The sequence below is a fragment of the Tyto alba genome, unplaced genomic scaffold, assembly GCF_018691265.1.
Source record: "Tyto alba isolate M040663 unplaced genomic scaffold, T.alba_DEE_v4.0 Super-Scaffold_21, whole genome shotgun sequence".
In the NCBI taxonomy this organism is placed as follows: domain Eukaryota; kingdom Metazoa; phylum Chordata; class Aves; order Strigiformes; family Tytonidae; genus Tyto; species Tyto alba.
Genome location: NW_024881295.1, coordinates 3939557 through 5045997, shown reverse-complemented (window position 1 = coordinate 5045997; position 1106441 = coordinate 3939557). Strand labels below are relative to the sequence as shown.

The following is a 1106441-nucleotide window of genomic DNA, read 5'->3' as shown; positions in this document are numbered from 1 at the left end:
CCTCTCCCCTTTGAAATCTACTTTTCGGTATGCATTCCTTTTTCCCTATAGAAAAAAGAGTCTTCTGTGAATCTCCTTTCTTCCCCAAGTGGCCTGGTAGCTATTTTCAAAAGCTGTCAAGGTTTCCTCTTCCAGAGGATGACATAAAGTGAGTTACTCTGCTGTTTCTCTCTGCCTCTGCACACTTGCTGTAGCACACCCACCAACTCACACTGAATACCCCTTCTGCATTTTAAGCTCTCTGTAACATCAGTGTAAATACCCCCTCTGCATTGCAGGCTCTTAGTATCATCACCCTTTGTAGCTCAGGACCCACTTCTTGTTTCTCCACGTAGCCTAGCGGAAGCCGTGCTAGCATCAGCTCTCCCCAGAGTGGTTTTTAGCTTGTTCAGGCATTCTTCTGTTTAGCTCTATGATCAGGAGGAAATCAACGCTGTTAGCAGGTGACAGCAGCAGGCAGTGATGTCAACATTGCCCAGTTGTAGATGTTGGGCATGGGTTGAAGTGGTTCCACCACTCACAAATTTGTAAGTCATCTTTCAATTGAAACATTGAGATTTAGATTATTCTGTTACTTGTATTTTGGCAAAATTACAGTTTGCCCAGTCTTTTCACTAGTGACTGTTTTCAAACAAAAGGATAAGTTCAATTTGGGCTTAAGTACCTGGAAAACATTCTGTGGAGCTGGGGGGGAATTAATTTGTGAGGGGGAAAATTTTAGCCCAAGGGTCTTTATCTCTTGAACATCAGCTAGAAGAGGTTTCATCAAAGTAAATAGAATAACAGTGTCAGTTTTCTATTTAAACCTTGAATCTTCTCTGGGACCTCAGATAGAGAAAGGGGAAGGAGGTATTGCCTAAATTCCTGATCAGCTAATTACTCTTGTGACAAGTATTTGTGTAAACCTTCACGAAGTGATAGCTCACTTATACTGCAGGGATCTATTGATGAGAACAGAGCGTGTTACCATTCTCATGTCAGCAAGCTGTGTTTCTCATTACTTTATTTTCAGGGTTTCTCGCCTTCCAAAATAAAATAGCAATTAGCTTTTTAATTACTAGTATACCAATGGAACCAAAGTGAATTGCTGCGGGTGTTTGAGAAACAGCCAATTAACTACTTCAGCTTTCTGAATCTTGTGTCTTTTGCAGTAGCTGCTTAATGTTGTCATCGTTTCAATCCAGTGCCACTAAAGGAGTGGCATTGTTAATGGAGCTGATACTGTCTACACATGCTGGCAGATAAAAAAGGCTGACTGACAGCTGGAGAACGATGATAAAGGTTGTCTGCTTTAATCCCTCTGCCATGAACTTCTCCCTTGTGGAATAAGCACAGTTGCAGATCTGTGGATGTATTAATAAAAAAAACGTAGGCAGAATGATGAATGGCCTCTGATTGCCTGCATTCACCCTGCATTTTTTTCTGAATCATTTCACGCAAAGCATGTAAGTCCTATAAACAAAACAAATGTATCTATTAACACAGCTTTGCCTTGGTCTGTCAGAAATACTATCACCAGCTGTAACTTTAGATATCACCAGTTAATGTGGATTAAAATGATTGTTACTGTAAAACCTCTTTTTCCATGTCTTCATTAGTATATAGCTGTTTTCAGACATCAGTGAGAATTTTATAAAGCAGCAATTTCAAGTTAATTAGAAAGAATGAGAAGAAGTTCAGGGATTGTCAAGGATGCTTCTAATCTTCATTTCTTCCATGTATGCTATTTTTCTATTGTGCTTGATTTGAAGCTCTACATGGAGATGGTAAGAGTAGAGTGGAGGATCCGTACTGATGCACTCCTTTTCTGGTATGGGGAGCTGACAGCCAGCCTTCCAAGGAGCAGTGGGAGCTTTTGTGGTCACAGCTTTATTATAGCAAGGAAAACGCAGCTAGTAGTGTTTCTCTTGCAGTGATCAGGCTACAAGAAAGAATCAAGTGTGGGGCCTGTGCTTTTTGCAACAGCAACCATTTGTCCTGTGGGTAGGTGATGTTTACAGTTGTGTTATGCTGGTAGATGAAAAACCTTTTCCTTCGAGGAGTTTTATACATACATGTCGTGATAAATTTCTCAAGAAATGAAAACCAGATTGTTTTCTCAACTAGCACGTCTGAGAGATTCTGTAGTATACCTAAACTGAGAAAATGGTTTCTGAAAGTAGTATTAATTAAAGCTGAATATGTAAATGGCAAAAATCTAGTCAAGCGAGCTTGAAACATTCAGTTTTGATGTCTTTGGCTTGGAAATAGCTCATTTCTTACACAGCCTCTGCCCCTATAATATTTGGGAAACTTTCCACGTACTATCAGTTTTAGAGGCTAGATTTTTTTACTAGCTGAAGCTTGTGTATAAATTAAATGACAATGTAAATTAAATGAGGATTGCAGCCCCTTTACATAAACTGTCCTGCAGCAAGTTTACAGCAGAAGGTTTGGCACTGTGCAGGTGTTTTACAGGTGCCTCCTAAGAGATATTTGTGGGTAGGATGTCCTAATCTAAATTATGCTCCATGCTTCTTTTAAGACAGAGGGTTGTTAATTTAAGTTAAAAGCCTTAGAGCAATATAGTGTGTTCTTTGGGGAAATTTAGGAGAAAGTCATCCTGAGAACTGAAGTGAGAATGCTACTGGTCTTGCAATCCCGAGGAAATCACAGGGAAAAATACTGGATGTAAGGAATGAACTACAGAGTGCTCTATACAGGGTGAGGTGTGCTCTTAATTCTAGATCAGTGTGGCAGGCAAATAGTTGGGCTCTGTGAGGAGTTTTTCTCTGTACAGATCATTGTTTCTCCCTTCACCAAGCAGGAGTTCAGCTGGGAAGACTAAAGAGAGGTACCAGGAAGAGTTCCAGGAAGCTTGCAGTGTGCTAACGATGAGGTTGCACTGCATTTGCTTCTGTGTATGTCCAGTGCAAGCTGGCACTGTGCAAGGCTGGTGGTGTCGTATGGCCCGTGGCACGCTCAGCTCATACTACAAAAGCCGTTGCAGTAAGTACATCCTTCACCCTCTCACAACTGCTCTAAATCTGTGGAGAGTTTTGGTAGACTGCTGAAAGGGTCATTTTCAATCAGTGGTGTTCCTCCTGTGTCCTTTCTCAAGCAAAACTTCCATGATGACCTCAAATACCTGAAATATAATACTCAAACATATTTTAAAAGTGTTTACTAGTAAGAATAGATCTTTTTAATGGAGACAATAGATATTTTTTCCCTTGCAGACAAAACCCCAAATGCTTTGTTACCTTGATAGGAATTTCTTAGGACATGATCAACAAGCAGGAAGTGGCCTTTGAAGACAGAATTAGGTAATTTGGTCATCAAAAACATTGTTTGACTGTCAGAAGCTGGCTAGTAATAGTGTTAGAACATGTGGGGGTCAGCCCCTGTGTGGAGGCAATAAACAGTGGTGTGGAGTGGTAGTGGAAGGGCAGCGTGTTGGTCATTGCACCCAAGACTGGAGCTCTTGGGTGGGACTTACAGAAGTGCTCTTGTAGGTTCAAGAGCAATTTGTGGAGAATTACCTAGTGCTGCATCACCCTTCCTTTAAATATTTTGAAACAGCTCTTTATATGCCCATCTGACTGTATTCTGGCCTGTACTGAAGTGGTGGCTGCCTTATGCAGGTATCCCAAGATTATGCAGGGTTTACCTCTGAAAACTCGATGCTCTCTGCCATAGGCTGGTGCTGACAACACGACTCCTGGTATGAGGGCCAAGGACCACATCCCCACCATCTCTTTTCTTAAAGAAGATAACATACAACCTCGAAACATCATTCTGAGAAAGGTTCCCTGAATTAATACAAAAAACCAAGTCAATCATGTGGCAAGAGCTGTTTCTGAGTCTGCAGAAAGCCTGACAGAAGATCAGCTCTCGGCAGTGCTGTTTGTTAATAAGAAAACCAGACTGCTGCTGCTGCATTTACAGTTAGCTGGTAGATAATCTGAAATCTTGCTAACTCTAGATATCACTTAATCGTTTTCCTTCCTGTATTTGGATCAATGCGGAGAGGGACTCTGCAGAGTATGTATGGCAGTAGAGATGGTAAGTCTCCAGAGCTGAAGACAAGTGCTGTAGTGCCTCTGGAAATAAAATGGGCAATTACACTCATCTGTATGTGGCCTTGGCTGCCTAATTCTACATGGCCTCAAAAAAAAAATTAGTCCTTGATCGGTCCCTCCTCCCCAAACTATGGAAACAAAAGCGTCTCTGGCTCTTACTCGTACATGCAGTGAAAAAGCTACTGTCTGGCCCGGCATGAGGCGAGGACAAATTAAATTATTTGGTGAAGTAATCTTTTTCTTTTTTTCTATTCCCCTGCAAATGTAGGACCAAATCAAGAGCTGGTCTAAAATGGTTTCGATGCTGAACACAAAGGAATTACTGCTGTCTATGCCACTTCTGAATTTTATCCAGAGACTGGTTTCATGAGAAAACTGAAAGACTTTGTGTGTGTTAGCTGTAGTGTAGAATAAATCTGTACTTTAGTTCAGACTGCTGACCAGAAGGTGACATTTATATAACAATCTTCTAGTAGGTGTGTTAGGTTTTACTAGAAGCCAGTTCAAATAAAGCTTATGTAATTTATAGTGGTCTATTCCACAACACTTGCTAGGTTGAAAAGAGCCAACTAATAAAGACATATTAACTTACAGAATCACTTAGGAGGCTAATAACCCTTCCTTTGAGTGTATGGGTCTGGCTTTAATAAACTTCAAATCTGCTTTTTGTTCCTTTAAACAGGAAAGATTTGATATTGAGAAAGGCTGAGCACTTAGAATTTCAGCTAAAATCGATGGCGTGTGTTCAACACCTTGGAAAACCAGCTCCTAAATCAATGTAAATTAATTCTGAAGTCAAACTGGTTGAGCTGAGGAGACTAAAAAAAACTCAGGGAATTCTTAACTGGGCATATGGAAGCTCTTAAATCCCATTATGGGTGATAGTCACCTCGCTATCACCTCCAGGAAGCTGGTTGAAAAATAGGTTCAAGCGGTGTGTGTCTTTGCTTCTCACCAGCCCCCACCCCTAAACTGGAAATTAAAAAAAGATATTTAACCGAAAATCCAATTTTCTGCTGAAATAAATAGGGGGGACACATAATTTGACAGTTCGTAATAGTAATTCCCAAGTGCATGACACTTGATACCAAAAGTAAACAGCAATGCTGGAATTTCCACTTAACAGGTGCCTGCTTAATGGAATAAAAAAATGTTTAATGGTTGGCACCGTGTCATGTTCTTACACAAAAAACATTTAAGATTAAGGGGTGGACAGGCTGCAGATCCAGGAGTCCCCTCTCCCAGACCTGCTCCTTTGCAGATGGGGTTGAGATGTGTTTGAGAACCGGGAGTTTTTGTTTGCTCGGTGCCAAACCTGCCCCAACAACTTCTGCCAGCTTCAGCCCTCATCTGCACGCGGGTTTCCTCCTCACTTACACACGTGCTCACAGATGTGCACACCTACCCACGTGGGAGCAGTGACCAGCACCCTGGGCACCTAAACAACCTTTCTGGGGTACTGGGGTGTGTCAAGAGCTGTATGAAGCTCCAGCGGCAGTCGCTGGCTATTCCCATGTTAAAGTGTGTTGATTCAGGGTGCCTTTATTTGAGTACTGTTGTTTGGTTTAGTCCTAATTTGGTTTAGTCCACATGTGTGCTTCTGCTCCCTGCTGACAGGAAAGGGAGTTGCTCAAGTGTTTAACACACCCTATAGCACTCGCTGCTCTTGTCCTATTAGCTTTCATGACTGCAGCACTTTCAGGCCTAGGGCACCGACAGGGACCCAGCTGTGCCACATTTGCTCTGAGACCAGAAGAAAAAGAATCCTTCTTGAGGAGGTTGTGCCTGAGGACGTCTCTTTCACACATACAGCAAGGAACTTGAGATTTTTAAACAGGATTATGTGGAGGGATAGCTGGCACCTGTACACTGTCTTCTATTGCTTAGTTTATCACCTGAAATCAAAGTGTCCACAATGCTTTTGGGATGACTTGGGTGTGAAGTGCCTGCTGCTAGTCAGGATTTGAGGATGCTTGGCCCGTTCCCTGGCTGCTACAATAGGGTGCTCCAAGGAGAGCCTGGTCTGGAGCTGGTTCTGTGCAAGAAAGGACTGAGTAGGATCAGTACGGAAAAGAAATAACTGAGAGAATACAAGATAGAGGTTTACAGACCCGAGACTGGCCCAGAGAGTGGGTGGGGATCAACTACTCACCATCTACTACTGACTTTGTCAGAGCTAGCTGAGAAGAAAATAGAGAATAGGAAAAAAAGTGCTTGAGAGCCTCAATTGAAAAGAGGTCAAATCCTTGATTCTCAAGCAAAACTATCTGAAATCTGCTCAGACGGGGTGTGAGGAAGCAGGGTGGGGCTGTTTGCCCCGTCTTTGGGACTTTGTGACTAGGCCCATTCTGGACCTGTTCCAGATACACGAAATGGCACCACTCTGCGGCAGCCACCCTGTGAAGGGTGTTAATTCTCAGCAGCGGCTGACGGAGGCTGGAAGGAGGTGTCCGGAGACCTCTCTGTAGCTTCTCTGCTTCCTACACTCTATCCTCAAGCACCCGCCGATGGCTACAGTGAACAACAGGATACTGGAACAGACAGACCTCCAGTCTGACCCTGAAGGACACTCCTGTCGACATTATAAGAAGACAAAATGGAAACCTCAGGTGAGGGGCGCAGCAGCCCGGGCTGCAGCTCACGGAAGCACATTGATCCGGCAGAGCGAGTGCAATTCACAAACTGGATACTAGTGCTGCCCTCATTTTGTGGATAAATAGTTATCTGTGTTTTCTGAGGGTGTGGTACTGTACTACTTGGAAATACTAAGGGAATTAAGAAAATAAATCAATATTCAACACACAGACTCATTCGCATTCTTATTAATGAGGTTGGTAATTGGAAAAAAAAAAAAAAAAAGTCTGGCTGTCTCAGGAAGCATAGATGGCTTTGAGTGGACTTAGGCATTTATACACTGTGACCAATGCACAGGGATATAAAAAGCAGAGTATTTTATTTCCCTATTTTCTCTACATAGAGAGAGTGTAAGAACTTTGTAAAAAAGGTTATGCTTATGATTCTGGGAGAGTAGTTCCAAAAATCAGGATGTAACTGAAAGGAAATAGACTGGACACATCAAAATCAACGCATTTAATAAAATAAAACATCTTTTTCTTTTCTTCCCTAAAAGTAGTGTTAAAAATATGTAAATAGACATTGGTTCAAAATGGAGAGAAAAGTCCTTGTTCTGGGGGTACAGAGTAACTTTTCAAAGCAATGAAACCAACTAGACAAACGTATTTGGGGGATTGGACTGAATAGGCCAGGCAAGCTTTTTTTCCTTTGCTTCTCTGTTAAAAGCATCGTAGATGGAGTCTTTTGTGACAGTTTTGGCTGGAGCTGAGATTTCTGCAATCCCAACGTGATTTTTTTTGGCTATCCTGGAACTGGTGGTGATGGTGTATGCGTTGCTTCTGTAGCATTTCATGGTAGACATGCAAAAAGTTTCCTTCATCCCTCTTCTGAAGTTTGCATTGTACACAGCATAAAGGGTTGGCTTAGAGGCTGAAGAACTGAAAGAGAGCCAGGTGATGGCCAAGAAAACCAAGGAGCTCTTTCTGCAGTCTGTTTCGTGTGGGTGCCACAGCTGTACCACGTAAAAAGGGAGCCAGGACAGGAGAAACACCAAGTTTAAAATTAAGAACATCTTGATGGTTTTCACCTTTGTTCTTGGGACAGTATTCATTGTCCTCCTGACAGTCCTGCCATCAGTGCCTATTCTCCAAATGTACTTGATGACCTTCTGGTAGAAGAGGATAATGAGGATGGACGGGATCAAAAACACCACCAAGAGGTGGATGATACTGTAGACAGCTCCTTCCCAAGAATTGGGGGGGAAAAAGTTGCAGTGGTCATCGCTGCCGGAGCCATAGAAAAAGAAAGCCGGTGATGCAAATGCAGCATTAAACAGCCAAGAGGCCAGAATCATTTTCTTGGCTTTCTCCCTGGACACTTTGAAGCTCAGGGGGTAGACGATAGTGTAGAATCGATCCACGCTTATCCAGAGCAGCACATATATCTGGACTCCAGGGGTGAGGTACTGTACATACCTTACCAGCTTGCACATCACGTTCCCCAGCACCCACCTGCCGTAGATAAACTGGAGCAGCAGGAAGGGTGCGCCTGCAATGCTGATGAGAAGGTCTGCACAAGCCATGGAGACAACAAAATAGTTGGTGGTGGACTGTGTCCTCCTGCTCCGGTGGATCACTAAGCAAACGAGGGAGTTTCCGAAGACAGAAACCAGCCACAGCGCTCCCCAAACCATGCTGGCTGCTGCAATTTCCTCTGGCCACAGTTCATACGGCAAGCCGGTGAGGTTCCTGCTTGAGCTGGGTCCTCTGGGTGACTCCGTCATCTCGTAGCCAGCAGGAGAGATGTTGGTTCTGGGGTAGCTCTCGTTCTGCAGCAGGAGCAATAAGGTAGGGAGAACAAAAGGACCGCTGCTGTTATCCATGCTGTGGGCAACCACGGCCACGTCTTTTGCTCAGGCTGCATAAAGAGACAAGAGAGAAGGTTCTGTTTAACAAGTGTGTGTGAAAAACCTACCTTAGCCAACAGAAGATAATTTTCAGTAGGATGTGTGCTGCCTCAAGTAGTAGATTTCAGAGAAACGGTCAGAAACACATGGTGAGACTTTCTGGTACGGCAGAGGCCGTTAAGTTTCATGCAGACATTTATTAATGGCCTGACTATTTTGGGACAGGCATTTCTGTCCTCTGAATGATGAATGTCCCTTTCACAGCCAGAGGCGGAGGTGCAGTTCCACCGGCGCTGGTGACCTGCAACCTGCGTGGGTGGCGTATGCCCCACCGATGCCAGGCATGAGCTGCACTTCCCAGTGCCCACGGAAGTGGCAGGAAACCAGAGCAGCAGTGTCCTGCTCCCTTGGCTTGACATAAATCCATCCGTGGATAGACAAAGGAGGTGTTTCTTATACCGATGCGTGGAATGGTAAGTAATGTTTTCCATGACAATAACACCTTCATTTGCTGGGCTACTAGCAGCCAAACACTGTTTCCATCCAAAGGGATTAGTCACATTGTGTTATGGATATATAGTGTTAGTACGCAGCTACAGTTTCATAATAGCATCCAATTATTGGGGCACTGGTGTTCCCATCCCTAATATCCCTGAACCTTTCTGTTTGGTGATATAATTTTGGGATGTAAGCGAGTGGACACTGTCTCTCTTAAAGAGTCTATCTTGAGCATCGCCGTTGTCCCCCTATGTCCTTGCCTCATTAGTTACCTGCCTCATCAGTGGCAGCATTTCTATCTGTCACCCTGAGAACTAGGTGGCACGGCAACATCCCCACAGAACCTGCAGAAGACATTTTTATCAACGGCAGCATTTTGGTTCAGAAGGGAAACTTGGGGAGGAGGTCGCTGTCCTCAGGCAGCTGAGATGGGGGCAAATTTCCAGCAGTGTATCCTCGAGTGAGGTGAGCAGTGGCCAGATGCGGCTGCGGTCAGCTGTTGAGGATCGCTGTGCTCTGGGGAAGAGCCGGGCAGAGGGTTGATGTCCTTACCTTGGTCAGGGACTGGCCAAGCAGCAAGTCTGACTCGTCACAGCTCTCCCTCTCGAGCCTGGCTGGCGAGCGGACTGCACCCTCCAGCACCCCGACAGCCCTGCAGGTCTCTAGGTGACCCACGGGGCAACAGAAGGTGTTGCCCTGAGCAACTGTTGCCAACACCAAGCACATCTGCCCTCCGCCCCCAGCCCACAGCCGCGGCGCGGCGAGGCCCTTGCCCGGCTTGGGGAAGGGACCCGGTCGCCTCGTCTTGGCCCGGGGTTCTGCCAAATTTCTGAGCTCAGCAGCCCTCTGTTGGCATGACCTGTGGGTGTGCAGGGGTGCGGGGGGTGCCAGATGAGCCTCACCCCTGCTCTTTTTGACGTGAATGGCTCCACCCACAGTCCCCCCCCTTTCTCCTTTCCCTGTTGGGTCGGTCCCTTCTTTGCTTGCCAGACCCTTGCCATCCTTCTTGCTCCTTTCCATCCCCTGCACCCACATTGCCTGGCCTGGGCTCTGAGGCCGGGGAGTGGACGCCACCGAATCAGTGAGCACGAGGCAAAGACAGGGGTTGGAACTGGGTTTAAAGGAGGTCACGGCTCCGTTAGCTGCCAGAGAGCTCACTGTCACAGACGGGTAACAGCTGAACTTGGGGGCCCTCAGTCTGTACCTCTCCAAAGCACCGCAGAGCAGTCATCCAACATGGGCTCTGGTTGCTGACTACAGCAGCACCCCTCGTGCTGACACAATCAGTAATCCATCTACTTTTTAGACAGTGCTTTTCCCCTGCCTGGATGCTTGGGTTACCATCTATATTGCTGAGCTGGCACTGAAATACAGCTCCTGGGGCTAAACCATGGCTGGTAGGTCTGGTACACCCCACTGTATGTGATATTTATAACCTCCTGTTAAAAGAAGTGAGAGAAGAAGGGATATATTGCTAGACAGATTTTCTAATCTTGGATTTAGCCAGATGGTTTGCGTGGTCCTAGCCTATTACAGGGATAAAATTGAAAAATACTGAATATTAGTGTCTATGCATATAAAAACACCTTGCTGATGCTCCAAGAAGCGCCCTTTCAATCATGGTGTTGACATGCAAAGCCTCTTAGTCTTTAGAAATAGAAAGCCTGTTTCTATTGTTATATTGTGTGAATGTTTAACTACAGAGTCTTGATATTGTGCAGTATTAATCAGGATTCACTTAATGTCCGGAATATCAAAAAGTTCATCCTGGAAGCCAAGTGGACAAGTTCGAAAAGCCACCACCATCCTCCTCAGCTTTCAAGTGATCCAAATTCTCAGCTTTGCCTTTTTGAGTTTATTTTTCAGTGTTTTGCTGATGCTTTTTGCTCTGCCTTCTCTAGCTCTGCATCTATCACCAATTACTTTCTCCTTGTCTGCCTACTCAGAGCGGAGCCTTAAATTGCAAAGCCACTGGATGCATTTGAGATCTTACTCCTTGCGCTGTTTTTCATGTCATCCAATGCAAGAAAATAGTCAGATGTGGAAGCAGAAAAGATGTATAAATTGTTTGGTGTGGTTAAAGAAGATTTTTTTTTTTCCCCTTAGCTTTTTAGACCATGTATTCATTAGCTGCGCTTAATATAACATTGCGTGTTTCACATGAACAGGCTTGATGTACAGTTGGCTGCAGAGCACAGGCATATATTTAGCGTGCCTGACAATGCAGAGCGCGTTTGAGAGCAGCGTGGCACAGCTGCCTGGGCACGGCCAGGCTGTGCAGCCGCAGGTGGGCTGCTGCAGGACCCCGCTGCGCCTCTCCTCCACGCCTCGCACCGTGCCCAGCCACCGGCTCTGCATCGTCGGAAAGTGGGTCGGCGCGTGAGTCACCACGGCTGCTCCCAAAGCAGCTGGCCTTATTTAGCAGCTCTCGCATGCAGGTAGTGTCTGGGAGCCAAAAACACGACTCGGGTTAAGTTGGACTGGTCGCTGAAGCAGTTTGAGGCTAGTAACTGCTGGGTTTGTTTCAGTGGGGTGTGTTGAACAAAGAAATTTTGCCTGGCGCTCTCCTGTCAAAAATAACACCCAGGGATACCGGTAGTGAGACCCAGAAGTGGTGGTGTGGTGGTTGAGTTGCCAGCCACCTGCGAGGGGCCCCATCTGCAAATGACACATTGCCCCCGTCCCGTCTTCTGCTGGAGGGCTGTGGGTGCTGCCCAGCCTGCCCTCCGCTTGCCCCTCATTCTTAGTTGCCTTCCCTTATTGTTTTCTTAGTAGCTTTGCCTGGCAGATGATTCCTGGTTTGTCCAACAGCTCCTGCTTGCCTTTCCCCACCCTGCATCAGGAGGATCTGCTCCCTTGGAGAAATCCTACCATCATCAGCTGTCTGCAGGGTATTTGAGCGGCTGGCTCTGGCAGAGTGGCAGGATGCATTGACAGTACAACCTGATAAATTACATGTTAGAATTATCTGTAATAGACTAATACATGTGGAGCCTATTAAACAGGCAGAAAAGAACATTATGGGCTAATTTTCTTCCTTAATTTTCCTTCTTGCCATGCAGAAGTATGTGCCATTTAAAAATAACCAGCTGCACAAATTAAGCTTTGTAGAAGAATAACCAGGTGAAATTTCTCGACAAATATTGAAGAGTAGTGGAAGTCAGGTACAAGAATTAAATGACCTTCCTAAGCTGTTAAGATTTGCAGACTCACTAACGCTGTTCTCATGACAGTTCTCCTGGTGAGACAAATCTGCTGTCCGTGTCTGTTCAGACCTGAGACATTTTGTTATACAGGTGGGTAAACCCAAAAATAGTTACAGGGTTGTAGCACTCAAACAGGACTTTTTTTTCTTTTTGCCTAAAAGTCAGCCTAACCACTGTTTACTGGAGAACTCGGGTTATCTGCAGACATGCCTTTGAGAAGACAGGAATTCAGCAGCTCCAGCAGGGAAGAGTGTGTGACACCCTGAGGCATGTGTGGAGAGCAAACCGGTGGCTGCCTACAGGGGAAGGAGAATGGCAAGAGGGGTATCCAGCGGTTTTGTGCGGGAGCTTTTCTAGCAGAAGGAGCAACACTTGACTGGGAGAAGCCTTCCCATGTGAGACCCACCGGAGACCATATGCTTGTGTTGAGAGCTAGAGTATTTCATTATGTGTCTCTGGTGGTGGTGAGTTCCTCACTGTGAGTTGTGCTGGGTTTGTGTGTGTGTCTGGGTTTTTGGTAGTGAGGGAGGGGGCTACAGCGCTGCCCCCCTGTGAAAAGCTTCTCCAAAGCTCCCTCAGCTCCAAGTTGGACCTGCTTCAGGCCAAGGCCGAGCCAAATAGTGCTGGTGGCTGCACCTCTGTGATAACACATTTAAGAGGGGGAACCTGGGAGGAAGAGTTGGAGTTGTGAGGAGGAGTTGCGAGGAGGGCACCTATAAGAACACCAAAGTCAGTGGAAGAAAGAAGGAGAAGGAGGGGAGGTGTGCCGAAGTAGAGTCCCCCCTGTAGCCCATGGTGAGACACCAGGAGCCACCCCCCCTGCCACCAATGGAAGTCACTGGTGGAGCAGATGCCCACCTGCAGCGTGTGGTGGAGCCCACACCAGAGCAGGTGACAATACCCGAAGGAGGGCAGGACCCTGTGGGAAGAAGCAGCCCCTGATGCTGTAGTTTGGTGCTGGGAGGACTGCAACATGCAGGGATGTCCCATGCTGGAGGAGCTCAGGGAGAGCTGCAGCCCGTGGGAGGGACTCATGTTGGAGAAACTTTGTGGAGGACTGTCTCCTGTGAGAGGGGAAAGTGAGCAGTTTCCCCTACCCTGCAGAGAAAGAAGCAGCAGGACTGACTGCACACCCCATTCCCTGCCCCCTGCACTGCTGGTGGGAAGGAATTAGAGAAATCAGGAGCAGAGCTGAGCCGGGAAGAAGGGAGGGGTGGGGGGAAGGTGCTTTTAAGATGTGGTAATGCTTCTCACTGCCCTACTCTGTCTGTAAGTGTTGTTGTTGTTAGTGTCTGATTTAAATTTATGCTCTTTTTTTCTTCCGCTAAGGAAGGAGTCTGTCTTTTACCAGTGACCATAATGGGGGAGTCATCCCTCCCTGTCCCACCTCAAATCCAGATCCTTTTGCTTTATTTTTTCTCCCCCAGTGCTGGAGGGAAAGCAGGAAGTGAGCAGCTGCGTGGTGCTCAGTTGTCCTCTGAGTTCAAACCATGACATGAGTAAAACAGAAGAGGCACCGTGCAAGTAATACTATATTTTGTGATTCTTTCTTCCTTGGAAAAATCCAAAGTCATTCAGCACACAGTCCGCAAGGTCCAGGTGAAAATGTAAGTGCAATAATAGGGACTTTAATTACCTTGAGTACAGGATTGTTCTGGTTAAACAGCAATTACTTGTTTCGCTTTTTTTAAAAAAGTAAATTTTATCTGATTAAGCAATGTGCTCTGAGATTATTGCATTCCTAGATACAGGTAATTTTCCCTTAAAATGGTCCAGAAGCTGATTTTCTTTTCTATGAAAGGATCTCTACTCAGCCCGATTCTACTCAACCCTAGGTGGCACCGAGATCAGAATCATGTCTTGATGTAGCACTAAGAACCTTAGTGTCTATGGCCCAGCATATCTTTTTCTTCTGTGGGCAAGTCTGTTTTTGTAGTGGAGACTTAAACTTCTAGATAATGTAATGCTCCTAGTGACGATACCAGTATGAAAAGCTCAGTGTATGCACACTCTGTATGGTTCTAGGATGCAAAAAACTAGAGATTCTGCATCTTGCTACATTATGTATCGCCAGTTCCCTTGTCCCCATTTGCTGCATCATTTATTGAAATATGGTTTAAGTGTTAGTGAACTGTTCAACTTGCAAATATCAGATCCATAAGAAAATAGTGATGAGCTGTTTAGTCTCACTCTGCCTTGCAGGTCAATAAGAAGATACTAAAAAGTACAAATTACAAAAAGTAGAAATTACATGTAGCAAATACGTGAGGTCTAATCACAATTTAGTTAACAAAAATGCTTTTGTTTGATTTCCCCTTTAAACCTAAATAACATTGCTCTGAGTGAAAGGATACTTTCTCGTAATTGTGAGTCTGCATGGATGCAGCAGTGCCAAAACCATCACTTTTTCTTTTGAACATTTCAGAGTGAGAATCCTTTTAAAACTGGTATGAGGACTTCCTGTATTTCTGTTTAAAACCCTAAATTTTGTGCATTTACTTGGGAAAAAAAAAGCGGATGCGAAATGACTCATAATCATCAGAGGCATTTCCTGGTGCCACAGTTCCTGTTTTATGGACCTTAATTTGCAGTTTGAAGGCCCAAAACCTCTATTTTCAGGGTCATCCCTTTGGGTTGATAGCAAAGGCAATGTATTCTTGCTACCTCTCTGAAACAGATCTGTTACTTAGTGTCGTGGTTTCAGCCCAGAGGGCAACTGAGCACCATGCAGCCACTCAATTCTCCCCTTAGTGGGATGTGGAAGAGAAAATGAAACAAAAGGCTTGGGAATAGAGACAAGCACAGGGAGGGGTTACTCACTGATTATGGTCATGGGTAAAATACAGACTTGATTTGGGAAGAAAGAACATTAATTTAACACCACCACCACCTCTAATTCATCAATCAAATCAGAGTAGGACAGTGAGAAATACAGCCACATCTTAAAAAAAACCCACCTCCCCTCCTTCCTTTCTTGCCAGGCTCAGCTTTGCTCCCAATTCCTCTACCTCCTCCCCTCCATCGGCACAGGGGGGCAGGGAACGGGGCTTGTGGTCAGTTCATCACACACTGTCTCTGCTGCTCCTTCTTCCTTAGGGGGAGGACTCCTTACACTCTCCCTGCTCCAGCGTGGGGTCCCTCCCGTGGGGGACAGTCTTCCGCGAACTTCTCCAACGTGTGTCCTTCCCACAGGCTGCAGCTCTTCACGAATGGCTCCAGTGTGAGTCTTTCCCACAGGCTGCAGTCCTTCAGCAACAGACTGCTCCAGCACAGGCTTCCCACAGAGTCCTGACCTCCTCCAGACACAGACACCTGCTCAGGCATGGGCTCCTCCATGGGCTGCAGGTGGGCATCTGCTTCACCGGGGACCTCTCCACGGGCTGCAGGTGGGCATCTGCTTCACCGGGGACCTCTCCACGGGCTGCAGGTGGGCATCTGCTTCGCCAGGGACCTCTCCACGGGCTGCAGGTGGGCATCTGCTTCACCAGGGACCTCTCCATGGGCTGCAGGGGGTTGGCCTGCCCTCTCACCACGGGCTGCAGGGGGGGTCTCTGCTCCAGTGCATCTCCCCTCCCCCCCTTTCCTTTCTTCCACTGACCTTGGTGTTTGCATAGGTGCCTCCCTCACAACTCCACCTCCTCTCTCAGGTTCCTCTTCTTAAATATGTTATCACAGAGGTGCAACCGCTGTCACTGACTGTCTCAGCCTCAGCCAGAGGTGGGTCCAACTTGGAGCTGGGGGAGCTTCTTACAGGATCTCCCCCTGTATCCCCTCACCTGCTACCAAAACCCCACCGTACACAAATACAGCACACTTAGAGATGAAGTACTGAGCCACAAGGACTTCATAAAATTACTGCCACATCTACTCTGCTGTTGCATAAAGCCCATGTGGCATGATTACTATGTGTATCTTTACTGTCCTGTCTAGAAATATAGTGTCCATTTCAGTTTAGAAGAGTAAAACCTAGTAAGATTTGCAAAGGAATGCAATAAATGTTTTTTTAAAATGTTTAATCAACAGAATAAATGTTTTTCCCAACCACTGCTTTTTAGGATTAAACAAGTAAAGAAACAAATCATTGTACATTACTTAACCTGTCACTAGCAGAGGGGCTTTTTTATTCAACATATTTTACCCCTCTGTATCATAACTGCAAAACAGTAGGCATGCTTTGGCCCAGCAAATTATTTCAAAAGCATTAAGCTGGTCATTTACTCCATAAACTTCCCTCTCTGAAGAATATCTCGGGAATAGCTACCAAACTGGAAGAGGAATTCTTCATCTAACTGAGTTTAATCAGCACCAGAAGTGGGAGTAAATTGAATCAGAATGGAGGGACTTTTGCCTGGGTGTAATAAGCTAGAAGGTGACATTCATCCCTGCCTAAATTCAATGTAACTACCCTGTGTGTGCATCGTCTCAGTGTAATAATCCTTTTACAGAAGAGCAGAGACTTTTAACGCCTCCCTGTTTCTTGCTACGCGGAGACGTCTGTGTGCATATTAAGGCCATTTAGTGCTTCTGCTTCCAGTGGAGGAATGCGGATATACATGCTTTTGTAAGCACACAGATTCCCCACCAGTTCTTTTCTCTGGTCTAGCACTCATAAAAATGCTCAGCTATTTGCCCTGTTCCTCTCACGAAGGCTTTTCTATTCTCCGGGCAGCTCCACTGAGCAAAGCCTGAAAATCTCTTGACGTGAAATGTGTTCTTCCTCACTCTCTGCATTCCAGTGCATGGGGATAGAAAACATCTGCCCCTCTTTTATCAGGAGAACAAAATGTTTTGAATGCAATAAAACTTTTGAGATCCATACTCATATCTTATAGGCTGCTGCCTGTTCCCTGGCTCTACCCAGCTGGCGGAGGTTCCTGTCCTGCAGCACGAGTAGCTAGCGATGACATGACTAGAGTGGATAGGCTGTTTCAGGGATGAAGCTTTCAGTGCCGGTGTGGTCACAGATCAACTTACAGTAAAAGCTTCTGAACAGAACCGATGATGTAAGTCGATATGTGTTATTGCATCTTATGTCAGAGTCTGAGAGCCTAGTCGGTATTGCAGGGTGAGGTCATCGGAGCAGAAAATATGGATGGAATCAAATAAAGGGAGGAAATGTTCTTAATTTCCAGCACATGTAAAGAATATATGTTATACTCAGCTACTGCATAAACATGAATCTGAACAAGACTTTTCTGCTGTATGCTGGAGGGCAACTATACAGTCTCTTTGCCATTAGCCTTCATTGACTCTTTGTGTTCTTTCCTGTCTATTTTAACAAGTTATTAAAACTGAGAACAAGGATATAATACTGCAACACTTGCTGGGATTGGGGTCAATTAGTATTTATTGCACTGGTTGCCTGAGGAAGAATCCTTTTACAGCTTTATCTTTTTAACTGAGCTTAGTACGAGGTGAGCTGTGCAGTAACTAACTAGACCAAGAGCAGAGTCCATCTACTACTTCTGAGTCTATCAGCTCACATATGGAATAACTACCCTGACTGCAGGCCTGTAGCACTGGGTCGGGGCAGATCTGTGATTCTGATGAACATTCAGGGTTCAGAACCATACATAAATCATGTTACTGCTCATTGGCTGAGTATCCTTAAGAGATGGTGCCATCCCTTGAAGCTATTGTGGTGTTAAAGGTTCTGGGAGTAATGGCCTTTCCCTGTGTCTGAAGTCAATGAATTTTCCTCATGTATTTACCGTGGGTTAAGACTGATATGCAGGCAGTCACTGTAGGTCTATTAACCTGAGGTGAATTGCTAAGACCCAGGAATTTATTCATGCACCTAAGCTCTAAGTGTGTTTATTCTCTTTTGGTGGTGGGAAGGAGCCCTTACAGTAACTGCAGATTCCAGTTACACCCAATATCATGCTCTGGTTCAGGGACAGACAGTGGTAAAATATGAGCCAGATTTGTGCTTACCACTACCCACATACATACCTTCACCTCATCAGCATCTGCAGTGAGGGAACTGCTGTAACTCTCTTAAACCAGGGCTATGCTGAAACACGTGGAGTTTGCAACCCTCAGGTCTGTGGAAAGGGTGACCTTTCTGGAGAGACAGGCAAGGTCACTTGCAGTGAGAAGTTAATCCCCCAGTAGCTATAGGGTAGGGTCATCTGTAAGGCCTGGGGAGGGCACACCCTTCCTTCCACAGACCTGGGCTGTGCTGGACGAATTGTTGGGTTTACCATGATCTTTGGACTGCCTATTTCTCCTGTCTCTTTTGCTCTTGTCCACAGCCTGGTTTGGCTAATCATAGGAGACACACACAGCATGGTGCTCTGGCTACTACCCCCTGAGCACAATGAGTGCAACACACTGTTTAAAAACAGGTACAGAGTGCTTATGAGTCTCCCGTTATAAATGTAACTCTTCTTCCCCAAAGGAAAGACCCACAGAGTGTTAAGTGTCTCAGAGCTTTATTCTGTCCTCCTACTGCTGTGACTAGTAGGGAAAACCAGATTCTCACTGTTCTAAAAATGATGGCAAAACCCAGATCTGTGCCCAGTGTGACTGTGGGGGCATGAAAAGGTGGGAGCAAGGAGAAGAGGGACCTACCTGATTTCCAACTCTGCCGTCAAAATAGGGTCCACCTACTGGAGTTGTCCAAAAGTGTGGAGAAGCTTGATATATACCTTTGCAGGCTGCTTGCCTTCCTTAATGGGGATTGAGTCTGTCCTTGGGCATGACTAGGCTGGACCCTTTCCTTATTCAGAGGTAAAAAATAGATGCTCTCTCCCACACACTTACATCAATTTTTGGCAACACCAGGCCCTGCCCACAACACAGCACGCTCTTCTACTTGATGTGAGGAATGAAGTGCTTACCAGGGCTGCTTTGCCATGGTGGGTGTTGACAGATCAGATGTGGTGACTCTCACACTTGGCTGATTTCTCTCCCTATCTCCTGGAAATTCTCACCCCCTCCCCACCGAGTATCCTCTCCCCCCCAGGGAAAATGTGCCAGCAGCTTCAGTGAGGACTCCAACAACTTAGCTCACCCTTTAACTAACAGTGAGCGCAAGTTCTCCTCCCAGGAGAACCTTAGGGTTTGTTTTATTTTGTTGCATCTATATCAAAGGTCATCTAGAAGTGAATTCTTGATGTTAAATCTTGTGAAAGTTTCTTTCTCAACACACAAGAAATTAATATGGTAGCAGGATTTTTGCAGTGGTACAAACATTCGTGCTGGGATGTGAGAGTGCCTGTCATATGTCTCTTGACCCTCCTCAGTGATGTGGATCTAGTGCTCACATGACACAGGTCACCTGTGCCATACATAGTGACAGAGAGCGGGGTAGCACTGGTAGCTAATAATCATGCCAGAGATAGAGTTGCCAGAGATCTTAAGGTGCTTCCAGGAGGACTTATGTGATAGGAGGAAGAGGAGGAGACCTGAATGAGCAGTAGGAGAATGTTCCCATGGCCCTCAATCAGAGGATATGGTCGTTAGTGAGAGCATTTCATAGTCTTCCTACGCTAACTTTGCTGGAGAAGTCGGGAGGGCTGAAGGCCACGCAAAGCCCATGGTTAGGTTGGAAGCAACTGATGCAGATGACTGTTGGAAGGGATGTCTCAGCTGAGCTAGGCTCAGAGAGGACGAAATCCGGCTAGGAGAAGTCACTGAGGCAAGATGCTGGCCTGCTGATAACTCCTGAACTGGAGATGTCTTCTTGGGCAGGGTGCCAGTTGCCAGTTCCAAGACCTTTCCCTGTCAGAGGGAAAGTCTAGGGAAGCTGCAGGAATGGCAAAATTCCAAACACACAAGCACTGCATCATGTTTTGGTGCTGGGTGAACTGTGTTTGTAATGGGGAGAGGGAACAGGCTCTATGTGAGGATGTTAACAGGTTATTCTGCATTGTCTGATTGAAATTGCTCTCTAAATTGTTAAACACCTGAGGGAGGATGCCTGGTGGGGCTGCAAAGGAAAATACAGATGGAGATCATATGGTGTGACCCAGATGGGGGAATTGCACTGCACAGCTTTGCAAACAGTGGCTTGACAGGAGAACTGCGGGGGAGTAAGAGTCTGCAAGCTCTTACTTTAAGCTAAGGAGCAGAGCTCCCCAAATGTGTCTAAGGTGTAGAAATTCCTCCACTTACTGACTCATCTGAGACCAGGATGTTCAAAATAAATCCATAAATCAAGTGTCCAAAAATCCATATTTAGACACTCAATAAAGATCAGCTTTTAAGGATGCCTCCGGGTTGGCATCTGATTTTTCTGCAAACCAAGCCACTTAAGTACTTAACAGTGGCTTTAACAACAAATCTTTAAGAACCACATTTGAAAATCTTTGCCAGAAAGAATTGGCTATGAATCCTGCCTCATACACACAAATGGCTTTTTGAAAGCAGCAGGCAGTTTTACTTCTCCATTACTCTGTGGAGCCAACATACTGTTTGACATGCTGGAAGCCAGCTGGATAAATGAAAAATATTGCTATGCATTCTTAGAGAGTATGTGCCTGAATTAGCAAAAACAGAATAGCCTTCTTGCCTCTGCTGGCTACAGATAAGCAAAGATTACTGTGCCTGTGGTGCTTCCCTAAGTACCCGCATCCAGACACCCACACAGAAAAGGGGAGACAACACTTTCAGAAAGGATGATTTCAAATTAAGGACTGAAAAATACAAAAGCAGCTGTTTTAGTGCAATACCACGAGGAAGGGAGAAGCTGTTTGAATGTATCTAGAGATAGAAAAAACCCAGATGGGCAGACTCCTCTGCTCTATCTCAGTAAAAGTAATTTTCTGCTTTCAGTGAACCGATCATGCCAGGAGATTGTTTTAACACAAATAAGTGACATAATTTAAAAATAATTCATATAGATATTTACAGAACGCAGATTTGTGCAGAAAATATAGTTATTCTGCAGTAATTCTCCACACCTCTCTGCTTTCAGCAGAATCATTTTAAAATTCAAGCCCCGCAGAGCATTTGCTCCTGAGGAATGAGTCCTCCTTGCTAAAACCCAAGGATTTCAACTGCACGTAAGTAAATACACATAAGACAAATTACTGGAAAATATCATCTTGCTTGTCTCTGCAAGGAGAACTACCCCTCTGGCCACAGCGCTGTGCAGCACAGCACCTATCCATCCACATACCTGCTCCAAAGCATAATCCCAGAGGCGCCGGTCTCGTCCTTTCTCTGTTTGTAATCCCAAGTGAAGGTACCTCTGGGAAGGTGCCAATCATACTGGAAACCACGGAGTATGTTCACGTCTGGAGCTGCCTCCGCCCGTTTATTCGTAAATCTGGGGGAGGGGGAGGGATTGGGGTTTTCTACCCCTCTTCTTTGACGGAGGAAAAAATGACGTTTCACAGGGCTGGCTGCTGCCACCAGTTTCTTTCTGTGTCATGTGGGATGCGGATCATGTGGCTGCCCCTGCCCAGGACCCAGTCGCCCCGGGGCCTTCCTCTTCCCCCCGCCTTTCCCTGTGCCCCCCCGTTCCCCCCCCCCCCCCCCGCCCCTCCCGGCGGGGGTGCCCGCTGCCCGCCCCGTCGGGGCTCTCCGGCGCGGGGCCCTTCAGCACCACGGACAGCGGCGCTGCGCCCGCCCGCGCCCCGCAGCCCCGACGGGGGGGGGCACCGGGCTGCGCCCCCCCCCCCCCCGCCAAACACCCCCCTCGGTTCGGCGGCGGGGCTCCACCCCTCACCCCCACCCCCCCACCCCCCCCACACCCCCCCCGGCCCGCCGCAAGGCCCCGGGAGCGGGGGAGGGCAGCCCCGGGGGCAGGGCCGCCCCTCGGCCCGCTGCGGGGTTTGGCTGCCGGCGCTGACGTCCCGGTTGCTATGGCGAGGCGCGGCGGCTGAAGAGGATGCTTTTCTTCCACGATGGTCGCCATGGGACCCTGCCGATTGAAAGAAACGGAGCGAATGAATAAGGAGAAGGAGGTGGAGAGAATATTTAATTAGCTGCTTCTGGGAGTTTGTGGGTTCTGTGTGTACTTTTTTTTTTTTTTTTTTCTTCCCATGTAGATAGTGAAACTCATTAAGAGGGAAAAAAAATAATAAAAAAAAAAAGAGAAATCAGACTGTCTGGTCCCCCTATTCAGCATTGAGCACCTTATTTTTATTTCATGGGGAATGGCACTGACACCATTTCCTTATGTTCTCTGCCACATACGCTTTATTGAGCAAGGCAGAGTAATAAGAGCCCTCCTCAGATCTCGGTGTGCAGACTGACAAATATTTGCCCCACAGAAGTACAACGGCTCCATAAACTATATTACACTGTAAGTTTACGGAAGGAATGTATCATTTGAGCCCTGACAAACTTTCTGCCGGTGAACTAACCAAGAAAATTGGAGTGTGGATTACTGTTATTTCAGGATTTCTTCTTAGGTGCATGGATAACATGAACCAACAAAGGCTGATTTAAAGGCTGGGTATTTTCCTTTGTTTTCCTTCATTTTCAGTGGAGAACCCCAAGTATATTTTTATAATTTTTTACTAGATATCTTTAGGGCAGTGTAGGAAAAGTAGAGGTGCTTATTGAAAGCTACTTTCGAGGAAGAAAATTGAAATAAACAGTGTTTTTTCCCCAAGTAATTATTGCAGTATAGTTTCATTCCCTATATTTTATATTTTTAAGCTACATTACATGCAAGGAAGCAGGTATCCTGAGAATCAAGTCAGAAATTTGGAATAGCTCCTATTCAAAGAATGGTTTGAATAGACTAGGGCTGTTTTGCCTGGTTAGAAATGAAGAAGGTGTGGGCAGATTTGATAGAGTGAATGACATGCACAGTGTGAACAGGGACTGTCTGTTCATCTCCAAATAGAAGAACTTGGAAGAGGGCATTAGGTGAAGGAACCTGGTTCAGAACATGCAGAAGGGGGGCGTTCCTCAAATTGTGGGTCTAACTCTGTGGGACTCCTTGCCAAAAGATGTTGTGTGTGTAGAATTTCATGTGATCTTGAGGGGAGATTGAACAAATGTCTGGAAAAATGCTAAATCAATCTAAACTGTCCTAAACCAATAAGCCATATCACTTTCAGCACATCATCTGAGCTCAGAGCAGCTGGAAGTTGGGAGACCTCTTGGTGAAAGTTTTGTGCTGGGCTTCAGTGAAATCAGTCAAAGGTATCTTTATAACCAAGACAATAACTTTATAAAGTTTGAGGTGGGAGTGCAATTTTCCAGATACATCTGCAACAAATCCTTGCCCAGGTAGAGGATGGCAATTGTAATGGCAGACGGACCATACAACAGCTTCATTTCCAGGTGTTTCAAACGTTGTTGTTTTTTCCCAATAAGTTTATTTATTTATTTATTTTTCTTTCTGTTTTCTTCCCTGTCATTACCCATGTCAGAGAAAGATAGTCTTACTTTTCACCTTCTTTCAAACTTGGTTTCACCTATAGTGAAGTATGGTGAAGGAAGGTTACCTGACACCCGTGTTAATGGAGGGTTGCACAGGCACATGGAAACAGTTGGACTGACTTGTACGATCATTCCTCTAGTTTAGGGATGCAGCCTTGGGCAGTGGTAAATGCACAGTGTTTTGGGAGAAGGTATGAAAACCTGACAATTGTTTTGGGGGTTCACTTTCTCTTTCTTGCCACATAGACATAAGGATCAAGGCTTGAAACATGTAGTGATATTATTTTTTCATGAGTTTATCTCACATTATCTATTCTAGTGGCTGCTGAATTCATCAAGCTGTTATAAAATTCAGGTACATCATTTTGATGTTGATAAACTGGAAGAGGGCTGAGGATGTATACCTTATCTGGCATATCCAGAGAGCCTGCAACATCAGTTGTTCTTATTATTTTGAGATTTGTTTCTCTGACAAGACCTAAGCGTTTTCTCAAGTTTGCCCTGAATAACCCAAGTTATCCCAAATCCGATATTGATTGTTGCCAGATCCACAGCTGCCGTTGATTATTTTGGAACTGCTTTCGCAGGGTAAAGTAAATCTCACTCAGCGTTGATCTGGTTTGAATTTTGCATTTGTTTGACCAAAGCAGGAGGTAAATCTCAGATTCAGGTTTTTTTGACACCTGTCACATTTCTGGTATTAAAGAAGCTTTTATTCCTGTCAATGAATCCAGTGACAAACCTGGACAGAGATGTCAGGTGCCCCAACTGACACCTGACTGGGAACAAAGGGGAATTCTGTGCATTCAGTCCTAGAAAGTTTGTGTGGGACGGGGGGAGCAGAAAAATAAATTATACAAAGATATGAGATAATAGATGCAAATCAAAATATAAGTTACATTGTGCCTTCTGTGTATTGGGACCGTTATGCCTGAGGTACTCCACATGGTGTGTACAGAGCCTGTATTTGTAGGATCAGGCAGTGGGAAAGCAGTTGTGATTTATGCATGGGGCCAAAATCTGATCCATCCTGAGCCTTTCCATTTCAATCAGTGGGACCAAGCTCTGGAACAGCACTGAGGTTGCACAAGAAAAAGTCAGTCTTATGTTCCTGCCTTGGTTTATGCCCCAGACATGCAGTTTGGGAAACATCATCTAACCTCTCTGGGCCAAATTCTGCTCAGGAGCACTGGATTAAATTCAGGGCGATCTCACTGGAGCCATGTGGCAAAGTCCAACCTGTTACCAGCTAAACAGGTCTCCTCTGGCTGTCCTGGGGCTGAACTTGGCTCAGGGCTTTCAGAACTTGGACCAGTGCATGAATGACTACGTTTTCTCTAGGAATCCTGCATTTCAGCCTGGTTTTGTTTGAGGAATGGAGGGGTGGCTTTGTATACCTGTCCTGGGTTTGAGTGAGTGGTGTGGTTTTTTGGTAGCAGGGGAGGGGGCTGTAGGGGTGTCCCCTTGTGAGAAGCTTCTCGAAGTTCCCCCAGCTCCAAGTCAGCTCCACCTCTGCACCAAAACTGAGCCCATCAGCTGCGCCTCTGCGATAACGTATTTAAGAAGGGACGTGGTGAGGAGGAGTCGGACTTGTGAGGACGAATTGGGGCAACTTCATGAACACCAAGGTCAGTGGAGGAACGGAGGAAGAAAGGAGGGGGAGGTGTGCCGGAGCAGAGACCCCCCTGTATCCTGTGGTGAGACAGCAGGGCGGCTCCCCCCGCCACCCATGGAGATCTGCGGTGGAGCAGACACTGATTTATGGCCTGTGTTTTTCTCCTGGATGATCAAGGTGCTGTGCCCAAAGAAGGCCGGGGTCTTGTGGGAAAAGGCAGCCTCACTGTTGTAGTTCAGCGCTGGGAGGATTGCAGCATGCGGGGGTGTCCCACGCCGGAGCAGCTTGGGAAGGGCTGCAGCCGTGGGAGGGACTCCAGTTGGAGAAAGTTGGTGACCCACACCCGAGCAGTGTAAGGAAATGCTGCGGCCCATGGGAGGGACTCACGTCAGAGAAAGTTTGTGGAGGACTGTCTCCTGTGAGAGGGGGACCACAATGGAGCAGGGGGAACAAGTTCCAGAAGCTCCGCCCACCGAAGATGGAAGAAGCAGCAGCACTGATGGCACCCCCCATTCCCTGCCTCTGCGCCACTGGGGGAGGAGGTAGAGATATTGGGAGCAGAGCTGAGCCCGGGAAGAAGGGAGGGGTGGGGGGAGGGTGTTCTCAAGATGTGGCAATGCTTCTCACTGTCCTACTCTGTTAAGTGTTGTTAGTGTCTGTAGTAAATGTATGTTCTTTTTTTCTTCCCCTAACGAGTCTGCCTTTTGCTCGTGACCATAATGGGTGATCTTCCCCTCCTGGTCCTATTTCAAATACCAAGCCTGGCTCATTTGTCTCTTTTCATCGCTGGAAGAGAAGGGATGTGTGAGCGGCTGAGTAGTGCTCAGTTGCCCTCTGAGCTTGAACCACGACAATACCTTAGACAGGATCCCTCAGGCCTTTTAGATCTAGTGTAACCCTAAAGGGTAACCCATCAAGGGTTGGGGGGTTTTGGTTTTGTTTGCTGTTTTTACCTGTTTAAATCCCAGCAGTGGTTCAGAGAGTAGTGAGAAATGTCCCCCAGCTGAACTAAAGCCATGTATGGTCTGAGCAACAGACTCATTAAAATAAAGTGAAATTCTGGAATAACAAGTTCTGGGGATTTCTTATATCTGTTTGGTGTGGGAAATAGTAAATTGTCTGGAGGAAATGTGACATGCTCTTATACGTGTTCAGAAAAGTGAGAGAATGTCTAGGTTTCTGTTTAAGCAAAGCTTAGTACGAACTAGTTTTGTCCCCTTCCCAAACATTGCACGCAAAGCAGCATTCAGTGGCCCCTGAAGCTAATATATGGTATTACACATTCTAATAGATGACATTTTATGTGACCTACATGCACAGAGTGCAGCTGGGATGAGTCAGATTTCTGTCTCTGTGGCTGCCACATCTCCTACGTTCTTAAATTAATGCATAGATTTGAAACAAGGGGAGGACTGATGCTGAAGCATTAATTCAGAAGCAGTGGTAAGATCTGTACCTGCTTTAAAGAGGAACTCATTTCCCTGCAAACACTAATCCTGTGCCTCTCACTCAGAGACAGTTTCCAACCGTGTGGTGATGTCAAAGTCAGGTCAGCAGGATCGGGACAGAAAGGATTTCTGGCAATGTCAGTCAGGGAATGCTAAATAGGGGGGAGCACTGTAAAGGATGCTGTGGCAAGCACAGAAAGCAAGGATAATCTAGTGCAAAGGGAAATGGAGTCACAATTTATTATTTTAATCTGACACACACTCCTGATTGAAGATGACTGAAAGGGAGATCTTTTTTGGATTGTTTGGGTACCTACTTTCTACCTAGCAGAGAAAAAAGGTGCTTTGACTTTCCTGCTGCAAAGCAATATTTTCTTCTTTGGGTTAGTGGGAGAGGTGACAGAAATGATCTGTTGTAGATACAGCGAGGCAGAGAACCACAGCTTAGTTTGAGGACCTTGTGTTGACCAGAACTGATGATGTGAGCTTGCCTTAAACCAAACCAAATCAAAACAACCCCCACTGAACACCGAATCTATGAATTGCTTTGATCTGCCTACCTTCAGATAAGAAAGCTGGATCACTTCAGGCTTCCACGGCTCTCCTTAGAATAACTATCCCCATTGTAGCTTTAACATGCTTATCAATAGGCAGGATTGGTTGCCCACAGCGTTAACCCGACTTTAGAGCAGCATGGCTCTGCTGGGCTGCAAAAATGTGAACTGGCTATACATCAACACTGTAAAATGTAATACTCTTCCTGAGAGCAGGTCTAGTTTTACAGGGATATGGAAGGTTAGGAGGAGGTGGTCTTTAGCTGTCACGTTCCATTCCCTGGCTGCTCTACTCCCTCAGTCTGATCAGGGTCGTGTCCGACACTGAATGTGTGCTACAGATTGGCATAGCAGCACAGGGGTCTGCCCAGTTCAGTGCCGTGGTCAGGTGTCCAAGCAGGACAGGTATTTAAACAGATAATCTTACTACAGAGCTGTCTCGTACAACACACAGACCCAGTGTAGTATCCTGACACATCTTGCTAAACAGTAGCCCTTAGTCCTCAGCATCTTTCACCCAGCTCAGACTTTTACATAACATTTTACTCAGTGAGCCAAAAATGAACTAGGCATTCAGTAGAGCAAGCCTTATGGACAGGCAATAAGGGTAATTGGTCTCATCAGTGCTGAAATGTCTCCTGAAAACAAGATGGTGGCTTTGTTTCCAGCATAGTCTTGCTATGTTGAAGAGAGCAATGCTTCAATAGATTTCCAAAATCTGGGTCAAAATCTGATGAGCACTATCTTATACTTGGGGAAACAGAAGCTAGATGCTAGACCTCAGTAGAGCTGTGAATTGAACTCTTATCAACTTGGCCAACATAGAAAGCATGTTCCTCACTTGGCCTAGGCAAATAAACAGGACATTTTACTTTCTTGAATAATCACTAACGTGGACTTCTTGAGTTTTCCCAGGAAGGAAATCTAAACTGGAAATATTCCTCACATAAACACTCCCATAAGCATTTCTACATGTTTACATTTAATGCATTGGCTATTTTCAGATATTTTTCATAAAATCCTTGCCTTGTTATAGTCAGTGGCTTGTCGCTGCTTCAGTGAAGGAGGGCCGGGGACTTCCCTACACAGCTTGAACCCACATGAGGTCCCAATGACCTTCTCATCTTACATACTTCCTTTTTCATGCTGCCTTTTTAAACATGTAGACACTTGCTTTTGCTATGATGGAGTCCATTCAGCAAATCTGGCATAGGGTTTAGGAGTTCTGTATGCTCTAATTATCCTTGTTCACACCCCTCTGGTCAAGCATGACTGGTGACGATGGCTGGAAAATCGGGTCCATCTGTTCCCTCCAAAAGATACAATCAAATGACTTTAGAGAGGAAAATACACACAAGAAGTGCTACAGGCATGCTTGCTTTCAGCCTGATGGCAGCCTCATTAAAATCAATAAAAAGACTCCCACTGACTTCAGTAGGGAAATATTTTCCTACTCTGGAATTGTCTGCTTGAGTTATGCAAAGGTAGCAAGGTCAGGCTTTATCTTAAAGTTACTTATATAAATAACTTATTAGAGGGTTAATAACTGATGACTCAATTCTTACAAAGCCCAAAAGGTCAAAGGATTGCTTACAACAACTGATAAAACACCCTTGACTGATGTTCTCACAGCACCCATGATAAATGCGGATGATAGGCATATCATGCCTATCCATCAGTCTTTTATGAACTACTTGTAAATCACATATCATTATAAATCTCAACCGGCCAAACAAGTAACTTCTGTGTCAGAAAGATGTGCATAAATTTTGAAAACTCATGCCACTTTTGACGTCTGCAGAGCACTCAGCTTGTGGATTGAATGTTACTTCAGTTGTGAAATATATTTCTGGGAGAATATGAGATAGGAAGCATTGTGGCTGAAGCATAATGTGTCGTTAGAAGGCCAACTTCTTTTCTGGCTTAGCTTTACCATTGTAAAAAAAAAAAATGGGGGGAACTGATTTTAAACAAAAATATAACAAATGACGGACAAGCCATGAGAACAGACACCAGATTTTGCCACATACTGGCTGTTGTTTCCCCATAAGTCTGGGTTTGCTCTTAAAAAATGTGTTTGAGGCTATTATGTGTGTCTATTATAAAAATAGCCAGCATCTGTCACTCACTAGGGACACCATATTTTCTTACTTGAACAGATATGGTAATTTCTTTCCCCCCCCACTGTGCAATAAACTCTGAGGTTATTTGTGAAGCACTCCAGCCCTTAGCTTGAATCCCATCTCGCTGGGAAGAGCCTAAATGGAGTCACGCCTTTGAAGTGTCAACAGCAGTGCTGCTCAACTCAGCTCCTTTGTCATCCCTGGGAGAAGCGGTAGCTGTGTACCAAATCCCAGTGTCAAAGGGAGAATGGGGACCCTGCTGGTGCAGGAAGCTGGGGGTGACTGCGGGGACACCAGCTCTGACGCTGCACCAATCTGGGGAGCAGCGAGGCTTTGGGAGATGGTGATAACCAGGGTGACCTCTTCTGCTCACAGACCGCCTGAGACGGATTTGGTGGGGAGGCGCTTGTGTGAGCATGCAAATACATCTCTGGAGCATCAGCTCAGCACCCAGGTCATTAATCCTTCCTGGGACAGGTTCAGGTTTCACTCTTCGAGCCACTTTTTGAAAGCTGCTAGGAGCTGGGAGAGCTCACAGAAGTGTGTGGCTCTTAGGAACAGCTCTAGCAGTGCCCCGGCAGCTCTTAGCTTGCCTTGGGGAAGGATGAAGAAAGGTGTATGTTACAGGGACTTCCACCTCTCCCCTATCTCCCCAACAGCTTTTCATGGTCGTGGCAGAGAAAATTCTCATATGCATAAAACTGCATTTCTGAGACACAGAAATCAGTGGCCGTCAGTGGTTACTGTTATTTACTGTCTACAGTCAGCGCGCTTTTGGGACAGTGATGTTCCTTGTCCCAGCCTTCTGGTCAAGAATGCTCCACCGTCGTGAATTTGACTTGAACCAGGAATTTGACTATAAACCAGGAAAGAGATGCTGCCGTCGTGCGCCAGAAATCTGCCAAGCCTGCATTTATGCTTTGTTAGTGACAATCCACTGTAACTCAGCACACTTTCACCGAGACAAAACCCCACAACGGTTTTGCATGGTTACTCTTTAAGAAGCTCCCTCCCTGAAGAATGTATTTACCCGGGAGGCCATACCCGGCGCTTCGGAACGAAAATCAATGCTGCCCTCCTGCGGCCTCGGGCTCCCCACGCCGGGAGGAAGCTGCAGATGTGCATCAGCCTCTCCGCATGGTTTTTCTGGTCTGGAAGGAGAAGGGAGAGCCACCAGGCAGTGGGATTTCCACGCAGGGGTTTTTCACACTCCCTCCCATTCTGACACCTAAATGAGGTGCCTGAGTTTGAAGCCCCACCTAGTAAATCAAAGCATGATATTAGCTTAACTGAGTTTTATGTCGTTGCCCTGTGGAGGAACTTGCCTTCTTTCCCTCCTGAGGGAGGTGGTGAACTCAGGATGCTCAATGCAGAGGCAGGAGCCTGAACAGCCATGGGTGCCTGTGCAGCCTCTGGGCAATGACAGTGCCAACCATAACCAGGCTTCCCCAAATCCCATTTTTAAAATCTGCATTGTCTATTTAGGACTTCTCAGTGACTGGATGGAGGAGGCGGTGGCTCTTCAAGAGGCCCTGATGTCCCATTTGTCTTCCCTACTTCACACAAATACATCCATTCCTTGTACTAAAAATCTCCAAGCCAATTCTGATGACCTGCATCTGCTGGCCACTGAGGGCCAGAGATGCTTGCACTGCTATAATGAGACTTCAGGATTTTTAGTGCAGGAATGTTGAGGCAACAGCAGTTGTAGATTAAACAAATGCGCTATGCTGGGTAACAGCTGGCAAGCTGGGGAGGTAGTGATGCGTTAAACAGGGATAAATTCTGTACTAAGTTTGAGTCTAGAGTAACCTCCCTGAAATAAATAAAGTAACTTTGGCCTGGCTCTGTTGTATTGGAGAGCAGAAGTTAGCCTTGCGATTATGCAAAAAAGTGAAGCAGATGAAGAGTTTCAGGAAAAGTTCAATCAAGACAGAGTGAAATCCAACATCCCTGACTAACCCTTTCTCCTCTTTTCCTGTATCATTTTGGGACTGGCTTCTTGCACCACATTTCTCTATTTTTAGAGGGGTTTAGGGGTTTGCTTTTATAAGAGAGGCCCTGCGTTCATTTAAACAGTTGGATGTCTGCCTGTTTCAACGTAGTTCAGCCCTACTCAAGCTTCCATAAGCAAGACAAAAAAATCACCACAGGGCCTATGGTAGCTTGAGTGGCAAGTGAATGAAGAGGCATGCCTGTTGCAATCCACATGTTGAACACTGTGAACAGAAAGACACTCTGCTGACTTCTGTCCTCATAGGCAAATCCTGCTAACATCAACTGATTGTGGGAATGCACATCTGAGGGTAAAATTTGGCATCTCTTGCCTCTTCCCCTCCCCCAGCTGCATAGTTGGGAAGGGGAGCCATGAGCCATGAGGAATCGCTCGCTACAGAGGGCAAGACTGTTCTTGCAGGAGCAGGTTTTCTATTTTTTGACTGGATTTTAATGCTTATCAGATGTGAAGTTCATAGGAGAAATAATAAAGCCCAAATGAAGTATTACTTATGCTGAGAAATGGCTGGGCAATTCCTGCTGCTACCGTACTTGTAGCAGAATAAAATATATTATATACAGTTAGGGTTAGAGTTAAGGCTGGTTTCAGGTTGCCACCTTTGAAATAAAAGTGGCATCTTAGCCACATGACCACTGTGCATGCTCTGTATGGGTGTACTGGCTTTAAGAGCAGTGGACAAATCTGTAACGCCCCACCTTGCTGCTGGCAACCTTGTGCTGGGGCCATGAAAAGAATTACTTGCCCCACCTCAGCAAGCCAGGTCTCACTCTACCCCTTCCTCCCAGGCCTACGTATTCTGGTGAAATCCAGCGTGTGTTTCATGGTGACAATGCTATTTCTCTTCTTCCAAACTAGCATCATTCAGAAAAACTTCTGCTGATAGCAGCATCCTCAGCCTTGGTTTGCAAATGAACCAAAGTTTCGTTGAAGTTGATGGTGCTGTGCTGGTTTGTGCTAGTTGGCGCTCTGCAGCAAAGAATTTATGGGAATTTTAAAATTCTCAGGAAAGGAAAATTGAGACGGATGTCTCCCCTGCTGTTGTTAATACTGTCTGACCTTTTTTCCTGTACTTTCTCCTGTGTGTCATTTAGCATGTGAGCACTTCAGGGAAGAGGAAAGGAAGGAAGTATCCTTAATGGGCTCTTTCACGAAATGAGGTAGATTAGGCGACTGGGTTTTTTTGCTGTAGAAGACTGTAGATTTAACACTGCAGACTTCACTCTTTTAAAGTGTTTAGCCCTCCTTTAAACTGTGAATTCAGTTTAGAAAGGATTAAAAGGTAGGTGGCAATTTAGACCTTTATTCCTCTCCCCCCAGCACAGTCTAAATGCCAGGGTCGGGCTTTTGCTGCAACTCAGAGTGCTGAAAGCTCTCTCCCTATCTTTTAAAATGAAAGTAGCCACAGGATATCAGTAGCAGGGCGATAGGAATAACAGCAGGTACTGTGAGAGTCGAGTTAACACAGTAAGGGCTGGCAAGGCTGTCCTCCTGCATGCGGGGCGCTGGCTGGCTAGCCAACGCCCGCCTGGCTATGGCACATACTGGTGCACAGCTGGTTCTCAGATCAAAAGCGGTTACCTTCTGTGAGAGTTGCCTTGAGGTTGTAGTGCTTATACCTGAGTGAGAATTGCAGTCGTTTAAGGTTAAATCCTACCTTTCCACTTACACTGGATGGTATATTTTTCTGTAAGGCAACATACCTGAATTCAGTGTAGATGCACGTGGTCTGTTAGGCACGAGTGTCAGTAGATGGGAATGATGAATAGTTTTATTGGAAAGGTTTAACTGAGAATGTTTTTTCCCTAGTGCTTTTGACATGACATATATTGGTCCTAAGACACAAACAGGCTACCAAAATGTTGGGAATCAAGGAGAGATGGGCTCCTGGGTGCTAATGTGAAGACATGGTCTTTGTAACACCAGATGCTACGTAAACAATATGAGTGTCAGGCATCATGTATAAAGTATAGCGGCACTTTCTCTGTCTTACAGGGCTGCTGGATGAGGCCCATGTACGCACCCACTGCCGGTGGCTTGTGGACAACACCTTTGGCCTGCAGTGCCTGAGAGCAGGGCATGGCTCTCGCGGGGTAAATATCCAGCGGTGGGGCAGCGGTGTGAAAGGGACAGGACTGTAACAGGGGTGCCGACGGGGGACTTCAGGAGGAAGACAAGCTTGGAAGCCCTGCTGTTACAGAAAGGCAAGGCTCTGAGCGGACATCAGCATGTCAGCCTTTCATGACTGTTTTAATTTGGAGGCTGAACCTGCGAGGCGCTCATCAGTTCAGAGGTGGGAAGCGCCTCATCGCCGGTGTTTGGCTCTACTTGATCCCTCGGCAGACAGAAGCCACGTCCTCCGTCTCCTCACCCTTTTCCCTCCCTCCTCTCATCATTCCTTTCTTTACACCGCGTCAGACCGGCTGAGGTTGGAAGGCACCTCTGGAGGTCGTCCTGTCCAACCCCCCTGCTCACGCAGAGCCGTTTCGAGCCGGCTGCCCAGGGTTGTGGCCGCTCAGGTTTTCCGCATCTCCAAGGCCGGAGGCTCCATCCAGATGCTGCCCGGGCAGCCCGGCCTCCCCCAGCCCCTCTGCGCTCCTTGCCTCGGTCAGCAGGTGTCAGCGAGCTCCAGGCAATGCTCCCACAGCCGCCCGGCTGTCTCCCGGGCACCCTGCGCCGAGAAAACCCCGGTGAAATCCAGAGGGAATATGTAGCAAACAAAGGAGTGGAAGATGGAGCGCAAGGATGGCAGTGTGACAGAGGGATGGCGTGTTTGGGGAATTTCTCCCCAGTGAGTCAGAGTAACCTCACCAACACTGGCTGCGCACTGTGGAAAGCTGCAGGAGGGAGTTTTGTAACTGGTTAAAACGTACCGAGCTCCTATCTTTTTTTTAATACTATAGAGAAGCCCTGCCTCAGGTGTTTTAGATAAATTCATCCCATCCTGACTTTGCTGATACAGTGATGCCTTGGGCAGCCAGCCTTGGTTTGCCTGTCTGGAAAATGAAGCTGATGATACTAAACACCCACCGGTGTTCCAGGGCTACAGCACAAGTTACTTGCTTCACACCTGACTCAAACAATTAAAATGCAGTTTGGGGTGGAGATATTATGCCCCGGGATGGGGACGTTTGACCAGCGTCTGTTGTTCTTGCCCTCTTTGGATTGACCTGCAAAAATGACAACTTTGCCGGTTTGTGAAGACAGCTGATTAGTTAGGGGACAATGCTGCTTTTTACAAACAAGCTGTGAAGCCCATGGCAGCTATCTTTTGAGATCTAGACTAAGTAATTGAATGGGTGCAGATATAATCAAATTGCCCTGCGTAGCGGCTTGGTTCTGCACTGGAGGTGGCTGCGTGCAGCAGCGTGATTGATGTGATTCAGTTGTGCAAAATCCAGTTTCTGAGGTGATGAGTTGGTGAAATGTCAGTGGCAGTGACAGATTGAGTTCGAGGTAGATGGGATTTTTTATCTGGCCCTGACAGTGCACTCCATGTTACCTGTGGGGGGAAATCCACAGCTGTGGCCGCTGGAAGATGAGCTCTGGGGTCTGGGCTGAAAGGAGCAATGAAGGGTTCTCAGCTCCTCCTCTCCAGGCAGGAGACAACTTTTTTATATGGTGACACAACATTCAAGCTAGTTACCCAGAGAAGGGAACTGAATACAGCATACAACTCTCCTTCTTTTTAATGACTTGTGGGAGGCCAGGGTATGGCAGCCCTGGGAACAGGAGGTCTAAACACTCCTTCAGTCTTTCAAATTAGGCATCACAGAAATAGAAGTCTCTTACAGATGCCACAGTAGGTGGTATAACTATAGCCTTTAATCCCTCTGTGCCTCAGCTCCCTCTTTTTTTAAGGTACAGATAGGAATACTTTGCAGCAATGCTGGAAGTATAAATATCTCAGGGACTGTGATATTTTCTGGTATCTTGTTGCTGTGGTGGCAAAACATATAGGCAGAACATTACTATTTACTATTAAATTTCCAGAGCTGGCTTTTTAAACAAGAGAATGTACGTTATGGAAACAGAGTGAGGGAGGGCTAGAGGCAGAGGGGACTTGCTCAGCATGGCTGTAGGGCAGGGAGTGGGCAAAGAGGCTGCTCCCAGTCTGCCTTTCTGCTTATAGAGCCTTGTTGACAGATTTTGTAGGGAAACCTGTCCAGCTTACAGACAGGTTGATGCTATAGCACTGAGCTCTGAAGGTCTGGAGCTGAGGAACAGAGGTGTCGGGAAGTCTGTCAAAAAATACCAGGAACCCATTGTCTGCTCAAATAGCCTTCATCAAATCATAAAGAATTGCAGCATCTTCTGGAGATGCATCTTGGCATTTCTGAGCATGAGGGATGAGTGTGGGTCACAGAAAACTTGGGGTTCTTCAGCAGTGATCTTACAGGCGACAGCACTTTGGAGCTTTACTGTACTGTACCCTATATAAGGCATGGGATTAATCCAGTTAACTTGTGGCCACCAAACTCTTGACTTAAGGAGAAAAAGGATCTAATATGGGTCTTAATGTCTCAAGTGGATTTCCTGGCAATCCATTGCATGAGATTTTTTGTTACAGTGATTAATTAGATTGCTTGGTAGAAATGAAAATCAGAAGACCTGGGCATGATTAAAGGAGGAAACAGGGAAGAGATGGTGTAACTGCGGGATTTTTCACAGGATATGGGAAGATAAGAATGTATTTTGGGAGGTGGAAGGCAGACATATTTTTTTTAGTGAGGAAAAAGGACTGCGCTTTGAAAAGCTGTGATATGAGAGGGATGGAATGGAGGATATGTAGAAGTATAAGTCTCTGAGGTGAGGAGAGTACAGTTATGAAGAAGTGTAGCCAAGTGAGGAGTAATGTAGCGGTGAGAAAAAAGATCTCTGCACGTACAACAGGATCCTTACTTTTTATTTAACATTGCCTTGGGATAACATGGAAAAATCAGAAAGGTGGCCCAAAATAAAATTGCCAGTTCATACCATGTTTCAGTTTTCAGCTGGGACAACACTTGTTTTGTTCTGCATCTGATACAGAAGACTCCAAAATCTGCTTTAAAACTGAGGGATTGTTTTATCTGTGTCTTGATAATAGCATCTCTGCAGTTGACCGTAAGAGCGTTTGAGCAGTTGCTGGCAGTTCTTCAGCCCAGACACAGGCTGCCTGAGCTAGTGTCCTTCAGCAAAACAATGCTGATGATCTTTAATAAGAGTTTGGAGATGTGTAAGTGTTCATGGTACAGTATACACATTTATCTGTGGAAAATTTTCCCCCGGAGTCAGCGCTGTCCCTGTTCTGTGCCTCCAGCTCTTTCTTCCTCAATGGTGGAGCGTGGCGAGAGGTCCTCCTCTGGCTCCTCCATGGCCTGCCACCTGCCTAGAGGGTGAGATGAAGGTGCAGGAGGTGGGAAGATTTTGGAAACCACCTCTGCATGTTAGATCCAGCAGACATCAGTTGTGTGGCAGGCTCAGCAGAGGGAGCCTTGGGTTCAGTCCTGGAGCTGGGGAAGGGAGCAGGCTTAATGCAGTTCAGAAAGCAAAGGTTGATTTCCTTTTTCTCCCTCATGTAGGACCCTGGGCTTGCTGCCTGGCCTGGGAATGGCTAGGCAACATCACACAGTTGCCCTATGTGTGTGTACGTCTGAATATTTCATGTCGCATGTGCAGTTTTTGAAGCACTTAGAGCCTGCCCCTGTGACGTTGTGCTCCAAAACTCAGCTCTCCCACCACATCCCTGGGGCGGCTGTCATTCTTCTGGCAAAAGGAATTGATGGAGGAGGAGAGCTCCATATAGAGTCGGTCTGTGTTGTCCAAACATGCTTGCTATTTAGTGCAGTCATAATGCTTTGAAACAGTCCAAACTTCCTGCTGCTTGGCACTGGATTTGCCACCGAAGAGCTGGTGCGTACTGGCTGGGGAGTGAGGTGTTTCTCTTACATGGCAGCTCCTGAATGGCCTCCGTGTGTTAAATATTAACCTACTGCTGCTGATCTTACAGGTCATTTTACTGTATCTCCAACTCTCATGACACACAAGGAGAATATTTGGAGTATAATGTGAGTTTTTTGATGCCTGGCTGTTTCACTGTTAATTTTTTGATCGAAAACTCAGGCTTTTGGCTAAGTGAGTATTTTTAGAAAATGCCTCCTTTCCTCATAAAATATTTTTGGTCAAAACCTAACATTTCTCAACTTTCGTCTGAAAGGCTTTCATTTTCGTGACAGTCATTGTGTGAAAACATTTGCTGCTCAAGTCAACAGATTATTTTTTTTCAACAACAATTAAGATTTTATTTTGGAAACTTCCTGTTTTCCGAAGAGTTTTGTGTTTGAGCAGCCCATGTGCCCAGCCCTGGTTCAACAAAAGCTGTTCATGTGCCAGGCCAAGAGACAGAGGAGAAGATGGATAGCAGTGGTGCCTTTGTGGCGGCTCATTGTTCAGGAGAGTAACTGTTAAGCGAAGATGGCTTTAAAACAAAAACAGCAAAGAACCATTTTTTTTTGGTGCCGTATGTTGTGAAAAACTTTTCCTGCTTCTTCATCCCAGAACTTCAAGGTCTGGAATATTTTTGGGTAGGGTTTGAGGGTTTTTTTTCATTGATGTGTCTATAACTTAACTGAGATGAAGCCGCCATTGAAGCACTGTGTCAGCAGCGGGCAGGAGGTGAAGCCCCAGGACAAGGCATAAGATACGAGGTTCCTTTGAGCTCCCTTTCTGTTTTCCTCACTTCTTACCTCTTTTTCTTTTTGCAGTGAATGAGGAGCTTGTTCCCTGCAGGGTCCCAAATTATGTTTTGATGCAGTAACCTTGCAACTTGAGCCTGTTCCAGCAGGTAAGAGTGAAGAAAACAAGCCCTATCAGAAAACCTATTGGCCTGTCTATGATTTTAAACACAATTTGGCATGTATTTTGATTGTCTTTAAAACACGCCAGCTGGTAAAAGACTAGCTCTAACGGGAACTCGAGATGAATGTCAGCAAGTTAACATGTTTTTAACACATCCTGCTCCATTGTTTATAAAGATCTGTGGGAGAACAAGCAATTGTGCTCTCTAACAGTGCTGCCTGGTCTGCTGGAGCACATGGAGGACTTCCCAGTCTCTGTCACCATCTCCTCTTGCAGAAACAGGGTAATAAACCCAAGAAACAGCTTGTGAGCCTCTGTCTCAGGTACAGATATGACTTAATTGAAGAGGGCAGAGTTTCCACCCTTAAGTAATAACATCCATGCAAGTGTGGTTGCGGTGGTGGATAGATCTCCCTGCAGAGGTTTTTACCCACGATCAGAGCAAATTACAGACATGACCATCTTGGGCAATTGCTTTCCTAGGAGGACAATAAGTAGCCCAAAATGCAGGTGGGAGGAAAGAGGGACCTTGAGGCCCCCTGCCTGGTTCCCTCTAGAGTAATCCAATTTGATTTTCCCCACAGGCACACCAGATCTCCTCACCTGACCATGTCAGCTCTCTGAACTTGAACTGGCCAAGCCTATGGGTAAAACCTGTATGAACACTCTTAGATGGGCTGGCAGGCAGCTCATCCCCCAGACAGAGATGACCTCATGGTGTTCCTTCCTGAATATGGAGAACTACCATGGATTTTTCCCACATAACATGTAAAGTCATCACACTGAGTCAGGCGCTGTGAGAAACAGAAGAAATACAGAGGGGTTGTTTATTTAAATGAGAGTGAACAGCATTTTTCCAAAGTGTCTCCCAGGTGTCGTGCTCCTTTGGCAGCAGAGCTGGCTGGGGCAGGGAACATCTCCCTCAGCCCTTCACACACCTGCACTTCTGCTCCTCTACCAACCCAGCTGGCGTGCAGCGCAGGGAAGCCTTTGAATTTCACCCATGCGAGTCCAAAAAATAAATTAAAGTTCTGTATGACTGACTTGGATAAACATGCACCCCTGGCTTGACCCCTGATGACTTACACATCCCCTCATATGCCTGCACTGATGGTCAGACTCCCCAGGACACTGCTGGTGTGCTGGTTGGCAGCACAGAGGCATCTGTTTAAGAGCTCAGTGCAGATACATCATAGTTTATTTCTTGTAGCAAACAACCACAGACCTGTGTAGCATTTAATTAAGGCACACTAGCAAATCCTTCAAGCGAAGAAGGCCCCTAGAGGCAATGCCTGTGACAGATGGTGCTCAGCATCTCCGAGTGGGCCAGGTTTTAAGCAGAGCTGGTACAGAAGCTGTATAGCCCCACTGCTTTGGTGTGAAGACCACATCAAGTGATGTGGGTTTGGGTCCAGGGCTACGGTAGTATGGTCATCCAGCTCCCAGGCTGACAAGTACAGCTCCCAAACTGACCCATAAATGACAGTCATGTAGATGAGTTGCTGGTGAAAACCCCTGAACTGAAGGAGACCAAACCACTCTCTGGTTTACAGAAAGGGTGAAGATGTGACCAGCATTTCTAAGAAAAAAGCAGGAGCATTTCAAGGTGAATAGCAGCGCATGTCACCAGCCCAAATTAGTTTCTTTAGCCACACTGACTACCAAGGGTGAAGAGGATGGGCTTGAAGTAGGGAAATCAATATCCTCAGATGCCTGCACTGAGAGCAGCCCCACTGGGGGCTGGCAGGTCTCTTTTTCAGCTCCCTACCTCGGGAGGGAGGGCCGAAAGCTTTTGCTTGAAGGATGTTTGTGGTGTGCATCCCAGCTGGCTGAGGCCCGAGTATGGTATGGGAGTATTTCATGGCATTATCAAGGGAAAGGGGAAGATCTTGGGGGGTGGATGCCACCTCTGAGGGGTGGTGGTGGGAAGCTGTGAGCCACTGAGAGTGTTTGGCTGGGAGGCGGGTGGCTGTGTTAGGTGTAGCCGTTGGAAAGCCGTTTGTCATACACTGTGAAACCAGCCACCGGTCAACAGCAATTGCTATTTTTTTACAGCTTCCAAACAACATTGTTTGCAAACTGTGTTTGCTGTCATAGCGTAAAAACTAGACAGTTACAGGGATTTTGTGCTTTTTTTTAAAAAGTTAACAGGTGTTCCTGGTCACCCTGCAAAACCACAGTGAAAATGCATACCACTGAAATGAAGCAACTCCAACCAGCCCCTGTGAAGAAAATCCCATCCCTTTGCTTTTGTTTTGTAGAAATGAATGGGTGAAAAAAGCTTCAACCATGGGTTTTCATAATGATAGAGCGGGAGCTTTCACCACCATCCTAGTTTTGGACCACATCTGATGCAGGCTCATGGAGACAGGGGACTGTTATTAGAGCTGCGTGAATAATCTACAGCAAGTAACTGAATGGAAGTGTTTGGCCTTTTTTCTGTTTGCAAACTATCTGTGAGCCTGCCTGGATGTTCTTGAATGTGTTTGTTGTTTGAAATAATACCGCACATAATTTCTGTGAATAATCATTTATTTGTAGCTTGCTTACAAGCATTTAGATAGTCAAAATGTCATTTCTGTTCCATGGTTACATGAGTGCAACCCTGAGATTTCCACCAAGAGTACCCACAGTCAGCAGTGGTAAATTCACTTTCTGTAAAAACCTACTGAAATCTTTTTGGGAAATGTATGTTTATCTGCAGTATTCGTGGAAAAAAAAAAAAAAAGAAAAAAAAGAAAAAAGGGGGAAAATGCAGTTAAATAACAGTTCTTTGTAAAGCATTAAGAAGTATTTCCTATGATTCTTTCTACAGCTGAATGAATGATCCAAGTTTTTATAGTTTTCAGTTTGGAATGACTCAATCAGAGGTAAGTTTTCTTAGAAGATTTCTACTTGAGCCAGACACAGTCCCCTGGCCCTGTGGCTCCAAAAGGGTGTCTGTGTGTTGTAGTCCAGATCTGAACCACCTCTGGGCTTTAGAAGTTGTAAACTGAAATACTCAGGTCTCCAGCTGCCGAAGGGCTGCTCAGAGGCGAAGAGCTCACCGCTTGGTTTCTGAGCAGGGCTACCCCTGGCTCAAAGGATCGTGCCGGTTGTTGGGGTGATGGTGCCCTCGGCAGAGCTGCTACTTCATTTCTTCCCCTAGCCACAGGTTGGGGCACCAGCACCGCTGGCATGTCACTCGGCTCGGCTCGGCACACGTGACAGCAGCTCACCGCTGTTTCTTGCCAAGCTTTCAAGAGAAGTGAGCGTGCCCTTTCGGGAGGAACCCGGCGTACCGGGGACGTTGGCTACGTGCTCATGAGGCCAAGGCGATGACAAAGCAAACACCTCACCCACGTGCCCCACCACGCCCGGGTCAGCTGTGCAGCCAAGTGGCAATGGGGTTTTGTAACCTCCTTGCCCTCCAAACATTTGGTAGATACTCAGTGTTTAGAGGCCTCCCAGCTCTGCCCTCTTGAAGCCACTTGGCCAGTGGCATCCAAGCCAGGTCTTTGCCAGCCAACAACCTCTGCTAGTGGCTCTGCGAGGAGTTTCTGTGGCAGCATGGGCTGCTGCCCTTCCACCCGGGCAGGACTAAGGGAGCATTATAGAGAAAGGGATGGGCTAGGAACAGCTCCTGTGTTTGTTTTCATCCACAGCCCTTCAGTTCCGTGTCACAGTTGGATGGTTTTGTGATAAGGACACCTTGAAGGATAAATTGTATAGTCGTGTTAAGGAAAAAAATAGTCAATAGTATACAGAGGCTAAGTGCCTCCATCCCAATTTGACATTTAATTTCAAAGGAAGAAGTAATATTTTGCAAACAAAACAGTTCATGAATCCATTTTGGGCCTCTGAAAAATGTTCTTCTTCAGTTTCTTTAATACAGGCTTGTTGTTTACCCATTGCATTCTGAAAGAAATGTACTACAGAAAATTGTTTTTTCTGCAAATATTTCCCAGCTCCTGAACCCTCTGTTTCCAGGCAGCTCTTCTCTGAACTATTGTATGTGGGTAGGCATTTTCAAAATATTATACCTGTCTTGGCACACCAAAGAGCAGTGTGGGCTGCCAGCTTTCTCTACATGTCATGAAAACGCTGGGCAGATCAGTTCTCAGAACTAAGGCTGTCCTCTGTCTTGCATGCCAGACATCCCCAGAGCAATGGATTTTGTAGAATTTCAAAGCGATACTTTCTGATATAATTTTCTCAAATGCTGCAATGTTAAATCAGTTTCTCTTAAAATTTTCATTGCCATCTCATTGTCTACGGGCTGCTTAGGAAGCTAATGGACAGCAGGAGATCAGTAAACTGAAGTTAATTCTGAAGTAGTGTGGACAAAGGTGTGGTCTTGGATTGAGGAGGTTAAATGAGCTGTGACCGTGTACAACTCACTTTACTCTGTTTCCCTTCCCAGCCTTTGCCTTTACCACTTAAACCATAAACATGTTGGGTTTCCTACAACAGATGAAAACCAGAAAATTAAGCTTACTGTAATGGGAGAGAGGAGAAAAAACTAGCCTTGTTCTTTCTTTCACCCTTCTTGTTCTCTCCCTGGCATTTTGCTGGGTACTTTTATCCTCTTTTCTTCTGTCCTACCCCTAACCGGGACGCCTTTACTGCCCCTCTCTTCCTTCCATTCCTTTGTCTCATTTTCTCTTCCCCAGGAAGGTTTTAGTGGAGGGGAGTCATATGAGGGAGAGGATATCTGCTCATGGATCTTATGACCGGTACAGACTGAAATGAGAGTTGCACTGAAGATGAGACTTTTTTTGGGGAAAATGAAAACAAAAATAACTTCTTCTTATACTGTTGACATTTTTCAGAGGGTATTGTCATTCATAGAGTGAACTAAAGCCAGAATTTAGGCTTTGATAATTGAAATGTTTTGACAAAAATTTGCCAACCTCTACTTTATTTTTTCAATTCTCCAATTAAGGAAAAAAAAAAAGATTATTTAAAAGAATCTTTCCCACACAGCTCCCCTCTCCCCCTGCTTTTTTTCTGGTCAAAGAATCAGTTTTCCACTTGCACTAATTCAATACCATCTTTTTGTTTCAGAAGCAACACTGCAATAATGTTGAAAAAGGAGTCCAGAACCCTCTGATATAGTGCTTCACTCGTGGCCGTTTGTACCCTCTTCATTTCACTTTACCTTTTTTGAGCTACATTTGGTGGGAATTGTTTTCTATGCTAAAGTATCTCAGGCACTCTACAATTCTGCTTTAATGCTGTGCTGTATCACTGAGCTGTAGCTAGCTGGGGCACATCGTGTGGTCACCCAATTTCACAGCCAGCTAATAGCTGATGGTGGAGGTTCATGTATACAGCTACCGTGTGATCTCGACTGGCAGAGGAAAAAGACTTTTATAATTGTCCCCAGCCAGTTAGTCTGAATGACCGTCTGTCCTTTTGGGCTCTATATGATGTATCTGTGGAGGGTAATGGAGGGTTAGGACTGATTTAGGCCTGAAAAAAAATAGTGTGAAAGGGTGGTAGTGACATCCCATACCACAAGAGCAGTGCTTAAGCTGTGGGCAGATTCCCCAGACTTCACACCTTCTCCTCCAACAAAGGAAATTAATTAATGTCATTTATGTACAAAACCTCACTTTTTTAAAATAATAAAAGGCTTTGGGGCCATGTTTAAAAGCAAATGCTGTAAAGCGACGTGGTGGTGGGATGTCTCTCATGAAGTTGTTGAAAAGGGATTCAGAGCACCTTTGGACACAGCATTTCTGTGAGGGAGGGGGGAAGATATATCTAAAAGCAGCACTGACTTGCACCGTAGACACACTGCCGGTGCACAGCCCATCTGTCTTTGCTTCATCACATTGCAAGCTGTGACGGGCAGGCTGCATTAGGCTATGTGCTCACAGCACCTAGCCTGATTTGGGTCTCTGGGCTCTACCTCAGCCTTGAAATACAGAGGTGATGCACATTCCTCAAGATAAAGGACATTGGTTCCAGGGAAGGTGGGATACAGCTTTCTTGCCCAAGTCTGGGAAGCATGCAGGTGCAGCAAGGATGGAGCAGGGGCTCTCTAGCAACATGTTTATAACAGCTGGTGGTATTTAAGAGTTGTTTTGTCGAACTGGACTGAACCACCTCCAGCACAGTCTTTTTTATCCCAGAGGGTGAGAACGAGTGCTTGAATGGAGCTGGAGAGAGGTTACAGAGCTTTATCCAGTTCTTAAGGCATTAAGTCACCTCCATTTCCAGTGAAGACAATTACACGAGTGTTATTTTATGAAGAAATGAAATGCAATGGATGTACTGGTTAGTTGTTTTTTCATGACCTACGGCACTAAGTTATAGAACCTTGTTTGTGATGATGCCACGATCAGGCCACCAGGAAGGTTAAATTCCACTTCTTGGGCATGACAGATACTTGGCCCAAGATGTGTGCAGGGACTGACAGCACTCATAAGAAGGAGTTAATGATGGAGCTGGCAAAGTGGGTATCTGCTTTCTTCCTTTTCATTAATTAAGGGCAGTTGGTCACAGAGGGGCAACTCAGGTCAGTCAAGGAGAGTTAGCTACAGAGTAAGGTTCGACTTAAATCCCTGCTAGGAATTTCTAGGAATCCCTGCTACTGTATTTCTTTCACAGGGGATATACAAAACCCAAGCAGACTTTGCATGTATTCTGAAAATGTTTTCCATCCTTGTAATTCTAGGGGTTTGTGGCATGATCTGGAAATATAATCAAAAGAGACTCTGGGTGGCTCTGTGCTCCTGTGACTCTGAAGCAACATTTAAACTCTGCCCGATTCCAATGTACTGTCACTGACTCTTGCAACATCAGAAACTTTCTGAATATAAATCTAAAAATCACAAACTTGTGTCTTAAGTCATCACTGATTAGTTAGAGACACAGTCCTGGGGCAGAGTTTCAACAGATAGACAGCATGGTCAGGACCAAGATACTCAATAGTCCTCGTGGCTCTGACTTTCCCTTCGCAGCCTCTCCCAGCATGGGTGTCCCAAGCATGGGAGGAATCCAGCTTAATTTCTCATGTTGCAATCTTCCCACTGGATGTATTTACACCTGGACAACAGGCTTTGTTATCCCTCTGGTCAAGAGGAGTATTTACATTAGTGTCTGAGAAGCAAGACTGGGAAATCGGGAAAAAAAAACATCTTCGTCCAACCCCAAAACGCAGGGCTCTGTCTAGATTAGTGTGATTGGTGGCTTAGTGTTTGTTATGACTGAACAGCCAAATAAAAGGAAGAGTATGTCTTAGCTTGTCCCCTCCCTCCTGAGGGCAGATGCAGTGTTAAATCAGTATAGTTGGACATGGTGACAAACCAGAGGGCCAAGAAAGCAGCCCCAATGAGACATGTTTACACAACAAAGGCAGAGGTGTGATTTCCACCCGTGCCAGCCTGAGCAATGAGAGCAGGGGAGGGACAGGCATCGGGCTTTAGTGTGTGGTTGGGATGGGAGTCAGTGATCCTTCAAAGTATTGTGCTCTGCGTGGTTGCCTGAACTGACAGCTGCATGGCTCACCTTCACTCTTAGGGTTAACTGTAAACTAGCTAGGTTGAGCTATACAGAAAAGCTTTTGCGTGTCTGCAGTTATATCTCCTATAACATCAGTTACCAACTGCAGAGACAAAAATCAGTTGCTGGAATGCTTTTCCTGAAGACCATCTGGATCTTGTGGGTTGGCACTTCATGATCCTCGAAACACTGTTGAGCTTGGCAGCACTGGCCTAAAACCAGCAGTGCCTCAGACCAGGATGAAGGTTCACTGACCAAATAGTGTGGAGGAAATCTCGGCTGTGCTTTAATTTATTGTCTTGCATTGCTAGTAAAGCTAGATGCATAAACCATATTGATTAATAAATCTCTTACATGCTCTTTTTTTCCTATTTGCAAACTGTCCAAGCAATTTTCTCAACTGCATTTGTTATTCAGAATTTTTCACTGAGTAACTTCTGGAGATAATTCTTGTGTTTTTATCTTGTCTGGGAAGTTATGCTGTATCTGACATTGGAGCTGTTTTCTTTGGAGACATAAATCTTTCTCCTGTTGTTTCAGAATCACAGTTCCCATGCTACCATTTGCAATTATAGATATGAAATGCTTTCTTTGACTGCTCTTCAACATCCATTTATCACTGGCCATTCCAGCTGCTGTTGAAATGCTAGTAAACTGTATCACCCTTACATTTGGGACTAAACACCATACACAGAAGCATGAATTTACTTGCACAGAAATTAAAAGAGTGAATGAGCAGCTGTGAAGTTTCCTTTTTATGATGGATTTGCTCTAAGTTGTGTATGTAGTCCGTATTTCATCTGAGTATCAGACTGATGTACAGCAGAAAGGTGAGGCCATCCATGGGCTGTATATGTTGATGGCATGTGTCAAAGCATGTAGCTTTACTATCACCCTTGCTGTTTGTTCACCAGACACTAATGCGCCAATCCCTAATCAAAATGGCCTGTACAGACACAGAGTAGACCTGAGAGACTTCTCCACTAATTAGAAAAGGCAGAAAGAAATAAGTCATTATGGCAGTGATCCTTCAAATGGGGCATATGTGATACAGTCATTTGAGCAGTGCTGGCCCAGGTTCAGCCGGAGCGGTGCGGAATGAGGCTATCTGGACATCTGGTCCCCAGCTGGATGGCAGATGCTCCTTAAGGGCATCCCAGGAGACCAAGTCCCTGCAGATGGAGAGAAGACAAAGCGGGTACCCACCTTTCTGGGCCAGTGCTCTAACCAACAGGGGTGTAAAGAAAAAGGAAAAGGGCAGGAAGGTGAATGTGGACGACTACTTCATTCTGTACTTTAAAATATAGTGTTGGCCACCACAGCCTTTTGGAGGGAGGAGAATCCTGGAAACATGCTCTGAGAATGGTTTCTAGGTTAAGAGCCTCAGGGAAAAGAGGAGGAGAAATGTTTTGTTCCTTGATCATAACTCAGCTTAAGACACTAAGCTGCTCAGACATCTTTGGGCATGCAGAAATGGAGATTACTTGTCTCTGGGATCAGGCTCCAGCTGAGAAAATGTTTCTCCAGGATGCAGTTTTTGGAATTGGTACCCAAATTCCCCTGAGTTCTCACTGGCTACAGCCTCTTTGACCTCGTCTGATGTAATTGTAAAGCTTTGGGGCATACTGCTCCAATGTGAGCAGACCATTTTCTATCATGAAAGGAGAGGCTGGGACAGAAAAACTTTGCAGGAAAATGTCTTAGTGGTGGAATTTCACCATTGTTGCTGGGATAGTGTATTTTAGTGGGGTAATAAAGGGGAAATTTTCCGGTAAGCTTGAAGTCTGGAGCGTTCACCTTGAATTAAGCAAAGGGTGGCAGTCAGTGGAATAAGAATATCTGAACTTAAAAGCAAGCCAATGCATGCATGCAAAAACATTTGGCAATTGTTTAGTGGAACAACGACAGCCTTAATAGCACAGCATTAGGCAGAGAGCCAAGAGGCAAAAATATTTGTAAATAGGGTTTGCTAATTTTTTCCACTGGCAAACGTAGCAAAAGAAGGAAGGGGGAGTTAGTGCTCTGAAGAAACAGGCCTGGGAGCACAGGTCCCTCTAAGTTTATGAACAGAATCCCTACGTAATCCATGTCCCAAATGCAAATAAGTTTGTCTCTATGTGTGTGTATATGCATAGCAGAGGGATGTAAAGAAGACATGGCAAGGTGGCATTCCTTCAGTTCAGAAACAGGAGCTGTAGGGTAATGAGAAGTGCAGAAGGAGCATTACTCCTCCCCAAAAGGATGCCAAGGCCTAATTAATAGTGAAATCAATGCTGACAGGCGGTGCTGGATACTTCTGCCTATGGATCTGTCCTTGTGAAGGCTGTCTCACAGTGTTGATGTTTGGGAGCTGTTGGAGTGGCTGCATCTGTACGCCATCTCTCCTCCCTGCCCTCCCTGGCTTCCTCCTGCTGTGGCCATACGAAGGAGTTACCATCTTAGAGAGGTACTCTGAAGCACCCTGGGATAAGATGATTTGGGAGATCTGTAGTGGAACCAGTCAGCAACGGGACCTGGATTTACTGCCTCTTTTTGACGCGTTGCTTGGAGTTGCCTCTTCCACATCCCTTTTTCATTTAGAAAGAAAATCTGAGCAGATCCTGTCTATTCTTTGGCTGTTGCTGCTGCTCATACCTACATGGTGAACCTGAGCTATGTGTTGCTGACAGAGAAACACATGGAAGTCATCAGGGATGTCACTTCTGTAGAAATCAAGATATTACCCAGTCTTTGATTACAAAATAACAGAGCTCTTCCAGTTTATTTCTGGTCACAAACAGAAGTGCTTTTCACAGGACTGTCAAAGTATAGGCTGAAATTTTGGAAGAGTGATCATGCGTCATCTTTCTGACATTTGTTCATCAGATGATAAAATCTGCTTTTGAGCCCACCTTTTGCTCCTTGCCACAGTAAGAATAACCTTGACTAAGATACAACTTTACTGCAGAAAAAGCAGGCCATAAGGATTTTTCTGAATTTATGCAATTAATGAACTGAATAATCTCTTCAAATTCAACACCACACCTAGTGTTTCCTCTTAACCCTAAAGCACAATACTCATCTCTCTGATCTGCACACATTTCAGTATCCAAGTAGGTTGTACTTGTATCTTAACTGGAATTAAACTAAAACCATTTGAGGGTCTCTGCTTTTGAGGCAGAGCTTATCTATTTCAGTTTGGCTTCAGTTTAGCCAAAACTCAAGCTCTGAATAATATGTACCTAAACAGCGAAAAAAGGAGTCTGGCAACACACACTGTTCATGTGAATGATATAAACTCATACAAAAACACAGAGGTGATTAATAATAAACCTCCTGTTAATATTTACCTAACAAAAAGAAATAAAAAGGCATCTTAAAGGTGACAAGAAGGAACTAATGGGTGTTTTACACAAATAATGCCAGTATTTCAGCAGTGCTCTCTAAATCAAGCTCTGTCATTCTTCTTCCCTCTGAAATAATCTGAGCATGTATAAATGGGAAAAAAAAAAAAAAAGTGTTCAAGGGAGAGCTTGCATACTTATCAGCTCTTTCAGGTGTGACTGGGAGCAAAGTAAACACAAATAGTATTAAGCTAAAACTATCACATGATGGGTAATAACTTCCTGCTGGCATATTTAGTTTTTATACAGAATGTTTTATACCACATAGTTTCTACTTTCATGAGAGGTAAGAAAATGAGTGAGTGCAGAAAAGTTTTGGGTGTTCATCCTATTTAAAACCAAACAATGTGGTGCACCTTTGCTGATGTACAGAAGTGACGAGTGGGTTCTTAGGACAATCAGTCAGTTTGGTGAAGGTCCAAGCACAGATTTTTACATGTCCTTTTCAACTTCTCTGCTGCACACCTGAAGATATCATGTTTTGCCTATCTGGCAGTGGGATGCTGAGCCAAATTCCCTCTCCAGTTCACTGACACTGCACTGGAGCTTGTTATTTGGGTACCATAAAAGAACCAGGCAAGATAGCTGAAACATCTTTGGCTTCCACCAGACCTCTCTCATTTCACCTTTGGCACATATTATCCATGGGCCATGAGGTGGTGATGTAGAATCAGTAGCAAGCCATCCAGGTTGGGCTGGGGGCTCTGCAGCTCATGTTTGCCCTCAGACTTGGGCTGCTGGAGCCTAGAACTTGGTCCTGGGAGTTCAAAAAGTTGTACTTACTTATTAATGCATTTAATAAATATTGAAAGAGCAAAAGGTCATGGGCTGACCCTCATGTGAAAGTTTTGCTCTTTGCAGAGTACAGAAAGTTGCTTACAGGGAGATGGAGAAGCAAGCCCCCCAGCTTACTTCTTTTGTGGCTTGTGACCGAATCCCACTTAAAACAACTTGTGATTTATTTCAGCTGCATAATAATATTACAAAGTAATAAAAATAAAGGCATATTTAACGATGTCCTTCCATTAAATGGTATGCCCTGGCTGTCTACCAATGGCTCTACAGACCTACTGGCGCCTGTGTCAAGCCTCTTTCTTTCAGTGTGGGGAGAGACATTAAATACAATGATAGAGTCCTATGTACCACCAGGTTATGCTGCACAATTCATTTCCATTAGGCAAGTCATTTTTTCCTTTCCTTGGCCACTGCAACTTTGTTATGCTAATAAACACACTTGTGTAGTGGGACCCAATTTAAACAAAGACTTGACATAGTAACTTTGCTGGACACATCCAGAATGGGACATCTGGGTCTCATCATAGCCAAAGGTCTCGTCTCTCACCCTCTCATCTTCACAACATATCAGTGCACTCAAGCATAGTTCTCTTCAAGTCTCCAGTATGCATTTGTTATTTTCATTATTAGCTGGAAAAAGTCAGGCAATCCCTGTTCGGAAGAGGAAAAGACGAAGGGGTTTCCACTGTACAAGGAACTGGAGAAAAGTGAGGAGGAGAGGGATTACAATGGCTGGATAGAAATTATTTATCGACATACTCCTTCTTGAGGGATTCAGAAGCATTTTAAAAACTGGATACAGATCACTTTTCCAAAAAAAAATAAAAATGCTGCTATCTCTTGAGCAAAAGTACAGTGGCTGTGCTTGCTCTCCTGGTGTACAATGCAGTGTGTGTGGTGGATACTACTCTACACAGCAGTTCAGCAGGGGAGGGCTAGGCAGGCAGGATTACAGTCCACTGATGGTTCAGTCTCAAAAGCCTGTTTCTGTGAAAAGTGCAGTAGTATGTGCTTGTTAGGATCTCATTTTTCTGCGCTTGCTGAGCTATTTGGGATAGGCTGGAAGTTGCCTTCAAGCAGCCAAAATGGAGCGAGCAGCTTTCCCCCCCCGTGTGTGCTGCCACGTGCTGGTTTGCTGTAGAAAAATCCTGGAATTTCATGTGCTTCCTCACCTCCCCTCACATCACAGCTGCCGAGTCCACCTTGGATAACACCCAGGAACCTACACCAAAGCTGCCCACGCTGTGGGGTCGATCTGCTTAACCAGCCTGCCGTGTTCCTACCTGGGGGTGGCACAAGCGGATGGGGAGGTGCTGGAGTGCCTGGAGGTCAGAAGCAGGGTGGCTGAGGGTGGCCATGCTGGACTTCTGCTTGAATCAACACCAAATACACCAAGGAGGGAGGCAAGGAAGAGGGCTGGCAAGGCGGCTGGCTTCAGACACAAAACCCCAGCAGAGTTTCCAGGGCCTGGAGCTACTGTCAGGGTCTTGCAGTGTAGATGTTGTGCGGTGTGAGATTAAAGCTAACGACCAGGAGCGATACTGCCATGGAGGTCCTTAGAGCTATGTAAAGGGCTTGGTTCATCTCTGACTCAGGAATGGTTTCCCACATACTGAGTTACCAGCACCACTTTCTGTAGTGCTTGTGTTTTCCTTGACAGTTTCCCATCCAAGGATCCAGCAATGTTGACCTTGGTTAAGTATTCCCAGAGGGAACGTATATACACAGCATCCTCCCACACGAAGATGTGCTGCCAGATGGATCCCAACCTGTTCCAGAGGTGGAGGAAAATGAGCCTAGGGGTAAGGAGAGCAGCTCTGCCCACTTGCTGCTCTCCCTGAATGACACCATCCTTATATCATCTTGGTTTTCCATTCTTAGACCAGACCTTGAACTGTGACACTCTATTTGCTTACGCTTTTAGGCTGAAGAGCCAAGTGTGCTTGGCACCCATCACTCTTCCATTTAAAAATCAGTAGTCAAGCCTGCATGCATTTTATTTATTCTTTTATCCTCTTCTTATAAGACATTATTTATTTACTCATTGGAACAAAGCATAAATGGTTACAGCAAGGTTTCTGCCAAGTATTTTTGACACACTGCAGAGAGTGCCCCTTCTCATGCCATGATCAGATCCAGCCATCAGCAGTGAAGCCCCATTTTTGAGAGGGGAAAAAAACCAAATTCTTCAAAGTGCTACTGTCTTCTGCTCCTCAGCGATGATTCTGAGCGACAAATTTTGTAACTTGGCTAGGCCAGGAAGCAAAGCCTCATGGCAGGCAGCCTAGGCTGTCTCCTCACAAATCCAAAGCATTTACTGAATCTGTGGGCTTAACCGAGACCTCATGCTCTCTTACTTGATTTCTCATGACAGCCCTCTATTAAATTCACCCGGCATATTTGAAAAATGGGAATTTAATAACGTTACATAATTATTACATACTATATAAGATACAATATAATGGCACACACTACCTTATACAGCATTAACATATCGTTTTAGAGCATCTTCCTTTGCAGTCATTCCTCAGTTACAGTGGTCTTGGTAAAAGGATAAAATGGTAATAATGGACACATGCTGAAGCAAAACCTTTAATAGCTGATATTTTCTTTATAACTCATACGTGAGTAAGGAGAGGAGAAGGAGGAGAAGGAGAAGGAGAAGGAGAAGGAGAAGGAGAAGGAGAAGGAGAAGGAGAAGGAGAAGGAGAAGGAGAAGGAGAAGGAGAAGGAGAAGGAGAAGGAGAAGGAGAAGGAGAAGGAGAAGGAGAAGGAGAAGGAGAAGGAGAAGGAGAAGGAGAAGGAGAAGGAGAAGGAGAAGGAGAAGGAGAAGGAGAAGGAGAAGGAGAAGGAGAAGGAGAAGGAGGAGAAGGAGAAAGAGGAGAGCCCAGGATTTTTTCCTTCCCACTTTGCATTTTTCTGAAATTGCAGGTCTAGCCAGTTCTGTGATAAAAATACAAACAAACTCCTGAGGGCTAGGGGGGTGTGACTCAAGATTGGCTGGCTAGGTGCAGGGCCTAACCTTTAATCTGCCTTGATCGCTCCTCCAGGATCTCTTTCAAAAGCTCTTTTTCTGCACTCTAATGTTCTGCCAATCATAATTTGTATTTCTGAACGCATGAAAGAACCGTTTCCTGTCTCTGGTGGAAAAAGGGAGAAAAAAAAAGGTATTTGAAGTCAAAACGAAATTTTTCTGTTAAAGCCTACTACGGCAAAACAAAAGCCGTTTCCATAACAGGCACAGTTCAGGCGCCTCTTTAAAAGCGATCACACACGGGAGGTGTTAACAAGCCATGTGCACAGGGTTACATTCTCTTTTCCATTCAAGTGTCAGCTTTGCTAGCTAGCAATCGGAGGCAAATCAGTGATCCATGGCTGAGCACATCAGAAAGGTATGATGTAATGGGCCCTGCGCTCAATCGCATCCCATCGAGTTAATCATTGACGTGGGAGGGGGCTGGGGAGGGCAACACGTAACCCTCCCCGAGCTGAAGCAGTGGAAATTTTTCCCTCTTACCCAGCCACCGAAGCCTTGAGGAGGTGCTTGGCACTGCCAGGAAAAAGGCTCTTTGATGGGAATTGGGTGCCAGCTCCCTCTTTGGAGGTGCTGGTTTGTGTGTAGCAGCTCCCCACCACCACTCGGCTAATCTCTATTACATATCTACAGACAAAACAGCTACTTGGCATTGTGTTGCGGATGTCTGCAACTTTTGCCAGGACGTTGAACAGAGGCCAGGAACTTGGGTGGAGACAGGAGCCAGAAGGTCATCTGGGGTTGCTGCTCTTTGTTAGAGCTAAATAACGTTGTGAATGTATTAAGCCCCTTTCCACGCACTGATTTTATTTTTTTTTTTCAATGCCTTCAATAGTCTTCTTTTTTTTTTTTTTTTTTTTTTTTTTTTCCACTGGGCTGGATTCATGTACAAATATGCAAGGCAGAGCAGTCTGCTCATTTGCACTTAGCATGAAACCCTGAGTTTCATTTTTTTTTGAGAAAAATGAACCAGCATACTCACTGCAGTTTGCTCTGTGAGAACAACCAGTTGGGTGCTTTGCCATTTCCTCTCTTTCAGACACTGATCAGATACTCACCTTCATGAAACTATCAGACGATCTCATTATTGTTCCCTAAGAGGAGAAGCTTTAAAAAAAAAAAAAAACAAAAAAACAAAGGCTGCGAGTGGGCTGAAGCAAATTGTGGCATCTGGAATTGCAAAGTTGCTGCTGGATCCTATAGCCCTGCTGAGCACTGGTTACGCTGGAACACCACGGTGGGGACTGAAAAATGGCATAAGTAAGATTTGCATTTTATATAATTGACATTATTAAATGAGTTCTATGGCTGCATGGATGTATCTGTTTATTATGACATGTAAGATGCCAAAGATTACATATATATTATTGAGTTGTTAGCGTGGATCTCCTTTATAAACAGGCAGCAGATGAAAGGAGGTTAATACCTCAGCAATTCAAATTATGGTTTCTTCCCATGTCACATTACAGCAGAATAGTTACAGACTGACGTGGAGACAGTAAACAATTTTCTATCAAGAAATCATGTTACAGGCTTCTTTTTGACACCATGGCAAAGTGCATGGCTGGGTGAACATGTGGAGTTCAGGGAGTCATGGAGAAGTCTCCTCTCCCCTGGTAAGACTGATGCTCCAGTGGCTATAGAAAAGTGGCTTCTACCTTTTTTTATTCAGATATTCTTTTGTCCATGAACATGTACTGTCTGTTGAATTCTGCCCATCCCCAGCCCCACTGCCTGGGGTACAACAGCCATGGGAGATGTGTTGTTGAGGTTGACATCACCAGGCTTTTTGGTGCTGGGTAACAACCCTACTCTTCTCCAGGGCGAACAATCTGGATGTGACTATCCCCATTCTGGTTTTTCTTCAGCCCATGTTTTTTAGCCAGTCCTTTCCCTGATACATAGTGTGTAATGAGATAGGGAAACCACAGCAATGCCCTTAAAACATCACAGGTGCTCTCTGTGGTCATCTCTGCTAAGCCTGGCCTGATGTGTTTGGGGCAGGATGCAAACAAATACCGCTGGCCACCAGAAAATCCCATGTTACCTCTGGTATTTCCCAAACAATGTTCTGTGATGGACTCGTCCTGGTCCTTGGCAGTCCCAGGGGAGCTTGTGATGCATCTTTTGCAAGGCACACTCTCTCAGGAAAGGCTTTCTGTCGCTTCCTTGGTGTATAAAAGGCAACACGAGTGTTATGTGCTACCCATCTGCTGCTCCAGCTCATCCCTGGAACAGGATTGCTTTGTATTGGGCAAAAATGTCCTTGTATACAAGATGCAAATACACATGTAGCTCTAGATATTTATAGGCAGATATATGGGTGCATATACATAATAATAACATATGTATAAATGTCTTATTATATATTAAATAATAAATGTGGTTTTATTTTTATTTTTTTCCCTGGAGTCTTGTTGGATGAAAGGTGTTGTAACATAAAATATTTTATGCATGGCTATGTTTATCCAGACCGTGGCACCATTTTCCAAAGATATTATCTAACTCTAACATCTGAGAGACTCTTAGAATAAGATTTTGTGGTAACCACAAATAACAAAGGGAGAAAGATTGTGGAAAGGTAGAAAGGCTGATCTTGATTTGCAGCAGGCCAGCTAAAAATTCCCTGCAGTCTCTCGGTCCTACACCCCAGCCTCTTTGTGCTGCTGCTCCACTGTTTAGTATGGTTTCTTTTTTTTTTTTTTTTTAAAGGACAAGACAAATTGTCTAGACACAAGAATTTAAACAATGCTTTTAATCTGAGTGAAGAAATGTGCTGTACTGCTTGGCTGCCTTTAAAGTCTACTATTGCAATATTACAGCAAAAGGTGCATTCATACAAGGGGGAGCTGTAGCTTAACGTAGCTGCGCCGTAAAGCTTATTTATCACCACTGTGTTTGATTTACAGTTCTCAGTAGCCCCCTTGCCCTTTTTTTTAGCTAAGAAACCTTCAGAGGTGGTGCCTGCCATGGGGGCAGGGGGAGGCCTGCTCTGCTCCCCCGGCGCTGCCCTTGTCTGGGCAGCACTGTCCCCACTGCCCCGCAGCCAGACAAGCCAGCTGATAACCGATGCAGGTTTTTACATAACCTATGTTTTAAGAAAAGGGAAACTTCACTGCAGCTTTTTACGCTGAAACCATGGGGCAATGCACTGAACCACACAGACTTTTTCTTGAACAGAAATAAATCTTTACTCCCCAAAGGCTGGTGATATCTTGATGCTCTTTTTCCATGGCTCAAGTGCCTGCATGAGCCTCTCCACCCCTCCCCTCCAGCTCTATCCTTCCTCTCTAAGCCCCACATACTCTTTCACAAGGTCCCAAGATTGGTAGTGAGATTTTGCGTGCACAACACAATGGCCACATATGAGTGGGCTGCATAAAACCCTCTAAAAGGACAGAGATTCAGATAGTGTCCCTCATTGCCCTTTAGGGAAGACAGTGCCAGATGCTGCTGGCGATAACAGCATCCCTGTGCTGCTGGGGTGCCCTGACAGACTGGTGGGAGCAAAGGGGAGTTGCTGGCATCTCCCATTAATTCCTGGAGTTCCTCGCTTTCTTCGACACGCCAAAACCTGCACCTTGTGGTTCTTGGCCGTATGAGGAATTAGATACATGGCTTGTAAGGTCGGAAAGGTTGGCCGTTTCTGGGCACACACATTTTCTTAACACACATTTGGGAGGGTCTGTGCACTGTGTCAGTGAAAACAGCTCTGCAGGCAGATATAAATCAGTATATTGGAAAGAAGGGAGACAGATGGTCTCTATTACCTCGTGTAACCAAATGCAGGATGCAGATGATCCAAAACAATTAGAATGGGAGTTTTCCTATCACCGAGTTTTAAAGAAATTTCATTCATCATATATTTAGTGGCGTGGCTCCAGCTCCAAGGACGTATCTGAGACAGGGATTTAAAAATATTAATATGAAAATTTTTCTGCTCACTATAATGTTATAATTTTAAAGTGTAAAATTGCTTAACTCTTTAAAACCAGAAGGAAGTTCTATGCATCACCCAGATCCCGTGAGTTTCCCTTTTCTAGTATCATCATGAGAGTGCCTCTTCACTTTGTTCAAGCCAAGAACCACCTAAATTTTTAGGAAAATGAGTCAGCAGAGCAATTGTATTACTGCTGCCACAACGGCTTCATTCACAGCCACTAAACACCAGGCTGATCTTTGCACATCTGTGTATTTTCTGTTTTGCCTCCTTGCTGCTATGCTGTGAGAATGTGCATGCTTCTTTATTTTTGAAAATGCTTTTAATTATTAAGTGGATCCTCTCCTGAAGTTTCAGGGAGCACAAGAAGTCCCCAGCCAGTGCTGCAAAACGCTTTCTCGGGGCAGTCCTTTCCAACCACCAGCTTACCTTGGCCCAGCACCATTGCAGTGGGACAAAATACCGTCTTTGGCCTCTCGCCGGCGAAACTGTGTGGGAAGAAATGTCATGTTTGTACCAAGCTGGGGAAAATATTTATTTGGCAGGTGCGTACGTGTTGGTTTTACCCCTTGACCGCTGAAGCTGCTCAGTGCTTTGGAATGCTCCTTGCTTTTGCAGAGGGGATTAATGGGCAGCGTGAAGGTTATTATCCTATAAACACAGATGATCACATGAACCCACCACTTCTTAGCGCCTCCTTATAAGAGAAAAGGATGGGTTTGGAAAAGATGATCTGAAAGAGGGACCTAGAGAATCAGGCTTTTAAATCCATAGTTAGTTCCTGAGCTGATTTTTCTTCAGAATGGCTGGTACTAAGCAACTCCTTCAGTTCAGTAGAAGTCATTGTAATAAAAAAATCTGTGTGTATGCATGCCATATATTATAAATCACTTCATCTCCTATCGAAGCACGGCCACTTCTGGGTAAAAACACGGCAGATGTTTAATATGTCATGTCACAGCAGCTTTCTGTAGCAGATTTCAGCGGGACAGGAAGAACACCATGAAACTGCAAGAAGGATTTAGTTAGGCGAGACGTAATTACCGAAGTTGGACTATGTCCAGGACACTGGGGCAAACCCTCCTGCCTTTGCAAATTTGATTTTAACAACTTTAATTTTAAACACCTGATAGTTGTATTTCTTGCCAAGGGAACAGATTGCTGAAAGTAGGAGAGGCAGCATTTCCTAAGCAGAAAAATCTCAGAAAATAAGGAAAAATAAAAAAATAAAAATAATTTTGTGCTATATGGTTTGTGACAACTCAGTGTGGAACTATGAAATATCCACTGCAGAAACACATTTTCTGGGCTGTAGGCAGTTTAGCTTATAGTACCCCACAGCCTAAGCCTGTATTTTGTGCGCAGAAGTGATGAATTGTAGAAAGTGGAACAGCACAGGGGCATCAGTGTAGGGAGGCCAGGTCAGAGCACTGCAGAAAAAAAACAAGAACCACCTTCCTAAAAAGAAGAAAATTCAACTTCTTTTGCTGTTAAAACATATTTATTCACCAGCATTTATTGATGACATTGCAAATATCCACATCCAGCAACCAAATGGTTCAACACACCAGCTTGCTTATGTGGAATTCAACTGCGTCTACAGCATTGCAACAAAACAAGCAAAGCAAAATGAATACCTGAAAGAAAAGATCTTGTATAACACAGACCCTCTCAATCTTGGGAGGAACATTGTTGACCTTGGCTACCCCTGAGATTTGCCACGTGAGCAGAGCAAATAATTTCACAGCAGTTTACAGGCTTTGGAAGAAGCAAACCCTGATCCTGCTTTAGTGCAGGGGGATGCAGTAGGTGACTTTCTAGTTTCCCTTCCATCCAAATATTTATGTGATATTAAGGCCCAACCCCAAAGCCTATTAACAAGGATCCTAAAGATAATGGTGAATTAATAACGCATCTACTATAGCAAGCTGATAGCTTCTCCAGGAAACCAATACTACCCTACAGAAAGGTACTTCAGGATAGTCTACAGAAGAGTTGCTTTAAGTAGAAGAAAGCTGTACTTGCATCACCATGAAAATAACTAAAAGCATGTGGGTAAGCTCTTTTCCTGGCTTTTTCACCCAGCTGAAACAACCTTCATCAGTTGCTGCTGAAAGGAATTTAATGAAATAATCCATTCCTGAGAGATTATTTCCATGTTTGTACAAAACATAAAACAAGTGTTCTGGACTTGCTCTGTCCCATTTTCAACTCAGGTTGTGTTGCACATGGGACACATTTATCTCGGAGAGAAAAAATCTGGATTATTGATTTCCCTAATGTATTTGCTGGTCACACCATGGTATCAGTGGAAGCTGGGCTGTGGCTGTTGAGTAATACACGGCCCCGAGTCACGCATGAAGCTTATTTTAAAAAAAAAGGGAAGGCAGAGGGCTCAGGCAGATGTTGTTGTACCCACTTCTCAGCGTGCCGAGGCTGCAGCATGCTGTGGGCTCCTGCTGCACTCTCCCTTCTGCTGTGCACTACTCACACAGCTGCGCAGGACCCCACACCCGCCCTTCCACCCTGCCTCCAGTGCCCAAAGTCTGAACACATCCCCTTGATTCTCACTATGAGAAAGTGCCACTTTGGGTTGTCTGATCCCTGCAACCCATCAAACTCACGGGTCAGCAAGTCAGTCCTCAACAGCTTTGTTACAGGATTCGTCTTGGTACATTCAATCCATTGTTTATGCCCAGGGAATGAAGCAGACCCAAGCTTCAGTGTATTGCTTTTTCAGCCAGGTCTGCTGCTTCATTTAAAGAATGGAAATGTTTTAGACCTACCTATTATTTTAAAAATACTATTATTACAGCTTTGCTACATATTGACATATATCCTTGTGCATACTGTGCTACTTTTTTGTTTAATGAATAAAATAATGAAATATTCCCTGTTTCACTGTTTCTTCATCATCATGGTAATGAAACACAGATATACTTTATCCTGTTGATGATGAGGCTCAGATACTAATCAGATGTTTGTTGTTATTTTTGGCTTTCACACACAAAAAACTCTAGCAGAAACCATTTATCTTTTAAAACCTATGTATGTAGAAAGGAGGCAGTGGCTTTACACAGCTAGCTGCTTGTCCATTTATTTTGTAGAATAACTAAAAGGACTAGTGCAAAACATATCAGGCTCAATCCTCCTCTAGTGTAAATCACGGCCGTTTCACCACAGACCAGTGGAGCTGTAATATAGTGAACAAGAAGGGAGGATTAGGCCCCCTGGTATAAGTACCAGTATTTCTAACTGCAAACACTGCTATGAAAAGAGTATTTCTCCCACAGCTTCTTTTGTGTTATTGTGTATCCTCATCTCCAATATTCTGTCACTTCAAACACTGTTAACAAAGGTATAATCGGCAAGCAGGAAGACATCACCTTGTCTAATCAGCAGAAAACTCTTTTCTCCCCTAGCCCTAAACAGCTGATTGAGATGCTATAAACATGGAATGGCCAAATGTTCAACCATGGTGTCCATCTTTCAGTGTGAATATACTGACATCCCACTCTGAGGCCAGTATCTGCATTGTTATCTAAAACCTGTGTTATTGATAATTTAAACAATTGTTCTACAAATTCCTAAGACATTATAGTGTCCTGATTACAAATCATTTAAGGTAGATACTTCCTTTAAAATGTATGCTTAAGCACTGAGCTGGTTTGGAATTAATATGGGGGGAAAAAAAAAAAAAAGATCCTTTCTTGTTTCTTTGGGACAGCAGTACATTGACAGTCATTATTTCTCCTAATAAAGAGAAACATCCCTTTTCCCCTTGAAAGAAAAAGACTCAGCTACTTCACAATAGCCTCATGCACAGCCAATGTTAGGGCTTTTATGCACCGCTCATGACATCCTGGTCAGAAAGTAATTCTGCAAGTAACCTTGCTACAAACCAAAAAGGTGCTCAGTGTCACTGGTCTGCTTTAAAATCACAAACACATGGAGAAACAGTTGTGTAATTTTTCTTAATTAGAGAAAACCACCATACTTTAAAAAAGAAAAATAGATTAAACTGTTGTAATCTAAAGTTTAAAAATAAAGCTAAATATACAAAAAGCCAAGTCCTACACCTTTATGCTACATCTCAACTGGCTGAAAAGCTTCTAACAGACTGGCCTGGCCCACAAACACACTGAAGGCTCTTCGAGCAGCAGTTGCCAGGTTTGCCTTCATGCTGATTCATTTGGGTAAAACTCCTTTGACATCAGCTGGAGCAAGCTTTGTTTCTAGCTAAATAAAAAATGAAAGAGAGAAAAAATCACAGCTCATGACTCTTGTATGTAGCTGAAAACAGGCTCTGACCCTGCAATTTGCTGAATATCTTTATCTCACCATACAGAAACAGTCTGAAATCACTGTCTTATGACATTTGGGAAAAAACAACTATTATTTATATCTAAACACTGGTAGCTCTTAATGGGAAAAAAAGAAACACACTAAACCCTCCTGATGCTGCATGTAATGCAGGGTGTATGACTTGCTTACACCATTTCTCATGTATACACCTGACACACACACACAAGCACAGCAATTTTTCCTACCCAAGAGAAACCTTAGTCTGTTTAGATTTGAGACAAAAAGCAGCAGTCCATCATCTCATGTCATTTAAAAACCTGACATTTACAGAGCTCTTTCCAAACGAGTTCATTAAACACTGTATGCAACTTAGGGCCATATGCAGCAGTATAATTGAGAGCATATATTTTATAGGTTTCTTTTTCTGGTTTACCTGCTGATTATTATGTGCTGTAAAATTTCAATTATCCCCATTAGTCAGGGGAATAAAAAAGGGAAATAAAAAGTAGGTGATAGAAAAGTATATGGTAACAAATGTCATAGAAAAGCAGTTCATGCAACACCAAGGTTGTTGCATGTGTAACATTTCAGTGTTATCAATGCCCTTTCTCTTCTTATAGAAAGATTATGAGTATGAATAAAAAGCATAAAATAGTAGCTAAACCATCTTCCTCATTCTTACTATGTCCTTACAAGCAACAGGCATTTTAAAACATCATGGACAAATGCACAGCAAATTTTATCTTTGTTTTCACCATGCAAACTCATAGACCTATATGGAACAGCACAACCCAAATTAAAGGCTGGATTTGGCCTAGCTGCGAACAGGAATGACCTGAAAGATATGAGAATATATCTGCAAATTTCTCCCCACAACATGTAAGTTTAACAACCTAATTCTTGTGTGTGGAGCAGACGTACAGGGCTAAATGACTGCTGATATAAATGGAAACGATCACGAATAATTTCAGCTTTCTCCATTTACATCCCAACGTTTGGCACCCAAGCACAGTTACTTATGCCCTGAATAGCTGCAAGCACAAAATTCTGTACCTGAAAAAAAATCACTGAAAAGGCTAGGGATTTTTTTTAGTGTGTCAGGCCTGTAAAGCTGAGATGGTGAAACTTAGTAAGCTGTCCTTGCTAAAACCAAAAAAGAGGGTACGTGAGAGTACGAAAGGCCCCAGCTTGTCCGAGTACATTATTATATGTATACAGTTGTTTTAACAGTTTACCCCTTTCTCATGTGCAGTGATTTTTAATGCACGTTAAACTGCTAGCCTTAGCCAATTTCATCAGTGTCCAAACTTGCTTATCAGTGATTTTTAAGGCCAGTAATTTCTCATCAAAGTGATTCCAGTTGATTTGGCCTGACCCCATCCCAATTACGTATTTTCTGTTTTCACTGCTGCTGTTGGGAATACATATCTGTGGGATGCCCCTAAGTGTCTGCAGCCTGCACACCCAGTTTTTGAAGGCTGGGGAAGCCTGGCAGATGTTTCCAACCTCCCTGGTGCAGAGCAATCCTCTCCTTGCTTTCAAGAAGCTGACTTCTTTGCAGCAGCTTGCATATTCATTTTGATACACTTCTTTGCTGAGTAGTAATCTGGAGAACAACACATAAACAGAATTAGGGCTATGACACTGGTAACAGCTGCTTTTCAAAGAATCTCTCAAATCTCACTTTAGTGCTGATGTCATCATTTAGACTTCTCTATGGCTTGCGAGTGAACAAAACAAATACCTTTAGCATGTTCCACATAAAGCTATGTAATAACAACCAAAACAAAGGAAATGTGCTGGCTTTTATCCAGTCGACATCAAAAGACTTTGGACCCTCTTATGCAAGCTGAGCAATGTGACATTTCACTCCAGCTCTTAGATCCACTGCTGCAGTGCTTTCCAGACAGAAATAGTATTTTTTTTTTTTCTTCCATAAAAGTAAAAAAAAAAATACTCAGTAAAACAACATCAGAAGAGCTATATACATGGGGCACTTTATTTCTGTTTATTAGATCAAACTGCAGATTCAAGGACTGCATAAAACCTTGCACTATTACTGAATTATAACTAATTGTTTGCTCAGAGAGTAAGCACTGTGGCTCGTGGGGAGAACATCCGTTACATTTTCATATGCACATGTGGTTGAATCTCTGTTTCAGGTGCAAATGCAAATCAACCTTAACTACAGAACTGTGATTACAACACAGGAGTTTCCCTATGAGTTCCTTCCCTGCCTCCCACCCTCACACAAAAAAAAATACATACTGTCATGGGGCAGAATTAGCTGAAATTGAAGCTAGTTGATTACTTATCTTCAGAGTTCATGGGATTTACCTGGTGTAAATTGTATTCATAGCAATGAATCTGCTTCAATTTCAGTTGAAAATGTGGGGTCTGTGATATTTAAACTTGAGCTTTCTATACAGTCAAATTGGCAACAACTATCATGTCCTTGCAGCATAAAGTCTTGCATTAATTTCAACGCAGGACATTACTGGTGGGATGACTGGAATTCTGTAGGCTTTGACAGCCAAGTTTGTGCAACGAGATTCCTGCAGCCAACTTCCTTAGGGAAACCTCTGCATGGCACAGTGCAATGGAGCGCAGCAGTACCTGAGTTAGCCCCAAGATCATCTTCTGGAGCAGAACGTGATCCCAAGGAGAGTATATTCTCCCCAGCAGGAGCATGCACTGCTAATTCTGTAAAAAAGCAAATCCTGCTATTACTATAAATGATTGCAATCTCTCAATGGGGTATCAGAGGAGAGGAATAGCAGCAAGAAAAAAAAGCTTACATTACCATATGTAATCCTTACTACTTATAACTTCTATTTAAAAGACTTCTATATAGCTATCCCTCATTTTATTTTAGGAAAATAAATGTATTACGAATCGTGCTTAGTCAATAAAACTCAGATAAGACTTAAGAAGTTGGTATTGCCATTTCTGCCTGTGAAGAATTTTAGCAAGAGCCCAGCTGCTCAGACTGGAGCCTAGTTTCAAAATTGATGGAGGCACTTAAAAGCCAGAGGAATGCAGATTCCCCAGAGCCATATTCAGATGGTCTAGCCTCCATCTAAGATGCTAAACAGAGTCCATAGAAATCTGTTGGTTTGCCTGAAGGATTTTTAAGAGCACTTGCACTGGCATAAGTAAGGTAACGAGGAGGATGCTGCCTGCAGCCTGTCAGTAGGAAAGCCTGGACACAGGGACCTAGGAGGGAAATGTTTTTGTTGTTTAAATATACCGACCTAAATGCCTGCTTTCCTTTTCTTCCCATTTTCTCCCAGCCATCTTGCATGAACTATCTGCGTCAGAAGTAAGACCTGCTAGTGAAAACACATGATTTTTACCAATTTTCTCTCTTTGACCTTTAGCAAAGGAGGCAAGGATTTATGAATGTCTTCCAGGAGAGCCAAGGTCTAAGTGTATCAGAATTGGGCAAGCCAAAAGGTTTGGAAGAGAAGAGGAGTGAAAGTGCTGGTATGGTTTGCCAACCTTGATTAGCGAAAAAAAAAATAAAAAAAAAAATGAAAAAGTGAAAAAAGCTTATATCCTGTATCAGAGCTTCTTTTTGAATTTGAGACTCTCCCAGAAAACAGAGCAGAACCACACTCAGTCCACAATGAAAAAGAGAGAATGGAGATGGAGAACATCTACATAAAAATGTTGGGAGATAGAAGAAAAATATCTACTTTCTTACTTGTTTGCTCTCTCTACATCTGAGTAGTCAAATGCAGCAGGAAAGCCTCTGCTCTTTCCACTGTGGAGGTGGTAATGTCCACAAAACCCCATGGTTGGTTTTTACTATATCAATATTTATTTAATGGGCCACAGCTGTCTTTGAAAGTCTAAATTAAACGCACATTGTTGGATCCTAATGTAAAGCATTACAGTGTTCTTGTTGACCAAAGCAGAACACAGATAACTGGGTTCAAATCCAACCTCAAATCCCAATTCTAAACTAACCTTTCATTACGGGATGGCAGAAGATGAGTGAAGGGGTGGATGCGTGGGGTCAGACCATACCAGTAGGTATGACTTTCTGTGGCTCAGTTTTGCCTGAATTACTTCAGTCATGCCTAGAGGGACAAGGTTCCTGCAGCCAGAGGGAAACTTCTAATGCATCCTTCAGCTCGCTATAAGAAGGATGTGTGTACATACCTATGAGAGAAGGATTGAGAGAGGGACTGATCTCCATGCCTCACCAAAAGAGAAGACTGCAAACAGTTTTCCTGGTCCGTCTCGCACACCCATATTCCGTGGGGAGAAGGGTACTGTTGTTAGACTGAAGTGTTTTCTCTTATGAAAACACATGTGGGAAAGTGTTAAACCGTGCAGTGTGGTATTTTGGTTTCCACATCCCCTGATGAAATGTTTCTTGCCCGAGGAAAACAAAACGGAAGAAAAATATCCCCTGGAAATATCTGCATAATTTACTCCCACACACCTAGTGAGAGATTTACAATTGAACAGCAGTTCCCTCAAACCATCACAACATTGTGCTCTGAATTACACTTCTGTACTCCTACCTGTAAATTATACTGTTAATTAGTTAATGGCTGTAAAGTGCTTTGGAGAAGAAAAGAGCACTCATTAAATATCATTGTTCTGTACTCCAGTGTGCAATGTTCCACTCTTCATTAATCTCCAACCTCTTCCTGAACCTCTCACTAGCAATTAAGTTTCATAGCAAATTAGTCTATTGTCTGACTTAACTGAGATCAACATCACTGTTCAGAAAAAGTGTTTCCTGAAAACTTAGCTTCAATTATCTTCTAGCTAATTTCAAAGCTGGTGTCTCACATCAGACTCCTGAAAGAAAATCCTTGGCCTATGTCTTGAAAACCTCAGTCTTGGATAAGTCAAAACCCCAGTATGGACGAAGGAAATCTAATATACCGGATTGTATTTTTTTGAACAAGCTCAAATCCTGTTGAGAAGAAAAAATGAGGGGCCAGATGTTCAGAAGAACTTAGCATGCAGGATGCTGAGGACTTTCGAAAACCTAAAGCTGTTTTATGGATGCTGAAACCCATTCCTGGCAGCAAGTCTTGGTGACAGTTACCTGAAAACCTAGTCTCTTCTGCCAATGGGACAAGTTTAAGATTGATTTGCCCTTAAAATTCTTGAATGCCTTCAATGAGTGTAATATCAAAGCTGAAGTTAGCAGGAGACCTGGCTGCTTTCTCTGATTTCTGGTCTTCCTCCTGAGGCTTAGCTGGCTGAACGGGGTTCCTTATTGCACTTGGGAAATGGTGCCCACAGCCAGATCTATAAGCCAGCAAAAACCCCAAAAACTCCCATCTGATGGGCAACCCTGTTTTCCTGCTGGGCTCCTGCTTGAGAAATCACCTCACTGCCCTTCTTAGATTGCCTTTTTAAACATCTAGCCCTTCTAACCATCCCAACTATCCTCCCACAAGAAGTGGTCATTATCTTATTGCTCTGACTGTGACAAGTCCTAAATGGACCCCCAGGGTCAGGAGGGAGGTTGTGGCATGGCACTTTTGAAAAACACAAGCCCCGTACCCATTATTTAGAGTGTGCCTTCCTTCTCCTTCAGATAATGCTTTGTAGGATTGCACTTTCTTAAAGCAACACCGATTTATGGGCCCGTCAAAGAATTTCTAAGCAGCTGCTGGGACCAGGTTTGATCATCTGAGCTACACTAGGGTTTCACACACCTGCCAAAGATGTCTGTCTTCTCTTCTTCCCTTCCAAGATCCTCTTGCCCTCTGTTTTCTTGGAAGTTTTGGGTTTCTCACCTGAGAAAAGTGGTGACTATTGTAGCCCCTGCCCAGGGGCCAGTTCAAGTGCTGTGGTGGTCTCCGAATATCTCCCACCATGCAGCTGTGGTAGAAGGTGGGCACCTCTAGACCTTCGAGCTCTTCCCACTGCAGGAGCCCCTCCTCTGGCATGTCTCAGAGGAAATCGAAGTTCCATTTCTGCTGGGCCCTCTCGATGCTGTTGTGCAGGATGTGCTGGAAGTCCTGCTACAGCTGCTTGTGGTCTGCGGGGCCAAAAAGGTTCCTCCAGCTGCGGGTTGTCTTCCCCAGCCTCCGCTCCATCTTTTCTCCCCGGTGCTGCTCTCCAGTGAGCGTATACAGCAGTGACTCCCTGCCAAGGACAGAAAGACCATCAGCCACCCTTTTCACGCTCAATTTAATGGGCACTGCATACTCTTTAAGGGTAGTGTGGCAGTAAACCTAGATACTTTTGATCCTGCTATAGGAAATCTTGGCTTATTTTGAAATAAATTTATCCCGGTCTCCAGTCCAGAGTGAGAATTCCCATCTATAGGACGTATCTATAGAAGGATGGGGAAGGGTGAAAAGCTCTCACCTCTTTTGCACATCCTTATTTCAGTGTACACTGAGTGAGGGTTTGCCCTAAGGGGCCAGAGACACAGAGGAAGTGGACAACATGATCAACGTCCCCGGAGGTAGTGCAGCAACAGACAGAAAACACAGAAGTGGTACTTGGGGACGATGGCTATGTGTTTCACCTCAAACAAGAGAAAGAGACTAAGAAGGAGAATTTCCAAGGCACCAAAGGGTGTTGGCAATCAGTAAAGTACAGATGACATATTTAATTTTACAAGTAAGGTGGTATCTCTTTCCTGACTGCTCTTGCCACATGTTTTGCAGTGCCAGGCAAGTTGGAAGCTAGAGATGACCAGGGCAATTACCTGTTTCTTGCCTGACATTTTAATTCCCTTTTCATGAAGCAATTTCCCGAGAAATGGTCCTAGTCACAGACAAAACCACTGTTTTTCCTATAATGGCAAATCCAATGCAAGCACCAATAGGTGGATTTTCCATTTAGTAGGCTGGCATGGGGACAGAAGAGATGGGGTTTGCACCCTCCTCTGGCAAGAAGGAGAAGAGGTATCAGACCTTTTGCAGGTTTCATAGGCCAGAAGGGTATAAATATACCAAATATAGTCACCCACTAATTCCCACACCAGGTCTTTAATTTCTGGAACAGCTTGAAAATAGATCTTAAGGGTCATGCAATTCTTTCCCTCTCTGGATCCAGAAAACTCAGCCCCTCTCACAAGCTGTAATGTGTAGCAGCAGACAGGCTAAAAAGAAACCTCAGAGAAACATTAGCAAACAAATTTTGGATTAATTGCGTACCTAAATTCTGAAGGACACAAAGAGTTTGGGGACAGAGCTAAGAGAGGTCAGCTGGTGATTTGTCTACAGACCACGCAGATAATCAGAGCAGCAGAGGTCCTGCAGAACCTCAAGATTTGGGCTTGGTCTCCAACATCCCGAAGGGTGCTTCAGCCACATCAGGCACAAACCCAGATGCGACTGGCATAATCACCCCCTCCATATTATCTTTGCAGGGTTGTATCTGATCCACCTGAACTCTCAGCATTGCCTCACAATCACACCCCAAGTGCCTACTCTGAGAATGTCACTTGGTGGCTCCAGCATCACGAGCTTGTCAGCAACAACGGGCAGTGTTGGCACTTAGATGGTTCTGCACATAGCCTGCCACAGAAAACTCACATGCTGAGGGATGTGGCTACCTCCTCTTAGGTGAAAGCCGAGTGTTGGTTCTGCAGCTGATAACACACCCGAGCAGCAGAGGTCCAAAGAGGTGGACTGGCTTCTGCATCCATTTGTAAAACTTATTCCCTGCCCTGAGTGGCTCTGAACAAGCATTCTGCAAACGCATGGCCTACAGCCACAGGAAATTAAAGCACAGCACCAGGCCTGGGTTGCCCTTCTGGTGCCTGGATTAATTTCCAAACGTTGGGTGTGGTTCTCTGGAGGCTGATGCTTCCCATGGAGCTCCAGGATGGGAAGCAGAGCAGCCCTGTTTGGTGTGGGGCACCATCTGGGGCTGATCATCAGGTCTGATGGGACTACAGTGCCTCCTGTACCCCAGCCAGGCCCCACCGGTGGTGTGGCACCGTGCCGAGTGGTCACACCGGCTCGTTCAGCGTGAGCCTTCAGCACTCGGCCGCCAACGGGAGCAGGGCTGGCGGTTGCCCGCCCGATGCCCCTCACTCCCCACAGGGCCGAGGAAAGGTGGAAAAGCACTTTTCCTGAGGAGAAGCAGCCTGGAGCACAACGACAAGGATAATCCTCTAGGTGGCATCCAGAATCCCCAAATTTCACACAAAACTCTTCCCCGGGGTTGCGCCCAGCCTTGCCCTTTGCCATCGGGATACTCGGCGGTGCCGGCTGTTGCTACAGCTAGTGACAATCACACCTCCACTGCTTCTTCATCGGGTGCCAAGCCCCCAGCAGCCTAAACTGAGTGCATTCAAAGGCAAAAGGTCTTAGGAAAAGGCAAAATGTCAAAGGAAAGGATATTCAGTGCTTTGCAGGAATATTCCTCTGTGTTAGAAACTTTCCTTGTACATATTAGGAACTGTTTGATATCAGTGAACCAGGGTTAGGAAGAAAGAAGGTATTTATCAAACAGCATGGCCTTTCCTAATAGCACATTTTAATATCACATAGGAATGAAGTAGAAGAGACTCTGCCTTGCTCTGTTAATGATTATGGCTATTTGAGCACAGCCTGTGAATCCAGTGCCTGGCCTTTAAGACTGTCTAATTCCAGGTGTTTCAAAGGAAGATAAGAAGCCTGCAGAGAGGATAATTATAGACTAACCTTTCCCTATGGAAAATTTCCTCCTAATGTACTTCGTTATGTCATGAATCACAAATGCTTCTAACTCTTCTAAACTTACACCATGTGTATATACTGCCTGTTGTCGTTTCCATTATTCACGGTCTCATCCAGGGCGAAATCCCAGCCCTGCAGAAGTCAGTGCAAGTTTACCACAGCAGAACCAGGATGTGGTTCCTCGCTTTTTTTTCAGGACTCTTTCCAGGTCTTGGCTCCAAAGCTGCACCATCACTATTCCCACAGCCTAATCTGAGTTGTGTGGGTGTATTAGAACATTAAAATGAGACCGAAATGTTTCTGAAATGAGAAAACATTATTGGTAGGGTCCTTTCTTTCTTAACCCATGATTTCTGCACTACTTAAGAACAAGCTGCAAGCCCCATTCTGTCAAGCTCAAGATCTATACATGCATCCTTACTGAGCCAGAATGCAGGACACACACTGAAGGCTTTCTCTCCAGTTGTATGCTAGCTGGAATGAGTTGAAAAGAGACACAAACTTCCTAGGCAGTTCAGTGCTTGCTTCTTGCATCAAACTTCCAGAGCATCAGGGGAATGTTACTGCACGTCTCTGAATTTCCTATATACATACAAGTTAAATGGATGACAACAAGCAAGGGAATTAATGCTGTGGACATTTAATTTTCATTCAATGAAATAAATAAACAATGAAGGTCTACTTCCTAAATAATTTTGATACGGAAAGTTGCTAGCTATGAATCCTATTTTCAGATACACCGCTCGCCTGTGGCAGGTGCTCAAATACCTTTATCTCATTCTTTTAGCTGAAAAGGAGGTTCCCCCAATTCCTTCGGGATGCAGAGCAAGCCACAGCCCTTATCCCTGCCTTTAAACCCTTTCACCTCTTCTCTGCCTCCCCTGGTCCTCGCTGCCCAGGCAGCACAGCTGAGTGCCACCATCTCTCTGTTTGTGTGTGTGTGTGTCCCCACGCATCCCCTTTGTGCAGAGGTGAAAGAGAAGGGGTGGGCGTGTGGTGGGGTGCAAAAATAGGATTTATTTGCCATAACATCCCACAGTAGCCATCAAGTGCCCAGGCGGTGTTCATCGCTCTGCTGCTGCCGGCGTTCATCACTCCCGGGCGAGCTGGCCCCGCTGCACGGCCATGGGGAGTGGGGGCAGAGGCAGCGGGGCCCCCGGCCGGGGCTCGCTTAGGTGTGAGGCGTCCCGAGAGTCACCTCCCCGGCGGCGGGGGGAAGGGGTGGCAGCCGGGAGGGACCCGGGTGGGTAGGTGTCTAAGCCAAAGCTTGGGCGCCTGTAGATGTTGATGGTGATGCTAGTGGTGCGTGCTCAGGGAGAATTCATGTTGTGCAGTGGTGGAGGTACAAAGAAGGTAATAGTATAACAGTAGTATGCTAGCATATCAATAGTATGACCCTTGACAGTCATGGCCAGACTTGGTCACACGCATTTATCATAATCAACACTCTATTTTCCCGAGTCTTAGTAATCTTTGGCATTTCTACCGAAGTAAAGTGTTTTCATGTTTTAATTTCCCAGTCGCTCTCAGAAGACATGTGAGGAAGGCTGAATAATCTCTCTGTAGGAAGGTAAGTCTGTATTTACTCAGTTTTTCAGGTAGTGATAGACAGGCAGAAGCAGGCAGGGGTTTTGTTAGCATTAGGGCAACTCTGTCTTTGGAGTTTCCATTTCTGAATGTGAAAGGCCTGCTTGTTTTTTTTCTTTTGGGTTTCCATACTGATGTTCAAGAGCAAGAAGACAGGGAAGATCTTGAGAAAGGATACAATTTTCTTTAGTTAATTTACAAATCAGTCAGAAAAATATCATTAATGATCAGGAAGATGAAGACTTTGGCTGACAAAGGCATAAAAATATTAATTCTATGAGAACATGACTTTTTAAATGCAGGCAGCAGGGTCTTTCTCCCCATCTGCCTCCAACCCCAACATATAAGATTTCCACGAAACTTTTATATTCCACCCCCCTGCAATGGCAATGCCAAAACTTTGCTGTGTACCTACCCCCTCAAAACCATCATTAAACTCTTGCAGGGGAAACTGGACATGGCATTTTGCATTTCCATCTGGACCGTGACCATCCCCAGGGCAGGAGAGCTCTTGCTGCCAAAGCCAGCAGCGAGGAGCGGGGCAGAGCAGAGCCGGGTGAAGGTCCGTCACACCTCCCTGCCAAGGGTGGGATGCAGCCTGCCGGTAGCACTGGCCACGTCATCACCTTGTCTGCCTTTGGCTGCAGAATCTGGTGTGCTTAACCATATGATGTGAGGATGATGTTGAACCTTTTCCATCAGAGGAGCCCATGGATTTTTTTTCAGCCTCCATATAACCCTCCCTCCAGCCCCTCATAGCATCCTTACATGCCCCCACCCGCTGCCCCACGTGCCCTTGTCACATACCCAAACCCACCGACGCCCAACCATTGTACCCCAACACGGAGAACGACTCTGCTGGGACTGTGTGGTGAGAGATTGAGCATTGGGAGCCGGTGAAGGGCTGAAATCCCTCCCTCAGCCCTCCCACCTGTGGAATGGGGAGACCTTTTTTGTTCTATTTTCACTGCAGGTGTTCCTGTGTCAGTCCAGCATTTCAGTGTCGAGGCTGCAAAAGGAGAGCTTTCTTTTTTAAGGTTTAACAGAAATTTCAGGTGTTAAGAAAACCCACCTCTATCTATGTTGTTACATCTTGCTTGTCCTTCATCTTCTAAGAAAGCCTCATGTTTTAGGCAATTTTTTCTTGAGATTGCTCCTTTGTCAAATCACAAACTGTGAAACCATGTGTTTTGTTGGCAACATTTGTTTTTATTGTAGTCTAGGTAAAGTAATTCCCTATGGAAACAGCAATGCCATTGATGTTAGGGCTCAGTTTGTTTCACAGAAAACTGAACTCTTTGGAAACAGAATTCAGGTTTTTCTTACTGCACTTTTTTTTTTTTTTTTGAGAAGCTCAAATTAATAATACAGTTTCTGGCATAGCTGTGTGTAATCATGTGCCTTATTTTAGGCATGTGGATACATTTGTGCCAAATGCTGTGAATCATCTTTTTAGCCGTTTCCAATCACGATCTGAGGTTTCATAGGATTATAAAGGCAATTCATGTTTAAGCATCACCTCATCCTCAAGGTTCTGCTTTTGGTTTCCAGTGTGCTTTTTGCAGCGGATTACTCCCGGAGGGATTATTCTCCGAGTTAGGTTTGCCATCCATTCTGAATTTCTGAAATCACTCATGCTTTGATGTCTCTCGCTCTCAACTTGATACACAGCTACTGCCTTACATTTCATTGTTAGCAGGGGAGGACAACAGGATGACACAAGGGCTTGCAGCAGAAAGAAGGCCATATCTATGTGTCTCTCTTCCAGTCATGTACTGGTTGCGTCCTCCATATTCTTTGATCCATTTGGATCAGCACTTTGAGATGCAGTGCTGCCTTTATAGTTCTAGATGGGGAAAGTAAGTTAAGAAAGGCAGGAGCACCAGCACAGTAGATCTTTACAAAGATATTTTTTTCTCAGTTGTGGTTGTGTAGAGTTTTGCAACTTCCTTTTTTTGGTGCATACCAATAAGAATTAAATAATAATAACAAATACAGTGTTTGTATTCCTGGACATTATGTGACAGCTCATACCAAAAACTGAAGAAAAATGAAGGATGATGGCGGGTTTGGTGGGAAAAGATTGTTAACTTAAGGCAAGTGTGACAAATGTGAAGAGTGACAGCTACGTTATTATTATATCAGCTCTGGTCTCTGGGCAAACCTAAGGGCTTGTATTTTCTGTAACTTGTAGACTTTATGAAGTGCCAGTGAACCAAAAGACAAATTGCTGCATGATGCCAGTGCTCTCTAATAGTGTGTGCCTTGAAAAATGTTACTGAGTAAGTTCCTATTTTCAATTAACTGTATAAGTGAAAGCATAAATGGAGGCAGAGGAATCGCTGCTCCATTATCTATCACCTGTTCACTCGAGATTCATTTTCAAATAGGCTTAAGAGTATTGACTATAACATAAAATCCAGACATAAACACAGGAAAAATTAAGAGCTAAACAATCTTTCACACTCTATTTATCCTCTTACACTGCATTTAAAATTCAGTCACAGAAACTAGACCCGGTAAGATATTAAGGGCATAGGAAAACTGCAGACTTTTTACTCCTCCTCCAATCCAGAAAATAGGTTTTCCATTAATTTTTATATCTGAAATGTTCCTCATTGAAACAAAGCTTCTTTTACTTTCTGAAGAACGATAAAGATACTCTGTGTCATTTAGTTAGCATACAGAAAATATAGCTGAGTACATTTCTTAGCAAGTATACCCCATATTAGAGATGGAACAATTACATGGACTTTTGCCTTTTGACATATCTTTGAGCAGGGAGAACAGAACAAATACTGAAAAAGAAAGCATATGTACCAAACAAAGAGGAAGGTAACTGTTATAAATATCAAAAGTGCGCAGATGTAATGTAGATGCCATTGTAGGAAAAGCTGATACTGTATGGAGAATGAAAAATGGTTGGTTGTATGAAGAGTTGTTAAATGCAAAAGCATAGGTAGGAGCCTCTCTTTTGGGAGGGAGGTGGGGAGAGCCCTCTCTGCAGGGAGGAGAAAGGGGATAGTGACTGTGTGTGCTCCTTGTGAGGAGAAGTGGTGGTGGGGGTGCCTTCAGCCTGGGGAGGGAGTGACTGCTCGTGAGATGGTCAGGACCCCCAAATTACACTTTGTGGTGCCCAGAGCTGCATAGGTGAGACAACCCTGTGCTCTAGCTGGATTCAGTATTGCACAATGGAGGATGAGCAGGGCTGGGAGAGCAAGAGAAATAGAGAAAGGATGGGTTTCCTATAGAGAACTGGGGTATCAGCTGGATGGTTGCTCTGTCAGCTCAGCATCCTCACCCTTCCAGTGTGGCACAGGCAGCTTAGGGGAGCGGTGATGTCTGTATTTTCTGGCAGGACAGCTGAGAATCAGGCAAACGAAGGCAAAAGCACAGGAGAATTTGCTCTACACTTCTGGCCATGGACACAGGGCTTCCCTGTGACTGTGAGTGTCTGAAGGGGATGCCCGGAGCTGCTCTGTGCCACCTCTGAATCAAATTTTGGCACTCAGTCACTGGGCAGCAAAATTCAGTCATGCCTGCCTTATGGTGAGTTTTTTCTCAAGTAACAAGCAGCAAGGCTACAAAACAAAGCTCAGTAACTTAATAGTGTACTTCTGGAGAGGAGTTCTTGAGCCATATATTGTAATTCCATCTGCCTTTATTTACTCCCATGCAGAGGTGTCAAAGGTGTAAGCAGGAGGTGGAAACGCAGGACTCCTGAGCCTTTGTTTTTCTTCTTTCCCTTTTGGGGCAGCAGGTGCTATAGCTGATCTAGGTCTAGGCATGACCTGTTAGGTATACTGTGTAAAGGAGTATGCAATGTCTTAGCCACTGTCAGACCAAAGAGCACATGCATCAGGAATATATACGGTACCGAAGGAGGCCTGGGCACTGGCATGACCTGTTGCTCCTCAAAGCTGGTGGATACTGAGCCATGTGCTTAAAGTGATCACGGGAGAACAGCCAGACAAATGACCTGACCGCTTAGGCCTTGTTTCCTCAGGAGAGCAGGATAAAAATGAGAACAGGGGAATGACAGCAGCTGTAGTTTGCATTTTTGTTCCTTTCTTAAAAATGCTCTTATTTTTACCCGTACTTTCAATGTTGTAATCCAGATTTTAACCCATTATTTAGAGTGGAAGATGCTGTGTGATGTTCCCAGTGAGTTCTGGAGTCTCACAGACCCAGCAGATATAAAGAAAATGGATTTCTATAAATTGGTTTTGTAAGGAAAGCTTTCAGGGTGTCTAGAAGTCTAATCTTTATGGAGGTCTGAAGAGTCTCACTAAACTGCAACGGTGACTCTGGAGCCAAAAATGTCAAGTGGTAGAAGGAAGGAAATTTTTCCAGGCAGGCTTTGTCCCACACTTGACCTGCAGCGAGAGGTGATCCACAGCTCTTCTCTGTTTCCAATCCAACATCCAAATATTCCCAGAGAAGTTGTGCATGCCTCATCCCTGAAAGGGTTCAAGGCCAGGTTGGATGGGGCTTTGAGCAACCTGATCCATTGGAAGGTGTCCTTGCCCATGGCAGGGGGTTTGGAACTAGGTGATCTTTAAGGTCCCTTCTGACCCCAACCATTCTGTGATTCTAGATTTGGCAGTACTTTTTTGCCCTTTTTTCCATTATCTCAAAGCTGGTAGGAGCCTTAAGGATGTGGGAAGACCAAAGGGTTTCAGTCATTTTCTCTTAGATAGACACCAGTGCAACCAATGTTCCATAAGTGTCGGAAGCGATGAAATGCTTCTTAAGGATTTGAGTCCTTTGCCCACTCTATTTCCTGGTGAGCTGAGACACACGCGATCTGTGGTGAGGCTAAAACTATGCATGCCTTGCCTCACCAGCTTGATGCTGCCAGATTAGAGTACATGACTGAGCTCTGTTTGCCTTCTGCACTGGCACTTTAATCTGGGTGCATTTCCTTTATTCAGCTGCCAGTTTTCACAAAACTTGTGAAAACATCATTTTCTTTGATATTTTTTCCCTTCTCCCAAATGTGCCAACAGATTCCGAAGCTGTGAGGGGAGGTTTGACAGCAGGGTGGATGAGGATAAATCCCATTTGCTTTGGAGAGCGGGCAAAAATGGCAGCTGATTAAGAATGTGACAAATGCAGCATGTTGTGGCTGTTATCTGCTCCCCGCGCCTCCTTTTTCAAATTCATTCTCTCTCTCTCTCTCTCTATATATATATATATGTATATGGGAACGAAGCCATGAAAAATAGGATGTAACTTAGAGCATCTCAGTGTGTCTAATGTTTATCTGTGAGGTCTGTGAGATCTGAGGAGCACAAGGTGGCTGAGGTCTTCCTACTGGGGACACAAATGGTCACTGTTATCCTAAATCTTCTACTGCTTACTCTTACAAACAGGGCTATGAAATTCTAGTGTATCACTCATTCCTGGTCACCTCTAGTCCATAAGTGTTAGCTTGCTCCCTGGATTGGCTCTAGCGTGGGCCAGATTGCATGCTCTGAGGTGGTGCCCTGCTGTGGTTTGGGGGACCACATGCCAAAGGCCATTTCCGATCAGTGCTGCGGATGGGAGTGCGTGAAGTTTGGTGCCCTCCATGCAACACAGTTCTTCATCCCTGCCTTAACGGGCTTTGTACCCTCAAACACCTGTACATGTTCTCATGACATGCTCCAGGACGTACAGCACTTCTACTTTGAATTGAAAAAATAAATAAATCAGATCTTAAGAGTACCATACAGGGCTCAATGGGCCAAACGCTACACTGCGGGGATGTAGGCAGCGTGTGTCACTTAGCCTCACAATCAGAGTATGGTCCTTGACCCTGTTTCACTTAACATTGTAGATGTTGCCCGTGTCTCTCTGCCTCTGTTTTGTCAGCATTAAAGGTGGGCTGCACATAGTCCAAACTTAATTCAAAACAAAATAAGGCTGTTCAACCGTGATCATGGATTTGTAAGACCAAAGCATGCTTGAGCAAAACAGTTACCTGTAATAGCACAAAAAAGCCTATCTGAATGTTAATCAGAATATTTTTTTTGGCAACCTCAACAGCTAAATAATTTTTCAGTTAAATAATAATTAAGATGCTGCCTAGGGCAATTTAGGCCAGCACTAATTCTCTGAATGACGTTTTAAACTGTTGGTGATAAGGGTGCTTGGTGCACATGCTGCCAGTGCCCTTTGGGGAGAAGTTGACTCATCATGAGGAAGGTGTGCTGGGATGCAAGTTGCCTCTGGAAAGGCATTTACGCAGGTAGGAATCCATGGTGGGCCTATGTGAGAGAGCTTTGGGTGGGCTTTAAGCCAGACGTGAGCTGTGCATCTATGTTAGCAGGATGTGGTGCAGACCTGAGGTGGTGGACCCTGTCTTGCAGCTGTGCTTGTACAGAGTGGCCTGACACAGGAGGTCTTCCATGACTATCTAAAAACTACAGAGAACAACATGAGTTTTTAAGTAGGCTTCAGCTTGCTGAGGAAGAAATGAACTTGACATGTAGTGGTGAACCTGGTCTCCTCCAACCTCTCCTCTGACCTAAAACTCTGGGAATTGTTCTCATTGTAGTTATTATCCAGTAATTACATGTTTTCATACACAGTGCCAAAAAGGCAAGGGTCAGTGTTTGTTAACGCTGTGGAAAACATTCATTAAAAATAAGATGTCTTCTCCAACATGGGATCTGGCTTCAAGGTTTTTGGTCAGTGTTTGTATCTCTGTTCACACCTCTGTTTGTCATGATGTCTGCAGGTAATAGCTGATCATATGTTAGCAGAGTAGACATGGTATGTCTCATGTATTGAGTTTCTGCTAAAAGGGCTGTTTATTATGCGGGGTGGAGCAAAATGTGCCATATAGGCATAGGAGACAGCCCAAACCCAAGAAAGGCCATAGTTCAAAGACTATACGGCACTCCATTGTTCACCATGACTTGGATTAGGCCTTTGAGTGACTTGGGAATTAAACTGAGCTCCCCAAAGCTGATATGAATGGGATGGGTTAGAATAAAAGGAACTGGAGGGGGAGAAGTACATGGTGAAGAGATGACCTGCTGTTTCATACAAGCTAGGGACTGCAAGAGACAGAACGGATCCAACACAACAGACCATCCTTTCCAATGTCATGAGCTGCCTGGTGCTTCCAGCTGGGGAGCACAGGGGCCAGCTTGGATGGTCACCTAGTGTCACCTGAGGCCTTATAGTGAGGGAGGGAGCTCACAGAGCAGAGCTTCATTTTGGTTTGTGGTTTTTAAATTTTTTTTCCCTAGTGAAGGCACTCATTTTTTGTCAGAAGGGCAAAACATGCTGTAACCTCCCTACCATCAAAGCAGCCCTAGGTCTCTCAAGTTTTTGAAGAAAGCCATGGTACTCAGAGATGCATCAGGACTCCTGTTGGGGCCAGTACCGATGTCACTGGGAGAGCCTCTTCTCAGTTTTGACGCTTTTCCAGCAAGTTTGCTCACACCTAGGGTCAGGGCAGGACTGATTTTGGTCACCAAACTGCATCTGCGGCCACGCTGGCTAGAGGGAGATCACAAGGGCCAAAAGTCTGTGAGCCTCAGCAGGGTGCCTGATGGCCAGCAGGTGAAAGAGCGGAGCTGAACTCCTTGAGTAATGCTACGCAAGTAGGTGCGCGGTGGGTGTTTTATGCCTTCCTCTGGAGCATCTGGCCCTGGTCACTGTCTGAGACAGGGCGCTGAAGCATTGGTCTGCCCTGATGTTGCAATGCTGACGTTGCTGTCTCCCTGGTGGGCTAGCGTCCTGTGATATCCTTCCAGCTGGTAACGTGCCCAGGACAGAGTTTTAGCACCATCCACCACTGGAGCTGCTCGCGGCCTCGGTGTAGCATTACCAAAAATAAAGCCATCTGAATGAAACAAGTGTTTGGAAATGAGCTGTCTCTTTCCCACTCTCTTTCTTTCTCCCCCCTCGAGGATGGCAGAGCGTGCAAGAGCAGAGGGAGGACAGGAGCTTGGCGAAGGCTGACTAAGGCATGAGCCCTCCCTCTTTTCCCTCCTTCTTCTCCTCAGGGAAACACAAACACATGCTTACTCTGCACAGAACATGCTCACCAAAAAAGTACCCTAATGGCTTCATCTGCAAAAAGAGCTCTCAGGATCAGTTTTCCATCCCTTAACCCATTGCCTGACATGTTGAAAGAGAAGAAAGTCAGGAGCCAGACAGAACATTAATCAGATTAGGACCTTTTTTGGGACTTCTTTATTTTTACTTCAGTGTCCCCGTTTCAGTTACTTACCTCATTTCTCCTGAACACCAGGGGTGATAGCCCAAACAATGGCCTGTAACATCCTTCACAGGGTAGATTTTCTAGTCTGCAGCCTGAATGTTTACTTCTAGTTCTGGCTAGTCCCCAGCTGAAACAGCTAGCCAGTTGGCTGGACATCTCTTCATACAGACAATGCTTTCATCAGGGGCTGAAGTGAGCCTGTACTGTCAAGGGAGACAGCAGATTTTTTTATCCTGTTTTCACATTATGCGCTCTGAAACAACTCAGCTGGGACAAGTTAAGTCTTGGGGGCATGTGCATTGCTGCAAAAGTGTCAAGGAAGATTAAAAACAGGCACGGAAGTATGACTGCTAGACTAACTCCCAGAAAATGCTAGGAGGGGAGCTTTTTGTCTCGGTGCTACATAGAGGGAGGTTAGAAACTGTGAGTGAAGACACCGTCTGCTGTCTTTTCATTCCTACAGTGTGTCTGGAGGTTACAGGCTGAGTATACATGCTCTGTAGAAAAAGAGAGAAACATAAGCCAATTTTCCCCCATAACAGAAAAAAAAGGCACAACTTTCAGCCAACTATTCAGGCTAAAAAAAATCCTGGCAGCAGTGGTGGTATCAGTTTATTAACACAGGTATGTGATGGAAATACCGTACTGATGCTTCTTTCAGTGTTGTCCCTGAGCTCCCCATCTGACTGAGCAGAAGAGATGGATGTGAAATGACATCAGCATCGTTTGGTTAAAAGATGATGGGCGGGAGAAGGGAGTAAGGGGAGGTTAGACTCGCCTGCTATCATTTCAAGCGTATTAAGACAGAGGCGAAGGGGGGAGTGTTTCACATGGCACATTGTAAGTAGCGAGGAGCCAAAGCCTGTAATATAGGATATACAAAAGGAAAGTTTAGTCTCAGTTTCAGGAAAGATGTTCTGTCAGCTGTTATATTGTTGACTAGTTTCCCAGAGGAAATCACGAGGACAGGATTTTTTAAAACCAAATGGGTCAAAGAATGAGGAAATTCACAGACAAAACCAGTCCCAAACTGGCCCCTGCGTGAACAGCCCAGGTCCCTTCCCTTCTGCCCTCTGTGGTTCTTGCTCCCCAGTTAATTCGTCCCCATTAACCCTTGTTTATATGAACAGCCACAGTGTATCAGATGCTTGTTAACATGTCCTGTCCTCTCTCACTTGTCCTGCTTTCCTCCTGCTCTGTACTCTCCATTCTCCTTCCTATGCTTGCTATCTCATCCTCTCTCACCCCACTGCCTGCACCTAGGGACCAAGCTGGGTGTCCTTCTGCTGCTGGTTCCATCTTTCCCCCCCATTTTTGCGAGTTTCTTACTGCAGAGGGATGTGGTGTGCTGTGTTCCTATAGTAGTGGGTCACTGTCCTAGAGACATGTTTTTTCATCCCTACAGTTCCATGCACTTGGCTAAGAGTGAGGAAGACTGTTATCCACATTTTGCTTATATGAGGAAGCTGAGAGGCAGCCAAGAGAAGAGATTTACTTGAAGTGGCATGCTCAGGCCAGGAATGGGCTGACTCAGTTCTCTGGTATCCCACCCCAGATCGCTGGCCCACTGTTCCCGCACCTCTGTCTGACCTATCCATCAGGAAAGTCTGTAATGCAAGAGCACTCCCAGCATGTTAGGCAGTACAGAGGAAAAAACATGATACAGAGGGAGATTAGATTTAGATGTGATGTTAGAAACTTACTTCTTCCTTCTGGATTAAGCATTTAAACCATTGTTGCCATTTCTTTCAACAAATAAACAAGGCAGATGTAACATTATTTACCAAGTAAGGAAGTCTCCGTAAGACATTCCCCAGATTTGAAGTAATTGTGTTTTTCAATGGAATATTCAAAAAAAAAAAAAAAAAAAAAAGAAAAAAATGGCATGTGACATCTCTTAAGTCTAGGCAAAAGGCACACATTTATTTTCAGTAGCAGCACACGGCATACTGACTGTAGCTAGGTGAGAATGCTAAACAGACCCGCTTTCCTTGCTGGTGTCTGAAAACAGGGATAAATTCCTCCGCAGACAAAAGACAGATGGTGTGAGCATTGCTAAAATCCTGGCTTCCTGGAGTCAGAAAGCTATGCAAATTCAAAGGTTCAGAGTGTGAGAGATTGTTAATTAATTATTATCTATATTGGGATGTTGTCATGCTTTGCCAGTGGCACTGAGGTCTGGCAGAAAGCTTAGCCCTAAGGACAGGCAGAGTATTTCTGAAACGGGCTTAATTTATCCTTCACTGGATGAATAATGCACTGTTTCTCATGCAGAGGAAGGGAATTCAGGCTGTTGTTGTTACAGAGGTGGGGGATGCAGAAAAAAAGATTGGAGAAGGGAGTGGGGTTTTTGACAGCTATTGTCTCCTGATGTACTTGGCTAATTCGTGGGGAGATTGGGGGAATGTCTGAATGCAAAATTGTTGTGGGTTTGATATTTTTAGTGTTTATTTTTGTGATTTTTATTTAGTGATATTTTTACTTGCATGCTGCACTGCCTCTGCTGTCTGAGCACTGCAGCTCTGCCACCGTACTTCACAGTGAAGCTGTTCCAGTACTGACCGTTTGGGTCAGGGTGGCCGCACACACCACCTCTAAGCCCACGTTTCATTATGGGTTTAGAAGTCTCCATATTCACCCCATAGCTGCTGCTCCACCGCTGTGCAGAGCATGCTTGGGCTTTATTCCTTGGCGTGTGGTGGCAATCCCTACTAGACACTGAGGGACAGGTGAGGGGACACCCACAGCTTCTCGTGTGGGAGCCAGCTTTTGCGCATCCGTGCTGCGCTGTCAGAGCACGGATCAAGCAGCACGAAGGGGCTGCACTGGTGGATATGAGCAGAGTGTTAAAAATGAAGCTGAGTCAGTTGAAGGCTGACTGGTGGCCAGGCTGGGGAAGGAAGCAGACTGGAGGAGGACCAGTGAAAGCAGGAGCACAGAGGGAGTGTGGGAGTAGAGATAGGAGATCTGGTTGTCTTGCTGGGAAACAGAGAGATGAGAGGTGTGCCTTATCTAACTAGGAAAAAAAGGCCTGGAACAGGGAACCAGAAATACAGAAGAGATAAAATGGGACAGCGCAGGAAGGGGCTCATCTGTAATGGTTTACAATAAATATCTGTCCAAGGAGCACAGCCCTCAAACCTGGAAGGGAACTAGAGTTTCCTATTCTGCCCTGCTGACACTCCTCGGCAAAACCCAAGGGCAGTGTACCCATCTGGCCGTGGTACAGGGACATGTTTTCGACTACCTGATGCTTATCTCAGGTGACAGAGGTGTCCTGGGCATCAATCCTGCTGATGAGTCGGTATGGTTTTGCCCAGCCCTGCCCTACTTTCCACTTTAAACTGTCACTCACCTCTTAACTTTGTCAATCATGGTGTTTACATATCTAGTGCTTAACGTTGCCTTTAACAATGCACATTGCCCTTGTGCAATGACACTGTGCATTGGCTTACGTGGCTGGTTCTCATCTCACACTTCTCCACAGCTCAGAGAGCATCTCAGGTAGTTCAGCATTGCAGGTTCCCTCCTGCTGCGCAGCCCCATATAGCATTTGCTGTGACCCCATCCATGTAGCAAGCATATGTGAACCCATGAACATGGATTGCTGGGACCAGTGATCAGCAGTGTATCCTGTGAAGGGATACACCGGACAGTGGCTGCAGCACTGGACCACAACTGAGGTGTTTGTTGCTACCTGTAGGTATGTTCCTGTCTTTGCAGTGGATATTGTCTACCTTGACTTTAGGATGACTTTTAAGACTGCCTTCCATGAGATCCTCATTGAGGAGCTGTTGAAGTGTGTACTGGATGAGCAGCCAGCTAGGTGGATTGAAAACTGGCTGAATGGTCAGGACCACAGAGTGGTGATCAGTCACAAGAAGTCTAGTTGGAGGCCAGTAACTAGTGGAGTACCCCAGGGGTCAGTACTGGGCCCAATACTGTTCAACACAGTTAATGATCAGGATGATGGGGCACAGTGTACCCTCAACAAGTTTGCAGATGACACCAAACTGGGAGGAGTGGCTGATAAGCCAGAGGGTTGTGCTGCCATCCAGAGGGACCTGGACAGGCTGGAGAAATGGGCTGGCAAGAACCTTGTGAAGTTCAGCAAGGGGAAGTGCAAAGTCCTGCACCTGGGGAGGAACAACCCCATGTACCAGTATATGCTGGGGGCTGCACAGCTGGAAAGCAGCTTTGCAGAAAAGGACCTGGGGGTCCTGGTGGACAATGAGTTGAACATTAGTCAACAGTGTGCTTTGGCAGCTAAGAAGGCCGATGGTGTCCTGGGCTGCATTAGGAGGGATGTTGCCAGCAGGTTGAGGGAGATGATCCTTTCCTTTTATTCAGTCCTGATGAGGTCACAGGTGGAGAGCTGTATCTAGTTCTGGGCATCCCAGTTCAAGACATAGACATGCTGGAAAGAGTCCAGCAAAGGGCTACTAAAATGATGAAGAGACACTGGGGCACCTCCTCTATAAGGAAAGGCTGAGACTGTTTATCCTGGAGAAGAGAAGACTCAAGGGGGATCTTATCAATGTATATAAACACCTGAAGGGAGGGTGCAAAGAAGACTCTGGCTCAATCCAGGACCAGAGACAACAGGCAAAACCTGCACCCCAGGAGGGTCTGTCTGAACATAAGGAAACACTGTTTACTGTGAGGGTGACTGAGCATTGACACAGGTTGCCCAGAAGGGTTGTGGAATCTCCCTTGGAAATATCCAAAAGCCATCCTGGACAACTGGCCCTAGGTGGCCCTGCTTGAGTGGGGCGGGTGTTAGACCAAATGACTTCCATAGGTCCCTTCCAACCTCAACCAACCTGTGATTCTGTGGTTCCTGGGGCTCCGCCCTCTTTGCACATGACCTGTTATAACGGCTGGTCCTCTCCTCCCTCCTCTACCATCTCTGGACATGGCAAACTGAAGTACTTGAGAGGCCTTGAGTGTTGAGGAAGACTCCCAAGAGGTCTGTAGTGCAGGTAGTCGAGCACCAGCAAGTGCAAATGAATGTTTCCAGTTGTTTTTTTGTGTGGTCAGCAGTGTTTCTGGAAAGGTGCATTTACTTCTGTGTTGACTGATAAAACAGCACCTAATGCTGTTAAGAGGCGTATCTGGAAAACATTAATAAAACCAGCCAAGATTAACTAAAAAGGGCTTCCCAAAAAGCTTTTAAATGTATATTTTTTATTATCATAAGTGTGACATAAATATTCCTTTGGTCCTCCCAGAGAATGTATTGTGATTTCTCCCTTATTTGATTTGAAACGAGCCTTTCTCTCATTTCTCATTAGTTCAGTTTTTTGCTAGTCCTGATGTGGTATTTTACAGCGTACCAAAGTATTGAAAATTTAGATGAGGCTTCCAAAATTCGTACAGATTACAGGATGGAGAAGGAGGTGGAAGAAGAAAATACGTTTTTTCACCACTTCTGCTTCTGATGCTGGAGGCTTCTTTCCAGTCAAAACAAGGCAATGTCAGGTTTACTTATCTTGGGGATCTTAAACACGTTGTGCTTCAGTAGCCTGCAGGCAAAAGACCTCACCCTCTCGGTGCTGAACAGAATCTTGAGCCTGCTGACATTCTTGGAGCCAGATGACTGTTGCTCCACTCATGGAGAGCCTTTACAGCATCAAAACATTGGCTCATTTGCCACCTGCTCCCTCCCAACCTATAAAGGAGGATTGTGGGTTACTGCTATGCAATGTGACTGCTGCATCACATGTCACTGTTGTTTTCTTAATTCTTTCCCTCCGTGTCCTGAAAGCTTTTTATTAGTCATCTGGGGGTTGTGGGGGGTGGGGAAACCTCAAGTCTCTCTATTCACATTCTCATGGTGAATTTTCCAGCCTGGATTTCTTTAAGATGCAAGCTTTGGATCCACACTTGAATTTTTTGCAATCATGAACAACCAGGTCAGGAAACCATGATTTGTGAAAAAATGGGTCATTTGGGCTTCCAGGTTTGTGGCTCACTTCATTTTGCTGGCAGACTGTGTACCACTCTGCCTTGGCTCCACTGTGCAAGCCACGGCTGCTCAGCACCTCTGGAAATTTGGGTCACTTACTGTTAGGGGATCAAGAAGCAGATTTAGATTCCTGCTTTCTAACCCTCTAACTTTAAAAAAGGTCTCTGTTTATTGTGCAGGAGCAAACTGTCCCTGCTCTTTGTAGCAAAACCATAAGAATGTGGTAAAAACCTGGAGGTCCATTTGAGGTTCTTTGGAAAATCCAGGGTGTCTAAACTGAATTCTTCTTATCTCTCTCAAAGGGATCCTTAAATAGTCTATTGCACGAAACCGTGGAAGATTAATCTCCATGCTATTCTGCATTTACTCTTATGATCCCCTAATGCTATTTTAAGAGTTAGGGCTTGACACGGCATTGTTAGCCAAAACCCACCAGTTTTCCTCCCAGACCATCACTGGCCATTTTGCTGGACAAGTAGATGTACAAGGATGGAGACATCCAGCCCTGCAGTAGGTCCTAAACTCTGTCCAGATCCTTGTTTGTGTCTCCGGTGGGCTGATTCCAGACCTTTGCAGGTGGCTGGTCATTAGAAATATTAAGTGTAGTGTATAAGGGAAGGTTGGGCTGGGCAAATAAGGCCCTTGATAGTCTCTGGCTCAGTTGAGTATGGGTGTCCAGCTCACTCACGCTCTTTTTGGTAATCCCAGCTGTGGAGCTCAAAGCAGCTGGAAATCCTTAACCATATAAGGTCCTGTTTGCACTTGTTGTGTTATTAGGCTATTCTGGTTATTACTATTATTAGTGCTGTGGCCGTCCCACAAGGTGAGCAGCTCAAATCTGAGTCCTAGCAGTTGTCTGGCACTGCTCTTGGAGGTGGCTTGGTTTCCCACAGGGACTCCCAGAGAGGTGCTGGGGAATCAACACCACAGTTTGTGGGGGCATAGCTCTGGGATCAAGCAAAGAAATTAGATTCACAGCCTTCTCAGTTGGCTCTCACTCGTGTGTCACAGCACTGCTCAACTCTGGAGCCAGAGCTAAGGGGGATTTTGTTCTTGTTGCTGTTGTGATCCTACTTTTTGACCAAGGATACTCTGTCTATATTTCACTGTCATTTCTTACATGTTACTCTTCAGCCTCTCTTACAACCTTCCTGTCTGGTTGTGATCTTCCCTGTTTTGGTCTTGGATTCACAAACACCATACTCAAAGCTGCTGAGTTTTCAAAATAAACAGCAAAAGGAGGGAGTTAATCTCTGAGTGGCGAAATTTGCCATTAGGTTTTGGTTACCTTGGAACAGGTCAGCCATGCTGCTGGTTAGAACCACCACAGATTTTGAGGTTTCCCCCGCCCCACATTGCCAGGTTTCTCCCTTCCCTGCATCCTCCCTCATTTTCTTGTATTTTCTGCCCTCCCCGGCCCCGCTTCAGTCACCGGGGTCCAAGCAGGTGGTGCCACCCCGTCGCGACAGCAGGGTGGGAGCTGGGCAGGAGCGGGGCAGGGGAGAGGAGTGTGCTGAGACCTGGTGCTGCTTGCTCAGCCGGTCCAAGGGGTAGCAGTGGATTAGGGGAGCCAAGTCCTGTCTGTTTTTATGCCCGTGCTCCCTTGCACTAGCCTGCAGGCTGTGCTCCTTGCATTAGCCTGGCTGTGTTTGGGGTATAGAAGCCATATAGCTGTGTTCATGTTGTACTGTGCCCCTGGGACACCTTGCTTGGCCTGGTGTTAGCTCATTAAATCTCTGCAGACCACTGCTGAGGTGTCTGTGTCCTCCTGTTTTTTTCATTGCCCCCTCCTTGGATGTTTGCAGATCATGTAGGCTTGGTATAACCATGGCTTTCCTCATTTCAGGTTTTTTTTTAGGGAAAGATGTCATAAAGTGGCTCAACCTTTGCCTTTGTCCCTCTTTGGGTGACACATGCTCTTTTTGATAGGAAGGTGGTGGCCCCACTGTGAAGGTGTTTCCCTCCATCCTCACCACTGCACCATGTTAGCCCCACCGTACCCTCTCATTGCCCATATGATTGAGTGGGGACTGTGTTGCAGGGATGAAGGCACTCATGGCCTCTTAAAATAGGGTGTATTGTAAGGGGAAAGAAAACCAGCAGTACTTACTTACCTCCTCACCCTGCTAAGCTACAGCACCACAAAATACTCACCAGGAAAGTCCCCGTTAAACACTTGGGATCATGCAGGGATTTATGTAGTTGATGCAGGAAATGAATGGCAGAGGAGCGTGTCTCAGCAGGACAGCTGGCTGGCTGGTGTCATGTAAGGACAGAACACAAAGAGGAGACCCAGCCCTCACCAATTTCTCCTTAGAAATATGCCTGGGAGGGAAAACCAGCCATCCCTATAACATGGTTTTTTTGCTGTAGGTGAATTCCTTTCTCCTCCTTTGAGGTGACTGCTTAGCAATTGCAGTATGTTTGAGCACACTGTATTTCCAAACCAAGTCTCTCATGTTAGGCTCTGAAATCCATCCCTGAACACCCATGAAAAAAATTATCTCCTTTATGCCTACAGCCTGAGACCAGATAGGGCAGGGGCAGAAGGAGAGATAATTCAATACACCAACTCAATATGGTGGGTTTGTTTTTTGTTTTTTTTTTTTTTTTTTTTTTGTTTGTTCGTTTTGTTTTGTTTTGTTTTGTTTTGTTGTTTTTTGTTGTTGTTGTTGTTGTTTTGGTTTGTTTGTTTTGGTTTTTGTTGTTGTTGTTTTTGTTTTTGTTTTTTGTTTTTATTATTTTAAGATATTTTAAAGCTAACTTAAAAAACAGATTTCTACATCCCTGAACATATGGCTTCGGCCAGTCCTGGGTACCCTGTGATTTGCTGGTTAGCTGTGCCTGTGGTGCCTGGAGTCCCTCCCTGTGCCCTGCATGCACTGAGGGTATCTCCCCATGTCCTGGGGTTCAGCCCTTTCCATTTGTGGTAACAGCTAGAGGACAGGCTTGTCTGCTTGACCATGCAAAACCTCCCCCTTCCGTGGCCCAGGAGAGGTTGTCTCGGGCTGCTGCAGGTGCTGGAGTGCTTTGGAGGCACGGCGGTCGCCCAGGCAGGGAGCTGTTCCTGGACCCTGTCCATGTCATGCTGAGCAGAGCAGGCAAGTATGTGGCAGCACACAGCCAGCTGGTGTGCCAGCCTGCATGCCCACTGCCGTGTGCCAGCTCTGGATCCTTCCTGGAGTAAACCAATTCCTCACCAGCGATGTGGAACCGCTGTTGGATCCCCTCATCTCCTGCCCAGGACACGACTTGGTGCCAAGTTACTCTATGTGTGCGTTAGAAACCGGTTTACAAATATGCATGTGAACAGAAATTATCTGCATCTCCAGAGGCCCGTATGAACCCTCATTGTAAACAAAAAAGTAATCAACAAAAAAAAAAAAGCAATTCACCTCTGAGAAATAAATGGGGGCTTCTGAACATCACATTGCTTTGGCCGTAAGCCTGCAATAAATTTGCTGCTAGTTTAGGACTTGTTCCTGAAGGAATAGATAATATCTCTGTAGCCCATGTGGCTTCCCTAGAAAGACAGCAGACTTCTACAGCATACCAGCAATTATACAGCAGCTGGCTTTTCTCTCCCTTCTGTGTAGCAAAACAACAATACAGCAGTCCTCTTCCTCCCCCAGCTCCCAACGGGTCAGCACTAGGAATTGGTACAAAAGCCTCTGGGCTTGTTATTTGGCAAGGCCTTCCCTCTGCCTCTTTAGGTTTTGAGGGAATGGGAAGGAGGATGGAGGCTCTGCTGGTTTTGCTGAGATGGGTCCCTGAGGACAGGCGCCTGCCGCGCACCCCGCGGCATTCCGCTCAGAGAAGTCTGGTGCCCCGACTGCCTGACTACCCCACCAAATCCAGCAAGGCCCCAGCCTTGCAAAGCATTCCTACAAATACGTCAGTTGGAGTAGGTGGGTAGTCCCCCTGACGTTGAGGAGACTGTTCCCATGTTTAAACACCCGCAAGCTGCTAACGTGCCGGATGGCTTCGGGGCCCAAACAGCGAGCTGTGTCCGGCAGGGTGCTGGCCGGTGGTGACTCCCACTGGAGCCAGGAGCATTTCAGGGGGCTCAATGCTCTGGAAGGCGAGGTCCCTCCTCCTGTGCAAAATCTAGAGGTTGCTTCCCCACTGCTGGGTTCACTCGAGAGACCCTGTTCAGACCCACTTTCAGTTCTCTGAAGGCTGTCAGCTCACGCTGCAGTGACCATCCGGCCTGGCTGAAGCAATGCAATGGGGACTCATGGCCAGGGTCTACAAAGCAACGGGAAGCCCCTACATACTCTGGCTCTAAGCTCCAATTGCTATACCATCCATTAGGGATAAAGCCTTTATGTGACTCAGTGGTAAAACATTTATGATCTGATGCCTTGGGAAAAGAAGGAAGACAATTTCAAAGTCTGAAAAGAAAGCTAACTTTTTATTAACAGCCTCTTTCAGGCTAGAATTGTATTTATTATGGTATTAAATGATACTGCTGCGTACTACTGTAGCACATAGCTGCCTAGAAACTGCTTTAAAGGAAAGAGGAGAACAAATTACGGAGTCCATGTTACAGATGTTCAGCCATCAGAAATCATCTTTCCTATGTGAAAGTCCACTAAGTTGTACACTTTTACGTTTCCTGACCTTCTGGCCATCTAAATTCACTAGCACAGAAATCAATAATAACATTACATTAGAATATTTAAGCAGATATTCATCTATACTTTAACTGCTGTTAGAAATCTGTGTTGGAAAGTGGCCTAGTATGGTAACTGTGGTTCTCAATGAGGTTTTTGAGAGTTAGGCACTCAGCTGTAATTCAGCAGGGCCTGTGCCCTTGACTTTGTAGGCTTAAATATTTCACGTGTTATGTAGTGAAGCTATAGCAGCATTTGAATTCTGTGGACCACACTTTAGTGGCTAGCAGCAAGTACAATAAAACAGAGGTGAGTAATTTCATGTATCTGCAGAGATAAGTGTGCATTGTTCACTAGAGACACAATAGACATGGATGTAATATTTTATTGCTATGGGAATTTTTAAAAAAGAAAGGTATATTGGTATAACTCTTTTCCACTGAATTCCAGAGAATGTTTTCCTGGACATGGAAGAGAGCAGCTTTTGGCCAGTGCCAACTGCTGCTGAAAATCCCACCAAAGGGAAAACAGTTGTGCACACCCGTGTCCAGCCACCCGTCCTCATATGGGGTTCCAATGACTTCACCCTGCACGAGGCCGTCGCAGCTGAAGCAAGAGCGTACCAAATGCTGCTATGGAGTTACCTGATGGATGACAGAAGTTAATGGGGGGGGTTTTACATCACCATCTGTGTGGCTGCAAATATGTCTGTGACTTTAAAAAGCACTAAGTAGCTTTGAAGTCACAGGAACTGGCTTTTTTTGTTGCATGGTAGAATTTCCTCACACTTGGTGGAAAAAGAGAGAAGAGTGCAGTGGACAGATGCACAGGCTGCTTTTCTCTTCATTCCTGTTTTTGAGAAAATCTAATTTCTTCTGGAAATTAGACCATCTCATTTGGTGTATCAGATTGTTTCATAGTGCCTGGTAACTTTTCTGTACTAAGGGCTGAGCTATGCATATCATTTAATGATTTATTTCTATCTGAACCCTATTCTTTAGTGGTCTGAGTTTGTCTTTTAAGCTCTGCTACGTAAGAAGTGAGCTTTGTAGGGAGGGACAGAAGGTCTAAAGTTGCTGCAGTGGTCAGTGGGGGAGCCCACGGAGGAAGCCACTGTAGGTTATATTCTCTCAGATCTAGAGAAAAGGGACCAAATTTGGCAGCTGTGTTAGTGATGCTGGAGGGAGCGATGTGTAGATGCCAGATCAATATGCTCTTCATACTGGCACAGAAGATAATGGCTTGGGCATTCCTGCTGCTGCAGCAGCAAAGACAAGGCTGAATTTTTTATGTGCAACGGAAAAAAACTTTTGATAAATAGAGGAAAAAGCAGGGAGGAGGAATCTGTCAGCTTCCAGACGATGAGTCTGCATAACAGTGAGAGGGTTAGCATGGTCAGCTGCAATGGAGAGTGGAGGGAAAGAGGTGAGGAAAGACAGGAGGGTTTGGGAGGAAGGAAAACGTGTTTGGTCTTATCTATATTAACTTGATTTGTCAAGGAGAAGCGTATGAAGGACAGGCGGAGACTCGGGCTGGCGCTGAGAGATGGGATGGGGAGACCTGTGCATCTGTGGCCCGTCAGCTCCAGGAGGGCAGTTAAGGCTGGGAGAGCAAGGAGGGTGACCCTGAGGGGTGGTGCAGGGCTGAGGGCAGGGCCGTGCTCCTTCAGCTGTCCTCCCCCGGTCCCCCGCTTTCTACCCCGTTGTCCATCCCCTCCAGCCCAGGGGGAATCACTCCTCTCTGCAGCATTTAACTTGGTCTCACCGCCCCTGCCTGCTGCCCTCCCCACCACCGATGGGGCTGGAGGTGTTTGCCCAGCAGACAGTGATACTTTTCAGGGGGCTCTGCCATCCCATGAGGGTTCAGATCCTGGAAGCAGCCAAGCGTCTAACTCCCGGGTGGTGGGAGGAGCTCAAATCCCTTTGGGGTGCTGGGCCTCCCCTTTTGGATGGGCTATGGGTAAAGGGGAACAGTTTAGAGCAGCCTGAGTGATTTGTTCAAAATCTCTCCCAATCTGAAATTGAATTAGCAGGAGATCTGTGTTTTGTTTTGGTTCTTAAGTAGAAACAGCTGGTGCGAAGGGATGGGGGGAATAAAAAGAAGCTGCTTAATCAGCCTTATTTTTGGGCAACTGCTTGGAGATCTCCCTGCAGGGCTGGGTTCCTGCTTCCCCGATGTGTCTACTAGCGTGTCTTCTTAGAGTTTTTATTTTTCAGTTTGAAAATGTAGGTCAGTGATAGAGCAGAAGTCACACCGCTCTGGAATATGTAGGTCAGGCTAACTGTACCAAGAAAAGAAAAAATAAAAAAAAATTAAAAAAAAAAAAAGAAATTTTACAACTGCTTCCAGCAGGAAAAGGCCACACTGGGAATTGGGCTTTTGAATGGGATATCCTTTCCCAATCCAAGTGCCCTGGCTGGGACGCCCAGCAGTTTGTGGCCAAGAATAACAGGAGGATCAGAGAAGGGGAAGGGGGGAGAAGGGGAGGGCAGGGGGTCTGACCAGCTCGTATGACCCTCTGTTAGAGACTTATGAAAAGGGCTGGTACGAGCTCATTTTTCATGAGTTTTAATCCCTCCTGCTTATGATTCTGAGCCAAGGGTTTTTCTGGAGAATCTGAGTCACAAGTCTTGCAGCTGGAAAGAGAGGATTGATAGCGGTGGCTCAGCAGGCACAACCACGTCTGGAAAGCTGGGAGGGGAGCAGCAAAGCCACTGGTTTTCAACAACACCACAGTTGTCTTTGAAGGAACGGGAGGGGGAAGAGTGGGAGGAACACACTAGAAATATTAAGAAGGGGAAGATGGTTATTGTCCCTATGTAATTTTTTCTGCTGCTGCTCTCAGGATCTTCTGGAGTAGAGGATTTTTATAAACAGGGTTGTGCATAGGTGCATGCATGCAGGGGAAGGCCACTTTGTGATTTCATGGTAGGCTTAGCCAGAGGCATGTTTGGGAGCAAGGAGATCTTGTGAAGTTCGGTGTCCCAGCTTGTGTTTGCCTGTCTTTGGTTTTATTTGGAAATTTAGGGAAATAAGAGGTCTTTTTTTTTAAAAAAAAAAAAACAACAAACAAACAAACCTGTGTTTCCCCCTTATTGCCTTTAAAAAAAAGTATTTATGAAGGGTGGAGTAAAGAAAGATCTGGGGGAGAGGAGGACTTGCCAACCACTGAAGCAGACGAGCTTCTCTCCTCATCTCCAGACCATGCAGTATTTTATAGAGAGAGGGTTTTTCACTGGCACTTGACTAGAGTCCTGTCCCTTGTGCTTCCAAGTCTGATATCTGAGCAGAACGAGGGAGGAGAAGGAGGGATGCCTTTGCTCTGGCTCAGCCTCAGTGCATTCCCTCATGGTATGGGCTGGGCTTCCTTTAGGCAGGAGAGCATTAAAGCTGTTTGGTATAAAACACAAGGCTCTTTCCCAATTCCAGTTGGGTTTTCATGTCTGTCAATCAGTACTTCATTATCATGTTTTGTAGCAGATGCTGATGAGGAACAAGAGGTGCCTATGTCCTGTTACATCTATCTGCCTGCTCTTTCTGTCCAATGGTCCAGAGCCTTATTTTCTATTATCCTTTTCCCAGGATAGGTGGCAAGCAAAGGCTGTTGGCATATTTAAATCTTGTTAACTCTAACAGGAGTTGCCTGAATGTCTTCACTGTGTGAAGGGGAAGAACATCTCCTTGGGTGTCAATCAGAACATGTCTCTCCTCAGTCCTCACTGCAGACTGATGTGTGTGGTTCCTTTCTAATTAATTTTTAATTAAGGGATCTGATGAGGGATATCTTGTGCTGTGCTGGGAAAGGGCGGTTATGCACTGGCACAGACTTTTCTAGAGCCCTCTCTCTGGTGAGCACTGCTTACATTAAATGAGTCCCTGATAGATACAGCACTCGGCTTCCCTGGTCATGGTTGTATTACCGTCACCCAAGTAGAGCAGTATACCCAGTTTAGACAGAGACAGGAAAGCACTGGTTGCAGCTTCATTCAGACATTTTTGGTTGCTTCATTCTTTTCTGCCACTTAAAGGAATTTGAATTCATATGGAGGAGGGAATTTAATTGTCTTGTGCCCTTGTAGCTTGTTAAACAAGGTAAACCCCAGGCTACAGCATGCCTTTAATTCAGGGCAGGACCTGGGAGTGCCTGGTAGTGCTTCTTGCACCCTGCTATCCAGGCAAAGGATGCCTGGGCTGGGAGGGTACTGCCGCCTCCTCCAGCAGGTCCAGGCTATCTGGACACCTGAAGGACCAGGACTTCAAAACAGCAAGTGTCTGTGCTGCAGTGCAGGCACAGTCATCACAGCTGGACTATGCACGACAGTCTCTTGGCTCTTCTCATGAGCCTGGATCCTTCCCCCCAGCTCCTTGCCATCCCCTGCCAGCACAGCTGACCTCCCCAAAGGACCCTCAGTCCTACAGTTCAACCGTGGTGCTGTTCACCTTCTAGATCTTCATCCCCATCCACACCTTACTATCACTTTTGAGCTTCCCCTGTAATATACCCAGCTCTGGCCTGTAGCCCCCGCCGTCCCTCGTTTCCTGGGCTTCGTGTGCTCTCATCTCTCCTTCCTACTCTTGCTCCCAGCCATCCCAGTCCTGCACACTTCACACCGGTTGGTCCATATCTCCAGGCTGGGAACTTTGCTGCTCTCCTTCCCGCGCTCTCCCAGGCTGGAATCCCCACGGAGCTCTGTGTGACCCTGCAGCCCTCTTGCACTCCCCGTTTTGAGCCCCCCCCCACCTCTGCCAGCCCCCCTCAGCACTCACCTGCATGACATCTGCCTTGCTGTTCCCATTGGGGCTGCCCCCGTGACTTGTTCAGCACAATTCATGGCCTGCCTGCTCTTCCTGCCTCTTGGTTAGGTTGACACAGGGACACTATATTTTGCCTCCCTGGCAGAGTTTTGTGGGGTAAAGAACTGGGTAGTGTTCAGATGAAGAGTGTTTTCCCAGGAGGTGAATAGCCAATGTGCTCCAGCTAGAGCTGCTGGAGCTGTTATTTGGGTTTTCCCACTCTTTGGTTGACCTGTAGTTCCCACTGCTAGGAAGGATAAAATAATATTTTAGCCAGTCTTGGAGTTTTTAAAAGGTTCAGTTGTATCCCACTCAGGATGCTGAACTGGCAGCCTGGTTCCAAAGGCAACTGTGGCTATGGAGCTTATTGATGGATGTTTTGGATTAGCTGTCCCAAATGTCAAGTCTCAATGGCTCAAGAAGAGATTTTACTGCTGGTTGCATCCTTACATAACTAAATCCCTTTAAAACATGGACTGAAATCACTTCTGAAAGTAGGACACAGGCACCTAAATCACTGAGAGATTATTTGGAAATGTTTACTTGTGGTAGAGGGAGTTGGAACTAGATGATCTTTAAGGTCCTTTTCAACCTAAACCATTCTGTGATGCTATGATTGTTAGGCGTCTGTGGCTAAATGAATCTGGCTTAAGATATCCAGAGCTGATTTGTTTCTCAAATCTGTCTTGCAAGTCAGGGAGGAAATGTGACCTGAAGGTGATGGACTGATACTGGTATAAAGCTGAGGTAAAATAGAGTGAACATCCAAGTCTGCATCAATTTGCTTCGAGTGCCTGGCTTTGCATTAAATAGTATAACAAGCAGAAATATCATGGAGAAAATAAAAGCAGATTCTTAAACTCTGAAGACACTAAAAACAATATGGGGTAAAAATCTCCAATCTGTATTATCTGAATATCCTAAAAATGCATTAAAATTGAAGCCATGATCACCAAGTAGTTTGGTGGTATGCATGTGCATTTATATATTCAGCTGCAAATACCCGTATCTTCCAATGCTGACTGTGAAATGATGGTGTTGCATTGAGGACTTGTGATATTTCAGTGACTTTATTGGCAGATCATTCTGAAAAGCCTGATTTTGAACTCTTAATTTTGCCCAGGTGTCTTACGAATTTCAGTGGAACCAATCATGCACTTATAAATTAACCACAAATATATGTAAGCGTTGGCAGGCTTGGAGTCTAGTCATTTACCATAAGGAATTAAATTAGTCAAGGGAATCACATTCAAACCAGGATTAATAACAAGGAGCAGCTATTTTATATCTGCTTCATACAAAGGTAGAAGAGTATTACAACGCAAAGCTGTGGAGAATCAAGTTGACTTGGTTTTCCTGTGTTTCACTAACTTAGACTTCTCAGGTATCTTCAAGAGCAGCAAGGAAATACCATTTGATCCCATGGTTGGGGGAGTCTGGTGCCTCCAGTTGTGTGGTATGAGCAGTGATGCATCAGTAGCTGGGAATCCTACCTTCTGCTATGGCCCTTTCCAGCATTATCTATAGTACCACCTATATGTAGTGTCATCGTCATCCGCAGTTCATACCTGGTGCAACGGTGTGGAAAGCCCCTGTTGTGTTACGCTGCCTAAATGCGCGAGCCATGTCCCTGGCTGTTGGAGAATGCCATGTCTGCGATCCTGCGTGCTGAACCTAACCTCATATCCTTCAAGTGTAGTAAAGACTGATTTATACTGCTGTAAAGGTGTGAAGAATTGGTTCGCTCGTCTAATGGCTGAAAATTTTAAGAAAACACGGTAATTGCAGTCAGACTGGAAACACCGTGATACAAACTTTCCTATAGCATTTTACCATTTATAAAGCAAGTTTCCAGTTTATCGGTGCAAATGGCTCTAACCTCTCTGGGTTTGAAAACAGCTTCATTTAGCAGAGTTTAGATCAGAGGTCTGCTATTTTACACCAAGTACTGAGGTAATTGTAAAAGTGGTAACTTCTGTTTTCCAAACACCAAAGAAATTCAGGTTTGGTTAGAGTCCTGAGCAAAGCTTTCGGTTGATTTGACATAAACCAGGTTAATTGAAATGGTCTAAGCAGTGAGTCTTTCCTAGTTCCTCTCCTTTTGGCTGGAATACATGTGGAACTGCTCATGCCGACAGATAATCAGGCAGACCTGGGGGGCTGGCAGCTTTGGCAGTGGACTGAAGAGCAGCTGTGGAGAGGCTGTCATAATCTCTTTAACAAGCAGGGCTGAAACTACAAGAGAATGTGCATATGCAGCCTTAGGGCTGCAGTTATTTAAGTATCCAAATAAGTAGATAGCAGCATTGCTATATGTCTAGTTGGCTTCTTCAGATGACTAAATAATGTCAGAAAAGTGGTCTGGAATAACTCCTGAAATCCATAGGTAAGGTGCAAGTCATGCTTATTCCTCCAGACACACAGCTAGACTCCTCGGGAGGTGTTTGTGAGAGGGTAGAAGATGTCAAGTGAAGATAAAACTTCCGTGGTTTGCAACCTGGTAGTTTGTAGCCTTCACCAAGAGGTCACGGGGAACCAAAAGCTCAGACAAAGTGATGCTACAGCCATGAACTGCTCTCACCAGGCCAAGGGATAGCCGAGAGGGAGCCCACTTCTCTGGTTTTTGCCTCTTAGTACAGAAGAAAACCCAAAATAATATTTCTTCCCCAAAGCAACAGCCCACAGCCTCCCCCTCTGCCCAGCCAGGCGTACCTTTTTTCTTAAACCTCTGCTGAAACCCTCTGTCAGACAGACCTTAAATCTTAACTCTTTCTTAATTGATTCATGCATGAATTGTTCCATAGTAAGAAAGAATATCCTGATCCTTTTCACAGTTTTCTTGGGCTGCCTATGCCCTTCCCTTCCCGGCTTCCCCAGGAACCCTGTCAGCACAGCTGGCTCTGTCCTGCTGCCCCCTCCTTGGGGTAAAGGTTAACGAAAGTGGCTTTGTGCCACTGTGTGAGGACCTTTGCAGAGCTTGGAGGGGTGCACACATGCTGCTTAGGCTAATGTGCATCCCAAGTCTGCAAAATGCCGTACCATGGGAAAGATACAAAAGTGTCCTGTTAGAACATTCTGCCCTCCTCCTTCTGCCTTCACTCCCCTCCAGACTGCACAGCAGTTTGTTGCACAGCTATAGTGAGCAAATAACACGAGGTGTGTGACAGCAGCTGCCTCCTGGCATCGGTGAATGCTTGGCTGTTAGAAACCAGCAGCCGCTCTCCAGTGATGCCATCCTTCTTTACACTCCTCTGCACTGACCTCAGTTGGATTCTTCTGTTTCGGTCAGTGCTGAGTATTTCCACACCAGGAGCTCCTGGGGGTCTAACCAGAAGCTGGAAAAGAGATTGAGAGTCTGTTAGCACAGAATGCAAAGCGAAGAATTACACACTCAACACTGGTAACAGTGATGTAAGAAAATCTACATATTTTAGGCTTCTCATCCTGCAGTGGGCTCAAGATTGATCTTGTAAAGAGTACGTCTCTACAAACACTCCTTTTTTTTTGACAACAGCAAGACACAGGAACTCAAATTCATTTGTCATCAGCTCTCAGACCAGGTATTTCTCTCTTTGCTTCTCTTTTCCCAACTCTGAAAGGAGTGAGCTTGCCAAGAAGGTGCAGACCCAGCACCTGCAATGGAACAGGGCTGCAGCATAGGTGAGAATGGCCTGAAGCAATCTGCATGATTTCAGCTTGCACTTCTATGCAGGGAAGTGGGGTAAAGTCTCCTCTTACGTTGCTGCAGTGAGATCAGCGGGTAGGCAAGGTGTTTATTAACAGCCACCTTAAAAACTGTTGACATTTTTCCTTTATAAGGCAACAATATTGAAACCTCCTGGGTCTAATATTTCTCATTAGAATGACAATTAGCTTAAAATGTGCCTTTGCTTTTTCTCTGCTGGCAGGTGGAATAACAGGTTGAGAGAGTAGTTGACAGAGTGATGCCTAAATGCCATGAGAACTAAATCTTTCTTGGAAGTGAGTTCAGGCTTTTATGCATTCAATTTTTCAGTACTGTCCTATGGGAAACAGGCTAACCTAACCCCATTTCAGGGTGAGTGGGACAGGGAGGTGGTGAAAGGGTGTTCCCAGTAAAGATGATAGTGCCCAGGGAATCTGGGAGTGGAGTGGGGAATCCAGCTGGGAAATGAGTCTTTGGACTAGACCTCAGCAATCCTCTGTTTGCCTGAAGGAGCTTGGAGGAAGATCTGCCCCTTCCATGTTGTGTGTAAATTCAGTAATTGGCAGCTTGTTTGAGAGTTGAAGGGATTTCTTGGTACTGGTGAAGGGAGTGATTATATGGCATTTCATATTTTCAAAACAATTACCCATCCTCTTTGTACTCACAATTTGTTATGTGTATTGTGCTGTTTACAGTTCATCACTCAAAAGACAGCCAGTCCTTGTGGAATGGAAGTAGAGGAGGAAGAAAAGAGGAGAACAATGTTAATAACTAAGTATCTTCTTATTCCCAGAATCTAGAAGACTAATCCTGAACTACTTGCGATAGGGATCCCATGAAGCCGGGGGGGGGGGGGGGGGGGGGGGTGTTGTTTCTGCAAAGAAAACAGAGTTCAGATCTTTGATGTTGTGTCAATCAATCTATGGGGGAACTTCCAGAATCAGCACTAGTGGGCATTGTGAAGCGGAGCAATTTTCTCTGTTAGGAAGATAATATCTAAATGGTCTAATTATAGCTACAGTTCAGCATACAAGGGAAATCCCCACCATTACTCTTCAGAAGCTGCTGCTGCTGCAGAGTTTCAGGGTCTGAACCATGACCTGCTTGTTAATTTATATTTACTACAAACCTGTCAAACTACAGATTTTTCTGTTGGTGAAATAAATCCTCCCTTGCTGACCCATCCCTTCTCTCTCTCGTATTGAGAAAAGCCTTGCATCAGGAGCAGACTGAAGCTAGCCATTTCCATCAGTGCACCAGTGGCATCAGGAAGCTAAGGATCACAGAAGTATTGATGATTTTGTTCATCCACTTGATATACGGAAAGTCTTGAGAGCTTCCTGGGGCACACAGACCTCGTGTATGGCGACTCAGTCAATGCCTTTACTGAGCTTTTCTTGCCTTCTACAACTCCTCTTCCTTGGGTGGGTCACTTCAACGGTAATGCCTGAGAGTTTCCCAAGTGGGGTGAGCCACTTTACAAAGAGGCTCAACTGTATCTTTCCTTCTCATATGAAAGAGCTAGTAGAAGCTGGGATGCTGGACACGAGGGCAGCCAAGACACTGCATTAAGCCTGGTAGAGGCTGCGGCTCCAGCTCAATGCGTAACTGCCGAAAACCGCGACCCAGGAGATGCAGCCCAGCACAGCTTCCCCATCTCCCGTGTCTGGCCTGCACCAGGCCACTCTCCTGCTCTTCAGGATCTGCCACGTACTGCCTTCAGCACCTGCACTGGAGGTGACTGACTTGCTGTTGAAAAAGAGCCCTGGTTTCAGGCAGTTTGCAAATAGGGCCTCTTCAGCTGACTTCAGTGAGGTGCTGCTCACGTCCCTTCTTTGTGTTGCTGCTCCTGTTCGGTGTGTGCCACCAGGCTGGAGTTAGAGCACCACAGGGCCAGGATGTGGCCTTCACATGCAACATGTGTATATGGAACGTGATATATATGGTAAATAGTCAAAGCAGATTCTGCTGCTTGTCCTGTAATCACATGGGATGGGTTTCTAGTTAAGTAGTTCCTTAGCAATGAGTCTGATCCAACCTAGGACAACCATTTATAAAGCCATGTCAGTCTTGTAAAGAAGTCTTGTTACAAAAGAATTAACCATTTGGCTGGTCTAGCTAAGAAAACAAATTTCATTTTTTGTCATATGTATAAACCCTTACTGAGGGCTTTAAATGAAGTGAATTGATTCCTTCCCCCAGCTGAAAAGTTTTCATGGAGAGGATTACATAATTGAGAAAGGAATTATATGCCAGAGCCCCATATGATTTAGGAGATTGTTCATGCATACAATTCAGTTTCTTAAATATTAGATTTTGACCCAAACTCCTCCACGCTGCAACCATATTGTCCTGGATGCAAACATCTTTATTTGCCCTGAAAGTACAGCTATTGCCTGTCCAGTCTTCCCTGGAAAAGCCCTCTTTTTCCAGCTGAAACACTCACCCAGGTGAAATCTGAGGACTTTGGACTAAGATCTCCTGATACCTCTGAGCTTGGTTGGAGCAGCTGTTTGCTGCACATATGCTTGTCATTTGTGTGGTGCATATTCAGTAAGATCAGTGTGTCAGAGATTTTCTGGGTGTGCTCCTCACAGTATGTTCACACATATCTCAGCACAAATGCCCAAAATCTCCCTAAGCACTTGCCTTAATCTGTGCTGCTTAATGGCTGTCTCTTGCCTGAGCTCCAGCAGATCCAAAAATGAAGCAGAGTGGCATGGATAACTCACAAAATACAGTACACCTTGTTTTCAAACCCATTACCAGTGGGTCCCTTCTCCGATAGCTCAGGGATTAGCACGCTGAACACCAAACTGGTTCATATTTGTGCTAATTTTGGGAGGACATCCCTTGTTAGAGCTATGCTACTGTGCACCAGAGAATGCTGGATTCCTGCAGACAGAAAAAGAGCAGGTAGAGCTGGTTTCTGCAGCTTAAACCTTAGGGTAGTTGCTAGGGAGGGAAAGCCCTTGATCTGGTCTCTGCTCCTGTGTATTACTTCTACTGTACCCCTTATGTACTTTCCAGTACACTTTTGGTGGATAAAAATCAGTGATAATTGCGGGGCTGAGACAAAGAGCGTAAGATTCACTATCACTATTCACAGTCACTACCACAGAGCACTATTTCAGTTCTTGGCTCTTTGATGATTGAATGAGTGTTTTGTGTTGACACAGCTGTTTCAGAGAGGAGAAGACGCCTGTCCAAAAAAGCCTACAAAGGCTGGTGATTAGAGATTCTGAAGGTGTGATAGTTTTAACCCTGCCATGAAGACAGCCTAGGCATCATATCTGGGAGGTGCTCCTGCCACTCACATTAGGGTCTGCGGTCCTACTCGTTAGGAAGGGCAGTGCTGGCAGATGCCACACTGAGCAGAGATCCCAAGCTGGTGTTCGGGCATCAGGGTCCCCGCTGAGCAGATGCAGCACATCAGCCTCCCAGGCCAGGCTCTGCAGCTTGGCTGGACTTCAGGCAGGTGCCTGGGGTTGCCTGCCAGGGCCTGGGATCTCCACATCCCGGCCAGAGCCAGAAATGTAGATCACTGAGGAGCTTGGATGGTAGATAGTGGAGTAGGGGAGAGAGGGGGATTCAGTGATTTAAGATCCCAGTGCCTAAATTCTGTAAGTGTTTTGGCCCTACCTTGCCTTTTCTGGTATAAAGGTTCTGCCATAGCTTTCATCTATAGCATAGGCTGTATAGAATATTTCCTGTATGAGTTATTGTATGTCTTTTCAAAGTACTTGCTCTTCTAATTATTGGTTCTAGGTGATCATGCTATTTATATTGATCAAATGCATTGTCTAAGCATATATATATATGCATGTAGAAGGATGCATACATCCATGAGTATATATAAATTTGCACGCACATTAGTACAAACAGATGTGTGTGTATATATATTTGCATGTACATTAGTTTGAACACACATGCATATATACATTTACAGGAATAACTGGGAGCTACCGATTTAAATTGAATCTTTTATTACTCATCAGTGGCTGATCAGCACAGACAGAATGCTGGGGATCTCCTCATCTGGAGACTCAGCTTTCTGACAACAGAAATTCCCTGCGCGCTGCCAAACACAATTTCCCTGGAAAGTGTCCTGCATTTTTCACCCCAGCAATCAATAACCCGTGGCCTGCTCCCATAGAGCACGTAACCATATTAGGGTTTTGTATTTCAGTTGCATTTGTATCTCCATTGGATTTAAAGTTTGCATGACCATGTGTAATATCCAAGCAAATACAAAAGCTAATGATATAAGCCCCACCTGGCTAGATTCAATATTCAATGCCTGTGTGAATAATGACATTATTGTGTCAGGCAGAGTTTACAATGGAAATTCAGAGCAGCTACAGGTGGTTTGAAATCAAACAAAGAAAAGTCCGTTTACTCAGCGAGCTTACTAAAACATGGTTGCAATTCAGTATCAGCTGATGATCAGTTCTTTTAGATAAGCAGCCATCTGTCACTCACCATGTGCTTTCAGTAAATAAGAGTCCTCTGTGGACAGCCTGTGTGCCTTGGGATTCTCCCTGGACGTCTGTTTTGCTCTTGAGGTATGGCTGGTAGGTAGGTAGGCTGCAGTCTTGCCCCTGCTTTCCAGCTTCCCGGAGAAGACCCCACAACACGTGTTGTGCGAGGAGTCAGGAGGGTGGGGACTACCTGACTGAGTTGTGTCAGTAGTGGAAAATGAATTATTTGACTCGGTTGATGCCAGGACTCCCTGCCCTCATTTCACTGGTATATTGAGTACATACACTCCTGCACAGCAAAAGCCAAGTGTGGTTTATCAGGCGTGCGTACAATGGACCTAAATATCAGAACCAGGGCTCCCTCTTCAAACCACGACCTGCTCGTGATGCGCTGTTGCGACGTCAGGCGAGCATGATGACTCAGGAGCTTCGACCAAGTCTGCACTGCTGTGCCGCTGCCGAGCCGTGCCAACCGCTCCGGGCACAGTGCTGGGGGACCTTTAGCTAGAGGCAGCAGCATGTGTGGGAATACCTTGACTTGGAGTGACGGTGACAGCAATAGGAGCAGCTGCTGATGCCGCTGCAGGATCCCTGATAAGGAATGGGGCTGTGCTCTTGCAAGGCGCGCGTCGGGGTAGCGTGCTGCCCAGCTCTTCTGCACCTTTTCCTGCAGCCCTGCCCCTTCCCTGCAGGTCCCAGCTCTCTACAATTCTTCTCTGTGTCAGTGCCTGGAGGCAGGCCACGCTCTCCCTGCTGTCCCTCTGACTGGCAATATTCTTCTCTCCCTCTCTCCCCGTAATGAGGTGCCAAAGCAGAGCTGAGCTGTGGGGCCAAAGTACTGGCGGCTGGGGTAGGGGATGTTGTGGGGCTGGCAAAGTACCAGTTTGTCTGAGAGATGACTTGAGAGTCCCGCTTATGCCTCAAGGTGCAGCTTCCACCATGAAATGAAGTCTCCCAGGGGCAGATCTTGGCCTCACAAGGAGCAGACTAAGTGGGGAGCAGAAGCTTAACTGAGGGAGGGGGAAAGACTGCCCACCTCTTTCAGAACCCCCCCAGATCCCACTGACATTTCCTCCAGAAATCCTAACAGTACTCCTGTTCTTGTGGCTCACAGGGCTCTCTGAGTCTTCCTGTCCTGAAGAAGTTGAATGTAACAGACCACTTTCCACTGCTCAGCTTTACCAGGTAACGTGATATTCACTCCATGTTGAAAGATGTGTTACTAATTTCACCAGTTAAATAATTCAGGATTGAACATAATGCCTCGGTGGTAGCCGAGAATATACTCAGGATTGCTTAACTATATCTCGTTTTCAGCTGAGGAATTACAGGCGACCTTTTTACGTGCTTGTTATAGGGCATTTTAGGAACACAAGTGGAAGGTGTGGCCCAGATTTTGGGCTGTCTGCAGGTAGCCCCAGCGCCTGCAGCCCTGGAGACCTGCCTGCAGTGAGCTGCTGTTGGACTGGCAGCGTGCAGCTGTGCACAGCTGTGCTGCCATTGTGCAGCAGTACGGCTCAGAGGATCATGAGCAAAGGGTCTTAACAAGGCAGACAGGGTGTTGGACCTGCTTAGTACTGGTAGATTAGGAAATAATGGTTGATTTTCTGGTGTGAGGTCACAGCTCTAGCAAAATGTCTTCCCCCTGGGCTGCCTGTGGCTAGGAGCTGCTCCAGACAGAAACAAGATCTCTCCTGTTGTCAGAGACCTTTGCTATGGCCCTTGCCTTACACCTCCTATTTTGTGATCCTGTCAGTCCACTGGGGATGGTTTAGGAGTAGCAAATAATAAATGCAAATCCAGAAGAACCTTTCAACAAGGCACAAGTCCTCAGACAAGTCATCTCTGTTCAGGAAGATTGGCTTTATGCTGGTGACTGCCTCAGCCCTCACACAGCACTGTACTTTGCCCCTGTCACCACCTACTTGGTGTAGAACAGAAGCATAAAACCTGAATGAGATGCAGGGAGATAACAGAGCCAACATACAGTCCTGTACAAACTGGTTGATATAAAGAGGCAGTATCTACATGGGGAATTTCCACTGGTAGAGTCACTGAGGTCCTATCACTTGTATGGTTATATGAGAGAAGCCTCTCTGCTTCTCTGCATTTGAAACTTATCCTAATGAATCTGCAGTGGACAGAGGGGAGACAAATCTCTGGTGCCGGCAAGAGGAAGCAAGGATTAGCTGCAAGAGCATTAAATTTGGAGAGTCACTGGGTGACCTTGGACAAGTCACTTAGACATCTGAGTTTCTATTCCCCACAAGTTAATGGGAAACCAGACTGCCCCGCCTCACAGGAGTGTTTTCAGGATAAATATGGCAGAGATGTGGGGGTGGTACATCATGCTGTAGAAAGGCCTAAAATCCAGTCACCACACAAGCCCTGTGTGCATCGCAGTGCTTATCTCTCCTACAGCATCCTTCTTGTGCGAATTTCAAATGACCTACCAGACATCACCTACTTTAACCTTCAAAATATTTATGTTAGTTATTAAGCCCCTTGTGTAGTGAAGATAATAGCAGGACATTGACTTTACAAAGAAAGTGAGAGCGGATTCAGTTTTCCTGACTCTTGGTGCTGTCCTTTAGATACTGAAATTGCCTTTCTTAAGCTTCAAACTCTTTGGTCTTTTGTTTCTTTTTGGATGGTTGGGGTTTGGTTTTGCTTATACCTTTTGAGGAGAGGGGAAACAGACCAAGTAGAAGGGTTAGGCTCAGTGATTTTGTAAAGGACAATACAGCTTTTCACCTTTAGAAGTTTACTGCAAAGCTATCTCAGGCTCAAATTTAGATGTTGTTCCTAACCCCAAGGTTTCCACACATGAGCTCCTTCACCAAGTGTGACATACATTCAGCCCTGGCTGGCAGGTTCAGAGAGGTTGAGTTGTTACTCTCATTTGCAGGTATCCTATGTACATGGAAGATGAAGACTTAATTACTAAAATCTTGATAGTCCCACACTGTCTTCCTTCAGTTTTCTGCTGCATGTGCAGAAAATCAGGCATAGTCCCCTCCCAAATTCCTTGTAAAAAATAACAGAATGACTTAGTGTATTGCAGTAAGGAGAACCATGGGCCAAACCCATAGAATTCGACTGACCTGTATAGGGTAAACAAAATTTGGGGACCCACAAGCCTTGAAAGACTGTTAGAGGGAACAGCCTGCTCCTTGGAGAGTCCATGCACTGCCACAGAAACACAGAGTCTGAGGACTGATGAGGATGGAAGACACCTCTGGAGATCATCTGGTCCAGCTGTCCTGCTCAGAGTAGGGGCAGCTAGAGCAGGTTGTTCAAGGCCATGTCCAGTTGGGTTTGGAGTATCTCAAAAGGATAAAGACTTCTGAGTTTTTTAAGTTTAAACTTTCATGCTTAAGCAAAACCGAATTGGATTACTTGAGCTACTTCTGTAGTGAATCCCTACCTTATTTTAAATTCAGCACAGGATGATAGTGGGCAAAATAGTTTTGATATGACAACTGTTAGGAGACCACCGAGTGAGTAATGCTTGGCCTAACCTGTTCTCTGGTGGATAACTGGCTAGGTAGGCTGACAATCCATGGACTGGATGGGCAGGGAAAATAAATTATAACTTCATTCTAGACTCAAGCCCCTCAGAGAGGATGGCAGTGGAATGGCGAGGTGAACCGCATTGCATTGTCCCTGGGTACTCACCTGGGAGAGGCAGAGAAGATGATGCTCCTCACTGGCAGCTCTCTCCAGGGTGGCAGTTACACAGTGTGTCACAAGGAGAAGAAAAACAAACACTTTTTATATCTCCTCGCCCATCTGCACTTCCTCTTTCTGTACCAGTACTGCAAACAAAATTATCAGAAACATCATGTTGGCAGTATTTTTAGTAAACAGCAGGAGACTGATGTGAACTTGTTCCTTCTCCTTGTCCTTGTCCGCAGTACATACAACAGATTGGAGAGTTTTCTGAACAGAACCTTTTGAGGTTCCCTTATTTCTGCATTCCAGACAAAACAGCTTGACTGTAACACTGTAGGCGTAGAGCTGGCTGAAGAGACAACTGCTCTTTAGGTCGAGGGAATAATTTCCCCCTTGTGTGCTAAGTGCTTCGCCAGGTTAGGATTCCTGGAGTTCCAGGGATTGCCTTGCTGTTGGGTCATGAATGGCTCAGTACACAATAGCTGGCAAAGGAAGATGAGGAAATTCACAGGGGAATAAAGGAAAAAAAATAGAAAGTGTGCTTATTAATAAGGAATGTTCCCAAAGGTTTCCAAATTATCCAAAAATAGGCACATGCATTCTTAAGGACAGTGCAAATGTGGGTGGCGAGATCATCCTGCTACTGTTTGGGGATAAATGGGGAGGGAGGTGGAAAATAAATTGGAAAATGTATTTTCATTCAGTGCTCTGGCTTGTCTTAAGCAAGGAAACAACTATTGACTTTTATCCTGCACCATCTCAAGAGCATTGCTGCTGACATCTATGTTCAAAGGCTGGTTTGCACTTTGCCATCAGCTGAAGGTCTTCTCCTCAGCCCCACTGAAGGGAAAAGCTGGCCAGGCTGGTTTCTGCCTGGTGCTTCAGAAATACAGAGTGCATCTGTCTCTGTAACCTCTCTTCTTCCTAAAATCACTTTTTTTTTTTGTTTTGTTTTGTTTTCTGGCTTGAGTTGACACTTAAACAACATCTCTGGTTTTATAATTGCATCTGCACACTTAGCCATAAGTTTTCTGATGTGGACGGTCACTGCTTGCCTCTGTTCCACCTTTACGATGGGAAATGTCATCTTCATGGTCTTTGTTTTCCCCCTCACCTTTTCCTTCCTGTTCCCCCACAGTTCAGAGTGACACCTGGTGCCTGGGACAACTCCTGCAGGGTTTTGCTCCCCCTCTCTTATGCCACAGGCACATGCTTTATGTAAAGAAGTGCCATGTTTTGACCCAGAAATGTGGTACCTGGACAGGGCACAGCCTTGGGCTGGAGGAATTTATCAAGAGAGGATGAAGGAGGACCTTAGCTTGCGGCTTATTCTCATCTACTGTCCTACATCCAGCTTCCTTTGAAGCTGATAAAGAACTTTCCCTGATTTTAGTATGAGTCAGGCTGGTCCTTAAATAAAATATGATTTCCTCTCCCTTTTGGTCATAGTTTTCATGGTACAACTTTCTGCATTTCACGAGAGAGGTTTTCTGGAGTGAAATCTGTCTGGTTTATTTTGCAGAGGTAGTAGGTGTTCATAAATAGAGAATTTAGTCCAGGCTAGGTTCATTATTGCAGTTTGCTGTATTTTTCAGGTTCCCATGTTTAACTGTTTTGAATAATGCAAAACAAAAACAAAAAGTAATTGCTGAGTATTTCCCCACATTTCACAAACTTCCTTTCTGAGTCATTGTTTGTGTGCCCTCCCTGGGAACTTAGTTCTGATCTTTTCTGCTTTCTTGTTGACAGGTTCTGAAATATTTTGAAATCTGCAGGATAATTTAACCAAGGTACGTTTCTAGCCTTTCATTTGGTATCATAATAACTTCTAAAACACGCTATCACTGTATCTCTTGGGTAAATTCTGAAATTAATGTTCAATTACCTTTATCTGTAAATTCCAGAAATTAGCATGGATTTTCCAGGAAGGGACTATTTTGCTTTTTTTTTTTTTTTTTTTGAGATATTCTTCATGTACGCTAATTAATTTGAAAATAAATAAAGAATAAAGCCTTTTTTGTATGGGCAGAGGGGGCACTGAGAGTTGTTTAGAGACTGTTGATCTTTATGACTTTAATCTCCAAAATTCTCAAAAGTGCTGTGTGCTATGGCCCTGTGCCTCATTTGTTCTTCTAATGGCCACCCTCACATTGAAGGGTCTTGCAAAGGGGTCTTCAAAGAATGGTTATGAGTTTATAGAATCACAGAATCATAGAATAATTTAGATTGGAAAAGACTCTTAAGATCATCAAGTCCAGCGGTAAATCTAGTACTGCCAAGCCCACCACTAAACCATGTCCCCAAGCACCACATCCACACATCTTTTAAACACCTCCAGGGGTGGCGACTCAACTGATTCCCCAGGCAGCCTGTTCCAGTGCTTGACAACCCTTTCAGTGAAGAAATATTTCCTAATATCCAACCTAAACCTCCCCTGGTGCAACTTGAGGCTGTTTCCTCTTGTCGTATCACCTGTTACTTGGTAGAAGAGACCGACACCCACCTTGCTTCAAACTCCTGTCACATAGTTGTAGAGAGCAATAAGGTCTCCCCTCCTTTTCTCCAGACTGAAAATTCCCAGTTCCCTCAGCTGCTCCTCATAGGACCTGTTCATGTTATGAGGCTGTCTCTTTTCATACACAAGTATTCCACCCTGGCCCAAGAAAGCATTAAAGACAGTGAAAAGATCTCAGTCGTCCTTCCCATTCAGGGACTCTACAGGTTTATTGTGAGGAGGATGAATAGTAATAAACACAGTTATACTTGAAAGTTATTGGTCAAACCTTGCTGAGTGAGATAGATGCAATGCTGGGAAGGGCCCACAGTTGGAAGACAGGAGGTATCCTGGTGGAGAAGAGATCCTTTTGGAAAGATGTCCCTGTGGAAAGCTGTCAAGGACAGCAACCAGCAGTTCCTGTCTGTAATGGATCCTGTGACCTGATGAGCCCCACCAGCACAGTGCTGTGGAAGAACAGCTATACAGAGATGTCTTTTGTCTCATAGTGCTGGGCCATTTGTTCTTCTCACTTCATACCTGCCCCAGTGCCTCATTTCTTTCCATTTCTTTCCTGGATCTGTTTCAATCATTGCAGCAGCAATTATCTTCCATGTTTCCCTCACTTGCAGTGTGTGCCATGTGTTGGTCACTGCTCTGCTTCATTCTAGTCCCTGAGAAGGGTCTTCGGTGGCCTCTCTGAGTGACCAGTGAGCCTCTGGAGACCTTCACCTCTTCCTATGGGCTTCTGACCCAACACTTCTCTTTGGAAATGACTGATCTGTGCGGTTACGTTTCTGGGCCATGGAATGTTTCTTCGTTTCTTAGATTAGCTTTCTGTCATTTGAACACCCTTAGCACTCTGTTGCATGAGTGCCTTCAAGGGGTATTGTCAGCATCAGGCTAGCAATCAACTAGAAAACCACTGCTCATGACTTCTGGCTCTTCACACAACTTGACGAGCCTAAATTATCACAAGTCATATTCTGCTACCTTTTTTCTTACTGATTTCTCATCCCAGATGAAATTTCTCATAGTAAAGCACATCTGAACTTGTGTAAGGAAGACAATCCAAGAATTTTTATGAATAGCCAAAGTTTATCACCTTACTGCTAATCCCCCTCCTTCAAACTGACAACAAATGCATGGCAAAGCATAGATTCTAGTAACACAAATAGACAAAAATTAGGTTAGCTTATTTAGCGCCTGATTTTTTTGTATGTATTATAGGTTGGTAGAGAGAGAACTTTAGATGACACAGCCCATGGCATGCAGGCATAGGGTGATTTATATTCTTGTCTCAAGTTCATTGGCATTAACCTATGAGTCTTTAAGAAACAAGAGTGATATTCACTCCTACTGAAGTCAATGAGAGTTTGCTTTTTGCAACTGCATTTTTTTTATCATGCAGTTTAACAATAAACTGATTTTCCAAGCTTACATTTTTCCTCCAAATCACTTTAATGACTTCATGAGTAGGGGTGGAGGGAGTGGTGGGGGTGCTTTAATTTAATACAGATTTGTGTTCTGTTTGGCTTTTATCAGATTCACTTTGAAATGGTACAGATGAAATATCTTACAATATCTGGGTTTTCTTTCATTAATCATGTTTTACATTCACATAAAAATGGATCTTGTACCAAGTAGTTCATGTTTATGTGCACTGTAAAATTAGCTGTGTAGTCACTCTACACATAAATAAAGCATGTGCCTATGACACAAATTAAAAACAAATCCCCAATACTTCAGGTCCTATCTTAGTATCTCTTTCTGGCATGCCTAACCATGAAAGACTTTTTAAACATGTTAGATTTGTCGTATGTCTGGTTATAGTTCCGATTTCTCTATAGAAGCCTTGCTATCTAAATGGGTTGAGGGAGCCAGATTATGCTTCAGGTCTCTTTGGCTCCTCAACCCCTCTGAACGAGATGTGGGGAGGCAAAGGCTAGTCGGTGCCGTGCCGTGCCCTACCGGAGTATTCCTCTTCATCCTTGGAGATGCACAGTGCACCTGCCCTCTGCACAGGTGACCAGAGGTGTCCCCCAGCCCTAGCGCTTGGAAGCAGGGGAAGGAAAACCAGCTCCATCACTCAACCGGAGTCACTGGCCCTTGGGGCTGTATGTGGGCTTAAAGACTACAGCAGTAGCTGAGTGGTGCTGAGCAGGGGTTATAGGAGCCCACTCGGGAGCCGGGTGGTCTCTCGTGTGGTCAGTCTGTTTTTAATGGATTTGCCATTTGACCCAAGGAGACAACAAGGAGTGTAAATGTCAAGAAAAATTATTAGTGTGTAATAAGAATCGTTTAAGTAAACTGGTGACCCAAATAGGCAGAGTAATGGGACAAAGGTTGAAATATTAGGTTTCTAACCACCGCCATTTGTTTCTTACAGCATGCATTGGAGAAGAAGGAAGAGTCCACGAGCTGTCAATTGCCTTTACAATTAAGAGTACAGGCTGTGGTCAGAAGTGGTCAATTTTGGCTTGGCTGTGAGGAGCAGGGTATGCGTAAAGGGTCAGGTACGTTGGGTGTGTGAGCCTGAGGTTCTGCCTGTACTTGACAGTTATCCCCGCTGTTACCCCCGCTAGGACTGGGCATATTGCCTCCTTGCCTCCGGCTCGATACCGAGGTGAAAGCCCCCCCCTGAAGCTGCAACTCTATCGCATGCTCTGTGGCCAAAGTAAGAGCGAGCTGCGCAGGAGCACCGGGCTGAGGAGGGGCTACGTAAAAGCTGAAGAGCAGCAAGGAGCAGCTTAGGCTGAACATGCAGCATGGATACGTTATTAGCGTCACTGTGGATAAACACAGAATGATAAATATGGGAAAAAGTGGTCTTGCCTCACACGGAAAACAACGGGCTAAGTGCTGGCCGGTGTCGTGGAGGAATGCAACCATGGGCTATAATACAGGAAACCACCTCAGGGATCAGCAGGGGTCAAAGACCTCATCTCATTTTAGGGAGCAAATCAGAAATCTTCACTCTGCCCCTGTACAATTATGTGGCACGCATGAGCAGTTGTGCTCTTCCCACCTTGGAAAAGACGTGCAGAAATGGAAAATGTTCAGAGAAGGTTAACAAAGGTGATCCAAGGCATGAGATGGTTTGTTTATAAGCAACAGTTAGTTAAGCCAGCTCTTTTAAGCTTGCCTTCAGCCTGTGAGAGGATTCATTGAGGACATCTGTGATAGAAGCCTATAAACTCATTTATGTCTTGGAGCAGGTGCTTGTTCACTGTCTCTTCCAGTACAAAGCAACAAAGCTGTCAAGGTGACAGTTCAGAATAACCTAAGCGAGCCGTTCTTCCCATCAGGCGTAGTGAAGCCCTGGGTCTCCTCGCCAGCAGATGTGTGTGTGAGTTTACACAGGCTCAAGTGGTGATTGAACAAGTTCGCAGAAAGGAAATCCATCCTGGGTTATTAAACACAAACCACCAGGAAATTCCCGAGTCTCAAACCATTAGATTTTGGGAGAATACTCTTGGGAAATAGCATTGTAGGCTTGCCCTGTTCCTACATTCTTCACTAGGGATTTGCTTTTATCCAATGTCAGAGACAGGAAATTGGGCTAGATGGACCTTTCAACTGACTGGTACTCTTAGCCTCACTACAGACATCATCAGCATGCCAGTGTATAAACATTTACTAGGAACAGGAACATTCAGCACAGAAAACTCCACCATCCTTTAAAAATCAGAGTGCCCTGTGAAATTCATGTAGATGGTCTCTGCAGTCTTTACTACCCCGAGTCAGGAGGGTAGAGTGCCTGCAGGTGTTTGACCTAAGTGGAATTATAGCAGAAGGTGAACGGCAGAGTTGGCAGTTGGGTATTGAAACAAATGGACAATTATTCCTTTGCACATTTAGGTGTTTGTTTAACTGGTTCCTTTTAGCATACAACAGAGCTTGGTGGTATGATCTCAGTACCCAAACTTACATGTTCCCGGTGGAATTCCCTCTGAAAAACACCCTGATTTATCTGAGGTACTGTATTTAAAAAAAAACCCATACCCATAAAGAGAGTAAAGTATGGCATGGAAGGTGATCTCTCAGGTCCAAATGAATTATCTTTCCTTAGAAAAGTTTTTGTAGTAGAATTTCTGACAGAGAATGGCCACAATATTTTGTTTCAAGGTTTGGACAATCCAGGCCTGCGATCAGACTGCTAACAACACCTTTGTTATGAGAATGACCTTGAAGGGCTGTGTTGTGAGGAACTGTATCTGTTAATGAGGAATTTTCCCAGCTATGTATCTGGCTAAGCTAAGCACAAATATGCAGCAAACGGCAAGATGCTTGCCTATCACAGTTTCCCTTTGGGTGCGTGATAAGTTGCTTATGACCAATAATCAAGGGGTATGGGGCGCGTGAACAGCGGGTGCTTGCTTTGCAAAGTATGTAACCAAGCGATTCGGGCAATAAAAGGGGACGACATGGAGCCGCATCGGGGTGATTGTCGTTACTCGGGCCACTCTCCGTATTGGGACCCTCTTCAAGTTTTCTGCTATTAGACATAGTCAACACATTTGGTCAATTTGAATGAGTTCAAAACAAGTGAATTCAGACTCATCCTTTCTAAATGAAGGCTTTTCATCTGCCCTGGCAAATCCTACTGAAAACCAGGGGAATCTAGTGGCCTTGTAGCAACAGCATTATTTCCTCAGTGAATTTTTCTGACCACTTCTTAGCTAGATACCCCTGGCTCCTAAAAGTGGAGATGGAAATGCTCTAATAGGCAAGTGAAATCTTACTGATGTGGGATGTCCAAGAAAATGGCTGCATCAGTTCCACACTGACACCAATGGTGGTCCCAATTTCTGTCCATTGCCATTTCTCTTTTAAGTTTCATGAAGGCAGTGTTAAATGCATGCATCCTTCAAATGTAATATTACAAGTCTACTTGCTATCAGTGGAAAGTTGAGCATATGCACAACTGTTTTTCTTGATACCGAATTGAAGGCTTTTATTCTGGGCTCAGGTATGGATCATAGCCCATTATACAATCTCATCACAAATCAGGAGCAGAAATTTAATTTCCTTCCTTTACAGGAAATCTAACCTATGTGAAAATGCTGAGTACTTATAAATGGAGAAAGCCTATGAGCTTGGTCCAACACCCTTAACCCCTGGCAAAACTTCTACTTTGCAATGGAACTTGGAGCAGAAATTACTCTAATATGAGGTATGGAGGTAAATTAAAATAGGGTTGCTAATTTGGACTGGGAGTAAATGGGTGTGACTCTTTTGAAATGGATGAAACTGCACTCTCTTTCACCAAGTCTGGATTTTCACCCTTCTCCCTCCCTGTGCCTGTGGAAGAGCAGGTGCCCCACTTGGCTCAGGCTGGGAGCCTGCGTGGCTGTCCCAAGCTGTCAGTCCTGCTCCTACTGCTCTTTCTTTTTACCAAACCAAAAACAAGTCCAGAGGAATTTAAACTTGCTGGGTTTGTTCTGTTAACAAATACCAACTGCAAACCCATTTTTCTTCCTCTCTTGATGGAGAGGGAAAGACAGTATATGGACAGAGACTTGAAGATGAGGGGCTATGTCAGATTGATGTTTGTGCTTGTGGAGGTTGTGAAGGGCAGTTGGAAGGGTTAAACAGGCCTGGTTTCGAAAGCAGTAGATAAAAGAAACATGATGGCAAAAATATATTAAAAATAAAACCAAAACATAAAAAACTGGCTGCAAAGATGGACTTGGGCAAAAGCGTTTCATGTGAAGAGTCATGCACACATATGGGATAAATTACCAAGAAAGGGCATGGAAACAAAACATCTTAAATGTATATTTAAAAGCAAAAGAGCAAGGGGGAGAAGAAGAGACAGGGGATGTTGCTAAAGAAACATGATGAGAGAGACGGAGTAGGAACCAGCAGGAAATGGTAGCAAAATAGCTGCCAGCGAAAGGTCCCATGGGGCCAATGACGTTCTGCTCCTCTTGTTCGCTGAAAACCTTTGTAGTACCTGTCCTGCTGGATTTAAGACGGGTGCACAGTGTGGTGTACAGGGCATACGCACCTGAGGACACGGGGAAGAAGTGCGGGGGAAATGAGGTTGGGAAAATGGAAAAGAGAAGCAAAACACCTGGTCCCTTGTTCAAGGAATCCCTATGAACTGCAGGGCAGGAGGAAGAAGTAAGAGGAAGGGAGTGAGTACTCTTTGCAAAATATTCCCCTTGGCTGCCACCCAAGAACCCCTATGGGAACCTAAGGTACTTTTGGCATGTGTGGTGCTAAAACAAACCTTATCTACACCACAAAAATTAGAGCTGTGCTGGTTATCTGCATGCATTGACAAGGGTAGCTGTACTTGGGACTGTTCTGGTTCCTGTCTGTTCTGCTCCCCATATTCCTCCATGCTTCCAGTGAGGTCTTCATCGTGGCTGCAGAAACAGTGTTGAACTTAGTTTGTCCTTGTCTACACTTGCAGCTAATTCACATTCAGGCCTGGTTCAGCCGCTTCTGTTGCTGACACCTGTTGTCAGCAGTCGGTAATTTCTTTTTTTAGGACAAGCCTACATTGCCCTGGAGCTCAGAAAGGGCCTTAAATTAGACTTAATTCTCTTCAGATGTAGTTAGCAGTATTTAATTAGCACAGTCCTGAAGCAAAAGTCAGTCTATTCCTTGGATCACTGGAGTGCATTCTGGATAATTTCCATATTGCTACAGGAGTCTGACCTTTATTTTTTTTATCTTTAGCCCAAGAAATGTACTGGGGCTTTTCAAGCACTTTCAGAGTAGGGGCCACATCTTAATAGACAGATTCCTTTGCAGATGGCTTCCTGCTCGTTTGCAATTGCAAAACTTTGCTGAGGCAATTACCATGATTGCAGACATGGGAATGTGACATTAGGAAAGCATTTAATGTATTCTCAGCATCTGTTACAGTATTGCTGCAAATGGAAACCATGAGGAGATGCCAGCACTATGGGTAGGACTCAACTTGCTTAACTTCGGCTAACTAGTAGTTCGCATCCAGCCTGAAATACAGATATAGGTACTCTCTGTAGACAGTGAACAGACACAGGCATATCCAGAGGGTGACTCACCTATCCTGAGTTGGTGTCCAAGGGAAGAGGGATGACTTGTCCTCTGATGGTGCTCCATTTTCTGGGGAAGTGAGTTGTTTGACTAGCAATCCCATATTAGGCAGTTAAAATTAGGTGACTTGAGTCCTGACCTCTGTGACCATTATGATTTTCAAAGACCACTGGAAACTGCCCCAGAATTGATGAGCCAACACTAATCGCACCTCCATGGACTTTTAGCTAAACTATGAGATCTTTCACTTGCCAGAAGAGTTCAGCTTATTCCCAGAAAGTGATGCAGGAGCTGGCAAGAAGATACTCTACAGGAATAATAAGAAGGGGGGGGTGTATCAGCAGTAACAGAGACAAACTCTGTCCTCCAGATTAAAAGACTTAGCTGTATAAATCAAGTAGAGAAGGATGCTCTAGGAGCTGTTTGTTTCAACTTTTCTGCTTTTTCATTCTGTTTCTTGCCCATTTTCTCTCTTGTTTCTATGGAGATGCCTACACCACATGACCAGAACATCATCCTCTTTGAATCCATTTTTAAATGGAGGTCCAGCCAAGACTACTGAACTGCTTATCTTAGAGTCTGTTAGCTCTCCTCTGGTGAAATATTTTCATTTGGTATGGCATAACTAAAAATGAGAACAAAGAAATAGACAGACAGAATTAATAACATTTATATCTATTTTAAAAATACCAACATTTCAGGCCCTGAATATGAAACAATGCTAAAAAACAATGAGGAAGCCCCAGGCTGGGTGACCCTGGAGATCCTGCTGGCTGGGGTGCAGGTGGGATCTGAAATGGGGGTACTGTATGAGCTCTGTGCTGTGGGGGAGGATACCGCTGTGATTTGAAAGGATTGTTTCCTCCTCATTTCTGGAAAAAGAAGAGATTGGGCACCTTCATGGCGTGGGTCTTGAGAGGAAATAAGCATCTATCTCTGCTGTAGCCCAGAGCCAGCTACCAAAATGGCACAGACCCACCTGACCGAGCTGGGTATCCTGAGGAGGCTGGCTACCACAATGTAGTGAGGCTTTACCTCCCTCATCTCCTCCTCCAGTGGGTTTTCAGGCTTGCGCAGAGCTTGGGGTTTGTTGCAGTTCTCAGCCTTTCCTATTAATAACCTAGTTGGATCCTTGCTCAGAGTGCTGGCTTCAGCGGACCTCCTCCTTACACGTCCACCCACGTCATGGAGGGCAGTGGAAACCAGCAACCTCACAGCTAGTGAAAACATCTCATTTGCTTTGGGGTATCTCCCCCTCATGTTGCATGGAAATACCAGCTTGACCGCCATCTGCAATGCGGTCTGTGGGGCAGGGACCTATTGAGACCAGCCGGGGACTGGGAGTCCCTTCTGTGGCTGGGCACCCGGGGACATGTGTGGGTGATACGGTGGCCAGAAGAGTCAGTGCCTTCCCCTGCTCTACTGTCTATTAACCTGTGGGTCCTGCCAGCACACTTGTTGGTGGAGTTGTGCTTTCAACCAGACCTGGGAGCTACACTGAGTATTTAAAAAAAAAAAAACCTCTATCCCTCCTTTATTGCTAATTTAACCTGGGGCACTTCACTGACTTAGCTCAAACCGCAGCCTGCCAAATAGCCGCATCTACTTCAGTGAGGGGGAAGGTGAAATCAGGGTGAACATGTGCAGCTGGAAATGGTGATGGTGGAGAAAATACAATGTTGAAGTAGATCCTAATAGTTCTGGGTTTTTTTAAAATAGCTTAGGCGTATCTTTTAAGAAGTCAGCCTGGAGCTTGAACTAATGCAATTTGTTTCAAATCATCTATTGGGGGGCAAACGTCCTGCTTCTTTTAATTTAAAGTATCTTTGAGTACCCCAAGTACTCAAAGTACTTTAAGTGTTTTTTGAGCCTTTGAATACCTTAGTCTGTCCAGCAGTGGGAATCCAGCCCCTACAAACACTCTGATGGGGCACCGCCACAGAAATCATCCTGCTTGCCTCCCTTCTCCAAACCCTCATTCCCCTTCACTGTCACAAGCATTAGTGCAGCTGTGTGCTGAGACAGGTTGGGGAAATAGTCCTGGAGCTACTCCTGTGTTTACTATCTTCTTTCCTTCCTTAGGAAAGATCACTTTCTGGCCTCCATATCACTCTTCCTCTGTTGTGAAAGAGCAATTGTTTACAGCGGAGCTGCAAAATCATCTGGATTACTCCTGCCCCACAATCGTTTTTTTCCTTTCTTACCTTTCAGTTTCATTTTAAAGACCTTGTTTAAATTTGAAGTGGGAACGAGTGGTCAAGGGTGGCAAAGGGAAGAAACCTCTCAAATAGGCTTTGTGACATTGTAGTGAAGTTGTGAAGGGAATCGTGCCGCAAATTGTAATGTTTAACCATACCTGGCTGGGGCTGGGGCCAGGAGCTCAGCTGTGGGTCACTGGGCTTTTGGGGCTGCAGACCATCCCTCTGCAGTACCCCCAAAGCTGAGGAGCAGTGCATGCCTGTCTTTAGACCACACCACGCCATCCACTTCTCCTCCAGGTTTTTTGGGAGCTCTGTCAGTCTGTTGGGCACCCTGGCTTGTGACAACTCGCTTATGCAATATAGGCTGTATCTGCTTGCTGCTGCCAGATTGTGGAAATCTGCAAATAATTGCAAAGTCTGCCGGTTTAATTGGATTGTGGTGTATTTGCACAGATGGGTGAAGTCTTCCAGGCCAATATTTTCCAGAGTGACTTAGCAGTCTCTCAGCTTTAAGGTGCCCAATATGAGACACCTTAAAAGCAATGGGTTTCCACGGATTTTTTTAAGAGAAGCACCCCCAAACTGAAGTAATGCAAATCATCAGTCACACAGAAACACCTTGCCCCCAGAGATGGAGAATCTTTCACAGTAGCTTGGTGTAAGCCAAACTAAATTAATAAAAATAATACAAGACATCTTAACACATCATTTGTTCAGCAGAAAAATCCAGTGTGAACGTGTATGTGTACAGGCATTTATACAGACAGTATAATGAATAAACGAATATTTGTGCATTAAGGGAAGGAGGAAAAGAAAGACATTTTATTTCATGTGAGAGTGGGCTGTTGTTGTTGTTGTTGTTTTTTTAATAAGGTACAAAATGTTACTGTGGAACAGTGTCCCTGTGTGCTCTGGCCCTTTTCCAGGCCTAGAGCTAAGTACTTACTGGGGAAAAGAAAGCATCGTACTTGACTTTCTGAAGTATGGGCTGTTATCACTTATTAGAAGCTGAAAAGGAAAAGAAACAAATTACTTATTAATTAAATACAAACTCTGTAAAATTGTTCAGAAATAACCAGCCCCCAAGGCCCAAGCTACAGATGCCCAATATTTGAATGTACAAAACAGTTTATTGGGATTATCATCAACTTTTTCTACTAATAATTTGCAGGGAGGCAAGAAAGCTGTAGTAGATACTGCTGTTCTCACTGAAAGATTCCACTAAATCACCCTTGCAAAAATAAACAATTTGTAAGAAGAAATAAATGGCTATTGTAAAATGTTGTTAGGAACATCCACAGAAGGGGTTGTACCAACCTAAAATCAATTCAGCTAAAGTAAAACAGTTTTCACAGGAAAAAAAAAAAAAATGATGTGGCTACATGATCTGGCTGTAATTATTATTGAGAACGTGACCTTGGAAGTCGGCATGATTGTAATGCAGTTGAGGTGCCCTAGTGCTAAAGTCAGTCTCGAAAATAGGACTTCAGCAGCTTTGGACCAGAGCTAGTTGGCTTTGCAAAGTCTTCCCAAATGCCTCTCCAGATCATATGTTCAGACCTGAAGACAGCCCTTCACCTGTGTAGCCAAAGTGGACCTTGGTTCCCTGTGTGAGCACTTCTCACTCTTTTGCTGCGGCAATTAGCTCGTCTTAAAGCTTGTGGTCCTGAAGCCATGCTGCTGTTAGGGAGTTTTGGACCTTTTCTTTCCAGCAGAATGGGTTGCTGGTACCTGTGGATAAGAAGGAAGTCTCAAAAAGCAGAAGGCATTAAAAAGAACCCCAACACTTATTCTTTTGGAAACCTCAGCGTTATTAAAACCCTGAAGCGACCATGCACCCTCAGAGCAGTGTACTCATTAGAGTGCAACCTCCACCTTCCCACCAGGCTCCCTGAGAAGGCTTGCTGCCAACCATCTTCTAGAGCATTAGAGACAGGTTTTCAAAGGTATTTAGGCACCTGAATGCCTTTGAGGAGTTGGCCCTGAGTTCTCAGCAGGCTTAATTTGGCCTGGTGGGTGGCTGACTAGCCTCTTTTGATTGCTGAGTGCTGAGAGTTGGGGTTTTTTGTTTCTAACTCGGGCTGAGCAAACCAACCACAGCAGAGTGAGGCAACCTGAGGGAAGGGTCTAGCAAGGTCTAATAATTTGCTCTGAATATTTGCAAGGAGCTCATTAGAAAGGGCTCCCCACTGGCCTGATAAGGTTTGGCTGCTCTCAGGTTCTTAAGGCTCTCTTGAAACGATGCGGTGCTGTAGGCTCAAAAAAGTGTTCAGACACCCACAAGGCCAGATGAAGGATTGGATTAATTTTTGGTTGTTTTGGAAGGGCAGAGAAGTTCTGAGAGCTTGCACATGTCTTGTGAGTATTGGAGACCACCAGAAATAGAAGAACTTATTTTAGGACCTCATTATAGAGATCTGAAGAGCAGTTACTGAGTCAAAACATAGCTTTTGCTGCTTCTGTGATTTCCCACCTGTCTGCTGCAGACTCAGGGTGGGGGGCAACAGCAGAAAAGGAGAATTGCCTGGGCCTCTCATAGTATCAGCTGTGTTTTGTTGTCATCCAAGTAATCTATTAAATATAAGCTACAATATTTGCAATGCTAATGTTGTCCTTTGCAAAAGTTTTGAGTGAAATTTGTTCTCAAAAAGCCTTTCAAACAAGAGATAACAAGGTGACAAATCATTTAAAGTGATGCTTTCAGGTACTTGTCTTTGAATAGATGTCCCAGTTTAGCTGCTGGCAGCCAGAACAAAGGGAGTAACCAGGCAGCTAGTTAGAGTCAAAAACCACAGCAGATTAGGCCTCTGCTCAAGAGAAATGTTTAACTCCTTATGAGGGAAACCCAGAACACATGCTGGTAAATACAGCAGCTGTCTTTTTCCATCTTTCTCATAAGCAACTGAAATCATGGTCCCAGTGCATTTTGCAATAGATTGGCTTCAGTGAAATAATTTTTGCCTTTTGGCTTGCCAGTTTACTATTTTAGGCATGGCTGGTTTAGATCAGCCATGAACAGGGTTAAGAGCACTGATAGCAGCCCATTGGTAATTGGGCTCAGCAGGACTGCCACTGCTGGGGGTGGGTGGTGGTAGAGCACTTCTGGGGAGGAGCAGAGAGTCCTAAATTTGGCTACTGGCAACCGGGCTGCAAATTCTTAGAGGGCTGAGAAAAGGGGGGGGTTCCTTTTGAATGTGATATGCAGGTTGGTTATAAGAAGATCAACTTAGAGACAGTTCTTGGGTTGTTTTATGTTTTCTTAAGTGGTATCCCCCAAAAGACAGTGTGTAGTTCCAGAATGGGGTCACTGGGATGACAAATTTTCTTCTGTCTTGAAGTGCCTGTCACCTACCTCATAACGATTTTCTTGTTGCCAGATGCTTGCAGAATCCACTTTCATTTTTTTCTTTGTAATGACATCACGTTACTGTAGGTTAATGTCCTGTTTTTTTGCATCCCGGAGCTGTACAATTCTCTTGCTGGGTTGATTAACAAAACCAAGATGTGATACGCTTGAAATGTAATGGGTACTGTTATATTTGTAATTACCCTGGCACCTAGAGACCTTGACTGAGATTGAAGTCCCACTGTACCCAGTACTGTACAGAGTGTTTCCAACAGCTTAAAGTCTCAACAGATTAGGAAAAGGGTGAGGGGAGAAATGTAGGTGCCAAGAGTTGCAGCAATGTGCATAACATGACCCAGGAAAGCCAGAACCAGAACTCAGAACTCAAGCCCTGATAGTAATCAGTTATTTAATGCCATCATTTTGCTATGTGAGATGGGTCATCTCCCTTAAAGGGTTTAGAAAGTAGCCAGACCAGTTTCTCTGTTTATATAAGGAAGATGTTTGCAGACCTCTTGATCCTAAGGCAATTAATATAGACCATTTGGGGGGGGGGGGGGGGGGGGGGGGGAAGAAAAAGGAAAAAAAAAAAAGCTGGGCTAGATTCTCATGTAAATGGCATCCAGAATGCCTAAAATTCTTACAGATGCAGATGTTTTTGTGTCGGGTTATTTTTTTGGTGAGCGGCCTCTTTGTGGTCAGCCGTAAGCATCACATTTACATAGTTCTGTATTTCTGAAAAAGCCTATTGCATAAAGTTGCGATCCTACCAAATGAAAACAAAACACAACACTAACGAAAAATAACAGGCTCTTCCAACAATGTTCTGTAACTGAGTTAGAGGTTACTGCTGCGTTCTGGAAAAAAAAAAAAAAAAATACATCCAGGCACCATATGATTTCATGCGCTAAAAACTTTAAACATTTCAGAGGAACATAACATATGACATAGGGTGTTTTTATTTAATGAATGGCTTTAAGAAATGGGGCCAGTGTCCCTTCTCGCAGATGAACGCCTTGTGCCAAGAGCGTTGCTGTACAATGTGTCATCACTTGGGAACCTAAAGAATTGTACTTGAGAAAACATTGCTACAAAATATCATCCCCTTCCCAGAAAGGTTCACTTCAGGCTTTGTAGAAAAACAGACCAACTCATTTCCACTGAATATAATTCATCTGTTGAGAAACTTTCTTAAAGGCGCAGGTTGTGGAGCAAGTGGTTGGAAAACTGTTTAATCTCGTAGTAACAATAATAGTTCATCATTATTATTGCTACTTAGCTCTTGCATCGCACATTCTATACTCATCGGACTTTACAAACACAGAGCAGTTAATCCTCACTATACCCTGGGGAGGGGGTAAAGTGTTGCTGGATGCTTTATGGGGTCTGTGCAGAGGTGCGCTCCTGGAGCTGGAACTCCCTGAAGTATTTCACCTGAGTGGGGCTTCGTTTTACTATAAAGGTCAAGTACACAGTGAACTAGAGGGCTTTGTCTGATGTATTTGCACCTGAGAACAGTCTGCGTGGTTTGCACTGTGACTGGGGGAAAGGAAAACAAAAGGGAAGGGAGAAGATTGTTTAGCTGCCATGAAAAGCCTCTAGTTAAGACTCTTGTGTCAAAAATTTGCTATTCTAACAAAGTGGCAAGGGATATGTGATGTATGACATGGGAAGTCTTACACAGATGGAGTTATACTGGCTTGAAAATGCTTTTGTTCATATGGTGTGGTGTCTGTGTGTGTTTATTTTTAGAGACTGCATATGAACATCCTCTTCCTTGTCCCTGGTGTGAAAATGGAAGAGTTGATTACCCAGAAGGATGCATTGCTGCTGGCTGTAGGACACTCCCAGGTTCACCTGCTTCAAGAACAGTTTAAGATCTCCCTCATTTTGCACTTCAGGCAAAATAATAATAATAATAAAAAAAAAAAAAAAAAAGTAAAAAGGTCATCTGAGTCTTACCAGGTGAGTCTTCCCTGAGATAATGATCCTGAGATAAAATCCGGATCATTTAAGAAGGACTGCTCCTTTAGCCAGTCAAGGAAAAGGTGGTGACAAGCGGAGAGCTCCAGAGAGAAAAAATGAGTAACTTTCAGTGCTAATAATTTAACCTGTATCTTCCGCAGACATAACTGTTTGTATAACCTGCCCCATGGCATGGTGAGATAGTCCAACCCCTTGCACTGGGGCAGAGAAGGCAGTTCTGACAGATTACCTGCTTTTTAAAAAATCCCATTAAGGACACCCCTAAACTGTGCCCCAAGCCAGCATCCTCTCAAGGGCTCAAAATCCCCTGAGCTGGTTCTTGCACCCTGATCCCATCCAGGGCTCCTGCAGGTGTGTGCCGGGGCCTACACCCCTGGCCACAACTGCTCTGCACCTGCAGCAAAGGAACCCGGCAGCAGAGCCCCCAAAAGTGCAGGGCAGTGGGGATGAGAGCAGGGACCCTGCCTGGGGCGGGGGGGGGATGCTGTCAGGAGGGAGGCCGTGTTTTTGGCGCTAGCCTGATCTCTGTCCTTAGGCTCCCTCTAGAGTTTTACATCAAACGAGCAAAAGGTCTTAAACCCCGCCTGGCTGTATCCTTCCCCCGCGGCGTGGGCAGCCCCCAACCCCCCCTGCCCTCCCGCAGCGAGGGGGTTGGGGACAGGGCGGGCAGCGGCTCCCTGGCAGGGATGCTGAGCTGCTGCACCCTGCCCTGACTGCAGGGCCTGCGGAGGGGGGGGCTGGCATCTCTTAACCGCCCCCCCCCCCCCCCCCAGGGCACTGCTCCTGTGCTGGGCGTTGCTGGATGACATCCCAGGGCCTTCGTAAACTAAAATGGCTCTTTCCTCCCTGACTGGTCTCTGCTGCTGAACCTCACCGGGCCCTAATCCTGCCCAGAAGGGAAGGGCTCCTGGTAAGGACATTATGAATATCCCCAGGGCACTCAGGTGAATTCTTGGGGCGTTTGCCTCAAATCTCGTGGTGGCCTCACCCCTCACCTCTCGAGGAAATGGGAGTTTTGCCTGAAAAACTGGAGGCGTGGGGAAACAGCATCAGCTCAGGAACAGCTGAGGTGGATGAGAAGCAAACTTCCTCAAGCCTCTGGCTTTCAGATGGGTCACACCATGCCCCTGCCGCCTTCATCCTCAGCTCTGGAAGACACAGCCTTTGGAGGAACTCGGGTATTATTTCCTATTCCCCTGCTATTTGCAAAGGAATATTGAAAATCCTGAACAACCCAGATGGTTTATGTGTGCAGTTTACATGTGCTTTGCTGGTTCACTTGACAACTTAATAAAGTGCTGGGGAAGGAGGGTGGCCAAAATGAGGGCAGGAAGCTTGCCTAAGCGGTTCTGGAGGAAAGAAAAACAGTGAGTAGCTCTGCCAGTGGAAAAGCCCAAACAAGAAAGAGGAGCTGGGTACTGGGAAGAGAGGGGACAGGGTGTTCAGAGGCTGTTAGAGAAGCCAGGACATTGTTCGCACAGACCTCCCCATAAACACTCCTCCCTCTTTCCTGGATCACTCCTCCAAGTTTTAGGGTTGTTTAGTTTTGTTTTGTTTTGTTTTTATTTTTTTTTTTGTCGTTTGTTTTCCTTTCTTTCTCTAAGCCTCTCTTCCCATCTTTGACTGGCTGCATCTTCAGCTTAAACGGCAACAGAGCGAGGAAAAACCGGTTGCTAGAGGCAAGAGCTTTGGGGTGGCTCTTAGAGCTCGCCCCCCTCCTCAGCCCCCCTCCCCACCCCCGCCGTTGCGCGGCCGCGCAAACCCGCGCACCGCCTCCCCTCCGCAGCTCCGCTGCTGTGCCCCACTTTTACAAGACGATGGCGCTCTGATCTTTCCAGAGCTTTACTCCGGGACTTTAGTACTCTTTTTTTTTTTTTTTTTTTTTTTTTTTTTTTCACGCTTCGCTGCTACTACAGGCGGGCGCCTGCCTCTCTCACGATTTGCTGCAGCCATCGGGGGTGCCTGACTGTAAACAAAACACTTTAGATCATGGCAAGGTCGCTGCAGACACAGCCTTTTTCTCCTTTGCAGCCGCAGCGATTTAAGGTGGATTGCCTAGACCGCACGGCGGCGGGGGGGGGGGGGGGGGGGGGGAGGGGAAGGGGGGGGGATGTGTGTGAAGCCGAAAGAGCCGCGAGGACCCACCGCGACCCCCGAGCGCGGGGGTCGCGGTGGGTCCCCGCGGATGCCCCAGGGATGAGGCTGCTCCAGCCGCTTCCCCCCCATCCCGGGGGGCTACTCTCTTTTTTTTTTTTTTTTTTTTTTTTTTTTTTTTCTCCTTAATTTTATCCCCTTTCCCGATCGTTTGTACCAGCGCGACCCCAACGTTTTCGACCGCGCGGGTTGGGGGGGCTGCGCTGCCCGCGGAAAGGCGCGGAGCCACCGCGGCTGCGGGTCACACCCCCTGCCTCCTCCCAGCCCCTCGGAGAGCAAGGCGGGTGATGGAGGAGAAGGAGTAGAGGGATAAGCCAAGGCGCAGACCACTCCTCTTTCATTTTCTCGTTTGCTTCCATCAGTGGCTTAAATTATTCGCATACCCCCACCCCTTTGGCTTTAATGATTCGTTTTTAATATACTTGCACGGCATCCAGGGGCTTAGTCCCAGGCCCTTGTGCTAGGGGACATATAAACAGAACAAAAAAATAATTAAAAAAAAAAAGTTCTTGTCCTACAGTAACTTGTTTCTTCTTTTCCAAAGGCTGCAGATAAATCAGTGCTCTTTTGCACTGCAGTCATGTTCCTGGTTGTTTACCTGTGGAGCACCAGTCTTTTCCAATATTTGGACCCCATTATTTTATTTTTTTTCCCTAGTATGTGTTTCTACTCTGGTAAAATGTCATCATCCCACCGACAAGGGGTTTACTTTTCTTCTGTGGACTCAGGAGACAGCAATGACTCCCAGGGAGCAGAGACTGGGAACTCCTCGTCTAAGGAGTCACGGGTGGGACATTCAGTAGGTTACCAGCAGGCAGGTCCCCATCTGCAGGCTGAGCCTTGGACATCTTCAGGGAGCCCCCAGACATATTTTGCAGATCGCTTTCTTAGCCTACAATGACTTTTTGTGTAGATCAACAAAACAAGCCGAGTGCCCCACACCTGACAGAGAAAGTGAGAAGTTTGAAACTGCACTTCCTTGTGGTGTCTGTGGAAGTCAAAGACAGGAAAGCCTGGAGAAACGAAGATGAAATCCTGCAAGTAAAGCAGATGAATAGGCCCCGCTTTGCCAGCTGATAGCAGTTTTATCATGGACTTGCAACTCCAAAAAAAAGTCTCACCTCCTGCAGGCATGAGAATGTCAGCTTTAATTTTCTGTAAGTGAATTGCTAGAACTTGAGGTTGATGAGAAGAGGTGGAAAACAACTTCTGAGCATTAAAAAACCCAGCAAACAAATAAAAAGAACATGGTTAGTATTTTATTTCAACCTTGTGTTTTTTAAACCAATTTCTTTTTTGTTGTTGTTTTTTGTTTTTTTGTTTTTTTTTTTTTTTTCTTTTGCCTGCACGCATCAGTTTTTTGAACTTGGGTCTGGCAATACTGAGATTACTTGAGTGAGTGGTGTGAGCAGAGGCTGAGGGTTACTGCCTGGGGGGCTGATGATGGCAAGCAGACTACTGTGGCCTGGGCTTGAGTGCTCTGTCATGGTTTTGTCCCCTCTCCAGTGTGTGCAGAGTTTAGCGTATCAGTTCACAAGAGCGAAGGTTTCGGTGGCCCCACCAAAACCATAGACCCCAAACCACAGTGAGTCTGTGTAAGTACAGCACAGGGTAAAAGCTCCATGTCATCAAGGCCAAATCAGCTGACTCTTCTCTCAACCAGTTAAACCCAGTTGTGTTGACCACTGCCTTGTTGAGATAGTTTGTCACTGGTGTGCCCCCCGCCCCCTCCCCCCCGAAGCAAAATCTGGAGAGGGTTGCTCTGCTTGCAGAGGAGACCTGGCCAGACGGATTGGTGTGAAGAGCCTCCAGCCCTCCAGAGATTCAGGCCCTGGATCTGGGCCCCTGAAAAAGTCAAAACCTTCAGCACCTGAGAGCACCCGCAGTGTCCTGCAACGCACTGAGGGGGCTGCTCTGCCTCGTGAGGGAAGATGTTTGGGGAGGGGGCTGGAGACGAGGGGTGTAAAGAGGAGGACACTGTTGCCCTTCTCTCCAGCATACCTGCTGCAGCTATTCTGAGGAAGCTGCTTAGAAAAATCTCTGTGACTCTTGGCTCATCGCATCTCCCTAGCACACAAACAGGACAAAACCGAACGCTTTTGTTTTCTTTCCCCTGCTTGCTGAGATCTGAAATCCTGGGGTTTTTAGAGCCGTTTCTTCACCTAGTCCCTTCTCTGCTGAGAAGGCAGCAAGAGGTGATCCTCCTGCCCTCCCCTGGGAGCCACCAGCCTGGCTCTGCAGCCGGTGGGGTCAGGGTGCTGTGGGGTCTGGGTGCCGGTCTCCCCTACATGTCCCGGGGGGGCGGGGGGGGGGGAAGAGGCCGCCTGCTAGCCCCGAGCTTGCCCCCAACCCCGGATCTCGGAGGGGGGGCTGCGCCGCCGGAGCCCAACCCGGGAAAATCAGATCGGTGGGAGACTCCTGTCACAGGAATGCGTCAAAATCTAACCAGCCGCCACCATCACTCAGGCCTCTCGGGCGAGCAAGGAGATGGGGTGGGGGTTTTTTTTGGGGTGGTGGGCACAAACCCCGCCGGGCCCGGGTTTTGCGGAGGGAGGCGGCGAGCGCGGCATCTTCCCGCCCGTCTTCGCCTCCCGCGCTCCCCGTCCCCCGCGGTTCGGTTCGGTTCGGCTCGGCTCGGCTAAACTCGGCCCGGCTCGGCCCGGCTCGGCTCAACTCGGCCCGGCTCGGCCGGGGCCACCTTTAGAGCCGGCGGCGGCGGCGAGGCAGGGCCGGGCCGACGGGGCGGCGCCCGCCGCCGTAACCAATGGTTCGGCCGGGCTGTTTAAATAGACTCGTCCTGTCAATCATTTTCTTCTTCGTCAGCCTCCCTTCAATCGCCATATTGGGCAACCCAGAAAAGGGCTCGTCTCTTCTTGTTTTTTTCCGTCTCGCTTTTACTACGCGGCGGCGGTGCGAGCGGCGGGGGCATCACCAGCAGCACCAGCCGCACCAGCAGCAGCGCCCGCACCCCCAGCACCGCCGGCGGGGCAGCGCGGAGCCGGGGCCGCGGAGCGCAGCGCCGCTCCCCGCCGCGCAACCGCTCCTCCACCCGCCCGGGGCTCCCCGGCGGCGGCGGCGGCGGCTCTCGGGGCTCCATCCCCGGGCCGGCGCTTATGCGAGGGTGCCTGATCGCCCCATCTCCGCGGGCCGAGGGCGAGCGGGGCCGAGGCGGGGCCGGCGAGCGGAGCAGCGCGGAGAGGAGGCGCGGAGGAGAGCCGCGGAGCGCCGAGAAATAAAAGGCGGAGAGGAGGCGGCGGCGGCGGCGGCTGGAGGGGGGGGGAGAGCAGCGAGCAAAACAACCGCCGCCGGGAAGAAAGAGGGTGGGGGGAGATGTCAAACGTCCGTATTTCTAATGGGAGCCCTACCCTGGAGCGCATGGAAGCCCGGCAGTCGGAGTACCCGAAGCCGTCAGCTTGCAGGAACCTCTTCGGGCCGGTGAATCACGAAGAGTTAAACAGGGACTTGAAGAAGCACCGCCAGGAGATGGAGGAGGCATGCCAGAGGAAGTGGAATTTCGATTTCCAGAATCACAAGCCGCTGGAAGGCAGGTACGAGTGGCAAGCCGTGGAGAAGGGGAGCTCGCCCGACTTCTACTTCAGACCCCCCAGGCTACTGAAAGCTGTCTGCAAGTCCGCCGGCCGCCAGAGCTTGGATGTAAACGGGAATTGCCAAACCGTGGTTTTTGTCGGTTCTCAGGGAATCTCAGAGGACACTCACTGTGTAGAGCAAAAGACTGATGTTTCTGAAAATCAGACGGACTTTGCAGAGCAGTGCACTGGGCAGAGGAAAAGACCTGCCACCGATGGTAACGTACCCTCGCGAAAGCGGCAGCGCTTCCCTCCGCCTGCCCTGCTGGGGTCAGCGCCGGGGCGCTTGGCCCCTCCGCCCGTGCCACGCGTGGCCTGGCCACGGTGGGCTGTGCCCGGCCGGGCACCGGCTCGGTGTGCACACCCCCCAAGCCCCCAGCCTCTTTTCGGCCGAAAAAAAAGAGCCCAGGTGCTGTTTGCCGTCCTAGGGGGGTCCGCGTTAACTGGGAGCCGGTAGATGATTTGCAAGGAAAAGCCCTTGGACAGGGATTATCCCCCCCCCGGCCCCTCGCCGCCCCTCTGCGGGAACCCGGCCTCCTGCCCCGGTGGGAGGCGGCTCGCAACGCTCACGCGAAGCAAAAGAAGGACGGATTTTAGCCGAAAACAGGAAACTTGGGTCACTTACCTAGAGAGAAGCCCATCTCCCCTCCCCCTGCTCGCTTTCACGTAGCCGATAGCTGACATGGGGATCCGGGAATATCTCCCCCCTCCCCCCGGCCCCATCTACCCCCACCCTTGAATGCCGAGCAAACATCTGGAAGGAAAATATTTTAATACCAGTTTCCCCCCCCCCCCCCCCCTTGTTTTTAATTTTCCCCTCCTAGATTCTTCTCCTCAAAATAAAAGAGCCAACACAACAGAAGAAGAGGTTTCAGAAGACTCCCCCAGTGCCAGTTCAGTGGAGCAAACACCCAAGAAATCAAGCCCAAGAAGACATCAAACGTAAACAGTTTAGGTAGGTTCCCTTTAGGGTTTGGCATTAGGATGCAAACAAGGGAGAGAAAAGGTGACGCGAGTGGGTATCCCGCTTCTGTAAAGCGGGGGTGGGGGGGTGGCGTGTGTGCCTCGGGCCCCTCCGGGCTCGCTGCGGGGTCGTTTCTCCGAGGAAGGGTGGCTTTTCCCCCGGCGCTCGGGGATGGGTGTGTGTCGGCGGGTGGGGGTGGGACGCGCAGGGCTTGAACAAAACAAGGAGCGAAGCGTCGGAGGGGCCGGGGCGGCGGCGGCGGGAGCCCCGGCCGCGGTGGCACCGACCCTGCCCGCCGGCCCGGGCCCATGGGGGGCAAGGGGGGGCCCTTCCCAAGGACCCTGCGCAGGGTGGAGGGACGGAGTTTCAAACGCGGCTGGTGCGTGATGTCGGGTGACAAGGGATTTCGGGGGGCTTTCCCGTGTGTCGTCTGTGTCGCGCCCTCCCCCCCCCCCCCCCCCCCCCCCCCCCCCCCCCCGATGCTTTTTCACCTACAATGTCAGCGCTGTCGTCGCACGTCGCGGCGACCTCCCAGCCCGGGAGAAATAAGTTGAGGAATCCGGGCATTTTCTTTAAAATGCGAGCTAGGAATGGTGGCTTGCTTTTTTTTTTTTTTTTTTTTTTTTTTTTTTGGTTGGTTGTTTTGGTTTGCTTTGAGAGGTTGGCAAAGGGAAGAGAGCGGGTTAATGGGAGCTGGGTTGTGCGCTCCCCCCCCCCCCCCCCCTTGTTGTTGTTGTTTTGTTTTAAGGCGAGGGCTGGGGCGGAGGGAGTAGTTGGTAAATTGCGCCGGCGGTTTCGGAGCCGAGGTTAGGAGCGAGGTTTACAAACACGATTTGCGATTGTGCAGAAAGAGATTAAGCTGTAAAGCTGAACTTGCAACAAATTAGTCCCGCTGGGGTGAGCCGTGGAGGAGCACGTCAGCATGCGGGGCTATGCAAATGCCGCTGCTACCGCCCGCTTGTTTTTTTTTTTTGGGGGGGGGGGGGAGCGGGCTGAGCCCCGGGCCGGAGGGGAGGGATCCTGCCGCCTTCGTTTCTTCATTTTCCCCGCCGAGGGGTGGAAGAAGGGGCCGGGGGGCCGGCGGGGCGGCCCCGCGGGGCCCCGCCCGGGCAGGGCCCGCCCGCCCCGGGGATGCGGTGTCGGTTTGAACCGGTTGCGCCGCGGATCGCGTTTCTTTTCGACGTTTTCTAATGGCCTTCTCCCTCCCCGTCTGTTTTTTTTCCCGCTCCCCGTCCCGTTGCAGAGCGGAGGATGTGCGTGTCCTCGTTCATCGGGCGCGGCGGGCGGCGATGAAGCGAGGAAGATGTAAAGTTGTAGTGGAAACGAAAATACATATCGCCGATCTCCGTGGGATGGGGGTCCTGTACAAGCACTGAAAAAACAACAGCAACAAAACAAAAACAAGAAAAAAAAAAAAAGGCAAACAATAACACTAAAATTTTAGGCACTCTTAAAAGACCTGCCTCTAAAAGCATTGGATGTAGCATTGTGCAATTAGGTGTTTCCTTATTTGCTTCATTGTACTACCTGTGTATATAGTTTTTACGTTATGTAGCACATAAACCTTGTTGGGAGGGGGGAGGGAGTGGAAGAGGGTGACATTTGGGACTTGCTTTCACAATCTAGCAAGCAAAGAAATGTATGAAGAGAAGCAGTGTAGGGTTTTTTTTATTACTTAAAGATGTATTGTCCCTTTAAGTGGGTCCACCGTGTTTTTCTTTTTTTTTTTTTTTTTTTTTTTTTAAAAATGTACCATTGTGATGACCCTGCTCAGAGCAGATTATTACAGGCCACTTGTGAAATTTTTCTCCTGCATTAAGCTGAAGAGGTGGGAGCTGTGATGATTCCGTTATGTAGTAGCAAAAGTTCTCCCCCCCACCCCCCGACCTCAAATACATATAGCAAATTTGAACGCCTGTAGAAGTCTTGTAAAATCATCCCATTACTACATTGCCTGATTTCCTGGGGGTGGGGGGGGGGAGTGTGTGGAGGGGAGGTGTGTGTGCATAGGAGTTGTAGTGTTTTTTTTTTTTTGTTTTAAACTAATCTGGAGGGCCTTTGCTCTGAACCTCAAATGTTGTTTTCTGATCTGACCCACTTCCTGAAGTGTTTGTGTGAGGGAAAAGGGATACTACATCTTTAAACAGTATTTCTACATTGCCTGTGTACCTGTATGTAAAAATAAAAAAAAGTTTGAAGTGTACCTGTGTACATAACTCTGTAAAGACACTGAGAAATTATACTAACTTATTTATGTTAAAAGATTTTTTTTTAATCTAGAAGACAATATTTTTCCCCATAAAGCCAAAGTGGCATGTTTTTGTGCATTTGTAAATGCTCTATTTGGTAGCCTTTTTAGGGTTTTTTGTTTGTTTGTTTTTTTTTCTTTTTTTTTTTTTCTCCTTTTTCTGGTAATTAATATGGCTGTGCTTAAAGGATTGCAGACTGAGCCAATTTAATATTTTTTTTGTAATGTGTGGGAAAAACAAAATTCCGGATTGATACTGTTTCACATCAAGCAATCAATAAAGAAAACTGCCATATATAAGAAGTATGTTCTTCTTTAGTGTGTGTTTCAACCTCCCTCAGCCTGGCACAGGAGGCAATAAGGCTCCTTCAAGAAATACATCAAGTTTCCTTTGGGTATCTCCTCTGGTGGCTCCAGTGCAGGTGAAAGCAAGGAATGCAAGCTCACTCTCTTCACCTTTAGTGCCACGCTATCATTTCTCCTCTGTGATAATTGGGAATAATGTGCCTTCTTGATGCGAAAGAGTGGAATTTCCTGTCACAGTATTTTGTGGTGTTTTGTCTTTTTTTTTTTTTTTTTTAATTTTTATTTTTTTGAGGAAAAATACGTAGCTCGAGGTGTTTTTCACGCTCGGTCATTTGACTCGTAAGGCTTAAAACCCGAGCCCAAATTGGCACCTTCCTGGGCCGGACGGTTGCCAGCTCTGGGCCAGAGAGCTTCCAAATCTCCGCGTTTGCCCCCAGCGCCCCCCCCCACCCACCCCCTTCCCCCGCCCGAGGGATGTCTGGGGGACCGTAGCGGTAACCTGCTTCCCCACCTCCCCCAAAATCCGGCGGTTTTGCAGGGAAACCCGGTGCATCTTCTCCCACGGCAGCGTTTATTGCTAACAAAGATGGCGCCTCGCACACCCCTGTCCCAGTAGATGCTGGTGCAGGCACCGGCGCGGCAGCCGCCTCCCTCCCCACCCCCCCCCCAACATCCCCCCCCCCCTCCGCCACCAGCCCCCCCCCCCCCCCCCCCCGGGGTCCCGGGAGGGGCCGCACCACACCGCCAGCGCGTTATCCCGCCCCGCGGGCAGCGGCCGGGCAGGGATGCGCGGAGGGGGGGGGGGGGGGGGGGCCCCGAAAGAGAGAGGCGATGATGGCACTGGGGGGGTGGTTGGTAGTGGTGGTGGTGAAAGCCGGAAGGGGGGGGGGGGGGGGGGGGGGGGGGGGCTGCCCTGTCCGGCCCCGCAGCCCCCTCCATCGCCCCACCGCGCCCGGCAAGGTGCGGGCGCCACCCCCCCCCCCCCCAAAACCAAGCCTCTGCCCTCCGCCCCTCACCCACCCGGAGCTTGCGAGAAATAAATAAATACGTATATTAATAAAACGGACACACAAACACACGACATAACCCTGGGCGAGTCTCACCCAGCGCTCGCCTGGGTTCCCCCCCCCCCCCCCCCCCCCCCCACGGTGCAACGCGATCCTGTTGTTTATCCCGGCCGCGCACGGGTTCGCCCTCGCGCTGAAACCGCCCCGAAAACACGGGTTTGTGCTGGCCTTGCGCTGGGGAGGGAGGGGGAAAGGGGAGAGACGCACCCCCCCAACACCCCACCCACCCCCCCCCCGCCTCAATGTCGGCCCCCCAACTGGGGCAGATGGCACCCGGGGCTTCTCCCGGGGCCGAGGAACGAAAAACGGGCACGGCCAGTGCTTGCAATGGACTTTTCCTCCGGCTGCAAAGGATCGCTGAACACCCTGCTCTCCGCCCTCCCCCAGTACGCTCCGGTATCCCGCCCCCCCCCTCCCCCAGTTCGACTCCAGGCCGCCCCATGGGGAGGGGTCGAGGGAGGTGTGCAATTCAGGCCGGTAAACGTGGAAAAGCCTCGCGAAAAGTAAAAAAAAAAAAAAAAAAAAGGAAAAAAAGAAAAAAAGTTGAGGGTTTTTTTTTTTTCCTCTCTCTTTTTTTTTTTTTTTTTTTTTTTTTTTTTCCAGCACGAACAAAGTGATCATGATGGAAAATAAACAGCGGCGCCTCCTGGAGCCGGCCTATCCCCGCGGCCGGCGCAAGAGAAACCTCCCCTTGTGCGGCCGCCGGGGGGGGGGGGACGCGGGAAGGGAGCGGGGGGGAGCGGGACGGGGCTGGGGGGGGGGGGGGGGGGGTCGGGGGGCACGGCCGGAGCGCGGTCAGCGCCGGGGCTGAAGCCCCCAGGCTGGGGCAGGGCGGGGGGAGGGCGGGTGCCGGGGTCCGGCCTGCTGCTCCATCACGTAGGATTTGGGTTTGCCCTCCGAGCGTGTCCCCCCCGCTCCCTGCCCCGCCCCGCGAGAGCGGCTGCAAAACCAACCACATTATTATATATATATATATTTTTTTTTTTTTTTTTTGGGGTGTGTGTGTCTGCTGGGGCTTTTCCCCCTCGCTCTGCAGGCGGGGGCCGTCCCCGCCGCTTTCACCTGGGGCCGCGCCCGCACCACCCCGGGGGAGCGGCACCGCCCGCCCCCTCCCCGGGGCGAGCCCCGGGGGGATGCGCGGAGCCCACGGCATGGCGGGGGGGGGGTGGGAGGGGAAACACCCCCGGCCGCCCCTCCCGGTGTACTGGGGGGGGGGGGGGGGACGAACGACACGACACACACGCTCAAACCCGCCCCGCGCCCCGTTCCCCGGGGGCGGTGGGAGCGGCGGGGGGGGGGGCGGGATCTGCCGCAACAACAAGCCCCGGCCGTGGGGGGAGATTTAAGGTGGCGCCGGGCGCGGGGCTGCGCCGGGCCGGGCCTCCGGCCTGCGCGGCGGGATGGTTTTTAAATTTTATTTCCCTCCTTCCTCCTCCTCCGCTTCTTCTTCCTCGTCGCAGCGTTTCCTCCTCGGGCGGCTGGAGGCAACCTTGCCTCGCTGCTTCCCTGCGCCGGGGACGGGAAGGGGAAGGGGGGAGGAGGGCGCGGCCGCACTTTGTGCGCAGCGAACGGTCCGTGTGGGCCGGGCCCCGCCCCGCCCCGCCCCGCCCCGCCCCGCCCCGCCCCGCCCCGCCCCGCCCCGGCGTGACCCGCCCCGACTGATGCAACAGGCGCGGCTGCCCCGCGGCCGCGCGCGAGCAGCCGCGGGAGCGCGCGTGGAGCCTCCCCCTCCCTCCCTTTTCCCTCCCTCCCTCTTCCTTCTCCCTCTCTCTTCCCAACCCCCCTCTGCTCTCCCCCCCCCCCAATCCCTCCCGCCGCCGCTCACACGTACGCGCGGATGTGCGCAGGCCGTTCCGCCGCGGAACCGGCCTCCTCTTCCTCACATGGGGAAATCAACTGGAAAATGAAGTTTTCCGACATCCCGACCCATCTGTACGGCTGAGGAGCTTCAGCTGAAAAAACCTGCAGAAGCAACGAGTTTCATTTTCAAAAGAAAACATGCCACTTCAGAAATGTCAGCATGTTTTGTTCCAACATCTTATGGTATTTTAATATTTTAAACTTTTCATTTTAAGATGCCTTTTTTTTTTTTTTTCATTTAAAAAGTAATCTATTAATCTATTATCTTGTTTCTTGCTTCTTTTTTATTGCACACCCACCAAAAGAAAACATTCACAGTATAATGGATTTAACAAAATGTGTCATCTGCAGTAAAATTATTATATTCTATGAATTGTTTTGCTCTGTCCCCAAATGAGATCTTTTCTGCTTTGATTTTACTGAAAAAGCCTTGAAGACTTTCTGTTCTTTTTTTAATACTGATTTTTTTCCCCACCTCCCATGTTTCGTTTACTTACTGAGCTGAAAAAAGGCATTTTTCACACTGGGTGGGTAGTATCTGCACTTGCGGTTTGCCATGTTTCACCCAGGCTCGGCCACCTCCTCCGTCCGGCGACCTTGTGTGCCTTTCCTCTCCCAGCCTGCTTTCTGCCTTGCCCACATCAGTCATTGCAAGACTCAAAATCAGTCAAAAAATAGAGGGGAATGTGTTTTTCTTCTCTCTCTTTTTTTTTTTTTTTCTTTTCCATTAAAAAAAATAATCCTAATTCACTTTACTTAAAAGGCAAGCAAATGCACCTTTTCCTAGAATATAAAATGCATGATAATGTAAATATTAAAATATAATAGTGCAGCTGCCTAAAAAAAACCCCAGCATCAGACTATTCACTCTTCATCTGCTTCTGCATGAAGAAAACAAACCAAAACTGACAGGAGCTACAAAAATCCCCCCAAAGGGGGTTACTGGTGCTGCCGGACAAGCACTGATAGATGGCAGGAGAAGCCCCCACTCTTCTCCCACCGTCTTCTCGCAGCTCCCCGGGCGCGGCGGCGCAGGGGCAGCAGCCTGGATGTGGAGAGGTGCCTGGGTGTCCCCCGGGACTCCCGGGGAGGCCAAAGCGAGAGGAAAAAGTCTCGCTCTAGTGGCGTGGACAAAAAATTTTGTTGAGGTGAAAACAGAGCTGGGAACTGACCTGCTCCCAGGTCTCTCGTGGTAAGTGGGGACCTCCGCCACCTCTTACAGGGGTGACTTCCAGCCCCAAGCTGCCATTGCAGCGGGTGAACGGTGTCCCGGCCTCCGAGGGTTTAATGCCTGCAGCTGCCTGCGTAGGAGAAGCAATATGAAAGCATGATAGGTTCAAAGGAATGGACGGGTGGAGAGGAGCAGGGTGAAATACAGATGTTTTCCTGCAGTCAGCATGTTCCCCAAAGTGGCTTTTCTTTTGCAGGACACCTTCAGCTGCTCGAGGCCTAATCCGCAGTCAAGATGTGATATAACCAAACCTTGCCTTCTTTCGCCAGGAGCTGGCGTGTTCACGTGCGTATGTCTCCAATTGAGATGTACTCCAGTTAAACAGATACAGCTGGTTTGCCTTTTTTGTTGCCCCCCCCCCCCCTCCTTCCCTGCCCCCAAATCAGGGGGTGCAGCTGTACCTCAGTGGACGGCGGCCGCCCTGTGCCTTGCCACCGGGGAGGGGGCAGCTCTGCCTCCTGCCCATTCCCTGCTTGCTCCTGCACTCTGCCGTCACTGGGGAGCAGGGTTTGGGGGTCACCGCTCTGGACTTCCCCCTGCTGTTCCTCAGCTGGGCTGGGCTGCGGGCAGCCTCCCCCTCTTAATAAACCTTGCTAATCCGCAGGTTCTCCGCAAGCAAAGGGCACAAGGAGGTGCTGTAGCATCCCGTGGGGGGGGTGTGGGGGGGTGTCACCCGCCCCCGGGGCTCTGGGGGCAGCTCTCAGGCTCTGGGTTTTGGAGAAGGGAGCGCGGAAGCTTTATGCGGTGGGCTGCCGCAAGCTGGTGACACCGGTGCTGGTGACACTGGTGCTGGTGACACCGGTGCTTGGTGACACCGGTGCTTGGTGACACCGGTGCTTGGTGACACTGGTGCTGGTGACACCGGTGCTTGGTGACACCGGTGCTGGTGACACTGGTGCTGGTGACACCGGTGCTTGGTGACACCGGTGCTTGGTGACACCGGTGCTGGTGACACCGGTGCTGGTGACACCGGTGCTTGGTGACACCGGTGCTTGGTGACACCGGTTCTTGGTGACACTGGTGCTGGTGACACCGGTGCTTGGTGACACCGGTTCTTGGTGACACTGGTGCTGGTGACACCGGTGCTGGTGACACTGGTGCTGGTGACACCGGTGCTTGGTGACACCGGTGCTGGTGACACCGGTGCTGGTGACACCGGTGCTTGGTGACACCGGTTCTTGGTGACACTGGTGCTGGTGACACCGGTGCTTGGTGACACCGGTGCTGGTGACACCGGTGCTTGGTGACACCGGTTCTTGGTGACACCGGTTCTTGGTGACGCTGGTGCTTGGTGACACTGGTGACACCGGTGCTTGGTGACACCGCCGTGGAAGAGGCCGGTGCGTGGCCCAGCTGGGCCGGGCTGAGCTGGCAGGGGGGTGCCCCGCTGCCCCTCGGCAGTTTGGCACCTGCCAGCCGGCTCCGGGTGGAAGCGCGGAGCAACACACCTTGTGGTTTAGCGTTCCTTACCCACAAAGACAGGCTGTGCCAGTTCAGGCTTTTATACCTGGCCGGCCTACTGTGCCGGCAGCTGTTTGGAGGAGCCGGCAGGCAGGAACATTAGTTTCATTCCAATTTTATCCTTGGCCTCACATCTGAGACTTCCAGCAAGGATTCCAGTCGTGGGCAGACGCCCCATTTTGTGTGCTCTAGACGCTACTCCCACAAAGACCAAGCAGTCCTTTACATGGAGGCCAAAAAAACAACCGTTGCCTGATAAAGCCTTTCTGTCATGACTGACTCTACCCAGGTTGAAACCAGCGACCTACAAGTGCAGAAAGGGCTCCCTATCCCCCTGCTACCTGGGCAGGCTGGAAGACATCTGCGAGCAACCGGCTGTGCCCCAGTGAGCCCAGTCACAGCTGTGGTCCTCACTTTCCTTGGAGAGAGAAGCTGGAGGTCTGGGACTGACCATACCGTAAATTTTTTCCTGCCAGATGCAAAGCCTGGAGTTGACACTGTAAGCTTGGTAACCTGGTAGCCCACAAACTATTTTTTCTTTTTTTTTTTTTTTTTTTTTTTTCTGGAGCGGAGTGATAAATAGTTCCCATCCGAGCTGCTGGCTTCCTGCTGTAATTATTTTATTCTAGTTGGGGACCGGGGATCAGAAGGGAAGGCACATGCGCACGCAGACAAATATAGATAGATATTTATTTATTTTTATTAGTGGATTAGTGGAAGAGAGACCTCTACTGGCTTGGCTCGAAGAGCCGCTGCCGCACGGCTGGCCACAGCCGAGGTCTGCTGCTGGTGGGATTTCTCACTCACCTTTGCTTCACCTACTTTGGAAATTTCCTTCTGGGTCACAGGCATTTGACAAGGAAAGCTAAAAAGCAACCTTTCACATTTTCCCTTATTTTTTTGAAAAAAAAATCCACCACATAGGGAGTCACTGGGTTGCAGTTGCTTGCATGTGAGTTTGTGACGGTGCTCAATGTACTAAGTAGCGTAGCTTGTTTCCTTTAGGAGGGGATGAACCTTGGGCACTGAAGCATGGCAGAGAGTTAGAGGTTCACTGGTACTGGAGGACAACGCAGCCGGGTGTTTTCATCCACTCCACTGATTTCAGTTGCCTTTTATTCTCTTTCTGTTCTTCCTCCCAGCTGGTTGTGTAGAACTGCAATGAGGATGGCTTCAGGAACCATCTCTCTCGGGGCAGTGCTGTTTAGCATCTTGCCTCAGCTGTCAAGCAGTTGGAGAAATGTTGACTCCTACCTGGGCCAAACCTGGGGTCAATAATCAGTGGATGCTTATCTTCCTGCTTTGGGGAAAAGCTAATATATAGGGTTTTTTCCTAGCAAAGCTATTTCTGTCAGAGCAAGTAATGCAAAAGAGGGCATCGTGTTTGCAAACAGGTGGAGCTGGGTGGGCTACGGTTGTTCGTGGAGTGTAAGGCCTTGAAGTCCTGAGCTGTCAGTCTGTCTGAAAGCAAGGGAGGCAGTAGTTTCACACCTAAGTCTGTCCTGCTTAGACATCCCCTTCCTTCCTCATCTAGCCCACTCAGTCCTGCCTCTGGCATTGCTGGTGAAGTTACTTGAGGAACTGCATCAGGGAATAGGTCTTGCAGAGATTTCCCACCTTCCCTTCTTTGTTCTTGCTTTGCATGTTGTTTTTTTCTCCCTAGCTGGATCCATTTCTGGTCTAGTTCATCACGTGGCTGCACCAACAACCCGACCAGCAGAGTGGGAGGGAATGAGCAAGCTGGCAGTGCTACTGTGAAACGGCAGGCTGTGAGCTGGTAGGGTCTTCCTTGTGCTTTGCAGTAAAGCAAAAACTAAAAGCCCTGTGCAGGACAGCTGCTCTCCATCCTAAAGTGATGAAGTTTGCGAGGAGGTGCTTGGGCAATCTCTGGTACAGAAGCCCAGGGCTCTGCCTTCCAGCTTTCACCTCTCATCTCTGGCCTTTGAAATCTGCTCCAGAAATGACCTGCAAACAGCGGCTTCTGGAGCTGCAGGCCCTGGGTTCACCATTGCCATCCCTATGGAATCTTAAACCACAGCAAGAAGCTTCTGTGATCACTCCTGTCCCATGGCCAGGTCCATGTCTTGTTTGTGTACCACATGGATCGCTGTCACTCTGTCTCCAGCTGTTGCCCTGGTTTGTGGTCTGTGCATGGTGTAGGAACACTGTCATGGTTTAAGCCTGGCCAGCAGCCCATACTGAATCCAAAACACAGTGCTATTCTAGGTACTAGGGAGAAAAATTAACGCCATCCCAGCTGAAACCTGGAAAAGGGGAGAGGGCACTGCATCCAGGCAGCCACTTAGGGGCCCTTGAGCTGATGGACCTGTCAGAAGGTACAAGCTCTAGCTGTCACCTGGTGTGACAGCCCTTCCTCCTGCATGTCTTGGACAGCTTGGTGTAGTAGGTGCTCTCACTGTACCTTTTCTGACAGCTCTCTGTAGCAAAAACACTTGCTTTCTTTCAAAAGAGACTGGAAGAAGAAGTTGCTCTGTGGCTACCTTTTATGCCCTTTCCTTTCACCCTCCCTGTCTGTTCCCCTTTTACCAGTCACCAGAGCACCCACTATTTTGGAGACATCAATTACCTCTTCTGCCTGGGGGGACCAAAGTTTCTTTTCTCTCTGGAGAGTGTTCTGGGTACTGGATTTGTGGCTTGCCTGAGTCCTGCTGTCCTTGTGAGCTGCTCCATCCTCCAAAAAAGAGCGAAAGATTAACTGTGTATTGTCCATAAGCCTTTCGGGCAGGAGCTGGAACATGGGGATCCTTGTTCTGAGATGACTGTCCTAGATGCTAAGTACAGGAGCCTGTTTTCTTGGTGGTGGTTTTGTGTGTTTTTTTTTTTTTTTTTTTTTTTGTTTTGTTTTGTTTTATTTTTTTTTTTATTTTCATTCTTCCTCTTTCCCTCAAGATCTTTGAGGTCTCAGTGGAAAGACAAGCTTAATAGATCTGATCAGTTCTGGTGCTAGGAGGCGAAAGGCTCCAAGCTCCAGCTAACCTCACCATAGCAGGTTAAGCCCTCTGCTATGCTCATTTAAAATCTAACCTAAAAGCATGCCCCTGCTTTCTAGAGCTTACTGCACATCATTCCCTCCTGATGCCATTTACTGCCCTGTCTAATCTGCATTTGTACTGCTCCATTTACTTGACATAGTTCTCAGTGCCGCCACGTCATGTCCTGCCTGTCACTCTCACCTTAAACTGTGGCTCTGGTCTGAAAACAGCAATACTGATGGTATTTTACTCAGCTAATCCATTCAGCACAAATCTCTGGGTTCTTTTCTTGGGCAGCAATGGAGCAATTTGCATGTCCCTCATTCATACCCAGTGGTTAGCAAGGGTGTTGCAGAGGGCTTTGCTGGCTGACCATGTTGTATAGGTGGTGTAATGGGATTTAAGGAATCACTGCTGCTTCTGACAGGAACCTGCCCTGTGTTTCTGATCTCAGTGGCTTGGAATAGGAGAGCTGCATCAAGCTCATGTGTTTTGTCTTTTATGTTCCAGGTGCTTGGTGGCTTGAACATATCCTATCTATAAAAATTCTGAATTCCAGTCTGAGGATCATACTCAAAACCCCTGCTTCTCAGATAGAATCATAGAATCACAGAATGATTTGGGTTGGAAGGCACCTTTAAAGGTCATCTAGTCCCCAACCCCCTGCAATGAGCAGGGACAACTTCTACTAGATCAGGTTGCTCAGAGCTCCATCCAACCTGACCTTGAGTATTTCCAGGGAGGGGGCATCTACAACCTCTTGGGCAACCAGTGTCTCACCACCCTCATTGTAAAAAAAAATTCAGACCCAGGGGAACTTGTAAGCTTCTTTATCCAGGGGACAGAGGGTTTCTCAAGGACTGGTCCAAGACCAAATGGCAGAAATTCTCCAAAGGAGAACCACAGACTTACTTCTTTCTGCTCCTAGTTTAGGATAAGCTTCCTGGTGCTGATTTCTCTAGCAAACCTCCAGAAGCATCTTAAAAATAAAATGCCAAAGAAACCACCGAACACAAAGACCTTCCCTGGGCAAGAGGAGGAGAGCGAGACAGCAAACCTCATGTGACAGACGTTAGACATGTTGCTGAATGCAATTCTGGAAGCTGCTCAGTTGCTGTGGTCAGGCGGGTGGTATTACAAACCTATCTGGGTTAGAAAAGAGAAACGTTTTTCTCGTAAATTAAACATACCTGGTAGATAAAGCACTGAGAGGTAATAAACATGCGGCAGAGAACTGCTGCTTGGGGAAACGCTTTTTGGGGTGAAACTGCATCGTTGCTGTGCTTTATACGTAAGCACCCCATCACTTCAGAGTTAGGAAGGAAAAGATGTGCTTGTGGCAGCGCTACTGAGGCAGGAAACAGGCAGGTGCGAGACAGACCTGCTGCACCTCAGGGTACAAACTGGGTCCGACTGTCACAACAGCCTGCTTGTGACTCAACAGCCAGATGCTTCTGAGTGTTTTTTTTTTTTTTTTTTTTCCCTGGTTCCTGGATGTCCTGCATGGGTTTTGCATGAAGCCCTGAATGAGTGCTGTGGATACTCGCTTTGAGTAAGAGTGCTTTGTGCTTCCTCTTCAGTTTGTCTCTTCATCGGCTAAACAGCTCAGTGCACTGAATTCCTCTTTCTGTAGACCCTGTGTGCCTTTTTAAAAAGAATAAAAAAATTGTTTGGTGAACCAATGTTTTGTAACTGTGGAGAAATTATGGAGGATAAAACTGATACACAAATTAGTATTTTGTCTGCTGAAATGAAAAACTGTGATGTTCCAGAGATCCCTCGGCTGTTAGGTCTTCCCTGATAGAATCTCAGTGCTGAGGATGCTGTGATGCTCTCTGGGAAAGCTCTGTAAACCAAAAATGCTCTCTGTTCCCCTTGGCCCACTGAGAGCATGATCACAGTACTTTGAACTGAGCCTATGAACCTCTGTGGCAATGAGGCTCTTCATTATGGCATTTATTTGCAGAACACATTTATTTGCAGGTCATAAGTAACCATACAGGAATGTGGTTGTTGTTTTAGGTACACTAAGAAAGGGTGGGAGAGTACAGGGAGAGAGATAGTGGGACCATATGAATTTGAAGTCTTTGATCAAATGCAAATATTTTTGGGGGGACAGTGAACAAAACCAGGGCAGGGAAGTTATAAAAAACATTTGAAATGTAAATGAAATATTTTTTTTTGTTTGCATTGCTTTTGAAGCTTGATAAATGTAAAGTTTTGACATATATGACAAACCCTTTTTCAGTCATGTAAGATAGCACACAGGATGATGGTGTTTTTTCCAGGCTGTCAGAGTGTCTCTCTGTCTGGAGATAGATAATTTATTGTCATGTATGACCTTTCAGTAATACATGATGGTAACCAAGGGTGGCAATCTCAAAAGACCAAAAGAAACTGAGGGCACCTGGATTATGCCAAAGAAACCAAACATTGTTTCCTGCTTTTTTAAACCAGACACAAAGAATTGCAGCATTTCTTGGGTCCGATAAGGGGCAAAAAAGCAGTTTTCACATTTTCATTAGTGCCCCACCAGAGGCTGGATGCCTGTAATTTTACAGGGATGCTCAGAACTGACAGATGGCCATCAGTATTTTCTGTGGGATCTCAGTGGAGGTAGAAAACACCGCATCTTTAAACTACACTGAAATGGATTAGAAATGAAAAATGGGTTTTGGGTTGCTTATCTCTGTAATCTGGGCCAGGGCCCCTCCAAAGTCTTGCAAGAGCTCTGGCCAAGGCTGGGGAGGCCACTGATTCTCCCCTTCGCTGCAATTTGTTGCCTCTTTGAAGAGCAGCTGTTGCCTTTGAAGTGAACTTCTCTGGGCAAATGAGTATCAACGGATAGGATGAGATTTTGGCTGCAGACATGCAGCAGCAAATTCCCTTCACAGAGGGGACTCTGCTGGCAGAAAGCTTGCAAGACCCGGGTTCAGCTGCTCCACCAGCCACTTCTCACTGAAAACATGCAGCAAGTGGGGATGAAGCAGACGCATAACAGAGCTGCTCTGTGTTAACCTCCTCCTGGCCTGAAGTCCTTGGGAAGGGTTGACCTCGCTGTCCTGCCTGGTGCCAACCCCTCAATCTTTTTGCTACCCCTCTGAGCTGATCTCGAGCTCAGGTAAAGGCAGAGTTTCAAGTCCAGGCTAATCTGCCTCCAGCATAGGACGCGGTGGCCTGTTACGTGGGTTTTGTCTGTGTTACAGAGAGCTTACTGGGCAGGACTGAGCCATTCTAGAAAAGCACTGAGTCCCGCAAATGCTCGAATGCCTTTATATTACCCTTCTGTCACCTTTTGTTCCTAGCCTTTTTTTTCTCATCCAGTATGTCTTTTTATTATCTGCAATATGTCCTTATTTTATCTACACATTTAATCCAACCTGCAACTGACCTCTGAATCCCAAACCACTCTTGCTGGAGGTTGCTGTGCTAGTATTTGGGGATATTCCCTGTCACCCCTGAGGATCTGGCATGCATCTGGCGTGCATCCCCCCCTGCACCTGGGTGGCTGCCTGTGGCTGGGAGGGAGGTGGCAGCATCACTGCAGGTAAATCTACTAGAGACTGGGAGCCAGAGTGTGACTTGTCATATTAGGTGCCTAAATCCTAAATGTCTGTCCTTCCAATTCTGGGTCATCTGTCACCCAGGTGCCTCAAGTTCATTAGTACCTACTTTACGAGTGATGGTGCTGAGATATCAAGGTCTGCCCAGCAGTACTGAGTGTGGCTGACTTGCTCCTACGAGATCCTCCTGTAAGTATCCCTCCGTGTCACTCCCGGGAGCTGCTGGCCCAGGTAGGCACGCTATCTGCACCAAGCTATTAGAGACTCATAGGGTGCTGCCACTGCTGGCCTCATCCTCACAGGCAGAATGCAGGGCTGGCTGGCTGCCTGCAAGGAGATGGCTTTCTACAGGCCAAAATGCTGAAGCAGGCAGGCTGACAGGCGTATATTTCTCATGAGGAGTTCTCTGTTGCCTGAGCCAGGCAGCTTCAATCTTCTTTTATTCGGGCTTTGCAGCCACCCCTGTAGGCATGTAAGTCCCCTTATGAATTATGTGAGAGGCTAAGTACCTGGTTCAGACATTGCAAATACTACTGGGGAGCAAAGAATGAGAATTCGGACACTCGGGAAGGAAAAGTGTCACTATCATTTAGTTTGGTAGGATCATAAATTACTGAAAACATGGCTCTTTGATATAAACTTTCAGGCAGGTTTGGGTATGGATGTATATAGCTGTATGGTATGGATGTGTATGGCTGTTTGGGAAGTGAAACCTGGAACTTGCCGGGTGGTTTTACTGATTTTGGGGTTTGCTTTGTACAGGGCAATTACTAAAACAGACTTGTTTGTGGACGTCAGGTGGTTCACACTACTGTGTTTTTATGCAGGGTTTCACAAGCACTGGGCTAATAGAGAAACAAAGCAGTCTTCATGACTGCTCAAATTTGTCTTGACTAAACACACCATTGCTGAATAAAGTATATATGTATTGTTTTCAGACAGCTGTAATCCCTCTGCAGACTTTAGGGTAATTTAATCTCTTGACATGACTGCTCAACTCCTGTTATTTTTAGGCACATACATTAAGAGAAGAAAAGGTCCATTTAATCTGAAAACATATTAGCAAGTTTTTCTGCTTTCACAAATCTGAACCAGCTACCGCAGGGAATAAACTGAAAGTCGTTAACATATGATTGCTATTTGATGGCCAGAATGAAGCAGTTTCATACCCGCTCCTTAACAGCAGATATTGCAAAGCCAGTTGCTACACTTGAAGATTGTATCAGCGAAGGTTAAGAGCTCATCTCAAATCGTGCAATATCATAACCAGATTCTCTGGTGATACCAGCTGTTTGCAAACTCTACTTGCAGTGGACTGCTGGGCCCGTGGGTGAGCTGGTGGGGATGAGGGAAGGGCCTGAAGTGGAGGACGAAGGTGGTGTGTCAGTGCCCTCCCCGATGATGCCTGAGGATGCTGAACTCAGCTGGCTCCCATCCCTGCTGTTGCAGCCCAGAGGACTGTCAGTGCCTGCTCTCCTCCTCCTCCTCCTCCTCCTTCCAGCCTCCTGAGTCACTCAGGACAGGTGACAGTGGAGCCTCTCAGGCTACAGGATGAAACTGGTGGCTGTGAAGTGGCCCAGATGCTGGAGCTCAGGCACTAAGTCTCCTCTTTGGCACTGCAGGGAGATCCTGTATTGCTCACCATAGTCCCTGTGCAAAGGGACTCCCTCCCTACCTCTAAAGGGGAGATGGGGTTACTGAAATAAAAGCAGTTTCCTGAAGGAGGTGAAGATTTATTTTCCTTCTGAATATTCCTAGCAGTGTTGTCCAACAGGACATGTGATGAAAGCCAAGAAGGCTGTTGTTCAGGCCTCCACAGATTCTTCCAGGTTTAGCTTGGGTGGGAAGGTGGGGACATGCAATGGCAGGCTTTGCTCATGACTGCCCCTTTTGAGAATGAATGGGGGAAGGCAAAGGCAAGGGACAAAGTGAGAAAAAAACATTAAACTGCTGCGTTTCATGCGGTGGACTGTTGCAGCTAGCAGGAGATTGTTGATTGTTTATTGAAAAGCCTCGCTAGCTGTGTTTGCTTTGGATACCAGAAGTCACTGGGTCATGATGGGGACTGTGAGTCATGCTCCGCCTTGCAATGGAAAACACGGATTCATCACCGTGGTGCTGTGTTCCTTGCTCAGGCTCACAGCAGGGCAGGCTGCCCCTTGGGAGAGCGGGAAGGTGGCACAAGGCAGAAAGCGTGGAGGCTTTCCCCTCCAAAGAGTGTAGGAAAGTGTTTCCAAAATGCGTTTTGCTCTTCAGGCATCCATCCTTAGTTCCGGGGAAAGCTTTGCTGGAGCCTCGAAAAAATGGCATGCTGGAGTTCATGACTTCTCATGTGCTTGTGTTGCTGTGGATACAGGGCTCTATTTTTGTGTCTCTTGCCTAAGTTTTGCCTGCATGTTACAGTGCCTTAAATGCATTTTTAGGGTTTGGGGGCCTGGGTAGCTCAAAGCATTGAAGTTGCATCTTCTGCGCTCTGAGTGGGAGTTTAGAGCAGGCTGGTCATGACAATGTTCCCTCTGCTGCCTCTTCCTTTGGCAGAACGAAACCAGGTGGTGGTTTCATTCAGTTTATAGAGCAGGGATGCCTTTGTCAGTGAGAGATGTTGCAGCTCCCTTTCCTTGGCTCACACGGAGAAGCCCTCAGTAGAACAGAAGAAAAACGCCAATGGCTGTCAGAGGCACTGGGGGGCTAGCACACAGGTCAGCATGGACCGACACTGCCAGAAAACCGGTACTGGTTTTGTCCCTAAATACGCAGAAGCACAGAAACCGCTTTCATCTCTCGGTTTACCTTGGACCACTCCAGATTTAACCCTTCATTTCGTTTCTGCTGGAAGCATAGACCTGAGATGGCTCCAGACACGAGTGTGGGCAAAGGCTGTCGCTGGGCGTACCTAGCAGGGGAGAAGGACCCTGTGTTAGGTGGTGGTAAGCCATTAACTCCTTCCTTTGCATCAGGGACAAGAAGTTCTTTCCTTGCTGAGGGACAAATAAGTCTTTTGAACACCTTTGGTCTGCCGCATGTTAACACATGCCTTAGTGTGACCCAGTAAATGCTGGAATAATAATAATGCGGTTACAGGCCATCTGAAATGAAGTTGTGGGCTGTACCTGTCCCCATGGGTTGCAGGCTGCTGCCTCCTGTGAAAGAGCATGGGGCTAGTAAAGAGGCTGCGTGTGGTAAGAGAATAGGCGTATTTAAGGAAATGGGGTTTAAATGAGAATTTAATTACTCATTTTTGGCCTCATATCTGAGCAAGAATAACATGAAAACCTGAAATTAAGCACTTGTTGCATTCCAATACGGGGAAGAATGCCTCCAGTATTTGAAAATAATTCGAAGATAAATAGAATTAATACTTAACATATAAAAGAGGCAGCTAATGTTTTGACAGACAAGCCTCCTCCTCAGAGCCAAGAACATGCATTACCTAAAGGAGGAAAATCCTCATTTGTACTGAAGGTTGCCAGGAGTCATAATTAAAGAATGAAATTAGTCGAGGCGAGGATGGAATGAAGAGGAAAAAAGATTGTTGCCTCTTAGATAACTGTGCAGGCATTGCAGAAGGAGCACACACGGTTTTGATGGTATTTTTTTTCTTGATCTGTCCCTATGTCCATCAAAACATTCACTGCAGGTTCCCTTACAGTAAAAATAAAAATAGAAATGCCCCACTGAGAAAGTTGTTCTGCCACAGGTGGAAATAAGCTTGCTTGCCCTCTTTCATGTAGAGTCTGTGATGTCTAATTAGCGGTGAGGTGGGTTTTCTGCTATTTTAACAAGTCCATCACTGGGGACGTCGTTAAAGTTTCTTTTCTCTCCTTTGCCACCCGCTTGCACAAAGTGTGAGCGTTCGTACTAACTTGGATACAACTGCCCCTCTGTCACATTTGATGGAAATTTCCTAAGCAGTTGAAAAGCTCCTGGGAGGGTGAAGGGGAAGGGCAGATAACCAGAGACATACGGACCCACCCACACGCTGTATGGTTGCATAAGGCTCATTTCTGCAGGAAACTGGCCTGAAATTTTGTGGAGGACTGGACCCGTTTGTATGAGATTTGTTATTCTGATATTATTAATGCAACATGCTGGCAACGGTTACCCAGATGTTCCCAAAAGGCAGGGTAGAGTAGATAACAGCAGTGCCATGGCCAGAGAAACGGTTAACTGGAAAGGAAAAACTGAGGTATTTTTCTGTTGGAGAAAAATAGCGTCTCACTTGGATATATAAAACACACGGCGTTCTCCACCTTACGCGCCTTTCATAGCAGCAAACGTATAAATCTTTTCTTCCAGAAAGGAATCCAGATGCTCACTTACTTTAATTCGAGTGAAGATAAAATGGCCAGATTTTCTCTGCCTGGAACATCTGCAGAAATGGCACTGAGGGATTTTGGCTTGTTGTTTTAGATAGAAAATTGCAGTTGTTCTCCCATTTTTTCCTTTTTTGAGGTTGGACCAAAAATACATTCAGCAGTCATGAGCTGTGGCATATTAATAGAAAGATTTTCTCCATAAAATGTCCACTACTCCTAGAGGTAGATTTATACTATATAATCTACCGTTTCAAAGGCTAAGGTCACCACCAAACATGTCAGCCCACCGGGATATCATAACACATAAATTACATAATCAATAGCACATGTTTTCCTCCTTTCTTTACCAATTAATGGATTTTTGAAGTAGAGAGCTTGGCTAATATTGTTCCAATGTTCCAATCATGTTGGATGGAGAAACTCATCAGAAGGAAGATTAAATGGAAAAAAAAAGTTTTCAAATAATCAGTGGAAGGCTGGTGTTTAAGATGCTCACATAAATTATTTCATGTGCAGCGTTCAGCAAGTGCACAGGAGCATCAGCTGTACTTCCAGTTGTGCTTCATGCCTTCTAACAATTTTATTAATCCTTTAGAAAAATGAATGTATGTAATTCCAGAAATTATTCCACCTTTCTTTTTTTGTTTGTTTTTACTTCATTTCAGACTTGTACCATGTTTCCGTGCCAATGTACTTCTCCTCATAAAACCATCTCATTATCCTTTACCTCCTCCGTTCTTCTTGCAGATTCTGATTAGAACATTCTTCTAATTTTGAATGGGATTAGGGCCAGAGGATGAGATAGCGAGTGATTTATATCAGTTGATGGGATATTTCCTGCTCTTACCACGATGTTTTTGTATAAACTAGGTGTTTCTTTGTCAAGGTAATGGGAGTTTACACCTGGCTCAGCTCTTTACACTAATTATTCTTCCTATCTATTTACTTACTAAATTATAGGTATCTTAGGCTGCATTGTGAAACTCAGTGGCCACTTGTAAGGATAGTCCCATTGAATTAGTAGGCTTACTTACTTGAATAGGGGCTTATCAGTGCAACTTGGCTTAATTTCTGTTTGCTTGCAATAAATATCCAGAGCGGTGGAAGCAATATTTCATGATATTGATACCTGGTCACATCACATGAAAACATATTTTTAAAAGTACATAGGAAAGAGTCAAGCACAAGCTCGGTTTCATTCTGGATTTCTTAACTGTTTCAGGCTTAGCTTTGTCACCTTCACTTTCTGCTTAGGATTTCTTGGATATAGAGCTAATGTTTTTAAATTAGAAAAAGCGAAAGAGAAACTGAACTCCCCAAAGCGAACCATTTCTGGGTCTGTGTTATATGAAAGACCTTCCCAAGTCCCAGGCTGGTTCATCAGCAGGTTTCCCCAAACATATTTCCTAAGGCATCTAGAGAGGTATCTGGGTCAGATTTCTCCAGGCTAGCCTCTCTGGAGAGATCCCTTGAGGACATCTATACCCCAGTAGGTTTTGCTATCAGTGGAGGCGAGACTCAAGGAACCAGTTCTTATTCTAGAGGGACATGTACTCTTAAGGAATAGTCCTGTTCCTTTTGTGTTCTTGTGGCAATGGTTGACCACCGTTAATGGAAGATATGTTGTACAATGCTTGACAAAAGCAGAGGCTAAGCATAGGAGTAGGAAGGAGGTTAGTGGGCTTGGAGGCATTGCTTCTGTAGCAATGGCTCGTTGGCAGCAACTGACCTTTTGTGAGCTAGAAGCTTTTGGAGAGCCCAGAGCTTAGGAAGACAGTCCCCTCATAGTCTGTCAATTGTTTCCCCCGTCCCCTGATTCAAATGAGACTTCTCCCTCCTTTCTGTCATGGTCCTGGTTCATGGATGAAGCACACAGGTTGGGTTTTCAAACCCTAAAAAGTCTCCCCTGAGCCTGCACAGGCTGAGGTTTCTGGGGAGCTTATAACGTGGCTGATTTGGGCAAACTCACACAGGGGCAGCAGGAGTCCCAGTTTTGACTGCACAAATGCCATATTCCTTCTCCAGTGTGCAGAGCTATTACAGGATCCCCCAAAAAGCTCTTTTCATATGTATAGTCTGTAACAGGGGCAAAATGTGGTTTTCCCCTAGCCTTGTGCTGAGAAGTGACTGAACCATTTTGCTGAAACTTTCCCAAAAACCACTTGGCCTGGGGCAGACAGAATGCATGGAAAAAATCCAGCCCAAACAGCTGAAATTTGGCAAAGTTGAACACAATCTGAAACACATTCTTCTCATGGAAAAGTGTTGGGTGACCTCTGATAGGCAGAGCTCCCTGCTCCACAGAGCTGAGACACACAGGCAAAGTATGCAGCTTGCCATCTGCACTCGTCAGCTTGGGTGTATGTACTCCGAACACCAAATTTTATGTATAAAAATATACACCCTTCTCTATATACGTGCTGCATAGCTCCCTGCTATGCAGGATTCCTGGCCACAGATCAGTTGCATCACTCCCCTGATGTCATCCTGGCATATACCACCTCCAGCATTCTTCTCTGCCTGGGCGAACAGTATAGTCCAAGACTGTTTTTTCTCATTTATTTTTTTATTTTTTTTTTTTTTCCCCTGGTTGGTTGCTGCCACTGCAGAAAATCAAAGGCAGCCTCACACATTTGTCTCTGGTTTTCATTTTGTTTTGCTACAGAAGTTAAAAAGAAAAGCTTTGGAAGGACTTTCTTCAGCACAAGTGAGGAAGCAGCTGTTTACCATGAAAAAAGCCCATAAGGTTTTGCTTCCTGAGCTAGGAAATAGCTGCCGTCGCCACCACTACAGTTTCTTTAGACATTTCTTGTGGCCTGGGAGATGACTTGCTCTGACACTGTGGCACACAAGGCTGGAGGACGATACCGGGGTGGGGATGGGAGACCAGGCAAAGTCATGTGGCTGTGACTCACTGGAAGTTATTTTTCAAAACCTTTACTGAAACCGTACGTCCAACAGTCTGTGCCAAGCCCTGTAAGAAATCTACCCTGTGCTATAGTTTCCTTGAAAGAGGAGTGGAAGGAGCAAATGCTGTGGGAATGCTGGTCAGCAGAGCCTGTGAAACTGGTGGCTATGCCATGAGGACGGGATGTTTTGCTGTTTGTGCAAAAGTCAAGAGAGCAAAACCCCTGCGATTCACTATCCGTGTTGACACACAGTTAAAAACTGTCTGTGTCCTTTTCCTAGACAAGTGGTGCTCAGCAAAGGCGCCACAGGTGACCCTTACACTGCACGTGCACAGGCAGAAGGTCTTCTTTGGGAGGTTTGGCAGGACCTCCTGCAGTCAGGGGCAAGTTATTCTGGGAAATGGGCTTTACAAACATTTCCTCCTCTTTGCACAAGCAGAAACACAACAACACAGGAAGGGTTGCTCTCGTTTCCCAATTTATGCCTTCTTGCTTCCCCATCTGGGCATCAGCGCTGATGGGCTCCCACGCCTCTCTGCCAGCACTCAGTGGGCTGTGGCAGCGTCACACGGGGCAGTGCTGAGCAGGCCTTGACACAGAAGGCATGTAAGAAGGTTGATCGCAGTGGCAACTGGATCTCTCAACGTTAGCCCATGGCAGTGAGAGACAGGCACATCAGTAGTGGCAGACAGATCGGACCTTCTCGGTGTCTGGGGCTTTCACTTGCTGTGATTTTGCAACAGGCATTGCTTTGCTTCAGGTACTCATCCACCCGACGGTCCTTCGAGGTCCTTATTTATAATACAGGAGTACCACAAAACATAATCATTTGCCCCAGGCGGTTGGGAACCAGTTGCCTGCAATACTGCCTGGTCTGGCGAGGAGGATCATCCCCTTTCCTCAGCATGGTCAGAACGTGCTCTGCAGCGTGGCCTCCCCACAGCTGCCCAAGCTGGTTCCATCAGTCCTGCCTAGGATGGCATGGCCTCTTTCCTTGTCCTGCTCCAGTGCCACTGCTGAAGTGTGACTGCAGAAGAAGACTGGGCAGGGAGGCTGGGGCAGGAGGTACGTACCTGCGCTTGGCATGTATGGCCTAATGTCATGGGTCTCCAAGTGGGCGTGGGGCTGTGAAACCCATGTGAAGAGCTGTGTGGGCATTTAAGGTGTCTCCATATCTCACGTGCTGTGTGTGACCTCCGTTCAGTGATGCTTTGTGGCCCTGTGTGGCGATGGGGAAGGCAGGTGCCTGCCACAGCGGTGTGGGACCTGCTCTGAGGGACAAAGACCTGCTGCCTGCAGGTTGTTTTTGAGGCTGTGGATGAGGTGTGTTGCTGGACGAGGATTTGAGGGCCAGTCTCACCTGTCCTAGGCTGGCCTTTTACCTATAGCCTATTCTTACAAGAAAGAAGCCTCTGCATGCCATAGGGTATGACAGAAAGGGGGATGTAAGCACACATCTCAGAGACATGATTTGGTGTAGTCTGATTTAGTAACTCTACCACTGCCACACCTGGAAGCAGGAAAGCAAAGAGAACCAGCTGATGTTTTATCTCACTTTTCTTCTGCTCTGCCCATGGGACCTGGCTTTCCTCAGAAGATGCTCCCTGCATGCCAGGCTCAGCAGGGGCAGCAGGCGCATTTCACCTCGAGGTCCAGTGACCCACCTGGTGGGAAAAACACTCACCGTTTTCCATGTGACTGCCACAAAAGTGTCATTGAGGGGCCTGGAATCGCGGTCCTTGCCGCTCTAGGGTAGCCCACAGCGGTGAAGACCACCTGTGCCGTGGTGTAAATCAGCCGGGCCCATGTAACCGACATGAGCCGTGCTGGCTTACACCAGCTCAGTGTCCACCCCTGGGAGCAGCCACCCTGTAGCACATCCTTTTAACATCCTCCCTGCCACCGCTTGCGCAAGGTACCAAGACGTGCCACATGAGGACCGTAGACACCTGCGAGCAGCACGGCTGGCACGACACTTCGTTTCAGCTTCCACTTCATTTCCCTTAGCAAGGAAATATTTCTCTTGCAACTAAAGTTTCACAATAAATGTACATTAGCTGAGATAAGGTTTAAGGGAGAATTTTGTTTCATATACTGCTGAAAACACAGCTAGCTGAGCATATTTATGAGTATTTCCTTTCTCTCTTTGGTGGGGGCAAGAGGGGTGAAGTGTTGTATGTGGAAAAGGAGCATAATGTAGTTACTTTTTTTTCCCCTCAGAAGGTCCTGGTGACAAGTCCTTGAAGGATGCAGAAGTAACTGCATGCCAAGGGAACCCTGGAGACCAGGTTTGGGAAACCTAACCCAGAAGCCTTTTCTGGAGAAAGGGGAGAATGCAGGAAGAAAGGGCTTTTACATAGGAAGTAACAAATTAGCAGGACCAGAAGATTGTCTGGAGGGAGGGAGGAAGCCGGAGGGTGGCTGGTGCATTTACAAGCTGCTTTGAACAAGGTGCCGAACTTCTTGGGAAGCCGTTTGGGGTTAGCCAGTGATCCTGTTGCAGCCATGCCTCTGGCTTGGAGGCAGCCTGGGTGCACAAGAGGTGATGTCCTTTCCCTGGGGGCAGTTCGTGGTCTCCCTTGCCAGCTGGCCAGTTTACACTGCTGGCTAACTGGGAAGAAAAGTAGTTTCCTCTTTAGTTTCCCCTCCCCACACGCTTGCAGCGAGGGTGGAAGTAGGGCTCTGGAGTCCTTCCTTTCTTCTCGGGGCTGGGATCCTGGACCTGTGGGCTCAGGCTGAGTCCCTATGGCCCTGGATGGAGAAGTAGCTGGGGACAAATGAGGAAGCGGTGGGTTGAGCAAAAACCTTGCGCTATAGAAATCTTTTTTTCCAGAAAACCAGAGAAGGGGGTGGGGTGGGGGGAGACAAGACACCAGCTGCCCAGTTGCAGCAACAACGTGTTTTCATTGTGATGCAAATATCTTCATGTAATTTGGGTCAGGTTCAGGTTCACCCAGTTCTTGTGGCTAGAACTGAAACCAGGATGTCTTCACTTTTGCTCACAGCTCTCAGTGCTCTCCTCTCTCGGTGTGATCCCAGAGCTTGTTTTGTGACAGGTCTTCTTCTGTGTCTCTAGAAAGGTGCTGTTTGGTGGAGCACATCACTGGCCTTAGTCAGCTAAGTGGTCGTCATGCTCCTCTCCCCTCTCTGGTGGCTTTTTTGTTCCAAATAGCTTTTTTTTTTTTTTCTCCAGAAAGGGCTGGTGGGATGTGCCTGGGAGCACATGGGTCTGATATGATGCTATGAGGTTTTGAAAACTGGTTTTGTTCAATCAGAGTTGCTCACACTGAAGTTAGGCTGACACTGTCTGCAGTGCCTGCAAATGTAGAAACCAGCCCCGCAGCACCAGATTGCAATTGTCGAGATACTGCCGTGTACACCAGTCTGGACAGCTTTGAAAATAGTGGCTTTACTTCTGGGAAACACGATGCATAGATTTGAACAGGAAATTTACTGCCTCCTTGCACAAAACTTGACTTTTCCTCACCCCCTGCTTGCAGTGAGCCTGTAAATGTTTAAGTCACCTCACTGTTATCCTGTGTGGGGTCTTTGTTCCTCGCCTCTCCCGCTTATGTTGACCTAGCCCCGCTTCTCTCGCCACACAGCCGGCATTAAACTCTGGGGGCACAGGGCAAAAGCAGGGCTTGGTCACTCCTCGCCTGCCTCCCTTGGAGGGGCTGACTTTTGCTGCTGTCTGGTGTGGATTAGTGGGGCTCCCCTCCAGTTTCGGGCCCTGGGCAGTCACCTTAGTTGCTCTCTCCTAAATCTAATTCTGTTCCGCTTTGTCCAGATCATAATGCTCCCTGGAATTCATTTTAAATGCAGAGCAGGGTCAGGGGAGGCTTCAGGGACAGCTCAGATTCTGTTGGGGCTAGGGCTGTGCTAAAGGCACATCAGGCCTATTTTGTAGAATTGGCTGTTAAAATCATAGTGGTTTCCTGAGCTGGCTGTTAAAAAATCACCTGCAGCTGCTGCCATCTCCCCTGGTACCCAGGCTCCTAGGCTGGGCTCTTCCTCACACTCACACCGGCTCAGACCTAAAAATCTCGGTCCCCATCAGCAGAGTGCCCAGCCCTTGCTAGTTCTCCATCCTAGCCCTACCCCTCACGCTTCCCAGCCCTGGCCCTGACCCATCTGGCAGCTCAACCTGCCTGGGTTCAACGCTCATCAAGCCATTTTGGTACACTGAGTGGGGATGGAGCACGGTGGAAGGGGCGCAAATCTCAAAGTCTTGCATTTCAGAATCACCTCCTGCTTTGAAGGATCTGATCCTGCTTTACAGACTCTCACACTCCTGTAAGGCAATTTGGTTTGCCTGCAGTTAAATGCAGCTGCTTCTGGTGCAAAGTATGGCAGCTGCTTTGCACTGCACAGGAGGACACTTTGGCAAAGGAGACATAATGATTGTGCTTGGCTGAATCTGCAGAGGGAATTTAGGTAGAGGGAATGTAATGATTGGAATTTGGCCAGGACATTGGGTGAGATAGTAATTTGCAGCAAAGGAAAGCCTGCAGAGTAAAGCGGGCGGTGTTAGGTAGGTCACTATTCTGGATGTGTAACGTCATGAGTAATGTTCTGCCCTTTCCATCCGTAGGGAATGGGATTTTAATTCTTCAGATGTGACAATTGCACGAGCCAACCATTCCCCTTAACAGGCACTCATAGAAAGAGGTAGTGGTCTACTCTAATTTTGTAGGGTCCATGGGGAAGCTGTTGGTAAGTTCTCCTGAAATAACTATGGTTCCCTGGGCTTTGGTTTCACATATAACTAGAGAAAAAAAGCAAAACTGGAATTTTGGATCTGTACAGCCTGAAACAGTAGGGATGGAGGAATAAGGGCTTCTTTGTTAGGACTGGCTCTCTTCCACCCTGCCCCAGCTGAAACCTTAGGAGGTCAGTGGCTGAGTTGTGTGGTGGAAGTGCTCAAGACCCTGAGGTTCTAGTGGATGTGGTGCAAGATAAGGTGGTCCCCTGGCCAACCTGAGGCTGAGTTAATGACAAAAGCTTCTTTGGTTTCTCTGTTGTTTTGTATCATCCCTAGCCCTTAAATAGTCCCAAGCCCAACTGATGTGCTGTTTTTTTTTTTTTCACCTTGTTGACCTTCTTTGGCCCTTTGGCCCATTTTAAGACCCCTTAATGAAAATTATAAGCTCATCAGAGAGGAAAATAAATTATTTCATGTTGTGTTTTCACAGTGGTGAAATTGTGAGGTGGTGAGATCTAGCTCATATGGATGTGACTAGTATCACAGTATAAATGATAAATGAGTGTAGCTGATATTGATCCCAAATTGGACTTAATTTTGTTCAGCTTCAGAATTAGCTTAGCTGAACAGCATTCATTCTTGGAGCTAGACTCCTTCTCAAGGTGAACAATAGCATTAAATGATCTCTTAATAAGTAAGAAAAGAAGGGAGAAAAACTCCTGCAGGCTCACTGCCACCACTAAAAAAGTATTCAGCTCTTGGACTGGACCACAGAACTGCTGTGAGAATGAGCGACTGACTTTTTCGTATGAAGGAGGAAGTGCTGTGTTACTCAGAGGGCATGAGCATGCTACAGAAAGTGGCACTAGTTCTTGGAAACAACATTACTGTTTTTTTTTTTTCCCCAACAAATTCAGGAAAATTCAGGGGGATTTCCAAAGAGGGGAATTGTGGCTGCAGGGAATGGTGGCTGTTCCAAACAGATAAATCAGTCTTCAAACACAGTGATCCTCAAAAGAAATTATGCTATTTTCTCCCAGCTATTACCAAGAGAACTATTAACCCCAATCAGAAGGATAAGAGGAAGTTCTTGTGATGAAATGTTTACAAACAGGAAAACCCCATGGACCGTCCTCTTAGCACCTAAAGAAAAGTCGAATTCTGCTGGAGGGGAGGTCAAAGGCATTCCTTAAACCAGGGGATGAGCTGCCAGGTTAGGTCCATTTTCTTCCTTTCAGCTCTTGAGGGCTTCAAGGGTCAGGTGAGTGGAGGCATCAGGAAACCCCTCAGCCAGGGAGTTGGGTGCAGGCTCCCTGCTGCGTGTGGAGACTTGGCCCCTTTGCTCTGTGCTGTCAGCTCACAGCTGGTTGATTTTATCTTTGTTCCCTCTTGGGGCAATGGTGTCTGATACCTGAAACATCGCAGAGGGGCAAGAAAGCAACAGTGGTTCTTCCATGTTTGCGTAGAAAACGCTGAGCAGTAACAGCTCAGACCTTCGACATTTCTTGGAAGCTGCTGTCAGTTTCCAGGACTGCTTGTTCTTGGTGATCTGCTACATTATCTCTGAGGCACACATCTCCTGTGCTGTATGTAAATCTGCAGCAATACATCCTAGATTCCTGTAAGCTCATACCCCCCCATTTGATTAATAGAAACCCTGAGTTCCTTTTTTAGCTTCCTCTGCTGACCACAACTCACGTCATGAGTAAAGTCCCGCCTGCCGTGCTGTCTGCCAGCGTGTGTGCATATGGTCTGCAGAACATGAATGCAGCAAACCACTTCACAGCATTGTTGTTTTCTTTTGCCTCTTTTTTTTTTTTTTTTTTTTTTTTTTTTTTTTTTGTTTCTCTCAGTGGAAACTATTAAAGACCGAAAGCCTCTGCTAATAAAATTCACACAGCTGCTGTTGCTGCAGATGAAATCCTAACACCACAATAGGGATTTCCAGGCGTGGATGTCACCTTGCAAAGCGCACTGAAGAGGGCAACGCATTTCCAGAGCATGGAAAGCCATCACAAAGACATATCACTGTGTGTTTAGCCACCAAACCTGTAAATGAACTAGTCTGTAAGGCTGTTCTCTGCAATTAGTGCAGGCTTGCAATTTTCTCCATCACCCCTATGCCGCTACAGAAGCTGCCCTTCCCCCAAGCACAGTGATGGTTTGGAGAAGTCAGATTCAGATGTCAATTCTGTCCTGAAGGTGGGGATAACAGAGTTCACCGAAGGCTCACATTTGGTCTGTCAACAGCTAGCCATTTGTCTTCTAAGCTTCCAGTTGCCTGATAATGAGATATTGCAATGAGAGAGCTGACACAACAGTGTGGTTCTGCTACAGGGCAAAAGCAAGGGGGAAGACAACCTCCATTCTTGCTTTCCTCCTTCTCCTAAACAGAGTTGAAAATGCTGCTTAAAAAACCACATTTATTTAAAAAGAAGTTCACAGGTTAGAAAGTGGATCCATCCAGAGTGAGTGTTTTGGAGGAGTAGCTGGCCATGCTACAGAAATAACATTTTCTGTTGGATCCAGACATGCCATGTCAGGCTGGATAGTCTTTGTAGGGTGGCAGGCACCTCATCATGGGCAGGAGTGCTTCAAGGGCAGAAGAAAAGTTAATTTCCATGGAAGTCTCCATTTCTGGATTTCCTTTCCCTTTTCAGTACAAGCCAGCATTCATCTGTAGGTTTCTAGAGGACAAGTTACTTCCGAGCTAGTACCTTTTGGTGGAAATATAGCCTGAGTAGCAGCAGTAGAAACTTCATGTTATTCTGTCAGGATACTCAAGCCATAAACACACAGACGTACGTGTAAGATTTCCAAGCCACGGGACTTCCAGTTCTTGTCTGTGATCATTTGTGCCAGTTGCAGTAGGAGTTGCTTTAGGTGGCTGCTTGTACTAAAAGAGTTGGGGCGGGAAGGTCTCTGTGGGAATGAGAGAAGCTGTTGCCCTATTTCAGGGCCACTGGAGCTTTTTCAGAGCCTTCCTGAACTTCACCATGGCTGGTGGCTTGCTTGTTGCCCCATGTGTGGGACATGGTCTGGCTGAGCCACGAGGCAGGTCTGGATTTATTCTAGGTGTCCCGTGCCTTTTGTGGCTTGCAGCTTACTTTATCCCGGCATTCAAAGCCTTATTTCACCTGCCAGTGATGGAGCAAGAGTGAACAAAGGCTGTTTGTAGTAACAACCTGATTTTGGAAAATCAAGATAAATGTGCTACTCTGGTCTAGAATTTACCTGGGTCTTGTAAGAGGTGTGAAAGTGCAAAGTGGTGTTGTCTTTCCCAATATTTTGCCTGCTTTTAGTGTTCTGGGACTAAGAGCCCTCCCAATCTCCCTCTGGATACAGCACCTGCCAAAGAGGCCCTAAGCAATCTCTGCGGAGCCATTCAAAGCCCTTCAGAGTTGCCTCCTGGCTTTTTCCCCTCTAGTTTAGTGCAAGTGGTTTTGCCACAGGTACCTATTTGCAAGAATAATTACTTGTTTGGAATGTATTCGTAATTTTCTAACATAGTGCCCCTTTTCAGAAAAGTGCAGCACTCTGATGGTGGAGCGTGTCGTGGCATCACTTAGGGGAAGGAATAGTCTTTAAAACATGTCCCTAGTCCTGACTATTTGTGTTATTAAAAAATAAATAACTCTGGGGAAAAAAAAAAAGTAAATATCCCCTCCTTTTCCTCATTAATGTTTCCTAATCATTTAAAATCTGGTCCCTGAGCATTTATTTTTCTTTGGTTGTTAGAAACCACATGTTCAGCAAGACACTCCTGCAAGGCTTAAGGCTTCTGCTCCTGAAACCCAGAAATGGGGTGTGCCAGCTGGGGTCTGAGAGCTTGAGCCTGCAGTTCTTGTTCACACGAAGATTTTAGTCCTGCACCAGTATGGGGTGCAGTGCAAGCTCCCATCCCATTCAAGCGTGATTTGGATAGGGCCTGATTCTATGCCTGGCCTTTCACTGGGTTTATGGGTAAAGGGGAAAAGGGAAAAGAGGACTGAGTGAAAAGAAGTATTCACTGACTTCAGTGGGAGTAGGCTTTCTTGCTTGGCTGAAGACTACTTGTTCCCCTAATGATCGCCTCCCTACTTGTGAAGTTCATTACACGAACTTGAGCTGGTCCTGACAGATCCTGTCACTGTCTTCCATCCTTAGCACAAAAACCTCACATACAACTTCAGAGCAGCTGTTAGTTATTTACTTATTTAATTATTTATGAGCGTGTTGTCCCAGTTCAATGAAATCGGTTATTAAAAATTATAGCTGGCTCCAAGGTTGCCTGTTCAAAGTTTCTGCCTGCAAGCTGTGCTCCCTGCCACCACTGCTTTTTCACCAGAGACATGGACCACGTTTTCTTCTCTTGGCAAATGGTCCCTCTGCTCCCCCAGCTTGCTCTAGCCTGGATGCAGAAGTCTCTCCTCCAGCCCCAGCTCCAGCTTTCTGGGCCCACTGCAGGTTCTCATGCCCAAGCCCCTGACAGCCCTGGACACTTTGATTCCCAGGGGCCAGTTTCTGTTTTCCCAAGAACAGAGAGCTGCTCAGGTCAAACCATCCAAGCTGAATGGAGAGATCTGCCACCTTTTTAGTCCTCACTCTCCTATTGAAGAAGAGGGCAGAGGTTTATTACATCTTCTTTTCAGCCTTTTAGACACAAGCTTCAGGCTGCTGACAAAGTGCTTTTTGGCTTACTGCTAATCTGGCAGAGAGAGAGCCCTTTATCTCTTATTTACAGCTGCACTCCTAATTAGTTAGCAACAAAAATACATAATAAAATGCAGCTTGTACTCAGACGGCTTCTGGCTAAAGCTAAGCTGAGATATAGTAAGGTAAAAAACCTCAGGACTCTGAGCCATGCTGAAGGTAAATCCCACAGAATACAGAAAATTACCTCCACCCTGGGAAAATCAGAAATTTTAAAGTGTTCTCCATGCAGAAAGCTGTGAAGGTAACACATCAGAGCCAAGACTAGACAAATACTCATAATGTGCACATAATGAAGCCTCTGGATATTGAACAGGCCGGAGCTTGAATCTTTCCCATTGTGGCAACTCCTGACTAAAATATATAGTTGTGATGACGAAGTCAGAGGATGCTTTACTTTTAAAATATTACTTTAAGTGGAGATGTACATCTTTTCCCATGTTTAAAAAGAAATGCATGTGATATATCACCCTTGGTTTTACTGTTCTTCTATTTGTTTTGCTGGATGTTTGCTAGGAGGGCATAGTGAATGCAGAAGGACCCGAATGCTCGTGCATGTTAACCTCACACTTCTGTTTTGCTTAGAGACCCACAGTAGGTTTGTGCTGGTAACATCCCAGACATGTCCTACAGCGAAATATGTGCAATACTCACAGCACAGGACTGTGAGTATTCTTACCCACTTCTACTAAATCAGCCTTCTTCCATCTTGTTTACTGTGACTCGGCTTTCAGGACATCTCAGACCTCGTTTTTGCCAATATGAAGTGCCCTCTTGAGTTTTATCCCACAGCCTTGCTGGGAAGGTGTTCATGGAGGCTGTCAAAAATCCAGGGTCAAGTCCTACTTCTGCCTCAGGGAACTTTTGCCCATCTCTGCCAGGTGAATATGGTGACATGTGGGCTTTTGGATGCTCAAACCTGGGTTTTCTCAGCCCCAGAAATCAAAGCAATTGTGTACCAGCCTTAGCTAGTTTTCAGACTAGGAACTGCATGACAGTTGTCTCACTCTTATGTGGGTGACTGACATACTAGGTTGCTGTTGGCACTAGCTTTCTTCTCCTTTCACTTTCTCCTCTCTTTCTTCATCCCTGCGATGTGGCATGGACGTGGTGAAGACCATAGCTCAGTGCTGTGAATCCCATCAGTCAGCAAATTTGCTGCTAAGTTTTGCAGTTTGACGGAGTGTGCTGGCCTGCCTTGTGAATCTGGTCTGCCTCGCTGAGTCCAGCTCACCAGCTTAAGAACAAAGGCCTTATTTCTTCTTGAGGGCCTGCAGAATATTGTCTAGGAGTCTGTGGGATGTGGTGACGTGTTGTGGTCTCTGTTTTTCTTAATTAAAAAAAAAAATATTTTTTATTCAAGCATTTTTTCAAAGCACAAGCAAAACAACCTTTTTTATTTTTTTCTTATTTCTTTTATGTGCCTGAGTGAGTCATGCTGATAGAGGACCTCAAGGCCAGTGCTATGTCAGGTACATGACATAACATGAGTGCTGCATGTAGATGCTCCTTGTCGCTGTGAATGAGCTCTATCCCCCCTTGCAAGTGAATCAGAAAAAAATTGATCATGAATTTTCAGAAAAAATATTTTAAAATCTTCTGCTGGCTAGATTGTTCCTGTAGCTGTTAAATGCAAGGACCCCCTTTTCATTAAAAGTGACTATTTCCTGAGCAATGCCTCCAGACAGCCCCCCATACAGATAATCTTGCAGACAGCTGAGATGATTTGAGGTCTCCAGGTGGGAGAATCTTTGGCTTGGAAGGTGCTGGGGCCAGGGCAGTCCATCCAGATGGCAACCAGGGGTCATTTCCACCTGATGGCAAGCTTTGCAAGCCTGTGTGAAATAGCTTGGATCTTCCACAGGTTGTTTTCTGTAGATTCAGGTTACCACGCTGTGAAAGCCACAGTCAGTAATAGCAGCGTTTAGCACAGTTTGGGCTCTGGCTGGGCCTGAGAGCCAGGCTTTGCTCTCCTGCCTGAACCAGGGTTGGGCTGACATGTGGAGGCAGAGCGTCTTTAGGGATGTCCTTTCTGGTGCAGAGGACAGCAGCGGTGTCAGACCAGAATCAGACCACAAACTTGCATCTGCCACGGTCTGATTCCAGCCCGATCTGGCAGAGGAATAAACATCAGCCTTGAGGGACTTCAGTGCACCAACTTCCCTGTTTTAAGTTTAGAGGAAAAAAGAAAAGGACTGTCTGTGAGAAGTCTGATGGATCTGGCTGGTTCAGGACCAGCAGAAATGCTGCTCCCCCTGCCCCCTTTTGAGCTTTAGCAGTTGCTGTGGTTAGGGCAGAGATTTCACCCCTAATCTGGTGAGGTGCTGTGTAGGCATGAACACTGACAGAAACAAAGCAAAACTGCATGCAATTCACCCTCCTCCAGATGAGGCCCACAGGAGCAGGTGTGCTATGAGGATGAGCAAGTCTGTGAGGGGACAAAACCCCAAACAATTATAGCGGAAAAATACACAGAGAAATTAGAAAGTGAACAGGAGATTAATTAAATCACCAGAAAGTTAGAAAAATAGAAAAACCAAAAGCAATTGGAGTATTTTTTCCTCCTTGCTTACAACAGCTGTGTCAGTAGCTCTCCTTTCATTCTCCACAGCAGTGTGGCTTCCTCTGTGAGAGCTTCAGTGGCAGGCGTCACATTTGGGATGACAAGGCAGCCATCAATGAGAAAGCCTTAAAATATCCTCTGCAGACTATAAGATTTCAAAGAGAATGGAGAAAATATAGTCCCCAGACAGGTCAATCAGGCATGGCTGGGCCGGGCCACCCAGGGAGGACATCCATCCCCCTGCAGCTGGTCCAGGGCTGCCTCCAAAAAGATGGATGAAAGAGTTGCAGACCTGATGTACCCAACCCACAGAGTGACTGCTTGTCCTAGCAGGGCTGTTCCTTGCAAGGTTTGGTTTTCCCCACCGGTGTGGAGAAGCAGCAGCAGCTGAGCAAAGGCATTTCTGCCTTTTGTCAGCCTCAGGCAGAGGTCAGCACTGAAGACCTTGTCCTGCGAGCTGGTGGTAATGCAGCTCTGATTAGAAATGAGAGGCTTTCAGGAAGGCAATGTTAGAAAGGCCACCCCAAAATGGAGAAAACAACTAAAAACCCTAGTGGGAAAGGTTGCAGTAAGAAGCAGAGGCTTTCCCTGGGGAAACTTGCCTTGGCTTTTATAAGGCATGTGAGACTTTCATCTGACATAGCCCATTGACTGCAGAAAATGCCCTCTACTGCAGTGCAAGGTGTCTGTCCTCCTTGCAGCCCTCCCCAGCCCTTCTCTGCCCTCCTGCAGGCCCCCACTCATGCACAGTGAGTCTTCTGCACAGTTTTGGCCACTCTCCTTTCTGCTGATTACCCGTAAACCTCTCCTTCTGCTAACAGCTACTGCTACATCCATAGACACAGCCAGCAGCATCTGCAAACCAATGGCCCTTGCTTCCCCCCCTCTGCCCTGGGATTTGTGGGGTGGTAGTGTTCCCCATTGCTCTGTCTGCACGACGTGGCCCAGGGTGCCCAAGTGAATGAGGGGACATCACCCATCCCGAGGGTTTGCACAAGCTCCAGCTGCCAAAGCCTTGCCACAATGATGTCTTCCCATCCCCTTCCACATCAGCTAATGTCCGGAGGCTTTGAAATCTGAGTCCACACTCAGATAACCCAAACTATTGGTTATCGAATACTGTTCCTGCTACAGCTGCTACTCCCGCCCCTTTCCAAGTCTTATTTCTTCTTCCTGGCATGGGCTTAGGTGGGCATGCATGACTTACGAGTTTTAATTTCCTGTGGGAAACATTTCTAATGGCCTGCAGGTAGGTGCTTTGTTATTTTTTCTCCCCTCCTCTGCCTCCCCCATTAGGTCTTCCCTTAGCTTTAGAGCTTTTCTGTGCCCTTAACTGCCCCTTTTGAGATTCTGAGCCCCTTTGGATCTCATTTACTCCGGGATGTAACTTGACTGGTTTCAGTGGTGTTAGTGCTCATTCACATCTTGGGTAAATGAGAGGAAAGCCAAGAGTCCGTTTGTTGTGTTTTCCTTGGCAAGTGTAAACCATCCTGTCTGTGTTGATAGTTGCAATTAGGAAGCATTCAGTACCAGTGCATCCTTGCATTCAGTAGTACATTTAATGGTCCATCTGGTATGGAAGACTCTGGATAGATGGAGGGAGGTGAAATGGTTTGGCTGGTGAAAACTGCTAAATTATTATCTCCTGCTGAAGAACAAACCGGTCTATGGCTCATGCTGCGGGTGTCACAGACGACACAGGCAGGGATGCACATGCAGCCGTGGTGCCGCTGCTGGCCATCAGCAGGGCAGGATGGACACGATGAACATAAGAAGGGTAACAGCACTCTGGGACTGCGGTCTCCCACCTTTGCACCAAGCCTGGAGGCTCAGGGATCAACTAAGGAGTGGAAGCTAGCTGTAAAAATAACTCTGTGGTATTTTGCAGTCTCTGCTTTAATTTCATCCCCATACTCGCAGTCTTTTAATTGGTTTGGACAGTCAGTTTTCCCAAGAGGCTGAGTCTTGACCTTCTAGGGGGTGAGGGGCAGCAAGCTGTAACGTGTCACTGGGCTGCACTTACCAAAGGGGCAATGGGTGGACACATGGGCACGTGCATGTATGTGTGTGCACTGCATGTTTGTATAGCGCAGTGATTAAAAGAAAAGCGTATGTATATACATACATACATGGAGACACATCTATAAATATATATACATAGTTTGAGCTTTGAAATACATCCCCTCCCCACCCAAATTTTTCCATCTGGGATTCCAAATGATACTCCTTTTTCATTTCACTCCAGCTTGCAGATTCCCTTGGCCCTTAAGATGTAGGGTAAGACTTCATGAAACCATCCTTCCCCAGAACTCTCATGGTCCACAGGGCCTTTAAACATCACTTGTAAAGAGAACATGTAATCGTGGCCATCTTCAGCATGTGTCCTGCTGCCTGCAGGGTCCTTTCCAGCTGTCAGACAGCCGAGCAGCTCAGGGGTCTTGATCTGTCCATCAGATCCCTGACACTGACCCCCCCCCCAGCTGTACTGTTTGATTCCCCCGGCTCACCTCGGCATAGCAGTGAGAAACTAAGGCAGGTCTGTGCCACAGCCTGCACTGCTGGCCGGTGGCAGAAAAGGAAAACGCAGCCCAGCAAGCAGCTCTGGCAACCTTCGTCAGTGGGAGAGTCCAGCGGTGCAGCTGTGGAGGAGGTGAGAAAGGCAAAGTGTGTTGAGCCTGGACTGATGTTATCTCTGTTTTTTTTATGCAGTCCTCATCCTGACATCCCATGTATATAACTGGTTTTTTTTTTTTGAGGAACAGTTTGGAAATACCTGGCCAACGTTGTGTAAAAGACTTAAATGGCTGAGATTTCTAACCAGTCACAGAACTCAGTGCTTTGTACTGGGAATTCAGAGGTTTTGCTGAAAACTGGAGCTTTTCTTTTTCTTTCCAATTCTTCCTTGCTCATTTATTATTTGCCTCTGGCTTGGGTACCTGCACAGTCCCACGTTGCTCTGCTCGGATGCTCTCCATGCTCAGCAGCCCCATAAAAAAAAAAAAGCCTGATTTTCAAATGAGCTGAGCGTCTGAGCAGGTTCCACTGGCTTCCCCATATTATCACAGGGCTCCAGCTCCAACCTACCCGTCAGACCCACCGACATCAAAGGCGCTGCGTAGATTCACACCAGATAAAAGCCTCGCCCACCCCTCGTGGGATACACCCATCCCCTGCCCACGTACTGGTAATGCCGCTTTCCCACCTGGCCGGCTGGGGGGGTAGGGTGGGACCATTGCTCAGCATGGCAGCCTCTGCCCCCATTCCCTCTCTTCTGGAGGCACCAGAAACTCAAACGCTGCCTTCGCCCCGGGCCGTGGCTACAAAGGGAATTTCACTTGCCGCCTTCTCCTTTCCTTTGCAGGCAGCAGCTGCTGGTGCTGCCACGGGTGCGGAGGCACAGGCGCGCTTGGCTGCTGTCGCCCTCTCCGCTGGGGGCTGTCTGGGCAATAAATGCCATGTACAGCGGACAGGCATCGTGGGGTCTTTTTCTGCACCCATACAGTGCACTTTTGGTGGGACTTTTTGAACAGTAGCGCTTTGCCGACAGATTCGTGGGAATCCAGCATGAAGTGTCCGGAGTCCTCTCTTTTCAGGCCCATTTTTTAACCTATGGGTCGGAAAATTCCCGCAGCTCCCATCCCTGGCTGCCTTGCAGCCTCCCCATCTCCCAGGGCAAGGCGACTCACTCTGTTGCTGGCTGGGCTGCAGTTGTTTTGGGGAAAACTGAGAGCTTTGCTCTCTGGGTCTCCTTTCCCGGGCACAGAACTTGCCTGGATGAAGCCTCCTGATTGTATTTAAGTGAATTGATTTTAAAAGCCTGGACTCTGCTGGGTTTCCTGTGAAATTAAATCTTGAAAAAAAAAAAAATGTGGCTGCACCTCTTCCAGAAAGGCCCTGTTGTCAGCAAAATGCAGCTCGGAGAAGCGGGGCAGCATCTCTGTGTGGTATAACAGGCTGCCTACAGGCTGGAAAGGTATGAGTTTGCACAGCTTAGCTTATATAAATTGAACAGCAAGTGCCAGCAAACTGCAGCCATACGAGAGAGTCCGAAAGGTTTGAAGTGTTGCAGAACAAAGCTACTTTTATGATTTATACACTTGCCAGACAACCATCAAATTCTTTGCTGAAACTGGAGCTTCCCTGGTAGCACCATGAGGGCTGGCCGGCCTGTGAGGAATTCTTGGCATCGGAGCAGCTGTCCCAGAGTGGTACAAAGGGCTTTGCCAGTGTGAGATGGAGCTATCAATAGGATGTCTATCAGGGCAGGCAACAAATGGGCCGCTGGTCTTGGCTTCCTCCACCTCACCAGTCCCAGTGCGTGTGATATACAGTGGTAACAACCCCTAGACAACTGTCATAACATTTCTGTGCAAGGTGTGGTAGCCACTGAGCGGTCCCTGTGCTTCATAATGAACTCTTGATCGTCTGCTGCACTGAGCTGAGTGGCTGGAGCAAAGGGAGAAGCCTGCAGGGTGTGATGCTGCTGTGTGGGTAAGCTTTGGGCTGCCCACGAGGCACGATGTGCTCAGGGAGTGGGCAAGATCTGGCCCCACGGGGTAGGACACTGGCGGCCACTGTTGGTCCTCTCTGGAAGAGCCAGCAGGCACGTGTGTGGTTTGTAGAGGGAGGGCATCCCTATGGTCTGCTCCCTGGGGAGCTGTAATCCAAGGAGATGGTCTGGAAGTCAGGCTTATCTAGGGTTTTGCTCATGCTGGGAGTCATGTCAGGCTCTCAGCTGTAACCCTTCTGAGGTACCGTTTCCTCCTGGGTGAAATGGAGTATTTAATGACTTGGTAGCCAGATGAAGCATCTTTATAAAGGCAGCAGGAAAAGTGAGGTCTCCTGAAATTTTGCCTGTTGAGTAAACTTTGGCCACCATGACCACCTGAATGTATGGCTTAATGGTAGGGGCTTGTGCAGCAGTGCTTCCCTGGAGATGGGTAGGAAATACTAGTCAGAGCCTTCGGCCCAAGGTCTCTTTGCGAGTGCTGAGCTTGTATTCACCGAGACATTATTTATTTAGACAACAGCTCTTATTGCTGCTGTTTTGCCAGAAAACATCCTCTGGTTTCCGCTGGCCTCTGAGTCTACAGCATTAGAGATTATTTTCCACATTTGTTTGCACATTGCTCTCATTAATGCTTCCAGCAGAAGTCTGGACTACTAAAGTGAGGAGACAGGGCACGAAATCAATGGCCGGCAGGCAGAAGGATGTGGCATGTGAAAGCCCTGCAGGAATGCGTTTGAATATCACCATAGAAAAGGTTTTGGAGGTTTTGCAATGGTTGTAATGGTACACAGCCATGGCAGGGGCTATCGCATTAGCTACTGTGGGTTGACTGTTCAGATGAAGGTATTTCACCTAAAGTAAGGAGACTGTGTCTGCTTGGAAGTTTTACAGGGTGGGACTCCAATTTCAGACTGGCAGTATCCAGGGATCTCCCGTACCCAACAAACTGTCACTGGACAGCACCAGACAAGTGCACAATGATACACAAATAGCTATTTTTACATTGGACATGGGCTTTGGTAGGCCTGGCCGGTTCCTTCCTCTAGCTTTTCCTTACAAAGTGAATGTCATCTGTGATTTCTATATTGGCTGGAATGACTTCTGTTGCAGGAGTGTGATGGTGATGATGCTCTGTAGCGGATAGGGGAGAGGGGGAAACACATGCCAGAACAGAAACATGTCAGGTTATTTTGGTATGGGGTGAAGTGGGGGACTGGTCTCATTGAAATAACGGATTTTGGCTCAGACTCCCAGTGCATATATTTTTTAGGGTGAGGCAAAGAGGGAGGCCGATTAACACATGGTGAAAGAACTGGTCCTTCCCATTGGGAAACATTGGTTTTGCCCCGCTCACCCTGTTTATTCTCATGCAGCTGACTTGTCTTCTTCTTGGCTTTCTCTTCCCCCAGCTAATGTGGACTGGCCATCTCTTCCATTTAAACAGAATCCAACAGCATTTTGATGCCAGGGAAAATACCAAAATGTTGCTCTGAAAGCCACAAAGGGTTCAATTATTTCCTGGAGACGATATGAAGCCTATTGAATTGCAAGAGATGGTTATCGGCTCTTACTTGTGGAGGAAAAGGGCTAGGAGTGAGTGGAATAGAAATCATTGTGCAGGCAGACCTTGCCTATGAAAGTCACCCAGCTCAGTTCATAAAATCAGGTTAAGCACGGAGTGCAGGAAGAGTAAAAGGGAGACTGAAAATCTTGGCACTTTCTTATCCTTATCTCTTCTCCTGCCCTGCACAGGCCCTGGGCTCCAGGGACTGATGGCTGTGTGAAAAGGGAGCACGCTCAGCTCTGGAGAGTGGGAGAGGCAGGAATGTCTCCTGTAGTCCTTCTCTCCACTGCTCCTCCTGGAAACCAGCAGCCTCTCAGTAGTGCAAAATGCGTTGACTGCAGGGATGAGAGGGAGCTAATTAGCTGTCTGGGTGTTTTATTAGGTGGAGGAGAAATGGCTGTTCTGGGAGAACAAGAGAGGAGGGCACCAAGAAGTCATTTTTATGCCACTTTTTTAGACCACTTGTTTATTTTCCATAAGAGCTGTCATTTTCTGATGATGGGAAACAAGAAGTGTGTCTGGGAGACCACTGGGGAACAAGTTTACATGGCACGGGTTATACTGGTGTGCCTGGTAGTAAACAGGAGGCATGTGGAAGCCTGTGTGTATAATGCCTGTTGTACCAGACTGTCTTTGTGTGGGATTTCAAAATAGTTCAGAGACTTAATTGTGGTTAAAAAAAAAAGTAATCTGCAGTGCATGGTATGGAGGAGCTGGGAGAAAGTGCGATCTGCTCTTGGAGATAGCCTCCTTAGCAAAGGCTGGGGAAGGAGAGTTGCATCTATTTCACGAGTTAAAGCACCTGCATTTTGGCTATTCAGTGACAAGTTAGCTTCCCTTCTAGAAACTCAGGTTTTATATACGGCATTTGTACAGTCAGCCAAAAATAGCATTTGTTAGGTAGCCCAGTAACAGAGTCTGGTACAAAGAGATTGTGGCTTCTACAAAGAAGCCCAGATAAGACACAGCTGATTCCAGAAGCATTGCCTGAGATATAGCCCTTAATCCTATTACAGCAGGCAGTGGCCTCTCCAGGTCTCTTTCAGTTTGCTGCTGTTTTGTATTTTAAACAGGCAGGATTTTCAGCTTGCTGCATGGGAAGACACCTTTAATTTTTAAGGAAGGAGGGGGAAAACTGACTTACATGGTATGTGCACGTAGGCACTTGTGCGCTGCAGCAGCTGTTGTGGTCACAGCAGGGTTAAGGAGAAAGCGGAAGGTTCCTTTGTGTGCCAATAGGTGGGGATTTGAGCTCATTTTTCAAATTAAGAGTAACTAAAGAGAGAAAGAAATACCCTGATAAAGAGTCCAATATGGTGGGAGAGTCCAAGAACAAGAGATGCTGGCTTGGCTCGGCCTCAAGCTGTTGTTCTCACAGAGGAATGCATGCAGGGATGGAAAACAAAGCTCGTCTCTGCTCCCAGTGTGGCTCCCAGGCCCAGAGCACTGCCCAGAGCAGTCAGTGTCCCTGCCCAGAGGGACTGAAGCACTGATGCTGCAGAGGCTGGCTGCCATGCTTACCCCCTGTCACTTCTACCATGGCCCCAGTCCTGGAGAGAATCCCTCTGCTTTACCACTCAGAAGTCAGTGGCATTAGGTAATCCTGGTGATTTCAGCCCAGGAGGAGCTTTTTACCCCAAACAGACCTGTGTGTCCTAGTCTGGCCCTTGGTGAATATTGTAAGATGGTATTTTTCTTGCCCTAGTCCCAGCACAGTGTGTACAGGGATTCGATATAATGCTTATGCAGACTCCCTGCTGAACTTGGTCACCACACTGTAAGTCCATTGAGATGTCCGTGACCACACCGAATCCTACCAGGTCCTGTCTCTAGGTACCAGGTTGAGACCTTCCTTCCAGTCCAGAGTGGTCTGGTAAGATCCCTTCGTCTGTTGTTTTGACCATCCACTGGACATGGGTCTTCAGGAGCATCCGCAGGATCTGGAGGCAGTTTTGGCAGAATTGTCATCCCACCAAAACCAGTAGACTCTTCTGGCTACGTGGATGCACATGCTTCTCTGTCTTGACAGTCTGTAACATAAAATCTTGAATTGTTAGGCATTTGTGTAAAGCCAGTAGTTTGAGTTGCGCCATCACTGTTTTAGATTAGTTAGCGATAGCTCTAAGCACAATCTTTCCTCCTCAGTCAGATCCAGTCCCATGGATATTTTGGTGTGAGAGCCCTCCAAGTGTCTGGAGCTGCTCTGCGGATTTCTAGTGGCAGTTTTAGGCTTGGGATGTAACTTTAATCATTTTGTTGTTCACCAAAGCAAGCAGGGCATTTCTTGATTATGGAGACGTCCAGTCTTCATTTATCTTCCTACTTCAAGGCATAATACAGCAAACACTGAAAATGTATCTGTTGGTCTTCCCGCTGCCTACCTCCCCACCCTCACTTCCTCCAGCTATTTGCTTTGAGTTATTTGCTCAGGATTTGTTTTCCCTCTGACTTTACAAGTTTGCCTTGCACAGCAAAAAACCTGCTATTTTGTTCTCTCTGGTATTTGGCAGGAAAACAAAAAGAACACAAAGAAGAAAAGAATAATCATTGTTTTTTTCCTGATGATTTAACACACGAGTGTGCTTCTTAGTGCTACTGTTGCTGCTGTGCTAAAGCATCTTCTTGTCTTTGGCCTGCCAAGAGCTACTGCGGAGGGAAGAAAACAGGGTGTCTCTTAACTGTGCTTTCCTGGGGCTGGCAGTGGGTTCTAAGCTGAGACCTGCCCATCCTCCTGGTGCTTGCTAGCAAGGCTCCCACACATGTTATTTTGATCCAGGTGATGGAATTCGACAGAGCAGCTTTTGTGCAGGGATTTGCAAAACTCGTCTCTTTGCTGTTCTACTCCAGTGGAAGTCGAAACAGGTGTGATGGAGCCATTTATTCACTGCAATTTTGTCTTTTTTTTGTGATTCACGGTCCCATGCATTATTTTATTTTATGACACTCATTAGAGATAACCTTCTTCTCCTCAGGACATATGAAACAGTGGCTTCTAAATAACTGGGGAAGGACTGGTTTGACAGCAGGGTTGGTAGCTAATTCAGGAGTGTATCTGAGCAGTTTGAGCCTCTAATTTAGGATGCATACTTTCTGGTTTCAGCCATGAGACTAGCCTCTCATGGTATTTTTGTTTTCTTCTTCCACCACCAGCTGAGAACAGGTGATGCACAGGGCACACTGAGCGAGAAGGCAATCCAGCAAGGCCAGTGAGATGAACTTTACAAAGGGACTCTTCTGAGGGCTAAAAGGAAGAAGCCTGGAGGCACAGGCTATTTTCTCTCTTTTCTTTCTCTACCACTCTCAGACATTCCTTGCCCCCTCTTGCTTGCATGAGAGAAAATGAAGAGTCCTTCATCTTCCTCTTACTGCACAGCGGGTGGAAGACGCTTGCTCACAGAATGAAAGAAGAAGCAGGAAGAGGAAAATAAACAGCTGAGTCATTACAGCAAAAAAAAAAAAAAAAAAAAAAAAAAAAACAAAAAAAAAACCCAACAAACCAAAACAACAGACCTTCAGGAGAGGGGAGGACTGGAAGGGGCTGGCTGTGAAACTTCAAGAGAAACCACAAATGCAGCGGTGGATGTTTAGAAAGGCAGTGGCTCGCCATCTGCGGAGAGAGGGCCACAATGGCTCCCACAGAGGACACGGAGGTACCAGGCAGCCCTTGCACGGGGACAGTGGCAGCATTCAGCAGGTTCCAGCTGCTGAGAAATATATGGAAATTACATGCTGTAAGTCAGCTAAATAAACAAGGCGGAAAAATGGCTGAGTCAGAAAAAGTGGACTATTAAGTTCAAATGCATTATTAATTGGAAAACTGCTTAACACAGCTGGAGATCCTATGGGCATGGGTAAACATAAATATGAGGATGAGACAACCAATTAAATCACTAATTAGTCCTTTTAGGAAATCATCCAGGTCCATTAATGATAACCCTTAATTGGAACCTATGGAAGAGACATTATATATGTATTGCTACTGCTGCCTTGAGCATTAGTCCGATGTGTGTATGTGTGTGTGTCTGTCTCAGTTTTTTGTGCCTGTACACAAATCATCAACGTAAGAAAGTGCACACTTACCAGTGGCAAGTGCAGGTTAATGAAAATTTAGAGACTTGGTCTTCGCACTATCCCGTGGGTAGTTTACCAACAAATTATATATGGAATAGAATTTATGCAGGTCCATTTTCTGAAAGAAAGGACTATTCCCTTTCATTCCCACAGCAGTGGAAATAAAGCAGCAGTGCTGGAACTGAAACTGTTTGTTAGAGCTAAGCATTAAGTATTAATAACCAAGTAATTATCATACCAATAACTATAATGAAAAATACAAAGTAGTGTTTTCAGAAGATTGTGCTTTGCAGAGATGGAAAGAGGTTTCTTGCAGTCCATTTCCCTGCCCGCACAGAATATGGCTTCTAGGCTGAGGACTTCAGAAGTTACTGAACCGAATGTTCACTTGATCTTGGCCTCTGCAGCTTTGCCTTCACCAATAAAAGCAACTGTGGAATGAGTAAGATGAAGGAAAATACCCATGTGCTTACAAATAAGAACGCCAGCCTCCTCACTTTCTATGCGGAGCTGCTTTTTCTATTCAAATGCATCTAGAAGAAACCTTCACATGTTTGTGTCTTAGACTGTAATCACCTCCTGAAAATAATAGTTTTTCAGAGTATAGTAAATCTGAATGAGTATGTGCAAAGGGCCACTTCTCCTTCTGCTCAGAGACAATAAAACATCTGCAACAAACATTATCAGGACACCAGAAGCCCTCTTGTATGTTGGTGAAAATTATCTCAGATCATCATGTTGGCCTTCTGTGTTTTCCCAAATCTCCGATTCCTAATTTTTCTCTGAAACACTAAGTTTTATATAGTTTTAGGTTCCCATCCAAGTTGCTGGGCAGATTTTCATTAGTGCATGAACTAAACTGCATGTGGACCTTTGCATACACCAGTTTAGTTTGCAAATGCTAAGGCAGGCAAGCAGCACCTTGCTTTAAATAGCTATACTGGCTGGAGTCCTACTTCAAGGAAGTGAAAGGAATGCTCTGTTCATCCAATGAACAAGGCTTATTTTTCTCTTTCCATGACTGTGTGCTTCACGTGAGCTTCAGTAGTGTGTGGCCACTCAAACCATCAAGTCTAGAGATGTGATTCAAAGTAGCTTTCTCATGCTGCCTGGTGTCTTCAATTTTGTATAAATTTCTGTGGAGTCCACCAGAATGAGAATTTTGGCCTGTATCTCACAGATCTTTTGAGAGCTTTTTTGAATACATCTTAGCATTAATGCATGTGAAAAATCCTAAGGACAAAAATGTTGCAAGTTTTGAAGCAGAGCTACAAAGACGCATTTCTTCCCCACAAATTGGCCAAAAATATCGAATCCTTAGAATTTCCTCACATCTGAATTTTTATATCCTCCTTGATATCTCATCTGTAACGCACCCCTCACCTGGAATGACCATTACTGAATAGAGCAGTCCTGATGGGGCTGTAATAATGGCCTTGCCTGGGAACAACAGCTCCTCTTTTTACTTTGCTATGCATCCACATGCAAGGGTGCTAGATTCCCTATTCTAAACTTCCAGTCTAAACCAGGTGGGATAAGTCATCTCTCAAGAAGCATCTGTCTGTCACTGGTGACTAAGATGAGTGCTTAATTTAGAGCAGATGCCCAACTTTTAAATAGATGGCTTAAATTAGGTGAGGCAAATCCCACCCACGGCGAAAGTTTCTGATCAGTTGAAGCTTTTGCAAGACTATGGAAATGTGTGTTAGATTTTCCATTGCTGAGATTTAAAGAAATGTTGGGAAAATCAAATACCAAATAACTGTATAAATTATAATAGCCTAAACCAACCTTACAGACCACTGGCTCAATGAACAAAACATCATCTTACAGAACTTGTGTGGTGGAGATTCCTCTATTTGCTTTCCTTTCAAGATGCAGCTGCAATAACAAGGCATACGTGATTTTAATGTGACACCATAATCTGTCAACCCTGAGGCCTAGGGAGCAGGCCCATATAAGATAACTAGCTCAACCTCACAATGATAAACACGTCAAGATACAAAAATCAGTTCTTCCCTTACAAATGAGAGAAAGATGTCATGTAATTGGAGATGTCATGCTATGCTGGGATGAGCAATGTTCCCACAGTTAATCATACCAAATACATTATGTAGTAGTCATTGCTTGAAGACAAAGGAGGAATAAATACTCATGTAAACATGCCAAATACGAACTCTCCGCAGATGTTGATTGCTGTTCCATATTTAGCATGAAGCACATCAGTAAGTGGAAGATAGGCTCTACATCCAAGGAGAACAATAGCTCAGGAAAGGGCTTATGACTCTGTGTGGAGGCTGCAGGTAATGTGGCTGGTGTCTTTTCTAGGGCCCTTCGGAAACTGGATGTTAGGAGGTCCTCTATTGACAGCAAATGAAAATTTGCCATTTTCTTGAATTAGGACTGCATTGGGGCCCTGCTGAACAAAAGACGTTTGGCTGATGATCCAGTGTCTTAGAAACTGAAGGCGAGTTCAAAAGTTCCCAACAACAGTTCCAAACAAAAACTTTGTAAATACAATGCAAAAGCAACCATGCATATTTGCTGGAATAAAAAACCAAATTAGCTTCAAGCTGGGTTTGTGATTCCTCCCTGACTTGCATGTTTACTTTTCATTAATATTGATTCCTTCTGACCTTCAAGTGCCTCTTCTTCATTGTACATGCTCCACAGTGAATAGCTTACTGGCAATAATATTAATAGCAACAGAAAATTAAGTTAACAATAGAGACTACTTGCATGGAGAAATGTCACCTTGTGAATAAAGATTTTTTTTTTTTTGCATCAGAAACCCTCATTTGGGGACTAAAAATGATACACTGTGTGACCCTGTATATAGTGAAGCTGACTGTTATTACATGAATTTTGATATAATAACAAATGGCTGACAAGCAGTGCAGAGACATATGATCCATCCTGAAAATGGCTCAGACATGAGATCGATACATAAGATTAGGAAGCCATAACCTCTAGGTGACCCATATGGAAATGAGAGCATGGCTAAATTCAATGAGTAAAATGCTTGCTTAAGTTCTAGCTGAAATGAAGAGGTTTTGCACCGATTTATTTTTTGCCTTTGACTTTTTTACCGCTTCTCTTTGATTTCCTTGTCAGCAGCAAAGTTTACATTCTCACCACCAGCAGTTATTTGGGAGCGTGGTTGGAGAACGCTTCTGAAGACGCTTCTCCCTTGGCATCTGCCAGGGTTTCTGTAGCTGTGCTGGTCCCTCCCAGTCCCTGGCCTGGGTTTTCTTCAGCTGTGTTCCTCTGTCCTCAGGGGAGAGACAGCTAAGTGCTGGCAAAGGTCTCTTCCTCCTCTGTTTCTGAAGTACCTGTTTCACAAAGGGATGCATTGCCCTCGGGAGCCGGCGGCACAATCAGAACCTCAAGATCCAGACTCCTGTGACAGACACACCGCATGCCTAGAGTTACATGCAATACATCCAGGCCTTGATGTTCCTTTGCTAATTAAATTCTGCTCCATGGGCTAGCCTGTTCAGCAAGTGAAATTCTCCTAGAAGGAAAAAAAATGCCTTTTGCTCTATGTTTTCCATGGGGACCTCTTGTAGAATAAGGAGTGTGGAACAGCTTACTTGGAAATAGATGTGCCAGGAGTCCTTCTGCCCTTCTTCCCAGGGTGAAATTTGTTTTTGTTCTTGTTTTTGTTTTAGTACTATGGAAAAAATCCTCTTTCCATAAGAAGAAGCTAAACACAGAAATCTTTTACAGTTCCCTCATAAAGCTGTAATAAAATTTGCATGAGAGAAGAATTTGTGCTTGTTTATTTGGTGCCCTTTATACCCTCTATAGCCCAGAGCTAGCACATCTGACAGCAATGATCGGCTGTGGATATGGGAATTACAGTGCTGTGAAGTCTTTCCCAAAACGACCGTACTTGTCTGATTTGTAAATGCAAATTCCACGGTGGGGCATCCATGGCATAGAAACTGACTCCAGGATTTTAAAAAACTGAGGCTTAAGGTTAGGCTCATGTTGAACGTGGAAATCCATATTAGGTGTGATTTTTTGGAAAGTGTCAGGCCAGGAGACAAAATGTGATGGATGCCCCCACTTCCTCGGGCTCCCCGGAAGAATCGTCACCCTTGGCTGCAATAGCAGCTACTGTGAGCTCTGAGCATTTAAAAAATCATATCGCTAAAGATGTGGATGGGGGACTGAGACTTTCCAGAGCCTTTAAGAAGTGTTCTACTAGGCACTTAGATTCCTGTGTTGTTAAGATGCTTTTGAAGCTTTTACCCAGGAGAGACTAACTTTAGGCACCCACTTTTGAGAGTCTTAGCCAGAGGGAAAACAAACCACTGATAAAAGTTAGACAGAGTCTGTGTTTTGGAAATCTTCCCACAGCTATTTACACATCTGTGTATTATCTTGTATTGGTCACTGGGTTTTGTATGTGTATGTGTGGTTTATTTGGTTTCTTTTACAGTGCACCTACCACAAACCTCAATTCAAATACAACCCAAACAACAAGGCAGTCACTAGCATGTTGGGACCCTATCCAGGGTGCATGTTTTGTAGAGGATGAGCACATGCAATTTAAGCAACAATCTCTTGATGCACATATGCATGATAGGCTGTCAAATGTTACCTGGCTCACTTCTCATCACATGGCAAGTTCACAGCTGCTCTTTGAATATCGAAGGTGATGTGGTGAGTGCTCAGTAACAGAGACACCGAAGCCAGTGAAGAAATCTGCTATTGCAGAAAAACTTGACTTTGACCTTTCCCCATAACTAAGCTGCTTCTCTCTTTTTTTTTTTTTTTTTTTTTTTTTTTTTTTTTTTTTTTCCTTCCTTTACATTCTTTCAAGAATTGTGAGGCCCCAGAGACTTGAGGGAAAATTCATACAGCTCAGGTCATTTTACTAGTCTGTGCAGCCGTTCAGTCAGTAATAAACACTCTAGCAGGGCAATGATTATTGGAATAGTAGGGGGCATTCTAGCCAGCAAGCCACATGAAAATGATAGACAGTTGCTGAAATCAAGAGAACTACAAAGCAAAGGAACAAAAGCATAAGTAAGTGAATCATTAGGCTGGGCTCAGAGACGTGACATACCAAGTGCTGTGCCTCCTATAAATTTGGTGAGTTGATGATTTACCATAGCAGGGCTTTTCAGTAAAGAAAATGAAAACTTCAGGAGGGCTCTTCAGTTCCAAGAAACAGCACCAAGAGAAACATACCCTTTGTGTCACAACAGCTGACTTGGTATTAAAAGTATTGATACCAGTGAATGAGGCTGGAAGAGGCTTCAGACTCTCTCATTCCTATTAGGGTTTAAAAGCACTAGTGCCAGATCCTACAGTTCTTACTCAAGCAAAGCTCCCATTGATGTGTTCTTAATCTGGAAAAAGTCAACATGGATATTTATGGAGCTGTAGTGCCTAGGGGCTCTAATAAAAACTGTGCTAGACATTGTACCTATATTTAGTAGCAGTCAGTTCATGTCTCATAGAACTTGTGGTCTGTATAGACAAGACTGATAAAGCAGATATGAGGTAGGAATTGTTGTTATTCCTGTTTTACAGATGGGAAGTGAAGGTAAGGGATTGCAGGGGGATTTTCAAAGACACACAGTGATGTTGGATATTTATTTCCCATGCATTTTAAAGGGAACTGGACATACAGATGCCTTGGTTGTGTTGAAAGGCTCAGCCAAACACAGCCATCCCAGTTTTGGCGGGATGACGGGAAGTCTGTGACGGCTATGTAATTAGTTTAGATCTAGACATTCCAGCCCAGTCTGCTACGCCAAGAACATCCATTTTTGGAGAGAGTTTGCCTCAAGTAAGGGCTGCAGAATTCTGACCTATGGACAATGGCTGCCGTCAATCTATGGATATAAAACCAAATAGGTAGAAAACAGTGAGAGGGAAACGGGAACCCACAGAACCTTGATTACTCTGAAATCTCCTTTGCCTTTGGTGTGTGTGGCTGCCCCTTCATGACTTTTGTGGAAGCCACCTGAAACCCACGAAGACTTGACTGCATCACAGCTGGATACTGGTTAACAGCCCAGGCTGGTTAGCTGTAGAGAACACTTTTAAGTGAAATTTGGCAGCTGTGCTTGGAGCATCTAGGTCCATAGAAACCTAACTTGTCACAGGAATTTCCAGGCCAGTGACAACCACCATGTATTGGAAAGAGACCAACAAGGCAAAGAAAAGAGCTTGGAAATTTGGAAAGGGTTCATAAAAAACTCACAAAATGATCTGAAGCCTAGAAACTGTGCCTTACACTGAGAGTTGTCAGAAGCTCCATGTGTTTACTCAAGTGAAGACTGCAAAGAGATTTAATAGAAATGTCTGTATGGGCAGTGACTTTTGAAAAGAACCAAGGTGATGTTTTTCTTAATTTATCTGACCCTTCCCTGTAAGATTCTGTGACTGAAAAGTGCCCCTGGACAAATTTGGGCACAAAATCTTACTTATTTTGAGAAAGATTAATTTTACCACTAGAACAGCAGATTCTTCATCACTGAAAGATTTGACAACAAACCTGAAGCTTTTCTCATAGCCATTCCCTTAGCCAGGAAGAAGTGTTTGGCATGAACCAGGAGCTACTTTGTGAGGAGCAAAGGACAACGTTGTGTAAGAGTGAGGCAAGATGGTCATTGTGTTTTTTAAACTCACAAGTTGGGAAAGTCGAATAGAAAAAGAATTTTATCAGACACTGTCTTTAAAATTCCTGTAGTATTTCTTTAAGGTTGCATATGTCTCATTGTCATACAAAAGTGTTCTTGGATTGGAGCTCTTGAAGTGTCCTGCAAATTTATTAGCCAGTCATTTCAGGCTAATGAAATCAGCCAAAGAAATGGATCCAACACATACCTAAATATAATCAAATTAAGAATGCAGGCTCTGTCCTAACTTTGGATGAGATCTGGAGAGGCCCCAGATAGGATTGTCTAATGTATTCAGGGTCACTGTGGGGCTTGATTTTCAGAAGCACTTGGTGTGTGGCCATGCCTCTTGCGCTATTTGTGTCCCAGCATGGGTCAGCCTCCCCTGTGCTGTGCTCTTTGGGAAAGGTGGTCTCATTCCTGGTCCTTAGCCCTCAAAAAAGCACTGCCATGATTTGAAGGTGCTCTTTCCCAATGGGATCCAGCTCTTAACAAAAGCGTTGAGACTTAAATCTGCCACTACTGAGCTTGCTTTTACTTGAATTTCCATATTTGAAGTGCTAGATCTTTAAAGAATCACTCATTTCTAGTTCTAGCTTGAATGGAAGTTTGTTTATATGTGAATATTATATTAAAAAAAATCAGATAAAACCAGCAACAGAATAATAGCAATAATAAAAGTCTAAGTTAGCAAAAAAAGGGGATTAGATGCATGTGTAAAGATATAATGAATTACACTGACTTGTGAATACAGAGCCACTCAACTTCCATGTCACTCTGCATTTCGCTGCTCCAAAAACTCCCACTGTCTTTAGTGGACAAGCCTTTGACCCCACACAAAATGAAAAGACTGTAACTTGTCCTTTTAATGACTTTTTTTTCCCCCTATCTTAATGGATCATCTAGAACATAGAAGAAGGACAGAGATTTACTGCAGGAGGAGAGGGGGAAAAAACCAAACCAAAACAAAATACCCACCCATCACCCCATGGATACTGAGGGCCAAGCAGGGACGCCATGCGCTGTCAGCTGCTGGGTTCCCCACCTGTTTCCAGGCCCCTCTGCAAGCATGAGATGGGATTTCAGTGAGCAGTGGCCTGGGGGGGGTGAGCCAGGGGCAGCAGGGGGGACACATGGCGGGGCAGAGTGTGGCTGGTTGGGCTGACATATCCAGGATGAAATGTCCAGGTGCAGGGAGAGTGAACAGACCAAAAAAAAACAGAGAAAAAAAAACAAAACTAAAAAAAAAAAAAAAAAAGAAAAAGAAAAAGAAAAAGAAAAAGAAAAAGAAAAAGAAAAAAAAAAGAAAAAAAGAAAAAGAAAAAGAAAAAGAAAAAGAAAAAGAAAAAGAAAAAGAAAAAGAAAAAGAAAAAGAAAAAGAAAAAGAAAAAGAAAAAGAAAAAGAAAAAGAAAAAGAAAAAGAAAAAGAAAAAGAAAAAAGAAAAAAAAAAAAGAAAAAGGAAAAGAAAAAGAAAAAGGCTCGCATTTGCACACACACACAAATCAATAAAAAGTGTAATGCATCTTTCTTTAATTAAATCCCACCCTTGAATTCGCTGGGCAGCCCTGGCCGGCAGTGACCTCTGCCCCTCTCCGGTTTGCTGACTGGCACAGCTGTTAGTAAATCACCTGCTGGTGCGGCTCTCCGGGGCTTTAAAGGTCATCTGTCAGCGGCTGCTGGGGAGAGATAAAGAAGAAAAACAGAACCAAAAGTCTGAAAAAAAAAAAAAAAAAAAAAAAAAGAAGAGCAGCCCTTTATGAAATCAAAGCTGTTGGAGCACTCTGTGTCCAACCTTTCCACTGTTTACCTTTCTGGCACCTGGGGATGGGGGGCTTATATTCATCCAATTCCTCCTATTCTTTTGTACGCATATTTTTCCAAGTTTCCAGGTACTTTTATAATCCTTTTGTTTTAAGCTTTTCATTCTTGCAAGGGAATCCATAACCCCATTTAAACAGCACTGCTGGATCCCTAAGAGCGGGCACAACCCCCTGTGGAAATGGGTGATGCTGCTTGGGTTGGGGGGGAGCCAGGAATCCCTTGACCCAGCACCCCCGTCCCCACTCCCCTGCCCCCCTGGCACCCTGTGCTGTGCTACAACATGGCTGGGTGTGCAGGGCAGCAGTGCAAGGAAGGACACAGAGTGTATTTCCCCCTCTTCTTGGCATTTGGCTGATAGAACCTGAAGTTGGGAGAGGCCTGGAGGATGCCCCCCCTTGTCCCCCACTTTGCTTGGGAGCTGCTTTAAAGCTGAGGGACTCTCCCTGTTGGTGCCTGCCTGAGCTATGCTGCAACTGCATTGCAGCCACGCCTGTGCCATGTACCCCGTTGATCTGGAGCCTGAGCCCATGCCTTGACTTCCCAGCTTGACCGCCCTCCTTTACCACCGTGGACTCGGCAGGTGATCGGGACTCTTGGTTGAACCTGCTCTGCTGGTCTTGCTTTGTCCTCTGGGACTGGGTCCTTGGTGAGACCATGGCCTCTGCTGGCTTTGTTATTATCATGATCATCCCCCCTCCTCACACACAGCAGCCAGCCCTCATACCCCCTCACTCCCTGCTCCAGGTTACTTTAGGAGACCTGGGGGAAGCTGTGCAGCTTCAGCCCGCTGTTTCATTTCCAGTGATCCGTGGCTGCGGGGCCACAGTGCTTCTCCAAACCAGTCATGTAGACAAGGACTGCCTAGTGAAAGCCAAACACATAATTTCACCCAAATTGGAGAGTAGGTTGTGTGGAGGGGGGAGTACATGGAGCTGCTCCATCCCAGAACATGAAAGAGCATAACTGTTGTAGGTGATTCCTTGCCACAAACCACTCCTTCAACTACTTATGTTTGAGGGGATAACCTGGTTTTCTTCTTATTCAACAGTTCCACTGTCACATTAATTTTCAGCTTCATGCAAAATATTGCTGATGAAAATGATGTTATTTTTACAAAATGGGTACATGGGCGAGGCCCAGGTATTTTGGTAGCTTTTTTCTACTTGATAATTACTGACATATTTTCAATAATTCACCATTTTAATTTATCACTGAACATGCAGTAACCTTCTCAGTCTTTGATCCTAGGTCAGTGTCTTGGGTTTGTGTGAGTAGCGGGGGTTTCTTGGTAGCAAGGGACGGGGCTACAGTGGTGGCCCCCTGTGAGAAGTTTTTAGAAGCTCCTCTGGTTCCAAGTCAGACCCACCTCTGCAACAAGGCCGAGCCAATTAGCTGCGCCTCTGCAGTAACATATTTAAGAAGGGACCTGGGAGGAGGAGTTGGAGTTGTGAGGAGGAGTTGAGACATCTATGTGAACACCAAGGTCAGTGGAAGAATGGAGGAGGAAAGTGTGTGGGGAGGTGTGCCAGAGCAGACAACCCCTGTATCCTGTGGCAAGATGTCAGTTCTGCACTTCACCTCCCTCTCCTCCCCTGAGGTCTATGGTGAAACAGATGCCAGCCTGTGGTCTGTGGGGGGACCTGTGCCATATCAGGTGACAGTGCTTGAAGGAGGCCAGGATCCTGTGGGAAGAAGCAGCCTCCATTGCTGTAGTTTGGTGCTGGGGGGATTGCAGCATGCCAGGGTGTCCCACACTGGAGCAGTTTGGGAAGGGCTGCAGCCTGTGGGAGGGACTGAAGTTGGAGAAAGTTGGTGTCCCATGCTGGACTATCTAGGGAAACACTGTGGCCTGTGATAGGGACTCAAGTCTGAGAAAGTTTGTGGAGGACTGTCTCCTGTGAGAGGGGGACCACCCTGGAGCAGAAGGAAGAAGTTCCAGAAGATCCACCACCCTGAGATGGAAGAAGTGTCAGCACTGACTGCACCCCCTGTTCCCTGTCCCTGTGCTGCTTCAGGGAGGAGATAGAGATATTGGGAGCAGAGCTGAGCCTGGGAAGAAGGGAGGGGTGGGGAGTGGTGTTTTCAAGATGTGGAAATGTTTCTCACCCTCCTACTCTGCCAGTTAAGTGTTGTTGTTAGTGTCTGTATTAAATTTATGTTCTTTTTTTTCTTCCCCTAACAAGTCTTCCTTTTGCCTGTGACCATAGTGGGTAGAGTCATCTGTCCCTGTCCTTAACTTGAATCCCAAGTCTTGGCTTATTTTTTCCCTTTCCAGCTCTGGGATGAAAGTGGGGAGTGAGTGGCTGTGTGGTGCTCAGTTGCCTTCTGAGCTTAAACCACAACAGTCAGGCAGAATGTGAAGGTTCTGGTGCAATTTCAATTTTTTTGCCTTGGGTTCATTCATACATTAAACCCAAAGGGAAGCGTAGGGGTCTGAGAACCCACTCAAAGCAATGCTATCCACAAAATTGATCACAGTCATTGGGCACCTTTATTGTGTCTGTCTCTGTTTCCAATCACATGCATTTTCCATGGAATAAAAACGACTATCTGCCATTCTAATATACGTTTATTTCAGGCCACTGAAAAATTTTGACTCTAATTCAGAGGCCCAGTAAGGTTAGTGAAATTAGGTCTTCTTTTAACCTACCAACTGTTTATTCAGACACATGGTAATAGAGATCAAGCCAAATTCATCCCTGGTATAAGTCCATTGACTCCATTAGATTCATACGTGCATTGAATTTAGCCTACTTTGACCACAGATCCATCAAGTACATAACCACTCTGTGGTCTGTGTCTTTGCAGCAATTTTCATTTTTGTTTCTAATGTTCTTCCTTGTAAACCCCATGGAGAGGAATGACTGTAGGCTGTCAGCTGCAGCCCTCTGGACTAGATCTTGGTGGATGCTGAAGCTTAGTGCTATCACTTTCCTAATGCAATTCCTAATGGGGAATAACATGATAACAGAGAGGAAGCATCAGGACAATAAAAGGGGTATAAATGGCTCTCGGGATGGAGATTTTGTTGGTCTTTTACTGCACTCTGCTACTCTGACCTAAGCAGTAGCTTCCTGGGAGTTGGCCAATGGAGTTGGTGGAATCCAAGAGTGATGACACTCATGGTGTAGCCAAACCAAAGAATTTGGTGCAGAACTGGTGTGTCACTGGAGCTGTCCCTAGGTCTTCTTGGCCTCTTGACCTGCTATCAAACAAAGGGAAACTTGTACTTACAATACCAACCATTAGAAGTAGAAAGGAGAAAAAAATCAGTATTTGGCAGAATCATTTGTTTAGCTTGGAAGAAATGAGCTGTTTAGTGTTTCAGAAAGGGGAGAATTCTCAGCAAAGAAAACAAAAAGACGGAGGGCACTGCATCAGACAGTTGCTCTTCTGTTGCAGGAATAGTGCACGAGTGCTTCTCCTTCCCCCACACCTTGATGATATAAAACTCAGCCCCTCCACTGCAAACACTAAGCTACTTGAAGGGTCCTACTGACTAGGCAAGGGATGGATCTATCTCTGCATCAGAAATGGCAAAAGTTTCTCTCTGTAAGGAGGACCGGGGTCATTTGGATCAAAACTCAGAAGATACTTGCAAAGTCTTCGAAGTCACCAAATTTCAGGAGCGGAGGAGCTTCACGTTACACCGTAGGATGATGACAAATGGCAAGCTGTAGGAAGAAAGGAACCCACACACTGCCTTTGCCTGCTGTCACATCACCTGTGGTGTCAGAGATGACTGAGCTATGAGCTGGGCTACCCTTAAGCAAATCATTGCTCACTTGACAAAGCAGAGGCCAGGAGAGGTAGCAAGAGCCCACTCCAGTCCCTTCTGCTGCTCAAGGACTTCGAATGTCTTGGCAGCAAGTGGTACTCATGGACATCTACTGCCATGGTTATTTTGTAAGCATTTCTACCTCTCAGGGGATGGTTTATTGAGCATTTCTTTCATCTTCTGGCAAAGAAAACAGCCTCTTAAACCTTTTTGGTGAGGGTTGTCTGTAACCTGTGCATTGGCCAGAGGCTGCTCCATTGAAAACCTGGGGACTTTGCTTGTATGTAGCTTGGTCCTGTCCTTAGGTAAAGTAGCTGTAAAATAACTATTTGGACATGTTTAGTCTCTCCTAACAACAGACATGACAACCCAAGGTACATGGCAGTAAAGAAGAAAAGCTGCATTCTAGCTATGCATAAGAAGTGCCTGACAGGTATTTTTGAAATGTGAATTTTCTTTCCCCTCTGAGGTCATGGTAAGTCTCAGGCAAAAGCTTAGCAGGCATTGTTCTTGAAAATAATGATTCTTTGGTTAAACAAAGAACAACCTTTGCCAGTCTGATTGGACAGACAAGCTACAGCAGTTACATTAATCACAGAGTTCAAAAATCCCCTTCCCTTCGGCACTCGCCTCGAGTTGGTCCCTTCCATGCAGTTCCACCCACCCCAGGGGGAGATCAAATAACATCATGAAGATGAGTTAAAATTCTGTTCACAAACCCACATGTACCAAATCCAAACCCCGAGACGAGCGGGTGCTCAGCCAGGAATCTAAGCAGAGACATTGTACTTTTACGGAGTCATTTGGGAGCCACTGTAAACCATAATAAGGGCTAAACACAACATAGTAAGTATTTTGGCAAAACAACTCATTTGTAGGGAAGACACTCTGCTGTTTTACTCTTTCGTGTCTGTCAGGCACTGCTTACAGTATGAGGGTTAGAGAGCATGAGAGAGCACATGCACATCCCTAGCACCAATAACATGAATATAATCCAGAGCTCAGGGTTCTCTGATGGTTAGAAAAGCATGTGGTGTGCAGTGGGAGAAAGGATAATGACCATTAACAGGAGATTCAAAAAGTTAATTAGACTTTTTTCTCTCTTTCAGTGTTCAATATTCCCAGCTACTTTTGACTGTCCCTTGACTAAGGGGTTACTTTAACTAAGAAAAGAGGTTGCTCTTCAGGCAGGATGAGAGGACCTCAGACTTCCTCCTACCCCAGAGGTAGAACAGTACCTTCTTGTTTAGTTTTGCTGGCTGGGCTCTGCACGAGCTAGAAATGATGCCTGTGAGGGATCTCAACCTGGGCTCTTCATGCTTTTCCTGGGCCATTACAATGATTTTAGTGTGTGCTCCTTCAGAATGTGATTTTGATGATTGAGATTCTTCACCCAGGTGGCATTTTGGTCCCTAAATCATGCTTTTCTTCTTAGACACACTGTTCAGACCGTTTGGAAGAGTGCTGAAGGAGCCCTGCCATTTAGGGGCTCCATGAGATACAGCACATCCTAACTATATTTATGAATGCGGACCCTTCAGGACTTAGGTTTGAAACATCAGAGAAAACTGCTTGAGGTACTGAGAAAAGAGGCACCAAAAGAATCCTGCTCATTCTCCATAGCCAGTGAGCTGGGATCTTAGCCATGGCCCTATAGAGGTGAGAGGGACTTCCAGCACAGGCTGCTCTGGTGATGCCAGGGCAAGGCAGGTGGATGGAAAACCTCCAGGGCCACTGAAGGGCCCACTTCTGAAACGGACAGCTGTAGCTGGAGAGTATTTTCTCACTTTTTACTCTCCAGAGATGGAGAGTGTGTTCCAGATGAGGCAGCAGATTTTTGACCTGTGACCTATATCAGCTGTTTTGGGGGCACAGTTACCTTTTCTCAGGAATGAAAGCCCCCCCAGCTGATGAAAGCTGAACTTTTTATCTCCCTCACTGCTGCAGCCTTATCATATGCAGGACTTTAATCCCACACATCACTTCAGAAATATCATCATTAAAGATCTGGGTATACATTTTGAGATAAGATTGGTTCATGATAATATTACTGACTGTGTAATTATGGAAATGAGAAAATAATCCCCTCAGGCTTTGTTGTAATGACTTTTGAGCATCTTGCATCATCATAGGCAGACAGCAGGCTTCAGGATGTCATGCATTATTAAAAGGAATGTGGAAAATCTTGTTTTGGTTGGTGTTGATGTCTCTAGTAAGGGAGGACACCATGTATCTTCACAGTGAAATTGGATCAGGTAGAAAAACATGTGATCTTTTTGAAAATAAATAGCTAATCTTTACTTGATCTCCGGTACTCTTGTCTTTTGATGCATTGTTAATCTGCATTCCTGACAGCCACCCCTGCTGATACTGTGGCCTTGAGAGACATTGGCTGCCTGGTCTATGCCTCTGTTCTGAATCAAAAGACAATGTGGGACCATTGCAGACCTGTGCAGATAACTTTATTGGACCGTGTTATTTCATGGTATTATTACTATTTTACTGATACAAGAAGAGTTGTTGTAGGAATGAGCTTGCTGAATGTACATTTTGGTCAGCAGATGGGTGTATGATATGTGTGCTGGACTCCCATCATGGAGAAATTAATAGGATGAACAACAGTGCACTAATGTTAGTAGGAATGGAGATGAAAAAACACAAATAGAATTCCCTGGAAATTCTTTCTGTAATTTTGCCTCATTTTAGAGCCACCACTGAGAAGGGACCACTCGACACCACACCCATTTTTACAAAGCATATTAAGGAGGACCCTGGGAACTGCTGAACAGTCAGCCTCATCTTAGTGTCCGGTAAGATCATGGAGCAGATCCTGCTGGAAGTTATGTTGAAGCATGTGGAAGACAAGTTGGTGATTAGAGACAGCCAATGTAGTCTTCTACAATGTAGTGAAAAAAAAAAAGCGAAACTGATGTCATCTACCTGGACTTCTGTAAGACCTTTGATATGCTCTCCAATAACATTCTTACCTCTAAATTAGAGAGGTATGGATGGAATATTAGATGGATAAGGAATTAGCTAGATGGTTGCAGCCAAAGTGTTTCAAGTAACAGTCCAATGTCAAAATGGAAACCAGTGATGAGTGACGTCCCTCAAGGGTCTGTACTGGGACCAATACTATTTAACAGCTTCATTAATGACATAGGTAGCGGGATTGAGTGCACCCTTAACAAGTTTGTGGATGACACCGGGCTGAGTTGTGCAGTTGATACGCTTGAGGGAAGGGATGCCATCCAGAGGGACCTTGACAGGTTTGAGGAGTAGGCCCACGTGAACTTCATGAAATTCAACAAGGCCAAGCGCAAGGTACTGCACCTGGGTTGGGACAGTCCCCAACATCGGTATAGACTGGGTGATGATCTGATTGAGAGCAGCCTGGTGGAGAGGATTTGGAGTCACTGATATATGTAAAATTGGACATGAGATGGCAATGTGAGCTTGCAGCCCAGAAGGGCTGCATCAAGAAGAGTGTGGCCAGCAGGTTGAAGGAGGTGATTCTCCCCCTCTACTCTGCTCTCATGAGACCTCACCTGGAGTACTGTTTCCAGCACTGGGGCCACCAGTACAAGAACAACATGGACTAAAGCATGTCCAGAAGAAGGCCACAAAAATGGTCAGAGGGCTGGAACACCTCTCCTATGAAGACAGTCTGAGAAAATTGAGGTTGTTAAGCCTGGAGATGAGAAGTGTCCAGGGAGACGTTATAGCGGCCTTTCAATATATAAAAGGGGCTTATAAGAAAGATGGGGACAGACATTCTACCAGGGCCTGTAGTGATGGGACAAGGGACAATGGTTTTAAACTGGAAGAGGGTAGGTTTAGCTTGTATATAAGGAAGCTGTGGATGCCTCATCCTTGGAATTGTTCAAGGTCAGTTTGGATGGGGCTTTGAGCAATGTGATCTAGTGAGAGATGTCTGTGCCCATGGCAGGGATGTTGGATAAGATGATCTTTAAAGGTCCCTTCCAACCCAAACCATTCTATGGTTCTACAATACTCACAATTTTCAGAAAGATAATGCGCAGGCAGAATTCTTCATATAAAGTCACTTTTGCTCTCTTCCTTTTAATGAACCTTAGAGAAGTTAGAGTTTTGGGCAAGACCTCTACTAATAAAATTCCAAGCAGGATTTCACATAACTGTGCAAATAATGACACATGTAGGAGTCAAACTTTCCTCTGCAGCTACAATGAATATTTATTCCCTGTAGGACTCCAGCCTGTGAAGAGTAAGCTCAGGCAAGTTAGGCAGTTGGATCAAGGAAGTAAACTGTGGGAGCATAAAATCTTAATGAAAAATTTAATCTCTTTCCAATCACATGCAAGAATTATGACAAGTTTCCCTTAGAAAACTCTTCCAGAAGACATTTTGGTGGTGCTCCATCCAACAAATCCATACTGCAGTCAGCAAAGTTAGCAAAACCTGCCATGGTGCACCTGATGGTCTTCTGATACCGTTCCTTGATGGACTAGACCATTTCATGACTTCATAGGACTTGTGAATGCAAGAGGACTCCTCAGGGTGTTGGAGTTTCTTGACGTTCATCCCTGTGCTTCTTCCCTGCTCTTTCAATTTCATTGTTGGTACATACACAGTGACCTAGATCTGATGCTGTTACTACCCGCTTAGTTGATGGTAAGGCCTGACAAAAACACATTGAATAGAAGTCAGTTCTTGCCCTGGGAAACCATAGTTTGCTTCTGAATGTTTGCTGATAGCACATCTCATAGAGCGGCACTCAAAATACACCACATGCAAATGTACTAATATACAGTCTGTTCACTGTGCAAAACCATCTCTGCTTAGAAGATGGGACAGGTAGTATTACCAGATGGTTGCATCAGTGCCACTCCTGGTATTTTTACCCCTGGGCAATCAGAAAGATTTTGCTAGATGGCAACTCTTGCCTTAAGTGTGGCTGTGGAGATTTGCTTAAGTAAGGCTAAATTAATCTCACCATATGGTGTGACTATGGGTGTCTCCTGCCAACGTTCTTCCTTCCTCACTGCGATGTGTTCAGGCCACACCCTTATCTCTCTATTGTGGCCACAGTGATGGTATGGTCACAGTCATGCACGTGTTGGTGGTGCTGTCTGAACACATTATGCCACACTTCAGTGTTCACAGTGGCTAGCTGGAAAGTGGATGGACAGCCAGCACTGCTGGATTTTCAAAACCATAAAGGCTCAGGTTCTGGCCTCACTGAAGACTTGCTGGGGAAACTTTGGTTTGTGCTTAAAAAAAAAAAGGCATGTGCACACACACACATGTGCATGCATGCTGGCACACATTCCTATTTTCTGAAGGGACCACTGCGTGCCTCTTCATCCTTTCCTTCCACCCACTCATCCCTTCTGACACTCTCTGTAGCTGAGAGCACTTGTATTTTATTTAACTGAATTTTCTGAGGAAGGGTGTTTACTGTGTTTTCCAGGCACTTCAGAGTAGCAGGTGTTACTGTAGGTATACTGCCTTAACACTTCTATGGAGACTCATTAGTAAGTAAAATACTGTTACATTCCTTGGTCCACCAAGCAGTGACCATGCATACCCCTCACACAAATATCTGCAGTGTACCAGAAGGAAGTTTCACCTTGTGTTAGCCACAAAAGTCCCTGAGCCTTTCTGCTGGAAGCTGCCCTGCTCGTCTTCTGAACCTCTGTGGCAGAGGGATCTCCAGGGAGTTTTTTTACCTGTGGCTGATGAAACAATACCTACCTTTGGCATCCAGTTGCCCATTTAGCTTTGAGTGGCCAGAGTCAGTGAGGTTACGTGAAGGACCAGTGCAGAAGCTCATGACCCTGACTGAAAGCCTGGAGCAACTCAATGTTCTGACAATGATTATTTACCATTTTCCCATGTTACATGCTGTATTTGGTCATGTTCAGTAACTCTGTAGTAATCAGACAAGATGGAACGGCAGCTTGTCAGCTGATTTAATTAAAACCACATTGCTTTTTTTTTTATTGCCTCTCACACATCATTAATATTCTGTCTAAGACGCGCCTGCAATCTAAAGATTGGAATCAGTCTCATTGTGCTCTTTCCAAGCTTGAATTCCCAGACACACAAACCTGGGAAAGAGTTTTAAAGGGACAGGTAATAGTTAGAAGCTAATTTGATTACATTGAAATGGACCAGCCACTGGTCCAAATAAATGCTTATTAAGGGACCAGTCTTTCAGGTTGCTTTTAAATGCAATGCAGGCTTTGCTTCCATGGATATGAGTGGGAATAGAATATATTTAGGATTTCCCAGGAATCAGGTCTTCGCTCTGCAGACTTCTACTCATTCAAATGGTTGGTTATGCAAATATATTAAAAAGACTTGAGTAAATAACACTGCACCCTTTTTAGCTTGGTTTATTATTTACATATTTAGCAAAAGTATTTTATCGTCCGTTTTCTGGAGTGCTAGGTAAGATCCATTTCACAGTGACAGTATATCAGCCAGCACATGCACTCGATTTACAACCAGATTACAAGGAAAAAAAACCCCTAACATTTAAAATTATATACAGCAGTTTATTTAAAGAGCGATTAACTTTCATCAGCAGTATGTGCATTTCTGTTTTCTTTAAGAAACTCTGCCATTCTCAATCACAGCTGCAGCCCTCCTGCAGCACCCAGTTACTCAGTGACTTGAACCAAGCTTTACAGATATTTCACAGCCAATTATCATACAGGTTTCTTATATTAAAATTAAGGCAACTGGAGTCAACAACCACTGCTGAATGAAGGTATAAGCTTGAGAACATTTTGCATAACAGTCATCAGTGTAGCTGATAGCTATTACAGTGTTCTTGTGCAGTAAGCCTACGCAGATACTATCTCTCTTGCCTGTCTGTTCCAACATGCATCTCATCTCATTTGCAACCCTTTGCTTTAATTAGCTGAAGTCTTTGCTTCAGTCTTTCATATGTCAACCAGCCTGTGTACACTTCCATATTTTTAATCAGTAGCCTGTTGTCTTTACTTTGTCATTCGCACTAGCATATAAATCTGCCCTTCTTATGATCCTCACTGCTTGGTAGAAGTCAAAACATGCTGTTTAATTTTCCTGTTCACTGATTTCCATTTGTTTCATGTTCAAATGCTGGCTCTTCTCCCCCTTTTGGGCATGCTGTGAGCATTAAACTTAGTGATTAAATGCCAAAAGAGCAGTCCTTTTCCCGTTCCGCACCCACAAATGGGTCATCCTAACCCTCGTTCGGATGCTTACCTCAACAGCCGACCCTGTGCATGTGCAGTCAGCCTAAATGGGGCTAGCTGCATGGGGCCACCACAGGCTGGCAGAGGCTAGCTAATGCTGGCTAATAAAGCAGGTGCAACACTTACCCTGTGCTCTCTCTCCTATGGTAGTGACTGGCTTCTTGCTGCTTCTTCTAATTTTTTAAATTTAATCTACTACAGCAGATTATGTCATTTCACCCACAATGCAGCCAAATCCTGAGACACCAAGATTTAAAAATAACCTGACAGAAAAGAATGAGAGGGTGACATGTGGCTGTCCTCTGTCTTTCAAACTTTCTGGCTCACTGGGGGGGAATCCGAGGTTGTCTGTAGCTGTCTGACAGGTGGGGTGGCTGGCCCTGACATCTGTGCCTGTGGCTGATCCTCAAACTGAGCCTGGAGTGTGTTCAGGATGTCATCTAGCTTCTGGTCCATCTGCGTGACCTGTTAAGGAATCAGAAAGCAGATGAGCTCTCAAATGGTTGCACATGCTTCTGGTGAGAGGTATTCACTGGCCAAAAGCTCTGGATGGATAAAGCCTGGCAGGGAGCGTGGGCGTCTGAGAACCACCAGCTCCTCTGAGTTTTGTCTAGCCTGCTGCTCTAGAAAGATCAAATGATGCTGTGAAGTCACAGGGAAGGGTGTAAAGCCCTGTGAAGTGATAGCAGAAGGGCAGGACGGCAGTGGCCCGAGGACTTGACCGCTTGAGTCAGACATTTTGCCTCTCAGCCTTTTCCCAGGGTTGCCAACTTCTCTCGGTGATGATGCATCCTGCAAATATCTGCCCCGAAACTCTCCTTCGCTCTTCGGTTTATCATGAATGTTTTTTTCCCACTACCTCTCCCAGTGCTTCACCACCCTTAGTTGTAGGACATCATGCTTTCCATTACTCTCTTGGGAAATGAAACAGCTCCCCTCCGTTCACACTGTAAATAGATGCCTCTGTGATACATGTTACAGTCAGAGATCCTACCAGATACGGTGTTTATTCCCATGCATTGTTAGGAGGATAGCCTACTAAAAACCACATAATAATACCAATGACTTCATTAAAAAAAAACAAAACAAAACAACTGTTCTATAGGAAGCTTGACATGCTAATCCCTCTTCTAATTTCTTTGCTTTCCAGCTGAAATTTCTCAGGCATAGTCTCTAGGTAGAAGAGTCTTTTCTAGTTATTATTTTTAAGCAGGGAAAGGCAAATGTGGGTTTTTAAAGGGACGCTGCTCTCATACTTCCTAACGCTTTTTTCAAATTCTGGCCTTTTCTAGGAGCACCAGGCGGTCATTATCTCGTTGAGCTGCAAATGGCATCCCGCTCACCTTAGCATCGTCCAGTGGGGCAGGCTGGGGACTGCTGGCTGCTCTAGTTTGCTCTAAAGGCACAACTGTAACCAGCATCATGTAAGCAACTGGGATCGCTTCTAATGATGCTTGAATACAGTGCAGCTTTGTGTAATAGATGAGCCCAAGAAAAATGAGCATTTTGAAGAACATTGGATGGTTCACTTTACAGTTATCTGCTGTGAAACTCTGAGCCTCTGAAAACTGTGATCTGTCCCAGTGGGTCTAATAAACTTTGATAGCAAACCTTTTAACTGATATCAGATCTAAACTGAGCTTTCATTAAAAAAGGAGACAGTGAGAATGAGAGAGAGAAGGATTCCAGCCTTTTTCTGTGCAAAGATAACTTTGGAAATAGCCATTGGCAGCATGGACTGAAAGTTTAGCAGGCTGAGATTGCTTTAAAAACCAAAGCAAAGAAAATCACCTTATCCGCTTTCCCCTCCTCTGCCTTTTCTCACTCCAAGTGTTGGCTCCCCTGGGGGCCCCTCAAACCTTGAGGTACCAGGAGCTTATTCAAGTTATATCATTTTGGCAAGCACTATTCTCTCTTATATACAATCTGCCGGGGGAAGGAGTGGAGTAACTCTCCTACCTCATGGAGGGAAACACGTGCTCGTCTCTCTTTCACTTCTCCTTTCATGACTACTATCTTCTAGCAGAAAAGCTCCTCTCCCTGCCCCTGCTTTGGTGTGGGTGCAGGTTGTCCGAGGCACTATTTTCAAGCAGCAAGGAGGGAGTATTTAGGGCATGGGCTAGGTAGCACAGCCCTTCCCTATGATTGCTGCCCGAGTGCTTTCAGGTGCGTGGCCAGCACGGCCTGGGCCGTGAGCAGGGCGAGCAGGGCAAGGTGTGTGGGCATGGGAGGATGGGGGCTGCTCACTGCAGCCCCCCCGGGGGCAGGGGGGCTGGTATCGGGCCTGGCTTGGGATGGGTCACAGTCAAACAACACCTCGAGTAGACATTGATGCTCTCTGGCTGAGGGGCAGGGAGCTCGGCAGAGGCTGTGTCCGGCAGAGGTGCAGCCGCCTCCCATCCAGTCTGACCCAGCGCACCAGTAGCATCTCTGTCTTTTCCCATATCTCATCAGCTGCTAGGAGAGAGTGGGCGATGCTGCTGTGGCAGGTCTCTCCCTCTGGTGTGGTCACTGACAGTGTTCTCATCTCGGGCACAACAGCTACACATTCTGCACGGCATTAACTTGGTTGGAAGTCTGGAAGTCACTAGTGGTTTAAGGGTTAAGCAGAATGGAATTAATTTAAAAACCACAGCCTTTATTTTCTTCGCCATTCTTGAAAAGCCTGTTTGGCTGATGCTGGTAATGACTCAACAGAATCTTTCTTAAGCAGAAAAGTTGTGCAGAGCAGAAACTAAAGCAGAGCTAATACATTACAGTAGGGTAAAAAGAGGTGTAGGCAGGGAGTGGGATCAGGCAGATGAAAGATCTTGTGGGGCTTTCTTTTGTGAAGCTTTGCTGATTTTGATCTGCACACTTGATCTTAGATAAGCTGTGCCTGCATATTCCATATCATTTAAACTTGCTGTATTTCTCTGTATTTTGCCAACTCAGTGAAAGAATGTGATAGGGAATAATTTTATGCACTTTTCTTTCCAGGAGAAAAGGAGGGTGGAGAATGTAAATATTCATTTGTAGGGAGGAAAAATGAGAAATTCATACATAAGGGAGTAGATTACCCTATGCTTCTGTCACACCTTCCACACAAGCATCGGCAAATATTCCTGAACATTAACAAATAAAGCTGCTCAGTTCTCCTCTGTCAACTGTACACACAGGAGGGTTTTAATGATCATTTTTGAGATTAGAAGCAGGACCCTGAAAAATTAAGCAACCCATAAGAAGATGCGGTCAGTGGCAGACCTCTTCTAATTCTTAGCTTTGTATTTTATATACAGGCTCAAACCTCTACTTTCTGGCTTCAGATGCTCTAAAATATGCCTTACTTTGAACATGCAACTAGTCTGGTAAAACTTTAGTCAGAAAAACAAATTCTCAAGTACCTTGTCGAATCAGAGCCTATTAAAAAGGGGTCAAATTTAGAGGCTGGTTAACTGTGATTAAGGAGTGGCAAAAGGAAAGCTGTGGACACTTCCTGAAGTCAGCAGAATGACTGGCAGGGTTAAAAGACTTTTCACATGGGTGAAGGTTTTTCACAAGAGAGCCGTGGTTTCAGGTTTCTCCAAAACCACCTAGCAGCTATTACTTTTCTTAAGCCCAAACGGAACGAGTTGCTGGTTTTGAGTAACACACCCAGGCAAGCGTGCGGGCAAAGGGTTAAATTGTGCAACATGTTTTTCAGCTGAGTAAAGTGAGAAGCCATCCAGGGCTGGCTGCAGAGTTTCCAGAGAGATGTGATATGGCCCTCTCAGGCTCGGTGGAGACAGGTGAGTTTGGCAGCTGTCCATGGGCAAATGGCAACAAAACTTCTGTTCTCCCACATCACAAAAGCGCTCTGGAGACAATCTATAAAATTGTTAAAATGCTTTTATATCCTTTCAACTGCCCTGTAGAAAGAAGACTTGCAAAAGCAGTTTAAAATATTACACTGTTGTTATTGGGGCTATGAGGTGAGCTGAAGGAGTGCTGAAATGTATATTCATTTTAGCATCTCCCCCCGCCCCGTGAAAGGGGGCTGGACTCCATGGTGACATGCAGGACTGTTAGACAAAGAGAATGTCTTGCAACCAACTCCAGTGAGTCACAGCAATCCATGAAGGGGAACTGGGTCACTCGACCTGTGGGACGCAGGGTGTCCCTGCCCTTCACCTTGAGCAACACTTTGGCTTTTAATATTTATGTGCTGTTTGAGGTTGCTTTTGAGCCTCTGTTTGTGAAATCTGGTGTCTCTAATACCTCTTTTTACCTCAGTCGGGTCCTGCTGCAGAAATGCCTTGTGGAGAAGGGGACCCTCGGAATGGCAGCATCATGGAGGAGGCAGGCTGGATCACACTGGGGATTTGCCACATGCCGGACAGATTCCTAACTCCCCTGAGAGCTTTTATTCTGACATGTTTTGCACATGCACACCATAAACAAAATGCATGTGTGGAAAACGCAGTTGGAGTAGGCACATGGTCTCCCCCAGATCCTCTCACTTTAAGCCAGAAAAGTCCCTCCCCCCAGGTTTTGCCTATCTTTCTAATATGTTTTCTGGAGCCTGGGGAAGCCGGTATCAATTATCTGCACAACACACTGACTTGAACTATTTCCAGAGGAGTAGCAGACGGGGAAGATGGTCTGCTGGAGCACTGAAGTAAATCTGTAAACCCACAAACACGCTCATCTGTTGCTAAGTAGGTGGAGCTTTGTATCAAAAGCTCAACCCCATAAATCAAATAAAGTTGCTGTCAGCCCCTTAAGGCTCTGCTCTCGCCATGCCTGTAGCAGTCCTACATGAACTGATCAAAATGGCTGAAGCTGTACAGCCTTTGTGCAGTTGTCTGCAACACGTCTGGGCTGCTGGTACCAGGAGTGCAGCACGAAATGGAGGAGGGAGAGAAGACAGCACAATTTGTGTTACCAATCAAAATGTCATGGAACAACAGCAAGTTCTGCTTTGGGTTAAGCTGGATTGACTTTGGCTTCCTGTTTGCCTCACTCAAGTGGGGAAATCTATGAAGCTGTGCCCACAGGACAGCCCAAGGTGTTGTGGCAGGGGTGGAGGACTGGAAGAGACACTATGTTGTTGAGCCCCATCCCCTGCTATTGGAGCTGCTTTGATTTTGGAAGCATCACAAGACATCCAGACTTGCTCTCCTCGACATGCCCACATCCCACAACGAACTGCAAGCCTAAGCATGGATGACCAAGAGCCACCAAAGCACAGGGGGCCACAGGAGGCAAGCAAGGGCATTCCCAGAGTCTCTGCAACGTGTTACATGATATTTTCCAGCTGACACTGCCAAGTCAACCACATCTCGGGCCAGAGCTGCTGTGGCCATGCAAACACAACATCCCAGCCCAGGGTTTCCAAACTGCCAGAGTCCTCAGCTCAGCCCACTGAACACCTCTCCTCTAGTGGTGGCTCACCTCTGGGCTCACGGTTTTACCACCACGTAGACACATCACCCAAGACCCTACCTTTTCCTCTATTTCCAGCCTTTGTTGCAGCTGCTGGCTCCCAAGGTAGTTAAAATGAAATAGGATCCACTCGCTGCAACACTGAATTAGAAACACTTGATTTGAGGGTTTTAACACCAACTGCTTGGAAAAGAGTCATCTAATGGGTAGGATTTATTTTGTATGGAGAAAAGAGTGTATGTGAACTTTTGCCTGCCATGATTTATTCTACCTGCTACTTATGTCTGAATATTCCCAGCTTGTTATCTGTGGTAGGTCACCTAAGGTCTAGTTCATAGGAGAAAATGGTATTAATTTAGTAAAATCAGAAGTGATTTAGCGGAACTAGTGCAATCCATTTTATGGATGCTTCCATTTCTGACTCATGTAACATATTGATTTAACTTAAGCTCGTTATCCAGAAATTTGTGCCATTTTCTCATGTTGACCGGGTCTGTCACACAATTTTACTTCTCATACCAGATGGTGGACTGATTTGATTAGATCCTGTAATGCCTATGTTTAGCTTTATATGCACATCTGGTCTTGTAGCTTCTCTCTGCCTACAGTTATACCCAATTATTCAAACATACTAATTGCCTATCGTACAGTTCGAAGTCTGAATTGTTTATTTTAGAAATCACTGTATTTTTCATCATGTCCCTGAGTGGCCATCCAGAGACTGCTGATTCTGGGAAGGGAAGTCTTTTCTCTATGGCAGTGCATGCAAAACTGCCTCCTTCTCACCTTGCTTCTCCCCTGTTAGAGAAATTTCAGTGAGGTGAAATGCTGAAGACACTGAAACTTTTTAAACTTTATTTTTAGCACGGCCAGACAATGCAAATGTTGATATAGCCTGTTAGCTGTCTGTGAGGAAGCAAATGGCCATACCAGTCATAGAGACCATGACTAGCTTGGGGAGATTTCTCTTGTGCAAGGTGCAGCTCTAGTGCAGCTTCTATGAGCCTGGTCCAACAAAGTGCTTATGGATGTGGTAACTTGAAGCATGTCAAAAGTCTTCCCAAGTTCACCAAATATTTAAGTGCTTTGATGGGCTGGAGCCAGAATGGTCAACAGTTTGCAAGACTATACCTTTAGGATAAGCTTTTGGAGTCTCCTAAAGCACTCATACACACATATGCACAGAAATATATCTACACCACCATTTTTAAAGTCTCTAAGGAGTGATAATTGGCATCTACCACAGCATCCTTCATGAAATGACTTTGGCATTCGTATTAGTAGAGAACTATCAGCTTGTCTCTCATCTTAAAACAACAACAACAACAGGAGGGCTTTGATGAACAGGCTCCCCATTAACTGACTGGTTTTGGGATGAGTTGTAACAGATTTGGAATTGGCCTCAATCCTAAAAAGATGCTGTATCCCAAAGCAAGTTTGCCAGGTGGCACGTACACAGTGAAACATCTCACTGTGCTATGTCAGTGTCTCGTAGCCACCTGCCAGCACTTCTTGCCCCAACACTGAGCTGTGCAGCTCCTCACTTCATTCTGCCGCGGGTGCAAACAGCGCAGAAAGACCAGCTTCAGTCAATGGGAGCTTTTGCCACTAACCTCAAAGGTCAGGGAAACAGGTACATGAGTAGAAGCTACATAAAGCCCACTTCCATGACAGCCTGTTGTTCTGGCAGATGCAATTCTCCATGAAAACCAAAGGTTATGTAAACCACCAGACTTTCTCATTGACTTATTCTGTGTACCCCTTAGCATATATCGGTTGTTTATTTTCATTCCATGAAACATATCTAGATAAGTCCACGATTTTCCAGGCCTCCCTTCCTTTATCCCAAACATCCCCACCCATTCTTAGGTCAGGTGTTATAACCTTTGGTGGCCTAGAATATAGTAATCTTTATTTTAAGTATAGCTTCATTTATTTTGGTTTCCATCTACCTTTCCTGTTTAAATGAAAACACAAAGGTCTATCCCTCTGCACTTTGTTCCTGGGGTTTTTCCTGTCAGTACCCTTTTGGTGAGCATTATATTTTTATATTTCCCATGCCACAGTTGCTCTGATGAACCTCTGCAATAAGATCTGTGTCTGTGGTTGCTGCTTCTCGTGTAAGATGTTTGCTTAATCGCTAAGCAACTCTCAAGAGTTCAGCCCTGGGTTTCTAAAGCAGGCCTGGTCAGCATGCAGGTTATGTTAGCAGTGTTACTGCTTTGGGGAAGGTGTGATTAATTTTTTTTTTTTTTTAATGGATCCTGGCTTCCTAAGCAAATGAGGTTTAGCTGATGATGTGTCTGTATATATCTTGCCACAGCAGCTTTGGAGTAAGCTGGACAGCTTTAGACACATTTGCCAGAGGCAGAGTCCTTACAGGTAAAAAGCTTGGACAGATTTCTAAAAGTCTGGCACTAGTGCAGAAGACAGACATCCAGATTAGTGCCTCATTGGAGGAAGGGCAGAAGAGGAAGGTGAACTGTATTATTAGACCCTGGAGAATCCACACAGGATGCCCTGACCACAGGAAAAGCTTTATTCAGCTCTTGCCCCTTATTAGCCTCGGATAATCAACCACAAAATACAGAGCCACAGGAAACCGGGCAGCATAATTTTTACTGCTCCCAGAAGTACTTGTTTCTAGCTGAAGAAATTCAAGTGGTGCCACTCTTTGAGTGGACACAAAAGTAACTTCCCACAGCTGCCGTTACACAGCAGCACTTGGCTGCTGGCTGTACTGTAACTGCTGCGGGAGTTTGTCTCCTTTTAGGTATTTGCACATACACCTGTATGTCTGTTTGCAGCCAGTGCTTTGAAACATTTGTTTTCTTCCCCTGATTTTCCCCCGGTAGGTAAATCAGACTTTGAAGAACTCTTTCTCCTGATTTACATACATAAATGGTTATTTTTGTTGTTGCAGGACATTTCATTCTTCACCCTCCTCCAGATCCTGCTCAGATCTTCCCTGTAATCTTGCCATCTCTCTTTGCGACATTGCTCTTCAGCCACACCCTGGATGACGCACTGACATTTCTCAGCTCATTACATTGTGTGGCTACAAGTCCTGCTGCAAAACCAGCGTGGAAAGAAACAACACACAAAAATAACAAAGCTAGTCCAGCCTCAAAGGTGGATATGCAGCCACTGTGAGTCACACCTTAATTTCACAATAAAGCAACCTTGGAACTTATGCTCTAAGATGCTGATTAATTTAATTTTTTATATCTCTAAACAATACTGGACAGAGAGAAACAAGAAAAAGAAAATGCAGCACCAAGTATTTAAATGGTGCCAAAGGAGCACCCAGAAAGAAGTGACCTTAGCCTTTCACGAGATGGAGGCGATAAGCTCAGCATTTTAGATGGGTGTGATGAACTTGGTGTTTGCGACCTCACCTAACCCTTTGAATAGATGGTATCAAGCCTTCTGCGCTCTGATTGTTTTGCCTTTACCTTTGCTTTTGCTCTATTAAATCTCCTCTATGAGAACAAAATCTAACCCCACCATCCTCATGGCTATATAGGCTTCACCATTTCTTGTAATGGGGAGGGCACTTTGAACTGTGCTGCATCTGGTTTATTTCTTCTCAGTTAAATTTCAGGGATTACCTACTGATACTGAAATCAGTGGGAGAATTCCCTTAATCCAGGCCTACTGACCTGACATGTAGCTAAGGTAGCATCTAGTTAGCACAGCCAATGGACTGTGTATGACAAGGTAACATTTATATGCTTTATCACAAGTACTGATACAAAACTTCCCTCCATTGACACTCACTTACACACACAAAGCTTTACTTCAAATTATCAGCCCATCTTTTTTTATAGGTTGGCAAGAAAGGCAAAGAGAGAGGGAGAGAGGGAATATTATTATTGGGAGAAGAACAGGCTTTATGGTGATGACTATCTAGATAGCAAGACAAGTAGGTACTAGAAAAGTTCCAGGCAGTTCTTACAGGACTAGAGCAGGACTTCATAAACCCAAGCTCCAGTCTGTTTTTCAGTGCAGCCTTCTTGCACTGAGGACAAGTAACTCCCTGGATGAGCCTTATCAATATTTGTTAACCACATGGATCAAATAATCTGCCATTTCTTATCTTCCTGACATGAAATCATATGAAATTGGACAGGTTTGAGACTTGGTACAAAACAGAAGACACAGACCTACAAAAGAAAAGAGTAATATAAAACGGGGACTGAAATGTTGGCTGTAGGAAGGAAGTAAGTTGTACTGGAAAAAAGATCAGTCCCTGTTGGAAGAGGACAGGAGGAGAGAAGATGGAGGTGCTCCTTTGTCTTTCCTACCATTGGTTCTCTGAGGATTGAAATGGCCATGGCAGAGCAAGGCTGGAAGTGTGGTACAGTGCTCATGCCAGGAAAAAAAAATTAATCAGGAAGCAAAAGGATGATTGTCTGGAGATCAGAGGGTGTGACTGAGAGGCCACTGTTGGGGCTTCTATTTTCAGCACCGCAAAAGAATCGTCATACCATTTTAGCTAAATCCTGTAGCAAAACTAAGGGCTGGTCTGTGCACAGATTTGTGCTGATGTCAGGAAATCAAGCCTACAACATGCCTTTTGTTGTTCTAGGGGAACCTGTGCTTCGACACTCTTTTTGATGTGCCCTATTTCGGTGAAAGCAATGAAGTAAGCTTGATAGGAGCTAACTCACAAAGGTCTCGGAAAGTGAAAACTGTACCTTTGTGCTATGGTGCTGTTGAAAAAGGTGAATGAAAACTTCTGCCCTTATTTCTTCTCTACTCTAAATGCGAGAAGTCTCTAGGGTCACCTTTACGTAACAACTTCACTGAAACTCTCACACCCTTTGAAGGATGCCGCAAGCCTTGCTTAACGCACACAATGCAATTTGAGGAAGAAGCTCCAGAAGCACAACGTGGTGTTATGTATTTAAATCACGAGGATTACAAAACACCGTTGTTTGCTCATTAAAACACAGAAACCCAGAGCAAGTAAAATATTATCTGACAGTGCTGATTGAGGGTGTAGCAGTTCTTGATTCTTACTGATTCAGACATGCTTTGCTGAACCCTTTGGTTTTAGCCTGTCTGGCTTATCTGTCATTTGATGGATTTTACTAGCTTGCTTGTGTATAGCAGGCCTGATTTACAGCACTGCCACACACGTATTTTTAATGAATTCTCGAAAAAGTCACGGCAAGTGGGTGGACTCTGGACTGTCTGGTCTGGTTTTGCAGCCACAGTGACCTGATGTTGAGGGTGTCTGTCTGTTCAATCATACCAAGCCACAGCATTCAGTCCCAGATCAGCAAAAGCCACAGGCAGAAACTGTGCAGGAAAAGCAACTACGCAGCAAGAAACGGTTCATGACTTGAGCTGAGATTGCTCAGCACATGGAAGGGTCTGAGCAATATGTGGGGTGTGACAGCATAAATCAGTGCATGAAGTCGCTACAGCTACAGTAACTGTGGATGAAGAACATCAGAAGAGATTGCAGGGAGAATGAATTTGACTGGGTTTGTCTTTTTTCTCCTTCCCAAGCTAGAGAATTAACTGCATAATATGTTCTCTAGCTAAAGAGATGTCCATGGGCATTTAAAACACTGACTGAGAGTAAAAGACTGAGTAAAGCAGATTTTCTGAATCCAGACTCTCAATGGCGGATATTTTCCATTTCTTTTGTGTTTGAAAAATAACAGATAATTTTGAAAAATCAGCATGGCTACCTCCCCAGGGGAGACTCAAATAAAGCATTAATTAAAGTAAAGAAAGGGAGGTGTCTTATTTGAACTCTGCTGAGCCAGATGGATTACCTATGAAAGCTGGCATTGACAGGACAGCTGTATGAAGAAGCCTGTGGCAGAAGTACCGGTGTCTTATACAAACAACAGGAGACAGGGCGGGAGACGCAAAGCCATAATTGCCAGATAGATTTCTTCCTCATGAGGCATATGCCAAGTCAGCAGAAACCTACTTCAGTTTTCTGTTGCAAGGCACTGCACTGTTAATTAAGGAAAAAAAAGTTGGTTATACCTACTATTGCTCTTACAACTCTTTAGCCTTATACTGCAGGGAATACTGCTGGGGAGAAGAATATTATAGATCTTGCTTGGAGAAACAATCTTTCTTCTTTTGCATGTCTCTTCTTTTTCATATATCATTGCAGAGAAAAAGCACAGCAATAAAAAGGGACATGTATTAACATGAACACTGAGATGCAGGAATATGAGAATGGCCTGGTGAGATTTCACTGTCCCAGCATTTAGTAAAATAATTTAAACTGGTGTTGCAGTTTAATTAAGATTCTGGGTTACTGGCTTTTTTGAGGTTCTAGAGGTAGAACTGGGAGGTCTTTATGCAACTTTCTGCCATGGGGGAAAGCAGATCTTTTTCAGGTCAATGAGCTAAAATTCATTAATAAGATAGATACCTGTTGGGACTACAGAGAACCCCAGAGATTTAATTGCTGAGCCTCACACCTACTTGCTTTTTTATTACTTTTACTCACCATGAACTATGACTTTTATCGACTAACTCAATATAATCTATAATACATCTAAGCCGTATTTAAAAAAGGCTGGGTTACATGTTGGTCTGCAGTGTTTCTTGTCCCTTCAGAGCAAGCTTGTTTAGCTCCATATGCAACTGTTATCAGTGAGAAGGAAATTAAGATATCTATCTTTCTGCTAATTAATACTTCAGAAGGGTTTCACTTTCATGTTTTAATGTTAATGTTAGTAATGCATGTTAATCATGCATATTAAAAATTCCAGCTGTGACTGAGTGCTTGTCTTTCTGCACCAGTATAGTGTAAACCAAAAATGACCATTACCATGAATCCATGACATCGAGGCTCTGGTTCTGGCTGCCTGACCACTGTGCTTGGCTTCCTTACTGCATGCCCAGCCCTGAAACTAAGATGAAAGCGTGTGCTTAAGCCCTGCTGCTGCTGAAAGGCATAGCCCTGCCCGCCCCAGCTGCACCCTCCTGCCCTCCCAGTGCTATACAGGTCCATGGTCCAGCCTTGGCTGGATGCAGGAGCAAGCCCAAGAGAGCTGTGCAGCAGAGCAAAGACTACTCATGTAGGAGAGCTGCCTCCGACCTGGATCCCAGGGCCATGGACGCCTCCTCCTCTGTGCTTAAATGACTCTTTTGCTGCTTACAGGTTACACAGGAACAGAAGGAAAAAGCAAAAGCCCTAAGTGAACGGGGGTCATATGCTGTGCTCCATCTGAGGCACTGTGCACCCCATCAAAAAAGACAGGGTTCTTCACCCTGCTTTCTATTACCTCTGGTATAGTCAGTTGAAATGTCCATGATAAGGCAGAAACCTGCTTTTTTCCTAGGAATTTGAGCTAAGGTTTTAATTACTGTTAATAAGGAAGTGGAGTTTCTATCCTGCAAAAAGATAAAAAAAAAAAAAAAAAAAAATCCTCCAGACCCCCAGACCATGCCAAACCTGTGTAAAAGCAAATAATTTCTTTGCCACAAAATCTAAACTTTTCCCTTTATTATTTGCTAATAATTTGCAGAAGACAAAATCACTGTGAAATACATGCCCCCACAACTTTTCATTTTGAAAACACTGAAATACCTCCATTCAGATCTTCACTTGTTTTAACTTATTGTTCCTAAAATGTTCATCAAAATCTATATGATTATCTGTAATACAGCAGATCCTGAAATTTTTTTGATGCGGAAGCTTCTGCCAGCTCTGGTTCAAACACTTGTGACTCAGCATATGCCAAAAGCACACGTGGTCCTGCACGGGAGCCGGCCTTGCTTGCACCGCCTATGGAGAAGTCTGGGAGACCTGCAAGCCAGTAGCCAGGATGCCTCTACTCCCCTGAGATGTTGGATGTTGTGGTAGGGACACCAGGCCATAGCAGACGCTGTGTTGAGCCCCGTGATGAGCAGGTTCATTTTGGTACCCCCTTGCTCTCCTGGTGATGGGGAGGGGAATGTCCACACCTCCCCTCTCCTGGCCAGAGCAGCTGCCATGCTTTGCATGAGCTGCCTGCTGCTCTTTATCACAGGCAGGGAGTGGAAATGGCTCTGTTCAAAATACTTTTGTACGATTTATTTATTGACAGCCAGCTATTTAAAAAGTTCTCCTATCCCCTGCTAGCCCCAGGTGGAGAGCCCTGTGTACATGCCCTAGGTGCAGGGCTTCCCCCAGCCTGGGGAGGCTGTACCTCTCCCTGCTTCTCTGATTTTGGCCCTGGTGCATGGTGTTGTCCCACTTACCACCCTCGGGCTGTTTGGCCACATAAGGGTCATCACTCTTCTGGGGCTTGAGCCCTTCACCTTCATCCCCAGCCCTTACAAGAGAGGTAAAGGGGAGCAGAACCCCTGTGCGCAAGGGGGTAACAGTGAAGGTTTGCATGTCCGCGCTGCCAGCCAAAATGCTGTGCCTCCCCCCCAGCCTCCTGCTCATCGTTTCCCTCCCGATGGCCTCCCCTGGGGACCTGGGCGAGCTCGGCCAGGGACTCCTCAGCTGAAGGCGATTGCGGTGCTACACCTCAGGGCAGAGCAAGCGCCTCGGTGCAGGATTTCGGACACGGTTCTGTTTGCCCACAGCAGCAGTTGGGCGCTGCCAGTGAATGCGGCAATCTGAAATACGTTTTTAAAGCTGACCATGGTGCTCATAAGTGGATCTGCATGGGCAGCCGAGGAAGATTAAATCCTCTTGTTAGCCACAGGGCAGCGTGGTGTGGCAATTAGTATGTTAAGCAGAGCTGAGAGAGACTTTTGTAATGAAACTGAAAACTTGGCTGGCCCCCAAAATCTGCAAAGGTTCAAGAACCTTTCAGTAAACCTGGATTGAGCCTTGGCAGATTTATAATTTCAAGGAGGAACTGTTAAAAACACCCTGGTTTGTGCACGATTTTGAGCCCAGACCCGGCCATACTTGGCACTTTTGGAGTTTTGCTTTGGGTTTTTTGCATACAAATCCAAAACACAATGTAGACTCAGCAGGGAGGAACCGATGCAAACCAAAACTGCTGAGTTTTGCACAGCTCTAATTATAATCTCTTCACAGTCCTGGTTTTATTTATTATTGTTTGTACTGTGGTAGCAGCGCAGGGCTCCAACCAGCTTTGGGGCCGCGCTGTGGTAGGTGTTGTAAAGGCAGAAGAAGGAGGCAGGATCCCCAGCCTGAAAAGTTTATAATCTAAATAAACAAAAAAGATAAAGAATGAGGGAAAGACATAAAACACGTAAGCAAAGTGATTAGGGGGTGTTGGCAAGACAACCTCTTTTCTTAGCGTCTCTCTCACCCACACATAAAATCATGTCTATTTACCCTGTAAACTCTTTGGGGTCAGGGCCATGTATTCCAAAACGCAGAGGGAGAGGGGATGTGAGAAATAAGTGGAGAAATGAAGGTGCTGGGAGGCAGCAGCAGGATCTGCAGCGCACAGGGCAGCCCTGCCAGATTTTGGCAGCGAGGGCGGGAGCTGTAGGCAGGCGATGGGTAGAGTGGCAGGGGGGATGGAGGAGACAGACGTCACTCCCGAGCTCGGGTCGAGTCAGAAAACCCATCGTATGCACCACAACAATCTGGGACAAGTCACCAAACTGCTCCATGCTGCAGTTTCCTCCAGGGTTGAGCAGGGCTAAAAATATTTCCCTATATGGCATAATTCTTCCTCGATGTAAACTGCTTTGAGATACTCAGGTGAAAGGTGCTAGAGGAATGCAAAGATTTATTTTTCATAAACCTTCTCACATATTCTTTTCACTGCCAAGTCAAGGCCTGAAGCCAGGAATTTTAGAGATGCATACATCTCTCTGACTATATATATAGACGTGTGTATGTGTGTGTGTGTGTGTGTGTGTGAATATAAAAATATATTTATGAGAGAGGCCAAGGTAGATTTTTTAGAAATGAAGCCTTAAGTTAGATTTCCTGAATCTATATATAGGAACTTAAATGAACAGCCAAATTTAAAATCAAGACATTTCTTTAAAACTGTTCTTACTTGAAAATGCTTAGCCACAAGCTAGATGGAAATTTCATATCTTAAGTTTGTAATGTCTGGGTTTTTTTTTTGTTTTTTTTTTTTTTTTCTTCTAGGATTTAGGTGAAGGTTTGGGCCAGTTATTTTATTCCAATTATTCACCATTCTGCAACTATTAATTAAAACAAACAGCTCTCTGAAGCTATTCCTCACAATGGGGAAGATATATATCTTGAAACTGAAGTCTGTTTTCTCACTGCATCTATTTTTTACACTGCGTAAACATCCAAGTTTGTTATTGCAGCAATCACCAGCGCGAGCTCTCAGAGCTCCTTGCCAGACTTGTGATATTTATTGTTTGTTAAGCCCCAGCTCCTGGAGTGAAGTGATTAGATGAGAACCTCAGCTTGCAGTTAACAAAAAATGATGTAACTTTGTGCTGGACCACACGGTCGGTGAGAGAAATGGAAAAACATGAGCAGAATGTATAGTCAAGGGTCCAAACATCAGAAAGGCGGGCAAAAAAGAAAAGACCACATGTATTATTATTTTTAAAGCCTAACGACTCTCAAGCCAACCTCCCCCTTATAATTTGGAAGGGGGGGTAGGGGGGGGCTGACTCATGGCCTCTGACTGCCAAGGCATGGGCATGGTGGGGGTTACTCATTGCCTTAGAGCTGCCCAGAGGTTTCTCACCGAGGGGCTGCTCACCCCTCTGCTGAGCTGCACGTGTTTGTTATCACCGGGTGTTGGGCTCCTGCCACTTTTCTTTTTTTCCCTTTTAAAACAGCTTTACTGAGGCATTCGTTTATGAAAATACCCTGGGCAAGGACTTACACGGACTTGGCAAATAGAGACAATAGGTCAATTCCTGGCCTGTCCAAATCTGACAGGATCCCTTTAGCTTTCAAAACCAGAAGAAAACCAGAACTATTAAAAAGTCTCAGCTGCCAAATAGTCAGTAAATCTATAACAATGTAAAGAAAATGTAAACATTATATGATGAAATGTATTTTTTAAAAAGCCCTCTTTTCTCAGCAGCTAGATGGGCTTGATACACAATGGGAAGATTCATTCCTGAAGGTAGCTCCAGCATATGAAACAAATCCCTACGTATCACAGTCTAAAAGATCTATTTTACATGAAATAGCAACTGAGGCATCGCCTTTACCTTGGGAAAAGATCATTCTGCTTCCTGATTTATGAAGGCTGTACTTCTCACTGCTCTGCTCCCCTCCTCACCGTGCCCACAAACCCTCTGGGGAGAGGAGAAAAATACGTCTGCAGTGAAGGAACCTAGATATTACCAGTGTAACTAAAGGACATTAATAATGGAAAACCAATGCAAAGAGCACAACAAAAACACAAGCAGGAGAAAAATGAGCATGTTGGTGTGTGGAAAAAGAGCTATACAAGGTCACAGTTTAAGACATGCGAAAGTCTGGCGTGCATTGTTCACCAAGCTATGGATGGGATCTGGGGACAGAAGCAGGGGTCCGTAGCCAGCTCTGACCAGACCCTGAATCCCCCCAAAACCGCAGACATGGAAGTGAGCATGGAAAGCAACCCCCTCTGCTTTCTCACTGTCACAGCCCTGAGGTCCTGTTGAGACCCAGGGTACTGCCATGCTGTTTTCTACCCGGTTTCTTCTCCACATGGTGCAATCTGGGCTGGACATACTGGTATTGGCTCTGCATGAAGCGCCTGCTTATGGGGGGTTGGGTGCTTGGGAGGATGGTAAGATGATATCAAAGCTTTACACAAAACCTCATGACAGTAGTCACAGGTGAATTGCACTGCTCACATTTTTCTCCACAAAGAAATCAGAAGAAAGAACAAATTACCCATGACTTGCCCACTCCCCTTGAATGGGTCCCTGCTGCAGAAAGTGACCTTGCCAGATACCTCCAACAGGCCTCGAAAACCAGGATAATATTCAGCTCACTGCTGCTGGAATATTCTCCCTCTCTTGCCACCACGGATGCTATCTGTAGCACATGGCGATAACCTTCATGCACGGAAGTCAGGGTGGATCCCAGAAGGGGCAGCAGGGAGAAACGTGGTCTTTTCAGCTGGCTGAATGTACAGTCTACAGCCATGTTGCAATTTATATGATTTACATTTATTCATTTATATGGGTACAATTCACAACTCTCTTTGGGGTGCAGTTAAACCTGAATTCTAGTTCCAGGTGTGGCTTCAGGAATCAGGGCAGTTATAGACCAGCAACAGATGCAGACAGTGCAGACTCTTGCATGAGTGAATAAACACCAGGATACCCTGAAATCCCACTGTTTACCAGAGAACCTTGCATCATGAATGTCTGTGGATCTCTACTGGGGCTAGGGTTAGGCATGAAATAATGAACCACTATTGTCCTTTCTGTTTCACATATATTTGTGAGCTGGTGGAAGACAAATGTTGGACACACGTGTGCCGTCAGCTGCTCCAGTACACTTCAGGAACATCATTCTTTCTATTCCTGCTGTTAATTCAGCAACGTGCCCTGCCAATAAACCATTGCAATAGCTGCCTCATGGGTCATCATTACTACACAAGACGAGGCAGCTTGCCAACACCAGAGAACTTAGCCACCAACCACGGATGCTCTGGGACAGCCAAATTCTCATGGGCAATAGCAGCCCCTTTCTGAACCGATGTCCTATCCTACTGGAGTGTCCCGGGGCTGAAGGGTTAAAGCATGCTTCCCATACTTCTGGAACCACAGCTGATCAACCCAAGGGTTCAGGCTGATAACAGTCCTACTGTTTTGTGCGTGCTGTTCTGGTCTTTCCTTTGCCATGTCTCAGCCCGTGTGAGCTGCTAGGCAAGGCCCATCACTGTCTTCTCAAGGTTACAAGGTAGGCCTGAGGTGGCCTCCAGCCAAATCATCATATCTCCAGTGCTCACGTCCAGAGAGATGCATGAAGGTAAACAGCTTGAACAACTGTGTACTCACTGGACGTTGAGCCAGAGTTTTCTGGTTTATTACTCTTTCGCAGACAGATCAAGGGAAAAAGTCAAGTATCCCATAATAACTTGGAAAATACCCCAGTGCACTGCTCAAGGCTGTGGGATGTGCCCTCACAGAAAAGCCCATCACCTAATACAGCCCTGTTGTTGGCACACCATGCAATTAAACTTAAGCACCACTTAAGACTTTGGAGGCTTAAACTCAAGAATGCCATGCCCAGACAAATTCTGCTGTAAAGACAAAGTCCAAGTGACTTAGGCTGATTTGTAGATTAAAATGGAAATGCCCTCACTGTACTGATTACTTATGCCATTTTGTTTTGTTCTTCACTTTTGAAGAGAACCGTTGTGCGAGCAAACAGAGCTTCAGTTTTCTTGTTGAAACTCCTGACGCCAGTGATCCTCCACTTACATGCAAAGCAAAGCTATGTGTAAGTCATAGGGTCAATTTGTTTACCTTGCCTGTGGCAAGAGTTGGGTTCATCAGGTTAATTTCAGTAGTTGTTAAAAGGTCTTGAAATTTTTTCTTCTGTCATATGGCTTTTGCTTTTTTTTCAGAGTGGGGGGTAACCATGGACTTGTTCAAAACATAATGAAGTAAACAACATTTTTCTGCATCAAGCTCATCCTGCAAATTAATTCATTTGCATTTCTAGCGCTTTCAAGGGAAGTCATACAGATGTGAACAGTTATTTAAGGATTTTAAGGGTTATGGTTCACATCATCCAAAATTGATTCCAGGACTACTCATTCACAGAAAAGGGAAAAATGAAGGTGGGCATGCTGGTGTGTTGAGAAAAATGGGGGATTTTTAATTAAAAAGAATTATTTTACAGCTGCTCTTATTTATTTAAGTTTAAAGCCTCTGGGCACATCCACACTGATCTGTTGTGAATTGCTTCTTTGTTGCTGGTTCTAGCAAAGGTGATTTCATATTGCTGATTCATCTAATGGGTTTGGACTATCCTTGTTATCCTTTCAGATAACAGACCATTGAGCCTGCAAACAAGTTTGCTGTCTGCTGCCATCAGCTCATTTACTTCAGATTTCTAAAACTGAGTAGTTCTAGTTTTTGGGGCTTGTGTGTATAGAAAAAGTGAGAACTTCATGTAGATCAGAGCAGCAAAATACTCTTTTAGTCAACAGCCAGCACGTCTTAAATGTTGATAATAAGAACTAGTCCTGCATACAGGAACAAGTTAATCCTGAGATAACTCTCTCAATAATTTGCCATTAACCATGGCTATTGATTCTGCTGCCTGGTGTTGGGTAAAATTACTATGTAAAAAACTCACAGTGGCAATAGCAACAAAGTACAGTGTTTTCTGGCAGACTCTGCAAGACCCTTCAATGCAGGAAGCAATAGATTATAAACAAGTTTTATTTTAATCCCTGCAGGACATATTGTGAGAGTCCAAGAACAAGACCTATTTTTCTCAAAGCCCTCCAGAGAAAAAAGTTCTTGAGGTCCCAATACAATATCAAAGAGATCAGCCAGTAAAGAAAAACTATCTGTTCCTGGCAAGACATCAAAACATTTCCCACAAGTTTATAGTTGTCCAACTGATCATCAAAGAAAAGAGTTTTGGTTGGGTTTGGGACTTTTTAGTGCCAAGAGGTGTTATTGATTCTGAGATGCCTGGTATTTTCAAGTATGCCAGCCAAAGGACTGCTGAGGGACACAAATGGTCCTTACTATGTGAAATGTGTTATCTCTGCGCTATTTTATGCATAAACTGGTCTTTCCGTGAGCAAAATGCTTAGTGGCGTGCCGAATGCAGGCAGCTATTATGCACACAGAAGCTTCTATTTGCACGTCCCACTGTGCAGACAAAAAGTGAGCATAAATATATTTCCTGTGAAAAAACCCTAATGTCTAATTCTTAAAAGTACCTGAGTCCATTAATTTCTACTGTACTCACCACGAACCCATCACAGTGGTTTGTTTTCACACTTTTTTAGGTAGGGAAATATCTTCCTCTGAAGCAGTGAGAGATTTAGTGGCAGAGATAATTTGTGTTTTAGCTGTGAAGGGATCCAGGAGCCAGCATTATAATCTGTGATTTGTAATACTGTAAAGCAGAGGAGCTCGAGCCATCTTGTGCCACATATAAATGCAGAAAAAAAAGCCCTACACTGTATGACTGAAGCTTCTACAACATTAACTCTGTCACTGGATGAATCTAAATTTCTAGCTGCCCTAGTAAGCACGCTTAGTAAGAAATGCATAATTTACCAAAAATGCAGTGTTTTCGCTGATTTAGCTTCTGCCAAGTTGATGAGGGAAATAGTGGTGAAACTCTGTTTATGCCTGTCTCAGTGGAGTTTACCAGAGCTTATGGCAGCAGTGGTTCTGAGAAGTGTGGAACTAAGGAAGCCAGCTTTCCTGTGGCACTGATGGCTGGATACGTGGGTTCTCCCTCCGCCGCCCCCTCTCTCTTTTCTTCTCTCTGTTCCCATCTCCTGCCCTGCTCGCTCTGCTGTCCCCAGGCCAGAAACAAAGGGCTGATGGAGTGGCAGTGGGCAAGGGATGGCTGCAGGGGAGCAGCCCTGCTCCGCTCCCCACGCTGGGTCACCCAGCAGCCAGGGACAAATGCAAACGCCCGGCGGGTTTGCTCGCAGACACTGTGCGTGCTGGGCTGGGAGCTGGGGTTTCAAACTCGGTGGGGGTTCAAAGAAAAGAAGCCAGAAGCAGAAAGGAGTCTTCTGGCTCTAAATTAAACCTTCATTTGGAAGGTCAGCTGCAAATGCTTCAGATCTCCTAGACAGTCATGAGGTCAAGCTGTGGCTGGGAAACCATCAGCCACGGGCAGGGCTGTGCAGGAGGGCTGGAGAGGGCTCTCTGCTGAAGGGTGCTCCTGCCTGTGAAAAACACAGTATCTCTGGGAGGACAAGCACAGGTATTTTGGCAAATCCTCCTTGATGTCAGCTTAGGCTTTAACTCAGATGACGCTGTAAGGCCATTTCCCTCTTCACTCACAGCCTTGCCATCCAAGTGGAGACGATTTATGGTCCATATTTGCCCTTCACACAGGCTAGCAGTGTGTCTGCTTCTCTGAGATGACCAAAGCGGTTGCTTGAATGCTGACAATCCTCCAGCCAGAAAGGCTGCAGGTCCTTCCCACTACCTCTCCCTCTCCCCTGACTTCCCTCCCACCCTCCCACAAGTCATTTGCGGAGCATCTCAGTTCCCAGCAGCACAAAACAAATGCTGCTTTGGCAATAAACACACAGCTGTTATGAAACACCATTCAGAGGCTGACGCTTACACATGACTTTGCAGAGTTACTGGAGTAACCACAACACCTGTGCTAACTCTGCAGCACACTCATTGCCACCCCTGGGTGCCTGTTGCCCTCCTCTCTGTGTCTCAAAGACCTTATCCTGGTCCTTGTACCTCCTGAGCTGGAAGTGCTGATGCTAGATGGCTGTTTGGGCTTCTGCACTGCTGTAGCTGGGTGTGAGCAAGCCCCCAGTGAGCTGCACGGGGCAAGCCCACAGGAAGGCTGCTTCCAGCGTGGCTGGCCCAGACACTGGGAAAAATCCGTCCCCACGACTGTTTTGTGCACATTGGGCTTCTGAGCCATCCCCTGGCACAACCCACCCACCCTAAATATATCCCAGACAAAAATACTGGCAGTCCCAATGTTCAAAACCTGCCACTTAAAGGTCATGCTCCTATAGAAACGATGTCTTTAGCGAGGCTGCAGCCCATCTCACTTCAGAATAGAGGAGATTTCAGAAGAGCTCAGCTCTGACAATAGGCAACGCTTACTTGAAGCGTTGCCAAAAGTTTGATGAGTTATTATTTTTGAAAAGCTCCTCTGCCATAGCGGCCCTGTTGTCCTCTTAAATGCAAATGTTTCTGTCAGCTGTCACAAAGAGTGCTGCCATTTTACTGCAGCGGTAGGAAGCCCAGGCTGTTGAGATAGGAGCCGGAGTTTGGCAGGAGATCTGTGTTAGTAGGGAGCGAAAAAAAATACTAAGGTGGAAACGGGCCAGCAGGAAAATTACACTGTACTGAGAAAGCAGCGCTGCAAAATTTATGAAAGCAAGGGGGCAAGCTCTTTTCAAATGTCTGCCCTTATGAGAGTAAGGTAGAGGCAAATGATTTGCTGGGAAGTTAGCTTGCTTGGTGTGAAAGTTGGTTCATGGTGGTCTCTGCTTTTAGGCATGGCAGGGAGTTTCGTAAATGGCATGAAGAAAATTCCATCTTCCAGAGCAGAGCATGTAGTTTTGCAGATTGCTGTGAATGCTGACCCTCAAAACTGATTTTAACTGTATTTCATCCTCAGTGAATCAATCTGCATTCCTCGTGACTAAATTCCTGGGAAATCAACACCACGGAGAAATTCAGCCAGTGATTTTCACAAACCCGTTTCCTATGCAAATAATGTCTTTGCAAGGGACTTAATGAGATTTTATTTTACTGCACATTTTTTTTCATGTATGCTAGTCATTTGAAATGGCAAATTACTCAGCTCTGGATATGCAATACTTAAACAATAGAAGGGTTGAAAAGTTTTTCTGTAAATGGTTTTGACTGAATTATACTGCTTACTGATTTGTTTTCAGTGACATAAAAGGTATTCAGAATTTTCTACTTTCCTTTTAAAAACAAAGTGCAGTTAACACCCTAAATTTACAGCTTTTCGTTTTTTAAAGCCTTTTACTGAAAGTGTGTTTATTTTAACCAAATACTTTTTCTAAGGAATTAAAAAGTTACTTTTGAGTTTTTATCAAAAAGGAAGAAAACTAATGGAAAATTGATAAAAATAAGGGATTCCTCCCCACTCCTCTGTCCCATTCATAATTGCCATTTTTTTTTAATCAGCTGAGCAACAACAGCAAATAAAAGCCTGAATCTCAAGCTTCTGTGACTTAAACCAACAACATGCATGACAAAGTGTGTAATTACACTAGATTTGCACACTTTTTAAAGAGGTAAAAACTCTTGGCCTTTTGCCACATCTTACAAGGTAGGAGAGGGGTCAGGGACAGCTCAGGGTGATTGCTGGGGGGGCACTGCACAACCTCCCACCCGCCTCAATAGGCGTAGGCTCAAGTTACTTGCCCTGCCTTTCCTCTTGCATCTATCTATCTATCTATCTATCTATCTATCTATCTATCTATCTATCTATCTATCTATCTATCTATCTATCTATCTATCTATCTATCTATCTATCTATCTATCTATCTATCTATCTATCTATCTATATTTCGTTTTCCCATTTACTTGTTTTAACAGTGCAACTGGCTACACTTTTCACACTTCAGTTCATGATTTAAAATGTCATTTTTCATTTGTCCAACAAAATTTTGAATGCAGTTTAATCCTTCCCCACCCCAGACCTGTGCTGTCTGTAACAGGAATAATGTTTAGGATTCAATTCATACTCCACCAGGCAAATATAATCAAAGTTACTGCAGGCTCTGATACCGGGGATGGTGGGGAAAACAAAAAACAAAGGGAAAAATCCCCAAACAAGCAACTCTCTCCCCACCCGCCCACCCCCCCACCCCCCAGCTCTTTTCTGGGACAAAACAGAGCATTTTGTACTCCACTGAGCTGGTGTGGCTGCAGTGCTGGCCGTGGTTTTGTGTGCAGGTACAGCAACCTGCTGCTTCTGCTAAACAATCTGGGGGAGCCCCACGATTTTGGGGATGAAACTCCCCCGGGAAGAGCAGACGGACACCTCTCCCTGGCCTAGCACAGGGGGGATTGCTTCTCTCTGCCCCTGGCCTGCCATGGTCAGTGCATGCTCAGGGGTGTGTGTGTATTTATTACTAGGAAAGTATTTAAAAAAAAAAAAAAAAGGAAAAAAAAAAAGGAAACATTTTAGGGACTGCACAGAAAACGGCGTGAGAGTTGCTAGAGCAGTGTGCATACGCTCGAGAGGAATCCCTTTCAGTTCCTCTTTTCTTCAGCTTTATTTAAAAAGGTTTGAAGGCTGGTTTAATTACGAAAACCAGCTCTCTAGACACCAAACAAAACAGCAGCCTAGCCTAAGTTGGCACCAAGACAGATGCATATTTTGCTCACTTCTCCATGCCAATCGGCTGTAGCTCATCCAGTATGTCAATCCAAGTTGGCTGTCTGAAATCCAAGTTTAGTGGCCTGAAAATATCCTGGTCCGGCTTTGTTTCATGTGGTAAACAGCTTGTTCAGTCTATTTCTTCAACGTTCAAAACAAAAATCAAAACCCCAGAAAAACCCGTTACTACATGTTATGGTAATAGCCTCTCTTTGCACTTCACCCCACTGCAGGATTTCCCTTTTTTTTTTCTCTGTATATGCTGACTATGAAATGCTGGCAAAACACATCGCTTTTTTAAAGATAGGCCTGATTCTGCCAGGCACTGAGCAATGGTGAATGGGTTCGGAGTTAAGAGTGAAACGACCGAGTCCTGCAACAAAAACATTGGGGGGTGTTTAGCACTTGCAGCTCTGCCAGCTCCTCCAAGATGCCTGGCCATCTCCTAGACTCAGCTAAAATTGCTAGCAGCCACCTGTGGGAGCAGGCAGGTCTCAGGGACAGTGGTTTTGCAAAGCCTGGCCTTGCAAAGCCTGGTCTGCTCAGGGCTTTTCAGAGCCCAGCAGCTTCTTGGGGTCCAGTGTCCTCCCTGCCTCTCTCCCCTCCTCCCCCCAAGGTTTTGAAGGACAATGCACGTAAGGCAAGAATGGCAAGCGGTATCAGAGAGGGTTTATCATGATTTAGTACTGATGCAAAATCCCTCCTCTCCCTTTACCCCCCGCTCTGCTGTTTTAGTACAAATAAAGGGGCCCAGGCTCCCTCGTCAGCCAGCAGGATCGGGACTGCCAAAAGAAAACAAATCCAATGCGGGGAGGCTGCCCACAAAGCACAGCTTAGTCAGTATTGCAGAGATGAGAAAAAAACAAACAGCCTCCCGAATGCCAGTGATGGAATATGGTTTCCTTGATAATTAAATTCAAGCAAGGACTCATCTCTCCTGGTTTTCTACTGGCTATTTCCTCCCGAAGGAAATTGAACGTCTCTGAAAACCTAAAATCGGGTCTCCACTTGCCAGCTTCCTCAGCAGAAGCAACAGCTTTTCACAGGGTACAGCTAAACCCCATGGAGATGATTAACAAGTCAGTCATCTAGTTTCCACCTTTTCTGATAGCTTTGCAATTGACCCTGTGTTTACTGGTATATTTAAGGGTCAGTGGAGAAGAAAAAAAGATAGATAGAATGTGAAGGGATGAAATAGATATATATATAGCTTGTGAAAAGGTTAGAAATGTCAGAGAATCTGGAGAAATCCCTAGGAAATCAAGAAATATCCCTTTCTTCTCCTACCTTCCTAGTGAGAAGTTATATGGTGTTCAAACAAGGGAAGAGCATGTCACCTTTTAATTATCATAATTTATGTGCTTTATATGAGCACTTCATATAGTAGAAGTGTTGGGCAAATACTAACTTTGACTCATCTGAACCTTTGGCTTAAAACACAGAAACCTGGGAGGTGTGGGGAAGAAACCATTGGGAGAAGAGACTCAGTTCCAGCTATTTACCCCATCAGTGAGCCTGACTACAGAAAAAGATAGTCAACTGTGGAGATTAATTCAGCTGTGGTAATGACACTGCAAAGTCATACGTGCTATGCTGCCGTGTGCTTTTAGCCCCAGGGCAATCCCATGCTTTTATATTTGCACTCAGAGACCAAAAGATCAAGAACTGATTAACTGTGAGCAGCCTCTGTCCACCTTGGTCTGCGGTATCTGGGCTTTTCTGAATGCGCCTTTCCTCCTCCAAACTGCAAGGCAGGGAAACGGTGTGGGTGCCGCATCTACCTCAGGGCAGCGTCTCTGTTAAACTTGGCGGGTTGGTTTAAAAGCGAATCACTAGCGACAGGCGAGCAGCCGTGCCCTGCCATGCCTGCGTGCGCTGGCTGGGGTGGAGGGGTGCAGATGAAGCATTGCTGTCCCGTTCCCTGAAAACGGAGTGTTTTGGAGACCGGGGTTATCTGTCACGCTGCTGAACAACAGCCGGGGGAGAGGGCTCGGGGGGAGCGGGGTTGGGGGGGGAAGGCAACCCGGGCAGCTCTGGGAGGCACCGTGCATGCACAGCCCAGGGGACCCGCCAACCCGCCATCCAGCAGAGCCCGGCGCAGGGCGGGCTGGGTTAATCCCCACCACAACACACACTTCCCCTTTCCCCTCCCCCAGCAAGAAAAAAAAAAACATATTTCCTACGAGGGGATGATGCCTTTGTAGTGTTCTGAGCAACTCTCCCAGTGGCCACGGGATTTTCTAGGTATCTGGGCTGGGAGACTTTGAAAGCATGTGTTTTTCCACTGAAAAGCATTCTCAGTATCTCGTGGCTTCGCATGCAGTTTAAATTGCTCCAGTGAGGAACATGTAGATTCACTGGGCTTCTGTACTAACTGAATAGGATAGCAGCACTGAGGGTTAGGCTCCTAAAGGGCATCTGCCTATTTGCAGGCACTTATCAGGAAATGCACATCACCACATAGAGACATATGGGTGGATTGAGAAAATGACTGGTTGCTGGATGAGTCCGATAGACCTTTTATCTCTTGGGACAGAGGACTCATGATACTCTGCCTGCTGAAACTCACAGGCATTTTATTCCTTTTCTACTTTCCAGTAAAAATAGCAGCAGCATCTGATAGTCGAGGAAAGAGAATGAGGAAGAGGAGAGGAGAAGGAGAAGGGCAAAGAAAGGAGGAAAGGAGATGGGTGTTATTTGCTGGTGAAATCTTAGCAGGGTGACTTGGTGTTACTTCACTGGAACTGGAAATTCTCTGCTCCCACCTTCAGGGAGGGGATGGCAAAGACTGAGTGAGCAGAGATCAGCCCTGGATGAGGAGGGGGGTTGCTGTGTCACTGCCTGGCAGCCCCGGCCCGGTAAGGTGTAGGCAGCTGGGATGTGGAGGGCCAGTCCTCGTCAGCAGGAGGGTGGCAATGGGAACATGGCTCCTGGAGAGCTGTGGGACCCTCAGAGCTCAGCGATGTGAACCCATCTCTGACACAGGAACCATTTGATACTAACCAGAGACAAAGGCAAAGGTAACTTGCCGCCCTGGGTGCAGAAATACAGCTTTATTTAACAAGAGGCACAGACATCCAGAGGATAGAGAGGCTTGCCAAACTGAGGCTTTTTTCTTTCTCAGCAATACCTGGCATTTTTTTTTTGTCCGGATGCTGTCCATCCACAAAGGCTGGCCCCCTTCTCTGCTCTCAAGTTTCCCCTCAGGATTCAAATCTTAACACCTCTAAATGTAACTTGGCTTCCTTCCTAGAAGGAGCGGGCCTATGGGAAAGGGGCTACACAGTAGCAACACCTTGGTTCAGCATGGAGAACAAACCTGCAAACCTTTTCAAGACCAAACGCTGGGGTGATGGGCATTTGCCATTATACAGGAGAGGGATTTTATGAAGATGGTGGGCAAGCTCAGCTGTCACCCATTGCAGGGGGGACAATAAAAACTCTGCTTTGGGAGTGAAAAAACAGTTTACTCTCACTGAAACCACACCAGTCAGCTTGCAACACAAAGGTTAACAGATTTTCATTAAGATCTCTGAAACCGTGAGGTTTCTTAGTTTTATTTTTGTGCTCGCTTTTCAGGAGCATAACAAAAAATCCCCTCCTGGTTTTGGAGCACTTGAGCTGTAGAGCTTTTAGTCTTTTCACTGCAATCATATGGACGAGGAAGGTCCTTATTTCGAAAGAAAGCTGAGATTCTTGCACAATCATTTCCCCCACAGGAGTTTGTGCCCTAGCCCCCACTCCCAATCTCAACCCCAGTCCACCAAGTATCTTGAGACTTGCAATTAAGTCTGTTGGCAATATAATTGTGATGGTTGGCAACCCAGTATCACTGGAGGAGCTTCCACTCCCGTAGCTGAAGGATCTGGGCTCCCTCTCTATTTCACATCTGCACCCATGTAGAGGGCATAGTGTTCCTTCTTCGTATAATAATGTCTGATTTGCACAGTAATCTCAGCTGTGGAATGGAAATGTCTCTTCTGGCTCAAGTTGTGAGCTATTAAAAATCTGGCAGATCCCATGCTAGAGGTGACTGCATTTCAGTGGTGGGAAAAGTGATTTTCTTATTGTTCTGGCACGGTTCTTATAAACTGAACTTCTATAACATTTCTCTTGGAGATCCATGGGAGTTTTTGCCTTCTTTAGTCCTGTGGTGCAGGGCCATCAGTTTGTAAAACGCTAAAAGAATGACTGAGAGGAATGCTATAATGAGGTTTGTTTGTCAGATACATTTTTTTTGTCCTTATGTTTGGTTTCCCTTGAGATAATCAGAGTTGACTTTTGCATCTCACACTTGAATCTTTTTCAAAACTGTGCTCAACAGGACACAACTCACGTGTACAGTTAGGCTGCTGATGTGCATTTTTGATACAATTGCATGTGCAAATGGTTATTTTGTGATGATTTTCTTGTGTAATTGTTAATGACTTTGCCTGCTAATTAGGTGTGCCACTAGGTGCAATTTAAAATCAGATCCTTTCCAAGGCAGAAGCTAACATTCAGCACGCAAACTTCATAAACCAACTTCAGCAGCTCTTTGTCCCCACTCCTGCACCTGTGGGCACTTCTTTCTGCTTGCCACACTGTGGGCCTGTGTAGCTGTCTGTGTGGATACATAAGAAACTGGTAGAGGAAATTGGTGCAAATGAAGGAGAATTCAGAAAACAAAAATGGTTATTTTTCAGCGGGATCAGTTCTCCGACCTGGTTCATTGCACAGTCCCATGTACAGCTGTGCTGGCACAATGCAGAAGATGGTGCAAGGGTGGGACAAGGTGGCCAAGGTTTCCTCCACTGCTGCCTAGGAAAATGCAGCCTGAGTTGCTTCTCAGATGCTCCCATGATTTATTTCTGATGGTCTGTTTGTAAAGTCTTTTCCAAGCAACGATCTCACCATCAATGACACAACAAAATATCAGAAGCATGCATTAACACACCTAGACATGTCCACACAGTTCAGGCAGTCCTCAGGATGATGCCCTGTTCGGGGGCCTCAACAGAGTCTGACAGAACAAGGGAGGTGAACACCCCATGGCAGCCCATTTCCTCTGGCTCTTGCTTATACAAGTTAGACCACCAATGCCATTAAGGACAAGTTGTCCTGTAGTGGTGGCACACAGTAACTTCCCAGTAGATGTGTGAGATCTACTGCATAACCTTGTAAGACCTCATGGGAAAACCACTTAGTTTCATCGAACTTTTGCACTCCATCTTGTCCCTCTTCTTATATAATTCTAGTGAGAAGCTGAGTTTTTGCTGGTATAATAATACTAAAAAAAAAAAAAACCAAACCCAAACCCCAACAAAAAACAACCCCAAAGGAAATTAAACCACAAACAACTATATTCAAAAAACAAAGGGTCTGGCTGGTGCCCAAGAAAACAAGGAAATTTAAAGATAAAGCAAACTGTCCTTATTTCACCCCACTGTGCCTGAGGATGGATGGGGTTTCCAAAGAAGGCAAGCGACGGCATGCCCCGCTCTGCCGGGGAGCGGCCAGCAAAGGGCTGAGCCCTCCCAGCAGACGAGCTGGACTTCCTCCCCAGCGCCTTAATGGGAAAGTCATGTGGCAACATCGAAACACAGACGTTGAAATCGAAAAGCCCTCCTAGCCATGTGTGCGGCTGGGATGGATTAGGACTAAATGAAGCCTGGACTTGCTGACAGGACGTGGAATAGGGGCAGACTCGAATGGGATGAACTTCCCTTGAACTCACTGATGGACACCCAGATCCCCAGGACTTCTGCCCAGACAAGGAGAGGAAGCGGCAACTAGCCAGCCTACACCAGAGGATGCTGGTCATGGTCTGCGAAAGGTGGACCGCATTTCTAAAAGCTGATGTCTTAAAATCATGAGGCTCTGGAGTAGCTGAGGCTTCAGCTTCGATACCTTGTTGAGTCAGAGGGAGGAAGATGGAAAGAGGCAATGCCAGAGTTGTCTGGAGCTTCCGCGTCCTGTGGCACTGCCATGGCTCACACCAGTGGACGGCCTGGCCTGGCCTCCCAGGCTCAAGCGAGGGCTAAAGTCAGGACGACGTACCCAAGCCAACAGAGTCACCTCTACTCATGCTCAGCCTGAATTGGCTGGTGTTCCTCAGGGGGCAGGCAGGGAAGTGGGGGGAGAATTAGCAAGGAACAAAATCCCTGCTAAAGTAACCCACTTTGCATGATTATTTGTTAAGCAAATACTTGCCTTGATTAGAGTGTATTTGCTGGTTTCATTATGACAACACTTGGCAGCATGGTCTTTGCTTGAAGTCCATGTTAATGACTCTTTCTAACATTGTAATGTCTTGGAGGAGCAAGTTGGCCCTCTTAAACTTTTACTCTTTTGTGATACCGGTTTTACTACTACCACAGGTCTCCAGAGAAGCTAACTCCTACCATTTTTATTCATAAGTAATTGTTAATTTAGCAAAATCTCTTTTATTTATTCTTGAATACTTTGAATATGAAACGATTTCCTCTATCCTCCTTCTGAGCCTACGTGGCCCTAGAAAATGCCTTCGCTTTCATTCACAATGAAATTAAAAGGCATAGGTGGTGGCTTTGAATGTGAAGATGTGCCAAACCATTGGGAAACAATATACCATACCCCCATCCCTGACATCTGCATCCCTGAGAATGCTTCTTGCAGGTGTATGTCCTAGTACAGAGTAAAAAGTACACATTTGATTTAGATGTTCACTTTGCTTGCTGAAATCCCATTAAACAAATGAGCTATGTGCTTTTTTCTTTCCTCTTTCCTCTTTTCCTTTTCTCTTTTCTTTTCTTTTCTTTTCTTTTCTTTTCTTTTCTTTTCTTTTCTTTTCTTTTCTTTTCTTTTCTTTTCTTTTCTTTTCTTTTCTTTTCTTTTCTTTTCTTTTCTTTTCTTTTCTTTTCTTTTCTTTTCTTTTCCTTTCTTTTCCTTTCTTTTCCTTTCTTTTCCTTTCTTTTCTTTTCTTTTCTTTTCTTTTCTTTTCTTTTCTTTTCTTTTCTTTTCTTTTCTTTTCTTTTCTTTTCTTTTCTTTTCTTTTCTTTTCTTTTCTTTTCTTTTCTTTTCTTTTCTTTTCTTTTCTTTTCTTTTCTTTTCTTTTCTTTTCTTTTCTTTTCTTTTCTTTCTTTTTCTTTCCCCTTTCCTTTCCTTTCCTTTCCTTTCCTTTCCTTTCCTTTCCTTTCCTTTCCTTTCCTTTCCTTTCCTTTCCTTTCCTTTCCTTTCCTTTCCTTTCCTTTCCTTTCCTTTCCTTTCCTTTCCTTTCCTTTCCTTTCCTTTCCTTTCCTTTCCTTTCCTTTCCTTTCCTTTCCTTTCCTTTCCTTTCCTTTCCTTTCCTTTCCTTTCCTTTCCTTTCCTTTCCTTTCCTTTCCTTTCCTTTCCTTTCCTTTCCTTTCCTTTCCTTTCCTTTCCTTTCCTTTCCTTTCCTTTCCTTTCCTTTCCTTTCCTTTCCTTTCCTTTCCTTTCCTTTCCTTTCCTTTCCTTTCCTTTCCTTTCCTTTCCTTTCCTTTCCTTTCCTTTCCTTTCCTTCTTTATTTTTTCTCACTGTCACATAAATTTAGGCTCTACTAATTCCTCTGTACTCACTTGGACCTCATCAATATTTTCCTCCATGAAGTGAAAGGCAAGCAATAAAGCCACTGGCTAACCAATCCTTCCAAACCTCCTATGTCTTAAGGACAGAATTTTTTTCCAAGTGATCAGAACATTTTGCTGACTTTTCTTTTTGATACAGTATGCCCTTTTCTACTCCAGGAATCAGAGATGGATTCAGGACTAAGAGCCAACTTAATTTATAACCACATTTCTTAAAGACAATTGGGTGCAAAGGCTACCATCTCCTTGCAGCTCCACTAGCAGAGCCAGATGCTCTGAAATCCCAAGGTTTTTGGCAGTTTGCAGGGGAGCTGGGAAGCCAGAGGCCAGCTCTGAGGGAGCATTCATTGCTTTCAAAAACCAAGCTCTCCCCTAGGTTGCCAGCCAAGAACTACTGGGGAACCTCGACTCCCAAGTGGGGTGGGAACATGGGGAGCTGAATTGGGCCTCCCACGTCCCAGCTGACAGCCTTAATTTCAGACCTGTTGATTATTCTGGGTTCTGGCTTTCTTTTTTTGACATGCAACATTTCAAAAGGTCTCAGTTTCAACTCAACATGAATGAGGGAAATTTGTGGAAGCTTGAAAAAACTTGGCAGGATGGAAAAGCTCTTTCTCACCCGTCTGAAGTCTTCTGTTTTCTCCTGGATGAGAGCAGTGGTTTTCAAGCTTATCTAAATTTTTCCCAGTGGAGGTGGAGACTCCTGCACAGTGAAATCATGAGAATAGCTTGCTTTTCTCAGTTATCTTTTGTTGATCCTTCAGAAGTTGCACACAGACCTCCCTGCGCTGGATACTGTTAAATGAGAAGGATAAATGCTAATATCCAGCATGGGGACTCCTATGATCACTTCCTCCAGAGGGACTCTTTTACTGTGCTCTTAAAATGTCTATCTAAAGCTATTGCCAGTTATTTAAAACTACACCTTTTCTTATTTTGGCCTTAATGAATCAATGCACCTATCACTACCAGGAGAATCTGTAGCATCATTTAAGAGCCTCATTATCTGAGATACTGATGTCCAGACCCCTAATGGTTCTTACCAGCTGCTAAATAAGAACACTTTTTCAATTGGTTCCTAACCATCTGATTCACCAAAAGAGTGCAGTACTGCCCAAGCCATTTGGCAATTGGGCCTAACTACATAGTTTTCAGTGTTCAGGTCACAATTCAGGAAACTATTAGAGATTTAGGTTGAACTGGATACGCACACAGATAACACTGTTAAGAAGTGCTTCCTCTTGAAAGTACTTGTGTCCGGTGCCACTGTTTGCTAGACAGTTTGCAGTGTGAACTTTCTCAAAGGAAACCTCCTTCCAAGCTCAGTCTGTGTATGGAAACTGGCATGGAGGCCTCGCTAAAGATGACTCAGTAGGGAGCGCGCACAACTGTGCGTATCACATCTATACAAACAAAATTCAGCTACTTACTAGATAACCGGCTGGCCAGCAAGCATCTCAACTGTTACTTCCCCAAAAGAGAAGAACTAACAGGATGGGATCTTTGCATCTGTTTTGCCCTGACATTAATACAACTGTCAGGGAGGCACAACTCCAGTGTGTAAACTCTCCGCTTTGAGCCAGGGCTCCAACTTGCTTCATTCATGGCTCTGACTCACGGGCACACAGTGCCTGACTGCCTCTACAACTGGGTGGTGGCTGTTTGCTTGGGACAGGATTAGGCAACCACAGGTGGCACCACCTGCTGCAAAGCTGTCCTGCCTGGGCTTACTCCGCAAATGACTCCTAGACATTTAAGAGCCTGCTCAGTTGCTGAAGGGAAGTGGCCAAGGGGACAATGAGCTCCTTGTAGTTGTTCAACAGTATCATTTGACTTTACCATCGACTGGCATTTGGCATAGCATGTTGGGCTGGATGCAAATGGTGCAAGCAGTTGGCTGTGCCTCTCCAGAAAGGTGGCAGGAAGAGTTACAGGTTTATGCTGATCTACAACACAGAGTGTAGCTTTCTCTTTGCCACAAAATCCACCCTTCAAACAGTGATGTGAACTACTGCAGGTTCTGTTTCAGTCACTACAGGTCAATGGTGTATGGCTGCTGCTTTTCTGAATTCCTGTGCTTTCCTTAGTGTGATTTCTGCTCATTTGGATGAAGTACCTAATTAAGCATGTTTCCTGTAGGAAAGCCTAGAAACCTCAATAGAGCAAAAATGCTACACACCGAAAGTGCCTTCTCGCTAGCTTTGCCTGCAGCCTAAGGTTTTAAGCCAGTGGAGCCATCTATTGATAAAGCCACCAACAAGTGCCACTGTCACTGTCATTGTTTACAAGTCCCAGGCCCATTCTGAGCAAGGGAACTGGCTGTGGAGTCCAGCGCTCCCAGGTGACATCTCCAGAACCTGCAGCTCTGGTGTCAGCATCTTCTGTGATGATAGATGGGGACTAATAACAGCATTTATTAAAAATTAATCCCATGTGAAGGCTAATCTAAAGTCTTACAGAGTTTAATTACAAAACTCACCTATATAGTCCACCCTCTACAACCCTCTCCACTGCAATCTCTGAAAGCATACAAGACATGGGAGCCCCCCAACCAGATCCCCTGAACTGTACACCTTACCTGCCTGGCTGTTCTGCAGCAGAATCTTGGTGTTCAGAAGACTGCTGGGTGAACCTTTCATTTTTGTTCTGATGCAGGTTCTTATTTTTAAGAGGGTTGCCGCTGTCTCATGCAAATGACTGCTGTATGCTTGCTACCTGGTACCATAGGCATGTGCTGTATGGTTTGGCTTTAATACCAAATAAAGTAAATAATTACAAAAATCAAAGTGGATGTGCTGTCCTCTACCCATTCAAAAGAGGCCAATACTACAGCTACCTGTCTCCTCAGGTCAAGCCAAACTACAAGCAATGTCAGAAAGCCAGGTATCCGTAGACAGACCACAAAGCAAAACACAAAATCTAGTTCTAGTATATGACTGATCTCATTTCTTGTACTGTGCCATCTCACAGTGCCAAGATTAAACCTGGTAAACCAAGATTATACTCTCTGCTGCCGGCGACAAGGGCCCTTCAGTACCCACATGAAGAAGTCCATAGGCAAGGTGTGGAGTACAAACACCTGAGACACTGATCCAGCTCCAGGGAACTGAGAAGCAGCTGTCCCTCAGACTTCATTTGGAAGAGGACTGACTGATAAATTTACCCATATTCATAACTTCAAACTTCATCTTAAATTAAAAGAAAGTTCAAGTGACTTTCACCCTACAGCCACAAAAACAGATGACTTTCTAGTGCACGTGTGTTCACACACATCAGTGGGAAACACTGTAGATAAGATTTTTGTATCTAGTCCAAGGTAAGCAAAGGTTTGAAACTTTTCAAGGGCAATGTATGTTCATTTACAAATTTCAGAGGGTCCTTAAATGCTGAATATTAAGTACTCATTGTAATGCCAAACTCCTTGTCAGAATGAGCAACCAGGCACCATTCTTCAGAGTCTGTACTTTAGGCAGTTTACTTGGGATCAATTTGATTTCAGGTAAGCCAGCTGAGAACCAACAAATTTCATCAAAACCCCACCTCTTGCTTTTAAATGATTACATATTGTTTGCAATAATGACTGCAACTGCTGTATTCCCTGCAAGTCCATTTCTAAACACAAGGACATTTTGATTTACTAGCACACTTATTAGTGTGAGTCTAGAGATAGCTTCATCTAGTGGGGATATTGCTCAATTTTCTTCATTCTCTGAGAGCACATCCTGCAACAAATGCTCAAAACCTAAGAACCTGATGACATTAAAATTCCCAGATTCATTTATTTCTCTGAATGTCATGCGGTGGAAAGACGAGACAGATTTTCTTGCCTCTGGCCTAGTCCTCTCTTTCTGATCTGAAGATGTCGGCATCGCTAAAGCATCTTGTCTTGGCATTTGCTTTATCTCTGGTTTGCAAAGATACCGTTCTGAATAGTGCTTTCTTTTTTGTGATACCAAATGGCTGGATATGAAAAGCGAAAAACACTAGTGGAAGAGACATCTGTCTTTTCTGAAGAACAACAAGCAGAACTAAATGTTGACCTACAGCCTCCAGCTGTCTAGTAGACTAGCTGTCCCAAGCAGCAGAATAGCCATCCTTTCTGTAACCAATGGCCCAACATTCCCATGCATTCACATGCTGGCATATCAAGCAACCTTGTTTACTTCAGTGATGATTCTTCAGATTACTCAAAAGTACCCAATGCAAATTAATGAAAATAGTGACAATATTTGTAGCCCTTGATTCAGCTATTCAGTTTCTTCTGCTGGTACGTACAAGTTCTCATACTTGTCTGTACTATAGGATTTTTAAGAGTGCCAATAAATTGAAGTTGACAACTAATGTCAACCAGGGAGGCAGGAGGAGGAAGAAAAGGTTTCTGCTATGACACAGCAGATTTAATTGCACAGAAACAATGCATGATTTTTTAGTGCTCATATCCTTAATGCTACATTGACATATTGATGTTTTTTCTTTAATACACAGAGCTAAAACCTAAAGCTTCCTTCAAACCCCAGCCACCCCTCTGCTATCTTGTAGTTCATACCACAAGAAGTCAGGAAAGGGAAACTTTTGAGTTACGCAGCTTAATATGACAATGTTGCACACCTGACTGATATCAGATTAAAAAGTTAAGCATTAGTCTTTTTTGTTGTTGTTGTTGTCATTGTTGCTGTTCTTTATTTAAGAGTCTGGAACTGTCCTGAAATCAGATGGCAATCCCTTTTCTTCCGAAGGACCTCATTAGGGCCACCTCTTTAATCAGAAATGGCTACACAGGAGATCCCAACTGTGCAAGCACCCAGTGGTTAAGGCACTGAGAAGGGGTCAGTTTTCTCCTCTGCCCGAGGGATGGAAACTCACATCTCTAGTGGTGACTGCTCTCACAGCTGGGAAAAAAATTGTGCACCCACTGACTCCAGCTAAATGCATCTTTCGTTGCTGGAAGTCATGTGGAGTAGGCTGAGCAGAAAGACCGGGAATGACCTTATCCTCTCAGAAGTGAGTGTGACAACTTGGAGGGGAAAAATATATGCCTGGCCCCTGCCAGGAGCTGAAGTCAGATCCCCTGTACCCAGAGGAATATAGTCATTGTTAAAGCAGGAGTCATGCTACTGCTGTCACCCTCTGGGCTCTGAAGGAAAGCCACAGTGACCACAGCATTTCATACAGAGCATCATTCAATGGGCTTTCTCAGAGATTGCTGAATGAATCGAGTCATTTGTGTGAAATATGTAGAAAAATGTCACATCTGTGGTCATGATAGGGCTTAACTATGAGGCAGGCACTGAGCAGCACAGCTCTCTCAAGATGGAGGCACTGCTGGGCACACCCCGAAGCACAGATGTAAGTACATTTGTACACTTCTGTGTACACTGCGGGTGCTGGGTCTAAGTTTTCAGTGGAAGGTGCTAAAGTCTTATTTTGGGTGCCTAAAGCATTTTATAGTTCTAGATATGCCTACAAAAAGCCCACTTAAATCCACAGAAATACCTTTGTTAATGACAAGATCAGGCTGCTAGCGCTACACTGACCAGGGCTAATATGTCCAGAGTGCTCTGTAATAATGAAGGAATCTGAAAGAGACATAGGCTACTGGAACCACACCCTACCTTCCCTGGGACAAGCCTGTCAGGCAGACAGGACACATACGGAGGATTCCCTACCCTCTGCCCAGCTGAACGCAGTGACTTGAGGGACAGGGGGCAATGGTGACAAGTTCCTGCCTGGTGCATCAGGATCATCTCCTCCGTGACTGCCCCAGCTTCCCGGGTGCCCCTGCATAATAGGTACGAGGCTCTGAAAGCAGAACCAAACAACAACGAGGATGATGGTTCATCTAGTTCGGAGGTGTCGTCGATGTTAAGTCAGCCTACGTCCTGCATCAAAACAGTTTTCATAAAGGAAAAAAGATGGGTCAGTGTCATAGGAGACTCTCCTGAGGGGAACAGAAGGCCCCATATGCAGACTGGACCCAATTCATAGGGAACTCTGCTGCCTCCCCAGGGCCTGGGTTAAAGATGTGAAGAGAAAACTTCCTACCCAGGTACAGACCTCAGATTATTATCCATTATTCATTTTTCACGTTGGCAGTGCTGAAGTTGCTACAAGAAGTCCAAGAGCAATAAGAGAGTCTTCAGGGACTTGGGATGACTGGTTAAGGGATCAGGAACACAATTAGTGTTTCCCTCTACTCTTCTAGTTCTAAGGAAAGGTGAGGGATTGTTGTGATTTAAACCTGGCTGGCAGCCAAACACCACACAGCCGCTCGCTTACCTGCCCCCCACCCCTGGGGAAGTGAGTTGGAGGGGTAACGGTAAGGAGACTCGTAGGTTAAAATAAAAACAACTTAATCATGGAAATAAAATAAAATCAAAACAATAATGATAATAATAATAATAATAGAAATAATAGAAAATACAAACTAGTAATGCACAATGTGATAGATCACCACCTGCTGACTGATGCCTAGCCCATTCCCGGCTAATGATCCCAGAGAAGAGAGAATCCTAAAACTACCATCCTGAAAACCCAAATGGAGCTTCCTGATCAACCCTTATCTATATCCTGAGCATGATGTTAGATATGGAATATTCCACTGGTCAGTTTGGGTCCACTGTTTTGGCTGTGCTCCTCCCCATCTTCTTGTGTACCTGCACACTAGCAGGACATAAGCAGTTGAAAAGTCCTTGATTTCTTAGCAACAACTTAAAACATCTGTCCATTATCAACATTATTCTGATATCCAATCCCATACTGAATCCAAACCACAGCACTATTCTAGCTACTAAGAAGGAAGGAAAAAACCCCAACCAGTTAGCTCTATTCCAGCTGAATCCAGGACAAAGGTGAAACAGGAAGACCCAGCGTATCAATACCTGACTGACCTGCTGATGTCACCAGCAAAATTTTTTTTTTTTTGATCATGGGTCAGTCTGCACAACACTGGGCCTGCTGGCGAGAGACAAAGCACACCTGTCTCAAAGGAGGAAAAGGATCTTTGCACAGGACTTAGCAGGTCTCACTGAAAGAGCTTTAAACTATATTTGAAGGGGGAAAGGGAAAAAAACAGGCTCACTAGAGGTAAGTCTGGGGGTGGCATGCCAATGTTTGAGCGTCAGTGTGCTAGCAAGGTCCTTTGGTCTGCTGTCTCAGTGGAGGTAGAGAATAGTGATCCATGCAGCAGCAAGGACACAAGGGTTATTGTTGTGTTAGAAACCACAGAAGGTTTACTATATGACCTGAAGCCGGGCATGTAGGAATAAGGGCTTCTCCCCCACAGAAGATGGCAGGATCAGTAGCCCAACTGAAGCGCACCTATACCAATGCACACACATGGGCAACAAACAGGAGGAGCTGGAAGCCATTGTGCAGTGGGAAAACTATGATATAGTTGCAATCATGGAAACATGGTGGGGTGACTTGCACAACTGGAGTGCTGCAATGGATGGCTATAAACTCTTCAAAAGGGATAGGCAGTGGGGTAGCCCAGTGTGTTAGGGAGTGTTTTGACTGTCTAGAGCTTGATGATGGTGACAATAGGGTTGAGTGTTTACAGGTGGGTCTCAGTGGGGAGGCCAGCAAGGCAGATATCATGGTGGGAATCTGTTATAGACCACCCAACCAGAATGAAGGGGCAGATTAAATATTCTATAAGCAGCTGAGAGAAGTCTCACAATAGGTAGACCTTTTTCTTATGGGGGACTTCAATTTACCAGATGTCTGCTGGAAATACAATACACTGGAGAGGAAACAGTCTAGGAGTATGTGGAAGACAACTTCCTGACACAGCTGGTGAGTGAGCCAACTAGGGAAGGCACCCCACTGGATCTGTTGTTTGCAAGCAGAGAAGGACTTGTGGGTGTTGTGAAGGTTGGAGGTCATTTTGGGTATAGTGATCAATAAATGATTCAGTTTTCAATTCTTGGAGAATTAAGGAAGGGGAATTGCAGAACTGATACCTTGGACTTCTGGAGGTCAGACTTTGGCCTGCTGAGCAGCCTGGTTGACAGGGTCCCCTGGGAGGCTATCCTGAAGGGAAAAGGAGTCCAGAAAGGATAGACATTCCTCAAGAAGGAAATTTTAAAGACTCAGGAGCAGGCCATCCCCATGTGCTGAAAGATGAGCCAGTGGGGAAGACTGGCCTGGCAGAACAGAGAGCTTTGGCTGGAACTCAGGAAAAAAAAAAAGAGAGTTTATGACCTTTGGAAGAAGGGCCAGGCAACTCAGGAGGACTACAAGGATGTCTTGAGGTTATGAAAGGAGAAAATTAGAAGGGCCAAAGCTCAACTAGCAATTAATCTGGCTACTGTTGTAAAAGACAATTAAAAATGTTTCTATAAATACATTAACAAAAGAGGGATAAGGACAATCTCCATCCTTTATTGGATGGTGTGTGTGGGAAACATAGTGACAAAGGATGAGGGGAAGACTGAGGTGATTAATGTCTTCTTTGCTTGAGTCTTTAATAGTAAGACCAGTTGTTCTCTAGGTACCCAGCCCCCTGATCTGGAAGACAGGGATGGGTAGTAGAATGAAGCCCTCATAATCCAAGAGGAAATGGTTAGTGACCTGCTAGACCACTTGGACACACATACAAGTCTATGGGCCTAGATAGGATCCCCCCAAGGGTACTGAGGGAGCTGGAGGAAGTGCTCACCAAGCCATTTTCAATCATTTAACAGAAGTCATGGCTAACCAGGGAAGTCCCGGTTGACTGGAGGTTAGCAAATGTGATGCCCATGTACAGGCAGGACTGGAAGGAGGATCTGGGGAACTACAGGCCTATCAGTCAGGCCTCAGTGCCAGGAAAGGTTATGGAGCAAATATTGAGTGCTATCACACAGCACGTACAGGACAACCAGGTGATCAGGCCCAGCCAGCATGGGTTTATGAAAAGCAGTTGACTAACCTGATCTCCAATGATAAGGTGATCTGCCTAGTGGATGAGAGAAAGGCTGTGGATGTTGTTTACCTAGACTTTAGTAAAACCTTTGACACCGTTTCCCACAGCATTATCCTGAAGAAATTGTCTGCTCATGGCTTGGATGGGTGTACTCTTCAATGGGTAAAAAATTGGCTGGATGGCTGGGCCCAAAGAGTTGTGGTGAATTGAGTTAAATCCAGTTGGCGGCTGGTGACAAGTGGTGTTCCCCAGAGCTCAGTACTGGGGCCAGTTCCAGAGTGGCTGGAAAGCTGCCTGGTGGGAAAGGACCTGGGGGTGTTGGTCAACAGCTGGCTGAACATGAGCCAGCAGTGTGCCCAGGTGGCCAAGAAAGCCAAGAGCATCCTGGCTTGTATTAGAAATAGTGTGGTCAGCAGGACTAGGGAAAAGATTGTGTCCCTGTACTCGGCACTGGTGAGGCTGCACCTCAAATACCATGTTCAGTTTTGGGCCCCTCACTATGAGACAGAGATGGAGGTGCTGGAGCATGTCTAGAGAAGAGAAACAGAGGTGGTGAAGTGTCTAGAGAACAAGTCCTATGAGGAGCATCTGAGGGAGCTGGGATCATTTAGTCTGGACAAAAGGAGGCTCAGGGGAGACCTTATTGCTCTCTACAACTACCTGATAAGAGGTTGAAGCGAGATGGGTGTTGGTCTCTTTTCCCAAGTAGCAAGTGATAGGATGAGAGGAAATGGACTTAAGTTGTGCCAGGGGACATTTAGATTTCCTGTTTTAGGAAAAATTTCTTCACTGAAAAGGTTGTCAAATATTGGAACAGGCTGACGAGGGAAGTGGTTGAGTCACCATCACTAAAGGTATTTAAAAGACGTGTGGACATGGCACTTAGTGACATGGTTTAGTGGTGGACTACTTGTCAGTGTTAGGTTTACAGTTGGACTCAATGATCTCAAAGGTCTTTTCCAACCTAAATGGTTCTATGATTCTATGATTCCATGAACACTTAGACAAATGCAGAAGTCCCAAATTTAGTGTCCACACCACTATCAGTGACAGCAGCAGCAGCCCCCTTTGGTTTCTAGGATGTCCATTTACCCTCCTACTTTCCATACCCCAACCTCTGCTTAGCTCATGCAATCTTCCTTCTGCACAAGCCCCTGCAAACTAGAGCTCTAAATGCACACCATTATTTCCCCAACCGCAAGTGTCTCATTGCTCACTCTAACCATATTCTCACACACCTAAAGCACACAGCATCTCCCAAACCTCTGCTCTGGTCCTGCCTCTCAGACAAGGGTTCATGCTATTGCTCCTGGAAAGAACAGCACTAGCATCGGCAGCAGCAAACCATATAGGTGCTCAGACACAAAAAAATATTTTATATTTGTGTGTTCCCTTAAAACTTGCAAACCAGCAGAGTTGGAAGCATTTACTACCCCTTCCTAACCCAGCCCTAAGAAGTGGTTTATGTACTCATTAGTGAAAAGGCAACCATGGAATGGGACTCCCAGTGCTAATGATGAACTTGCCCCCAGGATCAAATGGTACCAGCTGTCCAACAGTGCCCAGCAACACTCCTCCAGGAGTGAAAGGCAGTAAATGAAGAGCACTGTGTTCAACCAAAATTAAAGAGCTGATGTAGACACGCTGATATATCCAGCCACTAATACTGGATAAATTCAGTGTAATGCCTTGTAAAAATGTGTTTGTCACTTCCAGATGGTCATGCTTGTAGCTAGTTATTGAGCTTGGGGGGCTCAGATGTAAGTAATTAACATCCTAGTCCTGTTAACATTCCACTTTCTTTCATTCTGATGAAGAATCACACTGAAAAGCAGACAACAATGAGAAGCACGTCAATTTTCAAACTGTTTAAATATATTAATCATACAAGCCAGAATGGATTTTCATTAATCATTTTTTAACTTGTGTATGGGGGGAGGGATTAGCTGATAGAGCTGTGCAAAGTCACTGCCAAAAGTCCTGGCTCTTAATAACTGTGTATGATATTAGAGGGAAAAAAATCTTTAGCTTAGTGACCAGACCAAAATATATTTTTACAGCTGCCAAGGTTCTCACTGAAGATATAAACCAGAATCTAAAGGGATCTTGTGTATGTGTGTGTTGCATTAAGATATCCTACTTACAACAGCACTAACATTAGTTTTGTCGGAGGCTGAATGGTGGAAGGGGAAGGTGAGGGCTTGGCAGCGATTGCAGTCTGGCCAGCACCGTGTTAACATGTCCAAAGAAAATCATTTAGGGAGACAAGTTTCATGTCACAAGTTGCTGTTTTATTTAGTGTGTGTGTAATGGCTATGAAGGGACTGAATTCCCTCCTGTGTTCCTCAGGTGGTGGACGAGGCTGGGGATGGCCTGCGAGGAGAAGTTTCTCCTCTGAGCAAGCACAGGGACACACTGTGGTCTCAGCATCTGTCTCCCCCATCCCACCTGACCCCAGTCAGTGCAGGTCAGATGAAGGGACAGGTGAGCTCTGCTCCAATGGTCCTCTCTATGCTTTAAAATCTTTTAAGGGGTCTCTTCTAGCCCCACAATGTCCCAAGAACAGTTGATCAAAAACTGAGTGGGCAGTCAGGAGCTCAGGCACAGGATACAATTCAGTCTCACCACTCAGTTGGTGGACTGGTGCAAGTTCAGTTTCAGGGGCTACAGGGAAACAGTGCAAAATTGAAACTCAGCACAGAGTGAGCTCTGCTCATACTATTGCTAACTGAGAGCCAAATATTTAACGCAGTGCCCAAACATACGATTTGGAAGTCACTTTGGGCTGCTGAGAGCTGCCAGATTGCTAGCACTGGGATGTGAAGCATCTTGTAAAGACCCAGCAGTGCCCTTGCACCTTAAGGTGGGGGGTTCATAGTCAACGCATGCTGATCTAAAACTGTGACAAAACAGAAGGAGGCTGTCCTGCCTCAGACCATGACACGACACCCCTAGATAGTGTCATGTCCTCTGAGGTCAGTGTGCTTGCAGGATGGGCGCCTTGGTGAACAGGCTGGCAGACCCAGTAACACGGTAAATGTCGCTGTGCCTAGCCCAGTTGAACCTGAGAAGCTGTTTTCTGAGTAAGGTCCCCTCCAGTATTTTCCAACTATCTTATTTTTGTGCAGATTGTTGTTGGCTGTCGTATCACCTGCAGTCCCCATTGCAAAGCAGAAGATGGCCATTACTCTCTTAGACCAGACCGACGCTGTTCAGAATTGTTGAAGCCACTATTGCATACACAGGAGAATTGCCTTCTGTCTACTGAAACCAAAACAGGCATTAACAGTGGAAATACATTAAATTCTTGAAGCTGTTTGTCTTTTAGTAGTTGGACTTGATGCATTAACCTATTGCTCACAGGTCTCTCATCAAGTGGGAATGATTTTCAGGCAGTAACATTTTGTTCAAATCCAAACTTAATTGGAAGATCTGACTTTCTATGGTCCATCCAAACACCTCTACCTACAGAATGAATTTTCTTTTATTGAAGCATTTTCTTTCTCATTGGCCATATTTTTTTTTTTTCATTCTTCCATACAAGCTCCAAGAATGATCAAAGTCTCAAACGGAATCCCAGCTGAAAGTGGTTACAAGAAACTGGAGATAATAAAACAAATATTGTAAGACCCCTAATATGAACAGCTCTCATAAAAAAATGAACAATTGGGAAATATCGTTGCAAGTCCTCTTTTAAGTTCATTTAGTACATCTATTACATGAGCTCTGAAGGTCTCATGTCATAATTCTCCAAAAGTACGATAATGCTGTTTCCACTTAGAGATTTTCAGGAAATTTTGCAAATAAGCAAATGGCTTCATGACATGTATTAAATTCAGACTGGACAAGATGAAGATACCAGAGCAAAACAAAGTACACAATAAAAGAACAGCCGCAGATTATAGATCACAGTTTATAAATCGCATATTACAATCTCAGTTTATACTTCACAGATTATAAATCATAACTGTCCTTCTAAATCTCCCACCCAGGCTGTTGAATTTCTTTTCTGATGGTGATGGCCTAATCCATGTTCAAATTATCACTTGGCACTTGTAATAAATTCTTAAAATGAATGCAAAAATAAATATTAGTTTGTTCTATTAATTATGTTAGAAAATGCTATGCAGTATGTGAAAGATATCTTTTCAGATGAATGGAAATCAAATGTAGCCCTATTCCTTTACAGTCTATTTCTCCTACTTTTAACAAAAAAGTTCAAAGAAACATGAACCGGCTCTGGGAGAGCAACTAGTATTGTAACATATTTTCTTGGAGAAAGGAATAATTTGAATTTTTTTCTGCAGATTAAATTTGAAGCACATTTGAAAAATGGTCAGGAGCCATATGTCTGAAATCTTCAAGGAATATTAAGGCTAACAGGCTAAATGTCTGCCTCTGAGATGCTCTAGAGGATGCAGATTGGCTAAATGATGTCCAGCCTTTGAAAACCTGGATATACTCCAACATGGTGCTTGGAGAAAAGGGCCTTAATGAGTCCTTGGTATCTGCACCTATTGCTCAGCAGAACATCTTGAGCTGGGTAAAAGACGGATGTAATTTGTGAGGATCTAAACCTAAGGCAGCAGCTCTTGCCCTTATAAGCACTGCTTCAAAGGCTTCCTGCGAACCCTTGAAGATCAAGGAAAAGGGAAAGATCAAGGAGAAGGGAATGAACTATCTCCGTCTGACCTGCCCTTTGGCCAAGCTGTCTGGGGAGATGGCATGTGGGGGCTTTTAAGCCATTCTGCTATCAAACCCAGCAAGGGAGCATGAGGTCCATGGACCCAGGAGTCTGGGTGGTATCGCTTCTGCCTCTGTCAACCTCATCAGCTGTACTGTCACGGGGACCGGAGGATTTGGGAGGTCATGTACTGCTGCTACTGGGGAGTTAACCTCTTCCTCTTCTACCCACGAGGAAGGGAAAGGTGCTTGAAGGCTTATCTCTTTTTTTTTACCGTTTTGTCTGGAAGGGAATGCCCTAGAAGAAAATATGGGGCAGGACTCGGGACTAAGAAATAACTTGGAAGGACTCAGTTTAGGACAAGTTTCTGGAAGCCCTCAGCTCTATCGATTTGCAAATTGCAAGAAAGTGAACAGCAAAAAAAAGAAAAAAAATGTTGACAAATGTAGTCCATGGACCCCTTGACTCTATAAAGTCTGTAAAGGATCTTTTTAATCCCAGCAGCAGAGCCTCACCACTGCTGGCTGTCCCAGCCGCGTTTCTGCTGCCAGGGGAAAGATACTGAATGGCATAGGAAATTTTTAGTGACATCTTCTGAAAGATGATTAAATGAAACACATTACACAGACTCAGCAAATACCTAAAATTCCCATCAGGTTGGATTTGATGATGAGAGGATCACCTTGAGAGGTGACAGACTGAACAAGTTTATGAAGTCCTAAGAGATTTTTAGGAAGTATTATTAAGCCTTGGTGAAGACAAACATGGAAACAAAAAAGGCAGCTCTGCTCATGTCACAGGACAGTCTTGTCTCCAAGAGTACACTGTTCCTGACTACCTTGAATGTCTGTAGAGTGTGGTGTTCTTTGTTTCTATTTTGCTTCACAATTGCCCCCAAAGTGAAAAGTACTTCAGATACAACAGAAAAAAACTGATTAGCAAGTTCTATCAAGTGTGCAACATCCATCCTCCTGAATTTAGACCAAGCCAATAAACATAATGGAAATTTTTACCATGTATGAAAATTGTTATTGTCACAACTTCAAAGCTCGTCAACCAGTTTGCTGCACAGTTAATCTGCTTTTTACATTTCACTAGTATACGCAAACTATATTGCCAGTATGTCCAACCATTACAATAAACATGCAGCATTTGTGTTGGCATCTAAGGCACAATTATGCATTTGCTTTACGTTTTGAAGCACAAGTAAGCTACACCAGTTTTCCTGACAGTCAAAATTGAACAGAATGGGCGCTTTTGATCCCATAAAATTGGACTGAGAGAACAACCAAAAAGCTGTGTTCATAGATGATAGGATAGAAAATGCATTCAGTCTTCATTGCTGTGATTTGTTGGTGTACAGCCATAAGAAAACATCGTTAGTCAGCTTTGATGGAAGATGCAAGTATATTACTCTGATGAAGTCTGTGGGAATAACAAAGAGCCTTTGTCTCAGATGTGGAAGGGTCCCCAGCATCCCTTCTAACAGGACTGGCCCTTTGAACTAAACACACTTCTAGTCCAAAATCTTTTATGCAACCATGGAAAAATAATGGAAATGAAGGTGCACGGCCAAAAATCCTATCCTGCCCTGGGAAAGCATTTTGAGGAAGCTCACTATCTATCAGCTGCACTTACTGGAATCCTGTCGTAAAGCAAATGAGGTCTGGCCCTATGGTAGCCCCAGATGTGCCAGGCCTCCTGAAAAGAAAATGAAAGAGAAGGCAGGTTCTGTTTCCTTTAGGTAGGAAACAACAACAGTGGATGATCCAGTACAGAGGTGTGCTGCTTCTGGTACCCAAATCAGTTCACTTAAAGCCAGCACGGGTCTCTCTGCCCTCTTCCGCAACTGATAGTCCCTTTGGGTCTTCCTTAAAAGAATGAGAAAATCATCCTGTAGTTTCTCACTACGGATTTCCCTTCCACGAGGTGCAAGTTAAGAGCTGTTCAGGTCATGTAGTCTGTATTTATTTTGCTATTTTATTTTATTGAAGGAGAGCTAACGTGATGTGGGTGTTGCTGGGGTAGGTGCTCTGCAAGGAGGAGGAGAAAGGAACAAGTGCCTGCTTCAGGCTGATGGGGCAGCATACAGTCTTGTAGCTCTGGTAATCATACTCTTTTGTTCTGTTGAGGAAAGCCAGCTAGGTCTTGTTAGCATTTGGCCTTAGGAAGAAAGGGTTAATTGCCCCAGTTTTTGCCAGCTGGGGAGGCGATGAGCCAACAGAAAATTGGGAGGGGAAGCAGGACAACCAGCTCTTTGGAGTGGGAGGGGAAAGAGGCTGCCAGGTCTTGCTGTTTGTGTTTGCATTTCTGTTTTAAATTCTGTTTTGAAATAAAACACATCATTACACCTCTGCAAACTACTAATTTTATAAGTCAACCCTGCGATACAGCCTACAATCTCAGCCAAACAAAGTGTAGGGGCACATGTAGGAATACAAAGACGAAAGAAGATAGGCTGTGGTCTCAGCAGCTACTCGTGCTGGCAGGAGTCAGTATCTGCACAAAATCAAAACTAGGAAAACATCCATTTGATATACTTTCCAAACTGCAGCTTGATTCAGTCAAGGCACTTTTCATGCTCAGCTCCTTTGTTTCAGTCCTACTACTGCTTGTTTTTCAAATTGACTATTTGCTGCGGGAATTTTGTTTTAATTTAACAGGCAGCTGGAGCTTATTAAACGCAATTTTCCGCAGTAGTATTTTATATCAGTACTTGATAATGGCACACCTGTAAACACCCCCTATAACAACCACCTTTAGGCACCCGTGGAATCCGCCTGCTGCTGTTGGTGTGGTGGGGATGCTGGGTAGCAACGGTGCGGCAGCTCAAGCCCAAACTCTCTTCAGTGCATTTTTCCCTTGCTTCCTAATCTCTCCTGACATAATGTTGAAAGTTATTACTTAGCTGCATAAAGAAAACCATCTGTCAATTATTTACCTGCTTACATGTGGGACCAGGTACACAGAAGCTGTTACTGCAAGCCAAGGCAAATGCCCGGCTTCTAAGAAAGCAGAAATCCAGTTGCAGTCGTCTGATTCAACCGTCTATCTAGGGTAAGACAATAAAAATCTGTTCTCCATCAGAGAACAACTGAGATTCCTCCAAATGCCATTTTTGATATCCAAGTCACGGCTGAGTAGCCCTTAAACTTCTTTTAGAGCTCTTGGAAAATGAGATTTTTAGCAGCTGGAAGTAAGTATTTAAGCGCACATCTTGCTGAATAGATGCACGGAGACTGTTTGTGCTCATCTATGAAGTGTATCCTCCTCGTGTTGTGTAACAAAAATGCTAGCATCTGAGCTCCAGTCAGCATCCAGAGTGCTTGTGTCATATGTTGCAAAATTTACTGCTTCCTCAATTTTCCTGGCGTGAAGACTGGACTCTTCAGAAGCACTTGGTGTCTCCTGAAGTCTGGTCCTGTTGGAGTCACTATGAGTTTAACAATAAATTCAGTGGAAGCAGACTTTGAATAGAGGGCTTTGGCTATCTGTGCCTTGACTAAAATGCCCACTATTTTTCCCTTCCATCCTGCAAATAACAGGAAACTGTACCAAAGGTCTTATGAGACTGCTCAGAAAGACCATCTGGGAAAAAAGTCACTCTTGAAGAAACCTGTGCTTTCCTCTCTCGTGACCTGTGCACAGATTTTTGCTGATGTTACTTCACACTAGTTATTTGCTGCTATGGTTGGTAGACTCACTTGAGATCTGCGGATTTCTTACTGGGCCCCCTGGAACTTAAAGAAGAGATAACCGGGACTTCTTGTTTTAGGCTTGTGTGCTTGAATTTGCAGTAGCACAGTATTCGGTGGATACTGCCCCTCTGGGTTCACAGAATTAGAATAAGACTGAAAACCAGTATTTTAGACTACCCTTGCTTAAAATTAAAAGCTATCTCTAGATAAACAGAGATTTTTGTCATTTAAAAATCTGGCTCATGTTATTAATGTCTTAATTTTTGTTGTATTTTATTTTTTTTTTCCTCTTTCTCTGGCAGTTTCTAAGGAGAGGCCAGCAGTCCTGAAGCAGAGTTGTCTAGGTGGCTCTTTACTGACACCCTGGATCCAGGCTGGGTAAATCTGGTCAGCTTGGTGGGGGTGCCTTGTCTGAGACTTACTAAAAGAAAAAAAGCCTAATGGCCAAAGAACTTATGCTATATATTAGCAGCAATACTGCCAGACATGGGGAGGGTTAAAACAGTTGCTAATAGATAATTCCAGGCATATGTTACTCACTTCCCTGAAGAAGGACTAAAGGCTTTAGTAATATGTTTTCCCTCCAACCCCCTAAACTGGATGGATTAACAGAACTGTTTCCTTGAATTACTTACTCGCAAATCATAGCAGTTATAACTTGAACTTCCAGAAATAACATGCTAAAGATTTTCTAGAAGATAAACTCGGATTACATTTGCTGTAAATAGTCAGCATTCATGTTGCAGTGTGTCAGCTACTGGAATAATTGTGTGCTGGACTTAACTTTGCAGATGATTTTTTTCTTTGCGGATGTTCCATCTTTTCAAGAATAAAAAGAAGAGGAAAACAAACCACACTTAGTGTTGGTTACAGTGAGATCAGTCAGGTCAGTGCGGACCGTTTTTGGAAATCCCAGACAATGGAAGCTAAAATGCTTATTGTGCTGGCTGGAAAAGAAAAATGTGGAACCTATAGAAGCCAGAAGCAAAATGGCCAGCTTAAGGCAGCATTATCAGCAGCTGCTTTTCAGTCTTAAATAGAAAGTGCTTTTTAAGGAGGTCTGTTGGGAATACTCCTACAACTAAATGAACCCATAACAGTGTGCTGATGATGACTAAGTAAATGGAGATGGAGGAGGAGAGTTCAGCGGGTCCCAAAGGATTTGCCATATTTCTTTCCAGGATTTCTTGGACAGAATTATATGTCTGAGCTGTTTGTGATGCCTTCATAATAAGCACGGTCCTTGTGAGACTTGGTATGCACGCCCTGCTCCGCTGCTTTGGTGTGTGCAATGGGTCCAGCACACTTGGCACACCTCAGGCTTGGTGGCTGCACCTGTACCCGTAACACAGGGCTAAGCCCTGGCACCCGATTATCTGCGCTGTTAGATTGCTACCGTGGTGCTGGCTCTGTTTGAACCAGCTGTTGCCCTCCCAGACAGTACATGGGTATGGAAACACTCCTCTGTGTGAGGAGGTAAAACAGGATCGGGTGGGAACTTTGCTGAGCCCACTGGCATTAAGTGCAGGAGAACGGGCCCTGTGCTCTTTTGTTTCATAGTAAAAATACGAACACCATGTACAGGCTGCGAAGCTAAGCTAGGATGCTTTTTGCTGCTCTACAGGGGGATTGTCTGAGATGTGCAGTGGGGGATGTACTAGGCAGTTGTAGAAAATCTTCAGATTTTCCTGGGATAGAAACAGAAAATTGGAAAAATTTGCATAAATGATACTTCAGGATTTAGAACTTCCTTTCAGAAATTTTTTATGACCTTTTTGCTGGCATCCTGTGTTGCTCTTGCATACAAGATGCTGCACAGTCAATGCAGCAATGAAGAAATCGCTGCTTTGCTACAACTTAAGCATTCACTCTACTCAGAGCTCACACTCCAAGGATGCTCAGACCTAACCATAGATGCCAGTGAGATCCATGATCCTCCTCTTTTTGGTTCTTAAACCACCTCTCCCATTCAGGATGGGTTTTCTCTAAACACATTTTGTTGTCAGTTTATAATTTCCTTTTCAGAATACCTGCAGTGGAAGCAGCCTGACAGCACAGAGGACTACTGTCAGGGGCACACATGCTGCAAATGCCATTGGAGGCAAGTCAGCCCTTTCAAAGACATTTTTAAAATGTCATCTCCACAGCTTGTGTGGCCATTTGTTAAAAACAAATGGCATTTGGGGAGTCTGGAAATGAGGAGCAGCCATTAGGTGGATCTAAAATATGTGTCATCTGTTTAGTGTTGTATCCCCTTACGCACCGTCTCTTCTCAGAAGGCCAGTCCCTCGAGATTTGTGAGATCAGAGGGAAACAGGAGACCCATCTGCAACCTGCTGATTAGCCAGTCATCAACAGATTATCTCGTACAAAGGGATGAGGGTAATGGGCTGAGGCCAGCTAAGTGCATATATGGTAGTGAAAGCACCAGTGCTGCAAAGATGGGAAAGACCAGATGATGTGAATTCTGGGGAGGTCACCTTTAAACAGACAGAAAAAGAAGGGTGGGATTGCTGGGTGAGTCACTCCAGAATACTTGGCATTGATATCAAATCAATGGGTTCAGCCTGGTCTTGCGGTTTCCTTTCTTTCTGGGCACGGATCTCCACAAGCTGGAGGAGCTGGTGGGTGTATGGTATTTGCAACCGCTTTATTTTCTCTGGGCTAAAAATACTCTGCAAACTTTGGTTTTATTTTCCATTCCTAACAGCTGAGCCCTGGTCTGGAGGGAATGAATGTGTTATCCCACTGTGAAAACATCTAAACAGGTGGAAAGGACAAGGGAGGGTAGAAAGAGAGGGTGGAGAGTCTTGTTTTAGACAGAAATCCTGTTTCCTTTCTAAAAATGGAGTGAAGGTCCTGTGGGTTATTTTAAAACTAAAACTTGTATTCCCATTCTCATCTATTTGCTTATGTGAAAGAGCCTTCTGTTGGGAGACAGCAGGAAGAAAATAGTTATGGAGACACTGTCAGAGGAAAGAGAAAATCATGGGCACTGTGCTGCTGTTTCAGTCAGGCCTAAGCATTCTGCCAATAAACTTCATTTTTTACCTGTAACTTCTGTTATGCCAGCTGGAGCCTCCCATTCAGCTTTACCAAAGTGCTTTATTTTCTCCTGAGAAAGCTCTTTATGAAAACCGTCCTAGTTCTGAGACAGCTCTGTTGAAGCATCTCGGTGCTGACTGGTGGTGCTGTTTCTATAGCCATCCCTGTGCCTCAGCACAGAAAAGGCTATCAAATAGGTTGAATTGTGCTGAATGTTATGTTTTCCATTTTTCAGTATGGAAATATTTTCCATTGAAAAGCATGATCCTGCCTGGTAAGACTCTCTTCATCCAAATCCTGTCTGGATTGCAAGTAAGTCTGCAAAGGCAAGGGCTAATGCACTAATCCATTCTGGTACTGTATGTCTTTATAGAAGCTTTTTTAGAAGAGAAAAATACAAATAAGGGTCCAGAGACCTGTACTATACAGAATGTAATCAATAAAGTTATTCAAAGTTTTACACAAAAGCACTCACACAGATCATTAGGGCAGCAACTTTAATCCACTGAGGTTTAGAAATGAGGAATTTCTTAAGTAGCACCTGAGATTTTATTTTTTTTCTCTCCAAGTCTGTAGGGCTTTGTGGATTGTAAATCCTGCCAAGACACTTTTTTTTTTTTTTTCAAATAAATATCAGGGAGGAAAAATAAAAAGAGGAGTAAAGGGAAGCCAAGCTGAAATCTGATGAACAGCCCCAGGATTTCAGCCCTTTCAGGGGTCACTGACTGTTGCCCCAAATTCTCTCCTAGGTGATGGAAGTTAGTAAATAATCATAAGCAGTGGGGAGAAAAACCAGTGATGGTGAGAAGACCAAAGCCATGCTGGTTTCACCTTTCTGACACCTGAGCCTTTGGGTAGGCTTTGAATTTCCTTGGACATGCCTCTTACCATTAGTACTTTTCCTGCTTATCATCTACACAAGGGCTGGCTACACGTCCCACGTGAATGACAGGTTGGGGCTGTGTGAGCCCTGGATTTGCCTTGCCTGTCCAACTTGCCAGTTTTATAGCTGTCTGACAGAATGCTCTTGGCTATGGAGTTTGGCCACAGAAGGGGCTTTCCTATGTGACAATTCACCTGACACCAGGTATGAGTTTTCCTGATGAACTGTGATTCCTCCCACACCTTCTGAAGAATACGTGAGATGCACAAAGAAGCAGAGGGATTGTGGGTCCTGTATAGAAGGCAGCACTGGGACCATATGTTGCTCTCGTATCAACTTCTACCACTGTTATCATTTGTGTGTTCTCTTTGGTCCAAAACAGAGAGAGGAGTGAAAGGTGGACTAGCATGTGTAAACTATGTGACAACTGAATGAAAAGACACATCTAGTCTATATACTATACTTGTATAACCCAGACTGTTGCTTGTATCACCCATGCATTTACTGCACACATTTTACTTGCAGTTATGTTGGCATCAGACTGCGTGCTCATTTAAGTTGTCTGTATTACGCCTGCACAGTAGGTCTGCTGCAGCTGTGATGGATGTATGCTCCTCCTCCTCCACCAGAAGAATATCTGTGGTCTCTGTAGTGCAAACTCAGGTACTCTCTGTTGTAGGTCAGTGGTTTTCAAACTGCTTGGTGAATTGATCTACAGCTGTCTCAGACAGCCATATTAACCAAGGACTTGCAGACTCATTGGTTTGACATGAGGCTGAGTTCATTTCAGGACTGTCAAAAGCCCATTGGTCCATCATGTTTGGGAATAGCTGATACATGCTTGCTTGGGGTGCCATATCTGCTTGAGGTAAGGGAGAACGTGTGAGAGCTCTTTGGAGATTTCTTCTGCTTTATATAAGCAACTGGAGCAAATGCAAGTTGGCAAGTGAGTATTCCTGCCCTCAGCAGATAAATGGAGATTGTAATGATTCTTTCAGACTCCACAGCAGAGCAGTTTCACTAATGGCCATTAAAATGGATTCAGAATAAGATCAGAAAAAGCACAGGCAGAACAACTGTTCAGTTGTGTCACCAGCAACAGAAATATTTTGACTTCATCCTGATTACAAGTACTCACACTTAAGTACTGAAAATACTGTGATGTGGGGGCTGATGTACTAGAGAGCACCCATGAATTAGAAGTCAAGGAAATGTATGGTCAAAGCCTGGTATAACCAGTCATTCAAGGACGCACCAGAAGTAAGTGGCTGAGGGAGCAAAATAGAGAAAGACTGGAGAAAGGAAACATGAGGGGGGAAAAAAATTATTTTGCTGCCTGACTGCTGGTTTCAAGGTTAAAGAGAAATTATGAAATCAAAGCGCTCATTAATTCTAACTATTTGATCTAACTTAGTTTGCTAATGCTGCAAAACCACTGGTTCACTTTTATCTAAAATTGAAAAAGTGTAATTCAAAGCCTGTTCAAAGAGAATAATGAGATAGCCTGGAAGGCCATTACCTAAAAACCAGTTACAATTATATGTTATCTGTGTGGACTCAAGTTTTTATTAGCTTGCGTTTGCCCTCCAGGGCATCAGACAAATGCCATCTATTTGTTAGGCTTTGGAGGAGAGCTAAAATCAAGTCATTCTGGACAGGGTTGAGGGCAGGACTCCCATATCTCTCTCTGGGATTTCCTAGAGAGACGTAAGCATGCGTGACTTATGCAGTGACTTTACCCAGTGCATGTACTGCACCAGTGATTTGCAAATGCACAACTAGACTCCTTTGGGGTTTGTAGATGTTCCTGTATGGGCTGTAGCAGCAGCTCTGACTTGATTATAAGACTTACAATCTTATCCTAGATAAATGGCCAAAACTGTTGTGGTTTTTTTTGTTTGTTTGTTTGTTTTTGTTTTGTTTTGTTTTGTTTTGTTTTGTTTTTTTTTTTTCAGCTGAGAAAGATTTCTGGACAGAAATACTGTCATCAGAGACAGGAGAAGGTGGGGGGGGGGGGCTACTGTACCTCTTGTTGGTTAAATACCACTTGTTCTCCTGTGGTGGTGGCTGCCTGATAATCTTGTCTGGGTTGCATATATAATTGCTCTCAGAGTGCTTCATGGCTTGTGTAGAGGCAGTGTAAGTACATTAAATCCAAGGAAGTTCATAATATGTTGGACAGTTGAAAGCTGCTAATTCTTACTTTTCCCATCATAAGCCCAGTCTCTCCCTCTGCAGCTGTGATTTAGTAAGAGTACTGTTTTGCAGTCTCAGATTACTAATTCTTTGAGTACAAAATTAATTCCTTACATAATTCAGTTTAAATTAATGGATTGATTGATACTGATGATTTGTTGTTATTCTGTTAAGCTGGTTTTGCAAAGACAGAAAAATGTGTTGTGGTATGTTTATTTGCATGCTGTGAAGCATAAATGAAAGACTTAATTGAACAGTTTTATAAAAAAAAAGGATAATAATATCTTGGCTGTCAGTATTCTTTTGTATCTTTATTGTCTTTGATTCTTTATGGCCTTTACTGGCTTCAGTGGACTTTGGATCAAACAGTTACTGATTCATCTCCAAATCTTTATGCGAATGACAATGGCAAATTCACTATGTGTGTGAATTCCTTAGTCTTCTGGGAAAATTTTAAGTTTACATTGTAAACCAAAGACCTAGTGATATGTTCTAAGGCTACTTCTGTCACCCCTATAAAATGATCGTTTATCAACCATCTGATATGTTTCCTTGCCAAACTGCTAATACGAGAAAAAGTAGGTTGTGTGTGATGCTGTGTGTAATGTTAGGTAGCCATTGAAAAATTGTCACTTTTAATAGACACTTGTATAAGGAGAAAAACATGTAAAATGTTGTCTAGCAGAGGATGATGGTTAAAGACGAAAGAAAAGGATATTCAGAGATGGAAAAACTGTTACTTTGTTGTCTAGTGCTAACATGTCATATGTGAAAACAGAAGTTCAAGGTTCCCTTTATTTAAGCTGTTTAGGACAAGTAGTGCTGCAGGGGTGGAGCACAGGAGGAGATAAAAATCTCTCTGCATGCTCTCTAAGACTTGAAGAGAGTTCTGGAAGGGAGCTCCTTGCAAAAAGGGTTTTATGAAAAAAGGTGGAGAAGTAACTGCGCTAATCTGGATTCAGATCCAGACAAAGCCTAAGGTCTGTGGTGAATAAAGACAACCCTTCTGGGAGAGCTTTGCAGGTGACATGGAATGGTGTCACCGTCCTGTCACCATGCTGAGCTGAAATTTAACATGCTCTGGCTCATGTGATCAAATTAATGTTTCTTCCACTCAGTTGCTGCTTCTCTGAAAGTATGGAGCCACAGTCTCTAGGGCAAATGTAGAATTTTGCTCATTATTATTACAGATTATTTTATTTCCCATGCCAGTCACTGGAAACCTTCCTGAAAAGGCATAGATCCCCATGGAGCAACATCCAGAATCTGGATCCCAAAGTATCACTTGAAAGGCTGTGTGATGATAAGTTCTGGGTCATTCTGAAGCACTCTCAAGCCACGACTGTTATTTTTCTCTGCTAAAAATCATTTAAAAACTCTGAGGAGGAACACAAATAACAGGGATGAAAGCCTAATCTTTGTCAGAGATCCAGACACTGACTGTATTGTAGTTTCAGCACAGGCATGTGTCCGACATAAAATCAAGGAGGCAAATAAAATGAGAGCACTCAATGTGATCGTGCAAAACTGGGATTTAACCCTTTTCAGCTTAGCTAGTTGCAGCCTCGAGTGAATAGTGACCATGTATTTTGTAAAGGAGGAGCTGTTTTTGTTTTTGTTTTAAAAAGAGCATTCAGATCAGCTGAGTTTGAGCCAATACTGAAAACAGGGCTGCCAAATTTATCATTGACCAGAAGATTTGTATGGGGCCAAAGGAGGTTGGTACAGAGAGATTAGAAGCAGATTATCAGTGTGCTTTAGCTTTATCTGTTTCTAGAAGCAAATAATAAGCCTCAGACACAACCTCAGCTTTAAGTAAGTTTTTAAATATAAATTATTGTCGTGGAAAGACTGATAAAAGTTATAGGAACTGTTATTTCTGCCAGAAGAAATTAATTCCCAGGGGAATTAATTTCAATAAATGTGTTTCCAAAGCACTACTACATTTTTGCCAGGAAAAACCAATTTCAAGAAACTCATTTAGTTCCTTATTTCAAATCCTTGGTATAACCTGCCTGAAGAAAAAGGGGAAAAAAGAGACAGTTCTGACATCAGAAACTGGCTTATTTACCTTCTGGAGCTTTGTTATGAAACTGAGAAAGTTGCTGGCAATGGCTTTTTTTTTTTTTTTTATGAAATAAAGTGGGTTGATTTATCCTGGTTTCTGAATTCCATGTGACCCAACCTCCCCGACCAAAGCACAGCTGACTGGCTCCCAGCACGAGCGCTGTGAAATGTGCGCAGCGTAGCCAGGGCTTATCTCGCCCACGGAGAGACTGTCACCCAGGGAAATAAGCATAGTGTAATTGAGAAATGGCACTCGTTTCTGCTAGGGTCATGTGTGGTCCTAAATGTGGGTTGCCGATAACTTTGGAAATGAAGGGAACGCCCATGGTTTGTCAGCAATATCCAGGTTTCTTTATGATCTTCTTGACAGCCTGGATATCTGATGTCACCTCTTTAAGCTTAAACAGCCTTGTGGATGGTGTTATAGGATTCTTTGCAACCACGGGGAAAAGATGGCCTGATTTTAAACTGGCATGTTTACATGTTTTTTCAAAGCAATGAAGATTCAAGTAGTTTCCTTATGCCCTTATGTTGCTTTGAAAGCCTCAACTACAGAAATCAAGGACCTTTTTGGAGAGTAGTACTTTTTCATATTTTAAAACTTTGAAGCATCTATTGGAAAAAATTAGGTTTTAAAAAAATAAACTGTTCTGTTTCTCAACATAGGTGAAGTGATAAAGGCAAACGGTCTAGAGACTACAGATGATTTCTGTAAGACCAAACTTTATGCTGCTGGTAGTCTTATACTAAAGAATAAGAAAGCAGGCCTTTTCATCTACATGATGGGCTTTTTTGACAAACTTGAAAACTGCTGACTGTGTCCAGCACCCTTTCCTGGGTAAACATCTTGCCCATACTATGTCTCTAACAATGTTTTCTTCTGCCTCCCCATTCAGGATATCCTCATCTGGTAAAATCTGGATAACCAGCTGAACACGCAACCCCAGGAGGCCAGACCAGGAGTTAAGACCAAAGTTTCCAGTACATTTGTGCCAAGAGATCATCTCTGATCTTCCCTTTTGTCAGGGAGAGCTGAAATCACCTTAAATGACAGATCTTGCTGCAGGGGTAGGACTGGCAGTGGATAGAAACACCTCTGTCGCAGGAGATCCACAACCAGGGCTTTTAATTTCCCATATGACAGTGTAGCTCCCCGTCCCTCTCTGGCAGCAGGGACACACCTGGTGACTTATGACTTACCTACCGCTTTTTTCCTAGGTGGTTTTAAATCCAGCAGTTACAGGTTCAGTTGTTACCAAGAAATCCAGGACAATGCCATACTGAAAAGGGGCGTTCATCTCAATAAAATGCAAGTTAAACCCCCAACTTCCCCCAAGTCATTGGATAAATAAGAAGCTGCATTTTTTTTCACGAGGGTGTCCTGACTTCTCTACCCGGCGCCATCGCGACTCCACTTCAGGGGCGATGACGGCTGCACGCCTGGCGGGGTGAGGCAAGGGCGACGCGTCAGCCCCACCGGCAGCTCCCAACGGAGGGCACCCGGCAGGGCAGCGACTTCTGCAGGCGCCCGACGCCTGCTCGGGTGGCGAGAGCGAGCCTCGCTGCCCCACGGCACCCCGCAGAGAGAGGGCAACCGGTGCAAGCCGCGCCGGCGCTCCGTGTGGCTGCCCCGAGGAGTCAAAATAAAACTGCGTTTCTTCGTTACGGTGGAAGTGTTTACAAATCCGTGCCCAAGCTGGGGGGGTGGGGGGGTGGGTCGCAAAAAGCCTGACACAAACGGGGCCTGGAGTATGCCAAATATATGAGCTGTTCTAAAAGTACGATGTGTCATGGGCTCATTATTCATCAATGCTTCATCACACTGAGTTTATGGTGGCATTAAAACTGGAGAAAAAAAGACGTCATTTACATGAAACGCTGGAGACACTCCCTCCACCCTTTGATTCCTTCAGTAAGCTGGAAGGAGGTTTGTGTGTGCATGAGAAAGTGTGCTATACAATGCCGGCCTTTATTCTCTTCTTGAATTACTCATACTGTGCAGTATGTAGCAAAAAAAAAAAAAAAAAAAAAAAAAAAGTAATGTTTGGGGCTTATTTTGCTCTTCAGAAATAACAGTGAAACACTGAAGCAAAGCTCCAATCCAAGCGAATGCACTGCTCGCTTCTGGAGTTTATTTTTCTACTGTGTTTTTTGAATGCTAGTATCTCTTTCTGTGCTTCATGCTGAAGTTGTTACTTTCCTATGTACACAGGACAAGCCAAACTCCTTCCCCAGCCCCCTAGGTCCTGACCTCGACAAAGGAATGACTGTTGTCCCACTGCACAAGGTTCTGCAGGCTGTTAAGCAGCTGAGGTGGAAAGCATTGGCTGGCCAAAGGGAGCTGGTGCTGGGGAAGGAGCTGGAAATTTGGGCCCACGTCAGTGTAAGGGATTGGGGCAAGGTGGAGAGCTTGGCATGAAAAAATATATCGCACTGTAATGCAATTGTCTAACAGAGGACTTGTGAGTTCAATGCCTCCTTCCCCAAGATGTTTTTTTTGTTTGTTTGTTTGTTTTTTTTTTTTTTTCCTTAAACTTTCTAGGTTTTTGCTCCTGACAAAAAAAGGTCATATTTTGAAATCCCAGCCACCGCACAGATCAAGGAGGAATATAGGAAGCTGAGTTCAGTGGCCTTAGAAGGGGGCTTTTGCATTGCTGCCTCACAGCCAGGGGACCAGGTTCAAAAAGGGGCATGAGACCTGCTGGAAGGACACAGAAGACAAAAGAGGGGGTGCACGCCTGCACATTTACATCTCGTGCTGACATCCACCCTGAAGAATTCGGATGGGTGTGTTTTGACTGAGTCGTCTGGCCATCAGCTAAGTTTTTAAGATCATTTGATCACCCGTTTTGGAGGCTTTTTAGTTTTTCTAAGTTCATTTCCTAATGTAGGCAAAACACCAGCTTTTTTTTTTTTTTCTTTCTTCTTCCTTTGCATTTTTTGTGAGGAGAGCAAAGTCAACTTTTACTACCTATGGCATTATCCATCTAAGGTTTTTTCAAGCCCTTGCTCCAGTCTGACATAACACAATAGACTGGCCTGGCTCCAGAGGAGTTTGTTTAGTCCCGTATATAATTATTACCTTGTAAACAGGATGCACCTTTAAGTTATAATTTAAATATGATAAATGGGCCAAACCCAAGAGTTTTATTATCCCAGGACACAGTTATTACCAACTTAACAGGAAACACCTGCATGTTATTGTTATAATTAGAGATGGCTGAAAAATGGGGAAATCATTTTGTGGAAAAAAAAAAAAAGTAGAATTACTGAAGTTATTTTCATTCTGAAAGGTTCAAATGTATCCATTTGGGCAGAATTTTATTCATCCTTTTTACTGAAATCATGTTTTAATGTTCTTATTTGCAGAGAACAGTTACACTTTTCCACGAGAAGTAGCTTTTAGATAGAGTACTAAAAGGAAATTTAAATCCCTGTAAATGTAAAGTGTCATTGAAACAGTGATCAGAGGTTTTGTTTAATGAAAAACGTATCAGTGTGGGCAATTTGTTGGTCAACAGTTTTTGTTCCCTAAAAGAAGACTGTTTCAATGGAAGTAAGAAAATGTCAAGCTTTTCTGATTATTATTTTACCGAGAACTGTCTTAAGTTTCAATTTCTGCCCAAAACGTCTCAGCCCGAATGCTCTGGTGGTGCGAGGACTGCTGCCTCCCGCTGCCAGCACTGCCACTCCGGCCGGGGGTCGCAGTCCCCTTCGTTACAGGGACGGGCGCTGCCTGCGTGGGCGCGTGCCGATGCGCCGTGGCCAAAGCAAACCGCGTTAGGAGAGGTCTGCTGCCCAGACGTGGCAGGCACGGGCCCCCAGTCCTCGCTGCTGCAGCCTGACTGTCACCCGAGGCGCTCGTGGTGGAGCCGGCTTCAAGCCTCAGCCCTCGCCCCCGGCTTCACTCGCACCCCCCGGCTTGGAGGTGGCTCCGTGTCCTGTCAGTCGGTCTCAGCCCTCATCCTGGTTCGGAGAGGGAAGTCTTATGGGAGGCAAGGGTGAAGACACGGGTTTTTTTGCAAGGGGTAGGGAGAAGAGACCCATGAAATGACGGGGGAGTCGGGACTCAGACGCTGAGGAAAGTGGTTGCAGCAGCGGGAGGTGTGAACTTCAGTGTAAAAGGTTTTGGGATGGCCACAGCACATTGGTGAAAGGTCAGGAAGCATCTATCATTAGTGCAGTCACTGTCCGAGGGGGCTTTCCTCGTAACTCAGGGTTGACATGTCATTTTGAGAAAGTGTTTCATTTCAGGAAGTTCTAGAAAATAATTTGAAAGTTTTTACTTTATGGTTTTGAAACTGTTACTGTTTTACTTGATGTACTACTACTGATGTCACAAGAGCTGAAATAGACTATTTTATTTTAAAATCGTGAAAGGCATAGAGATTTGTTATTCTCTTTTCCAGATTAAAACGTCTACTGTGTATGCTGTGTGATAGGGGGGCATATGGGTTGTCTCAATGTTCATTTTAAATGTTGCTGCTATGTTAATGTGCCATTGTCAGAATTTCGTCAGATGCGTAACCACAAATAAGCATGCATTTCAAAAGGACACCATCAGTCTAAACCTTACAGGGATGAAATGCAACATTTAATGGAAACAGTTTCCCAGTTTTTGAAATACGATTGCATTAGATGAAGGGAGAATTACTAAATTAATTAACATTGAAAACACATAGTAATGTTTTAATGAATAGGCCATCTATCAGAATAGATTACGGTAGAGGCAAACTGTTTACTTCTGACTTTTTAGCGATAGAGTTCTTAGTGCCGAAAAATTTTGAATTTAGTAGTATCTTTTTTTTTTTTTTTTTTTTTTCAGTAGGAAAATGGGACATAGCTGGTGAGCACTTTAATGAAAAATCTTGTAAAAAAATTGAATATGTCTGTAAGGGATAGTTTTGAAAGTCTGTGAGTCTCAGTAGACTCCCATAGGCCTGGGTCAGTTAAATATGGGATTGGGGCTACCAAGACAGTAGAAGTCTCTACAAATGTTAACTGACATACACTGTCTATTCAATCTTCCTAGACTAGATTAGGAAGAGTATATTTTATAAATGTACTTTTAATGTAAAATGTATTACACTAATTTAAAGCAGGATGCTGTTTGGACAAAAACACTTCTCCTTTTTGAGACACTAACAGAAAGACAAAGACCAGAGAGCCAAGCTGACTGGAAACTGTGGTAAACAAAAATGAAATTGAGTTATCTACATACTTTACTTCTTGCCATATTTAACTTGTCATTTCTCTTTAAATTCAGATTTGCCTTCTAAATGTGCAAAGGTGAAATGTCTTATTACTCACTCTTGTTATATTATAATTATTGGCTTTTTAGTTTTGCTACAACTAAATGGTGAATGAGAGAAGTGACTTGAACACATGCTGCTTCTCTTTTCTCTGGTACCATCAGACTTTCCCATTGTGCATGCATAAGTAGGAGAGGACATGACTGAGTAATCAAAATGAGTCACTTTCTATCTTTAGTGAAATAACCCTCTGTTCAGCATTCCCCTTTGCCAAGTAGCAGGCAGCAATTGCAAGTAGGTAATTGCACTGCTAACACATGCCAAGGCTCAGATAAGAACCAATCTGGGTACATGAAGTGTATTAACAAATTCTCCAAGCACTGACTCTGCAGAATAAGATTCAGCATTTTCATCCAAGATAATATGCTCTAATTAACCAGTGCACGGTACTTTACACTAAATACAGGGCTTGAATAGAACTTTGGGAATGGGATAATGGAGGCTTATTAGGTTAATAAAGAATCATGTGTTCCAAGGCTGACTTAAAAACATGATTAGACTTCCTTTAAAATAGGTCAAAGTATTTCAGAATTAATCAGTCCCCTGGAGGTTATTGAAATTATGAAACAGGTTTGGCAATTGATAAGTGACATCATTTATGCTCTTCATAAAATTAAAATGCTCTAAAGAAACACCAGGAGCTTTGGTGGCTAAAAGCCACCTTAAAACAGCCTCCAAGACCGGATGCTTTTTGTCCAGCATTTGGACAGAAAACATTTTATTACAAAATTGAGAACCAGTTTCTGATGCTGTGTAAGATATCTGTAACAGAAGAGAACCTATATGCTATGCCAACTGGCTTCATTACGATTACTTGTTGCTATTCCCTGGGAAGACTCCTCGAGGTCTTTGACTTGAATTTAGAAGCCATCCAAAATGACTTTGCTGAGAAACCTTGCTCAAACTTAAGATATGCAGTGTATGTCCTGGGATGAGGTTGCTGGTTCACAGTAGTTAAATGTAGACATTCAGTCAGGGGATGCTTTGCCCAAAGCATGGGACTTCAGCTACTTGGATGAGTTAATGGCATCTTACAATTTTTTTTTTTTTATACCATGGTGCTCCTTTTCCATCAAACCTTGGGAATAGGACATAGTTTTTTCATAGTTCCATGGGCTAGTTTTGGATCATCTCGTCTGCAACTTTGAGTATTCTAAGTGGCCCATTACCTGTGAACCACTGCTACCATGGTCTCCCTACTGGCCTATCCTTAAGCACATGTGGCATCTACCTGACATGACTTGGGTGCCTTCAGGTGGTCGCAGATGTTGGGACACAGATGTCCAGGCACAGGGACCTCCGAGTCCTCTAGAATTCTGTGCTAGATCTGTAGGATTTTCTGCATGAACACAAGCTCTTTGAGGACTCAGTCCCAGAGAACGTTGGGAATTTACTTTCTCCCATCAACTTTCAGCAACTTGAAACAGTTTCTGGACTGGTTTGACATTTCCCAGTACTGCCTGAATCCCTCCTTGAGCCTTTTATTGTGACTGATGTCACAGTAGCACACACAACATTGACTGACTTTCTATTTGTTGGTTTTGTTTTGTTTTTTTTTTTTTTTGAGGGAGACATTTTTCTTACACGTATGCCCTGAAATGCATTTGGTACGCCAGCAGTCTGTGCCATTATTCCTGCTTTTTATCAATTCAAATTTTTCTTAGCTGATTACACTGCAACTGATGAGCCAAACACCCCAGGGCCTGACCATTAGGCAAAAATCTCACCTGAAATCAAAGGGAGTTACAGCCTAGAGGGTGGGACTGTCTGTCATAAATATTGAAAAAACATCATCAAAATGCATCACACCATCAAGTATGTGTAATCAGAAAAGCCAAATGTGTTTTAGACCTTTTAGTGGAAATAATATTTAAAAAGAAAAGTACCAGAAGGGTGGGAACACATCTGAGGAAAGAGTCTGCAAGTAAAATTTGCCTCGTGATAGTTTGGTACATTTACAGAGGATTATTTCTAGGACTGGATCTGGCAAAATTTAATCTTTCCTTCAAAGATCTTCTCAGATTAATTTGAATTTTCTCACATTTTTAAAAATCAAGTATTCATCAATCCTTTTTCAGTTTTTCTCTACTTGTCACCCATCTTCCTCCGCTTTAGCTGAAGGTAAGTTCTAGTTGACCCATAACTAATACTTGAAATACTGTAACTCTCAACACCTGCAAACAGAATATCTTAAAACAGTCCAGCCTGACAAGTTACAAACTGTTCTCTTAAATCCCACAGTTTACCAGTGAGTATCAGTATTTCATTGATACCTTCTCTAAAAAGCATTAGAGAGAATAGATACATAGGACAAATCCAGACATGTAGACGGACTTCCACATGCTTTGCACTGAACCCTAATTTCACTGCATATCATAAAATACAACTATTTATACATTCAGATCAGTTCCAAAACTCCCAGCTAAGATACACAGAAAATATGTGCAGAACTGACAGGCAGCACCTGCATACCAGGTGAGTATTATTTGTGGATCTCTTCTTATCCCATTCTGTGACATAGGTCTGAAAAAAGACGTCCTTAGTTAGGACAGGCCATTAGGAAAAATATTTCCTGAATTATGTGCAATTTCTGGAATTATGTTAATAATTTGCAAGCCAATAAAAGTTGTTTAATCATGCAGTGCGATCCTGGTCTATATTGGCTCTACAGAATAATTAAGATAACAAAGCCCATAGTTGTCTTTTGTTTACCTCAAATCACATTAGAATACAATGAGGTAAGCAAGCAAACCTCGCTTTCATGTTCTGGAAGTCTGTTTCCTGCTTCAATGTGTATGTGCACTAGAAAACAGTAACTTAGGTATGCTTAGAAGGTCATCTGTCAGCCACTTTGTTCATATAACAAACAGTTGTACAATATTTGCCTGGGGCCGTGTGTGTGTGACTCCACCTGGCTTCTTCTGTTTTTCAAGGCACCAGAAAACATGGAGAAATACCACTGAGAGACAGCACTGGCCCTGCTCCCCTTTTTAGGCAAAAAATTAGGTTTCTGCAGCCAAGTCATAAGTATTAATAATGAAGACAGGGATTTTTTTTTTTTTTCCTTCTCATTAATATGCTCAGTCATGTCAAGAACAAACACTTCTTTACATATCTCTGTGGGTTTCCTCCTTAGGTCCCTGTGTTTTGCAGAGGACACTCATGAGAGATTAAGACCTTCATGTTTAGGCCCGTGGAGTTAGGCCAGTCTTGCTCAGCCAGGTCTGGAGGGGGCGGGTTGCTATATCTCAGGACCAACCTCCAAAAGCTGATTCTAGCCCTGATTTGCTGCTATTCAAATTCTACTGGTAGCTATGTTCAAGGCACCCAAAAGGTCCTGGAAGTCTGTTCTGGCTGCAAATGGTCAATGTGACACTCATTTGTCACAAAAAGACAAAAGGAAGAATTTATCTCCTTTTGTCAGTTGAATACAATTTCAGCCTGAATCTTCTTGTGGTTGGGTCCATGTAACTGCGCACATGTTTCTCTGGTGAGACACTGGACCCTTTCACTTCGAGAAGACCAGACATATCATCAAGACAGGAGAAGCCCGGTGAGTTGATGGAAATGAAGTTGTGGGTAGCCCAGTGATACTGCACTTGTTCACGTGCTGTGTCACCAGCACATGGCTGGACTCTTTGCAGGAGGACTTCCTCAGGTAACAGAGCTCTTGCTCCCTCGGTTGCTGTTCTTATGGCCAGCAAGCTCTACAGGACAAGTGGCACACCACACTCCCCCCACCTCCAGTGCCAGAAGCAGGGCTGCTGAAGGGCGCAGAGCTGTAATAAGCAGGAATGGCCTTAGCCAGGAACTAAGGCAGGCCCTTAGATGAACAGCAGTAGATGGGAAAAGGAGGGAGGGTGAAGCAATCTGGGGCATCAGATCTGGTGGTGAGGCTAATGACACAAGTCACTTCATGCAGGCACTCAGCGTGTGCAACCTGGCGGCACCTGCACAGGGCTGCTGCGGGAAAGGCCGGTATCAGCCCCACAGGGGTGAGGCCACTTCCCCGCCCTGCGTGCCCCAGGATGCCCACAGCTCCTGCCCTGCGTGCCCCAGGATGCCCACAGATCCTGCCCTGCGTGCCCCAGGATGCCCACAGATCCTGCCCTGCGTGCCCCAGGATGCCCACAGCTCCTTCCCTGCGTGCCCCAGGATGCCCGCAGCTCCTGCCCTGCGTGCCCCAGGATGCCCACAGCTCCTGCCCTGCGTGCCCCAGGATGCCCACAGCTCCTGCCCTGCGTGCCCCAGGATGCCCGCAGCTCCTGCCCTGTGCCCTGGGTCCCTCCTGCTCAACTCAGCAGGCTGTCCCGATGTCAGGGACCAGGGGCTGGGAGAGCTCCTCATGCAGATGATGCTCATGGCACACTCCCACCACTCCTCTAAAGCACACTGACAGGCCAGGGTATGAACTGTGGCACTTTCAGCTCAGAGAGTCTGATCTTAGAAGGTGTAAGGAGAAAAGCACTCAAACTTAATCAAGACTTTTTGAGAGGCAAGATTTTACCCTTTTCCTGTCTGTAATTCTTCATCCTGACTCTTTTCAGCTGTGTCCAAGTCAAACATCCCTAAGATCCGAGACGGCTGCGTTTAGAAAAGCCACACACAGAAACTTCTTAAAGATGCAACAAGCCTTTTGCCCCCTCTCTGTTGTGTGGCTGCACTTGCGGCCCGCTTTGTTTTTTAAAAGGTTCAGTTCTGCACATCTGGAGCTGTGCGGTGCCCCACCAGGAAAGGAATAAGTTTATGGCAAGAGTAAGAATAAATATTTACCAGAATTCATCTGTAACAACAGAACAGGAAAACTATTTAAAAACAACAACAACAATAAAGAAACCAGCCAAGAAATAATGGAGTGGTTAATCCCACTGGCTGGACTGATCTATTTTTACACTAGGAATAACAAACAGATTTGCAATGAATTGTACTTATTAATTTCAATACGGTAGCATTGAGGGCCCCTGTTCAAGAATCAGTCACTGGCATTACTTGGTTTTATATCAAAAACTAAAGCATATTTTTTATAGCATATAATGTCAGTGTTCACAGAATAACCAAGTGCTGAGGCTTCACTCCCATTGAAGTGAATTTAAAGGCTCCCACTAACTTGCATGGGAGTTGGATCAGGCCCCACAGCAACTGCATATGCCCAAATACAACATATTGCTGCTGCAAGTAGGGGCAAGCTTTAGCTCTGTGTGATGATGATTATATTTTAAATTTTGTATAGGGAACAGATATATATTCTTGTTTGTTTTTCAGAATCGCTTTTATCTTTAAGTGCTGTGAAAACATTTTACTAGGCTCTAAGCTGACGCTCTGTAGGTTAAGGCACTAGTGCCTCTGCCTAGGAATAGGCTTGAAATTAAGAAGTGCCTGTGTTTGGGTTGTACCAGGATCAGGAAGAATGAAGGAGTAATTTCTCCCTGGTTAGAGCTATTTTAGAGCTATTTTTCTTAAACTTCTGTGCAGAGAACAAGGACTCAAGGAAGCAGATGCCTCCCAGGAGGGAGCAGAAGGAGCCAGGTGTTCGAGTCAGCATGTAAACCTCAGAAGGACCTGCAGAGACAGAAATCTCAGGGAGGATGGAAGGAGAAAAGGGCATATGCCTTTAGGGGAGGATCATGATAAAGCTGCAAGAATCTCATTGCAAGACTCAAAGGTAGACAATGTAAGCCGTGTAAATCCGAGGTGACCTGAAATCTTGAGAAGACACTGGTGTGATACGCAAAGAACACCATGAGGAAAGAACAGCAGAGTGTGATTAAGAAGCGTGTTTTAATTTACCCAGATCTGTACAGCCTTTATGTTGTTGCTTTTAAGAAAAGAATAATGCATCACAGGCCTTTTGCAAGTTTTAAAGATCATCTTTTTAAAGATAAAAAATATGTCCCAAGAAAAGGAGGAGGTGGAATACAGTACAGAAGATCAAATGCTAGGTGGCACATCTTCTGTTTCCAGCAGCGGCCAGTAGCAGATGTTTATGGGAGAGTATAAAACTGGGGATGTGCAACATTATTCATTTCCTTGTTTGGCCTCCCATTTTAGGTAATCAGCTCTTCAGGGACTTCCTGAGCTGGATGTACAATATGGACAGTCATGTCCTACTGATACAGCTTTCTGGCATGAATTTGTCCAGTGTCTCTTTGAACCGATTTGAATATTCTCCTCACTGTCCCACAGCAATAAGCTCTGCAAAGTTACTATACGATGACCAAAAAAGCATAGAGCTTTCTTTTCACCCAACCTGCTAATGTCATTTTTTTGTGCCCTGTTGCCTGTGAATTTATCCCATATGGGATCCCATATCCCATGGGAGATCTCCCATATCTCCCCTCCATCATGTCTTTTCCAGACGGATGGCTTGTGCTGCTTGTGTGGTGGAACCACACACACCTTTTCTCATCCTTGGTGTCCTGTGCTGGGCCTTCTTTAGTTCTCCACTCTCCTGAAATGGGTGGGGATCACACTTGACTACTGTAGTCATGTTTTCAGAAAGGGTTTTTTAGCTACTAATGAATCTGGGGATGCTGGAAGCAATCAGATGGCTAAGATGGCAGAACCTGGAGGCTTAGTTTGCAGTTGCCTGACTAGTACATCTAGAAATTCAGAGGAAGCACTTGGTAGTTTCTCATGTTGGAAATTTTTTTTTTGAGGAAAAATTTTGCTTGAAGACCCTGGACTTTATTGATCAAGGTCCAAAAAAATATAAAAGGAAGCCCTGTCTAAACAAGCCTAAACCACAAGGATTTGTCTCCCCGGAGACCCTGCATAGAGCAGAGTGAGGATGAAAGCTGTGTCATTCTGAAATCCATATGTGTGATCCTGGAGTACACACAGTGCTTCAGGTGGCATTAAAGACCTCCGCTCCTGTCCTTCATTACTCTGATTCTGTTCCCAATGATAGCTGCTAACGAAAGAGTTAAGGCATATGCTAAATCTCTTGTGACTTTTCCTTTCTTTTTATTGACTTTTTCCATTTCATCTGGAGTTGTGAAGTCTATGTAATTTTGCTCAAAACACCAGTAAGATAAGAAATAGATCATCTTGATATACCTTATTTATGATAAATTCTTTCCTCTCTCTGTAAACTCAGATTATGTTCCCAAGGATGCAGGTACAGTTAAGGCCCTTTGAGCCCAAAGGTATTTCTGGTTTCTTCAAGAAAGTAAGTATCCATCTGAGCTGGAGATAAAAACCACTTAAGGAAAATCATAGCACTTATATTTGAAAATCCAAAATTCAATCTCTGGGTGATTGTGGAAAGACTTATAAGATATACGGATATAAAATATAAAGAGGTAATAATTTTCAAATTAGGTATTAAAAAATAATCACTGGCTGCTAAACACTCATGAACTTTTTACTGTTTGGAGCATAGCTATTAATTTAAGTAAAGAACGTAGACAATTGAAATAACGGGAAGACCACTCCTTCCCCACCCTTTAACAGCTGATCCAGCGCCCCAGCCCTGTTTTCATTCAGCTCTCTAAATCCTAATCTAAATCATTGACTGGATGCAGCGTGGAAAAAATATCTTGAAATAAACAGGCTTCTATATTTGCACACATTCTGCTGTGCTTACGATAAAACGAAACAAGATGATGTTTGTTATTGGAAATCAAATCATTTTTCACAGAAGTAAAGATTAAAACAGAAGAAAAAGGCAATCGAGTGTTACATCAGTGGTTGAAGAACAGAGGAGGGATGTAATCTGAATTTTGCTGAAAGGTTTGATAAGCTGTGGAAGAGCTCTGCATGAGTAAAGCACAGAAACCTGGCACCATCCACCCAATAGTGGCAGAAGAACACAGGATACACAGCAAATAAGCAAGAGCTGACGTGGTCTACTGAGGCTGGTATCCTTTTCTTGCCACACTGACACTTTAATCTGTCCCACCGTCCTTTCCCTCCTACCTCCTAATGTGAGTCATGTCTCAATGAGTCTACCTGTCCTCAGGGGCTATGCTGGCATATAATACTTTCTCTGTTGTGACCAGTTTTAATTACATGTTTTAATTGAGCATACGGCTGCTCTGATGAAGGACACAGCCATATTGCGAGTTGGTGAGTAGCAGACCTGGTATTTGTGGCATTTATTTCAATGTAAGTCAGCTACCTGAGTCACATCCACACGGGGAGACTAGTTCTCAGGTGCTTTTTTGCAACCATTTTGTTTCAGTTTTCCATAAAAGACAGAGAAGAGCACTAGAAACAAAACTTCGTTCATTGTTACCCAGAATTTTGTCAGTGTTATACAATTTTTTGCTCACTGTTTATCATTACAGGCTAACAGAAAACACTGAGAAGACGATTTGTTACCTACTAAACCTTATCTGAAACAGAAAGTCCTGGCAATATGCAAATCATCCAAGGCAAATTCTACTGGCATGATATTTATAATATCCAGATTAAGTCAGCAGACATACTGACGAGGTATAATAAAAACACTATAATTTTAAGGCTATTGCTGATATCTTGACAATGTAATAAATGAGATCCCATCTCATTTCATGCAGCAATGTAACCTTACTGACTTCAGCAATATTTGCATGAAAAATATTGCAGGATAGAAACTGAGCCAATGTTAATGGAAAATAATAATATCACCCAAATTTAAGGTTATGCAACTGTGTGGCAATGCAGATCACCTCGGAATGGAGAGTACCAAAGAAACATAAAAGAGTAGGACACTAAGTCAATGCAAATGATTTATAAGGAGACTTTTTTCCTTAATGAAATGATGTACCATTAACTGATTGGTTTCTTGCTGTTCCAATAAGTCCTAACGGTGGCCCGTTGTGCCTTGATGATAGTCAGAAGTGACTCTGCCTCTGCTGAAGTCAACAGACTAACCTCTGTATATAGCTGTTCCTCTAGAGTGAAGCAAAACCAGTGTATTTATTTCCGAACAGAAGCAATGGTACGATGACATGGTACCTTTTATATATTGCTATAATGGTTCTTGTACAGTTGTTATAATTTTTTGGCATGCCAAATGCGGGAATATATGTTTGGTGATTTAATTTTCCAGATTCTGGTGCACTGCTTCTTACCTAGAAAGCAAACTAGCATTTTTTCAGCATTGAGAACAGAGACTATTTTTGCTGTCTGGGGTTGTAGAAAGCAAAACAGAGGAAAAAAGATATGGTGTGTCTGAACATGGGAAATATAAGAGGCAATACGCACACACAGAAGCAAGTAAGGCAATATTCTATATACAGCTGTATTTAGCACTGAGGATCTGTTAAAAGAGAGAAGACAAAAGACGCCTGCTCAAACCCAAACTCCTTTAGAAGTCAGCAGTTTCAGAACCGAGCTCTTGAGACCTCTCAAGCAAAAAAGAAATACATCCCCAAACAAAGAAAATGCACTGCAAACCAGTCTCGGACACATGTTAAATAACAGCACTGCCTTGAGATAAAAGGGTATTGGGGAGAAATTAGAAAAGTCATTACTCATGGGGTCCCAAACTTTTAAGTTTACTTTAACTAAAGCTTAATCCGCTCTCAGATGATTTCTCTTAAGGAAAAGCAAGAGTTAAAAAAGAACAGGAAAGCATAAACAAGTTGAATTTCTCAGCCTGGTAAATAACAACAAGTAGTGGCCCTGACGGAATGGCTGCGGATTTCAAGGAGACATGGACTCATGCAGGATGTGAGTAACTCCCATAGACTTCCCACTATCTTTCAGTGGGCTCCCACTGACGTTATTGGTATCCTGTGGTGAGAGAATAGGACCAATATTTTTAGATTTGTGTATGCTAGCTATTTTCTAGAGTTGTTACAACACTAGTATATTTTTAGTGGTTCATTATATTAAGTCGAAGAGCCTTTGCGTTGTGTCGTGTCATACGCAGCATGCGAACTTCCTGGAGCTCATCTGTTCCTTTGATCCTACCAGCCAGAATAACAGCAGAGCTGACTCATCAGGCACGACTATTTCTTCCTTAATAGGAGCTGCCCAGGTAGGCGGAAGCGTGCCGAACAGGGGATGGTGATGGCCATATCGACTCTTGAGTCCGGTGTTGACATGACGTCTACTGTAGATGGGAAGAATCTGAGCAATATCAGAGACATTGCAGATATTTCATATGTTTGCCTTCTGACATTCCATAGTAATACTATGTCACTGTATCCTAAGCATATTTAGCATACTTTGCAACTACAGTAATGTCACACTACAGTAATGATAAATTTCTTGCTGGGTACAGTTATCTGTGCTTATTGTGTAGAGAACAGGGTTTATTAGATAGACTACAAGGCCTGACGAACATCTAGAACTCATAACTGAATGTATCTTGACAAATCAGCTGATATAAAGAGGTTATTCCTAGGTGTTTTTTTCTGTTGTATGTTTCTAGAAAAGACTGAAGGACACTTTTCCTTTATAAAGTTTCTTTGACTTTCCTGTTATGATTGCTACTCAAAATAACAAAAAAATGATGTTCCACTGAACCTATATTTTTTTTTACTGCCTTCCTTTTCATCAGTGAACACTTAATTTGTCTTGTCAGTAACACATGATAGCTGTTAGAAAATCCAAATAAATTTATACAATGCATTATGAGAGACATACCATTTCCCCACTTCTCACTGCTATACATGACAGCTGGTTAAGATACACGGCACTGACCTTCTCCATAATGCCAGTATTTTATGTGAATTTACTAGAAAAATAACACAGTATTACTTTTAATTTTGAAAACATGGGAGTAACTAAATTCTTATGTACAGTACTTTGAGAACAGTTATGTAAGTTTAACTTTATGCATTTCAATTTGCAAAATACTTGTATTTGAAGTAGAGGATCACACAATGTACTTTAACATATTAATTTTCTGTACTGGCTTTTCAGACCAATTCTCTGAACATAGTGCACCTCAAGGTCTTTCAGTAGGTTTATGAAGCAACATGACTCTTGTCTGAGAGGTATTTTCTTTTTTTCTTGTCTATCCATCTCTCACAGCTAGAAGCCTGTGCAGCAATCATTTACTTCTTCCTTCTTTTCCATTTATTTTTTTTTTTTTTGTGTGTGTGTACATTGCAATGCAAATTCCTATTAGTGAAAGAAGAGCTGAAGAAGAGCGCCTCTTTACACTTGGAGCAGAAACTGGTGGCATCTGAAGCAATGCAACACACTGAACCATGGCGCACAGACAGGAGGGCAGTAAGCTCCCCTGGTTCAAAGTATGTTTAAGATAACATTTTGGTTGGCTTGCATCAGCTGCGCTGTGGAAGCTCACAAGCTAAGAAAGGCTGGGCCTCATTAATACTTGGATGGGAGATCTCCAGACAGTGGTAAGATTTATTTCAGAAAGTTGCATTAGTGACTTTGTAGCTGGCATTTTGAATTGGTGCTGTCTAAGTCTTTAGCATGGTCATAGGGATGGAATATTGCAAGAGAGAAATGGCTGTATTTTTATCTACTTTGCACAGTCTTTACTTCAGCATAAAAGAGAAGAGTCAGATCCAGGAGATAAGAGTGAGTTTTTAGCACTAAAAATGCACTGTTGCTAGTCATAAGTATAGAGGAGGTTTAACTATAGTGTTCTTGGCCAAGCCTCTGCTTGGGTTCCATCTGCCTACGAGTAAGATTTCACATGGGACTTGACTCAATCTAAACCCACATTGCTACTGTGACAGGAGTGGATCTGCTCTCCTGCACCACTTCCAGACACACACTTCTTACTCTGGCCTGCTCCAGATGAAAGGCAACCCTACAACACACACAGGTAATGCAGAAACAACCACACGGATCAGTGAGGTGATGCAGCTGCATGATTTAATGATGCCAGCACAAGGCATGTGGTGGGTACCCGTGGCTGGGAGCAACGCAGGGCTGTTCTACTGGCCACCTCAAACAGTCTCAGGCAACTGCTAAAGCAGTGCCCTGCAATCCCTTGGTGGTTTAGTTTTGAGAAGACATTCTCATCCTGTCCCAGGCCTTTCTGTGTGGGGATACTGCCACGAGTACTGTCACATCCCCTCAAAGGATGGCTGCTGAGAGTATGAGTGACAGGGCTTTGTTCATCTTCCATGCAAAGGGTGCTGGCCTTCCACAAAATAAAAGACTTAAAGTTTACAACTGCCTTTGTTTCCACAGAAACCAAATCCACTGACAGGAAAGAACTCCCTTAAAATCTCCTGCAGCCTCTCCAAGGGCACTGCAGAGAGCATGGGAGGCCCTGGCTGCAACGTGAGTATTTAGGTTGCCACCTTACTTTTTCAAAACGTCGGGCTTGCTAAATGCTGTGTGATGCATAGGAACTGTCTGCTGAGAGGCTTTTTCCTCCTTTGGGTTAATTTCTAGAGGAAAGTCTGAAGTGCCCATACCTAATACTTGACATCACAGTATGTGTGTATCTGTGCATACGTGTATGTACATATATGTATACACAAACATGTACACATACAAGCTCTTCTGGCAAAAAAGGAGGGACGAGTTGTTAATTACAGAAGCAATTCTATCACTACATGGAATTTAAAACTTAGTCTCTTAGTCAGAATCTTCTATTATTATTTTTGTCATGCTTTGATAGATGGCAACTTCAACGAAAGGGAGGAAGAAAAACCAGAGCTGTGTACCAGCCAGTGATGGGAATGGAAACATCTCTCTGTTCCTTCCAAATATAATCTCCAGACCAGCTTTCCCTCATGCTGCTCTTTCAGGCAGCGATATGTTGGAAAGCATTTCACAGTTTCAACTGTTTTTTCTATGCACAGGAGAGATTCCTGGTCTCAGCTGTGTAAATGTTTTAACTGAGATTCATGCTTGGCTATTCAGGTCATTGCTTTCTCTTCCGGCCCACACAGGCCAAAATGCATCTATATAAGCATAAAGTGTCCAAAATCAACACAGTATTTTTCACTTGAACACACCCATGGCACGTGGCTCACTCCAAGTACAGCATACAATGCCAAGCAGTAGATTTGTACATTTGCCTGATATGAACTTAGCATGATTTATAAAAAAAAAAGATGCAATAGCCCTGTCATATGCCTTTGCAAATCTGACTTGGAAGAAACCCTTTCCAAAGAAGGAACTCAAGGAAACCAAACTCTCCCTTCTGTCTTAAGAAAGGACTAATCTAATGTAAGAAGTGTTCTCAAAATATGTAATTTATATTCAGAATTACAGTGTATTTATTTCTGAATTCAATTCTGAATTCTAGCTCCTTTACTGGAAGAATAAAATAATTTTCCCTCTGCTGTTTTGACTTTATTTTATACGAGTTTTACAGACACCTTGAAACTCAACAGCAGTTAAGTGATTAAAACACCTGTAGTTATAGAAAGGCTTAGGTAGCTCTAGAGACAGGTTTAATCAATGCACAAATTTGCAGGGATTGTGTGCTCACATAGTCTCATTCTACCCACAACAATGTTAAATGAAGATAATGAAACCCAATGCACACCCTCTCGCAGTGCCAAGACTCTCCTTTTGTGACACTTCTCTATAAATTTCTTTCTAAAATTCAGTGTAATCATAAAACCAGGAACTTGAGTACTATTTTTTTCTAAATTTAACAAGGAGGTCATGAGGTTTTTTGTGTTCCAAACTTGAAGACCTCCTGAACTCAGTGCATAGGTAATTTGTGGGGTGAAAGAAGCCACGTTCTCAGCATCCAGGACCTGGTTTTGGTGTTTCAGTAGCTAATTCACTCCCACAAATACTTATCCTTGTTGCTTGAGACTGAAAGGCTGACTAGTTGTTGGGCACCTGGAGAAGGGCTCCCAGACAAATGTTTGTGAGGCCATGGTTTGCTGCTGGTTTGGCCCATGGGTTTCCCACCGCACTGGGCTCGCAGACACTTGACTGCTAGCAGACACAAGGAAGGCAGAAGGCTTTGCTACTGTCTGGGAGTCCTTGAGTAATAAAACTAGATAGCTCTGGCTTTGGTACAGGTCTAAAGGAATATGTGCATGTAAGTCTGTAAGAATATGTATATAATAAAAATAACACAGTTCTTCTGCAGTTGATCTTGCAAAAGTGGAGAAGGGCTTTCATCTGCCCCTCAACTTGGGAAAACAACAAAAAGAATGAAGGCTCTAGAGCTGAGAGGTTGATGCAGCTGTCTTAAACTATCTCCATTTGTGTATCATTGTCACCATTGTCACAAACGTCCCATTCTCTTAGCCAGCTGCAGTCTATGGAGGGAGGTGCTGCCTATGAGCCTTACCACACAAGGACCACCAACATGTCCTGCCTCCAGCAAAGGAATGCTCTAACCGCTAAGCTATTTGATAAGCTTAACATTTTCTTTTTGTAGCTTTGTACATCTATATCCATGTTCTATCTTTGCACTTCTTTCCAACAGCATTTATCTCCACAGTATTGGGTCAAAGTTGGCAATAGTTCCAGGACAACAAAGCCACCATTTTTGGTAAATCATTTTTGGCAGGAAAAAAAAAAAAAAAAAAAAGTATTTCTCTGCTTTTGTTCAGGGCAAAGTTGCTCTGGCCTCTAGATAGCCCAAATTACAAATGCATTTGTGTGCATCACTGTAAGTAAACAAACTTCCCACAGGAGGCAGAATAACATTTACTTGTGCTGAAAAATGCTTAATCAATCTCCTCCTCAAGGACATGGTTGCTTACTGTGTATCTTACCAGCTGCATTTGCTACAAGTAGATATGCCTGTTTCAGGTGTCACTAAAGGCAAGTGATTCACATAATGGGCCAATTTATAGACTGGCTCACAGAAAACAAAAATGAAAACAATACAAAAGTTGAAAATATTTTTTCCATAATTTTCTTTTCTCCCTACAAAATGATTGAAGTTTTTATGCTGACACTTTAGGGCAACTGTCATATTACCTAAACTCCTTCAATTAAAATTTGGCTCAAAGTCTTCGATTAATATGGCCTCAATGCTGGGATGGTTTCAAAGTCACATATCAGCACAGATTACCAGACTGAATGAAAAATATATCGTGTTTTAATTCAAGGTTGAGATACAGGAGGGGAAGCTTGCATTGGTGAAACACAAATCATTGTAGGGCTAAATAGTGTCCTGTACTCAAATTCCACTTAGTTCCACTTGACTGCTTTTTTTTTAACCTCACATAGGTACCAATTGCCGCCTCTGGTGCAGAAAGATGTGGTACCAGGACAATACGGAGTAGCTACAGGACAGGTTAGAGCTATACAGAGCTCTATATAGAGTTAAGTCCCTTTCACTATTTTGGATAGTTTAAGGGAAAGCAAAAAATCCACCCAACGATGCATAAAGCAGAGCCCAGCTTGAATGAACAGGATCATTTTCACAGGCCAGTTTGCCTCTGAGAAGACCTGAATAGGCACGCTGCCTGTGTATCCACAGTTAGTTACAGAAGGGTTAGAAGAAGTAAAAAAAGGCTGTTTGCTAATGTTCTTGCCTGGCACTAGGACTGGCCAGGGGCTTGCCTAGAAACTGGCCACATGCGTCCTTAGTGTGGGACCTGGAGTGAAAGAAAGAACCTCCAGGTACTGCAACTGGATCCCAGGACACTGTTTCATCCAGTCACTCAGTATTTTTCTGAACTGGTTTGTTTGTCTCTCTGTGCCTCCTACACTTTTTGGCCCTTTGGCCTTAGATGGGTTCACCCCATTTTCCTCGTGAGCTTTTCCCAAATTCAGATGGGAGACCTGTGTCACAGATCCAGCTCCCTTACCACCAGACTCATGCCCGAGTCACCAAAACTATCCTTCTCTTAGTAAATCTTTAAACATGGTGCCTTCTTCTCCAGCACAGGCTTCTACCACATGCTTCCAGTCTGAATGATATAACTAAATCAATTTTCTTGTTAGATGTGCTAGAAAAGGATGCAGATTATGTCTGACATCTTATAATTTTATAGGTATATTTTGGTGACTTTGATTTAATAACCCTTTTGGAAGCATATAGTGAAGTGGCAATCTCAGAAGACATGATTTGGTGACAGCAGTAATGCAAGAAATTTCAAACCTGCACCCTGCTTGTTCCTACCTCCTGAATTCTGTCTCTTACCGAGACCTGGCTGAGAAGGAGGTCAGGGAATTTGGTAGATCCTCCCCAAAACTTTTTTTTTTTTTTTTTTTTTTTAATTTTAAAATAAGGCAATTTATTCTCCTAGAGGTAGGAATGAGAGGTGTTATAATGGAAAACCTGAAGCTGTGTTGCTGCTAAACACTCTCTACTCTGAAACCTCTGATGCAGAATGGAAATGATAGGAAATTTCATTTGATATCTCTGGTATATGTCCTGATCAACACTCTGCCCAGAAAAGATAAGTGAATATGCATCTTGAAAATGAGTCACATTTAATGAAACACAGAGGCTGAGTCCCCATGCCCCCCCCCCCCACCACTCCCCATGTTTTGTTGGGCTTTATCTTAGATCAATCTGTGAATATTTCCATACAATAAAACACCTATGAAGACCCATGTTTTACTTATAATCCCAGTAGAATATGTACTATTACCATTCTAATTTTGAGAAGAGGATGCCAGATGGATAGAACAGACTGCAGAATATACTTGAAGTTAGGAGAGCTGACATCTTATGTATGATATACAATATAAAAATTTTAAACCAAAAAGAAAGATCAGAAATGCTAAGTCTAGAGTAGCCTAGAGGTACTTTATCAGTCATATAGTGCATGTGAGTAAAATATTGTTAATTAATGAGGGTCAAGATATGCTTAAGGAGGAAGAAATAAAAATATGTCTGGTATAGAAACTAACACAGCCCACTCAACAAGCATTCACACTGCAAGCCTGAAGCAAATCCTAGAACTGCTGATAAAAAAGGGCCATAAGAGTTGCCAGAGATGTTAGTGTAGGAGATAAATCTGAGAAAGAAAATTCAACAGCACTTTGTCTGTTAGATACAAGAATATCCCAGGTCCATCTATAGGTGTATCCTGTATCTGACAGCATCCAGGAAGAGACAATGAGAGAGTTTGATTTCCCTATTTTATTTTCCCAGCAAACTGTGGCCAAAGGTTGTAACCACATTGTCAGAGCATTTGATGTACCTTGCTTTTATTAATTTGTCTGCATTACCATTTTGAACCTGTTGATGCATATCTAAACTATCTTGCAATGGTGAGTTCAACATGTTAGTTAAACATGGTATTTCCTTTGATTAAGTTGATAACTGCTGTTTTCATTTGCTGTCCTTTATTTCTTGTTCACTTGAAAGCAGGGAATGGCCATTGCTCCTTCTTCTTCTGTACGTTATGTTATGTTTGATCTGATGGCCTCTTTTCCAGGTTGAAGAGTCCTAGCCTACTCAATCTGAAGTTGTACAGAAACATCCCATGCTTTTGACCATTCCTGCTCCCCAGGTGTAGTTTCTTTCTAGTTCTATCGCAGTCTTTCTACAAATGTGTGCAAGATACACAGTGAGGGACCACTAGGGGTTTATACTGCACTATAATACAGTGTATGTTTTCTTTGTTTTTAATTTCTCTCCTAGTAATTCCCAAATGCCCTTTTCCTTGCTGGGCTCAGATGGCTTTTTTAGAGAACTGTAGAAAAGGACTCCAAGGTCTCCTTCATTGTGTGCTAGCTGCTCATACAGGGACTTCCCAGTACAGAAATTCTTAGGGTTCTTTCTTCTCTTATTATGTGTTATTTTGCATTTACTGACTCTGAACTCAGTCTAATATTTTATTACCCTGTCAGCTAAAGCTCTGCACAGTCATTACAATTCCAGGTACCTTGAATAATTTTCTAGCAACAGAAGACTGCCACCCATAAAATGCTAAATGATCCTAAATTACTGGTTTTTGTTGCCACTGCTCACAAGAAAGAACAAGTCTCATTAACACTTTGATCTTACATGTCTATCATACTAAGGGTATATTCAATCAACCTATCCTTTATATAATACAGAGAAGGAACAGATAAACAGAAAAACAGACATACTGACAGAAGAACATGTCTGTACTATGGAAGGGATTTGCCTACTGCAGCTCAAGTCTGCATGAAATTAAATAAAAAACATAAAGGAACCAATGGTGCAAGTCAGTCATATCAACAAGCATTAGTGAACTCCAGACATCTCTTTTTGTGCCTGCCATGGATGTTCAGAGGAGTCTGATGTCTCTGCAACCCCCAGGGCATTGCTTTGGTCCATGCATGCAGAACTGCTGTCCAAAACTGAAGTTACTGAGGATTTATCACCACCAATATAATAAACCTCTTTAATTTGTAAGCCTAGTTGCCGGGCTCTTCACGTGTATTATCCATTGCGTCAGAAGATAAACCTTTAACTATGTAACTGTGGCAATCTTTCAGTGATTCCACTCAGAAAATATGTAAGAGAAGCTGTGTATGGTGTTCGCCTCTGCTTCTTTTATGTAGTTAAAATACAGGAGATTTATTCTCAGTTGTTGAACCAGCCCCCCTTTCTTATCTTGCTGACAACTACTTGCAACATCTGTCAGTGCTTATTTAGGAGTGCACCAAGACACAAAGAGCGTGAGGACAATTACTCTGAGCTATGTACTCCATTGTCAGTGTGCTCTTGTCTTGGCTTTGAAAAAACATGTTCAATGAGAATAAGATAGAACCATGTGACTTTTTTATGGTTTAGAAAGTATATGTTGGCAAAGGCTTGTCTCTAACAAATGCTGTTTCTTCTTTAAATAACATCAGGGGAAAACCCCATTATAACTCTTTTAAACTATTGTAAGACAATAAGCTACTCTACCCAAATAACATATGGCATTTTTCTCATTTCAACCTGCAGTATATCTCTCTGAGAGACTTCAGAAAGTCCTCATAATCACAGGGGGGACAACACTGACAGATACAGAGCTCAGAAAAGTAAAATGAAAATTTTCCAATTGTTTCAATGAGAACAGATCTTGTCAAAAGAAGGAAAAGGATAAGACAATGGAATTTCAGCTGATGGGGATAGATAGTCTTTCTGCTGCCACAGAAAGCCTAATGTATCTGCTGACAACTGCAGAAAGATGTATTTTCTTCAGGGTTTTCTGGTGTTTTGTTTTGTTTTGTTTTGGGTTTTTTTAATACTTGTATGTTTAGGGTCAGTTCTGTTTTAATGCCTACTTAGTGTTGAAAAGACAAAGGAAGGGCAACTTGCTTCACTTCCAAACCGAAAGAAAATTCAATGCACAATTTATTTATTTAATTTTTTTTAATTTGTGAAAGCAGCTCATTAACTACTGTGAAAAACAGCCATTAAAAGCACAAATACAAGCAAGTAATTACTGTTGAGCACCACAAGAACCCCAGTCCTGCACACATTTATGTGGCAAGTTCTGGAAGCGCCTACTGAAATAACTGCAACTGACATAGGTTACATGTCTGAAGCACATCTTTATTCAGAAATATTTGTGCGACCTGGGTGTTAATGCACATGTTTTCATAGAAGATGACATTTTTTCACCTAATGCTTGATTAAAATCCCACTGAAGTTGGTGGAAGGGGTCCACATGCCTGTAGAAGTCAAATCAAGTCTGTAAGAAAAACTCACCACCCTCAGGTGTTCAGTGCAGCACCAAATATCTGTTCTTTGGGTTGTCCTATTTGGACAAATGTGTGTCTGATGGTGCTAAGGTAGGGCTATCTCGAGCCTGTAATCCAGTATAAATATTTCCACACTGGGTCTAAATAACTAATGCTGGGTGTGTGAAGCAAGACAGAGAGGTCATCTGCTTATGAATAGGGGGGTGGGAGGGTTGTGGTGTGGGGAAAAAGAAGGGAAGACCAAACCACCCATCACTACTGAGTCACTGTGGGGCCCTTATTTTGAGAGGTGAAAGGGAAGAGGCTGCCCATCCAACTCTGCATCCAACCTTGCAGCCAACTTTGCCCCAAGTTTGCATTTGCAAAGGTAACTTGGATATCTCTCCCATTACAAAGCAATCTGCAGTACACATTTGCCTTTACATTGCTGTTTAAAGATCAGGATTTTCCCTTCTTCAGACTGATGCATATGGGCAGCTCTAGACAACCTTCCCTTCTTACAGAGAGAACCCACATAAGGAAAAACCACTGCAACTCACAACATCATGCTGAAAACTTAATGCTGAACAGAAGAAGCAAAACTGCTAATAATTATGGTTGCTCAGTAGGTATAAAATAATTCCGCCTCCTCCTCTTCCCTCCAACACCCCGAAGAATTAAAAAGAAGCACAAACACCACAATGTAGTTTAGATGAAAATATTACTAGTTGAATTTAAATATCTTGGATATTAAATTACTTCACTTGCCCATTTTGTTAATTGACTGCAAAGGAGAATTTCTCAGTACTCGGCCAGGGCAGATTTCTGCTCAGACTTGTAATCTAGGTGGCTGTGAAAACCCTGTGTATACTTATATATATATACACATAAATATGGGCATAATCATATTATGAAATCAGTGACTAAAAGTTTCAGGCCTTTGTGACTGACTGTCATCATGGGCAATCTGAGGCACCAGAAGTGTCTCCCGTATTACCTGAAATGCTACAAAGATGAAGTTATCCTAGCCACAACCACATTACCTCTACAAGATTCAGAACATTTATGAAAAGGCTAGTGATACTGCTGGAGCCTTCATGTGACGCTTGGCATGACAGTGCAGGACTGCTAGGAGCAGTAAAATCATCGGTGAGAGACAACGTCAAGGAGATCCTGAGTAGCGTAACAGCCTTCTCTTCTCCGGAGAACACGTTTGGGTCCATGACAACAAGTGGGGGGCATGAGGATCATCCGACCCACTCAGGCAGGTCTGGACTTCCCTTTCCAGTGTCCCCATGGGTCCAAGCTCTACAGCCCTGTAAAGCATTTTGATGGGATGCTGTATGTGGCAGACTGGTTCAGGAAGCTGCTGTGCACCTCAAACTAAAAAAGGAAGTATTGCCTGTGCTTATGGACAAGAATTCAGAGAAAAGGTTTATTTTCCAGTAACCAGAATACTCTGAAATATCCTGTTGATGTGTCCATAATAATTTATGTGATAATCCTCCTAATAGCCTTAAAGGTCCCATAACATATTTCGCAGTTATAATGTGAGATATGTGTCTATTTTGTGAAATAAACTGACAGTTTAAATAATTTTACAAAATAGTTTCAAGTGTGGAAGCAAGTGACTGTATGGTTTTGTACAAATATGCATATAGAAAAGTAATGCCAAATTTTGAGAAATTAATGAAATGGTAATTTTACTAAATGACTGGCTGAAACAATAATTTTGCAAAATGACTGGAAATTTTAGCCACTTTGCAGATGACTCTGCAAAATGCGTAGAGCATACATATGTGTGTGCAAGTGAATTTAATGCCCAAGAAAATGAGGGACCAACAAGCAAACCCTACTCCCTGGGTTCACTGCCCAGCACTCTCAACTTCTCAGACCCAGCTCTAGCAATCCATCTGTCTCTTGATGTGAGCTGACCCTGCTAGGTTAAATGTAGGCTTGCAGGTAAGATGATTTTATGTTGGATGTTCACTAAACAGAAGTCTTTAACTCTGTTTTACTACTGCTCCAAGTAAATGTAAGAACAGATGTCTCAGCGCTGAGAGAGTGATATGGCTCCTTGGCTGCTTCTGTTAATATGACCCAAATGTATCTGCAGTTTAAAAAATTAGCAGAATATCCAAATGCCAAAAATCCTACAACTGAATATGCAAACAATTACCAGAATTGTGCAAATGTGTGGGTGTACGAGCCTGTGGGTGTGCATGTGCATGCCCACAGCAAGTCCACACCCACATGGACTGCCAGTAATCACTCTGGGATGTTTATTCCTGGCTCATGAGGATACATTCAAAGAACAAATGTTTGGTTTCGGAGTGCATTAAATGACATTTTAGTAAAAATAATAAGAGTGTTTCTTGAGGGAGGAAAGCCCTGACAACCACACAGTGGGTCTTCTATGGTGTTTTTTCTCTTCTATCGTGCTAAATAGGATGATTGATAGAAACTACTGAAGATGACTGCCAAGCTGTAAACTGTGTGGGACAGAGACCACCTCTTACACATTCACACAACGTGCAGAATCCAGTGTATGACCAATGGCAGAGCCTTGGTTAAGCCCTTTTTCAGGAGCAGGAGTCTTTAGTTTCCAGGCCTTGTTCTCATTTGCCCTGTTCTCAGTCATGACACTAGCTTAGATCTCTTATGCCAGATTGTTGTGTTCATCAATTGATGACATTATGAATAAAATACAGAACATGTGGTGATCATTTGAAAGCATCTATACTAGAAGAGTTGATTCTTGCTAGCAGGCTAGTGGGAATGAATATGCATATCTGAAAATTAATATACACATTGGCATTCACTGTGCAATTCTTCTGTAGCAACCCAGAAAAGCTAGAAGCTATTTAGTAGAAGAAAAAAGCAAAAGGCTCAGCTGTGTTCAGAGATACCTTGCATTTTCCTTTGGATGCAGGGTATTAAATTCTGCATTCCCCTAACTCCTCATCTGCCCCACCGCAGCGTATCTCTTAATCTGCAGCTAGCTGGAAAGTGCTCATCAGAGCCAGGAATGGGCCAAGATTTATGATAATGAGAGCAATGAAAAGTAGCCAGAGGCAGTAATCTCTTTGGTTTGGAACAGTTATAGCTGGAAAGAGATGTTTGCCTGCCATCTTAGTTGCTTTTTGTTTTGTTATTACATAAGCCCAAACACCAGGAAAATTCAACTATTACTTATGTAGGAAGAAAGAATAATTGAAGGGAGTTCTTTAATCAAAGCTGGAAGAGAAGATGCTTTCAGATTTCTGAACCTTGTGTAATCTGTGGTCCATGATGTTATGGCAACATTTCTCAAACGAAATGACTGGTGATGGTCTAGCTACCCAGATGAAAGAGGACTCTTGTTAATCTACTACTGTCATGTACTCAAGAGACCAACTGAAAGAGTGACCCTGAATCTCCTCTGAGTGAGAACATCTAATTATTGTGGAGTTTCTCATCTGGCTGCACTATCAAAAATGAAAGAATTAGGATTCAGTTATGAACTCACAGAAGTTTTCTTTCAACAAAAGATGTCCTTGACTTACAAAATATCATCCCCCTCCTCTTGTTTAGTCCTTTTCTCCTTAGTCTGCACTTACATTGTACTGAAAAAAAGTCCTTTTTTTTTTTTTTTTCTTTTGCAAGACCAAGCTACCATGTTCTCAGATCCTACCAGCACTGTACTGAGTTAAAAAAAAAAAATAGAAATTTATGGAGACTGCCTACAACCAATATCCTTTACAGAAAGTAAAATGATTATATCAAATCTTTAAGAGATTTGGTGAAACTTTTGTTGTTGAAACACAGGTATGACTTGGTGAGTTTTCTGAAGCAAACTTATCTTGAATTGTGTGAGACACTCTGAACCAGAACATTAGTGCTCTAAAGTGCTTTCCAAATTTTTATGTTTAGAGAGAGGACAGTCCAGGGTTAGAGGAGATTGCCTTCATGAAAATGCAGTGGATAATATACCTCAAGCATGACTTGAATGAAACTTGATCAACCATGAAATCCACTTCTATTCTTTTTAGACTGAATCATATTTTTAAATTTTATATATCACATCCATACATGTATAATATATGCACACACAAACACACATGTATAGATTTGAGCATAACAGTAGATAACATATACATGTGGACATGAACTTCTGTGTGCATGTGTAATAGCTGCCAAATAAAAAGAACTTCTGTCTGCTGATGTTAGCACATTGACCTGGATATGAAATAATGATGATACAGCTAAAGCAGTAAAGGAGTAATTTCTTCAGAGAAAATTTACTCAACAGCTAGAAAAATGAATATGCAACATTGAACCAACTGAAAACAGTGTCAACCTTTGTTGCTTCCCAACTGCCATGACAATATTTGGAAACCACCTGTGAAACATACACAAGGACTGGCATAATTTCTTAGTTTTGCTGCTTATTTTTTCCAAAAAAGGGACCTTCAGACCTGTGCACCTGGAGGACACCGTACACAGTAGAATTAAAAAAATGGAAACTACTCAGAAATATTTCTTTGCCTCCAACCCTAACAAGACATCTTTGGGATTGTAAACTTTTAGTAATACTGAACAGCTGCTAAGGTAGCCCAAATACAATACCCAGAATCCTTTTTTTTAGCTTGTTATTTTATAATTTATCAAAATGTTTAAATGCTCCTTCACTTGGCTATTAAATAAATATTATTAAATGGAAGAAAGACTCTTCAGAAGGCTTTGAGCTTTAATGTGTTTCACAGAACACCCAGTCAGAGTGGAATGAAGGTGCAAAAGTCCTGCCAAGGGCTCAGTGAATGGATAAAGTGTTAGAGGTGATGTGTGTATTCAGAAGACATTAGACAGTATAATTTAAAAATTAGGACAGGACACTCCCCCTTTTTTAATCTGAAGGCCAAGTGTTAAAGCATATGGGCACACTATGCCGGACAGACTGCATCCTTAAAGTCTTATTTAGGTAAGATGTTCAAGGTATGAAATGAATGGGAAAGGGCAGATGCTCAGCCTGGTCCCCTTGAGGTCTTATATTAAACCCAAAAGGTTCTGTGTAGCACACATTTCTCTTCTTTAAATGCTAAATACTAGTCTATGTCTGTCACAGTAAATGAGTATATATTCTGACATGTACACATTTCAGAGTTCTTATGCATCTTGCTTAAAAGCAAGTTCATGAGTCCAAAACCCAGAGTCCATTCTCTGATACTGACAATGTTAGCTAAAGTTGATGGAGCTACACCCATTTTAACCCTGATACCGAAGGGAAAACAGAGACTCTAGAAAGGAATGTGCTCTAATCTATATTCTGTGTTTTAAAATTTGGAAGACTGGTGAGGAAGAAGCAATGCCAAAATCTAGATGTGAGTCTGGCAAGTGGTACAAATCCCAGCTCAAACCACTCAGGAGCTATGGACACTCGAGTTCTGCTTCCAAATCTCCTGCTGTGCCTTGAGCACGTCTTGAATCTGGGGTGAATAAATAAATCATGACATCAAGAGAATAATGTTTTAACTTCCCTTATGTGCAGTGGGATTGTTTTTATATTCAGTCATTCTTGATACCTGCCTTGCAGACAGGATTTACAGCTGTCTGTTTCTTGGAAACTCCTTTGGCTGCCCATTGCACTTGCTGTTTTCTTTCTAGCCAGCAGGGAATGCTGGTGTATGGAAGTAATTCTCCTGCTCCCTATCATATGCATAAATGCCTCTTCCTCGGTTAGGAAAGCATAGAAAACATTCACTGCACAATCTGGAATTTATTTGTTTCTGGAACAGTGGTGTTCAGACAAAATGCCAAACTGGTTTTCAAGTGCAGAGTACACTTACCTTAGTCTACCCTGCTTTGCTAGGGGTTCTAGCAGCCTTAAAGTAGGATGTCCTGTTTTATAGCACTTGCTGCTAGTGCTCCAGCCAATAAGGAACTTCATGCTGCAGTCGTAGAAAATCTAGCTTGTCTCCAGGTTGGAAGACATACTAGTCTTGAGGTTGCCAGCCTCTATTCTTAAACATGTAAATGGTCCAAAGATCTCTCAGAGCTTGACATGATATGACAAAACAAAGATATTTATGTTCCATGATTATTTTTCCTTCTCAGACCCAGTGAGGATAACACACAGATGTACTTTAAGACATTCAGAATTCTCAAAAGAGAAAGCCCTTTTGGCAGGCATCCTTCCTTTTTCAATAAACATAAGGTTTTTCTAGGTTTTAATTTATAGCAGTGAAAGTTAGCATCTTTTCCATTCTGTAGCTGATGATATTGAAAGCTGGAAGTTAACAGTACCATAAAAAACGCCTAAGCCTTATTTCTAAAGCCTGTACACATTCTTTACACTTTTTGAGTCAGAGGATATTTGGGAGCAGATTCCCCAACATAACAGAGCTCCAAGATAAATTTCCATGGGGACACTCTCCACTTTGCACTCAAAAACCGCAATCCCCAAGAAAAAAAAATTACTCCACACTTACTGCGCCCCTCAAGAGTACCACATGGAAATACCTGCCAAAGGAGAGAGGAAAGAAGGATGATATTGTGTTTGGGCTGCGGTTGCAAACCTGCTGTGAGGGAAAGGAGGCAGTGCAACTGTGGCAGAGAAATGCACAAGTTCTATCTGACTTGACTTCCCAGATCATAAATCTGCTGATCTTGAGGGGCATCCTCATTCTTTGACAACCATTCGCAAGCCTCTGGCAAGCACTAGCATAGGGATCACTGCCAATATCTACAACAGCAAGGGCTGTAGCTTGACAGCTTGGCAAGCAGTGCAGCATGGCAGAGTTTCTGCCACCCTGGGGTTTTGTGCCTCTGCCTCCGCTATGGGTACTCCAAATGCCCAAGGAGGAGTGAACTAAATGAGTAGTTAGACTCTCAAATCTTGTGTGAGATGCAATATGTGTAACAGGGGAGGTAGCAGGTTGTCTGCCATCGGGAAGGAGGTGCTGGCATCTGGGAGGAGAGGGCATATTGTCTCCTGGGATGCCTGAGTCTGAGGTCCCACCAGGTGTTGGGTACCCCAGCTGCTTTGCTGCAAGGCCATTGTCCCTATCTAATACATACATATGTACACACACCTATGCAAACCATGTACCAGATCCAGCCACTGACTGATTTGTTGTAGAGGTCAACCATCAGCCTGGTATAGAAGACAGTGATTGGAATGGTGAGCTATGGTACAGAGCTGCACATGGATAGAATTACACCTGTGCACAGAGGGACGTAAGAAAAATGTCAGTTGTGTGAGTTTTGACTTAAATATAAGAGGTTAAGCTAAGATAGATAGATGAGCTCCTGCTTTTTTCTTTGAGTCTGTCACTACCTGTGGTATCAGTGTCTGATCCACACATCAACTGCTGTGGTTTAAGCAGCTGAAGACCCTTTGAGTTTAAGGGTCACATTTGTGAATCAACAAGCTATGCATGAGCCTACTCAGGTCTGAGCATTTGGTGCTGTGCCCTGACCCTTACATTGCTGGGTGAGAAAGTAGCTGCTTTAAAGGAGCCATTTCAGCTGACCCTCAGCAAGTTTGCAGATGACACCAAACTGGGAGGAGTGGCTGATAAGCCAGAGGGTTCTGCTGACATCCAGAGGGACCTGGACAGGCTGGAGAAATGGGCTGGCAGGAACCTTGTGAAGTTCAACAAGGGGAAGTGCAAAGTCCTGCACCTGGGGCGAACAACCCCATGTACCAGTATATGCTGGGGGCTGCACAGCTGGGAAACAGCTCTGTGGAAAAGGATCTGGGGGTCCTGGTGGACAACAAGATGAACAGTGTACCTTTAGCATCTAAGGAGGCCAATGGTACCCTGGGCTGCACTAGGAGGAGTGTTGCCAGCATGTTGAAGGAGGTGATCCTTTCTCTTTATTCAGCCCTGGTAAGGCCATGCCAGGAGTACTGTGTCCAGTTCTGGTCTCCCCAGTCCAAGAAAGACATGAACATGTTAGAAACAGTCCAGTAAAGGGCCACTAAAATGATTAAGGGACTAAAGCATCTCCCCTATGAAGAAAGGCTGAGAGAGCTGGAACTCTTCAGCCTAGAGAAGGGAAGGCTCAAGGACATCTTACCAATGTAAGTGAATACCCGAGGGAGTGGTGTAAAGAGTGGAGCCAGGCTCTTTTCAGAGATGCCCAGTGATAGGACCAGAGGTGATGGGCACAACTTGAAACACAGGACAGTTCATCTGAAAATCAGGAAACACTTTTTTACAGTGAGAGTGACCAGGCACTGGCCCAGAGAGGTGGTGGAGTCTCCTTTCTCAGAAATATCCAAAAGCCATCTGGACGTGGTCCTGGGCAACTGTCTCAAGGTGGCCCTGCTTGAGCAGGGAGATGGACCAGATGACCTCCAGAGGTCCCTGCCAACCTCAGCCATTCTGTGATCCTGTATTGTAGTGCTGCATCACATATTTTGCAAACTGCATTCTGGGTATTCATTTACTGAAGCGTTGACCCTTACAACTCAGTATGCTCCAAATACACCACAGCTGAATGAAATGTCATGAAAAATGCTCTCCAGTGCCACTCACAGGCTGACTACATGTAGGAACATTTTAGTCTGGTGTTAAATGACAGGTGGCAATTGCTGTTCCAGATGAGGACCTCTGTCTCTCTCCATAGACAAGGAAAGCAGACCCATGCTAGACATCCTACCTTGTCCACTGCTGATAATCAGATATCAGGCCAAGCATAAAGGCCAGCTGCTGATGACAAAATATGGAGCCCAAATGCAAGGTCCTGCACCTGGGATGGGGCAATCCCCGATATCAATACAGCCTGGGTGATGAATTGATTAAGAGCCGCCCTGTAGAGCATGACTTGAGAATATTGGTGTATGTAAAATTGGATATGAGCCAGCAATGTGTGCTTGCAGCCCAGAAAGCTTGGGCTGCATAAAAGGAAATGTGGCCAAGAGGTCAAGGGAGGTGATTCACTCCCTGTGCTCTCATGAGACCCCACCTGGAGTCCTGTGTCCAGCACCAGGGCCCCCAGTACAAAAAAGACTTGCACTAGAGCACATCCAGAGGAAGGCCACAAAAATGGTCAAAGGGCTGGAACAACTCTCCTATGGAGAAAGTCTGAGAGAATCGGGCTTATTCAGCCTGGAGATGAGAAGGGTCTGGGGAGGCCTTATTGTGGCCTTTTAATATATAAAAGGGGTTTATAAGAAAGATGGGGACGGATGTTTTACCAGGGCCTGTAGTGACAGGACAAAGGACCATGGTTTTCAACTGAAAGAGGGTACGTTCAGACTAGGCATAAGGAAGAGGTTTTTTTTTTTTATGATGAGGGTGGTGAGACACTGGCACAGGTTGCCCAGAGAAGTTGTGGATGCCCCATCTCTGGAACTGTTCAAGGCCAGGTTGGACGGGGCTTTGAGCAACCTGGTCTAGTGGAAGGTGACCCTGCCCATGGCAGGGGGGCTGGGACTAGATGATCTTTAAAGGTTCCTTCCAACCCAAACCACTCTGTGATTCTATGATTCTATCTCCATGATATCAAAAGTTTTACATCATGACCAAATAGCTGTAACAATGGTAACTCAACCAATTTTGCTATAGCTAAGCACCTTGCTGTTGGTTTCAGTGTTGGCTCTGCTTTTTCCTGAAACTTTTCACATTAGCTGGGAAGGAATCCAAGCAGCATTGAAAGATGAGTTTATGACAAGACAGAGCTATTTATCAGCTCATAATGCAAGGCACCAGGATACACACCATCCTGATCTCTGAGCCTCCTCTGGATACACACCATCACCTCTGAGCCTCCATTTTACCACTGACATTCCTCCCTGGGACTTCTGGAGCACCTTCCCTGCCACAGCTGTGGGAGACTGACTTTCCTACATGCAGGCTACCTCCCTCTCTTTTTGCAGACTGGGCACCAACAATGGCAGATCTGTAAGTGCTAGATATGAAGGTTTCACAGGAGCTAAGGCTGGACTCACTCCTGCCACAGAGGAGAACCTGAATTAAAAGCAAAAAATTTGTGTATTGTTTTGTTTTGTTTTTAAATTTCTCTCTCTGAATAAGTCACGTTTGCACAGACAAGCAATGATCCAGAAAGAATATAATGATTGCTACTGCGTATTGCTGTTTTTAAACACTAAGCTCCTAACCTGATGGAGGCAGCTAGGTAGAGATAAGGCTAAAGAACAGTTCCTGTGGAACTGAGGTATTAATTTTTATAATAGGATACTGTGGAAAGAAGTGTTATTTTTAGAGACCCGGTTTATCTGGGAAATTTCAGCTTGCAGCTGAAATACTACTTTCATGATCCATACACATGGATTTTTATGAATGGTTCTTAAGGGATACTTTTTGCTTCCAAGCCAGTGTTTGGTGACATTTAAAATTATAATAGCAGCATTATGAGGAATAACCTGGTCCAAGAACCCTTTAGAGCCATAAGCACACATAGCAAATGTGTATCATCTGCATGTAGCAATAGCTCTTCTATTCGCCAGGGTGTGCAGGTTCTGCACAAAATCTCCTGCACGAAGCTGGATGGGGCCATAACCACCACATTAGATGGGCTGCTTGGGCTGCTCCTCTGCTGTTTCATGTCCTCACTGAGCAGACAGCAGTCATTTGGCATATCTGTGCAGAGAGCTCCTCTCAAAGATCGCAGGCCTCCCTGGTACAGCTAAAACTGTGCAGCAGCTTTGCACCCTGACACTTCCCTGCCCTTACACAAAATGTGTTTTATCCAACAGTTGAGCATTGCTGGCCCCCAGTGTCTGTCTCTCAGTGGGAAACACCTGAAAAGTTCAGTACCTTTTGTGCCAGGTAATCAGCCTGCAGTATGATCTGCACACATCCATCAGGTCCATGGCCGAGTGCCCTGTGTGCAGCTTCCAACAGTGAGACTCTCCCTATATCTTTTTTCTCTTTCCTTCTTTTTTCTTTGTTTACTTTCCAGGAATTGTCTGAAGTGCTTCCAGTCTGACTTAACCCAGCTTCAGTTCTGATCTGACTTTCTTTTTTTCTCTTTCTTCTTTTTTTTTTTTTTTTTTTTTTTTTTTTCACGGGCAGCCTCACTTTAACCTCCTGGCAGCTTAACGGCTAAATCTGCTGACTTGCAGCATCCCCAGGGAGTTGATTCAGTCAGCCTCTGCCCGTGGGTCTCTTCAAAGAGCTCCGGTTCAGAGCTGCAGCAAACTGGCAGCCTGCTCTGCTTTTAAATACATAACCGAACAAACTGAATGTCAGCACAGGAGAGCCAGTACAGTGGTGAGCAAAGGGCTGGATTCATGAAGGAAGTGATGCAAGAAAGGGGAGAAGGGTCTTGAAATATACCCTAGCAAAATCCATAGATATATCACAGGGAGCGACCTGGGGTGGGGAGTTCAACCTTCAAGGTATTGAAATTTTATGACTTTTATAATGAAACGGATGAACTTTAAAATTTTCTTTTCGGTTTACTTGAAATGTGTCGTTTTGCTTTGGGATGTTTATCCCTTTAAAGCCCTTCTTCCCTTGTTTTTAATGAAATATGACTTGATATTTTTAAAAGGTCATCTTGGAATAAAAGAAAGTTTCATTTCAGGATTGATGAAACACAACATCTCAGCTTTCCATAATAACACATTTCCATTTTTAAAAATGTTGAATTGCTTTTTCTTGATATTTTCTAAACCCTTCCCTCGTTACTTTTGCTGGGACAGATTCCTAAATTTAAGTGGATTCATGAACAGTTTTAATTTCCCCAAAACTCTGTTTATGGTTGGATTTACTATCTGTCGAACACAGGACTCATATGGTGCCAACAGACCTTGTACAGAAGAGCAGTCTCGTGGCTAAGCCATCACCCTGGGACTCAGGGGCCTGGGTACAGCTTCTGACTCTGCCAACTGACTTCATGTTGGCCTTTACCCAAGGCAAAATTCTTAAAGCTATTTTGGCAGGTTTGTTTTTTTTTTTTTTTTTTTTTTTTTTTTAAAAAGGTGCCAAAATAGGCTAGGCATCTAATACACACACTGACATAATTTCCTGATAACTACAGCTAGTGAAAACCCTGGGATGACGTAGGATGTTAGAGCTTCCATTGCACTTCTCCCCTGTGTTGTGTTATGCTATATTCAGGGTTCAAAACTGTGGAAACAGGTCACCCAGGAGAGCTGCTGGCCTCCGGACCTGGCACCCCGGTCAGCAACAGGCAATTCTAACCGGTCACTGATCAGCTCATTACAGTTAGTTGCTACACAGCAAACCGGCAACACAGTGCACTAATTAAAATGATAGCATAGAAAAAACATCGAGCTGCAGAAGGTATGACATAATTCAGAAATGTTTTGGGGAAGTGAATCCAAACCAGAGCTAGTGAAAGGCCAAAACACCAGAGCAAGGTTTCTGTAAGCCTCCCTGGGTTGGGCTTTGCTCGGAACACCACCGGCAATCTTAATACCAGCCAAATTCTCCTCATTCTTCCTGAGGTACTGTACTGTGGGGTCACCCTGTGGCACAAGCAATTAACCCATCAGAACAGTTACTTATATCCTGATAGTTATGGGATAGTCTTTTTATACCCTAAGAATTAAAGATTACTCTGAGGGAAGGCACTTTCACTGTCACCATACAGATGGTGATGGTGAGGAAATGGTCAGAAGAGACATTTGTCTGGGACCACACTCAGCAGCAGTACAGGGAAGAGACTGTCACACAATACCAGAATTATTTTTTTCTCTTTTCTGACCTTGCATTTTGGTCTTGGTGACATTCCACACCTTTGTAACAGGCTGTGAGCTCCTCAGAGCAGGAACTGCCCCACTGGTCCACTCCCACTGCAACCCGAGATATGACCACAGGTACACACACATTTGGGCGATCCTAAAGCTGCCCCACTCACCACTGCAACTGGAGAGGCAACAGCATGAAGTTCTGGGAGCACTAGCTACAAAAGTGTGCTGGAGGAAAAGGCACTGAGTCTTGGACAAGGTCATAAATATAGCTTAAAGATAGTGCAGATGCTGCAATCACATCTCTAGATTACACCTTAGACATAACTGCATGCACTTTACTGACTCCTTGTGCTGTTTAAAGCATTATACACATATATGCTACTATACACATGCACTACCTTATATAAAGATCACATGAATTCATTGTCCAAAGTGATAGCCTGACTTCTGCATTGGTATTGAGCCTTTTTTGCAGTTCCTGGGAATTATAAATTAAAGGATGTGAACAGATGATTAATATGGCTGAGCTCTGCATAGCTGGACTTTTCAGAGCTGACAAAATACATATTCTCTTCATGCAAACATCCCTTGTTGAATCAGTCATGCTCACTTATGAATTATCTTCACTGTTAAGATCTCTTACTAACATTTTTTGTTCAGTGATGGTGACCAGCATGCTAAAAGTTCCCATCATTGTAAACAAAATCACATATTTCTTAAAACAAGAACTTGAATGTGAGTCTTCCACATTTCAGGGAGACACTGCACCAGTTTTGCCCTCCCCTGGCACAAGGCTCATGCTGGGGCAGGGTATAACCCAGGGATGCCTGTGTCATTTCTGCTGGGACAGATCTTGGTCTCTTGAGAAGAAATCCTTCCCTAGACTTGGTGAAATCTTCCCCACTGAAGTGACATATTCCAACAAAAGATCATGTTTGTGCTAAGTCAGTGTCTTGTCAAGCAAAGCATCTTTTGCCAAAAAATTCTTTACCTGCTTCCACCTTATCACTTATAGAGGTGCAATTCCCTCCACAGTACCTGTGCCTTCACCGACTTTTTCTCTTCACTGTGCTTTACAAGCAGCACACTGCCCATATATAACACTGAGCTCCCATGCTGACATAAAAAATGTAACTTTTAAGTGGAGTTTCCTATAAAGCATTTAAGAAGGGATCCTTGGAGGGTGTATCCCATGTATACACAGGAGTGCTAAAGTGCCTGAGAAGAGAGTGAATTCATAAAATAAATGTGAACAGTCCCTGCAAAATTGTCATCCATAAGAAACTCTCCTGGGTCAGACACTTGTACAGACACTCGTTATCTTTGCTGACACTGCATCTGCTTGACCAGTTCTGTAAATAAGGAGATGAATGCAGTTTTCAGGCTGCTAACTTTTCACAAGCAGCCAGTTCTCACTCACAATGCTCACAAACTCTCCTCTTATAAAATGAACATAAGAAATGAAGCATCTCTACTCTGACAGAGGAGTGGACCACGCTGTCTTACAAAGTGCAATTTTTGAAGTCCAGAAAGAACTGAGTGAAAGGGAACATAGAAACAAGGGACTGAATGCTAAGGAATCATCTGCATGTAAACAATAAAAATAAACAAGTACTGCTCGTTTTGGAAATGGGAGGTGCAAGCCTGAGGGTTGTTTGTGCATTAACTTGTCATAGTGGCTTTACAAGTGTGTGCCTGCCTGTTTATTCATGGATGCAGCAAGAACCGTGTGCTTTCCACAGCAGAGTCAGTACTGCAAGTATGAAATATAACTCACAGATAAGTAGCATTGCATGGAGACAAAACACCCATCAAAATACTGTGGGAAAGTTGGTTTCTTTATAAAACATGTTTTGATGAGGAAAGACATGTATAACAACAAAGCCATCTTACTGGTAACTACTTAGCATTTCTCCTAATTTCATTAACACTTTAATTCTTACAGGAAGAAAGGCTGGCAAAGTTCATTTGGTTTTAATTAGAGGGGTGAAGTAATAGGTGACTAGGGTTTGCAAATCATTCAAGTTGTTTTGAGAAACTAGTTTACCAAATTCTTTTCCCTTATGATTTGTTCTCTTAAAAAAAAGGGCAAAAAAATTTTTTTAACATATGCTTGCTAACTTAAATGAATCTTGTGGTAAGTATTAGGGTTGAAAGTACAAATTCAAGTGTACTAGAAATAGTAGTTTTTAAATTGTTTTTCCCTGCCTCATGTTTACGTTCAGACTTTATGAGTTCTTTCCAATCCATGTCTTCAGTGCCTATTACCACAATATGCTCTCCTCAAACACAGGTCTGTTAAACCGACAGGGAAGACAGGAGGTCACCCACTTCATGATTTTCCTTAATGTGTTTTTTCATACTGTGTGAGCTGAGAGCTGGGTTTCAGGAGGAGGGAAGAGGGGAAGAGTGTTTTGCTGTTTGAGACCTCTTCGCCTGAGCAAAAAAAAAAAAAAAAGCCAGAAGAAATTTGGATTCATTGCAATGGTCACAAAGAAGGCCATAAAGTGATTTTTACTAGAGTTCAACTCTTGGTCAATGAGATTCATGTTTGCATATATATCACTGAGCCGTAGGGGTCCTGCAGCAGGTGTTCTGTGGGGAAACGCTCGGCACCACAATGGCACCTGTGCCCATAAAGTCATCACCTACCACCCGGGACGGGCGCAGAAGCGCCGCGGGGCGCAGAGCCTCTCTTGTTCCGACACCACTGCGCGGTCAGGGGTTGGGCTCCTTCGAGGGGCGAGCCGGTTGGGAAGGATTAATGGCAGAATTGCTCCCCCCCCTCTTCTCGGGGCAACGACTGCCAGTGATACGCTTCTCTCCTGACCCCCGCCAGCCCCGCTCAGAGACAATAGGCAGATTTGGCTGCAGCTGGCTGGCGAGCCGACATAAAACTGAACACCTGTGGACCAAATATGCACAGTTGCAGCGTGCCAGGGCTGAACTACCTATTGTGCAAGCTACGCACGTGCCGCCTTCGAGCGCCTGCGGAATGACGCAAGTTCAAAGACCAAGCCGTCGGGGGCGGGGAAAGAGAGGTTTTACACACCCAGTTATCTGGTTTACTCAAATGCCCCCAAAAGTCTTTCTGTGGCAGAAGGTAATGTAATGGCCTATTCTGTTACGGAATAGATACAGAAAATACCTAGGGATTCACTGAGTTGCATCTGTGTGAATTAATTTCTGTACTGTACTCTGAATATGTAAAATAACGTATGCCTATTACGAGCCACAGTAAGTGAGTGTAATGCAGAAACTTAAGGTCAAATATTTCATGGAGCTGCTTTTGTTCATGAACCATACAGGTCTGTTTAGACCATTCTTCCTATCCAAGGTTACACAAACTTGAGCAAATTAAGAAGTGGCCTTTTCCAAATCTGAAATACTAAATGGTAATAATCTGTTACTGCAGATAGGGAATGGCTACTCTACTTAAATTTATTTGAAGTTGCTCTGAGAAAGCACCACCATCCAGAAATCCCCCTTGGAGACTTCAGCTCAGACAGAATGTTGGTGGATGAGCTCTTGAACTAAGAAATGAGGATAGCGGCAGCTGCATGCTGAAAATTTAATTCCAGCATATACATGTATTCCTGCAAATGACCTGTTTACTATATGTGTGTGGTCCAACCTGACTGGCTAAGCACTTTGGCTTCAGAGCTTCTTTTAACTGTAGGTGAAGTCCCCTTCAGGAACTCCTTCACCCATGTCACCAGGTGTACCAAGATATTTGCACATGTCTGACTGCTTCTAGAGACATGCTTCAGTGTTCCCAGTTCTTCTGAGGAATCCTTAGGAAAGAGGACTGTCAAAACAGGTTGTCACCTCTGGAACAGTTTATTCTGTCAGCCTTCATTCTTAGGGATGCTTGGAAATATCCAGGGAATAGGCTTGTGACCTGCCAGCATTCCCATGGACCGTGTGATGTCTTCCTGGGTATGTGAACAGTTAGGGGCTCTCAGGCCCCAGGAAAAAGTCAGAGACAAGACACAGGATGGATGAACTGTCTTGGCAACTGCATACATCCCATGAATATTGACTGGATAATGTGGGACTGCCTGTTTTTATACTGTTACTTCAGACTATTAAATAAGTTGCATGGACTAGCTGACTGCTCCAGGGCAGCAGCATGAGCACAGTTATTTTTTTTTTTCCTGGTGGGAAATTGACTGTGGGACTTGTAAATCTTTAAGTTTGTCTGAAAATGAAAATAATTGTTGCTTGTTTCAATTATTTTTTTAGATATATATTTTCAGGAGAAGATGTCCATGAAGCTGTTTTTCATGTTGAAAGTTTTATGTATTCAAAACAAAAGAAATTAAGAACTTGAACTTAACATGACAAAGTGCTTTGGAGTGTCTGTGTGTATTGTTCTCCATATAGCAGTGTGGCTTAGCACACTTCAGTAAGAATTTGTGGCTTTGGGAAGTTGGCACTTCTGAAAACCAAACACCCTTGTTTGTGCCCCAAACCAGATAACAACATAAAGAAAATCATTATTCAGCCAATGTACCCCTAAACTGACATGAATAAAACTTCTAAAATGGAGATCCTACACCAGTTTATGGGAGCTATTAAAAGGGTGTTGAGTTTTTTATGTTTACTGGGAAATGAACAGAGGCCACCAAACTCATTTCACAAAGGCTGCTACAAATCCTCCAGTTAGTAAAAACTTCCAGTCATCCATGGCTGGATTTGAGCTGGCAACCCCTATGTAAAAGCTGCTGTATCCCTTCATCACTCAACCCCTCTCTCCCCAGTTTTTACGGTCAGCAGGTGTGTGTGTAGGAGAGACTGTGGTCTCTCATTTAATTTGTTTCTCCTGATTTATGACATAATATCAGTTAGGCAGGCTTCATAAAGTTGGAGGCCAGGGGGGACAACTAGATCATCTACTCTGACCTCCTGTGTAGCACCGACCATTAAGTTTCACCCAGACACCAGTATATTAAGCTCGAAGACAAAAGTGCACCTACAGCACTTAAGTACACAGGGGATTAAACTATGTGACACAGATGGAAAACAGCGGAGATGAAAAGTCATCACTGTTCAAGAGCTCTGCAATCTCAAAGAAGAAGAGAGTTGAGAGAAGTCCAGCTGACACCAGCAGACAAACCTGTCCCTGCTGTGTAAAAAGAGGGGAGAGTCCCCAGATCAAAAACAATGAAGCAAGAAAATTAAGAGTGAGAGCAAAACAGCAGCCAGAAACTTATGCCAACTGGATCTGGAGGAAAATCATATTTTAGGTCCAAATATGGGGACCAGCAGAGCCCTGGATATGACAAGAACGAACGGCAGTGGGGATACAGGAAACCAAACTCTGCCATCGCAAGATCAATTTTCTCTTTCCTTCTCCCTTCAAGAATCTGAGGAAGGCCAAAGGGGAAAAAAAAAAGAAGGCAAAAGGCTGCCTTGAATGGTTAATGTTAGAACTGCTTTTTATAAAGGTTTATAAGGGCACCCAGAGACATTGGGCATGTGACACTGGGAAGTGGTAAGTGTAATGTCATTTCACGATGAGAAGCTAAAGTGTGGGGAAAACCAATCCTCAGAACAAGCCATGACACTAGGGCAGCTCCCCTGAGCCCTGACATTCCTGACTAGGAAACAACTGACTAACAAGGATCATACATGGAATTAATTTACTGTCAGAGTGGGGGCAAAAATTATAGTTTTGTTGGTGTTATGTCATCAGGGCAAAAGCATCACTGGATAAAAGCCAGTCCAAGCTCCATAGTTTTTAACAAACTAATGGACAAGAGACAAGCATTGCAAGCAAATACAAAGATTAAAGCAGTATTTGGTGGACTTCAGCATCTTGTTTCTTTGAACTGTGTAAAAGTTTTATGGAGAAAACATACAAACAGTGACTTCCCTGGAATTATTAGGTGAAATATTAGGGTTTTTTAAGAGGTCAAAATTCTCAGCCATCACCCTCCTGCCAATTTTATTCTTCCATTTTCATATTAAAAGCCCAGGTGCCCAGAAACACTGTCTGTTGCTGCCAAACAGCATGGTGTGACTTTACTTGTGCAACTAATTTTAATGATTTTAATGGGATTTCTCAAACAAGTAAAATTGCATGCATACTTAGGTATTTTTCCAGATTCAGATTAAGGCTTTGCTTTTGCAGGAAGTGAGGGAGAAAGAGTCAGTCTGTTTTACCTTACAATTTGCCTTGTGCTTTCTTAAGTTTACCCGTGTCATACAATTGAATGTGAATCAAGGGGTATTTCAAGAAGTAAAACTTCTTGTTTTACACATTTGGGGTATATTAGGTGAGTACATTCAAAGGAGTGGGAGGTATAATGTTGCGTGGCTGATTCAAATAGGTGTCTGAACAGAGCCATGTACTAGGGAGCCTTGTCCTGCAGATCAGCTTGTTCACTAGCCCTGAATGACACAGCAAGTAATTTTTCACCTGATAACCCCAACTTCCCCTTCTGGTCATTTTCTGAATATTGTGGATATAAGGAACAAAACTATCATCTCCTCTCATTGTCTATCTAACATATTTCTCTTTGACTGCACTAACTTCAGGGATAACATACTCTTGTGGACACCATCACCTACTAACTCTTGTATACTAAGTAACTGCAAAGGAAAAAAGCCCTTATTATCAAAAACAAAACAAAACAGGAACACCAGAAAATTATGACATAAACTGAAGGTTTTACAAGATTCTGCATGTAAGTATAAACTCAAGTTTTCTTGTGTAATGATGTCACCCAATGTGATTTGATTTCATGTCACACAGATTGATTCATACAGCCCCTTTTGCATCAAACTCTCTCCTGATATTTTTCTATGTACCACAGAGACTTTGGGCTCCCTCCACAAGTAATGGGGGGGAGGGAAAAAAATTAAGAGAGCTCTGGGGAGAGACTGGAAGGGAAAACAAAAAAATGTTGAAGGTTCTTTTAAAAAAATAAAAGGGAGAAGGATGCAAAGTGCTGGAAAAAGTGTCTAGAAGGAAAAAGCGTAGAAGTGGAAAGGAAAGAGGAAATTCAGCAAAATATGTACAAGTCAGAGACCAGCAAGCCAGGATTTCAGCTGGGGTAAGCCAGTCAAGTTCTACTGAAATGAGTGGAGCTGAAACGTTTTCTAGCAATTGAGGATCTATCCAATTTTGTTACATTAAAGAAATAAAGAACAGGAAATTTACTTTATAGAGAAGCTAGAACTCATGGATTAAATGGGATTTAGGTGGCTTTCAGAAAAATTCACCAAGAACCCTGCTAAGGCCCACTATTTTATAATTGCTATCCAATTAGACTCATTGTACTTTAGAAAGTTTGGTGTTCCTACACTCAGGGTCAATCCGGAGGATGCCCAATTAGATCCAAATGTGAAGTTTGGGGTTCTGGATGCATCCAAGTACAACAGGGGATAGCTGAAGGCAGGCTGGGATTTGCCCACTGCATCTACACATTCAACACAGGTCACCCAACTTTTCCTAAGCATTCATGTGTGATTTGCACAGTCCTTGGATATATCACAGTAGGCAGAGGATTCAGTAACACATGCAGTAAATCACATCCTCTTGTTAACAATTGCGATGCCAGACCATTAGAAAGTTTTAGAGAGCTGCTAGCCCAGATTTGGAGGACAGGTATATTTGGTTTGACACAGAACAAATCATAAATCAAACAAAACAAACCCCCATAATTAAATCTCATGTAAGGCTGCCCTTCTTGAAAAGCTGGAAGTTAAGGCTAAAGCCAGCTGTATCTTCTGGGGTGGTGGGGAGGGCTCCAGGGTCCCCCTCCCACACACAATCTCTCCTTGCCGCACTGTGGCAGCCCTCCATCCATCTGGAAACACTCTGAAGTTCAGAGGAAGCTCCAGGGGAGCAATGTGCAGTGCTCCTTCTCACAGTCTAGGGAGCTGTGCCAGGGACCAAGTTCAAGACCTGAACAATGCCCTGCTTGGCTAGTCATTTGGATAAAAAAATTAATTTACAGCTGAATTGTGGAGGAGGAGACAAATTCCGAAGAGCACTGAAGTCTCTGGAAGCTTGGCTGAAAAATTAGTAGTGCTGCCACAGCAGCTGAAATTTCCACTTGTTGCAAATAGCAGCAAAACTCAATGGCCACGTACACAGGTAGCCCAGACTGACCTGCACATCACCCTGTAAGCTGTCCACCAACTGGGAGCGGAGTGTGTGGTGCAGCTTTTCACCATGACTACAGTTAAGGTTAGGTCTCCTTGCTGACCTAAGTGGTGGGTGTGTAAAATGAAGAAAACACTGAGATGCTAAAAGCTGTAGTGCATTATGTCTGACTGAAACATGTGGAAATGCTTCTTCATATTGAACATGAGAATGGCTGCAAGCAGGTCTTTTTCTGGAGGCTAGGCGCAAATTCTCCAGCTCCTGGAGAAGAGCCAGTATTTCTCCCAGGCCAAGCAGAAGTGCTTGGTACTACCATGTACCACATCTACATTTCAGTGTCTTGCTGACTCCTCCATGTCAGTACTTTTAGACAGTAGAAGGACTGCTGAGATGCTATGTTCAGGAAAAAGTCTGCACCAGTCTGGAGTGAGGGAAACCATTCAGCACTGGTTTTAATACCTCTGAAGCAAACTGTGACCCCCAGCCCTCCACACTGAGACTGTGGCCACTGTGAACGGGGAGCAATGGGAGGGGAAGATGTTGAAGATGCTTCCCTAAAGCAAGGGGAGATATTAATGGTTTCCTGGGGAAACACAAGAGCTGTTTCAACAACAACCCCCCCGCCTTGGGATTTTAGAGAGGTGTAACACAGATCACAGACCTATTTAGACTGTCCAGTGAACATTTCTAAAGAACTTCCAAAAGCTTTATTTCACATTTTAACCTAGATCCTCTATTACCTTAAAGAAGATGCACCTTTTGGCAATAAAATACAGCACAATAAATATTGCAAATTTAATCTGACTTCCCATGTTTTGGGATAAAAGAAGAGGTTTAGAATCTGCCAAAGGGAAAAAAACCTAACACATTCTTGTCTTTGAATGCATGGCTACTAAAAATAGATCCTGACTACCTACATCATTCATTGCTCTCAAAAGCTGGGGGGCTACGCACACAGACATCACTTGCAAAAGGTGTGCCAAGCCTGTTCAAAGGAAGTGGCTCGTGAAATAAAACTTTACAGCTGAAAAGCTAAAAATAAAACTTCAGCTCTTCTCAAGTGCCTGGCTTAATATTCTCTCTGCCATTCTTCTTATTCTGATGATTCTTCCTGTTATTTGTACAGCTGAGCCAATGTTTCCAGGCAATTCACAAAGTTACTGGGAAAGCTCAAGTGGGACATGAGGTATTATAAACTGTAATTTTGATTCTCATTTACACTACAGATTCATTTATACCCAATTTTAAAGTCTATTCACATTTGAAGAGGTATGAAGGGGCTTTTTTGGTAACAGCATCAGAGGTTTTCTACATGTGTCGTTATACTATCATTATTAGTTTAATTGTAATCTCTCCTAATCAAGTTTTGGGGTTCTCCAAGATGAACTCAATTCTTCATAAAATTCCAGAGAAATCAAGGGAATAATAAAAATAATTAGTTTGGCTACTCTTATTATTTTTAATAATTTTCCTACTACGTGAAAGAAAACCCAAAGAATGATACAGTACAAATTAGGTTACTTAAAATGGGTTCTTTCTGAAGTATATATGCAGGAATGCTACCAACTTTTTCAGCCTTGCAAAAAAAGGAGTTCTCAATGGTAGGGATTCACTTTATAATTTACTATATTATCATATTTTTCTCAGCTAAAGATAAGATTATTAAAAGACTTTTTGGCATAAAGGCAAGATATTTCTCCTTCAGAACCTACGTTTTTTTTAAGGGCAGTCTTTTAGTCAGTAGTGTGGCTGCAAAGTTAATCCAAACACCTTCTCATTACCCATGACCCTCCCACACCTAGTTTCAGTTGGCCAGACTATCAGCTACTCTCTTGCTTTTCTTAACAATTGGGAAAAAACACAGGAAAATAATGTTTGATGTAATGATATATATATTCTTGTAAGTAAAATAATTTCATGCCATGTAAGGTATTTTTCTACTTGAACGCTGCACTAGTATTTTATTTTAAAACTTTATTGTAGATTTAAAAAGGGAAATATTTGAAACTGAGTAATGCTTCTTTTCTGTCCAATTTTCATAAGCATCCTTTTATTTCTCTCCATTCTGCTCCATTCTGTCTTCCCCCCTCCACCTTTTCTTGGCTGTTGCAAGTGTACATTCCCTTAACATGAGAATCTCTCTTAATGAAAGCTCATGAAGATTTTTTCAAACTATTATTTTCATAGGGATAGATCAGATCCAAGAAGCATGCCTGTACATGTGGGGATTTTTGTTTCAAGACATAGTATGAGAGACGCTATATATTTGAAGGTAGTCATAGGCTGAATTGAGCTCACCCCATCTAATCCACTAACATTGTCGTTGTAAAGGATGACATGGTTTAAAATGGGCTTTTGATACTGGGAACAGTGCTGATTCAGAGCCCTCTGAAATCAGTAAGAGTCTCGCTACTGACTGCAGTGAACTTATGATCAAGTCCTTTAATACCATCTGTAGAAGACAATTTCAAGGCATTCCTTTCATTTAGAAAAACCTCACAAACCCTCTGGTGAACAGCAAGGCTTTTAAGAAGCCTGCATATATCCAGCGGGCATGTCAGCCTACCTGCTTGCTGCATGTTCCAAAGCTCTGCAAATTGCCCTCAGTGTTTGTTTGTGTAAGAAATACCATAATAGTCATTGTACCATTTTGACAGCTGAATGCAGAGACCCCTTGAGTCAATAAAGTATTGCTGATGTGCCAGAGGCTGAAAAGCCTTTGCTTCACTTTGACTTTTTATTTCTACCAAATTGACATTCACATTTCAGCAAAATTAAATATCCTTCTGTTTAGGTGCCAGCAACTGATGGGAGCAGTAAAAGAAGTTAATTGAAAGCTATTGGCTGCAATACTCAAGCAAGATTAAAAAAAAAAAAAAAAAAAAAGAAAGGAGAAAAGAGAAGAAAGAAAAAGTAATGGTTTCCTAAAAGTCCTGTAGCTGTGACACAGAGTTATTTAGGTCTATAAAATACAAAAACCTCATATTCTATTCTTGGGATGTTCCACTGCATTGACTCTATTTTCCACTTAAACTACTTTTGGCTTTATAGCAGTCTGTCTAAATCACAGTTTTTGTCAGGTGGCTCCTGATACTGTACACCTCACTGTTCCTACTTTTCTCTCTCTCACACGAACTAGTGCAGGGCCAGGTATTGTCCTCCCTCACCCACAGTGAGAAAGCTCTAACCTCCCAAGTATTCCCGTTCGTAGAACAGCCGACATCCCTCTGGGAGAAGAGAAGGCAGGGCCAGGCCCAGAGCCGTGTACAACCTCGATCTAAGCAGCGGGCAGACGAGGAGGGAGATATGGGGCAGCCTGGGGCGGGGGCTGCAGCTGGGGAGAGGTACGCATGGCTCCCACCAGCACCGATGCTTCATTCTGGCTTGCTGCATCTAGCAGGTAGGATGGAGGTGCTGGCGAAAAGCCATAGTGTTGTGGGGGAAAAATGTGAGGCACGTGGGAAGCAGGAGGGAGAAACTAACTGGGGAGAAGGAAGAACAAAGCCCCTCTAGCCTCCTCCCAGTAAACAGAGAGCTTTCAGACCTTTAAGGTCCTGCAACTGGCAGTGTGTAGGCAGGCTGCTGTGGAGCACCTCTGAAGCTGATTGTGCATTGCCAAGTCCAGGATCCAACCCCCCCAACTCTGCAGCCCACTAGACTAAACATTTAACTCAGGAGAACACTATGTCCACTAGCAAAAATTTGCAAGATGAGGTCCAAAGCAGGCAATTTTACCAGAACTAGTTTTAAACTACATGTGAGCAATGGGAGCAGGGAAGACAGAGGATGGGAAGGCAAAGCAGATGGGACCCAAACTTGTGTCCAAACCTATGAAGTTCCGTGATATCTAGCAGTCGAGCAGCAGATGACTGCTTCCAGGCCTCTCCATACCTTTGGTTGCTGCTGGTGTGCCCCATGGCTCAGGAAGACACTCATGCTGATGGAAGCCACCTCCTGTCTCTGCTCTGTGCTTTTGCCCCTAAATATAGCCCCTTTGTCACCATAGAGTATTGAAACAAAAATAATTTCTAAATCAAGCTTAAAATTTAGCACGGATACTATTGCTTTCTTTCTTTGTTGTACTTCACTAATCACAAACTCTGGTGGACTTGATCCCTCTTTCTTCTCTGCATGGACAAGACAGTGTATTTGGGGTTTCCCTGTAAGGTCCATGTTATAGACTGGTCCATACAGATCCTGCTACTCCTAGTCTGTCTTTGACAGTAGTCAGCATCAAAGTTGTCTGAGGAGAGCTCCAGAAACGTTGCAGAAGGCAGCCATGCTCTGGGTTTTCCGTTCCTTTCACTTCTTAGTTCTGTCTACAGAAATAACCATTATCCACACACATACACTTATCCCTTCTTTGAATAATGCTGAATTCTCACCTCAGCAGCTTCCTGCAGCCAGGAATCCCATAGCCTAATTACACACCCTGTGAGAAAGTGCTTCCTTTTATCAGTTTTGAATATGCTGCTTTTTGTTTTCATTGTCTTATTTTTCTAATATTTTTAGACAGAATCCTATTCTGAGCAAATAATTGAAAGCCCCAAATCAGCTCTTCACTTACAATATATACACAGACCAAAGAAAGACTTCCCTTTTTCTTCTCTGGGGCTTTCTTGTAATTTTAAATGGTAAGTTCAAAAGTGAATTTTGGGTTGTTCTGGAATAGGCCAGTGTCTGCTGGGCAACTTGTGCTCATACAATCCGGATTACATAAGAGGGTTTTTTTGTTTTGTTTGTTTGCTTTATTTTAATTGAGTACTTGGCTAACTGAACAGAGTAGAAACAGGTACCTGACATGGGATGGACTGATCTCACTTCAAGCCACTTCTCTGTAATGTTCTGGTTTATATAAATACCGCAGATACTTGAGAATCTCTTTGCCCTCCAGAGAGTGAAGACTCCTGACTAGATTGGTGGTGAAAAAAACAAATGAATTTGCAAGTTTTGGATCAGAAACAGCCAGGGAAATAAGCTTTTCACATACTGAAAGCTTTGATGCTGTCAAGCCTCAAGTCACTCACCATATGGAGCTCCAGCTGCACCAGCCCTGCGTTTGCATGGCCAAGTGGTTGCCCAGCTGGGTCATTTCTTACCGTTGGCTCTTCCTGATGCTGGGCAGCTGTGAAGCACAGCTTTAGCCCTACTTGGGGCCTTGCATGGCCACATTTGGCTCCAGCTGGTTGTCACTGAAGCTGAAAGGCAGCAGCCCCTGGTTGCTTATCCCTTCTGTCTTTCCCACCTTTTGCTAGGTTAGAGAATTGGGGGTGGATGGGGGTGATCAGGGACCTCTCTGCTGGCTCTGGGCCACCCTGAGGGGTATGGTTATGCTGTCTTTCTGGCTGTCTTGAGCTCTCTGGGATAGATAAAGCAGCAATAAAAAGTACCCACTGAACAGATTCATGGTTTAAGAAATGTCACCTTTCTTCCCACTTCTCCCTTCCTAAACAGAATTGATAAAGTCAAACCAGAGATTAGTAAACTTCGTGACAGGCCCATGACTCAAAATGTATGGAGCTTGTGCAACAACTACACAGTACGATTAAGTTCCTATGAATGACATGTAGCAGTACTCATGAAAAATATCATGAATACTCTGCTTTCGCTATCATAAAAATAAACATACTGTGACTAGTCAACCCAGTTGTGCTACCATTATGCACTTTGCTATTATAATCCAAGACATCTCTGTCACCAGAACAGACTTGCTGCTGAAGCACTTTATAATCTGGTCATTGCAGAAATACTGATTACTGTTTGACTAGTATACAGTTTGGTAGTTCAAGCTTTCTTTGAAGTGGGCTCCTACAAAGAAGTTTTTTGATGTTTCTGCTATTAAGGAAGAATTAAAGCCTGAAAAATTCAGTTCCTTGTAACACTCCAAACTATTAGGCAAATCTGGTTCTGAATTCTGAGCAATGAGTGTGACCTGTGAAATTTCTCAATGGCCACTGCAATTTCTATGTGTAATACAGGGATTTTGTTAAAATATAATGGATTCCATTAACAACAGTTGCCAGAAGACCTGCAGTTTCAAGTAAGAATCACAGATCTTATGTCTCCAAGGAAGGACAGGGCAAAGAGATTTGACACTAAAACTTTCTCAGGTCTCCAAATGAGCTTGTTACCATTTTACCCATGAAATAATCTGTTAAAACCCTATATTAAAGTATTAAGGGCACATCTCAATGAGACACCAATGGCAGTTAGCAAACTTGCTACATAATTCCATTTAAATGATTATGACTATTTGTCTGACTGTATTCCTATAGCTCCAAGAGTCCAAGACTATTTGATATCCTCCCAGGATGTGCATTGAAATGTCCAGTACTACATTTAGAGTTAAGATGGATAAACTTGTTGCTGTAAGGTAAGTTCAGGTGTGAACTTGCAGCAATACAGTGACTGTTGTGCACATGTGGCAGCTTGTTTAGCTGTCCATACCTCAAATTATTGAAGATCGGTCTAATTAAGTGAATTACTTTTCCAGAAAACAAAGACAAACTGCATAAACCTTTATACAGAATCAGCAGCTACCATGGATTTGTAAAATGATCTAAAGAGCTTGTTTACAAACAAACAAGAAGATCATATCTTAATTCAATATAACTCCTTTCAAAGAAGTTTGTTTTAAATAATAATTTATGCTCATTCAAGTACACTGCTACTTACTTCCCCTTTTGACCCCAGGTCTGAGTGGACTAGTTTTGGGATTATGACAGATAAAATAATCCCTTTTTTTCAAGATGGCTTTCTTAAGAGACTGTACAGGAAAGGGGGACAGGAAAGAGGAATTGACCATCTGTGACAATGTAAAAGGAAAGCTTTATATTATAAATAAAGGAGCAAGGGCTGGAGAAGATATGTGTGGTCTCCCTACCTGGTCCTACTCCACAGAGCACACATGATAAAGTATCTATTACAGTAGCTGAAAGAACAGGGAAGAATAGATGGACAGAGCATTAAGGATGAGAACAGCAGCCAGACAGATGATAGTGGTAAGCATGGTAAAAATGAAATTTTGTACAGAAAGGACAACGTCTTGTAATGAAGAAACCAGAACATCTGGTGCAGGACATCAAACATAGCATCACAGGAATAACCCAAACCTGGTCTAACTGTGGTTGGAATAAGGGTTATGATCAAAACACAGCTGCTGGAAGTACTTGCTGTTCCACAAAAACACACATAATTATAAAAGCCATGGGTAACCCTGTACATTAACAGAGAGATAACACAGATAAACAGAAACAAAACTATGACTATCTGGTCACCATAATTTCAAATGGAAATAAACTGGGCTACAGCCTGGAGTCACATTTTGGTATGAATAAAGATTTATATAATGCTAGTAGAGACAGAAACATTTATGAGCATTGTACTATGTTGAGATACCATAACTTTTCAGGAATATGTTGGAGAACAAATTCTAACAATAATGTTAGCAACCAGAGGTTCCCGGCAGGGGTACCTGGCACATTTTTTTCACTGCTACTCTTGTGGAACCAGCAAAAGAAGATGTTATCTTGGATTGGGTTTTGGTGGGTACCTGAGGAAATGATGGACAAGCTGTTCAGAGAAGTAACCTTAGTTTGAATGCTCATGATGCAATCCACCTTAAACTTAAGAGAAGGAAAAACAAACTAAAATAATAAATTATGAAGGAAAATCTTCACTGAACTTAGGGAAACAGTGACACAAACTGATCTGAGAACTTCTAGGATTTGAATGTGGAGGAAACCTAAACTATCTTTGAATTAAGTTATCTGGAACTTGTGTCAGACTGGTGTTTGGAGAAGGGTTTCAGAGCTAACCCTGTCTCAAAATGAGATAGCAAAAGTAATAAGAAATCCTCTTGATATGGAGAAAAGGATCCATCTTCAGAAAAGATCTGTCAAAGAAAAACTGTGTCTTACAACTGGAGAATTGTAGGGCTATTGTGAAAATTTCCCAGTCAACTTCTTTCAGAAAATTCAGTTGCCTTAGAACAAATGGCAAAGGGATCCTCAGTCATAGAAACAGTAAAGAGAAAAGGGCAAATAAGTGTAAAACTTCTGTGCTTAAAAATAGACATATGATAAAACTGAACAAAAACTTTGTCATATTTTTCAGTTAGCCACAGTGCCAAATGCAGGAGGGGAAATGTAGCACAGATTTAGACGGCATAAAGAACATGGAGGTATTTTTTGAATTTGCATGCTTGCTGTGTTTCTGCCTTTCAGTGTGGGGTACTGGGTACAGGAACGGATTAAAGTCCTGTCTTCAGCTGAGAGACAAGAAGTCTGGGGATGTTTGAATCTTGTTGTTTTACTTGGAGTGGGGCAGACATTCAGGACTGAACAGCACATTACCGGTTAGAAAACACTTCTTCAAACACAGTGGCAGCACCATCCATTTGACATTAACTTTTAACAATGTATGAGCAGAGTAGAATAAAACGAGTCACCTGAAAGACAAGTTACCTAAGGAGAGAGCAGGGAGGAGGAGGAGGAAAAGAGGAGAAGATCTAGACAAGCAGAGGCAGAGGCACACACAGATGCTGACGCTTGTTCTGTTGGGGTTTTCAAGGTCCATGAACAGTTGTTCTCTGAAGGACAAAGACCTCGCTATGGTGGTTTCTCACCTGAGAACTCTGAGTCTTTACCAGATGACCAGGGAACGTAAACCTACGGGAGAAAAGTTACCTGGCCTAGCTACAACATCATTCTGACATCTGATCTGTCCTGAGGGGCCTGTGTCAATTTGGGTTTCTCTCCAGTGGGGCCATGGGAATCACCTGCTGTAACAATCACAGCAGAAGTTGTCAGCCAGGTCCATGAGTACTGAAAGCTGCAGCCAACTTCAAGAATTACGTGAGGAGGTTGCATCAGGGTTGTGGTCAAGAGAAAGATGCATCTTTGTCACAGATGCACAATAGGGATTATCACATCAGAGGTGGAAGCAAAAACATTCCCGTGCTCTAGTGAAAGGATTAACTTTTGGACTGATCTCCTCAACTATTTTCATGAATTGTCTTGGCACAATAATAGGAATGCACAGGAACGTATTAATCAAAATTCTTGATGAGAATTTGGGATGTTGCCAGTACAGCAAAGGATCAAACTGTCATACATGGAGAACTGAACTAACTATTAGATTAGAAGAAGTGTAACAGTTCATGCACTTATGAACTAATGATAACAATTTCTGGAAAAAGCTGGGAACTCTCCAGTTGGAAAAGTTCAGGAAAAAAAAAAGCTCAGGGAAGCTTGAAAATGCTACTCAATACAGCATGACCGAGAGCCATAGTGTGAGGCAGCTATGAAAAAGATTGCTGTAATCCCATGATAACTATTTCCACTCAAAACAGGAAAGTGTTCATATCACTGTAGAGGGCAGGGACAACTTTTTCCAGAAAACCTGGTACTGTTCTATTCACACTTGCTTAAAGAGAGGAATTCAAAGTGGGACAAACACACAGACTGATTAACGAATTAGTTTCCACATCACAGTGACCCAAGTCCCACTTGGTCTCACGCCCTTTCTTGTGTTCACACAACTGTGTGGTGAACCACAACAAGAGAGGAAAAATCTTTTGAGGCAGAGATTATAATATTTGAGCATGTAGTTATTGTAGAACACATAATACTTATACGTTATTTATTTTCCTTTTTAAGAATTTAAATATATAAATTGATTTTTAGGGATGCTTAGCTCCCATTATTTTAGTAAGAACTTCAAGTGTTCAAAATACCAAAAAATCAACTTAACTGTCATTTTTCTAAACTTGCTCAGCAGTAAAACCCATGGGAATACTGTCAAAGAGCTGAACTTCTACCAAGGAACTGAAAACAGTTGGGTTTCCAGAAGTGCCCTGTACCTCCCAGGTTTCCTCTTCTGATGGAGATGGAGCACTGGAAAGAGCTGAGTAGAGATCACCTCTGATATGCTGGCCACTTCAGACAGCTGTGTTAAGTGTGCCTTTATGAAAATCTGGCCCTTCATTACTGCAACAGCCTGCAGGGGAACTCCTGGATGCTGATTTCTTATGAAAATTTGGTGCTTTGATGGATCGTCTGGGTTAATAAGAGCATCAAGAGTCCTTAAGCATGGCTCACATGTTGTCTGTCTTCACATGACATACAGTAACATATGCAGAAGTAAATTATATGCATCACCGAGGCTGAATATTGTAGCACTACAGAAGAGAACAGCTCAGTAAAATCTTGTCCATACAGAAGAATGGCCAGGATTTCTGCCAGGGTTCTTTATACTTGCATTAACAAAAAGTGTAAAAAGGTTAATGCCCAGATTCACACAGGAACTTAAGCATTACAAGTCCTTTGATTGGCAGTATGGGTGGGAGCTGGGTGCTCATGCTCCCTACAGCATGTGCAGAGCATGTTGGGTTACAGCTCAGTGTACTGATGAAGAAGAGCAACCCTACTTCTCTGATCATAGTCCCTTTCCCTGTCTGAATGGAGGCCATGAGGGCCCTGGTGCTAGGATGCCATTCAAAATTGCCCAAACTGTCAAGGCAGGGACCATTCTGGCAGGATGTATATGACAGATCTGCCTCCTCATGATGAGCACTTCAAAAACTGAGGAGGAGTCATCGCTATCTTTGCAAACACAAATCCGGTTTGGGGGACTCCTTCTTTTATGAGATGTGATGGTGGTTGAAGAGTTGAGCAAGAATTTGCAGGTCTGTGATCACTACCCCTTCAACCTGCTGCCTTTGAGAAAGATTGTCCACTGCCTCCCACCATGCAAGAGCAAGAGGGCGTGACATGAAGTAATCAGTCTGCAGCACAGAAAGAGCACTCCGGGTGGCACACAGTTAGACTGTGGGACTTGTTGCCACAAGTCATTCTTGATGCCAACAGTTAGCAGAGTTTCAAAAGGTGATTGGACAAAGACATGGAAGAGATTTTTGTGTTTATACAAAGATAGCCATCTTTCTTGTGAAGTTCCCTGAGACAGATGCTGGGGGTTGGGAAAATGCTGTGGAGAATAGCACTACATGTTTGCCATGCACTAACACCCTTCTCCAGGCATCTGCTACTGGGCCCTGTTGGAGACAGAGCAGTGGCCTAGTTGGACCTTTGGTCTGATCTAGAACTGCCATTTTTATATTCCTTTGGAGCATAATTAAGCTAATTCATCACAAAGAAAACAGGAAAAACTGTCTCTCTCTATTAGCCATTCAGATAAAAACTCATTTTCCTTCCTAGAAAAAATTAGGATGTATGGATGAATATGATCTTCAGACAACCAAAAATATTAAGCTGTTATTGGGGAACCTGTAATAACAATTCTTAAAACACCTGCAAATATTTAGACAGGGTTTTTTCCCCCCTAAAAGTAGGTTCCTACAAGTAGGCTCCTAATTCCATATTTAAGCATCTGTCTTTTAATCAGAGGCAGCAAGAACCCAATTATTTCTATTTTCTCCATTTCTTCTGCCCAGTAACTGCTCAGTTGCAATCTGTATTAATAAAGTCTGTTCTATATTTGTAAAGTCTGGATAATTCTTGTCCCCTTAAGGATATCCTGTAGCAAAATGAATGGCTTATGTTCCTCAAAATTGGAGAACATAAAGAATTAAAAGATTTAAACTTTGTGGACAAAGTTTAAATGTCCACATTTAAAAATATGGACAATACCTTCTAGCCTGGAGATAGAAGATGAGCAAGGAGAAGAATAAAAAGGCTGGATATTTGTTATACTGCAGAAAAAAGGTTGTCTTTTTACCTCTCGAAGTTGATAATGACTCAACTGTTTTCTTCTCAAGTTACAGAATAAAGCTGTTGATTTAATACTGACTAGTTGTGTACAACTTGCTGTCTTTAGCCAGATTGCATATGTGAATGTAATCATGGAAAATAAACCACTCCTATAAATGAAATATATGTTTATAAGTTTGATGTTATCTTATGCTTCACAAATAGCGTACCATGCGAACAAGCACTGACAAGATAAAACAAATGTCCATAACAATGTTTGGCCTGGGAAAACTCTGCTTCTGAATTTAAAAGCTAACTATTGTCACAGCACTGGACACAAACTTTCTGAAGCAGCACCAGCCATACTTTCACGACCACCATTAAGCACCCATGCTAATGACTGAATTTTTCAAGGCAGTGCAACTCCAGTGTAAGCACTTAAGTTAATGCTGAGATCTTTGCAAATGCTGACAACAAGCATGAGATGCTAGCTGTTGGGTAGCTTTGGAAGTCTGGACACAGCTTAAAATATAAGCAGTGATCATATAAAAATGCAGTCCAATTTACGGGTTTTAAACACTTGGAATGATAGTTCTGTATATGAACATTGGTATGTGACCATTCAGAATGTCTTTCTCTTCAGAGACATTTTTTAGGTGCAATGATGGCAGTGTAAAGGATAAAGAAAACCAGTCTGGTTTGCCTGTAGATGCTCTCTTGTATTTTTTCTTCCCTTGTTTGTGTTTTTCCTACTTTTGGACTGTAACTTTTCAGCGCTAGACAGCTCTGAAATATGTATGTTAAGTCATAGTAAAGTTACCCCACATTTGCTGACCCATGCCATTTCTTTACTTGAAGCCATTTATTGTAGCACTCAATGGAGGCTTCTACACAGCAACTGCAATCCAAGCTGGCAAAAGTTTCAGGTGCTGGACTATATCGTGACACTGTAGCCTAAGTGCCTCCCTGCTGATGTAGCTTAAATCAGGGTTTTCTCTAACACAGAGAGAACTTTGTTTCAGAGCATTCTCATAGTCACTCCTGTAGATATTAAGCATGGTAGTGTAAGCCTACGGCATGCCTGAGACTCAGCTAGAGGACTACTGTATAAACAATGGTAACAGTAATGCTATATGTTAGATATAACACCTAGTACTGCAACAGGCCTATTCCCATTTTGTACATGTAGACCAAGCGGGCTGCTGTAATCTGAGAAGAAACATCTGGCTCGCAAGCTTTCACTCGTTCTTTTCTAAACTGAAAAAAAAAACACCAAGCCCCTCCAAAACGCCACCCCTTCAAATGCCCATGGAAATGTCCAATAATTATCTGCCTTTTCAAAATTAGCAAAGTATCACTTGGTTGTGATTAAGCTCATTTCAAACCTGTTCCTCAGGAAATGCCACTATAAATTACAAGGAATTCTTCGGGTGAACCCACTTAGCATACAATAATAGAAAAATACATTTGTTCCAGGTGCTTTCTTGGCAGAACCTGACATTCGAGTCTGTTTATTCTTTCCACCGTCTCCCAAACTCCCTTCAGATTCTGTTTTTCTGTAATCCTTCAGGTTGTCCTGTCTCTTTCTCATGCAAGAGATGACTGAGGAGGGAATGAGCTTTAATGAAAGAAGCATGGATCAGAGCCACAAAATGAATCCAAATATGGCATATGTTTTCTTATTTTGCAGCTGACCCACACATGCATTGTAAAACAGACTCTTCCATAACCACTACCTCATTAAAAAGATATTTAGAGCCTCACATATTCTACATGTTTTAAATGGAATTTATTATTTTGTTTGCATGCTTGTTTATTAACTAACATTGAGCAAGGTATTGTATAAAGCACAAAGGAGAACATGCTATTTTCTCCAAAGGGCTTGCAGGCTAAGCAGACAGGCAAAGAGCACAAACAAATACTGCAGCCCATAAAATGCTGAAAACTATGGCCACAGCTTCCAAAGTAACTTAGACTTCTGTGTATCTGATTTAAAAAAAGGTCTGTATTGTGTTTGGTCATTTTCAGGGGGTGGGGATGGGATGACTGGCAGGTGCTGAAAATTAGGTGCATATAGGAAGTCTTGAGCAGAACCACTAAAAACAAGTGTGCCCCAAACACTTGATCCCTTTTAAAAGCTTGGTACTGGCATTTTTTATTTCTTTGTACATATTTTGAGCTTCATTTGCCATTTCAATAATAGGTGTTCACAGTACTTTTATTATATGGGTTGATATCTGTGGAGCTCTCAAAAGACACAAGCTTTATTGTGCAGCAGTTTTTATTAAGAAGTAACTTCCTCTCAGCCCAAAAGTCAATGCTAAAAAGGTTTATAGGTGGGGTTTTTTTCCACTTCTGAGTTTGAAGAGGACTTTGGAAAGGGCCAAAGAGTCCAATAAAAAGAGACTTGCTACAGAACGCAAGAGTATGACAGTAGAGAGATCCAGAAAGGTGAATAACAAGATTTTATCAATCATGAGACTAGGATTTTGTATTTGGTTAACAGTACAGATCTCAAAGCCTGAGCCACTGGGCTTGCCTCTTATCTGCTATAGATTTTATTCTACCTCTTACCTCATTTACCACTGAATCACTTCAGTGCAACCTCTCTTCCCAGGTTACAGTTGTATCAGATTAGGACATCTGCTTCATATTCATGGTAGGTTTTTATTAATAATGCTCTTTCCTGAATTGAATTCAAGTCAACAAGGTAATTGTATCTGGAAAGACAATACAGTGTATCCTCCTTCTGTTTTTCATTTAATTAATTTGTACTGTGGACAAAATCTTATGTGTAAAGAACTCTTCCTTCCATAGTTTTGCATTACTAATGCAGGCAGAGCTTTGCCCTACAAAAGAGGCAATAATACAAATCACTTTTCAGGCTTTCAACCCTCAGAGCACTGTAAAAGCATGTGACATCTACTCCTTTACAATGGAGATACAACTCTCCTGCCCTGCGTGACAACTGAAAAAACACTGGACTTAAAACAACATAAGAAATCATTTTAGAACACAGGCCACTTTTAATCACATTTTTTTCTTTGCTTGTTTTAAAAATGGTGTGAACTCCAAAACCAAATGGATATTTCAGGAGAGATATATTTAGAGGAGAACTCTAAATTCTCTCTTATCTGTAAAAGGCCTTTGCAGTGTCCATCCTGATCTTCCAGAGGCCGTGACAGGCCTCCAGAGTAAACACATGCTGATCATGCTGGACATCCATGGCATTTCTAATGTTGGAAATATAGTAAGAGATGATACTCCAAAGAAAATCACAGAAAAAAGTCTTCTTATAGATACCTTTCAGACCCTCACTCTGTGCTATACAACATTTAAGGGAGCACATAAACATTGAAAAAAAAAAGTATTTTGCAGTTTAAGTAGAAATTGTTTCATACCATGAAATAAACTGTATGATTGTTATGGCTGAAAAGTGGTTTGTTGCTTCACAGAATAGTTGCCTACCTAATCCACTGCTAGGAAACATGTTTTCAGGGCTAGGACTACATAGAAATGTATTATGTGCACTAACAGATCATCTGTCTAAAGACAAATCAGATACTATTCTTCACAGCAGAAAAAGTTGGTTTCCTAAATTAAATACTCATAGTTGTCTGCCTGTAGAAATGGTTTGCTTTCCTGAAGGGCTGACCAGGCAGCAGTTCCTACTGATTTTTTAAAAGCTCAGGCCTCCCTCATTTAGCAACCTTGATATAAAATTAGAAAGCTAACTTTAGATACTGGGGTTGGAAAATGTTGGTGGCCTGTAAATATGATTATATGTCAGACAGTGTAATTAAAGTTCTAAGGAAATAATTGGTATCTATCTATCTATCTATCTATCTATCTATCTATCTATCTATCTATCTATCTATCTATCTATCTATCTATCTATCTATCTATCTATCTATCTAACTCACTATACTTACACACCCATACATCCCTGACTACTCCCCTATCTATCTATCTATCTATCTAACTCACTATACTTACACACCCATACATCCCTGACTACTCCCCTCAACACGTGAAATTAACACTGGGACCATGAAATACATCTGCCTTCACTTAACTCTGGCCCATTCATTCTGAATGAAGTTAGCTACCTAGGCATACTTCTTGACTATCTACTTGCCTTCAAATTGGAAAATAAATGATATGCAGTGCTATTTTGCCCATCCTTGGTTACCTCACTTGAGAAGCTCCCCACCCATCTTGGCACAATCTTTTCAAGACAGGAAGCACAAAATTGTGACCACATTGGGTAAAGGTGGTGCCCCAACAAAGCCACAAGGACTCTAAATTTAAGCCTACCATAAAAGCTTTGAAAATGATGACACACAAAGAAGGAGAAACTACGGGGAATGAAACACCTTAATTTTGAAAAACCACAATGATCCACCCAGCACTTTTAAAGCTTTGAGCTCTGAGGCATGAATTAACCACAGGGAGAGTTTTTAACCTACCAAACACAGGCACTCATTCTTTGTAACTTCGCAGCTGCTTAAAACAGGATGGATGTGTCTCACAGTCTTAAAGTGGACTCTCAACATGTCTATGTCTGTTTAAAAAAACCCAACTCACACTCACAGTCCAGTAGGCTGGGCACCTGCTTCAACATATGCCTGGGATTCCCAAAGATGAACCGGTGACCTTTCATTCTGGAATATAAAATTCAGGATACCATACTGGTACCTGACTTAGAAAGCTCAGAGCACACTTGTTATGAAAAAAAGTGCCCTGCACTACTCCATCTTGAGCTTGGGTCCCCCCCAAAAGGGCATCTGAAATAAGCAGTGTGATAATCTTGGCCTGGAGTTGGTGATTTCAAAACTCTTGTGGGTTGGCCACGTTCCACAGAAAGGTGCTGACATTGTATTTAACTGTGACTGTAATTACATCAATTTATTGCATCATTCCTTATTAATTTGTATTCATTAGACAATATTATTAATTAAGTGTTATTTGGACTTCACTTGCATTTGAATAACACTCTTTAAAGGACAAGCAAATGGTATGAAGTGCCTTCTCAAACATGATGCTATCCAGAACCAGCGGTGAGCGGAAAACTGTTATGTATATTAAGCTAAGCTCTTCCCTGAATTAGGGAAATGCTGACTAGTGTTTCCTCTGACGGTATCTTCTAGGGTAATTTTGTGTGCTGGTGAATGTGAAAATCAAATTAAATTGAAAATAAAACCCTATGCTCTGGAATCTACTTCCCCTCAAATCAGTCACCATCTAATCACTGCTTTCCTTGGAGCAACACTGTGTTTTAGTTTGGGGTTTGGTTTTTTTTTTTTTTGTTGGTTGGTTGGTTGGTTGTGGGTTTTTTTGTTTGTTTTTGGTTTTGTTTTTGTTTTGTTTTGTCTTTTTTTCATATGCTTAAAAGACAGAGTGAAATGATAGGAATACAAGGATAGAGGAAATCCAAATGGAAATAAAACATTTGGCATGGCCAAAACACAGTTTATAACCTTCTGCAGGTTACTGCACTTGCTCTTACAGACAGGATTTTCCAAGGAGCCTGAGGCATGTCTTTACTGAAAAACATTAAGTGTCCAAAGCCCAGAGCCATAAGATTAGTTTTAAAATTGTAGCCCAGAATTGGTCAAAAATTTGTTACAGACATCAACTCTGAATCCAAAATTTGAGGTGATTTCGGTAGCGTCCGAGAAGAGCAGCTAAGCTCCAGAGGCACCCTGCACTCAGCCAGTGGGGAGCAGGCTCTCCCAGGGAGGTGCACTGGGGCGTAACTGGAAGCCACAGCCCCGGTCTCATCTTCACGGCCGCTGCACCCTCTCCCTCTGGCACGCTCTCCCTCCCCTTTGGCGTCGCTCAGCTGCGGTGGGAGAGCCTTTCTTCCCTGTCCTCTGCCACTCAGGCAGGCCCCAGCAAGTTTCTAGGTCCCTGCAAGGCAGGACCCCAACCCCAGGAGTGAGTCAGATGGCGAGAACGACTGTAGCGCTGGGTGTGCCTGGGGATGACAGCATCCACTGGGGAGGTGGGCAGAGCCGGCCAGCAACGCAAAGTGGCTACACCCACTGCCACGGGGAGGGGACGGTGCTGTGGTGCAGGTGCAAGGCATGGCTTTGTGCACCTACGTGAGGGAAGCAGGAGCCAAGCGTGTGAATGTCAGATGTCTGGCCTGGTTTGCTGTTGAAGTTCACTGCCTAGGAAGGAGAGAAACTCCTCTACATAGTGAAAAGGACCTTAAAACCGGATTCTAGTATTTATAAAGGGCTTTTCTGTTTCATTAGAAGCTGCCAGTTTTACTCCTCCTGATATGATCAACTGTGTAATACTATATGCTTTATAGATACACTGGATCTAAAAGCAGACTGAGAAACCTAACCTTATGGAGGACAAAACTCTAGTAGACATCACAGAAGAAAGTTTGAGGATTTCATTCCTGCTGTCTCTATCTGCTCAAAACTTCTTCCTCTACAGTTTTTACCTTTTATACTGAAATAAACAGGAAGAGATCTAGTCCAAACGTTTTAAAGAGATTTTTCTGTCTGTACTTGCATACATGCATGTTCAAACAAATGTTTTAAAGCAAATGACATCCAGAAATTACATTTATTATTGGCATGTGATGTTACTCCATCTGTCGCTCTGGTAACAAAAGCAGGACCTCTAATCCATTACAATGTCAAGGCATCACCAACTTACTCAAGTTACTTTGAAATGCACAGTAAAATAATGTTTTTCATATAAATGAGATGTGGGGGATATCGTTCGACAGTCAAGAAGGTGGAAGAAGTCTTGTGGTTGCAATTAGCCCGCTACACTCACGGGACCTGTCAAACCGTAGAGGAGAAACCAAGCCCAACTCTGCCAGGGCCAGACATATGCTTTTGAGAAGATGGACAGGAGCATGGACAGGGCTCCCATTACAGGGATCTCATTGCCAAGACACCGTTTCTGCTTGAGATAAAGGGAGAAGATGGTGGCTTATTTTGCTTACGTTCAAATCTGGGACACTGTTGCTTCCTTAAGACATTTCAGTTCCCCAGGAGAGGCTCATGACAGAAGCAGGTTTTGACTCTGCAGGGGATGCCACAGAGAGGCAACCCACCCTGCCTTCCAAATGAGTGCAGCTTGTTGCTGCTTCCTGCTCTGCCTTGAAGCCTGACTTCACAGGAGGAGGAAAGAAGGAGCTACAGGAGGGCAGATTGCTTGGCCTTAAAAGGAGATTTCCACTATGGAAATGTTGTGCATAGCCTGACTTTGCTGGTTGCTAAATGAAGGGGAGTACACAAATAGGCAGGCATGCTCACCCAGATGTTCTTAAGTGAACACTTACACACACCCCTTCTTTCTTCTAAAAACATATTTCGACTCTTCACCTTTCAATTACAGAAAAGTCCTCATTTCTGTGACCTCATAAAAGAATTATATGCAAAGAATTACATCCTGAGACCAAAATGCTGAATCTTATACACCAGCATGGAGATGGACTGTTTTTCCTCTGTGCAGTTTCTAAAGGCGGGATATACTATTAAGAGGCTTGTCTGCAGACGTAAGGGCAATAATCTGACTGGAGCCAGTCGGTCCGTGACCTTAAGTGCACCATTTAAAAACCACACCTCAAGCCTTGCCCTCATTCTTACTCCACCCTCTGCAGAACAAATGACACCACTCCAGTTTCATAACTCTGAGAGGCCATTTACCCACTTTGGCTATGGTGCCAACAGCAGCTTTCGGGAGAACTGAGTTAGACATTGTGGCATAGCTTTAAGACAAAAATCTTTCTTCTGACTTTTCTTTTAGTACTACCTTGAGTGCCCCTCTTTGCTTTTCATGTTTCCCTTTCCTAGCTTGACAGCATGTCTGTATGAGTTTGCATGGAGTTTATCAAGAACAGCATTATGACTAACATATTTTCATGGGTCACAGAACAACTTATATCAATCCAGCTAATTAGCTCTTTTCTGTGGTACTCTTTTTTTTTACATGAAATATTTATTCAGTTTTCTTATCTACTGGAATTTGTGATGTGCAGACAAAGACATACCACAAGGCGATGCATTATGAAAAACCACAAGCCACTGATCTTTATTTATTCACAAAAACATTCAAAATTAATTTCTCCTATGGGATAAAAGAGGCAGAGAGTGCAAACTGAAAAGAAGATGAAGATAAGGCAGACTGAAAGAGACAGAGCAAAGCCTTGCCCAACATCTGAACCTGGCACCTCACCCTACAGACAGTCATCTGAATTCTACTTTCAGCCTCTTTGTTACATTACCAGCATTTTAGGCTGACTCCCATCCATTTTGTAGCAGCTCGGAGAAGCCACAACCTGCCTGATAACACATGTTCTCCTGCCAAGTAAGACTCTATCAGCCATTATAGGGCTGGGCAAGCGCTGGAGTGGGGCTGTGCTCTGTAACAGCCCCTCCAGGATGTAGGCAGTGGGCTGTGAACCACAGACTGTAACCTGGTGTCAGGACCACGGAGATGGAAGGTCACCCAGCTCATCTCTTGCCCAAGGCAGGTCTGCTGCACCCCTGTTCTTCCTGGTGCATGTTTATCAAGCCTATTCTTAAAGGTCTCTACAACCATGCAGGTAATCTAGTCCAGGTCTTCATTTTCTCTCTCATTAGAAAGTGAAGAGTATTTTAGCTGCATGTTACTTGCTCTAGTTTATCTTATCTACCATGCAAATGAAGAACAGAGCATCCTTTTCCTCCTTTTAGCTGTCTTTTACATACTATGGCATCATGCTCCTCCTTCAGTCTCCCCCTTTTCAGTCTAAATTACCAGAGATGAATCACGGTTTTTGTAGGCCATTTCTCTAAAACCTTGGATCATACTGTCTGTTCTCTGCTTTCTCCAATACCCCAATCTACAGTACCCAGAAATACACTCAAACCTTGATCTAAACATTTATGAGTGCTGGAAGAAATATAGTGTAAGAACTATTTCAAATGTCAATCAATCTCTATTCCCGGTTACACATTTCAGGATGGCATTTGCCTGTGTTGAAAACCATGATATTGCTGGCATTGTGTTCATCCTGGATCCAGTATACCACTTGCAAGCTTTTCCCTGAAGAATTGCTACCTTGCTAATTCATTCCCATTCCTCATGCCTGCAGCTGATTACTACTAAGTGTAGTTTCTGGTACTTCTTGCTGATGAAATGCATCCTATATTTTCAGCTCTTTTCTATATGATCAATTTAAATTCTGATCCCGTTCTTCAGCACACTTGCAGTCCCTCCCATACTGTTATCTGCAAATTCAAGAAATGTGTTTTCCTCCTCCGTCACCAAGATCATTAATGTAAACACTGCACAATACAAGATCTCTTTGGAGTTCCTCAAATAATTTTCCACCGAACGCAGTTTTTCACCTAGATTTCCAGCCACCCCTTTGTAGACATCTCCAGGCCACGTTTCCTTTGCCGCGTTGATGAGAACAACCTGCGGGACAGAGTCAAAAGACTTGCTCCTCGTTTACTTGTCCTCCGGGCATACAGTGCCTCAGCTGGCATCAGGCCCGATGGGTTGACACATGGGACTGAAAACCACCGCTGCTGCTATCACTCCCTTTGGATGCTGCCCTTTAAGGAGCTCAGCCAAACCAGAAAAGCAGAGCCTTTGTGTTTCAGCACACTGCAAAACAAGTCTCAGAAGGAACATATGAAATCAAAGCAGTTTCTACCTTTATGCTGGTTTTGGATTGCAAGCAAGAGGCCAAAATTCAGCCCTCAGCAGACAGTGGTGTGCATTTCCCACTGTCATTGGCGGGGAGGGAAGTATGCAAGTATTTCAGGGCTGAATTTGAACACACTGCTTATGCACATGCTTTCTTTCTCTTGATCTCTACAATGCAGAGAACTGATACGATCCTGAAAAACTCATTATCCAACACCCGGGGCCACTGAGCTCCAACTGCTGTGGAACAAGGATGTTTCTTGTGGTTGATTTACATGTTCCTTCACCTATTACACTTGTGATTTGAAATTTTGTTACAAAAATGAAAAAATACTATTCTACAAGAACTGTCTGTACTTGAACTACTATAAACATTTTACTAGTCCCAGATTTTCTTCAAAATATTTTTTTACCTTTCACTGCAGACAAGACTTCTACTGATTTTGAAAAAGATTTTGCCAGAAGGACTGATGTTGTATCCAGATCTTGCAAATAAGACTGTATTATTTTGTTCTGCCCCTGGCTTGCCATTTATCTCAGTGGAATTCCCACCTGCTTCTTCCAGGTGCTGCCAATACAGATTCATAGGAGCTCTATTAACTTTTAAAGTGCTAGTTAACGTCATTCTAAAAAGCCGCTTGTTTTCATCTTACTGCCATCAGTCGAAAAAAAGCAGCACTCCTCTTTTCAGCAGCTCATTAAATCTTATTAAAATACATGCCTGCAAAATAGGTAAATTAACTCCACAAATCCTCTGTGACAGTGTCCAGCCTGCCAGCCATTCTTTTTTAGTTGTTTTTTTTTTTTTTTTTTCTTTTCTTTCTTTCTTTTCTTTTCTTTTAGTAGTGAGCCACCAGACTGATAAGAATGGATACATAAGTGCCGCTCTCTCTCTTCCCCTCCCCCCCCCCCCGCTTCATTTAATTTGAGACTTTACTAATTCAAGCAAAAGAGATTTGGTTCTTCACTCCCTACATCAGGGTGACTTCACTGACATTTTCCTTTACAACTGCTCAAATAGAGGAAAATTAAGGCCCCGGACTTGTCTATCTTTAGGCAAACTATTTCTGTTAGACCTAGCTAATACATGCTAAATGTTTTTAGGTAATTTCACTTTCTTTCACTTTTCTTACATATAGATAGGTATTGCATATGTGTCAGTCAGCAGAACATTCACAAAAGAGCAGCTTGTGTGTCTCTAGTTTGCAGAGAATAAGAACCACTGATTTCCAAAGCGGCAGTTCTGATAAAAGTAGCTGATTAAGTGAAATACAGATGGAATAAAAGACTGCCATCTGCCTTCCTGTTTTAATTTTTGTGGTAAATTCTGAAAGCCTGTATCTCTCATTTATGCATATACACACATATGAATCATAGCCACAGGGCGAATGGGGAGTACATGAGCATTATTAATTTGATAAAACAAAACAAAATATGAAAAGAAAAATAATTCCTTGTGTTATTTTTGAAGGGACCTTTATCTTTTGTTTGAACTTCAAACAGAGCTAATGCCAAGTAACCTAACCTTAATTTACCATGAAAGGCACTAATATCCAGCCCTTCACAGAAATGATCCACGACCAGCATTCCCTGTAGGATCTTTGCAACAGTGGAGAATTTGCACTGCTGTTTCCTACTTGTGAATATGCTCTACAACCAGTTATTCATCCCGGGTCCTCTACCTCCACCACCTTTCCCCATTATCTCTGAAGAGAGAATCAAGATGAGAAACATAATTGCTGCAAATTAATTACTGTATAACTGTCAGTCTCTTCCGTGGCTCCCTTGACCAAAAGAGCACTTCACTCAGCTCTGGATTGCTCAGACCATTTGTAACCTCTAAAATATTATTATTACCTAGTACTCACTGAGTTAAAGTTCAGGCTTGTCAGGAGAGGAGAGAAAAACCCAGCAAGGCACCTGGGTTTAGTCCTGGCATGAGCACCAGTGATGTTGCAAAAGCTGCCAGATTGTGACTCTTGGTCATACTGTTGTCCAGCATCCCACTTGTACTGGAACTGCATCTATCTCCTCCACCATCTCCTGTCTGGACTGGGGACCTTCTGGGAACAGCTGTGATTAGGGGAGCCAGGAATCAGCTCTCCACCATGTAGAACCTGGTATCCACAACTGAATCATGACAGATCTGCTTGGGTTAACTTTATTCCTATGACTGCCTATATTTCAGTTTGCATAACTGCACAGTTACCTGCTAGCAATAAACAAGAGGAAGCCTTGTTGTGAAACTCATCATTTGCATGTGAAGATACACAGTGGTACAGAGAAGAATATTATGAAGAACGTTCTGTATAATATTTCAAAATTATGGAGAACAGATTTTTTTTTTTTTTGATGCCTTCAAGTTTAGAGCACCGAGATGTTTTGGACAGAACCTAACATTCAAATTAGATTTTATTAAAAAACAGAAAGAAAAATGTGTGCATTTCTGTAATTTTAAATCTAAGAAGGAATTTGACACAATGCTAAGGAGCCTTTGTCAGTTACATCAATTCCCCAACTAAAAGGAGAAAAAGACCACAACTGGGAGCAACCCTTTGCGAGCTCCTTATGAAATGGCACCCAGCAAAGCTGTAACTGAGGATGAGTAACAAATCTGGAGCTGGATGAAATACCAAGTGTCTTATGGATAACGCCTGAGCTCAGTTGAAGGGAATGAACATCTCTCCCACTACAAGAGTGCAACAGTACATTATTGCTTTTCATCTTTTAACTCCCTAATGTAACAGATTATAGACCAAACTGCACAATCTTTCCTTAGATGGCAAATTAAGCAGCCCGTGTTTCGAGCTATTTTCTTTGCTTTGTCCAGTGCACAAAGATCTTTCCTGGTAGCTGCTGTGCGAGGGTGTAACCTAGTAAGCAAGATGAGAAAAAGATGCTCGGGCTCACCACGCTGTTTAAACTCCAAGTTTAATTGTATCTGGTTGCCGAGATGCACGTAGCTTTTAAAAACTGTAAACAGAGACTGGCTGCTCAAATAGTGGCTGCAGAAGCCTGCTGACAATTTCATCTGGTGACAGGAGCTAGTTTCAAAGAAGGTTAGTCACTGCTATTGAGAATATTAATTGAGAACTCACTCCTTCTGCCTGCAGATTACAAAGGTTTATCGGCAGTCTCACCAGCCTAAACAGACTGGGGTTGCTTTAACCATCCAGCCGCAGCAGTTTCCTAACATCCTCTGGATCCGGTTTACCACCAGCTTCTTTTAGCTGCAACAAGTTGCAGAAAGGAATATGAATCTTTTAAGACTGATTTTAGCCAAGAAAACCACGCTAAGGAAGAGCTACATCATACATTAACTGGGATTTCCATTCAGTTCTAATTAGGCTGCATAAAAATGTCTCCAAACATATTTAACTTGTATGCAGTGGCATAATGTTCAAGGCTTAAAATTTTAATTTATGGGTTTGGGTGGGTGCCTGATACTTCTAATGTTTAATGAATCTGTCCTCACTTGGCAATTTGCCATTGGTGATCATAGAGTTTGTGCATGCCCCTAGGTATTTATATCTGTAAAATTGATAGTGTGTGAAATGTCTTATATTTGACAAAACATGGCTGTTTTATTTTCTTCTGAAATGACATAATTACTCCTGCAGGATATGTGGTCAGTTGAAGATTTGCAATTTTTCATATTAAAGAGTTCTATATATTATTTCTGACAACCAATGTTTTATTTTTGTGAAAGATTCAGAGTCTGTTTAGTCAGTGGCTGTATTTTGTTTAAGTCTCACACTGGAGCTCCCTGGGACAGGAGCTATCTTTGTGTTGTAACACAATTGAAACAATAACTTTAAAAAAATCTGCAAAAATGGGATTTTCCACTAATTGTACAGACAGTGATTTGCTAAAAACACACAGAGAAATTAAAGCAAAGTGGCACAAAAGCTAGTAAGAGTAAACACAACAAAAAATCTCTTCATCTAAGTCCAAAAAGAAAGAAACAAGAGACAACAAAAAGTTCATGGATGTTAATTAAAAAAAAAAAAAAAAGAAAAAAAAAAGAAAAAAAAGAGAAAAATCCTTTTGTTATTCAAGCAAGTCTTTTAAAATTCCTTTATTTTTTTCCTTTCAAATATCACTAATGACATATTTAAGTAAAATTTCCACTCCCTTGCCAATAACTACTTAAAAACTACAATGCTAAAAAAAGACAGGAAAGCAAAATCAGGAAGGTATGCATATATGAAAACAAAACCAATCAAAAGTCCTCTGGATATAGTCTGAAGGTTCAACACTGGTACAACAATAAGTCTTTTGAAGGCCTCTCAATTCAGCTACAGCTAAGAAAAATGACGATGGTGTCAACCCCTCTGTACTCCTATGGCTTTTGTGAGATGGGCCACCATAAAAATTCAAAAAACCTACACTTTCTGTGTCTGCTCAGATTCATCCTGCTGTAAAAGTAAACTTGCTTATGTCCCTTCTGACATGGTTGCACCAACAAATCTAGCAAATCAAGAGATACTCTCTGTGCACTAAACAGTCTCCCTCATATTCTCTAAGAAAGGAAAATAATAATTTAAAGGAGACACATTTTAGAAATGGCATCTACCAGGCTATTTTTTTCATGACAGTTGCTAACCCTTACACAGGGCTAGTCTGGGCTTGTCTGTGAATAACTAACAGGTATAAGAGCTAGTTTGTTCTGATGCTAATATACAGCAACAGGGAGTTGCATTACAGCAAATACCCATTCTTAGTGTCCACAGGGCCTGCTATTTTTGCTATACTGAATCTCTTGTGTAAAACAGAGCAGAAAACAGTAGGTAGTATCCCTCACTTGTCTTCTTTAGAGTGTCAGGAAAGGTCTTCTAAATCAAAGGTTTAGAGCTGCTTTTTCTAACAACTCTGTTTGCCTTCCTCTCTAATGCATCACTTCCTGAGCGTGATAGAGCCCTGGATATTTTTAACAACTTCTTTCTCCTACATCTTCCTTCTTCTCCATAGATCCCATTCTCCAGGGATCCTCCATCCTCCTGGCTGAAGGATGGCCAAATTTGCTCAGAGCCTAGCAGTCCTTTTTGGAGGTCAGGTTGAGGGAGCACTGTTGCCAGATGTGGAACTCCAGCTACACGGGCTGAGCACACTAAGCCCACTGGCCTCACATGTGTAGGCATGAGCTTCTCTGAAGAAACTAGGCAACATTCATCAGTTTAGATCAGGGCTGATAACATGTTTTCCTGTGGGGTAGGTTTTTTATGGAAGAAGTTTGGTTCGTTAAGATGGAGACAGTTTGCGTGGGTATGGCAGCTCCAGATAAACTTTTGAAAAATCCAGGCAGGCTTTTTGACCAACTTGTTTACCTGTTGGCTTGATATCCTGTCAAGGGTCCCTGTTTACTGTTGCTCTCCCCCTGGCCAAATATGTTGCATCATTTGCTACCTTTATTCTTGAAGGTTGTTCTTAAGTATTCATTCAAGAAAAGTTAGCATTTTTTACTTTTTGCTATGACCTGCAGCAATTTTTCCTCCCCCAAAAGTTATTTTATTTCTCCTGATGTGAATCTGTCTGCACCACTCTATTTTTGACCTTGTTTGAAAGTTTCTTTGCATCAATCTTTAACGTGCTTGTGGTCCCATATCACAGCTTACCCTTGGAGCTTTCCAGCTTCAATTTTATTACAAAGTTCTCTGTTCCCAGAATACCTCATACTTCACTTAATTTCAGTATTTAGCAAAACTGTAGATTCTTCCTGAACCTTTAGGGTTCAGAATAACTGAAATAAAGATTGTGAATTTAACAACACTGTCATAATATCCGTCCGCTGAAGTCAATATTCTGAATTCATTTGGCCTCTTTACCTGTGAAATCCTTCTTCTTACACAGGTTCAAGTATTTAAGTTAAGCTTTCACTTAGACCAACACAAAGGTGATGGAGATTGTATGCCTTGACAGCTATAACTTATTTATTGGGCCCACTGTGCCAGCTTGGTTACCTTGGCAGAAGAGCGACCCATTTTGGCACTGCAAAATGGACTGTAGAAGTTACAACATTTTCAACCTCTGAGACAGTTTGTCAGCTTGAGCGGAGCTCAGAGATACTGATAGCACGCACAGAAGGGGAAAATTACTGGTGTTTCCAGGCTGTTTCTGTTCACTTACTAAAAAAAATACTTAAAACTTCAAGGCTTTATGTCAGATCAAAATTTCACCTAAGCTAAATAATTATGTGCAAGAGGACTATAAGAGAAAAAATATATATAAACAGACATGCTTGGCATTGGAGCTTGAAAGTATCCTTCAGCATGTTCACAAAAGCACATGCAGACATATGTGCATATGTACGCACATGCTTCTCCAGGCTCCAACTGCCATGCACATTTGTTTGAGGTTTTATGGGTCTCAGAAAATGTTACAAAATCAAATGAAAATAGAGCAGAGATGCACATTTTTCAGATATTATTTTCCTAAAGTGATGTATTCATTTTCTGAATCAACATGCTTTCCATCCCAAAGGCCTATTATGAGAAGGGGAGGAAGAAAGGGGAGGAAAAATAGAGAAAAGGCAGAGAAGACTCCAGTACTACTAACTTAATTTGAAACTGAGTGATACTCAAATTGTGATGTTCATACATATTTCCATGCAAATTAAAACAAAAAAGAAATAGTAAATATGCTGGAATAAGGATTATTTGTTAAATTCTACTGTAAAAAACGTCTGCATGCTTGTGTCTCATAAACTCCTCTGACGTAAAATAACTGGTGTTCCTGGAATATTTCAGTTCAGTAAAGAAGTTTCACTGCTGAGCACAGCTTTTTTTCTCCTCTATTTTCTCTTCCCTCCCCCTCTTTCTTTTTGAGTCTGAAGATAGGATAAAACCTCAGTGATTAGCTTCGTTGCCAGCAACAAGACTGATTCTTTAATGTAGCTGCTCTGCTCCTTAGCTTTGTTTTCATTATTATTTGCATTGTGCTGCAGATGACTAAGAGATAGTCAAAAGATCAAAGGTTTCCTTTGATGGTTTATATCACGGATCCCTGCTGTATTAAAAAGGATCTCAGGTCAGGACATTCTTGTTCACACGCAGATCTGAACAAGGGGCTGCACGGGGTGATCAAACTGGATGAAGGCTGAACACATCCATCAAAGGGCTGACCACACTGGCCCATACAGAAGAGGAGGTTCTACCTCCACAACCATGACATTAACTAGTGACAGATGTCTCCTCGTGGCTGCTGCTTTGATATGTCAGGACTAAGGAGAACCAGAGAACACGAAGAAGTTACACTTTCCACGTCACTCTAGAACTGTTCTATAAAAAAATATTAAATCGTAACTCGTAATGAGCAATTTCTAGTATCAAAGGGGTTTTGATCTTTATAGAAGAACACAGGGAGGCCCATCTTGTATAACCACCCCACACATGTGTCAGGTCAAAATATGTATCTCTTACACATTGCATTTAATCTTGCAAACATTTAGTAAACAATAATAAACTGGTTATTGCAGTGCCTCTGTGAAATAAAGTACTATCATGCACAGAAGAGAGATGGAGATACTGAGATAAAAATTAAGGCCTAGCCTACAGAAGGTGGGCTGGTGCAGCTCGTACACTTCCATATTTGAAACTCCTAGTTGTAGGCTAAAATGATTTTGTGTGTTTCTTCGTGTTTGTGAGAGAGGGTGATGACATTTTTATACCATTTAGGATACATCAGGCAAAGATTGCTTTTGCAGCAGGCCTTTCAAAACCACTGCACTAAGCATAACACTTGCTTAAGGAGTGTTGCTGCTCCTCTCTTGGTAGGTACCTCACCAGTGTGCATAACAGCACGACCACTGCTCTCCCCCGTGACCCATACGCCAGATAGAGCAGCCTGCCCTGATTTAGAAACCACTGCCCAGATGCATCTTGGTTGCGATTTCAGGAAGCAGGGAAGAGATCGTGACCTGAGCCATGGCAAGAGGGTACGAGGCCAAGGAAATCCTCTGCAGAAGAGAGCTCACCCCCGTGCTAGCTATGGTCATTTCCCTACCCCACCGCCCAGAGTGACTCGTCCTCCAAGGACTTGATTCGCATGCTGCTGGGATTCCCATCGCATCAGTGAAGGTGCCACTTTCTCCTTCACGGAAGGGACATTTACTTGGAAGGGGTGCCCAAACAACCTACATTCATTTCCTGAATAAAATGGAAAAAAGCAACAACAAACCCCCACTTTTTCTGACAGGCAATTTTTGTTTACATTAGGACTTTTGCCAGGGTAAAGTGCTGTCAAAAATAACTTCACGCATCTAAAGAATATTGATCTATCATTAAAAACTTTAAGTGTGGATTTGCTCTAAATTTTACAGACCATCTCCAGCTGCCATTACTTGCAACAGCAGCACAGCTACACCTAAATTGAGGGTAGGATCAGCTCTGAAAACATCATGTGAGGAGAGGTTTCTGACCTGAAGTAAGTGTTGAAGCCACCTGCCTCACGTTAGTAAGGCTTCTCTCTCATAGCAGTGAGCTCATGGCACTTTCACGGCTCTCATAGCACTTCCAAAGAGCAATTCATTTTGCCCAGCCTACCATCTGTGTTATGATGCTACAGAGGAAGCCCTGTTGACAAATTTTGCTTGGATACTAAGACATCAAATCTTAAGCAAAATGAATCCCACTGTAATGCACGATGGCTTTCCACTGAGCAGCTGATGTCAGAGCTGGAATTTTAGAAGAAATGTGGGCTTGTGGTTTTGTATTCCTTCAACAGTTCTCACTCAGATCATCCTAAATTGGTCTCTTATTTGAAATCCACCAGATTGATTTCATGTTTCAAGTAGTATGCAGCTGACAGTATCTTTGAGATGGCTTGTTCAACTGTGTTACATTCTGTGCCTTTAAATAAATAACAATAAGCCCTCCCCAATCCTTAATGTAGTCACCAGATGCAAAACTAGAAGAATCTGAAAATCAAAGAGGGAGTTTAAAAAGAAAGCCTGTTGCTAAATAGCTTTGTATGAGTATGTATAAGAAGGCATATGTTCTTAAAAATGTGAAAAAGTAACCTTCTCCATCTATCATCAGAGACAGCTTCTCCTGCTGGCAAACAGGGGATACCAAGTGACAGAAACCTCATGATCTGAGTTTGCTTATGAAGTAATGAAAAAATGCAACTCTTATTCTATAGACTGCTTAAGGGAGACTTTATACTAATATCAGTATTACCTGGATTAGCCCCATAGCTCCTTGATTTAATTCCAAAAACTTGACAGGCTTACAGTCCAGGTTTTAGCTGTCCTCCTCCTCTCTGCTGAGAAATTACCTGACATCATAACACATTTTTTCTCTCTTCTCAAAATATCAGATATCCAGTTCCCATAACAGGGAGTTATTGCTCTGTCAGTTCCAGTCTTTGGCTGGTGGAAAAGGAGAGGAGGTTCTGTTTTGTTACCAGTAGACTTTTTCATATAGTGTCTTGCTTTTCAAAATGATCACTTTTATTAATGCTGGTTAGGAATCGTGTTTCGAAACACTTATTTACAGTGGTGAATGTTCATGTAATAGTTTTAGGGATGATAGTGTAGCCACTTGTATAGTGGATAAAATCCCACAATTTCATCTTGGAGACATGTTGTTTTTAAAGGACGGTTTGTTTTAGGTCTCCAATTTCTTATGTAAAATGGAAGCATTTGCTTGATGACTGAATCTACTAGAAATTTTTAGATTAATATTCTCTATTTGCTGATGATGTATTAAGAAAAGTAATAAGGCTTGTAAGAAGTATTCTGGTACACAGTATTCTCGTGAACTTTTTTTTTTTTTTTTGCTGAATGTAGGCGCCAGAGTTACACTGCTGCTTGCAGAGAGAATGCCTGGCAAAAACGTGAGGGCAAAAGCACATTTGTCTATGCACAGGCTATATCCCAGCCTGTCAACGACTTGAAATAACATGCAAATAGGTGCCAGTACATCTATCATTCTGTTTATTGTCTTTACTCACTTTCAGTTTGACTTCTCATACAATTCTGGCTCTAAGCATTTGATAAACACCATTGGACTACTGGATTTTGTTTCCCACCAACATCACATCTTTATCTTTTGGAAAGGTTGATGAAATACAAACAGTATAAGAAAAACTTTACTGGCAAGGGCCTCTGTGTCTTGCTACACCAGAGCAATGTACTATGGTTGCTTTGTATCTGTTGCATAAAGTTTGTTTGAGTGACAGACTGACAAATGGTCTTTTTAGCACTGAAACTTAAACAAGGAGTGGATTGAGTAAAATCACAACCTGGACTGACTCAAAATGACATATCAGGGCCATTTTTCAGTGGTCAGTTCCCTGATGGTTGAATTAACTGCAGTTTTATCTTGCTCTGTATTAGCTGTTTTACCTCACTTTCACCAAATTGCTTTCTTATCGTCATAAACACTACTGAATTACTGTAAACTGCCAAAGTGGCAGAACTCTGCTATCCAGCCCATGGGTGCAATCACTGGATTTTCCTCTCTCAGTTGTCCATTGTATTTGAAATCATCTCGAGAAACAAGCCAACAAAGTCATATTTTATCATGAATTGCACAACTGTTACACATAGTAGCAACTCTATTTTCATATGCTAGGATACAAATTTCATGGACAAATATATGCCAGACAAATACATGACAGAAAAATAGCTCTGCTCAATCTTTTGGCAGGCTTATGTGGGTTATAAAAACAAACACATTTCCATGCAGGCCTCTCCATTCATTTTGTAGCTGCCAAGATGACATCCAGAGGAGTCCAGGGGAAAGGCTTTGAGACTTTGACATGGATGGGTTGGAGGACCTTGTAATTTCTCTCTTCTTAGGGTAAAAAGTATCACTGAGGAGAGGTGTGAGAGGGCAGCATATAATATTCTGCAAGTTAGGGATGAACTGTATGTCTTAATCATTTCCTATTTCAAATGAAGTACAAAACACCTGGTCAAGATCCACCAAAAGATTTCACAGGTCAGAGGCATGTAAGGGAAAAAAACCCCTAAAGAATAGAATGAGGAGCCCAAAGTCAGCCCCACAGCTTCTAAGAAATGCAATAAAAAAGCCTGATTTTTGAAAGGCCTGAATTTGTTAGCCTTTCCCGCTTAACTTCTTTGCAGGAGGAAGCAGGGTCCTTCTGCTCAGGAGACAGGAAATGAGTGTTTAAAATTATTTTGCCTTTTCAGTAACTAAGAGTCACCCTTGCACTAACTTTGTGACCAGTACATATGCGTTTGTTTTCTGATAATCACAGACCTATAAAAACTAAACCTATTTGCCACTGCTGTTACCGGAACACAGAGAAAGATATCAGAGGTGAGTCAAGACAGGCCTCATGAGAAATATGCCGCGATCCAATTCCACTGCGTGCTCCTGAGCCCATCAAAAACTTTCTTTTGAAAAAGTCCAGATTTTCCCAAATTGACCTTTTCAAAGACAAAGCAAGATCCATAAAAAGTAACTAAAAGACAAAACTCTTGTGTTGATTGGAAGCTGCCAGATTTTAGGGAATGGTAGTTTGTGTGCCCGGCTTAATTCATTTCACCTGGCTTTAGCTGGAACACTTCTTCTGCCCCCTTCCCATGTTGCAGAAGCTCAGAGCTAAGAGAAAAACATGTGTCCACAGGAAAAGATCAATTTTGCTTCTGTCAATAATGTATTTGGACCTGGAAGGAATAACTACGCAGGTGTGTGTGGATATGATTCACAAGCAGTTTACAAGAAGCTATCATTAAATGTGTAATAATAGCACAGTGCCAGCAAAATGAGACAACTAGATCAGTCAAGGATACAGGATTTATAGACTAGTGCTTTATGTAATGTCCTTGAACTATGCTTTCTAGGTTGACTCTCCAACAATCTCATGTTCATACTGGCAGTTCTGTCATATGGTGCCCACATTTTCCTGGGATCTGAAAATACAAAGTCACCATAAAAGCTCCAGTAGTGAATGGGACAGGATGTTCTACACCCACCATTTGATATTTATCAGCGATTACTGGGACCAGAGAGGAAGTGGTTATTGAGAAACAGGGCTGCCTAGGCTCCTGATCTCCACTTGGATTACAGTGCTGGTGACAGGCAAAGTCTTTTTCAACAGGTTTGTGAGTCATCAGCAAACAAAAGAATTAGAAAGAGATCTTGTTCTTCTGAGGGGTTTGTCCCCAGAGATAGCAGAGAGTGGGACTGTGGATCCTACACAGACCGTCTTCTTTGTGACACTTCACAATGACTCTTTCTGTGCATTTTCTAGCAGTACCTGTTTTTGAGTAAGAGAAACTAAAATCCAGCTGGTACGGATCAATAGAGTGTTAGTAAATCTGTGACCTCAGTAGACATGAATATACTTAGTAAAAGTTCCAGGTGTGTCTCTTTATAATAGTAAGAATTGAAACTGTGCTTAAAATGAGTCAAGGAATCTTTGTATAAGCATTCAATGTACCCGCTCTGGTTCAAGTAGGAAAGGTTTAATACCATTTGTGTAGACTGTTTTCTTTCTAAGTATGAGGCTTTCTGATCTACCTGCCCCTTATCATCTTTTGCAAGAGAGAGAAGAAAATTATCATCTTCTCATTATACTGATTTTAGGATGCAGGCTCTTTGTTGAGCATCCTTGCTTTCAGGAGCGGGGGCCCTGAGCGCAGCCCCCACCGAGGGGCCCGGCCACCTGCGCACAAGGCAGGCACGGTACCGGCACGTTGGGAGAAAGCGCCTGGCCCCCCTTGCCCAGAGCTGTACTCACCCTCAGGCCCTCGCCCAGGGTCTTCACCTGAGCTCCGTGGTGGCTCTACCACGGGGCTGCAGCTATCCCCACTCCCAGTCTCCTGACATCAGCTTGCTCCTCCTGCTTTCCCTTCCTGGTTTCAAGAGTGCAGCTAATTAAACTACGGTTGTGCTAGAATCAGGCTTCAACCACTTTGCAAAGCAATCGAATCACACGCTCCATGAGCCGACATTTTTATCTGCATTGTCATGTTCACTCAGTGACTTCATCCACACCTCCTGGTCTTTCACGTAGACCACTGGTTCCAAACCTTCGCTGTTACTGCTTTTTCCTCCTGTTTGACTTACTGAAGTAACTGCCTCCTCACCTGCCACCTTGAGGCATTTGTTTCAAACTCCTTGTTGTTCCCTGGATTGCAGCTCCTCCTTGCCCCACTACCCACTGTGCACAACTAACAAGCCAAGAAAATCACCACAGCTTCCTATCTATATCTTTTCATGGAAGCCTCACCTCCAGTGGAGAAGTCTGAGCATCTCTCTAGTGAGGCCTGCTGTAGCACCTAGAAATCAGTGAAAGTGACCACAGTATTGTTTTCTGAGGCAACTCAGATGAAAAACTTATGTTCACACTTCGAGGGTTAAAAAGACAAAAAAGGAAGAATAATGGCCCCGCTACTCAAGTGACAACTGTGCCAGCACACTGAGGACAGTATCTTCAGAAAACTCCTCTGATGTACTCAATGAGGGTCAACCATGTGGTGGGGGTCAAGCCACCATAGACCCACCTGAATTCACTCCCTTATTTAACATGACAGAAATTGACCTGGATGCAGAAAAAGGAAAAGTGCTTGGGACTTACTGTAAGTAATTTCTGAATTTACAATGTGCCACATACCTTGTACATAGCAAGATAAAAAAGCGACTCTTTAAAGTGGGAAGGGTAGAAATAGTGGTACTGTACAATTTTTAGACTCCAGTAATGTGAAAGGAAATTTTCAATTCTTCTCTTTTTCTTTTGCCTTCTGGAAAGCTGCATGCCTGAATGGTTTAGATAGGGATGAACATTAAAAACAATGAGTAATCTATGCCAGTTAATCTGCCCGACTGGGAGAGCCTGTGGCTGAAGCCAGGCATCTGGGTCTGTGCTAGACAGTTAGGATTTATGTCAGCTGTCTGGTCTAGAGTTGCATCAGGACCACAAAAGGTTGCCTGATTTAAAGTGTGTGGACTGAAGGCTCCCCACAGCAACACAGATGGGACTGCAGTGGTAGTGGAGAGCGGTTCCAGGCAGACCCAAAACAGAGACAGCACGTGAAAAACTATATGGGTTACTGCAGAAAATAACACAGCTGGAATGATTTTAAGGGCTTAAATGATTTCTAGATTATTGCAATGGCTGAACAAGTATTTTGTGACTCAAGAAAATCCAGGAAAGATGACCAAGTAACAACCAGTGCTGGGATACCCATCTCAGGTTTTGGGTAAAATTCTCCCCAGTATAAGGGGCCATAGTAATACGTATCACTGTGCATATCCATCTAACAGGCAAACTCTCTAGAGCTTCTTTGAATAAACCCAGGGTTATCAGGTTAATTCCCTTAAAAAAAGCTTTTGTTAAAGCAAAAGAAGATCCTGCAGGATCTAAAAGGAAAGCTGTGTTTTTGCCAGAAGTTCCAAGTATCAGAAAAGTGTATTTTCTCAATTATGCATGTGTAGCAGTCTCCAGTTTAACCGCATCTTTGGCAGCCTTAGCTAACCTATGGTAGCATACTCATTGCTTGGATATAATAATTGGGCTCTCTGGACAAGGATATAGGGATAATTCATCTGTTTGACACTAAAAAATGCCTATATGCATTATTAGTGAAATTATTGTCCCATTTAACTGTCTCTTCATGGCTTTGGCATTTTATGCATATTTCTTTGGGCTTTGTTTTTCCTTTAGTACCGGCACATTCAAAACCCAGAGAGCTTACTAACTCTCCTGCATTCTCTCATACCTTTGCATAGGCTCCTTTCATGCTGCAAACACTGAAGGCAAACCCACTTATGATGTAGAAATAACAGGCCCTGAAAATGCACCGCAAGTGAGGAGGTATGGCACATAACACTGGTGACACAGACCAGCTTATATCTTGAAATGCATCCTGTGGTCTGCTGAACGGAATGTGATTTTGATGTATGCCTGAAAAAAAACTGAATGGACTCTATAGGATCTATCGGTCACAGTGAAAGCATCACTGAAAGACAACATCTATGTTCCACAGGCTGGTGGTTGTTAAAGCATCTGCTTTAAGGTATCCATGCTTTAGATCCTCATGCAATGCCATGCGATGCTGCACCAATAGAGTTTGCTGGTTTCTCCATTATCTCAAGAATATCTTTATTTTTTTCATGTACATCTTAAAATAGTTGTTTCAAAAACTAAAATACTAGAAGTGAGAAGTTTCTCTTCCATTTTGCATATGTAAATCCATAAACCTATGTGGTTTCAGAGCATACTTTTTTGAAGATGGTTCTTACAATTGCCTTCAGAATGACAGCTAAATATTTTCCCTCAACTCACAAGTACAATAGTCCCTGATTTAGCTATACTTTAAGGATGAGACAGGGAAAAAGCCTGCAGAAGTAAATTTAAAAATAATACAGCAAGATTATTACTTCTGTTCATCCATCTAGAACATCCTGAGAGGATGAAAAAAGGTCTTGGAAGTCCATTAATTTAAAGTACTACTGATTTTCTTGGTGCAAACGTACATATGAATACTATGAATATAGGAAGGAAAAAAAAAATAGAAGAGATAGAAGGATGAGTGAATCACTTCTTGTATCTACCTGGAGACTTCATAGGATTTTGTGGTAGTGCAACATTTCATCTGCTTGTGATAATCCCATGAGAAAGAAAAAATGTACCTGAAAAGGGATGGTAAGCTTAGACAGAGCTGCATAACTTGGAGGCTTTTTAGCATATATGGTTCAGAAATCAATAAGGGAAAAAATCTGCAACTCCTCATCCTTACTGTAGACCATAAACTAAAGTTAGAATAAAATGAACTCAGTAGACTCAACAAATTATACCCAGAGCATTTTAAAACACCGGGGACATTTTCAGATTTGTAGAGGTTTGTGGGCATCTACCTGGTGACTTTCTGGTTCAGTAAATTATGCCATATAAATAATCCAGTTTAAAACTTAAAATGCCAGTCTAATGCCATATGACCAACCTAATTTAGAAGTCCATTTGTAATAGCTTTGTAATTAATCAAATAGTTTTTTTAATTAAGAAATTGATTTAAATGTGATTACAGATTTATAAGTATTCTAACTCAAAGCCAACATGTTTTTATTTTGTTTGCCTGAACTTACACTAGAGGTCAAATAATCCTCATAAAATTAAAGGCACTGTAATTTTGAGTAACAGCATCTATATGAGATCATGCAGTTTAGCTTTAATGCATTTTAATCCACTTTCATACTTTGTGCTAATTTGCATTATTTTTCCTCAGGGTCTATGTAGGTAAACCCTAAATACAATTCTAGAGGTATTTATGCAGGATCTATGATTTATCTCAATTTTCTCTAGAGGACTGGGGGGGGTGACACAGTATGAGAACACTTAGTCTCAAGTTGGAGAAAGGCAGAGGAAGGAGATCTCTGTGTCTGGTTTTGGCATAGAAGAGGAGCTGTGTTTTCACTGTCCTGCCTTTTATTTGCAGCTAGCATTTTTTTCCTCTTTGCAGCTGAAGCCCCTAACAAAAGAGAAAGAATGAAATGAGACAAAAAAGCATCTGCTCTGTATGGAATTGGGCCAGTCCAGTCAAGTTTAAAGACTCTGAATCATTTGAGGAGTATGAGACTGGCAATTTACTAATGACTACAACTTATTAAAAAGGCATGAAAAGCTCCCTAATTACATATTTGGATGCTAAGTAGCCATTCTCTGCTTCAGAGACAGCATGACTTTCTCTTCCAGTCTTGTCCCAGACCACACATTAAAGAAAACAGGCACCATAAAGGGTCAGGCATTTCAGACGCTAGGAACTAAAATATTGTAAAAGAGTTAACCAAACTCTTACTTGAGGCTTTAGGCTACTGTCTGGTTTAACTCTTATTGAAGGTTAAAAAATTTTGTTCATCTTACAGTATATCCATTTACAAATATGTAATAAATCTCCCTGAAATTACCGTATATCCTAAATCTTTCAAAAGCAACACAGTACATTAATCCCAGCCACCTTTTCTACCCTACCACACGAAGATCACTGGATCACTAGTTTTAAACATCTATTACACTGAAAAACTCAAACAAATCCTGAAAAGCTTATGGACACAAAGTCAGACATTCAAAAGTTCAGAAGTGCCAGAGTTAATGTTGACCACAGCCTTAATTCAGCTTCCTTCTGGGTATTAATTATGAGAGAGTCTTTAATTACATGATCATACACTCTTTTTTTCCACAGGAACCTTGCCTCATTTAGTGCAAAAGTTCAGTGGGGCTCAGCGCAGGGAAATCTATTTCCAATTTCTATTATACAAATTACTCAGTGCATTTATTTACTGCATATCATCCAAAGCCAGCACTAAATAGAAAATTATTCATTTCCTCATGAGTGTTTTCTTTTTTTCTTAAATAATGTATTGACCTAGTGTCAGACTGCTCCACAAACATTCTTGAATTTATCTGCAAAAGGCACCACTGAAAGATGATATTAGTGTTATACATCCCAGTTTTCCAGGATTTACCCTTTTCCCTCTCCATCCATTAAGTGAAGCCAATATTTTCTGGAAGTGATGGATTCATTGTGTATGCACTATACAGCTGACTTGTACAAAGTTGTATATTACACAAAGTCCAGCCTGCATGCGTTGTGTTTGCAGTGTGTGAGCAAACCACCTGCCCAGGGCACAGATACAAACCAGCCCTTTTCAGACATACCCAACCCTAGGCAGAAGCACAGAAGCCCTTCGGGCAGTGCACTCATTTTCTCTGTTCTACAGGAAAGGAAATTATATACCGATAGTAACACTTGTCAGAAAAGGAGAGTCTAGTCAGGGCATTGCTGCTGGTTACAAAATTTAAAATCCAAAAAATAACCACCAAGCAAGCAGACAATGAAAATCAACAGCTGTCTCTGCAGCAAGCATTCACATACAACATATGTGTAAAAACCAAGCAAAACAAAGCTGATCCTGTATTTTTATATTAACAGCTTTACAGCTGTATGAGTACTTACTATGCACCTATTTCTTTTGCTAAAGTAACAGTCAGATAACAATAACTTCTCATGAAAACTACTAATCCTGTGTGTAAAGTTCACATAAACCTGGTTCTGCTCTTTGGATGGACATATGCAGACAGGTAGTACACTTTCAAGGAAGAGACACAGACGAGATTTCTGTGGCTAGTCATTCATATGAGTAGCACCCAAATCACAACCAGTATTTCATCACAGCTGAAAATCGTACACATGAGGCCCATTTCATGTAACCCCAGTCATCTGGAAGATAGGTGTCTAGCTAAAGTTATCCTTCCAGGTTCCCTCCATGGTCTTTGGGCATGGGAGTTTCCCAGGAATGTTTCACCCCACCCATTTGTTCTAGCTTAAATGCGGGCTATACTACAACCAGCCAAACTACATGAAACATTGTCTGCAGAAGTTGACTATAGTCAATTAAATTAAGATCTGTAAGGTGTTCGCTGGCTTTTTTTTAAAACTACATAACAGTGAGTGCTTAAGCTGCATATAATTCAGAAGAGCTCAGCTCTCCTACCAATGCAATTCCATTCACAAAGAAGACAGTGACAACACCAAGGCTATTTGCTGCAGCATCATTTACCTTTAAAGTCTCCCATCAAATGTAGAGCCAGGCACACTTAAATCCAGAGATGTGGTTGCAAGTGCAGTTTGAAGCATGGTGGATGCATTACTGCTTTATTCCATTTATAACAAAAAAAAAAAAAAAAAAAAAAAAAAAGACTGGCAAGGACTTTCTGAGTAACTGAGCCTTTTCTTGCCACAGGAGTGGCCATGTTATGTAAAGCCAAAAAATCCTAATACGATATTGAGAAAGCATTACTCTACACAGGAAAAAAATCCCTCCGTGCCATAATCCCTTCCCTCAACACATGCCTCTGTAAGGATTCCTACAGCCTATTCCACAGAGACAACCTGGGAGCTGGAAGAGTAGATGGGTAACTAGCAGGCAGTGCCCCTGATTTTGTCAGAAAAGCTGCCACTGAAGTTCAGGCACTTTGCACACACTCTGAAGACATTTTCAGTTTTCCCAGAAAATCTAGACATTGTCAGTCATAGAAGACACATGACATAGAAGTAGAGGAGTGAGATGGAGCTGAGTTCCAGCTTAGTGCCTCCAAGTAGAGAGGGGTCAAATCAAAAACCGAAGTCAGTCACGTATGGCCAGGCACAATCTGAAGACCACACTCATTTTCTGGAGAATGCTTCAATAAACTTGAATGAAAGCCATATACTATTAAACCAACAGAGGCATAAACACCAAGTTCTGTTTCAACTGATAGAAGGACAATGAAAAAATAATAGTACAACACACAACTGTTGTAGGGAAAAAGGCTACAGATTATAAAGGTATTTTTATTCTTGGCTGACACTTCTATCAACCCAGGCCAAAAATCACAAGAAAAAGAATAGCTGCTTTCCTTTATCCACATAAAAGGATTCTGTGCTGAGCAGCACTTAAGAAAAATGATCAGATTGTGATTATATAACCCTAGCATGAACTTGGTGACCCGTATAGTCATGTCAAATTAGGATGCATTATTCAAGCAGCAGGGAAGGATGAAAGTGTTTACCATCAGATATAAAAATCCCTGCATTTCCTTTTCTTCTAACCTGTTCTCTTCTTTTTCCCTTGCTGGCTATGTTGGTGGGCTGGCTCACTTACTGTACCAGCTCTTCTTCAAAAACAGAGAAATTATCAGTAACAGATGGTGATGGTAACTGAAAAGAAAAGACATCCAGTCATTATTTCTCCCATGTGCCTGTACCAGAAGCTTCCATCTTCTCCCCCTGTCAGGAAGCTGGTTTATTTCTTGCTCCTCTCATCCCCAGACCTTTGCCCGTTCTTTCCTCTTTCCCTTCACACCACGGTCCCCATTCTGATTTTTTGGCAAGGGCTCTTCAGCTGACCCCATTCTCACTTTCTTTATCAGATTTTTTAAACTTCTTTTCATTACAATGCATAGCACTGTCCCCGTCAATGCCTAGACCACATCTTGTCACTTTTTTTTTTTTTTTTTTGTGTTGATCACAATTTAAAAAATGAAAAGGCAATGAAATGGGAGAAATAAATGCCATTGATCTGCATGGGTGAAACATAAGATGAGGCTAAAGCAGTCATAAGCAATATAAGTTTTTAGATGCAGTTTAACTAAATGCAAAGCAATTGTTATATTCAGGTATATTTTGTGCACAGCCAATCTTACTGTCTGAAAATTACCTACCATGTCATGAGAGCTAGCAAGTTTAATTTTTTGACCACTTTAAAGCTTTGAAAACCAACAAAAACAAAATTTAAGCCCCCAAGCCCCACAAAACCAGAGTGCAAAAGCCAGCTTTGGTATTACTAAATTCACCTTTACAGCACTTGTTTACATCCCATATTTTTTAATTTTATAGTTTACATTGTCTTGTTCATTTTCTCAATCAGTCATTAACAATGGAACGTAGAAAAGAGAGTTACCTGCCTCGATACTATGGAATTACATGTGGACATTGAAACACATACACAGAGGAAAATTTCTTTTTCACCTACTTTTTGCTAGTAAGAACTTGTCAGTAGAAATAAGCTTTGCAAGCCTTGGGTAAATATGTTACTCAGATAATGTGATTGCCTGATTCTAGAAGTTAGGTAAAAGACTTTCCAGCTCCCTCTTGGATGACTTTAAAAGAGTCACAGGATTACCATTAATACGTGATAGAAGTCATATAAAAAACTGCACCCCTTTCGATAATATGTAATGTGGTGAACTGGTAAACATCATTGTATTACCAGAGACCTGAAGCCATAGTCCTGTTATGAATATTGTAATACAACCTTAGCTTTTCATGGCAAATAATCTTATTTTACCTTTATTTGCTTTTTAGAAAAACCCATCCAGAAATCAGAACCACCAAAACGAAAGACTATCGCTTGGATGAAACAGCACTCATTTATCCTCTCCTCTGCACTAATTCATGCACTCACACTAACTGTCCAGCTTCTCCCCATGTACTCTCAAGGGAAAGAAATGGCTTTCAGGGAATGATTTTGAGCACTCTGCGTAGGTTCCTGCTCAAAATGACTTCAAGAGCGGGCACCCACCTCCCTCCTTGGACTTTGGCAAGGGTCCCCGATATGAACTCATACACATTCTCTGTTGGCACAGCATGTCTCTTTCAAAAAAGAAATGGGATGCACGGGGCGACACTGTAAAGAACACGGAGCATGCAGACGTCTTGCATCATTTTGAAAGATAGGGGATGCTTACAGGCAAAGTCACCCACTTACACCCACTTAACTCTGAATATGGAATTATTTATTTGAGAAAAACCCTACGTACTCCTGAATTATTCAGAAACCTTTCCTTAATATTGTACACCAACATTTAACATTTCAGCATATCCTTCTCTTTAGAAGAACAACAGCAGAAACTGGCAACTGCTCCTTAACCCAGAAACAGTCTGTCATCTGTTTGGAACATATTTCTCCTTCATGCACACTTTTGTGTTGTTTCTTATTTATTCTATAGCAGCTCTTTGTGCAGTCAGCAGCACGTAGTACACTTGTGCTACAGTTGCTTGCTTCAGAGAGAAATCACACCCCACCAGTGACAGAAGGCAGTGCAGTGCAATTTCAAGGAGTGAGACTGAGCATTTCTAGCTGGAGAGGTAACCCCTTATTGGCCAGCTCTAAAGAAAATCTTACCCACAATCTCAACCTTCTCCCTCCAACCTTCCTTTCTCTCTTCATTTTTTTTTTTTTCTTTTTTTTTTTTTGTACTTGCAATGCTTTTCTTGGCACCTCCTGACATTCCACCAGACTGACAGCTGAGCAGCACCTCACTAATGTATTACCTGATTACATTAAGTACTTTCACATGTGGAATTTTGCACATCCAGTATTCAACCAGTGACAGTAACAAATAGGGTATTAATTAGCAACACAGTGATTAAAGACTTAGGATTCCGACATCTGTAATAAATGTTCCAGAGATAGTGTCCTTGCATGGGGGATCTGTAAATCAGGGTGCTTGCAAAATGAGCTCTGCACTTTCTCAGCTCATTGCCATTCGCTGAGTACTAACGAGGTTAACAAGGCAGAGCTGAAGCATTTGAATCAACCCTTACTTTTTCAGAGGACTTAATGAATCATGAGCAGACCATTCATATCATGTGTTTTGTAGCAATAAGGGGAAGTTGATTAAGCAGTTTACTTACCCCACAGTGTATGAAAGTCACAGTATATCAGAGAGAACCCAATCAGTTACATGAGAAATGTTTTTATTTCCTTCTCAACATCCAATTTGATTATCTCATTATGTTTCACCACACTTTGTCTAATTTAGCAATTTGCTTCTAGATCATTTCATTCTTCCTTTTTTGCTCACTGTTCAAAATCAGTGACAGGTCAAATGGAAATTCCTTCTCCAATAGGCCTTCAGTTCAAAGATGAAGTTGATTAAAATGTCATATATGTAACAAAAATATTGGCAGTCAGTCAAAATCTGACAAATTAGTTATGGCTTGTCTAATCCACATTCAACTATAAAACATGAATTACCAAACACACTCACCTAACAAAAGGTATTGGATTTCTTACTGAATTTCCTCTATTTGACACTCTTATAATACGCAAACATATATGGATTTAATTTTTTAATTTCCTTCCTGATAGAATATTTCAACCTGTTAATGTATACACAAATCCTGGTAATCCTGAAAGCTGTTTGGGCTTTATTTTTCTTTCAAATTATATATATATTTTTTTTTTCCCATTTTATGTTACACACATCTGTGTGCACGGAAATACGAGAGCAGGCAAATAATGAAAATCGCACATCGTCTCAAGGAAAATACTGGATATAGGCAGAAGACCAAGATTATAAGAAGATATTTTTAAAATCAAAGTTATTAACATCTTAGCGGGTCTTAGAGTTCCCTGGAGACATGATTAAAATAGACTCCTTATCATGCCAATAAAGGTAAAGTTAACGATGGCTAGGGACAATTACAGAGAGGCACTTTTTTCCTAGTGCTTCTACCAGGTGAAGACTGTATGAATCTTGGAACTGTAACCCTGTGGAAACACAAGTGCCTTTACATCTGTTAGGATTAATTTCGGATTTGTGTCCTATGTACAATGGAGATGTGAAACTCAGTCTGTGACGTTGATGGGATCAAATGGTGATGCTTAATCCTACAGAACAGGCAGAGACCGTTTGAACACCCTCTTGAACCTTCGTGGCTCTTGCCAAGGTCTTGACCTTTGTCTTCTTATGATAAAGTTTGCTAACCAAAGGCATCTTGTTTCTCTCTCTACGTATTATATTAAACTAGATACATATTAGTTTCCCTGTCAGGTGATATCAGAACTAAGAATGTGTGACAAGAAAAAAGTGCCTCATTTACCCGGAAATTCTGGTCTTTTTTAGCGCTACTGATTTTTCAAAGGAAAAAATAACCACACATCACACTATTTTTCCAGATAACCCATGGCTGAAAACAGATTCTTTTCTCTCAGAACAGACACCCTGTGCCTGATGCTGTGACTAACTATATCCCTGAAAACATATTATTTTGTACAAAATGAAAAAAAGACACAGTAATCGAAGTGGTTATTTGGAGAAACCTCTTTATGACACTCATACACTTGAACTAATAGAAGCAAGCAAGCTATGAAAATGGGTGTAGCAGAGAATGTGTCTTGCTGTAGCCATTTCTGCTGACAGTGCCCCTAGCAAGTACACACCAAGACAGTGAATGGAAGGTATTAAGAGTTAACAATTGAATTTTGACTAAACAATAGTTTGCTAAGAAAGTTGACTAAAGTTTAAGATAACTCCTTCTCCAAATCTCTCTTCATTAGACAGATGTCTAGCCAGTGGAAAATTCCTAGACACAAAATAACAAGACAGGAAGCTATGGGTTGGGAAGAAAGCGGGTGAGAAGCACATGGGTTTTCTGTGAGGAGGGCAGAGAGGCTTGGATTACGTGACGTACCTTCCAAAGTTAAACTTAGGCAGATCGTATCTGTAGTTCAGAAGTGGAGAGAGCACTGCAGAATAAAGATCATGTGCAATCTTCATCCAAATAATGTTGTTGAGCAATGAGAAAAACTAAGTAAGCATGCTCTATAGTTTGTTATTTTTATGCCACAGAGAGAGAACAATAATATTTTAGAATCCTGGGCACAGGCTCCCTGCTCATCGTCAGCTATGGCCAGTCGGGTGTCCCCGAAGAGGGATATTAGCCAGAGCACTCATACACCTGCACTTTTGTAACAGGACGTGTTTAAGCTCCTGGGGATACTTGGAGTCCAAATCAGTCTGGGGATCTAAGACAAACTGTCCTTGGCTGAAAGTGCCCATTTCCAGGAAGAGATAACACAGAGGACACTCTGCCAAGGAAATGTGCCTGAAAAGCCAAGAAAAGAACCAGTGCCAACAATTTAATGTTCTTCAGGGGAACTGATGGCACAGGTCTGTCCCTGGTAGCACTGGGGCCAAAGAGTGAGGATTTTGAATTGCAAGCAGTGAGGACAAAGCAGTTGAGGAGGTATGAGCAGTGATACATCAGGAGATGGATTTGGGAGAAGTAGCAGTTCTCATTTCTTTGATTTTGATGCCAACAGACATGAGAATTTCTTGCTTATCACTGGTGCATACAATATGTTGTCTATTTGAGAGACACCAACCACTGCCAGGTTCTAGCTGTGTTCCTACCTGCACCCATAAACTCTATTTTGAGAATGACAAATATAACCTGGCATACCTATGCTTGACAGGTCAGTCACTCCCAGCTTAGTGTATGGAGGCTTAAATCCCAACAGCTTAGTGAGTGGCCAAGAAAGGAAATTATGTCAGCTCTGCATCAACATTGTCACACTTGCTCTTCAGCAAAAATAAATCAACTGTCACAGCCTCCCTCTACCTTGAGCCACACGTTTCCAATGATTACCCTCCTACGTCTCTTCTCCCCTTCTATGGCAATGTTAATATGTTTTTCAACGCTTCTGCTCCATTTGGTGCTTCTTTTATGTACTCTCCAGTGCTCTCCTTTTCTACCACCAATCCACTCCTCATTTTCCCAGCTGCCAGTTGCCTCTGTTGCATTCCGCTCTTCCTGACTCAGCCTGTCACTGCTACTGCCAGCTCTGCAGATCTTTTCCTCAGCAAACATCCAAAATAGAATCAAAGAATCACAGAATGGTTTGGGTTGCAAGGGATCTTTAAAGATCATCTTAGTTCCATCCCCCCTGCCCCGGGCAGGGCCCCTTCCCCCAGCCCAGGGGGCTCCCAGCCCCGTCCAACCTGGCCTTGAACCCTTCCAGGGAGGGGGCAGCCACAGCTGCTCTGGGCACCCTGGGCCAGCGTCTCACCCCCCGCGCAGGGAAGGATTTCTTCTTTACATCTAAATCTACCCTCTTTCAGTTTAAAGCCGTTGCCCCTTGTCCTATCACTACATGCCCTTGTAATACACACAGCCCTCTTGTAAATATCATGCTCTCTTTTAATTTGGGCCTTTTTCTAACATCTAGTTCTTTTCTTTCTGCAGACTTATGTCTAATCAATGCAAAACGACTGTGATGTTAAAAAAATTATCTCATATTAGAATCTGAGCCATATCAGCATAAAAATGAAATAAGGAAGAAAACAGCTTGAGGTCCCCAGGACTCATAGCAGACCAAGAGCTTAAACAGAAACCTCATTTTTGTGCTGTGTGGTCTTTGTTCCTCCTTTAACTCCATGGGACAACTCCCTGATGTGGATGAAACACAGCATCTCATGATTGGCAGGTCAGAGCATCCTCTTGAAGTGTGCATCACACCCACAGAAGTGGACAGCTGTCAAGTCATCTCTGAGGAGCAGTCCAACTAACATCTTAGATTTAGGCCAGTGTTTTCCAACTGTGGGTCGTGACCCCACATGGGCTGGGGGTCAAGACAGGGCTCACATGGGGTCACAAAGTGTTAGAAAAAGCTAAAGAAAAATGTAAGCTTAAGGATTTCTCCCAGTTGCTGGGGGGGAAGGGAAGGAGTGGAGCTGCACACAAACAGATGATCCAAGGAGGCTGATTGTTTCAGAAATCCTGACTTGAAATACTGGGAATTCCACACTTGAGAGAAATGAAATGGTTCTGTGGATCATGTGCAGGGGAAATCCTTTGTCTATGCACTTTTTAATATTTTTTTTTCTTTTCTTTTTTTTTGTAACATATTAGTTTGAAACTAGCCAGAAGTCTGGAAAGGTTTCAGTAACCTTAGAAGACAGACTAGCAAACAAATACAAGAGACATGAGCATGAGCATCCTAGTAATAGTACCTGGCTTTCATCAGAAGATTTTGAAAGGGTTCTCAACAGTGAAAGCATTTATAGTTCCAGTAGAGTAAAAGGAGGTTTTCATTATCCACATTTTACAGAGGGGAACCTGGCTAGGTGACTTGCTCAATGTCATGCAAACATTGTGTGGCAGAGTTGAAAGCTGAGTCCAAAACTGAATCCTTAATTAAGTTAATGCCCTCGCCGCAGGACTATTCTGTGCTCAGAGTCCTGAAAAAAATGCATTTTCAATCATATGGATATCACCAGCACCTATGTAATTAGAATTGTGCAATTACAGAAGCATTGCAACAGACCTCAGGGTCATGAAAGGTGTGAGAGGGATTAATCCAATGCCTGAATTTTTTTTAATCTTACACAAATCATACAGATACAGCCATAGATAGTGATTTTCCAGTACGATTTCATCCCTAAAGGGAATATACCTGTAAAATCTTGCCCACACTTGATTATAAAGATCAAATTAGGTGGCTGCTTTTTATCCTTCAGGAGCAGGATGGCAGTCAAACAAACAATGTTGTTACAGACATCGTGATTCCTACTAATAGCAACAGTAGTGAAATTGCCAAAGGTCTTCCCTACACGGGCCACCCTGCAGGCCCGCTGCTGGTTACTATAGCTTCTGCTAACTTGAGAAAGATTGAAATGTGGGAACTGACGTGGTGTGGGACAACAGGATGTGTTGGGGGGGCATTTTATAGCAGTGAAGCCAAGTGGGGCTTGTGAGTAGCTCCAGCACGGCCTTCCTCATGTGTGCAGAGCAAGATGTGCGGCATGGACCTTGACTATGAGAAGACAAAACTTCCCCAACAGCATTTCTGAACTTGAGTATGGCAGCAAGACTGATCCAAAGGGGATCAGCTCACTATGACCACAACTCCTTGGAGCAGGGAGCAACCAGCACCAGAATGAGCCTGCACTGATTACATTTTACAAGTCAAGATACTTTCAGTTAGCTGATATTTGGCGCTGGTTCATGAACCCAGATGCTGGCACAATCCTGTTTTCTTGTACAGATAAGAACTTGGCCTCACCCATTACAGACTGATCTGTTAGCTGGGAAAAGACCATTTACTGCGTTCACATCATTGCTTTAGCTATCCATGGATAAACTGGCTATTCAATTTAATAGTTGTTAGTTTTCTGCTTTCAGTATTTTCTTGATATCAGTGTTCTATATGCTTTCCTACGTAAATATTTCCTCATTTACTTGAAAATATTTTAAAAAGTGAAAACTTGCAGTAATTTTCTTCGTGCCATTTCCTAGTGATGAGATTAATCTTGCAAGCATCTTTGTACGTAAGAATAATCCTGTTACAAGCTAACAGATTCTCACACTGTTTTCCCTCCTGAGTTTGGGAGGCTTATCTGTTTACAATCATCACCTCTGTTTCTGCAGGGGAAGGTTGGGAAGCCTGGGACTTTCAAAAAAATATTTATGCATGTGCTCAGTGGGGTGGAGTAGGGATGGATACAGACTGGGAACATTTTGATTCCAGAGCTCTTAGAAAAGTGTTAATAGGATGATGAAAGCTTGATCTCATAGATCTGTTACACTCTACTGGGATATTTTGCAAGGCTTCTTTGTGTATGGCAATTAAGTCCCATCAAAATACCTGTAAAATTTTCACCTGCTAGAAGCAAAATCACTTTTCTTTGCCTAGACAAATACAGCGATAAAGTTGCGTAAAATACCTGCCTAGAGACACTCTGGACTCCCTTGGTACCTAAGATCTCTTACCCTGGTAGACATGACACAGGTTGTATTGAAGACCCTGTGCCATTCTGGAAAAGAGGCTGTAGGGCAGCTGAGGTATCCTAAGGCATCTTAAATGGCACTACAAACCGTTGGTTCTGTGGCAGCTGAATCCCACATATATTTTTCTTGTTTTGTTTTGTTGTTGTTTTTTTTTTTTTTTTCTTTAATACCAGAGAGAAAAATATTATGGCCCTTGATTTCATTGTTGTAGGTACTTGTGTGTGTGTACATTTATAAATAACATTAGGGCATTGCACAGCAGCAGCAGCTTGAAGAAAAATGATGGCAAGTAACACAGGCTTGCCTGCCCATAGAGAAACTCACCGGACCTCTTAACTGTTCATTTTCCAAGGTCTGGATTTTTTAAAATGTGAAAGTTTGTTTAGAATGTGTAATATCAAGAGCTAGGTGTTTGAAAAAGACTTAATGTTGAGTTGTAGATACTTGTTTGTTCTGGAGGTACTAGTAACATATATATATATATAACACTATATAATTCAATATATTTATATATATATATACATTACATACATTTAAATGTGGCAGCTCATCAGCAGAATCAGCTGAGTTGCACTCCTCTTCTAAGAAGGGGGGAGTATGGGTAAGCACAAGCTTGAAGTTTCTGTTAAAAATGATGCCTGGGTAGTCAAGAGAGGGAAAAGTACAGTACAGAAATACAGAGATGGCAGGGACTAAAAGAAGTAACACTTTCAGCTCACGCCACTCTCTCATCTGTGACTATGTGTGACTATGACTCCATCGTTACTCAGCTGCACACCATTGGGCTTCAGAAACTTGCAGCCAGAGGAAAACGAGACTCCAGAGGTACAGATCATTATCTTCTGAGATACAGAAGCAACTTGAAGACCATTCCTAATGCTGCATGATATACAACATGGTAACTACCATGTAGTTGTAGGGAGCCATGAACTGGATAAAATATATATGACTTCATGATTTCTACAGTGAGTGGAACTACTTCAGGTTCTCTTCAGGGTTTTTAAGCAAAATCGTATTTGGAGAGAGATCTTGGCTTGGCACTTCTTTATTTTCCTTCATCTGGAAGAAAAGGCCAGCTCAACTATCTTTGCTGGAGTCTAAACAGGATCTAGAAAGATGAATGGACAATCTTCCAGATGGGCTAGTGGTTTTCTATGTTCCCTGCCTACCTGGTACATTCGCAGGAGTTGGGCCAAGAAGCAAGATCCTAATGAAATCCTGGCTCCAGTGAAATCAAGGCAAAAGTTATATTCGGTGGAGATATCAAATTGTTTGACCAATGAAAGGACCTACAAACTCAAGCATGTTGTGAAGTCTGACTTCATGCAGCTGTAAATGGAAGAAATAAAGGGTAGATGTATCCACTTGACAATAATATGTTGGTTTTTTTTTTTTTTTGAAAGTTCTGACAGCCTCCTTTCTGCAAAGAGCAGAGCTAATACAATTATAAACATGGAAAAAAGGGCCTCTCAAACTGTTCTAGCCAAAGCCACATGTTTAAAATGCATTACAATAGGTGTTAGACTCAACCAGTAATTATCTGGATCTAAGTTATAAATAAATAACAGTAACTTTAATTACAAATCTGTGATAGAACTCATGGAAGGAACAGAAAAATGATGTCTGGAGCTAATTAATGATCAGAAACTATAAAACAAGAGAAAGATAAAAGAGAATGATATTATCTTCAAGCACTATGAGGAGCTAAACTGTGGTGTATTCCCTAGGCAGGGTTGAAAACAGTGACAAATCTAAATCAGTTTTCCTGGGAATCAAGATTTTTGAAGGGCATATGAAATACATGTTGCATAAACATTCCTGATACCTAATTCCAGAGATCTCGATGCCAGGTATGGTGATTTAAAATTCCTCAGTTTCCTCGTGTCAGCAGAATTCTCATAAACCTAGGCATGCCCAATATGTTGACTGTGTGATTTCATATAAAACCAAGTCTGTAAACAAGGGTTATATAAATGGCACAATTTCATGCAATGTTTTATCTGAAGCAGCTGGCAGCTGTGCACTTACCCACACCAGTACATCTATCAACAAGCCTAAGCCTTTTCAAAGACAAGACTTGCATTACAGAAAATACAGCTATTTTAAACCTAAAATTATCTCTGACTTCCCAGCTGTGCCCTTGGATTGGTCTGAGCAAGTGCTGGTCCTATGTCTTGTACTGTAAAGCATACTAGTAGGCATCATCATGTTAGCACAGCTATCGAAAGGCACTGACCAAGTCAGGTAGCACTTGTCAACAGTGTGTGTCTCAGCGCTGAATGTGGCTCTGGTGAGAGACAGTCAATTGACACCTCACCTCTATTCATCCACAGAACGGGGAGTGACGAGGTACAGGTAGCATCTGTCCGCTGCCTAATCCGTACCATCTCGGGAAATGACAATGTCCAGCGGTCACCAAAGTCTCAGGAAAGTCAGCCCCTGATTTCAGTATCTCTTGCTTTGGTCTGCAGTCACTCAGCTGTTGAACCCTGCTGCTGGAAACGGTGACGAGGGCCCTTCCACAGGTGTGAAGGTGGTTTTCATACCATCCTGCAGACCTGGGCCCAACAGGAACTCAAACGAGGTTGTGACTACTTAATAATTCATTTCAGACAGGCTACTCCAGACCACTGCTTTTTCAGAGGCTTAATTAGACAACTAAAAGGAACTGATGCTTGAAGGTGTGGCACCTTCATTTTCAAATACTCCAAACATTCACTATGCCTTCTCTTTCCCCTTTGTTTTTCTTCTATTTGCACCATCATTACAGTTAATTTCTTAGTGGAGACAAGCCCAAATATTGCAGATTGCTGTAATGTTAAAACTGGCTCCATTGTGAACCCCTGAAGTTACTAATAAAAAACTCAAAACCAAGTAATAAAATGTTGTTTAATTTGAGTAACCTACAAGCAAGCTCAAAACACAGAGAAGGGAGAATCCTCTCCTCCATAAAACTGCTCCACAGTTGTACTATCACAGCAGATAAAGGGAACATATTTCACTCCCTATGTCTTTATTCAGGTAGGTCTTTTTTTTTTCTCTCTTATGCAGAAAACACAAATGAATCTTTAATACTAGCCAAATCCAGCCATGAGGCAGCATAAGAAACTCTGGTTCATACTGCTGTCTCACCATAACTTTATCTGTTTAAAAATTTTCAGTAGAGCAAGAAATTATTTTTTCTGTGAAAAACTAGTGATAAAAATTTTAAAAAGAGGGTTTCTAATTAAAAAAGCAAAATAATTTTTCAACAGTCAACCTCCCAACTGTCAAATCTGTGGATGACAAAACCAGAAAAATATTTTTCCACAGAGTTTTGACAAATGTCAACAACAGTTAACACAAAAATACCTATTCTTGAAAAGAAAAGGCAATAAAATACAGATGAACTGCTTGTTCATTACAAATATTTCATAAGCTGTTCTTCAGACCTTGTTTCCATCTCATTTCCCTGTCTGTTAGAAACTTAAAAGGAAATGAGGAAGACAGTGCTGTAAAGTTTCAGAGAATTAAAGAAAAAAAGCCTTTGTGACAGCTAAGGCCATGTGATAATTGTGCAGGTAGTGCATGGTTTGCCTTGCTTTTTCCAAGACAGAACCAACACATAACAGAAAAGGAAACTGGGGCAGCGCTGGGGAAAGCCTAGTAGCATTTGTACAGACCTTAAGAGCTCCCTGGAATTTTGCTGTTTATTCTTGCATGGCTAAAACCGTAGCTGGTGTAAATCACCTCCTCAGGGGAAGAGCAAATATCACAGTGTACTGTAGTCTCATGGCAGAGTCGAGCTCTTGCAGCAGAAAAAAGTCAAATTTGTATAAAACTTGTTTCACAACTCATTCTGCTGCAGATTTCCAGTTTACTGAGTCAGCTAATCTTTCTGTACCTTGGTTTTCCCTTTTAAATATGCAAAAGATATTATACATGTTACTGTATACTAGCTACTAGAAGTAAAACCAGGAAAAGGGTATCTGTAGGATTTCTGACACTACTTAACTCTAAGCAAGAGAAGCAGATGAGACTTGCATAAATCATCAGGATAGCTGACTAGAAATGGACCTTGAAGGGGGCTTTCTTCCTCAGGCAGAACTGTCACTTGCACAGCACAGTCTTGGCTTGACGACTTTTCTTTGGGGCTTCACATTGCTGGGCTCTTGCATTCCTACTCCTGGCTCTCTTCCATAACAGAAATAGTTGATCATGCATAATTTGCAAAAGTACATCGTGGTTTAGTATTCCTGTCTACTAGGGACAGTGTTTGGCAAGCAAAAAGATCTGGAGGTGAGGATCTGTGGATTGTGTGAGTACGCACACATGCGCCGAAAGGAGAAGGGGCTTCAGAAAACGTCAGCTCTTGGGAGTAACTTCTGGAAAGATTTCCAGGACTTGGAATCTGTCATGATTAAAACCAGTTGCTCTCTTTCTTATCTTCTGTCAAACTTGAGAAGTGTAATGACAGCTCTTAAAGATCGCACTCTCCAAGGATTGGGAATGCTCAGAATGGCACGTGAGCCAAAGAGAGTGAAGGAGATAAAACAAATCAGGGGTGAAAGTTCCCTTCTGCATATCACAGAAATGTGGGCATGCTTTGCTTTGCCTCCCAACTAATGATATAAAAATGCATCATCCTTGAACATACTTGGGTTTAGAGTGAAAATCTAAAAAGCTTCTATTGATATTAATATCACAAACATTGCACTGTGCTCCAGAATGAATTTTTTTGGCTCATACTGTGAAATGTCAGCTTAGAAAATAAGAGCGCTCTGTTATAGTAGCCTTTGATTGTCATACGTGTATATGCATCACATACACACACACACTCACACACAAACAAATCGGTTTAGCGACGGCCTCCAAAACAGGGCCTTTGGAAAGGTTACCACTCCACCATATGTAGGACTTTGATTTATAGTTATATTTTTCACAGCATGACACACATTGTTGGTGAACTGAGGCTGTGATAAAATCGTAGAGGTGTAAAGTTTCACTGGCTGGATGGTAAAGAGCAAGTCAGAGAGAGTGTAATGCGAGTCGAGAGCTGCTCTCCAAATGAATGAACTTGTATTGTGGATCTGGTTACAGCCGGCACACTGCCCTAATCCATCAACAGCAAGTTCACTTACAAACCAGCCTTTGTTTTTAATCCATGAGCCTTTGGGGATTCACTATAATCAAATGACCAATCAGAGGAACACATAAGAGGAAAAAAAGATTGCTACAGTGAAGTTTGCTCTCAGCCACAAACTCTCCCTCAAAACCCCCCAGGTAATGCAGATAACAGTATAATGCACAGCATTAAGCTTACAGGCATTAAAAACTCCACGAGTAGAAAGTTAAGGCATGGCAAACCAGATCTTGTTACTTTCTGGGGGTGCTTCTCCAAGGCTTGAGAAGGCTTTGATTTCAAACCACGTGTGCTCGCGGCACGGACACAGATTAGTGATGGAAGACAGCCACGGGGATTGCAATTGCTACAGCTCACTTGGAGTTTTCTCCTGTTTTGAACGAACGAAAAGAACATCCTGGACTTTGCAATTAAAATGTGTCAAGCTGAAATAACATATGTTCATTGGCAATGCATGATGCCTTGGGGTGTGTCTATGTATACATAAACAAATACTTTTATTTAAAAATATGTAAGAGTGTGTTTTATTCTTTCTCACTTTAGCATAAACAAAGAGTAACCTTTGGGGTACTTTTCCTTGCAGAAGACTAGGCCAAACATTCACCACAGCCCAACAACCCATGTTAGGATGGCAGACACATCCATAAAGACGGAACTGGGGACAGACCACAGTTCCCATGTATGGTAATATTTTGTTTTCTACTCCTATGCTGTAACTCTGGGCTACCTGGACCACTCTATCTAGCTACTGTCCCCTGCAGTCACTCAAGACAGACCCAGAAGAAGAGGATGTGCCACGCAGCTTATTCAGCACCATATGGCTGAGCTCCTCAACGTGTGTGTGCATGCGTGCGGCGGGGGGGCATGGGGGTGGCAGGGGGGAAGGTGGCAAGACACGCACACCATGCCATTAAAGGAGTGACAGATGGTGATGAAAGTGCCATAAAACTGTAAGCACCGACAGCTCACGGCTGCGACTGAAGCAGCTGCTGAGGTATCACATTGTAAACAGCCCCCCGTTCGGGCAGCCCCCTTGCAGTGCCTATCACAGAAACTGTCATCCCTCACAAATGCCGCCCTGTCCTGCCACAAACCCACCTCGCCCATGTCTCCCTCCGGCTGGGGAAGCCATGGGGTGAAAGGCAGGTGAAGGACTGCGGAAGGCTTAAGGTGGGACTGGAAGAAACCCTTTTGCACGCTGGGCAACCTGAGATGAGCACAAAAGTGGGGAGACAGACACAAAGCGCCCCATGCCAGAGCACGGGCAGGACATTGGTGCAGGCACTACACCTTTCTCGATATTTCTCTCCCCAGCCTGGTCTCCCAGCTGCACAGCCTGACTCCACAAGCAGGGAGGTCTCATACCCAGGAGTGTGGCCAGTTTCTTCCTAGTGATGGACCAGCTGAACAGCATAAGCTGTCGGTCTTCAGGTCTACTCTCCAGTTACAGTGAGCTCCCAGCCTTCTTTATGGACTTCCATCAGACCTCATGCAATTTCTCTTTACATCTCATTCCCATCATGCTAAAGAGGGAAACATACAGTATTTCCTCTATGCTGAAACTCTGGATGGACAGAAGCATGGAAGCAAGCTCTCTTCTCTTAGGGAATTCTTTCTTTAACCCATAAGGAAACTGAGATACCACAGACCCTTAGGAAAAACAATATTGGAGACCAGCGTTCCTGGGAGCTCATCTGAAGTGTCTTTTTTTTTCACATTTTTTTATATATATATATACATACACACACTTGGGCAAGGTGGCTGTGACGGCACGTTATTTCTGCTGAAATTCCTGAGTCCCACTCCACTCAGCCACTCAGCTTCGGTGGAAGTGGTGAGCTCTGATGCACAGAGGGGCACAGAAAGGGGACAGATCAGTTACTCCTTGTGTTTGATCTTTCAGTACTGCTAGCATGGCTGCCCTCAGGGTAGGGAGCCAGCTGAGTCCTCTAGGAGTGTTTTGGGTCACTCCTTGCAGAGCAACATCAGAGACTGCTCTGCATGAGATGACTCCTTTTGCTCCTGACAGAGCCCTGTGGCACAGTCCCATCCTGCCGAGACCCTTGTCAGGGGGGCATCTCTGTGGACTGCAGGCCCTGTGAGGACACTGTCCCACCAGCTTTAAGTGGGTATCAGACCGAGATGTGCCTGCTTTTGTCAGACCAAACACAACCCCTGGGATCTCCAGCATCTGGAAGAAAAAGGGAAGCATTCAGAAGATCCAAGGTACCTGGCTTTTTTCTGGCATTATCTGACTGCTTAACACTAGAGCAACGCATGGACGTGGGGTTTTACTTAACTCACCAAAGTACCTACATGCTCAGTGCAAAACAGTTGTCCAGGGCTCCTGATCTGGAAAACCTCCCCTCTGCCCTGATGTATAGAGCCCAGCAGTCCTGCTGTGCTCCTCCTAGGCTAAACCCTGCTCTGCGGGATCACCTGGGAACGCTGCTGGGAAGGAATGAGGCAGTTGGCTACCTTAGAGCTGCTTGCTGGACCAGATGCAGAACCACGGGCGTGTTGTAGGAGTATCTCGTATCACTGTGAGCCTCCCACATGTACATGTGTTGGGGCTGCTGGTTTAAGGACTACGAGAGCATTCCAGCCCTGATTAATACTGAATAACCTGAAGCACTTAGGTGCCTAATTTTCTTTGTTTTCAGTGAGGAGAGAAGGCAGGAGAGTCACTCCGGGTGTATACAGCCTGAACTGCCTGCAGCAGGTGCCCCTTGCGAGACCAGCTTGAGCTCTGTTGAACATAGATACATCAAGAGTGCCTGCTTTCCCCCATGCACTGGGAAAGGAACTGGGAGCTTCTTCACCACGGAAATACTGTACAATGAGCAGCACAGTCTGTTGGAAAAATTTTGCTAGACCACTTGTCATGTGAAAACCTCTGTTCTTACCCAAATAAAAACTTAAAAATGTGCTGACTTCAAAAGAAATAGTAAACTATTATGGTTTTAATTTTTTTTTCAAGAAGTAATTTTTTACCAGCTAAATTCTTATTTTTTCTCATTTTTTATTCTTTCATGACACAGTAGGAATAACTTACTAATAACGTCATTAAAATAGTTCAACAAGTTTATGTTAAGGCTCTTTTTCTGAAGTACACATTAGTATGTAATGCTGAGGAAAACATTTTTTTCTCATTTTCTTGACCTATTTCATGTAACAAATAGGCCTGAGACTTAGATCAAAGTACAGCTTTGGGGTGGGGGGAACCAGTCAGACGATATCTTTTAATGCACAATTTTACTTTGACTCACTCCCTTCTTCCTACTTTGTTTCTTATCTGTCCTGGAACCCTTGAAAAGTCCTTTCACCCTGGTGTGCCCTTCCTTTTCTTACATTTACCTCATCTGGACTCTGTACAGATTAGCAGTTTATTCCAGCTTCCCTTTGGAGGGAACTCTACACAGCAGGCCTGAAGTTATTTTCCATTCATACCAGAAGCAGTTTAGCTGTGGCAAAGCCCTGTTCAAGGCACCGTCTTTTTTAGCAGCACCAATGAGCCCACGCAAATCTCCATGTGGCTGTTCCTTAGAAAGCATCCAGTATTTGGGCTTGCTCATTTAAAGCCACTTACGTTGTATGTCAGTCTGCCAAGAGACATACCCATGGCCTCATCACCACTGAGTCTCTTGCAATCTGCCTGCATGTGCCTCCCTACTCTCCTATTTCCATGTCTTTCTTTGGACAAAGCTTTTCAAACTTTGCCAATATATGGAGGTTTTTTTGTTTGTTTGGTTGGTTTTTTTTTTTTTTGTTGTTGTTGTTGTTTGTTTGATTTTTTTTGTTTTGTTTTTTTTTTTTTTTGTATGGGTGTGGACTTCTGTGTTAAGGATTTAAGCCTCCCAACTATATACTTAGTATTCACCACTAGCTTGTGTGGCCACCTTGTAAGTCATTTATGGAGCCACAGATCACAAGCCGAAAACCACTGTTCTGTGGTACTTACATACTTATGTCTATACTTAGTTATGAAAACGGTACTTATCTATAAAAACATAGATGATCAGGCTGCAATGTTAAAAATATTCACAATTTTCAACATCTCTTCTCCTGAACTATGGTGTCAACACAAGAATGTTTTTCTCAAATTAAACATAAGAGAAAGCTCTTACAAGTGTTGAAGAACGTTTCCAACATGATCACTTTAACACCAGAAGATTTTGTAGAAAGCAGAGTAATTCCTCTGCCCTTTTCCCTCATCCAGACTCTTCTATGTGTGTTCGTTTTTAAATCTCATGCCTTTGGAGTGGGTTATGCTTCACAGTACTGGAGTAGCAAAGGAGAAAAGAGGAAAAAGTTTCAGTGTCACCATCACCATCAGGATATTGCAAATGGTCTGTCATCTATTGGACAATGAGACTGAAGATACATGGTGGCAATGAAAAGACACAGTCCTGGTGACAGTGCAGGCAGGCATCAATTCTTCAAGTGCTTCCTGTTATGAATCCAGACATCTGACAGAAAAACACTGAAGATCGATTTAATATCTTGAAGGATACATGAATATGTTACTATAAGTTCCCTTTAGAGATTTGGGGTGTTTTGTTGAATTAATTTATTGTTTATTGAATTTTTTGGTTATATCATATTGCACTGTATAATCATTCATCAACATGCATAAACTAGATTAAGAAAATACACAGGTATTTTACTTATGGTTAAGTATCACCACCAAGCCTACCAGAGAGCTGCTAATCACACAAACCTCTGTTTCCTTGTGCACAGGAATCAAGCCTCAGACTGACAAAGAACTAATATTTTGCTAAGGTAAGAAAGCTGAAATCAGATAGTGTTGTTTTATTACCTTATCGATAAACATGGACTGCTAGACTGTTTTAACAGTGATCCATCCCAGCAATCCTTTCCTCATACAGGCTCCGTGTGTAAGCTTAGGCCCTTAAATGGTTGAACTATTCTTAGTCTTATGTGGTGAATACCCAGGAATGTTCATGGGCAGAATATTAAGGACCGAAGATGGCCCTAACAGTGCTTGGCAAAGGGAGATGGGATTTACGGAAAATTTGCTTTGATGCTGTTGACTCCTAACTACTACCTTCTGATGCTGCCCCAACATACAAAATTAGCATTAAACTTGCATTCCAGATGAATGACCGGGAATGAAAAGCAACAGGGATTTCAGTTAAAGCCTATGGAACCAGATTCAAGGCCAGGATCTGGCCTGGTTTAAAACCAGGCTGGATCTCTTCTAGCTGGGAATTCCCTGACTGAGAAACTCTCTAGCCACTTCCTAAACAATATCCTTCCTCTTTAGTTACTTTACAGGAAACACAACATACCTGGTCCAAGTGCTATTTGTGGCTGGCACAATTACTACTGGATTCCACAAAGATGCTTTAGAACTGCAGCCATATTACACAGGCATCTGACTTCGAGGATTCTCCTTCCAAATATACTCAGTGAATACAGGAATCCTCTAGAAATCTTGACCTACAGCTGTGCTTGCTTGTTATCAGCAAAGAAGAGAAGCTTAGCGAAGCAAAATAAATACACTATTTAAGAAAAAGAAAAAAAAAAAGAAAAAGAAGAAAATACTTCTACAGCTAACCTAAAAAACTAATCCAGTGTTACAGTACAGTGTAACGTGAAGCCACATGTAAATAATCACTACAACTATATATTAATTTACATTGCTTAACAGCTATGAGAAGTGACTAAACTGCAATTGCATATGAATGTATTTTGGGAACAGATGGCAGGTATTTATGCACTGTGACTACCAGACTGTATATTTCTAACACAATATTACTTGTTTCACGGTAAGAATGAGTCTTTCCTGAACCTGCTTTTAAATCATTGTAATTACCACTGCACTAAGTTAAACAATGCCTTTTGAAGCTAGAGATGAAGAATGACTCGGTCTCCGTATGAAGGAGATACTTGACCTATCATCTCGCAGCCTTTCTGGGCTGGAACAGAGCAGCTCTTAAAATAGCACCACATAAATACGTGATACTTCGAGGGCAGAATCTCAGGACTCCCCCCTCGAACAAACCCAACCTACCAAGCAGAAACACCTCATCCATTTCGAGAGAGAGGGGGAAGGCAGGCTGCGGTTTTGCCTTCCACTGCCGGGAGGGGTAACGAGCGGGCTCCCCCCCGGCTGTGCAGCCCCTCGGCCCCGCAGGGACCCGGAGGGACCCGGAGGGACCCGGAGGGACCCGGAGGGAATAGTGCCACCTACTGAAGTAACGCTTTGCAGCGCTCGCCCTCCCCGACCGAGGCTCAGACACTGCAGCACCGATACGGCATTCATCGTATTCAATAGCTCCTCTTCCTCCCTAATTTTTTCAGGAACCGAAAACAGCGCTGCAAAAAAAAACAAAAACAAAAACAAAAACAAAAACAAAAACAACAACAAAAAAAAACAAAACAAACAAAAAAAAAACCCCAACAACAACAACAAAAAAAGCAAACCCCACAAAAACAACCCACAAGCTCAACCCCTAGGGCTCCCCCCAAAGAAGCAACAGATTATCATCAAACTATATTATTATAAAGCTACTAATTTAAGAAATGAAACCTTCGCATGAGGGAGTCTTTAAACCAGGGGAGACACTGAAGCTAGAACACAATTTTAGATCTGCTCTGATTCTATTTACACGAATGAAGAAATGCAAAGTTATCATAGTGGGAGGAAGTTCACTCTGTGATTTTCTTCCAGACTAACTTATTTAGTGTTGGACCAATAGTCTTGAACTACAAATTTGAAATTAGTTGCTATAGGGACTGGAGATGGATTTAAAAATCACGATTTAAAAATTTAAAAAGAGGAGGTTACCTTTTACTCTTCCCTTTTTTTTTTTTTTTTTTTTTTTTTTTCAGTAGGATAAACACAACACTTTCCGAAGCATGGTGATTAAAAAAAAAAAAAAAAAATCACCCTCCCTCCATATAAATGACTGTGTATAATAATGCCAGGCTAAAGAACAGTACTTTCTCTTTTCAGCAGGTGGAAGAAATACACCAATGTCCTGTCTTCAGATATTGATTAGTGTCGCTTTGCGCTGCCAAACAGCTATGTAGAGTCACTTCGCGGGCAGCTGCTTATCAGTGATGAGTGAAGTGGTCCCAACAGTTTCCCTTAACTACTGCATAGGCTGAAATAGTTAATGCCTGCAAAGCGTGGTGAGAGGCTTGTTAAGAATGCTCTAGGAACACAGTGACATAACAGTCACCCCATGTGCAGTAAACCAAACTCACCAGTAGAATTATTAATTAACAACCAAAGTCATAAATAACAACAATAAAATGTTGCAATTCAAAAGTAATCTCAAATGTCTTCCACAGAACATCTAACAAACTCTGGATGCTGTTTCTGCTGACCCACCAGTAATTTTACTGCTGCAAAGGCAATGCAGTGTGTCATACATGATAGATTTGGGCTTTTCTGACATCCAGCTGCTTACTGTTATTGTTGGCTGTTGCTGAAGTGCTGGAGATAATACAGGTGTTCTGTGCTGTTAGAACTGACTGTGCTAGTGAGAAATCTGGGACAAGCACAGGGTGAGGATCTGTCTTCTTTGGTGAGTGAGAGCAAGCAGTCAGACGGTGTGGAGAGAAATGTCAAATAGGCTTCTTTTTTGGCCCACTTCAAAATTAATGGAGGACTATTTTATCAGGCTCCTCCTAGTTAAACATAGAGGATGATCTATAAATAGAGATCTCTGTTAGCTGGTTGGTTGTTTTTTATCTTATTTTTTGCTGATCAGTTGAATGACCAACCCGCTCCGTCTGATCACGCACGCCAGAACTATTAGTATGTATGTAGTCATGTGTTTTGCAAGTTTAAAGCTAGTACCTATGTCTAGCTCATAACTAAGTGTCATCTTCAATCTACAGATGGGCAAACTGAGGTGTTGACCAACTGACCATTGCTTCATCTAAAGATGAAGCAATTTGCCCAAGGCTACGTGTTAAGTCTGGGATAGAGCCTTAGTCAGGACACAGGTGATTCTCAATCTGAGAAGAATGTTTGAATAACCTGTTAGAGCAGACAGGATAGTTCCTGCTAAACACAAACTGAGGTGAGTGGTATCTCTTTCTGGTATCAAGGAAGCAATACAAAGCTAATCCTATGTGTCTGTTTTTATAAAAAAATACTTGACAAATATCACGAGTAAATAAACAGCTGCCTCTGAGTTATTTACAGTGCTGTTAACCGGTATTTAGGTTTCAAAATTGATCACCAGAGTCAACAAAGGGTTGAACAAACATATCCGTGGTTGAGTATTTGTATTTGAGATTAAGTACACATATACGACTGTGAATGCATGTGTTCAGCCAAACTATTGAAGCTAATTATGAAGAGACATCAGATTGTGCATTAAATGGCATTTTGGTCAAAAAGCAAACAAATTATTCATGCAATTAACTCCTACTTATCCTCATCTCCTTGAATCTAATCTAACAACTTATTTGGGACTCTTGTCGATACTTTATATTGAGCTTTGACCTGATAATTTTTGAATGAGCTGCTTTTGGTTTCTCTATTTCAAATTCTTTCCCCTCTACCAACGGTATCTTGTCTAAAGCCTTAGCATCTTTTGAAAGGAGTAGCTCAATAACAAAGGTTCCCTCCCCACTCCCCAGTGCCCCTGGGAAAACAAGGAAATAGACAGTGTTCATCCTTGCTGGAGCCCCACTTGACCTCAAGAGAGTAGCATCAGGAAAAAAAATTCAGTGAGGCCCTTTTCTATTTCAGGCTTAATTTTTCAGAGAATAAATTAAACACCACAAGTGCTTCAGGGGATGAATTTGCTCCTCTGCAGCAGTGCAAAGTGCAAGCGAGCATGTTTTCAGATGGGCGGATACTACGACTTTTCAGTAGGGACTTGAATAAACAACACAGCCAGAAAAAAAACAGTGGTAAACCCAAATAAAGGCAAACAGTTTGGCTTTTGCATTTGTGTTTACCTTTTTCAACTGGCTTTTTCAAAACCCTCAGGGAGCCATAACAACCTGAGATCTGGTCTTTTCACAGTACATCCACCATCCAGGAACTGAAATACCAGGAAAAGATCAATTCTTGCAGTATTTGGGCTTTACAAATCACTCCCCTTAGACATTTAAAAAAGACTCTGAAAATAAATCAGTCTGAATGTGAGAGAATTTTTGCACATCTTGGCATATGAAGCTTTTACACATAAAGCAGTATCTTGTTTGGAAAAAAAATGTATTACACAACTAGGGAACCTGAAGCAACATTGCACTAGAAAAATTTTTTTGCACTAGAAAATGTTTTTATTCCTTTCCATCCGCCCTCAGAGAGATAGATGACTCGGCTCAAGTGGGGGTTAGCAGGGCAGACGCTCTGCTGGGCTAATCCAGGTTCACGAATGCCAATGACTTTGTGGTAAAGGCAGACATAGCGCGAAGGGGAAATGCCCACCTGCCTTCTGCCTGTATCTGCCAGGCAGTGAGCAAACAGCCCTTCCACACTTCTGTGCCTGCACCTCCTTCAGAGAATTCTGACACCACCTGGGGCCCAGTCTGGGTTGTTGGCAACCAAGATTTACTTCCTTCTGGGTAGATTATTACATAGTCTACCTGGAAAGCTTTTGCCCTCCTGGTTTGACTAGTGTGCCTCTGGACTAGGCACCAAAACGTACCTCCTACCGCTTAGCACAGCTTTGGACTCCAGCAAGCAGCTGGCCAGGGGCAGAGGGTGGGTTTCCCGTGCTGCAAGACAGTGGCCTGCATAGTGGGCAGAGGTTCGGCCCCACTGACATTTCCTATCCTGTCGAGTGTCACTTAACGCCGTTAGTACCACTGGTAGTAACACAGAACCCTTGCTGGCTGTCTCACCACCAGCGCCATGCAGCCTTCCCAGGGAGAGGAGCAGCTGGGGAAGCTCACAGTGCCTGAGCCAGTCCTATTTCCAGAGGGGAAAAGAAAAAAAACAAAACAAAACAAAACAAAACCAAACAAACAAACAAAAAACCCACACCAAAAAAACCCCACCCAAAAACAAACAAAAAACCCCAAACAAACAAACAAACAAACAAACAAAAAAAAAAAAAAAAAAAAAAACGCGCCTCATTTTCTGCGGCTGCTAGTCTAGCACCTTTTGTCAGCACTAAATTTTCATGGGATGAAAGAAGAGATTAAAGCCAAAGTCATTCTTCTGCTCTGTGTAAGAGATTTCAGGTGCAGGGGTTTGTGTGCTGAATAACAAGCTACTTGACTAGAGGCTGATTTTTAACAATGCCATGTTCTTATATTCAGAAAAAACCCAAGCTGCATGCACTGTAGCTACATACCCTGTTTCACTCTGGGTCTATTTTAACAGGGTTTTAAAGCTATTTCACCTGAGTGCCTGCTGATTAGCATGCTGAGTTTTTTAAACCAATCCATTGAATTCACTTCCTTTCTGTGTCCCCAGTGCCCATTCACCTATAGAAATATATAGACAAACAAGGCCACAGGTGCAGAAAATTGGGCCTTTCCTGCTGTTTATTACAATGTTGACCTTAGGGATTTGTTGGGGGGGGTGGCAGAGAGAAGGAAAGAAAAAGAAGAAATACACGCTTTGCGATAGGATTCTGCTAAAATCCTACCTTCTTTTTCTTGTAAGTTTGTTTTTTTAAAAAAGGCTCCTAGCTGCCAACAAATACAGACATCGAGTTATAAGGAGGTGGAGTGGATGCAGGACTGTTTCACATATGTGAAGGGATTTTGGATGAATTGCTGCTGCCCTGAAAGCCTGCTCTTCCCTCAGCCCCCCTCCCTCTCTGCAGTTTGCCTTCTGGTTATTCTCGGGCACAAAAACTTGCTCTGCCTCATGCTTGCCCAGCCTGCTGCCTGGATTCAGCCTCACAAGCACAGGAAGAAAGCCCCCACAGGCTTGCCGTATTAGCGAGGTGCCCGGTGCTGAAAAGGCAAGCCTGGAGACGTCTCCTCTTGAAAACACACGGCTCCCATCCAAAACTGGACTGTCCCACGGCAGAAGCTGCTCAGCCTGAGGGCAGCCCTGGTTCCCCTCCAGGAGGAGAGTGGAGATCCCCAGATGAAGTGGGCTTTGCCCACAGGAAGGGTTCAAACCTTTCTTGATGTAAACTGGAACAACGGCTGAGTGGGCTGGATGTTAAAAAAATTATGTTGCTGACTGGATAGGGATGGTGAATGGGTTAATGCCACCCAGTACATAGCTGGGGTCACCCTTTACTGGGCTGAAAGCTAAGGCAAAGCAGCACACAGGGGCTGCAGGAGGAGATGGATGTGCTGGGGTGCGAGCGTGTGTAAGGGTTCAGCTTCCTTCCCTGTCTATGAAGGTGTTTTGGACCAATTTCTACAACTTGATCTCAGTGGATTACACAAATGCATCTAGTAACGGTTAGACCCTGACTCAAAGAGCTTACAGTCAATTTAAAAATCAGAGACCATGGATGGGAGAAGGGATGTGTTTTTCTCATTAAATTAATAATGTGGTTTTGATGTGCAGAGAGAATAAACAGCTTGTTAGGGGTGGTCTTTCTCATCCAGAAACTGAGCTAATTTCTACTCAGCACCAGTTCAGGGCCTTAACTGTGTGAGTGCTTTTCCTTAAAGCAAAGTGCTTCTCCTCAGGCTCACACAGATTTCATTTGCGATTGGCAAGGCTGTTGAGGTCCTTAGGACCTTCGGAAACTAATGTGCATCTAGTCAGACTGACCTGGAGGTAAAGGATACTGCTTGGGCTAGTGAAGACAGGCACTCTGCGTTTCACTGTACGCGTAAGGTACAAAGCTGACCTGCAGTAAGTAACCTACTCCCCCAGAGTCTGGTCTGAATTTCATCTATCCTGTTTTCACAGGCACTCCAGAACATGCATGGAGGTTTACAATGGGGGGGGATACTTTTCATGTGCCTATTTAGGAATATCGATGGGGGCTCATTTACTTTGTTGGAAAGTTGGTGTCAAAATAACCCTCTGAGAAAGCTGGACCATAAATCCTAATCCAAAGCACTTTGAAGCACATTGCAAAATCTGACCAAAAAGGTCCAGATGGCGGCTTGTGTAAGCCCTGAGTGAGGCTGGTGTTTGGTGGGCAGTGGTGACTATGTCATGACTATGATGATCTGAGCTCGAGTCACAGATAGAGCATTCCCATTGGTTGCTACTTGATAACAGACTTCAATGGTAATAATTGGGGAAGGCTCAGAGCGTGGCCCTGCATTTTTATGACTTCTCCCCTCTCTCAGCACCATATTACTGCAGGCATGCTTAGTCACAGAGCCTTTGTCCTGGTGCTTTATTATCCTGCCCGTGGCCTGCGGTACAGCCATTCCACAGAAAACCTTACCTGTTCCTTTGCCCTTCATAACTGTGACCGAAAACTCTAGATAACAAACTCAGTTAACACAACCAAGGACAGCTGGCACAAGAGAGGATGGGTTTCAAGTGGTCTGAACTCCCTTCTGATAGTGTAAAGGTACCTGTCTTAAACAATACTTATGATGGGTGGACCAGAAAACTGATCTACTCTCATTCAAGGTGCAGAGTTTCCTATTACACTGCCTGTGGAGGCTGATGTCCATATTCCTTATCAAAGGCAGACCCACAGCAATGTTTGAGTCCAACTTCACCTGAGCACAGGAGCTGGTGGTGGAGCACAGCTGGAGAGTGAGCTTGGTGGGGTACTGGAGGAAGGGAATGAGCTTCTGGGCCCACTAAGGGGCCATAGCACTGGGCGACCACAGAGACCCTTCTGGGACCTGTCACAGGGATGGATAAAGTCTGTGGGCATTCTGAATTCAGGTTATCTTTATTTGGTGGGAAATGCTTGCTACCACATCATGGGCATCCCACTGGAGGCGGCCAGGGCTGGGCTGGGACACCTGGGGCCCCTGGAGACTGTGCAGGTTTTATCTAGAAGACTGTTTTTAAGGTATTGTGCAGCCACAGAAAAATGCCTGCAAGGTATTTTCATTTCCATTTGTTTCTTTTTTCTGACATATGTCTTAGAATGCAGGTCCCAAAATTTTAAGACTAATGATATCAATATGACACAGTTAGTGTTAATTACTACTTTATGTTTTCCCTGGCTTGGACACGCATATTATGAGATGTGTTTAAAAGCCAGTAAAATACATATGAGTTATAAGAGATCCCCTCTATCTCCTCATGTTCACTTTGATGAGTTAACTAAAAAATGCAGTTTGCTTTGTCTGAGTTATGAATTTAGCTCATATTAGTTAACAAACCTCAGGTCATGAAAATTAAGCAAGTCTTTTCTGTAATATAAGCAGAACTTAATGTTAACTCCCAATATGAAATTCAGCTTAGCCCTTTTTCTTGTGAAACCAATTTTCTGTATTTCTCTTACTCATTTGTTCAATTTTCTGAGTTAGAATCATTACTGTAGCTGAAGGAGAATGTTAAGAAAAAAGTTATTACAAATAAACATGCTGGAACTTTCATTCTAGAATTCATCCCTTCATAAAACCATACATCACAGAATGGGCCATTCTGGGCCAAACATGCTCCATGAAACCCAGTATCCTGTCTGCTGCCATGATTTGTAGGGGAAAGTGTGGAAGAAGATAAAAATGATCTTTTTCTCTGCTGTACTCTGCCACCTTCTAGTAATCAGTGGTTTACAGGCCCAAAATGTTCTAACAGAAATGTAATGCTTTCAATAAATCAAAATTAAATTGCTGTTCACTTACATTAGGTCACTCAATCTGATTTTATCACAGTATCTGCTTTTTAAATTATTGTTTAATTTTTAGAAGCAAATGTTAATCTTTATGCCAGCTCCAGAGAACTAAGCTCGAAATATTCCATTCAAATTACAGAACCCAGGAAGAAGAAAGAGGGTTCAGCTGAAAAAGAAACTTTAACTAAAACACAGCCAAGTCTAGCAAGGTGGAGGGAGTTATGAATTTGCTCCCATCCTGCCCTGTCGAAACTGCCTGGACGTTAGAAATTCCTCTTTTTTTTTTTAATTTTTTTTTTTTTTTTTTTTTTTTTTTTTTTTTTTTTTTCCCCCTGAGTGTTTCTCTGGGTTGTTTCACATTCTTTTCTTATTCTCCTTCCTTCTTGCTCCTTGTTATGAACTGTATTTTTTATTCACACTGACTCTTTTCTCAGCTACTTCTTGTGAGAATGGAAATACAAACCTAAATTAATACTTGAAACCTATAGATACACATTTGATTAGGAAACATGCAGGGATTCCCCCCACCCCAAGTCCTTTTTAAACCCTTCTGTAAACAAACATGTCTATTTAGACAGTTTGTTTCTCTATCAATCTGTGAAAAGTTAATACAGTTTCATGCCATTTTTGTTATGGAAACAGCCCTGTAAAAATACCATATGGTCCACTGAGGCCTGCCCTTATAACCCCAATAAATACAAATCACCCTAGAACTTATCATTGTAAGTTCAAATATGTAGCTAATGTAATCTCAAAAATCCTTCACAAAAAGAAAACAAACCAGCTCTTTTTAAACCTCTGACTTGTTGCTCTTGACTTCAGCTATTTGTTCAATATTTCAACAACACTAAAGAAATCTGCCGGAAATACTTACCATTTCTGAGTCACCCCCTTGCTATCCTAGATCCCAGACTCTTCAAATTAGTGACTATCTTAAAAAGATTAATGTGATTCATTCTCTTTGTTTCTTTAATTTCAGTATTGCATATCTCTTGAGAGTCTCGTATTACCAATGCTGCCTAATTCTGGCTCATCTTTCTTGATAATTCATTTCCCATCTCCCTATCACAGCCTGTTTTGGCCATTCTGTTTTGTACCTTTTCTAATTCTGAAACATTAGTACTATTAATGGCATACAACACTGTATATTATATCCAGCTTATGCCTGATGTCATGGTAGATTTTTCTGTTATTTATATTCTATGTATACACACTATCAACAAAGTTTAAATGATATATGCTGGAGAAGAGCATTACCTCCCCTCACCTCCTCTGTAATATATGGCAATTAATTTGCCCTTCATTGCTTTTTGTACATATGCATTTCATAAAACCAGAATCTTCCCTAATTCTTTGTGATTTATATAAGCTTCAGGCAAAAAATCTGTTCTCTGAATGCAAAAAAAATAAGTACTCTGGGTATTATGGATATACTGGGAAATGTTATTGGGCAAACTGTATAATTTTAATATTTATCAACAGTGTTTCACTAGTGAGTATCTAGAACTATCCTCATGTCAGGAGACCTAGTGGAAAGCAGCCCGATTTCCAATATCACATCAAACTCTGGTTCTGAACTAACTGCTCTTTCAGAGGTGCTCAAGAGTTTAGTTTAAAAAGTGAGAGCAGTTTTGGTGCCTCTCCTTCTGAGATGTCTGTATGACGTCTGACTTTTAGGACATGTTTTTTCTTTCAAGGAGTTCCAACATAGAAAAGTCAAAATAAAAAGTAGCAAAAATCAAATAGTTGCTTTTGAATAATTTCAGTCTTCATGGCTCCTCTGTCTTCTTGAAGTGTGGGTGAATGGAAAAGAAAACCAATACTTTACATGATATTTCCAAGGACACGGTCTTGGTCACTGACATATCCTTTTTCTGGTTTTAATTCTGCTCTTGCAGTGGATTAGTGGCAGTGGAAGTCAAACAACAGCAACATAACAACAAGCTACACCTTGCTCTTCCCAAGGACCAACCATGCCCCTCTTTGAGGCTTGTCTTTTCCCTTGCACCTCTTCACCTGTTGGATTTGTGTCAGTGAGACAAAATAACATAAATAAAACAACATTTGTACAAAATATGCTTGTGGTTTTTTGTTCCTTCATTTCCAGTGTTGCACTAGCACCATGAATGTAAAAAAACAACTCTGAAATGCATTTGAGAATTTGTTCTGTCAGCATTTCTACTTTCACCCTAAACTAAATAATGGAAACAGTGGCCAGATGATTCAGCTAATAAATGCCAATTTTAAAAAGGGCTATTTGGGATCAACCCACACAGTAAATAGTTCTAAAAGCTGACTGTAGGGTAAATCTGAAGACTGGATATATATACATATAAAGAAATCATTGTTTACTCAGAAATATTGCTCAAGTAAGAAAAGATCAGAGATGTTCACTGCGATGCTCAAAGGCACTACAGGCTGCAAGATTCAGCCTACAGAGGCTGTTGGGAGAATTTCCAAGTAGCCTAAATACCACACGTCTGCCTCTGTACCTCCATCGTGTTCCTTGTGCAAAAAGCACACCCACACTGATGTTCAGGGAAAAAAAAAAAAAAAACAACAAAAACGCCATGCCAAAGGTTGCATAAGTGCTGAGGGAAGGACTGGTGAGGGTTGCTTAATACTACTTTTGTCTCTGTTCTTGGAGCTGTCTTGAATAGAGCTCTTAAGGCATGATGCAGCCCAGACTCCTAACCTTAATGTGTTAAATACATTGTCCACTTTGAATTGTTCACTTAGCTGCAGCAAATGCCTTGTATTTTTTCCTGTCTGAGTACAATTAAAATTGCAGGATATTTGCCAGACAGGCTGAGACTCCTTCACCACTGTAAGCACCCATTTGCAGTATTGTGAAGAAAGATCAATCAAATAACTCTTTGTTTCACCTATAAATACTGTATTTTAGTTGTCTTTACAGGTCCATTTGGAGGCAGCTTAATACAGAGACACATGTAGTGAATGATGCTGTTATCTGTGTCAGACTGCACTTTCATTCACAAAGAAATCATACAGGAAAACTGGGGTAGAGCGAATGAATTTATCAGTGAGCTAAATAGGGCATATGATAACAAATAAAAACAATCTATAAAAAGAAGGAATTACTACTTAGGAATAGGAAAAAATATCCATGTTCCTCATACCCTTTTGTATACTTTCACATGCAAGTCTTAATGTTTTTTTTTACAGGTGGCCTATCACCATGTATGCATAGGAATATCTGAGAACAACAAACATGCAGCCTTCTTGCAACCTAACTGCAGACATTTCTAGTTATCAAGATCTGATATACAGCTGATTATATTCCAGGGAGTTTTTCAAGTAGTGATTTTAAAAAAAGCCTATCTCCATTCATTTTATTTATGCTACCTAGAATAGCTACCTAGTGTAAACATGTCCCGGGCACAGAAAATAAATAAATACAGAAAGAAGGAAAGAGAAATTAATTTGTGCAGAGGCCAGAATAACAATGTGCTTTGTAAGGGTATCAGCTCTGAAAGACGCTCTTTTCCTAGTAAGCTCATACTCAGCTTTCTGTACACTTACATTTGTGACCTTGTGCAAAAGAAAAAAAAAACTAACTTAACTATATACATCTATTCAAATACAGTCCATTGTAAGAAACAGAAGAAAAATATAAAGAATTTATATTTTACAAATAGCATCTCTGAGACAAAGTGGATATCACTTTTTTAAAAACATTACAGGCTGTAACTTGCATTATTTTTTCTCACCATATACCTATCTTCTGGTTTTCAGGACAAAAACTTGAAAGATAACTTTTGCCCTACCAGGTTATGCTCAAGTGCACTCCTTAGTCAAAAAATACTGCAAAACTTCTGTTGGTACTGAATTGCAACTGTGTTGTTTAGTGTAGTTCCTGTCCCGTTCTTTTCTCAATAGACATTTATTTTCTTGCAACTTGGCCTGTATTGTTTCTATTAAATTAGAAGCACTTTTAGTTTGTCCGAAACTAAATCCTCTAGTGCTATAAAGCAGTGTGCCTGTATATGACAACATATACAGTAGGGGCCCTACTATTTGCAAGTTTATTTTAATATAACAACGCCCAGTAGATCACATAATCAGATACAGCCTAAAATCACTGTTATGCATTTTATGAAAAGTCGATCTAAAAAACATATGAAATTGGCAATTTGGGAAAGAAAAAAAGTTGTCTAGACAATTTAGTTGCATCAAAACCCACTCTAACAGGTGCAAATCATTAACCCAGTGTCTTTATATAGATTTCCATAATGGTGAGCAAGTCCCAGAATATTTTTGTGTCTGTGTGCATTTGCACTTTCAACACATTCTTTTTCATTCTTTGCATACTCCTCTCTCGGTTAGTTTTCTGAAAACTGCCTCAGCAAAACAGTCAAGATATAAAGAGCAGGGGTTTTTCCCCTTACATTTTTTGGAAACCATAATTTTAGCACTTGTATATATGAACTTAATGTGAGCCAGAATTACACTTGTACACAAGCAAGAAACTAAATCATACAGTTTAGTCTGCCTGAGAAAGTAAAATTTACCAACACAGCTCAGACAGAAAATCCTTCAGAGTGAATGCATAGCTTTTATGTTATCTGCCAAATAGCACATAAATCACAGGAAACCACAATTAAGAACTATTTTGCATTCTGGAAACCCAGAGAGTTTCTCTGTTTTTTTGTTTTGTTTTGTTTTGTTTTGTTTTGGTTTTTTGTTGTTGTTGTTGTTTTTGTTGTTGTTGTTGTTTTTTTGTTTTTGTTTTTGTTTTTTTTTAAAAAACAGATCTTCATGTGTATTGCTTATTTGTTAAAAGAAAATCCTCCATCATACAGCTGCAATGCGTGTATGCAAACGGGAAGTTTAGACCCCCTTCTCCAGCTTCCTCTTCCACTATACGCTCCTGGTTTCTGATTGCCTGTAAGCTACTGTCTTCTCTCTCAAAAGCTCCTCTGCCTCTGATATCACATGGACTTACTTATTACAGGAGGGTACCTTTGACAACTCTCCCAGCAGATTATTTATTTGTGTCACTCACTGATTTGCTGGTCACAACCGAGAGTACCATGGCAGCAGAGAGTATGTGCCACCGACTAAAAGAAGGAATCATTTCTGAGGAAGTTATCCCAATACACACTTCTGGTGGCAATAAAACACTCTGACCCTGCAAAGCCTTCATGTGGGAAGTGCCCCCCCAAGCCTGTGAGAACCCCACATGCCAACAGCTCGCCCGGCCGGGCGCGCGCGTGGCCACTGCTGGCTTGGGGTTGCTGCGACTCCAAGCCCATTCTGAAGTGCTTCGCGGGGACGGTGTTAAGCAGCTCTATTTCAAGCTCCTGCCGTGAAAACATCTCAAACATCCGTATGTTTGTGACCGTGTTTACAGGCTGGTGGAAATATATCTGCCGGACGTATCAGAGTGCTGCTGAAGCAAACAGCTCCCTGTGCGCTTCCCACGTCTCTCGCGGCTTGGGCTGGCCCCTGGGGATCGCCTGGTTCTTACCCACCGACCCTGCTTCTGGCTGGGGGGGCACTGGGACTGCACCCACGGGGCTAGGGGCTGTACAGATAAAGAACAAAAAGGCTATTTCTAATCTCAAAGAGTTTATCGTCTAGTATTTTTATCCTCCTGGCTGGTCTCCTCTTGAATCTTTATACTGTAATGCCACAGTAAAGTCAAAGCTAAATTTATGACATTACAGTTGGCAGTAGAGGAGCTGACAGCAAAACTGTCCAACAGGAGTAAGGAGAAGGTGACTGTGGAGAGAGGGGAGAAGAGCTTCACCCTATGGCTTGCCTTTCATTTTCATTTCCAAACCCAACCCTTATAAGCAACACTGTATTTCTTGGCTTGTCAAAAAAAAAAAAAAAAAAAAAAAAAAAAAGGAAAAAAAAAAGTTTTACAAACAAGGACAGAGCTTCAGGTAAAATGCTTTCGTTCCCTTTCGTCCCTGCCAGCTGGAAGGAGAATGTTATTTGGAGGTAAGATAAGGAAGTGATAATCTGTTGCTTGTATATGATCCACGGGAGTGACTACTTTCTTTAACAAAGAAAAAGCCCACATGTGAATAACATTCCCTCTGCCTCCCGATTCCATATACTGTAACTATTTGTTTCCTTCTTTTTTTTTTTTTTTTTTTTTTTTTTTTTTAACAACTCCCTTTTCTGCTTCTTGTGCTGTGCAGTAAATGCCACCACTAATGAGATAATATCAGTGTGTTTGAGAGCAGACTGACCCTGCTGTTTTCAAGCAGTTTCAACTTCTCGACAGTCAGGAGCCTGCCTAATGTTTTGTGGCTGCCTCTGGTCATTGACATGGTACAAACTGCCTTATCTCCCTGTGGGAGGGAGGTCATTGCCAAACCCATGGCTACTCGACTGGGGAAGCAGGCAGTCTACAGTGATTGAAGCACACTGCCTGAGCCAAGCAGAGGGCTTATAACAAATAGCCTAAAATAGCTCCAGTCTGAATTGTGTTTCAATTTTTCTCTGTATGTCAACAGATGACATGCATTGTCATGGTGCTATGTATGATTCAAGAGGCTCGCTTAAGTATTTTACAGTAAAAACTCCATTGTTCAGTATTTCTGCAACTTGGGCACTTTCTCAAATATCCTCCTTTACTTTTTGCAAAGCCCTCTCAATGACCCTTTTTGTGTCAATGTAGAGCTCAGCTTGCAAACCAATTGTTCTATTTTTATTTCCAGTATTACATACTTCCTTCCAGAGTGCTCATAGGACGATGCCGTGCATTTTGCCACCAACTCTTGCCGAGTTCCCCAAGAACTCCCTCACTGGGCAGCAAAGCAGGATTAGCAGGAAAGTGGAGAAAGTAACAGGAGTTCAAGCAGTGCTAGCCCTCTTCCCTTGTGCCATTAGGATTGCTGGTGTAGAGCATTTATTCGTGAGATCGGATATCCACCAAGCTGGAGTAATGGCTGTGCAGCTGACCACCTGGATGTCACACAAATGAGACCAGGAGAATTTGTGGTTTATGGAGAGAGGGAGCACTACCATACATGTCAACTAGAGCTGGCCTGTGTTTCCCAAGGAGTCCAGTTCATCCAGAGCTCGCCTGACTCTCCCCACACTTGGCAAGGTTCATCTGTCTGTGGCTTTCCAGCCCCATGACTCACCACGCGTGAGCAGCATGACTCAAATGCCAAGTTTCTTTCCAGGATATCCCATTAACAAGATGTTCTAGAGCTCCAAAGTCTCAGATACTCATTGCCCACCCCCTCATCCGAATGTTTCTGGTGCTGCTCAGCTCTTTATGGGAACAGAGGGTGCCTCTGTGGGACTCCTTGGAGAGGATAGGGATCTTCAGAGTGAGTAAGGATGGTACAAGATGATCCTACTTCTTTTTGCATTTTACCATGTGTTAGTAGAGTGTCTTGCTGCATAACTGAGGCTCAGACCTACTACTGAAGGACAATGAAGAAATACACGAGAGTAAATACTAAGTTGATTCTGACCTCTGTATGAGGGAGATAGTGACATTATGGACAACAAATGCAGATCAAAACTTGCTGCAACAGTCAAATTTTATATATGGTATCAGACCACAGACACTACTTTATTATTTAAGGCTTGTCTGTTCCTGAAGGAGCATCCTGCTTCCATTTAACTCACCTGGAGACATGCAATAGCAGCCAGGAATACACACTGATCATACGTACAAGAATTTTTAATTTCTTACTCTGTTTGGAAGGCTTGAACTACAAGATTGTACCCTACCTGATTTTTTTTTTTCCTCCCTCATTACATTTCAATTTGTTTTCCCAGGAGCTGAATACCAGTGATGTTCAGTGCTTCAACAACTAGAAACCAGTATGAATGGAAACATTTATTATGAAAAGGACAAAACCAAAGAAAGGGCAAAAGCAGCTGTCACTCACACCAGATTACATGGCGCTTGTAGTATAGGGTTATCATCACTGCAAAGCACACATGCTTCGTGATCACCAAGAATTTCACCTACAGGCACGCCTGCACAAGTTAAAGGAAGTTCCCCTCACTTTATAGATACGACACTGGGGTTTGGAGAAATTAACAGAGCTACTCATGGTATCCTCCTCTCTTTCCAGATCTTTCTCTCATCATAATCCCATTCATTTTATTTTATGATACCAATCCAAAGGAATTATTATGCATCATGCAAAGGAAGAGAATCAAGCAGGTGCAAGGCCACAGCATGGAGTGTCAGGGCACTGGTGTCCAGGACTAGGAGAGTGCAGGTCCAGTGCTGACGCCCTCTTTGCCTGGGGGCCAGTCACTTGGGGTTGCTACAAAATGGGGATGACAGTAATCCTGTACCTCACTATCTCTTGTGAGGTTGTTCAGCGCTAACATAAAGGGTGCGGTATGTGCCCACACCGCATATCTCTGGTGGTATTTCCTGGCACACCCACCCCTGGGACTGAGGCTCCCTGGGGTGGGGCAGGACACCCCCGAGGTAGGACTCTGAGAGGAAGCCCAAGGCCGTGTGTTTTCTGCTGGGGAACAGTGAAACTGGTTTGAGTCAGCGGCAGGCGGGGAGCTGCCTTTCCCCGGGGTTCGAGGCACCAGTAGCGGCTGCTCGGAGCGCATATGGCCTTGCTGGGGAAACCCCAGCAGCAGCTCCAGCCCACCGGGGCTGAGAGGCACTTGCTGCTCTCCAGGGAGGGAGAGCTCCATCTTCTTTGCGCTATTTTTACCTTGCTCTTTGCCAAGCACAACCGGTTGCTTTGGTGAGAGGTGCGTTGGTCCTCCCTTTCCCACTGGCATTGCTCTTCTTGGATAATTTAGAGCCAGACTCAATAAAAACTCTGCCTATCTGCAACAGTGGAGAAACCCAAGTCCTGAAAAAGACTAAATATTGGACATGGGGACCTCTGTGCTGAAACTTACTGAATCTCCCTGATTCTACAGTGGAAAAGCAGTCATTAAACTGTCACGAGAGAAAACGCAGTATTATCAATTCACATTTCTTGGGGATTCAGCTAAAACCCATGTCTGAGCACAGATAGATGACGTAAGTGAAGCCGTGTCCCCAAGATGACTGTATTCTTCCTTTGGGTATTGTTCAAATGTTTTCTTTTCAGTAGTGTGTCTTGTGTAGAGAGCTTCCTGAAGGGACACTGATTTTTAAGAAGCCAATGATTTATTTTAAAGGTTTTCTTTTTTCCTCCATCTTTGTAGCAAAAATTGATTGTTTCCCTACACAAAAGTAAGTAGAAAATACCACAAAGAGAGATAAGGCACAACAACCTTTTCAGTATGACTGGCAAAGAATAAACTTTACCGCTCTTCAAAGGTACAGCAGTACCAGCTGATGAGATGATTGTAACCTATAAGAAAATAATAGCCTGCTCAGAATTTATCCTCCTATTTAAAGAATTTAAGTAAAACACTCTGGTAAATAGCTTTTAAATCTCATTTATGTAAACAAAATGACAAGTTTACAACAAATCTCAGATCAGAGCTCATCACAAATAAACAGGAGGAATTAAAAAAAACCCATCAGTAGAATCAAAGCTGAATTAACATGATGGCACAGTCCTAACTAAATGTAGTTCACAATACATTCTTCTTTGAAAGAGAGAAAGAGCGCAAGTGAGTGCAAACTATGTATCTAACGTGTGCTTAAGCAACTGTAACAGCATAGTAAGAGCTTGTATTTTTTCTGGCACAGCCCTCTGTCATAATCCCATTGCATACTTTCAAATGTATTTTTAAATTGCTTAGCTTGTCAACAGGTTCATTCAGGACTGTGTTACTTAAAAGGTGAATGCAAAATTCACAGAGCTTGCAACATCCACTCTCACTGACACTTCTATAATGAAGGATCACTAAATCACCCCTTCCCAAGCAAAAATAAAATTAGAAATAACGGATACCAAAAAAGGAATACGGTCCCTGTATTTAGCTCCAGCATGCCAAGATGATGCCAAAAATACTTCAAGACTCATTTCCATTAAAAAGATACTGACCAAAAGAAAAAAAAAAAAAAGAAAGTGTTTACCTTGCCCGACTTTGCATGGGTAAACATTCCTGCATCCAATGTGAGGACCTATATTTAGAAATATATCCTTACCAGGAAACTGAGTAGGCTTCAGTGAAACCAAAACAGTCCTAGGCCCAACTCTGTCACCAGCGAGATGGATGAAGTCAATAGGAACTCCACCCACCTTGCTGAGCTCAAAGCCAGACCCAGAAACTGCACCCTCTCTCACCCACACCGTGGGGTAAATCCTCCCTTCCAGGCTGCACAGATAGAGGAGGGCTTCTAAAGCCATATGAAGCTGTATCAATTATTTAAAAAGCAACAGCATTATAGAAAAAATGTTATACAAGCAGTGGTAAACCTCAGTGGTCTGGGTTTCAGACAACAGAAAATCCCTTTGACAAGTAGTAAACACACTAAAAATAGTACTTGGTTCTTTTTAAAGTCAGCTTAAAATAATTCTCTTTGCTTTTTGTATCCTGTTTTGCAGTTTCATATGAAGGTGCCCAGCAATCTTTTACTGGCAATAAAAATGACATAAATACAGGGAGCTAGCTCAGACTTAAATTTACATTTGATAAGTTCTATCCTAGGCTGGCTAATTCCCTGACTTGCTTCAACAGAGGATGCCACCTGCAAAATCACTATAATATATTTAATATATTTAATCATCTATATTTATCAGGCGTTCAGAGCATGTATGAAATCAACACCTGTCCTGAATTAAGTGTGGAAACCTAGCCCAGTCACTGCACTGGCTCTTCTGGGTGTGGACCTGAAACACAGCTCACCTTGTTCCTTCAGCTTTGGTGGTGAAGCAAAAATTGCTTCTCTCCTGAGGCAACTGATCACACGCTTGCAATATCCCCCCGAAGTGTAGCTTCTGGTTAGTTATAATAGAGAACTCAGTTTCTACACCACCCTTCTGTTGACAGTGGCTTAAATGAACATTACTTGTACGCCCTTTAAAATACTCCTTTCTTTGCATTCTGCTACCCCCTGCTTCCAGTCCCAGGTGGCAATCCCCAGAGGAATGAATGGCCTTTTTTCCTCACCAGCCCAGGCGGTCTCCAGTCATCTTTGAGAGTAGGAGAATTACTATCTAAGTGCAGGTTAACATATGCTTTTGAAAAATGTTGTTACTTTGGAACATATATTAGTAAAACATTTAAGAAAACATCTTATATGTTTCAAAGGTTTGGCATAAGTTGTTCTCATTTTCCTTTCACTTTGAAGTTGTTTATCTTTTCTTTTCTTTTTCTTTTTTTTTTTTATAATTCTGTAATTTTGACAAGAATTTCCTTTTCATTTTGACTTAGTAGGCATTCCACCACAACAAGGGATTCTGTGATCCTAATCTTCTAGTTTTGTTACTATCTCCAAAGTATACTTGTATTTCATTGCTGTATTTCCAGTATAGTTATAGCTATACTTAGTTACCCCGTATCTGAAATCTGACGTGTTCCTTAGTTTTCAGTTCATTATAGTTCACTTTAGCTTTTCTACTGAAACAAAAGCAATGTTTCCATGGTCATAAAAGTAGTAGCTGGGGGGAGAAAAAGCCTTTGAACATTTGGCACAATAGTTTGTTTTTTAATATTCTCCTTGTGCGTAAATTTAAAAGAAAAATATACTGTTTATAGGAGCCCTTCAGCTAAGAAAGTAAACAAAGCTTCTTTTAAATATTGTTCCTCTGGCAACTATAATGCAGATTATGAAACAAAGATGGGAACTTACTAATGTTATACTTACTGTGCAATGTGCAATCATACATTTTGAATAAACAGCAGAATTACTGTAAAAGCCAAGATCAGTGCCTTTATGGGATGCCTGGTGTCATGGTCTGTCACTCAGACTCTCCCCAAATGCTGAAAATACTTTGGAAATAACACTGGTTTCAACTGCTGCATGCTGTGGCTGTAAAATACAAAACCTCGAGCAGTCATTTTATATGAATTTTCACCCCAAAACAGAAAATCTGGTGAAATCTTTTTAGAAACAAACCATTACCCTTCTTAGCCAAGACTGCTCAGTTCTATGCGGCACGTTTACCTGCCTGAACTTCATTCAAATTTCCTTTACATTTTGTATGAACAGACACAGACTTTTGTTATCCACGATACTAAATGTAGCATGGAAAGATAAGAACTGGAGAGGAATAAAACATGAAAATAATTGCAATGGATTTTAAATGTCTGAAAGAAAAACTCAGAATGCATACTAGATATGCTCAGTTGGAGGCTCTCCAGTATTTTACTAATTAGTACTTTATTAACAAAATCTCACAATGTATCTGTTGGAAATACACTTTTTTTAAATGCACTTCCATTAGCTTGAAAAGAAGAAATGGCACAAAGAGCTGGGCTCTTAGCTCAAACCTCTCATCTTTCTCTCTGGGTGTCATAACCAGTGAGCAAGAGAGTCAGAGTCCTGCTCATCTTGCCTCTCTTTGGAGTCCGTTACTCCTGCATCCCTCCACACCAGCTCACTCACTAGGTTATCAATCAGATTCAGGTTTCCTCTCCCTAGACCAGGGTCCAGGGGTCTCCCACCTTCTCCCAGCCCTGAAGTTATCTGTAAAGCATGAGCGTTGCCTCCCCCAGTTATGCCTTGAGAGAAAATGGCCCTGGCTGTTGTTTTGTATTGAGCTCAGAGTTGTTGCTGTGTGGGAGGTATTCTCCAAGGACTCTGCTGGCACAGACTACAGGGCCTTAAGGGATGGGGAAGCCTTTTCCTCCATGAATTCCAAGTGATTTTAGGCATTAGAGAGATGCCTAGATGTTCAGCTTGGCCATGGCAGCACTGCTGTCAACCATACACAGCAGCATAATTTTGGGCATCTGACTATATTTTCGTAATCAGATCTATGTGCTCTTGATGGTAAAATATTTTGACTTACCTCTGCAGAACTCATGGTCTGGATGAGCAGAACTCACTGCTAACCCTAGACCTTTGTTGTCATTTTTTCATATGGGGATGTTGAATGACTTGCCTATAGAAGAAGAGGGGAGGGACAGAAGCAGTGGAGGAAATCACTGTCTCCTGCTTCCAGTTTTCTGAACAACTAGTGGTGTGTAACTTTTGCCATGCATTCTCCTTTATAAGGAAATAAGGAAGGGCCCATGCTGAGATATCTGAATGTATATCTTTTGGTAGAGCAGCCTACTAGCTCTAAAGTTGTTTCAACTTTCCTCCTCATCTAGCAGTTACTGAAGCACAAACATGTAATCACGGGAAATGCTATAATTAACCATAAATCTCTGCTTCAAATCAAAAGGGCACTGAGCTTTCATTTCAGACTGAAAGACTGGAACAAGAGCACAACTATTAGAGAATCTACCTTTGAATCAATTTCTGTCAGCGTGCTGGCCTTGCTTTTTTGGTCTAACCCACAAATTTGTACCTGTATGGTTAGCCAAAAACTGTACATTATTTACCAACATCAGTGTTAAAACCCAAGGATCTTGGAACTAAAGAGCTGATACTGTATGCTTACTTTGAGAAACATCATAACTATGCCTGAGAATACTGCTTCTTGTGTAACTCCACATATGAGAGGTTGAGATGAAATAGAGTTTTCTTAAAGCTTTTTAATTTTTTAATCCATGAAGCTGTTTTGGGTTTGTGAGAAATTGAGTATTCCTAAACACAAGGCCTGATTTTGCAAAGCATTTTGCTCCTCTGTTCCCTCTGAGGCAGCTACTGAGATTACTTTAAAGCCCTCCTTTACCATAGTATATGAACAATGTAATATTTTGAAGAAAAGATAACAATAGCAGTATTGCTTTCTTGTTTCAAGTTATAACAAAGAGGCTGCAGGAGAAATGCTGATTGTAGCAGAACTCTGCTTTTACTATAATTAAAGTGGGAAACCCATAAAATTTAGGCTGAAATTGGGCTGATTTTTAAGTGCATAAAAAAATTTGAGACTTATTTAGCTTACATTGCAATTTGCTGGCATCATTGACAAGGTCAAAATACTCTGAGCAGGGTGCTCCCAAAATGCAGTCTTCACTCCAAATCAATCTCCCTCTGTTCCATCTTCAAAGGGGAAGGTTTGATTTGTGTTGGGATTATTCTGAGTGTTCATGGGGCTCGACCGTTCCTTACCTGACCTCATTGATTCCAGCTGTTAGAAAAGTAATGATAAAGCTATTATGGGAGGCACTTAGTGTGTGAACACTCTCAGTCCAAATCAGTTTGAGATGTGTATAAGCACAACAATGGGGTAAGATTTCTCACCAGCCTTTTGTGACAGATCCCGTGTGGTTCAAGTGTAGATACCATGGCCATGGAAAGTGAGCTGTAGCTAGTCCAAGAAAGCTCAATAAAAGACGTAAGTGATGAACCTCAGGCAGATAGCTACAACCAACTCCTGGTCAAGGAAGATGGGGTTTTGATGGGGAGATGTAATACATTTGCAAGAGGAAAGTGAAGCATGTATGTGAATGCTCACTGGAAGACTGTTGGGGTGGGGGAGTTGAGAGGAGGCAGGGCACAGAGTGGTGTAAAACCACAGAGGAGAATAGCCCTGGGGAGGGACTGCTGGGGTTGGAAAGCAGGAGTGCAAAAATAGGTGGTGGGAAAGAAACTGGAGGAAGATGAAGTGGCTGGCAAAGTCAGCAAGTGCAAGGAGCCTTCCAGTGGTGTATTCTTTCCTTTTAAGCATGCTAAGATCCAAGAGAAATGACAGGAAAAGGGGGAACTATCCAAACTCCCAGAAATGCCAAGATAAGACATACATTGCGCCTGCATCAGGCAGAGAACTGACTGCAATGAAAGGGAAGGCTAAAACATTTTTTTTTTTTTCTGAATTCTATCAAAATACTCCTCTGACCCTGCTTAAAATACAGGAAATTACAGGAAATTTACTGTTAAAAATCCAAAGCAAAATAAAAACAAATCCAGATTGAAGCTCGCCTGCTGATAGCACGTGCAGTTCAGGAGAACGAGGCTCAGTAAAACCTACTGCAGTGAACTCATCTGGTGAGCATGCCAGTAATTCCCAGGGACTGAGACTTCCAGGGGGTCACAGTTAAGGTTCTGCTGGTATATGCCAGGACTCTTCATTTTCTGTTTGTTTGTTTTTTGTTTTTTTTTTTTTTTTTTGTTTTTTTTTTCCAGAGGTCTGAGTTTTGCTGAGCAAGGCATTTAGGAAAGGCACAAGAAACCACTGGGCAAATTTAACTCTGTGTTAACAAAGATTTTTTTAGGTCATTGGATTAGCTTATAAGGGATTTGCTTTAACTGTGTCAGAGTGTGTGTTAGAGAGGAGTTGCAGAGGGGAAACTGGATTTCTGAGGGAAACTCTCTTGGGCTGAAGCACTCTGCAGAATACTAGAGAGTGAACTGTGTGATAAAGATAATATACAGAAGAGTTCAGGGTGGGTGAGTGCAGCTGCAGATTTCTGTCCCTGTCCATCCATCCTTCCACTCCTTTTTCTGGAGGAGGAGAAATCCATGAGTAGACAGGATCTTAGCACTGTCTGGACCTGAGTCTTATACATAGAAATCTTAGATATTCACTGTGAACTCAGGATAGCTGCACGTTTTCTGAACAGGATACAGATATTCTATCCCTCAGATCCCCATAAGCTGTCTGTGAGCATGTCATCTGATTCTTTAGAGAAGCATGAAGAATCATTGGCTAAACATATTTGCAACCTGGTTAAGGTTGCAAGCCTTTGTTAAAATGGCTTAAAGTGAGTTGTCTTTTTGATTAGGGTATTGTCCTCAAATACAAAAAACCCAAGCCAGCAATATCTTTTTAAACAGAATCTTTTTTTTTTTTTTTTTTTTTTTTTTTTTTTTTTTTTTTTTAAATTTCAGTTTGATTTCAGACAGTCTTCTGGAATACAAAAAACACAAAAGGCTGTTTTGATTATGCTGGTCTGGTTCTACTTTAGGGAGTTCCTTTAGCTGCTGAGCTACATACTAACTTGACCGGAGCTGCTTCACTCTTAGCCCTGTTTATACATTCCTTGTTCTGTTGTTCAGAGACAGCTTTCAGTTGCAAAGTGTAAAGTCAGGGTACCTTGTCTTTGGCAGGTTTATCCTGAACTTAAGAGAACTTCTGGTCTCATGGCATTTAAAGGGATCTTGCTAGTCTCATATGCCATTTTTTTTTCAAAGGAAAACAGGGTCTAGCATCTGGGTCAGATAAAAAGATGCCTCTCGGAGAGGTGATGGCATTGTGAGTGGACAGTTATAAGGGATGACCTGGCTATACCAGGAATTTCTAAATCCATCATGCAGTGGTTAGGCTGAGGCTCTGAGCCATGAGGTGGCATGCGACATGTATCTGGTTTCAAGAAAACGCTAAACAGTATGTTCTAGCTACCCATAAAGTATCTTATTCTACAAAACCCTTCCACTCGATGATCTAGTGCCACTGACTTTCACAGGCACAGGTATATTTATTTGAGGAAATAAAGAATATACTTAAACTGCCTTTGACTTAATTTCTTATTTCATTTAATTGTATAACCCCTTCGGTCTATAAAAGCATACAATTAATTATCTAAATGGGGTATTATTTGTTTGATTTTTTTTAAGTTCATTTAAGTATGCTTCCAGACACAAGAGCCTGCTTCTCAAAAAACACGATATTCAGTCTCGCTGCTGTGAAGCTAGAAATCCAAGTTACAGAAATGAACTCTTCAGCTATGGAGGCATAGGAACTGAAAAAGTGCTCACGTGTAAAATCATGTCACAAAACTTCTCACAACTGGACATATGCATATGAAAATAAAGCAACATTTACAGCAATATACACACTGAATAAATCAGAAAATGAACTAGAAATGGAACTTGACTTACTACAGAAAGTGCATAGTTTATGTCTGTATATATTTTTAGCTATACACATAGAATATATATTTAGCAAAATTTGTGTCTTACCAGAAGAAAGTGCTGAGAGTCATCTCAACTTGAGATGTCTATTAAAAATTCAGAGAGAGAGAAAGAAAGCACTGTTCTAATGAAGTACTGAGCATAAGATTTCTAAACTGCTTTTCCCATGCTGTCCCTGAGGTTGAGATCCTGGGATTATAAGTATTTATAGAGTGTTGGTTTACTATCATGAAAAATGTTACTCTTCTCTGGGTGGATCACAGTAGTTTTCACTTACACCCGCCACATGCACAACTATAAAAAAAAAAAAAAAAAGGATTTGAAAAAAAAAAAAAAAAAAAGAAGAGTTTGGAAACTTTACCTCCACCCAGTTCTCATCAAATCTTAGCATATCATTTTTGTTTTTTCCTGCAGACTAAGGAGAGCTGAGTGTACTTTCTTTGCAGTTCCTGCCCATGACCCAGTACTGCCTCAGTCCTATTTCTCTTCCTCAGTAGGAAAAACTCCTAATACTTTTCAGCACTGGTGAAGCTCCACTGGCTGTAGCAGTAATGGAATCTGAAACCCAAGAAGGTGAAGAGTTGTGTTATACAACACTCACACCATGCGTGCTAGCAGACTTGCACTGGGGTGGAAACATGCAGCCATATTTTTCCCAGGACTTGTCTCTGCCAGAAAATGACATCATGCTGGGACACATGAAGAAATAAGGCATCAAATACTGTTTGGAGCTTGATTACAGGCAAGGCATCTAGGATGTATCCCATTTGATGTCAACTATGTGAAATATCGGTGTCTGATTTAAACCAGTCATCTGGGCTTTTTCCACAGTTAATAGAAAGAGAGGTACCTCAAAGGGAGAGCCACCTCCTGCACCGCTGGATAGGCTGCACAGCATTTCCAGGGAAACTCTCCTGCTCAATCAACTGGTTTTACTGAGACTTCTGACAGTTTGCAGTGAAACCTTTAACAGCCGCTCGCAGGAGCTCAGCTCCATCAGCTGTGGACAGGAGCCTTCACAGCCCAGCCAGGCTCCCCGTCTCTGATGTCACCCAAGTGAGAGCCAGGCTCCAGGCTCATACAAATGTGAACTGCTTTATGTTGATTATTTCTCTGAAGCACATTTAAGTATCTGGAAATGGTATTCAGTAGTTTTAAATATCTGTAATTTTTCACATTAATAGCATCTATCATACACACAAGATAAAACACCTACTTTTTTTTTTCAGTTATACCACTGAAATCTGAAGGTATCTCTATGCATGCAAAAAGGCTAAAACAGTCATTTTGCAAATACACCTGATCTCCCTAAACCCTTTGCAAGCACAAATGTTATTTTCCAGGGGCTGTCATATTCACTAATCAGTTAAATTTCAAGCTACTTCTTTCAGAAAAGGTCACTAACAGTCAAAATGTTCACACGCAACAGCATAGTTTTCCCTAAGCTTTGGAGTCTGCCTTTCGAAAGGGCAGTGATTTTTCCCCTATGTATAAGAGACACTTCTGAAAATTTGGGGTCAAACAGATTTATTACTATGATGAAAGCTGAAACTGGCAATTTTGACAGCTTTACTGAGCAGAATGCAGCTTGCTACTAGCAAGGGGTTTTATGAGTGAAACTGGAATCTCACAAAATGTGCCTTTATGTAGCCCATAAAGGAAAGAGTCAAACTAAAATAGTCCATTGATATTAAACATACATAAAGCCTTATGCTGCTCGTTGCATGCCCCGACGACCATATAAAAGATAAAAATTAACAGCTGGAAGGCATCTTGCCTTCCTGCAAGGCTCTCCATCCTGCATAAGCATGGCCAGGAAAGGGACTAAGGTGGGGTTGCAATAAAACCCCCAGGAAACATGGAAGATATTGCTGGAAGGTAATTCTGCTGTTTGCAGTAGTCGTTGACGTTCCCTGTCTCTCCCCTTCCTTGGAGAATGAAAAATACAGGTGCAGCAGTAGTGTTGGCTTAACCATGGCCCCTCCGTTGGCTTAACCTCAGGTTATTTCAGAATGAGGAATAAAGTTTTAGATTTTCAGGGAAAAAGATTATTGGGGTGGCCAAGAATCAGCACAGAGGCTTCTCAGGTTGGATACTCAGCTTCCCTGAGATCCGTGCTTAGTGCCCAAGGATTAAGACTAGCCTGTGTCTTTGCACAGAAAAACCATCCTAAAGCTTTACCATTTAAGTTATTTAAATGTTGGTGCTTTGGAGACATTTTTCCCTTTCCTGTACACTTTTCCATAGATGGAAGATCAAAAAGTATAGCCATCTACCCAGTAAGTTTGCAACCAATGTGTGCGAAATTCTCCCAAAGTGGTTCAGATTATATTGCCACAGCCTTACTGACTACTGGACCTGAAGACTGTATTTTTCTTAGGTATCTGTATAAATCTGGTTGAAAATGAAATGTCTTTTTATTGTCTTTTAATTCAAACAATTAATCTGACTGACCAGTGAAATTTCCTATTTTGCCTTTTGATGTCATCCTCGTTGCTCTCTGGGTATTAAGATGAATGTTCCAGGGGGACCATGAGCAGACACCACAGCGAACCAGGAACCTCAGAACAAAAGCCTCCAGGAAGGAAAGGAATGAAACTACCACTTGAGAATCAATTGATATTTTCCAAGAGACAAAAAAAAAAAAAAAAAAAATCTCATACACATGAAACTAAAAAGACAAGCTCATGGTCTTCTGAGGTAAAAACCATGAATGGAGGGGAAGTCCGTCTTTTAGCACAAGCATCATAACCAAGAAATCCAAGTCAGAAGAGCTATCCTCTCCTCCCAATCTCTTTAAATGACAATATCATGTGCAAGGCAAATTCTACAGGCGAGTACACCTGTGTTGTCATAAACTTGTAAGTAAGCGCAGAGAATTTCCTGCTTTGCTCTTGAAAACCCCATCATTTGTCATCTAAAGAGCACACGGGAGGCTTGTTTCCCTTCCCTCCAGTCTTATGTAGGATTTGGTTGAGGTATGTACAAAATTTTCCAGGCTCTTTACACCAGAAGTCTTTGACCAAGTTCCAGCTGACTCCCTTCATTTTAAATGCTTCCCCTGCCATATCTGTTTGGAGTTTGCTGAGGTTTTTCCCTGCCTGTTCCTTGAGTTTCTGGAGAGTGCCTGGTCATGGCTTGTCATTTGGCAGAGACTGGTATGGAGTCATCTGCTAGGAGAGCTATTAACCATCATTAGAGTTGCATGGACTGTTGTTTTTAAACAGGATTGTTTTCAAAAATCACTGGAGATTTTGAATGGAACATTATTTTTTTTCCATACTGCATGACTGCAATGGAAATATAACATTCCCACACATGCTCAAATAAAATCATCTGCCTTATACCTCCTCCTGAGCCTTCAAAAAATGACACATTTTATGGGAAGCACATGAAAGAATATTTTGGCATTTATTCTTGACATGAATTCAGTTGTTGTATGAAAAGAGCTGAGAGTTAACACCTTTGATAAGCTATCAAAAAAAACCCCAACAACCCCCACTGCAAAAACTCAACCAAGAAACCATTGTCTATTGTCCAAAATGCAATGCTGGCAGCCACGTGCCCCTGCCAGTCATTGTTAACAGGTCTCATTTTTTCCAAAAGGTACGTACAGTGCCCCTCTTCTTTAGCATCTGTCACAAAAGTTTAACAGGGCACAAGGACACTAGAAAATCCTTTCCCTCTTCTGGTCTCTGTCTCCATATCACTATTAAAAAATCCAACTGAACCCCAACTTTTTAACCGAAGAGCAAGACAAATAATAATGATAAACTTGAACCAACCCCAAAACTCAAAAAATTAATGCACAAACCACCACCATCACATCCATAGTTCTTACCCCAAAAGGGAAAAGTATAAAAAAGGGATTTAATTACCACTATTGATATGAAAGACAACCTGCTCAAACACTATTTCAGCTGTATGCAGCTATGAAAGAGAATACAAGAGGGAATGATATCCTAAATGAGATGTTAAATAATACACATTAAACAAACACTGTAACCAACTTCACACAGACACATGCAGTCTGACAAGAGGGCCCATTTAAGCAAGCCAAAAGGTAGAGGGGGAAAAAAAAAATCTCAAAAGATCTACTGCATATTTTTTCCAGTTTATTTTTCCCTTTTTTCCTCTCTGCACTAACAATTTTTAAGAGGCCAAAGATATTCAAAGTGAAATGTCACCATTCTTACAAGCTTAAATAAACTATTTATTAGTGGTAGACTAAGTACTTTGGAGAAATTTATTTGCCCTGGCAATAATATTTATAAATGACCTATGAAATATTATGACATTGTACCAGTAGCATTACAGTTTGCCCATGAGGATTTAGTTCCAATCAGCAAACGCACTTAGAGGGGGGAAGTATTTCTGTGCAGGGCCAGAGAAGTGAGTAGGTAACGCTCAGGAGAAGATGAAAAGGCCATAAAAGTACAATCTCTTCCGTGACACTGGCAATAAATAAATACAGAAGCAATAAATCAGTCAGTCATTCAGCTCAAAAAGAAACGCAGCCCTTTTATGGTGCCCATCAGTTGAGTCTCTGCTGCTTGTAACAGAGAGGTCTAAACACAGCGTGGCTACAACAGCGAGCTGAGTTCCTCAGCCACGGGACGGTGAAGGCTGTGAGAGGACCAGGGCAGGGACACGGGTTCCTACTGAACACAGGGACACCTGGGCTACTCTTTACATTTCTTTTTTTGACCAGTCTTCTGAGGCAGGAATGAGAACAGAAACCCAGCAATGAGGTATTCCAAACAGAACTGCTGTTTTAAGAGCAACAAACTTCATTAATAGTTTGGGGGTGGAGGGTGGGGAACATTTAGAACTAAAACTCCCGTGTGCAAAGGTGTAAAATTCAGATTATTTAAATGCTAATAAATGCTACACTTGAGTACTTCTCCCAAATGACACAGAAGCCAAAATCTACTTTGCTGTAAACTATAAAGCTGTTTTTTAAAACAGCTCATGTTGATGAGCATGTTCCTTTACCACAGGAGAGATAAAAACTTAGCAAAAAATAGAGAAACAAAAAAGCTGATTAATCCTAAAACTATACATCACTTCCTCAGGTCCTGATGGCAGTTTTGAGCATGGAGGGAGATAAGAATAAAGGACTTCAGAATTAGGTTTCTGGAGCATTTTCAGGCAAAATCTTACTTTTTTTTGTTTGTTTGTTTTGTTTTGTTTTGTTTTTTTTAATAAATGGGTCAACACATGCACAACAAAAGATCCTTGTTTTTTCCCCACAGTATCAGGTATATCACAGGGACAAATCAACAGAGCATGTGGATACTGGAAAACAGCTTATATCTTCATCTTTATTCCCACTGAAGAAAAAGTTAAAAGAAGCAACTGTGGCACAAACACAAATACCTCCTTGGGATTTCAACACAGAAACCACCATTTGTAAGATCAACAAATGGCATGTAGAACATCTATTTTCAAACATCAACTCACTAAAACTACACATATACTTATGAGCTCACTCAGTTTATGTTTCATTTGATTTACATATAATTTATTAGTTCACTTCCTATACTCCATTATGCTGCATTGCAGTTATCTCCCCATAAAATCTGCATTACTTTGTATAAATGCTATTCAACAGTACTAGCCTAGCAATTATGGTGAGTGCTTATGTGTTCATTCCAAGTTTTCACTGTAGGTATCTCACGCACATAAGCCATGCAGGTTGAGATTCTTAGTTTTCAGATGAATGGTAACGTTCAAAGATACATTCAGTAAAATTCTACTTAGCATTCTTTAGGAGAGCAAGATGGTTGAATAAGGAGAAAAGAACTAAAATAAAATAATTTGAATGGCACTTGCACAAATGTAAAAACTTTCTTTTTAAAATACCAAATTTGGTATGTGTACAGTCCTCAATAATAACTATCTAAAAGAGCTAGAAGAGAAAGAAAGTACCTGTAACGTGGCTGCTGAACTCTATTCTTTCTCTCTCATACCATATTTGCTTTATTCCAACTCCATGGTGATGATGCTGCAGAGACATAAGACTGACACAATGATACAAAAAGCCCAAGGACCCCAGCCTGTCAGCACTCCTATCATAGGTTGTTAGACCGATGCAGTCAACTTCAGTGCAGCAGGCTTTAAAGAACATGTTTTAAAGGGGGGGGGGGGGGTATGCTTAATTTTTGACCTGGCATTTTTTTTTTTAACTGACTTCTATTTATTTGCACACAAAATTTTAACATACAAACACCAGAAAGCCCTGCTGAGATGTGGTTAGGAGCAGGTCCCAACAATGTGCAAGTCACGGGGTGTGTCATGATTTTCATCTTGACAAGTACATCGAGACTCAGCTCCTCTAGGGAGTGGCCCTGGGCATGAAACTCTACAAACTTGGCCCAGGTTTCCTGTTTATAACTGAATAAGGTATCTTTTGCCTAGTTTGCAAAACAAGACCAGAACTACCCACTGCTGATCTTTAACATGTGCTTCCCAGACACACTGCTCGTGCTGTACAGCTATCTGTTCTTCTGCAGCCAGCCCCATGCAAGTGTAAGGAGGTAGGTACAGAAGAATTTTTTTTTCTCCCCACAAATAATGATCGGAAAGCAAAGTATGAGACTGCAGTGGCTAAGGCAACAAACCAGACATTCTGAAACAAAATTTCAATGGGATTGAAATCGGGATTCTTTTTATTTGCCTCCTTGCCTTTAAGCACTTGTGCTAAACCCCTGTGAGCACTCGGGATTTTTTACTGTGTAACACCTAGACGCTGTCACGAAACCACAAATCAGAGTATGGGACAACCCTCCAAGCTGGGCTTGGAGAAAAGCCCCAGCTGTGGAGGAGACAAGCAAGGAACCAGTAAACTCTTCTGGGCCGTGTACCTGCAGCCCCAGAGCGGAAGGCTTTGCAGCAGAGCTGCCATCTGCCCGCGTGCAGCACGCACGGACGCTGGCCACGGGCAGACACCAGCCACGTGTGTTTGAGCATCAGCATCATCCATGTGTCGGAGCTGCTGCCAGTCAGTTCTGGCTACCTCGAGGTGCCTCCTGGCAGGCAAAAGACCTGGGTGCCAGGCTACGTGATGGGGATGAAATGGGGAGCAGATGTGACACCGGGGGGAAGAGCTGCCTGGTGTGGCCCCCCCGCAGCAGCCCACCCGCACCTGCACTGCCAGACTACGGCCCTTCTCCCGCCGCTTGACGTCAAACGCAGATGTCAGTGATTTAGAGATCAGACTGGCAGGTCACATCCAGGACCTGGAGCTTGGCAGAAGCCTCAGCAGAGTCGCAGAAATGAACAAGACTCAGGCCAGGCTAGGGGGGAACGGGAGGTGAGGTTTCAAGAGTCCAGCTCAACACGTGTGAGACTTGAGAGGTCTCTCCTTAGTCCAGACCAAGGGACAGTCAACAAAGGAGCAAAGATCTATCTGCGCTGGGAAACAACAGGGGGGGTTTGGCTAAATAAATTTCAACAGATCAGTAGTAATCCTCTCCTTACTTTATCTTCAAGAGATTAAATTGTGTCCCTCAGATTCCCTTCTTTCTTCTCACTCTCCCCCCATCCCCCCATTAATCTTAACTAGCTGCCTAGCATCCTTCACGTCTTTGTGCTGGGGCTGTGAGCAGGTAGGAGGTGCATGTATGCCATTACAACGAAGAAATTTAAAAGAATCATAAATGTAGGCTGATATATTAAAAGGTGCAATACAAGATATATTTTGTTCATTGCTGAATCCAACTTGGTCCACTCTGCCTGCTTATTCTAGTTAAATGCACATGTCAACATATAAAAAGTTATTTCAGACTGCAGCATTTCATTACCCGAGCCAAGTCAAATGAACACAGGAATAGCAACAGTACACACGCCAAGGAAAATGAACTTTTTTCTCCTCCTACTGTGACATTTTTGGAGGCAGCCAATTATACATTAAAAAAAATCATGAATGAGCAGTGCAATTTTGGAGCCATAACTTAAAGTGAAGTATTCCTTTAAATATGAAATTAATATAATCATGACATTTTAACAGTTTTTCATGGTTCTGCATTCTTCTACAAGGACTCATTCTAAGTAAACCTATACGCTATATAAAAAGACCACAATAATCTTTTCCCACTAGTAAAATTGCTACTCTTATGAGTGTTACATATATAGGAGTTTTTACATATATAAACAGAATGTGGTCACTTGTGGGATATATAGATTACATCGGGGGCATATTAAGGGAGTAATGCGTGCACCAAATTTGTTGGCGTGTTTTACAGTGTCTAGATTTTTCTATCCTGTGTTATTTTGTACATTTCCTGCCCTGACATAAATTACCTCATTAACAAGAAATTCTAATAAGTATACATAGGTTTTCTTATTTCAAAATCTGAACTTTGCTGGCTACAGCATACTTCTATTTTGTGACCTCCCTCTGTATGTACAGTCTTGGAGGAGAAGGAGAGAGGAGGAAAATAAAAATAAAATTAAACAAAATTCTGCTCTCACAAGGGAATTTTCTGCTGAATGACATAACCGGTACTCCTGTTAGTCTGAGCCATGGTCAGCCTGTGCAACCAGCTAAAAAAATCAAGTAAATGCAGAAAATATATTTTGGGGATTGAAAATTACTTTCCAAAGGCAAGCAGTTCATTTTTGCCTTCCAAGCCAAAGAAGGACATCACACAGCAGCATATGGAGTACCCTATTCCCTATGTATTAACGCTGTGCTAGCTTTATAGCAGTTCTTGTCATCATCCAGTATCATACCCTCCCAAGCAGATATGTTTTACCACAGGATCAGAAGCTTATTTTTGCAATTCCAACTCAAGATAAAACTTTACTGGGACTCTAGGATCTGACCCCATTGCAGTGATCCCCATAGTAACAGTTACCCGGTAGCTGGTGCTGGAAATCAATGTTGCTCTTAATATCAGAAACACTGTTTTGTTTTGTTTTGTTTTTCTCTGGATGACAAGTTCAGAATGTGCTACAGAGGAGAGCTGAAAGTACCTATGAAAAGGTCTAGTCAGAAATAATAACAATATTCAGTATTCATAGAACGCTGAAAGTACTTTTTAGACTCTAAAAAAATGGAGGCTGAAATGCATAAAATGTAAAAGATAGGCATAAAGAAAAGATGATGCAGATGCAAAAATACAAATCAGGGCTTTATATATGTATACACATCCGTACAACTGCACACGCACTTAACATATATGATACACCAAAAAAATGTTGACTAGAGTCATGCGAGGCTTCAGGACCAGGCTCAAACAAAATCCTGCCTGAAACATGAGTTGGAGGTCAGGCTCCAAAATTCTCTAAGAAAATCTAATTTGTTTGCAGTTTCTACATGCAGCGAGAGTGACTCCATGTTTCAAGTCCACCCTTCTCCCCTATCAAACTAACATTTCCCCAACCTCATGTTCCTACCTGGACCTCATCTTCCAGCCACCTCCCCAGCCTCAGAGCTGCCTTCCCCTGCCCCCTTACACAAACGCTGTTACCCTAGGGCAGTTTCCCTCTAATTGTTAATTTAATCGACAGGTCAGAGCTAAGGGGAGAACCAGAAATGCATATCCTCAGGGCATTACTGTGGTCTTGCCTACCTAGCCATTCATTTCCGAAGATGGATATCCCATTTATCCCATTTATACGGTAATCATACTTATGAATTTGGCTTTATGGTGGGCATACTCTTTGGATATAGTCCTTCTGCCCTTCAAATAATGGTTTCTAACTAGCTTGCCCAGACTAATTTCAGGTATGTGTGGTGGTGCTGGGAAAAGACCGTTGTGCTTCAGTTTCTGGGTAATCATCAAGGACCATCCTTCTACAGCACTAGAGATTTTTGAAACAAAAGCAGAGAAAACAGCTATTTCTTCTGTTTGATTGCAAATACTGAGGCAAACTGAACACTGCACAAGATACTAATGCTCTTTGAATGGCACCCACTCAATCTTGTTATAAGCTGCAGGTTTAACCTTTCACAGACAAGGAGACTTGCTGCCTGTGGCTTTAGAAACTCTCCAGATATATATAGCGACAAGTTGTGCAAAGCATGCAAAGGCTACAGCTGCTAAGCACCTTGAAAGCCAGTAACAAAACTAACATTAATAGGCATCTCATGGCAAGGCAGAGTAGGAAATTTAAAGACGGTTGATGTGTTTTGAACTGCTGTGAAAGAACATGGGCTTCTGCTGCCTCCTAGGGTTATGTCCTCACGGCAGTGCCTGTTGCTTGGGAGATACCTGAGCTCATGTTAAACTTCCTAACGGCAGTGCAGCTGGCAATGTACTTATGGTGGCAGAGAGGCCAGGTTGCTCTAATTCTGAGTGTTTACTTGGCCTTTCAGCTGACTTTTCTGTCTCCTCTGGACAGCGTGTAGCAATGTAAGTCAGTGTCTGCGAGAGCTATTTACCATCAGTACAACTAGACTGCCTTAAAAGGCCTAGCATTTTAAATACACACTATATATTTTATGTTCATTCTATTTCTTTTTTGAGGTTTGAGGCTTCAGGGTTCCTGCTTTTCATGTGTATCTCCACAGAGAGGGTGAGAAAAGAGCAATTTTAAGAATTTTCACATAATTGCACGTCTCCAGATACCAAAGCCTTAAGAAGCATGCAAGAGTAGTATGAGACTTGTGATATTATAGCAGAGCTGATAGCCTGCAATCTCTGCTCCTGAAGAGGCAGGGAAGCTGTGTGAGCCAGATCCTGAATCCAGATGGAGATCTGATCAGACATTTAACCTGACCTGGCAGAAACAGCATCGCCCTGTCCTAGACCACATTTTAAATGACACTGTTTTGGCCACTTTCTGTACCTGTTAAACTTGCTTTACATGCCACTGCCATATGTGTCACCTCTCAAAAAAAAAAAACCAAATCACAACAGTCCTTTTTATGTCAGTTTTAGCCTCCTATTTTTGTTAGCGTTTTTCAGAAGAGAAAATATGACAAAATTTTCAGTACTTCTAGTTATCAGGTTTTGAAAACACCGAAGCCCAAGACACTGCCATGTTCCATATGTGCACTTCAACTGTGGGCTGCAGGTCTCAGAAACACACACAGACCTGCCAATTCAGTACTTAATGCTGCTCCTTAAACTGGAGCAAAGCCTGCCAGCACATCTTTAGTGATTATTTCTTCAACTACGTACCACACGGTATTACTGAAGAAGTGTGCTAGACCCACAATAGTGATGGTGGGGTGCTGATGTTCCCCTCCAAGCTCAATTACCCCGTGATCCCAAGATATTTTATGGCACTACAACCATAGAATTGAGAATGCTGGCTATGGCCTGATGTGACAGCAGATAGTTTACTTCATGGGCAGAGACAGGCATTTTAAGTTCAAAGAAAGATTAAAAGAGAGATGTTTTGGATTGCTTTGTCCACAGAAGGGTCTCAAACTCTTAAGAAAGCAGCATTTGAGGCTGTGAGCAATACCTCTAGGTGCTGCGTGACATACTTCTAGATCAGGTATTTATACGTCTTCCTGTATGACACTGTCTCAGTACCTTATAGTAACTGAAATAGCAAAGTATTGTTTTATAGAAGGGGAGACTACGTCTTGTTTGCATTTAGGCTGAGGTTCTCTAGCAGAGCACCCTGGGTTTCTGAAGCTGGAGCTCAGTCTGTGAGCCAACAGACCATGCTTCCCTTCTTTCAGTCTATTCAGTCATAGCTATTCCACATGGAGCCATTTCATCCTGCAGAAAAACACTTGCTGATAATGAAAAAAGCACAGTTCTTCAATTACAAGACTGTGAATAAATCCCTAGATAAACTGCTTAGTGATTTAGCATTATTTAATTGTATTATGACATTGCATTGTCGTGATTTGAGTCTGGTCGGTAGCCAAACACTACGCAGGCACTCTTTCCCACTTCACTTCCAGCAATGAGAAGGGACAGAGAGCCAGGCTTGGGGTTTGAGATAGGACCGGGAGGGGAAAATCACCCATTATGGTCATGAGCAAAAGGCAGACTTGTTAGGGGAAGAAAAAAAGAACATACATTTATTACAGACACTAACAACACGTAACAGAGTAGGACAGTGAGAAGCATTGCCACATCTTGAGAACACCTTCCCCCCACCCCTCCCTTCTTCCCGGGCTCAGCTCTGCTCCCGATATCTCTACCTCCTCCCCCAGCAGCACAGGGGCAGGGAATGGTGGGTGCAGTCAGTGCTGCTGCTTCTACCATCTTCGGTGGGGGGAGCTCCTGGAACTTGTTCCCCCTGCTCCATTGTGGTCCCCCTCTCACAGGAGACAGTCCTCCACAAACTCTCTCCAACGTGAGTCCCTCCCATGGGCCATAGCACTTCCTTACACTGCTCCGGTGTGGGACACGAACTTTCTCCAACTGGAGTCCTTCCCACAGCTGCAGCCCTTCCCGAGCTGCTCCAGCGTGGGACACCCCCACATGCTGCAATCCTCCCAGCGCTGAACTACAACAGCGGGGCTGCCTTTTCCCACAAGACCCCGGCCTTCTTCAGGCACAGCACCTTGATCATCCAGGAGAAAAACACAGGCCATAAATCAGTGTCTGCTCCACCGCAGATCTCCATGGGTGGCAGGGGGGGCAGCCCTGCCGTCTCCCCACAGGATACAGGGGGGTCTCTGCTCCGGCACACCTCCCCCCTCCTTTCTTCCTCCGTTCCTCCACTGACCTTGGTGTTCACGCAGCTGCAGCAACTCCTCCTCACAAGTCCGACTCCTCCTCACCACGTCCCTTCTTAAATACGTTATCGCAGAGGCGCAGCTGATGGGCTCAGTTTTGGTGCAGGGGTGGAGCTGACTTGGAACTGGGGGAACTTCGAGAAGCTTCTCACAAGGGGCCACCCCTACATCCCCCTCCCCTGCTACCAAAAAACCCCACCACTCACTCAAACCCAGGACATGCATAAAAATGCACTCAAGGAAAAAGCTTGGAATAATCTAAGCACCGTACCTACATGATTAGAAAGGATCTGAGGTATCTACACCACCTCACCTCCTCCGACTCTAAACCTGGTCCCCTTCTCCTGGTCTTGGAGGACTGCAGTGTGTAACAGACACATTGACTCACATGTGTTTTACTAAAACACCCCCGAACACAGCACTGAAATCAAAACCAAACTTCTAAACAAGAAAAATAAGAATATAATCTATCAATACTATTTACTAGTAGAAAAAGTAATTAAGTTGTAGAAATGAGTATGTATTACTGATCTATTTTCCTGCTACATAAAATCTAAAGCTATGTGTTGCAAATAACAACCTAGTGACAAATATAGGGAGAAAAGGGTTTCTCAGTTTACTGACATTTTATATCTCTCTCCCTTACCTCATAAGCCTTTATATGAAGTCCTTTACATAAATTTACAGCCAACCTGTCAGGGCAGGTTGCCACAGTACTCCAGCGTATTTTGGTGAGTTTTTTCACTTTTGTTTTGTTTCTGTTTCTGTTTTCTTTTCTTTTACAGAGCTGTGCCATCCTGTAATTTGCCTTGTACAGCAGTATTCTTCATACTGCTTATTATTTATAATCCATTGCAAACACCCAGAGACTCGTTACAGCAATTTAGACTCCATTTATTCTTTGAGTCCATCCCCTAGCATCTGATACTGACCATCAGCAGCAATAGAATAGCTCCAGGACTAAACAGATGTTTGCTCTGACTCAGTGTCACAGTTCTTGCATGAAACATAAATCCAACTGCTAGTCTGGTAACAGTTTGAATCATATAAAATCTGGGTTTTTCCAGTGTACTTCCCCTGATCAAGAGGTATTAGAGGTCAATATTACACAGCATTCAAATAATATTAAAACTACCATTTAAATTACTGATCTGAAAAATGTGGTAGGTGAAATAACCACTGTAATCCTGAAGTAAGGAGTACTACAGGAAAATTACTCTTATTCCTATATGAAAATTTCTCTGTGTTCTCTGTGAATTCTTCACGATGCTGGAATGTCTTTCATTCAAAACCAGAATGAAATAACAACATTTTTAAACAAATTAATTAGAAATAAATCAGTTAACTGAAATGCTCAGAAAAGGCAGAATATTTCACCCCAATTCTGATTTTCAGAAAGTTGTCTGAAGTGGAAAATTGGAAACACTTTCTTTCAGTGTATGATTTAAAACACAGTTCCATAGGATGTGACATCTTTTCCAAAAATGTTCCATTGGAAACAAATTGTCATTTTCAGATGGAGAAGCATTCCAAAGGAAAATTCTCAACTTGTCTGTAGGGAAGGCAGCATTTGCAGGATACAGCCATAACTACCTAAGAACAGCTACAAAATCTATTTTTGAAAATAGCTTTCTAAGTTAAATTGTTAAACATCAGCAACAATTCAAGGTCATAAAAACTGTTCAGATTAAATTTATTTCCATCAGAAAATAACAATTTTTAAAAAGCTCTTCATAAGAAAACACCGGTTTAATGAATTTATAATTTTTAATTATTTTTTTATTTGAATAGGATAGAAGAATTATTGAAATATTCCGGTTTTGCATTTCTAAACAGAGGTGTTTTGTTTTGGGGACCAGATTACCGATCATTTAGCACTTCACATTTATTTAGAATAACTTATTAAAAATTATACAAGGTAGAAGCAAAATACTTATAGCTGATCTGATTTCTGTTATTCCTTGGAAGTTCAGGTCAAAGGTCTTTGTGGGAGGATTTGAGTTTTTATCAAAAAAAAATTCAAGCTCTCTAAACTACTGTTAAGGTAAAAATATTTTATTTTCACCTAGCAATAGTAAATAAATTGCTTCACTGCTTCGTAAGCAACAGAACTAACAGAGCTTTGTTTCCTGTACATTTGTGGCTGGACTCTCCGGCACCTGAGAAGGGCCACACTCACACTGCAGTCTTTTCTTCTGGGAGTGGGGGGATTAACAGAGGGTCTGTCCTCTACCCAGGCACTTATTTTCTCTAAAACTTACAGGAAATCAACATCTCTAAACTCATGACCCCCTTCTCAATTTTAGTTAAAACCAGTTGTGATGCTGAGAAGGTTTTGGTGGAGAACAAGAAGAGGTGGACAGGCTCCCTCAACCACAGCCTTTGTGGTCAACACTGCTATTTCCAGGACCTTTTTCCTGCAGGTTAAACAGCCTAGGCACATCAATATGAATTAGATTTCCATCTTCTGCAAGCAGCTCTCCTTGTTTCTTAATAAACGTTCAGGTAGTTGCAAATTGATTTCAGCATGTGGCTGTGAGCTTCTGCCTCCCCCCACCTCAGCATGCTCCAAGGTGTCATGGGCAGGTTTGCTGAGTGGTCTTGGTTCCACCAGAAGAGTTTCAGCCAAGAGAGCAGAAAAGCAACTAGATTGTACCAATTGCTTAATCACAGCAATCCCTGAGACTGCTATAAATGAGATCAAACTATTCAAGTTGGATCCTAATCAACAGTCAGTGCAGTCACTGGGGAGCAGACACTGCCATCTGCATGCTCATTTATTGGGCTTTGGAATTATTTAACATTTGATTTATGGTGGTGAACTGCATCCTGGCAAACGTTCACTATGCAAAACCCTTCGCTCCCTCACCCATTAAAAATCAAGGCCTGATCCATGTGAAAGCCTCCTGCTGAGTTCACTATGTTTTGGATCAGGCCTCTGGGTCTCAAGACTGGCAGATAATATTCCATTTCTGTCCAATTTTCTTGCTCAAATTTAGAAGAAGCTCAAGTGTTTTCCATCAACATTTTTATGTTTACTTTTGCGAGAATCTTCACAGTGGGTCAGGTTACTATGATATAGAAAGGATGACCCACACTGACATATAAATTTTCCAAAAAATCTCATCCTGAGGCAGACATCTGCCTTGAAGAATTTCAGCCATGATGGCTAAAGTTTGGCAAAGATGTAAGCAACTGAAAATAGACCTCTATAATGGAAAGTGGTGTACAACCTTAATAATAGGAGGGTGCTACCAAGTAGCACATATGATAAGGTTTCATAACAAGAACCATAAGGGAATAATTCAGGCAGGATTCTCTCAGATATACTTCAAAATATATGATCTATCTCTTCTTTCCTTTTGCTTGAAAGGCATATCAGAGTTAGCTCTTATTTTTGCCTGATCTTTCAGACATTACCATCATACTAGGCAGCTCAAAACCAACCTTTCCCTCTCAACTGTATTAAGCAAGGTTTATCTGAGAAGCATGAAACCATCCCAGATAGTCAGAAGTCCAGGCTGAGATAGTTCCTCTCTGCATTGAGAAGTCAGCTAGCAGAGTAGAAAAGACGTGCAGCTGAGATCTAAGCTCTTAAATCAGCATTGCTTGGTTTTCAGATTACAAAACCATCTTGACGTTTCAGCACAAGAACGCATGTACAACTTCAGTTCTACAGCACCTTCAATCCCCAGCATACCACAAAGATTCATTTAGACATAACAGATGAAAACCATGATTTCACTCGGATTAATGCTGAACTTTCTGAGTCTCCATTTCTGCTTTCACCTCATCTCTGTCAATTCATTCCTGTTGAGTAGGATGTGAAGACACGAGCTGGAATCTTATTTAAAGACCTGTAAGAAATTTGCTGCAATTTACGCCTGTGTAAACCCTGAATAACTCTACTGGCATAAATGGAAGCACAATTTGGCATGAAGCATCAGGCTTTTTTTTTTTTTTTTTTTTTTAATTAGGCAACATCTTAAAAATAAAAATCTAATGACTTCATGGGTGTGGCACAGAATCAATAGATTTGTGCTGGATTGCTCTGGAGTAAATGAGATCAGGCTTTGACTTTATTTACTGGCATCCCATTCCAAATACACATCCATAGCATCTCTCCCTGTGAACCTCTTGTCCAGCCTCTTGAACTAGAGATGGCATGCTCCAGGAAAACGTACAACACACCTTCACAACAGATATACTAGTAACTAGAAGTCACATTATCTATGTTAATTATCTCACATACAATTGTTCTGAGAAGAGATAGTCCAAAATCAGCAGTGTTCATGCATGTTTTCAAAACATAGAGGATGAACTGTATTTTCTATTTACAAGAAGGAGTATCAGTGCAAATCAGATAGCTACTTTTTAAGAACTATCAGCCTGTTTTAGTAGCTAAGAAAATCCACATAACGTCCATTTTCAAAAAGCCTTCTGAAAACCCTTATAGTATGGAATGACTCAATCTTTAGGGAACTGGGGTCAAACAACCCACAAACACCTTAGTGCCAAAATACGTTTTTGTTAACAAATGCATTTGTTGGTTTTATTTCAGACATATTCTTGAAACCTCAAAAATGTAGCATGCTCATTTTGCAACTGACTCATTGTGCACCAATTTTCAGCTTTTTCCCTTACTTTTTTTCTAACGCAGTTCAGTTATGCCCATCACTCCACCCACAAATTAGGGGTTTGTAACGGAAATTCTGACAGGGCCTTCACTATGGTGGTGCTTGCAGGCACTGTCATGATAAATAATTTATTATTTAATGACTCCTGATGTAATCATAGCAGAAGTCAGATTCACGAACATCTATCTCTCCATTATTATCCAGAAGGAATAAGGTGGTAGGGAAATTCTATTCATCTCTGAGCCTATCTTTTTAGCTCCCAACTTTAAAATGAGTGTTTAAATTGGTAAAGAGAGAGTTTACCACCACAATCCAACCTCTACATTTGTTTATGTTGGACGACACTTTTGTTCTGGCTCGCATTACTCAGATGGATAAAGCTCAGAAGGGTTCTGCTTTACTGCCCTTTTTTCCCTTAGTGTTTCTGCATTTTTTAAATGCTACCAAATGGTTGCTTTTGGCTCCCAGCATTATCACATGTTGTCTATAAGCATGGAAATAGTTATGGTAATATGGACGTAAATCATAACTGTAAATACCACATAAAGAAGACTGCTATATAATTATAAAAATGCCTAATAGATTTCTTTTTCAAAGACAACACAGCTGTCCCTTCTAACCTTTCATTTGTAGATTCTTTTCTCTCCTGTTTTTATTTATAGGTTGCCGTGCAGTTCAACATAGCACACCATGATTTTTGTTTCTGATTTTGAAAGGAAAAGAAAAAGAAAGAATACTCATTTCATCATAAAGAAGCATTAGTTTACAATTTTGAAAAGAAACTAATGCCAGCACTAGAACATCATCTTGGAACCAATCTCCCTCTTAATACATTTCAAAAGAATCTGTCAATGGCTACATACCGCAATTTAAAATTAAACCCTGCCATCAAACTAAAGAAAGGGTCGGCCAAATGGCACACATCACGTGTTGGGAAAGAAGCCCCATTCTTTCTCTAAACATCTCAGTGCTTTTATGAAAAGAACCACATTAGGTTATTACACTGACCACAACAAAACAAGATTTTTGTACCCTTCTCAGGGAAAAACAGGTTGAAAAGTGTTATGGGTAAACGTACACTATGCAACATGCCATGTTAATGAAAGGAGTAAAGCCTTACATGGCACTGATGTTGCCAGAAAGGGGTTTACATATTGTCTGGAAATGGCCACCATGCATTTTATCCCCTTCTAGTCAGCTTCGCAATGCTTAAAAGCAGTGACACAAGTGTATTTCAACTGCTTTATGCTGGAATCGCACAGTGCTTCATCCTAAACAAAATTGTTCATACCTCTTCCTTGTTACCTTAAACTTACATACAGAGCCTGGATGATCACAAAAGAGAGGCTGCAGACAATGCTGCTCATGCCACATGAATGGAAGACTGTTATCTTTGAATCTTTTAAACATTTTTGCCTCAAAGCTTTTATCTATCACTAAGCAACCACTTCAGAGATCTGTGTCTATACCCTTCTACACAGCAAATCCCAAATTTTAACTCAAATAGTAGAAAACCTCTCAAGGCAATGAAGTTCATCTTAACCATCTGAAATATACGCTTCTCTCTCTCTCTCTCTCTCTTTCTCTCAATTTATAAAAAGAGTAATTATGGCTTTATGCAGAACAACACAGAGCTCTGAATGGGTGAATTACATTTGGATACCCTTTTGGAGAAACAACTAAAACAAATGAACTGGAAAATGTTGGTGGGAAAGATCAGTCCAGGCTAGAGGTGTACTAACAGCTTATTGATACAGATTTTTAAGTAGATGAAACGTTCAAATCTGCACTGCATTTTTATCAGTCTACACCAACTGGCCTTTGTCCAAAAATGTGTCATTTTATCAGATGTGTCACTCGGTTGGGAGGCTGCCATGCCTGTACTGGGTGACTGAATGTTAAAATAATTTCTCCAGGGGGAAGAGGCTGATCCCAAAGGTTTTCTAGTTCCAAGAGGGAGATCATTTTTCACGACCAGCTGGAGCCTGATGTCAGACATGCCCTTGCTTCATTTATTCTCCTCAGAGGTTGAAACCCAGCTTGTCCTTCCTGACTCCAAGATTGTTTCACATTTGGGCACATAGCAGCTACTACACAGTGAACTATTAAAGTAGGAGAGCCCGTGAGACATGGGAAAATAGTTTAGGGGGAGCTGTTTGACAGCAGGATGCGGTCGTTTCTATTGTCCCATTAAAACAGATATATCTGGGAAGCTTAACTTTGTTTTCACTATGTAAACATATGTATTTTAGCCCAATGTGCCAAAAAGATGCAAATAGGAAAAAAAAAATAGGAAAAAAAAAACCAAACAAAACCAAACAAACAACCGAATCCACACCACCAAAACCCCAAACAAACCAACACAACAAATGTTTGCCCTTTTTGGATACTGCGTCTACTTTCTTAGCAGGAATATGAGAATGAAGCCCTGTACACTTAAAAGAAGCTTTATTTGTACTGAAAGAACAAATACCCTGGGTTCCATCAGATTCTGGCATTTTATTCTACATTTGTAGTTTGGTCTGAGAACAAAAAGGAAGCTGCAATGATTGAATGTCTTTTATAGAGTCATCTTATGAAAATATCTTGACGTATTTTTATTCCCTTCTATTTGTTTTCTCCAGAACAATAAGTAGAGAGATAGAAATCACCAGTTCCCATACAATATGCGGTCAGTTAAAGCACTATAGTTTAATTCTTCAAACAAAAGAGCATCTAGGTCATGCCCACACTAATGGTTTGAGCTTGCGCCAACTATATTCAGATCATGCTTAAATGAAGTTAAGGTGGCGATACCATGGGGGTTTTTTTAACTTGCATGACTGTTGCGAGAACATTGTTGTGAAACCCTGCTATAGACTGGTTACCACATGCTTACAATAGACATTTCATATGAGAAGGCGAAACCATGTGGCTTCTTCATTTCTAAACATCTACATCAAGGCAGTATTGATTAAAATGATAACTTTTTTGAATCAGCTAGAGTTCAGTTTTCTAGCAGGTTTAAGTAGGGAGAGGCAGAGCATAAGCAGATGTCTGCAACAAAGATAATTTACAGAAGCATTTACTGCATTACTGCATACAGTGGCATCTCCTGTAATGTTGCTCTTCTTACACCAAGACACCTCTGCAGTACTCTAATTAAGGCTTTGAAATAAAAAGGTTTCAAATCCACAGCATACTGTGCTAAAGCTGGACCAGTGCCAGACACGATAATAACTTTCTGGCCTTTCTTCATAAATATGGAGCAGTCAGGAGACCATGAACAACTGCTTCCAGAAGTATTTACAGTACTGACAATATTTCTCACACAAAGTAATCTAACTGTTATCACAGATACTTTTATTGATAATTTTTCAACTCTGTATTGTGTGTTTCTCTATATATGCATATTCAATAAATCTAAATGAACTAGTGGTGTGTGAATTTACAGAATATACAGAGGCTAGAGAGCAATATATCTCTTCTGAAGTGAATTAACATAATATGAATGAAAGCCATTTTCACTTTGAATAAATGAGTCCGCACAAGGGACCAATCCACTTTAAAAGTTAACTCAGATAATTTGTCTTTATCTGTGAAGCTGATTCTTTGACACTGTCCAAGAAAGCTTGAAGTCAAAGAAAATCCATCCTTTGACATCTCAACATCACATACTTCCAATGTTGCCCTATCAATGTTCATTAGATATGAAGCAAGAAAGGGAGGGATTGTACTTCTTTAATTTAAATTTCTGCTTTTTGGCAAGATGCACAGTTCTTTTTAAGAATAATGAAAAATTTCCTTCCTCTTTCCTTTCGCCTCACTTCCCCAGAAAAAGGTGAAAAGAAAATTTGCATGACAAATATGAGTAAGACAAGAGTATGAATAGGCAATGGATATGTTAAATTTAAATAGACTTTTGTCTCAGCTGTTACATCATACCAAAGCTACTGAGCTGCTACTGTCCACAGAAAGTGCACTGTTCTAGGGACACCAGTGTTTAGGGGCAGGTAAGATAGCTGACCAAAAAACTACTAGAGAAATGGATTCCTAGTTTTAAGCAAACTTGTATTTTTCTTATTACTTGAGTGGGAAAAGTTCTTGAAGATGTTTGGAATAGGTTTAAAACAACAGAGTCTCACCGAGCTTTGGCTTTTAGGCATGCTTCTAAGTAACTCTAATTAATAACAAAGATGAACATACTCTTGGAGAGAAGACAGTAGGGGAGGGGCAGAACTGATGCAAAGATAACTGCACAGGGGAAAAAATGCAGTAAGCATTAAAGAACCTCAATATTACTAACAGACCTATCAACTGTTGCTATTTACAAAGACTCTTGATACTAGCCTTTCTGTTTACCAGCACTAATTCTTGTACGGCAAACACCTTGTGTGTTCACAGTACTTATCCACAAGATGTGTGATTTGGCTTCAACATGAAAGCAGTCCCTTTTAAAATCAAGAACCAAATCTGTATGGCAGGCAAATGGTTAATCCTGAACAACATGCACATGATACTTCATCAACTCCCTTACAAAAATTAGGATATTATTCTTTATTATGGTGTCCTGTAATTCTAAAGTAAATCATGCCAAGATACTATCTTGCATGTCTGTAGATCAGATATCATTACTCAGAAAAAAAAAGGCTTTCATGCACTTACCTTATCCTCTAGCCGGATCAGTCTGGCTCCTACAGTATAGTATCCTTTGTCTACCCCTTTTTCTAAATAAAGAAGAATAAAAATGGGACATTCATCAGGTGGAGAATAAACGCAAACTAAGAATTATATCTATGGTATTTAAAGTAAAAAAGAAGCTGGTAATAGTAGGGTAGTATAAATATATGAACCTAACAAGAACAAATTTCTTCGTGGTGTACAGAAGTGAAAGAGTGTAGCTGAAGAGAAGGATAGTTAGTTTGTCTAACTGTCAAGATAAAGTTAGTCTAAATGGCAACCTGGACCTTGGTAGAGGTAACCTGTGGACATGAAGGACTATAGATAGTGTGTGAGGTAACCTGAGTCCTTGTCTATCTCAATGAAGAGCATGTATTTATGTGGAATTGGCATGCTCCCTAGACATAGCCCCCATTTTGAATCCAACTGACATAAGCAATGTACACTTTCTATACATAAAGAAATTAGAAGAGTTTTCAGCTGAGGTTGTAGATGTAGGAGGCAGCACTATCCAAGGGTTCAAGGGTTGGACTGGCGGTGATCTATCTTGTCTCTGCAAATGAGTGACACTGGGAAAAGCCCTTGCATATCCATCCTCATTTTCCCTCCTAGCCTTCATGAGACCTGGTTATTAAAGCCCAGTTATGCAATTTGTTTCACTTGCACACTGCAAATAGTGGGATTGGGATACAAGAGTGAAAACTGCGTAAAGTGTGGTCTATTCTTTGTGTTTATGTGTCCGATCACAAAGTAGTAACATAATTTGGGGGGGGGGGGGGGGTTACTTCACAGATAATGAAGCACAAAACCACATATATTCTCATCTGGGAGAAAATATTCACAAGGAAAAAAACACCCCAATACTAAAAGTAATTTAGAAGCTTATGTCAATGGAAGTTGGACATGTTTTTTTCTATTAAACTATATTTCCAATAGCAGGCTGGACTAATTACTCCTTGTTTGTTCCATATATTATTTCACATTAATGAGTGGTTGAGCTTTTGTTTTTAAAGCAGTTTCAGTCCATTTTGCATAAGGCATGAGCACAATGTGAAGGGCTTACTGGAAGGCAGGACGAGATGTGAATTTACAGTGCATCAGCATCCACCATAATTGCCTGTATGTGTGCTCATTCTTGTAGGGAACTCGCATTCTTGCATTTCTCAGTGGATGGTGCTTGCTTTACCATTACCATTAGCAGTGTATACGGTTGCTAATGTAAAATGTTTAGTGATATTTTTGCACCAAAGTTCATCTCAAGGTAACTTGTACTGTATGGACCACAACCTTAGAGGAAGAATTCAGCAAAAAGCAATGCTGGCAAGAGTACTGTCCTTGCTTTCCTTCTCCTCTACAGATCACCTAGAATATTAAAAAGATCATGGACCCCTGGCATCTCTACGCAGACATTAGAAAAGAGAACTGTTTCATCAGAGAACCTGCAAGAGTAAATACCATAAGGAGAGAAAATTCAAAAATTGTTCAAGGACATTGTGCGGGGACAGAAAATAAACTATACAGCTTGGCTCATACATATGTACTGCTCATCATTCATAAGTTCACAACCACAGAAACCTCTTAAAATATAAGTGGTTGAGGGTTAAGTTTATATACACATTCATCTCTGCCTAAAATGAAATTACTGACTCTGCAGTCTACTTTCTAGTTAGTAAATCTGTAGACACTTATCATCTTTCAAAGTATACAACAGGAAAAACCATGCCTTTAAGGATTTCTAAATTGGAATGTGATTTGAACAGCAGTGGGTAGGTAGTGTTTTTGTTTGGGTCTAAAAGCAAAAATCCCCCCCAAACCTGAAGAAATATTGCAATAAGCTTTTATTGTTTTTTAAAGAAAGAATAATTTTCTCACCAGCTCTAATTACATCCTTCATATAATCACCAAGACATCCCAAAACAACCAAACCAAGTTAATAATGTTTTAGTTATTCTCAAATGTGGTGTGGATCAGAAAACAAAATAGGAAGCAGATAAGCAGTAAGAAGCTATTTTGTGGCATGTGGCACTCCTATCAGATGAAGTGAACAGAATGATATACATGCATGTAGCTGCGTCGTGTCCACCCCTTTACTGGCATGCAGGCTGCGTAAGTCACAACAGGCTGTCATCTTTCCCTTTTCTTATTAGCCTCCATTTAAATCAGCATTCGGCTCTAATTTACAAGCATTTCCCTCCAGTAAAGAACATCTTTAAAAGTAAATAGGGTTTGTATACAATGTGCAGAGCATTGTGGTAAGAAAAGTGGGTAGAAGATCAGATAATATTGCTCTAGTACATTTGATTTCTATCTCATGTTCACGCTTTCTCTCTAGAGTCTTTTCAAGCTGTATGATTTTACAATTCCTACGTTAGATTATTTGCTTTCACATAGTTGAAGAGGTTGCATGGCTAACTAGAAATCTGAAATGTCTTAATTTTTACATTCCTTGCTTTGCAATACAAAATAACTTTCTTTTAGTATTGAGGTTTGTCTGTTCTTTCTGTTGATCTGCAATAAAACACAGACCAGCTAAGCAATCCAGTAACTGTGTACATGTATGTGAAAGGCACAGACACAAAGGAAACATGCGTGATCATCATGAAAGGAGGCAAAATTATTTATAACTGGATGAAAATACATATGGATAAATTTTAGCTCAGAAGAAAAAAAAAATATTGAAACAAGCATGTATCACATGGTTGATATGATACAAACACATAATTTTATACACTTAGACTTGAATCAGGTGAAACACTAGTATATAAGCAATAGGCATTATACTTCAGGAGACTGAATAGTTCTTGGGTCATCTAGTCCATTTCTCGTCTTTATTAATATATAAATTTCTTCCCTGAAAGTCTTTGCCTTCCTGAGTATACATACTATACTACTTTGAGAACAACATGATCCTGTATTCATTTCATAGTATTTTCACCAAGATGGCCCATCTCTTTTTCTAGGGAACAACAAGATATGCCACTTGTAAAAAAATTAATCTTTTTTAGGTATTCCCCACACCAGTTGAGAAAATGAGAGGCCATCCCCAACTCTTTCCACAAATGGACGCACATGATATAAATGACATATTACTCATTATTCAAGTTTGGTTTCTTTTACAAAAAACAATGATTACCATCTGAAATGACGAAAAGAACAAATCAAATGAGAGACAGTACCATAATCTTAATTTTTTACTCAATTAGTGTGCCCCATCTCATCAGAATATACGAAACTTTTAAGAAAATAGATATTTTTCTTTGGTTAGAAAAAATATTTATGGGGAGCAGTAAAACAATGAATTGCAGACAGATGGTCTGAAAATTATAAAAACTGGAAATTATCTACTCTGCTTTTCCAGAGTAAGAAACCTTCCTTGTTTTTTACTTTTATGGTGTATACAGCTAAAAGGGAGCTAACTCAGAAATTTTTAAATTTATCTGAAAGCCATATTTTTTTTTAAGCAGAAAATGAGTAATTTGAGCATTGTGATACCTAGGGTACTCCAGATTACTAAAGACATCTCAAAATCTTGGCAAATTATATCAAGTTCAGTACTGGGACTACAGAAAGCAGGATAGTGCAAGAGATACCACTACCTTCTTTTGTCTGACTCAATGCAACTACAGCCTTCTAGATCCCTGTTTGTTCCAGTTCTGTAAAAGTCCTATGCAGAGGAAACTGTGATGAGCTCATGGCAAGATCTAGATTCTCAGGTTTGCAAACCAGGTGTGCTTCTGACAACACGTCAGGATTGCCTTTTTAAATCCTGGATCCAGAAAAGAGCAAATAACAAAGTTGCCTTAGGCATCATGAGTTTTGATATGAGTCTGTTCTCTTGTCAGCCAGAGCCTTTTACAATGATAGGCAGAAGAAATTAAAAAGAGGTAAGAGTCCTAGATCAGACACTTGTGATTTTCCTTGGACAGCCTAATGAAAATTTAAAAAGTAAACTACCAAAATATTTGAGTTTAGAAGGTTGCACTGCAGCACAGAAAACTTCATGATAAAGCTGTTCCATGATGAAAGTTCCACATGTTCCACTGTTCCATGATGAAGGTTCAACAGTACTTTCAGTGTACTGAAAGCAGAAATTTCTAGCTTTTTCAAGCTGCTAAAATGTAGCTGCAGTGAGTAAATTTCCAGGTTAAAGACATGCAATCACTTTTCAACAAATAAAACAGCCCTAAACAGAAGGCCTATCCGCCCGCTTGCTTCATTTATCCAGCCTCTGAGATGACACATTTTGCTCAAGTGGCTCATGAGGAACAATATAATCAATTTATTAGAAGCCATATATGCTGAATGCAGTACAAACTATATCACACTTCTGCCCTTCCTCCAGAAGGTGCTCATGGCAGGATTTTGACACACTATCATTATACTATGTTCAAAACAAATAATATACCATTTTCAAAATTAAATTCAAGCTTCCTTATTAGCTTTTTATTAATAATGTAACTCAACACCGTTCGGAGGATTTGGATGAACAGTAAATCAGGTGCAGTTTCCAAGCCCTGGAAGTAGGATATATGTGATATTTCTGCTGACTCTTTGCATTGAGGTAGATCAAGCCCAGTAATGAAACGAACCTTCAGAGACAAGATTGTGAACACCTGACAGCTACAGAAAATGTCCTAAGTAATTTTATTTTTGACCAGGTTCCCATGGATTGTGTCTCCAGGGGGGGTGGAATAAAGCGGTTCCTACAGAAATATGGGTATCTCTATTTTCAAATATTAATTGACTTAAAAAGATAAAAATTACACAAAGCATATTTATTATGCTTTAAAAGGTACCGTGACCCAATTTCTTCTTAACAGCTGGGAAAGAAATAGCATCAGAAAGCTTATGTGGCTTTTCATAGGAAAAAAAAAAAAAAAAACAAAAAACCAACACAAAAAAACCCCAAACAATGGAACTGTCAAAATTTTACAAGAAAGCCTTTTTCTCTAGGGATTCCCACCTGTGTTATGCAGACCCAAGAGGTTCAGATGAACTGCAGATAAATATCAGCCTTTTGTGTACTTTTCTGAACCCAAACACTGGATCTTTTGTTTTACCTTGGCATTATTCTTCACCTTTGTCCCTGAAAAGCTATAGTAAGTCTCAAAAACTGCATTCAAAAGCAATTAACTCCATCATGTGTAGTGAAGGTCAAGTATTACACTCTTCTTATTTTTATCATTATGTGTCTGCTTTGTTAATTCAATAAATTTTATTAACTGTGCTTTGCCTCTATATCAACACTTTCCGTTATTAAGGGGTTTGTTTACTATTACAGGAATCTTTGCTTCATCTTACAAATTTGCATTACCTGAAACACTGAGATGGGCCTTCAGTGAAGCTAAGACACTGTCTTCTGTGTATACTCATAAAAATGGGATTCATGTATTTGGAAAATTTATTCATTATCTTAATATTTTTAAATCCACTCCTGATACTAGGAGTTTCAAAGAAAGCTAGTAGATACCAAGAACAAAACAAGCAAAAGGGGAGGATTCCTCATAATACATGTATGTGAAACTTAAATCATGAAAACTCTTGTCACAAAATATCGCAGATGTTAAAAGTTTACAGGGGGAAACTAGGCAAGCTTGTTGAAGACAAGCCAGTTAGGATCCTAAATACACAGAAACCATGTCAGGAAGTCTCTGATCTGCAAATAGCCAAAAGCTTACAGGAAGGTTGGAGGGAGGCTTATACATGCTCTTTTTTTATACATTTCCCAAAGCACCTTGCTTTTGGCTCCATTGGAGTCAGGACTGGCCTGACCCAGCACGGCTTTTATTCTGTTCTTATATCCTTATCCTGTTTTAACACAGCTTTTAGTGCTTTTTATCTTTGAGAATCTAACTTGAAAAAAACCCCAGTAATTGCTTCCAGTGAATTCAGATTCTGGATCATTTATGACATCATTCATTTTTGAAAGGTACTACAGACACAAGGCAATTACTTCATATAATATCAAAGTTGACAACAGGGTTTCAGAAACAGCCTGATCCAAAACTCACTGAGGTCACTGGAAAGACTCCCATTCATTTCAAGGGGATTGGAATCAGGGGCTTTGAATGGGAGTAGAGTAAAACAGGGAAAAAAAAAAGGAGCTGAAAAGGAAAATTTTTCTCATGTTTTTCTCCATGGTGGTTTAATTTTCTTTGCATTGTCATTTCTCTTTTGCTTGCCATCAATACAAAAATAACACAGTCTGGAGGAAACACCCATGTTGTATACAAATGAGGTTTTAGCAATGCCTTTGAAGTAGAAAAATGTCAAATTGAAAATACATTTTCAATGTTGAATAAACCACCCATTCTGAAGAAAACTCAGAAAGAACTCTGTTTCCAGAGTAGGAAGACAGTGCAAGAGTCTGTTTCCACCCAAAACAGACCAATACTATAACCACTCATCACTGTTCATCATTTGATTATTGGTGGGTTGGATAATACTGGGACTAGTCATAAACTAACCCTAGTTTTAGTTCTGTAGACCATTTAGCTGGAACCACTTATTTTTGGATATGTGGAGGGTTTAGATAAAATAACTACTAGATCAAATAACTTTTGGTTTGGTCTTGGAAACCCATAGTTGAGCCTACCAGGTTTTGCATCCCTAACAACCATTTTACCTTTCCCTGTCAGTTTTTATTCAGTCCATTTGAGAGCAGAGCCATATGCCTTTGCAAGAGTGACAGCTTTGTAGAGTTGACAAGCTGTGAAGGCAGACATCATTCATAGCAGGGCCACCATGCTTCCACATCTAAGAGAGCTGTCTCAAAGCAGCTATTCGGCAGTAATGCTGCAAGAAACTAACAAAGGAAGCTAGTTGCATGTACACAGATGCCATAATCCTCTCCAGAGCACAGATTATGGATTTCCAAAATATCTCTGAAGTCCTGTGATGCTTTCCACAGTAATATTATCCATAATGAATTCTGAAAGTGAGCCTAACACAACTTATCTTACCTCTGGAAGCCAGTGGGTTTTTTCTATGTATTAGGCCAAAGCAACAATTTTTGATAAAAAATGATAATGAATGATAAAAAACATGTGGAAGATTTTGACTTGAACTTTTTTTCCCCCTTAAACGTTTAAGGCTGTACTCGCAGGCTATCTCTCCAGGACATGGCTGGTACAGCAAGTTCTTACCTAACGTCAGGCCTACAGGTAGATCATTGAGATTGCTTCTGTTGCCCAATATTCTAGTGTAGACTTTGCATATGAATTGTCTGGGACTGGATCAATCATGGATACAACCCCATGGCTCTTCCTTGGTACATTAAACTCTTTTCAACACTTGAACACTTCAAATACTTGTTGAAATCCACAGACCCATCTAAGGTCCCAATGGTTGCTATGACCCTTTAGACCCCAGATTTGGTGAGACTAAACTTCTAAATATCTTCATCATCTCAAACTTCTTAGAGCGTTATATCACAATTAGCTGCTTTGCAGCCAACACTTCTAGTTATTCCTCACCTCTGAAACAAGAAGCTGTTTCATAAAAAGTGTCTCTAACACTAGTCCTCTTGAGCGTAAATTACAGTTCTAATTTAGTAATGTTACATTTGAAATAAAATAATACATTATTGGGGGTAAGTAAAGTTTTTCCATAAATTTAGCTTGCACATTGTGGAATGATTTCCCAAGCATAAGTATTTATACATGTATTCAAGCTGACAGATTATTTTCTTATGCTCCAAAACCACCTCAGCTACAGGGAAAGAGGATTGTACTGAGTCTTCTGCAGCAATTAGATGTTAAAAATGTGTTTTGAGAGATGCATCTCATTCTGATAGTACAAATCGTTTTAACAACTGATAATACGGAGGTTTTTAAAGGCTCTGAAATAACTTTGGTACCCTCACTTACACGTATGCCCATGAGTGCTCAAAGTCATGTAGAGATATGTGACTTCAGTTCCTAAGTCACTTTTGATCTTGTAGGGCCAGAGAATGAGATGAAGCCTCTGGAAATTTGAAGCCAATCTCTTGCAATAAAAAATAAACACTTCTTTCAGTTCTTCCCATACAAGAACTCTGGTTTCTGCTCTCCATGGTTGCCACTACAAGACTTTCCTAGAATCTCACTGCTGTGCATGGACAGGGACTTTCTTCCTGGCCATGCATTTTCAGCTTAAATGTATTTATGGCCAGTTTACAAACATTTGTTCTTCTGCTTGCACTGTCATTTCCCTTACGATTTCTTTTGCCTCACAGGTAATTACTCCCTTTGCAGAATCAACAGACAAGGCTTCCCAGGCCTTTGTTTTGCTAGGTTAAAAAAAAGCAAACTTCTGTTTCCCACTAATAGAATAGGTCTGCCTTTTCCCTAGTCATTTTAGTATTTCTTCCCTATTTTTGTTGCAGTTAGTCTTTCCTAAAGATGTGGAATCAAATTTTTGCACAATATGCCACATAAGACCTTACCTGAGTTGAGTGCAAAGACATGCATACTTCCCTTTATGTCTTGAAAATATCTCTCCTGATCCTAGAATCAGACTAATTTTGTCATGGATATATCACAGCATTTACTTACATTCATTTGACATTTTCTTACAATTAATTAGCAGACCAGGCCTTTCTTTTTCTCAGACATGCCAGACTGTTCACCACTATTAGCATGTAGGAGACTTTTTTACTAGTTTCCCTGTGCTTTATCTTGAATTTTTTATGACTGAATTTCACACCACTTCTATCATTCTAGTTTTCAGGGTTACCCCAGTTCTTCCTGAATGATACCCTTGATCTTCCTTTGAGCTTTCCAAAACTGAAATCCATAGGTCGTTCAGAAAGGAAGAAATGTTTTTAAGTGGAACCAACATATATTCTAACCCCAGCATAAAAGATTTAGGAAAAAAATGTTTGTGGAAAAATTTCCAGCAATATGTTTCCAACTAATTGTGCATTGATAAACATTTTTAACACTTATTCTTAATTTCCATTTACTTCACTACCACCTGAATGCAAGGTATTTATCTTTCCATAGTTGTTGCAGGTCTTATTAACAGAATTATATATTAATGAATAATTGGCTGGATTATAAATCCATATTACTGTAGCCATGGGTATTTTCACAAAGTTATGAAGCTAATAATTTTTCATAAAATGCAGTCACTATACCTGGGAGGAAAAGGCCTGGCTTTCCCAAGGAATGGTCCAATCTGAAAAACAGACAGAGAATTACCAGCAGTGTAATTACCAAGCAACTTAAACTCTGTTGCTAGGAAAAGCACGGGAGCATAATTTACATGAGAATTTACAGTAGCTTTAAACCTAAAACAAAGCAAGTAAAAACATGAGACTAGCATGATTTTCTGAACATACAGTCAGCTGTTTAGTTATTTAGGTTTTTTTTCCAAAATGAAACCGTATTATTATTGTTATTTTCATGAGAATTAATATTTTATTTCTTAGACTTTCATGCTGTAACTAAAACATAGTTCTCCTGTGTCATATCGAATCTAATAACAAAGACTATACAGACAGAATGGCTTCTTAACATTTACAACTATTCCTTGAATCTCATGCAGGCGGATTTAATATCTATATATGTTGACACAGTAGATTCCATTCTATTGGATTTTTTTTTTTTTTTCATTTAATTTAGGGGCCAGAGGAGTTCAGTCTGGTGTCCAAGTCCGCAGTGCTAATTTGTAAAGAGAAAAGCACTTTGTGTTGAAACAGAAGAGAATAGTTTTGTGGCAAAATATTTCAGCTGCGATCCCCAAACTCGAAGAAAGCATGTGGGAGGAATGTGGGAAGGGAAAAGTTCCAGATAGAGAGGGGAGCACAAGCAAAGCATATTTCTCTCAATTGTGGAGAACCACAGAGAAGGGACAGAAAGGTAAATCATTATTTGAAAAGTTTTCCTTTTCTAAAAAGAGGGCAGAGAAGCTCACTTCATACTATAAACTTCACAGCATGCACCTTAATTTCTTTTAATTTCACTTGGAGGCAGAGAAGAGGAAGACAAAGAATAATTGTAAACTTGGACATAAAAAGGGTTAAAAATGACTCCAAGTTAAATCCTCTAGATATTGTGCTCCCTGTTGTGCTTGCAATTTTGGACAATTACTGTTCATTAAGTACACATCTCTCTTAAAGCCAGCTGGCACCAGAGAAATCAAATATTTCATGAGGTAGACAGGGCCTACCTTCTTTGAAGTTCTTTTATCCGAACCATCATATTGAGGTGTCCTTGTGAGTACTGTTCAATCACATCACGTACGTCATATGGTTTCCGAGCTTGCTGTGAAAGGAGTCATACATGAGACTGAAAGGTAAGTATAGTTTAAACTTGATTTTTATTTCAGACAGGCCTTTGTCCTGTTTTTTATCTTGCAGAGGTTATTTGCTTGCCATTTTGTAATGGTTGTTGCAATGAATAAAAATATGGTAGGCATTGTAGGAGTGCATATTTATTGTGGAGATGGAGCCAAATGATTCCCATTACTGTCAGTTAGAGTCATGTCTTCATGTTACTTCATACTGAGCAAAATATTAGACCTTCACAGTGCATTTAAAAAACACAAAACCAAGATATATAATTTATCTAAGACTATCATGTGTGATATCTCTTGGCTCATTCTAAAACCATATGTTAATCATAATGTCAGAGGACTGAACCACAGAGAGAGGCCCAATTCATAAGACTTGGACCCAGAATCAAATGCCTCTAAAGACTAAAGATGTCTGGTGACAGAAATATTATTGCTTAAGTAAGTGGGAGTACAGATGCTTTGCATAAGTCTGAAGACTGCTGCATGTAGATTTTGGTTGTGCTTCTTTGTCTTTGATGATACCTACAAGGTTGGGAAAAAAGGTGCAATTCAAATAAATAAAAAAGGACAGATAAAAAATGCAAGAAGGCTAAAAAACTGCCATCTGCCCAGCTTTATTCCAATTCAAATGAGAATCCAGATGCTTCTGCCAAGCTCTGGTTTCTTGCTAAAACTACTAAGGTAGAATTTTGAAACAAGTCTAGAGAATTTGCATAAAGTGATGTGATTATGAACAGCGCAGCATGGTAAAAGTTTATCAAGTAAAATTAATGCGTGTGTGTGTGTGTGTGTGAGAATATACATGAATGGTGTCCTCTCAAAAATGCCAGCATTTTCAGAGCCATACCAACCCCTATGGGAAATGTGGGGCAAGATGTCTCCTTTTTGGCTCTGACTCAAGAAAAGAAGAAAAAAAAGAAAGGTAAACTGCAAATCTAGTAATTGGAAATTACCGAAAACAGCTCATTAGTCATCTTGTTGTCTGTTTCCACTCTGTCACAGCTTCAGCCAGACCCATTAGCATGCATCGCTGCACACATGCATTGAACACCTACAGTATGTGCTGGAGTCATGCTTGGAAGGCAGCCACAGGATCCTAGAAATTTCAAATGAAAGCATGGAACTGGAATGGAAACAAATCCTGTGAAATGAATGAAGAAGCAAAGCTCTTCGTGATAAAATGCCTTCCTTGCACTCAGCCGTCAGCACTTACCTGCATTATTACTTTCAGAAGAGTTCATGGCTTTGGTAGTGTGCATGTACATTTGTGTGCATTTGTAAGAAGAGATACTTTGCAGGGGAGGGAGGTTTCAGCTTTCAGTTTATCGCCTTTTTTTTTTTTTTTTTTTTTTTGCCTTCCCCAGCTTCACATTTTGCAGACGCTGACACATCACTATTTCTGGCCAGAAAAGCAGCCTATTGTCTTCACCCAGAGAAACAGTGCCAGTATCACTCTTTAGATTGACTAGCGGGGGTGCTTTGAGAGCATTTTGGCTAAATCCTCTGTCCTTTCCTTTGGACACTCTCTATTTAAACACGATGCATGGCGCAGAGCCTAGATGTGCGGGGGATTTTTCCCCATGTCCCTCCTCTCTCCCCCATGGGCTACTATGCGCATAATTAATTCTACTCATTCCCAATGAAATTTCTCCTTCAAAAGAAGTCCTTTATCTGTTACTCTTTTTACGACATCATCAGCTCTGAGTCCTATAGTTGCAAAGTACTGTACACTGCAGTCTGTCTGAGTCTTCTCTAAAGCATAGTAAAAATATCCTTCCAGCTTTCACCACTTTTCTCTCCTTTCCCATAAAGCTTTAGATCTGAGCATCTTATGTCCTGCCAAACTTTCACACAATCTCTTGTCATGTTTTTATTAGGAAATGCTAGTACAATACAATTTAAGGTGGGAGGTAATGGGCTTCTAGGGAGGTTTGGTAAATGCAGAACTTCTTTAATTTTCATTCTGTCCATAATCCCAAATCCTGGCCATTTGGGCTCAGCATTCTAAATCCGTTGTGCTTAATGCTCCTAATGCAAAACTCAGTATTACCCAGCTTTGAACTTTCAAAATCTAATTAGCATGAGGAGTCCTATAAGCTATATTTCACAGCCCCAAGGAAGAAAAAAACAAAAGATAATTCCTTTTTCTTCCCCATCACTAACACCAACTCCCAGAATCCCCTCCATAGACTGATCAAGTTCAGTTTTTAAGGTTTGGCATGACTGCTACAGGCTGACAGCTCCAGAACATTAGGTCTCTGGTAATTTGAAATATCCTATTTTTTATCCTAACTCATTTATATACTGATCTTATTTTCCAGGAATGGTGTATTTAATTTTCTTTCTTCCTTTTTTTTGTTTTTTTTTTTTTTTTGTTTTTTGTTTTTTTCATTTCCAATAGTGCCTACCTCTGGTGTATTTACAATATAATCCTGCTCTCCTGTTGTTTGATGAGTTAAACAAACTGACTTCTCCAAGCTTTCTTTCATAAGGTAAGGTCATCTGAAGATATATTTCTGCATGAGCTTGGGAAACGTTATGTACTATTCTGTCTGCCCTAATTCAGAGTCTTCTGAGCACTGTGAGCTCATCTCAGACTTCTATCCCTTGCAATTAAGTGCTCAGCTCTAATCAAACTTGCTTGAAATTTAGACTCTTGCTTGATCTTTTTAAAGCCTCTTCAAAAGGATTATGAAATTTGATTAACTTGTAGTGGACCCTCTTGGACAAAAAAGCATGAACCTTCAGATAGAAATAACAGGGGCTTTAAAAAACAGGTCAGAAGTTAATTATTAATTTCCATGGTCTTACGAGCACACGGGTGATGAGAATGATGATACCAGAATCACAATCCAAACAAGTCTTATCATAATGGGCCTTGGTAAACAGGCAGTATAAGACAGTTCTTCCAATGCAGCACATTTTGTTTGAGCACTGATTAAGAATTTTAACTTAAGACTTCATAAAGACAGCAAATTTCCAGAGGGAAGATGCTCCACAATTTTATAAAATACAGCCTCTCTATAATGTCCCATTCTAGGAAACAAATTTGGAAATGTAGGCCAAAAATGTGAAGCAACTCTACACAGCATAGTACTCATCAGTAAGGTCTTTTGATCTCTCAGCCATATATGGCATGCAATTAGTTGAACCAGTCATTAGATGATCAGTACAGACAGTAACAGTATCTTAGCAGACACTCCAAAAGAGTCTTGTCTTCACTTCTAGTAGATGAGTAAGTAGTTTATATATTGGTCAGTATAGTAAAACAAACAGAATCCCAACAGAACAAAAGCAGTAGAAAAGAGAAGTGAAAAATAACTATGCTGACTCCACAAATTCAAAAGGTTTTCATATCGTACTATACCCATGGGTAGTTGATAATTTTGCCCATGCTATGAAAAGATCCACGTAGAGTAAGTATAAGGCCCAGAGCCTTTGACTTCTCACAACTGCATGCACAAAGACAAGTTCACTCTCAGAGCACTTTCAATGTCATATACGTAAACTTACAAACTGTACTTGTGGTTAGTGGTGCTGCTTACCTGAAATTTTCTTCTGGCCACAAAATACTGCATTCTCCTGATGACTTTTACAGCTGTTCGATGTGCTTCAGTTAATCTGCCAAGAAAGACAAACACAGACATACATCAGTGCGGGGTGGGGGGAAAGTAGGAAAAATATCTTAATGGAAGATGTTGACTCTAATCACCAAAATCTACAAATATGTTTTATGTCTACAATGCAAAATTGTAGCATAACACACTGTGTGTGCATGTGTGTTTTGTTCTGTTGCTTTACCCTCTTGTATATTGTGGCTCTAAGTATAAAAAAACTGATAAGTGAGACAATGAAAGCAGGTGTACAAAGATAATACGCGTGGAGGGGATTAGACAGGATTACTGTCAATGCATACAACTGGCATCAGTTTGAAGAATATGAAATGTTTTTAGAACTATGACTGCATTTCTTAATTTTGCATTTATTGAGTGTTTGCCCATGAGCTCTATTGCACAGAAATTAAGTCCTTTAAAATGTACTTTGAATTATCTAGGAAGGAAAGAAAAATTGAAGTATCACATCTAAAAAAAATAAAAAATTAATACAACACACCCTCTCAGCAGAGATGCATGTGTGTGTGCATGTGGCTGTCTGTATTGGTATTCAAACACAGAACTGGACATGCTATAACTTTGCAGTATCACTTCACCCAGAGGATACTGTATTTGCAGAACATTAACTGTGCCACTTGGCTGTCAATTAATTACCACACTGTCTTATTTACAGTGAATTTTGGAGGGGAAGAGAGGAAGCAGGAATATGGTAATTATGAGAACAAGTATTTTATTTAAGGACTGACTCCTTCCGCATGCACTTCTTCACTCAAAATGAGTGAACTAAAGAAAACAAAATTTTCCTTCCAAGGAAGCCACATTGTTAGAAAATCTGTGTTCTATACAGACATCATCTTTGACACGTGATGATAACCCTAAGAAAGCTTGCCAGCAAGTTTCTCAAGTCTCCCGAAAACACAATCTGCTGCCTCTTCCCAGTGTATCTGACTTGGGAAAAGGAAGCATTGGCTAGGCCACCTACTTGGATGCCACAGTTTAGAGATAAAGTCTTTAAGAGGTGGCAAGATTACAGTGTATTATTTCAAAGTGAAGTAAATAAAAGCTAAACAAACAAGGACTTGTATTTAGGAACTAGCATTGCTTTTCATTTTTATAATTTCTCTTTGATAAAATTAGTGCTTCTGATTGGATGAGATACCACAGACATAGGAACAGTGTTTTTAAAATAAGCCTTCAGTAGCTTTTTCTTGCTCTTTCTATTTCAAGTCCCAGTTTAATATTAAATACATGCACAATATGAGTGAAACTTGGGTGTCTATACTACATATATCCTCACACTTCATCTATCTATGTATATTCATGCACATATCCATATATATGCACTCACACATGCAAACACACAGAAGACAATGCAGGGTGAGCACAATTCAAGAATCATCATTGTTGTATACCATCGACAGCATTGCTAAGTACGAATCTTTTCATTTGTGTAAGCCCATCAAAGGGATTTCAGAAGTGTCACTGACGGACTACCAGTAGTTTAGCCTACAGGACCTTTATTATGGTGAAAGAAAAGCTCTCAGCTTGACACTCAGGGCCCCAGCTGGGCTCCTGTGGCTGGTGACTAGAATGGAGACAACATTCTGCTTGTAAATGACAAATACTTGATAGAGAAATCTTTGTCTGTCAGCCCATACAAGTTATATATATATATATATATATACATATATATATATTTATTTATAACCAGAAAATAATCACAATTTAAGGTTTAGGGTTTATCCTACCTCCTTTATGTACCAGTTAAAATAAAAGCTTGAAATTATCCCATAGCTCTAAATGATGTGAGACTTCATATATACACTTAGGAGAGGGTTTTTTTAGGGTAATCCATATGAGACAGTTCATGCATTATTTAAACTGCTTCAAATAGATAAGCTTAAAGAAATCAGAGGTGGAAACAGACCAAGGCAGTAATTTCCTCCTAATTCCCCTCCTTCAGCAGAAATCAGGGCTACAGAACTTTCTGCAATGTGTTATCAAGTTTAAGTGTCCAAAACCATGAGGTTGACTCTTGGAACCTGATGCACAGTTGAACAGGCCTCACTTTTGGAGAGAAAAGTTATTTACTTGTGAAACACAGCAAAGAAAATCACCCAACTGTAATTCAAAAGCACTTGATATCGGCCTGTTCCAACTGGCAAAATTTCTACCAATCTCATTGGGAGCAAATTTTGAAAAAGGAGTAAGTTACTGTTTATATTTGATGGTCACTAGTACTAAACTGGGGGAAAGAAATACATGAAACCTGGCTTTAATGGAAAGAAGTGTGAAAATGTGAAAATCCATAGACTGAGATATGTGGATGTGTTATCTTAATTGTGTCAATAAATCCATAAGGAGCATAACAGCTCTAGATGAGTTAAACTCCCTGCTCTTACAGTAAGCAGAGCTATCCTCCTGATGGGGGCTTGTAGCAGTGTTGCTGACTGTGATCCTAAACATTTTTGGAGATTTTAGATAATTTTCATAGCTTCCTAGCACTAAAGTCCAGCATGGATAATTACAGCTGTTATCGGCCAGGTTACATTTATCCCTGTATTTAGCCCAACGCATTTATCCTTCTAAGCCTTATGTTTTATCCCAAAACTTTGGATTGGGCAAAACCCTTTCAGCCTTGAGGGTGTCGGTCTGTTACATGCCAGAAACATACAACAGGAGAGAACAAAAGGCCAGAGATGCTTTAGGTCAAGCTTTAGTAATGCTCAACAGAAACACAACACTGCTTGCAGTGAGTCTCCTAGATATTTTGAGATATCCAACTCATGAAACAAAAATCAAGGGGGGTTGTGGTGGACACCATACTTGCACACTCTTTCCATGTGGCATTTTCCACTGACAGAAGACAGAAACATATCTTCACAGGTATTATGGTGCCTAACTCCCATGGAGGTGAAGATTTAACTACTTTCATAGCTCTAGCTCCCAAATGAAGTTAGTAGGACCTGAGCACTTGGTGAAAGTAGGAGTATGGGTGGATGGGTAACCATGCCTCTGCCCCCATGAAGGCAGCCAAGCTTTCCTGCCTCTGTACAGCAGAGGGCAGTGGCACACACACACTAGGAGATGCTTTCCAGTACATTCAAAAATCAGTTAAATTGTTTACAAGCTTTACCCAATCATAAACGCTTGACCTCACAAGGATGGGGTCCATGCTGAGGTGGGGTGTTACTGTTGGGTGGGTTGTTTTTTGTGTACGTTTTTGATCGAACTAATACGATTAGAGTTTTATTGGCAGACAATAGCGTATGTTCCCATCTTTTAACCTAAACAACAGGTAAGAAGATTTTGTTAAAATCTTCTCCCAAAAGACTGTAAAAAATGTAAAAAATGAATAATGGAAGCTTGGAACATCTGTAACTATAATGGATACCATGAAATGTCTACTGAAATAACATTTACTTGGATCCATAAATGATACTGACATCATCTATAGCTATGTGTTCAAGCAGGACTGAAGCCTTGGACCTGTTTGCAAAACAGCATGTGTTCCTTACCTCTCTGTTAACTGACTTCTCAGCAGGATTGTCAATTTTAAAAGCAGTCAAGCCCATCCTTGATTGCAATGACTTTCCTACTTTGGCTTATGGACTCCTGGGCTGTCATATCACTGTGGTAGGGCAGGGAAAAAGAGGAGTGGGTGGAGGGCCTGGAACATATATGTTAACAAAGCAGTCCCCACCCTGATCCGGCGTTGGGTAACTCACTGGCAACTACCCCAGAGAGTGAGGGGGAAAGGGGTCCCTCTTTGCTGGCTGACTTGACCTTCAGCTCTGCACAGCCTGAGGATGCCTATGCGTCTGCAGAGCCTTGGTGGGACAGCTGGGTGCCAGGGAAGCGCTGCAGCCCCATGTCCGGTCTTCTGCTCAGAGACCACTCTGAAAAGTCACTACTTCTAGCTTAAAACACTTGGATGCATTTAAGACCCTTTTTTTTTTTTTTTTTTTTTTTTAAACTGCGGAAAGGCAGTAGCTTAAGCCAAAGAGGCCAAACATTTTCAGTTGAAAATAAGTTAACCAGAGGAGGGAAGAGAGATGATCAAAAACAAAGCAGCTCAGGAAACCATCCACAGGGATTTTTTTTCTTCTATTTTTTTATACCACTCTGTTTGTTAAAAGCTTGTGTTGGCCAGTTCAGACTTACTCTTTTTTTTCCTCTTTTGTATGGAGTCTGATAACTTTCAGCTTAATGTGCTTTGGAACAGCCAGGGAATATTTTAAGCAAGAAACAGATATGGAAATGGACCCTAAACCCAGACAAAGTTACAACTAATCCAGGCCATGTTGAGGCACAGCCCGTCTCCAAACAAGACTGTTATCAGTGTGATGCACCTTTCAGTCCAGAAGCATTTTTTAATAGAGTTCATTTCAATGTAGAGACAGGGGGAAGGACTTTATTCAGGCTGTCCTGCAGGATGGCTGCAGATAGTGGAACGTGCATTCCAGGTTGGTTTTCCTACCATTTATTCAGGTGTTGTGAATTAAAAGAGTTACTCAGTGTAACGTTAACTACTTTGATCATGAACTGTGGAAAATAAAGGCCACTTCAGCAAGGTCAATTAGAGCTCTTTGTCCCAATTTGCAGAACTGGTTTGAGGATATATACTTACCGTACTTGGATTACTGCTAAGCTTCATTCATTTGTTACGTTTTGATTGCTTAGCGGGAAAACACATATAAAGTCACACTAACTCTGTTTTAATACTGATCATTGGATAATGTTGTAACTCCTGCCCAGAGTAACATTCAGCATCATCTATTCTGGAGTTGTTCACTTGACGGTAGTTTCTAAGCCAGCACAAACAGTTACTAGGTCAGTGATGGCAACTACAGTGTAGAGAAGTTATTTGAGAAGCTCAGACCTTCATTTGCCTTTTTGTTTTCCCATCACTTTTGATTAAGAGTATTTACTTTCCAGCTCTGTTTCTGGGAAAGAACTTTGATTCTCAGTCATAACTTTAATTTTTCTCATGTACAATTATCTCAAATGGGCTGATAGTTTATTAGGCAAAATATACAGCAAGCCTTATTTGCACTGAAAGCATTACCAAAGTCAATACAAAACATGAAATGTTGGCATCACAGGGTACTTTTTGTCTCCAGATGCACAAAGCACAGTTCGCTTGCTTTCAGAGATGAGATTCTTCATTAAACTGCAGATTCCCACTGTTACCAAGGGGCAATATTTAGCAGATGTGAATATCACCTATGTTCAAATGTAGCTAAACTGTGTAATTATCCTGTCTGATGGATGGCATGCACCAATAAATGGGGGGGGGGGGGGGGGGGGGGGGGGGGGAGGGGGGAAGGAGGGTGGGAAAATAAAAATCATAAAGGACATAAATTTAGAGAGTTTATTAGAAACAGGTATAGCAGTGACTCCATATGCAGTCACACACACTATGTGGACCTTCTATTGACGGAAACAAATGGTGGAGAGAGATGGTTCTTCTCACAAGAACCATAAAGAAAAGAAGCTTATATAATGTGTTTTAAATACTGAGGGAAGTTACAATGTCCAAATGAAAAAAAAAAAAAATCATCCTACCAATAAATGAAAATAAAATTAGTACTGCTTTCAGCTAAGCGAAACCAGACAAAATGTTTTGAGACTTTTAAACCACTTGAGTTAAGAGAAGGTTGCAGTTTGAATCTGGCATGCAAAACACCTGGAAATGTCAGGTGATGATTCTGATTCCAGAGCTCACCCCTAGCCAGGAGCAGCAGAGAAATACAACATAACAGGTTTCCAGTCTTGTAACATTTCATCAAAGCCTTGTGAAGAACAGATACTTCTGGACAATTTCCACCATTTACACAATGGAAATTTTATAAGATGCCATTTGCACTGAAACCTGAGAAAACATTTCAAAAAATGTTGGCACAGCTTTATTTTTCCCTTTATTCCTAATCACAATCCCATTTTAAACCTACCTCATCTCTATTCTAACCATATCCTTATCTGAACCTTTTCTTTTCAAGCCCATGTTTGGCTCAAAACTATAAATAAATTAGGATTGGCCTCTCTCAAAACAGAGAAGCTTGGAGGCCTATTTGGTTTCCTCAAGCTCTGCTGACAGTCTCAATTTATGAAGGAATAATACAGATTCTACAAATCCCTCCTCAGCAGGTACAGTCCCAAGTAAAGTAGGAAAGAGTACAGAAGTGACATAGTTCGTGGGGGGCTGCATTCTGGCATCTGGTCATTTTGCTGAATATTTTGTGGCATTTTCTATCTCCATCCATTCATCACCATAAATGCTGCAGCCTGTCTGAATTAATTCCAGAATGCCATTGCCTCTGCTTCTACTCGCCTCTCTAACCTGGCCTTCCCTGAAGTGAATGTGAAAGAAAGCAGATTTCCTACAGCAGTGATCCTAGGGATTGGGGCAGGGAAGACAGATAGTCCAGGGACAGAAGAACAGCTCTGAGGACAAACTGTTAGAAGAGGAAGAACTAGGACAGCATTTATACAGTGCAAGTGGCAAGACAATATATTGGCAGAGGAAACACCACTGGGAGAAGCAGCAGTGCAGGGTGGTTTTTTTTGATGTCCACGAACAGGATAAAAAAAGCTCCTGGAAAATAATCCGAAGTAGATGTAACCTGCTCACTGAATGTGATTTAACGAGGAAGAAAACCCCTTGAACTCTGAGTTGTTTATCTCAGCCCTAGACAGTTGGAGTTTTCAGTTACAAGTTTGTTCTGTAATATTACAAAGTGGGTTTATTGAGAAAGTGGGAGAAAAGCTCTGTGTTAGTCCCTTGCTAATTAAAATGCATAATTAAAATGAGTAATTAAGCATACTACAGAATGCTCTTGTGTCTGGGAGCCCAACTGCCCTTGAACAACAATTCATCTGCTGAACTGTCTCTGAGAACTAAAGTAACCATTGGATATTTTGGTTACATCTTTCCTCTACGTTTTGTTGGCAGTGAAATAAAAGTGCCTGGCCTTTTTCTGCCATTTTATTTCTTCCATTCTTCCTGCACTGTCAGAACAAACAAGATGATGTCATAGGGATGTCTTTTCAGTGTGGAAATGGAAACAAAGAAAGTTTTTTTTTTTTGTTTTTTTTTTTTGTTTGTTTGGTTTTTTTTTTGTTTGTTTTGTTTTTTTTTGTTTGTTTGTTTGTTTTTTGTTTTTTGGTTTTTTTTTTTTTTTTTCTGAGCAAACAGCTTCAGTAACTTCCTGTATTAGCACTGTACCATGACTACTTCTGGTCCCAGGATAGGTGAAATGCTCTTGTCTCCACTCCAATTCTCATTTGCTTAGAAGAGAAACACTAGTCACAACCATCTTCTTAAGAGGCAGACAAACACCGACAGGCAATGACACGTTTTTACCCTACATATTACAACGGTCACTGATCCTAGCAGATAAAGGTATTTTTTCACTTCTCTCTTCTTAAGACTGGGTCTTCATCAATTTGGCATTTTATAAAATTCCAACAGAACTGAATGCCTAGCTAGTAAAAGGCACTGCAGAGTCAGCCATCATAAAGCCCAAACAAACACCCAGCAGAGGAGGTGCCTTTCCACAACCTGAACAGCCTTCACAGCGGTGCAGGGGGAAGTAGAATGGTACAGCCTTATTTGATGGGCTCTGGTTTGCTCACTTTAAAAAATGCCACAACCCAAATTAATGAACTTTAAGACTTCATCTTCCTCTTCAGTGTATTCAGCATTTATGGGAACAACGTGGTGTTGTTAATATACACCAATGTCTGAGCACTGTATTTATGCCTCAATGATTTTCTGTCATGAGAATATAATGCCTGGCAAAGACTGATCCTCTGAAATACCAGTTTGTTTGGGTTCATTAATCTTAATTTCTATCTTGCCTGAATAGGAACTGGATAACAGTCAAGTCAGGGAATGGTTCTGAGAATTAAAACTTCAGTGGCTTTTGGGCTGCCCAAGGCTTTACATTTCTTTTAAAAAATAACTAATTAATTAATCTGCACCAAATACTAGGGAGAGAGCCTGTAGCATTGAGCAAAATGCTTCTTGTGGTTTTAAAAACAAAAAACAGTAGCTTTTGGCAGGATCTTTCCTTAGTAGCTCTTGTGATTTAGCAGTTACAGCAGGGGCTATGGAAACACAACTCCTGGGTTCTTGAATTGATTGACTTAACTGGCCTCTGTCTCTATGGGTGATCTTGTGCAAGTCCTTTTACCTGGCTGTGCTCTAGTTTATATGTCTATAAAGGAAGTATAAAACCTAAGTCATGGAGGTGTCATGAGGCTTACTTCACTGAAGATTTTAAGGGAATTAGTAGTCCCAAATGAAGATGTATTTTATTTTTAGAATGACTTAGCAGAAAAAAAGAGTAGTGACAATATGTTTTTTCCCTTAATGATGTTAAAGAACAAGGTTTAAAGAACAAAGATCTGCAGGTTTGGGGTAAACTGCCAAGTCACTGCCCCCTAAGCAGAAACTATTTTCCAAAGCATTCTCCCCAAAACATTCTTCACAATCTCTGCTCCTCCTCTCCTGAGCACCTGAGCAATCTGTTTGGGAATCAGCTCCCCGTTCATCAGATACTCAGCAATGCAAGACATCCACAGCATCTGAAGCAAAACAGGACCATTAGGTCATGAACGTGACCTGCTCAACAGTGCAGGGGATTGCATTTCACACAGCTGCCCTTGCCCTGAGCCAAAAACCTTGTGTAGGACTAAAGTAACTTTCCAGAAAGGCATCTGGCCTTGATATAAAGACCTTTATATACTGTTAAAAAGTGCCTTATTTTTTATTTAAATTTGTCAGTATTCATCTTCTAGGCTCCTCTCTCCAACTGGAGTAGCAGAAATTTCAGCCTTTTCCAGCCCTGTCTTTCTCCCAGGGACCTTTGGTGGTGCCAGATGCACTGCCTTTGGCCTGGCATGGAGGCCAGGCCCTGGTGTAGGAAGAGAGGGATTACTGCTCTCTGAGGAATTGCAAGCAGAGATTGAAATCCTAAAACATTTTTATCATTATTTTTCTGCCTCTGGTTTAAGTCATCCTATCAGTAATCATAAAGATTCAAAATGGAAAAGCTTAGACTGGCAGGAATTGAGAATGAATGGGGAGGTCTGCGTGTGGAAGTGTCAGAAAAACAGCACAAAAAGCCCTGTGAGAATTGCAGGTGCTTGTGGGACCTAGAGCATCAACATCACAGCACATTTATGAGCAATTTTTGAAGACACCCAGTTCAGGAACACCAAGGAACTGGTACAGTCAGGAACTGCCTCTGCCTAGACTGAAAAAGGACTCCAGCCACTAAGAGGTCATGGTGGGAAAATACAGAACAGGGCTGGAGACTTAAGACACCCCAGTAAGGAGACAGAGTACAAAGAATAAATCCTAATGATTCCCAAAGGTCGGAGAGCATGGAGAAGTAAAAGATCCTGATCACTGTCAGCTATCAAAGGCAAAAAAAAGGTTCAGTGGCACCTGGTTGCCATCCTGAGGAGATCCCAGCAGACACAATGTAAAGAGTCAACAGAGGACTACTTGGTCCTCCACGCAATTGCAAGAAATCCTGAGCAGCCCAATTGGGTACGTGCAGCTGGAATACAGGTATGGCAGACAGACCGCTTGGGTACACACATCTTTGTGTTTGTGACAGTGTGAATCACTGAAACTAGCCGTTTTAAAATAAAATCACCTTGCCCTCCTCTAATGTCTTGTATCCAGTTTTGTTACACAACAACCAGTTTATACCAGCAGAAAAGATTCCCAAAAGCTAGCTCCAAAATTGACTTACTATCTGATCACCTTCAAATTTTCCTTTCAAAGGTCTTGTCAAGAACATATATTCTCACAATGGCCTTGCAAACTCCCATCACCAAATCACAACCACTTCTGAGCACAAACACCAGTTTCTACAAACCCATGTTCTAAGAAAGAATATCGCTTTGCCATTAGAGGAACTGATATTTCAAAACCAGAGAAAAATAATGATCGTTCTTTTTTAAAAATGTTAGTGTCTATAAACTAGTCCGCAGACCACAGTGATCGTACCTCACAAGGAAATTTGTGTGGCCACAGACACTTATTATTTTTCTACCCTGTATTTCATGTAGGATTATGAATAAATATCTTACAGGCCTCACTTCCCTAATACTGAGAATATGCAGTGCTTATGAATAGTTTACTACAGAAATAAATGCCTTGCTAAAGTTGCAAGCATCACTTGTGCAAAACTATCACTGATATTAGAAGTTTTGCTGAGATACTTATTTCAAGAGATTTCATTTGCTCATTGAGAAACTACTTTCTGTTCAAAGACTGTGCATTTTTAGTTTACCTTCAGGAAAAGATGCTATCTCTTGGCTTTTTTTTTTTTTTTTTTCTGGCAGGCCTTTAGCTCAGGTAGTGGATGAACAGAAATGAAGTGTTCATATACCAATTGCTCATGACTTGCTATTAAAGAACGGGAAAAATTATTTTTTTCAAAGTAAGTAAGGAAATCTGTGTCTTCATGCTCTGGGGAGTTCTGATTTTCCTGTCTTTGTTTCCGTCCTAACTCACAGGAAAAATACTTTAAAAGTCATTATGAAACAAAAGATTATGAAAGCATTTGAGCCTGAAATGATAATATGCTTAATTTTGTCCCATTCTAATACACGTTTCCAAAAAGGAAATATATTATCCTCTTATAAAATTAATGCATTTTATCTGGTTTATGCTCTTTCTCCTCCCAGTAACTGGGACTCTACCCTGAAGACCACATGCCTTAGAGAAGATGCAAACTGGTTTACAGGATACTATTAAAGAATGGCACATCCATGCTATGAATTCTATGGAACAGCAGACGATGCTGGGCAGATCCAGTTCAAATATTGGTGCAGGCTTAACTGTCAATTTTCCACTAATGACAGTGTTCTGAACTGTGCCTGCATCAAATTAATTTTGTTTTAACTCCTTCTGTTATAAAATAAAATTAATAAAATTCCCTCTCCCCTTCAAAGTTTTCTCATGGAAAGACTCAATTCTAAAGAATTTTATTCCACTTGAAAGATCATCAGCTCTGTGTTCACTGAAAGTTATTAGCGAATGAAGATCTGACAGAAGCAAAAGATATTCATATAGTATTGAGTACATATGAGATGATCTAATTAACAGGATAATAGCTATTAGTATTAGTGCTTCAAAGGCTCAACTTCTTGGGTTTTGATTTTTTTTTTTGGTGTGTTTTCTTTGGGTTTTTTTAATTGGGCCTTCAGGATGCCAGTAGTGCAATCAAAAGTGTTTCGAAATAATTATGCACTCATTTAGGTGGCTAACCACCTGAATTGCTGTAATTAGAACACTTAACACAAGCAATCAATTATGTCAGCAATGCTGAAGGATGGTTTTAAGATCTAGATACAGAAGTATGTTCAAATGACAACAACAACAAAAAAACAACAAAACAAATAACAAAGGGATCTTTATTTCATTTGACACATTTCCACTGATTGTTCTCTGGCAACAATCTGAGAACTCCTCTTGGAAGTTTTGTGCAAAACTGAAATAAAAACGGGGAACGATGCTATCAAGACTCCCACTGAAGTGGAATTTACTTTTTTATCCAAGGAACAGACATACAGATGTTGCCTCAAATTAGCTTTATCATGTCCTTGAGCAATTGGCTTTATTCTGGATCTCAAGGAACTTACTGCAGAGATGAGGCAGCAGCTCAAACATTCATGTGCTCAAGCCCAAAATTTCAGTGCTCAAAAATGTGAAATAGGTCATTAACATCTGTCCATTCAAAGCTGAATTAAGGACATGTTTATTCTCTTCCAATATACTTCTGTTAAACAGAAGTTTCCCAGTATCCTCCCATCCTCCAAAAAGTCCTCACAATATTGAACTGGTTTGATAATGAATTACAGGCTTTGTTTTTTAAAAGTTCATAAACCTATAAACTTCAACCCCATTCCAAAGGAGCCTGACAAAATTTATCTTTTTGCTTGGAAATTATGCAAAGAGAAATTATGCAAAATCTGAGGTTTGGCATGGATTCGAAGCAAAACCACTTGAAACACTGCACTTTAAAATGAATTTACTTTGACAATTTCAGTTTGCCCAAACCTGAAACTCAAAGCAAACCTCAGGGCAGAAGTGTAAACCAGAACAGATAGAAATCAACAAACGTTTACACAACAGTCCATGAATCAAAGATAGTTAACTTCACATGACATGAAGCAGAGGCCGACAAACCAGGAATCAGACAGGAACATCTACTGAACACAGTCTACTTGGTTCGCATTTAACAACACAACAATTCATCTCTCCTATTATCAGCCTTCCCAGCCATGAAGCCCCACTAATCTCAAACTTTTTTTTTCCTCTCCCCATCTTAAAATTCATGTTATCATCACTTCAATATTTCTCAAATTTTCAAGCCTCATGCTGTGAGAACTATAGGGGAAATAAAGCCATTTTATACTATCCCAAAACATCTCTAAATTTGTTCTCAGTGGAATAATCACATGTGCTAACAACCTGGTAAACCAGTTGAGGCTGAATAGTAGCTGATAATTTCCCTGAATTATATAGTGTCACAAGTGATAACCAATTTAATTTGATACTATCACTTATCTGAAGCAAAATACCTTTCTTCAAGGGAACAGAACCAGGCAAATAGTTCATAAATACCAAGGTGGGGGGTTTTCTTCTTTTTTCATGTGGCAATTTTTGTTCAAAGAGATGAACAGTTTCAAGCAGAGAGTCTTTAGAACAGCTTTTTCTCTGTTAAAATCAGAGAGAGTGCTTGTCTCCACAACACATCGGGGGAAACGTTCCGTTTGATCCACAGCACAACACAGACCACTCCTTTCCTGACTACAAAAACTAGCCATGTGCACCCCAATACCATACACTTCTCACGCCTCTTCACTTGTACAGAATATGCAGAGCTATGGATAGAATAAAGAACTAATTTTTAATATTCTCAAAGATTAATGGAAAATGAGAAAATAACTCTTCAAAACTGGCATCCATACATATTTGTATAATAGGATATGTCTATGCTAAATCTGTTATTAGCTGCTATGCATTCTTACTCTAAAAACCATTCATGACAGAATGAGCAATCATGAATTTTATGAAATAACATGGGTGAGCACACAATTATTTGCAATTGAGAATGTAAGAAACTGGGATACAGCAGGGAAAACATTCACAGAACTATGAAATATGATTTTTATCTAACAAACCAGCACGTAAAGTCCACCTGGGATTTGTTTACTGTCCTTCTTTAGATCTCTTATTTCTAACACCTCCTTCTTTCTCCTACTTCTTCATCATCTATGGGGAAAAGAGGCTGGGACCGGAGGTTCTGCCATTCTCCTCTCATCTAGGCTTGTCCCACCTTGCACAGTATAACTCAATACTCACCAAGCCAAAGAACATAAGGAACTCTCCAGCCCCATGAATAAGGCATTCACTGGCTGATGGAAGAAGGCTGTTTAAATCCCTATCTCTGTGGGTGTTTCCTTTTGGAGTGGAAAAGCATGAATGGGATGCTGGGTCTTGGCCTCCAAAGCAAGAACATTATGTGATCTTGTGGTGGGGCATGCTTCTGGGGAACAGCACACACAGACCCCTTCAAACTGAGGAAAGAATTGAACCTAAGCCTCTCAATGGGAAAAAAAAAAAAAAAAAAAATTTTCAGCTGAGCTCTGGTGGACATTAACCAGCATCACCAAAACCAGTTTCTAGTAAGAAAATGTAAATTAACCATTAGTCTATGTGATAAATTGTCTGTGACAGTCTTTAAATCAAGACTGCAGCATCCTGTTGAAGACTCTATTCCTGGCTGACCAGAGTGCAATTCCAGTCTGTGTTCTATCAAGACCTAAGATGATCTAAAAATATCAAATGAAGTCAAACACTGAGCTTATGAACACAGTGTGGAGATGCTTCCTTCTGGCTTAGAGACTTTGAAGGAATTTGTATCTGCCTGACATGACAGAAGCTTTCAGAAATGGAAGTTTTGAGAAAGCTGCAGTGAAGATGTTCTTTCCAGCCAAAGCAGTTCCCATCAACTTGTGTTTCTATATGAGGCATCCTCAGGACACAGTTACTACAGATTATGGAAATTATTGAAAACTTTTTTTGCTTTACCCAGGTACTGAAAATTCACAGGAAGTTTTTAAAAATATAGTATCTCTGCATATTGTTTTTCAAATATCTCAGGTCACATTGTGGAACTGCTTTCCATTCCTGGCAGCCATAGCATTAAACCCTGGAAGTGTTTACACATCTACACACCTCTCCTAAACCTTCAAAAATAGCATTTTAATAGAAGTGCCTAAAGAAGGAGGAACAAGCTAACTTTCCAAGTGACTGATGAGAAATACCTGCATAGGCTAAGATCTGATCAGAATTAATGAAGGATCTGATTCTGCAAACCCACATCTAAGTAATTCTGTATGTGAGTTATTTCAGTGAACTACATGGGCTGCAGACAGGTATCAAGCTATGTTTAAAGGTTTGCAAAATGGTACCCTAATTATGCAGTTAAAAGTGCTGTTGAGGGAATGTTCTTCAATCATTTATCCTCACTATTTTTGCATGTCTGCAAAGTGGGACAAACATTGTCAGCAATGCATGTTGTCAGGAACACATACTGCTCTGTCATACCTCAGCTGCCGAACACAGACAGAGCTGATCCTGTACCTGAGTAAGGACTGCAAAATCTCTCAAGCAGTAATAGGCAGCTGGCATCATCCTACAGGATTCTTACTGCTCCACCTTCTCAGCTATAACTTGTTGATCTATGTTACATATATTCACTTTATTCACAAGAAAAGATGACATTTTGGAGACACATATGTATGTGCATAAACAAACACACTTAAAACATTTCCATGAATTAAACTGTTTGGTAACTTTCAGAAAATAATTAAATAGGCATTAAAGTATATGCATAGTCCTAGGTTGTGAGCATAAATATGGACAAACACAAACCTGATTTATAAACTCAAAATAATCTCAACAGTGATTTAGATATAGTTTTAATAGCATGAAAATAACTAATTTAAGGTCAAGAGTAATTTAGTTTTCACTGACTTGGCAATCCTTTGTTCTCTAGGTCATGTAAGTGTTGAGTAAATTATAAACCTGTAATTCTATCCTGAGGTCAAGGGACTTCAGAATTTATTTAATATATTGGTCTCCTGGAAAGTTCTTCCAAGGCCAGTACCCCCTAAACTGTGTTTATGAGTTGACTGCATTAATAACTAATAGAGTCATATAATATTAGAAGAGGTGAAATTAACCCTTTCAAAGAAGAGTATGCTGAAATGCAGGATTTTTAAATGAGGGACAGAAAAGCCAGATATATCTGTGAGAAGCCAGGTTTCTATTCAGTATTGAAAAAAAAAAAAAAAAAAAGAATGTAAAAAGGTGCAAACTGACTTCAGGAACAAAATCAGACTGCACCATGAACATTATTTGGGATAATCCTGGGTTTATGAAGCAAAACCTATTACTTTGATATCTTATATAGAGGGAAAATAAACAAACAAGCAACTACTCTGACAGACTATGTGAGAAGTATAAATGCATTAAAAAAATCTGCAGCTGCTCATTTAATGGAGGCTTTGCTCTGTCCCCTAACATTTGCCATTGAAAAACTGAGATGGGAAGTAAACTGAGATGCTTTCTATACAAGATTTCAGTGTGCATTATAGCAGCACTTTCTAATTTTGAACCTTTTAATGTTTCCAAATGAAAGTCATCACACTGCTAAAAAAAAAATACACTGTAAAGCCCAAACACACAGCCTGGACTATTCTTTCGTCACCAAGCAAACATTAAAGTTAATGGTCCTCAAAGTGTTTAGGTTTATTTCTTTTGCCCAACGTCACAGTCCTGAACTCATTAGTAAGAGGTATATTCAGATTAGCCTATTCAGTTCTGATTTAAAAGAAACTCAACATTAATCACTATCTGAAATCTTGAAAACATTAGGAATAACCTAGTGTTACCCTCGAGCACTTCTGTGAAAAGTTAGTAGGTTCCCCCCACCTTCAAGGCTGCAGATTTCATGTGAATCACAGCTGCTTGGTAAATAACACAACACAGGAGCAAATCCAAAGACCATTGGATGTCACAGAATACATTAATGTAGCCCTTCTCTTGCAACTTCAAGGGACCTTTGAAAAGTTTTTGAATGGATATTAAAAATACAAGCCAAAATTCAGATGGGTGTTTCACCATCAGCTTAGGTCAGGTTCTGACCATGTCTCCTGAGAGGAGGCAGTCTTACTCCCTGCATGGTCAGCAGATCTCACTGCCTGCCTGCACCCGGGACCTCACACCTGCACACTGACTCTGGCCAGGCCGCCCATTTGTCAGAAAACTAACCCTGAAGGGGAGGAAAAAAGAGCATTTTCTGTTGGATAAGTTCCCTAATCAAAATCACCTTTGCAGGGAAGGTGACAGCAGCGGATGGTGGGGGACAGAGAGGGAAGAGGTGGTTGGCAGTAGCTCAGATGTAGACTGGTTCAAGTTGTCAAGACATGCACCCACTGTCGTAGCACTCAGGGTCCACCTGCCAAATTTGGTGACAAACATTTTTTGTGTCCAAATGTGTATTTCCAGACTGGGTAAATAAAAAGAATGCTAGTGCATTGCAAAACCCTCCTGACTGACTGACTAGTCCCAATCAGCACCACTTTAGGAAAGCCACCACTGTTTCACGCCTTGAGGACACTAAGAGGCCTCAGTGGCCCTGACCAGTTCCACCTGGGTCTCCCTCCACCCCTGCTCATGGGCTCTGGAGCCCCATTTCAGCCCAGACCCTGCCAGAGCTATGCTGTAGGTGCATTTGTCTCTGGTTCTGTCTCCTGGATGGACCTCGGACCCACACTGTAGCCTTGTCCCCTGTCCTGCCTCTGACTCCGTTCCCTTTGGGTCCCGGACCTTGCCTATGGCTGCCAATGGACCCATCATTAGCACCCAGATCTCCCCACTGTTTGGACCCTAAGGGTCTACACCCTGTCAGTGAGGGCACTGCTCTTGCTGCAGTCACCCCTGGATCCCAGCTTGTCCTCCCTTAGGAGCAGCCAGACCTTGATGCTCTGTGGCACACTATATAGGCACAACCTAATTGGGTTGTAAGATGGAAGGACAGCAAATTTTTATGCTTGCTTTTGTTAAGACATTGTTCTTTTTTTGCATATATCCATGGTCCTGTTCATTCTCAGTCATCTTCTAGTTATGTACTAGAGTTATGTTAGAACTCTATCAAAGCTGCTTTTTTTTCCTTTAAGAAAGGCAGTAGCCTCCCCCCTCCTCAGGCTCATTAAGCCGATTCGCTGCACTGAGCTGGCAGAAACTGTTCATAGGTTTTGTCAGACTGCTCTTGGGCTGATGTAGCTATCTGAATTGAACAATATCACACAATGATTGGTAGAAGAGGTAGGAAAGGGGTGTGCATCTGCAGCAGGACCTGCCCCTGTCAGTAGCAGTGAGTTGCTAGGTTGGTTCAGCCTCAGACTGACTTACTACTTCAACTTGGTGACTCTGCATGCTACAACAGGCACTTGACAGACTGTGAAAAAACAGGTGAAGCCTGGTAGGTTTGATAGCCAAATGTTGTCCTGTAATTGCATCTGACAGGGAAGGAGGGCAAATCAGCAGTGAAAACAGCCCGCGCTGATTTGTGAATGAGGGTACTTGAAATGGCTGTCTGTAAGCTCACTTATCAAAGCATTATTTGCATACATATAAATGTAAGGTTGGATTTATCTCCTTGTGCTCAACTCAGGGCTGCTGGCAAGTTTCTAGTTGAGGGTCAGAGGGACTTAAACTCAGGTGTGAGTTTTGACAACATCACCAGGAGATGGGCAAAGGCTTGAATCAAGGACTCAGAGCTATGTGTAACTTGCATTGCAAACCTCCTCTCAAATACCCAGTGAGTAGGCAGCCTATGGTCACTGTGAAAAGCAAAAGGTTTGAATGGATTATGTGTGGGACAGGAGATCATCCCCTGTAACACATGGAGTTCCTACAGTTGCAGTTACTGAGAGGTTATCTAATCTCCATCAAAAGCATCTCCTTAGTCCTATGTCTGGGTATCCTGGTTTACCAGTACGGCAACATAAAATTTCTGTTTGCTAACAGTTATCAGCTGCATTGAAATGTAAGCTATTTTATTGGAGATACTGAAAGAAACTTCTCTCCTTTGCCATTTTAGATACTATATACTGTATGGAGAGTATACACTGTATTGTATATTTTCTATAAAAACATTATATTTTTAACTTCCCTGGGACCATGTATATAAATATTTGTACATGAAATTATACGATAGGCTTTGAAATTTATGCCATACATTTCTGTTAATGTTCTAAAAATATTTGTTCAGGCAAATGAAATTGCAGTAAAATATTTTACTACAGATCAGTCAAAGGTTCTCACAACTTTATCTTCCTAAAAAACAATATTTCAAGGTATAAAACAGAGTTCCATTTGAGATATCTAAAAGGCAAATTTTACCAGCTTGATTTGATTAATACCAAGTAGTTTAACATTTTTTTTAAACACTGAGGTTTAAGGTGAAATAAAGTCAAGATGTAAGCATTTTCTTTTCTTACAGATATGATTTAATTTTGTTTTCTAGAAATCTATACCATTAGAGGCAAATTGCCTAGGCAGTACACAGGGGGTTATGTGAATATTTCCTATTTCCATTGACAATAATGAGAGCAGGGTGTGTTGCCCAGCACACAAATCTTCAAGTATACAAATTGTTAATAAATCTGACTCCTCACAAAACAGAAAATTAATGCCCTATTCAGAATGATGTGTGGTCCAAGATATATTTTCAAACATACTCCTTCGGGTGTCCCAACACCTTAATCACAAGCTCAGCAGCCATCTGGTTACTCCCAATGGCTTACCACCCACCATGGAAGCCTCCTGGGTAGCTGAGTAAGAGCCCTGTTCTGCACCACCACTTCTGTTCGCACAAAAGTCCCTTTAATGTCAGTAATTTTCCCTCAGGAAGGTTCCAAACAGCCCTCAACTCATATGCACAATATCAACAGTTTTCCTAGGAGAGAGCCTGTGTGTCTTCATGAAAAGCTGTTTTTCCCCGCTCTTCCTTCTCTAAATCCCCACCAGAAGACCTACCATCAGGTGAGCTTGAATCACTAGCAGCTCACAATTAGTTTTACCGCATGCCCAGCATGCCTGCAGACACCTTTTCAGCAAACCTCACACCTAACTCACAGCTTTTTGTTCCGCTTGGCCAGCTCCCAGCTCCCGTGAGAGCACGCTCCTCACCACCCGTCGGCAGCCCCTGCTCCCTACTCCATGCACGCTGGCTCGCCTCAACCACCTCCAAATGCCAGCTGCCAAAGTTTGTTCCCCAGTCTTCTCTGCAGGTCCGCTCTCCAGAAATCCCTCAACATCTGGTTGCTAATCTCCCTTCAAAGCTGTCAGTGGTGCAGACGCTGAGTAGCCACCCAGCAGCGAATGGATGTTTCAGACAATGTGTGCCAGGGGAACAGCACAGAGAAATTCATGGTCTGTGGGCACAGACTCAAGTTTAGGAATTTACACTAGCAATTTACTAATCCCCATGAATCTTTTAGATATGCCCAAATACTTTTTCCTCTCATAGCATAAGCATGCTGACCAGCAGATGGAAATAGTTTTTTGTCTTCTCATTCGTCTGTCAGCTGGAAGTAACAACTTCATGTGTATTGGGCTCATGTCAATTTTACAACATCTTTTTTTTTTTTTTTTTTTTTTTTTTCTTGGAGGGGGGAAGGGGTGGGGGGGTTGGAAGGGGCTGCATATTTTTGTCCTTCTTTTCAGATTTAGCAATATTTTATTGTAGTTAATGTGTCAACTCTAAACACATCAATTTAAGGGTCATCTCAGTAGCTCCTCAAAACAAATGTATCAAGAACACCAGCAATCACACTTCTATTGCCTGATTTTGAGACAGATCTCTAAATAACAGTTCTCTACACAAAGTTCCCTGTTTTCCAATGCAGTAGAGTCTGGTAATCCAGGAAAGAAAAAAACCCCACATGATGCATTCAGCAATAAATGTCTATCCACTTCTGATTTGGGCTACATGAAGCCTAACTACTTCCTGCACACACACCCCCCAGTAGATGTTAAGGGATTTTATTTGCTCGTTCATTTGTTTTGTTATATTTATACCCCTGGGAAATACAGAGTTGGGATGCGTCTCTGTCAAAAGACTGTGCAGGTATAGATAGAGATGTAGGGTTAGGAAGTGGAGGGTAGAGCCATCTGACAAAGTAAACTAGAGCAGGTCTGAGGTAGAGAGGATAGACTGGGATGAGGAACCAGCAATGGGGAAGGCACAAAATATATTTGGATAAAATCCAGAGACAGAAGCTGGGGAAGGGGAGTGAAAACAGCTGGTAGAAAAGCTTGTTATATAGTATGTGTCTGCACCTCTTCTGGTGTTGGCCCATGTAACAGTTTTACAACTAAAGTCTTAAATCAAGGATAATATGCCACTGTGTCATTACTGTTAGGGTAGTTTTTTGCTTACTGAACAACAGCAAGCACATTCCAGAAATAATAGATTTTTTAAAAATAAATAAATGAAATTAATTTTAAAATAAAATTACTTTTCAAATAATTTTTTAAAAATTGTAGCATCAATCAAGAAATACCAGGAAATGCCATATGTTAGGTACCTTCACAAACTCAATTTAAGCCTCTGTGCGTATGCATTATAATAGGATTGCTTGAATTTTCAGCATGAGTGAAAAATATATTCAGATATTATATACTACATATATTCAGCAGAGAATGGAGAAAGTTCACATTGCAATGTGTTAATTAATACAGTCTCTTTTACTTGATTTAGCTTGCCTTTTGCAATAAATTTCAGGTGACTGCAATTTTTATGTTTTTTATGTAAAGAAAATACAGTGCAGTAGAATAGCATCACAGTAGGGAAGCTTCAGTTATTTTATTCATTTAAAATCTGGGTCACTGCACAGCCATTAAAATAATCCTAAACCAAATAGACCGCCCATTCTTGCAGCTGAAGAAAGGTGGTGGGAAAATTTACTGCCTGGGTTGAACTAACAAAGGTGGGAGACTGGAACACTTAAAGATGGACTAGCCACATAGTTCCACCATGAAGGAAAACCTGAAGAAATCAAGGGTGTACCTTTCTTTGCACATGGTTTTACGTTGCAGAGTCAGCTCCAAGAAAATGGAAAACTTGTTTTTTAAAAGTCTGAACTAATGTGCACATGGGAAATTCGATGTAGCAGTAAACTTTGTACCAAATTGAAAGTTAGGCCAGCAATTTAGATAAATGTCTGTGCAACTTTCCTAGTGATCTTGACTACTTTAGGTGTCCTCTGCTCTCAAAGGCCCTACCTTTGTCCACGAAGCTGAATGCAAACTAAACCAACAACAAGAGAAGTTGCAATGAACAGATGATATACTTTCCTACTATCTAAAAAACCAAAAGCACTGAAGAATAAATTTAGTACAAAAGCTTTCTATTCATGCAGCATAATTATAGATGCTTTTTAGACCTGCACAAGTCAGATAGCTCAAGTCAGAGTTCCCAGAGAAACTTAACTTCAGGTTTTTTTCTTTACATACTTGTGCTCATAGTTTTCAAAGTTAAGCCATGGTGCTAACCGGAGATGGATTTGTGTCAGAAATTTAGAATATAATCTTTTAACTTTCTCAGACGTTAAGGGTCACATCCACAGTAGCAAATCAGGATAGGAGATAGACACAAAAGCTAAACGTGTCATGAAAAATGCAACAAGACAGCCAAGTTTAGAGTTGCTGTGGAAACGTTACTGCTGAAACTTCTGACTTCTGTGCCTTTGACTTCTTGATCATAAGGTTTCACTAAAGGAGTGTTTAGGCCGAATGTATTTTTTTTTCTTCTATTTTGGAGATGGATTTGCATAAGAATGGTATCTTTGTTTCCTGGGATTCCATCTGCTCCCACTGCTTGTTGCTCACCTGAAGCGTAATCCTCTGCGTGAGACTTCACAAATGTCCATTGTGGAGAAAATTAAGAGCTTCAGGTGGGGAATGGTTACCAGAGTAAGATGAACTCTTCAGATAAAAAAGGGTCTCTTTTTCATGCAAACTTTCTTGATAATAAAGAATGAGAGAGGGGAAAAAAGAGAACAGAATACTTGGCAGTGACAGAAGTGTTTCTAAAGAAAGTGTTCTTCTGAAGTTTTTAATCAGAAAACTTCCTGCTTACACGGGAAGCTGCCGTGCCAGCAACATCTCATAAGTGAGCGAATGGGAAGCAATCAGTAGACGGCGTACCCTTCTCCCTCTATGTCAGGTTTATAAATCTGCTACATAGGTATGGCACTTCTTATGCAACATGATTTCAAGTCCCTAAGGACAAGGTGAGGAACACTGGTAAGCCTATCAGAACTCAGAAATGTGAGTAGTATCAGTGCTTTCTCTAAATTGCCAAAAAAAAAAGGTTGTGGGTCTACCCTGCAAATAAAGCTTGAAGGACTTGCCTTGAGTTTGCAGCATTCTCCCAGGCATTCCTTATAGACAGAAAGGGCAAAATAAAAACATGGGTTAAGCTGCTTGTAGATGCTGTGTTGAAAGAACGGGTAACATTAAACTCCCTCAGAATTAGACAATGTTCTGCCAAAGCTATAAAAAAAAAGTGTGAGAATGAAGTGGCTTAGTCACTACTAAAAACAGAATCATACACTCATCCAGGTTGGAAGTACAGTTCAATCCCTTGTTAGTACAGGGTTAGTGTCAAGGTTAGGTCAGGCTGCTCAAGTTTTGAAAAACTTTGGTACAGAATCTCCAGTTATGAGGTAAAAATATCAGAGGCCCAGCAGGCTGGCAAGCTGTATTCCAGTATCACATAAATGAGCTGAAAATCATCATTAAATAGACACATGCAAAATTATCTACAGACTGTGCAATATCATAGCTACACACTATATGATCCCAGTAAAAAGAATACAATCCTTAATTCCTGACTAGAATTCTTTTAGAGAAGCAACAAAAGAGGGAAATAAATTGTACCTGTGAACAACATAATCTAACTGGGGGTGCTAAGGGATATTGAAGATAGTTCAAAATCAGATAATATAAGTGACTTCAATTAGCACCGCAAGTTAGATACATTCAAGTCCATCACAGTTCAGGACATCCTAAAACAATTAGCTCTTCAACCTGACCAAAACAGTGCCACCGGCCACACCTGTATGCAGTGAGTTTAGAGCAAGGACAGAAAGAGGAAGAGCTCAGTCAGCAGCACTAGCTGGAAATTGTGCAACAGGCACCAGCAGTAGCAAAACATTATCTTTAAGAAACAGTAATTTACAAAAGAAAGGCTTCCCATTTGACGAAGCTGGATTTTTATGACAAAACTAATTGCAGTTTTACGGTTTGCTAACATTAATATACAAGACCAGGGATGAGCTTTGCAGCAAGCATTCACCAGCACACTACACACAAATCCAAGTAAGGGCAACATTACAACGGTAAATGTTTAAGAAAATTTCAGTCAGCATATGAGAGGTGTATGTAAGAGTTTTTGGAAGGGCAGCAGAAATTCCAGCTTCTTTCCCCAAAACTCCTAATGAACTGTTGTGTGACCTTAGGCGAAATCACTTCAGCGCTCCATGCTCCTGCTTCCTTCCCTACTGGGTCTATTTAGACTAGGAGTGCTTTAGGGATAGGGACTGTCTCTCACTTTCTATTTATACAGTGTCTAGCACAGCAAGCCCCCGATCTTGCATGACATCTATAGATGATATTGCATTACAAAAAAGTAACAATAGTAACAACAAAGATGTAACCAAATTAGACAAACACGAGATGGATTAGATTTACTCGTGAGAAGCTTTACTGGATCTTTTATTAAAGAGTCTATTATGACAGTAAATTTTAATGCAGTTAACAGAGCAGGCAAAACCAACAAACAAAATGTATGTATGTGAACAATTCTACAAACTGAAGGCTGAAGATCAGCTCTGGGTCTATTAAGGGGACTTTTGTTATATGTGATGTAGCAGATTTTTTGTATTATTTTCAAAATGGAAAGATGTTTAACAGCTTTGAGAGGCAGAAAACAGTTATCAGTGATTGTGTCTGTTAGTGAAGTTTCACCCAGTTGTCCCTCATAATGACACCAATAACTTGGTTTTTATCAATCCATATCTCTAAGGGGATCCTCTTTATTTTTCAAGCTCTAGTGAAATATGGGTAATGACTTTTCACCATTATCCTGGATATCTTTTCATAAGGGGTTCCCATTTCACTCCTGTCTGAACTACTCATCTGCTGAAGTACATGAGAAAGTTATTGTTGACCCCAGCAGAATTTTTAGCTCCTTCCAAGGGATGCTTCTAAGAAGAAGGAAGAATCTACTGATGCCTGGAGAACCATTCATTTAATTTTTAATGGCAAGGAAAAAAGCAGTCTCAAAAGGAGGTAGCAGATATTAAGAATACAGATTAAGTGGCCTTGCTGGACATATTTATACTTTTTTCCTATAATATATTTTAGGATGATATAATTAGTATACAAACTAGTATCATTTGAAATGAGAGGTAAAGAATGATATCTTTGATATTTCTCTATGGGGAATTTTTTTGGAGACACCTTACACCTGGGACAGTCTATTCTATTTCAAAGGCAAGTATTTGCTCTTTAGAAGTAATGTCTGCTAGTGGATACAAACCTAGCAAGGCAGCAAAATCACTTTGATCTCCCTTTCAAAATGTTTTTTGAATTCATCCATTGGCAGGGAATGAGTTTCTTCTCCTGGAAAGGCTGAATCCTTGTATTGATTATACCCCTTGATCAGCAAGACTAAATCTTAACATTTTAGACTTACAATATTATTTGTGTTGATACAGTCCCCAAATATGCCTTCACCATCTAAAGATTCCCAAGATTTCTAGGTCCTTTTCTATTCCATTTTAATTCAGAGAGTTATCAGTGGGACTACTAGTGTCTTCTATCTCAACGAAAGTTTTATAAACAAGAAACTGCAGAAACTGCAAAATTAACAGGGCACAAAAAAATACTGTACCTCATGTCAAAAGTTACCAAAAATATTTTTATTTTTGTACAATGGATTGTGAGTGGATATTTGAAATGCTGGATATCTGTAACTTTTAATCCTATTAGATGATTTACCCATGGACAAAGTCCTGCATAATTTCAGATAAAAATAACTATAACACAGAGGAATTCACATCTGAAATACTGTGGGCTTTTAATACGGTTTGATGAGGAAGTTTATATTCTTAGCTATATGGAATTCTAAAATCTTAGGGAAACAAACTCAAAAATACCCCACTATTTGGAATTTGTTTTCTTTGTATTTTTTCATTAGAACCAATTATTTTTCTTGTACTGCTGTTTTGCCTTTATTTACACAAGCCAGAACTGAAGAGCTAAATTCAGTGAGCTTTTTATCTTTGTAAGATCTCTTGGTACAAATATTTTTCCCACAGATTTAATCTACGCTGAATTTTTAAGGACTTAATAAAAGAACAACAGCAATAAGGAACAATGAAAATTTCAGAGGCAGTTGACATCTCATTAAATATCTTGCACTGAAATGATTGTTTCATATCCATTGAAGAGCCAGTGAAAAACAGACTGCATTAAAAAAATTACAGCCCACAAGGCAGATGCTAGAATATGAACTCCTGAGTCTGGTCTACTTTTATATAGTTTACAAAGGTCAAACTGAGCGGAAAAGGCAAATGCACAAAGTGAAGCATTGTATTAGTTTAAAAGGTGAGAAATCAGTTATATTTTATCATTGTTTTGCTTTCTAGTCTTAAAGCTATTGTTATTAGCTAGTAACCCATGTATAATAACAAATAGTCATCCACAAGAAATATTAATAATAATAAATACAGGATTACACAATAATTTGATTAATCCAATAAATAAACAGACTATAACTATCCAGTACACTGTGTATAATGACTTAAAAAGAAAGTAGAGTAATTAAATTATGTATTTTAAACATTACCGGATATACGACCAAGTCATAAAATATACATGAAGATGAAGATCTGACTTTCCCTGTTCTTGTTTCAGATCTTTACAATAGCATTATGCAAACACAAAGTTTCATGTCAGATCTGAATGTTGCTGAAAAGAAATACTGAGTTCTGACTGACGCTCATTTTGAAATACCACACAGCCTGTGCCTTCTATCCATGATAAATGATTTGGATGGTATTTAAAATATATTTTATTATTTGATCTAGACAGATACAGTCACATTTATTCGACCTGGACTGAATGTAACTAATAGGTCTTCTCAAAGATGTAATGTCAGCCAAGCACTGGCCAGAAGACTGACTGGTAGAAGCAAAGCAGTCCATGGCTTAATTTTGGATTGTCACACTTAAACCTTTGAGCTAAACACCATATTGACCACGTCTGCTGAACAGGAAGGTAAATACTAAGAAATGACCACACAAATAATTGGGCACTCTCAAACATGAACATTTAAGGTATTTGCATCTGGGAGCAATGTGAGCTCTCAATGTTAGGACTGTAAAAAAAAAAAACCCAAATGTAAATAAACGAGGGGGGGGCAGGGCAGGCAGGCAGGCAGGCAGGCAGGCAGGCAGGCAGGCAGGCAGGCAGGCAGGCAGGCAGGCAGGCAGGCAGGCAGGAAGGAAGGAAGGAAGGAAGGAAGGAAGGAAGGAAGGAAGGAAGGAAGGAAGGAAGGAAGGAAGGAAGGAAGGAAGGAAGGAAGGAAGGAAGGAAGGAAGGAAGGAAGGAAGGAAGGAAGGAAGGAAGGAAGGAAGGAAGGAAGGAAGGAAGGAAGGAAGGAAGGAAGGAAGGAAGGAAGGAAGGAAGGAAGGAAGGAAGGAAGGAAGGAAGGAAGGAAGGAAGGAAGGAAGGAAGGAAGGAAGGAAGGAAGGAAGGAAGGAAGGAAGGAAGGAAAACCTCACAGCTGCTGTTATCTAATGTAGCACAAAAGGCACTATTACCAAAACCTCCCCCCACCTCTAATGGGCGGGAAGTGGGACTACCACTGGATTTGCCATTGTCTGCTGTGCACGCCACTGTTTCCCAACGTGTGCAAGGCAGAACTTGCTTGTTCTAATCACAGACAGGAGCACAAGTGCTGCGTGCACATAGTCTCCAAGCACTGACATATGTTGTCTTCAACTGCAAAATGCCTTTCTACGACACTGTAGAGACACTTGACTTCCTATTGGGGAAGCGCAGCTTTCTTTCCTAACAATGGGCCAACTGGTTTTCATAACGGAGATAAACGCTCCCTGCTGTGAATTGTAATAGAAAAACATGTCAAACAACCAACAATAAAAAGAAGCACAGCCAGAAGACTGGCTTTTCCTGTTTTTATGTGCAGCACGGAGGAAACTAAGCACGTGAACTTCACTTGGCTCCTTACAAGTCAAAATATCACTTCTTTTAAATGAAAAGAGGAAAAAATGCAACTCGTTTCTGACCCCTTTTTCACTCTGAAGCACAGACATGAAAACTGAACCCATTAACACTTATTTGCCAGAGTTTATTATGAAACCCCTGAATGTGAAAGTCAGATGCTTTATTAAAAAAGAGGAATGGTTATTCAGTTAGGATTTTTCCATCCTTTTAAAAGCTGTTATAGTTATGAGTGATAAGGACATCCAGCTGCTATTCTGATTATCCCATGATATTCTCTAGTTTTATGTTCTCTGCTTTTGCTGACAAAAGATCACTTGCTTAAAATCCCCTCCTCTTCCATCCCATCATGTGTTCACTTTTGCCTGCCTTGTATGATTTTCTTCTTCATTGTCTTACTTTTTCCCTTTACTACCTTTTATAGTCCACTAGTTTTATTTTGACATTTCTCATTAATTAGTTCTGTGAAATAGCACTGTAAGTCTTCAATGGAAATCACTGTTCCTACACCCTTCACCTTGTCCATTTGGCATGCTTGCAATGTATCCTTTCCTTCCTTGTTGCCCTTCTCATCTGCTCAAACTGGAAGAAGCCAACAGCGAGGACTTTTCAGTGAGCATGGATGACTGCAAATTATTGGTTAATATTAGATCTTCCCACTTTGGGTTAGATTGTACAGAAGGTGGTAAGATGATTGTGGTCACAGTTGTTTGGTCTCTTTGACCTCAGATGCACACATCACCATGGCTCAAGACATCCCTACTTTGTGGTAAACCTCTGGTAATGGTTGATGACCGGGTATCTAAAGTGATGTCTATAGACTGAACAGCTGCCTACAGTGCCAAGAATCATTTTGATAGGTCTGAACTTTTGACAGTCTTGCTTTGACAGGAGTGAACACGGCTGTTCGTTAGTATCTTTGTTCTTTCCTCAAGCAAAGGTAACTTCTGTTCCCTTTTTCTGTTTCTTGTTTGTCATCTGTACCAGACTACTAGAAGAAAATATCGGTACACGGGCCATGCACTCTGAGCTTCATATGCAGTAGACCTACAGTATTTAACTTGTAAGATTTCAAGGAACACCAGCATATCTACAGGAAACCTGATACCTCCAGGTCTCAACAGACTGAATTGGACATGCCTAGACTAACTAAACAACATGTGATTCAGATGCATCTGACTCACTGCACCTATGGAATGAATATCTGCTTGAGATTTGAGGAACTTCTAAACCACAGGTGCTGGGAAGCTGAGCAAGTATTCCCGGGTGCCTCTTCTCTTACTTTTCTCAAAGCATCCACATCACTGGCAAGTGATGAGGCTGGATGGACTTCTGATCCTGTATGTTCTTTGGGCTCCAGAAGTCCTTTCGGTGTGAATCATGCTGGTGAGAGATGGTGGTAGAAGGGCTAAATCCTCTTACCTTCCTCTGATGTCTAGCCTTTCAGCCTGTCTGTGTGGTATTTTCTGTTAGCTGTGATTCTACTACAGTGTGCCTATTGCTGTTTGATTTTAAGCCAAGCATTTCAATAGGGTAAAAATAACAGTGACTTCATCTAATGTTGCTGTTTCTGTACTACATTCTAAGTTTAACACCCCCCTGCTCCACATATAAAGCCAGCACCTCACACCTGGAAGTTATTGTTACCTTAATCATGAAGCCTAAATCTCCTAGAGGATAAGAGGATTCCTCATTCTCTCACATGGTGGATGCCTGTGCTTTAGGAACAGAAGGCGCTGGACTCTGTGTTTATAAATGTGACATTCTAGACAAGCGCAAATTGTGAGATTAGAAACAACTCAGAGAATGCAAGATGTTTGTTACTGTAATATGGATGATAAGACTATGGCTCAGTTGTGAATGGAATAGGAGAGGTCACAGAAAAAGCAAGGGAGAAGAGTCAGAATGAGAGGCCTCCAATGTGTGGTTATCAGGAAGGCTGCTTCCACCCTGCTCTGGTGTCTGTTAGTAAGACCACAGCTTGGAACCCATCTGAAGACTGAAATATAAATGCATTAAGGTACATTAGCTACTATGGCTATAAAGAACCCTAGGGTCATGACATTATCAGATATACAGGACAAAGAACAGATTCTCAGAGCAGGCAGAGAAAGCAAACAATTAATTACAAGGATAGCCTGCCCACATGATGTTCTTCCCAGACCTGAGCCCAATATGAAAAATTCAAAAGGCATACATTAGATTTTAAGATGCTCCTAAACAAGGGAGATGCTGAAACTCACTTGCTTCTGATATAGAATAAAGTATTCTACAGGGGACAGTCATATACTGTTCGTGCAGGGTGTGGAAAAAAAAGAAATAGTACCCTTGGAAGCATGATAATCAGGATCTCTGTGGCATTGGAGAAGATCCAGGAAAAGGAGCAGATGTTGGAGGCTCTCTTGAGCCAATATACTTGGACTGAGTTGGGAAGGGGGAGAAAAAGGGGAAAGAATAAAGCACAAATTATAGATGGCTGAAATTCTCTCTCTCCTCAAGTAACAAATGACAAATGTTCCATATGGAATCTTAGAATTAATGTGATATATAGGACAAAATTTTTGCACCATTAGATCAAATGTTAGACTGCTAGTATTCTGAGTAGGCCTACCTGCTCTCACAGTTATATTGGTCAGTGTTAACTAACTTTTTGTTCACATACCAGATTTCTGACCTTTGGAATGAAAAAGAAACAGACACTGTCCTTCTGAGGGTTTATATCATATCAGAGTGGCAGTGAGTGATGTGTTGTAATAGTTGGATAGTTTCCATCTGCCACTAATGGAGAGAAGTGTTTTTTTGCAGGTAGAAATGAAGACTACTTTGTTCCTAGTGATCATCAGTCGTTATTACCACATTTTACTGAACTGGGGCCAAACATGTGACCTGTAAGAAATGCTATCAGTTGGAAGGATGTCATCATCTATAACCTGAAATTTAGTTTGCAATTTTTAAATTTAGTGAATCAATGCAAATAAACATTCCTCTGCAAAGAATTAGAAATAAACAGCTGGCTGTACTACATTGTACTTGAGAATAGAAGTAGACATTCAGTGAAAATAAAGGAGAACTGGATAATTTGGGTTGTCAATGAACGCCAACAAAGGAAAACTGAGACTTGAGATTTTTTAAATATATCAAACTGTTAACCGTCAAATTTAAGCATCTGCTTAGGACTTTATTATTAAGAAAACTTAAAGCTGAAGGTACTAGAGATGTTTACTAATTCAGGTTGCCCAGGAGTCCCTTTCTGCCACAACTTGCTGGCCATGTACATGCCAGAGTTGAAATTAAGTATTATATTGGTGTGGCCTGCACAGGAAGGTATTTCCACTGTACATGACGAATGCCACATACACTATTGCTGGACAAAAGAAAGAAGAGCCATTTAACTTGCTGTGAAACTAGCCCTAGGTTTATGCTTCGCAGAGCTGGTCCATGCAAGTCGTGACAAGCTCTGGCTATTGAAATATAGCACTGAGGCTTAATAATTTGCCAATATTAATCACTTGCATACCTCTTAGTAGCAATTAAATTTTGACTGACATTTTCAGGGATTTTTCTTCCCCATCCCATGTTTGAACTACTTCACTGAACTTTTACATCGTGTAAAAATGTGCCTACATAGGAAAAAGGGAAAGAGATGGCTCCTAGAGACAAATATATCATGTGGAGTCACTTGCTCAGGCCCAGACCTGCTCACTCCCAGTTTCATGCACATGAACAACATTATTGCCATCAACGGCACTTCTTGCAAACCTAGACTGCTGTTTGATGAATAGAGGCCTAAGCCTTGTAACTATAAATTCCCTACTCATATGAATAAAAGCCTTCTGAGCTAAAATAAATAAATAAAAAAATTAAAAGGATCCTGTACATTCATAAGTATTTTCCTCTTTTTTAAGGCATACTTCTTTTTGTTATGAATGTCTTCATTGTGGAATAGGTCTGAGGATTAATATTGTAATGAGAAGCATCATTCCAATGTGTATAACTAGTTCTGTTACAAAACATGCCTGCTAAATGCTAAAAGGATATAAAATATTTTGTAAATATTTTTGCAAAATATTTCTACAAAAATTTTTTACAAAATATTTTTACAAAAGCCATGTACAATATGTGGCTTTATTTTACAGCATATCTACTCTTTTTTAACTATTGCTTATTTGAAATGTCAATCTGTCATAGTTGTGGCTCTATACCAGTCTGACAACTATACAGTAACACTGTCTGTATTTTGTTTCTTTTTACAGTGGAACCACAGGAAAAAATGCTTATAATTGACCGTACAGTGACACAGTTGCCATGTCTTTGTTTTCAATCGCATGAGTTATCTACACTCTATACTATTTCTGTTATATATGGGTTTTCATTCTACTGTTTTAATCTCGGATCTGCTAAAAAAACACAGAATCTGTTGATATCTGTGTTGCAGGGACCACCTGCAGCCCAGGGATATAGCCTGTAGTTCAGCAAAGCACTTAAGGGCAAGAATAACCTATTGGTTACTCAGCAGAGCAATTTACATAAGTATGCAGTTGAACATTATGCTGAAAATTGACAGAATGACTATTAGTTGGTGCTAAAACTGTGTTCAACTGTACTTCTTGCCTAGACAATCAGGGAATTAAAGATGACCCCATAGCTTTATCTATAGTTAAAACTGTTGGTGACAAATTACAAAGCAAACAGAGTATTTTTCTCATCTCTATTTTCATCTGAATGGTGAGCATAATAAACTGCTGTGATGGCAGACAAACAATTGAAGGAAAATGTGTTTGTAACCCAGTACACCATTTTGTGTGTTCAAATGCAGAGGCACACTTAATGTTTCAGCTGTGTTTATAACCTAGCATTTTACAGCATTTGTAGTTAACCTGGCGATTATAACTGCATATTTACCTTATTTAAACCATTCCCTCCTTAACAAAACATAGTCAAAAATAGAATCCTTGTATTTAATTGCACATCCTAGTAAAAATGTGAATTCATTAGAACTATGCCAATGTTCCTCTTTCGATATTGTTAAAATTTATTTCCACCACAGATTGCCCTCTTTTTACTCTTACACTCTTCTGAACACAGGTCTGGCTTTGAAAGAAAGGTAAGCAGTCAAATGACTTTCCATTTTCACCATTACTTCCGTCATATGGTTGGTGTTGCCATCCTACGTGTCAAGCCAGGCACTCAGTCTTCTGGGTGTGGGAGAAGTTTCCAATACCACAGTTCACCAACATTTGCACTCTGTGAGAGATTCTGTAACAGTTATTGGGATCCAATCTCGTTTGCTGTATACAGTCTTAAGTCGCACTTTTTAAAGAGAGATCAGTCAAGCTATGCCTAAGCATTCCTATCATCAGTATAGGATTGTGCACGGGGAAAAGAGAAAAAACCCCATGTACAGACAGGGCTCAGATACCAAATACTCTCCAGGATAAGCCTCTGGGGCTCATGTCTCCTCAGACTAGATCCAGTAATGAGCAAAAGGGCTATGATATTTTTATTGCTGTGAGTTATCACCAGAGGGATTCTGAGAGATAAAGGGATCTGGATGGATGTAAGTGAAGAGGAGGACGGGAGCATGATGGAACAGAGAGGAGGAGAAGCCTGGAGAGCCTGGAAAGAAGCAGATCATGCAAAAAAAATATTTTTTTAAAGAGAAATAAGCAAGGATAGGAAAGGCAAGAAAAGCCACAAGAGATGCTATTTAGGTGTTTTTCTCTTGGAGGTGAAGGAATTTGCACTGAAGTGTGCAGGAAAGCAGAAGCAAGAACTTCAAATATTTATCACATGGTTCAAGCCATGAGAGATGAGGGGAGTTGTGCAAGGAGCAAAGTGAATTACCAAGAATATGCCACCATACTAGAAAACTGCAGTGGGAATATTTCTAAAAAAAAAAGTAGTCTACTTTTGACATACAGCTGTGCCTAAAAAGCCTACTCCTAGAGGCCTTCACATTTCTAGATAGAAAGGATCATTTGGAGTGTGTCAAGGAGTATCTATCAGACTACCACATTTCTTCAGTTCCCACATCAATGAAATTTTCAGTGAGACCCTGTATATTGTTATACTGAATACTGTTACTGGACCTGAAGCCCTCAGTCACAAAATGGGGCCCCTGTGCTAGGGTCCAGCGACACATTTCAGTCAGTGGACTGGAGAAATGTGTGGTCTCTAGCAATGCATTTACCTGCACACACTGACATTTGCAGTGCAAGGGTTTATTGTTGATGGCAGTGAGTAGGAGAGGAAGAGAGGGGAACAATTCCACTCCATGCACAATGCAAACCAGAAAATTTATGGAATGAAAACTCAGATACATCCCTGAAACAGGACATAAGATCACATTAATCTATCTTTTCTTTGTGTTTTGTTTTGTTGTTTTTTTTTTTTTTTTTGGTTGTGATTTTTTTTTTTTTAATCTAAATTTTGAGAAATTATTTACTCCTTGTGCTAAGGACACCAACTTGACATAAAATACTGCATTTAGATTTGCCCCCAGATGGGCAGAGAATATTTTACATTACGTATTCCAACTGAGTAGTAATCTCAAATGTATCCTCTCACTACTCTAATGATGTCATTGCTATGTTACTTATGCTATTACTCTTATAGATTGTTCACAAAATATTTAATGTGCCTATTGCTCATGAAACTTGAATTTCAGTATTTTAAGTATGACAGGAGATAACAGCATGCTTTTACCCCCTTAATAGATAAGTAAACATGTAGTTTTCTGTAGACTTGTATACCAACTACGAAGTTGCAGTTCTTTTTCCTTTTTATTCCTTATTATCCACATGAAATTAAGTGTTTCTGGACGTAAATGTTTGCTGCTGAACAGAGACAGAATCAATACAATCTAGAAGATTTTGTGAATACTACAAAACTATAAAGCTTGAATATTTCCCAAACTGTTTTTCTCAGGGGAAGGAGGGGGGGGGGGTGGGGAAGAAGGAAAGAGAAGAAGGGGGAAATTATTTAACCAGCTCTGGACCTAGCCATACAATTCTTAACTTTATTTCTTTTTAATTACATTCTCCCCTGAAGCAAATTTCTCATTTTAATTTGATGAGCAGCTCAGACAAATATTCACAAACTCCTGGAATTTCTGGAAGAAAATCTTGCTACAAGAAGAGGTAAACTTTATGCTCTCTTCAACATATATTGCTGGAAAGTACAATGACCTCATTTAAGTACACGTGGGTAACCTCCTGAACACTGCAAATGCATTATTGTAAGAGTTAGCAGATTACAGCCTGATACCCAAGACCTCAGTTTGTTTATTAGCTATTGCTCTGTGCCCCAAGGGAATCTACACAGCAACTTCTTCTCCTGTTGTCTGCAGACTTTGTGGAGTCTCTTTAGCCTGGGAGTTTGGTAAACTCAAGCCTCCCAAGATCCTTTGAAAACTCAGTTTTGCTTTGTTTTTGCATCAGTAATTATGTAACAACACAAAATCTGATCACAGCTGTAGCGTCTGTTGCCACCTCTCGCCCATACGCATATTGCCATTTTGAAACTGTAGAGGAGCAGGCTTTGGAAAGAATTATTTCCTGTATTTCGGGTTAAACAGAGCACTCGGTAAAGAGTAGGAGCATTTCAGATAAAGCAAGTCAGGCTCTTCTGCACAGCTTTCTCCCACGCATCCCTGCCAATGCCAGTGACCTGTTTCACCTCCTGTTATTGCAGCCCTGGCTCTCTGTGTAACTGCCAAAACACCTCAGTCCTGACCTGTGACGCCCTTTGCTATTCCAGTCCTGGGGCTCCCAAAAGGTTCTGCCAAGACCTCCTTTCTGACCTGCACGGAGCTCCCTGCTACTTCTCTCCCCAAGCTGCCATGCAGCTTTGTGTGAAGGCCACTCCAGCGCCCTGCAATCCCTCCTGCTATCTTTGGAGTCCCGGGCCCCTCCGTAGCTCTGTAAATAAGCCCCCACACTGACCTGCAGCAACCCCTGCTATTAGCATCCAGGGGTCTCTTCTGAGTAGAGCCTGCCAATCATTCCAGACCACTGCCTAGGGGGACTGGGGGAATTTTTTTTTTATTATTTTTTTTTTTTTGGGTGGGGGGGAGGAGGTACTGGGGAAAGGGAGGAGAGAGGGAGGGGGAGGGCAAGGGCTGTTTTTAAAGCTTAATAGAATCAATGAAGAATTTAAAGACTACAGTTTAACATGTTATGAAAACAAAGGCTTTTCTCTGGTTCACTGCTGCAAAAGCACACGAAATGACACTTTTCTACTTGTGGGAACACAATGTGGACCAAAATAGAAGGAAAGAGCACATAGGAAAGGATTAGTCAGAAGCAATCAAAGATCCTGGTAGACAAAAGAAAAATGTAAATTTCTTTGTGTGTAATTGGAGGTGCAGCCAGGCACAGCTCAGCTCTGCTTCCTTGCAGCATTTGCTACTGATTTCCCGTATTCAGAATTTTTGCTCTCCCCCCACCTTTTCATATCCTTGCTTGTGAGGGCCATAACCCAGCAGAAGCTGATGTGTGCTGAGTCTCACTGAGTTCAAGGGGATTGGTTCACATATCTAACACTACTCATGAATGAAAGAACCAGCATATTCTTAGGACTCAAAACAGAAAGTGTTTGAGAAAAAGATTTGTAAGTTTTGCCTGTAGAACTTTATACAAAAAGACACATCAACAGTAATACTGTCTTGAATTGCACTAATGTACAAGATGTCAATCTCTAAATGCATAAATCTACTTTTAGTAATGAGATAACACTTGTTACTCCATAGTTTAGGATGCAGATATGGCTTTTTTTTTTTTTTTTTCTTCCTAAGTCTTTTGTAAATATTTGCCCTACAATCTTAAAAATTCAGCACTCTCAACCTGGATTTCTTTCCCCTCTGATCAGTATCAGCATATAGAATACTTATTTTGTGTTTATTTCTTACAGCTGTAGCATCCTCTTCTCTTGTTTCTTAAACAATTTAGTTTTTATGTACCCTCACTCTTCCCCCCACCTCCCTTCCAACAGGTTCAATGTTTCTTGTTTCTTCACATCAACAGGAAAATTTGTTTGCTGATAGTTGTTGGTTTTCTTGTGTTTTGTTTTGTTTTGTCTGTTTGTTTGTTTAATCTTTAACTGTGTGCATTTAGGAAAAGACATGAAAGTTGTAACTTGTTTTGAGTTATTTCAGAATTCATTCACTGTACCTCCCAGATTTATGTCAAAACTGTAAATTGAGATTACCATGATACATTTTCTGACTAGTCTATTTAATGACTTGCTGGAAGTATCATCTCATAGTTTAGAGAAGAGCTACAAATTATTACAGACAAAAATGTTTTGTTCAAAAATTTCAAGGATTTTTAAGATAACTCTAGAGTCTAGAACACGATGCACTTGGTGGAACGTCGTTTTAGACATGTATGGATATTGCTGGGCTGAGCAAAAAAAAGGAAAATGTTTAATGTCTCTGTGAAATTACATGTTTTAAAAAATGTACACATCTTTCTAAATGGGAACCTGTTCAAAATTTAAGTCAAAATGTTCATGTTAGCACTGATAAAATTAATTAATAGACACCTTAAGGGAATAATTTTATTTGGTTTTAATTTGGCCAAAAGAAATTAATTCAACCTGATTTCAGCAACAGTTTAAGTCCAACCAAAAAGGCACATCATCTGAAATATTTAATCAGACATAGCTACAGGTGATCTTCCCAGTACTTAGACTGGAATCCTAGCTTTGGCTTAGGTTCACTGTGAGTGCACAGGTCACCCACGTTGAAACCTCAGGGCCCCACAGAAATCATCAGTGGAAAAAATGGCCTCACACAACTTTGTTCCACCCTCAAATCCTGCTCTGCAGTGGTTGCTTGGGGAAAGCAGGCATTCATTCTCTTCGACTGCTCCACAGCTCCAACTGCCTTTCCCAGTGTGATCAGACCCATGATGGTTCAGTGGCACCTGACAGGACTCCAGTCTCCCTCAAGGAAGAATCAGAAGAGAGATGTTCATAGGACAGCGAGTCTCGACAGGCAGCTATATAAAGATGTATGCTCAGCCATATTCAGAAGAAGGAACTTCATAATTTTGAACCCTGGCCATCAGTGGGGAAGGGCAACACCATAAAAATAAAACATGATAGGAAAAGACTATTTCCTAGATGCAAAATTTCTGAGGCTTTCTGATGGTAGCTTGATTGATTGTAACCTCCATGATTCATTTTCGACTACCATATATGACAAAGAGTTTTGGGGTTGTTTTATTTTTGAGCAAAATATATGCCTGAGCATCTTGTATTGGGTTTTATAAGGAAAACAGAACTGATACAGAGAGATTGCTTTTTTCAATGTATTGCAGGTAGGGGGAAAATACACTCCTTGAAAGAATTGTAATTCTTTATAGCATAAAGTCCTAAAAAAAAGTTAAATGCAGAGACAGGCATGGCATAAATGTCATCATGCATTACAAATGTATTCTATTAAAAAGTCCGAGTTATATTAAATATACTTACCACATCTTAAATAGCATTTAGAGATGGCAAGATAGAGAGATGGCAAGAAGACAAAACAGATCTCAGACTAGATAGGAGATATTTATGGCATATATTCTGAAATACAATCCTTCAAATTCCCAGGTTTAGATTTTCATTTTACAACCAGAGGCCCAACTAGGACAGGGTAACAACGATCTAAGCTATAGCAGGAGAGCCCAGAAGGAATTCTTGTAAAGCCAGCTAACATACCTCCAGGAGGAATGGATGATTTCTAGCCCCAGAGACCTGGCTGCTGCTGTCTTGTATGCTATCCCTCACTACAACATGCCCAGAAACTCTGAGCACATTTAACCAACTTTTTGAGACAGTTCCAGGGAGGCTGGACCCTGGGCTGTATCAAATCCTTGCAGTGTGAGGCAAAGAAATATGGTTTCTCATGTTCCCTCCTCCCTTCTTCCTGTATCGTCAGGTACTACTTGACTCACAGTTTGCAAACAAAATAAAATGAATAAAACTTAACCCTGCTCTTACTCAGCTGGTTTTCATAAGGGTTTTATTTCTAGAAAACTCTAGCAAAATAAAAAAGCTCTGTGCCTCCATTCTCCTTCAGCATTACAGCGATCTTCTCATGGTGGTCTCATGAGCTTGAGACTGACTGTTGATTTGCACACCACCATCTGAAATGCCCCTACCTCATTTCTGCTTCAGGAATAGTAACAAACCCACGGATCGCAGCAGGGACTGGGGAGAGACATCGCCCACCGGGAGCTGCGGCTTCTGCAGGCTGCACTCCCACATTACCAAAGGCAAGACCCTAAGTGACTTAATCTGCTTTATGCAGATTTGGTGCATTTCAAAGGCCCCAGAAATTTGGGGGAATGTAGGGCTTCAATGGGGAAAATTGCAAGCATCTCTTGAGACTTACGTTTCACAATACAAGGGGAAAACAATAAAGGTATACTATTATTATAGGTGCACCTGAAGAAGAAACGTGACTTGACAGATGTTCATCACTACATCAACTTAACAAGGTCTTAAATGTGTCCTGCATTACCTTCCAAAAATGCACAGTGAGAATTGTCGGTACAGAAACACGCGGGCTGTTTTTCAACCAGACTAATGCTGCCTGTACTTTCCTCACCAGGGTTTGTACTGGCCGTAACATAAACCTTGTTGAGCACAATCAACACGGGACGAGAGGCTGGGGGAAGGGAGGGGGAAAATCAGTTGTGCTAGGGATTGTGTGACTAAAATAAGGTATTGAATTTCTGGTTTTTACAATGAAACACTCCAGGACAAATGAGGTGCTGAAGCAGGATTTATAATTCATTGAGTAATAGGATTTTGTACTGTTTAGCAGGATTAGGCATGTTAAAGAAAGACCTATTTATTTCAGTCTGACAATGGATGAGAAAAGTGTGTAGTGCTCTTCGTTGTTATTTTAAGCAATTTACATGATTACTTAGTAGCGGAGGCCCTGTGCTCCCCCTATCTGTAATGTGTCACAGTAATGGTGATATTTGTATAATTGCAGTTTTCTCCATACAATTTCAGAATCACAGCAGTTGAGGGATCAAAGGTGTGAAGGTTGGTGGAGGGGAGGAGGGAGGGAAAGGAGGGATGTCAGGGGAGAAAGAGTAGAAACCAATTAAAACACTCCCTTATTAGGACCATGACCCTGGTGACCTCAGCCCTCCAAGTCTTTGGGACAGCATGCTCTGTGACTTAATGGTTTGTTTCAGGGGCTTTATGCTAAAGTGCTGACTGTGCTTTCTCCAACGATGTTTGCCATTGACAGGGCAAGGCACTGAAACTTCTCTTGCAAAGTGGTTGCAGGGAGGAAGAAGTTGTTTTTCACGAACACTTAGGATGTTTTTTTTCTGTTATTATTTTGTTCCTTCCTGCCTCTCTCTCTATTAAAAAAACAGCAAACCAAACAAGCTGTACAGCTTTCTTATTTTTACTTTAATATTCTATGGTTTTCATGCAGCTGTTTACTTCTGTTGGCAAATGTGGAAACAAAACCATCAGCACATCCAAGCTAAGGTTTCAGAACAAAAGGCATGCGCAGAGCAAGTGGGACTTTTCCCAGCAGTGCTCATTCTAAAGCAGACACATGAAATGGCAGCTTGTGTCAGTGAAGAGAAACTGAAAGCCAGATTATTCCTTGGGAATCTGAAATGCAGCTTAATTAAACCAGTATTACAGTCTTTTTAATAACAAAGTTGTTAATCATGGCCATTTTCTTTCTGAATTTAAAACATATAAGGCAGTTTAAAAAATGAAATCCTTTCTCTCCAGAAACTCAGATGGCCAAACTATACCACCAATTAATTTAAAAAATTCTTCTGGAAATCTGCAGAGGTTGCATAATGCACAGCTCTAGGTAATTTTAACCCAGAAAATAAGCCCCAGTGGCATGATCACTTTGCTCTCAAAACCCTAGAGTTCTTCTGTGAGCAAGAGAATGGCCATTTTCATTCTGGCAATGCCATTATTACTGAAGAAACTGAAAAACTAGGTGCCTAAATTGGGATGACTTTCTGTTGAACACTGAATTATAAATATAATGTGCAGAAAATGAAAATCTGCTTTTTATTCTTCCTAGTAGACGAAACGTGAGTCTATTTACAGCAGGAAAAAATGGCTAATGGAAAATAACAACTATCTTTAAAATCTTTGTCACAAGCTCATTTACTGGACTAAGGTGTTCTCAATATCTAACTATTGATACATATTCTTCTTGCAGAACAGAGTGCCAACTGCAATGGATCCCTACCTAATTTCCCTTTCTATGTGAAGGAACGGGAAAATGTATTAAAAATCCTCCAAAGAACAGAGTAAATTTTATGCATATACCTATTTTAAGTGGCACCTGCAGAAAGTGATTGCATTCTCATGGTCTCAACAGAAAGAATTGAATTACCATCAAGTCAGGAACTCATTGGACTTGTGTCAGCAATAACAAAAATCTGCAAGTTTAGTTCTTCTCCCAATTTGAAAGTAGATATTAAATATTTAACAATGCTAATCATCATGTGGCAGAATTAATTAAAAAATAATCTCTTGAAAATTGGTCATTAGTGCAGGCAGAGACGAAACAGAGGGGGGTCAATAATCTAACAAAATGGTCATTAGCAGCAGTTTAATACTTGGATTTGACTGGGTTCTTGCTGGGCTCCAAAAGAATAGGTTACCCAGCAACGAATAATAAAAATAAGGTCATAAAAATATATTCATGCTATCTGGCAACAAACACCAATTCAAAAGACAGGACAAATTATTCTGGACCATAGCACTGACGGTCAGAATCATATTTTCTGCTCAGAAAATGTTTTACTAAGATGTGAAACCCTTTTTCAAATAGGAATTATGCCTCTGAGAATTCCTGGCAGGTAAATGTGCCAAATTTGGAAGTAGTCTGTATGCTACCCATGACATAGAGAAGTATATAAAACATTGCAGATAAAAAGCAAATTCTGGCACTCATTCCGAACATGCTTGTTTACAGGCGTGAGATTAGACCTCTGAAGTGACTAATGAACATTTACTCTTGTGACTTCATGGAAAGTCTCACGATACTTCACGACTTTCTTCTCAGAACCCCATGACACTGGCAGCTAGGGATTATGTAAGAATTAATGCTTTTGTTAGGGGAGATGTCCAGTTCCCAGGGCTCTAAAAAAAAATGCGGGCACGATGTCTGAGATTCAAAACTTGGAATGAAATGTGGAAGAATTTAAAATTAATCATAATAAGGTAATGTTTTGTGATTTTTGAGGTTTCTGGCTTGCAGTTTTGGAATGTCTTGGAATGGCAATACTGGCTGAACTTTTGTCTGTGCTGCTCACTAGATACAATAAGAGGTCTGTAAGTAAATTATGAGAGACAGAAGAGCTGCAATTATTGACTTATCTACTGTTTATATGCATCAACTTCAAATTATATTTAAAATCCAAACTGAAAAACATCCCCACCATGTCATTCATGTCAATTGAGGAGTCACACTATAAGATTAGATTTTTAGACTTTAGGTTTCTAATCTATTTCAACATGTAGAAACCTATTATTACTGTATGCTTGATGTTCTGAGAAATGTCCACATATCATACTGTTTTATATTGACTCATTTTGACCAGTGAGTAAAAACAGTTAGTGAGCAGACAAGCAAATCCATCAAAATTATGTTTAAAAATAACCCTAAACAATTATTCACTTTAGCTCTGTTTGTGATGCCAGTGGTTTGTGCTCAAAAGCAGACTGACAGCTCACATCTGAAATGTATTTCGATCCAGTTTTTAGGAATAGCAATTATCAATGACACAGACATGTTCCATCAGCTACAAAATAATGTAAGAATTCTGTGAAATGTGCTTTGAGGAGGAGTAAGGTGATTGTACATAGAAGACTTAATCAGAAATTAACTGATGTATGTATTCTAGGCAACTGCACTGGAAATCTATTCAGTCATGGTCTTTCCATTCAGTGCCTTTTATATGATTATACCTGGAACTATGTTTTAATGCGCTGATTCTTTAATTTGCATTATATTTCAATACTTTGGATAGCTATTTTATATAAAAGACAGCTTGGGATACCAGCCCATGTAACTGTGTTCCTGCTACAGATACATGCATCAACAGCAATCCAAAACCTTGCAAATCAACCTTCCTAGGATCAGAAGACAGACACTGTTAGAGGTTTTAAAATTAATTAGTTTAGAACTCATTTTTGCACCTTCTACATTCATGCTTGTTGAGTTGATGTCACATTTTTCAGGATTTTCCCTACGGTCATTTTACCTGAAATATACTTTAAGAGATAGCAAAAGCTGAAGGTACAATCTAACCTGTTTATCCCCAGTATTCCCAATTTCTACCCATGTATTCCCTTAGTAGAATACCAAATATTGTCCAATTACAGAACAATCATGCACCACAGTGCAACACAGCCTAACCTGTGAAGCCTTTTAAAACAATAATTTTCAGCCTGTGATATACAAATACTTCACTGTCCCTGAACTACTTCTAAAGAATCTGTAAAGGAAAGAAAGCCTATTATCAGTAAATTTGAATTCACTATGCAGAGCTCTGCCTCTCCACTAAAACAAACTGCCAAACAAACAAAACTGCATACTCTCTAGTGCCTGCAAAACCATTGGGAATGAAAACTACTGTGCCAGATTAGATTTGGACCTGAAATGAAATCTAATGCATGGCTTTGCACTCTTCACCTTCCTCTGGAGATTGTAAATCTAATCCATTAAGACAAATATCTTCAAAGCAAATTATTTGGAGGTCTTATAAGTAGATTTCCTATTTTAGAAGAATAGTATCTTCAGTTGCCCTAAATCAAAGCTCAGTCACAGAAGCAGATTACATTATTTTACTAGCACACAGCACATAAGTAGTGTTTGCAGGATTTGGCCAGTCCTCCATAAGAAAAGTTTCTGCTATTCTTACAGTGTACATGGTAAGATTTTTCAGTGTATCTTGGAGTAAGTGATCTATAAACTATTGTTGAGGTCAGTATCATATACTTGTTTTTTAATGATAAAACAATAATAGGGTGCAAACAACTGAAGAATAACTGCATATGTTTCTATCAGTTCTGCTTAAATAGTATTCATACTCCTCTGAGCCACCAGTCCCCAAGGATTAGTTCGAATAGATATAAGTTGCAGTACTTGTTCAAAATATTTGCTTAAAAAACTAGTGTTTCAGTTCTGAAACCTCAAAACACCTGTCTATACAGTCAAGGTAAATTCAACACACACTAAAATCTACTGCAAGGCAACGTAAGGTTAAAATGCTGGTTCAGAAAAGTGTCTTTAGATTTAGGAAGTAAACCAGGACAGGCTTTTGAAATGAACATTGAACACAACTTAGAGCAAAATCAGAGTGTACTTTAAATGTGGATATTAGGAAGGTATTTGTTACTAAATAGATGCTATCTCCTTTTAAAAGATGTAAAATATTAACTTTCCACTGCTGTTGTAAGTAATTTAAAGCCTGACAATGAACCAAAGGATGTGCAAATTCTCCATCCCACTAATGAAGAAAATGAATGAAACTAGTGACACGGCCGTGATAAAAAAGCATAATCACATGTGCAGTTTGCCATGACAACATGGTAACGCGTGTCCTGCATGCTCTACAGTGCAGCTGAGAGCCCTGCAACAGAGGCAGCAGTTTTTTATCTTGTTCAAATACTGCAATGTCAACACAATCTCAGTAGGAAAAGGCTCGATTCTGTGATGCCTTGAGCACCTTAATTCTATCAGCAGCTGGTCTGGGTCAGCATAAGTTTGATAGGCAATTAACGTCATAAGAGTGGGCAGCTCTGGAATTGGAATAATATACTAACGAGCCAATTCTTTTGCTGTGAAACAGAGTTAATATTTACTCTCTTGTGCCATTTATCAGACTTACACTCTTTGATTTTCCATTATGCTTAACATAATGACACCTTGGTGTCCAGTAACCCAAATGATAAACAATCCAATATGATTCCTATTGAAGGGCATGTATTTAATATATTATTTTTTTCACTGAGCACACAGTACAGTTTGTTTAGAAGTGAACATGTGAGTTCCCTATGCACAGCTGAAACAGCACTTCTCCCAAAGCCCAGTGACACGTGTTTGTTCTTTCCATCTCTTAGAAACCTGAAGCAGGATATTATTTCCAATGACGGATGACCCACGGCTTCCAGACATCAAGTTTCTTTAAGATGTCAGTTTAGGTACCCAACATCATTAGTCATTTTTAAAAATGTTAGTCCTTTTCACGGTGGCACTGGATGTAGATGAGTTCACCCAGGAGGAAATCGGATTCCCTGTTTAAATTAAATACACTGTGTTTCTGCAGTAATGACATTGAATACTGGACTAACCTTCCTAAATGTAACAAATGCTTATCCGTTTGGTAAAATGTAATGCTTTGACCTTCTTTCCCCTCAGGAATCATAATTTCTTATTAGCTGACCAAGAGATTTCTGTCATCTAGCATTTAAAGAAGAAAACTGCTGCAGATTTGGTATGATTGTACATTACAGCTTCTAGAAAAGAGAGGCGGCCATGCATGCAGAAAAATACCCAGTTCATACTTCACAAAGTTTATAGAGGTATCGCTATGAACTGAATTGCATGACAACTGAATTGCAGTTACCTGCAACTACAGAAAAGCAGACTTAGTGATCTGAGACAAGGTTTTTGGCTTTGCCAAGATAGCATTCATGCATTGTAAGGATTGCACTCCTTTCAATTAAATAATTAACATACCCACTGCAAATGCTGTCATAACTGTTACTGCTTTCTCTTTTTCATGTTTAAAATCACTGAAATATTATGGTGGGTTTTTCTGTGGAAAGGAGGCAGTTCAATTTCAAGTACCGCTTCGAGATAAAATACTGTACTATTGCATTATGGCAGATGTAAGCTACCATTTAAAATAATTCAATATAGAAATTCATACCAAAATAAAGGCATTAAAAACAGGAAATAGAAATGATATGGTTATAAAATATTACTTTCCCTTTAGTGCTTCTGACTTATTCCTCACTGTTTGTATTTTTTTTTTTTTCCAAAATGCAAAAAAAAATTGTGTAATTCTGGCCCTTATTTCTGTTGGGGATGAATATCAAGAGAGATTCATTCTTACTACTTTTCATGATACAACTAATCTGGCTAAGGATATAATATTTTTACCGGGATACTTATAAGCATATAAGCCTTCACATAAGCATAATTGTATCACTGTAAATGTTCCTTGTACTGTTAAAGTGGTAATTCCCTTACACGTCTATGACCTTGCACATCTCTCTAAATCTACATGAGGATTGTTTATACTAAATTACTGTATCAGCCAAGTTAAACTGCTTGACTGTATGAATTGGGACCATTGTTTCCTCCAATTTCATGGTATCAAACTAAATAGTCACGAGAGTGAGAGAATGAATTCATATGTAACTTCTCAGTGACTGTTCTGAGCATTACCCCTCCACCCATCCAGATTATTTTTACATGTGTGGTACTGCACTCCATATACCTTCGTGATATTGAGCTGCTTTTCATTTCAGACTTTAAGTACTAGTGTTATTGTACTAAATTCAATTTATAGAGCTACGGACATGAATATTGCCAGGGCTAACGTGCCAAGCTAACAAACAACATGTGACAGAAGTTAGTCACAGTGCATAGTGCAGATCTGGCAGTGAATGTGATACGAGAGCCTGTACAGAATGGAAAACTGAATTTTGTATTTTGTAACTACAGGAAAGTCCAGCTGAGGAAACAGCTATCAGGAACAGAAAGATATGGAATGATAGGCTCTTTTTTTAAAAAAAAAAAAATTTCCCAACACTTCTAGATCTTTTTTCTCAGCTAACTGTCCAATAATAATTTTTAGAACTACACTTATCAGAAATGACAATGAGCATGCTGCATTTTTTTAATGCTGTCCACACGCAGTAGTAGTGAACTACTATTTTAAATATAGCAAAAAGTTTGAGGTTTTTTTTTTTTTTTTTGGCAATAATTTTCTGGTTTAAAATAAAACAGTTATATATGTGCAGACTGAATCTTTTGCCAATGCTATTTAATGTGTGTGCGTGGTTCGAAACACAGCAGGAACTCATGCTGCGTCTCTGAGCTCTTTGGGGGTATTACTTTAGAAACTTGCAGGAGTCAGATCAACTCCCCATGTAGCACTAAGTGTTGTTCCACAGCAGCATCTACCAGTCCCCTTTTGGCTTGAAGACAAGGATGGACGCAGCAGTGAAGCAAGGGATACAGTGAGTGTATAATTCTGCTCTCCAAAACTGGCTACAGAATCTTTCTGGCTTTGTCCCTTACCCTAAAGGATGTATCTTCCCAATGTGCCAAAGAGCAAACTCAAAACCATGTACCCTCAGGCTGTCAGCTCCACACCTGTGTACCACCTTCTTTTGACTTGGTTCAGCAAAACTAGAAACTTTCTGGCAGTCTGCTTTGCACTTTAAATAGCACGGTCTCTTTGTCTCCGTAATCTGTTTCACAGTCTGGAGGGTAGGTGCTGACAGACTTAACAAGTTATGGTTTGCCCTGTCTGCTGATGCAGCAGGGAGCTGGGTTTGTGCACTTAGCTGTGCTATTCTGGAGATATGATCACATTTAATGTTACTCCGAATGAACGCAGGAAGATACTTCTTTGGCACCTAAAGCCATTTAAAGCTTGACAGATACAAATCTCCTTGCAGTCACTTGGTTCTAAACCATCCCTTCATTGTTGCTTACATCTCCAGAACAAAGCCAGATGAACCATCCTCCAAACTTGTCTTCTTACATGTGAGCACATTTTTCTGATAAGGCAAATTACAGAACAAAGGGAAATGCATTGCTTCAGCCCTCCCTCCTCCCTTTAATTACCAGTGGCTGGAGACACAATTAATTTTGGGATTAAGACTGTCTGCTTTCATAAAAACATATATTTCCTTGTCTGGCTAGGTTGGGTGTTTGTTTGTTTGTTTGTTTGTTTGTTTGTTTGTTTGTTTGTTTGTTTTCCCAAGCAATGTTAGTAATTATCTTGTGGGCTGCCTCTCAGTTGTCAATGGGCTGGCTGTGTGCAGCGCTGTTTCTGCAGTGATTATAACAACAGGCTGTTTGTGACACAAAGTGGCACAGCCAGGAAGCTGAGTGAGGGAGTTAAACAAAAAAAAAAAAAACAACCCAAAACTTCATCAGGGCTGCAGAGGCTGATATTACCGAGCAATTACAGATGTCATACCACCTGATAACATCTTTGAAACACAGGGCCTCCTAACGAGCATGATAAAACTTAAAGCAATTGTTTCAAGTCTTGAATGTGGCAGAATTATAAAAAACCAAAACCCCACCTCTGAGCTAACTAAATCCATGACTAAAGGGCATGGATTTCACAAGTTTCAAACAAGCCTTGGAAAATGCCATCACTACCCACTCTGAATGACCCTAAGGGAAAGCACACAGAAGATGTGGGAACATACAGTGACACAGACATGGATAAAACTGCATGTCTCAGAAATAGCGGGGATTAACAGTTGCTAAAATGTGCTGTGTTGGTAACTTTGGAGATTGGAGTTCTCCCCACAAAATCTCTGCTCAGACTGGGAGGAACCACACTTAACTTTGGTCCTTGATCTCCCCTTGACACTGCCCCCAAGGCTGACTGTCACAGTAGCCTGGTCCTGAGAATAAAACCCAAAAATGAAGACCAGGACTGGAATAATAATAAGCTTTTCAAATAAACTGGAGGTGTGTTGTAAATTGGTAACATGAGATAGACTTAGACCAGGACGCTATCAATGGAAATATAATAACCCACTATGACTGGCCAATCCCTTTCTCTGTCGTTTTAATCTCAGAAATGCCACTGCTATATCCTAATTGTGCCTCCTTAAATTATACCTTCAGCGGCGGTCTTTTACCTTTGAATCCGGACAGAGGAACATTTCAGAAGAGAGAAAAATTAAAAGCACATCATGCTCATGCTGGGAGCTGAAGTAATAGAGGTCCCAAAATGAAAATTCCTCTTCTAGAAAATGAGCACTTGCCTGGCCTAGGAATCCCATACATTTCTGAATCAGGATTTCCGTTAGCCAGTGCATGCTTTCTTACCAGACTGAACCACCAGAATATCATTCCTCAGTTTCAGTTTGTGATACAGTGATGTGTGTAGTTCACTTTCCCCTAATACAAAGTTTCTAGAAATACTGGCTCATTCAACGCTGCTCATGATTTTACGGTCTTAGTTTGCATCCTTTGTGTTTCTTCATATTTGAATCTAGCAGGCCATCCAATGAACCACTCCAGTATTGACAGCCCCATTTTAAACTGATGAGTTTCTCTTTCTTCCTCTTAGATGCTTATGTGATGGAGAACAACCCAAGGGCAAGTCAAAAACATAAAGGAATATGGCAATGCAAATGTGTCTACTGTCCTCCTTCAGAAAGATCAGATTATTTACTTTTCATAGAACTTGTGTTTATTTTTGGACATAATTCATATGACAGGCACCCCCCTGTGCGAAGATGGCAGATCAGGCCATCTGACTGTGACACTTGGAGCTTGGCTACCCTAAGTGACAGCCAGCACAGAGGAACTGCCAGAAAAAGGTTGGAGGGTTACGGCAATACAAGCAAAAAAGCAAACAAGTAACTTGCATTTCACCTTCCCACATCATCCCTTTAGTTGTGGAATTTCAGTCAGTCCTTGTGTTCTCAGTGATTTATATTACCTATGGTCTGGCTATTGCCAACAGGGTGTGTGTGTGTGTGTGTGTGTTGAAAACGAGTTTGGGGTTACTGCAGGGTGGATTGGGGTGAGCAGAGAGCACCTCCATCAACACAATCCAGTCTGGCCTGGGTGATATCAGTCTCATTAACTGTAAGGTGCTATACAGTTCACAGTAATTACATCTAGCACTGTTCATGAATATGAAAAAAATTGCAAATAAAGTTACTGCACTTCATATGGGGCTCAATATACTAATTCTTGACTACATTGTGGCCAACATCTTTCAAGATAATTTTGTTTTTATTTATCCTTTCAGTTTTAGTTCTATTTTAATCTGCCAAAATAAAACCACTATCATTCAGTTTCCTTTAAAAAGCGCATAGCTTTCAGATCTAGTACTAGCTCACAGTAACCATATTTATCTGCAGACACTAAGGAACTTTATGAAATTGGTAAGTATTATTATTATCTCAATTTTGTAGGTGAAAAAGAGGTTACAAAACTTCTCGCAGAACAGGGATAGCACAAGGTCAAATGTAGAAGTAAGCTGTCTACATGTGACATAACCTCTTGACCACAGTAATTCTATTTTCTAAAGATATAGCAATATGTATACTGTCAAGAATATATAAAACTTAGAAAAATATTAAGTACAACAGCAAATTCACATCTCTGAAAAAACTCATCACAGGAGGAGCTATGATTCCCTGATCTATGAGATGTATTTTCTTTTTAAACTTTCCCACCAAGGAGTGCCTATGCAAAGATGACTGATGATGCCATTAGTACCTCTACTTATAGATCTGCTCTGTGAAAAGTAAGATGATGAAATAGTTAAAATACTGAAGACCAATTATATTTTACTGGAACTATTTTCTGAGAACCTATGCGAATGAGAAATATTTTATTCTTCCTGAAACAATACGCTAAACAAACTGCTGAAAACAATTAATACATTTTAAATATTTATTTTTTTTATTTTTTTTTTTAATAAGAAAGTGATGGAGTTAATTGTAAAAGCCAAAACCAGCAAGCAGGAAGAACGACTAAATAGGTTATACTTAGAAGGCCTAAGGAACATGTATGATTAGGAGGACATATGCCACACATAAACTCTTGCATATAAAGCACATGCAAAAAGCTAGAATAATTGTAAAAATATGCAGTTTCGTAAGATGAACACCTGAAGTAACTTGTGCTGGAAGAAATAATGCTACAAAAGTGGGATGGAAAGGGAGATTACTGTTCAGTGTAGAGGGCTATGCAGACTCACTGAAGAAACAGATAAACCAAAGGACAAAGCATGTCCAGCACATGGTAACGTGTGTTCACGGGAAGGGAGACAGACAGCCAGAAATAATTTATCAAAGGCCAGCAAGAACAGACAAGTTTCACTAGAGTAACCGGTAGATGCACATCTAACAGATAGTTTGGAAGTATTGGTGAAGTTAATCCAGCAGTATCTAGAGGATAACTGTACTCTACATTTTCATTTGGGATGGTTTTAGAACCCCATGGGCACTGAAAACCAGGTACAGAACACACGTTTTTGTACCAAAATACAACATACCAAAAGCTGCATTGCAACACTAGTAAAAGAGGATGGGAAAATCTGAAGAGGAATTTCCCTTGAGAAGGAAAAGCTTGGGGGGATCTTATTAATGTGTATATACACCTGGTGGGAGGGTATAAGGAAAATGGAGTCATACCCTTCCCAGTGGTTTCCAATAAAGGGATGAGAGGCAATGGGCACAAGCTGATATACAGCATAGTCCATTTCAACACAAGGAAAAGTGTTTTTACTGTGAGGCTGGCTGAATACTGGCACAGGTTGTCTGGAGAGGTTGTGGAGTCTCCATCCTTGGTGATATTCACAACCTAACTGGAGAAGACCTTGACCAGCCTCCCTAGGTGACTGTGCTTTGAGTGGGGGTTGGACTAGATTATCGTCTGAGGTTTCTTCCAGCCACAATGATTTTGTGATATCTGAATGAAGTGCAGATCTAAGGTAACTATTTAAATAGGAGTCTGATGAGACAGATGAATTTGATGTTTCTTTCCATCAGAAGCATCATAGAATTTTTAGGTACCCTACGAAATCAAGGACTCCATTCAGAAACTATCCAACAGGAGCATCTGAAGTAAGTTGTTTCATCCCGTACCCTACTGAATGGGGATTGCCTGACCAAAAGAAAGCATTCCCCTTCATCCAACAATGTAATGAAGAATCTCACCAAGTTTCTTTATAAAAGGTATTATTTCCCAATATTTCCGCGTTTCTAATTTAAGTTTACTTTTTGAGGCCACTGAGTCAGTGCTGACTTTCTGATCTGCCGTTCACCCATCCTCTTCGAACCACTTCCCCGAATCCAGCTGAACCAGACCATCTTTATCATGAACTCTGAAATGAAGATTCCACTTGATCTTTATGAAAGCACAGTTATTACATTGAACAAATCTTTGTCTTGAATCCTAACTCATACTCTCTGAAAGTAAAAAGGAGATAACAGAGATGACTAAAACACAGTGCTGTCAAAAGGCTTCTTTATCAGAATTATGACGGTTTATTTCATTTTTGATTATGCACTTGCAATCAATAGTAACCTGCTTCCCCAAAACCTATCCGCAAGAAGGCAGTGGTGACATAGCAAAACTTTCTCTCCTTGGATTGTGCCTAATAGACAAGCTAAAAATAGGTGGCATGGAGTGCAGATGGTTCTAACAATTACACAGAGCAAAAATACTCTCTCCATATCTCTGAGTAAGTGTACACACGTGTATAATGCCCAAAGTTCTTAACATTGCAATGTAAAAACTTTCCAGTTGCTTTCAATGATATAGTCCTCTTACTAATCATTCCAACTGAAAATTGTTACTGTGGTGGATAGTTGTTTGGATGCTGCTACTAAAACCTTCATTTATATCTGTAAACTACCTTCATTAACTAGAGGAGCCCAACTCCCTAATAAAAACTGTGTGATGTCTTGGTTAATGGAGTCTTATGCTTTGTAATTAAGAGAAGATACTAAAGTGTAAAAAAAAAAAAAAAAAAAAAGCATTCCACTAAGTCAGCACTAAAAAAAAAAGGGGGGAAAAAAAAGATTGTTTTACCTAATAAAAGCAGTCACGCTTAACCTATAGCATCTTTTATTGCCTCATACCTCAAAATAAATAGAGGCTTACAAATCCCAAGCTGAAGCAGAATAAAGTCTTGACTTAAAATCAGGGCTTAATTAGCTCAAAGGAGAACAAACAATTGGACAGATTCCTACTGCAACTGATGATTAACTCTCATTATTTCATGTCTTCTAGGCGATGTAGCAGAGCAATGGAAGACAATCAGGGAAAAGCTTTACTTCAATCAGTGTGCCAGCCAATGTGAGTATGTGAGTCTTGATTTACTTTCCTAGGTTAGCACAGGTTATTTAAATTCCAACATAGTAAGATGTCAAATGTAGGCAGTGCAGGTCAGAGAAATCAATCAAATAAAATAAAAGTGGAATTGGGCACCTTCAAAAAAAAAAGGAGAGGAAGAGTTTTACTGTGAGCAGCAATCACTGCAGCATTAAATTATTTTATGTTTGTCCAAAATAAGGTATTTGCTAATGTATAGAAATACATTTCACAAAGAAAGTACATTTTTTAGGCACAGAGATAGGCAGAGGAGAAAAAAAGTTACTTCCACAAATAATTTCATAACAGTATCTGCTTGTACCTGTAGTAACAAGGAACTACATGTAGTTGATGAAGATGTTTCTTCTGATGAATAAAATACAACTGCTTCCTTCATATAGGCAAAACTACTTGTTCTCTGTTATTCCAGTTATGTACTGATGTAACTCAGTTCTACAACAGATTCTTGGAAACAGAGTTGACAACATGTAATCAAGTTCAATTACTACATTTTAAGCAAAGGACACTGATTTGCCTACCTAAGTGGGACTGTAAATTCCCAACCTACAAGCGAGGAAAGTGCTTCTTCTGCATCGCATCCCATGCAGTGAGGAACCATCTGGGCACAGGAGAGATTCTCTGTGACTAGAAGGTCTATTTGCAAATAACTGAAATACAGTTTCAGATATTTGCAGCGCTAGGATATATAAATGACTTAGATTGCACATGAAGATCAGATCAAAGAATGGAAGGCAAGCCTAGTGAAAGTGTACTGCTTCGGCTCCACTGGTACAGGAAGGTATGGAAGAACAGTTACTATGACACATCTACAGGTCCAAGCTGCAGTATCTGAGCCTTGAATACATGGAGAACAGTGAGCAAAGCAATGCAGTATTTTATAAAACTCAGCAACATTACACAATTATTAAGGCTGGGAATGAATTTCAGAGCCAAATGCAATTGCACCAGAGGTGAAAGAAAATCTAAAATGCAATCATTCAAGCAGCAGTTTGGCCAGGCCAGGAGGATTAACACCTTCAGCTTCTGCTTATACATCATGGGAACTTTAAGAACCACAAGTGCTCAGTGCTTTGTTTTCATCTCTTGGGCAAACATCCTACTTTGTGAGTCAACAGCAAAGTAAATCAAGTTTACCTATACTGTCTTCTAGAAGACCAATAAACAAGAGTTGCAATAGTTAATCCTAGACGTTATCAAAGGAGTTTCAGTTCAGTTCAATCGTTTTAATTTGCAACCTTTGGCATTCAGCCAAATAGTTGTGACTTAATAGGATCTGCAAGTTAAAATTAAAATCCTGCATGCCTGTCTGTTTCAGTTCTTATCCCACACTTCCTCTTTGGGTAAAACACTCTATTACTGCTGTATTCAGAGCCTGTATTTTGTCTCTGGCCTCCTTTAACTTGTGGCAACCCCTACTTAACAAAGGGCCAAACATACTATAGCGTAACTACTTGGGAATAGTTATATATACTTTTAAGTCTCCAAAGAACTTTGGTTCAGGATCTTAGAAGCAAAAAAGAGGAAATGCACAAGCTCAGCAGACATAGACAGAGCCTTAGAGATACATGGAAGACATTATATACTGTATGCCTGAATACAGTAAAAAGCACCTTAGAAAAAGCATAGGGCTGAAAGGTCCAATTTAGATTTTTTTTTTTTTTTGGCTTAAGATATTTAATTCCCTTACTTCAAATAATGAATGTAAGGGATTCTGATACCTGTTCAGCGAAGGGATTAGAAATAATTAACAACTGCTGTGTTTTCATGCTATTTTTACTACATGGAAAGGAAACAATTTATGTTACGTAGCATAGGCCAGCACTTACAACAAAGCCCACTTATATGCACTCTAACTACTGAGGATAACTCTGAAAGACATTAACTGTAATGATTTCAATCACAGATCAACTGTGAATTTTTCCTTCACTTTTTTATTTACATTCCTTTTCTTCCTTCAGGCTTTTTCTTTCCTTCATCTTCTTTCCCCCTCACATTTCTATTCAAATAAGTTGGCCAAATGCTTTAATAAAATGTGTAGCAAATTCAGTATCTGTCAGTTCCTTGTCAGTTTGCACAATGAATATACACTGTGTTTTCTACTTCAACCTCAAGGCTTTGCAGACTTGGGAATCACCCTATTTGTAAACCAATAAAAATAAATATGCATATATTTAAAAACTGATCCAGTTACTCTCAGGACTTATAACCCAAATACTTTCCTGCTTTATACTCTCCAGTAAACAAAACAAAGTTCAAGGTTATAAACTGAGAAATGCTGAGACCAACGTTTCCAAAAATTTGCTGTTGAATAGTTGTTAAGTACATATATATCATTTATTATTCCCTATGCATGCTGCATAAGGAAAAGTTCAGTAAATGTGTTACAAAATCTTACTTCTTTCTTTAAGATGTACACACTTCATATATCTGTTGATAACAAAACAATAGGGGTAAGATAATAAGTTTTTATTCTTGATTACTTTTCTGCTTTAGTGGAGTGCTCCCACTGTGATCTGCACAAGACATTTCACAAGACATTTATCTACAAGAGAAAGGAACAGAAAGAAATTCAGGCAGAGTGATTAAACCTGATGTCTCCTTTCTACAGACACGTGCACAGGCTTAATCAATCTGACGCCAGCAGTCTCCACTTTCACATTGCCTGCTGGCTTCATGCCTGACAGATTCCACCTACTGTACATCTTTGTAGGCAGAATAAAGATGTGAGATAAAGAAAGCCAAGTGAGCCAGCAGAGCAGGCTGCAGAAACTGCATGCCACTAGTCTAAGCTGCGTGAGGCTCTGATCCCTGCGACTATTGCTGTCTCAGCCTCCCTGCAGTGCAAATAGAGTGTTTATGAAGAGTAGATGTTTGCTCTTGAAAGCCAAAGCTTGCAAAAAGTTAGGCTTACTCTGTTTTTTTCCAAACTGTGAATGGTAATGCTTTCAACATTAAAGAGTCTGCCTCCTTTAAGTGTTGAGTTGTCCATCTACACATACTACATTAGTCAAATAGGAAACATATTGCGGTAATGGAGGTTCTTATGAAAATTTACCAATTCATCTTAGGCACACTGACATAAGAAGATTTTTTTAAGCAACACCTATTAGGATTGCTATATGAAAGCAATGACTGTTTCAGCCCAGAATTTTCCTAAGGGGCAAAAACCAAACAAAAACCTGTAACTAAATCTCTAGCATTCCCTCTCCCCAAAGAAAAACGCAAACAATCTTGCAATTTGAAATTCAGTAAGAAAAACAGTTAGCATAACAAATTGCTCTGGGCTTTATGTGTCCTCACTGAGGGTAATATTGGGTTCTCCCCTAAATAAAAACATCCCTTGGGTATGAAATGCCAGGACAGTAAATATTATGTTTTAAGAGGAGAAGAGGCAGACCTGACAACTGTCTTAAACTGAAATCCAGAAAGAAATCCCATTTCTTCCTCCTACCCATGTATAATTTCATATGTGAAGGCCCAAATGAGGGACCATATTTGTGCACAAGATGCAAAGAAATGCAATGAAGAAAATGAATGACCATAAGAAACTTTAAATACCTCAGATAATGTATTCTAGGATGAAAAAAACAATGAGCTTCTAGTTTCATATTTATAACCTAAAAAGTTTACAATAATAAGAAAATCCTAAGAGTAAGAATAAGAGACGAGTGAGAAAATTACAACAGTAAGAGAAATTGAAAATGTGTATCTGAAATTAAAAATCATTCCTTTATATAAATTGCAGAGGTATGTTTCATTAATTGCAATAAATCTCATTATTATCACTGCATTACAAGTCTACTAGGAAAAAGCATATAGACAACAGATCACAGACCAAGCTATTATACATTAATCATACTCCCCACGGTGTGGGCCAGCATCAGGGAATTCTAATTTGCTACAGTTCCATGACAAAAATCGTAATAAAATACTTAATGAGAAAAGTTCTTTTCAAATAGATATGTAGTAAATTGTAAATAACTTTTCCGTGGCTGGAAAATTCCCTTTTGTTTCATGGGATGATATGGTTATGTGAATGGCATCTATTCTTGACAATAAAACATATGGAGTCTTCTTAATTCAGGAAAAGCAGGATAAAGAAAAAGGCTCCTGAGAATTATAGACCTTCACAAACGATCCTGGTATAAAAGAGATCATTCACTTAAACGCAAGAGAAAAAAGAGAAGAACAACAGGGTGTCTTGACCTCAGGGTTTTAACAGTGGTCATATGGAAAGAGCCAGATGGACAATCCTGTCCTAACAAAACCTAACAAAATGTTCATTTGAATTCTGTCTGTTAAGATTAAAAAAAAATTTAAAAGGACAACATCAAAGCGAGTACTGTAGACCTGAAAAATAGACATTGCGTCATCCATACCCCTCTCTTCTGCTCTCATGAGTAGGCCGTCAAGAGGATTCTTGTAAATACAAGTATTCTTCCTGTACTCATAGCGGAGACAGACATCCCAGAAAGAATACGACATGCAGAGGTCTATGGTTGGGATATCTATCCACCACCACAGACAATTCAAATATCCTCCTAGACAAAATTATCAGTGTCTTTTTAAATGTACCTTTTTGGAGTGCTGGTGATTTTTTTCTGATACAATAGAAATATATTTTCAAAACTATGCCATTTTTAACAAAATATTATCAACACCCATTAGAGTTGAGTGATGTATATCCTGGCAGTCTAAAGAAAGCAGGAAGGCTTAACATTTTACCTAAAATATTTTAAATTCCAAGTGATGCCATATGTAAATAGGAAATATATCTAGATATATGCATAGCACATGGTCTGCCAGGACATTTCTCAGGTCTCTCTTGAATCTTTTGGACACTGAGCAAATATTCAAAAAAAAAAAAAATTCCCAGAAAAAACCAAACCAAACCAAACCAAACCAAACCAAACCAAACCACATAAAGTTAGGGAAATCATGCTTTCCCCTTTTTTTCTTAAGTCTTGGTTGACAGCTGAGTCCTACAATTTACAAATTCCTATTTCTATCTGATCCTGTCATTGAGAAATAGTCATGGATTTGAGACACTGGAATCTGTTGCCCATGCATTATCTGCACTAATGATATTGATCCAATTCAGAATTGTCACAACTGGATCAGGTGGGAAAGCACAAGCTCAAAAAGCAAGAATGCTCCAAGTTTCCACTAATGTTTTCAGTAATCAGATGAACAGAAAGTTAAATCTTGAAAGCCAAACAAAATAATTTCTGTTTAAAGAATGATGCTGTCACCTTGTTAACAGACCTTCAAGAAACTCATCATGTGTAAGGGGGTGAGAAGAAATTATTTTCTTTCTAGTCAAATGGGGGGTCACAATTGCTGGGGCTGCCAAGTAATCACTACACTTGTCTTGCTTTCTGTAAGATTTATTTCCACAGGAACATGCACTTCACAGACCTGCTGCCCTTTACAACTGAGACACCATTTTACCCACTATTCTTTTTGGTGGTCAGGTCTTTTTGTAACAGGCTCAAAAGACAGGATAGAAAAGGCAGAGTGTTCACTGGATCCCTCCAGCCCCTTCTCTGTGGAATCGAGGCAATTTCACTCAGATCTGCATCACCCCGTGGCAGCTAGGATTTATGTCTGGCATGTCTGAAAGCTTTCGCGGGTATGAAAATCCTTCTTTAAAAAGAATGAACAAAAAGGAGGGAGAAAGAAAGCTCACTGAGCAGTAGAAACTACCTAAGTAAAACAGGCTCAAGGCTGAGGCATGTGATTTAATTGGGGATGTATTTAAGCTAACAGGAAATGCCACTGATAAGAAGTTAAGGACTAAATGGACAATGTCTTCTAAGGGATTTCAAATTCTTTGATAGGCCTGTGAGGCAGAAGTCCTCTAACAGTCTCTGCTGCAACAAGAGTTAATTATGGATTTACACATGTGGAGAAAAGGCTTGATAGTTATCTTTAATAAGCCTAAATTGGAGAGAGACAACCTGGGGTCAGAGAAGTTATTAGTCTGCTACAGAGAACTTGTAGTGAATCCAGGAAAATGAGAGGGGGCAGGGGGGAAGAAAACCCAAACCCACTCCTCCCTCCTTCCCAAATTGTATTAACACTGCCTTCATCATCCTCACTTCCTAGCTGACATGCAAAAATTAACTTCCCTTTCACAGTATTTGTTAAATTCACTTCACCTTTCCCATGTAAAATACTTTAACAATCGCTCTCTAACCATGCTGTCATGAAGTTGCAAGTAAAGTAGTCATCTGAAAACATAGATGGTTTCTATAACACAGGAATTTTTAAGTCTATCACCTAGTCCTGAAAATGGAGATGGTCTTCCTTATATACAGAAAAAAAAAGGTGCTTAGAGACCAAAAGCAACCCTTCTCACTCATGCAAGCAGCCAGTATGCTACCCAGCTGAGCTTCTGATGTTCTGCCAGGAGATGGAGGTTACGGTTTAAGAGAGTTCCAGGTGTGACAGAAAAGTGCTATAAAAGCTCTGTAGGTATAGGATTGAATGCCAGTTTTCTATGTTATCATAAACATGAGGTATCTACAAATGAACAAATGATTTGCCCTGGGGGTCTCTAACCTAATTTGCTACATGCATGTTAAATTGAATTTAAAATCCTGCCTTTCCAAAAAGTTATTTTACTGCATTTTCAAAGATGCATTTTGATCAGTTAACTTTGATTTCACCAGAGGCCCACATTATACACATTGTGCCTGCCAAACCTTCATGAAAAAAAAAAAAAAAAAAAAAAAAAAAGCAGCATCTAAGTGCCTGTACAAAAAGGGAAAAAAAAGTTCAGTCTTCCTGGCTTCAAATATTTGATACTTTGCATATTCTGAAGTATAATTCACTGGTATACTGAGCATTTTTAAATCCAAGAAGCACTCAGATTTCAAGCAAAGGGCAGAGAATACAGAGATCCTGATCTGGAACCACACGGCCCTTGCTGCTTACAAACCCCAACCCATCACACTACAGGAACTGAAGTGTGGGCCTCAGGCTTGCCTGAGAGCACCAAGAGGTTTTCTGAGACATGCTGGTGTGCAAGCCATGTGAGACCGCAGGGTTGCTTCTTATGGTAGGAGCTGCACTTGATGGTGCTCCTGGCATGGATGAAAATTTTTGTCCATGAACTGAACAGAGAAGTGATGGCTATTTATCAAGGGAGGAAGTTAAACAAAAACAGTAACCAGATTTCTCAGTTATTTGACATGTTATTTTATTTGTATGTTTGGACAACAGTGCTTAAGAGGTTGCCCAGTACGGAGCAGAGAATACCTTCAATGGTACGGATGTAACAAAACAAATTGTATTAAATAATTTTGTGACATACAGTATTCAGTTTCCAGATCTCACTGCTTTATTGCATGTCTGGTTTCTTCTCGAAATTCCAGTCCTTGAGACCATATAATTGACATCATGAAATATTAAAAAAGGCTGAAGATCAAATAATATCTGTGCCAGCAGAGTGTGTGCGAAATAGAGGGGGTGCCCAGGGATATTAGTTAATTCTGCACAGCCTCACAGCTGTTAGGGTGCAAGTGAGCTCTGATCCAAAACCTCTGATTAATTTAATGCTGAACAGGACTACGCAGTCCCAGCAACATGGCAGGGCTCACAGGCTGGGCTCAACACCATTCTTGCAATCCAATGTATTGCATGTAGAAATTTTCCTACTTTCTACCACCATTTACAGTGATGAGTGCTCAGATCACATTGTCGTTTTCATAGAGCAATGACCATACAAAATTCTGAAGCACCAAGGCTTAGGTGACCTCCAAACACTCCGGCAATACTAGGACAAAATTCTGACTCTTGCCTAATTAAAGAGAAACTCAAGGAGTCAGACCTCTGTGCCACACTGAGCTTAGGGCTGTTTATGTTGAGGATAAGTGCTGCTCTGCCACAGGACCTGACTCCCCCTGCATGTCTGCCACTACAGGAAAGACAGAAGTGTGATCACTGTGACTCATTCAGTCCTTTTTGCCTGTCCTGCATCTGTCCACAGGCACTTTAATTATTGCCAACTGGAAGGACTGGTTTGGTTAGAAAGCACAGGGAAGCAGAGTACAAGGTTTTCCTTTTCAGATTCCTACTAATTGCTCTTCAGAGTTTTCTTTTGCAAAGGGAAAAGCAATGCTTCTCTCTCTTAGTGAGGGCCACAACTTTGACTTGAGTTATGAGTGGGATAAAATATATCTTTAAATAAGCATGTGTATAGAAATAGCTGAAGAGCCTGGTTTTATGGATCAAAAGTTTCAGAGCAGTGAGACTGCAAGAATGTATGCTTCTGTTAGAAACATGTGTGCTGAATATTAGGCAAAATACTTTTGTTTCCAAAACTGCCAGGTACTTGAAATCAATCATTCATATTAAGGTCATTAAGCCAAATAAGGATGCTTACTAAAGACACCATCCCTAACATGAAAGAGTATTTTTTGTAACCAATAAGCCTACATTTTAATTTTCCTGTGGCTAGCTGTTTATATAATGAGAGAGAACTTATTTTAATTTCAGAAAATATCTAGGCCTATATAAAGTCTTCATCTGAGATTCATATTAAATGTTATTTTCATCCATCACTAAGAAACTATACCAAGGTTTGTAAAAATCTATTTATAAACCTTGTAATTCTCATGATTGATAGCATTTAAAATGCAGTCAATTTAAGACCTTTCACATTTCTTGTGAAAGATATGGTAAGAATTAATAATGGAAATCAAATATCTGCTTCAACCTCTGATTTAGAAAAATCAATGCCAAACTGTAGGTGTGTTCTGTTGCATATGGGACTGTGACACTTCTTTTTTTGGATGAAAGAGATGCCAGCTGGGCTACAAAGACGCTTAACAAATTTGCAAAGATGTCTGGATTCTTTAGTGCCAGGAACCAACATCAGATTTTTATCATGCTTAACACAAGTATATAAAATGTTGCTTCTGACCTTTTTACCGGGTCTGTATTTCAAAACTCATCTGAATACTTCCAGTGCCAGTATGCACTGCTAACACTCAACAACAGTAACAAAACAAACACAACTCAAAAGGATGTTTCAACCAAAATATCTGCGCTCCTTCCTGAAGCAATTAGTATTTCCCTCATGATTTCTCAGACAAGTAATGGTCAGGCTTAGCTTTACTTAGCTTATGATACCTGATAAGCCACAGCCAATGGCACAGTAATGATGTTAGATAAGGAAACTCTCTTCCTCTCTTCATATTTTTTTTTGGTGCAATGATTTCCTTTCCTTTAATTTATCAATGGCTACATAAGAAAAGAGAAAAGAAAAGCAACAAAATGTGTTTTACAACTGAGTGAGAATGGAAACTCTTAACCTCCAGCATACTGTTCTGGAAAAGTTATATACCACAACAACCAGGTTTGTAATAAATACACAACAGCACTAATAGTAAGAGATAGTGACTACTGCTATCATAAACCAGAAATGTTAAAATATAGCACACACAAAAAAATGAGAATGGAATAAAAATCACAGATGAAGCTACAGAGTTTATTTGCCTCTGTGCTACCATACACAGTTCTCATCTAATTCAGAAAAAAGTTAGAGTACAGCTGGTGCATAAAGTTTCTGACTTCACTTAAATCTTCAAGCTAGTCTTGTGATTTTGGCATTTCCTTATGACTGTTCTAATTTGTGAGTTATGATATTATGATTTTGTTATTTTAAGATGTCCTTTCGAAACATGTATTTGGATTAACTATATAATATAAATACTTGTTCAAATTTAGGAAATGTCTTTGCAATTATAACCAAGCACATTATGTAATGCAGAAATATATTTTAATTGAAAAGAAAATTATCTATAATCCAGCTCATCATGAGAAATAACCCAAAATTATTGTCATACAGATAAAAAATTTATGATTAAGACTGCCTGGTATTTACCATTACAGTAGCCTAGTTTTTCCTTGCAACTTTGCAAAAATTTTACAATTGTTTCTGAGAATTTCAGGAGAAAACAAACATTTAATTCAGGAGAAACAAAACATTTATGTACATGCAACAAACAAAACTACTTAAAAAAATTCCACTGTCCAGTCAGTAACAGTGTTAGTGAACAGGTCTAATAGTACTCTGCTTTAAAGTGAAAACCTAATGCTTGACAGAAGCTTCACACTTCTGTCAACAAAGGGCTTTCTGCTGTTCCCAAGAAATTACACAAATTTGACCGAAATATAGGTCTCTGAAAGACTTGGCTTTACAGTTGCTCAGCAGAGATTTCTTACAGCTTGACTGCGTGATGATCTAATGATTCCAATTTTACCAAGCAGACTGTATTTCTATAGAGCCTTTACATGACGTCTATACAGATACAGGACATGCTCACACTGAGGACTGCAAGTGGAAATGGGAGTTTATTTGCAACTGCTCCTTACAGTTAATTGCAAGGGCTGCAACACTGTGTTTTTATGATGGCTACAGGAGAAGCCATCCATGACTTTTGTTGCAAGAATTTCTCCTGGTCAAACATGGTACCAGTCCACAGTGGCTACACAGTCACTTTCCAAAATACACACAACCTACTCCACATCACCCCAGTAATTTTGATTGGTTCATATTAAACTAGCTGATGATCTTCTTTGTTTCACAGCAGATCACTGGTTTAGAAATCCTCCAGTGAATCACAGAAGACTTAATATTTGGAAGGGACACACAGAAGTCATCTAATCCAGTCTCCTGTTCAAAGCAGAGCCAGCTTAGATCAGATAGCTCAGGGCTCTGTCTGATCAAGTTTTGTGTCTCTCTGAGAATGGAGATTCCACACTCTCTATGGTCAGCTGTCCCAGTGTCTGATCACCATCATGATGAAAAAACATCTCTCTATATCCATACAGCATTTCCCATTGTCCATCTTGGATCTGTTGCTTCCTCTTCTGTCACCCTATGCCTCTGGGATGAAGTCTTCTCTACACCCTCCCATCAGGTGGTTGGAGACAGCATGTCCTGGTTCGGTTTACCTTGAGCTTTCTGATAAGGCTGGACAAACCCGGTTAACCACACACAATCACACAGCTCAATCACATCGAACCTTCCTAAATACGCAACCATTCCCTGCACCACATCTCAGAAATTAACAGTAATGTGTGCTACCTACTAATGGCCCAGGCAGTGACTCAGTCACAATAGAACCTATCTATTACACTACCATTAATAATTATCTAATTTGTTTTGTAGATAGAAGTCAGTATTTTAATGTTCACATAAAATCTCATAAAGAAGCAAACTTCCCTTAAATTATTCATATTTGGCAGCCATATTGCTAAAGATCTTAGGAGTTCCACAAATTGAGTTATACATTAAAAAAAAACCAAACCAAACCAACAACACAATAAACAACCAAAAAACCAAACAACCCACCAACAAACCAAACCCAAAACAAAACAAAAAACCCCCCCAAAACCCCACTGGACAAACCATTCCTGTTTTATTCTAAAATACGAATGCAGTTCTGAAATTTAAACCAGATTTTACTTTATGTGGAATGGAGACAATGGTGCTTATTAGCAATTTGGTCACTTGTTTTGATGTTACCAGAATCCCCCCAGGACATGAATAATTAACAGCGGGACACTCAGAGAGACTTAGATAATTTTCAAGTGTTTCTGTACTTCAATAAAGCCTGGAGCATTTTAGATATCTAAAATAATCATTATTATATTCCTCTCCTCTTCCTAGGTAATTGATCTTAAGGTTCTAAAACAATGATCACAGTTGCTTAATTAGTTCCAGATTTTAGAAAAAGAGCTTGATCGGTATTTATGCATTTTAATAGTATGCTGAACCTTTTAAGATCACCTCTAACTTGGTGTAATTTGTCAGCTGCAGTATGACAAATGTCAAAATCAGACTCAATGGTATCAATATTTGATTTCAAAATTATCCTCTAAATACATATTTTAATGAAAATGTCAGAGCCATTTATTTATTCATTACTAATGATCCAGAATTACAACTTTAAGATGTTGAGGTCAAAAGACTGTGTATTGCTTCCTGTAATAGATTTTTTTTTTTTTTTGTAGCTACACATGACATGGACACAAAATACTTCCAACAGTTTCCTTTATACAAATACACGGCCATACATTTCAATGACTTTATCTAGGCCATTAGGAGCTAGCTCATATTACTGTTAATTTCTGAGCTATAAAGTTATGCATTTAAGAAGCTTAAATACTTAATAGCTCAGTCTTTCACAATTCAGTATTTTGTCAATTATTGCATGCAGTTTTAATGTGTTTAATGATACCATGCTCTTAATGAAAAATCATTTAAGCCCGTTGAACTGCAAATTAATTTTTTCCTGATGCAGGTCACAAGTCAGTACACTTGTATTTTTTTTCTCTTTATCAAAGATAGTCCAGCGATACAACTCCTAATGCATCGAGTTTTCATAGACTGGAGATATTCTAGGGAATGGAATGCTAAGTATTAGGGGGTTTCTTGCCCTTAGGAGTATGATAAGAATCTCCAGTTTCCCTGCTGGAAAGCAGTGAGATTTGAAAAAGAAAGTATGATGTAAGCTATGTGCTACTTCGAGAGTCCGGTTCCACTGTTACATACAAGGATTTGCCTTCTGTTAATAGCGTGTTAAAAGTGTGGTTCCAGCACTGCAATAGAGCAAGTTCTCTAGATTAGGCAACGTTATACCTGCCCCACAGCCAAACCGGTGGGCAGGCAGCCACGCTGAGCTCCAATACACAGAATCACCCCAAAGACTGGAAGAGAGGAGACCTCTGGAGGTTTTTCAGTCCAACCTCTCATTCAAATTACACCTCGGGGCCTTGCTCACTTGAGATATGAATATCTCTAGGGATGGAGATTACACATCCTCTTTGGATGACTGTCCCAGTGCTTAATCACCTTCAATGTGAAGAGCTTTTTCCTTATGAATATTTGGAAGTTCTCCTGGCTGCGAGTTCTGTCTGCTGCATCTTAGGGCTTTTTTGTGCACCTCCAAGAAGTGTTTGGTTCTACACATACAGAGATTTCTCACAGTGTTCTAACAACTGACGGTCAGCAGTAAAAATGGCCATTTTGTATCTAATGTCTTTTAAGTTACTAACAAGACAGTCAACGCACATGTATGCTGTATTATGGGATATTCAGTGATATTTGCACTATAGTCATGAAACCCAGATGCTGTGAGCCATGAGGTTTACTCTGCTTATACCACTGGATACAAACACTACTTGGACTGAAAGCTCATTCCCTTTAAATCGAGTTTCTCAAAAGGCTATTTTTCAATAAAACAATTCTCTGAAATTAGCTCAGTTAAATGTAACTCTGCTTACATATAACTTCCTTCGATACAGGAGTATGTGGAGGTCATATACAGACCTCTCTTTCTAAAAGCGTGTGTGCTTGAGGGGTGTGAACAGTAAGATATAGGAGTCTGATACAACTATGTAGACAGATACAACAACTTGTTTTCTACATGCCTCAGAAAAGGAACTACCAGTGTACCAGTCTGAATATAAAACTAAAACTTCATTAGAGTAAGGGATGTGAGACCTATTGTCAGCTTCACTTTAGCCGATCTTCAGTCCCTTCCATTAATGTGTGCTTATTTGTAGGATATATAGGTCTTCAGTAAGATGTCCTTTAGCTTTTACACTTAACAGATGTATTTCTATCATTCCATCCATAGCTTGTTTTGTATATGTAGTAATGAGAGGTCACGAGTGCACTATAAAACAGAACCCTCAGGTCAGGAGGCCTTGAACAAAGGCAAATATTGCTAAAGGCAACATACCCTTAACTGCTAAGTGAGGGGAACTAGAAAAACACCACATTGTCCTAATCAGAATATTTTTGCCTTCAACAGCTGGAACTTTTCAACGGAACTATTACTGGAAGACAGTGGTAGAGTAATGTTTTTACCAATTTACATGGATAGCTACTCTTACAAGCCGTGATTAGGCTGTTGCAGTGTAGGTGTGCTGGCAAGAGGATTAGTGGAAGCAGCTGGTATTTGGAAAAGACACATGCCTGAGGACAGCTGTTTGAGTCAAGTATTTGTCTCTTTAGCTAGCCTATGTCAAATCTGGGTTGGTTTATTTTTGGTGGTTTTTGTTTGTTTGTTCGTTTTTATTGTTTTTGTTTTTTAAATAAACAATGGTTTCTGTCAATGTTAAAAAAAAATCAAAATTATAGTAAACTGTGATAGTTAATTTGATTAAGGAAGAAATGGCTATGATTAATGGTTAAAGCACAGTTCATCTTCAGGAATACTTAGTTACCCTAGAAGAAAAAAAGAAAATAATATTGTATTCTTTCTGATTCTTTCCAAGTAACTTCCCTGGGGACTGAAGCTATCTTGCTGTCTCCTACAGCAGATCCAATTTTCTTAGGTATTTCGATTTATATTTAGTTTTGAGTACCAGGTATTTTCCAGAGAATTATAAATCAGGCATACAACCAGCAGTAACAAAACTAAAGACACCATTTATATACAGTCATTGTCTTTGAAACACTGTGACCACAGAATATCTTACCCTAAGAGCATACAAAGCAGGCAAGATGGTAGTCTCCTGATCTGCAGTGCTAACAGTGATCATGCATACACCTTGTTCCTTTATAAAGCTCCAACAATCGTTTTGCACATTTCTGTCATAGCTCTCAGATAAGTCTAAGTCTCTGTTCCTAAAGCCTACCAAGAGGTGTGCTGAAGACCCATTTTGATTACATCATCTCAAAGAGGTACCCATTACTGCAAGCACATTTTTCAGCCAATATGTGATTACATAACACTCTCTGGGATGAACTTGGCAGTGGAAATCAGTGTATTCAACTTCATTACTCTAGTCATGACTGAACATCTTTATAAAGTCAGCATCAAGGTCTACTCATATGTCAAGACCACAGTATTTATCTGTGGTTAAGGTACTTCACCAAATTACTGCTTTGTGCCATAGCTGAAATTTGCTTTGACATTTTGAAAGAGAAAGATTGCACACTTACGTAGAAAACCACTTTATGATCCACTTAAGGACTTAAGATGGTCCAAAATTTTTGTCCTATCATAGTCACAGATCAAATATCAAAACCACATACATGATATGTAGGAAGAAGGCTAGCAGTTTAATTAGGTTATGTTCTGAGATTGCCATTAGGATGGACATGCAATGTGATTTCCACATGAACTTTTCCAAAAGAAGTCATGACACTGAACTCACTGGGAACCCACAGTGAGGTCAAAACAGAAGGAAAACAGTATCAACATCTAATTGCTTTATTCAGCAATGCAGAATTTTACTGGAAGTGTTAGGAACTTTATCAGGACAATCCTGAGAGCTCTTGTGAAAGACAGGTCTGAAATACTGGCCCCTGAGGAGTCTCAGCACAATAACAAGTTAGAAGACCAGCCAAAATACCATGATATAGCAATCATAATTCAAGACTAAATCACAAAAAATAAACTTTAGACTACATTCATATCACCTATATAGGTGATTAATTTAGGTATCACGGCAACCAAGATTTAGGTACTCAGCCCTAGCAAGATATTGCAAATAAATGCTCAAGACAGTCTGGAGACATTTCATCACCTTTGACAGATAGTGGCCAGTCATTTGCCACAGGGAATGAGTCTAACAGCTCACTTGATACTGAACAGGATATTCTTGAACTAATTACTACGCTTTCCTGTATGACAAACTCCTACTTCAAACACCTGCTGATCCTCACAAGTTCTTAAAATGACATAAAACCATTTGATTCTGGTAGGAGAACTGATGCCAGGGTTTCAGTAAGTTCTGAAGATGACCATTATTGGTACTTCTGACACTTGGTTCTACCAGTCTGGCTAGGAATACCACATGAAAGCTTTGTCCCCCTGCCAGTTCCCCTAATATGCAGGACAGACTGGTGCTTATATATATGTGAAGCAGACCACAATCTATTCAACAGAGGCCCTGTAGCTCATTCATTGCAGAGACACAACCCAGCAGTGACCAAGCCCTGAAGGGAAAGACACCCGTTTTTTGTCAAGTATTATCCATCCATCTTAGAAGGAAGGTTTTACAATGGAAAGACACAAAATCATGTCCAGCACAGATGTAGGAGTAGAATTCTTACGGATTTGTCATGTCTTATGTACTGACATAATACCTAAGCACCAAGTGGATGGAAGTTTCCTCCATTGTCTCTTTGGAGCTACTCATATAGGACCTGTGGGAGGTGACACTGATCTAACTGGCCCAGATCCAGGAGTGACTTAGCAGCAGCCACATCCACTGCCACTGCAGCCATCAAGCACACCTCTTTATTTTACTTCTGGTGTACAAAGATTTGTTTATGCCTACTTGTGTTTAGAAAAAAATGAGACCCTTAGCATGAAAACCACAGACAAAAAAAAAAAAAAAAATCAAACAAAAAGATCTGCTGTTCTGCTTTTTTTAAACCTTTAGCTACAAACAAACAGCAGCAAGTTTGTTGTGTTTCTGTGATTATCCTGAGAAGCAATGTCTATGTTACAGTATGTTTTCCCAAGCAGCTGTATTATAAAGATGTTTCCTTTGAATACACACACACAGAGATCAGAAGGGCTGCTCCAGCATTCCCATGGGAAAGTTTAAACTTGTGAAACAAATGTTTTTATTGGCTACACTAAATTGCAGTTTAATTTTTTTTTAAAACCAAGTGCAATTTACAACCCACATTATTACTGCTATTCTGTCAAAAATATGTGGATTCAAGAAAGTAAAAATGGAATTGGTCCTAAGGGTTTGTAGTTAATGGCTGAAGGACATACAGCAGCATTGTTATTTGTTCACAGATGGATAACTAAGACACTTACTCTAAATGCTAGCAGCGGTTAAATATTTAAACAAACAACTTCTAGAAGTAATTGACTGTTCAATCACTTTTACTTCTGGATAATATCAACTCTCTCATTTCCAGTATTTCTGCCTGTCTTCGCAGATCCTGCTGGTACTGGTTTTGTTCTTCTCCTTAGAAGTCCTGAGGCACTTGTACCCATTATCAGCAGTCCGCCTAATCATTTTTTCTGGCTTTGATGGCAACATACGTTAACTTCATTTTGTATACCATCATGTAAATACCAGTGCTTATTCATGTTTTACTTAGAAGGAAAACAACATGATGCTTAGAAGGCTAACCCAATTTTTAGCCTTCTGTCCTAAGGAAATTAAAGTGATTGTACATTCTGCATAATTTTACACTTTTCTTGGATTTCCATATTAGTGTGTCTGAGATAGACTTTTAAAACCCATTTGACAGAGGACTAATGATCACAGTTATGTTTTGTTCTAATAAACTTAATGAAACGAAGAGGCAAAGAAGATAAAAAAAGAGCCCCCATTACTGGTGCCTCATGAACAGGAAAGACTGCAATATAAGCTCCCTTTTTATTAGACACTAGAGAATCCAGGCACACAAGAGACTCTGTAAATATCCCAGCTGTGGGAAAAGCTTCAATTGGAACTTACATTTTACTGGACAGCAGAGAGTCCAACCATGAAACTCAAATCCATAGGAAAACAGGCTTCATTACTTTCACTACTCACAGGCAATATGTTAATAAATAGAGATTTATCAGAAATTTAATTCTATTTTATTCCCACTCATGTACATGCAAATGTCAATAAATATAATCAGCACACACACAGTCTGCAGGAGATACTGTCTGTTTGCTAGAACAAAGCACTACAAATTAGGAAACCTTGGCACCCTTCCTGACTCTTTCACCAGGCTTCAATGTGTGATCTCAGGAAAAAATCAAACATTCCCATGGGTCAGGCTTCCTTTATCCATATATGTTTATGTTTATACAGTACGTTCTGATTCCCAGCTAAAAGGTGCTCTATGAAAGACAGGAAGTTTGGGAGTGCTGCTAATGACATTTTCCTACCAAACACACCTGACTCTCAGATGTCTGTACGACAACATTCACTGTTATTTCTACAGTAACTTAACTTCTTCAGCTATAGAAGGCTCCTCTCAAGTACAAAAAAGCCAACCAACCAATGAACTAAAAAAAAAAAAAAAAACAAACAAAAAAAAAACAAAACCAAACAAAACCCAAAACAACAACAATTTCCCACTCAAGTCTCCTCCTCTCAGGATTCCCCCTTGGTTGACCTCTATGCCAGAATATTTTAATCCCCAAATCCTTCCTACTCATCTTTGTCCACCACTGCTTTGTGTCCAGCAATTGCAGGTGCACTAACCTCCACTAGTTCACATCCTCCGAGTCCAGAATCCCTCTATCCCACAGCCCTTCTCAGTGTCTCAAGACCCCGGTCTCCCCAAACCATGCACTTCTTGCCTCCCCATTTGACCTCTTTAAGCCTGGGGGTCCCTTGTACTTCCCTCATTCCCACCCAGTTCTTTTCCTCCCCTTCCTATCTCAGATGTCCCTGCTGTTGGAGAAGCCAGCCCCGCACACCTGAAGAGCCACTGTTACTAGACAGGGATAGGATGCAGCTTCCTCTGGGCACCATTTCCATCCTCAACAGCCACAACATCTCTATGGGGGTTTGCAGCAGCCTCACAGGTGGCCACTAGCATCCTTTCTGCATCTGGGGAGGCATTTAGTTCGTGACAGTGACCGGGACAGTTGGTCCTGCCTTCTACACAGCCAGATAATGGACACTAAGTATTTGTACATATGGACTGGTTGGCAGCCAGAGGCTCCCCTCCTAGATGAAATGGCAGCTTTTGAACATGCATATTCTGACAAAACAGCAGTTTAAATGAATTTAGATACCAGCATCTTGTCTAACTAGGACTACTGCCTCTGCTGCCATGTCCAAAAGCACTGGTTAGAAATTTTAAGAGATGTCTAATGGATCCAAAGCCACACTAAGATTAAAACCTGTACTTCTGGCACACTTCTTTCCAGCAACAACTGAAATAAATGAAAGGTGCCAACTCCCCTCATCCTGTAACTCTCTCCTCTATGAAAGTAAAGAAAGATGCACGTTAAATTACTTCTTAAATACTTCTCCCATTTTGGTTTCCAGACTGAGGAAGAACTCAATTTATTTGACGTACTTTCAGGAGACCATGCTATGCCCAGCTGGAAAGGTTATTGGAAGCAAATTTATTGTCTATGTTAAAAGGCAAAGGTCAGAGTGAATGCACCAGAAAAGTATTATTATTTGAAGGATACACCATGTGACCCCTACATTACCTAGTCAGTCAAGTCCTGTTTTAAATAACACAGGAGTCAGATTGGAAAAGAAAGCAAATCGTGTTTTCAGTGTTTTGACTTACCATCAAATGCTCTTCAACAATGCCCTCCAAACTATGGCAGCTAAACTGAATCATACTTGGTGCCACCGTATATTCATAATAAAACAGTGGATATGAACTTGAAATAGAGAATATTATGGGATGGAATGATGTTTCAAGCCTCTCCTTAGTTCCATCTGAGTCACATATACCTTACAGAAAATCCTTAAAAACAGAAGAAAGGATGCAGATGCTGGTGCAGTAAACTAGAAGACTAAAGGAAAATAAGGAAGTTGGAAAGGCAAGTAGATAATTCTATTTTCAAACTGAATTTGTTATGTGGAGTTCATAACTTCCTTACAAAACGTGTCCTGGATCTAAAACAAAAGCTTAACTCCTTTGCCAAAGGTTTACAGATTTTTTTAAAAACAATAAATCATCTCTCAATTCTTAACAGTATTGCTATAATTCAGGTCTTCCAAGGTCTACCTTAGTTGGGAGTTTAATGATCAAGTGAGTAACTGAAATGCAAGCAAAGTTTAGTTCAAAAATTAAAGACAATACAACTGCCAAACAAGAATTTTCAGACTTTCCTTGGTGAGGGCAATTTATCAAGATGTCATTTTTCCATCCTTCTTTCATCGCAGTCAATTACTGGGAAGAGCTCACTGTGAGCAAGAAAGTCTTCAGAGTTTAAAATGCCATATGGACTTGATTTCAGTTACTGGGCCTTGGCACTGCTATACAGATGGATAAAAACAGAAATAAGGAAGTCACGTTCATTTTTTAATTAGTGATAAAATTAATTCTCCTTTTCCTCTTCTCACAAAACACTATCCTGAAAAATTTGAGGAGAATGCAGGCACAACCAGAGTATGTGCACAAACACAGAGACATTAATGAGACATTAATGTGACATGAATGTGGACTCACTCCACTTGGGATTTAGCTGTGCAATGCACAACACAGTAGATCTATCAGATCCACTGTGTTGTAAGGCTGCTACCAATACCCCTGTTTCAGACGAGGGACTGTACTTGGCTGAATCATGCCTTAAGACAGCATGGCTCATGTTGCCTCAAATGACAAGAAGGGTTCTTCATAAAAAGCAAATAATGATGGACTGTGAAAGGAATGATTCTGTGTTCACTCTGAGAACATACTGAACTTTAATTGTTTAGATAATATCTGATAGCAGAAATATGTTTTTTTTTTTTTCTGTGAGAAACTTGCAAGATGAACATTTAAAATTGTGTCTTTTGTTGCACCTCTGAATAAATGTAATGCTTTACAATTTTTACCTAATGAAGTCTCTTACTATTAAAGAAGGAATTTTTTTTAAAATGCCTGCATCTTGTCACTTGTATGCCCAACACAAGAAAAAATAATCCAGGTCAAAGAATAGAAGGAAAACAGGGTTCAGTAAATATTGTTCTCAAACTATAATGAACCATTAAACTAACAATATTATGACAGTATCATTTTTTTAAAAGGCTGGCAAATGGATATGTTACAAGATAAACCTTTGCTTTTGCAACCTAATTTTTTTTTTTTCTTGTTCTTTTGTTAAAGCTGTAGTCAAAATTCTTCTCTGGAGTACTTCCAGGTAAGGCAAGGGAATTACATGAGGAGGTTTATTTAAGTTTTTGGCGAGTGGTCCTTTCAAAAGTCATAATGTGACAACAGGAGTTTTACACAGCTAAATCATTTTATGCCTGGAATGCCTTTCTCTACCAATCTTTCCAATCCCAGTGAGGAGACCTACCCAATTAAAATTCAATTCAGTTTAACAGACTATAAAAGTGTAGCAACATATTAAAAGCCACATAGACAACTTTTATTATAAGGACAGAAAATTATACAAGAGCCAGATGAAAATAACTCTGTTAAAAAAAGTATTTTCAGAATTGTTTTCTTAAAGGATCTGCCGAGGCAGTTGACCAAGAGGAATAAATTCTACATCTCAAGAATCACTAAAGCAAAGGTTTTACCCTGCCAATCAAAGCTGCAAGACTCAAACCCTTTTAAAATGAATGTCGTCTCAAAACTCTAAAAAAGCAGGTCTTGGATATCTTAAAACATCTCTTTGTGCTAAGGACTCTTTTCTTAAAGGTCAATTTTAAAATAAAACCATGATCTTTTTTTCAGGGAGCCAACATAAAGAAGGCAGAGGGGTAATTTGATCACAGATATTCTACCCAGTGAGGTAGGCGTGCGTTCTCAGCTCTCTCCAGCGCAGTGGTGAAGTCCAGCTGCAATCCCAGCTAAGGAAGAGTTACAATAAGGGAGTCTTGGGGTCACCAGGGCATATGTACTGCCTTTGAGAGGTCACCCCAGGATACACAGGGGTGAAGTCTGTGCAAAATGCACAGCTGAAAGAGGGATTTCTGCAGCACAGATACATAGTTTTCATGGGAAGGCTGTGGTCAAGGATAACACCATGTTTCTTAAAGCTCACTGCTTCTCAGCACAACCCTCTCAAAAGGTATGAAGAGGCAGGAAGAGAAAAACAGCCCACTCACTCCTATTTCCCTTCCTCTGTCCTTTCAAACCCCACCTCTCTCTTGCACAGGTCTGTACCATTCCACTATCATCATAACATCAGTTTATAACCTACACCAAACAAGAAGCAAGGAAATAGGCTTAGTGGCATGTTCACTTTGTCTGCCCGTTCTACAGGCACCATCGATGGAAGCTCATAATTAACAGGAAGTGTTTCAATGTTATGACTATGACAGAAAAAACAAGGGTTTACCTAAAGTAACATTGGCAAAGCCACTATTAATATAGCGCATAGACATTTAATGAGGTAATCTCTACACCATCAGAGCGCTTTTCTGTTTGCCCTGAGAATGACGTCTGACCTCAGCAGCCACCAGAGAGGAAAACAAAAAGTCCATGACAACACAGCTAATAACGTACAAAACCCAACTGTTTGTGTTGGTCTTTTATTGACAAAGGTTACACTGCAGCTGACTTCCACTACAGAAGTTATAACAACAAACCAAACATAACCTAGACACGGGCTGAATGGATGTTATGACAGAGTAATGGAACTGAATAATGACTTTAACAGTTCATCAAAATTATTCTTTCTGGCAGTGGTAATATATCTGCCCAGCTCCAGGCTAATGTTATGATTTTGTATTGTTGGCTATTCGTGAATTGAGTATCATTACCGTGTGAACAAAAGCCACACTCTTTCCAATGTAATGGGTAAGCACCCTGCCCACTGATAGCTCTTTGTATAAAACTGATAATTGATGTGTTGAAACTTTCCCAAAGACCTTAATTATATTTTACTGCATAGGGCCAATGGATAATCAGAGGAGAATTTTAGTAAAACCCAAGAAGTCTGCTGGGGCAGCAAGTGCTAATGTAATTTTTTACCACAACATATAAATAACCCCCCCCCCCAAGTTCCTCTGGTAAGCACATGTGGTTAAAGGAGCATGCAAAGTTTTTTTCACACAAATCTTCTGTTGCCTTAGAATAATTAACCAAATAAAAGGTTCCAGAGCTTTAGCTAATGAAAATCTGTACCTTACATTTGCTTTGGCAGTCGGACACCAATATTATGTTACTAAAGCATACTAAAGAACTTTAATACAAAATGAGTGAACTGAGGGAGTCATGGTAAAAGACGAAAGATGAGAGGAACAAGATGGTGTTAAATTTCCACAACATGATTAGAGAGATATACTGTTTTGCCCTTGTTTTCAGGAAGGTCTCCAGATTTCTGTATCAATATGAGACCATCTGCGTGGAAATAGATGTAGTGCAGAAGTGCTTACAAACTAACATTTCATCTCCACCTTATCCAACTATGTTTTCCTTCACAAAAGTTCCTGATTTGACTTGACCACACCTGATTATTTTTTATCTGATAGCACTTAACGAGTTAATTCAGGTTACTTCCTCATCTGGATTCACCACATGTTGTCCCAGGCATCACCAACTAAACACTGCCGTTTTTGTGACAGTACCATAACTACTAAGTGCGTGGATACTACAGGAATAGGAACTGCATTGAAGGAGTGCAATAGTAGGCTAGAAAGTAAGTGATGGATCGTTGGCTGAAGGAAAAACCACAGCTGACTCCCTACATCACAGGTATGCTAACCATTCTGTACTAAAATTTTAGCATCCGTTGCCTTTATTCAAACTTTCTTCCTGCACTGAGAAATTCTGATATTTCAAATCTACATCAACATACCTGAAGGAGACTGCTGCTTATGTCAGGTAAAGCTTACTTATTTCTTTTATCTTACACTTTTAAGGCAATCTTGGATACCAAGAAAAACAGAAGGAATTAAAATTTTGCATGGACAGTTTCTGGAAGCCACAGGCAGTTTTACTTGCATTTCTATCACTATCAACATTCACATATTTCAGTAATTTTTAAGTGTCCTGGGTTGAGTACTCAACTCAGGACATTAAGCAAAAGCATCTCATCCATTTATTGGGCCGACACAAAACACTTTAGATAAATTAATCTCAACATTAAAAATGCATTTTCCATTGCCACAGAGGAGGTCCACTTCAGATCCTATTTATTTTAGGCTTTCTACATCTCTCATAATAAATTCCAGTTGTGTAACCCCATGATGTACTACAAAGAAGATTGGTTAAAGGGGAAACTGTTATTTTATGGCAGAAATAGTCCTCTGGTCAGCTCAGACTTCAGGAGACATAGGGAGCTTGAATTTCAGGCCTCAGAGGGAAATGTGCTGGTTGGAAAATGCAGGTATAGTAAATTGTTTTAAAATGAAATGTTTGCAATCCATTCAACTAAATTCTGATGTGCACCAAACTGACCTGAAACAATATACTGCAATTTGGGTTTCCTGCTGTGTTTTGGCAATATTTCAGACTTTCATATGGAAAAAGGCGACTTTGTAGACATTGGATTTTCCACCAGACAATGATTCTCCAATAGATCCTGTCAGTAACTGAAATGTATTCAGTATTTCAGTGTATACAATACACTTCCCCCTCCCTTGCCTCTTCTCTTCCCCAAAGCAGCAAAACAAGCAATACTAACAAATGCTAAGGGTAAGAAGTATGTAAATTACACCAGGTATCACATGGCTCCCTTGGATTTCTCAGTTCTATTTTCAAGGTCCCTCGTAATTTCTTCCTTCAGTTACCTAGCTGGCAGACAGTGACTGGTCCTCAACAGTCATTCATCACATCAGCCTGTGGCGCCAAGGAAATTCACCAGACTCCCATAGAGAATCTATTCTTCTTCTGGAAATGTTTTCCTTTTTCTGGACATCTCACAAAGGACAGCCCCACATCACAGGTTAGCCTGAAAACTGGAAATACTGTTGGCCATGAAGAAACATGACCAATGAGCTAATCGTTGTCAGTTTACTATTAACCTTTGTTTGATGGGAGTTGAGAGGATCTGGCCTTGACCAGCTCATACAGTGATAACTAAACTGAGTCCAGCTCATTAATACAGAAAACATGAATATGACAGTACATACATAGTTACATACCTCTAGACTATAAATTCTTTTAATTTGCAGCGTAACGGGTCATCAGGAGCTCAGATTTCCAATCAGTAAGACAGCCTTCAAAATACAAAGCAAATGCAAATTTCACTGCAAAGTTTACCTCTTGCATCCATTGATTATATTAAGTATGGGTATGTAAATATCCAACTCCTAGAGCTCTAAATCCTGATGACAATTGGTAGCAGTGGAATTAACTGTTTCACTGCCCACAGATAACTCTGGTTGCAGGTGGAAGGATGGGAGCAATCTGGCACACAGACACTAAAGTAACCAAAAAAGAAATTACACTTTTTTTTTTTTTTCAATGCCTTCACTTTCTCCACTTCCACACAGAGGTTTAAATTAACTTTTGCCCAAAAACAGCGTAGAAAAAGGAGGTTCACCTCATTCACATTACCAAAAACCTATCAATAGTAAACATTTAAAAATAACAAAATCAAATCAGCCTCACCTATCACACAGGCTGTTCAAAACACCAATTAACATCTCCTTACCAGTAAAATCCTTGAGCTCTACCCAGATGTCTGATACATGGCAGCTGACTCTTTCCCACACAATAACTTGGAAGAGGCTGGAAGCCAAAATTTCAGCTTGATGGCAAATAGAGCACAACAACAAACATCTAAGATTTAGTTATTATGCCAGTCTTCCAGGCAGAACTGAAACATAAAAATCCTTTAAGTAATATTTTACCTCCTCTACAGTGAGGTTCAGGCTTCATCTCAAATTAACTTTAAACTCCCTTTTAAACTACTTTTTCTTCAGTATCCTTAACTAGACTTTATTCCAGCTTCCCTAACCCAAGGGAGAAATGTCCTAAGCCAATGCATTTATATGAAAATATTATGGTTGAGTAGCCCGGTTTCCCAGTGATATAAATCGGCAGTAGCAGTTGTGATTTTTAGAAATTTTAATAAAAAATTAAGTTTTATTGTGCCAAAACCCCCTTGTGCCTGGAATCATAAAACATATCTACTTGTCTGAAGAAGCGCTGGTCATGTAAGTGAAAACAACACACTAGTAGAGTTTGCAAACGAGTCATTTACAGGATAATTTCCGTATGAGTGAGATGTTTTACATTAAAAAGGGAGAATGGAAAATTATCTTCTGTCTCAAGACACTACAGCACCAAGTAAATAGCTTAGATTATTCCAAAGGCTTTCAGATACTCCTTTGAGTGGAGTACACCTGGCATAGTCCCACTGACACCAGTATATGTACAAACAAGCAGTTGCAGCACGTTAGTGTCCAATGGCAGAGAAAAGGAGAAAATGATGCCCCAGTGTTGTAAAAATGTTACTTATTTGAGGTATTCTGGTTACTGAGTGCCCATCTGGATACTCCCAAAACATGGCAGGACATCCAAAATCTGCATATTCCTAAAGGTTGTGAAGCTTCTCAACAAGGGCACATTAGGACATAGATGTTTGCTTCTGAATTGACTTCCCTTAAAGCACAGCCCTGCCTAGCACTTAGTACTCTGTAATGTGGCAGAAAGAAAAAGTTCTTTGTAGTTTGTATCTTTCTGGGTACAGGGTGGTTATGCTAAAAAACACACACACAAAAGACAGAGAGAATAGTGCTAAGATGGTTCTGTTGACACTTTCCCCTCATAGTGACTTCCCCACCAAATATCTGATAGGTTTTTAAATTAAAAAAAAAAACAAAAACAAAAACAAAAACAAAAAACAAACAAACAAACAAAACAAAAAACAAACAAACAAAAAAAAAACCCAAACTAACACCCATTGGAACAAAACTTGGATACCTGTGAAACAGAAACACAAAATCAGTAAGCCAGAGAAGCAGAAAAGATTCTCCCACATCTACTGTATTCTTGCTGTATTCCTGGGTTTAATGAAATTGATGACTTTGAGCGGCAGCAAACACTCTCCAGTTCCCTCTGATTACTACAGTGAGTGTCTGCTCCTTGCTCCTCATCACAACGTCTCCAAGCAGAGACCAGTCTCTCTTGCCACAACTCCCCCTGGTCATATCACACGAGCTCTCAGACTTCAACATATTCATTAGCTTGAAGAAACACAACACAAACCAAACAGTTCTTGTTTGCCACTATAGAACAAAACTATAGTTTGCACCTACCAGTCATTCTTTATCTTTCTGGAACACAAGAGAGGATTTGAATGACTCTGGACTTCAGCTGTGTGAAACAGACAGAAACCTCCCTTCTGACAATTCAAATCAAATTCAGCTCCAGTGCCTTACAATAAGGAGTAAAGCTCTTTACCATCTATTCTCTTTCTCTTATCCTTCTTCATTTCATTTAATGGAAGAAGAGCTTCAACAAGAGTAGAAACGTTTTATTTCTGTGTCATGCAAATAAATCAGTTTTTGAGTCCAAGTTGAATGCAAAGGTGCCAGGACTGCACTGGCTGGAGTTATGAATATATCCCTGCTTTAAGTGTGCTTCCACACACACACCTGCTTTGTGAGATTGGGGACCTCCCTGGGTGCCATCTGGGCAACACCATCAAACAGGCAGGTTATACTCAGTACCCCAAGGCATTCAGGCTGAACGTGTTATGAGTAGAAAAATTCTCTGTTGTTGTTGTTTGGTTGGTTTTTTGTTGTTGTTTCATTTTGTTTTTTGGGGAGGGTGGTGGTGGTGGTGGGTGTTGCCTGGTTTTGTTTTGGTTTGGTTTTTTTTTAAAAAACATGTCCAGTTACAAACACTTGTACGGAACCTGGAACTGCAGCACTGAAATAAATGGGAATTTGACCATGAGCTCCAAAGATTGATTGGGAGACTGTAGTTGCTGGGAATTACATTTTAAAACACACACATATAAAAGCACCTCTTCCAAGGGAATACTGAGGTGTCAAAGCCAAGCATTTCATAATTGAGTAAACTCCCCTTAAGAATGTATGTTGCAATACAACCTGAGGCAAACATCCTATTGAAAAATGTTAAGTGATTCTGCAATTAGAGACTGGATTACACACATGAGGTTGGATGTAATGTTAAGCTACAACTTCTGAATTATTATATTTGAACCACTGATGTCTTTTTAATGCCAGTTTTGATATGTAATAATTATGCATTTTCCATCTACATGTACATGAAAACTTTTGTAAAACACACACAGATTGCACTAGTTTGATGCAGCTGCCCATATTTACTGCACCAATAAAAAGTTAAAGTCAATGCAGTAAAGAAATATCTGGAAGAATTTAAAAATAAAATAATTTGTTCACTTCATGCAAAAGAATGGGTTTCTACAAAACGAGGTGTATGAAAAAAGGCTCTTTAAGAAAGGCAGCATTTTGATATATTTGTACAGTTCTCACTAGAAGGGATACTGGAGTACAGTGAACCAATATTAGAGAAAATAGGAATTACAGAAACATAACAGAACATAACAGAAACAATAAATCATATATGACTTGAATATGCTTTGAATTACACAATGTACACAAGAGATATAATGTTTTCACCTCAAATACAGCATTTCTGGTCAATATGTTAAAGAGAAATGCAGAACATTTATAAGCCACACAACTACATGAAAAAAAATTGCTATCAGATCCCATGGCAATTGTGAGAAAAAACTGAGAATCCTGGGAAGACACACGTTGCCACTACAAAAAACAATCATTTGCAGACAATTGATTTCTCTCATTTGAGTCTCTGCAGAGCTTCCACAGTGTAAAATCTTATCCAAAACCAGAACCAAAAATGGGTTCAGGAAATACTTCTCATACAAGTAACTTGTAAGAAAGAGAAATCTTAATAAGGACAACATCACAAATACTTAGTGAAACTGAGAAAATTAGTAGGTGGCATACTGGAAGAATGACTTAGAAGTACTAAAGTGGAATATATAGAAATTCCTTCAGAATTCTTCATTTGTTTTTGCTCCCACCCTGCAAGCCCAATTCTCAGTGACTTGGACAAAAGGCATGACACAGGCTGCAGATGTCAGGTCCTTGTGACAGGACTGTATTGTTTCACTGAGCATCAAAAGAAACTTCTGTTCAGTGATAGCAGCTTTAGCCCTCCCATTACTTAATATAGGGAACCAGACACCCTCTCCTTATTATACAAAATGTGTGTAACAATAAAGGGTCTATCATGTTTTCAAAAGAACTATACTCACATGTTAGGTAATGTTACATCTAGATGCCTGTAACCTAGACTATACAATATGAATTTGAAGACTAAAGCATGTGGCAGGGAAATAAGCAGTTCTGACTTGGAGGTACTGTCAGGCTAAAAGACTGAGTTTACTACCAGTGAATAAAAAGTGCCTGATTCAGCACTCATGGTACTGAAAACGCATCACCAGCTTTCACGCATGTCCCTAACAAGTCAAGAAATAATATATTACATAAAGGGGAATTCAATTCAGAAGGAAGACATCATCTAAATTGTTGGTGGGGTGGGGGGAAAAAAGCACTGGTCTTCCTCATGGACAGGAGGCTCTATTGGTGACTTAACATGGGACCTTTTCAAGGCCTTTGCCTCTTTATCAGCTTCACCTTGAAAAGGAACAGACAGTCACAGAAGAGGGACATGTACCTCACTTACTGTGCATTCAAAAGTGAAAGCCCAACTTACTAAAAAATACAAACATGAAGCTTTGAAAAAGACCCACCATTTTCTTTTATTCTCCCATTTAGCCAAACCCAAACAACATTTAAGTGAAAGAAAAACTCTCCCATGACAATTCAACCTTTTCAATGCCTTTAGAAAAGTCATGTTTGAGGACACCTACTTGGGTCAGGGTGGGCAGGAGGCTGAATTGTCCAAACTCCTTTGCAGTATGGTTGACTGACATGGGGAGGTGTGTGAGGTTCTGCAAGTCTACACTGCTGGACTTGCTTGGGAGAGTGACCAAAGGGACTGCAGCAGAACAAACTGGAGGCAATGCAGCTTCTTGGTGTCTGACCATCCTCAAGTGTCCCAGCACTGTGAGCAGTAGCTGCCCAAGAGTCATTGTTTGAAAGGCTCTGGCTGGAAGGGGTTTTAGCTGGAGCTGCCATGAACATCATTTTGCAGCAACTTTGCTCAACACTGTTGAGCTACCACGACCACCCATTTCTTCTGAGATAGTAGAGCATCTCCTGCTGAGCTATGTTATTTTGACTGAGATAAGTAGAAGGTATACGTCCTCCTTACTCTTAGGTCAGATGCAATAAACCTGCAAATGTGGAAGTTGCTGGGTGGAATTTCTGTATAAGTGATTAAATTTACTTTTTATTGCAATGGAGAAAATAACTTAGGTGGGGAGGACAAACATCTGATTTTGAAGTATCATACCAGTGCTGCGAATGAGTCTCCAACATCCTTACACTTTAAAGGACAAAATGGGTCTTGAGACGGTACTGATGAAAGCAACTGCCATGCTGAATTCCTGGAGACCCTCAACTTGCCATGTCATTTTGGTTTTGCTTGTGTTCCTACCCTTCTTGCTTTTCACTGAATTAACCATCAATGAGAGCATATATAGATTAAGCAAATATAAGCAGAAAAAGAGTTTACCTCAATTTGTGAAATCCATTTTGCATTCAAATACATGTAATTTTATTTGGATTAAGAATGATCTAAGTCAAGCAATTTGGTCCTGTAGTTTTCCAAATTGATGATGGTTGGCCAGGGCTATGGCCTGCAAACATACTAGGTTCACATATAATGACTGGATTGAACTAATCCTTTAGCAAACAGGAAGGCTGGACTTAATTTCTAATACATTTCTTATTACATCTTGAGAGAAGGCTGGTTGTTCTCTGAATAAGTTATTTTTTAAAAAAGTTGTCCAGAATTTTTCTGCTGCTTCTTTTAATTAATGACATCATTACCACTCCCTAAATAAAAAGAAAACAAACACACACCCAAACCCCAGAAGAGCATAATCACCGTCTTTCTACCAAAACAAGGTCTTTTGTTTTGGTGCTTCCAGACCATTAAAATTCTTTTTGCCACAGTTCCTTGGTAAAATACCACAAGCACCACCATGATTCAGCTGTCAACTTCAATATCATTCAAGGGAAAAAAAAAAAAAATCTTCTGCCTCTGAGGTCTGACACTCCTTAAATCAAGATCTATATGGGAAAGAAGTTATCTTTATGCTATGTCATTAATTTATATTAAAAATTAATTTTTAGTATTATTCCCAGGGAGGCATGGATTGGTGAAATGCTGATGATAGATATACTCCTGGTGAAGTTCAGAATATTTCACTGAACAGTGACTGAAGTAAATAATAAATAGTTCATTTCAGAGGATAACATTCATTACAGTACAGTGCTATTGAACAAATTTATCTCAAATGAAAATTCTTATGCTGATCCCAGTTAATTTGCAGATCTGTTAGGTACAGAAGGCAGTGTCGGTACAAATATCTAGAGCTTGAAATCTTTATTCTTCAGTGGCTGATAATAATTAATTGGTCAGATATATCTGGTAAGTACACACTGAAAAATTAAATATCAAAATACAGAAAGCAGTCAAAAGACACTGTCTGTTTAAATATATGTACTAATGCCAGTTCAAATGAGTCATGAAAGAAAACAAACACACACACACATTGGATCAATAAAAGTAATTAAGGTGTTTTCCTGTTTTTATTCCTAAATCACTGATGAGAACATAATAAAACCTCTTTGATTCTTTTGATACTGTCATTCACAGTAGTGAAAATTCACAGTTCACTCAAAAAGTAACAAATCATTCCCAGAAGGAAGGCCCTCTGCACATCTTTCTACAAGAATTTTGCATTTTGGTTTTTGTCTTCATATAAGACAAAACCAAAGTAAAATATATTACTAAATATGATGACAGATATTCTTCCAAGACCTTTTGAAAACCTCTACTCTTTAATTAATTTCAACCTTCTTGCTAACACTAGTCTCTGAATGTTATGCTAACATATAACTGTCATCATTTTATTTCAAGAAGTCCCCATCAGCAATGACACGTCTAGTAGTATTGGACTTGACACAAAATAGGTGTTATACTAAAATTACATTTTAAATTGTCTGACTATAAATGCTTTGCCAGCAAGGCACTCCATTTTCAGCATCTTTTGACAGTATTTGGCAACACATTTACATTTTACAACCTACGTTTTTTAAAAGCCTGGATTGAACCATACTATTTAAAAAGCCTGTATATTTAGAGGCTTCCCTATCTTGTTAGGCAGACTAACAAGAAAAAAAAAAAATAAAAATCTTACATTCCTCATTCAGTCCATAAGTAGGTAGTTTTCTTCACTCAACATTTAAAAAATGATAAAAGCAAATTCAGGAGTTTAATAAGTTTCAAAGGGGATTTAAAGACAAATAATATATGCAACAAAACATCCAGGCATGCAGTAGTATGGGTTAGACACAAACAATGAGCCAGAGTTTCAGAAAGGATATTGATTTTCCAGCTTCAGTCATGAGTCAGACTGCACACTGAGAATGATTTGTTCTTGGGGGTTGATTATTGCTCAGACTGCCTTCCTTAGTGATTCTGCTTTGGAAGTCACACGGTTACTGACAGAAATGGGACACTAGCCCAGAAAGACCACTGTTTTGAACTTGTGTGGCAAAATATCTGTATTCTTATTTGGCTGGGAGGAGAGGAGAAAGGCCAAAGTATACATTTTTAATAGTGTTTGAATGAGTATCTACTAGAAAATCCACAGTGGGGTTGCTAGGAGGGGAAGCCAAAACCAGAATTCAAAGGGTATAGGCGGGTAAACCAATGAAAGTAACTCTTTCCCATTTCCTAAAACATGTAAAGCTGAGGGAGAGGACATCAACATACTAAAAGCACAGCTAAGAGCAAAAAAAAAGTGAACATATGAATTGTTTAATCTATGACTGTTCTCTGCAGAGTACCACTGCTGCTGTCACAGAAAAGGCACCCTATGAGAAGAACATGTGGAGGAACAGCCAGCAGGCACTGCTGGTGGGCCTCAACTTTTTCATTTAGACCAGCTTAATGGCACAACAACTTTGAGAAGCCCTAGCTTTAACAGTAATCTACTCTCTCAAAAAAGATAAGCTTTCACCAGCCGCCCAGACAAAAAGTACCTATTTCTTTTCTCACCTGCCATTGTGTAGCTTTAAAATAAAAAACAAAGCCCTCCACACATGAAAACCCACAAAGCAGAATTGCATATTGCATACACATGTCAGGAAGAAGTGGCATGATTACCAGATGTTTAGGTCCATCTTAGTAATCAGACACCATGCAGACTTGAATAATAGGTAAAGAACCGTTTTCCCCATAATGACATATGCTTCCTTGAAAGACGACAGATCAGTTCAGCTTTGGTGAAAGTGATTCATCACTTTATAATGACAAAGTAGAAACCTCATGAGGAACACGCTGCTTTCCCTGTTCTTTATTTTTTCCATGGGTGAAGAACAAAGTGGCATCAATTAATTATTAATTACAAAGATCTTTTTACATGTAGGATGGTAAATTATTGTGCATTGCTAACAACAGTTAATTTGTTTCTGAGCAAGACTTCTGAAATATTTGAGTAATTTTCTTCATGTTATATACAAAGATTTGAGAGATTAATTGTCCAGATGTTTCCTTGGGTTTTGTTCTCTCTTTCTCACATAATAAAAATCTTTCAGCACATTTTTTTTCCCAATAAACCCACAGTCCATCTGTTATACTTTGCTGGAGACATAAAACAGCACTACATGTGTGTTACAACCATTCTAAAAAGTAAATCTTCACCATTTTCTTTTACAAATAAGGTGAAAGATTCCATTTTTATTTGTTAGGTAATGTCTTGATATGTTGCCCTTTGCCCTAAAACACTAGGTCTGTTCACTAATACCTTCACCTTTGCTTCTAATGTCATGGGCTAAAATATTAAAATCCCAAGTCAGACCATCAAGTATTTCTGTCTCTTTCACTAGAGAAACTCTAGAAAAATACAGCAGAGCGAGTCTTTAACAGTTATCCCCTATTTAAATATGGCACAACTCCTTTAGCACAGTTTTGAACTTACCTATCTCAGGATGTCGTAAGGAAAGTGAGTAACGATAGCATGCATTTTTATTTCTGTATGTATTACAAGAAGCAATTGTTCTGTAAACTGAGTAAGTGAAAACACTGGTTAAAATATAAGTGTCGAAACCTACTTCCTAGATTGCTGCTACAAGATGACAGCCCTGAAGTAGAACTGATAAGGAATTTTTTAGCTGTAGCCAGGGAAAATTGGTAGTTTTAAAGCTTGGTTTCCAAACATACTTTTGGGAAGCAAAACCTGAAAGCTGCTACTGACTTTTACTTCAGTTGTTAATATAAGAAAAAAACCAAATTCCCACAAATCTCTCCCATCTCTAGTTCTTCAAAGTCCCACACCAAACAGGAGAACATTTAATAAAACAGTAGGGTCTTCTTGACATGATTTTATGTATGTCAGCAGATGTGTTGTAGTCAGAACTTTCACAGATTTTAAGGAAATCTTTATGTAACAACAATATTCTGACCAGGCAGATGAGACTAGAAGTGGGGTCTAATATTTATTTGATTATTTCAGGGCCTTGAAGTTTTACTAAGTCTCAGACAGCTTTGACACAGGGCTAAGTCAAAATTGCTAACAGTTTGCAAGAGCAGTGACGAATCTTTTTCAGAGGGCATGTCAGGGTTTCCTCAAGTAGAATATTTGTTAAGCGACATGTTAAATGAAGTAATACTGTGAAGAAGGCTGGCATGATGCATCACCAGTGTTCCCCAGCTGAGCGGTCTTTACTGAAAGCAAGGTACGAAATCTGCTAAACTTAATGGCAAGAACTGCTTTGGCTTCAATTGACTCTGAACCCCTCTGAAAGTGACCCGTGAAGATGTGGGGGAAACTCCATCAGGAGATTCATGGAAGGGGGTGACGCTACATAGGGATTTGTACGCAAAGGTATGAATGTGTACCGCACCCCTTTTTTGGAAAAAATTTATAAACTTGAGTGAGTTCAGCAGAAGGTTACTTAGATGAAGGAGAGAAGGTGTCATTTCAGAAGAATCTGAGGGAATGGGCCTCCTGCCCAAAGTCCTTAAGTCATTACCAGAAGTGGATGCTTAGAACCTAGTTTCTTCAAGAAAAAAGACGGCCAAAAGGTGTTGGGGAGGCTGACTGTAGCAACCAAAGGGAAGATGTGAGTATCAGTAACTGGCAGATGCGTGGTGTTGGGGAATTGTCAGGAGCAGGAAGATGCAGAAGTACTTAGCAGCTGCAGTTGATGTGACAGACTGAATGGAAAACTTCAGTGGGAGCAGACCTGTAGCAAGTTGGGGGACAAGGAACTGGAAGAAAAAGGGCAGCAGATGTATGATGTATAAGGCTCAAGGTGAGAACTTGACTTGGGAGTACTAAGGACCACCTCTTCAAACTGACACTTTTAACTATGACCTGGAGTCACAGCTGGGTGAAGGCAGACATACCCTGCAGGAACACATAATGGAGATCACTTCTGAGTACTCAATTTTTCCTCTTTTCTGCCATTGCAAATGCATGGACCTGGGCTTGCTCATCGAATGAGAAAAGCCAGCATTTCCCATACACAAGAAATACGGTACTCTCCCTAAAATAACAAACCATGCTGATCTAAATAAAGCAAATCATCTGCATTAATTAGTAAAAATAACAAAGGATCATTTGTTTAAATGTTTATATAAACACTATTTCATGTGTGCCAAAAAGATCATAAACATACAGTTAACTCTAAAAAACACTTCAAAGCATAGGCAATGAATGAGCTATTTGGATTTTTATTTTAATTAAAAGTCTATGAAATTACTTATATTACCTTATACCTTACTTTTCAAAACTACATCTCATTCAATAATGTTCCTCCCAGAATCAACTGTATCCTTCAAGAACACAGGTGTTCTTCTCTACCAAGTTATAAAACTGTTTTTTTTTTTCACATTTCAAGATACACAAATGGTGATACAGTGTTCTGCCCTAACACCAGCCGGTTTCAGTCTCTATCCTTGGCACAATGACAAAAATGTGCTTTCAGGTATCAAGGAAGACCTGAAAATACTTAAATATAGCCAGAATTTAATTAATGATTACCAGTTAAAATATGATTTGAACAACTGTTTCTAAAAAGCCATTGTTTTAAGAGAGAGGTGATTTAGTTCAATCAAGCAGAACACTCAAATCTGTAGTCGTACTTGTCCAAGATGAAACACTGAGCTATTATAACGGCTCCTTGGTTTTCCAGCTGTTGCCTAAAAAAACCTGGAGTCTGAAGACTATAAGATGCTAGGAAATGTTGTACAGGAAAACAAATTTATCTACGCCGTGTGCATTTGTGAAATTTCTAAAGAGGTTGAACATCCACTGGAAAATGTTTAGTATCTGTAAACTAAAAGATGTTGAAAAACCACTACTTATGTCATCATTTTCTGGAAATCTGGTGGTAACCAGCTCTTGGAAAGTGAGAACACTGTTTCAGAAGGGCATTTGTTTTCCTGGAAAGCCATGGGAGGAGCATAAGGAACAAGGCAGGAGGAGATAAAAAACTTGCTTCCTCCTTGCAAGCACAGAGCTCCTCCTCTTGTTTTTAGGAGTCAGAAATGAAGAAAAGGTGAGAAAATGAGAAAAGAGGATGAAGATGAGCCAAAGTCCAGAGACCAAAATTCATATGTAGCTAAGAGCTCAGGCTGATTCTCCTTCTCTTGGAGAGACAGTCCTCTGGACTCATCATGACGTGTTTTAAATGGCAATGTCAGCATATTGTATCTACTCAAGACAACACCACAGTGCAAACACTGCAACCTGATATCTGGATGCCAGACTGACCATGACCACTTTGTGGCACTCAGCATTTTCAATCAACACAGGCAGTTCTCAATTTTTTCAAGGCTGGGTGCTGTTGCACATCTGAACAACAAAACAAAACAAAACAAACAAACAAACAAAAAAACAAAACCAAAAACAAAACAGCCCAAGTTTCAGTGAGCTATGGTATTTTTTTTAAGTAATAACGACTATCATTCACATCCCCTCTTTTATTACTGTAAGACAGTTATTATCTCAGCCAGCATGTGCTGAAATCAAACAATCTTCAGTCACGAAGGAAAGAACAAGAAAAAAAAGAAAAGTATTTTTCTGATAAAGGCATTAAAAATTACAAATGTCACCTGTTAATGTCTGTACTGCTGACACAATTCCTATGTTGGCACTAAAAACTTCATTTATGTATACCGACACAAGTTCGATCTTTTTATGTTATTATAAAAATAACACTGGATAAATGCTTACAAAAAGCAGCTGAAAGCTGGATATTGCCATCTCTGTAATCTTACCCTGGCTTTTGGTGTCTGTGAAGGGGTGATGTAATTTTAGCTTTTTAATAATGCTTAATAAACATTTAGCAACATCTATTATAAATGGTGGGTACCATATGCAGAGCTGGGTGGGGTCATTCTTTACAGCAGCTCACCATATGGTATCCCTGTGAATGTGGCCCTGATAAAAGTAATCTATTGAACCTGAATTACTGACTCTGCTGCTGTAGTATTAAATTACTTTCCTTCCTCTTCCTCCATTCACTTGTACTAGGAGTAAACTTGATTCACCTGTCTATCTCACACTGCAGCTACCATGTTCTCCAGCTGCTTGTATCACCAGGATTTAATAGACTGTTACATTATTCTACTTGCATTTGGTTAGCCAGGTGTGGGAATAAAATACATCGGTTAGTGTTTAAAGGCTCAAAGTAAAGGATTGAATCCTATGCTCTTCTCTCATTTGCCTCTACTATAAGGAGGCTACAAAACTTTTATCTGACTAAAGATTGCTGGGTCAGAGTGAATGATTAGAATTCAGTCACCACTGCATTTCTCCATTTCTTTTTGTGTGTGTAGAACACCTGATTTCCCTGAAGAGGCACAATAAGGTGCTGCATCTGGCCTGAGATCACTGAAAGTGAACAGGGGAGCAAACAGACAACCTCACCATACATGAACCATTTGTAAAGCAGGTAACCTACTCCCCTTAAATTGGAGCTTAAATACAACTACACGAAAACCACCTGTTTGATGGACAGTGTCTCTAATAAAGGCTCAATTCTTGTCTTCTGTCCCCTGTGTTCTCTTTTCCGTTGCAACAATTTCTTACCTTTAGGGGCTTTCTGTCATCCAAGAGACACTACCAGTGTGGCTGCTCTGGATCTACATCTATTTCTTGGGGACCATGTGCCTGTATTGACTCGACTGGCTGGCTCCTATCAAACAGACTGCTTAACAGCCACATTTTGATTTTCATTCAGTAGAGGCCTTAAATTCAAGGTCTCTTCTCCACCAGTGGCAGACCTGCACAAAACATGCAAGACTGTAGTTGTATGTCTGTCAGTTTTGGTTGATATTTACCATAGGTTCAAAGTTTTGGGGAGAAAATACTAACAGACAAAAGACAGTGATCTCACGCAAGGCTTACTGCCCTAGGAAGGCAGGCTAAGAGATAATTACGTTAATAGTGGCCCAGGATAAATTGTGCAGGTGTGCGTATTCTTTCCTCCCTGATTTTTTCCACTAGATTTCATAAAGTTACAGAAAATGTTTAATTTTAATATATATGCAAATAAAATAAATCCTTTGATAGTAGGTTTATTAATAGTTTTATCAAAAAACTTTTAGAAGACAAAATAAAATCGATCAGACTGAAGCCTCTTTTAAACTACGAGAAAAAGCTTAAACCATAGAGATAAAAATGTTCAGGTTTCCAGGGATCTCAATTCCATATTTTATTAATAATAAAATTAACAATGTGATATATAACAGCCATATCATGGCTGTTCCCAGTATTTCTTTCCCTCTACCCTCCGCTAAGTCATAGCATGTTCAGTCTTAGGTCCTGAACTTGTAAACAATTAAGTGGTGTATAATTTTATCTAACCAAGAGTTTCCAATGAAATGAGTGAAGCCATTCACAGAAGCGAGTTTATGTATGTGGTTGTGTGTCTGCAAGACCATGGGCTCAGGTAATGAGCATTTTATGGCAGCAACTTTGTGCTATTTATTTGGACTGATCAGCCACTAGCATACTTTTGAGAACTTCAAGATGTTAATCTGAATATATGTTAAAAGATACTGGGAACCAGTGTTCAGATCATCAGGAAATTTTAGTTAACCAAAGCATAAATGTGAGACTTTTAGAACCATCAGACCAGTCACACTGCTTATATGTCGGAACACTTTCTCTGGTCTCTGCCTTGTTTGCATGGCTAATCATTTCTGGCCTGAGATAGTTGAACTTCTTTGTGCAATATGCAGTATCAGTCACTAAACAACATTAGCAAACACAATTAGTATGTATTAGGGGGAGGTTATTCTGTACATACAACCTTCCAGAGAACTTTTCAATGAGTATTCAATATATGTGTCACTGATATATCATAATTCTTGTGTATTTTAGGTTCAGAGCAAAACATAATTTTTCATATCTGTGCATGTTTAATATAATGAGCTCTCACCTAGTGTGTAGACTTCCATATTTTTATAGCACATGAAAAACTAAGAATAGTAATAACACCTTTTTTCTTACATATATAATATTTTTAGAGGAAAACTTCTTGCTGGAATATATAAAAGTTACAAGGAGTTATCAGATCCAGTAACAAGGCTGCCTGCTGAATCCAATTACTTGATAGCCACTGAATTCCATGGGGTAAGATATCACATAAAGAAGTTAGCAGAAGTAATGCAGTGTTTGACTATTGCTTTGTATCTTAAAAAGGAAAAGACCAAGAAGAAACACAGTCAGGAAGCAAAAACCATTAAATGATTCCTACTGTCTGTGCAATATAACCATGCAAGTATATATATGAGAGAACAAAATACACAGCATACAGAAGACAGTGAAGCTGACTTGAAGCCGTGATCTTTAAGTGCCTGTCTCAATACAACTGGGCTTTGAAGTGTTTGCATTCGTGGTGGGCAAAGCGATACAACAAAAAGCAGCAGAAATGCTGAAAACTACCTGACAAAGTATCCCTTTTGCTGAACCAGCAGAAGGAACAGTGGGAATTTTTGCCACTTAAATTCCACGATGTGGATGCAGATGAAGTCTCACACTAGAAATGAAGACAGGGCATGCATGGGAAATAGAGAGGCTGCTGATGAGGGGGAAAAAAGTGCTGTGCCACTGCTGTTTTAGCCGGAGCACTGACAGCAGAATTGTCCCTGGGAAGTTTAGCTGCTGTTTTTTCTATCTTTATTCCAAGCAAACAGGAGCTGAATATATTGGATATTCAGGGTAATAGCTACATGATCCATGCAGGATGAATGATGCACTACAGACCGTGCACTGATTCATCTTTTCACATGAGTAAAAGGGGAATTGAGAGAATTGCTATATTAGTGTTCACAGATATTAACTGCCTTCCCCTTCCTCTGCCGGCAGCACACAAGGTGACTGCTCCATTTATGCCAGTGGTGCTACAATTTATGGCAGGGCTCATACACAGCATAAAACAATGATGAAAACTGTTAGGTATGCTGCAGATTACATCCAGGACATGTACTCCGGTCCCTTAAACATTATGTGCTACAGTGGAAAAATAATCAGCAAGACAGGGAGTTTCATGCACAGTAGAAACTAATGAACAGGTTATTGCATTTACTGTGGGCTTTTTCCATGCTACAGTGGTAAGTACAGAGAAACTCTTCCACATTCCTTGATGCAGCGGGCTTGTTGCATGACTAAACTCAATGGGGACGTTCTATCTTGCTTTGACCATGAATTTTAATTTTCATTTTGTCCAGCTTTAATGTAGATGTTATGGATAAAAGAAAACACAAGAGAAAATGTGCACTGCCTTAAAGAATTCACTAGAAATCACACGTATGGATTAATATACATGCACAGTAATAGTATAGCTGTTTGCAGCATTCATGAGTGTGTTGCTGATGTATCAGAGAGGAAAGCCAGGAATGCATCAAAAACACTCGATACTGGTTTGATGCAGTGCACAGCGCGAGCTAGTTTTCCCATTCTCTAGGTGTTTCTTAGCAAAAGAGGAATGCCACACAGTTTAGCACCTCCTTCCTTCTCCTCTAACCTGCCTAATCTGAAAACGAACAATCTTCTTTACAGTCTCTTTTTTTCCACTTCTAGAAATGTGGCAAAATTGAGTCACGCAGATGAAACAAAAAGATTAAACCTGGCACACTGTACCTTAGAAATTTGTCATTAAAATGGATCAACAGATTCTCTCGGCCAAAGTTTGAGGACACCCCTAGCGTCCTCTTTGTCAGACTTAGGAAGCTTAACCAAAGTTGCAATACAGCAACAAAGACTCAGAGGTTTCTCACTCCAGTGGGAGTAGCAGCTGCCCTACTATTTGGTGCCAGACTTCTGCTCTCCCCTAAGAAGGTAGGTTAGAACGGACAAGAAGGCATACCTTTTTTTCACTAGACAAGACTCCAGGTCTGCAAAGTCTTGAGCCCCAACTGTGAGACTTGTTCAGCCCCCCAGTTACTTTTCACTGGTCATTTCTGTGAAATGATGTTGCAAACAGCTGTGATCTACCAGCCATCTGATTCTGTCCCAGGGGATTATAAAAAGGGAGAGAAGCTTTGTTACTGCATTGTGGATGGAAAATACGATCCTGAGATACTCAGTTAGGTACCAGGGCCTAGCAAGGAAAGCCCTGTCCATCGCTTGCCACACTTGGCCTTTGAGACTTGCACACTAGGTTACAGAGGTCTGAGAGTTCGAGCTCTTCCTTTGATTTTGTGAGGGGTGAAACTGGCCATGCTCAAAGAGAAACTGGCCCATGCAACTCTGTACCAGAGTCCTAGCATAGGACAGGGGAATTTGAATAAGCTGTGAGCTGAATACTGAACTGCTTGTGTTGATACTGCCCAGTATCAACAGCACATTCACAATAATTCCTGAGGACAGCAGCCAGGAACATTTATTTAAGATCAATGAATCCATAAAATCCATTAGTTTATGGAATTCTGTCTCCCCCTGAAAGTAGTATTGCACTTTGTCTCTCACGTTCAGTACGCTTACTGTTTTATTGAAGCCCATTGTGCTTGCTGCACACAATAACAATTTGTTGCTGCCCAAGATGAATTGACTTGCATCTTTTTCATTTTTGTACTTCACAGAAATATAATGGTTCAGAAGGAGTAGAGTACCCCAGGATTTTAGGCCATCAAACCAGCACCTAACTAAAGCTAATGAAAGAACCATCCAAAGCTAATCAAGGCCTAAACTAGACTATGAGAATCCAAAGGTATAGGAAGATGTCCAGCACAAGCCTTTCAGCATTTTGAAATATCTGAAAAAAAAGGTAACTTTAGCATATATCTCCTACTTCTATCTCCTGCCCAATATTCTCTCCCTTCTAGATGGCTAGAAACTAGAAGGAGATAAATGGATTAATTTGGACTGGATTTGGGTAATATCACACTCAGCTTGATGCCTGTAACTGATTCCTACCTGCTGTTTTTAAAATGGAGCTTGATGACATGCAGTCAGCTAAAGAGCATGTATGACAGCATTTTTGGCTCAATAAGAAAACTAGCTGTACAAAAGAAAAGGTAAAAAAACCTGCAAGCAGTTTTCAACTGGATCACAAAACACATTCAACTCACCACATCAGTCTTAGTATAAGACTGAGGGAAGATGAAGGATGCAGAATCAAAAGGGTAAGATGAGTCTGCTCCTTACAACATCCACAAGCTCTTCATTTTACATCAATCACCTTGGATCTGCACTATCAGTATGTCTTCTAAAGTCTTTCCATTGACATAAATACAATAGTACAGCTAGACATGAGATTAAAAACAATTGTTTTAAATAGAGAGGAGAAAATTTGGTGAGAAGAGCGCTATTTAAAGCATGGATTTAAGAGAGAAATAAAAAAAAAAAAAATTAAATCTCTGTTGTAGTTCACACAGGAAACCCCACTACAAAGGAAGAAATCCAACAGGAAAGAAACAACAGCTATGAAAGAATTTTGCTATTTCTTCCTCTGATCACATTGTTACGTGCTTTCCTTTTCTTCATCAATTGTAAGCCATTTGGAGTAGATTCTTCTTTCACTGTGTGTTTCAATAATTTCTGACTCAGTGGGAGTAGAACATACAAATCATGTTCTCATTATACAGAAACCTCAAAAGTGTTTTCCAAAATTATTTTCTGAAAACTAAACAAATTCAAAAACTGAAATGAAATTCTGAGTAAATTCAGTATAAATAAAATATACAAACAAAAACCAAAAATATTGTATTCTAAAAAAGCCGTGGTAGATTGTATTGAAACAGATTGAAGAACCCCAGAAGAGCTACTCAGTATCAAAACACAGCAGCTATTGTAGGAATAAATGGATTATTACCAGCACTCATTGTTCAGTGAATACTAGTCTCTTAGTTGTCCATATCCCTTTTATGAGGTTCAGAGTGGAAAAGCTTGGCTTTATATTGAAGATTTACACTAAGCGCACTGCAGAATATGTATTTTTGTTTTTTCTCTTCTTCCTTTTCACACTTTTCCACAACACACTGAAAAAAAATGAGTGCTACCCAGGCTGGGATCTCCCACACTTTCCCAATCCCTTATCCCTCTCCCAAATATTCAAAACTTTTGCAACTAGTTTTCTCCCATAGTACTTCTGCTGCAGGCCTACTCCTTCACATGCCTAGGAAATAGTGAGAAAAGAGGAATGCAAGCCAATTCTTGAAAAAAAAAAACAACTTGTTTGCCATACAAAGAAAACACAGTCAATTTCCAGGCTCTAAAGTAGCAATTGGATTTCACAAAAGAAGTAGGAAGCAGCATTTGCAATTCACAGGCTCTTCTGAAAGTTATATAAATCAGATCTACTCAATTGTTTTATCTTTGTAATTATTGCTTAAATGGAATTTACAAAAATAAATACCTAAATTCCAACCAAAGACACAGGAAACCCATCAGCACATCCTAGTTTTCAGCTTCTCTCTCACTATTCTTCTGTTTTGGGGCGAGTATGGATTTAACGGTTAAAGATAAAGGAATAGGAATGAGTAGAGTTCATTTTTACTCCTACCATTACTAAATTCCAACTGTTCACACTACTCAGCTACAGAATTCCATAAAATTACAGTATTTAAAATGCATATTAGTTGTAGTTGTACTGCATAGATCTACTCTACTTTAAAAGCAAACCAGCCTGGTAAGCATGAGAGTAAACTACAATATAAAGTTTCAAAACATACGGAGATTTATTCTATAATGTAAATGACATATTTACATAAATACATATTTAAATTTATAATGCACACACATTTAAAGATATATATAAACTTTATTTACCTTATGTAAGTAAAATATTCCACAGAAAGCACAAATGTGATGTAAATAAGTAGGAGCGATTTACATGTACAGTAATTGCTAGTGTTTTGCAGGATGCTCTATTATTTCCTTATGCTTTAAATTAGGTTTATTTAAAACAATCTCTTGTTTAATGACTATTTTTCTCTGTAGAGAAGTATCAGCATTCTGATTTGCCTACTGCTCTTTTCAGTCAGGGGAAAGAGTTGAGCCAAGAAAAAAAGCAGCATTCCCTATTTATTTGTCCATATAAAGGAAATACCTCTTCATGCTGTATCAGCATATCAGGCAAACCCACTGGTAATGATCAGTAAACAGACCTCAGAGAAATTATATTTAAGCCAGTGAAGTATACTAAACCAGCCACAAGATCAACCTGAAGTCTTAGTAGTAGTCAGGACCTAGAAAGCTGAGAAAGCTGTTGGCACTGGTGTCAGGTTCAGCACAGGCAGGGGACTTGGATTTCCTCAACAGCCATGGCAACACCACTTTGAGAAGAAATTTCTCAGAAGGCATCAGAAAAGTCCATCACCAGTCACTGACTTAGGTTGTAAAAGTCCATCACTGACAGAAAGCTCTAAGAGCTTAATTTGGGAATAGAGGGACAAGACTTTTGTTTATTGATCTCAGGATTTAGCTTTTGAAGATGAGACTCACACACGTGCCATCAGTTTGGCTTGCACTGCTTACTCTATCCCAAAATTTTGGACTTGGAAATTGCTCTGTGCTTTCCCACACCAACCTCTTGCACAAACAGTGGAAACGTGGACAAGTTGCTGAGGAATCATAAGCTTGAAAAACACCAGAAAGCACTCATTCTTCACTGGAGCAACATTTGCAGAACAACAGAAAAGGACTGTCAAGCTGGTCAGGGACAGTGGATCATGTTACACAGTCATATTCCTCCATTCCACTCAGGCGTGCTACAAATTGCTGCCTTCCACTCAACTAAGTAGGTAACTAAGAACATCTGTGAAAATTTCACAACTAAAAGCCTGAAACTAAGCTTTTTTGTCAGTAGCATGTTACAATCAACTTCTTTCTAAATAACATTCAAGGTCTGAAATCAAATTAAAGATGCTGTTATGATGTCACTTAAATATACCATAAGCTAAAAGAGACACATAATTAGATTCAGAATCAACCTGTAACTTTTGATGGTAACATTGCATCTCCCTTAATTTATACTTTTAAATGAAAAATAACTTTCCAAAATTATTTCTTCTATCCAACTATTACAGCATTTGGCATGAAAATAGATACTTTCTGTTCTGTTACACACCTCAAGAAGAATGGAACCTGCATTTCTGCCTTGTTTTGTTAAAAGTGCCAACTGTATTCCACTCTGCTCACACCTGATACTCAAAGCACAGAGGCTTCATACTTTTTGTACTGTGACATGTAAAAGGATGACACGTGGTTTTGCAAACTGCTCTCTGTTCAGAAGATCTATGGTTGGTGGATACCTTTTTACAAGCTTCCAAAGATCCTGATGACACCACCATACATCATTATAAACCTGACACTGCTCTTATTCCTCAACAAATTTAGTTTTATTTCTGAGGGGAAAGAAAACTACCATTTGGGTCAGACTTGGCTCAAAGTGGTTAGTGAACAGACACTAAATTGGCAACCTCATCCTTGAACAGCTCCAGCAGCGAGAACACAGAGAACAAAAATGTGTTGCCAGGTCAAGTTAGGTTTAAGCTGGCATGAAAATATGAGAGAGAAGTTGTACAAGGTCTAAAAGTGTTTTCTTCATGAATAAAAGCTGAAAATTGCCAGTTGGACAAAACTCTAATATATCCATTGACCACAGTGTGAAATTACTCTGTATTAACAAGCAATGAAAAGTATCTTGGATACATAGCAAGCATTTAAAAAAAACAGTTCATCCTCAGGGCTGCAAGTGTTAAAGCAAAATTGCATTTCACAGTTTATAAGTTAAGAACACAGACAGCAGACTGCTTCCAGTATCCTGGCACACACATTAAGTTACAGTATTACAAATTCCTAACTTACCTAATGTCTTCAATGTATTTATGTCTTGGTTGTATCATCAGGGTAATCATCCCTGCCTTACTAATGGCACTGTTTAAGGAATCCTGGCACACATTTCTTTAGTAATAAGCACTTCATTTTGTCAATGACTTCATTAATAAAAAAAAAAAAAAAAAAAAGAAAGAAAATCTCTGCTTTCCAAGATCTGCTTACTTCCACAGAGCATGAAAATTAAATTAACAACTCCACCTTATATAAATTCTTTTATCTGCTTGGAAAAAGTGCTGGTCCAAACTGTTGCATCAATTACATGCCCCAGGTTTGGCCTCAACTGTCTGTGGTTTGCATATTTGGACTCGTGATATTTTCACTGCACTTTTCTTTGTCAATGCCAACTGTAAGATATTTTCTTTGGTCAGCTGGGTACTCTGACCAACAAATCTCCCTTCTTCTAGTACGAGTGAGATAGCTGTCAGTTAGAGGTTTGGCATGCTTAAGACTCTGTTTCACTACCCAAGGTCCCAGAAAAATAAAAGATACAGAGACAGGCCCATAAATCATATGAAGAAAGAAAACATTTGTATTATACTAGGAGACCAATAACACCACTAAACTTAAGAATCTGGCAGCCTTTATGTTACAACAGAATTTTCAGAGGCCATAAACATTCACACTGGACTGAAACTTGGCATGAAGTGATGCCATTTGACTGATCCACATTTTACGCTAAACTCTGTTTCTCATTCAAAGGCAGTGATGGTACACAGCACACTCTATTCATAACAGATTTGTGAGGTTTGTGCCACTGCTACAGCAAACTCTAGTGGCTAGTTAAAAGCAGAACTCTGGGGAAAGGAGTTCTTGCACTCATGCAAGGAAAATTACTGATTTGCTGCAGGCTTTGCCATCCTCTTTTTCTTCTTTGCAGAAAAAACAACCCCAATCCAAACATGCCTTACGTAACTCCTCTTCCCTCTAGATGGACTCATATCTAACAGTATGCACTCAACCAACTTCTGGGCATGTCCAGTTACGTTTTACAAAGTGCAGGTTTTACCCCCCTCTGATTAGCTCTAAGCTACTCCACCAGGGCAGTACTGAATTTCAGGATACAGGTGCCTCTCTAATGTATAGTGCAGCACATGAAAATTAATAGACCTACATTACACTTCTTGGAAAGTTAAGCAGGAATTTCTTTACAAGATGCTTGGCAGGCCCCTATTGCTACGGACCCCGTTTCTACTACAGTCATTCAGTGTACTTTGAAGGCACAGGAATATGGACTGCTTGACATTACAGACTCATCACAAAATGTGTAACCTGCCTCATTTTTAACAAGTATGATTTTTACAAAAGTGATCTCAGCTCCATTATTTCTAACTATGAAGATTTCTGAAGCTTGATGAGACTGTTTTGAAGTAAAAGTGACCCCAGGGAGAGCTGTTCCCCAAACTTCTGATAGATAGGATGCATTCCAAAATCAAAAGTGGCAGATGATTATTTTTCCTTCCTTTTTCTGCCAACAGACCAATTTGGCCAGTGCAGCCTAAAAAATATCTAAAAACTGATGAGTGGGAAGCTTTGCTTTTTTTTTTTTTTTTTTTCGGTTTATAATCCAGAGACTGAAAATGTTTTCCTTCTTCCCTTCCTTGATGTTTATTCATCTCTCTAATAGACACAGTGAAAGTTTCAAGTCAATGATAACCTTGACCAAAGGCATTAAATGGCTATATGAAAATATAGACGGAGATGTTCGTAAGTCTGAACAAGTTGATATACCAGGGTCATCAGATTCAATATATTGTCATCAAGATTGACATTCCATCCTGACAGCTCCAATATGGGGAAAAACACAAATTGCTGATTATGTTCCAAACAATATACTTTTATCCTAAGAAGTCCAAGACTTTCAGCTACCTTCTACTAAAATGCTCCATTTTATCAGCTTGATGCTTCTCAATGGTATTATCTCAATGGACTCTAAAACAAAACTAAAGTTTCTGCTGCTCTGAGTGAATGAGACATCCGCATTCAGTGTGCCAAATATGCCTTCATGTTCTCTATCAAAAAACAAAAACGAGACCATTAAATCAGGTGTCTGCACTTCTGAAGGTTGAAGTCAGAGGTAGATCTTCACAATATATCTGAATCCAGCATTTACAGTGAAGATGAGGCCTTTCTGACTGAGCAAATGGGATTCGGGTCATTTCACAGTGAGTTTCAGTTTAGGATTATATTGCACATTGTTCACCATTAAATTGATGCTTAAAAATAACCACTCTTTAATCAAGTGTATGGGCGAAAAATCTGCAGTTGAAAAAGATACCCCGCTTTTCCTAGAACATCTCAGTATAGCATTTGGTGGCCTTAGGGGGTGGAAGAAGCAAGAAGTTAATATCCAGTTAGATATCACTGGAGGTATTAGCTGAGATGTGGAGGTATTAAAGAAAATGAAGAAAATAGCTAAAATGCACAGATAAATCTTGGGTGTTGCTGTTTGGAATGGAAGGATGTTGCCTAAAAAGCAGAGAGAGACCTAGTCAGGCTAAGACAAACTTGGATTCAGTGATAACTTTAAAGTCTTCCAGGATGTCAGATCAAGGTGCTGGAAGCAGCTCAGGATTAAGAGAGAACTAATCCCAACATAAAAAAGTCCGGAATGAGACATAAGGCTTAAGGAGCAACCTCAATAAAATGCTTTAGAGGGAAAAATCACCACACTGTAATGTAAATCAGAAAGTAGCAAGTGAAAAGTTACCCATGTCCGGATGATAAAATCACTTGCTACAAGATTGCTAGTTAATTCTTGGTTTAACTGAAGCCTTCATTTCATATCAATGCTAGGAAAGTAATGTAGCAATATTAATGAATATATGAACTAAGCTTGAGGAAGCTTTCATTACACTGAATAAAAACAGATTTAGTTTTCCTCAGTAACTACATATTACACATTTGCAGCCCTTCATGGATTTACCTCGGAACTTTACTTCCAAAGACAAGGTATCAACCCATAGATTCCATGGCAGTAGAAACTCTGGAGGCTGGTTTAAAAAAATTCATATTAAGCTGTGAGCTTTCTTGATCTGTCCACACATTTTGAGTTTAAAGATGTGTCAAGAAAAGATTCGCTTACAGTTGTTAAATGTCAGAGGGGAACCACGTTGGGGAGGGATGAGATGGCAAAAAGTGCTAATAAATGAAAAGAAGGTGGGCTTTGGGGAGGGCCATTGTTCTTTTTTTTTCAATCTTAAGAATCTGGGTTCAGGATTTGATTGAGAAAAAGTAATATTTTTAAACATTTTTTTTCTGTCATTAAAGGGAATGTACAATAGTGCAGTTATATATATGTATAAAGAGAAGAACGCCTCTCCCAGTATAACATACGACTATGTGTGTGTTACAGTCTTAAGCACTTTGCAAGGGACTGGAGCTAAGGTTTCAAACTTAACTTTCTATTCTCTTGCTTTTGGAGGTTTAAACACCTATTCTTTACTTTTTCAAATTATTAACATTAACAGTTTGATTAGAGGTTGGCTCACTTTTTAATGTTGGGTTTGGAGACAGGATTTTATAAACAGCTAAGTCCTTTGCTTGCTAACATACAAGTTCAACACCCTTTTGTCATGGAATATGATTTAATTGGATTAAAAAGAATAAGGCTTTCCTTTAGGAACCAATGTTCCCTTTTATAAACCAACAATACATAACAATAATCTTTTCACACATTGAAATCTTAGTGGAGGTTTTGTAACGCCACTATCCACAACACACGATGACACTTCACAATGGCCACAGACACCCCCAACAATCTAGCATATCTTTAGATACAGTTTAAAATAAAATTAAATATGCAGACCTGGCCACCCATGTGGTCATACTCTGTCCTGGCAACTGTAAAGATTAGAGGACAGATTCCAAGGTGTCAAGGACATCTTTTTCATATTGCAAGCTACATGCAAGTCAGCTTTTTTCAGCTTTCAATCCAGTGCGTGGCACTGGTTGAAGAGAGCTGTAATTTCTTTGACCTGAGGACTCAATACCAGCACCCAGAGCTGCTGCAGTCCCAGCTCATCACCCCTCCTCTGCTCCATGACTGCATGTGGCATCAGAGCTGACGGCTGATGAAAGGATTCACCAGTCACCGACGTATGGGTATGCAGTGACACAGAGCAGGGGAGAGGCTATGGTCCTTTTGTGTGAAGTCATGAGATGACAGCTTCTTCTGTTTTTTCTTACGTGAGAAAAAATAGTTTGCTTTTCATCCAAGACAACTGTGATTGGTTACTGTTATTTGGAGTAACTCATTATCTGGAGCTCTGGAGAATGATTGACTGATTGTCAGAGAGGGAGATTTGAAGCAAGTTAACTGTATGTTCAGAAGACAAAGGGGATTTATCATCTGTCTGCCCAAAACAGGCCAAACTAATATTACTGAGTCTGCACAGGAAGTCAAATAATCGCAGTGACATAAAAACTGACTTAATTGTTACAAAAACCACAGAAGACTATGCTAGTTACCGATTAAGTTAGCTGTTACATATAAAACAATCAAAAGAAACTATATCTAGTTCTGTAAAACAGAAAAGGACTGTAAGCGGAAATACTGACAGAAGTGTTCCAATGGTAAATCCAAAAAATCCCCCAAAATTCTAGATTGAGAGATTCTATTTCTAAAGTCTAATTCATATCCTGGCAGCTGAAACAATACTTCCTTGCTAAATCATGATTTTCAGCAAGCAAAAGACGATGAAGAAATATGAAGCTGACTAGGCTAATTCTACCTTCTAAGCTGAAATGAACCAAAAATGACCCACACAGCATCAATAACATAAAGAATATTGGTCAACTAAAACCATCAGTTTCTTTTAAAAAAAGTCAGCTTTTCTTTTAATCCCGTACCGCTCCCCCTTTTTTTTTTTTTTAAAAAAAAAAAAAAAAAAAAAAAAGATAAAACAAGCACCCCAAACTTATTGCTAACATTTAACATGGAAATCATTTTACTATATAAAGGGACTTCTACATTAAAAACTAGTGAATCTAATGATTTCACTACCAGGGCACATGTTCTTAACTTAGAGAACAGTGGGGAGGGTGGGCACCAGTGAAAAAACATCTGACACCTATCTACTGAAGTGAGTGGGGAAAAGGAAGGCTAAAAGAGCTGACAACAACATTCTCACCCACAAGAATGTGATACCAGATAGACTACATGTTTTGGCCTCCAAGAGAGGAAGAAAATATGACTTCTTAAAACAAAGGAAAAATAATATATATATATATGTATATAGGTATGGAAACCGTGTAGTTAATGAAATATGTATTCCCACATACTTCAAGATACTTATTTGTCTGACCTCGAACTGTTCTATTTTGCCCCTGCTTAGCCACAAGAGGCAGGAAGTCTTCTGGAATTAATATTTTCTTTGTGGATATTTTTGTGCACAGTTCAGGAAGAAACAATACTGTACAAACAGATTCATCACGGTAGAAAAGCAGCTGAAAGTTTTTCAGCTATTCTGCAGATAGCTAACAATTTGGCGTGCAGTATGTATTACATAGCGTGGTGTAATGAAGCCTGATGACACAACAAATCTAAAAGACTAGCAGTTAGCTGGAAATTTAAATCAGTACATACCTACTGGTGAAAAATCAAGCTGCTGTTTGCTTCTACCAAAGTTTTTTCAGCTGGAGCGTGAGCTTGCTTTAGTGTTACTTAGAAATGGTTTCTTTTTGTGTGGTTTTAACCGCTATGAAACCTACAAAGTCTCAAGTACCACATCTGTGCAAATATCAAATACACGAGGTATCTCTCCCTAATTACCTGTTGTCCAAACAGGCAGCAGACACCTCCTCAGGACAGAATGTCTACATTTTCCTTTGATTTAGCCTGTTGAGTCCTAGTCTAAACCCACCCTACAGCAACTGGGTGCTCTGCAGTGACAGCCAGCTTCTGCCCCTTGAGCCACAGATGGTGTTGAGCAGTTGAACCATCTGTCCTGTACTTGAGCTGTGCTGGCTCCTGTGTCACCCACAATCCTCCTGTGTTCAGGGGTGAGCCACCACTGTAAGCGAGGACTGACCTCCTGGGTGCACGCCCAGCCAGCCCAGGCCTACAGCGGAGCAGTGAAATCCTGGGGTGGCAAATGTAATTTCTTATCCATGAAATACTCTTGAACACTTCCAAGGTACGTGGACTGCATCTCATGGTTCTCAGCTATACAAAGAATATGTGCTTGTAGTCCCATGAAGATTGGCAACCACTGGAATAAATTAATATATCACACAGGAGACAATAGGTAGCAATGGGATTTGCTTCTAATAAAGAAGCACTTCACAACAGAAGAAAGAATATAATAGAAAAATAGCAAGTGGCAAATATTTAGGCGTTTCCATTACAATGGTCCGAAACCAATATAGCTACCAGTGTCACTGCAGACAATGCAGCGCACACAATGAAAGAGAATAAAAGACAATCCTGAAATTATACCATACACCGTAGGTATTCTATTTATATTCCTTCATTAGACACCTTTTTTCCTTTTTGGACCAGCTCCCTGCAGTGTAATGCTACAGGTTTCCAGGAAGCTGATGCTAGCACTTGCTAAGTCTTTGACAGAGACCACCAGACAAGAATTTACCAGGTATCCTAGGATGCAACGAAAAAGTGTCAAAATGCAATCAAAAAACCTCAGGAGTAAAAAGTTAGGTGATAGCTAAACATAAAAAGGAGGAGCTGTTCAGGAATGGATTAGAGTCCAGAATGGGTGAGTGGAGAAAAAACACAGCTAAATTTTCTCCTGTAAAACAGGCAAACCACCCTAGTTCAGACTGATTTATTTCAACCATTTCCATTAGACAAACTCCCATGGGGCTTCAGAACTGGACCATTTACCCCTTCCTGAGTCATCATGATGAGATTTCTCCAGCATGTTATTTGGTAGCATTTTGAAAGTGAGCACTGAAGGGAAAGAATCAGCCTATGCCTGGCCCTACCCTGAAACCCAGATATTTCTGGGTGATCTCTGTCTGCCTCTGTTGTGCTAGGATAACACTGATGTGCTCCTGTGGGCGGGTGGCTGTCTCACCACAATGCTCCCAGTTGCTGGAATAAAACACAGTCTAGTCAAGCACTGGAAATAAAGTATTTGTGAACTTCCTCCTCACTAAATATAACAACTATGTCTTCAATAAAGCTGTGAGCATCCACAGCTACCTTTGGCTCTGTTCCACCAGGAAAGAATAAGATTTTGTAATCATATGAGGAAAATGAATTCTCAAATTCTGAAGTTCCCCTTTACTCTTTTTGTGCTCAGAGCAGTAAAAGTAGGGAGGTCTTAAACACAACTGGCAAGGGCAGTTCAAATGCCATGTTTAACATACTTCATTTTGTGATAAAAGTGCATAATATGCATAAATGCATAGAATTAAATTTCAAAACTTTCATGGCTAGATGACTGGTAATTTCTAAACAGAACATAAGGTATCTGAGAAAGAGCAGAGACACAAAACCTTTTACATTTCAAAAATCCATGCAAAAACGAGCCACAATCCCAATTAACAATATTTTATGCACTAGGGTCATCCCATTCTGGACCTGGTTAGGGCTTCAGAAACATATCTAATCAATCCCTTTTCCCAAGGCAGAAGGCTTCATACAAATGGCACTTCTGATATGCAGCCTCTCAGCCTTCTCTCAAAGACGTTCGCTACATCTCCTATGATCAGAAGGTTTCTCATGAGATTTCTACTAAATACATCTTGCTATAGTATAGGCTGTATTTTAAATTCTGTCAATTAAATGGAGAGTATATTAGTTCCTTTCTCCTTATACAAGTTTTGTGTATATTCTGAAAATCTCATTGTCAAGCTTGCCTTCTCTAGATAGCAGAATAGGTTTCCCACCGGTCATACTGACTAGCTGGCTGATCATTTTCATTACTCTCCATTACAGTCTTAGTCTGTTCATTTTTCTTCTGAAACATGTTGCCCCAAACTGTACACAGTACTCCCGCTGAGTCTTGATGGGATTATTTTATGCATCTTGAAAGTTACGCATTCCTGTTCATGCATCCCAAGATGGTATTTCTTGCAATAGCGTGACTTTGCTGTCTAATGCTCTGCTTGTGTGCTCAAATAACAACTGTACCCTTTTCTATATAGTTCCTTCTGTTCCTCATCCTTTACTTGTGCACTTTATCATTCTTGCATTTGAACTTAACTGTACTGCCGTGAACTTTTCTTGCTTTTTTTTTCCTCAATAATTTTCCCCATTTTACAAGATAATTTGATCTCAACTCATAGTCTGCCCTACCACCAGCAATTTACTGTCAGAATATGATTTCCCAAGTAGTTTTGCAGATCTACACAACAGTACCCTCCTGTGGATCATGTTTCCTGAGTTCATCTATGTCACAAGAGACGACATCATGTGAAAGTGTGGCTAAGATCAGGAGAAGGTTGCATTTTTCCTCCTGTCAAAAGCAAAGCACTGGGTCTTTTTCTGAAGAGGTGTGCTTTTCCCTTGATGTTTCTGAAATAGTTTGAATCTCAGACAGTTATTTTCCCTCACTGATGTAAAAGCCACGCACCATTGCTCTTCTTTGTACATTTGCACAAAACTGGGAGAAGTGGCATTTTGACAAAATCCAAACTCAGTTCGCTGGATGCTTATTGCTGTTTGTCCACTGTCGCTTTTGAAAAGTTGCAATTCCGCTTTAAATGAAAGTTTTTTCCACCACTCAAACTAATTAGCACTGACAGTGCTGAACAATGGTTTTGTTATCACTGACACACATCTCTAACCGCATTGCTTCAATTAAACTCCTGATGTCATACACAACACCACATGAAAGTGGCCTGAATTTCAAAGAACCAATGTAAAGACCTGGTAGGCTTATTTCAGACCTGATGGAAATATAATGAAAGAGTACACAACTGCTGGTAAAAAACTGGATAGGATTCACATCACACTGATTTTACTCAGCAGAGACTTAGGGCATACATAAGAAAATGATGGATTTATTTTTCAGGGGGCAAAATAAATAGGTAATTCATTATTCCACTGCTAGCACTAGGATTTTAAAGAGGTCACTCTCTCTTTGTATATATGGTCACACAAATTAATATATACATATCTGCTGGAAGTCTTTTCTAAAGTATTCTCAATAAAAACAAGAACTTTTAAGAAGAATGACAAATGCTTGAGTAGTCACATACTGACATAGCGTAAGTGCTTCACATTCCTTTGCCCGTTTTCAACAGAGTCAAAACCTTTTAGAATTAAAAATTTATGAAACTCAGTCACTTTCTTAAAAGAAGCCAAATGTGCTATTATAAAGTAACTGCAACTATGGGAATATATTTCTGCATTCCATACTCAAATAAAACATTCACTACCCAGGAAACATTACCGGTTTTCTAATTAAATCAAGAAGTACAGGTATGAAAGATAAACCCACCATTCACTAGTGCCATGTTATCATGCTTGGAATAAAAACTATACTGTAACATGAAAGCTGTAATAAAAACAGTCACATTTGATAACAAAACCCGAATTCTAGCAGACAGCTTCATTGCTAAAGATAGAAAACAGTGTCTCCATGTGCAGCATGAAGAATCCCTAGACAGTGTTCCTAACTAGTATTTGACCATAAAGTTTCAGTTTTCAAACACCTTCCCCTTTGCTACCTCTCCAGGGTTATTCCATTTTAATGACAGGGCTGTCACTTGCATAAAACTGGCCAAAAAACCTTTAATTTTGGTGAAAGTAAAACTGAAATCATAGCATATTTTTTAACCAATATGTACAAAGATACACTTTGATTTTGTGAGACCTGATATTTTTGCAAGACAGCAAACCATAGCATCCACAGCCAAACTGAAGATGACGCATTGCTAATGCTTGTCCAGGAGCTAGGAAAAAGATACAACTAATGTAAAAATCTAAGCAAGCTGAAGAAAAAGAGAGTTTAATTATTCCCAACATCTCCCCCTAAAATCAGTTGCATTAATCATTTTTGTGTCATAAATGCAAGGAAAAAATAGAGTTCAAAATTGAAGACACTGGTATTAAAAACTAGTTTAAACTTCAAATCATGATCACAATCAGAAAACTCTGCATTGCATAGTGTATTAAGAAAAATGAATTAAATGACATTTAAAAAAACATGAACACATACTTAAAATGCAAAAGTCAAAATAAAACCACCCAAATTGTTATTTGCAAGCTAAAATCCAGAGTTACATATTTTTAAAGTGCATCAACTTAGTGTGCAAGTTGGTAAAAGTTCAGATGCCTGCTTGAATCAGCTTAAAATGTAAAGGAAAACTCAACTTATCTTTTTCAGAAAAAAAAAATCCTTAAAATCTAAACAGATAGAGCAAGAAAAAAAACAAAATAAAACAAAACACTTTTCTCTCTAGACACAGGTCCATCTTTCATCTAGCTGACCTGCTGACTACCTCCATATATTGATATCTGGCTTAACTGTACCCACATATTAATTTAACCTCAAATTGCTACAGTTAAGAGCTGGCTGAAATCACAATTAGATTCCAGACAGATGTAGTACAAAAAACCTCAATTCAGCTTTTTCTGCACTACCAATGAACTTAATTCTCTGGCCTATTTTAACTTAAACAGCAGATATTTGAAATTAACAAACCAGTATGAAAAGAGCCTTAGCTGAAGGATCAGTCCATGGCCTCGATCCTTGGGAAGTACTTTTAATTTGCATACTCAATTTTCAAATTTCCAAATTACAGCAGAACTTTCAAGGTGGACTTCAGACTCTTACTCCATTCCCCCTTTTGCAAACATAATTCTACTAGAGATTTTAACACTAAAAACTCAGGAAACATCACAGTTATGTTTATCACACCATCCTAACTCTCTTTTTGTGCATGTGGTGTATGAGGCAGTCTTGAATTTCACAGTCATGTATCTCAAATCCAGTATGTTGGAATTTCTTCCCCATCCACACATACCCCTCCCCTCAGGAAAAAAAAAAAAAAAAAAAAAAGGAAAAAGGAATGCTTTTTCTTTCTTGGCCTAGTTGCATGGATATACAGATTGATTTTTTTTGATCCTTAAAGGATTTATGACTGCTAATTTTGACAGATGCTAAATTACTCCCAACTCATAAGAAATAATGCAGGGTTTGACTGTGTGAATTCCTGAAATGCTAAAACTGGGAGCCAGTCATAGAAACGAGTAGAAGAACAATTTAAAAAAAAAAAAAAAATCTTCCTTACAAGAGGAAAGTGAACTCCTGAAACCTTCTGCTATATGCAGCTGTGGAGGTACGAAGTACCAAGAGGTTCAAAAATAGATTACATAAAATAGAGAACTGGTTCATAAACAGATAAAAAAGATACTTAAAACCAAAAAACAACCATTACTAAAAAGGCTGGATGTACTTTTCTAACATTTTTAATTCAGCAGTTGTATATGGTGGGGCACCACAAAGGCAAAGGACCACAGAAACCAGCCAAGATACTTGTGTGCTGTCTAACCAGCATCTCTTGCTGTTGCTCTTGCCTTTCTCAGGAGATGCAATGCTAGGGTGGATGGCCTCACCTGCTAGGGAATTTCTAATGTTATGTACTTATTACTGGCACCCTTCATGAGGGAGGAGCAGAATACTGAAGGGCACCTTGGAGACTTCAGGTTTCTCCCTCTCCTTAGAGGACCAAGGCTGAATTGCCAAGGACAACATGGCCTTTACCTTTTATCTACACTGAACATGAGCTCTTACAAAAATATCCCTTCGTAGCCTCTTGCTACCAGCCTTCAGAAACATTGGTGTCTTCACTCCAGCTGTGAATCAACAATGAGGTAAATGAAGGTGAGCAATCCCAGTGGCCCCACCAGCCAGCCATCCCATTTAGATTGATGGGAGAAAAGGCTGGGCAGCTGCAGATCCTAACACTGGGAGGATGGGTCCATATCCTCACCAAGGATGAAATTTTTTAGTGATCTACTGGGGTAGTAGATGACGAAAAAGGCTACAGCAGAAGAGGCAAAAGTTTCATTAGGGATTTGGAAAGATAACTTAAAGAGCATTGTTAACTCTGTTCACCTCTCCTTCCCTTCAGCAACAGGATGTAGTAAGGCTGAGGTGGAGAAGGGAAAGGACTTAGCATCAGGAGGTGTTTCTCCCACACTGTAGAAGCTCTCGAGTGGGAAGTCACATCTGACAAATCCATGAAATTTCTGACTTCAGCCAATTGCATGTACCCAGACCCCGCCCTGCTCTGTTGGAAGATAAAGCCTCAAGAGACCCCATTATACACATATTTGGAAAAGGCTCTTCTGGAAAACTTTTGTCATTTGAGCCTTTTCTTGATGTTCTGAATTTTGACTCCTGAATTTGCTTTGTACACTGACTCCTAGCTACTGCTCCCCACCATGACTTTCTACACCTAATGATGAGCAAAGCAAAATCATTGTTAAGGAATAAGCACAGTAAATGTCCTGATCAACAATTCAAGAGGACATATTTGTGCACAGATGATCTGTGATCAGTCATGCACACACTTTTTTTCTGCCTCCATCAGGTCATCATTTACTCCTGCAGTTCAGGCAAATGTTTCTTCTTCTTTATTTGAGCTGGATATGGGGAAAACGTAAGGCTAAACAATAAAAAATGCTTGCAGAGGAAGCCAAGAAAATAGCAACTCTATAACTATTGTAAGAAAGTGCAATCTTATTTGCAATAAAATGAAGAAAGGATGGGGGCAGGAGGGGGGCAACCATATGATTACCAGCTGGAAGAGAGGTCTTAGAAAACAGCTTCCAACAACACTGTTGCATTGAATTTAAAGTTATGTATTCAAGGTACGCTTACCCTAGGGAATTACTGCGATAACATAAAGAAAGGTCTCCTTTGGGAAAATCCTTACTCTATCCACAAGTATATATTATATCTGATCGCAAACATTTGCAAGAAGTGACACAAATGAGTAATTGCAGAAAGTGTCAAGTGTTGCTTTTTGGTATGACCACTATGAACTGAATGTAATCTAATTTCACTCCTACTGTTTTGTAATATGCTCACAGACCTGATTAGTGCTCTCTGAGTGACCCGACATGCTTCAGCATTCATGAGATTTCTAGTATAATGATCTGCTTCTGAATGTTTCTGAGTTAGCTTTACTGCCCATTTCATTAAAAAATACATGTATCACTTGTGTGCAAATCCTTTAAATAGTTTGCCCTTGCCATAAACAGATTTTGAACATTTTCAAAGAGAAAAAACCCGCTCCCCTCCCAACTCCGCACTATTCTCTTTCCTCGTGATTAATTTTAAATATTCATTCATACTTTTAGTGTGCTCTCCCAGAAGATGGAAGTCCTGGCTTTAAAACTCTTCTATCTGATAAAGGAGCTGAAAGCAGGTCCTACCTCATGAATGTTTTAGTCAATAATCTGTCATGTAAAAAATGGGTACTGCTTTTTTCTCTTTAATTAGAAAAATGAGTAAGCTGTCTATCCTTCTGAAAACTCATCTTTTAGAATTTGATTGTAAAAGATGACTCCAGTCTCTGTCTGGTTGAAAAGAAACATATTCTTCTATGTCATATCTAGGCCCAAAGGGCCTCAGGATACAAGTTTATGCCTTGCCTTCCTCAGCCATATCTTCATTCAAAGTGGCTAGATGTTACTAATCTTATTCTGAGCCACTAAACTTCTCCTGTGCTTTAGGAAGGGAGATCAGGCACCTAATACACAATTCTCCGATGATGGTAGAGCTGGCTATCAGCCTTAGAGCACCAATTATTTCCTCTAGACACCAAAGCTTAGACAATTTGCCAGAAGAGACTTCTGTGGCAGAAGTTACTGTTCTCGATAATGACACTGCTTTCCTCCCCAACCATTTCAAAGGATAATTGAGTCACTTACCCACTGCGTGAAATTCCTCCTTTGCATTTTTTGAAACCAAGCACTATTTTCCAAAGTATCAGTTTTCTCCACAAGGAAAAAGCAGCACTTTTTTCACCAACAATTCGATGACAACGTCCTTCAGGGGAGATGCTCCATTTGCAATGTATTCTGTTCTCCAGCGTTATATATACAACATCTACTTAGTTCACTGGAAACTGACTTTCTGCATTATATAAGATCATTAGCACCACATTTTTCATGTTCTAATTAAAACTAACATTAAATTAAAATAAAATAAAATGCCTTAGGTAATTTTTACATTTGATTTTTCTGCATCTAAATATAATTTAAAATGTAAAGACTCATCTCTCAAAATACAAAAAGGAATGTATAAAATTTAATAGAAAATATTCTATTTCATATACGTGGAAATCTCTGAAAGCCCTCGTTTGTTATTCAGTAGATGAAAAAGAAGGAAGAAGAACACAGAAAAGGATAGTGAAAAATATTACTGCACTGTTCTGTAAAATTAACTATTTCAAGCTGCTTAACCTTAGCTCAGAAAACCCCGTGTTGGACTGGTGCTCTTATGAAGAGGAATCTGCTGCAAATTAAAATCTTGTCTGCTGCTTTTGAAAATGAAAAACTTGAGAATACTTATAAAGTGGAGCCACCTTCTTTCCCCTTTTATTGATTTGAAAATGAGTCACCTTTCAAATGCTTATTCCCATGTGTCATCCAGAGAAGACCACCCAAAGTTATTACATTTTGAGCAAGCATTCAGTTCTTCAAACCTGCAGTACTCCCCTGCACTCATCCCCGCCGGCCAAGTATGTTTGGCTCTCAAACACAAGCGTTCAGCAGCACAAAGAGCCACATGCCCCAGCTTCTTTAAAAACACCAAAGGAAAGGGAAAAAAGCCCCTATAATCTCAAGGTGCGTTTATTCAAGTAAATTGGTAAGAAAGATGAGAATTTCCACCAAGACCAGAATAAGCCTCCTTCCCCCAAAAGAAGCCCAGCATCATAAGCCCCACTGCAATCACAGAGGCCACAGGCTTCCACTTTAACTAATCTCAACAGGTGGTAAAACTCTGTTGCAGTAACATTTTCAATTAATAGAGACCATCAGGCAACATGAGAATTAAATCTTAATACTTAAGCTCTTGCAAAAAGGCAGTTACATCTTATTCCTGGACTATTACTCTTTTAGAAATACATACATGACAACCAGGTGGTTAAGATGGGTTAGACTTCAGAAAACACAACTTAAACATTACATTCCACTACATTGCATTTTTGTTTCCAATAAATGCCTACATACTATATAACCAAACCTCCTCAGACCAAATAAAAGTTTTGTTTATGTTTTCTGCTTTCCCACTAGGACATACACTGAACTGCCAGTAAATTTGTCAAAAGCCATTTCCTCTTTTTGTTGAGTTTTCTTCTTGACTCACGTTTTCTTATTTGCTTGCATTCAGGGATAGCAGTTTAAAATAGATTTGGTACTTGAGAACTGTTGCACAAGGAAAACCTCTTAAAACACAGAAGGAATTATTGGTTGGTAATTTCTGAAGTGAAAGTAAGTTGATTTGCCCGAGAAGACTCCTCTTTCATTTAATACGTTTCCCATGTTTGTATCAGCCCTTTAGTTCTAATCATTCTTTATAGTAAGCTAAGATACAAAGCTGTGTGCAGCTTACTCCTTTAAAGTCAAAGAACTTAGCAGATGGCAATTTTAAAGATTTTTGATCCAGTACATTTTTGTCTTCTTCCCAAAGTGGGATTGTTATTATTGTCTTCCCTCTACTGTGAAGTGAGAAACTAGTACGTCACTACTTGCTTCAGGTGACCCAGCAGAAGGTTTAGGCAAGACTGATATGACTGCCCCTAAACCATTCTTCCCTAATATGTTTCATGTGTTGCTTCACACACACATTTTCACTGTTGAGGGTTTCTGCCGTGAGCATAGCTAGTTTATCTGTTGCCCAAATATTTTTAGTTTTTCTCAATCTAATCTAAAATATGCCTGGTACTGAGTGGAGGGAAGAGTGTCTATATATCTACATTTGTTATAACATTTAATTTATGAGTTCTTAAGTGATCACTCAAAAAAAAATGAGAATCAACTCTACAATCTATTATCACCACCAAAAATGAGAACATGAAAAAAGTGCTTATTACATTCTGCTTAAAATATAAAGAAAGTCAGGTACACTTCAATCATTGTCTACAGAGAGTATCAGTATTCACTCAGATAGGACTACTGGAATGCAGCTTAGTACAATTACTAATGAAAATTCAATGCAAAAATAGTAAATCTAATCTGTAAGACCTATTGGCAACTAATTTGTTCTCTGTTCTTGAAAATAAAATTGGACTCACGTAACCAAACTTCTTCAAGTCACATCATTTAGCAGGCCAGATAAAACAATCTCAGATACTGCTTTGAAAAATTACTGTGAAAAATTACAAGTGTCTTGGATGCATATGCTTTCAGAGAGAACACTTATCCACTTCAAGCTTTTCTTCCCAACTCCCTTGTGTAGGCTTGAAGAAAGTTTCATTCACTTGCCGTCCTACTCTGTATGACAATCTTTTTGTGTCATGGCAACAGTCCTGCATTTATGGGACTGTCTGCAGCTCTGCCCGCAGGAGAAGTGCCCTTTGACCCCACAGGACAGAGGCAGATTTGTAGGTCTCAGTCTTCACAGACTTTAAACTCATTTCTACAGCTGGTTTACTGTAGAGCAATCTTTACTTGAAAAAAAATTTCTCTGAAGTCCAGTGCATGATTAATGGCTCTTGGTTTTCGCTTCTTGCCCCACGGTCTTCTCCCCTCCCCTGCACACCACATCACTTGCTGTAGCCTAGTTTTAAAATATTCTAGGAGCTGCTTTTTTCCTTTACAACACAAAATGTTTGAGAGCAAACTTTAATGCCTTCTTTTTAAGTTACAGGAGAAGGCACTCATCAAAACACGTGTATCATTTTTCTGTCTTACACATTCTCTAGTCAGCTTCCAAGTGGCAGAAGAATAGCTTGGCATGGCTAGCGATTCACATCCAAACAGAATGACAACGTGCAAGGAACTTTTCACACTTTCCAAAAACACTTTACAACTCAATCCTTTGAAAAACTCATCAGAAATATCAGGGAATCTCCAAACAAAGTAATGCCAGGAATACCATATCCAATTTGTGGTCTTGCAGACTTAATAAAAGCTCTTTTAAATGGACAGCACTACACATTCACAGTCATAAAATCTACTGAAAATACAGAGAACTGAAAATCCATAGAACAGCATTTTCCACACTTGTTTATCCTGAATCACTTTCATTGTTGTTTTCCTAGAAGGTCACACATAACCATGACCTCAGAATTCAGTGTAAAACTGACATTTTAATATAGGCTGAATGGGATAAATTAACTATACATGAAATGTAATGGACTAAAAGTAGTCCAACGAGGACAATGCTTGAATTGTTTAACAATTTATCAGTCAGTGTTTTAACCTTTTATTAAGGCTGCTGTAGATAATGTCTTATCAACTAATGCTATATGTTTGTAGAAGGCAGCATTTTCCTATTACTGTCTCTCTCAAAATAATATTACAATACTTGTCAACTAATTTATAGATGCTAAACTTAGGTTACATAAAAGAGGTAATGAACTATTTTACTGAGAGAAACTGAAACCTGAAATCAAGCTTTTTAAATACCATCATAAAAAATAAAAGTGATAGTAATAGAAAACCAAGGCATTTAATTTTAAGTTGATGTTAACACATTTTCATTTCTTTTTGGATTGTTAGATGAACCTGTGTTTTAGCAAACTTGGTAGTGATGTGAATAGAGAATTCGTTGCTCTATTATAAACCATGATAAGTATCCTACGAAAAAGCAACTGTAGGCAGAGCTTCCATGGAAATGTATTCTTACACATAAAAGTTCAGAATCCTAACATTTCTATTTAAAAGTCATATCTATTATAGTGAAATATATAGCATTTCAAGATAGAACATATTTAACGCGTACTTGACTCTCACAGAATTGGCTGAAAATGGTGATACTGTTTTGTTTACAAGTTTATACTTTGAAGGTTTTTATTTTTATTTAAACAACTGTACTTATATGTAAAGGTAAAAGTACAAACCCCTTGTGAAGCTAAGAAGTCTAGGTTACAGTGTGAACAGAAAAACAAGTAGAAGAAATTAAGGAAGAGCTGCACACCAAAAAGGAAGTTGGATATTGATTTTTTTTTTCATGTCTATGTTACTAACATAAGACAGTCATAAAAAAAACCCTACGCACATTTCAATCAAGCCACTGAAATAATGTTATTTTCCATGTCTCACCAATAGCGTGTATAGCAATAACTCTGTTAGCTATAATACAAATACTAGCAAAGAAAAGATCTATGAATGTATCACTCATGTGAGAGTAAAATAATGTAAAACAAGATAAATCTTAAGTTTCTTATTTGTTCTTGTTGGCCCTAATACCCAAATGGCTAAATTCCCCTGTTAGCCAAATAACTGTAACATCACAGCATGAGCTCACTGCAAGCTACAACAGAAACTAGTGTTTGGATTCCCTTAGCGCCTTCAATTCCTGTCGTAATGGGAGAAAAATAAATCCTATTTTTGCTATAAAAATGTCCATTTTGCGTCCATTTCTGATGAGCTATGGAATCTGCCTCTCTACCATCTATACATATTGCTTAATATTACAAAGTTATTTAAATAGGACAGAAAACGGATCGGCTCTTTTTTGTTGTTGTTTGACGAGTCTTCAGTTGTATCAGCTCTGTGGTCTGGGTTCACTGGATGGCTGCATGAGTACTCAGTCAACTTCAGGAAAAGAATAGGAACTAACAGAGAGGGCCAGGACAAGATCACTGCTCTCAGTAGCACCCCAGCATATTTTGGCCTGTAGCAACAGAGAGCCTAAATTGTATATCAATGACAGTTGTCAATGGGAGACAAAACTTCTTCAAAGAAGGGGCAGAGAATGGTTTCAGAAATAAATTCCTTGGGTCACATAAACTCAGGAGAGGAGAGGGGAAGAAACAACCAGTTTTTGGTGTACCAGTTACTGGTGAGACTGCAGAGCCACTCCAACTGTGAGAATACAAGGTAAGTTGGGAAGATTCAGCAATGCAGAACACAAGCTCTAGCGTTCAGGACAACGATGCTGGAAAACCTCAAAAACCTCAATCCACCTAAAAAGGGTTTTGACTGGTGACAAAAACACTAAAGGGAAGAACACGTAAGATTCGTTATTGTTTGTCTAGATTTAGACATTTCCATTGACTCAAGGACAACATTGGTTTTGAATCTAAGTACACATATTTTTGGGAGAAATTATGCAGTGAGAAAATACACAGAGTGCTGCTTTCCATTGCTTATATTCTGAACTAGCAAACTGCAAGCTGGAAGGCTGATATCCCATGCAGAAACATCTCACTAAAGTTGAGCATTATCTTGAGATTCTTCATTGATCCCAAAGAACCAAAGAAACTTTAGGCTGTAGGGCTGCCTTTTGAATGGTGTAACATGTGGAGTGCCTAACTAGGAAATGTGCTGAAAGGGCTGTGGGCATAATCACTAACATTACCTATCAAGACTGAGAAATCATAACACACACAAGCACAAAACCTGTGATCTGACAGCAGTATAATGAAAGTCCAGAAAGGATAGCTTGAGCAGTCTCTAACAGCATTTTATAACTTAAGCCTTTTGCATTTTTGTGCGTTCACATGTACACATGTGCTTGAAAATTACAATTTTGTAATTGTAAATTGGTGTAAAAACCAAGCGAGCTGTATCACTTGCTTTCATTTTAGCCAAGTAGAACTGAAAAGGAAAAAACTCAACTAATGTAGCAGAAGAGCAGGAAAATTTTGATGACATGCCTAAATGGAAATCTGAAAATTTCCAAGAAAAATCAAAAATCCTAAAGTAAACCTAGTTTGGCACAGAAAAAAAATGATCCAGTGTCTAGCTCCCTGCCAGCCACCAGCAATCCCAGCCTAAAAAAGAGCCTACTTTAAGCTCAGCAATACAAAGCATGAGATGCCTTGTAAACAGATGATATGCTGAATGGTTTGAAACACATTCTTTGTCAAAACTTCATACACTTCAGTGTACTAATGAAAACATTCACAATAGCATGGTCATTCTGACTTGTATGCAATTCTGGCAAACTAATATTGAAAAAGCTTGTAATTTTCAAAGCATGGACACCCACAACTTTCTGAAAACAAGACTCTTAACATGCACCTCACGTTAAAAATCCTATAATTAGAGCAACCAAAAAAATTAAACATTTACCTCTGTCTTGGCTTAAACAGATGACAATTTTATTTACTCTAAATTTTAGTCATTTTATTTGCTTAACATAAAATAGTGTAAGTTCAGCCCTTCAACCACACTCAGTGCATCAAAAACAATCAAGAGAATTAGTTATTACAGGACATTTCCATTTAACCATTTATAAGTAGCTTGTGTTGCAAACTCTCAATACACTATTTCAATCTTGACTTGTTGGTTTCTGAAATATTTTCTGTAACAACTCATCTGTTGTTTCTTCAAAAAATCTGTTATTCTGAAGTAGACAGGGGTGAGAGGGGGGAAACAGATCATCTCAGAAGGAAAAGTTCTACAGTTTCCTGGTGTTTCTGAACTTCATTCTCAAGTAGCTGATTCAAAAATTTGAAGAGGTTTTTGCTATCCAAGAGCCTAAGTGTGCAACCTTTAGTCAGAATATGTTAAAATCACATGCACATTAGCGGGCCATTTGTGAAAACAATTTGACCATATGAGAAATCTCAACTCAGGAAAACATCTTTTCTTACTATAACTCAAACAAAGGCTAGCATTTAAATGCATAAACCCCATTTCTGAATTGGGAACTAATCAGGATAGAGATCTAAATCATATTCTCAAAACAAGTTTTTAATAACACTCATTTTAAAACTCAAGTAAAAAAGGAGTTTCTGGTTTAATGGAGAGCAGATTCAATTAAAAAAAAAAAACCAAAAAACAAAAAAAAACCAACCCCCCCCCCCCCCCAAAAAAAAATACAAACAAATCAACAACAACAAAAAAATATATGGAAAAAAGAGGTTCTGCATAATCATTTCTTTAGTAAAACACACTAGTAGTTTGTTTTTGTTGGCTTTAGTTTATTTACTTTTGCTTCAGGAATTAACTTCAACAATCTTATATGACACATTGTTGTACAACTCCTATTGAAATGGATTAGAAAAATGAATGCATTTTTATAATGCTAATATTTCACTGCTTCTTTCTGGATTTTTTCATGTAAGTCAGTGAAAAATGTTCCACTGATAACTAGACGGTGGTGAGTTACACATGGAAACACTTCCACACTTCATGTTGGAAAGTGACTTCCGAGTTAAACTAGTTAATTAAAAACCTAGCTCAGGAACCAGAGTGTATTGCCTAAGTGAGGAGTGAAACATCAAATTGTTACATACAGTTATTAAGGAATGCTAAGTTTAGCATAGAGGAATCTACTTTACGTTTCAATTTATTTGTAATTTTACAGTAAAATGGTAAAGCTTTCCTGAATTCACTCACAGAAAAAAGGTAGTAGTAAGATGAAAATAAGAGTGCCTGCAACGGGAGATTATTCAGGAGTAGTTTATTGAGAATAATTCCATGCAGTTAGGAATGTCCAAGATGTCTTTATTCACATGGTTTGTCCTGCTGTTATAAGAAATCTAAAGAGTTACGGCATCTGAATGAAATTTCTTTCGGAAGATATTGAGAATTAAACTCTAACCTGAGGTGGTAATTAGGAGACATTGAAATTTGATGGAAATCACAAGTACAACTCAGTAGACATGATTTGTGCCTCAAAGTATGAAAAAATGGGAACGTTTGGAAATAATTCTGTGTTTCAAGGAGAATATCAATACTATCATTACTTAACATCAATATAATTAATTCCATATGCAGGAAAGATCCTTGTGGGGTTGGGAGGGGGGGAGAAATTTTGCAATGCAATTGCACCCCATATTTGGTTGAGACCGCTGAGCGTTATTGCGAAATAAACCACATTAATCACTGCTATGCAGAGATTTCTGTGCAATTTACTGAAGAAAATATGAGCGGTGGCTTTAGAGGTTATCTTTTACACTAAACTCAATGTCATAACAGTCTTCCAAGACTCTAGGACTCAACCTTTGGCAAGGTAATATGCAAGCATATTATAATCCAAAAGAAAAATCCCACTTTAACACGAATACTAATTTTTACAAACCCTTACCTTCTTTTTCTATACAGTTTACACACACACCAGCCTCTGAACAGAACCACCATACAAACTTCAATTAACTTTAAGAAATATACTCAAAGGTTTCACTGTATGTTCTAATACACATTTTAGGCTTTCATCATCAGAAATACGACAGAGATGCACAATTTAGGCAAACACAGCATAGCAATCCACCCCCTGCTCACACACCATTTTCTATTTTCATATGGATTAGACAACTGCACAGTTAACCCTTTACCCATTTTCCTTCCAATTCATTATATTAATTCCCAAATCACTAGTCAGCTTCATTGGATACAGTATAAAACTTATTTTTTTCTCAAATTGTCTTTCATTTCCTCAATGACAAATTAATAATCTGGCAGAGGATTACAGTATATCTACCATAGCAATGACCTGTACTGATCTCTTAACTGTTAAAAGACATTTCTAACTTCTTTTACTCACAACTGTTACACCCTGGAGAGAACAAAATTTACCATTATAAGCATTCTTACTTCTTGGCCAGTACGCATATAGAAGACAGCTAACAAAATCTTTATAAAGAATGCATTCAGATCACAGCAACAAAAATACGAATATGAATTAGAAGATTAAATTATATAGAAAATTTATAATGTAAAAATGAAACGAGGAAAGAGAAAATGTAGGAACACAACAGAGGTGACAATAATATTTTTTTGGAAAAAAAATCTTCAGTAAAGTTATGGCTTTGCTTCCTCCAAGTCTTTCCTTTCAACATGGAAGTATCTGCAGCCAGCATATGCATCCAGTCTGTGGGTCCTAGGATCATGCAGAATAAAAGCTTTTTGTGGCAACAGCATTTCTGCACGTTGATAATTCAGCTGGGATTTGGGTGCGGCATTGATAGCAGGGGCAGCATGCAGAAGGATGAGCCCTCTCCCATCTGCCCTGGCTTAAGCATCCCTATGTCTGATCTCAAAATGCAGGACTGTTCCCACAGTGTGGAGCTCACTGGATGGGGAAGAGGCAGCATAGCTCATCATCCACATGCAGCCTGATTACATCTTCCCTCTGCAGCCTTTATTTGGTTTGGGAAGAGCCAGAGAGAAACTGTGGAGCTGCATAACAGCTGGAAGGCTAAGTTCTGCCAGTGCCCCAGAAAATGAGGCCTAAAACCCTCTTTTCATCCATCCTGCATCAGAATAACCTGCACTTAAGACATAACAACAAATGAGGGACATCTGCTTTGATGTATTTCCAGCATTCCAGACCAACAGGAAATAATTTTCCTATTCATAACCTCTGTAACTGATAGGAAAGTTATCAAATTTAGAAACTCAAAATCTGCCTTAGAAAGAAAAAAAGGGGCTTGCAGTGCAATGTAGGAGGAAATGTAAGCTTCATTTTGAAATACACACACGCACCTATATGTATTAAGCATCATATATTAAATATCACATAGCAATCACACGTGAGAATAACATTCTGTATGTTTATTCACAGAGTTACATTTTTCTTAGTTACCACACTAGCACAAGGCGACAGGACCTTCAGACAGCTATTTTTTGCTAATTGTCAAAACTGGTATTACACTAGAATGCCTAGTTGCAGTGATGATGGAATGCGGTATAAACCCTGAGACATTGTTACACTTGGAGTAAATCAGGTGGACTAAAGCAAGCCAAGATTTCCATCCATGAGACAACACTGATCAACAGACTGTCATCAATCATGTTAAAAATAGAGTGACCAACACTGTTCTGGGCACAAGATGTGTGGATTAGCATAGACAGACCTTTCCCAGGATTAATTAACCACTGCTAAAATAATATAGTATACCTCAAGTAACATTTTTGAAGGAATATACACCTTTATGCCAATGTTCTGCATTGGGCACAATGTCCTGTTTTGTGTTCCAAGCAGCATTAATGCCCAGAGAAATGGTGAGGTGAACATTTCTGTAGGCTGTCCTTCAACATTAGAAACATTCAGCTGAACCTCTGGACACAAATGGCTAATACTGAAAATTCAATCACTTCCACTGATGAATACATTAGGGAAAAGTATTCTACCCTGCTACACTTTGGCTATATTTACGTTAGCAAGTAGGGCAGAAAAAAAGGATTAGATCTGTAAAGAGATTTTCTGCTAGAGGGCTGACATGTGTACTATATGCATGTCAGGTTTTTACCTCTGGCTAGATCCAGTCTAGATTTGTGGACTAAAGGTCTGCTCACAGCTGGGATGCATCTTCTTGTTTAACTTCATGAAAATAAATCCTTTGCATGCTCGGACAGTGCTGTACAATACATACTAGAGTGCAGTAAATGAGGGCAGTTCAAATTGCACTCCTAAACGGAAGTGAAATGCTAATGCAGAAACACCTTTTCTTACAGGCAGAGGATCCCACAAAGCTACAAGGCACAGGTCTGGTTAAATCTGCAGTATTATTGATTGCACTCTCACTGGGTTTCTCAGGCCTCCAAACAACGATGTCATATTTTTTAAGAACACTCATGCTTAAGCATCTGTTGACTAGTAGCTAATTAATTAATCTGGTCACATAGATCACATTCATGTACACTAATTGGGTTATTGTCATGAGATGTATAGGGAATTGCAGCTAAGGCAGTTGCCGATAAGCTTTAAATTCACTCACTCTGTGTGACTGGTAAGCAAAGCTGAAAAAGGGGAATGAAATTCTAGATGTGAAACATTCTTCTTCCCCCTAGACTTCCATGCCTCCCTGAAATGATAGGATAATGCACCACATGATTTTCATGAAATGCATACTTACCAGCAACAAATGCTGGAGTATTGCTAACTTATGAACAAGGAGTGAGAAAAAGGCAGTATCAACTTGAAATATCAAGATAAACATGCCATCTGACTTCTGTTTATTTATCATACCAATTCACAAGGGGGGGGGGGGGGTGGGGGGGGGGAGCCTCATCGTCATAATCCTGTCTTTATTGAAACAGCCAGTCACAGTATCCCATTATCCCCAGTCTCATCATACCAATTTCCAACAAAAGGACCATGAAATTACAGAAAGAAGTTTGCAGCTCTTTCAGGGTAGGTTGTAGAAAAGACAAACCTACAAGCCTTTTATCTGCAAAAGCTTCTATTTTAATCTGGTTCAGGTCACGAAAGAGATGAGCTTAGTGGTTTCAATCAAATGTTCTTATCAGTGAGGTACCATACAGCTCAACCTAAAAGGCACACACCAAAAACTAAAACAACAAAGTGTTTGACAGAATAATCAAAATGTGTTTATCAAGTTATTTGGGGAAACTCACACAGTGTTTTTGTATCCTACTCTGTATTTCTGTAGTTTCAGACCCAGAGATACCTTTGAAAGCCTGCTGCTTTAACGGTGAAGGTGTGCTCAGCTAAATGAGTCACTTTCTATCACCATGGGCTGTAACACATATTCCAATCCAGAAGTTTGTCAGAATTGTCATTTTAGGCATCAGTTGCTCATTGGACTATACAAATGCCACCCTGCAACACCATGTACGTTTAATCACAACTTCTGCAGTCACAGGCTTTTGCCTGTGTGGTCACAAGCAAAGGGCACAGGGCGTTTTCTAAATTTGGAAGAGTCCTTTACAAAACCTACATCAATTTTTCTTGCCTGTTGTCATTTAGTGAAAAGTGCTGATAGAAGTAAGAATCTCTCTGAACAGTTTTTCTCAGAACTTTATTTAATGGCAGAAAGGATGATACTAGGAGACACTTCTTTTTAATTCTGAAAAATTCTGTCAGAAGAAAATTAATGTATATTCATCTCAATTAACAAATGGAGTCAAAGAGCAAAAGCAGCTCCTTTTTTTTTTTTGTATGCTAACTCTAAGCCAAAATGAATACTAACGTAATAATGCTACATCAAACACTGTGATGAATTTACACTGGCAAAGGCTTGGTTGTATGATGACAGCACTCCCCCAGTGAATAAGTGCACAGTGCATTGTCCCTTCTAGAGCTCAACTTCAAAGCCCTTGAAAATCTCCTTTGAGTTTTGAACCTTCCAGATCAAAGCCTTGGAGTTCATTTATACTTTCAGGATCAGATGAAGGCAGGCAGTAAGACAGCCGTGATTTAAAGGATAAATCACTTCAGAACAATGTCTATGAACAGTCTCTATGGCATCACATTTGAAACTAGGTTTAGAAAAGTAATACCACACAGGCACATATTCTGTTTCAGGAAAACTAAGGCAAAGTAACAGTATTTTATTTTGTTTTTAACTTTCCCAGTGGAATTTACCTTTCTATTTTGCAAGTTTGTTTACAAAATTATTACCCACGTAGATCTAAGCCCAATGTCTTGATGATTCACACCCATGCCAATTTATACATAGGCTGAGATTTAATGTATCTCTGTTTGCCGAGTCAGTGAAAAATAAAGATGCCAGTGTTACAAAAAAACGTACACAGAAATCTAAAAGAATAAGCCTCCCCCAATCAAACAAACAAAAGCCCTCTGGACCAAGCCTGCGGTTTGACGTGCACGCAAGCTAGATCAAAGCATGTCTTGTCCAACTCTGATACATATGCATGGTTGAAAAGGACAAAAATAAGCCCTACAGCAACTCCGTCCACACTGAACAAGGAAATCATAACATGCATTCAAATATATTATACACGTTAATTCCAATATTCATAGACTTTTCCAATGTGCTTAAACATACGAAAGCAACAATCAAACCAGCATGCTATCCAGACTCAAAAGCACTTACATGGCTGATGAAAAGGAGCAGTTCACGGCCTCAATGACTTCTCTCAATTGACCATGTAAAAGATAGAAGTCCATGGCAGCTGTGGGCCATGGTCTTGAAGCAAGATACCTTGTAGTCTCAGCACAGTTATAAATGACTTGATATTAGGAAGTCTGTAGCGGAGCTGAGAAGTGCAGCCAGAGCTCCAATCACAACCCCATCCTCTCCTCTAAAACACATGCTGTGTGTCATCTATAGAGCTTGTGCAAAAATAGACCACTGCTGCTTCTCTGTTCTTGCAATGTGTGCTACCTTTGCACCTTCAGAAGGCTAATTATGCAGTGATTTGTCTAATCCTTGAGATATCATTGCTCTTTCACAACTAGCAATGTTTTTCCTTTTATAAACACACTGAACAGTGTATCCTAGTGGACACCGACCTGTAGGTAACAGCAAATGCCCAGTGTGAATACTGTAGAGGGACTTAATATTGTAGAAGGCATGTAACTTAATTCTAAAAGCCAACTAAATCAAAACTCTGCTTCTAACTACATACACATTTACAAAATCAGTGGAAAAGAATTTTATTTTCCTAGTCTCCTCTGGACATCCTGTGAACCACCTGTACGTAGCTGAAAATTTTCAAATTGGAAACTTTTAAGATCTAAACAACCAACATTGACAGGGTTTTCTGAGTTTGGATAAGATTTTGGTTTTGAGTAATTTGCAAAAAAAAAATTGGTCAGACTAGGGTAGGGCAAAGACTGTATGAGAGTTTGTTGGAGATTCTGGAGGGAACTATGAAGAAACAAACCTACAAATAAGACTGAAAACCCCAGGATTTTACATAGTGCTTTTAACTAAAGTTCTAGACTATAAAATTATTTAATATTGTCCAAGCATTATATTCACTTAAGACTTTTTTGTTTCTTCTTACTGTCAGTGAGGTCAAATACAACCAACTGATACGTGCCTCCTGGTAATAAGAGTAAAATACTCAGTGTGCCTCGAAAAAGTCAGTGTGTTCAGACAAGTTTTGATTAACTGTTCAGTACAGAGAAACACTGCTGTACTCACAAAAAGTTACGTGTTTCTGATTTGCTTTCTGTTAAACAAAACCAAAACTCAAAAGAAGCCAAAGGACATCTGAATGGAAAAATTTTCTTTTCCTTACCGCTCACCTATTAAGTATTGCAAGCTGTTGGATGAAAACAGTAAGCACAATTTGCTCCCATCTAAACAAGACAAGAATTTACAGAGATTGAACCTTTTGATTTGACCAACAGAAATACTAGAAACAGATGACGCTGCTGTACTGAAAAGTTTGGGGGACTTTTTGCCCAGTATTTTAATTGTGAGAGTTAGCCTAAGCAAAGAAACTACCCTTCCCTTACAAAGCTCACCTTGGGTAGTCTCAGTCACAACTACAATAGTGTGTGTACTCCATATGAATGAACTCTTTCCCTGCTCTCAATTAAACCTATATAAGTATGCTGCATTAAGGAGGGATTTTAGAAACATTGACTGAATATACACAGATGGAAGCACAGGTAGGCCAATCCTAAACTCACATGTCTGAATCCAAGTTCTGCTAACAGCTGATGTTGTAGGACAAGATATTGCTTTCTGGAAGAAAGTAAACACTATGTCAGTCTATGGTCACTTGAACTATCTACTCCCTAAACAGGCATAAATGCCGTCAGCAGAGTCCACCTGGCTTATCAACTTTTGTATAGCTCAGTTGCTCTGACTTTATCTGGTTTTAGTTTTTTGTTTTGTGCTTTTGTTGTTGTTTTGGTTTGGGGTTTTGTTGTTTTTGTTGCTTTTTGACATTGTTCCTTCAGATGCAGAAATTCTGCGAGGACGCAGAAGGATCTGTAAAACAAAAGCAGTACCAAAACCAAGGTACCCACAAGCAGTGGATATCTTGGGGAGCCACTGGAAAATGGCTTCTACGTATTCCTGCTGCAACTCTCCAAAGCCTTCCATTTGTAGAACATGCTGGAGTCATCTAGCCAGGAGATTACAGACAGAGCTGACAAGCTTTGGTTGTGATAAAACATTTTAACTTTTAGCTAGTTGTTAAGACTTGTTGCTTAACTAAATGAAAATGGGAGTCAGTAATGAAGATATGGGGAGTCCAAGAAGTAGCACAGACCCAGGAACATCTGAAAATCACTTTTCTAACAAAGAGACGCCAAACTCAACTTTCCTAATGTCTTCTACTTCCACCCCTATCATTCCTGTACAGAGCAACAACTTCTGCTGGATAGCACAGAAGCAAAAGCTGAATCATCTAGCCACAACCCTGAATTTGTTCAAACTTCCATAATTACACAATCTGGAATTTAGAACAGCTTTGAAGAATCCTGCTCCTCAACAACACAGAATGAGGAGAAAGGAGAGGAGAGGAAAGGGCAAGAGGAAAAGGCATCTTCACAGTTGCCTACTTGGATTTCCTGCAGGGAAGCTACACATTCATGCTTGAACAACAACTTATCTTAGTTAAAATAATTTCCTACCAAATGTTTAGATCTTAACCAAATAAAATTTCAATTAAAACTGTGTTTTAATTATTTAAATATTTTATTTTGAAGTCATTTAAACATGGATAGTAAAATCCATGTAAAATCGATTGGGTCAGAACTCCATTAATTCAAAAAAAGAAGACTCATTAATGACTATTTGATCACTGAATACTGTGTCATGCTCAGGCAAATTCTTCCTAAAATTCAATGGGAAAAGATATACATTGACCTTCTGTCGATATTTTTTTAACAGGGAAATCTAAACTAACCAAATAAACTGTATATTGGTCTTGGCAACAAAGCATAAAAGGAGCACTCTTTTTCTTGTATACTTGCCCCCCCCAACTTTTCATTTTCTCAGCTGTTAAGTTATGTGCATATCTATACCTTCTGTTGCTCTTCACCCACCCTGAGGATAGGTCTGAGAGTTAGAAATTGCTTGAGATGAACACTAGTATTCAAAATTGCAGAATACCGTGTAACAGGAAAAGGTATGTCAATTATCTGAGAAGAATGCAAAAGCCTCTACTTCATCAAAGGCCTTCTATTTTATTGCAAGAATTGAGGAAAACATTGGAACTTCATTTAGATGATGGAAAATGTCAGTGTAAATCTCTTTAGAGGCACTGAGTTTTGCAAATTAATTTTGTCGCTCAGTTACCTGAGGCAGGTATGGTTGCAAAAATAACAATTTTATTGAATAACACATGATCTCATACCTAAGAAGATGAGCTCTCACCCCTCTTGTATATTCTCTCTGCTATTGAGCCTGTTTCAAGTATTGGTAACTAAGTAGGCTGAACTAACCAGTTTAGCAGCTCAGACTCAGACCAGCACACACAGACATCTGTACCAGAAGGCCTAAGAGATAAGATCGTGTAACTAGGTAGCTGAGAGCAACTTGTCCCTGCAGGGAAGACAAAGTCAGCAGCCAGTAATGAGGAGTTTTTCCATGCCCTGACCTCAGTGCTGCATGCTAGTGCTGCTGCATTAATTACTTCAAAGAGGCCTTGGGATTTTAAATCAAATCCAACATAATGCTCATGAGCTGAAGACCTCCCAAAGGTCTGTGGCCTGCTATACTCATCTGCTACAACCTGCTGATTAGTCAACTCCCAAAGCCCAGTGGTTTCAAAAATCTTGGAGATCAAGAAACAACAGACCTCACAGAAACCTTGCCCAGAAGGATCACAGTGATTAACTGGTGTAAAAATCTCATCTCCCAAATACCAGATAAGCAAGTCAGAGATGCTATAGCTCCTTACCTTCAAATTAGAAGGGTAGTTCTGAGAAGAATACAAACATGAAAACTCAACTCATCCTTTATCCAACATGTTAATAGTTATGATGCAGAGATTTCAAGAAAATCTGTGTTTGGATATCACTTTGCAAGAAATGCATCTCATGTAATGACACTCCAAGGAATTTATTTTGACTTATCTGACACCTAGATATTTTGAGGTAGCATTTTATGCCATTGCTTGAACATAAAATGGTGAATAGATACAGTCCAAAAAAAAAAAAAAAAAAAGGAGACTGGAAACAAAGCTTTGAATCTTTTGAATCTTTCCACAGCTTTTTAAAGAGACTTATCCTTTCACCCCCAAAAGAATGTATTGGTTGTTTTGTTTTTTTTTTTTTTTAGTGTTAAATAATTAGACTAGCTCCATATCTGATGGTAAAGTGAGAAATAATGTACCAAAAGCTTTGAGGCAAATTATTATGAATTCTTTGTAGGTCCAGAACCAAAAGCTGAAACCAGAAATGTGACTAATATTCCATTATCCTCCTGAGAACTTAATTAGTAAATCAGGGATGCATATATATTTGTTTGCAAAATAGATAGCGGTCTTGGATGAGTAAATGGGTTAGTGATTTAAAAAGTGACTGCACGAATTCAAAGTAGCTAGAAATATTTTGGAAGGATTCAAAATCCCAGCGAGGGCTTTTAAGTACAAAGCACTGTAGACTTACCCTGTTTTGATTAAGATCTCCTCTAAGCATTTGCTGCTGACCACAGATGGAGATCGAAGCTGGACAGGCCTTTGGTTTCTATCAGTATTGTCACTGTTCTGTTCACAAGGATGTTGCCCCTACATTATTTCACTCTTTATGAGCCCACACACCTCCCTGGGAGCACAGAGTCCAGTTATATATATTTATGTACTGTGTTTTCCTTTTATTGCTGCATGTCTTGTCCAATTTAACAAAAGTTTGCAGTGTTAGACTACTTAAAGATGTTGACATCTGATATACAAGTGATCTGTTCTTATTTGGATTAGCTTTAATGTGAGGAAATCTGCGTGTTAGCGTTATTAGACATACAACTCCACTTTAAAAACATCTTCCAGTTTGCAAAGTCAGTTAAGTGTGGTGTTAACTGTTTATGTGTAAGCACTTGTGCCGTTTGAGACACTGTAAGGCATCTGAAATGTTTGCACAGGGCTTACAGACAGGAGAAAAGATCGATTAGGGACTTGCACCCTTCAGAAGGAGCAGCCAGGAGCCAGGTGGGATACCTTAGTGTTTCAAATGACAACAGACAGTTACATTTAGGTAACCAAATCCCACCCTGAATGAGAGAACTACAGAAGTTCAACATGCAAACAGCTTTCTTGTGTATCTACTCCATACACATTAATGAAACTGTAGCCAGACAACTAAAGTTTGCATTCCTAATTGCTACCAATTTGAACTAAGCAGCTACCTGAAACAAATAATGTTTTAGTCTTGCCAACATATAACTTTGACAGGAAAACAGATGTCTTTTTTTCTAATTTTTTATATTTTATATTTCATTAAATATGTCACTACTAAATTCTGAAATCCTTAATGCATTCTGAAGCGTAAACAAAACATCTGTTACTGAATTATCAACCAGCTCTGATCACTGTGCTTATGTGTATAGTGACTGAATTAATATCACAAAGACAATTATAAATCTGGCATGCTCTGGCTTCCAAACACTTGCCTCTTGAAGTATGTGACTTTAATGTGGTCTTTGTAATGAATATTACTTATCTTTATAGCATCAGTAGTGTTCTATTTACTTCATGGACAAGTTAAGTCATGACCCCTGTCTGCTCCAGACTGTCAGTGGGAATGAGACCTGAAATATTAAATATCAAAAAGTACAGCTCTAAACATAAAAATCCTCCTTTAACTCTGAGATAAAAAACAGACTGCATAGTTGCTGAGATCAGCTGCTAGTGAGTCATGACCACATAGCCAGGTATTTTTATTACAGCTTGGTGATGTACAAACAACATGAGAAAAGAGAAAACTTTAACACTGGACAGTGACAATTAGAGAATTCTATGTAGCTTGTTGATTAAAATAAAAAATATAATATATATTCATATATACATGTGTGTGTGTATACATACATGCAGCTGCTACTGTTTAATCCGATCTGGGAAATTAACACTAAATACGGGCCTTTGAAAACCATGTAATTGTGTCCATTTTTTTCCCCTGTTTTAAGTCTACCGTTTCTCCTGCATTGCTTTACATAGTATCAGCATCCTCACTAGTTCTGGATGGTTAGCAGCTCACATTGCAGGATATGCAAAGACTCTGGGCAAATGGCTCCTGCACCCAGCCCAAGCGAGTCCCCTCCGCAGTGGTGTCTGCGGAGCCACCCTGGATGCACCCACCGATTCCTGGAGCCGATGACACCGGCAAGGGGAAAAACCGTTCACCCTCAGCCAGGGCCTGTGCTTGCCACCACAGAATCACGTGGAGTATTATCAATGACTGACGTAGGAGAAGAGTCAAGGTTTCCTCCCATCTGAGAGAAAAGAGGAAAATGTAGCGTACTAGTAACATATGCACAGAAAACTGGTTTGGATTGCAGGAGCATTCCGTGCCATAGTTATATTCCAAGGAGTAAGAGGCATTCATAGTCAAACGGTTTCATCTTTTCAACACATCCTACTACAAAGCTTTGTAAAAAGCACCCGCTTTTCACGTTAGTACACCTTACTGTTTGCTTATGAGAAGAAACAGAAGGAAGCAAAGAGAGTCAAGAGCTGACCTCCCAAAGCTCAGCCCGAATGGCTAACGAGGAGTGTGTGTGCATGCATCTACCGGCTGGCCGAGTGTCACGTGCACAGGAACTGTGCAAATAAGTAAAGAAAATAAAATAATGTCTGACCACAAAATGTTCCCATAAATTTCCCCTACAATAGCACTTTGGTGATTAATCCTGATGCTAAGTACAACATGTAGTACTCTCTAAAACCAAACATATCTGCAAACAGTAGAACTCGTGAAACAATGTCTTTGTTTAGAGCTGCCCCTGTGTGGATTATCTGCACTTTAGCAAGGATTACATTTACACTGTAAGCCTTTTTCTCCTTGGAGGGCAACTCCTTTGAGTTTCTCTCCACTACCTGACTGACAGGATTCATGATACTTCTAGGAATTTAATATATTTTAGACTTTCCCTCTAGCAAATGTGTCTGAACTTGGCCAGTTGGTTCAAAAGTTATTGGTGAGGACTGAGGGAGAAAAAGAGAGAGGGAGGGAAGAGGAGACTGTCAAAAACAGAGACATAGAGAAGATGATCTCAGAAACCTCGTCTCCTTGGGAAACCATGAAAGTATGATCAGTACAGTTCAACCATGACACATAAGAGCTGGATTAGAGTAATGCCTTTTTTCATTCTTTCACATGCCACAAATATGGAATATTCATTTAAACAAAATCCTTATTATAGCTTCTGGAAAAACGATGAAATAAACGTTAGTAACTAGAATATATACATATGGGCTGCAGAGCACAAAAGCAGTCCACTCTCACCTTGCAGATCATATCTGTCAGCTCAACAAGCACAAATGGAAATCAACTCAGTTTACTTATACTTACATGCACAGGATCAATGGAATGGTGAGTGATCTTTACAAAGACAAAGATCAAAGAGGGGAAAAGTATAAGAAAGGCCGGTGTGCACGCACAAACTCTTTTCATCAAACCCCTATAATGTAGTCATATCAAAACAGATTTTCTTAAGATGTATGACTTGGGATTATGACCCTTCCAAAGCACCAAAATCCTGTGGGGTGAAAGAGATTCAAATTAAATTAAAAAAAAAAAAAAAAAAAAGCTAGCAATTTAATATACACTATATATGTGTATTCCTATGCATGCATAATATGGCAAGGTACTTTTCTCTGCCAGAAAAACAAATGTAAACAGGCTAAAGTTTTGGGAAAATGCTTCTTCCACATAGCAACAGAAGTGGGTAGTTTCATCCTAAATGAAAACATTTTGCAAAGCTATAAACATTTTAAAAAATGACAATGAGAGTGAGAATTGAATCCTTCTTCACACTAGGTATTACTCCATATACCATCTCTAATTATGCAGGCATCTTCAAGGGCAGATTTTCAAAAAAGCTAAAAAACAACAAGAAACTCCGTACAGATATCTGGAATTAGAAACAATCAAATCTTACACTTCAATGCCTAGTGAACAGAAAACAACAGATTTCTTAGTGCTGGATGCTGATCACATCTGAAAATCTGGCTTAAATAAAAATAAGAGAGAAAGAAGAAAGCCAAGATACCTCTCTATTTTGATCAAACCAGGTTTTGAAGCCTAAATTTAATAGAAGAAAGGAAAATGACAGTTCTGATTATTGCATGGGAATGTTGAGGTATTACAGACAGTTGTCAGGAAATCTTAGGCTAAGCATTAATACTACAATGAAGTTTTGGCTTTACTTATCCAAAGGCACAAACTTATCAACTTTTAAATATCTTATCAAAGGAACAATTTACATTTCCAAGCATAACAGTCACAAGTTTAGATACAGTATACCTATGAACGAATGGAATATTTTGCATACCACATGTGTTGGCTTTCATCCTCAAAATACCATTCAACTATTATTGCCATTTCTAGAGCTCTAGAAAGCACATTACCTTACATATTCCTTTGAGTAGCTTTAATTCTTGTAAAAAGAACAAAAAACACCCTCTCTACTCCCCAAATACAAACAAACCCTAGAAACAGCATTTACAACCTGTCTGTTGTTTATTCAACAGAAGAGAAAAGGACTTTCACTTGATCAGATATTCACCTTCTCTTGAAGGTGTAACCACTTGTTTAGTAATTTTAAATATAAAATATGAGATCGTTTCTAGAATGCCACGGACACCAATTAAAGTTCAATGCAGCACATATTTTGGTGTCTGAGCGCCCTCTGCATCTTTTGAGGTGTATATTGGCTTAGATTTCTGCTTTAAACATACTCCAAGCCACTTTTTTTTTTTTTCTTCATTCTTGCCAGCCACTCCAAGACAATTTTTCTTTCTCTCTTTTGAGGAGCAGTGGAAAGCAGGGAGTGCATCTGCTTGCTTTACCTAGAAATGAAAGAGGTCAGTCGGTGCACAGGGCAAGAGAATGGAAGGGTGAGTTTCTCTTCGCTCCTTAGACTTCCCATACAGAGTGACAGCTGTAGAGTGACCCGGGGGGGGGCTGTGACACTATTAAGTGGCAATGGCTGGATATAACCCACAAATGCTCACACTGAACAGCCAAGCCTAGAACAGGGCAGGACAGAGGCACAGGACAGCCAGAGCTTTCATCTCAACACATGAACAGAAGCTGTCCATGCAGTCAAGCTGCTGGCTGCTTTTATCTCCTGGGTCCTGTTTCAAACCAACTGTTCCGTGAGAGAACAACTACTGGCTAGTATTAGCTGGAAGGTTTGGCAATTTTATTTTATTTTTTTTGCAAGACAATTATCTACATGAGTAATTCTCTACATTAGAAACAGAAGTGCAGAAAAGTACCTCAATATACATTCCTTACAAAATATTTCAGCAGTCAGTGAACTGTTTACACAAACGGGTTTGGGGGGGTTTGTGCTATCTGAATAGCTCTATTTCAGACCTGCTTTTACTAAACAGTATTGCAGCAACTGCAATTTCAGAAGCCCTGACACACAGACAAGGATAATAGATCATCTGCCAGTGAGGACACAGTAAATCCAAAAGGAACAGGCTCAGTTGTTCTTAAATGGATTTTAGCTACCCTTACCAGGCCACTGATAGTGTGAGGGTTTGAGCATGCAGGGTTTCACCAGAGTTCAAGAAATAAGAAATATGAGGGTGTTGGGATCATAGAGCAACAGGGTTACCTACTGTCAACAGTAGAAAAAAATGGACGACTGGGATGATTTTGATCTATGTCTCAGTGAATTTTACTTTATACCAATTTCTAACTACGTCATTTATTCTAGGATGAGCAGATTCCAATTCTGGAGGTAGAAATAGTTACTCTGAGGTGCTTATGATGATGCTCCAATTCTTTTTATTCTGAGATGCATCCATAGTATATATATATATATATATATATACTGACCTATCCTCCAAAACCATCACCCCTGGGATACAGATTCAAAAAATAGGTTTTGCAGTGTTTTTGTGAGAAACCATCATGAGCTGAAACCAAAAATCTCTAAAGGGTATGTGCACAGCAGTTGTGATATGCGAAGTTTCTCAGACTCAGGAAGAAATCTCTGATAAAAATGAGAACGTGTCCACTCTAATACCTTACCTGCTATGTCATTTACTGAGTATGTAATAGGAGACCCAGGTTCAGCTGCATGCCCTGCTGATTTTGGTGGAGGAACTTGGAACTTGGTTTCCCACAGTCATATAGAATAATATTCCTTGCTCAGGAATAAAAAAAATAAATAAAAAAAAAAAATTAAAAAAAAATCACACATTTTTCTAACCAACAGTCTTACTGCACCTTTTTCAGTCATCCCAAGCACTCTTTCCCTTTAAGTCAATCTGCTTTCTGTATTTCTTATCAATCTTAAAAGTCACGACACATTAAAGGTCCACTCTTTCCTGCAGCATATCCTGTCAATCATCTGGTCTACCTACTCTGCAGACCATAGTCCATTTATTTCAAGGAGTTCCTGGCACCATCATTAACTGAAGAACACGGTGTTACAGTTTGTTTCACTAACTACTTGGAAAATAAGAATCCTTTGGGTAAACCTTGCCATACATCCTCACAAAACAGCATTTATGTGAAGTTAAAAGGTGGCTAGAGAACTGGGTGAAAAAATGCACGTGGGGAGATATTTATTAACTTATTTGAAGATGCAATATGAAATGTAATTGCAGCAGCAGATCAGGTGCACAACAGAAATCTTACCCAGCTGCTTGCACTTCCAGACCGGTTGCTTTAGAGCCTTCCTTCACCAGCCGAGTCTGGTGCTCTGCAGCTGTTCAGCTGCTAATCTATCTGGGTCAGGGTTCTGCTAAGGAAAGCCGAGCAGGTTTTGAATTCAGACCAAGTTCTGTGGCAATCTGGGGCACACACATGGAAAAGGGGACTAGCTGGAGCAACCACAATTAAAACACTTAAACTGAGCTACTTAGACCAGTTAGGAACTAAAGACATGATTCTGCTATGTCCCACTGGACAAAAGCACCTCAGTTCCTTCTGTCTTCCTTTCCTCCTATACTATCTATCTCTTTTGATGTGGTGGGCCTCATTTTGAACCTCATTATAAGCTCTTTGAAGCAAGAACCATGTTTTCCTATAAGTTCATAAAGCACATAGTACAGCTGAACTTGCAGGGATGTTTCCAATAACAGTCCAGTCATTTAGATAATACTCTTCCAAAATGACTGAGAGTGATGCCAGCCATGTGTTGAGCAATGCTCTCTCTACCAGTAAATAAGAAACCCAGAGGTCGCATAAAGTCAACTTCCCAGAAAGCCCACAACAATCAAGTTTGGTTTGTTGGCTCCAAGGAGGCAAAGATCTGACATCTGCACTATTAATATTGAAAAAAAGCCTCCTCCTGTTTTATCTTGGAGTGCCTGTGGTCCACTTATGTTGCCACATATCAAAAGGGCAATAAACAGCAAAGCTTAGTGATTTTACTACTGCAGTATGTTATGGTGGGAGTTAACAAATAGGTAATAAGATAGGTTTCCAGTTGTAGTTTTTAGGGTACTGTTACGCACAACTCAGAGCAATGGTGACCCAAGAAACATTACTAAACACATTTGCACTTTTTATTGTTGTGCTTACATAGAGATTTATATAGGGTTTTTACAAACCTAAAATGGTTGTGATAATTTATGGCCACAAGATATTGCTTATAGAACAATTTTGAAACTTCTAGGTACAGACTGCCAAAAACTATAAAATCTAGTTCTGAAACCTTGAAGAAAAGAGCAAGAGGCTATTCAGTTTGTGCGTTAAACCACATCTGTGTGCAACATACAGTAGAGTACTTTAATGCTAAATGATTCCAAGATGAACAACCTGTACAAAAAAAAAAAAAAAAAAAAAAAGAAAATATCCATTTCCAAACTTCTGCATCTCATGCTTTATACCACATTGCAAGAAGTCTGCTCCAGACCTATAAAGTTATTGTTTTAATAAATCCAAGAATGTTTCTCTTTAGAAAACCTCCTTCTTGGACACCCACATTCAACTTCAAAATCCCTTACTGTCAGTAAGTATTATGGTAAGTCAGTAGCCTTTCCCAATTTTAAGGCAACAACTCTGTTTCTGTCATAAGCCACACTTTCCACCATACAATAACACGTGAAGATCAGTCTCACAGTGGATAGCTGAGTCCTGGAAACCAAGACACAACATTTTATTGAACCATAAATGAGTTAGACTGACAGGACGTTCCAATTACAACATTCTAAAAACATTAAAATGGTATGTAAAAACTGTATTTTAATTCTGATCCTCCTAATCTACATCAACAAAAGGCCAATAAAGATTTACAGCTTCATAGAAAAATAAAGTGGATGTATGTCCTCTTGGCCTGCTGCTTTCAGAGACAAGAAGGGAGGTCAATGGGAAAATATTTCTTCTTATTCACAAGTATTAAAAAAAAATAAAATAAAAATCACAGTTAATCAGATGAACTATTTATAAATTACAACATGTAATAAGGGATGGCAGACATTAAAGCGAAAAAAAATTCCACTAATTTATTTTTAACTCTGGTGGTCAGCAGAGCAGGGACAGTGGAAAACAGAGCGCAGCAAAGTGTGGCATTCCAACCTCATTCCTACCTTAATAGGCTTGTTGGGGGCCTCCTGTTTGCAACTGGCAAAACTCCAGAAATTACCCCACAATATATGTCTTAGCAGGCTCAGCAGGAGATCTTGCAAATAGCCTTCACCAGCTCAGAGCCTTAATTTCAGCTATCCCTGCCAGACCAAAAGGGGCTGCTAGAACTATGATATTTTCAGCATACAGTCTAGGGACATATCAGCTAAGCAACTAGTAGCTCTGTAGAGCAAATACAATTTTGAATCTCTTCCACTTTACTGCCTCTTTATTGCAGAAATGCATCTTTTTCCCTTAGAAGAGGGTAAAAATGCTTTTGACAGGGTTGCTGATTGTGTGCTTGTATACACTGTGTTTACTCATGTAGAGCCCTCCCTTCTAAAAGCTTTAGAAGTAGAAAATAACTAAAATCCTGCTCAATAAGCCCCTTCTTTTTCTTTATAAATTTACAAAAAGCAGCCTTTACAAGAACTAAGAAAAAACCCAAATATCAATAAATGTAGCAGTAGTTACTTTTCCATAGGTTGTCAAATACTATGAAAGCTGAGTTTGAGAATAAGGTGGTGTGATATCGCTTATTTGTGAACGAACAAAATTCCAGGAAGAATAGTTTGAGTATCATCTTCTGGATTACAGTTATAACTACACAAGTCAAAGCTTTTTGGTTCTACAGGGTAGATCACCCACCACAAAATGACCATGTTCACTCTTTTTACACAGCTTTTAGCCATCATAAAATCTATCTTGACCTTCATTACTCACAATTTTCAGTCTGGCAGACTGCTTATTGTAAAAATAAGTAAGAGATTATAAATCAAAATAAAGAATGTGAGTTCTCAAAGTAAAATAGACATGAAGAATCTTACTGTCTACCAGACTTCACAGTGTTTAAGCAAAACATCCTAACACTGAAGCACTAAAAAAGTTATTATCAATCATGAGCTATAAATTCATTCCTATAAATCAAGATTTTCTATTCTGGAATACAAAGGAAATAGAAAAAGAAAAGTGACATGAGCAGTCCATACAGACTCTCAATATCACTAACATATAAGAGAAAAAACTCACAGATTATTGTCTTTACTTCATATTCATTGTCACTTAATTCAGCTAAGTTGTTGAAGTGTCTGTATTTTGAACGGGAAGAAAAAGAAAGAAAATCTTCCCAGGAGGCAATAAAGCAGACTGCAGTTGCACATGAACACGAAAAATATTAAGTATGCTCATGAGATGATGTATGTCATTATTGTCTGGTTAGTTAATTAAATTAGAAACCAGATTTAATTCTGTACAGAACCAGAGCTTTTATATGTTAAACATTTCTATAAATTGCAGCCAAATTAATTTCAAACTTTCGGGTTTACTGAGCCTGCACTTTTTATCTCTAAGGAAATCAAATGCAGGGAGTACATTTGTACATATGTCCTTGCTGATCAGAAAGGAAATATGGGAGAACACTGTAGGATCCTTGTTTGACAACTCTCTAAGGAAGCAGCTGAAACTTTAGATATCATTTTACCTCCTACACATGAGCACTTTGAAAAAGGCCAGGCTCCACTTAGTGTAAGCAGTAACAAAAGTGCTGCTTCACTCTACAAAATTTATAAATCAACATAATCTATTAACATGGTATTGTTTTGCCTTTTGAAATGGCTTGGTGTAAAAATTCCTTCCTCTATGAAAAAAACGGAAGCAAGTTTGGCATGTAGTAAACTTCATCCAGTTCAACAGAGAGAAGTTATCCTGACATCAAAACCTTAAGCTACACCAAGCCCCAGCTCCCCACCAGCAGCGATGTGGGCACTACATCGAACCTGAGTGCTTAATTCCAGTTTGCACTTAGAACAGTTTTGCTCAGCTTTGCTTACATTGATTACATTTATCAGTGTGTTTCTGAACCCCAACGAACCAGTGATGATTATTCTGTAATCACACAGAAGACAGTACTTTGCATAGCAAAACCAACAGCATGGGAAACAGCAGAGAAAATATATAATAAGGCAGAGCCACACTTTTAATACAGGCTTGGTTGCAGGTAACAGGCTGCTGCCCACAAGAACGATGCAGTTCCAGTTCTTCCTTTTACACTCCAGTAGTGCCCTACAAAGTCTCAACTGGTCTCACAGAAAGTTAACCTCAGCTGGCAGATAGATACTATCCTTTATATTGCTGTAAGAGATGTGGACACGGTCCAAGTGGAAGAGATGACAGTTTCTGGCCTGCAGATCTTACAACTTGAAGGACAAAACAGGGAGAACAAAGGGCAGGCCTAGATGTTACAATGTGGAACAAGCACCGCCAGGGCAATGGCTAGCACATGCTCAGCTACAACCTTTCATTAAGCACAGACGGCATCATTTCTCAGATGTCTTCCTATTTCACAGGGCCATGTAGATAGAATGAAAAGCAGTTGGCTCAGGATGCTGGTCAAATGCACTGGCGGAAATGAGAAGATCTAATGTCTCCTGTTACTAGACCACCACTGGGTCCACCCCTTTTCCAGGATGATGCTTGTCTTCTGATGTCTGCAGGACTTCACATGTTCAAAGAGCATGGAAAAATGTCTTTTTTTTTTTTTTTTTATTATTTTTTTTTTCTTCCCTCCAGATCTGCAGAAGAATGTACCTATTTCCGTTCAGTTTCATCACTGCGGTCTGTGGTTTTATCATCACAACGTTCTGCCTAAAATAAGACTTTTTACTACTGTGAGCGCCAGGCACCCAGCAGTGCAATTCACTCCCCTTCAGGTGACACTAAACAAACTCCTCAGTTGCTGAACCCACAAGCCTGCTCCAGGCTGCTCCAGCTTCATGCCAGCAGGTTCAGCTGGTAGAGGTGTAATCCCAGTAGGCAGGCACACGCATATATAGAACAAATGCATACATATACATAGGGCTAGCCACTCAAATCAACACAGACAGAAACACTCAGCACTCATGCAAACAGCACCAATGGCCTTACCTTCTTCCCCTTGCTACCTGATCAGGAGGAAGGTCCATTACAGGAAAACATATACATATGGATCTCTCCAGTAGCTGGCCTGGACATACAAGCCCTCGAGGCCCACAGCCCACTCCAGCTGCTGGTAGAGCTCACCCATGCACACACAGACAGATGCACAGGCACACTATAGATTCCACCAGTAACTGGTGGTAGACACTCAGTCTACTCAGTAATTGGTCCATGGATGCACTCGTCTCCAGCTGTCTCACAGAGGCACATATGCATACACTCACTTGACCCTCAAGCCCTGTGGTCTTCATCATAAATGGCTAGATCCCTACAGTTGCCAACGCACAGACCCTCTGGCCTTTAACTGGCTTCCCTAGCCTACTCGCTCGCCAGTCCAGCTTCATATTGACTAGTGATCACACACTGACCTGAAAACCCTCACTCGTTCCAGCTGTGGGCTCCACAGACATACAGCCCGTGCGACTCGTGGTCTGACTCCAGTTGCTGACCTCTATATGCATGTCTGCACGCAGAATAAAGTCTCTCAAAAAAGAGTGGAGTTTCATAAGAAGACAGGACAGACTGTTGCTCAGGCAGAGGGCATGGCCATACAGATGTACTGAGAAGCAGTGGTTTACATGTGAACAACTCGTTTTCTCTCCTTGTCCCTCTACTTTCCGTACTTCTTTCTCCTCAAACCACCCCTACGTCTCCCCCTTTGTTTCCTCCACTAAACAACCCACAGTAAATTTTGTACAATCCCAAGACGCTCTTTCCCTGCATCCCATAATGAGTCCCCCAGGCAGTGACACCCTCAGTCTGTTACCTGGAGAGATGTTCTGATCCTGATGGGTCATGCTGGACCATGGGGCTGATGCTCCCCTGTGACAGCTCTGGGAGGGCCCAGGATGGGGGCTCCTTCCTCCATTTGGGTTATAGGGGTGCCCCTGCCTTCCATTGTGTCTGTTTGTGTGGAGATGAGCCTTTTATCACATAACCTGACAGGTATAAATGTTTACCAGCAATATCTGCTAAAGGGCTGTAAATCTCCCTCCAAAACTGTAACAGGCAAATGTCTTAATATTTAAGACAAAATGTATACTGCAGAGGGTGGGAGAAATGTGGGCAGAAAGTCTGCTTTCCTTAAATTGGACTACAGCTCCAGGAACTACATAATTCCTTCTCAAGCCCTCAAAGTGGCTTCAGCCCCCTTGTCTGTGCAGACAAAGCTAATGAGCACATTTAAACCTCGAGCCTTACCTAGTCCTGGTGCTTGGAAATGTGGAACATGTAAAACTCCCCCAACAAAACCAGGTTCCAGTGCTGAGTAGGCTCAGCCTACTAATCCCACTGCATTCAAAAGAAAGTTGCTTTGTTTACATAAATTAGGCTTTCAGAGTTTTTCACCAACAATCTAACAAATTTAAATCAGTAGAACAATCAGGCAAAGTTACAGATTTCAGTGCGCAGAGCGCCTAACACAGAACATCTCCTAACACACAACGGACCTTCTTTAAACTGCAAACAAAGGCTAGACATTGTATTGTAAAAAGAAAAATCACTGCAATAGGTCGAGATCTTCTGGATAATGAAAGTCTCAATAGAATATTCAGTCACAGCTGCCTTGTCTGCCTGTAAGTGATGTTTGAGTTATCACTAGACACTGTACAAAACCAGGAGGAATGACTGAGAGAGTAGGTTTCTGGGCTGTAGCTGAGCAGCAGAGAGCCTAAGTGTAGCCAGGACACTTAAATCCAGGCAAATAATTTCCAAACTCATAAGGTATCACAGTGTTCTCAGCAGCTAAGGCAACTAGAAATGCAAGTAAAATATATCATTTTCTTGCATCCCAACAGCAAATGTAAACGATAACCGAGAGAAGAGCAGCTTTTACTGTCACTGACTTCCAAATAAGCCAGATCCTTATTTCCTGAAGGATCCATGCCTTTCTTTCTCAGCAAGATACTCGTGCAAATGTTCTCTCCTCCCTTCCCTCCTCCCCCATCCCAGCTCCTCCATGTTCCACCAGCCAAAAAATATCCAGCAACGGGATAAGGGCAAAAGAGGGGGGGGTTAAAAATGGAGATACAATTTAAAAAGCCCTCCGGACTACATTCTGTAATCAAATAACCTCCAGGTTCTGCTCCAGGCTAGCCCATTTTTTTTTCTCTGCCTGTCGGCTATTCCGCTCTGCAGAAAAGGGCCGTTATTGTGCTCCGCACAGGTGCATAGAAAGGCTCCTAGAGAGAACTCCCAATGAACACAAGGCATAAACAAACTCAAGTGTGGTCTTCTCTTCAAGAAAATAATTCAGCCAATGTGAAACTCCCTCCTTGTAATAAATTAGCTCCTAAGAGTATTCAAAAGCTAACCTTTGACCTCCTCCTGTATTATTCTCATGACCACCAGTGGGAGAGGAGGTCAAGTTGGTCAGTTCTTCTCACCAGTCACTGATGCCTCTTTAGCAAAGGAGGGGTGGGGGAGGAGGGAAAAGAGAAAGGAAAAGAGAGGGAGGGGGGAGAAAAATCAAATTTGCTTCTCCATTGAAACATAGGCTTAGTAAGTAAACCAAGGAGGCCCAAGCCTCCCCCGGCAGGCGTCCAATTTTACAACACATTTGTAAGTGTGCTGCTGTCTAAATATACTCAACACAGAGAAATTCCACACCATGGCTACAGCAAACGGGCCAGCACTCTGCAGCCAGCTGCTGCAGGATTTTTCGGCGTTCAGTCTGCAAAATAAAACCACGGAAAGCTAATGGAAAGGCCACAACTGGCAGCTTGTTTTGGCCGCCTCACATGCATAAGGCTCGTCTCCTGATTGAAAGCATATGAAGAAGGTTAGGGTGCTAAAAATAGAATAATTTGTTAAGTGGCACATTCCACCTACCCGTGGCTGGCACATGTTAAGTTCATTCATACTCACAAGACATTCCTTGCCAATCTGTTCTGACATTTTTCATTTAGTGTGTAGTAATTTTTAGAATAACAACAACATGATAATATATAGTATCAGATAATCTTTGTTAATAAAACCACACGTTAATTTGCTTCCCATGTCACATGCAGTTTCATAGGAAACCCCTCTTTTCATAGTCTGGATAGTTACAGAATGCCTGGTAAATGGAGTACTCTGGAAAGTATTCCAGCTATCTGTAGCTGGCCAGCACTTGATTTATTTTGCCAGCATATACATCAGGCTGGACTGTGAAAAGAACCCACTTTTATTTTTATTTGGAGTACAAAAGCTGTTCTGTAGTTTCAGTACCTCCCATTGCCTGGATGCTTCTCTGTCACCTCTGCACTTTGCATTGCTGAGGGTAAAGACTGGGACTTTCAGCAGAGCAATACACTGAATATTTGCCTTGTCAGAATAATATTAATCTGAAAGCCCATTTCATTACCTCTCAGCAAAGATGAGCATTTTTATCTCTGCATTCAACAGTATATATGCCTACTTGGCAAGTCATCATCGCTGTACCCTAACTCCTCCTTCTAACTCCATGATAAAGTCTTTTGAGAAACTGCTTTACAATGATTCTATAAAACTATAAACAAGCAAACACTTATCCATAAAATAAATCTAAATAATATAATCACATTATATTTAAAAGGATGGTAGAGTTAACTGGAGATGAAAGCTGAACACATAAAAGGTAAAAATAAAAACGGCAAGAAATCTTCATGCAGACTGAATATAAATGCGAGTTTTTTCTCAATATTATTAAAGTCATAATATAATTTATAAGAAAAATCATATTCTGAGGACAGAAGAAAACCCATCATGCCATCTTTTATTTCAGTTTTTAAGTTACATGAGTCTTGTAATGAGTTCACATAAAATTTGCCGGGTTTTCTACTCTTGCTTTATACTTCACAGTTCTTCCCAGTTTTGTAGAATATCACTGTACAAGATTATTTCATAATCTTTCATCTATGAGAGCTATATAAATTTTGTAATTTAAATACTGAAATGTATGATACATACTCTCTTTAAGAAATTTCTCCTTCTATGAAATTAAAGTGATTTTAATCTTCTATTTTAGTAAATCAAACAATTTGGAATGAAAGATTGTAGTCATTCTAAAATTAAATAGTACAGATATTGTCTAATAGCTTTCAAATCATGACTTCCATTTCTTTTTCTTTGGAAATAATGCAAGAATACACATAGATACTGTTGACTCTGATGTGTGACTCATCCCAAACCAAACTCTGATGACTTTTCCAAGACAGCAAAGAAAAATTAATAGCAACATCACACAATCAGCTACTATAAATGGCCCGTAGGAGTTGTGATGACAATCAGTAAATGTAACAAATAAAACACAAGTCACCACACAGAGTCCAAAACCACAGAATTCCCTCTTTCACTAAGGTGACAAGTGGTAGACCTAAGTTGCCAGCTTAATTTTCAGAATCTGAGTATTTCAGAATAAACATGCAGCTGTGATAATTGAAACAGGAAACTATTCCAGGGCAAGGCTACTGTTGATCTCACAGTTGCTTAATGATCTGTGTAAAACAAGCAGCATGATCATGTATCAGCTCTCACTAGATAATTCACAATAAAACACAATTATAAGGGGTCATGCTTGTAGCACGCTGTCAAACAATCCAGGTTCTACAATTTCACGAAGTCTGACATACCTAAATTAGTTCCTTGCTCAATAATTTTACTGTCAGATTTCCTACAACTTTTCCCCAGGAGCGTAGCTACCTGTTTTCACCAGCCTTACATAAGCAGGATGACTTCTGTTTCAAGATGAGGGACCAAAGAAAAAGCCATCTGATGGAATATTTGAGCAGTACCTTGCCAGGCTGGATGAGAAGGGGCAAGATTTAAATGCTTTCCCACTTTGCAAGTACGTTTTGGTGTTTGACTGTGCTAAGGTATATGACAAAGAACATGCACAGACATACCTTAGCAAACGCACAATCAGATTTCAGAAATGTTTTTTTGACATTTCAGAGCGTGGCTACTCACAGTCTTAGATAAAGCTCTTAACATGGGGCTTGGCCCCTCGAGGAAGAGGAACTGGTATGAGATGAGGCGATGCCAAGCGATCAGAATAGGCTGCAAAGTGCAAAACATTTCTCCTACTCTTCAACTCCAACCAGATACTTGAGACGCTGAAAGCCCTCAGGACAATGTCTTTTACCATCTGGACAAATAGTCGGTGGCACAGCACAATAATCAAATTGCACTACACAAGGGAGACTTCAAAATCGTGCACAGACCTATCTGGGATGTAGACGGAATGTAAAAGCTTCCCTGTATTCACCCCTAATAAACTTACAAAGTACTGAGTTTCATAAAGTTCACATGGGGAATCCTCTGTGTCTGCTGCTTCATGATAATCGAGATCTGTAAGGCCAATAATGTCCTTTGATGTCACTGTAACCCGATGAGTGCCCAAAGAAGACTCTTGCTCTCAGCCCAAGCTATGGCTTCCTGTGAGGACAGTGCAAGCCTAAGAGCCAGGGTGGAACTGCGATATTAGCCTAGTAGCTACCCCTTTTCTCTTTTACTCCACCTGAAACCTGCTTATAAAATTTTCCTTAATGCATTAGAAAAACCAATAGTTAAAATGTACATAAAAATACATATTTTCACCCATTAAATTACAACAGAAAACTGCTATCCATTCTCACACATGCAAAGAATATGTAGTCATTCATAAAAATTTCATGTGTCAGAAAAGGACTCAAATAGTAAGAAAACGGAGCTGAGGAGCTCTGATAAACAGACAGAAAGCTCAGGGCAGCAAAAGCCAAAGTGCTCTGATATTTATCAGACTTTTTGGCAATACAAGTGGAACAAAACTTGCCAACACAGACACAATGAGCTTTCTGGATGGCGACAGGCCTGAAGCCGAAGAGTTGCCAGGCAGCCTCTCCTGTAGCCCAGAATTTTGTTTTGGGGTTCAGAACTTTTGTTCTGTGCAGCTCCAGCACAAGCACACTGATGCTTTCAGGGAGTTGTTGGTTTTACTAAGTGCCTTAAACAAAAAAAATTAAAAAATTAATCTAGTATGAAAAAGCATCAGATACATTCCTCTAATGTTTTGAAAGCATTAAAAAGCAGTCCTGAATTCAGCCTCAAGTTATTCTTGGCTGATAGTACAGTATTTGAGGGGAAAAATAACCAAACCAAAAAACAACACAATAAAAAGAGGTGTGCAGTTAAGCTAGCTAATATTCAAGCAGAATAAAACCTACCCATGTGGGGTATGAAGGACACAAATCTCCCCACTCAAGCCTTCAAAACAAAATTGGAGCAGCACAAAGGGATTTCATCCTACCATCCTACCAATTTATTTTTCCCATATTTGGAATGCAATGTATTAAGATTTTGAGCATTTGGCATGTGCCAAACATACAGGTGCGAGTCTTCAACATCCTGTACTCCCTGTGTTGTGTCACAGAAAGCTAACAGGATTAACTCTTCGAAAACTCCTTGGATTTTTTACAGAGATGTTAGGCACAAAAGTACAACTTGCACAAATCTGAAGGTCATTTCTAGTTCCACGCCACAAAGACAGACAAATCATTTATTCAAGATGAATGACAGAATTCCTTGTGAATCCTTCTATAGATTCTCCCAGTCATAATTAAAATAAATAGCTTTAATGCCATTTAATTTACTTTACATTCAAATATTTGGTAAATTGAATCTTCATGTGTTTCAGAGACCAGTGAAAAAAATTTTGAATGGTTTTGCCCTGGAAGTATAAAACTAAAACACTCCAGAAGTTTAATACCTTTAAAAAATTAATTTAAATTTGATGACAGATTCATAATTATTTGTGCTTTGTATTTATATTAGGATAAAAAATATTTTATCTTAATCTATTTATGGAAAATAAGCTCACATGAAAAACATTCAATCCATTTGTGGATAATCTATAGTAACTTCAACAAATTGGTATTTTATAAAGTATAGTTGTATACGATTAGTGAGCCTATTAAATTGAACCACTGAACGTTTCTCTGAACTGACAAAATTACTTAGTATGTTTTAAAATTGTACAAATCTTTTAAAAATTATTAGATCTGCAGTACACAACTCATATGTTTTTTAGTGAACATGACCTGCTTTTACCTCTGTAATGAGACTAATTCAGTAAAATTAAGGAAGTCTACCTGAAAGTGATTCAATGCTATACTGTATTATATACTATAGTAGAAAAATAATTTTAAGTAGATTGATCCCAATCTAAATTCTGCAGCAATTTCAGACTATTTTTGTAGTGATTTTTAAAATGAAGAAATGACTATTACAAATTTTAAACAATGCCATGGAATGAATCCTCATCCCTGTCACACTACATGCCAAATCCAGGCCAAATTCGGGCATACTTTTGGTTGCACTTTTTGAAGAAAGCAGTCCTGATTGCTTAGAGGCTGGGGTTGAGCAACAGATGTTTTTCCAAACTATGAAATTTTTCAAGATTTTTACTATTCCGATTTTTGATGATTTCAAAATATCTCCAAAAGTGTTCTGAATCATAAATGGAAAAAAAAAAATCAGAATATTTTGTTTACATGTGAACTTTTTCTTAATTTAAATTTGTTTACAATATTTTAAAATGTTTATATCAAAAATCATCACATAAAACCTGGAATTTACTTCTTGAACTAAATCAAACCATTGAACAAAAAGATGCTCCTTATTTCTTTTAAATATTACCAGATTTAACAACCTGCAAAGAAAAACGAAGTTAATGTATGAATTATGTAGTCTGTGTTTTAGGGCTTGTAATATGTTTTAGAAAAGCAAAACGAAGAGTAGATTTGCTTGATTTAAAGCTGCTGTAAGTCACAACTGGACCATGCTATGTTTTCATAAATACCATTATGGATGAAATTCAACCATAAAACCAACATTCTCCCTCCGCTCATTCACTCAGTACAGACACTCAGATGAAGGACTGATCCTGTGATTAAAACTGTTTTGCCTGAGACCGGTCCGGCGTTGTCACGCGTAGACAGATGTACTCCTGGTCAACTAAAGTTGCCACGCACGCCCACTCCTCTGTCACATAACGCAGGGGCCCCCTCCATGCCAGCTGGTCTAATTCAGAAGCTTAAATCCTTCAGTTCCAGGTAAATCCAGACTTGTTGTCACACAGCTCCTGCATAACCTCAGGCAAGCTCCTGAACATCTTTGCATCTCAGGGTTTGAACTACATCTCTTCGGCTTATTAAGAGAGATGGTGCTTCCTTTCTCCGATCTTTTATAACCACCTAGTCCTTTGAGACCACCTGAACACTGAGGAAAGGATTTGTTCCTCTCTCCCAGCCACACCACTAGAACTAACAGAAGCGAATGCCACTTAGTGAATGTGCAAAAATAAAATAAAATTTAAAAATCAATTTCTCAAAATATTTTTTTTTCAGAAAAAAAAAGATTAGTTATTTCTGAAATCTCCATCATACTTCACTTTTCCAGTGTGAAATAACAACACAGAGTTTTGCCAGGGTTTATAAGCAGTTTGTCAACAGCCTCTGCAACAGGGAACCAGGGCAAATATTTTCTGCTTTGAAGTATCAGTGAAGCCGTGCACTGTCCCTGTTTATGAATTAGTTTAGAATCCAGTGAACTAGAAAACAACTGTGCCGTAACAATCTGAACTAGAAAGAAGACAAATATGCTCTATTCTGGGTGACCATACCCTCTATATAATGTTATGCAGTGTTTAACTGCAAATATCTCTGTTACAATTAAGTATAAAGGCTGTTTTATTTTCCGAACTTCATAGGATTTTTATACATGCTTTTTTTTCCACTGTGGAGTTGTTCTTTTTAGAAGTGTTTGTAGGCAATTGGTTTTAAAAGGGCTCCAGGGGGCTTTTCCCTACTGCGTTAAGCTGTTTTGATATTCTTTTACAAGCACAGTCTTAAAGTTGTTCTCCCAGATGCATTGTCTTACTAATCAGCTTTATGAGGTTCAAGGTCGCCATTCAACATTAATTATTCATTGTACAATTCACAGCTGGTGATGATGCTTAAAATGGCAAATAATACGCATGTTCAAAAATACACTCCTAAAGCATCTTCTCCATAAAGCTTCAGATCAGAAGAAATACAAAATCAGAAGGAAAAAAAAAAAAAAAAAGAGAGAAGATTAGTACAGCACTACGGAAAGCACGCATTAAGATCACCTCCAGAAACACCTGTGGCTTTCCTGTCTCTATACAGACATTTTCTGTTATCTCAAAATTAACCGCAATGGAAAAAATGTGGTCACTGGTATCAAAACACTCCAATGTCTATGCTAAGACAACCATAACAAAATCACAAGAAACAAACTGAATGTTTAAAATACATTGTTCAAAGATTTAGAAAGTCAAAATGCTTGAGAAAAAAATTAAAAAAACAAAACAAAACAAAACAAACTATTCTTGAATGAAAACTCATAGCATGGAAAGAGGGTATAAATATCTTACATTTATAGTAGTCCTTGTATGTGTTTTAAATCTGTGCAGTGTCAATTTTAGAAAGGTTTTTTCTTCTTCTTTAGGCAAGCCAAGACTTGTCACACTTTGACAGTGGCAGGAATGATGTCATCAGCAAAAAAATAAGCCTTTTTTTAAAGCGGTATTTAGGTTTTGGCAAACTGGTGTGGGCAAGCTGCTACAACAGATTCTGCCTGCTCTCTCCTCTGCTGTACTCATTCCTTAACTTATTAAGGATTCAAGAACAGTTGAGGCTTTGAAACAGAGAGGAACCAGAGCCAAAATCTCCTATTATAAGTCTAATTATACTCAGTTCCTTCCATACACATTCTAACAAACATAGCACTTCTCTGTGTACAATATACTTGCTTAACTGAACCTTTTTTTAATGATAGTACCATATTAAAGACCTTCTGTTTTCTTTTCTGATGTCCTGTTTTACAGTTAAAATACAAAATACTTGCTGCCTCCACTCAATCACACTTCTGCAATTATTCGGTGTCTCCTGATAGTACTTCAGCAATTATTTTTATCTGCAGCTGGAATGCTTTGCTTTCCCTCTGCATCTTAATTTCTTGGTTTGTTTAGACAAAATACGTTAAGCTGATTTCAAAAATATGGTTTACAAAGTGCAGGTCACTGCCAGATGTTATTTAATACTTTCAGGCTGACGCTTTGTGTCCAGGCAAGTGGGTCCTGTGATGATTCTCTTGTCAATAACTGCTGAGCTGACATTTAACAAATGGATCTGATTCAACACAAATATTGAAATTGATACCTTAATTCTGGCACAAATATATTGTTTAGATTATTTTCAAAAGCAAAAGACAGCTTGGTTAAGTTTTTAAACACTATCAAATTCTAAATGTTTGCACTCACGCAAGTGTGCGTCAGTAAGTATATGTATTTACAAAACCTTACTCGCTTATCGAGTATACTCTATTTCTCTTCATTAATGATTGTTTATGATAGCTTGGGAAAAACTAAAGCAAGCTTTAACTACACACCTTATACTGGCTGCATGCTAGGTTTCTTTTTTTTAACAACTGAATGCTTAAATCACAAAATTCCAATGCCAACAAAATAGGCAGTCAAATTAACCATATCAATACATTTCTGAAAGAAGCCAATTTTTATTTCCAGCTCTGTTTTATGCAGGAATGAAGCATATGAAAACATAATTTCTCTGAGCGGACAGACAGTAATTGTTTTTTTAAAAAAATCATTAAAAATGTGAAACGATATGGTTTTTTGCATAAATTGTAAATCATAAAAATTCTTAATTTTTAAACTTGTTACAGAATTTCATCAACATGGTTTAATTTACAGGCAAAACTAACTACGGTACTCTCCCCCCGTCCAAAAGTATATATGCTTTCAAAATTCTATCTAGAAGTCATGTAGAAAGGCTGCAAGATAGCAAATTTAAAATCTCAACTATCCAACTGTCTGGTTTTCTTCTCCTATTTGGAGTTCTGTCATTTGTTATATGGCATCTGGTAGCTTCACTAATATTCTGTATTATCCCCTTCAAGAAAACAAAGTTTGCACTTTAAGCAAAGAATATGGGTGAATAATGGCTGCATCAGCATGTGTTTTGAATGCAGACAGTACCGATGACTCTGAAGTGTAGGAAAATGACAATGGCTTCGTTTCAGGAGACCACACCTCTGCCTCTGGGTCTGCCACTGCCTCTCACTTAACAGATTTAAGAAAATCTGTGCCTCCCTTACTCACACAGAGTTAAACATCAGCCTGTGAATAGCTTCTGACCCTTTGGCACTGGGGATCACTTTCTCTGACATTAAATCGGAAATGAAAAAGGAAGCATTAAGTTGTAGCCTGCTCTCGCTAAGAATCTCTGCTCATGCAGTCACTCAGCAAAAGTGTTTCATTAAATAAAAACCTTGAAAACTTCTCTGCATTTTTTGTACATTTGCAACGTACACTGGACTATGCCATGACCGATGTGCAACTTAACCTTTCTAGTTCAGTTTTCCTTTTGACTTCTGTTGACATAAAAGGCATTAAGTGTCTGACTTCAAAGAACTGCCAGTGTGGATATTTGTTGTTCAGCATGGTGGTCTTTGCTTAAATGGCTGCTTCTTTTGCGTTTCTTTTTTTCTTTAGTTGACTTACTACATAAACATTATGATCTTAGCCTCCCTGTCTCACTATTCACCCTTACAAAAAATTATATAACCTTGTATAAATTATTCTGGTAGCCAAATATAATGTATTCCCAGAATATTTTCCATTTCTGTAAAAATGTAAAATCACGCTTCCCAAATTATTTGTACTCGTGTCAAACATTATTCCAAAAAATTACAAATAATATAAGACATTATAGCTGTATTAGCAATTATACTCTCATACTTAGAAGAAAATGGAAAATACATAAGAAGGTTCATTTCCATACCAAATTTTACACCAGAGACTCTCTCTCCAGAAATTAAAAGAAACTCAGCTATTCTCTGATCAAATTCAATTAGTTCTTTGACCATAGTGATTTTTTTTCCGTATTTATCTTCCTCATATTAATTGTATTTAGGGCATACACGTCTAAAATATTGCTCTCTTAAGAAAAGGAAGGAGAAATAAAAAGGCAGAAGCAACTTGCTTGCAAAGGCTAAGGTACAAAGCAGCAGCAACCACTGCTACTGCTAACAGAGTGCTATGGGTGTAAACTGTCACTCATTCACATGCTCGACCAGCTGGTGTAAATTAATGCAGCACTCCCAAACTTAATAAAGATGTATTAATTTACACCAGTTGAGAATCTGGGACAGATTTTTGGATCACCAAATACACAACAGCAAGCAACTCCTCTGCAATAATTACGGATGAAACACTCGGGCCTGCATTCAGGCTGAGTGCATCTCATGTATTACAAATAAGATTCCTCATGGCTCTCTTCCACAAAATCAATATAATGCATACCCACAGCACAATTGCCTGCAACAAGCTAGCTACATGGGTCACAGTTTAAACATGACACTGTGGTGTTGCACTGCAGCCTGGGTATGTATTTATCAAAGCTCCATCTCAAAGATCACTTCTTAAGCGACAATCTCCAGGCTATGCAAGGGCTTTCTCTCTTGTTGCCTGACGGTAGATCCAGGACATATTCCTGATCCTATTGGTGCCTGGTTTTCCACCACATATACATGGCACTGTGTGTTAGAAAGCTGGCAGCATTATGCATTCAACACTGATGGTTTGAGTGGATAACGTTACTTATCCTGAACTCTGATTGTAAATTTCCAGAGAAGCTTATGCTGAGGGAGATTAAATTTTTTCCAATTCCCAGAAAAAAAACAGCACTACTATATTACCAAGTACCATAAACCTTTTTGCACTTTTGAAAAAGAAGCACACAGGACTTCCAATAAGATGGGGCATACCTTCTTCCCGTTAATTCCACTTGTCATCACACTTTCTATTATTGAGGAACCAGAACAGGTCCCCAAATTGCTTTACTGTTTGGAGGTTGCTATCGGGCAGAAAGCAACTTGGTTTGGTACCATCTTTTCTTCCCTATCCTACCCTGGTGCCCAGTACGGCCCCTTCCCAGATGTGACAGATCCGTGCTGACCTTGCATCTCCATCTGAAGCCCTCCCTGCTGCTGACACAGAGAGGGCAGGTAAGCAACAGGAAAACTGGTAGGGCTACAGTGGAGCTGAACTGTGCACAGCAAGGCCAGATTTGTGGCAGAGGGCCAGTACAATGTCATTGTAATACTACAGCAGTAGTCCCTGTGGAGAATTTGGAAGTACTGTTTGGTGCTGCTTACACTTACAGGAGTACTGGCAAATCGCAGCAGAGAAAACAAAAGTGGAAAAAAAAGTAACTGCTGCGGACAGTGAAGGCGAGCATTCTGCTTCAAAGGAACATCTTCTGGGAATCTGGTCCATTGTTTTTATAAATTATTATTGAATTTCCCACAGGACTACTTAAGGAATCCGAAGGGCCATGTGAAAAGAAAATAATTGCTCTTCATGAGCTGGTATGACCCTATCTGGTAAGAATGTTACTTGGATGACTAGGACAAATGAGGACCAAGATAATATGTAGATTACATTGTACCAGTCTAGTTACTTTTATTGCCAGCAGTTTTAGATCAATTTACAAGCAGAAGAAAAAGATACAGGCCCACTTCTGAAAATCAGAAAGGAAGGAAACTCCCTTATATATATATATATATATTATTTTTTCCCTGCTGAATGGCTGTCTCCTCAGAGCAGGGAGAGAATGGGGGGAGAAAAGAGAAAGAATGAACACAAGGGAAAGTGCATATGCTGAGTGCATGTGGCCCTGTATCACAGCCTCTGTGAGCTGCGAAGGACAGAAGGATGGTATTCCCTTTCCAGTCCTTCCACTGGGTGAATTACACAGTCACATCTTTGTGCGCCAGATTCCACCTGCAAAATGGAAATAACATCAGCGGTCTTCTGTAAAGTGGTTTAAGATCTACTGGTGAGAAAAACAAACAAACAAACAAAAAAAAAAAAAAAAAAAAAAAAAAAAAAAAAACAAAACACCACACCCAAAATTAGTTTCTTCATTTGAGTTTCATGAGAACAGCACTTGTAAACTTTGTGGCAGTATCATACTGAACACTCTTTGTAGTTGGTTATGATATCATTACTGAACCTGGACAAGGTGAACTAAAATAACAACTACATTTTTGCATAACTTCTCTGATTTTTTCACCAATAGATCTCAAAACACTTTACAGAAGAGACAATTAGTGTTACTTCCATTACGGACTCTTTTCAATGCTGCCCTCACCTTTGAGTAAACAGAAAGCTCAGGTTAAGCAATAAATCGCTGTCAAAGTCGGGAGCAGAACCCAGGAACTGAGCAGCCTTTTCTGTGCTCTAACCAGAAGAGGAAATATTTTTCAAAAATTAGCATGATTTTTCCCCTACTCGCATTTAGGAATCAAGGCAGTAAAACAGGCTTGTGTTTGGCCATGGGAACCTTTTACTGCTCCAAGTCAGTTTTATGGCAGTATTTGTTAGCTGCAACAGGTCTATAAAATGATAATACTCAACACCATGTCCTACATTGCTTTTATTGTCTGTTGAATTTTAAATGCAATTTCTGTATCCACAATAGCAGAAAGACAAATTGAAATTTGGAAGGGTGAAGAGAATTATTACCTACTACCTCTATAGAGTAAGGCACATTAAGAATAAACCTAAGGTGAAAACCCAGGTTAACTTTTCAGTGAAGACATTTCCTGAAAATGAAATGCAGTGGTCGGTATAGAGCATGGGAGTGATCTTTTGCATGAATTAGTATGTAGATTCTATATGTGTGTGCAGGTGAACCTATCAGGTACAGAAGGCTTACTATATCATTCAACCCAAAGGCATACATTATGATCTATATGGCCTGTAGAAACAAGAAAGAAAGAAAAACTGAGTCTTGTTTTTCTTGCATACTTCTCTGCCACTGTCACTTCACTACAGTGATCAAGAAAAATACAGAAAATATAAACTCTAAGATGAAAATCTTCCCTTCCTCCACCCATGTTTTTTTCCTACTAGAGGCTTTTTATCACTTTGTACAGAATTGTATCCCACAAAATGAGTTGGTTTATTGAATAATATTATAACTGTTCTAATTATTTAAGGAAGTGAAAAGTCATCAAAACAAACATATTCAGTCTGCTAATTTTACTTGCAGTTTCTGAAGTGACATAATGCAGCTTCTTTTTAGAGCTCTCTTGAAAAAACAGCAATTTCCTGTGTTTATTTTGTCTTCTCTTCTTATTTCAGAAAAGTTTCTCTGATTTGTGGCAATAGATGGGATCTACATGATAGAAAGATTTTTACCAATGAGGGGGGTTTAAGTTGGTATGATCACTGGAGAAATAAACCCCTTTGAGTATTACTGTCTTCATAGATTTTTAAACAAATATTATCATGAGCCTTTCAAACGATTGTCATTTATGGTTTTAAAAAGGAATAATCTCAAAGTTTAAGTACTGGAACCATTATATAACAATTATGATCTACTTTATGCCTTAAATTTCTGCCTTAAACTTGATCCATTTTGTTCTGCTGAGCATAATGGAAACTCATATGGTATTTGTTATCTTGCAAGAACTGTGACAATCTGTAGTAGGACTTTTTTATGTTTTTAAATTACAATAGCAGTGAAAGTAGAACTTTTACGTGCTCATCTTACTGCAAAGGATTTAATGGACAGCATAGATGCCAAGTGAACTAGATTGTAAGACAGATTTCAGTGTGCTTTTTTTACTGCTTTGACTTTAAGTCGGAATAGGCATATTTATAAAAGAAACAGATACTTTTTTTTTTTAAAAAACAGTCTCTTGGCCAGGGGTTACGGCCATCTACTGGTAAAAAGACATTTCAGGGACAAATTTAAATAAACTGCAACAATCATGTTACAAGCAATGGGGAGAAAAAGTAGGAGAATGTAGACATAAAAAAACCTGTCGAGATGCATGAGTTTGATAAAAGCACAATTTTGTGATGAAATATAATGATTTTCCCTATAAGTATTAAATGCTGAAAAACAGTGTTATTTTCACACAGGAGAAGAATAGGAGGGAGGAGGAAAACTTTTTAGAATTCAAATCACAAAACCAAAACTGAAAGTGTCAGAATTTCATGTAAGGAAAGACACTGTCACACTATGTCAGAAACGAGTAAGTATCAATGTTAGAGGAAAAAACTGTCAATATAGAGCAAAGGTTTAATCACATATGTCTCATAGAAACTCTCAAAATCTTCTGATGCCTTCTTGTGGATTACACATTATAATGTACTATATTTTTCACAGTCTTCAGCAAAGGCTAGAATAGGATTAGTTACAAGACTTCCACAGGAATTTTCTTTACTTAACAAAGTTGATACGAAGATTATTACATAGGCTGACTGCATGCAGAGTGGTATCTGAGTATCACAGAACAGCTTTTCACAGTCTATTTTTAGTAGCGTACTTAAATATGCTACTACATGCATACTAAAAATGCTATGTAAATAAAAAGAAATCCTCTGAATCATCTATTCACATGATCCCATTGGTGATACACAAGATTCATTTTTCAAAGCCTTTATAAACCACACTACCAAGACCATGCTCGAGAAAGCAAAAAAATTGCAATGGATCTTTAACAGATACTTGCATGGAAAGAAGAAATGGCCTCAGTATAAAACTGTCCTCCCATAAGAATGTTCCCAAGAAAACAGTATCCTCCAGCCACAGCAGTAAGCATGAACTCAGGTCTCTGTTAAGTATCATTTGTTAACACTCTACAGCTCCAACTATCTGAAGAAAGACCCATCAAGTCAGATTTAAGACATGAAACCATGAATAAGGAAAAGACAAAACAGAAATCAAGACTCGCATATAAGAATAAGTAATATATTTGAAAACATGACAGTCAATTTACTGGATTCACTGAGCTCTGAACTTTCATCAGTCTGCCTCTAAAAAAGATTTATTCCATCTTTTCCTAATCTATGGTATGTAAACCCTACCAATATTGAGAGAGGAAAAAGGATCAATAGATTGCTCATATTTAGTACACCAGGTTTTATGACATAAGAAACACTCTGCCTGCACCCTGGCTAAGACAGATACACCATCCTGGTTATACCTCTTTCCCCCACTTACACACTCACTGAACACAGAGCTTCACTGTGAAAATTCTCAAGTTTCTGAACTAGTATGTTTGGGTTTTTTGTTTTGTTTTTTTTTTTTTTTTTTTTTTTGTTGTTGTTTTTTTTTTTTTTCAAAATTCACATGAGCTTGAAAGAGAAAAACCTCACAACCAAATACTTTGAAGAGGTAAAATGAATGCATAAAAAACTTCCCCATTCTTATTTGGCACTAGCAAGAAACCAGAAACTGAGATTCTATACACAACACTCCTGTAGTATTCTGATTCCAACAAGAAAGTCCACATCTTGTTCCCTTTTTTGTTTATGAAGTTCCAGTTAACTTGAGCGTCACCTATTCGATGGAAAACAAGCTGTTCATTTATTACAAGGTTCAAGCAACATAAATCTGCAGATGCTGCACTTACCACCCACAGACTCCTGAAACTTGTATACAGGTAAGTTCTCATTAAACCCGTGCCTCATGTTTAGGAAGCACAACAACATTGACAGTTTTACATAACAAGGCCCACAATCACTACACAAGAGTCTGTCAGGAAAATATGTTCAAATTCTAACAATGCAGTCTTTAAGGAGGAATATTCTCTTTTGACGTGAACGCTCCTTATTCTAAAGCCTTCAAATACCTATAATTTCTGTGATTGCTAAATACAGAGCATAATTTACTTCACTTATTGTTTGGCCCCGTCCTTTTTGAATAGACCGGTAGCCAGTTATTGACTATTTTTGCTGGGAAGTTCACTCTTTCTGGAGAAAATGCAAGGAAGTCATGCCTAGAATTATTTCTTACCATTGTGAGACTACAGAGTCAAACTGCCTTCTCCACCCACAAACTCAGTACCTCTCTGCATTGTCTGCAGAAATCTCTCCTGTTCCCCCAGCACATAAAGCATTGTAGCCTATCCCTCAGAGAAGCACTCAAAATGGCTTTCCTGTGAGACTCCTGAACACAGAGGCCTAGGCTTTATCAAACCACGGACCAGCACAAATTCCATATTGCTACTTTCAAGTAAGAAAAAGAGAGGGAAATGGGGGAAAATAGAGAGGGAGAGGAAAATAGAGAGGAAAAAGGAAAAGGCGTTTGTCTTACATCCACACAAAACTGTAAAATGGACAACTTCTGCAAAACCTGACATAGGAAACTTGTCTGGGAACACTATGCTTTCACACAAGAGCAGCAGATTCAGAATTAACTTAAAAAGATTTTTGCCATGAAAGCTTTACAGAGCTTTGGACACCGATATATTCTGCAGCTTTGCATGCAAACACCCTAATGTGCTTGAGTTCACTTGAAATTCATCATACCTTAACACAAGAAAAATCTTATCCACATTAAAAAACTTAATAAATAAGAAATATGGACATACTTGAACTTCAAAACAAAGGAACAATTAGAACTTACACACAAGCACACTGAACTACAGTAAACATAAACCAGTAGTGATGGTGGCTGGATGTCTGGTGAAATACAGGAGCTGGAGGGATTTGTACTTTAAAGAGAAGTTAACACTGCCCATTGTTTTCTAATAGCTTCTGCTTCAAGACTCATGCAATGTCTCTGTTTTTTAATACCAACCATCTGTACTAAACTCAAAATGCAAAATGTATCAGAGCTGTCTATCTTTAAGATACAGAAAAAAATGAATTATGTAACTACTGGTCACCAGCCCAATGTCCTTTCTGACCTGTAAGAAACACAACTTTCTGTTACTGGAAAGATACCCAAATGGTAACATTTTGATTGCTGATGCAAAGGAGGAAGCAATATTCTGCAGTCATATTAGAAAATATTTAATCACTGACAGATATCTTTAAAAACCTGCTGTGCCTTAATTTATATTTGCAAGGGCTAAGAGAAAGAAATAATAAGGGTTCTGGTACATTTCAGACTTCCACTAGCATAAACAGAGCTTCCTCCTGCCTACTGCTTATTAGTCTAAAAGTTGTTCAACTTTCAGGGCAGAGGTGGGAGAAAGAGAAATCTTAACTCTGAAAAACCTATGGACTCAGACTAAAAATAAACCCATTTCTCCCTTTTCCCTGAAACCCTTTTTCTGCTTTTGTTTGTTTGTTCTGGATTTTATCAGTCTCTTTTTCATGCTGGTGAATCATGTCTCTGTCGCAGCTGATTCCATTTATCTATCCTGGGAGAAAACAAAATCTAAAAATAACTCTTTTGGGGTTTCTGCTGGGTTTTGCACGAGAAGGGACTGAATATGTTCATTCCAAGCGTGTGCGTCAATGTTTTGCTTTATCTTTGCCAGGGTTGATTTAACTAGTACCATGTTAGAAAAAAAAAAAAAAAAAAAAAAAAAAAGAAAGCTTTCTGCTGTCCATAAAATTCCAAGTTGGCTAAAATTTAACAACATCTGTGGTAAATGAAAAAGAAAACTTTCTTAACATCCAAGTTAGTATTAGAGTATTTTATTTACAAGTGGGAGCTTTTTTTCCCAGAAGTGCTTTGACTTTTCTTATAATGAACAACAATGATATATGCAGGTTCTATCACGTTGTAGCATTTGTGCTTAAAAGTTGGGGGTTCTTCCTACTTCAAAAGATTCTAACCATGCAAAAACAGTCACTAGATTTAAAATATCCTTACAACCAATAATCAGTCTCATACAGCGGAAGACATTTTGTCTGGGCTAGGCTGGATTTCTTACAGGAACTTTTATTCCTGTGGTCTCCAGTGCTTGTTTCTCCCATTTGTGTTAGACATACCTCACTAGCTCACTATGAATACAGCTCCAAGAGAAGCATTTTTATGTCTGTGTCTTATTCTGTGAAGTGTAGTGGGTGTATCTACCCCTGGGCAGTGGGAAGGTTTTGGGCTAAGTCTAGTATGTGTGCAGACCAAAAGCTCAGGTCAGTATTGCATTTCATTAGTTTGATCCATATAATTCTAACCATAAAAGTAAGATGTCAATTGAGTGACCTGCTTATGCAGCAACTGGGTTCAAGACAGGTTTTCAGAACTGTCACTGGTTATAACCAAAGCTCAGATTTTCAGAAGTCTCACAACACCTGGCAAGATTAGGGACAAGCACTTCAGGCTGTTTTCTCTACATGCAAGTGCCCTGAAAAGTTAGGTTCCTGAAAAAACAAGCTGTCCTTAGCCTGAAAAACATACCTTCAAAATGAAATACACATTGCATGCACCATGAAAGGTTGTATTCTTCTACCACATCTTATAGAAAATGCGGTAGCTAAAGTAAAAAGAACAAAGAATTTTAACAATACCTTCAGATGGTTTATGTGTGCTACCATGAGTCATTGGAGCATGATTGAGATGTACAGAGAGACAAGATGAGTAATGGTACCAGGAGCTTAGCCCTAATGTATCAGGCGACTGACCTTTTATCCCAGTTGTGTCTGTTCCATGCTAACTGTTCATCGCAAGCACCCTTTGAATTTGTCTAGGGTGGAAGCAGTGGAGCAGGCAGAATAAACCTCTTTAGGGCCTGCAAACTCAGCTCAGGAAGATGAGGATACTTGGGAAGGTAGCTACACTAACTTTTATGATACTACTGAAGCACTGCTGGCAGTACACAGACTTCTGGTTTCAAGTTACCTCAGAACGTGATCCAAATCACAGTTGTTGGCTAGCTTGATGTAAAAGAGAAATGAAGCATCAGCGTGACTGAAAATAAAAATAATAATAATAAAAAAAAAATCTAGATGTTTAAACATATTTGGGGAATGCAGTAGAAAGATGCACCAAGAAAAAAAAAATAGTGTTACATTTAAAATGAGAGTCTAATTTTGTTTTTCAAAGTTTAACAAGATTAGTGGCTGTGACATACATCGTCACTTGCCAAAAGAAAGCAGATAAGCTCTAAGGAATCCAGCAAGAAACACAAACTGCCTAACACCAAGAGAGTCCACAGGTAAGAGGTATGTCTTTAGGGATCATTAAAAGGCGGTATTTAAAAAAATAAGGTGGTTTTGAAGATTATACTTCAATTACAATACTACTGGCAGTTGTCAGATTTATTTGGTTTTCATCTGTTTCCAGATCTTTCAAAAAATTCAGACTGAAAGTCACTGGCAGTGGACAACAGCAAATCAAGCATACCAGCTTTGACCTTAGGAAATAGTACTGAGGTGGCAGCATTTGCATGTTCTACAAATGAAATCTTGAGAGCTCTCTGTGCTGAATACATCTAAAGGCAATATCACAAAGTATGAAAGGTTTTCTGAAAACAATATTCATCAAACAAAAAAAAGTTACTTCTGTAAGTCACTTGGCAAAACTGCCCATGATATCACCACATTCCAGGCTTCTTACACTGACTGAGCTGGAAGCATTTAAGTTCATGAACTCCAGCCTCTCATAGCCACTCCTAGTACAGTTACTCCAACTGGGGCCACAGTGTGCTTTTCGGAATGTTCCAAACCTAACCTTGAAGTGAAGATGTGCTTCTCCTTGAAAAGGAATAGCCCGTTCCTCCTGCCATCTCCCAGTAACGCAATTGCTCTGTTCTGTATTACATGTTACAATATATGAAGTAGCAGCTTTTTCAGATGTTTTGCTGAACTTGAATATAGTGGGGAAGCAGTGAGTACAGCTTCGCTGAGTTGTGGTTGTTGTGGTTGTTCAGCTGCAAGCCATCTTATATTTCAAGATCAAAATGAATAGCAGAGGAAAAGGAAGAACAAAGTGTTACCTTGTAGGGACAGCAGTAGCAAAATACTGACAAAATATGTAATTTTGTCGACATATCAAAGTCAATTGTACTTACAAGGCAAGTACATTTAAAGTGTACTTGTTAAACATCACCAAAAAAAAAAAAATTATATGCAATTTCCCATTCAATTTTTTCAGACATACCTACTTTGGATGAAGAAAGAATTTGCTGTTGCATCACTGACTATAACTAGGCAAAAGATGATGTTACTGACTTTTCCCTTATGAATCATTTACAAGAGTGACTTACCAACCTACTCTGCAAAATTTGTGAACAGCTACTGAAACCAGGAATCACTCATTTTTACTTCCAAAAGCCTAATTAAGTTATAAAGGTTGATACTCGGAAGCTTCCTTTCAAAATACTCATATCTGATCTGCAAGCTCTTTGAACTTCATGTGACACCGTTTTCCTGTATTTTTTCAGCATGTACCCATTTTTTAACTGGAGAACTTTTATAGAAGCTCTGCAGAGGAATTATAGTTACCCATCCACCAAGCAGAATTTGGAACAAGCACAGCAAGTTCTACCATAGTCATAACATAGGAAACATAGCTCTCCTGTGCTAGCATTGTATTCAGTTTTCAAAATTAAAAATGTGCCTATACACATACATGCAAACAGGTTATTATTAGAAACAAAAATAAAGCCTGACATGCCTCCATGCCAACAACTATCTGCAGGTATGGGAAGTGCACAATACAATCAGTAAACATGAATGATTTTACACTGTTTGCAGAGAAAACAGAAGTTTTTTTCTCTCTTGAATTGGTCATGGCCAATACAACAACATTTCATTTAAAAAAAAAAAAATGTTCTTCTACATCCCTGGAGAGCGCCACTGGTGGGACTGGAGAATTTACTATTGCTGAGGTATAGTAGGGAAGCACAGGATGAAAATAAGAAGTTTTAATTCAACCTGACCTTTAAAAATACCTGTTTACTGCAAGAGTAACAGATCCTTCTTCCAGTCCTGAAATTGCTGGCATCCTAAAAATGAATGCTTGTTATACTGTAGCCTCTATCATAGTGGGAAGCAGCTGGCACAAGGAAAGTATTAACAAGGCCAAGTGGTAAGTCCAAGTGGGCTGTGAAGAAGTGTGCAACTGCCCAGGCCTTTTAAGATCCAAAAAAACTGTAGCAGAGCAAAACTCTGTCTTAAAGCTACGTAGAAAATAAACAGGAATTCAAGAAGAAAGTTAATACTTTCTGAGGTAGGACTAAAGTACCTTGAAACTGCCTTGGAAAACAAATTCTTTCCCACCTCCCCCTGCTGCTTAAAAGAAAGGGTGTAGGGAAAAAGGGATATTTTAATTCTAATAAACATGCAGATTACTCCTTGTCACTCAGTGCATTGTTGAATGGGTCTTCTTCCTAACCCCTGTCCCTCTTCCTGCACATATACTATTCCTTAGTCTACGCTTCTTGTCCAGTCAGTCCTGACACATCCTTATTTGTACACTCTCCCTTTTGAACAGTGTTTCCATCTTGCCAAATGTCTGATTTAACTCTCTGAAATGGAACGTTTTTATTCTGGAGTTTTCTCTTTAAAATACCCTAGTTGGAGAATTTATAAAATGGTCTTACCGTTCTTGAATGCAGATAAATTTGATGCAGGATACCGTAGCTGAATGTAATATTTTGTTCCTTCTTTGTCTCCCACTCCCTCAGTGGATATAAAGTTATTTCCCTTAAAGCATGCACTGTACTTAAACATCTGCTGATGTTTAAGTGAAAATACAACAAGATGCTTTGGGATACATGCTCCAAATGCAACTGCTTATTTTCACATTACTATCCTTGAACAGAACTTTGTAAATAAGGAATAGGAAAATATATCAGCCTGAATTTCACATACTTTTGTAGATCATCTCAGTAGCATCCATTCAACAGTGTATTGTGATCTGGGTCAGCTACAGACATAGGCAAATAGAAGGCTGATTATACCATTAATGTGCCCATATGTAAAATGAAAGAAGAGGGCCAAGAGTTTTAAAAGTTGCAGTTAAGAAGAATAGCTCCATAAACCTTGAAAGCCCACATGGAAAAAATTCTGTCTTCATTATATTTTCAGAGTAAGGAATTGTCCCAAACTAATGAAGGGTTATTTTCCCCTTTTATACTCTCAGTCTCTTCTACTGGGTCTTTTGCAAGTATTTAACCAGATAAGTGACCTGTGTAATATCTAGTGCTGAGAAAAGGGAAAAAATGGAAGCAGAGAAGCAGGAGCACAGAGGGAAGAGCCAGACAAACCTTTCTGGAGGCAGCACAGTCTTAGATCACTTGAAATTGATTGAGTAATAATAACCATGAAAGTGAGAAACAGTCGCGATTTCTGTAAAACAACCTGGAAAGGAGCTAGTGAAAGAAGATGAAGCACCTGGTAAGAAACAAAAGGATCTGCTCACAACTTTGAGAAAGAGTCTTGATGGTAAGTTCTTGGTTTAAGCACTGCTTCTACTTTCAGATGTGATTTTTTTTTTTTTTTTTAATAACTACATCAAAGTTTCGAACACTTTGCTACCCTAAGTTACTCAAGGGCTTTTTGAGCTTTCCCAACAAGACAATACTTTTTACCTAGAGGAACTAATTTTCTTGAGTCACATCTTCCACAAAACTAGACCTAAATAAAGCTTAACATACCATTTTTTCTTCTGAAGGATAAAAAGAAAACAGGAAAACTGCTTCTCATGTGAGTTCTGTAAGAAACCTGTGTGAACTCAAAAAAAACCAACAAACAAAACCCCCCAAAATAAGCACACCTGTGGCTATTTATTATTTCATTTATCTCTACTATAATTCATTTGTAACTGCACTACCTACTCCTTTTGTTTTCTGAGACTCAGTAGAATTTTCTTAAAAAGCCTCTTTTGTTACCAGTTACTAAACAGATGATTTTTAACAGGTCATTCCCCTTCTCTATTCTCACTTTAGCCCTCTTGCATCATGTTTCTTAACTCAGTTCTAAAAAGAAAGTAGCAATATTAAAAAGCATTTGGAAGCTACACTGGCCTGCGTTTTATTTTGACAGTTATTGTTAATTAAACATGAAGGAGGAAGAGTAAGCTTCTGTTCCAAAGCATAGAGCAGTTTGTGTTATCAATCTTCCTTTGCAATGGAAAGAATTCATCTTCACACAGAAAAATGGCCATTTGTATATGACTGGTAAAAAAAAAAAATGCTTGTTTGCATTTTCTCTGGAGTATTACCTAAAGATTTAAAGTGTCATTTTTTCATCTGAAAACCTCAGAGTACATTGCAGGACTCTAGGAGCTTGCAGCAGCCTAGTGCAATTCTGAGGTACATACTCTGTATTGTTATGAACGGGTAAAATGAAGAGGAGACTGAACTTCCCAACCATGGAATAATCAAGCTCAGTAGTACACTAAATGAAGATCACAAAGTATGCTACTCCTTTACAAATGCTACAGTTATTGTTGTACTTTTAAAAGTATCTGACGTGATCATATGACAGGGCTTGTCTAAATGAGCATAGTAAGTTTAGACATAAGTAGAGAAAAAACATTAAACACTGTGACAGACTCTAAGAATTGCCTTTCTGCCTTTAGCATGGCTAAGGTAAGTACATAGTATAGCTGAGAATCTCACCTAATTAGATTATTTTTTTTCTTTAAGGAATTTAAAGAACTAAGCAAAGATACAGAATGCCTATAGGGCATTTCTTGGTACAGGAAAAGGAGAAAACACAAACAAAACCAGACTCAAATTTTCAGTCAGGTGGCCATATGTTCCTTTAGTTCACAGAGTTCACATCTCATTTTTGTTGGCAAATCAACAACAAACTTCTACCCTTCTACTGTCATTCACTTGAATTTTTGCCAATGCATTAAAGCATTTTTTTCCAAAAGAAAACACATCCCCAGCATCATTTACTACTCCCCCTAAAAATACTTACAGTACAACATTACATGCATACTTCTGACAATTATGCTTTTGGAAATCATCAGTCTCTGTAGCAGTCAGAAAATAAAAGCTTTTTCATGCCAGAGAGATACTGTTTTAAATGCATGATACTAAGAACAGACAGATATAAACAAAACCTTCCTTAAGGTAATGTTCATTTCTTGTTTTTATAATCATAAAAGATTTTACTGTATATAGGTACAAGTCTGGTTAAACCCACAGTCATCTAACCTTGTAACTCCCAGCCCTCAAAAACTTCTTAATGCATCAGTGTCTGAAAATTCTGTTGACTTTGACCTACAAACAGAAAAGTAGAAAAACTATTTTTATAACACTTTCTTATGCCTGAGTTTTCTCCTTTTCTTGTTGTCTCAAACTAATAACTCCTTTCGCCAAAATTTAACCATGCTTTATATGTAAAACATTTTTGTAGCTGATTGCCATCAAGGAACATAAGAAAAGTCAGGTGATTGAAGATAAAAAATAAATTGCTAAGGGTCCCATAGCTATGATTAATACCAGAACGATTTTTACCATCTTTTGCTGTTTAAGACAGAAATTTCCTTTCACTTTGCTGCACAGATATTATGCAAAATGGCATGTGCAAGGGGAAGAGAGATGGGATCTGCAGAACATGCAAGTTGACAGAACATTACAACAAACATGGTATTATGTGGCTGAGTAGTGATCAAGCACTGTGTTTATAAGTCCATAATCATTTGAAGGAAATGAAGATAAGGTCTGTCAGTTTGTTATTCAAAACTAACAGATGGATTTTAAGACAGGAAATATCAAACTTGACTATCGGAATATCTCACTGATAGAAAAATATATATTCATAGATCTCATATTCAGTATCACTTAGGGTTACAAAATTTTTATACTCCAATAATACCAAAGAAGAAACTACACAACCTAAAACCTGTTTCCCATTTGTGCTTTGGACTTTGTGGATTGTATTTGTACAAATGATGTCTTTCCACAGGTTGCTGTGCAGGAGTCCCAATCCCTTTGCACAGCGAGTCCTCTTTGAAGTCAGACCTTGGTAGCAGATACAGGTAAACACATGACCCTGAGAGCCTGCCTACATAATAACTGCAACCAAAGAGCTCATCGACTGCAGCTCACCATCATTCAGCACAAGTTCATGTGTAAATACCGTGGTTTACAACCCACTCAATAATTTGGGTCCAGAGCCTGCATGGAAAAGTTACTCCACTGCACTCTGAGAATGAGCCAATCTAATATCCCGTGTCAAGGAGTTCCTCAGATTTCTCCCCGACTCCAGAGACTTTCATTGCTGGCTTCAGCAGCACAACTGCAGATTTCACCTACCAGAGCACAGCTGGCTGCTAGTCTAAGACAGGCCAGCTGTGTTTAAACAAAAGAAACCAAATGAGAACTAACAGTGCAAACCAAAAGACCTTGAACTTAAATTGTTTTCTTCACTTTCATATCCCCCCAAATAACCAAGGTATTTTAAAACAGGTAAATAAGGAGGCTGTGGCTACTACTCTGAAGGATATTTCTAAAATAAAGGTGAAGTCACCCACCTGAATTGTCAGACAATTCTATGCTATTTTTTGTTCCCAAACAAGAAAACCGAAACCAATGAACAAGCAGAAACCCCTTACCCAGGGAAAAGTATAACTGTTGTCCAACTTTTATACTTATATTAAACTTGATTAGGCAGTGCTAGAAGAAGAAAAGCCATCTCAGACAAGAAGTACTGAGGGGAATGGTGATGTCTTGAATAGCAGAGTCTATAATGAGCTCATGCCTCTTCTATTTGTGAAAGATAAGTACTTACTGAACAAGGAACAGGCAAAGATAAGATTAAATATCCACGGTCACAGCTCCAGTTCTTCATTAGTTCATGCATTAAAGAATTGCAATTCCTCTGCTGAAATCAGAGATCTTAGAAATCTTCATTACTGGTGCTCAAATGATACAATTCATACAGAAGACAACTTTCTGATACTATGAGGATTTTTTTTTTTTCTCAATTGCTGTAATTTTACTGTGTAATACTTACCTGAGATAAAGACCAAATAGGTAAGGTAAGGGCATGTATTTTGGTTTTGCTCTTTCCAATGTAGTTACAGAGGTCTGAGATACAGGCCATGGCAAATTCTTTAATCCAAACATCAAAAATAAGACTCTCATTTTGAGCGCTCAGAAAACTTTAGAATATGCCTATGAAAACACCAAAATAATTTTTAAAATTTTTACATTCATTTGTGGGATATTTGTTTCTCATGTCAAATAAACCAACTAGTAAAATCTGCTAAACCATGGCTAGGTGTTTATCTATTGAAGGTGAAGAAAGCTGCCCTTGCGAACAAGCACTTAAATTTTATTTTACTCTAGGCCACCCACAGTGTGTTTACTCATCACACACAGAGACTTGCTGCAAAGTAAGCAAGAGGATAATTCTGACTTAATTTTCAGGTTTTAATACTATGCATGAGTGATAAAATTAAATTTAGACTCCAAGTAAATATGCAGGGGTTCAAGCACACAGGTTGGTTAAGAGCTTTCACAACCAGGCAAACAAACAACTAAAGAAATCTAAAAAGGTGTAACATAATATCATAGAAAAGAGAGACCTCTGTAATACATAGACTGTTTCACAGAAATCCAATAGCTACCTACACGATTAATGCCTCTAAACCTATGTTTAATCAACGACATACAGGGCTGACCGCTCATTGTAGCAAATGAGTAAATTTGATGGGAATGGGGATACTCCCTGCATCCTAGCTTATCGATTACATCTGCACAGCAGGGACCTGCTGCAATGTTGCTGAAGAGATGTGTTGATAACAAGACTTTTCTCCCAGTTTTCCAGATGCAAGACATTCTTCCTGGGAAAAGTTTAAGGCTCTCTGAGGATGCATAAACTCAAATTCTTGACCAGCTAGAGAGACACAACTCAGATGGCTCGATCATTTAAACAGAAGTCAAAGCTCAATCAAGGCTTCTAATTAGAGAGAGAAAAATCAAACTGTGTTGTCCAGGGCTTTCCCCAGACGTACACACACACTACTCCAACCTAACAAAGAAGAGGAGGAGAAACTGGAGGGATGTTGAGGTGGTTATGGATGATGAAAGGAGCTGAGAGGAGCCAGAGCAAGCTCCAAAGTGGTCAGCAAGCTGTGCAAGGGAGTTCCGGGTATGAGTGAGGGTCCCTTTAATCTTCATCCAGACTGCTGCCGTTTTCCCTGCATCTTATTCTCCTTTCTTCTCAGGCATGAGCTCCTCATCTCCTGCCCAACTTTACCACAATCGACAGACCCTGCACTCACCGCCTGACACTGCACCTAATCAATCCCCCATCCTCAGGAACAGCCATTACACCTGTGCCTCCAGTGTTGCTGGGGGAAAAGAGGGAAACGAAAAGAGAAGAGGACACAGGCTCAGCCCATTCCTGCTGCTGAGACACCAAAGTTCACACCACAAAGCCATTCTCCCTCACTGGCAGCAGCAGTGCTGTGTAGAAGCAGCTGGGATAACTAGCTTAATATATTGTACCTTATTTTATTTAGAGGTAACCTTGGGTTTCCCTGCAAGAGGGGACAAAAAAGGGCTTGCAGTCAAAATCCTCAAGGTACCAGAGCAGTTCCTTGGCTAGCAAGTTATCCTTGCCCAGTGCTTGTTTAACTTAAACACTAACAGGCTCATTTTCTAAATTAAAATTTAAGCAGAGTTTAGCAGGTGGATAACATGAGATTCATACAAGCCTTTCGCTCAAAGTTAGACATAAAAGATTACGCATGCAAATCAAGTATTTTTCCTGCATTAAACAAAGAAACAAACAACTTCTTTGTCAAGACGAGAAAGCATGTGAACTTCCACAAACAAGGAAATTCAGAGATGAAGATGCATAAAACCTACTGCAGCCACAGCCTAGAAAGAATAAGAAAGTAACAACATACAGGAATAGTACATGCTTTGTTTATCTGAAATGCCTGGTGAATGCTGGAAGTTCCACTCATTTCAGTTTAAAAGTAAATCTTTCAGAATAACAAAATAGCTAAGTAAGCACAGGAGCACCTGGAAAGCTCTAGTAAAGTTGTGTTCAAGAAAACAAATACCTGGTACATTGTATTATTGGATATGCATTACTACAGGGACAAGTCACAGAACCCATTGGAGGGGATCCTTCAGTAGCAACTGCTGAAGAAAGAGAAATCAGCATAAGAACAGCTTTCTTAGCTCTTTGAGCTTTGTTTTCAAACATATTTCATTACTAATGAGCACCACATATATTCTAGACAGCTGACTAAATAAAAAAGGCCATCAAGATTATCTATTCTTGCTAGACCTTGGGTGTAGGCAGTCTAACTAACGTAAACCAGAGGAGATAAGTATCAGTAACTTATGAAAAATGCCATTACAGCATGCTAGAAGCAAAACAGCCATGTGAAATGAGAGGAACAGAACTCAATATAGCGTGCAATGACTGTAAGCTTCAGTGCCCACATACTAAGCTTTCTGTACTGTAATGGTCTGATACATTCATTTTGACCCAGAGACCAGAGATAAATTGTCTTAGCAATACAAACAAACAGCTAAGCAATTAGGGCAAAGTTTTTGGAGAACACAGTGATAACATCTAAAAGCATTGTTGGGTGATGGTGAAAAACAGCCCTTGAGATAGGGGGTTTAATCTGAGGTAAAAGAGAGAGTATAATTGCTTCTCCAAATAACAGTGCACTAAAAAATTTTTTAAAAATTAAAAAAAAAAAAAAAAGAAAAAAAAAAAACAGACAAGCACTGGTATTTGTCTGGCAGCTATTTCAGTGTATCCAACCTGAAAAATAACTTTCATTGTCCCATTTGGAGTTAATAAAGTTTTGCCTATAAAAAGAAAGATTTTACATGTGCAGCTGTGAAAGTGTCAAAGCTGAGAAATCTATGAGGAACCACCAGGTTTATAAATAATTTCTATCACTTAAATGTCCTTAAAATAACTTACTAAAATAAAGTTTCCAAGCACTGAGTTTAACACAATAGTCAAATGACAAAAGCAACAATTTTATCTACCAGCTTTTATGTATGAGCCCTATTTAGAGGGTCAAACACAGATGTACAGTAGTTGCAATGCAGAACATTGGCTGCAACAATGTCTATTACCTCCCAGGCACAGAAATAGAGGTAAATAGAAGTTAAGCTCACTTGTGTGTTAATTTAGCAACAAGCATTTGGTTATTGCTTTAAAACTGCACAAAAGGTAAATAATACTTTGGTTTTATGTAGATAATATTTAGAAATGAGTGAACATTCCTTCAATTTGGGTAGGGTTACCCAAGAAAACAGCCATAAAGAGATATGAAATAATCTCTCAAATTAATACTAATTATTGTTGTTGTGAACACTGTTGTACACAATAACATAGTTTTACTAGATGGAGATGACGGCTCATTAAAAAAAAAATCTAAAGTCAATTTTAGTGGCAAAATTGCAATATGGAGGAGATAAATGTGCATTATACTTTTACTGCAGCTGGATGACCAGCAGTTTCATAGTGTTCACCTAAGGAATAAAATTGGTAATATTTGTAAATGCATAATGAAATGAAGATGCATACAGCATTTTTTTTTAATAAATAACGTATTTTTCTTTGAATTCTAGTTTTAAAAAAGTCAGTGAGACATTTTGAAATATATATAATTCCAACATTTGTGAAAGAGGTGTTTTTGGAGCACCATAAATGATCCATAGTCTTAACTCCATCCCATAAGAGAAGCAGCTTCAATAACTTAGCCATGTCATCTGAACTCCAGTGTAATTTAATTAATTGAAAGTAGGCATAGGTCTTGCTCCACTGTGTACTACACATGGTAGTATACAAAAGTGTATAAAAGCCATCTGAATAAAATGAACAATTACTTCTTTTTCAATAAGGAACAGTAATTCCAAAATAATGTTGTACAGAGATTAGCAAATAAGGCAAGACTGCAACATTCCTTGGTAAACATCAAATTAACACATAAACAGAAGAAAGAGTCTTAATTCTTTTATCTCAGGGTAAGTGGACAGTCTGTCTGTTTCTGGGTAGAAATAAATTAGAAACTCCAGTATATATATATTTTTTTTGTCAAACTCCATTATGAAGAATCATAAATTATGCCATTTTAATTTATGACTGATATATTACTTTACAGGTTACTTTGAAAGCTTTAAAATAAATTTTCATAACATTGTTAATTATGAAAGAATGAAGAAATCACCCACAAATGCATTCCCTAACTACACAACTGTTCTCCACATCTGTAAAAAAATTTTCTTTGCTATCTCTCTTCTTCCTCTAATCCATTCATCACAACCTATTGATTAACAACACTGAGCTCCCTTAACTTTCACTTCCAGTTTCTGCATTTTTCTCTGCCTGATACTACCCCAGAAATAGTGGCTGTAGGAGAAACAGTCAACATCACTTTTTAAGTATGTAGGCTATGGAGATGAAAAGTCACCCTTTTGACTAGAAGGCAGGATTGTGGCTTGCAGGGATGTGCTGCGAACACAATGCTCAGAAGAATAACACTGTAACACTCAGGTAAAATTTATACCCTCCTGCCTTAGAGAGAACCATAGTGTTTTAGCCCAGCTCCCCCCTCCGCTGCCACAACTTGAACTCCTAGGAAAACAAATTGTGTCTTTATGCCTTCAAGCTTTTCTTTACTCCTCTCCCCCCCCCTAATTATACACTCCCCACCAGCACGGGTGGGCTTTTGATTTGCTTCAATAGGTGGGCTGCCTTTCTGTCACAGGAGCAGCCCAAGGAAGCAACTGCAGAAGGAAAAAGGAAGGATGACTGGTATATGCAGTTTCTAAAGTGGTTTTTCCTGTTGAATGCTGCCAATACAAAACACACACCGTGACACGGCTTGCAGATGGAGCTAGACCAAATCAAGAATGACCTATGTATTTTAGTTGCAGGCACCATGAAGTCCCACCACTGTGCTCTTCCTTTCCCTCAATATACTTTACATAAACGGACACAATGAACACACTGATATGCCTGTTACTAGAATAGGTACATGCACGATTCATATACATCAAATTTAGTCTCACATGAAATGTGTTAAAGTTGAAACTATTGCAAAACCACAAGATCAAGGTTAAAAGGAAAAGTATGCTCATTTATTTCTACCTATGCCACGGTAAAGGACAAAGTCACACCTCTCCGTGCACTGCAATCATCATGCTTTTTTCACCAGTATTTTTTTTTTCCCCTCAGAAAAATGAGTACCATGCTTCATACCTTACTTTGTGTAACAATGAAGTGATCTGACAAGAAGGGTTGTACTGTCATCTTCACCAAAGAACATGCTTTAATGTTATATCTTTCATACTTTCATATAAATGCAGTTATTGATATTGTCAAGTGTCATGGAGCTTGATGGGAACAATTATGTACCTTGTAATATGAATCCTTAACTGAGAATCTCAGCAAATTATGAAGTCCAATCAAAGCCTTTATGAAATGATTCCTCCATTTACTAGTTTTATCCTCACACATACAAACAAAACGTGCCAACACTGAAGACTAGGAATCCAGTCTAGCTCTTTGCACCCTTTTCAATAACAAATGAAAGAGTTGCCTTATTTCCATTCTCTAACTTGCTACTGAGATAAATAATAATTTATGAGTAAAACAAAGCTACAAATGTGGGGTTTTCACTTTGATCTGAAAACAGAGACATTCTTTGTAAACTATTTCTTATAAAAGACAGATATTTGCAGCCATGGATCCCAGAGTCATCTCACCCTCTTCATGAATAATTCTATTCCTATTCTAAAATTCTTTGAAATTATAAGAAAACCCATTAAGAAAAATTTAATTGTATGAAATGCCATGTTTTTGTAGAAGCTTCTGTTTCCAAAACAACCTTTTATTTCAGACTCTTCCATCAGATCTGAACCATTTGTTGCATAGAGGCTTACATGATATATGCATAATATTTTTACAACCTTCAGTGGACTGTTGCAATAGTATGTTTTCCAGAAAAGAAAGTATAACCACAATACCAAGTTGAGCCTTTGGGGGTTGGTTAAGTTTCTCATTAAACTGATGTCCAAGTACATGTAGCATTTTTCCTTAGTGTGGCAACTTGCCAGTTTAACACTGGGGAAATTCAGATGCTTATAAATTAAGTTTATAAGTAAGTTTGTTGAAATGACAAATCGGATTTTGAAAACTGAAACGGGAGTTTCTGTCTCTCATTGCATTATAGTGCAGTGCCCTCCACTGGCCAAATGTCCTCACATAAAAATAAAAGAAAAAATTCTCTGAAAAGTTACTCTTCAGACTAAAAATCAAAACAACCTCCAAAAAACCTCAGAAGCAGTGTCAAATTCTTAGAAAAGGTTACTATATAATGGCACCAATTTATACTAATGCCAGCCTTGCTTTCATATTACATGGCAATAAAAATACTTCGGGTGCTGAATAAATCCTGCAGCAGCCTTTTTAAAGGTCAGAGGTGACAATACAAACATAGGTGGTACTAAAAATGTAACTTAACATGAGGCCTTATAATGGTAAAGAGCATACAACCAGATTAACAATTACTACTGTCTGTTGAATTTCCACTATTTCACCTTTTCCAGTCGAAAAATGACAGACCCTCATCTAAATTTCTCTTTGAAGCAATTAATAATGCCTTTCAGTTAAGTGGACAGAACTAGTTGCATCAGTCGTACCTATATAGGACGTACCTGAGAGTGAGACTTAATAAGTGTCAAGAGCCAAGAGCACAATGAGAAAGCTGGAAACAGATATATGTAAATGCCCTCCCTCCGTGGGTTGCCCACTTACTAGTTTTTTACCTCTCCCTCTCACTTCATTTTATGTTTGTTTCAAAAATATGGATGAAATGTAAATGCAGGGATGGTAGACAAACTGTAACATCTACAGGAATATTCTGTACACTGACAAACCTTGCTGCTCTCATTTGGCCAAGTCACCCCTCTTGGGTGATGTTACCTCTTATAATACCATTCCCTTCACTAGCTGGTTGATGGCCAGTATTGCTTCACAGTTTCTCCAATATTTGTATTATCTGGGTGACAGTATGGGCAATGTTTACATGATACATCAAGTGCCTGATCATGCCTTCAAAAATTAAGAAACACAGTATTTCAAAATAATCCATGAACATGTGCAAAAGGACAACAGGAGGTATGACAGATCTAGCCGATGATTAAAGACCCCGGGGACACTGTCTTAGTAATAAAGCATCATTAATAAGCTTTCGGTATATTCAAATATCCTGCACAAGATTACTAGCTAATTACTAAATCTAATGATATTCAATGTGATAGATTTACTGCTGACAAGGTAAACTGTTTCTTTAGTAAAACTAAAAGCAATAAGATACAGGAAGAAGTTATGATAAAAATACAAACATAAATGGTGTTTGCACAGATAGATCAAAACCATAAAAAGATTGAAAATATGCTTTGTGTCACACTTGGATTTTCAAGCAGAGCCAAAAGAGGACACAAAAACATTCTTAAGCCCTTGATAAAACCTTCACTGCCACCTACAGATGGAGGGAAAAACTGGAAAGCTGAAATAAAGCTGAAAGATGGATTTAACATCCCTTATTTTCAAGTGCTGACCAATAACTTTAAAAGGGGCATACAGCACCGTTTTATTTGAGCACATCTAATGTAAGCTTTAAGACCTAGCATAAGCTTTACAGTTTGTTCAGATCACTTTGTATAAAATTTCTGTCTCAGTTGGCAATGGAGGAAACCAGTCACATTTCATATCTGTCAATCCTAAATCAATAAACTACTTCCACTAGAAAAAAAAGAAAACCCAACGCTGTCCCTAAACTTATTTTTAAGGAAAAAATCTAGATGCCAAGACTAACCATGAAGCATCTTCCTTTGCCTGCAGCTGCATGGATTACTAACAACAGTAGGATTTTCCACTCCAGAAAACAGCAGTGCTAAGTCTCCCCCCGCCCCAATCTCTGTAGACCCCAGTTCTGGTGCAGTGGGGAGCAGCCTCAGTGTTCTCTGCTTCCAGGCAGCCTGGAGTGAGCATAAACACCAACAGACAAGAATAACTTCTTTGCCTCATTAAGCCTCAATCCTCACAGAAGGTTCTGTTTCCTTACTGAAGATTAATTTGTGATAATTCTTTCATACCAGGATATAGCAATGATGACACAGAGCAAGACATTCAGTCATCCACAACCTCGGAGTAGCAGTTTCCCCTGTTAAAGGGAAGTGCTACATTGGAGGCCTTGAGGTTTTGCAGCCATTGTCTCACCTCAGATCTGTCTTTTCACCCCTCCTCAAGGTTCTTATACAGCTTATGGCAATCAGCCACTTCATTTTTTTGTTTGTTTGTTTGTTTTTTTTTTAAAGCATATATTCCCACTTCCTTTGATTGTGCAATAACCACATACTAATGCTGGGTTGTTCTGCTAATCATTTTGCAGATAAGATCTACCTCGTACAATCTAAGAGCTCATACTATGAGCTTGATTAAAAAAAATACAGAGGTGGGAAAGGTGGATATCTGGTTCCTTCCACATTCAGATCTCTATGATTCTATTACACCATTTTAAGACCTCTAACTGAAATAGTGAGGCATTTTCACTGCCACATTACACATAAATTAATACATGGGAACGTAGCAGAAGCACATAAATGCTTTCTAAACTTTTGCATAGAATTGTTTTAGCCAGAACTGTATTAAACCCACAGTTCATTAATGTGATTTGACTCTGTTGTGGACAGGGACTCAGAAAGAAGAGCAACTGTTGGTCTCACTCTCAAGCCATGAAAAGTAATTAAGACCCCACTTTCCCATGGGGAACAGGTGTAGCTATCACTTCCCTGGCAGCCTGTTCCAGCTGAAGAGTTATTACTACAGCTGTTCAGCTGACTGCAATTACGACTGACGATGGTCATTGTATGTGGATCTCACCTTCTAAAGGTTTCCTCCCAAGAGAGCTGACGTGATGACTGCTGAACTGCAGCATTACCCTGCTTTCAGCTGAGAGACCAACTGACACTTACCTTTACGTGACCTTCGTGAGCTACAAAATGCATATTCAACCACAGTTGCTTAACCATGCTGACATACAGAATTTCTAACTTTTGCTTTTTCTTACAGTGTAAAGAGCTTTAAACACCACAGCTTTAAACCACAGAACTCTGAAAAACAAAAACAGGATGTCTGCCTCTAAAGCTGGTGCTGTGTAAATTTTTCCTGAGACTGTGCTATCTGGGACCAGGTTGGTGTAATCTTTCAATATAGTCTATTGGCCAAATTCTCTCTTTCCTGCTGGAAAGTTAACCCCAATATGTATGACAGAAAATATTTTCATGGCCAACGGTTGTTGTCATCACAATCTGAGTAACAATAGGACCAGCAGGAGATAAAAAAATTAAGGTTTAAAGTTATGCTCAATGGTCTCCTTTACTTTTGCAAAGCTCCAGTGCATCCAGGAAGAATCAAAAAGGAGACAAACACCATTTGCACAATTCAAAATAGGAACAATGCTATTGTTTATTCTTCCTCAGGAGTGGGTTTGAGAGTGCAAGAGTATGTTAGTGCAGGTCTACAGGACTTATTTCAGTTGGAAGGGACCTACAATGATCATCTAGTCCAACTGCCTGACCACTTCAGGGCTGACCAAGTTAAGGCATGTCATTAAGGACATTGTCCAAATGCCTCTTAAACACTGAGAGGCTCGGGGCATGGACCACCTCTCCAGGAAGCCTGTTCCAGTGTATGACCACCCTCTGGGTAAAGAAATGCTGCCTGATGTCCAGTCTGAACCTCCCCTGGTGCAGCTTTGAGCCATTCCCACGTGCCCTGGCACTGGGTCCCAGGGAGAAGAGCTCAGCACCCCCCTCTCCACATCCCCTCCTCAGGGAGCTGCAGAGAGCAATCAGGTCATCCCTCAGCCTCCTATTCCAAACCAGACAAGCTCCATGTCCTTAGCTGCTCCTCACAGGACATGCCTTCCAGCCCTTCTACCAGCTTTGTTGCCTGCCTCTTCATGTATTCAAGGACTACAAATCCCACATACCCATCCCCAAAGGCTCTGTCACTTAACACAAGCACAGCCAAAATTTCTTCTTTGAACCAGATGTTGTGAGTGGCTGGCCTTAAATATTCAGACTAGGAAGAAATGTCAAAAATCCACTAAGGTTTGTCCCTGCTCTCATTCTGATGTGTACTCCTCCTTTTTTCCTTTTGTCACTTGCCAAATTCATATGCACTTTGAGAAGTTTTATTTGCATTTTCATTGCTTACGGACACAGTTCAAGAATTAGCAAGCTTACAGTTTACTCAGTTTACAGACCTCAATAGCATCAGCTCTTTTCCTCAGAGACCTTGTGATAAACATGGTAGCCTGCATCAGACAGATAAAATAGTCCTGCCAACAATGGATAGGAGACAAGAATGAACAAAAAAAAAAAGCATAAATCACAACCTGCCACTTGTCTCTCTCATTAGTAAACAATCTGTTACAAAGATACAAGAATTTGCTATGTGTTATTTTTACAAGCAGGCCTAAATCTATATCAGGTTCCCTGTCCTTCTATTGGAAAATCTGTGTGCTAATAGTAGGAAATTAGGAAGGAAGAGGGGCTTGAAGACATAACATCATGGAGAAAGAAGTAGAACTATGTATTATGTTGGAACAAGTTGGATGATGGGTCCATCTTCAAATTGTTTGATTTTACACCTTCCACCAAAAAAATATAATCAGGTGATATAAAGAAAGTACTAAGGTTAGCAAGAAAGAGCAAAGTGATAAAAATGCACTTTCCAGTTCCAGAAGTAGCATTCTCAAGATTTAGACCTTTCCTAATGTATAACTTAATTTAGATGGTTACCAATACAGGTAGAAGATTAACCCTAAGGACCAAGGAAATGTGCTGTAATGAGACAAATATAATCACTAGCTTTTTTCTAGGTTTCAAAGCACATACAAAACAGCATTTTGCAGTCTGTGCACTTACAGAGTCATCTGACTGCTCAGCAGAGAATTTGAAAAACTGGATGTGTAAATACATCTGGCAATAAAGTAGTCTAAGCATTTATTGTTAAAACAGAACTACTCATCAACTGATTGAAATTAACATATGTCAGATTTGATTAATCTCCAACATCATTTTTATGCAACTTTGGACACCTCAGAAACAGTCAGTATAAAACAACAAAGCTCCATTCAGGTCAGCAACCACATGAGATTTTTACCCCCCAAGAGCCTGGGCCAGAGATATTCAGCAAGAACTTCACACAACCACAGAATTATATGTTGCATATGATGCTTTTGTTCCCTAGCTCAAGAGGTTGCATTTTTCCACATTTTTGCCCAAACCACTGGAAACAAACATCATCCCAACTATCCAAAGTAGCTACAATTCTACAGAAAGGTATCTTAAGCTCAATTTGTAAGCTTGCTATTTGGTTTTGGTTTTATTGACACCTTCTACCAGGACAGCATACCTTCTCTAAACTTTCATGGGTCACTAACATCAGAAATCCAACACTGAATGTATTAACCACTGAAACCTGGGCAGTGCTGCAATACACTGAACTGGTTTGCTTCACTCAAGACACATTCTTAAATGGTAGTATCACCAGTTTCCAACCAGCCTGATAGGTTTTGCCGAGCAACCACTTTAGTTACTGTGATACTAATGCACACGTGCAGATTGATGCAACAGATGTTTGTCCAAGGTAGCATGGCTCAGGTGTAGGCACTCTATTCTCCAGGGGCAGTATCTGCCTTCCTACACAATGAAGGGAGTTTTGAAGAGAGTATAGCTGAAAGTAAAGGTTACTGTCATCAGAAAACATCTTTCCTATCATCTGTCTAGCCAAAAGGATTTAAGAAGAATCTACTGTTCACATTATAGTACAAAACTTCAGAACACTACAGTTGCAGACCTGACATTTCATGTTTAATAATCAACACAGCAGCTTACAAAGTTTAAAAAATGACCAGTTACTGGCTTTGGAATAAACACATACTGTGAGACTGATTTTGTAACTCATAACACTTGTTGAAGGCAAGGAAAACTCTGCCTTTTGGCAGCTTGACAAAGTCAAGCTTGACTTCACAAAGAAGTGCTCCATGTGAAACTGTCATCGTAGCATACTATCATTAACTGTTACGTGAAAGCCATGTTTTCACTTACTTTGCAACCCAAGAAGGTTCATTGCATATAAACACACCTTTGGCTGAATTCTACTCTTGAAAGAATTTTTGTCTAATAACTGACTGCATTGTGACCCTAGGATGAAGATTTGTCACACTAGTTATCAAATGTATGTTATTCCCAAATGAGGTAAAACCACTTTCCATTATGTAGTTCATGCCAAATTGGGGCGGAGGGAGAAAGGCGAGAGGGAAATCTAACTGGTACATAATTCCAGAGCATGAAACAACATCTATGTGAACAAACAGAATAACTGTTTATTCTAGCCAGGTAAACAAGCAGAATAAAAATGGAACTTTTAACAGAAAAAAAAAATATTCTTTTCCCATCACAAATTCCAAGGCACACTAGTGAAGGGAATACATTACTAAGTGAAAAGCAAAAGCCATGCTGTTTTGGGAAGCTCACACATCAAAGCAAGTATAACACACATGAAAACTTACCTGCTTATACTTCTGCTAAAAGACAAGACAAATAATCACACTAAGTATATCTAATATTCGTTTAGAAGACATGCATATCAGACAAATACAGTGCTAATATCTTATTGTTTGCATTAGAAACGGCAGTTTAAAACCAAGATCCCTAAATACATCATGTTCTGTGTTTATCCAATAAAGTTCACAATTTGAATAATGAGATACTACATTTCTGCTCAAGAATCAGGACAGTTCTTAAATGAACGCATCCTATGAAGTAGCATTACACACATACAAAATGTGATTATCTGTGATAAAGGAGAAAAATGGCATGCTTGACTTTAGAAGCAGAAAACTACATGAAATGCTGTTTGGGCTTTATTTTTACATAGTATCTTTATAATTTTATCTTACATCTATAACTTTTGACTTTATATTTTCTGTACATTTGAAGTTCATTACAAATATTCAGCTAAAATTTATACATACAGTATATGTAGTGGGTCTCAGAATTTATTAATCATTAATTTAGCAATTTTTAGCTGCAAGATCATTCTGTTTATATGCACCTCACATCCGCATCAGGAGAAATAAATGAATTGCTAGTATGTTACTTTAAACCATGTAACACATTACTTCAAATACTCTCCATATTTTACATTTTCTTCATTTGTATATTTGGTTAGCTTTCTATTATTGCTTTTCTTACTTTCCACACAAGAGAGAAATGCATTTAAGCTCTAATATGAGCTAGAAACACAGGTACAGTTTGCAAGGTGCGCAATACAGAAAAACATAAAAAACAACCATTTTTTCATGCACTAAGTAGTAGAAATAAGAATAGAACTATTTCTTTCCAAATGCAAAATCCTGTGCTTGCACCATGCTGATTTAAAAAAATAAAAAAAAAAAAAAAAAGAGAAAGAAAAAAAAAAAAAAGAACAATTTGAATGGAGCAATTTATAATTTTCTGATTTGAAAGAAGGTCCAAAACATAGCATGTTGGGAAAATACAAGCACTAAGATATCTTGTATAAAAGCATAGTACAGTTACTATAGATTTAGTAGACACAGCACCTGCATGAGTTACCTGGACAGAAAGTAACCATATGACATGAAAGAAAACATCTTAAAAGCAATCACAATATCGATTGGAATCACATTGGTTTCAACTTCATCCTGAACACCGTGGTCTCTATTTTTCCCTATCCGAAGGCAAGCAACAATTTTTATTTTTTCTTTTCAATCTCAGATATTTACTAAAGGGTTTTTCCAATGACAATTCCATGTTTTCCTCTTGCAAGCGTGAACTCAGGCAAATTTTTCACCAACGTTAAAACATTCAGAGAATTAGTTAGACCTTTCTGAGCTTGTGCCAGCTGTACTGTACCTTTAGGCCATGTATCACCACTAACTCAAGATATCTATTCACCAGCATTGCTTGTAACAGTTTCTGCATGTAAGATAAAGCCTTAATATGATACCTGAATTCTCTGGGCCACCCAGGCCTTGCTGTATCCTTTAATGCCCTGCTTCACATTTGAAGTTTACTCCAGAACCCCCATCCTCCACACTGGAATTGTACATTATAGGACAAAAGCATGAAAGCTACTCAAGAGCCTTCCACCACAATATGGAAGTGTCCTGCATGAAGACACTATTATGCTTATTTAAAGAAAAAGATTTTTCCTAAACCAAATACAAGCAACATAAGAGATCATTCAACAACTGCAGTGAACTCATTGATAACGGGGATTTTTTTGTCCTGGTCAATCCAGACACCCTCAGCATCTTCTTAACAATTTTACTTTCATATTTTTGGAACATCATTTCCCTACAGGTGTGCTCACTTTATCAAAATATTACACATAGCGTAGCCTTTCCGTTTTCAGGCTGTATCTATAAATTACTATTTCATTTATGTTTCAAATCAATTCATACATTATTTGTATCAAGAGTGCTTAGGAGCTCAAACTGATTCAGAATTCTACAAAGAATAAACCTACCTGTAAAACTCAATCTCAGGAACTGTGTCAGCTGCCTTAAAAGTAAAACAAAGACACCAAGACTGCAAGCCACCTGTCGCAGAACAATGCTTCTCTTTCCCAGTGTCTGACTACTTCCATTAAAGCAAAAGTTGCGTTTTGTAGAAACATTCACATATAGTTAAATAATATCAAACTCAAAATCACTTCAAGCACAGCCAGTCAGATAATAGTACTTCTATTCACTGACAAGTCTCCCTCACCATTAATGAGCATTTATATTATCAATTAAAAAGTTTTTGTTTCACTTACTGTGCCACGTCGGATACAGCTGACAGTGGCGACTCCTCTGATATAAAGTCGGTATCATCAGTGAAGCTGTTGGCCCGTGACATTTCTTGGGTATTCCCTTCTAAACGTCTTTTCACTGCACAAATAATTCAAAGAAATCATAATACGTTAGGGAGACAATATATACAAGCTCTTTCCCTTAAGATACTCGTTCCAAAAAAATGGTTCTAATGAGAGACATGGCTTTCTCTTTTTGTCACAATTGGTGAAGTTGATGCTTTTAACATATGCCATACAAAAATATCTATGTGCATATACATATTTCAAATACACAGGAGCTTCTTACAAGAAAGGTTTGTCTTCTTGAGGACCATCTCACTGTAAGCAGAAATTCACCATACTCACACTAAATCACTAAAATTAAGTGTCAAACAAAACAATTAAAATACTAAGTGGTGCCACCTGCATATGTTGTGATGGGTAAGAAGAAAACAACCCACATGACAGAAATAAGAAAGCCTGTCTCCTAGAAAACTAAACTGTTGAAAACTCAAGTTAATTCTACACTACCACTTTGGCTGGACTACATACAAACTAAATACTAAAAAGCATACAACCTCAGAGCTTACTATTGGAAGAGCCATAGCATAAATGGCAAGGAGTGAAAATTAAGTCTACGGAATATAATTAAAGTGGCATAACTAATCACTGCTAAAGGACATAAAATTACATCTGCTGCATTTAATCACAATTAAACTATGTTTCCAGGGGAAGACCAAATCTTCCTAGCACGGGGAACATGAAATTCTGTGCTCTTCCAGTACTACCAAAACACTTTGGTTGCTCTAAAGGAGCTTCATTTTGTGAGACCTGCCAGTTATGCACTTGTTCTGATATGACATTTTTTCTGTAAGAACCTTATTTCTGGACAAAGTCGTCAGATACATAGATCCAATATTTGAAGTACTGCTTTGGGAAACACACACAGATTCAGGAATAGGCTCCTTCAGTATCTAAAGAAGTAACGTCACACATGATCACACCTGCAGGATTAAACTGAGGGAGCTTTGGCTTCAACTTCAGTAAGGTTTTCTTCACAGAAACCCAGCAGAATTTGAGATTCAGCCAAAGGCAGAGTTAAGTCACTGTGCCGATGTAAGTCATAATCAAATTAAAAGGACAACATTGTAATGCTGTCAATTCCTACTACACAATGGACTGTTAAATAGTAAGAGAAGGACCTAGTTATTTCATGGGGTTTCACCCCCTTTATAGCACAGGATAGATATTAAGATTACTGCAATATGTTTGTCATAAGAAATAGGAGCATATTTTATTTATGTCATTCTAAAGGTTTGCTCCATATTGCCTTATCAAACTTATCTCTGTCTCATCACACTGCTGTTTGCTATCTGCATCCACGGGTTCTTAAAAAACACCCAACCAAACAACACAAAACCCTAACTGTTTACATTTGGCTTGCTAATTCCTTTTCTGAGACATGCTCACTACTACAATGGCTCTTTGCTCTATAACATGACAGTTATGAGAAATGAGGGACAAGAGTAGCATGCCAGTTGGGAAACCTTCACTTTCTTGTTATTCCCATTTGTGAGGGCTGTGCTGAGTGCTGCAGAGCAGCTCTGATGTCACTGCAGGGTGCACCTGGAACCCCTGCTTCTCTGACCATGGACCTCCTGCAGAGGCACGTACAATATAATCCTAACGGCCTCACCTTCTGCTTGGTTACTTACATAAGCATGGCCAGCTTCTGTTCCCTCTTCATATAGGGTAGAAGCGTGCAAATGTTCTGTTTGGTGAAGACTTTGCTATGATTATCTGTGACAATCTCATCCCACAAGTAGTACACATACATTTCATTCCTATGAGCATTTTGACAATGACGTGATTCTATACTTTATACAACAAAGAGTTCTGTAACATATACTCCATAGTTAATTTTATTAGTTGAAGATGTGCATTTGGCTCCAAAAAACACAGGTCATGTCTTACAGATCACCTCCCTGTTTACCCTCTCCCCTCCCACGCTTCCCATGTGGTCAGGTCCGTGGACAGAACAATTTTTGTCAGTTTGGTTACAGACTAGGTATCTCTCAAAAAACTGCCTCTACCTTACACAAGTATAGAAAGATAAAAGAGGTTCTCCTAGAAGTGCTGCTCCTAAGTAAAAGCAGAAATCACAGCTTCAGAGCTGTAATATTTATTTCATCATATTTAGGTGGTGATATTATAAGATTCCCTACTACTCTCAGAGCCACTTGATTCAATTCAGAGTCAGTTCAGGTTTGTGCTGTGTGAAGTACTAAGCCATCACAATAGAATACTTGTTTTATCCTTGCAACCCTAATAAAAAAAGAGCTATTAGGGTAAATCCCTTTCTGCTTTTATCACCCATTAATTCTGTGTGTTCCTGCTTCAAAATATTAACCCATTAATAATGTTTTCTGGTCCACACATCCGAACATGTCAATGGTAAATATAAGCAACATATCCTCACTTCTAAGTATTTTCTGTCCTTAAGGTGACTGTCAGAGTCATGAGCAGTTATCTTCTTCTTTGAAACACTCTTTCTGGAACCAACTCAGTTTCTGATGTTAGCTGTCGCTTCCCTGAGTGAACTTCCAAAACTCATTTAGACAACAATGTTCAGTCATAAATCAAAATTCTGACAACCACACAAAAAGGAACAATGTTTTTTTTTTTTTAATGTCAAGAAGCCATAAGCTTCTGAGCAATGAAGTAATTCATAATAATCATTCATGATAACGCTTTCATTTTGAGGAAATGTGGAGCATTAAAATACATTCAACACATGGCAGTGATGCTTTCCAGAAATAAGGTCCAGCTACTACATATGGTAAAGTTTGTACCAGCTGCAGCTCAAGCCAGAACAACTATATCTTCCCTCTCTGTATTTATTTTAATAAGCTTTCTTTTTCCAAACTTACTTTATGGGAATTAATGCCCAATTTTTGTTGCTGAAGAGTAGCAAGGAGAGGAGGCAAAAAAATATGAGGGGGAAAGAAAAGAGAATCCATCCTTCCGTTCCATGTGCTACTACTTATGACATGAAGATGATGTGTACCTATTCAGTTATAAAATTTTATATATTTTCTGAGTGTGAACAATTGGAAGCAGCAAGTTGAAAATACAGAATCGTATCTACCACAGTACAGCAAATACCAGTGAATGCCATAGACCTAGGAATCTGTGAAACAGATCAACTCATTAAATGAAACATCTAAAGGAAAACTAAGTTCCACATACCTCTATTATTTCTTTCAGTGTCAGTTTCTAAAATGGTGAGAATATAATAAATGCATCGAAATGTAACCCAGAGAAATTTTTGTAATGGTACTTAGCTTTACCTAACCTTAGATTCCTTATCTGTATTACAATAATTTCTATTTTTGTAATGTGGGGAAAAACTGAACTCCCAATTTACAACTGCAGTAGAAAAAAAAAATCCTTGCACATGATTCGCATTACCACGGTCAGCCTCAAATAGGCAATGCCTACCAATACCAAGACAAAATAACCCGGAAGATTTTGAACTATCCTCTTCTCAGATAAAGAAGAGTAAAAAAAGAAAAACCAAGTCTCTTCTATTGTAAGTAACTCCAACTTACTGTTTTTATTAGGAGGTTTTTTCATAATCACCAAAAACATCTCAAACACAGATTTAAAGATAATTCATACTATTCCTACACAGTCTACTTTACAGAAGTCTGCAGAGATTTGCAGTGGTTGTTTACGTTATATGGAAGAGTACCTGCAGTTGCTTCTCCTAGGAATACAAACACCAAAGAACTTGAATGAAAGGAGGTATTTGGCAAATTAAACTGGGAAAACACAGGTATATGGGTAGAACACAGGTCTATGGACAGTAAATTCGAGATACTAACATAAAGCTGTTCCTGTCACATTCCTCAAATTGTTAAGTAATAGATTGTGTGAAGGCAATGCCAAGTACCTGGTGAAGGGGAAGAGCTCACAGAGAAGATGCATACAGATGACCAAGAAAGCTGTAGAGGTGCATGTGAAAACAAAGGGCTGGAGAGAGACCAAATGGGACATTAAAGGTAAGCTAAAGCAGTGTTCAAAGCAGTAAAAAGATTAACATATAGAGAACGCTGGTGAGGATAATGTCTCCTCTACTAGATGGAAGTAAGGATGGGGTCTTTCTTGTTTTGCTTGCTTTATCCACAGGGAGGAACTACCTGTGAGATCACAGCATTATTTCTTGTCTTCTTTCTTGTGGCAGGAACTCATATCACCTCACTGCTCAAAACAGAGGATTTGTAAAGCTGTACAGAGTGGCAAACTGCTTTAGGGCCTAGACTGAGACATTTCCAAATTCCTACTTTCCTCAGAAAAAAAAGGAAACTTACAGGCTTATAAAAGCCAAAGCACCTCTAAGTCTCTGACACCTGACCACCAGACTGCCTTTAAAAGCATCTTCAACTTACTATTATTCGTAATCTTAGCAGCCAAATGGTATTCAAGATCACCTGAGCAGTCCTGCTGGAAGAATACAGCAAAAAGTATCATTAGCTTAGACTAACTTCTTTATGAAAGTTTTATCATGAGAGCTTTTCTTAATTACTGTTGTGGAACTAAAGTGTCAGGAGTGTACACAGTACTGGTCTAAAGAAGAAGGAGCTATTTTTTATTTTAGTTTTCTGTAAAAGTGTTAAAAATCTGAGCATCTGAAGCTGGGATTTTAAATCCTTACTAGGTGATCAAATGTAAGCCATCTGCAAATGCCAAATACTCAGATTGTTTCATACACAACTCTAAGAGCTACAAGTGTCCAATACAGTTAAAAAAGCCACTTTATGTACCTTATTTTAGGCACCTAATTTTATTGTCATTAGAGACATGGCTGATACTGCAATTTGATTTTGCCTCCAGAGGACCTGCAGAATCAGACCAAAACAAATTAAGCAGTAGTTTGTTAGCAGGACAGAAATGAAAGAGCATCTGAAAAAGTAAATTGAGAAATAAGAATAAATTTGTATTTGCTGCAACCATATTGCTAAGTATATGTACAAAGCACCATGCACTACTGCTGCTGTACTTAGTTACATGTTCGGCTGCAAGTGTTTTAGATAAACTTCAACATCTGGTTTCCTGTGTATCTGATTTGAAACAATCAGCACTCAAAATGCACTAATGCTGGTTTTATTTGTTGTACATTCCTTTGTTTAGATAAGCCTGCAGGCCAAATTACATACTGACTTACACCCCATGGAACCACAATCACTCATTACATGTCTAACGGGACAGCACGGAGATGTAAATGAATACCAACACATAATTCAAAATCACAAAGGCATGTAGTACTGGAAAGCATGCAAAGAGAAAAGAGTGAAACATATTTCTGAATGCATATGTAAGACCTAGCAAACAAGAAGGATGCAACACATTCAGAAAAAAAAAAAACAACAAAAATTTTCTACAGCATCATAAATATAGGTCTACTTAAGAAAAAGTATATTCAGCACAAATTCAACTTTTTTTTCTTTAAATTAAACATATTGTCTTAAAATATTTAGCTGAATATTTTGTATGAAATATTCTGTTGAGTGAAGAAACATCCATACCACAGAACCTGTGTAATGTTTGGCATTAACTGACAAGCAGGTTTGTTGATAGATTCGGAAAAGTGGTCAGGGACGAATTGCACAAAGAGTTGTAAGTACCTCCTCATATACAGATATGACCTGTCAGAAGAGAACTGGAGATTAATGGAGCATAGTAGAGAAGCATGTAGTGTTGGTGCCACTCGCTATCTGTTCAGATAGTAAGCAATGATTTCCACTGCACTCAGTTCAAGCCCTTTCAAAAGCATTAAGAAAGGATTTTCCTTGGCAAATTTAATCTGAACAAACTAGTTATTTCTAAATGTCTATTGATTGTGCTGTGATAAAAGCATTAATGAAAATATGGAGCTAAGTGACAAAGAAGGGTTACTAATCTAGATATTTTAACTTTTACATTTCTGGTTACATTATGTCCAGGATTGGTTTTCAGTTTTCCTCATGGGAATGACCCACAACAGAAAGCTAGGGGAAGCTGTTTTCAGTTCCTTGTCAGAACAGCAAGCTAAAATTTATTCCAAAAAAAAATGTCAGATGTGATTATTTCCTTTTTAAAACCAAACCAAACCAAACCGAAACAAAACAAACAAACAAACAAACAAACAAAAACAAAAGTGCTGAATGCAGGTAGCTGTGAGCGAGCTGTAGCCATTCTGCTATCATCATTTAGACATACTGCACATTGGACAATAACATAAATATTTACTACATGGCTAGGTATGTGGTCCAACTGCCTGGATGTTTACCTCTAGCCTCCTGTCTTTTACAGGAGAAAGAATACAGCATCTCAGGAGTACATACAACTCTGCCAACAGACACATTTTTCCATGTGGCATGCATAACATGCCCTTAGAGCCTCTACTTACTACAACAAAGTGTACATCTATGGACTTTTGTCCTCTATCTTACTGAGCCAAACAGACTAGGAGACCCCAAAGACAGGAAGCCAGAGAAACAGACGGCCTATAACTGAACCCTAGAGGGGTTTCTCATTCTCAAACTGAATCATCCATAGAAAATTCCCATGTCTTAAGATACAGGGTCTATATGTGCATATCTCGGGTAGCTAGCCCTTTCCAGGTTTCTATATGGATATAGAAGTGAACATGGACATCTTTGTTTTAACATTTCTTCTCTCTTGGGCTCTGTTCCTGAAAAAAATAATGCCTTTTTTCTTATGAAAGCTATTTCCCCTGAACACACAAAAAAAGCAGGCTTCCAAGCTCAATCAAATGTACGTGATCGATACGGATGGTAATAAGGAGTAAAGTCTGGCAAAGAGGTTGGAAAACAGATTTTTCCAGTTGGGTGTAGAAGAGGAGCATTCAGAGAACCCCACAAAGTGAACTGTGCAGCAGATACAGTTCAGCTATTAAGTTCTACCATGCAGCAGTAGCAGGAGGATTGTGACAGCAGGAAAAATACAGTGTGACATCAATAAGAAAAAGCACATTTGTCCAAAGCAAAGCACCTAGCTACCTGTCTTCCCTAAAGACTTCCCAGCCCTTGAGGTTATCCTTTTTCAAGTGAGGAGAGCAGGTACCTCATCTCTCCAAACATTTCCTAGCAAAAGTCTATCTTGGAACGTATTTTAACACATTTATGTTGCCAACTCAACTTCACAATCAGCAAGAAATCCTCATATATCCTTACTCCTGCTTCTCTTTCTTTGCAGGTTTACTAACTTAATACTACATAATCTTGCATTAAACCTTTCAATAACTAGACAAATCTGCAGACACAGCTTTCTGCAGAGTAGCTCCAATTCGGCCACAGTAGTTTACTTTTGCCATTAACACTCAGTGGCTGAAACAGCACAGAATAAGTAGCTGACATCTATTGTCAGCATTGAGCTACTTTTCCTGCATACATTAGGCCCAAATGCTGTCATAACCAGTCCAGGAGGAATACGAACTGGGCTCCTTTGGGAAAGCATCTGAACAAGACAAGTTGTATTCAAACAATGTCAAGAAAACAGGATTTCTGAATATTTTACAGAATTTTGACTCATTTCAACTTTGAAATGTATCTCATTTTCTCTTAACTGAAGCCTCATTCTGTTTCTTTTGCTTATCTGACACAATCCTAGTGCCCACAGATATTTTGAACATGTTTTCAGAGTTAGAGATACCATCTACACCCTGTGAATATGTTCAGAGATCAGCTCTCCAAGACTAAATTCAAGTCACCAATAATAATGCATTTGACTCTTTAAGGCTAGCAATACTTGATTGCTAGTTCAGTTATTCTGAATATCAAAACATACAGTAAGAACAGTCAAGAAAAATAAGGCAAAAATAGTTTTGAAAGTGACCATTCTCCTCTGCTTACCTTTTCCTTTTTAAAGGACAAAAAGAACTTGACCTTAAAATAAAACAATTAATAGCCAGTGAAATGTAATTTGGCAGCTTGTTAGCTCTGCAGGGAGAGCTCTTAACACATACAAACTCTTAGAATTACACATAGGGAATGTATCATGTAATATAAATATATAGAGTTACTTTCCATTATGGGATTCAAAACTGCCATTATAGTAAAAATGTTTATTTTAAAAAGGAAGTATAGTTTTAGTGTGGCTATTAAAGAAAATAAATCAGTCTGAAAACATTTTTATTTTTCATGACTGTTTATGGTCAAAGTATACAAATTGCAGTGACAGTAAAATTAGAAACATCTTCCGAATTGTTGTCAATATTTTGACTCACAAGAACACAAAACCCAATTATTGTAATTACAGTGGAATATGCCACCATTATTTGCTGGACTAATGCAGTTCTTTGCATCATACAATGGAATCCTTGTAGAACAATTTCCCATTGACTGGCCGTTAATCATGAATTCAAGACATATAACATTGTTACCAATCTGCATATTCCATCCTGACCAGAAAAATGCTGTAAATTAAAGTAAGTCTTAATACTAGAGGATGTAGTTGCCATATATGTCCTAAAACTCAAAGCAAGTTCAGCAAAATAATCTGTAGCTATTGACTGACCTAAATCAAAACTATTCCTAAAGTGCCAGCTATTATCTTGTACATTCTAGGCAAAAAGAAACAATATTTTATGGGAGTGTTCCCTTCCTATTTCGAATACATTTTCTCTGAATACTTATTTCCTAAATGTTTAATGTGAAGAAATTTTAGGTAGGGCAGTAATTTGAGTAAAATTCTAAGTTAAAACTACTAAAAAAAAAATTCAAAACAGCCATTGTTAAGTGCATCCAATAGTACAAAACATGGGACAGATCTTCAGATCACAGAATTATCTTAAATGCACAAAACCCCCTCATAATAAGTTATCTTCATAAAAATGTTGCAGACCAACTGACCACATTTCATTTAAATTTATGGGGTCTTCAATCATGTACTTCACAGCTCAGTCAGTATGTGCATTCATTATTAATGCTACAATTCCACTTTCTTATATTGTTTATTCAGAATTTCCATTAGGAAATATTTAAAATCTTTAGGTTCCTCTTAAATTTATTTCAAATACAAAATTGCTGAGCTTTTGCTGCTAGAAATAAAGCACAACTTTAATCCAACTTTTTGAGACTCAAATTATTAGCTTCAGAAGACCCAGCATAGTTAGTATTCTACACTCCCAACAGCAACCAAAACAAGTTTGCATGACAAGGGAACAATGATATTTGTAACTGAGATATAACTCTAAATTGACACACATTCTCCAAAGCCTAAAGTTATTATTTACTTATGACATTGTGGACACATATTTGAATGTATCCTGCAGCTCTTGAAGCTTAGAGTGACCTTGATTCTCCTCTGGCAGCAGGCTATGATTTTGCTTGAAAAATCATGGTGAGAGTAAGAACCACACTGATAAATGTAGTGAGACACAGTAGAGCTGTGTCACATTGACCTGGGTTTGAGTGAGTGGTGGGGTTTTTTGGTAGCAGGGGAGGGGGCTGTAGGGGTGGCCCCTTGTGAGAAGCTTCTCAAAGCTCCCCCAGCTCCAAGTCAGCTCCACCTCTGCACCAAAACTGAGCCCATCAGCTGCGCCTCTGCGATAACGTATTTGAGAAGGGACCTGGGAGGAGTCGTCAGACTTGGAAGGAGGAATTGGGGCAGCTGTGTGAACACCAAATTCAGTGGAGGAACGGAGGAAGAAAGGAGGGAGGAGGTATGCCAGAGCAGAGACCCCCCTGTATCCTGTGGGGACACGGCAAGGCAGCCCCCCCCGCCACCCATGGAGATCTGTGGTGGAGCAGACACTGATTTATGGGCCGTGTTTTTCACCTGGATGATCAAGGTGCCGTGCCAGAAGGCGGCCGGGGTCTTGTGGGAAAAGGCAGCCCTGCTGTTGTAGTTCAGCGCTGGGAGGATTGCAGCATGTGGGGGTGTCCCACACCGGAGCAGCTCAGGAAGGGCTGCAGCCGTGGGAGGGACTCCAGTTGGAGAAAGTTGGTGACCCATGACGGAGCAGTGTAAGGAAGTGCTGCAGCCCGTGGGAGGGACTCACGTCAGAGAAAGTTTGTGGAGGACTGTCTCCTGTGAGAGGGGGACCACGATAGAGCAGGCGGAATAAGTTCCAGGAGATCCCCCCACTGAAGATGGAAGAAGCGGAAGCACTGCCTGCACCCCCCATTCCCTGCCCCTGTGCTGCTGGGGGAGAAGGTAGAGATATCGGGAGCAGAGCTGAGCCCGCAAAGAAGGGAGGGGTGGGGGGAAGGTGTTCTCAAGATGTGGCAATGCTTCTCACTGTCCTACTCCGTGTCTGTAATAAGTCTATGTTTTTTCTTCCCCTAACAAGTCTGCCTTTTGCATGTGACCATAATGGATGATTTGCCCATCCCAGTCCTATCTTGAACCTCAAGCCTGGCTTATTTTCCCTTTTTCATCAGTGGGAATGAAACGGGGAACAAGCAGCTGTGTGGTGCTCAGTCGCTCTCTGAGCTCAAACCATGACACTCATCTTTCCTTCCGCCCAAGGACCAACGTGCAAGAGAGTGAAAAAGCTCACTCTTAAAAACACCTTGCATTTCTCAATTTGACTGAGCCACCCTCCCCCTAAAACGCACCTCCACAGAACAAAGAGTGTTCTTCCTGAAGAGATACACAACAAAGCCCTGAAAAGCAAAGAACTGACAGATTGCCGATACTGTTGAGATTGCCAAATACAATGGTCAGTACATTATGAACTGGCTGTAGATTCTACTAATCCCAAACAGAAATCTGGATGAATGCTACATCTGTGGAGTGACTTGACTAGGATAAGTGTCTTCAGAGAAAGTAGATATTATACAAATCACAACAGATATGTATTTTCTTACCCTATCAGTCTTATTACAAGGCTTTGGTTCCATCTATGCTTCTTTAAACCACATTACTGATGACTGAAGCAAATTAATCTTAGCTATATGTTAAAGGGATATGGATCAATTCTCAGTCTCAACGCCATTAATCTCATAATTTATCAGATCCAACATTTCTATTTTCACATATACATGGAGCTACAGATGTTGAACCCTAACAGAGGCAGCAAGGGAGAAAACAACTTCCATGACACTGTCTTCATTTCCAACCACATATTTTTCTTTTAACTGACTAAAAAAAGGCAAGTGCATTTCTAAACATCAGTAATGGTTTCAGAAACATTGTCAAGGGGCCAGAAACTACAAGTGTGATTAGGACAATCTTCTTTGTGCCACTGACTGACTAAGGAAGTTCTACTATTTGTTGGTAGGCAAACCACAGACTACCCTTGCACAGTATTCTCTTCAGTTTTCTGAGGCATGAAGGATTCAGATAGCACTCTGTCTTAACTCAGTTGAAGAATCCAAACAGTGATTCCCCACTTCCATACTCTGTCTTATAATACATGCTAGGATCATATGATAAGCGAAATAAAAGTATCTCTAGAATAACTTTGTTACAGCCCTTGGGTAACTTTTTTCAGTTAGAGAAAGAAAAAAAAAATCCAACAAAAAAACCCCAGAAAACTGTTATTTTTGGGTTTTTTTCTACATAAGCTAAAAAATACATTTTAGCTGGAACAAGAAAGATGTTGATCAAGACTGAACTGCTCTTGTGGGGGGAAAAAAAAAAAAAAATCAATCATCCCTGGCAAACAATTTCATCAGAAACACTGTTTTGTAGGACATTTTAAACAGCTAAGGAATACCATTTCCTCTTGAAAGAATGTCCAATACTTGACAGTTTCATCACTACCTCAAAGGTTTCTCCCTGAATCACTTCAGCTTGGTTTTCCTCAAATTTCAGAAGCCTTTGCTGTTACCCAAGTGCTAAGAAGGACCTTTGAGGAAATCGCTGTATTACTACACCTGTGTCTAGTGGGTAAGAGCCAAGAGCACACCCGACTTGAGACTGTATTGAGTATGGCTACTAGCTCCTCACCCTATGGAAGCTGGGATATGAAGACAGGTAAAGGCACTTTGTTCCAAAACAATTTTTATTGCATTCAAAGACTAGATTAGAACTGAACAGGTAATCTTGCCTCTACCTTTGTCTCTGCTAAACACCAGATAAATATTCTTTATGCAGCCTATATAAGACTTCAAGTGTTCATTCAGCAGTGGCTTGAAACGATAAACATTTTGCTTCATCCATTAAATCTGGATAAAATGGTAGATTCACTATATATATTTTTGGTAACTGGAGGTAAAGGGGAAGCAGGATTCCATGGTCATTCAAATGCAAACATATACATACCATCCTGGAATGTTTTGCACTTTTGAATAAATGCTGAAACAGAAAAAAACAGCTGGATTTTCTTAATATCAGATAACAACAGATCAGGACAAAGAACTGTATTATGCATTGCCTTGTCTCCAACAGAAGTGAAGAGCAGATGCACAAGGACAGGACAAATATACAGTGCTAGCTTCACAGAGAACTTCCTGTGGTCTGCAGCTGTGGGACTTTCCAAGCCTGAGGTGGTATCCAATAATTCTTGATGGGTCGTCTTATTCAGTAAATTTGTTCACATAGAGTTGAGAATACATCAAAATTTATATACACTGAATTTACTATAAATCTAAGCATGCACTTGCCCAATGAATGCAAAATTCACGCAGTGCCCTCAAACACTTAATACTGCTACGGGGAAAAAATGAACACTAATGAAGCACCACATAACAACCCTAGGAAGGCAGGATATAAGTAAAATGAACTTTATTCCAATAAAGCTTTAGAGGAAGGTATTACAGACTTTGTTATTTCCAAAATCATAGCCCAAGGGGCAAATTAATTATTTTGAGAGGATAATGGGAAGACTCTTATTACTTTCCTAAAGTATTAAGACCCAAGATTTTCACTGCCATTTGGACTCTAGGCATCATGAAAGCTACTGACTGTTGTACACAAGGCTTTTGGAGATTATTTTTTTCCCAGACCAGTAGGGAGAACACTTTGTTCTCCATCTCCCTTCCTCTTCTCATTGATGCTCTTGTGTAGTTACTTCCTTGTTCTTAATATTGACTATATTTTTTTTGTTGGGGAGCCCCCCCTCAAACCTCATGTCTTATGAGTTGTCTTTTGAGCTATAAATGCTTTAGGGTTCTCTAATCCAGATTTGAATATGGTTCTTCTTCCAGCAGAGAAACAGATTTAAATTAGGTTGAAATCACAAGCGAAGGGAAGATCTGGCTGCTTAGGTTCAAAGTACTGACCATTTCTGGCTTTGCAAAGACAATTATAATGCTGTTTGCTCCTTGACAAGCAGCTGCTTCACTTAAGCCCAGATCTAACCATCACGCTCATCTGATATCACAAGAGATTCACAACTGAAACCTTAGTGTGCTCCTGTTCCACTCCAAGGAAGGCCCTTAGGGACTGCCAGTCAGAGCAACATAGTCAGTTACTTGCAGTTCAACAGGTTAAATGAAAGCTGGCAGCATTGAGATAAAATTCAGCAGTGTTATTTACCCTGGAGTAGTAGTTCAGTTGTAAAAGCAAGTGCTTAGATGAGATCACTGAAATTGAAGAGAGCCTTTCTACAACAATCCTTTCTTTTTTTTCATAATTGGGACACTGACTCCTTTGGAGAGAGTCTCATGGAAAAGCACCACATTTCAGCAGCTGAGATGGGACACATCCACACTACACAAGGGAGGATGTACAAAGTAAGATATCCTATCTCTCCCACAGTATAGATTCTTCAGATGGTTGGCAGAGAAACTAACAAGATAAATATTGGGGAAAAAAATATCTCAAATCTATCTCATGTAGAGATTGCATGACTCAGTTGCAGCAGCATCTAAATGAACAGAGGGAAAAAGAAGACTGTGGGTGTGTTACTGCATCCTGTGAAGCAGGAACACACTTAGGTCCATTCAGTGCTGGAGAACATAGATGTGGAGATGAAAGAGGTAAAAGAGAGCACAGGTCTCCTTAATAAGCTTTATTCTGAGCTAAATGCTTTAAAATAGTAAACAGCAAACTCATTCAAATTAATCTTTTTTAAGAAATCACTACTGATGCAAAGTTTATGGACCTCAACTTAAATTGCCTTACTCTCCATTTGTAAGAGAGGTTCAAGAAGTATTTTCCCCCAGGCTGTTTCCACTCCAGCCAGTCCATGTCTGAGTTTGGCATATACTAATGCATTTATTTATCTAGCAAAACATCTTTACCCCTTTAAGAAGGCTTAAGCAGAAGATAGCAACTAATGTAAATTGAGGATCTTTACCAGGAAAAGTAATTCCCCCAAAAGCCATCACTATCTTATCCAAGTAGATCTCTATCAGCTAAAATTTATGTAATTCATATGACATGTGAATAGGCCTACTGTTTCCTGAATGTGATTTTACCTTATTAGAAACAGTGCAACCGCAGAACTTCCAGAGATACCATTTCTCCAGCAAGAAAAGAAAAAATCCTGTTTAACACTGATATTTTATTATGCTAAGGCAAGTTTGCATGTACTTTCTGCTCATTGGGCTGTCTAAATTCATCCTTGTAAACCTTAAACTGCTGGGCCTCTGTATACACCAAAATCTAGTGCACAGTCTCTCTCTCTTTTATAAGGTTATAGAAAAAACAGCCAATCTGAACCCTTCATATAAACAAGAGAAACTTGTAGACTTCTATCTACGGCTGCCGTCACACACTTGTTTCATGATGGCTCACTCAGCACAAACTAATCTAGGATAGATTCAGGTCAACCTGACCTGAAATGGATCTTAATTGAGTTAGTACAACCAGGTCTAGAGTATCCCATTGCCATGGTCTGATTCACCCCATTAAAAACAGAATGAGAAAGCCACTAGCAACAAACACTGGCATTATGCTGCTTAAGTTTTTTTTGAAAACTGGAATCAAGTTCTGAGAACTCTGCATAATACAATACTTAAAAGAACACAAATGGATCCAAAGGGTCAGAACATGGTCACAGTTTCTGTACCCATGAGGCAGATTCAGGACCAGGTTGTATGCAAGACAAAGTTCCTGGAATTAGTAATCAGAATTGTATTACAGATGGTCTCCCCATAATTCACCTTATTCAAAGACAGAAAAATATTCTTCTCCTTTTATAGAGGAGTTTAAGTCCATGCCAACCACACACAATACTTTTGTCGGTGAGACCACATGCTACAGACCATAGCAAGAATCAGAAAGAGGAAACCCAGGAAGTTTTTTCCCCTTGATAGTGGATTGCCACTGCTAGAAGATGTTTAATACAAAAATAATACATTATTAAAGAAATATACAATTTTAAAAGCTAATCAGTGTTGCTTTATATTTCCAAGCTGAGTACTTTTCTGCTGCAGAGTAGCACTGATCACATCTGCATTTTTTTCATAACAGAAGACAGGAGGGTGCCATATAGGAGCCATAACTACATTAGCACAGAAGGAAAAGCAAGAGAACTCCCTAACAGAGGGAGCAAAGCAGAAAGGAAGGGATGTCTAAAGTAATTAACTACTCTTCCCTCCCACCTTTGTGGGCCTTACCCCGTTGGAATTCCCACAGAAATTGCTGCCAAGTCAGCTGGGATAGTCACTGCAAATTTCTCTGTAGGAGAACACCAAGGAAAAGCTTTTCCCAGAGATACATTTACTCACTTATGGTTTCCAAAGAGGTTCATCTAAATATTAATGTTCTCCTGCAAGCGAATGGGATTTATGTTGAAAAGAATATCTACTCTAGTTTTGCCAGCTTTCCTTGTAAAGAAGGAATGTATTGTCCACACAAAACATTGCTTAAATGCATCAGTTATTTTTCCATATATCTCCCACTGAGTGGCTTTTTAACAATGGTTAACATTTTATCCAGTATTACTACCCAATTCAGTGATTCCTTTAGTTTTATTTATCAGACAAGTCAGCTGGAAAGTAGGTATCAATAGCTCACTGTAAAAGTCCAATAGCTTAATTCTGCAAGAAAGACTAGGGATTTTAAGCGAAATCACTCATAGATCATAGGCAGAAGTTTTTTTTACAACCTCAAAGTTTGCTCATAATTCAACATCGCATTCTATCAAATGTAACAAGGTCAAATTCTTTCATCAGTTGTAGCCAAGCAATGCTAAAGAGTTCAGAATTTGGCCCAGTTTTAATCAATACAAATAAGCAGTCTTACTCGCTTAGAAATTTATTAACTCTGATCAATAGATTTCATACAACAGCTGCATAAAATCAATGAACAACACAACATATACAGAACATTGCAAATGTTTGCTCATTAGGAAATTACTGTTGCTTCCTCTTTTCTTTCCAAAAGATAACAATATTGCAAAAGATTGTTTAGCCAAGTATTCTAATGCTAAAGGTGCACCAGTTGTATGTACACAGCAGATTACTGGACACTCCAAATTGAAGGGGAATCAGTTCCAGATGTTTTTCCACTGATTAAATTCAGCCTAAGCAAGGTTAAATAAATGACAAGCAGCTGCTTTTCTTTTTTGCAATTTTTTTGCAAGAGTAATGAAAAATATTCTTAGAGTTCTGACTACCTCTAACTGGCAGACACAGTGAAGCACTTATTTTCCTAGGTTTTCATGATTAACAGGACTGTGGACAGTTTTCAGAGCAATTAATACTTTTTACTTCCAGTCTGTCAGATCTTATGCAGATTAGAATTAACAGGAAGAAGCTCAACAATAAAAAAAGTCATCTCTGTGGAATGCCTCAGTTATACACATCCCTAGAACACAACCACTCTCATTGCATATACTACTTTCTACTGAGTAGAAAAACAGGAAAATTTTAAAGTGTCAATATGTGAATCATGTCTCAGTGCAATATTGGCATCACCCTAGTGACCCATCACTCCATTTCAAACAGGACAAAGTGCATTGGTTTCAGGTTCTCAGACATACCACACATGAGAACAGCAGAAAGACAGTCTTAGACAGCAATAGATGCAACAGGTATAAATTCAAATTCAAGTGTGAAGATTCACAGCATAATGGGAAACAAGACCACTTTAAATGTGGGGACTGCCTAGATACGTCTAAGTTAGCCCTCTGAAGAGTTCCTGAATCTTTATTTGCAAAATCAAAGATGATTGACTAATGTCAATTGTACACGTTTTTACCATGTACAGAACTTGAAACAATGCTTTATTTCTTAGACCTCTCTCCTTCTATTTATATTCAGACATACAAAGGGTTTTTTTTAACATGTAATAGGATTAAACTGACAGAAAGGTGTAAAAGTCCCCTTCATTAAGTTGACGGGCCAGATTTTCCATCACAACACTTACTCCAGGTGGCTCATGGAAGCTTTTCAAAGCACAGAAGTAAAAACAGATTCCCATTGATTTGTGGTTGCGAAAAACTGGAAATAACACAATGCATCTCTGTATATCAAAATTTTCCAAGCATTATCTATGGGTCTGCCAACAGCATGCTATGTAAAGAGACATTATCAAGCAACCTAGAATTGTTTAGAAAGTGGCTAATGCCTAGGTATCTAAACAGGGAGCAAAACCAAAAAGAGAACACTTGATTTTTTTTTTTTTCTTCATTTTTTAAGTTATGGTCAGTGTAACATATATATACACACATACAGACACACACATCCCACCCCCAAAGAACCAGAGTTTATTTTACTTCTAATTCTGTAATCTTTTCAGCTTTCCCAGATAACAGACAAGGTAAAATATGTAAAATACATGCTTTTCAAGCCATGTTACTTTTACTACTGCTTTAAATATACTTTCATCTTGAATATGTGAATTATATTTACTACTTGATCATTTAAGTGGAACCAGTTAAAAAAGCCTTTTTTTTTTTTTTTTTTTAAGTATGATGCCCTGATCTCCTACAATAATGTTTTGTTATTCCCATCAGAAAGAACACATTTTTGTAGTTAAAAAGTACCTTGCACTCTGGATTAAATCACATCTTATTTTCCCTACAGAGCATTCACTACATTTTCTGCAAAAATCAGCTTCTCTTCTTGCAAAGCTGGCATTTCTGATTACCACTCCTCCTTGTTTGTGCTAACAATAAACAAATGCGTAGGCCTATGTTTAATACTGCATTGACTAATAGCATTCTTCACTTCTGTAATGCTGTGTCAGTTTAAAAACACTTCATAAACAATTAAGACTCACAATATCTCTGTGACAGAGACAAGACTTATATTCATTTAACAGATGATGCAACTGAAGCACAGTGAGTTAATTGTCTGCCCAAGGTCACATCACAAATCAGTAACAGAGTCCAGGAACACTGACTCATGCTGCGCTCCATCCTCAACAGGAGACGAGCCTTTTACATACAGCCTCAGCACCAAAACGGGGCTTCCATTGCAGTTTAACAGCTCACTACTACATGCTGGAGCACTGTCACTGTCTTCTGTTCTTATTTTAGCATTCTCTAGCTGCCTTCACTTTTGTGGAAAAAGAGTTTGGAGGCAAAGGCTGACAATTGTTGTCTTTTTACAAAAAAAGTAGACACAAAAAAAAAAAGAAATTGAGGAAATGCAAAAAGTTGCCTCTATTTCCATTTATAAGATGAAGTACCTGCTTTGCTCTGAAGTGGCTCAAAGAGGCCTTCACTTCCACACAGTCACTAGTGAGCTGCAACGGAAAACCTCAGTCTATAGTACTACAATTGCCCTGTATATCACCACTGGCTTAAGTGCTGGTTGGGATTTCCCCCCCACACCGTTCCCTTTTCTCATCCACAGAGTACCACCTTGCATTTTCTCATCCACAGATTGTAGAGGTACAGCTTGCATTTTGAAACTAAATTACTGCTGTTTGAAGTTTGGTCTTTGGCATGTTAGACCACATACTCTGTATTCTGCACTGCACTGGAGTGAGACAGTGAGGTAGCAACAGAAACATTTAACAAAAACAGATTCTAACGCAGCAGTGCTGAGAAAAATCCAACTTGTGTAGCACGTACTTACCTATGCTTTTAAAGATAAGTTTCATAGACTGTTTCTCCCCACAACCTCCATTTATATATTAATCTACAATACCCTGATGCACAATCTGCATTATAATTTTTAATATGAAGTTACTTGACTAATTAGAACAGAATTAGAAAATCATAGTCTTAACCAGAGTTCAAGCCCCTCATAAAAAGGGAAATCTTAAATCCCTAATTATTCCCCCCCACCTCCCTCGGCTGCCCTCCCTTCACCAAAATAATTTGGATCATATGACCTTAAAAAGGGAAGGTGCTGCAGTGCTATGCTGTGCTGGAAAAGGTTCTGCCTGCAGGAGCTCATTTGAGCCTAATGCATCCCCCAGTGCTGGGCAGCGAGGGATTTATCTTTTCCCTACCATGGCATCGTGCACCAGAAACAGCTGGTTAATAGACCAGAGATCAGGTCAAGCAGCTGCCTTTGTACTTGATGTCAGTGTGGAGACAGATCGCCGCAGTGAATTAGAAAGATACGTGTGATTACCGGGGGGGCACGGGACAGGAGCCAACCGCACGAGCATTCCGCTGCCTCTGTGGGAAGCTCCCAGGCTGTCCTCCAGGGTGCTCTCAGCCACCTCCGAGTTGACACCAAGGCTAAGTCTACCATTTTATGGTTACTCTCCAACATGCCTTTCATATTTTTAATCAAATCTCTAGCAGTATGACTCCAAGGTAAAACAGTCCACTTCCACTCTTCACCTTCGGTACCAAGGCTACTGAAGACCTAGATCAATAATAGGTTTTTGCAATGCATTCCTTCAGACAGATGTCAGGAAAACCCCACGAGCTCCTGTATTGTGAGAAGATTCTGCTGGTTGCTCAAACATAACAAAAAATAATCTGATTTCCTGTCTTTATGGTCAACAGTTGAATTCTTCTTTAACACCCCTATGACTGTCTTGGATTTCCTTCCTTCCTTCTCTTGCCCAGAGACCTACACAGCAAGACTATTATGTTGCATATTCTGGATACAAAAGCAAAAATTATCAAGGCCACATCAGTACTGTGAAATAGGTTACCAAAACCTGTACAGTTTATTAGGTCAATTTAATCTCACTGAATAAAGCAAAGGCAGCTTTTAAAAGCAACATGTTAACTCAAATGCAATTCATTTGCTTCTCCTGTTTTCTAGATTTTTAATGTTTTAACAGTTATCTGAAATATAAATTTCTGGTAACAAAATATCCTATTCTGGGGCATACCCTCCTTTGCAACTCAATTATATTTTTCCCCCACTGCTGTGCTGATAGTGTATTTTTTTCCAGTTAGGAATAGTCAATTTTACCAGAAACACCACTGCCACTAGTCCATGGTGGACAGGACTTTTGTTCTTTTGTTTGGTTGGTTGGTTTGTTGGGGTTTTGTTTTTGTTTGTTTTGCTGTGGTTTTTTTTTTTTGTTGTTGTTTTTAATTTAACTCTATAGCACAAATTTGTCATTGACCTTGTGCTTATCCTAAGCCAAAATCATCATGAAGTCTTCCTGCCATGCAGAGAAATTTTCTTTTGCTACTGTACAACTAAATTCAGTCTTATATGGCAACTGAAATTAGTTGGAACATTTTCAACTAAACGGAGTTTCATCTAAATTTACCATCTTTGATGAAGCAAAACCATTTTCTGGATAATACCTAAACTCAGTTTTACTGACAGCAGTAATCAGAAAAAGTTTGAGGGACCTGCAAATAGTACCTTTTCTCACTATGCACTCTCGTGGGCTCTGGGACCATCTGGTACAAAGTCCCTGCTCAAGCCCAGTGCGATCACTGATTGAAACTGGTCCTAAATCAGGCAGAACAGGGAGTCGAATAAATGCAGAACAATAATAAATTTTTAAACCTCAAAAGCTGCCAGACTGAATCAGAAATAAGAGCGAGTTTGGCAGAGGCAGCTGTTCTCTTCCTCCTTACACCATCCCACTCCCAGTTCTACCATCCACTTTGGTCATGCAAGATAAACCGCAGAACTCACTGAAAGTTCTCACTCAGGACAGCCAGGGCTGAAATAGCAAAGACTGAAAACTTTCTGGCAGAGGTGTAGAGGTATGTTTCCACAACTCTTACTCACAGGCAAGTACCATTATTATCACAAGTCCCGAGCTGACTGACAAATTTAGAAGCTGAACAGCCATATGACGAACATAGATTCTCACTGCAAAACCACCAGCATTTGCTAAACTCACCTTCTTAAGAGCATGAAGTTTTGCAGAAGCATGGTATCTGGATATTTTCTCTTGCTAATTTGGAGCATATCTTTATACTTATTCTCTTCTGACTTACTGACAGTTATGCAGACCCTCAAAAGCTTTGGTGTTTGCTTTATTCTGTTAACTGTAGCCACATGTTTTTTCTCACCTTTTGCTCAGCTTGTCAGCACTGGAATCTATGATTCCACTTCATTTAAAATGTTTGCTTCTTTATATGTACTTCAAATTGTAATCCATCTACACCACTGAAGGAAAGCAGCCCTTTTTCCCCAATGGGAACGCATCCAGTTCCCAGAAACAACCAACTCCTTACTAGATAGGTGATTCTGGAATGTCAGCATCCAAATTAGCATTACAGATAGAATAAATCAACATTAACACTATTACATACTTTTATATAAGAGGGTTTACAAAGGTATTCTGGAGGTCATTGAAAATCACAGTTCTTCCCCCACCCCCACTGAAAAGTTATTCTTGTGCAGTTTTGCTTTAAATATTGGGAGGGGGGGAGGGCGCATGAGTGGGATGTGTCAAGCAGGCAAGAAACTTCAAAAACCAAACAGAAAAGCACAGTGATAAATAGGGAATTTTGGTTTTACCCCAGCAGAGATTTATCACTGTGAGAGTCTTGTGACTTTGACAAATTTTACAATAATGAGTTGTGTACACAGCCTACAATAACTGACAGAATAATATATTCCATCTGCTGGAGAAGTCCCAGGAGGCTGACCTTCAAGGTCCAAAAACTTTCACATTTTTATAATTTTTTTCTTCCCTAATATAAAGCATTATGAAACAGCTATTCAGTTCATTTTGAGAAGCATACATTGCAGTGAGCTTCATTTGAAGATGAAACTCTAGTGCATGTCAACTATTTCAATTACACTTGAATGTTATTTGGTTTTCTTCTGTTTGGATCAGTCTACGTGACCTGCCACTCACTCTTGCTATCATAAGTAACTACCTTCTTGATACCTGAGCACCTTTAAGTCTTACAGGAACATTACAGATGCCAGAGAGTTCATACATGTCTTGCCATCCTGATACAGATCCTGCTGCAGGGGAGTATGTACACAGTGGTTGACAGAAGTACAGGTAAAGATCAATTTCAAGACTACAGAGAACAGTTATGGCTATAATCTCAGGTGAGGATAAAGTCAGACAGCTTCAAATCACTACATGAAAAAAATTAAACTGTACATCCTTATATGAAAGAGATGCTCAGTAGAAGCAATAGATATCCATGAAAAGAATATACTGCACTAGAGTATCTTCAGCATCACAATTATTTTCCAGAATTGTTTACTCTTAAATCCATGCTTGCTTTAGCTATTTCTTTTGAATTTCTTTCTAAATAGCTTCCTCATAGTCAAACTTTGAGAGGTTTGACTTCAAACAAGGAAACTATTATTGTGGAAGACTTGGCCTTTCTATTCCTGCAAGGACAATAAAGTTCTTAGAATTACAGAGAACTCTACATTAGTCACACCTGAAACCCCATGCATGGTGCAGAACTAAGGCAGGAACTGTTTTATTTTTTGGTTAACAAGTGTTTGTTTCAAGATTTCATCATTTATGGTATGTAAAGATTTAGTTTCTACATTATGCACTGTATCTAATACATGTTTAATACACATCCACAACGATCTCAGAAACCTTAATGCTGATCTTATCCATAGGCTTTATAAACCTTCCCTTTTCTCAAACCTTCTCCATATAGAAGAAAGCATTTTTGCCTAGCTTTGAAAGATATGCCTCCTAAAGAAGTCTTGAGCAAGTCAAGATGGTGCTGGGTGGACATGGATACATGAACAGGATATCCTAAGAAAAAACTTATTTTTATGAAAGAAGGTGTGCACACACACAATACAGATCCTGAATTAAGGTAAGTCTCTCCTTTATAAAGGAAATTTTAACTTAATTTCAGTCTATTTCTTCCCAGAACAAGGAATTTTTAGTGGAATGGTTATCCTGTTTGCACTTGCCAGGCATTTGTTTCACATCTCCTACAGTGTCTCACATATAACTGAAGCAACAGACTAGAAGAGTCGTTTTAAAGCAACAGCTCTGCTCCTCCTAGATCAGGCCTATAAAAGTGATTTAATTCAACCTCAAAGTTTGTCATCATCTGTAAAACATCCAGGCCCCACAATCAATGAATAAAATATTCCACTATAACAACACTGAAGTAGAAGCTGGCATGGCTTTTTTCAATTGCCTTTTTTTATTATTATTTTCTCTGCCTTTCCTACTTTCAGTTTAAGAGAGGGGAAAAAAATGCCCCCATTTACTAGGCTTGAAGCTTAGTACTTCCACTTCCCAAGAATAGAAGCCTATTAATTCTGGCAAGAGAACTTCACTGAGGGAAAATCAGGTTTAAACTTTTGAGAGGTGTCAAGAATGTTCAGTCAATTGAGCAATCAAGTTAGCCAACTACATTCCTGGAAGCTCTGCAACAGAAGGAATGAATCAGAAAATCAAATGAAGTGTGACTTACCCATGACACTGGCTAAGGCAAAATGTGAAAGAAAATGAAAAATAGATAAAACTTAATTGGTAAGGGAATAGTATGCATGACTGGCTCTCAGAACAGGAATAAATTAGACCAGCTATAATAAGAGTACTACAAGAAAATATTTTTCTGAAAAGTGGAAAAAAATTCTTTCGTTTTCCTCTGTTACCAAGCTGTTGGGAAGAAAAAGATACAGGATGGTCTTTTCAATCTCCTTCCTCTGATGCACAGAGCTTTGCTCAGACTAACTGTGAAAGTTTAACGAACATAACTAAAATGAATAAGTGTGCACTGCTAGAATCATGAATACTGACAACACAGTCCTCAGCATCTTAACTGCCTTTAGCACTGTTACAAGTTACACAATACTGCTGCTCTGTCCATCACTAACTGACACCACAACATCAAAATACACTCAGCAAGATCTGCTATTGTATGGTCAGCAAGGGAAGCTACACAGCTCCAATAAACACGCTGAGAATGAACATAGTATTTTGTTGAGACATGCAGTTAAAGCAGCAACTTTATTTATAAAATCACACCCTTCATCCCCTTTCCTGGAACCCTATAAAAGCACTGGAAATGCCAAATAACAATTAAAATACCATCACGGCTGAAAAGCCATCTGACCTTAAGGTGACAGATACAAGAAAAAACAGAAGGAAGAACATGAGATGTAAACTTCCAACAGTGGAATAAAGAAACTCTCCCTCCTACAACGGCAGTTCATGGCTATCGGTTGCATGAAGAGGCAGCGCGAAGGTCTTTCTAAATCCCTGTGGGAGCCTGAAGCTCCTACCCCTTACAGATATGCCTCAGCATGCCACAGCTCTCAGATCCCTGCTGTTCCACATCTAACTGACTGCTCTAGCACGGGTGACATGGGTTGCATTGTAAATACAACTTAACAACTCTCAAGTCAGAGCAACGCAGTGAAACTCCTACCTTTGATTATGTTCAATACAGGAGACACGTATTCCCTCTGGGGGAAAACGTATTTAAAGTACTTTTTATTAAAGGAACCATCACATCAAGACTACAGCCATACTCTCTCCAGGCTGAAATTGCATGTAAGTTTCAATGTCACATAAAAGTAGCAGTTTTATACAGAATTGATAGTCATGTTTTATCAAAGACAGATGAAAACCTAAGTCAAAGCACCACATAACACACCTTTGACTAGGGCCAGCATCTTTGGGTATCTCAGTTAACTTGGCAAGGCTTCGCATGCCTCTAGGTATGGAACATAACTCCTCAGACTGAGGAAACAATCTCCCCTCGAGCTGAAGATTTAGCAGATCCAGAACCAGCGCACATTTTCCCAACCCCATCAGACAAAGGAAATCAAAACAAAGGTGGAAAACTTAGCCTTCAAAAAACACTACCTCGCTTCATAGTAACTAATACTGTTTCATACACACATTTCCACTACAAAGTTAATTTTAAAATAAATTTTACAAACAAATCAGTATCTTAGCTCAGCAGTGAAATTTGGCCAGTTTCCAGGATGAAATACAACAGCCACTTATAGCAACACATTTTAAATGAAGCAAGAAAAAACCCCACTTATCAAAATCTCTTGACTGATGTAGGCATAAAAGTATTTAGCTGTTCCTATCGATTTATTTGCAGTGTTTAAGAGGCTACTGTAAAAAAACTAAAGATACTTCTCCTGTTTTATTTTCATTCCTTCAGGCTCTATGTGAGGTAAAGTTTAAAGGTGGACCAGATCTGAAGAAGCTTTCCATCCACCTCTGAGATAATCCAAAAAAGTATAATTGACAATATAGTCAACATCTAAATTGAATTAACTTTGGTAAACAACAAAAAAATAGTCTTTTCATGCTGGCACCACGTGAATCTAAGTATTTTCTTTAATTTGTGTCCCCCTGTTTTCGCTAAGTAGTTGTCCTTAGTTTAAGGCATCTTACTTTACTGATTGGTTTACAATTATTTTTTCATGGACATTTTCCCTTCATCAATTCACTTCACTTTAACATTGTCTCTTAAATAATGTTACCCTGAATATAAGTAAATTACCTTCTGCTTCATCAATGTAGAAAGACACATCTTTTTTGTCGTCTTGTTCATCAATGTGATCATACGTGATCTGTGGAATAGACAGGGCATTCTCTCCTGGGTTTATTACAGGTGCAGAACCATTATCACAGCCTAGTTTCCCTTTTCTTTTGTATCTTCTAGCCTGTGGTAGTAGAAATAGGATGATATGAGAAGATACTATCAAAACTGGAAAAGTATACACGTGAACTTTACTATATGGCAAATTCACTTGAGGTTGTATTTTTTCTTTTAAAGAATGCAATTGAAATTTAGTGAAAGTGCTGCAAACTTGGTTAATGTTTTTTGGGTTTTTTTTTTAAGTGACTGATTATGAATTATCAACTTAAATATGATAGGAATTTGATTCTCAGGAAAAGATGCCTAGCACATTCTGAAAACCAGGTGTCAAGTATAATTTCTCAAACTGAGTCCAAAACTCAAGGCACCCAAGATACTAACCACTTGAGTATACAACAGCTTGGCTGTAACAGCTTTCTAAAGCTCTAAACATAACCATAGACTTTGAATTACCAGTTAAGCACTGTGCAACCTCTTCAACTAAAGAAAATTTCACCTTTTACCAAAAAGGCTGAATAAGGCACATCAGGAGAAGGTAAATTCTGCCTCCAAAATTGAAGCCCTCCTGATTTTAGATAACACACACCCTACAACTGGCACATAAGAATGAGAAATGATGGCTTGGATTCAACTGTTCCAAGCAAGGCTGGTCTCCATCTGCCTTTGTGACTAGAAGTGACCAACATAACAGCCTCTCATATACTGCCTACATACTCTGTGTTGTCTGCCTCCTGGATGCGGCCACCACCTAGCTACATAAATACTAGTACTCACAACATAGCATTTATTTCCAGTCTTCATGATTACCTACCCTTTGACTCTGGTCCCACTTGGTTCTACTACTCACACACCTCAAAATGGAGGTAAGGGGCATACTTTAATTTGCCTGATGCTCCAGTAACCTTCTGACAAGGAGCTGAGATCTAGGGCTACTGCGCTCAATTCTGCAAAATACTCTGGCCTCTTATGTGACCACCAAGCAATTAGAGATAAGCATCACCAGAGGGAACAAGTATTTGCACATATCAACACAAACAGCTACAGGCTCAATATATTCACAAATGGGACAATGCTACTTGGTCTAAGTAAACCCATTCTTATTTCATTACAGCCTGCATCCAGTCTTTTAGAATTCATTCTTCTCTTCAGCTCTGCAGCAGTTAATCAAAAGCATTTTCAAAATCAAATGGGGCATGAAAAATGGTAGAAATAGGCATTTATTGTAGATAGTGGATGCAGTACTATGAATCAATACGCTTCTAAAGGCGAAGATTATGGGGTCTCATAGCAGGAAAAGAAACTAGGAAGTCTCTGGAAAACAAAAGGCTACAAAATGCACAAGATGATCAAGATACATTTAAGTTTTTAAAATAAGAGGCTAGGTAGAGAAAGAATGAACTAGTTTCCTTTGACAAGAGAAGATGACCCATTGGTAAGACATGAAAGAACCATTACTGCGGTTCTTGAATTAGGGTTAGCAGTTCACAGTGAAGATCAGGTTTACTAATATATTAGAAAAATCCCTCTCACTAGAGAAAACAGAGGGAAAAATAGTAAGAGCACTAAAAACTGCCTATTTTTTCCAGTTCTCCCACTATGGATTTCTTGCTGCTCAGCAACCTGTACTACCCAGCCTTACTTCAGCTTTACCCCTTTCCTCCTGTTTTTTCTGCCTCTACTTATGAAGCTAGTCTTATAGCAAAGTCACACTGTTCAACATGGAGTAGATTGCACTGCTGTAACACCAAAACATACCTGCACACAGATCACGCTGCTCTTTCTACACATGCTGTGGGGAAATTGTACTGCAATTCTCTGCTGGGCAACAGGCATCAGTGGGATTTCTCTGCTTAAAACCAGGCCTCTAACATCACTTTAGAAACTGCTGGTATCTGAGCTAGACCTGCTGCAGACATGAGCCTTTCTAGAAGAGATGCCAAGGGCTAGGCAAGCTAGCCAATGGGACTACATGACTGTTTAGGCAATCCCACCTGTGTAGACAAACACCATTCCACTTCATTGCAGCCAGAACTCAGGAATTTGCCCAAATACAAGTACCACAAGGAGAAGTAATTGAGCAAGGAAAGCATAGATACCATCATCCATGTGTTGAATATGAACATAAATTTTCAAACTAGCTTTCTCCTTTCTTCCTGTACGAACTACTATGCAAAATGGGAAAGTGTCATCACTGACTTACACTACCCTTTGAGAAGGTAGAGAAGACTTCCAAGGGGATAAAACAATGGAGAACTGGCACCTGTCTGACCACCAGGGCAAATTTCAAACTGGAAGAAATTTGCCCCTCATGAGTATTTTAAGGAAAACTAAAGTAATCATGCTGTGGCATAAGGAAAGCCATCAACTGTCCCATTATAAATGCCTTCCAAATTGTTTGGATACTTCATAAGGATTTTGGCAAGTTATCCCAATCAAATTAAAAGCAAAGACAGAATAGAGCTCTACCAACTCTGTTACCTGTTTTCTCAGACTAGGGCTAGATGGCGCTGGTGGTTTTTGGGGATTTTGCATGGGTGATGCAACATAGATCTTCCATGTTGCTGTAGAACTGCACGATTTCTCTGCTGCATAGCACCGCCACAGAGTCTGTAATAAAACCCAAACCCAATAATTTCAGTGAATGAGCAGTCACTGTTGGCCTGACAGGCAAGTCAGATTTTGCAGCAAGTCAAATTGACCGCAAAAATCTTCAATTAATGTAAACATGCTGCAGAGAGTTCTGACTGCAATCACTGTACTATACCACTCAACACCATGCCTAACAAAATATACTCTTCCCTGTGTATAACTGTGGTAAATGCAATTTACACCAGGAAACATACACTCAGCACACAGTGATCTTAAGTACCCTCTTTGTAGTGTTCTCCCTAGGAGCTGGGGTCTAGCCCTGCTCACAGTAAACAAACAAAAAAAAAACAACAAACCCAAAAAAACACCAAACAAAAAAAACCCACACAAACAAGCCTCAAAAGTGAATCACCACAAGCATCATAGAACACTGCTGTTTGTCTTTCTGTAGCATGCTACATTTTAATATTTGTGCATGCTATTGCATTCTGTATATTATCGTAAAGATTATGTTGGGACATTTTTCTAAACCAAGGTGTGCATATACAGGTATACACATTCATCACCTCAGGATTTGGCAGATGTAAAATGTAAATAGGAAGTTAGGAATTAAAGATTATAACAAAGGGTTTTTTTTTTTACTATTTTGCCAAATAGACTCATTGCATCCAGTGTCATTATGCCTGTATCAGGTTCGTAAAGCCTCCTATGCCCACTCATAAGAAGGGGCATAGACAATTATCTAATTCTCTCTAGGGACTAAAGTGGATAAAAAATAGACAAAGTGGTTAAACACAAGTTAGGGATTTATAATAAAGTACAGTAACTGTGATTCTCAGTGCTTTAACTACTAGGCCACACTCCCTCTCTAACACTCTCCTAAGCAGTTTACTGTTAGGGGCCTTACCTGAATTAAAGAAGCTGCAGCTGGGATTTGTCTGTTGAAGTGCTTCTGACGTTGCTTCTGCTGTACTTTCAGGGCAAAACCAGACCCCAGAATACCCTAAACATAACCAAAATTACTAGTCAGATACCAATATGGCTTCACATGTCTAAACCAAATACCTAGCATATGAAAGAAACAGTTATTTTATAAAAGACATCCCTAGAAAGAGCTCTGAATTTTCAAATGTCCACAGTGACAGAATTCTGTTTATTACAGCAAATAAAATTAAATTGGGCATATTGATATTGACATCATGTAACTTCAATAAACAGCACACATTTATTGCTGTGACATACAGGTAACATTAGTCAGAGGCATTCACAGAGGAAGACACATTCCAAAGGCAACCCTACACAGTGGTGGGAGAAGCAAATGTCAGTGTCACATGGCTGATCCACAGCTATTATTCACACTTATTTTTAATTCCCTGCTACAAAGAACCCCCCACAACTAAAGCCAGAACCCTGTTTGATTTTCCAGGCAAACTGAGCAAAGAAGCCAAAGACAGGGTTTAAAATTTCAGCATTTCTCTTAAAACTGATAGTTACTGAAGAAATACTTTGTCTTTTCTAATTGTTTTGACCTTGTTTTATTTTCGCCCCATTCATTTATTTGAAGATCCAAAAAGTCCAAAAGATGCTTGATAGTACTATGTAGGAAAGCAGATGCATTTTCCTAGACCTCTGCATTGTGGCAGTCTTCCTCTCCTTACAGTACCCCAAATTGTTCTTATATAATCACAAAATAGCAGAAATGACTGAAGTTCCACCTCTAGCACTGACATGCTGATAAAAAAACCTCTTTCTCTTTACCTCACAGAAGAGATTCAGGTCTCCCAGTATTAAAAGTTATTCTTACCTCCTTTTTAGGCCACATCTCTCTAAAATGACTGCAGTAAAGATATAGCTGTTTTATTCATTTACGTGTGTGCACACAAACACACATTTGAGGATCTGTGCATGCACATTCTGAAGCAACACCCAACCCCATTATTTCCTATCAGAGCAATCAATTTAGAACTACCTAACTGAGCCCAAAACAGACACTTTTAATTAAGCGATCCAAGTTCTACTTACCGCTGGCAGAGCAAAGAAAGAGATAGCAAACACTGAAAAACAGGAAGCTACTGTCTTCCCAATCCATGTCTGGGGAACCTTGTCTCCATAGCCAATTGTTGTGACTGTTACCTAGGCCAGAAACAAACATCTGATTCACTGCAATGCAGTAGCTGTTCTCCCCAAAAGCAGGAAAAAAAGAAAGAAAAAAAAAAAAAAAAAGCAGAGAAGTATCAGAAAAAACATACGGTTCAACAGTGTTTGGATTTGGGCATAAGAAAGCCACAGGAATATGCTAAACATCACTGCAGATTTATCCTGTTTTTAGATTCTTCAGAAGGCATTCACAACTGGCCACTGTTTTAGATGCAACAGTAATTTGGACTTGGGCTGACTGTTCTCACAGTTTGTAGCTGTCTGCTTCTAACCTCCCAAAACTGCATGAATTAGCCCTGTGGGTTTGAAACCATAGGATTGGAGTTTTTCTGCTTTTGATTTTAAGTCGTAGTGCCACAGGGTTGAGAAGAAAGTCTTGAAAGCACTGACTTGCACACAGCCAATGCACAGACATGTGCCAGATGCTGCACTCAGGCAGATACTGACTGCAACATGGAAAGCTATGTGCTGGGCTAGCAGGAAGGAAAAAGAACAGAACTAACACCATCCCAGCTTAATCTTCATAGCAAGAGGAGGAACACACAACCATTACAGCACACGTTATCTCCCAAAGTAAATCTGCCAGAAGACCAAGAGCCCCGTGCTCAACTCCTTTTCCTCCCCACCACAAATATAGTTGCCACTCAAAATTGTATTTAAGCCACAGGATGCATCGTGTTACTGTACCTGGGTCTGCTCATTGCTTATCCAGGTGCAACAAGGGCCAGGTACTCCCTATGGGACAGGGAGCCCAGAGTCAAGAGAGATAACATAGCCAGCAGGGCAGTGCCTTCTCGGTCAGGACCTGGTCCCACAGCACCCAAGCAAAACAGATGCAGAAAGCCCAACCAGGTCTAACAAAACACCCAGATTATAAAGCACTATCACAGCAACGATGCAGATCCGACACGAGGCCAGGAACTCTACCTACAGATCAGGTCCAGTGATCAGCATGTGGATCTGTGAGGGCAAGACAAAGCCAAGATTATTAACTCACAGGTTGAAGTCCGTAGCTGAGGAACTCCATAGCCAACTGTAGCTGAGCTAGAGACAACCTCTTCCAGGAGAATGCTGAGCTTGAACAGAGCCCCTGGGTGTGCATGCAGGCCACAGGTGATGCTGGTCAGGGTCATTAGGCCAATTAGTACCTTCAGAGCTCTGACAACAGCAAGGCATGTTCTCACACAGGTCTGGAATCAGTAGGGACTTTCTGTAAAGGGACTAAATCACTGTGCAGGGGTGTCAGGCAACTCCTGAAAAGCCACAGAGGCAAGGAGGGCCTGAGTGGGACAGCGGGCTTGGGCTGTTCCTGATGAGCCCCAGCAGGCTGGAAGAGAATTTATTTAGAGCCCAGTGGTCAGTAAAGGGTTGGTGCTATGTGGGGACCAGAGTCCAGGTGAAGGCTGGTCCATCAGAAGGGTTTGTAATGTAACAAGGGCCAGCTGCTCCCCCAACAGAAGATGATCCCAGAGCAAGCCAAGAGAATCCCACAGCTGGCCAGACAGGGTTCTCATCACCCTGGGCCCAGCACCACAGCAGGATACACTCACAGACAGTGGCCATGACCAACAAAGGCTAACTCATATGGCAATACCGAGGTGATGAGCTAAGTCTGAGGTCAAGTATGGAAGTCAGCCCATAGGTTGAGCTCCAGACAACCTGATCACGGCTGAGCGGGAGACCAGATCTCCTCCAGCACAGGTCAGGTGAGAAATAAGTAGCCAGGGCTGAGCCTAAATAGAGGCCTTGAGCTGTGGGTGGTTCCAGGTGTAGATGATCAGAGCCATTAAGGATTTTTAGCACACTCAGAGTCCCGACACGGCCACACAATGGTATGGGAAAGATGATTTGTACCTCTGAGAAATTGAAAGCTGCTGGTGAGGAAATTAAGAATTCTATCACCAATACCAGTCACTGGGGAGAGATTTAAATAGAAAAAAATGTATTTCTGTTTGGGAGTACCAGCCCTAAACCCAGTCCCACTCCCTTTGCTTTGCTTTGAATGGTAGTAGAAATACAGCCAAAACAGATTTAAAAGAATATGTATATGTATACTAACTACCAAAGAGGATGGGGAAATACTTCCTCTTATGAGAAGAGTTGCTGACTAATACTTAGATATTATGAAAAAATGGGCTTATCACAAGAAACTATCAGCAATAAAGGTATGGGAAGAATATATTTCCTCTTCCTTCAGAGCAGTTCTACAGAGAGCTGGAAGGAAGATTTACAGGGAAAAAATGGTCAACTACTATCAAACTGAGTTTTTCCATGTTCAAAAAAAATTAGGCCTGTGTTTATTCATCACTAATTTCTCACTTGATAAAGTCAATGTAGTAGTATATATATCCTCTAATGAATATTGTTATTTTGCACTGCAAACTGTTCTCAGCAGGAGCTCTGTCTTGCCAGGTGTTTCTCCAGATTCTATGTGGCTTGCCCATGAAGTGACTCACGTGCTGTGTACTATCAGCAGTACTAACAGATGAGCTTTCCAGCCCCCCCAAATTAAACCAGATAGCCCAAAATTCAACTATGAAATGTAGTATTTGTTAGTGAGGAGTGGAGGAAGTTAAAGCAGTGCTTCTTTGATGGCACTTCAGCTCTTCAGTGCACCCAGATGACCCCTTCAAGTCTGGGATTTTTCCTTCCTTTTCCTCTCTTTTTTCTTATGAAAGGCTTCTTGGTTTTTTGTGGGTTTTTTGTTTTGGTTTGGTTTGTTGGTTTTTGGTTTTTTTTTTGAGTTCTCCAGCACTCAGGACTTAAAAACAAACTGCAGTAATGCTGAGCTGCCTTAGTGTTACTATGGAAGACAGCATGAAAGCTGTAACCGCAAAAAGATGATTTTCCATCTCTACAACAGGCATTTGGCTGTCAGATTCCTGCAGGTGCCTGAACATGTCTCAGCAAGTTTCCCCCTGGCTACCTTAAAAGGGTTCATTCTTGGTAATCTAATTAGGGCACTGAAGTATGTGGAAAGGATTATAAATAAGGTAATTCTCTGGCTTGCTTAATCACAACCAGAATATTTTTCTACTTGTATATCCAAAAGTTATTAGTTATCTGCTCAGAGAATATTTAATAACTAGGCTTTGGAAAATGACACATCCTTCATAACACAGATTTACTATAGCACATTCCAGCTGGTATGCACATGCTCTAACACAGGCTCTGAAAACATATATGTACACTTCAAAAAAGGAAGAACTTTAATTTAGTAGAAGTCAACAGAGCTTCTCACATGCTTTAAGATAAGCAGGTGTCCTGAAGTTTGAAGAGTCAGAACTGCACACCTCAAAAAACATACTAAATATAAAGGGGTTCAAACTGATACCTCTAACATGGAAATTTATACAGGGAATTCTGAGCAATTGATCCTAAGTACCTCTGCCAGTTAACACCAATTTACTGGAGCAACTATTTAACTCAACTTCAGTGGTACAGAATAGTCCAGTTTACAGCAAACTAATAACCATTACCAACAGCAAGAGATGAGCATGGAAGGGCTAACAGAAGATAAGCCTCCTACATGCTCTTTTTTTCTCAAGAAAAAATACCCAGAAAGGACAGAAAAACTGCTGTGACATGAGCTGAAATTCTGTCAGACTGACAATGCTGTTGGAAATGCTTTTGCATGTGTTCTAACATGCTATAACTTCTGAAAGTGGCTTCATATAAAATACCACAATCCTTTGATACATCTTTGCAGTTTAATCTGTGTGCCTGCCAAATCTAGGTGAAACAACCTTGCATTTAACTGGATCGAGTGAATGTAGTTAGCATTTAATTCCAATTTATTCATTTTTATTTTCCCATTTCTTCATATTTAAACCTTTCAGGTCATTTGTATCAAGTTCAGCAAGCTTGCACTTTCTACTCAAAGCAAAATGTTACCCATAATACACTCTGTGGTTTCTGTCAGACACATAAGACTTTCAAATACTTACTACCAAGACTTTTTTCCTATGGTTCGGTTTTGAAAGGCAGAAGTGAAATCAAATTTCACTCCCTAGTAACTCCACATCTGTGTTTCTATGTTACAGAAGATTTGAAAAGAAAAAGAAACTGATTCACTTTGTCCTTTGTCACTGTTCCCAGCTGTGAACTGCACCTGCACCGTGACTCACTAATGCTGAGGAGGCCTAGACGTCTGAAAAGCTTAAACAACAATTTAAACAGTGTTCTTCATGTGCCTCACACAGCTAGAGAAAGACAAAGCTGATTTTATCTTGCTATTACACAAAACAAGTCAAGTTTTGGAAAACAACAACAAAATCCATTGAACACTTTGCAAGGCATATATGTACACTTTGAAATACAGAATCCAAGTCATCTATCTCAACAAGGTAAAGTAATGTACATTTTAAAGTTATTGGTTGGTCTTCATAACTGAACTCCTTTTAAATTCCTTAAGTCCAAAATATTAACATATTATTATTAACATATGCTTGTATAAACACATCCTTACTTTTTTGACCTTAATTTTTCACTCTCTACTCAAATCAAGGCTGTAGCTTCGAGCATTTAAAAATATTTTGTAATCCATATCTAAACATTCAATGCAACTCATAAAGCAAGCTCTGGATAACTAGAGCTAAAAAAATAAAAAAGAAGGAAAGGTAGAAAAAGTACACTGGATTCATGTGGAAGTTTTATTACATGCAGGAAAAACCCATGCATGAATATACATTGGCAGAAGTGAATATTAAAAACCATCCATAGCTAGTTCCCAAGCTGATTGCTGAAAACCCTTTTTTGTTTTCCACCATAACTTGCTCCCCTCAGTTTGAGAAGAGCTTCTTTTTCCCTCCCATTCAGGTCTGAAATTTGCATATTTCTGGCCTTTTGCAGTTACAGGCCTGGGAATTACTTTATAACTACTCACGACCAAAGACATTGTGCAGAGCAAACATGAATCACATTCTTTAATAATTACATATTAAATTAAGACCTCCTTATTAATAAACTATATGCTTTCAATTTCTTTCACTGGTGTCATGCTAATTCACATGGTACTACAAACCTCTTTGGAACTTCATTATGCTAGAAAAATTTATGAGATATTTCTCATAGATTTAGCTGAACTAACACAAACTTTTATGGGAGCCCCTAATGCTGCTGAACTTCCCACAGGCAGCACCACTTTTAATTAGATGTACTTCACAGACTATTCAGCTAGACCATTAGTAAAACCAGAAACAGTAGCTGCGTTCCACTGCTTTCAGTCATTTGAATGCTGGTATTTGAGCTGAACTGCTCAAATAATAGCAGAATAAGGGAACCTGTGTGCTGGTTTGTTTTCTTAAAGTAGACATGGGGTATCTTTCATAACATCAACTACACACGAATTGTTTTGCTTTTAAAATATAGCTCATCTGTGCTTCTGAGACATTTATTCTTTTCTTCCACTAGCTAGCGGTTATCTCATGTCTGTAACCATGAGGTTTTATGTTCTGAAAATTTTATCATATGTCTATTGAGGCTTAAACAGGTGATTGTTGTATGGGCTAATTCATGGTTTCATTTCTTCCCAGCACATTAGATAATCAGGTACATCTGGCCATTTAGTGGATTCTTCTTTTTCACTAGATTCTTCTCGGTTTGTACTGTCTTGCACAGCTATAGGTGATACTCTGCAAATGAAATGAATGCCTGACAACCTAATGACAGGAATTTAATGTTTAAAAGATCTTTATACTCAACCACTTAAAAAGTGGTAACTCGGGCTACATGTAATATAATCTATGTTTCTGGATACTTCATTGAAGTAGAGGCTAACACAGCATCTAAATTAAGGATGAGAAAGATATATCTATGAGGAATTCTTTGTTGGCCTTCCCAGACTTACTCACCAGTTTATTTGGATGCAGATAACAATTGGTTTATGGCCCAATAACTATGCTGTCATTTTTCAAGTCTATCATCTAAGAACAAATCCAGTTTATTGTGTTTCAAATCACTCTTGAAATATATCCTTCTCTCTCTGGAAGTTGGTGGCTCTGCATCTGTTCTAGTCCTCTCATTCTTCTCTGTCACTAACACTGACGTGATGGATCTCCTTGAGTTTGTCATAATGAGACAGCCAACCCATAAAATATATGAGGTTCTCTAGGGGGGAAAATGGACCACAAGAGAAGACATGGTTCATGCAACAGCTAATATGTAAGGAAAGCTTGAGTCACAGTAAGAAACATGATAAGAAGAGCAGTATGGAAGGAGTATAGAAACAATCTGGTCTCTTATTCTCTTCATAGCTATCCCTTTTTCAAATCATTCTGGACATGCACACAATAATTACCACAATGCTCTCAAAACCCCAGTTCCCCCTTAATGATATTTTTTTCTTTATTTCGCCAAAGATTTGCACTGACCCTGACTGATGATTGATATCGGAGTAGTTGAAGAATCTGTGAAGTTTTGCCAGCTGCTTTTGATGGAGCTATTTACCTTTACAGTGAATCATGGAATTATTAAAAAAACCCAGGAACCTGTAACCTGAATCAAGGTCTGCATTATCACTGAGAGAGTGAGCTTTACACAAAAAGATCAAAACAAATAGTCATTAACCCAACTTCCACAAATAGAATGTACTTTTAAAGTTATGCAACTTTTGCAGATAACAGTAGAGTTTAAAAGAAGTGGTATAAGTTTTGGAGGGTATTTATACTCTTTTTGAAATGTGGATTTCCATGTGGACTTTTTATATCCGTAAACATTCAGTGTCCTTTGCTAAGGACTTGGTATCATGCTTTCACAATAAAGTTTGAAAACAAAGTAATTTATTTGCGTTTATTATATATTTTTATTGTATCCTTTTTAAAAGTTTTTTGAACTTCCCTACAGAAATATGTTCTTCAAAGAAAGAAATGACAGATTTTTTTAAAAAGATCACAACTTCAACAGTAAATCTTGCACACTAAGTTTGCACATGCATTTTGTTGGTAAAGACTTACCACACCCCACCAAAGGGCATCAGCGTAGCTGGAGAAACCTGTCTTTCCATCCTCATCAACTGCATCCTTCTCAGCAAGATAAACAAAATAGGATGAAAAAATTAATCCCAAGAATCCAATGTATAACGTGGTTATGAGTTCCTATTAAAAGAGAAAGCAAACAAGTGCAAAGGTTTACATCATATATATTCTACCATTGTAAAACATTGTAAATATCTAGGGTTTTTTGCATCACAGTAGAAAAATTAATAAGTTATATTTCAGGTATGAAATTTTCTTCCAGTAAAACAGGTAGTTCAGTGGCTCGATTTCTGTTCATATCAGACTGAAGAAATCAAGAGGCCATCACTTATACGTGATCATTTGGACAGCTAGATATAGGGTGGGACATTTCTCCTGTTTTATGTCTTGTGAAGGAGAATCATTCCATTTAACTGTCCACTCAGAATACCAAAGTTAATACATTTTAAAAACAGTAAAACAGTTTTAGAAATGCACTTTATGAACAGTATGCTAAAATAACAGTTAAGAACAACCATCTCTTGTGATTATGACCATAGCTAAGCAGTTAACTTGTGTATCTGATATTTAGATTGCTTAAGACTGAATATTGATGCCATAACAGTTTCATGTTAAGATAAAATATGTTAGTAGGTGTAACCTCTACTTCAGTCCTGAAAAACAAAGACTGTTTGAGGCTAAGCCAGTTTATTTGAAGGGACTTTTCTTAGGGCATGATATAGTCTTTCTGAACGTACCAGTTTCTCTATAGATTTTTGGATAGGAAAGTTGTATCGTAACTGATGTGATTTAGATACAGGATTGTTACAGTCTTCAGGAAAAATGTGACTGCCCATATAAACAAGCCAAAATGTGTGGTGTCACAGATGCAAAAATGTGTAAAGTTTATAAAAGTAGTGCTATATCGTAATCAAATGAGACCTTCACCTACCTCTCAGGATAATCCAATACCTCATTATGAGGGAAAATAGCTTATTTTAATTACTTAAAGTTTACATGCTTCAATAGTTAACACGTATTTTTCCTTTTTTTTTTTTTTTTGCACATATTTAGTCATCTTTATTACGAAACATTGTCCTACTACATCTTCATTGGCATCTTCCTTAAACTCTTGACAGAATTATTTTTCTTTTCTTAGATTCAAACCAATACAGAAATTAAAATATTCCCACATAAAATACATTTAAAATTAAAACCTGTCTAAGAAGGGTTTCCTCTACTTATAAAGTGTGTCAGGTTTTCACAGATTTTCTGTAAAACTCTACCTATGTTTCTTAAACTGTTTGTGAGGGAAGGTTCAGGTTTTATCACCAAATGTCCTTCAATTTGTGGTTTGTTGTTTGGGGTTTGTTTTTTTGTGGTTTTTTTGTTTTTTTTTTTTTTTCATTTCCTTATAAGAGCTTTTGGGAAAATGTAGCTAGTAACTGCTTTCAGCAGCAGGAACTATATAAACGCTTCCTTCTGCTGTAGCACTGATTAAAATCTAGGTTCAGCAAGTTTTTAAGCAATCTTGGCACAAAGCAAAGTAGGTGTTCTTTCTCTAATAATTTAATAATGACCTAAATAATTAATTTTGATAGAACTCAGTTTTGCCCATGAGCAAGTCTTTTAATCTAAGCCTTAACTTTTTGCATGTCTGTTTATTAAATGAGGTAGCTGAAAGGGGAAATAAAACTTGGGTTTTCACTGTTTTCCATGTGGCTCACCAGTCTTTTGTCACCTTTTTCCCTAATGATAACAGTACACTGTGTACCTGTAGAAATGACTTCATTGCTCTGAAAAGTTCCTCGTGTTTATATCTATAGTTGACTATTTGCATTTCTCTATTTTTTCACAACTTTTTGGTTTGCCTACATAATGTTTTTTCAATGCAAGATGAAACTCTTTAACACCTGAGTCTGTAAATTCAGTGATCCATAGGAAACTAACAGACATTGAGACTAATTCTTGTTGCCTGCTTACAAAGAAAACACTCTGCTTTCGTCTCTAGTAGATTTGTGACTTCCTTCCACATCAACAGAAATCTTTTAGTTACACTTGGCATGTTGTTTACATTGCGGATATTAATAGATTTTACATGTTATTGAGGAATGGCCACCACTGCTTTCTTTTAATTTTTGTCTCAGGGGACTGAATTAGAGTGGATGATAATTGGAATACTTCTGCCTTACGTGCTGGCTTTTTGAGAAGTGGGTGGAAAAATATTTTTTTCAGAAGTACTATGCATAGTCTTATGAGATCCTTTCAAAGTGGTTGAAATATCAACAGAACTACACACATTATTTCACCGTTGGCACCTCTCAGCTCCATTTCTATTCATCTAAAGACTGAACTTTCTTTAAGTAAAATCCAAATGAAAATGTAATTGCCTTAGACTTATGCTAAATGTCACTTGATGTTACATATGTATAGAGAGACAAAATACTACATGCCTATAATTATTAAGAACAATGGCAGCAATCTAATACATACTGCATTTAAAAGAGAGCGTAGAAGATTTTAAAATGGTATATGCTTGATGGGTTGGTGCCTCCAATGTCAAATAGTATGAATTGATATACAATGTCAAAGCAAAGAGCATTTTGAAGAAATCAGGCCTTAAAACTTCACATTTGTATGATTTTTTAATAGATAAGAGCTTAAGAATAAAGAGTGTTGCCTAACAAAAATTATCGTTTTCAGCCAGGACTTGCAGATGCATACATGCAAAGGAAACATCAAGAACAAAAAACAAATATGCACAAATATTGAGAGACATGATACAACACATTTTTTTAACTTAGATTTATATTTTCCATTACAATAAGGGCACAATCTAAAACTCAATGCTTAGGAAAAATACAGGAAAACCCCAAATCTACAACGCATCAGTAACTCCCTCCTCAAAGCAGTAGATGACCTCACAAAGCAAGGTGAGGAATAAGTAAAACTAACTGAGAGGCTTACAAACTGGAGCTGGATTGGCTAACTCACTTTTTCAGTAAGCTGTATGATTTTTCCATGTCTTTCCATCACCACATGTGATATTGACTCATGTTTTGTTGCTTTTGGCGAGAAATGATTGTATAAACTAAACCTGCTGAAAATAGAAGAGCATCCTAGCCAAATTGGGCCTGAGTGAGCTAATACAGCTATATGTAAAATTCCAAAACACATGGAAATCATCGGTGACAATTTATTAAGCTCTTCTGGGCCCACAGAGGTCCAAGTGCTTGTTATTTTCACAGGTCACAAAGACGTGAATTTATTTTCTCACATTGTTCCGGGGTTTAGGGTCCCATTTTTTCTGAAAGAGTACCAAACTCAACAAATAAAGGAGGACCTTGTACTCTGCCTGTAAAGAAAAAACAGCTGAGATGTTTTTGTTTTGTTGGGTTTTTTTTTTAAACAAAACTTTCTTTAACAGTCTGGACAGGAATAAAGGTTCCATTTTCCCTTCCGTTTGGTACCATGCTAGGGTTTCAGCTATGCTTGTCCAATGTCAATATAGAACTGTGTGTTTGATTTTTTTTTTTTTTTTAATTAATGTGTTAGTGGGTGATCTGCTTTGACAAGTACTACAGATCTGTAGTTTTATATATCATCATAATCACTTCTTTGGATTAGCAGAACTTCAGGTGAATTTATTCACTTCTCCAAGGGTATTTTTTTTTCCTTTTAAATCACTGAACTTATTTATGTTTGTGACATTTAAGACTTAAGTGTTATATTTTTGAGATAGTATTTCCAGATTCTTGACTAAAACTCTGAACACCCACAGGGAAAAATTCTCTCAAACACCTCTGTCAGTAAGGTTAGCAAATGTTGGGAAAGTGTATTTGGATATCAGCTCTGCCCTAGTCAGATATCCAGGCAATGCAACCATAATAAATGAAGACCACACAGACTTGGAGCATTAAGTCATCCTGTTGTAGAGGACGAAAGTGGGCTTTATTCTAGAGCACTTCAGTGTTCATCAATACTGCACAGCCATCATGACAAAATTTCCTACAGTACTGGGGGGAAGAAAATAAAGAAAATAAAGTAACTTCTAATATTAAATTAACCTTTTGGATTAAGCACCTCCCATTCTCTGCCCTAGAACAACAGTTTTTTTAATAGCAAATGAAACAATGTCTGTGTGGAAATCTATAGCTAGTTGTCAATATCTGGAGAACAAATCTACACTCATAAAGTGTAGTTTAAAGGAACCACCCTTACAAGCCTGATGTAAAGTTTCATAGCACAGTATTATCCCTTCACAGTACGGTATGATATGCAAGATTAAAAGGCTAATGATAAAAGATTATGATTATGTTCATAAAGTTACATCACCTTTACATCAAGAGATTCCATGAAGCCCTGAAAAGAAGCCTTCAAATGGAAATTTTGAAAAGTCTGCACTAAAACATTTAAGCTTTTCCTACTTAATGAACTTTTATAAAGAATGACTGTTTCAAAGCTTTAGTGGACATATAACTATTTACAGCCAAGTTTACCTCTGTGACTACCCCCTTGAAAAAGTAACTCTTCTTGCATATTATCATAACACAGTATTTTTATTTATAGAATGGATTAGAAAACTCCTTATTCAGGCTGTGAAAATATAATTATTTAAATAATTGACTTGTTTTGTCAAGGCTTTTCCACTAGTAGTTGTTCTTCCACAGAACAACCAAGCTAGGAACACATCTGTGAAGACAGTGGACAGTATTTGCAATATGAAAGGCACCCCACATAACTGCAGTTAATAAATTATATTCAAGGATAACATCAAAGAGTACAACAGTTAATTTCCAAACAAAATACTGATGTTGATGGCCTGTTAGTCACTGATCTGAAGAATAGTGTTCACATTTTAAAAGCTTTAAAATTTAAAAGAAACACATAATGGACTTTAAAAGTATTTTTTCTCTTGCAGCAGTAACTGTTCGTTTAAACCAGACTATGATTTAAAGTCTATGAAAAGCATGTACTAAAGTAAACAAAATGCTGGGGATCTTTAAAGATGTAGTACCTGACGATGTATGAAAACAACTGATCCTAATAGTCGCCAAGTGCCACCCTGCCGATCTACATGAAGCATGCGAAGTATCTGGAGAAACCGGATTCCCCTGTAAGAAATACAGGACATTAAATAGAAGTAATGATTGAGAACAATACTGCTGTATATATACATAGTTGACTGTATTCACTAACATACTGCCATATTAGAGGTCTGTGATAGCATTGACCCTGGCTAGGGTTGAATCTTAGACTTGGGGCATCTCAGTAGATAGTATGTATAGATCACATTTCATTATATTCAAATATATTCAGAAATACTGACTAGGAGAACAATTAGTTTTTAAAAAAAAAAAAAAGTCTAAAATATATGCTTTCAAACTCAGATGAAACTTTCCTATTTTACCTGATTATGATTCTCAAATGTTTCCTTTCCAAGCAAAACCAGTGCTTCAAGCTTTGCTAGCATAAATATGAGCCAACATTTTTCCCTATTTGCCAAAAGCAAAATGTGAATCAAACATCATATTACTGAAGACCTTTTTGTGTAAGTTACAGAAGACGACTAATTGGAAATAGTTACAGTCCTATGTGATTTTAGGAGTACAATTGAATCTTAAACTCCAACTATTTTCAACTAAACAAAGATAATTATCCATATGGGTTTTCAGCAGAATTTTATTCAATGGAAATACTTCATTCTAGTCACTATTTTGACAATGAACTCTGTTTGCCTACACCCATCTTACTATCTTATCACTGAAGCAAAACCATGAAGAGCAGGAAAGGATGAATGTTGAATTCATATGTCTGAAAATTTTTCATTAAAATATTTTTAGCTCTTTTTAGCTATCCTTAAAATTTTGTTGTTGTTTTTATTTTTCAATTCAATATTCTTATTTCAGTTCCACTGTGGCTGCATTTTTGTCTGGGTTACACCAATAGGCAGGAAATAGCATGGTACCATCCTTCAGTCACTGGTGCTACTCAGACTGGGAAGACATACTGTCTTCTGGAAGACCCAACTTCTTTATTCAGAAAGCAGGTTTTTTGAGCTTTAACGGCTGACAGTCAAACGATCAAATACTTCTCACTGTTTTTGGAAAGCACACAATAATCCTGACTATCAAATCACATACTACTGACAGGATATATGAACACCATGTTTTGTTATTTCTTTGATAAGCCACTGGAATAATAATTTTAATTACCTGGAAACTTTAAAATATCCACTTAAAACCTGTTAATTAAAACTTGAGCCCAAGAAGACTTACAAGACTACCAAATATGTGAGAGCCAACAGACTTACATAATGTCATAGATCATTGGCTGCTTATGTCAAGAGGGGAGATATCAACATGTAGCTCCCCTGTACAGTTATCAGATACTCCTCTTGATGCTTTGACCTAACGGAAGTTCTTGATTGTCCCGTTTCTGATGTATCTGAGATGGTTACAGCTATGTTACTGCCAAGTGCTGACATGCATGTTATGGGCTGACAGTTTTGCAAATATAGATTTAAAAAACAAAATAGGGAACAAGAAACTCCAGATACACAGCCTCTGAAAAGGCACAACCCATTTCCTCTGAAAAGAGAAAATAAATTGGTTGGAAAGAAGACTATTTTTTTTATCAATTTGGTGAACTTAAAACAGTAAGGACAAAAGGCTATAAGACTGCTGTGAACTGCAGTGTTACTAGGTTTCAGTCTCACTGTGTGCTGCAGGGATCAAAATGTCTACCTGTCATATCTGGTGGGTCTGGAGCTTGCAACTTCATTCTACAAGAAAACAATCTACAATGCATGCACCCACATTTTCTGGGATTGCTGGGATTTAAGGGACGTCCAGGGAGAACCTTAACAGTATACCTTAAAAGCAAAGGCAAGGATATGAGATTTATTCCTCCTTTATTCAAAAACAGCCACTCACATCACAGTTCTGATGAAATGTGATAGGACTAAGACTTGCCTGACCCAGCTGGTTTTTCAATGGGTCAATAACAACATTGCGGAAATGTGGGTTAAGCTTCTCTATCAGAAAGCATTCTGAGTTGTAGGACAGGGACTGTATAAACTAACCCTGGGAATGGCTGCACTGAGCCCAAAGCCACCTGGATTCACATATAAACACAGAGCGGTTCTTTTCATTAAAGTTCTTCCTACACTTCTAGTTAAATTAAACAAAATCTTTGGAATCTTCACATTCACCCTCCTCTTCTCCCATAAGAGCTGATAAATCACATTCATGCTGCCTGTGTGAGTCTTTATCATCATGTAAGCATTAATGTTCTATGGTAATAGTTACCTTAAAAATACTTCACACATGTAAGTCCCTCCAGTGTCTGTCTACACAGCTAGACAGTTTAGACAGTACTGTACGTTCTCACTTCCCAGTGATTAGACTGTGTTGGAAATCAGGGCTTGTAACAGAACACGCAGCACATCTTGCAAGTTAAGTTAGAAGGAGTGGGAAGTACACCTACTCTGCTCATCATTCTTTTCTTCTATTTGTCCACTTCACTTCCCAAGACATGCTTACAGTACTTGATGCAAGCTGAACAAACATTGTAGACATCAAATGTTTCTGGTTCATGCATGGTATGAGTTACTTGTGCCAAACAAATCCACCAAGCCATAATTACTCTTTAAACAAAGTAATTACTCATACTCTAAAAGTACTGAGTTAAGTGCTGTCTGGATTACTTCTTAAATAAACCAATGTTCTGTAATACTCTTTTGTCTCAGAAAGAGAGCTGTTTGATGTTTTATACAGGACATAGTGTTTCTCTAGTTTTTTCCTCTTGGCTTCAGCATTCCCACCATTCTTCATATGCCTTGTGTCTGCACTCTCATTGCCCAACCAGTGACCAAGCACAATAAGACAGTCTTCCTCTGTCCAGTGTTTCAATATAATAACTTCTCCTGTGTTTGGAAAATTACATCTACATCTAATTTTGAAATTTGGAAATTAGATATACATCTAATAACATCTGCGGCTGTGAAGAGCTACAGTCACTAGAAGAACATACCTTATTGCAGAGGTGGCAAACACCTGCCCATTCGATCCTATGCTAAGAACAATAATTGAGGCTACTACCACAATTAGATCTGTTAAAAAAAAAAAAAAAAAAAAAAAGAAGAATGTATTAAATGTTAGCACTTAGCACTGAAACACATGACAAATACAGACTGAATAAAGCACTTTAAAAAAAGAAATTAAGTTAACTTAAATTTGGTGGGCAGTAAGTTAATATAATAGTTTCACATAAAAAAAAAAAAAAAACAATGACTACAGTTTCTTCCATAATGAATCTATGGAAATTTAATTTTAAAGGTCTTGACAGATCAGGCAGCTTGCCACAAAAACAACAAAGGCAAAGACATATGCACACCCTAGAAACAAATTCACATTTTGGATCAAGGCTCTTGATTTAAGAGGAAAAGTAAGGATTTGCTTCAATCAATAATGAAATGCATGAAGTCGAGTACCATACGCATATACACACACATATACTTAGTTTAAAAATTGTGTCAAAACTGTAAAGCCAAGCTTTCCTGGTTTAGGGAACTGTCAGAACAAAGGTTGCCTAAAAAGAATCAGAGTTGTCGATTTACTTTGTGATATGCTCTTTAATTGTATGAAAAAATAATTGTTTCCAGAGTTCCATTTTTTTTTTTCCACAACTCCACAGTTTACACAGTTCCAGCATTATACAATGCAAATGATGGACAGTGTTCACACTGCCAGCATCTCTTATTATCTCTTATCCTAGTTCAGTGAACAGGTCTATTACTTTTAATTATTGAACATTAATAATGTTATTATCCAACATTATTCTGAGAAGACATTTTTCTAATTTCCTCCTGAGCATTTCTGTGGTAATCCTCTTTAGAGCATCCAAAAGCATCCAAATGCTTCACTTTCAAATTCTAACCAGAAAATAAAGGATAGTATTATAAATGGGTAGCAAACGTAGACAGAATGAGGAAAAGTTTTGGTAAATTTTCCTTGCCAGTTTTAAACAGGCAGTACTTTATTCTTCAGAAAATTTAATGTTATATAGCACTTCAAAAAAAACAGTGCCTGCTGACTTCACTTGCAGCTGCGAGAGCTCAGAACCTCTGTAACCTGACTTCAAAGTCTTCATTTGGACATCCAAAAAATGAGGCACACTTGTGAAAACTGATTTAAATGACTGCCACAGAGTTTCTGTGTGATGCCTAGGCAAGATGCAGGATAGAATCCAACTTCTGAGGCAACAACAGTTGCCTTCAACAAGGGTAACTTTTTTCCTCTTCTTTAAACATTCTCCTGCCTCATTCACAACCATGTAGTTCTACAACCAAGAGTATCCTGCACTCTGACTTGGATTAATTTCCAGTGTCAGCCTGATTTTTGCTGTCAAATCAGGATTCCTCCCCAAGGGATAGCACTCAAACAGTTTAAAGACAGTACATTTATGAAAATGAAAATAAACATAGGGAGGGATAAATTAAGGCTACAGAAAGAGCTTCCATTTTGGGATAATCTTAACTTTTGAGCATCTGACCTTCCAAACCACATTTATGCTGTTTCTTTGTCATGTATGTGTGTGAACATACATTTGTAAATCCTCAGAAATTAGGGAGGGTTTTCTTCCCGTCGCTTCATAGTAACAGATCTTTGCCCTTAAGAAAATGATGCACCCGATGTCCTTAATAAATTATCAGACATACACATATCTATCCGATGACCAGCACTGAAGGAGCAGAAGACTGACACTTAGGAAATGAGTTTCAGTCAGGTAGTGACAGTAACATAGATTTTTTCATTTGTACTTTCCACTTCTCTGTAAGTGTGTTCTACATGGTTGAGGTATTTCATTTTTACCCCCCAAAACCTGCCCTTCTATCGCTGCTTCCTCTCTGTTCCTACTTTTCATGCCAGTTTCCAATCTTTAGGTTTCTCATATTAATCCCAGTTTACTGGTTCAGACAGTCCTATTTTACACTCTGGATCTTCAGCATATCCTTCTGCCCTTACACTGCTACCTTTCAATCCCACGTATTTTCAGCCCTTACTTTTTTCCTTCAACCTCTTGCTTTCTTGTCAGTCTCTTTATACATCCTTCTCCCAGACCCTTACGTCAGCATCCATCCTCCTGCCATTTCACTGAGCCTGCCTGTCCCAGTCCGTTCCTCCTACCCCACCACTTCACCTCAGCATTACAAGCCTGGTATTTTCCCTTTCCTTGTAACCCAGGCAGTTTCAGGAAGAGCACTATAAACCCCAAAATCAACAGATTTTCCACTTCCAGCCCCAGCACTGCTGCTCAGAGAAACCTGAAATTTTAATTGTGCAGGCTCACTGCAGATTGAATCTTTGAAGAATGTAAGAGCATTCTCTACCAGGGCATTTCAAGCATAAACAAGCTACCAATTTTTCACAGGCTTGTTAGTCAGCTTGGAGTTGATTTTCAGTGACAATCAAAAACCTATTTTCTCATTAAGTTTCAAGTATCTGTTTCAAAGCGTGAAGGTGCTAGTGCTTCTCCGTAAGAAATTGCCAGAATTGCCTTTTTCAGGAACAGTTTAAACATTTTGCATGAAATGTCACCAGAAGACTCAAACTGAAGCAGACATTTGGCATGGAAAATATTAGGATAAAGAGCCAACAATTGTTTAAATAACTTTTTCAACTCTAACAAACATTAGTATTTAGATTAGCATTATATTAGTATTTATGTTATTTAAAAAAAAAAAAAAAAAAAGTGTCAGGAAGCCTTGGTATTTTAAAACTTGAATTCCGGTAATTTAAAAACAGTGATATGTGGATATCCTTCTCAAACATTCTACCCACTTACTAGATGACAGACCTACATAAATCACATTCCCTGCAATTTAGCATGTGTAGTACAGAGCTTTGAAAATCTTTGCCATTGCTAGTCCACTGTCCCCACAGCTTACTCTTAGGTTCTGAATGCTTGAGAAATTCCAAACAGCTGTCATTTTTATCTAAAAAATTGGCTTGCCAGTGAAATATTACTTAGTTATGCCTAAACTTCAGCAGAGGGCATAGCAACACCTCTAATGCAGCTTACCTAAGTACTGGTTTTTTTGAGCATACTGCTGACTTGTTTCTAATGTTCTCACAGGTTTACTTTCCAGTATGCAATTCTCAGCTTTTTGATTAAAAGCAATTAATCCTTTTTAAATTTAAAAGAGTAAAAATATTTGCATTTGTATTTTTAGTTGCCACAGTACTTTACAGAATGTAGATAGCCCTCAACTTGTGTTCTTAGTAGTCTAAAGATTATATGATGTCCATAAGGACTTAAATTAAACAGATTATATGCACACATTTGAATTTTATTTACATCACATTCTTTTTTCCTGAACTTTTGTGTTCTATAGGTACTTCATAGATTGTGTCTATACAAGGTAACTGGAGCTTTACATACCAGGTATTGATGCTTTTCCAGAGCTATTTACATAACCAATTAAAGGTGCTCATAAATAAAGTTCTATTGTCCTTTACTTAAGGACAATATGAGACGGACACACATATGTGGACTCAGGTCTTTACATCATTAACTTATGTCCCCCTTATGTCTTTCAAACCACATGTTGTCAAAACCAGGAGAAACAAAAGTTAATTCATAAACTGGTTCTTTGTGACATCTTCTGCAACAACCAGAGGATAAACAAGGTTGTGAAAGGACATTCTGTTGGTTTTGTCTGTGCTTAGTACATGCCTTTAATAAAACCCTAACTAGGCTGAGATTTCAGAAGCATTTAGCTCCTAACCTAACCCTACAGAAACAGTAAGTAATGGAAGTGCTAAATCAGTATTTAGGAAAGGTATCACTATTACTGCTGCTGCCATAATACATGAGCACCACATACTCTTTAAGCATGCTCATTCTGTGAACTAGAGAATGACGAAGCATGGAGAGACAAAGTGATTTTTCTAGGGATTCTTGATATGCTGGGAATTAATTCAATCTATGCCTTATGACAGGTTCTTTAGTTACAGAATTGTGTGTTCTCACACATTTAATCACCTATAATCTGTCTTCAAATAGGAGAAAAATTAGGCTAACTTTTGAAAATCTACCTAAGAAATAAAAAAAAAATATTTATAAGGTAGAGAAGTTGCATCATTTTCCATTTTAGATAAAATTTTAAAACACCACTCAAGAAATACTGTGTCCTTTCTTAACATTTTCCTTCCCAATTATAGAAGTTGCATATTAACACACTATTTTATGCATCATGGAATGCAATAATATTAAACAAATTTATAAAAGAAAGTAATAACTAGGCTTGACTACTAAATCTCTTTCTGGTAATAAGCACCAAAATTATTTTTATTTACAATTAGAGAGGAGATAAAAGGCCACCCAAGTTGAACTTTCTAAGAATGAATCCAAATTCTAGGGTGGACAAAACCCCATAAAAGAAATCTCTCTGATATCAAAGACATTTCAATGATCCTTTATCATATTAAAATAAAGAACTTTGTATTATTGCAGAAGTAAAATGAATACCTTATTTTTTACATTCTGTTCTAATCCTTCAATTTCTTTTTCTAGTGTTTGCATTTTTTTCTTGTTGATTTGAAAATTACAGGATGAGTCAGTATAATTCTATCGTTCAAAGCAAATGCATTTCCCAAGTTTATCTATTTGGATTCGTGTAGACACAGTTCCATCTGCATTTGATATGTAAAAACAAATCTTGACTTTAAACATATTGTTTTCTTAGGGAAATTTTAGATGTAAAAGCAGTACTGGTACCACACAGCTGTAGTCATTCTTAGATTTTCTTAACAAAAAACACCATATCTTCTCCAAGGGCTATACAACCATTAATTTTCAATGCAGTAGATGCACAATATGAGTATACAGAACCACTATCAAGTTGAAATCACAGTTTAATGGGACTGCCACATTTTCTCCTGCACCTGTGTACTATAATATACCTACCTAAGAAGCATTTCTTTACTGAAAGAGAAGTCAAGAACATGATTAGGAGGAAAAAGGTAACCTATCGGCTTCACGCTTAGATCATGAAACTAGATCAGCTCCAGAAGCAGCTGAAGAATTTGTTTGTATGTAATGAAACACTTCTTTCTCAATAACCCAAAACTGAGTACAATACCTCATCACAATATTCACTACCCATATCTAGATGTATAGTAGAATATGTTACTTCCTGAGGTTTTGCACCAGGTTTCATAAAGTTACAGATGGTTAAGGAAACATTAGCTCGTTCTCTCACCTTTTCACCTTTCCCACTTTCCTCTATTTAAAACTCAATGAGTTGATGTTTGAATAACACAAAATTTGCAGCTCTACTGGAATCTGTATAAAATCACAGGCTTAAAACTGAAACACTGATTTTATGGTCTAGTTCAGTTTTGTCCAAACACCACCGTTTATTAATCCCTCACCATTCCACAGGTTCTATTAATCACTTCTCCCCCTAAACTCTCTCCTACTCCAGAGATGCTACCCAAAATAGTCCCTTGAACCAACTAAAACAGCTTAACTTTAGTACTATCCTGGGAAATTTTTCCTGAGTTATACTTTGCACATTTCCATGTTTTTCCCAGTTTATACTCACACTTTTTCTGTTCAAAATCTTGCCAATTTTCTCGAAGTACACAAGTAGATGTAGTAAAGATTTCTTCACTTTACAGTTTTGCCTTTCTTAAGCTGGTATTTGCCTGTGTCTCACAGCCATATTTTAAATGTTCAGTTCCAGCAATCCAAAAGAAAAAATTGCATAGGTTCACAAAGCAGATAAATGCTTGAGTGATAGACATAAGAATTGCTATATGGTCTCTGCAGTAGTTGATGTCTTTACTTTAAAATGGATGAAAATAGCAAAGGAAAAAAAAAAAAAAAGTTTAAATCTTACCGATAATTGATATTGGCTTTCTGGCAAACCGTATTCTTCCCTGGAAGCCAACATACTTACTCCTGCAGCCTGCAGACCACAATCGGACCACATATTCAGCACCAAAAAACACAACCAGAACTATTTCCTATCAGAATTAAAAGGACAAAATATCAGTTTTTTTCATTCAGACTACAGTTTGCACATCTAATTTATTCCTGTGATTAATACAAATGAGACTGTTGAGATGAGAGATGCAATAAAAAGTGTTGTGCCTAATGTGTTCACTTTTTATATGCATATGCCAGCTAGTATGTAGAAGGGAGATATAATTTGATCCTGAATGTGACTTGCATGAATAAAAGGATGGCTTAAGCTCCATTCCATCAGTACATCATAGGGAAAAAAACAATTTTCTTTTGTTTCTTTCCAAAATTTAATTAAAAAAAAGAAATGGAGGGAGGGTACAAGCATGTAATTCATAAAACTGACAAGTATATGAAACATTTCTAGATCATGAAACAGAATTTATAAACATAAAAACAGAAAGTGTAATATCAACCTTTGCATATTCGAAATAGAATCACAGAATCATACAATATCTTAAGTTGGAAGGATCATCAAGTCCAACTCCCTGCTCCTCGCAGGACTACTTAAAACTAAATCGTAGGACTCAGAGCATCCTCCAGACATTCCTTGAACTCTGTCAGACTTGGTGCTCCCTGGGGAGCCCATTCCAGTGACCGACCACCCTCTCAGTGAAGAACTTTTTCCTTATGTCCAATCCCAACTTCCCCTGATGCACCTTCATTCCATTTCCTCATGTCCTATCACTGCTCACCAGAGGGAGATCGGCACCTCCCCCTCCACTGCCCATCTCAAAGAAGTTGTAGACTGCAATGAGGTCACCCCTCAGCATTCTCTTCTCCAAGCTAAACAAACCAAATGACCCCAGCCGCTCCACAGAGGTCTTGTCCTCGAGGCTTTTCACCATCTTGGTCACCCTCTTCTGGACACTCGAATAGTATGATGCCCTTCTTACATTGAGGCATCCTAAACTGCTGAAGGTGGGGCCACATCAGTGCAGTGCAGAATAGGACAGTCACCTCCCTTGACCTGCTAGCTATGCTGTGCTGGATGCACCGCAGGACATGGTTGGCCTTTTAGGCTGCCAGGGCATGCTGTTGACTCACACTCAACTTGCCATCAACCGAAACCCCCAGATCTCTTTCCACAGGGCTTCTCTCCAGCCTCTCATCCCCCAATCTGTATGTATAACCAGGATTGCCCCGTCTCAGGTAGAGAATCCAGCACTTGCTTTTGTTACGTTTCATACAGTTGGTGATTGCCCAGCTCTCTAGTCTATCCAGATCTCTCTGTAAAGCCTCAATATCCTCAGGGGAGTCCACAGCTCCTCCTAGTTTAGTATCAGTGGCAAAGTTACTTAATGTACGTTTGATTCCTGCGTTCAGATCACTTATAAAAACACTAAGCACTGGCCCTAGAATTGAGCCCTGGGGAACCCCACTGGTGACTGGCCACCAACCTGATGTAACCCCCCATTTATTATAACCCTTTGAGCCCAACCGATCAGCCAATGGCTCACCCAGCATATTATGGACTTGTCTAGTTGTGTGCTGGATGTTTTAATCAGAAGGACACTGTGAGAGACAGTATTAAAAGCTTTGCTAAACTCCAAAACCACCACAACTACTGACTTCCCTTGATCAACTATGGGTGACCTTGTCATAAAAGGAAATTAAGTTAGTTAAGCAGGACTTTCCCCTCATAATATGCTGGCTATGACCATTGACTGTGTTGTCTCTCAAGTGTTTTTCAGTAACTCCCAGAATAACCTTCTCCATAATTTTACCAGGCACTGAATTGAAGCTGACAAGCCTGTAACCACCAGGGTCTTCCTTCTTATCCTTCTTGAAAACTGGGACAACATTTGCCAGCTTTCAGTTAACTGGGACCTCTCAAGACTCCCAATGAAGATAAGTCCCCTGATGACATTGACCAGCTTTTTCAGTACCCTGGGATGAATCCTATCAGGCCCCATAGATTCATGCACACCCAGCCAGAGCAGCAATTCTTGAACAAGTTCAGGGTTGGCTGGGAGTTTATCATCCCCATAGTCATGATCTTCCAACACAGGGCTCTGGGATTCTCAGGGCCTATCATCAGTGTTGAAGACAGAGGTGAAGAAGGCATTAAATCATATCATAGAATCATAGAATGCTTTGAGTTGGAATGGACTTTGAAGATCATCTAGTTCCACCTCCCTGCCATGGGCAGCGACACCTTCCACTAGACCAGGTTGCTCAGAGCCCAGTCCAACCTGGCCTTGAGCCCTTCCAGGGAGGGGGCAGCCACAGCTTCTCTGGGAAACCTGTTCCAGTCTCTCACCACCCTCACAGTAAAGAATTTCTTCCTTATATCTAATTTAAATCTACCCTCTTGCAGTTTAAAACCGTTACCCCTTGTCCTATCACTACACTCCCTGATAAAGAGTCCCTCCCCACCTTTCCTGTAGCCCCCTTTCAGTACTGGAAGGCCACTATAAGGTCTCCCCAGAGCCTTCTCTTCTCCAGGCTGAACAATCCCAACTCGCTCAGCCTGTCCTCATAAGGGAGGTGCTCTGGCCCCCTGATCATCTTTGTGGCCTCCTCTGGACCCATTTGAGAAGGTCCATGTCCTTCTTATGTTGCGGCCTTCAGAGCTGGACACAGTACTGCAGGAGGGGTCTCACGAGAGCAGAGAGGGGGAGAATCACCTCCCTCAGCCTGCTGGTCACACTTTTTTTGATGCAGCCAAGAATATGGTTGGCTTTCTGGGCTGCAAATGCACACTGTCAGGTCATGTTGAGCTTCTCATCAACCAACACGCCCAAGTCCTTCTCTGCAGGGCTGTTCTCAATCCATTCTCTGCCCAGCCTGTACTTGTGAATGGGATTGCATCAACCCATGTGCAGGACCTTTCACTTGGCCTTGTTGACTTTCATGAGGTTGGCAGGGGCCCACCTCTCAAGCCTGTCAAAGTCCCTCTGGATGGCTTCCCTTCCCTCCAGTGTATTGACTGCTTTGTCTCCCTTTTGTCTGCATCCTTATTTGTGAGGTGACTGACCTCATCAAGCAACGGCCCAGTGATATCTCTGATTCTCCTTTTGCTATTAACATATTTTAAAAAGTCCTTTTTGTTGTCCTTCATAGTGATGGCCAACTTGAACTCTAAACGGGCTTTGGCCACACAAATTTTCTCCCTGCTGTGCTGAACAGCATCTCTGTAGTCCTCCTGTGTCACCTGTCCTTGCTGACAATGCCTGTACACTTCCCTTTTTGCCTAAGTTCTAGAAGAAGATCCCTGCTCAGCCAAGCCAGCCTTCTGCCCCACTTGCTTGACTTCCAATACTTTGGAATTGCCTGCTCATGTGCTCTTAAGAGATGGCTCTTACAAAATGATCGGCATTCATGGACTCCAATACCTTCAAAAGCAGATTCCCAGGGAATCTTACTAAGTAGCTCCATCAGCAGCCCAAAGTCTGCTCTCCCCATATCCAGGATCAAGGATTTGCTGGCAGTTTTTCTCTTATCATCAACTTTTGAAACTTAAATACTTCATAGTCACTTTGACCATGATAGCCACCAATCACCAGTTTCTTCACAAGTCCCTGCCTGTTTATAAACAACAAATCTAGGAGGGCACCTTTCCTAATCAGCTAACCAAGAAGTTATCATCTTCAACATGCTTCAGAAATTTACTGGACGAATTTGTGTCCACTGTATGATATTCCCAGTTGATGTCTGGGAAGTTAAAATCACCCATAAGAACAAAGGCGGCTGATCTAGAGATATCCTTTCATTCGGTTGATAGTAAACTCCTAAACAACAACATCCACTTTACTTGCTTTCCCTTTCATCTTTACCCAAAGGCTCTTAACCATGTCATCACCAACTGTAAGCACCATACAATCCAACCCCCCTCTTTTATATACAGTGCCACGCCCCCCCACCTTGCCAGACCTGCCTATTGCTCCTGAAGAGCCTATAACCATCCATCATGGCACCCCAGCCAAAGATCTCATCCCACCAGGGTTCACTTATGCCAGTGATGTTGTACCTCTGGGACTAGGCCAAAGCTTCTAGCTCCTCTTGTTTATTCCTCGTGCTGCTCTCATTAGTATAGAGACATATTAAATGTGCTCCAGTGTACTCAGCACATGGTGGAGCAGACTGAAGGACCTTGCTAGCACACTGCCCCTCAAACATTGTCATGTCAACCCCAGGATTATCTTTAGCAAGTCTGGTTTTATCCCTTTCCCCCTTCAAATCTAGTTTAAAGCTCTTTTGATGAGCCCTGCTAACTCCTGTGCAAAGATCCTTTTCCTCTGTTAAGACAGGTGTGCCCCATCTGTCGCCAGCAGGCCTGGTGTCATGTAGACAGACCCATGATCAAAAAACCCCAAGTTCTGCTGGTGACACCAGGCTCAAAGCCAGGCAGTGATCTGTTGGGTCTTCCTATTTCTTCCCTCATCATACCCTGCAACTGGAAGGATAGAGGAGAACAGTACTTGTGCTCCTGATCCCTTAACCAGCCTGAAGTCTCTCTTGATTGCCCTTGGACTTATTGCAACTTCATTGCTGCCTACAGGAAAAATCAATAATGGATAATAACCTGAGGGCCGCACCAGGGTAGGAAGTCTTCTCTTCACATCTTTAACCCAGGCCCCATGGAGGCAGCAGACTTCCCAAAGCGGGTCCAGCCTGCGTACTGGGCCCACCCTGCAGCCTGACACGCGGGGTGCACCATGTTCCCACCGGAGCTCTGTCTGGGAAGCTGTGACACTTGTGGGAGGTGCGGAGTTTAGAGAGGACATGGCCTTCTGCTAGGTGGGTACCATGGCTGCCCGGTCGAGCCAGCAGAACTACAGCGCCCTTCCTCTGTACAAGCTGCTGCGTCCATGCCCTGGTTGCCTGCCCTGGTTGCTAGCCCTACCCAGGGGTTTCTTTTTTTTGGGGGGAGGACAGGGGAGGGGAAAGCTTGGCCCCACCCAGGTCCCATCAGCCGCTGTTGTGTGAGCTGCAGGCTCTTGGTGGGTCCTTCGACTCCCCCTGAGATTCCCCAGGTTCAGGACCCACCACTGTGCACTGCACCAGAGCTGCAAATCATGCTGGTATCAGAGCTGCTCACCTCGGCAACTGAGGCAATTAGTACATATACAGAGTATAAAATAAATGAACGATCTATACTGTAGTATTGCTTCCCTCTATAGCACAGTATTGTAAAGCACTCGTGTATAACCAAGGCTCAGTATACTATGAGGTGCTTCTAAAGAGAGCAGATTATTAAAGATCACAACATGGTCAGATTTGTTGAGATCTTTGTTCCTTCTCTCCTTGTTTTCTTCCACCATTGCAATAGGCTAGCACAACCAAAATGCAGATTCTAGGCTTTGCTCCAACCCAAACTGTATCCAGTAACTCAGAGTCACCAAACACCTACTACATAAATTTCAGCTTTGGAAAATATTTGTATTTTAAGTTAAACATCCTTGCAATCTGCACCTGGGGAATTCTAAAGCACCCAAAGAGTGAATACACTTAAATCACAATTTTCACTGAAAAACAATACCAACATGTCTTTAAAACTGACATTCTGAACGGCTGCAGAGACCAAAGTATTTCAAAGCTGAGAAACAGATAAGAAAAATTATACACTAATATGCAAAACTTCATGTCAGTTTTGATTTTTAACAAAGTTATGTTAACATTTCTGTACTGACTTCTACCACCTTGTTTTGCCTGGAATGAGAACCAAGAAAATATGCACAGTCTTCCTCTGTTTTCATGGCACTCTCAGCCTGACTAAAATCAAGGATTAGTAGAAAGCTAGGAAAGTTTACAGCACAGTGCAAGGCATAAGCACAAGAAAACACACAGCAAATTAGCTCCACTAGTTTGGGTTTTTTTAATTAATGTATTATCTAAAGCTTCTTCAAGTAGTACTTCTAAGTTTGTACTCTGTCTAAATCCAAACATTTATTCAGGTATAATAGTCAAAACACAATTCAAGAACAACCTTCAAAGGAAAGCCTTGCATTTCAGGAACCTTACAAAATGCTCTCTCACACTAAATTGTCTACATTTTTATCAGGTTCTTGGTATCATCACTCAGTAACATTTGTTTTCTAGTCTCTAATTACGGATCTCTTATTTCCACCAAAGAAGCACAACACTATCTATATAGACCTACTAGACCTGCTGGAGGAATAGCACTGAAGCTTTGCAATAGACTGTGAAGTCATGAGCACTTATTTCTGTAATTAGGTAGACAGTTAGTACCAAAGCTTGAAATGAAAGAGCATTTCTGAAGAAAATAGTTCCACATCCTTATGTGCAGACTAAAGTGTCTGAGCTCCACCTCAGAAATATATGTGTTCACAGTCTTAGAGAAAGAAACACATTTAGAAAGCGTAGCTTATATAATTTGGTTGACAAAGTTGTAATTTACCCTTAGACAAAGGAAGATATCCACAGCGATTCAAATTAAAACAAACACACCATCCAACTGCATTAAAAGCATGCTTCTGCCTCTCAGTGGCAGTTTACTTAATGTCAGTCCTAACAGATAACACTGATGGTAATGGAAGAATCATTTCTACAGAAACTGCATATTAGGTCACGGGGACACTTAAGGTAAAAATCTGAGTAGAAAGGAGACAAGCAGATAAGTGCTGAGGAAGCAAAAACTTCTTAGACTTAGGTTATTCTTTGAAGATCCTCTGAGAGTACTTTTAAAAGCTGAAATTAAAATGATATCTGGTCTGAGGGCCTTTGATTCTCAAGTCAAATTCCAGAACCTATGATTTTATTTCAGCTACCAAAAAGAACCATTCTTGGTTACATACGGGAAATACTGCTGAAATCAATAAGGTTGCACGGTCTATGGAAAGGAAAAATAAATTGTTGACAGGAAGGAGGAAGAAATAGGAACCTACATGTTCAATAAATTTGAAATTAATTACTGATCTCAGTGCATTTTGTCCTGGACAGGTGTCCACATTACCAAAACCACAGCAATTAACACATTTGTTGGCAGCCTCAGACAGGCCAAAGACCAAAAGAGCATGGAAACTGGACAAACATCACAGCTCTATAGGTGGTCCCTCCAAAAAAATGAAAAATAAGGAAGCTTACAGTGTTGTTGTGTATACCTCTAATGAAAGATAGAAGTTATCCATTTTCATGGCTGTCAAGGCTAATCAAGCTTCACCTCACTAAATTCACCTTTAAAAAAGCCCTAACCTGCCTTCTTTTCCTCCTATGCACATAAACGCTTTTCAGAGCCTTAAATTTATTGCCTCACATTTACCTTCTGGCAAAGAAAAAAAAAGCAGCGATTTTCTGGAGTGTGAAAAAAAAATACTTGTTCTCACCAAAATGGCAACTAAAGACGTTGAGGATTTGTTGTGGACAAAACGTGGACCAGTAAAAATCTGCAAAAAAAACCTTGCAAATTAAACAGTATGTCAAATATGCTCCTGATGTCTGACATCCATCTGTATGTCGATTTGAGATCTTTCTCCAGCTTTCTGAAATTTTCCAGACCCCTTGCTTTCAAAATGGAATTATACTCATAAGGATCCTGCAAAACTTTTCTGTTTAGGCTCCCAGCAGTATTTTTCCCCTTCTCCTGCAAGTGGTGAAGGAAGAAATACATGATGGAAGATTCTCAGCAGATTTTATAAACCTGGAAAGCCATTTGGCATCAACGGAAAACCAGGGATAAACTCCTCTAATGAAATCAAAACCAAAAACAATAAGTAGGAACAAACCATTACTTCAAAAAAGTTACAGCCACATCAGGCTTAAACAAAACAGAGCTAATAAATACCCTTGGCTACCCTATCTAGCAATCAGCTTTGAGCTTCAGCCTTCCATTTTTCTCAGCAACCCTCCTCTGAACTCCTATGAGGAAATAAAGGGAAAGCAAAGCTGCATATCCTTTGAACAGAACAGCTGCCATAAACTGTTAGGACATTTGCTGTGACCCGTTGAAGGATCAGGAGACAAGTGTGGAAAAACACAGAGCATCAGCTTTTTTCTGGGGCACTGAACCTACTCCAGAGGCAGAGCCAGAGCCACACTGCACTGACAAATGTACCAGTGGAGAGGGGCTGTAGGCAGCACTGCAACTCAAATTATCTTCCAGGAAGCGGAGCACAGAGTAAGGAAACAAGAGTACCGGCCAGATTCTTCTTACTGATATGTTAGTCTCTTCCTGTTTTGTTAGCGGTAAAGGATATTCCTGGCAATTCAAATTGCCACAGTAATACTAGGGAAAGCATTTAACATGCAGTAACTGCACTGTCAAGAAATGGCATGTAATATAATTACTGATTTTAAGCTGGACTTGTACTATCTAATATCTCTGCTCAAGTCAGTAGCATCATTCCATTATTCCACACTTGTCCCTGTTGTCTGAGAAAAAGAAAACAAAACACACCTATAATATTCTTTGCCCAGTCAGGTGGAAGCCTTTAACTCATTTCATCTTTGCATTTTTTTTTTCTTTTTTCTTAAGTCTAGCCACTGCATAAGTCTTTTTTTTCCTCCCACAAAAAAATCATAAAATAATACATACTCATGTTTATGCTACTCTTAGTATAACTCCATTTTATTAATTTTATTAAAAATAGGAAAAAAAATAAGCTAAAGGGAAATATGTATGCAAATAACTCCCATCCGCATTTAATTCAATCAGTCAAATAAGAACCTCTTGTGGAAAAGCCATCAACTTTTACCCAAGTATGTCATTGATGACCGAATAAAAAAATGCTCACATTAACACCAAAAATCAACATTTTATACAGCAGCGTGTGTAAATGAAATATAGAGCCTGGAATTTACAATATGTTCCAGTACGGTTATGGATAACTGCACGGGGAAGCAGGAGAAGGGAGGGAGTTCGGCTGGAGTGATTAAAGTGCACACATGAAAAAGACGAGTATTTTCTCAGCTGCAGCTGTGTTTTAGGTGGAGAGCACACACAAGGCTCTCTTCACTTTTTTTATTGGAATATTTAGGTGCTCGGGTAAAAGGAGGAAGTGGGATGGCTAAATGAATAGTGTGTGCTCACGAAGATTCAATCAAGGAATGGCAGCTTAAAACAATGAAGCCTCAGAAGCAGGCATAAAGGTTTAATAGTCCAAATGTTTGCACACGTGTGCTTATGTCCAAAATTTAATCAGATAACCTGTCTTCAAGGTTTTCCAGTCCTTAGAGTTGAAAATGTCAGTTTAGTGGCCTATTTAGCCTAATAGTTACTCAAATGCTATGGAAACCTACTGATATTGAAAATACTTATTTCCTACCATTATGCTTGCTCTTATAAAGATGACAGACATCATATGTAAAAATATAATATCCAGTATATGGAAGAAAAGATGCCAGTCACTGCCAATTGTCCTACAGTATCATTACCTTATTCAGACTTACATCTCCTGGATGAAATCAATGCACTTAATGTTTAAAGGTCTGTTGTTTGGATACAAAATGGTTTTGTTTAACATTTCTTTAAAAAATGGTTCCATGCACGCCTGATAAACATGCTGAATTTGTTGACTTCATACCAAGAGTATCTGTATCTTTCAGTTTATCAACATTTTCTATTTCCTGTAGAGAATGAAGCTGAACACTATGAGGGAAGCACATGGTGCTCTAGTCACATTACCCATGACGACTACCATTTAAATGAGTTGAGTGAGTAAGAAAGGAATAGATACTTTTTAATTCTATTCGGGCAAGCAACAATTTTTCTACAGAGAATATTAACTATAGTCTCAATTATTTCTGAGCAGAACTTTTTTCTGGAATTGCTTAATTCAGAAAGATACTGCTAAGGCAAATACAATCAAAGAGTGAATCAAGAAGATTCAATAAGTTAGTGCCTGAAGTTCTTAATTTATTTATGGATCTCAAAGGAGCCTTCCAGTTTTCCAACAGAATTTCTTGAAGCCTGACCTGAAGGGACCACCTCTGGTAGGAGGGGAAGGGTTTAGCTTTGCTCCTGGAGTGGAATCTATCCAATGTGAATATCCACTTCGGAATTGTAAATAATCATATCCATGTTTCTTAACCTTTTGATTTGGGAGGGTCTCAAAATTCTGAGGAGTGGAATTGGAAAAATCCTGCATATGCCTCTCCACCTTCCCAAGTAAGAAATGTTTCTCTAGTCTCTTGAGCCGCATTCTGAAACCACTTTGCACAGAAAACTCTACAGAGCTAGAGTAAGAAGTGAGTAAAATTTGACTAAGGTCATTACAAGTTGGCCTTTGTTAATTCATCTCAGCCATACTTACTGCACAATGATTTCTATCTGATATAGTTGAAAAGTACACAGCAACCATCCAACACGTGTTCTGTACTGCATTAGGGCAACCGACAAGGTAAGATAGCCCACAAGAACAATTCTATTATAATTTACATTGAGAAGCTTGATGGTTACATTTGATTCCAGAAAGGCTACGGCAACTCAGCAAGATCACTAGGCAACTTAAACTTACAGAATGTGTTGAAAGATTTGTGGACTCAAATTTTTTCCTAATATGTTTAATGTATGAAACAATATTCCATATCTATTTTAATAATGTTTTATATTGTAATAATATTCCTGACCTATTTTTTCATCTTTCCACAGACCAACAAGAAGCCCAGAAACAAACAAGGATTCTCCCTCTTGTTTTCTCTTTCACAAGTTGACAAGGAATAAAAGAAGAGAGCAAAAGCTTTTGAGTTACGTGGCTATTTTTATTCAGATGTATTCTACACTAACATAGTCTGACTTATTCATAGTATAAAAGAAATAGTGTATTTTTCTACTGGAGCAGTTTATCTGTCAGTGCCTTTAAGGGATTGGACACCTCATTAACACCTACTGTTACACAGGCAATATACACTACACAGATATCACAAAATGCCACTAAATATCATGGGACCTCCTCTGCATGCCATAATCTGCAAGAAATCCATTATCATCTGTAAGAAATGATCCGATGAAGCCAGCAGGAGGAGTGCCTGTGAACTTCCTGTATCAACATATCACTTTAATAAACATACCTGGAGAAGGCCCCGAGTGCTAATGCCATGTAGCAAAGCACAGATTTAGTTATAAATTGGCACAAATGCAGGAATTGGATAAAAATTCCAGCATTTTTACTGTCTAACATGGATTGCTTTGATGGGATGGAGAAAATGCCCTCAAACTTATTAGGATACATATATTTCACCATAAATCATAGAGAAGACTAAATTAGGCTTATCTATCATGCAGTCTTGTTTCTACTCTGCTAACAGATTAAAGACGACACAACATTTTATGACATGACTACATAGCTTAAATACGAAAAGGAACAAAAGCAGACACAAAAATAAAGGAATGGGAGAGCTCCTCCACTGTAGACAGGAAGAGTGCATCCTCTTTGAAAAACACATACTTTGATAATGGTGTCATCGATTCACTACTTTCAAAAAAGATAAGCCATACTGAGGTCCAGTTCAAGAGAACCAGTAAATACATACATACCTTAGCTGGCTTAAGTAAGCCAACTATCACATGGTACTCTGAAGTCTGAGTACTCTGAGAAGCCTAGCCTGTGTATACAGGGGGAGGATGTGTTCATGGTATGTGATGCAGAAGAAATCATCATATAAAGCCAAAACTGAGCAGTGACTTCAGGAAAGACACAGAACAATGTGACCCATCTGCAGCCTAGAACTCTTTTATGAGATCCTCCCCTTAAACCCTGACTCCTAAATACAGCCACAGCATGAGCCTCTGTCCTGAAAAGCTTAAGCAGCAGCTGATGTGGGAGCTCCTAATCTTACACCTCAGCCTCTTCTGCAATGGGATCAGCAAACATAGGAATGTTACTAAAAGCTACATGCTAAATGTAGTCACTAGATGAAGACTGCTGGCAACCAGGCAATGGAAGAGGACAGTGAGGGCCTACAACTCTACAGAGTCTTTCAGGGTATTGTGTACCCTCTAGTACTGTATCGCTATGAACTACAGGTGTTAATGTGTTTGGAAACTATGATGTTGCTTTTTGCAGCAAAGAAACACGTCAAAGGAAAGCAGATACGTAAAGTCTGTTTCCCAAAGGAGGAGGTACCACAGGAGCTATGCTCACCTAGAAAAAACACTGGAATCCAGGATCCAGCCCTGCTGAAACAGGGAAGGTGATCGCAACCGAAACACTAAGACTGTCCACCTTGCTTGTGGCTCTGCTGCAGAAAGCTTCTAGAATGGCACATGCACCCTAATGTCTTATCCCATAAGCCTGAGAAAACTACACTAGAAAACCACCCATCAGGAGAATATGACTAGAATGTAGTGACCCCTGGTGAAAGCAAAAGAAAAGACTCAGAAGTGATTTACCTGTTTTAATAGGTAATAGTTTCCTTAGAAAGTCTTCCTTTTTTGCATTTAAAACAGAGCACTATCAGAGATACCACACTGAAGTAACTAAGCATTTTGTCCAATCCAGTATACCAATTCCTACACAGATTTGCCATTACAACTTAGCCTGAAAATGTTGCAGTGATTTCACATTTGGATTATGTGCTCTGAATTGGAAAGCGTATTAAGATAAGTAGCATTTCCTACCTCTCTTTCATTCCAGTTGCACTGACCCCAACACCAAATACACCATGGCATACAAGTAGAAATTAAATTAACAAAGTTGAATCAATATGATTTATAGCAAAGACATTCTATTTTCTCAAAGTCAAGAGCACTCTTGGTATTCTTAAATTTAAAAAGTGATTAACATCAAGATATTAAACTGAAAAAATTCCCTTTCACCTACAACATTCTGTTATTATACAAATGATTTATTGTGTTCTGTTACTCATAGTGAGTAAAAACATGTGTATGATAAAAATAATATTTTGCTCTTTTTTTTAGAACAGCACAATTAGTGAAATTACTCCTACAAGCTAAGAAACCTTATTTTTACAAGGTCTTTTACAATAAAAATGAAAATGTCTTTTGTAAACTACCATGGTGACCTCTCCTGGTGGAAAAATATATGGCCTCTAACCATAAAAACACTCAGATTAATCCTCAAAGGAGGAAGGAATTACACCTGATCCACTTTATAGTTTATTTTTTAATGCCATATCCTTAAAGAACTAGACACCATTTACAAATCAAAAGTGACAAAGAAACTACTAGATCATTAAGAAAACATTACAACCTCCTGCTGTACAGGCAAAAGCCCATACAAGAGGCTTTGGCAACTTTTTAAAAATAATTTTTCAATAGAATCATTTTAGGGTAAGATGAAATCATAACTGTATATATTAGGGAATTTAAATTTGTAATAAAATGGAAGGATGTTACCTAAAAGTGCCACAATGCAGGAAGACTGAAAAAGATGGACATAAGCATATGTGTCATTTGCTGAAAACATAGCTTTTTTCCCTTTTCTGGCATAAATTTTTAAGTAAAACCAATAATTTTCATGGGAACTTTAAGTAAAAATACTCCTAAACCCTTTTTTTATTTTTAAACTCAGCCACTCAGCTACTGCAGGGAAGGAGATTCTCTCCTTCTACTCTGCTCTCTTGAGACCCCCTGCAGTGCTGGGGCCAGCTCTGAAGGCCCCAATGTAAGGACACGGAGCTGCTCGAGCGGGGCCAGAGGAGGCCACGAAGATGCTGGGGGGGCTGGAGCAGCTCCCCTGGGGGGCCGGGCTGAGAGAGTTGGGGGGGTTCAGCCTGGAGAAGAGAAGGCGCCGGGGAGCCCTTCGAGCGGCCTCCCAGGGTTTAAAGGGGGGACAGGAGAGGTGGGGAGGGATTCTGGATCCGCGGTGGGGATGGGACGAGGGGGGATGGTTTTGCACTGAAAAAGGGTAGATTTAGATGAGATCTAAGGCAGAAACTCTTCCCTGTGCGGGGGGTGAGGCGCTGGCCCAGGGTGCCCAGAGCAGCTGTGGCTGCCCCCTCCCTGGAAGGGTTCAAGGCCAGGTTGGACGGGGCTGGGAGCCCCCTGGGCTGGGGGAAGGGGGCCCTGCCCAGGGCAGGGGGGATGGAACTGGATGTTCTTTAAAGGTCCCTTCCAACCCAAACTGTTTTACGAATCTGTGATTCTACAAACTTCAAGGTTTGCCAATGGTCATGAAAAAAGTCTGTGCTAATACATCAGCAACACTTTAAGAATAGCTCAAGACGTTTTTTGCTTTGAACAACCACCCAACAATACTAACTAGTGAAAATATATAATTTTTTTGTATAATATGCACACACACCTGAAGGAAGGCTTTATTCGTCAGGAAACAGACCTGTCCATGTAAGTCTGATTGCCTCCTAGAAAAGAAAGTCACTGAAGAAGAAGCATAACTTTAAACACTACAGTAAATAAGATTTTAGAGGATCATTCTTTAACTGGAAGTATAAAAGGAAGACTTACATACAAGTTACAAATATTAAAAGTCAAAAATAACAGTTAAGCAAGCAGAATTTTTGTAATGAAAGCAATCATCACTGATTTGATTGATCTGTTGAACTCACAGGAAAAATTTCAACAAGTAAAAGCAAAAGAATTAAAATGGTTAGAAATCTGGGAAATATGGTCAATGGAGATAGAGTTGACCCGTGACAGGAATTCAAGGAAATGCTAAAAGTGCATATATTTATTTTAAGAACAAGTAGATTAAAACCAACTGTAGTATTTAAAGACTCACTTTTTTGTCTTTTAATTATTTATTAGGAAACCATCTGTAAGTATAACAGTGAAGAAATGAAGTATGAAATTACTTCAAGCAGGTAGGGTTTCCAATCAAAAATAAATAATACTATGCCTGTTCTCTTACTTTCTCAGGATATACATTTTGAAAGAATTTTATGTTAAGAAAAGAATAACAAGCAACAGATAAGGATGATGGAACAAAAAGACAGCAGTCAGGCTTTGCCTTCTTCAAGAAGAAGCATGTCTTCAAGAGCCAGGTGTATGTGAATGCAGCTCTGCAGATCAGGCAGGAATCACTCATTCTGCACTCAGGCACATGGTATTTAAGGAGCACTTACAAAAACCATTGGGAAAGTAGCAGATAAACACAAGTAATAATTAGGAGTCAATTCTATCAAAGACAGAAAGTGAACAGTGTTGACTCAAGATTAAGTATTGACTGTAGGAAATCCTATAATCACTGTTCTTGACTTGTATTTGGAAGAAGCTATTAAGAAGGCAAGTGAACCTTGACAAATATCTCCACCAGTGCCAAAAGTGTCTAGAGAGTAATTAAGTAGGGGGAAAATAAAAAAGAAAAAGACAGTTATTTAACAGGCTTTTTCTTCCCTGTTTTTAGAAAAAGTATTAATGTTTTTTTTTTTTTTAAAAGGAATTTTAAACCAGTTCCAAAATTCTGATGCTCACATGCCTGTCAGGAACAGGCTTTACCATGTGATTCACAAAAAAAAAAAAAAAAAAAAAAAAAAATGCCACATTTCCTCCCCTAGTCTCAAACTGTTGCTCTTAGAACATATCATACACCCTGGTTACCTACCTTCTGGTACTCAGGCACGGCTTATTCAGAAACTTGTTTTTAGTACACAACAGAATAAGTTCTCTCTTTTCAGCAGTCCTAGTTACAGAACTTCCCACAGTCATCCCACACACTGCTCTTTTGGCTCAGTGTGCTGTTCAGTTTTGACAATTTGTTCTGGTGATCAAAATGGAGGAATTCTTAAGAGAGTACCTGCTCCAATATTTAAGGCATGAGGTACTGGAAGAAAAGTACAGGGACATCAGACAGGGGACTTTTTAAAGAGGCATGACAGACGTCTCCCAGAAGTCAGATATTATGCACTTAGTGCACCAAATCAGGTGCCACAGGCCTGTCTGACAACAGGCCACTAAAGGTAACACCATGGTGGAAGACTGCCACAAACCAGATGATCAGGATAAGAAGGCAGACAAAGTCTTCTTCAAACAACTCAAGGAAGTTTCTAGATCATGCCCTTGTTTTTATAGAGGACTTTAATTCAGCCAATACCTATTTGAGGAGCAACACGGTGAGATGCAAGCAATCTAAGAGATTCCTGGAGCGTTTCAGGAGTAACTTTTAGATACAGGTATTGAGTGGGCAACTGGAAATGAAACACAGCTGGATCTGCTGTTCAGATATACAAGGGAAAATTAATTGGGGATAGAATAATAGCTGACATTGCCTTGGATGTAGCATCCAAGAAACAATGTAATTCAGATCCTGAAGGGAGTGCAAACCCTACATTCAGAAGAACAAACTTCCAATTATTCGGGGAACTAATAGGTGGGATCCCATGGGAAGCAGCTCTGAAAGGTCAGCAAACTCAGGATAACTAGTAGGTCTCTAAAGGCAGCCTCCTCCAAATGCAAGGAAGTGATGAAAGCTAACAATAGGAGAACAAGGGAAGTGATTATCCCCCTTTACTTAGCACTCATTAGATTGCACCTAGAATATTGCATCTGTTTTTTTCCACCACTACAAGAAAGACTTTGATAAACTGGAGCAAGTCCAGCATAAGGCCATCAAGGTAGCCATAGTGCTGAACCACATGACCTATGAGGAGAGGCTGAGGGAAATTGACTTGTTCATCCTGGAGAAATGAATGCATGGGGGACCTCTCAGCTGCCTCTCAATATATAAAATGAGTTTATCTGGGAAGATGGAGCTAGGTTCTCAACAGCACTGCATGGCAGGAAGATTAAAGAAAACAGACTGTGGGCAGAAGGATGAGAGACAGCAAACCAAAGGTGAAACAAGGGAGGTTCATAATGGTTGTAATGAAAACCTTCTTCACCACGAGGGATGGCCAGGCATTGGAACAGACTGCCCTGAAAGGCTATGCAGTCTCCATCCTGGGAAGTTTTCAAGACCCGATGGGATAATGTCCTGAGCAACCTGGTCTGATCTCATCACTGACCCTGCTTTGAGCAGGGGGTTGGGGAGACCTCCCGAGGCCTCTTCCAACCCAAATTATTCTATGACTGTATGAAATGAAGAAACCACCAAAGCACATTGTTCAAGAGTTCTCTGAGATGCAGTATTTGCATGGTATGACAAGTGAAGATGCTATTCCCTCCCACTATGCAATCTGTAACTACAGTGACCACAATTATTCTGGAAAACCCTATTTGCCCTTCCTGTTTGGAAAATTTCTGCAGGAGCTGAAGAGGGGGGCAGGCAGTGCAAGTTTAGAAGGTAGATGGTAATGTAGTATTGACTTAAGTGTTGCAAATGGTTTATTTAGAACTGCTTTGTTCCCAGACATTGTAAAAGGACTTCCTCATGCATCGGATCCTAAATAATGATGGATAGACAAGTGAAAAAGCTCCCAACAGTACAAATCTAGGAGCAAGGAAAGCAGGGGAAACCATAGATTCCTTATCATACAACACCACATGTAGCAATAAAAAACAATTGCAAGTGCATTTAAGCTTTGTGGATTGTGAAATGACATGTATATTGTTGTTCTACCTAGAAGCCTTCTGAACCATTTTAAACACTGTTTCAAACTCTAAGCTTCTCTCTGCAAGTATAAAAAGTTCAGGAGGAATTATGTTCTTCACGATCTATTCTGTTGGTGTTTATAAGCATGATTCACTGTGCCAATGCCACTGTCACTTTCCTCATTTGCTGGCTTGCTAAACAGTCAGAGGAGAAAAAAACCCAAACAACCAGGAATTAACAAAGATCATACAATGTATGTATATGGAAAAATTAAATTAGATTCTCTCAGACAGAGTGGCAAGCACATACACAAAATACTTGGTAGTGTGGGAACAAAAACCTCCTTCAAATGACAGCATTTGCAAGTTCAAAACAAGTAATTTCACCAGTTCTACTACCACAAAAGTAAACTGATTTTACCACAATGATGATCAGATTGATATTTCCATGTTCTCTTTTCTTCATAAATGAATAGAAGTTTCCTTTAAGCCCAAGCAAGGACATCAAATAGAGCAATTTACAGCATTTGCGGAGGCATAGTATCAGTGTGTATCAGAAGCTGTGGCTATGCAACGTTTTCAGTAGTCTCAAAGATGACAGATTAGCCCTAACATTCAAACGCAGGGCCAAAGAGGTTTTTTTTTTTTTTCTCTCCAGAATTCAGTTGAATTTTCAGAGACTTGAAAACATATGCCTGGGGGGCAGGAGGAGGAGAGTAAGGGTTTGCAGCTTTTTTTACTTTAAGTTGCAGCAACTGCTTCTTCAGCCCCCTTTTTCCATTCAAACTACAAATACTGCTTTGGAAGGCCTTCTTGATATGGTATTCCCTTCTTGGTATTTTCACATAGTTTCTCTGAATGATGATACATTTCTCACTTGACAGTAAGTTATCTTATACCACCCAGATGTATTAAGAACATTAAAAAATTAAGTCTTTAAAACACAAGACTTCAGTGGCTTAGAACACATCTGCAGTTACATCTGTTACTAATGTGCCGTATCTACCCCAGTGACACATATTATCCAAAATTGTATTTGGCACATCATCTCACCCTCTCTAAGAAAATACAGAAACATTTAAGTGTCTACAAGTATCAAATATTATTCTTTTTGTCAGGCCTTAACAACATTCAGCATTACAATTTTGAAGTTGATCCTTCTCAACTTATTAATCTACCTCAGTATAATGAAAATCAGTTTTATCACAGGTGTGAAAATACCACAAGCATCACATACTAGTACTTACTTCCTACCGGCACGCTAACAGGGCTATACAAAGAATTACGGGTTTCTTCAATCAGGAGAGCAACAAATAAATTTCATTTTGAACTTGATCCAACAGATGCTTTGGTCCAATTTTCATTCTCGACATACTGGCAGTCTCCACTGTTCTCAAACACTTTCAAGAGAGCAGAGTGGCATGGCAGGCAGAACACATAGGCATGTGTTTTCGTATTTTGATGAGAGAAACTCTCTCTGGTTACATGAACAGTCAACTATGGTATGAAGTGGATCAGAGTGAAGACCTGCTACAGTGAGAAGAGAGCAATGACCTCCAGGCTTCTGTGGGGATAGCATTCTCCTGGGTAAAATGGGAGATGCAGTTTGAAATTCCTTCAGGTAGCGGTGGGAAGAAGTGCTCCAAGCAGGAGGACTCTAACCATTTAGCTACTAGAAACAAGAAAACTCACAACTCTGTGAAAAAAAGAACTAATTTAATTAACTCTAAAAGCAAACTTTCAAGTGTTGTAATTGAAGTGAATTTATTTCAGAGCACAGTCTAAGGCTCACAGTTCTAAGACAAATGCTTTCTATGCAAGTGAATCTACAGTAGCCAGCAGAAAGAACAGCTAACCTCTGTGCTGGCTGACTGCAGGAAGGAAGCTAAGGAAACAGCAGGGAGGAAAATAAACTCAAGAGAGGTATCCTCCAGGGTAAGGTTGTAACACAAGGTGTCCAAGAAATTGTTTCAGTGCTGTGACTGGCTATGCATGATTCATTTGTTAGATGATACCATCACTTAAAAATAGCCAGCAATGCTATGTGGGCACTATGTGAACCACACATCTGTCTTCATCTAGTTATTTCTTGTTCAATAACATGTGTCTGCACATGCACATACCATCTACACAAAAACAATCAGCTAAGCATTGAACTCTTGCCAGTATTACTGTTTCGGGTGGTGGTTATACTGACCTACAATCACTCGACATCTTTCAGTGAGTATAGGAAAACTACATATGACTGGCAGAATACAGCACTTTGTTTGACAGTGAATATGGCTTAAAGGCCAAGCAAAAGTTGTTACAGGATTAACATTAATCATAATCCCAAAATAACTCGGGGATCCTAATGGTGGCTTAGTTATTTGCACGCAAAAGCTGCATATAGTAATGTAGTTTAAGCCATAGGAAAACAAATAAGTAACTGATTTTTCTTTTAAAAACAGATGGAAAATGAAAATACGTCACATTAGAAGTCACCACTCAGCAAAAATAAATTACAGTAAGAATACTGAGATTATCACACATTGAGATCAGAGGATTTGAGTGGCTAAAATACAGATATTGTAACCAACTGTTTAAAAGTGATTTAATCCATTTTTATGAAGGATGTTTCAGCTCTATTCTTAACTTTCTACAGGCGAAGAGGGGCAGGGGGGAATAGAGGAGGAACATTGGCTACAGTCTTCATGCAAATTATCTGTACTTTTATTTCCCACCTACTGCAAATTAACACTTAAAAATATTGTATGTATGTTGCAACAGTTTATAGATGGCTGCTGAATGTGATTTCCTATTTTTAAGAGACTTAATAGCTCATGGCTGGTAACACCGTTCAGGTACATTTCATCTGTAAATTAGTCACTCAGTCCAGTGATTAAAAAATTGTTCCCTGGCTACCATGAAAATAATAAACAACCTCTGTATACCTCAAGTGAGCAGAATTTTCTATCACAGCACCTGTTGTTTAAATTACTACTTAAGTTCCTAATAGCAAGAAAAAATACATTAGATAAGCACATCCCTATGCTTTTGCAAAATACCAAGTACAAAACTTAGCTTATGCTCAGGAACCTGACCTTCTAGTGGGTTGCTAACAACCACAACAGTCAACAACCACCAACTTCAAAGCCAAATCACTGATGCACAGAGGTGTAACAGAAGCTCTTCCTTCCTGTTGTATATACTGGCAAACTAGTCTGACAGAAATCACTTACCCCCAAGATTCAGATACTTCTGAATAGCAGGGGTTTTGGCTAATATTTTACCATAAGACTTAGAAGAGAGATGTTTTAAAAATACATTCCTGCCTATAGAATATCCTGTTCCACACTGCCTAAGACTGATAAACACCACTTGTCCACTACAAAAGCTACAGGGCACAGTTTCGTACCTTACGAAAAGCAAGTACATAAAAACTGGTAATCTATCAAGTACTCCCATACTTTACAGATCTAGAAAATAATCATCCCCATTAAACTATCACCTTCCTTTAATGATGGCAGGTACTATTTTAAATGTCCTGGTAGCATGCTTTGCACGAGGATCTCGTGCCGTTATCTCCCTCGTTTTACCTAAAGCAATTTAGTCAAACTGATTAGACTCTTTCCCAAAAAAGTTCACTTACCATCCAGAAAAGGGTTCCAGTGGCAAATTCAGAATAATGCTCTATAGTAGATAGTACGCTGAATATTAAACAAATCAATACCAAGAGAAATCTGTAAAAAGAAAACAGTGTTTAGTGATCGTTAAATTGAACTGTAAATCTAGATCTAGCTTTAGCTGTCTGATTCACATAACTTTCCTCATCACAAGTATTTTGTGTTTAATCAGTTCATTGTTCCTAGTCAGGTGAATGTTTCATCATTTTGCATTCAATAACTTTTAAGAGATGTGGAATAAAAATTACATGAAGGCTGAACACAGTTAAATCAATAGGTAAAACTCACGTTGTCAAGTATAATTTCCCACAGAAGCTTGTCATAGTGAATGTTTTATGTTCCACTGATTGCTATATAACTTCTGTGCTGCAGTAGAAAGGTATCGTAATTGAGAATGCATCAAAGTACAATTACACATATGCCTGGACTGAGGAACAGTAACTTCAACAAAAAATGTTCCATTAAATTCATTCCATAAATTCAAAGCATACATAAATACAGAAGAAACAGCTACTACCACAGTATTTCTAGTATCACCACTCAGATCGAGAAAAAAAATCAGAAGTCTCAAAATATATATTCCTGCCCCCCAAAATAGTTTACAAAAGCAAAATTGAAAAGTCATGAGAATTGGAAAACAAAATGTGCAACTGAATCCTAGTTGATTAAATGCTTAAATGTTGGCAGAATACCCATTACTTTGGTGCGCATGATATCTTGACCATCTTCCCACCACTGGTAATAAGTTAAACATTTAAACAACTGATGAAAAGAAATGATGTATGGAAGAGCTCTGATGGACAGAACCAGAAAGACAGACTTCTGATATATTTGCACTACAGTTTTCACCATCTCTTAAGGTCATGCAGAAAACAAGAGAAAAGTAAGAAAACTGAAATTTCTCCCACTGACAGCCAGAAACATTCCCTCTCGTGTACCAACTCTTCCAGCTGTCATTTCCTCTGATTCCATGCCAAGAGGCTGTATCTAAATGGCTAAACTCCCAAACCAGCAATTAAAACCTTAATAGTCCTGCATGTGATGAGACATTTTTCCAATTAGAAACCCTTCTGAAGAAGATAAACACTACTGGCAGGGCTAGTTCAAGAACTTCAAAGGAAATGACAGACTAACAGTACAGCCTTGGTGGGTGTACTATTCAAATTGTGAGATTTCAGCAAACGGAAATTAAGACACTAACCACACTTTGGAGCTTTTACGTGAAAAATATAGGAGGAGGTTACCAGGAACATTTACTGTTCCTGCAAGCTGCACCAAGAGACCCCTGCGTCCAGCCCCGGACAGCCAGGATGGCAGTGACCACCCCATGTAACGGGTTTGGCATGGTGCTGCATGGCTTGGGCGATGCCAGCTGTGAAAATGGGAACCACCCAACCATCTCGGGCCAGGTCTCTGCTTTCCACGTAGAGGGGGCTGCACAGGGGGCAGTCCCCCAGGCATGCTCCAAGTTGTTCCTGTGCCCCCAGCATCCTGGTGCCTCCCACACATGTGGATTTCCCCCAGCCCATACATGTTAGTGTTTGTTCAGCTGCTTTGTAAAGTGGTGGGCCACGAACCTGCCCTTTACTTGTGGTAATTAACTTTCTATTCACGTTTAAACATTAATTATGCATTAGCTCTTATTAAAGGATGTATACAATATATGATATGTATACCATTTTTATGGATAAACTTATTATTACATTTTCTATATATGCTCTACATACACATATAAACAGTAGAGCTATGTATTAACGAAATGTATTTATGCATATCTGTACTCTCCTTATATAGAGACAGAAATATATGTTTGCATACACATACGCAATGCAAACACAGGTCTAGGTAGCCGACAGACAGGGCCAGGGGCAGAGCTTCCCGGGGAGGCAGGTTGTGGCCCGTGTCACTGCCCACCCGAGCTCAGCCATGCCCCTGTCCTGCCCCGAGGCCAAAAAGCACATGAACTGCGAGCAGAGAGGCTGTAGAGAGGACTCGGTCTCTCTAGTAAGAGAGACTTACTCTGCCTGGAGAGGAGAGGGACTTAGTTCTTCCTCTGTACTGCAGGCAAGGCTACCTCGCGGTCCGAAAGGCAATCCAGACATCACGTATTCTGGAACAGGCAGAGCATGGCACCAGCCAGTATCCACACAGCGAGAATTACCATGTGAGAGAAAGGGAAGAGCCTACCACTTCTAAATTTCATGCAACCGCCCCAAATCCCAGTGCCTCATATGGTCTTCCTAACTACTAGTGTAATTAATCGTAGTACTTTCATGACTGTATGCCACAATGTCCCTCAAAATCGGTTAAAAATGAAACCAAGTTTTGAATTCCAAGTGGGATTTACCTTTTAGTAATAAAAATCTAATCGTTACCAGAGTTATTAAGTTAACCAGTATTTTACGCTTCCTAACAAAGTAATTGGCTGTCAGGGAGCAGTGAGAGTGAGGCTGCTCCGTCAGGCACCAAGGGTGACAACAGCACGGGCAAGGCCATCCCCTAACTCACCAGTATGCAGATGGGTAATGCCTAAGGAGGGCTGAGGTGGTGACAGCAACCAGATTCATTAGCCCTTCAGTGATTTGTCACACAGGGTGAGGTGGGGAGACAGGTCCAGCATCCATTCAAGAAGCCCAGGCAAGAACAGCAAGGGACAAGACTGTCACATAGGTCCAAGGTCTGTCTAGCAAACAGGGACTGGTGCAGGACTGGAGACAAAGCTACCTACAACCGAGATTCAGGTTTAGCACTTGCAAAGAATTACTTATGTACAGAAACACCCACAATACATGTCTGCCTCAGACGGAGGGTAGACTGAGCCAATGTTCTTTATGCAGCACATTCAAACCATGACTAAAACCAAAGAAAACTGGAGAATGCTAATATCAATGAGCACACAAGGGCCCTTCAGCATTCCTTTTCCTCTTGTAGGAATGCTTCAGATTTTTAGACTGTCTCAGGATCCCCAAGAACACCAAACAGAGGATAATGAACACTTAAAACAATTCTCATTCACATAACTGGTATGCTTGGTCCCGTCATTCACACGCTGCAAGTCAAGTGCATGCAAGTGCTAACCCAGGCAGAGACAGTTGTTTCTCAGCTGCCACACAGAAAATAGCTGACTTTCTTCAAGCCTAAAGTTGGATTTGAAGATATAAAAAAAATCCTGCTTAAAATCTTAAGTCAAAGGGAAAACATGATGCAAAACAAACTGAAGCAAACAAACTTCCTACCGGAAAGGTTACGTTTAAGAAAAAAAAAAAAAAATCCCCATCTTTTATATGTGGTTGTTTCTTGAAAACAACATAGAGTCCAAATTCAGCATATGACCCTTTTCAATGAAACTGGGTAATCAAACATTACACGAAGCAAATCTATACACTTTTGCAGACAAAAGAATAATTCTATAGTTCAACAATATCAAGCAGCTAAGTTAGCAGGTTTGTAGTTAATAATTCAGCGTTTCCCAAGGCATTTGAGCATGGTGAGCAGGTTGAGGGATGTGACCCCTCTCCTCTGCTCAGCACTAGTGAGACTGTGCTAGGATGGCTGGGCCCCAGTTTGGGCTCCCCAGTGCTTAAAGGCAGCAACACCCAGTCCTGCTACTTCTTTCACTTCAACATACACAAGTTACTGAGCCTATTATCCGGCAGTTCTTCTTCTTCTTCTTCCAGTCCCAAATGTTTACCTTTTTGAAAATGGTGGTATGTTATAGTTATGTACAGAGATCTGTCCAAGCCATAATAAAACATATATTGGTTTAATGAGCCGCTACAGTGGCCAAAGATAAACCAGCCAGTAGAGGGGGCAAAAGTCCCACTTTCTTCCCGTAGGCAGAATTTCTGGAGTGATACTCCAAAGGAAGAAAACAAGAGCAAAGCTTTGAGAAGAGACACTGAAACACGAGCCTGCCTTTGTCAAATGGAAATGAGCAAGTTGATAAGAAGTTTACAGCATAAGTGTGTTGCCAACATCCAACGCTAGAAGAGTCTGGGCATGGGAATATGCAAATCTTTAGCCTTTCCTTAACGCAGTAGCACTGCTTCCCATGTAAAGAAAATACGGATACAGAAGTGAGGTAATCACAGTTACAAGATTCTCCTTTTCCCCTTACATTTAATACAACAGGAGTATCTCAGTCCACAGAAGCACTTACAGGCACCAAGGACCCCACTCAGTTGGATGCTGTGCTCCATCAGGCAGCTTCTTTGTCCAGACAGCTTTTACTTCCAATTAGAAGTATCAGTGATGGGTAAATAGGGAAACACACAAAAAGGGAAACAGACTTGCCCATACATCAGGACAGTGTCAAAAGCATACAGAACTTGGATCTCTTGAAGCTCAGACCATCCTCCAGTCAATCAACAGCCATGGGAACACAGGAACTTTCCTAGTCCCTGAAATAATCCCATCAAACAACTCAAGTATAAATTTACCAAGCACTTCTTGAAACTAGTCAGTCTGTTGATTCTAAACTTTTTTATGAGACTGATGATCCACTCCTACCATTGTTACAGATCTTACTTCTAGGTAAAATGCATGTATAAAGGTATGGTAAGCTTCCTCTGAGTACAGCCCTTTAATTTCTTCCAGATCCCTGACATTTCAGTTATCTCTTTTCAAAATCCCTTTGTCTTCTTTTATTGCCCTCACTAGTAATAAACAAAAAGCCATGGGTAATTGACATTCTAAATATTGTCTATCAAGATACCGAGGATGACAGTGCACTTTACACCTTTTCTCCTTTTCCACTGTAAATTAAGTAAAGAGAAGAAATGGATATTCTTACATGCCCTGCAGATAATATCACTACATCTTCAACCACATCTCCTATTAGGCCTCACAAAAAGTAACCAAATCTGTAAATCTCAAAAAAAAAAAAAAGTTTACAAAAAGAGGTTTACAAAAAACTGTGAAAAATATGATGCAAAGTGCCAAGATGTATGTGTGTAAGGATGTATAAAGGAGGACAATTAGTGCCATTTATTTCCTAAGGGATTCAGAAGTATCCGAAGGCTGCTAACACAGCCTGCAAGTTTTGTAATTTCCAGCTAATTGTTGCTTCCCTCCCGTATTTATATGTTGAGACTTTCTCGCTCTCTCTTTTTCCATTTCCAATACACACATTAAAACCATTCAGAGGACCCTTTAAAATCATTTAATTTATGGCACTATATATTCTGGCCAGTGAGTGTCACTCCTTTCCAGTGATTAACAAAGGCATCATTTTGCTAGCTCAAGATAGGGTGGACATTCTGTGTATAAAGTACCATGTCCTCAATGCATTTATCTGAAATGTGGAATCGCTGCTTATCACTTTTGGTCATAAAAGATCAAGATTTGTTTTTTTTGCAAGAGAGGAAGAGTTAGCTTCAGAGCACCTGGATATGTTCCAGTTTCAATAATCTCCTTTCCCAAATCCAAATCGTAATGTAAAACCCTCCTGGTAATGTCAAGCAGGAAGTCTTTCTTTTTCCCTTTTATGTGATCTGAAGACTGTATTTATTTTCCAGCTAGGCAATTTCAGGGGGAGGGGAAGCGTTAATAGACGATAAAACTGCTACTAATTACCCGGATGACTGTGAAGGCCCCGTGGGCCCTGATGTCAGCTTGTGCCAGTCCCCGTGGAGAGGCCCACGGCCTGGAGCTCGGCCTGCCCTGGCCGCCCCATCCCGCCCTGCTCCCAGGCTGGTGGTACGTGACAGGTTCTGGGTGCGAGGTCCCGCGCTGCTGGCCCTGGGCAGCCCCCGATGCTCCCCAGGCCCTGGGCAGCCCCCCATGCCCCCCAGGCCCTGGGCAGCCCCCGATGCCCCCCAGGCCCTGGGCAGCCCCCCATGCCCCCCAGGCCCTGGGCAGCCCCCGATGCTCCCCAGGCCCTGGGCAGCATCGACCCGTTCCTTGCCTGGCAGGGGAAGACTAACTGTTCCTACTGATCCCCCTTCTGCACTGTAACATTGTGTTACTGCTTCCATGTGAAGCTTTCAGATTGCACTGAAACAGGTCCTTTTGTAGAACTGTTTTTAAATCCAGTGTCCTGTTCTGAAGCCTTTCTGTGAGATGAAACGGTGCTTACTGAATATTCACCTGCTGTTTCAGGCTCCAGCTGCTATTTATTACACCAAAGCTGAATTGAGTTTTCCTGAGTAACAACAAAATGCTGCATAAATGAAGGCGTGATCTCCGGTTGATCACGTTCTCCTAGTTCTGAAAATATCTCATGGATTAAGAAGGAGCCTTTTCCTAGGTTGCCTGGTCAAATCTGTACTTTTAGGTACCAGAACCTAGAAATCAATTCACAGCTCTGATTCTACCATAATGTTGTTTAGTCTAAGGTTTTTCTTTCTGAACAGCTCTTTTAATTGTTGATTATACCAAATGTACTGGTACCTAAGGACTTAGTAGTTAAAAAAAAAAAAAATGTGAAGAGTATATGCAACCCTTTCTAATAGCAAAAAAAAAACCAAAACAACAAACCCCAGAACTACCATGCACACACAGGAGAGAAAAGCCCAACATAGAAATCTTATGGAAGCTTTATAAAAATACTGCTTCTTTAGCTACCACTGGAATAAGGCATTTCTCAAATAGGTCGTAGCCCACACCAGGAATGTGTTTTCCTTCACACAGAAAACCTGAGTGACTGCATCATATCTACCTCTTGAGCTGAATGAGAGAACATATTACCAGCAGATCACCGAGACTGCTGAAGATCATTTTGCTTCCTGATGTATTAGTGAGAGAAAGCACAAGTCCCATTATCTGACCCAGTTTTGCCAATACTACATGATTTTTAATATGATTATTCATTCAAAATTAGAACATTTTGGGGAGTGTCACTCAGACAAGTATGTTATAAATCAGGCCTGACTTAAGAAGACTCTTAAATTAAGAGTGGGGCTCAGACTGCAGAAGGCAGCTATGGACTGTTCAAATCTCATTATGATGGGAAAAAAGGCAACAAGAAAAAAAGAGACATGCCAGTTTTAGTTTTTGTAATCTGTTTAAGATGGTCTGCTAATATACAAGAAAAGGGTTCCCACCACGATGAATTTCCATTCAGAACTATTATTTGATGCTTTTTACAGCTTTCTAAGCATGTAATACACACTTGGTCAAAGGACTGGGGCACTCTATTTTCCTCCATATGAAAGGAGAGTAATTGCTGGCAAAGGGCAATGATGGAGGATTACAGAGGGAAGCTAATGTGTAAAATGGCCATGGCAAAATAAAACCTTTGACTGAAGTGCCTCGAGCTGTCAACTGGAGTTTTGCTCACTTAATAAATTCTTATGCTTCTGTTATCTTGTTTTGAGGATAAATCTTCTCTTCTGTTCATGGCGTGTTTTCTCATCTCATTTCCTTCCACAGTTTTTGCAGCTAAAATGGCTATTCTCTACAAAGACAGTGAATTCTGGACACCATTTTAGATGCCAAACAGGCGACAGCAGGAAACTGTTTTGCAGGTAATACCTGCAGCTCACTTTTTAATTTCTATTATAACCATAAATGGTCATCACTCCTAAAAATTAAGATTATAGGATAAATTACTAAATTAAATATTGCCAATAATAACAGATTTCAAAATCCTGAATTTTTTATTGAGACTAAAAATCATAAACATTTAACAACACTTGGAGTGTTCTTCATCTATTTTCTTATTTTTGAATTTTTAGAGTTAAAACCGTGAGAGTTAAAAATATATGTAATTAAATTTAAATAACTGTACTGTTAATATAATACTGAGTCTAGGCATCAGTACACTGAGAAAGATGTAAAACAGATTCATATTTTTATCTAGAATATCAAATTAAAATAAAAGTAAGAATCCCAAAATAGAACCACCGAAAGTGTTATCAGTTGTAAGCTATTTGGATAATGAACACAAACACACTCAAATATATCAAAATAAAGTTAAGCTTCTTACTAGCAAAGGCATCTTGAGAAGAGAAGCAGATGGCGTTTATTGCTTTCTGTATCCAAAGGTCAATGTTTGTGCTCATGAGAATTCATACTCAAATTCAATGCTGTGTATTTTTACATGCCATAAAGGAGAAAAGTGAGAATTACCTGCTGACTTCCTGATGTGTTAAAAAAAATTAAAAATTAAAATGTCTTTTGCCTGTATGTTGCAAGGACTATTTCAGAAGCTGTAAAATGTGCTGATTCCATGACAGCAGAATTTGTTCCTGACTTTAGTTCTGCTCCATAGCCTCCTGCTTGAAAATATAACCTTAAAAAATAATACACTACATATTGCCATTGTCCATCTGAACCTACAGATAACCTGAAACAATGGAAAGGATGTGTCAGGGGTCTGAGGGCACCGACAGGCTCTAACTGCCCTGAGATCCATGATCCACAATGGTCAGCCCAGCGCATTACATCTTCCTGCTAATGCCTCATCACCTGCTTTCTACCAGCAATCCACTTCTGGCCTGCAGTCATGGCACAAGGGCAGCTGCAATAACAGGGGAAGCAGATTTTGGTTACTAGGTTACTTTGTGGAAAGCTTCAGTACCTCATCAACCTGCAGGGCTCTGGACCAGATTAACATTCCTGGGAAGTGGTAGACAACATTCCTGAAGCTAAACCAAGAGCTTTTTAGAAATGCCCCTCCAAAACCAGACCTCCGCAAAGTGCAGGGACACACCTTGACAAGAAGTGGGTTGCTCTTAGGGCTCTGAGTGCATCAACAGCCTGTATTTGCTCTGATCAGCCATTTGATATGCTCAGTGCCCTGTCAATATGTGTGATTACTTCCCAAATTCACCTCAGAGCATGTCTACACAAACATTACTGGAGCTGAAACAGGTACAGCTGAGCTAGTTTTGAACTGGTCAGCCTGGGAACTGCTGATGGCAGAGGATCTCAGCACAGGTTAGCTGCCAAAAATGCTAGGTGTGCTTTCTGGTCTGCTGTGGTAGCAGTATCTGATCTATCTAGTTCAAAGTGACTGTCTGTATGCTGCCATGTCCTGGAGGAACATGTCCTCAGGGAGCAGCTCAGGAAACTTGCAGTCCAATAGCTGTGTAATCTTGTCAGATGTCAAACACAGCAGCATTTCTGCTTTCAGGTTTCTCTTTACACCTAGCATCTCTCCTGACATCTCCTGCTGCTCCCTGCCTGCAGCTGCATCCTGCTCTGTACTTTCCCTAACACTGCCTGACCAGCGCATTTCTTGCATTCTGTATTTACTGTGCTGTCCCACAGAGCCATGCAGAGGAGACAGTTACACACTAGGTTGCAGGGAAAGCTGGCAGAACAGAGCAACAGTGAAGGCGAAGGGAGCCCACAAAACTATGTACCAATGTGGAATACAAGCCTCCTCCTTGCTCTGTGCAGAGCAAAGTGGGATTCTGAGCCACCACTCAGACAACAGCAGGACAACACACATGAGCTCAGTGGTACTAGCTTGAGAAAAGAAGAAAAGCGGGATGCAAACCTGAAAAATAATCCCTAACTATATGGAAATTCATAGCTTCAGCAACAGTGCCATTTTTGCAGCTGTGTTCCACAGTCCTTTGTACACGGAGCATACAAAGTGTTTAGAAATTGAACTTAAAACAGATAAAGGATAGTATTATCAGCCAGAGTCACATAGACTGAAAATGGCAAAAGTAACAGGAGCATTTTAAGGTAGATATAAAACCATATACAAAAAACAAAATGGTACTGTTCCAGGCAGTCATCTTACAGTATATAATTTCCCCTTCACTTAACACAGTGAAATGAGGTGGACACAACCTCAGGGTGAAGCAGCTGGGACTGCTCTCCCCTCTCACTGGATATGTGAGGGGGAGGCAGGACAGGGCTGGAGCTGAGACCCTTGAGGTGCCATTCAGGACCCATTGTTTGCATGGTAGCCCCAGAGACAGGTTTTAGCCATTGCTGGCAATGCCCCTGCCATAGCAGTGGAGCTGTTTATACTCTCAGTGCACACCCCAGGCTGTTGGAAAGAGGTTGAGCTGGGTGAGTAAGTGATACCTGTGTTGTGGCAAAAGTGTTGGAGACAAGAAGCGGAAACAAAGGTCAAGTCCTTCCTGCACCCCATTATCCTCCCATCCACTCCCATAGTAACAATCCTTCTGTGCCTTTTTCTCTAATACAGTGGAACAGCATTTCCTTCTCCTTTCGGTATCTTTAAACCCACAGTCAGCAGCACATACTGCCTTCATATTTTTTTAAGGTTACTATCTCTTGTCACTGAGCCATGCACCAGAACACAGTTTTAGTTTTGACCAATATAAACTTAAAAACAAATGGCTTAATTGTTTACCAACTGATCTGCAGAATCCACCAAGCTACAGCTCTGTTGCCTCTTAGGCAACCAGGAAACCTCCTTGTGGATTGCTCCTAACAGCCTCTGGGATGCTAAACATAGCTCTAACCAATGACCTTTCTAAACATACTGGAGAAAAACACCTCGGGTGAATGCCGGATTCCCTATGAAGAGCAGAACAATAGTTGGATATGTAGTACCACATACAAATCTTTATCAAGACTCACCACAAAATACAACAGGTTTGTCTTTCAGTCTCACTTCATGTTTTGGTTTGAGAAGCAAGCTGTTCCTCAAAAGGCAATGGCAAAGTTTACCAGCGTTAACTTGTCAACCAGTGACAACCAGATCCTAGGTCTCCCTAAATATTTCTGATTGGCTTTCTGGGATACTTACAGGTCAGGGAAGTGTATGGGTGTGAGATTAATATTGTTGGTTTGGGGTGAAAGTATTTAAAGCCTGTCATGTGGCAATTTCCCTTTCCCCTCCAGCTGCCAGGTTGGCTTTCGCACGTTCCCTGTTATCCACACCCTCTCCTGCGAAGGGCAGTTCTCTGTGGTGCAAAGGGGTGAAAAGAGGTTGCGATTATTGACTTACTTGCAAGTAGTTATTTACATCAACACAGAACAGTCTCGCTTGTTGGTGGCTGTTCAGCTCCTAAAGGGAAGGAGCTGATAAGGAGGAGACATAAATAATTACTGACTAGTACGGTTGGTCTACTCTTTCCTATCCTAAAAGAACTGGGGTGCTGTTTTCTGGTACTTTGTAGTCCTCTTTGAGTCTTTGTGATTCCTGATGATATCAAGCCATATTTGGGCTATTACTTCAGCAAATACTGTTTTCATATTCTACCATGTATCTTCTAAAAAAAATAAGCATCTCCTCTCAAAACAGCTGGCTTCCTTTTCCTTCAATTTTATACTTTTCTGAAGACAGAAACTTAGCCCAAATCACCTATGTCCAGACTTTTCCTTGCTCTCTCTTTATAAATTAAAAAAGTTTTACCTATCAGAGGAAAGAGGATTATCTGAGAATTTCTCATTTGGTTTTCGATTCTCACTTAACACAGTTCATACCAACAGAATACTGAAATGCCATGCTTTCCCAAGAGAGGTCTTGCTAATGTACACTAAATTTTAGTATTTCTTGATTTCTCCTAAATTCCTTAAGCCTCATGCATACAAAACAATACAACTGCTTTTTCACCAATGTTTTTAAACCATCGTCCTTAAACCTCTTTCATGCTTTAACTGATTTAAGTAGGCATTACTGGTGCATTGGACAGTTGATCAATTGGGATTAAAGGTTGAAAATGTGTGCCTCTGTGTCCTGATCTTCCTAAACATGGCTTCATTTTGGAGAGTAGCCCGTGTAACTGTAAACATGTTCCTGTTGTTATTGTAACCAGGGACAAATTCTGTTTAATAGATTAACTGGCCATGAGCATGCTCTACTGCAGCCTGCAAACACTTGGAACTAGAAGGTAAACTACAACACTGAGAGCAAAATAATGTCAAGTACTTTATCAAGGGTGAACTCTTTCAAGGTCATGCTATAACAATCTCATTTTCCATGGAAGACAAGCTTAATGAAAGCTCTTAAAGGAGAAGTATTAATCATTCCTCATTTTAAGTTTTGCATCAATTAATGCCATTTCCACCCAAGACTATCTGTGCTCGTTTCTTTTTGTGTTTATCTACTGCAAATAAGTGTACGTGAAGTGTTGATAGATGAGATGCTTGTGGGAATGTTATCTCTTGAACAACAAAAATGGGATGGGTGAGGAGGGGACAAACTTGGTAGACAGAGATATACTCCTTGGCAACCAAATACAAAATAGTAGCTTTGTGCCCTTTTGGGCTTGCCAAACTTAATTGACTCTGAAAAGTTGTGTTTAGAGAAGAAAACATTTTTAGAAAAATGTGAACTCCACTGTGAAAGAAAAATCAACCAAAATTGTTATAGAAAAGCTATTGAAACCTATGCTCAATAGTATTTATATGCCTTGATCATGGGTCACTCATGTTTTTAACTCAACCAGACATGTCCTTCCCCTGCTGTGCTCCTTCCTCAAAACTGAGCTGCTGTGGTTTACTTCACTATATGAAAGCCCTTCAGCTGGATAATTGCAAATGGCTTATATAAGTCTCCCATTTGATTTATATCCAAAATCTATTTATTTTTAATTTCTTGGATAACTTTAACCTATCTACTGTTTGCTCCAGCAAGATGTGAAGCCAAAATGTTCTGTTCTACTAACACACTAGGGCAGAAGAAATCCAGTTGCTTCAGCTAGAGCTAAATGACAGGAAGATTTGTCTGAGACTAGTATGTCCAAGTAAATCTATGTGCAACTACAGCCATTGGTGCTTCAGCTTTTTTTCTTGATGATAGACTACAGAGTTGTCCAGCAGAGACCAGTAGCTTTAAGACAGCCTGTTGTTAGGGAGAATAAATTAGTTTAGCCAACAGAAAGTTTTTTGAGGGGTTCCAGAGGCCTGGACTGCTTTTTATTTTAAGTGGTTATTTTGTGGCAGGAAAATTAAGGACAGCATTTCCATTTTTTCATGCCATAAAAGTGAAAGATATTCTCATTCCTGAGTGCACTGAGCACTTACCTTTCTTCTAAATGGAACTATACTGTCTTAGGTTGAATAGCCATGTGCTTCTAGAAAACATTCCTGCTAATCTGAATAAAACCTCATTCCTGGTGCTTACATATTTTTGTTATCCAAAGGAGTGTCTGACTAAGTTGTAAAGAGAAGGTTGTCCATGTGCTTTTTGTAGGCAAGTTTTGATGTCCCTCAGTTCTCTCATAGATCTGTTTCCAGGCTCCTGAGGCTTGGTGTTTTGTCGAAAGGTCTTACACTTATACATATGTGATCATACAGAAATTAGAGTTGGTTGGAAATTTTGGTAAAGGAACAATTTTTTCTGCTGAAAATACCAATATGTTAAAATTAGAAAGTAGTCTGGGAATGTGTTGGTTTCAGCAGAACTGGAGGAGACCAGACAGGTTTTAATGGAAGCTTGCCTAGCTTTGCACTCTACTCAGGCTGGCTGGCAGGCAGTTTGGGCATATCTGACTTTCTGTTTTGCCTCAGAACACAGTATTTTCAGGGATTTGATGCCCTCAACCAAAGCAAAATCCCATCCATAGCATGGTTATACTGAGAATGTCTGTTTTCAGTTTTTTCTTCAGCTCATTCTACATTGCATCCAGAAATGTCTGATAGTCCCATTGCATGTAACATGAAGTTGTCCAGCTGGCTCCAATGAGAAGTAACTAGCTAATAGTTCTACAACACCTAGAAAGTTTAAAAAGTAATTTATAAATACACCCTACTATGCCGTGCTTTTCTTGAGACCGTTCACCTGTATATGTATAAATTATCACAAACCAGTCTGAATCAGTAGCCGATACAAAGGCTGTTCAAATCACAGCATGAGCTACAGATCATACAAAAAGATCTCCCACTTCAACTTTCTGAATCAACTGCCCAAAAATATGTTATTTTTAAAACAACCACAGCTCCTATTACTAATGAGCACTTCAATTTTCAAAGCATTTAACAGCCTAGCATATTTGCTGCACTTTAAAGAGCACTAAGGTTTGGATTTTGCCTTTTCCCTGAGTTCAGCTGGCAGTAGTCCAGAACTGATAAATTACATTCATGCATCCATTACAACTGCCACTAGCACTGATCTTACAGAGACCTTTTTTTTCAGTGCCCTGACATTCCTAGGATTTAAGCTCCCCGATTCAACTGAGTGCCCGTATCTTCCACTAACATCTGTGCTGCTATGCTTGTCATTTTTGCTCTTATCTTCATAGGTCTTCTCACCAGAATGTCTAGAACGTCTGGATGTCCTCTCCTGCTCTGGGCACAGGAATCAAGATTCCATTTTGATTCTGTATCACTAAGACTTTTTAGAAGAGACCCAATCAATTCTTTAAACATTGACAGAAACAGTTCATCATCATGACTTCGTGATCAGCGTTTGTGATTCTGATTAATTTACCGTCAACCTTGACTGTGAGACAAAAAAATCAGTAGGTTTCAGCATGTGACCTATGACACAACACACCTCCACAGGGACAGATTACTACAACCACTCACAATGTAACACTAGCTTCTTTTAGTACTCACATTAATTAATGTTTCTTAAGTTCACCATCAAAAAAGGGAAAGAATAAATGCATATAATGATGCTTTTCAAATACATCCAGTAAAATGTCAATGCTAGCTTGATTATCATGAAGACATCTGAAACACTTTTCTTCTTGAATTTGATACCGTGTGGAGTCCACAAGTTAATGAGCGATTGTAATGTTAACATCAAGGAATATTTTTTTATTTTGCTGGTTTCTGTAAGAACAGAGGGTTTTTCCACAAAAGCATAACCAAATTCCATCAATAGCACCATATCAATGCCACATTACAGTATTTGTTTTCACTATAGAAACAAATGGTTTCACTATAGAAACAGCATTAGCCTGTGGGGACATTAATACATAGTCATTACACAGTCTATTACAAAATTGAGCTTCTAGAATAAGATGGATTGAATTTCATACATAAATGGTGGAAAAAGTCATCAATAATTTCAAAAAATGAAAATAAAACTTACATAGTCTATGGCTTTGTGCCCTGTGGTTAGGTTATTCTGTGCCTAAAGTGAAGTACACCCAGATCAAAGTTCTTCCTTAGGAACTTTCGTAACATCTCTGTCCTGAAAAGACTCTTTGAAGCCGAACAATCTAATTGGGCTCAAAGTGAAGTGTTTTCATCTTTGGGACTATTAATTTATCTCTCCTCTATCCAAATGCTTGTTTTAACAAAACATAAAGAAACTTAATATCTCTGACATCTCATCCTCTGTCAATATTACTTGAAACTTGCCAACTGGCTCATGTTTTTGGTAAGGCACTTTCAGACAGACGCGCTCAGACAGTGTGGTTGCATAAACCTCATTTCCTTAGGAAAAGAGGTTAAAAATTAATAACTGTCCCCATGTATTTTTAGAACAGCTGAATCTTGGAACTTTACAGAATCCTAAAGACAATTCTGTTTAATATTTGTGCACCTCCATTAGCAGCAACTTAAGCCATTCTACCATATCATCCAGTGGAACATGCAACCCTAAAGCAGTAAGAGGAACATTCCACTGTAATAAAATTAATAGTACTTGAGTTTCTTTCCTTTAATCCTGCTCATCTTTTGGTACCTGAAGTTTATCATCATAGACAAGACATCAGATTAGTACCTCTCTGTAGCTAGTATATAAATGAAAAGTAGCTAATGTAATTCTAAACTGGAAAATTTGTCAGTTCAGTTTCTGTATAAAATGTCCAAATAAGTTATGCTGGCAAGAAACACCCTGAACCCAGTAGTAGTAGTAGTAGTAGTAATAACAATAATAACAATAATAACAACAATAATAGCAATAAAAATAATAAATAATTATTATACTTATATAATATATTAATTATATATTATAATAGTATACTTAATTGTGATTAATATAATATATAATTATACATTGTTATTATTATTGTTATTATTATTATTATTATTGTTGTTTTGTTGTTGTTGTTGTTATTGTTATTATTATTATTATTATTATTAAAGCCTTAACTTACACTTGTAAAAACACATCATGTCCAGACCTAAGCTGTGACATCAAGGTCAAAACCAGAATCTCGAAAGCAGTCATATGCTTATAATTACTCTGAACTTCAGTTGTTGCTCACGTTGGTCATATTACAATCACATCATTGGAAAAAGCAGAGTATCTGCTTTCATTCTAGAAATAATTGTGGAAAGGGCAGAAATGGGAATTTGACAGTCCCTTTGAGATAAACAATTATAAATAACGGGCTATAAGCTCCATTTACAGATAAAAACAGGAGAACACTGTGCTAACTTACTTGCTATATATATTTAGTTTCACTAACTGAGAGCTGGTACACTCGAACGAAAAGATACGCAGGCAAGTGTCCCACAGTCATTAAAAGTAACTACTAAACCCTTATATTTTTGCCTTCTAATGCTCTTTAGATCAGCAGCAGTTGTATGCCAAACAAAAATGAAGTATCAGCCAGAATGGTGGCTCTTAACTTCTTCAATTACATTAACAGAACATGGCTACAGTATTTCTTACATGAAGTTGAGGGAAACAAACAAACAAACAAAAAACGAGAAAGCAGTTTGAAGAAAAACAACAGTAAGAAAAATTGCAATTCTTAATTTGTCCCAATAATCTGAACTCTCTTATTCTTATATTACTCATGGTGACACAGACTTCAGTACATAGCATCTTTTCTAAAGGAAAAAACACTTAGCTGGCCAATCCCATCTGACAAATATGTTCTTGATCTTCTGTGCTTCGCTCCCAAAGTTTTAAGTTAGCGACATTATTGATATTGTTCCCATTTTTGTAAGAATCATGCACTTTTAAACTACTCAACTGTAATTCCTGAGATGAGTTATTTTCAACAAGCTGCCAGGAACATGTATGTGTGTATGCATGTGCACCTCCCTATGAAGAGGCTGTGGGAGTCAGTCCGAAGGAGGAGAGGGATAACAAAGTAGAATATGAAACACTGCAGTTCTCTGGTGGCAAAAAGGAGAGTTCTCCCTCATCCCATTCCAGTTTTGGACAAGTTGTTAGCACTGGTTCCAGCACCATCAGACCATTTGCTGACAGGCTGTAACTCCTTAAGGTATCAAAAGCTACTCACTTTCTTGCTGGGCTAGATTTCTGCCATTACAGTGAGTTGACTTAGCTTAGGATGGCAACAGTGAGTGCCAGAAGCAGCACACATTATGCAGGAGAAATGTGTGGCCAAGAGAGGAGAAGGGAAGATGAGAGAGGGTACCTTGCCCTTTTGGTATTGGTAAACCATTACGCCAGCTCTTGTGAAACCATACTCTAGGGAGGACATTCTCCTTATCTTTCCTATACAGTCAGAGAGACAGATAGCATCCCCTAGGAATGATACAGAGCAACAGCCATTATTCTCTCTGAGTCAACGTTTGTATAAGTTGTTTCCCCATAAATCATAAGGGAGCCTGGAGACCAGACTTTGTTGCTAAGCAAACTGCATTTGTGAAATGTTTTTCAGTCAAACCAGGTGGTCTGCAGTACTTGCCAGATGCTTTGCAGTGTTACTTTGCAATTGTTGTGTACAAATTTGTATGAAATTTAACAGGTAATTATGATCCACTAAGAGCACTAAGAGAACAATAGTGGACAGTACTTCAAGATGCTGAACACGTATTACTAACCTGACAGAAGACCATCCACTTTTTCCTGCTGGGCTAGGTTTCTGCTGGCATAATAAATTAAACTGGCTATCCAAGGACAACTAGAGCTGACAGGGCCAAGCTGAACGGCTAAGGTGGATGAGGGCAGCAGAACTGGAGGTGGTTTGTAAGAAATGGGCTGCTAGATCACCTCACCCCATCCCATGGGAAGTTATGGGATATGAAGACTAGTCTAACTTTTAAATGAGAGCGAGGTCTAACAATCATTTAACAAGTGGCCAAACCAGCACAAAGTAACCTGGAACAGCTGCAGGTTCTCACTTAAACTTTCACAGTGTTACACGACAAGAAAGTGGCAGGCCTGAGAATACAATCTAAGAGTCCCTCTCACGGGCCTCCCTCTTGCCTTAGACTTGCCTCCCTTTTCAACCAGCCTGCGGTTTCTCTGCTGACTGCCAGCAAGCCTTCCAGCTGTGCTAACTCCAGCGGTGATGCCGACATCCGTTCGCTAAGAACTGGACTGAGACCAACAGCTCCTTTTGTATCTCCCCACAGTCATTACCACTTCTTCACTATTGACTTGGATGAGATTCAAACCAGTTGCCTACGGGTGAAAGGTTCCTTCTCCCGTCATGAATTCCATGCTCCCTCTTTCCCCTAGCTTCCAGCTGTCATCTCCTATCCCTTCTTCCTCCCAGTGGCTCTCTGAGCTTCTTGACCATTCTCAGCTGTGTCCCACAATTCCAGTTTTTTGTGCCTATTTCCAGCCTTCTGATCCCAAAAAGCTGCTAGTCCCTTTTTCTTTGTTATTCCTGCTTAAGTGTCCTTCTCTTTGTTCTTGAGCTAGTCTGGTCTTGTATTGTTTTGCCTCTAGTTTCAGCATCATTGGCACCAGTCTCAGTTTCTATGACAATCCAATCTAGCCTTCTGTCTCCTGGTCCCACATCCTCCTCAGTCCCTATTTCTCCAGACTCAATGTAGCCATTTGTTCTGCTTCCTCACCTTGTCCCAGTGCTAACCACTCAGGTTCCCTCCAAGCTATTGGCTTTTCACTGAAAAATTCAGAAACATTAGAAGTCACTGAATATTCCAGAGAAATGGAAAAGACAGGACAAGGAAGGTGGACTGAAGGAGTAAAAACAACAGGGCATATCTGAGGGGGAAAGGTACCTATGAATCCACCTTGTTTGCTGAGGTAGACGGCCACTTAGCCTCAGTGCAAATCTATGCAAACTCAGTTGCTTTTTTTCCTGGAACCTGAGCCAGTACAGCTGTGCAGCACAGGGCTGCACTGTGATGTAGCCATAGCCTTAGGCTGACACAAGGTGGCCTCTATCACCCACAGAACAAAATAACTATGACAGCAACCAGTTACCTCTTCCACCCAAGCAGAAGTGAAACCATACTGTTCTATTAAGTCACCACTTCAGCGTGAGTGTTCATGCGGGTGCGCATACAGTGCTCCTCTTTCAATAGGCTTGAGTTGCACCTTCCTACTTCTGGTTCTTTGCCTCTACAAACGTGGCAGAAAAGCTGGACCGTCTTCTCCAGCCTTTGCCTATGGCCAAGGTGGCCTGCCAAGACCTGTCAGTGTAACATTCCCCACCACAATTACACTCGAGCACTCTGAGCACCTACACTGAACTCTGGGTTTGGTTTATGATCAGTGCTACATGGTGTCTAAACTGGGGTCAATAATCCCATTACCAGGAAACTGTCTGACTTCACCCCTCACCATTCAGTTCACATGTATGTGAACGCAGTATTTTAGCCAAATGAACACAATATTCTAGACTACAATCGAACCATTCCAATTGTAATTAAATGTATTTATGTTTCAGAAACGTAAATTCATCACATAAATAAGACTCCACTTAGGATTAAATGATTTAAATGTGTGGATTTGCCAAGTAACTTCATTACCATACATAACTGATCACCAATACATATTGTACTTTTCTTTCAAAAGAGAAAATATGAGAGTTATACCATAATATCTTGACATTTGGATGTGATTTAAGCAAGTGTATAGCTGTGTTTAGAGATCATATGCAAGCCAGGGACACGCTTCTTCTGGACTGAGAATCATATGGCAAGCAGCTGGACTCTAACATATATGGATATCCAATACATTAAGAGTCTTAAATAGTCACAAGAATTGGTTGGTTAGGATTAATGTATTAGCAATACATTAGCAATTGAACAGCACAGCTGTTTCTCAAGCCCTCACTTGTTTTTAAGTTGTCAGTAAGATCCTCTACTCTGTTCTTGGTGATTTCAGGAGTTAAATATTTTACAGTACTTCCAGTGAAGCTGAAAATTACCTAAGTGAGAAGGTTTTTAGGACTAGGAGAGGAATTCTCAAGCAAGCCTACTCACCCCTTCAAACATTTGAAACCATAATTTTAGCCTAGAATAACTCCACTAAAATAACACAAATTCCAGATTTAATTAGGCAAAAATAATTCCCTTTTCTAACACGTTATAAAGTTCCTTAAGAAACCTAAGTTTTCTCCCTTAAAAGAAACTTGAAATATCAGGTACACTACAAATGCCATGGGAGATGAGATTATTTTGTCAATTTCAGAATGCAAGAGGAAAGTCACTTCCTGAAGCACTTGCTGTTCCCTCGCCTTGCCTGTTTCTGGAAAGTTAGGTTCTTCCTAGCAGAACTGGCTCCAGATCAGAAGAGACTCAAGTCCCTCTTGGATAGAAACTTCCCACAAGTTTGTACATGAGTTATGTGGCCTTTGCAGCATATGAAGGACAAAAGGACAATGAAGGGACACTGCACATTCAGTTCCTCCAGGCTACACAACCATCAGCTACATACTTGGAGGACTGGACTTTTTTACGACATTAGTCATCATCATCATATCAACTCTACGTAAATTGCCCCAAAACCACAGCTATAACATGGGAAACTTTTCAAATAAATTACAGGTTGTTCTCATGTTAAAATTAACTGTATTTTAGATTAGCACTTTATTGCTTTAACGATATTTAAGTTTAATGATATTTAATGTTGTATGGTATGTCCTTTCCAAAACAGAGACTTGTTATATAAATGAATACACCAGGTAGTTATTGGGATAATTATTAGGACAAATATACTTAAGACAAAATGCTGACAAAAAACTAGGTTTAAAAAGTTTCCTTTCAAGCAATCTCAAAAAAAACGCTTTTAGAAAAGGTCAATTTAAATATTCTTTAAGTTAGGAGTCCTTGTACTGTTTTAAAAAAAAAAAAAGTTTTCTGTTAGTAATATCAACATTTTCTCCAGTGCTCTAGTATGGCGATGTGGGGGGCTGTGTGTATAGATTTTAATTTTTTTATTTGAATGCCCATTGCAGAATATAAGCACATATAAAAGGTCAACCTTAGCCTGAGATAAAAGCAACACAGATGATGAAACAAATGCATTTTAGCAAGATTAATAACTCTTAACCTCAAACAGGCTTAAATCATGACTATTCACATATTTACATCTACACAAATTACATCTGTTTAAGCCTTAGGAATTACTATATACTACAAGCACAGTCCTTGAAAGACACCCTATCTTTTTATTTAGTAAAATTTCATTAATAAAAAAATCCTTTTAAAAAAATCCATCTATGATTTTGAGGGCTGAAAGGAAGCAAGTATTAATAAGACCATCTATTTTATGCCAAATAGAAGTATTATGATTCATTCTTATATTACCATATATTTCTCTAGGCAGTTCCTGACTGCAGTAACTGATAATGTTTTTTCCTAAATGCAGTCAGGCCACAGAAAAGTTCATGTGAGACAAACAGAAATATTTCAACACTCTGCATTTATGTAGGACATATGCTAATTTTATAATAAAAGCAAGGACTTTTGGCTCAGTTTGCATTAATTATAGCAAATAAAACTTCCTCTTGCCTCAGTAAGAGTACAATTAGACCCTTTCCACAGCTAAAATGACAAATTACCATTCTGTTAAGCAGAATTCAAAATAGTAATTGAGCTTTTGCTAAACTTGACAGATATCATAAGCAGCTCAAAGAGAAGAATAGCAGCTGTATTAGTATGTCAGCCACTGTTCTAGAAGAATAAATGGAAGCCTTAATTTCCTGCTTGCATGTACTATATGCATGGTATAATAAAAAACATTTTGGTAAATTTGTACACATTATGTGTTCATGACTGTAAATTAATTCAAATTAGTAACTTTATGATTCAATGTCTGTCCAACAAATTAATTGTTTTGGCACTTTAGCATGAGCAAAATGGACTTATAAAAATGTGGCTCATCTGACCACAGCTGAACCTTCCACATCTCATGCTAAAAACTGCAGTGTCTGAAGTTAGAACAATGTAAAACAGCTAAAGCAGCAATAAAAACTGCCATGAACATGTAGGACTTCCCCTCAGAAACATCAAATATACAGTATACATCCTTGAAGACAAATATCATGTGAAGAATAAAAAGCTTTCCTCTGGAAATGTTAATGGATATACCAGCTGATCCTCTAAGAAACTGGTTTTTCCATTGCTTTCAGGGTGACTACTCAAGCAACAGGTTTTCAGACCAGGAGCTCAAGTCCTGATTTCTGGCTAAGTGGACAGTTTCAGATTTTTCTTACATCAGAAATTGTGTGAAAATGTAGGTACTTACACAGTAAAGTGATAGATAAAACACTTCCATCCACTGGGCCTCTCCAGGAAGTTGTAGACATCTCCCTGTGTACTAGTTTTAGTCAAGTAATGGCTATGGAAACACTTTGTTGTACAGGTCCTGTGGGCTTCACTTTCTGTCAAGGCTGCAGCCTTTGTGCCTTCTTCAGGGTTGTGGAGAATCCCAGATCCATTATTCACCGGGGTACCGGGGTCCAGCGCCACAGACAAATACTGCATATTGCTTAAGTTCCCTCTGACTTCCAGCAACGCTGCAGATCTCCTACTTCCATTCAGACTGCTAAGCTGGGAAGCAGATCCTTGAGCCTGTCCACAGAGGTTATACAGCGGGTGCCCAACAGTTTCTCCACTATCATGGGACATTCTGTAACAACACACAGGTATTAGTAACTCTGATCAATATTTAAAATCATAAAGAAGCTATTGGGTGTCCTCCATGTCCACGGTGTTCTCCAGCAGCTGATGACTTTCTGCTTGTTATCACAGAGCTTCTCTGTGGCACAAGTGTGAGCTGTCAGCTGGTCACCTGCTGTAACTCACAGCCTCTGAAATAAAATCAGAACAGCGTTATTAGACAGAATCACATGCTAGACATCAGAAGTAACAGAAGGCTGGGAAAGGAGAGAGGTTAAGACTTCTGGGAGAATAAATAAAATTAAGATTCAAAGTTACATTTGGTAAGAAGGAAGCTTAAAACTAAATAGTGCAACACTAGTACAACAACAGAGTTGTCTTGAGAGCTGATCCTATATTATTTTAAGCAGACCAGTGAAATGTCCTGATTAGAGGTGGAACTGTGAACATTTCCTGGCACATCAGACTGTTACTTTAGATAATATCTGTTAAAGTGTAGGTGTTGAAGTTCAAAGCCTCAATGTCACAGAAAAATTTTAAGACCTGAAATTATTTCAGCCACCTCATGGGATCTGATTTTGCAGTCCACAGTACTCAGAAACAACTGTTCTCAAATGTAAAAGGCAGGATGCCATTAACAGTAACTGTCACTGGAAGGTTAATATTGTTACAAGGAACAAAGACTCCTGGCATGATTCTTGATTTTCTTCAAGCCATATAACATTTGATGCTAACTTTGCTACTCTCAATGAAGTACCTAAACAGAATAGAAAACAAGGCTTTTATAGATCAATATGTATTTCATGGAGCAGGACTTAAATTGCTGCTAATAGACAGATACTTAGCAGCAATATTAATAATTCTGTAAGACGGAGAGCAGCTGTTTTTCTAATGTGTCATTTTTTGTACTTCTTATACACTACCATGAAAAGCTTCCGTATTTAAAATGCTTAGGTAAAATAAAAATATTTTGAAAATTTGAGAATATTAAAAGTGTCATGAGGTGATCGACTTCAAAGAACTGCTGATGTTAATGTCAGAACTACATCTGTAATGACATATTGTAATGTAATGTACTGTATTATCTGCGATATAAATCCCACCTGCCTAGGAGTTGTAGCTGACTGCTCCTCTGTCAGAAGAGATTCACATCTACATTTTGAGTTACTTTAGCCTCAGCAGAATTTAGATAGAGACAATTTCAGCCTTCACCGCCTCTTTTTAAATGAGGCTTACTTTTTGTTGTTGCTTAAAGATCCTCGTGTGCAGTGGATAAACTCCCATTTTAGTACATCTGAACAGAGCTCTCCAAGTTATTCCACAAAATGTTTATATGGAGTAGTGGACTTATTATAATGCACTCATTTCTCAACACAGTCATGGTAAGGTGGACTGATGCATTTCTACATTAGTCCTATAGCAGACAGAAAAATAATTCCTTTCCCTCATCAGTTCCCTTAACAGTGAAAAACTGGAAGGACCAAACATTAAGTTAAAACACAGAGCCTTTCATCCAAGTCAATCTACAACAAGAACATAAAAACACCTGCCAAGTACACTCCCTCCACATCATTCACTTTAGGGTGCTACGGCTACCTAGACAAGCACTTGTAGCAAAGGCTGGCTACCCAGCACTTGCAAACAAAGCTACCTGAAACACGCTTGCTAACCTGCTCAATCAAAACAGGGAATCCCACACAGTCAGAGATAAAGCACAGAAAAACCTGAAACCAGCTGGCAAACAGTACCTACTTTCTCTTGTCGCAAGTCCTTCTACTTCTCTTTGCTGCTCCCTCAGCTCCACACAGCAAACTCGCTGGGTAAGTGCAGGGAAAGAAGCTGCTGCCTGGCTCTGCCCCCAGCTTATCAAGTCCCACCCTGAGTAATGCAGGGTCCCTCCCTTTTGTCTGCCTTACATGGCTGCTCTTGGAAAAGGCAGCGAAAGAACTGGGGAACAGTTTTCACAGTTTCAAAGAGGAGTGAGTTCTATTTCTTCCTGTTGTCAAAACAAGCAATCGTAAGCAACAGCTTAATTTGGCTGAATGCTGTCCTCCTTTCCCTCCCAGGCCTTTTCTTATCTGCATACACTTAATTGCAAAGGGTTAAAAGTGGCATTTCCTTGCTGCACATCTTTTAAAAAACTGAATTAGGTGTTGCTTGTAGCCTGCTGAAGGCTCTGCAGCAGGCTTTCATATTCAGTAAGTCTAAACAGGCAGCTTCAGCTGTTTGTTTTTTTCCATCAAAGTTTTGGCAAAACCAAAAGCAGCACTTCATTATGTTACATTAAGTAATGGAAGATAAGAGTTCTGTATTGTTGTTGCCCTTCTGAACTATGGTTCATGGCTTTTTATTAATTTGAGAGGAAGAGAATCCCAAACATAACCATTCCAACATCAAACTCCTCATTCTATTGCTGAACTTTCTCATCAGGAAGGCGAAAGTGACTGCTACTATTTCTCTCTTTTTCTCCCTTTTGTAGTAGACATCAGATTGTCTAAAATGCCAGCATTCTGAACATGAGGTGCTTCCCATTTTTCCATCATGTGGCTGTGAATGAAACAGAGGCAACCATTTCATCTTTTGTTCTGGCCGTGGAGGAATATTGCCATTGTACATGGTCTTCACTTTTTATCATAATTTTTCATGGCACGAAGACTTCTCATTCCTTGGAAAGATTATCCCAGAAAGTTACTTTCTTAGTTTCCAGGTTATATTTCCATAGCACTGAAAACAAAACAAAACAAAACAAAACAAAACAAAAAACAAACAAACAAAAAAAATTCTTAGTTTCTTTCTTTTTCTGATAAATGTAGTCTGATCAGTCTTATGTTTTTACTTCTGTAAAAATCAACCCCTCCAGAACACTGTCTTTGGATGCTGTGTGACTCAGGTTACACTGTGCACAGAACTGAATACAGTATTCCAGATAATACTGTCGGTGAGCCATTGAGAAAGACTAGTACCTGTCTGGAGCCACAGAAATCCTTCTCCAGGTTTTTGCTCATGTTTCTTCCTTGAAATGCTTTCTGCGTTACTACTTCTATACTCTCTGCTTATTAACTTTTCCAGACAGTAATTTCCTAAATGAAAAAATTGCTGTTTGTTCTTACCTCTGACCTCTCCTGAATATAATTGTTCAAGATCTAGATAACTACCTGAAGTATGTAGGAAAAAAATGCATTTAAAAAACCCCAACCAAACAATAATTATCTTGGATATTTTAAAGTTTAAGTTTCCTTTGAGGGAAAAGTAGTAGCCAGCTTTATTGCAAACACAAAAACTCAACATAGTAGCAGCAAGTCTGAAATCACTGCAGAAATAGAACCCAGAGCGTCTGACTCCTATTTCTTGATAACACACACACACAATATATCACATCTTTGGGTCAAATTCTCAAAAGGCAATTGGTCACCTAATTTATGACTTATGTGAAATGGAAACGCATGATTTCAGGAATGTCTAACTGCTGAAGTTTTCACTGGTAAAATTATATATGCATATAATGCCCTGCAACTGCATATATACAAAAGTGTGGGGTTTATTGCTGGGCTCACTCCTCATCTGATGTCTAATCCCGATGTGCCTGATGCAGCCCACGTGCTCAGCACGCATATCTACCCCACAGTGACAGCACGGCATTTAGCACTAGGCACCACAAGTGTGATGACTTGTAACCAAAAGGTGGGGAGGCACAGGGAAATGTCTGGTTTTGAGACGGAGATTTGAACCCCTTCTTGACAAGGAGACACTTCTCAGGAAGTTATCCTAAACACAGAACCAAACCCATTTTCCATCAATATCATCATCACTGTCTCCTCCGGGGGTTGTATTTTAGAATAAAAGCATTAATCAGTCATGCAAGAAACATAAAGTAATAATATGGACCCCAAATGCTAGAAAATATTTTGAATGGTAAATAATCGATGAGACTTGCAAAACATTCCCATGCTTCTCTGTTCATTTCAGATTCCATTCTTAGGACCTAAACTTTCTGCATGCAGTGCTCCTGCACATCTGCTTTGGGTTTTGAATTCCACTTCCAGAACTGGATACCTAAAAGTTAGACACTTGCTGAGTGCCACGTACCATTCTGGTTTAGCTACAGAATCTAATCTACAGCAATGATCATGTTAGGGCACAAATTCACCATGTTGTCTGGCTTGAACTGGTTGTGCCCAGGCTGCCTGTAAGGAGCAAAATGCCAACCCTTGCCTTCTGCTTGAGCTTCCCAGCCCAGTGAGCCAACAGTCTTACAGGGGACTGTAAATCAAAGCTTACTGTGGGTAATTAGGGATCTTAGAATGGGGTATAGGCTTGAGCTCCAAGTTCACATAACAGTACTCCCTGTACTTTTAATTTTTGTACTGCAGATTGAAAATGGGCTAATACCTGTCTTGCAAATATGTGAGGTAGTTCAGTTGTCTGGAGAGCACAGTCCATGCAGTGTGCACCATGAATATCATTATTCTTCTTTGCAAGGTCATGCAGAAGATAAATTATCATGACTTGTATACTATGATATTGGAAGGATGGTACCTAAAAAAACCCCAGCAGATTGTGACACTGGGCTTCCATTCACTCCCAAAAGCTTGTCAAGTAAAAAATAATGTAGCATTTTACTACATGGGGGAAGATCTGAAATGCTAAATTGCCTTTTATGCATGTTGGCACTGCTTCTTTATTTTAGTATTTATACAGACAGTCTGCAAGGCTGATTGCTTGACCCAGAGTAGTATCTAACAATTCTATAAATCTCTCATTTCCATGATGGAATTGCTGTAAGGAATTAAGATGACTCCTTCACTTACGCAGATTTTTTCTCTCTGTTCAAACTGAAAACAAGATGTTTTACAGGAAAAAAAAAAGTAACAGAAAATGCAAGTTCTTCAAGAAATGCCTGAAATTAGAAACAGCTATGATGTGAGCAAAATGTCAGTCTCTTGCTATGATGCATATCATATATATTGTATTAGAACTTAGTATAAAATCTAAGCTAGATGTTATACTTTAAAATATGGTTGTTATGCCAACTCTAAACAAATTCTATCCAACTGGTGAAAGCATTAATTAATTAATTCACAGGGTCATTATAGGGGGAACTAATACCAACTTACAGGTCAGTTTGTCTGTCTGATCCTACCATAGCTGTCCTTTTCACTTTTTGAAATTTCATCAACATTACAAGCATAGGGACTGAAATTCTCTTTTGGAAGTCTCTAATTCTGGGTTTGACTGGTTTGGTAAAGTGCTATTCAGCAACCTTTGACCATAAAGACAGAGAAAAATAACCAGCTCCTTTAAAATAAAAGCCACTAACATCAGACATATAGCAATGCCAAACTGAAACCAACTATATGGTATTCGTCCTTTTGCTTGTTGTTTCATTCATTTCTTTCTGTTACCCCAACCATCCACTCTACCCAGGCAAACTCTGCCATTCTGTGCAATGAAAAGGGAAGCAGTGCTGGTTGTAGTGGCAGATGCAATAGCGCTATTAAACGTTCCATACTAAAGCACTGGGCAACATGGTGAAGATGCAACCCAAATGGAAGGGTGAGAAGGATAGCAACGTAAAATACCTGTTGACAAAACGGGTGCCTTCAGTTGAAGGATGCAGGGTTTGGCCCACAAATAAGAGCGTTGTATACACCCAAGGGTGTTGCCCACGACCACGTGTGGGGTGTGGCGGTCCTGTAGGACTGACAAGAGGGGCAAAGCAGAAGCGGTTGCCTATCGAAGGCCCCCTTTGCTTCACCCCCTTGCAGAGCACGCTCCCCGGCCACCGCTGGTTTCAGCACCCTGGAGAGCGCCAAGAGAGCATCCCAGAACCCCAGGTAACCGCCAGCACGCGGCTGAGGGGGGACCCCAACCGTGCTGAACTCCCACAAAAACGCACAAAGCATCTGACGTCCAGAAGAGCTCCCAGATCACGTCCCCCGCAGGCCAGCAAGTGCACGTGGAAGGTTTTCTTCAATCAGTCCTGGTAAAAGAAGGGAATTCCCACTTTTAAAATGGTTCCTTGGATTCCGTTGGTTGGGAAACTGGGCAAGCATCTGGACTAATGCTTGTGAGCTCCTGTCCTTATTTCTATTTACTCTCAAATCAGTGATTTACATCATTAAAGAGCTACGGGTTAGTGTGTCCTTACCCAAGGTCTGTGCATCTGTGGGATGCTGAATGCCACTACGGGAAGCATCTCTGATGCAAAGAAATGACAGCATGGGGCGGCACAGGTAGCAGCACTGTGAGTGAAGGACAGCAGTGCTCCCAAATGTTGGCTCTGTAAAATGCTTAAATGTTTTGTGTGATTCATTAATTCTAATTATGCCACCATTTGTGAATACTAGAAAAAGAAATGGAAATTCTGAAAACTTGTTCTTTAAATTGGTGCGACCTGATGCTGATTCAGGGCTATGTGTGAAATCATCGCTTTGTCAGAGAGGTCAGGCAGAAGATGGACACGAGCCATTCAGATCAGGTGAGAGCCCCTCATCTCTTCAGGCTGTATCAGACAGTTTGCCATGTGCCCCCCACAATCTGCCACAACAGGCAGCTGCCTGTTACACTTAAGCTTTCGACCGAGTTTAGCAACAATAAATCCACTCCCAGGCCAGCTGGGGCACCTATGCTAGCAGCACATGGTGCCTTACAAGCTCTCTCTCCAGGAAGAACGGGAACAAGCAGTTAAGCTTTTCACCACTCACTGACATGAAACCCAGGAACAAAATGTCACCTGTCTCCCTTTAGACTAGTATTATGAACAGTTTGTCTTTTAAGGGGACATTTCCAAAGCAGACTTAAAAACTTTAGAGGTCAGTGGCTACAAACAGCAGATTACATTATGAAGATATGAAAAGAGTGAATGCCTCCTAAGGTTACATATTTTACCTCTTTATCTTGCCAAATTTATAACTGTTATATGGTTCAGGATGAGGAGAGATGAGCAACAGAGTTATTTTTCTTCATTGTTAACTCTTTCACTTTTGTGCAACTTCTCTTATATGTCACCAGTTAAGTAAAACATCCATTTCTAAGTCAACGCTGTCCTTATTTCACAAAAGACCTTAGTTATTAATTACCTTAATTATAATAATTACCTTTAGCGTATTCTTTCTAGGCAAAATTTGATATTCCTCATACTTGAAAGAAGGAACATACTGGTGAGAGCGAATCTATCTGTCCATTTGTTCTTACATCAGAATTTTCAGAATCTTTATTTCTGATTTTTTTCTAATTTTTTATAGGTCCTGCTGGGTCAACAGCGGTCCAACACTCATCTCTTAATAAATGCACACAATTTTTTTCTATTTCACTTTCAGCAAGGATGTCATGTGTTCAGCTTATGGTTTTTGATTTTTTGTGTGAAAAATCTCAGATAAGCAAATTATTTGTGTGGCTTAACTATCACTTCACAGTCTTTCAGGATAAATTTCCTGTTTCTGTGAAGAATATGTATTCTGTGCCACAGTCTCTTAGCTTGGTATCCTGTTGCTACTTTATGTTATCTCCCACTACAAGGAGGGGGTAGATAAAAGCTAGCGAATCAGAGAGAGTTGACAATGGAGTATGTTTTCTTCTGTCAGAAGTTAACTGTGAAAAGTATTCAATTCCATCATTTTTGCATGTTTCAAGTGCACCAATTGCTATTAGACAGGTGCTGTGCCAGTGCCACTGTGGGCTGTGTGTGCTACGGAAGCATACGTCACTCATTTGCACAGAGCAGTGGGCGGTTTGGTTAATGGCTGTGTGGTAAAGACAATGGTGGGACCAGCAAAACAAGATCTGATATTCAAGATTTCGAGAGATGCATTGCAGAAAGGAAATAACTTTGGGATGTCATGGCTTCAGGCATCATTGTTCTTGACCTCATTAGGCACAGCAGTAATCATGCACTGTGATGAAACAAATGTGACAAATTATGCAACCTTGATAATTATACTGTCATTTCAGTAGGCTTTTGGAAAGAAGGGAATTGTTAAATTAATATGTTGACAATAAAGAGAAGTTTATATCGTGAGAGTGCATTTTCTAACTTGGCATTATATGCTGATTAAGAAAATTTTGTTTATTGAAAGTCAGCATCATGGTGTCCTCATCCTGTTTGCCATTTTAGGCACTATTGTAAATCAAGCAATTATTACAATGCACTCCATGACAGTTATTTTTTACAGTGCTGAATCCAAATTCTGCTGGACTCGTGTTACTCTGCCTGGACAATAGAAAACAGCTTGGTGTGCAGTTTAAGATGTGCTTGATCTTAAGTTTAGTGCTCTTTACTAGGTGAGCAGAATGCTTAAACTAATTATAATCACAATATACCTTCATAGAAACCCACAATATTTTTAATACATGGATAAATAAGAATAAAAATACTAAATGAATTGTATGAACTAAAATAAACTCTACCAGATAGGGCAAAGTATCTGTTGATATGCTTATGTTGCACAAAAGGAAGACAAAACTACTACTTGAAATATCGTACCTATTCTAACTGATGAAGACATATCAGATAGCAGACATGGAGAGCCTTCAAATAATAAGAGACAATATAAATTCTTGTACAGTGAACCTCAACTGTTACTTGATTCCTATCTTCAATTATATTAAGTGTCCTCGCATTGTTTTATTGGGTTTGTTTAAATCATTAGGGATGCATTGAAGGAGAAGGATACTGTTATTGGTACTGAGGTTGTAAGATAATACCACTAGAAGTGGATGCCTATTACAAGTATATTTGAAAAGATTGATGAAAATATAACTATTGTTTCAGGAGAGACTTTTTACATAGGAGCTGCAAGTTATAACTGAAGAGCGAGTTTGGAATGATGACAGTGATCCTTTAAGGATAAGTGCAGTTGTACATTTTTACATTTACATCTATGAGTTTAAAAAGTCAATTAAGACATTCTGTTAATTTTAAAGATTTCCACAAAGCATTTTTCCGTAGGCTGTAGGCTCTTTCATACAACCTTTAATTGATGATCAAGCTGATATTAAAGAGAAGTTAAAACTAAATTTTAAATTCTTAATGTAACATGTCCACGTTACCTTCTTTTTCTGTACTAATCTGGAGTCTCAGGCAGTAAATCTTCTGAAATGATACACCTCATTCCCAAATAGGAGAATATCCTCAGCAAGACACCTCCTCCTATCATTTTTTTAATACAACTGTCAGTTGTATTAAACTGACAGTTTAGAACTGGTAGTTCTAAATTCTCCACTGCTCCTAGAGTATGCAACATGCAATACACATGTCCAACATGACCAGAATTCAGTATTCATAATCTATTCTGGACAGATTTAAAGAACACAATCACAGAGAGGCTTGCCAAGTGTCTTCCCACTGTGTTCCAAGTAATCAGATTCAACCCAGGTTGTCTTAGCTTTAGTACAGGCAGAAGGGTATACAGCTACATGGTAATTACTGTACCACTGCTCTGTGCACTCAGAATGTTACCCAGGGGTGGGATTTGCTTATAGCAGCAAATTCCCTCTTTCACCAGTTAATTTTTGCTTATTGAATGGTCAATGTGAAATTGAATCCGACTGGGAAAAATAAAGAGGAACCATAATCTCTTCTTGAGAGAGATGACAGAGCCCTTGTAAATGCTGGCTTTTTCACTAAGAAGATGGGAAATCACAAAAATGGAAAAAGGAGAACAGTAATAACATAATCTATGATTTAACTATATACAGTGAACATGCACTTATCTAACATCTCCAATATCTTTCTGCTCGTCTGAGTTTCTAAATAACGTCTGTTCTTCTCCTTATACCATTTTTATGAAAAACCATAGTTTCAAATAAAAATTATGTGGCTTCAGTTGTACTATAACAGGACATGCTTTTCAAAATGTGTGTGTATCTCAAAATAAAGGAAGAACACTTGTATGCTAAAGAAGTATACAAAGAATGTATTCTGACATAAATTTGTAAGGCTAGTCCACAGGTCTGTTGATTTCAAGTTAATGTGATTGTAAGGGGATTGCTCTATCAGCAGCGTTAGGAATATCTGTTAAATCTTAACTAGTTTCTCTGTGGTAGAATTAAGCTATTGCTCATGAAAAACCGTTCAGATTAAGTGTTTAATTATAAAAATACAGATTACAAGTTTAGGTTTTTTCTAGATTTCTGGAAAAGCTTGCTAGAATAAAAAAAAAAAGATGAAATAAAATGACCACCAACGTATTAATTGAAGAATAACATCTGCCAAAAATAGAGTTAGAAGTAGCAGCTATAATAAATAGCAATGAAGTATTTTATCTACGTAGCAATTTTTAATAATTACTGATGGTGCATGAAAAACTTAAAATACTGTATTTGTACTATATTCTTGGTTTTGTCTCATGGTCACTATAGGAAGACTGGATCTTTATCATCTGCATCTATTTCTCCTTTTTTTCTTTCACTCGTCAATTTTAAAAATAACAATACTGTCTCACATATTACGAGTCTAATAATGATGAGAAAAACTGACTTATGTCCTCGCAGAGAAATAATCCTAAACAGCAGAGGAAATACTGAAAAACTCAAACATCTTGACATGCAAACACCATATAATTCAAATCCAGGGAAGAATAGGAAATATGTTATTTTAAAAAGTTTCCTTTGTACTTACTAATAACAACGGTGGCAGTTTTTTCTCCGCTTTTCTTGTATAAGACATCAGCTCTAACTGTGTAGACTGGATATTTAGGTATACATCTGTTTGAGAAGCTAGACAACATTGAATGGAGAAAGAGTCCTGATGGAAGATTTTGAGCAAATCTAGGTGGCTGCAGAGATCCTGCTCACTCTCATGCATTTACTAGCCTATTCATATAATTCTCTATTACATTAGCATCAGTAGTTCACAAACAAGTGATAACACATGCTGATGAATCAGCTGAAAATGAGGAGTTCAGCAAAGACACTCTGGGTCGGATGCACTTCACTCTAGTTTTATCCACCTTTTGGAAATCTGGGACTGTGTTTATCTTGGCTGAGTCAAAGAAATCTAAACAAAGAAATCTGTGGTAAGACACAATTTGATTTGTTTAAAAGTAGCTGTAGAAAAGAGGCTGCCTTGACAGTAAAGATGCTGGAGAAAGTTGCGATTCTTGAGAGCTGTTTATTCTATTAACTAGAACATCCCGTAAATGTTTCTTTAAAAAAAAAAAACTTCTTAAGTAGATGTTCGCTTTCTTGAGTAAAATCTAACACAAGCAGCAGTGTGTTGAACACAGACCATTCTACTTGAATGATGATCTTTAAAACAGTAATTGTGACTAACTGGATTCTTTTTAGGAAAAGCACTAAAAATTTTAAGAGTATTTTAAAATAAATTGGTAACTTTTGATACTGCAACCCAACACACTGAAGTGACCCATGCTGAAGTCATGAAACAGGAACTGCCAGCTAACGCCTGCAGCTGGATCTTGTTCTGTTACCAGCACTACATGCTTTCAACAACAGAAGATCTCTTCCTATGTTACCCTAATGTGGAAAACAAGATAAAATTCAGTGCTTTCTAAGTGAGAACATTCTAGTGAGAATATACAGCAGGACTTAAGGTCAGTAAGGCTGCCTAAGTTATCACTTAGTATTTGTAAAACTCACTATATTAAGTGTTAATGTAAACCAAAGATTTATCAAACTTTACATATTAGCACCATTCTCCATTTTGTCTTCATGTGTAAAAACTCACTTGAAATGTTTCTGTCATGAGGATATAGATACGAGCGTTGGTGTGCATAAACCACAGTGTTTCAACCTTGATGACATGTTGTGAAGGCAATAGGGTGTGCCTGACAAATATTCTAAAAATTAAAATGCAATTTTTTTTTAATTGGAAAAGCAGTTTTTACTTAGAAGGGATATTTCTGATCATATGATGTCTGTGCAATTTTATACATCCCATGTGTATAGAATGAATAATATATACACTCTGACTTCAGAGGTGTTTGCAGGCATCTTACTACTAGTAACATTCAATTTTGTAAATCAGGATAGATTCAACCTTTTTCAACACTCAAGCCCAATTCCTCACTTAGGTGCCTAGCTCTCTTTGATCTCTGGACATTTTCTCTTCAGAATTAACTTCTTGAGAATTTAAAGATTTATAGAATTCAATTAATTAGTCTTAGTTTGGAGCAATTATTGGACACTGCTATTAAGAATTTCATCACATCATTTCATCCTTTTTCCATTCACTGTTAACAATGGGATGGACATTCCATAATTCTAAAACTGTGAAAATAACAAAAATCTTGTGGAAATCTGTAATTGAAAGGCTTATATTGTCATTAGCACTAGTAATTAAGCACTATCTACCATTTGTCAGAATACATTCTGACCAATAATTGTGAATTAAATCATTGTGAAATGCTGTATTAATAATGAAAAGATAAAATGCATTACAGGTATGTTGTAGCTTGAAACAGATTAAAGGCAGGAACTCTTGGGCGTGTCCAGGTATACAAGTATATTGCTAAAAAAAAAAACCCAACCCCTGCATTTAATGGCTTCCAAGAAGCAGAAAAAATCTAAGAAAAACAGCACTGTCTAGTCCACATTTATACACGACAGCATGATCACTCTGTGTCCATATGACAGGGCTGAACCTGTTTGCGTTCCCCTGAAGAAATCCGGATCCGCTGATCTTCGCTTACAGGCGTTGCTTAAAGAGCTTGTCCCCGTTTTGGGAATACGAAGGGGGACCAGTGAAGTTATATTTTCACTTGTGAGAAGAAAAAACTGACTTGGGGAAAAAGCCACCCGCACACCACCACCCCCCCGGCCACGGCCACGGCCACGGCTCTGGCTCTGGCCAGGCCCGGAGGCCGCCCGCGCTCCCCAAGCCCGCTCAGCACCCACAGGCGCCAAGATGGCGGCACGACGACCCAGCGGCAAGGCGATTTCTAATCACGACCCTACGTCATTCTCCACTTTTCCCTCGACTTTCACCCCAATCTGTCAGGGGCAGCAAGGTCCCTGCCGGGTTTCGTCCCGCCCCAGGCGCCTCAGTCGGCTCCGTACCCCTCCTCGCCGGCTGCGGCCCCTGCCGCTCCCCTCCTCCTGGAGGGCGGGGAGCTGCTACGATTCGCCTTTCCGACTGTCTCGGCCCGAGCCGGCTTCCGTCCTGCCGGCAGGCTGCTCGGAGGCGGGGGGCTGGCCGCGGGCAGGCCCCTAAGATGGCGGCCGGCAGCGGGGCGGTGCGGGCCGGTGCCGGTTACTGGGCCGTGCTCTCTCGGTGCTGCGGGAGGGTGGCGGTGGCGCCGGCGCCTGCCTGGCGGGGCGCGGCTTACTCGTCCGTGCCTGCGGTGAGCAGCAGGGAAGGCCAGCAGCGGGAAGGTGAGAGCGGCCCGGCCCGCTTCGCTCCGCGGCGGGGGTGCAGCTGTCCGGGGGAGGGGGGATCGGGCTGCGCCTGGCTCCGGGCCGGCGGGGCCCCGGGAGCGGGTGGGGAGCTCAGGCCCGTGGCCCTCCTCCCTTCCCGGCTGCGGGCGGCTCCGAGGAAGGTGCTTTGGTGCCGGAGAGCTTTTATTAAAAAAAACAAACAAACGAAAAAAACAAACCAACCAACCAACCAAGTTAAAAAAAAAAAAAAAAAAAAAAAAAAAAAAAAGCAAAACCAAAACCCAAACAAACAAATAAAAAAACCTAAACCACCGAACCTTTATGGTAAAGGTGACAGATTTTGGCAGCGCAATACCGTGAGTAGTCTGAAAAAAGAAGAGAGGAGACTGGTGTTTGCCAGACAGATTTTCAGCTCAGCATTACAGTGGTTCAGTGGAGCCGCAAGGCATTGCCTGGTTTTAGGTATTCCAAATGGGAATGTAATCGTTAGGTAAAGCATGTGCACTCGTGTTAAGTGTTTGATGTCGTGCCTGGCCTCAAGCTGGGCTGTTCAGGCTGTTCTGAGTGCAAATGGAAACTGTTGGCCAGTGTTGTACCGGCATTTTTCCTAAGGCTGGGTGGACGTTTCTCACCTGCAGGTTGAGGAGCTAGCTAGGTTGCTGAAAGGGCCTGTGAGTGATGTCTGATGTTGGGGCAGTGCAAGAGTAAAAGGTGTCCTGACCTGAAACTGTAGATGTTTGTTAACAGAAATAATAAGGTTAGTGTGAATGAAGTGTGACTGTGAAAGCACCACAAAGATGTCAGATCAAGGGATAAAAGACTGCTGTGTCTTAGCCGTTGCAAAGCCACATATGTATTCTTCAGTTTAACTTTTTATATACTAAGAAGAGGAAGAACATAATTGGATCCATAAAAATATGTAGATAAGGAAAGCTTAAGGACTGTGAAATTCACAAGTTTTTCCAAGGCTTATGTGGGGTAGGACTGTAAGAGTAATGAGGCAGAAAGAACCCAAACATCAATTCCTAAATCCCTTTCCTTAGTTCTTGATAAATATACATTGTATCTTAGTGTAGCAACGGTTAAAAAACAAACAAACAAAAACCGGCCAGCTCAAACAGGGCACTTGAAAATAAGTATCATCAGATTCATCTTCATTTTTGTGACTATTAAAAAGGCCACATTGTTTTGGTGATGTTTTGTGGGGGTTTGAAAGTGATTAAGGTAGAGTTTGAGGAGGGGGGGTGAAAATTAATACAAGTGAAGATCTCAATTTAGATTGAAAATTTAGTAGTATTTGGTATCTTCATGCATCCTTATGAGTCTCTTACCACAGTTCCAACTGAAGTCAGTTGCGTAAAAGGTTGAGCCAAATGGTGGCTGAGCCCTGCTAAAAGAGAATAAGCTTTTTCATTTTGTTGCATCTTCTCTGGGACTGCTCAATAAGACAGAACAACATGGTAAAATGGAAGAAAACAAACCCACAGGTTTGTTCCCCATCCCCAGCTCAACAAGAAAAACAGTTCAATGGGCTAACTGTTTTTATGGAAGTTAGATGAGCTTGAGAGTGGTACAGAAGAGGGTGTGAAGATGTGCTGTCAGAGGGAGGGAGTGAAGCCATGGGATTCTCCTTTTGGTAATTGTGAACTATTAGGTTTAGCTGTCTTGTACTGCTGGTGGAGGGTGATTTGTGACTTAACTGCTGTGGGGGAAAGAGAAAAGAAAGCACAGTTGTGAAGACAGAAGTGTACTTTCACTCATTTTTCTTTCCGCCTGCATCAAGCTGGAATAAATGATGCTTGCGAAATCATTTAGGCCTGTAACCACCAAATTATTGTTAACCTGTTTCTAGGATGGACCCAGACAAAACAGCTTGCAAGCTTTTTTTTACCTTAAATTTCAAAAACTATATGAGCAATTTGCAGTATGAGTATCTGATCTTCTTCTACACAAAGTCTGGGAAGTATTAGTGTATACTGTCTTTGTGAAAAAAAGGGAAAAAAAAAGTGTACAGAATTATGCTGCTTTTTTTTTTTTTTTTCTTTTCTTCACAAAACCATATAATAATTTGTATTGAAAATGTTTTTTTTTCTTTCAGCTTCAACAAGAAGAGGCAGGACACCACAGATCATAAGATCAGTAAGTACCGAAACTATTTGTAGTTAACTCAAGCATGTTTGGAAAAGTTTTCTAAGCTATATGTCTTAACAGTTTGTACAGGAATCTGGCCTGCAGTCAAAACCTGGTGAAACAATCCACTATGACTATTCCAGAACCAGCACCTAGCTTCTTTAATCTCCCAGCTGTTTTCAGTCTGTGTTCTCATAAAGGCAAAAACATCAACAATAACGAGGTGACAGCTTGTATTGACACCATGTACTGGAGATCTTAAAAGTGACTTAAGGTTACATTTAAAATGAAAAGAAACATTTTAATGTTGTTTTCAGTATGAAGCTGCAGGGATTCATAGTTGTTGCTTTCTGGTATAATCGAACAATCTGATATTTTGCATAAGTGAAATTGTTCTTGCACAGTAGAATTAAAACTGATTTCTGAACATTTAATCACTGAGAATTTTCTTATTTATTGCACACATAAATTTCAAAAATTGTATATGATGTGTTATGATTTTTAATTGCAAATAGTAAAAGTGGACCTGGCATGTATTAAATTTTTGTTTAACTTCCAAGAGCAGATTTAATGACACACCAACACAGTCAGACTAGCTGATTGAATGTATCATTTGTCTTTTACCCTTCTAAATTAGAAATTAAGATTTTTGGGGAAAGAAACAGTGACTTGTTTGGGGTTTGGGTTTTTTTGGTTGATTGGTTGGTTTTCTTAAGAGCATTTGACTGAAACCTTGGTCAATTATTGGAAGATATAAGCTATTTCTGTAATATTTCCTCTAGTGGAATTTCTGTATCAAGTAATTTCAGAGGATTTAATATCTGTTTCTTTTAATGTGAACTTGTTCAGACTTTCAGAATTCCAGAATTTCAAAACTCATTCTCTTGCCTTACATCAAATGCTTAGGCACTTTAGGAAACAGAGTTTACAATTCAGTACTGGTTTGATTCCCCGATTTATCACAACGCAGGAAGATGGCAAGTTCTTCTTTCTAAGCATTTCTGAAATAAAATGCAATTGAAGATTGGGAAAGGTCTGCTACCCAAGATTTGAGAAGCTATCTTTTAAAAATTCCTTTACAAATGAGCACTAACTTTTGATATAAAGGTGTCTTGAAATTTCCAGCTGTGGGAATTTATTCCTGAAATAGCTTTTTGTGTGTGTTGCTCCTACTTTGTCTCATAAAATAACGCGTCCTCCATCAAACTTTTGTAATTTTCAATTTGTTAGCATTCATCTCCCAGAACTGAGAGGATGGCTGTTGATCAGGACTGGAGCAGTGTTTATCCAACAGCAGCTGCGTTTAAACCCGCCTCTGTGCCTCTCCCAGTTCGAATGGGTTACCCAGTGAAGAGAGGAGTACCTCCACCAAAAGAAGGAAACTTAGAACTTATAAAGGTGAGACATATGCCACTGGTGTGTGGTAACTTTTAAAATTATTATTCACTAAGACTGCACTGCTTTGACTGGAATATTTGTGTTGGATACTGTTTTCTGTTATTAAATAGGGTAATACTCTGTTTAATTTCTAAATTGTAACAAATACAAATGTAAGTAACGAAACAAATCAGGAGACTTTTAGGATTATCACACCTGCGACTTTTGCAGTGGGGCTAACTTAAGCCTTGTACTAAGTCAGACTTGAGAAGAGTCTTCTTATCTGAATATTTTAAGTTTATTGTATTACCTTTACAAATGTTAAAAGTGTAATCAGATTTCAGTAATGCCCTTTATTTATGAACAGACAAAAAACTATTATTTTGGTAACTCTTCGTATGTTTATTTCAGATTCCAAATTTTTTGCATCTTACTCCTCCTGCAATTAAGAAACATTGTGCAGCTCTTAAAGGTGAGGGTTTTTTTTTGGTTTTATCAGTTTTGGGTATTTTGTGTTTTTAAAAACAATCTTGCTTGGAGTTTTAAAAGAATGCAAAACGTGACAATGTAGACATGGTTCACCTTTGAAGCTGGTTATTTGTCAGGCTTTGGCTAGTATTGTATGCTTTCTTGTTGCTGCAGTGGGTCATACAGATGGTAGGCAGATATGTCTTATAAGATTTTCAGCACACCAGTAAAGACTTTCATTTTACCTTTCCTAATCTAATGAAGAACAAGAGTAGCTCTGCCAGATGGCAAGTCAGTGATGAGAACCTGACAAGGAGGTTAACCCTAGGAGAAGTGGAGGCATAAGGGGACAGGGAGGCGATAGAATTATAGAATCATTTAGGTTAGAAAAGACCCTTAGGATCATAGAGTCCAACTATTAACCTAACACTGCCAAGTCCACCACTAAACCACGTCCTTAAGTGCCGCATCTACATGTCTTTTATATACCTCCAGGGATTGTGACTCAACTAGTTCCTTGGGCAGCCTGTTCCAATGCTTGACCACCCTTTCAGTGAAGAAATTTTCCCTAATATCCAATCTAAACCTCCCCTGGTGCAGCTTGAGGCCATTTCCTCTCATCCTATCACTTACAGCCCTCATTCAGGTAGTTGTGGAGTGATATGGTCTCCTCTCAGCCTGTATAAGAGATGAGAGGCCTGTCTCAAGTTGCCTGTATACAAATGCATGCAGCAGAGGAAACAGGAGGAATTAGAAGTCTAAGGAGACAGAGAAATGCAGGGTGAAAGCTTGGATGACAGGTACAGACAGGGATGGTGTGGAGGATGAGCTAACCTGTACCCAGAAGAACAGCTCAGATGCAGAGCTTTGCAATGAGATGCATAACAAACTGGTTAAGAATTTGAGAGTCGGGATCAGAGGAGAAGCTGAAAAGGATGTCTTGGTGGACGTCTGCCACAGACTGCTTGGTTGAGGAGAAGTGGATGAACAGCTGAAAAAAGCCTCACAACTGCAAGCTTTGGTTTTGATGGGGAACTGCAGCCATCTCAACATCTGCTGGAAGGGTAACAGGGTGGGATGGAGGCAATCCGGAAGATTTCTGGAGTGTGGTGCAGATAATTTTTTGATGCAGATGCTGGACAGACTGTCTATGGGAAGGTGCTGTGTTGCATGTGTTGCTCACAAGTATGGAAGAACTGGTTGGAGCTCTCAAGGTGGCTGGCAGCCTTAGTTGTGAAGATTGTGAAGTTTAAGATCTTGAGAAAAGTGAGGAAGGCACATAGTGTACTGAAGGCAATTTCTTGATGCAGATGATCAACGAGTTGACTAGGAGACACGTTCTATTGGGTTGTTTGTTCGGAAATAAGGAAGAACTGGTCAAGTATGGGAAGGTTAGGGGTATCCTTGGTAACAGTGGTCATAAAACTGTGGTGTTTAAAATCCTGAGAGAAGTGAGCCAGCTACTCAGTGGAACTACACTCTGGACTTCAGGAGACTGATTTTGGTTTATTCAGGAATCTGCTTGGCAGATTTCAAGGAAGGACTCTCCTGGGGAGCAAAGTGGCCCACAAGAGCTGGTGGATGTTTAAGTTCAGCCTCCTTAAAAGAACAGGAATGGTCTATTCCAGTGTGCAGAAAGTAGAGCAAGTGTGGTGGAAGGGACAGCATGGGTATGCAGGGAACTCCTGAGTGGCCTGAGATGTAAAAAGGAACTACACAGAAAGTGGAAGCAGGTAAAGGCTACCCAGGAGAAACAGGAGATTTTTGCCTGACCATTTTCAAGAAGGGCAAGAAAGAAGATGCAGGGAACTGCAGGTTAGTCAGCCTCACTGCATTCCCTGGAAGATTATGAAGCAAACCTTCATGGAAGCGATTTCCAAGCATGCAGAAACATACTTTATAATAACCTGGATAACAGTAGAGAGCACAACCTCAGCAGGTCTTCAGATAAGAATGAATCGGGGGAGGAGTGATACGCTGCAGAGCAGAGCTGCCATTCAGTGAGATGTCAGTAGGCAGGAAGAAAACCCACTGCAAGGACCCTCATGGAGTTAAACAAAGGCATCTGCAAAGTTCTGCATCTGGGGTGGAATAACCCATGCAGTATTAAGAGCATGTGGAGGGGGGCGAACAGCTAGAAAGAAGCTTTGCAGAAAAGGCTGTGTGGAGCCTGGTGGGCACTTGAAAGTTGAACATGAGTCAGCATTATGCCCTTGTGGCAAGGAAGGCTAACTGCATACTGGGTTGGATTAATAAGAGTGTAGCCACCACATTCAGGAAATTAATTAATTTCCCTCTGTTCAGTGTTGCATCCAGTTCTGGGGTCCGCAGTGCAAGAAAGATGTGAATCTGTTAGAGGAGGGCCACACAAATGACCAGAGAGCTGGAGCACCTGTGAAGAAAGGCTGAGAAAGTTGCAGCAGTTCAGCCTGGAGAAGATAAAGCTCTGGGGGGACCGTACTGTCACCTTTCAGTGTATAAAGAGGGCTTATAAGAAAGAGAGGGAGAGACTCTTTACCAAGGTCTGTGGTGACAGGACAAGGGGCAACAGTTTTAAACTGAAAGGGGGTAGATATTTAGGTTAGATATAAGAAAGACATTTTTTACAATGAGGATGATGAGAGGCTGAAACACGTTGCCCAGAGAGATTGTAGATGCCCCTTCATTAGAAGGGTTCAAGGCCAGGTTGGATGTGTCTTTGAGCAACTTGATCTAGTGAAAGGTGTCCCAGCCCATGGCAGGGGGGTTGGACTGGGTGATCTTCAGAGGTCCCTTCCAACCCAGACCATTCTATGATTCTATTGGGCTGCTACATCTGGAGTGCTCTGTCCTGTTTTAGGGAACCCAGTACAAAGAAAGACATTGAAAGTCAATGCAAGTCTAGCAGAGACCCTGCTGTTATCTAAATGAGTATGGTTTCTACAAGTAGTATTTTTAAAAAGAGAGATTGCAATAAATTCAGGAAAAAAGAAAAAAAAAAAAAAAAAAACAAAACCAAAAACCCAAACAAAACAACAAACCCAACAGATATTACTTGGAGTGTTTTCTCTTTATTATACAGATTTCTGCACTGAATGGCCAAGTGCTTTGGACAGTGATGAGAAATGTGAACAGCATTTCCCTATTGAAATTGAAACGGTAGATTATGTTTCATCAGGGACATCTATTCGTAATCCAAAAGCAAGAGTGGTGACTTTAAGAGTAAGTAGTATTTTTGGTAAATGGCCTTTGTTTCAAAACACCAAATGCTTGTTTGTCTTTTCAAAACATGTGCAAATATGGTATGTTGTAGGGTAATGGTTTACTGAATGTCTGAATAAAAAGCAGTGGATTTTCTTAAGTATATTGAAGATTGTTAGAACTGAGGTTGTAAGGTTATGGATACATATTTATAATGAAATCTAAGCTCTTTTATCAACAAAATAATGTACCTTCTGAAGAATCCACTTATAGAAAAAGTTGTAAGTGCCTTTGTACTCAGTGTCTTGCTTAGACTTTTTCACTGCTAATTTATAGACTCTAGAAGTGCACAGGTATTGAAAGATAGGTCATATGAATGCAGCACTGTTAAATATGGAGTTGGCCAGTTTCCAGGCATCAATCTGTATGCAGTAGGAGCAGCAGCCTTCTGATCATAGGATTGTGGGATACTTGAGGTTGGAAGGGAGCTCAGGAGTTTTCCAGCCTGACCTTCTACTCAAAGTAGGGTAGGTATGAGGTCAGGCCAGGTTACTTGGGACTCTATCCAGTTGGGTCTTGAAAACCTTCAGGGCTGGCAATTGCACAACCTGCCTGAACAACCTGTTCCAGTGCTTGCATGTCCTCATGGTAGCAAAGTTAAGATTGTGCTGTGGCTTTTGAACATGCCTTTTGAGATGAGATTTGAGCCTGTCGTAAGAGCAGCAGCAGCAGTGAGGTCAGTGATAGTTGTGTTCTTACTCTGTCAGTATAAGGGCTAAAATACTGCATGATGCCACATGCTCACAACACTTATGCAACATCTAATCATGGCAGCTTTGAAGGGTAGTAATTCATTTTGTCTGTAAAACTCTCTACTTTATGTTGTAAAACCTTTTGGGCTGAAATTTAATTTGGCCTGTCATTGACTTAAATATGCATTTCACACCACTGTTAGCAGCAACTTCACCACCACTTTTGTAATCATTGCATATTAGAGTTCAGCCTTTTGCTTTGTAGTTCAGATCCGTCCTCAAGATCAAGTTTTCACAAATTTGTATGCTTTAGAAATAAAAGGAAATGGGGTGTATTTGTGAGAATAGAAGCCCCTGACTTCATGCTGACTTGTGAATGTGTGCAGAGGAGGCACACATTAAGCCCCCCCTTACTCCCATACTCAGGTGTCTTGGATGGAGTAATACTGACATTTGCAGGTCAGTGCTGGGCTTGGTGTCACAGGCAGGGGGAAGAGCTCAGCTGCTCAAACAGCCTTGAATCTCCTTCCACTAGAAACAGCAGGTGCTGAGTGTATTTCTTGCTTTCTAAATCATGAAAAACATTACTAGATATAAATGTCTTCTATTAAATGTGGCTGTTGAGACACAAGTTGTTGGACTAGGGGTTGGCTATGCTGCAGTGGAGAGGATAATTCAAAATGATACCCAAATAAGCACGCCTATGTTACCCAATCTAAATCTGTCCATTAATGTTAACTGGTCTTGGTACTTACAAGGCTTTATATGGATGTGTATTATGTATGTATATTAAAAAAAGAGGGGTTGGAGTGGGAGACAAAAATGGAGCAACTATCCATGTGCTTTTTCAGTTTCTGATGTTCAGATCCCAGACTTCATTAAGAAGTTCTTCCCCTGATTAATCCTCTGACAACAAAATCTGCCTAGGGAGACATAAGAGAAGGATTTAAAGGTGAAAGCAGGTGGCACTGGGTCAGATAGTGGTTGCATTTGTATCAGTGATGGGGCATTTACTGTGCACTGTGTTGCAGACTATGGTGGATCTTGATGGTAAGATTTCCTTTTTTAAATATTGTTTAAAAGTTAAATCTTTTTAATCTTAATTTAAAATGTATGGCTTTTTTTCTACCAGGTATCATACTGGAGATGTTAATTTTTCATTTCTTGTAGCCTAATGCCATAATTTCTTGTCATGAAATTTATCCTAGTCTGTTCCCAAGTGTAAGCATCCACATTGTGCCAGACAGCATACTACAGGATGTAAAATGAGGCTTTTTTAAAAATCAACTGCTGTTCTTTGTGAAGCTTTAACTTTTGTAAAATTCAGCATAGTCTGCAGCATTGCAGCTAACAATGACAAGCTGTCCAGTTGCTATCCCATTTTGAAGCAAGTAGCCACATAAATGTTTTTCACTTTAAAGTGATTTTGGATTAGTAAGAACAACATAGTTTTTGTGATCCTGTAATATAGGCAACAGACTGGATATCTTTTTGTTTTTTTTATAGGAAAAGCAAGTCATGTGGAATAAAATCATAGCTCTCTTAACAGTAAATTTTGGATGATCGTACTGTGTGAAGGCAGCATAATACAACTATGATAATGCCATCCTTTTAAGACAGTGAAAAAAGTACTACTCAGTGGAATTGTTTTGCATTGTTGGTTCAAGCAAGCTAATGCTGGACATTGGGGCTGGAATAGCTCATTAAGTTTAGATAATCATCGTCATAGAGTGCTTAAATGCACTAGTAGTTGTATGCTTACCAGAAAGCTGTGTCTGAAACCCTTTAGAGTTTGGAGCATTCTTTCTGTGAGTGTGAGAGAAAGACAGTGTTAAGAAAATGCATTTTACAAGAAGGTGTTTCTCACCAGTTTGGGTGAGCATTGTCAGCCAGCAGTGAGGGTAGGCTCTTCTGTAAGGGAAGGTGATCCGGGGGCAGTGACCTCCCCAAAAAGAGTGCAGCTGCTACCTGAGCAAGGTGAGCAGGACAGCTCTGGTAATAGTAACCTCATCTGTCCAACAGCCCAGTAATCACATGACATGTTCATAAGGATAAGGAAAGTCTGAAGTCAAAGGGGGGAAGTGGATCAGGATTAGGTCTAGTGGCAGGAACTAGGAACAGTCAGCAGTCTGGTGATTGTCAAGACAATCTGTAGGGATGCAGCGGGTGAGCTCAAGCCGGGAAGATGAGGGGATGCCTCGGGCTGGGGTCAGTGTGGGCCATGGCTAGGCCCAGACATGGCTGCACTGTGGCTCAGGCAGAAACTGAAGGGGCAGGCCCACTTCCTCACAGCTCCCTTTTTTGTCACCACTGATTCAAGTTAACATGGCTGTATGGAGGGGCACTGTACGTAAGGTAGCCTTGAGTGCAAGCTGCCAGACCCTGACAAGGGGTTGCCGTGTGTGTTAGGGATCTTGGAAGTATAGTGCCTTCAAAAGGGATTGTTGATGGTCATTTTAGGCTGAACTGAAAATAGAGCTCTTTCCTTGCAGCTTGACCGTTCCCTTAAAGGCTGGATGCACCTAACAGGTCTGATAGAATTAGACTTGACAAAATATGAGCCAAGGAACAAAGCTAGGTGAGCTCCTGCTCACCAGTATTCCAGACATGCGTAATAAATGAGCATGTAATTCCTTAAAAAGGAGACATTTTTCATATAATCTATGGAGTGAGGAATGTTACAGTATTTTTCAAGATTAGAAGTTTTAGTATTGAATTCCTGTTGTCTCTTCCCTTGTCATATTTAGGTTTAGTACTTCAGTTTTCTATTTGTTAGTAGTAGGATTTTTTCTTTTCAGATAGTACTTATTTTCCTCATATTTATTGAAGCTTCTGATTTCATCTAGTCCTTAAACTTTTGTTAGTTTTTCTGATGCATGTTTCTTGATTTTTGAACAGTTCTTTAGTACAACAATGACACAGTAGAAAGAATATAGAGGAAAACCAAACAGTGGATAAATTAGAGATTGCTATTATGTCTTCATGTTTTTAATATTTTTCAGCAACTCTCACCTAATAGAAACTTATGTTTCTAACACTATATGTCTTTAGACCATTAAGGTTCACAGCCTTCTTGTTTGCTATTGTGTAAACAGCTAAAACCAACTTGCTTTCATTTTTAGATTTATTGCATATATAAACTAGCTTCAGGCTAACTTACAGGGTTTTTAAAAATAAATACTGTTTATTTCTTGTATACCTGATGTTTGTGAGTTTTCTGACACTGGAACAAAAGACAAGCCATTCACAGTATTGTTTGATCAATTATGTGAGGTCAGGCAATTTTGGTCCATTGTATGGTTATCTGTGTGCATCTTTTCATACTTCTGTTAATCTCCCAGTAATGATTTTGAAAATCCTGATTTCTTGTCTCTTGAATTGATGTCTTTTTTACTCTTTTGGATGCTCGTAATCAGTATCTTTTGATATATTTTAGTATTAACCTTACTGATCTGTATTTGAAAAAAAATTCTAAAAAATTTATTTTTCCATACAAAATATATGTGAATATGAAATACAGCTACAAATGAAACAAAAAAGTTTGAGTAGACTGCCCCAACCACTCTGATATTTGGATGAAAAGAAATTTACTCTTTGAATAGTCAGATTATACTTGCCTTTTTTTAAGACTTTTGACATGTGATACAATCAGAAGAAATTCTGAAAATTCATACTTAATAGTTATCCTTTTTAATTCTTGATAAAAGATGCGGCTATCTCAAAATACTTTCAGGGTGCAGAGATTGGATTTATCCAAGTAATTAAAAGTGTTTTCTCTTGTACTTGAAGGTTAAACTTTCTAACCTGAATTTGGATGACCATGCAAAGAAGAAGCTCATTAAACTTGTAGGAGAGCGATACTGTAAGGATACGGATATGCTCACAATTACAACGGACAGGTACGGTTACAAGGAGAAAAAAAATGCCTGTAGCAATGGTTACACTATAGAAAGGGCTGAGTGTCTTCCAGTAATATTAATTATAGTCTTGGTAAATTATTATATTTTTAAGGCTAAAATATGACTTAAACATACCAGTACTCCTGTTATTAACTGTTAAAAATGTAATGGACACACCACATAAGGTCAAACCCAATATTTGTTATATATTGTTAGTTGTTGAAGCTCTGTATTTAGAAGTCTCAGATGTTATTTTAAAGTAGTTGTCATGTTTCCCAACAGAACCCATGGTTTCTGTTAGTTTTAACAATGATCTGAAGAGATTCTGGCAAGAAAAATTACATCGGTGACCAGACATTTCTCGATATTTTGATTTTCTAGGTAGAAACAAATCACTAATTATTTACAGTTATGTTCAGAAGGCTGCATAGGAGAAATGTGTTTTCTGTGTTGAATTCTGAAGTGTTTAAGAGAACATATGTATGTACCTAAATTTACAATACACTTTAATTCACACACAGCTGGTAGGAAAAACATTATTGGTAGTCTTTTCTGTTTGCATGCTTTTATTAGAATTCTTTTTCCCCCTCTTAAATTTTCTGTCCTTTCAAAATGATATACTGTCTTATTCTACATAAAATAAATACAAAATGGATAAAATTGTGCATATCTTCTTTGACCAAACTTGGAAATCTGGGTAGTTTACTGGGACCACTTGTGCTACTAACAGTTTCATTTCCCTAGTGAGACTTATTTTGTGGCTAAAATATTAGGATAGTTGAAAGGACTTTTACCCTCTAAAGCACTTGTGAATGGTCTCATTTTGTGTCCCAGAAATAACTCTTAAAGTGCCTGTTGATATTTCACTTTAATTTTAGTAAAATCTAAGGCCCAAGCTCCGAGTAGTATCCATTTCTTAAGTACAGGATTTCCAAGGCTGATATTTAGATTACTTTTAAACAGAGACGCTTTCACTATGAAAGAAATATGAGTCAAAAGCTTGAGTCCTTTTTAAAGTTTATTAGCTAGAATAATCATAGTCCATAGTCATTCAGATGCGTGTTTTGTAGAGTGTCTCAGGTGTAGTCTTGCATGATTCTATTTGTTCTGCATCAAAAAGGGGGGTAAAGGAGCCTGCAGAAAGACGTGAGTGTGAGAAAGAGGCAGGAGGTTATGGTTGATCAGCATGAGGAGGAGATAATTGTCAACAGATTCTCAGCAGAAGGTTTTGATGACTAGTTTTAAGAAATACACTGGTTTTGCAGAACTGTGTCTTATCCCAAAGATTTTACTGGTGATCCTGTTCCGACTTACAGCTACACTGACTTAAACTTCTCTTCTTAAATTGTTGGCTAGATCTCCTCTTCTGAACTGTATTTCATGGCTGTTTTCACTAGTCATCCTCCTGCCTTCAGCTCTGGGAGGGGGGCGGGGGGTGTGAAAAATGAGATTTTAAGGGAGTTCAGGCTTAATGTGTGTTGGATTCCACTTTGGCACAGTGGACAAAAGTTTTCAATGCTTCCTGAAGATCTGTAAATTCTTGTATTTTGTACATTTTTCCTAGTGACTTGCAGATGCCCATTCTTCCCTGTTCTTAATACTGAATCCTTCATGATGTTACTCTTTATTATGTGTAGTTCAGAAATGCTTGTGAATCAAACACACATTTCCCTCAGATTCCCTACATTAAAAATTAGAGATTTTGATCATAAGTTTAACATTTCGTTTAAAAGTATATTACAGTGGCTTGATTTCAGAAAGACTAGCTATGTTTATGAATTTTCAGGTGTCCGCTAAGAAGACAGAACTATGATTATGGCATACATCTCCTCACAGTTTTGTACCATGAATCTTGGGTAAGCAATTGCGAATAACTCGCAGTAACGCACGCGTGCTCTCTAACACGCTGTCTCGTAACTCACAAAAAGTTCCATCACTGTGCACATCTTAAAGTAAATTATTTGATTCTTTCCTTCTTCCACCTCGCTTTTCTTCAAATTCATCCAAGTTGCATCTGTTTGAATCTTAATTCTCCAGTCAGTTTAGGGGTCATTTCTTCAGTTTAACAAGTGTGATTCTGTTGTTTGTCTACATAGTTTGCCTCTTTTCAGAAGTCCTCTAGTTTTTGAGGAATCTTTTATTAAGATTCCTTCAAAATACTTTGTTTCTCACAACTAGCCTAAAATTGACCCTGAGCCTAGCAGAAAGCACCTTAATCCTAAGGATTCCTAAATGTACTTTTAGTTTGGCAGCACGCTGGGCTGCCTATGCACAGTATTCAAATATGAACTGAGTGCATCCAGAGAAATGGTGTACTCTGTGGTTATCACCTGTTATCTGTTCATTTTTAACAGCAACCATGTTTAAAAACAAAAGCAAGTATATTCCAAAAAAAGCAGAGGGGTGTGTTGCTGGCTTTAAAGCTATGAAAACTAACATACAGCACTGTGTCTACATTTTGCCTGACTCCAAACTCTTATCTGTTACTTAGAATCTGTCTTTTCTTGGGCTCTTCTTGGGCTGCCATGGCTGTAATTTGGAAGTATTCTGCTTCTCAGGTGCTCTCTCATGCATCTTGTCTCGAGCTGGAAGGAGTGAGGACTTAGGCTTCTTTTCTGAGCTCCTTCTTGCTCAGAAAAGGGACATCCTCCCCACCCTCTGTTAGTTTTAGGATTTCATTGCATCAGAGTTAGTGTCCTGAAAAATATAAAAAATTATTGTGACTCCTTAGATAAATATTTCTACAAAACAAGTGTAATGTAAACTTTTGTGTAATCATTCAGGATATGGCGTGTTTGGCATTTTTCCCAGTAGTTCATTTTATTAAATGATTATACATGTGAAATATCCTATGTAAATGTATTAAAGATACTATTCCAATTTATTGATAATTTACTAAAATTCTTAAGTAGTTCTCTATATATAATCAGATATCTTTGGACCACAGATTGATTGATTGATTGTTTGTCTATTTATTTATTTATTTACTTACTTTTACAGTGAATTCTTCATGGTTGCTTCCTGTATTTTTGTGGTTAATCATGTTGGTTATAAGTATTGCCTTAAAAAATTTTACAACCATTTTTTATAGAAAACAAGTCAACAATCTGGAATGAAATTATTGGTTAAAACCCATAGTTATGTTTTGGGTAACTTTATTTAAATGCAGTATGTTACTAGTCACGTTGTTTGAGACAGTGTGGAAGTGTTCATCATCAGTATATTTCCATAGAAGATGACGCTTAAGTAAGTTGTAGCTGATTAGCTATGAAAATTCGTACTGATTTCAGTTGTCCCATAGTGTTTAAATTACATCTCCGTATTTAGCATTTTTACAAATTTCAGTGTCCTTGATTTTGATCCTTGCAGTGCTGACATAAAAACAATTAGGAGGATAAGCTCTATTTACCTTTCACTGGAAATTGCCTTGAAGGGTACATTTTGTAATGGTTGAGTGCATCAAATTCAACTTATACCGACATCTTAAAAGATACATTTACTTCAGATTTCAAGTGCTTTGTACACATGGATGTTTTTCTCCCCAACAGCATTACATTGCGTTACAAATCTTAAATTAATGACAGAGCAGTTTTCAGTCTTAAGCAATGACAAGACAGCTAGACACTGCTCACTTTATTAATTCCAGACAAACACCACATCTGTCCTCAGCTCTAGCATTACTTAGTGATGGAAGGCAGGGCTATACGATACTGCTACGTGAGTGTTCAGTGTGTATTGAATATGCACAAGTCTCTTGCCCTTTTACTACCTTTCAACTTCCATGTTAATATTTGATGAGTTCATCAGTCAGTTGTAATTGTCTTTGATTTCCATGAAAAGTTAATGGTCTCCAGAGACATCATTTTTTATTTTGCGTGACATGTTTTGTTTTGTGTTTTTGTTTGTTTGTTTGTTTGTTTTTTCCATGATCAGTGGTAATGGCTTTTAATAACTTGCTGAAAGATAGTTTGGATGCATTTTGTTAAAACATAAGCAAACAATGCATGGTTTATTTTAATTTTTATGAACTTTAATATTGGAGAGGGGATGGATGGGGCTGGTCTTCCATGTAGACAGTAACATCAATCCTGCTTACAAAACTAATTTCAAGATTTGATGACTTTTCCAGCACAGTAGTGCCACACTGTTTTCATGCATGTGCATGATGGAATTCAATAAAAAGATGAGAGCAACGTTCCATTCTTGCTACATGAAGGGAAAGCTGTCTGCATGTAAATTTTGCCCTCAATCCGGAAAACTTTGCCTACTATCTCTCTAAACATGGCATAACTCTATAATTTATGTTAATAACCGGGTTACTGAATTTTGTGAACAAGCAAGCATGTAAATATATAAAATAATTTCAAGTGTAATTATATTTTAATTACTGGACATGCATGATTCTTATATTACAGTTGTGAACTAGAGCATCTGAGTAGTTCAGGAATCTGAAACCTTTTTAAAAGGATGACAGTTCTTTGTGGTTCTATTGGGTATGTAGTGAATTATGTGCTATGAAGCTCTTGTGTAGAGATGCATTTCCAACAGAAAGTTATTCCTAAAGTAGTGAGTGTGGAGAATGTAATTCTGGCTCATCTGTCTCCTTGCATGCATGCTTAGAAGACAGAATTTATTACTGTGTCAACAGTAGCCTGTATTACAAATTTTCTTCTGTGCTTTTCCAGTCTTAGCTTCAGTAAAAACCCTGGGCATCCACAGCTCCGGAGGAATTAGTTTGCAAGAATAATTGTAATGGTGTTACAATTGAAATATGCAACAAGCATGTGCAGACAAAATAGAAGGGAAAGTGTGGGGGAATTACAAACAGTTGGTACAGGTGTTGCTCTGCTTCAAGGCTCTGAATTTATTGTTAAGAATGGATTTCTTTCTTGGGTTGGGATGTGGGGAAGAGAGTTTGTTTGCATTTAAATAAATGAATAAAAGGTTATCTTAATTAAATGTGGCAAACTGGTTTCTGAGAGGTTCCACAGCCAAAGCGAGGGAAGCATGTTGATAGGTCAATGCACTGACTAGCATTTTTATCTCCTCTAACGTGCTAGAAATCAGTAGATGATGTGAGAAGACAGACTAGCCAAATGGTGAGGGCTTGGAAGATATGTTGGATGATTGAACCTGGTGTAGAGAAGCTTTCACCAAGTTCAGGTGGTTTTTATATGTGTGTAAGAGCTCCCTTATTTGAATGCAAAGGCAAATAAGAAAAAGGGAAGGAATTGAATGGAAGAAACAACTTTACTTGATTTTTTTTTTGAGTTTTTTTGTTGTTTTTGTTTGTGGGTTTTTTTGTGTGGTTTTTGTTTTGTTTTGTTTTGTTTTTTTTCTTGTGGAAGGAGTAAATGAATGTCTGTTTTGTTTCAGTTTTGTGAGTGTTAAGAGGAAGAAGCAGTTCCCATACTGTGCAAGGGAGGGACAGGGGAAAAGAATTGTCAGACTGTGGATAGATGGTGAAAATAAAGAGTTAAGATGAAGAAGCTGACAAAGGTGTCAGAAGTGCAAAAAGATACATTTGTTACTTGGCAATGGTGAGAGTAGCTGAAGCTATTTGATTACTTGTAGAAGTGGGGTGCTACTGGGTAGCCTTTTGGGCTACATAACCCCAACGAATTGGTAGTTAAAAGTAGTATTGCATTTGAAACTGTACTATCTTTCCTGTGTTCTCCTGTTCACACAGAATTGCCATCAATGGACTTGACCATGCAAAATTCTGCAAAAGCTGAGGGCACTCAGGACCTTTCAGGATTGTGTTAGAATTTAGCAAAGCACAGTGCAGTGTTACCAGTTGGTATTTGATCTGTATTTAAGCAGATAAACCCTCTTTATTTTGAAGAAAGAAATGTGATGATTTTCTTTCGTCCTCTAGAATGCATTCCTGTAGAGGATAATGCTGCCCTTGCTTTTGGCAAAGGGAATCTATATTTTCTGGCAGAAAAAAAGTAATTCTTGCTTGTTTGTTGTAATAGAGAAAGTGAAGGGAGAGAGGAGGAAAATCATGAATTCATCCTCTATTCTTGATCCGTCCTCTGTTATCACAGGTTCAAATGAGATACACTGTAAAGCAGAAAAACTATGGGAAGTTATTCAGAATATTGGCAACATATTGGTTGATTGATAGCACTTGCTTGGTAAGACAGTGTGCCCTTTCTTGAGATGGATCTGAATAGTGGGAACAGTATTAATCAGGGGTCTACATATTGTGTTCTTGGTTCAACCTATTTGAATTACAGGTTGGCTAATAAAGTGTGTAAATCTAATGGAGAGCTCAATTTAGTTGTAATCTTTGTGATTTACAGAGATGGATAAGAAGCAGGAAGTGTACCTTAAGATCCTAGACTGATGCATTTGACACCTTAGTTTTGATAAAAGCAGATAGGTATCAGGCCCATGAGCTCAGTTATCTTTAAAACATTCAGATTTTAAAATTTAAGAATGTTCATTTATTTTCTTCTTTCAAAATACTTTGATATTTTTTTCTTCCTGATTAATAGTTTTCAGGTAATCAATTTATTTGTGTTTTATTAGCTTTTAGAATGTATTCAGTAGATACCTGACTTGCACCATCTGATAAGAATTGAACTTACTTTCATTGGACTTTTTCTGTGATTCCTTTCAAATTATCCCCCAGGATTGTGCCTGGATTGAATTAATCAGTGAAAGGGTGAGATATATTAGGTAGACTGTTAATCAGCAGCTCAGATCAGTTGTATTTCTACTACCTTTAAACAATGGTACTTCTTGAATACTGTAACATCTCTCTGAACCTGAATATATTTTGATAGTATTAAGTGGTTTTTAAAGCATAAGAGTTTGCTGCCCTCAAGTGGTTAAAAAGATCATAAACTGATTTCTTGATATTTTTCTCAGTTTAATAGTTTATCTCTAAGAAATAAAGTTCTGTTATGAGTTGAAAGCAGGAAGAAGAAACAAGTAGAGCAGGAAGTTAATTTTCCAGTGAGGAAAAACATCCATAGTCATTATAAAGGGGGGGAATTGGGAAAAGATAGTGAGGAGGAAATAACAAAGTTGTTTTAAACCAGTCAAGACTACAGAAAGGTGCAGCATTTTTCCTTGCTTCAATTCCACACAATTTTCAGCAAACACAAATGCAAAATGATGGAGAGTGGAGGATATCATTCTGCATTACACAGCTGAGATCTTGAAAGATTAGTGAAAAGCTGCCCTTGCATTTTCTATTCCCCAGTGTATTAAAGTAAAAGGTCTAATCTGACATAATAACAGTAGAGTAATGCTGTTCACAGTTTTGAAGTCTCTGATGATTTTTCTAGTTGTGTAGTTGCAGGAGTCTGATAAAAAAGATTCAAGACTTAAAAAGAACAGTAAGAAGGAAGGAATATAGAAGTAGAGGTAAGTGGAAAGTGGTTGCTGAATATGTACAGTAATAGCCAGAAGGCCTTCTGGGTGCATCTTTTTGCATTGTAGATGTTAATAGGACTTGAAATGAAATCACAGGGTAGTTGAAGCAGAAAGGTGAGGGAAGGAAAAAACCCTGAAGCATGGACAGAGTGACACTAGAGGCTTAAGTAAATTTATCTATGAACCCCAAAGCTTTGAAGTTTGAATGACTTTTAGGAAAGTGTCCCACATTGCTTTTGCATTCCTTTTTAAGTAGAGCATTCAACTGCAAGGCACTGGTAGGGTGGAGGGTCTGTGTATGTATGGAGCTAAATGAATATTTTTACATAACCATTGGTGATAATCCTAAAATCCATTATACAGCATTTCTCTAGACTTCAGTTATCACTTAAATTATATTGTCTTTTTTTCATTTGTAGTAATTTTAAGCCATTACGAATAAGCATAATTTTTATCACTTCGGGTTGTGCCAGGAGAACTTAGAAACAGTAGAATTTTGTAGTTTTCATAGTAGGAGTTTACCTTGTAATTTAGCCTAAAACATATGAAAGGATACAAGTCCCATTTTGAAACCTACACGGGTCTCTAGCTACTTATGTTTCAAAAGTATACTTCATGTTCTGAACACTCAGAATGTTACGACACGTGGGTTGTAATGTTAAAATGAGAGGTGAAGTGAGACACTCTTAACTCTTGCAGAAACTCTCCCTGGGCAGAAGAAAATTTAAGATTCATTGAACTGAAAAGGAGGGTTAGTAATTAGTGCCTGTACCTGGGAGAGACAGATTTAGAACTCTGAGCACCGTTTAGTGTAACTGAAGACTGCTTAGTGGAAATCTTCTGACTTTGAGATCTTAGAATAGTGAAGTGTGATATAATTGTGCCCTTCCTACAATAGTGTTCTTTCTCAGTATGTCATTATATACCATTTAAGTAATGCAAACTGAGGCTGAAGTAAGGGTGGTCTCTAAATGTTGTAATATATACTTTGTTTTGAAGTATGTATTGCATTTCATTGTGCATTCACCAGTGCTCAAAATCTAACAACTTGAAAGAGTCGTCATCATTAATGTGAGTCAGAAAAGATAGCGCTAAGTGGCATAGTAGATGTTAAATTTAATAAACTTTTTTTGAAGATCTGAATTCAAACATTTAAAATCAAAGGAAAGAGTTTTGCTGCCAGGAAATGTGTATAGTAGTGAAAGAAGGTTAAACTTCTTTGTACCTTTTGCTTGGAACCACAAAGGACAATCATTCAAGCAAAAGTTGAATTAAAAACTGACTTTGTACTATTTCAGACTCTTGTAGGCTTTTTGCAGTACCTTGTGTTTAAGCCCCATGCTTCTAGTCGCCGGAGAAACAAGGCTCCTGTTTGATGCATAAATATAATTTCCGCAGCTGTTTAATTTTCAGTCTAAATGTTGGAGTGAAATTAAGTCTAATGGGGCACAGATATTAACAAAATGAACAGAAAATCATCAAAGATTTGGACCCTTGATACCAGTGATTTTTCTTTGAGATCAGAACCTTATCTGATCGGCATTCAGAAAACAAGCAGAGTTAGATAAAATACCTTACAAACTCCCCTTTTAGACGCCTGGATTTTCCAGAAAATACATGCAGCCTCTTCAGCCCAGACAAATTACGTGTTGTCATCATATTTGAAAGAAGAGATCTAGATGATGATGGCTGCTGAGGACTCAAGTCAGTGACAGAACCAGAGCTTAAGCCTGTGAGTATCATTAAGTATGAGAGCATCTCTTACATCCAGTATTGCTTGGTGAGGCAAAGTTCTGTTTGTTCTTCTCTGCTTGTTCTCCTTTTGTGTTTTACATTTGTACCTTACTGGAATGTTTAGTCCCCAGCCTTCCTCCTGATTTTCCTTGACACTCTAGAGGCCTTATGTGCCCTGTGCCATTGCTGCGTCCTAGAAAATAATGTTCTGCTCATTAGAAGAATGTATTTTAATCTACCCTCCACCACCAAGCAATTAACATTTTTATATCCAATCTCATCTGATACAAATATGTTTTGCTTCTTTACAAACTTATGTTGATATTTAAGTTGCTAGCTAAATAGTACAGTTCAAAGTTGTAATATATTCAAAGAGATAAGCACATAGTTGTTTTGCAACTCCTCTTTGGACTGATTAACCCAATAATTTGGAAAATGCTAGCATAACTGTCACTTACTACCTGAAAATCTGTAACTATTGTACCACACAGAGTATCTTTTTTTTCAATACAGTACTAAGGAATAGGTGTATTTATTCCAGGCTATACAGAGTTTGAAATTTGGCTTGCACCTTGAAAGAACTTTTCTTACTCCGCAAAAAAAAAAATCCCGACAATCTCCCACTAAAATACTATTTGCTAAACAGCATTACATTTTTAACTATTCAAACCATTGACAAGAAAATTAACAAATGTGAGTCATGTTTTTAATTGCCTTGAAGATTTCTGTGTACCACTTACAAATTATAGTTAAAATCTTTTCCCCAAAAGAAACACCAGAGAACTGACAATTCTAATCTTCCTCCCTATCACTGTGACAGCAAAATTATGAAAGTTAAACTGGCAGAAGAAACATGAAAAATTATGGTGAAATGCTTAAGTGATAAAAAATGGTTTCATTTCCTTCTGTACTTAAAGGTGCAAAATAAATTGAAGCTTTTTATTAATGACTTTTATGTAACAAGCAATTTCACTGGCCAGAGTACTATCTTAGTATTTTATACTGTGTCAGCACTTCAGATTAAGCACTGTAAAGGCTTGTAAACCTCCCAAAATACTGGCTTAATCTGTAGCATAAAAGATTTGCTTAGAACAAGTCCTTATTCTGTTTATGGCATTAAAAAAATAATTCTCTATATTTGCATTAGGAAGTGTAAAAAATAATAAAATAAATCTTCTGTGCCTCTAGTAACAGGTTTGTGATTTTTTTTTTTTTTTTTATTACTTTGTTGTTGTTGTTGTTCTTACTGGCAGTTTTGGTAAGAGAAACAGTTTAAATTATCAGCTGAGTCTATCTTCAGCCACGATGGTTAATACTGAGATTCTGTCTTACATGTGATAGAACGAAGCAATCATTTTTAGTGAATTCACTGAAGAAATATACCTTCTTGATTTTTATTCTTGTTCACCAAGGAGGGATTCTAGAAAGACATTACACAATCCACACTTGTATTCCAGTTTTCATGGTTTTATTCTAGTTTGCAAGACTCTTACTGCAGTATTTACTAACATTTTAAAATTGTAGGGAACAGAAGTAATCAGCTAACAGAACTTTGAGTGATGAAGACCTCATTTTTTAAGTTTCTTTCATTGTTTCATTATTTTTCTTCATAACACTTTAAACTGAGACTACAACACTGGTAACATTTCCACTAGTCAGAGTTCATGGGGGCTTGTCTACATAGGGTACTTTTTCAAATTAAAATATAATTCCAGAGTCACTTTTTCTCTTGCAGTGAAGCTGGTTGGAAAGGTATTTAAGTTTCACTCAATACAGTCAGTTTGCAAAAATCTGGTTTTTATTCAGTTTCCTGTTTGTGATGTATGTCTGGACCTGTGTACAGTAGGATAGCTTTTCATTTAGAGGCACGGCCACCAACATTGCAGCAATGGATACTGGCTTCTTGTAGCAGGGCTGAGGAAGGGATTTTGAAATCTCCCCCTACTGTCAAATCCCTTCCTGCCTGACTCCCCCCGGGAAGTCAGATTTTATTTTAAGATCCATTTTGACACACATTTCTGCTGGGAAGGACTCCAAGAAAAAAATACTTCACAGTTTCTTTGGCCTCCTTTAAAATCTTGCTCTTTATTACTGAAAACACAGGGAAATCTTGATCTGTTTATCAGCATGCATCTCCAAAATCCTTCAAGTTAATGTGTGCAGGGAAGGATTTTACTGAAGAGAAAAATGTAATAACTGTAATTAGTTCTTGTTGTCTCAGTTATAACTTAAAGGAGTTTAAAAACCTCACAGTGATCTTTTGTTTGAACTTCAAACATGAGTTTGGTCCTGGGAGTGACCAGGGGCAATACTTGTATTCCCTTACTCTTGAGAAACCCTATCCCTGTGAGAGAAGCTTTTGCTGCAGAATTCTTCCGGAGTTTATGAAAAAAATATCTTGGACAGCCATTAGGCAGATAAGCAAGGGATGTGTAAAACAGGATGATGTCGTTAATTGAAAACTGCCTCCACATTGATTTGCAGTATTTTTCAAACATACAGAAATATTTTGCTATACCCATTTGTTCTGCTACTGTTTTAGCAATACAGGCTACAGTATGTGCTTTTTTTTTTTTTTTCCCCTCTAGAAATTGAATAAGGTTCTTTTACTTCTGTGTTTATTGTGTCCAGGTTTTAATGTCAGTCATACGAGCCTTTTAGCAGTGTTAATCACTGTTTCTGACTAAACATTTAGACTCAGAGATTTAAAAGACAAGCGATTCCATTTACCAGGTTCAGGATGCAGCAGTTGTTAAAGTATTTTTAAATTCAGGTAGACAGACTCAAGCACAACGGTCTGTCGGGGAAAAAAAAAGAAATCTTGGGTCTTAATTAAAGGTTATTATATATTGTGGTTTGACTGGAGCAACCTTGTTGACTGGTAGACAGAATACTTTAAAACAAATGGAAAGCTACTGTCCTCCCCTCCCCCCCCAAAAAAAAACAACAAAGAAACAAAACAAAACAGGAAAACAACAAAGGGAAAAACAAACAAGCACTTTCCTGTGAGCATGATTGCTGTAGAATAGCTAAAAATTTACTGAAGAGCCCTTTCTGGCAAGGGATTAAAAGAAAAAAAAAATAAAAAAGAAAAAAAATCCATGTGATGCAAATACTTTACTATAATGTCTCTTTGAACTTAATTCCAGAGAAATAAGTTTTATTTAGACATGATTTCTACAACAAATGTAAGAAAAACATGGCCACCAAAAATACTTCAAATTGTGATTCTTAATTAGTTGAAATAAGGATACTATGTATTGTTTACATCAATAAAGTACTAAATAATTACAAATATACAACTAAATATACCATCTACAATATATAAAAATACAAATATATCTACAAAGCATATATATTTACCAAAGTACAATACAAATTAAATATAGAAAAAATAGCAGGTTATAACATTTGAAATATCCCTTAAGCAGTCTGTGAAGCTAGAGGAAGAAATGTTCAAAACCAAAACTTATAAAGAACAACTGCACAAGCCAAGTATTTACAGGCACTGGGATGATGTTGTCTGTCTGTGTCCAACTTTTGATTCTGTCTAAACTTGCAACACTAATTAGTTAAAATTAGCACCTTGTGGATAGAGATTCTTTTGAGGAGCAGGAAAGCAGGAAGAGGAGATGGATTAATTGGTGGTGCTTTTCCTTACGAGTCACAAGTAAAACGTTTCCCAGATGCTGAAGGATTGCTGTCTCTCATCCTGTGTTACTTGGTATGAGCCGTCTGACTTCGTGTCCTATAGCCAATGCAAACATACCAGGGCCATAATAGCTAGGTGGCTACTTCCAAAGCTTGAGCATTTAGGGTTATTTAAAACTATTACTTTTACAAAGTTTTTTGTTATTCATTATGTATTGTCCCTAAGCTTTTATTCTTATTCCGACTTGTCTAGTTTTATCTGCCAGATACATCAAGAACTTGGTAAGTGGGAGGAAAGAAACTCATTCCTCACAGAAAATGTGCGGCAATCTGGCAACTTTTGAACTCTGAGTCTTGAGTTACAAGCCTTGTACTTTAGAGGAGGGGAAATATCTTCCACAACAAATACAGTTTTTAAAGTGAATTGAGATGAGAGATAAGTTTCTTCAGATTATTGCAGCTTTGTTTCAGTCTTGAGTAGTTTTGAAGATGATGTATATTTTCTTTCAGAAAACTGAAATGTGGGAGAGTGAGAAGTCTGAGGAAGACATGGAAGAGTATATCTGGGAAAATAGCTGTTCTCAGAAAAATGCCTTGGATACACTACTTCGAATAAAAGCCTCCGAGAATATCAGTAATGTAACTGAGGAAGAGCTGCTTGCATCTGAAGTGGTTAAGAATTACAGAAACTCTGTAATTGCACTTAAAAATAAAGGTGAAACAGAAAATAACATGTCTCAGTATAAGGAATCCGTGAAGAAACTATTGAATATACAAGCATTAACATGAGAGCAGACTCTGCAGGTACACCTGATTATTATGGAAATATTAAACTACTATGTTAATATTTCTATACAACATGGATATATAATTATTCAGAACCTTAACCAAAAATATGAAACTTGATGAGTTAATTTCAATAGTAATCAGATTTTTCTTTACCACTGGATTTTCTTGTAAACATAAGTTTCCTGTCCATGAATCTTGTTCTTTGAATAAAGTATGTTTTGAGTCATATTGGTGACTTGAACATTCTAGTCTGTGCTTTCTTAGCTTGGGAGATTGTGGTTCAGTCCTGTGCTTAATCACATTCTGACTTCTCACACAACTCCTTTTTGCGTGTATCTTAGAGCAACAATGTCAAAAAGAATGAAATGACTTAGGCTCCCAGTTCCATTAATTAAGATTCTGAAAGTTGAGTGCTCTAAACTTCCTAAATGCTTTTCAAATGTCACTCAGATTTTGCTCTGTCTGTACCCCCTATCTGTAAAATAATGTTGCCTAAATAGTTTAACTGTTGGAGAGGTGCTGAAGCACACTGAACAGTGTGAGGTTCTCTGTTGTCGTCGGGAGGGCTAACAGATAGCCTGAGTAAAAATACCTGTCTAAAATGATAGAATAAAATAAAGTAGAAAATGGGATGGTAGTGTGGAGGTGAACTACCAGTTACTGCCAGGATACCTAAGTACAGGGGAAGGAGAGAAAGAATAATGCGAGTTGCTGAAAGTGGGAGCTGACCAGTAGTGAGGCAAGTATATAGCTCAAATAGGAATGGACTGAGTCTTAGTCCCTGAGGTCTGCAGATTGTCTCCTGAATGTACCCAGCTTCTTCAAGATAAAAAAGCATTTGTAGTATCTAGCTTACTGCTGCGAAGAAGGAAATTATATGGATGTTTATCTTGTATTTGGTAATTTGTATTTGAAAATAATTGATTTGAAACACTGGAATCACAGGCAACTTTTATTGCCTTCTCACAGTCAAGGAAAAAACCAAACCAAACCAAAACAAAACAACCTTAATATCACCTTGAAAGGACATAAATAACTATTTTTGATTTTATTGTAGCTTCCTGGCTTACTAAGATTTCAGCTTAGAGAGAAAGTCTCAGTTTTCTGGAAGGGGCAGAGGGAGTTTTTATTCATCAGACTTAGGGATTCTGCATAGCTATAAAAGAACCTAGCGTGTGGCCCTGCCAGCAGCTCGCTGAGAGGAAACACCATGAGAATAAGGACATTGAAAACCAAAGGGAATTGATTTCTGCGGTGTTCTGTGTGCCTTAATTCACCTACTGCTAGGATTTCTCGTTTGTTTTGTGTTTACATACAGCCAAAGAGTGTATGTATTCACATTTCTAAACACATTGTCAGTTTTGGAAGGATTCTTCTGAGGTAGAGATGTTTTTGTATGGCAGGAGATTGAGTTTACTGCAGCTTTTTACTCCCTACAAATATTTGCCAGAGCTGTAGCTAAGATTGAAAATGCTTGTCCTGTAGTCCCCATTTTGCACTTACCAACTTGGTTATTTAGTGGTCCTTTCTTTTAGATTTGTATTAATGTGAAGTTTTAGCAGAAGCTTAATATGGGGAAAGCTTTTGCTGTTCTTAAATTCCTTTTTTCAGTGATAATGAGGGTAATGTTTAAAATTCTCATTTGAAATGGTACATCTGTATACTTCCTAATCTTTTTTGAACAGCCGTGAAACCATAATTACTGAGGAAGCAACTGCAGTTTGACTCAGAGAATGGTATGGATGGTGGAGTTGTTCCTGGCTTTATTCCAAAGGCAGTTTACTTCTAGTATGTACACAAAAGAAATTTATTTCCTTAATTAGCTTTGTCAGTGTTTGCATAAGGACTGATGTACTAGCAAGAATATGTAACTAACTTTCATTTTGCAGTGCCGTGTCTTGTACCAGACTGTCATGAGTAATGCTCTTAAATATTTTAAGAAGCCCAAAACCCCATAAGTTTGCTTTTCTCCGTAGAAGGTGTCCTTATGTACTCAGGACGTATGAGCACCTGATAAAATCCTCTCTGCAACAGAGAACAATTCAGTTTTCCTTTCTTCTTTGTAGACTTTAAATGGACCTAAGCAGAATTCTGTATGAAAGTTGTAGTTAAAATAACAACTTAACTTTACTAACCATAATGGCTGATAGAAAGAACAGCACAGCAAGGGAAATTGTTTTTTCATTTGATTGCATTTTTATTTCATTAGCTTCACAACTAATTAATGGAAAACCTAAAATGCACAGGCTTCTAGAGTTCCCACTGAAGTGTTCAAGCCTAGCTTATATACATCCTATAAATGTTTCAAGAAATACAGGCAGGATAAAAGGTGGCTGTCTTCTGAGTGACAGGTCCCTCAGATGTGACCTACCAACTACCAGTAGATTATACCTACTGGCCAAGAACAATGTTGGGACTTATACCCCGTGTTCCCCAACTGCATCCAACGCTTACCATCAGACATTAATTGTCAAAGACACCAGTTTTCCGGTAGTATCTGTCTTAATGACCCTATGGCTGCAAGATTGACCTCCAACCTTGGTTTTCAATGTTTTCTTCACTTACACTCCTTGCTAAGAAACATATGAGCAGAACCCTTTATAATGGTTTAAGTGCCCAATCAAGCTACTGGAATCAAAGGCAATATAAAATTCAGAGTGACACTTGTGATTTTTATTAATGGTTTATATCTTACAGTGCAGAACTTGTGTAATGCAATGGACTGAATGAAAGGTAGCCTAGATTGTGTTTTGAGCTCTTTGTCATCTTGGATGTTTCTGTTTTTCTGCTTCTCCCTCCAAACTGTTTGTGTTTAAGGGTGGCACTATTTGTCTCTCATTACATAGAACACTTAGAACACTGGGATCTTAACTCCAGTGAGTCTTCCCAACCTCGATGATGTATAATATATCAAGTGTTTTTATGAACTAAACTACACATCTTTATTTTCCTGTATAATACTCTTGCAGACCATCTCATTGGAAACCTGCACTGAAGTTTAGAAACTGTGAAGGGGTAAAGAGTAATAGACTTATAGGTTAAGCAACTCTGCACCACAGTAGTAAATATATACTTAGCAATGGTCACTTATTAATGTATCACATACATTAAAATGTAAATGCATGTCTGAAGTGTGTATCCCTCTATACATACCCGTGTGTACGTACATTTTGTTACATGGAAGTGCTCATGTTACTTTTAGATAGACCTGTATATAGGTAACACTTAAATCAAGGAGCAGGCTAGGCCCCCCAGTGCATAAATTCAAAAGGAAGGAAGAACAAAAAACCACCCATAATATCTAGAGGCATTGGCTGTCTCCACAGGTAATTGTCTTACTGGTATTTACTGGCCAAGAGGAACATGGAGCTAGTTCATGACAGCCCTGACCTCAGGCAACCCTGCCCATCGCAGATTGAAACTTGAGCAGGAAGACTACTATATGTGCTTCCTTGTGGTCACTGTTCTAACCTCCAAGTAGCAGATGTCTCATTTCAAATCCAAACACTTGCCCCCGCAAACTGGGAAAGTAAGTTCCTTACGGCAAGGAAAAATAAGCTGTTTCCAGTGGAAAAAAAACTCACACAAATTAAGTTCTTGGCCATCTGGAATAGTCGCGATGCATAGTTTCACTGGTGTTGTTGAGGAGACTAACCTTTCTTTTATCTCCCATATAAACATTCCAGAGAAAGGTTGAGATCTAGCACTTGGTCAAACTGGAAAAGAACTTGCTTTGTCAGTATTCTGGCTAATTTTTTGCATCTAGAAACTACCATAATCACTGGCATAAGATGTCTTTAATAAACTGTGCTAGGACGTGAAGTGAAACGTTCAAAGTGTCACTACATAGTTTCTTGTGGTTGTTTGTTTATGCTCTATCTCACTTTTGCCCTCTAAAGAAGGACTGTCGGACACTAAACGTAATCTCTTACGCATATTAGACAAGACAGCCTGTACAGAGACATAATTCAGTCTTTGGCAAGGAAAGTAGTTGCTACAACTGCTTGTAACTTCACCAAGCCCTAAGACATAAATGTGACAGCCTGTGTGTGAAGAGTTGGTAGACCTCTACACATAATCTCATGGTCTTCAGGGAACTAATTTATACTCCTGACTGAAGTTGACGGTTTTTGCCCTGTTTTCATGTATAGCGTTGCTACAAGCACAAGTAAGGGTTAAAGAGACAGTTGCCTAAAAAGGGATGTGCTGCCTGGACAAATCACCTTTCTACCCATTTCTTGTTTTCCCTCATACTTTTAAGAATTTATGTATTATTTTCTTGTGACACTCCTAGTCTCTAATACAATAGTCCTACTACTGTGCTTTATATAATCCTTTTCCTGACTATTTTTTCTCTATATGCCAACAAGCCAAGAATATTCTCCAGAACATGATCTTAGTCATTCCATCATGCCCCAGAAGCATTTGTGCATGGGACAGATATGTTTTCACTTCTGTTTCATTTTCCTTTTGTGGTGAGTATTGAGGTCCTAGTTCCATTATATGATTCTACAGAAAATAATATTGAAGGTAAGTATCAAAGGAGCATCAAGGTGCTATTAAGGGCACTGTACAGTCACTAATCTGGAGATGAAGAAACCGTGGACACCAGGGATGACTGTGGCTTGCTTCAGGTCACACAACTGTTCAATGATCAGACAGAAGTTACTTTTCTGAGAGTAAAAGGAAGTGAAAGACCCATCTGTTTGAAAGCAAGTAGTATATTACTTACGACTTCTTTCTAGTAAAACTAATGCCTTCTTGCAGAGATTTGTGTTTCTGGCATGTTGGAGTGTATCCTGTCTAGTGAGAAGATTTCTTTGCTAGTCTTTTCATTTGTAGGTATATGACATCCCTGGTATAAGAATAGCAAGTTTTCACTTTTTCAGTAGTTGATTTCCTTTTTTTTAAAAAAATACATAATAGTAGTATCCATCCCTTAAGACTAGCTTTTCTTCTTTGTTCTTGAATCAAGCTGCTATGGAGGATCATTTATAGCAAAGGAAGAGTTAAGCTGGAAGAGGCCAAGCACTGTTGAGTCTGGAGCACTGCAGACTGTCAACACACGTTTTGTGGGGCATTTACATAGCAGCCCAGCTTCCTTAACAGGAAGAAGAGTCAGGGTAAGAGCAGATACTAAGGGCTCAGGGTCAATGAAATTAGTACAAATCTTGTTTAATGAAGGTATTGCAATATCAGTTTTCAGTTGAATTGCATAATATTTATCCGAGAACAGTAATATCTTAATGGTACAGGAAGAAGTTAGAGGGGATGTGCCATGTCTGGGAAGGAAATGGGAGGCCTGGTTACCAGGGATATGGAGAAGGCTGAGGTATTCAATGACTTTTTTGCCTCAGTCTTCACCGGCAAGTGCTCCAGCCACACTGCCCAAGTCGCAGAAGGCAAAGGCAAGGACTGGGAGAATAAAGCCGCCCACTGTAGGAGTAGATCAGAATTGAGACCATCTGAGGAAGCTGAAGGTGCACAAGTCCATGGGACCTGACGAGATGTATCTGTGGTTCCCGAGGGAACTGGTGGATGAAGTGGCTAAGTTACTGTCCATCATATTTGAGAAGTCGTGGTTGTCTGATGAAGTTCCTGCTGACTGGAAAAGGGGAAACATAACCCTCACTTCTAGAAATGTTAAAAAGGAAGACCCAGGGAACCACAGGCCAGCCTGTCTCACCTTTGTGCCTGGCAAGATCATGGAGCAGACCCTCCTGGAAACTATGCTGAGGCACATGGAAAATAAGGAGGTGATTGGCGACAGCCAGCGTGGCTTCACTAAGGGCATATTGTGACTGATATAAAGCACATCTCTGTAATCTACAGGTTGAGGAACCGAGTTCCTCCTCTGATATACATATGCCTTTGTTTCCTAATGAAATGAGTCAGACCTGAGACTTTCCCACTGCGGGGTCAGATCCGTGAAGATTACCCCAAGGTGATGCGCACGTCATATGAGACATACATTCTTTATTTACAATATCTCCACATTCATCCTTTGATACAATACAGAGTATCTTGCTTCCTTTCTCCTAGTTCCTTTCCTTTTGGTGTTAAAAACCCGGAAAAGAATACACGTCAGCTTCCTCTAACTCAGAAGACCACTTGGGGTCTCATCATTCTTAGTTGAAATTTTTAGTGATAGTTAAACTGTGTGCTAGATTCAGACACATGATGAATTAGGAAAGTACACTTTGATGATAAAAGCTTGTTCAAATGTAAAGTACATCATGCAGTGGGTACATCTCTAGAGTTTGTATCACTTTACATATAAGCACAGAACAGCCCTTAAATCATACCTAATTCTATTTTTTTTGTTAGCTAAAATGGAAGGAATTTCTTCTGTGCTATTTCAACTGATTAAATAACCCCACTCCTTTAAAATGTTCTTATCCTGTCTTCTATTAGATATAAATTAGCATACAAGGTCAATCAAATACTATAAACAACCATTTTTTTAAACTTCAGTTTTCTAAGCTACAGTGCTGATCAAAGTGGACCAAAATATAATTTTAGAGAGGTCTTTTCATCTGTAATCAACCTGCTCAACTGTAATTAGGTATTCATTTGGCCTTACAACCTCATGACTGTAGTCTTTGCATGAATCTTACTAGTTTTAAAATAATCTTTTGCCACATAGATATGACCATCACCTTTATTTTTTATTGTTTCCTTTTATAACATTTACACTTCTCTGGGAAATAGAAATTTCTTACAGCAAATGAAGAAAATGAGAAAATCTGAGGTATCAACAAGCTTAAAAGAGGAAGAACAATCCTGGTTGCTGCTGGAAATGTTTGCTTTGCCAAGCAAACTTCCTGAATAAGGTAAGGCAAGGAAATACCTTGCTACCTTGTTGATCTAGTCACTTGATTTATATTCAGGAGGAGCACTTTAATGAATGGAGTATAGAGGATGAGAAAATTTAAAAAGGGGGGTTAATTATAAAGCTAATCTGTGGAGCTTTCAAAACATTTTGTGTATTCCTGGGCAACATACTTTAAGTGACTGTCCCTATTCTACAAAGCTAATGATGTAAATGACAGATATGAGTAGGCAAGAAAAAACAAGTCAAGATGGACGACACAGATTGACGCTAATTGCAAGGCATGAACAAACGTTACCTGCATTTGTGTTTTCCTTAGCCAATAACAGAATGGATTTGTCAGTGCATTGCAGAGCAAGTAACTTTACAAAAGCAGTTAAGTCAGAAGGTGCTTCTGTAGGGGCTTGAGAAACATTTTAAGTGATTGCTATCAGAAGAGTGAAGTGAGAAGTGGGGTAAAAGTAAAGCATAAAGGTTGAATGATCAGACGTTTGGGTATGAGTTAATGGAATTCAGTAGTTTTGGGGACAAGTTCTTTTTGCTGTTTTTCTTTGAAGAAGAGTAAGCTAAATTGTTTTGCCTTGGTATTAGGGATAAGTGGGGAAAAAAGGTAAATCTAGAAGTTCGTTGGAGAAAAATTGACAGTTTTTATAGAAACAGATCTGAGGCAATTAAAGGATGATTAGAGTTAAATGATTTTATTATACTATAAAACTTCGGTCCGTTTTACTGATTACACTTATATTTATTTTTCTCAGGTTAGTTCAAAGTCAGGGGAAAGGATACGTACAGATGCAGTGAATCTGCTCTCTTAAATTAGGGAAAGCGTATACTATTTGTTAGGCGTTAGTCTGGGCCAGATTATGAGCCAAAATGTGCTCAAACACCTCTGAGCATGCAGTGGGAGTGTGTGTACTTCTTACCTAAAGAGACAGGGGAATTGTATTTCATCTGTTGAGAATTAAATGACAACAGAAAGATTCTGAGACCATCAGTGAAGAAAAAAATCTTTAGTTCTGTAAAAGAAATAAGCTGGTATATATGATTAATTTTTAAAAAGCTATTTGTTCCAAAACAAGGATGGTGACAGTATTTTACAAATTACCTTTGACAGTAGTATATTTTATGAATTGTCTCGACATTATTGTTCTTCTTCTCCTTACGGGCTTATACTGACCTCTCCTATTGCTGCAGCACCCTGCTGTGAAAGCAACAGTACAACAGCAAAGGAGGATGAGAGAAGAGCAAAGAACAACAGGAATCAACCAGACACCCAGGGCTGCAGCTTCCCAAGCAGGTGCCTCGTTATCTGAAGTATAATTCCTACCACTGTAGCCTTTGGTTTCATTCAAGTGTTGCTTACTGCCATTCGGACGAGGAGGAGTGGGCATGTGGGACAATCCCTCGGCAGACTCGGATATCAAAGTTGAGTGTACAGTCTTCTTGTCTGAGGTGGTGATTGACCTAGTGCTTACTGACGTTGTGCTTGTCCTCTTAGGAAAATGGTCATCTGGTGGAAAAGTTTTTGCCCTGGAATAAGTAGTAGCTTCAGTTTTTTGGACCATCAGGCTTGTGCTGGAGGTGTAAGTGTTCGCTGTTAAGCTGTGGCTAGGGGTAGAAGATGGATCTTGGAGCAGAAGAGAACTTGACGTGGCATTATGATGCTGGCATCTTTCCCACTCAGTGGTCTTTGTGCTGTTTTGCCTTTCATATTTACTCAGTGAGGAGTGAATATATGGCTTTTGGGACGTCAGTTTTTCAAAAATAAGAAGATCTGGATCAATCCCTATTAAATCATGAACAGTGTTAGTTTATGTGATAAAAGCTGATCTGCACACCCACAAAAGGAGCACATGGAGAAAATGGCAGGTCAGGGACCCCAAATAATACCCATGAACACCTTCTGGACCGGGGGTGTCACTGCCTAGGGTTATGGGACACCTTATGGGATGCAAGGGAAGTGCATTTCGGGATTGCAGAGGACTTACTATGGGATGCTTAGGGAAGGAACCAAAGGTGAGGAAAGGCGGGGATCTAGGCTACTCTGTGTGTGTGTGTGTGTGTGTGTGTGTGTAAGTCTGCACCAGCAACAGGAGGGGGGCTGTGCCACTGGGAGCTCATACATCTGGGTGACAGCAGCTGGGGAGACTGGGCTCCAGACTGAGCATCTGAGCCCAGCTGCTGGGGGGATTCACACTGTACATATGTGTGCATATACATATACACATATGTATATGTTCACTAGCAGATCTCCATCCTGTGCAGACAGAAAAAGCAGGATGAGGTTCTTGGTGCTACCTGCATACATGTGTGTGCTTTGTGCATTCGTCTGTGTTACTTGTGTGGCTGGCTGTGGATATATGTATACGTGTGGTATGTATGTGTGCTCTTTGTGCATGTGCCTAATGGGAATATATTTTCAGCTTTGCTACTGGTTGGATCTGGGGACATGGAGCAGTGGCACCCTCATCTCAGATCTGGTGTGGTATTTTCCCCAATCAAAGTATTGATCAGGTACTCAGAGCATGAGAATCTCGAGAGCAGAGTGTATCTTCATGGTCCTTTCTCACATACTGAATGGAAGAAAGGGGGGAATTATTCTCAGGAGTAGGTACATTAATGAAAAAGGAGAACAGTCATGCTTTTTTAGCATTACATGTTACTTCAGAAGATCTTCTAGCATAGCAACTGACCGAGTATAATTTTAACACTTCCTATATTTGCTGTTTTCAGCCTTTATAAATAAAATACTTAATTACCTGTTGTGATGTTGTACAAAATGACATTGATTCTGGCCTTTAGTATGCAGCTTTCCAATTCTGGGCAAGACATGTGCAGGCAATTCATATTCTCATGAATGGCTTCATGGTAGAACACTGCTAGATTGCAGGAAACTATAATAAAAAAAAGAATGAAATTGATCTTATTAGCCTAATGATCATTGCATTTTGTTATGTTATTTAACATCAGAAGTTCATTAATACTGGACAGTTCCACAGTACTTTAAATCTGTGGTTCTCTCATTATCATGCAAACTAAGCATCTAGTCAGAAAAGTAGAACTACTTATATTATTATTTTACATCAGGAAAAAAAGGAATAGAATAGCCATCTGGCTTCTAAATGTGTCTCTGATTAAATAAAATTATATGCTTTAGCTTGTAGTCCTCCTACGAGTTGCTTTCCTTCACGTCTCAGATGCAGTGAGTAGACCATTTCTAAAAGTAAAGTTATCAAGGAACACAACTTGGAGTTGTTTGCTCTTGTGTAAATATACCTGTCTACTTGAAACTGGACTGCAACCGTTCATTTCACCCAGACTACTAAAGGCCATCCTGAACTACAATAAGTATGTGACATCTTGCCCCGCTGCCGTTCCCGTTCATTTTCCTCATTTGCCCTCGGGCTATTGGATTTCTGTGAATAGAGTAGTTTAGACAATTCTTCATTTGTGTTTGGAGGTTCAGTTTTATCTTCCCACATCAGAAATCAGGACTGAAGTAATAATGAAAAAAATGCTTGAACAACTTGTCACTGAAACCCAGTTTTCAAAAGTATATAGATGCGCAAATCCTAGTGGTATAAAACTTAGATTGAAAATATATGCTAAAATACTTATGGTTAGAATCTTACTCTATAAAAAGCAGGAAAGATTCTTTTTTCAGTCTTAGAGTACATAAAAACCTCCAGTCAAAAGGTTTTATTTTATGATATCAATGTGCTTGGAGCAGGATCAGTGTTAGGTTTTGGTTTACTTGTACGAAGTTTTGAGGTTTTTATTTATTTCATTTTACTTGCCTTGAATGTAACCTCCATACCTGAAGTAATATGACTACCTGCAATTAAAGATGTATTGGCAGGGCAGGGCTTATAGATGTATTCTATTTACTTAGGCATTTATTCCAAATATTTTTCTCACATTTGTAAGTAATGAAAGTAATTTGTAATACTTCTGCAAAGAACAACAGAAAAAGTCATGCAACTCTTTCTATTTTATGTGTAACTAAAATAAAATCCCTAATCTATTTACAAATGAGAAAGGGAAGAAAATACACTAAACCTGAGCTTGCTACCTTTTCTGTATTATTTGTATGTTTTCATCTAGTAGCCTTAATACTGCATCATAGATTTAACAGAGTAAACATATGCCTTGAAAATGTTCTGTTTTTTTTTGTTTTGTTTTGGTTTTTTTTTCCCATCATAATGAACTTACCTGCCCTAAGAGACAAGCATCAAAAAAGGTGTATGACTAGTTAAACAAAAATTTGCAATGAAAATGTACTCTGTCTGAACAATAGAAATTCAGCAGGTCTACAGAAGAAAAAACCATGGCAGAAGTGCTATTACAGAATTTATATTGTCTTGTGTTGTTTAGCTACTTGCAAACAAAGATCAAGGTTGTCTGCCTAGCTGAAGTGAAAACAGTAATGTTTACAAAGAAAACTGGGATCCTAAACTCTAATGATAGCAAGGTAAAGATATGAGTTGTCATCAAAACTAAATCAAAGATAATAATCGGCAGTTTTTCTTTCACTGAAATAATTTTCATTTCCTATATCTACCTCTAGTTTGGCTTCATCAGCTTCCAATTCTGTGTCATAGGAACTTGAGCTTAGAGTAGGTATTTATGAAAGTAGGACTGGTGCAAAGAAGGTTATGGTTATCAAAACAATAGAAGAACATAACTTGTGGAAAATAGAATGATAATCTTACAGGGATTATAGAAAGCTCTGGCTTTATTATATACCAATTGACTTACAGTTTTCTTTAAAAGGTCAGAAACATCTTGTAGTGTTATAGAAACATATTTAGCCAGTACATAATTATTCCGATATATTTCCTGAGGACTACAGGCATTTCTACAGGTGATATGTAAAAAAATATTGGCTTCTACAGATAAAGGAATTTAAAATCCAGTGACTTTTTTTAAGAAAATAATTCTGAATATAGAAATATTTCTAGGCATCAGTAAACAATTTGCATAATTTTTATCATAGGTTAGCAGTTTAAAAGACAAAGCCCTTCAAATATTTCTGTGAAATCTCTATGTAGTACTTGTTTTTCTGTGATATCTTTTGTTCAAGGTTTCTTAAACACAGCAAACACTAATGACATGGTATTATTGAAGTCATTGTTTGAAGATCACGGTTTTCAGGTATTTGTTCACATTGGTGATTTTTCTTCCAACAGAAAGCTGTTCTTCACTTGTATCACATGTAGCAATATGTCCCTTTGCCTTCAGATCCAGGTATAGAGTGTTCTGACTTTTATCAAAGAATGGATGTTTTGTGCTAATCGTAAATTTCATGTTTGTTTTTCAGTGTGATACATAAATACTATGCAAGTTTTCTTATTTAAGAATATATAAACCACCTGAAAATATATGTATTTGAAGGGAGTGAAATCTTTGAAACTATTTCAGTCTTCCAAGTTTGTGCAAAGTTCTGTTGTCATTAGAAAATCTGGGGTTTAGCACAAAATAATTATAATTGGTTTTAATTTTAATGATTACTTTGCATACTTTATGGAAACATCATTAAATAATAGGAAAAATATCTCATCTGAAGAACTTGGCTTCTGTGGATATATTCTCTTTGGCATCTGTGATGGATTCTACTGTATAAAATCAGTTAAGTAAGTCACGACCCTATTTCTTTGTAAGGAAAGATAGTTCTTTGGTCAGGAAAAACATTTTAAAAGCATGCTACGAGATACTTTGTATTGATTTGAGGAGATATAAATGGCATATTTTATTTCTTGTTTTTAAATTACTTCAAAATTTCTTTTTATCTTGTAAGATTAACTTTCAGAAACTGTGCTATTACTGAGAATCCAGTAAAGAAAATTCTCTTATCAAACTTATTATCAACATTTATTGAAATCTTAATTAGGACATTTATTGGCAATGGCATCTGTGGTAGTAGCTACATCTGTCTCTTTGGGATTATGAGGAAAACACAAGCTGATTTAAAGGGGGTCTTTAAATGACATGTCTCTATTTTAGTTAAGACTATAACAAATTTGTGCTTGACTGTGTAACAATACAAAAACTAGGTTCCGAGTTACCATTACTTCTCTCTGGAAGGTATCCAGTCCCATGTTCTATGAGAAAAAAAATGTTGTCAAAATAGGAAAAACATTGCTGAAATATATGTAATTGTTGTTTCCTCACAATATTTAAACAGAAGTTGACTCTTCCCAGGAATACTGACAGAAGTTACATTAGTTATGTCAGTGTCAGGTTGTCAAGGTCATATTTTTGTTCATAAGTCAAAATTTCATCAAAATTTATGTTGGCTGGTTTTAGTAACTGGTACCCGACTTTCATCCTCTGTATTCAAAACCCTTTCAAGTCTTGCAAGTTTTGCAGTCACATTTAGGCACCACAGACACACACTTCATGTACACTTCTAAAATACACTCCAATAGTGTACCAATGCAGTGTGATACAGAGAAAAGTAGAGTTTTGGGCTTAAGACAAACAAGGATTTTTCTTATTTTTATTCTGAGTCTGAGTTTACAAGGCTAGGGAAAAGGGGTTACCAGCTGAGTAACTGCTATTATTTATTGCTGTAACTTTATTGTTCATCTTAACATTATACCTGAGTTGCACCAGAAACAGTGTAAACGCAGAACAAGAGAGTGCTCTCTCCAAGAAAATGAATATTCTTGTATTTCAGAGAAGGATAAATTGTGTGTTCCCTCCAGTCTCCCCCTCACCATGCCCTAGTCTAGTGCCACACTCCATGAAGAAAAGTCCTATTGGAATCAGCGTCACTGATTTTTCTCTACAGGTGTAGATGGTGATGGATATTGAAGTTATTGTTTTAGCGTTGGCATTGCCCACAAGCTTTGTAACAGATATCTAAAATTTCAAAGCAGACCCTAAGATTTTCATGTTTTTATTGTAGTCTTCTAAAAAATTCAGATTGTCAGATTCCTTTCTATGGGACTAAATATGGGGGAACAGTTACAATGTGCCTCTGCTTTCCTGCTTCAAAAAAAAAAAACATATATCCCTTTTTTTTTTTCTTTTCACTATTTCTTCTTCAACTAAAGGAATATATTTATATAAAAATTACCTAAAATGTTTTTCCTCATATGTTGTGATGAAAACTTTCATGTATGCCACGATCTTGATAACAAACACTCACCATTCCTCAGAAGGCAGCAGGTTCTGCTGCACTGCTGGGGTGAGACTTCTGCATAAATCTTCAGCACCCGGGCTCCCCTTTTCTGTGATTCCTGCAGGTCAATCAGAAGACCTGGGAAGCGTCGGATCCAGCAGTTCTTGTAAAAGGTTGTGGGTGAGCAGAGAGAGTCTGACTCCACAGCCAAACCCAGAACCAACAGCACTTCTGCTATTGCCACCAGCAGAACCATTTTGTCAGTGCAATGGGCTCCGTCAGCACGCTTTCTCCTCCATGGGTGCACTAAAGTGTGGACCAGCATTTGAAGAGACAATCTCTTGAGTGGTGAGGATACGGCCAATTCTGCCAGGCATATGAGCCAGAGGATGTTTTTTCCACACAATTCCCATGTTGCTGTTTGGGCAGTTGCTGGAAGGAAGCAGCTATTTTACGAGCTACATAAAATTCTAATAGTTACTATTGTTCTCTAACTTCATTATTTGCAGACAGTTTTTGAGAGAGAAAAGGCACAGGTTGTTTTTAGTCATGCAGAAAACTTGTTTCTTTGGTCCTCAGTTTCTGTTTCTTGTCCTCCTAAGACCAAACTAGGCAGACAGCCTTAACTTGTGGTGAATAATGGTAAGCTCAGCATACTGTTTCACCTCAGCTCTGAAAGTATGCAGTAGTCACCTGAGAGCAGGTAGGTCTGCCACTTTGTTCAGGCAAACTATTACACTCAACAGAGAAGAAACAGATCAAGTTAGTTTCTTAACACTTCTTGAATTATCTGGTGGCTGAAAATATAGTTTCCTTCTTTACTAACAAACTAAACTAATTCTGTCTGCCAGACTGAGGTGGAAATTTGTTCCCCTTCCCAACTCTGTTTTGGTTGCAAGAATAGTACAATTTTATTTGCAAAGATCTAAGAACAGATGAATATGACTGGAGAAGGCTGTAACCTACATTCATCTCCGGACCAAACAGGTAATCAAAGTCCTGCAACTGATAAGTTTAAGAATATTGAGCAGTCTGTACGTGTTTTTCTGCTTATTTTTAAGCTTGGAAAAGGCCTGTGAGAGTGAAAGAAAAAAAATATAGTTGGCATATAGGGAGGCAATTTTTCAAGCACCTGGTCTGAAACATGAAACTCCCAAGTGTTTTGTTTCTTAAAAGGACCCAGTCTGATCCCCGATTCCCACTTCTGTATGCAAGATTCCCATTCTGTATGCCTTTCATACAGAAAGGCTTTAAAATATTACATGAGTTGATTTAAACTCAATGGACTATATAGTGAGGTTGAGAGAATTAGGTAGAAACACAGTTGTCTGTAATAAAAATTGTGTGTTGGATATATAAAAATATTTTAGACTGCATTTTTTTCCTTCAAGATTAGAATCAAGGAATTTCCCCAGTTCTACATGAAGCATAGATCAGTTACATGGAGGGAGGGAGCCTCATACTGATTTTAATACTTCAGTCATTATAGTTGGTGTTTGTTTTGAAAAACAACGCCCCCAGTTTGGAAATGAGCCAACATGTATACAATTTTGTTCATTACAGGGTGTCTTAGAAGGTAATAAAGCTCAGAGCAGGTTAACTCCTGTTGATCAAATAGCAAGACCAAGACATTTATTTATTCAGTGGAGCTACTGTCTATAATTAGGATTCCAAATAAATGTCTGTTTTATGTAGACATGTCTATTGTGAGGAATACATAAACTAAATTGTAACAAAGAACATAAGTGGGTAATTCTTTAAACCTCTGTCCTGAAAACCAAGTCTTGGTACCTGTGTTGTTTTATTTAGTTTTGGTAGTTTGATGTGCTTTATTTTTATTTTAATCTCTGTGAAAATCACTACTGAAAACCTTGAATATGTTTCAATGCACCTGTTAATTTGCATTCAATGGACTGCACAGAGATGATTTTTGGTATTTATCTACCATTGCCACAAGCACTGTTGACAGTGTATTTTTCTAAAAGTTTTGTTTCCACTTTCCAAATATTCCAAGGCATCACTTGATATGGGGGACACTCAGAATTTTGAAAGGTATGCCTGTATTTTGACATTCCCTCCAGCATTTAGTAAGAACTTTGAATCTATTTTGTTCTGTAAGACTTGCATGCAAAGATTTTGATTCCTGATTGCTTTCCTCACTCCTACTCTTCCCATATCTCCAAGAAGAAAAATCTAGAAGATTCTGAATAACTTGGGGAAGCATTTAACGAAGACATTAACCGGATACAAAACAAGTATTTATATTGGTTAAAGCTCAATATGTCTTTAGTCCATTTAAATAAACAGAATTATTTGCATGAGCAAAAAAATTAGATGTAATAGGTAGCTTTTATGGTATATGTAACATAAAGATTACGCTGTTTCAGTTACTCTTGTTTTGTATGCTTGATGTCTTGCAAACTGTATGTGTAGATAACAAATATGCTTACTTCTTCCCTTTCAGGAAAAATAATAATAATAATAAAGGACTAGCCCTGTGACCCACTTTAGTTAGATGGATCTGAAGTATCATACGATTTCTTTATTTCAGTAGGGCTTTGTACAGACACTAAGATAAAGTGTGAGACTGGATGTGAACATTCCTGAGCATCTAAGCATCTTTCAGACCATTCAATGAGTCTTTCTCTGGCATCGTGTTTTGAATAAAGAAACCAATTCTCAAGTACCTGGTACTTCCACTGATGCAGTCACCGAACACAGTAAGTGAGAGTACTCACTGTGCATAATATTTAATTATGTATTTGCAAAAGTAGTCTTGGATATCCGGTCCTGTTGTGTACAGATTTGTGTGTTTTCAATGTATATTTAAAGTCTGTTTTTTTGTTTGCCACTGTTTGCCAATAGTCACGTTGCTAGTCTTAATACCTTCATGTTTTTATTCTGTTCTGCTGTGTGCTTCAACCAAGCAACCTTTTTTTCCTTTTCATGACTTGTCATTCTTTTTCCTTTCCCTGTTTCTGAATAAATTACAAGAGCAGCAATAGCTGCAGGGAAACTTTTCATTTAATGAAATATAAGGAGATTGATAATTAAATAAGCAAATAAATGGCTGCTTTAGGCAATTTCCTTTACAAACTGAAAAGTTCTGTCAATTAAATTTCAGAGTCTTCTGCCAGCTTCCCCACAATTTCACTTTGACTTTTCTATGGGAAATGCACGTATATAATTTAATGCTGAAGTTTTAAATCACAAACATTTTTCTAAGAAGGAAATACCCGAGTCTTACCTGCAAACCAGTGACCGACTGTTCCATGTGCTCTGCGAGGAGGGATCAGGAGACTTTTACTGTTAGGAAGGAGTCCCTGGCCAGTTTCAGACTGGCACTTCATGTTATTTAGTAATTCTTCTCATCTGTCTTCTCAAATTTCTTCCTGGAAAACAAACAGGCAGCTGCCTGTTTTCTGTGAGAACATGGATGTCTTTCCAGACCTTTCAGTAAAAGAGATATAAATGTACCTGCCACATAAGAAGAGAATGATCTTTTTAATGATTCTTCTTATAAACAGAAACAGTACCTGAAGTTTTCCACCTGGGCTGGCAGTGATAATGGCACAATCCAGGAGCTTCCTAGCACAAAGGATTCATCATCAGGCATTAACTCTTTTTTTGCCAAATGTAAACAAAAGCAGACATTTTTTCCCATATGAAGTAACAGATATATACTGATATTTGGAACTGTATTTAGCTTATACGAAATATATGGTTCTGGTACTCAGAATATGTACAGACCAGAAAGAGGATCTATGTAGTAGAGGAAAGCATTCCCGAAAAGGACTAAAAATGCCAAGGCTTTGATTCTATAGTCAGATCGGCACATCTAAAACTCCACTGTACATTGGCTTTGTTCATGGGTCCTCTGTTGTCCACGCTGTTACTGTCCCGTGCTTCTCTGCTGAATGTGTCGAGGTCCCCTCGCTGCCCTAATGGAGGAGGACAGCCAACGTCCTGGGTCGGGCTGCAGCTCGGGCGCTGATGCTGTCTGAACATCTATGGCAGACAGCGGTGCTAGTTGGTATGTCCCCGCCAAGGCTAGTGCCTCGCTTTGGTAGTTTCTCCTTTCTTCTGCTCTGTCAGTGGTGACTGAGCCGGTGTGATCAGAGGCACACATCCCTTATGTAGACGCAGACTAGACAAGAGAGGACGGCCCAGCCTGCGTCCAGTGTGGGAAGAGACCGGTTCTAACCGTGTAAAGCACTTCTTCTCTGCTACAGTTAAAGTCAAACCTGTTAGCTTAAATCATCTGTGGTTTAGGTTGTCGGTGACAGAGCAGTTGAAAGATAACAGCTACCTGCTGAGAAGTCAGACTGAAGCCCGCAGTTTCCCAGGTGAGGTGTGAACATGTCTGTGTCCTCCTTTGAACATCGGTAAGCTTATTTAATCAAATGTGCAGCATAATCCCATGCGACATCAGCCCTAATAATCTCCACTGAAGCCAGTGGAGCTCTGTGCCCGTGTCGTGCTTCATCTGAATAAATTGAATTGCAGGCCTATGTTGAAATCATCTTTATCTCATTTTTCTTAGATATGTACATCTGTTTTCCCTTTATTGCAGCAGTGTTAAGGTCAAAATTTTACCTAAGTATTTTGTTAATGCCAGAATATGTTGCTGTAACTCTATTATAGTATAGAAGTTATAGAATACTAATGTAATGAATCATGAAATAATGAAATGTAAGTACTTTGAAAAAAATATCAAAGAAAATCTTTTTGATGGTATTGAAATACTGCGCTCACTTTCTTTCTCCTTTAAAAATTCCTTGAAATCAAAACACTCTTGCAAAATATCCAACAAAACAGCATTTTTTGAGAGATTCGTTTTGTCAAAAACAGCTATTAGTGGTCAGATTTTGGTTTGGATCAATACATTAAATTTTTAATGAATCTGACCTTCTCCAAGGTTTGGGACAGTTGGGTCCAAGACTCTGGTTTCAGCCCCATCCCAGCAACATGGTAAAAAGAGGTAAAATATTACAGTTCCTGTTCCTGGGACTTTGTGCAAACCATTTTTTAAACCCTTGTTTCAAAGGGGCTGCCAGGCCCTGAGATTCTCTCTGAGCCTGGCTTCAGACTAATTCTGGTAAAACCTCTGCGTGAAAGCTGGAATCTGTGTTTTCAAACAAAGAGCAACAAATGTCTTGGCCAGATTGAATTTATACAAATATAAATCTACTGGCATACATATAAACTTGAGCTAAGGTTTATGACAAAAGGTGCAATGTTTAGCAAACACTAATGAATGAATGCTGATTTATGACAGAACATGAAACTAGGCAAAGGAATGGAGTTTCAATATTGTGATGAATTTTATACAGCGGAATCCTTAGTGGAAGTTTTCCATGTGGATTACCATTCATCTTACCTAGTTATTATGTACTAAAATTCAGCTCTGCCTGTCTGCACCAGGATTTAAAAATATACACTGTTTTAAAAGCACCCAGTTTACTCTCATCTAGACAGAGCTGAGCTACGCAAGAAAATTCTGTCCGGGGATGCAAGATGCATTTGTGCAGAACAAACACCCCTAACAAGAGGTTCAGCAGCTGGCAGAGCACTCCAGCAGCCTGATCCCTTTCAGGTTTTGTCAGGGAACGCTTATTTTACCTGAGAGAGTTTCAAGGAAATTTCTCACTGGGTCTTTGGCATAGAAATTGCAACGGATTGAATGCCATTGTACCAATTTACACACTCATGCCTCCATTCTGCTGTCCAGTGACCGAACCTCCTCGTGATCCACAGAGAATGCCCACTAGCACACAGACTATTGGAGCAGAGAGAGCTCAGTAGCACACACTTTAATATTAATCACTTGTTGAATTTGAGTACAGCAGGAATAAGTTAAGTACTTGCTAATAAATAGTCAGTATTCAAAAAAAAAAAATACCATTCCAGGTATTTTTTACAGCAGTGTTGCAACGTACATTTGTTGCAAGGAATAAAGATTGAATAGTACATCAAAAGCATAAAAAATAAACAGAAAATGATAAGGACTAAAGTCTAAACAAGTGATTTTAGAAATAGGAGTGCTTTTTGGGGGGGAATAGCATCACTAATGGCATTGGGTAAGAACTGTTCTGTTTGGCTGCGAATCTGAAAAAATAAATTACCTTTATTTAGCAGCTCATCCTTCACAAATGATAGAGATTTCATTTGAAATAAAATTATGCTTCAGTCAGTTCCTCTCAGAAATGCCAAGATCCTTTAGAACACTGATATTTTTAATGCTGAAATACTGCAGGATATTTCCTATGTTCCACAGATGCTTACTTTGTATCCTGTGACAAGGAAAATACTAAACAATGGCAGCAGTTGGTGAATCCTTTCCAAAAGACTAATTCCTCTCTTGAGTAATTCCACTATTACTCAATACACAGTTCCCTGGCAGTACAGTACAATTCCCTGGCGTCTCAGAGGGAAGAATGTGGCACTTTATATTTTATTTTAGATAGCATGTATATTTTAAATATCCCCTGATTTGGTTCCAGTTCACATTTTAGACTAATAAGGCTGAAAGGAATTCAAATTTTCCTTTGTTTTTTTCCCTCTATGTGGTCCTTTCCTTAGAGCAATCAGGTTGGTGTTACTTTCTGGTTCTCATGTATTATCCATGTGCCTGTGTTGAATGAAGAGAAGGTTTGCCTAAAACAAACACAAAACCACTGCAGTCTTTCTTTAGGCACTGTCCTGGTGCTTAAGGGTTTGGTTCTCTTCTGCCGCAACTTTTTTGTGTGATCTTGGGTTAGACCCACGAAGAAATTCAGGCTAAAATTCACGTAGATGTAAACCAGGTTTCCTGCCAAGAAAAGCATTTGTCATTCTGATTCCCAGTCACTGGTACTTCTGTGACCCGCCTTTGCTGCATCTCGTGAGCTTACCAGTCTAGAGACCCCTCCTGCTTACCACACAAAGCCATGGAGTGGTCCACGGAGGAAAAACAAGTGGCCATGGTTTTCTAAGTAAACGTAAGCAGTGCTAAATACTAAGTAAACGTAAGCAGTGCTAGTGAATCTGAAGTGTAAGCAGGCTTCAGTCTCAGCAGTCTGAGCAGACTTGCACCAGCCCTGTACACATCCCCTTGCCAGTCAGGAAGCACGAGCCGAGTTCCAGCAAAACAGAGAGTGTTACTTCTGTCTAGTTATCTCTGGATTTGCTTTTCCTATCTTCGTAGCAGTAGCTCCTCCTGATTCTCTGTGTTTCCTTGCCTTTGCTATGCTGGGAAAGTCAGAGGGCTATAGAAATGTATGCCCAGAGAAAGGGTCAGAAGCTTAGGTTTACTGTATCATGGTTGAATGGTCTATTACAATGTAGCTGCTGTATAAAAGAGTTTCTTCCATTTCCAAGTCTCTCTAAAAGAAAAGAGCGATCTCTCTTCAGCCTTGGAAATAATTCAGGCATGAACTACATGAAAATAGTTCAGGCACCAAGCACAGGAAAAAGTGTCTAGACTGTGAATCCCAAGCAGAAATGACCATCTCAACTCTAGAGTGAGAGCCCTTATTGACACTCTCTGGTGCCTTCCCGCTCCATTTGTTGGCACTTGAGAATCCTTTTCCTTGAGATAAATTTGTCTCTCGGGCACTGTAAAGAGAGACCTGGGCTACCTAAAACAGCTTGAAGATTTTGCTCCAGAAGCCAAACTCTAAAAGCCAGGTATTGAGAATCTGAGCATATTTACCCTTGTCTTCCTCTCTGTGTAAATGTCTTGTTCTTCAGGGTATGTTCTTTTATCACGCACTCACTCAATATCTACCATGATGCAGACTTGTTTTCATGTTGTTTCATCCTTCAGCATGTTCTTAAAGATTGACAGATGGTCTTTCATATTTGTTTCAAAGATCATGAGAGTCTTTTATGGCTCTTAACTCCAGATTTTGACTTTGTAGCTCTAGCACTAGAGTTCCATTTTTAACTCTGGAAAATACATTTCTTACTCTCTTAAGATCAACCAAGATAATTGCTGGTGAAACCGCAAGACGTTTTCTTTGATTCCAGTATAATAATATGTATTATTGATATTAGCATAAAACAGTACAGCTGTGGACTGGGAAACAGATGAAATTATCTCTACAAATATCGAACAAAAAGGTAGTCCTTGCCCTGCTGCATTTGCACTGTAAGTACTATATAAGCACACCATACAGACTGACTAATTAGCATAGTAAAAAAACAAGGGAACTGTCCTGTCAGCATGCTCTGACAAAATACAATTGCCCGGTCCTAAGCCTGGATAAAGCACGGATAACTGACAATCAGCCTAGTAAAAACAATAGGTTAAGGAAACAGATTTAGACTTTTTGCAAAAGTGGCCATTCAACAAAGTGTACTGCTGACCCCTTGTGCATGTGACAGCTTCTGATGAAAGCTATAGAATTCAGTGCTCTCGAAAGTTGGCTGGCAGGAAGAAAACACTCGTTAGCTCATGACAGAACTGATCCAGTCTATTAAAAATTTCATGGACTATGAGGAAGATGTACAGGAAATCCTTGGCAGGGTGGCAGGTGCAGGCACAGAGGCAACAGGAGGACACATAAGGCAACAGAAGAAATAGTCCATCTATCCAGGCTGCCGTGTCAACACTTTGAGGGAACACAACTTATCATAATTGACTACATGGAAAAGGTCACTCACCAATTAGGAGACAGCTTACCGATACATCAAACATATGAGACTCCAAAACAGATGTCTAAAGATGGCAGTTGTTCCACTGTTTTGGCAACCATACTGTATTCCAACAGCGGAGCTTAATGGCCACAACAGACACGAGCTCTCTGTTTACCTCTGGAGTATAAATGATTACAGTTGCTTGAAATGTCTGCCTATGGGAATTAAAGTACAAGAAGGAAATATGGGTTGGACTCCTACTGAAGTGGTAAGACACTTGTGTGTGATGATCTTTTTAAGGCTGGACCAGAGGCAGAAAAAAAATAGCCAGTGCTCAAGCTCAAGCTTCAGCCAGGTGTAAGAAACTCAAAAAGCCAAATGACGCAGTGCTTCATCAAGAACAGAGGACAAGAAAGTGGAATTTGAAAATGAATTAAATATTGAGGAAGAATGAAAGAGGAACACAAAATAAGTGAACAGTAAAACTCATTAGTAGTAAAGAAAAAATTAGAGGTATTGGTGACCTAGCAAGCGACTGAGGCTGCTGAAGAGAGCTCTTTGGAACTGGCTGAAATCCTATATGAAAGGATTTCAGAACAAGAAACGGGCAATTCAAAATCAAGATGATGAAAATGCTTTGAAGTGAGGTGGTAAACAAAAATGCATAGAAATCTACCTGACCTCAGCAAATGGTTTTATAAAAGTCAGCAGAAAAGAACACCGGTAACTCTGAGATTGACATTCATGACAACTGTATGGGCTAGCATTAAGAAGCTGAAGATCAACAAAGCAGTGAGGATCACCACAGAGGAAATGCTAAAAAGCAAACAACCCTGTCATCCTTTATTAAAGAAAAAAAAAAAAAAAAAAAAAAAAAAAAAAAAAAAAAGAAAGAAACAGCATACTACCCCTCTGAAGAGTTTTAATAGTTGGGGGAAATGATCCCTTCCAAGTAGTGGAAATAGGGAGTTGTCTGAAAACTGAAAACCTAAGCGGTCTGCAATAACTGGAGTTCAGTCACATTATTGCTAAAGGGAAAGATTACCAATGGTCTGCAATACACGAGGTAAAGCAAATATCTTTATAAAGATAAAAAATATAAAATATATTTTAAAAGTCTTTATGTTAAGCATCATCATATAGGAATACACAGAATGGCAGACTTCCTCATCCCCTTCAACATTTTTTTTTTTTTTTTAAAGGACTGTCATTATGTTTCAAGAATGTAACAAGGCAAACCGCAAAACAATCACTTTATCTGTGCCGGAGATGCTCAGTTGTTACTTTGCTCTTTCCCTGTTCAGGTCAAACAAACTCAGAGCCCTGGTATGTAGATCACTCTCATGAATAACATAATGTCCTATTCCAGGAACTTAGTTTAAATAGAGAAGGTAGAGTAGCAGAACAGGTTATGTAGTATCTTTATAGGCCAAACCAAGAGCTGAGACACCAAGGGACTCATGCAGGAGGAATCAGGAAAGGTCACAGCAGAATTACGTTCCTAAATCCTACTGCTACACCGGCCGTGCGAGGCGATCCTTTTCTTTTGGTTGTTTTTTTTTTGTCAGTGAATGCCACAGTGTCGATGCCCCAGCATCGGGCTGACTGCAGCGCTCCCTCCTCCGCTCTGGATACGCACGAATATATGTACACATATCATACTTTACACATACCATAATTTTTTTTTATTTTTTATTTTTTTTCCTTTCGCCCTGCGTGCGTGGATGCCAGTTTTGCGGCGCGTTGTGCCCCCCGGGCCGGGCTCTGGGCCTTTCTGATCGTGTCCCTGACACGCACATAAACTTCACCCCCCCCCCCCCCGCCCCGGGCCCGGCTGGGTGAGGCGGGTGCCCTGCAGCGCCGTTTGGCGCCGACGGCCCCGGCGGGCAGCGCCTGAGCGCTCGCTCAACATTGCCTTTTTAGGGCCTTTTTTTCCTTTCCTCTCTCTCTCTCTCTTTTTTTTTTTTTTTTTTTTTTTTTTTTTTTTTTTTTTTTTAACTTTCCTTCCCCTTCTTCGCTCCTTGCAGGGACGGAGCGGCAGCGTCTCCTCCTCCCACCCCTCCTTCCCTCCCTCCCAGCCGCCCCCCCCCCCGCCCCTCCGCGGCGGAGCCCGGCCCGGCTCGGCCCTGCCCGGCTCGGCCCTGCCCGGCTCAGCCCGGCCCGGCCCGGCCCCGCTCCGCTCCTCCCAGCGGCAGCGGCCGGCGGGGCGGAGGAGGGGCCTGCCCGCAGCCGGCAGCGGCCGGGCCGAGGTGCGGGCAGGGGAGGGGGCGAGCCATGTCCCTGGCGGAACGGCGGCGGCGGGAGGAAGAGGAGGGGGAAGGGGAAGAAGGGGCTGGGGCCGGTGCGGGGGGGGACGAGGTGGTGCAGATCCGGCTGGGGGACAAGCGCTACCCGGTGTCCAAGAGGAAGCTGATCGAGCAGAGTGACTATTTCCGAGCCCTCTACCGCTCGGGCATGCGGGAGGCAGGGCAGGGCCAGGAGGAGCAGCTGCTGCGCGGGGGGCTGAGCGCCCTGGGGCTGGAGCTGGTGCTGGACTTCATCAACACCTCCTGCCTGGCCAGGCTGGAGCGGGAGGAGGGGGGCGACGAGGAGCCCCCGTTGCTGGAGGAGCTGGTGGAGGCCGCTTCCTACCTGCAGGTCACCCCTTTGCTCCGGCTGCTCCTCTCCCAGGTGAGGCTGGGCAACTGCTTCGAGCTGCACCGCCTGGCTCAGGTCTACGGTCTCCAGGACTTGCACGACGCCTGCCTAGACTTCATGGCCACCCATTACCATCAGGTGCTGCGCAGGCCCGATGCCCGGCCGCATCTCCTCCTGCCCCACGCTCTCCAGCAGCACTTGAGGGAGAGGCGGATGAGGGGCACCGCCACCCTCGTGGCCATCGGGGACTTCGTGGGTGCCTCCTCCCTGGGCCTGCCCCCCGGCTCTCACCCTCAGGTGGAAGCCCCCTGGTCTATGCTGAGGTACGATGAGGAAGCGCAGAGGTGGCTGCCCCTGGCCAACAACCTGCCCCCTGACCTGGTGAACGTCCGAGGCTACGGGTCGGCGATGCTGGACAACTACCTGTTCATCGTTGGGGGCTACAGGATCACCAGCCAGGAGATTTCAGCTGCCCATTGTTACAACCCTTGCCTAAACGAATGGAGTCAGCTGGCTTCAATGAACCAGAAGAGGTAACGCTTGCTCCCTGAAATACACGTGTGTCCATGTATATTGTCAAAATACAAAAAAATGTCACATGGTGTTGACGGGACTCAGCGTTACGAGAAGTGATTCAGACCCGTCTCTGTGCCGTGAATCACCCGCGTCTCTTGCATCCCGTGGTGGGAAGGACCGCAGTGCTTGGCGGAGGGTTGGCAGCACGCCGCCCGGCAGGCCTGGCAAACCTTGCCTCTGCCATCAGCAGTCACCCCGCCGCAGCACAGCGCTGCTGCCGCTCTCCTGCTCAGGGGCCCCTCGGCATGGCGCCGGGAGCTGCTGGGGCAAGGGGAGCCTGAGGGGGATGGGACTTCGTTGCGTAAATGCTGGTGGTTGAGGGCTCAGCTGTGGGAGGACGCGAGCTGGGCGTCAGCAGAGGAGGACTGTGCTACAGCCCTCCGCCACGTGTGAGCCTTCACCTTGGTGTGAAACCGTGGGGGGGGCCCCACTTCTCGCTTAAATTGTAGCAGACAAGGAGCCGGCCTCTCCAAACACCCATCTCGCTGATCGTATAAATCCTCTTTGAAATAACAAATATTTTAAAAAAAATACCCGAAGATAAAATTCTTCCCCTACTTTGTGGTATATTTTAACTCTAGTACTGTGACAGGTTTTCCTGCACTTAGCAGGGATGTACAACCTATCAGAGCTGGGGATGGCTGAAAAAATTTAGCTGGAGCAATTTTTCATTGGTTTGTGCTTTCACAAAAATCTGAATATTTTGTAGACCTGTGTTTCAGAGAAATATTCACCAGAAAAACGTCAGCAAGATTGTGAGAAATTTCTCACTTTATAAGAATATTTGGATCTAGGAATCTCATCGTTTTGACCATTTTGCTTTACCCTTTTAAATTGTTTGTTTGACATTTATGTTTAAGTTAGTATTCAGAAACACTCTTATAATTTACATTTGAAAGAATAATAGAGAGATAGCCCAAGAGGGGGACCCAAGAACAGAGGCCATTTCCCTGACCAAAGTTGTGGCTGCTCTACCTTAATCATGCTGCAGAGTTATCAAAGCCTGTTACATGTTTCTGTTATCCAATGTGAATTTACTCATTGTTTCCTTTTTAGAAAAAGTGTTTAAATTTTTATCTTCTCTATGTGAAAAAGAGCAACTAAGGAGGCCAAAATTCACTGTAGAATGAAAATTCTCTTCTCCATCCAGTAAATTCAAAGAGTATGCAGAGACGCAAACCACTGGCATAAATGCTTTGTATCTGGGTAATAAAACTACAGTTTCTATTCCAGTCTCTGTTTAGCTTTTGCCAGCTAAAATCCCTCAAAACAGGAGTTTGACCTAAAATTAGTCCTTTCTCATTTCACCTTTTTTTTTCCCCACTTCCTGTATCGTTGTGAGAATTTCACTGAAATTATTGCCTCCATAATCAGTCATTGGAATTGATCAAAATCTTTTTTTTTTTTTTTTTTTCAGTATTTCTGGCTTCTTTGAACAGTGTTGTGAAAAATTTCATCTGTAAAATGAGTGTTTAGCTTTTAAACACTTCAACCACCTTTTCTTACAGACCTATTTCTTAGAGACTGAGCCTATAAACAGTCTTCAGTGAGGTGGCTGTGGGAACTGAGATGTTTTAGCGGGCCTCACTTCGGCAGCCTTGCCTGTGTGAGCACAACTGAGAGCACATTGGCCTTGGTAGAAAGGATGATGGGGTCAGCCCACACAGCATCTCCTATGGAAATTAACTTAAACATAGAAGTCCCACGTTGATCAAGTTACAAGCATTGGCACTGGTCTGTGTGATGTGTATAGCAAGAGAGATGTTATGTGCGATGATTCTGCAGCATAGCAAATGAGGGCTTTTTAAAAAATGCTTTTTTTGGGGCCCTTTTTTTACTTTATGACCTGACTGTTCAAACTGTAGATCAGGCTATTTGCCCTCACACTTTGCCTTTTTTTCTGGGATATGTAACCATTGCATCTGAAATAAACACATGGATATTTTCTCCTTATATTACCGTTTTCAACTGCACTGCCGTGCCAACTTAATCTTGAAGCCCATCACAGATGACAGCAAGTTATTCCTTAGCGTAGAATTTCACATTGGCCATTTACTGCAGAAAAGAGCACATGAATGGATATTTTTGGAATAGTCTCTATTCTTACATTTCATGGTAGTTATTGCAGGCCAAAAAGAACCTGGTATTATGTCTGCCCCTAGACTGCAAGGTAGCAGCAAGTGAATATTTTGCTCCCTGAATGATAATCAGGGGAAGCTTCTTTCATGGAAATTGCTGACCCCTTCACAAAACATGTTTCTGACTTTAACATCTTCACGTTCAATAACTGAAGTTATCAATTATTATTTTTTCTGTCTGACATAACATTTCAGCTCTCTGATGACCTGCTTGACGTTTTGTGGCCAGAATGCAGGAAGGGATGGCCTGTGCCCTAGGAGCCAAGAACAAGGGAGATTTTTAGGGTTGGGGATTTTACATTCAACACCAACAGCATTGATGCCTGTCTTCTGCCCACATGTGCTGCAGTTAGATCTGCAGTTGGCTCCACATTGTATTTTTAGTTTGTTATGCTGTAGTAAAATAAGCAGGGTAGTTACCCAGTGTGCTGCTTAGAATTTACAGTCTTGTGACTATCTGCCAAGTGAATTTATGTCAGCTGATATAATTGCATGCCATGGATTAATTTTTTACGTACCTTGAGGGAGGGTTCTACTTCCCATTGAAGATGATTTGACTTCAGACAACAGAGTATCTGCATTTGGTCTATATGAATGGATGCATATGTTGGCCTCAAGGGAAGGCTGAGGAGTTACAGAAGTATTTGCGCTGATTTGCTGTTAATATAAGAAGTTCTCTGCCCTCAACAAACCTTGTAAATTCTATGATATTTTTATCTTTAATTTTTTCCATTGTATTGCGTCTATATTACAAATATAGAATCCCAGGATGCTGGGATTCTCTACACATGCATAGATGAAATAGTCGCAGTTTACTTGTAAGTAGGAAACAAAAGCCATTAGATGTATACTGAATACTTAGCAGTCATTCTGGTTTCGGTTATAGCTGCTAGCTTTCTTTCTAGATGTAGAGGTCTTATTACTTTAGTTTCAAGTTTGTTCACAATAGTTAACTCCTGTATATTATTATTGTGATGCCCAAATTAGCTTGAGAAAGTGTTGTTCCCTGTTTATGCATACACGAGGGAGATAAAATAATTTGCTCAGGCTCGTATAGAAAGCCTGTAACTGAGCCTGGAACTTCTCATTACCTGAGGGCTAAATCTGGTGCTGGTCACAAATAGTCCACAACAGATCACAGTTTCTAGATCTTTTCTAGATCTAGAGATACTGCTGTACTTGGCATAGTGTCCTCAGAGAATGACCTGGACTTTTTTGTGGAAGAAACTTCATGTAAGGGTTGCCAAGGACGATTTGTGTTTTTGGGGGACAAGAAGGTAACAAAGCACGTTGGGGACTATTCAAGTAATGCCCTTGAATACCTTTCCATAGTTTTCTTTAAATTGATGCTATCAGTTGAGATTTGCTATTTTAAAATAATACACTCATAGGATTTCTATTGCATGTGCCAGTTACAGCTGTATGTTCCACTTTTATTTTCCTTCAGAACCTTCCTACTCATGGCAGGTAAATATTCCGTGCTTGGAAGACACTTGTAAGCCCCTGGCTGGGATTATACACATGCACGTGGAACATGGGTTTTTGTGAGCAATCTGTGCCTGAACTGCTGCCACTCTGAGGACTCTTACAAGAATATAGGAGAGGATGCTCCTGGGAAATGGTAGTGGTTTATCAAACCTTCTCTTTCTGTGTTTTTTAATATTTTTTTTTTCACTCAAATTCCTCTATATTGGGGGAAAATAGACTTTTCAAAAATTTTGAAATTAGAAGTATTAATCATATTTATCACAAATATGTGCTTCCAAAGCTAAATGTTGAATGCAGTGTGCTCTGCAGACTCATACGAGGAATGCAAAAAAAGTAGTTTCTGCAAAAAAGGTAAAATGCTTTGGAATTGCCTTTGTAACTGCTTTCATGATTCTTTGCCTCTGCTGTAAATGCTTTAACTGTAGAATAAAGAAGTCATCAGATTTATGAGAAATTTTAAGGTTAAAGTTGATCATTTTGCAGGAAGGAACTACAAGTTAGTTAGTCCAAGCCTCCTGTTCTACAGCAGGACCAATCTTACCTTGCAAATACACATGTAGCTTATTCTTGAAACCCTCCAGCAGTGTAGATTACAACCTCATTCCTCCCAGGTAACTTGTTCTCATGTTTAGCTGCCCTTCTGATCAGGAAGTCCTCTCTAATATCTATGCCTGCTTTTTCTTCTTGTATACTAAATGCATGATATCTGCCAGCAAAGAAGAAGAAAAATGCTTGCTGTCCTCTTTGGAAACACTTTCATAGCGGTCTCCTACAGATACGTCTGTGGCCGTTAATACAATCCAGAACAATGTAGGTTTTTTTGGAAGTTGTTGAATGTTGCTATGCTCCCTGACCCCTAGCCTTCAACATTTATGCATTATATTTTTCCTCCTTTGTGCATATAGTGCTTTGCACTTGTCTTTATGGAATGAAAAATGTATTTTGAACTGTGGTAAAACCCCACAGCTTGCTCTTACTTGTGTTCCTGGGGTTCCTTTCAGAGGAAACAAGGGACATCAGAAGACAGCTCATATCTGGTCTTGCCCCAGTAGGAAGGGTACGCACTAGGCCTGGCACTTGGAAAGTACTTTTGATCCCCCAAGTTTAGATAACTCACTGGTGTGAGTGGAGTTATATCGCAGTTGCATCTGACGGACTGTTCAGCTCTATTGTTTCCAAGCTGTAGTCCATGGAACAGTTGTTAGTTGTGGAGAGCTGGCTGGTTGCTCAATGTTTGCTTTCCTTGTTTCCAGCTGCTCCAACACATTAAAAGAGTGTAAAAATACACTAAATATTTCCTAATGTTCACTCTCCGTAAAAACACCTGCCGTTACTGGCTTGGAAAGGTGAATGGCAGAAGTTTTTCATAACATACTGAGCCATTGTCCAAACCTTCATATAAAGTGTGCTGGTGGATACTTATGGCTATTTTTGAATAAAATGAACCTTACAGTTAATGTGTTCCATAAATCTGAAATACTTCCACTAAATGTCATCCATTTTAACAAGTGTTGGAAGTGGTTAAATGACTGCCACAAAGGAACGTGGCCTCCTAGAATAACTGAAGTTGAAAGCTGTGCTGTACATCTTTCAGCAGATAGTTTTCCCTGTGCTGCAAGAAACAATCCAGTGATGCAAAGGCCATCAAGCAAAAACTGGATAAATTACCTCCCTTCAGACAAAATAGTAAGAGGCTACAATTGGGTAACTAGAGAAGCACGTATTAATTAGAAAACCTGAATTCTTGGATGTTCTGACATTACACACTTGTTTAGTTAATACACATCCTCTGTGACAGAACTTTTAGCATGTTTAAGAAGTGGCTGGAAGATCTTAGAATAGGGAAACGCTATCTGTGTGCATGTGAACTCATTTATAAGCCCAAAATCCTGCACCATCTCCATCACAGGCACTGTTACAGACTTTCTAACATATTTTAGATTTTAAAGGATTGCTTAGAAAATGCACTTACATTTTGTGGTTTTGTCCCTTTGTTAACTTGTGGATTTTTTTTTCCACCACAACTTTTAGAACAGGTACATTGCTTTGAAAGTCATAATGTTTTGCAAGTAATTATCCTCACTTCATATCCACTATTGATTGCCATGTTATTCTGGGTTCTCTAAGACGGAAAACATAATTGCTGTAGAGAGGAGATGAACAGAGTGACCTAATTGTAAATGTCAGCAAAAAAAAAAAAAAAAAAAAGAAGAAAAAGCAATTAATTCCTTCAAAGGAGCATTTTAGTTTCCAAAGCTATATCAGGATGACAAGAACAAAATGATTCAATCTGGAAACGAATTCTCTTTCCAAATATATTTAATAAAAAGAAATTGCGGAGCAGTCTGCTGCTAGGCAGGGTTCATTTTGTCCAGACAGAACCCTGCAAAACTACTTAGCGGTAAGTTTTGAATCTTGGATTTGTGCAAAGTGAAACTCACTTTACTGATCAGCAGGCCAAAGCAAGTCTAAAGCACCACTTCAGTTTTACAGATGTAACACAGTCCCCTGTTTGACTTTATGCTGAGCTGGTGCACTCCAATGACATTCACACATCTGGTTAATTGGGATACTGCAGAGTAAAATCGCAATTTGGCTCAGCAGTCAAGAAGGAACGACCTTTCTAGGAAACAAGACTGTTTCTGAGGAGAGGAAGAGCTCGTCTTTTATTAGACCAGCTTCCACAGCTGGAAGAAATAGCTTGAGCATGCAAGCCCTCCGTCTTCAAGTCCTCCAATTTCTTCCTACAGACTTGCACCTTTAACATACACAGACTGTGTTTCTGCCTGTTTTATGTTAGAAGTGTAAGATATAAGGCTTCCGTGCTTTGGTAATTAGAAAGTTGCCCTTTGCCATGCGTGAAATAAAACAGCATAATGGAACAGAATAAGAAATAAAAGAGCAGGGCATTGCCTGTGGAGTGCAATGGATTTTGTTCAGCTATGGGTCGAACATTAATTTACAGATATATCTTGCTTCAGTGGGACAGAGGATGTATTAGTAGTTTAATGCTGAATAAGGTACAGGAGATTCTCCCTTCTTTTGCAGAACATGGTTCAATGTGTACCACTTTAAATTTCTGGTTTTAGGGGTGTTAAAGAGATTCTCTATTACAAAGACAAGTACCCATTCTTAGGCATTCATAGAGACTTGTCTGAAATTTCTGCAATTTTAACTAAAATAGTATCCTTGACTGTGTGTACATATAATATGTTTTTCTCTACTAAAGGTACTTTACTAAAAGCCTAGTAAAAATGAGACACCTACTGAACACATTAGTTAACTGAACATTTAGAGCTCAAACTGTGACAGATTGAAATCCCAAATAAAATATTCATCAGTCTCAGCATCAACATCATTAATATCCATAATGTCTCTGACTACTGTCCTAAGTAATTACAATGCAATTACAGAATTTTGGCCTTGCACAGAGGAGTTTAGATGCTGTAATATATGAAGTGATGGTACAAGTTGTAAGGGGTGATGAGTAGGTTGGAGCATGGAGAGGAAGAACTTTCTTTCCTATATTTTTCTGTACATCTATGCAACCTGTTTCAATGCTGCAATCTTTTCTCTCAGGTCCAATTTTAAGCTTTTGGCTGTAAATGGAAAGCTCTACGCCATCGGTGGTCAATCCCTTTCCAACGTGGAGTGCTATAACCCGGAAAACGACTGGTGGAATTTTGTAGCATCCATGCCAAACCCTCTTGCAGAATTCTCAGCTTGCGAATGCAAGGGCAAGATCTACGTTATCGGAGGATACACTACACGAGGTAGAAAGCTTGCTTTTACTTTTTTTTTGGTTTCAACCTGTTTGTTTCTAAGGGCCAGATAATTTTATTCTCTTTTGCAGGAAATATTTTGAACTGATGTAGAAAGCTGCATAATACTCATTAAAATATGTAGAAATAAATCACTGGTAGAAAATAATTGACGAAACAAAAAAAAAAAATTAGCTTTGTCTTAGAGGAATCAGATTATTTTTTTTTTAGGGCCTGTCTGGACCTGGGGCTTTATTATTCTGAGGGAATGGGTACTTCAGCACCCAGCTTAGCCCTCCTTTTTTTAGATTTTGATCACACAGTAGAAAGACTGGTCTCAGGTACACTTTGTTAACTTGTAAAATAGCTGGTTTAGACTGTCAGAAGGAAAAATACGAAGAAGATACCTGCCTGCATTAGTATTTCTCATGTATTAATAGATGTCATGGTCCTTTCACTATAACATTTCAATGTTTCACGGGCAAATTCAAGCTGTAGTAAGATTTTCAGTGCTGAAATAACTTAATTGAATAAATAATCAAAAGCTTAAGCAAGAAGCAACATTTTTAACTTACTTCCTTTCTATACCCTGTTTTCTGAGGATACTGTATAAAGGGAAGGATTTAAAGTTGCATTCTCTCCTGACAATTACTTTTTCTTTATCAAGTGGAAAAGCAAGCAACTTAAAAAGAGCTTCCTTTTGTTTATTCTTTAAGCACATAGTGCCATTCTCTGGGAGGAGTACCATTTCCTCAGGGTTTTAGAAGTCAAATTTTTTTCATGTAAAATGTTCAGTTTTTACCAGGATTTCCTAAATTTAAATTCCTATCTCTAGGCCTTTCCCCACTTCATTTGACCACAGTAGGTTTTTGGTTTTGTTATTTTTTTTTTTCCAAATGGAGAATAAAATTAGAAGAGAGACCAGCTTTTACAGAGAGTACTGCAAGCAAAGCTAAACTGGCATTAGAAGAAACTGTCCCTTCTAGTGTCTGAGCAGAGTGTAGCTCTGCATCATTATAAGGTTTATAAAAGACACACTTCTACCGCACACGGTCCTTGTAATGATAAATTTCAAAACCATTTTGTCTGATCCATTCTGACCCAGAACCTGGTGGCTTCACTGAGGGAAACAAAAGATACCAGCGTGCCTGTGTCCGTGTGGAGGGCCACGCTGCGCTGTGCTCCGCAGTCTCAGTCCTCTGGTCATCCCCACTATCGGACCGGTGGGGTGCACTGTGCTCCCCGGTGTCCGGCACTAGGACTGAAAGATGTCTGGCACACAACACTTGCTGTGCTGGAGAGTCAGGCCGAAGGGGAAACACCCTTTGAGACAAGGGAGCAGAGAACGAGAAGGGTCTGAAAGAGAGTAATGAGAAGACTTGTCTCTAGAGACTGGAGCTAGGGTTTTGACTTTTTTTAACCTAGAGAAGGAAGAGATGAGAAGAAAAAGCTCTGATTTGTTTAGTAGTGCTACAGGATTATGGGAGTACCAGCCTTTCTCCTACATCCCCTGCACCTTGCAAGTTAATTTTCTGGTGCTTGTGCTGTTCTTTCTTCAGACTGCCTGCTCCTGGTGTCATGGAGAGGAAGACCAGCCATGTTGCTGATGCAGATCCTAGTCCCTTAAAATTCATTAACAAAGCATGTGTAGTCGGGATTGCTGCCCTGCGTCAAGCTCCTTATTTGGTAGTTATTACCTGTGGTTTCAACTGAAGGAGCATAGTCAGTGAGTTACCTCTTGGTTCTTTCACACCTCAGGGGATTGTCACTGACCGTCAGGCATCTGTCTTTTCCTAGGTCTTTTCCTAAAAGCTGTTTTTATTGGAAACAGCAGAGTAAAACAGTATAAAGTTCTGAGCAGTGGATAACTAGCACATTTAGGCTTATGTTTAAATCCAAGACCGTTCAGGACAACAAAATCCTGTGCTTGTTATAAATAAAGATCCGTTCCTGAACAAGGGTCTAGGAGCAGTTCTTCTGTGACGCTTTGGCTTAGGACAGCTATCAGACTTAGAAACTAGAATTTCTGCGATTGTACTGGTGATTCACCTTCCAAGTGATGCAGATGTCAGAGAGTGTTAAGGCCTAACTGTCTGAGGGATGCTGAGGTTCATTTGCCATTTCACTACATTCACTACATAAAATACATGCAGCAATTAATACGTAAATTTTTATTTTATTTAATTTTTAGTATTTTTGCATATATGTCAGTTTTGGTAGGTTTTGTGGGCTGCTTTCTTGATCTGTGTAGACCTTCCTCCTGAGTGTGCACTTTCCAAAAGATGGCAGGATCTGGAATTTCCCACTGTAAATTATAATGACACTTCCTGAAGACCCTCCTTCCAGTTCTCAGCTCTCTCTTGTGAACTTAGATCCTAATAGAAACTCAATGTCAGGCACTATAATGTTCATGTTTTGTATTGGGTTTTTTTGTTTGTTTTTTGTTTCAGTGGATATAAAAGACCCAGGCTCTGGACTGAGCAAATGAGGGCCATGTCACAATAGACTTCCATTTCATATGTCCCCACTCAAATCATAGCACTTTTTACCTGGGAAGACTACTGCTATAGATAGACACATAAACTTAACTGGGATTCACCTCCTTGTAATGAGTCAGAGAATGATACAGTGTTTGAAGACAAAGATCATCTATATGCAGAGTTTTGATCAGCAATTTCCTAGAACATTGCCATAATATTTTCTGTCCTGTTTTCCTTTATTTAAAGTGAATGAGGTATTCAAGAAGGCAATGTAAAGTAATAAGCAATGACTGAAAATCACCAGAGTGCAAGCAAATGCTATAGCAGCATCCCCCTAATCATGCTGCTAATGCATTTCATTCATCACAATCCAGTTATATTTATGGATATTTATACCCGTGCCCTTATGTAACTTGTCAATATGTCACCGTCTGCTGTTCCACTTGGGAGCTCATCTGGAGATCGTCATGCAGGATAGACTTGTAATATGGAGCAGATTTTATTAAAAGACCAGGCTGGAGTCTGCAAACCTCTTGCCAACTGCCACTTGAGTTTGGATTTAAACTCAGGTCTCCAGAGATTGAAACTGAATTTACTAGCTAATGAGTCCTGTGCGTTCTGTGTTAATTTAGTGAAGCCTTGGACACAGCCAGAGTCTCCACTGCACTGTAAATCAGGGTGGTATTGTAACAATTTCTTAGAATAACAGTATTGCAAACACATGCATCCACGGAGTTGTAACTGAAGTATAGATGTGGCTTCAGCTTTTTTCTCTGCCTCTGTCTGATGCTGGAGCATGGAGTTCCTGCTTCTTAAATGATTTTGACATTGTATGTTTCTTTTTATAGGGTACTGAACACGTGCCCTTAGGTCATCCATGCCACTTGCTGAAATGTAACCAGCTTCATGAATTTTATTCCATAAAGCTTTGATTTATGGAATGAAATGCAAAATATCAAAGTTAAGCTTGGATGATAAATCGTCACTTGACAGGCAGTAATGAAGCATACTGTCTTCATGATAATTTGTTTCATCTGTGATCACTGTTGGAGAGCAGAATATTGCTCCATTTCCCTTTTCATAAAAAATTCTTACTTATCAATCAGAGACAAAATTAAAAACATAAGTTAAAAGGTAGGGATTATTCTGCTAAAATCTGCATCCCCAGACCGTTTACATCATGTAATGTGCCAGAAGTAGCTTAATTTTTTCCCCTGCAAAGGAACAGAATGTTCAGATTTTGCTGTCAAGGGCAAAGAGTTGCAGTTCTCAATAATCAGTATTTCTTCCCTCGGCTGCTACGTTTTTGTACTGTAATACAATAGCAATCTGTAATAATGGCTGATACAGTTTGTAGGGGGGAATAATCTTCCTCCATGAGTGCCTTCTAATATATTTATTTATTTGTAAATATCTCTCCTCTGTTTCAGATAGGAATATGAACATTTTGCAGTACTGTCCCACTTCTGATTCCTGGACCAACTTTGAACATTGTGATGTCCATGTTCGCAAACAACAGATGCTCTCTGTTGAAGAAACTATATATCTGGTAGGGGGTTGTATTCATGAACTTGGACCAAACCAAAAATCCAGCCAAAGTGAGGACGTGTTAACCGTGCAGTCTTACAACATTGCTACCAAAGAATGGCTCTACCTCAAAGAGAACACATCAAAATCAGGTCTTAACTTGACTTGCACTCTCCACAATGATGGAGTCTATATATTGAGTAGGGATATTACTCTATCTACAAGCCTGGAGCACCGTGTTTTTCTTAAGTATAATATATTTACGGACAGTTGGGAGTCACTAAGACGCTTTCCAACCTTTGGACAAAACATGCTGATCTGTTCTATGTATTTGCCTGATGTGCGAGAAGTGTAACAGCATCAGGTTTTTCTTTCCAGCTCATTAATCATTCTTGGAAGAACTATCGCTCCCTCCAAATAATTCCATTTTCAGAATGTAATGTGTTTGCATAATGTAGGCATAAAATACTGATTCAACTCTTTAAAAAAGTTGCAAAGTCCAGTATTAAGAGAAATGCTTCCAGAAACACTTCTAAGATTTCAGTTTAAAAATTTTATTAATTTGGAATAAAATTTCACCAAGTATTGTTTACAGTTTAAACATAAATTTGTCATGTTGGTAACTGAGGAAGGAACTCCAAAGGCAAAACTGATCAGTCTAGTTTTATTCTCCATCTTAATAAACAGTATAGAAGATGAGCAAGAAGTATACATGGTAAAAGTGGAAATAATTCAATAAAGTAAATAATAAGTATAACAAAGATCATAAAGGGAATGATTTCTTTTAAAATACAGTTTTTACTCAAACTGTTCTGTCACGTGCACAATGTTTAAAATTGTTTATACTATCACATTTTTATCTCTTCTACAGTAACAAGTGAGATTCTCAAAGGTGCCAGCAATCGGGGTACCATCAAGAAACAAGAACTTCCCCTGAATTATTTGGAATTAAATGCTTTGCCAGGGACTGGGAGGAGTTGCCTAGAGGCTTATGATTGTTGATTGGATACTAGATGCTCCTTTAATGGAAGCATTTATTGCTGCTGTTAAGATAGAGGTAAAAAGGCTCTAAATTCACATGGACAAGTTTGCTCATCTTTGGAAAGGTTTTAATTTTTAGTTGCCTTGTTGTGTTCTGTATTCCTGAGTGTTAAATACGAAATTATACAAGCTGCATGTTAGGAAAATGTGCATGAGCACATGCAATGGTGATTCTGCACCAGGGGCATCCTGCTTGATGGCAGTCGTCCAGGACATCCATCACTTGGTGTGGAAGGGTTGATTTGTGTAAATGACTTCCTGCCAACACCACCCAAATCAGATGCACGTGAATATTGGCTCTTTCTTGTGTTATCAGGAGCTCGACAGAGATTAGCTCAAGTTTGCCACCCAAACTTGTTAGTCTTTACAAAGAGCACTGTAAGATGAATACTCCTTTGTGGGGATTCGGGAATAGATACCCTGGGAGCTTCTTCCAGTTCCTGCCTATTGCCTGAGAGAACTGTGGTCATGATTCAGTACCCTACAGTCATCCATAAGTCAACTCAGATCGATACTGAGTTGCAGCATTCTCTTGCCTAGCAAATTAACTGTGGAAATCTGTCACTCCCAGATTTGAAGTGTGGTATATCTAATCAAATCCTTTCAAACCCATTCATTTCTTAGTGCAGTCATCATTCCAAAAGCTATGACATCATCTTTTAGGTGTGATTACTCTTTTTTCACAAGAAGCCTTTCCACACAGGGTTTATCTGTGTGTTGGCTTCAGCTTCCGGTGGTCAAGTGACCACCTTGAAAATCTGGAGAACCTGCTCAAATGTGGAAGAGAAAGGTGGCTCTGACTGTAAATACAGTCAGACCCTTTAGTCAATTCATGGTGCAAATTCCTTATATACTGACATCTAACAGCACCAGAATCACAAATCAAAACTGTTGTCAAATTTAGTGGTAGCACCAAACAGAAATAATCTAAATGCTCTGTATTACTACAGGCTGAAATAAATATATTTTTTTAAACAAAATTCATTACAGAGAAGTATGCAATGTGGGTGGCCCCCATACATCAGGAAAACACTCAAACACTGTAATGACTGTCTCATGCCCTTTTAATTTTCTTTTTATCACTTTAATATTTCACATAAGGCACTGTTGGGCAGCTTCTGCCCTTTGGGGCAAGGAAAACTGGTTGAAAGTCACTAACAGAGAGTAATTTAAAAGCTGCTTTTTAGCCAATGGAATTGCTGTTCAGTGATTCAGTGTGCTCTCTTTTCTTTGGCGGTGGGAGGAAAAAGGTCCTTAGCTTAAGGACAAATAAGCATCTTTTGAATGGCAAAAACACAAGCGTAGAACAAGGAGCCTTGCAGTCTGATAAACTGGAAATTCCTGTGTTATCCTGATGTTGCTTCTGACTTACGGTGTGGCCTTGAAGAGGTCACTCCACCTTGCATCTTCATCCCCAAGTGTAACACGTGAGTAGGAATGTTCGTCTTGTGGGAACACAAATGGTTTGTCTGGTGTAGCAGTGTAGTGTTTGTAAGACATCCTGTGAAGAAGTCTTATATGTGAAGCATGTGAAGAAGTTCATAGATTCTTATTGTTGTGCTTTGTTATTCAAACTGCTTCATGACAAGTGGCAGGAGAGAAGGCAGCTAGTAATCTCATTGTGGTCTCTGCTAATTACCTTTATTTTGAACTGATGGCTATTTCCAGTCTGTTTCTTTCTTTCTTTTTTTTTTTTTTTTTTTTTTTTTTTTTAAATTTTATTTTACTAAACCTGTAGTTCATCTAAGTTTCTTAGTCTTGGTGTTCTCAAGTCTGTATCCAAATTCAGAACCGCTTCTTTCCTGCTCTGTATGGGTTATCCACTACTTACATATCCACTATTCACCTTCTCTGTCTCGTGGACCGATTCCACTTGACATTGACCAGCAAAAACTGACTGTGGTAGAGGATGATCTCAAGTCAAAACAAAGCACAACAGCCTCCAGAGTCCTGAGGGAGGAGTAAATGGAAAACTTTGGAAACTTAGTCCCTTCTCATAAAATAGAGAGGCATCTAAGAAGGTTGCTCACATCAAGGCTAAGAGAGTGCATAATAGTTTTTTCCTTTCCAGGAATGGTTTGTGGATTTCAATGTGAAATAAGAGTTGTGTGGGGCTTAACTTTAATCTCCCTGGCTAGTTTCCACAGGTTTCCCTTTCTGCCCTGTCAGTTGACCTTTCTTGGTCTTAATATGTGTGTTTTCCATTCTTTGAAGATTTTGCCTTTCTTCATCAGTGTCCAGCCTGTTTTGCTGAAATTACATGGTAGCATCTTGTTGGTCTTTTCTATTTGTTAGCTTGCTTGTCACACTGATCTGTGACTGTCGATCACCATGATGAAAAAGTAAAGTAATTTGTAATTCAGGTTGAACCTTTTCATTTATTCAGTTTTGGGCTCTTAGAAGAGAAGTCTGCAAAGCTATAAATGTTTTGTTTCATTTAATCTTCACTGAGAAATGATACAGCAGACATTCAGTTTGTGGAAATTAACCTGCGTCAGTAGTGTGATAGAGAATGAAAAGCACAGAGTGTAATGACAACCTTTAGCATCTGAAATGCTCAGAGCTCTACACAAGCAGATACTACTCATCCCTATCACCCCTGTAAGGTAAGATACATACTATAAATGGTGTTAAACCAGAGATGATCCTTGGAGTATTTGTTAGTATGACTAATGAATTTATAGGTGGTTACCAGGTACCCTCCTCAGAAGGCAGAAACTGTCAGCATCTGTGGTATGTTATATTGATTTTGTATTTACAATAATGACCAAAGGGTGGCTCCCCATCCCCACAGTAAGTCTTAGGAACCAAAACAAATACTGTAAGATACAGAAAGTTCAAACATCTTTACAATATTAACACTGCCGTTCTCAGAGTGTGTTTTCTATCTAATCAACATAGAGCCTATTTTAGTGTAATCTCTGTCTTTTTCTTCCCCAAAGGAGAGTGGAGTTCGGAAAAGGAGTCTGGATTTTGTGAATTGATAGGGATCATGCATTTACAGATTTAAAATTGCTATCCCGATTATATATGGTATGTAGATTTTTTTCTAAAAGCATTGACATTACCAGTAAACATATGTTGTTATGTCCTGTGAATATCAGCATTTTCTAAAGTAAGTTTCAGTTTCTTGTAATTAGAAGAGTGAAACATGTTTTGTTTCTGAAATACAAGCTGTCTCTTAGAAAAGGAATCACTTCAATTGCTGTATTTTCCTAGTGAAAGGCAGATTAGACTGTGTCCAGTTTTAGAGTAGCCATTTATATGATGTGCTGCACATCTTCAGTTCATATATGCTTAAGTAGGAGAGGAAGATGTTCAGCACCTGAGCTGATATTTTCAGTTTGTTGGTATTTATACCACTATTTAAGATTCAGCAGTTAATGCAAACTCTGAATCCTCCTTCTCTCACTCAGTTTTTCAGTTGAAATTTATGATTATTTGATCTGTTGATTTTCCACTCTCTGATATTTTCCAGATGTTTTTAAGGGTGTGCCTTGTGATAAGACACCCTTTATAAATAATTTTCAGAAATCAGTTTACTCTGACTCACTGTCTTTTGCCTAAGAAGATTTTACCCAGCACAGCTCTGTTATTTTCCTGTCAACATGCTGCTGTAATGCTACCCTGCATTTGCCCTGATCATGATATTATCCTCTATGAGCATCTCAAACTGCTAACACTCTTGGATGAGGCTAAACTGATCATATAAGAGCTTATGTTGTACTGCAAGTCCCAAATTCGTTTCCCAGCACAAATCTTTAACCCAATGCTTCTACTGTACAGTAGCTCAACTTTGACTTATGAGACACTGTCAGTCCACAAATCACTGCAGAAATCAGATTTCTGATGCTACTGTCAACCTCGTCTATGCTGGAAGCTGTTTGCCCTTTTGGAGTTATACCCGACCCTTCTGGTTCAAGATTCCTGTAAACAACTGCAAGTCAAGTGATAAAGAACCCTACTGTAGGGAATTCTTGGGAATATTATACTTCAAAATTAAAATGGACTGCTATGTAGGTTTTGATCTTCCCATTCATCCCCTTTGTAATACCCCATCAACTTATCCAAGGATAGACAGATCCATCCATGTCTTCTGTGTGCTGATTTTTCCTCAGATAATGTTTTCCAAGGAAAGATCTTTTTTTCCCCATTCACCTTCTATAATTAGAAAAACCTAAAATTCTCTTTTCAAGATTCTTCCTAATTTTAAGTTCTTGCATCTTCAAAATTACTTAGCCCATAAACTTTCTGGTTTGCTTTTATTGATCGTGTTTTGAAAAATGATTCTGTAGAATTTTGAGTAATTTCTTGTACTTGGTAAGTGTTCACAGTATAAGGGATTTACATAGCGGCTCTTCAAGGATTCAACTTCAGCTATGCAAGGTTTGAAACAGAAAAATTGACATTACTTATTCTCCATCAGAACTTAGACTAATTTCAATATTTACACTGTTCACTATGGTTAAAAAACTTGTAACTGAATAGTGGTTTGGAAGGTGATGTTAGAAGGGCTCTGTTTTCATCTTTGGATATTGCTACTGCAATTTTCTTTTTCTGATAGGGATATTATGTATGTCTGGTATCACACTCTATTGTCTTTTTCTTTGGTTGTAAGGGAAATTTTGTCCTTTTACAGGTAGGGCCTTGATTTACTGTGAAGACCAGAATGGTGTCATATGAGAATGTGTACTTTGCAGTTGTAAATTATCGATTGATGATAACTGCTCTGAAGCCCATAAAAAACATGATTTTGGGTGGTAGAGGTGGAGATAAAATCAGAAAACAGATGCTTAGGAACAGCCATGTTCTAACCTCCAGGCATAAGCAATTTTCAAATGCAGAAGCACGCAGAAGAAGTTTTAAAATAACAACTAATTTTTCCCTCTTCCCATCTCTCCCCCTGCAACTTAAACCCGTTCAACCACAATAATTTGTGGCAAGACATCTGTGTATTTGGAAGAAAATGTTAGTGGTGAGGTAGGAATGCACTGTTTGGGCAGGTGATCCCTTATCAGAACTACTACTTGGCAGACCAAGAAACCTTCCTTCAGCTTTTCTGGATGACTCTCTGACTGACATTTATGACTCTTTAATGACACGTTATCTGCTAACGTACGTATAATGATAGGTGAGGCAGGGAGAGGAATCACAGAAGCCCTATTGTGTATCTAATAACAAATGAACAATAGGCTTGTAGAAAGACTTTTTTAATAGGGCCTGATCCAAAGCCTTTTGATGTTAATAAAAAGAACCAGCTTTGAATTAGGCACATATTTCAGTGAATTAGATAATTCTAAAAGAATCTGAAGAGATGTTAACTGTACAACTGGCTGATGAGAGAAGAGGCATAGACTGAAGACTTGGGGAATCTTGTTACATTGTGATCTCTGATATGCCCCATCTGTGTTTTTTCGCTTTGAATTCCAATGTGAAGTTGTCCATCTCTGTTAACATAAGTCTTTCAAATATACTGGTTCTAAAGGAATCAGGAGAATAATATTTTCCTAAGAATATCTGGGGAGAAGGTGAACATCTCTGTAATTATGCTGTTGAGGAGTCACTGAGAAAACGTTGCTGATACTTCATGACTCTGAACAGCAGAGCACTGTTTTGTGTCCTAGACTGCATTTTCTTGCACAAAGAAATGTGGTATGGGAGGTTGAAATGTTTTACTTTAGATCATGGTGCTATGAGATCTTTGTTTGTTTGTTTGTTTCCACAATGTCTCGTTCCTCCCCTGCCCCTCCCTCCCCTCCCCCCCCCCCTCAAAAAAAAAAAAAAAAGTCTTGTATATAGGCATTTGGTTCCTTCTCTCTCATGCTGTAATAATACCATACCCAACAAAATGCTGAGTATGGTCATGTGGAACAGACAGGCATCGTTCCTGTTTTATATTGTCAATATATACAAATACAAAAGATTTATTTGCACAAGGATTGGAAGTTTGGCTGATATTCCATGCAAGGTGAAACAGCTCCAGGAACTGTTTGAGATCAAAGCACCTCAGGGCTACACATTTATAGGAAAGGTAAGGGTGTGTCCCAAGTAGTGAGTTGAAATCTTTGAGGAAGAGGATGGACTTGAAGGCAAATCTCTTATGTCTTTACAAATTTCCCAGTAAACATAGTCCCTTCTCTCTTCAGTTTGTATGTGTAACTAGTTTTTGTTATTTGCTTAAGCCAAAAAAAAAATTATCAGGCTTTATTTGGGATAATCAAAGTGTGTTTTTTTCAGAAAATAAAATATTTACCCCAAGCTGTCTACATATAACACCCCCAAATCAGGGTGTTCAAGCTGGCATTTCTTATGTATTAATTCCCTTGGTTTTTTTCTCTAAATCTGTTTCAGCTACTAGAGTATTCAAATGAATCTTGTTAATGCTATGTCCTCTGAGTATTTGCAAAGCAGCTCATGAACTAAGAGTGTCTTTCTGTCCATCGCCATGGTATAAAAGTACCTATCTATGGGGAACTGGGCATGGCTTTACTGGCACTGTGCTTTCATTTAGGCAGTTGGTCAGAGTTGAACCAGCTGCTAAGGACTAGTTGTAAAGACTGCCTGTGATTTTGAGGAGTGATTATTGTTGACCAGTGTAGCCATAATGCCTCTAGAACATCCCCTTTCTAAGCAGCATAATGTAATAGTAGCTCTGACATTGTTTCCTTCTGGAGTTTTGGTTGATCCTTTTACCCTCCAACACCTTCAAATCAGAGAGATCATCCTCTGCCAACTGCGTTGCATAAAAAGTTCCACTCTCTCTGTGGCCCCTGAAGTCCAAAATAAACATACAGGAGCATAAATTCTTTCACCCCTTCTGGGCCCAGCACTCAGCTGACTCCTTACCTCTCCAATGGTCAATAGAAATAAATAAATAAAAAGCAATAATAAAAAAAGGCAAATACTTCTATCCCACCTGGGATCAGGGACCCCTAAGTCACTGGCAGCTGGAAAAATCACTCATTTTCTGCCAGGCCTTCTTTACCAAAGGGAGGCTTTCATTTGGAACAGTCTCCCTTGGCTTCAGGCCTCTCAGTTAGTCACCACTAATAGCTGGATACTCAACCTGTCAAGCTCTTCCCTGCCAGTCTAACACCTACTTCCTTCAGGTGCCGTGGGGTGGGACATATTAGGAACTCAGCAGCCCATTAATTCTTTCCTGATTTCTGTGGGAGGTCTTAACAGAAGTTCAAGATTTCCTTCAGAGGCAGCAATTTTGGGATTTGAGTTCCACCCTCTGTAGCAAGCATAGACCATGCATACTAATACTAAAATCTACCTGTCCTTTTATCAAAATTAAAATGCACTTGTGCTTTAAAAGTAAATGAAGGCAAAGGTTAAGGAAACGTTCTAGCGCAATGAAAGTGTGAATCAGGGTGCAGAGTCCAGCGGTAATTGCAGTGGTCACAGGTACATACAGCAATGGCAACTCAGTAGACGCAGACATAGACTCAGAAAAAAAGGGACAAAGGTTTTTCAGCATGGTTTACAATGCCTTACATATCGGGGCATTAAATTTCAGGCACTTCAGAATGGACTCTGATGTTTCGTAAGTTCAGCACTTAAGTGCTTTCTGAAAGTGTTTCTAGTTAGGCACGTAGAAGTTACAGTCAATCGCTCTGAGTCATTTCTTTAAATTTTACTAAGCAGCCTTCTGTATCTTCCTCTTCCAAATGCTTTGCAAATTTGAAAGCACTATTTGCTCAATGGAACAAATTAAATTGGGTAGGCTTCCCTCGAGCCATGTTATCTGGACAGAAATAGTGAGGCTCTTGCCTCACTTCCAGTGTGTAAGTGCAGTTCTTCCAGTTCAAATCTCCACAGTTTTTTTTGTGCAACGTATTCTAGGTAAGAGATTGCAAAATACATTGTATTTGTACTGTCCATTAAGAGCTATCGAACAGTGATCAGTAAACAAGTTTATCATGGCGCAGGAAAACCACTCGGCATTAATTTAGTTAAGCATTAAGCTAAGCAACAGAGAGGGAGTGCATGCTTGAGGGACAGACAGACAAACAGAAGTACCTGGAAATAAGTAGTACATCAAAGTGATAAACAGACTTCCGTTTCTGGATGCACACTGCTTTTGTGCAGGTGTCTGTCTACCCATCCACCCATTTTTGTACTTCAAGATGGAGTTTATCAAATGCTGAGAGATGTCTTTTCTTTTTTCATCCTTCCATTTCCTCTCCCATCTCGTGTTTTCTGTGGCAGGGAAATTCCTTGCATGTTACAGGTGACTTTGGAAAGAAGGGGCAGCCTTGCACTTCTCTCCATTATTTTCTGAATGCAGTAGTCATTAGGGAATATTTAGGACCCAGAGTTCTTTACTGCACTTTTGAGCATTGTTCACTTAAAACTGCCATTCTGTTGGAAGGAGTAATTCGTGACTTAAATCTGCAGAACAGATATCAGTTTTGATGATCTGTGTTATGACACTGATGGAATCCCAGAACTGCCAACAACTGTGAAAATTATTTTTATGATAGTTTGCTACGAAGACCTGGCAGGGTTGTAGAATATTGCAGAGCATTTTTTTGGTGACCTCAGAAAAGCCATTTCCTAGGCTTTGCCATCACAATGTCTCCATGGTTTGCAGATGAGCTGTATGAATAAGGAGCCCCTATGGAGTACTCACAGCAGAAGTCTCGGGATGAATCATATTGATTTGCACCACGGAGTGTTTTTTTAAAGCAGTAAGAAGTGGCTGGATGGGGGAGGCAAAGATGTATTTCCTTTCCTATAACCCTGTTAGTGTTTCACAGTGGATTTGTTCCAGGTAGTTGACAGTTTAATCTATGCTGGGTCAGATGGGTTGCATAGTGTTCAGGGTCTTTTGGTGTGAAGAAACGTTACTCAGCAGGCTCAGGTAGGCATTAATCTGCCTCGGTGGAGGCAGCCCAGAGAAGTCAGGAGTGAAAGATCCCTTTTCTGCATGCGTTTCAACCAGCTCTGCTTGGCCATGGCACCAGGGTACCTTTTGTGTCAGAGCCTGTGCTATCTTCAGCTGTCCCACTGGTGAGAATCTGTAGGAAGGTTGTGTACACCTTCATCTATGTTCTTGCTCCAAAAATCTTTCTTACACTGTTATCTCTGCAAAGCTTTTCCTTCAACTTTACGGGAGGTTTAATCTAGAAGAGATCTTCGTTCCACACAGTCCCTCTCACTTGAGCTGATTTTGAATGCCTAATTACAAAATTAACACTTCCAGCACATAAAAATACAGAGAAGCTAAAATAATCTTATAATTTGAAATATAAAAGCTTATAAATTCTCAAATTTTATATGGATCTACACCCTAAGTAAAATGGATTTAAAGGCTTCTTAATGATGCGTGTACTCTGCCCCATACAAATTTACAATACCAAATGTGGTTTTCACAGAAACTTCTATTTGTCAAATGTTATAAAAATGTGGTACTTTGCATTGTTTTAGAACATTTCAAAAAGTTAAACTTACACACCTAGGATAAACCCAACACATTTATTCCACAGTTTTAGTATACTGCTTTTGAGAAGCATACCGTGCATTCTGTAAACATTTATCATATAATACATTTCCTTTAGTAAATATTTAAGTGGCTGTCTAACCTATTCCAACACAGATGTAGACTTCCACATGGTTGGGGGGAGGAGATGTTGCTAGGTGTTGCTATACTAAGTGCTATACCAAGTGCACAGCCTGCTTTTGCAATAGTGGTGCATCTGTTATCTAAAATAAATACATGGCTTTGAGTCTGTTAAAAGATTATTTGTATGAAATAAAAAGCTTCAGTGACTGGAGGCCTATTTTCATTATGTGTTTATGCAGATCATGATGGAAATCTCTTTTCTTAGGCTTTTCAGTAACAGTAATAATTCCCTGTTTAAGGAGAGGGTCAAACTACACGAAAGCACACCAGTAGGGTTGGAAGGAGCAGATCAGGGTATGATCTGGCCACTCAATTCTCATGTTCCCAGGGCAATACGTTATTGGCATTTTTGGCACTTGTGTTAGCAGTGTTGTGAATGTATCCTGTGTTTAACTGTATGTCTCTTCTCCCTGTCCAACACTTCTATTTCACCTCTTACATTTAAAGGGAGCACTCTGATTTTCTCAACTAAAGATACACATATTGCATGAAATATGTTTGTTGCTGGACTGTACAGTCTTCAAAGGAAATTCAGAGAAGGTCAGTTCTTGTTAGCTGTGGAAGAGGAGAGATCAACTTTGCTTTCTCCTCTAGTCAAAATATCCCAGAGACTAGAGATCACTTACAAAAATATGACGCGTTTGCCTGTGGTTGTATCATGATGTCATTATAGGCTTGCAATAACAGTACTCCAGTAAGACACAATAATAACACACATAGGCATGGTCACACTCTGTTTAACTTTTAAGTTTATTCTGCTTTTGCCTCCAGCACTTTTGTCTGATGCTGTATGATTTGAAAGCATTCCCAACAGTCCAAGAGCAAAACCCCAAGCTCTGGGTTCATGGAGACATATGCTGAGCTTTGCTCTTTCTGTGTTGTGGAAAGTGATAGCTTCTACAGTAAGGATTTCACAGTTGCTTTGACGTCATCCCTGACTGCCACCATTCTCACGGTGTCGTGAGTCAGTTTCAATTTGGAAAGTGCCTGGCTGCCAGCACAAGAAAGGGTGTGATGCTGGGTCACGACTGGGTGCTGAGGGGGCTGGTCTGCAGAAGCCAGAGTTACCGCCGAAATCATGTATGTGCAACCACAGCCTGTGGTCTGACAGTGTCAAGATTCTGGTGGCAGTCCTGGCTCACGGCCCTCACCGCACGTTCCTGCCTCTGCATCACAGCGCACTACCCACTCGGTTGTGCCAATAAATCACTTACATTGCCACACTATAAACCCGGTCAGAGAATCTTAAAAAGAGACTGCCAAGAACAAGGGGCATGTGAAGGGGTTGACGATTTGAAGGATGGCTAGCTAGTTTTGCCTGATGTTGTGGCTCTCTGAGATAAAGTCTGGCAGCAAAATTTGCTTGAAGTTTTTCACCTCTCCGCTTTTCCCACCTTACAACTCTTCTGTACTCATTCTGTGGTGCCCTGTCCAGTTGGTTGTGTCGGCACGGCCGTTCGTGCAGCCAAGCCTGGCAGCTGGAGTGCGGGCTTTCTTAGTCCTCTGGATGTACAAAAAGCCAGTCATGAAATAAGAGAGTTGGCGTTTGCTAATGGCTCCCCGTTGGAACAGAAGGCGTTGGTCTCTCCGGTCAACCACATGGCAACTGGAGATCTGTGTCCTGTCGGTTGGGGCTGTGCGGAGAAGCCCTGCCTTGCGCCTGCTCCTGACCCGAGTCCCGGGATGCCGGCAGCCTCCTGGCAAACCTTCCCTTCCCGTCCCTCACCCCCCCCCAGCAGAACCAGGGTGCTGCTGCCGCGGTACTGAGGGCTGGTAGCCAGCTTCCTAAACTGCGGTGGGGGCTTCGGTCGCAGCGCACAGCCAGTGCAATCGGTGAGGAGCGGGCTTAGTTTGGGTTTGTGAGTCAGGTATTGAGTGTACCACAGACTTACCGCGTTGGAGCTTGAGTATTTGGTTGCCGAGAGTCCTGCTTTGCTTCCATTGACTTGAGCGGGGCAGCTCCCACGGGCAGCGCTGGTACAGGTGAGGGTCCTACCCCACGTGCCACCCACTGCGCAATTCAATTGCCCGGTTCAGTGTCTTGTTTTTCTCGCTCCAGCTTCTCACCTCCAGTTTTATGCTTTCTCTGAAGGCAGTGCCGCAGTCTGCCCCACACATTTCCAGGTTTATTCCTGGTTGAAGTTGGTCTCACCAAGTAGGAAAGTATGAATTTGCAACCTTGTGGTTATTTTTATATAAGAATGTCTTAATACATGGTGGATGTTTGAGTCTAGCTTTCGATGTTTTTCAAACGCTGTCTGTATTTTGATTTTTAATTTGCCTCTGAGCAAGACTGTCTACAAACACTGGCCAAATCTGCCTATCTGGGACCTGGAAGGGGTCCCTGGAGAAATCACTTCAAGTCATTTATTCAGCACTGGCTGCTTTTACATTTGGCTTGAAGTCTGACAACTTTCCACCAGACCTGCAGCATAGTAAAGCACATCCTCTCTATGACAGCAGTAGAGCCAAGGAGCTAGCAGGTTGCAGGAGTGAATGCTATAAAACAGATGTTATTAGTGGGCTTCACCAAGGGTGGGAGGCTGAGTACAGTAGCCCTATTACAGCCTCCAAGGTGGGCCACAAGATTGCTGTCTTATGAGCAAGCTGTGCCTGCAGTATTTGGCTCAGCATCGCATCCTGAAAATTCCAGTGCTGAGAAGCACTTTTGCGCTATGAGTAAACTGTAAGCTAGATTTGAAAGGAAAGATTTTGATTAAAATCAGCATTTCAGAGCCTTCAGCTGGCAGCTGGTGTGGTGTTAAGGATGGACATCGTTGGAGACTCCTGCGGTAAAGAGGCCCCATGTCTGAGTGTTTAAAACCAGGTTCCATCCAGTTGTGATGGTGGTTTTTAACAGTCAGAGGAAAAAAAATATTGCTGCATATTTACTCATAGGGACAGATTCTGCTCCCATTAAAACCAATGGCAGAGTTCCCATTGATTTCCATGGGTGCCTGCCTCAAAATGTTTGAACAGTAAATATATTCTTCTGGGTGGGAAACCAGGATAGAAATCCCTCTCACAGCCTGCTCCCAGCATTGCAAATGTCAGGGTTTTTCAGCGCTAGGCTCAGAAATGCTACTTCTAATTTTAAAATCCTTTTAAACTTCAACCACCATATGTGGCCTTACTTCACAGCTGTCAGTCAGAATCAACAGCCGGTATTATATTAGCCTATATTTACCTCTAGTCTCCCTGTATGTAGTATTACTTCATTTTTATAAATATCAAATATATCAGAATAATTGAGAAATGTAATAGTAGATACAAGCATTTGCTCCCCGAGTGCTTTTAATCAAATAATAAAACTTGATGGGCTTTAGTTTCATTGACACTGGATGAGCTGATCTGGTATGGATTTTTTAGTGCTATAGCTTATGCTCTATATGCATTTCCCAAAATGTGTGCGTGGCTGTGGGCATGCATTTTCTGTCTCCTTCCTCACCTCTGTCTTGATTGAAAGCTTTAGAAGTTCATGGTCGTTTGGGATTTTTAAGGATATAACATACAAAATTTTTAGAAAACAACTTATAAAAAAAAAATAATCCCTAGTTTATCCCTAGAAATTTGAGACAAAAGCCTTTCTTTAACGTCTCTGAAAGCTCCTTAATGCAGAGCATTCCCTGATAAACTGTTGGCTTTGTTTTAAACCTGTAATGTATATATAGATTTCTGTTTCCAATAGTTTTCAGAGTTGTGTACAGTCAACTCAAATTATACAGAGCCAAAACTTCTGGCAAACTGCTGTCAACCTGTATCAGCATTTGCATCAATAACATTTGGTATCGCTTGATGGATGGTCTGTGTCCAGGCTGTGGAAATGGGTAGGGCGTCTGTGTGTTCAATGCGCTTTTAACTGTGCTGTCTGCCGAAGGCTGCTACTCTTTGGCAGTCAGTGCTTCCTAAGGATATGGTTGCATGATGGACAACCTGCATATCCCAGAGTTCTTGGTCCAAGTAAACTATCGATTTTTTTCTGTGTTCTGAAATACATGAGAAGAGGGCACAACAACTGTCCAGAAAGGAAGGAGAAATAGATAAGCAATGGTCTTTGATTACCAAAGAAAACTAAAAAAAAAAAAAAAAAAAAAAAAAGGCAAAAAAAAAAAGGCGAAAAAGAGGGAGAGTAATAAAAAAGATTTTAAAAGAGGAAGAATCAGAGAAATAAAAGAGAAGTACAAAAAGCAGGTAACCAGTTCAGTTGATGTACCTGTGCTTCTAATACCATTCAGGTATCAATCCATTCTTAAGCCACACACAGCTGATAGTAAATTGCACCACCTTGGAAATGTTAACCTTGGATATAGTTTTGAAAATACTCCTTACTCATTTTTTTTTTTGGTGCTAATGGAATATTAAACAAAGTTTTGAGCCTGTGCAGGCATTCTTAAGTAGCCTTTGCCTTACTTGTAGAGTAAAATGAAACACCTACGTAAAGCCAAGAGTTCGCAGCCTTTCCTGGTTCACTGCAATGAATTTGGCTGCTAGATCTGACATCTGATGGAGCCACTCTGTTAAAATAAAAGGATTGTTGGGGTCTACCTACATTTACATATTGTTCTTCTCTTGTGAACTTGGAGTGTCACTTATGCTGAAAAATAATAGATCTTATGGAAGCTTCCCAAAAGGAAAGAGTGAGGAATAGTAGAAATCATATCAGAAGAGCGGAGTCTTACATTTCCCACTGCATCTTCTGGGTCAGCTTTTACTCATGTTGAGATAGAGTTGTGTGGAAGGATGATAGCAGCCAAAGTGGAGACAGAAACCCAAAGGGTTTCTCACGCACTCCTGATATTCATTCATTAGAGAGAGACCAGTGACACTGGCTCCCACTTACTTTCTCAACACAGACATGAAGGAAAACTTGTCATAAGTTTCTCTGCAACTCCATTGCTTTTACAATGAAATAGTGAAGTAAAGAAAGAACTCAACTAATCTGCAAAGCATAAGCAATGATCTACTAAATATACACTTTGTGTTAGAGATGGCCCCTTTCACAATTCAGCTCGTGAGAGCAGTGTCTTCAGATGTTTTACAACATTTTGCAGAGTCACATTCAAATTTTCTTTGGTCAGGAACTGTGCATGCTGTCAGTAAAAATAACAAGATAACCTAGAAGGAAGAAAAGCTCACATTTATTTCCTTACTTTGGCACAAATTACTCACTAGTCAGAATTTTTGAATCTCTTCACCTTTCTGAGGTAAATAAATTGAGTGCCATGCGTCTTAATATGTATGGGTCTTTCATATAAGATGTTAAAAACTGCATTGTGTAGATAATAGGTCCATTGATGAGGAACCAGACTGGCAACTGGCTGAGCTGGGTTCTCATGTAGATTCTCTCTCTGAGTGGCTGTGTGGGGGTAAGAAAATTGCTGAGCCTTGGAGCCCCCATTTGTGGCAGCCACTCTCCCAGTAAAGCAGTTGAGGGTATAGAGGTAAAAGTCACAACATACGGAGGGTGTCAGTAACTGAGTGACCTATCCTCCTGAATCACTGTACAAGAAAAAAAAGACAGGACTTTGGTTGTTTTTTTTTTTTGGGGGGGGGGGTCTGTTTTTCTTGTTTTTTCTTTTTTTTTTTTTTTTTTTTGTTCCTGACCCTCCTCTCCTTTGCTGTGCAGTCTCTACTGGTGTTGAACGTAGTGTTTTTCACTGATGTATCATCAATGTATTGGTTTATAAGTGTACTGTACTAATTTCCTAGTGTCGTTATTAGTGTGGGGGTGGCAACCTGGTGTGAGAGCTACTGAGATGGCAATCAGTGCGTCAGTATGAAGCAGTCTGTTGCTGTTTTGTTGTGGTTGACAATTTGATACGTTAAAAAAAAGGTATGTGTTAAGCTATACAAATAAAGGGGGTTTTGGTTTGGTGTGATACTGAAACTGTGATCTAGTTTTAGGTCTGCCTGAAATGGTTTACTTTTAACTTCTTTTTATCAAATTCTACTTTTTTAAAGGTGAAAAGGATTCTTTTGAAATAAAACTTTGAAATGTTTCAATTTCAGCTTTTCTACATTTTAATCTTTTTAGTCAAAAGTATTTGTGAAATTCAGCACAACTTCATGAATGGTTTCAGCCTTCCCAGAACTGCATAGTTCTGTGAATAAGCTATTTGCCAAGAAGCAAAGAAATCAATCTACTCGGTTCTATTTATAAGCAAAAACTTTAAGAATTCATCATTGTTTTACAAATCTTATTTTGCAGACTTGTTTCTTACTGAATAAATGGGATTAATTTTCAGTCTTGTAGTGTGTCTGTTCAAAACAACAAACCAGAAGTCTTGAATGTTTCTCATAGTTTTGAATTTGTTTTCAGCTGTGGGAATGACACGTCATGCTATTTGTTGTCTGTGTTGATGCGGACATTTTCTGTGCTTCTGTACAGTCCTTCATAACTGAGAGGGCTTTAGACTTATATAACATACGTTCAGATTTTGCTTCCCTGTTTTCTCTCTCTCAAGCATTTAGTTTTCCTGACTGTGCCCACAAAATGGCGACAATGCTGCAAGGTCGTCAGGGAACACTAAAAAATCTCCGAGGGAAAGGCAATTGGATTAATACTATGGATTATAATATATTTGTGCTTGTCTGATTTTCCAGTATCTTCATTAACACTGGTGTTGATAACATGGCTTTTAATAGCTTTTATAACCACAAATGCAGCATGGAATGAAGCAAATAGGTCATTAATCCTTTAAAAGTACAATTTAATGCAATGCTTCATGACAGGAAGTGAACAGGATAATAAAACCTTTACTGTTTTAAGCCACACTTAATATTTTTACGGCACAGTTGGCTTGACAAAATACTCTTTGTGAGTCATCACTTCAAAGGAAGGTCCTGGGGACCAATTAAAGTTGTGTCTGCAGCCCTCATGTATAACTGCATGTAAGCATGAGGTATTTCAAAATATCTCTTTCAAGTAATAAGAGTTGTACCAAGATGAAGTAAAGGGGACCTTGCTTCAAGCCTTTTAATTTAATATGCTCATGTGTGGAGACACCCTTGGGGAATGAGAAATTGATTTTCATTCTTTGCATAGATCCTACAGTAATTTGCACCGTCAAAATAGTCCATGGAATTTGTCTTCCAAAAATTATATCCTTGACAAACAAACAATAGCAAAAGAGATTGTCCTTGATTTCAAGCTTTATCTTGAAAGAGACAAAAATGCCCCTGTTATGTCTGAATAAAAAGTAATTTCCTTGCATCCAGCTTTCTATTTCTATGCCAACAGAACTGGATGGATTAAGGACAAATATGAGGATCGGAGAATTTTCTGTTCTGATTTAACCTTTGCCAATAACCTGCTGTTTGACCAGGCAAGGTGTTTCACCTCTCTTTGGCTGATTTCCGCTTCAACTGAATTGGAAATGTGTCTGTGTTGTTGTGGTGTTGCTGATATTGCCATGTGCCTAATGTGGATGTTCTCATCTGAATGGCATAGTGATCATTTTTGTGTGACTTTTATAGGTTTCTGGAGAATCAGCCTGGGTGGAAACTCTTCATAAGTAACATGATGGCTTTCATACTGGACCAAGTTACATCCACATTTTTTTGTTGATTGAGGATAATCTGGATAGAACTCTATTTATGACTCTGAAAACTGGACATACAATGATAATTCGTTGTTGAGGGAATGAGAAAGCAAATCTATTATTTTCATGAAAGTAGAGAATAAACATTAGATGAGCTGTGTTTTCTGACAGAGACCATGTGTTTATGGAAAAATCAGTCTCTGCTATAGTTGGATTTGATGTTTTCATTGTTCTTATTCTGCAAACAAAATAACAACAGAGAATCTGTGCTTCAACAAGCTTATAATAACATATTGATTGTTGTTATAACAAATACTGGTGACAGACAGAAGTAGGGGGACAGCAGGCAGAAAGTGTCGTAATGAATGAGAAGAGAGAACTAGATCTGTATTTCCTGGGTTCTAGTCTAGAGCTGTGATTGAAGGACTGTAATATCTCAATTACTATGGTTGCTTTCTTAAAAAATTCTATACTACCAGGAAATGAACAAACAAACAAACAAACAGAAAAATATTGAATTGTTTCAAGATCCATCCACTTCTCCCCATCAGATAATAATTTCTTAGCTGCTGACATATCTTCCTTTTTCTTTCAGAATTTCCTTGGATTTTGATTGTGTAGTTTGTGAGTTGGGTTGGTGAATCAGGACTGAAGAACTGACTTACTACTGTAAGAGATCATAAGATTTTTATGTGTTGGTATCCTGACAAGTTTGTAAGAAAAATGCTGTGGAGAAGGAATAGAGGTGCAAAGAAAAGGTACCTGCACAATTGGTAGAAACTTGAGATGCAAATGCAAATGACAGAGTTTACATGAGAATCTTTAGATTTCTGTTTTCTATCTAGAAAACATCTTTACAAGAGTGTTTCGATGAACAACCAACTTCTGCTCACCTTTCTTGTCCTCACACTTCCTAATTATCTGTCCCTTCCACCTTTTTATCCTGTACCTCCATTTAATGCCCTAGGAGCATCTTGGGAGCTTGAAAGCAGACAGCTTTGGTAAATGTTTAGCAATGGCTCATGTGCAGATTTCTGAATCCAGGGAGGTTCAAGCCGTGGGAAAGTTTCAAGTCCCATTTTAGGACTAAGCTCCAAGTATTGTCAAATGGCTGAGGTTAGAAATAGTGGGAAAAGAGTAAATAGATGAAGAGCTGCAAGTCAAATCTTTACACCCTTTCTTTTCCCTTTCCCCACAACCTTGCCTCATGCACTGTTGTTATATGAGTCAGTCTGTTTCTCCCTCTGCAACCCCCCTCTAAGTGGGAAAGTGGATCTATAAAAACTAATAGAAATAAGAGGGAAAAAAAAAAAAAAAAAAAACAACCAACTCTTGATCTTCAGACTCAGAGACTTTGACTGAGAGCCAAATATTTCAAACAGCAGCCCTTTCATAACTGGGAGAGCTAGCACTAGATCTGTTGGGTATGCAGTGTGACCACATAACGCTCAGCACATGTCAACATAACTGATAACCAAATTGTACCTCTCAACCTCCCATACAGCATAACTTTGGCAGGCTGCCAGTCTCTCAGTCCTAATTAACACACTGCCATGCTATGACTGGAAGGTTAAAGCCACAGCTTTATTTACTGCACAATTAACGGGTAAACATGACCTAATCATAACTTAAACATTCAGCATTTACGAGACAAAATCCTTTCAGGAGCCCTTTTGACCTCAAGTCTCCAAGCAGACCTCTTGTAATGTGGAATTAACCGCCTGTTCCACCAAGGGACATCGGAGCTTTCTGTGACACCAAAGATTTCCATCCCTGAACAAATTAAAGCCAACATCAACTCAACAGACATTCTTGTGTGTGGGTCTCATCCCAGTGTCAGGGTTCTTCTGGGCTAAATCTGCATCTGATGGCATCAGAGCACTGACTTCAGCGAGGATCCCCACGTAGCAGGAGATCTCTTTATTGTTCTTGGATCTCAGTAACTCTGCTGTGGCCCACGTTGACCCCTCAGCTTTGATTGAAATGCAGCAGCTTAGCCCTGGTCCTGCAGAGACCTAGGCATGTGCTTAAATTTACATCTTGTGAACAAGCATGTTAACTTTAATAAACTAACCACTCATAAAGTTTGGCATCCATGTACTGTTTGTTTATCATGTTTGGAGCTTTAGATGATAGTTGGCTTACTCAGTTTGAGTCTCTAAGTACTACCACAGTAGAAACCCACCAATATAAAGTGATTTCAGCAGCAAATTTCTTTTTGCTTAAGTGAACTGGTCCTTCAGTACCCAATTTATGGTTTGTCTCACGCCCAAACAGACATGTAATCCTTTCAAGTAGACTAGATATGATACCAAGGGTGGGGAGCAATCTTAATCTCTGTGGAATCACCACAGTAAAAGGGAATTGTGTTGTAGCATGGTGGCCCACCAGCAGTACCTTCCCTGTCCCCTTCCCCGATTCTTTGAGCTTCTCCCAACCCTTTAAGAGGTGCTTCCTCTTCCCATTCAACTCATGCTAGAAGCTGATACGGTGTGGGAGGAATTGCAGAGTAAAGGAAGTTTTGTGGATCCGGTACTGGCCAATTCATTGGTAAAACTCCTATGCCCTCCTACTGGCTGCTCCTGCCGCTGCCCACGCTGCTTGCCACCTGCCTGGCCCTGCCCGGTGACACAGAAGGTGGCCATTGTGCATTGCACTGCTTCAGCTCTGCATTCAGCTACTCGCGTGAGACTGTCTTGTAGCAATAAGACTGCATGAAAAAATCGGAGCCCAATCTGCTGTTTCCAGCCCTGCTTTGCTTACACTGAAAGGGCAGCCGGTTACTCTGACATCCATGCTCCTCGGCTCTCCTGTCTGTACGGTGGAGCTAGTGGTGCTTATCAAGAAAACACGAGTGACTTGAAGCGTTCGTTGTGTTTAGAGAAAGATTTAGTTTCTTGGATTCGAGGTCCCGTTGGAAGTGTCAAGTAGTATTAATGTAAAGAGAATATGGTGGTTTTTTGCTTCCTCTTAATGTGTTATTCACTTCTTGGCTTCAGGAATAATGTGCACATCCTCATCTGTGCCTGTGCCAACAGTCAATATTGTGTGTGCCAAGATACGTTATAGTGTCTGTATTTACTATGTACAACCTACATACCGCCTTTGTGAGTAAGTATGGCAGCAATGTAGTAGGGGAAGGGGGGGAGTATCTGTGTGTCTGTATATAAGATCATATATTTGTACAAAGTGTGTGTCTGTGGGCTTCAGAGACTGAAGGGAGTCTGTGGTTCAGACAGTCTGCCTGTTTTTTTCTTTTTTTTTTCTCTGAAGGCAGCAAAATATGTTGATATGGATTTTTTTACAGGAGCTTTTTGTGTTTTGAGTTAATACATTTCCCTCACATCAGAACTTGCCAAACATCATTTACTTACTAGTACTGTGAAAGCAGGTTACACAAAGGCAGCACCATTCCCCGCTGTTTTCTCTTCTTCCAAACTGCTCAGAGACATACTGTAATAAGACCCCTAGTTAAAAACAACAGAATATCAGCATGAGCGGAAAAGTTGAGCAAAAATGCCTGTGCTTATGCTGCATGTGTGCTTAAGTATTTAGGTGAACTAGTTCCAAAGTTGTGAGTTTATGCAGCAGAAATTCTGCCACTGATGTGTTTTGTGTAACTGTGACCCAGTAAATTCGTTTGTGAATTGTGTCCACTGTGATATTTCTGTTTGATATTCCCCTGGTAAAATGAGGCTTCAAACATGGTGCATATGAGAGAAAGAGAGAAGCCTCATACAGACTAGTCTACAATGAAGTACAGAATTTTCATTCATGAGAATAATGTTTGTGATTTTTTTCTCCCAGAAATGTAATGCCTGCAGTAAGAAAGTACAATACAAAGGAAATGAACTCTTCCTGACTGCTGGAGGTTGCAAGCAATGACCTCTTTTTCCCCCCCACCCCCTCTTTTTTTTTTTTTTTTTTTTTTTCCTGTTGTTACCAACTAGCAAGAACTCTCAGTGGAAATAAGCTATTTAGTCTATGTATAGATCGTTCATCAGAGGGATTGAAATACATTCTTCACAAGCATGCTGAGCATACCCAGCCATTAATAACAAAATTTTTAGTGGTGAATAAAACAAAGGATATTACACATTGCCAGTAGGGAAATTGATTTATCTTGCTTTGGTTGGTTGTCTGCATTAAGAAATGTCACACATATTCGAAGTGTTTTGCATAGTTAGTGTCTTGTGTTTTGCCATACCAAAATCTCTGCTAGACTATATTTTGGCATCTTTTTCTTGACCTCATGTCAGCAAGGAAACAACTACTTTCAATAAAGTATTTTTAGCCAATTAACATATATACTTTGTATATATATATATGTATACATACATATAAATATATATAGTTTTGTATGTGTTTAGATATTCTGATGAATTAGACCAAAAAACTTATTTGCTTCTCTAGAAAGGACCACACTGTAGTGTGTATACACTGACTTTGTATACAATCTTCAGGGATGAATTATTGATACATGGGAAGACTTGCAGCTTCTGAGAGCAGGACTTCAGAGATCTTGCACTACTGGACCTGCTCTTTTCCCATGGAAATCAGTGGCTTTAATATAACGCACACTAGATTTCTGAACCTACAAGACAGCTTGTGAACTGGTGCAGCCAAAGCACAGCCCTTACAAGTGGAATTCAGTTTGCCTAGGTTCGTAAGGCTGGTTGGCAGACTCTCAGATAAGTTTAACTCAATTGGCTGAAAAAAAATATGCAGTCCATGATATCCCCATAGAGGCAGGATATAAGGCATATTATTCTAGGAGACACTTTTAAAACTTCCTTTCTGAGCTGAGTGGACTTATCCAATGAGCATTGTTAGGCTAATGGTGATGATGCCACTCTATGAGTTTATAGATTCTCCCACTGCATCTTGAAAGACAGAAAGATCTTAAGTTACACCATGAAAAAGAAATTTTAAACATTTATAACACTAAATTTGTTGATGTCCAGATTTGGCTTGAGGTTTCTGTGTTTGTTTGTTGGGTTTTTTTCCTAAGCTTACTGAGATCAATGATACATACAAATGAAATTTGGAAATTCTTTACTGCAGCTGATTTTGAGTTCATTGAGCAGAAAATATCCGATCAGAACATAAATGGAAAATTTTTTTGTGGGGCTTTTTTTGTTTTCAGTGCTAACATAAATAAACTGTTTAACTGATTTTGTATAAACTTTCCAAAAAAAATCTCAAGCATGGAAAATTTCAGCCCAAAATGGAGTTTATTTGAGAAAATTACAAGCAACAGAAAAAGAGGGTTAGAATGGAAATCTGAACTCCTCATTAACTACAGTTAAGCGCCAACTTAAATGCCAGGGTTTTTTTCTGTTAATATTTGGTTTAAAGTTACATACAGGTTTGGAAGAGCTTAGCTCTTTTTAACCCCTTTTTTATTGCTGTCACTGACTTAGTTTTGTTTCAAAGTGATGGCATGGGTTCAGGACTCAATAGCTATCTTCACCACAGCAGGAGACATACTTTTTAACTTTTTCTTTCAGATCATCACTTGAGACTGTGTTCACACAGCCTTAAATTCCACCTAAATCCCTCTCCCTGGTATTTACTATTGGCTGACTCTAAATGTTTAGTGGCACAAGCCAATGGGGATCATTAGGCTAAGGCGGGCTTTAGGCTGTTGGATTATGGCTTCTGGTTTCCATTACAGATCTGTGGCAGTGCGAGCAGAAGACAGGAGGTCTACCTAACGCAGTGAAGAGGTATGCACAAAACTCAGTAAAATACAATGCAGCTGAAACGGTGGTGTACTGTATTTTTAATCCTTAGCTGGGGCAGAAACCTGCACAGCTTCATCTCTGAAAATGATGGCAAGTAATGTTTTGAGCACATGTTATACTTTTCATCTGGAAATCTCAGAGCCTTTAGGAAAGTGAGGAGATGGATGTTATTTGACTGCTTTTACTCTTGGTCTAACTAAATATGGAGATTGCTGTGGTCTAATGGATAGGACCTGCATCTAACTCCTTAGCAAGCAGCTAACTCCATTCCTGGCTCTGCTGCAAATTCCCTATGTAACCTCTGGCAAACTTTCTCTTCCTCTGCTCCTTCCTTTGGAAAATTCCTCTGAATTCAGGGGGGCATTTTGTTGGGAGAATGCAGGATAAGGAGTTGCTTTACCAGATTTGGAGCCTTTTTCGCTTCTTGAAGGTTAGCCAATTCAGTTCTGAGACCAACAATGAATGTCTCCATTGCAGTTCTTAAGAGAATTGTCTCTTTTTCCAGTGATGTAAATTTTGTTTACATTTTATGCTTTCTACTTTTAAAAACCTCCCTGGCCTGTCTTTGTTCCCAATTTTTTAGTCCAAAAGATCTTTATTAGATATACAGAAGAAGGGATCCAAGTATGCATTAAAAGCAATTATAAGGACTCTTAATTTTAAAAGTGCCTGTTGCAAATATTCAGAAAACATTCAAGTGGTCAGTGATATTGCACTGAGTGTGGGAGTGCGCACTTCTCTTATTTTTAAGTTATGAAAATGTTTAACTTTTCTATAACTGTGAGGAAGCAACTGACAACTCGGGCACCTGGAAGACCAAGACTACAAGTCTGGTACTGCAGCTCTGAAACAGAAGTCAATGACACTTAAAAGAGGACAACTAAAAGAAGACTTCTGTCAAGCACTGACAGTCTGCAGAAACTTGCAGGCAAACTAAATGGCAAGGTGCCTACACACTAAGGCCATGGTCAGGCAGCCTAAATCCCAAAGTGCCTGTGCCTGTTTTTCTCTACCAGCTGTTTTTCAACATTTCCATCCTTAGCTTGCTTCAGTCCTCTGAACCATACTTCAGAGACCTTCAGAGGTGCTTGGCTTTCTCCACTGAGTAAGCACAGGGACTCAAATGGGTTATAGACTGCCTGAGTGTGGTCCTCGGGGCCTAGTCATGTTCTCACTAAATGATACCTAACCTTCACTGTCATCGCTGAAAGCTGAAGTGGGCTCTGGTCTGACCATAGCAATGGTTATTATTAGTTAAAATTTACAATATCATAAACTACTGATTGACACTTCTGATAAATTCAGATTCTTTAGGCAGACAACTCCACCACTGGTTAAACACATTTCTAGATTTCTGAAAATTTCAGCCATTTCTTCACTAGCATACCACTCTTCAAGGAGATCTAATTACACAGAAAGCTTGAAAATGTTATAAAAAGCTGCATTTTGCTGTTTAATTTTTTCAGTATCATGGACAAAAATACAGTCTAATGAGCAAAACATTTATTTTGGTACAGGATTCTTCCTGCTGCTTAATGCTCTTTCCTTCCGCTTTTCTCTAGAATACATGGTTTTTCACATTGGCAGGATGTACGGACATGATCTGAATATATATTTAATCTTAAATTCTGTAGCAAGCACTAAGTCATCAAACAACAATGCCTGTATGAAGACAAAATTATGTCAGCCCAGCAGGGACTTATGATAAGGTAGTTACTGACTTTCTTGGCAAGGGTCTGCTTCCAGATAAATAGCGTCCATCATTTTCTGAAGCAGCAACACTTCTGATATGAATACCTTGTACAGAATCTACAACTCAGAGTACAGCCTTTCTAGTGAAGCAGATGAAAACCCCCCCTAATTAAAATACATTTTGGATGTATTTTTTTCCAAGTAATAGTAACTGCTTGAGCATGCTCAGTGCTGTCACAGCATGTCCTGATGATTAATGTCACCTTTATTAGGAAATGAAGTGGCAATTCAGTGCTGGAAGACTTTTTCTGATTATGGTGGACCTGGAATAAAAATAAAGATACAAGGTCAGCCTAACCATTTAATGCTTAGACACTTAGATGCACAACAGCAGCTCCCTTCCTGATGCTGATACAAACCTTATGTTCTTTTTTTTCCCTGCAGGAAGCCCTCGGGCTAACATTTGTTAGCAGGGAGCTGTTTATAACTGGGAGAAATGCTCTGTGTGTGGCTACTCTCAGAAATGCTCACAGATTCCAGCTAGCACAATATCGTTCTGTGACAGTCTCTATGTAACATCTACATTTGAGATATTTCCATGCTCTGACCAGAAAAATCCCAAATGAATCCAAATCTTGATCTTCGTGGAAGGGCCCTTCACAAATGTACTCCAACAACTTCAAGGTCCACCTGGACGCACAGCTTCTTTGGAGATGAATTCTGCAGCCTGACATCTTTATTCTGCTATGGATATTTTCTTCCAGTGATGCAAATAGCTCAAAGTAGCAGAGAACTTACTTTCTTTCTCACAATTTCTTCCTTTTTGCCCTCTAGGGGATGCTGATGTTGTCTGTCAGCTTGGAGTTTCATCATCCTACCAGTTAGTTACTAGTCCTGCTGCTACTTCAGCCTCGTGCGGATGGTGAGCCCTTGTGTCATGCTGACTGAAAGGCTGAAGGGAATGAGGTGACCTTGAAGGAGCTCAAGAATGAGGTGGCATCTGACAATGAAACTCTATGGGTGGTTTCAAGTTTGTAAGCTGGGGCTGGACTCTGTGCTGTAGCTCGAGGAGCAGGGAATGGCTCAATGTCTCTTCTTTTTCTCCCTGTCATTCCTAGCCCTCTACTCCAGAGCTATGCTGCTCGGATAGGCCAAGAAGTTGAGTCTACTGCCTTTGCAAATAGTGTTGTCCTCCTGCATGAATACTCACGGGTTTTGGCTTGGGAGGGTGGGAAGCTGTGGTGAAAGTACTTTGACCTTCACAAGCTTTTAGCAACACAGTTTTTGCTCATTCTTTCATTGCCCTCAGTTATTCCCAGATGAGTGGACGTGCCTCAGGGCACAATTACAGATAGTCTGCAGAGAAGGAACACAGTCAAACAGAAAGAATATTTACAAAGAGTAACCAAGACCTTGGGCTTATTTAATGATATCCTCCATTTCTTAAAGGGGTCTAGATTTTTAAAAGCTTTTAGATTGTTAAAAATCTAGTCATTTAAAAATCCTGGTAGGTGTCTGCCTGCTTATTCAGGTGCTTAATTGCTTTTTAAAATCTAGTCATCAGATCTTTCTTTCCGTACAGATTTTGGGGCAATTTTTCCTGTGTTGGAATTGTCACCAGCCATTGTTTTGCTGTCACTTGTAAGAGAAGGGTTTGTCTGCTGCTCATAACTGCCAGATAACCTTTCAGAAAGCATAAGTAAACATGAAGAAAAATAATGATATATGGTTAAAAGATGGCTACAGTATTGCTGTTAAAGTGGGTGACCAAATTACTGAAACCAAAATGTAAGATGCCTGTTTTTCCTAGGAATGCTCTGAAGCTGATACTGCATCAGTGTAGGAAAGAAGCCAAGTAATATGACAAGTGAAATGTTGTGGTTCTGGGAATTTCTAGCAGGCTTATGGCTCACATGTGTATTTCATGTGAAAGCATGTCATGTGCCTGTCCTGACTGATCTTGTATACAGCTGTTGAACAAAAGTATGTGGAAGAAAGCTTGCATGCAAAGCTCACTTCTGTGTGTGCCAAACAGAGGTGTTTTTTTTTTTTTTTTTCAGTCCAAGAGATGTTAATTATTGGGGCTGGGCAAGGAAGTACTTTCAGCAAAGAACTTTTGCTCAGAGGAATCGCAGGTTTTCCCACTTAGAAAAATAGATTTTTAATATGCCTTTTTGTTCTAGAGTTTATAGGGCAACTTGTAGTGTATATTATTACTAAGTAGTGTACAGCTGCTGTCAGAAAGCTAGGTGCCAACAAAGAAAACAGCATCCTTTTCTAAGAGAAAGAGAGGCTAAAGGTTTTATAAGGTGTATTGGAGTTTTGCTTGCATGTGTCAGTTTGGTAGGGTAGAAAGAGGTAACAACAGGATCGTCACCAGGAGAAAAACAATTCAGCCCTTAATTGACATACACTCCTTTTAATTGTTGCAGTGCACTTTCATTACCTGCAATTTAACATGCCAGTCATGACAATTGGTATTCTACTCTCTACCTGTAAACTTGTTCTTTTCTCTATCAACGTTTCTCAGAAATGAGTCATTGAAAACTGCAAAGACACATTCAGACACTGCAATTTATTGCTTACTTTGCTTATAAGGAATCTCTGATCCTTGACGTGATATAGATTATATATAGAGTTGCAAATGTAGTATTCAAGAGACTGCCAGGGTTTCTGTGTCTGTGCAGCCTCAGACCATCAGTGTAGCCTGAACCCTTGAACTCTTAATAGTGAAAGCATGAATCCTGTCAGATGGAAATAAAGAGCTAGACTTGTAATGAGGTAGTTTATAGTTCAAGCTTTTTTGCTGATCATGGAAAAATTGTCAATAAAAGATGAGAGTAAGACACTCTCAAAATGGGGATCATGCTTTTTTCTTTGAGCTTCTGTGAAAGTCAGCAAGGACATGGAGATCGGAACTACTGCCGGTCCATGACTGGTCAATTTTAGGGAGGGCAAGCAATGTTTTGAAACCCATACAAAAACATCTGTGCTTACACTGGCTTCTAATGGTGACAAAAGTTTTGAGAAGCTGTTTTTATGGGAAGTTTGAGAAAAGAAGTCAGAAATAAGGGATGGGGAAGAACATACCAGTGGATTGGATAGTTTGGTGACCTTCCTTAGACACTACATAATCCATCCTAATAATTTTGAGCTGTTATCCTATTTAAAAACCAAAATGATTCTTCCTTGATCAATTGAACATTGAGAAACCTTGGTTTCTTTTGTTAAAGTCTTCCATGACTTCTCATCTGCAAAGTTTTCCTGTTTTTTGAAGTCAAGAGATAAACATCACTCAAGAGTGGCTCAGCTGAGCTGATCAGGGAGACAGATTAAGATGATGTTTCTCTCATCCTACAAATGTGACAGTGTGTTTTTGTATGGAGTCAATTTTAAGAAGCCTTACTTAAGAAAACAGAAAGAACTGAAGAGAAGTTTAGTCCGTGACATTTCCTTCCTTTTCCCCCTAAATTTATACTATATAAACACTCCCTGAAATCATTGCATGGAGTGACTTTGAATGGGTTCTCAACCTTTGATGAATTACCTTCAGGTTTTATTTCTGAGGACTTTGCACAATTAAAGAAAAAAGATATTCCATGGGGATTCCCTAGGAAGATCTGTCTGTCTTGTTATGGGATACGTTTCTTGTACTGTCACAAGATGGAATGAGGGGCTCCCCTGACAAATCTAAAAGTTATGTGACAACCCATCTATTTTTAGATGATTTAAATCAGTGAAGAGGGAAAAACATTTGTTTCCAAGACTGTAATTTTCCAGATGACACCATTTTATTGCACGGTGCCATACCATGAGAAAGAGCATTCTTGTGGCTTTTGAACTGGAAATCCTGTAGGAATGCTATTTCTGGCATTTATTTGCTGAGAAGCCAGGCACACATGGAGAGCAGACAGACTGACCAGATACAGTTTGTGGTATTAAGGCATTCAGAAAAGTCCCTGCTGCACAGCCCTTTTCCAGTACATGAAGTGTTGAGTGAAGTTGAAAAACTATCAATGAAGATCAAATCTGAAAGCCAAGATCTGATCAGACAGCCAGGCTTTCACACTATTAAAACAGTATTTTGAAAATTCAACTTTTCTGTCTTCATACATTGATGCTTATAAAATAATTCCTGGTAATGAGTAAGATTTTGATACGAAGTGGGAGTGAAGGTTGAATGCACAATTTAATGCAAATCTAAATGTGGTCATTCTAATTTAACTGGGAAGATTCTTATTTTTTTTTAACCTGAATACCACATTTGAGCATGCAAAAAAATTGTTGACTGAAGAATGAACACAAGAGTAGACAACATAGGCCCATTCTTTGATAACCTTCCAAAGCGGGCAGTCATAGTGAATTCTGTATGGCTACCCATGCAAGAAGAGTTTTTGCATGGGTAAGTGCTTAAGGGATGAAGCTCTCGATAGCTTAAGAATTTGTATCGTCACATACTTTCTGCATTCACTTAAATAGAGTAGGCTGAATTTTTCAAAACAAATCTTCTTTCTTAAATATAGTTGTGTCTCTCCATAGCCTCTCTCATAGGAACAGCTCTAAAATGATAGTCTGCCTGAACGGAGCAAAAACCCTAATAAATATGGTGCATTCCTCCTTAAAAAGTGTATTTATTTAGTAAGTTTAGAAACCACTCTGAGGTTAGGTTACAGCTATTGGGATTAGAGGGCGTCTCGTGGGCAGTTCAGACATCAAGCTATAGGTCCGTGGAGCGAAGCTGAGCTGTTTCTAGCCTGATGTCTGAATTATGAATTAGGTTCAGTCTAATTCCAATGGGGTAAACCTCAGAGCAGTTTATATACTTATGGCTAAGTGCTCCTAAAATACAGGCTATTTATTTAAAACATACGTGTAAAATGTAATATCTAAAAAAGATGTCCAACCTAGTGATGCTGGAGCTCAGCAGTGCAGCCAAATAAATTCTGAATTCCAACTTTGGAGCCCTACGGAAAGGGATGGCACAGCTGGCTTTATGCCACACGCTGATACTCCCAGCTAGGCCAGATCCACACTTGGCTCAGAGTGAACTAGAAAAGCCACAAGACTAAATTAATTTGCCTCAGCCCAAGGCACTTGCCTCTTCCTGAGCCATGCCTGTCATGCCAAGGCTGGGAGAACCTCGGGTCACGATGCCCGCCCTTGGCCATTCAGGAAAGTTCCTTAGGCCAAGAATACTCTGCAGGATTGGCTCATCTCGCTTTCTATCGCTCGAGTTGTGCAAAGAAGCCCAAATCTACTTTTTAGTCTAGTTGGATATTTGGGAAGTAGAATGGAGCTGGAGGGTTGGACAGAAAACACAGGATTTATTAATAGCATCAGCAACTACTTCCATCTGGAGCCACCCTGGTCTCTGAGCTCATTCTAGCAGCCATGCCAGCTGGTGAACCTCTCACCTTAATCATATGTCTTTGACCCCTGCTGCTAGCAGTCAGGTAGCTGTGCCAAGCTGCAGTCTACAACTGGCTTTTTCACAGAATGCTTCTGACTGGCTGCCTTGTGGGGAAGAACAGTCAGCGAGGATTTCTGCAGGAGGCGAAGACATCCCTTCCTCTATTCATGTTGCTCAGGCTACCAGACTGAAGGACAGACAGCATCTGATGTTATTCTCCTGGGATGGGAGTGGAAGAGAAACTACCCGCTATTTTAGGACAGCTGAGCTGGGTCCATCACTATACAAAAAAATGAGTCAGTTTACACTCTGGTTTCTCTCTTCCCTCCTCACCATCCTCCTTTAATTTCAATTCCAGGAAATAAATGGGACAAAATACCTTTCGAGTAATTACTTCTGCCTTGGCATTGAGTGAGATGCAGAGAAACCTTCTGGAAACTGCCATTCCCAGGTTTGGTGAGAAGGTAAAGATCTGTTGCAGATGCAGAAGCAGCAGCTGTGTGGTGGACACAAAGGGCAGATTTCTTTGGGCACTGAAGAATTGTCATAGTGCTGAAGGAGTGTATAATTAATTTGTGTGGGGATCCTGGGGCCAAAGATCACTTTATACAAGTTTGCAGGAGTTGGCAAAACTAAATGTCACAAGCAAGCTAGTGGGAGTTAAAAACTGAACATGGACAAAACCCGCTGTTATTGTTTTCTGTTTTCAAAGAAACAAAATCTCACCATTTTGTGTGGCAGCAGAGTGCTTACTCATAGTTCTTGGATGCCTGAGGCTGACCATACGGCACTAAATATGCGTGAGTGTAATGTGAATATTGGAATAATCCCTCTCCCTCAGCTGCCTAAATCCATTCAGAGACCCTTGGGAGACAATACTTCATCTGGTATAACTGAATTTTGGGCTGGGGTCCACTAGGTACAGGAACAAGAAGTGGGGTGCTTTCAGTGGACTGTTGGGATATCAGCAAATTTCCCACATGATTGGTAAGCATGAAGGTAATGCTAATGGAAGGTTTTGGAGAGTGAGATAAAAGCAAAGAAAAATCTGAACAGTGGACCTCCATCTAGCCCTTCTGCTGTCCTTTGATCCACAATTCTAACTATCGTCCCTCTCTGGGCATTGTCAAATGTGTCTGTATTATCAACAACATCTCCCTGGAGTGTAACATTCAACTATCTGAGTGGTAACAGCAAGGTCATGCTAAAGCCTTTTATTCAGATGCTCTTCAAGTACAGGAAGGAGAAAGATCACATCTAGAATCGCTTGACTTTTTGTGTGCTCTCTACCAAGAGTATTTAGGCAATAAGATTTGGTCAGATGAATGTGGGTTTTTGTTTCACTTCGTTTTGATAGGCTACTCATCTCTCCTCAGAGCTATCTGGATTAACATCTGGGTTACTTTGGATGAGGTACAGCAGGTCCTTGAGGTGTGATGGCACTACAGAACAGACACGATGGCTGGGTAAGGGCTCAGGTGTTGTGCTTGCAATGTGTTAAAATGAACTGCATGCCTGGAATGTTGTTTTCTTTGCTGATGACCAATACATATAACCAGAGGAAAAATTCTCCAGGAAGGTGTCATAGGAGAATATGCATCAGTCAGTAAAAGCAGAATTACAGAAAAAAAAAAAAAAAAAAAAGATGCTGTTGTAACAGATTAAGTACCTATCAAGTGACAACAGCAGTTTATTTTCCTTGAGCAAACGTAATGGATATACTTAGACATAATCCTACCCTCAAGTGTTTTAATTTTGATGGCACTTCTTATTAAGGAGAATCACCAAAATGGAAAAGTGCATACTCTAATGGAAACAATGTCATAAAGTTGACAGCATTTCTACAACGCAAGCTGATACCTAAATTAACTAAGAAGGCTTGAAACAAGATGGAAAAAAAATAAAATGAAAGGGAAGGAAAAAGATTTGCTATGAGTCAGTGTTTTTATTATTTGATGAGTGTTTTGCAGTCTGTGTTTTCACAGCCAATTATGATATGAAGGGTAACAGGATTAGGTCTTGGTTGTTTTAGTCTATCTTCCTGGTCTGTTGATTGGCTAGTCAAGAGAGCTCCAGGCCCAGGTGGGTTCATAGCCACTTGTGATTTCTCTTTGCCTCCATGTTTTACTTCAAAATATAGTTTGTTAAACTTGCAACTTATCCTATATCCTTGAAAAAAAAAAAAAGGCAAATACAATGGAGTCAAGATTCCGTGTCTCTTGGTCCATTGGTGTTGATATTGTAGGCATTGCTTGTCTGCACAGAACAGAGAATATGCTAATACACTTATTATTTCATGCACATTACCAAAATCACACCTGCATGATGATATATGAAATGCCAGTATGACCAGACTTGCTTGTATATCTCCTTAATTTAATTTGTAAGGAGATAACTTATTCCTAATCAAGTATTTGCAGGTTATTAAAATCATCCAGCAGGCTAATGAGGCCTACAGCGTGTTCCTATGTGATTCCCAGTATATTTTCTCAGCCTGAGCAAAACCAAAGTTGTGTAACACCAGGAGCACCTGAGGGAAAAAAAAAATGTATGCTTTAAAGAGGCACAGTTCCTTTTGTTCTGTCTTATTGCTCTTAGTGGAGAAAGTGTTACTTTTGTACTAGCCCACACTATCAAAAGATTACTTTGCAACCCTCAGTGCAGAATATGTCATGCCGTAAAGAAATCTGCTTATGTGCAAACTGAATTTTTCATTCATCATAAGTCAGTTAGACTATGTGACATTTCAAGCTTATGGATTTAATAAAACAAGAGACTTCAGGGTTGGAGATCATTCTGGAGAGCTCAGCTTAAGTTCCTGAAATGTAATTTTCCTTTTCTACTCATGAGAGTTTCTCTGCCTGTATTATATGGTACAAGGAGTAGGATTTTATTCTCTGTCTTCAAGGAAGGAGGAGGAAGTCATATGGAAGAACTAAAGATGGACATTCACACATACACACACACACAAAACCAACCACAACAAAAAAATAAAAGCATAACCATAAGTCTGTTGGTTGGGATGAAGTTCTTTCAAGTTCCCTCATGACACTCAGACTTTCAGTCTCTGCCATTCAAAAATGTAAGACGACAGGTAGACCAAGATGATATAGTTTTGGAATCTAAAATTGAAACTACCTCTATAAGAAATAACAGAAAACCTCTCTGATATCTCTGTCAGCATGTCTAATGTTTTGAGACAGTCCGGAAGACATTTCATAAAACAAGCTTCCATGGCTCATTGCTTTAGGTTGATTACTCATATTTTCCCTTTGTAGTAATGTTTTTGTAAATGCATTTCATTCAACACAGTGTTTCTTTGGCAACAAATGGCAGCTCATTGTTGAATAGCTAGCATTTCTTTGATGATTTTATTACTTCAGTGCCCATTTGCATAGCAGAATCCTCTACAGAACTAACACAGTCAGTTCCTTGTGTCAAAATTTTCAGAAGGTTGAGCTTTAAAAGTGCACAGCTTTCAACAGTAGAAAGATGAGTGTTTCATCCCATGAAAGTGTTTGAGGTTCAAGAAAGGTTCTTTACTTGTATAGTGGCAAGGCCAAGGAAAACTAAAAGACCTTGTAAAATATTTTCACACACATGTGCAAAGACACCTTGGGACAGCTAAGAGTTGTCTACTTAGGACACTTGTGTGGGTTGGCAGAGAATGACTTAGCAGACCTTTAAGTCTAGTTTTTTATATCCCAGCTGACAGCCCCAATCAGTAGGCTATCATCTACACTGAAGTTATTTGGTAAGCCTCTTGTGTGTTTCTCTCCTGTCTCATATCAATGTGGTCCTTGGTTTCCCCTCCTTCCCAGGCACTCTAATCTCTGACACACAGTAAGAGGTTTTCCATGTTAATTTTTTGGCACGCAGAAATAAAGAAGTTCTACCAGGCTTTAAAATGGAGCAATTTTAATCTGTTTCAAGCTTCCCCCAGGTCCTGACTATACAGTGGCTGGCTAGGCCTAACACTCCACTGGAGTTCTTTGTTCTGCTTTATTGAGACTTAGGTACTTACAGTTTATTGTGAATGATTGCTGGCTGTGAGTCTACTGGAAGATCTGTAGCTTAGTCTTTCTGTCATCTCAGAGCAGTCCCACTTATTTAAATAAATAACAAATGTTTCAATTAATCAAGGTTTTGACCTGTATTCCAGGTGAGTGTCAAATTACCGAAACTAAACTGCAGAAAATTCTATTCAAAATTTAGAAGTGGTTTCATGATACAAGGTTATTCTAAATTAGTATGTTCCCATTAAGGATTATGGTTTTATGGAACTGGTATTTTTGACATTAAAAGGTATAGTAGAAAGCATCCTAATGCACGTTTGTGTTTTTCTGCAGACTCACGTGAGGTGAACATCCTGACCTGAGCAAGGAAGGAGCAGGAGTTGTTGTACTGAAGAACTTGACATACTGATTCTAAGTTTTTAAACTACCATTGTGGTTCTCCTTCTTAGCCAAATAGGTCCACCTATATTGATTATTGTGGGAGCTGATTTGTCTCTGAAAGAAAAATGATAGAAGGAATAAGCTCCTGGATTTCGGGTGTTTATTAAAGTGAGGATTCTTCCAATATATCACTGTGGTCCCACTAAATGAAGTTATAAAATTTCTCTGGGAACAAGTGTAAGCCACTTCAGAAAACCTGGCCTCACATTCCTTGTCATTTCTCACATCTAAGGCAGTTGGAACCTCAACCCTTACCTCCTTAGTTTAAGAACATCCTTGCCATTATCTGCTCTTGGTCACCCAGCCAGCTCTTATTCTACTAGGGATGAGAGGTGACTGGGTTGTAATTAACTGGACACATCCATTTATCTCTTCATGCTGGATCAACATGGGAAAATGAAGACTACGTGTTTAAAGAACTTGAAAGGCAGTAAACTTTAAAGTGCTATCTAATCAACCTGTGGAATTTGTTGCTGTGGGACATGGAGGCAAACAATTTGAGAGTCAGGGTAGGATTAAGCACTTGAATAGGAATAATACCTGCAGTTAGCTTGTGAGGTTAAAGTATTATGAGGTTTATCAGTTCTTTTGCTTCTGGGCATAAACTGCCATCTCAGCTTGTGAAAGAACTCGTTTCTGCTCTGGCTTATAGCTCTGAGCAGTTTGTGGGATGCTTTTACAGGGTGTGGGGCACCCAAGAAAGTTGGTGCTGGAGGGGAGGACAGCAAACCGGAATGGTCAATAGCCCTACTGTGGTGCAGGGGCTGCCACACTGATTTTGATTCCCCTTGCTTCTGAGGGATTCCACAGCCCATGTGGGAGGCAAACAGCACAGCCAGTGGGCTGCCTTACATTAAATCTTGTTTGCAGAAAATTGTCAAGGCTGGGAAGTGATTTATCATGCAGTCACCGCATGGCCACTTTTCCATACAAAATAGAAGCCCTCCATTATGTATGTGTGTCTTCTGACACATGAATACATTAAAAGGAATTAAATCCTCTCACCGTTTGGTCTGAGATCATACTTACCTGTGCATACTCTTTCTGTCTTTTTGGCAAAGAAAAGCTAAAAGAAGGTGGCTTGAAGATTCCTGCCTTTTTAAATCTTTTTCTGTAAAGTTTCTTCACAGGCAGAGATTATATGTATGCATGTTATGGCTAGAAGTAAATGCACAAGCATTAACTACAGCAGCAGGTGTTTGGGGGATTGTTCACCTCCAGAATATTTGCACAACACCATTTAAACAATTAGCTGTTTGCCCTCAAGGACTGGGGTTTATAAAATGGAACGCTTTACAGCAAGGGTGGTTCTGACTGGAAATTGCACCAGTTAGATGAGGGGTTTTGTTCTCAGACTTGAAGGTTAAGATTAAAACTTTAAATGCCTGGTTGTACTGAAGTGGAACTTTGGATTTAGTCTGCAAAGATATGTTTAGGCTGCATGAGAGCAGAGAGATAGTACTGTTGGTAAAGATGTTACATTAGAAAACAGGATTAAGGGTGGTTCTCTTCTGGCAGAGATATGATGTCTTCAGGCTTGCAGGAGCATCTGATGGTCTTATCTCACAGAGTTTTTTAAAAAAGGAGGACATTCTGACTGCTTTGAGTGATTAATGTAACCACAAGTGTTACTAAGAGGTCTAGCTGAACCCAAACAAAAGCAAGTGATGCTTTTCCTCCAGTTGGTTTCAAGGAGGCAGTCAAAGTGTTAGATATGCTGATCTCAGAGACCAGGGTAAAGGGTTGAAAAACCCAGTTTAAGTGCTGCTTTTATTTCCTCTGCAAATTTTGTACTCCATTGACAACTTTATTTTTAAAGAGGGCAAGGTGTTCAAGATGCCATGAAATATGCCTCATCTCCCTATTGATCTGGTGTCTATGTAGGGATGCTAGGTTCTTTCATGTACACTACTGGATTCTTGGATGGAGGTAGCTGGACGAGCACTAGCTATCTGCATGACAGCTACTGTCTGGAAATCTAATATATGGATCTACTGACCTTACCAATCCCTTGAGGGACCATCCCTTTGAGACTCTGTGTGCTGAGGTGAGTTGAGCAATAGGACAGACTACTGCTAGACTATTATAGGACAGTAGTTCCCTTGTGTTACAGGCTTTGTTGCCAAGTTACAGCAGTCAAGGCCTTGAGTTCATCAAAAGACCTTAGCTGACCTGATCAGCCTTCACCCAGGGCCTCCATCCATGCAGCCTCTGCCCATATGAACTCCATTAATCTCACTCCTGGGCCCCCAGAGTGCCTGAAAGATTTTGCAGATGTGCCTGTCTCTTGCTGTCCTCAGTTACTGACTGGATGTCCAGGATGGACACCAGGCCTGTGTTGAAGCCCTGTTTCTGATCCTGTCTCTGGTCTGAGCTACAGCGTTGGTAGTCTTGGCTCTGGTCCTGTCTCCTGTCTTGACTAGATGACTTGACTTTCTGGATGGACCCCAGACCATGTAGATAGCCTTGTCTCCAGCTCTGTCACCAGGGTCTGTTGTGTTATGCAGTAAACATGGAATAATCCAAAGTATATTTGGCATTGTGCTGTAGCTGTGAGGATATTACCTAGCATAGTCAAAGTCACAGAAGAAGGGAGAGAGAACTGCAGCTGTGATGATGTGCTGGTTAATGTACCATAGACTAATTTACTCGTGAGCCACCCAATGGCATCCAGCTTCATTGTGCCTATTCCTCTAGTTCAGACATGTAGCTAAACAATGTCCTGATTCTAGTTCTGTGCCAGCAGGGCAGCTTATAAACCCTTCTCAGACAACGTACAACCTCCTTCTTCCTTCCTGTGAAACCTCCTGGGGCTTAGCATGTGCGGGGGTGATGGAAAAAGCAAGGGAGAAGAGGAGAAAGGGTGAGAGGAGCAAATATCCATTGCCAGCCGTTCCCGATGGAGCAAGAGGCTGTGATACTAAATGATGCATTTTATGGCAGAGAGGAAATGCCTTCATCCCATGAGCTGTGGATGCTTATGAGTGCCCTGGCCGGGGTTCTGGCTACCCGAGGAGGAGGGGGCAGGTCCCTGACTGTATTCAGCCAGATGAGAAGTCTGCAAGTTGGGAGGTGTTGTCCCCAGTGGGTGTAAAATACTTACAGGTGCTTCCTGCAGCCTGGCTCCAGCTCCAGCTCTATGCTGGGATGCGGGAGAGCTGTGAGCAGATGATGTAGTTGTGTCTGGAAGTTCTCAGGTGGCAGATCACCCCTTAGAGACTGTTACAGCAAGCGTGGATCAGCACAGTGAGCTGAGTCCAGAGCTGTGGAAGATTGGGAAGTGTAACAGGCTGTACTTTTCTGACCTAGAAAAAAAAAAAAAAAAAAAAAAGACACAGGCAAGGAATGGTTGCAGATTTTTGTTTGTGGAATTTCTTGCCACTGTTGCTTCATGTTATCTGAAACGCACTTTGAGCCTTGTCTTGAAATTAAACTTTTTGACATTCATTTGGAGCCATGCCCAAGGGATGGTCTAAAAGCTCTACAGGAAAGATCTGTGTCATGGTAGCTCTTATGAAGTCCAGAGAAAAAGAGGTTTATACCAGGTCTAGCAAATTTTGTAAGGAGAACTTTAACCCTTTTGCAAGGCAGAACATTTTCTCTCAGCCATCAGGGCTTTTTATTCTCAGTTTTTCTTCTTCATTCTATTTATAGCCTTCTCTAGTTACATTTTTCTTGGCCATCAGACAAGTAAGCAAGTCTTTTCTCTGCTGATCTTAAGGTGGAGTTTGTTTATACGTATACAACATCTGTAATTACATAGCAGCATGATTCCTCACAAAACACCCCCTAGTCTCCACTCCCCAAATTCATATAGGACTTCTTTTCTGCAAAGTAACACACTTTCAGAGTTTCTAGACAAAGCCATTTTGTGTGTATATGATTATCCCTCCCCTCTCAAGACTTCTCTCACAAAAAAAGAAAAAGGAGTGGAAAAAAAAAAGAAGGCAGGGCAGTTGGGAAATCTTAGACTAAAGGGCAGATCACATTTCAAAACACTGTGATCTAAAAATAACAATTCTGATTTTCCTTTCCCTCTCTTTTTCTCTTCCTTCCCCTTTTTCTCATTGTAATTCATTTTCTCTAAAGAAAATTCCCATCCTGGGAATATATGAACCATGTAATGCTTCAGTGAGATTGTTTTTATTTGCAAGATGCAATTATGATTTAAAAAATTGGAAACAGGGATAAAAGCAAACCCGAGACTATTGTGGCTTGTGCAAATTTATGTAATACTGTACATGCATGCACACACATGCATGTGTGGTAACAGGAGTAATAAGTCTAGAATTCACATCCATTTCAGTTTGTGCCAGGAATCAGATATTTTTAAGGCTTTCACATTAATTATGAAGTATTTTAGCTTTGTGGACTTACTTCTGTGTCTCAGAGGACCCTCTTACTGAAGTTTGTGGGTCTAACCTTGTATGAAGATCAGAGGGTTTCAGCTGTGTGAATTAGATTGGAGGGTTTGGGTTGTTGGTTTGTTTTTGTTTTTGTTTTGTTTTGGTTTTTTTTTTAAACTTTCGTTGGTGTTTTCAAAAGCAAAGAAGAATTTTGCACCTTTTTGAGTGCCACTCTGCTGCAGGTAAAGAATGTAACAGCTTGTGAGAGTGCAGCCAGAGCCAATAATAATTTGACTGACATGTCTTGGCACTGAAATGCCTATTAAAACTCACTCTGTCCTTTCAAGATGGAGATTTTAATGCTGGGCACTTGTTTGAGATGAAAATTCACTGTCTTTATAGATCCAAAGAGCCTACATCCATGAAAGATTCTCAGAAGGATCTAATATTTCTATTGATGATAGAATAAATCCTTCAGTGTCATGAAGTTTCCAAGCCGTGGAAGTTTCCAAGCCCAGTACGTACTGCAAACATCTTTCCATATGTAACACACCGTACTTTTCCATACAGGATCCCAAAGATTCCTTGGAAAACCGCAGACAACAGTTAACTATGATAACCTAGTAACAGTTTTAGGAAAAAATATATTTACTTTTAAGAATTTATAGGAAATATAACAATTCTTAGTTAGGGGTTAACTGGATTCTAGGGATAACAGAGTTAATCACAGGAACAAATGTCTTCAGATGGACATGATTTCACTGACAAATAAGCCAACTCTACTAGGAAAAGTTTGACTATATATACTCTTGTTTCACAGAAAGGCAACTTCTTTGTTTTTATGTAAGATATGCATGCTTTTAAAGCCAGTTCCAAAGTAAAATCACTGATATTCCTTCCATGGATTTGAGAGGGTTCCAGTAGGTGGGAGGTTAGCTCTCCTACCTACACTGCCAGTAACCAGAAGAGGCTTTTTAAAGAGCTGTTTATTACATGGTATGGTAGAACAAAATTTTTCAATACAACCCCCTGTCTCCTGCAGCTTGCAGTGCTAACACAGGTTTGTGGTGCCTGCTGGAATCTGCCTGGATTTTAAGGCAGAATTTTAAATATGTTATCTGTTTGTTTCCCTCTTTACACACAATGCAATAAAAGCTTGCATTAGCATTTAGAAGTTTCTGCATGTGTGAGAGACGATGACATTTGTTTGACACAGACTCCCATGTTGACTTTCTGCAGAATTAAATATACTTTGTCCTAGAAGGTACTGTACATGTGTAGGTGAATGTCTATGTGTAGGCATGGGCATTATAAAGAGATTGATAGCCCAAGTACTCCTTCTGCTTTTGTTATCTGCTCTGTAGCTATAGCTCTTTACCTGTTATTGAAAGCCATCATCATCATCTCAATGGTGAATCTAAGGCTTTTACAAGTGCTTTCCAATCCAATATCAGCAAGGATGAATAAATCCATTTAATCCTGGTATCTGCACCATCACTGTGCTTTTCTTCAGAATCCAGAGATGTGTAGAAATTTGGGGTGAGATTTTGCCTTCCTGGATCACCTCTTGAAACAGAGATGAATGACACTATGGTGAACAGTCAGATCCTTGTAGATCACCAGAAAATTGGTACCTCACAGCTGTGCAACAGTTTTTATTCCTCTCCTTGCTGAGACATCAAATGCAATTATTTAGGAGAGTCCAGTTTTAGATTCCAGTTTAGGAACTGAGCCAAGCTGGCTAAGTGAGCTGTGTCCTTGGACTGCTTCTATAGACAAGGGTGACAGGATTCTCCTGAGGCTGATGCAAGGGGGACATAACTACCTCCAGCAGCAGTTGTAGGAGCACCCCAGGGGAACTGGGTGTCTGGAATCAGGTCGTACAATGGCTGCTACTATTGGTGTCAAAATCCCATGTATCTGAAGGCTTCTCATTGATCCTCTGTGGAGCCTACTGAGGACTTTGCTTCTTACAATGGGAGATGCTGTTGGGGTGGCTGTAACTCTGAATCATAAATGGTGAGACATGAAAGACAGAACCTCTTTGAATAGGGAACCTGGATTTTCTACAGTCCCCCAATTTGTCAAAACCCACGTTTATGGAGCAGAGAAGAGCAATTGTTCTCCCACAGCAGCCCACGGGAGCAGCAGTAGCCAAATACAAGCTACTTCACTGCTCTGCAATTTGCAGTGCTGTAGAATATGTGCATAAAGAACAGAGAAACAGTCTTTGTGATGTCCATAAATTTGATTAATCTTTCACGTAGTTTTAGTTCTAGTTGCACTCTGACATTTCTGTATGTTTGTGCAACAAGCAAAAATCATTTTTTCCTAAAGCAATAATAATAGCTTATTAAATTCATGGTGTCTAAACAAGCCTCCATTGAGGAAAATATTGTCTTCCTTTTCCTTTCCAACACACAATTTAATAAAGATGTACAAAGAAGTATGTATGCTGTATACTGTACAGAATTATTTAGATTAGAAATCTTGCTTGTTAAACGTGTAGATTTTAAAGCGCTTCTTTGATTGAGCAAAAAGTGCATTTATATAAAGAAAAACGGAAAATAATATAACGGAAGGCTGAATTAGGAAAAAAGTTTTATGATGCCACAGATAATACGAAGCTTATGATTTCTTTCAAAGAAGTCAGGCCAGATTGCTCCTAAAACTACCTGAGCTTCAGGCTGTTTTGTCCTTGTGGAGGTCTGTGGGGTCTCAGATGTCCCAGCTCAGTCACCCCACACTGTGGTTAAAACTGTCCTACAGATACTCCTTCAACAGTTTCACAGGGTAGGTGAGAATTTACCCTGACATACGTTTTCAGGGAAGGTGCTAGAAACCTGTTAGCATAACGTTGTCCCTCTCAATGACCACTTTTTCCCTACTGGTGATTGTTCCACAGTTGTGTTGGGAACCATCTCTGAGGTTTGACTGGTGTGAATGAGGGCAAAACTTGGGCTTCATTGTATGTGAAACTCCAGTTACCTCTCATTTGACTTTACAACAAAGTTAGAAGTTGTATGAGTCTGCAGTCAACAGCACTGTGAGAACTACATCTCCCTTGCTTCAGGTATGAAAGGGTGAGCTTCTCCGGGTGTACTTGGCTGCAATATTGAAGATCATATCTGAACCGATCACACTGGGATTCACTTACAACCAGGATCAAATCAGTATAATTAATGATGCTAAAACACAATCCCATTTGAAGCTAGACAACTAAAATAGGTCTCTAAAAGTGCCACTTTCTCTTCACTGTTTATGAAGGGAGCTTGGAGTGACTCATTTGGCTATAGAATGAAATCTACTGTGTAAATATTGAAAGTAAGGGGAGATGAATCCCACCTCAACTCTGCTGCCATTCATAGGCACAAGTGAATGTGAATTGCAAAACTCAGCTTCTACGTCTCTCCCTAATATAGAGCATATGCTAGCAAAAATAGAGTTGATAGCATTCATTGTGACAGCTGATGATGATTTGACTTCTTCCATTAAATAGATGACTCATCTACAATTTGTTTTTAGATTGTCTAGATTACGTGTACTTAAAGTCCTTTGGGGATTTTAATTCTACGTTTCATCTGCGACAAGGAAAAGGGCAGGTATGTTGAGCATATGAAGATACAGAAAGGAAACTTGAAGATTTCCCAGGCTCTGTGAAACACAGAGTCAGATGCCCTAAAAAAACAGGCAACACAGATATGTAAAATCTTTTTTGGTGTCAGGGACCTGTTTTCTAAAGCAGCAGTAGGAATATGCAGGTGGCATTTCTAACACTGCAACTGAGATAGAAGCAGCTACAAAGCAAGTCTGTTGGGATCACTCTACCTTCCTGAGAAGAGAGAGGGAAAGAACACATATGCTTTCTGATAGAATCAGGTGGTGGAAGAAGACTGGCTCAAGACACCCCAATTTTAGGATCAGAAATCTATAATGAAACTCACCAAATGACAGCAAGCATGCAAACCTTTATCTTTGCTTAAGCACCTGTTGGTTAGTCAGATATGAATTATCCTAGGTGCTGAGTTCTCCTCAGTATTAGTTCTGTGGTTTCAAAAATTTCACCTTTCCTGCAGCAGTATGTGCTAGAGACTGGAGCACATCTCTCCACTGTCTCTCCAGAGACGTACCTCTCTTTAGGAGGAGAAAAAAAAAAAAAAAAAAAAAAAAAAAAAAAAGAAGAAGAAGAAAAACACTGAACCTTCTTTCTTCCACACTAAAAGACCTTTGTCCCAAACCACACATGTAGATTTTAAACAGAAAATAATATGAAAGCACAGTGCTTCCTTTATAGCAGACCTTATGTGCCTTATGCAGCTTTCTGAGTTCCTGTGTCCATGGATTTATGATGTGCTCTACACTTTCCACATTCTCAGTGTTGTTTTCCCACATTTGAAGGAGAAATGATCAAGAGATTTGTGCTGGAGTGAAATTTATTCTGTCTTAAGCTGTGTAAAGGTTCCAAATTCACCACAGCATGGAAAATAGAAATGCTGTAAGCATCTTGGGCCCTTCCCAGACATGCAGACACCGTGCCTTCTGTAGAAATGAACATTACATTCTTATAATTACTGTTCTTGTCAGAACTGCTTTTACCTCTAATAGATCAGGTAAATATGAACTGAGCATACGTTATAATGCCCAGGCCAGGGGGTCTTTTCTTCATGTTTAAATATCCCCCAACCCAATGAAAAGTTGCACTCCTCTGCAGGGGGGAAAGCTTGAGTGGCCTTTCTGGTCATTTAGAGTGAATTGCAGGGGTGGACCATCAGCACTCCGAGGGGATCCTTTGTCTTGGGGCAGGAAGGTGTCATTTAATATTTTTAAAAATGCTCCAATAAACATTTTAGGACTGTGGTAAACAGGGTCAGGCTGTCCAGTTTCTTCTGTGTGTGCTAGAAAGCTCTGAGGGACCAGCAAGGCTCAGGTGCTGAAGCCCCTGTCCCGCTGTGTGGACAGCCCGGTAAGGCCCCCACCTTCACAGCAATTCCTAACAGCAGCACTGCCGGACCTGCCTCCATGCTGCTTAGCAAGAAACCACCTCACTACCTCCTTGGTAACCTCGAGTATTCCTCAGAAATGTTGGTAATTACAGCTGTGGTCCTCTCCCCCCTTTTGAGGAATACTCCAATTCTGCTGAAATTCCTCAGCGGTTAGCCAACTGCCCTTTCCATGGAACAAACAAAACGAAACAAAAAAAAGCCCCAAGTGAAAGTAAAGAATTAATTTCTTCTTACTCCAAGATTAACAAAACAGACACACAGAAATAAAATAAAACCACACTTACAATTATCCTTTCCTTAGGTCACCTATTAACCAGCTAACCAGCTCTCAAGACACTTACAAAGCTGGGATCAGTCCATACTCAAGATTCCTGGGCATTACTTATACAGAAAGGAATTAAGACTCGGTGAGGAACTTCTCCTCATATATCTATTTTGTCCTTGATCAAGTAGCTCCAGCTTGGAAAGTCTTTTGTGATTCATAACTTAATTAGGATGCCAATTTTTAACAGTGCTATTAAAAGTTTACTGACCTCCCCTGTCTAATTTTAGAAATATCGATGTCTTTTTGGCATGGCTAGGTAGATCTATTTTCTGATCAGAGAATAAACATAACTTGTTAATGACTGTACTAGTGCTTAACAGGCTACAGATCTATTTTTAATAATGAAGAAAATCTTCCTTCCTGGAATTGTCAAACATACACTAATGTTCAAACATTTGTATATGACCAGTGTACACAAAAGCCTATAATTTAAAGAAACATATAAATAGATAATCATACTTTATTCTCTTGTATGTGTTTGCATAATCTGCGTAATTCATTATTATCTCTCGAATCCGGTCAGAACATGACAGTAATCATTCAGATCTGAGGTGGGAACTGGTCTGGGGAATAAACATGCCTTCCTTCAGCTCGCAGGGATACTGTGATTTGCAGCCTAATATTTTCCCCATTCTGTTCCATTCCTTTTCCTTTTTGTTATTCTACAGGGATTTTTAGACTATAGTTACTGGCAGCTGCAGTGAGGAGAATTCAGTTTAATACAATCTAGCCAGATTCTAGGCAAGTGCTAGGTAAGTGCCTCTCTGGCTGTACACTCCGTGGTCAAAGATGAAGCTCCCTTGATCTACCCGTCAGCAGAACTATGCAGGATAGAATAATTGCCTGAGTGTAGTGGACTCTAATGATGTCAAATATTCATTTTTTAACATTGTTTTTATACTAACACATATTAAAGCTAATAAACTGTTGAGATACTGTAGAAACTTTTATTTCGAATACGGGTTTACGTTGTCAGCTGATCACGTTAACTGATCAACATTTCTCATTGTGTCTCACTGCACCCGATAGTTTCCCTAAAACAAAAAGCCGGAAAATCAGACCGTCACAGAGAGTTAACCCAAGGCCCCTACAGCCCACTTACATCCCACTTAAGTACTGGGCTTCCAAATTTTACCTTAATGGAACAACTCACAGCGTCAAAGGAAAAAGCGTCGCTCTTGAGAACCCAAGTGGCTTTGATCCCTGCTAAGCAATGAGCTGTGCCAGGCCATGCTCGAATTGTCAGTCAACACAGGCTCTGCTTTATTGCTCTCGGACTGAGCAGCCGTATATTTCTTTCTCCTGATCCTTTGCTTCCAAGGCCAGCAGAAGCTGCAGATACAGCACATTTGGCTCCCTCCGGAAGGATGTTAGTGCTTTGTTTGGTTTGAGTCTCTCACCTCGCCCTCTAGCCAATGAACAACCATCATGGGCAGACTCTGAAGGGAATTTTCTCGAGGTCTTCTTGAAGGAAAGATGATGCCAGTGACCTGGCAAGAGGGGATAGTCATGCCTCAGAAACCAACATGGCTCTACCACCTACCCACAAAAAAAAAAAAAAAAAAAAAAAAAAAATAGGGTTGGAAATAAGTAGTGCAATGCTATGACCACAAGTACAGCACAAAAGGGAGCCAGAGAAACTGGCATGGTAACAAAATGTGCTGGGCTCGGTGCAGAAGGAAGCAACCTTGGAACTCAGGAGGGTGAGATTAACTGGAAAAAAACCCTGCTGCATTATCAGTTATTCTAGAACCTTGCAGTAGATGGCACTGTGGAATTCCCACACGCCCCTACAGTTTATGAGACTGAAGCAGGAGTAATTGAAAAATCTTTCTTTTCCTCTTCAAGGGATGCGATCAAGGACATTATAAGTAAAAATTAACCTAATAATAATTGATAGAAAATAAGATAGAAAATACGTACTTTAAAAAAAAAACCTCACACAAGCCCAGAAAACATTACAGGGAAGTAGCCTTAAAAGCAGAAACTGGATGAAAACAGTCTATCATACAGGCACTAAAGACACTATATGGGTCTCAGCTATTTGTATAAGTAACAGAAAACTAATGTATTGTAATTCAGAACAAAAGATAAATAGTAGATTCAGAAAGCAGCACAGAAAAAGGAAGATCCTTTCTTTATTTTGACTAGTGATTTTTGAATGGCAGAGGGAGGCAAAGCTGGGCAAAACTACTCCAGGATGGATATCCAACCGGACCACAACACCGCGGTCTTGGGCCCATGGGGTTCTGGAGCCCAAGGAAACATCATTGGCAAGATAGTAGGGATTTCCAAAGCCTCATGTGAAAAGTACAGTTTAGATAGCTGAGAGAGCTGGCAGCACTACTTGGTGTAAGACCCCACTTTTAGTGGACTTTCAATTTATTGAATTGTAATAAATTTTAATTAACATCTTCCACACCACATGTCTGGTTCAATGCACATGATTATTTCTGAGTTTTATTGTATCCACAGTGACTGGTAGATATAGGGAATAAGGAAGCTGTGTGAGGTTGGCTTTTTCATAATACCCAGTGCCCTACCAAGTGCCTTATATTGGTATGTCACTGCAATAATTCCCCTTACAAATATCCCCTTGTATACATGAATGCTATGATTTTTCATGCAAATCAAGGACACATAATTGCCCTGGCACTTTTAAAAACTAAGTTTCAGTGCAGAATTTTGATTTGTTCAGTGTAATCAATCTGGTTTTAAAGGCCTATATAACAGATTTCTTGCAATGTCCATAGGAATCTTTGCTGCAGCTTGATTTTTTGATTGCAAAGAGTTTTTCCTTACCTGCATTTATGAAAATGAAATGTAGCCTTAAAAAAACAAGGTAATCTTATTTTGCTTCTAACTGGTTTGACATCAGTGTTGATGTTTGCTAGTGGAGCACATAATCTCTCCTGCAAGGAACTTGGTGTGTCAGAGTAGACTACATGACACTTTTATGTACAGAGGCATAAGCACAGGATTCCAATTCTGACAAAATAGGAGAGCTTTAGAAGGAAGATACATGGTCTTTTTTATCAGTCTTATGATAAACTATTTATTATTGTAGTAAGGCCTTTCAGAATTGGAGTTTTCAAAAGTGTACAGTTGATCAAACATACTCCTCCAGCTCCTGCTATTTTTTTTATAGCACAGAAGGTAAAGGAGGTAAACAACAAGTCCTAAGATATTTGGCAGGATCAATTAGGCCTTGGGAACCCTGGCTGAATTAAAAAAAAAAAAAAACAACAACAACAACAAAAAAAAAATGCAGGGAAGAAAACTCAGTGTCCCTTTGCAAAACTTATGTTCTGTTTGAACAAGTGCAGGTGGAAAAGGATGAATAGACTGATCATTGCTTTTTAAGGAAACCATCATCTGTCTGTCTGAAATCTCTCTCCATGCTGTAATAGCTATTATCGGCATCTCTTACTGTAAACACTATTTTCCCATCCTTATTTCTCGTTCATATATTTTGTATATATAGAAGTTCTGGTGTATAATTAGCTGTAGTGTATCCTGAGATACTCAACTGCTTTTTTGTACTGGTTATATGACCAGGCAATTGATGGAGCAATAGAAAGATTTCTTTTTTCCCATTCCTATTTCTTTAAGGAATGTTCACCACAGGACCAAGGGCAACTCCTTTGGCAAGTTTGCCTGTGCTTTCTGAATATTTATTTAGTATCATTGTTTAATACTGAATTCTCTGATTAATCTTCAGTGACATTAACTTCAAGAAAAAATTACACAGCTTCAAAAAGTGTGTGGGCAAATTCATGGCAGAAAAATCTACTAAGGCTATTAAATACAAACCCAGAAAGTCCCTAAACTGCAAATTGCTGGAAGTTGGAAGAGTGTTCCAAGGAAGTATCACTGTATCTTTTGCTTATAATTTTCCCTGGGCATCTGCATTTGGCCAGCGTTGGAGACAGGGTACTGAGCCAGACGGATCTTTGGTCTGACTCAGTACTGTTAGAATTTTGCGGAAGTGTCATGAGAGAGACGTGACAGATGCAGGGATGCAGGTGAAGAAGTGCTTTTTTTATTATAGGTAATGCATCTTTTTTTTTTTTTTTTTTTTTGTATTTGGGTTCTCTGTTTGGGTTTTTTCCCAAAAATAATTAATAAGCTATGTTTTGCTGTGAGAAGCCATTTAGCTTCAGTCATTGTTTTGCTAGAGCTTGCCTTCACAAATTCAACCTAACAGCAAATGTTGTGGGGAAGGAGAAATCTCTCTATCCCTGGAGGAATTAAAACTCTCAGTGAGAATTCACTGCTCTGATCCTTTGTGTAACCACAGTGTTGTTGCTGAGCTCCTGCTCTCTATTAGCCTCCCGTGCAGTCTAGGGTTTAACTTGGCAGAACTCAGGGTTTTCAGAGAAATTGGTTCAGCTCTTTAACCATCACGTTTACCAGCCTACATGCAAAATCCCTAAATATCAAAAGTCACGGATACTTTAAAAGCACATGAAAATCCATGACTCACATGACAGCTGTGACAAAAATGCAGTCTTTCTTATTGCCCTTTTGTTTATAGTGTTTCAGCCAATTTCCAGTCTGACAGTATAGAAGTTCAAGTCAATTTTCAGGTAAATGAGTAAAGTTCAATAGAAATACCTTGAAATCTTCACTAAGACTCATCTGCAGTTTTCACTGTGTTTGCTTAATCTGTAGCTCTTTTGAAGTATAGAATTTAAAAAAAAAAAAAAAAATGTTTGCCTGAAAGGACTTTTATATTTATTGTATCTACTTGTGTTTTTAAGGGTTCTTTTTGGATGTCTGGTAGTCAGGCATTTATACATATATATTTTAATACTCTTTCTTTTAAATCTGAATGTCAGCCACTGCTAAAAGGGAGAAGTCTTCGATTGGTTGTGTGATGGTAGTTTAAAAGAAAATTGCAAGGGCTCTCAACATTTGTAAAGCACTTGACAATATGTCAGTTCATGAACAAATTCAACAATCACAGGTTTTGAGATCTCTCCTAATTATTGAATAGTCACTTTAGTTTGGCAGAGGTCTGTGCATCCCAAAGCAGTCTCTCTGCCGTCCTCCCACCCATTGCACCATTGGCTGCTGCTTTCTTCTGCCTCTCCTGGGCTGGTGCTAGCACTATTCTTCAGCCTGATTTTTCTGCCACATGGCTGCATAAATTCTAGCCGTGGAACAAGGATGAGCGTGGGCAGGACTGTTCCTCTGACACAGCACAAACCAGGGTCTAACTAAATTGGCCATGTAACTGTGGCCCTGGCCCTCGGCTCTTCCATCAAGTATTGTGTGCTGAACAGTTTATCTGGGTTGTTTCTGTTTCAGCTGAGAAAGGTTAAGCAGGGGAGGAGGCAGACTTTAAGATATGAATGGGACCCAGCCTTACAGTACCTGCCCTAAAATGAGGTTAAGCTGAAGTCTCCAGTTGTCCCCACAGACAGCAGGTAGCTGTGAAATACATGCAGCACAAGCATGCTGTGCTTCTGTACGAATGCCATCACCAAGACAAGCCATTTGCTGATATCTGCAGTCAATTAAGTACTTAAATGGCTGCCAAGAGGCACTGTTTGGACAATAATCTGAGCCTGACAAGGCCAGTTGCAGCTGTTATCTGGAAAGGGGATGAGGGCAGAAAGTGAAGGCCTCCTAGTACATGCTGTACTGGGAGGTTATATCTGTTCTCTCTTCTCTCTTCTTTTCTCTTCTCCCTGACTTCTGCTAACCGTTAATAAAAGCTCACTGGAGGAGACAAAGGAGTGGCAACCTCTCGGCAGGTTTATCAGCCATGGGAAAGCAAGGACTGTGAGGAAGAGGAGGCCTGTCCAGGCAGCGGTGCTAATTCAGGGCGCAGCAGGAGAAGGGGACTGCTGCCACTGTTGGCTCCGCCAACCAAACAGAAGTGCAGTCTCTCACAAAAGAAGGATGAATCACAGCTCCTGGTGGTAACTCCAAAACATCCCACCTGTGTCATCCCCATCTTGGTCTAACAACTTGTGTTTTGAACTCCTCATCTGGAAGCAGTGACAGGACTAGATCTTATGCAGAAACATCAATTAGATGTATTGGGCATTCAAATACAGCCCAAAGCATGGTAGAAGTCTTTCTAAACTCACACAAAAACATACGGTAAAAAAAATTACAAGATGGGCGGTCAAATGAAAGCCTACATGCTCCTGTGAAATAGATCTGCTGGGAGGGGGTGGGGAGGAATCATCCAAGCTCATGGAGGATTAAATTAGTCAGTTGAGCTCAGTCTTAACAATAATAGCAATAGTCATGATCATCCCCTGCCTCTGAACATGGGCCAGCTAATAGTATCTCACGAGTAAGGGCATAAAAGGCATTTATGACTGTGGAGGCATGAACACAGTCTACAACAAGTTTTCAGCAAGGCAAGTGACAGAATCTGTCTGGATGGATTGATTAAAATGTGGTGGTGTAGAAAGTACAAAAACTGCTTTCCCTTTAAAGGGAAAGACTTGGCATCGGAAGATAATTAGCCAGAATGAACTAGGAACCATACTTCTTACTACTGACGCACCTACCAACCTCTAAATGCTGAGGATGCTTTTCCGAGCATTTGCAGTTTTGTTCCAATTGCAGGCTGCAACTGTATTTCCTGACTGTTAATTCATGATGTTCTTCCTTCCTCTCTGTTTAAAAAGCACTATTGATTTTAAACTTTTTTCCATTACCTCTCCTAATTAGTTCAAAGAATAGATACTAGCAATTCAGTCTGTTCACTAGCTAACTGCTTCTACAACCTATAATGGCAGCTGTGTGGTGCCTTCGAGGAACACGTGATGGATATGTTTCCTTGTCATTTCTATATTTACACTTGCTGTTTTCCATGGTTTCCAACTTTACCATTTACTTGTCATATTCTTATTAGAGAGGGGTTTGAAATGTCGTTTTGGACATTTCACCTCCAAGAGTAATGCTCCTTAACTTCTGTTTTTTAAATTTATTTACTTCCTGTTTTAGATTGCTGTAGTTTTCTTCTTCTCACGACTTTTTTTTTTCACCTCATTTTGTATCTTGGTGAAATGTTCTTATCTGCAAGAGAAATGAAGGCAGAATGCAATCTTCCTGTTTCCATTACAATGTATTTTAGAATCACATCCTTGAATAATCCCTCCTGAAGACCTGTTGGTTGGTTTATGGTTTTGACTTCTTTTTGCAGAAATTGTAACCTGTTGGGCCTTAATTATAATGACTCCAAGACTCTCCAGCTGTCTTGGATTTTACTATTTCCTCTTGCTATATTTCTTCCACTACTCCATCTCTTCTTTGCCTCCAACTCTTCTGCTCTTCTTCTGATGAACTGAATTAAAACTTTCACTAGCAGGAATTATGGTGTGCAGCTGTGCACACCATTTGCTGATTCCAGATTCTTTCCCTCTGTTTATGCTTTCCACACAGATTGTTGCTGCCACTGGAAAAACAAATTAAATAAAACTGGCACCCGGCTTACTGGTGAGACTAGCAGTAAACAAGCCAGGGAATGTTGGAGCTGTGTGATAGACTTAAAAAAATGAAATCAAATAAAAATCCCAGATGCAATGAACTGTTTAGCACAAATGCCTAGAAAGTATCATGAAGGTGAGGTGTCCCAAAGGAAGGTGACTGCAGGTTGATTATTATTGAGCCTAATAAGCTTTGGTGCCTTTCTGCAGGTTAGGGAGCTAACAGGTTGACTTAGAGGCCCTGGGAAGGAAAACTTGCTCTTTCTGAAAGACCAGGATATCTAGTAAAGGATTTATTTCCATTCTCTTAGTCTCAGCAAACCATTTTGCTTGCTTATTAGTTAAGAAGTATGGAGAATAGGGGGAAACATTCCCTATTCAGTGTTAAGATACACATATGGGTCTGCTGAGATATTTCAAGTCTGGAACCTAACTGGCAAAATGTTGGGTATCTTCCAACGCGTGTCGCCAGCTGCATGTGAATATGCATCCCTGAAATGCTAGCATTTGGCAGCCATCAAGATCTGCAAATATTAAAGTATTCGTTCTTGGATCTACCTATATGTTTATAACTTGCTTCCCCCAACTGTGTGTGAGAGTCCAAAACCAAAGAATCCCCAAATACCCTTTATATGCTCTCTGGCTCTCACTCCCACACACACTCGTACGTGCATGTGCATGTATGCATAGTTATTAGTCAAAAATACATGCAGACAAACACACAAAACAGGACAGAAAGGAAAGCTGCTCTTGAAGGGACGTCATTTGCAAGATGTAGCCTTTGCAGCTTCGTTTTCATTCTTTTATTTGATAGCAGACATTTCACTTTTCTTCTGTTTTTATAAGGCATTCTGTGCTGAATACGAAGTTACCAGAAACTTGGGGAGGGCAAGAGGGTGGATTAAGGGCACAGCAGAAATTGAACTGAGAGAGAAACTATGGGGCGGAAAGGAAGCTGCAGGCTGAAGAGGAGGCCTCTAAAGGGCAAAAAAAAAAAAAAAAAAAAAAAAAGCTTGTGTAGCTTTTTGGATTCTTATTCCAAATGAACTTGCAAACCTCTTCTCCTGTGGGTCCAGCCAAGTGATTTCAGCCATTGCAAGTGATGATTGCTGTGCATACCTCTGTCGCAGAGGCAGCAGGCATCGCTGGAGAAAAGTGGGATTTAACAGCTGGTGGGGGGAAGGGTGGAAAGAGCAGAAAATGACCCCCTGCATTTGAAAGGCGTGATGTTTCTTGCCTTGTCCCCCTCGCCCCCACCACGCTTCCTTCCCTCCCTCCTACACATGCATTAATAAAGCGAATAAGGATTTCAAGCTATGCAGTTCTTGGAAATAGGTTGAAGAGTCGGCGGCGCTGTAACCAATGTGTGATTCTCCTTTTAGGAACGAGGCCCATGCGCTGTGTACAGGGCTGGGGTGCAAAAGCTTCGCTGCCAGCCAGGGCAGAGGTAAAGCATCTGCAGCCTTTGGTTAAAGTTCCCTCGGTGCTGAGAAAAACAGTATTTCTGAAAGCAAAATGGTGCTATATGTGTAAGATATAACGTAACTTTGTTTTTCACAAAAGCTCCTATTCAGCACGGCGCGGAGCTGGGAGGCTCTGAACAGGGCAGGACACTTCACAGTCAGATTGAAGACGGTAAACACGCACAGGAGATAAAAGTTTGAGATTCTTTGGAGGGAAACCTGGTCAGAATTCAAGCTTTTGATGTGGACATGAGCCTCGTCTCCTGCCTTGCTTCTGCAGCCAGGGCCTCCAGGTTCCAGTAAAGTCAGACTGGAGATGCAGTCTCTTCTCTCGGCCTTTCAGCCCCCACCGCCACCACCCCTACCTCAAACGGGTGGCTGGTGCATTGGAGGTCCTGCTTTCATCTGACTCATTCTCCTTTTCTGTCACAGTGACCTCCAGTGGTTCTCTTCATTTATGTCCTGTGTGCTGTGCCCTTCGAAAGAAATCGGACTAATATTATTTTTGGGGGGTTTTTTCTTTTCTTTTTGTTTTCTTCTAAACATCCACAGAACAAAACCTGTTGAAGGGAAGAAATCGGAGCGCATCAGTTTTTTATTTTTTTAATGAGATTGTTATTGTTGCTTGTGTGGGCACCGGATTCCTCCTTGCTGATCGTGCAGGAAAGGCATGCATCTGTGAGACTGGTGAAATAATTAGCTGGTGAAACAGAACCATTATTTGTGACTATTAAATGAATGAGTAAAACTGTTCTGAGATCTGCCAAAATGTTCACATAGAAAAATCAGACTGCTCAAGGGGAGGGAGGGAGCGAGAAGCTTGGAAAAACTGATTTGCTCAAGTTTGAAGCAGGTCAGGGAAGGCTGGGGGAGGGGAAGGGACTAACTTCATCTCTGAGGTGGTCCCACTTTCAAGAACTTTGTGAGCCCTCTTTCTGGAAGTGGTTCTCTTTATACATTCAGACTTGGCTGGCAGCGGTCACCTTGCTTGGCCTTCCCTTATTTAAAGAAACAGCTGCATATGTCAGTGTTTTTGTTGCTATTACTTTGTACCTTGTGCCAGAAGCTCTGAAGCTATAAGCCTGCTCACCTTATATGTACAGCATATAAATCTGTACTCTAAAGAGGGCTGATGGGACAGTCCAGGAGGATGGGAATGAAAGGGAAGGGCATCAGAGGCTAGGACTGAGACATCTTTGTACGCAAAGAAGAGACAGATCGTTATAGACTGGAAAAGGGATTGTGTTGAAAACGAGTCAAATACTGTCAAACTCCGAGGGGCCCTTGGGAATATTTTTTTTCATGCAGGCAAAACTGCCAGTGAACTCAATGGAAGGTCTGCCTGATGAAGGGCAGCTGAATATAGTCATAGAGCATCTCTCTGCCTGCCTACACAAGCCCAACAAAAAAAATTAGAAGTCTGGGTGTTAAAGAAAATGACCATGAGTGACTTCATAGTCTGTTGTTGAAAACAGCATCAGGGAAAATTTACACAAAAATTTAGTTGCTTGGAAGTGCCTATGGTGTTCACTTTTGTTCTGAGATAGCTATGCAACTCATCTGCTGTGAGATCTTCCTCGTTCTTGCTAGCCCTGCTTAGTGGCAGAAGGGAAAATACTGGTAAAATGCAGGATGACTCCCAAGAACCCAGTGTGAGATCAACCTCCAGTTTATGTGCTAGCTACTGCAATGTTTTTCCCAGCTGGATGAAGAGCCTGCCCTCCAACAAGCCTGTGCACACGAGGCAGGTGATGAGCAGGTGAGTGCAGCCGGCAGCACAAGGCCCGAAGCATGCGCGCTGGTCCCGGGGACAGCTCCTGCTAACGCCGACAAAAGCTCTTCGGGGTGTTTATAGTGCACCCAGACAAGCATTCCTTTCACAATACCTGACAGACATTGTATATACCACTGTAGGTTGTTCCATATAATCCTACCTAGGCTCTGACAAATAAGACTGCATCATGGACTGCTCTTTCCCAGCTCCAGGCGACTTGCTATTGAGCTCCCTTCCCACTTAATGGGTTAAAATCACCTAGGATGAGCCGCACATTTTCCTGGGGTCTTTTTGTGAGACAATTTTGGTTAGATCCTCGTAGTTGTTTTTCATTATGCATGCATATGTTCTTACTACAATGCTGTTTAAATAATAACATGCACAGCAAATTGTTCATGTAAGTGCGTTCTAAATTTACTGGTGATTTTGGACTGTGAGACAAACTCTTGTTTTGTCTGTCTCTGTTGGTCTCTGGCTTCTGGCTTTTTTTATAAGTGTAACTATCAATGGTCCCAGTGGGTTGATCTTTGTCTGATAAAAACATCTCTTAAATGGATTAAATATAAATGACTGATCATCTGTCGTTAGAGCTGCTCTTAACTCCAAGTATTTACCCCATGTCAACTAATCATCTGAATAACTTGAATATAGTCATAGTGATTGTGATATATTTATTTAAAGTTTTCATTCTCTTGCCAATAGTCAGCCTCTGAAACCAAGCAAAGCTGAGAGCTCTGGATCTGCTTAGCCCTACGGAGTCATGTCGTGAGAGTAAGTGCAATGTGAAAAAAAAAAAAAAAAAAAAAAAAAATCAGTGGATGTCAGCTGCATTTCATTAATGTAGATAGCATTTTCTGTATCTTATTTCATGATCTGGTGTTTCAAATATAAACAAACCTACTCTGTCCTGTAAAGAACTTCCTGTAGCCATTGCACAACAGCTAGGCTGCTTGAGAATAGGCCTTTTAAAGAACAGCCTCTCTGTAGCTTTCACACCTAAAAAGCCCCAAGGATTTGTCAAGTTTTTGTACTGGTGACAGTTTCTCACAGCATATCATTTGGAACTGACTGTCATCCAAGCGCTTGCCCGTAGCGGTGTCCTGTGCTGCCCAGCTGTACTGAGAGATGAGCCTTCAGCTGGTCCCAGGGGCTGGTGGTGGCTCTGCCCCTCCTCTTCCCAGGAGTTCCTCGCCTTTGCAGTCTGCGCCATGTCACGCTTTTGCTGTGTGTGACGGATAGATTCTGTATCCAACAAACATGTAGGACCTCTCTGTGATCAGCACTTGCAGTATCGAGCACTTGTGTATATGATCAACCCCTCTGTGGTCAAGGAGACCATGCAATCCTTGCTTCTTTATTGATTGTAAGCAATCATGTGGGACTCGTATTGGTGTATTAGACTCAGACTGCTTGGGGCTGTAAAGCAAGCCTGTCAACCCAAGTTACACTTAAGATAATTCCTCAGTATAGTTAGTGAGTTACAAGGAGACTTGTCCTTCATCTCTTGTGATTTCATACGTGTGAGGGGAATGTCATCACCACACAATGAGAAGACTTATCATTATCCCCACAAGCACGATAAGCCCATTTTGTCTTACGAGAAATGTATTAAGTCTATGTGCTTTCCTAGTAAATCTCTCTTGGTTATTATTGGAACAGGAACTGGAGCAGTGCAAAAGGTAGAAAGGAAAAGAATCTATTTACAGACACTTCTTTCCTGCTGGCATTAAAAACTGTAGACATTTTAAGTGGGTACAGCAAAGCACTAAATCTTCCCGGTTTGTCTCAGAATTGCAAAAGCAGACTGGCTTAAAAGCCTGACTGAGGAACTGGTTACTAATACCCCCAGTTCTCATGTTGATGGGTCACCCCTCATATGAGCCCCAGCCTGGATGAGAGGAGCCTTGGGGCAGTTCGCATTTCACGCTGAGGGCTGATTGAGTTGCAGGACTGAATCATTGATGAAGTGGTATATAGTCACTTTTTCTTCTTATTGGAAAAAGAATTGATCCTATTTGGGCCAGAGTTTAGCTGCGCTTAGTGATTTACTCTGACATGTTTGTGTGTTTCCATGTCCCTTCAGTTACTAGAGGGTGAAAGAGGGCAAGAATAAGTTTCTGAATACAGGTAAAGTGACTAACAGTGTGAAAACTTGAAATGTATCAGAGTAGGTCGCCTTCAATCCTCCAGTGTAACGACAGAATGGAAAATGGAAAACTCGGCTTACAAGGTGGGATACTCTTTCCTTTTGTCATGACCTAGTTTTCTGTTTGAGTGATCCAGATCTTACAAAATATAGTTCTAATGTCATTAACCCACACCAATCCCTCCCACCTCTAACATGCTTGTACATGCACAGTCATGGCAAGAAAGGCCATACCAATATCTTGCTGCTAATGAAGGAGTCCCATTAGTGCATATCTAGAGCTTATCTTGTAGTTCCCCTGGGAAAAAAAAATCTCTTGAAATTTTCTGAAGTTTTCCTTAAGGGAAGCTTGTCCACAACATGTAGTGTGATCTTAAACACGCTTTCTAAAGTTCAAACGTGTAGTCTAGCGTAGCAGTGCACCCAGTAAGGTGCAGAGGATACTCACCTGCATTGTCAGAGAATGGGATCCAACTGCTGAAAAAGAACAATCCATGACATAGACATTGCAAACCACTCTGCTGGATCACTAACTCATCCGGAAGGAGAAGCATGGAGAGCGTTAGATCATAGGTATTTTCCACAGTAAATTAGTTAACATTAACTATAGGAAAAAATAATTTGTGAGGAGAACAGTCCAGGAAAGCAATTAAAAGAGAGGACTCTAGGGGGTATATATTCAAAAATAGTGTGGGAAGTTGTGTGAATAACTTCCACGGAAGTCAATGTCCAGAGAAGCATCATGATGGATGGATTATGAGAAACTCTTTAAGTGTGGTCACCTTTATCTGGGTGAAGACTGAAACCTATTACTTGCTGTCTGATGACTGTATTCATAGCTTGAGTGAAAGAATCAGGATAACCAACCATGGAAAAACAAAAACGAAAACCAAACCACAAAAAAAATCCCACAACAAAAACTGGGGAAACCTGGGCAGGGAGAGGGCAGGCTACACAATAATGTTTCACCTTTCTGCACCAAGCTTTCGGTAGAGCTCAGAACATTTTAGAAAAGTGGGCTAGCCTGACCCCATTTTGAATAATAACTAGCATAAAGAAGTGAAATTACTTTTCCAAGGAGTCCCAGTGCTCCTATTGTTAAAATTGGAGGCCAATGCATGCGCCTCTTTTCCGGCTTTGTTCTCGAAGCCCTTAGAAGAAACTGTTAGTGGTCTCAGTAGAGCACAAAATACATACTTTTTAATGAGTTGGTTGCTCACATGACCTGACGCCCCATGCTGATGGTTTCCATTTTATTATGGGAGGTATTGTGGTGTGGTGCTTAAAAGGTAATTTGTGCCTCCTGTACTTGTATCTATTTTGTAACTAAATAAAGACCTTTAGACTCCAGAGAAAGTATTCCAGTGCCTTTTCAGTAAATTGTGACCAAATAACAAAATGTTTTAAACTCTCAAAGACTGTAACTAAATGCAGCCAGCATTCCCCTACTTTCTGAATTACTGCAGGAGAGCCAAATTCTTTGTGGTGGCTCAGGAGATCAAGGGCACTTACTCATAAGTGAACACGCATGCTTACTACACTGTAGGTGCATTGTATTGGGAATAGTGCTGTCCACATGTTGAGATGGTGAATGCCTAAAACTAAGCCAAATAGTCCCTGTGCCTGAAATCCCTTCCTTGAGAGCATAGAGTCATTTCATAGTATAGGCGTAAAGTACATTGGCTTTTTTGTGTGTCTTGAATGCCAAATGAATGTCTGTATTTACAAAGGACCACGAAACAAACTCGGTGAGTGGAACTCTACTGTTAGTGAGCTGCTACTGCCAAGTTCACAGAGCCTAAAAAGGTCTGTTATTGAGGTCCAGTACAGGGTAGCTGTTGTGAAGAGCTGTCATCATTTGATGTCTCTTAACAGCTTTTAAGTTCTGTAGTAAACACGGTGACTACTTTAAAACCAGAGCAGCAGTAGGGTGCCAAAAGTAGGTTCCCCTTGGAGGTCTTGGGCAGTAACAACATTTCTGACTGTGTTAGCTGGATCTGAGAGGTGGGACAGCTGTTCAGTGCACTTCTGACTTAGTCCACCATCTCCTAGTATGACATCATGTCTTCATTTCTTTGTCATTCTGACTTATATTTAATCTCTCAAGCTGAAAACTTGTCAACTGTCTTTTATAAAATTTCAGCCAAAATAGTCATACCAATTTTAAATGCAAATCAAAGAAAACCCATCATATTATCCAAGTTAAAAATAATCTGGAAATTCTTCTGACAAACCCTAGCACCTTTGTGGCTCAGGAGAAAAAATGGAAAGTTGAAAGTAGGTCCTCTGCATTGGAAATGCTCTTTTATCACCTTGAAGAACATGTGTCCATGCTGTAACCCCCTGAAAAATCTCACTAATTTTATGAAAGATCCTTTATCAGCAAAAGCCTTCGTCGCTGATCATGGCCCAACTCCTGTGCATGACTGGACTTTGAGCACACATCCCTGACTGAACAACCAAAGCTACCCCACCACCCTCCAGCTCCTGTGTTTCCCCAGGAGCACGTGTCTGGGCAGGCTCTGAGGCTATGAGGGCAAAGGCAGACTTTCTCCACAATGCCTGCTTAGCCAGGAGATTGGGAAAAGGCACTGGGATAGGGCAATGTAAAACAACAGTCAGGAGGAATGCGCCTTTTCACCATGTTTCTCTGGTTGGTTTTCCTGTTGTCAGGTGGGTAGAGAGCAGGAGGAAGGTGGTGTGGCTGCTGAGGGGGGAGCATAACCTGCCAGAAGAAAATCTGGGATGAAGAGCTTGGAGAAACACAAGATCAGTGACTGTGAGCCAGGATGTGGAGACAGGTCTTGCTGAGCCAGGAAGCTGGCGTGGGTGAGGTGAGGTCAGGGATTAGCTGGCCAAAGAGGAACAGAGATGGAGTATTGCTGGGCGTGGTGGGGACCAGGAGAAGCAGACCTGAAAGGACTTGGGGTGTGGGAGAGGGAAGGAGGAGTGAGTAGATGGATGGTGACAGACGTGGTGGGAGCAGAAACAGTGAGCCAAAGGAGAGCACAGGGCAGCTGATGTTAGACAGAAAGACAAGAGTTGGATTTTGGTTTCAGCAGAGGAGAAGGAATGAGGCAAGGATGGGGAAGAAGAGGTGGGAGGAGAGATATGGAGGAGAAAAGAGGTGGCAGAATTAAGAAGTGTGCCATCTGATTGTGTAATCCTAGCTCTGGCTGTAATATGGGAGCAAAGAGGCCAAATGAAAGTTGCACGAGCAACCTGCCTTCTGGTACTTCCAAACTCTTGGAGTGCCTCTTACCATAATGCTGCCCATTTTAGGCATGTCTAGGTGTGCACATGTGCCAAGTAGAACATCAAGTGGGCAGACACACATGAATGTAGAAGTTCAGTCTTCCAAGAGGTCATACAATGCAAAGGTTGAAGCTCCAGCACCATTTTTTTCCCCACTTACATTTGACATCGCGTATATCAGCAAATATCAGGATAAGTCCTGATTACCACAGAGTCTTTGAGACAGGTTGAATCATTTGGATTGAACTGTCATCTCTGGAAGATCCTAGCCTCCACAGTTAGGAAGGCAAAGCTGCTGCGGTTTGTGTCAGAAATAGGGGTCTTCAGGATTCATTTTCCTGTAAAGCTGAGAGCTCAAAAAACTTTCATTCAGCTTTGCAGAGTTAAACCCAACAGTCCACAGCAGTAGTTTTCAAACCATAGTCTGTGAATCACAGGATCCGTGGACAGCCTTTTAAAAGTCTTGTGTAAAGGTCTTTAAGAAAAACAGGTCTTTTGCTTAAATTTGCTACAATCGCAAATTTTACATATAGAAACTAGGAAAAAAATTACAAGTCCTTAATGGACAGAGTAAAGATATGGGGGAGATGAGAGGCATTTCAAAATCTGGCCTCCTCTTATGAAGTGGCCAGTTCTATGGAGCCAAGGTTTAGGGTTTGGGTGTATGGTTTTATTTTGTACTGTTTGGGCCCCATGTCTGCCGAGAATCATTCTTTCTGATGAAGATAAATTGCCTTTGCCCACTGTAGTTTTAGGTTTTAGTTCCAGCTGGGATATGCTGGTAATCCTGAGATACAAAATCATCTGAATATATTGCAGTTAACTTCAGTTGTATAAATCCAAGCATTAGCTGGATACTATAAATAGACAGGATGTGCAAGGAGGCCAAGTTGAAAATGTGCAGGAACCATGCCTTTTTCTTTAATGCAACCCTGAAGTTGTGCTACATTTCATCATGTATAATATTTTTCATCTGAAAAGGAAACAATATGCATGTGCTTTATGGCTGTAGTAATTAACTGGACATAATGAAGCGTTGGATTTCACACTTTGGCAAAGTGGATGAGGGAGGATGGGTAAGTTTTTCTCAAATCTTCTTGCTTTTAGTGCTTTCTTGGAGGTAGTTTTCTACAAGATTGGGTAGAGAGCAGAAATACATCTGGTTTATATTATACAATGGCTGTACTTCGGCAATGGGAAAAGATGGCACTTAAGAAAAAAGAAGAATAAAAAACAAAAGTTTGGCAACTACAGAATGGAGGAACAATTACAAGAACTATCTTAAAATTCCCAGGATTTGTAATTTATTTTTCCATGCTTGCATTTTTCTGATGTTGCTGATGTTAAAGGAGTGAGACAGAGGAAATTCAGTAGGATTTTGCAAAGTACAGATATGTCCGTGAAACAATCTCCTTTATTCAGGTTGCCCCCACAGCAGCTGCTGCGATTAACATGTGGGTGGTAGCGAAAGGGAGAGGAAGCAGGACTCATATGTTCACTTTAAAAAAAGTGATAGATCATAATTTTTTTTTCTGTTGCTTTCTCAGCCAGTGGCCATGAAGTAACAAAGGCGGTCTCCCCCTTAACTGCGATTATCTATGGGTATAAGGCAGAAACAAAATTAATGCAGATGTTTTTTGGAAACAAAGCCATGTGAGGCATCTCTGTGATGGGAGAGAGGCAAAGTTATTCACGTAATGCAGCAGTACCCAGTGATGTGTGACCTACTGCAGTTTCTATTTTTTCTTTCCTTTATATAATCGCCCAGGAAACGCTTTTTTCCCTCGCCCTGTGTCAACATAAGGTGGTTGCAAAGTACGAAGAGCTGCGACTCTACTCATGTGGTAGACATTTGCATCTTTGAGGAAAGTTGGTGGGAGCTGAGGATGCTGAGCATCTGTCTGTTTTTGAACGAGGCTGTGGGGTGTGACATGTGAGCACCTTCCAAGAGTGTAGTAAGTGACGCAGCCCCTGGGGCTGCTTTTCACATCCTCTCGTTTGGAGAGCACAAGGCTTCAGCCTTTGCAGGGCTGGGGGCTGGGAAGGTTGAGAATTGTACTTTCCCTGCAGCGGGGTCGGGCAGTACCCCCAGGTTGTTCAGCAACTTAGCCGCCCTGAAATAGAGCACTGGAACAAAATATGGTCTGAGTGATTTTTAAGTAAAAGCTAATGTGAAAATGTGGGAGTTTGAACCAATGTAAACACATTAAATTTAAAACGATTTTCGAATGTAGTAAAGAAAAAAAATAGTGTTCCTGCTCTTGAAACTCCTAAAGGACACATTTTTCCCTCTGAGTCATGATTTAATTAGATTATATTTTATTAGACATTCTTTACAAATTTTAAAATACTGCTATTATACATGCACAAAGGAAAATCAGTTTGAACAATTGTATGTAGGCATTCACTGAAGTCAACAACAAAACAGGAACATTTTATGTCAGTTATCAATGTACTCGATATGTATATCTAAAGTGCATTATGTTACAAAAAATATAGAAAGTCAGCAGCACCAAGATACGTTCACAAAATAAATACACCGGTCAACAAAATAAATTATGGTAAATGTGACAATAATAATTGTCTTAGCCTTAGCAAAAAAAAAAAAAAAAAAAAAAAAAGAAAATTCACAATAACCAAATGTGCAGTTTCAGAGAGCAATGGGGGGAAAAGGTTTTATTCTGAGCATTTACAATATTTACAGGTAATAAATATTTTAATACTTCCCATACGTTCACTATTACAGAATACTGCAATATGTCTTCCAAAAATTTCTTGCTGAAAATATCAGCGCCTCCTGAAAAGACAAAAAGGACAGAAAAAATAGAAAAATTAATTTTCACTTCAAATACATGGACATAAAATTAATAGCAAGAGTACCACAGACTATAACAGGTATGCCTTGCTAGTAAACACTTGTAGTAATCGGGCCTGTTTAACAATGCTACAGCTTTGGGCATCTTTTCAAGACCTCTAGGATATTTTCTTCGGTGCATCTCATCTAGCAGTATGAAGACCTGCAGCCTGTCGCAACACTGAGTCCGCCTATTCTGCTGTATTGTACACTCAGAGAAATAGGAAGGGGCTGTAGTTTTCTTTAGAGCCTTAGGCAAGAAGATTCCTGAGTCCTACAGACAGAAGAATAGTACCAACCTATAAGAAATATGCCAAGTGCTAAAAAGAAAAAAATACAGTTGGAGAAATGAGAAACTTGGTTTCAATATCAGAAGTAGAAAGTCCTTGTTGAACACTGTGGCGATCATGCCCCTGCTGCCTTAAGCGCTTGGGTGTGATGCCAGGCTTCTGAGTAGAACAGTCTCAGGGCGCTTATTTGCTCTATCTGCCCTACTGATGGACCACCTGCTAGATAAGGCTCTGTACAGCTTAGAGGTATATATTTCTGGGGTGTCATGTACACGAGTATATGCAGTAGCCATGCAGTTAAAGGCTGCTCAGGTCTTGAGGTGAACAGACCCTTGACAGTGTGAAAGACTATAATCCTGAACCTTCCCCTCTGTCAGCCAGAGAGCTGGATCCTGAAAGAAAACGAGCATCTCCTCCTGTTAAGCTCTGACTCCTGTTGCATTCAGTCCAAGCTGAAACAGGCAGCTGTATTGCAGTCCTGAGGTTTGGGAGTTTTCTGAGGGATGCTGGCAGCCCGGTGTGCACTCTCTACTCCTCCCTTCCTTGTGAAGGCATGAGGACAAATGCAGCAAATAGCCTGCTCCTATCCTCTCAGTATACCACTTATACTACAGTATTATCTTAGGTTACTTAGCAGTGCTGCAGGAAATGCTGAAGGGTTGGGTTGGGCTTTTTTTCCTTTCTGTGCCTGTGAACGGCACAGCTCTGTAATGCACGTTGGTTCCCTGGGAAACAGCTACAGGGTGGAATGTGAAGCTATAGGATGGAGAGGGATACGCTGTGTTGCTGGACTGATCACCGAAGCCACGGGTAGCATTCCACATGGCAGACGTGTGTGGGCGTGAGACACAGAAAAAAGCAAATCCTTGAGAGTTTAAGAGGGGGGGGGCGGCTATGTGCACATTGAAAGCGAGACCACATTTAAGAGGGAGTTTACTCATTTGAAAGGTTTCTTAGGAAATTAGGTAATAACAGTTTAATTGAATTGCAAAGGGAATACAGTTGCAATGTCCATGAGAAAGAATGTTTTAAGTGCCTGGAATGGAAATGCTAGAATGAAACTCCTTAATAATTAACTAGTAATACTAGGGCGTATTCAGGCTGTATTACAATATGTGTAATAATGGCGCACAAATCATACAACATGACTGTATATGTGTGTCTGCCCTACACAGGCCTATGTTTAAGAGGGTGACATTTTCAATTTGTCTTGGATTTTAGGCTTTGTTTCAAAATTTAAGCTAAGCCACATATTGACAATAGGCTCTGTACTAATGACTACTTGCATGCTGCTTTCTGTAATTTGGTCCCAGATTTTGCAAGATTGGTTTCTTTTATGAGATATTTCCCATAGTAAGTCAAAAGATCTAGAGAGCACATTGTTTTTGGTCTTTTTTCTGACCTAAACTCAAAATTTTGGGATCAAGGTTGGGCACAGGGAACTGGTATGAGGATTTTAATTCAGTGTGTTGAGCAGAAAAGAAGCATAAAGATACAGTGAAAAGCATGTTTAAAGTTTATCTTTGCACTTTCTTGACATTCATCCACGATGCTTCTCCTAAGCTGCAGCTAGCCTTATGGGTGCTACAAAAGCAGCTTCACCTGGCGTAGCATACGGAAATCCTGTCTGCACACACCTTCCTTGCCCTCCACCAGCAGATAAAGTAGAAGCTCCTGATTTAGCTCAGTACAGCTGAGGAATCAACCTCACTCAGATGTGGTCATCCCTCCATCTAAAATGTGCTTGTCCGCTTTGTGCCAATGACCACACTGACAACTTCATTGAACCTGACTCCCCCTGTCTAAATTACATGTCAGGGAGTTGGGACCTGCTCTCATTTAAAGTTTAGAAATTACAACTTTCGCCAGCCTACTAGGATAACTACAAGTTCATATACTCACAGTTTCTTAAGAGCTGAACCAACACACTATGCTCTGTACTTGTGAAGGAGGAATTTAGATTTCCTGTTTTATGGCTTCTCTTTGTTTAGTCATCTTCAATTAAGTATCTAAAATAGAGGTCCTCTTTAGGAATCTGTTTCTTGCTCTGCAGAAATACTGCATCTTGGGCAATAGTATCAGTAAGGTAAAGCTAGACTCCTTCAGCAGTCTGGACTGCACAGCAAAGCTGACTGCCTTCAGCCATCCAACCGTACTGGAAACAGGCTGAACTAGGAAAATCAACAGGGTTGTACCTTTATTTCTCTTACATATCCCACTGGATATACAACCAAAGACAGAGGAGTAAGAAAAAGAAATAACAGTTGAAATGCCCTAGGAAGTTTTTTCTCTACAGTCAAGATTTCTATGTGCCAAAGACTAATGTTTCTTGGGCACCACAGTTCCTTAATATTTGTTGAAGCATCAGGCATCTGCTGACCAGAGTCCCAGAGCACGTATTTCCTAAGGTGCTGAGACAAACCAGCCTCTCCTACTTCACTGCTGACTGTTACAGCCATGCTAACTGGTTTGTGGTCTGGGACACTGAATTCCTAGTCCCAAATGCCAGTAACTCCTGTAGATACCAGCAGAAGTTGAGGTGATGGAGTATGTTGCAAACTGTGGCCTGTAAAGCTTAACCCAAGACTGGATTTTAGTCAGTCTCACAGCTGGTGTCTCTAAGGGATTTACTGTGAGCAAGTGGCACTTCTCTTACGTCTCTACTCTGCCAAAGTGAAGGGGAAGAGGACAGAAGAGGGTGCCTTTTTTTGCTGTTGAAAATGCAAACATTTGAGGAGAACTGAGGAGTAAACTCCTTGGCTTTGTCTGCAAGTTTTCAGACTTCTACTTAAGCTGAGATGACTGCAAGTGGATGAATCAATTGGGGCACCTAGGCTAAAGCCTTCAGCTTGCCACTGCCCTGAAAATGCTTCATTGTCATACATGAGGGAAGCACGTCTCTCTCCAAAAGCAATGCTCAACATTTTTCAGCAGCAACGTAATTGTTTCACGAGCTGGCAAAAAGATGGAGCTGAATTAAAAAGTCCTAATGGCAGGGAAAATTTTATGGTGAAAGGCTGGTCTGCGTTGTTTGCAGATATTACTAAGAGAGAAATTTTCCGTGTTCTCCCCTAAGGTTAAACAGTAAAATAAAAAACTGTAAAGTAAGGGTAGGAAAGTTGCCAAAAAGGGGAGGCGTTGAGAGGGAGGAAAGAAAACTTCACCATTTTATAGATGCAGAGACTTAAATAAAACTCAGAGCTTTCAATCTGCTGAGGCCCAAGTGTGGGACCAAGATCTGACATGAGAGACACTATGGTTAAAACAGGAAAGGAAATTTTAATGGCTATGATGTGCTTTCTTTTTGCAGAAATAACTTTATTTACTACTCACGCAGCTTCAAGAAGCTCAATTTGGCAATAAGTGGCTTACCTGGATTGTTTGTCACAGGAAAGGAAGACTTTGTCACCAGTGCAAAGTGGAAAGGGTACATGCTTACCTCCAGAAAGCACCTGAGATTGTGCACTGCTTGAAAAGCCATGACCCAGTTTTGAGCATAAAGGTGTGCTGTTACTCCAGGTTTGAGTGAGGCCTTGGCCTCTCACACCAAAGGATAACAATTTCAGTAAATATATGGTGTGCCCCCCAAAAGGATATATCAGAATTACCTTAAAGTGTGATAATGTGTAGTAACAGAGTTGTCCAAGAGTGGGCTCTCGGTCACACTGCTTCCATACATGCCAGAATTTAGCCAAGCTGAGCGGGCTCGTCTCTTCTTCTTCTCTTGTTCCTTACGTTTTCCAGGCTTTGCTTTCTTTTTCTTCCCTGAAACCTTCAGGGGCTGCTCCTTGTAGGTCTGTGATTTGTTTGTCTCCTGAGTTAGGTATCTGCCCTCATCTTCACTACCAAATCGGACAGGGTAGTTCTTCGTGTTGGTAGCAGGCTTAGGGTTAGGTGAAACCTCAGAAGTTGCACGGATTTCTGCAGTGTTGACACCTTCAATTAAATTTTGAAGGAATATTCTTCTTCTTAAGTCTTGGATTGACTTGCCCTTGTCATGCAATAACTGGTGCTCTGATACAGCCCGTTTGCTAAAGGAAGAGAAGAGGGGAGGGGGAAAAAATCATTTAGGATTTGGTTATTGCCCAGTGCTTGGCAGAGCTCCTCTCTCCTCTGGCAGCAGTGGCCACAGGGACTGTGTACCAGCTCCCAGGCTTGGGGACGTCCAGTTAAGTCAGACTGCTGGAGCAAGTCCTGCTTCTCAGAGTAGCTGCTCCCTACAGAGAAGGGAGAGACCTAAAGCGAGTAATAATTCTCAGCTGACCAACCACACACCACTGGACCTGGAGTTGGATTAGTCACAGCTCTGTTCTAGGAAAGCATTGCAACCCTTAATATATCACACTTCAGGCAGTAAAAGCAGGAAGGCACTTGTCAGAGATAGGAAAACTAAAGGGTCAGTAATGGAGCACTGTGGTCAAAGAAGAGAGGCAATAACAAGTACTCGTGCTGAAGCCGGAAGCAGTGTTTATACAGCACCATTCTAATAATTTTCTTCTGCTCAGTCATGTACTTCAAAAACATAAATAATTACATCAAAGTGCATTTCATTTCTAAATTTAAGTAAGCACAATTGCAGGAACATAATGGAAAAATGTTTTCATTCGGGTGCCTAAAACATAGGCACTTCAGTCCCTAATGAGCTATCCAGAGAGGCAGCCTGAGCATCAGCAGAGATGAGCCTCAGCCACTCCTGTTGATTTTACCACTTGGCCACTTGTGCCTTATTATGGTTTTAGAAGCCTTTCTAGTATTCCTTTAAGCGTGAACTTTTGGGGCCGATTTTCTTGTCTGCTGTGCTCTCTGAGTTTTACACTAGTCCTCTTCACTGGATCTTCTTCAAGAGCATCCTGGCTTGTTTGAGTGGGCCTCTCTGGTACTTTTCCAGAGTTCATGACCTTTTGGTTCACTAACCTCTGTCTTGTTTCTGAGAAACTGGGAGATGGTTAGCTCTCTGTCTTTTAGAGATGTTGTACTGGCAAAGAAGGTACAAAACATCTGAGGAAAGAAGATACAAGTGGCACCTGGATAATAAATAACCATGAGAAAATACATGCTTTTTCCTTGATGTGGGATAGACGCACAGCTGCTCTGTGAACCACAGAAAGAGTGCAAGCTGGGATTTTAGCTGCGTTCCCATGAATGTTATAATACGGTTTATCCTTCCAATTGTCCTACTTCGATGTGCAGAGATTGGCTATGTATCCTCTCATCTTGCATCAGGGTACTGCATGTGACCGGGTTCTTACTGGCCAAAGAAAATGAATTCACTGCCTTGCCTGTCGTATAATCATTGGATCAGTTAGCTGGATGAGAAGTTGTTTCTGCATGTGGGTGAAAAACACATAACTGCGAGTGAATATTCCTTCCTTCAGACCCATACCTAATTATCTTGCTACGTTACCAGGTTTCAAAATGTGGTGGACAAAGACAGTATGCTGAATGACTGGGAGCATTCTGCAATTTATCTTTCCCAGTCCCTTCAGCCAAACTCCTTAGATTTGTGATTTAATCAACAATAGTTACTGGAAATTGGCAACTTCAAGTAGCATTGCTTTAAGAGTATCCCCCTCACTTTTTGTCTTTGTAGAGCTGTGGTTTTTGAGTATTGGGTTCAAGTGATACTGTATCTCTATTATTCAGTGTAAAATTCAATCAGCAGCTTTCCCTCATTCCACAATGAGACTGATAGATGACTGTTGTTTTTCCATGCAGCCATACAGTAGGGATTCTTGCTCAAAATCAGGCCTAGATATGCTCAGGTTTGTGAACACGCATTTGACCAAATGCTGTCTATGTTTTAAGTGTCCCAAAATCAGCTTTGGATGACTTCAGGGTGTAGGGCAAATATTTGATACCCTTCAACTCAATGTCCTTAAGCAAAAATGCAATGTGATAATACTGAGCTGAACCCACATTGTTTCTTTCTCATCAGTGCAGCTGTGACCATTAGCACAAGCTCAAGATCTCCCCCAGGAGAATTTTTTTGACCAGTGTGCTCCCTGAAGCTCTCCAATAGCCATCTCTTAACAACATTCTCATTAAGGTCAGTCTGATTTGCAAGTTTGCTAATAAAACTAGCACCTTGGACTCCTCTGAGTGGCATACTCCTGTGCTGCTTGTCAAGCCGTCCATTGTGGCTCACGTTACATTCCTAGCTTCAGTCATCTATTTTCCCAGGATATTTGCATGGGAAATGCAGTTCTCCTTTCAGTCTTCTGGTTTATAAAAAAGCATACAAAATCTCAGTGCTTTACTGAGTCTAAACCAGTGTGTCTCGTGTGATGAGCAAAGCTTTCCTACTGCTTCTTGTAAACTACCAAAGATAATTCCTTTTATCACAGTCAACCTAAAGCTGCCTTAATCCTGTAATGTGTATTTGGTCAATTTACCCACTGTGACAAAATCTCGAATCTCTAAAGCCTGTTATTAAAGTGCTCTTGATTGAAAAGCTATTCCATTTTACAGAGATGAAACCTAAGGATTTGGTTCCAGTACACACAAGGCAGTCAAAGAGCATTTCAAGGTCTACATCTTGAATGAGTATGCATTTCCAAAATATTGCGGGGATTGACGTGTGAGGGGTTAGTGTGCCAAAGAGGGTGGGTTTCTGTTTAAATGTCTGTATGATATTTAGCATCAAGTCTGGCCCCAAATAACATTCTGCTATTCCAGATGATTGTATAACATTACATAGTGTTACTTTTCACATGACTTTCATTACTCAGCCAGACTTAAGGATTACGTTTTGCCTACCAACTTCCTTTGTATGCTCTAGATCAAAAATCTCCTTAAAACAGAGAAGATGTGGTAGATACGTATCTCTTTGACCTTCTGCCTCCTTCTGCCTCAGTTATTCAAACATCTCCTATGTTTGTAAATCAGGGAAAAACACTTGCCCAAGAAGGCTGATGTAAGATGTGCTTCATAATGGAGATATCAACAGTATCTCACCCCCACGCACAGAGTAGGAAGGCAATGGAAATTGGAATGATTGCATTCACATATTGGGTACGATATGTAAAAAAATCTTAGGCTGTTAGGGTTAAGATGACCCACTAGAGGTCCCTTCCAGCCTTCTATAAAATGCACCTCTCATTCAAGGAAAAAGACTGTACCCAAACCAAGTGCAGTAAATGCTAAGCTTACATGTGGTAGGCACTTTTGAGAGAAGGATGTTGATGGTTTGTATTTGCCCGGTGTCCAAACGAATTACTGTATTCAAGCACACTATGCACTTAATGTCTCATTATGGGGAAAACAGTAGAAATCTATGACTTGTGACTATCCTGACTTCATGTACAGATAAGCTGTTCTTTTCAGGCACATTCCTTCTTCATTTTTTTTTCTTTCCCTAGATATCCAGCATCACTGTGAGGCAACATTCTTCAAGCGACAACTTTCTGTCTCAGAGAGTTGCTCTTATTTAACCGTTATTATCCTTGACTGTTCACATTGAGTCTGATCATAAGTTCAGCAAAATAACTGGAAAGGATTCAGCCAGCTCTCTGTCTGCATTTTGCAAGACTGTGTGCCCTTGTCACTGGCTCCAAAGGGAGTGAAAGCTGCTCAACCTATCTCAGGGTTAGGAAAAATATTTTGAACAGATCTGGGGACATGATGCTGCAGTGTCTGGGCACGCTGATAAAAATATCTAATTTCACTTTGAGGCATTACTGGGTTTCTCAGAAGTTCTTTAGCAGCTAAAGCATTTCTATAACAAATAATATGTCTGGCAATCTTTTCTTGGTACAATTTGCTATTGCTTTCCATGGGAGATTTGCCTCAGTAAAGTCTGTAGAACCAGGCCTATGTCATTTTGATTATTTTTGCATGGTTATAATAATGTGCTTCAGTATTTCATCCGTTATTGGTTTAAACCTTTGACTGAAAAAAAACATCTCTAGGCTTAAGTGAGTTATTAACCATTAACTCTAGGAATGGTTTGTGGTGATATTAAAACAGGACACATGTTTGAGTGTGGTGTCTGTGTTTGTGCTGTACCCACAAACAAAACTACGTGAATGCCACTAACTGACAGCTGACTGGTTTCTTGTGTGTGTTTTACATGCCATAGCAAAGAGGGAGCTGAGAAATGGATTTTGACTATTTAACTTCCACTTTTTCCCCCCCTGTCGGGATGGAATACGGATGTTGGGAAGATGTCTAATCCTGACCTTTAAAGACAAGTGATAGATCAACGCTAACTTCAAAAAGAGAGTATTTCTTAGCAAATCTAACTTTCAAAAAAAAAAAAAAAGACACCAAAAAACACCCCCAAAAAACCCAAAACCCCAACACCAAACGAACAAACAAAAAACTCAAAAACAAAACCAAAGAAAAAATGGCTTAGATCCATTTCAGAGTTTCCTAGCCAAGAAAATAGCAGCATTTGACTGTACTTCAATTATTTTCATTTGTTATTTCTGAAACTAAAGTTTGGATCCTCTATATCCAAATAGAAGGAAATTATCTCAAATGAAAGAAATAGCTCAACAATGATTTGCAGGAGTACAAACTAGCTAAGCATTAATGGACTGGGAAGAATACACTGTAGCAATAACATGTTCAACACAATTTGCTGTAGGAGATTTGTAATAGCTCTCTGCCTGGTGCCAAAACTTAGGTGTGTCTGAAGTCACTTCACCTGGGGGATTTTTTTTGTTGCTTAAATGGCAGAGGAAGTGCTATTTGGAGATCTTGTCCTTATGTATGTAATAAAACATTTACAAGGAAACCCATCTGAATTTGTTTGCTGTGTCATGTTTCCCTATAAGTTGTGACTGGATTTTCCAGCCCTCTTTCTCCAGTTTGATTTCCTTTTGAATTTAGCAACAATACAGTCCTCCACAGTATAACTGAGGTGTTTCTTCCTTAGGAAATCTGACGAAAGTCCAGTGAAAGCCAGTGAGTTAGATGTGCGAGACAGCTGCTCCTACATCAGCCCAGTGGCTTCTCTTCTGCACTTTGCGTAGGGGTATTAGTATAAACCGTGCTGATTATTTTGGAAGGAGCAAAGAGGTCATTTCCTGAACAGACTCTCTTAAGTTACATTATAATTTATCAAAAAACATGCTTCTGCCTCCAAGTCAGATACCGGACTCCCTTTGAATTTTTTTGATATTTTTTTTTGTGTGTGTGTGCTGAAATGGCAGAAATCCAAAGAAATTGTTCACTGCTTCAGTTTCATGATGGCCCTCGCTACCTCGTGTTCCTTTATCAATATTGGCTCCGTGCCAGTGCCGAAGAAGTCTATGTTCTTTAGCCTAAGAGACAGCAGTTTGACAGAACGGGATGGGATGCTCCCGACTCGCACCCACCCAGGGCGCGGAAAGGTGCGGGGGCACCGGCACATGCGGGGCCAGCGCGCAGCTGCATCGCCGCTCCCCTCGGAAGAAGAGACCCTCGGCTTTAATATCTCCTTCCCAAAAGCTTGGGAAGGCCAGCCAGCGGGAGAAGAGCCCCTTCCCTGCCCCCCAACGCCTTCCTCCTGGGGCTCAGGTGCCGCCGGGGAGCACCTGGGGCAGGTATCTCGGGGTCGCTCCGCTGCCGGCCGGGGGGGGGGGACCCGGCCACCTCCCGCCCCACCCGCACCGTCGCCGAAACGAGGGGGAAAAACCCCGAAACAAACCGAAGCAAACCAACAAACCAAGAGAAACTCACAGTCTGCGGCTGATCCCTTCCACCGATCTCCCGTAAGAGGGCACGGAATAACTCAGCAGAAACACGGCGAAACTCCACTGCTGGAAGAGTTTAGTGAACATTGTATCCTCCGGGTCTTAAAACCTGCAAGGAAAGGGAGATCAGTCCCGAGGGACACATGCGCCAGCGCCGTCCCCGAGCAGTCCCCGCTTTCGGCTCTACCAGCTCCGAGGCTGAGAGGGAAAAACAAACTTGCTGAGCTCCCGGCAGCGGCTCACTTCTTCCAAACTTCGCTCGCTCCGTCTCTCTCCCTTTCCTGCTGTCTGCCTCTCCCTCCCTCCCTCTCTCTCTGTCTCTCGCTGCCCGGAGACAAGATCTCTCTCAATAGTAGTTCAAAAAAAAAAAAAAAATAAATCACCTAGCTCGTATTTGAATTAGAGAGCGCGTCCATTTGTTTCCCTGAGCCCTGTTCAAATCCAGCCCGCTAAGCCGCTGTCTCGGAGCTTTATGTTACTGGAGAAGCCCTCTCTGCAGATATGGAAAGATTCCCAAAAGTCAGCTCAGCTACCCTCGTCTCTGTAAACACACGCGCGGCGACACACACAGACACACAGACACACAGATTCAGGCGGAGGGGCTGGGAGGAAGCGGGGGGGGAAATGCATCTATACATCTGCCTTTAAGTATACCTCTGCAAAAAAAAAAAAAAAAAAAAAATCTCAGGTTCACGTCCTCTGCTTCCGGAAAGTTGGGTCCCCAGCTGCGAGAAGGCGAAGGGAACCGGAGCCAAGAGCGCTGCCCGGCTGGCTGGGGAGCCGGAGGGGTCGGAGCGGAGCGGGCGCCCGGGGCGGCTCAGGGGCTGGGCGGCATGTTTGGCTCCGCAGGTTGCCTTGGCCCGGGGCCGGCCGCCTTCCCACGCCCCGGCTGCAGCCTCTGGGAGACCTGCGGGAGGACGGAGGGGTTTTGCAAAGAGATGGCGCCCTCGGAACATGTGCGGAGGGAGCGAGAGCCCGGGCGGGATACCCCCACGGCCAAAAAGGAGACTAGAAATCAGCACTTCCCGGGACCGGAATCAAAAAGGAGCGAAGAAAGGGAAACACCCGACAGCACATGCACTCAGCAGACCCTGAGGACTCCGTCCAAGCTCTTCGCATCTTCTACAGCCGGGCTCTCCTCTCTCTCTCTCTCTTTCCACCCCCCCCTTTTTGTGTTTACCCCTAGGTCGGCGTCTCCCCTCCCGCAGCACCGTGAAAAGGGCGATCCCCCCCATCAGTGGGGGCACTTTTTAGATCAAGCCCCAAAAGCTCAACCTGGGATCCTCGCCGCCTTTCCTTTCACACACCTACCGTTGTTCGTCGCAGTTCCCCTATTAGCTGGAGGGTTGATTCCTAATGATGTTAATTGTGCGCTAGTAAAGGGGAGGGGGGGGGGGGGTTGCTGAGGGGGAGGGCTGGGGGAAGGACTCGCAGTCTATGAACACAGGCGCTCCTGGCCAAAAAAGTAAATTAGTGGAAAGTTTTCTCCTCCTCTCCCTCTTTCGCCTTCCACTTCGCCCTCCGTCAATCTGGCCGGGGCGTTGCACATATGTGTCAGGTTGCGCTGCCGGGCGAGGCGGGCAGCGGAGCGGGGCTGCGGGGGGAGCGGGGGGCAGCCCCCCGCGCCCCACCGCCAGCCCCGCGGAGACACCACCACCACCCGCCCTATTTTTTTCCATCACGGAAAACACTTCTGTAAAAACCAAAGGTACCACAGTCCACCCCTTAATCCAGCCTGCGTGCTCAAGAAACTGCCGGCGGCTGGTGGGAAGAAAGGTACAGCGAGAAAGCCGAGGTGTGGTGGGGGGGGTGTGGGGGTGTGTGGGGGGTGTATTGGTGCCCCCCTTGCCCTCACCCCCAGGGCGGCTCTTCGAAGGGGGCCGGCTTGGCAAGGCAAGCTCCATCCCGGCGGCAGAGGATGGGCCCTGCCCGGGCGGGCGGTAACGAGCACCTGGGGCCGCCGGCTCCGTCCCGGCAGCCCCCCGGGACCCCTCACCCCTCCGCGGGACTCCGCGCCGAAACCTCCCCGGAGAGACCTGCTGCTGCCCCCCGGGTACGGAGGGGTGGCTGGTTTCTGACACAGGCAGCCTGATTTGCAGCAAGTGCTTTCCCAACAGCCCCACAAGCCGCAACAAAACACCGAGGTGTGCCGGCTTGGTTGCTCATTCTCACCCTCTCCTCGGATTAAGGAACGCTTTCTGGAGAAAGTTGAGGTGCAGAGCAAAGCATTTTTCTACCTGCAGGTTATTTTACGGTAAACGACACTTGCTGCCACAATTTAGAAGCCCAGGTGCTTAGCCAAATCTCATACCACACCACAGGCAAATAAAACCGAAAATATAAGATCTGAAATAGAAATCATGCTGCAAACATTAAATCCTTTATGCTGTAAATATATTCCCTGAACACCTGGTAGGCTATAAATTAAAATGTATAGCTAATAGGCTTCTTTGATTTACACTGCCCTTTCGACTAATTAAAAATAATTGTGAGATCCCCTGAAAAGAGCCCCCACACGCTCATAGGTCTATTGCTCATGTTAAAGGTAAGATGTCCATCAAATACTTTGAGAATTTCCTTTCCCCCAGAAATAAAGGAAAAAAACGACAACAACAACAACAAAAACTAACAAAAAAAAAACCCAACCCACAAAACCAACCAAAACCAAACCACCCCAGCCCTTACAGAGTCAGGAAGAATAAATCGCCTTTATAAACTTGGAATACTGAAATTTCTTCACAATTTATTACTTCACCTTTTCCTTGAGTTACAGCCCTCTGTGCCTCTCAGAGATCACCCTGGCCAACAGTGGTTGATCTTCTCAGCAATCGCTTCCAAAACTATGTTCTATCCTTAAGAAGAAGAAAACAAAACAAACAAACAAAAAAAAGTGAATAAATCAAAAAAGTAATACTTTTCAAAAGAAATCCAGCCCTACAGAGTTTTTATTCTGTCTGCAGCAGATTAATAATAAAGGGTGTGAAAAGCAGGTGCTTTTCTCCCTTGCTGCTCTTTTTATTATGAAGAACAGAAGCTTCTCCTAATATATATAGTGAGGGAGACCCTTCTCTATTGCTTTTATTGAAAAGACCAAACTTGTGACATCACTAACCACCTTCCTATGGCTGAGTTTGCCTCATCTCTGCCTCAGTGGGCTTGGAAAAAAAAAAAAAAAAAAAAAAAAAAAAAAGGGAGAGAGGGAGAAGAAAAAAAAAAAATACCACCCAACTATGGTTTTGCCAATATGGCAGGAACTGAGCAGTGCCAAACCCGTTTAGGAGACTTACTATCATATCATGATACCATGCCCTCCCCCTCGCCTCCCCTCCCACCCCATTCCCCCCCCCTCCTCGGAGACTGTTTGTCATCTGCAGCAACCGGCGCAGTGCTTTTTCTCCTGCCACCTATACAAATGCTTAACCCCTGAGCAAATTCCTCCTGGTACCTAGTCTCACCGCAAGCCTGAGCCCTCCTCCGTGCCAGGACGGGGGGAAAAAAAAAAAAAAAAACCTCTACCAGGGTTTAAACACACACACAAACACACCCCCCACCACCACCCTTCCCCGCAGGATGGAGCGGGGGATGCGCACCCGAGGAAGCGGCTCCCGGGGGGGACCCGCCGTCACCTGCAGCATCTCACCCCTCCGGCCCCGGTCGCTCCTCCCTGCCAGCTCCGGGTGTCCCCCGGCCCCGGAGGGGGGGAGCGAGGCGGGGTGTGTGTGTGTGTGTGTGAGGTGAGAGGATGAGGGTGGACGAGAGGAAGGACGAGAGGAGCGGCGCTTTGGCACAGGTGTGGGGACGGGAATCGCGCCGCCCGGCATGGCTCCGCGCATGGGGCACCACCCGGGCACTGCTGTCCCCGTGTCCCCGAGCGGGGAAAAGCCACAGTTTTATTCGGGTTTCACCTGCCGGGGCCTCGGCTGCTGCAGGGCTTCCCGCCAAGGCGAGGCGCTTGCGGCGGCTGGTTGTTTTCCCCCAGCCGGGACTGACCGGTCGTTTTGCAGGACCTGGAAAAAACTTCAGCCGCGGGGAGGGAAGGTAAAATCCTGTGTTTGCCTGTCTGGTCAAGCCCTCTCGGCCGCGACAAGGCAAACCTTATCACTTTAGGTTTTCTGCCTCCCTTTTCTTCCCTCTTCCCGCCTTAAAAGACAATGAGATTTTGGAGGGATGCCGCGCTTGGCTTCTGCCTCCTTTTTCCATACGTATAAACAGGCATAAATCAGCTTTCCTACGAGGAAGTTGACCTGGGAGCTTGGCTAGGAAGATAAGTCCCTGTTCCAGGTTTGGCACGTAGTTCCCGAGCGGGGAATAGGGCCAGGGGCTGCGGGAGGGTGGATGACCGGGTTCCCCCCCACCCCAGAATCCGTTCAGGAGCGAAACCTTCCCCTGGAGCAAAAGCCGACAAGTGGGACAGGTTCAGCTAACTGGGGAGGAGGTGTCACTGCAGCCTCAGAGAGGCAGAAGGAAATAATGACTAACCCCCCTCCCGGTGCTCAGAGACAAGGCTAAATCCTCAGCTCTGCAAACTTCCCATCCTTCACCTTTGTGAAGTTCCGCCTCTCCCTCCTCCCTCTTGTTTTATTCACAGTAAAGCATTTTCGTCATTTCTCCTCCCGGATTTCTATAACCTCAGTTGCACTCCTCCAGGTCTTCGGTTCAGACGGGGAGTTTAACCTCCCCAGCCTTCCCAGGGTGGAAAAAAATGGTGTTCAGCAAGAAAAACACAGGCGCGCTGACTGCTTGAGAGCCTGGCGGGGAAGGGAAGGGAGCGGCGGAGCAGCGATTGCTGGGCTCGTCCTGCGAGGACCAGAAATCCCCCGGGACTTGCACAACCCCTGTGATCTCGCAAGGTTCAAAGCCAGCGAGCGCAGCTCTCCGCAGGCGAGGTGCGAAGTCCCGGCGGCATTTTTTTTTTTTTTTTTTTTTTTTTTTTTTTTTTTTTCCCCAAAGCTCCCAGGGTGGTCTGGAGGGCAAGGCTATCAGGCGGCGAGCAGCAAGCGCGACTGCTCGCAGATTTAGGCAGACCTTCTAGAGCACGCTCCTCTGCCCGCAGCCCAGCCCCGCTGCGCTCTGCTGTCCCCTGCCCTCCTAAAGGTTGCCTTCTTCCCCTCCGGCTCTCCCGCGGCTGTCGGGGATGAGAAACTCCTTAATCCACGTCTGACGTGGTGTAATCTTCTATTTGGGTGAAAAGGCTGCCTGGGGGGGGGGGGGGGGGGTGGGGAAGAGAAAGCCTTTTTTTTTTTTTTTTTTTTTTTTTTTTTTTTTTTTTTCCCCCACCAGCCAGACCCAGACGTTTCGTGGCACTCCATCTGCGCACAGTAATCTCCTTTATTGAACAATGATAGGGTAGCTGAGCAGAGCTGCCTCTCCCACCCGAGGCGGCCGGAGCTCCCCGAGTTCAGCTATTGACACAATGCGCGGTTTATTTAGACAATATGCATTTAATTTAATGCGCTCGAGGAGAGGAAAAAAAAAAAAGAAAAGAAAAAAAGAAAAAAAAGCTGTGTGGAACTGCGGTGGGTTTTGCCAAATCTTCTGTCTGGTTCCTAGAATCCAGTAGACACCGAAAGGAGTAATTTTAAGATTTGAGGGCGAAGAGTCAGTTATTAATTCATAAAGCCTGCCCCTGCTATCTCTGGCCCCGCGGCTGGCACCCCGCGGCGGCGCAGGCGGCGGGGCCTGGCCGGGCTCCCGCGGGCGGCGGCGGCGGCGGCGGCGGGGCCGCCGAGCCCCAGTGAGCTGTCCATGGTGGCGCCGGGCCCCGGCCGCCCGCGCCGCCCGCCCGCCACCTGCCCCGGGCACGGCCCCCGCCCGGGCCCCCCGGGCACGGCCTAGGCCCCGGCCTCCACCCGGGCCCCCGGCCCCGGCCCAGGCCCCGGCCCCGGGCCCGGCCCCGGCCCGGGCCCCGGGCCCGGCGGGGCGCTGCCGCTGCCGCTGCCGGTGCCGGTGCCTCTCCGCCTGGGTGAGGAGTGGGAGCGCGGGCCGACCCCGCCCTTCTCGCCTGGTAGAGCGACCGAGCCCACCCGTGCCGTTCCTACTCCTAAAGCCTCCGCTTGAATCCTGATCTGCCGGTAAGTTAACTGAAAAAATGGGCAGCGATTTTAGACCCCTGTTGAAGGGAGATGGCCAAACATACCCTCTCCAATGTTCATGGCACGCACAATAGTAACCGTGCTTTCAGTGGTGCATGTATTTTTGTTTAGTGCTCTGAAACCTTAAGCTGTTAAACTGCTTCTCTCTAGGTTTGGCCTTGACTTCAGCTTTAAATATCTCCAAACGTAGATTGGGCTGGTTTATTTTGTTCTGTTTTTTTTTTTTTTTCTTTTTTTGTGTGACTTAATATCTATTAAATACCAACAGGAACAAACGTGTCTGGTCTATTTAACTTACACAAAACTATTACCAAGCTGGGCTGGCTGGAGAACAAGAATTCAATTTAAAGTATGGGGGGTGGGGAGAAGCTTTGCAATTTGTTTTTTTTTTTGCACTATGTTGGAACAAAATCCAGCCCTTCATACATTTTTCTGAGAGGAGACAGACTCACCTCCTGCCTTGGAAGAGCTTAGTGGTTAGTGTACTCATCTGGGATACGGGACACCAGAGTTCAAGTCCTTCCTGTCTCTGATTCAGAGCCCTAATCCCTGGACTGTTGTCTTCTCTCGGTTCCATCCCAGACCTAAAAGCCTTTCCGATGACATTTGTGATGAACTGATATTTTCCAATGGGTGAAAAATGAATGTTAGTTAAGGAAAAATTCCCATCTATCAGTTAGGCTGAGCAGCCTGGGATTTTTGGTTAAACAAGGAGAAGTCCAGGCCGCCATCATACAACAATAGAAGGGAATTGCAAGTTGTGAGAAGTGGTGTGCTGAGAAAAACGAAGGAGTCTCCTTTGCTGGTGGCACACAGGTCTAGTGTGATTAAGATATATTTTCTCTAGCTTTAGGTTTGTAGGTTAGTTTGAAAAAAAAAAGGAGGACTCTGTCCTTCCCTGTGAGCACATGGGGCTAGCATGGTTAAGATATGCTTTCCTTAGATATAGTTTTGTTTGATTTTTTTTCTATTTCTTTAGCAGATGGAACACAAGAGAAGGTTGCAAACGAGGATCATAGCTAGCTTCATTTGACTTCCTAGCTCAGAAGACGGACTGCCTTTCCACACCAGGGCTGATGGAAATAACTTGTTTGTGTGAAGCTTGAAGTCATGGCTGTGAATCTGGACAGCAAGGTTCTGTAAACTGCTCTACCATTTATTTGCTATTGTTTCTTAAATGCATATCTTTGTGTTATGCATTTTGGTTTTATTAATCTAATTATTTTTTGTAATCTCCAGCCTGACTTCCATGAACTTTGCTGCTTCCTGCTGTTTGCTTTAAAACATAGAGATGACTGGAGCTGTTCTGTGCATCCTCTGCTTTGACTCAGACGTGCTTTGCTTCTGCCTTTGCTCCGCTACAAGTAGAATGAGCCTGCATTCTCTCCCTTCATAGTATATTAATTATCCATTTTCATATCCCTAATTCCCAGTGGAACAAACTGCATCTTTAAACTTTTCCCAGAAATCATGGGCTCTGGGCCAACTCTCACTGAAGTCAAACTGATTCTCTTCATTCACTTTATTTGGATGGTGGTCAGCACCTGACGTGACTATCCCTTCTCAAAATTTGGAATTTTCTTTGATCTCACAGTGTGGTTACTTTTTCAGACATATTGTCCCATAGGGTGTGAAGCTTAAGCTTTTTATTTTTTAATAATCAAAGCAGAATGACTGCCTGACTTGCTTTAAACAGGCCATGCACAGTGAAATGTACCCTGTAGAGTTGCCCATGACATGCTGCATAATCAGCCTGGACAGAAGGAGATGTGAGCAAGGACATTTTCAGAGGAGCTTCAATTAACCCTTGCAGGTTAGGGTTCTAAATTTACTAGCTTATCAAATGTGAAATTCAATTAACCTGAAGAAATAAATAAGGATCAACTATAAAAGTTATATATTATCTGTTATTTATTTATCCCAGGATGATTAAATGGTTTCTTACATCATTCTAACACCCTGTCTTACACTGAGAATAAGTTAATTGCTCCTTCATCTCCAGATTTCATCTCTCTTAGAAACAACACTGTGTGTTTGGTCTGACCAATCAGTGGTTCTTTCTAAAACCTGTTTTTTGTTTCTTAGGAATATTGACTGCTTTATTTCTGCCAAATACTTGAAGCAATTTCGGCTGCTGTGGGCGTTTGAAGTGGAAAAGTGCCAAAAAGTTGGTAAAGCTATATTTGGCTTTATCAAGACAAGGGGACAAGGTCTAATTTTCTGATAAAATTGGAAAGCAGTTAGAGTTTTGGCTCTGATCAGGACTGGATATTGACAGTCAGAGTTCCTAAGTTCTGGTGTCCTTATTGAAATCACTCCATCTTCTGAGCCCTTGAGATGACTTGAGTCTTATACAGGTTCTTGAGCTGGCAAATGAGGGAATGACACATGGGAGAGTTTTCTGAGAGCAGCCCGTATGACTCAGGGGTGGCGTCTGTAGTCATAACGCATGTAAAAACAAAGCAAGCTATACTTAGTGCAGGCTGAGGACAGCTCTAGGAAGGATCTGTAGGTTGCTCTGCTGTCAGGACTGAGATCCAGGGTTGTAATACACAGCCTTGACAAAAGGAGGCTCTAGTCATCATTCCAACCTGTAGATCAGAATAGCAGCAAAGGGTTGGCTTCTATTTTATTGGAAATATTTCAGTTTGTCCTGTTGGAATACTGCACTTGCTGTCTGGCTAACTGTACCCTCTCGAATAAGCCTTGTCCTGCGGTATGACAAACATGCCAAAAGTAACCAAAAGGTGACTGCTTGATGTTGCTTTCTGGAAAGGGCCAGTAGCTGAGCACGGAAATGTGGCAAGCTTCTCACTTCCAGCAGTGAGTGATATATCAGTTTTGAAACGATGGGTACACACAGACAGAAAAGGGTCCCGGGCTTCCCACAAAGCGTTAAGTCATTCAGAGCATGTGGCTGTTCCCGTCGTTTCCAGAGACCTTCTCAGACCCTAGTCATTGCAGAAAGTCCTCCCATGTGCCCAGATCTGACAGAACTCTTCCTCACTTTATTATTTTCCATCTTTGAAAGCACAGCACTGACATTCCTACTAGAACTTTGTGCCAGGACCAGCAGACCAGAAAAGCTGACATTAAAATTGAGGAATCCTGTTTGTACGGAGAAAAAGAGCTTGCAGGACTCAGAGAGGGAATGTCAGACCTGATTAAATCTGTGTGGTTTTTCGTTAACAATCCATGGAGTCACAGGAATGAATAGGGAGAAATTGTGCAACAGGTGGTGAGGCTTATCAGAGGGTTGCTTATCAGTAATTACCCCTGGGATTCCTTTATCCTCTTTTCACCAAATACCGCTATTTTTGCAATATCAGACCAAGAGGTAATCAGTGATAACAACAGCCTGTCCTGTCACAAAGGCAGGGTTTGTTAGACTCATCATTTCTATGGTTGCAGTCACCGTCAGACCATCAGCTCTCCATCAACTACCTTTTTGAGGGCACACTCATAAACTCCTTTCATGAAACCAGCCAGCATAAAGGGTTGGGTCCATGTGGGGGAGGAAGGGAAACAAACTTTATTCCAGTCACTACAGATACCAGAAATATCAGCAACCCGTGCTGTGAAGGCCATCTGCACGCTATGCAATCTGTCCTCCCAACAGCTTCAGAGCAGGTGTTTTTTAATCAAGGTCTCCAGGTGCTTGTTTATGAAATACTTTGTCTTCAGGGACACATGCGCAGTCTGAGGAGGAGTGTGATATCTGTGCAGTCCTCTGGAATCCCGTACTCATTAGTAAGTAGTGATGATGTGCTTGTCAACACCTATAGGAAAGCCAATTTGTACTAAATTATTTAAACCCTATTCAAACAATGATGATCTTATTTAAGTTGCAGGTGCTCAGCTTCAGGCCCAGGCTTGTGTAAGCTGTTTACTTGTTACGTCTCAAAATGCATTTACTGAGGGGAAAAAAAAAAAAAATATCTAAGGAAAAATGAGCATGTAAGAATGCACAAAACAACGTCTTTGTTAAATTTTAGGGCCTTTTTCCATAAACACACAAAAACTGAATTAAGACAGTCTTGTTAAGTTTTGCCAAGCACTGGGGCCTCCTAGATCCCATGTGTGTTCTACAGAGCTTTTGCACAATAGATAGCATCTACAGGCTGCATAAGGAACTGAACATAAGGGCTCAGCTGTGTTTGGTGCCTTACCGTCCTGTGGTACAAAAATAGCTTCTGCCTAACAATCCAGTTTAAGCACAAGTTGCAACAGGGAAACCAAACCAGCAAGTAAGGAGAGGACAAACAGGATAACAGTAAACCCAAATCCATTTCAGTTAGCTTTGTATCAGTGCAGCCCACTGTCTATAAGGCAGTAATGGCTAGACATCATGGCAGAGGTAAAGCTTCAGGTGGAATTTAAAGGTGTGTAAGGAAGTGGCTTATTGGTGTAAGGGATGGAAGGAGAGGGAGCACAGAGGGGTGTAAGGTAAATGGGGATGAACAATCAGGGAAAGCTGGCAGTGCTAGTAGAGTGAAGATGGGACCATGGCAAGAACTGAACAGCCAGATAAGGTGCAGTTCAGTTGTGAAGGGATTTAAAAAGCGGAATAAAAGGTGGGGGTTGAGTTTTGTTTTTTTTTTTTTTTTTTTTTTGTCATTTTAGGGAGGAAGGGGGAAGGAAGCAGAAGGTCATGAATGATATAAATTGCAGCACTGAAATACCTATCAAAGGGGATGATTTGGATAATTCTTTGAGCAGACCAGGTGCTGAACGTCTTGGAGTGGCTGCGGGCTAAGATGCAGGGGTGAAGCACCCAGGTGAAAGTTTTGTATTCAGGGTAAGTTCTGGAGATGTTGAAAGAGGAAAATATTTAAGACAAGTGTTGGAATCATCAAAATGCCTCAGGCCCACCCTCCACCCCCCCCCAACCCCCCCCCCCCCCCCCCAAATCAAAATCCATAACTATGGACCCAAGAGATTGCGTGTTTGAGAAATAGTAAAAAAAAAGAGTGTGGGTTTGGAGATCTCAGCTGAGATCTTAGCTTTAACTTAACTTGTTTAGCTTAAGCTCAAGCCTATACAAGTGAGGAATGGAATAAAGGATGGAATTGGATGGAGGTAATTTCATGTGTCATCATCCTAAAGATAGTTTGAGAGCCAATAAAGGTTTTGTGTTTAGGGAGGGCTCATACTGTGGGTCTTGGTCCACAGTTAAGCTCTTAGCAGTTATGGTAATACAAACACATAGTAATCGTAAAGGAAGTGTTAAAGCCCAAAGAAAGGGAAGGGAGAAAAGGTGAAAGATCACCTGGATAAGGTTCTAAATCACCAAGAAAAGAGATGTAATGAAACACAATGCCCAGTGCAACATGGAATTTAAACGGGGTGCTGCTGAACAGAAGAATTGAACAGTTTATGAGGATGTGGATAGAGGAGGAGATCTGGGACTTAGGCAGGTGAAAGAGGTTGGAAACTTATCTGAGAGCTGCATTAGTCAAAAGAAGAGGCTAGAAGTCAAACTAGAGACAGCTGTGAATAGTTTTAGTGAGAAGGATTTAAGGTGTTTTTTGGGTGCAAAAGGCATGCCTCCTCATTTGAGGGGAGAAAGAAAATGTGAATGTTGTCAAGTACAGGTTGTTTGAAGAGAGGAAGAACTGCAGCATGTTTAAAACAATGTTGTGGCTTTCTCTGTCTTATTTTGTCCCATTAGTGTAGGACAGGAATATTTTGCCAAGTGCAAAGTTCACAGGTATGCGATTTGCTTGTATACTGTAATTCTTATAATGAACTTCAATCAACGTCAGTCTTCAGTTGGGTTACAACATAACATATTTCAGTCTTCCTGGTCCTGAATTTTTATCTCAGTATGAAAAGTGTATCCTTTTTTTTTTTTTTTTTAAATCCCTCAGGATTGTTCTTTGTGGATGTCTCGCTTTTATAATAAGTTTGCCTCCTACAGTTGGTTTATACCCTGATGCCCAAGCTTTTCTATCCTGGCTTACTTATTTTTGTGTACAGTTTGATTATACCCTTCTGCTCTTAAGTTTTACATTACCTCCTTAAGTAATTCATATAGAAGATGCTGAATCTTTCAGGTTGCTCCAAAGAATGAAACCAAGCCAGCCAGTTGACTGACCTGAAACCATTCTCTCAAATCCCAGTTATAGCTGATTTCTTAATCTGTCCTCTATACTGGGAGGTTCCCTAAGAATATTGGCCAGGGGACATAACTGAAGTTTTTTTTCATTTCTGTCATTATTTCCAGGGTCTTGCTGGAAGCACTTTACAAATTATGTAATCACACCTTTAAGTCCAAAAAAATTAATATACAGTATTCCATGAAAATACTACTGTGTGAAGAAATACTGGTTTTTTTTTTTTTTTTTTCCAGTCTCTCTTTCAGAAGTTTCATTTTAAGTTTCATTATGTTGTGACAAGGCACGTGACTACAGTGCTTGGCCATAAGCATAATGATGGACTTTGTAACTAAATGAATTAATTTTGATTTATTTGTTTAATCTTGTTTATTTTGCTTTATTTGTTTTTTATTCTTTTTATGCCATTACAGAACAGATAAACTCCATCCTTCACTGATGTGGGAGAGGCAACGAATGACTGTTTACTGAAACAAACAGTAACAGTGGAGTTGGCCTTCTTGGAATAAAGAATTAGATCATATATTTTATGTGAAAGATTAACAAAACCACTCTGAATGTTGGTCCTCACTTTACTTCACAAGTTCTCTGGCTCTCTAAGTGTACTACAGAGTAAAGCACAGACAGCATTATTGTAGCTCCGTGAGAAAGTTTCCCCCATGACTACTTTTGATTTTAACAGCTGAAATCTCTCTTTATTTATCATATATAAAAGCTCGTTTTTCTAGTGGAGGCGGTTTTGAAAGATGAAATTATGTCTACTTAAGTCAAGAAAGATAGTTTAGTTTTTATTTATAGTATTGTCAACAGCTTGATTATTTAATCGAACCAAGCTATTTAGTAATCATAGGAAATATAGCGAGGGTCACAGTAAGGTACAGTAAATGCTTAGCTAAAAAGAAAGAAGTCTATTGAGATGGTTTCCTCGCTAATCAGAAGCATGGCAAATTTTCAGGCTCAGGAAGTTAGTTTAGGTTGCAACAAGGCAACAGTATATAGATAGATTGTTTAGTTTACCTTTTTCCGCAAGCAATAACAGAATCTTCAGTCGCAGTATGGCAGAAAAAGAGGATGAGAGAAAATGACTGTACAAATCCCTGTAACCAGAAATCTAATTATGATTAGAATTTATGAATTTAGTATTTAAGAATATTTTTTCTAAGACTTCCATGTGACTACCTGTTTGCAAAGTAATGTAAAGTGTTTGGAGATGTATCGTTTGAGCTGCTGACATAATTAATGATTTCATTAAGAGCATGAAAGGAGGCTCTTGTATTTCTCTAGCATTAGCACGCCAAGTTCATGTCCGAACTCTAATAACCAAAGTCGCTTTTGCCGATCTAGACTGTTGGTCTTCTTGTTGCAAAATAAAAATTTGAAAGCCAAATATTATATTGGGCTGTGATACTTCCCAACATGTCAGGAGTGTGACACATTTTAAATATGAGCAGCTATTATGGATTACAGGCTGACAGGCAATTTACCAACATTTCATATAACAATGCAAATGAATGTAAAGAGAATAGTGTGCTTGGAGAAGTTCAGAGGAAATCAATTTAAAAATTACCACTTATTCCTCCCAGTTTTCATACAAGATCCTTGCATAAGCAGTCTGCACTCCAGAAGTGATGTTGATCCTTGAAAATTTATGGCAATCCGAAGAAAACTTCAGTAGGATTTATTAGGAATAAATTATGAATTTGGGACAGTGCCCTTTTAGTTATGCCCTGACTGACTTTTCATCTCACGAGACTTGGGCTAACATCCTGAATAGGTTGACATGAGTTTGTTTTTTGCACCGTGATACCTAATGAATAATAAAGATACAGCTGCTGCAAAATCCATACTTCGAAGTAATCCAGAGAAGTGGAACAGAAAGTGTGCTGAAAGCCAGATTTGTGCACTAGACCTGTGAGAAAACAAAGCACGTAGGAAGTACAAATAGCCAAACTGACTTCACAGAGACTACCCCAGTGCTTAAGCTAAGGAAAGGCTGCTGAGCTTTTCTGGTTCAGAACCAAGCACAACAGGGACTAAAATACTAAGAGGGCTGGAACCTGTGTCAGGATTGAGAGGCATTGCAAGTCTACGTGCAAAACTTTTAGTGTATGCCTGGCCTCAGGCAGTATTAGCTTCTTCAACGAACACTAAGGTCACACAATGCCCTGCACCAGTCTGTACCGTATATTTGTGAATTTTAGAAAAAAAGCCAACTCTTTGATGAGGTTACAGTTATTAAATCAATGATACAAACCGGCCTAAGCATACGCCTAGCGTTAAGCCTGTAAGTAGTCCTTTTAAAATCAGCGTTCACATGTTAAAACATGCCCACATATCAGAAGTAAGGAAACTGTGAAACTGTGTGGAGGTTGAGGGGGAAATGACCCTGCACCATACGTTGGGAAGTCTTTTGTGATTCTTGTTGAAATGTATGGTAGCTTCATCTCTTCATCAATTTGAGGATATTACATTGCAACAAAAATGAAAGGAAAATGTCATAGTTCTCTGTTTATGTGTATTATTTCATAAGACCTTGTACAGACCTTGATATCTAAAGGTTTCAGAGAGGCTAAGAATAACCATATTAGGTCAGAATCAAGGTGCAGCTAGCCCGTTGGGTTGCCTGCGGCTGGGGCCAGGACCAGGCGCACAGGCTAATACAAAGTGAATCATCTCCAGTTAAATTTTCCTGTCTCAGCAATCACTGATTTAGAGAGTGACTGGCGGATGCATTGTACCATCATTTTGAATAGCCACCAATAGACTTACTCTTCCTGAGTTTTTAGTAAAACCTTTTCTGACCTCGGTTACAGTGCTGGCCTCTACAGCATCCTGTGGTGGACTTCCACAGTTTAATTATTATGTTGTGCGATAAAGCACTTCCTTTTGTTTGTTTTTAATGCGGAGGGAACTGAATTCTCCCTAATTTTTTATGTTATGAGAAATGGCAAATAGTCATTTTCTGCTCATCTTCTCTTTGACATTCATAATTTTGTAGATGCTATTATATTTCTTCTCTGTCATCTCTTTTTCCATCAGGGAAGTTGTAGTCCATTTCACTTCTCTTCCTGTGCAAGCCTTTCCTTAATCCAAGTTGTTTTTCTCAGAATAGTTATGCTGTGTATCTTTTCCACTTCTACTACATCATTATCAATGAAGGACAATCAGAATTAGGAAATTATTCCAGAAAGTGCAAGCACACTGTGTAAGAATACAGAGAACTCAGATTGCTTTCCTGCACACATTTATAGCATTTCATTTCCATCGTAATGTCCAGTTACTCACTGTTGTTCTGCAGCTTTTGTATGCAGCTTTAGTGCTTCTTGTCCTGAATGGTTTCTGCATATTCTGTCTTACCAGAGTATTTGTAAAGAAAATATCAAATGGCTTTTCCCCTCTAAGCAACCCAAGGAGATGATCAGTATGGATTTTCTTGTTTACTTGTCTGTTAGATTCAAATAAGAGAAGGAAAAGAAATAGAAAGTATAAAATAAGTCTGCAAATCTTTATGTAATTTTCAAAGCTCTTGAAGAACCGTCATCAGGCATTTCCTTTAGAAAAGGTATTCAATTCTCAAATCCATGCTTAGTTACCTGTCCTTGGAAGTCCTGTTCCTAAAAGTCTGTCTCTTAGTTTTTGCTTGGCTGTTGGTTGCATATGTGTCCTACTCTGTGTGTGTGTGAGCTCATTCACTTTGTGCTCGGGTTAATAAGATATGAGGTCATTCTTTCTTGAGAAAGGGTTTTGTGGTCTGGCTAGAGAAAAAAACCCATGTTCAGCATTTTAAACTGTCTCTTGCTGGGGAAAAGCTCAACTTTCTTGAGGAGCCCACTTATCACAGAGAGATATGGGCATGGAACGAAATGCTATACTTCAGGTTGATCAGTCCTAATCCACTGAATTTATGGGACCAATATATAAAAAAAGAAAATGCGATTAACTATATATACACATATACATGTGTCTAGATAGGTTATGCTTTATATGTAATAGAAAAAATATGTTTCATATGTATTTTACCATATATAGTACACATGCATATGTGTACATACGCCCATAATTGATATAAACATTATATATGCATGTATATGTAGACCTATCTATTTGTGAACAGCAGTAAGTGTGGGGAGTAACAGGAAGCTTCTCTGTCTAGGGAGACCCAATTTGAGGTAAACAACTGAGGTATAGTGCTTATAGTGCTTATGTTCACTCCACTTTTGAGAACCTGACATAAATTCACATACTGCCCAACAGAGCTGTGGGTTGGTGCTGAGTGCCTTGCAGTCCTGGACTATATTCATGCTCTCTCCTGTCTCTTTTTAGTTTTTTGTTTTGTTTTGTTTTGTTTGTTTTTGTTTTGTTTTTTGTTTTTTTCCTAATTTATGGTATCCTTTTCTAGCTTCTGACTTGTTAGGGTGGACATCAGCTGTACCATTTGCTTGAGTTGTCCCATGAAATTTGTAACATTATTTGGTAGCATTATGCACGTCAGTAGGAGATGCAGACACCTTTACATGTATCCACATGCAAAAGTTACAGCTTTGGTTGTGATTTTTAGCTGTTCGAGTGCAAGATCTTACTTGGAACGTATGGAAAGCATGTGAGTTGAGAGTACAGATATACATAAATGACATTTGCTCAGACTGAAACTAAGCTGAAGAAGAAATCGCCTTCTGGTAGAAAGTGGGCACTTGGTGTTTCATCCCAAAGTAAATTGGTTTGGGAAAGTTTTAAACAACTGAAAATCCAAGATTAAAAATGTGTTTAGAAGGAGCGGACTCAGGACTGATCTGGTTAGTGAGAAAGGGTTGGCAAGGGGTTATGAAACCTCATGTCTGGGACTGCATCTTGTGGTAGGGAAACATTTACCACACCAACCAATGTGTACTGGAGGGAGCTGAAAGTCCTTTCCCCTTCCCTCCTTTCTCTCACTAAATCCACTTTAAATGAACTTTAGCTTTTAAGCTATCCAAAATGCTAAACTGTATTTCTGTAAACTGCACGTCTGCACCTAGAAAGCATCCATTGTGAGGTTTTCCTGGTTTCTCCCATTATACCACACACCTAGCAGTATATAGTGCTGGTGAGTGAGAAGATTAACAGGTGTGACTATAATGTATGATTAAATAATAAAATTTTAAACCAAAACTGACATTGAATGGAAGGTAGACTGGCAGGAAGCAAAAAAAAAAAAAAAAAAATTTTTTTACCAACATCATCAGGTTCTGACTACGTGCCCCTTTCTATTTACTCTGACTTCAGAGTTGCACTGCAGTTGCAGCAGACTCCCTTTTCAGTTGACACATCCAAAGAGGAACACCTCATGTAACCGCACGCTGAGTCAGTACTAACGTTTAATGGGAAAATACTAGTTGACACCCTTTAGGTATTAAAACAATAGCTGAAGTATTAATCATTCTACATTTAATTCAGAGATGAGCAAGCCTTTCCCCTAAAGTTAAATATATTTACTTGAGCATGATTTCCATGTCATAACTGATTCAGTTCTCCCGCTATGCTCTGACTGCTAAATGGACAGAATTAATTTAAAATTTTAAACCCAACTGTTTTGATATGTTGTGAAACTGTGATTAATGTGTATTTTAACAAATTGTTTCTTTTGGTTTTGGATTTGGTGAGTTTGGGGTTTCTTTTGTTTTGTTGTACACAAATATGTAAGAATTACATTATATATTCTTTCCCTGAAGAATAATTTTTCTTGTAGGAACAGCTACACCTTGCACTGATTTTCCCTCTTTCCAGAACACCCTTCTTCCAGGAACTTTCAAAATACTGTGCAGACTTAAAATATAACTTGCAAATCTCAACATGAGTTTGATTTAAAGCCCAAGGAATGACTTCCATTATCTTTGGTGGCTCTGTCTTGGATACTATAACTTTACTCATTGTTAAAATGGGATGTAATAGAAAAACATTTCAACACTGCGTGGCAGTACTCGATAATATTTCAAGAAAATACACACAGAAAAAAAATATAACACCCATCAAAAACTGAACTGCAATTAAAATGCAATACCTCTAAAGAAGTTTGTATGGGACATGAACATTATCTTCTCCTAGTCTACTTACAAACGCTGTGGAATTTTATATAGCAAAAGAGCTTACCTCTGCGTTGTCAAACCATTGTGCAGCCTTTATTTTGCATATACTGTCTAAAAGAGTAGTTCAGAAAGATTATATTAACATGACCACTTGTGAAAAAAATTTAGAACATTGCCTTGAAATAATTAATATGTAAGCATTGCTGGGAAATGAGTAAATGGTAATCCCAGAGGCAATCCTAACAGTCTCAGCTGGAATGGGAATTACTAGTTTCCACACTCTTATTTGCTGAATTCTTCCCTTTTGTTAGATAGAACAAGGAAGTTCAGAAGGTCTCACAAGATTTGGTTGAATCTGTGCTTATAGAGCATGCTGAATTTGAGATTTTTATGAAAGTGGGTCTGGAGATGACAAGGAAACAATAGGAACAGAGTTTCCCCCTTCCCTGCCAAAGCAGGCCACAGTTACTTCTGTCTTTTTGGAATACTTTGTGTTCAACTGCAAAATCTTACTGCAGGTTATCATCAGATCTAGAAATCTTAACTAAGCCAGATGTAGCACTCAATTACTATAACTTCTGGTATAACAGCTCCATAACTGACTCTGCAGTTGGAAACGTATAGTTGGAAGTCCTGGAGCTCCCGAAGTTTGAAGACAGTAGCAGACAAGCAGTGCGTGCCAGAGTGCCGGGCCCGGGAGCACGCTGAGCACAGCCGCCGTGCTTGCTCGGATGTTGGGAAGACAAAGGCCAGAAAACCGCATGTAGGCTGAAGGTGGATGTGAGTCCCCCCGGGCCGTGCTCGGATGCTCAGCTACGTGGCTAATTGAGTGAAAAGCAGCAGTTCTGCCTAATTCAGAGCAGACCAGATTTCAACCCTGCTTCCCGTTTTCTTAAGTGTAGGCGTTGTGCCTAGCTCGTGATGCCTTGCGGGGTTGCCATTGCCTCCACCTTCCATCAGCAGTGTGACCGCCTCATAGTTCACTGCTTTCTAGTAACCCTGTGCTCCTTTCTCCCCATCACTCTCTGTTGCTGATTTGGGGTCTACCTTTAAGCACAAAAATGTAAGCTAATGAGGGAACTATGACCACATACATACGACCTAAGGAGATGCACTGTATTTCCTTAATCTATCTTCTTTCCTTCTGTTTCCTTTTTCTTCTGTCAGCATTTGGTGTATTAGGTCCAAATTAATTAGGTTCAAGTTACCACATCTGCAAGGTGATTAGGGGCTAATCTGTTATACCAGAGTGACACGGGATTCCTGGGAGAAAATATAAATGTTTTCTTGTCATTAGAGTCTGCAATACATAGGTTTACAGAAGGCAATTGTAAATTTGTTGTTTCTCTACCTTTGGAAACCTTCAGATGGCAACAAAAGTAACAGCCTTCTATTATTATGTATGTAATTTCACATTAGTTGTGGGGTTTTAATTAATAAATGTAACAAAAAAAGCTCTACTCTAACAGTCATATACTGTTCTCCATTGGTAAAATTTGACCTCCAGGCATAACAACACACGCAATTTCAAACTGAGCGTCACCAAACAGAAACAGGTTATTCAGATCATTAAAAAAATGTCATTCCCTGTGTGAACTGGACATTTGAGGGAGATGTACAATAAGTTCTGTTTCTTTGAGTTAATTTACCTTTGGAATTATATCTTCCTCACATCTTTGCCCATAACGCACCCTCTTCCTTTTGTTTTGATCTTTCTTCTTTGTCAGCTGCTTCCACACTCCAGATCTCTCAGCCCAGTGACTTACTCTTCCTTCCATGTTTCCTGATGTAGCGGTCGTCATACCATGCCCCCACATGCCATTGCAGTCCTGTGCCTGTTACACTGAGTCCCCTTGGTGGACTGGCAGAGCCATTTGATCCATACCAGCCCAAGACATAGCCATTCACGGAGATGTTGTAGGTTCAGTATGAAGGCAGATGCATCAAATCTTTGGGGGTTTTAGCTAGTTGCCAAAATAACTCTGCTTTCTGGAAAATACAGTAAAATAACTGTGACTTTCAACACCTCTATTACTTGTCCAAATCTGAATTTATTAACAGTACCAGCAAAAGGCATGACACTGGCCCTAAGGCAATCTCTGCTTCTGCCAGATTTCAAAGACAAACAATAGAGGTGTCAACGTTATTCAAAAATTGATTGCAATAATCTTATAATGGAAAGCATCAGGCAACTTACATACAGGGTCTGGTTCCAACTCTCCCTACAATAAGAGTGTCCTCTGTCTCACCATGCCAGGCACTATAGGATCAGATTCAGGGCAAAATGTCAACTGCACTCTGATTTTTATTTCTCTTTCAACTTTTCTCATGTGCTCCCTTTGCTTAACCGAGAAGTCTAATCCTGGGGAGGAAAGTGGGAAGGCAGGGATGTGGGGGGACAGTTTCAGGTCAGCACCTCAGAAGAATGGGCACTAGTGGGTCACGTGGAATAGGATATCCTTGCAGGGAAGACAGCTTTGAAGGCTGTGAAGGCTGCTTGGTGCTTCTCTTTGTGAATGCTTTTTCCTTTCTGGCCTCATTAGGACAGGGTGGCTATTGTGTTTCATTGAAATGTCATTAATTTGTCTTGCTTTTGCCATGTGACTGGATTCTCTTCTCATTTATTTCAAAACCTGCCTGGTATCTAGAAGTACTTCCTATCAGTTGTACGAATGGGATGCCTGTCTGGGGTGAATGGGGTTAAGAAAAGAGATTAGGAAAAGCAATCCCTCTATACTTGAGCATCTCCACAATGAACAAAAAAGACCCCATAGCAGATATATTGAATGACCAGGCTCTCTTCACAGTTTTGTTTGTAGACGAGTGTCACTGTAGAGCTGAATTTGACTGACCATCTTTCAGTTTCTATTTATTAATCTCATCTAATTTAATGACAGGAAATGAGTAATGAAATTCAGCCGTGACAGGCTGCTTATTTAGGCCAAGTGATTCACATTTGAACAGAAAGGGCCCAAACTGTTACTCTACCAAGAGATTTGTTCTGATGATTGCTAACAGACACTGAGACAGATAAAATATAAAATCTTTTGTGACAATTTTAAAGCATTACTGTGAGGCAATACTAGAAAATGTTAGCCCTTCGGAGTCTAACATAGTGGGTTCTGATAGCCATGTTCACTGTCACCAGTGGCAATGGGATGCTGTGTATACATTAGGCAGAAAGTGTTTGCAGCAAGATGGGCAGAGCTGAGTTAGCAATATTTACTACTTCTCATAAATTCCAAGTAAAACATGCACACCTGCTGGGATAATGTTTAAAATGGTCATTTTAAGTTTGTTTCCATACTCCTTCATCTGTTGTATGTCATTTCCGAGCTACAGTGAGGGGGAAGGAGGAACAGAAGAAGCCAGATGAAGTGAGATATTTTTTAATTTAAATGTGAAGGTATTGCCTGGAGGTATTTTCAGCTACAACCCGAGGTTTCAGAATAGAAGTTTAATTGATGTGATGTCATAAAATAAATAGAATAAATTTATGAATTGATGGTCTCTCAGTCTGGCTCTCAGTGGGTGGCAGATACCTACATTACAAAGACCATCAAGACTGGCACCTCTCTTGGCAGTGTCAGCTAGGAACCGAAGCATTAATTTGGCATGGTGATTACACTGTTCTTCAAGGTGGTCTCTCCAGGTGATGGCTTCAGCACCATGTTGTATTCATGAGGGGACAGCTTGGGAGGTGGAACAGGAGGCAAAAAGGACTATCAGTGCCTAACCAGAAACTGTGCGTGCATCACTGAAAACTCTCTTCTCCAGTGGTGTCAGTCTGACATCTGTCACCACGACTAAGTGAGCTGTTAACATTTCAAGGAAGATATTTGTTTGTTTGCTTTTAATGTTAGGGTGTTTTTCAAGTGCTAAAGGGCCCCCTGTTAAGAAAGTGATGGTGAAATCAGAAGGGTTCGCTCTGCCATATTAAACATGATCCACATACTGGAGGACTGTGCTGTCTGCTGTTACTGTGGAATGAGTTAGTACCGGAGGGATGGAGGCCGTCAGGGAGGGTGCCACAGCAAAATGCAGAAAGGGGCTTGGGGCGACAGAGAAGGAGTGATACCAAGGAAATGAGCTGGTCTTAGAAAGTGGACTGTCTAAGAAGAGAGCTGACAAGCAAGTTGATGAAGTTACAGTTAAGCCTTGAAGGGGACAGGGCTTCATCTAGAAGGATTATTGCCAGAACATAATCTGGAAATGTAAACCATGCAGATGTCTACAGACACAATGATACAGGTAATAGGGCTTATCCCCATTTTTGTAAGATGAAACTGTCTCTGTGTGGGTGGGTGGGGTCAGATGTTGTGAAAGCTGAAGTGCTGTAACCAAACCCAAATAAGCAGTTGCCTTTATGGTATTACATTACTTCTCCAAATTAGGGTCTGTGATTCCAGCTGTTGTGAAGGTAATAGCAGGCTACTGGTGCTCTGCATCCCTAATGAAATATCTGCCAATATCCTCAATCCAGATATACAGGGTGAGGTCTGAAGCTGTTGTTTTTTTTTTTTTTTTTTTTATTATTATTTATTTTATTTTATTTGGCAGAGTGTGAAATCTACACCTTCAAGGGGAAGGGAATTTTCAAGCAGTACTACTCAGTCTGCTGGGTTATGGAAATGCTGTGATAACAGATGGTAAGGGGAGGGAAACCATTTCCAACTAACTCTTGGTGTCTTAATGAAGGTATGTTTGAAAATATCTATCTACGCATGCCATCTTCTATATGCTGAAAAAAATGACTTTCAAGCAACATGTAGCACAAGAATTTTATGTAGCTCTATTACATTCAGGTTCTTTGCCCAGGCAAGCATGATTGTAGGGGAAAACTGTGTCTGCCCATGTTCATTCATGGATTCCTGTGACTATATACATCATTATTGCTAAATATAAACTGTGTCCTAACAGAACTCTTGATCTAAAGAGGTGATGGAGACAGAGGATTTGTATGGTCTGGGACATTACTCACTGTTCAAAAAAAAAAAAAAAGAAAGTCTTATGAAAAGCCTCAAAATTAATACTTGACTGAAGAAACACAATTGTCATAATTATGCCAGGCCTGCACTATTAGTTTACACCTTCTCAATACAATGAGGAATTACAGGATCCCAGTGAATGCTGCCATGACCATTTCAGCACAGAAGTACGTGCCAATTGCTAGCTTAATTTATTTCACTGTTCCCCACACTTTGAACAAAAGAAAATTAGTCAGAGTGGAAGATAGTAAATCCTAGGTCGTAGTTGTAAGTTCTTACTTTCTTGCCTCCTTCCCACCATCCCATGTCTTTATATGGTTAATTTGTGAAGAATCCTCTTGAAATGCCAATTATAACTTCTTTTAACATTTGCACAATTTAAACCTGTCAAACTTTATTAACAGGAAAAGAAATCCAGTATGTGATAGTCTTGTTAAACCATGTTATTGTTAAAGTTTTCATGGCTAGGTCAATGGATACATGCTGAGTCTTGATTTTTGTTAAGGTATTTACTTGCTTTCAGAAGAGAATTTTTTTTTGCTTTTTTTTTTTTTTTTTTTTTTTGGAGGTGTTAGAAATGGGGTGCCTCTGGCCATGGTCCACCCACATGGAAGTCTGGGAGAGTTATTTTATTTAATGCTTTTCACCACACCTCTTCTGAATTCTGCTTTTGTATTCTCAAGTCTTAATCTTTGCATCAACTAATTGCTCTTGAAACTCTGCTTTGTGGCCACACTTAAGAATTAATCAATGCATATTTCCTTTAATGTTTGGCATTTGCTAAAGTTATAAATGTGTATATGAAGATAAATATATGAAGGAAACCATTTTATAAGTAATATATTTAAAATGCAGTGAATCGAACTGCTAGCCCTGACAAAGGAATTAATATCTGTGCTGAAAGTCAGAATGAGGCTCATGCAACACCTGCGTCTCAAAAATAGTCTTAAGGTAGTATTTAAGTGAGATTTAACAATAGAAATATATAATAAAAATATAGAGATATTTCCTTGCTTGCAATTAGTTGTACTGGGTTAATTAGAACTCATTCTAAATTTTCTGGAGGTTATATTCTAAGCCAACACTTTGTAGGAAGATGTGATGAAAGAAATTATTTCTTCTACAGTATGGAAGGCTACACGAGGACTCCTCCCCACGATGGGTCTTCACTGGTAAAACCATACATGAGACTTAATCGACTAAAGAAAAATGAAGAAGGTGTCTATATGCTATTTGTGTTCTAGGCAGAAGCTCTGCTACCAAAATGGCATCTTGTTTTCACAGCAGGCAGAATCCCCTTTCCTTGGTGACTGATAAGGGCTTTATGTTTCATTTTGACTCCCAGAGAGTACAGTGCTTTAGTATGTGTACTGATTTTTAAAGGATAAGAGACTGGGGCACTGGAGAAAAGAAACACTCAGGATCTACAAATAGATATACATAAACATTAAAACAGATGAGACATGAAGCTGTACAGATTTACACCTTGTCTTGACTGGAACGCTAGTCATGCATTAACTTCCCCAGTCTTTCTCCCTCCTTCCCTTTTCCTTCCTTCCACTTTTCTTTTTCTCTCTTACTTGCTTCCCCTCTCTCTTTCCCCCTTTCTTTTTCACCCCTTTTCTCACTTCTCACCCTTCATCTCTTCCCCTGCCTTATTCTCCCTTTGCCCTGCCTTACTCTCCCTTTGCTTCATGTTGTCCTCTTTTTATCATTTATTATTTTTCCTTTTTTCATCCCCTTTTTTCTTTCATTTTCACATTTTCTTTGAAGTCCAGCATGACTTTAGACCAGTTCAGGACTCTCAAGTCTTCAGGAAACTGTGCCCAGTTTCTCCTTCCTCTAATGATGCTTTACTGCAATTACTGCAGAGTGCAAAATGTCAGAATGTCCTGGGTTTGAGTGAGTGGTGGGTTTTTTTGGTGGCAGGGGAGGGGGCTATAGGGGCGGCCCCTTGTGAGATGCTTCTCGAAGCTCCCCCAGCTCCAAGTCAGCTCCACCTCTGCACCAAAACTGAGCCCATCAGCTGCGCCTCTGAGATAACTATTTAAGAAGGGACGTGGTGAGGAGGAGTTGGGCTTGTGTGGAGGCGTTGTGGCAGCTGCATGAACACCAAGGTCAGTGGAGGAACGGAGGAAGAAAGGAGGGGGGAGGTGTGCTGGAGCAGAGACCCCCCTGTATCCTGTGGTGAGACAGCAGGGCGGCCCCCCCTGCCACCCATGGACATCTACAGTGGAGCAGACACTGATTTATGTAGTGTGTTTTTCACCTGGATGATCAAGGTGCCATGCCAGAAGAAGGCCAGGGTCTTGTGGGAGAAGGTAGCCCCGCTGTTGTAGTTCAGCACTGGGAGGATTGCAGCATGCGGGAGTGTCCCACACCGGAGCAGCTCGGGAAGGGCTGCAGCCGTGGGAGGGACTCCAGTTGGAGAAAGTTGGTGACCCACGCCCGAGCAGTGTAAGGAAATGCTGCGGCTCATGGGAGGGACTCACGTCAGAGAAAGTTTGTGGAGGACTGTCTCCTGTGAGAGGGGGACCACGATGGAGCAGGGGGAACAAGTTCCAGGAGCTCCCCCCACCGAAGATGGCAGAAGCAGCAGCACTGACTGCACCCCTCCATTCCCTGCCCCTGTGCTGCTGGGGGAGGAGGTAGAGATATCGGGAGCAGAGCTGAGCCCGGGAAGAAGGGAGGGGTGGGGGGAAGGTGTTCTCAAGATGTGGCAATGCTTCTCACTGTCCTACTCTGTTACGTGTTGTTAGTGTCTGTAGTAAATGTATGTTCTTTTTTTCTTCCCTTAACGAGTCTGCCTTTTGCTTGTGACCATAATGGGTGATTTTCCCCTCCCTGTCCTATCTTGAACCCCAAGCCTGGCTCATCTGTCCCTTCTCATTGCTGGAAGAGAAGAGGGAGAGAGTGGCTGTGTGGTGTTTGGCTGCTGTGAAAAAGTGATGCCTGTCTGCTCCCGATATCTCTACCTCCTCCCCCAGCAGCACAGGGGCAGGGAATGGGGGGTGCAGTCAGTGCTGCCGTTTCTGCCATCTTCGGTGGGGGGAGCTCCTGGAACTTGTTCCCCCTGCTCCATTGTGGTCCCCCTCTCACAGGAGACAGTCCTCCACAAACTTTCTCAGACGTGAGTCCCTCCCACGGGCCATAGCGTTTCCTTACACTGCTCGGGCATGGGTCACCAACTTTCTCCAACTAGAATCCTTCCCACGGCTGCAGCCCTTCCCGAGCTGCTCCGGCATGGGACACCCCCGCATGATGCAATCCTCCCAGCACTGAACTACAACAGCGGGGGCTGCCTTTTCCCACAAGACCCCGGCCTTCTTCGGGCACAGCACCTTGATCATCCAGGTGAAAAACACACTACATAAATCAGTGTCTGCTCCACTGTAGATGTCCATGGGTGGCAGGGGGGGATGCCCTGCCATCTCCCCACAGGATACAGGGGGGGTCTCTGCTCCGGCACACCTCCCCCTCCTTTCTTCCTCCGTTCCTCCACTGACCTTGGTGTTCATGCAGCTGCCACAACTTCTCCTCACCAGTCCCACTGCTCATCACCACGTCCCTTCTTAAATAGTTATCTCAGAGGCGCAGCTGATGGGCTCAGTTTTGGTGCAGAGGTGGAGCTGACTTGGAGCTGGGGGAGCTCTGAGAAGCTTCTCACAGGGGGCCACCCCTACAGCCCCCTCCCCGGCTACCAAATAGCCCCACCACTCTCTCAAACCCAGGACACTAGGGAAGTGATCGTCCCCCTGTACTTGGCACTGGTGAGGCCGCACCTCAAATACTGTGTTCAGTTTTGGGCCCCTAATTACAAGCAAGACATTACAGTGCTGGACTGTGTCCAGAGAAGAGCAACAGAGTTGGTGAAGTGTCTGGAGAACAAGTCCTGTGAGGAGCGGCTGAGGGAACTGGGGTTGTTTAGTCTGGAGAAAAGGAGGCCCAGGGGAGACCTTATTGCTCTCTACAACTACCTGATAGGAGGTTGAAGCGAGATGGGTGTCAGCCTCCTCTCCCAGGTAACAAGTGATAGGATGAGAGGAAATAGCCTGAAGTTGCACCAGGGGAGGTTTAGATTGGGTATTAGAAAAAGTTTCTTCAGCAAAGGGGTTGTCAAGAATTGGAACAGGCTGCCCAGGGAAGTGGTTGAGTCACTGTCCCTGGAGGTATTTAAAAGGCATGTAGACGTGGCCCTTGGGGACATGGTTTAGTGGCAGTTAATGTTTGGACTTTGTGATCTTAAGAGTCTTTTCCAACCCAAATGATTCCATGCTATTAGAAAGTAAAGGCATTAGAAAGGTTGTATATTTGATAGCCCCATGCACTGTTGGATAACCAGGAGCAGATTTACTGAGGATGCTAAGGGGATTGTCCACTACCCTTTAATGCCCTTCTGCATAAGATGCCCATTGTAAGCTATACAGTGCAAAAATCAGTAATGGCATTTTGCTGTCCACCAGATAAGGTTTGCATTCATTCTGAAAACTTTACTTTTAATGATAGTCAAGGGAAATTAGAAAAATATGTATATGTCTGTGTGTCAGGGAAAGTTCTTGAGGTCATGTACAGCTGCCTTTCATTGTTTGCATTTCAGAAGGTCCTAGACATTTCAATATGGTTGCTAATATTATAATTAAATCTGAATGGATTTTTCCCATTCTTAAAGAGATTTATTAGTTGTCTACTGAACAGTTTTTTTGGTTTAATTCTCAAATATTTTAAATTGATATTTTTTCTTCATAGACTGTGTATTTCTTCCCAAGATGCCATAGATGCATGTGACCTCATTGATTTAACTTGAAGATGTGATAGAAAAATAACTGTCTTATAGCCTGCTATGACAATAGGAACATGCATTGGTCAATTATGTATGTGTTCACATGTGTGTGCATAGACAACTGCATGTACACTTTCACCCTCTTCTTTGGAGGCTTTCTGCAAGAGTGTAGATGGACATAGTGTTACATTAGTGACTCTAGGGGTGTATGAAGCACCTTGTGAAATATTTATTTTCTACAGTTGAAGACTCACCAAATTAGAGATAGCAGTAATAAAGATAATAAATTCTGGTCCTTATTAATCACAGTAACATGTTTTGGAAAAAGAAGGGAAAGGGAACACCCATGTAAAAACTGTGGCTTATTGTCCAAGTCAAGTTTATGTTTCCTCTAGTTGTTTGTTTTAGCAATCCTAGTTTATATCCCTACACAGAGGGCACATTAAGTAAAGATATAATTTCTGTTCATACTGTATTTGAATATTTAATGGAACTTAAATGGATTATGTTGGCCCATTGCACTGGCATGTATTTCATCCAAGTTTTGTTAGATCATTTTTGCTAAACTAGAACACAACTTGAAGGACATTTACCAGATTTCTAGAACCAGTGGGTATTATTTTCGGTCTGTGACATAAAAAATTATCATTAATCTGTTACAGATATACGGTCATATTTGGCTTTCAGATACATAAGGACTGATTCAAAATAACTTTTAAAATTATGGGTATTGCTTTATGTAACTGAGAATAGACTTTGCTCCCGTCAAGCATTACAATTGCAGTGAGTCATGGTCATGGCAGAGAAAGGAGTGCGGTCATTTTAAACTCCAGAAGCTGGGGTCAAAACAAGTCTTACTTTGCAAAGAGGGATGTGGGTCAGTGCTGCTTCCATGTGAAGGCTCCAATCATGTTTCCATTGCAGTTTTATAGCTGAGACGTACCATCTACTATAATAGACACTTTCCCAGGGATTAAATGTGTTTACATTTGTGGTTACTTTGAAAGCACTATGAAGCCTTTTTATTTAATTAAATTAACATTTATTCTCTTTAGTGAAACATAATGTGCATTCTCCTTTTATATTAATTCTTTACCTTAGGCAATTTGGATAACATTGTTAGGCTTTTAGAAAAGATTAGCTTCACATAGGATTGTGCTAGCTTTGCGAAATATATTCTTTCATATCTTTTCAGCTCTTGGGTTTGTTTGGTAGAGAATGAATAAAACATATCATCCTGTAGGCTAGAATACATCTAATTGCCATCTATCATATTTCAAGGGAGCTCAATCAAATAAGTTATTTCCTTACATATCAAATATGTTGCTTAACCTTTTAATTCCTTAATACAAAAGAAGTATCCTAACTGTACAGTGTGGTGTAAATAAACCAAGTAGAAAACCAACTTTTATTTCATGCCCCCAATCTCTTTATTTTTCCCCTATGAGAATGTGTTGATAAAGTAATAATAAATCCTCAGCCTTCATCAGTCTGGTACATGGTGAACTCAAAAGACTGGAAGAAAAAAGAAAAGGCTTAATGGATACTTTTATTAGGCAGAGTTCAGAACTGTCCTCATTTAATGCAGGTTCGTTATCCTTTTTGTATTTTATGTTTTCAATTTCTCATCATATAAAAAATAGGCTAGCAATATGGGTTTGCTGTCACTGTTTCACATAATCTCAGTCACAGCAGATGGAGTTGCCCAGTTCCTTGAACAAATATAATGATGTTAATCTGTGCTTCACACTGTGCTTCATTAAGCATACTCCTGTGCAGTATCAAGGAAGAAACCAACTACAGGAACTAGAACTTAGAGCACCTTTTTTTTTTTTTTTTTTTCCTGTAGTAAATGCTCTAGCTAGTGAAGTAACTGAGATACAGAACTGAGTAACAATGCATATGGATATTTCCTAGGGATTGATAACTGGGAGAACATAACTAACACTGTGACCAGGCATTGGAGCACCTTTTAGAATAAAGGCTTGAAAACTGTTTTTGTTCTCCAGCTTGCTCAGTACTCAAGTGGTTGTAATCCAGATTGAAGGGTTAGCAAGTTTTGAAGTAATCCAGTTACGATTTAAATTTGCCACTGTGAAAATAGACTTCAAAAATCTCTTGCCAGTTTTTAAATGTCATAGTGGCTATTTCTTAAGATGTGGCTGAAGTCATTGCTATTCTGAATGAGTACGGGATAGTGGCATGGGAAATTTCATGGATGACGCAACTTCACTTTGGTATGTGCAATAAATGGGATTTGTAGATAATATATTTCCTGTACTATTAGGTAAGTCCTGCTCGGAATTGGATGAATACAATCCTAAGGATTTCTTGTCCTTACCAGATTTCCTGCTCTTTTTCCTCTTCTGATACTGCCACTGTCTCTTGTCAGTCTGTCCATCAAAAAAAAAAAAAAATCTCCACTTCTCTTCACCCATGTGGTCACCATTTGTGGTTACCTCATCTTTCTGCATGGCATTTGCAGGTATGAGAAAAGAAGAGATGTTTCCTTGCAGCAGTGTTTAAGTTTAGGAGAAGGAACAAATTTTGGATCTTGACCTGTTGGTTAATGAAGACACTGTTAATTCTGATGTGTAGCCATTTTATTCAAGAGAAGTACTTTGCTGCAGACTTCCTTTTCACTCAGTTGCAAGGTCCAAATTCTGCTCCCATACTCCAACCAACTGTATCAACTAAATGTAAAGTTTCTCTCTGTGGAGTCACGGGGAGAATATCTTTTGTCCAGGCAGAGATTTCAGGAGAAACACTATACAGAGCTAGCAGAGCATTATCTCACACTACTTATTTTGTTGTTGACCTGCTGAAGCTAGTCTTTCCATGAAACTACATCAGTTGTGAGGAAATCTGAATTTGGAACAAAAATCTCAGAAATTGAAAGAGGAATAGAAAAAGCGATTGGGAGGGTGAGACTCATTGGACCACATGACTTCTACCAGAGACAGATGATCCAGGCTGAAGAGGTTGATCTGAAGAAGGCAAAGCAGGGATCTGCTCCTGGATCTTGCAGTCTTCATGTGAAATTCATGATCACTGAACAAAACAGTTTGTTTTCAAAACGTATTGGAGAAGTTACCAGCTCTATCCTATCGAAATCTGGAACAAGAAAGGAAACAAAGGAGAGAAGGGAGGGAAGGAAGAGGGAAGATTGATTGATAGGCGTGACAGATTAGAAGTTTCCTACCCTACTTGCTTTCTGTGCAAGTATCTCTCAGTAAGGGTTTAAGCTTGGAGACCTAATGTGTGTGGCAGGTCTCTGTCCAAGTAAACTTTCTTGACTCCCAATTTTTTGCACCTTCCAAATCATCTTCTGAGGTCAGGTCTCTTCTAGGAGTGAACGAAGCTATACTTCAGACACAGCGTATGTTAGAATACACAAATTAAGGTAGTACATTTCTGTTGTGCACTTCATTTCCATCTGAAAGGTTTTTGGAGATGCCTCTGAGCAACTGTTTGCTAAACTTGATCTACCATAATTAACTCTCTCTTATTGACCCTAAACATCCTTCGTACTGAAAAGAGCAAACTGTTATGGAAGTCATCTAATAATAGCACTGTACTAAAACACTTTTAAAGACAGAACAGCAGAGTTGCATCACTAGTGTTCACCAAGGTTCAGATAAACTGTCCTCATAGTTGTTTTTTTTTTTTCCCTATTTTCACCTTTCTCTGGAGGTAATCTCAAAACAAAAGAGCCAGGCTAACAGTTTTTCCAGTCTCTGAAAGGATGTACTGAACAGAACAACTTTAATATCTTCAGTCTTACTCCTCAAACACGGGAAGGGGAAACATCAGACCCTAGAGAATATTTACCATGATCCTTCTCTTAGTTTTATTCTTTATCTTCATTTTGTCACTAGAAATTACAAGCAATTCAGTACATTCTTCTCATGCTGAAGGTCTGATTTTACTCTCATCTCTTCTGCTTTCTCCTCACATCCTTTCCATCTCATGTGTAAAAAGAAAAAAAAAAAAAAAAAAAAAAAAAGAGCGACTAAACAGTTGCCTGAGATGAGTAATAGTCTGTGAATATTTATTACAGAATTGTGAAATATGCTCAGTTGCATATTGAAATATTTGGGCACTAATTAGTTGCAAAGTGAAATTACTACACAGATACTTTGTCTGTGCTTCCAAAAGCTGGAGATGCACTGGTCTAAAGAAATCTTTTGTTGTTTAAAGAACCCCATTCTTTAGTATAATTTAATAACTGATACTAACACAATGCAGCTGGAAATTCTTAGTTCTGCTGTATAAATTGCTAACATTACCATGGAAGGAAAAAGAGGTAGAAAGTAAAGACCTAAACTGTTGCTGAGGAAAAGATCAGATCAGTACTAAATTGGAATGTAATTGCTAGTTACTTTTGTGTCTAGGTGAATAAGAAATGCTCATGCAAAAGTGACACAGACCATACTAAACTGTAGGCTTGCAAATGGCAATTATGAAGAAGGCATACCAGAGAAATGGGAAATATTTTACACCTAATCTTACAAGAGGCAAATTAAAATGTATATACAATTAGTTGTAGCGTTTTCAGAAGAATCAGTCCCCAGAGAAATACTGCTTGAGTTTGTACGTATTGAAATTTACTGGATTATGTTTTCAAAATACTCAAAGTTTCATGTTTCAGCACGTCAGAAAATTTCACCCATAGCAGATCAGTTTCCTGTAAATCAATTATATGTGTGAATTTCTATGTAAAGTATTTGCATATATGCTATGATCAAGTATATGGGTAAATCTAAGGTTGGATCAAGGAGAATAAGCAATGGTAAATGTGTAGATAATCTCAGTTGAGTAATTAAAAAACCTGTAAATATGTGCACAAATTACAAAAATAAATTTTCAAAACTTTTACATTTTTTTTCTTCTATTTTGAGTATGTAGTACCCTAGCTATTGTAAATACATGTGAAACTAAAAAGCAGGGTACAACAGCACATCTCTTTCAGGCTAAGCTGTTTTTTGTTCTTTTTAGAGAAATTTTACTTACACAGGTCTTAGTCTTTAATTAGTTTTCTTTTGGGCCCTTACATAGCTAGAAGCAACAGTTGTGTGTTTCACTGGGGTTCTGGGAAAGTCCCTCTTCCAAAAGATAGAAAGTTTCCTTATCTAACCCTGGAGGGCTTTAATTTATCAAACTTTAAGAAAATTAAATGTTTATATGTGTGTGTGTGTGTGTGTACATGTAGGTACAAAAGCTGTGGCCTGCAACAGAACCTTGCCCAAGCTGAGCCTCTTGCAAGAATATCAGAATTTTTTGTGGTTTCCATGTCCTTTATTAAGGAAGATGGATTAGTGTGTTGGGAGCAAATTCTGAGGCTAAAATTTAATTAGCGTATCTATTGCAACACCTTTCAAAATAGAGGAGAAAATTCTTCAAAATTTTTTCTGAAGAATTAAATAAAGTTAGTATTTGAAAGGATCACAGAGGTGCTATCGATAATAGGTTACAGTCTGAAAATAAGTTAGTAATAATTTAATTGCAAAAAAAGGCAAAATTCTTAGTAAGTTTTGTGAATGTTTCTTGCTCTCTTTGGCTCTGCGCAGGCAAAGAAAGCCAATAGGATAGCAGCAAAAATGATTTGAGGTTTAGAAAAAATGTCATGTAAAGAAAAATTAAATGAATTGTGGATGAATAGTCTACAGAAAAAAAAAAAAATATGAGGCAGCTCATCTAGATATATAAAAAGCCTGCTGCAAAGACAAAGGGAATAATTTATTTTCTTATGTCTATGATGGATAAGACTAAAAGTAATAGGCCAAACTGGAGGGAGGAGCGTTTAATCTTGATACTAGGAAAAATCTTTCCAATATTAAAGAAGAATTGCTTGTGAAGGTTACAGACTATGAGAAGAGATTGGAGACACCTCAGTCAAGGTTAAGTTGTTTGGTCTTGTCTTGGGCAGCAGGATAGACTGTATAACCCACTGAGGCCTCTTCCAGGATTATTTTTGTATGATTTTATTAACATTTTGATGTGTAATCCCCTGACAGTTTTTCTGTAAAGTGCTTTATAGAGAGTTGATCCCAGGTAGTGAAAGGGGCCTATGGGAAGTCACTCATTTATGACCTATTTTCAATATTGCAGAGCTATGCAAATTTCCATGCACAGACCTATTGTATTTTCATTACAGAAGACTCAGTGTACTTAAAGACATTCTAGAATAGGTTTAATAATGTGCTTATTCAGAACACAAAACCAGGAGGGGAAGTCAGCTAAGATGCTGTCTTAATAATAAAACTTTGGCTAAAGTATAGTCAGATAGTTTACAGCTATAATAGTGTTCCTGTGCACGTAACCATATGTAAGTACTTCCACTGACTTCACTGATGCTTCCCTAAACTTCAGCTGAGTTAAGCTTTGTGATAAAACTGTGTGTAAATATGTCTCCATGCATGCATGAATTTGTTAACAGTAATTTGATAGTAACATGCTCTTTTTTTTCCGCCTATGGGACATGAATATTGTCCCTACAGTTTGAGACATTGTCATACCTGCTTTCTGGCCCCAGTGAGACCCATGATTATGAGTTTCCTTGAGATGGAATGACATAAAAGCGTAAAGGAGAAATATTACCTTTTTATTTTATTTAATGGAAAACATCCAAAAGTGTTCCTTTGGGAGACAGCATGGAAATGGCTAGTTTTGGCTAATAAGTTTCTAGGATTGCAAAATAAGTGCGTATGGCTTCAACGCTTGTACTATGGGAGGAAGGAGAGAAACTAAAACTTCTTTCTCTCCTATTTTTTTAAGGTGAGAATGTCCTTCTGGCATCATGTCTTAACAGAGTCCTACATTATTTTCAGATCCAAAGGTATGAGCGTAGATGGCCTGCATAACTGAGATGCAGACTGCAAAAAATGTTACTGTTTCACTGTTTCACTGAGAGTGCCCAGATCTACATGCTAGAGTGTTTTAAATGCAGTCAAAAATAGAAGATGCATGACTGCTGGAGCGAGACAGAGTTCAGATAGCTAGAGCAACTTGGTATGCATCACACTTGCTAAATTCTTTGGAGATCCAGGCAGCAGGTAAAGGCCGTGTTCTTCTGTCTGTAAGCACATACGTTTCCTGCCTTCTTTGAAAGCTATGCTGAGTTTATCTACATGGGGTTTTCCAGGCTGACAGGAGTCTATTTGGGCCACTCTGTGAGCCACCACGAAGCTTCCGTTAGCTCAGCTGGGAGAGAAGCGTTATTAGCTTTGGCACAGCAGTGCTAGCTCCAGCTCATCACTGACCACATTCTGGTCACTGACTGCTTCTGGTCTGGGCAGCTCAGAGAGCAAGAAGGCTGGCCTGGCAGTTGGTCAAGGCACATGCAATCCTGGCTCTTGTCTGCATACTAAATGTCACGTCGGCATTCCCACCGTGTTAGGTTAGGGCACTGGGGGGGGAAAAAAAAAAAAAAAAAAAAAAAAAAAGGTTGCTCAAAAGCTTGAAAAAGTGGTTGACTATATCTAATGTTTGCTGTGAAAAGGCACAGAAAGTGAAAGCATGGTTTCACAGTCTGAGTAGTAGTTTACTGAGGTGTACCTAAAAGATAGAGTGGATTTGTGTACCTATAAGCTCACCCTTTAGATCTTGTCTTCCTTCAGAGGGGAAAAGATCTGAGTTCAGCATGAAAGCAATTGTTCATTGTGTGGTTTCTTTATTGTCTGTTGGCATGAACCAGAGCCAAGCTTCCTCAGGTTTGCTGGGCAACCAGGGACTATGCTATTGTGCTTTCACCAGTCAAGGAGGATTTTCATAACCCTTGGTGTGCTAGATATCTATGTGTGAAATCCGATTTTAATCTGTCTCTATAAACATACTAACATATCTGTAGCTAGCCCTTAGGGCATTAATGCCTGAGGTAATGTCTGGGTTTGGTGCCCCTCCCCTCCATTGCTCCCTGCTTCCTCTTTCGCACAAAAGCTTCTTGGCTCAGCAAAGGGTCTAGTCCTTCTCCTCACGAGATTTTATTCATTCTTAAGTGAGCTTCCATTTCTTTTTTCTTGTACACAATGAACACCACCAGTGCACCTGCAGAAGGAACAGATGTAAATTTTTCTGATCTGAATTTGTGGCTCCATGGCAGCACCTACCAGAGAAGAAAAAGCCTTTAGGGTACCTCGTAAGATTCCAGTATGCTAAGTGCTAGTGCTCTGCCTAGACTACCTGATGACTAAAGCTGCTTTTGAATCAAGTTTCATGTCCATAAATGGAATAATATGCCCTCTGAAAATGGTATAAATACACTGATTGGCATTAAGGACTCAGATGTTTGGCAAAGCTAATCGCAGGGAGAAAATAGAGCAAACTTTGCCATCATAGGTCTAATATACCTCCAAAGTAACACCTGTTGGTAAACATTGTTTTTTGAAAAGCCAGCTCCAAGGACAGTAGTACAGTTGCATCTGAAGCTACCAACCCTCTTTTGAATCCTGTGAAGAGTCTTTTGTCTCTTTCTTGAAGTCAAAGGCAAGCATATGGACAGACAAACTCTACATACAGATGATGAAAAATGGGATCTCTAAGTAATTCTGCTCCTTTTGTACTACATATTTCCATTTTTGGCCAATACACAGGTGGTATTGCTTTGTTACATTATCTGGCTTGCAAGCCTGGCTCTTTAATTACTGCAGTACCTGAACAAGCATCAGGCTCTGTAAATCTACAAGGTGGTGACTGACACTTGGGCACATCATGCTAATTAAGCACTCCCTCTTCTGTTAGGGAGAGGTTAGATTGTTTCTAACTAATCTAGTTAGTCCTTCTGTTGTAACAAACGGTGCCCAGTCTTGCATATGTATGTTGTAATACCTTATCATCACCCTCTCATTAATGTATGAAAATCATAGAATGTAGAAAGGTTTATCGGGCTTCTGTTGTGTAACTCAACGCTGATGAGCAGAAGTGCATTTCATCACCATTCCTTACGGAGGGCAGCAGAGAGGAGCTGCTATTGAGATAGTTGAATTTGGGCCATCTCTCCAGACATCAAGTCTCCTCTGTTTTACATCAGGTAGACTATAGAAGTTTAAGTCTTTCAATGAATAACTGAATATTAGGAATGTAATCAGCAAAGTGCAGCACATAAGAACCAAAAGTTAGATGTTGCTCCTTTTCACTGACCCACAATAAAAGGCCTCAAAACTGCATTATGAGCCATGGCAGCGTTCAAACTTGCTTCAGGAGTAAAAATACAGTGAAGATAATTACTAGGCATCTTTAAGTCCTCTGAGGTAGTGTTTCATTCTTGACCAAGGTTCAGAAAGCTACAAGTCTGCATATGTGTATAATTGAAAGGGATGGTACTTGAAGAGTTACCATGCACAAAGAAATAGATTTTGCAGCTGATGAAGGATCTAGCTTCTTTCTGATTGAAGTCTACAGAATTCCCCATTGATTTGAGTAGAAGTAGAATTTGGCTCTAACTACTAAAGCAAGACTGAGACATTTAAGAACCACAAGATCACTTGGTGTGTAAGACACTCTTTATTATAATAATTATTGTGTTGCTTAATGGCAACTGAATAGTATTGACTCTTACAAAATGTGTTTTTCTTTGGAAATGTTTATATTGTCATCCAGAAAGGGGTTTGCAACAAAAATCTGTCCCACAACTGTTAGAATTTCTTAGACTTAACAGAACTTTATCGTGCAGTATCAGTGTATAAAACCGAGCATAATTGTATGCATTATAAAACAATATACACATTGATTGTAATGTATTTATACAGTAGCAGAAGACATTTGATGTAGCCAGTTTCATCACACCTTGTTTCAAATTAAAAAAATATAAAAAAAGGAAAGGTAAAAGAATATAAATTTCACCTATAAGTGCACCGGATGTTTCATATAAATGAAGCAGATGTTCAGAGTGGAAGTTTCTGATTCTGAACTCCTTGGCTCCAGTCTACAATGGCTGTGTAAATAGAGAATCCCTGACACCTCTGTATTGGGTGGTGACCTGCAATATGAAGCAAGAGAAAGACTTCATATATATGAAACACAGTATGAGATTAGCCTAGGAGCAAATTCATCTGTTCCACTTTTCAAGCAATTAGTAGCAACTAGAAAAGTAGTTTTCATAGAACAGACCTTCATGGAGCATATGGCCTTGCCTTGCTGGTGGTTTCATCAGACTATGTATAGAATTGTCAGTGATTTGTGGAATTACTTACTGCAAATCGTTAAAGAATTTAACAACTGCTGAGTGAGATAAACCTATGAATCCCTGAGGCTGCAGGTGTTATGTAGGGAAAACTGTTAAAATGCACATGAACTAAATTTACAGAGATACTGTGGGCTTTCTTACTAGCTCCAGTGAGATGTACTTACTAAGGAATGGTAACGGGGATTGCAAAAAGGCATGTCTGAAAGAATTACTCTAACGGTATAGCCAAATGTTGTGTGTGTCAATGTGATGTGTTGTCAGTCATGTTCTCTAAGCTGGAGATGGCAGTGAAAAGCAAACATTTTTCTCCAGTTCTATTCAAGTAATAAAGAGTCCAGGAGGTGGCAAACGTTTTTCCAGCCAGGAAGAATTTTGATGGAGGAATCATGAAACTCTGGCACGAGCAGTGTAACCAACCGGCTTCCCAACATCATGGCAATGGAGGAGGGAGTATGGAGAAGCTTAGGGAAATTTGCTGGAGGGAGGGAGAAGAAGGAGAGAAAAGAGTCAAGAGGTGAGGCAGAGGCAAAGTATGGGACCATGAGAGAAAGGTGGAGGTAAGCCCACCGGGACATAGAGGACATGTAGCTCTGCTCAAAGAGTTTTGCAACATCTACTGAGGACAACATACGCAGGGGCTCTGCCGGTAGGATGGAGGGTGTCCAAAGTACTCAGGCCTCTAGTATTTGCCAAGGTTGGACAGGTTTGCTGCTATCTTCATGTGGATCATAGAGACCAGATAAACAGGTCACTGCGATCCTAGCAGTGCTCTCCATGCTGCTGTCCAGCTGATTAAGTAGGAAGCAACAGCTGTCCTTGAAGACTCCACAGGTGTATTCAGAGGTCAGTAGACAGAAGTTGAGGACCAAGCTGCACGACGTATCGGTGTCAGGGTTGTCAAAATAAGTCCACAAACAAGAGGCAGCAGGGGATTGGCAAACATACAGGTACCTCTAACCAGAGGGTTTAAAACATGATACCGACAGTGGGGGCTGGATTTTCTTGTAAAATATATAATGGACTCGGGGGGCAGTGGGGGAAATGCCATATAGAAGGTGACCCAACCTGCTGCAATTGAGAAGCATAGATTGTTGAGATGCATGGACTCTGACTCTGAAGTAAGATGGCATCGTTAGAATAGTTAGAATAATTTGGGCACCCTTCTAACATACAGCAAATAGAAGATGTTTAAGGCCGCTGCAGAGCTGAGTGTGCTGAATGGCCGGATGCTCACTTGATGAGCAGCCACTCATAGGCAGACCTGCCAGCATGTGGCCACCAAGACTTCCATAGCGATGACAGCAAAATGGACTGGCAATGCCCAGGTGCCATACATCTGGTCTGTATGAGCATGCCTGTGGGGTTATATCCATGTGCTAGCTATTTAAGCACAACCACAGGGATGCAGTGAATGTCATCTTGGTGGTAGCACCCTGAACAACCTAGCTATGCTTTTGACGTTTGAGTGGCCTTCTTGGAAGAGGCCAGGACAGCACAGTATCTGAGATGCTTGTACCCCTGTTTGACCTCCTGTGAAGCCTCTACCTTCAGTGTGCTTTCTCAGTGCCAGTGTCCTGTTGCAGTATACTGAGGCAACAAGACCACTGTGAATGTTGAAGGACAGAACTGGATGGCATTTCTTATAAAGGGCTATGCAGCCGATGCAGCAGCTGGAGACAAAGTAGACTACCAAGCACGAGTGCTGGAAGGTCTGTGCTCAGTCTATTGCAAGGACTTACAGGCCAGTAGGTACTCCCAAAGGCAACTCAGCTTTGCTGCAGTGTTGTTGTGCCTGAGGCTCTCGGAGGGACAGAGGCCACCAGGGGCAGGTTGGAAACATTCACCAAGGCAGTTCTAGCAGAGAACTAGCAGAGGAGTCCAGACACAGACACAGTCTGGGCCAGAAATCAAAACCTATGCTGATAAATCAGATGGTTCAGAGGGGAGCCAGGAGAATGATGAAGAGTAAATAGAAAGGATCTCATATTGCTCAGTTTAATAAAAAGAATTATATGGAAAGACTTGTTAATGGATTATACGCACCTACATGGGGAGAAGAAATTTGCTAATAGAGAGAACATGCTCCTGAAGATAGCATTTTAATATGGTGAAGCTGAATATAAATGAAGGCTGGAAATTGAGTGTGAATTTTGGAAACAGTATATCAAAGACTTCTGTGGATGGAATTGTGTAAATCATTGGATAACAGTCAAAAGTCCTTACAAAGAGAGAGAGAGCTCTGGGTATTGCTCTCTCATTCCTCATTTCACATGGCTATTTGAAATACCAATATTACAGCATCTCTGTTCTTATCATCCTCCTACCAGCCAATACAAAGAAGTGGAATCTACTTGCTAAACTTGTCTAAAGATTTACATTCTTATTAACTTCACATAAGCAGTGCCACTAATGGGAAGAGAATGCCTTTGCCAGATACGTTTCCTTCAGTACAGTGCCTGTAGGAAATTTAAGTCTCTACTCCAAAAAAAAAGTATAATTTATAGAAGAGGCTGATTGCTTTACAGTATGAAACTAAAAGCTACATTTCATTAAAACAAGTTAGCTGTTCTGGGAATAGGACTGTTACAGTTATAAATCATAAAAAGCCCTAGTAGCATTGGTCTGCTCTAACAGCTGTTAGGTTTTAGTGTTTACAGGTAACATTTGCCAGTGATTAAACAGCGACTTTTATGATGCCACCATTTTCACTAATTTGATTGTTAACTTGAAAATTTTGATTAGTCAGAACTATTTCGAAAAGCTTGCATTCTGTAATGGTGAAGGAATATGCCCCTAGGTGACATATGATAGGATTTTCCATCAGGGTAATATTTATTAGTCTTAAGAGTAGACCAGGTAGAATCAAGATGTATTCTTATGCTCCATATCTTATCTACAGACTAGAGAGATATGACATAAAACACATTGAAAAATGATGTTGCTTCTTAGAATAAGATCTGATCATGTAATTACATTTTTCATCAAGTGTCTTCTTTGTCTGGAGAGCCCTGTTAACTTAAACAGCAAAGACACTTCTTTTCTCTTTTTTTTTTTTTTTTTTTTCCCCCGCATAGAGGCATATCAAGAGCACTTGACCACCTGCATAGATCTGATTGTAGGACTGGGATCTTGGTTCAGCTACTTATATTTACATTTTTACTAAAATTAAGGTTCATTATTTCATATCCCAGAGTTTTCAAACTCCTGTCAAGTATACACCCAGTTAATAGGTATAGCAGCCTGTAATCACTTCGGACCATGTACAAGCCTTCCCCAGTTAAAGAAAATAAAGTTTTGTAGGCAGATAGGAAAGAAATATTTTAACTATTTCTACAAAGCTTCTGAGGAATTATCATCTGGGACATAATCAGAAACCAATTCTCGTTCTCCTCCTGAGAATCTAAACTGGTTATGCTGACTGATAATTGTAATGTAAATCACATAATCAAATGTTGTGACTGTTACTGTTTGTGTTATACTAGACAGAGAAGATTAAATGTTGCATATTATATAGGATTCTATTATATATCTCTGTTATCCTGTATGTGCTTAAAGCAGAATAAAGAACCACAGCCTTTTCAGGTAGTTAATCTATGCCAGTCTGATCTTTCAACCCATATATTTCTGTTCCACAAAAATAAGCATAATTACTGCACCAAATTGTGGCTGATATAGATGACAGTTATTACACCCTGAGTTTAATATAAAGAAAAAAATCATACAGATGAAAAGCAATGCCAAAGTAATTAAACCTAAGAAATACACAAATAAGTACTACACAATCTTTTCCCTTTGACCCAATTTCCATTCAGATTGCCTCCCTATGCGAGACTATACTTGTCCCAGATAAACAAAATCCATGCCATGTGCAATAAACATATTGAAGAAAATCTACCTCAACTGAAGGAAACTGAGAGTATGATGAAAGCTATTTCACTAAATAAATAATGTCTCAATTATGCCTATTAGCATCAAAGGAGAAAGCAAATTACTAGACAATTTTAAAAACAATCCTAACACCTTACCTTACATTATTTTGTTGTTGTTTTAGCGAGGAAAGCATGCAGCACCTTTACAAGAGAGGTATAGTGTACAAATAAATACAAAGGGACAATCTGAAGTGACTTTTTAAGACATCTGATAGTGTATCAGAAAATTTTTGTTTGCAGTGCAGTTTGGGTTTATTTCTGTTGTTTTATAGGCATAGTGGTTTTTCATCCATTGAGAGTCCTCGTTGGCTTTATCAGAATAAGAATGGTAAGACTTTTTTAGTTACAGATACATTCCCTGAAGACCAGTGGCTTTATTATGTATTTCCACTAATGCTAAGCAAGAATATTTTGGCAATTATGCTCTCTACAAAATACAGGAGTTTAGTAGGCAACACTGCTGAATTACAAATTTAGCTCCCTCGACCTCTCTCTTCTGTCCATCTTCCTACTACACATCTATCTCCCACTCTTCTCTTTTATCTTTTATTTTACTTGTGAGCTATACAAGATCCACTGGAATTTAAATGGGAAAAAAATGGTACCCCTTCACAACAGCTAAGTGCATTCAAGCAAGCTGAATGAGCCTTCCTTACCCCAAAGATATGGAACAAAGAAACTTGAAAATGGCCATGCGGTCAGCATTTCTAGCCAGGAGCTTTTGAAATGCTAGGCAAACAAATGCAATATCTAACACCAGAGCTGATGTTGCATCATAAGTCATTGGGAAGCTATTCAGTGCTTTTTTTTTTCACTGTATTTGTTGTTAGAAGAGTGGTATTTACTGCTGCATCTTCATGCATGCAAGCACACATAAACTCATCCTATTTTTATTAGCCTAATATTTCTATCATTCACCGTATGATTGAAAATTTCCTGGAAGGATAAATCTGGACTTAGGGAGGTGCCTTTTGTGGGTTCCAAAAATGTCAGTTTACATTTGGTTGATTTATAATTGTGGAACAGGCTTTTTTTCAGCCCACAGTTTGAATAGTATGGGAGGTTTGGGGTTTTTTTTAGGGGGGTGAGATTGGAAACATGTCAAAACCCTTCTGTGCTACATTCAGTAGCACTGAGCATGCCCTATTGTGGTGTTTCACATCCCCATCTCATCAGAGCCCAGACTGTGTGGCTACAGGAAAAACGGCCCCTCCATTTCCTTCTGTGTGTATGCACTGTGGAGTGCTAACAAGTATTCAGCAGAGATGACACTGAGTTTCCATCTTGGTGTGTGAGTAGAAGAGTGATGCGAGAAGTAGGCTGTGCTGGCACTTGGGCTCAGAAACCTCTGAAGAGGTTAGTTCTGCCGCTTGCCTATCTCACCTCAATGAGCTGAGAGGCAAGAACGAGAGTTTTACAGATGTATCTTCTGAGAAAAAAACAAAACAAAACAAAACAAAACACTTTTTTTGCTGTGGTGCATTGCCCGGGGAGAAAGGAACAGCTGTCTGAAGGTGCTGAGAAGCATGGAATAGTAGAAATAGTCCCAGAAGAGGCAGGTTAGTAGGGAAAGGCCAGATGAGGTGTTCAGAAGCACATAATAAATTGTGAGGCCATGTAATAAATATTATTTAATGCATGGCTCTGCAGTTTATCTTATTATTCTAAGCTTATCATGAGGATAACAACATCCACATATTTATGCATATGCTGTATATAATATTTACACAGACACATAAAATACTTCTGTAAATAGTACTCTATTTATACATAAATATCCTGCTGTGTTCTGAAATCCTCATGACTTTTTTGGTATTATTAGTATAAAAATAACAGCGGAATGAATAAAAGTTCCTCATCATTGGAATAGCTTCATCTTTGGCTGTTTACAACTTTTGCACACTTGTATAAACCAGCTGGTATCAAGTTTAAAAGGAAATCGTATCAATGACTGAGAAAAATCAAAACAGATGCTCATCACATTTGTCTAAGATAAAACTAACTGAACCTGTCATATTTTGTGGGCAATTCTTCTAACATCTGCAGAACAAAGCAAATACACTTAATTCACTACAGCCTTTAGTTTGTAGGTCAGATATGGCCTCTCAGGGCTATTGTGTTTGTGTTTGAAAAGCTTAGAGCAAGTTTGAAAACAAAAAGACTGGAAATGTTTATTTTTGTGGCCTGAGATAATCATCCTTCCTGAGTTTCAGTTATTCTAATTTAAGGTTTACACTTGGATGGAATAACCAGACTCGGCACAAATAATTCATATGCAGCTGGATGGGGGAAAGGGAACTCATGCAGTGAATTAATGAATTTAACTGTTACCTCCTGAGACCAGGGAGGAACCTCTGTCTTAAATAGACCCATCTCAGAAGAAAGATGTGCCTATGTGTCTCCACATAAGTCATATGTCTTCATTGCTGTACAGTTTGGCTTGATTGGAGAAATTAATATTTCTGCCACACAAGAGAAGGGTACACTGGCAGGTCCATAACAATGCCCGCTGTTAGTTATTCTTCATGCCTCAGATTTTCTAAGCAATAGAATAGCTCAAGCATTCATCTCTTATTAGGTATCTAACCGCTCCCTCCCACCCCCATACCAAATTTGGGGTGGTATCGCTGTGTCTGAGTTCACACAGGGAACTCAAAAACACTGAGATGAAACAACAAAAGGTAAAACCTTGAATTTGGTGAGGCTTTCCATACTGCCTCCCATAGGTGGCTTGCTAGTAAACCGCAGCAGAGGGGACTGGATATACAGACTGCAAGGTGGGTGAAAAATCTGCCTGGACTGTTGTGCTCAAAGGGTGGTGGTGAGAGGTTTGGAGACCACCTGGTGTCTGGTTACTGGGGTTGATACTGTTCCACATCTTCATCAACAACCAGGTTGACAGGATGGTGTGTGCCCGCAGAAAGCCCACGGATGGCACCAAACTGGAGGAGTGGGTGACGTGCTGGTGGGGAGGGCTGCCACTCAGCACCACCTCAACAGTCTAGAAAAAATGGCAGCCAGAAACCCAGTGAAGCCCCACAAAGGCAAATGCAGAGACTTGCACGTGGGACAGGACAATGCCAGGCCTTAGTACAGGCTGGGGCTCACTGGCTGGAAAGCTGCTCTGTAGGAAAGGTCTGAGATATCCTGGTGGTAAGTTGAGCCTGAGTCAGCCGTGTGTCCTTGGGGTGATGAAGGCCCAACACATCCAGGGCTATATTAGCTAGAGTGTTGCTAGTGGGCCAACAGAAGCAATTCCTCCTTTCTGCCTAGCCCCTTGTGAGGCTGCTTCTGCTGTACCGTATCTTGTTATGGGCTTCCTGTGCAAGGAAAATGCCGGCATACTGCAGTTAGTTCATGATGTACGAGAGGCGCTATGAGAGCTGGATTTGTTCACCTTAGACAAGTGGACGCCGGGAGGGAGTCTTGCTTTTGTCTTCTATTACCCAAAGGAGGATTATAGAGAAAACAGAACTAGACTCTTCTCAAACTCGTGCAGTGAAATGAAACAGATTTCAGCAAAGGACGTTCTGGTTAGACATAAGAAAAATATGTTCACTTGAGAGAGGTGCAATACTGGAAAAGCTACCAACAAAGTCAGTTGGATTTCCTTAGATTTTTAAAACTCAGTCAGACAAGACCCTGAGCAACTGGATCTGGCTTCAAAAGAGGCCCTGCTTTGAGCAGGAGGTTAGTCTGGAGACTTCCAGAGGTTCCTTCCAACCTCCGCTGTCCTATGTCTCTATGGAGGTGGCCTTGGGTTACTGCCACACAATTCGTTGGGCATTTCCCCACCTCCTCCTCTTTTTCTTCACTTTTCCCAGATTTTGATTCTTCTTCTCTCCCCTCTTGCACAATTAAAATAACTTCACATTTGGAGAGGGCAAATACAAGTTAATAGATTAGAAGTCAGGTATTTCATGCACCATTCAGATCCTAGAAATGGTAGCTATGTCTTTGACCTTATTCACAAATTTCTAACTATTCACAAACTGTTACTACATCAACACTTTACCCAGTCCTACCCTCTATTTTTGTTAATCTTTCAAAAAATAAATCCTTCAAATATGTAGTCACGTGGACCAGATTGTGATTTGTTGTTTTGGGGAAGGAAGGAGGTTGATATAAAGGATATGATCAATGAAAGACTGCTTTGTGAGGAGTTAATACCCTGGGGGAAAGCCAGAGAGGGTCAGAAGAGGGGTGGCTCTGATTTGCCTTATCTTTTGAGTCAGTTTGCAGAGCTAGTCCCATTGTAGTTTCCACTTCCACTGTGTCATCATTTGTGGGAATTTCAAGGAATTATGCATGTGCTTATGATGTAGAAGTTGATGATTTAACTTGCTGCTGGATCTGTTTGGCTAAACTCTTACCTTACTGAATCTCTATGGTGGTGTGTTACCACCTGTGGGCAGAGGTTTTCAGGACCAGGATCTACCCGTAAACCTTCAATGTATGTGAGGCTGCATAGGCCTTTAAGGACTTTTATTTTGAAAGAAATAGCAGTAATTATTTTTTCAATTATTATGCACGAGGTCAATTCCTTATATGAAATAAGTGTAAATAAAATAATTATTTGAGTGCAATCTATGCTAGTATAGGATATTGTTCCATTTTTATGGTACTCTTAGTTTTGAAACAATGGTTGTGGTTTATTAAACACACAGGCCTTCAGGGCTCTTTTCTGGTAATTAGACACATAACTTAAATCCATAAAAGTTCTTTCTTGGAACCACTGTTGCTAAAGGGGTGACACAATTTACTTTTGTGCTTGGCATGAGTCCTTGAAGCAATATATACCATTTTATTTCAGAACGTATAAACTGCACATCATTGTCAACAGTAGAAACAATTACAACTAGACTTGCTTATTTATGTTAACCCATAATATCATTATAGAATGATTAGAGGTTAAAGCTAAGAATACTAAAAAAATACATTTTCTTTTTACACAGAATCCATAATAAATACTGCCACAAAAATCTCTGCAGAAAGTCAACAGAAAGATTTAATAGAGAAGAACAAATTTATGTGTGCAACCAGAAATACCAGGTTTGCTATATACTATGGTTTGAGAGGGAATGGAAGAATATCAATTATTTATGAGAAAGCAAAGAACACCTTCTGTTTACAAAGTTGTACCTAGTCCTACCAGTTGAAAGGTTTTACCACGACTTCTGGAGACACATGTCAGCTCAAACTTCCCCCTGTTGGAATGAACATAAGCAATGATTTTTCAAGAACGAGTGTGCCTCACTTCTCTCCGAGGCCATGTGACTAGAAGATCACATTTCAAGACAAAGCAAGGAGGATTTTCCAACGTTACCCTTTTGAACCAGCATTTTTATAAACTGAACTGTGCCTTGCAAATGTCAATGCTCAAGTTCATGTCACATCTAAATGCAGACAGATCTTGACTTCTAACTAGTTGCAGACCAGTTACACTAGCGCTTGGCCATTGCTTACTTATTGTAAGAAATGACTTCTCTTTCCTAAGGCAGGCAAATAAAGGGAGGCAGCTGATTCAAATCAGTTTTCTAGAAGCTCCTGAAACCATTGCAAAGATGCTGACTACCACACACTTAAAGAAGATATCTGAAGTGTTTCAGATTTGGACAATCCAATTTAGAATATCAGTCTAATTTAGAAAACAGCAGTGGGATTGTGAATTCAAGGAGGAAATTAATCTGAAATGGCATTTAAAGGCACCTATTTAGAAAATTATGGATTATTATGTCTATCTGTGCTGGGTTTCTGTGGTGTGATTTTTTGGTAGCAGGGGAGGGGGCTACAGCAGTGCCCCCCGTGAGAAGCTTCTCGAAAGCTCCCCCAGCTCCGGGTCGGACTTGTCTGTGGCCAGGGCCGAGCCGATCGGCGATGGTGGTCGTGCCCCTGCGATAACGTATTTCAGAAGGGGAACGTGCGAGGGGGCTGGAACCTGTGAGGAGGAGCGGTGAGAAGGACGAACACCGAGGTGAGAGGAAGGAAGGAGAAGGAAGGGGGAAGGTGCGGTGGAGCAGGGCCCCCTGTGCCCCGTGGGGAGGCGGCAGCGCCGCCCCCCCTGCCACCCATGGCGGCCGGGGCGGAGTAAAGGCCGACCTGAAGCCTGAGGAGAAAGCCACTCCGGGACAGGCGGCTGCGCTTAAAATAGGCCGGGACCCCGGGGGGAGAAGCGGTCCCTGCTGTGGGGGCTCTGCGCTGGGAGGGCCGCGACACGCGGGGGGGACCCACGCTGGAGCAGCGCGGGAACGGCTGCGGCCCGTGGGGAGGACTCCCGCCGGAGAAGGCTCCCGGAGGCCTGTCTGCGGGGAGAGGGGAGCCCCGGGGAGCAGGGGAGGGGTGTGCGGCGGTCACCCCCCCTCCCGAGGAGGAAGGAGCAGGAGCTGACTGTGACCCCCAGCCCCTGCCCCTGCGCTGCCGGGGGAGCAGGGGGAGAGGTGGGGAGCAGAGCTGAGCCCGGGGAGAAGGGAGCGCTGGGGGAGGTGGTTTTGGATGGGGTGGCCGCCTCACCGCCCCCACCTTGTCTGTTAAGCGTTGTCTTTGTTAGCATCTGCATTAGAGTGATGTTTTCTTTTTCTTCCCCCGAGTCTGCCTTTTGCCTGTGACCATCATGGGGGAGCTACCCCTCCCGGTCCTTAGGTGGATTCTTTGAGTCATTCTGCTTCACATTCTCCATCCCATTCCTGATGGGGGAAGGGGTGAGTGAACGGCTGTGTGGTGCTCAGTTGCCCTCTGGGCTCAAACCATGACACTATCAAAAGACCAGAAAGCTTTCACCTCTGTTTTGATACTTCCTTTCTCATATCAAGCACTGCTTCACAACTATTTGGGAGCCTGAAAGAAGTTAATCAAGTTCTAGTACAGGGTTGTCTGTACCATAAATAAAATGATCCATGTTGAAATTGGCTAGTTTCTCCACATGCAGCCTCAGAGAAAACAATGATTTAATGAGAAAGGGGAATAAATTACTCTTCTACTCTTTGAATATGGTCTGTCACAGCAAATTTCAGGTGCATTGTCAAAATAACGGTGTGGGAATGTATGCTTCTGCTTCCCGTGTCACACACCTCCTGTGAACAAATAGGTATGTTCACTATTGGGACTTCATATTGTCTTCTTTCACCAGGAATCAGCTTCATTTTTCTTCAGAGAAAATGTGGAAATATCAGTACTTAAATTGCCAATCTCTGTTCCCTGAAGTGGATAGTATTGCTGAAAGATTTTCCCTAAGGCACTCTGAGGCACAGTCCCACTATTTCTCTGCTAAAAGGGTATTTGTCACTCAATAAAAACTTCGCCTGAGCCTGGTGCCTGGTGCCAAAGTTCTTCAGCCCATTGTTAATGAAAAGTCTTCTACCACTGCAAATGGAGATCTTTTCCAAGACTCCTGGCAAACACTGAAGAACTGATGTTAAATATTAAAAGCCCTGCACACAGGTGTCACCCAAAAAGAAGACAGCAGAAATAAGTCATGAAAGGAAGAAGAACCCTTTAATTCATAGTATCTAAGGTAAGAGACAAGGCAGAAATAGGAAATGGAACAAATGGAGCAGGAATCAGAAAGCACCTAAGTCTAGTGTCAAAAGACAAAGTCTGAAAGTACAGGAGGAGCCAAAAGCTACAGATTATTGCTTGAAGCACCAGCTAGCTAGGGAACAATGTAGGCTGCTCCAAAGGTTACCTGTGGTTAGGCTGTGGTTACCAAAGCTCAAGCTGAAAAGAGCAGTTCTTCAATCCTGGCTAATGAACCCCAGCCAGAGAGAACTGAGCCCGAACTCAGATACCTGAAAGCGAGCCACAGCAGATGAGGCTCCTACTTTAAGGGCATAACTTAATCCTGCCTTTGAGGTGAACTGCAGAATTTGAGAGGAGGAGTCAATGGCTAGACAGTTGCACTGTGCTTTGGTGCAGTATTTTGCTATTCTGTTTCACCAGTAGGAACCAGATATTGAAGAGAATGTGAATACCAGTTCACTACTCCCCTTCCAGCAAGCCATGGAAAGGATTTTGGGCATTCCATGGGCTTTGGATCAGGTTCATGAGGCCTTTAAGAGCTCAGCCTGTTGGGTGATGGTGAATAATTTTCTTTCTTATCCTACAGCTACATCCTCTACTTTGGCAGACTGACTGCTGCTGTTTTTCAAAGATCTTGAGAAACTGAATGAATGGAAGTAAACATTAGACAGAGTGATTTTCCTGTAATGAATTAGGGCTGGGCATTCATTTGTTCCCTTGAGAAATCTTTGATCTGGTTTTATATCTTGGTTGTCCTTGATGGGAAACAAACCGAGCCTTTGTCAGGTAGTCACAAGTGGGATAATACCTGTACCTTAAATTGCTTACCTACTTCCAGTAAGCTTAATGATCATCTGTCTTCTTCAGACTCCTGAGAACTTCTGTAACATGTTGTGAGGGGGAAAAAAAGGGAGCAAGAGTAGTACAGATCAGCACTTTAGGCCATTTTATAAACTATGTGGTAATTTGGACTGCTGCATTTACAGCTAAATTCTACCAGATGACACATACAGAATGAATCATAACATGCCTGAGTCTGCACACCCTTGTGACTGCAGTGAGCTCAGGGCAAGAAGGGGCAAAGGGATTAAGTACTCTGTTGTCTCCTTCCTCAAGAGGCCAAATCAAAGACCTGATTCCTGCTTTTCGGATCTCTGTTTTTTGCCACAGCTCACTTCAGTCCAAAAGTTTGGTGTCAGTAGTTATATATTTATTTACTTATGTAAGCATTACCTATATGTACGTATTTATACACACACACAGAAACAACGTATACATACTAACTTCCATGGTTTCAGCATTGATTGTGTATGCCAGATGTGTGACTAGTGTTAGAAGGAGCATTGCCATATGACTGTAAGGGAGTGAGCTGCCATTGCTGCGAGTAAGCTGCTGGTGAAAGCTGGCTCTTCCCTTCCCAAAATCTTATGTCACAAAATGATAGCAAGGAAGGCGAAGCTCAGTAAACTTTTCTGAAGTGACTTTGCTGCCTTTTCGCTGACCTCTTTGCTGTACTTGAGCGACCGACAGCACTAAACTATTAAGAAATAGGGCATGCATGTTTCACCTAAAAATCTTTCATAAACACCTGTCTATCATGACTTCTTAGGAGGAAAATGTACTTTTGTCATTGCTTCTGGCATCTTGGAACAGCACGGCACTCCATTTGGTTTTCTGACCCTATCAGCTAGGTCTAGCTCCATGTAGAGGTTAGCAAAAGCAAAACACAGTTTAGTGTAGAGCATTTCCCATGGTTTCTTTTCTTTTTTTCTTTTCGTGAATTGTTACCAACAATGTTCTTCCATGAGTAAATGTTTTCAACATTCCTGCAGTCTCATTCAGCTTTTTCCTGTAGGTCTTTTTGAGACAGGAAAGTGAAAATGAACACACTTCTGGTGGGTGAATGAATGTCTCAGAAATTTGTAGTAGGATGTAAGAGATTTTTTTCTTCTTCCATGTTTTCAGTCCTGGCTAGCCTTCTATTGCATATGTAGCATTTGCCTTCTGCATAAGGAGAGGACATTAGTGTTCAGGAGACGTTTTTTATTTCACAGCCTACAGAATACACTTTGAATATTCATTTGAAAACACAAACTTCAGCCTTTGAATTACACCAAACCTAAATGAGACCCTGGGAACAATGAGGCTTATTCTCTTGAGCTGAAGTCCTGATCTTGGCAAAAGTACATCGTGCACCCTCTGAAGGAGCTCCTTCCCCATTCTGCCTTTTCCACCCTGCTACCACCAGCTGTCATTAGATGATGATTGCAATGAGCAATTACAGGTTCTCATGGAGTAGGAAAGGGTAATTCAGAGAATTCAGTGAGCTCAGTTTATACCCTCGTATACTCTCAGTAAGGCCCACCTGGGGCCATTTTTCAAGGGCTTAGTTAGTCTAGCCCAGTGACAGCTGTTTCTTTCATCATCTGTTTTTTATATGTTACATTTCTATTTAACATTGCTCTCTGTCAGGTCTAATCACTCTTTTCTTTTGAGGGGCGGCTTTCTGAAAGGGGCTAAAGAATTTATTCTCCAGGCTAAAAAAACCCTGCATTGAGAAAGAGCTAGAGAGGAGTATATTACTCTGAAGGGAAATTTTGTTTTGACTTTAATGCCTGGAAATGGAGTAGCAGAAATGGAGGTAAATACCTTATTGGAGTTAGTCATTAGCCTCTCCACTTCCCCTCTTACAAGAAGACAGAAAGCTTGAGGCAAGTCCCTGGCAATAGTTGTGAAGTTGGGTGGGGATTCCCTTCCACAGCAGAAAGAGTAATTATTTGCTATCATTACTTGATCCTTTTTAATTAGCCTTTGGACATCTGTTTTACAACCCAGTTTCTCTCCAATGGCATGAAGTAGTGTTAGGGTCATGCGAGTGCCACTTTCTCCCTTTTCTGTTCCTCTGATTCCCACCGACTCCCCCACAGAGGATCATCAACTAGTAAGGATGGAACAATTCTCAAAAAAAAAAAAAAAAAAAATGTTAACCCTAATGACACGTGTACTAAATTCTAAGATAAAAATTTTATGCTGAAATTGCAAGTCAGTACTTAAGCAGATTAGGTTCACAAGCAAGACTTACTAGCTGTTCAGTACTATTCAGTTCTCTATGACAGAACTGATACTCAGTTTCTGTACCTACAGAAAAACAGGAAAGTTGAGGAGAAAAACATGAGGCCAGGAAATCTTCTGAGGAGAGAAGTCAACAGGGGTGGAGGTAGCTAACAAGAAGATAAGAATCTAGGGCAAGGTTTTGCTAAGGTTTGATATATTGGTTTTATTTGTAAAGGCAGGCTAATTTTGTGTCAGAATGACCCAGAATTACAGAGACTTTTCCATCTATGTACTAAGGGGCTATATTTCATGCAATTTTAATATATTAGAGTTCTTGTATCTCATTTCACTACCTCCTCCCGCGTAAAATAAGCTTTATGCAAATAAATACTTGAGATTTCTGGATTTCTTTATGTTTTCAAAGGTCTGACAATGCACTAATCATTAAAAGAAGGTAATGATCTTTCATAGCAGTTTTTCTACATCATCATTCAGAAAAAGTTCTAGTAAACTTCAGAGATCTGACCTAATTAAAACCAGCATCAAACACATGCCTCTTCAGTTTTGATTCAAAAACCAAATCAGATTCTGATTTCCAAATATAAATAAGAAGCTGATTCCGTAATTGTGAAGCATAAATACGAAAGGCTCCAGCCGCCAAACGTTTTCAATTTTTATTTAGGACAAGCTAATAAATCAGACTCTGACCTCAAAGTATAACTGAAAACATAAAATGAAAGTCAATTGTAAGGGTATTCTGGAGTAATGTGAAGAACCGGATAGGTAAACAAAAGTACTTTAGAAATATCAGTATAAAATATTACTGCTAACTGATGAAAGATTTTCAGCTCCAGGGTGTTTTATTCCAAGACTTTTCCAGACTTTTTTTTTGTTTTACAGTAAAACAGCTGTACTTACTTATGCAATCTAGCAGGCTACAGTATTGTATCAGTAACGGAACTGAAACTATTTGCAGGGTACCAGTTGTGTAAGTTTTCTTAAACCAGCACACAAAGCTTTCAGGTCCAAATGCTACTGATAGCGTCTGTGCCAAGTGATAACAAATTGCAACTAGAGACCTGTCCCAATAGTGTCATTATAAAAATTGCAGGGTGATCCTTTATGGATGCCATCTTCTGTGATCTCTATACACCCTATGCCAGAAATAGATTTTTAATTTATTATTTAATAATTAATTTCAAATCTTAGCTGAGCCAAGTGGAGTATCTTCATCTAGAACTCCCTTGTAGTTGTTCTTGTATCTCAGGTGTAGAATTCCCCCTTGTTTTTCCATTGTTCACTGACAATGAAAAAAGCCCTGCTCTTTAACTTTCTTCACTTTTCCTTCACAGTTCTCCAAAGAGAAGGAAGAGTTTCTTGCCAAATGCTGCTGTCAGTCTGACATAACTGTGGGCTTGATCACATGAAAATTGAAAGTATTTCTCTTTTCAATTGATTAAATGATTGAGTACAGACTTCTTTAATAGAGCAATCAGCATAACTCATCCATAAACTCAGCATGGAGAACTGTGTTCACCATGCTCTAAATTGCTGACAAACAGTTTCTGGTTTGTCACATTTGGCAATCTCTGTACAGAAAAAAGGTCAGTCTCAAGTGAAATAAAAATAAGTGCTTTAACTAGAACTTGGAAACAACTGGTAGGAAGAGAGGTTGTGCAAATATGTATCACAAAATATTGAACTTTTCACTTCTCACTTTGCTAACTTCAGTTTTATACATCATCGTAACTGTCCAGTCAAGTTACCATCTGTAATCAATGCAATGTAAACAATGTTATGTTTTTTTTATTGTGTAATTAGATAACATTTCTAACATATTCAGTTAATGCTGGACATTAGTGAAATAGAATGGTAGCTAAAAGGGCAAGGAAGGTGAACTTAGAACATCTTGACTTTATTATCTTACTTTCATAAATCTCCTTGTCTCAGGTAACACAGACCTTAGAGTGTTTTTTCCACCTCTCCACCTTCTGGCAACTTTTTGAAAGTTGGTAACTGTGAATTTTTTTAGAAAAGTGTTTTGTCTTTACTTTCTGAAAACACCTAATATTAAAAATAAGCAAAACCCAAACATGCCCAATAATTTTAAATATTTAGACAGATATATGGTTCCATTTCTATAACTCTTGGGTTTTGCACTGCTGCAGCTTCCAGAGAAGCCCTGTAAAACCAGGATGTCAACTTGTTATGTGTTCTATAAAATTCCAGGAAAAGATACATCTTCATCCAAAGATCTCATGTACTCCTCAGCCTCATCTCCTCTAAGATGACCTAGATGAACAGGTCTTCATGGCAACACAAAGCTCTGCTTAGATTAGTTGAGCCACAGCTGGGCACGTGGAACCATCCACTTGAAGTAGTTCACTGATTCATACCCCAAATGGCAGCAAGCAGTAAAATCAAAGTGCAAAAAAAAAAGCAGTAGTAATGTGTGTGGCATATATATATGTTTTGTGCATGGTTTTGCTTTATAAAATAAGAAAGAGCCGTCTGAGAATCCACGGGTGGTATCTGGCTCTTCAATGGCAGCTACGGTATCTGTTGGTTAAAATTATGACACTCTAGCGAAGCCATGTGAGGATGAATGATTAGAATAGTGGAAGTGTCACAGATCCGAATTCACCAGCTTCTTTATATACTAGACATACATTAAAAAGCCAAAATATTCTGGACCTGAATAAATGTGGTCTCTGTAAAGCACTGAAAATCTGCACGGTGTAAAACTTCCCCAAGAGTAGTGTTTCTGGAAAGTCTTGTGTCTACTTAAGTAGAATATAGATTCAGGGAAGGATTACTGATTTTATTTTTCTCAGTTTATTTAAAGCAATTACTGAGGATAAGTGGTCTACAAAAGCCATCTTTTTCTACCTTCTGGTCTACCCTTGACCTACCAGTAGCTGTAGATTCAAAGTTCTCTTCCTGCACTCAGAATATACAACCTAACCCTTAAAAGGCTGTAATATTTCGAGAGTCTGAATATTAGAGTCGTATTTCCAAAATCCTTCCTCTTTCAGAAGTTTCTATGATCCTGAAATGTGCCATAGTGCCAAATCACAAATTGTATTTAGCTAATTTTGCTATTGTTCTCCATAGTGAACTGAACCTTTTAGTAGAACTTGTCCATCCAGTCACAAAGAAACCACTTTCTGTACTGTGATCCCCGATTCCATAATAGGATAATGTCTTTGCTTTTTAAAACCTTTGCTTCTATCTACCCCTCACATATGTTAATAAAACATTTCTTGAACATGGAAATACATTCTTTGCTTCTGACACAAAGAATGGGAAGAAAAGCTCCATAATTGACCATTTTCCTTACATCATCTATTTTTAAAGCATTTTATAGACGCTAATAGAGTGTTATGGGTGTCATCCAAATTTTAGTGACATAAGTGAAAAAACTCCCACCATTTCAGTGACTTCAGCGGGTTTTGGATGTTACATGAGTAATGTTCATTGCATAAATCTGAACAGCTTTCATTCAGAGAGCATTTTTATATTTCAAACTTTACTTTTCTCCAACAATTGTTTTTGTAGTTGTTTCATGTATAATTTTCATCCATTTAGTTTCTGATCCAATTCAGAATAAAGTCTAACAGCTTTGATAATTTCATGACACTGATAGTATTTGTCAATGTCTGATGTGTAGAACTACTCCATATCAAGAAACCAATGTAGTCCAAGACTCAGACATTGGTGAGATTAAAAATATGTCTCCATAGTTTCCCTGTTTTGTGTAAGACATTGCATTTCACTCACAGATGGAAGTCAGATTTTCCTAATACTATGTATTCTTCTATAAATATGTGTATATATATAAATGACTACATCAAAACTATAGAAAATGCAAGCACATGATCATTCTACTTATTCATGTTAATTTAAGTTTTCTTATTTTGATAATCTATTATAGAAGAGGTTCAAAAAAGGGCAGAAGCACAAATGAGGAAAAAGCTCCAGATTAATTTTTGAGTTAACTGACTTTATTTAAATGGCTGTGTGCTAAACAGTTTTCAAATTGTTTTAATTGTAAGAGGTATTTTAATCAACATTTTGTCTCTTTTACAGATGTGTATTCCTCTATATTGTTAAACATTTCTAAGTGAGCTCTCTAATAACACAGACTGGCATGAAAAAAAATGTTATTTTAGAATGTGCCTGCCTTAGAACATCTTCTGGTCGGTGAATTTTAAAATTTCAGAAAATGCTTACTACATTTGTGGACATCCTTCTAGGAATAAGAAACTACAGGTGTATTCCAGTAATTAGTTTTTCAGCCATAAATCTGTGCAATTTAAGCAAGTTAGTAGATAATAGTATCACTGAGAAATGGGAACGATCTTCACAAATGGAGATTTGAATGGTTTCGATTTTCTCAATGTATGATTCAGTATTTTGTAGTCATTATCTAAATTATTATCAGAGATTCTACATCAGCAAAATGCTTACAACAGCGTTGTCATCCAATGAAGAATGATTGGAAGTAGGAATAAAAACACATTTCTGATACGCTTTTATGGCAGCTGGTGGAAAACTTTGAATTTTTTAAAGGTAGCCATTCAGTCATTAGTTAACTTGATAGAAATACCTACTTCAGGTTGGTCCAGGTAGAAGAAACCTAACCAGGCTGTAGGTATATCATGCTCTGAACTGAAACCTTGGAAGAGTCATGGATCAGAATCAGAATATGTAGGACAAATGAAGCTGCCGCAGGGTTGACACTAGAGTCAACCTGTAAATGCCTTCAGTGGGCTGGGCCTCTGACAACAACTTCAGTGCCATGGAGAAATTCATCCACCAAAGCGTTTAAAAGGAGTGAATTTTGTGATTCCTGCAGATACTTTCTCAGCACTACTGATGCTTTCCAGAGAAGACAGTCAAAGACTTCAGCATTAGCAGCTAAGGTAGAGCTTCGAAAGGATCCAATTTCATGTTGCTGAATTTCATATAAAGCTTTCTTTTTACTTTTTCCTTTTTCTTTATTTTTTAATTCTGAACCAAACTCTATTCAAATTTGACATCACTTCAGCTATTTATGATGCAGATAGAATTGCACATGAAAGTTTGAAAGTTGAGAGCATTGCTACATCTGATTAATTTGCTATGCAAATGAGCATACACAAGTAGTAAATCCTTAGCTCTTTGCAGGTAGCTGTTTAGTTATGGCCCATTTGGAAACAAGACTTTCCCTTTTATCCGACAACGGAAGCACAAAGATCACAAAGGGAGGAAAGTTTTATTTGGTGTTTTTAATTTTCTAGTTTATGTTTAATTTTTGACAGTGTTCCTCATCTTCAAAATCTCCACTAGCTTTTGCATACTGACTATTTGGTTCAGCTAACTTGCTGCTTAAAGCAGAGTCATTGTGAGTGACATCATGAGGTACCTTTATTTATTAGGCTTCAGTATTCCTAGAGAGGGAGGAAGGTAAAGGAAATGGCACGAACAAGGGAATGGAGAAATAAAAATATGTATCATTGTGGTGGGATGGCCTTGGCTGGCTGCCAGATTCCATCAACCGCTCTCTTTCTACTCATCCTCAGCAGACTTGGGTTGTAAATAAGATGAAAAAGCTTATGGGTTGAGATGTACAGAGAGAGCATTTCCCAGTTATTGTCAATACATAAAAAAGACTTGACCTGGAGAAAATTAATTTAATTTATTGCAAATAAAAATCGACTTGGACAGTGAGAAACAAAGACAAAAATTAAAACAACACCACTACCACCCCTTCCTTCCCCAGGCTCAACTTCACTTCTTCAGTCCCAACTCCTCCTCAAATCCTCACCCTCACCCTCCAGGACGGTGCAAAGGGATGGGGGGTGGGGGGGATATGGGGCCAACCCACAGCAGTTCCTTTCTGCTGTCCTGCCTCCTCACACTTTTTCCCTGGGGGTCCTCTCCACTGGCTGTAGACCTTCAGGATGAACCTGCACCAGCATGGCATCCTCCATGGACTGCAGTGTAAAAATCTTCTCTGATATGGTCATCTCCTTCATCTGTAAGGGAATACTTGCTCCACTGTGGTCTCTTCCACAGGCTGCAGGGGAATCTCTGTTCTGGTGCCTAGAACACCTCCTCCTCCTCCATCTTCTCTGACCTTGATATTCACAGGGTTCTATTGCACTTATTTTCTTCACTCCTCACACTGTTGTGAGTGAATTTTGGCCTTTTAAAAATATGTTTTCCCAGCTTGGCTGATGTGCTCAGCGGTGTACCGTGGCGGGTAGCCCCATGTATCATCTCACAGGGATCCCTCATGCAGCTCCCCTCTTGCCAAAACCTTGACATATAAACACAATGCCATTACAAAGACAAGCAAAGCTCACTGTAGCTTAGAAAAGATGAAGTTTCTCACTCAGCCCCGTTTTTTCCTACCTGAAAGTTACACGTTTCCTTCCAAGCCAGAGGTTACAAGTTGCCCTCACAATGTACTTCCCCATTCCTCCAGATCATTCATGTATTGCTCTACAAGTGACATACTAGAAGGAGAGAGGCAGGAAGACATAAGCCAACAGAAACCTTTGGGAGGGAGGTCATTATACACTGTCACAGCCCAAGAAACTTCCAGCCAGAATTGTTACATGAACCATCTGATTGCTGTTCATCAATAGTCAGAAAAGTGAGAAAGTCTAGTTGAAAATCCCATGAGAATCAGACATTCTGAGGAGAGGGACAGCACAAATGGACTTTGTTCACCTGACTTTCCTTATATGCTGCTGAAGAAAAAATGGAGCCATGTAAGCCTACATTAGATAACTCCTCAGATTCTGTCAGAAACAGCAATCATGCTATGTGTAAAAAGGGTGTAACAGACAGAACTGCTTTCTAAAGACTATCTTAATCTTCTGTAGCCATTTAAAGCATCCAGATAAAAAAACTGAAGGTACTTATATTCATTTCTTTGTTATGACTATTGTCACCTTGCTTCTCTGAATGGAGTTAAGTACACTGTGCAACAGCTGCAACAAAGGGTTGTTGGGCATCCTCTTACCTCATTTCAAGTTCTTGTTCAGGTACTTGTTTTCCCCTTTCATAGACTCCTCCTGCTTCAACTCTTCTCAGCTCTGGCTTCTTGTGGAGGCTTTCCTCATCTCTCTACTTTACTGCTTGGTCCAGCAGTTTCCTGGGTTCTTTTACCTGGTATTGTCCTTGTTTTGTGCTCTGATTCCTTCACGGGCATTATTCTTCTCTTGCTCTTATTTGACTGCTTTCTGGCAAATCTTTTATCTTTTCCAGCCCTTATCACTGTGCCTTTCAGCCTCTACTACCTGCTCAGCTTGGCAATGGCAGTGGCAGCAGTAGATGAAACACAGGCATCAGACATACTTACCCCTATATGGTATCCCTTGTGTGATGGCCGTGATGTTTATCCCACCCTTGATGTGGACTGGTCAGCATATGTGTGCACCCTGGACAGTTGGTCTAAAAAGAAAACAAAAACAAATCTGAGGCACTGTAAATCAGTTTAATACAATAGGACTGTTTCTAATGTTGTTTATGTCAGTTGTACAGAACTGACGTAAGTGTGGTCACTCCTGCTTTACCTGGTTGTTTGTGTAGTTTGAGTAAATAGCTGTGAAAATGAACTGTCATAGAAGAATAAGGTGAGGTTGGGCTTAATTCCCAACTTCAGTATTATACCAGTATAATGCCTCTGAAATCAGTGGCACTGCTCTCGCATAAAAATGTAGTAAGCTGTGCGGAATGAAATCCTGTTCTGTTGCCTCTGAGAATTTTCAGAGTCTGCCTGATATGGCATGAGTCAAAAATATTTTGTTATTCACTGCTTTTTCTAATTATCAGATTTGTCTCCAGTCCATTTTGTGGTGTTGGCCAGGCACTTGATCTGAGTCAAATTTTCCATACAATCTGCACTGCTTTATGTTTCAGTGTTTTTTTTCTTCTGCCTTAAAACCAGAACAGAAGAGCTGGCTAAGCATGTACAAACCTGCCTGATGAAAAGACTTGTTTTTCCTTTTTCCTCACCCCTTCTTTTCCATTTAATGTTAGTACAAAGATGAAACACAGTTTAAATAGCACAGTGGTTAGAATTATGAATTGTGGAAAGTCATTAACTGATCATCAGTATCTTCACCTGCCAGTGGACCACTTTATCCACACAAGTCATCGTAACTAAAGAAGCCAGTCTCTTGGAGACAGAATTCATTTTTTAATAAGGAACTGTGGTATATGTCTGATACTGTTTCGAGAACAATTGTTTCAGCATCCGTTTACTGCTGGTGTTAGTCTATGGAGAGTTATTCAGGGTTGAAAAACATCTCTAGTTGCATAAAAACATACGAGTAACACAAAAAACTGGAATGAATAAGTAACAAATCTTCTTATTCCTCATCACTGAGTGGTCTCATTGCTTGGCCCAAGATTCTACTTATATTCTTCCCATTACGTACTTGATGCTGGCATTGTTTTCTCCATCCATTTCTGTATTTGTAGGAAGGATGTTCACTATTGAAACATGTGAAATTTCTTCTGCAAGTTGTTTGCTGTCAATTTCATGCACTACAGTCTGGATCCATGACAGACAATTTGGTGAAAGAAGGGGATTACTTGGCCTGGGTAACATGATAGTTTCACTGAATTTTCTGATCACAGAGTAGACCTAAGATGCATCATTGCAAGTATTGATTCAGACAAACCTATTTCCTACTGAAGACCAGAGCCATCGTTATGTGGCTCTCAAGGTTGATATGTTGTCTTGCTTTGTGAAAATAATGCATAAAAATCTACTCTGATTTGCAAGCCATGGCTGAAGGAGCTCCATTGATGAAACCGTAGCTTTTGGACAAAAAGGGAATGGTCTCTTTCCCATATATTATACTAAAAAATGTCCGTTGGACATCAGAGACTATCAGAAGTCTGGTTTAAAAAGCCAGTGCTCTAAACTGGCTTTTTCTGAAATTTCCAACTCACCAGGAATAAAAGAACCCAGTAGCTGCTGTTGCACTTCAGTTCCTTTTATTTTTCTAAGTGTGTCTTGAGTTGTGTTCTGCCTTTGTCTTATCCAGGGTCAAAGACATCAAAACAAACCAAATGTTTCTGAAGTTGAAAAAAACATTAAACTTCTGGTCCAGGTGGAACCTCATTTTTTTTCAAGACACCAAATAGATCTGAGTGTTACATCCGGCCTTAAATGCTCTGTTTTAGTTTTACACTTTTGAACTAAAATCTTTTTCTTACTCTCACTGATGTCAGCTGAAAGAAAGTTCCAAGTAAAACGCCCTTTACAGTGCTATTTTAGGGCTGAGTCCATTCTTTCTCTCTTCTCTTCAGCTTTCCATTTTCCTGATGCAATCCTCAGTCTGGCCTTGGGCTCACCTCACACACATTAAAAAAAACAAAAACAAAAACAAAAGTAAAACCAGAAGGACCCTTCAAACCTCAACATTTTTCTTTTAGAATAGGCTCAAAACTTAGTGATTAGCTTCCTCTGAAAAAGCTTTTCTGACTCCCAAGCTTAGAAAAATTGGAATCATTGAAAGGCCTGGTGGCAGATATATATCTTTTTTTTTTCTTTTTTTTTTTTTTTTTTCATTGAGCCTATAACTCAATCTGGCAATGGAGAAGTCTACAAAAGAAACACTGCAGAGAGAGGAAGTAGCTCAGTAAGGCTTGGCAAATATCTTCAAAGAATAACTATTCTTCCAATTTTGATCACTACAGACACAAGCAAACAGATATTAGCATATTGCCTTATCTAGGATATTTCTGATGAGCAGGGGGGGTGCTTAGGGGGTAATATCATACCAAAATGTCTCAGTTCTTTTTGCAGCAATTAATCTTCCACGTTTGGTTTTACACTGCTTTACAGTTGGCCTCACCAAAGTGCCAGAAGGTTAGATTGCCTGTCCAAGGTCACCAAATGACTCAGTAGATTAAGTGAAAACTGAACTCAGAGGACCACCCTGCTTTCTAGCTTTTGTTTTAGGGATTCAACCTATACAGTTTCTCCGGTATTTTACACATTCCATTAATCCCACTGGCTATCAGCCATAAAGATATTGCAGAGAGATTCAATACATGTAAATGTGCACAGTGATATATAACTTCAAGCTGATGGAAAATACATTGGACAAGCATGATTTAGCTCCTCTGCTTTAAAAATACCCTTTATGGCCATGGCTCCAAAATAAAAGAATATGAGAATACTGTTTGTGGCTTTCTCTGCATTTATTAAGATGAATAAGTTGAATCTTTCATCTTATTTCACTCTTGCACTAACCACACATATTCAAAATCCCATGTTTTTGTATCCAACTTCTCAATTTACTCCTATCTGAAAAGGAAATCAGTATCTTGACTGTTATGACTACTCTTCTGTTGATGTCCTCTGGATGCAGAATAGATAAATTCCAAATTTCAGGATAAGGAATTTATTTATAGTTTTCCCATTGGTAAAAAACTGAGAGCTAGAGGTGTGATGAAGTTCCCAGTCCATCAATAGAGCAAGCAAGGCAAACTTTTATCTAAGAACTTGTTTTCTATCCAGTTGTGAAAGTCTTGTAAAAGTGAGAAATTGCCTCATTCTAAAGCACATCATATTCTAAAGAAACTGGATGTGGAAATGGAAGAGTGAAGAAGCAGCTACTTGTTATTACATTTCACTAAGGGGCAACAGTAGTAACTGACCCTTGTGAAACTGTGTAACAGGATAAAGCCTTGTGCTGCTGTAGCAAGGTCTGCAAGGATGTCCCAGAACATTGCAAGGTGGTTAACTAGCAACAAAATGAACTTGCTATCATTTCCTTCTTTATGACAGCATCCTTTGACTTCTTAACATAAGTACTAAGTGTCTTTCTGACCTGCCAGTTTGCATAAACTCTCAAAATAGTCATCACATCATTTGGATTAAAGAAATCTGTCTCCTCGCCGAGGTTCTGTAAGTTTCACTTCATGCACCCTTCTGCAAAATCAAGTCCAACTTAATTGGTAAGCCTATTCCTTTCAGAAACTTCAGTGAGAATGTCCCAAGATTGGGCTTTCTACTGCCATTTCCAGTATTTTAAGCCTTTTTGCTTTGGGTTCTGTGTGAGTTCCTGGAAAGGGTACGGGTCAGTTCAGATGTTTTCTGAGCCAGTTTGCTGCTTCATTTCCTTCTGTAAGAAATACTCCCCTCAGCCAATGGTGGTAATCAGCTCCTAGAGCCCTAGTCATTGAGTTCTTACCTTAGAGTGTCCTTGGGTTGCCTGGCGAGAGGGCAAGGAAGACAATAGAAAAAGCATGACAAACCTTTTGAAGCAATGAAAGTGGTTAATTCTTAGCCAGAAATGAGAGTCTCTCTGTGTTGCTTGAGTACTCTACATCTATACAAATGGAATAGATAAGTTGCCAGTAGATGCTGGTCAGGATTTGTAGCAGAGTTCACAAGTTTTATACTACCATTAAAATGTGTGCAAATTGTTTCCCTCGATTTATGTCAGCTATTAGTATATAACATGTCCTCTTGAAAATCCCAGTGCTTCCCATATCTTCATGAAGAAACACCATTTCCTCTTCACTGAAAATCTCTGTATATACCGCCCCAGCTTCATCTGTAAGTCAGATGTGCCTAGAGGGCCATAGGCAAAGCTCCAGGGAGGAGCAGACCTGCAGAAAATTCTGCTGTAAGTTGTGTGGCCATCCTTACTTATGAATCAAAATACATGTGCAGAAGTGCTGCAGCAGTGTGGTGTGCAGTGAAAGGCCCCCTGTCAAAAATGCACAGGAACTTCCACGGATCTACCAGGCAACACCTTACCCTCCACAGGCCTTTGTAGGAGTCACAGAGTACAGCCTACTGTGTGATGTCCATCAGTTGAAGAGAGCAAACTCGAGTGCAGTTGCTGTTGTGGAGCCCTGGCTAGGAATTTACAAAGTGGGAGGCAGAACCTCAGTCTTCACTAGTGTGGATCCCAATTCTCTGCTCCATTAATTCTCTCTGCCCCTCTCTGTCCTTTCTGTCTATTTTAGCAGCTAGGTGGCTTGGGAGACACGTGTGTGATCATCTGCTTGGTACAAACATTTCTTTTTAAATGGAGCCAGTTACAAGATCAAAAGGTGAATTTCAGTGATTTTCTTGAGCACATGAAAGTGAAAACAACACTTGCTTAGACACGAACTGTCCAGGACAGCTAAGTAAGAGCTTGTTAGAAATAGCATGGCTGAAAAATAGCCATGTTAGAAGAGCCAGGCTTACCTGCATGTGGAGGTTTCCAGATTTACTGTGAAAGAGTACCACAGTGTTTATCCATTCATGACTTTACTTGACTTGTTTAGGTTTTATTTCTTGGTAGCTCTGGAAAAATGTTTTAGTAGCCAAAAAATCTGTACTTAATTAGACACACAAAAAACAGCAGACAGGAAGTCTATTTCCTCACAGAGATACTGTGGTTTATATATTCTGCCCTAATATGAACAAGTCCACCTCTTGATTAAGAAGCTCCGAGTAACATGAAAGTTCTTTTTTTGTACACCAATCATGAAAAAAGACTTGTCAAGATACAGGCATGCTACACATTTCGTTATTGGATGGTTCCTAATTCCATTTGTAAAAAGCTTCTGTCTGATTTTATTTTATAGAAGTTTATCTCATTTAAAAGTATTTAAATGTAACTGGATATGAGTGCAGGCTTAGGGGCAAAATCTGATAATGACTCTATACCAGTGCTCCTGCCCAGAATTTCATCAGTGTTCTAAGTGTGACTTGGGATTAGTCCAAATATCCAGAAGTATCTCACAGGAAAGGCCATCAGAAAGCTGCTATAATAGAATAACTAATGAATAATAATAATATCTGCAGCCAAAAAATGGGGTGAGATCTTAGAGTGGATGTTGATTCTTCTGACTTAAATTTATAAAGTGTTTTAGGTTACCTTGGGACTCTAAGCAAATCAGAAGATCTCTGAATTTCACTATTGCATTTGATTCTGTTCAGGAAGTATAAAGATCTTGGGTAAAGAGTGGCCGTACAACATCCAGCTCCAACAGGGGCCTTACAACATCCAGGAAATTGTTGTGGGTTAGAAACTAGCACGATTTCTTAGATATTAAATGCAAATTAAGGTATGCAGCATGATTTGCATGGCATGACAACTATAAATAACCTAATCTCACTGTGCTATTGGTTCTTGCTTTTTTGTTGGGGGTGGGTAGGTATTAGGTTTTTTGATTTTGGTGTGGTTTTTTTTTCCCCATTTGGGCTTGTTTTCCGTAGTCTAACTACTAGAATATTATTTATTATGTCTTTGAATATTCCAAACTTGTTTATTTTTGAAGTCCTTTCTTGTGATTTTACAGACCTTCCCACTCTACTGTGAAGGTTTCTTGCATCCAACATTTGCTCTTCTTTTTCTCCTCACTCTATCCTAGCAGTACTTCTCTGTTACTATATCCCTTCAGTCATTATTGTTCTGATTTCACTTTTCTTCCCACAGAGATGAGATAGAGAGAGTAGTATATTCCATGATCATCATGAAGGGAAAACAAGGACTAAAAAAACCTCGAAGATGAGGCCAATGTTGACAGTGCTGGAACAGGAACACTTGAAAACCTGATCCATGCCAGGAGATGTGGAAACAAAGATGAGTCTCTTACCCAGATATCATCCTACTCCCATCACTATTATAAACATATCTGAACGAGACATGGAGTTAAAAATACCCCCCCCCCAGAAATCACTGCACTGCATTACTTGCATTGCTTCTTAAGACCAATGTCCTTCCTCAGAGTAGAATCACCTGTTTGGTGTTTCCCACTTGAAATCACAGCCTTAGGTGTGTCCAAAGAAAGTCCTCTAGAGCATGTGGGATCCCTCTCTATATCCCATGTCCAAACGCACAAGTACATTAATTTGCCAGCTGACCTCAGCAGTTTGTGAGGTAGTCATGTGGCTGGAAAACAGCCAGGATCTGGAGAAGGCCTGTGTTCATGGCTCCTCTGCAAGTCATCCTTTCATTGGGGTAGCCAGTAAGACTAGAACATAAATAATTAGTGAAGGAGATACAGTCTTGTGTCTTCTTTCATCTTACATCTGCCTGATGCAGCCAAGTGGAGATCTATACCAGATATGGAGTAGAAAGTATTTGCACGTGGAAGAGTTCTGGTTTCTCAATGGTTCTTGTCAGAGCCACTTGGGGTAGGTGCCATAAATTCTCAGAGAGACTTATTCTTTTTAATATATATTTATCCGGGTAGGAAAAAAAAAAAAAAATAGTTAAGCCCATTTACTAAGTTACATTCATGTCCATGTGTAATGCCAACTGACGACATCGGAAGAGAGCTAAGCCCTCACTTATTGATGGTGAGCTAACCCTCTGAAAGGCAGCAGATAGTCTGGCAATGTTTGGGCTGAGTAATGCCCTCTCTCCATATATTTTTTAGATCCAGAGTGGGGGGTATGTCTGAGGATACTTTCAGTACTACAAAAGTATTTGGGTTTTCTTAACAACTCAAATTTTCACTGTCTTTCTTTTTCCAGATAAAGAGCTAATTTTCATTGATGGCATATGAAAATCTAATCACTACCTGCCTGACCACCCTATATCCCCCAGTGCTCTTTTATCATCAGTGAAGGAAAGATGGGAGAAAGGTGGAACTTTTATCCACGTTGTTTTGGACAAAGAGGAAAAAATACAGCTATCAAAATACCAGTGAGCTTTACAGTCCTTAACTTGATAAAGACAGCACAGACAAATGATGCTTCTCTACAAAAAGAAGCATGCTCTAATGTAATCATTCAAGATTATTTTATGACTTAGTGTATTGCAAACTGCTTGGAGAGACCTACCTCTGTGGTATGTCTAAATTCTAGTATATTCTTTGCTACAGGCAAGATAAGTGACATGAAAAAAACAGACCCACTGGTAACATTATTGGAAAGCAGATTCCTGTTCAAACAAGCTAGAGATTAATAAGATAGATTTCTAGTGACTAGGCTCATCCCTGGCTTTTGTCTTCCCTCAGTGTAAAATAGAAGACAGATAGTTTGATAGAGGAAAGTCTGGCAAAGGTAAATGGTAACGATGGAGCAAAGGAGTCATAACATTCTCTTGACGAAGCCCGCATGCCTGAATAGTGAAATACAGAGGAATGTTGATTAAGGTGACTGTCAAGCTTCCAATAGGCTACCAGCAGTAGCTGTAATATCCTCCCAAAAGCATACAATGAAGTCAGTTCAGATATTTCTTTTCTCTGCACAAACTTCTCTAAAAGACAATTATTCTCTCTCAGAGAGGGATGTTCCATTTTAATTCCTCTTTGCTAGGTTGGGTGTCTGTCACCTGCTTCTCCACGTTTTGCACAGCAAAAGGCATGGTACTCGTTGTGACTATTTCTTCAGGCTAAAGTTTTTGCTAGCAATTTCCACATTTCACAGTCCTGGGAAATCTAAACCAGTCTTTTAATGAAAATGTCATTCTCTGTCTTTACAATTAAAAACCAAACCAAACCAAAAACCCAAACAGCCTCTCTGTGTCTGTACTTCAAAATAATCTAACAAAGTGTATTATGTCTAATTTAAAAAAGCAGTAGATTGTTTTTTTCCAATTAAATATAATATACAGTACTTGCAGGAATGAAGTACTAAAAGATGCAAAGCACTAGTTCACTGCTTTGCAAAGCCAAATTGTGCAATTTTTACAGCCATAAAGAACAGAGATTTAAAATTTTCCGGAGAAAACAAAATGTACATTTAATATTGGATAGAGTGCCAAAACAATGTAGGAAGAGATAATGATCTAGTAACTCAGAATCCATTTTCAGTGGAAAAAACCCAGTATACTTGGAACATCTTGACTTGATCTTTGAAAGACATATTAGGTAACCTTTTTTTTTCTTGTCGATAGGCATTTGTAATGTGAGGAGGAGGATATTTCCCTAGCCAAGTCATTTATATGAGCATAAGAGCCACCTTGTGCCATAGATTTGACTGACTCAGCACTAACATGGATTTAAAAAGACATTTCTTCCTTGCCCTGTGGTAGCCATTTTCATTCATTCTAAAACTGACAATCCTGTTACCATGTGGTAAATATTCTAATACATTCAATTATCAAAAGAGACAACATGGAGAATATTCCTTTTAGGCTGACTAGCAAGCAGGTTATTCCTCTTCAAGTGACCTGTTACAGATATAAACTAATATAACTAATTGCTTTACATTAAGCAGAAGCACAGAATAGCAGGAGTTGTTACCTTTTTATGTAGAACCTTTGAATTCAGATTTAAACTCTGTTTGTATAGCTACACCAAAGGATGTTGCTTCTCTGGGTGAGGATCACATCACACTTTAAGATGACTGCAAATGAATCTGTAACTTCCCCCTCCCCCCTGCCCACCCCAATCCCTTAAGTATTATTTGATTTTGGGAAAATAAGACTCCTGACCTGCAAATATTTACATCTTTGCATAAACTTCTGAGTAGCTTGATCTGGGATCAGGTAACATAAATGAATCAATTCATGTGTTTAAAGCTGAGCACATGCAGAAATATTTACAGCCCTAAAGTCTAAGATATCAGTGTTTTCTTTTAAGTGGTGTAATTACCCCAAAATTCAGAGAGACATGCTTAGGAGTACAAAAGGGACCGAGGTACCTAACTTCTAAATCAAAACACCGGAATACCTTTAAAAATGTAGTGGTAAAGAGAAACTTCCTGAGGCCCTTTTATTCACACTGAGCCATATCTTATTTTGCAATAGTTCCCCTAACTTCTCAACATCAGAGTTACAGAACGCAGCCTGGAAAGGACACATGGGTTTCTCTTCAGCACACCAGAAGAGGAAGAAACAAGAATGACATCTTTGTGCCCCTTGATCTAAATATTAACCTCTGCAAGGACATCTCTACTGTATGAATTATCTTGTATTATTCCAATTGGTCAGTAGCAGAGAGTTTGGTAGTTTAGCTTCGGGAAAGTACTTAAGCAAGTACGCATTTCCCAAATTTATTGGGCACGCAGTTTTGAAATCTTAGTGAAAAAAAATTATAGTAGTATTTCCTGGCAAATCTGTATGACTTCCTCTGGGATGTTCTAGTATTTTTACTTATAATATTAGATGAATCCAGGAAGCATGGATGCTTGCAAAAATAGAGATCAGCAAGAGAAATATGGAAATCGATTGCTCAGAGCTCATAGGAGAACTGAGGCTACGCTCAAACCTCATGACAGATAGTTGATACTCAAGTTACAAGTGTCACATACATGTAGCTCTTGGGATTTTTTCCACTGGAGTAAAAATAGTAGCACATTCAAAGCACAGTTGTACATTTTGTTATCAAGAGAAAGATTTTGACATCAATAAAAACTGAACAACTTTGTATAAGGCATACCTTAAAATTGCACCAATTTCACAAGAAGTGCATTTGGCTTTAGCTTGCAGTCACCATCATGGCTTTCTTTTCAGACATGCATCTGCTAGCTTATGAACATGTTCGATAAGGTAAGAGGCAATCTGTGAAAGGAAGAGAAATAGAAAGCTGTTCATAAAATAAAATGAAACGTCATCTGAAACATATTTAAGTATATGCAAGTTACAACAGATTCCCTTAGGCATATATAACGTGTATGCTTACAACAAAAGATAACTTAAACTGATGTTTAATTTGCCAGTTTATTGCAAGGGTGCTATTTTGACTAGTATTAAACAGTCTTGACTGATGACCTCTCTAATTTGTTTGGTGCAAACACTTTCTTTCAACATCAGACACTTACATTTTTAACCATGCACTTATATGAGAGAAAAATCTATTGTGGCCTGTGCAGACAATTCTGCTTTTTAATTGTGTTAAGGTTTTTTCTGCATCTGCTAGACAATGCATGAGAGTATTTGATGATGAGAGCATTGATTAACCTTGAAACATATAATCTGGTTCCCAGGCTTGGTTCTAAAGGGTTTTTGGCTCTCCTTTCAAACATAATTTGCCAAAAGGCAATTACTAGGGAGCTGCAAAAAAACCTCGCCTTCTGGATTTTAAGTTCACTTTCTTCATTAATGTATTAGGAATCTGAGCATGCTGCCTCCTGCTTCTTATCAGTTAAATATATGCAGTGATACCAGAAAAAGAAACTGTGAATGCTGCAATTCTAGTTCATTAGAAGTTGTCAAATAGGGAACATCTATAAAATCAAATGGTGCCAAGCAAACAGCCAAGGCTGTTCATCAACTCTGGATTTAATAACTACCTTATTTATATCCCACATGCTAGGAAAGATATTGTAATTGGGATGGATAATGTAGAACATGAGGAATGGAATAATTAATGGAATAATTAAAAAAAAAAAAAAAAAACCAACCCAAACCAAAAGAACAGTCTGCTTTGCTTCTAAGCTATTTGTTTGAGACTGATTGATTCAGTGGTCACAATGGAATACCATTAGTGTCCAATTCCTTTTACTTTTCTATGTGACATTAGTGTACAGGTCGTTGTAGAGAGGACTTTTTAATGGAGGAGGACAACATTAGAAGATATTTTCTTCTGTCTTGCTTGTAGTCATCGAGGGGCCTGCCCAGCTTGCTCAAGATCTTTGTCGCAGAGTGCCTCTCTCAGCGGCTGGCTTGCAGCAGTGCAAGCCACAACATGTGCATTACCACTCATGCTCTGCCCTAACACCTTAAAACTTTCTGAGAGTGTCTGTGCAGCAAAGCAGGACAGGGGAGTGATGTCCTGACTTCCGCATTTCATCCTGTCTGGATTTTGCAGGTTAAGGGAATTTTTGTGTCCCTGACTGTCAGTGAGCCATCCTTTGTCAGCACTAATCAGCCCTGGAAACAATGGAAATTATACAGTGTGTTAAGACTTGCACAGGTATCTGATGCAATCTAAATGTGAGGCAGTCCTGTTGCATTACCTAATATGTCTAAATGAATGTCCCATAACCCATATTTTTATGCTGGGGAACTGCTGATTGCAGTAGCTGTTCATTACATACACCTATATATCTCCAGGTGATAATCCAGCAAATGAAGGAACTTTTAAACTGACATATTTAGTACACATTCTTCTTATTTAAGGATACCAAGAACACTGAGTGGTATTCCAGCAAAGGGGAACTTGTCCTGAAGTTCAAAGGGTGAACTTCAGCAGAGTGTGGAGGAACATTGCATTGTCAGGATCCTTGCTTTGCAAAAGTACTCATACAGGTTTTAGCATAAATAAGAACCAAATCTTTGAGTATCAGCTAAGAAGGGCACAAGATTTTTCATAACCTAAAATAAAACTGATCAAATTATGTTACAGATTTTGAATGCTTTTCTTGGTATTTTTATTTTATTTTATAGAGAAGAATGGATATAGCAGATTCAAAAAAAAAACCAAACCAAAACAAAACAAACCACGTGGAGATACATGGCTGTGCGAAGAAATACTTAAAAAAATCACTGACCCTTTATTAATATGCTTATTAAAGATCTACATTTTGTAATGTTCCTATCTGGAATCAGCACTTTACTTTTTGTTGCAAACAGAGCATTAAGAAAAAACCCAACAAATTAGATATTTGATCATGGAGACAAAAAGCAGAGAAAGTAGTGTGTGTGCACATTACAATTATATTATCAAGGCTTTCTGTAATGTTATTATAGGCTGTTCCAAGTTACCATGTATGAAAACAAACCACACTGATTCCGAGCCCCAGAATGAGAGAAGTTAGGGAAATATAATCAGTGCAGCTGTGGCAACAATACTATTGTTAAAGCACAGGGAAATTTCATAAACAGTGAGTAAGAAGTCAAGAAGGAAATAGTTGTAGACAAAATCACTGCTAGAAAACATGAAAGCAACTCTTTTTTTCCCATTCCATCCCCTCTCCACCCTGTGAAAAGATTATCCATGGAAGGGGAAAAAAGGGTGAGGTTGTGGGTGGTGTCCTACATAAGGCCATAACACACAAAAAGTATGTATGCTTTTTTCTCTTGGAAGAAGATGAGGAAAAAAAAAATGAGCCTGGAATTTCTTTTGGAACAGACACTGTACTTTCAGGTGCCATCTGTGGACCATGCGTTGTATGAAATAAGTCTATGTTAAAACAAGAATAAAAGAGATAAAGGACATTCAACAGTCCATCGTAGCCATTGCTTGCAGTGTGACATAGATGTTCCCAATGTTTTAAACTGCTTAGGTGTAAGAACTAGCGGCACTTCAGAGTCTGTGCCAGCAATGTGTAACATAGGGCAACAAATATTTCAACAAATGCTAATTTATCCCCTCTGTTATTGACAAAGCTACAAATACCTCAGTCAAAAAAAAAAAAAAAAAAAAAAAAGAAATGCCACTGATTCAACAGCTGTGCTTTGCAGTAGTGTTCATTCACTTTGCTTTGGCATTATATTAAGAACTTCAGTGGCACAGCTTCTGCTTGACACCACTGCAGAAGAATCACTCAAAGTCTGATCCCCTCATAAATACCATTTCAAAAGAAATTGATGGTGCAAGTCCCCTTAGCAGAAGAAAGGCCAGAGTTTTACCCGCGTGTTTTAAACTGCTTCCATGAGCTATTCAGTGATGTGATAGATGAAACCAAAAGAGATGAAACTTGACTACTGTGTCATCTAAATTGACATTAAATAATAGATAATTTTCCATCTGCAGGGAAATTTACTTAATATGAACTGCAAACATGTGAAATGTGAGAGTGGGAGTTTACTGATATCACCAAAACTACAGGTATATGAAAGGAGAAGCCCAGCCTAGTCAATTTTCACCTTAAAATTTTTAACAGTGTTTGGATCATGCACTTCAGTTTAAAGCATTTCTAGATTGTAGCTCGGCAGTATGGCAGTGCTGCTGTTCCTTTCTGCCAAGATAAAAGATAGATTTTCACTGTTTCTTTTGAAATTTAGACTCCATTAATCAGCAATATAACATTCACGTTTTGGAAAAAAGGGTTCTTTTGAACCGGCAGGAAGCATAACATGACTTGCTGGCAAATTTTTCCATGACGTGAAGTTATTCCCTGTTGAGGTTTGCTTAGAATATGTGCACCATGTATTTGATGCAGCTAAGGAAGTTTCTTGAGCAAATGTGCATACTGATGAGTGACAATGAAATTTTAGAAGAACTGTGACTGTTTCTTCAGATCACTTTGATACGGTGCTGGTATTCCAGGCCAAATCCTTGAGATGAGATCTTCAATGTCAATTCAATACTGGAAGCTGAAAGGCTGAATGGAACTTAATCCTGTAGACAGTAAGAGGCATCCTCCATAAAGATTACCATATCTCTTAGGAATAAAGATCATACCACCATCCTTGTCTAGCATCTTATCTTTCGCAGAATCAGGCTACTTCCTCTCCCCCCTAGCCAATTTACAAACTCCAGTAAAATAATTTCAGCCCTCTGTGATTGTGCTTTCTCTCTACTACCTTTGTCTTCTCCCTGCCAAAAATATTTCCTGTCCCCCAGACATACAAAGCTGGCAGGGAAGAAGTTAGATCAGCCATGAGAGGATTTCCATGGAACCCATTAAAGCTTTCTGGCAGCAGGAGGGCAGACACTGTGGGATGCGATGGGACTCCCTTCACACAGAGTTTTGACCCTTCCCAGTTCCTAAAAGTGCTCTTTGACCTCCAGCCCAGCACCTCCATTGCTACTACTGCCCAGGACATTTGAACATGGAGTTCCCAGACAGGCCAGGTGTGCAATGAGAGCATTTTGCCTCCCTTTGGTACTGGGAACTGTTTGGGGTTCAGTGGGATCCCAGAGCAACAATTAACGCTACTAATTTTTCTGACATGAATATAAATGGCTTAGGGCCAGACATAGCATCGATACAGTTATTGCCAACTACTAAAAACAAATAAATCAACCACAGTTTACTAGCATTCCTGACTCTTTTTCTGAATTAGGTGAGTACATTTTGAGAATTTTCAGAGAACATTTGAGAGAATTCAGCTGGACGAGGAACAAGAGTTGTTTCGCTAACATAATTTATTTGGATTTTGAAAGCACTTTTGACAGTATACCTCACAAGAGGCTAGTAAGGAAACTAAGAAGCTGGAAGGTGGGAGGTGTAGTTGTGTTTTGATCACAAAATGGCTAAAAGAAAACAGAATAGAATAAAATGGTCAGTTTTCAATATGGCAGTTGTTAGCAGCAGAACACTGTAAGACTAACAGAACTTCACTAGACTCATTAATGTTCTAGAAAAGGGCTTAATCAGCATGGTGGCAAGATCTACCATGGGACTATTTTTTTAACAAGTGACAATTATTTAACTGAGCAGTTATTTAAGTCAGTCAAGACAAACCTAGGCAATTAGGCAGCACAATGGCAGAGGAAGTTCATGAGGGAAAATTCAAAATAAGGTGTGTTGGAAGGATATTACTAATACACATTGTTGGATTTTGAATTAACAGTAACCACCCAAGAAAATGACCTGTGTGTCACCTTGGAGAGCTTAATAAAAACATCTGCTTAATGTGGAAAGGCAATCAAAAGCAAATGAAATGTTACGATGAATAAAGAAAGGGGTGGGGTCCCACAGAACCTGCTCTGGCCAAGACTGCCCAGGATGTGCAGTGAATCAGTACACTTTCTCACTCTGCTAAGCAGTTTCTAGGATGAACTGGCTGGTCCTCTGGAGGAGAGGGAAGTGTTGAGTACCTCTGACATCGCTTTCCATTCTCTACCCACAGCTGTCTCCAAAAGGCCTTCCTGTTGCTGAGAACCAGCTGTTCATAGACTTTTGCTGTTGGAAAGAAACTGAGTTCATAAAGCAAGCCCACTGAAAGGTAGCCATTTAACAACATACAGCATTTCAAAACAGATGAATAACACTACATTCACTTAAAAAGTTAAAAAAAAAAAAATCAGGTAAGGAAAGTTATTCAGTTCAGTTGTGTTGAAAATTGATCTAAATGCAATGGCTAATGCTCCCAATTACAGAGTCCAACATTTATTTTGTTTTAATTCCCAAATGAAACCATAATTTAGCAGTATATAGGCTCAAAAGCTAGGAATACTAACTCTTTTGTGATAAAGATTATTTACAATAGGGTGGCAGAGTTTACTAATCTTTAAAAGCCTAAATTAAAAACATCAAGCACCCACAATACCCAATTAATCACCAGTTTTTGTGTGTGGGAGTTCTTTGCACCTCTGTATAAACATAATCCCATAATGGCAAAACATTCCATTGCATCTAACTTAACACACTATTATTCAGCGTGTAAAATCTTATTCTCTTTGCAGTAAAGTGATACAGGGTGGGGACTAGAAGGACTGATAGAACCAGATGTGCTCAAGCTTACAGCATGAGGCAGAACTCAAACTTGGATTATATCTAACTGAGAATTTTATTCCTTATATAATCCACTTCACAGCATAGTAAGTGTTCTATACATGTCTGAAAACAGATAAATCAAAATAGTGCCGAACTGTAGTAAAACAAGAAAGCAGCTGATGAAAATGCATATGGAAAAACCCCCAAACCATAAAATTATCTATTTATAGATCTTGTGGGAAACAGAGATGCACTGGAAAGAAAACCACTGGTCAGATTCCTTCACCTGCCAGGATTGCTTGGTGCCAATCCTACAGGTCAGGTTCAGGTATCTGGAGAGACACTGAAATATTTTGTCCCTTTATCGAGGAAAGGCAGGGAGAGGGAAGAAGGATATCTGAATACATGGGGAGGAGAAGAACAAGTGTTAGGTTGTAAGAACTTGACGCAGGGAGTAGAATTGAACTGGCCTTTGACAGGAAGGAAAGACACACTGGGAGGAATTGGTGAGGTCTGGGCATATGAGAAGGAATTGATAAGCAGTCATTCTCATCAACTTGGAACTGGAACTGCCTGGAGATGCAACTAAAGTGCTTAAGAGGAAAGCTGGGCTTAGACGCTGGCAGTTTGCTGCATGGAGACAAGCAAGAGTGAGGGGAGAAAGAAGAGGTGGACAACTGTCCAGTGAATATCAGCTGGGTCTTTCAGTAGCTGTACAAGGAAACTAAGTCTGGGATAAAAAAATCCCAGGAGAAGGCGAAGAGATTGGGAGTGGAAAGAGGAAACAGCAGAATGAAGTCCTGTGCGGAACCAGGAATTACCAGACATTATGTTGTCACTTTGGTAGAAAAATGTATTATTTCTGGTTGTGCTGGTTCACCTAGAAAATGGTTAGTCATCCTGCAATCAATTACTCTGTCAGTTTATGTAGGACAAAGCAGTACAGTAGATTTAGATTCCAATCCTGCTGACATTTCACATGCTGCCAGAATACAGTACTTTTTTCCAGTTCATTTGTTAAAAAGTTAAGAACAAATAAAACATTATATGAGAATTATGCATTATGGTCATAAGGTCTAATGTTAACATTTATGAAAACCCCAAACTAAAATTATTTATGCAACCTTAATTTGGCCACCACATACATAGTCATAATATCATCTTTAATTACATAGTCAAAGAGTTATTTATACACAAGGTCCCAGGTTTTTTTCAGTATAATGAAGGAAACTTTAGCTATAGCAAAAGTCCAAGGCAAAGGGAGTCATAAGGCAGAGAACACAGTGTAGGAGAAAGAATGTCTTCATCTCTATCAGATACCAATCTGGAGGATCTTCTTCTAGACTCTACTACTTTCCATGTAATAACAGACAGCTGACTTAAATCTGTCTTTCTGAGATGATGAATAAGCACATTCTCCGTTTTCTAGGTGCCTACATTAGGCCTGATTTATGGAAGTGCCTAAAGCTCAGGACTGTATTTGACATGTATGGGACCTGTGCTTTCAGCACATTAAGCGGTAGATAAATATTTACATTCTGAAAAGATCTCCTCCTAGACATGCAAGATTTGACCCACACAATCGGTGAAAACTTTTGGCCTTGAGATCTTTGTGCTTCTGTTCTCTACCTATAACACTGCTCACTGAGATTGTTTTGTGAAAATAATACCACAAATATTTGTGGAGCATCCATGAAATGTAGACATCAATATTAAGCAAAAAGCCAGAGAGAAATGAACAATTCTGTTTTTGTATCACTGATCCAACAGTCTTCAATGTACAGGGCATGAAATCACATACTGAAGAAACCGCCCCATTATAGATTCTCCGTGCCTGTTCATTAACTGAAGACTTGAGTACACCCTGTGTACTCAATGAGACAGAGATTCCCCTGGAGAAAATAAAAGACAACATAATCTTTAATCTCGTGATCTCAAGGGATATTCAAAAGGTGACCCAAAATTCTGACAGTCCCTTAGTTTAAGTACTTTATGATTTTGCAATCCTACATGATCTTTTAAGCCTTTTAACTCAATTCGATGTGTGTGAGATACACGCAATAACTGGTTTTGTAAGAAAGAACAATGGACACTTGGTGCTGAGTGATTTTATTAACTATCAACCTACGATTTGCATTCTATTTTTCATTAAAATCACAGCAGAGCCTGTGCAGAGACAATTCCCAGAGATCTACTTATCTCTGAGCTCCTTGATCCTTCTCAGTCCCTTTATTTGCATGAGTATGGGACGGAAATTGCACTGGTTCCATCAATCTGAGAATGAATTATGACTATGTCTATGGTAATACTGCTAGACATCTCTTCCAAGTTTCACTGTCTTTCATATTACACAACAGTCATGAACACTGCTTTTGAATTGTTGTTTTCTCTCCTAATTTTCTTTTCCTAGAATGTCTTGTGTGAAATTCACTTCCTCTTAAGGCACTGTGATGGGGGACTACACTGGAGATCTGCCTTGTCATCTTTCCTGTTCGATGTCTGTTTGAGACTGTTGGGTGAGGCATTGTTACTAGGATGTTATCACAATTTTATTACTCTTCTAACAATCAGTGCAGTAATGTCTTGCCAAAAGTCTGGGGAAACTGCAGAAGGTTGAAATATTGCTGATTCATCCAGTGCAACTGGGTTTAAGTAGATGGCATGGTTGGGTGTAGTAACTGAATTGTAAAACCACTAAGTTCTTCATTGTTTCACTGTTTCTTATTTCTGGTTGCAAATCTGCAGTTATGCTGGATACCAGCTGCTCTCTGATCATGTAGCAGAAGCTACAAAAAATGCTGTGTTGTCTGTACTTGAGACATTACCCTTGACGGGGAAATTTGATGTCAGGGTCCTTAGTTTCATCCTTTGGGACTGGGTTACTTCAAAGTGAAATATACGGGGTGCGATCCTACAAAACACCGAATACTATAAGAAAAGCTGCTGCTGTTAGCAGTATATGTCCCTGGTGTTGCTTGCTGTGAAACGGTTCCTAATTGGAATATAAGAAATTGGTTTTGACTCTAAGATATTGGTAGTGACTCCTGAGTGCCTGAATTCTTGTGGCCTGACTGAACACATCGTCTCTGTGCCAAGTCACCAAAGGTTGTCTCAGTGGAAATACTCTAACCAAATCCTTCTTGATTTGAAAGACAGCAGGCTCGCCACGGAGTATCCTCTGTTAGCATGCTTCAGCTTTGGAATGACATGTTTTCCTCTTCTACTGACCTCCATTGTATGCTAGAAGTAGTATGCAGCTGGCTGCCACAGGAGTGGAATTTCAGGGGACATTTGGGACTTCACTTTTATTTGTATAATATATGGCAGGGATAGTCAGAGACTTTAGAATCCTCCTCTTCTGCTTTTCTGTAGGGCTTATTAAATGCAAATGCTAAAGATACCTGGGAAACAGAAGACTTCTGGACTGTGCCACTACATGAGCATCCACAGGCAATGGAAGGCATAAAACCAGTTTCATATTGCAACCCCATGGATTAAAAAAAAAAAAAAAAAAAGGTTGCAAGAAATCTTTCTATATGGAGAGAACACCACTGTAGCGATTTTTTTGTTTGTTTGTTTCTTTGTCATTTCTTCCTTTGGATCAATAAACCCCTGCATAGTTATGGGAATCTGCACTTGCTATTTCATCAGTTATGAGCAATGTAGTAATTCCAAACTCATGTTTATAAAACTGTTACATCCCTTCAACATCTGTTTCCAATATATATGAGAACTGGGTTTATCTTTGTTGTCTAGTGCTGTCTGGCAACTTTACTCTCTATTGAATATACTGTTTTGCTGATCTGCTCTGAAATTTTGGACTGATACATTGAAGTTCACCTGGAACTGATATGTTCTTGTTTTATAGCTGAGGAAGATACATATCTTTTTGAACTTAGTAAATATAATTCCACTGATTGACCAGAATATTTAATTATCATCCTTTTAATCACGTTTTCTTCTGCTGTTTTCCTCTATTATGATCATAGGGTCAGAATCCATTTTATGGTGGCTGAGTAAGCTGTCTTAGCTATATCTCCTACAACACTACAAATCAGCTATTTTAACCCTAGGTCAACCTTGTACAAATATGTAAGTACAGATTTGTCACTTCCTGTAGAATCATTTCAAAGTAAATAATATGTTGTAGAAATCAGCGCAAGCTGAATGATCTGAGGTAAATTGAACAGGTCTGATCACGTGAGATTTTATACTACTGAAAGTTAAAAGAAAAAAAGCAATTTTATCTTCAAATATTGACAGTTTTCAACATACCGATAGCTACTATTTCAAAAAATGTTCAAAAATTGAATTAATTTTACCCAATTAAAGTTTTAAAATATCATAAGAGTATAGTCTTCCTTTCCTATGCCATCCTTTAATATTTTTTTTTTTTTTTTTTTTTTTTCTTACTGGCCACATAGTTTGTGTGTGTTTGTCAGATTGGCTAGGTTTATGATCTTTATGGAATAAATAAGCAGAAAGGAAAGAGTGTTTGCTTCAACATGACTTGTTCCTGCCAGCACAAATATAGACCTGAGGTTGAAAAGGCAATTTATGTAATTTTTAAAAATCAGTCAAGGACAGCCAACATATTAATTGATGAAGGTTGCATGAGAAGCTCCAAAAAGTAGATGATCAGAGACAAAAGGAGTGAGACTCAATTTGATGTAACATACCCTAACACACTGGCATGATTACTTTTGTAACCACCTGGGATACGTTCTGACAGCTTTTCCTAGTTTTTATTCACTCCTTACTCAGGCAAAACTCCCACTAACTTCTCTCCCACGGTATTTTTTTTCTGACTAATATTTAAGTACATTATCTTTTTGTTGTCTTGTATGGATCACACAGAACATCATCTTACTCATTTAGCTTCAGGAGACAGTGCATTTCATATTCAGAGACAGGCAAAGCTGTTACAGCCTAAACATGAAAAAGGATTAGAAACTTTATTACACTCATTACTACTTCACTGTGCAACTTTATGCTTCTTACATAACAATGTTTCTTTTAAAATGGAGAACTACTTTCATTATACTATTCTGACAAATAAGTATATAACCATATGATGGCAGCAATATGCTTAAATATGTGAATTCCAATATGCAATATGTTTTAACTTGTCTCAAAAAGAAAGATATGACTCAGACCAGTGTTCTGAAGAGTAAAACTTGCAGCAGTCAAATATGTACAAACTGAAGCTTTCACTGTTTTTGACTACAAAACAAAGCTTGACTACAACTTTATTTGCTGAGTACAATTCTAATGACTCTGGTCACTAATTCCAAGGCCATTTTTATCTCTACAAATGCAGAGATAAGTATTTAACACCAGAATTTACCTTACATATATGCAGTTCCCAGAGATCTTCAGGGGAGTCATGCATATGCAGGAAAGGACTGATCATTTTATTTCTTCAATATTAGATGCACATTGTTACCACAGTATATGTACTAGATGACATGGAATTACTTATGCACTTACATAGTAACTGAAGGAAGATTATAATGTGCAATGGTACTAAACTGAGATGATCTAGAGTGAGAAGATGCTGGAAATTTTAACAGAATTTACCTGGTTGACCTAGATCTTTCCAAAATTTATTTTTTAACAGCTGATGAAAGTGATTGGATACTAAATATGAGCCAGAATGGAAGTAGATTTTATAAATGTGCCACTCTTGATAATTGTTTACAATTAGTTACCAGAGAATTCTTAAATTACAAATGGTATGAAAAATAGTGGTATGTAAAATCTGTGTGGACATAAAATCATGCCTATAAAGGTTGGATAAATAATTACAGCGTTGGCGTAGAACAACTTTGTCATTATGTCAAACTATAGGGTTTTCTCAGTTTGTGAAGTATTTAATTGGCTTCTTCAGTAGTTGGATCACAGCTACCTAGCCTATACACGAGAGATATTTTAAGACTGAAAGTATAAAAAAAATATGGAGATATTATCTGGCAGGATAAGGGGACACTGGAAACCTGTTCTCTTATCCCTCTAATAGTAATTTATACTAAGAGCGTTCCAAGGAACAGTTTAGCTGAAAATTTACTGAGCATACATTCTATCCAGTAAATCTGAGCTCTTAGGATTTCATGGTGGGAAAATGTTGCAGGGAAAGGAAGTGGCATGCGTATAATTAGTATGAACTGTTCTTTAGATAAATACAGATAAGGTCAATCAAGTGAGCATCTAAATGAAACTTGGGCTCCCTCTAGACTTTAGTTTAGACTAAAGGTTAGTGTAAATCAGAAGCTGAGGGGTCAATCCTCTCTAGTACCTGCTGTATAACTCCAAGTAGGCCTAAAGGGTCATAACAGTGTTTATCAACTTTAAGGGAATTAGGTTATACAACTTCACACCTTTTTCTTCTTTATTTATTTTAACTTGCTCTCTCAACCTTTTTTTGACTAATCCTTTACCAGCCTGTGGTATTATTAAACAAGGAAGAATATTATTTAAAAAACAAATCAAAATAAAATTAAACATATTTTCACTGAGTTGATTTCTAGATAGGGGAAAGAAGCAATTTTTAACCAACAGATTAAACAGATTGCAATAGATTTTAATAGTTTAAGGATGTTAGAGCACAATTTATCATCCAGAGATCCTAATAATTTCTGGAGACAGCTTTGTATGTAAGTTTCATCTATTTATGGTAGGAGATGCTATATGAAGAAGATCAAAGGTGTTTCAAAAAAGGACAAATATCCATTTGGTCTGTATGGGTCTGTGAATTAAGAAAACAAAACACATTTTTTTTTAACAGATGGTTTCTTACAGATCATTTGGAGGATGCATCTGTATTGTCTACTTTCATGGCCATGAAAAAATGTAATTCATAAAGAAATGGAGAAGAGGAAAACTTTGTGGCTTACTAGATATAATTAAAATCCCCAAATGTCCTGAAGACCACGCTGTGTCTTGTTTTTAACAAACATACTTTTACACGTTTATCAGCAACTGAGCACTGGGTGTACATTGAATGTTAGAGATGTCTAGCCATTGACCAATAGGTTCCACCAAGTGAAAAATACTAACATAATATGTTAATATTTTTAAATAAATAAATAATATGTTAGTAATCCTTAAAAAGGAATGAGTAGTGACTTTCAGAGAATGAAATTATTTTCACTGAATCTTTCAAAATTTAAGTATTTGTATAGGTTTTACAAATTAATGTTTAGTATCTATGTGAGTTTAGAAGCAAACAGAAAATCAGTTAAGTCCAGTGAAATTTCTCATTTCATTAACCTCTTCCACCTCAATGTTATTTTATAAAGGAAAAGGAGATAAGTCATATTTTCATGTTCCATACTTCTTGCACTGCTTACTGATTTGATTCCACAAGATGCAACTCAAAAGATCAGAGCTTGAATTCATCCTAAAGGATTTATACTTTCATGGAATAAATACCTTGAAGGAAACATGGACTTGTAGATTTATTCCCTGGTTATACCTACATTTCTATCAGCATCCTCACCTTTTTTCATGAGCCTTATCCCTTCATTTGAAAAATACAGGCAGCATTTTCTTAACTGACAGAATGTTCTGAGAATAGATCTTGAACATGATCAGATCCCGTGGTGATGATCTTTCTAAAGAATAATTAAACTGTAACCTGCACCTAAGCAATTTCCTGTTATTATCACAGTCCCATTTCATTCATATCTCAATACCAGCATGAGTAGTCTCTGATCGGTAAGTGCTTTGCCAGGGAATACCATATATCAAATAAAACTGGAAGAGGCAGGACTGCAGAATCTGCAGAGAACCCAGATGACTAGACTGCAGCAATGCTTGGCTTGCCTTTCTCCATGAGCTCTTCAGTCAGTCATTCTTGACCATCAGATAATACTCCCAGCTTCCCCAAATCTTCACCTCTGTTCATGTAGAAATCACAGAACTGATAACTACCCCACTGACATTGGTGTCCTTTGGATTGGATCTCACATGTAAGGGGAACTTGTTTAAACAGATGACAGTGGTTCTACCAGAACTGAATAATAACTATATAATGAAGTATAGCAATTTCACTGACATGTTACCAAATATTCACTTCCACACTTAACTAAGACTTAATGGGTGCTTCCACTATGTTAAAATTTTTCCTTTGTGTCTTGACCTTTTCTCCTTAGAATACTACTTCTAATTTTCAGTCATTTACCATATGAGATAAAATCCACACAGATTTCGTACAAGACTCAGAGTTTCTGCTGCTTCTGTTTTCATTTTATTTAGGTTTATTTTTCTAAACCACATGTTACCTTATACCTTGCCAATGTAACTCATTTGGAAATAACGTATTAATTCAAACAATGTTTGTGTGGAGGAACTCTCTGATAGCTTTCAGCTGGCTAAACACACTTAGATAGCATCCTGTTGGTTTCTGAGACAGAAGTGAAAGGCTGATATGCTTACCAAGTGACAGCTTTGAAGCAATATCTTTACAATATGTGAGTACTTACAGTCCTATATTACTAGTGATAGCTTTTTTCTCAGGAGTCCTTCAAGTGCCAAAGTTCATCCAGTTCATGTTTATATTCAATTAAAACCTCAACTAAAATATTTGCAGACAAATGCTGCATTCTCAAGCTCTACGGAAGCCATTCAGACACATCTACACAGATAACAGGGTGGGTTAAGTAAATAATTCTATGGCAAATTAGCTCTACTGCTGTTTGTTGTGGTAGAAAGTAGTTGCTAAAATTGTTTTCATGCATCCAAAATGAAATGTAACTTGATAATGCACGCACTGAAAATATAAAACAGGTTCAGAAAAGGAAACTGCAATTCAGATTTGTTTTAAAGCATTTCATAAACTGCCTTATTATTTTGTTTTCTAGGGGAAATGAAAAGCTAAATGTGCTATATGCAAAACCCAATGAAAATCAGTGCGCTTCTAAAATGAACTTGAAATTCTAGTAGTTAAATATAATGATTCATTACCATGTTTGGATAGTGTTTTTCTCTTTTATTACTCCCTTGAACACCTGAAGAAGCAGTCAAGGAAAGTAATTACATACAAATGAATGCTAAATGCATTATGAATAACAGTGTAACCTTTTAGTATAATAGCCCTTCTCCTCCCTTTGAAAAAAACTAAGTTATTTTACTAGTGTTGCAGCAGCATATCTTATTATCTATTTTAATTGAGCTTAAAACCCATAGAGTTTATCTAGAGAATGGTCTAATAATATAAAACTTCTTTATTATGGCACGCCTACACATCAAACGTCTGCTTTTCTAGCTGTCTATGAGAATAACATCCCTTTAAAGTAATTTGTAAGGGAAACATATCTAATGGTAAATAAATGTTTTAAAGTGTAGATAGATATAATCATTATTACAGCACTATGTTATCTGGTGCTAAACCATTGACAGTTCAGGTTGATCAGGGCAGCATAATCCGCTGGTCACTAATTAATCATACCTAATGTAATTTGGGCTCCATGCTGTTAAGACAAACTAAGAAGAGAAAAACATCAGTTCTAGTATTATTAGCCACCACTTGTCTGTCTTACAAATGTCTTATCCCATTTATAAGTCTTACACAGAAGAGAGCATCTTTTGAAGGACCGTGGGTAGGGTATATGCTCTCCTGTAAAGGGAAAGGCCTCTTTCAACTACTCAGCTCTGTAATCTTTAGAAAAAAATGCTAAATTGTAGGTAAGTAGTGCAAACAATGCAGAACATGAGTAATTTGAAGAATCTTCAGTTTAAGTAGAGTAAGATTATTACTCACTTCTGGAAATCATATACAATTTCTCACTAAAATAAACCTGGTTTATGCCTTTGACAGTTATCTAGGAATGTCCACAGTACAACTATGATAACTTGATAATTCCTCTCCTTTCAAAGCCCTGATAAGAAGACATGATTGCCACTGACAATCTTTCACAACCAGACACTGTCTACACTTACACATGATTCATGAGGGTTTTCTTCTCTCTTTTGGTTTACCAAAGGATCATAACTGGCAGTGTTGCTGTAGTCTCATAATTTGTTTCAAAAGAATGTGCTTAATGAATGCCTTTTTTTTTTTTTTTTTTTTAAAAAAAGGTAAATTTTGACTGATGAGAAACTTCAGTCAAATCTCAGGATATTTATTGGAGAAAAGCCAAAACCAACCCACCCTAAACAAAATGGAATCCCTGCGAATTAATCCCTTCCCAAAACTAAGAACAGGTTTGGTCCTGTGTTCCTGAAGAGGGATAGATTCTATCGGTACCACATGATTGCTCTCATGGCTTCTTACAATACCTGCTATAACAAAGCAAGAGACCTGAAATGTGTCAGCGGACATCAGAGTGACAGTCATCTCCTAAATAAAGGATGTTTTCTGCCAGTAGCCTCTGTTCTGGAGCATAAACTTCCCTGGTTCCTTGGGATATATCTGCAGTTACATTTGCTTAAATTTTAATTCCTGTAACACCTTTATTATCTACATGTTAATGCACGTTCAGACTCAGCTTTAGCATATGCCAGCTTGCTCATTGGCAGAGAAACTCTAAGCTGGAGAAAGAACAAGAACAAAGGATTGAGATCTGATTTATGCTTCAACTCTATTGTTAGAGAAGGTAATGGGCATGGCTGAATTAAGTTAGTCTGGCTCCAGTCCTCCAAAAGAGTATCAGTTTGACATGTCCTTTTGCCATGACTCAATATCAACATAATCTCAGTGTTTGACTGAAAATCTGTTAGGCTTGAAACACACTTTTTCTTCCTAGAGCAGTCTTTATATAATTACATAGCTATTATGTGAAACAGGTCAGTAAATAACAACGTAGAAAGGAACTATATGGGCCTTGGAGAAAAATAAATTTTCTGGAAATATTTAAAGAAAGAAGTTTTTTTCTAACAAATCTCTAACCACCATACAAAGAAGGCCACAGAGGGAATATGACTCCGATCTGGATGCAATGGGAGAATACAAGTACAAGATTAAAAAATTAAGAAATTTTACTTGTAAGTACGGAACCTCAACTACCCCTGCACTGACACACTTGCCAGTTCTATGATGAGCAGATTGGATGTAATCTACATGGCATAATTCTTGAGCACCTTGTGATTCTCTTGCATGACTGCAAGCGAAATAGGCAAGTTAGGCCACAGCCTCCATGATGCATTAAAGGTATGAGATCGTAGGGCATCTGCCCCTAATGTGCCAGCCAGAAGGCTGATTTTGGAAACCCCCTTGCCACCGTTACTGAAGGTCCTGTATATCAGATCTGGCTGACTACATAGGCACAATGTAGATGCTTGCAGTGTTGAGCACAGATGGAGAGTTGGTCATGAAAGGTGTAGTACATATGGGATAACTGGCAAGTCCAAGTTCCTACTGTGAAAATTCTTTAACTGTTGAGCCTAGGATGAGTCTAAACACAATTTATTGGGGTAGTTTTTGCACAATTCCAGAGGTTCCTTTGCAGATCTTCCATATCTCTGAGAAACAGGCAGAAATCCAGACATATTAGAAGGGAGAAGTACAAGAGAATAGGTATCATACTATAGAAAACAGATATTTTAACAACTATCTGATGAAAATTCCTATCTTACATACCCTTGTTAATTCCCTTGACGTGTTCCTGAAAAATGAATTTTCTGCAATTATAGTTAGAACACCATTATTAAATAAAAACCCTCACAAAGTAAACCAGAGTGAACAGAAAACATGCATAGAAATTGAAGTCATATTTTGCTTTATAAATAGGTGTTTAAACTATGTAGAAGAACATTTATAATAATTTTATTGAAATTTTAAAATGTACAGACACACTTATTAATGTGAATTAGGTTTATCCACACCACGTCTATGGAATGTGAAAAGTTAGGTGGTGGCAAGTCTTACAGCCTGTGGGGTCAATCTCGCCCCTAGACACACATGTATGTGTCATTTATCTGCTACAATGCTAGCCAACACTTGCTGATTTTAGAAAGTATGTATGTGCACACAACTGTGGGCAAGACTGAACAGTGACTTTTCAATTTGAAGTTCCTTCACACAAATGCAAACACTTTTTGCAATCTGATTCTAATTAACAATAGACTCATTCATTCTTTCTCTAACAAATGAGCAGAAATCCCCTTCCTTTAGCAATACACAGACATTTGATAGTAACTAAATATTTGAGGTGATTATGTGTTACAAGATCTAATTCTGTTTGTACGTAAGTCCTGTTTCCATCTCAGCTGTAGGCCACAAAACCACTATCCTGTATTACTTGCTCAGGGGCATTGGAAGAAGAAATCCTCCATCCACAGCTGCAAAGCAAGTGGAGCCATTTTGTCACAATGAAGAAAACTTCAGGGTTGACCTAATATTTAGCTCACAATCTATATAACAGAAAAATAGCTACTGAATGTCAGCAGTGGCAGCTTTTCATGGTCTCAGTTCAGCATTATACAGAATTTTTCAGTGATTCCATTAATCCAAATTAATAAAATCAGATTTGTGCAAAAGTGCCTCTCAATCTACTGGCAACACTCTTGCTAATACAGCCCAGTACACAGTTGGCCTTTTTCTCCACAAGAGCCTACTCTTGGCTTACGTACAACTGGTGCACTAGGACTCCCACATCTTTTCCAGCACAACTGCTTCTGTAAGACTCTTGTTTAAGAGTAGAGGCAAGAGGTGCAAAACCATGATTTTTTTTTTTTTTTTCCAGACAACTACTACCAGGGTGTTTACTTTATGCTGGAGTGCATTCAAAGAAAAGCAACTAAGCTGGTGAAGGGTCTAAAGAAGAAGTCTTATGAGGAGTGGCTGAGGTAACTGAGGTTGTTTAAACTGAACAAAAGGAGGCTGAGGAGAGTCTTTATCACTCTCCACAACTACCTGACAGGAGGTTGTAATGATGTGGATGCCAGTCTCTTTTCCTAAGTAACAAGTGATAGGACAAGAGGAAACAGCCTCAAGTTGCACCAGGGGAGGTTTAGGCTGGGTATTAGGAAAAATTTCTTCACCAAAAGTGTTGTTGAGTATTGGAACAGGTTGCCCACAGAAGTGGTTGAGTCACCATCCCTGGAGGCACTTAAAAGATGTGTAGACATGGTGCATAGGGACATTGTTTAGTGGTGGATTTGGTAGTGTTAGGTTAATAGTTGGAGTCAATGATCTTAAAACTCTTTTCCAACCTAAATAATTCTATGGTTCTATGACTGGGTCTATCTGGTCTTATACACCAAAAAATTATTAATAGCTGGGGATATTATGTGCACTACCTGGCAGACATCTTCCAGTTTATTTTTATTCAAAAAGAATTCAGCTCACGCATTCTGAGTCTGTTCCAAGATGTTACTTGAAGCGCCGTAAGTGGGGACAACTAAGAGATTCACTTCAAAAGCACACTACTGATCTAAACTAAAATGCTAATATGGACACACCTATAGCATCCTTCTCAGAACTTTGAGGGAATGGAAATCCTATGGTCTTGACCAGGTGCTGGAAGCAAACCCAGTAGGTTGAAATGCATTCCATGAGATTCATTAAGAACTGAAAAATATGAATAGGATTTAAGAGGTTGGTATGGAAGACCCCAATGATTTTTCTCCCTGGCAAATGACCTATCTCTGTAACAATACAACCCTAAAATTCCATTCAAGTCAGAGAAGTGGCAAGAAAAATGTTCTGGATCTTGGTGATCAAATTAAGAATCTGGTGACTCTAAAGCTGTTTAAAGTTCCATAACTGGTGGTCTTTTGCACAAGCTATCAACAGCATCAGTACTTAAAAACATAGAATCATAGAATGGTTTAGGTTGGAAGGGACCTTTAAAGATCATCTAGTCCAACTCCCCTGCAATGAGCAGGGACATCTTCAACTAGATCAGGTTGCTCAGAGCCCCATCCGACCTGACTTTGAATGCTTTCAGGGATGGGGCATCTACAGCCTCTCTAGGCAACCTGTTCCAGCCTCACTGTGAAAAAATGTCCTCCTTGTATCTAGTCTGAATCTACCCTTGTGTAGTTCAAAACCATTACCCCTTGTCCTATCACTACAGGTCCTACTAAAAGGTCTGTCCTCATCTTTCTTATATACCCCCTCTAAGTATTAAAAGGCCGCTATAAGGTCTCCCCGGAGTCTTTTCTCCAGGCTAAACAACCCCAACTCTCTCAGCCTTTCCTCACAGGAGAAGTGTTCCAGCCCTCTAATCATTTTTGTGGCCCTTCTCTTGACCTGCTCCAACAGGTCCATGTCTTTCTTGTACTGAGGACTCCATAGCTGGACACAGTACTCCAGGTGGGATCTCACAAGAGCTGAACAGAGGGGCAGAATCACCTCCTTTGACCTGATGGTCACACTTCTTTTGATGCAGCCCAGGATATGGTTGGCTTTCTGGGCTGTGAGTGCACACATTGTCAGCTCATGTCCGTTTTTTCATCCACCAGTATCCCCATGTCCTTCTCTGAAGGGCTGCTCTCAATCCCTTCATCTACCAGCCAATATTGATACTGGGGGTTGCCCCTGCCCAGGTGCAGGACTTGCACTTGGCCTCATGAGGTTCACATGGGCCCAATTCTTGAGCTTGTCCAGGTCCCTCTGAATGGCATCCTGTCCCTCAGGTGTGTCAGCTACACCACTCAGCTTGGTGTCATCTGCAAATAGGCTGAGGGTGCACTTGATCCCACTGTCTATGTCATTGATGAAGATATTAAACAGTACTGGTCCCAATTTGGATCCCTGAGGGATACCACTTGTCATTGATCTCCATTTGGACATTGAGCTGTTGACCACTACTCTCAATGCAACCATCCAACCAATTCCTTAACCACCGACAGTCCACCCATCACATTCATATCTCTCCAATTCAGAGAGAAGGATGTTGTGGGAGAGCATGTCAAAGGTCTTACAGACATCCAGATAGATGGCATCTGTAGCTCTTTCTTTATCCACTGATGTAGCTACTCCATCATAGAAGGACACTAGGTTGGTCAGGCAAGACTTGCCCTTGGTGAAGCCATACTGGCTGTCATGAATCACCTCCCTGTCCTCCATGTGCCTTATCATAGCTTGATCTGTTCCATGATCTTCCCAGGCACCGAGGTGAGACTGAGAGGTTGCTAGCTCCCAGGGTCCTCCTTTCTACCCTTTTTAAAAATGGGTGCAATGTTTCCCTTCTCCCAGTCAATTAATACACAATCTGCAAACGTTGACAGAACCATTGATGGAAGGGTCATAAGTTCTGGAAGTCCACACTGCACAAACTAGCACTACAGTAAGCAGCACTGATTCCTTTGATGCAAACTGACTAATATTGGGTAGTCTTAGACATGGTTTTGTATGAGACACAGAAGCTGTTTAAGCAATAGATATGTGATACTGGGAGAGTCCTTCTGAGGTTCTTAGCCTGTCCTTTCACCCCATCATTCTAGAAGTCTTGAGGATGTCACTATGTCACCACTGCCTGTGCCTCATGCACTTACATTTTTTATATGTATAGGTAATCTGCCAGTACTGAAGCACACTCCTATTGAAACATCCAGTTATGGGGATCAAAAATTTTAAATAACAGTAATATCAACAGAAAAGAGCAAGGATCCTGAGAGAACAATAAAAGAATCTAAGAGAAATATAAAACCCAAAGGAAATTGAAATTTGAAGAGAGGCTGTTGCATCTATGTATGAGTTGTAGCAGGGAAAATGCGCAACAAGCAAATTTGTCCTTAAATTAATTCTGTTTTGTAGTGCGAAGAAGACTGCCTGAATTTTGTGGTCAATCAACTTTGCTGTTTCAGAAAATGAGTGACATCCCTGCATAATTTTCCGTTTGCATTCCTCTCTGTTTCTTGTGCAGCAGACTCTTGGCTCACCTCCTGCTACTTCCCCCTACTCTTGCCTCTCTGTTCTTGGCTAGGAAGGACACTCTACAGAATTCACATGAGGAAAAAAAATCTTTGGTGATGTGGCATTACCGTAAGAAAGCTGTGATTTGGCACAGGATATATCAGATTGCGCTTTCCCTGTTCTCCTTGGTAATGAGTGGCTTGTACTGATCCTAGACTGTGCTAGCTGGAGAAATCGGAGAATGCAGCTCAGTTCATTATGTTCTAAAGTCTGCAGCAAGGCTCCACCTCAGCTGCTTTACAAAATTTATCTTCTTTGGTACATCTTTTTTAAAAGCCTATCTGATCAAATAGGATTTCTGCTTGTCAAGACTAAAAGGATGACAGATGAGGATAAAGTAGTACAGACTTTTTCAGAGCTTTATAGCAGCACAGTAGAAAACAAGAGGACAGATAAGCATTGGAACATGTTGTGGAATCTCTGTCCTTGGAGGTTTTCAAGGCCAGATTTGATAAAGCTCTGAGCTACCTGCTCTGAAATCAATGTTAATCCTGACCTGAGCAGGAGGTTGGACTAGGTGATCTCCTGATGTCCTTTCCAACCTCAATTATTCTGATAATAATGGAGGAAAAATTCCTAGAGTTTCTGTGAGTTAGCTTTCCCCACATACTACCACAGAGGCCATATTTGTAGACAATTTAGAATGATGTAATTGAGAGTAGTGGGACTATGATACTGATGACAATAAGCCTCACTGTAAACAAAGTTGTGCAGTGACAAGAATGGCTCTTGACTGGTCCACAGATGCATAAAATGAGTTTGTTTTTTTTTTTCCTGAGGCTATGCAATGATACATTAATGGATCCACAGTACAGAATAACAGTCAAATCAAACTAACTGAAAATTAAGAGGGATTTGAACCCCACAATAGAAACTGAAAAGTGTTTTGCTCATGCTCTACTCCACTCTTCGTGGGTAAGGAATTGAAATTCAGATGGGTAAGCACTGAAAGATAGTATGTTCAGGTATCAGAAAAGTTGCTCAGCAGATACATTGTACATACGATTTCCACTTTACTGTGTACCTCATCTAATGATTAATCACATAAATAAATTACACAAGCGCAGTATTTAAAAGTTATAAGCACTAAATACAAATACAGAAAACATTTAGCAACATGGTGTGGCTGAAATCTGCATGGTGTGGGGGCTGCCGTGACTTATTTGGTGGCATTTTGACCATGGTATTTGAAAGATGATGTCTGTATATGACTGACACTTGTCAGAAGATTCCTGTATTATCTACTATATAGCTGGTCTAGTTTCCTAGTTATGGAAACTGTTGGTCTGACTTTGCCTATTAAATGAAGATGACATTATCAAGATATGTCTCAAAATAGCATCTCAAAAAAATCTTCCTTATTTATTGTGGTTTGGGCTCAGAGGGCAACTGATCACCATACAGCTGCTCATACCCCCCTTCCCCCCAGTGCTGAGAAGGAGAAAATAAAGCAAAAGGCTCAGTGGTCTGAACTCAGAGGGCAACTGAGCACCACACAGCTGCTCAATTCCCCTTCCCTCCCAGCGCTGAGAAGTAGAAAATAAGTCAGACTTGGGATTTGAGATAGGACAGGGAGGGGCAAATCATCCATTATGGTCACAGGCAAAAGGCTGACTCATTAGGGGAAGAAAAAAATAACACAAATTTATTACAGGCACTATATAACACCACCATTTAACAGACAGAGTAGGACAGTGAGAAGCATTACCACATCTTGAGAACACCTTCCCCCCACCCCTCCCTTCTTCCCAGGCTCAGCTCTGCTCCCGATATCTCTACCTCCTCCCCCAGCAGCACAGGGGCAGGGAATGGGGGGTGCAGTCAGTGCTGCCGCTTCTGCCATCTCGGTGAGGGGAGCTTCTGGAACTTGTTCCCCCTTGCTCCGTCATGGTCCCCCTCTCACAGGAGACAGTCCTCCAAAAACTTCAAACTTTCTCCAACTGGAGTCCCTCCCACAGCTGCAGCCCCTCCCGAGCTGCTCCGGTGTGGGACACCCCTGCATGATGCAATCCTCCCAGTGCTGAACTACAACAGCGGGGGCTGCCTTTTCCCACAGAATCCCAGCTGGCTTCAGGTGCAGCCACATTAATTGGCTACATGGGGCCCCTCCAAGCCATAAATCAGTGTCTGCTCCACTGTAGATCTCCATGGGTGTCGGGGGGGGGGCATCCTGCCATCTCCCCACAGGATACAGGGGGGTCTCTGCTCCGGCACACCTCCCCCCTCCTTTCTTCCTCCGTTCCTCCACTGTCCTTGGTGTTCATGCAGCTGCCCCAACTCCTCCTCAAAAGTCCCACTGCTCGTCACCACGTCCCTTCTTAAATACGTTCTCACAGAGGCGCAGCTGATGGGCTCAGTTTTGGTGCAGAGGTGGAGCTGACTTGGAGCTGGGGGAGCTTCGAGAAGCTTCTCACAGGGGGCCATCCCTACAGCTCCCTCCCCTGCCACCCAAAATCCCACCACTCACTCAAACCCAGGACATCAGTACTATGAGGATTTCCAACTGATCAAAACTGAAAATGTTTTAGAACCAAATTGCTTGCCACTAAATAGATTGTTTAGGATTTATTACTTACTCAGTTAAACTGGAATTGGAGTAATCCTTTAATTTTGTCTTATTGACAAGCATTTTTGTCTTTACAAAATACACGTTACTTTGGTTTCTCTATGGTGATAAATACAAAATGTGATAATAGCTTCAAATAATTTATATTGTTAAATTTATAAAATACTTCCAGTAACATGTGTATTACACAAATATTTAAACAAATTTTGTACCCTTAGCTTGACTGTGTACCTACCACATTATAGGAAGCTGTCTTGGCCGAATAATTTCCTCAACACAGAAAGAGAGAGATGACATAGAATTTTACTAGATACTTTGTGCTTGTTCCAAATGTTCATAAAAGGCATCAGTCCAATAGTAATCTGCTACTTTTGGTCCAAGAATTAGTTAGAAAACTCATTTCACCTCAATTTATTTTTTCATCTTTGAAAACTGTGTTACAGAATGGAATCGAAGAATTATTTAGTTTGGTTGAATAAGACCCTTAAGATCATCGAGTCCAACCGTTAATCTAACACTGCCAAGCCCAACACTAAACCATGTCCCTAAGTGCCACGTCCACACATCCTTTAAACACCCCCAGGGATAGTAACTCAACCACTTCCCTGGGCAGCCTGTTCCAACACTTGACAACCCTTTTGGTGAAGAAATTTTTCCTAATATCCAACTAAACCTCCCCTGGTGCAACTTGAGGCCATTTCCTCTTGTCTTATCACTTCTTACTTGGGAAAAAAGACCGACACCCATCTCTCTGCAACCTCCTGTCAGGTAGTTGTAGAGAGCTTGTCAGAAGCAAGCAAAGGGATAATTTTTGTACCTAATGTACAAGACAACTTCCTTTAATATATTAGTGACGCAGGCTTTTATATAATTTAAAAATGTTTTCTAAGATCTTCCATCTAAATTATTACAGTTTAAAGTTAATTCCATGTGCACTGAAGTACACAGAAAGGTTTTATTTTATGTTAAAACAACTGTATTGATTTGATTTAGCATTGGATGATGACAGTTATCACCAGACCATTGTTTAGAACTTTTCTATTCTAGCTACCTGCGTGAAGGCCATGAAAAGAAGATACAGCGATACAGTGTTTTTATTTATCAAAAAGAGAAAAATATCAAAAATATCATTCAGGATCAGGCATCTTAAATCCTGATGTCTGGCCAATGAAATGGATTAAAAATGGGTTACAAATGTAATTTAGCATGTTTACTAATTCTTCCAGTCTATTATTTTCGTTTTCTAAATATTTATCTCTTGGCCATTGTGTGAAAGAGTCATGCAAACAGCGGGACAAATGACAAAGGACAAAAAAATGTTAAAGTATGGAATTCTATCAAGTACACAAAATAAACAAAATTAGAAAACTTTTAACCTCTGCCATAACAATCTGACACGTTGTATTGAGACTATGTAAATTTACTTTCACAAGTACTTTTTTCTTTAGTTACTTGTGTTTTTCCAAAATGAGTCTCTTAATAAGATACTTGTTGAACATAAATTAACTTTTGAAAAATCTTTACATTATTTACATTGTGTATTAAAGTCATTTTACTGTTCCATCAAGCAGTTCTATCTCTAAACGAATATACTTCTGGAAAAGAAAGTCAATACAAGCCTAATTTCTCTGTGTTTTAGAAATGACCATATTTGTCTAAATTATTTAAATGTAAAAACCAATTACTCTCCCTTATATGTAGTAACTCACAATGAATCAGAAAATCTTCAGTTTTGGAATTATGCTACTGCTTTCTTCACTCATGCAAATAATGTACTGTTGTGATATTCCATTGTAATAATCTAATAAATAACATTATTTTTAATGTATATAGTATACTAAAATGTGGATCAACAGATTAAGTTCAAAATTTTCCTGAGTAATTTTGTGAATATTCATCTAATTTTTTCAATATATGGACACATTTCTTAGTACATATTTTCAAAAGACAGATGTTTCCACTACTTTAAAGGCTTAATAATTTTTTGTGCAACTGAGAAATGCAAATTTTATATATATGAGTAAGTTGATTCACAAACTTCTTTCAAGTAAACTCTCAGAGTCTGTAACATTTCAGGCCCTACCAGATGTTCAGTACTTTCCCATAAGTTCCTTAATTGTCCAAAGTAATGCTATGCAACTAAATAATTCTATGCAACTAATATTGACATTTCAATGTGTACGATAATACAAAGCATTGGGACATAACTTTCTAGTGCCTGGAGAAGAGAAGGCTCCAGGGAGACCTTCAAGCGGCCTCCCAGGGCTTAAAGGGGGGACAGGAAAGGTGGGGAGGGACTCTGGGTCAGGGGGGTGGGGGTAGGATGAGGGGTGACAGGTTTAAACTGACAGAGGGGAGATTTAGATGAGATCTAAGGCAGAAATTGTTCCCTGTGCGGGGGGTGAGGCGCTGGCCCAGGGTGCCCAGAGCAGCTGTGGCTGCCCCCTCCCTGGAAGGGTTCAAGGCCAGGTTGGACGGGGCTGGGAGCCCCCTGGGCTGGGGGAAGGGGGCCCTGCCCGGGGCAGGGGGGTGGGACTGGATGATCTTTAAGGTCCCTTCCAACGCAAATCATTCTAGGATTCTATTCTATGATTCTATGATTTGAGGAAAAAAGGGCAAATCGGCGTAAGAAAAACAAACACAGGACAATACCAGGTCTTCATGTGTTTAACATCTAGTTGTTCCACTGAAAGCAGTAAGAGTTAGGTGCACTTATAACCTGCTCATCAACTTCCCGGGTTTGCCCAATAAACTTTTTTTTTTTAAGAAAAATAAGGGGTGTCTTCTTGAAATAATTTTGCCAAGGTGATAATGCATTTTATGAATGTCAGAAGTCTTCAATGCTACTTGTATTCCTTTGTTTGCCAGGAAGTTTCTTTTTTACACCTTCACATTAGCAAACACTTGATGCCTTATCTATTTTCAATAAAAATATCTAGTCAAACTATAATTTTATGTTTTTAATTAAATTTTTGCATAGCAGCTGGTTTACTTGGGAGTGCTTCTAATGGAATAACAAGCTCCACTAGATGGATAATTAATCAGGATTTGGATAGTAATCGCCTATTTACTTGATGATTATCCTACAATGCTATCCCAAAGAAGGACTTATCATGTGGTTGCACAATGAGAAGATGAAATTTATACAAAACATTTGCTATGTGCATGTCATGATTCTTCTGCATCAGACAGTAATATAAGAAATTATTATTATTTCAGGTGTTCATTCCCCAATATTTTTCCCTTCCATAATGAAACACAACTACATGTGTTACATAAGTTCTTGGCTAAACCACTTCAATGAGTAGCATTAAAACCCCTGTAATTAATCAAATAGAGAATAATTTATCTAGGACTCAAAGAAAAAAGTAATTGTCCATTGCTACATTTCAGCTATCTCATTTTTTGCAAGTAGTCAAGCAGCAAAAATGATTGATTGCTTCTAATTCCAGAGACAGATCATTCTCCCTCAACGTTAGTGTGAAGGATGGAAAAAGTATGTCTTCATTCAGGAAACAGGAGTGGAACAGAAATCTGCGTTCCTTTTAGTATTGTAATTTCAAACTCAATCTTTGACTATATCTAGACATGGACACATAAGAACAGACTGGAATTCCTTCAAGGCTCCCATTTGGTGCAATTGTCTGACACTTCATTACTGCTGAAGAAAGGAATGGTGAGTCCCCTCTGACTGCAGGTGGAAAGAATGCCATTGCCTATGTAATAGCTGTCCAACAATAATGGGTGCAGCCACCACTTCTGACAAAGTCCAGGACTCAGAAAAGGATGCGCACTTTTTACAAGGAGAACCAACTGAGGAATTTTTGTTCCAGAACATTTCTGTCTGTTTGCCTGCATCTGTCTCAAACATAACAAAGTCATAGTTGATTATAAATAACCCCGGGATTGTGAAGAGGCTAGTCTGAAGATTTTAATGTGAGAGAGTAAGGAATTTTCTTGGAATAATTTTTGGAGTTTATTTGCAATACATTTAGGTCTTACTGCAAGCTGTTTTTAAGAGTGGATATTAAATTACTCGTAAGAAATGATATGGTAATATGCTGACCAATCTGATGCACCACCTGCTCCCAGCAAATCTGGTGAGTGAGGATTCCAGGACTGACTAATGTGGTACTGCATCTGGTTTGACTACTGTACTAGAGTCATGCTTCGCATGAGAGGACACGCAATTCCAATAAGTCGTTTCAAAACAGCAGTATTTGTCCTTCTTTGGTGCTCAGATAATGACCTGGTTTACAGAATCCTGTCTTTACTCACTGGCAGCCTTCCAGCTCAGCCCCGGACTCAGTCACTGGGACAGTTGGTCACTCAAGTTCTTGGAAAAATTCTGCACCTAGCTTTTAGTTGTTTGACCATCCACCCGAGATTTCAGAGTTTTTATTGATTAAACTTTTGCAAGCTGTTTCTATGGTCTGGGGTAGGGAGATAGCAAATTTTGATTGATAGCTGTGAGATATCAAATCTTGCCAAAGAGTGCAAGGTCAATAACGATTACAGGCTAGATACACACGTTACTGCACATCATTTAAGAAAATGCTTGATATTTTAAAGCAATACTTGTACCATGTTATGTGAATGATTCTGAAGGCTGTATCTTTTCATATTTTTCAGTCCTAAGGCCAGAATTTAAACCTACGGTAAAACTGCAATTGAAATGAATTTTCCCAGATACCTCAGAGGACTCATTTGTTTACATTGTCAGCTCTGGATTTTCATTGCTTAGAGTGAATTGTGTCAGTTCCTGCTTCAGGGAAGTTCAGAATTGACTGCAGGACTTCCTAGATTACTTAATGTCTGTATCAAGACATTACTATTAATACAGCAAACATATAAATATTCTCAGTAATTTAAAAAAAAAAATAAAAGCGAAGAGAATTCTTATGATAGAGCTCTACCTTTCAAATACCTGAGTAGAGGTACAAAAAGTAAGTGAAGTGGCATGATTTAACTGCTTTCTCATTCCTTGAGGTAGTCTCCACAAAACCATGTTGATGGGATAAATCCAGTAGTGCTGCAAAGCCTGTCCTTTTCATGCATTTATTTAAAAATAAAATACAGAAAAACAACACAGCAAAAACTTAGGAAGAGGACCAAAAGCTTTAGGAAAACTTTTGCCTCATTGAATTTACCTCCTACTGTGGTTAACCCACAACATATGCTTAACTTTATGTACTGTGGCAACATTGCGGAGAAGGTACTGATTACATTAGAAAGAAAAGTATGTTTCAGAATGACCCATAGAAGTCTTGAATACTGAAATTCTAAGAAAGCCAAGTGGAAAAATATAATTATTTTCAAATGGCAATGCTTTCATCCCCAGAAACTATTTTTTTGGGGTAAAGTTCAGAGTTCTTGAACTTGGTGTTGAAAGAATTTATGGACCTTGTTTGTCCACTCTTTCAAATCCCCACAAAATGTGTGTACACTAGCTACCAGCTGAAGAATACATCCCCAGTTCTTGTTGACAAAGTTTGACTGATTTAAAGTGCTGCAAGTATGCTTGTAATGGCTTTAAAAAGGACTGCTTGGACATTTCCCTCGCAGTTTAACCAAACTCACAGCACTTGTGCAGTTTTCCATGATTAACTAGGTGATTTCTTTGTGCAACATGTTTTTTCTCTAGAATTCCTATGAACTCAAATATTTATTTATTTTAGCATTAAATAAGGGAAACTGAAATACTGTAGGAAAATACCACTTGAAGTAAGAGTACTGTTCATAAATTGCTCTTGCAGATCTATGCAAAAACTGATTTTAAAAAGAGTTGCTCTTGTGAATCAAAAATCTGTCCTAAACCTTTGTACATGATTTCACAAAGAAGTCTCCAGTGCAGCCTTGCTGCTTACACAAATGCACTCAAGATACTAACCAATTAAACCTAGAAAAAGGTAGCTGAAAAGCAGATCACTGATTGCAAACTCAAAAGTACTTCCATAGGTTTTAAAAAACAGCAAGACCAAATATTTACAGCAAAAACACCCAACCCAGAAAAACACCAGCTTACCTAGTCCAGGGTCTATTTAGATACATAATAGCTGTAAGAATTAGAAAAAGTTAGTAAGGTGGATACTACTAATTCACTGCATGCACAGGATTGCATGACTTGAGATGGCAAGTACAATACAATACTTTATCAGGATGCCTATTTGATGAACCTGGGGAAAACTTTCCATTTCTGCCTGTAACTGCATAAAGAGTCTGCCAATAGACAGATTCTATAAATGGGAAAAAATACTTTAGCACTTGGCCTCTGGGTTCTGCTGTTGTCATCCAAAAGAAGAAATATATTACAATAGGTTGGGAAAAAAAGGTACTCTATGGCAAGGTTTTGTTTAACAGAAGGAGTTCTGAATGCCTACTTTTTAATAAATTTTGTTGAAAGGAAATCATTATAATTTCTATACCATGATTTTTCCCATAAAACCTTAAAAGACAAATAAGTGTAGTATGCTTTGACTGTGGGGCTTTTTGTGGGTAGAAAAGGGTGGCAGAATTCTAAGCAGGCAGATTGTGGTCTAGCAACAAATATGCTTTTTGCTTTATTGCCAGTTGTGGTAATACCAGTGAGGACTGAACTAGGTGGTGATGGGAGTAGTGACCTCAATATAGGACAAATAAGGGACTTAAGTTGATGAAACAGACTGAATTATTCTACACGTGATGGCTAGTTTCAGGGTTGACACAGTATTTTCTTCTCCTGCCCATTCAAACTGGTTAACTGTTTGGATCTTGCTCCTAATATTGACCAAAAGAAAGAGAGATTATGTTGGTTCTTATCAAAGAGACGATAGTTTGCTAACAAGCTGAACTTGGTCCATTCTTTTCTGCTGATCACCGGACAACAGATTATAAAGACTTTAGATGCTATAGGCCTTGACTGTGTTTGAAAGTATTGAATGACACAGTACTAAATAGTGGTAATTTTTCATGTAAAGAAGTTTACTTTTTTATGACTCATTGTCTCTATCTGCTTCAGAATAAGAAAAGTGAATACTTCATTTTGTTGTCAATTATATCACCAATTTCCCTCAGTCAGCTCCTTAGGTTAATGATAGCATTTAACAGTGTTCAATCAATCAATATATACTTTATAAATCATGTTTGTTCAACAGAGTTTTTCTTATTTCTCTACAAAGATTTAAAAAAGCATCCAGTCCAATAACATTACAAACATTGTTTGATTTGGAAGACCCACAAATATGACTGGCTTCATACCACACAAACTGCTATACTGAAGGGTGGTATTACCCACTTATTTATAACCACCTAATGTTACCATGTAAGGCTGAATCAATTAAAAAAAAAAGTTCCAGAACTGACAGGAATCTCTATAAACTTTGCTCTCTAGGAGACATAACAATAACATTCAGCCCAAATTAAGAAGTTTTTGGTCTTAGATTGGTTCAAACTATTTTGGGTGCAATTATACTGGGCTTTCTGTTTTTCATTAATCTAAGTATTACGAAAGGTCTTTTTTCATATTTCATAAAATTCTAGAGAGAAACATAGTTTAAAATTGAGTACAGCTACCAAACAATCAACATTTTGCTAATTGCTACATTCAATCTTAAAACAAAATAGAAGACTCCTATACAGCTCCTACTTCCTGATGCCTTTCAAAACCTGTAATCAGTATATAGCTTACAATGTGTTTCCTCTTGCTTCTTCTTTACTTGCTGAATTTACGTTTATTAAATTACCCATTTCAGGCTTCAGGGAATGTGTCTGTTCTTGTTTCCTTTTGTTTCTTCATCCTCTAGTTTCCCACAATATGGTGGCTGTCAAGAATCAGTAATACTTCAGAAGAATGCCAACAATTTATACTGTCCGAATGGAGGCATTCAATGAACCACAGTGTTAGACAGTAAGAAAATTTTTGTTCTGTTTCCTTGGGGTGCACTACAATAGGAAATTCTCCTAAAATATAAGGGGCATTATCCAGAGAGATTTTAAACATTCATCAACAAGTGCCTTGAGACAGGTCAGCCGAATTCAAAGTTCAAGTAGATTCACCAATAGCAGCGTATTTCAAGGGCTACAGTGTGGCAACTCAGCAGGGAAGATGATTATCAAAACAAAACCACATCAGACCCCAAGGAAACCATAAAATACAGATATTTAGAAAATTATAGACTTAAAGAACTTTTCCCACTTGAGTTAATTTGGGAAAAAAAAAAAAAGACCAACCCAAACCAACCAGAAATAGAGGCTTGTGTTACAAAAATCTGAATTGTGCAAATTGATGTTGAAATTGATTTTTGGACAAGCTAAACACTATCGTACATGAAAAACCTTAATATTTGTTTTATTTTTGGAACTGTTTTAGTATGCTAGGGACACTTTCCTTTCTTGTGATGCTGATACCTGAATTAAGGATAGAAGATACTTTTCCATACCATTTTAAGAAATTTTTGAGCACTTTAAATTAAGGAAACTTACACTTAATAGTTTATGAATTTGTTTTCTAGACCAGTATTAGTTTACTATACATGCGCATAGAAGTTGCATACCCAATTTTTACAGATACTGAAAAAGTCTTAGAATATTAGTGACTATTTAGATTCTAAGCTTCAAGAAACTCTGAGATATTGCAATTTTACTGCGTATCTACCTAACAAAATCACAGCACCATTTTTATCAGTCTTCTTCAGTTACTGAGAGAATGGCATTGGTGCTGTCATTTTCTTAGCACAGAGAAAACTGAGTAACTGTATGTCATCTCTCATTGATACTTATTACCTGTCATTGAAATAGTATTGAAAAGTATTGAGACACGATACTAATGCAATAATTTTAGTGGAAAATCAAAACAAAAGTGATTTCATTTTTTTGTCATCTACCAAATTCTGACACAGAAATAAGTAAGAAATGTCTGCTAATGGTCACTATAAACCATTAAACTTGGGAAAAATAATAATAAATTGTAAGAAACAATGCATTTACTTTTACTGATTTTCAAAACAGAGAAAATGAGCTAATTAGACAAGTCTGCATTTTGAAGGGACATTTTCCCTTACATAAGAAGAAAAGTATAAAGTTAAGTTTATTATATATTAATTCACATAACCCAAAAGATACAGCTGTGCTTTAAAAACACAGTGAAAATGTAATTACCTAATTTAGGTTGGTAAGAGCTACTTTTTCTTGGCTTTTTTCCCGGAATATGCTTATTCCTTCTGCGAAAACAGCATGGCAAACTTTAAAAAATAAAAGGAACATGTTGCAGTGTCAAAACAGAATACGTTCATTATAAACATAACACTTAAGGATTACTGCCTTCAGTAACAAGAAATAGAAATTTGCATTTATCTGTACAAAGAGAATAATATCTTGATAGTCAAAAAAAGTGAAAACTTGTTTATTAACAAAACAGGACCAGGCAGTCTTGGCTCAAAAGCATGTTTGAACACCATTCTGGAGAGGATCTCCTTAAGTCCTGAGAATTTGAATTCACTTTTAGTATTACAGAAACCCATGAGATGATAAGTCCTGACTAAAACTTCACAGAACTTCTTGAATGTCCATGTGTTAATATAGAATATTCAAAAGGTTCTCTTAAGAAGATTTTTTCCCTTTGTACATCCAAGTAGAAACTCTACCATCTGACTGACCTATATAGTGGTCTTTAGCTGGGATAATATTGCTGTGGAAGATTAATGAAGAAAACAAGAGCCCTTAGAATTGTTTTGTCTGATGAGGATGAGGATTTCAGACATGTCCATCAAACTTTCAACTTTAGGCACACGTCTTTTTTTTTTTTTTTTTTTTTAAATGCATGGCATAACTTGAAAAAAAAGGCTGATAGAGGTGTATATGTTATTTATAAAAAAAAAGTTCTATAGCTATCTTTGGGAACACTGCAGTCAGGTGTAATAGGACTTATTGCCTAAACCATCGTATCTTGTTTCTTCGTGTACTGTGAAGTATGGAAACTACTGCAATGTACTATTTCAGTGCCATAATGCTTAATCTTTCTAATTCTACATCCTTCAATGCACTGTTCATTAAATAAGTATTGATTCTATTAGATATGGAAACTGTTTTGTCCACAGAATAGGTTAAATAGTGAAAATAACCAGTTAAGTTTCCCCAGGTCATCACACTCCGGTATGTCATTTGTGACTTGGATGCGCCACCTCAACTTTGCCACTATGTCATGTCCTCTCAGCACCTTACAGCAACCACGGAGAGAACTGCCCCAAGGCATATCGTCTCTCCAGACAGGGAGGTGGTTTGATCTTCACTGTCCAGTCAATTCTCGATTCATTTTCTGTGGTGACGCAGAAGGGCGGTAGCTGCTGCCCACTGAACATGCTGCTGCTGAGGACGAAGCCTGAGCTTACGAGCCCAGGGTCACCACGCCGGCAAGGCGAGCAACCCCGTTTTGACTGCAGAACCCAAGGCCGTGAGGGACAGGCTCCATCCGGGGCCCGGGGCTGCTCCGCGACCGGCGCCAGCCGGCGATTCCCAGAGGCGTCGGGTTTCCGTGACTGGCCCGGTAAGGCACAATGAGGCGCCGTGGCTGCCGGGGACCCGTCCGAAGATGACCAACCACCCCCCCGCGAGGCAGCCGCCGCCGGGGACGCCCCGTAGGCCGGCGCTGGGCCCCGCGCGGCGGCTGCGGCGGTTCCCGCGGCCCGGCACCGGGAGCGCGCCTCCTCCCGCGGCCCCGCCCCCGCCGGCACCCAATCAGCGACCGCCGGCTCCCCACGCGCGCGTGCGGGGCCGGCGCCACGTGACCCGCGGGGCGCCGGGGAGGGGAGGGCTCTGGGGGGGTGTGTGTGTGTGGGGGGAGGGGGCGGGGGGAGTGAGCGGCGTGAAAAATCCACATCCGGGTGAGGCCGCGCGGGCTGGGGTGTCCGCGCGTGGTTTTCCCGCGGCGGGGCGGCTGGCGGCCGCGGGGTCTCTCCGGTCACGGGCGGCGGCGGAGCGGGCTGAGGTGGAAAGGGGGGAGGGAGAAGCCGCCCGCCGCCCACCCGCGCCGGGTAAGCCTGGGAGCGGGAGGCTGGCGCTGGTTCGCCGCCCTCCCTTCCGTTCCCTTCCACGCACCGCGGCTGCGGGGCGTGGGGCTGGCCGGGTGCCGGCGGCGGCAGGGCCTGGCTGCGGCGGTTGCTGCAGGTGGTTTGCCCCTGCGCGGCCTGAGCGCTCCGGTGGTGCCCCCAGGCCCAGGCCCTTTACCTGGGCCACGGCTGCAGCCCACCAGTGTTGGTATGCGTGTGCTGTGGGGCCTGTTCTTAGCGATGGGACTTTAGGGTTCCTACAAAAGGGGATTTTAAAAGTAGTTTAGAGGAACGACAGGAGCCTTCCTTCCCCGCACCAGAAAATTGATAGCCCTGTCAACAGGAAGAACCTTGTGAGTAGTTCTCTAGCCCAGAGGTTTGGAAATCTTGGTTATGATTTGTCTGCTCCTCCACTACTGAGGCCAGACTGCACGGCCAGGTTTTCAGATGTTCAGAATCTTAAGTTGTGCTTAAATATCTAGTCTGACTTCTCAGCGGTGCCTGTGTGCCCAATATCTCTTACTATAAATGGAGTTAGGTGTTGAAGTATTTCTGAAAATCTATCTGAATCTTCAGGCATCTGAAATATCTTCTATAAATCTTGTCTTTAAACACTTTAGGTTTTGAGGTTTCTCATATAATAGGACTGACTTTATCCCCTTGATACCCCAACAAGTGAGCTTAACCTTCTCTGGGATAGTCCCTTGATGAACTCTCTGCAGCTTTGGTTATTCTCAGGAGACTATATCTTGTAAGCAATTTTACTTTCCTATTTTAGCAATTATTTTTGCCAACCAACTACACGTCATGAATGCATTTATTGTCATTTTACAGAAGCAATTCAATGGAGCTTTGGGTAGTTTTTGTCACAGTGCTTAAACACCTGTTTCTGTAGACTTGCTTAATTGCTTTTGTTCTCGGTGCTTTCTGGCTGTTTTGCTTTCTTCTGATATTCAGATTTTGCTCTTCTGCATACATTTCTTCAACTTACGACTTTGGTGTGAGTGCCTCCATATACATGGCTTGATTGTCTAAGTAACAGTGCTAGTGTTCTAGTACTTAATCGTTTTTCTGTCTGGGATGTCACTTTCTCAGTCACTAATACCAGCAGCAGACTGCTGACCATTTTCAAACGGAGTTTGCAGGGTAGATGATGTCTGTTAACAAGTGCAGTAGTGAACTCCGTGCTGGTAGGATTTTGAAAGAAGAAAATCACAGCAGTGGTCAAACAGGTGAGGCCTGGATGCTTGATGAATAGTAACTAATCCCAGAGCCTTTTCCAGAACCTCTTAGAGAGGTGTAAGTGTAATTTATGCTATTTTGAGAGGAAGACAGTTAAATAAAGGAGACAAGTAGGGTAACTTCTGTGCTGTGTGCTTCAACACGTCTTTGTGAATAGCTTCACCAGTAATGCCTTCTGCTGTTAGTCTGTTAGCATCACAGCCTCCACATGCTGATTCCTTCCACCCTAAAGCCGAGATGGTATTTTACTGTAGCTCATCTGAGGAGGTAGGTGGGTTTTGTACACACCTGATTGAGACAGTAGACATTAAAATAGAGTCTGTCACCTTTGGACATGTTTTTATCCAAATCTTTATTCTGACCATTGCTAAAGCTAAGTTTAAGGCTTCCTTCCAGTTTAATTCTATCTAGAGATAGGAATGATTGAGAGCTGAGTATACCTGGTGACGCATTTACATCTGTGATGTTCATACCTAAACCTCCAGAAGGATTTTGAGACATACTGATCAGTCAGTGCCTCACTAGAACTCGCCATGCAGTTTAAGTACTTTTGCATTTAATTATATGCTCCTTGATTGTTTTCTGCATGTCTTTGAATTCACAGACTATTAGACCAGCTCCTTCACGTTTCTTTCCAATTGACGCAAATATTGCCAGAGCTTGGTGAAGAATATACGTTGTCTAGACAATGTTAGCTGTTTCTGTGGTGTCAGGCTGATGTTCAGGATGATGATAGCTACATAGATTTGTAGGTGCCAAAATACAGTTATGCTATAATGCATATTTCTGGTCCAGAGGAAGAATTGGATTGCAGTCATAAGGGCAATAACTGGCATTCTCCAAATGTTTACAGAACTGCTAAGACATCTAAGTATGGTGTGTATCTGAGCAGTTGGCTTGATTCCTCCTGGCTTACTGAAAACCAACTTCCAGGAAAGCTTGCAATACCAAATGGAAAAAAAGTTTGTGGTACGATAGAAACAAGCTTTTTGTGAATCTTTAAATGTAAAAATCACAATACCTTCTTACCCACGTTCATTTGAGTCCGTTCAGGTTCACAAGGTGGCTGGTTCAGTCTGTGATGGTCTGATATGCTTGTATGTTTTGTCATCTGCTGTTGTCCATTTGTGCAGTTTTTGACACTTAAATGCCCTTGCAAGAAAGTTCTTTCTGCTTATGTAGAACTAATTTGATATAATAATGGAGGGGAAAACTCCTGTTAAGCCAATCTCGATACTTTTTCAGCTATGTTTTTTCTTTTATGTGGAGCTTTTTCGCTAGCACACTAGAGGTTTCAGGCTGTAGGCAGTGTCAATTTTAAGTCGTGCAGACTAAATCTACCTTTAGGTGCATTGTAAGTGGTAGATTAACTAAAAAGTGTTGCAAGGTGACTTTCAGACATGGTATTTTAACATCTGTTAAATTCCACTACTTTGTTACTATGATATTTATAATCATAATAATGCATCAGAAATTCAAGGGGAGGGTTGTTTTTCTCTTTTGGTTATCTTACACTTACAAAGACTTACGTGGAAGTAACTCTTACTTGTGATAGTAAAAAATAAATAGTTTAAATTTTAAAGTTGGATTTAGCTGTTCTCATAAGGCCTATTGCAAACTTGATGTTCCATTACTGCTTTGTGTCCCTTAAGCAATGGTGCCTGCTCTTCAGACCGGAGTCTCCAGAAGTAGTGCTATTTTTACAGAAAGGAATAAAGTGGTTTGTAATTTTCTTAATGTAGAATAACATAGTATCTAGACTTAATGTACAGTAGGATTCACATTCTTCCTGAAGAGTTTGGGATTGTCAAATGAGAATTTTTCTTTTCTGACATAGCGGCTTCTTTTCCTTTACATTGTTCAGTTGACAGATTTATTTTTGGAGTGACTGAAAAGAATTCTGAGGGTTCCGTCCACACTTTCGGTGAAACCAAGGCTTCAAAATGTGAATTCCATTATAGGACATGGTTGGAGAAGCAGAATTACGTAACCATAAGTTTATTTTAAATCAATCACAGAGGACACTTTGAATTAAAAGAAAGTGAATTGAAGTTATAACTTTACATGTACTTGTTTCTTGAAGTGGTGATTGATATTCCTAAAAAGATTTTTGGGGATGGCATTTTTATAGAACTCTTCTGCAGTTTTTCAGCAGCTGGATGTGCCATCTGTCTGCATTTGTTTGCATACATGAGGCTAATGTTTGCTATCGATCACACTGAGTAAACTTTTCAAGCCTTTGAAACAGAGCTAGAGGAATGGACATAATATTTATAAAGGTGTTTTGGATCCTCAAAGAAAAATGTTTCTCATGCCTGTGTAATCCCTGTATAAGGAAAGTAGTTTTTGCTGTCCGTCATTAAAGTGATCACAATTCAGTTTCTGTATGTCTCTCAGAGAAGAATCTGGAAATGGCTTTAGTTTAAGTTGCTAATTGCAGTCAATATAAAATATGTCTTCTGTTACACTTGCACAGAGTTCTAAGTTTCATTTTTAAGAAAATCAAACATGTCCAAACTATAGTGATAACTTAGTAAAAAAAAGATCTAAAACCTCAGGCAGTTCATGGAACACTGACTTTAAAATCCTCCACTTACTGAAAACGATACAGTAAATTCTGATTTTTAAGGTTCCCACTAGCAACTCTGGTAGTTGTTTTAGAATGCAAAGTTTTCAACTATTCAGCATTTTTCTTGATCAAAGAACCATATTTGAACGTTTTAGCTAATTTTTGTGAATCTCCTTATCTGATCACATATGGCATTGTAATATTCCAGTATTAACTAGTCAGGCAAGTTTTCAGGTGCAGTGAAATGTAAGTCAGATCCCGTCCAATTCTTCCACCTTTAGACTCCAGGAATATTGTGTCTCATGTTTTAGTGCAGTTCTTCTGGAAAAGACGGCAGGTTTTTGTACACATCTGTAAACTAATTTTATGTGACTATGCAACAGTATTGGTTGGGCATTTTTGTTTGCTTGTGTCAGGAAAAAGTAGTTAAAATAATTATGCTGGTTGCAGGGGTGCTTCCAAATTGTGACTCCTGCTTCTGTTCATCTTCCCTTTGGATTATAAGACTGTAGTAGATACTGCACAGGGTGAAGCAATCTGTACTGGAGAGTAGATTGCTTATAGTCCATGGAATACAGTTGGAAACTGGCACTAAGGGCTGACAAAATTAATAACTATTTTCTTTGGAAACAGAAGATGTAGGATGTGCAAGCACATGTTAAGGTACAAAACATCCAAACCCAAATTCTTCCAGCTGGAAAACTAATAATTTCAAGGCTGTAGCCCTGAATCTATTACTAGAGCTGTTGCTTTTTCTTCAACAAAGGACTTAAAAAGGGATTTAATGTGATGTGCTATTGCTATAAAAGCAGTTCACAGTGGCACTACCACAGAGAATATTAAAGTTTGAGTAAGCTTATTGGTTGTGTTTCAGTTTGGGTATGTACTGAAGGGTTGTACTCTGATGATGAAATATCACGGTCTTAAGGGCTGTTGTGTGACAACGCAGCCATGCCAAGGCACTGTAGTCTTCTGATCTGAATAGAAGCAGAAAAACACACAATTTGCCATCATCTGTTTCAAGTGACAATAAATGTGTATGAAAGTGTAATGAACATGTCATACTTACTTCGATATGAATAGTATGAGCTGGAAGGCATGTCCTGTGAGGAGTGGCCAAGGGCTTTGGACTTGTCTGGTTTGGAGAGAAGGAGGCTGGGGGGCGACCGCATTGCTCTCTGCAGCTCCCTGAGGAGGGGATGTGGAGAGGGGGGTGCTGAGCTCTTCTCCCTGGGACCCAGTGCCAGGGCACGTGGGGATGGCTCAAAGCTGCACCAGGGGAGGATTAGCCTGGACATCAGGCAGCATGTCTTTACTGAGAGGGTGGTCAGACACTGGAACAACTCAAAAATGTTTTACCAGTTGACGAACTCATTAAAACTTATAGGACTACTCATGGAAGTGTTGCAGCTTGTATGGTTTTAGTAAAAATGTTTAATGATGACCTTCTTAAAGGGTGAGGGTAGGGCAGAACAGAATGCCTTGGGGACATAATGATGGGGGTCCTGAATTTTATCACTTCAAAATCAGTGGTCCAAATTTATTCCAGCTTATTACCAGACAAATTATTTTGTGTAAAATGAGCTGGGGAGTTGACCAGGTCATACACACCTATGGTTTCCATTTGTGTTAATATCGGACTGCTGCTTTGTCAGTGGGTGTATGATAAATTCAGGATTTCAGGACTGGCTGTTCAGTGTTCTTTTATCTTTGGGTGGTTCATGTTGGGGCTTTTTTGAGGGGGCATTATTTAGAATAGTCACTTCCTTATGGCCAAGATGTCAGAGTTGGGTACGCATTTAGTTGGGCAGAAGTGATATAGCAGCTGGGATTAAGAGACTTTGTATATTTAGTGTCTTTTTGAGTGTATTTTTGGTGAAGAACTCCAGGCACACCCGATGTAGGACTTAGAATACAAAATCAACTGAACTGCTAACAAAGAAAGATGGTGGGGTTTTAAAAGTTTTTTTTTGTTGTTGTTTCGTTTTTTTTTTTCCAGTAAGATAAAGATCCTGTGTGTCCTCAAACATCTTAAGAGGTCAGGGAAGAAATTCATTGCTTAGTCTTCTCTGATCAGAGAAATATATGGGGACAACTGGTGTCCCTTTGAAATGTGTTTTATGCCTTTCTACTCTCTAAACAGCAGCAGGCTTCCGTTTGGGTTAATGGTGGCTACTCTCTTAACCCAGTTGAGAAAAGTGAATATAATCCCCTGCTCCATTTAAATGCAGAGCGAAACAGGTTGCTTAACCTAGCACTGAAAGCGTTTAACATTTAAAAAAACAAACGAACAAACCCCCTTCATTTGAGAAGCAGAAACTAACAACCCATTGCAGCAACTCAGAAACAATTTAAACTCAATATACAAGATTATGAAGGGATTCTCTGTAGCAATGTGCTACAAGCTTTAGTTAGAATTTCATAAGCAATTTTTTGTCTTCTTCCCTGAGGATTATATTGAAATTAAATAATTCAAGATAAAACCAGTTTTTGTTCCACTGGTACATTGTTTAGATTTCTGTTTTCTACTGGGGTGTAAAGTTAGGGAAAAAGGAGCTGTCAGAAAATTAGCCTCATCTTCTGTGTATGGCTTTGGCTATAATGGATAAAACCTAGGAATCTAAATTCATTGACTGATAATAGACCTGTTAGGAAAATAAAACTGCATATGGTAGAAATACGTGGCTATTGACCTAAGCTGTGTTGGGGAGGGATAACATAACAAAAATTTGAGTGGTTCATCTAACACATTTATTTACATATTATGTATCTCTACAGCAATTTCCCAATGGTTTGTGCAAGGGATTGTCAGTGTCTGTGGTTCACATGTGTCTGTGCTAAGCCAGGCAGCAGATTCTTTGTTGTGTTGTTAGGCTGCGGTTAATCCAGGACAGATGCCATTGTTCAACAAGTAGTATCACTTCTGCAGTTACAACTTTTTTCTTACGCTCTTCTCCCCTGAGAAATTTGTCCAAGGAGTAAACTTCTTTCCCATTTTTAGTTCAGTATATTCAGGCCGAATATGTGAGTACAATTTTTCTGACTGCTGGCCCCTGCAGTAGAGGAAGGGACTAAAAGATTGCTGATTTGGTATGCTTCTGGTTGTAACGGTACCTGCAAGGTATGGGCTGTGAAGAACAGTATAATTTAAGTTACTGTGTCTCATGCTTCACCATCTGCTTCCTACAACAGGCGTTTGTGTCTGACCACAGTCCATTGAAAGGTGTGTGAAAGCCATGCCTTGCTACAAGAAGTATAGCTTGTATTTAGAAGATACTGTTACTGAGTGATATATAAAGTTTTTAGGTGTTGGAGAGATGAACAGTTCTGATTATGTTTGCTAGAAGACATCCCTTGGTATAACAGGTGGTGAAATTTATATTCAGAGTACCACCTAGATGAGAGAAGTAAGTGAATTTGGGTGTTAAGTAGTCATTATCTGTGAAAATTTGTGTGAGATAGTAGGTAATAACAGTAATAGATGACACTCATTAATTGAGCTAGGCTGCAGGTAAAATTTGAAGATTCAAAATCCAAAACTTCCACAGGTTTGGAAATGGTCTTGTGATGCTAGGTTGTTGTAGATAATTGAGGGACCAAACTAATTTGAACTTAAAGTAGAGGACATGAAAACAGTACTAATTTGCTGCTGCTACTCAATTATTTTCTCTTCTAGGCTGGCAAAAAATGAAAATAGCACTGACTGTTCTTTTCTGCTAATATTTCTGAAAAACCTCTGAGATGGTTTGCACCAAGATATTATTTAGTGGATGTGACAATGAGTCCTTAGCTCAGTGGTAATGGCAAATTTAGTTAGACTGAGGTACAGAAGTGCTAAACCAAAACTGAAGTGCTTTGAATATTGGTTTAGAAGTCCATACTAACAGTATACTTGTGAAATTGTCTTGGCGTCTATGTAAGTATGGATGGATGCCCTTGACAAGTAAAGACAAATGCTAAATTCACTCTTAAACCATTCTTCTTCTGCTTTCTGTTAGAGGTCCTATGGGATGGTTTATTTTCAAATGTTTCAGAGCCAAAGAAATCAGCAGACTACTTATATGCTGTGTTTGTTCTTGATTGTATTTGCCTTAGTTTTTGCTACAGTGTGATTTCTTGCATGGAATTACTGTTTGGTAAATAGGAAGGTGGTGTTGAACTGTGCTCCCAACACAAGAGACTGCTTTTAATTGGAAGACTTATTTGGCTATAAATTAGTTTTAAACGCAATAAATTGTAAGGAGAAGAATGAGAAAGAAACTGTCTTCCCTTATTTTAATTACCGTTGAAGTCTTCATAGAATGGGGGATGCCAATAAGTATATATAGAAAGTATTTAGGAAAATGTTGATTGCAGAGTTTGATCTGTTTGAAACCTGTCATCTAGTACCATGAAAACATTTTGTTGCTTACAGTGCTTTCTGTACATGCTCTATATTCTGAAGTCGTTAGCTTGTAAATAAATATATATACTAAATAACTGCTAAATATACTAAATAATGTACTAAGTTCATTCCGTGTCTCCTTGAGGTTTTTGAATAAAGTGAATAAAGGTAAAAACTATCTGATATTCTGTGTACTGTTGCCAAAACTTGGTCTTGTAGTTCTTTACAGTTGATTTCTCCTCATTAAATACTTTGCCAGAACGCACTATTAGAATTGATTTCATTTATCATGAGGTAGGCTTGAGAGAAAGTTTGGAATTATGTTACTTTGAATTTGTGTTAGTATCATCTTATATGAAACACCTACATTTTCACTTAAATAGTTCTGATTTATTTTGGAACACAGGACAGTGACTTTTTATTTATTTATTTTTAATTTCTGAGGAAGAGACCTACAGTCAACTTCTTTGCACTTTTTTTTTTTTTTCCAAACTTTTTAACAACACTTTCTTATGTTACAGTTTTTGAGTTTAGTGTGTGTATATAGAGAGAAATAAACTGGAAATCCTGTCTCTGAGGATGGGAATTTAGTATGGTTTTAGATGGAAAACAAAATAGTTTAGCATACACTTGCCAGTTAAGCTTTTAAAAGGACTTTCCATGGGATGCAACTTCTGAAGTAATGCAGAGCTTCTAAAGAGATTTCCATGTGATATAGATGCCACAGCTGACTTGCTTTGAGTTTATAAACTGCTGGAGTGAAAATCAGTATCTTGGCCTGATCAACTGTAGACTGAAGACAAGTTGTACTTAGTTTGAACTGTTGGTTTTCAGTGAAGTCTTGTGGCCTGTGATATGTCCAGATATTGGGTTCTCAAGTTCTTCTCATATTTCTATCTGTTATATGGGAAGCTTTAAACATTTTGCCTTACTTCTTTTTTTCTGGACAAGTTCCAAAGTTACTATCTGAAAATAAGTGTATGCTCTTTCATTTTATATATATATATATATATATATGTATATACACACACACACATATATATGTTGCCCCAGTGGTATGCACGTGGTTGAGCAAAGTTACGAGTTGTTTGTTTTTGTTTTTTTTCTTTTTTATTAATTACAGCAAGCAGGAAATATGTAATAGAAATCCTTAATACTTTCAGTGCACACTTGTAGAAGTTAACCACCTTTGTCATGGATTTGAAAGGAGCCAAGGTAATACTGTTAGAAAATGAACTTGTCAGTAAAAGGTTTCAAAATGTTTTTACAAGGGTAAAGATACTGACCAGCTGGATTGCCTTAATGTATTCCAGGGTGTGTTTAAGAAGGATTTAGTAAGGTAATTTATCCAGTTATTGTGATATGAACTATATTAAAGACCCATTTTAGTGAAATGGATGCATATCAAAGTTGAGTAAAAAATACTGAGTAGTGAGAGGCTCAAAAATAGTTATAAAAAAAAGTCACTTTTTATTACAGCTCATCTACAAGGTATATGTAAAACACACATTCAGAAATGAAGTGATTATTTAACATACCTGAATTGCTTTTCTTAAAAAAGGAAAAAATTTAGTTGTTAAAATAAAAATGTGTTATGTTTTTTGCAAGTGGTTGTCTTCAGGTAGCAGCTGTGCTGAAATTGTTCAAATTTCCTCATAGCGTAAAATACACTGTGATGTGATTGCAGTGTCTAGTTTAGAAGTCTAGATAATAAAAAAGAGTTTTTATTAAAAAAAATGTATTTAATTGTATGTCAGCATTGAGTCCTATAGAAAAACACACACATCTGTATTTAACCTGGTTAAGCTATAAATGACTATGGAACATCTGGAGTTAGCAAAACTGATGAAGGATAGAACACTGGCACTATCTTTGCTACAGCAGGGGCTACTGTCTAGTTCTTGCTTATTAATCCAATCCTGGTTTCTCCATTAGGTTTGAATTATAGAACCACATGCTAAATAAAAATGTGAGGGAAAGGTGAAAGACGACCAAGAGTTCGCAGGGTTGAATTTAGTTATAGTCTTCCGGCAGACTGTATCTCTTCAGTATTCTGGTGACAGACAGCCAGGCTGCATTCTGAGCTGCTTTCATTAAATGCACTAGGCTTGAATTTCTTAAAATTATTTTTGCATTTTGGATTAAAGAAAGGATTTTCTTTGTTCTTATTCAGTGAAATGTTTTATGATGATAATTTTCCATACAAGTTGTGCACTCAGCAATATTTGTCCTGTGAAAATAGTGGTTTCATTATAGAAGTAGCCTAATGTACTACTCATAATTAGTGAAGGAAGACAGTTGTGATTTTTCTGATAATATGTTTTTAACAATCTGATATTTTATAGAAAATTACCGGATTAGCAGAAGTTGTCTATTCACATAATTTTTTTCTTTAAGACTCTACAGACAATTATAGTAATTATCTGTAACTTTTAATTGTTAAATGCATTGGTTTTTTAATTATTATTGCATGTAAGTGTAGGGTATTAATGGTTATTGTTCAAATATTCAAGCTTTTTCTTGCTGATTTTAGTCAAGCAAAACTTGTCTTTATTGGGAATTTTGCTGACTAAAGACAATGTAATTGCCCAGTAATTAATGTAGTTAAAAGATATCACTCTACACATAGTTTACTCTTTGGAACCTGAATGTTCTGCCTGTTTTCTCAAGTGTTGCCAGAAGGGATCATTTCTGCATAGTAGTTTTTGGATAAATTTCAGTAGTTCTCTTTAAACACTGCTGGTTTCAGGTTTCAAAAGCTGTTAAGCTCTGTGAGTATATAAGGTCCTTGTTAACTTAAATAATTCCATGAATTCTCAAATATATTATGTACAGGTTCACTATATACATATACAAATAAATGAATGTCCACTACGGTTTGTTGTTATTTTGTTCTTGTATATATATTCTACATGCATGATAGTTTTATACTTTAGGATGAGTATGCTAGGCATGCATTTATTTCCAAGGGCATGCATTTATTTCCAGTTTAACAAAGGTCTCGGAGGATATACAAAGTTGTGATTTAAAATAAATTACATGGGGGAAGGAGCAATTAGTTTGTTAGACTGGGAAGATAAGGAGCATTTTGAATTAGGCACCCTGTGATGGATGGAGGCTTGTCTGCGTGTGACTATACCTCAGAAACATGGTGCATCCAATTTATTCTGCATTTTAGCTGTGAGGCAATGTATGTTTTGTGAATTACTTGGTTTTTGTGTGTGTGCTTGCTAGTGTAATATGGGGATGGCTATCCTTTCTTCTCTAGTACACATTGCCATCAATGCCATCATTGCTGCACAGTACTGTAGAAGGCAGAGACATTTTGAAGGTGATCAATATCGGCCCAGTGGCATAGCAGAGTATAATTTTTTTTTTTTTTTTTTTCAATTTATGGAAGAATCTCATTGCTAAGCCTTCTTATATGATGGTATTTTAACTGCTGATAGCATTGAGGAGAAGTTGTGCAGATCCTGGAAAAGAAAATCATTGGGCTTGTGCTCTTAGGGCATGCCTGGCATGGTCCCTGCCTGGCTTTGTAGGCTCGCTAGGGAAGGAGACAGAATGGAATGGATGATAGGATGGGTGCAGAATCTGGCTGGTATCTTCTTGTCTGTTTGTTTGGGGGTGGGAGAAGCTTAACTTCTCTTGAATGAGGAATAATTTTTGCTTAATTGTTAACTGATGAGTAATCTTGATACCAGCGCCCTCATTGCATACATGGTACGTAAATTCCTTAAATGTCCCAGTAACTTACTGGATAAGGGACCTCTTAGAAAATGTCTTCCTTCTCCTGAAATGGGCATGGTGGTGCCTACCCATCTTTGTGTCCATAGTTTTGGGACTAGAGAAGAAGAGTATTCTAGACTTGCATAGTAGGTATAAAGAATCAACTTGGAGAAAGAAACTATTTTAAAGCATTGTGTTCTGATTGAAAAAGACTTGGGTGTTAAGCCCTAATCCCATTTTCATTCTGACCTGATCTGTGATACGTGCTCCCAGCTTCCTCCTCATATTACAGAGGCATCAATGGCAATGAACCCTTTCCATAAGAAGTAAATATATTTTTCTTGATCGCAGCAGACAACATGCAATTATGATAATATCCATTTGGTCAAAGGTCATGTGATAAAAGTGTTGTGTTACATGCTTAGGAGTAGATAAACATGAAGAAGAAAAAAGGAAACAAACATAATGTCCACATACATTCTGGTAGCAATGTTTTCTGTTGGAAAGCAAATTAGCATTTTTGTTTTACTACTTTGGGGGTTGGGAGTTGGATAATATGAAACCTTTACTGTTTGCTTCATAAGAGTCATAAGAAAATAAATTTAAAATCACATCTTGAGTTGCTTCTTCATGAATTGAACCTTCTCTTTAGAAGAGTATGAAAAAACAAATTAATCTGCTTGATGTGTAAACAAAAAGTCATCAAGTCTTCTTTTCAAGTATTAGTAAAGGGAGAAAAAGCTTCAGTGATGATACATTCTTCTTTTTGTGTAAGCGGGAGTAATGTCTGGTCTTTTCTGCTTGTAACAGTGTAACCAGAGCTTGCAAAACAAAGGATTAAAAGTTTTTAAAATGACCAGTCATGTTTTATTTCAGTGTCTGGATTAAACTTTCATAGAGTCTACATTTCCAGTAGCTGGTTGGAGTGAGGGGAAGAGGGGGAGGAATATTATTACAGTTATTGAAGGTGTTCTGTTTAAAGACTAGCAAGTGAGGCATGTGGAATCACTAAGACTTGAAAATCTGCGACATAATTCTTTTTGATATCATCTCATATCAGAGAAATAGGTTAGTATCTTTCTTGCCTCAAATTAGTACCATGTCCCTGTGAGAAGTACTGTACTTCCAGGGTTTGGAGGAAGCTGAGGGGAGGTGCTTTATTAATTGGAAAAGTGACTCTTCCTGTCTATTAGGTGTCATACAGTAATAATAAAAGAATACTATTTATCTTTATTTAGTATAATCAGTATCACATTCTGGTTTTGCATAATACAGTTACCATGTGCTAGTGATTATTTTTTGAATGTATCTGTGGTCACCTGTTAGAAAATCTAACATAAAGATAGAATAATATTCTGTAGACACTGGCATTTTGTAGTTTTTGCAAACTGTCTATACACAAATTAAAGGAAAACAGTATCCCTTTCATAATATTTAACTATCAAGTTTACTGACCATCCTTTATATTTGGACCTTTACTATTTTATTTTATTTTGAATTAATGGAAAAAAGCCTAGTTTTAACTATGTTTCAAGGTGATCTACGGAATTTTTAAGCTTTTTTTTTTTTTTCCATGAAAGATTCTTTTTCCAGTCAAAGTAGTGTTGATTTTTAGTCAGTGATTCACTCAGCACCAAATTTTCCTAGGCAGTGCATCATGCCAAAAATGTAGTATTATCCTGTTTCTTGACTTTTTTTTTTTTATTTTTTTTTTTTCTATAAAGGCTATATTCCTTCTTAATATGTAAGGACTCGGGCACTCTTCTCCTTTATTAGCATTAATGACATTTATTTGTGCAAGTTACCACACATATCCATTTGAGCATGTATTCAAAAACTTATGTTCTTGTTTGACATGTTGTTATATTAAATTGTGTTGCTATGATGCTCTAACTGTTACTAAGATTGTGTCAAACCTTCTATTTTAAGATATCTAATTCTGTGACAAAGTTCCCTTCAGGCAGAGCTTGGTGGTTTTTACTACTGGAAATCTCCATCATACAGACACCTCTAAGTTCCAGTGAAACATATTAGTGTGAGTTGCAAGTAAAAATAATTGATTGCATTTAGGAACATTGGATATTAACAGAAAAGAATAGAGAAGTGGAAGTATTTAAATTGTTAGTTTAAGTTCTTGAAGCTTACTAATATTTTAAGTGAAAATGCATATGAAATACCTATGACCCTTCTGTTTTACTTTTAAACCCTGTGTGTCTTAAGTTTACCAAATATGCACTACAAAAGAAAGACAGCTGTTTGTCCTGGCATTCCCAATCCCTTAACAGTGGATGTTTCTGCACCGTTAATTTCTTTGTTTCTAAGTAAAAATGAATAAGGACTTTATGAAAATTAAGCAAGTGCCCAGTTGCATGAACTGTCTAAAACTGATATCCAGCTCTTCTCTTGAGAGAGAAGCACCAAATAGCCAAGCACTGTATCTGTCAAGGCCAAGAGGAGGATGCTGACTGGGGCTACTAAAACTGGCTCAAAAAGCCATTCATTCATTATGAAATGTTAGACTTACTTTTTCAAGAAAGAATTGCTATTTGTAGATGTCTTACCATATTGACAGTCAAATCTTCCAATTTAATGATTTTTAGGGAAAGTTTTCACAAATTAATGGATTAACAGTTTCCTATTACTTCCAGAGAAGAAACATCCTCACACAATTTTTCTTTCCTGTCAAGTTTTTTTCTCTTAATGCTGAAAGTTCACTTCAGCCTTCTTCAAGAAACTTCTCTGTTGAGTACAGAGATTTATGTAAGACATTTTTTCATTGAACTCATGATGAAAATATTTCAATAGGTTTTTGCTACTTTTGTCCCTCCTACAACAGTGAATATTTTTAGAGGTGTTCTTTCATGCTTCTCTCTTGAAGTTGGTTCATTTGTCATTAGCAAACCCAATCCTAAAATGATCCTGCACAGATGTTGGTAATTATTAGTACAGTTCAACTATAGACCAATCTCAAAGGTGGATTCACTATTTTTGCAGCCTCTACTGCTATGTTTTTTGTTTTTTTTTTTTTTTTTTTTTTGACTATACTCTTCTAGATACAGATGAAAGCACTGAATCACAGACCATGCATGGAAGGGACATCTGGAGGTTGTCTAGTCCATAGTTCTGGTTAAAGCAGGTCTGGTTAGAGCAAATGGCTCAGAGCTGTGGCCAATTGATTTCTGAATATCTTCAGGGATGAAGAGTCCACAGTGTGGGCAGCTTGTTCCAGTATCTGGTCAGAATTGTAATTATTCTGACTTCTGTCCTATGGATCTTGTCCTAATTCCTGTGCAACTTTGAGAACAGCCTGGCTCTGTCTTCTAGAAGACTGTGTACAATTTTATGGTCAATGGTACAATGAGAATACTTTATATATAAGAGTTTCTAGTCTACTGTGGTCACTTTTGCTCAGGCATTTGCAGGGCTGTTAGTGTCTGATCTTTGTGACCTAGTTAGTGAATGACAAGTCACACTTTTCTTACCTTTTTTTGTAGAACACAAACTAATTTCCAGGGCTTCTGATTATCATTAATCTGAATCAGGATTATAGAGAATGTTGATATGGACTTGATGTTGATTAATTATAGGTATAGTGTATTGCCTAGCTGTGCATAACAGAAATGTATAATTCCAGTTTAATTCAAGTTACTTTCTGAGAGTTTTTTGGAGGTGGTTGGGGAGAAGGCTTGGTGAGGGGAGAGGTTTTTCCTCCAGAAAGCACATCATGTTTGAATTGTATCAGTTTTGTCAGACTTCTCACAGCAGTTTATTTACATTTTGTAAAAGTGTGTGGCTTTTGAAGTAAAAAGTTACTTGTGATAGAGAAAGCTTATAGCAGGACATTAGAGAAATTTAAAACTTAGTTAAATATGTGGTTCTTTATTTTTATAATGAAACAAGAACTAGTCTTCCCATGTTCTGGTTGCAAGAAACCAAGTATGGTGAAAACTGAAGACTTTGGGAGGACTTTCTATAAAATTTTGAGTTAATTGCAGTTGTTAGAATTAAGTCTTGAGAAAGTGTCTTTAGAATTAAGTCTTGAGAAAGTGTCTATAGATTCTGGAGACAACCTGAAAAATACTGTAATATATTTCTGCTGGAGTTGATAAGGTTTTATTTGAAGTCACCTTTGAATATCTAGAATGAAAAAGTAGGTATTCTCTTAGAGGAAAATTTTTAAAGTTGTGAGAAGCTGACAAAGACTCGTGGGCAAAAATGTGAAAAAGAACCTTAATGCGTTACTGTAATTACTCATCTGAATAGATAACCTGCTGGAATGAAAACCGTATTTGTTTTGCTAGAGATTTCCGGCCCCCCCCACCTCCCCCACCCCTGGCCATAGATAGATCCCAGCAATCAACATATTTGGAAGCCAAAGTATACAGACCTTTTCTCTCTCAACCTTTTAATTGAAGGTATGTGGTACTGAAAGTACCGCTGTGATACTTGCAAAGTCTTTTCTTCTGAATGATGCTATCCTCTGAGTACTTATGGTTACACATGGAATCCCCATGTGGTCCATGGGTTGTGGTCTGGTATAGAGACAAAAATGGTACATGCATGTGGTAGATCTCTACCTCAGGAAATACTCTGAAGTTAACCTCAGGAATTATTTCTGAATCACAAGTAGAGTAGTATTTTAGACATTGGCCTAGGGTTCACACCTTTTTATTGATCTAGGAGAAAATATGTCTCTCCCAATTTATATTCTTTCTTTCCTATACATAAATTCATACCATGTATTTGGTGGTCTTACATATATGTAGAGGTCAGGAACAATGAGTGAGAGGCAGTTTGTATCTAATATTGAACCTCTTTTGCCTCACTAGGAATTTCTTTTGTCCACAGTCTGTATCCTTTTCTTCTTTGTCACTCACAGAATACCATTCATTCATACCTTTTACAAATATATGTCTTAATAGCTTTTCAGAGATCAGATTTCACAGAACATGGTTTTGGTAGTTTTCTGACATTAGTTTCTTCTAAGATATGTGAGGAATTGCCAGTTCTTGAGTGCATTTTCCACACAAGGCTGTGATGGTTTATTTCTCTCCTACATCTTGGGTGAATTTGAAAATGGGTACCTGCCTTCTCTGTAGGAGCTAGCAGAGCCCCTTTTCTTGTAGGTAAAAATGTAACCCTTGCTTCCTTTTTTGTGAAGCTGTATCTGATCTTGGGAAGTGAAATGGACTTGGTGTTTCTACTTTAGTGCTTTTTTTCCTGCTTTAAGCATTGTTTAAAAGAGTCAAAAGTGTATGCTGAAGAATAGGATCCACAAGTCCTAAACCAGAGTTTTTTGTGGAATTGATTTTGCAGATTATCTGAATACCTATTTCTGTGGAATTTCAGAGGTTTTTGATCATATTAGCTCAGTAGCTTTTAGATGAGAATATAATTTGTAAAGAATATTTATTCTATTTTCTTTAAGGACTATAGCCAGCTAAAGAAGTTGTGTTGTTGTTGGTTTTATGCAGTTGTTAAATTTTGTCACCCTTATGATGCTTATAAAAAGTATATTTATTGGTGTTTAATCATGTGCTGTTGTTGTTCTTCTAAAAATGCTTTTATAAATAAAAGTGGGAAAGGCAGTTACAGAAGTCTTGCAGGTTGCATAAGATGTTCTTGTTACATGAAACTGTTAGAAATGCTACAGATTTTGCCACTACTGTTTTATTACATACAGCACTGTTACATGTAAGTAATGTTCTTTCAGAATTACTTGTGAAGCTAGGTGTGAAATACCATGTCATAGGATATAGAATCTTACATGCTTCTCACAGAATCTGAATCTTTTGGTCCAGGGGGCATCTCCTGAGAAAAAGACTATCTGGTAAAAAAAAAAAAAAAATTGTTATTGGTTGTTTGGGAGGGGTGTTGTGGTTTGTTTTTTCTTTTTTTAATTCTTAAATTCACTATAGGAATTGATAGAAAAGTATTAGCTATTGACTTTTATATATTCTGATTTGTGTAAATCAATCTTTGACTATTATTGCTACATTCTTCAATGTGCTGTTCTCATCTCTGAAGTGTTGGAACTTCTCTGGAGACTTCAGGATAAATGAATAGATGACAAAGGTGCATAGGAAAAGAAAATTCTTTCGGTATCTGCTCTAGTGCTTGACTGCTGTTGCCTTGTTAGACTGGAGTCCTTGCAGGTGTTCGGAACTGGACTGTATGTGGCCTTAGGCAGCCTGATGTAGTGTCTAAGGTGGCCTTGCTTTCACGTGGGGTTGCAACAGGTGTCCTCCTGAGATGCTTCCCAAACTGAATTTATTCTGTGATTTCTTGAATATATTCAATTGTATTGATTGACTTAGGCTGTGGAAAGGAAATAGTTGTGCAGGCCAGACTTGCAGTTTTCTTAAAAGTCCCATAGATTTCAGTTGAATCAATTGTAATATTAGCAACTACTGCTGTAAAATAGGTGGTGATTTGCATCTGCTTTGTTTTTTTGTTTTGTCTGTTTTTTTTTTTTTAAATATATTTTTTATTATTCTTAAAAGGTATTTTATTTAGTAAATGTTTATTAAGTCAGTACTGGAATTGAAATGAACCAGCTTCATTTCCCGGGAGAAGATTGCTGTGATGGGTTCTGTGTTGTCTTTTTTTTTTTCTTTTCCCCCATAACCTTGAAGTCTTTTTCTTTAATATGTGACTGGGCATGCTCCTGTTGTGTGTTCAGATACAAGTGCTAACTGCCTATTGTGCCTTCTGTTACAGAGCTGATATTCATACTGCTTCGTGGTGGTGGGGATTTCCTGCATGTCCCAGTATATCACAAAATGCACACTGTAAAATGGTGGAGAACATTGGCATTTTGATGATGCCTAGATTTTCCCTGTCTCATGACAGGGTTAGGGCATAATGGCCCTTGAACAACTTTGTATGGGGTGATATTTGCTGTTTGATTGAAAGATAAAAGGGCAGTTGTTTGAGCGAAGAAGCGAAATGCTTGTGTGTCAGCCTTGCATCTTAGATGTTACAGGTTCTCAGTCCCCTCATCTGACCACCTGCCTTAACAACTGGCATGTACAGGCAGACACAAGTTTATATACGTACAGGGATTTAGGTGCTCTACTTCAAGGAGAAAAAAAAAAATAAGCGTTTTCAAATGTAGCATGAAATCAAAGTTTGCATCTGTCTATATAAAGAGATGTGGATGCCGTATGCATTTGGCAACAGTTCATTGGTTTCAATAATATTAAATGATACCTTCCAAAGTTGCTAATTTTCTCCTTTTTCTTAAAAGTTTGAAGCTGTATTTGCCTCACATTGTGGTTAAAAATTACTTAAAAATAACTCAACCCAAACCAAAAGTTGAGAACCATAAAAGCTTCTACCTTTCTAAAAGCAGAAAGCTTAATTGAATTTCCAAGTTTATTTGGTCATTTAATTCTTTGAAATGACAAAACACTTGTATTTATTTCTTCTTAAAAGGTTTTCCTAATGTTTACATTTGGTTCTATGCAGAAGTCTTACATAAATCTCATTAAGAAATTATAGTTTATCCAAGATTCATTAATGAGCACTCAAAGTAACATATTTATTAATAGTTGAAGAATTACGAGTATCTCTGAGGAAATAACTAGCCTAACTTCTTCTTATATAACTATGTTATTATATTTTTGGCACAAACTCATAATTTCTTATGGAAGTCTTGTGTTAGCTTTGTTACTTCCAAAACACTTTTTTAAAAATTGTGTTTATTGTAATTACTAATGCAGTCTAATTTTCAAAATTGAGAGACAGTCCTAAATTTCCCTCTCTTGTCCTCATGGTCTTGTAATGTTAGCCCCTGCTCAATTGTATACTTTCCTTGTTAGATACTGATGATATAAATACTGAAAATGTAATGCAGATTTTAGGAGCTGTTAAGAGCTTTCCGGTTAAAACCAATACAGAATACTCTTTTTCTGTATCAAGACTGTGAACTCTATTCACTAAATAACAAACCACTAAGTGAATGTTAACCGCATGGATCATGCTATCTTTGTAGGAAATTTTTCCATTCAATTTTACTGTATAGTCAGCTGCTTTTGTAAGGAAGAAGAAAAAAAAAAAGTCTGTAGAAGCTTTTCATTGCAAACATATTGCTATGAAGCAAGCTACAGAATTGGAAGTTACAAAAATAAAACACTAAAAGGATTGAACTCTCCATTGATTTGAAGGATCGAGAATTACTGCATTATATTGTTTCATTCTTTTGGAAGAAAAAAATGAAAAATCACATTTCAGTACCTTGTTACAGCTACCATTTTTAGAAATTGATATCTGACAGATATGCTAGAAGAATTTAGCTTTACTGCTGGGAAGAGAAGTTAGAATTCCTCAATCTCAAAAAATAATAATAAAAAAAAATCTGTCAGCAGATATTGTTAAATTTTTGTTTTGACAGTGGGCTTCAGTAATATCTATATTGTTTTTCATGCCACTGAATTTCTGGTCATAAGAAATGAAAAGTATTCCTCTGTTTATGGTCTAAGTGTTACTAAACAGGTTACTTTTAGTGCTGAGATCTCAAGCAGTAGTGAAGTGAGAAATGTAAGTTTTTTTTTTTTTCAGAAAATTTTACAGATGCTCTAAATTTATTTTAGTTTCCATTATGCTGTACATTCATATTCTGGTCTGTCTTGGGTTATGTATCCTTTGGGATATGTATATTCTGTAATCAAAAATTTCTAATTAATGACTTAGTAGCTACTATGAGTTGTTAAGACCCTTCAGCTGGGATTGGTAAAGATTAGAAGAAAACTCTGTATCAGCTGGGTAAAAAGAAGACAGTTTGTTCATGTTTTAAAATTGCGAAGTTTCTTGGGATTTTATAAGAAGAGCCATGAGGAAAAGTAAATGTGATCTGTTTAGAACTTTGTCATACAGAAATTTATCATGCGTTCTGCTCTTTATCACAAAGGCACTGCCAGTATATATGCTTTCTAAATGACTGATTTTTTTATTTCATTGTTGTGTTTTATTTTGATTTTTTTTTTTTTTTTTTTTTTTTTTAACCTTAGACTTATTTTGGATAGGCTTTTTGGAGCCTGCAGTTTCGGCCAAAGATTTATTCTTCAAATAATGCGGTCTAGGTTACGTCCGGTGAAGAATCAGCTAATAAGCCAGTCCTAGATTGAACACACTGAATGAGTCATTTCGTAGGGATAAACATGCAAGTAAAACCGATACGTTGTCATAGGTAGGGGTTAACCACTGACAGTGTTTGCCAGAAATACAAATGCAGCAGCCCCACCCTCAGCCAGCTCTACACATAGTGTTCTGACAAAACAAAGAGCAATGTGCTCTGTAAATTCTTCCTTTAAAACGTACAAAATTCTACAAGTTACCTACTTACTCAGAATTACAGGCCAGGGTGATATGTCATCCAGTTAAATGTACCTGGCAAAATTAGTTTTCTTTATTACCGAGGCAAATTTACATCTGACTGATCACGTAATAGATCAGGATTTGATTAATCTGAATTCTTAATAACCAGCGGTAGACTTATAAGTGAACGAAGAATCCTTCTTAATTTGTTGTTTGGTCTCTGTTCCGCTTTTGGTCTCACTACCACTTTTGTCTTTTGGATATGAAGAATACGGGGAATTCTGGCGGGATTACAACCTTCCTTTTCCTCCTAACAGTTGGAATGGGGAAGAGGGGCTTTTTTCCCATCTTGTATTTTTCTGTCTTATTCCTTGAGAATGGCTCCTGATCTTCCTGTATATAAACCCCATGATTTTGGTGTGTCTGTTAGGTAAGTGCATTTCACAAAGTGCTCATGACCCATGTTAGGCTGATGGTCAGGCTTTGGTGACTGCGTTTGCTGTCGGAAAGCTTGCAAGCACCTCCGATACGCACAGTTGTCTGTATTTGAATATATTCATCATGCATTGTTATCAGTCAGAGAGAAGGAAGTCCTGAGCAACCTGATCAGAATGCAGTATTGACCCTGCTTTGAGCAAGAGTTTGGATTGTATAACCTGCTGGTCTGAATTCTGGTCTAAATCATTGTATGATTTGCTGAATACAAACTTGATGAAATCTACTGATTACATATTTGTGATCCATGAGAAGTTTCCTTCTTCTTACAGGAGTATGACTGGAGAGCTTCTCAAACCTTTTAGGACATGACTATCTTGAGAACTGTAATGTTTTGGAAATGGCCTGGGCTGGATGACCTACTGTGTCTTTTCCAACCATAATTTCTATGAATCTGTAATTTTGAGGTTGACTTCTTGTTGCCCAATTTTACAGTTACTTAATTCCAGTATCAGGCATATTTTAAGAGACCACATTTAGTCATGGTAAGACTGTGTGGGTTGTTTCTTTTTTGTGTGTTATTTTTTAAATCCTTCTGCAGATTGTCAGCACTTAATGTATTCTTTCCTATTCCGGTGCCACAAATAATGGTCCTAGTCTGTGAGGAAAGAAAAGTCTGATTACCCATTTTGGAATAGATTGATTAAAAAATGCTGCTCCCAAAATTGTTACAGTTCTGTGTGAGATGTTAGGCTAGTTCTGCTGTTTATTTATATCAGAAATATACTTCCATCACCAGAATAAGGGAGAAATAGTGTATTTGGTCATATTTTCAGTATTGAAATCAATTAAGTTTATAATTAATTATTAAAAGTTTTTTTTTAAAGTGACACGCATGTGTACATTTGAAGGCTATGAAAGACTCATAGCTAAAAATAGAGTTGATTAATTTTTTTTCTAAACAGTTCTAAAAACATTGGTGTGACCCTGTTCTTTTCTCCTTTCAGAAAGCACGCTTTTTTTTTTTAATGCAAGAGGAAGCATATCTTTGGAAAGATATCTCCTAGTAAGAGCTCTTGCACTAACAGTCTTTGAAAAGAATACCTCAGCCTTTGAGTTTTTGAAGTGCCCTATGTTAGCATCTCTCTAGGACTTAATACATGCTTTCTATTCTTATCTGTTTCCTGCTTACTTGTGATACATGCCAAGTTTGCCAGTTTCGTTTTGATATTTTTTTTTTTCCCTACAGCAAACAAAGCATGTAAACAGATCAGGATTTCTTTTTGTGGACTAAAAGCTTTGTCTTTGAAAACATAGGTACATGTACGTGTACGAGTGTATCTTTTACATAGACAAATAGCAAACTCTCTGTCCTAGCTGGCTGAGAATCCCGTAGCCTAGAATTCCTGTGGGATCTCTGAGGAACTGGAAATTGGAGGATTAGCAGTTAGGTGTGAAAACACCATTGATACTACTGAAATTTGCTTGGAGTCTGCTTCTCTTTTATTCAATTTAAATTGTGTGTAATAATCCATAGATTAATCATGCTGTTACACCCATGAAACGTCTGTGTTAAAATTTGTGGAGTAAGGAAATCTTGGGTCAAAATAGTCTTGTGATCATTACAAGATCTATGAAAACTATATGTGAAATGTAATAACAAAGATGGTGGATTCAGTAACAGGTGGTTCTCCACTTTTTTCTTCTGCCCTACATCCTTTCTATCAAAAGTTACTTCTGTTTTATGTATGCATAGGTTCTTCGAAGTTTTCTTGTAGGGGTTTATGTTGCCTTCCTGGAGATCCTCTCTGATATTAACACGTTTTGCCTACAGAGGCTTCTGTCCTTTACTGCTTTATGTTAGTGCTGCATCTGATGATAAATGAAAGTAGTTAATCACTTCTTAGAACATTATTTTTCATATTTTACAGATATTTTTGTTTATATTTTTATTTTTTTTAAAAAAGCCTTTTTATTTTAGTGTGCCTTACCAAAATTGTTTTCATCCCTGTTGCACTCCTCTAAACTTGTTCCACTTTGTCTTTTTAAAACACAGTGCTGAATATGGAATGTACTTTTTTCTGGTTGAGACATAATCAGTTCTGAGATGATGAGAATAATGTCTCTTACTCTTCAGGGAGGAAATCTGCTGTGGTCCTTCGAAGTAACTTTGTGTAGAGCCTATAGGACGTATTGATGTGACACATAGTGTATGCATGGAATACCTGTGTGCCTTACTAAAGCCTCACTTTTTCCAACTGACTGCTCTGACTCCTACTTGAATGCTACATGTTGCAGTACCTCTGTATTTCACCATTCTGTTCTGGATGGGATTTAATAGCAGCTAATGTGAATATGTTGACATACGCAGGTGTTTGCGCCTTGCTCTCTGCTTTGGCAGTGGTGTTCTAGGTATACAACTTCCATTGCTACCACTTGTGTGTGCATGTGTTATTTTTTTTGAGTTGTATATTAAAGCTCTGAAAGTTAATGGAATGCATGAATATTTGACTGTTTGAATTTAACATTGTTGGGAAAAATACGCAACTACCTTCTTTCTCTCAAAAAAACCCGAACCAGCACAAAACCCAACCAGCACAAAATCAACAAGCCCCTTGCAGTCCCTAGAAAAATACCATGTGAATATTGGACACTATTCTTCTTTAATTTAACTGAATTTGTCTGCTTACTCTGTGATAGTGGTGCTTTAAGCTAAGTTCATTGATAAGAACTTGGAAATTAATTTGTTAAACCTTGGAAGATAAGTGTTAGAATAGAAGTCTTTCTTGGTAGTGATTTTCAGCAGTGACTATAAACTGAAAATGTCCCCTTCTGACATTCTAATACTTTACTTTGGAGATTTCTTCCAAACCCTTTGAATTCTGTTTCTGAGCATGTCATTTCACAGTAATAAAAGTTTCTCCAGCCTATAGTCTATTTTAACTGAAGTCAATTAACTTTACAAACATTTTGACATTCTATAAAGACCTGAAAGGTTTTTTGGATCATCCTTCATTCACGTATCAGAATGATTTATTTTATTTTTTTTTTTTAAATACATATAATACCCTTCTTTGAACAGGCTTGTATATCTTGAGTTACTTTCACTAGCAGAGTAACTTATCCTGCATTTTTGTAAAGAGAACTGCAATTTAACTATAAATATATCAAAATGCCACAGGATTCAGGGCTACGGCTCAAAAATGCTGATCAGTTTGTAAAATCTAAATCAGCCCCTCCATGAAACATAGGGAAGGACCTCTGTGGTAGCAGAAAAATTTCCAGAAATTCACCACAGTCCTTTACTAAGTTGCAGTTTGTGCTGATGTTGCCAGACTGCTAAGAAGAGATGGGAAAAGCAGGAAGTCTTTTTGGATTTAATCACAGTGCTGATTTGGAAAAGGAACTTAACAATGGAAAATATTTTTATATTTTAAATCAAAAACACAAAACTACAAAGTACTTGGTAGATCATAATTGCATTAAATTGAATCTTCATTACCTTGTTACTAATGAAATTCTTCATTTTGAAATCTGATGGTCATAAATCCTACTTTTTTTTTTTTTTTTTTTTTTAAATATATATCCAGACTAGGTTATTTGCTGTTTTCAGTACCATTTTTTGATGTACTTGGGTCTTGACTCCTATACTTAAGAGCAGTAGCAATTGCTTTTAAAGTACCATCTTTCTGTTTTCCTATCTTAGAAAACTTTTTCTACATTCTTGCTTTCAAAAGATGTTTGACAGTATTGATGGGCAGTGCTTATCTTTTCCCTTGAAGATATTCAAATTCCACCATTAAATACCCAATATTTAATTTATCTTGATAAATTAAAAAGTGTTTCTCTAGAGATCGTACAGTTCTAGTCCTTGCATCCTCTGTGGAAAATAAAAAGTCTTATTTAGATCCCTTGATCTTTTGTAGAACTTGTAAATTAGGAATACTTCAGGTAATCTGTGGAGATGAGTACATGGATGAAAGACTGAATATTCATTCCTAGACGAGAAGGTGATGAGGTTATGAAGAGCACTTAGATGAGCTAGGTAGCAGTTGTATCCTGTAGCAGAGGTCTCTAATCATCTGTCATGTAACTGAAGTACAAATACATGAGTCATTTTTGTCTTTTGACTCCTAGTTGATCATAAAATCAGCACATTTCTGTTATGAGACTGGCCAATGAAATATGTCCATTTTCCTGCAGTGTAGAGCACTGTATTTCTTCATACTGCTGGGCTTTCAGAGTTTGACCACATTGACTTGTTCTACCTGAGTCTGTCCTTTAAAACTAACACCATACCTTTTGGTTTTACAAAGTTTTTATTGGTATTTTATGAGTAAAGGGGATAGAACAATTTGGTGGTTCTGTTTTTTAAATCAAGATTTCTGCTGTATTCTAGTACCAGTTGAAAGATGGATGACGATGACTTTGGAGGATTTGAGGTATGTTACCTGGACTTAATTTTGAAATGTAACTATCTTCAAATATTTTTTTATAGGAATTTACAGCATTTTTAAAAATATGTAACTGATTTTTTCATGTTTCTAGGCAGCAGAGAGTTATGAGTTTGGAAATGGTGAAAAGCAGACTACATCCCCTGCTATTGCTTGGGCAGCTTTTCCTACAGGTATTGATAAAATGACTGTACAAATTCTTAATAATGTATTGCTGTCTTTCTGTATTCACTGTAAATACTAGTACACAGAAAGGTGTATGTACACAATAGAAGAATAGGCAGCAGTGACAACCTAGCATAGGAATGTTCCTGAGTAATTATTTTGGGAAGCTGCACTTCTCAAAGTTAAACTTACTTGAGGAATGAAAGAGAAGTGCAGTTTATCCAGTTCAAACGTTGATTGGCATCTCATGGGAAGAAGGAATGGACCTTCTTCACTGAAAGGATATTCTTACTTTTTAATATGGAAGTTGTGTTGCAAAAGATGGGAAAACCTACAAAATGTAAACTTAAACATAGGACTTGAATGTGGTGCTTCCTCCGTAAAATTTCTTTGACTGTGATAAAGTCTTTTAGTTGCTTTGGGGGAGGGAGGCGTATGATATTTTTTTGACTTAAGCAGTTTTTAAAGTTAGAAAAAATATTCCACATCCTTTATCTCAAGCAGAAGCTGAAACCTTATGGAGTGACTTTTATTAATTTATACAAATACCTGGTGCCTGTCTGGATTTTAAGAAATCAGTGAAAGCTTATTTATAATGGATAAATGTACAGTATCAGTAGAGCTAAAAGATTAAGGCGGTGTTACAGGTTGGTAGCTGATTTTGTTGCAGGAATTTAGTCTAGATTTCACTGCCTTCACCAAAAGAAACATCACTTCAGCAGCATTAAGGAAAAAAAAAAATAAAACAGCCCACATTTTATTCTTTACTCAGGAACTAAAGCTTTCTGCCTGTTATTGTATTATTATGCTGACTAAATTATGCAAACTAATTATAGTGTTAAAAATAATTGTCCCAATGAAAGCTCTCCATAAATCACGTTCTTCAAATGATTTTATTTATTTACTTCTGGTGCTACTGGCTTTCATTCATTACAGAATAATCAGTTGTTGTTTAACCTGTCAGGCAGCTAAACACCACACAGGCGTTTGCTCACTCCCCCCGCAGTGGAATGAGGGAGAGAATTGGAAAAAAGGTAAAACTTCAGGGTTGAGATAAAGACAGTTTAATGGGAGAGAAATGGAAGTGAAAATAATAATAAAAGTGATAAAATAACATACAAAACAAGTGGTGCACAGTGCAATTGCTCACCACCCTCTGACCAATGCCCAGCCAGTCCCTGAGCAGCGGGTCGCCATCCCCCGGCCAACTCAACCCAGTTTTGTTTTTCAACGTGACATCGTCTGGTATGGAATGTCCCCTTGGCCAGGCCGGCTCAGCTGGCCTGGCTTTGTCCCCTCTCAACTTCTTGTGCACCCCCAGACTCCTCACTGGCAGGGCAGTGTGAGAAACCGGAAAGCCCTTGACTTGTTGCTGAGCACCGCTTACACTAACTAAAACATCAGTGTGTTATCAACGTTATTATCATCCTAAATCCAAAACACAGCACTACACCAGCTACTAGGAAGAAAATTTACCTTATCCCAGCCAAAACCAGGACAATTTGTCGTTGAAATAAAGGAAAACAAATAGTGAGGAAACTATATTTTCCCAAATAACTTTTGTATTCATCTTGTCATTTTGATTGTTATTAAAAAATATTTTAAAAAAATTTGTTAGCATATTTGAATGTGTTTAATTAAATTAAAACCCATAGAGCTGTACTGTGTCTGTCCCATGAAGTCTAATTTAAATCTAATGAAGTGTGTAGAATTTAAATGGTTTGTAAGTAACACAAAAGTTTTTAGTATGATTTGTAAGTGGTACAGAAGTCTTAAGATAGATTATAACAAGTTTTTTAAAGCATTAAAAAATTAAAAAAACCCTCGCATTCAGAATATTACTGTAAAACCTTTGTGACTTCCATGCAAAAGTTGCTGTGAATAAATTAACTTATTGCAAGGGGCGAGATTTTAATAGGACCGATCAAAATGCTTGTTAGGTGTTGGTTTGTAAGTTAATGTTTTTAGTAACAGAAATAACTGAATTGTCTGCACAATGTTATTTATATAAAAGTTTTCTTGTTTTACCATAGGAATTTGTCAGTCAGTAAGGTTTGCTGAAAAATGTCAGAGATTTGATAATATTGGAGTGCTCTATCATTATATATACCCATGATTTGATGAACTTTACGGAAGAGGAGTATGTTACTCACTTCATCAATTTCCTCCATATCTGATGTTTGTAAGATGTAAGAAGTTATAAAGCAAAACACTGAAAGCTGTTGCAGTATTTCTCAGTGTACAGGAAGAAATCAGAAATTATTTCTAAGGCCCTAGTGCTGATTAGTGAGCAATTTTGCCCTAGAAATTTGCCTTGGGCTTCTTACTCTTTTTGACCATTGATTTCACTTTTTTAGTAGGCTTATAGTGTGATACAATGTTTGTTGCTGTGTGCAAATAGTCTGTGTAGTACGTAAAACCAGAAAATGTTTATTAAATGTGGTTGCTGGTTCAGAAAAGGAGAAAAATAAGAATTTGTACAGCAGAAATATGATACCATTTTTTCCCCTACCACCAGGACAACTACCAGAGAGTATGCACCTTTTTCCGTTAGGCTTCTCTATCAGTGTCACCCAGTAGGAAAACACTGGTTTTATTCCAAATGGTAAAAGTGAGAACAAATTTATTTTTTTATCTCTCATGGCTGCAAGTTTGAATTAGAACCCATTTTACTGGGTGCTGTATAGGCATGGACCTAGAAAGTAGGGCTGGTCTGAAGACCTTAGCTCTGTGAGAAAGTATGCATTATGAATATGAAAGAATGAGCAAGTAATGAAAGAAAAACAATGTGCATTTGTACAGTTAGATGTATTTGCTACTACTATTAGCAAAGTCCAAAGATCCGCCTGTTGTGTTGGGTCTATTCCTTCTGATTGTTTAACTGAGGTAAAAAAAAGTAGTCCTTCTTACTTACTGTCATTATATATGTGATGGATTAACTTTTTTCTTTCCAGCCGTAACATGAGGAAGTACTAAAAAGAATCACTACTGTACACCCAATGTCTGGGCTTTGGAGAGATGCGAGGGAACTACTCACATCATCAGGATTTCCTTAGCTTGGATTCAATAAATGTATTTGTAAAGTTGAAAAATATGAAAATCTTTTTTTTTTTTTTTTTTTTTAAAAAAAAAAAAAAAAAAAAAAACAACAAAAACAACAAAACATTTTGGGAATAACAACTTGTTCTTTGGAAAGATTAAATCTTTCTAAGAACTACTAAGTCGTATGTTTAAGACTCAGACCTAAATATAGTTCAGAACTGAAAACAAAAATTTAAGTTTTAAAGAACTCTAAAAGAAATTATGGAATATTCCAGTGTCCTGTCACTAGTCTGCCTGGTTCCCAGAAGAGATTCAAAGAGACTGACTGTATTAATTCTTATCGCTGACCAGAAAACTTAGAGTGTTTTCTTGGTTTGTTATTATAAGACACTTTGCAGGGGGTTTTGCTCTTTGGATTCATAACTAACGTTTGGGAGGAAAAAAAAATGTGGCAGTTATGCTGTTCTCAATTTCATTTACTGAACATTAATATTAATATTTAAATTGATGTATTTTTTATACAGTGGCCAGATCTGTCAGTGTGGTGTTATTGACTGCAGAGATGTTAGTGGGGGTAACTTGATATACTTTTTTTATTTAAGAAAGTAACTCTGAAGTATTTTAGATTCTAGAATGGTCCTTGCAACTGATAAGCAATACACTTCAATGAAAGAAATAATTATTTGTGAGCCAGTTTTTCTTTGTTATTTATTTAGATGTTTAGTAGTAGAAATACATTGCTGTGCAATTTAATAAAATTTAGAAGAGCTGTAACCTATAGCTGCTGTCTAGGACAATGGGAAATGGTGGAACTAAGAACTGGGGTTCAAGAGCACAACTGTATGGAAGCCAGCACTAAAGTATAAACATCTTAATTTCACTATTTTACATGACCTAGGTGACCTCTGTTTGTTTAATGGAAATATAATCAGTTTAGTCCGTGAACTGGAGAGCTGTTCAGATGCCCAAAAGCTGAATTCAGCTTTTAGGGTTAGCTTCAGTAGCTTCGTGTCCATCAGTTGTACTGACTAAGTTTCTGCTGACTGTAATGCTTATGTAGCCATGCAAGTTCACGTCTTAATGTAGAGCCGTGTCGCATTCCCAAGTTTCATTGGTTTGGCTGCTTACAGGGTAATGCTTTTCTTCAATTTTTTTCTACATTAAAAAAAAAAGTTAGTTTTTATACATGTTATCCAGTCTATATTGATCCAAGGTTATTTCACTTACTAGTTTTTGACTGAAACTTTATTTTGCTACTTCCTGGAGCAAAGGTGTGTCAGTGGAGCTGCATTTTATTTGTTTATTTATTAAGTTCTTTTGGGAATCTTTTCAATGCTTTGTGTCATGTCAATATGTTTACCTTCTCTAAGAAGATCTGGAGGTAGCATATGTAATTTTTAGGCTTTAGATTTACCTTTTGGATTAATTTGGCCAGCTTTTATGTTTGGTCTGATAGTGAGAATCCTCAATGCCTGCTTGAATAACAGAATACCTGTCAGATTACTGAAAAAGATCTTTCTCCTTGTCCTAAAATTCTTTCATTAACAATGGACTGTGTGTATGCAAAGCCTATTTTTCATGTTTCAACTAAGAATTCAGTATTTCTGATGGTCTTGTTTGCAATGTTGAAAGACCAGATGTTTTGAAGTCCCTACAACATGAGATGGTAATCTGTACTAGTATGCAGACATGTAAGCAGACATCTGCATGTTTTGAAAGGTGCTGTTTTCAGCTGTTGAAATGGTTGTTTTCAGTTGTTTCTTTTCATAATAAATTTTGGTTTTCTGCAGAATACTAACATCTCGACTTGGGAGGGGTGGTAGAAGTGTGGGAAATAGTAGTAGGAAACTAATATATCCTAAAGGAGATTGGAGGGAACTGGCTTCATTCCTCACCATGACTGGACAGGATTCAAAAGGCTTTGTTGATAATGGTATACCGCCTCATTTATTTCTGGAATGGTCTTGGTTTTTGCTTGCTAAGATTTCTATTACCTGGGGTATGCAGCTTTGAAAATAGTCAAATCTGAAAAGTTTTATGACTTATCTAGAATTTACATATGGTTAAAAGATTGTCTTGTTGCATGTTTATTAGATTAGATACCTCCTCTCTCTCTTCCGTACACTTGCCGAACTGCTTTAAAAGACAGACATATTGACTGAATATTTTGGCAGTTTTCTGGAAAACAATTTCTTTTAAAAAACAAAACCGATGGGAATGAGTTCTCAGTTTTCTTATGTTATGTAGTCATTTAATACTGAAAGATTTGTTTCTGAGGTTCAACTAAATGGTTGCAGTGTTGTAAACTTTTGTTAGCTGTATGTAAGTTTTACTTAAATAAGAAGTTGGGAGATAATATTTCCATATGGCTTTAGATTTAAGATGTTGGAATAGTATATGTAATTGCTAATATTCTAGAATAGTTTGGCTTTGGAAGAATAAAATGTGGGGAAGAGCTTTCTGCTGTGAACTATAAGAAATCATCTTGAAAGTACATCAGAGTGGTTTTTCTTCCTATCTGTATGTTGACATACTGCTGTAAACTGGTATGAGTAGAGAAGCAGCTGAGTGTTTCCTGTCGACAGGAGGACATTCATGCTCATTGAAGTCAACAGAGAAATTGCAATCAATTTCAGCATTATGTAGATATCTGGCTGCTGATCCTTATTCTAATTCCGCAAAAGATGTGGAAGTGGACCTCATTATGGTGAACTGGTGATCTGCAAATAGAGTGATTAAAAGTGTTGGTTTTGAAAGGGAAAAGAAAGGAAAATTGCTAAAGAAACCACTAAAACTCCTACAGTTTTGCAGAAGACTATGCATGCTATCTGAGATGCTCATACCCTTTATTATGGGCATATTGGGTGTCAATTGATATCTATTAATGTATCCCTCCACTCATTCTTTAAGCAATCTAACCCTTTCTAATAGTTATCAATTTACGTTGATCTAAAGGCAGTGTAAGTACAGGAAATACTTTGCTTTTTGTTTCATGGGAAACTAAGATTTTTTTTTCTTTTTTGTTTTCCCGAAACAGATTCTGTTCTTTCATAAATTAAGTTGTTTTTCATTGTCAACAATAGGTTAATTTTATTGGGTGTTTGTTATACCCAGTTGGGTGGGTATTTTAGAATGCATTTGACCTGTTCTGTTGTGTGCTAGTTTGCTGTTTATTGGCAAAAGTAAATTGGTTGATGTTTGTAAATGCAGTAACTTTCAGTTTATTTTTCCCTAAGCTGCTTATTCAACATTATGCAGGCTGTAGATTCCTGTGTTCTAGCTCTGATGTTACAGCTGACAGAAATTCCTGCCTTGTAGAGCACAGTTTCCTGTCTGTTATGGTTGTTCTAGAGCAACCATATGTGGGGCTGGGATTTATGCAGATCACTGAAATTTGGACACACACAACCAGTCGTAAACTTTCTATCTGAATGTCACTTCAAATTGAAAATGTTCAGTGATAATTTACAGTGTATACAGTATAATTTAAAGGGTAATTAAATTGTATCATTGAAGACGTGTAGTTGAGGATGGAAATTTAGTTTTTGTTTCTTGGCTTTTTTACCAGCCCAAACCTACCTGTAGGGGAACTGTGCTGTGAGTAGTTTGCAACATTCTACAGAAGTATGTAAAAGAATTATTATATGGTCTTTTGCTCAGAGTCCTGCTGACATATCATCTCGTAATTGATGAATGTAAATAATATCCAGTAAGTAAATGTTACTCACGTTTGTTTTTTCAGTAGCGTACTTTGTATCTACTGTCTTAATTCTGAAGCTCAGTATGAAGTATACGACTCACGGAATGTTGATTTGAGTTCATGTTCATCCACTTGGTTTTGTTTTTGCAATTTCTGATCTCCCAGTGATTTTAATGATTGATTAAGCTTCATTAATAGGATAAAGATAGAGAATTTTTCTTGTGTGAGCAGGACTGGAGGCTGTTACCGATCTCTGCTTCTACTAACAAACTGCATGATTTTGTCAGTTATTACATACAAACCTGTGCTAGAATATTCTTAATATTGGGAAGTCAAGGATTCAAAAACTGTCAGATTTTTTTATTTAAGTACAGTTCTGGCAGTAACTTGTATCTCCATCTCATTTTAGTCTTCTTGGGTATATGACTTTTGCTATACCAGCAGTTGTGTACATGTTGCCTCTCTTTATAGTACTGCAGCTTTGCTCCATGAACAGTAGCAGTTTTATCTGGAAGTTCATCAGGACTATCGGGCTCCTGCCTTGCTTACCAAAGAAGTTAGAGGAGATATATTGCATCAGGGCAGGATACTGTGGAGGAATATTTTGTCTTTTTTATCAGAGCATGTATCATAGTTGAAGAGGAAAGGATCTGTAAAGTGGGGCGGAAAAGCCAATATGGCTTAAAGCCATACTGGATGTGCTTCAGGAGTTTTATTTCAGAGTAGAGGTAGCCTGGTCCTGTGGACTTGAACATTGTTAGCTGTTGGAGTCCAGTTAGGTAGTTTTATCAGAGGCAAGTTTTTCTTTTGGGGGTTCTGAAGCTGTTCCATTATGGTAACTAAGGCATGGTAAGCAGGAATGACTGAGGGATTGTCTTCATAAGTGAATTTTGAGCTGAACTGAAGTGCTAATGCAATTTCACCAATATATATGCAAAAGGAATGAATTAAGAGAGCTTGAATTACTTGCATAGCACATGTAATTCTAGGAATGTGTAACTTACGAATCTTTAACCTTGCTGAAAGTGAAAGGAATGTTTTGTAGAAAAGACATTTGAATGATAGCTTGGAGAGTTGCTGCCTTTTCTTGTCTTCTGCAAGGTCATGTATTTAGTTGAATAATTTTAAACCACAGTGTTCAGAGGTGGTCACCAGTTGTTGCTCCTCATTACCTAGGCTTTATTTTGACAACTTAAAAGGTGGGGATTTTATTTCTGTTTTTTTCTTCCCCCTCAAAATGCTAAGCATTCATTACTATAACTAGAATCACTGAAAGCTTGATTTGATTTTAAAAGGTTCCACATAAAACTGTATTATCTGAAAAATGAAGTCTTATGTGTAGTATTGTCACCTATTTTGGAGTAGCCTACCCTAACCTTTAACCTCTGTGAGTCTCCATTCCTCATCCATACCCAGACTCAATTTCTGTGTTTGCTTTCACGGTAAATTAGTTATATGTGAATTATGCCTATACTATGTTAATCATCACCAAAGGATGAATGCTACCTCCACAAGGATCAGTGTCATGCTAGATTTTTTCCTTGTGAGTTGACAGTTTTAGTAGGAGAAACGGGTTGTTCACCCTGTCAGAATCGCCTTGTACGTTATTTTGGTTGGTTTTCCATCAGTTGGAAATTGATTTCAAACTGAAATTCAGGGTATTAATTGATATCATAAAACAGAGACTTTACTGGTTTTTTAGAAGCAAAAATATAATTTTCTCTGTCATTTCAGTGTTATTTGAACTAACAGAGTAGGTAATGGTTATAGGAAACTGCCTTTTAAGCAGGCATTTGGAAAGGGAGGGAGTGTTTCAGAGATACCTTATGGTACATAAAGGAAGCCTAAAATGTCCTATTTCCAGTTCTGGAGAAGAGTTTACTGTTAAAGATGCAGCTGTGTCCCAGACCTTTGTTTTGTCCTGATTACCTAAATTGGTTCCTCTTCTGTCTGCTGAAGTACTGTCCTCTAGGCTTTTCATCCAAGTTTCCATTTTCTGCTCAGTTTTTTTTTTTTTTTTTTTTTCTTCCCACATGTCCAAATCTGCTATTGCTGCAGTTAGCATCCTGATATTTTTCTGCCTCATGGTCTATTTTCTTTCTTCATTTTGTTAGATGAGGTTTTGCATGTTCCTCTATGTTAACCAGAATCCCAGAACTGGGAGGTAAAGAAGATGGGACACGGAGCACTTGGATTCGAGGATTAGTGTGTCCTTCGGAATGCCTTTAGGCCAACGTATATGTTTGTTTGCACTGTGTATGCATACTTATATGGTATTAAAGGGTGCTATTGCGAGGCTGAGCCTTGCTCTGGGCTAGTGGCATCTTTTACATTTTACCAGATTTGTAACAATAATGTGAGCTGCTTTATCCAAAGCAAGTGGATATACTTTTTTTGTCTACTCCAAAGGCATACCTGTGGCTGACCATATCAAAGTTTGCAGGACTTTCTTTCCTTTTTGTTAGTTAATGTCTGAATCTTTTGTAAAAGTGTTTGAGTTTCTCTCGTGCCAGGTTGATAATGATGATCCACTGTTCCAGATTTTTGTGGCGTAACTGGAAATTGCTAGGGAAGAGCTCTCACTGCAGTATTATTTACATTTAAATGTTATTAGTTAGAGTGTTATTTTCTTTGTTATCTTTTGATCTCTTACATGATAAAAGCAGTTCTACATTTTATGTCCGGTAAGCTGTTTGTATATGTCTTCTCAGACAGCTGATGTTTTTTTTACCTTTAAAATTTATAAAACTTAGGAAAATGTAAGTGTGGTTTTACTGTTGACTTAAACTAATAGGTTATGTGAATGGAAAGAGACAAAGTTAAAACTGCTGCTTTTGATGGAAGTTGTCTTGTGAAGCCTTTGTGTAAATTATAAATCTAAATTTAGTGTAACTGTACAATGTTGAATGCCCTTAAGTTGATAGTACTCAAAAATACAGGAACTTTGTATGCAATTATTTTTCAATGCAATTAGATTAAAAGGTAAATAACCTTATATTAGTATGACTATACTTGTTGCTAGCGTGACATGTTTTTCTAAGTATAGATTTCAGAAACGGAATTAATTTTTGAATGCTTTTTCATGTTTTGTGTGTGTGTTCTGGTTTTATTTCTTGCATTAGTATCTGAAGTCCGTATATCTTCTGATGTTCTGGAGCGCTCTGTGCCTTCTTCCTGCCTGGTTCCTTCTGATTCATTCAGTTTATCAAGTGATAATGTGGCAACAACTATTCAAACAGCCAACAACATTATAAACCCAGATGTTCTCGAAGAGCAGGTAAAATCACAATTTTTGTGTTTCAGTATGGGAACTTGATGTATTAAATATCTTAGCATTGTATCTTTTCTGTGCAAATTTAGATCGAATTGCCTTTTAAGAGCAGAAGGTCCTTGGATTTCTGTGATACAGTCTTTGAAGTAAAATAATTTAAAAATTATGTTTAAATTCTATAACTGGGAGACGTTATACTACTATGATATGGAATGCAAAAGATATAAGTGTGTTGAAGAGTTATTAAAAGTTAAAGGCATTCTGATAGCACTAGGTAGGAAATAACATCAGGAACGTCGTCTAAAAAAAATTGTTACTGTTAAAGCTATAAAGATTATGTTTATAATGCATGTTTTTTTTCAGTGGTTTTAGGATTAGAGAAAATAAATTTTTAATCTTTACTTAATTATAATTAAATTAATTTTACCTTTATTATATTTACTTTGTTTTTTCCACCATTATTTTTAAAGTAGATTTTTAAAATTTTTTATTTTATTTTGTGATCTGACACAGTCCTATTTATGTGATCATGATCTCTCCTTGTAGCTGCAATGCTGCTGAGAGCTGATCTTGCCATCCTTTTGGGGGGTGAAGGTATTTAGTTTTTAACTAAACAGGTGAGCAAGGGAGAGAAAATAATGTCTTCCTGGGGATCAGGACAGGAATGCTAGATTGCTGTGGACAAGAATTAAATAGATTTACCCTCCCAAGTGAATTTCTATTACAATTGATTGCAGTGTCACCTATTTGAACAAGTTTATTGATTGCAAAGTTCCTTGTTTCAGGATGCATAGTAGTGTATACTTGAATTTGAAAGTGTTTTTGTCTTTCTCTGAACCAATCAACATTTTGGGCTAGTTTGTGACCCTCTCATTTTTATCACTTACTTGGTCAGGTAGTCTCATCAAGTCCTAGGGCTACTCATGTTGAAAGTTGAATTTCATGAATGAGTCGGATTTCCATAATCTGACAGTTTAAAAGTATTTTGCTAGAGCTATTTAAACAACTTGTACAAAATACTTGTTTTGACTGAATCTTACTGGCTTTCCTTTGCATGACATCTGTATGTTCACACTTCTAGAAAGATAGTGGCTAGTACTGTTCCAGTAGTTCAGTCTTAGTAATGAATTAATTACTCTTCTGTATTTGTTCCCAGCCTAATGTTCTTGGGAAAACCTATAAAAAGTGAAGAAGAGATGTGCTCAGATGCAAATGATACCAAAGAAATTTTCTTAGAAATCCTGAAGTTGTGTTTTTTCTTGAGAGGGTGGAGTGTTTGTTTTCTTTTTTGACTGATGCAAGCCAAGGTCGTTTTCTGTGTTGAAAGCTCTTCATCTGCCTCTCTGACAATGTTTTGATAAGTAAATTTCTATTGCTGGCAGGATGATTAAAATATGCTTTGCTTCAGCTACAACACATCCTACCCTTTTTGATTTTGGCTAACAGTGAAATTTGATTAACCTGTATCCTTTCTTGTTTGACCCAGGCCAGCAGTTTTAGCTTGTGTATTCTCTGGAAAGAGCACTTCAGATATTCCAGAATACTAAGGTTTAGGTGTATTTCTTAAGACTATAAAGTCATTTGGTTAGGTAATCTTACTCAAAATAAGTACACTTTATTACTTCTGAATAACTATGTATGCAAGTTCTACTTGTAGGCCATATTTCAACTTTTCTCATTTTGTTCTGGTCAGCTTCTGACAGATGCATGGTTCCATAGATTCTCTTTTTAAGGCAGGAAATCCAAACTAAAGAATACAACATTGGCAAATTTATTAAAGGAAGTTGGGAGGAGGTCCCTTAACATTATTTTGCAATGGAGATCAGACTTAGACTTCGCACTTTTGGATAAATCTAAAGGAAGATGATGGACATAAAACTGTAATAAAATATTCTTACACCTGTTAGAATAGGATGTTAGAAGAATTGTATTCTTGTGTAATTGTATCTCCAGAACTTCTTGACAATTCTTGTTAAAAAAACTTCAGTGTTTCAGGTTCCGCTGTCACAAATTTTGGCAGTACCAGATTCTAATCTTGAGTAGAACTCAGAAGTAAAATTAGTACATCTAGCTTCTATTTGCTTCTTACAGAAGGGGAAGTCAGAACACAAACTGCAGTTTTCTTTGTGGCTGTACTGTCTACTGGGTCTTCTGTATCCTTGTAGAGTCAAGATCTCAGCTATTCTTGTTTCTTCCTTTCATTGAATCCTTTGAGAGATATTTATTGAAAAGTCAATCTTACATTTGAGTGTCTGTTTGGAATAAAAGGTATTAGGGGAATGGATTAAATCAGGTCATTCAAACCTCTCTTAATAAACACACTGAGATGTTTCTTTCACCACCCCTCCCCAAATCTCAAGTGCTCTTGGCTTTCAAATTGTTGTTGAAAAAGTGGCAGCTGAAATTAATTTACCAGCTTTTTCCTTTGAAGTTCCTTTGAGATATAAACAAGTTTTTGCCCTTTTTTTTTTTTTTTTTTTTTTTTTAAGCAAAATAATCTTTGGCTTTTGTTAATTATACCACAACATACTTTAAACCTCACCTAATTTATTTTTGTGCTTGTCTGAAAAAATGGGCTTATTATCAGTGTTTCATCTGTTTTGGGTTGTGTATTCTAGAAGCCTCTGTTTTAGTTTTTGTACTTCTACAGTTCACTGAAATTGCATTAACTAAATGTTGTAGACATGTCCCAATTACTCTTATTCTGTTGGTCTAGCCTCAAGATGAGATATTTATTTTAGCACAAAAGATTTGTATTCCATTTCCATGGCTACTGTTTGCAGCCTGCATTGGGTGAAAACATGGAGTGACTAATCCAAGGAGAGTTTATTTCCCTGTAAGCCTGATGCATTGAGACAGATGATTCAGTTTCACTTCTTTCTCTTTTCAGCTGTTTTGAGTATTTCAGCCTCGTTGGAAACTGAGATATTGGTTCCATCCTCCTCCTTAAAGCCTTCTCCTAAAGTATTCTTGAAAAGCAGTGGAGGAGATCGGAAGGATTGATGTGAATCCATCTAGAATTACTAGCTACTGTTTCATTGTTGAAGCTTCCTTTTTGGCCAGCATGTCCAACATAAGAGAGTTTGCATGGCCAATTTCAGAGAAGTGTGGTTTCAAAAAAGTAACCTTAGTATTTATGGTTCTTAAATTCTGTAATGTCATCTGGAAATTTAATTTTACTTGACTGGAATGTTAAATTGCCTTTACCGTTTCCTTTACCATTTTCTTTCTTGTATGAATTAGATTCAAGCAGATATTCCAGTTGCCTCTTTGAATGTAGTTGAAGACAAGGCTTCAGTTACGTCAGCCATTGCTTCGGTTGATGCTGAGACACAGAGAACAAATGAACCAAAGAGCTACCTTCAACAAGCTGTTGCAAACCTAGAAAACAAGCTTTGCACTGCTGAAGAGGAAAAATTAAAAAATAAAAAGGTATGAATAGTTTTTATAATAAAATTGTTTGGCATTTACATAGGATTTAAATATAGTGGGAGCTGGTAGAGATTTGCAATGCATTTTGTGTAGCCAAACTCCAGATCTATTGGACAAATTTAGCCAAAATACTTTTTTTTTTTTTTTTTTTTTGTCATGTCTGTTGTCGTTTTTTGGCTAAATATTTCTAAAGTTTCAGGAAGAAAAATATTATTTTCCTGGAGGGGAAAAACAACAACAACAAAACAAGTCAAGTTTTCTTAGCATGGTGCAATGTGTTAGAAGGTATAGTGATTCCCCCATGTTTTGGGGGTGTGTGGGCACTGAAGTTGAAAGTGTCTTTGGCTATCTTTATAAACATAACACATCATGGTGTTTTGTTTTTTTTTTTTCTTTTTTTCTTTCTTTTATTTTTTTTCTTTTTTCTGGAAGCTCTGGTAACTAAATTCTTCATATTCCTTCTGACCTGAATATGATAGATAGTTATGGGTCTGAATTAGAAATAGGTCACTGAGGCACAGCAGAGTAAGCTTCATTTCTGCTATTCTTAATACCGTTCCTTGATAGCTATCAAGGTGCACTAGGGAAGGAGGAAATGGCTTGTTGGAAATGAAAATGAGGATGAATAGCTAGAGCCAAAGATGAGGAGATCAGTTTCTGTCTCTACAGTTAAATCGGTCTTTGAATCTTGAGAACTGTTTTTATTGTTTCATCCAAAAGCAGGATTGAACTAAGCAGACCTGCTCTTTCTGTCCTCCTTATGACCCTCTCAGCTGTGCCTTTGTTTGAATAGCTGTACAGTGATCTGGCAGGCCATTTGTTTCTATACTGGCTTCCTGCATGGCTGCAGAAATAGTTATTCTTGAGTAACTGAAAGCATGCCAATAGCTTATGTATAGTATAAATGAGTTTGGTAGGAGCAACATCTGCATTAAAAAAAAAAAGATCAAATCATCTTTAGCTGTTTGTGAAGCAAATAATTTTGAAGTTTATTGTCAGTAGTGTCATTCTCCTTCCTCTCTATTGGTTCATGTTGGACAGGCTTCTGGACTGGTTCTCTGCGAAATCACAGAATATTTTAAAATTTTATTAATTTTGGAGATGTAGGGCTGTATGTAATGGGATTTCTGCCTTTTTAGTGAAACCATTTGCTCAAAGTGCATTTAATATGCTGCTTTTCAAATGCAGAAAGACAGAACAAGTTATTAAAAATATGGAAATGATTAGAATAGAATAGTTCAATTTGGAAGGGACTTACAAGAATCACCTGGTCCACCTGACTGAGCACTTCAGGGCTCACCAAAAGTTAAGGTTAAATGTGTTGTCTGAATGCCTCTTAAGCCCTGAGAGGCTCGGGGCATGGACCACCTCTCCAGGAAGCCTGTTCCAGTGTCTGGCCACCCTCAGGGTAAGGACATGCTGCCTGATGTCCAGTCTGAACCTCCCCTGGTGCAGCTTTGAGCCATCCCCACGTGCCCTGGCACTGGGTCCCAGGGAGAAGAGCTCAGCACCCCCCTCTCCACATCCCCTCCTCAGGGAGCTGCAGAGAGCAATGCGGTCGCCCCCCAGCCTCCTCAAAACTAGACAAGCCCAGGGACCTTAGCTGCTTCTCATAGAACATGCCTTCCAGGACATGCCTTTGATTCTAAATACCTTATACTTCTTGAAAATACTGTCTCAGTGTAAAGACTGCAATCAGAGTTTTCATGTACAATCCTTTATCTCTGTGTATTTTATGATAACAAATGTCATAGTCTTCAGAAATAAAACTAATTGGAATGATTAACTGAATCTGTATTTTCACAATTCGCGAATCTTTGTAACTTCTTATATTTTATTTTGTAAACTTTATAGGAATTAGAATGTTTACTGGAAAAAAATAGTATTCTAGGAATGAATTTCTCGAAGGAACAAAAAGAAAAAGGAATTTCACATCAAGATCATTACAAGACGCTCCAGGTAATTCCTTTCTTGTATTATCTTACTGTTTTTTCAGGAGGGTTTTATATAGAGTATATTTATGTCCAGTGAACACTCTGTTAAGTATCTACCGGCCTGCTCCAAAGCCTTAAGTTCTTTAGGTCAGAGCCTGACTTTTGACATCAGTGGGAATATATGTTTAACAGGCCGCTTCTGTAAGTACATTATTGTAAGTCAGCTCATCCTTATTATGTTCTGTTTCACTGAACAGATTAAAACCACTGCACAAATAGATGTGTTTCTAACAGTATGACTTAGCATGTTCTAATGTAGCTATGGCCAATTATTTGTAAAGTATTAACTGCCTTGGATATGGAATAGTTTGTGTTGCATAATAAAAATCTGTAAACTGTAATTAGATGCTAGACAATGGAATTACAGTTGCTTCCATTGCAAAATTCAGCACTGTTCATTAAATACATGTGTGAAGTCTCACAGAGAAGACACATTTTTCATTGAAGTTTTCAACCTTCTTCCAGTGTTATAGCAGGACAAACTAAATATTATACACTTGCAACGTTTCACAAGTTGCTTGTTGGTAGTTCACCTTAACTTATTTTTTTTGCTGCTGTGGAGAGTTTTTAAGTAGCTACTGCATTGTTTCCCATTTGTACTTAAGGGTTGCTGTAATAATTTGTATTGAATACATGGCTGCAGTACTTCCTAGAATTTATGGTAACATAATCTATTTTTTTTTTCTTATGTGTGTAACATCCTACTCAATGAAAGAAATGTTTGCTTAGCTATGTTATAAAAATAAATTTTGCTTAAAAATTTTCTGATTTATGGAGTATCATACTGGCTAAAGTTAATGTTCATCATAAACTCTTGACACTAGAATTAGTTGATTTTATTTTTTAATACTTTCACAATGCTGTTTAAGCAGAAGTATGTCAGTAGTGGAAACATTACTGAGGTTTGCAAGTACCAGTCTGTCTATATCATACCTCTTTGAGTCAGGTACTACAGTTTTGAAGAATGGCAATGAAATGGTCATAACCTTTAACTCACTTTGTAGAAAACTCATGTATTTCCTCTTGTTTTCTTCTGGATATAGCCAGAATCAAATCAGAGAAGAAAAGTGAGTCATGTTTCTAAGACCTGACAGTTAAAATTACTTTCATGAAACTTGAGTATTGGATGCCTTCTGTTAGTACAGCTTTTAATGCCAATTCCTTTTGTCTTTCTTTTTTGGCTCCTACAACACTCGGGTCAACACCTGTGGCCACACACTGAGTAAATCTGGCAGCTACACAGTACAGATGTCTTGTCTCACTAGCATTTCTTTTTCCAGTAGAAACAGCTGGTTATTAGTGCTGTTGACTTAAAAGCAGACTATAATGGTGACTCTGACATAGCTTTGGGAACTCTCAGGATAAGACTTCCAATTGAAGTGATTCTGGCATCCTAAACTCTGTAGGTGTACACTGACTTAATTCCTCTTAAATGAAATGTCTGTGTTAATATTTGAGTATAATATGTGAAAGAAATGCTTCATGAGATGGTTCCAACAGCTTTTTACATGAATGTGCATTATTTCATGTACCCTTATATTTACTAATTAACTGACTTCTGGTACTTGTGACATAGGGAATTCTCAAAAGCTGGATTGGAGGTAACAGAACCAGTAATTTAGTCAGATCTTTAACAAGGTGATATTTAGATTAGACTCTCTTATTTTTTTATGAAGTTATTGTGCTTAGTTCTGAGAGAGGTTTAATGAAATCTTTGTCAACTAAGCCAGTAATTTCTATTTTTTTTCATATTTTCCTATTGTACCTCAGTCAAGGGTGACAGTTCTGTTACCACAGTTTTGTTGTCACAAAATTGTTTCAATAAAGTATGTCTTCATGTTCTTTTAATATAAAAAAAGCAATTTGAAAGACCAAGTAGGAACATAAAATATATTACAGATGTTTTCTCTGAGTTGGGTTAGCATGCTGAAGTGAATTGTGTTCTGGACTAGTCACAAACTTTCTTCATCATAGGTGTGAAAAAAAAGCTTTATACTTAGTTTGGTAGTACTTAAAATGGAAGAATGGAAGGGCAGTGATAGTCACTGTTTCTAATCAGCGGGGCCAGAATTCCAAGTCTTTGGTATAGTCTTAGCATCTAATCAATGGATGGCAATGGAGTGTTGCCACATTTATGCTCACGTAAAACAGAAAAAAATAGAAGTTCTGTGTTTCATCTAAGAAATTAGCTTTAAAAAGTCAGGATTGAGCAGAGCATGTAGTATTTTCACATTCTTAATGTTGTTTTGATATGCTGCTACAACAACCAGAGACAGTAAAGGGACAGTGGTGGGTTCATAAATAGAATAAACAAATTGCTATTAACTAGTATTATAGAGTTGTTTGGATATTTAATGCAATGGTCTCTTTGAGATCTTGAAATTGTGTGAGCTGGTAAAATTAGAGTTAGGATTCCCACATTCCCGCTTAGGTGTTTGTAGTATTTAAGAGGCAGAATAACATACTGTAATTCTAACTTCTTTGCATATGAAATATAGCTGAGTTAAAATTGCAGTGAGAAGTGTAATTTTAGTTTTCTTGACTTGTGTGTAGTGTTGCAACCATAAAGTGGCATAAATGCAATGTTAGCCTTCTAAATCTGTGTTTATTTAGACAGGAGGGAAACAGATACAAATGTATGTCTGATTTTTTTTTTTTTTTGATTGGTATGTCAGTCTTTTTTCCTTTTTTTTTTTTGAACACATTGTTGTATGTATTCATCTCTACTTTTAACACCTTAGGTCTTCTCTAAATGTGATGTACTGCATATTTTCAAGACTGTTAGTGCTAGTAGGTAATATATGTTTTTGACTATAATGTAGAATTATTGATCATTTTAATCCTATAAATCTAAAATTTTGCTGCAGCCCCATTGCAATATGTTTTAGAAATTAATAAATGCTACATTTTAGAACTACCAAACCCCAATTTGTAATAGGATGAAAAACCATCAGTAGCAAAATGAATACTCCTATTTAGTAGGTGATGTGCTCTTATTTGCAAATCAGAGAGGGAATGTTTAATTTGAGAAGGGAAAATAGTGCCTGGGTTCTAGTGCTCTGAGGAGGAACTTTAATTCTTTGGACAGACTGTTTAGCTGATAAGATTCCTGATGTTCAGTCTCTCTACAGACAACTGCTTTTTGATGATTCACCAAGAACTGGATCTTACTTTTCCTCTGCTGTTTCTTTCATTTACCACACAGTCGCATTTGAAGTAATACTGCACGGCTGCTGGAAAATTCTATTTGCGGTTATAGACATTTTTTCCCATCATCAGCCCTTTCTGGAAGTTAAGCAGGCTGGTGTTTTGAAGAACAATATAGTTAATGTGGTGTGATGCTTCTTTTTCAAATAGACACTTCTTTTCTTTTGTCGACTGACATCTCTTCTAACTTAACAAATGTACAGTTGCTTTGAAAGCACCAAAAATGTTTTCATTTGGGACCCTTTGTTTCTGTTCCACCTTTTTTTAGGGAATGCCTTTTAAATTTTTATTGAAAAAGCGACTTTAATATGTTTATTTTATTTACCAATATTCCTGTTGTTGCAGAAAGTCATGATTAAGAATGAATTAACTTAGTACTGTAATTTCATTTTGAATGATACTTTTGTGTGTAAAGAAGCAGGTCAGACTCCTTGTTTATATGATGTCTTAGAAAGGTAAGAGAAGAAGCTTATACTGAAGAAAACATTGGCAGATCAGTACATAATGATCCAAAGAAACTTCACTGTCTCGTGCAGTAACACCTACCTGGGATTAAATGGTAATCTAAGTACTAGGTGTTACATGTTGTTTCATTTATTTATTTCTGTAACTGTTGATGTTCGAGTAATTTTTCATTTGAGTACCTGTGCAAATGTCACATTTAAATTATAGAGTTTAAAATTATGAGGAAAAGACTTAAAGTTCGGTGAAGTAAAGATAGGAAAAGGTAAACGAGATTTTCGGCTAGTTTCTTCCCTCCTAATTTTGAGGGATGAGTTTATTTTTATTTGGATTAATATTGCCTGTTTTTTTTTTTTTTAATATATATTAGACCCATATATTGCACACATTCATATCAAACAGAATGCATACTTGGTTGTGTCTTATCTCCTTGATTTTAGAGATGATGCTTCGAAACTTTTAATTACTTTATAAGGTATATAAGAATTAAAACTTTACTCTCATGCTGGATTCATCATACAATTTTGCCTTTAAATTAAATAGAATTGTACAAACAGTGATTTTGATATATTCATAATTTAGGACTGAACATAATAAGAATCTCAAAAATGGCACCTAATGCATGTAAAATTTGCTTGTATTCATAAGGTGTTGAGAAAGGAATGTTACATAATGTAGCTTGGTGTGATGATGCCTGATTTTATGTGTATGGATCCTTTTGATTTTTTCCTTTTAGTATGTAAAATGTTGTGTTGTAACTGTTGGTGCCCCACTTCCCCACCCCCCCCACCCCCCCCCCCAATATAGTTTCTTGCTTTCAGAATTGAATTAAGCCTCATAATGTATATTAAGATATTTCATTTTATAGTAATCTCAATATTAATGAAATAAATGACTGAATAAGTAAATACTAGCTCTAGTGTTTGCATGCTAAACTTCCTATAATGAAAAGAATTTCTCTTGGAAGAGAGTTGCCATTATGTTTTTTGTAATTCCAAGAACAAGAAACAAGGTAGCTAATTCTGTCTTGATGATGGCAAAATTCAGTTTTGCAATGATGACAGAAGATGTTCCAGAGTAAGTAGGGGTGTTGATTGCTGAGAAGGATAAAGCAGCTTTGGACAGCTGTAGTTTTGAGGGATGAAAGTTCAGTGATGTTCCAAGAAGGGGAGGAGGACAGCAGTTAAAAGTTGATAACAGATAGTAATAGGGATTGAGGAGTGGGAAGTTAATCGTAGATATCCCCTTGTCCTCCACCCGTCCTCATGTGTTCTTGTCCAAGGGCTAGTACTTTTAAGGGGCCTTTTCCTGTAACGGTGATGCCATGTGGTGCTGACCTGGACACAGAATGGCTGGTGTGCATAGGGCATAGGTGACTGAGTTAAGGGTACCTCTGCTAGTTCATGCCTTTCTTAAGTCACTTCTTCCTTCCTGGTTCCCCAAATCACTGGATTTTTGCCCCTTTCTCCTTCTCTGTTTTTATTTCTTCTTCTATTTCCCCACTTGTTCATAACCGTGCTTACCTAATGGATGAACTTGGCCCTCCTGTGCTTTCTGTCATAACTCAGCCATAGGTTGTGAAATAGATTTTTCTCTTCTTGAGCTGGCTTTGGAGATTTAGGGATGACTGACATACCTGGATCATGTAATCAGCAAAAATGCCATATTGTTTTCATGTCTTGCCTATTTCTGTTTCTGAGCTATTGAAGTGGGCTAAATGTAACTGCTTCAGTGCTTGCACACTAGTTGAGTTGAAGCAGTTTAATGCCCATTTCAGTTTTGCCACACATGGACACTAGAAATAACATAAGGAATTTTAATATAATGTACCTGGGATTTTAAGTGGGAATTAATTAACTAATTCACATAAGAATTTTCATAAATCTCTCAAATCTGAAAATGTCTTGTATTTCTTAATGGAAACTGCAGACTTACAGTTGATTCAGAGTCTTGACCTGGAATAAATGATATCCAGTGTATTGGTGTGACTGGCTGCTGCTTTTGATTGTGACATTAGTGGTAAAGCACATATGAAAGCTCAGTGTTACTTTGTTTAATTAATAAATATCAGTCAAATGGTTAATGACCCACAGAAAGCATCCGATGATATGTGACAGTTATGTCAATGTTGTATTTTTCCTCTGATGCTTTATAGTGAGCTTTTTGCTTCCCTTGTATATCGGTTCTTAGTTTGAAAAATAGTGTTCTAAAAGCAATTGTGATAAATAGAAAAATTCTATCTGAAACATTTATTTGATTCACAGAATCATTACAGTTGTAAAGGATCTCTTGAGATACGGTTTCCCACAACATTCTTGCCTCTAAATTGGAGAGATACAGATTTGATGGATGGACCGTTAGATAGATAAGGAATTGGCTGGATGGCAGTATCCAGCGAGTTACAGTCAGCAACTCAGTGCCCAAATAGAAACCAGTAAAAAGCGGTTGCCCCGAAAGGGTCCATACTAGGACCAATGCTATTGAATATTTTCATTAATTGCATAGTGGAATTGAGTACACCCTCAGCAAGTTTTTGGTTGGCACTGAGCTGAGTGGTGTAGGCAGTATGCTAGTGGACAAGCTGTCCATCATTGCCCACAGGTTCTTCTCTGCAAAACCACTTTCCTGCCATTTGACCTTCAGTGTGTAGTGGTGCATGGGGTTATTCCTGCCCAGGTGCAACAATTAGCATTTCTCTTTGTTACAACTCCAGCCTGTCAAGGACCCACTGAACAGCAGGGTGATCAAGTGTATCACCAGTTCCTCCCAGCAAACTTGCCAAGGGTGCATTCTGCACCATCATCCAGGTCGTTAAAGAAGAGGTTAGACAGTATTGACCCGTAGGGTACACCATTTACCACCAGGTGGACTTTCTGCTACTGGTCATAACTCTCTGGACACAGGCATTCAGCCAGTTTGAAGTCCACTTCACCGTCCACTTATCTAACCCATACTTTGTGAGCTTGTCTATAAGAATGTTATAAGAGAGTGTCAAAAGCCTGGCTAAAGAGAAACAACATCCACCACTCTTATCAGAGAAGGTTATCAGGTTGGTTAAGCAGGATTTTCCCTTTGTAAATCCATGCTGACTACACCTTCTTGTATTTCATGTGTCCGGAAATAGTTGCTCTATCACCTTTCTGGGGACTGAGGTGAGGCTGATGGGCCTGTAGTTCCCCAGATCCTCTTTCCTGTTCTTCCTGAGGACAGGGATGACATTTTCTTTCTTCCAGTCCTTGGGAACCTTACCCGATCACCATGATCTTTCAGAGATAATTGAGTGGCCTCACAGTGATATCAGCCAGGTCCCTCAGTGCTTGTGACTGCATCCTGTTAAGGCACCATGGACTTGTTTAAGTCCTCTTTGTTTTAATGTTCCCTAACCTGATTGTCTTCCTCAATCCAGACTTTGCTTTGAGTCTCAGGGGGCTGGGATTCCTGAAGGCCAGTCTTACCAGTAAAAACTGAGGCAAAGAAGGCATTTTTTATGTTCTCTGTCACCAGGGCCCCTGCCCCACTTGGCACCAGGTTTGCATTTTACCCGGTCTTCCTTCAGCTGTTAACACTCTTGTGGATTCCTTTCTTGTAGACCTTCATGTCCCTAGCCAGATTCAGAACCAGGTGGGCTTTGGTTTTCCTAACCCCATCCTTACACACTTGGAAAGCAGCTCTGTGTTCCTTCTGGGTCACCTGCTTCTGCTTCCATCTCCTGTACACTTGTTTTTTATGCCAGTGTTTAGTGAGGAGCTTCTTGTTAATCCGTGAAGGCCTCCTGCTGCCTTTGTTTGATTTCCTGCTTGTCACAATGGACCATTCTTAAGCTTGGAGCTGGTGATCCTTGAATAGCAATCAGGTCTCTGGGAGCCCTTTTTCTAGGGTTATATCTCACCGGATTCTAGCAGATCCCAAAGAGAATGAAGTTTTCTCTCCTGAAGTCCAGTGTTGTGATCCGGCTTTTTGCCCTGCTCCTTCCCTTCCCCTGAACATCTCCATTTCACGGTCACTGCGGCCAAGGCAGGCTGCCAAGGATCTTCATATCCCCAGTCATTCCATTTTTTGAAGTATCAGCTCCAACACAGTGCCTCAGAGATTGTTCCTCAGTCACCCGTGTTAGGAAGTTGTTATCACTGTGCACCGGGAATCTCCTGGATTGCTGTGTGTTGTCCCTCCAGCAAATACTGGGATGGATGATGTCCCTCATGAGGACCAGGGCCTGTGAATGTGAGGCTGCTTCTTGTTGTCTGAAGGAAGCCTCATCTGCATCATCTTCCTGTGGACGGTCTCGTCTATAGCAGGCAGATGCAGCAGGGTCTGCTGTGCTGGTCTGCCAGCTAATCCTGACCATTAGGTTCTTCACTGATCACCTACCCCAAAACAGAGCTCCATACATTCCCACTCCTCTCACGCATAAAAGGCAACACCCTGTCAGTGCCTTCCTGATCTCTCCTTCAGAAGAGTGCATTTATGATTCTGGAAAAGGTGTTCCGCAGGAGATTGGAAACAGGTCTTGGATGTAGGTGCTTTTTGTGGCTGAAGTACTAGAAAATGTATGTTTTCTTACAAAACTAATATATGACTTACATCCTGTTAAATATCATCTTCTAAGAAAATATTTAGGTTGGGTTTAGGTGCAGACATAGAGGAGACAGAGTGCTAATAACGAAAAATAGGTGTGAAAAAAAGTTATCTACTGTAGCAGCAACTAAATTTATAAATGAGATTCCAGGAAATTTCACAGGTCACAGCAGGGTTTAAAATTATGGAACACCAAAAATGGGAGGTTTCAGAAAAGGCACTTTCACAGATAGCAATGCGTCTTTTTGCTGAACTGTTAAAGGTATTTATGGATATGGCAACAATCCCTTGCCCACCTCTTTTTCAAGTGTGTGCCAGATACCTCACGTTTATTTCTTCACCTTTTGAATTTTTTTTTAATGTTACACTATATACTCTTCTTTCAGACACTCATTTTTATTCAAAGTCTCTATTTTATTAACAATTTCAGAGCTGTTTATCTTTTGGCCTGTTTTTTTTCCCCCAGTTTTGATGTCATCTTTTTTCTAAATTATTTTTCCACAGTATGAGGAAAATTAACTTATTATTTCTGTTAGGAAAAGATTCTGCTCCCTTGCCTTTGTTTTCCACTTAAATTATTTTTTCATGAATTATTTTATTGTCTTGTTTCAGAATGATTAATTAGAAGAGTGGGTATAAGACTAAGCATGCTAATTTTGATTTTAAAATATGCTGTGTTCAAATATACCTCTATTACATTATTGTGCTATTACTCTGAATGCCTAACTTGCCTTGTACTGTAGTATTCAGTTACAGTCATATAGCTTGCCTAGCATTTATTCTTCTGCAGTTATGTGCTTCCTTTGTCTCTCTGTTTTTAAAGATATGCAAGAAATTGTGCTTAGACAACTTTAATTTTTCTACTGTGTCAGTATGTGGAAGTAAAAATATTTTTTTGCAACCAAGATTCCTGTTCTGACTGCTTTTCTAAGTGGCTTGACCTGTTTTATGCCAGTGTATTCCTAGGTTTATTTGAATGCATTGACTAATTGGCGTTCTGTATGTCCCAAGTACATTACAGCTACTGCACATTTCATTTTGTGTATTCACAGTAAGTGTGTTCAGGATGATTCATCTTTTTATTTTTTCTATTTAATATGGAAATTCTAATTGAGGTGAACTGTGAAATGTCCAAATATATTTAACAATGATAAATTGGAGTTCTTTACCACCAAACTTGTCTCATCAAGATTTTCACTGGATTATTGGGGGATTAATGGAAATAAACAAAATGTACTGCAGAAGTGTGTAGCAGGTCATTTCTATATAGGTCTTGATATTGAGAAAGCAGTTACAGTGGTGAAGTATTAGTTATTGCAGTGATCACAATAGAATACAAATATAGCAACATTATATCATCAAGGTTTTAAAACTACCATCTGATTATGAGAAACTTTAAAGGGTAAAATAAGTTTTGTGAGATGGGGTAGATAAGGAAAGGTAAGTCAGCTCTAATTATGTACCGATAAAATTAGCTTGCTGTTCCTTTTTTTTCCTTCAAATAAAAGTATGTGTTTATTAGGTCAAAGCTGTTTTCTAGTGTATATTCTTACACTGATTATTTTTGATTCTACTTATAGACAACGCTACTGACACTAACTACTTTTAGTTACTTCACTGTTACTGTTATGAAAAAAAAAAAAAAAGTTTTGCTGTTGAGACTTGTATAATTTTTCTCCTCATTAAAGGCTTAAAAGGTCCAGAACAGCGTGTGACACTTAAAATAATCATATACTTAAACTACTGAGAACTCTTTTTTTCTTTTCTTGGCTAAAGTTTTATCCTTTAAAGAAAACTGACTCTAAGGAAAAATAGAACATCTGTTCTTAAACCTGAAGATATTGAGATAAACCAGACCTTCCTAGCCCTATGCAATTCCTTAAAAATAAACCTATTCAGTGTATTGCTAGACAGACAATATTTTGGTTTTGGCTATATATTACATATTTAAGCATCCTCAAGCAAATAATTGTTTTAGATGTTCAATGTTAATGTCCAGAAATAAATACCATAGTGAAATTTAACTTAAAATATGCAAGTGCAAGTCTGATTAATGCCTAAAAAATAATTCAAGATACCTTGATAAAAGACTGAGAGCAATTTTGAATTTCTTCATGTATTATAATATTTTTCTATATACTAAGAGTAATTTTATGTAGTAATTCTTCACTTAATGTAGTTTGTTTGTGTAGGGAGAACAATCCAAGTTCCTGTGCTAGGTTTTCAAAGGGCTGAGGTTATAGTCTGAGCTTTGAGCTTTGACATAAGTCTCTATAAAGAAGTAAGCGTGTCATTGAAAAGCAAATTTCCATTCATCTGTTAGGTAGAGAGTTTGAAATGAGGCTGGGTAACTTCAGGGCAGCTAAGAAGGAAAAACAGTTTGAGCTCGTAAGCAAGAAATAATGAAAGATATTCTGGACCTGTCTTATATTCAAACGGTGTAAATGGAAAAACAATTTTTATGATTGAAGAGCCTTCTTGTGAGTGATAAGGAAGAAAAGGAGATAGCCATTTCCTTCTTTGTGAACTAAACCATCGTTTCAGGCAGTGTTTCAGTTCATTGCCTGCTTTTGTGGTACTGTTTTATGAAATACTTTGATTAAAAAACAAAACAACCCCCCCCAAAACCCTCTAAAACCGGAAACAGGTCTTTGTACTATTTAATAACTACTATTTAAAAGCACTAAGATATTCTTATTACTACAGTTCTGCAATAGTGTAGTTTTTGTAATTACTTTTGTAAGAAGACACTTGATGCTTGTTTCCATTAAGGAATATTTAATCTCATGCTTTTTATTTTTATGTAGCAGTTGCAATTTTCATTGACATTTTTATCATCTTGAACACAAGAAAATCTGTATTAGATTATGATGAAATTAGCTGCTTCTAGGGAGATTTTGCTCTCCTTCCTTTCTTCTTGAGTCTTCCAGTGTTTAATGGCTATTCTTCATTATTATTGTCACTTCAATTGGATCTGCTTCATTTGGGAACTTCCCCCTTATAAGTAGAGACAAATGTAATTTTGGTCACTAGAGGAGAACAATTCTTGGGTTTCAGATGGAGTGTGATCATGTCTCTGTCACCTGGGAATTTCATTACCTGCACAGAATCCCCTGACAACCAGCCAGAAAGCAGCTGCATTCAGCTGGAGTGGTGAGAAGTTGCTTCAGTGAATGGGACTTGGACCCATTGCTTATAAAGATTCATTTTATCAATGTATCACTTTGCCACATTCAGTGTTACTGTTTTAAGATAGATCAAGCAGGTTTTAGATATTCCATTCTGTTGTTATTTACTAAAAATAATGGTGACAGTGTTAACTGAGAAAATTTGTTTAGGGCTTTGTGGTACTCAGCCAAAAATCTTGCATGTAGGGAGAAAGAGGATATTGTTGCTATCCTGTAACAAAGACTATAGGAGTAGTCTGAAGATATCTCATATTTCACATAATATTTTCATGAGAGGAGTTCTCACATGCATGAGGGTCTAGTGGCACTTGCCCCCCTTCTTACATCAAGGTTGTCTGTCTTTACTTGCACATTCTTTTGAGATCTGAGCATTTATTAAATAAAAAGAGCAGCTCTTTGAGACATGTTGCAATTCCTATGACAGCATTTCATAAACTTTCAACACATTCCTATTCTGTCACTACCAATTAAATTATCTTATCGTGTACCAATCACTGCCATGATGAATGGCAATTAATCTTCCATTGCACAATAGAAACCCAATAGTATTTTCTTAAGGAAGAAACAGTTTTTTATTGATTTTTTTGATATTTTGTATTTTTATCTCTGTTGCATTACTTTCAGTTTTTTAACTGTGGCCTCCAGTCTTTTAAATACTTTTATATATGCTTAATAAATCTGCATGCATCCAGTTGAGGAAAGCTATATTCCAGCAGGATTTGCTTTCACTTTTTTCAAAAGACTTTTAGCCAAGAGGCTTACTGTAAGCAATGTTTGTGCCCCTCTGAAGAGAGGAGCTGCTCAGAACAAGAACGTGTCTTAATCATGATTTTTCTCATCTGGATTAGCCAATTCGTGGGAGGTCTGACGTAGTGTAAAATACCAAGAAGTTTCAAACAAAGTTAAAATACAGCTAAAGCTTTCCATCAAATTCAGTCCTTATGCTACAGCCTTTTAAAACCTATTTACATTTTAATTTGTGTTATACAACAAAGAAAGCATGAGCTTGTTCCTGTATCCCTGCCAGCTGGCTTGTAGAAAGGAACCAAGGGACTATAGAAAGGGGAGATGTATGTATGGTCTTAGTTTGTAGAGTTAGAGGAAGTTATACTTGTGCCCAAATTAGAATCCCTTTGCCCTGCCCTCTAGCTTTTTCAGCAACTATAGCATTCTTGCTGTTAGTATTTTGTCCTACTCTTGATTTTTTGGGGGAAGAGTGTGATCTCTGTTTTTTTGTTTTTTGTTTTTTGTTTTGTTTTTTTTTTTTTCTGCTGTAGGGTTTTGGGTGCTGTTTTTTTGGTGAGTGTTTTTGGTTTTATGTTTGTTTTGGGTTTTTTTTGTTTGGTTTTATTTATTTATTTTAATTGCGGCATATTGAATAGATTAAAGAAGGGAGCTGTGGAGAGAGCTACTGTTGTCCAAAGAAAAGCTGTCAAAGATGAGAACCATGGTTTTACCATTGTTGGAGGGAAGGAGAGAGTGAAGGGGTGAGGAGTGTACTCTAGGAAGAATATAATGGCAAAATGGAAAAAAGATCTAGAGAGTGAATGAGTGTTAGCTACAGTAATGGAGAAGTCAGTCACTGCTTCAAAGATATGCACGTGCAAGTCTTGGACAGGGGTGCAGTTCTCAAACTGAGACTATGGGTAAAGGGAAGATGACAAAAATTTATCTATATTAATTCTGTTCAGGTTACTTTATCCCTACTCCTTGTTTGGGCAGGAGAGAAGTTGCTAGGCAGGGTGTGGGGTTGTTTTGTTTTGTTTTGTTGGTTTTTTTTGTTTATTTTGTTTTGGTTTTTTCCAGTTCTTTCCTTGTTGCAGACATTCTATAGTGGGAATGTTCTTCTTTGCATATCCACGTATAGCTTCAACTGAAGTAAATATGTTTCAGCTGAAGGCCAGATTTGACTTACACATTTTTTCTAACATTGTCCTCAACTTCATGTTTCATCCTTCAATTAATACTTTGCTCTTTTGCTTTCAAAAAACCTGACTCCTGTTACAAAATAAATGGTATTGTTTCTCAAAGAATCTTTCTCACAATTTTTTTTAAAGTGTTGATATCATCAAGATCAAGAAATAAATGGACTGTATAAAATTAATAAAACTATCACTGTCAAGAATCTTGAGTTTTTTCCTTCTTGGAGTATCTTTTTAAAAGCACAGGTCTATTTTTGTTGTTTTCACTATAGATGTAGAATTTTGAATATTTATCTATATGAATCTATTTGCCTTTTGTGGTCAATTTCTACAATAGTAACATTTTTAAAAAATGGTTTAGATGACATAGCTTAATGATAGGTACTTTCTAAAATCTAGCAGGTCTCTGTGTTTTTCAATTTACAGTTTAATTTTAAAAAGTCTAATTAAATTCTGACATTATAATAGCTTTTACTTACCTATAAGTAACTTGAGGCAGTATCAGTCATTGCTGACTTTTTCTGAATGTTACATCTGATGTGTTTTGGCTTAAATAACATTAAAAAATGTTGATTTTTTTGTCATTTAAGAGAATTCCTTGCTTAGAGAAATAGAATAGATTAAATATACAATCCTTTTAATAGATTAATAAAATTTTCCACCCACCCCACCCCTAGAAATGTAACTTTTCTCTACTGGTATAAGTAGTAGTTTTGCTTTTAGTTCAAGGACATCAATGTTTCACAGTAAGTAAAATAGAGAAATAAAGAAATGCATGTTACAGTTTTCACATGGGAATGCTATTTAAATGTCTACATCTGTATCTAGGCTCCAAAGTGCGAGGGGTTTTGTGTGGGGTTTTTTGGTGTTTGTTTTTTGTTTTTTTTTTTTTTTTTTTTTTTTTTTTTTTTTTTTTTTTTTCTGGTTGGTTGATACAAATATTGTACAACTGAAACTTCATTGATGGCAGACAACAAGAGGTTGTAACCATCTCTGCTCATCAAACCAAAGTTCTTAAACATACTTAGAAACTAAGTACTGTCATCTCTTTTTGTCCATCTTATGTGTTGCTTGCAAAGGAGGGAAGCAAGACTATCTTTCTTCTCTCACATATGAATTTAATATTTATATATTTTTAAGTGTGAGTTTAGTCACTTCAGGGGTGGGAAGTGGTAAAAGAGATAACCAAAACCAGACTCCTACTCATCAAACAACACAAAAACCGAATCAGTTTTTAGGGGCCCATGTCAGATGTTCATATGCAAATATATGCAATCTGGGAAGCAAGCAGGAGGAGCTAGAGCTCCATTTGCAGTAGCTGAACAATGACATTGTTGAAGAAATAACTGTGATGTGTTGGGGTACTTTGTGTGGCTGGTTCTCTGGTATGCGTGATGGATATCAGGTCATTAAAAAGGCAAGAAATAAGAGGCGAGGTTGTCATTTGTAAAAATGAGCAGCTTCAGACCACAGAGTTCAGGAGGGCAGACTGGTTTAGGTAGGTGATGAGAGAGTTGGCTGTCACTATGAGAGAGTTCTGTATCAACTCATAGAGTTGAGACTGAGGAAAGCCTCTGATTATTGGAGAAAACGAAGCATGAAATATGGATCCAGGATTGTCAGCTTTGTGGTCCTTGGGTAAATCATGGCACAAGTGCTCTTGGCAGCTGTTTCTGGGCACATGAAAGTGGTGACTTGGAATAGCCAACATGGATTTATCAAAAGATAAATTATGCCTGACCAACATAATTGTCTTCTGTGATGAAACACCTAGACTGTGGATGAGAGGAATGCAGCAGACATTGTATATCTTGACATCAGCCTGGAGAAGAGAAGGCTGAGGAGGAACTTCATCGCAGATATCCAATACCTACATGGTTGTCAGCAAAATGGAGCCAGTCAGGCTCTGCGGAGATGCATAGCAGGAGGACAAGTGGAAATGGTGATAAATTGAAATATGAGGAGTTGCAACTTGGTGTAAGGTAAAAAAAATATTTTTCTGATGAAGATAAGCTTTGGGATGTTTCAGCCAGCAAGGTTGTGAAACCTCCAGACTTGGAGGTTTTCAAGGTCTGATTTGACAAGAATCTGAACAATCTGGTCTGAATTCAGCATTGATCTTGCTTTCATCGGGAGGTTCAACTAGATGACCTCCAGACACCCCTTCCAACCTGAACGATTGTGTGATTTTATGATTTAATACATTGGTCATAAACTGAGAAAAATAAATAGCCCACTCCCAATCACTGAAGTCGTAACTCAAATCCAGGGGATACTTCCCAGACTGAATTATTTGGAATATCTTACTTCAATCTGGCTTGCCTCTTTGCCAGCAAAAAGCCATGAGCAATTAAGGGCAGGGCCAGGAATGCCTGAACCAAAAATCTGATTAATACAGTATTTGAAATGTGAAACTAATCAGTTTCTGTAAACTTAAAATACTGTTGTGTGGAATATAACACTTTTGGTGTTTTTAAATATATCTGCTGTATTAGAGTAGGAGCTTATAATGTGCGACATATCTATGCTCTGTGTGAGGTTTTAAGTAAGCAAAATATAGTAATTCAAAATGTGGAACTGCATGACCAGTTTGTTAAGATACACAACAAGAAGTGAGAAGGACTTCTTATAAAATCTGTGTGTCTGTGATGTGGGTACCTTTTTCTGGACTGTGGGAGATGCTTCCTTCTAGCTGGAATTTTTCTGAGGTTAAGCAACAAACTCTTTACTTCAAAAACCATAGTAGTACTATAGTATCTTAAAATAAGGGAGGAGTTACTTCTCCTGCTTTCTTAATTTACTTTTTTTGTTGTCTCTGGCGAAGGTGTAACTTATGTCTCTTTGAATTGTTTGGAGTTTTTTCCATATATGCTTACATTATCTATGAATTTGTCAGGTATGTAAAACAAATAACCAACAACTTAGCATTTGTTAGAAGAATAATCCAGCAGTCACACATCATCCATCAAGTTCTTGGAATGTGTAGAGGACTGCTTCCTCATACAAATGTTAGATGTGCCAACCAGGAATGAGGCACTGCTGGACTTGCTACTCATAAACCAAGAAAACCAACTTTCTAATATCTCAGTCAGTGATAACCTGATAACCTTGGCTGCAGTGACTGCAATACTGTGAAGTTTGGCATCCTGCTGAGCACACTGAAGGTTAGTACTAAAACAAAGGGTTTAGATTTTAGAAGAGCAAACGTCAGCTCACTCAGAGCTCAGCTGGGAGGGATACAGTGGGAAGCTTCCATGGAGGATTAAAGGAACTAGCTAGTGCTGAGAGCACTTCAAACACTGGGAGTGTTTTATTCAAAAATGCCCTTCTGGATGCACAAAAACAGTTCATCCACTTTGAAGGTGAGGGAAGAGCAAGAGACCCCATTGTCTTAACTGTGAGCTTCTGAGTCTGCTCAAAACCGAAAGAGAAATGTACCAGAGATGGAAAAGTGGGTGAATACCAAGAACTACAAGGGCACTGCCAGAGTGTGCAGAGATGCAGTTAGAAAAGCAAAAGCTCAGCTCGAATTGAAATTGGCCAGAGATGTCAAAAGCTACAAGAAAGGGTTCTTCAGGGGTGGAAACAACAAGCAGAAATAGAAGGAAAATACTGGCCTACTGTTAAATAGGGGAGGTGAATTGCCAACAATGCTGAAAACACAGAATGCTCAACACTTTCTTCACCTCTGTCTTTATCAGCACTGTTGGGCGGGAACAAAAATCCAGGTCAATGCAAATGCACATCCCCTGTCAGTGAAGGGAGAGTTGGTATGCGAACTATTACAGGAACTCGAGCCCCACAAATCAACGGGCCCTGACATTATCCATTTGAGGGTGTTAGGAGAACTGGATGATGTTGTTGTGAGGCTGCTCTCCATAATCTTTGAGAAGCTGTGGAGATCGGGGGACATCGCAGAAGACTGGAATAAGGCTAACATCACCCTGATCTACAAGAAGGGCTTAAAGGAGGATCCAGGAAATTACAGGCCCATCAGTCTTACTTCAGTCCCTGGGAAAGTTATGGAACGAATTCTCTTGGGGGCTACCACAAGTCAAGTGAAGCACATGATTGGGAAAAGCCAGCACAGATTCACCAAGGGCAAAAATTGTGCTTGACAAACCTGATCGCCTTCTACAACAAAGTAACCTGCTTGGTTGATGTGGGGCAAGCAGTGGACATTGTCTACCTGAATTTCTCGCACACTTTTCATATAGTTCCCCAAAGCCTCCTCCTAGAGAAACTGAAGTGTTACGGTCTAGACAAGTGGTCTGTATGGTGGCTGGGGAAGTGACTGACAGGCCACACCCAGAGGGTGATGCTAAATAGCTCTTTTTCAAACCAGCAACCTGTCACAAGTGGGGTCCCCCAGGGATCAATATTGGGCCCAGTGCTGTTTAATACCTTCATAAGTGATCTGGATGATGGGATCAAGTGTACCCAGATGAGGTTTGCTGATGATACCAAACTGAGTGGGGAAGTGGACACTTTGGAAGGGAGAGCTGCCCTGCAGGAAGACCTGGATAGGCTGGATGAGTGGGCTAACAAGAACCCTTATTGAAGTTCAGCAAGGACAAGTGTAAGGCCTTGCACCTGGGAAAACATAATCCAGGAGTGCAGCACAGACTGGGATCTACCTGGCTGGGGAGCAGAAATGTGGAAAGGGACCTGGGGGGTGGTCCTAGCAGACCACAAGCTCCATATGAGTGAACAATGTGCTGCTGTGGCAAAGCAAGCCAACGTAGTGCTGGGCTTCATCAACAAGAGCATCACCAGCAGAGATAAAGAAGTTATTCTTCCACTCTACTCAGTGCTTGTCAGGCCACACCTGGAGTACTGTTACTGAAAAATCAGTTTTGGTCCCCACTATACAAAAAAGATGTGGACAGGCTGGAGAGGGTTCAGAGAAGGGCTACAAAGATGATCAAAGGACTGGGAAGCCTGCCGTGTGAGGAAGGCTGAGAGCTGGGTCTGTTCAGCCTGGAGAAGAGGCAGCTTAGAGAATAATGGCACCATGTACCAGTATTTTAAAGATGGCTACAAAGATGATAGGGACTCCCATTTTACAGATAGAAATGTTACCAATTTTCGGTATGGAAGGTGTATTTAGTTCAGTTATAGTTTTGTTACTATAAATGATGGTTTTAATTACTCTCCACTGTGAGGTTTGAAGTTTCATAAGTTTGAAATAAGGAATAAAAAGTTGTATCCAGCATAAATCTTGGAAAACATCATATATGCCATAGTGAACTGTAGGCAATGGGTCCTTTGGAAGACTTCATCTGTGACAGGTCTGTAAATAAGCAGCACTCCACTGTTGTTTGCTTTGTAATACAATAACAGGTTCATTTTAGTACTTTCTGCAGAAAAGTTTTGAGGAAAAACAGGTAGCCTCATGATTAATAGCTACTAGATTAGAGCTTGGTAAATCTGATTGTGGTTCACAGAATGGTTGAGGTTGGAAGGGACTTGTGGAGGTAATCTGCTCAAGCGGGGGTACATAGAGCCAGTTGCCCAGGACTGTGTCCCGACAACTGACAACTTTTTAATATCTCCAAGAAGGGAGACTCCACCACCTCCCTGGACAACTTCTGCCGGTGCTTGACCACCCTCACTGTGAAACGTGTTTCCTGGAGTTCATACAGAGCCTCCTGTGTTTCAGTTTGTGTGCATTGCCTCTTGTCCTGTCATTTGCACCACTGAAGAGAGCCTGGCTTTGTCCTCTTTGCACCCTCCCTTCATGTATTCATATACATTGATATGTATATGAATACCCTGAGCCTAATCTTGATAATTAGGATACGCTGAGCCTAATTTTCTCCATGCTAAACAGTCCCAGCTCTCTGCGTATCTTTCACATAAGGAGAGACATAGTTGGACTCTGTCCAGTATGTACATGTGTTTTTTGTACTGGGGAGCCCAGAGCTTGACAAAGTACTCCAGGTGCAGCCTCACCACTGCTGAGAAGAGGGAAAGGATCACCTCCTTTGACCGGGGGGCAATACTTTGCCTAATGCAGCCCAGGATACCGTGGCCTTCTTTGCAGCAAATGCACATTCCTGGCTCATGTCCAACTTCTTGTCCACTGTGACCCCTCAGGTCCTTTTCTGCAAAGCTGCATTCTAGCTGTACAGCCCCCAGCATATACTGGTACACGAGGTTGTTCCTCCCCAGGTACAGGGCTTTGCACTTCCACTTGTTGAACTTCACGAGGTTCCTGCCAGGCCCTTTCTCTATCCTGCTGAGTCCTTCTGGATGACAGCTTGACTGTCTGGCATATCGACCACTCCTCCCAGTTTTGTGTCATATGCAAACTTGCTGAGGGTACACTCTGCCCCATCATCCAGATCACTGATGAAGATATTAAACACGATGAGACCCAGCATTTACTTCTGGGTTACACTGCTAGTTTCTGGCCTTGAGCTATAGACTTCATGCCACTGATTGCCACCCTCTAGGCTTGGCTGTTCAGCCAATTTTCAATCCACCTCACTTTCTCTTTACCAAGCCCACGCTTCTGTAGCTTCTCTATGAGGATCTTACTGGAGACAGTGCCAAAGGCCTTACTGGAGGTTAAGTAGACAATGTCTACTGCTCTCCCCTCATCTACCAAGCCAGTCATTTCACCATAGAAGGTGGTCGAGTTGGTCAAGCATGACTTCCCCTTGGTGAAGCCATGCTGACTACTCCTAGTGACTTTCTTATCCTTCCTGTGCCTGGAGATGGTTTCTAGGATTAGCTGCTCCATCACCTTCCCAGGTACTGAGGTGAGGCTGACCAGCCTGTAGCCTTGAGTCTTTCTTCCTGCCCCTTTTCAAGACAGAAGTTACATTTTCATGCCTCCAGTCCTCAGACGCTTCTCCCAGTTGCTGTGATCAGTCTAAGATTATTGAAGGGGGCCTAACAATGATGGCAGCCAGCTCCCTCAGCACTTGTGAGATCCCATCAGGTCTCATTGACTTAATTAAGTCTAATTTGCTTAAATATTACCTGACATGATCCTTTTTCACTAAGGGTGGGTCGTCCTCACTCCAGGCTTTCCCCTAGTCTCTGGAATTCTTGAAGGCTGGTTTTGCAAATAAAGGCGTTCAGTACCTCAGCCTTTTCTGTGTCCTCTGTGACCAGGTCCATTATCTCCTTCAGCAGCATGTCCACGCTTTCCCTAGCCTTCCTTTTGTTATCGCTAATTACAGAAGCCCTTCCTGTTGTCTTTGACATCCCTTGCCAGATTCAATTCCAGCTGGACTTTGGCTTTCCTAACCTCATCCCTGCATGCTTGGACAATTTATTTCTCCCAGGTTACACGTCATCGCTTCTAATCTGTGTATGCTTCCTATTTCGTTTTGAGTTTTGCCAGGAGCTCCTTGTTCCTTCACACAAGCCTCCTGTGCACACAATTTTCATTGACTTTCTACTCATTGGGTTAACCTAATCTTCAGCAGGGTTTTTTGTCTGTTTGCAGTCTGTAGGTCAGTTTCCTTTTAGAGAAAGAAAGAAAATGCTTGTGTACTTTTTTCATACAAATATTCATATTGTAATATAGCATACTATAGTAGAGTAATACATAAATACTAATAAATTTTTAAATATATGTAGTATATAAAATTGTGTTGGACATTATACTGGCTTCAGCGTCAGTAGCTATTGATGGTAGCTAGCAACCATTTCCAAGGTAATATTTTGTTCTTTATGAACTATGGTGGAATTTAATTTAATCTGAAGACTGATGCCCTTGAGATAAAAGACATGAGAATATCCTAATGAAGATAAGAATTCTTTTCATGCTTGCTGTGTTGTATAATGGAAGCATTCCTTTTTTGTAAGTTTCCCCGGGATTATTCTCCTATTTGCTTATTTGCTTTCTCTTGCTGTTGTGTCCTATCATTTAGATTATGTGGGGGAGTAGGGAAGCATCAGTGGCGTACGATGCCCTGTCACAGTTCGTAGAAACATAGAAGGGTTTGGGTTGGAAGGGACCTTAATGATCATCTAGTTTTAACCCCCCTGCTATGGGCAGGGACACCTTCTGTTAGACCAGGTTGCTCAAAGCCCCGTTCAGCCTGACCTTGAACCCTTCCAGGGAGGGTGCAGCCACAGTTTCTCTGGGCAACCAGTCTCTCACCACCCTCACAGTAAAGAATTTCTTTCTTATATCTAATCTAAATCTAACCTCTTACAGTTTAAAACCATTACCTCTCATCCTATCACTACACTCCTTGATAAAGAGTCCCTCCCCACCTTTCCTTTAGGTCCTCTTTCAGTACTGGAAGGCCACTATAAGGTCTCCCTGGAGCCTTCTCTTCTGTGGGCTGAACAACCCCAACTCTCTCAGCCTGGCCTCACAGGGGAGGTGCTTTAGCCCACTGATCATCTTTGTGGCCTCCTCTGGACCCATTTGAGCAGGTCCGTGTCCTTCCTATATTGGGGGCCCCAGAGCTGAGCACAGCACTGCACGAAGGGTCTCACGAGAGCAGAGTAGAGGGGGAGAATCCCCTCCCTCGACCTGCTGGCCACACTCCTCTTGATGCAACCCAGGATAAGGTTGGCTTTCTGGGCTGTGTGCGCACACTGTTGGCTCATAGTCAGTCTTCCATCCACCAATACCCTTAAGGCTGCTCTCAGTCCACTCATCACCCAACTTGTATTTGTGCTTGAGATTGCCCTGATGCATGTGCAGGACCTTGTACTTGGCCTTGTTGAACTTAATGGGGTTTGCACAGTCCCAATTCTCAAGCCTGTCCAGGTCCCTCTAGATGGCACCCCATCCCTCCAGCGTGTCAGCTACACCACTCTGCTTGGTGTCATTGGCAAACTTGCTCAGGGTGCACTCAATCTCACTGTCCATGTCTCCAACAAAGATGTTAAACGGCACCAGTCCCAACACCTACCCTGGAGGAACACCACTCATCACTGGTCTCCAGTTGGACATTGAGCCATTGCCTGCACACTCTTTAAGTGTGACCATCCAGCCAATTCCTTATCCATTAAGTGGTCCATCTGTCAAATTCATGTCTCCAGTTGAGAGACAAGGATGTCATGTGGGACAGTGTCAAATACTTTGTACAAGTCCAGGTAGATGATGTCAGTTGTTCTTCCCTTATTCACCAACGCTGTAGCCCCATCATAGGAGGCCACCAAATTTGTCAGTCACGATTTGCCCTTAGTGAAGCCACATTGGCTGTCGCCAATCACCTCCTTAATTTCCATGTGCCCCAGCACAGTTTCTAGGAGGATCCACTCCATGATCTTGCTGGGCGCAGAGGTGAGTCTGTCTCACCTGTAGTTCCAAGTTTTTCCTTTTTAAAAATGGGGGTTATGTTTCCCCTTTTCTAGTCAGCGGGAACTTCACTGCACCGCCATGACTTCTCAAATAGGATGGAGAGTGGATTAGCCACTTCATCTGCCAGTTTCCTCAGAACCTGTCGATGGATGCAACTCATAAGGTCCCATGGACTTGTGCACCCTCAGGTTCCTTAGATGGTCTCAAACCTGATCTCCTACAGTGGGACGTTCTTTGTTCTCCCAGTCCCTGCCTTTGTCTGCTGTGACTTGGGTGGTGTGTCTGGAGCACTTGCTGGTGAAGACGGAGGCAAAAAAGCCATTGCATACCTCAACTTTCTCCATATCCCGGGTAACCAGGTCTCCTGTTTCCTTCCAGAGAGGGCCCACGTTTTCCCTAGTCTTCCTTTTGTCATTGACGCGCTTATAGAAGCTTTTCATGTTGTCCTCGACATCCCTGGTCAGATTTAATTTTGACAGGGCTTTGGCTTCCTAACCTGATCGCTGGCTTCTTGAACAGTTTCTCTATATTCTTACCTCTCCTTGCTTCCACCCTCCCTGGGCTCCCTTTTTGTGGTTGAGCTCGTCCAGGAGCTCCTTGTTCATCCATGCAGGCCTTCTTACGTTTTTCCTGACTTCCTAATTTTTGGGGTATGTTGTAGTTGTAGCTCTATTCCAAAGGAGTTACTACCTATATAATGTTTTAAAAACCTGAAGGCAGTCAGAGAAGGCTTCCTGAGTCAAATGTATTGTGCTGTTTACTGTATCATACAGTTTTGCTAGCAAAATATATATTAATACTAAGAACACGCAGTATTAACTAACAGATTGCTCTGCCTGTGCTTTAGTTCTTGTTTTTCTTGTTTAATGCCCTCCTTAGTGGGGAGTCTCTGCATTTACATCCTGTAGGATAAATGAGCATGTATAAACTGTAGTTGTTCTTCATACAGTATTAAAGTCTTAAATGTGACAGGGTAGAGATCCATGTTATACACTGTAAATACTTGAGTGTAGTTACATATGGTATGGGAACTATAATTATGTTTCAGTTTGGGGCACATGCCGGCTCTTCCATACTATTTCCTTCACATAGTTTTTCACATTTAATCAGTTATAATGTCTCCCAGCAGGCTGTTCCATTCACACTCACTCTGTTGTGGCTCAGCTCAGTTCTAACTCAGCAGGAAATGTCCTCACTGCTTTATTAGGAAGTTGCTCATGAAAATTTGTTCGCTACCTCACTTCATTATTCACTTAAAAATCTTCTGTTGTTATATAGCAATGATATTTACTTGGTTAAAATAAATAATAGTATCTCCTTGGCTCTTGTGGTAAGCTTAAGGTTGCGCATACAGCGTGTCCTTTTGGTTATACAGGTAAATCTGAAAACCTTCTTTCCTATAAAAATGTTTGTCCTTATTTTCGGGTTTTCAGCTGTATCTTTCTTTGGGAAGTGTTGGTGATATTATCAAAGTGAAATTACCTGCTTTGCTGTAGACCAGGAGGCACTGCTGTGTCTTAGTTTTTGAGAGCTCACATTCTTACTTCACATGAACAGAAATAGTGACTAATCTGTATTTTATATACAATAGCACACTCTAGTGTGTATATTAATTAGCCATTATGGATTGATTCTCATCATGTTTAACTCAATTTTTCAGCGATTTAATTATATAGTATCCAGTAATACTATTTTTTCTCTTTATTTGGGTGAACTGGAGGAAAAGTATATCTTCAGATGAGAAGTTACCAGTTTCTTACCAGAATAATTATGATACTAAATGTTGTTTATTATTTTTTCAAATGATGCTTTGAAAGAAGAAGAGCTGATAATTTTTGTGGAGAGGAAAATCTTGATGTAATGGAGGAATTGAGTCCAATATGAAGAGTCTTAATGATATAATTGTATACAGCAAAACTGTGTAAGGTGGATTTGAAATTTTAATTTAGTTGCCTGCAGGGAACAACAGTTTGCCTTTTTGCATTAGTACAGAAATTCTGAGAAGAGAGTTTATCACTTCCTAAGATGTTGCTTCAGGCTTGCTGCTAATTCTGAAGGTACCACAGCCTTACAGAAGATACAAGAAATGTTGTTTACTGTTGTGGGCTGATTGTTATGAAAAGATACTTCAGTGTGTCGCCATTTGCTTCCTTTTCGGGTGGCTGTGTTTGGTGGCCCTAATTTACAGTATTGAGTGTCATTCCTTTGATGCTGTTTCTAATACATGTTAGGAGCACTGACACAAAATAATTTTTCTAAGCATCCACTTTTGAAAATGAGAAGAATTGCAGTTACTTTGAATTAGCTGAGAAGAAAGTGAGACAGCAAATACCTTTTTCTTCCTTTGTATATGCTTTCATTTATTCCTTTTACAATATGCGTGACATGCAGGCATGCCAGAGTGGAAGGTTTGTAGGGAACCTGTGCAGTCTGTGCATGGCATGCATTTTTTCCCGACAATTCAAGGCAGTCTGCCTCTTAAACAGTGAGCAGAAAAATAGATCAACTTAAAGGTAAGTAAATATAATGAAATAAAATAAGTTTGAGGTCTTTACCCACACTTCTTTCCCCATCAGATCTCACAAATCCTCTTACTGCAGATTTTGCATAGCACTCCGTTGGGAGGTGTTACCCTCGTGCTCCGCAGTGTGTGCACACACATGCCCTGCATTTCTGTCGAAATGTTGGATGTTAACAAAGAACCCTGTTTAAACTGTTTGCGCTAACAATGATTCACTTAGACTGAAACGATTGAGGAAGCAGTTCAGCTAAAAGATCCAAAAGAAGTGCTAATGCAGTTGGCAGGCAGTGACAAGCAGCTGGACTAGTCAGTAACCTTTCCTGCTGCCACAGCCACTTCAGAAGGCTTCTCTGTCCAGCGGCATCCTTGGGATCCACACCTCTCGGAAGCTCACCAGGCATTTGGATCCATCAGCCTTTACACTGGTTTGATTCACAGGGGCCTAACAAAAGAAAAGGAGAGCCTGGAGTCACTTGGATTTTAGATTGTAAGAAAACTTTTGAAGTTTGACCCTTTTTTTTTCCTCCTTATCATTCAAGTTTTATTTGGTTTGTTTCTGAAGGCACAGACATTGTGTAGCACTAAAGCATGTATTCTTACGCATAAATTGTTCTCAATGACGTGTTTCCTCATATGAGTCACAAAATGGAAAAAACTGAAACACTGATAATCACTGAGCAATGAATTGCCTGTTTTTTTCATAGTGCCCATACAGAATGCCTCATGCTCTCTGGAATGTTCATCAAGATTTTGATCACAAAATAAAATAAACCCCTCGGTCTTTCAAATAGATGTTTAATTACTGTCAGTGTTCCAGTGTGAGATTCTGTCCATCGCAAGACACAAGGAGAAGGGTTGAAAGTCCTCTGAAGATGATTTTACTTAAATTTCAAACTTCTAAACTCATGTTTGATTCCTTTCTTACAAGCATTTATTGAAAAAGGAAGGGAACAACAATGTTGTTTAAAAACCTCTGTGAAGTCATGCGATCCATACAGGAGAATTCTACAAGAGCCAAAACCCAGAAAATTCTTTTCTCTTTGATAGGGAATCTGAATATTAAATTTTATTTTTAGGTCTACACCACTCAGAACTTTTCATAGAGCATCTCTTTTCTTTCTTACAAGCAGAGTAATAATTCTAAGAGTAGTTCTGTGTCCTGGTTTGGGCTGGAATAGAGTTAATGCTCCTTTTCGGGAACTAGAAGAGTGCTGTGTTTTGGATTTAGCTTTGGGTTTGGTATGAAAAGAGTGCTGACAGCACACTGATGGTTTCAGCTGCTACCGGGACTTCAAGGACTCTCTGACTCTCCATGTTCTGCCCGTGCGCAAGGGCACAGGGAGCAGGGAGGGAGCACGGCCACAGCACCTGACCCTAACTGGCCAGTGAAATATTCCATATCATGGAACGTCATGCTCACTATATAGAGGAGGGGTGGTCGGGAAGGGGCTCGCTCTCTCTCTCGCTTCCGGGATTGCGACTGTGGGATCTTGGTATCTCGGGGTCGCTGGCCGGGAATGGGCTGGGTATTGGTCAGCGGGTGGTGAGCAATTGCATTGTACATTGCCCGTTTATATTTTCTATTGCTGTCATTGTTTTCAATTTATTACCACTATTAAACTGTTTCTGTCTCAACCTGCGAGTCCCCCTTTACCCCTCTGATTCCCTCCCCCATTCCCAGGTTGGGGGGGAAGGTGGGTGAGCGGCTGCAGGGTGGTTGGCTGCCGACCAGGCTCAAACCACGACATTCTGTCAATTCAGTAAACTAATTTTGCTATGGAAAGTACACTTTTTGTTGAGGATTTGTGAAGAACTGAAATGACCATTGTTCATCAAATGAATATGCTGCTGTTCTTGGAATGTTTCTGTTGTGTTCATAGCCAAATCATGAAACTTGGGGACTTTTATGTATCTTCATTGTTAAACAGTAAATAAATGCATACACTACCAAAAGTGTTACTTAAAGTGACTTTGCGTCTTCTCCTTATCAGATATTACAAGAACCAAGCACACGTTCCGTTGAGTGATGTATCTAAAAGATTTTGAAACAGTGTTTCACAGACATTCAGAAGAAAAGGCCAGCCATCCTCAAAAGAGTGGAAATGCACCCTTATAAGTTAAAAGAAAATAAGCTTATAGGCCTGCCATCTTAGCTGAAAAATCTTGCAAATAGACACGAAAAAAAAGGCAATGTAGTGTTCATCAGGTTGACTGAAGCCCTTACTTGGAAGGAGCGTTACCAAGTGACCTTAAACTTTTCATCTGTGTGCTTGTAATAATGGCCTTTCATTCTCTCTTCTAGCTCTGTTGTGGAAGTTGTTTACTAGACCTGACCCAAGCAAAACTGATGCCTTCCTATTAGTTCTTTACTAATGATTATTTTCCTTTACTCCAGGAAATATTTTAAGAAAGTACTGTAAAATGTGTTGGATGGATTCACCATGCTGGTAGTTATACCTTGGTGTTGATGCTTTAACTTGTGTTACCAGTTTGCATTTAGGACATGACTTTGAACAAGTCACTATTTCTGAAAAACCTGAGAATTTATTATGAGAGGACTGCATTTTTTGTTTTGTGTCTTGATTTTCCTGGTAACGTTAGTGAGATTTGCTGTACTTTTTCCAGAATGAAATATGTTACTTCCTTGATCAACACACTTGATCCACTATCTCATTGTTGTGTTCAAGTTAATTCTGACAGATCTTAGATGGAAATCTTACTGCTTTTAAAGGCTTTCTTCTCATTTAAATGTGTTTCTCAATAGGGAATGCTTTCTCTTCATTTTTGGTTTTGTTGATTTGGCTTTTTTTCAGCTAGAATAATTAATGAGCATTAACTTCCTCTTTCTATATAATTATCTTTTCTTGTTTGTGAATCCAGGATATGCTATTATAGTAATTACATTTTTCTCATTTTCCCCCCCCATGTTCACTTTTCACAGGGAACATATTTGTTAATGATTTGTGAAGTTTTGGAGTTAAGCACTGGATCACATTTTTCCTCCTTATACTGGTTCTGTCGTTTAGTACTGTAAAAATATTTCTATCTCAGCACTTTTAAATTTTTTTTTCTACATATAAAACATCTGAGTTTAACTAGTCTGTGGTGTCAGTGATACCTGTGCATCACAGTGTGATTAAACTTATGTACCCAGATGTTGTGCATTGTTTTCTGGTGTAATAGTTTATTCACATACCAAAATATTTCCATCTTCAATTCTTCTGCTTCATGTCAGTTGTTCTTGTAGGACTTCACAAAAACAACAGCTGTATTCAAGAGAATTTGAATGTCTCATTATATTTGGACCAATTATAAGTTTGTGTGGCAATAGTTTAAAACTTTTTGCTAAGATGGCCCTTTCAGGAGAAAGGAACTGAATGACAGAGTAGAAACCTCTAATCAAAGACAGTTACAGACAGATTAATTGATTTTTAATGGTGTTATATGGCCCTTCGTAATAAAATTGAACATGCCTTGTTAGACACTAGGTCTTGCTTATTTCAAACATACAGGTCTTAGAAAACGTAGAATTGTATTAATTAATTTGAACTTGAATTCCATCCAAAAAAGCAATAAATATATAGTGTAAGTTGTGTATGGTTTTTCCCTGTAATAACTGCAAGGTAATGTTTGTGATGAATGTCTTTCTGCTTTCTGCACCAGTTTTCCAAGGTGATTTTAAGGCACCTATGACCTGCTGTACTAGCTGATTTATGAGCAGATCACTGAGGCAAAGAAGGAGGGAGAAGAGAAGGTTTTTCGTCTTCTCACTAATTCGTGATTTGAAAAAGTGGTGCTGCTCACTGATAAGTGTGAAATGCTAATTATAATCTAATGAAGTGTTCACATTGCAGACTTAGACAGCAAACCACAGGCAAGCATTTCCATGCAAAGGCAAAAATATTAGAATGTGCCTGTCCATGTTTTTCTTACATAATACTATGAAATAAATAAAAAGTAAACAATAGAGCTTTATATGAAAAACATATTCAGGATGTGAGAACACTTTCTTGGGAGCCTTAAGAATAGAAAAAGATAAAAAAGCAGCTATGTAATTAGTAGGAGAAGGGTGTGCTCTTCTGAGGATGATGAATCTGATACTAGTCCATTTCAATGTTTTTATTAATACAGGCAGTAAACAACATTTTCTAAGAGAGTCATTTGGAAGTCCTGCCATCCACCAGGTATATACCAGGACACCAGAAAAAAATCAGAGTAACAAAGAAAATTTCTTTTTAAATTTGGAGAACCATTTAGAGTTATCTGAGGACTAATAAAGTAAAATTAAGTTATAAAAATAAATTTAATACTAGGACTAACTTGAATCGAGCATATATATATAATATCTGAAGAGCCAAGATGTGTGCATTTCTTCATGAAAGATACCAAAATCGAGGAATATTTGCTCTCCTAATAAAAATTGTTATGTCAGGTACCTATGTTGTATATAACCTTTCCATGTTTTTATACAGGAAAAGCATAAGCAGGAGTTAGAAGACATGCGAAAAGCTGGGCATGAAGCCTTGACTATTATTGTTGAAGAATTCAAGGTAAACGAGTTGCCAAGATAACACAGTTTCCAGATAATGTTATTGTAATAGCATATAAGAAGTATGCACTGCAGGCAGTCTTCTTTAGTACTGCTTTTTCAGGTTGTGCAACCTCTTTCACTTTATGACTGTGTTTTCTGTTGCTTTCAATTTAGACTGTTCGGCAAGAAATTTTGCATGACATGTTTTCTCACTCTGCACTTTGGGAAACCAGATAAAGTAGGTTAGCCATTTTCAGTAATGAAATTTAAGACTGGGACAAAAAGAAAAAAAAGATTGGTCAGTTGTGATAAACTTTGGGTTTGATTATTTATCACAAATCCACATTTTGGACCTCCTCAGTCTCAACGAACTGTACTTGCAGTGAGACCACCTCACAGAGCAATTCAGCAGGTTTTTATCTACACAGCAATAAGAGAAGGAGTTAAGGATGAAATAAGGCTGAATGTAATTCTTCTCTCATGTTACTCCTAGTTCCTTTCATCTTGTAAAAGGAAAGGACCAGATATTACCACAGAGGATAAATCTGTGTCTTTTGTACTGTTATGGAAACTTTCTGGTAAGAAATGCACAGAAGGACAAAGCTGAATGAAATTAGGAGAAGGAGTAGGTAAAACTAAGAATTCTAAATAGACTTAAAGAGGAAAAGAAGATCTGATGGGGAAAAAAAAGGTAATGGGAAATGGAAAAGAAGGCAACTTTTGAGAATGAGAAAGGAGATGTAAGACCTGGTAGGCAACTCTGAGCTGAGAACACAAATCTGACAATGTCATTAGTGAAGGGGAAATTAAAAGTGTAACTGCTCAGAAATGGTAATTCATGACCAATTTGTGATCTGTCATGGAGGGCAAGAAGGTCCAACTGCGGAATAGTTTAAACTTGCTGGAAGCAGCAGTGCCACAGACAGAAGGACTCCGTGTAAGGGGGTGAGGTTTCCCTTGGTAGTGAGATGAGAAATGCCACAGCATTGTCTTGTAGCAATCTCCTACAGTGAGAGTGCTCAGGGGCCACTTTTGCTAAACAGGGCTGATGGCGAGGGATGAATTGAACTCTGGGCTCAGGTGTCCCGTGCTGATGCAAGTGTATATAAGGAATTGTTTCATGTTGCATCTTTACAGACTCCCTGTTAGAGCTGCTTATGGAGTTAGGACTGTCAAATCCATTGTTCATTACATCTTTTTATGTTTAAGCACAGACATGTTTCATTTGCCTCAAGGGGTATGATAAAAATTCCCCAACATTAGTTAGTGTTGGAATGGAACTGGCAAGGTAAAAAGGATACAATCGAGGTTGGGTCTTGTGATTCAGGTAATATGCTGAAAGCTTCAGTCTAGGACACGTTGGTCAATAAGCCTGCAATGCTTTGTTAGGGAGGGTAGGCAGGTTGGTTTGTTTGTTTTCAGCAAATACCCCAAACTTACCTGCAATGTATGTTTCTTACTGGTGGTGTCAAGATCTGCAGCTTAAGGAGAGCCATCTCTGCCAGACTTCCAAGTCTGTTGCAAACTTTGGGATCTTAATGTTATGCAAAACTTTTTTTTTAAATTAGTTTCTGTGGGGCTTGTATACTTCATTCCTCACATGTAAGATAGGCCTGACAAGTTCCAAGTCTGTGAGAGTACCACTGTGTAGGGGACCTGATGATGCTTTTAGGACTCTCTGCTTGAAGGCAGCCCATGTCATAGGCTACAGAAAAGTGTAAAGTCATTCTAGTCGTCATAAATGTTTGCAACAACTCATAATAAGAAGGCCTTTTAATAATTTTGCTAATAACTATTAGTAGAGTTCTAGGTAATTCTGAAATTGGACTATCTGTAGAAATATGTCTGTCAATCAGTACACCTTATATTAATTTAATCTAAAGGGAACCTATCTGGAAAAAAGTTTCAAAAGTTTCCATTCCTGTGGAAAGTTAAGCATGGCCTCTGGAGATGTCCCATTTTTCCATACCTCCTTCATTTCACTTCTGGAGGAGAATTACTGTGTGTCTATTCCCTTACTTCTTTGGGGACCACTTTCCAGTGGAAGTTCTCAAATGGGAATTTTACTGTCCCACTGTGGATAGGCCACCAAATATGTTGCATATCAGCATTTTTAATTTCTGTTTTGTACTAGATGTGTATAAAATATCCAGCTGTTTGTGTGTGAACTTACATTTAAAAAAAAAACAGTAAGCTATTGGTAATTGCTGTACTTACATTTCTTTCTTTTTATTTCTGAAAATATTAACAAATTATGAAATGCAACAATTTTATAGTACTGAAAGTTCTGTATGTTTTCTAGATATCATTTTTCACCATTTTAATACCTTTGTGTGAGCTAAAGGAGACTTTTGCATGGATGATATTGTCCCTTTTAATTAATAATTTCCTTGTGTATAGTTGGGTAAAGGAATATACTCATGTGCCATGTTGATTTTTGAAAACTATTTTGCCAGTCAACAGCAGCTGGGAAGATCTGATGTGCCATCTGGAAAAGAAGACTTAGGTTTATCAGTTTCTCTGATTTGGCACAAAAGATGAGGGGGTTAATTGAGTACTGTGTTTCTAAGCAACATTTATAGTTAGCATATTATTTCTCATAGACTTTATATTGAAGTTACATAAAGACATTCTTTAATACCGGGGAACCATGGCATGAATATATTTCATACAAATATACTATATAGAGCATTTGTTTAGGAATGTGAAGTAAATCTAATTAGTCCTTTTAGTGAGATACAGAATTGTGGAATTCATTGACTCTTAATTCACTTATGATTAGCCATGCTTAATTTTGTGCTGAAATATGTCTTCCTTAGGATTTAAGAGTATGTTACATTAATACATGCTATTTATATGCAGAAGTTATTTCCATTTTCAGTAGAATTTGTAAGTGCTAATTAATTCCATATTTACATTGAGTGTGGAAATTCACCTAAGCATGTCTACTGAATTGTTTAAAAGGCATAGGAAGGAAAATTGTTCTTGTGATTAATACAGTCCTATTTTGCATTCCTTGGGTTTTAATAAAACGAACTGATGCAGATCATTCCAATCAAGTGCTCGCTTGTGGCCCAAATGAGGTTCTGTTGCAGTCATGAATGTTGGAATTGTGACTAATCCTCTCTGATGCCAGCCAACTGTACTTTTGTAATGCCACTCCAAGCAGCGTCGTAGCGTGAGTGAATGTAATCCCCAGCACTGGTTGTTAGGAATAGCTATGTAAAAATATGAACCATTCATCATTAGCCCCAGAAAATAATCCCCCAAATCCCTCAAGCCCTAAATCCTCTAAATTAGGTATTGAAACTCTGGGTTGAGCAACAATGGAGAAGAGTTGACTACTTGTCTTTTCTATATTCCTGTCATGGATAAGTCTTCCTACTGGTAGATTTGTGAAAGTGTTTTTCTTTTGATGTACAAAGAAAAAGACAGTTGCCATTTTTTCACTTCTGTCTACAAGCTTGCCAAGTTAGTAACCAAAAGCTCACATTTTTCTTACAGTTAGAGCTAATTATTACTCTTTGCAGACCTACTGCAGCAGATTTGTTCTTGTCATTACTTTCTATGCTTGAAAATGTGTTATGCTTTCTACATAATCACACTCCTGTATTTTGGGGAATTGTTTGTTGCAAAAGGGACAGTACTTCTCCACAATGATCTTTCAGTAGTATGTTATCACTAGGCAGACCAGGCAGTCAAGTTTAAGACCAAACCCTCTCAATTCCTACCCTTGTTGTGACTGGTCCTTTTTAATAGGGCAACAGCGTTGCAAATGGAGCTTACACAACAAGTCAAATACTGAATTATCTAATTTCAAGGGTCTGAATACACCAAAGCCCTTAGAATTATTGCAGTTGTCTTTGGAGTATTAGCTTGCCAAATGTGCTGGGAAATCCATTAATAAAGACAATAAGACGCTTCGTAGCACAAACCCTCAAAAACCTTCATCAATGTTAAGTGCCTTACATCCTTATCTTCCTTTCAACAGGTAAGCCATCTACAACACTGTCACAAAATTTGTATTCAAAAACATGGGAAAACAAATTCAAAATTAACTTAGTGTTCTGTGTAGGCCAGGTTTCCCCTTCTCATGTTTACCTAGTTTTGTTTAATTTCTGTCTTTCATGTCAGTATTTTTTTAAACTTTTATCCCCAGTAATTAACTATGGTAAAGAAAAGTAAATGTATATCTTGGAAATGATGCTTCTGGGATCATGTCACATTTTAAGATATTTACCACATGCAGCATAAAGATTTCTTCTCTGCTTGTTTAATCAAGCTTTTGTTCTGAAATTGTCATAGTTCTGTAAATAGACAAGTTAAGATTTTTAATCTGTTTTGTTTATATTTCTCACTATATAAAATATCTTCTAATGTAAGCTTTAAAGAATATGAAGCAGGTGTATTTATTTGATGGTATTTATTTGCTTAGATTATTTTATGCAATCATTAGTCTTGTAACAGACAGCTTGCCTGAATCAGATGTGTGTTCCCTTTTATGGAAATTAATTTCAAGATGCAAAGTCCTTTCCAGCCCTTCCTATGGGGAGACTTTTGTCTATCAGTCTTCAGTGTTAGGTGATTAGATTTTTCAGCTTTCCGAAATGTAAGAACAGACAGATTGGCAAAGTACAGGATATGTGGGGGCCATCAGATTGCCTTTCAAAAATATTTGTGTCAATAATAGTCCTCTGAACTGAAAGAAAAATGTAAAATATTTCATTGCAAAAGAAGTTGATCTAGAATCAGGATATCTTTTTTTAGACAGAGTTTATCCCTAGTTAGGAGGGAAAACTCTTGAAATGTGGCCAGTTCTCAGCTCTTTAAAACACCAGCTTAGGTTATTAAGTATCCAAGATGACATACTGGCTCAGAAAGGCCTGACACATGAATAAAAGCATAAATTCAAAAGTTGTTGCAACGGTTTGTATTTCACTTCCAAATTCTTTACTTGTCCATGTGTAGGTTGCAGTAGAATTGAAGTGGGCCTTGAATATAACACAATATTTTTTTTTGTCATAAAGAAGTGAGGGCTAGAAAAAGATTCCTTGTCATTTTTACAGTATAGGAGTACTCAAGTGCAACAGTGATGCTACTATAAAATCTTTCTACAGGATTCTGATAAAAGCAAGTTACGATCAATTTGCCATCTTCCGAAGATCTGGATATCAAAAATACTTTATTATTTATTAAAGCCACGTGATATTTTAGAAGTAATCATAGAAATTACAAGATATCTCTCCTTCCCTTTTTACTAAGGATGACTTTTTATATGTGGTTCTGACTATAGAACAATAAGTATGGTGTTAAATACTATAATAACTGAAAGGTTTTATTAAGAATGAGTTTGCAGTTTGTTTCTGGAAGAAGTTGGGGAGAACAGTGTTTTGTGAAAAATAAATCATGCCAGTAAAACTGAGATATCTAGATAAAGTAAGCATAGTATTCCAACTGTAATTTGTTGATCATTACTGGTATACCAAAATCAGTGGAAAATGAAACTGAAGTTGTTGTACCACCTTATAAAAATCATCTTGCCTTATTCTGGTATTTTATTCCAATGTTTTTTACATTAAGTCTTTGAAACACCCGACTAAAATTTGATTCACACTGTAAACAGGACAGTGGTTAGTGAAACCATGAAGCTTCTTCATACCCTGATGCACACCAAAATGCGTTGACCTTTTGTAAACAATAACTTGTGAGAAGAATTTTCCACAGGAAATACTTTTTGACTTGATATATAAAATTTCATAGCACGAGCTCTGTTTAATACTTTGGTATACACTATGACTATGAGTGGAAACAATTCAGGAAATTCAACATTTTGTTTTATTTCATTTAGAACCTACTTCATTGTAAATTGCAAGTTGACTCTGATCTAAGCAGGAGTTTAATTGCTTTCATTTTGGTCAATATTCACTTGTACAAAAAAAACGTTTATTCCACAGCACCTAACTGGATATGTTTCAAGATATTCAGTATCTTGAGCTGAAGTGAATAGGTTGGATTCTGTTGAAAAGACATTTTCAAAAATCTTTTAAATAGTTTTATTTATATAGTATGTGTACTAGCAAATAACTGAGTTATAACACCACCAGTCAAGTAGTGTGTTTTATTGAGTTAATGTGGCTTCTCCGAGGGTCAGGAAAGAATTTTGATTGTGTCCTCTGCTGTCTTACCATTCAACAATTGGTCAATTATGTTTTGTTCTCAAACGAAGCACTAGAAATTAATTAATGGTGGATCCAGGATGCTGAATTAGATGAATCATTGTCTAATGCTGTGAAGCATAGACATTTGTATGTACTCTTGCTGAAATTAATGCTGCTATTTAATATAGCTCATATGTATGCTACCTTTACTTTTCATTAGGTAACTATATTTGAAGATGACTTCTTTTGGCCATCCTGACTCAGCAATATTTAAAGTAAAGAAGGTGTCTGATGCTTGTATTTAGTCACTTATATGCAAGTTAATTATGCTTGAGCATCATTAGGGGGAGGAAACCAGGGAGGGTATTCTTTTGGATTGACTAAGGGTTTTGATGCAATGCTTTTAAGTAACATTATAGAACATAATGCAGCAGCCTGTACATTATGATATATGTCTCATTACTGATGTTTCATGTGATTTGGTATAATATTTCAAACAGTGCTACACATCTGAGAAGTCTGTTTTTTGCACAGATTGGAATTGCTTTTATACTGTTTTTCAGAAGAGATGAGAGGGGATAATAAACTCTGCTCTGTTTTTCCTCTTGATTTGTTTTTTCCCCTGACTAGTTTTTCCCTCCTATAAAAAGAGAGAGTTGAGAGAAGGAGATTTGGCAATTTGTTACTGTTAGGGAATTTAGAATGAATTTGGGGGTAACAGTCTATATTTTGCCTATATAATTCGAGAATGATTCTCATAAATTTTAGCTTTTTGCCATACAGTAAATCCTGTTCTGGGCAAGCAGCTGTGGTTTCTTTTGCCAATAGAATGAAGACAGTATGCGCTAGGTCTGGGAAAAAAGGTTTGTATTAAAAACGGGCTGGAGCAGCTGTGCTATGGTTTTAGCAAAGCCATAATCACTGTGCTTTTGCCTTTCCAAGGATGAGGACAAATTTTAGAAAGCATCTAGTACTCTATACATAACACAACCTGTAGAAATACAGGATAAAATTTTGCAATCATTTGTATTTTCTGATCTTTAAACTTTTATTTTCAGACTGGGTACAGTAGAATTTTCAGTCTCTAGTCTGTATGGAGTGATGCGGTTCTCTAGTGTTCCCACCATACACGTAGTGAGTGTCAGTTACTTTCGAGGCCTGCTTAATTCTCTGACCATCACTGAAGTATATAATAGAGTATTTAAGATGTATATTCCCTTAAGGACACCCCGGGGTGATTATGGATAAAGTTTTTATTATGGTGTTTGGATCTAGTTTCAATTTAGGGTCTTCCAAAATTATTCTGATGTATGAAAATTAAAGCTAAGGTTAACTTTTTATCTGAGCTCAAACAGGGGTTTGGACTAATTTACTTCATTAAGTTTTATCTTGTTTTGGTAAAATTCTAGTTTATAAGATTAAGATGGGTTCACTTTTAATCTTTCTGCAAGCTAATTTAAAAAATGTTTTGTACTGTCATTTAAATCTGTGAAGGTTTTGATAATGGTTTGAGGAGATAATGGTTTCTGTGATTTTTATAATCCATCACATATATATAAAACTAAAATGGATATGAAGACTCTTTAGGGAACTTGTTCTTAAGGGGTTTCATTCTCTTTTGTTTTGTCAGAGGCCACAAGACATTTTTTGTTAGTGAAGGAAGACTGGGATCAGTTCTGTGATAGTTTTTCTGGGATAGGAGAGATAGATGAGAAGGGAGTGAAGAAGCAGTATTTCTTGAATGGTTTGGAACGATTCTGATAGTTTAAGCTTCAGAAGAAGACTTGCTTTGCTGTCATTGTCATTCTACAAGTCCTGTTATTTGGAGCATTCATTTGGAGCAGCTGCACTGTATATAGTTACTGTTAAATGTAAGATGCATGCTACTCCTTAGGTTTTCCATTAACAGTGTAAATGTATTCTTTAAAAACCTTCCCAAAGTTGTTGTTGTATATATGTCCAGAAACAATGAACAGAAAATATAAAACAGTTTGGTGATGGAGTATAATGTTCATTGGAAATATTAATTATTTCTAAGTGGCAAAATAGCAAGTAGAAGATAGAACTTCTCCCAGATGAATTCCAGCATTTAAAATACCTTATCTTAGAAATAAACCACATAGTTATATAGTTTACAGACACCAGAACATGTTCTGCCCCTCTTCCCTCTCTCCCTCTCCACCCACCCCCCACCCCCCGCCAAGGATCTACAAGGTTCTAGCATATTCTACAGTTCTGCTATTATTTTGTTATTCTTTGCACTGTAAAGCCTTCATTACTAACAAGAATTCAGAGATACAGATATTTGAATAAGAACTATAATCAACGAATCTTTGACATTTTAGAACTTGGAAAACTTGTCTTAATCTCCAGTGGTTCAAGAGTCACTTCCCTATTCTCTGGGAATGAAAAATCAGGACTGAGGTATAATGCAGACTCCTAATTTTCCTTTTTGGTTAAATTCCACTGGTTTTAGTCCGATATGATGAGAGGAGCATATAATGATTTATTGCATTTGTTTTTGAAAGGAAGAAAATACAACTATACATCAAACTGTAATCTGTCTGATACCTGATAGATTTTTGGAAAGGGACCTAAAGGTTTGCTCTTCCATATCTGATGCTGATAGTTTCTTGTCACTTTTTTTAGTCATCTTAAGTTCCTATACTGAAACTGAGAATACTGAGCTACATTGTTAAAATATGAGGTATGTTATTGCTGTCCCAGTTCTTTTTGACCAAATAAACCCCATCAGATACCTTAAATCAGTGTAGTTTTTGGAAGTAATTCTGGTTTTAGAGGAATTAAATATAGATCTGTTAATTTGGCACCCTTTTCTTCCCCTAATAACTTTCTCAGTGCTGCTTTCTACTGTCATTTTCTTTTTCTGATCTACAAGCCAAAACAGCTATAGATTAAAGTCTGAGGCTTAAAACTTGACCAAATTTTAGCATCAATTAGCTAAGAAGAATATGCCAAGTTGAAAATTAATTATAACTGTACCAAATCTAGTAAATCATTGTCTAATTCTTGGTTTTCTCAGTTAATGTTTTGGGTTTTTTTCCCCAGTTTAGTAATGGTGAAAGTGTAATATGACATACAGGGAAGAAGGAAATGTTAAAAGACCATATATATATATATATATATATATATATATATATATATATATATATGTGTGTGTTGTCCAATTAATTGGATCTGCGGTGATATTTTTCATTTTCTTTTCAGGAGTCAGAGGAAAGTTGTTGCGATTCTTACTTTATTACACCTAAATATACTTTGATTATTTTGTACATAAGTCTGTCTTTGATTAGTGGAAAGGCATCAGTTGAAATGAACATACTATTGAGTACTTAGGATCATCACTATGGTTATAAAGCCACAATAGTGGCTGTAGTTCATTCTTATATTCATGCATGGCTTTGTATTTGAATTTTAAGCAAACAGCTTTTAGTTGTTTATCAAAGGTACTGCAGTCCTTTAAACTGTTCCCTGATGTGACAACTTACATAAGAGGTTGGGAGACAGAAGATTTTTGAAAGCCAAGGAAAATACAAATGAGAAAGGAAGATCTAGTAACTGCCTGAAAGAGCTGACTGCTTATTTGGCTCTAGTGAAGACCTAAAAGGTGACCTTGCTTTTAGTTAGAGGCAGATGTACTTAGGGCTTGTGAAGTGTGTTATGCCGAGGAAGGGGGTGAGAGGGGTGGGGGAAGTCAATAAGCAGTAAGGAGTAGTTGATAAATGTAAAGAAAACCTGAAAATCTGAACCGACTAATTCCTTTATGACTAAAACAATTGTAGACTGAGGCAACAAATGCGGTAGGAGTGTAGAAACAGATCTACATCAAGAGTGACACCTCTTGCCATCACAGTCCTGAAACTGACCCTTGCCACCCTGTGTCAGGGAAGTTCATTGCACAATATATAGAAGGAAAAATGAATTACCAAGAGCACCCATATTGAAATCCTACCCTTTGACTTCATGTAACGGGTGCCGCAGGCTACATTCTGCTGTAACCTTACTTGAAATGATTCAGTGAGCAATTAAAAGGAGACTGCTTCAAGAATGCCAGCTTGATATTAGGTCAGTGGCCACAGATTTATGGAACCTCAGCCCACCAGGATAATTGTGTAATTAATTACGGAAGAAAGTGGTATTTCAGCAGTGATAAGTAGTTGCCCAGAATTGCAATTAGTCAAAAGACTTTTAGTGTGGTTGTACTGAAGGAAGTATGTAACTATAAGAGTTAGAGATACCTATCATCAAGTAGCTAAATGTATGTTTTAGTTTAGTAGATTAGTTAATTAGTAAATTAGGTTTTTTAATTAGTAATTTTAGTTGATTATATTGAAATTTTCAAAAGGTTTGGATGGATGTCATGTATCTATGCTGTAATTACCCTATCAAGAAACCTGAAATGGTGGTTGCGATCAGACAAAGAAGGAAATTACCTTATTTTTTAATTCCATGTTTTCTTTTTTCTTTTTTTTTTTTTTCTTCTTTGTTTACAGTCTTGGAAAGACATTGTATTATGACATCTTTATGTTCCTATTTACTTTTTATAGTCAACTGGTGCCAGCCAGATGTAGGATATATGCATTGGACATAGTAGTGTCCTAGGCAACAGCTGCATTTTAGACTAGAATTAAAGGGAATTTCCAAGTTTGGCTTTTATTTTATTTTAAAAATCGTCTTATTTTTGATAATATATTAAATATGGGACATGATTTCAACAATAAGAATAATGAAAAACTAAATTAAAAGGGCAAGATACCTTTTCTAGTCATGCCATTTCTCTGTGACGCTGTTCACACAAAAGAAGAGTAAACTTCCTGTTTTATAGAAGTGCCTTATCTGACAGTACTGACAATTCTGATCAGTTTTGAGCATAAAAATTTTCTCATGAGAATAAAAACATTCTACACTTTAAAATAAATTAGAGCTCAACATTCTGTTTTGATTGGAAGCATATCTTAAAACCATAAGGTTCTGAGAATCTTCAGATTCCCCTTGAAAGGGGAAATCTTATTTTTATAGTAAGGAGTTATTGCTATTTCAGGGTATTATGTGACACACCTCATCTTCTTTTAAGTGACTTGAAAAGATTTGAGCTTTGGCGTAAATAATTTATTTGGTCTTTTAAAGGCCTGTTTGACTGGCTGATCTACTGAATCTCTCCATAGAAAATAAAGATTTTTGTCTGGTAATTTTTTTATGGCACAACATGGAAGCTATCTCTGAAGTACCGTGCCACATAAGAGGATTTTTCTCTGTCTCCTTAATCAGCCAACTAGTGGAATAGTCAAATACAGAATCAATTTTGTGGTACTATTTAAACTATATTAGTAGTGTGTATGATAGAAAAGGAAGTGCTTTGTTTCTGAATGTGGAATTTTGTCTATTTTCTAAAGAAAATAATAATAAGAAAATAAATTTTAGATTTAACAACCTCAACCTGCCATCCAATGAATAATAATTTTTTCCTTGAAAACTGAAAGTTCTTTATGCCATTTAACATGAATTTAACAGTTGCCAGTGAAGTTTGCATAGCAAAGTGCATAAAGTGACTCAACCCTTGGCATGAGCAAGAATTTATCTGAGAAATGCCATTGCAACTTAATGACCATTCTGTTACCATTTTCCCTAAGATCAGAATTTTATTTTTTTTCTTCTTTTATGCCAGTTATAAGAAACAATTCTTGTCACAATGGTTTAGGCAAAAACCCCCCATACTCCAAAGTACAGACTTATTTTTTGCCAGTGATATGTAGTTTATACACAGTAGGATTTAGCATATAAAGTTTCACATATAGAAATTATACTTCTTTAAGGTTTAAGTTTTTGTGTTTGCCTGAATTTATATCAATAAAAAAACTAAATTTAGTTGGAAAGAAATTGACTTTTTTGGAAATAAACTTAAGGCTAGCTAAATCCCCTACAAACACCTGTAAAAGTATTCTCACACTTTGGTTAAAGTATATGTTAAGCACCATTTTTTACCTTTTAGATCTCTGAACCTGTGCTGAAAACTACTAACATACGATAGCATTACTGAAGAACACCGATTTTTGCATGACAGGCTAATTAGTGGAAAATTTGTAAAGGTAGTTCAAAAATTGTCAGAAGATTATTTTTTTAACATACATTTTTGGGTTTTTTTTAAGTATTCAAAATCATATTTCATGCGTGTGTTATGTTCCATGAAGTAAATATATCTCTAAAATAAAGATTGTTTGAAAGATGGGATTTTTTTTTTGCTTTGTCTGCATTTGGGCCAAAGGTCTGCTTTCTATAAAACTTATGTCTGTTTTAACTTACACAGTAATTTCAACTACTTTGCTATATTGATTACTAGTTTAAAATAGTTTTCTACATCAGTGTATAAATAGCCCAATGAATATTTGGAAAATGACATAAATATTTTATAATATTAGGCAAAGAGACTTGCATGGCAGGAGTTAAGTAAATCCTACATTAAAATACCATCTTTGTTTAAGGAAGCCTGAGTATAATTCCTCAAATGTTTATTTGGTTTTTCACATATCTTAAAATTTTATATTTCTCTTTGTGTGTTCAGATGCTGGAAATTCTGCAGAGTTCAGTCAAGTGCATGTGAATAAAGATATGTGCATGCACACATGCTCACACACAGAGAGTTCCTAATTTTATCATCTTTTTTGTTACTTTCTTGGTACATTGACTTTCTACACTTTGACTTCCACTGCTTCACATTTGAGTGTGAACTTCCTGGGGGGCGTTCTTTTATGTTTTAAATTACTCAGAATTTCCATCTGCTTTTACTTGACTTGTGGTTGTGAAGATCATGCTTGGCCCATGGGATCTTACACTGTGCCGAGAGGATGTGGAGTTTTGTCAGCCAGGGAAATATGTCTGGCTTTTTTTTTTTTTTTTCTTCAGCAGCTTTCATATGCTTCTCTTCTTGTGTGGTCCCACTAAACTGAGTATATTTAACAGAAATACTCTCCCTCTCTATCTTCTGTGTGCTACTTTCTTTTAAGCAGACTGTGTATAAGAAATCTGAGATCCAAAAAATTTAGTCCTGACAGAAAGCAAGGTAGTGTTACATAGAAAGGTACTTTAATAGTTGCACGTTCCAAATTTATAACAGCATTCCACATTCTGATTATACACAAGTATTAGTAGACCTGCAGTTACCAATAAACATCCCAGTTATATCTTGGTTGAATATGCTGTGCTTTCTTTTTGCAGGCACTGCTACAATCTACAGTTCAACAGCAAGAAGCAGCTATTGAAAAACAGTATATACTAGCAATTGAAAAACATTCTCACAAATGTGAAGAACTTCTTAATGCTCAGGTATGGATGTGCACATACAAAAATCTTCATTATTTTCTAATACATCTAAGTACATCTAAATACATCTAAAGTCCACTTGAAGTATTCTAGCATTTCCAACAGTGTTTTATGACCATTTTACTGTTCTGACCATATCAATAAACACTTAGTGCAAACATGTAATAAATATATAAGCATCTGTATAAACAGCATGGAGGAAAGATGTGGTAGTTTGGAAAAATCAATTCCATCATGAATGAGGAGTTTATTGCACAGAGCTAATGTTATTTAATGCTTACCATAAAACTCTGCCTATAAAGCAAGTAAAAATTAATTTTAAGAAAATGCTTTGTGTTTCTGAAGTAAACATACTGTTTACTGACTTGGCATCATTTTCTGAGTGTTAAAAAGGATTGAATCTCATGAAATCTGGAAGCTTTATAGAAAGATTTTTTGAGGATGTACCCACAGATTGAGGAAGCATATTGCGTAGGACAGGAGAGTACTTATAACACAGTGCCCAGTTCACATCGTGTGTACATTTAATGAAATTTAACACTCCCTTTGGATCCCATAAAAGATTTGCATTTTCTTCACAAACTTCCAATTCATTTCTCATCCAACTCAATCAAGGTTTATCACCTTTAATTGTAATATAAATGTGGGATTTTGAAGCCTAATCAAGTAGACAAATGTGAGTGCTGATGGTAGAACTACCAGGTTTAATAAAATGGGATTTATACTGACGGATTTTGTTTGCTTCTAAATCTTTGTTGGAAGACATCTGAGAAATGTGTAGTATATTTTTATTCCTTTTGAATGCATCTATTCCTAAACGTGTGCTTTGGTGTTTGTTTTAACATTCATTTTTGTTCAAATTATTTTGTTCTGTAGTAATAGTTAAGATTGCTGAATTGTTTACTAATGATTTTACACCAAGTTGATTAATATTCTGTGTTGTGAGATTGTACATACATATCCACCTTTACATGGAGAGTCATGAGTATCTATATGACTGTAAAGAATTCTTTTTTGTCCCAGCAGTGATCACACAGTACAGGTATGTTCTTGTACACAAACATAGCTTTGTGTTGTTTTTCTTATTTTTATTCCCTTTTAATATTCTTGCCTTATAAGCAGTATTTTGACTTCAGACTTTTAAGACCACATAAAACTTTGTCAACCCACATTATTTTTTTGTCGTCATTTGCCATTCCTTCTTATTTTTCTGCTTTATTTCCTGTTTTATTTCCAGTTCCACAAAATCAAGATTGTCTCATGTGATAACTCTTCTCATGCTTTCTCCTAATCCCATTAATCCTAATCCCCTAAATTCCCATACACCTCCCTTCCAAAAGTGTCCCTTTGAGAAGGAGGAAAGTGGTTTTCTCTGCCTGTCTTTAACCTATTGTTAGAGTTTATTTAAGTTTCTGATGTTGAAGCTGTATTTTATCAGGGTGTTGTGCCTGTGATGGAGATGCATGTTAAAAGTCTGTCTAGAGAGGTACCATACAGCTGATACAGTCAGTGTTTAAGGTTGTATCTTCCAGGATAGGGGAAGATGTGAAAGGCTTGGTTCTGTGGTTCTGTCTCATTTTTCTGCTGGACAAATGTCTGCAGTTCATCTTTGATCATTACATGTGAAGTTTTGCAGCATACTGTCTAGCTATAGGTAGCATCATCATCATCTGCAGAAGGGAACTGTCAACCATCAACATAAATTGGTGTCAGTTCTGTATCTCGTTGCAGGTCTGCCAGCTGTCTTCACTGTACTCTTCTACTAGATCTAACTCTGTAGGTTTGTGGTTTAGGACACAGCTAAAATTACAGAAAGTTCTCAAAGTAACATCCTGAGCCATTTTCTATTCTGGCCCTTCTGACAGATGCCTTCCCCACCAATCCTAAAGTAAGAAAGTTCTGGTTTAGTTTCATCTACTTGAAGTTCAATATAGTCTCTGACATACGATACTGAACTGCCTGTCAGTGAAGTGTCCCTCTGTATTAGTTGTTATTACTATCCACTGCTTTTGAAACACTTGAGAGATGAGCTGGTGGTACCAGTTACTATTCAGTTACTGCCCCCAGATGCTGAGTATATCTACATCTATCTTTTTCTGAGTCCATTAATGTCACTTGTCTTGAATATCTGATCTCAGATGCCCCCTGGGTCTGGAGCTTATGGGTCCCCTTCCACATTTCCTGGAATATATTGAAAGTGCCAGTTCCCTCTAAGAAATTGATGATCACTGTAATGGGTGCTTCCTGGGGAACAATCTCCGGGACTGCTGTTTTTCAAGGAAATACACCCTCCTATCAACATTTCAAAAACCAAACCAGCCATTCTCGTGGCACATTCAGGGGCACCAGGGTCATGGTGTCCTTCATCAATGAACAGGACACTAAGAACTCTTCTCCTCTATGTCAGGAATCAGTCACATCTTATACTGAATATTTAGGAAAGCAATGCATGTCATTTGTACATTTCTAGCATTTGAGGGTGTCAGAGGAAATGTCATTGGAAAGCATAGTAGTTTATCACAAGTTGGAAAATCACAAATTTTATCCTTATCTATTTCTGAGACATAAACATATTTGGTGTTGCCTCCTGAAAATGAACACCAGCTTTGATCTTGTGGATTAGCTCATGTGCTGTATGAAAATACATACTGAAAAACATGCTGAACAAACTTTTGAATAAAAATTTTTAATACCCAGAAAATAAAGGCACATATAACAGCAAATGAATAAAAGTTCTTCAGTATAGTCAGGTATTGGTCAGTGCTGGAAGTGAGATGTCACATGGGCTGGAACAATATGTATCTTGTAAAGTATGAACATTAAAAACAGAAAGAAAAAAAAAGAACTCAAACAAAACCCAAAACCAAACCAAACATATGACAGTAAAATTTATCCCTCTATGAGATACTGACAAATTTAGATCATAGTTCTACCTTCTCTAGTAAGTGCTAGCAATCTTTTATGAAAAATGAGGCATGGAAACGGTCTACAGGCTATGCATACTTCCATTTTTAGTGGAAAAGAACATCATTTTTTTATATAGCTATCATTTAATTTCATTAATTATATCTCGTACTTACAGAAAAATATAGTTTCATCACTGACACCTTGTAAGTAAGCAATTGCCTGAGCTGGATTCCAGATGCAGCTATCAGAGGCAGGTATCACTGGCGATATTCTGCTGTTCCATGCTTTTATATGTGGAATAGACTGTCTTTCAGCTTTCCCTATTTTCCAGTGTTTGGATAGAAGCAGTCTGTTCAAACATCAAAGTAGGTTTTTTCTTCTGAACACAAAGACATAGAGACTGAATAACTTTAAAAAGCATAGATCATGAAAAGCACCATTAAAAGGTAGAGTAAGCATCTGTTATTTAAAAATTATTTACTATGTAGGACTTGGATATTCTAAAGAATTTTCTCATCAAGGTTGCTAGACCGTGAGCATGCTAATGTGAAAGGAATGACCTATTTTCACTGAAGCCCTAGAAATGTTGATGTATCAGAATTTTCTCTCACTGTTTAATTGAAGTAGATGGTGTTGAAAATGTAGACTATATTAAGGTTGATTTTTATATTCTTTTTTAAAACAATTAATGATCTGTGTATTAAGGTAAAATAAAATCTTAAATACCTGCAGCAAATAACTTCTCATTTATGAGAAATCATTTTCCCTCTATTTATCTGGCACTTTTCTTTCCTTACCTTGATGGTCTCCTTCCGTACTGTCTAAATGGTGTGAAACAGGCATTCTTGAACGTGTAGGGATTAAAGTGTATTTGAAGTGAGGCACAGGTCACACATTTCCATCTCTAAATTTTGACTTGACAGTATTCCTATTTTTCTCTGCATCTTCCTGAGGAAAGTATCAATCAAAGAGATACAACTGGATATTCTGTGTAGCGTTCTCATACTTGGATGTAGTTAAGGGGTTATATTTTACTGTGGTCCTTAATTATGTTACTCTGCATGTTTTCCATTTTGATTCATATAAAAGAAAAATTAAGAAAGACAAGGAATAGAAGCCTTTAGTTCTGTAGTTCAGTTGCATGCATATTCCTTTCTTGGGCTGGGCTTCTTTTCTTCTACTCAGAAAACCCTTAAGGATGTGCCTTAAGGATGTGTGGCCTGCAGTTTTTCTTTGTATAGAGTGTATTATGCAGAAGTTTTTTCCATAGTTTAGGAAGCCAAAGGAGCTGCTAGTATAATTGCTGAGACAGAACAGTACTGGAAGTGTCACACAAAAAGGAAAGAACTCTTAAATGCTTCCTTTGCACTCTTGCACGTTGTTATTTTTCATGGTGATTTTCTGTGAAGCTATGAAACAGATCTCGCATTTGTAGATGCAACAACATTTAAGATGAGTAGGGTTAGCCCTTGATGTCCTTAATTCTTTTTCCGCTCTACTTTATCATGATGTTGGATGTCAGTTGTATGATAAATAGTAGTTCAAAATCTTTTGGATGGTGCATGAAATCTTGTGCCCTTTGAGACATGCTCAGAGAAGTACTGGTTTAGCTTAAATTTGAAAACAGTTTGCTGAAAGGTCAGTCAGAATAGAAGTTCCATTTGCTAGAACTCAGTTTTTTTAAGTGTATGATGCTCCAAAGAGCATCTTCTGGACAAGCAAAAAACTGGTGTGACAATAGTAATAAGCTGCAGGAATGTGATAGATACCTTACCTTCTCCAGTGTTTGGATAATGCATTTTGATGTGTTTTGCATAGCCTTCTGTGAAGAGTACCAGTAAGTGCCCTGTCTATGCCTAAAATGTCAAATGTAAAGAATACTTGTCCTGTATAGTGAATTTTTGTATGACAGAGAAAATACTTATTTCATTCAGCAACTTAGTTCCACGGTCAGGAAGTATAATTTTCTATTATTTCAAATCTTTTTATATCTACTCATAATGTGCAGCATGTTTATATAATAATGCTTATTTTATGAACTTTGATTATTTCCTTCTTCTCTTCTTGTAAACAAAAGAGGTTCTATATTTCTCCCATGTAATGGTAGTAATTGTTGAAGGGAACATATGTAAACTAGATTCTTAGAGAATTTTAATATTTGCATTTTTAGGAGACTTTATTCAGTTTTTGCAGTGAGAATGGTAAGGTACTTGAATACTCCTGACGAGTTGCAGACTTAAAAAATGAAGACTGCAGTGGACATAACCTTTCTGGTTCCTTAATTCTAACTATGATGGGTTTGGAAATTCTTGAGGGTATTTATAATGTTCCCTTCTTTGTGTGTTTCTTCTCAGTACTTAGAAATCTTGCAGTTTGCTGCTGTGGAAATAATTGTTTATTAATTCCCTCCAAAATGAAGTACTTCCTATCAGTCACTTCCGTTATGTTTTCATCTGATTCACTTTGCACCTAACCTCTCATCCTTAAACACGGTTCATCTAGATGTGTCTTTTCAGGTCTGCCACTCTTCTGCCAAGACTGAAGTTAGCCTTTCAGAACTTCTTTATTCTCTGGTAGTTCCTGATTATGTAAAGGGTAAAAAAAGTATGTATTAGAATCCTGTTGTCAATTTGAATCATTTATTCCTAAATTCATAATACCTCCTGGATTTCTGTGTACATAGAGAGAATTGGAGTGAAAAGATCAAGAATCATCTCTTTCTGTGCTGGGACAGTTTTTTATTTGTTTGTTTTCCTTAAAGCCTGAAAACATTTGATTTACCCTCACCCTGTGTTTTGGTTCTGTATGTGTTGACTTTGTATCCAGTACTGTGTAGTATTTAGCTCCTGAAGTAAAAGTTACATTGCTAAGACCCGAAAAGGCATATCTGTTTTTTGAAAAAATGTAATTCCTTACCAGTCTTCTAACTTAATCTGCCTAACTATTGCAAGCTAGTTAGGGGATGATTTTGCAGTCGTTTTGCACTCTTAATTCAGCCAGGATACTTTTAGAGTGTCAACCAAAAATCTTATTTGGAAATTGCATTTGCTTCCTTGGATTTGTCAAGTTCAACTTGAAAGTAGCTCTTTAGTGTGATTTTTGCAGTCTGCCTTTTGCTTATATAACAAATTTTCTTAAAATCTTCATGACTTACGAATTTATATCATCAACTCTTGTCAATACTGAGCAACTAAATCATATAGTATGATTTTTCTCCTCAGTTATTTTTTTGTCAGCCATTGTTGAAAAAAAATGTTTTTCCTCCGTTTTGCTACCTTCCATTACTGAACATTTTGCTATTTATATTGCTCATATCTTAGGAGTTCATTTCCTTTTATTTTTCCTCATAGATGGAGCAATTCTGTGAGAACTCGTACAGGCTGTGAAATGAATTAGATCACAAAAACAGAAGGGCTAATTATTTTTTTTTTCCTTTATATTTTACTGGGGTTCCTTATCTCTGTATCCTTAGGACCTCAAAGTTTGTGGGTTTTTTAGTAGTCTTTATTACTATGTATGCTTTCTTAGAAAAGTGTTTTCATTATTAGATAACTTTATGTAGCTTCTTACTTTATAAAAACAATGAAACACATATGCAGCAAAATGTTTGAAGCTTAATTTCAGCTTCTGATGTGCCTCAAATTGTACTGTTTACAAACTGACTGTATATTGCTGAGTCGAACCAAGAGTACAAGTATAGGCTTAGTTATTTTACTGCCACTATTGTAATTTTTCTTTGTATTTTCATTGTTTTAACTTTTCTGGTTTAATAATGTTTTGCTGATTCCTGAGCTTTCTCTTAGAAAAATTTTACTGCTTTATTAGCCACTTGGACCTCAAACTGGCAAAAAGATACGGTTCAACCATGCAGTAATAAGTTATAATTTGAGGAAGTGGAAATATGTAACAGATGTTGGAATTCTTCAGACAGATTTTCCACCTTGCACTGCCAAACACTCAGATGCCACAGATAGTGAGGACAGTGTAAGAAACCAGTTATGATTACCAGATCTTGTCATTTGACTTGGACATAGTTTAGCAGTGGTGAAGAAAAGGTGCAATATAAAAAAATATGCTGTTAAATATAGGTAACCTTTCTACAGGATCAGAAAACTGTTATTAGTGTTTTAATAAGGTTGTCTTTCTCTTCAGGGTAATATTTTGAATAGGATGCAGAAATGGGCATATTTTGATAACATTACAAAATCACAATGCTGTAACTATGTATTTTTGTTATGTCATCTCCCTCTCACATAGAGAGGTTTCCCACAACCTGTTTTATTTCTTCCTACTGTTAGATTCCTTCATGAGAGACAGAAATAAAAGTAGAACTTTGTGGGTTAAGAAGATTTTGTGTTAAAATAGGTGAACAATTTTGAATTGAATTCTTAAAAAGACCAATCCAGTGGTTTATTATTCCTGCTGATGAATGAAGTACTGAAACATTTGCTAAATGTTTCTGAAGATAGTTTTTCACCAAATCTCAAGGGACAGGGATTGTTCAATGTCCATGTGTAATGAAGGTCCAAAAGTAAATAACTAGAGAGGAGAGATAAAATCTTATTATGCCTGTGTTTTTTTCTGCTAACTACTAACTACAATGTAGTTTCATTAGATTAAAATCTTAGTAGCTGTTATAAGAAAAACTGGTCATTCACTAAAGATCAATTAGATGTATGTATATCTTAATATGCTGTTTTTCAGAATGATACCATTAAAAGAAGTTTCCAAGTGTCATTTCATTTGTGTGTGAAAACTGTTTCCTCAGATGAAAGATTTGTGGAAGTGTGAAATATCATTATTTTGTTGCAGTGATACTACAAATAATGCAAGTTGTTTTATTTTGTTTGTTTTTTCTGCTTAGTATTAGGATATTCATACTCGGTTTGATTTTTCTGTGATGTTGTTTGCTGTTTTGTTGTTGAATGATTATCTGACCACTTTTACATAAGCTATGTATAATAGCTAACAGAATTAATTTATCAATACTGACTTTGGTGATCTGTGCATGATGATTTACTCAATACTGTGAAGGAATCAATCTGCAGAAATGTAAATTTGATGCCTATTAGTTATAACAAAAGAATTGCATCTTCATTTGTGGATGCAATCCTGTGCTTGTTTCCTTTTAAATGAAGCAGTGCACTGCCCAGGAAGAAACTATCTATATTTTAAAAAGCATTTGAGTTCATGCAAGACACCCTATTTTCCATTTTTCTTTTAATTTGCAGTTTAAGATTAATAACGATATGCAAGGAATTATAACTGTACTACATTAGAATTAGTTATTAATAGCTTTAATACAGCATTTTATCTGTAAAATAGCTCATATACTGCATTATTTCATTCATTCCGTGAATTATTACTATATATACTATGTAATCCTTCAAAATATGCTTACCTGAAAGAAAAATTTCATGATTCCTCAGAAATAAATTTAATATATAAAAATAACAAAAAAGACTGACTAGTTGCTATTGTGATGAAATCTGTTTACAATGTCTTCTGTGACTCACATTCCAGGAAAAAAAAGAAAGATTTTTTTGATTTCTTTTTTACAGGAATCAAGAAAAACCACAGGACCTCTGTATTTATATTTGAATCTACATCAAACGATTTTCATTTGGAACCATTGCCTAGAGAACTTCTTGCAGGGAGGAAAACATTTTAACATATTTTTGAATGCCTTTTATTTTAAGTTGATTTTCAGAAGACTTTTCTTGACCCTCTCTTGCTACTTTCCAGAGAGTAGGGTAGAAATACTAATATTTCTCTCCACTTTGGAATACCACTTTTCAAAAAAGGTTGTGGTTTTTATTTTGTTTTATCTTGTGTTTTTTTCTTTTTTTATTTTATCTTGTGTCTCATTGGGATATCATGTCCCACTACAGTTTGCTCTTCAGAATTTTTACACATCAGAATTTTGCACTGTTAACCGTACAGTCCCTGTCTAAGAAATAAAAGGGAGCAAATTATAGCCTTGTCAGAAAGAGAGTTAGATGAGGGTGCTGGACTATGGAAGTTAGTTCAGGCAAAGTGATGCATTAAAGAGCCGTACTCTTTGTTGTACCTAAGCTAACGGGTTTTAGATCTGAGTATCTCTGTCTCTTGTGCCGTATAGATAACATGCACAATGTGAATGCACAGCCTAGCAAACTTACACTGGCTGAAAACTTTCTTGTTGCATTGAAGTGGAATTTTCACTGAGATTAATTTTGGCCTTACACTGATTCATCCACCATATTTCTAGTTCAGGACTTCTTTTTCTTTTTTCTTTTTTTTTTAAATTTTTTTTAAGATTATCTGTATCCATAACTTTTCATCAATTTCCATTTTTGCATTTCAGTCCAGAGAGTCAGTAAGGTATATTTTTTTTTAATAACAGCTGGATAATTGGATTCAAAGCCCCAACACATTTAGATTTTTATTACCTGTTTTCTTGTTCTTGGATGGTTGATTGATAAAAGAAAGCCACACTTCGGCTTCCATTTAAAAACGTAAAGGACAGTGTCTTACAGTCTACACAGGGTAGGCGCTTTTCTCCAGATCTAAGTCACCATAAGTAGTTCTTCGTCATAACTTTCACAGGAAAACTGGAATAACTTGATGATTTTTCATAGGACTGTTAGGTCTGATGAACTCAGCAGCCTCCTTATAGGAGGCTGATCACTCTTTCTTGAAAGCTTTTACCATGTTTGCTTGTTGAAGCATGGGCAATATCCTCTTGACAGGTACAATTACCAGGAGACCTCCAACTTTGATGTCCAGATAAGCCTGAGAGAAAGTGGCCTCTACAATGCTTGAGAATCAAAACTCAGTGTATAGACAACTCGGAGTGGTGCTCTTCCTATATTTCTTTAACACTTTCTAGCAAAGATAGGAGCCTGTTCATCTTGTGGAAACTGAAGATGCCGAATGAGATTCATTCAATTCACATCCTTTCTATAGCTTTTACTCCTGTTGAGAAGGGGAGTGTGTTATAAGTTGGCTTAGCTGTAGGCATTTATCTCAGTGTATATGATCTTTAATTCAGCAATGGTCTGTATTGTTAAGACACATAAGTGAACCTAAAACATCCTGTTACTTCCTGTTAGCTAAAAATACAAGAGCACTTGAAAGCTCTCAAATGTGTAAGGGCTGAAGTGAAACTGTCACCTTTTATATGTTTTTAACCTTCAACTCCCTTTAATAACTTAATCCAAAAGACCAACTGAGGAAGCATTAGGGTGTATATGAAGTTCATCATGGACATTTAGTACCAGAGTTCAAAGTCGTTCTGCATACATCTAGAAAATTAATGTACCTAATGCTTCTGTATAATAAATTCTACCTAGAAGGTATATAGATTATTTTTAGATCTGAAGTACAAAGCTAGTAGCCCTAGTTTAAAGACTAGTTCCATAGGGGTTACAATACCTTACTGTACAGAGACATTTAAACTAACAGCTTGGAATTCTATTCACACATTCATTAACCATTTCCTTTGCATTACTACTTTTTTTCAGTCTGTCAGAATTCTGTCATTTTACAGAAATAGCTAAAATTTCCTTGATTACTGTCAGAAGAGGGAATGCACAGAAACTTTTACTATCCATAACTTCCCACATTTTCTGCTCAAGTGTTATGCATAATTTAGATAACTGAATATGCCTTTGAAAGATCTGTGCTTCTGTAAAAAGGAATTCAGATGACAAGGTGATGCATTGATTTCTAAAAAATGGATTAATAATACCACTGACCTTGCTTTACATCGTTTTAATAAGCAAAGCTTTCAAGGAGATTCCATGGCTCCACATGAGGGCTAATAGTACTGTGGGACACAGTACCTTTGAAAAAATACAAGTTCTTGATAAGTAATTAAATTGCTTATTAATTGCAAGCAGGTTGGAAGCTTTCATCCTGTTTGTTGTATCTTTGCTAACTATGCAGTATGGGTTTTCTAGACTCAAGACCTGTTTCAAGGAGAAACAGTTCACATAATATTTTATTCTGCTTTGTCTATTCCCAGTTACTTATTTCTTTTCATATGATTTATGTAATTTAGTTGCTTAAGGTATGTTTCTCTGAAAAGGAAAACTGTTTGGCCAAATATAAATTATAAAGCCAAATAAACAGCTCTTCAAGGTGTTTCTCTACTACTAGTACAAGAGAATTTGCTTTACTGGGTTGTATGGACAGTTCTTGCAACATTTGTGATGGTGTATGAACTTCTGGAAGTTCAGATAGGAAGGTAACCATTTATGGAAGGATTATTCCACATGAATAAACATTTACATTAAAATAAGAAGGGACATGCCAAGCTATTCACAAGAGACTTACAATCTTGAAATGATAAATTTTACATTTCCATGAGGAATCGGGATGCTATATAATGTAAAAAAAGTTGCACTGAAATATGCCGGAAGTCATTAGCTTTTATTTTGAAGGCATTCTAAATGTGTTCACAAATAGTTGCCTCAACTATCTTGAAAAACAGGAACTAGTGTGTTTTTATACACAGATACAATTCTGAATACAGTTCTTACTGAATTTCAGTGAATTCCATAAAACTCAAAACGTAATACCATAGAGATTTTCTAATTACCAAGGAAATATGAGATCCTAAACTCAAATCAAAGTAATCATACTGCAAATGGCAGTCACAGCAGCTTTCATTTTGATGGTAATTGTTTACTTATTAAGAAACCTTTTTTTGTAGTTAAAGTAGCAAGCAAAAGCAGCGTATTGTATTTTAAGGGTTTCTGATTCCAGAAGAAGCAAACTTATTTATCTTATACTGCTGTCTCTATTTCCATTTGTTTGGTATGTTGTAGCTCCATGGAACTGATATGTTCAGGTGTTGTTAAACTCCTTATTACTGTAACAGCAAACTGGAGTAACATTTTCTTCTTTTGTACAAATTGTTGATCTCTGAATTTAGTTGTGCACTGTTCTTTGCAGTGAAGGAGATACATTTTCACTTCAGAGATGTATTAAAGATCAGAACTTTTGAGGTTTCTGTATGATAAAAAATTTTTCATCCTGATATCTGTATTTTTCAAGAGAGTAGCTCTACCACAGATTTATTAGAAGTAAACTGCTGAATAATGAGGTTAGGGTTATGAGGAAGGCTGTAGTCATGAAATTATTTCACCTGCAGGGAGAACAGACATCAGTTGTCTCCATTGGCCATGTATGCATGTTCTATATTATATTGGTGTGAATGTCTGCATTGTTTCAGGACTACCAGGATGGGCTTGAATGTCTTCTTATACATATATGTAAAATAAAATTTCTAAAACTGTCCCGAAGTTTAAAGGTTGAAAATTGTAGTTCCATGGAGAATGTTATAAAATACATCTCGTAGCTGCCTCATTATGGCAACTTGAAATATGCATACAGTCTTCATATGTAACCTAGATAACCTAATGATCAGAGTCAAACTGGAATTAACTGCCTGCAGGTCACACACTAAAAATTCTAATCTTTCTCAACAAGTTGACTGCCATTCTATTGTAGATGTTGTAAAGATAGAGGTGATTTTCTCTAATGAGCTCTCCTTAGAAAGTCCATCACTGCTTCTTCACTGAAGCAAATGAAGTTTCAGTCTTTTAACTGACTTTAGTAAACTTTGGTTTGTGGCATATGTCTGATAAAACATCTGCATATGTTTGTCTTCTATTGTGTCATTCTTTCAAATGGAAGTGGAATAACAGATTTGTAGTCTGTGCAGTCAGTCAGGTGAAGAGTCATGGAGATCGTTTAATAAAATGCATATATTGTTTCACCTTTGAGTTACTGGGAAGAAATAATTTCTGTAAGTGCCCTGATAGTTAAAGCTAATGTCTGAAAATACGGAGTCCACAAGAAAAGTTAGTTATACATCATTAAGTATAACCATGATGTGAATTTCACCACTCCTTCCACAGGTGTTTTCCATTAGAATGTGTCTGCTCCATTCAGACCTATTTTAAGTAAATTCACAAGGAAATGCCTCTTTACATGTTTATCCTGGAAGGGCAGATAGGTGTCTTATTTTATAAAGCAGTCTAGAAGTTTTCTATTCTATTCTTCAAATGAAAAAATATTTTTCAGAACATAGTATTGCAGTTTGGTAATGTATTTCTAGCTGCCATTAGAGACACTTAAATTTAAAACATAATAAAAATCATGAAACAGAAATGACTGTTTCTTAGAAATGCTGGTGAAAGGAGTATTTGCCTGCATAAGTGTTTGTGTAAAAATCTTATGTTTGTTATATACACTTTTATTAATATAAAACTCTACTCTTACACTTCATTTTTGGTGATCTTGTAAAATATTGCTATGTATTGATACTGTAAGGTTATAATATATCATCTCTTAAATAACGTGTAAAAAAAGTGTACTGACTTGCTAGAAATTATTTCACAACAAATACCCAACATCAGTAATTTCCATTAATTTTTAATTTGGAAAACAGCTTAGCTCTTACAGACGACCCACATCTTTCAAATGCTTTACTTGGTTTAGTGAAAAACAGATAAATGGTTTGTGTTTAAGAACAGTGACAGATTATACATCTACATATACACTACCTGGTCACTTTACTTCAGTGTTCATTTTCTCCCTGAAAAAACATTTTCATTTACAAGAAAAATAGAAGAAAGCAGTATTCTCTTTGCTCTCATTTCCTGGCTTTCAGTGTTCATGGTATCACAGATTGTTACAAAAAATGCATTTGCCTTCTGCCCTCTATACATATAAGTGGGAGGTAGTACAAGCATAATTTAATTTCTGCAGATGTTTAAATGAAATGTTTGAAGTCTGATGTTGCTTAGACCATCTGTATAAATTTTATAACTGTTGTTTTTATATAGTGATTTTTTTTCAACTTCTTTCTTAATACTCTTCAGACTGAGAGGAATTATTAGATAATCTGGAAGCTAAACATTTCTTATTGTAAATTTTGTTCAAGACACAAAATCAATTAAAGAAATGCTGTATATATCTTTAACTGAATCTTTTAAGTCATTTTGTAAGCAACTGGCAAACCTAAGTGTCTTGGATGAGTTCTTTGTCAGTTTTACTAGCAGAGTGGGGTTACAGTAGTATGAATGTTTTCTCCCAATAGCATCAGCGACTTCTTGACATTTTGCAAGCGGAGAAGGAAGTGTTGTCAGAAAAGATAGAAGAAGCTTTGATGCAGCAGGCGCAAAAACATAAGGTATTGCTTTTATTTACCAAAAAAAAGGGGAATGATCCTGTCAAAATTATTGACAGGAAGAGCACTTTGACTCTGAAATGCACTCAAAGACTTTGCCTGTTTGAAATGATTTTTAGCCACTCCTTTATTGTGTATTGCAGTTTAATTTTTCATAATATTTACAGGAAGTCCTTGACAAATGTTTGGATGAAGAAAGACAAAGAAGTAAGGAGGCTGTGGCAGCTGCTGCAAAGGTATCTCTTGTTAAACAGTAGGTGTGCAATGTGGATTCCCTGCGTGTCATTACAAATGCCAAGTTCAGCAACTTATTTCATAACTAAATTTGTCAAAATCTATGTTCTTATCTGTGTATAAAAGAAGCTAGTTCTATAAATCATGAACATATCTGCTGTATTTTATGCCTTAATACAGATAGTTTATGTAACTTCTATTTAAGATGGTATCTTAATTAGTTTATAACAAAAAACACAATATTGCAGTGCAGTTGTCAGTGTTACCTAAATATTGGGTTTCATGGTCTTTCAGTTAACAACATCAGTACATCTTGATTTGAAGGGCTAGGTAGCAGGGTCAACTGACGATCTTAATAAGACAATTAGCACCATGCCTTGTTTAACTTCTGTTAAATATGGTCATTTTCGGTAAGGACATAGCTATTTTATAAATTACATAAAAATGTGGACATTTTAACACGTTTTCAATTACATTATTTAAGTTTATGTTTGACTGAAAGTGAGTATTCACTTTTAAAAATATGATTTCTTCTGTATATTTCATTATTAATTCCATTGGGGTTAGGACAGTAATTTTGGAAATATTACACTATCTTTCATTTCTAATACTGATGTAGAATGCAGTACAATAGTTCAGTTGCATGTAATGATCTGGGAAAACTAGTGATATATATAACCTAGCACAGTTGCTTAGGCTAAATTTTATCATTTCCTGTATATCTTCATATGTAGCATATGCACATTAGCTGAGCACCTCTCTGAATAATGTTCAGAAACACAGAAAAAGTCTGTTACATGGTTGATATCTTGGGGAAAATGTGTGTATAATAAAATATCTTAATTTAATAGTGCACTTTTTTAGCTTACATTTTTACTATATATTATAAATGTCTACATAAAAAATCAAGTCCCAGTGAATTGCAAGAAACACTTTATTTATAAGTGTAGGTATTTGAGGAACCCAGTATTTTTTGCCATTTGTAACTTAATTTGACCAGTTCCTTAATCACTGCCAAAGGGCATTGGAATGACCTGTAAACTTATTAAAATTGAGGGGTGTGTGGGCGTGGTTTGTCAGCCCATGTTTGTTTATTTTGAACTTCAGCTTGCCATTATTTTTTTGTAGATACTATGCAATGATTGTCTTGCAGATAAATATATTTGTGTGGCTCAGCATGTGTAGGGCTGTTCTTGTTACTTCAGTTTGTGCCTTGTGATGATTTCATGTAATGATTGAATGTAAACTTTGGGAAAAAAAAAAGATGAAACAGTACTTCTTGTAGAATGCATAGCTAAGGAGCTTTGGGAAGGAAGACGCATTTATTTTAAGTTTGTATTGGCTACTTTGCCACAGAAAGCGCTCAGAGTGCTTTTAAACTTTAGGTGCTTATAGATAAGAGCACCAGTATCTCATATATGGCAATATTAAGCTGTATAAGCTTGATATACATACTCTTACATGGTTTCTGCTGCATGTTTTTTGTGTTGGCATTAAGCAAAGTAGTTACGATATATTTTGGTTTTGGTAGGTGGATATTTAAGATCCTTGTTTGTAACTTTCTTCTGTAACTACAGAGTCATTGTCCGGTGGTAATATCTGCTTGGTAGCACCTTAAGGTAAATTTAAGCTCATAGTTCAGAAGTGAAAATTTTCACGTCCCGTATCTTGTCAGTTCACAGATCTCACTAGAAGAAGTAGTGTATGTGAGTTAGGCACCCGTGTTGGATATTTTGGTCATTTATTTGTGCTTGATTTGTTTCAAAGGCTGAAAAAGAAGTCATACGGGAGGCTGTTCTGAAAGCAGTAGAGGAGGAGAGAAGAAATATGGAGAAGATGCATGCAGAAGAAAGAAAAATGTGGGAAGCAGAACATGACAGACATAAAGAGAAGATTGCCCAGGCTGTTTGGGAAGCCATGCAAGAGCAAAGAAAGCTTAATCAAGTCAGTATATTTTACTCTTCCATGAACCTACTTTGTGTATTTTGCTTTTTCTTTTGAATGCCTTCCTAATGATGCTGTAGATTTTCTTGTAACATCTATCAGTCCTCAGTGCACCTAGTTGATGTTTGCAGTGCATAGCAATCTTGTTTGTTTATCTTCATCTAGACTGTGTGTGGAGAGAAGTTGGCACATACAGAACAAAATTCCTGCAACCTTTTCAGCTACATATATTGAAATGAGATGAATCATGCCTTGTAAGTGCCTGGGTTTGTCCACTCACTTCAAAAGGAGCCCAGGATAAGTAGATCAGATAGTGGCATTTACGCTGTAGACAGTTTAGGTGACTTTTTTATACCTATGGAAGAGAAAAGATGTTACATTTGACCCTTATTCTTCTGGAATTCCATTATCTCTTAGTAAAAATATATTTTTCTAAGACAAAAAATAGAATGGGTGCAAAAAAAGGATAGGGTTATAAAACTGATAGGGTTATAAAACTGGAAGCCTAAACCAGTAATGAATCAGAATTGTTTCTGGAGTTACTTTTTAGAGAGGTGTTTCTTTATAGAAATTTTATATATATATATATATATATATATAAATAGGATAATTGTATGTCACTTAATACAAATTGAGAGGGATGTTCCCAATTTTGCTTTTAACAAATTAAATACGTTATAGTAACAGTTAAATTACTCTTTCAGAAGTTGAATTTTCTAGTCTCTGATGCTGGAAATCTTTGGGGGAACAGCCTGTAAATTCACTGGTTTCTTGGTAGCATCCTTGAATGTTATAGTCTGAAGAATTTTAAGCAAAATAAGTTTAATTTGGGTGTTGGAATTTGATATTACTATATTTTTTTATGTCCTGAATAACAACAACAAAAAAAGACCTTTGGAACTTGAAATAAAATAAAAGTAATATAGCATATCACAGAATTTAAAAAATCAGCTCTTTGGAAACAGAACCCATTTCCCCTTCAAGCATTAAACAATTATTAACCTAATCAACTACACAAAAACTTGGCTTTTGATGCTAAGCCGTTATTATACCCTGTGTTGCTTATATTTCTAGTGCAAATAGAATGATTTTACTTTGTGTATAGCTTGTTTACTTCTTTTGAATGTAAAGGTATCAAGTGACAAGATGTCAGTTTTCACGACTGTATTTCTACTATACCAATAATTCTTCAGGCGCTCAAACTCTTCTTTACAACAAAAAGATAAGCAGCTGACTTCAAAGCGAAATTCAAGCTGAGAACAATTGCTTGGGGTTTAATTTGGTACGAATCATTTAGACTATCCAGAATGAGAATTGGTACCAGTGGTGCAGAGAATCTATTAATAGAAGGGAGAGAAATAAAGAAAGACAGTGATTCTATAACTTGTGGAACATGAAGAGATTTAATAGGAGGATGACTATGGTAATGGAATCTGAGGAGAGATTTGATGAATCCTGAAGATTTTTGGTGAAGAACTCCTGTAGCTGGATGCATGAGGTTGGCTGGGGTTCTGTATTTATGGATTTGGGGAGCATGTAAAATGTCCCAGGCGGTGGGAGAGCGGTGGATTAAGCTGATGTCGTGACTCTCCAGTAGGTTTGCTTCCCTGTGGAGTGTACTGCCAGAGTTTCATCTTGTTGTTGATATTGCCTTTGATGTTGTCACAAGACAGGATGATACTAAAAGATCGATGCTGATGGATGTATTCTTGCAGGGAAAGTCTTAAATACATTGAGATGTCAGTGCTTTTCTGAGGAAGAAATTCAGGCCTTTCAAAAGAATAGGTTTTTCAGCTCAAGCTGCTAGCTGATCGAGTACTTGATAGTGTTGGAATATCTCGTGGTGTAATTGTGATGGTGAGTAACACTAAGGTATTGGAGTGTTATGATTAATTTTCATGTAAATATCTTGCTCTTAGTGTAGTCATGTGGCGTTAGTTAATTCCATCTTTTTAAATGCTGAATAGCTCTGACAACATTGATAGTAACAGGAATAATTTATCTTATTCAGTTACATAATATAAAATAATTTCTCCTTTGAGTTAGGTTCTTTTTTCAAATACCTAATCTATTTTCAGTTAAGGAAAATGGAGACTTTTCTTGAGATTTCCAAAATTCTCTTAAATAAATGTATAGCATATTTGAAGTTACACTTTATTCTCTGATTACTGAGTACAAATTCTTTGGGTAGGATGGACTTTCATGTAGCAATCTGTTTCTTGCATCAATTTTCACTTGTTATCTCTGCCAAGAACTTGCCTGCCTCCTTTAGGCCACTGCTATTATAGATATATGACAACTACTAAAATTCTCTGACAACAAAAGAAGTCCTGCAGAGCTGATGTGCTGACTGATAGCTTATGTACAGTGTCAGATGGTGCTTTGGTTTAGCAGTGAAAAACACTTGGGACTAGAGGCAGTTTGTGCAGACATTATTTTTTCTGGGTAGAGCCTTCCACTCAGAGTTGTTTCTTTTTTTTTTTTTTTTTACTATAAGATTTCTCTTTCAGGAGCTATAACTGCACTATTGACTTTGTTGCAATTATTGTTTAGATGACATAATCTGTCAAGTCAGCTCTGTAATGGCCAAAAGTAAAACATACAGTCTAACATTTTTAGACAATGAAATGTAAAATTGTGGCCATGTAACACTTGCCTCATTTAATTCTTTATGCTGTGCTGTATAATTCTTTATGCTTCCTGCTTCAAAATTGTCACCCGATACTATTATTATGATTAGTACCAAGTAATGAAACAACTGAGTGTAGTTGAATATAAGTGAACATGCAAAATAATATTTTGGTATCAGACATATAAAAAGAGCTTTAAGAGCAGTACTATTATTTCGAGAAAGAGAACTTTATTTCTGAATAATACTTGATTTTGGAACATAATACTAGGAAACAGAAGCCTGACTTGTTTTTTGACAAAATCTTCTCTTAGTTTACTTTATCAGCAGAGAAAATAATTTGTGTGTGAGAAAAAAATTATGGTTTTATATTTACTTCTCTTTTTTATTCTTGTATCACACTAGTAATTGACATGGAAAAGTGGATTAAAAATTAATTTTATTCTGCTGTAAGTTATTTTGAAGACATTTACTTTACTGATTTGAACTAACCCAAAGATATTAAGCAAGGTATTAAAGAGAATGAATTTTCCTTCACTAATGCTGTAAGTCTTCAAATTGAAATGTCAGAGTCAGTGTAGCCATTTGCAAATACGTGAGGCGGAGTGGCTTCCAGTCATCGCACCCATAAGTAACTCTAGTAATAATTAATGGAAAAATTTGAAGACATTCAAAATTTTATAATCCTCTTTGAGATACAAATCCACTTCATAATCTCTGTGGTTTAGATATATTTTGGCCTGCATCCGAGCTGAGTAAGAACATAACAGAAGAAATTGAGACCCCAAATTTGACAGCCAAACAGGACCGTAAGAGAATTGTGAATCTGGTAGCAGAAGCTAGGGTAGAGTGTCATCAGACACTGAGAATCATAACCAAGAGCCTACAATCCTGGCCTTAAGAAAAAGTATTTCTGCCAAATAGCTGGAAATTAAGAACAGAGAAGATGCACATCAATGTAAAACACTGAAATGTAAATGTAGATAAATGATTAGGGAAAAGGACACTAGTATGTGCATAGGGCAAGAGTTGATAACTTAGAAGGGAGAGACATATTTTAAAAACTGCAGCCCCATTGTGTATCTGTAAAACATTTAAATGATGAAAATTAGGGAAAATAAATTTCTGTGTTGTCATGGTATGAATTCATTGGCTTCTCCCTTGCATTTTAGACCAGAAAATATGTTTAGGAGTTTTGATTTTTTGTTTTAAAGGAGGAATTTACTATGCACTAATTTTATTTATAAAATATGTTATTTTTTTCAAGAGCTTTTAAACACGTGCACTAGAAAAACCTTATAGAACTTGGTTATATATGAGAAAGCAATTGGAAAAATCCTTAAAGTATTCTTCAATTAGATAATTTTGACATAAGAACAGTAAAGCTTTGAAAATCACAGTTCTGCTGAATCAAGCGGTGAGATTTCCCTTCATCCTCTAAATAATCTGTTTAGAAGAAGAAAAGATGAATGTTTACTGTGCAGGGATGATACAGTTATTTTTTTAGACTTTTTTGTTGTTTTTGTTGCAGAGTAGCCAGGAAGGAGGGCAATAGTGGATGCAAACCTGGATGATTTATGTATATTACTTCTACTTGTTAGATATTCATGCTTGACAAAACTTTGTCCTAAAAAATTGTTTGTCTTCAGTGAGATAGATGTTGCGTCTGCAGATAAGGAGGTGCTACTTCTGTATAAGATTCATTTCATGGATTTTGTATTGCCAGAGAAAAATCTGGAGACTTGGGGACAGTTTAATAAGTAACTGATGATTAGGATCAAATACTTTGTTACCAAAAATAAAACAGCAGAGTAAAGATAAACTTGCAATGAAAGTAGGAGCTAAGACATACTGAGTTAACGTTTTCGCTCGATGGAGCAACCTTGACATATCACTTTCTCCTTTTTAAAAGAAATTAAAGGATTAAAGTAACATGAATATTGCATTTGTTTTCATGAAAGCATGACTGTTCCAGTGACTTGGGGTCTTTACTTAGAGACATGAGATTTGTAATTAAATTGAAGGTATTCTTTGAAACCTTATAACTCTGAAGGGGTAAATGAGATACATTACCTCACCAAGGAAATGGTAAAAGTTTTCCTAGAGCACTGTCACAAGAGTCTATAAGATATTAGAGGTCCAAAAGGCTTTCCTTTTGATTGAGACTAGCAACATCTTCAGATTTTATGCATGATGTTATCCAGGTGCTTAGTGCTTTTATAAAAGAGATGGGTTTTGTTTTGTTTTGTTTTGTTTTTCTTTTTAATTCAGAAGATGATTCTTAGTTCTGGGGAGGGTGGGGTTGCATTTTTAATCAGGGAGAATAAGCTCTCCTTGAAAGAAATTAATAGTCTTTTGATCAAAGATAATGCTCATTTGCACAGTAACTTCATGATCATTTTGCAACATATTGAAAAGACATTATAGATGAGGAACTCATATATTCAGCAGGCTAAATGTAACCTTGTATGTTTCCAGCATTTTCTTTTCTATGTTTGACAATTGTATGGCATTTTTTGCAGTGGCAACTTCTCTGCAGGGAGAGTTTAATATGTCTGGTATTTGTCAGTATTGAGAGGAATGCTTGGTGAAATTCTCCCACTAGAAAGTTTTTTTAGAACACTTATTTGAATAAAGAAGTGGTTACCCTCTAGATAAGGAGAAACTATAACAGGTATTTGGCTAAAGCAGGTGCTTTTCCCCCAGAATTCAAACAACTATAAACTTCATTGAAAAAACAATGGTCAGTGCTCTCCACTATAATCTTCTTTCTGCTTATTTTTGTATTCTTTGAAAAAACTGAAATCTAAAACTTATTCAGTGATATAAGATAATGAGTTCTGTAAAATTTTGGATAAAATAGAAGGATGATATATTGTATTTATAATTAATGGGCAATGTGGAGTAGATATAGCAGTAGCTACCATTGCTATAATGCTATCATGCACAATCCTCTGCGTGGTAGTTGATACCATTTTACAAAGCTAAATACTCAATGACATAAATGAGGTGAAATCAGGGAGGGGGAGGGGATGGAGAGAATTATCAAAAGAAGCTAAAGAGAATTTATGCTCCCCAGTTTCTGTTTTAAGAAAATTCATTGAAAGTAGAATGAAAGTTGGCAGCTGCAGGGTGAGTTGTGGAAATTTAGGTCCATGTCATAGTTTGAAATTAATAACTTTTCTAAAGCACAGAATCACCTTTGTCATTTCCTGAAGGCTGAAATTTAAAATACTGTGTATAATCTTGCATAGTTTACCCTAATTCTCAAGGGAAGAAGAGCCTGTGTTCATCATTGCCATCATCCACACAGCAGATACGTTAGAGACTCAAGTGTTCTGAAGGCTGCAAATAATTCGGAAAAAAAGCCTTTAATTTATTAAAAGAACTAACATAAACTCTGCTTCCTCTTGGATATGAGCAAAAGCACTAAGGCAAAATGATCTTACCAATGGGAGAGTATTTCAGGAAAACTGAGGCTGTAGTGTTTCATTCAGCCAAGCCACAACTGAGATATACTGAGATATACAAAGAAAAAATATTTTTGTAAGAAAAGTTAACTAAAAGGCTTATGGAAAAAAAAATGTGGACTTCCCAGTAGTCTTTGATGAGTAAATCTCTAAGCATTCAAGACAATTGAATAAGTTCACACTCCTGAGGATTCATGTGGTAGTGTTCTCTGCAGAACAATAAATTTTTAATTTATGATCTTGGAATGTATTAGTATAATTTTACTGGCAAACATATAAATAGTTGAAAAAAAAAATGTTACTCTTCTGTACTGTATGGGCCTTATAGTATGTTTAATGTTTTTCCATTAATTTAGGAACACCGTTATATGCCATTGCTTACAAGGTAAAATCAAAATGCCTACAACACACAGTGCTTGATCCTAAAAAATGAATGGCTACTTACCTATTACATTATTAAAACTTTTTGGTATTCATGCTCGTCTGCTTGAGGGAGTGCTTCTGTTGATAGTTTCGGCAAGCATGAATCAGTTTTGTATTGAATGCCTTAAGGAGTTCCACACCCAGGCATATGTAAGTTTGCAAAAGATACTTAGGTGAAATGTGAATGTGTTGGCTGTATATTTAAAGAAGTGGCTTTTGTTTCTTTTCTACTATTGCTTAACTGTTATTTTTTTGGTTGAAAATTATTATTTGTCTAAATATTTTTCCTCATTGCCCTGTATTTGAAAAGCTTGGAAGAACTGATAAATAAAAAAGTTTGTCTGAAAAGTTATTTCTCTCTCTGTCTTTCAGTCAGATTTATTAGCTGTAGAATGGCCCTTTCTTAGCCCTATAATCTGTAAAAAACACTTCTGTTTTTCTCATGCATCAAATCGGTAGGTGTATAATTAATAATTTGGAAGATAGAATGAGGAAAAAAGAAAATATATGGAGATTATACATTTGTCTTATCTTTTTATTGTCCAGTAGGACTACTTCTGCAGATAGATTGCCTGACATATCCTTTTTAGGTGTCAAAACTACGGGATTTTGTTTATTGGCACCAGGGTTTCCTTACCTTAAAAAAAAAAAAAAACAGAGAACATTGAGTGCAAGTGCATGCCTCTTTCCTGATTTTGAAATCTGTGAATGAATTTCACATTTCCAATATACTTACCCATCTTTATTTTCTTTGTTTGTTGTACACGGTAGTTTTCAAGGTTGTTCTTACAGAACTTTTCTCCTTTGATCTCCTGTAATATCTTTCTACCCTGTCTGTTCACCGCTTTCATACATACATTTTCTCCTGAACTGCTTACATGTAAACATGCATTCAACTGCAAATCCATGATGATGGTGCAAAAATCTGTTTCTTCTACCACTTTAAGTGATGTGCTACATGCTATTATGATATTCCCTACAACTTTATTATGAAGTCATCATACTGTTTGTAAGATAGAACTGCTTTCTGAAGATGTGTGCCTCCTGTAACTTGCGATACTTGCATCTTGATTCTGTGTGATGCAACAAGTAATCTGGTAATTTTGGCAAGGCAGGAGATAGATTTGGCAAGGCTAGTTTGGGAACCCCTATGTTATGGAGGGGCAAGATGCCACTACTGGGGTAGCTGCTTGGCAGTAGTTTACCGTGGTGCTTCATGATGTTAGGCTTCTTCAGCAGGATCAGGAACTATTGCCTCCCTAGGTTTAGATAGTTGCTTTATGATTTCTGTGCAGAATTGCCTCTTGGCTCATATTGAATTTCAAAGCCTCACTCACTTTTTCCTCAGTGCCCATTTTGAGTGCTATTTCTATTTACACTAAAACCACTGATAAATCTCTTTTATATCTCTTTATGAGTGCATCACTATCACCTGAAGTTCAATAGGTCTCTTAATCTTTCCTCTCTTCTTTCCCACCCTCCAGCTTTCTGGTACCTTCAACACCATGTTGCTTGTTATTCTGGACTGTATCATGGTTTTGTTTCAGATCTAATTGTAAATATGACTGTTTACATGTTGCTGGTCATTTAGGCATCATATTTGTGAGAGATGAAATATCACATCGAACAACATTGTTACAATCTTCATCCAAGCTCCTACTTTTCCTTTCTTTTTAATAATGTATCTTTTTTTACTGTCCTAATAGGTATAGTTTGCCCTTTCAGAATACTGCTATAATTATCACTTTTCAGCCCCTTACGTTGGGCTTTCCATCACTTATTCTTTGTTAAATAGGTTATAAACTGCTTTTTGTCTCTGCTTCAGAGTTTGCTTTTGTCTCTTGCTCATCATTATTCACTCTATTTATAGTACTTGTTACTAGGAGATCAAGTTTTACCTATAAAAAGTTCATGATATTGGCATTACTTTCCATTCCTTTATGATGCTTTTGTAGTTGGGAGGATTTCCATGTGACATATAATATTAATTTAATTTCCTTAAATACATCCTCAGAACTCTTCTCATCTGTGACATACAGAGCATTGGGTGAATTACCAGTTAAGGGAATACACAATAGTATCGGTTTATCCGTCTTTCTTTGTCCATTTGTTATTTGTTTCATCTTACACATAGGTTACAGAATCCTAGGGGAGGAGGCAGAGTTTGAAATACTCCATTTATTCTGTCTTTCTGAAGTACCCAGCAAAATGTCATATTTGGTATTGCAATTCCAGGAATAACTTTGTTAGACTTTGTAGCATTTTGATTGGGTGGAAGAGTGTTAATCTTTGGAAGAAGAAAAGATACTTTTTCAGCAACAGGCTTGGACTATCATGACATTGCTGTTCATGTTCAGTATCTTGTGGATTCATACAAGAAGTTGTTGGGTTTTTATCTCACTATCAAGATTCCTACTCAAATAGGCTATTGATAATATAGTATCTTGTAATGTGCTGGAGAAGAACTTGCTCTTCAGAGGACATCTTCTCCAATTTCTATTGCCTTTACCATATTATTTAACTTTCAGTGGGAGTGTCTGCTTATATTTCTCTCAGGAGGATATCCAACCATTATTTTCAGTTTCACTTTCTTGTTTTTCTACCTCCTTGCAGAAACATTACTGTGTCCAGTGTTTATGGAGGCCATGGTGATTCCATAAGGACACAGAAAAACATTTTTCATGAAAATAAAATGTTGTGTAATCTTGGGTGTGTGAGGAAGCACACAACTTAGTAGTACTGAGTGGAAAGAGATCCCTGCAATTATTTTTAATATGCTTGCAAGGTCTGGAAAAGTAGTCGTCCACTGCATGCAGACTTTAACCATGTCTGACTTCTGAAGTAGTTTGTAGTAGTTCATAACCACAGACATTATAATTTGAGGGTTACTATTTTCTGAAAACCCACTAACATTGCAGTCAGTGGTTGCATTTCCTAGATAAAATTTAGTGCTGCCACCTGATCCTTGTGTGGAAACAAAAGAATTTTCCTATAAAATTGCAAACCATCCTATGACTTTCTTTTTTTTTTTTTTTTTTTTTTTAAATACCGACTGAGTTGTCTGGTATATACAATACACTGGTTTTTCTTTCTGTCTTTCTGCAGATATATATATTGTGATTACATGGTTCTGACTCCTAATGTATGGTTGAATCTGATTTGTCAATTGAGTACTTGGATAATTTTATTTTTTATTAGGTATTCTAATCCTCTAACTGGTGTCAAGCACATGTATATAAAGTCCTGTAAAGAAGCTAACTTTGTGACTTAATGTAGCATTCCAGACTCTGATCAGATATTAAAAAAAAAAAAAAAAAAAAAGTATGTGTGTGTGGAAAAGAGTTGCACCTCAAGTACAATTTGCGGAGCTCTTCCTCAGCTTCTTAGGGGAAGCTGGGCTTTCCCATTTTGTTGTATCTCTTAAAATACCACTAAGAGCCTCAAATAATGCTGTTTTTAGCTAAAGATGAAATAAAGGGCAATTTTTACTTTTGCAACCAAAATCTAAATTAGGATAAAATCTAAAGGTAGATTTTATCATAACAGAAAAGAGCAAAGAAAGAGATGAAGGAAAAGTAAGCACACATTCTGATAGGCTCTACATGCGGCTAAGACTTTGTTAAACAGCAATAGGTAATATCAGAATGTAAATAATCTTCCTATCAGTTGATAGTTTACTGTAATGGCTAACAGAAATAGAGTGAAGACAGACGGTGACTTTGAGAACTTAGAGGAGAGCACCTCATGAAAGGTCATATAGAAGAAGGAGTGAAGATTCTTTTCACAGAAAGAAAAACTAATAGCACTGATTAATTTGAAGGACATGGCAGAAATACATGACTGAGTTGTCTGGGGAACTAGGTGTTGTATGATGTTTGCTCTTTGAAGCCTTCTGAAAACTGGATGGAAAGGATAAAAGAATTTTCTTCACAGTTCATTGCTAACACAGCAAAGCTGTCTTTTGATAGTCTTGAGTGGTCTGTCACTGTTACGCAGAGGTCTGTGCCCACTGTGATCTGTGGGTAAGGGACAGTGCAAACTAAATCAGCCAGTTCAAGTAGTGTTGTTAGGGGTTGTGTCTGTTTTTTAAGACATAAGCCTGGGAAGAAAGCTGTATGTTTTCTTGTACTGTTTCATTTCTCCTGCATTTAGTGAGCAGGGTAATGTTTAAACTCAGTTGATAAACAGACATTCAGTTTGCAGAGAAATAGAACCATATGATTCACCCTAGAGTGTGGTTGGTGAAGTTTAATAACCAAAAATAAGAAGTGTTCTGGAGTACTACCAGGAGTCTGGTAAATACAAATGCAAAATACAAATACAAAAGCCCACCAAAGTATGAAGTACTATTAGGAGTCTGGTAAATACAAATGCAAAATGCAAATACAAAAGCCCACCAAAGTACGAATCTTTGTCTACAATCATATGAAATTGTTCAGTCTGATGGCTACATGGTCTGTTAAATTACCACTGCCATGGCAGATTGTGACTATTGAGATAATTTTCAGATGATAAATATAGTTAATATGTATCTGGAATAGTAAGATTTTGGTTTTATTATGTACCCTCTATTAATTTGGTATTATGAAGAAAAGTTTATATATTTGGAAGGTATATCAGTATTTCTTTTGATCAACTAGAATGGGGTAGATGAATCATAGGATCATTTATGTTGAAAAAGACCCTTAAGTTCATTGAGTCCAAACATTAACCTAACGCTACCAAGCCCACCACTAAGCCATGTCCCTAACCACCACATCCACACATCTTTTAAACACCTCCAGGGACGGTGACTCAACCACTTCCCTGGGCAGCCTGTTCCAGTGCTTGACAACCCTTTTGGTGAAGAAATTTTTTCTAATGCCCAATCTAAACCTCCCCTGGCACCACTTGAGGCTGTTTCCTCTCATCCTATCACTTGTTACTTGGGAGAAGAGACCAACACCCACCTCGCTACAACCTCCTGTCAGGTAGCTGTAGAGAGCAATAAGGTCTCCCCTCAGCCTCCTTTTCTCCAGACTAAACAACCCCAGTTCCTTCAGCCGCTCCTCACAGGACTTGTTCTCTAGACCCATCGCCAACTCCGTTGCTCTTCTCTGGACACACTCCAGCACCGTAATATCTTTCTTGTAGTGAGGGTCCTAAAACCAAACACAGTATTTGAGGTGCAGCCCCACCAGTGCCGAGTACAGGGGGACAATCACTTCCCTGGTCCTGCTGGCCACACTATTCCTGATACAAGCCAGGATGCTGTTGGCCTTCTTGGCCACCTGGGCACACTGCTGGCTCATGTTCAGCCGGCTGTTGACCAACACCCCCAGGTCCTTTCCCACCAGGCAGCTTTCCAGCCACGCTGCCCCAAGCCTGTAGCGTTGCAGGGGGTTGTTGTGACCCAAGTGCAGGTCCTGGCACTGAGCCTCGCTGAACATCATCCAACTGTCCTCAGCCCCTCGACCCAGCCTGTCCAGATCCCTCTGCAGAGCCTTCCTACCCTCAAGCAGATCAACACTCCTGCCCAGCTTGGTTTCACCTGCAAACTTACTGAGGGTGCACTTGATGCCCTCGTCCAGATCAGTGATAAAGATACTAGACAGAACTCGCCCCAATACTGAGCCCTGGGGAATACCACCCGTGACTGGCCACCAAATTGATTTAACTCCACTCACCACCATGGTTTGGGCTGAGCCATCCAGGCAGGTTTTCTACGCAGCAAAGAGTACACCCATCCAAGCAATGAGCAGCCGGTTTCTCCAGGAGAATGCTGTGGGAAACAGTGTCAAAAGCTTTATTAAAGGAAAGCTCTGTTTACTGTGTTTACTTAAAATGAAACTTAGTATGTGGTATGGCAATTGTTCTCACTCAAATTTTGAGTCATCCACTGTGGAATTAGAAAATTTATGTAAGACTAAAGAAAGCACAGGGATTAAAAAATAGGAATAGCTGTTCAACATACTAGCTATTCCTGGTACCTCTTGAAATACGTATTTGCTTTTTGAAATTTTTGGCTTTTGCAATACCTACTGATTGAGGATTATTCAAATTTTTCTGAATGGGTGGATGATGGGAATATATAGAAAAGCTCACGTTTATGCTGTAGAGTGAGGCACTGAAAAACAGTGAGGGACTTGGCTGAATTCTTAAATCTTCAGTTTTTTGGAGTTTCTAAGGAGGCTAAGAGGACTCTTGGATCTCCATATTATAAACCTCTGACTTTATTATAAATGTGACAAAGAAAAAAGAAATAATGTAAGTAGTTAAGACAACTTCTTTATTTAATAGTATAGAAGTAATTGGTAATCTTTTGTTCCCTGTAAAACAACTAATGGTATACAATTTTAGAAAATAATATCTTTTTATCAATTTGTTGCTCTTGAAATAAGTATTGATAACAAAGAGTAAAACCTAGCATAGTTATGGTATGCTTTGATTATTGCCTCAACAGGATGTTATACAACTTTGCTTCCACTATTAACTGCAACTGTATATTCTTCAGAGAATTAATACTGGTCTTAATTTTGGGAAATTGCCATTGTAAATGGAAAGGAATTCTTTCCAATTTTATTTTTTGTTTTAATCTTGGTGTAATAAAATAGTCTTCCATAAAAGTATTGCTAGTGGTTTCTGTTTTCTTGCTTTTTTTAAAGAGACTTGTAGAATTTAATTGTATTTTTATTTGGACTTTTGCTCATATAATGTTTCAAGTAGCATGATATCAAGGAAAGTTAGCATACTTTAATTGATTGTAAGTATTTTATTGATGTAAAATTTTCTACATATTAAGATATAGTGTTTTATCAGTTCTATAATTTGCTTTAAAGTGTTTAATGGGGTAAATTATGGGACGTTTTTCCATTCTGATAAAGACAGTATTTTGTGACCTTTTGACAAATTAAGATGGCATGAGAATATAATTACAAGAACATTTTATTTCTGTAATATGTAACTTTCTGATACTTTTTCTGTTAGTCTTGCCAGAGTTCTGTAGTGATAGACCTTTGTCTCATGATTTTTCTTTGTTATACTGGATTAAAATTGAAAAACAATTTAATGACTTTTCACAACTGTGGTTTTCATATTTGCTGTATTACAGAACAGTGTGGACTACATAGCTGTGTATTTCAAATTAGGGACTTTAGACTTTTTCTGTTATAAAGATAGCAAAAGTATAGTTTTACAGAAACTATTCAATTTTGGCTGAAAAGGAGCAAACAGCTAAAGGTAAGAAATAACACTTTCAGCTGAAACATTTCCACTGAAGAGTCTTTAAAAAAAATGGTGTTTTGTCAAATTCAGTGGTGGTATTCTTCATTTTGTACACTAATAGCATATGGTAAAATGATACTCTTATATGTACAGATGAATTACGTAACTTCATAAACACCTTCTACGTCTGAAACCTTAGAGTTCCACCTACTCTCCAGGGTGAATCCCTTGAATACCACTGAGTTCCTGCAAAAGTATTTTCTGCAAAGAAGACAGAGTTATAAAGCATCAAGAATGCATAAATTAGCATTCTGAGATTCTGTATTTAAAGCAGGTGTCACTGTAGGTTTGCAGATGTTTCTTAAACCAGTAAATAAAGCAATAAAACGGTTGGCATTCTATTTCAGAATCATTTGTAAAGTTATACGTTTCTCCTTAGGCTAGTCAGTATTCCCATATAAATAAGTATGGTGCTTTAACTGAATACTTTAAATTAAATACTTTAAGTACTGAAGCAACGTAATTGATTTCTTCTAAGCCTGACAGTCTGTGTACAAGCTGGACTCTGTCATTTTGACAAGAGCCTGAAAGCCTGTGAATAATTAAATCCAAACAAATATCTTTTTTACCTTTTTTTTCTTACTGAAATTGTGAAAACTGTTTTTTGAGTTTTACTTTGTGTACAAACTGTGTTGCTTAGTAGGCATTACTCTGATTTAATATTTAATTAATAATGGATGATGGTTTATTTCTAATAGTGTAGCGTATAGCAAAAGAAAGAGTTTGAACTTTGTTTCAGTCTTGGTCCTTAGCCAGTAGAGATCTGGGAGGGGGGGAGGAGTTATTAAAAAAAAAAAAAAAAAAAAAAAGGGAAAACCCAAAGAATAGACCAGCCTTCTCTATTCCCACAAATTAGTCGTAAATATATATCATAAAATGTCTGTATTACTCTGCAGTCCAGCAAACATAGACAAATCTTTTCAGCACCTGCTAGAAATGCAGTGTTACATCTAATCAGCTGACAGTAATAATGAAGATGGTCCATGCGTATTTACTTTTAATTTTCAAAAAGTTTAGATTAGTCACAGATATGATTTTTTTTTTTTAATACACTGAAAAGTCCCACTGTGTTCCACTTGGAACTATTGGGTTTTTTTCATTATTTCCATTTTTGTTAATTTCTGTTTTTTCCATAGTTGCATTGCTTTGAGTTTTGTGAAAGTCTGCACCTAAAGGGAAATAGAGACTCTTTTCCATGTGCTGTCCTCCAAACCCTCCCTCAGAGCTTCTGCAACGTGGCCTCAATGGCTATCTGCTTTGCTTACCCATTTCTTTTATTACACACTGGACCCTCAGTTAAGCTATCTCTGGTGCATTAACAGAGAAGGTGAATTTTGGCCCATAGAAAAAAATAATTTTACATTTTCTACAATTTCTATGAGGCCTGCAACAGTTACCAGGTTTATTTCTCCAATTTTCACGCATGTATTTTTAAAGGACTGTTGAGCTTCTCGCTACATAAAAAACAAACAAACAAACAAACAAACAAACCAAAACCAATCCCAAGCCTTTTTGTTTTCCGAAGAAGTAATGTTTCTGAATAGCTATAAAGAAAACAAATATGCTATGTTTTTACTCTTTAAAAAGAAAAATAAACTTCATCCTATGGAATTCTGATTATAGCTTCCTGTTTATGCTAAATGTGCATGCACTAAGTAAGCTTGGTGGTAGTCTTAATAGAAAGGTGTGTCACAAATCCCTGCTTCGTTCCACAGGTGCACCACTAGTGTTTCTGCTGCTTCCATTTCTGAATATCTAGCACAGAAGCATACCAATTGCAAAGGCCACTATCTGACTTCTGAAATACTCTTGGTCTCTCTCTTGATCTCGCCTCCATTTAACATTGTGGGATTATTTTTACTGGATGTTTTCTAATTTTCTGAAAATGTTACATTTTTGTATGGTTCATTTTCAAGAATCTTATGTTTGACACTTAGTTTTCCTGAACTGTAGAAACAGAATACTCGGCTAAATAATGTTATTATTTATTTCACGAGTGGCTTTGGGATGCTGGGACTTCAGTTTTAGGACAGCAGCTTTGGTAGAGGAAGTTGTTTCCTGAGCTGATAACTTACGAAGATAAGCTGTTCTGGAGGTGATAGAGGTGTTGTAAGAAGTGGTTCCTGGCTTTTCCTGAACAGCTGTGCAATGTGGAGAGAAGGAGGCTGGGGGGCGACCGCATTGCTCTCTGCAGCTCCCTGAGGAGGGGATGTGGAGAGGGGGGTGCTGAGCTCTTCTCCCTGGGACCCAGTGCCAGGGCACGTGGGGATGGCTCAAAGCTGCACCAGGGGAGGTTCAGACTGGACATCAGGCAGCATGTCCTTACCCTGAGGGTGGCCAGACACTGGAACAGGCTTCCTGGAGAGGTGGTCCATGCCCCGAGCCTCTCAGGGCTTAAGAGGCATTTGGACGATGCCCTTAACAACATGCTTTAACTTTTGTGCAGTCCTGAAGTGGTCAGGGAGCTGGACTAGATGATCATTGTAGGTCCCTTCCAACCAAAATAGTCTATTTTTTGCTATTAATAGCAACCAATACATCCCTGCGTCTGTTGGAGTGTAATGCCTGTATTGCTTCCTTTTATTATGCTCTCAGGAAACACTATGTATCTATTACCACATCTTTAAAGAGATTATCTCGGTCCTCTTTAGGCCCTTTTGTGATTATAGTACTGAATTTATGAATTTTTGTAAATGTATTGCATACATTTAGGATAACTATCATTGAGAAAGCAGTGTGGTCATGGTAAAATTTTAGTAGGAAGGAAAGGGATGACCTGTATTACATTTGTGAAGTATTTTTAATATTTATACTTACATATTTTCCTTTTAAAAAGGAAATTGTCAAGGAAGCATTAATGGAGGAGCAGAAACGAAGTGAAAAGGCAATCAAAGAAGCAGTGAAAAGGACAAGAGACGAACTGATGGAATATATTAAAGAGCAGAAAAGGGTGAGTTACCAGTGGCTAATGGGTTTCACTTCCTGCAGTGAGAAATTGGTGGTTTATTAATCCTGAAAGCTGTCTTCAAATGTGTAAAAAAACAGAATCAGAAGTTACATCTTGAGATTTGTCATTCCTTTTTTCAAACAATTTGTTACTGTGATATATTTCTTCATATATATTTATAGAATTTTAAGTTCATCACAAACCGAAAAGTGGAACTTCATACACTGGTTGAAATTTACAGTATTTCTTATTACAGTAACTTAAAGGTGGTGCATAAATGCAATCTGTCAAATTCAAATTGTGATCTGAATTCAGTTCATTGAAAGCATTCCAGTATCAATAACAGATGCTATTTTATGTTCACAAATGAACTTTATTGTGCAGTTTGCATGCACACAAAGGTCATTTAACTTTTTCTCTCAAACAGTATTATATGACAGCCTGAAAATGTGTTGGTATTCTGTTGAGCATGATTTATAGTCAGTGAACTGGACTTATTATGAAATGTTGTAATGTTCTGAAACTTGGTTTCAGATGTTCTGTTAATGCTGTAAACTTGCAGTTTAATGTTTGTGTATAAACAGTAAAATGTAACTTAAAAGGCAGCTTGGTTGGCTTTCAGTAGGAGGAGAAAAAATGAACACACTTCTCCCCTTTAAGGCTCTTTATAAAAATAAAATCAAGAAAACAAACAAACAAACAAACAAACAAACAAAAAACCCTCTTTCATATGTTAGTAGAAGCCCGTGATCAAATTTAGTGATTTCAGTAGTCTTAATAAACGAAATCACAAAGTTTGAATCTAATTGGTAATGTCCTGAGAAGGAAGTATAAATAGCGTGTTTGGCCTCTTCTATTCCCTGCTTTTTTGGGCTGAATAGTATTATAGGAAATAGGATTTCTATTCTACTACTAGTTTAGCATTGGATGAGCTGTATTCCATTATGCTGTACATGGAAAAGTTTCCATTTAGCAGTATGGGTCTTACTGGCAAAGACTTTTAAACAGGAATCCAGGGCAAAACATGATCCATAAGGATTTTTGAGCTTGTTTATATCTGAAGTTAATCAATTACAAAGGATAAGGTGTGAGGAAAGTGAAAATAGTTTTACTATTAAAATAGCTTGTATCATAAATAAATGAGTCAATAAGACCACTAGTACAGATCATTTTCTTCATCTATTGTAGACTCCTCACTGTTGACAGCTAGATCATGACGTTTTGAATTGACAGTGATTTCATATAGACACTTAAATAGCAACTCATCTGTCCTTAATATCTTAGATTTCCACTTTTGTCAGGAATGGAGACTTTCTTCCATTTTTTTTCCATTTACACACACAGTTGGAGCTTACTGCCATCATTCCCATTTCTGACCACAGTTAATTTCTCTTGTCCTTGTGAAGTTTTCACAAATCAGTGAAACAATGAAAATACCTTCAAAGAAACAAAATCCTCTTTGGTTTATCTAGTAGGAGCTTCATTTCGATTCATTTCATTGAGTTCTTGAATACTAAAGTATTTCAGTCAACTTTTTTCCCATATTGATCAATTGACAAATCTCCATTTAAAAAAAAAAAAAAATATGTAAGGACAGCTAGCTTTTTCTGCCATAAATTTATAAAGTTTGTCTGTATAGAAGTTGGGAATGGAAGCTGGTTTTGACTCCAAATGATTTGGCATAATAGCTTTTATATGATTACATAAGAGGCAGAGTAAATGGACCTTGGTCAAATCCCATGCACATGTCAGAGTAATAAATATACTTTATAGACTATAATAAAAAGTGGCAGCTTCTGCAAGGACTTCCTAGAAGGAACTCAGGGAAAATGCCTCAATTTCCTGCCTGAGATTCAGTGATTTTTATTTTTTTTTTGAGTGTCAGGGAGAGTTCCAGTTACGCACTTGCACAGGTAGTGTACACCATGTATGCTTCATCACTATTTTGTAAATAAGTTTGTAGAATCCTTCAAACCACGGGACATGGGCACAACAGTATTTGTACTTGGTTAGCAGCGAGGTTAGTTAGTTAGGAGAAGACTCATAAACAGATTCTTATCCAGCTTACTTTGTAATAGTACAAAGTGCATTTCATCCCTTGTGGCAAATATAGTACATACCAGTTTTCAAAGTAGTTTGTAACTTGCTTAGTCATTTATTCCATTAAAGCTTTCTTTTAGTGCAAGTATAATAGTTGTGATGTCAGTTTAAGAAAATCAGTTGCATATTTGGCCCTTTTCATATTTGTTACAAATATTTAAAAATATTAATGAGCATTTACAGTTGCATTTGCTCTTGGAATCTTAGAAGAGTTTCTGTAACAGTTTATAAAAGTTGGATCTGGCAATCCCATAAGTTTTGCAGTACGTTATGAATGTGGTCCAGTATTATACTGTACTATATATAATAGAAAATATTTACTTTGAGTTAGAAAGAATTGATTGTGAATGAGTTTTTTAAAGTAGATTGATTTGATAATTATTTTTAGAAATAATTTGTGTCAACATAACATATACAGTGAAATTAAACCATAGAAATCTCCTGTTGTGGTTCCAAAACTAACTTCAGTTATATGCTAGTGCTAAAATATTGGTTGCTTTTGACAGCCAAAACACCATATGATTTGTTTCTGACCAACTACAAATCCAGCATACCAGTGACCTGTGTACTGTTTAACAGTCAGTATACGGGACATACGCATGGGATTATTAGAATTTTAAAAAGTTACTTAGCAAAAAGCAAGTAATTGATGTTCCTTTGTCCTTACACAGCACTTTTCAACCCATTTCTTTCCTCATCTGTAATCTTTCAGTGGGAATTATTTAGAGCTGAGGAGACTAAATGTCCTGCCTTTAACAAAATTCTTATCTAAATAATTTGATGTTGCATGCATAAAATATTTCCATAACTAGGGTGTTTCTAGATCCACCATATTTCAAAGCCTTTCACAGATGAATAACACAGAGTTAATTTTACGTTTGACATTGTTACCCACAACTGAGTCACATTCAGTATGAGTGAAACAACAGATGATTTACAGTCTTTGCTACTATTTTCTCATGTGCAAATGAGCAAACTTCAATGCATTTTTTTTAATACTAAGAATGAGAGGTTGGTAAGAGTAAAATTAAGAGAAAGTGGGAAGTAATGTAACAATATCATCATGCTAAAATGCGCAACATAAGACAGGAACAAACATAACTTGCTCTGTATTCAAGCCAAACAAAGTCTCTGAAGCTAGTGGAGAATCTGTTGGCAATTCTTCACCTTTGATTAAAAGACAATGCAAGCTAAAAAAAAAAAAAAAAAAAATTTGTGGTGGCAACATGTATTTTCACGCAATAAATGAAAAATGGGCAGTGCATTGTTGTTATGCCTTTTTCTTACTTCAAATATAATCCCGAGTTTTTAAAGATATATAGCACTATATTGGCAGCAGTTCAATTTATATACTGTAATCTTAATTTTATTGTCTCAATTCTTTATTAAATGAAAAATGTAATACTAGAATTTTTTGGAACTTTACTTTGTATTCACAGTGTGGAACTACACTTTTTTCTTTTTATGCAGTTGAGTTTAGTGCCTGCTGTTCTATGAAGACAATTCCTGAAAGATACTTACATTTTATGACTGTCTGAGATTATTTTTTTAATTAATTTGTAGATAAAAAGCAAGAAAAGCAACTGAATAAGACCAGTTTTAAAATCATTCAGAACGTCTGAAAATATTGAATTCAATGAATTTTGGTCCATTAAGTGTTTGCAAATGAAATACTTGAGATCTTCAATGCCAACAACTAAGTGGGCACTATTTTTGACGTTTTTAAAAAATACTTTAGCTAGGTAGTCACACAACGTTTTGTGTTTCTAGCGCTGAAATGGTGCATGGATTCAACTGCATTCCAGCAGTAAAACATACTGGGAAGTAAATATTTCCATATGAATTATAGAATAGAATATTTCAGTTGGAAGGGTCCTCCAATGATCATTTAGTCCAACTGCCTGTACATTCCTTTACTAATTTCTGTGAGGCTTTATACACCATAACTACATAGAGAATAAAGAAAAAGATCGGCATTTGGTGTATTATTAATATTTATACTTAATTAGCTTCAGTGTATTTTTTGTTTTTCTTTCCTGTTGGTTGCATATACTACTGTCGTTAAACTTACTGTGAGCCAAAGTTCTGCTGTACAGTAGCTAGGGAAAAAACTCAAGCTATATTCCCCTGCAATTAATATGAAAGAAAAGTAAATGATCTGTTACCGTTTGGTCTAGTTGTCCAAATGGACTATGCAGTGGAAAATATCCTCGTAGAACTGATCCTGCAAAAACATGTTTGCATACTTTATTTTACGCACTGCAATTGATCCTGTTTACTTCAGATGGCATGAACTGTAAAGTTTTGCCATAAAATTTATTTCAGAGTCAGACAAAGAAAATCTTGGAAGTCGTCTCACACTCAGTTCACTGCTATGTATTTAATGTTTAAATTGCTACTTTCAGTTCAAGTCTCAAACTACAGATGTAAACTTGGTGGGTTCCGGGAAAAGACCAGTTACAGTTTTGTATACAGGTATGTTAGAATTATTGTTAAGTTTATTAATTTTAAGGAGGGTGTCAATTTTAAGATTGACAACTGAAATGCAAGCAGGCTCCATTTTTCTGGCAGTATTGTGTATTTAAAAAACAAACAAAATAAGACCAATTCAGTTGTTTCTCAAAGTTATAAAGCACCAAATAAGTCCAGTAGAAAAATCTCTGGTAAAACTATTGCCAGTATAAGTCTACTAATTTTTTTTTCATTACACATTCTGGATGAAGATTAGTAAACTTAAAATCTTGTAGGGGAGTGGAGGAACAGTAGGAAATATGAAGTTTGATTTTTAAGGTCAAATTCAAACCATCTTTATTCTGACATTATAAAGTACATGTTCTGGAACAGTCTAACCTGTTGCATCTCAGGTTTCAAAAGAGAACTTAAAGTTTCTATCACAGTCTCTCACTAGTCTGTCTTTGTTGAGAACCGAAGCAAGAATGCATAACTTAGCCATACACCACAAAAATTGCCCCACCAAATTAGTAATTATTGGCTAAAATGTGATATTTTGCAAGTCCTGGGTTTGTTTAAAAAACATGCAGTGATGGTTGTCGGGGTTCTGTTCATTCTGTGTCAGATTCTCTGATTTTCCACACTGGCTTCTGAAAGCACTTTTATTTATAACTAGATTTTCTGGAATAGGAAGGTTATAAGACTGGAATTAACTTTTGGGGTTATCAAACAAACCTTTTGCCATTATATGTAATTCTTTTCCCATGTGGTCATAGAAGTGTCATTTTGAAGCTCTTAGAGTAATCCTTTTCCAATTTATGGCATGAGCTGTATTAGGAATCAGTTCATAAATTTGCCATTCCATTCAGATGGAGATACTGTAGGGGCCGGGATGATCCTTGGCAGGGTGATCCTTTTTTTTGCCTAATGTCTTTTCTAGCCCAGTCCTCTGGTCAGAACGTCAACCACTACTCACTTCTGCTGCTTTAGTGCTTTCTTCAGTAAAGGGTCATTGAGTCCTGGCAGTGCAGTTGTTACTTTCCCAATAGTTGGTATTTCTGTCCATTGTATATATCTGTAAAAGTATTGGGAGACAAAATAATAGTGTAGTAATAATTTTGGTTTAGTTTATTCGGCGTCCATGGAGAGTGATTAAAACATGGTCACAAATTTGAGAGGTTTTTGCCCTTCTAAGTTTTGGTATCTTCTGTAATGTGGCCTTAGTGGCCTTAGTGGAATTGTTCGTTATTTTTGCATATGGAGTGGTTTGGAAACTCCTTCTGTAATCATCAATGAAGAGTTTTATGACCCTTTTTGCATAAGCTTTATCCAATACCCCTTTAAATAAACAGTAAAAGCCCCATTTGATCTTAGTGTGAATACAAGTGCCTCAAAAATGTCAGCTTTATCCTGGAACATAGAACTTTTGCTTAATTTTCCTAGTTATTTAAAGGAATTCTTACTCTTTCAGTTACCCATTTTGGGGTTTTTACTATGGGGTCATTTGACATTTGAAATAATTTAATTACCTGGATTTTTTCTCTCTTTATGGTCAATTCTTCATACTAGATTTTGTGAAAGACATTTATACACTGTTTTCTCTTTGTGATTAATTTTTTTTTTTTCAGTTCCTGTGGTTGACTTTTTAATGTCTACAGTACTGTGCATTTTGTGTTTTAAAATTATTATTTCTAGTAATGTCTGATGAACAATTGAGCTGGGTTCTTAAAGGGTGACTTTGCATTAATTTGGAATAGATTAGATCCTGTGTGATCTGAAATAATATCTTGGTGCAGAAATAATTATTTTTCTGTAGTTTTTCATATTTCTTTATTGACATCTTTTCTACCAGCTTTTCATGTATGAAGTATATAATATTTTTTTTTTTTTAATTAATTAAGCCAAGAGGAGGAGGAGTTTCTTCTAACTTATGTACTACTTCCAAAACACTGGAAAGCTATTGAAAAAGCTATATTTAGCCTAGAATTTTCTGTTCCAGTATCTAAATTTTATAGGAAAATTAGCTTGAGGGAAATTTGACTAATTAGAATGGGTATATAGATCTACTGGATTTGCTGTCTTAGAGAGTAAAGGCTGAGATAAGTAGAAGATCATGAAGATGTGTTGCACTGAGTATCTGTCAGTCACGTGCTTGTTTTCCTTTTTATATTGAAGGTAAATTAAAATTTATTCTCCATGTGTCACCTGAAATACCCCTCTATTTTTGTATTTTTAGTTATACATCATATTTCTGTTTTAATTTTTTTATGTTTAAAAAGGGATCTTTGAATAGGAGCCAGGTAGTCCTCTCTGTAGGTCACACTGCTTCACGCTTCTGTTTCTTTTTACACCTATGTTTTTTAACTTTTCACTGTCATTTAGTTGTTTATGGTTAAGATTTAAAATGCCAGTGTTTTGCCAGAACCATATATAGCTGGTTTTATAAACACTGAACCGTGCCCTAGGGCAACAGTGTTAAATATTTGATGTAACTGAAGCCAATCTCAAAAATAATATCAGATCCTGTCCTTCAGTGCATTTTAGACCCCAACAATTGTTTAGTCCCCATCATTTAGTCCCTCAGCAATTTTAGTCCCCAACTTAATGGATAAAGCTGCTTTTCAGAGGATGTTCAAGTAGAAAGTCCACTAAATTACCTTTTAGCATTAAGTTAGCTGTGAATGATTTTTAATCTTTCCCTTGACTTCAGCATACCAACGAATAGTATTATTTTCAAATTTGCAACATATCTTTGTTTTGGATATTTTGTTCTATTTCCTATTTTTCTAGGTCACAAAGGGAACTTGATTTAGTTGTATTTAAAACTCAATGTGTTCAAATTCTCATTCACTTTATTTTGGTACCTGTTGGATCATTTGAATCAATGTGGCTGCTGCAGAGAAGAATAAACACAAACATGAGGGGTTTAGTACAAAAAAAAAAAATTATTCAAACTAGAATATGATTTTTCTTCTAAAGACACGTTGAAAATTAACTGCTACCATTTCTGTTTCTTGAAGTATGAAAATACTAAGTATGTCTCAGTTTCTTTATGAAGTGTTCATAAAACAGTTATTGCTTGATACTGATTTTTACATTTAAAGATATACTATCAAAATTACCATTGTAACTTTTTCTCATTTTAATTAAAAGACTGTTTAAATACTTAAGAGGGGATTTTTCTGAAACAGATGTTTGGCACTTGAAATGATGCAAGTTAATATTTTCCATTAGTTTCTATTTTATTGGAATTTATTGTTTAAAACAAAAAAAAGTGTCATCATATGGTTTTGTTTTCTGCATATTTCATGAAGCAGTACACAAGGACATGTCTTGGGTTTACCCCCTACTTTGTATTTGGCCTGTTTTTTTTGTGCAATTGAAACACATAAGTAAAAGTTATACATGTTTTTTACTTACTTTGGGGACATGGTTGAATTTTCCTTCATCATGTTGATAGTTTTTGTTTAGATATTGTATTGCAAAACTATTCATAATAAAAACCGGGGAAAAATACAAACATTCAGAAATGTTTGTCTCTTAAGCTAGGTGCTGTATTATGTCTCTCCGCAGAGGTTCCTATGTTCTTACTTTACTGGAAGCCTCAAAACTGCTATTTTCTAAGTTAGGCAATACAGAAGAGTCTTGTGATGACACAGTTCATTCTGTTTGCATGCAGACAAATTTTGCATTCAAACACTGCATCATACGATTCATTTGTGAAATCCTACAATTAACAATACTTAAATATGACATTAATGATTATAAAGTGGTCTAGTAAATGCAGTTAGAATATGTCACCTGCAAAACACGCGGGAGGATATACTTCTTGCCATAATGTGGAACTCCTTGCCACCAGATGTAGATGCTGAAAGCCTAAATGATTCTTGAAAAAAACAAAACAAAACAAAAAAAGAAACAAAAACAAACCTAGACAAATTTATTGGAAGAAAATTCCATCAAGAGCTGTTAAATGCAAACATATTTTGCTCTGGCTAAGGTAGTAACTGCAGGAGTTCATGCTTCTGCTGTTACACGCTTTTTAGGTGTTTGCTGTTTGCCTCTGGTAAAGATCGATGTTGTGCTTTATGGACATTGGTCTGGCATGTGCTGACATGTTGCATACTGCCTATTCACATGTTCTAGCTATGAAAACGAAGTGATTAGAGAGTAAAAATAATTTATACAATTTATCTTTTTAAAAAGAAAGCAAGGCAATGTCTGTAGGAAATGCCAAATCCACTGGCTGTGTGCTGCATCATGGGGAAGTACAAAGGGAGGCATTTGGTTGGTTGCCATTTCCTCAAGGGGAGCTGTGCAGTAGCAGCAGCTACCACATTTGTAGGACCTACCGGTGGCTCATGTACCATTTGTTGCCTTGGTACTAAATATGGATATTTCTGATTTGAGTTCTTATTTTGGCATATGTGCAATCAACTCTTCTGTGTTTACCAGAAAAGAAAAAAAATGAAGGATTTGTGGAAAATGGTAGGATGCTAAAAATTATATTATGTCTCAAGGTCTAATTCTAAATATTTCTGCTTTTAACTGTCTCAGGAAGCTTGAAGATCAGTGCTCTTAATAAGTCCATTATGTTTTCATATCATGAAGTAATGCATACGTGGACTTCATTAAAACTTTTTTTAAATGAAATGATGAAATTAAAATCTGATACTGTAAAGGAAATGTTACTTGTAATATTCATGCCTTCAGCCTATCATCCAGTCCAGGAGAGTCAAATGTTACTTTAAAGCATTTCTGGAAAAATTTTTAGGAATGAGAACAAATAATGATGTCAAAAGTTTATCAGTGTGACAGCCTGTTTTAGATACTGTATTTTCCTGGAATACATTTTTTCATGAAAGATACATCTTGTCCGGTAATGTAAATGAGACTTACTTTGAAAGAGAAGATAACATCTGTGACCAATTCTATGAACCTGTGTTTGGGAGGATTACCATAAGTTTTCCTGTGAATTCAGTAATTTTACTCTCTATAGTGTGTTTGCAGTGGAAGAGCCATAGCAAGATTAGAGGAATTAATGTGCTTGGTATTGTTCCAAGTTGTCAGCCTCACCACTGTCATCTTCTTTTGGTCAGCAGCAGCACGCTGGCTGTAGTTATCCCCTTTTTGGTTCCCAGTTCATGCTACCCATGCTGTGGATCCCACATGCTATGTAGCTGTCATGTGTTGCACCAGGTTTTTTTGGTGGACAATAATGGGGATATTTTTAGGGTGAAAAATACCTCCCAGGAGCCATTTTCAAAATTACTTTCGTTATAAGCTTACTGCCACAACTGAAAAGATGCAGTTACTTTCTGAAATACAGAAGTTGCACAGAAGGCAGCTTTATTCAGAGGAAAATATATAGTGCTGCACTGAGCTTTCCTTAGAAAGAACAAAGGAAAGGAGAAAAAAAAAAAAAAAAAAAAAAGGTGAAACTCTTTTATTATGACAACGGGAACTGGACTCAAGGAATATTTATGCTCCCAAAAGGATAGGTACCCTCTGAAGTTCAGTCATTCAGATTATCTGCTCTCCTAGGCTCATAACTCAGGACATCAGATCATTTAAATGTTACCAATTTCAAGCGGCTGTGTAATAATGACTTAAGCAAGCATATGTCTGTCAGAGAAGACATCTGTACAGCCAGAGACTTCTGGCTGAGTTTTAGTTCCTCCTAATATCTACCAGTCTCTGTTGCATGAGAAAGTTCAAGAATATCTCCATCATACTTGCTTCCTACCTGTTTTGTGTATGCCTGCGTCTCTGCCCGTGGCTACCTTGGAGTAAGGAAGGTCTCACAACTTCTAAACTGCCTCCATCATCAGTGAAGATGTAGAGCTGGGAAAGGAAGAATTTAACTCATATCGTGCAGCAGTTAGCTGCTCTTCTGACTCATGCTGAACTGAGGAAGGTAAAGAAAATCTGCCTTCCAGTCTCCTGTTCTTCCTTCACCTATGTTCAGTAAGTGAAAAGTAGGCAAACTGAGAGAAGCAGAATAGTATTTTGGGTTGTTTTTACAAATGCACTTCATTTTTAGTCACCTTAGGAGTTACTTACAACTAGATATGAAACTTTCAGACAGAAAAGTGATTTTTCTTGTTGATGGTGTCCTTGTAAACTGTCCAGAAACTGAGTGAGGCTAAAGTTAATAAAACTAAAACCCAAAATATTTCCAGGTGTCTTATAAAGATTCTAATGATCAAAGCAGTTAATTGGTAACCACTATACTTCAAACTAAGATCTGTTTCCAATTATTTGTTGTTAGAAAGGTCATAAAATCCTTTGCTCTGCTTCATATTTTTTTCAAACTTAAACAGTGTTCAGACTGCTTCTACGTAATCTGCAAATGTTGTTTGGCTTTTGATAAAAACTAGGCATTGTTAATACTTAAAATCACACAAATATTAGGAAGTTTTGTGGAATGGAGGTCCACAAAATTATTCTGTTGTCCAATTCCAGTATTTTTATTGTCAGTGCTACAGATCGAAAGTTGTTTATAAATCTCATAGTTCAGCAATTTACTGCCTATTCATTGCTATTTAGTGCTTACAAAATATTAATTCAGTAAGTTATGGTTTGCATGTTTGTAGCAGACAAAGAGGCAGTACTCAAATATTGTGCCTGTTATTTATGTACTTTTTAATTTTTGTGACTATTACTTGTACATGAAAAAAATGAATTCTTGTAGTTGGCATACATAGGAGAAAGTAAGCCACAAGAGAGAAAGCTTTCTACCAAATAAATCTTATGCTGAATAGGTTCCTTAAAGATATTTTCTAAATAACAAAGATTTCCTTCATGAGATAAGTACTTAGAGTAAGCAGTTCTTTTATTTGTAGTTCTTGAACTACAACTCGCATAGCAAGCCAGCAAGCAAATTTTAATTTTTCCTATTTACAGTGACATTCATATTCCTTCCGGATAATTTACTTCTTCTTTTCTGACAACAAAACTAATTATATTTAAGCAGTCACATTTTATCTGCTACATTGTGCACAGCTCTCATTGACTTCAAAGGGCATATTTTGGCCTCCCAGGGAAAACTTAAGTGTTAGGACTTAAGTAATCATTTGAATGACGGGCTTGGTTTTGTGCAGCCCATGTTTCCCTGAAAGACACAGACACTTGTCACGAATGCTCTCCCATCCCAAATTAAGGGACAGGAGCTGGGAGCAAATATGTAACCATTGTAATGAAATTCATGGAACTACTGTGTATTCCCGTATGATTTCTGCAGCTGTGCCTCATAACCTTTAGAAGAAAGCATAACTAGACATTGCATTTCTCTGACTAATATTTACCAAAATTGAAGTTCACACTTCAGAATTGCAAATATCCAAATAAGATATTTTTGAGGTTTAGTATTAGATCATTTTTTTTCCAATAATATGGAAACTAAGGACCTATTTCAACAACAGTATTTTATTTATATTTAAGAATCACTGGCAAGGTGGTATAAGCTGTGTCTGTCTTACTGTAAATTGAAGAAAAAACTGGCAAGATTCTCTTCTGGTTTTGTATAGAGAAATTATTCCTTTAGTCTAGTAATAATGCAATCACTTTTGGAAACTAGAATCCCAGAAACATTTCCTGCTTCCCTGACCAGGTGCTTTCTGTGCAGATTTGTCCAGCCAGTGGGGTTCATGGGAGGTTACCTCTGTGGGGTCTTGGTATGTTATAGGACAGTCACCTTAGCTATTTACCATGTAAGTAGAAGAACTGGAAATATTTTTACTTTTTTTCTGAAAAAAATTGGAATATTTGGAAAATACTAGAGTTTACCAAAATATCACGCAGTTATAGAGGGTCAGCTCATCTTGGACTGTACCTTAAAGTGCAGGTCATGCTTTTTCCCAGTTTCAGTGGGATTATTCTGGGAAGAAACAAGTATTTAATATTTGGAGAGGGAATTGTGCATTTCATTCTGTGCACAGATGGGTTGTAGTCACAATGCTTTTCAAGGGAATTAAAATACTGATCAATTTATATCTAAGACAGCAGAAAATATCTATGAGTAAATCAGATTAACAGTTAATTTCCTCCATGGCCATTCATGTGTATCAGTGTTGTTTTTAATAATGTACTAGATTTGTGGAGTGCATTTTGTATGTTTATTTTGTCTGAAGATTACAGCTACGATTGGGCCTTTTGTGTAGCCTTTTATCCATATTTTGGCCTTTTGGGTAGTCTTCTATCTGGTACATTGGTTTTTGCATTTCGTTATGGTACAAAATCCCATTTCAGGTTTTTTTTTTAAGTTCTATGTATTACATTTCATAATTACATATAGTCATGCAGATTTGATTTATCATGAACACACTTCTAGAACTGTTTATTTTTTTTTAACTTTGATTTTTGTAGATCATCTACAAAGCCTATAAAATCTGTCTTGAGAGCACCTTTACCAATATAGATTGTGGAAGACTATCTGTGTTACAACTGCTGTAACCCTTGTTATATATGTAGATGTTTTTCTAATGTGTGAAGTATTTTCTTGCGGTGTTCGCAGAGAATATCTTTATTGTATTCTTTCAAATCAGAAATACATGGGTGGCTGGTTATTCTGCAAATTTATCTGCCTTCTCAACTCCCATCACCTGGATATTATTTGAGTCATATGCTTATAAAAGAGAGTAGAATCGTACTTTATGTTCAATACTTGTTGTCTGCTGTCACCACAGATAATTGGTTTTATTGCTTGTAGGTCAGAGAAAATTTAAATGACCTGGAGTTCGATAGGCGTCTAGTATTGAGAAGTATCTAATATTTTCAAAACAAAACTGAAGTATTCTATTAAAAAAAAAAAAAAAAAACAAAAAAACAACAACAAAAAAAAACCATATCTAAACCTAAGTATCAATTACATGTTTTTCTTAATGATTCTCCATGTGTCCTGTCAACATCATGTAGCTGTTTGTTGTGGTTTAAACTCAGCCGGCAGCCAAATTATCTCTATCCCAGCTGAAAAAAGGACACTGTTCTAAAATCTGAGTAAGATTATTATAGGCAGGTCGTCTATTAATAATGTGTCTGGAACTACAAGTCTTATTTTTAATGCTTAACACACAGAATTTCCCCAATAAATAGAATTGTCTAACAGTGCAGAAAGGAGAGTGAATAAGAAGGAAGAGGATTTCTTTACAAAAAGAAACGGCTAACTAAGAATCAGGCTAACTAAGAGCGATAAATATAGAAATGGTCAAGGACAAACATTCCATGCAGAAGAGTAATCATGTATTTAGTGTTCAGACCAAGATTTCTACTTGAAATTTCCGTTTCTGACCTCAGAAACTGAAACATTTAACTTTGTTAAATGTTCACTTAACAAAACAGAATCAGGCATTTTTTTAAAGGTGATGTTGGTTGGTATCCTGAATCATCACTCAGTTCAGAAAAGTGTGATCTGTTAAGGGTAGTGATGTGCTAAAGGACATATAAAGTCTCTAAAATCAAACATAAGTGACCAGATACTGTCATAGTTATGTCAAACATAATCTTGTTTTATGCCTTTGACTTCTGTTGCAAAAAAGTAACTTACTCTGAGGGTTGGAGTTACTGTATCTTACTTTTAATTAACGGTTGTGAACTTGTCCAAGAAAGCAGGGCAGTGAGTACTTTTGTGCCTCTATTATGTAAAATTTGCATATCTTTGGGTTTCCTCTTCACTAAGAAACAAGTTATTACAAGTATGTTCAATTCTCATTTTCATTTTTAGCTTTGTTTAGATACAGGACTAAAGAATTAACCAATATTAATTCATTTTTATTAGTGAAGTAAAATAATAGAATTGGAAAAAGATAATGAAAACACTTAAAACTGAAAAGAAGTGCTGGTATTTCTCCTGACACTAAACAAACGATACCTTACATAAAAATCACTCTCAAAATAATCTTTTGAGATATTAAATATAAATTCCCACTCATTCTTAATTTGTAAATTAGATTTTCAGATTTGCTTACCTCCTATCTCAGTTCATACTCCCAGGGGAAGGGTGTGTCCTCCTTGTCGGCACATTTTACTAATACTGGTGCAGGCCAGAGTTTGTCAGGTAATCTTCTAGGGACTGAGCTGTTTTTTGAAATAACATTCATGCGTTTAAAAATAATAAAATAAAATTTGAGACAGTGATGATGGCAACATTTTTGATAAGACATCTCCAACTTTCTTGGAAAGAGGTAGTTTTGGAAAATATGGAGAAAAATGCCTCTGTCTACAAGGTTCATAATTCTTTAATATTTTAAGAGAAGATTTTGTGATGAAAACTAATATCTTGCATTCAGTTATTCAAGCTAAAGGCTGCAAAAGAGTTCTTGAAGTTCACGCTGGGTATTCACTTCAATTACATTTATCTACCCTCTTGATGAGAGGCAGCAAATTCCTTTGTGTTGTTCAAGTTGTCTGAAGAACTGTCTGTAATCCACTGCTAAAGGTTGGCCATATAAGATATGTGTACCCCTACATAGTTGCTCTGTTATTCATCCATGAAATTCATCGCAGAAAATGGTCAATGAAGTTTTTCTTAAATCAGACTAAAATTTCTCCCATTACCTATCTTAGTGCTGAAGTTGAAATAATATTATAGTTCTTCAAAACACTGGCAAATATGCCTTAGTTAGCATATAGATCATATAGTCTTCATAAGGACCTTGTAGTTTATAACCCTTTTTACATTAATGATTAGATCAAATTAATGGGGAAGATCAGCACAGTAGAAGAGAAGTAAGATGTCTGTCTGGTAGCTGAAACTGGCTGTGATTCTAAAAAGTCATTTGAAAGCAATGTTACTACCAGAAAACACCTCCAAACATCACTTTAATAGAAAATAGCAGTGGCTTATTGCCTCCTGTTATCAGGCAGATAAAAGTCTGGGGTTTTCTCACTATTTCTGTTCATAATTTTTAATTTTCTACTTTCAAAGGTGACATTATCTCTATAGAAAAATCTATACATGTAATTGGTGTTTCTGACACTGAGGAAATGTCACAAGGCTGGAACCATTTTCATCTTACCCATATATCAGTCTTCAAGCTTATTACCATAATTGTGACACATTGCAATTAAAGCAATTTTTATAGCATTTTGACTTTCTTTCCAACTAAGAGTTGACACAGAGTTCAGCTATTGCTTATCTATATTTTGTCTTCCCTGAAATTATTAAATTGGTTGCCTTCTAGACATTTATTACACAGGTAGCATCTTTCAGGTTTATTTAGCTGAGAATTCTTTGACCTTCTCTCACTGACTGTACCTTTTCTTTCCTCTCTGTGCTTGTGTATATGCATGATGGTATCTACTTTTGTGATACATCTATTGGCACTAACCATTGCAACAAAATGTCATCTTGAAACTCGAATCCTAATGTAGGTTTAAATCCATGACTACTGTACTATAAGAGCTCAGATTCTTGGGGTGATAATCATGTTTAGGTTATAAATGAATTCTTTATTTATATTACCTAAATGTCTCAACTATGCCCTTCCAGTCTTCCTTTTATTTTTGTTTAACTCTTAATTAAACATACAAAATTACTCACTGTTTCTAATAAGGTATGTATTTATACAACCAACTAGCATGATGATGAGTGGAAGTAAATGAAGAAACCCTTTACCTGCCCTTCAGGAGTGTACTGCATGTGAATGTGAAATTATGTGCTTTGAAAGGCTTCTAAAATGCCTACTCATATCTTAGATTGAACAGAAAATAACTGTTACTGTAAACTACTACAGTAACTTCAGATTGTACTCTTATAATCTGCAAGTTTTTAAAATTTATAGTCGACTTTATGATTTTGAGAAGAGTGATGATATGGTTTATGTTGAGTACTGATGTGCTTGCATAGTTAGAAGGTGTTTGCTGCCAACCATGTTCAGCTATAGCTTAGAACAATATGAAGGATCCAGCACTCTGCCTTGTTTCCAGTTGCTTACTTCAGAAAAGGCATGACAAGCATACAGCATCTGCTTATCCAGTGCTTTCAGACCAAAAACCAGGAAGTCTGCAAATAAAAGTGGGAGATTTCTACACAGTGATGTAGGCTAGGGCATGAATTGTCACCTACTTGGTCACACTTTGTCATTCGTATTGCAGAGCTGATTTTAATTATTACTTTTCACAATAAAGACAAAGAAAAGCTTGGAATTCTCTTGGTATGTTGGGTAGAATTCTAGAGTATATCATGTTCATATTATTCAGGTGACCACTGTGTATTAGCAGTGGAATGAGTCCTGTTAGAAGTTTTGGCACACCCTTTCCTTGGTTTCCTTGGTGAGTTGGCAACTTCACATTATTCAAATTTTTCATATCTCCAATGGCAGGTAAGCTCTCTTTAATCACTGCTTTGAGTCACAGTTATTGTCTACTCTTTGAGTCAGATTAATTGGCAGCTCAGACACTGTCCTGCATGACACCCTTGTCTCTAAATTGGAGAGACATGGATTTGATGGATGGACCGCTCAGTGGATAAGGAATTGGCTGGGTCATTGCACTAAAAGAGTTGAGGTCAGTGGCCTGATGTCCCAGTGGAGACCAGAGATGAGTGGCATTCCTCAGGGGTCAGTGTTGGGACCGGCGCTGTTTAACATCTTTGTTGGCAGCCTGGACAGGAGGATCGAGTGCACCCTCAGCAAGTTTGCCAGTGACCCCAAGCTGTGTGGTGCGGTCGACAAGCTGAAGGGAAAGGATGCCATCCAGAGGGACCTGGACAGGCTGGAGAGGTGGGGCCCTGCAAACCTCACGAAGTTCCACAGGACCATGTGCAAGGTCCTGCACACGGGTCGAGGCAATCACAAGCACAAACACGGGGTGGGCGATGAGTGGATTGAGAGCAGCCCTGCGGAGAGGGACTTGGGCATATTAGTGGATGGAAAACTGACTGTGAAACAGCAATGTGTGCTCGCAGCCCAGAAAGCCAACCATGTCCTGGGCTGCATCAAGAGAAAGAGTGGCCAGCAGGTCGAGGGAGGGGATTCTCCCCCTCTACTCTGCTCTCCTGAGACCCTTCGTGCAGTGCTGTGTCCAGCTCTGGGGCCCCCAATATAGGAAGGACACGGACCTGCTCGAGCAGGTCCAGAGGAGGCCACGAAGATGATCAGGGGGCTGGAGCACCTCCCTTATGAGGCCAGGCTGAGAGAGTTGGGGTTGTTCAGCCTGGAGAAGGCCACCTTATGGTGGCCATCCAGTAGTTAAAAGGGTCCTACAGGAAGGGTGGGGAGGCACTCTTTATCAGGGAGTGTAGTGACAGGATGAGGGGTAGTGGGTTTAAACTGAAAGAACATAGATTTAGATTAGCTAGAAGGAAGAAATTCCAGGTTGGATGGGCCTTTGAGTAGCCTGATCTGGTGGAAGGTTGGAGTTCCTTGGCAGGGGGGTTGTAATGAGATGATCTCTAAGGTCCCTTCTAGCCCAAACCATTGTGTGATTCTGTGATTCCCATCTGGGAGAAGTGTATTAGAGCAGTGGTTATATAAGGTGCTCCATACGTCCCATGCACATCCAGACTGCAATTTTTCCCCCATAGGGGATAGTATCTATGTGCCGTGACATTACAGAACCAGGAGGTAGCTGAGGCAGAGCTGACCATTCCCTTCTTGGCCAAGAGATCCCAATTCCTTACCTGGGACAGAAGATGTATCTTACATTTCATCTGATGCTCTCGATCCGTGTACATTGTTAGATTACAGAAGGCTACTGCTAGAGTCTCAGAATATAGAGAGAGGAAAACTGATAGCTGGAGCAGCACACTCTCACCTTGAATGCAGCATTTTTGGGAAAAGAATGTGGAAATAAGAGAGAGAACTTAAAAAGATGCTGGTATGAAATGTGTCAGTAACAGAGTTACGGTATTAGTATATCTTCTCACTGTGAACAGGAAGGACCCTTCCTGAAAAATTGTTACAGATTGGTGACTTTCATTTATTGATCCATTTGTGTTAAGTCACTTGCAAAAACATGCATCAAAACCAGAGGATTTATTTTTGAACTCTTGTACATAAAACTTATGCCCTTCAGTGTTAGCCAATTATTATCAGAATTTTGATACGTGTTACTGTTTTGCAAGTTTGCTTGATTTCATGTGTCAAGCACAGCTTTCTTCTGAAGATTTATTATTTGAAGGCAAGTGCAAGTGGGAGAGGTTATGAAAATCAGTTTATTTTAACTTATTAATCTCAAATGAGTGATTTTTTTTTCTTTTTTTTAATACTTGCTATATTTTAATATGATTTAGAACAAAGTAGGGTGTCATTACCATTCTTGTTCCTGAATGTTTGCCTTGGCATTTGATGCAAGGCCTCAATTGCAGGCTGAAGTGCCAACAGCTGAAGCTGAAAACAAGACTGCGGTGGGCAAACTCAAGATTTAATTTCAGAAAGAGTGTTTATATTTTCCCTGGGGCCACATTAATGAGAGTCCAAACCCTAAATGTTACCACCAACACATTTTAACAGACCAGTTTCCCAGTTTTTAAAGTGTGGTGTCACCTTGAGTATTTTTCTTCTAGCTTTTCCCTCTTCTTCTAATTTTAAAAGAAAAGCAATAAAGCTGTATCATTTTTGTCTGATTTCAATGTCATACCTTAGGGAACATAAAGTTCTGTGTAAGGCAATGAGGTCGCATTTTGAAACATTTAATCCTGTCTTCTCTTTCTGTATCAGCTATTTTAGTAATTCATCTTTAAGTTACCAGTGCAAAACTTCATCTTACTACAAAACACATCACCATCTGATACGTGCATATGTATTATAGGGGTCCATATATTGATGTCCTGATTCAGCCTGATGGCAGAAGCTCTGTGCCATGCCTAGGATGAACTTGTGACCAACAGGTCACTGCCAAGAGAGACAGTAGTGATGGGGTCACTGAGAGGTCTTTAGCTCAGTTTCCTGCTCCTTCAGCTGGGGCTGTTTTGTGGCTTTAATAGGATTAAAGAAACATTTACATTGAGGCTTTAGGAGCATTTTCACACTGCTCCTTTACCCAACTCAAAGAGCAGTATAAATCCAGAGGATTAAGTAAGGGATTTATGTAAAGTTGTCGTGTAAAATGAGTTGGTGCACCTGGCTCTCCTTTTTCTCTTCTGTGAATAAGGCATACTGAAGCAGTGTACTGCATGTGATACAGAAGCGAGCTTGGCATCTTTTCCTAAACTTTTAGGTCTCTATAAGGTTCGAAACTATTGTTTCTAAATATTAAAATGAACTGGTAGTTTCTGATGGAGGAACACAGTATTTCAATCTACAGATCCTATTAGACATTTTTCTTCAGAGGGTCTTATGGCATTTTTCTGACACTTTTTCAATACTGAAACGTCATGCATTTAAGAGACTTTTTCATTTCCTGGAAATTAAAATATTCTGTCTTTAAAAATGGAAAGGGGAAAAAACACAATTCTCTGCCACTTACTTAGGTTCATTAAAATCCAAAGGAAGGTGTTAAATAACCAGAATTATAATTTTCAAACTCCTTGAGTAATCATTTATGCTAATGACAGCAATTTAGTTGAAAATACATACATAACCTATTGTATGTTTTTTTGCAATTACTTCAGAGTAAAATTGACAGAGCTTGAAATTCTTTACATAAATTAAAACTTTCATATATCCTTTTGTACTTCACTGTATAAATCTACAAAGATGGAGATTATGTGTGTACTCTTTAGTCAGGCGAGATTCCAGTTGAAACTGAAATCAAGTGGTGTTATTGCTGAGAAAATACTGTGCTATCAAAGCCAAAAGGGGAAAAAATAACAGGATGAATTATAATGTTCAACAGTGAGATGATTATTTACTACACTATTTCAAAACTACTCTTCTGAGTTAGATGTGTTTTGTTTATAATCCAGTGTATATCATTATAATTACTGTAAGAGGTATATCACCTTTAGAATTGGCCTGCAATCACATAATCATTCAGTTTGCTGTGTGGATATAGACTGTTCACATTAATAAAGATTTGCAGTGTATGCTGTACTAACGTCACCCAGATGTATCCACGGGTGGATACTGATGGTGATTTACACATCGTTAGGTGATTAAGCAACAGCTGAGGTCCAGAGAGATGCAACATCTGCCAGCCAGGGTCCCTCTTTCCTGCAGGCATTGATAAGGGAACAGAAGAGACCTCCCTGTTTCTTTCTGTTTTCCTTAGGAAGGCTGCGTGTGACAGAGGGAAGTGATGCATCCTTATACACCTCCTGTCCCCTTGTGAGTGAGGATCTCCTGTATTATTCCTGATTCATCCTTCAGTGTTATATTTGAACAGTACTTACACTGTATTTCTGGAAATCTGAGAATTATATCCAGATCATTTGTTTTGAGATTGGTCACTTTGCATTCTGCACAACTTTCTTAAAACCTGCTTTGAGCTTGCATAGAGAAAAAATTCAAAGATTTTAATTAGATGTGTGGAATTACTCATTTTTAATGTGACTCATGTCCATAGGCACTTTCATGAGAGCTTTAGGTTGATTAAGTTAATCTAATTAAAAAAAAAAAAAAAAAAAACACAAAACAAACAAACAAAAAAAACCCAAACCAAACAAACAAACAAAAAAAAAAAAAAAAACAAAAAAAACCAGAAAAAACTATGGTTCCTTGTGTATGAATGAATATGAATACCCTTATTTTACCATCCTAGTGAGAAAGTTGAACAGGTCATCTGAATTTTGAAGGTTAGAGATTTAATACTCTATTAGACTGAATAAGTGAATGCTTTGAAGAGGAGGATTTGGTGAAGATTTTGTCATTCCTGTTAACATAAACCTTTATTCATTTGCTGTCTTTTTCTTTCAAATTCATCTATATGCTTGTAACCAAGTTTGTTTTCCAAGGATTTGTATTTCACGGACATTTCTTAATTCAGAATTTTTGAGTATGTATAATCAGGTATTTTGGTAACACAGCAGCAGTTACAAATTTTCTTTTTTAAAATTAGTGTAATCCACATCACTTTGTACTGGTGCAAAGTTTAATCACTTCAATATGATCAACTTGGATTAATTAAAGATAAGCTAATCATTTGCAATTCTATTTTCTTTGTCATAGGTCAGCTTCTTGGATTTTTGTAAGTCCCTGTTGTACCATTCTCTTGGCACCAAGGGAATCCTAAAGAGTCTTAGAGAGTTAATGGTGGATGTGCTCAGCAGAGGCACTTTGGCATGCACCTGCAAGGCTGTCAGATTGCAAGAGGGAAGAGGCAGTTGTTCCACTCTGACATTATTGTGAGTTCTCAGTGGAAACATCAGAATTTGCGTCAAGGTCTCTTCCATCCCTAGATTGCTGTGATACCATTCTAATTACATTAGAACTGAGCCCCAAAGAGACAAGGACAGAATACAGAAGGCCCTTTTTTTCCATTGTGTTTCTGTGACATGCAAGGACATTCTTGTGGTCTCCATATTTGTGTTGTGAAGTTCCAGAACTCACACACATTTCAATTAAAAAAAAAAAAAAAAAAAAAAAAGAAAGTTGTGGTCTGTAGAATTTCTCTGTCCATGTAGCAGGATAGGATAAACCTAGAGTAATGGCAGGACCACCACAAAGTCCCATTACTTAGCAGATTCTTTCGGCTGTACAGTTTTGAGAGGGAATTAATTTTTTCTTTTATTCACTGTACAAATAAAATGAGTAGATAACTTTGTGCATAAGGATGGTTTATTCCATTCCTAAATATGTTTTGCTGCAGCCAAGTAATATTCAGAGTTCAGTGTTTGGCTTTTTTGTACTGCTTCTCATTTACACCCAAGTCCTTTTATGTGGAGATACTTTAACCTCAGCAGTTTTATCTGCTTCCTTTTTTTTGTTGGGTTTTTAACTGGCAAATTATTGGAAACATTTCTGATCTGGCTATATGTAGAATTTTTCAAGCTATTTTTATCCCAAATCTTGCAGCTTCTTTGCTCTATTTTTCAGTTATGTCTTTTTTTTTTTTAACTCTTCTTACCCTTCTCTTGAACTTTGGTTTAAAAAGTCGGCCTTACCATATGTGTTTTGATGAATCTTTCCTGTGATTATTTCCTGCAATTGGACTCCTGCAGCAAAGCCAATGGGATCAAAATTTGAGACTTAATCAAGCTGTCTATGAAGCTAGAGAAACATGTAATGAAGTAAATTTTCTTACCTACAGCAATAGTAAGATTAGATAGATGAAGAAACATGATGTGGTTTCCTATTTACTTTTTGTATTCAGGTCAGCGTGAATAATAATAAAAAGACTAAGCAGTCTTAACTTTGTGTTAATAATTTAGTAAGATGCTTCAATCAATCACTTATATATGTATATATATATAGTTAACATGTAGATATGTTTTTTTCCTGCTGTGACTGCGGACTACTGGCTCATATTATTTGGTCAAGTGTATTTTCCCTCCCTTGCTTTTCTCCCCTACCTTGTCCTGCTTAACAAACAACCATTTCTTGTCTTTTCTTTTTTTTTAATATTGTAAAGGAAGGCACTGCCAAGGTAAAAAACTACTGTTCTGTTTGTGGTTGCACGTCCTAGATGTTGTTATCTCACTCCAAAGCCTTCATACAAATCTGCATCTGGAAAAGAAGCAGAATGGCTAGTCTAGTGCTCAAAGGAAGCTGCCATGGGGAGTAAGTACACTGTGCTCATGTGGTTGAGAAGTCTCTGCTGGCAGACAGTTGCAGGAGTAATTTGGAGTTGTATAGAGCATAGAGCTTGCAGATTATTAAGTTCTGCTAGTGGTTTTTTCCTCCGCCTTTAGAATCTTCTGCTTGTGGTCGTGTAAGTGATGACCTGCTAAGAGCCATGGGTCCTCAATCTGGTATGTTTTGAAACAAGGAGGTCTTGTCTTTGATGACATTGTTGCAGCTGCAGCTTTATGAAGTGCTTCTCCAGCAGCTGTCCTGAGTTTTGCTGCAGTAGTTTGGCTTCAAACTCCAAACTGAGGTTTCCAGTAAAATGTGTCTGTCATCAAAAAGCATTAGCAAAAGCTGCAATCCTCTCAATACTGAAGGAATAGTCTAGTAGTAAGTGTGGTCTCAAAAATGCCTATATGAATAGTAGAAAATTAATTTTCTATTCCCTGAGCATTAATACTTAATTACTTATTTCAATGCATGTATATGTTTACCATTGACTTAACACTAAATTCATCTCAGATTCACTGCAGGCTAATTTTCCTTGTGGTATTTCTTCATGTGAATCCATCAACTTTAATCTACAATGTTAATTTTAGAAAGATATCTGTATTTCATGTGGTATCATCTTTGCCTATGCCTTCAAGTATTATATACTGTTTCATCATGTTACATCTTATAATTAAAGTTTCATTAAAATGAAAACTGAAAACCTGACTGTTAAATGAAGTGTTGCTCAAAACTGAGGTAGGATTTTTCCCATGCTACTTCAGTATGTACCAAACTCCAGTGTGTTGTTAGGGGACCCTTTGCTTATAGATAGCTAGTGGCATATAGCATCACAATTTCAGAGGAACCTTCAGATAATCATGATGTAACTCCAGTCTCCTTGATACCTAAGTAGAATAATTACAGTCTGTCTGTTTATGTTATCTGTAGTTTCAGCTTTGTATATAACATTATTTTTGAGGTCCCAGTCTAAAACAGAAATTCTCTGTGGTGTGTATTATTAAGCACCTGTTATATTTCTTCTTAGAGGCAAGGAATTTGTGCTCCTGGTGAATCTCCTATTCATGAAGATTCCCATTAGAATTAGTTATTTAGAAAGCACTTATGGCAATGGAATAGCAGTTATACAATCCTATGGTTGCCCAGTCGTGCACTTTATTAGGGTAGTTTTTTCAGTTAGTATCCACTGCAAACACATATAATGCAATGATTAGTTCTATTTTACATACTTATTCCCTGATAGTGTAAAATACATTCTCACAGTAATAAAAAAAAAATATTGGTTTTATTAATGCCTTTATTTGCTGTTTTCTTTTAAGTTAGGCTTAATTAATCCAGTTCTGTAGATATCATCTTAATGCTGCAAGGTAATTCTGTGAGCAAGATTCACCATGAGCCCATCAGATAACATTTTTTTATTTGGTTTGATAGCAATGGCAATTTATGTATGTAGGAAAACTGCTATTGCTTTTAACCAAACATGCTTACCGTGGATTAATTGGGAACATGTATGCATGCTGATAAATGAAGCAGATCTTTAGTACCAGATCTAGCACCCAACCCTGCACCCCAGGGCTTTTCAGGAAGCACAGTCTGATAGTCTTCAGGCACTTTCCTGGAGAGATGGTAATTTATGATTATGAAGCTCCACAGAAGCCCTGTGTAATCTCTGTGAAGTCATTTGTAGCCATAGTAAAGCAGCATGTAGTGGTGCCTGAGATGCACTTGGGTACTTAAGACAGTTCAAGATTTAAAACAAAACAAAACAAAAAAAAAAAATCTATTAAAGATTTCTACCCTGCATTGAGGACTCCGAACCCGACAAGCCTGGATAGAAAACAGTCTGAGTCACTTACGAACCCTTTATTTAGTTGCTGTTGTGTATCTCTAGTTCCCTCTTCTATATAAGAGGAGGTGATCTGATGAATTTAGCCCTTAGTTACGTTGTGGTAAGTCATCTGCTTTGTGCTTACCTTGTGTGGGGGCTGTAATCTAGTGTATATCAGAAGTTGTACAGAGACTTACCAAAACTAAATGCTAACCATTTACCATTCAGAAATATTGCAGACACTACTGAGTTCCACGCTGAGTAGAATCAGAACTTGGTGAGGATGACATACAGCATAGATTCGCTCACATGGCTCCGTTTGTAAAACCACCATAATAGCATTCACAGTTATAATGAGAGTTAAGATGCTAAGTATCAACAGGGATAACATAAAAGTATTTTGAATAAATAGGGGATGATCAGCATCTCCATGATTTGTCTCCATCTCAAATAATTTATTGCCTTTTTCTTTTTTTTTTTTTTTTTTTTTTTTTTAGTGTTATCACAACCAGTAGAAAATACCTTGCCCAGAGGAAAATGTGAATTGATCCTGTGTGGCATAAGATGTGGGAAGTTGGGTTTATTTGAAACCAGCCCAGTCTAAACCAGCGTTATTCAGGCTGTAGTCTATAAAACATTAGAAGCAGTGTACAAAATAATTCCCTGCTCTACTCTTTCATTAATTCAAATATATGCATTTTTCATTGACTGTATGGGTACCATATCTAATTGTTTTGTTACTTGTTTTAGTAGTGGAACTGTGATCTTTGCTTTCCTAATTTTGAAGTAGTCTATTTAATACTCTTCAATCATTAAACAAGAGAAGGATATACAAGGTGGGGATATAGGAGTTTAGTTTGTTTGGTTTTTGGGGGGTTTTTCTTTTTTTTTTTTTAGAAAAAGAAGCAGGACATATTGACACTGAAGATAGCATGTGTTTTAGTAGAGATTTCCTCACAAGACAGAACCAGAAATGGCAGAGTGCATTTTGTTTTGATGCCTGTTATTCTGAATTTTAACAACTTCAGAATTCCCCGTAGCTTTCATGTCAGTATTATAAAATCTTATGATCTTAGATTTTATAATCAGTCAAAGACTGTGCATACAGATAGATGCACAGTGGAATGTCACTCCTCAATAGTGAGGAAGAAGGGAAAGATCAGTATTAAAAAAAAATGTGACTTCCTTCTTATATTTAATCAGCATTTTCCATGCATCTGATATTACACCATATGGAAGACACTTGTTTTCTACAAGTTCAACAAGTTTTTGCAAGAGCTTTTGTTTTGGAAACCTTTAAAAATCAATGAGGTTTCTGTCCACATAATATGCATGGGTGACTTTAATAGTGGGAGAGGCCCTACTATGGTCAAAGTTTTGCCTGCATCCAAAAGTTTGAAGCTTCAGGGCCTCAATTTGAAAGATTACACAAGTGCATTTTATTGTGTAAGATATTCAGATGCTTAAGTACTGTTTGCATATATTTCTGTATGTTTGTCTTAAGTATGTTGAATCTGATTGCTAGACCAATCAGCAAGTATGGTAACTCTCTATATTTATTGTATGGCAGTAGTCTATAAATAACTTGGTCAAGGAAATCCATGTTTCTAATCCGTTATGTAGGTAAGTCACCCCAGAGGTTGCTCATGTGCTTCTACGCATAAATATTTCCATTATTGTTTTGAGGGGTTTAAATAATGCATATTTTTCACCTTCTACAGTAGTCTGAACAAGTGCTGCAACCATTTTTAGTTCCTTTAAGCACTCAATCTAGTTTCCTTGCCTGAAGGCAAATTTCCTTCCCTTATTTATATGAAGGAAATCTTGTATTTTCTTACCTTCCTGTGTCCAGCTGGGTGACAGTAGAAATTCTGAGAGGGTTAACAGGGTGTTTTCCCACCACCTTCACTAGACTGGGCAAATCTGTTTTAAAGATGTGTCCAACATATGGTATTATTTTAATGGTTTTACTGATCAAGTTCAGAGCATAAAATCCTCAAGGTTTAGAAGTTGCAGCATTATTTATTTAAGGAGAAAGAAACATTTTCACATGGCAATATAATTTATTAAACATCACTCTTTCCTAGAGGTTCACCCTTGAACACTGATGGCTTTCTAATGTGTAGCAGATACTATATAAATTATAGCCATGAAGAACCTTGGTTTTATATACTTAGTAACTGTTATCAATAGTAGAAATTCACAGGTGGACAGACAAAAATGTCCTGTTCTGGGATTAATTCTAAAATAAGGTCTGCTACGCATATGTACCATATGGATCTGTTTTTCTTCCCATCCATTATAGAAATGAGAGGAAGTAGTTCATTGTTTCCTCATCCAGCTCTCAGATTTGCAGGTTCCTCAAGGTAATATTTTTTTTATATGGTCTATTTAATGTGCTAGGGAATTTTTTAAAGCCTTCTGTTGAATCTGTGGGGAGAAGTTCATGTTAGTGCACTGGGAAAGAGTTCTGAGCCCATAGTTTTACTGGAAAATGTAATCGCATAGCTGAACTTCTGCAACTACACAATTTTTCAGAATCAGGTCGGGCTCATTCACTGCTGTAGGTTAGTTGGGGGGGGTGGAAAAAAAAACAAAAACAAAACCCAACAAAATGTATACATCATAAAAGTTGTACCAGACAAACTCCTCATCTTTGACTTTTCCTCAAAGGGGGACATCTGCCGTTCAAAATACGAGAAGACATTTGTGAGTCTGTAATTACACTGTAATGTTCTGCTGAGCACTGGGTTTGTTAGCCAATATCCAGTATATGCAAAGAATCCTTACATGATGTTGAAATAGTCCATTTCAGTGGATTACTGCACACCATGAATGGGTGCAGGAGGAGTCTGCAAAAGCTCAGGTTTTAATTATACAAGAAACCCTATAATTTTTCAGAACTAATTTTTCTCTAAAAATGTGTAGAATGTGTCTACAGAATCCATCCAGTTATCACTGAAGTTCAGACCATTGTTCAGAAAGACCATAGCTGTATTTCATAATGCAGACTGGTGGTAAAGTGATTTAAAGGATATATTACATATTATTACATATATACATATAATTAGGCCAAACAGAAATACCTAAATGTGAATTCAGCTGCAACATCAGTGGTAGTCTCTGAGCAAGCAGTTGCATTACATCTTGATGAACTGTTCCATGACCAACCCAGTATATTTTTAACATCATATTGGCTATGTGGAATGAGTCCCAGCACAGAGGAAAGAGTGCCACTGACAGAATTTTTTAGTAAATTATTTATGTGCATGAGCAAATCAAGAGTCATTATAAGTTCTTCTTTATACTTAAATGAAGTATATTCTTGATTCCACTGATTTCAAAGGGACTTGAATTTTTTCCTCTAGTCTTTAATTATTAAGTCTAGAAATATTTAGAAAAACAGTCTTTCATCATCAACACTTTAGACTAGTATTCTGTTCTCCATGGACACATCCATCTAAGTGTTGATTAAACAGTGCTATGTTAGAACTATAGAATAAAGTGAAAAATCATTCCAGAGTCTTTTCATGGAAGAATGTAAGTTCATGTTATTGTTAGTTTGGGCTTATATTAGTTTTGTTCAAAGATGAGGACATTAAATGAAAATATCAAAAAATCACGATCTGAAGTATTTTTATGATCATTCTTTAATTTATATTTACTTAAAAAAAAAAAAAGTTCTTTAGTTAGTAAATTCATGTAATACAAAGCCATATAGAAAAATAGGAAATATAAATTAGTTATAGTTTGCAATAATGAATAGACAAAGATTTGGTATATTTATCAATAATGAATATACATAGAGAAATTACGACTACATAAAAGAAGATAAACTTTGACAAATATTGCAACAAAATCTACATTGCTTTTACCTACATTGTGAAAATATCCGCTTACTACTGAACATTACTTAGAAAGGGGACAGAAAATATGTATAAATTCTCATACTACTAGTCCTTTGAAAAAATGTAACAATGCCGTAATGATGTCTATAAATAATCACTTGTGACTAATCAATATTCAGCTTTGAGGAACTGCCTTGGCAATGAATCCTATTCAACAGCTAGCAAGCAGCTACTTGTAAACACTAAATAAATTGAAAGCCTTTATATCAGCCTCACTAATCTAGACCTGCCAAACTCAATCTTCAGAACACATTCTCTTACACATCAATGTCTGTGTTTTCAATTTCCCAAAACATTAATTTTGCATTTGAAATTTCCCATCTTTGCATGAACATGACTTTCCTTGAGTGACAAGGATACTTTTCAGGATTTGAAGTCTTCCCCAACCGACCACCCTACCCCCCTTTATGGATGAATATAAACATACATATCACTGTGCTAGAATATTTTCTTGACGTACTACTTTGCATGGGTTTCATAAGAAATCAGCAGGACTCAAAAGCTGATTTCTAAGGGCAACTGTTCTGCTTCATTAAATTATAACAGCATGATTATTTTTTATTTATTTACAGTGTACATATGTGTGATCAGCTATGAAAAATACCAGTAATAAAAGTAAAATTAGAAACTTTTTACTCAACATCTTTTCTCTTTTTTAATCTCCTGTCATTATATTTGTTGAATCTCATGATAAAAAGAAAATTGAAACTTTTGCTTGTGTTAGTATTACAGAGCCAATATAGTGAGCTGAACTGCGTTTGTATGTATTAATCATCAGATTATCATTTGAAGTACAGGTAAATCGTTCAATACATATTTATGGAAGTGTAGCTACTATTTTATACAGCTACAAATATATTTGGTACTGGAAAACAGTATTGTCTGAAAAATAGCTTTGAAAAATATGCTTTTAAACATCTTAATGTGTGTACAAAGGGGAAGACTGAAACCCTGTATGTAACGTTAGTTTTGCTTTCTTCACTTTTCTGGGTGAACTTCTGGCCACGGTGAGACGAAACATATCTTTACTATGGTGAGATCAGAATTTCATCCTTAAATCTTCAATGCTAAACCTAAAATTATATTTTCCATAAGATATTCCATTAGTTACTAGTGATGGATAACGTAATTCTGACATACAGTAGTTATTATGTATAGAGTTCTGACTGGGTTTCTCTTCTAGCAACTTGAAATGTTGAACTCAGTAGGGGAAGCTAAGCACATATGCCATGAAAGCATCTATTCGCAGGTAGATATTACATGGGGAAATATGGGGGATGTGCATGCTCAGTTATTTGTGTAAGAAACTGTTTTTTCTTTAGACATTGGCCATGTAGACTTTCACTCCATTTTACGGAAATTTTGAGCTGTACAATAAAAGCTATGAAAATGTAGAGCTAAGAATAATTACTAACTTTGGTCTGAGCTATGGTTTTATGGAGTGATACAGGGGAAGAGAGACTTAGTAAAATAGAGCAGCCTGGGATGAAAGCAGTCACCTGGTGGCAGCATTCTGCACAGTTATGTGTGAGCCTTTCTTTTTATTTCCCAAGTTAAATTCTTGCATCCAGTGATAGGAGTTCTGCTGAGGCCTGTGCCTCCTTTCAGGTCATGCCTTGCATGGCTCAAAGGCACGTCATTCTGGGTGGTCCATGGATATGACTGAGGCAGAACCCCACGGGGAGTCTCATCCAGTCATCTTCGGCCAGAAGGATGGTGGAATCAAACTTAGACTTCAAAAATGGACCGAAAGTTTAATCAGAAGGGAAAAAACAGCGACGTGTTATAATGCCCTGTAAGAATCAGCTCCATTTTGGAAATCGAATGTGTCTCAATGATTATGGGAACTGCAGGAGTGGCATAGACCCTATGGAGTTCAGGAATACTTTTTCAAATCTTATGTAGCCAGTTCCTCAGTAGGTTCCATACAAGTACATAGAGAATCAACTCCTGGTTCCTAAAAAAAATACCTGTACAGATTTAAAAAGATACTGTTGAGTAATTTGAAATAATGAAGTTCAGGGATGTTAAAACTTTGAGCTAATTAAAGCTGTGCCAGTAAGGCACAGGGTACAGAATTGGGAACCTTGAATTGGGTAGATTTCATATGGTGGAAGAGAAACATTGATTAATAATAACAGTGATGGTGTGATGTAGGAAATTCCCTTCTTGTGGTAGATCTGGATCAATATGTTGTATTTTTCAATATCTATAGAATTAGAACAGTTGGTTTGGTTGTGTGAATGCTCCATCCCTAATACGTTATTCATCCTGATTACATTTGCATATGAGTCACATGCGCTTTGAATTTCCCAGATGTCCATTTATGTTTGTTTAAATAATGAGATCATTCCATGAAGTGAACAGGACCTAAAAATATAGAGGGAAGACTGTTTAGAAAAACAAGGTTTAAAAGGCCTTACTTAAATATTTTCACATCTCGTGGTATATTATGCAAGCAGAAGCACAGCAGTGTTGAGGCACTGTTCAAAAAAATGTGTCCATTGCTAACACTTCATTAAACAATATATTATATAGCAAAGCTTCACTGGATTTGTTTCTATTTCCCAGTCAATTTCTCCATTAATAGCAATGTTCTCATTCTGAATACATGCAAATGTACTATTTTCAAAGCCAGCATCGTTTTGCTGCTTCTCATTTTGTGCTATGTGAAGATCCAAAGTCTTTTCAGGGTGTTTTGTCATTTACTGTAGCATGGAAGAGTTTTGAAACACACTGCTCGAGGCAAGGCTTATTCATAAGCTGAGCAGACAAGGGGCAACTGAATTCTGAACTTTTATGTTATTGAATTTACATAAACTTTTAACAAGCAATAAACTTTTCTTATGCACAAAGGGAGACTACCAACTAACCGCTTGAATTCAACAAAGACTCCTCAAATGTGTACTTAATTCATATGAGACTTTTAAAATCTTTCTCAAGCCTGAAAAAAATCTGTTTTGTTCATATTGCAGCCAATCACTACACACATTAAACATTTACATTAGTACTTGGTGAAATAAATTTAACCGTATACAGTTTGAGATTGCTGCCTTGGTAAAGAAAGTTAACAGCAGCGTATTAGCACACACATCTGGCAAGCTACTTTGATCTCTTTAAAGAAGAATCTTCAAGGAAAAGCTACAAGAAAAGAAAATAGAGAGTTTAGCCAAAGCTTTTTGTCAAAGCTCAATAAAGATCTCTCTAGGAGTATAGATGATATAATATGCAATAAAAGGAAACCATTGAAAATTGGTTTCATGCTAAGCTCCTCCAACTGATACACCTACCAGAAGTGACAGAATTTGATGACATATGTTTAGAGAAAGAGGTTTCTCCTGTTCATTCTTAAGATGTAACATATGATATTATGTAAATTGCACTATATCTGCCCATTCCTCAGAGAAATATGGGTCACAAGCACAAAAACATCTGCAAGCTTCCCCATTCAAAATATTATTTATATTTCAGACAAGAGAGGACGAAGGAGGCAAGATACCTTTCAAATCAGAAGAAATGCACCATCACAACAGTGTGCTTATGTTGTTCATTTGTTCCAGACTGTCTTTTCTAGATACAGCTTCTTTAGAGCTTAGTTTGCTGTTTCTAAGTCTGTAATTTCTTATCAGTACCAGCTGTTACTTAAATACATGAAGAGCAAACTTTTCCGAAATTTATTTGAACTAGATTTGCTTTAAAATCTGTTGTAAATCAGTGGGCTAGGTTCACATCAGGCTATGTATGGAGCACTAATGTCTGCTTTTGCTAAGAGATGCAAAAATTTGCACAACAGCTGGAAATTTGCAGAAGTACAAGCAGATATATTACTGAAGGAGATTTTTATGATTGTGTGCCTTCTAGAAAATATGTGTGTATTCTGCTTGTGACTAGATTGACACATTCATCTCTGTTGAAACAAAATGCCAAGATATTCAAACTACCAGAGCCTGGTTTTGCATGTTAAGAGGAACTTAAAGACCAACAAAGAAGAGGGTCATAAAAATGTTTCCTCTTGTGTATTCAATCACAGCGCTGCAGCTGTACCCTGAGTGCATTTTCAAAGTGGCAAAGTGCGAAGGTATCAGTAACTTTGCTTTGCATTCTGTATTAATATTTTTTAAAGATATATGTGTCCTGGTTTGTGCTGAAATAGACTTAATATTCCTTTTCAGGAACTAGAAGGGTGCTGTGTTTTGGATTTAGCTTTGGGTTTGGTATGAAAAGAGTGCTGACAGCACACTGATGGTTTCAGCTGCTACCGAGACTTCAAGGACTCTCTGACTCCCCGTGTCTTGCCCGTGCGCAAGGGCACAGGGAGCAGGGAGGGAGCACGGCCACAGCACCTGACCCTAACTGGCCAGTGAAATATTCCATATCATGGAACATCATGCTCACTATATAGAGGAGGGGTGGCTGGGAAGGGGCTCACTCTCTCTCTCTCTCTTCTGGGATTGCGATTGCGGGATCTTGGTATTTCGGGATCGCTCACCGGGAACGGGCTGGGTATTGGTCAGCAGGTGGTGAGCAATTGCATTGTGCATTGCCTGTTTATATTTTTTTTTCCTATTATTGTCATTGTTCTCTTTTATTACCATTATTAAACTGTTCCTATCTCAACCTGTGAGTCCCCCTTTACCCCTCCGATTCCCTCCCCCATTCCCAGGTCAGGGGGGAGGGTGGGTGAGCGGCTGCAGGGTGGTTGGCTGCTGACCAGGCTTAAACCACGACAATATGTTATAAAATAAAATGTCCATTCCAGTGATTGTTAGAGCAACTAACTGGACTGCTGAATGATGAGCATATATGTGCAGAGATACTATAGAATCAGAGGTTTTGTTAAGAGCTATAATTAAAGCTGTGAGTGCTAGGTACGATATATTTTTTGAAAAAACGTGGCCATTTGTAGATGATGGTCACCAGTCTGCTAGACTGGTTGCTCTAGTCTGCTAGGGCCACATGGCCTCACGTTAGCATTTTGCTGGTGTTACAGAGTTTGAGACATTGCCTATAGACTTGTGCACAACACTTTGACAGAAGTGTGGAACTGGACTTCTTCCAAATTCCACTACTTTCTTTCTCTTGAGTGGCATAATTTTTTATGTCCTATTAGCTCTGTACTACTACCTTTCGGTATCACCCTATGTCATTGTTGTATATTTATTTAGTTGAATTTGTGACTGATTAAAAGGTAGTCAAGTTGAAAACATGTCTCAGTTATGATATTATTTGTTTGATATTTGAACTTTAAAATTCAAATTAAAGGAATTCTGCAGCACATTTTGTTTATTAATGTTATGATGTTAAGGAAATTCAAATACCTTTCCATAAAGCATATTTTCATGTCATCTATATGCCATAACCTACCAAGTCTTGTTACTGTGTTCTTATCTTATTTGGTGAGGAAGAAAGGGCCATTGAATTCACTGAAAGTAAGTGTATAGTTCACATTGTTTGACAGTAGGGGACTCTAATAAAATATTGGAATAAACAGAGTAGGCAGAAAATATTACCACTTTTCCTCTGAGAACTATTTAAACATGCTGCCATGTAATTAACAGTACACTGAACTTTTCAATAAGCAGTTGTATGTAATGTTAATTTTAAAGCAGATGCAGTATCTTTTATAAAAGCAACAGCTGCTATTTTAAAAGATGCTGTGGGGACTTACCTAGTGTGGCAGCTAAGCTGTTTAGTTTTTTCAAATTCCTTGTGTAGAATTTGACAGCTGTTGGAAAGTTACCTTTAGTCTTACATACATTTTATTTTGAAGAAACTCAAATACTTCATTAAAAAGTTGTTACTAAATTGCACGCATAGAAGTTACTTTGGTTGTTTTCTTGTTGAATTTGGTTGTTGGATTTTTGTTGTTGAATGTGGTTGAATTTTTGCTGACAAACCCTGGCATTTATTTCCAGTTTTTTTTAAAGTTGATCAATCTTTCTTTTTTTTATTTCAACAGCTTGATCAAGTTGTCCATCAGAGAAATCTGCATAGTTTGGAACTTTTCCTCTCATGTGCACAGAAACAGTTAAGCGTTTTATTAAAGGAAGAGCCACCCACTACAGAGGAAAACAGAGAATGACATTCTCAGTAACGCTGATACAGTGTGATTTGTGAAGCTGCAGTTCTTAATCCAGCAAATATATTCTGATCTTTTGGGATTCTATCACTGATTCAAGATTGATCTGAAACTATGTTTGATAGAAGTTTTTGTGGATCATGTTCTTTTATTTATTTATTTATTTAACTGCTATTATCAGATTGCAAATATGGGAGAGACAAAATACTTGGAAAAAATTATTTTATGTAAGATTTTTCTTTCATTGTATTTTCTAGTAGTCTATTAGCCCATGATTGAAGTTCTAGATAACTGCAACAATGATAAAAACATTTTCCATTTATGTCTGTTTTAAATTTTGCATCATGTGTTGATGTAATTTATCAGTATTTTTTATATTTTAAAAAATTGAGAAAAGCATTTAATTGAATATCAGTACAAATCTCTCTCTATTTCCAAAGTATATGCCCAAGTGCATCACCTCAGGTGATCCTGAGGAGCTTATTGTTTCTTACTACTTTTGATGTATAACAGAAGAATCAGTACTGAAAGCTGGGAATGTTGACAGGCAATTCTTCAGTCATTTATAAACAACTCCAGCACTAGTAATAGAAAAGTTTAAAAACTAAACAGTGCATCTTTTTAGAGTAGTGCGAAACATTGCCATAACTGATGTATGGTATGTATTTTATTTCTGTTTTACAAAGATAGTTAGATTCCAAAAGAAATTATCTCATGAAAGTACAATTAATGTGACTGACCTCAGTTTCAGGAAGAAGATGTATGTAATTATGTGGAGACTGATACTGCACTGCCTCAGTGGAATTTCTGACAGAATAAGGAGTACAGCTTGCTGACCTCAGATGCCCTTTGTAAACCCATTGGAGGAAGTAGAAAAACTCCCCAGTGACATTACTGGACTTTGGATCAAGTCATAGTTTTTTCTAGTCTCGCTAACGGCAGCATGGAGGGGAATTTCTGTGCCTACATTCTATTGATTGTAGATTTGGGGCCTTAGTTATAAGAGAGTTCTGAACTAAATAAGGGAAAATAAATGTTCATGCTTAAGAACGTAAATAAACTGAGAATGATATCTCTTATGGTGAGCTTGTGATTCAACTGGGGACCTACGGGCATTTTTTAGTGTTATTCAGTGTTGGGTTTGTTTTTTCATTTGGCTGGGGTTTTTTACATCAGCAGTGACATTTCATAAATTGCTTTTTTATACCAATAAGGAAACACCAAATGGTTGCATATGTATTTGGCAGTAAGAAACATGTATTGCAGGATTTAGGGTTTTACTTAAATATTTTTCTGTGCTTCATTTTTGTAATCATAACCAAAGATTTTGTCTTCTGTATGCAAAGGTTCACTGAAGAAGTAAATAGTGTTGGTTTTACTAGATGATCACCTCACCCTACAGATGGATGAAAATCCTGTCA

At 40.3% G+C, this 1106441-nt stretch overlaps 8 protein-coding genes, 1 long non-coding RNA gene and 1 pseudogene across 23 annotated transcripts; 5 read left to right on the top strand and 5 right to left on the bottom strand.

The window, feature by feature from the left end:
* Window positions 1-7087: 7087 nt before the first annotated feature.
* GPR19 (G protein-coupled receptor 19) lies at window positions 7088-21688 on the bottom strand. The gene is made up of 2 exons (XM_009975961.3): window positions 21370-21688; window positions 7088-8552 (listed from the first exon to the last, which is right to left on the bottom strand). Exon 2 carries the CDS (start codon window positions 8515-8517, stop codon window positions 7288-7290), a length of 1230 nt encoding a protein of 409 aa, XP_009974263.2. The 5' UTR covers window positions 8518-8552; window positions 21370-21688; the 3' UTR covers window positions 7088-7287.
* Window positions 21689-62671: 40983 nt separating this feature from the next.
* Window positions 62672-68151, bottom strand: LOC104365385 (annotated as a pseudogene).
* A 60657-nt stretch (window positions 68152-128808) lies between these two features.
* On the top strand, window positions 128809-133135 carry CDKN1B (cyclin dependent kinase inhibitor 1B). Its single transcript, XM_042795512.1, has 3 exons — window positions 128809-129838; window positions 130445-130575; window positions 131828-133135. The coding sequence occupies exons 1-2, from the start codon at window positions 129364-129366 to the stop codon at window positions 130564-130566; spliced, it is 597 nt and encodes a 198-aa protein (XP_042651446.1). The 5' UTR covers window positions 128809-129363; the 3' UTR covers window positions 130567-130575; window positions 131828-133135.
* Window positions 133136-136137: 3002 nt separating this feature from the next.
* On the top strand, window positions 136138-175089 carry LOC122153698. 3 transcript variants are annotated; one of them, XR_006165555.1, is made up of 4 exons: window positions 136138-136248; window positions 137493-137581; window positions 139047-139256; window positions 173723-175089. It is a non-coding gene; the product is annotated as an uncharacterized LOC122153698 (long non-coding RNA). The 3 variants fall into 3 exon arrangements; XR_006165554.1 differs by lacking the exon at window positions 173723-175089 and adding an exon at window positions 142261-142387; XR_006165553.1 differs by lacking the exon at window positions 173723-175089 and having other exon boundaries at window positions 139047-139600.
* An 18183-nt stretch (window positions 175090-193272) lies between these two features.
* LOC104358588 (potassium voltage-gated channel subfamily KQT member 1) lies at window positions 193273-696829 on the bottom strand. The gene is made up of 17 exons (XM_032995036.2): window positions 696353-696829; window positions 674121-674211; window positions 653018-653144; window positions 647143-647221; window positions 644126-644222; window positions 639109-639249; window positions 632021-632131; window positions 630906-631001; window positions 629888-630016; window positions 627311-627473; window positions 601588-601702; window positions 599315-599329; window positions 417852-417927; window positions 414181-414275; window positions 413147-413187; window positions 404014-404075; window positions 193273-194578 (listed from the first exon to the last, which is right to left on the bottom strand). Exons 1-17 carry the CDS (start codon window positions 696733-696735, stop codon window positions 194423-194425), a joined length of 1977 nt encoding a protein of 658 aa, XP_032850927.2. The 5' UTR covers window positions 696736-696829; the 3' UTR covers window positions 193273-194422.
* A 12968-nt stretch (window positions 696830-709797) lies between these two features.
* MRPS35 (mitochondrial ribosomal protein S35) lies at window positions 709798-735671 on the top strand. The gene is made up of 8 exons (XM_032995076.2): window positions 709798-710058; window positions 712160-712200; window positions 713422-713589; window positions 713980-714040; window positions 717098-717237; window positions 721758-721867; window positions 723654-723723; window positions 735152-735671. The coding sequence occupies exons 1-8, from the start codon at window positions 709899-709901 to the stop codon at window positions 735428-735430; spliced, it is 1029 nt and encodes a 342-aa protein (XP_032850967.2). The 5' UTR covers window positions 709798-709898; the 3' UTR covers window positions 735431-735671.
* Window positions 735672-743065: 7394 nt separating this feature from the next.
* Window positions 743066-752969, bottom strand: MANSC4 (MANSC domain containing 4). Of its 2 annotated transcripts, XM_042795562.1 has the most exons (4): window positions 752636-752969; window positions 749416-749820; window positions 745022-745156; window positions 743066-744048 (listed from the first exon to the last, which is right to left on the bottom strand). In XM_042795562.1, the coding sequence occupies exons 1-4, from the start codon at window positions 752736-752738 to the stop codon at window positions 743357-743359; spliced, it is 1335 nt and encodes a 444-aa protein (XP_042651496.1). In that variant the 5' UTR covers window positions 752739-752969; the 3' UTR covers window positions 743066-743356. The 2 variants fall into 2 exon arrangements, 1 of the variants encoding a protein (XP_042651496.1); XR_006165561.1 differs by lacking the exons at window positions 743066-744048; window positions 745022-745156 and having other exon boundaries at window positions 749337-750461.
* Window positions 752970-760281: 7312 nt separating this feature from the next.
* Window positions 760282-773371, top strand: KLHL42 (kelch like family member 42). Its single transcript, XM_032995057.2, has 3 exons — window positions 760282-761177; window positions 768426-768619; window positions 772518-773371. The coding sequence occupies exons 1-3, from the start codon at window positions 760282-760284 to the stop codon at window positions 772967-772969; spliced, it is 1542 nt and encodes a 513-aa protein (XP_032850948.2). The 3' UTR covers window positions 772970-773371.
* A 62866-nt stretch (window positions 773372-836237) lies between these two features.
* On the bottom strand, window positions 836238-850342 carry PTHLH (parathyroid hormone like hormone). 6 transcript variants are annotated; one of them, XM_042795404.1, is made up of 5 exons: window positions 850311-850342; window positions 849476-849572; window positions 846707-846829; window positions 840652-841074; window positions 836519-836696 (listed from the first exon to the last, which is right to left on the bottom strand). In XM_042795404.1, the coding sequence occupies exons 3-5, from the start codon at window positions 846805-846807 to the stop codon at window positions 836687-836689; spliced, it is 534 nt and encodes a 177-aa protein (XP_042651338.1). In that variant the 5' UTR covers window positions 846808-846829; window positions 849476-849572; window positions 850311-850342; the 3' UTR covers window positions 836519-836686. The 6 variants fall into 6 exon arrangements, with proteins under 6 accessions (XP_042651337.1, XP_042651338.1, XP_042651339.1 ...); XM_042795403.1 differs by lacking the exon at window positions 850311-850342 and having other exon boundaries at window positions 836238-836696; window positions 849476-849711; XM_042795405.1 differs by lacking the exons at window positions 849476-849572; window positions 850311-850342 and adding an exon at window positions 848032-848051.
* A 101175-nt stretch (window positions 850343-951517) lies between these two features.
* On the top strand, window positions 951518-1106092 carry CCDC91 (coiled-coil domain containing 91). Of its 7 annotated transcripts, none has more exons than XM_032995071.2 (13): window positions 951518-951625; window positions 978204-978246; window positions 978353-978431; window positions 988288-988442; window positions 991680-991868; window positions 993723-993827; window positions 1023490-1023567; window positions 1036940-1037047; window positions 1051044-1051136; window positions 1051301-1051369; window positions 1053135-1053311; window positions 1069933-1070046; window positions 1104901-1106092. In XM_032995071.2, the coding sequence occupies exons 2-13, from the start codon at window positions 978217-978219 to the stop codon at window positions 1105021-1105023; spliced, it is 1320 nt and encodes a 439-aa protein (XP_032850962.1). In that variant the 5' UTR covers window positions 951518-951625; window positions 978204-978216; the 3' UTR covers window positions 1105024-1106092. The 7 variants fall into 7 exon arrangements, with proteins under 7 accessions (XP_032850962.1, XP_032850959.1, XP_032850960.1 ...); XM_032995068.2 differs by lacking the exon at window positions 951518-951625 and adding an exon at window positions 951925-951962; XM_032995069.2 differs by lacking the exon at window positions 951518-951625 and adding an exon at window positions 952033-952335.
* The last annotated feature ends 349 nt before the right edge of the window (window positions 1106093-1106441 follow it).

Coding starts and splice junctions, on each gene's coding strand:
- GPR19 (XM_009975961.3), bottom strand. CDS start 8,517: ATGGATAACAGCAGCGGTCCTTTTGTTCTCCCTACCTTATTGCTCCTG.
- CDKN1B (XM_042795512.1), top strand. CDS start 129,364: ATGTCAAACGTCCGTATTTCTAATGGGAGCCCTACCCTGGAGCGCATG. Junction 129,839..130,444: donor GAAAAGACCTGCCACCGATG/GTAACGTACCCT, acceptor TTCCCCTCCTAG/ATTCTTCTCCTCAAAATAAA.
- LOC104358588 (XM_032995036.2), bottom strand. CDS start 696,735: ATGTCCCATGATAGTGGAGAAACTGTTGGGCACCCGCTGTATAACCTC. Junction 630,017..630,905: donor CTGCAGCTTCTTTAATTCAG/GTAAGGCCCCTA, acceptor GTTTTATTACAG/ACTCTGTGGCGGTGCTATGC. Junction 627,474..629,887: donor GCCCTAGTCTGAGAAAACAG/GTAACAGAGTTG, acceptor CTACTACCACAG/GCTAGAAGATACAAAAGAAA.
- MRPS35 (XM_032995076.2), top strand. CDS start 709,899: ATGGCGGCCGGCAGCGGGGCGGTGCGGGCCGGTGCCGGTTACTGGGCC. Junction 710,059..712,159: donor GGAAGGCCAGCAGCGGGAAG/GTGAGAGCGGCC, acceptor TTTTTCTTTCAG/CTTCAACAAGAAGAGGCAGG. Junction 713,590..713,979: donor GAAACTTAGAACTTATAAAG/GTGAGACATATG, acceptor TGTTTATTTCAG/ATTCCAAATTTTTTGCATCT.
- MANSC4 (XM_042795562.1), bottom strand. CDS start 752,738: ATGAAGTGCCAGTCTGAAACTGGCCAGGGACTCCTTCCTAACAGTAAA. Junction 749,821..752,635: donor AGTCGGTCACTGGTTTGCAG/GTAAGACTCGGG, acceptor GCTTCCTTCCAG/CAACTGCCCAAACAGCAACA. Junction 744,049..745,021: donor TTTGTACAACATCACAACAG/GTAATTAAGTAT, acceptor ATGATTTAATAG/GGATTGATCCAGATCTTCTT.
- KLHL42 (XM_032995057.2), top strand. CDS start 760,282: ATGTCCCTGGCGGAACGGCGGCGGCGGGAGGAAGAGGAGGGGGAAGGG. Junction 761,178..768,425: donor GCTTCAATGAACCAGAAGAG/GTAACGCTTGCT, acceptor CTTTTCTCTCAG/GTCCAATTTTAAGCTTTTGG. Junction 768,620..772,517: donor CGGAGGATACACTACACGAG/GTAGAAAGCTTG, acceptor CCTCTGTTTCAG/ATAGGAATATGAACATTTTG.
- PTHLH (XM_042795404.1), bottom strand. CDS start 846,807: ATGTTCACTAAACTCTTCCAGCAGTGGAGTTTCGCCGTGTTTCTGCTG. Junction 841,075..846,706: donor GAAGGGATCAGCCGCAGACT/GTGAGTTTCTCT, acceptor CTCTTCCTTTAG/CAAACGGGCTGTATCAGAGC.
- CCDC91 (XM_032995071.2), top strand. CDS start 978,217: ATGGATGACGATGACTTTGGAGGATTTGAG. Junction 1,037,048..1,051,043: donor AAGAACTTCTTAATGCTCAG/GTATGGATGTGC, acceptor TTCTCCCAATAG/CATCAGCGACTTCTTGACAT. Junction 1,051,370..1,053,134: donor CTGTGGCAGCTGCTGCAAAG/GTATCTCTTGTT, acceptor TTTGTTTCAAAG/GCTGAAAAAGAAGTCATACG.